Source organism: Phyllobates terribilis, unplaced genomic scaffold (assembly GCF_046119375.1).
Source record: "Phyllobates terribilis strain yellow unplaced genomic scaffold, ASM4611937v1 Scaffold_13__5_contigs__length_258822181, whole genome shotgun sequence".
NCBI classification, from domain to species: Eukaryota; Metazoa; Chordata; class Amphibia; order Anura; family Dendrobatidae; genus Phyllobates; species Phyllobates terribilis.
The window spans coordinates 170431782-171585214 of record NW_027362773.1 but is presented as its reverse complement, the minus strand read 5'-3'; the positions used below and the strand labels follow the sequence as shown (position 1 = coordinate 171585214).

The 1153433-nt window shown below is 48.2% G+C and overlaps 3 protein-coding genes across 5 annotated transcripts; 1 reads left to right on the top strand and 2 right to left on the bottom strand.

Annotated features, from left to right (window-relative positions):
• Positions 1 to 257062: 257062 nt before the first annotated feature.
• On the bottom strand, positions 257063 to 280451 carry CALCB (calcitonin related polypeptide beta). 2 transcript variants are annotated; one of them, XM_073659568.1, is made up of 5 exons: positions 280317 to 280451; positions 279810 to 279905; positions 279599 to 279730; positions 269695 to 269885; positions 257063 to 257245 (listed from the first exon to the last, which is right to left on the bottom strand). In XM_073659568.1, the coding sequence occupies exons 2-4, from the start codon at positions 279893 to 279895 to the stop codon at positions 269720 to 269722; spliced, it is 384 nt and encodes a 127-aa protein (XP_073515669.1). In that variant the 5' UTR covers positions 279896 to 279905; positions 280317 to 280451; the 3' UTR covers positions 257063 to 257245; positions 269695 to 269719. The 2 variants fall into 2 exon arrangements, with proteins under 2 accessions (XP_073515669.1, XP_073515668.1); XM_073659567.1 differs by lacking the exons at positions 257063 to 257245; positions 269695 to 269885 and adding an exon at positions 270742 to 271224.
• A 222330-nt stretch (positions 280452 to 502781) lies between these two features.
• On the top strand, positions 502782 to 530489 carry CYP2R1 (cytochrome P450 family 2 subfamily R member 1). Of its 2 annotated transcripts, XM_073659063.1 has the most exons (5): positions 502782 to 503064; positions 509005 to 509146; positions 509601 to 510233; positions 511439 to 511768; positions 525906 to 530487. In XM_073659063.1, exons 1-5 carry the CDS (start codon positions 502849 to 502851, stop codon positions 526079 to 526081), a joined length of 1497 nt encoding a protein of 498 aa, XP_073515164.1. In that variant the 5' UTR covers positions 502782 to 502848; the 3' UTR covers positions 526082 to 530487. The 2 variants fall into 2 exon arrangements, with proteins under 2 accessions (XP_073515164.1, XP_073515165.1); XM_073659064.1 differs by lacking the exon at positions 509601 to 510233 and having other exon boundaries at positions 525906 to 530489.
• PDE3B (phosphodiesterase 3B) lies at positions 530028 to 1040179 on the bottom strand. Its single transcript, XM_073659062.1, has 16 exons — positions 1039297 to 1040179; positions 745679 to 745729; positions 744284 to 744535; positions 552242 to 552384; positions 552004 to 552110; positions 551375 to 551570; positions 549725 to 549801; positions 548974 to 549098; positions 548582 to 548716; positions 546612 to 546723; positions 545999 to 546097; positions 544488 to 544678; positions 543741 to 543944; positions 541721 to 541882; positions 541206 to 541485; positions 530028 to 530441 (listed from the first exon to the last, which is right to left on the bottom strand). The coding sequence occupies exons 1-16, from the start codon at positions 1040029 to 1040031 to the stop codon at positions 530212 to 530214; spliced, it is 3099 nt and encodes a 1032-aa protein (XP_073515163.1). The 5' UTR covers positions 1040032 to 1040179; the 3' UTR covers positions 530028 to 530211.
• Positions 1040180 to 1153433: the final 113254 nt, after the last annotated feature.

Genomic DNA, 1153433 nt, shown 5'->3' with positions numbered 1-1153433 from the left:
ATACAGGGATCACCAGTGACATTATACACAGGAGCTCTGTATATAGTGTACAGGTAATACAGAGATCACCGGTGACATTATACACAGGAGCTCTGTATATAGTGTACAGGTAATACAGTGATCACCAGTGACATTATACACAGGAGCTCTGTATATAGTATACAGTGTACAGGTAATACAGTGATCACCAGTGACATTATACACAGGAGGTCTGTATATAGTGCCAGTGTACAGGCAATACAGGGATCACCAGTGACATTATACACAGGAGCTCAGTATATAGTGCCAGTGTACAGGTAATACAGTGATCATCAGTGACATTATACACAGGAGCTCTGTATATAGTGTATAGTGTCAGTGTACAGGTAATACAGTGATCACTGGTGATATTATACACAGGAGCTCTGTATATAGTGTACAGGTAATACAGTGATCACCAGTGACATTATACACAGGAGTTCTGTATATAGTGTCAGTGTACAGTTAATACAGGGATCACCTGTGACATTATACACAGGAGCTCTGTATATAGCGTATAGTGTACAGGTAATACAGTGATCACCAGTGACATTATACACAGGAGCTCTGTATATAGTGTATAGTATACAGGTAATACAGTGATCACCAGTGACATTATACACAGGAGCTCTGTATATAGTGTACAGGTAATACCATGATCACCAGTGACATTATACACAGGAGCTCTGTATATAGTGTCAGTGTAGAGGTAATACAGTGATCACCAGTGACATTATACACAGGAGCTCTGTATATAGTGCCAGTGTACAGGTAATACAGTGATAACTGGTGATATTATACACAGGAGCTCTGTATATATTGTACAGGTAATACAGTGATCACCAGTGACATTATACACAGGAGCTCTGTATATAGTGTACAGGTAATACAGTGATCACCAGTGATATTATACACAGGAGCTCTGTATATAGTGTCAGTGTACAGGTAATACAGACATCATACACAGAAGCTCTGTATATAGTGTATAGTGTACAGGTAATACAGTGATCACCGGTGACATTATACACAGGAGCTCTGTATATAGTGCCAGTGTACAGGTAATACCATGATCACCAGTGACATTATACACAGGATCTCTGTATATAGTGTACAGGTAATACAGTGATCACCAGTGACATTATACACATGAGCTCTGTATATAGTGTTAGTGTACAGGTAATACAGACATCACCAGTGACATTATACACAGGAGCTCTGTATATAGTGTCAGTGTACAGGTAATACAGCGATCACCAGTGACATTATACACAGGAGCTCTGTATATAGTGTATAGTGTACAGGTAATAACCAGTGATATTATACACAGGAGCTCTGTATATAGTGTATAGTGTACAGGTAATACAGTGATCACCAGTGACATTATACACAGGAGCTCTGTATATAGTGCCAGTGTACAGGTAATACAGTGATCACCAGTGACATTATACACAGGAGCTCAGTGTATAGTGTACAGGTAATACAGTGATCACCAGTGACATTATACACAGGAGCTCTGTATATAGTGTCAGTTTTCAGGTAATACAGTGATCACCAGTGACATTATACACAGGAGCTCTGTATATAGTATATAGTGTACAGGTAATACAGAGATCACCAGTGACATTATATACAGGAGCACTGTATATAGTGTCAGTGTACAGGTAATACAGTGATCACCAATGACATTATACACAGGAGCTCTGTATATAGTGTACAGGTAATACAGGGATCACCTGTGACATTATACACAGGAGCTCTGTACATAGTATATAGTGTACAGGTAATACAGTGATCACCAGTGACATTATACACAGGAGCTCTGTATATAGTGTCAGTGTACAAGTAATACAGTGATCACCTGTGACATTGTACACAGGAGCTCTGTGTATAGTGTACAGGTAATACAGGGATCACCTGTGACATTATACACAGGAGCTCTGTATATAGTGTATAGTGTACAGGTAATACAGTGATCACCAGTGACATTTTACACAGGAGCTCTGTATATAGTGTATAGTGTACAGGTAATACAGGGATCACCTGTGACATTATACACAGGAGCTCTGTATATAGTGTATAGTGTACAGGTAATACAGTGATCACCAGTGACATTATACACAGGAGCTCTGTATATAGTGTTAGTGTACAGGTAATACAGTGATCACCAGTGACATTATACACAGGAGCTCTGTATATAGTGTATAGTGTTCAGGTAATACAGTGATCACCAGTGACATTTTACACAGGAGCTCTGTATATAGTGTATAGTGTACAGGTAATACAGGGATCACCTGTGACATTATACACAGGAGCTCTGTATATAGTGTATAGTGTACAGGTAATACAGTGATCACAAGTGACATTATACACAGGAGCTCTGTATATAGTGTATAGTGTACAGGTAATACAGTGATCACCAGTGACATTTTACACAGGAGCTCTGTATATAGTGTATAGTGTACAGGTAATACAGTGATCACCAGTGACATTATGTAATGCACACGCCCGGGCTGAGCGGCGTGTGCGTGTGATTCCACTGGACCGTGCCGGAGAGTGAATGCCTGGAGGGGCGTAACTAGGTATTCACCCGATCCGACCAGGGTCGCACGACGGCATACGACGCCAGTGCACCAAGGAGGAACCGAGCAGAGGGACCAGGTGCTACTCCAGGACAGACCCCGGACACGGCTGTTGACCCACACAGGGGAATACAGGAACAGACTGGTTAGCCTGGCACACAGACTGGTGGGTATAGGCAGACACGACTGGTATGCAGGCAGGTGGGTATGCAGGCAGGTGGGTACAGGCAAGCACGGCTAGAGTGCAGACAGGGAGGCACTAGCAGGTAGGAACACAGACGGGATAGGACCCAGTACACACTGGGACCCAGGAACAGAACCACAGATGTGTCGGACAAACACAGCAGAGTAAGGCCGCCCAGAGTGGTGAGCAAGAGCAGGGCAAGACGAGACCGCCTAGAGCGGTGAGCAAGAGTAGAGCAGGACGAGGCCGCCTGGAGCGGTGAGCAAGAGTAGAGCAGGACGAGGCCGCCTGGAGCGGTGAGCAAGAGTAGAGCAGGACGAGGCCGCCTGGAGCGGTGAGCAAGAGTAGAGCAGGACGAGGCCGCCTGGAGCGGTGAGCAAGAGTAGAGCAGGACGAGGCCGCCTGGAGCGGTGAGCAAGAGTAGAGCAGGATGAGGCCGCCTGGAGCGGTGAGCAAGAGTAGTCAGAGGGGAGCGAGACTGCTGGAGCAGAGAGCAAAGGGTCAGAGCGGAGCGAGACTGCCGGAGCAGAGAGCAAAGGGTCAGAGCGGAGCGAGACTGCCGGAGCAGAGAGCAAAGGGTCAGAGCGGAGCGAGACTGCCGGAGCAGTGAGCAAAGGGTCAGAGAGGAGCGAGACTGCCGGAGCAGTGAGCAAAGGGTCAGAGCGGAGCGAGACTAACGGAGCAGTGAGCAAAGGGTCAGAGCGGAGCGAGACTGCCGGAGCAGTGAGCAAAGGGTCAGAGCGGAGCGAGACTGCCGGAGCAGTGAGCAAAGGGTCAGAGGGGAGCGAGACTGCCGGAGCAGTGAGCAAAGGGTCAGAGCGGAGCGAGACTGCCGGAGCAGTGAGCAAAGGGTCAGAGCGGAGCGAGACTGCCGGAGCAGTGAGCAAAGGGTCAGAGCGGAGCGAGACTGCCGGAGCAGTGAGCAAAGGGTCAGAGCGGAGCGAGACTGCCGGAGCAGTGAGCAAAGGGTCAGAGCGGAGCAAGACTGCCGGAGCAGTGAGCAAAGGCAGAGCAGGCTAGAACCGCCGGAGCGGTGAGCAAAGGCAGAGCAGGCTAGAACCGCCGGAGCGGTGAGCAAAGGCAGAGCAGGCTAGAACCGCCGGAGCGGTGAGCAAAGGCAGAGCAGGCTAGAACCGCCGGAGCGGTGAGCAAAGGCAGAGCAGGCTAGAACCGCCGGAGCGGTGAGCAAAGGCAGAGCAGGCTAGAACCGCCGGAGCGGTGAGCAAAGGCAGAGCAGGGGGGACAGGGCTCTGTACACACGGAACAGACAGGAAGGGAAAGGCAGAACCAGATACCCACAGGGTACTTGCAGTGAAGTAGCGAGTGGACCGCAAACTCACAAACAGAAGTACAGTGACAACGAGCAGGAGTTAGGTACAAGTTCAGACTCTGCCAAAAAAGGAAAGGTACGGACATAGAGAAACACAGGAAACAGGCTAGAAGAGTATACAGACAAGAACAGACACAGTAGCAAGATACAGGAGCGGGTCTAGGTATGCAGCCCCTAAAAGGCAGGAGGAACAGGCTAGGAGCGTGTTCAGACAGGACAGACAAGATACAGGAGTTGGTCTAGGTATGCGGCCCCTAGAAGGCGGAACGAACAGGCAAGGAGCGAGTTCAGACAGGCCTGGAAATACAGCCTCCAGGAAGGGCAGGCAAGCAAACACAGAAGGGGACCTGGCACATTCAGAGTGAGAGCGCACACTGAATGAAACACAATGCTCAGGCATGGGTTAATTGGAGCAGCTGGTTTAAATACCAGGTGACAGACAGCAATAGGCTGAGGACGCACAAGGGGTGTGCCTACAGCAGGTACAAGAAGCAGGAAGTGATCGGGCTCCGCCCTTAAGCAGCAGAAACAGAAGCAAACAGACAGCATGGAGGGAAGCCATAGAGACATTCTGGATTGGAGATCAAGTGCGCTCTCTTGCACAGTGGGAGATGGACCACTATGCAAGGACGCCGCCAGGTATATTACACATTATACACAGGAGCTCTATATATAGTGTTAGTGTACAGGTAATACAGTGATCACAAGTGACATTATACACAGGAGCTCTGCATATAGTGTATAGTGTACAGGTAATACAGTGATCACCAGTGACATTTTACACAGGAGCTCTGTATATAGTGTATAGTGTACAGGTAATACAGGGATCACCTGTGACATTATACACAGGAGCTCTGTATATAGTGTATAGTGTACAGGTAATACAGTGATCACCAGTGACATTATACACAGGAGCTCTGTACATAGTATATAGTGTACAGGTAATACAGTGATCACCAGTGACATTATACACAGGAGCTCTGTATATACTGTAGTGTATAGTGTCAGTGTACAGGTAATACACTGACTCACTGGTGACGTCTCTAGGTGAAGTCCTTCATATTGTCTTTTCTTGTTCATCCAGCACAGACCACCATCACTTCTTCCAGTCAGGATTCGTCTCTGCAGAAAATAACACAGTTACCTAGAGCAGTTTCCAGAGAAAATTAACAAATTTTTCCCCAACTTCTACACTACACCAGATGAAGAGAAAAAGCGACATAGTGCCGCCCTGCACAGTAACAGGACCCCCCTCACTGAAAACAGTATCCTCAAAAATAAAATACATCACAGCAGTAATAATATCCATAATTAGCCCCTACAGTAATAATGTCCCACATCCTGCTCCCATATGTACACCATTCTGGATCCCGTATGTCTTCATCCTGCCCCCATGTGTTCTCCCATCCTGCCCCCATTTGACTTCATCGTGTCCTCCATTCTGCCACCATGTGTCTCCATTCTGCCCATGTCATCTCCCATTCTGTCCCCATGTCGTCTCTCCATTCTGCCCCTATGTCATCTCTATTCTGCCCCCGTGTCTCTCCATTCTGCCCCTATTTGTCTCCATTCTACCCCCATGTAATCTCCATTCTGACCCCGTGTCTCTACATTCTGCCCCTATTTGTCTCCATTCTGCCCCATGTCATCTCCCATTCTGCCCCCGTGTCTCTCCATTCTGCCCCCATGCATCTCCCATTCTGCCCCGTGTATCTCCATTCTGCCCCGATGTCACCTCCCATTCTGCCCCCATGTCTCCATTCTGCCCCATGTCATCTCCCATTCTGCCCCGTGTCTCTCCATTCTGCCTCCATGTCACCTCCCATTCTGCCCCCATGTCATCTCCCATTTTGCCCCCATGTCTCCATTCTGCCCCATGTCATCTCCCATTCTGCCCCATGTTGACGCGCCCCCTGGGCCATATTCTTTAGGGGGAATATCCGGAGCCGGATCAGATGGGGGTTGTAGTCTTCCGAGTGGCTGTGACCCGGTCCGTGCCCAGGGTGTCAAACTGAGTTGTATGTGGCAGTCCTACAGATGTTATAAGTTCTTTGTTTGTCGACTACGCCACCCGTTGTATTGCGGTCACTGTGGCCGCCGCTGCAGCAGGGTCCGCTGAGGCTGGTGGTGTAGGTGCAGCTTTGGTGATTTAACCCCCAACGGGTGGGGTATAGCCCCAGGGGGATCAGGTGCAGAGGATGGGAGTTGTGGTGATGCAGTGTAGACGGCAATCAGAGACAGAGTCGGGTTATGCAGTTTAGGATGTTTTACTCACTGCTGATGTTCTGGTCACTCCAGCTTCGAGTGACCTCCCGAGCCGTGCTGCGTCCACCAGGTTCTGGATCCAGCCAACTCCCAAATAAGTCCGGAGCGTGACCCTGAGCTCTCCTTCAGTCCTTTCTCTGGCCGTCCCCACTATTGATCCACCCAGGTCCAGCTCCCTCGGGCCTTCTGTTGGGACACCCTTGGCCTTGGGTTCCCTGACCCTCCACGTGGTATGCCTTCGTGGTGGATGTGGTGGGTGACCGTGGCAAACGCTGCCCACGGTCTCCGGTCTCTGGCTGGGGAATGTTTTTACCCCCACCAGCTTGGGTTCCGGTACCCTGTGCCGACTCTTCACCCAGGGATTTAGTTTGGGATCTTAGAGTCCTCTTCTGCTGTGCCTCTGGGTCTCTCTCTCTCCTCTCTCACTCTGGGTCTCTCTTCTCCTCTGCTCCTGACTTTCTCTCTGCAACTGACCCTGTTCTTAGTTGGTGCCCACCTTATATACACCCTCTATGTGTGAGCTCAGGTGACCAGCACCCAATGAGCTCCTATCTTTACTCAGGCTGCTCCCCCTATCTGCCCCTACACTACTTGGGATGTACCACCCCCCTCCCACTCCAGCCAGGAACAGACTCGGTCGTACCTGCACATTTCTAAGTGGGAGTACCGTCGGTCTGCTCCTCGGAAATGGGATGTGTGTAGTGCATGCAGCCTACCGAGCTCAGATCCACACTCCATCCTTACCCGGGAGTGGAATATCACACCTCTGGGTTGAGGTGCAATACCCCTGTAGCAGCCGAATCCTCAGGGTGCTACAATGTCATCTCCCATTCTGCCCAATGTCATCTCCCATTCTGCCCCCGTGTCTCTCCATTCTGCCTCCATGTCACCTCCCATTCTGCCCCCATGTCTCCATTCTGCCCCCATGTCATCTCCCATTCTGCCCCGTGTATCTCCATTCTGCCCCATGTCACCTCCCACTCTGCCCCCATGTCATCTCCCATTCTGCCCCATGTCATCTCCCATTCTGCCCCGTGTATCTCCATCCTGCCCCCATGCCATCTCCCATTCTGCCCCCATGTCTCCATTCTGCCCCCATGTCATCTCCCATTCTGCCCCCATGTCTCCATTCTGCCCCCATGTCATCTCTCATTCTGCCTCCATGTCTACATTCTGCCCCCATGTCATCTCCCATTCTGCCCCCATGTCATCTCTCCATTCTGCCCCCATGTCTCCATTCTGCCCCCATGTCTCTCCATTCTGCCCCCATGTCATCTCCCATTCTGCCCCGTGTATCTCCATTCTGCCCCCATGTCACCTCCCACTCTGCCCCCATGTCATCTCCCATTCTGCCCCATGTCATCTCCCATTCTGCCCCGTGTATCTCCATCCTGCCCCCATGCCATCTCCCATTCTGCCCCCATGTCTCCATTCTGCCCCCATGTCATCTCCCATTCTGCCCCTATGTCTCCATTCTGCCCCCATGTCATCTCTCATTCTGCCTCCATGTCTACATTCTGCCCCCATGTCATCTCCCATTCTGCCCCCATGTCATCTCTCCATTCTGCCCCCATGTCTCCATTCTGCCCCCATGTCTCTCCATTCTGCCCCCATGTCTCCATTCTGCCCCCATGTCTCTCCATTCTGCCCCCATGTCTCTCCATTCTGCCCCATGTCTCCTCCCATTCTACCTCATATCTTTATTCTTCCCCCATGTCATCTCCCATTCTGCCCCCATGTCTCTCCATTCTGCCCCCATTTTATCTCCCATTCTGCCCCCATGTCTTCATTCTTCCCCCATGTCATCTCCCATTCTTCCCCCATGTCATCTCCCATTCTGCCCCCATGTCATCTCCCATTCTTCCCCCATGTCATCTCCCATTCTGCCCCCATGTCTCTCCATTCTGCCCCCATTTCATCTCCCATTCTGCCTCCATAGTGCGGCTTTACAAAAAAGTTAAAAAAAGTTTCTCCTTACCTGGCCGCCAGTCCAGCGGCGAATCCCCTTCGTCGATCTGAGGGAGAAGACTCCCGAACCGCAATAGATTTCAAGTGAACCTGCATCCGAGGACGCAAGTTCAGTTCGCTGGGGCCCAGTGAGCAGAGGGGGGACCCCATCCAGGCCCCTCTTCTCACCGGGCCCCTGTGCTTACCGGGCCCCATACGCTAGTAAGAGCAGTAATGCCCTGATGGCGGCCCTGGGTGGGGCACTGAGCCTGTGGGGATGGTGGAGCGCTGTGTCTGTGGCGCCAGTGGAGTGCTGTGTCTGTGGGGATGGTGGGGCGCTGTGCCTGTGGGTCCGGTGGGGCGCTGTGTCTGTGGCGCCAGTGGAGTGCTGTGTCTGTGGGGATGGTGGGACCCTGTGCCTGTGGGGCCGGTGGGGTGCTGTGTCTGTGGGGTCGATGGGGCGTTGTGACTGCGGGTCCGGTGGGGCGCTGTGTCTGTGGGGCCAGTGGGGGGTTGTGCCTGTGAGGCCGGTGGGGCGCTGTGGGACCCTGTGCCTGTGGGGCCGGTGGAGTCGGTGGGGCGTTGTGACTGTGGGTCCGGTGAGGCGCAGTGTCTGTGGGGACGGGGGGGGTTGTGCCTGTGAGGCCGGTGAGGCGCTGTGGGACCGGTGAGGCGCTGTGTCTGTGGGGCGCTGTGGGACTGGTGAGGCGCAGTGTCTGTGGGGACGGGGGGGGGCTGTGCCTGTGAGGCCGGTGGGGCGCTGTGCCTGTGGGGCGCTGTACCTGTTTCAGTCCCATGGACACAGAAGTATTGCAGTTTTGCGCAGATTGTGAGGAGCTGCTCATTTACTAAAGACTTTTCCAGCACGGAGCTCCATTTTCGTCTATATTATTATTGTGTCTTATTAGCAATTTGCTTGCTGTGTTTTATTAATGTTCTGCTTGCTCGTCAGTATGTACACTAATTTCATTTGTAATGTGTCCAGCATTCCAGTAATCTCATCAGTATCTCAGGAGCTTCTAACCATTGTTCAACCAGCATCTAGGCCCATTGTGTGAGTGTCCAAAGTAGATCCGGCAGAGCCGTCACCACAGGGAGCGTCACATGCAGACCCAGGTGATGGGTTTGACCAGAGAAAAATACCTCCACTAATGCACACTTAGCTTTGAAGGGGGGAGGGTGAAAGCAGTTCTGCTCATTCAGGGGGCTGATTTCAGTGAAGGAGAAAAGAAGCCACATGTTTAGTGAGGAGTTGGTGGAATGTCATCAAAGGGAGAGGATCTAGTCTGAGGACCTGGACCTTGGATGGATCAATGGCATATGGAAATCAGTTACGACTGGGCTGGATGAACGTGCTACAGTTGGAGATATGTTGTTGGGATTTAAACTTTCTTAAAGGACTGTTGCTACTGGATACCTGTGCTTCCATCGTTTTATCTGTCGTATGGAGGATTGTGGACTGAGACAATTGTATTTTGGACATTTACCTGAAATTGCTGTATTATCTTGGATGTAAGGAATAAAATATTGTTGCATCGCTAACCTGCCTAGGTGATTATTAAAACCCAAAATCTCAGATCTTCAGACAGACATAGCTACATTTCCATTCAGACGGGGCCATTCTAGTGTTGAACGGGGTCCCATCGATCAGTCATTTATCGTTTACACTGTGGATTGGTGATCAATGATATTTATGGGACAATTTTGAAACGTTAGAGGAAAAGATCCCAAGTGAAAATAATCGCAGGGGCAGTTATGTATAATGGCTTCATCTCATATCATCAGTGCATCTTCATGTCCTCCCACTTTTCAATGCAGCGCTCCCCCGTCTTGGACCCTCTGACCTGACGACATTCCCCAGTCTGGGACCCTCTGACCTGACAACCTTCCCCAGTCTGGGACCCTCTGACCTGATGACCTTCCCCAGTCTGGGACCCTCTGACCTGATGACCTTCCCCAGTCTGGGATCCTCTGACCTGACAACCTTCCCCAGTCTGGAACCCTCTGACCTGACGACCTTCCCCAGTCTGGGACCCTCTGACATGACGACCTTCCCCAGTCTGGGACCCTCTGACCTGACGACCTTCCCCAGTCTGGGACCCTCTGACCTGACAACCTTCCCCAGTCTGGAACCCTCTGACCTGACAACCTTCCCCAGTCTGGGACACTCTGACCTAACGACCTTTCCCAGTCTGGGACCCTCTGACCTGACAACCTTTCCCAGTCTGGGACCCTCTGACCTAATGACCTTCCCCAGTCTGGGACCCTCTGACCTGACAACCTTTCCCACTCTGGGACCCTCTGATCGGACAATCTTCTCAGTCTGGGACCCTCTGACCTGACAACCTTCCCCAGTCTGGGACCCTCTGACCTGACAACCTTCCCCAGTCTGGGACCCTCTGACCTGATGACCTTCCCCAGTCTGGGATCCTCTGACCTGACAACCTTCCCCAGTCTGGGACCCTCTGACCTAACGACCTTCCCCAGTCTGGGACCCTCTGACCTGACGACCTTCCCCAGTCTGGGACCCTCTGACCTGACGACCTTCCCCAGTCTAGGACCCTCTGACCTGACAACCTTCCCCAGTCTGGGACCCTCTGACCTGACGACCTTCCCCAGTCTGGGACCCTCTGACCTGACAACCTTCCCCAGTCTGGAACCCTCTGACCTGACAACCTTCCCCAGTCTGGGACACTCTGACCTAACGACCTTTCCCAGTCTGGGACTCTCTGATCTGACAACCTTTCCCAGTCTGGGACCCTCTGACCTAATGACCTTCCCCAGTCTGGGACCCTCTGACCTGACAACCTTTCCCAGTCTGGGACCCTCTGATCGGACAATCTTATCAGTCTGGGACCCTCTGACCTAACGACCTTCCCCAGTCTGGGACACTCTGACTTGATGACATTCCCCAGTCTGAGACCCTCTGACCTGACGACCTACCCCTGTCTGTGACCCTCTGACCTGACAACCTTCCCCAGTCTGTGACCCTCTGACCTGACGACCTTCCCCAGTCTGGGACCCTCTGACCTAAAACTTTCCCCAGTCTGAGACCCTCTGACCTGACAACCTTCCCCAGTCTGGGACCCTCTGACCTGACAACCTTCCCCAGTCTGGGACCCTCTGACCTGACAACCTTCCCCAGTCTGAGACCCTCTGACCTGACAACCTTCCCCAGTCTGAGACCCTCTGACCTGACAACCTTCCCCAGTCTGAGACCCTCTGACCTGACAACCTTCCCCAGTCTGGGACCTTCTGGCCTAACGACCTTCCTCAGTCTGGGACCCTCTGACCTGACAACCTTCCTCAGTCTGGGACCCTCTGACCTGACAACCTTCCCCAGTTTGGGACCCTCTGACCTGACAACCTTCCCCAGTCTGGGACCCTCTGACCTGACAACCTTCCCCAGTCTGGGACCCTCTGACCTAACGACCTTCCCCAGTTTGGGACCCTCTGACCTGACAACCTTCCCCAGTCTGGGACCCTCTGACCTAACGACCTTCCCCAGTTTGGGACCCTCTGACCTGACAACCTTAGATCTGCAGTAAAGACTGACACACAGGTAGAGATAGGAAAGGCTCATCATATGATCATATGTGGTGACGTCTCCCTCCAGTGTGGTCCGATGAAATATCACCTTCTTGATTCTTATGTTTAACCCTTAGACGCGTGGTCAGCACCAGTAATATGCGGTTCAGCACTGGATATTGGGGGGGATGTCTGTTTCGGTTCTGCCCGCACCATCTTCCCCTCAAATACAATCAGCGCGTGGGGAATGAGATTACATGAAATCCAGACGTCTTGTCTGTGATCCCGGAATCCTCCAGACGGGAGGTAATATCGTTATATTTACATCCACCAAAACTACCGGTGACCCTGCGCCATAAACTAATATAGAGCGACTGGCGGTCATGTGACAGGCTCCAGATAATGAGGCTCCCTGCACATATGGAGGCCGGGGCACGTAATATGGAGGCCAGGAGCTTGTGAAATATCTGCATGTCACACAGACCCGGACATTATAGTGATTAATGCTACAGGAGCCCGGGCCAGTCCGTACAGTCAGTGACGTATCTGGTGCTCGGAGGAGATGAGCGGCTGGAGAAGACGCCGCTATAGGAATAAAGCCCAGGTCATAGCAGCTCTGCTAACAATGCGACATGTCATATTATACACACAGTGATGTCACAGTAGAGGGATAATAAACACAGTGATGTCACAGTAGAGGGATAATACACACAGTGATGTCACAGTACAGGGATAATACACAGTGATGTCACAGTACAGGGATAATACACACAGTGATGTCACAGGAGAGGGATAATACACACAGTGATGTCACAGTACAGGGATAATACACACAGTGATGTCACAGGAGAGGGATAATACACACAGTGATGTCACAGTAGAGGGATAATACACACAGTGATGTCACAGTACAGAGATAATACACACAGTGATGTCACAGTACAGGGATAATACACACAGTGATGTCACAGTACAGGGATAATACACACAGTGATGTCACAGTAGAGGGATAATACATACAGTGATGTCACAGTACATGGATAATGCACACAGTGATGTCACAGTACAGGGATAATACACACAGTGAAGTCACAGTAGAGGGATAATGCACACAGTGATGTCACAGTAGAGGGATAATGCACACAGTGATGTCACAGTAGAGGGATAATGCACACAGTGATGTCACAGTAGAGGGATAATGCACACAGTGATGTCACAGTACAAGGATAATACACACAGTGATGTCACAGTACAAGGATAATGCACAAGTGATGTCACCGTACAGAGATAATACACACAGTGATGTCACAGTACAGGGATAATGTACACAGTGATGTCACAGTACAGGGATAATACACAGTGATGTCACAGTACAGGGATAATACACACAGTGATGTCACAGTACAGGGATAATACACACAGTGATGTCACAGTAAAGGGATAATACACACAGTGATGTCACAGTACAGGGATAATAAACACAGTGATGTCACAGTACAGGGATAATGTACACAGTGATGTCACAGTACAGGGATAATACACAGTGATGTCACAGTACAGGGATAATACACACAGTGATGTCACAGTACAGGGATAATACACACAGTGATGCCACAGTACAGGAATAATACACACAGTGATGTCACAATACAGGGATAATAAACACAGTGATGTCACAGTACAGGGATAATACACACAGTGATGTCACAGGAGAGGGATAATACACACAGTGATGTCACAGGAGAGGGATAATACACACAGTGATGTCACAGTACAGGGATAATAAACACAGTGATGTAACAGTACAGGGATAATACACACAGTGATGTCACAGTACAGGGATAATACACACAGTGATGTCACAGTACAGGGATAATAAACACAGTGATGTAACAGTACAGGGATAATACACACAGTGATGTCACAGTACAGGGATAATACACACAGTGATGTCACAGTACAGGGATAATACACACAGTGATGTCACAGTAGAGGGATAGTACACACAGTGATGTCACAGTACAGGGATAATACACACAGTGATGTCACAGTACAAGGATAATACACACAGTGATGTCACAGTACAGAGATAATACACACAGTGATGTCACAGGAGAGGGATAATACACACAGTGATGTCACAGGAGAGGGATAATACACACAGTGATGTCACAGGAGAGGGATAATACACACAGTGATGTCACAGGAGAGGGATAATACACACAGTGATGTCACAGTAGAGGGATAATACACACAGTGATGTCACAGGAGAGGGATAATACACACAGTGATGTCACAGGAGAGGGATAATACACACAGTGATGTCACAGTAGAGGGATAATACACACAGTGATGTCACAGGAGAGGGATAATACACACAGTGATGTCACAGGAGAGGGATAATACACACAGTGATGTCACAGTACTGAGATAATACACACAGTGATGTCACAGGAGAGGGATAATACACACAGTGATGTCACAGTAGAGGGATAATACACACAGTGATGTCACAGTACACGGATTATACACACAGTGATGTCACAGTACAGGGATAATACACACAGTGATGTCACAGGAGAGGGATAATACACACAGTGATGTCACAGTAGAGGGATAATACACACAGTGATGTCAAACAACTTTATTATAATGGAACGCAACCGAACCCTGGGGTCCGCGATGCAGCCTGGAGGACTGCGGCCGAACACCTTCCGGGTTAGAAGGAAATAACCAACTAAATAACAATCCCCTCCGTGTTACTGCACACCGGAGCGGGAATGGGAATCTGCACTATCTCCGTTAACTGCAAGAGAGATGTGAGATAAATTAAGTATCTGTAGTCCTGTTACTGCACAGGGACTACACAGCAGGCGCTAGGATGCGTGTGTGACTCACGCCGGCGTATAAGTGCTCTCAGCCGGCGTGCTACCGGACTGAGGAGAATCACTCCACGTGGCTCACAGGCGGTACCGGGAATAGGACGTCTGCAGACTGCTCGGGGTGTATGGCGACCCCCTAGTCGGAGCCAGTGTGTACGACTAAGCTACCTGCCTATTTCCACTAAAAGCACACGTGGAGCTCAAAGGCCAAGCGTCCACACAACACCATCACTGCTCAAAGATCAGAGCACGCTGCCATGTTTGTGGGCGGGCCTTTTAAAGATTAAGCCCTGCCCACCATCGCACCATTGGTGGCGTCACCCGTGACCAATCAGGCGGTGCCAGGTCACCGGATCAGCTGGCTCACGAACCACCAATCACGGTCCGCCATGTCACGGGCATGCTCAGTGCGATGCATCTTGGACTTAGGCTGACGGAGCCCTGACTCCCTCCGCAACCTAAACTTCATACTGCTAGACACAAACAACTGAGATACAACTTGCACATCTCCAGCACCAGCTAGGTGTTGGGACTGACGGCGATGCTGTGCAGCATCAGGCCCAGCTGAACCAGAATGGGAGACTACAGAATCCACTGAAGATTCTAAACCCATTTCAGATCCAGCAACTGCCCGGCACCTAACATTATCCCCCCTTCTAACATCCCCCTCCACTTGACACTCATATTCCTCAATGAGCAGGGGAGCATGAATGTGGTCCACTGGTTTCCAGGAACGATCCTCAGATCCGTGGCACCTCCAGTGTACGAGGTAATGCTTTTTTCCACGGACCATCTTGGACCCCACAATCGCCTGTACCTCGAAATCATCACCCCTGGTGTCTGGAGCAGGTTGGGGTTCCGAGAATTTTGTCAGGCGAACCGGCTTGAGGAGCGACACATGAAACGTGTCGTGAATCCTCATGTGTCGTGGCAACTGTAACCGGTACACTACGGGGTTTATCTGGGCCAAAATTCTGAACGGACCAATAAAACGGGGGGCAAATTTAGCAGATTCCCCGTGTACTCTGATATTACGAGCCGCGAGCCACACTCTGTCGCCCGGGGAGAATACGGGGGCCGGATGGCGATGAGTGTCATCCGATTCTTGGAGGCCAATATAGCCTCCTGGGTATGATCCCAAACCTCCCGCGCCTCCAGAGCCCAATCTCTGACCCCAGGTTCCACAGAGGAAACCGGCATAGGAACCGGGACTCACGGATGTTGGCCATTATTTAGGAGAAACGGAGTCTGACCTGTGGAATCCGCCACTGTGTTGTTTAGGGCAAACTCAGCCCAGGGGAGCAATATCAACCAGTCATTCTGGTTGGCCGAAACGAAATGACGCAAGTATGTCACAAGCGTCTGGTTAGTGCGTTCCACCAGACCATTGGTCTCCGGGTTATAGGCAGTAGAGAGATTTAGTTCAATGCTGAGCAAATTACACAATTCTCTCCAAAACCGGGAGGAAAACTGTGGACCCCGGTCACAGACAATCCTATCAGGCATTCCGTGGAGACGGAAAACATGACGAATGAACAGTGATGCCAGAACCCGGGAAGAAGGAACCCTAGGCAGAGGAACCAGGTGAACCATCTTAGAGAAATGGTCAGACACCACCCAAATTGTCGTGTTTCCCCGGGACTTAGGTAACTCAACAATAAAATCCATCCCAACCAGCTCCCACGGTCTATCCGCCACGGGTAACAGATGAAGAAGACCAGCTGGCCTCTGACGGGACGATTTATTTCTCGCACAGGAGACACACGCTTGGACATATTCCTTAACGTCCTGGGACAACCGAGGCCACCAATACGACCATTGGAGAAGCTCCGTGGTACGTTTGACCCCAAAATGACCTCCAATCTTAGAGGCATGTGCCCAGGACTGTACTTCATTCTGTAAATTAGGAGGAACGAACGCCCTCCCGGGAGGAACCTGGTTTAGGGACACTGGAGCCAGTGTCCACATACACTCTGGCAGAACAATGAGCCTGGGCTCGTCCTCGTCCTCAGCCGTATCCGTAGACCGGGACAAAGCATCCGCCCGAGGGTTCTTTTCCCCTTTTAAAAAATGAATGGAAAAATTGAATCGGGAAAAGAAAAGAGACCATCTGGCCTGCCTCGGGTTAAGACGCTGCGCCGTCTGTAGGTACGAAAGGTTTTTGTGATCGGAATATACCACGAAAGGATGTTTAGCTCCTTCAAGAGGTACCTCCATTCCGAAAAAGACATCTTAATAGCCAGTAATTCTTTGTCACCAATCGTATAATTTTTCTCTGCTGGAGAGAAGGTCTTGGAAAAGAAAAAACATGGTCTTGTCCGACCCTGTTCATTCTTTTGAGAGAGAACCGCTCCTGCACCGACAGAGGAGGCATCGACCTCCAGGAAGAATGGCTTGTCCACATCCGGGCGATGGAGAATGGGAGCGTTAGAGAAATAGGATTTAATCTCCCGAAACGCCTCGGATGTCTCCTTAGACCAATTCTTGGGATTGGCACCCTTCCGGGTTAAAGCGGCTAAGGGAGCCACCAATGTGGAAAAATGTGGTATGAACTGCCGGTAGTAATTAATAAAGCCCATGAAGCGTTGTACCGCTTTAAGAGAACGGGGCTCCTGCCAGTTCTGTACCGCCACCAACTTTTGTGGATCCATAGCCAATCCCTTACTGGATATGATGTAACCCAGGAACGGTAGAGACTCTCGTTCAAACTGACACTTCTCCAGTTTACAATACAAGGAATTTGCTCGCAATCGTTCAAAAACTCTGCGAACATCCTCTCTGTGTGTGGAGAGGTCCAGGGAAAAAATAAGAATATCATCAAGATAAACTACCACGGAAGATAGCAGCAAATCTCGAAAGATATCGTTGACAAAATCCTGAAAAACTGCAGGGGCATTGCATAACCCGAAAGGCATGACGAGATACTCGTAATGACCATCACGAGTGTTGAAGGCTGTTTTCCACTCGTCACCTTCATGGATTCGCACAAGATTATATGCCCCTCGCAGGTCCAATTTAGTGAAGATGTTAGCCCCTCGCAACCTGTCAAATAGTTCAGAAATAAGGGGTAGAGGGTATTTATTTTTGATGGTGATGGCATTTAGTCCTCTGTAATCAATGCAGGGACGTAAATCACCCTCTCTCTTCTGGATGAAGAAAAACCCCGCTCCAGCAGGAGAGACCGATTTTCTGATAGACCCCCGGGCCAGATTCTCTTTGATATAGTCTGACATGGCCTGGGTCTCGGGGACAGACAGGGAGTAAACCCTCCCGCGAGGGGGCTCCGTGCCGGGGACCAAATCAATAGGACAGTCATACGGTCGGTGGGGAGGTAGAGTCTCTGCAGCCTTTTTGGAAAAAATGTCCGCAAAACTCCGATATTGTACGGGCAGAGCAGACAAGTCGGGAGAGGGCTCAGAGACTACCCTCCGGGCGGCGTTACCATAGATTGAGAGACACAATTCTCACCCCAGGAAGAAATTCTCCCTGTACTCGAATCAATGTGTGGAGTGTGACAACGTAGCCAAGGGAGGCCCAACAGCACCTCATCTAATCCCCCGGGGATAATAAAGAAGGAAATAACCTCCCGGTGACCCTGAGGAAACGACATGGTGAGGGGGACTGATTGGTGAGTGATTTGTGTGTCCAGTAGAGCACCGTTAACTACCCTGATGTTCATCGGCTTTGGCAGTAACTCCATAGGGATGGCGTGCCTCTGGGCAAATATTGACGACAAAAAATTGCCATCGGCTCCCGAATCCACCCACGCCTTAGCCATAACCATGGTTGTCCCGAAGGACAACGTCACCTCATATAATAATTTGGAGGAAGAAACCCCTGAATCAAACACACCTCCTCCAACAGTGGTTAGACACCTTCGTTTCCCGACCGCTTGGAAACCTTATTAACGGGGTACTCCAAGAGATGTGCAGGTCGGGAACGAGAGGAGCTAGACTCCGTCCGGGAAATATCCATAGCCGCAGGCTCTGGTTCGGAAGCCGCGGGTTTGGAGATAGGTCTAGAGAAAGAGAGTGCCAACCGAAACCGAGGTCTAGAAACCTCCAGCTCTAACTTGCGTTCAATTCGGTTAGCGTGAGTGATTAACTCTTCCAGAGAGGTTGGGATCTCTCTGGTAGCTAGAGCATCTTTAATATGCCCAGCCAGACCCTTCCAGAACACGGGATAAGCGACCGCTCAGGCCAATCCAGTTCAGCCACTAAGGTTCTGAACTGGATGGCATAGTGGCTGGCGGTGGCCGAACCCTGGATCAGCGCAAGAAGCTTAAGAGCCGTATCATGCGTGACCTGAGGACCAAGGAATACACTCTTTAGAGCCTTAAGAAAAAGACCCGCATTAGCCACAACCGGAGCCCTGTGGGAGAGTAATGAGATGACATAACCCACTTTGACACTTTCGGAGGGGAACCGTGCCTCCATCATCTCCAAGTGAATGGAGCATAAATTAATAAAACCCCTGCAGGATTTACTGTCCCCAGAAAATTTTTCCGGGAGAGCAAAACGGGGTAATGGGGCGATTGCAGCTGCCGCAGCATTCACCGCCGCCTGGGTAGCTACTGCAGTGCCATACTGAGGAGAGCGACAAAGCAAACCCGAACCCCCTGCCATACCGAGGAGAGCGACGAAGCAAACCGAACCCCCTGCCATACCGAGGAGAGCAACGAAGCAAACCGAACCCCCTGCCATACCGAGGAGAGCAACGAAGCAAACCGAACCCCCTGCCATACCGAGGAGAGCGACGAAGCAAACCGAACCCCCTGCCATACCGAGGAGAGCGATGAAGCAAACCGAACCCCCTGCAATACCGAGGAGAGCGACGAAGCAAACCGAACCCCCTGCCATACCGAGGAGAGCGACGAAGCAAACCGAACCCCCTGCCATACCGAGGAGAGCGACGAAGCAAACCCAAACCCCCAGCCATACCGAGGAGAGCGACGAAGCAAACCGAACCCCATGCCATACCCAGGAGAGCGACAAAGCAAACCGTTCCTCCTCAGGAACTCCTGAAATTCCTCCCCCACTAAAGGTACCAAACTGTGGGTGATAACCGTATCCACCGAAGAACGGTGACCTGATAGTGGATTCTTGACGATGATTATTAATGGCAAATTCTGCCAGAGGTAAGTAGGATGTCCAGTCCTCCTGATTTTCTGAGACAGAACACCTGAGGTAGGTCTCCTAATTCTGATTAATGCGCTCAGTCTGTCCATTCAACTGAGGGTGGAAGGCAGAGGAAAAGGACAGAATGCTTTCCAGAACCTGGAAACAAACTGGGTCCCCCGATTTGATACCACATCGGTGGGAACCAAGTGAAGCTTCACGATCTCATTTATGAACACCTGAGCAAGTGTCTTGGCATTCGGAAGTGCAGGTAATGCGACGAAGTGAACCATTTTACCGATCCTATCTACTACCACCAAAACCACTGTTTTGCCTGCAGATACCGGTAGATCAGTAATAAAATCCATGGACAAGTGTGTCCATGGCCTACTAGGGATAGGTAGTGGAAGAAGAGTACCAGACGGACGGGTATGCGATACTTTAGAATGCGCAAAAATACTACAAGCAGACACAAGTTCAACCACATCCCGATGCAACCCCGGCCACGAAAAACGACGAGAGAGGAGGTCAGCAGCTGCCTTACCACCTGGATGACCAGCAAGCACAGAGTTATGATGTTCCATAATTACTTTCTGCGCAGATTAGATGGTACAAATAACCTTCTTGAAGGGCAGATGGCAGGGGCATCCCCCTGGGCCTCCAACACCTCACCCTCCAGTTCAGGGCACAATGCCAAAATCACTACCCCTTTCTGTAATATCGGGGCAAAGCTCTCATGGCCACCACCACCAGGGAAGCTCCGGGATAAAGCATCAGCCTTGATGTTTTTGACCCCTGGACGGAAAGTGACAACAAAATTGAACCTAGTAAAAAACAGGGGCCATCTGGCTTGCCTAGGGTTGAGACGTTTAGCTGGTTGGAGATATGACAGGTTCTTATGGTCAGTGATAACACTAATAGGATGAACAGCCCCCTCCAACCAATGTCGCCATTCCTCAAAAGCCAATTTAATTGCCAAAAGTTCCCTATTACCCACGTCATAATTTCTCTTTGACGAAGATAATTTCTTAGAAAAGAAGGCGCATGGATGCCATTTACCAGGTGAAGGACCCTGAGACAGCACAGCCCCAACCCCCAACTCCGACCATCAACCTCCACAATAAAGGATTGGGAAACATCGGGTTGACTGAGTATAGGTGCAGTGGCAAAACAGTTCTTTAAGGAAGAAAAAGCCTGGAGGGCGGCATCCGACCATTTGGAAAAATCAGACCTCTTCCTTGTCATGTCAGTGAGGGGTTTCACAATTACTGAATAATTTTGGATAAATTCCCGGTAAAAATTAGTAAAGCCCAGAAAGCTCTGTAAAGCCTTCAGGTTCTCGTGACGGTCCCAATCAAGGACAGCACGGATCTTCTCCAGTTCCATCCGAAAACCCGAAGATGACAACAGGTACCCCAAATACTGCACCTCCTGGACGGTGAAAATACATTTCTCTAGTTCGGTATAAAGTTTGTTATCCCTTAATATCTGAAGCACCTGTTTAACATGCCCCCGATGTGTCTCAAAATCAGGTGAGTAAACCAAAATATCATCCAGATAGACCACCACAAACCTCCCCACCAAATGATGGAAAATATAATTTATGAAATGCTGGAATACCGCAGGTGCATTGGTCAAACCGAAAGGCATAACCCGACTGTCAAAATGTCCTTCCCGGGTATTGAACGCGGTTTTCCATTCGTCCCCTTCTCTGATTCTAACCAGATTGTAGGCCCCCTTAAATCCAACTTGGAGAAGACCTTAGCTCCCACAACCTGGCTGAACAAGTTAGGAATCAGAGGAAGAGGGTATGGATCACGGATGTTAATTTGATTAAATTCCAAGAAATCTAAACAGGGACGTAGACCTCCATCTTTTTTCTTCACTAAGAAGAACCCTGTCGCCACAGGTGAAAATGAAGGCCTAATGTGTTCCTTCTCCAGACTCTCCGGAATGAAATCCTTCATGGCTTGTCTCTCAGGGCCAGAAAGATTATACAGTCTGGACTTCGGTAGTTTAGCTCCGGGGGTCAGGTTAATAGGACAGTCATAAGCACGATGAGGAGGCAAATCCTGACACCCCGTCTCAGAAAAAACGTCCTCAAAACCAGACAGAAAAGCAGGTAATATTTCCGTAGAGACAGTAGCAAGGGAAATATCTAAACAGTTCTCATGGCAGTAATCTCCCCATTCAATAATCTCCTCGGTTTTCCAATCCACCAAAGGATTATGTTTAACAAGCCAAGGAAAACCCAAAACAATCGGTGTGGGAAGATTGTCCAGGACATAGGAAGGGATTATCTCACAATGAACTGACCCCACCCTCAGTTTTACATTATGTACAATCTGAGTAAATGATTCTGTGCAAGTGGCGCCGAGTCGATGACGAAGATGGAAATAGGTTTATCTAAAGTACAGCAAGCAAGACCATGAGTCTTCACAAACTCAGCATCAACCATGCTGACTCCGGCTCCACTGTCAACAAACACAGACATTTTATCGGTTTTGCTCTCTAGCACCACGTCTGCAGTCAGAACAAAGCGGGAACTGCAGGTTGGCAACAAATGCACCCCTTGTTTATCCAACTCCAGACTACCAAGAGTTAATCGAGTCTCCTTTTGTTTAGGAATTAAAGGACAGGTCCCAACAAAATGTCCCTTATTCCCACAAAAAAAAAACGCCTTTTTTCTTGCAAATCTCCGGGGAGATGTATGATGCAGAGACACCCCCTAACTGCATGGGTTACTCCACCTCCCCCAGTACTGGTTCACCTCCAGGCCGCTCCCCCGGCAGAGGTACACAACCCTGACAAGAAGACCCTGGAGAAGGTGGTCTCGCCCGTCTATCCCGAAAGCGTCTATCAAGACATATGGCCAACGACATGGCAGCCTCCAAGGACTGAGGGGTTTCATATACAGCCCAGGCATCTTTCAACCTTTCAGTAAGCCCCTCACAAAATTAGCTTCTAAGGGCTGAGTCCTTCCATTTGGAATCCGTTGCCCATCTATGGAATTCAGAACTGTCCGTCTCCACTGACTGATTCCCCTGCTGAAGGCGACTCAGCCGAGACTCAGCCAAGACGACTCGGTCAGGGTCATCATAGATGAGGGCCAGAGTCCCAAAAAACCCCTCCACAGACTGGAGACAAACCGAGTCCTGTGGTAACGAAAACGCCCATGACTGCGGACCTCCCTGCAGTAGAGAGATCACAATGCCAACCCGAGGGCTCCTTATTACCGGAGTAGTAGGGATGAAGTGTAAAATACAGTTTGCAGGCCTCCTTGAATACAAAAGTCTTGTCCCTACCTCTTGAAAACCTGTCCGGGAGGGCAACTTTGGGTTCAGGCTGGACAGGCCTACCTGCAGAGACCCCACATTGGCGACCTGTATCCGCTGATGCTGCTGCTGAACCTCACAGCGGAGAGCATTCACTTACAGAGACAGCCTGTGCAGCCACTCTGCAAGCTCCACAACTGAACCCATACCAAGGGAGAAAGGAAAAAACAAAGGTCCACTGCCCAAAAACACACAGAGAAAAAACAAAACAAAGTGTCAGTCTTTTTTTTTTTTCCTTTTCAAAATGTGCTCGACTGGCGATAATGTCATGCAAGGTGTGGAAAAGAGTTAGTGCAACACAAAGGGAAGAGGGAAGCCCAGACTCTAGGGAAAGGGGGGAGTGGAGACCTCCTGGCAGATAGAATATCAACCTGTCTCCCCTAATGTCCCTATATTGGCACTTCACCAATTGCCGCACTCGTTCCTCTCCCTGACTTTCCCTGGTGTTTGGCTAAGGCTAGGGAAAGGAGGAGATGAGCACTAGTCGATCCCCACTGACACTAAAGACATCAAGGGGGGGACAAACAAAGGGGAATTGCTTAGCTTTAGATGACTCCAGACAACTGCGCACATGTTTTCAACACCAGAGAGGAAGAAGTACTGCTCTTGCTCAAGCCTTCACAAAGAGTAATGAATATCTACGGCACCTCCCTCAGGAACACAGCAGGTATTTATACACCCAGGCCAGGGTGTTAATTAGAAAGGAAAACCTGACACATTTGGGCAATATTAACATGGCGACCTTATTATGCATCTTACATTACATCTTAGAAAGGCTGCCCATAAGGACTATTACATAGGATCATCATATAAATTATACAAGGGGGAAAAAGAGCAAAGCTCAGAATAGATGATACCGTCACAAGTTGTGGTAAATAGCATACATTTTATTAGAACAATTGTATGAAAAGATACAAAAATGGGGGTGAAAATACATAAGTGAAAGACTCACAATGAATTAAAATGGCACGCACAGTGGAAAAGAAGGCTCCATATAAAACATAATAACCATGGTATATATAACCTCCTGGGGTAAATTGGAATGGCAAATATCTAGTATATATATATCATTTATGGAGACCGCAAGGAGAGTGTAGATCAATTATAATCAATCATAAGGGGAAGCTATTGCTTCCATAGCAATTACCTGAGATAGCTGAAATAGCTGTCCACGTGCGTGCCTGCCCCGACGCGCGTTTCGGCAATGCGCCTTTGTCAAGGGGTGTAAGAGAAAGTGAAAGGGTGCAGTATAAGAAGGTAACGTCAACCAATGAAAGAGATATATCACACGTCGCACCTCCCCGTCCGTCGCTAATGTATATGCGGTGTGGGGGAACACATGTAAGCTCCCAGAGGTGCACCGCGCCGACCGGAAGTGATGTAATAGATACCATGGGAACGGCTGTACACAGTGACTGTGTCGCCCATAGATCCAGGATGTGTAACGCGAAACCGGAAGTGACGCACCTGTTGCCCCGGTAACCAGGACGCACAACAACAGTGGCATCAGATGTGATGCCACAAGCTGGAGGGCACACAGGGACCACGGGACACGCGCGTACAGGTAAGCGAAACAACATCACTGAGATAGTAAAGCAGGGGAGGCGCATGAGGCCTTTATAATGTATAATGTAATATACTGTAGACATCTGCATAATGACAGAGCCTGTATGTGAATCCATAAATGGAAAAAAAACAGTATATTGTGACTCATAAGAAATAGGAACAGTAAATAAAGCAACCAAAAAAATTGTTCTGAGAGTATAGTAAAAATACATTCAGAATTGTTATAACATTGCGTAAATATATTGCTGTATAATCAGCACACATGTAAACATCAAAATATACATAATTCCCAAACAATGCAAAGCACAATATAGTGTTAGAGATATAATGTCACCATTCGTATACAATTCAGTTACATAATAGAGTGCATATTATCATCCATTATGGATATAAGAAGTATTGCTTGTATATATCATGGAGACAGAATTAGTTGATTCGTCATACAGGATCAAAGGCATCATATAGGTGCATAAGAGGCCGAAGGAACAATAGAAGACGTACCTAATGTGTAAAAGCAATACAATTAAAATCAATAAAACAATATAAAACAAGGCGGGTCAACAGTATGCGTGTGGATGAAGGACAAGGAATGGGGGAAGGGAAGGGTAGGAGAGGGGGAAGGGGGAAGAAGGAGAGAAGGAGAGGAAGGAGATGGAAGGGAAAGGGGACAGGAAGGGAAAAGGGAGGAGAAAGGAGGGAGAAAAGGGGGGGGGAGGGGGGTAGAGAGGGGAGGGGGAAAAGAGGAGGAAGGAGGGGGGTGACGATCACAGAAATGGTACGAAACTGAGGTTCTCATTAAGTCCATTTGGATGGATAGTGTTAAGGGTCCAGATCCACCTGGCCTCCAATTGGGCCAAGCGTCTAGAGATTGGTCCCCCACGGATCCCCATGTCAATGCAGTCAATCTCTTTTATTCTCAATAAATTACCATTAAATTGATGATGTTGTTTAAAATGGCGTGGGATCGTTTTTAAACTCGACAAATCTGTCTGCTCAAGTGCCGAAAAAATGCCCAATACATGTTCCCTGATCCTTATTTTAAGTTGTCGTGTGGTCAAGCCGACCTATATCAGACCACAGGGGCATGTGGCATAGTATATTACATTCTTAGTCAGACAGTTAATGCGTTTCTTAATTTTATATATTTTTTGACCACTAGAATCACAGAACTCCTCAGCTTTATCCACATTTGTGCAGGCCTTACAATGACCACATGGTGTACAACCATGCTTCATTGTTATAGCATCCAAAATAGTGCGATTTGATTCACCAACATAATGGCTCCTGGTAAGGTGATCCCGTAAGTTCCTAGACCTACGAAAAGTGATTGATGGTGCAGATGGAATGTATTTAGATAATATGGGGTCACATTTCAACACAGGCCATGCTTTTGTTAATGCTTTTTTCATTGCGGGAATCTGCGTATAGAATTTGGTTATAAACCTGACTACATCATTGTGCGTGGTACGGCGAGCTCTATACAGTAGATCATGACGTGTGGAAAACTTGGCCCTATGATAGGCTCTTTTTATAGACCTCCTACTGTAACCTCGTTCCAAAAATCTGGATGTAAGGTCTTTGGCTTGAATTTCATAATCGTAATCCGTCGAGCAGATCCTGAGAATACGCAGGAACTGTCCGACGGGGACCGACTGCACCATGTGATGGGGATGGGAAGAGGAAGCGCGTAGAAGCATGTTGGTGGACGTAGGCTTCCTATGAATGTCCGTCTGTATTTTACCATCAACATCTTTCTTTAATACGACATCCAAAAATTCGGCCTTTTCCGTACTGTGTTGATATGTGATATGTATATTCAAGTCATTGATGTTTAAAACGTCCATAAAGGAAATCAATTCAAAATCTGTAGACTGCCAGATAATCAGAATGTCATCGATGTATCGCGTCCAGGAAAGGACGCGGCACATCGACGGCAGACGATCCGACAGGATTGGAGGCCAGGTGGATCTGGACCCTTAACACTATCCATCCAAATGGACTTAATGAGAACCTCAATTTCGTACCATTTCTGTGATCGTCACCCCCCTCCTTCCTCCTCTTTTCCCCCTCCCCTCTCTACCCCCCTCCCCCCCTTTTCTCCCTCCTTTCTCCTCCCTTTTCCCTTCCTGTCCCCTTTCCCTTCCATCTCCTTCCTCTCCTTCTCTCCTTCTTCCCCCTTCCCCCTCTCCTACCCTTCCCTTCCCCCATTCCTTGTCCTTCATCCACACGCATACTGTTGACCCGCCTTGTTTTATATTGTTTTATTGATTTTAATTGTATTGCTTTTACACATTAGGTACGTCTTCTATTGTTCCTTCGGCCTCTTATGCACCTATATGATGCCTTTGATCCTGTATGACGAATCAACTAATTCTGTCTCCATGATATATACAAGCAATACTTCTTATATCCATAATGGATGATAATATGCACTCTATTATGTAACTGAATTGTATACGAATGGTGACATTATATCTCTAACACTATATTGTGCTTTGCATTGTTTGGGAATTATGTATATTTTGATGTTTACATGTGTGCTGATTATACAGCAATATATTTACGCAATGTTATAACAATTCTGAATGTATTTTTACTATACTCTCAGAACAATTTTTTTGGTTGCTTTATTTACTGTTCCTATTTCTTATGAGTCACAATATACTGTTTTTTTTCCATTTATGGATTCACATACAGGCTCTGTCATTATGCAGATGTCTACAGTATATTACATTTATATGTAAGTAGATGGTGGCCAGATTCGAACGCATCGGGTATTCTAGAATAGGTATGCGGCCGACGGGGCGCAATTAGCAGAGCAGCGTTTAAATTTGGCACCCAAATCGCTGATTGGTCGCGTTAGGCAACCGCGACCAATCAGCAAAGCGGTGTTTAAATTTGGCGGCAATATCGGTGATTGGTCGCGGGCGGCGGCAGCGACCAATCTGCGAACCGTGTTAGTGAGGATTGGAGAGCGTGTTTAAATTTGGCACCAAAATCGCTGATTAGTCGCGACCAATCAGCAGAGCGGTGTTTAAATTTGGCGCCAATACTGCTGATTGGTCGCGGCCGCCGACCGCGACCAATCAGCAGAGCGATACAGAGCGGGGTTTAAATTTGGCACCAAAATCGCTGATTGGTCGCCGGCCGCGACCAATCAGCGATTTTGGCGCAAAATTTAAACAACGCTCTGCTGATTGGTCGCAGCCGTCAGACGCGACTAATCAGCGACTTTGGGGCCAAATTTAAACCCCGCTCTGCATCGCTCTGCTGATTGGTCGCGGTCGCCAGACTCGACCAATCAGCAGAGCGTTGTTTAAATTTGACGCCAATCTCGCTGATTGGTCGCGGATGGCGGCCGCGACCAATCAGCAGAGCGGTGTTTAAATTTGGCGCCAAAATCGCTGATTTGTCGTGGGCGGCGGCCGCGACCAATCAGCGAACCGTGTTAGTGAGGAATGGAGAGCGTGTTTAAATTTGGCACCAAAATCACTGATTAGTCGCGACCGCGACCAATCAGCAAAGAGGTGTTTAAATTTGGCGACAATACTGCTGATTGGTCGCGGCCGGCGACCGCGACCAATCAGCAGAGCGATGCAGAGCGGTGTTTAAATTTGGCGGCAAAATCGCTGATTAGTCGCGGCTGACGGCCCCAACCAATCAGCAGAGCGTTGTTTAAATTTGGCGCCAATACTGCTGATTGATCTCGGCCAGCGACCGCGATCAATCAGCAGAGCGTTGTTTAAATTTGGCGCCAAGCTCGCTGATTGGTCGCGGCTGGAGTCCGCGACCAATTAGCACAGCAGTGTTTAAATGTGGCGGCAAGATCGGTGATTGGTCGCGGCCGCTATTTAAATGTGGCGCCCAAATCGGTGATTGGTCGCGGGCAGCGGCCGCGACCAATCAGCAGAGCGGTGTTTAACTTTAGCGCCGAGATCACTGATTGGTCGCGTGCGGAGAGCGCGACCAATCAGCGAATCGTATTGGTGAGGAGCGGGGAGTGGAATCGTATTAGTGAGGATCGGGGAGCGCCGCTGCCTGTGCGGATACTTCTGCTGCGAGAAGCCGGGACATGAGCGTCTGCTCGCAGCAGAAGTATCCCGACCCACAGCGCCGCTCCCCGGTCCTCCCTTCCGCATGGATGTCAGCGACGCCGGCGGTCCTTCCGCTGCTACCGGCCGGGACATGAGCGCCTCGCGCCGCTCATCTCCCGGCTGCATCTCCGTCCCGCAGATGGGTCCGGCGGTCGAGGTCCTTCTGCTGGTACCGGCCGGGAGATGAGCGCCTCGCGGCGCTCATCTCCCAGCTGCAACGCCGCTGAGCTCCGTCCCGCAGATGAGCCGCTAACGGCCGCCATCTTTTTTCTGAAATCCCGCGGTGCTGATTGGCCGCTGCCGGACCAATGAGCGACGCGGGATTTCCTGGACAGACAGACAGACAGACAGATAGACAGACAGACAGACGGGATAAGACAATTATATAGTAGATAAAGGCCTCATGCGCCTCCCCTGCTTTACTATCTCAGTGATGTTGTTTCGCTTACCTGTAAATGCGTGTCCCGTGGTCCCTGTGTGCCCTCCAGCTTGTGACATCACATCTGATGCCACTGTTGTTGTACGTCCTGGTTACCGGGGGAACAGGTGCGTCACTTCCGGTTTTGCGTTACACATCCTGGATCCATGGGCGACACATTCACTGTGTACAGCCGTTCCCATGGTATCTATTACATCACTTCCGGTCGAAGCGGTGCACCTATGGGAGCTTACATGTGTTCCCCCACACCGCATATACATTAGCGACGGACGGGGAGGTGCGACGTGTGATATATCTCTCTCATTGGTTGATGTTACCTTCTTATACTGCACCCTTTCACTTTCTCTTACACCCCTTGACAAAGGCGCATTGCCGAAACGCGCGTCGGGGCTGGCACGCACGTGGACAGCTATTTCAGCTATCTCAGGTAATTGCTATGGAAGCAATAGCTTCCCCTTATGATTGATTATAATTGATCTACACTCTCCTTGCGGTCTCCATAAATGATATATATATACTAGATATTTGCCATTCCAATTTACCCCAGGAGGTTATATATACCATGGTTATTATGTTTTATATGGAGCCTTCTTTTCCACTGTGCGTGCCATTTTAATTCATTGTGAGTCTTTCACGTATGTATTTTCACCCCCATTTTTGCATCTTTTCATACAATTGTCCTAATAAAATGTATGCTATTTACCACGACTTGTGACAGTATCATCTATTCTGAGCTTTGCTCTTTTTCCCCCAGGGTGTTAATTAGCCAGAGGAAGGTAGCCGCTGGGTCCTAGAGACAGCCTCTAAGAAGATGTCTGCAATCCCAAACATAGAGATCTCCTGCAACCCACTGCAGGGCGACTGTCTGTCACTTCTGACACACCCGTGACATTATGCTTCTCTTAATACATCACAGAACTGTGTTTGCCTTGTTTGCTGCTGCATCACACTGTTGACTCATTTACGGTCTGCGATTTATTAGTATACCTGTCTTTTTCACATGTGCTGTTGCTTAGCTCTATTCCTCCCATTTTGTATAAGCTTTTTCATTTTTCTTGCCCAGATATAGGACTTTTAATTTCTCCTTGTTATAAACCATTCTGTTAGTTGCTGCCCACCGCTCCAGTTTATTTAGGTCTTTTTGAATCCTCTTTCTTCTCTAGTATTAGCTATCCCTTCCAGTTTTGTGTCATCAGCAAATTTAATCAGTTTACCCTCAATTCCTTCATCTAAATCATTAATAAAGATGTTAAACAATACAGGTCCCAGGTCCGAGCCTTGTGGTCCCCACTTGAGACATTCTTCCAACTGGATGTGCAACCATTTATGACCACTCTTTGGGTCCGATCACTGAGCCAGTTATGAATCCACCTAACAGTTGCCTTGTCCATTCCATAGTTTGTCATTTTTTCAATAAGGATGGTGTGAGATACTTTGTCAAAAGCTTTGCTGAAGTCAAGATATACTATATCTACTACATTTCCCTGATCCACCCAGTCAGTGATTCTGTCATAGAAGGAAATTAAGTTAGTCTGACAATACTTGTTAGTTACAAACCCATGCTGACTCTGGTTAATTACTGTATTCTTATTCAAGTACTTACATACATGTTGTTTAATAATTTGTTCAAAGATCTTTCCTGGTATAGAAGTAAGGCTCACAGGCCTATAGTTCCCTAGGTCCACCTTCTTCCCTTTCACTGGGTCCACCTTCTTCCCTTTCCATGGGTCCACCTTCTTCTTACAAATGAGTAGGAGGGCTTCTTAAAGAAAAACTAATAGGTCTGTGAGAGCCAGAATTCTTGCTGGTTGGTCAGTGATCAAATACTTATTTCATGCAATAAAATGCAAATTAATTATATAAAAATAATACAATGTGATTGTCTGGGTTTTTGTAGATTCTGTTTTACACAATTACAGTGTACCTACAATAAAATATCTCTATTTAAAAAAGTGTGGTATACCCCAGTAAACAATAACTGTGGTTTTGCTGTCCCACGGTAAAAAATCTCTATTATTCAGGTTTTGGTAGTTTTTTCCGTAAAGAAAAACAGTAGTGTCTCCTGACTGTTGTGACACAAAAATATATCTGTTGAAAATAGTCTTGTGTAGGCCCGACATCCCAGTGTGGTTTCGCAGTTCCACGGGTCAAATCGCTGTACTATCCAGTTTTGGGCCTTTGGTATCTAAAAAAAAAGCAGTTTGAGTGTGTCGCTCACTGTTCAGCCGCAAATATCTCTATTTAAAAAAGTGTGGTATACCCCAGTAAACAATAACTGTGGTTTTCCTCTTCCATGGTTCTAATCTACTCTTTATTACCCTTTTTCCATTGATAGTGCGAGTGTAAGCTATTTTACTTCATTTACAATGGGCAAGGCGCGTGGCAAGGGACGTGGAACTGGACGTTCTGGTGATGGTGCGTGCAGAGGACGGGGCCGTGGCCAAGGTGAAAATGTGCCACAACCAACAGCCACATCTTCTCGCTCCCACTTCTTGACCGAATTACTAGGGAAGCACAGAACAACACCAGTATTGCGAAATGATCAGTGTGAACAGGTTATTAATTGGATAGCAGACAATACTTCCAGTTACCTGGGCACCACCACCTCCGGTCTGTCTTCCACACGGTCAACTCTTAGTAGCCGTGAGTCTCGACCACATACTCCTCCTCACCCTGATGCTCCTTCCTCCCACCATGCCGAGTGTCGTCAGACAGCAACTGATCCCACACTTGGACACTCTGAAGAGCTGTTCACTGATCCATTTCCATATTTGGGCCCCTCGCCTGATACGCTTGAAGTGGTGGAAGAGGAGATCCCATGTTGCGATGCCCAAATATTTGAACAGCCACGGCCACAGGAAGTCGACGTTGGCAATCTGTCACAAGAGGTGGACGATGACGAGACACAATTGCCAGGAAGTGAGGAGGAGGATCGTGGTGCGCAAGTGGAAGAGGAGGAGGTGGTGGATGATCTAGTAACTGACCCGACGTGGAAGGAGGACATGCAGAGCGAGGCCAGCAGCACACAGGGGGAGGGAGGCAGAGTACCCCAACAGACAGGACGAAGCAGTGTGGTGGCCGCAGACAGAAGGCAGGCAACCGTTCCCCGTAACACCAACACGAGGGACGTTGCCAGTACAAGCGGTAGGTCTTCCAGAGTCTGGAATTTTTTTAAAGACTCAGCTGATAACCCCAAAAAGGCCATATGTTCCACCTGCCATGCCAGCATCAGCAGGGGTGACAAAACAACCAGCCTGACCACCACCAGCATGATCAGGCACATGGCAGCAAAGCACCCGACTTTGTGGGGCAAAACCCAGGGTCCACGACCAGTGTCAGCGGGTGTCACCACTGCTTCTTCCACTGTTGTGCGTGCAATAGAACCCCCTGTTGTGTGTGCAAGGCAATCCCCTGTCCATACTGCATGTAAAGATGCCCCCTCCTCTCAGTCTTCACTTGTTATGGCAGTTTCTCAAGAAACAGCATCAACGTCCACGTCCACGTCCCACCGCAGCGTTCAATTGTCCATATCCCAGACCTTTGAACGAAAGCGGAAATTCGCAGCTAACGCCCCACAGGCCACAGTCCTAAATTCGCACATTTCACGACTGCTTGCATTGGAAATGCTGCCTTTTAGGCTGGTGGAGATGGAATCCTTCCACAAATCTTATGGCGGTGGCCGTCCCTCGGTACTCGGTCCCCAGCCGACACTATTTTGCCCGGTGTGCCATCCCCGCACTACACAAGCACGTGTCCCAAAGCATCTGCCGTGCCCTCAACAACGCAGTTACTGGGAGAGTCCACCTGACAACGGACACGTGGACAAGTGCTTGTGGCCAGGGACGGTACATCTCTCTGACGGCACAATGGGTAAACATAGTGGAAGCCGGGACCCAGTTGGACCTTGGGACGGAACACATCCTCCCCACACCGAGGATTGCGGGCCCTATGTCAGTCAGAGTTGCCCCCACAGTGTACAGCTCCTGCGCATCATCCTCCTCCTCCTCCTCATGTTCAGCCTCCATCTCAGATATCACCACATCAGTTACAAGCTGGAAGCATTGCAATACTGCCTCTGCCAAGCGGCAACAGGCTGTGCTGAAACTCATAAGCTTAGGTGATAAACCTCACACTGCTTGTGAGTTGTGGACAGCTGTGAAAGAGCAGGGAGATCTGTGGCTGAGACCGCTGAACCTACATCCAGGCATGGTCGTGTGTGACAATGGCCGTAACCTGGTGGCGGCTCTGAGGCGAGGCGAGTTCACACACGTACCATGCCTGACTCATGTGCTTAACCTCGTGGTTCAGCGGTTTCTTAAATCGTACCCCGAGTTGCCAGATCTGCTCGTCAAAGTACGCCGCCTGTCAGCTCATTTTCGGAAGTCGGCTACAGCTTCCGCTGCCCTTGCTGTGTTGCAGCAGCGTTTGCAGCTTCCGGCACACCGACTGGTGTGTGATGTCCCCACACGTTGGAACTCTACCCTCCACATGTTGCAAAGGATTTGTGAGCAGAAGAGAGCAGTTGTGGAGTACCAGCTGCAACAAGGCCGTCGATATTCAGGTCAGACTCCACACATAAGACCTCAGGAGTGGACCTGGATGTCTGACATATGTACCATCTTGACAAACTTTGAGGAGTCCACCAAGATGGTGAGTGGCGATGACGCCATCATTAGCGTCAGCATCCCACTTGTCTGTCTTTTGCAACGCTCTCTGCAGAGAATTAAAGAGGAGGCATTGCAGCCAGAGTATGATTAAATGGATTAAGAAGCCGTAGCGGTCGATTACACACAGCCCAGCCTCATCTCATCCCAACATGCATTGGGGAACAATGAGGGAGAGGAGGAGGAGGAGGAGGAAGAAGAACAGGAGCTTGTGTCATGTGCTGTAGACGGTAGTACCTGTACAACTGTCATACCGTCGGTTCAGCGTGGGTGGCCTGAGGACAGGGGGGACGAGGAGGAGAGCATGGTCAGTCGTCATCTTGGTGAGGACGCGGAAGTCTTGCCCGTTACCAGTCTGGCACGCATGGCTGACTTTATGTTACGCTGCCTTAACCGTGACCCTCGCGTTGTCAAATTGTTGGGTGACAGTCATTACTGGTTGGTGACACTTTTAGACCCCCGCTACAAGGAGAACTTTCACTCTCTTATTCCTGAGGTGGAGAGGTCTACAAAAATGGGGCAGTACCAGAAGGCCCTTGCTGCAGAACTGTTAAAAAAATTCCCATCTGAACACACTAGCGGCAGAGGTCACAGTTCATTGCCCAACCAAGGCGTACATGCGAGAGAGACGCAACTCCAATCCAGCAGAGGCAGGGGAACACTGTCAACGTTCTGGGACACTTTTCTCAGACCCTCATTTCGGACAGACCCTGAGGCGCGGGGTACTCTCACAAGGAGTGGAAAGTTTCAAAAGATGGTGAGGGAGTACCTTGCCGACCGTACCAGCGTCCTCTGTGATTCCTCTGTGCCTTTTAATTATTGGGTATCCAAGCTGGAACTTGGAATGAACTTGCTCTGTACGCCTTGGAGGTCCTGGCCTGCCCTGCCGCTAGCGTGTTATCGGAGCGTGTTTTTAGTGCCGCTGGGGGAATTATAACTGATAAGCGCACTCGCCTGTCAACTGACAATGCTGACAAGCTGATCCTTATCAAAATGAACAAGGGCTGGATTGGGACAGACTTCTCATCACCACCAAATGACAGCTGAGTAACATAAAGTCAAATCCACTGTGTTATTTCGGGAGGTGTATTCACATGCACCGCTTCACACCCACACATGGGTATACGCTTCCTCATTTCGGCTGTTTTATGTTCCTCTCCTTATCCTCAGCCTCCACCACCACTATACCACCAGGGTGACCATGGTCTGAATTGCCATTATTGAAAGTTCTTCCGTCCTTATTTTTGTCAGCTTTTGCTTGGAAGGCATAAGCAAAGACTGTGGGAGACCCACTCCCCAATAATGGGAATAATATTTTTAAGATGCTGTACTGTATAGCTCTTGTAAGGGGAATTAAAACCGTCTTGTTAAGCTACTGCGACCTCCACCACTTTTCCAAGGGGCATTAAAACCGTCTTGTTAAGCTACTGCGACCTCCACGTCTCTTCCGAGGGGCATTAAAAGCATCTTGTTAAGCTACTGGGACCTCCACGTCTCTTCCAAGGGGCATTAAAACCGTCTTGTTAAGCTATTGTGACCTCCACCACTTTTCCAAGGGGCATTAAAACCGTCTTGTTAAGCTACTGCAACCTCCACGTCTCTTCCGAGGGGCATTAAAACCATCTTGTTAAGCTACTGGGACCTCCACGTCTCTTCCGAGGGGCATTAAAAGCATCTTGTTAAACCACTCTGAACTCCACAGCTCTTCCAAGGGGCATTGAAATGTTGTTTTTAATTAACTCTAACCTCCACGACTCTTCCAACGGGCATTGCATGTCCTCCTAATTTTTAGCAGCTTTTGCTTGGAAGGCATAAGCAAAGACTATGGGAGACCCACTCCCCAATAATGGGAATAATGTTTGTAATATGCTGTACTGCATGGCTCTTGTAAGGGGCATTGCAAGTTCCTCCATCCTAATTTTTGGCAGCTTTTGCTTGGAAGGCATAAGCAAAGACTGTGGGAGACCCACTCCCCAATAATGGGAATAATGTTTTTAAGATGCTGTACTGTATGGCTCTTCTAAGGGGCATTAAAACCATCTTGTTAAGCTACTGCGACCTCCACGACTCTTCCAACGGGCATTGCATTTCCTCCTAATTTTAGTCAGCGTTTGCTTTTCAATGCATAGGCGAACACTAAGGGAGACCCACTCCCCAATAATGGGTAGAAGGTTTTTAGTGCGCTGTAATCCACGTCTGTTTCAAGGGGCATTGCAGTTCCTCATAATTTTTGGAAAGCCTTCCATTCACTGCTTAGGCCAACAGTGCACAGGAGACACAGTTGCTATAAATGGAAAAAATGGTTTAGTTAAGGCCCTCTGACCTCCATGTCACTTCCAAGGGGCATTGGAGTGCCTCGAAATTTTTGGTAGGCATTGCACTCACTGTATGCCCTATAACTGTGTAGCCGAACCGCTCCTTTTGGTACAGAAACATATCCTACAAGACATGTGTGGTTGACTGGCCTGATATTGATGTGAATGGTCCCTGTTCCTCCTGCTCTTTCTCCTTTGCCACCACCTCATCCATCATTTATCACCTGAAGCTTTGTTTTAACAGGAGTCATAGAACTGGGATAATAGCAGGAAAACATCCAGCAATCCTCGGAGGAGGTAGGATATGCGCCAAAACGCTGACCACCTCAGGCCTAGCCGCTTCTACATACATGCGCTTGCATTCCAAGAAAACAAAGCAGACGCTAACTTCTATCATCATCATCATGCTCCTCACCTTGGCACTCTCAACTCCCCTGATGGAGAAGCCAGGGCACACCGGAGGAGTCTGGTTCTCTGGTGGGCTCGTCCAATGCTGCCCTAAAGCAGGCCAGGCTAAGAAAAGTGTGTGGGAAGGTGACAGGAGAAATAGGGGTGGCTGGGGACCGTTTATGGACACCCGGCCGCCAGCAGGCGGCTGGGGACCGTGTGTGGACACCGGGCCGCGGGGCGGCTGGGGACCGAGTATGGACACCCGGCCGCCCCCTGGCGGCTGGGGACCGAGTATGGACACCCGGCCGCCGGGCGGCTGGGGACTGAGTATGGATACCAGGCCGCCGAAGCAGCCATGAGGTAGTGGCCAGCTTCGGCCTCCTCCAAACTAAAAGGCCCCATTTCAAGTGAAAGCAAGCTAGCAGTATGGTATTGCAGCCTGGGGGTGGGTGGGTGGTTGGCTGCATATTTGCGCTTACATTGCAAGGAATGTGGGAGGTACATTTGAACACTGCCCTGGGACAAGGACTTGCACGGGGATAGTTGCAAGTCTGCATCTTCTGATGCGGCAAGGATCACTTCTGATGGGCACACTTTTAGGCAGTGACCTGGGTGTCAGAGATGCTTCCAGGGGTCTTCCCCATGCTGTTCCCATGTCTTTTCAGCACTGTATGCATGTGTCACACAGCACATGGCCAGATGAGATTGTAAAGTGTTAAAATGACATTTCCCGGTGAATGCATTTGTCACGGTTGAAAGCAATACAAAAGTGCAAAAATGCATGAAAAATGCTACTTGTGAACATAGCCCAAGGTGTGGAGGAGTATTTTTGTTTTTGGTTATTTATTTTACCTTATACACAAGTCTTTACCCTGGAAATGAAGTTCCTTAACATATTTCCCAGGAAAGCAGTTTCAGTTTCGTTTTTGAACGTTTTATTGTGACCCCGTAAAAGTGGCTTAATACCTCTGACCACGTTGTTGACAGCAGTGACCTGGGGGTCAGAAATGCTTCCTGGGGTGATCCCCATGCTGTCCCCATGTCTTTTGAGCACAGTCACTATCGTTTTGGGCACTTTTTAGGCTTTCTACAGCTCGGGTCTCCCATAGACTAACATTGGGCTCGTTGCTCGGGTCGAGCACCCGAGTATCACGGCGAGCTCGGCCCGGGCTTCGAGCGCCCGAGCATTTTAGTGCTCGCTCAACACTACCTGTTACCCTTGTGAAAATAAAAAAATTGGGGCTAAAAGTTCATTTTTGTGAAAAAAATTAGATTTTTTTATTTTCACGGCTCTACATTATAATCTTCTGTGAAGCACCTGGGCGTTTAAAGTGCTCACCACACATGTAGATAAGTTCATTGATGGGTCTAGTTTCCAAAATGCGGTCACTTGTGGGGGGTTTACACTGTTTAGACACATCAGAGCTCTCCAAATGCGACATGGCGCCTACTAATTATTCCAGCAAATTTTGAATTGAAAAAGTCAAATGGTGCTCCGTCGCTTCCAAGCCACCCTGCCATGTGCCCAAACAGTGGTTTTCAGCCACATATTGGGTATCGGCATGCTCAGGAGAAATTTCACAATACATTTTGGGGTCCACTTTTATCTGTTACCCTTGTGAAAATAAAAAAAAATGGGTCTAAATTAATTTTTTTGTGAAAAAAAGTTAAATGTTAATTTTTTTCTTCCTCATTGCTTCGGTTCCGGTGAAGCACCTGAAGTTTATCTTGAATGTGGTTTTGAGCACCTTGAGGGGTGCAGTTTTTATAATGGTGTCACTTTTGGATATTTTCTGTCATAAAGGCCCCTCAAAGTCACTTCAAATGTGATGTGATCCCTAAAAAAAATGGTTTTGTAAATTTTGTTGGAAAAATGAGAAATCACTGGTCAATTTTTAACCCTTATAACTTCCTAACAAAAAAAAATATTGTTTCCAAAATTGTGCTGATGTAAAGTAGACATGTGGGAAATATTATTTATTAACTATTTTGTGTGACATATCTCTCTGATTTAAGGGCATAAGAATTCAAAGTTTGAAAATTGAAAAATTGTAAAAAATTTTGCCAAATTTCCATTTTTTTCAAAAATAAATGCAAGTCATATCGAATAAATTTTACCACTATCATGAAGTACAATATGTCATGAAAAAACAGACTCAGAATCAGCGGGATCCGTTGGAGCGTTCCAGAGTTATTACTTCATTAAGTGACAGTGGTCAGATTTAAAAAATAAGGCCTAGTCATTAACCTACAAAATGACTCGGTCGTTTTGGGGTGTGAAGAAATAGCAACAGGGAGACCCCGCAGAATCCTGCTGTTGCCACTTCTTGCGGTGGATCCACACCCCGTCACCCGCCTGACGTCACACTACGCCAGATGGAGCACGTGATACGGATCTACCCTTTGCACCAACGTCACGTTCCGCACCCCCCTTAAGGACGCGTAAAGTAAGATTGGTACAGTTCTACACAGTCACCCCCTGTCCACACGGGTACAAAGAGGCACCAGGGAGTGAGCAAAGCGGGCCCACTCAGATACTGACAAGGCACCACACTCGCTCACACCCCCTGACAGGCTGAGAGGCTCCGTTCACTAGCTCCAGTAAAGCAGAACCTTGTCGGCCTGGTAGAGCTGCCACCAGTTTCTATTTGATATAACGGACTTATATTGGGCTAGAAATCAGACCGAACAACAGACGTAAGATTTGTGGATGGAGATAAAAGGAAAAATTATATATTTAATCGCCTTAAGGGCACACTAAACAATATACTATATACATAAGGATTATACATACACAGTGGTCAGAGTTACAAATACAAAAGTATGGTACAACAAGTATAAGCAGAAATTAAGAATCAATTGCCAGCGTAGATGGAAAGGCCTGGCTTTCAGGAGATGGGCTGCCACATGGGAGGCTGTGGGCCTTCACTTTGGTTGATGGACTTGTCCCACATGTCTTGATGTCCCGACCTCCCCAGGAACAAAGACTCTGGGCTTGGGACTGCTGGAACTGATAAACTCTCTGGATCCCGCCCACTCCTGCCTCCAAGCTGGACTCAACTCCCTGGTCTCTCTCAGCTACAAGTCTAAAAACTAAAACGGGCTGCACCTCCTTACTGGACGATCCTAGGGAGCTGGTTCTGGTGTCATCGGATCAAGCCGAGCCCCTGCTACGCGTGGAGACCAAACACAGTGGCCCTAGGGGCTTCTGATAGGCTGTGCTGCATATCTCCCTATCGTTGCTTGCTGGGCGGTGAAGAAAGGAAGGGTGAGATTCTCCATTCCTTTAGGTTTCCAAAAATCTGGTTGGTTTATCACTCAGATGTATCGTTTTCCCATAGCTTGACATTAAATTATAGTTTCTCACATAAAGGACCACATGGCTTGGAAGCCACAGGGGGTCTCAGCAGCCCCACGGCTGCTGCCAGGTATTTGTCACTCACAGCCTGTCGGCCCCCTACTTTGCAAGCTGCAGTGTATTCAAAAGAGTCAGATTACACTGTGCATTGAAGATCTCTCTAGAACCTGCCAAACAGGGCACAGTGATTGACATGGGTTTGTGTTGAATATTCTTCACACCTTCCCTCTTTAGAGGGCGCTAGAGGGTAGCACCAACCAGTGTTCTCCCGCGCGCCCGTCTGCAACTTACCCTTGTCGGGATAAACCGTCGGCATTGCCATGTTCGCGGCCCTTTTTGTGGCGATTGGCGAAGTGGTACTGCTGGAGTGCGAGGCTCCAGCGCAGCAACCTCCCATTCGTTCCAGACACGGTGTGTAACCAGCTGAGGGGATTGTGGTCTGTTTCCACTGTGAATTGACATCCGTACAAGTATGGCTGCTTACGCTGCAGGGCCCACACAATTGCCAGACATTCCTTCTCCATCATGGAATAGGCCACCTCCCTCAGCAGGAGCTTCTGGCTCAGGTACCAAATGGGGTGTTCATGGCCCGTAGTGTCGACCTGGCTGAACACCGCTCCGAGGCCAAAGTCACTTGCGTCGGTCTGTACTACAAAAGGCCTCGTGAAGTCGGCCACCTGTAGTACTGGGGAGGTAGAAAGGGCGGTCTTCAGTGCCCGGAAGGCCGTCTCGCAGTCGTTTGTCCAATCGATTGCGGAGGGCAGCTTCTTCTTGGTGAGGTCCGTCAGGGGCCTCGCCAGGCTTCTATAGTGAGGCACGAACCTCCTATAGTACCCGGCGGTGCCCAGGAAGGACATCACCTGTTTCTTGGGCCTGGGGGTGGGCCAGGATGCCATTGTGACGCTCGCAGCCCTGCCCTGGGAAGATGGAGGGAACTCGGAGCCGGGTCAGATGTTTGGTGGGTTGCAGCCGTGGCCTGGACCCGTTCCGTGCCCAGGGCCGTCACATTAAAAAGGATGGTAGGGCTATCAGGGTTGAGTGGTATTTCAACTACGCCACCTGTGGTACCTGGTGAAGGCCACCAGCGCTGCTGCAGTCCTCTGAGGCGGGATGTTGTGACAGCCAATGTTGATACTACTCCCCACAGGCGGTGCAGGGCCTCAGGGCAGAAGACAAGGATGGAGGGAGTTGTAGTGTAGGATGTCTGGTGCTGCGCGGTGCGGTGCAGTGCAGAAATAAAGAGTCCGGAGGCCATAGGGGTTGACTTCCAGGGTTTTTACTCACGGTAGAGAGTGCAGCTGCAAGGCGTCTCCCTGCTCCTCACGGAGTTCTGCGGTCACCAGGCACGAGGGTCCAACAACCTCCGAGTAATTCACGTGTTTAATCAGGACCCCGCACGAGAGTGTTCCTAGACTTCAGACTGAGTCCTCTCCTGTCTGTGTGTGTGTAGATAGGCCGGGTCTACCTCTGGACTACACTCAGAAAAAGGGTACGGATGGCAGCTCCACTCCGTCCGTTACCCGGTGGGATCCTCAGGGCCTGCCGGGCTTCCCTGACTAGGACGTAAAGTAGCAAAGTCAGGTGTCGGGGACCGGTACCCCTCTTGCAGCCGGAATCCCTCTGACTTGATCAGAATAGCGAGGACAGGTGGCGTATACCGCTCCGTCTGCATCCTCCCGGGATCCTTTTGCGATGGAGCTACACTCCTAAGCTCTGGGCCTTCTTGGGTATGGTCCTTGACCGGGTTGAGACATACGTTAACTCCAACCTGCCCCTCAACTCAAGGCCAGGGTACGAGGGCCGTGTCTCCATCCGCTGCAGGTTCACCCAGAAGCCATGTTCAGGGATGGAGATCACAATCAAAAGACCATGAGCCAAGATGGCTGTTTATTAAATATAAATTATTAAGTGTAACCTACATGTGAGTCCTCCACCCTCACTCACTACATGGTTCCCCCTAACTTTTGGTTCCCCAGTCTTCCAATTCCCAGTAGGGGCAGCACCTAGTGCCTAATAGCCCCCTCTGGTGGGAGAAGTGTGGTGTTGGATGTGGAGGTGGGGTCCTGATCATTGCACCGTTCTTACCTCGAAGGAGGGATACTACACCCCATTAGAGAGGTGCAGCATCACTGTGGCGGTAGAACCCTCAGGGGCGCCACACGATGGCATCCACCTTTCCGGGCTCTTGCTTCAGAGCTCCCCCACCTACCCGGTGTCCCAGGTAGTGGACCTCACTCATACCCAGCTGACACTTTTCCGGCTTAATGGTCAAGCCTGCCCGCTGGATCCGCCCGAGCACCAGCGCCACATGCTCTAGGTGATCCTCCCAGGTGGGACTGAAGATGGCAATGTCATCCAGGTACGCGGCCGCATACCCTTTGAGTCCCGTGATCAGCGTGTTGACCATCCGATGAAAAGTGGCAGGGGCATTCTTCATGCCGAATGGCATCACCGTGGACTCGTACAGTCCGAATAGCGTGACAAAGACAGGGCATTCCCATGCCTTGGGGGTCAGGGAAATCTGCCAATAACCCCTGCTCAGATCCATGATGGTCAGGTACTTGGTCCCGGCCAACAGATTGAGCAGGTCATCGATGCGCGGCATTGGGTACACATCGGTGACCGTGACAGTATTGAGCCCCTTGTAGTCCACGCAGAACCCGGTTGTCCGGTCCTTTTTTGGGACGAGGACCACAGGTGAGGCCCAAGCACTGCTGGAGGGTTGGATGACCCCCAGCTTCAGGATCTCATCAATCTCCTGGCGCATGTGCTGCTGTACTTCCAGGGAGACCTGATATGCTGAATGCCGGATTGGGGGGTGATCCCCAGTGTCCACGTGATGGATGGCCGACTCTGTCCTCCTGGGCTTGTTGCTGAACAAACCCCTGAAGGGGTGCAGGGTTCCCCACAGCTGGGACCGTTGGTCCGACAACAGCTGGTGGCAAACCTCCACTTCCTCGATGGTCCCACCTGCCCTAGCCTGGCCGAGCATGTCTCCACCTCTCTCTCCTCTGGCAGATTGCACACGGGGAGGGCACAGTCCTCCTGCTCATGATGTGCCTTCATCATGTTTGTGTGGAAGGCCTTCCGCCTTCTCCGGGCGTGGTCCAGGGTGACCAGGTATGTCACGGCATTGAGCTGCTGGTGCACGAGGTACGGGCCTTCCCAGGCCGCCTGAAGCTTGTCCTGGGGTACGGGGACCAGTACCCACACCCTTTGACCCACCTGGTAGGTCCTCTCACAATCATTCTGGTCGTACCATCGCTTCTGGACGGCCTGGGCTCGCGTCATATTGTCGTGCACCAGATGCGCCAAGGCATGCATTTTGTCACGGAAGCGCACAACATATTCGATGACTGACACTCCAGGGGTGGCTAAGTACCCTTCCCAGACTTTCTTCACCAGAGCCAGAGGGCCCCGTGCACGCCGGCCATACAGGAGCTCAAAGCAAGAGAACCCCGTTGATTCCTGTGGTAGGCAAATAGGAGGTGTGATAGGTACCGCTCCCAGTCGCTCCCGTGGGAGTCGACCAACATCTTAAGCATCTGCTTTAGGATGCCATTGAACAGTTCACAGAGGCCGTTGGTCTGTGGGTGGTACGGGCTGGTCACCATATGTTGCACCTGTATTTGCTTACAGAGGGACTGTTACGGGCCCGGGTGGGGGAACCTCTGTGCTTCAGTTCAAGGAGGGACCAGAGGGGCGTGACTAAGTGCCTACTCGGCCTGACCAATGTCACACGGCAGCTTAGTCGACTCCGTGAACCAGGGAGGGACCGAGCAGGGGGACCAGGTGCCACTCTGGGACTGACCTTGTGTGAGAGCAGGTGACTCCCACGGGACAGATGGCAGGAACAGACTGGTACAGCTGATGAGTGTAGCACCCTGAGGATTCGGCTGCTACAGGGGTATTACACCTCAAGCCAGAGGTGTGGTATTCCACTCCCGGGTAAGGATGGAGTGTGGAACTGAGCTCAGTAGGCTGCATGCACTACATACATCCCATTTCCGGGGGACAGATCAATGGTACTCCCACTAGAGAAATGTGCAGGTACGACAGTGTCTGTCCCTGGCTGGAGTGGGAGGGGGGTGGAACATCCCAGTAGTGTAGGGGCAGATAGGGGGAGCAGTCTGGGTAGTGCTAGGAGTTCATTGGGTGCTGGTCACCTGAGCTCACACATAGAGGGAGTATATAAGGTGGGAACCATCTTAGAACAGGATCTTTTGTAGAGGTTTAGTCAGTCTGTCAGTCTTTGGTAGAGTGAGTCAGAGGAAGAGAGCAGAGGAGAAGAGCAGCTCCAAGGCCCAGAGAGAGAGAGGAGAAAGAAGGACCCAGAGGGGGAGAAGAGAGAACTCCAAGAACCCAAGATTAGATCAGAGGGTGAAGAGTTGGCACAAGGGTACCGGATCCCAAGCTGGTGGAGGGCATTAATCCTTAGCCAGAGACCGGAGGTCGTGGGCAGGATCTGCCACAACCACCCACTAAATCCACCCGGAAGGCAAACCAAGAATAGGGTCAGGGAACCCAGAGACAAGGGTTTACCAACAAGAGGCCCGAGGGAGCCGGACTTAGGTGGATCCCTGGTGGGGAAGGCCAGAGAGAAGGACAAGTCAGAAAGGGAGCTCAGGATCACGCTCCAGAACTGCCTGGGAGTTGGCCGAGTCCAGGACCTGGTGGACGCAGCACGGCTCGGGCGGTCACTCAAGGCCGGAGTGACCAGCATAACAGCAGTAAGTAAAGACCCTGAACTGCACAGCCCGACTCTGAGTCTCATTACCATCCTCACTGCACCTCCACAACCACCATCCTCTACACCTGACCCCCTGAGGCTATACCCCTCCCGTTGGGGGTTATACTACCTGAGCTGCACACACATCACCAGCCTCAGCGGACCCTGCTGCAGCGGCGGCCGTATTGACCGCAATTCAATGGGTGGCGTAGTCGACATAAAAGAACATCTAGTAACATCTATAAGGACTGCCACACACTGAGCTTGACACCCTGGGCACGGACCGGGTCACCGCCACTCGGAGACTACAACCCCCCCCATCTGATCCGGCTCCGGGTAATTCCCCAAACAACACGGGCCCAGGGGGCGCGTCAACTTTGGCGTAGTCGGCAGGATCTCGTGCCCGCAACAACCGGGTACTGCGTGCCTGAAGAAAAGTTCACTGTTACCTTAAAAAGAAGTCTCCCGCCGGTTCCGGAGGGTCCCCGCCAACGGACCCCATCACAGGTCGTTTCCCGCCGGTTGTCCGCCATTTGCAGCTTTTTCCCGCCATCCATGGAGTTTCCCGCCACTGGGAGACGATTCCCGCCATTTCCAAAGATTTCCCGCCTTGGAAGAGCGGACGCCATTATGGGCGTGCCAGAGGGTGGCAAAAGGCCACCTCCCATCGTGGGCCAGGTCGAAGAATGGCGCCAAAAGCGGAAACCGCGCCCACCAACAGAGACTGTGATGCTGGAAGTGTCCATCAGCGTAAGAGAACTGCCCCTGGAACAGACAATCACAAAGTTGCCCCGGGACCACCCTCAATGTGGGCGGAGACAGAACAAGAGAGCAAAGATGGGTGTCGCCTGGAGCAGTCTGGAGAGAGCGCACCCGGAGACAAGAAGTCTGGAGAGTAGTCCAGAGAGAGCCTACCCGGAGATGGAGGGAGAGTCAGGCAGCACCGACCCAGTGGTCAGGAGCCTGCTGCAAGCAACGACCCCACTAGGCTTAGTGGAGGTCCTGGCACAGCTCCCCTGAGACCGGGAGTGTGCACAGACTGCGCTGGAGAGCCTCGCACGGAGGATGGCCCGGGTGCAGCGAGAGACGTTGGCGGAGTGGAGCCGAGAGATGGCCCAGCAGACCGGAACCCGACAGCGGAGCACGCCACCCGAGACGAGGAGACAGACCGCCTCTGAGGATGGTGCAGGAGGAGTGAAGGCCGGAGACGGCGCCGAGAAGGGAGCTGAACGGACGGAGGCAGGTAAAGGGGACGTCTCTACCCCGAGCCGGGAAACCACGTGCCTGCCCCAGCTCCCCGTCGCAGAGCCCGAAATTCCCCCTGCCGTGCCCGTCGCTGCATCGTCACCGTGCCAGACTAGGCCTCAAGTAGAAGCCACGGCCGCGACCCCTGTGACGTCACACGCCTCGACCCTGAGCGCGACGAAACAGGAAATACCATCGGCCTGGTCGCAAGGCCTAGTACCCCCGGGCGCCGCTATTCCAACAGCGCCCCCTACCTCCGCGGAGCCACCGGCCTGGTCGCAGGGCCGAGTAACCCAGGGCGCCGCCGTTCTTACGGTGCCCTTTGCCTTTAGGGTGCCCCAAGCCTGGTCGCAAGGCCTGGTCAACCCGGGCGCCGCTACCATCAACGCGCCCTCAACATCTAGAGTGCCGCACCTGGGTGAAAATCTATTTGCCCAGCATACGTGCCCGGATGGGCAGCCCTTTGTATGGCCCCAGGAGTACATTCAGCTGGAACTCCAGAGAGCAAGGCCCATGTGCGAGCCCCTGATTCCGGCTCCGAAGCCTGTAAAGAGGACCTCACCCCCGCTGGAGGAGGCACAGTTTGAGTGGGACCCCACCGGAGAAGACCTCATGGGGTTCACTCAGGAGACTCGGGCGGCCGCAGCGGAGCGTGCAGAGTGCTGCCGGCAGCAGCTCTAAGTCTTCGAGAGGGAGCGGAGAGAGAGGCGGGTCCGGGAACAGCAAGCACAGATAAGGAGCGCGGAGCAGAAGAGCCGGACCAGGAGGAATCCCCGTGCAGCTCATGGTCCCCCTTCCACCGGGACTGTGATAAAATTCAACATGCAGCATGGGTGGGGCTTCATTAGAGACCATCATACCCCCGGCGACGTCTTTGTGACCCGCAGAGACGTAGAAAGCCATCTGCCGGAGGGACACAGAGGTCGTGACCTGTATGTAGGGGACGAGGTCACCTTCACCCGGCACAAGTGTGCCAAAGGACCCTACGCCCTCCATGTGCATCGCCTGACGGAGGAGGAGCTGCGGTGTGAGGAGGAGCAAGAGGGCCCGGACGGGTCTGAAACTGAAACCAACCAACAGGAAAGAGCAGGAGGACGCCGTCGTTGAAGTACGGTAGAGAGAGACTGTATAAAGTTGCCCGTCGGGGTACCAAGAACTGTTACTTATTTAAAATATGTTCCCCGTTGGGACAAAGTGTGAACTGATGCCCGTGTGTCCCTAGTTCCTAATACCTGGCCGAGGACTGAGAGCGGCCATATCCCCTTTGTATATAGTTGCGCTTCCTAAAGCGCCCCCTACTGGTTTTATGGGAAAACCATTTTTCTTCAAGAGACTGTCGCACTTTACCCGGTCACAAGTTGCACCGTGACCGGAGGAACCAGAGACAGGAATGTTTACAAGAATGTCATTTATGAAAACGTTTTATTGCTGATATATATATGATGTTTTATATGTTTATATGTTGATGTTTATGAAAAATAATTGTATGTTTTGGATGTTTTTATCTTTAACAGCCCGAGGACGTGCTGTGATTTACCAGGGGGGAATGTAGCACCCTGAGGATTCGGCTGCTACAGGGGTATTACACCTCAAGCCAGAGGTGTGGTATTCCACTCCCGGGTAAGGATGGAGTGTGGAACTGAGCTCAGTAGGCTGCATGCACTACATACATCCCATTTCCGGGGGACAGATCAATGGTACTCCCACTAGAGAAATGTGCAGGTACGACAGTGTCTGTCCCTGGCTGGAGTGGGAGGGGGGTGGAACATCCCAGTAGTGTAGGGGCAGATAGGGGGAGCAGTCTGGGTAGTGCTAGGAGCTCATTGGGTGCTGGTCACCTGAGCTCACACATAGAGGGAGTATATAAGGTGGGAACCATCTTAGAACAGGATCTTTTGTAGAGGTTTAGTCAGTCTGTCAGTCTTTGGTAGAGTGAGTCAGAGGAAGAGAGCAGAGGAGAAGAGCAGCTCCAAGGCCCAGAGAGAGAGAGGAGAAAGAAGGACCCAGAGGGGGAGAAGAGAGAACTCCAAGAACCCAAGATTAGATCAGAGGGTGAAGAGTTGGCACAAGGGTACCGGATCCCAAGCTGGTGGAGGGCATTAATCCTTAGCCAGAGACCGGAGGTCGTGGGCAGGATCTGCCACAACCACCCACTAAATCCACCCGGAAGGCAAACCAAGAATAGGGTCAGGGAACCCAGAGACAAGGGTTTACCAACAAGAGGCCCGAGGGAGCCGGACTTAGGTGGATCCCTGGTGGGGAAGGCCAGAGAGAAGGACAAGTCAGAAAGGGAGCTCAGGATCACGCTCCAGAACTGCCTGGGAGTTGGCCGAGTCCAGGACCTGGTGGACGCAGCACGGCTCGGGCGGTCACTCAAGGCCGGAGTGACCAGCATAACAGCAGTAAGTAAAGACCCTGAACTGCACAGCCCGACTCTGAGTCTCATTACCATCCTCACTGCACCTCCACAACCACCATCCTCTACACCTGACCCCCTGAGGCTATACCCCTCCCGTTGGGGGTTATACTACCTGAGCTGCACACACATCACCAGCCTCAGCGGACCCTGCTGCAGCGGCGGCCGTATTGACCGCAATTCAACGGGTGGCGTAGTCGACATAAAAGAACATCTAGTAACATCTATAAGGACTGCCACACACTGAGCTTGACACCCTGGGCACGGACCGGGTCACCGCCACTCGGAGACTACAACCCCCCCCCATCTGATCCGGCTCCGGGTAATTCCCCAAACAACACGGGCCCAGGGGGCGCGTCATGAGCACGGCAGGAAGGCTGATGAGTGGACCAGGTAGATAAGCAGGCTGGTTTGGCAGATAGCCAGACTGGTGCTCCGGGTATGCAAGAAGGCGGGCACGGCAGGTAACTGGCACGTGCTCCGGGTAGGCAGGCTGGTGGGCACGGCAGGTTACAGGCAGGTTACAGGCAGGTGCTCCAGGTAGGCTGGCTGGTGGGCACGAAAGGTAACAGGCAGGTGCTCCAGGTAAGCAGGCTGGCGGGCACGGCAGGTTACAGGCGGGTGCTCCAGGTAGGCTGACTGGTGGGCACCGCAGGTTAGCGAGCAGGACTGTTAGACAGACTGACGGGCAGAACTGACAGGCAGCGGGACCTGAGGGCTGAAGCAAGTGTTAGCACAAGGAACAACAACCTTGTACAGACACCTCCATTTTGGAGGAGGTGCCTTATATAGGAGAAGTCCTCCGGCCATTGGCTGGGGACTCTATAGGACGGCGCGTGCGGACCCTTTAAGAGGGAGGGAGCACGCGCGCGCCCTAAGTGTAGTGCCCGGGAAGCTGCGTGCGGTGCGTGCCACAGTAGCAGGGGAGCAGGAAGACGCCGGACCTGGACTGCAGCGGTGAGGGGAACGGCGTCTCTGCCAGGCAGGAAGCAGAGATGCCGATGCTACAGGGACTCTATCAGCTGTGACATGAACTGGGTCCCCTGGTCAGTGAGCATTTCCTGGGGAAAACCCACTCGGGAGCAAATCTCCAGTAAGGCGGTGGCCACCTTGTCGGCCCGAATGGACGATAAGGCTACCGCTTCCGGGTACCGGGTGGCATAGTCTACTACCGTCAGTATGAAGCGTTTCCCGGAGCTGCTGGGAGTGGCCATCAGGCCAATCAAATCCACAATCACCCTCCTGAAAGGCTCTTCAATGATGGACAGAGTTACCAGTTAGGCTTTGGGGCGCCGTCCCGCCTTCCCCACCCTCTGACAGGTGTCACACGACAGGCAGTAGGCAGCCACCTCGGCCCCCATCCTTGGCCAGTAGAAATGCTGGGCTAACCTGACCTTGATCTTATGGATCCCTAAATGTCCAGCCATTGGAATCTCGTGCGCCATCCGCAACAACACCACCCTGAACGGATAGGATACCACTTACTGTTGGTCCCTGGGTCACACCTCTTGTGAACGTCACTGGACCGTTATCCGGTACAGCCGCCCTTGGTCCCAGACCACTCGCTTGATGACTGAGCCTGAGGGAGGCTGTGCCACCTGCTCCTTAAGAGCTGTCAGGCTGTCGTCAGTCTCTAACGCTGCCTGAAACCCCTTACTGGACGTGGCCAGAATAGACAAAACTGCAACGTTTTCTGTCAGTTCCCTGGGACCTGTCTTCTGGCCTCCATCTGAACCAACAGCCACTTGGTCGGAAGGGGAGAAGCGATTGGACTCCCGAGGGACCCCTGGGGCCCGGGTGCCAGTACTGCATGTGACATCAGCCACTGCCGCTGTGACCACGGGTAGCGCCCGCTTCTCCTCCGCTTCTGACCAAGCCTCCGGTCTAAACAGACTAGTCTGGCCCTCTGATATCCCGGTTGTGGGGGAACCCTGACATGCGGCCTTACCTGGGAGCCCTATCTCTCCTGGGACTGCCCCGCCCTCCATGGCATGCTCCTCCTCCGCAGCTGTTTGCCCCCTGTCTGCCCCCTCTGTGACAACCTCACAGGACAAACTGTTCCAGCCTGCCGACTGGCCGCAATCTAAGGCCTTATCACAGCCGACATGATTAATCCCCCCCCAGGGGAGAGGGACACAGTACATCACCCACTCCCACATCCCCATCAGTAGGCATGTTCATAACATTAGCAGCAATAGGGGTGGACATGACATTGTCTGGAGAGTCAGGCCTTGGGGGTTCAGTGGCCACATAGTGGGACACTAGCCGCCCCAAGTCTCTCCCAATCCACACTCACACACACTTTTATCTCCATCCCACACCGCTTCCCACCAATGTGAAGAAACGGCAACAGGGAGACCCCGCAGAACCTCTCCGTTGCCACTACTTGTAATGGATACACACCCCGTCATCCTCCTGACGTCACACTACGCCAGACGGAGCACGTGATACAGATCTACCCTTTTCACCAACGCAACGTTCTGCACCCCCCTCAAGGATGCGTAAGGCCAGATTGGTACAGTTCTACGCAGTCACCCCCTGTCTACACGGGTAGAGAGAGGCAGCAGGGAGTGAGTAAAGGGGGCCCACTCAGACACTGACGTGGCACCACACTCGCACACACCCCTTGACAGGCTGAGAGGCTCCGTTCACTAGCTCCAGTGAAGCAGAACCTTGTCAGCCTGGTAGAGCTGCCACCAGTTTCTATTTGATGTAACGGACTTACATCGGGCTAGAAACCAGCCACGTAGAATGTTCGTTGGACCGAACAACAGACGTAAGGTTCGTGGATCGAGATAAAAGAACAGCACAAGGTTAAATTATATATTTAATTGCCGTAAGGGCACACTAAACAATATACTATATACATAAGGGTTATACATAACAGTAGTCAGAGTTACAAATACAGAAGTATAGTACAGTGATTGACATCGGTTTGTCTTGAATATTGTTCACAAGGGGTAAAGGTCTGAAACCTTGGTCAAAGTTATCTGAACACACAAGTCTCTAAGGGTGCCCAAACTTTTGCATCGGCCTATTTTCCTTTTTGTAATTTTAAAATGTAAAAGATGTTGGGTTTTTTTTTGCCTAAAATACAAAGGAAATGTGTCATCTTTAACTTTAGGCCTTTTGGAGATAATTTCATCTTCAGCTTAACTGTTCACAATAACAGTAATTTTGACCAGGGGTGCCCAAGCTTTTACATGTCACTTTATGCCCATTACATCAATATAGGAAATTTCCCTTATGTACCTGAGCAAAATGCTTTGATGCTGCTGAATTTTTATGCAGTAACTTACTAATAACATCTGAGAGATGTCTTCTTATTGGAATTTGTAGGGGACCCCAGTGCAGCCCACATGCTGAGCATTGCAAACATTACAAGTAATAAGGTAAATGACATGAGCTGAATTGCAGGTTCTCTGGTCAATTTCATGTGGATGTAATTTCATGAAAACTGCGCCCACTTTGCATCTAAATACGCAGCTGACCTGTCCATTTATTCTGCTTTTTCTTCTCTAGAGGCTTCTGTGTGGAGCCTAAAAAAATGCTTGTAAAAAAACTTCTTTAGAAAGAAATGGTAAATGAGTGTGGCTAAGGGCATGGTCAAAATTTGCGCACTCAATGGTTTGTACCTTTTTTTCTTCTATACAAGTTGGGAGGTATGTATCCAGCAGCCATGGCTGTCCTCCCCATAACATTATATTGTCCTCCTCAAACAGCGGACTGCAGGAACGAGAACCCAGGGAAAGTTATATTGTCCTCCCCATACATCAGACTGCAGGACTGAGAACCAAGGGAAAGTTATATTGTCCTCCCCCTACAGCAGACTGCAGGCCTGAAAACCCAGGGAAAGTTATATTGTCCTTCTCATACAGCAGACTGCAGGACCGAGAAACCAGGGAAAGTTATATTGTCCTTCTCATACAGCAGACTGCAGAACCGAGAACTCAGGGAAAGTTATATTGTCCACCTCATACAGCAGAATGCAGGACCGAGAACCCAGGGAAAGTTATATTGTCCACCCCATACAGCAGACTGCAGGACCGAGAACCCAGAGAAAGTTATATTGTCCACCCCATACAGCAGGCTGCAGGACCGAGAACCCAGGGAAAGTTATATTGTCCTCCTCATACAGCAGACTGCAGGCCTGAGAACCCAGAGAAAGTTATATTGTCCACATCATACAGCAGACTGCAGGACCGAGAACCCAGGGAAAGTAAGATTGTCCTCCTCATACAGCAGACTGCAGGACCAAGAACCCAGGGAAAGTTATATTGTCCACCCCATACAGCAGACTGCAGGCCTGAGAACCCAAGGAAAGTTATATTGTCCGCCTCATACAGCAGACTGCAGGACCAAGAACCCAGGGAAAGTTATATTGTCCTCCTCATACAGCAGAATGCAGGACCGAGAACCGAGGGAAAGTTATATTGTCCACCTCATACAGCAAACTGCAGGACTGAGAACCCAGGGAAAGTTATATTGTCCTCCTCATACAGCAGACTGCAGGACCGAGAACCCATGGAAAGTTACAGTTGTATGAAAAAGTTTGGGCACCCCTATTAATCTTAAGCTTATTGTTTAATAAAAATTGGTGTTTTTGCAACAGCTATTTCAGTTTGATCTATGTAATAACTGTTGGACACAGTAATGTTTCTGCCTTGAAATGAGGTTTATTGTACTAACAGAAAATGTGCAATCTGCATTCAAACAAAATTTGACAGGTGCATAAGTATGGGCACCCTTATCATTTTCTTGTTTTAAATACTCCTACCTACTTTTTACTGACTTACTAAAGCACTTTTTTTGGTTTTGTAACCTCATTGAGCTTTGAACTTCATAGCCAGGTGTATGCAATCATGAGAAAAGATACTTAAAGTGGTCACTTGCAAGTTGTTCTCCTGTTTGAATCTCCTCTGAAGAGTGGCATCATGGGCTCCTCAAAACAACTGTCAAATGATCTGAAAACAAAGATTATTCAACATAGTTGTTCAGGGGAAGGATTCAAAAAGCTGTCTCAGAGATTTAACCTGTCAGTTTCCACTGTGAGGAACATAGTAAGGAAATGGAAGAACACAGGGACAGTTCTTGTTAAGGCCAGAAGTGGCAGGCCAAGAAAAACATCAGAAAGGCAGAGAAGAAGATTGGTGAGATCAGTCAAGGACAATCCTCAGACCACCTCCAGAGAGCTGCAGCATCAACTTGCTGCAGATGGTGTCACTGTGCATCGGTCAACTATACAACGCACTTTGCACAAGGAGAAGCTGTATGGGAGAGTGATGCGAAAGAAGCCGTTTCTGCAAGCACGCCACAAACAGAGTCGGCTGAGGTATGCAAAAGCACATTTGGAGAAGCCAATTTCTTTTTGGAAGAAGGTCCTGTGGACTGATGAAACCAAGATTGAGTTGTTTGGTCATACAAAAAGGCGTTATGCATGGCGGCAAAAAAACACAGCATTCCAAGAAAAACACTTGCTACCCACAGTAAAATTTGGTGGAGATTCCATCATGCTTTGGGGCTGCGTGGCCAATGCCGGCACCAGGAATCTTGTTAAAGTTGAGGGACACATGGATTCCACTCAGTATCAGTAGATTCTTGACAATAATGTTCAAGAATCAGTGATAAAGTTGAAGTTATGCAGGGGATGAATCTTTCAGCAAGACAAAGATCCAAAACACCGCTCCAAATCTACTCAGGCATTCATGCAGACGAAGAACTACAATGTTCTGAAATGGCCATCCCAGTCCCCAGACCTGAATATCATTGAACATCTGTGGGATCATTTGAAGAGGGCTGTCCATGCTCGGGGGCGACCATCAAACTTACAGGAACTGGAATTGTTTTGTAAAGAGGAATGGTCAAAAATGCCTTCATCCAGGATCCAGGAACTCATTAAAAGCTACAGGAAGCGACTAGAGGCAAAAGGAGGATCTACTAAATATTAATGTCACTTTTCTGGTGAGGTGCCCATACTTATGCACCTGTCAAATTTTGTTTCAATGCAGATTGCACATTTTCTGTTAGTACAATGAACCTCATTTCAAGGCAGAAACATTACTGTGTCCAACAGTTATTACATATATCAAACTGAAATAGCTGCTGCAAAAACACCAATTTCTATAAAACATTAAGCTTAAGATTAATAGGGGTGCCCAAACTTCTTCATATAACTGTATATTGTCCACCTCATACAGCAGACTGCAGGACTGAGAACACAGGGAAAGTTATATTGTCCACATCATACAGCAGACTACAAGGACCGAGAAGCCAGGGAAAGTTATATTGTCCACCTCATACAGCAGACTGCAGGACCGAGAACCCAGGGAAAGTTATATTGTCCTCCTCATACAGCAGGCTGCAGGACCGAGAACCCAGGGAAAGTTATATTGTCCTCCTCATACAGCAGGCTGCAGGACCGAGAACCCAGGGAAAGTTATATTGTCCTCCTCATACAGCAGACTGCAGGACCGAGAACCCAGAGAAAGTAATATTGTCCTCCTCATACAGCAGACTGCAGGACCAAGAAACCAGGGAAGGTTATATTGTTCTCCTCATAAAGCAGACCGCAGTACCGAGAACCCAGGGAAAATTATATTGTCCTCCCCCTACAGCAGACTTCAGGACCGAGAACCCAGGGAAAGTTATATTGTCCTCCTCATACAGCAGACTGCAGGCCTGAGAACCCAGGGAAAGTTATATTGTCCTCCTCATACAGCAGACTGCAAAACCGAGAACCCAGGGAAAGTTATATTGTCCTCCTCATACAGCAGACTGCAGGACCGAGAGCCCAGGGAAAGTTATATTGTCCTCCTCATACAGCAGGCTGCAGGACCGAGAACCCAGGGAAAGTTATATTGTCCACCCTGTACAGCAGACTGCAGGACCGAGAACACAGGAAAAGTTACATTGTCCTCCTCATACAGCAGAGTGCAGTACCGAGAGCCCAGGGAAAGTTATATTGTCCACATCATACAGCAGACTGCAGGACCGAGAGCCCAGGGAAAGTTATATTGTCCTCCTCATACAGCAGGCTGCAGGACCGAGAACCCAGGGAAAGTTATATTGTCCACCCTGTACAGCAGACTGCAGGACCAAGAACCCAGGGAAAGTTATATTCTCCTCCTCATACAGCAGACTGCAGGCCTGAGAACCCAGGGAAAGTTATATTGTCCTCCTCATACAGCAGACTGCAAAACCGAGAACCCAGGAAAAGTTATATTCTCCTCCTCATACAGTAGACTGCAGGCCTGAGAACCCAGGGAAAGTTATATTGTCCTCCTCATACAGCAGACTGCAGGACCGAGAACCCAGGGAAAGTTATATTGTCCTCCTCATACAGCAGGCTGCAGGACCGAGAACCCAGGGAAAGTTATATTGTCCACCCTGTACAGCAGACTGCAAAACCGAGAACCCAGGGAAAGTTATATTCTCCTCCTCATACAGCAGACTGCAGGACCGAGAACCCAGGGAAAGTTACATTGTCCTCCTCATACAGCAGAGTGCAGTACCGAGAGCCCAGGGAAAGTTATATTGTACTCCTCATAAAGCAGACCGCAGGACCGAGAATCATAGAATCATAGAATCATAGAATCATAGAATGGTAGAGTTGGAAGGGACCTCCTGGGTCATCTGGTCCAACCCCCTGCTCAAAGCAGGATTCACTAGATCATCTCAGACAGATGTCTGTCCAGCCTCTGTTTGAAGACGTCCATTGAAGGGGAACTCAGGGAAAATTATATTGTCCTCCTAATACAGCAGACTGCAGGACCGAGAACCCAGGGAAAGTTATATTGTCCTCCTTATACAGCAGACTGCAGGACCGAAAACCCAGGGAAAGTTATATTCTCCTCCTCATACAGCAGACTGCAGGCCAGAGAACCAAGGGAAAGTTATATTGTCCACCTCATACAGCCGACTGCAGGACCAAGAACCCAGGGAAAGTTATATTGTCCTCATCATAGAGCAGACTGCAGGCCTGAGAACCCAGGGAAAGTTATATTGTCCTCCGCAAATAGCAGACTACAAGGACCGAGAAGCCAGGGAAAGTTATATTGTCCACCTCATACAGCAGACTGCAGGCCTGAGAACCTAGAGAAAGTTATATTGTCCACCCAATACAGCAGGCTGCAGGACCGAGAACCCAGGGAAAGTTATATTGTCCTCCTCATACAGCAGGCTGCAGGACCGAGAACCCAGGGAAAGTTATATTGTCCTCCTCATAAAGCAGACCGCAGGACCGAGAGCCCAGGGAAAGTTATATTGTCCTCCTTATACAGCAGACTGCAGGCCTGAGAACCCAGGGGAAGTTATATTGTCCTCCTCATACAGCAGACTGCAGGACCGAGAACCCAGGGAAAGTTATATTGTACTCCTCATACAGCAGAGTGCAGGACCGAGAACCCAGGGAAAATTATATTGTCCTCCTAATACAGCAGACTGCAGGACCGAGAACCCAGGGAAAGTTATATTCTCCTCCTCATACAGCAGAGTGCAGGCCTGAGAACCCAGGGAAAGTTATATTGTCCTCCCCAAACAGCAGACTGCAGGCCTGAGAAACTAGGAAAAGTTATATTGTCCACCTCATACAACAGACTGCAGGACCAAGAACCCAGGGAAAGTTATATTGTCCTCCTCATACAGCAGGCTGCAGGACTGAGAACCCAGGGAAAGTTATATTGTCCACCTCATACAGCAGACTGCAGGACCAAGAACCCAGGGAAAGTTATATTGTCCTCCTCATACAGCAGGCTGCAGGACTGAGAACCCAGGGAAAGTTATATTGTCCACATCATACAGCAGACTGCAGGACCAAGAACCCAGGGAAAGTTATATTGTCCTCCTCATAGAGCAGACTGCAGGACTGAGAACCCAGGGAAAGTTATATTGTCCTCCTCATACAACAGACTGCAGAACCGAGAACCTAGAGAAAGTTATATTGTCCTCCTCATACAGCAGGCTGCAGGACCAAGAACCCAGGGAAAGTTATATTGTCCTCCTCATAGAGCAGACTGCAGGACTGAGAACCCAGGGAAAGTTATATTGTCCTCCTCATACAACAGACTGCAGAACCGAGAAGCCATGGAAAGTTATATTGTCCTCCTCATACAACAGACTGCAGAACCGAGAAGCCATGGAAAGTTATATTGTCCTCCTCATACAGCAGGCTGCAGGACCGAGAACCCAGGGAAAGTTATATTGTCCACCCCATACAGCAGGCTGCAGGACCGAGAACCCAGGGAAAGTTATATTGTCCTCCTCATACAGCAGGCTGCAGGAACGACAACCCAGGGAAGGTTATATTGTCCTCCTCATAGAGCAGACTGCAGGACTGAGAACCCAGGGAAAGTTATATTGTCCTCCTCATACAACAGACTGCAGAACCGAGAAGCCATGGAAAGTTATATTGTCCTCCTCATACAACAGACTGCAGAACCGAGAAGCCATGGAAAGTTATATTGTCCTCCTCATACAACAGACTGCCGGACCGAGAGCCCAGGGAAATTTATATTGTCCTCCTCATACAGCAGGCTGCAGGACCGAGAACCCAGGGAAAGTTATATTGTCCACCCCATACAGCAGGCTGCAGGACCGAGAACCCAGGGAAAGTTATATTGTCCTCCTCATACAGCAGGCTGCAGGAACGACAACCCAGGGAAGGTTATATTGTCCACCCTGTAAAGCAGACTGCAGGACAGAGAACACAGGGAAAGTTATATTGTCCTCCCCCTACAGCAGACTGCAGGCCTGAGAACCCAGGGAAAGTTATATTGTCCTCCTCATACAGCAGACTGCAGTACCGAGAGCCTAGGGAAAGTTATATTGTCCTCCTCATACAGCAGACTGCAGGCCTGAGAACCCAGGGAAAGTTACATTGTTCTCCTCATACAGCAGACTGCAGGACCGAGAACCCAAGGAAAGTTATATTGTCCTCCTCATACAGCAGACTGCAGGATCGAGAACCCAGGCAAAGTTATTTTGTCCTCCTCATACAGCAGACTGCAGGCCTGTGATCCCAGGTAAAGTTATATTGTCCACCTCATACAGCAGACTGCAGTACTGAGAACCCAGGGAAAGTTATATTGTCCACCTCATACAGCAGACTGCAGGACAAAGAACCCAGGGAAAGTTATATTGTCCTCATCATACAGCAGACTGCAGGCCTGAGAACCCAGGGAAAGTTATATTGTCTCCCTCATGCAGCAGACTGCAGGACCGAGAACCCAGGGAAAGTTATATTGTCCTCTTCATACAGCAGACTGCAGGACCGAGAACTCAGGGAAAGTTATATTGTCCACCTCATACAGCAGACTGCAGGCCTGAGAACCCAGGGAAAGTTATATTGTCCACCTCATACAGCAGACTGCAGGACCGAGATCCCAGGAAAAGTTATATTGTCCACCTAATACAGCAGACTGCAGGCCTGAGAACCCAGGGAAAGTTATATTGTCCTCCCCATAGAGCAGACTGCAGGACCAAGACCCCAGGGAAAGTTATATTGTCCACGTCATACAGCAGACTGCAGAACCGAGAACCCAGGGAAAATTATATTGTCCTCCTCATACAACAGACTGCAGGCCTGAGAACCCAGGGAAAGTTCTATTGTCCATCTCATACAGCAGACTGCAGGACCGAGAACCCAGGGAAAGTTATATTGTCCACCTCATACAGCAGACTGCAGGACCGAGAACCCAGGGAAAGTTATATTGTCCTCCTCATACAGCAGACTGCAGGACTGAGAGCCCAGGGAAAGTTATATTGTCCTCCTCATACAGCAGACTGCAGAACCGAGAACCCAGAGAAAGTTATATTGTCCACCCCAGAGAGCAGAATGCAGGACCGAGAACCCAGGGAAAGTTATAATGTCCTCCTCATACAGCAGACGCAGAACTGAGAACCAGGGAAAGTTATATTGTCCACCTCATACAGCAAACTGCAGAACCGAGAACTCAGGGAAATTTATATTGTCCACATCATACAGGAGACTGCAGGACTGAGGACCCAGGGAAAGTTATATTGTCCTCCTCATACAGCAGACTGTAGTACCGAGAACCCAGGGAAAGTTATATTGTCCACCCCATACAGCAGACTGCAGGACTGAGAACCCAGGGAAAGTTATAATGTCCACCTCATACAGCAGCCTGCAGGCCTGAGAACCCAGGGAAAGTTATATTGTCCTCCTCATACAGCAGACTGCAGAACCGAGAGCCCAGGGAAAGTTATATTGTCCTCCTCATACAGCAGACTGCAGGACCGAGAACCCAGGGAAAGTTATATTGTCCTCCTCATACAGCAGACTGCAGGACCGTGAACCCAGGGAAAGTTATATTGTACTCCCCATACAGCAGACTGCAGGACCGAGAACCGAGGGATAGTTATATTGTCCGCCTCATACAGCAGACTGCAGGACAGAGAACCCAGGGAAAGATATATTGTCCACCTCATACAGCAGACTGCAGGACCGAGAACCCAGGGAAAGTTATATTGTCCTTATATAGCAGACTTCAGGACCGAGAGCCCAGGGAAAGTTAGATTGTCCTCCTCATACAGCAGGCTGCAGGACCGAGAGCCCAGGGAAAGTTATATTGTCCACCTCATACAGCAGACTGCAGGACTGAGAACCCAGGGAAAGTTATATTGTCCACCTCATACAGCAGACTGCAGGACTGAGAACCCAGGGAAGGTTATATTGTCCTCCTCATACAGCAGACTGCAGGACCGAGAACCCAGGGAAGGTTATATTGTCCACATAATACAGCAGACTGCAGGACTGAGAACCCAGGGAAAGTTATATTGTCCACCTCATACAGCAGACTGCAGGACTGAGAACCCAGGGAAGGTTATATTGTCCTCCTCATACAGCAGACTGCAAGACCGAGAACCCAGGGAAGGTTATATTCTCCTCCTCATTCAGCAGACTGCAGGACTGAGAGCCCAGGGAAAGTTATATTGTCCTCCTCATACAGCAGACTGCAGGACCGAGAGCCCAGGGAAAGTTATACTGTCCTCCTCACACAGCAGACTGCAGGGCCGAGAACCCAGGGAAAGTTATATTGTCCTCCTCATACAGCAGACTGCATTACCGAGAACCCAGAGAAAGTTATATTGTCCACCTCATACAGCAGACTGCAGGACCGAGAACCCAGGGAAAGTTAAATTGTCCTCGCCAAACAGCAGACTGCAGGACCGAGAACCCAGGGAAAGTTATATTGTCCTCATCATACAGCAGACTGCAGGACAAAGAACCAGGGAAAGTTATATTGTCCTTATATAGCAGACTTCAGGACCGAGAGCCCAGGGAAAGGTAGATTGTCCTCCTCATACAGCAGGCTGCAGGACCGAGAGCCCAGGGAAAGTTATATTGTCCACCTCATACAGCAGACTGCAGGACTGAGAACCCAGGGAAAGTTATATTGTCCACCTCATACAGCAGACTGCAGGACCGAGAACCCAGGGAAAGTTAAATTGTCCTCGCCAAACAGCAGACTGCAGGACCGAGAACCCAGGGAAAGTTATATTGTCCTCATCATACAGCAGACTGCAGGACAAAGAACCAGGGAAAGTTATATTGTCCTCCTCATACAGCAGACGCAGAACTGAGAACCCAGGGAAAGTTATATTGTCCTCCTTATACAGCAGACTGCAGAACCGAGAACCCAGGGAAAATTATATTGTCCTCTCCATACAGCAGACTGCAGGACCAAGAACCCAGGGAAGGTTATATTGTGTTCCTTATACACAAGACTGCAGTACCGAGAACCCAGGGAAAGTTAAATTGTCCTCGCCAAACAACAGACTGCAGGACCGAGAACCTAGGGAAAGTTATATTGTCCTCCTCATACAGCAGACTGCAGGACCGAGAACCCAGAGAAAGTTATGTTGTCCACCTCAATAAGCAGACAGCAGGACCGAGAACCCAGGGAAAGTTATTTTGTCCTGCTCATGCAGAAGACTGGAGGAGCAAGAACCCAGGGAAGGTTATATTGTCCTCCTCATACAGCAGACTGCAGAATTGAGAACCCAAGGAGAGTTATATTGTCCTCCTCATAGAGCAGACTGCAGGACCGAGAACCCAGGGAAAGGTATATTGTCCTCCCCATACAGCAGACTGCAGGAGCAAGAACCCAGGGAAGGTTATAGTGTCCTATTCATACAGCAGACTGCAGGACCGAGAACCCAGGGAAATTTATACTGTCCCCATCATACAGCAGGCTGCAGGACTAAGAACCCAGGGAAAGGTATATTGTCCTCCCCATACAGCAGACTGCAGGACCGAGAACCCAGGGATGGTTATATTGTCCTCCTTATACAGCAGACTGCAGGACCGAGAACCCAGCGAAGGTTATATTGTCCTCCTCATACAGAAGACTGCAGGACCGAGAACCCAGGGAAAGTTATATTGTCCACCTCATACAGCAGACTGCAGGAACAATAACCCAGGGAAAGTTATAATGTCCTCCCCATACAGCAGACTGCAAGACCAAAAACCCAGGGAAGGTTATATTGTCCTCCTCATACAGCAGACTGCAGGAACGAGAACCCAGGGAAAGTTAAATTGTCCTGCTCATACAGCAGACTGCAGGCCTGAGAACAAAAGGAAAGTTATATTGTCCTCCTCATACAGCAGACTGCAGGCCTGAGAACAAAAGGAAAGTTATATTGTCCTCCTCATACAGCAGACTGCAGGCCTGAGAACAAAGGGAAAGTAATATTGTCCACCTCATACAGCAGGCTGCAGTACTGATAACCCAGGAAAAGATATATTGTCCTCCTCATACAGCAGAATGCAGGACCGAGAGCCCAGGGAATGTTATACTGTCCTCCTCATACAGCAGACTGCAGGACCGAGAACCCAGGGAAAGTAATATTGTCCTCCTCATACAGCAGACTGCAGGACCTAGAACCAAGGGAAGGTTATATTCTCCTCCTCATACAGCAGATTGCAGGACTGAAAACCCAGGGAAAGTAATATTGTCCTCCTCATACAGCAGACTGCAGGACCAAGAACCCAGGGAAAGTAATATTGTCTTCCTCATAGAGCAGACTGCAGGACCAAGAACCCAGGGAAGGTTATATTGTCCTCCTCATACAGCAGATTGCAGGACTGAAAACCCAGGGAAAGTAATATTGTCCTCCTCATACAGCAGACTGCAGTACCGAGAACCGAGGGGAAAGTTATATTGTCCACCTCATATAGCAGACTGCAGGACCGAGAACCCAGGGAAAGTTATATTGTCCACCTCATACAGCAGACTGCAGTATCGAGAAACCAGGGAAAGTTAAATTGTCCTCGCCAAACAGCAGACTGCAGGACCGAGAACCCAGAGAAAGTTATATTGTCCACCTCAATAAGCAGACTGCAATACCGAGAACCCAGGGAAAGTTATTTTGTCCACCTCAATAAGTAGACAGCAGGACCGAGAACCCAGGGAAGGTTATATTGTCCTCCTCATACAGCAGACTGCAGAACTGAGAACCCAGGGAAAGTTATATTGTCCTCCTCATAGAGCAGACTGCAGGACCGAGAACCCAGGGAAAGGTATATTGTCCTCTTCATGCAGCAGAGTGCAGGACCGAGAACCCAGGGAAAGTTATACTGTCCTCATCATACAGCAGACTGCAGGACCAAGAACCCAGAGAAAGTAATATTGTCCTCCTCTTACAGCAGACTGCAGGCCTGAGAACAAAGGGAAAGTTATATTGTCCTCCTCATACAGCAGACTGCAGGACCAAGAACCCAGGGAAAGTTTTATTGTCCTCCCCATACAGCAGACTGCAGGACCGAGAACCCAGGGAAGGTTATATTGTCCTCCTTATACAGCAGAGTGCAGGACCGAGAACACAGGGAAAGTTATATTGTCCACCTCATACAGCAGACTGCAGGACCGAGAACCCAGGGAAAGTAATATTGTCCTCCTCATACAGCAGACTGCAGGACCAAGAACCCAGGGAAAGTTATATTGTCCTCCCCATACAGCAGACTGCAGGCCTGAGAACCCAGGGAAAGTTATATTGTCCTCCTCATACAGCAGACTGCAGGACCAAGAACCCAGGGAAAGTTATATTGTCCACCTCATACAGCAGACTGCAGGACCAAGAACCCAGGGAAAGTTATATTGTCCTCCCCATACAGCAGACTGCAGGACCAAGAACCAAGGGAAGGTTATATTGTCCTCCTTATACAGCAGACTGCTGGACCGAGAACCCAGGGTAAGTTATATTGTACTCCTCACACAGCAGACTGCAGGACCGAGAACCCAGGGAAAGTTATATTGTCCCCCCATTCAGCAGACTGCAGGACCGAGAACCCAGGGAAAGTTATATTGTCCTCCTCATACAGCAGACTGCAGGACCGAGAACCCAGAGAAAGTAATATTGTCCTCCTCATACAGCAGACTGCAGGAACGAGAACCCAGGGAAAGTTATATTGTCCACCTCATACAGCAGACTGCAGGACCGAGAACCCAGAGAAAGTAATATTGTCCTCCTCATACAGCAGACTGCAGGACCGAGAACCGAGGGGAAAGTTATATTGTCCTCCCCCTACAGCAGACTTCAGGACCGAGAACCCAGGGAAAGTTATATTGTCCTCCTCATACAGCAGACTGCAGGCCTGAGAACCCAGGGAAAGTTATATTGTCCTCCTCATACAGCAGACTGCAAAACCGAGAACCCAGGGAAAGTTATATAGTCCACATCATACAGCAGACTGCAGGACCGAGAACCCAGGGAAAGTTATATTGTCCTCCTCATACAGCAGACTGCAGGACCGAGAGCCCAGGGAAAGTTATATTGTCCTCCTCATACAGCAGGCTGCAGGACCGAGAACCCAGGGAAAGTTATATTGTCCACCCTGTACAGCAGACTGCAGGACCGAGAACACAGGAAAAGTTACATTGTCCTCCTCATACAGCAGAGTGCAGTACCGAGAGCCCAGGGAAAGTTATATTGTCCACATCATACAGCAGACTGCAGGACCGAGAGCCCAGGGAAAGTTATATTGTCCTCCTCATACAGCAGGCTGCAGGACCGAGAACCCAGGGAAAGTTATATTGTCCACCCTGTACAGCAGACTGCAGGACCAAGAACCCAGGGAAAGTTATATTCTCCTCCTCATACAGCAGACTGCAGGCCTGAGAACCCAGGGAAAGTTATATTGTCCTCCTCATACAGCAGACTGCAAAACCGAGAACCCAGGAAAAGTTATATTCTCCTCCTCATACAGCAGACTGCAGGCCTGAGAACCCAGGGAAAGTTATATTGTCCTCCTCATACAGCAGACTGCAGGACCGAGAACCCAGGGAAAGGTATATTGTCCTCTTCATGCAGCAGAGTGCAGGACCGAGAACCCAGGGAAAGTTATACTGTCCTCATCATACAGCAGACTGCAGGACCAAGAACCCAGAGAAAGTAATATTGTCCTCCTCTTACAGCAGACTGCAGGCCTGAGAACAAAGGGAAAGTTATATTGTCCTCCTCATACAGCAGACTGCAGGACCAAGAACCCAGGGAAAGTTTTATTGTCCTCCCCATACAGCAGACTGCAGGACCGAGAACCCAGGGAAGGTTATATTGTCCTCCTTATACAGCAGAGTGCAGGACCGAGAACACAGGGAAAGTTATATTGTCCACCTCATACAGCAGACTGCAGGACCGAGAACCCAGGGAAAGTAATATTGTCCTCCTCATACAGCAGACTGCAGGACCAAGAACCCAGGGAAAGTTATATTGTCCTCCCCATACAGCAGACTGCAGGCCTGAGAACCCAGGGAAAGTTATATTGTCCTCCTCATACAGCAGACTGCAGGACCAAGAACCCAGGGAAAGTTATATTGTCCACCTCATACAGCAGACTGCAGGACCAAGAACCCAGGGAAAGTTATATTGTCCTCCCCATACAGCAGACTGCAGGACCAAGAACCAAGGGAAGGTTATATTGTCCTCCTTATACAGCAGACTGCTGGACCGAGAACCCAGGGTAAGTTATATTGTACTCCTCACACAGCAGACTGCAGGACCGAGAACCCAGGGAAAGTTATATTGTCCCCCCATTCAGCAGACTGCAGGACCGAGAACCCAGGGAAAGTTATATTGTCCTCCTCATACAGCAGACTGCAGGACCGAGAACCCAGAGAAAGTAATATTGTCCTCCTCATACAGCAGACTGCAGGAACGAGAACCCAGGGAAAGTTATATTGTCCACCTCATACAGCAGACTGCAGGACCGAGAACCCAGAGAAAGTAATATTGTCCTCCTCATACAGCAGACTGCAGGACCGAGAACCGAGGGGAAAGTTATATTGTCCTCCCCCTACAGCAGACTTCAGGACCGAGAACCCAGGGAAAGTTATATTGTCCTCCTCATACAGCAGACTGCAGGCCTGAGAACCCAGGGAAAGTTATATTGTCCTCCTCATACAGCAGACTGCAAAACCGAGAACCCAGGGAAAGTTATATAGTCCACATCATACAGCAGACTGCAGGACCGAGAACCCAGGGAAAGTTATATTGTCCTCCTCATACAGCAGACTGCAGGACCGAGAGCCCAGGGAAAGTTATATTGTCCTCCTCATACAGCAGGCTGCAGGACCGAGAACCCAGGGAAAGTTATATTGTCCACCCTGTACAGCAGACTGCAGGACCGAGAACACAGGAAAAGTTACATTGTCCTCCTCATACAGCAGAGTGCAGTACCGAGAGCCCAGGGAAAGTTATATTGTCCACATCATACAGCAGACTGCAGGACCGAGAGCCCAGGGAAAGTTATATTGTCCTCCTCATACAGCAGGCTGCAGGACCGAGAACCCAGGGAAAGTTATATTGTCCACCCTGTACAGCAGACTGCAGGACCAAGAACCCAGGGAAAGTTATATTCTCCTCCTCATACAGCAGACTGCAGGCCTGAGAACCCAGGGAAAGTTATATTGTCCTCCTCATACAGCAGACTGCAAAACCGAGAACCCAGGAAAAGTTATATTCTCCTCCTCATACAGCAGACTGCAGGCCTGAGAACCCAGGGAAAGTTATATTGTCCTCCTCATACAGCAGACTGCAGGACCGAGAACCCAGGGAAAGTTATATTGTCCTCCTCATACAGCAGGCTGCAGGACCGAGAACCCAGGGAAAGTTATATTGTCCACCCTGTACAGCAGACTGCAAAACCGAGAACCCAGGGAAAGTTATATTGTCCTCCTCATACAGCAGAGTGCAGTACCGAGAGCCCAGGGAAAGTTATATTGTACTCCTCATAAAGCAGACCGCAGGACCGAGAATCATAGAATCATAGAGTCATAGAATGGTAGAGTTGGAAGGGACCTCCTGGGTCATCTGGTCCAACCCCCTGCTCAAAGCAGGATTCACTAGATCATCTCAGACAGATGTCTGTCCAGCCTCTGTTTGAAGACGTCCATTGAAGGGGAACTCAGGGAAAATTATATTGTCCTCCTAATACAGCAGACTGCAGTACTGAGAACCCAAAGAAAGTTATATTGTCCTCCTCATACAGCAGACTGCAGGACCAAGAACCCAGGGGAGGTTATATTGTCCTCCTCATACAGCAGACTGCAGGCCAGAGAACCAAGGGAAAGTTATATTGTCCACCTCATACAGCCGACTGCAGGACCAAGAACCCAGGGAAAGTTATATTGTCCTCATCATAGAGCAGACTGCAGGCCTGAGAACCCAGGGAAAGTTATATTGTCCTCCGCAAATAGCAGACTACAAGGACCGAGAAGCCAGGGAAAGTTATATTGTCCACCTCATACAGCAGACTGCAGGCCTGAGAACCTAGAGAAAGTTATATTGTCCACCCAATACAGCAGGCTGCAGGACCGAGAACCCAGGGAAAGTTATATTGTCCTCCTCATACAGCAGGCTGCAGGACCGAGAACCCAGGGAAAGTTATATTGTCCTCCTCATAAAGCAGACCGCAGGACCGAGAGCCCAGGGAAAGTTATATTGTCCTCCTTATACAGCAGACTGCAGGCCTGAGAACCCAGGGGAAGTTATATTGTCCTCCTCATACAGCAGACTGCAGGACCGAGAACCCAGGGAAAGTTATATTGTACTCCTCATACAGCAGAGTGCAGGACCGAGAACCCAGGGAAAATTATATTGTCCTCCTAATACAGCAGACTGCAGGACCGAGAACCCAGGGAAAGTTATATTCTCCTCCTCATACAGCAGAGTGCAGGCCTGAGAACCCAGGGAAAGTTATATTGTCCTCCCCAAACAGCAGACTGCAGGCCTGAGAAACTAGGAAAAGTTATATTGTCCACCTCATACAACAGACTGCAGGACCAAGAACCCAGGGAAAGTTATATTGTCCTCCTCATACAGCAGGCTGCAGGACTGAGAACCCAGGGAAAGTTATATTGTCCACCTCATACAGCAGACTGCAGGACCAAGAACCCAGGGAAAGTTATATTGTCCTCCTCATACAGCAGGCTGCAGGACTGAGAACCCAGGGAAAGTTATATTGTCCACATCATACAGCAGACTGCAGGACCAAGAACCCAGGGAAAGTTATATTGTCCTCCTCATAGAGCAGACTGCAGGACTGAGAACCCAGGGAAAGTTATATTGTCCTCCTCATACAACAGACTGCAGAACCGAGAAGCCATGGAAAGTTATATTGTCCTCCTCATACAACAGACTGCAGAACCGAGAACCTAGAGAAAGTTATATTGTCCTCCTCATACAGCAGGCTGCAGGACCAAGAACCCAGGGAAAGTTATATTGTCCTCCTCATAGAGCAGACTGCAGGACTGAGAACCCAGGGAAAGTTATATTGTCCTCCTCATACAACAGACTGCAGAACCGAGAAGCCATGGAAAGTTATATTGTCCTCCTCATACAACAGACTGCAGAACCGAGAAGCCATGGAAAGTTATATTGTCCTCCTCATACAGCAGGCTGCAGGACCGAGAACCCAGGGAAAGTTATATTGTCCACTCCATACAGCAGGCTGCAGGACCGAGAACCCAGGGAAAGTTATATTGTCCTCCTCATACAGCAGGCTGCAGGAACGACAACCCAGGGAAGGTTATATTGTCCTCCTCATAGAGCAGACTGCAGGACTGAGAACCCAGGGAAAGTTATATTGTCCTCCTCATACAACAGACTGCAGAACCGAGAAGCCATGGAAAGTTATATTGTCCTCCTCATACAACAGACTGCAGAACCGAGAAGCCATGGAAAGTTATATTGTCCTCCTCATACAACAGACTGCCGGACCGAGAGCCCAGGGAAATTTATATTGTCCTCCTCATACAGCAGGCTGCAGGACCGAGAACCCAGGGAAAGTTATATTGTCCACCCCATACAGCAGGCTGCAGGACCGAGAACCCAGGGAAAGTTATATTGTCCTCCTCATACAGCAGGCTGCAGGAACGACAACCCAGGGAAGGTTATATTGTCCACCCTGTAAAGCAGACTGCAGGACAGAGAACACAGGGAAAGTTATATTGTCCTCCCCCTACAGCAGACTGCAGGCCTGAGAACCCAGGGAAAGTTATATTGTCCTCCTCATACAGCAGACTGCAGTACCGAGAGCCTAGGGAAAGTTATATTGTCCTCCTCATACAGCAGACTGCAGGCCTGAGAACCCAGGGAAAGTTACATTGTTCTCCTCATACAGCAGACTGCAGGACCGAGAACCCAAGGAAAGTTATATTGTCCTCCTCATACAGCAGACTGCAGGATCGAGAACCCAGGCAAAGTTATTTTGTCCTCCTCATACAGCAGACTGCAGGCCTGTGATCCCAGGTAAAGTTATATTGTCCACCTCATACAGCAGACTGCAGTACTGAGAACCCAGGGAAAGTTATATTGTCCACCTCATACAGCAGACTGCAGGACAAAGAACCCAGGGAAAGTTATATTGTCCTCATCATACAGCAGACTGCAGGCCTGAGAACCCAGGGAAAGTTATATTGTCTCCCTCATGCAGCAGACTGCAGGACCGAGAACCCAGGGAAAGTTATATTGTCCTCTTCATACAGCAGACTGCAGGACCGAGAACTCAGGGAAAGTTATATTGTCCACCTCATACAGCAGACTGCAGGCCTGAGAACCCAGGGAAAGTTATATTGTCCACCTCATACAGCAGACTGCAGGACCGAGATCCCAGGAAAAGTTATATTGTCCACCTAATACAGCAGACTGCAGGCCTGAGAACCCAGGGAAAGTTATATTGTCCTCCCCATAGAGCAGACTGCAGGACCAAGACCCCAGGGAAAGTTATATTGTCCACGTCATACAGCAGACTGCAGAACCGAGAACCCAGGGAAAATTATATTGTCCTCCTCATACAACAGACTGCAGGCCTGAGAACCCAGGGAAAGTTCTATTGTCCATCTCATACAGCAGACTGCAGGACCGAGAACCCAGGGAAAGTTATATTGTCCACCTCATACAGCAGACTGCAGGACCGAGAACCCAGGGAAAGTTATATTGTCCTCCTCATACAGCAGACTGCAGGACTGAGAGCCCAGGGAAAGTTATATTGTCCTCCTCATACAGCAGACTGCAGAACCGAGAACCCAGAGAAAGTTATATTGTCCACCCCAGAGAGCAGAATGCAGGACCGAGAACCCAGGGAAAGTTATAATGTCCTCCTCATACAGCAGACGCAGAACTGAGAACCAGTGAAAGTTATATTGTCCACCTCATACAGCAAACTGCAGAACCGAGAACTCAGGGAAATTTATATTGTCCACATCATACAGGAGACTGCAGGACTGAGGACCCAGGGAAAGTTATATTGTCCTCCTCATACAGCAGACTGTAGTACCGAGAACCCAGGGAAAGTTATATTGTCCTCCTCATACAGCAGACTGCAGGACTGAGAACCCAGGGAAAGTTATATTGTCCTCCTCATACAGCAGACTGCAGAACCGAGAGCCCAGGGAAAGTTATATTGTCCTCCTCATACAGCAGACTGCAGGACCGAGAACCCAGGGAAAGTTATATTGTCCTCCTCATACAGCAGACTGCAGGACCGTGAACCCAGGGAAAGTTATATTGTACTCCCCATACAGCAGACTGCAGGACCGAGAACCGAGGGATAGTTATATTGTCCGCCTCATACAGCAGACTGCAGGACAGAGAACCCAGGGAAAGATATATTGTCCACCTCATACAGCAGACTGCAGGACCGAGAACCCAGGGAAAGTTATATTGTCCTTATATAGCAGACTTCAGGACCGAGAGCCCAGGGAAAGTTAGATTGTCCTCCTCATACAGCAGGCTGCAGGACCGAGAGCCCAGGGAAAGTTATATTGTCCACCTCATACAGCAGACTGCAGGACTGAGAACCCAGGGAAAGTTATATTGTCCACCTCATACAGCAGACTGCAGGACTGAGAACCCAGGGAAGGTTATATTGTCCTCCTCATACAGCAGACTGCAGGACCGAGAACCCAGGGAAGGTTATATTGTCCACATAATACAGCAGACTGCAGGCCTGAGAACCCAGGGAAAGTTATATTGTCCACCCCATACAGCAGACTGCAAGACCGAGAACCCAGGGAAGGTTATATTCTCCTCCTCATTCAGCAGACTGCAGGACTGAGAGCCCAGGGAAAGTTATATTGTCCTCCTCATACAGCAGACTGCAGGACCGAGAGCCCAGGGAAAGTTATACTGTCCTCCTCACACAGCAGACTGCAGGGCCGAGAACCCAGGGAAAGTTATATTGTCCTCCTCATACAGCAGACTGCATTACCGAGAACCCAGAGAAAGTTATATTGTCCACCTCATACAGCAGACTGCAGGACCGAGAACCCAGGGAAAGTTAAATTGTCCTCGCCAAACAGCAGACTGCAGGACCGAGAACCCAGGGAAAGTTATATTGTCCTCATCATACAGCAGACTGCAGGACAAAGAACCAGGGAAAGTTATATTGTCCTTATATAGCAGACTTCAGGACCGAGAGCCCAGGGAAAGGTAGATTGTCCTCCTCATACAGCAGGCTGCAGGACCGAGAGCCCAGGGAAAGTTATATTGTCCACCTCATACAGCAGACTGCAGGACTGAGAACCCAGGGAAAGTTATATTGTCCACCTCATACAGCAGACTGCAGGACCGAGAACCCAGGGAAAGTTAAATTGTCCTCGCCAAACAGCAGACTGCAGGACCGAGAACCCAGGGAAAGTTATATTGTCCTCATCATACAGCAGACTGCAGGACAAAGAACCAGGGAAAGTTATATTGTCCTCCTCATACAGCAGACGCAGAACTGAGAACCCAGGGAAAGTTATATTGTCCTCCTTATACAGCAGACTGCAGAACCGAGAACCCAGGGAAAGTTATATTGTCCTCTCCATACAGCAGACTGCAGGACCAAGAACCCAGGGAAGGTTATATTGTGTTCCTTATACACAAGACTGCAGTACCGAGAACCCAGAGAAAGTTATATAGTTCACCTCAATAAGCAAACAGTAGGACTGAGAACCCAAGGAAACTTATATTGTCCTCCTCAAACCGCAGACTGCAGGACCGAGAAACCAGGGAAAGTTAAATTGTCCTCGCCAAACAACAGACTGCAGGACCGAGAACCTAGGGAAAGTTATATTGTCCTCCTCATACAGCAGACTGCAGGACCGAGAACCCAGAGAAAGTTATGTTGTCCACCTCAATAAGCAGACAGCAGGACCGAGAACCCAGGGAAAGTTATTTTGTCCTGCTCATGCAGAAGACTGGAGGAGCAAGAACCCAGGGAAGGTTATATTGTCCTCCTCATACAGCAGACTGCAGAATTGAGAACCCAAGGAGAGTTATATTGTCCTCCTCATAGAGCAGACTGCAGGACCGAGAACCCAGGGAAAGGTATATTGTCCTCCCCATACAGCAGACTGCAGGAGCAAGAACCCAGGGAAGGTTATAGTGTCCTATTCATACAGCAGACTGCAGGACCGAGAACCCAGGGAAATTTATACTGTCCCCATCATACAGCAGGCTGCAGGACTAAGAACCCAGGGAAAGGTATATTGTCCTCCCCATACAGCAGACTGCAGGACCGAGAACCCAGGGAAGGTTATATTGTCCTCCTCATACAGAAGACTGCAGGACCGAGAACCCAGGGAAAGTTATATTGTCCACCTCATACAGCAGACTGCAGGAACAATAACCCAGGGAAAGTTATAATGTCCTCCCCATACAGCAGACTGCAAGACCAAAAACCCAGGGAAGGTTATATTGTCCTCCTCATACAGCAGACTGCAGGAACGAGAACCCAGGGAAAGTTAAATTGTCCTGCTCATACAGCAGACTGCAGGCCTGAGAACAAAAGGAAAGTTATATTGTCCTCCTCATACAGCAGACTGCAGGCCTGAGAACAAAGGGAAAGTAATATTGTCCACCTCATACAGCAGGCTGCAGTACTGATAACCCAGGAAAAGATATATTGTCCTCCTCATACAGCAGAATGCAGGACCGAGAGCCCAGGGAATGTTATACTGTCCTCCTCATACAGCAGACTGCAGGACCGAGAACCCAGGGAAAGTAATATTGTCCTCCTCATACAGCAGACTGCAGGACCTAGAACCAAGGGAAGGTTATATTCTCCTCCTCATACAGCAGATTGCAGGACTGAAAACCCAGGGAAAGTAATATTGTCCTCCTCATACAGCAGACTGCAGGACCAAGAACCCAGGGAAAGTAATATTGTCTTCCTCATAGAGCAGACTGCAGGACCAAGAACCCAGGGAAGGTTATATTGTCCTCCTCATACAGCAGATTGCAGGACTGAAAACCCAGGGAAAGTAATATTGTCCTCCTCATACAGCAGACTGCAGTACCGAGAACCGAGGGGAAAGTTATATTGTCCACCTCATACAGCAGACTGCAGGACCGAGAACCCAGGGAAAGTTATATTGTCCACCTCATACAGCAGACTGCAGTATCGAGAAACCAGGGAAAGTTAAATTGTCCTCGCCAAACAGCAGACTGCAGGACCGAGAACCCAGAGAAAGTTATATTGTCCACCTCAATAAGCAGACTGCAATACCGAGAACCCAGGGAAAGTTATTTTGTCCACCTCAATAAGTAGACAGCAGGACCGAGAACCCAGGGAAAGTTATTTTGTCCTCCTTATACAGCAGACTGCAGGAGCAAGAAACCAGGGAAGGTTATATTGTCCTCCTCATACAGCAGACTGCAGAACTGAGAACCCAGGGAAAGTTATATTGTCCTCCTCATAGAGCAGACTGCAGGACCGAGAACCCAGGGAAAGGTATATTGTCCTCTTCATGCAGCAGAGTGCAGGACCGAGAACCCAGGGAAAGTTATACTGTCCTCATCATACAGCAGACTGCAGGACCAAGAACCCAGAGAAAGTAATATTGTCCTCCTCTTACAGCAGACTGCAGGCCTGAGAACAAAGGGAAAGTTATATTGTCCTCCTCATACAGCAGACTGCAGGACCAAGAACCCAGGGAAAGTTTTATTGTCCTCCCCATACAGCAGACTGCAGGACCGAGAACCCAGGGAAGGTTATATTGTCCTCCTTATACAGCAGAGTGCAGGACCGAGAACACAGGGAAAGTTATATTGTCCACCTCATACAGCAGACTGCAGGACCGAGAACCCAGGGAAAGTTGCACTGTCCTCCTCATACAGCAGACTGCAGGACCAAGAACCCAGGGAAAGTTATATTGTCCTCCCCATACAGCAGACTGCAGGACCAAGAACCAAGGGAAGGTTATATTGTCCTCCTTATACAGCAGACTGCTGGACCGAGAACCCAGGGTAAGTTATATTGTACTCCTCACACAGCAGACTGCAGGACCGAGAACCCAGGGAAAGTTATATTGTCCCCCCATTCAGCAGACTGCAGGAACGAGAACCCATTGAAAATTATATTGTCCTCCCCATTCACCAGACTGCAGGAACGAGAACCCAGGGAAAGTTATATTGTCCACCTCATACAGCAGACTGCAGGAACGAGAACCCAGGGAAGGTTATTTTGTCCTCCTCATACAGCAGACTGCAGGACCGAGAACCGAGGGGAAAGTTATATTGTCCACCTCATACAGCAGACTGCAGGACCGAGAACCCAGGGAAAGTTATATTGTACTCCTCATACAGCAGACTGCAGGACCGAGAACCCAGGGAAAGTTATATTGTCCTCCTCATACAGCAGACTGCAGGACCGAGAACCCAGGGAAAGTTGTATTGTCCTCCTCATACAGAAGACTGCAGAACCGAGAGCCCAGGGAAAGTTATATTGTCCACCTCATACAGCAGACTGCAGGAACGAGAACCCAGGGAAAGTTTTATTGTCCTCCCCATTCAGCAGACTGCAGGAACGAGAACCCAGGGAAAGTTATATTGTCCTCCTCATACAGCAGAATGCAGGACCCAGAACCCAGGGATAGTTACATTGTCCTCCTCATACAGCAGACTGCAGGCCTCAGAACCCAGGGAAATTTAAAGTGTCCTGCTCATACAGCAGACTGCAGTACCGGTAAACAAGGGAAAGTTATATTGTCCTCCTCATACATCAGACTGCAGGACTGAGAACAAAGGGAAAGTTATATTGTCCTCCTCATACAGCAGACTGCAGAACCTAGAACCAAGGGAAAGTTATATTGTCCTCCTCATACAGCAGACTGCAGGACTCAGAACCCAGGGAATGTTCTATTGTCCTCCTCATACAGCAGACTGCAGGCCTGAGAACAAAGGGAAAGTAATATTGTCCACCTCATACAGCAGACTGCAGGACCAAGAACCAAGGGAAAGTTATATTGTCCTCCTCATACAGCAGACTGCAGGACCGAGAACCCAGGGAAAGTAATATTGTGCTCCTCATACAGCAGATTGCAGGACCGAGAACCGAGGGGAAAGTTATATTGTCCACCTCATACAGCAGACTGCAGGACCGAGAACCCAGGGAAAGTTATATTGTCCTCCCCATGCAGCAGACTGCCGGACCGAGAACCCAGGGAAAGTTATATTGTCCACCTCATACAGCAGACTGCAGGACCGAGAACCCAGGGAAAGTTATATTGTCCTCCCCATGCAGCAGACTGCCGGACCGAGAACCCAGGGAAAGTTATATTGTCCTCCCCATACAGCATACTGCCGGCCTGAGAACCCAGGGAAAGTTATATTGTCCTCCTCATACAGCAGACTGCAGAACCGAGAACCCAGGGAAAATTATATTGTCCACCTCATACAGCAGACTGCAGGACCAAGAACCCAGGGAAAGTTATATTGTCCTCCTCATACAGCAGACTGCAGGACTGAGAACCCAGGGAAGGTTATATTGTCCTCCTTATACAGCAGACTGCAGGACCGAGAACCCAGGGAAAGCTATATTGTCCTCCTCACACAGCAGACTGCAGGACCGAGAACCCAGGGAAAGTTGTATTGTCCTCCTCATACAGCCGACTGCAGGACCAAGAACCCAGGGAAAGTTATATTGTCCTCACCATACAGCAGACTGCTGGACCGAGAACCCAGGAAAGGTTATATTGTCCTCCTTATACAGCAGACTGCAGGACCGAGAACCCAGGGAAAGCTATATTGTCCTCCTCACACAGCAGACTGCAGGACCGAGAACCCAGGGAAAGTTGTATTGTCCTCCTCATACAGCCGACTGCAGGACCAAGAACCCAGGGAAAGTTATATTGTCCTCACCATACAGCAGACTGCAGGACCAAGAACCCAGGGAAAGTTATATTGTCCTCCCCATACAGCAGACTGCAGGACTGAGAACCCAGGGAAGGTTATATTGTCCTCCTTATACAGCAGACTGCAGGACCGAGAACCCAGGGAAAGCTATATTGTCCTCCTCACACAGCAGACTGCAGGACCGAGAACCCAGGGAAAGTTGTATTGTCCTCCTCATACAGCCGACTGCAGGACCAAGAACCCAGGGAAAGTTATATTGTCCTCACCATACAGCAGACTGCTGGACCGAGAACCCAGGAAAGGTTATATTGTCCTCCTTATACAGCAGACTGCAGGACCGAGAACCCAGGGTAAGTTATATTGTCCTCCTCATACCTCAGACTGCAGGACTGAAAACCCAGGGAAAGTTATATTGTCCACCTCATGCATCAGACTGCAGGAACGAGAACCCAGGAAAAGTTATATTGTCCTCCCCATTCAGCAGACTGCAGAACCAAATACCCAGGGAAGGTTATATTATCCTCCTCATACAGTAGACTGCAGGACCGAGAACCCAGGGATAGTTACATTGTCATCCTCATACAGCAGACTGCAGGCCTGAGAACCCAGGGAAAGTTATATTGTCCTCCTCATACAGCAGACTGCAGGACTGAAAACCCACGGAAAGTTATATTGTCCACCTCATACAGCAGACTGCAGGACCGAGAACCCAGGGAAAGTTATATTGTCCTCCTCATACAGCAGACTGCAGAACCTAGAACCAAGGGAAAGTTATATTGTCCACCCCATGCAGCAGACTGGAGGCCTGAGAACCCAAGGGAAAGTTATATTGTCCACCCCATACAGCAGATTGCAGGACCAAGAACCAAGGGAAAGTTATTTTGTCCTCCTCATACAGCAGACTGCAGGACCAAGAACCCAGGGAAAGTAATATTGTCCTCCTCATACAGCAGACTGCAGGACCAAGAATCCAGGGAAGTTTATATTGTCCTCCTCATACAGCAGATTGCAGGACTGAAAACCCAGGGAAAGTTATATTGTCCTCCTCATACAGCAGACTGAAGGACCGAGAACCCAGGGAAAGTTATATTGTCCTCCCCATACAGCAGACTGCAGGACCGAGAACACAGGGAAAGTTATTTTGTCCACCTCATACAGCAGACTGCAGGCCTGAGAACCCAGGGAAAGTTATATTGTCCTCCTCATACAGCAGACTGCAGGACCGAGAACCCAGGGAAAGTTATATTGTCCTCCTCATACAGCAGATTGCAGGACTGAGAACCCAGGGAAAGTTATATTGTCCACCTCATACAGCAGACTGCAGGACCGAGAACCCAGGGAAAGTTATATTGTCCTCCTCATACAGCAGACTGAAGGACCGAGAACCCAGGGAAAGTTATATTGTCCTCCCCATACAGCAGACTGCAGGACCGAGAACACAGGGAAAGTTATTTTGTCCACCTCATACAGCAGACTGCAGGCCTGAGAACCCAGGGAAAGTTATATTATCGTCCTCAAACAGCAGACTGCAGGACCGAGAGCCCAGGGAAAGTTTTATCGTCCTCCTCATACAGCAGACTGCAGGACCGAGAACCCAGGGAAAGTTATATTGTCCTCCTCATACAGCTGACTGCAGGACCAAGAACCCAGGGAAAGTTATATTGTCCACCCTATACAGCAGACTGCAGGACCGAGAACCCAGGGTAAGTTATATTGTCCTCCTCATACCTCAGACTGCAGGACTGAGAACCAAGGGAAAGTTATATTCTCCACCTCATGCAGCAGACTGCAGGCCCGAGAACCCAGGGAAAGTTTTATCGTCCTCATCATACAGCAGACTGCAGGCCTGAGAACCCAGGGAAAATTATATTGTCCACCTCATACAGCAGACTGCAGGACCAAGAACCCAGGGAAAGTTATATTGTCCTCCCCATACAGCAGACTGCAGGACCGAGAACCCAGGGAAGGTTATATTGTCCTCCTTATACAGCAGACTGCAGGACCGAGAACCAAGGGAAAGTTATATTGTCCTCCTCACACAGAAGACTGCAGTACCGAGAACCCAGGGAAAGTTGTATTGTCCTCCTCATACAGCAGACGGCAGGACCAAGAACCCAGGGAAAGTTATATTGTCCTCCCCATACAGCAGACTGCAGGACCGAGAACCCAGGGAAGGTTATATTGTCCTCCTCATACAGCAGACTGCAGGACAGAGAACCCAGGGAAAGTTATATTGTCCACCTCATGCAGCAGACTGCAGGACAGAGAACCCAGGGAAGATTATATTGTCCTCCTCATACAGCAGACTGCAGGACTGAGAACCCAGGGAAAGTTATATTGTCCACCTCATGCAGCAGACTGCAGGACAGAGAACCCAGGGAAGATTATATTGTCCTCCTCATGCAGCAGACTGCAGGACAGAGAACCCAGGGAAGGTTATATTGTCCTCCTCATACCTCAGACTGCAGGACTGAGAACCCAGGGAAAGTTATATTGTCCACCTCATGCAGCAGACTGCAGGAACGAGAACCCAGGGAAAGTTATAATGTCCTCTCCATACAGCAGACTACAGAACCAAATACCCAGGGAAGGTTATATTATCCTCCTCATACAGTAGACTGCAGGACCGAGAACCCAGGGATAGTTACATTGTCCTCCTCATACAGCCGACTGCAGGCCTGAGAACCCAGGGAAAGTTAAATTGTCCTGCTCATACAGCAGACTGCAGTACCGATAACCAAGGGAAAGTTATATTGTCCTCCTCATACAGCAGACTGCAGGACTGAAAACCAACGGAAAGTTATATTGTCCACCTCATACAGCAGACTGTAGGACTGAGAACCCAGGGAAGGATATATTGTCCTCCTCATACAGCAGACTGCAGAACCTAGAACCAAGGGAAAATTATATTGTCCACCCCATACAGCAGACTGGAGGACCGAGAACCCAGGGAAAGTTATATTGTCCTCCTCATACAGCAGACTGCAGGCCTGAGAACCCAGGGAAAGTTATATTGTCCACTTCATTCATCAGACTGCAGGACTGAGAACCTAGGGAAGGTTATATTGTCCACCTCATACAGCAGACTGCAGGCCTGAGAACCCAGGGAAGGTTATATTGTCCTCCTCATACAGCAGACTGCAGGACCTAGAATCCAGGGAAGGTTATATTGTCCTCCTCATACAGCACACTGCAGGACCGAGAACCCAGGGAAAGTTATATTGTCCTCCTCATACAGCAGAGTGCAGGACCAAGATCCCAGGGAAAGTTATATTGTCCTCCTCATACAGCAGACTGCAGAACCGAGAACCCAGGGAAAGTTATATTGTCCTCCTCATACAGGAGACTGCAGGACAGAGAACCCAGGGAAAGTTATATTGTCCTCCTTATACAGCAGACTGCAGACCGAGAGCCCAGGGAAAGTTATATTGTCCTCCTTATACAGCAGACTGCAGGCCTGAGAACCCAGGGAAAGTTATATTGTCCTCCTCATACAGCAAAGTGCAGGACAGAGAACCCAGGGTAAGTTATATTGTCTCCCTCATACAGCAGACTGCAGGACCGAGAACCCAGGGAAAGTTATATTGTCTCCCTCATACATCAGACTGCAGGACTGAGAACCCAGGGAAGTTTATATTGTCCTCCTCATACAGCAGACTGCAGGACTGAGAACCCAGGGAAATTTATATTGTCCTCCTCATACAGCCGACTGCAGGACAGAGAACCCAGAGTAAGTTATATTGTCCTCCTCATACCTCAGACTGCAGGACTGAGAACCCGGGGAAAGTTATATTGTCCACCTCATGCAGCAGACTGCAGGAACGAGAACCCAGGGAAGGTTAAATTGTCCTGCTCATACAGCAGACTGCAGTACCGATAACCCAGGGAAAGTTATATTGTCCTCCTCATACAGGAGACTGCAGGACCGAGAGCCCAGGGAAAGTTATATTGTCTCCCTCATACATCAGACTGCAGGACTGAGAACCCAGGGAAATTTATATTGTCCTCCTCATACAGCAGAATGCAGGGCTGAGAACCCAGGGAAATTTATATTGTCCTCCTCATACAGCAGACTGCAGGACCTAGATCCCAGAGAAAGTTATTTTGTCCTCCTCATACAGCAGACTGCAGGACCGAGAAACCAGGGAAAGTTATATTGTCCTCCTCGTACAGTACACTGCAGGACCGAGAACCCAGGGAAAGTTATATTGTCCTCCCATACAGCAGACTGCAGTACTGAGAACACAAGGAAAGTTATATTGTCCTCCTCATACAGCAGACTGCAGGCCTGAGAACCCAGGGAAAGTTATATTGTCCTTCTCATACAGCAGACTGCTGGACCGAGAACCCAGGGAAAGTTATATTGTCCACCTCATTCATCTGACTGCAGGACTGAGAACCCTGGGAAGGTTATATTGTCCACCTCATTCAGCAGACTGCAGGACCGAGGACCCAGGGAAGGTTATATTGTCCTCCTCATACAGGAGACTGCAGGACCGATATCCCAGGGAAAGTCATATTGTCCTCCTCACACAACAGACTGCAGTAATGAGTACCCAGGGAAAGTTATATTGTCCTCCTCATACAGCAGACTGCAGAACGGAGAACCCAGGGAAAGTTATATTGTCCTCCTCATACAGCAGACTGCAGGACCAAGAACCCAGGGGAGGTTATATTGTCCTCCTCATACAGAAGACTGCAGGACTGAAAACCCAGGGAATGTTATATTGTCCTTCTCATACAGCAGACTATAGGAGCGAGAACCCAGGGAAAATTATATTGTCCACCTCATACAGCAGACTGCAGGCCTGAGAACCCAGGGAAAGTTATATTGTCCTCCTCATACAGCAGACTGCAGGACCAAGAACCCAGGGAAAGTTATATTGTCCTCCTCATCCAGCAGACTGCAGGACCGAGAGCCCAGGGAAAGTTATATTGTCCTCCTCATACAGCAGACTGCAGAACCGAGAACCCAGGGAAAGTTATATTGTCCTCCTCATACAGCAGACTGCAGAACCGAGAACCCAGGGAAAGTTATATTTTCCACCTCATACAGCAGACTGCAGGACCGAGAACCCAGGGAAAGTTATATTGTCCTCCTCATACAGCAGACTGCAGGACCAAGAACCCAGGGGAGGTTATATTGTCCTCCTCATACAGAAGAATGCAGGACTGAAAACCCAGGGAATGTTATATTGTCCTCCTCATACAGCAGACTATAGGAGCGAGAACCCAGGGAAAATTATATTGTCCACCTCATACAGCAGACTGCAGGCCTGAGAACCCATGTAAAGTTATATTGTCCTCCTCATACAGCAGACTGCAGGACCGAGAGCCCAGGGAAAGTTATATTGTCCTCCTCATACAGAAGACTGCAGGACCGAGAGCCCAGGGAAAGTTATATTGTCCTCCACATACAGCAGACTGCAGAACCGAGAGCCCAGGGAAAGTTATATTTTCCACCTCATACAGCAGACTGCAGGCCTGAGAACAAAGGGAAAGTTATTTTGTCCACCTCATACAGCAGACTGCAGGACCAAGAACCAAGGGAAAGTTATATTGTCCACCCCATACAGCAGACTGCAGTACTGATAACCCAGGAAAAGTTATATTGTCCTCTTCATACAGCAGACTGCAGGACCGAGAACCCAGGGAAAGTTATATTGTCCACCTCATACAGCAGACTGCAGGACTGAGAACCCAGGGAAAGTTATATTGTACTCCCCAAACAGCAGACTGCAGGACCGAGAAACCAGGGAAAGTTATATTGTCCACCTCATTCATCAGACTGCAGGACTGAGAACCCAGGGAAAGTTGTATTGTCCACCTCATACAGCAGACTGCAGGACTGAGAAACCAGGGAAAGTTATATTGTCCTCTTCATACAGCAGACTGCAGGACCGAGAACCCAGGGAAAGTTATATTGTCCACCTCATACAGCAGACTGCAGGACTGAGAACCCAGGGAAAGTTATATTGTCCTCCTCATACAGCAGACTGCAGGACCGAGAAACCAGGGAAAGTTATATTGTCCACCTCATTCATCAGACTGCAGGACTGAGAACCCAGGGAAAGTTGTATTGTCCACCTCATACAGCAGACTGCAGGACTGAGAAACCAGGGAAAGTTATATTGTACTCCCCAAACAGCAGACTGCAGGCCTGAGAACCCAGGGAAGGTTATATTGTCCTCCTCATACAGCAGACTGCAGGACCGAGAGCCCAGGGAAAGTTATATTGTCCACCTCATACAGCAGACTGCAGAATCGAGAAACCCAGAGAAAGTTATATTGTCCTCCTCATACAGCAGACTGCAGAACCGAGAACCCAGGGAAAGTTATATTGTCCTCCTCATACAGCAGACTGCAGTACCAAGAACCCAGGGGAGGTTATATTGTCCTCCTCATACAGAAGACTGCAGGACTGAAAACCCAGGGAATGTTATATTGTCCTCCTCATACAGCAGACTATAGGAGCGAGAACCCAGGGAAAATTACATTGTCCACCTCATACAGCAGACTGCAGGCCTGAGAACCCAGGGAAAGTTATATTGTCCTCCTCATATAGCAGACTGCAGGACCGAGAGCCCAGGGAAAGTTATATTGTTCTCCTCATACAGCAGACTGCAGAACCGAGAGCCCAGGGAAAGTTATATTGTCCTCCTCATACAGCAGACTGCAGGACCAAGAACCCAGGGAAAGTTATATTGTCCTCCTCATACAGCAGACTGCAGAACCGAGAGCCCAGGGAAAGTTATATTTTCCACCTCATACAGCAGACTGCAGGACCGAGAACCCAGGGAAAGTTATATTGTCCACCCCATACAGCAGACTGCAGTACTGATAACCCAGGAAAAGTTATATTGTCCTCCTCATACAGCAGACTGCAGGCCTGAGAACAAAGGGAAAGTTATTTTGTCCACCTCATACAGCAGACTGCAGGACCAAGAACCAAGGGAAAGTTATATTGTCCACCCCATACAGCAGACTGCAGTACTGATAACCCATGAAAAGTTATATTGTCCTCTTCATACAGCAGACTGCAGGACCGAGAACCAAGGGAAAGTTATATTGTCCACCTCATACAGCAGACTGCAGGACTGAGAACCCAGGGAAAGTTATATTGTACTCCCCAAACAGCAGACTGCAGGCCTGAGAACCCAGGGAAAGTTATATTGTCTTCCTCATACAGCAGACTGCAGGACCGAGAACCCAGGGAAAGTTATATTGTCCTCCTCATACAGCAGACTGCAGGACTGAGAAACCAGGGAAAGTTATATTGTCCACCTCATACAGCAGACTGCAGGACCGAGAGCCCAGGGAAAGTTATATTGTCCACCTCATACAGCAGACTGCAGAATCGAGAAACCCAGAGAAAGTTATATTGTCCACCTCATACAGGAGACTGCAGGACCGATATCCCAGGGAAAATTATATTGTCCACCTCATACAGCAGACTGCAGGCCTGAGAACCCAGGGAAAGTTATATTGTCCTCCTCATACAGCAGACTGCAGAACCGAGAACCCAGGGAAAGTTATATTGTCCTCCTCATACAGCAGACTGCAGTACCAAGAACCCAGGGGAGGTTATATTGTCCTCCTCATACAGAAGACTGCAGGACTGAAAACCCAGGGAATGTTATATTGTCCTCCTCATACAGCTGACTATAGGAGCGAGAACCCAGGGAAAATTATATTGTCCACCTCATACAGCAGACTGCAGGCCTGAGAATCCAGGGAAAGTTATATTGTCCTCCTCATACAGCAGACTGCAGAACCGAGAGCCCAGGGAAAGTTATATTTTCCACCTCATACAGAAGACTGCAGGACCAAGAGCCCAGGGAAGGTTATATTGTCCTCCTCATACAGCAGACTGCAGGACCGAGAACCCAGGGAAAGTTATATTGTCCACCTCATACAGCAGACTGCAGGACCGAGAACCCAGGGAAAGTTATATTGTCCACCTCATACAGCAGACTGCAGGACCGAGAACCCAGGGAAAGTTATATTGTCCACCTCATACAGCAGACTGCAGGACCGAGAACCCAGGGAAAATTATATTGTCCACCTCATACAGCAGACTGCAGGCCTGAGAACCCAGGGAAAGTTATATTGTCCTCCTCATATAGCAGACTGCAGGACCGAGAGCCCCGGGAAAGTTATATTGTCCACCTCATACAGCAGACTGCAGGACCAAGAACCCAGGGAAAGTTATATTGTCCACCCCATACAGCAGACTGCAGTACTGATAACCCAGGAAAAGTTATATTGTCCTCCTCATACAGCAGATTGCAGGCCTGAGAACAAAGGGAAAGTTATTTTGTCCACCTCATACAGCAGATTGCAGGACCGAGAACCCAGGGAAAGTTATATTGTCCACCTCATACAGCAGACTGCAGGACCGAGAACCCAGGGAAAGTTATGTTGTCCACCCCATACAGCAGACTGCAGTACTGATAACCCAGGAAAAGTTATATTGTCCTCCTCATACAGCAGACTGCAGTACTGAAAACCCAGGGAATGTTATATTGTCCTCCTCATACAGCAGACTATAGGAGCGAGAACCCAGGGAAAATTATATTGTCCTCCTCATGCAGCAGACTGCAGGCGTGAGAACCCAGGGAAAGTTATATTGTCCTCCTCATGCAGCAGACTGCAGGACCAAGAACCCAGGGAAAGTTATATTGTCCACCCCATACAGCAGACTGCAGTACTGATAACCCAGGAAAAGTTATATTGTCCTCCTCATACAGCAGAATGCAGGACCGAGAACACAGGGAAAGTTATATTGTCCTCCTCATACAGCAGACTCTAGGACCGAGAACACAGGGAAAATCATATTGTCCACCTCATACAGCAGACTGCAGGCCTGAGAACCCAGGGAAAGTTATATTGTCCTCCTCATACAGCAGACTGCAGGCCTGAGAACCCAGGGAAAGTTATATTGTCCTACTCATACAGCAGAATGCAGGATCGAGAACCCAGGGAAAGTTATATTGTCCTCCTCATACAGCAGACTGCAGGACCGAGAACCCAGGGAAAGTTATATTGTCCTCCTCATACAGCAGACTGCAGGCCTGAGAACCCAGGGAAAGTTATATTGTCCTCCTCATACAGCAGACTGCAGGACCGAGAACCCAGGGAAAGTTATATTGTCCATCTCATACAGCAGACTGCAGGCCTGAGAATCTAGGGAAAGTTATATTGTCCACCCCATACAGCAGACTGCAGGCCTGAGAACCCAGGGAAAGTTATATTGTCCACCTCATACAGCAGACTGCAGGACCGAGAACCCAGGGAAAGTTATATTGTCCACCCCATACAGCAGACTGCAGTACTGATAACCCAGGAAAAGTTATATTGTCCTCCTCATACAGCAGACTGCAGGCCTGAGAACAAAGGGAAAGTTATTTTGTCCACCTCATACAGCAGACTGCAGGACCAAGAACCAAGGGAAAGTTATATTGTCCACCCCATACAGCAGACTGCAGTACTGATAACCCAGGAAAAGTTATATTGTCCTCCTCATACAGCAGACTGCAGGACCGAGAACCCAGAGAAAGTTATATTGTCCACCTCATACAGCAGACTGCAGGAACGAGAGCCCAGGGAAAGTTATATTGTCCTCCTCATACAGCAGACTGCAGCACTGAGAACCCAGGGAAAGTTATATTGTCCTCCTCATACAGCAGACTGCAGGCCTAAGAACCCTGGGAAAGTTATATTGTCCTCCTCATACAGCAGACTGCAGTATTGAGAACCCAGGGAAAGTTATATTGTCCACCTCATACAGCAGACTGCAGGCCTGAGAACCCTGGGAAAGTTATATTGTCCTCCTCATACTGCACATTACAGGACTGAGAACCCAGGGAAAGTTATATTGTCCACCTCATACAGCAGACTGCAGGCCTGAGAATCCAGGGAAAGTTATATTGTCCACCCCATACAACAGACTGCAGGACCGAGAACCCAGGGAAACTTATATTGTCCATCTCATACAGCAGACTTCAGGACCGAGAACCCAGGGAAAGTTATATTGTCCTCCCCATACAGCAGACTGCAGGCCTGAGAACCCAGGGAAGGTTATATTGTCCTCCTCATACAACAGACTGCAGGACCGACAGCCCATGGAAAGTTATATTGTCCTCCCCATACAGCAGACTGCAGGCCTGAGAACCCAGGGAAGGTTATATTGTCCTCCTCATACAACAGACTGCAGGACCGACAGCCCAGGGAAAGTTATATTGTCCTCCTCATACAACAGACTGCAGGACCGAGAGCCCAGGGAAGGTTGTATTGCACTCCTCATGCGGCAGACTGCAGGACCGAGAACCCAGGGAAAGTTGTATTATCCTCCTCATACGGGAGACTGCAGGACCGAGAACCCAGGGAAAGTTATATTGTCCTCCTCATACAGCAGACTGCAGGACCGAGAACCCAGGGAAAGTTATATTGTCCTCCCATACAGCAGACTGCAGGACCGAGATCCCAGGGAAAGTTATATTGTCCTCCTCATACAGCAGACTGCATTCCTGAGAACCCAGGGAAAGTTATATTGTCCTCCTCATACAGCAGACTGCAGGACCAAGAACCCAGGGAAAGTAATATTGTCCACCTCATACAGCACACTGCAGGACCAAGAACCCAGGGGAGGTTATATTGTCCTCCTCATACAGAAGACTGCAGGACTGAAAACCCAGGGAATGTTATATTGTCCTCCTCATACAGCAGACTATAGGAGCGAGAACCCAGGGAAAATTATATTGTCCACCTCATACAGCAGACTGCAGGCGTGAGAACCCAGGGAAAGTTATATTGTCCTCCTCATGCAGTAGACTGCAGGACCAAGAACCCAGGGAAAGTTATATTTTCCACCCCATACAGCAGACTGCAGGACTGAGAACACAGGGAAAGTTATATTGTCCTCCTCATACAGCAGACTCTAGGACCGAGAACGCAGGGAAAATTATATTGTCCACCTCATATAGCAGACTGCAGGCCTGAGAACCCAGGGAAAGTTATATTGTCCTCCTCATACAGCAGACTGCAGGACCGAGAACCCAGGGAAAGTTATATTGTCCTCCTCATACAGCAGACTGCAGGCCTGAGAACCCAGGGAAAGTTATATTGTCCTCCTCATACAGCAGACTGCAGGCCTGAGAACAAAGGGAAAGTTATTTTATCCACCTCATACAGCAGACTGCAGGACCAAGAACCCAGGGAAAGTTATATTGTCCACCGCATACACCAGACTGCAGTACTGATAACCCAGGAAAAGTTATATTGTCCTCCTCATACAGCAGAATGCAGGACCGAGAACCCAGGGAAAGTTATATTGTCCTCCTCATACAGCAGACTGCAGGACCGAGAACCCAGGGAAAGTTATATTGTCCTCCTCATACAGCAGACTGCAGGACCGAGAACCCAGGGAAAGTTATATTGTCCATCTCATACAGCAGACTGCAGGCCTGAGAATCTAGGGAAAGTTATATTGTCCACCCCATACAGCAGACTGCAGGACCGAGAACCCAGGGAAGGTTATATTGTCCTCCTCATACAACAGACTGCAGGACCGAGAGCCCAGCGAAAGTTGTATTGTCCTCCTCATACAACAGACTGCAGGACCGAGAACCCAGGGAAAGTTATATTGTCCTCCTCATACAGCAGACTGCAGGACCGAGAACCCAGGGAAAGTTATATTGTCCACCTCATACAGCAGACTGCAGGACCGAGAACCCAGGGAAAGTTATATTGTCCACCTCATACAGCAGACTGCAGAACTGATAACCCAGGGAAAGTTATATTGTCCACCCCATACAGCAGACTGCAGGCCTGAGAATCTAGGGAAAGTTATATTGTCCACCCCATACAGCAGACTGCAGGACCGAGAACCCAGGGAAGGTTATATTGTCCTCCTCATACAACAGACTGCAGGACCGAGAACCCAGGGAAAGTTATATTGTCCTCCTCATACAGCAGACTGCAGGACCGAGAACCCAGGGAAAGTTATATTGTCCTCCTCATAAAGCAGACTACAGGACCGAGAACCCAGGGAAAGTTATATTGTCCACCTCATACAGCAGACTGCAGGACCGAGAACCCAGGGAAAGTTATATTGTCCACCTCATACAGCAGACTGCAGTACTGATAACCCAGGGAAAGTTATATTGTCCACCTCATACAGCAGACTGCAGGACCGAGAGCCCCGGGAAAGTTATATTGTCCACCTCATACAGCAGACTGCAGGCCTGAGAACCCAGGGAAAGTTATATTGTCCTCCTCATACAGCAGAATGCAGGACCGAGAACCCAGGGAAAGTTATATTGTCCTCCTCATACAGCAGACTGCAGGCCTGAGAACCCAGGGAAAGTTATATTGTCCACCTCATACAGCAGACTGTAGGTCTGAGAACCCAGGGAAAGTTATATTGTCCTACTCATACAGCAGAATGCAGGACCGAGAACCCAGGGAAAGTTATATTGTCCTCCTCATACAGCAGACTGCAGGCCTGAGAACCCAGGGAAAGTTATATTGTCCTCCTCATACAGCAGACTGCAGGCCTGAGAACAAAGGGAAAGTTATTTTGTCCACCTCATACAGCAGACTGCAGGACCAAGAACCCAGGGAAAGTTATATTGTCCACCCCATACACCAGACTGCAGTACTGATAACCCAGGAAAAGTTATATTGTCCTCCTCATACAGCAGAATGCAGGACCGAGAACCCAGGGAAAGTTATATTGTCCTCCTCATACAGCAGACTGCAGGACTAAGAACCCAGGGAAAGTTATATTGTCTTCCTCATACAGCAGACTGCAGGACCGAGAACCCAGGGAAAGTTATATTGTCCATCTCATACAGCAGACTGCAGGCCTGAGAATCTAGGGAAAGTTATATTGTCCACCCCATACAGCAGACTGCAGGACCGAGAACCCAGGGAAGGTTATATTGTCCTCCTCATACAACAGACTGCAGGACCGAGAGCCCAGGGAAAGTTGTATTGTCCTCCTCATACAGCAGACTGCAGGACCGAGAACCCAGGGAAAGTTATATTGTCCTCCTCATACAACAGACTGCAGGACCGAGAACCCAGGGAAAGTTATATTGTCCACCTCATACAGCAGACGGCAGGACCGAGAACCCAGGGAAAGTTATATTGTCCACCTCATACAGCAGACTGCAGGACCGAGAAACCAGGGAAAGTTATATTGTCCACCTCATACAGCAGACTGCAGTACTGATAACCCAGGGAAAGTTATATTGTCCACCCCATACAGCAGACTGCAGTACTGATAACCCAAGAAAAGTTATATTGTCCACCTCATACAGCAGACTGCAGGACCAAGAACCCAGGGAAAGTTATATTGTCCACCTCATACAGCAGACTGCAGGACCAAGAACCCAGGGAAAGTTATATTGTCCACCTTATACAGCAGACTGCAGGACCGAGAACCCAGGGAAAGTTATATTGTCCACCTCATACAGCAGACTGCAGGACCGAGAACCCAGGGAAAGTTATATTGTCCACCTCATACAGCAGACTGCAGGACCGTGAACCCAGGGAAAGTTATATTGTCCACCTCATACAGCAGACTGCAGGACCGAGAACCCATTGAAAGTTATATTGTCCTCCTTATACAGCAGACTGCAGGACCGAGAACCCAGGGAAAGTTGTATTGTCCTCCTCATGCAGCAGACTGCAGGACCGAGAACCCAGGGAAAGTTATATTGTCCTCCTCATACAGCAGACTGGAGGACCGAGATCCAGGGAAAGTTGTATTGTCCTCCTCATACAGCAGACTGCAGGACCGAGAACCCAGGGAAAGTTATATTGTCCACCTCATACAGCAGACTGCAGGACCGAGTACCCAGGGAAAGTTGTATTGTCCTCCTCATGCAGCATACTGCAGGACCGAGAACCCAGGGAAAGTTATATTGTCCTCCTCATACAGCAGACTGCAGGATCGAGATCCAGGGAAAGTTATATTGTCCTCCTCATACAGCAGACTGCAGGACCGAGAACCCAGGGAAGGTTATATTGTCCTCCTTATACAGCAGACTGCAGGACCGAAAACCCAGGGAAAGTTGTATTGTCCTCCTCATGCAGCAGACTGCAGGACCGAGTACCCATGGAAGGTTATATTGTCCTCCTTATACAGCTGACTGCAGGACCGAGAACCCAGGGAAAGTTATATTGTCCTCCTCATACAGCAGACTGCAGGACCAAGATCCCAGGGAAAGTTATATTGTTCTCCTCACACAGCAGACTGCAGGACCGAGAGCCCAGGGAAAGTTGTATTGTCCTCCTCATGCAGCAGACTACAGAACCAAGAACCCAGGGAAAGTTATATTGTCCTCCCCATACAGCAGACTGCAGGACCGAGAACCCAGGGAAGGTTATATTGTCCTCTTCATACAGCAGACTGCAGGACCGAGAGCCCAGGGTAAGTTATATTGTCCTCCTCATACCTCAGACTGCAGGACTGAGAACCCAGGTAAAGTTATATTGTCCTCCTTATACAGCAGACTGCAGGACCGAGAACCCAGGGTAAGTTATATTGTCCTCCTCATACCTCAGACTGCAGGACTGAGAACCCAGGGAAAGTTATATTGTCCACCTCATACAGCAGACTGCAGGCCCGAGAACCCATGGAAAGTTATATTGTCCACCTCATACAGCAAACTGCAAGACCGAGAACCCATGGAAAGTTATATTGTCCACCTCATACAGCAGACTGCAGGACCGAGAACCCAGGGAAAGTTATATTGTCCACCTCATACAGCAGACTGCAGGACCGAGAACCCAGGGAAAGTTATATTGTCCACCTCATACAGCAGACTGCAGTACTGATAACCCAGGGAAAGTTATATTGTCCACCCCATACAGCAGACTGCAGTACTGATAACCCAAGAAAAGTTATATTGTCCACCTCATACAGCAGACTGCAGGACCGAGAACCCATTGAAAGTTATATTGTCCTCCTTATACAGCAGACTGCAGGACCGAAAACCCAGGGAAAGTTGTATTGTCCTCCTCATGCAGCAGACTGCAGGACCGAGAACCCAGGGAAAGTTATATTGTCCTCCTCATACAGCAGACTGCAGGACCGAGATCCAGGGAAAGTTGTATTGTCCTCCTCATACAGCAGACTGCAGGACCGAGAACCCAGGGAAAGTTATATTGTCCACCTCATACAGCAGACTGCAGGACCGAGTACCCAGGGAAAGTTGTATTGTCCTCCTCATGCAGCATACTGCAGGACCGAGAACCCAGGGAAAGTTATATTGTCCTCCTCATACAGCAGACTGCAGGATCGAGATCCAGGGAAAGTTATATTGTCCTCCTCATACAGCAGACTGCAGGACCGAGAACCCAGGGAAGGTTATATTGTCCTCCTTATACAGCAGACTGCAGGACCGAAATCCCAGGGAAAGTTGTATTGTCCTCCTCATGCAGCAGACTGCAGGACCGAGTACCCAGGGAAGGTTATATTGTCCTCCTTATACAGCTGACTGCAGGACCGAGAACCCAGGGAAAGTTATATTGTCCTCCTCATACAGCAGACTGCAAGACCAAGATCCCAGGGAAAGTTATATTGTTCTCCTCACACAGCAGACTGCAGGACCGAGAACCCAGGGAAAGTTGTATTGTCCTCCTCATGCAGCAGACTACAGAACCAAGAACCCAGGGAAAGTTATATTGTCCTCCCCATACAGCAGACTGCAGGACCGAGAACCCAGGGAAGGTTATATTGTCCTCCTCATACAGCAGACTGCAGGACCGAGAGCCCAGGGTAAGTTATATTGTCCTCCTCATACCTCAGACTGCAGGACTGAGAACCCAGGGAAAGTTATATTGTCCTCCTTATACAGCAGACTGCAGGACCGAGAACCCAGGGTAAGTTATATTGTCCTCCTCATACCTCAAACTGCAGGACTGAGAACCCAGGGAAAGTTATATTGTCCACCTCATACAGCAGACTGCAGGCCCGAGAACCCATGGAAAGTTATATTGTCCACCTCATACAGCAAACTGCAAGACCGAGAACCCAGGGAAAGTTATATTGTCCACCTCATACAGCAAACTGGAAGACCGAGAACCCAGGGAAAGATATATTGTCCTCCTCATACAGCAGACTGCAGTACTGATAACCCAGGGAAAGTTATATTGTCCTCCTCATACAGCAGACTGCAGGACCGAGAACCCAGGGAAAGTTTTATTGTCTCCCTCATATATCAGACTGCAGGACTGAGAACCCAGGGAAAGTTATATTGTCCTCCTCATACAGCAGACTGCAGGACTGAGAACCCAGGGAAATTTATATTGTCCTCCTCATACAGCAGACTGCAGGACCGAAAACCCAGGGAAAGTTATATTGTCCTCCTCATACAGCAGACTGCAGGACCAAGAGCCCAGGGAAAGTTGTATTGTCCTCCTCATACGGGAGACTGCATGACCGAGAACCCAGGGAAAGTTATATTGTCCTCCTCGTATAGGAGACTGAAGGACCGAGAACCCAGGGAAAGTTATATTGTCCACCTCATTCATCAGACTGCAGGACCGAGAACCCAGGGAAAGTTATATTGTCCTCCCATACAGCAGACTGCAGTACTGAGAACCCAAGGAAAGTTATATTGTCCTCCTCATACAGCAGACTGCAGGCCTGAGAACCCAGGGAAAGTTATATTGTCCTCCTCATACAGCAGACTGCTGGACCGAGAACCCAGGGAAAGTTATATTGTCCTCCTCATTCATCAGACTGCAGGACTGAGAACCCAGAGAAGGTTATATTGTCCACCTCATACAGCAGACTGCAGGCCTGAGAACCCAGGGAAGGTTTTACTGTCCTCCTCATACAGTAGACTGCAGGACCGAGGACCCAGGGAAGGTTATATTGTCCTCCTCATACAGCAGACTGCAGAATCGAGAACCCAGGGAAAGTTATATTGTCCTCCTCATACAGGAGACTGCAGGACCGATATCCCAGGGAAAGTCATATTGTCCTCCTCATACAGCAGACTGCAGTAATGAGAACCCAGGGAAAGTTATATTGTCCTCCTCATACAGCAGACTGCAGAACCGAGAACCCAGGGAAAGTTGTATTGTCCTCCTCATACAGCAGACTGCAGGACCGAGAACCCAGGGAAGGTTATATTGTCCTCCTTATACAGCAGATTGCAGGACCGAAAACCCAGGGAAAGTTGTATTGTCCTCCTCATGCAGCAGACTGCAGGACCGAGTACCCAGGGAAGGTTATATTGTCCTCCTCATACAGCAGACTGCAGGACTGAGAACCCAGGGAAGGTTATATTGTCCTCCTCATACAGCAGACTGCAGGACCAAGAGCCCAGGGAAAGTTATATTGTCCTCCTCATACAGCAGACTGCAGGACCGAGAACCCAGGGAAAGTTATATTGTTCTCCTCACACAGCAGACTGCAGGACCAAGAACCCAGGGAAAGTTGTATTGTCCTCCTCATGCAGCAGACTACAGAACCAAGAACCCAGGGAAAGTTATATTGTCCTCCCCATACAGCAGACTGCAGGACCGAGAACCCAGGGAAGGTTATATTGTTCTCCTCATACAGCAGACTGCAGGACCAAGAGCCCAGGGAAGGTTATATTGTCCTCCTCATACAGCAGACTGCAGGACCGAGAACCCAGGGAAAGTTATATTGTTCTCCTCACACAGCAGACTGCAGGACCAAGAACCCAGGGAAAGTTGTATTGTCCTCCTCATGCAGCAGACTACAGAACCAAGAACCCAGGGAAAGTTATATTGTCCTCCCCATACAGCAGACTGCAGGACCGAGAACCCAGGGAAGGTTATATTGTCCTCCTTATACAGCAGACTGCAGGACCGAGAACTCAGGGAAAGTTATATTGTCCTCCTCATACAGCAGACTGCAGAACCAAGAACCCAGGGAAAGTTATATTGTCCTCCTCATGCAGCAGACTACAGAACCAAGAACCCAGGGAAAGTTATATTGTCCTCCCCATACAGCAGACTGCAGGACCGAGAACCCAGGGAAGGTTATATTGTCCTCCTTATACAGCAGACTGCAGGACCGAGAACCCAGGGAAAGTTGTATTGTCCTCCTTATGCAGCAGACTACAGAACCAAGAACCCAGGGAAAGTTATATTGTCCTCCCCATACAGCAGACTGCAGGACCGAGAACCCAAGGAAGGTTATATTGTCCTCCTTATACAGCAGACTGCAGGACCGAGAACCCAGGGTAAGTTATATTGTCCTCCTCATACCTCAGACTGCAGGACTGAGAACCCAGGGAAAGTTATATCGTCCACCTCATACAGCAGACTGCAGGCCCGAGAACCCATGGAAAGTTATATTGTCCACCTCATACAGCAAACTGCAAGACCGAGAACCCAGGGAAAGATATATTATCCACCTCATACAGCAGACTGCAGTACTGATAACCCAGGGAAAGTTATATTGTCTCCCTCATACAGCAGACTGCAGGATCGAGATCCAGGGAAAGTTATATTGTCCTCCTCATACAGCAGACTGCAGGACCGAGAACCCAGGGAAGGTTATATTGTCCTCCTTATACAGCAGACTGCAGGACCGAAAACCCAGGGAAAGTTGTATTGTCCTCCTCATGCAGCAGACTGCAGGACCGAAAACCCAGGGAAAGTTGTATTGTCCTCCTCATGCAGCAGACTGCAGGACCGAGTACCCAGGGAAGGTTATATTGTCCTCCTTATACAGCTGACTGCAGGACCGAGAACCCAGGGAAAGTTATATTGTCCTCCTCATACAGCAGACTGCAGGACCAAGAACCCAGGGAAAGTTATATTGTCCTCCTCATACAGCAGACTGCAGGCCTGAGAACCCAGGGAAATTTATATTGTCCTCCTCATACAGCAGACTGCAGGACCAAGAACCCAGGGAAAGTTGTATTGTCCTCCTCATGCAGCAGACTACAGAACCAAGAACCCAGGGAAAGTTATATTGTCTTCCTCATACAGCAGACTGCAGGACCGAGAACCCAGGGAAAGTTGTATTGTCCTCCTCATGCAGCAGACTACAGAACCAAGAACCCAGGGAAAGTTATATTGTCCTCCCCATACAGCAGACTGCAGGACCGAGAACCCAGGGAAGGTTATATTGTCCTCCTCATACAGCAGACTGCAGGACCGAGAGCCCAGGTTAAGTTATATTGTCCTCCTCATACCTCAGACTGCAGGACTGAGAACCCAGGGAAAGTTATATTGTCCTCCTTATACAGCAGACTGCAGGACCGAGAACCCAGGGTAAGTTATATTGTCCTCCTCATACCTCAAATTGCAGGACTGAGAACCCAGGGAAAGTTATATTGTCCACCTCATACAGCAGACTGCAGGCCCGAGAACCCATGGAAAGTTATATTGTCCACCTCATACAGCAAACTGCAAGACCGAGAACCCAGGGAAAGTTATATTGTCCACCTCATACAGCAAACTGGAAGACCGGGAACCCAGGGAAAGATATATTATCCACCTCATACAGCAGACTGCAGTACTGATAACCCAGGGAAAGTTATATTGTCCTCCTCATACAGCAGACTGCAGGACCGAGAACCCAGGGAAAGTTTTATTGTCTCCCTCATATATCAGACTGCAGGACTGAGAACCCAGGGAAAGTTATATTGTCCTCCTCATACAGCAGACTGCAGGATTGAGAACCCAGGGAAATTTATATTGTCCTCCTCATACAGCAGACTGCAGGACCGAAAACCCAGGGAAAGTTATATTGTCCTCCTCATACAGCAGACTGCAGGACCAAGAGCCCAGGGAAAGTTGTATTGTCCTCCTCATACGGGAGACTGCATGACCGAGAACCCAGGGAAAGTTATATTGTCCTCCTCGTATAGGAGACTGAAGGACCGAGAACCCAGGGAAAGTTATATTGTCCACCTCATTCATCAGACTGCAGGACCGAGAACCCAGGGAAAGTTATATTGTCCTCCCATACAGCAGACTGCAGTACTGAGAACCCAAGGAAAGTTATATTGTCCTCCTCATACAGCAGACTGCAGGCCTGAGAACCCAGGGAAAGTTATATTGTCCTCCTCATACAGCAGACTGCTGGACCGAGAACCCAGGGAAAGTTATATTGTCCTCCTCATTCATCAGACTGCAGGACTGAGAACCCAGAGAAGGTTATATTGTCCACCTCATACAGCAGACTGCAGGCCTGAGAACCCAGGGAAGGTTTTACTGTCCTCCTCATACAGTAGACTGCAGGACCGAGGACCCAGGGAAGGTTATATTGTCCTCCTCATACAGCAGACTGCAGAATCGAGAACCCAGGGAAAGTTATATTGTCCTCCTCATACAGGAGACTGCAGGACCGATATCCCAGGGAAAGTCATATTGTCCTCCTCATACAGCAGACTGCAGTAATGAGAACCCAGGGAAAGTTATATTGTCCTCCTCATACAGCAGACTGCAGAACCGAGAACCCAGGGAAAGTTGTATTGTCCTCCTCATACAGCAGACTGCAGGACCGAGAACCCAGGGAAGGTTATATTGTCCTCCTTATACAGCAGATTGCAGGACCGAAAACCCAGGGAAAGTTGTATTGTCCTCCTCATGCAGCAGACTGCAGGACCGAGTACCCAGGGAAGGTTATATTGTCCTCCTCATACAGCAGACTGCAGGACTGAGAACCCAGGGACAGTTATATTGTCCTCCTCATACAGCAGACTGCAGTAATAAGTACCCAGGGAAAGTTATATTGTCCTCCTCATACAGCAGACTGCAGGACCAAGAGCCCAGGGAAAGTTATATTGTCCTCCTCATACAGCAGACTGCAGGACTGAGAACCCAGGGAAAGTTATATGGTCCTCCTCATACAGCAGACTGCAGGACCGAGAACCCAGGGAAAGTTATATTGTTCTCCTCACACAGCAGACTGCAGGACCAAGAACCCAGGGAAAGTTGTATTGTCCTCCTCATGCAGCAGACTACAGAACCAAGAACCCAGGGAAAGTTATATTGTCCTCCCCATACAGCAGACTGCAGGACCGAGAACCCAGGGAAGGTTATATTGTCCTCCTTATACAGCAGACTGCAGGACCGAGAACTCAGGGAAAGTTATATTGTCCTCCTCATACAGCAGACTGCAGAACCAAGAACCCAGGGAAAGTTATATTGTCCTCCTCATGCAGCAGACTACAGAACCAAGAACCCAGGGAAAGTTATATTGTCCTCCCCATACAGCAGACTGCAGGACCGAGAACCCAGGGAAGGTTATATTGTCCTCCTTATACAGCAGACTGCAGGACCGAGAACCCAGGGAAGGTTATATTGTCCTCCTTATACAGCAGACTGCAGAACCAAGAACCCAGGGAAAGTTATATTGTCCTCCTCATGCAGCAGACTACAGAACCAAGAACCCAGGGAAAGTTATATTGTCCTCCCCATACAGCAGACTGCAGGACCGAGAACCCAAGGAAGGTTATATTGTCCTCCTTATACAGCAGACTGCAGGACCGAGAACCCAGGGTAAGTTATATTGTCCTCCTCATACCTCAGACTGCAGGACTGAGAACCCAAGGAAAGTTATATCGTCCACCTCATACAGCAGACTGCAGGACCGAGAACCCAGGGAAAGTTATATTGTCCACCTCATACAGCAAACTGCAAGACCGAGAACCCAGGGAAAGATATATTATCCACCTCATACAGCAGACTGCAGGACTGATAACCCAGGGAAAGTTATATTGTCTCCCTCATACAGCAGACTGCAGGACCGAGAACCCAGGGAAAGTTATATTGTCTCCCTCATATATCAGACTGCAGGACTGAGAACCCAGGGAAAGTTATATTGTCCTCCTCATACAGCAGACTGCAGGACTGAGAACCCAGGGAAAGTTATATTGTCCTCCTCATTCATCAGACTGCAGGACTGAGAACCCAGAGAAGGTTATATTGTCCACCTCATACAGCAGACTGCAGGCCTGAGAACCCAGGGAAGGTTTTACTGTCCTCCTCATACAGTAGACTGCAGGACCGAGGACCCAGGGAAGGTTATATTGTCCTCCTCATACAGCAGACTGCAGAATCGAGAACCCAGGGAAAGTTATATTGTCCTCCTCATACAGGAGACTGCAGGACCGATATCCCAGGGAAAGTCATATTGTCCTCCTCATACAGCAGACTGCAGTAATGAGAACCCAGGGAAAGTTATATTGTCCTCCTCATACAGCAGACTGCAGAACCGAGAACCCAGGGAAAGTTGTATTGTCCTCCTCATACAGCAGACTGCAGGACCGAGAACCCAGGGAAGGTTATATTGTCCTCCTTATACAGCAGATTGCAGGACCGAAAACCCAGGGAAAGTTGTATTGTCCTCCTCATGCAGCAGACTGCAGGACCGAGTACCCAGGGAAGGTTATATTGTCCTCCTCATACAGCAGACTGCAGGACTGAGAACCCAGGGACAGTTATATTGTCCTCCTCATACAGCAGACTGCAGTAATAAGTACCCAGGGAAAGTTATATTGTCCTCCTCATACAGCAGACTGCAGGACCAAGAGCCCAGGGAAAGTTATATTGTCCTCCTCATACAGCAGACTGCAGGACTGAGAACCCAGGGAAAGTTATATGGTCCTCCTCATACAGCAGACTGCAGGACCGAGAACCCAGGGAAAGTTATATTGTTCTCCTCACACAGCAGACTGCAGGACCAAGAACCCAGGGAAAGTTGTATTGTCCTCCTCATGCAGCAGACTACAGAACCAAGAACCCAGGGAAAGTTATATTGTCCTCCCCATACAGCAGACTGCAGGACCGAGAACCCAGGGAAGGTTATATTGTCCTCCTTATACAGCAGACTGCAGGACCGAGAACTCAGGGAAAGTTATATTGTCCTCCTCATACAGCAGACTGCAGAACCAAGAACCCAGGGAAAGTTATATTGTCCTCCTCATGCAGCAGACTACAGAACCAAGAACCCAGGGAAAGTTATATTGTCCTCCCCATACAGCAGACTGCAGGACCGAGAACCCAGGGAAGGTTATATTGTCCTCCTTATACAGCAGACTGCAGGACCGAGAACCCAGGGAAGGTTATATTGTCCTCCTTATACAGCAGACTGCAGAACCAAGAACCCAGGGAAAGTTATATTGTCCTCCTCATGCAGCAGACTACAGAACCAAGAACCCAGGGAAAGTTATATTGTCCTCCCCATACAGCAGACTGCAGGACCGAGAACCCAAGGAAGGTTATATTGTCCTCCTTATACAGCAGACTGCAGGACCGAGAACCCAGGGTAAGTTATATTGTCCTCCTCATACCTCAGACTGCAGGACTGAGAACCCAAGGAAAGTTATATCGTCCACCTCATACAGCAGACTGCAGGCCCGAGAACCCATGGAAAGTTATATTGTCCACCTCATACAGCAAACTGCAAGACCGAGAACCCAGGGAAAGATATATTATCCACCTCATACAGCAGACTGCAGGACTGATAACCCAGGGAAAGTTATATTGTCTCCCTCATACAGCAGACTGCAGGACCGAGAACCCAGGGAAAGTTATATTGTCTCCCTCATATATCAGACTGCAGGACTGAGAACCCAGGGAAAGTTATATTGTCCTCCTCATACAGCAGACTGCAGGACTGAGAACCCAGGGAAATTTATATTGTCCTCCTCATACAGCAGACTGCAGGACCGAGAACCCAGGGAAAGTTATATTGTCCTCCTCATACAGCAGACTGCAGGACCAAGAGCCCAGGGAAAGTTGTATTGTCCTCCTCATACGGGAGACTGCAGGACCGAGAACCCAGGGAAAGTTATATTGTCCTCCTCGTACAGGAGACTGAAGAACCGAGAACCCAGGGAAAGTTATATTGTCCACCTCATTCATCAGACTGCAGGACCGAGAACCCAGGGAAAGTTATATTGTCCTCCTCATACAGCAGACTGCAGAACCGAGAACCCAGTGAAAGTTATATTGTCCTCCTCATACAGCAGACTGCTGGACCGAGAACCCAGAGAAAGTTATATTGTCCTCCTCATTGATCAGACTGCAGGCCTAAGAACCCAGTGAAAGTTATATTGTCCTCCTCATACAGCAGACTGCTGGACCGAGAACCCAGGGAAAGTTATATTGTCCTCCTCATTCATCAGACTGCAGGACTGAGAACCCAGAGAAGGTTATATTGTCCTCCTCATACAGTAGACTGCAGGACCGAGGACCCAGGGAAGGTTATATTGTCCTCCTCATACAGCAGACTGCAGAATCGAGAACCCAGGGAAAGTTATATTGTCCTCCTCATACAGGAGACTGCAGGACCGATATCCCAGGGAAAGTCATATTCTCCTCCTCATACAGCAGACTGCAGTAATGAGAACCCAGGGAAAGTTATATTGTCCTCCTCATACAGCAGACTGCAGAACCGAGAACCCAGGGAAAGTTATATTGTCCTCCTCATACAGCAGACTGCAGGACCAAGAACCCAGGGGTGGTTATATTGTCCTCCTCATACAGAAGACTGCAGGACTGAAAACCCAGGGAATGTTATATTGTCCTCCTCATACAGCAGACTATAGGAGCGAGAAACCAGGGAAAATTATATTGTCCTCCTCATACAGCAGACTGCAAGACCAAGAACCCAGGGAAAGTTATATTGTCCTCCTCATACAGCAGACTGCAGGACCGAGAACCCAGGGAAAGTTATATTGTCCTCCTCATACAGCAGACTGCAGAACCGAGAACCCAGGGAAAGTTATATTGTCCACCTCATACAGCAGACTGCAGGACCGAGAGCCCCGGGAAAGTTATATTGTCCACCTCATACAGCAGACTGCAGGACCAAGAACCCAGGGAAAGTTATATTGTCCACCCCATACAGCAGACTGCAGTACTGATAACCCAGGAAAAGTTATATTGTCCTCATACACCAGACTGCAGGCCTGAGAACAAAGGGAAAGTTATTTTGTCCACCTCATACAGCAGACTGCAGGACCAAGAAACAAGGGAAAGTTATATTGTCCACTCCATACAGCAGACTGCAGTACTGATAACCCAGGAAAAGTTATATTGTCCTCCTCATACAGCAGACTGCAGGCCTGAGAACCCTGGGAAAGTTATATTGTCCTCTTCATACAGCAGACTGCAGTACTGAGAACCCAGGGAAAGTTATATTGTCCACCTCATACAGCAGACTGCAGGCCTGAGAACCCTGGGAAAGTTATATTGTCCTCCTCATACTGCACATTACAGGACTGAGAACCCAGGGAAAGTTATATTGTCCACCTCATACAGCAGACTGCAGGCCTGAGAATCCAAGGAAAGTTATATTGTCCACCCCATACAGCAGACTGCAGGACCGAGAACCCAGGGAAAGTTATATTGTCCACCTCATACAGCAGACTTCAGGACCGAGAACCCAGGGAAAGTTATATTGTCCTCCCCATACAGCAGACTGCAGGCCTGAGAACCCAGGGAAGGTTATATTGTCCTCCTCATACAACAGACTGCAGGACCGAGAACCCAGGGAAAGTTGTATTATCCTCCTCATACGGGAGACTGCAGGACCGAGAACCCAGGGAAAGTTATATTGTCCTCCTCATACAGGAGACTGCAGGACCGAGAACCCAGAGAAAGTTATATTGTCCTCCTCATACTGCAGACTGCAGGACCGAGAACCCAGGGAAAGTTATATTGTCCACCTCATTCATCAGACTGCAGGCCTGAGAACCCAGGGAAAGTTATATTGTCCTCCTCATACATCAGACTGCAGGACCGAGAACCCAGGGAAAGTTATAGTGTCCTCCTCATACAGCAGACTGCAGGACCGAGAACCCAGGGAAAGTTATAATGTCCTCCTCATACAGCAGACTGCAGGACCGAGAACTCAGGGATAGTTACATTGTCCTCATCATACAGCAGACTGCAGGCCTGAGAACCCAGGGAAAGTTAAATTGTCCTGCTCATACAGCAGACTGCAGTACCGATAACCAAGTGAAAGTTATATTGTCCACCTCATACAGCAGACTGCAGGACTGAAAACCCACGAAAAGTTATATTGTCCACCTCATACAGCAGACTGTAGGACTGAGAACCCAGGGAAGGATATACAGTTATATGAAAAAGTTTGGGCACCCCTATTAATCTTAAGCTAAATGTTTTATAAAAATTGGTGTTTTTGCAGCAGCTCTTTCAGTTTGATCTATGTAATAACTGTTGGACACAGTAATGTTTCTGCCTTGAAATGAGGTTTATTGTACTAACAGAAAATGTGCAATCTGCATTCAAACAAAATTTGACAGGTGCATAAGTATGGGCACCCTTATCATTTTCTTGTTTTAAATACTCCTACCTACTTTTTACTGACTTACTAAAGCACTTTTTTTGGTTTTGTAACCTCATTGAGCTTTGAACTTCATAGCCAGGTGTATGCAATCATGAGAAAAGCTACTTAAAGTGGTCACTTGCAAGTTGTTCTCCTGTTTGAATCTCCTCTGAAGAGTGGCATCATGGGCTCCTCAAAACAACTGTCAAATGATCTGAAAACAAAGATTATTCAACATAGTTGTTCAGGGGAAGGATATAAAAAGCTGTCTCAGAGATTTAACCTGTCCGTTTCCACTGTGAGGAACATAGTAAGGAAATGGAAGAACACAGGGACAGTTCTTGTTAAGACCAGAAGTGGCAGGCCAAGAAAAACATCAGAAAGGCAGAGAAGAAGAATGGTGAGATCAGTCAAGGACAATCCTCAGACCACCTCCAGAGAGCTGCAGCATCAACTTGCTGCAGATGGTGTCACTGTGCATCGGTTAACTATACAACGCACTTTGCACAAGGAGAAGCTGTATGGGAGAGTGATGCGAAAGAAGCCATTTCTGCAAGCACGCCACAAACAGAGTCGGCTGAGGTATGCAAAAGCACATTTGGAGAAGCCAATTTCTTTTTGAAAGAAGGTCCTGTGGACTGATGAAACCAAGATTGAGTTGTTTGGTCACACAAAAAGGCGTTATGCATGGCGGCAAAAAAACACAGCATTCCAAGAAAAACACTTGCTACCCACAGTAAAATTTGGTGGAGGTTCCATCATGCTTTGGGGCTGTGAGGCCAATGCCGGCACCGGGAATCTTGTTAAAGTTGAGGGACGCATGGATTCCACTCAGTATCAGCAGATTCTTGACAATAATGTTCAAGAATCAGTGATAAATATGAAGTTACAAAGTGGATGGATCTTTCAGCAAGACAATGATCCAAAACACCGCTCCAAATCTACTCAGGCATTCATGCAGAGGAACAATTACAATGTTCTGGAATGGCCATCCCAGTCCCCAGAGCTGAATATCATTGAACATCTGTGGGATCATGTGAAGAGGGCTGTCCATGCTCGGGGGCGACCATCAAACTTACAGGAACTGGAATTGTTTTGTAAAGAGCAATGGTCAAAAATACCTTCATCCAGGATCCAGGAACTCATTAAAAGCTACAGGAAGCGACTAGAGGCAAAAGGAGGATCTACTAAATATTAATGTCACTTTTCTGGTGAGGTGCCCATACTTATGCACCTGTCAAATTTTGTTTGAATGCAGATTGCACATTTTCTGTTAGTACAATAAACCTCATTTCAAGGCAGAAACATTACTGTGTCCAACAGTTATTACATAGATCAAACTGAAATAGCTGTTGCAAAACCACCAATTTTTATAAAAGATTAAGCTTAAGATTAATAGGGGTGCACAAACTTTTTCATATAACTGTATTGTCCTCCTCATACAGCAGACTGCAGAACCTAGAACCAAGGGAAAGTTATATTGTCCTCCTCATACAGCAGACTGCAGAACCTAGAACCAAGGGAAAGTTATATTGTCCACCCCATACAGCAGAGTGGAGGCCTGAGAGCCCAAGGAAAGTTATATTGTCCTCCTCATATAGCACACTGCAGGCCTGAGAACAAAGGGAAAGTAATATTGTCCACCTCATACAGCAGACTGCAGGACCAAGAACCAAGGGAAAGTTATATTGTCCTCCTCATACAGCAGACTGCAGGACCAAGAACCCAGGGAAAGTAATATTGTCCTCCTCATACAGCAGACTGCAGGACCAAGAAACCAGGGAAGGTTATATTGTCCTCCTCATACAGCAGATTGCAGGACTGAAAACCCAGGGAAAGTTATATTGTCCTTCTCATACAGCAGACTGCAGGACCGAGAACCGAGGGGAAAGTTATATTGTCCACCTCATACAGCAGACTGCAGGACCGAGATCCCAGGGAAAGTTATATTGTCCTCCCCATACAGCAGACTGCAGGACCGAGAACCCAGGGAAAGTTATTTTGTCCACCTCATACAGCAGACTGCAGGCCTGAGAACCCAGGGAAATTTATATTGTCCTCCTCATACAGCAGATTGAAGGACCGAGAACCCAGGGAAAGTTATATTGTCCACCTCATACAGCAGACTGCAAGACCGAGAACCCAGGGAAAGTTATATTGTCCTCCTCATACAGCAGACTGCAGTACTGAGAACCCAGGGAAAGTTATATTGTCCACCTCATACAGCAGACTGTAGTACTGAGAACCCAGGGAAAATTATATTGTCCTCCTCATACAGCAGACTGCAGGACCGAGAACCAAGGGAAAGTTATATTGTCCACCTCATACAGCAGACTGCAGGACCGAGAAACTACGGAAAGTTATATTGTCCACCCTATACAGCAGACTGTAGGACCGAGAACCCAGGGAAAGTTATATTGTCCACCTCATACAGCAGACTGCAGGACCGAGAACCCAGAGAAAGTTATATTGTCCACCTCATACTGCAGACTGCAGGACCGAGAACCCAGGGAAAGTTATATTGTCCACCTCATTCATCAGACTGCAGGACTGAGAACCCAGGGAAAGTTGTATTGTCCACCTCATACAGCAGACTGCAGGACTGAGAACCCAGGGAAAGTTATATTGTACTCCCCAAACAGCAGACTGCAGGCCTGAGAACCCAGGGAAAGTTATATTGTCCTCCTCATACAGCAGACTGCAGGACCGAGAACCCAGGGAAAGTTATATTGTCCACCTCATTCATCAGACTGCAGGACTGAGAACCCAGGGAAAGTTGTATTGTCCACCTCATACAGCAGACTGCAGGACTGAGAACCCAGGGAAAGTTATATTGTACTCCCCAAACAGCAGACTGCAGGCCTGAGAACCCAGGGAAAGTTATATTGTCCTCCTCATACATCAGACTGCAGGACCGAGAACCCAGGGAAAGTTATATTGTCCTCCTCATACAGCAGACTGCAGGACCGAGAACCCAGGGAAAGTTATACTGTCCTCCTCATATAGCAGACTGCAGGACCGAGAACCCAGGGAAAGTTATATTGTACTGCCCACACAGCAGACTGCATGCCTGAGAACCCAGGGAAAGTTATATTGTCCTCCTCATACAGCAGACTGCAGGACAGAGAACCCAGGGAAATTTAAAATTTCCACATCATTCATCAGACTGCAGGACTGAGAACCCAGGGAAAGTTGTATTGTCCACCTCATACAGCAGACTGCAGGACCGAGAACCCAGGGAAAGCTTTATTGTACTCCCCAAACAGCAGACTGCATGCCTGAGAACCCAGGGAAAGTTATATTGTCCACCTCATTCATCAGACTGCAGGACTGAGAACCTAGGGAAGGTTATATTGTCCACCTAATACAGCAGACTGCAGGCCTGAGAACCCAGGGAAGGTTATATTGTTCTCCTCATACAGCAGACTGCAGGACCTAGAATCCAGGGAAGGTTATATTGTCCTCCTCATACAGCAGACTGCAGGACCGAGAACCCAGGGAAAGTTATATTGTCCTCCTCATACAGGAGACTGCAGGACCGAGAACCCAGGGAAAGTTATATTGTCCTCCCATACAGCAGACTGCAGTACTGAGAACCCAAGGAAAGTTATATTGTCCTCCTCATACAGCAGACTGCAGGCCTGAGAACCCAGGGAAAGTTATATTGTCCTCCTCATACAGCAGACTGCAGGACCGAGAACCCAGGGAAAGTTATATTGTCCTCCTCATACAGCAGACTGCAGGACCGAGAACCCAGGGAAAGTTATATTGTCCACCTCATTCATCAGACTGCAGGACTGAGAACCCAGGGAAGGTTATATTGTCCACCTCATACAGCAGACTGCAGACCTGAGAACCCAGGGAAAGTTATATTGTCCTCCTCATACAGCAGACTGCAGGACCGAGAGCCCAGGGAAGGTTATATTGTCCTCCTAATACAGCAGACTGCAGAATCGAGAACCCAGGGAAAGTTATATTGTCCTCCTCTTACAGCAGACTGCAGTAATGAGAACCCAGGGAAAGTTATATTGTCCTCCTCATACAGCAGACTGCAGAACCGAGAACCCAGGGAAAGTTATATTGTCCTCCTCATACAGCAGACTGCAGTAATGAGAACCCAGGGAAGGTTATATTGTCCTCCTCATACAGCAGACTGCAGTAATGAGAACCCAGGGAAGGTTATGTTGTCCTCCTCATACAGCACACTGCAGGACCCAGATCCCAGGGCAAGTTATATTGTCCTTCTCATACAGCAGACTGCAGGACCGAGAACCCAGGGAAAGTTATATTGTCCTTCTCATACAGCAGACTGCAGGACCGAGAACCCAGGGAAAGTTATATTGTCCTCCTCATACAGCAGACTGCAGAACCGAGAACCCAGGGAAAGTTATATTGTCCTCCTCATACAGCAGACTGCAGGACTAAGAACCCAGGGAAAGTAATATTGTCCTCCTCATACAGCACACTGCAGGACCAAGAACCCAGGGGAGGTTATATTGTCCTCCTCATACAGAAGACTGCAGGACTGAAAACCCAGGGAATGTTATATTGTCCTCCTCATACAGCAGACTATAGGAGCGAGAACCCAGGGAAAATTATATTGTCCACCTCATACAGCAGACTGCAGGCGTGAGAACCCAGGGAAAGTTATATTGTCCTCCTCATGCAGCAGACTGCAGGACCAAGTACCCAGGGAAAGTTATATTGTCCATCCCATACAGCAGACTGCAGTACTGATAACCCAGGAAAAGTTATATTGTGCTCCTCATACAGCAGAATGCAGGACCGAGAACACAGGGAAAGTTATATTGTCCACCTCATACAGCACACTGCAGGGCCGAGAACCCAGGGAAAGTTATATTGTCCTCATACAGCAGACTGCAGGGCCGAGAGCCCAGGGAAAATTATATTGTCCACCTCATACAGCAGACTGCAGGACCGAGAACCCAGGGAAAGTTATATATTCCTCCTCATACAGCAGACTGCAGGACCGAGAGCCCAGGGAAAGTTATATTGTCCACCTCATACAGCAGACTGCAGGCCTGAGAACCCAGGGAAAGTTATATTGTCCTACTCATACAGCAGAATGCAGGACCGAGAACCCAGGGAAAGTTATATTGTCCACCTCATACAGCAGACTGCAGGCCTGAGAACCCAGGGAAAGTTATATTGTCCTACTCATACAGCAGAATGCAGGACCGAGAACCCAGGGAAAGTTATATTGTCCTCCTCATACAGCAGACTGCAGGACCGAGAACCCAGGGAAAGTTATATTGTCCTCCTCATACAGCAGACTGCAGGCCTGAGAACCCAGGGAAAGTTATATTGTCCACCTCATACAGCAGACTGCAGGCCTGAGAACCCAGGGAAAGTTATATTGTCCTCCTCATACAGCAGACTGCAGGCCTGAGAACAAAGGGAAAGTTATTTTGTCCACCTCATACAGCAGACTGCAGGACCGAGAACCCAGGGAAAGTTATATTGTCTTCCTCATACAGCAGACTGCAGGACCGAGAACCCAGGGAAAGTTATATTGTCCATCTCATACAGCAGACTGCAGGCCTGAGAATCTAGGGAAAGTTATATTGTCCACCCCATACAGCAGACTGCAGGACCGAGAACCCAGGGAAGGTTATATTGTCCTCCTCATACAACAGACTGCAGGACCGAGAGCCCAGGGAAAGTTGTATTGTCCTCCTCATACAGCAGACTGCAGGACCGAGAACCCAGGGAAAGTTATATTGTCCACCTCATACAGCAGACTGCAGGACCGAGAACCCAGGGAAAGTTATATTGTACTCCTCATACAGCAGACTGCTGGACCGAGAACCCAGGGAAAGTTATATTGTCTCCCTCATACAGCAGACTGCAGGACCGAGAACCCAGGGAAAGTTATATTGTACTCCTCATACAGCAGAATGCAGGACCGAGAACCCAGGGAAAGTTATATTGTCCACCTCATACAGCAGACTGCAGGACCGAGAACCCAGGGAAAGTTATATTGTACTCCTCATACAGCAGAATGCAGGACCGAGAACCCAGGGAAAGTTATATTGTCCACCTCATACAGCAGACTGCAGGACCGAGAACCCAGGGAAAGTTATATTGTCCACCTCATACAGCAGACTGCAGGACCGAGAACCCAGGGAAAGTTATATTGTCCTCCTTATACAGCAGACTGCAGGACCGAGAACCCAGGGAAAGTTGTATTGTCCTCCTCATGCAGCAGACTGCAGGACCGAGAACCCAGGGAAAGTTATATTGTCCTCCTCATACAGCAGACTGCAGGACCGAGATCCAGGGAAAGTTGTATTGTCCTCCTCATACAGCAGACTGCAGGACCGAGAGCCCAGGGAAAGTTATGTTGTCCACCTCATACAGCAGACTGCAGGACCGAGTACCCAGGGAAGGTTATATTGTCCTCCTTATACAGCAGACTGCAGGACCGAGAACCCAGGGAAAGTTGTATTGTCCTCCTCATGCAGCAGACTGCAGGACCGAGTACCCATGGAAGGTTATATTGTCCTCCTCATACAGCAGACTGCAGAACCAAGAACCCAGGGAAAATTTTATTGTCCACCTCTTGCAGCAGACTGCAGGACCGAGAACCCAGGGAAAGTTATATTGTCCTCCCCATTCAGCAGACTGCAGGAACGAGAACCCAGGGAAAGTTATATTATCCTCCTCATACAGCAGACTGCAGGACCGAGAACTCAGGGATAGTTACATTGTCCTCATCATACAGCAGACTGCAGGCCTGAGAACCCAGGGAAAGTTAAATTGTCCTGCTCATACAGCAGACTGCAGTACCGATAACCAAGTGAAAGTTATATTGTCCTCCTCATACAGCAGACTGCAGGACTGAAAACCCACGAAAAGTTATATTGTCCTCCTCATACAGCAGACTGCAGAACCTAGAACCAAGGGAAAGTTATATTGTCCTCCTCATACAGCAGACTGCAGAACCTAGAACCAAGGGAAAGTTATATTGTCCACCCCATACAGCAGACTGCAGGCCTGAGAACAAAGGGAAAGTAATATTGTCCACCTCATACAGCAGACTGCAGGACCAAGAACCCAGGGAAAGTAATATTGTCCTCCTCATACAGCAGACTGCAGGACCAAGAAACCAGGGAAGGTTATATTGTCCTCCTCATACAGCAGACTGCAGGAACAAGAAACCAGGGAAAGTAATATTGTCCTCCTCATACAGCAGACTGCAGGACCGAGAACCCAGGGAAAGTTATATTGTCCACCTCATACAGCAGACTGCAGGACCGAGAGCCCCGGGAAAGTTATATTGTCCACCTCATACAGCAGACTGCAGGACCAAGAACCCAGAGAAAGTTATATTGTCCTCCTCATACAGCAGACTGCAGTACTGAGAACCCAGGGAAAGTTATATTGTCCTCCTCATACAGCAGACTGCAGGCCTGAGAACCCTGGGAAAGTTATATTGTCCACCTCATACAGCAGACTGCAGAACCGAGAACCCAGGGAAAGTTATATTGTCCACCTCATACAGCAGACTGCAGGACCGAGAGCCCCGGGAAAGTTATATTGTCCACCTCATACAGCAGACTGCAGGACCAAGAACCCAGGGAAAGTTATATTGTCCACCCCATACAGCAGACTGCAGTACTGATAACCCAGGAAAAGTTATATTGTCCTCATACACCAGACTACAGGCCTGAGAACAAAGGGAAAGTTATTTTGTCCACCTCATACAGCAGACTGTAGGACCAAGAAACAAGGGAAAGTTATATTGTCCACCTCATACAGCAGACTGCAGAACCGAGAACCCAGGGAAAGTTATATTGTCCACCTCATACAGCAGACTGCAGTACTGATAACCCAGGAAAAGTTATATTGTCCTCCTCATACAGCAGACTGCAGGCCTGAGAACCCTGGGAAAGTTATATTGTCCTCTTCATACAGCAGACTGCAGTACTGAAAACCCAGGGAAAGTTATATTGTGCACCTCATACAGCAGACTGCAGGCCTGAGAACCCTGGGAAAGTTATATTGTCCTCCTCATACTGCACATTACAGGACTGATAACCCAGGGAAAGTTATATTGTCCACCTCATACAGCAGACTGCAGGCCTGAGAATCCAGGGAAAGTTATATTGTCCACCCCATACAGAAGACTGCAGGACCGAGAACCCAGGGAAAGTTATATTGTCCACCTCATACAGCAGACTTCAGGACCGAGAACCCAGGGAAAGTTATATTGTCCTCCCCATACAGCAGACTGCAGGCCTGAGAACCCAGGGAAGGTTATATTGTCCTCCTCATACAACAGACTGCAGGACCGAGAGCCCAGGGAAAGTTGTATTGTCCTCCTCATACAGCAGACTGCAGGACCGAGAACCCAGGGAAGGTTATATTATACTCCTCATACAGCAGACTGCAGGACCGAGAACCCAGGGAAAATTATATTGTACTCCTCATACAGCAGACTGCAGGACCGAGAACCCAGGGAAAGTTATATTGTCCTCCTCATACAGGAGACTGCAGGACCGAGAACCCAGGGAAAGTTATATTGTCCTCCTCATACAGCAGACTGCAGTACTGAGAACCCAAGGAAAGTTATATTGTCCTCCTCATACAGCAGACTGCAGGCCTGAGAACCCAGGGAAAGTTATATTGTCCTCCTCATACAGCAGACTGCAGGACCGAGAACCCAGGGAAAGTTATATTGTCCTCCTCATACAGCAGACTGCAGGACCGAGAACCCAGGGAAAGTTATATTGTCCACCTCATTCATCAGACTGCAGGACTGAGAACCCAGGGAAGGTTATATTGTCCACCTCATACAGCAGACTGCAGACCTGAGAACCCAGGGAAAGTTATATTGTCCTCCTCATACAGCAGACTGCAGGACCGAGAGCCCAGGGAAGGTTATATTGTCCTCCTAATACAGCAGACTGCAGAATCGAGAACCCAGGGAAAGTTATATTGTCCTCCTCATACAGCAGACTGCAGTAATGAGAACCCAGGGAAAGTTATATTGTCCTCCTCATACAGCAGACTGCAGAACCGAGAACCCAGGGAAAGTTATATTGTCCTCATACAGCAGACTGCAGTAATGAGAACCCAGGGAAGGTTATATTGTCCTCCTCATACAGCAGACTGCAGTAATGAGAACCCAGGGAAGGTTATGTTGTCCTCCTCATACAGCACACTGCAGGACCCAGATCCCAGGGAAAGTTATATTGTCCTTCTCATACAGCAGACTGCAGGACCGAGAACCCAGGGAAAGTTATATTGTCCTTCTCATACAGCAGACTGCAGGACCGAGAACCCAGGGAAAGTTATATTGTCCTCCTCATACAGCAGACTGCAGAACCGAGAACCCAGGGAAAGTTATATTGTCCTCCTCATACAGCAGACTGCAGGACTAAGAACCCAGGGAAAGTAATATTGTCCTCCTCATACAGCACACTGCAGGACCAAGAACCCAGGGGAGGTTATATTGTCCTCCTCATACAGAAGACTGCAGGACTGAAAACCCAGGGAATGTTATATTGTCCACCTCATACAGCAGACTGCAGGCGTGAGAACCCAGGGAAAGTTATATTGTCCTCCTCATGCAGCAGACTGCAGGACCAAGAACCCAGGGAAAGTTATATTGTCCATCCCATACAGCAGACTGCAGGACCGAGAACCCAGGAAAAGTTATATTGTGCTCCTCATACAGCAGAATGCAGGACCGAGAACACAGGGAAAGTTATATTGTCCACCTCATACAGCACACTGCAGGGCCGAGAGCCCAGGGAAAGTTATATTGTCCTCATACAGCAGACTGCAGGGCCGAGAGCCCAGGGAAAATTATATTGTCCACCTCATACAGCAGACTGCAGGACCGAGAACCCAGGGAAAGTTATATATTCCTCCTCATACAGCAGACTGCAGGACCGAGAGCCCAGGGAAAGTTATATTGTCCACCTCATACAGCAGACTGCAGGCCTGAGAACCCAGGGAAAGTTATATTGTCCTACTCATACAGCAGAATGCAGGACCGAGAACCCAGGGAAAGTTATATTGTCCACCTCATACAGCAGACTGCAGGCCTGAGATCCCAGGGAAAGTTATATTGTCCTACTCATACAGCAGAATGCAGGACCGAGAACCCAGGGAAAGTTATATTGTCCTCCTCATACAGCAGACTGCAGGACCGAGAACCCAGGGAAAGTTATATTGTCCTCCTCATACAGCAGACTGCAGGCCTGAGAACCCAGGGAAAGTTATATTGTCCACCTCATACAGCAGACTGCAGGCCTGAGAACCCAGGGAAAGTTATATTGTCCTCCTCATACAGCAGACTGCAGGACCGAGAACCCAGGGAAAGTTATATTGTCCATCTCATACAGCAGACTGCAGGACCGAGAACCCAGGGAAAGTTATATTGTCTTCCTCATACAGCAGACTGCAGGACCGAGAACCCAGGGAAAGTTATATTGTCCATCTCATACAGCAGACTGCAGGCCTGAGAATCTAGGGAAAGTTATATTGTCCACCCCATACAGCAGACTGCAGGACCGAGAGCCCAGGGAAAGTTGTATTGTCCTCCTCATACAGCAGACTGCAGGACCGAGAACCCAGGGAAAGTTATATTGTCCACCTCATACAGCAGACTGCAGGACTGAGAACCCAGGGAAGGTTATATTGTCCACCTCATACAGCAGACTGCAGGCCTGAGTACCCAGGGAAAGTTATATTTTCCTCCTCATACAGCAGCCTGCTGGAACGAGAGCCCAGGGAAAGTTATATTGTCCTCCTCATACAGCAGACTGCAGGACCGAGAACCCAGGGAAAGTTATATTGTACTCCTCATACAGCAGACTGCTGGACCGAGAACCCAGGGAAAGTTATATTGTCTCCCTCATACAGCAGAATGCAGGACCGAGAACCCAGGGAAAGTTATATTGTCCACCTCATACAGCAGACTGCAGGACCGAGAACCCAGGGAAAGTTATATTGTCCACCTCATACAGCAGACTGCAGGACCGAGAACCCAGGGAAAGTTATATTGTCCTCCTTATACAGCAGACTGCAGGACCGAGAACCCAGGGAAAGTTGTATTGTCCTCCTCATGCAGCAGACTGCAGGACCGAGAACCCAGGGAAAGTTATATTGTCCTCCTCATACAGCAGACTGCAGGACCGAGATCCAGGGAAAGTTGTATTGTCCTCCTCATACAGCAGACTGCAGGACCGAGAGCCCAGGGAAAGTTATATTGTCCACCTCATACAGCAGACTGCAGGACCGAGTACCCAGGGAAGGTTATATTGTCCTCCTTATACAGCAGACTGCAGGACCGAGAACCCAGGGAAAGTTGTATTGTCCTCCTCATGCAGCAGACTGCAGGACCGAGAACCCAGGGAAAGTTATATTGTCCACCTCATACAGCAGACTGCAGAACCAAGAACCCAGGGAAAATTTTATTGTCCACCTCTTGCAGCAGACTGCAGGACCGAGTACCCAGGGAAGGTTATATTGTCCTCCCCATTCAGCAGACTGCAGGAACGAGAACCCAGGGAAAGTTATATTGTCCTCCCCATTCAGCAGACTGCAGGAACGAGAACCCAGGGAAAGTTATAATGTCCTCCCCATACAGCAGACTGCAGAACCAAATACCCAGGTAAGGTTATATTGTCCTCCTCATACAGCAGACTGCAGGACCAAGAACTCAGGGATAGTTACATTGTCCTCATCATACAGCAGACTGCAGGCCTGAGAACCCAGGGAAAGTTAAATTGTCCTGCTCATACAGCAGACTGCAGTACCGATAACCAAGTGAAAGTTATATTGTCCTCCTCATACAGCAGACTGCAGGACTGAAAACCCACGAAAAGTTATATTGTCCACCTCATACAGCAGACTGCAGAACCTAGAACCAAGGGAAAGTTATATTGTCCTCCTCATACAGCAGACTGCAGAACCTAGAACCAAGGGAAAGTTATATTGTCCACCCCATACAGCAGAGTGGGGGCCTGAGAGCCCAAGGAAAGTTATATTGTCCTCCTCATATAGCACACTGCAGGCCTGAGAACAAAGGGAAAGTAATATTGTCCACTTCATACAGCAGACTGCAGGACCAAGAACCCAGGGAAAGTAATATTGTCCTCCTCATACAGCAGACTGCAGGACCAAGAAACCAGGGAAGGTTATATTGTCCTCCTCATACAGCAGATTGCAGGACTGAAAACCCAGGGAAAGTTATATTGTCCTTCTCATACAGCAGACTGCAGGACCGAGAACCGAGGGGAAAGTTATATTGTCCTCCTCATACAGCAGACTGCATGACCGAGATCCCAGGGAAAGTTATATTGTCCTCCCCATACAGCAGACTGCAGGACCGAGATCCCAGGGAAAGTTATATTGTCCTCCCCATACAGCAGACTGCAGGACCGAGATCCCAGGGAAAGTTATATTGTCCTCCCCATACAGCAGACTGCAGGACCGAGAACCCAGGGAAAGTTATTTTGTCCACCTCATACAGCAGACTGCAGGCCTGAGAACCCAGGGAAAGTTATATTGTCCTCCTCATACAGCAGACTGAAGGACCGAGAACCCAGGGAAAGTTATATTGTCCTCCTCATACAGCAGACTGCAGGACCGAGATCCCAGGGAAAATTATATTGTCCTCCCCATACAGCAGACTGCAGGACCGAGAACCCAGGGAAAGTTATTTTGTCCACCTCATACAGCAGACTGCAGGCCTGAGAACCCAGGGAAAGTTATATTGTCCTCCTCATACAGCAGATTGAAGGACCGAGAACCCAGGGAAAGTTATTTTGTCCACCTCATACAGCAGACTGCAGGACTGAGAACCCAGGGAAAGTTATATTGTACTCCCCAAACAGCAGACTGCAGGCCTGAGAACCCAGGGAAAGTTATATTGTCCTCCTCATACAGCAGACTGCAGGACCGAGAACCCAGGGAAAGTTATGTTGTCCACCTCATTCATCAGACTGCAGGACTGAGAACCCAGGGAAAGTTGTATTGTCCACCTCATACAGCAGACTGCAGGCCTGAGAACCCAGGGAAAGTTATATTATCGTCCTCATACAGCAGACTGCAGGACCGAGAACCCAGGGAAAGTTTTATCGTCCTCATCATACAGCAGACTGCAGTACTGAGAACCCAGGGAAAGTTATATTGTCCTCCTCATACAGCAGACTGCAGGACCGAGAACCATGGGAAAGTTATAGTGTCCTCCTCATACAGCAGACTGCAGGACCGAGAACCTACGGAAAGTTATATTGTCCTCCTCATACAGCAGACTGCAGGACCTAGAATCCAGGGAAAGTTATATTGTCCTCCTCATACAGCAGACTGCAGGACCGAGAACCCAGGGAAAGTTATATTGTCCTCCTCATACAGCAGAGTGCAGGACCGAAATCCCAGGGAAAGTTATATTGTCCTCCTCATACAGCAGACTGCAGGACTGAGAACCCAGGGAAAGTTATATTGTCCTACTCATACAGCAGAGTGCAGTACTGAGAACCCAGGGAAAGTTATATTATCCTCCTTATACAGCAGACTGCAGGCCTGAGAACACAGGTAAAGTTATATTGTCCACCTCATACAGCAGACTGCAGGACCGAGAACTCAGGGAAAGTTATATTGTCCTCCTCATACAGCAGACTGCAGAACCGAGAACCCAGGGAAAGTTATATTGTCCTACTCATACAGCAGAGTGCAGTACTGAGAACCCAGGGAAAGTTATATTATCCTCCTTATACAGCAGACTGCAGGCCTGAGAACCCAGGTAAAGTTATATTGTCCACCTCATACAGCAGACTGCAGGACCGAGAGCCCAGGGAAAGTTATATTGTCTCCCTCATACATCAGACTGCAGGACTGAGAACCCAGGGAAAGTTATATTGTCCTCCTCATACAGCAGACTGCAGGACCGAGAACCCAGGGAAAGTTATATTGTCCACCTCATTCATCAGACTGCAGGACTGAGAACCCAGGGAATGTTGTATTGTCCACCTCATACAGCAGACTGCAGGCCTGAGAACCCAGGGAAAGTTATATTGTCCACCTCATTCATCAGACTGCAGGACCGAGAGCCCCGGGAAAGTTATATTGTCCACCTCATACAGCAGACTGCAGGACCAAGAACCCAGGGAAAGTTATATTGTCCACCCCATACAGCAGACTGCAGTACTGATAACCCAGGAAAAGTTATATTGTCCTCCTCATACAGCAGACTGCAGGACGGAGAACCCAGAGAAAGTTATATTGTCCACCTCATACAGCAAACTGCAGTACTGAGAACCCAGGGAAAGTTATATTGTCCTCCTCATACAGCAGACTGCAGGCCTGAGAACCCTGGGAAAGTTATATTGTCCTCCTCATACAGCAGACTGCAGTACTGAGAACCCAGGGAAAGTTATATTGTCCACCTCATACAGCAGACTGCAGGCCTGAGAACCCTGGGAAAGTTATATTGTCCTCCTCATACTGCACATTACAGGACTGAGAACCCAGGGAAAGTTATATTGTCCACCTCATACAGCAGACTGCAGGCCTGAGAATCCAGGGAAAGTTATATTGTCCACTCCATACAGCAGACTGCAGGACCGAGAACCCAGGGAAAGTTATATTGTCCACCTCATACAGCAGACTTCAGGACCGAGAACCCAGGGAAAGTTATATTGTCCTCCCCATACAGCAGACTGCAGGCCTGAGAACCCAGGGAAGGTTATATTGTCCTCCTCATACAACAGACTGCAGGACCGAGAGCCCAGGGAAAGTTATATTGTACTCCTCATACAGCAGACTGCAGGACCGAGAACCCAGGGAAAATTATATTGTACTCCTCATACAGTAGACTGCAGGACCGAGAACCCAGGGAAAGTTATATTGTCCACCTCATACAGCAGACTGCAGGACCGAGAACCCAGGGAAAGTTATATTGTCCTCCTCATACAGCAGACTACAGGACCGAGAACCCAGGGAAAGTTATATTGTCCTCCCATACAGCAGACTACAGTACTGAGAACCCAAGGAAAGTTATATTGTCCTCCTCATACAGCAGACTGCAGGACCGAGAACCCAGGGAAAGTTATATTGTCCACCTCATACACCAGACTGCAGGCCTGAGAACCCAGGGAAAGTTATATTGTCCTCCTCATACAGCAGACTGCAGGACCGAGAACCCAGGGAAAGTTATATTGTCCACCTCATTCATCAGACTGCAGGACTGAGAACCCAGGGAAGGTTATATTGTCCACCTCATACAGCAGACTGCAGACCTGAGAACCCAGGGAAAATTATATTGTCCTCCTCATACAGCAGACTGCAGAACCGAGAGCCCAGGGAAGGTTATATTGTCCTCCTAATACAGCAGACTGCAGAATCGAGAACCCAGGGAAAGTTATATTGTCCTCCTCATACAGCAGACTGCAGGACCGAGATCCCAGGGAAAGTCATATTGTCCTCCTCATACAGCAGACTGCAGTAATGAGAACCCAGGGAAAGTTATATTGTCCTTCTCATACAGCAGACTGCAGGACCGAGAACCGAGGGGAAAGTTATATTGTCCTCCTCATACAGCAGACTGCAGGCCTGAGAACCCAGGGAAAGTTATATTGTCCTCATCATACATCAGACTGCAGGCCTGAGAACCCAGGGAAAGTTATGGTGTCCTCCTCATACAGCTGACTGCAGGACCGAGAACCCAGGGAAAGTTATACTGTCCTCCTCATATAGCAGACTGCAGGCCTGAGAACCCAGGGAAAGTTATATTGTACTGCCCACACAGCAGACTGCATGCCTGAGAACCCAGGGAAAGTTATATTGTCCTCCTCATACAGCAGACTGCAGGACTGAGAACCCAGGGAAAGTTGTATTGTCCACCTCATACAGCAGACTGCAGGACCGAGAACCCAGGGAAAGTTTTATTGTACTCCCCAAACAGCAGACTGCAGGCCTGAGAACCCAGGGAAAGTTATATTGTCCTCCTCATACAGCAGACTGCAGGACCGAGAGCCCAGGGAAAGTTATATTGTCCACCTCATTCATCAGACTGCAGGATTGAGAACCTAGGGAAGGTTATATTGTCCACCTGATACAGCAGACTGCAGGCCTGAGAATCCAGGGAAGGTTATATTGTCCTCCTCATACAGCAGACTGCAGGACCTAGAATCCAGGGAAGGTTATATTGTCCTCCTCATACAGCAGACTGCAGGACCGAGAACCCAGGGAAAGTTATATTGTCCTCCTCATACAGCAGAGTGCAGGACCGAAATCCCAGGGAAAGTTATATTGTCCTCCTCATACAGCAGACTGCAGTAATGAGAACCCAGGGAAAGTTATATTGTCCTCCTCATACAGCAGACTGCAGAACCGAGAACCCAGGGAAAGTTATATTGTCCTACTCATACAGCAGAGTGCAGTACTGAGAACCCAGGGAAAGTTATATTATCCTCCTTATACAGCAGACTGCAGGCCTGAGAACCCAGGTAAAGTTATATTGTCCACCTCATACAGCAGACTGCAGGACCGAGAACTCAGGGAAAGTTATATTGTCCACCTCATACAGCAGACTGCAGGACCGAGAGCCCAGGGAAAGTTTTATTATCGTCCTCATACAGCAGACTGCAGGACCGAGAGCCCAGGGAAAGTTTTATCTTCCTCATCATACAGCAGACTGCAGGACCGAGAACCCAGGGAAAATTATATTGTCTGCCTCATACATCAGACTGCAGGACTGAGAACCCAGGGAAAGTTATATTGTCCTCCTCATACAGCAGACTGCAGGACCGAGAACCCAGGGAAAGTTATATTGTCTGCCTCATACATCAGACTGCAGGACTGAGAACCCAGGGAAAGTTATATTGTCCTCCTCATACAGCAGACTGCAGGACCGAGAACCCAGGGAAAGTTATATTGTCCACCTCATTCATCAGACTGCAGGACTGAGAACCCAGGGAATGTTGTATTGTCCACCTCATACAGCAGACTGCAGGCCTGAGAACCCTGGGAAAGTTATATTGTCCTCCTCATACAGCAGACTGCAGGCCTGAGAACCCTGGGAAAGTTATATTGTCCTCCTCATACAGCAGACTGCAGTACTGAGAACCCAGTGAAAGTTATATTGTCCACCTCATACAGAAGACTGCAGGACCGAGAGCCCCGGGAAAGTTATATTGTCCACCTCATACAGCAGACTGCAGGACCAAAAACCCAGGGAATGTTATATTGTCCACCCCATACAGCAGACTGCAGTACTGATAACCCAGGAAAAGTTATATTGTCCTCCTCATACAGCAGACTGCAGGCCTGAGAACAAAGGGAAAGTTATTTTGTCCACCTCCTACAGCAGACTGCAGGACCAAGAACCAAGGGAAAGTTATATTGTCCACCCCATACAGCAGACTGCAGTACTGATAACCCAGGAAAAGTTATATTGTCCACCTCATACAGCAAACTGCAGTACTGAGAACCCAGGGAAAGTTATATTGTCCTCCTCATACAGCAAACTGCAGTACTGAGAACCCAGGGAAAGTTATATTGTCCTCCTCATACAGCAGACTGCAGGCCTGAGAACCCTGGGAAAGTTATATTGTCCTCCTCATACAGCAGACTGCAGTACTGAGAACCCAGGGAAAGTTATATTGTCCACCTCATACAGCAGACTGCAGGCCTGAGAACCCTGGGAAAGTTATATTGTCCTCCTCATACTGCAGACTGCAGGCCTGAGAATCCAGGGAAAGTTATATTGTCCACTCCATACAGCAGACTGCAGGACCGAGAACCCAGGGAAAGTTATATTGTCCACCTCATACAGCAGACTTCAGGACCGAGAACCCAGGGAAAGTTATATTGTCCTCCCCATACAGCAGACTGCAGGCCTGAGAACCCAGGGAAGGTTATATTGTCCTCCTCATACAACAGACTGCAGGACCGAGAGCCCAGGGAAAGTTATATTGTCCTCCTCATACAGCAGACTGCAGGACCGAGAACCCAGGGAAAATTATATTGTACTCCTCATACAGCAGACTGCAGGACCGAGAACCCAGGGAAAGTTATATTGTACTCCTCATACAGCAGACTGCAGGACCGAGAACACAGGGAAAGTTATATTGTCCACCTCATACAGCAGACTGCAGGCCTGAGAACCCTGGGAAAGTTATATTGTCCTCCTCATACAGCAGACTGCAGTACTGAGAACCCAGGGAAAGTTATATTGTCCTCCTCATACAGCAGACTGCATGCCTGAGAACCCAGGGAAAGTTATATTGTCCTCCTCATACAGCAGACTGCAGGACTGAGAACCCAGGAAAAGTTATATTGTCCTCCTCATACAGCAGACTGCAGGACCGAGAACCATGGGAAAGTTATATTGTACTCCTCATACAGCAGACTGCAGGACCGAGAACCCAGGGAAAATTATATTGTACTCCTCATACAGCAGACTGCAGAACCGAGAACCCAGGGAAAATTATATTGTACTCCTCATACAGCAGACTGCAGGACCGAGAACCCAGGGAAAGTTATATTGTCCACCTCATACAGCAGACTGCAGGACCGAGAACCCAGGGAAAGTTATATTGTCCTCCTCATACAGCAGACTACAGGACCGAGAACCCAGGGAAAGTTATATTGTCCTCCCATACAGCAGACTACAGTACTGAGAACCCAAGGAAAGTTATATTGTCCTCCTCATACAGCAGACTGCAGGACCGAGAACCCAGGGAAAGTTATATTGTCCACCTCATACAGCAGACTGCAGGCCTGAGAACCCAGGGAAAGTTATATTGTCCTCCTCATACAGCAGACTGCAGGACCGAGAACCCAGGGAAAGTTATATTGTCCACCTCATTCATCAGACTGCAGGACTGAGAACCCAGGGAAGGTTATATTGTCCACCTCATACAGCAGACTGCAGACCTGAGAACCCAGGGAAAGTTATATTGTCCTCCTCATACAGCAGACTGCAGAGCCGAGAGCCCAGGGAAGGTTATATTGTCCTCCTAATACAGCAGACTGCAGAATCGAGAACCCAGGGAAAGTTATATTGTCCTCCTCATACAGCAGACTGCAGGACCGAGATCCCAGGGAAAGTCATATTGTCCTCCTCATACAGCAGACTGCAGTAATGAGAACCCAGGGAAAGTTATATTGTCCTCCTCATACAGCAGACTGCAGAACCGAGAACCCAGGGAAAGTTATATTGTCCTCCTCATACAGCAGACTGCAGGACTAAGAACCCAGGGAAAGTAATATTGTCCTCCTCATACAGCAGACTGCAGGACCAAGAACCCAGGGGAGGTTATATTGTCCTCCTCATACAGCAGACTGCAGGCCTGAGAACAAAGGGAAAGTTATTTTGTCCACCTCATACAGCAGACTGCAGGACCAAGAACCCAGGGAAAGTTATATTGTCCACCCCATATAGCAGACTGCAGTACTGATAACCCAGGAAAAGTTATATTGTCCTCCTCATACAGCAGAATGCAGGACCGAGAACCCAGGGAAAGTTATATTGTCCTCCTCATACAGCAGACTGCAGGACCGAGAACCCAGGGAAAGTTATATTGTCTTCCTCATACAGCAGACTGCAGGACCGAGAACCCAGGGAAAGTTATATTGTCCATCTCATACAGCAGACTGCAGGCCTGAGAATCTAGGGAAAGTTATATTGTCCACCCCATACAGCGGACTGCAGGACCGAGAACCCAGGGAAGGTTATATTGTCCTCCTCATACAACAGACTGCAGGACCGAGAGCCCAGGGAAAGTTGTATTGTCCTCCTCATACAGCAGACTGCAGGACCGACAACCCAGGGAAAGTTATATTGTCCACCTCATACAGCAGACTGCAGGACCGAGAACCCAGGGAAAGTTATATTGTCCACCTCATACAGCAGACTGCTGGACCGAGAACCCAGGGAAAGTTATATTGTCCTCCTTATACAGCAGACTGCAGGACCGAGAACCCAGGGAAAGTTGTATTGTCCACCTCATACAGCAGACTGTAGGACTGAGAACCCAGGGAAGGATATATTGTCCTCCTCATGCAGCAGACTGCAGGACCGAGAACCAGGGAAAGTTATATTGTCCTCCTCATACAGCAGACTGCAGGACCGAGATCCAGGGAAAGTTGTATTGTCCTCCTTATACAACAGACTGCAGGACCGAGAACCCAGGGAAAGTTATATTGTCCACCTCTTGCAGCAGACTGCAGGACCGAGTACCCAGGGAAGGTTATATTGTCCTCCTTATACAGCAGACTGCAGGACCGAGAACCCAGGGAAAGTTATATTGTCCTCCTCTTGCAGCAGACTGCAGGAACGAGAACCCATGGAAAGTTATAATGTCCTCCCCATACAGCAGACTGCAGGACCGAGAACCCAGGGATAGTTACATTGTCCTCATCATACAGCAGACTGCAGGCCTGAGAACCCAGGGAAAGTTATATTGTCCACCTCATACAGCAGACTGCAGGCCTGAGAACCCAGGGAAAGTTAAATAGTCCTGCTCATACAGCAGACTGCAGTACCGATAACCAAGGGAAAGTTATATTGTCCTCCTCATACAGCAGACTGCAGTACTGAAAACCCACGAAAAGTTATATTGTCCACCTCATACAGCAGACTGCAGGACCGAGAACCGAGGGGAAAGTTATATTGTCCTCCTCATACAGCAGATTGCAGGAGTGAAAACCCAGGGAAAGTTATATTGTCCTTCTCATACAGCAGACTGCAGGACCGAGAACCGAGGGGAAAGTTATATTGTCCACCTCATACAGCAGACTGCAGGACCGAGAACCCAGGGAAAGTTATATTGTCCTCCCCATACAGCAGACTGCAGGACCGAGAACCCAGGGAAAGTTATTTTGTCCACCTCATACAGCAGACTGCAGGCCTGAGAACCCAGGGAAAGTTATATTGTCCTCCTCATACAGCAGACTGCAGGACCGAGAACCCAGGGAAAGTTATATTGTCCTCCTCATACAGCAGATTGCAGGACCGAGAACCCAGGGAAAGTTATATTGTCCACCTCATACAGCAGACTGCAGGCCTGAGAACCCAGGGAAAGTTATATTATCGTCCTCATACAGCAGATTGCAGGACCGAAAACCAAGGGAAAGTTATAGTGTCCTCCTCATACAGCAGACTGCAGGACCGAGAACCTACGGAAAGTTATATTGTCCACCTCATACAGCAGACTGCAGGACCGAGAACCCAGAGAAAGTTATATTGTCCACCTCATACTGCAGACTGCAGGACCGAGAACCCAGGGAAAGTTATATTGTCCACCTCATTCATCAGACTGCAGGACTGAGAACCCAAGGAAAGTTGTATTGTCCACCTCATACAGCAGACTGCAGGACTGAGAACCGAGGGAAAGTTATATTGTACTCCCCAAACAGCAGACTGCAGGCCTGAGAACCCAGGGAAAGTTATATTGTCCTCCTCATACAGCAGACTGCAGGCCTGAGAACCCAGGGAAAGTTATATTGTCCTCCTCATACAGCAGACTGCAGGACTGAGAACCCAGGGAAAGTTATATTGTACTCCCCAAACAGCAGACTGCAGGCCTGAGAACCCAGGGAAAGTTATATTGTCCTCCTCATACAGCAGACTGCAGGACCGAGAACCCAGGGAAAGTTATATTGTCCACCTCATTCATCAGACTGCAGGACTGAGAACCCAGGGAAAGTTGTATTGTCCACCTCATACAGCAGACTGCAGGACTGAGAACCCAGGGAAAGTTATATTGTACTCCCCAAACAGCAGACTGCAGGCCTGAGAACCCAGGGAAAGTTATATTGTCCTCCTCATACATCAGACTGCAGGACCGAGAACCCAGGAAAAGTTATAGTGTCCTCCTCATACAGCAGACTGCAGGACCGAGAACCCAGGAAAAGTTATAGTGTCCTCCTCATACAGCAGACTGCAGGACCAAGAACCCAGGGAAAGTTATATTGTACTGCCCACACAGCAGACTGCATGCCTGAGAACCCAGGGAAAGTTATATTGTCCTCCTCATACAGCAGACTGCAGGACCGAGAACCCAGGGAAAGTTAAAATTTCCACATCATTCATCAGACTGCATGCCTGAGAACCCAGGGAAAGTTATATTGTCCACCTCATACAGCAGACTGCAGGACCGAGAACCCAGGGAAAGTTTTATTGTACTCCCCAAACAGCAGACTGCAGGCCTGAGAACCCAGGGAAAGTTATATTGTCCTTCTCATACAGCAGACTGCAGGACCGAGAACCCAGGGAAAGTTATATTGTCCACCTCATTCATCAGACTGCAGGACTGAGAACCTAGGGAAGGTTATATTGTCCACCTCATACAGCAGACTGCAGGCCTGAGAACCCAGGGAAGGTTATATTGTCCTCCTCATACAGCAGACTGCAGGACCTAGAATCCAGGGAAGGTTATATTGTCCTCCTCATACAGCAGACTGCAGGACCGAGAACCCAGGGAAAGTTATATTGTCCTCCTCATACAGCAGAGTGCAGGACCAAGATCCCAGGGAAAGTTATATTGTCCTCCTCATACAGCAGACTGCAGTAATGAGAACCCAGGGAAAGTTATATTGTCCTCCTCATACAGCAGACTGCAGAACCGAGAACCCAGGGAAAGTTATATTGTCCTACTCATACAGCAGACTGCAGGCCTGAGAACCCAGGGAAAGTTATATTGTCCACCTCATACAGCAGACTGCAGGCCCGAGAACCCATGGAAAGTTATATTGTCAACCTCATACAGCAGACTGCAGGACCGAGAACCCAGGGAAAGATATATTGTCCACCTCATACAGCAGACTGCAGTACTGAGAACCCAGGGAAGGTTATATTGTCCTCCTCATACAGCAGACTGCAGGACTGAAAACCCAGGGAAAGTTATATTGTCCTCCTCATACAGCAGACTGCAGGACCGAGAACCGAGGGGAAAGTTATATTGTCCTCCTCATACAGCAGACTGCAGGACCGAGAACACAGGGAAAGTTATATTGTCTCCCTCATACTTCAGACTGCAGGACTGAGAACCCAGGGAAAGTTATATTGTCCTCCTCATACAGCAGACTGCAGAACCGAGAACCCAGGGAAAGTTATATTGTCTCCCTCATACAGCAGACTGCAGGACTGAGAACCCAGGGAAAGTTATATTGTCCTACTCATACAGCAGACTGCAGGACCGAGAACCCAGGGAAAGTTATATTGTCCACCTCATTCATCAGACTGCAGGACTGAGAACCCAGGGAATGTTGTATTGTCCACCTCATACAGCAGACTGCAGGACTGAGAACCCAGGGAAAGTTATATTGTACTCCCCAAACAGCAGACTGCAGGCCTGAGAACCCAGGGAAAGTTATATTGTCCTCCTCATACAGCAGTCTGCAGGACCGAGAACCCAGGGAAAGTTATATTGTCCACTTCATTCATCAGACTGCAGGACTGAGAACCTAGGGAAGGTTATATTATCCACCCCATACAGCAGACTGCAGTACTGAGAACCCAGGGAAAGTTATATTGTCCTCTTCATACAGCAGACTGCAGGACCGAGAACCCAGGGAAAGTTATAGTGTCCTCCTCATACAGCAGACTGCAGGACCGAGAACCCAGGGAAAGTTATATTGTCCTCCTCATATAGCAGACTGCAGGACCGAGAACCCAGGGAAAGTTATATTGTCCTCCTCATACAGCAGACTATAGGAGCGAGAAACACAGGGAAAGTTATATTGTCCTCCTCATACAGCAGACTATAGGACCGAGATCCCAGGGAAAGTTATATTCTCCACCTCATACAGCAGACTGCAGGACCGAAAGCCCCAGTAAAGTTATATTGTCCTGCTCATACAGCAAACTGCAGGACCAAGAACCCAGGGAAAGTTATATTGTCCTCCTCATACACCAGACTGCAGGACTGAGAACCCAGGGAAAGTTATATTGTCCTCCTCATACAGCAGAATCTAGGACCGAGAACCCAGGTAAAGTTATATTGTCCTCCTCATACAGCAGACTGCAGGACCGAGAACCCAGGGAAAGTTATATTGTCCTCCTCATACAGCAGACTGCAGGACCGAGAACCCAGGGAAACTTATATTGTCCTCCTCATACAGCAGACTGCAGGACCAAGAGCCCAGGGAAAGTTATATTGTCTTCCTCATACAGCAGACTGCAGGACCGAGAGCCCAGGGTAAGTTATATTGTCCTACTCATACAGCAGAATGCAGGACGGAGAACCCAGGGAAAGTTATATTGTCCTACTCATACAGCAGAATGCAGGACGGAGAACCCAGGGAAAGTTATATTGTCCTCCTCATACAGCAGACTGCAGGACCAAGAGCCCAGGGAAAGTTATATTGTCTTCCTCATACAGCAGACTGCAGGCCTGAGAACCCAGGGAAAGTTATATTGTCCTACTCATACAGCAGAATGCAGGACGGAGAACCCAGGGAAAGTTATATTGTCCTCCTCATACAGCAGACTGCAGGCCTGAGAACCCAGGGAAAATTATATTATCCTCCTCATACAGCAGACTGCAGGACTGAGAACCCAGGGAAAGTTATATTGTCCTCCTCATACAGCAGACTGCAGTACTGATAACCCAGGAAAAGTTATATTGTCCTCCTCATACAGCAGAATGCAGGACCGAGAACCCAGGGAAAGTTATATTGTCTTCCTCATACAGCAGACTGCAGGACCAAGATCCCAGGGAAAGTTATATTCTTCTACTCATACAGCAGACTGCAGGACCAAGAACCCAGGAAAAGTTATATTGTCCACCTCATACAGCAGAGTGCAGGACCGAAAACCCAGGGAAAGTTATATTGTCCACCTCATACAGCAGAGTGCAGGACCGAAAACCCAGGGAAAGTTATATTGTCCTCCTCATACAGCAGAGTGCAGGACCGAAAACCCAGGGAAAGTTATATTCTCCACCTCATACAGCAGAGTGCAGGACCGAAAACCCAGGGAAAGTTATATTGTCCTCCTCATACAGCAGACTGCAGGACCGAGATCCCAGGGACAGTTATATTGTCCTCCTCATACAGCAGACTGCAGTAATAAGAACCCAGGGAAAGTTATATTGTCCTCCTCATACAGCAGACTGCAGAACCGAGAACCCAGGGAAAGTAATATTGTCCTCCTCATACTGCAGACTGCAGGACCAAGAACCCAGGGAAAGTAATATTGTCCTCCTCATACAGCAGACTGCAGGACCAAGAACCCAGGGAAGGTTATATTGTCCTCCTCATACAGCAGACTGCAGGACTGAAAACCCAGGGAACGTTATATTGTCCTCCTCTTACAGCAGACTGCAGGACCGAGAACTGAGGGGAAAGTTATATTGTCCACCTCATACAGCAGACTGCAGAACCGAGAACCCAGGGAAAGTTATATTGTCCTCCCCATACAGCAGACTGCAGGACCGAGAACCCAGGGAAAGTTATATTGTCCACATCATACAGCAGACTGCAGGCCTGAGAACCCAGGGAAAGTTATATTGTCCACCTCATACAGCAGACTGCAGTAATGAGAACCCAGGGAAAGTTATATTGTCCTCCTCATACAGCAGACTGGAGAACCGAGAACCCAAGGAAAGTTATATTGTCCACCTCATACAGCAGACTGCAGAACCGAGAACCCAGGGAAAGTTATATTGTCCTCCTCATACAGCAGACTGCAGGACCAAGAACCCAGAGAAGGTTATATTGTCCTCCTCATACAGCAGACTGCAGGACTGAAAACCCAGGGAAAGTTATATTGTCCTCCTCATACAGCAGACTGCAGGACCGAGAACGGAGGGGAAAGTTATATTGTCCACCTCATACAGCAGGCTGCAGGACCGAGAAATCAGGGAAAGTTATATTGTCCTCCCCATAAAGCAGACTGCAGGACCGAGAACCCAGGGAAAGTTATATTGTCCACATCATACACCAGACTGCATGCCTGAGAACCCAGGGAAAGTTACATTGTCCTCCTCATACAGCAGATTGTAGGACCGAGAACCCAGGGAAAGTTACATTGTCCTCCTTATACAGCAGACTGCAGGACCGAGAACCCAGGGAAAATTATATTGTCCACCTCATACAGCAGACTGCAGGCCTGAGTACCCAGGGAAAGTTATATTGTCCTCCTCATACAGCAGACTGCAGGACCGAGAGCCCAGGGAAAGTTATATTGTCCTCCTCATACAGCAGACTGCAGGAACGAGAGCCCAGGGAAAGTTATATTGTCCACCTCATACAGCAGACTGCAGTACTGAGAACCCAGGGAAGGTTATATTGTCCTCCTCATACAGCAGACTGCAGGACTGAAAACCCAGGGAAAGTTATATTGTCCTCCTCATACAGCAGACTGCAGGACCGAGAACCGAGGGGAAAGTTATATTGTCCTCCTCATACAGCAGACTGCAGGACCGAGAACACAGGGAAAGTTATATTGTCTCCCTCATACTTCAGACTGCAGGACTGAGAACCCAGGGAAAGTTATATTGTCCTCCTCATACAGCAGACTGCAGAACCGAGAACCCAGGGAAAGTTATATTGTCTCCCTCATACAGCAGACTGCAGGACTGAGAACCCAGGGAAAGTTATATTGTCCTACTCATACAGCAGACTGCAGGACCGAGAACCCAGGGAAAGTTATATTGTCCACCTCATTCATCAGACTGCAGGACTGAGAACCCAGGGAATGTTGTATTGTCCACCTCATACAGCAGACTGCAGGACTGAGAACCCAGGGAAAGTTATATTGTACTCCCCAAACAGCAGACTGCAGGCCTGAGAACCCAGGGAAAGTTATATTGTCCTCCTCATACAGCAGTCTGCAGGACCGAGAACCCAGGGAAAGTTATATTGTCCACTTCATTCATCAGACTGCAGGACTGAGAACCTAGGGAAGGTTATATTATCCACCCCATACAGCAGACTGCAGTACTGAGAACCCAGGGAAAGTTATATTGTCCTCTTCATACAGCAGACTGCAGGACCGAGAACCCAGGGAAAGTTATAGTGTCCTCCTCATACAGCAGACTGCAGGACCGAGAACCCAGGGAAAGTTATATTGTCCTCCTCATATAGCAGACTGCAGGACCGAGAACCCAGGGAAAGTTATATTGTCCTCCTCATACAGCAGACTATAGGAGCGAGAAACACAGGGAAAGTTATATTGTCCTCCTCATACAGCAGACTATAGGACCGAGATCCCAGGGAAAGTTATATTCTCCACCTCATACAGCAGACTGCAGGACCGAAAGCCCCAGTAAAGTTATATTGTCCTGCTCATACAGCAAACTGCAGGACCAAGAACCCAGGGAAAGTTATATTGTCCTCCTCATACAGCAGACTGCAGGACTGAGAACCCAGGGAAAGTTATATTGTCCTCCTCATACAGCAGAATCTAGGACCGAGAACCCAGGTAAAGTTATATTGTCCTCCTCATACAGCAGACTGCAGGACCGAGAACCCAGGGAAAGTTATATTGTCCTCCTCATACAGCAGACTGCAGGACCGAGAACCCAGGGAAACTTATATTGTCCTCCTCATACAGCAGACTGCAGGACCAAGAGCCCAGGGAAAGTTATATTGTCCTCCTCATACAGCAGACTGCAGGACCGAGAGCCCAGGGTAAGTTATATTGTCCTACTCATACAGCAGAATGCAGGACGGAGAACCCAGGGAAAGTTATATTGTCCTACTCATACAGCAGAATGCAGGACGGAGAACCCAGGGAAAGTTATATTGTCCTCCTCATACAGCAGACTGCAGGACCAAGAGCCCAGGGAAAGTTATATTGTCTTCCTCATACAGCAGACTGCAGGCCTGAGAACCCAGGGAAAGTTATATTGTCCTACTCATACAGCAGAATGCAGGACGGAGAACCCAGGGAAAGTTATATTGTCCTCCTCATACAGCAGACTGCAGGCCTGAGAACCCAGGGAAAATTATATTATCCTCCTCATACAGCAGACTGCAGGACTGAGAACCCAGGGAAAGTTATATTGTCCTCCTCATACAGCAGACTGCAGTACTGATAACCCAGGAAAAGTTATATTGTCCTCCTCATACAGCAGAATGCAGGACCGAGAACCCAGGGAAAGTTATATTGTCTTCCTCATACAGCAGACTGCAGGACCAAGATCCCAGGGAAAGTTATATTCTTCTACTCATACAGCAGACTGCAGGACCAAGAACCCAGGAAAAGTTATATTGTCCACCTCATACAGCAGAGTGCAGGACCGAAAACCCAGGGAAAGTTATATTGTCCACCTCATACAGCAGAGTGCAGGACCGAAAACCCAGGGAAAGTTATATTGTCCTCCTCATACAGCAGAGTGCAGGACCGAAAACCCAGGGAAAGTTATATTCTCCACCTCATACAGCAGAGTGCAGGACCGAAAACCCAGGGAAAGTTATATTGTCCTCCTCATACAGCAGACTGCAGGACCGAGATCCCAGGGACAGTTATATTGTCCTCCTCATACAGCAGACTGCAGTAATAAGAACCCAGGGAAAGTTATATTGTCCTCCTCATACAGCAGACTGCAGAACCGAGAACCCAGGGAAAGTAATATTGTCCTCCTCATACTGCAGACTGCAGGACCAAAAACCCAGGGAAAGTAATATTGTCCTCCTCATACAGCAGACTGCAGGACCAAGAACCCAGGGAAGGTTATATTGTCCTCCTCATACAGCAGACTGCAGGACTGAAAACCCAGGGAACGTTATATTGTCCTCCTCTTACAGCAGACTGCAGGACCGAGAACTGAGGGGAAAGTTATATTGTCCACCTCATACAGCAGACTGCAGAACCGAGAACCCAGGGAAAGTTATATTGTCCTCCCCATACAGCAGACTGCAGGACCGAGAACCCAGGGAAAGTTATATTGTCCACATCATACAGCAGACTGCAGGCCTGAGAACCCAGGGAAAGTTATATTGTCCACCTCATACAGCAGACTGCAGTAATGAGAACCCAGGGAAAGTTATATTGTCCTCCTCATACAGCAGACTGGAGAACCGAGAACCCAAGGAAAGTTATATTGTCCACCTCATACAGCAGACTGCAGAACCGAGAACCCAGGGAAAGTTATATTGTCCTCCTCATACAGCAGACTGCAGGACCAAGAACCCAGAGAAGGTTATATTGTCCTCCTCATACAGCAGACTGCAGGACTGAAAACCCAGGGAAAGTTATATTGTCCTCCTCATACAGCAGACTGCAGGACCGAGAACGGAGGGGAAAGTTATATTGTCCACCTCATACAGCAGGCTGCAGGACCGAGAAATCAGGGAAAGTTATATTGTCCTCCCCATAAAGCAGACTGCAGGACCGAGAACCCAGGGAAAGTTATATTGTCCACATCATACACCAGACTGCATGCCTGAGAACCCAGGGAAAGTTACATTGTCCTCCTCATACAGCAGATTGTAGGACCGAGAACCCAGGGAAAGTTACATTGTCCTCCTTATACAGCAGACTGCAGGACCGAGAACCCAGGGAAAATTATATTGTCCACCTCATACAGCAGACTGCAGGCCTGAGTAACCAGGGAAAGTTATATTGTCCTCCTCATACAGCAGACTGCAGGACCGAGAGCCCAGGGAAAGTTATATTGTCCTCCTCATACAGCAGACTGCAGGAACGAGAGCCCAGGGAAAGTTATATTGTCCTCCTCATACAGCAGACTGCTGGACCGAGAGCCCAGGGAAAGTTATATTGCCCTCCTCATACAGCAGACTGCAGGACCGAGAGCCCAGGGAAAGTTTTATCGTCCTCATCAAACAACAGACTGCAGGCCTGAGAATCCAGGGAAAGTTATATTGTCCTCCTCATACAGCAGACTGCCGTAATGAGAACCCAGGGAAAGTTATATTGTCCTCCTCATACAGCAGACTGCAGAACCGAAAACCAAGGGAAAGTAATATTGTCCTCCTCATACTGCAGACTGCAGGACCAAGAACCCAGGGAAAGTAATATTGTCCTCCTCATACAGCAGACTGCAGGACCAAGAACCCAGGGAAGGTTATATTGTCCTCCTCATACAGCAGACTGCAGGAATGAAAACCCAGGGAAAGTTATATTGTCCTCCTCATACAGCAGACTGCAGGACCGTGAACTGAGGGGAAAGTTATATTGTCCACCTCATACAGCAGACTGCAGGACCGAGAACCCAGGGAAAGTTATATTGTCCACATCATATAGCAGACTGCAGGCCTGAGAACCCAGGGAAAGTTATATTGTCCTCCTCATACAGCAGACTGCAGGACCGAGAACCCAGGGAAAGTTATATTGTCCTCCTCATACAGCAGACTGCAGTAATGAGAACCCAGGGAAAGTTATATTGTCCACCTCATACAGCAGACTGCAGAACCGAGAACCCAGGGAAAGCAATGTTGTCCTCCTCATACTGCAGGCTGCAGGACCAAGAACCCAGGGAAAATAATATTGTCCTCCTCATACAGCGGACTGCAGGACCAAGAACCCAGGGAAGGTTATATTGTCCTCCTCATACAGCAGACTGCAGGACTGAAAACCCAGGGAAAGTTATATTGTCCTCCTCATACAGCAGACTGCAGGACCGAGAACGGAGGGGAAAGTTATATTGTCCACCTCATACCGCAGACTGCAGAACCGAGAACCCAGGGAAAGTAATATTGTCCTCCTCATACTGCAGACTGCAGGACCAAGAACCCAGGGAAAGTAATATTGTCCTCCTCATACAGCAGACTGCAGGACCAAGAACCCAGGGAAGGTTATATTGTCCTCCTCATACAGCAGACTGCAGGAATGAAAACCCAGGGAACGTTATATTGTCCTCCTCATACAGCAGACTGCAGGACCGAGAACTGAGGGGAAATTTATATTGTCCACCTCATACAGCAGACTACAGGACCGAGAACCCAGGGAAAGTTATATTGTCCTCCCCATACAGCAGACTTCAGGACCGAGAACCCAGGGAAAGTTATATTGTCCACATCATACAGCAGACTGCAGGCCTGAGAACCCAGGGAAAGTTATATTGTCCTCCTCATACAGCAGACTGGAGGACCGAGAACCCAGGGAAAGTTATATTGTCCTCCTCATACAGCAGACTTCAGTAATGAGAACCCAGGGAAAGTTATATTGTCCACCTCATACAGCAGACTGCAGTACTGATAACCCAGGAAAAGTTATATTGTCCTACTCATACAGCAGACTGCAGGCCTGAGAACAAAGGGAAAGTTATTTTGTCCACCTCATACAGCAGACTGCAGGACCAAGAACAAAGGGAAAGTTATATTGTCCTCCTCATACAGCAGACTGCAGGACCGAGAACCCAGGAAAGTTATATTGTCCACCCCATACAGCAGACTGCAGTACTGATAACCCAGGAAAAGTTATATTGTCCTCCTCATACAGCAGACTGCAGGTCTGAGAACCCAGGGAAAGTTATATTGTCCACCTCATACTGCACATTACAGGACTGAGAACCCAGGGAAAGTTATATTGTCCACCTCATACAGTTGACTGCAGGCCTGAGAACCCAGGGAAACTTATATTGTCCACCTCATACAGCAGACTTCAGGACCGAGAACCCAGGGAAAGTTATATTGTCCTCCCCATACAGCAGACTGCAGGCCTGAGAACCCAGGGAAGGTTATATTGTCCTCCTCATACAACAGACTGCAGGACCGACAGCCCAGGGAAAGTTATATTGTCCTCCCCATACAGCAGACTGCAGGCCTGAGAACCCAGGGAAGGTTATATTGTCCTCCTCATACAGCAGACTGCAGGACCGAGAACCCAGGGAAAGTTATATTGTCCTCCCATACAGCAGACTGCAGTACTGAGAACCCAAAGAAAGTTATATTGTCCTCCTCATACAGCAGACTGCAGGACCAAGAACCCAGGGAAAGTAATATTGTCCACCTCATACAGCACACTGCAGGACCAAGAACCCAGGGGAGGTTATATTGTCCTCCTCATACAGAAGACTGCAGGACCGAGAACCCAGGGAAAGTTATATTGTCCTCCTCATACAGCAGACTGCAGGCCTGAGAACCCAGGGAAAGTTATATTGTCCTCCTCATACAGCAGACTGCAGGCCTGAGAACAAAGGGAAAGTTATTTTGTCCACCTCATACAGCAGACTGCAGGACCAAGAACCCAGGGAAAGTTATATTGTCCACCCCATACACCAGACTGCAGTACTGATAACCCAGGAAAAGTTATATTGTCCTCCTCATACAGCAGAATGCAGGACCGAGAACCCAGGGAAAGTTATATTGTCCTCCTCATACAGCAGACTGCAGGACCGAGAACCCAGGGAAAGTTATATTGTCCTCCTCATACAGCAGACTGCAGGACCGAGAACCCAGGGAAAGTTATATTGTCCATCTCATACAGCAGACTGCAGGCCTGAGAATCTAGGGAAAGTTATATTGTCCACCCCATACAGCAGACTGCAGGACCGAGAACCCAGGGAAGGTTATATTGTCCTCCTCATACAACAGACTGCCCGACCGAGAGCCCAGGGAAAGTTGTATTGTCCTCCTCATACCGCAGACTGCAGGACCGAGAACCCAGGGAAAGTTATATTGTCCTCCTCATACAGCAGACTGCAGGACCGAGAACCCAGGGAAAGTTATATTGTCCACCTCATACAGCAGACTGCAGGACCGAGAACCCAGGGAAAGTTATATTGTCCACCTCATACAGCAGACTGCAGTACTGATAACCCAGGGAAAGTTATATTGTCCACCCCATACAGCAGACTGCAGTACTGATAACCCAAGAAAAGTTATATTGTCCTCCTCATACAGCAGACTGCAGGCCTGAGAACCCAGGGAAAGTTATATTGTCCTACTCATACAGCAGAATGCAGGACCGAGAACCCAGTGAAAGTTATATTGTCCTCCTCATACAGCAGACTGCAGGACCGAGAACCCAGGGAAAGTTATATTGTCCTCCTCATACAGCAGACTGCAGGCCTGAGAACCCAGGGAAAGTTATATTGTCCTCCTCATACAGCAGACTGCAGGCCTGAGAACAAAGGGAAAGTTATTTTGTCCACCTCATACAGCAGACTGCAGGACCAAGAACCCAGGGAAAGTTATATTGTCCACCCGATACACCAGACTGCAGTACTGATAACCCAGGAAAAGTTATATTGTCCTCCTCATACAGCAGACTGCAGGCCTGAGAACCCAGGGAAAGTTATATTGTCTTCCTCATACAGCAGACTGCAGGCCTGAGAACCCAGGGAAAGTTATATTGTACATCTCATACAGCAGACTGCAGGCCTGAGAATCTAGGGAAAGTTATATTGTCCACCCCATACAGCAGACTGCAGGACCGAGAACCCAGGGAAGGTTATATTGTCCTCCTCATACAACAGACTGCAGGACCGAGAGCCCAGGGAAAGTTGTATTGTCCTCCTCATACAGCAGACTGCAGGACCGAGAACCCAGGGGAAGTTATATTGTCCACCTTATACAGCAGACTGCAGTTCCGAGAACCCAGGGAAAGTTATATTGTCCACCTCATACAGCAGACTGCAGGACCGAGAACCCAGGGAAAGTTATATTGTCCACCTCATACAGCAGACTGCAGGACCGAGAACCCAGGGAAAGTTATATTGTCCACCTCATACAGCAGACTGCAGTACTGATAACCCAGGGAAAGTTATATTGTCCACCCCATACAGCAGACTGCAGTACTGATAACCCAAGAAAAGTTATATTGTCCACCTCATACAGCAGACTGCAGGAGCGAGAACCCAGGGAAAGTTATATTGTCCTCCTTATACAGCAGACTGCAGGACCGAGAACCCAGGGAAAGTTGTATTGTCCTCCTCATGCAGCAGACTGCAGGACCGAGAACCCAGGGAAAGTTATATTGTCCTCCTCATACAGCAGACTGCAGGACCGAGATCCAGGGAAAGTTGTATTGTCCTCCTCATACAGCAGACTGCAGGACCGAGAACCCAGGGAAAGTTATATTGTCCACCTCATACAGCAGACTGCAGGACCGAGATCCAGGGAAAGTTGTATTGTCCTCCTCATACAGCAGACTGCAGGACCGAGAACCCAGGGAAGGTTATATTGTCCTCCTTATACAGCAGACTGCAGGACCGAAAACCCAGGGAAAGTTGTATTGTCCTCCTCATGCAGCAGACTGCAGGACCGAGTACCCAGGAAAGGTTATATTGTCCTCCTTATACAGCTGACTGCAGGACCGAGAACCCAGGGAAAGTTATATTGTTCTCCTCACACAGCAGACTGCAGGACCGAGAACCCAGGGAAAGTTATATTGTCCTCCTAATGCAGCAGACTACAGAACCAAGAACCCAGGGAAAGTTATATTGTCCTCCCCATACAGCAGACTGCAGGACCGAGAACCCAGGGAAGGTTATATTGACCTCCTTATACAGCAGACTGCAGGACCGAGAACCCAGGGTATGTTATATTGTCCTCCTCATACCTCAGACTGCAGGACTGAGAACCCAGGGAAAGTTATATTGTCCACCTCATACAGCAGACTGCAGGCCCGAGAACCCATGGAAAGTTATATTGTCCACCTCATACAGCAAACTGCAAGACCGAGAACCCAGGGAAAGATATATTATCCACCTCATACAGCAGACTGCAGTACTGATAACCCAGGGAAAGTTATATTGTCTCCCTCATACAGCAGACTGCAGGACCGAGAACCCAGGGAAAGTTATATTGTCTCCCTCATATATCAGACTGCAGGACTGAGAACCCAGGGAAAGTTATATTGTCCTCCTCATACAGCAGACTGCAGGACTGAGAACCCAGGGAAATTTATATTGTCCTCCTCATACAGCAGACTGCAGGACCAAGAACCCAGGGAAAGTTATATTGTCCTCCTCATACAGCAGACTGCAGGACCGAAAACCCAGGGAAAGTTATATTGTCCTCCTCATACAGCAGACTGCAGGACCGAGAACACAGGGAAAGTTATATTGTCCTCCTCATTCAGCAGACTGCTGGACCGAGAACCCAGGGAAAGTTATATTGTCCACATCATATAGCAGACTGCAGGCCTGAGAACCCAGGGAAAGTTATATTGTCCTCCTCATACAGCAGACTGCAGGACCGAGAACCCAGGGAAAGTTATATTGTCCTCCTCATACAGCAGACTGCAGTAATGAGAACCCAGGGAAAGTTATATTGTCCACCTCATACAGCAGACTGCAGAACCGAGAACCCAGGGAAAGCAATGTTGTCCTCCTCATACTGCAGGCTGCAGGACCAAGAACCCAGGGAAAATAATATTGTCCTCCTCATACAGCGGACTGCAGGACCAAGAACCCAGGGAAGGTTATATTGTCCTCCTCATACAGCAGACTGCAGGACTGAAAACCCAGGGAAAGTTATATTGTCCTCCTCATACAGCAGACTGCAGGACCGAGAACGGAGGGGAAAGTTATATTGTCCACCTCATACCGCAGACTGCAGAACCGAGAACCCAGGGAAAGTAATATTGTCCTCCTCATACTGCAGACTGCAGGACCAAGAACCCAGGGAAAGTAATATTGTCCTCCTCATACAGCAGACTGCAGGACCAAGAACCCAGGGAAGGTTATATTGTCCTCCTCATACAGCAGACTGCAGGAATGAAAACCCAGGGAACGTTATATTGTCCTCCTCATACAGCAGACTGCAGGACCGAGAACTGAGGGGAAATTTATATTGTCCACCTCATACAGCAGACTACAGGACCGAGAACCCAGGGAAAGTTATATTGTCCTCCCCATACAGCAGACTTCAGGACCGAGAACCCAGGGAAAGTTATATTGTCCACATCATACAGCAGACTGCAGGCCTGAGAACCCAGGGAAAGTTATATTGTCCTCCTCATACAGCAGACTGGAGGACCGAGAACCCAGGGAAAGTTATATTGTCCTCCTCATACAGCAGACTTCAGTAATGAGAACCCAGGGAAAGTTATATTGTCCACCTCATACAGCAGACTGCAGTACTGATAACCCAGGAAAAGTTATATTGTCCTACTCATACAGCAGACTGCAGGCCTGAGAACAAAGGGAAAGTTATTTTGTCCACCTCATACAGCAGACTGCAGGACCAAGAACAAAGGGAAAGTTATATTGTCCTCCTCATACAGCAGACTGCAGGACCGAGAACCCAGGAAAGTTATATTGTCCACCCCATACAGCAGACTGCAGTACTGATAACCCAGGAAAAGTTATATTGTCCTCCTCATACAGCAGACTGCAGGTCTGAGAACCCAGGGAAAGTTATATTGTCCACCTCATACTGCACATTACAGGACTGAGAACCCAGGGAAAGTTATATTGTCCACCTCATACAGTTGACTGCAGGCCTGAGAACCCAGGGAAACTTATATTGTCCACCTCATACAGCAGACTTCAGGACCGAGAACCCAGGGAAAGTTATATTGTCCTCCCCATACAGCAGACTGCAGGCCTGAGAACCCAGGGAAGGTTATATTGTCCTCCTCATACAGCAGACTGCAGGACCGAGAACCCAGGGAAAGTTATATTGTCCTCCCATACAGCAGACTGCAGTACTGAGAACCCAAAGAAAGTTATATTGTCCTCCTCATACAGCAGACTGCAGGACCAAGAACCCAGGGAAAGTAATATTGTCCACCTCATACAGCACACTGCAGGACCAAGAACCCAGGGGAGGTTATATTGTCCTCCTCATACAGAAGACTGCAGGACCGAGAACCCAGGGAAAGTTATATTGTCCTCCTCATACAGCAGACTGCAGGCCTGAGAACCCAGGGAAAGTTATATTGTCCTCCTCATACAGCAGACTGCAGGCCTGAGAACAAAGGGAAAGTTATTTTGTCCACCTCATACAGCAGACTGCAGGACCAAGAACCCAGGGAAAGTTATATTGTCCACCCCATACACCAGACTGCAGTACTGATAACCCAGGAAAAGTTATATTGTCCTCCTCATACAGCAGAATGCAGGACCGAGAACCCAGGGAAAGTTATATTGTCCTCCTCATACAGCAGACTGCAGGACCGAGAACCCAGGGAAAGTTATATTGTCCTCCTCATACAGCAGACTGCAGGACCGAGAACCCAGGGAAAGTTATATTGTCCATCTCATACAGCAGACTGCAGGCCTGAGAATCTAGGGAAAGTTATATTGTCCACCCCATACAGCAGACTGCAGGACCGAGAACCCAGGGAAGGTTATATTGTCCTCCTCATACAACAGACTGCCCGACCGAGAGCCCAGGGAAAGTTGTATTGTCCTCCTCATACAGCAGACTGCAGGACCGAGAACCCAGGGAAAGTTATATTGTCCTCCTCATACAGCAGACTGCAGGACCGAGAACCCAGGGAAAGTTATATTGTCCACCTCATACAGCAGACTGCAGGACCGAGAACCCAGGGAAAGTTATATTGTCCACCTCATACAGCAGACTGCAGTACTGATAACCCAGGGAAAGTTATATTGTCCACCCCATACAGCAGACTGCAGTACTGATAACCCAAGAAAAGTTATATTGTCCTCCTCATACAGCAGACTGCAGGCCTGAGAACCCAGGGAAAGTTATATTGTCCTACTCATACAGCAGAATGCAGGACCGAGAACCCAGTGAAAGTTATATTGTCCTCCTCATACAGCAGACTGCAGGACCGAGAACCCAGGGAAAGTTATATTGTCCTCCTCATACAGCAGACTGCAGGCCTGAGAACCCAGGGAAAGTTATATTGTCCTCCTCATACAGCAGACTGCAGGCCTGAGAACAAAGGGAAAGTTATTTTGTCCACCTCATACAGCAGACTGCAGGACCAAGAACCCAGGGAAAGTTATATTGTCCACCCCATACAGCAGACTGCAGTACTGATAACCCAGGAAAAGTTATATTGTCCTCCTCATACAGCAGACTGCAGTACTGATAACCCAAGAAAAGTTATATTGTCCACCTCATACAGCAGACTGCAGGACCGAGAACCCAGGGAAAGTTATATTGTCCTCCTTATACAGCAGACTGCAGGACCGAGAACCCAGGGAAAGTTGTATTGTCCTCCTCATGCAGCAGACTGCAGGACCGAGAACCCAGGGAAAGTTATATTGTCCTCCTCATACAGCAGACTGCAGGACCGAGATCCAGGGAAAGTTGTATTGTCCTCCTCATACAGCAGACTGCAGGACCGAGAACCCAGGGAAAGTTATATTGTCCACCTCATACAGCAGACTGCAGGACCGAGTACCCAGGGAAAGTTGTATTGTCCTCCTCATGCAGCAGACTGCAGGACCGAGAACCCAGGGAAAGTTATATTGTCCTCCTCATACAGCAGACTGCAGGACCGAGATCCAGGGAAAGTTGTATTGTCCTCCTCATACAGCAGACTGCAGGACCGAGAACCCAGGGAAGGTTATATTGTCCTCCTTATACAGCAGACTGCAGGACCGAAAACCCAGGGAAAGTTGTATTGTCCTCCTCATGCAGCAGACTGCAGGACCGAGTACCCAGGAAAGGTTATATTGTCCTCCTTATACAGCTGACTGCAGGACCGAGAACCCAGGGAAAGTTATATTGTTCTCCTCACACAGCAGACTGCAGGACCGAGAACCCAGGGAAAGTTATATTGTCCTCCTAATGCAGCAGACTACAGAACCAAGAACCCAGGGAAAGTTATATTGTCCTCCCCATACAGCAGACTGCAGGACCGAGAACCCAGGGAAGGTTATATTGTCCTCCTCATACAACAGACTGCCCGACCGAGAGCCCAGGGAAAGTTGTATTGTCCTCCTCATACAGCAGACTGCAGGACCGAGAACCCAGGGAAAGTTATATTGTCCTCCTCATACAGCAGACTGCAGGACCGAGAACCCAGGGAAAGTTATATTGTCCACCTCATACAGCAGACTGCAGGCCTGAGAATCTAGGGAAAGTTATATTGTCCACCCCATACAGCAGACTGCAGGACCGAGAACCCAGGGAAGGTTATATTGTCCTCCTCATACAACAGACTGCCCGACCGAGAGCCCAGGGAAAGTTGTATTGTCCTCCTCATACAGCAGACTGCAGGACCGAGAACCCAGGGAAAGTTATATTGTCCTCCTCATACAGCAGACTGCAGGACCGAGAACCCAGGGAAAGTTATATTGTCCACCTCATACAGCAGACTGCAGGACCGAGAACCCAGGGAAAGTTATATTGTCCACCTCATACAGCAGACTGCAGTACTGATAACCCAGGGAAAGTTATATTGTCCACCCCATACAGCAGACTGCAGTACTGATAACCCAAGAAAAGTTATATTGTCCTCCTCATACAGCAGACTGCAGGCCTGAGAACCCAGGGAAAGTTATATTGTCCTACTCATACAGCAGAATGCAGGACCGAGAACCCAGTGAAAGTTATATTGTCCTCCTCATACAGCAGACTGCAGGACCGAGAACCCAGGGAAAGTTATATTGTCCTCCTCATACAGCAGACTGCAGGCCTGAGAACCCAGGGAAAGTTATATTGTCCTCCTCATACAGCAGACTGCAGGCCTGAGAACAAAGGGAAAGTTATTTTGTCCACCTCATACAGCAGACTGCAGGACCAAGAACCCAGGGAAAGTTATATTGTCCACCCCATACAGCAGACTGCAGTACTGATAACCCAGGAAAAGTTATATTGTCCTCCTCATACAGCAGACTGCAGTACTGATAACCCAAGAAAAGTTATATTGTCCACCTCATACAGCAGACTGCAGGACCGAGAACCCAGGGAAAGTTATATTGTCCTCCTTATACAGCAGACTGCAGGACCGAGAACCCAGGGAAAGTTGTATTGTCCTCCTCATGCAGCAGACTGCAGGACCGAGAACCCAGGGAAAGTTATATTGTCCTCCTCATACAGCAGACTGCAGGACCGAGATCCAGGGAAAGTTGTATTGTCCTCCTCATACAGCAGACTGCAGGACCGAGAACCCAGGGAAAGTTATATTGTCCACCTCATACAGCAGACTGCAGGACCGAGTACCCAGGGAAAGTTGTATTGTCCTCCTCATGCAGCAGACTGCAGGACCGAGAACCCAGGGAAAGTTATATTGTCCTCCTCATACAGCAGACTGCAGGACCGAGATCCAGGGAAAGTTGTATTGTCCTCCTCATACAGCAGACTGCAGGACCGAGAACCCAGGGAAGGTTATATTGTCCTCCTTATACAGCAGACTGCAGGACCGAAAACCCAGGGAAAGTTGTATTGTCCTCCTCATGCAGCAGACTGCAGGACCGAGTACCCAGGAAAGGTTATATTGTCCTCCTTATACAGCTGACTGCAGGACCGAGAACCCAGGGAAAGTTATATTGTTCTCCTCACACAGCAGACTGCAGGACCGAGAACCCAGGGAAAGTTATATTGTCCTCCTAATGCAGCAGACTACAGAACCAAGAACCCAGGGAAAGTTATATTGTCCTCCCCATACAGCAGACTGCAGGACCGAGAACCCAGGGAAGGTTATATTGACCTCCTTATACAGCAGACTGCAGGACCGAGAACCCAGGGTATGTTATATTGTCCTCCTCATACCTCAGACTGCAGGACTGAGAACCCAGGGAAAGTTATATTGTCCACCTCATACAGCAGACTGCAGGCCCGAGAACCCATGGAAAGTTATATTGTCCACCTCATACAGCAAACTGCAAGACCGAGAACCCAGGGAAAGATATATTATCCACCTCATACAGCAGACTGCAGTACTGATAACCCAGGGAAAGTTATATTGTCTCCCTCATACAGCAGACTGCAGGACCGAGAACCCAGGGAAAGTTATATTGTCTCCCTCATATATCAGACTGCAGGACTGAGAACCCAGGGAAAGTTATATTGTCCTCCTCATACAGCAGACTGCAGGACTGAGAACCCAGGGAAATTTATATTGTCCTCCTCATACAGCAGACTGCAGGACCAAGAACCCAGGGAAAGTTATATTGTCCTCCTCATACAGCAGACTGCAGGACCGAAAACCCAGGGAAAGTTATATTGTCCTCCTCATACAGCAGACTGCAGGACCGAGAACACAGGGAAAGTTATATTGTCCTCCTCATTCAGCAGACTGCTGGACCGAGAACCCAGGGAAAGTTATATTGTCCACATCATATAGCAGACTGCAGGCCTGAGAACCCAGGGAAAGTTATATTGTCCTCCTCATACAGCAGACTGCAGGACCGAGAACCCAGGGAAAGTTATATTGTCCTCCTCATACAGCAGACTGCAGTAATGAGAACCCAGGGAAAGTTATATTGTCCACCTCATACAGCAGACTGCAGAACCGAGAACCCAGGGAAAGCAATGTTGTCCTCCTCATACTGCAGGCTGCAGGACCAAGAACCCAGGGAAAATAATATTGTCCTCCTCATACAGCGGACTGCAGGACCAAGAACCCAGGGAAGGTTATATTGTCCTCCTCATACAGCAGACTGGAGGACCGAGAACCCAGGGAAAGTTATATTGTCCTCCTCATACAGCAGACTTCAGTAATGAGAACCCAGGGAAAGTTATATTGTCCACCTCATACAGCAGACTGCAGGCCTGAGAACCCAGGGAAAGTTATATTGTCCTCCTCATACAGCAGACTGGAGGACCGAGAACCCAGGGAAAGTTATATTGTCCTCCTCATACAGCAGACTTCAGTAATGAGAACCCAGGGAAAGTTATATTGTCCACCTCATACAGCAGACTGCAGTACTGATAACCCAGGAAAAGTTATATTGTCCTACTCATACAGCAGACTGCAGGCCTGAGAACAAAGGGAAAGTTATTTTGTCCACCTCATACAGCAGACTGCAGGACCAAGAACAAAGGGAAAGTTATATTGTCCTCCTCATACAGCAGACTGCAGGACCGAGAACCCAGGAAAGTTATATTGTCCACCCCATACAGCAGACTGCAGTACTGATAACCCAGGAAAAGTTATATTGTCCTCCTCATACAGCAGACTGCAGGTCTGAGAACCCAGGGAAAGTTATATTGTCCACCTCATACTGCACATTACAGGACTGAGAACCCAGGGAAAGTTATATTGTCCACCTCATACAGTTGACTGCAGGCCTGAGAACCCAGGGAAACTTATATTGTCCACCTCATACAGCAGACTTCAGGACCGAGAACCCAGGGAAAGTTATATTGTCCTCCCCATACAGCAGACTGCAGGCCTGAGAACCCAGGGAAGGTTATATTGTCCTCCTCATACAACAGACTGCAGGACCGACAGCCCAGGGAAAGTTATATTGTCCTCCCCATACAGCAGACTGCAGGCCTGAGAACCCAGGGAAGGTTATATTGTCCTCCTCATACAGCAGACTGCAGGACCGAGAACCCAGGGAAAGTTATATTGTCCTCCCATACAGCAGACTGCAGTACTGAGAACCCAAAGAAAGTTATATTGTCCTCCTCATACAGCAGACTGCAGGACCAAGAACCCAGGGAAAGTAATATTGTCCACCTCATACAGCACACTGCAGGACCAAGAACCCAGGGGAGGTTATATTGTCCTCCTCATACAGAAGACTGCAGGACCGAGAACCCAGGGAAAGTTATATTGTCCTCCTCATACAGCAGACTGCAGGCCTGAGAACCCAGGGAAAGTTATATTGTCCTCCTCATACAGCAGACTGCAGGCCTGAGAACAAAGGGAAAGTTATTTTGTCCACCTCATACAGCAGACTGCAGGACCAAGAACCCAGGGAAAGTTATATTATCCACCCCATACACCAGACTGCAGTACTGATAACCCAGGAAAAGTTATATTGTCCTCCTCATACAGCAGAATGCAGGACCGAGAACCCAGGGAAAGTTATATTGTCCTCCTCATACAGCAGACTGCAGGACCGAGAACCCAGGGAAAGTTATATTGTCCTCCTCATACAGCAGACTGCAGGACCGAGAACCCAGGGAAAGTTATATTGTCCATCTCATACAGCAGACTGCAGGCCTGAGAATCTAGGGAAAGTTATATTGTCCACCCCATACAGCAGACTGCAGGACCGAGAACCCAGGGAAGGTTATATTGTCCTCCTCATACAACAGACTGCCCGACCGAGAGCCCAGGGAAAGTTGTATTGTCCTCCTCATACAGCAGACTGCAGGACCGAGAACCCAGGGAAAGTTATATTGTCCTCCTCATACAGCAGACTGCAGGACCGAGAACCCAGGGAAAGTTATATTGTCCACCTCATACAGCAGACTGCAGGACCGAGAACCCAGGGAAAGTTATATTGTCCACCTCATACAGCAGACTGCAGTACTGATAACCCAGGGAAAGTTATATTGTCCACCCCATACAGCAGACTGCAGTACTGATAACCCAAGAAAAGTTATATTGTCCTCCTCATACAGCAGACTGCAGGCCTGAGAACCCAGGGAAAGTTATATTGTCCTACTCATACAGCAGAATGCAGGACCGAGAACCCAGTGAAAGTTATATTGTCCTCCTCATACAGCAGACTGCAGGACCGAGAACCCAGGGAAAGTTATATTGTCCTCCTCATACAGCAGACTGCAGGCCTGAGAACCCAGGGAAAGTTATATTGTCCTCCTCATACAGCAGACTGCAGGCCTGAGAACAAAGGGAAAGTTATTTTGTCCACCTCATACAGCAGACTGCAGGACCAAGAACCCAGGGAAAGTTATATTGACCACCCGATACACCAGACTGCAGTACTGATAACCCAGGAAAAGTTATATTGTCCTCCTCATACAGCAGACTGCAGGCCTGAGAACCCAGGGAAAGTTATATTGTCTTCCTCATACAGCAGACTGCAGGCCTGAGAACCCAGGGAAAGTTATATTGTACATCTCATACAGCAGACTGCAGGCCTGAGAATCTAGGGAAAGTTATATTGTCCACCCCATACAGCAGACTGCAGGACCGAGAACCCAGGGAAGGTTATATTGTCCTCCTCATACAACAGACTGCAGGACCGAGAGCCCAGGGAAAGTTGTATTGTCCTCCTCATACAGCAGACTGCAGGACCGAGAACCCAGGGAAAGTTATATTGTCCTCCTCATACAGCAGACTGCAGGACCGAGAACCCAGGGAAAGTTATATTGTCCACCTCATACAGCAGACTGCAGGACCGAGAACCCAGGGAAAGTTATATTGTCCACCTCATACAGCAGACTGCAGGACCGAGATCCCAGGGAAAGTTATATTGTCTACCCCTTACAGCAGACTGCAGTACTGATAACCCAAGAAAAGTTATATTGTCCACCTCATACAGCAGACTGCAGGACCAAGAACCCAGGGAAAGTTATATTGTCCACCTCATACAGCAGACTGCAGGACCAAGAACCCAGGGGAAGTTATATTGTCCACCTTATACAGCAGACTGCAGTTCCGAGAACCCAGGGAAAGTTATATTGTCCACCTCATACAGCAGACTGCAGGACCGAGAACCCAGGGAAAGTTATATTGTCCACCTCATACAGCAGACTGCAGGACCGAGAACCCAGGGAAAGTTATATTGTCCACCTCATACAGCAGACTGCAGTACTGATAACCCAGGGAAAGTTATATTGTCCACCCCATACAGCAGACTGCAGTACTGATAACCCAAGAAAAGTTATATTGTCCACCTCATACAGCAGACTGCAGGACCGAGAACCCAGGGAAAGTTATATTGTCCTCCTTATACAGCAGACTGCAGGACCGAGAACCCAGGGAAAGTTGTATTGTCCTCCTCATGCAGCAGACTGCAGGACCGAGAACCCAGGGAAAGTTATATTGTCCTCCTCATACAGCAGACTGCAGGACCGAGATCCAGGGAAAGTTGTATTGTCCTCCTCATACAGCAGACTGCAGGACCGAGAACCCAGGGAAAGTTATATTGTCCACCTCATACAGCAGACTGCAGGACCGAGTACCCAGGGAAAGTTGTATTGTCCTCCTCATGCAGCAGACTGCAGGACCGAGAACCCAGGGAAAGTTATATTGTCCTCCTCATACAGCAGACTGCAGGACCGAGATCCAGGGAAAGTTGTATTGTCCTCCTCATACAGCAGACTGCAGGACCGAGAACCCAGGGAAGGTTATATTGTCCTCCTTATACAGCAGACTGCAGGACCGAAAACCCAGGGAAAGTTGTATTGTCCTCCTCATGCAGCAGACTGCAGGACCGAGTACCCAGGAAAGGTTATATTGTCCTCCTTATACAGCTGACTGCAGGACCGAGAACCCAGGGAAAGTTATATTGTTCTCCTCACACAGCAGACTGCAGGACCGAGAACCCAGGGAAAGTTATATTGTCCTCCTAATGCAGCAGACTACAGAACCAAGAACCCAGGGAAAGTTATATTGTCCTCCCCATACAGCAGACTGCAGGACCGAGAACCCAGGGAAGGTTATATTGACCTCCTTATACAGCAGACTGCAGGACCGAGAACCCAGGGTATGTTATATTGTCCTCCTCATACCTCAGACTGCAGGACTGAGAACCCAGGGAAAGTTATATTGTCCACCTCATACAGCAGACTGCAGGCCCGAGAACCCATGGAAAGTTATATTGTCCACCTCATACAGCAAACTGCAAGACCGAGAACCCAGGGAAAGATATATTATCCACCTCATACAGCAGACTGCAGTACTGATAACCCAGGGAAAGTTATATTGTCTCCCTCATACAGCAGACTGCAGGACCGAGAACCCAGGGAAAGTTATATTGTCTCCCTCATATATCAGACTGCAGGACTGAGAACCCAGGGAAAGTTATATTGTCCTCCTCATACAGCACACTGCAGGACTGAGAACCCAGGGAAATTTATATTGTCCTCCTCATACAGCAGACTGCAGGACCAAGAACCCAGGGAAAGTTATATTGTCCTCCTCATACAGCAGACTGCAGGACCGAAAACCCAGGGAAAGTTATATTGTCCTCCTCATACAGCAGACTGCAGGACCGAGAACACAGGGAAAGTTATATTGTCCTCCTCATTCAGCAGACTGCTGGACCGAGAACCCAGGGAAAGTTATATTGTCCACATCATATAGCAGACTGCAGGCCTGAGAACCCAGGGAAAGTTATATTGTCCTCCTCATACAGCAGACTGCAGGACCGAGAACCCAGGGAAAGTTATATTGTCCTCCTCATACAGCAGACTGCAGTAATGAGAACCCAGGGAAAGTTATATTGTCCACCTCATACAGCAGACTGCAGAACCGAGAACCCAGGGAAAGCAATGTTGTCCTCCTCATACTGCAGGCTGCAGGACCAAGAACCCAGGGAAAATAATATTGTCCTCCTCATACAGCGGACTGCAGGACCAAGAACCCAGGGAAGGTTATATTGTCCTCCTCATACAGCAGACTGCAGGACTGAAAACCCAGGGAAAGTTATATTGTCCTCCTCATACAGCAGACTGCAGGACCGAGAACGGAGGGGAAAGTTATATTGTCCACCTCATACCGCAGACTGCAGAACCGAGAACCCAGGGAAAGTAATATTGTCCTCCTCATACTGCAGACTGCAGGACCAAGAACCCAGGGAAAGTAATATTGTCCTCCTCATACAGCAGACTGCAGGACCAAGAACCCAGGGAAGGTTATATTGTCCTCCTCATACAGCAGACTGCAGGAATGAAAACCCAGGGAACGTTATATTGTCCTCCTCATACAGCAGACTGCAGGACCGAGAACTGAGGGGAAATTTATATTGTCCACCTCATACAGCAGACTACAGGACCGAGAACCCAGGGAAAGTTATATTGTCCTCCCCATACAGCAGACTTCAGGACCGAGAACCCAGGGAAAGTTATATTGTCCACATCATACAGCAGACTGCAGGCCTGAGAACCCAGGGAAAGTTATATTGTCCTCCTCATACAGCAGACTGGAGGACCGAGAACCCAGGGAAAGTTATATTGTCCTCCTCATACAGCAGACTTCAGTAATGAGAACCCAGGGAAAGTTATATTGTCCACCTCATACAGCAGACTGCAGTACTGATAACCCAGGAAAAGTTATATTGTCCTACTCATACAGCAGACTGCAGGCCTGAGAACAAAGGGAAAGTTATTTTGTCCACCTCATACAGCAGACTGCAGGACCAAGAACAAAGGGAAAGTTATATTGTCCTCCTCATACAGCAGACTGCAGGACCGAGAACCCAGGAAAGTTATATTGTCCACCCCATACAGCAGACTGCAGTACTGATAACCCAGGAAAAGTTATATTGTCCTCCTCATACAGCAGACTGCAGGTCTGAGAACCCAGGGAAAGTTATATTGTCCACCTCATACTGCACATTACAGGACTGAGAACCCAGGGAAAGTTATATTGTCCACCTCATACAGTTGACTGCAGGCCTGAGAACCCAGGGAAACTTATATTGTCCACCTCATACAGCAGACTTCAGGACCGAGAACCCAGGGAAAGTTATATTGTCCTCCCCATACAGCAGACTGCAGGCCTGAGAACCCAGGGAAGGTTATATTGTCCTCCTCATACAACAGACTGCAGGACCGACAGCCCAGGGAAAGTTATATTGTCCTCCCCATACAGCAGACTGCAGGCCTGAGAACCCAGGGAAGGTTATATTGTCCTCCTCATACAGCAGACTGCAGGACCGAGAACCCAGGGAAAGTTATATTGTCCTCCCATACAGCAGACTGCAGTACTGAGAACCCAAAGAAAGTTATATTGTCCTCCTCATACAGCAGACTGCAGGACCAAGAACCCAGGGAAAGTAATATTGTCCACCTCATACAGCACACTGCAGGACCAAGAACCCAGGGGAGGTTATATTGTCCTCCTCATACAGAAGACTGCAGGACCGAGAACCCAGGGAAAGTTATATTGTCCTCCTCATACAGCAGACTGCAGGCCTGAGAACCCAGGGAAAGTTATATTGTCCTCCTCATACAGCAGACTGCAGGCCTGAGAACAAAGGGAAAGTTATTTTGTCCACCTCATACAGCAGACTGCAGGACCAAGAACCCAGGGAAAGTTATATTGTCCACCCCATACACCAGACTGCAGTACTGATAACCCAGGAAAAGTTATATTGTCCTCCTCATACAGCAGAATGCAGGACCGAGAACCCAGGGAAAGTTATATTGTCCTCCTCATACAGCAGACTGCAGGACCGAGAACCCAGGGAAAGTTATATTGTCCTCCTCATACAGCAGACTGCAGGACCGAGAACCCAGGGAAAGTTATATTGTCCATCTCATACAGCAGACTGCAGGCCTGAGAATCTAGGGAAAGTTATATTGTCCACCCCATACAGCAGACTGCAGGACCGAGAACCCAGGGAAGGTTATATTGTCCTCCTCATACAACAGACTGCCCGACCGAGAGCCCAGGGAAAGTTGTATTGTCCTCCTCATACAGCAGACTGCAGGACCGAGAACCCAGGGAAAGTTATATTGTCCTCCTCATACAGCAGACTGCAGGACCGAGAACCCAGGGAAAGTTATATTGTCCACCTCATACAGCAGACTGCAGGACCGAGAACCCAGGGAAAGTTATATTGTCCACCTCATACAGCAGACTGCAGTACTGATAACCCAGGGAAAGTTATATTGTCCACCCCATACAGCAGACTGCAGTACTGATAACCCAAGAAAAGTTATATTGTCCTCCTCATACAGCAGACTGCAGGCCTGAGAACCCAGGGAAAGTTATATTGTCCTACTCATACAGCAGAATGCAGGACCGAGAACCCAGTGAAAGTTATATTGTCCTCCTCATACAGCAGACTGCAGGACCGAGAACCCAGGGAAAGTTATATTGTCCTCCTCATACAGCAGACTGCAGGCCTGAGAACCCAGGGAAAGTTATATTGTCCTCCTCATACAGCAGACTGCAGGCCTGAGAACAAAGGAAAAGTTATTTTGTCCACCTCATACAGCAGACTGCAGGACCAAGAACCCAGGGAAAGTTATATTGTCCACCCCATACACCAGACTGCAGTACTGATAACCCAGGAAAAGTTATATTGTCCTCCTCATACAGCAGACTGCAGTACTGATAACCCAAGAAAAGTTATATTGTCCACCTCATACAGCAGACTGCAGGACCGAGAACCCAGGGAAAGTTATATTGTCCTCCTTATACAGCAGACTGCAGGACCGAGAACCCAGGGAAAGTTGTATTGTCCTCCTCATGCAGCAGACTGCAGGACCGAGAACCCAGGGAAAGTTATATTGTCCTCCTCATACAGCAGACTGCAGGACCGAGATCCAGGGAAAGTTGTATTGTCCTCCTCATACAGCAGACTGCAGGACCGAGAACCCAGGGAAAGTTATATTGTCCACCTCATACAGCAGACTGCAGGACCGAGTACCCAGGGAAAGTTGTATTGTCCTCCTCATGCAGCAGACTGCAGGACCGAGAACCCAGGGAAAGTTATATTGTCCTCCTCATACAGCAGACTGCAGGACCGAGATCCAGGGAAAGTTGTATTGTCCTCCTCATACAGCAGACTGCAGGACCGAGAACCCAGGGAAGGTTATATTGTCCTCCTTATACAGCAGACTGCAGGACCGAAAACCCAGGGAAAGTTGTATTGTCCTCCTCATGCAGCAGACTGCAGGACCGAGTACCCAGGAAAGGTTATATTGTCCTCCTTATACAGCTGACTGCAGGACCGAGAACCCAGGGAAAGTTATATTGTTCTCCTCACACAGCAGACTGCAGGACCGAGAACCCAGGGAAAGTTATATTGTCCTCCTAATGCAGCAGACTACAGAACCAAGAACCCAGGGAAAGTTATATTGTCCTCCCCATACAGCAGACTGCAGGACCGAGAACCCAGGGAAGGTTATATTGACCTCCTTATACAGCAGACTGCAGGACCGAGAACCCAGGGTATGTTATATTGTCCTCCTCATACCTCAGACTGCAGGACTGAGAACCCAGGGAAAGTTATATTGTCCACCTCATACAGCAGACTGCAGGCCCGAGAACCCATGGAAAGTTATATTGTCCACCTCATACAGCAAACTGCAAGACCGAGAACCCAGGGAAAGATATATTATCCACCTCATACAGCAGACTGCAGTACTGATAACCCAGGGAAAGTTATATTGTCTCCCTCATACAGCAGACTGCAGGCCTGAGAACCCAGGGAAAGTTATATTGTCCTCCTCATACAGCAGACTGCAGGACCGAGAACCCAGGGAAAGTTATATTGTCTCCCTCATATATCAGACTGCAGGACTGAGAACCCAGGGAAAGTTATATTGTCCTCCTCATACAGCAGACTGCAGGACTGAGAACCCAGGGAAATTTATATTGTCCTCCTCATACAGCAGACTGCAGGACCAAGAACCCAGGGAAAGTTATATTGTCCTCCTCATACAGCAGACTGCAGGACCGAAAACCCAGGGAAAGTTATATTGTCCTCCTCATACAGCAGACTGCAGGACCGAGAACACAGGGAAAGTTATATTGTCCTCCTCATTCAGCAGACTGCTGGACCGAGAACCCAGGGAAAGTTATATTGTCCACATCATATAGCAGACTGCAGGCCTGAGAACCCAGGGAAAGTTATATTGTCCTCCTCATACAGCAGACTGCAGGACCGAGAACCCAGGGAAAGTTATATTGTCCTCCTCATACAGCAGACTGCAGTAATGAGAACCCAGGGAAAGTTATATTGTCCACCTCATACAGCAGACTGCAGAACCGAGAACCCAGGGAAAGCAATGTTGTCCTCCTCATACTGCAGGCTGCAGGACCAAGAACCCAGGGAAAATAATATTGTCCTCCTCATACAGCGGACTGCAGGACCAAGAACCCAGGGAAGGTTATATTGTCCTCCTCATACAGCAGACTGCAGGACTGAAAACCCAGGGAAAGTTATATTGTCCTCCTCATACAGCAGACTGCAGGACCGAGAACGGAGGGGAAAGTTATATTGTCCACCTCATACCGCAGACTGCAGAACCGAGAACCCAGGGAAAGTAATATTGTCCTCCTCATACTGCAGACTGCAGGACCAAGAACCCAGGGAAAGTAATATTGTCCTCCTCATACAGCAGACTGCAGGACCAAGAACCCAGGGAAGGTTATATTGTCCTCCTCATACAGCAGACTGCAGGAATGAAAACCCAGGGAACGTTATATTGTCCTCCTCATACAGCAGACTGCAGGACCGAGAACTGAGGGGAAATTTATATTGTCCACCTCATACAGCAGACTACAGGACCGAGAACCCAGGGAAAGTTATATTGTCCTCCCCATACAGCAGACTTCAGGACCGAGAACCCAGGGAAAGTTATATTGTCCACATCATACAGCAGACTGCAGGCCTGAGAACCCAGGGAAAGTTATATTGTCCTCCTCATACAGCAGACTGGAGGACCGAGAACCCAGGGAAAGTTATATTGTCCTCCTCATACAGCAGACTTCAGTAATGAGAACCCAGGGAAAGTTATATTGTCCACCTCATACAGCAGACTGCAGTACTGATAACCCAGGAAAAGTTATATTGTCCTACTCATACAGCAGACTGCAGGCCTGAGAACAAAGGGAAAGTTATTTTGTCCACCTCATACAGCAGACTGCAGGACCAAGAACAAAGGGAAAGTTATATTGTCCTCCTCATACAGCAGACTGCAGGACCGAGAACCCAGGAAAGTTATATTGTCCACCCCATACAGCAGACTGCAGTACTGATAACCCAGGAAAAGTTATATTGTCCTCCTCATACAGCAGACTGCAGGTCTGAGAACCCAGGGAAAGTTATATTGTCCACCTCATACTGCACATTACAGGACTGAGAACCCAGGGAAAGTTATATTGTCCACCTCATACAGTTGACTGCAGGCCTGAGAACCCAGGGAAACTTATATTGTCCACCTCATACAGCAGACTTCAGGACCGAGAACCCAGGGAAAGTTATATTGTCCTCCCCATACAGCAGACTGCAGGCCTGAGAACCCAGGGAAGGTTATATTGTCCTCCTCATACAACAGACTGCAGGACCGACAGCCCAGGGAAAGTTATATTGTCCTCCCCATACAGCAGACTGCAGGCCTGAGAACCCAGGGAAGGTTATATTGTCCTCCTCATACAGCAGACTGCAGGACCGAGAACCCAGGGAAAGTTATATTGTCCTCCCATACAGCAGACTGCAGTACTGAGAACCCAAAGAAAGTTATATTGTCCTCCTCATACAGCAGACTGCAGGACCAAGAACCCAGGGAAAGTAATATTGTCCACCTCATACAGCACACTGCAGGACCAAGAACCCAGGGGAGGTTATATTGTCCTCCTCATACAGAAGACTGCAGGACCGAGAACCCAGGGAAAGTTATATTGTCCTCCTCATACAGCAGACTGCAGGCCTGAGAACCCAGGGAAAGTTATATTGTCCTCCTCATACAGCAGACTGCAGGCCTGAGAACAAAGGGAAAGTTATTTTGTCCACCTCATACAGCAGACTGCAGGACCAAGAACCCAGGGAAAGTTATATTGTCCACCCCATACACCAGACTGCAGTACTGATAACCCAGGAAAAGTTATATTGTCCTCCTCATACAGCAGAATGCAGGACCGAGAACCCAGGGAAAGTTATATTGTCCTCCTCATACAGCAGACTGCAGGACCGAGAACCCAGGGAAAGTTATATTGTCCTCCTCATACAGCAGACTGCAGGACCGAGAACCCAGGGAAAGTTATATTGTCCATCTCATACAGCAGACTGCAGGCCTGAGAATCTAGGGAAAGTTATATTGTCCACCCCATACAGCAGACTGCAGGACCGAGAACCCAGGGAAGGTTATATTGTCCTCCTCATACAACAGACTGCCCGACCGAGAGCCCAGGGAAAGTTGTATTGTCCTCCTCATACAGCAGACTGCAGGACCGAGAACCCAGGGAAAGTTATATTGTCCTCCTCATACAGCAGACTGCAGGACCGAGAACCCAGGGAAAGTTATATTGTCCACCTCATACAGCAGACTGCAGGACCGAGAACCCAGGGAAAGTTATATTGTCCACCTCATACAGCAGACTGCAGTACTGATAACCCAGGGAAAGTTATATTGTCCACCCCATACAGCAGACTGCAGTACTGATAACCCAAGAAAAGTTATATTGTCCTCCTCATACAGCAGACTGCAGGCCTGAGAACCCAGGGAAAGTTATATTGTCCTACTCATACAGCAGAATGCAGGACCGAGAACCCAGTGAAAGTTATATTGTCCTCCTCATACAGCAGACTGCAGGACCGAGAACCCAGGGAAAGTTATATTGTCCTCCTCATACAGCAGACTGCAGGCCTGAGAACCCAGGGAAAGTTATATTGTCCTCCTCATACAGCAGACTGCAGGCCTGAGAACAAAGGGAAAGTTATTTTGTCCACCTCATACAGCAGACTGCAGGACCAAGAACCCAGGGAAAGTTATATTGTCCACCCCATACACCAGACTGCAGTACTGATAACCCAGGAAAAGTTATATTGTCCTCCTCATACAGCAGACTGCAGGCCTGAGAACCCAGGGAAAGTTATATTGTCTTCCTCATACAGCAGACTGCAGGCCTGAGAACCCAGGGAAAGTTATATTGTACATCTCATACAGCAGACTGCAGGCCTGAGAATCTAGGGAAAGTTATATTGTCCACCCCATACAGCAGACTGCAGGACCGAGAACCCAGGGAAGGTTATATTGTCCTCCTCATACAACAGACTGCAGGACCGAGAGCCCAGGGAAAGTTGTATTGTCCTCCTCATACAGCAGACTGCAGGACCGAGAACCCAGGGAAAGTTATATTGTCCTCCTCATACAGCAGACTGCAGGACCGAGAACCCAGGGAAAGTTATATTGTCCACCTCATACAGCAGACTGCAGGACCGAGAACCCAGGGAAAGTTATATTGTCCACCTCATACAGCAGAGTGCAGGACCAAGATCCCAGGGAAAGTTATAATGTCCTCCTCATACAGCAAACTGCAGTACTGAGAACCCAGGGAAGGTTATATTGTCCTCCTCATACAACAGACTGCCCGACCGAGAGCCCAGGGAAAGTTGTATTGTCCTCCTCATACAGCAGACTGCAGGACCGAGATCCCAGGGAAAGTTATATTGTCTACCCCTTACAGCAGACTGCAGTACTGATAACCCAAGAAAAGTTATATTGTCCACCTCATACAGCAGACTGCAGGACCAAGAACCCAGGGAAAGTTATATTGTCCACCTCATACAGCAGACTGCAGGACCAAGAACCCAGGGGAAGTTATATTGTCCACCTTATACAGCAGACTGCAGTTCCGAGAACCCAGGGAAAGTTATATTGTCCACCTCATACAGCAGACTGCAGGACCGAGAACCCAGGGAAAGTTATATTGTCCACCTCATACAGCAGACTGCAGGACCGAGAACCCAGGGAAAGTTATATTGTCCACCTCATACAGCAGACTGCAGTACTGATAACCCAGGGAAAGTTATATTGTCCACCCCATACAGCAGACTGCAGTACTGATAACCCAAGAAAAGTTATATTGTCCACCTCATACAGCAGACTGCAGGACCGAGAACCCAGGGAAAGTTATATTGTCCTCCTTATACAGCAGACTGCAGGACCGAGAACCCAGGGAAAGTTGTATTGTCCTCCTCATGCAGCAGACTGCAGGACCGAGAACCCAGGGAAAGTTATATTGTCCTCCTCATACAGCAGACTGCAGGACCGAGATCCAGGGAAAGTTGTATTGTCCTCCTCATACAGCAGACTGCAGGACCGAGAACCCAGGGAAAGTTATATTGTCCACCTCATACAGCAGACTGCAGGACCGAGTACCCAGGGAAAGTTGTATTGTCCTCCTCATGCAGCAGACTGCAGGACCGAGAACCCAGGGAAAGTTATATTGTCCTCCTCATACAGCAGACTGCAGGACCGAGATCCAGGGAAAGTTGTATTGTCCTCCTCATACAGCAGACTGCAGGACCGAGAACCCAGGGAAGGTTATATTGTCCTCCTTATACAGCAGACTGCAGGACCGAAAACCCAGGGAAAGTTGTATTGTCCTCCTCATGCAGCAGACTGCAGGACCGAGAACCCAGGGAAAGTTATATTGTCCTCCTCATACAGCAGACTGCAGGACCGAGTACCCAGGAAAGGTTATATTGTCCTCCTTATACAGCAGACTGCAGGACCGAAAACCCAGGGAAAGTTGTATTGTCCTCCTCATGCAGCAGACTGCAGGACCGAGAACCCAGGGAAAGTTATATTGTTCTCCTCACACAGCAGACTGCAGGACCGAGAACCCAGGGAAAGTTATATTGTCCTCCTAATGCAGCAGACTACAGAACCAAGAACCCAGGGAAAGTTATATTGTCCTCCCCATACAGCAGACTGCAGGACCGAGAACCCAGGGAAGGTTATATTGACCTCCTTATACAGCAGACTGCAGGACCGAGAACCCAGGGTATGTTATATTGTCCTCCTCATACCTCAGACTGCAGGACTGAGAACCCAGGGAAAGTTATATTGTCCACCTCATACAGCAGACTGCAGGCCCGAGAACCCATGGAAAGTTATATTGTCCACCTCATACAGCAAACTGCAAGACCGAGAACCCAGGGAAAGATATATTATCCACCTCATACAGCAGACTGCAGTACTGATAACCCAGGGAAGGTTATATTGTCCTCCTCATACAGCAGACTGCAGTACTGATAACCCAGGGAAAGTTATATTGTCTCCCTCATACAGCAGACTGCAGGACCGAGAACCCAGGGAAAGTTATATTGTCTCCCTCATATATCAGACTGCAGGACTGAGAACCCAGGGAAAGTTATATTGTCCTCCTCATACAGCAGACTGCAGGACTGAGAACCCAGGGAAATTTATATTGTCCTCCTCATACAGCAGACTGCAGGACCAAGAACCCAGGGAAAGTTATATTGTCCTCCTCATACAGCAGACTGCAGGACCGAAAACCCAGGGAAAGTTATATTGTCCTCCTCATACAGCAGACTGCAGGACCGAGAACACAGGGAAAGTTATATTGTCCTCCTCATTCAGCAGACTGCTGGACCGAGAACCCAGGGAAAGTTATATTGTCCTCCTCATTCATCAGACTGCAGGACTGAGAACCCAGAGAAGGTTATATTGTCCACCTCATACAGCAGACTGCAGGACCGAGAGCCCAGGGAAAGATATATTGTCCTCCTTATACAGCAAACTGCAGAATCGAGAACCCAGGGAAAGTTATATTGTCCTCCTCATACAGGAGAGTGCAGGACCGATATCCCAGGGAAAGTCATATTGTCCTCCTCATACAGCAGACTGCAGTAATGAGAACCCAGGGAAAGTTATATTGTCCTCCTCATACAGCAGACTGCAGAACCGAGAACCCAGGGAAAGTTGTATTGTCCTCCTCATACAGCAGACTGCAGGACCGAGAACCCAGGGAAGGTTATATTGTCCTCCTTATACAGCAGACTGCAGGACCGAAAACCCAGGGAAAGTTGTATTGTCCTCCTCATGCAGCAGACTGCAGGACCGAGAACCCAGGGAAAGTTATATTGTCCTCCTCATACAGCAGACTGCAGTAATGAGAACCCTGGGAAAGTTATATTGTCCTCCTCATACAGCAGACTGCAGAACCGAGAACCCAGGGAAAGTTATATTGTCCTCCTCATACAGCAGACTGCAGGACTGAGAACCTAGGGAAGGTTATATTGTCCTCCTCATACAGCAGACTGCAGGACCAAGAAACCAGGGAAGGTTATATTGTCCTCCTCATACAGCAGACTGCAGGCCTGAGAATCCAAGGAAAGTTATATTGTCCACCCCATACTGCAGACTGCAGGACCGAGAACCCAGGGAAAGTTATATTGTCCACCTCATACAGCAGACTTCAGGACCGAGAACCCAGGGAAAGTTATATTGTCCTCCCCATACAGCAGACTGCAGGCCTGAGAACCCAGGGAAGGTTATATTGTCCTCCTCATACAACAGACTGCAGGACCGAGAGCCCAGGGAAAGTTGTATTGTCCTCCTCATACAGCTGACTGCAGGACCGAGAATCCAGGGACAGTTATATTGTACTCCTCATACAGCAAACTGCAGGACCGAGAACCCAGGGAAAGTTGTATTATCCTCCTCATACAGCAGACTGCAGGACCGAGAACCCAGGGAAAGTTATATTGTCCTCCTCATACAGTAGACTGCAGGACCAAGAACCCAGGGAAAGTTATATTGTCCTCCTCATACGGGAGACTGCAGGACCGAGAACCCAGGGAAAGTTATATTGTCCTCCTCATACAGGAGCCTGCAGGACCAAGAACCCAGGGAAAGTTATATTGTCCTACCATACAGCAGACTGCAGTACTGAGAACCCAAGGAAAGTTATATTGTCCTCCTCATACAGCAGACTGCAGGCCTGAGAACCCAGGGAAAGTTATATTGTCCTCCTCATACAGCAGACTGCAGGACCGAGAACCCAGGGAAAGTTATATTGTCCTCCTCATACAGCAGACTGCAGGACCGAGAACCCAGGGAAAGTTATATTGTCCACCTCATTCATCAGACTGCAGGACCGAGAGCCCAGGGAAGGTTTTATTGTCCTCCTAATACAGCAGACTGCAGAATCGAGAACCCAGGGAAAGTTATATTGTCCTCCTCATACAGCAGACTGCAGTAATGAGAACCCAGGGAAAGTTATATTGTCCTCCTCATACAGCAGACTGCAGAACCGAGAACCCAGGGAAAGTTGTATTGTCCTCCTCATACAGCAGACTGCAGGACCGAGAACCCAGGGAAGGTTATATTGTCCTCCTTATACAGCAGACTGCAGGACCGAAAACCCAGGGAAAGTTGTATTGTCCTCCTCATACAGCAGACTGCAGGACCGAGAACCCAGGGAAGGTTATATTGTCCTCCTCATGCAGCAGACTGCAGGACCGAGTACCCAGGGAAGGTTATATTGTCCTCCTTATACAGCTGACTGCAGGACCGAGATCCCAGGGAAAGTTATATTGTCCTCCTCATACAGCAGACTGCAGGACTGAGAACCCAGGGAAAGTTATATGGTCCTCCTCATACAGCAGACTGCAGGACCGAGAACCCAGGGAAAGTTATATTGTTCTCCTCACACAGCAGACTGCAGGACCGAGAACCCAGGGAAAGTTGTATTGTCCTCCTCATGCAGCAGACTACAGAACCAAGAACCCAGGGAAAGTTATATTGTCCGCCCCATACAGCAGACTGCAGGACCGAGAACCCAGGGAAGGTTATATTGTCCTCCCCATACAGCAGACTGCAGGACCGAGAACCCAGGGAAAGTTATATTGTCCTCCTTATACAGCAGACTGCAGGACCGAGAACCCAGGGTAAGTTATATTGTCCTCCTCATACCTCAGACTGCAGGAACGAGAACCCAGGGAAAGTTATATTGTCCACCTCATACAGCAGACTGCAGGCCCGAGAAGCCATGGAAAGTTATATTGTCCACCTCATACAGCAAACTGCAAGATCGAGAACCCAGGGAAAGATATATTATCCACCTCATACAGCAGACTGCAGTACTGATAACCCAGGGAAAGTTATATTGTCTCCCTCATACAGCAGACTGCAGGACCGAGAACCCAGGGAAAGTTATATTGTTTCCCTCATATATCAGACTGCAGGACTGAGAACCCAGGGAAAGTTATATTGTCCTCCTCATACAGCAGACTGCAGGACTGAGAACCCAGGGAAATTTATATTGTCCTCCTCATACAGCAGACTGCAGGCCTGAGAACCCAGGGAAAGTTATATTGTCCTCCTCATACAGCAGACTGCAGGACCGAGAACCCAGGGAAAGTTATATTGTCCTCCTCATACAGCAGACTGCAGGACCGAGAACCCAGGGAAAGTTATATTGTCCTCCTCATACAGCAGACTGCAGGACCGAGAACCCAGGGAAAATTATATTGTCCTCCCCATACGGGAGACTGCAGGACCGAGAACCCAGGGAAAGTTATATTGTCCTCCTCGTACAGGAGACTGAAGGACCGAGAACCCAGGGAAAGTTATATTGTCCACCTCATTCATCAGACTGCAGGACCGAGAACCCAGGGAAAGTTATATTGTCCTCCCATACAGCAGACTGCAGTACTGAGAACCCAAGGAAAGTTATATTGTCCTCCTCATACAGCAGACTGCTGGACCGAGAACCCAGGGAAAGTTATATTGTCCACCTCATTCATCAGACTGCAGGACCGAGAACCCAGGGAAAGTTATATTGTCCACCTCATTCATCAGACTGCAGGACCGAGAACCCAGGGAAAGTTATATTGTCCTCCTTATACAGCAGACTGCAGTACTGAGAACCCAAGGAAAGTTATATTGTCCTCCTCATACAGCAGACTGCAGGCCTGAGAACCCAGGGAAAGTTATATTGTCCTCCTCATACAGCAGACTGCTGGACCGAGAACCCAGTGAAAGTTATATTGTCCACCTCATTCATCAGACTGCAGGACTGAGTACCCAGAGAAGGTTATATTGTCCACCTCATACAGCAGACTGCAGGCCTGAGAACCCAGGGAAAGTTATATTGTCCTCCTCATACAGCAGACTGCAGGACCAAGAACCCAGGGAAAGTTATATTGTCCTCCTTATACAGCAGACTGCAGGACCGAGGACCCAGGGAAGGTTATATTGTCCTCCTCATACAGCAGACTGCAGAATCGAGAACCCAGGGAAAGTTATATTGTCCTCCTCATACAGGAGACTGCAGGACCGATATCCCAGGAAAAGTCATATTCTCCTCCTCATACAGCAGACTGCAGTAATGCGAACCCAGGGAAAGTTATATTGTCCTCCTCATACAGCAGACTGCAGAACCGAGAACCCAGGGAAAGTTATATTGTCCTCCTCATACAGCAGACTGCAGGACCAAGAACCCAGGGGAGGTTATATTGTCCTCCTCATACAGAAGACTGCAGGACTGAAAACCCAGGGAATGTTATATTGTCCTCCTCATACAGCAGACTATAGGAGCGAGAACCCAGGGAAAATTATATTGTCCTCCTCATACAGCAGACTGCAGGACCAAGAACCCAGGGAAAGTTATATTGTCCTCCTCATACAGCAGACTGCAGGACCAAGAACCCAGGGAAAGTTATATTGTCCTCCTCATACAGCAGACTGCAGAACCGAGAACCCAGGGAAAGTTATATTGTCCACCTCATACAGCAGACTGCAGGACCGAGAGCCCCGGGAAAGTTATATTGTCCACCTCATACAGCAGACTGCAGGACCAAGAACCCAGGGAAAGTTATATTGTCCACCCCATACAGCAGACTGCAGTACTGATAACCCAGGAAAAGTTATATTGTCCTCATACACCAGACTGCAGGCCTGAGAACAAAGGGAAAGTTATTTTGTCCACCTCATACAGCAGACTGCAGGACCAAGAAACAAGGGAAAGTTATATTGTCCACCCCATACAGCAGACTGCAGGACCGAGAACCCAGGGAAAGTTATATTGTCCTCCTCATATAGCAGACTGCAGGACCGAGAACCCAGAGAAAGTTATATTGTCCACCTCATACAGCAGACTGCAGGCCTGAGAACCCAGGGAAAGTTATATTGTCCTCCTCATATAGCAGACTGCAGGCCTGAGAACCCTGGGAAAGTTATATTGTCCTCTTCATACAGCAGACTGCAGTACTGAGAACCCAGGGAAAGTTATATTGTCCACCTCATACAGCAGACTGCAGGCCTGAGAACCCTGGGAAAGTTATATTGTCCTCCTCATACTGCACATTACAGGACTGAGAACCCAGGGAAAGTTATATTGTCCACCTCATACAGCAGACTGCAGGCCTGAGAATCCAAGGAAAGTTATATTGTCCACCCCATACAGCAGACTGCAGGACCGAGAACCCAGGGAAAGTTATATTGTCCACCTCATACAGCAGACTTCAGGACCGAGAACCCAGGGAAAGTTATATTGTCCTCCCCATACAGCAGACTGCAGGCCTGAGAACCCAGGGAAGGTTATATTGTCCTCCTCATACAACAGACTGCAGGACCGAGAGCCCAGGGAAAGTTGTATTGTACTCCTCATGCAGCAGACTGCAGGACCGAGAACCCAGGGAAAATTATATTGTACTCCTCATACAGCAGACTGCAGGACCGAGAACCCAGGGAAAGTTGTATTACCTCCTCATACGGGAGACTGCAGGACCGAGAACCCAGGGAAAGTTATATTGTCCTCCCCATACAGTAGACTGCAGGCCTGAGAACAAAGGGAAAGTTATATTGTCCTCGTCATACAGCAGACTGCAGGACCGAGAACCCAGGGAAAGTTATATTGTCCTCCCATACAGCAGACTGCAGTACTGAGAACCCAAGGAAAGTTATATTGTCCTCCTCATACAGCAGACTGCAGGCCTGAGAACCCAGGGAAAGTTATATTGTCCTCCTCATACAGCAGACTGCAGGACCGAGAACCCAGGGAAAGTTATATTGTCCTCCTCATACAGCAGACTGCAGGACCGAGAACCCAGGGAAAGTTATATTGTCCACCTCATTCATCAGACTGCCGGACTGAGAACCCAGGGAAGGTTATATTGTCCACCTCATACAGCAGACTGCAGACCTGAGAACCCAGGGAAGGTTATACTGTCCTCCTCATACAGTAGACTGCAGGACCGAGAGCCCAGGGAAGGTTTTATTGTCCTCCTCATACAGCAGACTGCAGAATCGAGAACCCAGGGAAAGTTATATTGTCCTCCTCATTCAGCAGACTGCAGTAATGAGAACCCAGGGAAAGTTATATTGTCCTCCTCATACAGCAGACTGCAGAACCGAGAACCCAGGGAAAGTTATATTGTCCTCCTCATACAGCAGACTGCAGGACTTAGAACCCAGGGAAAGTAATATTGTCCTCCTCATACAGCACACTGCAGGACCAAGAACCCAGGGGAGGTTATATTGTCCTCCTCATACAGCAGACTATAGGAGCGAGAACCCAGGGAAAGTTATATTGTCCTCCTCATGCAGCAGACTGCAGGACCAAGAACCCAGGGAAAGTTATATTGTCCACCCCATACAGCAGACTGCAGTACTGATAACCCAGGAAAAGTTATATTGTCCACCTCATACAGCAGACTGCAGGACCGACTACCCAGGGAAGGTTATATTGTCCTCCTTATACAGCAGACTGCAGGACCGAGAACCCAGGGAAAGTTATATTGTCCACCTCATACAGCAGACTGCAGGACCGACTACCCAGGGAAGGTTATATTGTCCTCCTTATACAGCAGACTGCAGGACCGAGAACCCAGGGAAAGTTATATTGTCCACCTCATACAGCAGACTGCAGGACCGACTACCCAGGGAAGGTTATATTGTCCTCCTTATACAGCAGACTGCAGGACCGAGAACCCAGGGAAAGTTGTATTGTCCTCCTCATACAGCAGACTGCAGGCCTGAGAACCCAGGGAAGGTTATATTGTCCTCCTTATACAGCAGACTGCAGGACCGACTACCCAGGGAAGGTTATATTGTCCTCCTCATGCAGCAGACTGCAGGACCGAGAACCCAGGGAAGGTTATATTGTCCACCTCTTGCAGCAGACTGCAGGACCGAGTACCCAGGGAAGGTTATATTGTCCTCCTTATACAGCAGACTGCAGGACCGAGAACCCAGGGAAAGGTGTATTTCCACCTCTTGCAGCAGACTGCAGGAACGAGAACCCAGGGAAAGTTATATTGTCCTCACCATTCAGCAGACTGCAGGAACGAGAACCCAGGGAAAGTTATATTGTCCACCCCATACAGCAGACTGCAGAACCAAATACCCAGGGAAGGTTATTTTAACCTCCTCATACAGCAGACTGCAGGACTGAGAACTCAGGGATAGTTACATTGTCCTCATCATACAGCAGACTGCAGGCCTGAGAACCCAGGGAAAGTTAAATTGTCCTGCTCATACAGCAGACTGCAGTACCGATAACCAAGTGAAAGTTATATTGTCCTCCTCATACAGCAGACTGCAGGACTGAAAACCCACGAAAAGTTATATTGTCCACCTCATACAGCAGACTGTAGGACTGAGAACCCAGGGAAGGATATACAGTTATATGAAAAAGTTTGGGCACCCCTATTAATCTTAAGCTAAATGTTTTATAAAAATTGGTGTTTTTGCAGCAGCTCTTTCAGTTTGATCTATGTAATAACTGTTGGACACAGTAATGTTTCTGCCTTGAAATGAGGTTTATTGTACTAACAGAAAATGTGCAATCTGCATTCAAACAAAATTTGACAGGTGCATAAGTATGGGCACCCTTATCATTTTCTTGTTTTAAATACTCCTACCTACTTTTTACTGACTTACTAAAGCACTTTTTTTGGTTTTGTAACCTCATTGAGCTTGGAACTTCATAGCCTGGTGTATGCAATCATGAGAAAAGCTACTTAAAGTGGCCACTTGCAAGTTGTTCTCCTGTTTGAATCTCCTCTGAAGAGTGGCATCATGGGCTCCTCAAAACAACTGTCAAATGATCTGAAAACAAAGATTATTCAACATAGTTGTTCAGGGGAAGGATATAAAAAGCTGTCTCAGAGATTTAACCTGTCCGTTTCCACTGTGAGGAACATAGTAAGGAAATGGAAGAACACAGGGACAGTTCTTGTTAAGACCAGAAGTGGCAGGCCAAGAAAAACATCAGAAAGGCAGAGAAGAAGAATGGTGAGATCAGTCAAGGACAATCTTCAGACCACCTCCAGAGAGCTGCAGCATCAACTTGCTGCAGATGGTGTCACTGTGCATCGGTTAACTATACAACGCACTTTGCACAAGGAGAAGCTGTATGGGAGAGTGATGCGAAAGAAGCCGTTTCTGCAAGCACGCCACAAACAGAGTCGGCTGAGGTATGCAAAAGCACATTGGAAGAAGCCAATTTCTTTTTGAAAGAAGGTCCTGTGGACTGATGAAACCAAGATTGAGTTGTTTGGTCATACAAAAAGGCGTTATGCATGGCGGCAAAAAAACACAGCATTCCAAGAAAAACACTTGCTACCCACAGTAAAATTTGGTGGAGGTTCCATCATGCTTTGGGGCTGTGTGGCCAATGCCGGCACCGGGAATCTTGTTAAAGTTGAGGGACGCATGGATTCCACTCAGTATCAGCAGATTCTTGACAATAATGTTCAAGAATCAGTGACAAAGTTGAAGTTACGCAAGGGATGGATCTTTCAGCAAGACAATGATCCAAAACATCGCTCCAAATCTACTCAGGCATTCATGCAGAGGAACAATTACAATGTTCTGGAATGGCCATCCCAGTCCCCAGACCTGAATATCATTGAACATCTGTGGGATCATTTGAAGAGGGCTGTCCATGCTCGGGGGCGACCATCAAACTTACAGGAACTGGAATTGTTTTGTAAAGAGCAATGGTCAAAAATACCTTCATCCAGGATCCAGGAAATCATTAAAAGCTACAGGAAGCGACTAGAGGCAAAAGGAGGATCTACTAAATATTAATGCCACTTTTCTGGTGAGGTGCCCATACTTATGCACCTGTCAAATTTTGTTTGAATGCAGATTGCACATTTTCTGTTAGTACAATAAGCCTCATTTCAAGGCAGAAACATTACTGTGTCCAACAGTTATTACATATATCAAACTGAAATAGCTGTTGCAAAAACACCAATTTTTATAAAACATTAAGCTTAAGATTAATAGGGGTGCCCAAACTTTTTCATATAACTGTATTGTCCTCCTCATACAGCAGACTGCAGAACCTAGAACCAAGGGAAAGTTATATTGTCCTCCTCATACAGCAGACTGCAGAACCTAGAACCAAGGGAAAGTTATATTATCCACCCCATACAGCAGAGTGGAGGCCTGAGAGCCCAAGGAAAGTTATATTGTCCTCCTCATATAGCACACTGCAGGCCTGAGAACAAAGGGAAAGTAATATTGTCCACCTCATACAGCAGACTGCAGGACCAAGAACCAAGGGAAAGTTATAATGTCCTCCTCATACAGCAGACTGCAGGACCAAGAAACCAGGGAAGGTTATATTGTCCTCCTCATACAGCAGATTGCACGACTGAAAACCCAGGGAAAGTTATATTGTCCTTCTCAGACAGCAGACGGCAGGACCGAGAACCGAGGGGAAAGTTATATTGTCCACCTCATACAGCAGACTGCAGGACCGAGATCCCAGGGAAAGTTATATTGTCCTCCCCATACAGCAGGCTGCAGGACCGAGAACCCAGGGAAAGTTATTTTGTCCACCTCATACAGCAGACTGCAGGCCTGAGAACCCAGGGAAATTTATATTGTCCTCCTCATACAGCAGATTGAAGGACCGAGAACCCAGGGAAAGTTATATTGTCCACCTAATACAGCAGACTGCAGGCCTGAGAACCCAGGGAAAGTTATATTATCGTCCTCATACAGCAGACTGCAGGACCGAGAGCCCAGGGAAAGTTTTATCGTCCTCATCATACAGCAGACTGCAGGACCGAGAACCCAGGGAAAATTATATTGTCCTCATCATACAGCAGACTGCAGGCCTGAGAACAAATGGAAAGTTATATTGTCCACCTCATACAGCAGACTGCAGTACTGAGAACCCAGGGAAAGTTATATTGTCCTCCTCATACAGCAGACTGCAGGACCGAGAACCTACGGAAAGTTATATTGTCCTCCTCATATAGCAGACTGCAGGACCGAGAACCCAGGGAAAGTTATATTGTCCACCTCATACAGCAGACTGCAGGACCGAGAACCCAGAGAAAGTTATATTGTCCACCTCATACTGCAGACTGCAGGACCGAGAACCCAGGGAAAGTTATATTGTCCACCTCATTCATCAAACTGCAGGACTGAGAACCCAGGGAAAGTTGTATTGTCCACCTCATACAGCAGACTGCAGGACCGAGAACCCAGGGAAAGTTATATTGTCCACCTCATACAGCAGACTGCAGGACTGAGAACCCAGAGAAAGTTATATTGTCCACCTCATACAGCAGGCTGCAGGACCGAGAACCCAGGGAAAGTTATATTGTCCACCTCATACAGCAGACTGCAGGACCGAGAACCCAGAGAAAGTTATATTGTCCACCTCATACTGCAGACTGCAGGACCGAGAACCCAGGGAAAGTTATATTGTCCACCTCATTCATCAGACTGCAGGACTGAGAACCCAGGGAAAGTTGTATTGTCCACCTCATACAGCAGACTGCAGGACCAAGATCCCAGGGTAAGTTATACTGTCCTCCTCATATAGCAGACTGCAGGACCGAGAACCCAGGGTAAGTTATACTGTCCTCCTCATATAGCAGACTGCAGGACCGAAAACCCAGGGAAAGTTATATTGTACTGCCCACACAGCAGACTGCATGCCTGAGAACCCAGGGAAAGTTATAGTGTCCTCCTCATACAGCAGACTGCAGAACCGAGAACCCAGGGTAAGTTATACTGTCCTCCTCATATAGCAGACTGCAGGACCGAAAACCCAGGGAAAGTTATATTGTACTGCCCACACAGCAGACTGCATGCCTGAGAACCCAGGGAAAGTTATATTGTCCTCCTCATACAGCAGACTGCAGGACAGAGAACCCAGGGAAATTTAAAATTTCCACATCATTCATCAGACTGCAGGACTGAGAACCCAGGGAAAGTTGTATTGTCCACCTCATACAGCAGACTGCAGGACCGAGAACCCAGGGAAAGTTTTATTGTACTCCCCAAACAGCAGACTGCAGGCCTGAGAACCCAGGGAAAGTTATATTGTCCTCCTCATACAGCAGACTGCAGGACCGAGAACCCAGGGAAAGTTATATTGTCCACCTCATTCATCAGACTGCAGGACTGAGAACCCAGGGAAGGTTATATTGTCCTCCTCATACAGCAGACTGCAGGACCTAGAATCCAGGGAAGGTTATATTGTCCTCCTCATACAGCAGACTGCAGGACCGAGAACCCAGGGAAAGTTATATTGTCCTCCTCATACAGCAGAGTGCAGGACCAAGATCCCAGGGAAAGTTATATTGTCCTCCTCATACAGCAGACTGCAGTAATGAGAACCCAGGGAAAGTTATATTGTCCTCCTCATACAGCAGACTGCAGAACCGAGAACCCAGGGAAAGTTATATTGTCCTACTCATACAGCAGAGTGCAGTACTGAGAACCCAGGGAAAGTTATATTGTCCTCCTTATACAGCAGACTGCAGGCCTGAGAACCCAGGGAAAGTTATATTGTTCACCTCATACAGCAGACTGCAGGACCGAGAACTCAGGGAAAGTTATATTGTCCACCTCATACAGCAGACTGCAGGCCCGAGAACCCATGGAAAGTTATATTGTCCACCTCATACAGCAGACTGCAGGACCGAGAACCCAGGGAAAGATATATTGTCCACCTCATACAGCAGACTGCAGTACTGATAACACAGGGAAAGTTATATTGTCTCCCTCATACAGCAGACTGCAGAACCGAGAACCCAGGGAAAGTTATATTGTCTCCCTCATACATCAGACTGCAGGACTGAGAACCCAGGGAAAGTTATATTGTCCTCCTCATACAGCAGACTGCAGGACCGAGAACCCAGGGAAAGTTATATTGTCCACCTCATTCATCAGACTGCAGGACTGAGAACCCAGGGAATGTTGTATTGTCCACCTCATACAGCAGACTGCAGGCCTGAGAACCCTGGGAAAGTTATATTGTCCTCCTCATACAGCAGACTGCAGTACTGAGAACCCAGGGAAAGTTATATTGTCCACCTCATACAGCAGACTGCAGGACCGAGAGCCGCGGGAAAGTTATATTGTCCACCTCATACAGCAGACTGCAGGACCAAGAACCCAGGGAAAGTTATATTGTCCACCCCATACAGCAGACTGCAGTACTGATAACCCAGGAAAAGTTATATTGTCCTCCTCATACAGCAGACTGCAGGCCTGAGAACAAAGGGAAAGTTATTTTGTCCACCTCCTACAGCAGACTGCAGGACCAAGAACCCAGGGAAAGTTATATTGTCCACCCCATACAGCAGACTGCAGTACTGATAACCCAGGAAAAGTTATATTGTCCTCCTCATACAGCAGACTGCAGGACCGAGAACCCAGAGAAAGTTATATTGTCCACCTAATACAGCAAACTGCAGTACTGAGAACCCAGGGAGAGTTATATTGTCCTCCTCATACAGCAGACTGCAGGCCTGAGAACCCTGGGAAAGTTATATTGTCCACCTCATACAGCAGACTGCAGAACCAAGAACCCAGGGAAAGTTATATTGTCCACCTCATACAGCAGACTGCAGGACCAAGAACCCAGGGAAAGTTATATTGTCCACCCCATACAGCAGACTGCAGTACTGATAACCCAGGAAAAGTTATATTGTCCTCATACACCAGACTGCAGGCCTGAGAACAAAGGGAAAGTTATTTTGTCCACCTCATACAGCAGACTGCAGGACCAAGAAACAAGGGAAAGTTATATTGTCCACTCCATACAGCAGACTGCAGTACTGATAACCCAGGAAAAGTTATATTGTCCTCCTCATACAGCAGACTGCAGGCCTGAGAACCCAGGGAAAGTTAAATTGTCCTCCTCATACAGCAGACTGCAGGCCTGAGAACCCTGGGAAAGTTATATTGTCCTCTTCATACAGCAGACTGCAGTACTGAGAACCCAGGGAAAGTTATATTGTCCACCTCATACAGCAGACTGCAGGCCTGAGAATCCAGGGAAAGTTATATTGTCCACCCCATACAGAAGACTGCAGGACCGAGAACCCAGGGAAAGTTATATTGTCCACCTCATACAGCAGACTTCAGTACCTAGAACCCAGGGAAAGTTATATTGTCCTCCCCATACAGCAGACTGCAGGCCTGAGATCCCAGGGAAAGTTATATTGTCCTCCTCATACAGCAGACTGCAGGCCTGAGAACCCAGGGAAAGTTATATTGTCCTCCTCATACAACAAACTGCAGGACCGAGAGCCCAGGGAAAGTTGTATTGTACTCCTCATACAGCAGACTGCAGGACCGAGAACCCAGGGAAAATTATATTGTACTCCTCATACAGCAGACTGCAGGACCGAGAACCCAGGGAAAATTATATTGTACTCCTCATACAGCAGACTGCAGGACCGAGAACCCAGGGAAAGTTGTATTGTCCTCCTCATACAGCAGACTGCAGGACCGAGAACCCAGGGAAAGTTATATTGTCCTCCTCATACAGGAGACTGCAGGACCGAGAACCCAGGGAAAGTTATATTGTCCTCCCATACAGCAGACTGCAGTACTGAGAACCCAAGGAAAGTTATATTGTCCTCCTCATACAGCAGACTGCAGGCCTGAGAACCCAGGGAAAGTTATATTCTCCTCCTCATACAGCATACTGCAGGACCGAGAACCCAGGGAAAGTTATATTGTCCTCCTCATACAGCAGACTGCAGGACCGAGAACCCAGGGAAAGTTATATTGTCCACCTCATTCATCAGACTGCAGGACTGAGAACCCAGGGAAGGTTATATTGTCCACCTCATACAGCAGACTGCAGACCTGAGAACCCAGGGAAGGTTATACTGTCCTCCTCATACAGTAGACTGCAGGACCGAGAGCCCAGGGAAGGTTATATTGTCCTCCTAATACAGCAGACTGCAGAATCGAGAACCCAGGGAAAGTTATATTGTCCTCCTCATACAGAAGACTGCAGAAATGAGAACCCAGGGAAAGTTATATTGTCCTCCTCATACAGCAGACTGCAGAACCGAGAACCCAGGGAAAGTTATATTGTCCTCCTCATACAGCAGACTGCAGTAATGAGAACCCAGGGAAGGTTATATTGTCCTCCTCATACAGCAGACTGCAGTAATGAGAACCCAGGGAAGGTTATATTGTCCTCCTCATACAGCACACTGCAGGACCCAGATCCTAGGGAAAGTCATATTGTCCTCCTCATACAGCAGACTGCAGGACCGAGAACCCAGGGAAAGTTATATTGTCCTCCTCATACAGCAGACTGCAGAACCGAGAACCCAGGGAAAGTTATATTGTCCTCCTCATACAGCAGACTGCAGGACTAAGAACCCAGGGAAAGTAATATTGTCCTCCTCATACAGCACACTGCAGGACCAAGAACCCAGGGGAGGTTATATTGTCCTCCTCATACAGAAGACTGCAGGACTGAAAACCCAGGGAATGTTATATTGTCCTCCTCATACAGCAGACTATAGGAGCGAGAACCCAGGGAAAATTATATTGTCCACCTCATACAGCAGACTGCAGGCGTGAGAACCCAGGGAAAGTTATATTGTCCTCCTCATGCAGCAGACTGCAGGACCAAGAACCCAGGGAAAGTTATATTGTCCATCCCATACAGCAGACTGCAGTACTGATAACCCAGGAAAAGTTATATTGTGCTCCTCATACAGCAGAATGCAGGACCGAGAACCCAGGGAAAGTAATATTGTCCTCCTCATACAGCAGACTGCAGGACCGAGAACCCAGGGAAAGTAATATTGTCCTCCTCATACAGCAGACTGCAGGGCCGAGAACCCAGGGAAAATTATATTGTCCACCTCATACAGCAGACTGCAGGACCGAGAACCCAGGGAAAGTTATATGTTCCTCCTCATACAGCAGACTGCAGGACCGAGAGCCCATGGAAAGTTATGTTGTCCACCTCATACAGCAGACTGTAGGCCTGAGAACCCAGGGAAAGTTATATTGTCCTACTCATACAGCAGAATGCAGGACCGAGAACCCAGGGAAAGTTATATTGTCCACCTCATACAGCAGACTGCAGGCCTGAGAACCCAGGGAAAGTTATATTGTCCTACTCATACAGCAGAATGCAGGACCGAGAACCCAGGGAAAGTTATATTGTCCTCCTCATACAGCAGACTGCAGGACCGAGAACCCAGGGAAAGTTCTATTGTCCTCCTCATACAGCAGACTGCAGGCCTGAGAACCCAGGGAAAGTTATATTGTCCACCTCATACAGCAGACTGCAGGCCTGAGAACCCAGGGAAAGTTATATTGTCCTCCTCACACAGCAGACTGCAGGCCTGAGAACCCAGGGAAAGTTATATTGTCCTCCTCATACAACAGACTGCAGGACCGAGAGCCCAGGGAAAGTTGTATTGTCCTCCTCATACAGCAGACTGCAGGACCGAGAACCCAGGGAAAGTTATATTGTCCACCTCATACAGCAGACTGCAGGACCGAGAACCCAGGGAAAGTTATATTGTCCTCCTCATACAGCAGACTGCTGGACCGAGAACCCAGGGAAAGTTATATTGTCTCCCTCATACAGCAGACTGCAGGACCAAGAACCCAGGGAAAGTTATATTGTCCACCTCATACAGCAGACTGCAGGACCGAGAACCCAGGGAAAGTTATATTGTCCACCTCATACAGCAGACTGCAGGACCGAGAACCCAGGGAAAGTTATATTATCCTCCTTATACAGCAGACTGCAGGACCGAGAATCCAGGGAAAGTTGTATTGTCCTCCTCATGCAGCAGACTGCAGGACCGAGAACCCAGGGAAAGTTATATTGTCCTCCTCATACAGCAGACTGCAGGATCGAGATCCAGGGAAAGTTGTATTGTCCTCCTCATACAGCAGACTGCAGGACCGAAAACCCAGGGAAAGTTATATTGTCCACCTCATACAGCAGACTGCAGGACCGAGTACCCAGGGAAGGTTATATTGTCCTCCTTATACAGCAGACTGCAGGACCGAGAACCCAGGGAAAGTTGTATTGTCCTCCTCATGCAGCAGACTGCAGGACCGAGTACCCAGGGAAGGTTATATTGTCCTCCTCATACAGCAGACTGCAGAACCAAGAACCCAGGGAAAGTTTTATTGTCCACCTCTTGCAGCAGACTGCAGGACCGAGTACCCAGGGAAGGTTATATTGTCCTCCTTATACAGCAGACTGCAGGACCGAGAACCCAGGGAAAGGTATATTTCCACCTCTTGCAGCAGACTGCAGGAACGAGAACCCAGGGAAAGTTATATTGTCCTCCCCATTCAGCAGATTGCAGGAACGAGAACCCAGGGAAAGTTATAATGTCCTCCCCATACAGCAGACTGCAGAACCTAGAACCAAGGGAAAGTTATATTGTCCTCCTCATACAGCAGACTGCAGAACCTAGAAACAAGGGAAAGTTATATTGTCCTCCCCATACAGCAGAGTGGGGGCCTGAGAGCCCAAGGAAAGTTATATTGTCCTCCTCATATAGCACACTGCAGGCCTGAGAACCCAGGGAAAGTAATATTGTCCACCTCATACAGCAGACTGCAGGACCAAGAACCAAGGGAAAGTTATATTGTCCTCCTCATACAGCAGACTGCAGGACCAAGAACCCAGGGAAAGTAATATTGTCCTCCTCATACAGCAGACTGCAGGACCAAGAAACCAGGGAAGGTTATATTGTCCTCCTCATACAGCAGATTGCAGGACTGAAAACCCAGGGAAAGTTATATTGTCCTTCTCATACAGCAGACTGCAGGACCGAGAACCGAGGGGAAAGTTATATTGTCCACCTCATACAGCAGACTGCAGGACCGAGATCCCAGGGAAAGTTATATTGTCCTCCCCATACAGCAGACTGCAGGACCGAGAACCCAGGGAAAGTTATATTGTCCTCCTCATACAGCAGACTGCAGGCCTGAGAACCCAGGGAAATTTATATTGTCCTCCTCATACAGCAGATTGAAGGACCGAGAACCCAGGGAAAGTTATATTGTCCACCTCATACAGCAGACTGCAGAACCGAGAGCCCAGGGAAAGTTTTATTATCGTCCTCATACAGCAGACTGCAGGACCGAGAGCCCAGGGAAAGTTTTATCTTCCTCATCTTACAGCAGACTGCAGGACCGAGAACCCAGGGAAAATTATATTGTCCTCATCATACAGCAGACTGCAGGCCTGAGAACAAATGGAAAGTTATATTGTCCACCTCATACAGCAGACTGCAGGACCGAGAACCCAGGGAAAGTTATATTGTCCTCCTCATACAGCAGACTGCAGGACCGAGAACCATGGGAAAGTTATAGTGTCCTCCTCATACAGCAGACTGCAGGACCGAGAACCTACGGAAAGTTATATTGTCCTCCTCATATAGCAGACTGCAGGACCGAGAACCCAGGGAAAGTTATATTGTCCACCTCATACAGCAGACTGCAGGACCGAGAACCCAGAGAAAGTTATATTGTCCACCTCATACTGCAGACTGCAGGACCGAGAACCCAGGGAAAGTTATATTGTCCACCTCATTCATCAGACTGCAGGACTGAGAACCCAGGGAAAGTTGTATTGTCCAACTCATACAGCAGACTGCAGGACTGAGAACCCAGGGAAAGTTATATTGTACTCCCCAAACAGCAGACTGCAGGCCTGAGAACCCAGGGAAAGTTATATTGTCCTCCTCATACAGCAGACTGCAGGACCGAGAACCCAGGGAAAGTTATGTTGTCCACCTCATTCATCAGACTGCAGGACTGAGAACCCAGGGAAAGTTGTATTGTCCACCTCATACAGCAGACTGCAGGACTGAGAACCCAGGGAAAGTTATATTGTACTCCCCAAACAGCAGACTGCAGGCCTGAGAACCCAGGGAAAGTTATATTGTCCTCATCATACATCAGACTGCAGGACCGAGAACCCAGGGAAAGTTATGGTGTCCTCCTCATACAGCAGACTGCAGGACCGAGAACCCAGGGAAAGTTATACTGTCCTCCTCATATAGCAGACTGCAGGCCTGAGAACCCAGGGAAAGTTATATTGTACTGCCCACACAGCAGACTGCATGCCTGAGAACCCAGAGAAAGTTATATTGTCCTCCTCATACAGCAGACTGCAGGACAGAGAACCCAGAGAAAGTTATATTGTCCACCTCATACAGCAGACTGCAGGACCGAGTACCCAGGGAAAGTTATATTGTACTCCCCAAACAGCAGACTGCAGGCCTGAGAACCCAGGGAAAGTTATATTGTCCTCCTCATACAGCAGACTGCAGGACCGAGAACCCAGGGAAAGTTATATTGTCCACCTCATTCATCAGACTGCAGGATTGAGAACCTAGGGAAGGTTATATTGTCCACCTGATACAGCAGACTGCAGGCCTGAGAACCCAGGGAAGGTTATATTGTCCTCCTCATACAGCAGACTGCAGGACCTAGAATCCAGGGAAGGTTATATTGTCCTCCTCATACAGCAGACTGCAGGACCGAGAACCCAGGGAAAGTTATATTGTCCTCCTCATACAGCAGAGTGCAGGACCGAAATCCCAGGGAAAGTTATATTGTCCTCCTCATACAGCCGACTGCAGGACCGAGAACTCAGGGAAAGTTACATTGTCCACCTCATACAGCAGACTGCAGGCCCGAGAACCCATGGAAAGTTATATTATCCACCTCATACAGCAGACTGCAGGACCGAGAACCCAGGGAAAGATATATTGTCCACCTCATACAGCAGACTGCAGTACTGATAACCCAGGGAAAGTTATATTGTCTCCCTCATACATCAGACTGCAGGACTGAGAACCCAGGGAAAGTTATATTGTCCTCCTCATACAGCAGACTGCAGGACCGAGAACCCAGGGAAAGTTATATTGTCCACCTCATTCATCAGACTGCAGGACTGAGAACCCAGGGAATGTTGTATTGTCCACCTCATACAGCAGACTGCAGGCCTGAGAACCCTGGGAAAGTTATATTGTCCTCCTCATACAGCAGACTGCAGTACTGAGAACCCAGGGAAAGTTATATTGTCCACCTCATACAGCAGACTGCAGGACCGAGAGCCCCGGGAAAGTTATATTGTCCACCTCATACAGCAGACTGCAGGACCGAGAACCCAGGGAAAGTTATATTGTCCACCTCATTCATCAGACTGCAGGACTGAGAACCCAGGGAATGTTGTATTGTCCACCTCATACAGCAGACTGCAGGCCTGAGAACCCTGGGAAAGTTATATTGTCCTCCTCATACAGCAGACTGCAGTACTGAGAACCCAGGGAAAGTTATATTGTCCACCTCATACAGCAGACTGCAGGACCGAGAGCCTCGGGAAAGTTATATTGTCCACCTCATACAGCAGACTGCAGGACCAAGAACCCAGGGAAAGTTATATTGTCCACCCCATACAGCAGACTGCAGTACCGATAACCCAGTAAAAGTTATATTGTCCTCCTCATACAGCAGACTGCAGGCCTGAGAACAAAGGGAAAGTTATTTTGTCCACCTCCTACAGCAGACTGCAGGACCAAGAACCAAGGGAAAGTTATATTGTCCACCCCATACAGCAGACTGCAGTACTGATAACCCAGGAAAAGTTATATTGTCCTTCTCATACAGCAGACTGCAGGACCGAGAACCCAGAGAAAGTTATATTGTCCACCTCATACAGCAAACTGCAGTACTGAGAACCCAGGGAAAGTTATATTGTCCTCCTCATACAGCAGACTGCAGGCCTGAGAACCCTGGGAAAGTTATATTTTCCTCCTCATACAGCAGACTGCAGTACTGAGAACCCAGGGAAAGTTATATTGTCCACCTCATACAGCAGACTGCAGGCCTGAGAACCCTGGGAAAGTTATATTGTCCGCCTCATACTGCACATTACAGGACTGAGAACCCAGGGAAAGTTATATTGTCCACCTCATACAGCAGACTGCAGGCCTGAGAATCCAGGGAAAGTTATATTGTCCACATCATACAGCAGACTTCAGGACCGAGAACCCAGGGAAAGTTATATTGTCCTCCCCATACAGCAGACTGCAGGCCTGAGAACCCAGGGAAGGTTATATTGTCCTCCTCATACAGCAGACTGCAGGACCGAGAGCCCAGGGAAAGTTATATTGTCCTCCTCATACAGCAGACTGCAGGACTGAGAACCCAGGGAAAATTATATTGTACTCCTCATACAGCAGACTGCAGGACTGAGAACCCAGGGAAAATTATGTTGTCCTCCTCATACAGCAGACTGCAGGACCGAGAACCCAGGGAAAGTTATATTGTCCACCTCATACAGCAGACTTCAGGACCGAGAACCCAGGGAAAGTTATATTGTCCTCCTCATACAGGAGACTGCAGGACCGAGAACCCAGGGAAAGTTATATTGTCCTCCCATACAGCAGACTACAGTACTGAGAACCCAAGGAAAGTTATATTGTCCTCCTCATACAGCAAACTGCAGGACCGAGAACTCAGGGAAAGTTATATTGTCCACCTCATACAGCAGACTGCAGGCCTGAGAACCCAGGGAAAGTTATATTGTCCTCCTCATACAGCAGACTGCAGGACCGAGAACCCAGGGAAAGTTATATTGTCCACCTCATTCATCAGACTGCAGGACTGAGAACCCAGGGAAGGTTATATTGTCCTCCTCATAGAGCAGACTGCAGAACCGAGAGCCCAGGGAAGGTTATATTGTCCTCCTAATACAGCAGACTGCAGAATCGAGAACCCAGGGAAAGTTATATTGTCCTCCTCATACAGCAGACTGCAGGACCGAGATCCCAGGGAAAGTCATATTGTCCTCCTCATACAGCAGACTGCAGTAATTAGAACCCAGGGAAAGTTATATTGTCCTCCTCATACAGCAGACTGCAGAACCGAGAACCCAGGGAAAGTTATATTGTCCTCCTCATACAGCAGACTGCAGGACTAAGAACCCAGGGAAAGTAATATTTTTCCTCCTCATACAGCAGACTGCAGGACCAAGAACCCAGGGGAGGTTATATTGTCCTCCTCATACAGCAGACTGCAGGACTGAAAACCCAGGGAATGTTATATTGTCCTCCTCATACAGCAGACTGCAGGACCGAGAGCCCCGGGAAAGTTATATTGTCCTCCTCATACAGCAGACTGCAGGACCGAGAACCCAGGGAAAGTTATATTGTCCACCTCATAGAGCAGACTGCAGGCCTGAGAACCCAGGGAAAGTTATATTGTCCTCCTCATACAGCAGACTGCAGGCCTGAGAACAAAGGGAAAGTTATTTTGTCCACCTCATACAGCAGACTACAGGACCAAGAACCCAGGGAAAGTTATTTTGTCCACCTCATACAGCAGACTGCAGGACCAAGAACCCAGGGAAAGTTATATTGTCCACCCCATATAGCAGACTGCAGTACTGATAACCCAGGAAAAGTTATATTGTCCTCCTCATACAGCAGAATGCAGGACCGAGAACCCAGGGAAACTTATATTGTCCTCCTCATACAGCAGACTGCAGGACCGAGAACCCAGGGAAAGTTATATTGTCTTCCTCATATAGCAGACTGCAGGACCGAGAACCCAGGGAAAGTTATATTGTCCATCTCATACAGCAGACTGCAGGCCTGAGAATCTAGGGAAAGTTATATTGTCCACCCCATACAGCGGACTGCAGGACCGAGAACCCAGGGAAGGTTATATTGTCCTCCTCATACAGCAGACTGCAGGACCGAGAACCCAGGGAAAGTTATATTGTCCACCTCATACAGCAGACTGCAGGACCGAGAACCCAGGGAAAGTTATATTGTCCACCTCATACAGCAGACTGCAGGACCGAGAACCCAGGGAAAGTTATATTGTCCTCCTCATACAGCAGACTGCAGGACCGAGAACCCAGGGAAAGTTATATTGTCCACCTCATACAGCAGACTGCAGGACCGAGAACCCAGGGAAAGTTATATTGTCCTCCTCATACAGCAGACTGCAGGACCGAGAACCCAGGGAAAGTTATATTGTCCACCTCATACAGCAGACTGCAGGACCGAGAACCCAGGGAAAGTTATATTGTCCTCCTCATACAGCAGACTGCAGGACCGAGAACCCAGGGAAAGTTGTATTGTCCACCTCATACAGCAGACTGTAGGACTGAGAACCCAGGGAAGTATATATTGTCCTCCTCATACAGCAGACTGCTGGACCGAGAACCCAGGGAAAGTTATATTGTCCTCCTTATACAGCAGACTGCAGGACCGAGAACCCAGGGAAGGTTATATTGTCCACCTCATACAGCAGACTGCTGGACCGAGAACCCAGGGAAAGTTATATTGTCCTCCTTATACAGCAGACTGCAGGACCGAGAACCCAGGGAAAGTTGTATTGTCCACCTCATACAGCAGACTGTAGGACTGAGAACCCAGGGAAGTATATATTGTCCTCCTCATGCAGCAGACTGCAGGACCGAGAACCCAGGGAAAGTTATATTGTCCTCCTCATACAGCAGACTGCAGGACCGAGATCCAGGGAAAGTTGTATTGTCCTCCTTATACAGCAGACTGCAGGACCGAGAACCCAGGGAAAGTTATATTGTCCACCTCTTGCAGCAGACTGCAGGACCGAGTACCCAGGGAAGGTTATATTGTCCTCCTTATACAGCAGACTGCAGGACCGAGAACCCAGGGAAAGTTATATTGTCCTCCTCTTGCAGCAGACTGCAGGAACGAGAACCGAGGGAAAGTTATAATGTCCTCCCCATACAGCAGACTGCAGAACCAAATACCCAGGGAATGTTATATTATCCTCCTCATACAGCAGACTGCAGGACCGAGAACCCAGGGATAGTTACATTGTCCTCATCATACAGCAGACTGCAGGCCTGAGAACCCAGGGAAAGTTAAATTGTCCTGCTCATACAGCAGACTGCAGTACCGATAACCAAGGGAAAGTTATATTGTCCTCCTCATACAGCAGACTGCAGTACTGAAAACCCACGAAAAGTTATATTGTCCACCTCATACAGCAGACTGCAGGACCGAGAACCGAGGGGAAAGTTATATTGTCCACCTCATACAGCAGACTGCAGGACCGAGAACCCAGGGAAAGTTATATTGTCCTCCCCATACAGCAGACTGCAGGACCGAGAACCCAGGGAAAGTTATTTTGTCCACCTCATACAGCAGACTGCAGGCCTGAGAACCCAGGGAAAGTTATATTGTCCTCCTCATACAGCAGACTGCAGGACCGAGAACCCAGGGAAAGTTATATTGTCCTCCTCATACAGCAGATTGCAGGACCGAGAACCGAGGGAAAGTTATATTGTCCACCTCCTACAGCAGACTGCAGGACCGAGAACCCAGGGAAAATTATATTGTCCTCATCATACAGCAGACTGCAGGCCTGAGAACAAATGGAAAGTTATATTGTCCACCTCATACAGCAGACTGCAGTACTGAGAACCCAGGGAAAGTTATATTGTCCTCCTCATACAGCAGATTGCAGGACCGAAAACCAAGGGAAAGTTATAGTGTCCTCCTCATACAGCAGACTGCAGGACCGAGAACCTACGGAAAGTTATATTGTCCTCCTCATATAGCAGACTGCAGGACCAAGAACCCAGGGAAAGTTATATTGTCCACCTCATACAGCAGACTGCACGATCGAGAACCCAGAGAAAGTTATATTGTCCACCTCATACTGCAGACTGCAGGACCGAGAACCCAGGGAAAGTTATATTGTACTCCCCAAACAGCAGACTGCAGGCCTGAGAACCCAGGGAAAGTTATATTGTCCTCCTCATACAGCAGACTGCAGTACTGAGAACCCAGGGAAAGTTATATTGTCCACCTCATACAGCAGACTGCAGGACCGAGAGCCTCGGGAAAGTTATATTGTCCACCTCATACAGCAGACTGCAGGACCAAGAACCCAGGGAAAGTTATATTGTCCACCCCATACAGCAGACTGCAGTACCGATAACCCAGTAAAAGTTATATTGTCCACCTCATTCATCAGACTGCAGGACTGAGAACCCAAGGAAAGTTGTATTGTCCACCTCATACAGCAGACTGCAGGACTGAGAACCCAGGGAAAGTTATATTGTACTCCCCAAACAGCAGACTGCAGGCCTGAGAACCCAGGGAAAGTTATATTGTCCTCCTCATACAGCAGACTGCAGTACTGAGAACCCAGGGAAAGTTATATTGTCCACCTCATACAGCAGACTGCAGGACCGAGAGCCTCGGGAAAGTTATATTGTCCACCTCATACAGCAGACTGCAGGACCAAGAACCCAGGGAAAGTTATATTGTCCACCCCATACAGCAGACTGCAGTACCGATAACCCAGTAAAAGTTATATTGTCCTCCTCATACAGCAGACTGCAGGCCTGAGAACAAAGGGAAAGTTATTTTGTCCACCTCCTACAGCAGACTGCAGGACCAAGAACCAAGGGAAAGTTATATTGTCCACCCCATACAGCAGACTGCAGTACTGATAACCCAGGAAAAGTTATATTGTCCTTCTCATACAGCAGACTGCAGGACCGAGAACCCAGAGAAAGTTATATTGTCCACCTCATACAGCAAACTGCAGTACTGAGAACCCAGGGAAAGTTATATTGTCCTCCTCATACAGCAGACTGCAGGCCTGAGAACCCTGGGAAAGTTATATTTTCCTCCTCATACAGCAGACTGCAGTACTGAGAACCCAGGGAAAGTTATATTGTCCACCTCATACAGCAGACTGCAGGCCTGAGAACCCTGGGAAAGTTATATTGTCCGCCTCATACTGCACATTACAGGACTGAGAACCCAGGGAAAGTTATATTGTCCACCTCATACAGCAGACTGCAGGCCTGAGAATCCAGGGAAAGTTATATTGTCCACATCATACAGCAGACTTCAGGACCGAGAACCCAGGGAAAGTTATATTGTCCTCCCCATACAGCAGACTGCAGGCCTGAGAACCCAGGGAAGGTTATATTGTCCTCCTCATACAGCAGACTGCAGGACCGAGAGTCCAGGGAAAGTTATATTGTCCTCCTCATACAGCAGACTGCAGGACTGAGAACCCAGGGAAAATTATATTGTACTCCTCATACAGCAGACTGCAGGACTGAGAACCCAGGGAAAATTATGTTGTCCTCCTCATACAGCAGACTGCAGGACCGAGAACCCAGGGAAAGTTATATTGTCCACCTCATACAGCAGACTTCAGGACCGAGAACCCAGGGAAAGTTATATTGTCCTCCTCATACAGGAGACTGCAGGACCGAGAACCCAGGGAAAGTTATATTGTCCTCCCATACAGCAGACTACAGTACTGAGAACCCAAGGAAAGTTATATTGTCCTCCTCATACAGCAAACTGCAGGACCGAGAACTCAGGGAAAGTTATATTGTCCACCTCATACAGCAGACTGCAGGCCTGAGAACCCAGGGAAAGTTATATTGTCCTCCTCATACAGCAGACTGCAGGACCGAGAACCCAGGGAAAGTTATATTGTCCACCTCATTCATCAGACTGCAGGACTGAGAACCCAGGGAAGGTTATATTGTCCTCCTCATAGAGCAGACTGCAGAACCGAGAGCCCAGGGAAGGTTATATTGTCCTCCTAATACAGCAGACTGCAGAATCGAGAACCCAGGGAAAGTTATATTGTCCTCCTCATACAGCAGACTGCAGGACCGAGATCCCAGGGAAAGTCATATTGTCCTCCTCATACAGCAGACTGCAGTAATTAGAACCCAGGGAAAGTTATATTGTCCTCCTCATACAGCAGACTGCAGAACCGAGAACCCAGGGAAAGTTATATTGTCCTCCTCATACAGCAGACTGCAGGACTAAGAACCCAGGGAAAGTAATATTTTTCCTCCTCATACAGCAGACTGCAGGACCAAGAACCCAGGGGAGGTTATATTGTCCTCCTCATACAGCAGACTGCAGGACTGAAAACCCAGGGAATGTTATATTGTCCTCCTCATACAGCAGACTGCAGGACCGAGAGCCCCGGGAAAGTTATATTGTCCTCCTCATACAGCAGACTGCAGGACCGAGAACCCAGGGAAAGTTATATTGTCCACCTCATAGAGCAGACTGCAGGCCTGAGAACCCAGGGAAAGTTATATTGTCCTCCTCATACAGCAGACTGCAGGCCTGAGAACAAAGGGAAAGTTATTTTGTCCACCTCATACAGCAGACTACAGGACCAAGAACCCAGGGAAAGTTATTTTGTCCACCTCATACAGCAGACTGCAGGACCAAGAACCCAGGGAAAGTTATATTGTCCACCCCATATAGCAGACTGCAGTACTGATAACCCAGGAAAAGTTATATTGTCCTCCTCATACAGCAGAATGCAGGACCGAGAACCCAGGGAAACTTATATTGTCCTCCTCATACAGCAGACTGCAGGACCGAGAACCCAGGGAAAGTTATATTGTCTTCCTCATACAGCAGACTGCAGGACCGAGAACCCAGGGAAAGTTATATTGTCCATCTCATACAGCAGACTGCAGGCCTGAGAATCTAGGGAAAGTTATATTGTCCACCCCATACAGCGGACTGCAGGACCGAGAACCCAGGGAAGGTTATATTGTCCTCCTCATACAGCAGACTGCAGGACCGAGAACCCAGGGAAAGTTATATTGTCCACCTCATACAGCAGACTGCAGGACCGAGAACCCAGGGAAAGTTATATTGTCCACCTCATACAGCAGACTGCAGGACCGAGAACCCAGGGAAAGTTATATTGTCCTCCTCATACAGCAGACTGCAGGACCGAGAACCCAGGGAAAGTTATATTGTCCACCTCATACAGCAGACTGCAGGACCGAGAACCCAGGGAAAGTTATATTGTCCTCCTCATACAGCAGACTGCAGGACCGAGAACCCAGGGAAAGTTATATTGTCCACCTCATACAGCAGACTGCAGGACCGAGAACCCAGGGAAAGTTATATTGTCCTCCTCATACAGCAGACTGCAGGACCGAGAACCCAGGGAAAGTTGTATTGTCCACCTCATACAGCAGACTGTAGGACTGAGAACCCAGGGAAGTATATATTGTCCTCCTCATACAGCAGACTGCTGGACCGAGAACCCAGGGAAAGTTATATTGTCCTCCTTATACAGCAGACTGCAGGACCGAGAACCCAGGGAAGGTTATATTGTCCACCTCATACAGCAGACTGCTGGACCGAGAACCCAGGGAAAGTTATATTGTCCTCCTTATACAGCAGACTGCAGGACCGAGAACCCAGGGAAAGTTGTATTGTCCACCTCATACAGCAGACTGTAGGACTGAGAACCCAGGGAAGTATATATTGTCCTCCTCATGCAGCAGACTGCAGGACCGAGAACCCAGGGAAAGTTATATTGTCCTCCTCATACAGCAGACTGCAGGACCGAGATCCAGGGAAAGTTGTATTGTCCTCCTTATACAGCAGACTGCAGGACCGAGAACCCAGGGAAAGTTATATTGTCCACCTCTTGCAGCAGACTGCAGGACCGAGTACCCAGGGAAGGTTATATTGTCCTCCTTATACAGCAGACTGCAGGACCGAGAACCCAGGGAAAGTTATATTGTCCTCCTCTTGCAGCAGACTGCAGGAACGAGAACCGAGGGAAAGTTATATTGTACTCCCCATTCAGCAGACTGCAGGACCGAGAACCCAGGGATAGTTATAATGTCCTCCCCATACAGCAGACTGCAGGACCGAGAACCCAGGGAAAGTTATAATGTCCTCCCCATACAGCAGACTGCAGGACCGAGAACCCAGGGATAGTTACATTGTCCTCATCATACAGCAGACTGCAGGCCTGAGAACCCAGGGAAAGTTAAATTGTCCTGCTCATACAGCAGACTGCAGTACCGATAACCAAGGGAAAGTTATATTGTCCTCCTCATACAGCAGACTGCAGTACTGAAAACCCACGAAAAGTTATATTGTCCACCTCATACAGCAGACTGCAGGACCGAGAACCGAGGGGAAAGTTATATTGTCCACCTCATACAGCAGACTGCAGGACCGAGAACCCAGGGAAAGTTATATTGTCCTCCCCATACAGCAGACTGCAGGACCGAGAACCCAGGGAAAGTTATTTTGTCCACCTCATACAGCAGACTGCAGGCCTGAGAACCCAGGGAAAGTTATATTGTCCTCCTCATACAGCAGACTGCAGGACCGAGAACCCAGGGAAAGTTATATTGTCCTCCTCATACAGCAGATTGCAGGACCGAGAACCGAGGGAAAGTTATATTGTCCACCTCATACAGCAGACTGCAGGACCGAGAACCCAGGGAAAATTATATTGTCCTCATCATACAGCAGACTGCAGGCCTGAGAACAAATGGAAAGTTATATTGTCCACCTCATACAGCAGACTGCAGGACCGAGAACCCAGGGAAAGTTATATTGTCCTCCTCATACAGCAGATTGCAGGACCGAAAACCAAGGGAAAGTTATAGTGTCCTCCTCATACAGCAGACTGCAGGACCGAGAACCTACGGAAAGTTATATTGTCCTCCTCATATAGCAGACTGCAGGACCAAGAACCCAGGGAAAGTTATATTGTCCACCTCATTCATCAGACTGCAGGACTGAGAACCCAAGGAAAGTTGTATTGTCCACCTCATACAGCAGACTGCAGGACTGAGAACCCAGGGAAAGTTATATTGTACTCCCCAAACAGCAGACTGCAGGCCTGAGAACCCAGGGAAAGTTATATTGTCCTCCTCATACAGCAGACTGCAGGACCGAGAACCCAGGGAAAGTTATATTGTCCACCTCATTCATCAGACTGCAGGACTGAAAACCCAGGGAAAGTTGTATTGTCCACCTCATACAGCAGACTGCAGGACTGAGAACCCAGGGAAAGTTATATTGTACTCCCCAAACAGCAGACTGCAGGCCTGAGAACCCAGGGAAAGTTATATTGTCCTCCTCATACATCAGACTGCAGGACCGAGAACCCAGGAAAAGTTATAGTGTCCTCCTCATACAGCAGACTGCAGGACTGAGAACCCAGGGAAAGTTATATTGTACTCCCCAAACAGCAGACTGCAGGCCTGAGAACCCAGGGAAAGTTGTATTGTCCTCCTCATACAGCAGACTGCAGGACCGAGAACCCAGGGAAAGTTATACTGTCCTCCTCATATAGCAGACTGCAGGACCAAGAACCCAGGGAAAGTTATATTGTCCTCCTCATACGGCAGACTACAGGACCGAGAACCCAGGGAAAGTTAAAATTTCCACATCATTCATCAGACTGCAGGACTGAGAACCCAGGGAAAGTTGTATTGTCCACCTCATACAGCAGACTGCAGGACCGAGAACCCAGGGAAAGTTTTATTGTACTCCCCAAACAGCAGACTGCAGGCCTGAGAACCCAGGGAAAGTTATATTGTCCTCCTCATACAGCAGACTGCAGGACCGAGAACCCAGGGAAAGTTATATTGTCCACCTCATTCATCAGACTGCAGGACTGAGAACCTAGGGAAGGTTATATTGTCCACCTCATACAGCAGACTGCAGGCCTGAGAACCCAGGGAAGGTTATATTGTCCTCCTCATACAGCAGACTGCAGGACCTAGAATCCAGGGAAGGTTATATTGTCCTCCTCATACAGCAGACTGCAGGACCGAGAACCCAGGGAAAGTTATATTGTCCTCCTCATACAGCAGACTGCAGTAATGAGAACCCAGGGAAAGTTATATTGTCCTCCTCATACAGCAGACTGCAGAACCGAGAACCCAGGGAAAGTTATATTGTCCTACTCATACAGCAGAGTGCAGTACTGAGAACCCAGGGAAAGTTATATTGTCCTCCTTATACAGCAGACTGCAGGCCTGAGAACCCAGGGAAAGTTATATTGTCCACCTCATACAGCAGACTGCAGGCCCGAGAACCCATGGAAAGTTATATTGTCCACCTCATACAGCAGACTGCAGGACCGAGAACCCAGGGAAAGATATATTGTCCACCTCATACAGCAGACTTCAGTACTGATAACCCAGGGAAAGTTATATTGTCCACCTCATACAGCAGACTGCAGGACCGAGAACCCAGGGAAAGTTATATTGTCCACCTCATACAGCAGACTGCAGGACCGAGAACCCAGGGAAAGTTATATTGTCTCCCTCATACTTCAGACTGCAGGACTGAGAACCCAGGGAAAGTTATATTGTCCTCCTCATACAGCAGACTGCAGAACCGAGCACCCAGGGAAAGTTATATTGTCTCCCTCATACAGCAGACAGCAGGACCGAGAACCCAGGGAAAGTTATATTGTCTCCCTCATACTTCAGACTGCAGGACTGAGAACCCAGGGAAAGTTATATTGTCCTCCTCATACAGCAGACTGCAGGACCGAGAACCCAGGGAAAGTTATATTGTCTCCCTCATACTTCAGACTGCAGGACTGAGAACCCAGGGAAAGTTATATTGTCCTCCTCATACAGCAGACTGCAGGACCGAGAACCCAGGGAAAGTTATATTGTCCACCTCATTCATCAGACTGCAGGACTGAGAACCCAGGGAATGTTGTATTGTCCACCTCATACAGCAGACTGCAGGACTGAGAACCCAGGGAAAGTTATATTGTACTCCCCAAACAGCAGACTGCAGGCCTGAGAACCCAGGGAAAGTTATATTGTCCACATCATACAGCAGACTGCATGCCTGAGAACCCAGGGAAAGTTCCATTGTCCTCCTCATACAGCAGATTGTAGGACCGAGAACCCAGGGAAAGTTATATTGTCCACCTCATACAGCAGAGTGCAGGACCGAAAACCCAGGGAAAGTTATATTGTCCACCTCATACAGCAGAGTGCAGGACCGAAAACCCAGGGAAAGTTATATTGTCCTCCTCATACAGCAGAGTGCAGGACCGAAAACCCAGGGAAAGTTATATTGTCCTCCTCATACAGCAGACTGCAGTAATAAGAACCCAGGGAAAGTTATATTGTCCTCCTCATACAGCAGACTGCAGAACCGAGAACCCAGGGAAAGTAATATTGTCCTCCTCATACTGCAGACTGCAGGACCAAGAACCCAGGGAAAGTAATGTTGTCCTCCTCATACAGCAGACTGCAGGACCAAGAACCCAGGGAAGGTTATATTGTCCTCCTCATAAAGCAGACTGCAGGACTGAAAACCCAGGGAACGTTATATTGTCCTCCTCTTACAGCAGACTGCAGGACCGAGAACTGAGGGGAAAGTTATATTGTCCACCTCATACAGCAGACTACAGGACCGAGAACCCAGGGAAAGTTATATTGTCCTCCCCATACAGCAGACTGCAGGACCGAGAACCCAGGGAAAGTTATATTGTCCACATCATACAGCAGACTGCAGGCCTGAGAACCCAGGGAAAGTTATATTGTCCACCCTATACAGCAGACTGCAGGACCGAGAACCCAGGGAAAGATATATTATCCACGTCATACAGCAGACTGCAGTAATGAGAACCCAGGGAAAGTTATATTGTCCTCCTCATACAGCAGACTGCAGGACCGAGAACCCAGGGAAAGTTATATTGTCCTCCTCATACAGCAGACTGCAGTAATGAGAACCCAGGGAAAGTTATATTGTCCACCTCATACAGCAGACTGGAGAACCGAGAACCCAGGGAAAGTTATATTGTCCTCCTCATACAGCAGACTGCAGTAATGAGAACCCAGGGAAAGTTATATTGTCCACCTCATACAGCAGACTGCAGAACCGAGAACCCAGGGAAAGTAATGTTGTCCTCCTCATACTGCAGACTGCAGGACCAAGAACCCAGGGAAAATAATATTGTCCTCCTCATACAGCAGACTGCAGGACCAAGAACCCAGAGAAGGTTATATTGTCCTCCTCATACAGCAGACTGCAGGACTGAAAACCCAGGGAAAGTTATATTGTCCTCCTCATACAGCAGACTGCAGGACCGAGAACGGAGGGGAAAGTTATATTGTCCACCTCATACAGCAGGCTGCAGGACCGAGAAATCAGGGAAAGTTATATTGTCCTCCTCATACAGCAGACTGCAGGACCGAGAACCCAGGGAAAGTTATATTGTCCACATCATACAGCAGACTGCAGGCCTGAGAACCCAGGGAAAGTTATATTGTCCTCCTCATACAGCAAACTGCAGGACTGAGAACCCAGGGAAAGTTACATTGTCCTCCTCATACAGCAGATTGTAGGACCGAAAACCCAGGGAAAGTTACATTGTCCTCCTTATACAGCAGACTGCAGGACCGAGAACCCAGGGAAAATTATATTGTCCACCTCATACTGCAGACTGCAGGCCTGAGTACCCAGGGAAAGTTATATTGTCCTCCTTATACAGCAGACTGCAGGAAAGATAGCCCAGGGAAAGTTATATTGTCCTCCTCATACAGCAGACTGCAGGACCGAGAGCCCAGGGAAAGTTATATTGTCCTCCTCATACAGCAGACTGCAGGACCGAGAGCCCAGGGAAAGTTATATTGTCCTCCTCATACAGTAGACTGCAGGAACGAGAGCCCAGGGAAAGTTATATTGTCCTCCTCATACAGCAGACTGCCGGACCGAGAGCCCAGGGAAAGTTATATTGTCCTCCTCATACAGCAGACTGCAGGACCGAGAACCCAGCGAAAGTTATAATGTCCACATCATACAGCAGACTGCAGGACCGAGAACCCAGGGAAAGTTATAATGTCGACATCATACAGCAGACTGCAGGCCTGAGAACCCAGGGAAAGTTATATTGTCCTCCTCATACAGCAGACTGCAGGACCGAGAACTCAGGGAAAGTTATAATGTCCACATCATACAGCAGACTGCAGGCCTGAGAACCCAGGGAAAGTTATATTGTCTCCCTCATACAGCAGACAGCAGGACCGAGAACCCAGGGAAAGTTATATTGTCTCCCTCATACTTCAGACTGCAGGACTGAGAACCCAGGGAAAGTTATATTGTCCTCCTCATACAGCAGACTGCAGGACCGAGAACCCAGGGAAAGTTATATTGTCTCCCTCATACTTCAGACTGCAGGACTGAGAACCCAGGGAAAGTTATATTGTCCTCCTCATACAGCAGACTGCAGGACCGAGAACCCAGGGAAAGTTATATTGTCCACCTCATTCATCAGACTGCTGGACTGAGAACCTAGGGAAGGTTATATTGTCCACCCCATACAGCAGACTGCAGTACTGAGAACCCAGGGAAAGTTATATTGTCCTCTTCATACAGCAGACTACAGGACTGAGAACCCAGGGAAAGTTATAGTGTCCTCCTCATACAGCAGACTGCAGGACCGAGAACCCAGGGAAAGTTATACTGTCCTCCTCATATAGCAGACTGCAGGACCAAGAACCCAGGGAAAGTTATATTGTCCTCCTCATACAGCAGACTGCAGGACCGAGAACCCAGGGAAAGTTATATTGTCCACCTCATTCATCAGACTGCTGGACTGAGAACCTAGGGAAGGTTATATTGTCCACCCCATACAGCAGACTGCAGTACTGAGAACCCAGGGAAAGTTATATTGTCCTCTTCATACAGCAGACTACAGGACTGAGAACCCAGGGAAAGTTATAGTGTCCTCCTCATACAGCAGACTGCAGGACCAAGAACCCAGGGAAAGTTATACTGTCCTCCTCATATAGCAGACTGCAGGACCAAGAACCCAGGGAAAGTTATACTGTCCTCCTCATATAGCAGACTGCAGGACCAAGAACCCAGGGAATGTTATATTGTCCTCCTCATACAGCAGACTGCAGGCCTGAGAACCCAGGGAAGGTTATACTGTCCTCATACAGTAGACTGCAGGACCGAGAACCCAGGGAAGGTTATATTGTCCTCCTCATACAGCAGACTGCAGAATCGAGAACCCAGGGAAGGTTATATTGTCCACCCCATACAGCAGACTGCAGTACTGAGAACCCAGGGAAAGTTATATTGTCCTCTTCATACAGCAGACTACAGGACTGAGAACCCAGGGAAAGTTATAGTGTCCTCCTCATACAGCAGACTGCAGGACCGAGAACCCAGGGAAAGTTGTATTGTCCACCTCATACAGGAGACTGCAGGACCGAGAACCCAGGGAAAGTTATATTGTCCTACTTATACAGCAGACTGCAGGCCTGAGAACCCAGGGAAGGTTATACTGTCCTCATACAGTAGACTGCAGGACCGAGAACCCAGGGAAGGTTATATTGTCCTCCTCATACAGCAGACTGCAGAATCGAGAACCCAGGGAAAGTTATATTGTCCTCCTCATACAGCAGACTGCAGGATCGAGATCCCAGGGAAAGTGATATTGTCCTCCTCATACAGCAGACTGCAGGACCAAGAACCCAGGGAAAGTAATATTGTCCTCCTCATACAGCACACTGCAGGACCTAGAACCCAGGGGAGGTTATTTTGTCTTCCTCATACAGAAGACTGCAGAACTGAAAACCCAGGGAATGTTATATTGTCCTCCTCATACAGCAGACTATAGGAGCGAGAAACCCAGGGAAAGTTACATTGTCCACCTCATACAGCAGACTGCAGGACCGAAAGCCCCAGTAAAGTTATATTGTCCAGCTCATACAGCAAACTGCAGGACCAAGAACCCAGGGAAAGTTATATTGTCCTCCTCATACAGCAGACTGCAGGACCGAGATCCCAGGGAAAGTTATATTGTCCACCTCATACAGCAGACTGCAGGACCGAGAGCCCCAGTAAAGTTATATTGTCCACCTCATACAGCAGACTGCAGGACTGAGAACCCAGGGAAAGTTATATTGTCCTCCTCATACAGCAGACTCTAGGACCGAGAACCCAGGGAAAATTATATTGTCCACCTCATACAGCAGACTGCAGGCCTGAGAACCCAGGTAAAGTTATATTGTCCTCCTCATACAGCAGACTGCAGGACCGAGAACCCAGGGAAAGTTATATTGTGCTCCTCATACAGCAGACTGCAGGAGCGAGAGCCCAGGAAAAGTTATATTGTCCTCCTCTTACAGCAGACTGCAGGACCGAGAACCCAGGGAAACTTATATTGTCCTCCTCATACAGCAGACTGCAGGACCGAGAGCCCAGGGAAAGTTATATTGTCTTCCTCATACAGCAGACTGCAGGACCGAGAGCCCAGGGTAAGTTATATTGTCCACCTCATACAGCAGACTGCAGGCCTGAGAACCCAGAGAAAGTTATATTGTCCTACTCATACAGCAGAATGCAGGACCGAGGACCCAGGGAAAGTTATATTGTCCTCCTCGTACAGCAGACTGCAGGCCTGAGAACCCAGGGAAAATTATATTGTCCTCCTCATACAGCAGACTGCAGTACTGATAACCCAGGAAAAGTTATATTGTCCTCCTCCTACAGCAGAATGCAGGACCGAGAACCCAGGGAAAGTTATATTGTCCTCCTCATACAGCAGACTGCAGGCCTGAGAACCCAGGGAAAGTTATATTGTCCTCCTCATACAGCAGACTGCAGGACCAAGATCCCAGGGAAAGTTATATTCTTCTACTCATACAGCAGACTGCAGGACCAAGAACCCAGGGAAAGTTATATTGTCCACCTCATACAGCAGAGTGCAGGACCGAAAACCCAGGGAAAGTTATATTGTCCACCTCATACAGCAGAGTGCAGGACCGAAAACCCAGGGAAAGTTATATTGTCCTCCTCATACAGCAGAGTGCAGGACCGAAAACCCAGGGAAAGTTATATTGTCCTCCTCATACAGCAGACTGCAGGACCGAGATCCCAGGGACAGTTATATTGTCCTCCTCATACAGCAGACTGCAGTAATAAGAACCCAGGGAAAGTTATATTGTCCTCCTCATACAGCAGACTGCAGAACCGAGAACCCAGGGAAAGTAATATTGTCCTCCTCATACTGCAGACTGCAGGACCAAGAACCCAGGGAAAGTAATATTGTCCTCCTCTTACAGCAGACTGCAGGACCAAGAACCCAGGGAAGGTTATATTGTCCTCCTCATAAAGCAGACTGCAGGACTGAAAACCCAGGGAACGTTATATTGTCCTCCTCATACAGCAGACTGCAGTACCGAGAACTGAGGGGAAAGTTATATTGTCCACCTCATACAGCAGACTACAGGACCGAGAACCCAGGGAAAGTTATATTGTCCTCCCCATACAGCAGACTGCAGGACCGAGAACCCAGGGAAAGTTATATTGTCCACATCATACAGCAGACTGCAGGCCTGAGAACCCAGGGAAATTTATATTGTCCACCCTATACAGCAGACTGCAGGACCGAGAACCCAGGGAAAGATATATTATCCACCTCATACAGCAGACTGCAGTAATGAGAACCCAGGGAAAGTTATATTGTCCTCCTCATACAGCAGACTGCAGGACCGAGAACCCAGGGAAAGTTATATTGTCCTCCTCATACAGCAGACTGCAGTAATGAGAACCCAGGGAAAGTTATATTGTCCACCTCATACAGCAGACTGGAGAACCGAGAACCCAGGGAAAGTTATATTGTCCTCCTCATACAGCAGACTGCAGTAATGAGAACCCAGGGAAAGTTATATTGTCCACCTCATACAGCAGACTGCAGAACCGAGAACCCAGGGAAAGTAATGTTGTCCTCCTCATACTGCAGACTGCAGGACCAAGAACCCAGGGAAAATAATATTGTCCTCCTCATACAGCAGACTGCAGGACCGAGAACCCAAGGAAAGTTATATTGTCCTCCTCATGCAGCAGACTGCAGGACCAAGAACCCAGAGAAGGTTATATTGTCCTCCTCATACAGCAGACTGCAGGACTGAAAACCCAGGGAAAGTTATATTGTCCTCCTCATACAACAGACTGCAGGACCGAGAACGGAGGGGAAAGTTATATTGTCCACCTCATACAGCAGGCTGCAGGACCGAGAAATCAGGGAAAGTTATATTGTCCTCCCCATACAGCAGACTGCAGGACCGAGAACCCACGGAAAGTTATATTGTCCACATCATACAGCAGACTGCAGGCCTGAGAACCCAGGGAAAGTTCCATTGTCCTCCTCATACAGCAGATTGTAGGACCGAGAACCCAGGGAAAGTTATATTGTCCACCTCATACAGCAGAGTGCAGGACCGAAAACCCAGGGAAAGTTATATTGTCCACCTCATACAGCAGAGTGCAGGACCGAAAACCCAGGGAAAGTTATATTGTCCTCCTCATACAGCAGAGTGCAGGACCGAAAACCCAGGGAACGTTATATTGTCCTCCTCTTACAGCAGACTGCAGGACCGAGAACTGAGGGGAAAGTTATATTGTCCACCTCATACAGCAGACTACAGGACCGAGAACCCAGGGAAAGTTATATTGTCCTCCCCATACAGCAGACTGCAGGACCGAGAACCCAGGGAAAGTTATATTGTCCACATCATACAGCAGACTGCAGGCCTGAGAACCCAGGGAAAGTTATATTGTCCACCCTATACAGCAGACTGCAGGACCGAGAACCCAGGGAAAGATATATTATCCACCTCATTCAGCAGACTGCAGTAATGAGAACCCAGAGAAAGTTATATTGTCCTCCTCATACAGCAGACTGCAGGACCGAGAACCCAGGGAAAGTTATATTGTCCTCCTCATACAGCAGACTGCAGTAATGAGAACCCAGGGAAAGTTATATTGTCCACCTCATACAGCAGACTGGAGAACCGAGAACCCAGGGAAAGTTATATTGTCCTCCTCATACAGCAGACTGCAGTAATGAGAACCCAGGGAAAGTTATATTGTCCACCTCATACAGCAGACTGCAGAACCGAGAACCCAGGGAAAGTAATGTTGTCCTCCTCATACTGCAGACTGCAGGACCAAGAACCCAGGGAAAATAATATTGTCCTCCTCATACAGCAGACTGCAGGACCAAGAACCCAGAAGAGGTTATATTGTCCTCCTCATACAGCAGACTGCAGGACTGAAAACCTAGGGAAAGTTATATTGTCCTCCTCATACAGCAGACTGCAGGACCGAGAACGGAGGGGAAAGTTATATTGTCCACCTCATACAGCAGGCTGCAGGACCGAGAAATCAGGGAAAGTTATATTGTCCTCCCCATACAGCAGACTGCAGGACCGAGAACCCAGGGAAAGTTATATTGTCCACATCATACAGCAGACTGCAGGCCTGAGAACCCAGGGAAAGTTATATTGTCCTCCTCATACAGCAAACTGCAGGACTGAGAACCCAGGGAAAGTTACATTGTCCTCCTCATACAGCAGATTGTAGGACCGAGAACCCAGGGAACGTTACATTGTCCTCCTTATACAGCAGACTGCAGGACCGAGAACCCAGGGAAAATTATATTGTCCACCTCATACAGCAGACTGCAGGCCTGAGTACCCAGGGAAAGTTATATTGTCCTCCTTATACAGCAGACTGCAGGAAAGATAGCCCAGGGAAAGTTATATTGTCCTCCTCATACAGCAGACTGCAGGACCGAGAGCCCAGGGAAAGTTATATTGTCCTCCTCATACAGCAGACTGCAGGACCGAGAGCCCAGGGAAAGTTATATTGTCCTCCTCATACAGTAGACTGCAGGAACGAGAGCCCAGGGAAAGTTATATTGTCCTCCTCATACAGCAGACTGCCGGACCGAGAGCCCAGGGAAAGTTATATTGTCCTCCTCATACAGCAGACTGCAGGACCGAGAACCCAGGGAAAGTTATAATGTCCACATCATACAGCAGACTGCAGGACCGAGAACCCAGGGAAAGTTATAATGTCCACATCATACAGCAGACTGCAGGCCTGAGAACCCAGGGAAAGTTATATTGTCCTCCTCATACAGCAGACTGCAGGACCGAGAACCCAGGGAAAGTTATAATGTCCACATCATACAGCAGACTGCAGGCCTGAGAACCCAGGGAAAGTTATATTGTCTCCCTCATACAGCAGACAGCAGGACCGAGAACCCAGGGAAAGTTATATTGTCTCCCTCATACTTCAGACTGCAGGACTGAGAACCCAGGGAAAGTTATATTGTCCTCCTCATACAGCAGACTGCAGGACCGAGAACCCAGGGAAAGTTATATTGTCTCCCTCATACTTCAGACTGCAGGACTGAGAACCCAGGGAAAGTTATATTGTCCTCCTCATACAGCAGACTGCAGGACCGAGAACCCAGGGAAAGTTATATTGTCCACCTCATTCATCAGACTGCTGGACTGAGAACCTAGGGAAGGTTATATTGTCCACCCCATACAGCAGACTGCAGTACTGAGAACCCAGGGAAAGTTATATTGTCCTCTTCATACAGCAGACTACAGGACTGAGAACCCAGGGAAAGTTATAGTGTCCTCCTCATACAGCAGACTGCAGGACCGAGAACTGAGGGGAAAGTTATACTGTCCTCCTCATACAGCAGACTGCAGGACCGAGAACCCAGGGAAGGTTATACTGTCCTCCTCATACAGCAGACTGCAGGCCTGAGAACCCAGGGAAGGTTATACTGTCCTCCTCATACAGTAGACTGCAGGACCGAGAACCCAGGGAAGGTTATATTGTCCTCCTCATACAGCAGACTGCAGAATCGAGAACCCAGGGAAAGTTATATTGTCCTCCTCATACAGCAGACTGCAGGATCGAGATCCCAGGGAAAGTGATATTGTCCTCCTCATACAGCAGACTGCAGGACCAAGAACCCAGGGAAAGTAATATTGTCCTCCTCATACAGCACACTGCAGGACCAAGAACCCAGGGGAGGTTATTTTGTCTTCCTCATACAGAAGACTGCAGAACTGAAAACCCAGGGAATGTTATATTGTCCTCCTCATACAGCAGACTATAGGAGCGAGAAACCCAGGGAAAGTTACATTGTCCACCTCATACAGCAGACTGCAGGACCGAAAGCCCCAGTAAAGTTATATTGTCCAGCTCATACAGCAAACTGCAGGACCAAGAACCCAGGGAAAGTTATATTGTCCTCCTCATACAGCAGACTGCAGGACCGAGATCCCAGGGAAAGTTATATTGTCCACCTCATACAGCAGACTGCAGGACCGAGAGCCCCAGTAAAGTTATATTGTCCACCTCATACAGCAGACTGCAGGACTGAGAACCCAGGGAAAGTTATATTGTCCTCCTCATACAGCAGACTCTAGGACCGAGAACCCAGGGAAAATTATATTGTCCACCTCATACAGCAGACTGCAGGCCTGAGAACCCAGGTAAAGTTATATTGTCCTCCTCATACAGCAGACTGCAGGACCGAGAACCCAGGGAAAGTTATATTGTGCTCCTCATACAGCAGACTGCAGGAGCGAGAGCCCAGGAAAAGTTATATTGTCCTCCTCTTACAGCAGACTGCAGGACCGAGAACCCAGGGAAACTTATATTGTCCTCCTCATACAGCAGACTGCAGGACCGAGAGCCCAGGGAAAGTTATATTGTCTTCCTCATACAGCAGACTGCAGGACCGAGAGCCCAGGGTAAGTTATATTGTCCACCTCATACAGCAGACTGCAGGCCTGAGAACCCAGGGAAAGTTATATTGTCCTACTCATACAGCAGAATGCAGGACCGAGGACCCAGGGAAAGTTATATTGTCCTCCTCGTACAGCAGACTGCAGGCCTGAGAACCCAGGGAAAATTATATTGTCCTCCTCATACAGCAGACTGCAGTACTGATAACCCAGGAAAAGTTATATTGTCCTCCTCCTACAGCAGAATGCAGGACCGAGAACCCAGGGAAAGTTATATTGTCCTCCTCATACAGCAGACTGCAGGCCTGAGAACCCAGGGAAAGTTATATTGTCCTCCTCATACAGCAGACTGCAGGACCAAGATCCCAGGGAAAGTTATATTCTTCTACTCATACAGCAGACTGCAGGACCAAGAACCCAGGGAAAGTTATATTGTCCACCTCATACAGCAGAGTGCAGGACCGAAAACCCAGGGAAAGTTATATTGTCCACCTCATACAGCAGAGTGCAGGACCGAAAACCCAGGGAAAGTTATATTGTCCTCCTCATACAGCGGAGTGCAGGACCGAAAACCCAGGGAAAGTTATATTGTCCTCCTCATACAGCAGACTGCAGGACCGAGATCCCAGGGACAGTTATATTGTCCTCCTCATACAGCAGACTGCAGTAATAAGAACCCAGGGAAAGTTATATTGTCCTCCTCATACAGCAGACTGCAGAACCGAGAACCCAGGGAAAGTAATATTGTCCTCCTCATACTGCAGACTGCAGGACCAAGAACCCAGGGAAAGTAATATTGTCCTCCTCTTACAGCTGACTGCAGGACCAAGAACCCAGGGAAGGTTATATTGTCCTCCTCATAAAGCAGACTGCAGGACTGAAAACCCAGGGAACGTTATATTGTCCTCCTCATACAGCAGACTGCAGTACCGAGAACTGAGGGGAAAGTTATATTGTCCACCTCATACAGCAGACTACAGGACCGAGAACCCAGGGAAAGTTATATTGTCCTCCCCATACAGCAGACTGCAGGACCGAGGACCCAGGGAAAGTTATATTGTCCACATCATACAGCAGACTGCAGGCCTGAGAACCCAGGGAAATTTATATTGTCCACCCTATACAGCAGACTGCAGGACCGAGAACCCAGGAAAGATATATTATCCACCTCATACAGCAGACTGCAGTAATGAGAACCCAGGGAAAGTTATATTGTCCTCCTCATACAGCAGACTGCAGGACCGAGAACCCAGGGAAAGTTATATTGTCCTCCTCATACAGCAGACTGCAGTAATGAGAACCCAGGGAAAGTTATATTGTCCACCTCATACAGCAGACTGGAGAACCGAGAACCCAGGGAAAGTTATATTGTCCTCCTCATACAGCAGACTGCAGTAATGAGAACCCAGGGAAAGTTATATTGTCCACCTCATACAGCAGACTGCAGAACCGAGAACCCAGGGAAAGTAATGTTGTCCTGCTCATACTGCAGACTGCAGGACCAAGAACCCAGGGAAAATAATATTGTCCTCCTCATACAGCAGACTGCAGGACCGAGAACCCAGGGAAAGTTATATTGTCCTCCTCATGCAGCAGACTGCAGGACCAAGAACCCAGAGAAGGTTATATTGTCCTCCTCATACAGCAGACTGCAGGACTGAAAACCCAGGGAAAGTTATATTGTCCTCCTCATACAGCAGACTGCAGGACCGAGAACGGAGGGGAAAGTTATATTGTCCACCTCATACAGCAGGCTGCAGGACCGAGAAATCAGGGAAAGTTATATTGTCCTCCCCATACAGCAGACTGCAGGACCGAGAACCCACGGAAAGTTATATTGTCCACATCATACAGCAGACTGCAGGCCTGAGAACCCAGGGAAAGTTCCATTGTCCTCCTCATACAGCAGATTGTAGGACCGAGAACCCAGGGAAAGTTATATTGTCCACCTCATACAGCAGAGTGCAGGACCGAAAACCCAGGGAAAGTTATATTGTCCACCTCATACAGCAGAGTGCAGGACCGAAAACCCAGGGAAAGTTATATTGTCCTCCTCATACAGCAGAGTGCAGGACCGAAAACCCAGGGAAAGTTATATTGTCCTCCTCATACAGCAGACTGCAGGACCGAGATCCCAGGGACAGTTATATTGTCCTCCTCATACAGCAGACTGCAGTAATAAGTACCCAGGGAAAGTTATATTGTCCTCCTCATACAGCAGACTGCAGAACCGAGAACCCAGGGAAAGTAATATTGTCCTCCTCATACTGCAGACTGCAGGACCAAGAACCCAGGGAAAGTAATGTTGTCCTCCTCATACAGCAGACTGCAGGACCAAGAACCCAGGGAAGGTTATATTGTCCTCCTCATAAAGCAGACTGCAGGACTGAAAACCCAGGGAACGTTATATTGTCCTCCTCTTACAGCAGACTGCAGGACCGAGAACTGAGGGGAAAGTTATATTGTCCACCTCATACAGCAGACTACAGGACCGAGAACCCAGGGAAAGTTATATTGTCCTCCCCATACAGCAGACTGCAGGACCGAGAACCCAGGGAAAGTTATATTGTCCACATCATACAGCAGACTGCAGGCCTGAGAACCCAGGGAAAGTTATATTGTCCACCCTATACAGCAGACTGCAGGACCGAGAACCCAGGGAAAGATATATTATCCACCTCATACAGCAGACTGCAGTAATGAGAACCCAGGGAAAGTTATATTGTCCTCCTCATACAGCAGACTGCAGGACCGAGAACCCAGGGAAAGTTATATTGTCCTCCTCATACAGCAGACTGCAGTAATGAAAACCCAGGGAAAGTTATATTGTCCACCTCATACAGCAGACTGGAGAACCGAGAACCCAGGGAAAGTTATATTGTCCTCCTCATACAGCAGACTGCAGTAATGAGAACCCACGGAAAGTTATATTGTCCACCTCATACAGCAGACTGCAGAACCGAGAACCCAGGGAAAGTAATGTTGTCCTCCTCATACTGCAGACTGCAGGACCAAGAACCCAGGGAAAATAATATTGTCCTCCTCATACAGCAGACTGCAGGACCAAGAACCCAGAGAAGGTTATATTGTCCTCCTCATACAGCAGACTGCAGGACTGAAAACCCAGGGAAAGTTATATTGTCCTCCTCATACAGCAGACTGCAGGACCGAGAACGGAGGGGAAAGTTATATTGTCCACATCATACAGCAGACTGCAGGCCTGAGAACCCAGGGAAAGTTATATTGTCCTCCTCATACAGCAAACTGCAGGACTGAGAACCCAGGGAAAGTTACATTGTCCTCCTCATACAGCAGATTGTAGGACCGAGAACCCAGGGAAAGTTACATTGTCCTCCTTATACAGCAGACTGCAGGACCGAGAGCCCAGGGAAAATTATATTGTCCACCTCATACAGCAGACTGCAGGCCTGAGTACCCAGGGAAAGTTATATTGTCCTCCTTATACAGCAGACTGCAGGAAAGATAGCCCAGGGAAAGTTATATTGTCCTCCTCATACAGCAGACTGCAGGACCGAGAGCCCAGGGAAAGTTATATTGTCCTCCTCATACAGCAGACTGCAGGACCGAGAGCCCAGGGAAAGTTATATTGTCCTCCTCATACAGTAGACTGCAGGAACGAGAGCCCAGGGAAAGTTATATTGTCCTCCTCATACAGCAGACTGCCGGACCGAGAGCCCAGGGAAAGTTATATTGTCCTCCTCATACAGCAGACTGCAGGACCGAGAACCCAGGGAAAGTTATAATGTCCACATCATACAGCAGACTGCAGGACCGAGAACCCAGGGAAAGTTATAATGTCCACATCATACAGCAGACTGCAGGCCTGAGAACCCAGGGAAAGTTATATTGTCCTCCTCATACAGCAGACTGCAGGACCGAGAACCCAGGGAAAGTTATATTGTCCTCCTCATACAGCAGACTGCAGTAATGAGAACCCAGGGAAAGTTATATTGTCCTCCTCATACAGCAGACTGCAGGACTGAAAACCCAGGGAAAGTTATATTGTCCTCCTCATACAGCAGACTGCAGGACCAAGAACCCAGGGAAAATAATATTGTCCTCCTCATACAGCGGACTGCAGGACCAAGAACCCAGGGAAGGTTATATTTTCCTCCTCATACAGCAGACTGCAGGACTGAAAACCCAGGGAAAGTTATATTGTCCTCCTCATACAGCAGACTGCAGGACCGAGAACGGAGGGGAAAGTTATATTGTCCACCTCATACAGCAGACTGCAGAACCGAGAACCCAGGGAAAGTAATATTGTCCTCCTCATACTGCAGACTGCAGGACCAAGAACCCAGGGAAAGTAATATTGTCCTCCTCATACAGCAGACTGCAGGACCAAGAACCCAGGGAAGGTTATATTGTCCTCCTCATACAGCAGACTGCAGGACTGAAAACACAGGGAACGTTATATTGTCCTCCTCATACAGCAGACTGCAGGACCGAGAACCCAGGGAAAGTTATATTGTCCTCCCCATACAGCAGACTGCAGGACCGACAACCCAGGGAAAGTTATATTGTCCACATCATACAGCAGACTGCAGAACCGAGAACCCAGGGAAAGTAATGTTGTCCTCCTCATACTGCAGACTGCAGGACCAAGAACCCAGGGAAAATAATATTGTCCTCCTCATACAGCAGACTGCAGGACCAAGAACCCAGGGAAGGTTATATTGTCCTCCTCATACAGCCGACTGCAGGACTGAAAACCCAGGGAAAGTTATATTGTCCTCCTCATACAGCAGACTGCAGGACCGAGAACCGAGGGGAAAGTTATATTGTCCACCTCATACAGCAGACTGCAGGACTGAGAACCCAGAGAAAGTTATATTGTCCACCTCATACAGCAGGCTGCAGGACCGAGAACCCAGGGAAAGTTATATTGTCCACCTCATACAGCAGACTGCAGGACCGAGAACCCAGGGAAAGTTATATTGTCCACCTCATACAGCAGACTGCAGGACTGAGAACCCAGAGAAAGTTATATTGTCCACCTCATACAGCAGACTGCAGGACCAAGAACCCAGGGAAAGTTATATTGTCCTCCCCATACAGCAGACTGCAGGACCGAGAACCCAGGGAAATTTATATTGTCCACATCATACAGCAGACTGCAGGACCAAGAACCCAGGGAAAGTTATATTGTCCTACTCATACAGCAGACTGCAGGACCAAGAACCCAGGGAAAGTTACATTGTAATCCTCATACAGCAGATTGTAGGACCGAGAACCCAGGGAAAGTTATATTGTCCTCCTTATACAGCAGACTGCAGGAAAGAGAGCCCAGGGAAAGTTATATTGTCCTCCTCATACAGCAGACTGCAGGACCGAGAGCCCAGGGAAAGTTATATTGTCCTCCTCATACAGCTGACTGCCGGACCGAGAACCCAGGGAAAGTTATATTGTCCTCCTCATACAGCAGACTGCAGGACCGAGAGCCCAGGGAAAGTTATATTTTCCTCCTCATACAGCAGACTGCAGGACCGAGAACCCAGGGAAAGTTATATTGTCCTCCTCATACAGCAGACTGCAGGACCGAGAGCCCAGGGAAAGTTATATTTTCCTCCTCATACAGCAGACTGCCGGACCGAGAGCCCAGGGAAAGTTATATTGTCCTCCTCATACAGCAGACTGCAGGACCGAGAACCCAGGGAAAGTTATATTGTCCTCCTCATACAGCAGACTGCAGGCCTGAGAACAAAGGGAAAGTTATATTGTCCACCTCATACAGCAGACTGCAGGACCAAGAACCCAGGGAAAGTTATATTGTCCACCTCATACAGCAGTCTGCAGTACTGAGAACCCAGGAAAAGTTATATTGTCCTCCTCAAACAGCAGACTGCAGGACCGAGAACCCAGGGAAAGCTATATTGTCCACCCAATACAGCATAGTGCAGTTTTGAGAACCCAGGGAAAGTTATATTGTCCTCCTCATACAGCAGACTGCAGTACTGAGAACCCAGGGAAAGTTATATTGTCCTCCTCATACAGCAGACTGCAGTCCTGACAACCCTGGGAAAGTTATATTGTCCACCCCATACAGCAGACTGCAGACCTGAGAACCCAGGGAAAGTAACATTGTCCTCCTCATACAGCAGATTGTAGGACCGAGAACCCAGGGAAAGTTATATTGTCCTCCTTATACAGCAGACTGCAGGACCGAGAACCCAGGGAAAATTATATTGTCCACCTCATACAGCAGACTGCAGGCCTGAGTACCCAGGGAAAGTTATATTGTCCTCCTTATACAGCAGACTGCAGGAAAGAGAGCCCAGGGAAAGTTATATTGTCCTCCTCATACAGCAGACTGCAGGACCGAGAGCCCAGGGAAAGTTATATTGTCCTCCTCATACAGCAGACTGCAGGACCGAGAGCCCAGGGAAAGTTATATTGTCCTCCTCATACAGTAGACTGCAGGAACGAGAGCCCAGGGAAAGTTATATTGTCCTCCTCATACAGCAGACTGCCGGACCGAGAGCCCAGGGAAAGTTATATTGTCCTCCTCATACAGCAGACTGCAGGACCGAGATCCCAGGGAAAGTTTTATCGTCCTCATCATACAACAGACTGCAGGCCTGAGAATCCAGGGAAAGTTATATTGTCCTCCTCATACAGCAAACTGCAGGACCGAGATCCCAGGGACAGTTATACTATCCTCCTCATACAGCAGACTGCCGTAATGAGAACCCAGGGAAAGTTATATTGTCCTCCTCATACAGCAGACTGCAGAACCGAAAACCAAGGGAAAGTAATATTGTCCTCCTCATACTGCAGACTGCAGGACCAAGAACCAAGGGAAAGTAATATTGTCCTCCTCATACAGCAGACTGCAGGACCAAGAACCCAGGGAAGGTTATATTGTCCTCCTCATACAGCAGACTGCAGGACTGAAAACCCAGGGAAAGTTATATTGTCCTCCTCATACAGCAGACTGCAGGACCGTGAACTGAGGGGAAAGTTATATTGTCCACCTCATACAGCAGACTGCAGTAATGAGAACCCAGGGAAAGTTATATTGTCCACCTCATACAGCAGACTGCAGGACCGAGAACCCAGGGAAAGTTATATTGTCCTCCTCATACAGCAGACTGCAGTAATGAGAACCCAGGGAAAGTTATATTGTCCACCTCATACAGCAGACTGCAGAACCGAGAACCCAGGGAAAGCAATGTTGTCCTCCTCATACTGCAGGCTGCAGGACCAAGAACCCAGGGAAAATAATATTGTCCTCCTCATACAGCAGACTGCAGGACCAAGAACCCAGGCAAGGTTATATTGTCCTCCTCATACAGCAGACTGCAGGACTGAAAACCCAGGGAAAGTTATATTGTCCTCCTCATACAGCAGACTGCAGGACCGAGAACGGAGGGGAAAGTTATATTGTCCACCTCATACAGCAGACTGCAGGACCAAGAACCCAGTGAAGGTTATATTGTCCTCCTCATACAGCAGACTGCAGGACCAAGAACCCAGTGAAGGTTATATTGTCCTCCTCATACAGCAGACTGCAGGACTGAAAACCCAGGGAACGTTATATTGTCCTCCTCATACAGCAGACTGCAGGACCGAGAACTGAGGGGAAAGTTATATTGTCCACCTCATACAGCAGACTACAGGACCGAGAACCCAGGGAAAGTTATATTGTCCTCCCCATACAGCAGACTGCAGGACCGAGAACCCAGGGAAAGTTATATTGTCCACATCATACAGCAGACTGCAGGCCTGAGAACCCAGGGAAAGTTATATTGTCCTCCTCATACAGCAGACTGGAGGACCGAGAACCCAGGGAAAGTTATATTGTCCTCCTCATATAGCACACTGCAGTAATGAGAACCCAGGGAAAGTTATATTGTCCACCTCATACAGCAGACTGCAGAACCGAGAACCCAGGGAAAGTAATGTTGTCCTCCTCATACTGCAGAATGCAGGACCAAGAACCCAGGGAAAATAATATTGTCCTCCTCATACAGCAGACTGCAGGACCAAGAACCCAGGGAAGGTTATATTGTCCTCCTCATACAGCAGACCGCAGGACTGAAAACCCAGAGAAAGTTATATTGTCCTCCTCATACAGCAGACTGCAGGACCGAGAACGGAGGGGAAAGTTATCTTGTCCACCTCATACAGCAGACTGCAGAACCGAGAACCCAGGGAAAGTAATGTTGTCCTCCTCATACTGCAGACTGCAGGACCAAGAACCCAGGTAAAATAATATTGTCCTCCTCATACAGCAGACTGCAGGACCAAGAACCCAGGGAAGGTTATATTGTCCTCCTCATACAGCAGACTACAGGACTGAAAACCCAGGGAAAGTTATATTGTCCTCCTCATACAGCAGACTGCATGCCTGAGAACCCAGGGAAAGTTATATTGTCCTCCTCATACAGCAGACTGCAGGACCGAGAACCGAGGGGAAAGTTATATTGTCCACCTCATACAGCAGACTGCAGGACTGAAAACCCAGGGAAAGTTATATTGTCCTCCTCATACAGCAGACTGCAGGACCGAGAACCGAGGGGAAAGTTATATTGTCCACCTCATACAGCAGACTGCAGGACTGAGAACCCAGAGAAAGTTATATTGTCCACCTCATACAGCAGGCTGCAGGACCGAGAACCCAGGGAAAGTTATATTGTCCACCTCATACAGCAGACTGCAGGACCGAGAACCCAGGGAAAGTTATATTGTCCACCTCATACAGCAGACTGCAGGACTGAGAACCCAGAGAAAGTTATATTGTCCACCTCATACAGCAGACTGCAGGACTGAGAACCCAGAGAAAGTTATATTGTCCTCCTCATACAGCAGGCTGCAGGACCGAGAAATCAGGGAAAGTTATATTGTCCTCCCCATACAGCAGACTGCAGGACCGTGAATCTAGGGAAAGTTATATTGTCCACATCATACAGCAGACTGCATGCCTGAGAACCCAGGGAAAGTTACATTGTAATCCTCATACAGCAGATTGTAGGACCGAGAACCCAGGGAAAATTACATTGTCCACCTCATACAGCAGACTGCAGGCCTGAGTACCCAGGGAAAGTTATATTGTCCTCCTTATACAGCAGACTGCATGAACGAGAGCCCAGGGAAAGTTATATTGTCCTCCTCATACAGCAGACTGCAGGACCGAGAGCCCAGGGAAAGTTATATTGTCCTCCTCATACAGCTGACTGCCGGACTGAGAGCCCAGGGAAAGTTATATTGTCCTCCTCATACAGTAGACTGCAGGACCGAGAACCCAGGGAAAGTTATATTGTCCTCCCCATACAGCAGACTGCCGGACCGAGAGCCCAGGGAAAGTTATATTGTCCTCCTCATACAGCTGACTGCCGGACTGAGAACCCAGGGAAAGTTATATTGTCCACCTCATACAGCAGACTACAGGACCGAGAACCCAGGGAAAGTTATATTGTCCTCCCCATACAGCAGACTGCAGGACCGAGAACCCAGAGAAAGTTATATTGTCCACATCATACAGCAGACTGCAGGCCTGAGAACCCAGGGAAAGTTATATTGTCCTCCTCATACAGCAGACTGGAGGACCGAGAACCCAGGGAAAGTTATATTGTCCTCCTCATACAGCAGACTGCAGTAATGAGAACCCAGGGAAAGTTATATTGTCCACCTCATACAGCAGACTGCAGAACCGAGAACCCAGGGAAAGTAATGTTGTCCTCCTCATACTGCAGACTGCAGGACCAAGAACCCAGGGAAAATAATATTGTCCTCCTCATACAGCAGACTGCAGGACCAAGAACCCAGGGAAGGTTATATTGTCCTCCTCATACAGCAGACTGCAGGACTGAAAACCCAGGGAAAGTTATATTGTCCTCCTCATACAGCAGACTGCAGGACCGAGAACCGAGGGGAAAGTTATATTGTCCACCTCATACAGCAGACTGCAGGACTGAGAACCCAGAGAAAGTTATATTGTCCACCTCATACAGCAGGCTGCAGGACCGAGAACCCAGGGAAAGTTATATTGTCCACCTCATACAGCAGACTGCAGGACCGAGAACCCAGGGAAAGTTATATTGTCCACCTCATACAGCAGACTGCAGGACTGAGAACCCAGAGAAAGTTATATTGTCCACCTCATACAGCAGACGGCAGGCCTGAGAACCCAGGGAAAGTTATATTGTCCACATCATACAGCAGACTGCATGCCTGAGAACCCAGGGAAAGTTACATTGTAATCCTCATACAGCAGACTGCAGGACCGAGAACCCAGGGAAAGTTATATTGTCCTCCTTATACAGCAGGCTGCAGGACCGAGAACCCAGGGAAAGTTATATTGTCCTCCTTATACAGCAGACTGCAGGACCGAGAGCCCAGGGAAAATTATATTGTCCACCTCATACAGCAGACTGCAGGCCTGAGTACCCAGGGAAAGTTATATTGTCCTCCTTATACAGCAGACTGCAGGAACGAGAGCCCAGGGAAAGTTATATTGTCCTCCTCATACAGCAGACTGCAGGACCGAGAACGGAGGGGAAAGTTATATTGTCCACCTCATACAGCAGACTGCAGGACCAAGAACCCAGTGAAGGTTATATTGTCCTCCTCATACAGCAGACTGCAGTACTGAAAACCCAGGGAACGTTATATTGTCCTCCTCATACAGCAGACTGCAGGACCGAGAACTGAGGGGAAAGTTATATTGTCCACCTCATACAGCAGACTACAGGACCGAGAACCCAGGGAAAGTTATATTGTCCTCCCCATACAGCAGACTGCAGGACCGAGAACCCAGGGAAAGTTATATTGTCCACATCATACAGCAGACTGCAGGCCTGAGAACCCAGGGAAAGTTATATTGTCCTCCTCATACAGCAGACTGGAGGACCGAGAACCCAGGGAAAGTTATATTGTCCTCCTCATATAGCACACTGCAGTAATGAGAACCCAGGGAAAGTTATATTGTCCACCTCATACAGCAGACTGCAGAACCGAGAACGGAGGGGAAAGTTATCTTGTCCACCTCATACAGCAGACTGCAGAACCGAGAACCCAGGGAAAGTAATGTTGTCCTCCTCATACTGCAGACTGCAGGACCAAGAACCCAGGGAAAATAATATTGTCCTCCTCATACAGCAGACTGCAGGACCAAGAACCCAGGGAAGGTTATATTGTCCTCCTCATACAGCAGACTGCAGGACTGAAAACCCAGGGAAAGTTATATTGTCCTCCTCATACAGCAGACTGCATGCCTGAGAACCCAGGGAAAGTTATATTGTCCTCCTCATACAGCAGACTGCAGGACCGAGAACCGAGGGGAAAGTTATATTGTCCACCTCATACAGCAGACTGCAGGACTGAAAACCCAGGGAAAGTTATATTGTCCTCCTCATACAGCAGACTGCAGGACCGAGAACCGAGGGGAAAGTTATATTGTCCACCTCATACAGCAGACTGCAGGACTGAGAACCCAGAGAAAGTTATATTGTCCACCTCATACAGCAGGCTGCAGGACCGAGAACCCAGGGAAAGTTATATTGTCCACCTCATACAGCAGACTGCAGGACCGAGAACCCAGGGAAAGTTATATTGTCCACCTCATACAGCAGACTGCAGGACTGAGAACCCAGAGAAAGTTATATTGTCCACCTCATACAGCAGTCTGCAGGACTGAGAACCCAGAGAAAGTTATATTGTCCACCTCATACAGCAGACTGCAGGACTGAGAACCCAGAGAAAGTTATATTGTCCACCTCATACAGCAGACTGCAGGACTGAGAACCCAGAGAAAGTTATATTGTCCACCTCATACAGCAGGCTGCAGGACCGAGAAATCAGGGAAAGTTATATTGTCCTCCCCATACAGCAGACTGCAGGACCGTGAATCTAGGGAAAGTTATATTGTCCACATCATACAGCAGACTGCATGCCTGAGAACCCAGGGAAAGTTACATTGTAATCCTCATACAGCAGATTGTAGGACCGAGAACCCAGGGAAAATTACATTGTCCACCTCATACAGCAGACTGCAGGCCTGAGTTCCCAGGGAAAGTTATATTGTCCTCCTTATACAGCAGACTGCATGAACGAGAGCCCAGGGAAAGTTATATTGTCCTCCTCATACAGCAGACTGCAGGACCGAGAGCCCAGGGAAAGTTATATTGTCCTCCTCATACAGCTGACTGCCGGACTGAGAGCCCAGGGAAAGTTATATTGTCCTCCTCATACAGTAGACTGCAGGACCGAGAACCCAGGGAAAGTTATATTGTCCTCCCCATACAGCAGACTGCCGGACCGAGAGCCCAGGGAAAGTTATATTGTCCTCCTCATACAGCTGACTGCCGGACTGAGAGCCCAGGGAAAGTTATATTGTCCTCCCCATATAGCAGACTGCAGGAACGAGAGCCCAGGGAAAGTTATATTGTCCTCCTCATACAGCAGACTGCCGGACCGAGAGCCCAGGGAAAGTTATATTGTCCACCTCATACAGCAGACTACAGGACCGAGAACCCAGGGAAAGTTATATTGTCCTCCCCATACAGCAGACTGCAGGACCGAGAACCCAGGGAAAGTTATATTGTCCACATCATACAGCAGACTGCAGGCCTGACAACCCAGGGAAAGTTATATTGTCCTCCTCATACAGCAGACTGGAGGACCGAGAACCCAGGGAAAGTTATATTGTCCTCCTCATACAGCAGACTGCAGTAATGAGAACCCAGGGAAAGTTATATTGTCCACCTCATACAGCAGACTGCAGAACCGAGAACCCAGGGAAAGTAATGTTGTCCTCCTCATACTGCAGACTGCAGGACCAAGAACCCAGGGAAAATAATATTGTCCTCCTCATACAGCAGACTGCAGGACCAAGAACCCAGGGAAGGTTATATTGTCCTCCTCATACAGCAGACTGCAGGACTGAAAACCCAGGGAAAGTTATATTGTCCTCCTCATACAGCAGACTGCAGGACCGAGAACCGAGGGGAAAGTTATATTGTCCACCTCATACAGCAGACTGCAGGACTGAGAACCCAGAGAAAGTTATATTGTCCACCTCATACAGCAGGCTGCAGGACCGAGAACCCAGGGAAAGTTATATTGTCCACCTCATACAGCAGACTGCAGGACCGAGAACCCAGGGAAAGTTATATTGTCCACCTCATACAGCAGACTGCAGGACTGAGAACCCAGAGAAAGTTATATTGTCCACCTCATACAGCAGACGGCAGGCCTGAGAACCCAGGGAAAGTTATATTGTCCACATCATACAGCAGACTGCATGCCTGAGAACCCAGGGAAAGTTACATTGTAATCCTCATACAGCAGATTGTAGGACCGAGAACCCCGGGAAAGTTATATTGTCCTCCTTATACAGCAGACTGCAGGACCGAGAGCCCAGGGAAAATTATATTGTCCACCTCATACAGCAGACTGCAGGCCTGAGTACCCAGGGAAAGTTATATTGTCCTCCTTATACAGCAGACTGCAGGAACGAGAGCCCAGGGAAAGTTATATTGTCCTCCTCATACAGCAGACTGCAGGACCGAGAGCCCAGGGAAAGTTATATTGTCCTCCTCATACAGCTGACTGCCGGACCGAGAGCCCAGGGAAAGTTATATTGTCCTCCTCATACAGCAGACTGCAGGACCGAGAGCCCAGGGAAACTTATATTGTCCTCCTCATACAGCTGACTGCCGGACCGAGAGCCCAGGGAAAGTTATATTGTCCTCCTCATACAGCAGACTGCAGGACCGAGAACCCAGGGAAAGTTATATTGTCCTCCTCATACAGCAGACTGCAGGACCGAGAACCCAGGGAAAGTTATATTGTCCTCCTCATACAGCAGACTGCAGGCCTGAGAACAAAGGGAAAGTTATATTGTCCACCTCATACAGGAGACTGCAGGACCGAGAACCCAGGGAAGGTTATATTGTCCTCCTCATACAGCAGACTGCAGGACCAAGAACCCAGGTAAAGTTATATTGTCCACCTCATACAGCAGACTGCAGGACCGAGTACCCAGGGAAAGTTATATTGTCCACCCCATACAGCAGAGTGCAGTTCTGAGAAGCTAGGCAAAGTTATATTGTCCTCCTCATACAGCAGACTGCAGTCCTGACAACCCTGGGAAAGTTATATTGTCCTCCTCACACAGCAGATTGTAGGACCGAGAACCCAGGGAAAGTTATATTGTCCTCCTTATAAAGCAGACTGCAGGACCGAGAACCCAGGGAAAATTATATTGTCCACCTCATACAGCAGACTGCAGGCCTGAGTACCCAGGGAAAGTTATATTGTCCTCCTCATACAGCAGACTGCAGGACCGAGAGCCCAGGGAAAGTCATATTGTCCTCCTCATACAGCAGACTGCAGGACCGAGAGCCCAGGGAAAGTTATATTGTCCACCTCATACAGCAGACTGCAGGATCGAGAGCCCCAGGAAAGCTATATTGTCCACCTCATACAGCAGACTGCAGGACCGATATCCCAGGGAAAATTATATTGTCCACCTCATACAGCAGTCTGCAGGCCTGAGTACCAAGGGAAAGTTATATTGTCCTCCTTATACAGCAGACTGCAGGAACGAGAGCCCAGGGAAAGTTATATTGTCCTCCTCATACAGCAGACTGCAGGACCGAGAGCCCAGGAAAAGTTATATTGTCCTCCTCATACAGCAGAATGCAGGACCGAGAGCCCAGGGAAAGTTATATTGTCCTCCTCATACAGCTGACTGCCGGACCGAGAGCCCAGGGAAAGTTATATTGTCCTCCTCATACAGCAGACTGCAGGACCGAGAGCCCAGGGAAAGTTATATTGTCCTCCTCATACAGCTGACTGCCGGACCGAGAGCCCAGGGAAAGTTATATTGTCCTCCTCATACAGCAGACTGCAGGACCGAGAACCCAGGGAAAGTTATATTGTCCTCCTCATACAGCAGACTGCAGGCCTGAGAACAAAGGGAAAGTTATATTGTCCACCTCATACAGGAGACTGCAGGACCGAGAACCCAGGGAAGGTTATATTGTCCACCTCATACAGCAGACTGCAGGACCAAGATCCCAGGGAAAGTTATATTGTTCACCCCATACAGCAGACTGCAGGCCTGAGAACCCAGGGAAAGTTATATTGTCCACCTCATACAGCAGACTGCAGTACTGAGAACCCAGGAAAAGTTATATTGTCCTCCTCTTACAGGAGACTGCATGCCTGAGAACCCAGGGAAAGTTATATTGTCCACCTCATACAGCAGACTGCACTACTGAGAACCCAGGAAAAGTTATATTGTCCTCCTCAAACAGCAGACTGCAGGACCGAGAACCCAGGGAAAGCTATATTGTCCACCCAATACAGCAGAGTGCAGTTCTGAGAACCCAGGGAAAGTTATATTGTCCTCCTCATACAGCAGACTGCAGTACTGAGAACCCAGGGAAAGTTATATTGTCCTCCTCATACAGCAGACTGCAGTCCTGACAACCCTGGGAAAGTTATATTGTCCACCCCATACAGCAGACTGCAGACCTGAGAACCCAGGGAAAGTTACATTGTCCTCCTCATACAGCAGATTGTAGGACCGAGAACCCAGGGAAAGTTATATTGTCCTCCTTATACAGCAGACTGCAGGACCGAGAACCCAGGGAAAAGTATATTGTCCACCTCATACAGCAGACTGCAGGCCTGAGTACCCAGGGAAAGTTATATTGTCCTCCTTATACAGCAGACTGCAGGAAAGAGAGCCCAGGGAAAGTTATATTGTCCTCCTCATACAGCAGACTGCAGGACCGAGAGCCCAGGGAAAGTTATATTGTCCTCCTCATACAGCAGACTGCAGGACCGAGAGCCCAGGGAAAGTTATATTGTCCTCCTCATACAGTAGACTGCAGGAACGAGAGCCCAGGGAAAGTTATATTGTCCTCCTCATACAGCAGACTGCCGGACCGAGAGCCCAGTGAAAGTTATATTGTCCTCCTCATACAGCAGACTGCAGGACCGAGATCCCAGGGAAAGTTTTATCGTCCTCATCATACAACAGACTGCAGGACCGAGAATCCAGGGAAAGTTATATTGTCCTCCTCATACAGCAGACTGCAGGACCGAGATCCCAGGGACAGTTATACTGTCCTCCTCATACAGCAGACTGCCGTAATGAGAACCCAGGGAAAGTTATATTGTCCTCCTCATACAGCAGACTGCAGAACCGAAAACCAAGGGAAAGTAATATTGTCCTCATACAGCAGACTGCAGGACCAAGAACCCAGGGAAAGTAATATTGTCCTCCTCATACAGCAGACTGCAGGACCAAGAACCCAGGGAAGGTTATATTGTCCTCCTCATACAGCAGACTGCAGGACTGAAAACCCAGGGAAAGTTATATTGTCCTCCTCATACAGCAGACTGCAGGACCGTGAACTGAGGGGAAAGTTATATTGTCCACCTCATACAGCAGACTGCAGGACCGAGAACGGAGGGGAAAGTTATATTGTCCTCCTCATACAGCAGACTGCAGAACCGAGAACCCAGGGAAAGTTATATTGTCCACCTCATACAGCAGACTGCAGGACCGAGAACCCAGGGAAAGATATATTGTCCACCTCATACAGCAGACTGCAGGACCGAGAACCCAGGGAAAGTTATATTGTCCTACTCATACAGCAGACTGCAGGACCAAGAACCCAGGGAAAATAATATTGTCCTCCTCATACAGCAGACTGCAGGACCAAGAACCCAGGGAAGGTTATATTGTCCTCCTCATACAGCAGACTGCAGGACTGAAAACCCAGGGAAAGTTATATTGTCCACCTCATACAGCAGACTGCAGGACCGAGAACCCAGGGAAAGATATATTGTCCACCTCATACAGCAGACTGCAGGACCGAGAACCCAGGGAAAGTTATATTGTCCTACTCATACAGCAGACTGCAGGACCAAGAACCCAGGGAAAATAATATTGTCCTCCTCATACAGCAGACTGCAGGACCAAGAACCCAGGGAAGGTTATATTGTCCTCCTCATACAGCAGCCTGCAGGCCCGAGAACCCAGGGAAAGTTATATTGTCCTCCTCATACAGCAGACTGCAGGACCGAGAACCGAGGGGAAAGTTATATTGTCCACCTCATACAGCAGACTGCAGGACTGAGAACCCAGAGAAAGTTATATTGTCCACCTCATACAGCAGGCTGCAGGACCGAGAACCCAGGGAAAGTTATATTGTCCACCTCATACAGCAGGCTGCAGGACCGAGAAATCAGGGAAAGTTATATTGTCCTCCCCATACAGCAGACTGCAGGACCGTGAACCCAGGGAAAGTTATATTGTCCACATCATACAGCAGACTGCATGCCTGAGAACCCAGGGAAAGTTACATTGTAATCCTCATACAGCAGATTGTAGAACCGAGAACCCAGGGAAAGTTATATTGTCCTCCTTATACAGCAGACTGCAGGACCGAGAGCCCAGGGAAAATTATATTGTCCACCTCATACAGCAGACTGCAGGACCGAGAACCCAGGGAAAGTTATATTGTCCTCCTTATACAGCAGACTGCATGAACGAGAGCCCAGGGAAAGTTATATTGTCCTCCTCATACAGCAGACTGCAGGCCTGAGTACCCAGGGAAAGTTATATTGTCCTCCTTATACAGCAGACTGCATGAACGAGAGCCCAGGGAAAGTTATATTGTCCTCCTCATACAGCAGACTGCAGGACCGAGAGCCCAGGGAAAGTTATATTGTCCTCCTCATACAGCTGACTGCCGGACCGAGAGCCCAGGGAAAGTTATATTGTCCTCCTCATACAGCAGACTGCAGGACCGAGAACCCAGGGAAAGTTATATTGTCCTCCTCATACAGCAGACTGCAGGCCTGAGAACAAAGGGAAAGTTATATTGTCCACCTCATACAGGAGACTGCAGGACCGAGAACCCAGGGAAGGTTATATTGTCCACCTCATACAGCAGACTGCAGGACCAAGAACCCAGGGAAAGTTATATTGTCCACCTCATACAGCAGTCTGCAATACTGAGAACCCAGGAAAAGTTATATTGTCCTCCTCATACAGCAGACTGCAGTCCTGACAACCCTGGGAAAGTTATATTGTCCATCCCATACAGCAGACTGCAGACCTGAGAACCCAGGGAAAGTTACATTGTCCTCCTCATACAGCAGATTGTAGGACCGAGAACCCAGGGAAAGTTATATTGTCCTCCTTATACAGCAGACTGCAGGACCGAGAACCCAGGGAAAATTATATTGTCCACCTCATACAGCAGACTGCAGGCCTGAGTACCCAGGGAAAGTTATATTGTCCTCCTTATACAGCAGACTGCGGGACCGAGAGCCCAGGGAAAGTTATATTGTCCTCCTCATACAGCAGACTGCAGGACCGAGAGCCCCAGGAAAGCTATATTGTCCACCTCATACAGCAGACTGCAGGCCTTAGAACCCAGGGAAAGTTATATTGTCCTACTCATACAGCAGAATGCAGGACCGAGAACCCAGGGAAAGTTATATTGTCCTCCTCATGCAGCAGACTACAGGACCGAGAACCCAGGGAAAGTTATATTGTCCTCCTCATACAGCAGACTGCAGGCCTGAGAACAAAGGGAAAGTTATTTTGTCCACCTCATACAGCAGACTGCAGGACCAAGAACCCAGGGAAAGTTATATTGTCCACCCCATACAGCAGACTGCAGTACTGATAACCCAGGAAAAGTTATATTGTCCTCCTCATACAGCAGAATGCAGGACCGAGAACCCAGGGAAAGTTATATTGTCTTCCTCATACAGCAGAATGCAGAACCGAAAACCCAGGGAAAGTAATATTGTCCTCCTCATACTGCAGACTGCAGGACCAAGAACCCAGGGAAAGTAATATTGTCCTCCTCATACAGCAGACTGCAGGTCCAAGAACCCAGGGAAGGTTATATTGTCCTCCTCATACAGCAGACTGCAGGACCGAGAACCCAGGGAAAGTTATATTGTCCTCCTCATACAGCAGACTGCAGGACCGTGAACTAAGGGGAAAGTTATATTGTCCACCTCATACAGCAGACTGGAGGACCGAGAACCCAGGGACATTTATATTGTCCACATGATACAGCGGACTGCAGGCCTGAGAACCCAGGGAAAGTTATATTGTCCTCCTCATACAGCAGACTGCAGGACCGAGAGCCCAGGGAAAGTTATATTGTCCTCCTCATACAGCAGACTGCAGTAATGAGAACCCAGGGAAAGTTATATTGTCCTCCTCATACAGCAGACTGCAGGCCTGAGAACCCAGGGAAAGTTATATTGTGCTCCTCATACAGCAGACTGCAGGACTGAGAACCCAGGGAAAGTTATATTGTCCTCCTCATACAGCAGACTGCAGTAATGAGAACCCAGGGAAAGTTATATTGTCCACCTCATACAGCAGACTGCAGAACCGAGAACCCAGGGAAAGTAATGTTGTCCTCCTCATACTGCAGGCTGCAGGACCAAGAACCCAGGGAAAATAATATTGTCCTCCTCATACAGCGGACTGCAGGACCAAGAACCCAGGGAAGGTTATATTGTCCTCCTCATACAGCAGACTGCAGGACCGAGAACCGAGGGGAAAGTTATATTGTCCACCTCATACAGCAGACTGCAGGACCGAGAACCGAGGGGAAAGTTATATTGTCCACCTCATACAGCAGACTGCAGGACTGAGAACCCAGGGATAGTTACATTGTCCTCCTCATACAGCAGGCTGCAGGACCGAGAAATCAGGGAAAGTTATATTGTCCTCCCCATACAGCAGACTGCAGGACCGAGAACCCAGGGAAAGTTATATTGTCCACATCATACAGCAGACTGCATGCCTGACAACCCAGGGAAAGTTACATTGTGCTCCTCATACAGCAGATTGCAGGACCGAGAACCCAGGGAAAATTATATTGTCCACCTCATACAGCAGTCTGCAGGCCTGAGTACCAAGGGAAAGTTATATTGTCCTCCTTATACAGCAGACTGCAGGAACGAGAGCCCAGGGAAAGTTATATTGTCCTCCTCATACAGCGGACTGCAGGACCGAGAGCCCAGGAAAAGTTATATTGTCCTCCTCATACAGCAGAATGCAGGACCGAGAGCCCAGGGAAAGTTATATTGTCCTCCTCATACAGCTGACTGCCGGACCGAGAGCCCAGGGAAAGTTATATTGTCCTCCTCATACAGCAGACTGCAGGACCGAGAGCCCAGGGAAAGTTATATTGTCCTCCTCATACAGCTGACTGCCGGACCGAGAGCCCAGGGAAAGTTATATTGTCCACCTCATACAGCAGACTGCAGGACCAAGATCCCAGGGAAAGTTATATTGTTCACCCCATACAGCAGACTGCAGGCCTGAGAACCCAGGGAAAGTTATATTGTCCACCTCATACAGCAGACTGCAGGACTGAGAACCCAGGAAAAGTTATATTGTCCTCCTCATACAGGAGACTGCAGGCCTGAGAACCCAGGGAAAGTTATATTGTCCACCTCATACAGCAGACTGCAGTACTGAGAACCCAGGAAAAGTTATATTGTCCACCCCATACAGCAGACTGCAGACCTGAGAACCCAGGGAAAGTTACATTGTCCTCCTCAAACAGCAGACTGCAGGACCGAGAACAAAGGGAAAGCTATATTGTCCACCCAATACAGCAGAGTGCAGTTCTGAGAACCCAGGGAAAGTTATATTGTCCTCCTCATACAGCAGACTGCAGTACTGAGAACCCAGGGAAAGTTATATTGTCCACCCCATACAGCAGACTGCAGACCTGAGAACCCAGGGAAAGTTACATTGTCCTCCTCATACAGCAGATTGTAGGACCGAGAACCCAGGGAAAGTTATATTGTCCTCCTTATACAGCAGACTGCAGGACCGAGAACCCAGGGAAAATTATATTGTCCACCTCATACAGCAGACTGCAGGCCTGAGTACCCAGGGAAAGTTATATTGTCCTCCTTATACAGCAGACTGCAGGACCGAGAGCCCAGGGAAAGTTATATTGTCCTCCTCATACAGCAGACTGCAGGACCGAGAGCCCAGGGAAAGTTATTTTGTCCTCCTCATACAGCAGACTGCAGGACCGAGAGCCCAGGGAAAGTTATATTGTCCACCTCATACAGCAGACTGCAGGCCTGAGAATCCAGGGAAAGTTATATTGTCCTACTCATACAGCAGAATGCAGGACCGAGAACCCAGGGAAAGTTATATTGTCCTCCTCATACAGCAGACTACAGGACCGAGAAACCAGGGAAAGTTATATTGTCCACATAATACAGCAGACTGCAGGCCTGAGAACCCAGGGAAAGTTATATTGTCTTCCTCATACAGCAGACTGCAGGACCAAGAACCCAGGGAAAGTTATATTGTCCACCCCATACAGCAGACTGCAGTACTGATAACCCAGGAAAAGTTATATTGTCCACCTCATACAGCAGACTGCAGGACCGAGAACCCAGGGAAAGTTATATTGTCTTCCTCATACAGCAGAATGCAGGACCGAATTCCCAGGGAAAGTTATATTGTCCTCCTCATACAGCAGACTGCAGGACCAAGATCCCAGGGACAGTTATATTGTCCTCCTCATACAGCAGACTGCAGTAATGAGAACCCAGGGAAAGTTATATTGTCCTCCTCATACAGCAGACTGCAGAACCAAGAACCCAGGGAAGTAATATTGTCCTCCTCATACTGCTGACTGCAGGACCAAGAACACAGGGAAAGTAATATTGTCCTCCTCATACAGCAGACTGCAGGACCGAGAACCCAGGGAAAGTTATATTGTCCTCCCCATACAGGAGGCTGCAGGACCGAGAAATCAGGGAAAGTTATATTGTCCTCCCCATACAGCAGACTGCAGGACCGATAACCCAGGGAAAGTTATATTGTCCACATAATACAGCAGACTGCAGGCCTGAGAACCCAGGGAAAGTTATATTGTCTTCCTCATACAGCAGACTGCAGGACCAAGAACCCAGGGAAAGTTATATTGTCCTCCTCATACAGCAGACTGCAGTAATGAGAACCCAGGGAAAGTTATATTGTCCACCTCATACAGCAGACTGCAGAACCGAGAACCCAGGGAAAGTAATGTTGTCCTCCTCATACTGCAGACTGCAGGACCAAGAACTCAGGGAAAATAATATTTTCCTCTTCATACAGCAGACTGCAGGACCGAGAGCCCAAGGAAGTTTATATTGTCCTCCTCATACAGCAGACTGCAGGACCGAGAACCCAGGGAAGTTTATATTGTCCTCCTCATACAGCAGACTGCAGGCCTGAGAACCCAGGGACAGTTATATTGTCCTCCTCATACAGCAGACTGCAGGACCGAGAACCCAGGGACAGTTATATTGTCCTCCTCATACAGCAGACTGCAGGACCAAGAACCCAGGGAAGTTTATATTGTCCTCCTCATACAGCAGACTGCAGGACCGAGAACCCAGGGACAGTTATATTGTCCTCCTCATACAGCAGACTGCAGGACCGAGAACCCAGGGAAAGTTATATTGTCCTCCTCATACAGCAGACCGCAGTAATGAGAACCCAGGGAAAGTTTTATTGTCCACCTCATACAGCAGACTGCAGAACCGAGAACCCAGGGAAAGTAATGTTGTCCTCCTCATACTGCAGACTGCAGGACCAAGAACCCAGGGAAGTTTATATTGTCCTCCTCATACAGCAGACTGCAGGACCGAGAACCGAGGGGAAAGTTATATTATCCACCTCATACAGCAGGCTGCAGGACCGAGAAATCAGGGAAAGTTACATTGTCCTCCCCATACAGCAGACTGCAGGACCGAGAACCCAGGGAAAGTTATATTGTCCTCCTCATACAGCAGACTGCAGGAACGAGAACCCAGCGAAAGTTATATTGTCCTCCTCATACAGCAGACTGCAGGACCGAGAACCCAGGGACAGTTATATTGTCCTCCTCATACAGCAGACTGCAGTAATGAGAACCCAGGGAAAGTTATATTGTCCTCCTCATACAGCAGACTGCAGAACCGAGAACCCAGGGAAGTAATATTGTCCACCCAATACAGCAGAGTGCAGTTCTGAGAACCCAGGGAAAGTTATATTGTCCTCCTCATACAGCAGACTGCAGTACTGAGAACCCAGGGAAGGTTATATTGTCCTCCTCATACAGCACACTGCAGGACCGAGAACCCAGGGAAAGTTATATTGTCCTCCCCATACAGGAGGCTGCAGGACCGAGAAATCAGGGAAAGTTATATTGTCCTCCCCATACAGCAGATTGTAGGACCGAGAACCCAGGGAAAGTTATATTGTCCTCCTTATACAGCAGACTGCAGGACCGAGAACCCAGGGAAAGTTATATTGTCCTCCTCATACAGCAGACTGCAGGACCAAGAACCCAGGGAAAGTTATATTGTCCTCCTCATACAGCAGACTGCAGGACCGAGAGCCCAGGGAAAGTTATATTGTCCACCTCATACAGCAGACTGCAGGCCTGAGAATCCAGGGAAAGTTATATTGTCCTACTCATACAGCAGAATGCAGGACCGAGAACCCAGGGAAAGTTATATTGTCCTCCTCATGCTGCAGACTACAGGACCGAGAACCCAGGGAAAGTTATATTGTCCTCCTCATACAGCAGACTGCAGTACTGATAACCCAGGGAAAGTTATATTGTCCTCCTCATACAGCAGACTGCAGGCCTGAGAACAAAGGGAAAGTTATTTTGTCCACCTCATACAGCAGACTGCAGGAACGAGAACCCAGCGAAAGTTATATTGTCCTCCTCATACAGCAGACTACCGGACCGAGAGCCCAGGGAAAGTTTTATCGTCCTCCTCATACAACAGACTGCAAGCCTGAGAACCCAGGGAAAGTTATATTGTCCTCCTCATACAGCAGACTGCAGGCCTGAGAACAAAGGGAAAGTTATATTGTCCTCCTCATACAGCAGACTGCAGGACCGAGAACCCAGGGAAAGTTATATTGTCCACCTCATGCAGCAGACTGCAGGACCAAGAACCCAGGGAAAGATATATTGTCCACCTCATACAGCAGACTGCAGGACCGAGAACCCAGGGAAGGTTATATTGTCCACCTCATACAGCAGACTGCAGGCCTGAGAACCCAGGGAAAGTTATATTGTCCTCCTCATAAAGCAAACTGCAGAACCAAGAACCCAGGGAAAGTTATATTGTTCACCCTATACAGCAGACTGCAGTACTGAGAACCCAGGAAAAGTTATATTGTCCTCCTCAAACAGCAGACTGCAGGACCGAGAACCCAGGGAAAGATATATTGTCCACCTCATACAGCAGACTGCAGAACCGAGAACCCAGGGAAAGTAATGTTGTCCTCCTCATACAGCAGACTGCAGGACCAAGAACCCAGGGAAGTTTATATTGTCCTCCTCATACAGCAGACTGCAGGACCGCGAACCGAGGGGAAAGTTATATTATCCACCTCATACAGCAGGCTGCAGGACCGAGAAATCAGGGAAAGTTATATTGTCCTCCCCATACAGCAGACTGCAGGACCAAGAACCCAGGGAAAGTTATATTGTCCTCCTCATACAGCAGACTGCAGGAACGAGAACCCAGCGAAAGTTATATTGTCCTCCTCATACAGCAGACTACCGGACCGAGAGCCCAGGGAAAGTTATATTGTCCTCCTCATACAGCAGACTGCAGTACTGATAACCCAGGGAAATTTATATTGTCCTCCTCATACAGCAGACTGCAGGAGCGAGAACCCAGGGAAAGTTATATTGTCCTCCTCATACAGCAGACTGCAGGAACGAGAACCCAGCGAAAGTTATATTGTCCTCCTCATACAGCAGACTACCGGACCGAGAGCCCAGGGAAAGTTTTATCGTCCTCCTCATACAACAGACTGCAAGCCTGAGAACCCAGGGAAAGTTATATTGTCCTCCTCATACAGCAGACTGCAGGCCTGAGAACAAAGGGAAAGTTATATTGTCCACCTCATACAGCAGACTGCAGGACCGAGAACCCAGGGAAAGTTATATTGTCCACCTCATACAGCAGACTGCAGGACCAAGAACCCAGGGAAAGATATATTGTCCACCTCATACAGCAGACTGCAGGACCGAGAACCCAGGGAAGGTTATATTGTCCACCTCATACAGCAAACTGCAGGACCAAGAACCCAGGGAAAGTTATATTGTTCACCCTATACAGCAGACTGCAGGCCTGAGAACCCAGGGAAAGTTATATTGTCCACCTCATACAGCAGACTGCAGTACTGAGAACCCAGGGAAAGTTATATTGTCCACCTCATACAGCAGACTGCAGTACTGAGAACCCAGGGAAAGTTATATTGTCCACCCCATACAGCAGAGTGCAGTACTGAGAAGCTAGGGAAAGTTATATTGTCCACCCTATACAGCAGAGTGCAGAACTGAGAACCTAGGGAAAGTTATATTGTCCTCCTCATATTGCAGACTAAAGGACTGAGAATCCAGGGAAATTTATATTGTCCACCTCATACAGCAGACTGCAGGCCTGAGAGCCCAGGGAAAGTTATATTGTCCACCCCATACAGCAGACTGCAGGACCGAGAACCCAGGGAAAGTTATATTGTCCACCTCATACAGCAGACTGCAGGACCGGGAACCCAGGGAAGGTTATATTGTCCTCCTCATACAGCAGACTGCAGGACCGAGAACCCAGGGAAAGTTATATTGTCCTCCTCATACAGCAGACTGCAGGACCGAGAACCCAGGGAAAGTTATATTGTCCTCCTCATACAGCAGACTGCAGGCCTGAGAACCCAGTGAAAGTTATATTGTCCTCCTCATACAGCAGACTGCAGGACCGAGAACCCAAGGAAGGTTATATTGTCCTCCTCATACAGCAGACTGCAGGACCGAGAGCCCAGGGAAAGTTATATTGTCCTCCTCATACAGCAGACTTCAGGACCGAGAACCCAGGGAAAGTTTTATTGTCCTCCTCATACAGCAGACTGCAGGACCGAGAACCCAGGGAAAGTTATATTGTACTCCCCACACAGCAGACTGCAGGCCTGAGAACCCAGGGAAAGTTATATTGTCCTCCTCATACAGCAGACTGCAGGACCGAGAGCCCAGGGAAAGTCATATTGTCCACCTCATTCATCAGACTGCAGGACTGAGAACCCAGGGAAGGTTATATTGTCCTCCTCATACAGCAGACTGCAGGACCGAGAACCCAGGGAAATTTATATTGTCCTCCTCATACAGCACACTGCAGGACCGAGAACCCAGTGAAAGTTATATTGTCCACCTCATTCATCAGACTGCAGGACTGAGAACCCAGGGAAGGTTATATTTTCCTCCTCATACAGCAGACTGCAAAACCGGGAACACAGGGAAAGTTATATTGTCCACCTCATACAGCAGACTGCAGGTCCGAGAACCCAGGGAAAGTTATATTGTCCACCTCATACAGCAGACTGCAGGACCGAGAATCCAGGGAAAGATATATTGTCCACCTCATACAGCAGACTGCAGGCCCGAGAACCCAGGGAAAGATATATTGTCCACATCATACAGCAGACTGCAGGACCGAGAATCCAGGGAAAGATATATTGTCCACCTCATACAGCAGACTGCAGGCCCGAGAACCCAGGGAAAGTTATATTGTCCACCTCATACAGCAGACTGCAGGACCGAGAATCCAGGGAAAGATATATTGTCCACCTCATACAGCAGAATGCAGGACCGAGAATCCAGGGAAAGATATATTGTCCTCCTTATACAGCCGACTGCAGTACTGATAACCCAGGGAAAGTTATATTGTCTCCCTCATACAGCAGACAGCAGGACCGAGAACCCAGGGAAAGTTATATTGTCCTCCTAATACAGCAGACTGCAGGACCAAGAACCCAGGGAAAGTTATATTGTATTCCTTATACACAAGACTGCAGTACCGAGAACCCAGGGAAAGATATATTGTCCACCTCATACAGCAGACTGCAGTACTGATAACCCAGGGAAAGTTATATTGTCCTCCTCATACAGCAGACTGCAGGACCGAGAACCCAGGGAAAGTTATATTGTTCTCCTCATACAGCAGACTGCAGGACCAAGAACCCAGGGAAAGTTATATTGTCCTCCTCATACAGCAGACTGCAGGACTAAGAGCTCAGGGAAAGTTATATTGTCCTCCTCATACTGCAGACTGCAGGACCAAGAACCCAGGGAAAGTTATATTGTCCTCCTCATATAGCAGACTGCAGGACCGGGAGCCCAGGGAAATTTATATTGTCCACCTCATACAGCAGACTGCAGGACCGAGAACCCAGGGAAAGTTATATTGTACTCCCCACACAGCAGACTGCAGGCCTGAGAACCCAGGGAAAGTTATATTGTCCTCCTCATACAGCAGACTGCAGGACTGAGAGCCCAGGGAAAGTTATATTGTCCACCTCATACAGCAGAGTGCAGGCCTGAGTACCCAGGGAAAGTTATATTTTCCTCCTCATACAGCAGCCTGCTGGAACGAGAGCCCAGGGAAAGTTATATTGTCCTCCTCATACAGCAGACTGCAGGACCGAGAACCCAAGGAAAGTTATATTGTCCTCCTCATACAGCAGACTGCTGGACCGAGAGCCCAGGGAAAGTTATATTGTCCACCTCATACAGCACAGTGCAGGACTGAGAACCCAGGGAGAGTTATATTGTCCTCCTCATACAGCAGACTGCAGGACTGAGAACCCAGGGAAGGTTATGTTGTCCTCCTCATACCGCAGACTGCAGGACCGAGAACCCAGGTTAAGTTATATTGTCCTCCTCATACAGCAGAGTGCAGACCTGAGAACCCTGGGAAAGTTATATTGTCCTCCTCATACTGCAGACTAAAGGACTGAGAACCCAGGGAAGGTTATGTTGTCCTCCTCATACCGCAGACTGCAGGACCGAGAGCCCAGGGAAAGTTATATTGTCCTCCTCATACAGCAGACTGCAGGACCGAGAGCCCAGGGAAAGTTATATTGTCCTCCTCATACAGCAGACTGCAGGACCAAGATCCCAGGGAAAGTTATATTGTCCTCCTCATGCAGCGGACTGCTGGACAGAGAACCCAGGGAAAGTTATATTGTCCACCTCATACAGCAGACTGCAGGACCAAGAACCCAGGGAAAGTTATATTGTCCACCTCATACAGCTGACTGCAGTACCGAGAACCCAGGGAAAGTTATATTGTCCTCCTCATACAGCAGACTGCAGGACCGAGAACCCAGGGAAAGTTATATTGTCCTTCTCATACTGCAGACTGCAGGACCAAGAACCAAGGGAAAGTTATATTGTCCACGTCATACAGCAGACTGCAGGACCGAGAACCCAGGGAAAGTAATATTGTCCTCCTCATACTGCAGACTGCAGGACCGAGAACCCAGGGAAAGTTATATTGTCCTCCTCATACAGCAGACTGCAGGCCTGAGAACCCAGGGAAAGTTATATTGTCCTCCTCATACAGCAGACTGCAGGCCTGAGAACCAAGGGAAAGTTATATTGTCCTCCTCATACAGCAGACTGCAGGACTGAGAACCCAGGGAAAGTTATATTGTCCTCCTCATTCATCAGACTGCAGGACTGAGAACCCAGGGTAAGTTATATTGTCCACCTCATACAGCAGACTGCAGGACTGAGAACCCAGGGAAATTTATATTGTCCACCTCATATAACAGACTGCAGGCCTGAGAACCCAGGGAAAGTTATATTGTCCACCTCATACAGCAGACTGCAGGACTGAGAACCCAGGGAAAGTTATATTGTCCACCTCATATAGCAGACTGCAGGACTGAGAACCCAGGGAAAGTTATATTGTCCTCCTCATACAGCAGACTGCAGGCCTGAGAGCCCAGGGAAAGTTATATTGTCCTCCTCATACAGCAGACTGCAGGACCGAGAACTCAGGGAATGTTATATTGTCCTCCTCATACAGCAGACTGCAGGACCGAGAACCCAGGGAAAGTTATATTGTCCTCCTCATACAGCAGACTGCAGGCCTGAGAGCCCAGGGAAAGTTATATTGTCCTCCTCATACAGCAGACTGCAGGACCGAGAACTCAGGGAAAGTTATATTGTCCACCTCATACAGCAGACTGCAGGACCGAGAACCCAGGGAAAGTTATATTGTCCTCCTCATACAGCAGACTGCAGGACCGAGAACCCAGGGAAAGTTATATTGTCCACCTCATACAGCAGACTGCAGGACCGAGAGCCCAGGGAAAGTTATATTGTCCTCCTTATACAGCAGACTGCAGGCCTGAGAACCCAGGGAAAGTTATATTGTCCTCCTTATACAGCCGACTGCAGGACCGAGAACCCAGGGAAAGTTATATTGTCCTCCTCATACAGCAGACTGCAGGACCGAGAACCCAGGGAAAGTTATATTGTCCTCCTCATACAGCAGACTGCAGGACCGAGAACCCAGGGAAGGTTATATTGTCCTCCTCATACAGCAGACTGCAGGACCGAGAACCCAGGGAAAGTTATATTGTCCTCCTCATACAGCAGACTGCAGGACCGAGAACCCAGGGAAAGTTATATTGTCCTCCTCATACAGCAGACTGCAGGACCGAGAACCCAGGGAAGGTTATATTGTCCTCCTCATACAGCAGACTGCAGGACCGAGAACCCAGGGAAAGTTATATTGTCCACCCCATACAGCAGAGTGCAGTACTGAGAAGCTAGGGAAAGTTATATTGTCCTCCTCATATTGCAGACTAAAGGACTGAGAATCCAGGGAAATTTATATTGTCCACCTCATACAGCAGACTGCAGGCCTGAGAGCCCAGGGAAAGTTATATTGTCCACCCCATACAGCAGACTGCAGGACCGAGAACCCAGGGAAAGTTATATTGTCCACCTCATACAGCAGACTGCAGGACCGGGAACCCAGGGAAGGTTATATTGTCCTCCTCATACAGCAGACTGCAGGACCGAGAACCCAGGGAAAGTTATATTGTCCTCCTCATACAGCAGACTGCAGGACCGAGAACCCAGGGAAAGTTATATTGTCCTCCTCATACAGCAGACTGCAGGCCTGAGAACCCAGTGAAAGTTATATTGTCCTCCTCATACAGCAGACTGCAGGACCGAGAACCCAAGGAAGGTTATATTGTCCTCCTCATACAGCAGACTGCAGGACCGAGAGCCCAGGGAAAGTTATATTGTCCTCCTCATACAGCAGACTTCAGGACCGAGAACCCAGGGAAAGTTTTATTGTCCTCCTCATACAGCAGACTGCAGGACCGAGAACCCAGGGAAAGTTATATTGTACTCCCCACACAGCAGACTGCAGGCCTGAGAACCCAGGGAAAGTTATATTGTCCTCCTCATACAGCAGACTGCAGGACCGAGAGCCCAGGGAAAGTCATATTGTCCACCTCATTCATCAGACTGCAGGACTGAGAACCCAGGGAAGGTTATATTGTCCTCCTCATACAGCAGACTGCAGGACCGAGAACCCAGGGAAATTTATATTGTCCTCCTCATACAGCACACTGCAGGACCGAGAACCCAGTGAAAGTTATATTGTCCACCTCATTCATCAGACTGCAGGACTGAGAACCCAGGGAAGGTTATATTTTCCTCCTCATACAGCAGACTGCAAAACCGGGAACACAGGGAAAGTTATATTGTCCACCTCATACAGCAGACTGCAGGTCCGAGAACCCAGGGAAAGTTATATTGTCCACCTCATACAGCAGACTGCAGGACCGAGAATCCAGGGAAAGATATATTGTCCACCTCATACAGCAGACTGCAGGCCCGAGAACCCAGGGAAAGATATATTGTCCACCTCATACAGCAGACTGCAGGACCGAGAATCCAGGGAAAGATATATTGTCCACCTCATACAGCAGACTGCAGGCCCGAGAACCCAGGGAAAGTTATATTGTCCACCTCATACAGCAGACTGCAGGACCGAGAATCCAGGGAAAGATATATTGTCCACCTCATACAGCAGAATGCAGGACCGAGAATCCAGGGAAAGATATATTGTCCTCCTTATACAGCAGAATGCAGGACCGAGAATCCAGGGAAAGATATATTGTCCACCTCATACAGCAGAATGCAGGACCGAGAATCCAGGGAAAGTTATATTGTCTCCCTCATACAGCAGACAGCAGGACCGAGAACCCAGGGAAAGTTATATTGTCCTCCTAATACAGCAGACTGCAGGACCAAGAACCCAGGGAAAGTTATATTGTATTCCTTATACACAAGACTGCAGTACCGAGAACCCAGGGAAAGATATATTGTCCACCTCATACAGCAGACTGCAGTACTGATAACCCAGGGAAAGTTATATTGTCCTCCTCATACAGCAGACTGCAGGACCGAGAACCCAGGGAAAGTTATATTGTTCTCCTCATACAGCAGACTGCAGGACCAAGAACCCAGGGAAAGTTATATTGTCCTCCTCATACAGCAGACTGCAGGACTAAGAGCTCAGGGAAAGTTATATTGTCCTCCTCATACTGCAGACTGCAGGACCAAGAACCCAGGGAAAGTTATATTGTCCTCCTCATATAGCAGACTGCAGGACCGGGAACCCAGGGAAATTTATATTGTCCACCTCATACAGCAGACTGCAGGACCGAGAACCCAGGGAAAGTTATATTGTACTCCCCACACAGCAGACTGCAGGCCTGAGAACCCAGGGAAAGTTATATTGTCCTCCTCATACAGCAGACTGCAGGACTGAGAGCCCAGGGAAAGTTATATTGTCCACCTCATACAGCAGAGTGCAGGCCTGAGTACCCAGGGAAAGTTATATTTTCCTCCTCATACAGCAGCCTGCTGGAACGAGAGCCCAGGGAAAGTTATATTGTCCTCCTCATACAGCAGACTGCAGGACCGAGAACCCAAGGAAAGTTATATTGTCCTCCTCATACAGCAGACTGCTGGACCGAGAGCCCAGGGAAAGTTATATTGTCCACCTCATACAGCACAGTGCAGGACTGAGAACCCAGGGAGAGTTATATTGTCCTCCTCATACAGCAGACTGCAGGACTGAGAACCCAGGGAAGGTTATGTTGTCCTCCTCATACCGCAGACTGCAGGACCGAGAACCCAGGTTAAGTTATATTGTCCACCCCATACAGCAGAGTGCAGACCTGAGAACCCTGGGAAAGTTATATTGTCCTCCTCATACTGCAGACTAAAGGACTGAGAACCCAGGGAAGGTTATGTTGTCCTCCTCATACCGCAGACTGCAGGACCGAGAGCCCAGGGAAAGTTATATTGTCCTCCTCATACAGCAGACTGCAGGACCGAGAGCCCAGGGAAAGTTATATTGTCCTCCTCATACAGCAGACTGCAGGACCAAGATCCCAGGGAAAGTTATATTGTCCTCCTCATGCAGCGGACTGCTGGACAGAGAACCCAGGGAAAGTTATATTGTCCACCTCATACAGCAGACTGCAGGACCAAGAACCCAGGGAAAGTTATATTGTCCACCTCATACAGCTGACTGCAGTACCGAGAACCCAGGGAAAGTTATATTGTCCTCCTCATACAGCAGACTGCAGGACCGAGAACCCAGGGAAAGTTATATTGTCCTTCTCATACTGCAGACTGCAGGACCAAGAACCAAGGGAAAGTTATATTGTCCACGTCATACAGCAGACTGCAGGACCGAGAACCCAGGGAAAGTAATATTGTCCTCCTCATACAGCAGACTGCAGTACTGATAACCCAGGGAAATTTATATTGTCCTCCTCATACAGCAGACTGCAGGAGCGAGAACCCAGGGAAAGTTATATTGTCCTCCTCATACAGCAGACTGCAGGAACGAGAACCCAGCGAAAGTTATATTGTCCTCCTCATACAGCAGACTACCGGACCGAGAGCCCAGGGAAAGTTTTATCGTCCTCCTCATACAACAGACTGCAAGCCTGAGAACCCAGGGAAAGTTATATTGTCCTCTTCATACAGCAGACTGCAGGCCTGAGAACAAAGGGAAAGTTATATTGTCCACCTCATACAGCAGACTGCAGGACCGAGAACCCAGGGAAAGTTATATTGTCCACCTCATACAGCAGACTGCAGGACCAAGAACCCAGGGAAAGATATATTGTCCACCTCATACAGCAGACTGCAGGACCGAGAACCCAGGGAAGGTTATATTGTCCACCTCATACAGCAAACTGCAGGACCAAGAACCCAGGGAAAGTTATATTGTTCACCCTATACAGCAGACTGCAGTACTGAGAACCCAGGAAAAGTTATATTGTCCTCCTCATACAGCAGACTGCAGGCCTGAGAACAAAGGGAAAGTTATATTGTCCACCTCATACAGCAGACTGCAGTACTGAGAACCCAGGAAAAGTTATATTGTCCTCCTCATACAGCAGACTGCAGGCCTGAGAACAAAGGGAAAGTTATATTGTCCACCTCATACAGCAGACTGCAGGACCGAGAACCCAGGGAAAGTTATATTGTCCACCCCATACAGCAGAGTGCAGTACTGAGAAGCTAGGGAAAGTTATATTGTCCACCCTATACAGCAGAGTGCAGAACTGAGAACCTAGGGAAAGTTATATTGTCCTCCTCATATTGCAGACTAAAGGACTGAGAATCCAGGGAAATTTATATTGTCCACCTCATACAGCAGACTGCAGGACCGAGAACCCAGGGAAAGTTATATTGTCCACCTCATACAGCAGACTGCAGGACCGGGAACCCAGGGAAGGTTATATTGTCCTCCTCATACAGCAGACTGCAGGACCGAGAGCCCAGGGAAAGTTATATTGTCCTCCTCATACAGCAGACTGCAGGACCGAGAACCCAGGGAAAGTTATATTGTCCTCCTCATACAGCAGACTGCAGGACCGAGAGCCCAGGGAAAGTTATATTGTCCTCCTCATACAGCAGACTTCAGGACCGAGAACCCAGGGAAAGTTTTATTGTCCTCCTCATACAGCAGACTGCAGGACCGAGAACCCAGGGAAAGTTATATTGTACTCCCCACACAGCAGACTGCAGGCCTGAGAACCCAGGGAAAGTTATATTGTCCTCCTCATACAGCAGACTGCAGGACCGAGAGCCCAGGGAAAGTCATATTGTCCACCTCATTCATCAGACTGCAGGACCGAGAACCCAGGGAAAGTTATATTGTCCTCCTCATACAGCAGACTGCAGGACCGAGAGCCCAGGGAAAGTCATATTGTCCACCTCATTCATCAGACTGCAGGACTGAGAACCCAGGGAAGGTTATATTGTCCTCCTCATACAGCAGACTGCAGGACCGAGAACCCAGGGAAATTTATATTGTCCTCCTCATACAGCACACTGCAGGACCGAGAACCCAGTGAAAGTTATATTGTCCACCTCATTCATCAGACTGCAGGACTGAGAACCCAGGGAAGGTTATATTGTCCACCTCATTCATCAGACTGCAGGACTGAGAACCCAGGGAAGGTTATATTTTCCTCCTCATACAGCAGACTGCAAAACCGGGAACACAGGGAAAGTTATATTGTCCACCTCATACAGCAGACTGCAGGTCCGAGAACCCAGGGAAAGTTATATTGTCCACCTCATACAGCAGACTGCAGGACCGAGAATCCAGGGAAAGATATATTGTCCACCTCATACAGCAGACTGCAGGCCCGAGAACCCAGGGAAAGATATATTGTCCACCTCATACAGCAGACTGCAGGACCGAGAATCCAGGGAAAGATATATTGTCCACCTCATACAGCAGACTGCAGGCCCGAGAACCCAGGGAAAGTTATATTGTCCACCTCATACAGCAGACTGCAGGACCGAGAATCCAGGGAAAGATATATTGTCCACCTTATACAGCAGAATGCAGGACCGAGAATCCAGGGAAAGATATATTGTCCTCCTTATACAGCCGACTGCAGTACTGATAACCCAGGGAAAGTTATATTGTCTCCCTCATACAGCAGACAGCAGGACCGAGAACCCAGGGAAAGTTATATTGTCCTCCTAATACAGCAGACTGCAGGACCAAGAACCCAGGGAAAGTTATATTGTATTCCTTATACACAAGACTGCAGTACCGAGAACCCAGGGAAAGATATATTGTCCACCTCATACAGCAGACTGCAGTACTGATAACCCAGGGAAAGTTATATTGTCCTCCTCATACAGCAGACTGCAGGACCGAGAACCCAGGGAAAGTTATATTGTTCTCCTCATACAGCAGACTGCAGGACCAAGAACCCAGGGAAAGTTATATTGTCCTCCTCATACAGCAGACTGCAGGACTAAGAGCTCAGGGAAAGTTATATTGTCCTCCTCATACTGCAGACTGCAGGACCAAGAACCCAGGGAAAGTTATATTGTCCTCCTCATATAGCAGACTGCAGGACCGGGAACCCAGGGAAATTTATATTGTCCACCTCATACAGCAGACTGCAGGACCGAGAACCCAGGGAAAGTTATATTGTACTCCCCACACAGCAGACTGCAGGCCTGAGAACCCAGGGAAAGTTATATTGTCCTCCTCATACAGCAGACTGCAGGACTGAGAGCCCAGGGAAAGTTATATTGTCCACCTCATACAGCAGAGTGCAGGCCTGAGAACCCAGGTAAAGTTATATTGTCCTCCTCATACAGCAGACTGCAGGACTGAGAGCCCAGGGAAAGTTATATTGTCCACCTCATGCAGCAGAGTGCAGGCCTGAGTACCCAGGGAAAGTTATATTTTCCTCCTCATACAGCAGCCTGCTGGAACGAGAGCCCAGGGAAAGTTATATTGTCCTCCTCATACAGCAGACTGCAGGACCGAGAACCCAAGGAAAGTTATATTGTCCTCCTCATACAGCAGACTGCTGGACCGAGAGCCCAGGGAAAGTTATATTGTCCACCTCATACAGCACAGTGCAGGACTGAGAACCCAGGGAGAGTTATATTGTCCTCCTCATACAGCAGACTGCAGGACTGAGAACCCAGGGAAGGTTATGTTGTCCTCCTCATACCGCAGACTGCAGGACCGAGAACCCAGGTTAAGTTATATTGTCCACCCCATACAGGAGAGTGCAGACCTGAGAACCCTGGGAAAGTTATATTGTCCTCCTCATACTGCAGACTAAAGGACTGAGAACCCAGGGAAGGTTATGTTGTCCTCCTCATACCGCAGACTGCAGGACCGAGAGCCCAGGGAAAGTTATATTGTCCTCCTCATACAGCAGACTGCAGGACCGAGAGCCCAGGGAAAGTTATATTGTCCTCCTCATACAGCAGACTGCAGGACCAAGATCCCAGGGAAAGTTATATTGTCCTCCTCATGCAGCGGACTGCTGGACAGAGAACCCAGGGAAAGTTATATTGTCCACCTCATACAGCAGACTGCAGGACCAAGAACCCAGGGAAAGTTATATTGTCCACCTCATACAGCTGACTGCAGTACCGAGAACCCAGGGAAAGTTATATTGTCCTCCTCATACAGCAGACTGCAGGACCGAGAACCCAGGGAAAGTTATATTGTCCTTCTCATACTGCAGACTGCAGGACCAAGAACCAAGGGAAAGTTATATTGTCCACGTCATACAGCAGACTGCAGGACCGAAAACCCAGGGAAAGTAATATTGTCCTCCTCATACTGCAGACTGCAGGACCGAGAACCCAGGGAAAGTTATATTGTCCTCCTCATACAGCAGACTGCAGGCCTGAGAACCCAGGGAAAGTTATATTGTCCTCCTCATACAGCAGACTGCAGGCCTGAGAACCAAGGGAAAGTTATATTGTCCTCCTCATACAGCAGACTGCAGGACTGAGAACCCAGGGAAAGTTATATTGTCCTCCTCATTCATCAGACTGCAGGACTGAGAACCCAGGGTAAGTTATATTGTCCACCTCATACAGCAGACTGCAGGACTGAGAACCCAGGGAAAGTTATATTGTCCACCTCATATAACAGACTGCAGGCCTGAGAACCCAGGGAAAGTTATATTGTCCACCTCATACAGCAGACTGCAGGACTGAGAACCCAGGGAAAGTTATATTGTCCACCTCATATAGCAGACTGCAGGACTGAGAACCCAGGGAAAGTTATATTGTCCTCCTCATACAGCAGACTGCAGGCCTGAGAGCCCAGGGAAAGTTATATTGTCCTCCTCATACAGCAGACTGCAGGACCGAGAACTCAGGGAATGTTATATTGTCCTCCTCATACAGCAGACTGCAGGACCGAGAACCCAGGGAAAGTTATATTGTCCTCCTCATACAGCAGACTGCAGGCCTGAGAGCCCAGGGAAAGTTATATTGTCCTCCTCATACAGCAGACTGCAGGACCGAGAACTCAGGGAAAGTTATATTGTCCACCTCATACAGCAGACTGCAGGACCGAGAACCCAGGGAAAGTTATATTGTCCTCCTCATACAGCAGACTGCAGGACCGAGAACCCAGGGAAAGTTATATTGTCCACCTCATACAGCAGACTGCAGGACCGAGAGCCCAGGGAAAGTTATATTGTCCTCCTTATACAGCAGACTGCAGGCCTGAGAACCCAGGGAAAGTTATATTGTCCTCCTTATACAGCAGACTGCAGGACCGAGAACCCAGGGAAAGTTATATTGTCCTCCTCATACAGCAGACTGCAGGACCGAGAACCCAGGGAAAGTTATATTGTCCTCCTCATACAGCAGACTGCAGGACCGAGAACCCAGGGAAGGTTATATTGTCCTCCTCATACAGCAGACTGCAGGACCGAGAACCCAGGGAAAGTTATATTGTCCTCCTCATACAGCAGACTGCAGGACCGAGAACCCAGGGAAAGTTATATTGTCCTCCTCATACAGCAGACTGCAGGACCGAGAACCCAGGGAAGGTTATATTGTCCTCCTCATACAGCAGACTGCAGGACCGAGAACCCAGGGAAAGTTATATTGTCCTCCTCATACAGCAGACTGCAGGACCGAGAACCCAGGGAAAGTTATATTGTCCACCTCATATAACAGACTGCAGGCCTGAGAACCCAGGGAAAGTTATATTGTCCACCTCATACAGCAGACTGCAGGACTGAGAACCCAGGGAAAGTTATATTGTCCACCTCATATAGCAGACTGCAGGACTGAGAACCCAGGGAAAGTTATATTGTCCTCCTCATACAGCAGACTGCAGGCCTGAGAGCCCAGGGAAAGTTATATTGTCCTCCTCATACAGCAGACTGCAGGACCGAGAACTCAGGGAAAGTTATATTGTCCTCCTCATACAGCAGACTGCAGGACCGAGAACCCAGGGAAAGTTATATTGTCCTCCTCATACAGCAGACTGCAGGCCTGAGAGCCCAGGGAAAGTTATATTGTCCTCCTCATACAGCAGACTGCAGGACCGAGAACTCAGGGAAAGTTATATTGTCCACCTCATACAGCAGACTGCAGGATCGAGAACCCATCGAAAGTTATATTGTCCACCTCATACAGCAGACTGCAGTACTGAGAACCCAGGAAAAGTTATATTGTCCTCCTTATACAGCAGACTGCAGGACCGAGAGCCCAGGGAAAGTTATATTGTCCTCCTCATACAGCAGACTGCAGAACCGAGAACCCAGGGAAAGTTATATTGTCCTCCTTATACAGCAGACTGCAGGCCTGAGAACCCAGGGAAAGTTATATTGTCCTCCTTATACAGCAGACTGCAGGCCTGAGAACCCAGGGAAAGTTATATTGTCCTCCTTATACAGCAGACTGCAGGACCGAGAACCCAGGGAAAGTTATATTGTCCTCCTCATACAGCAGACTGCAGGCCTGAGAACCCAGGGAAAGTTATATTGTCCTCCTTATACAGCAGACTGCAGGACCGAGAACCCAGGGAAAGTTATATTGTCCTCCTTATACAGCAGACTGCAGGCCTGAGAACCCAGGGAAAGTTATATTGTCCTCCTTATACAGCAGACTGCAGGACCGAGAACCCAGGGAAAGTTATATTGTCCTCCTTATACAGCAGACTGCAGGCCTGAGAACCCAGGGAAAGTTATATTGTCCTCCTTATACAGCAGACTGCAGGACCGAGAACCCAGGGAAAGTTATATTGTCCTCCTCATACAGCAGACTGCAGGACCGAGAACCCAGGGAAAGTTATATTGTCCTCCTCATACAGCAGACTGCAGGACCGAGAACCCAGGGAAGGTTATATTGTCCTCCTCATACAGCAGACTGCAGGACCGAGAACCCAGGGAAAGTTATATTGTCCTCCTCATACAGCAGACTGCAGGACCGAGAACCCAGGGAAAGTTATATTGTCCTCCTCATACAGCAGACTGCAGGACCGAGAACCCAGGGAAAGTTATATTGTCCTCCTCATACAGCAGACTGCAGGACCGAGAACCCAGGGAAAGTTATATTGTCCTCCTCATACAGCAGACTGCAGGACCGAGAACCCAGGGAAAGTTATATTGTCCTCCTCATACAGCAGACTGCAGGACCGAGAACCCAGGGAAGGTTATATTGTCCTCCTCATACAGCAGACTGCAGGACCGAGAACCCAGGGAAAGTTATATTGTCCTCCTTATACAGCAGACTGCAGGACCGAGAACCCAGGGAAAGTTATATTGTCCTCCTCATACAGCAGACTGCAGGACCGAGAACCCAGGGAAGGTTATATTGTCCTCCTCATACAGCAGACTGCAGGACCGAGAACCCAGGGAAAGTTATATTGTCCTCCTCATACAGCAGACTGCAGGACCGAGAACCCAGGGAAAGTTATATTGTCCACCTCATACAGCAGACTGCAGGCCTGAGAACCCAGGGAAAGTTATATTGTCCACCTCATACAGCAGACTGCAGGCCTGAGAACCCAGGGAAAGTTATATTGTCCACCTCATACAGCAGACTGCAGGCCTGAGAACCCAGGGAAAGTTATATTGTCCACCTCATACAGCAGACTGCAGGACCGAGAGCCCAGGGAAAGTTATATTGTCCTCCTCATACAGCAGACTGCAGGCCTGAGAACCCAGGGAAAGTTATATTGTCCACCTCATACAGCAGACTGCAGGACCGAGAGCCCAGGGAAAGTTATATTGTCCTCCTCATACAGCAGACTGCAGGACCGAGAACCCAGGGAAAGTTATATTGTCCTCCTCATACAGCAGACTGCAGGACCGAGAACCCAGGGAAAGTTATATTGTCCTCCTCATACAGCAGACTGCAGGACCGAGAACCCAGGGAAAGTTATATTGTCCACCTCATACAGCAGACTGCAGGCCTGAGAACCCAGGGAAAGTTATATTGTCCACCTCATACAGCAGACTGCAGGACCGAGAACCCAGGGAAAGTTATATTGTCCTCCTCATACAGCAGACTGCAGGCCTGAGAACCCAGGGAAAGTTATATTGTCCACCTCATACAGCAGACTGCAGGACCGAGAACCCAGGGAAAGTTATATTGTCCACCTCATACAGCAGACTGCAGGCCTGAGAACCCAGGGAAAGTTATATTGTCCACCTCATACAGCAGACTGCAGGACCGAGAACCCAGGGAAAGTTATATTGTCCACCTCATACAGCAGACTGCAGGCCTGAGAACCCAGGGAAAGTTATATTGTCCACCTCATACAGCAGACTGCAGGCCTGAGAACCCAGGGAAAGTTATATTGTCCACCTCATACAGCAGACTGCAGGCCTGAGAACCCAGGGAAAGTTATATTGTCCACCTCATACAGCAGACTGCAGGCCTGAGAACCCAGGGAAAGTTATATTGTCCTCCTCATACAGCAGACTGCAGGACCGAGAGCCCAGGGAAAGTTATATTGTCCACCTCATACAGCAGACTGCAGGACCGAGAGCCCAGGGAAAGTTATATTGTCCTCCTCATACAGCAGACTGCAGGCCTGAGAACCCAGGGAAAGTTATATTGTCCACCTCATACAGCAGACTGCAGGACCGAGAGCCCAGGGAAAGTTATATTGTCCTCCTCATACAGCAGACTGCAGGACCGAGAACCCAGGGAAAGTTACATTGTCCTCCTCATACAGCAGACTGCAGGACCGAGAACCCAGGGAAAGTTATATTGTCCACCTCATACAGCAGACTGCAGGCCTGAGAACCCAGGGAAAGTTATATTGTCCTCCTTATACAGCAGACTGCAGGACCGAGAACCCAGGGAAAGTTATATTGTCCTCCTCATACAGCAGACTGCAGGCCTGAGTACCCAGGGAAAGTTATATTGTCCTCCTTATACAGCAGACTGCAGGACCGAGAACCCAGGGAAAGTTATATTGTCCTCCTCATACAGCAGACTGCAGGACCGAGAGCCCAGATTAGTTTATTTTGTCCCCTTGTGGCGCAGTGAGGAGGGGGTGGAGCCTGCTGGTCTCCTGTTGATGGACGCGTTGTGTGAGAGGAGAACTACAAGTCCCACCAGAGTACTGCTGGTCAGGGAACGCTGCCATCTTGTGTTGGAGCCTTCGTGCAGGTGAGATCTGTGCCGCCGCTTTGTGTGTCTGTAGTGAGGGCGTCTGTGATTGGTGATCTCTGATCTTCTGCCTCCATTACTGCGGACCCGTGCCTGTGTCGTCATGTGACCTTTCGTTCCTCGCAGGCCGGCACTGGAGGTGAAGATGGCGGCGCCCTCTGGGGCCGTACATGATAGGACTCATCCACAGAAGAGGCCGCGTGCGAGAGTCTCACTCAGAAGTCGCCATTTTGTGGGCGTGGCTGAGTTAGATGATGTGAGGTACATGGCGGAGGGTGGCGGGGGTCTGCGGGGGGCTGCTAAATATTCCAGTGCCGCAGTGCGAATAAGACGACACATGAAAGAGCTAAATGAGGCGCAAAGAAGCTTCACCGCAGAGAGAAGCCGCCATAACCGGTGTCACCGCAGAGAGAAGCCGCCATAACCGGTGTCACCGCAGAGAGAAGCCGCCATAACCGGTGTCACCGCAGAGAGAAGCCGCCATAACCGGTGTCACCGCAGAGAGAAGCCGCCATAACCGGTGTCACCGCACAGAGAAGCCGCCATAACCGGTGTCACCGCACAGAGAAGCCGCCATAACCGGTGTCACCGCAGAGAGAAGCCGCCATAACCGGTGTCACCGCAGAGAGAAGCCGCCATAACCGGTGTCACCCTGCAGAGAGAAGCCGCCATAACCGGTGTCACCGCAGAGAGAAGCCGCCATAACCGGTATCACCGCAGAGAGAAGCCGCCATAACCGGTGTCACCGCAGAGAGAAGCCGCCATAACCGGTGTCACCGCACAGAGAAGCCGCCATAACCGGTGTCACCGCACAGAGAAGCCGCCATAACCGGTGTCACCGCAGAGAGAAGCCGCCATAACCGGTATCACCGCAGAGAGAAGCCGCCATAACCGGTGTCACCGCAGAGAGAAGCGGCCATAACCGGTGTCACCGCAGAGAGAAGCGGCCATAACCGGTGTCACCGCAGAGAGAAGCTGCCATAACCGGTGTCACCGCAGAGAGAAGCCGCCATAACCGGTGTCACCGCAGAGAGAAGCCGCCATAACAGGTGTCACCGCAGAGAGAAGCCGCCATAACCGGTATCACCGCAGAGAGAAGCCGCCATAACCGGTGTCACCGCAGAGAGAAGCCGCCATAACCGGTATCACCGCAGAGAGAAGCCGCCATAACCGGTGTCACCGCAGAGAGAAGCCGCCATAACCGGTATCACCGCAGAGAGAAGCCGCCATAACCGGTGTCACCGCAGAGAGAAGCCGCCATAACCGGTGTCACCGCACAGAGAAGCCGCCATAACCGGTGTCACCGCACAGAGAAGCCGCCATAACCGGTGTCACCGCACAGAGAAGCCGCCATAACCGGTGTCACCGCAGAGAGAAGCCGCCATAACCGGTATCACCGCAGAGAGAAGCCGCCATAACCGGTGTCACCGCAGAGAGAAGCCGCCATAACCGGTGTCACCGCAGAGAGAAGCGGCCATAACCGGTGTCACCGCAGAGAGAAGCTGCCATAACCGGTGTCACCGCAGAGAGAAGCCGCCATAACCGGTGTCACCGCAGAGAGAAGCCGCCATAACAGGTGTCACCGCAGAGAGAAGCTGCCATAACCGGTATCACCGCAGAGAGAAGCCGCCATAACCGGTATCACCGCAGAGAGAAGCCGCCATAACCGGTGTCACCGCAGAGAGAAGCCGCCATAACCGGTATCACCGCAGAGAGAAGCCGCCATAACCGGTGTCACCGCAGAGAGAAGCGGCCATAACCGGTGTCACCGCAGAGAGAAGCGGCCATAACCGGTGTCACCGCAGAGAGAAGCTGCCATAACCGGTGTCACCGCAGAGAGAAGCCGCCATAACCGGTGTCACCGCAGAGAGAAGCCGCCATAACCGGTATCACCGCAGAGAGAAGCCGCCATAACCGGTATCACCGCAGAGAGAAGCCGCCATAACCGGTGTCACCGCAGAGAGAAGCCGCCATAACCGGTATCACCGCAGAGAGAAGCTGCCATAACCGGTGTCACCGCAGAGAGAAGCCGTCATAACCGGTATCACCGCAGAGAGAAGTCGTCATAACAGGTATCACTGCAGAGAGAAGCCGCCATAACAGGTATCACCGCAGAGAGAAGCCGTCATAACAGGTATCACCGCAGAGAGAAGCTGTCATAACCGGTGTCACCGCGGAGAGAAGCCGCCATAACCGGTGTCACCGCAGAGAGAAGCTGTCATAACCGGTGTCACCGCAGAGAGAAGCCGCCATAACCGGTATCACCGCAGAGAGAAACTGTCATAACCGGTGTCACCGCAGAGAGAAGCCGCCATAACCGGTGTCACCGCAGAGAGAAGCCGCCATAACCGGTGTCACCGCAGAGAGAAGCCGCCATAACCGGTATCACCGCAGAGAGAAGCCGCCATAACCGGTGTCACCGCAGAGAGAAGCCGCCATAACCGGTATCACCGCAGAGAGAAGCCGCCATAACCGGTATCACTGCAGAGAGAAGCCGCCATAACAGGTATCACCGCAGAGAGAAGCCGCCATAACAGGTATCACCGCAGAGAGAAGCCGTCATAACAGGTATCACCGCAGAGAGAAGCTGTCATAACCGGTGTCACCGCGGAGAGAAGCCGCCATAACCGGTGTCACTGCAGAGAGAAGCTGTCATAACCGGTGTCACCGCAGAGAGAAGCCGCCGTAACCGGTATCACCGCAGAGAGAAACTGTCATAACCGGTGTCACCGCAGAGAGAAGCCGTCATAACCGGTGTCACCGCAGAGAGAAGCCGTCATAATCGGTATCACCGCAGAGAGAAGCCGTCATAACCGATGTCACCGCAGAGAGAAGCCGCCATAACCGGTATCACCGCACAGAGAAGCCGCCATAACCGGTGTCACCGCAGAGAGAAGCAGAGAAGAAGCCATAACCGGTGTCACCGCAGAGAGAAGCTGTCATAACCGGTATCACCGCAGAGAGAAGCAGAGAAGAAGCCATAACCGGTGTCACCGCAGAGAGAAGCTGCCATAACCGGTGTCACCGCAGAGAGAAGCAGAGAAGCCGCCATAACCGGTATCACCGCAGAGAGAAGCCGTCATAACCGGTATCACCGCAGAGAGAAGTCGTCATAACCCGTATCACTGCAGAGAGAAGCTGTCATAACCGGTGTCACCGCAGAGAGAAGCCGCCATAACCGGTGTCACCGCAGAGAGAAGCCATCATAACCGGTATCACCGCAGAGAGAAGCCATCATAACCGGTATCACCGCAGAGAGAAGCCGCCATAACCGGTATCACCGCAGAAAGAAGCCGCCATAACCGGTGTCACCGCAGACAGAAGCGGCCATAACCGGTATCAGCGCAGAGAGAAGCCGCCATAACCGGTATCACCGCAGAGAGAAGCCGTCATAACCGGTATCACCGCAGAGAGAAGCAGAGAAGAAGCCATAACCGGTGTCACCGCAGAGAGAAGCCGCCATAACCGGTGTCACCGCAGAGAGAAGCCGTCATAACCGGTGTCACCGCAGAGAGAAGCCGTCATAATCGGTATCACCGCAGAGAGAAGCCGTCATAACCGGTATCACCGCAGAGAGAAGCCGCCATAACCGGTATCACCACAGAGAGAAGCCGCCATAACCGGTGTCACCGCAGAGAGAAGCCGTCATAACCGGTGTCACCGCAGAGAGAAGCCGTCATAACCGGTGTCACCGCAGAGAGAAGCCGTCATAATCGGTATCACCGCAGAGAGAAGCCGTCATAACCGGTATCACCGCAGAGAGAAGCCGCCATAACCGGTGTCACCGCAGAGAGAAGCCGTCATAATCGGTGTCACCGCAGAGAGAAGCCGTCATAACCGGTGTCACCGCAGAGAGAAGCCGTCATAATCGGTATCACCGCAGAGAGAAGCCGTCATAACCGGTATCACCGCAGAGAGAAGCTGCCATAACCGGTATCACCACAGAGAGAAGCCGCCATAACCGGTGTCACCGCAGAGAGAAGCCGTCATAACCGGTGTCACCGCAGAGAGAAGCCGTCATAATCGGTATCACCGCAGAGAGAAACCGTCATAATCGGTGTCACCGCAGAGAGAAGCCGCCATAACCGGTGTCACCGCAGAGAGAAGCCGTCATAACCGGTGTCACCGCAGAGAGAAGCCGTCATAACCGGTGTCACCGCAGAGAGAAGCCGTCATAACCGGTGTCACCGCAGAGAGAAGCCGTCATAACCGGTGTCACCGCAGAGAGAAGCCGTCATAACCGGTATCACCGCAGAGAGAAGCAGAGAAGAAGCCATAACCGGTGTCACCGCAGAGAGAAGCCGCCATAACCGGTGTCACCGCAGAGAGAAGCAGAGAAGAAGCCATAACCGGTATCACCGCAGAGAGAAGCCGTCATAACCGGTATCACCGCAGAGAGAAGCAGAGAAGAAGCCATAACCGGTGTCACCGCAGAGAGAAGCCGCCATAACCGGTATCACCGCAGAGAGAAGCCGTCATAACCGGTATCACCGCAGAGAGAAGCAGAGAAGAAGCCATAACCGGTGTCACCGCAGAGAGAAGCCGCCATAACCGGTGTCACCGCAGAGAGAAGCCGTCATAACCGGTGTCACCGCAGAGAGAAGCCGTCATAATCGGTGTCACCGCAGAGAGAAGCCGTCATAATCGGTATCACCGCAGAGAGAAGCCGTCATAACCGGTATCACCGCAGAGAGAAGCTGCCATAACCGGTATCACCACAGAGAGAAGCCGCCATAACCGGTGTCACCGCAGAGAGAAGCCGTCATAACCGGTGTCACCGCAGAGAGAAGCCGTCATAATCGGTATCACCGCAGAGAGAAGCCGTCATAACCGGTATCACCGCAGAGAGAAGCCGTCATAACCGGTATCACCGCAGAGAGAAGCCGTCATAACCGGTATCACCGCAGAGAGAAGCTGCCATAACCGGTATCACCACAGAGAGAAGCCGCCATAACCGGTGTCACCGCAGAGAGAAGCCGTCATAACCGGTGTCACCGCAGAGAGAAGCCGTCATAACCGGTATCACCGCAGAGAGAAGCCGCCATAACCGGTGTCACCGCAGAGAGAAGCCGTCATAATCGGTGTCACCGCAGAGAGAAGCCGTCATAACCGGTGTCACCGCAGAGAGAAGCCGTCATAATCGGTATCACCGCAGAGAGAAGCCGTCATAACCGGTATCACCGCAGAGAGAAGCTGCCATAACCGGTATCACCACAGAGAGAAGCCGCCATAACCGGTGTCACCGCAGAGAGAAGCCGTCATAACCGGTGTCACCGCAGAGAGAAGCCGTCATAATCGGTATCACCGCAGAGAGAAACCGTCATAATCGGTGTCACCGCAGAGAGAAGCCGCCATAACCGGTGTCACCGCAGAGAGAAGCCGTCATAACCGGTGTCACCGCAGAGAGAAGCCGTCATAACCGGTGTCACCGCAGAGAGAAGCCGTCATAACCGGTGTCACCGCAGAGAGAAGCCGTCATAACCGGTGTCACCGCAGAGAGAAGCCGTCATAACCGGTGTCGCAGCACCCAGAGCGACCCGAGCGATACGACGGTCACAGCATTTACCCCGTATGGCGAACACCGCAAATATCCACCGCAGCAATGTCACTTTCTCATCGTTCTGACCCAAAATTGAATAAAAAGCGATAACAAGTCGTATGTAACTGTAGAAAATATGTGTGAAGACGTCGTCTCTCGGCAGCCGGACGCCGAAAATGCTGAGTGTGAAGAAATGACCTCGGTGTAGATCTGGTATCACCATAATCACACTCACCCGCCGTCATTACCGGGGTCCTCCTCCTCCGGCCGGCAGTTACTGGGGTCCTCCTCCTCCCACCAAGAATAACACCGTCCGATCACCGACGCTAAGAATAATGCCGCTGGACCACTCAAGTCAATAATAACGCCATGCGACCACCAACACCAAGAATAACGCCATGCGACCACCGACGCCGAGAATAACGCCGTCCGACCACCGACGCCGAGAATAACGCCGTCCGACCACTGACGCCGAGAATAACGCCGTCCGACCACCGACGCCGAGAATAACGCCGTCTGACCACTGACGCCGAGAATAACGCCGTCCGACCACCGACGCCGAGAATAACGCCGTCTGACTAGGGACGGCAAGAATAACTTTGTGTTAATTCCTGTGCAGCACCAGAAGGGATAATAGACTTCCTGGCAGCGGGCCTGAGTACTGTACGGGGGGCAGCGTTACACTTATCACTAGGCCTGAGTACTGTACGGGGGGCAGCGTTACACTTATCACTGGGCCTGAGTACTGTACGGGGGGCAGCGTTACACTTATCACTGGGCCTGAGTACTGTACGGGGGGCAGCTTTACACTTATCACTGGGCCTGAGTACTGTACGGGGGCAGCGTTACACTTATCACTGGGCCTGGGTACTGTTCGGGGGGCAGCGTTACACTTATCACTGGGCCTGAGTACTGTACGGGGGCAGCGTTACACTTATCACTGGGCCTGAGTACTGTACGGGGGGCAGCGTTACACTTATCACTGGGCCTGAGTACTGTACGGGGGGCAGCTTTACACTTATCACTGGGCCTGAGTACTGTACGGGGGCAGCGTTACACTTATCACTGGGCCTGGGTACTGTTCGGGGGGCAGCGTTACACTTATCACTGGGCCTGAGTACTGTACGGGGGGCAGCGTTACACTTATCACTGGGCCTGAGTACTGTACGGGGGGCAGCGTTACACTTATCACTGGGCCTGAGTACTGTACGGGGGGCAGCGTTACACTTATCACTGGGCCTGAGTACTGTACGGGGGCAGCGTTACACTTATCACTGGGCCTGAGTACTGTACGGGGGGCAGCGTTACACTTATCACTGGGCCTGAGTACTGTACGGGGGGCAGCGTTACACTTATCACTGGGCCTGAGTACTGTACGGGGGGCAGCGTTACACTTATCACTGGGCCTGAGTACTGTACGGGGGCAGCGTTACACTTATCACTGGGCCTGAGTACTGTACGGGGGCAGCGTTACACTTATCACTGGGCCTGAGTACTGTACGGGGGGCAGCGTTACACTTATCACTGGGCCTGAGTACTGTACGGGGGCAGCGTTACACTTATCACTGGGCCTGAGTACTGTACGGGGGGCAGCGTTACACTTATCACTGGGCCTGAGTACTGTACGGGGGGCAGCGTTACACTTATCCCTGGGCCTGAGTACTGTACGGGGGCAGCGTTACACTTATCACTGGGCCTGAGTACTGTACGGGGGGCAGCGTTACACTTATCACTGGGCCTGAGTACTGTACGGGGGGCAGCGTTACACTTATCACTGGGCCTGAGTTCTGTACGGGGGGCAGCGTTACACTTATCACTGGTCCTGAGTACTGTACGGGGGCAGCGTTACACTTATCACTGGGCCTGAGTACTGTACGGGGGCAGCGTTACACTTATCACTGGGCCTGAGTACTGTACGGGGGCAGCGTTACACTTATCACTGGGCCTGAGTACTGTACGGGGGCAGCGTTACACTTATCACTGGGCCTGAGTACTGTACGGGGGCAGCGTTACACTTATCACTGGGCCTGAGTACTGTACGGGGGCAGCGTTACACTTATCACTGGGCCTGAGTACTGTACGGGGGGCAGCGTTACACTTATCACTGGGCCTGAGTACTGTACGGGGGGCAGCGTTACACTTATCACTGGGCCTGAGTACTGTACGGGGGGCAGCGTTACACTTATCACTGGGCCTGAGTACTGTACGGGGGCAGCGTTACACTTATCACTGGGCCTGAGTACTGTACGGGGGCAGCGTTACACTTATCACTGGGCCTGAGTACTGTACGGGGGGCAGCGTTACACTTATCACTGGGCCTGAGTACTGTACGGGGGGCAGCGTTACACTTATCCCTGGGCCTGAGTACTGTACGGGGGCAGCGTTACACTTATCACTGGGCCTGAGTACTGTACGGGGGGCAGCGTTACACTTATCACTGGGCCTGAGTACTGTACGGGGGGCAGCGTTACACTTATCACTGGGCCTGAGTTCTGTACGGGGGGCAGCGTTACACTTATCACTGGTCCTGAGTACTGTACGGGGGCAGCGTTACACTTATCACTGGGCCTGAGTACTGTACGGGGGCAGCGTTACACTTATCACTGGGCCTGAGTACTGTACGGGGGGCAGCGTTACACTTATCACTGGGCCTGAGTACTGTACGGGGGCAGCGTTACACTTATCACTGGGCCTGAGTACTGTACGGGGGGCAGCGTTACACTTATCACTGGGCCTGAGTACTGTACGGGGGGCAGCGTTACACTTATCACTGGGCCTGAGTACTGTACGGGGGGCAGCGTTACACTTATCACTGGGCCTGAGTACTGCACGGGGGGCAGCGTTACACTTATCACTGGGCCTGAGTACTGTACGGGGGGCAGCGTTACACTTATCACTGGGCCTGAGTACTGTACGGGGGCAGCGTTACACTTATCACTGGGCCTGAATACTGTACGGGGGCAGCGTTACACTTATCACTGGGCCTGAGTACTGTACGGGGGGCAGCGTTACACTTATCACTAGGCCTGAGTACTGTACGGGGGACAGCGTTACACTTATCACTAGGCCTGAGTACTGTACGGGGGGCAGCGTTACACTTATCACTAGGCCTGAGTTCTGTACGGGGGGCAGCGTTACACTTATCACTGGGCCTGAGTACTGTACGGGGGCAGCGTTACACTTATCACTGGGCCTGAGTACTGTACGGGGGGCAGCGTTACACTTATCACTAGGCCTGAGTACTGTACGGGGGCAGCGTTACACTTATCACTGGGCCTGAGTACTGTACGGGGGGCAGCGTTACACTTATCACTGGGCCTGAGTACTGTACGGGGGGCAGCGTTACACTTATCACTGGGCCTGAGTACTGTACGGGGGCAGCGTTACACTTATCACTGGGCCTGAGTACTGTACGGGGGCAGCGTTACACTTATCACTGGGCCTGAGTACTGTACGGGGGCAGCGTTACACTTATCACTGGGCCTGAGTACTGTACGGGGGCAGCGTTACACTTATCACTGGGCCTGAGTACTGTACGGGGGGCAGCGTTACACTTATCACTGGGCCTGAGTACTGTACGGGGGCAGCGTTACACTTATCACTGGGCCTGAGTACTGTACGGGGGGCAGCGTTACACTTATCACTAGGCCTGAGTACTGTACGGGGGCAGCGTTACACTTATCACTGGGCCTGAGTACTGTACGGGGGCAGCTTTACACTTATCACTGGGCCTGAGTACTGTACGGGGGGCAGCGTTACACTTATCACTGGGCCTGAGTACTGTACGGGGGCAGCGTTACACTTATCACTGGGCCTGAGTACTGTACGGGGGCAGCGTTACACTTATCACTGGGCCTGAGTACTGTACGGGGGGCAGCGTTACACTTATCACTGGGCCTGAGTACTGTACGGGGGCAGCGTTACACTTATCACTGGGCCTGAGTACTGTACGGGGGCAGCTTTACACTTATCACTGGGCCTGAGTACTGTACGGGGGGCAGCGTTACACTTATCACTGGGCCTGAGTACTGTACGGGGGCAGCGTTACACTTATCACTGGGCCTGAGTACTGTACGGGGGGCAGCGTTACACTTATCACTGGGCCTGAGTACTGTACGGGGGCAGCGTTACACTTATCACTGGGCCTGAGTACTGTACGGGGGGCAGCGTTACACTTATCACTGGGCCTGAGTACTGTACGGGGGCAGCGTTACACTTATCACTGGGCCTGAGTACTGTACGGGGGCAGCGTTACACTTATCACTGGGCCTGAGTACTGTACGGGGGGCAGCGTTACACTTATCACTGGGCCTGAGTACTGTACGGGGGCAGCGTTACACTTATCACTGGGCCTGAGTTCTGTACGGGGGGCAGCGTTACACTTATCACTGGGCCTGAGTACTGTACGGGGGGCAGCGTTACACTTATCACTGGGCCTGAGTACTGTACGGGGGCAGCGTTACACTTATCACTGGGCCTGAGTACTGTACGGGGGGCAGCGTTACACTTATCACTGGGCCTGAGTACTGTACGGGGGGCAGCGTTACACTTATCACTGGGCCTGAGTACTGTACGGGGGCAGCGTTACACTTATCACTGGGCCTGAGTACTGTACGGGGGCAGCGTTACACTTATCACTGGGCCTGAGTACTGTACGGGGGGCAGCGTTACACTTATCACTGGGCCTGAGTACTGTACGGGGGCAGCGTTACACTTATCACTGGGCCTGAGTACTGTACGGGGGCAGCGTTACACTTATCACTGGGCCTGAGTACTGTACGGGGGGCAGCGTTACACTTATCACTGGGCCTGAGTACTGTACGGGGGCAGCGTTACACTTATCACTGGGCCTGAGTACTGTACGGGGGCAGCGTTACACTTATCACTGGGCCTGAGTACTGTACGGGGGGCAGCGTTACACTTATCACTGGGCCTGAGTACTGTACGGGGGCAGCGTTACACTTATCACTAGGCCTGAGTACTGTACGGGGGGCAGCGTTACACTTATCACTGGGCCTGAGTACTGTACGGGGGGCAGTGTTACACTTATCACTGGGCCTGAGTACTGTACGGGGGGCAGCGTTACACTTATCACTGGGCCTGAGTACTGTACGGGGGGCAGCGTTACACTTATCACTGGGCCTGAGTACTGTACGGGGGGCAGCGTTACACTTATCACTGGGCCTGAGTTCTGTACGGGGGGCAGCGTTACACTTATCCCTGGGCCTGAGTTCTGTACGGGGGGCAGCGTTACACTTATCACTGGGCCTGAGTTCTGTACGGGGGGCAGCGTTACACTTATCACTAGGCCTGAGTACTGTACGGGGGGCAGCGTTACACTTATCACTGGGCCTGAGTACTGTACGGGGGGCAGCGTTACACTTATCCCTGGGCCTGAGTACTGTACGGGGGGCAGCTTTACACTTATCACTAGGCCTGAGTACTGTACGGGGGGCAGCGTTACACTTATCCCTGGGCCTCAGTACTGTACGGGGGGCAGCTTTACACTTATCACTAGGCCTGAGTACTGTACGGGGGCTGCGTTACACTTATCACTGGGCCTGAGTACTGTACGGGGGGCAGCGTTACACTTATCACTGGGCCTGAGTACTGTCCGGGGGCTGCGTTACACTTATCACTGGGCCTGAGTACTGTACGGGGGGCAGCGTTACACTTATCACTGGGCCTGAGTACTGTCCGGGGGCTGCGTTACACTTATCACTGGGCCTGAGTACTGTACGGGGGGCAGCGTTACACTTATCACTGGGCCTGAGTACTGTACGGGGGGCAGCGTTACACTTATCACTGGACCTGAGTACTGTACGGGGGGCAGCTTTACACTTATCACTGGGCCTGAGTACTGTCCGGGGGCTGCGTTACACTTATCACTGGGCCTGAGTACTGTACGGGGGGCAGCGTTACACTTATCACTGGGCCTGAGTACTGTACGGGGGGCAGCGTTACACTTATCACTGGGCCTGAGTACTGTACGGGGGGCAGCGTTACACTTATCACTGGGCCTGAGTACTGTACGGGGGGCAGCTTTACACTTATCACTGGGCCTGAGTACTGTACGGGGGGCAGCGTTACACTTATCACTGGGCCTGGGTACTGTACGGGGGCAGCGTTACACTTATCACTGGGCCTGAGTACTGTACGGGGGGCAGCGTTACACTTATCACTGGGCCTGAGTACTGTACGGGGGGCAGCTTTACACTTATCACTGGGCCTGAGTACTGTACGGGGGGCAGCGTTACACTTATCACTGGGCCTGGGTACTGTACGGGGGGCAGCGTTACACTTATCACTGGGCCTGAGTACTGTACGGGGGCAGCGTTACACTTATCACTGGGCCTGAGTACTGTACGGGGGGCAGCGTTACACTTATCACTGGGCCTGAGTACTGTACGGGGGGCAGCGTTACACTTATCACTGGGCCTGGGTACTGTTCGGGGGGCAGCGTTACACTTATCACTGGGCCTGAGTACTGTACGGGGGGCAGCGTTACACTTATCACTGGGCCTGAGTACTGTACGGGGGCAGCGTTACACTTATCACTGGGCCTGAGTACTGTACGGGGTGCAGCGTTACACTTATCACTGGGCCTGGGTACTGTTCGGGGGGCAGCGTTACACTTATCACTGGGCCTGAGTACTGTACGGGGGGCAGCGTTACACTTATCACTGGGCCTGAGTACTGTACGGGGGGCAGCGTTACACTTATCACTGGGCCTGAGTACTGTACGGGGGGCAGCGTTACACTTATCACTGGGCCTGAGTTCTGTACGGGGGGCAGCGTTACACTTATCACTGGTCCTGAGTACTGTCCGGGGGCTACGTTACACTTATCACTGGGCCTGAGTACTGTACGGGGGGCAGCTTTACACTTATCACTGGGCCTGAGTACTGTACGGGGGGCAGCTTTACACTTATCACTGGGCCTGAGTACTGTACGGGGGCAGCGTTACACTTATCACTGGGCCTGGGTACTGTTCGGGGGGCAGCGTTACACTTATCACTGGGCCTGAGTACTGTACGGGGGGCAGCGTTACACTTATCACTGGGCCTGGGTACTGTACGGGGGCAGCGTTACACTTATCACTGGGCCTGAGTACTGTACGGGGGGCAGCATTACACTTATCACTGGGCCTGGGTACTGTTCGGGGGGCAGCGTTACACTTATCACTGGGCCTGAGTACTGTACGGGGGGCAGCGTTACACTTATCACTGGGCCTGAGTACTGTACGGGGGGCAGCGTTACACTTATCACTGGGCCTGAGTACTGTACGGGGGGCAGCTTTACACTTATCACTGGGCCTGAGTACTGTACGGGGGCAGCGTTACACTTATCACTGGGCCTGGGTACTGTTCGGGGGGCAGCGTTACACTTATCACTGGGCCTGAGTACTGTACGGGGGGCAGCGTTACACTTATCACTGGGCCTGGGTACTGTACGGGGGCAGCGTTACACTTATCACTGGGCCTGAGTACTGTACGGGGGGCAGCGTTACACTTATCACTGGGCCTGAGTACTGTACGGGGGGCAGCTTTACACTTATCACTGGGCCTGAGTACTGTACGGGGGGCAGCTTTACACTTATCACTGGGCCTGAGTACTGTACGGGGGGCAGCGTTACACTTATCACTGGGCCTGAGTACTGTACGGGGGCAGCGTTACACTTATCACTGGGCCTGGGTACTGTACGGGGGCAGCGTTACACTTATCACTGGGCCTGGGTACTGTTCGGGGGGCAGCGTTACACTTATCACTGGGCCTGGGTACTGTACGGGGGCAGCGTTACACTTATCACTGGGCCTGGGTACTGTACGGGGGCAGCGTTACACTTATCACTGGGCCTGGGTACTGTTCGGGGGGCAGCGTTACACTTATCACTAGGCCTGAGTACTGTACGGGGGCAGCGTTACACTTATCACTGGGCCTGGGTACTGTTCGGGGGGCAGCGTTACACTTATCACTGGGCCTGAGTACTGTTCGGGGGGCAGCTTTACACTTATCACTTTTGACTTTTTTCAATATATACGAGACTCACAGTCATTTCAAAAGGGTAAAGTCCCTAAAACAATCAGTTTCATAATTTTTTTCAAAAAAAGTGCTGCAAATCTTTTCTGACTTCTACCATCCTCACAATAGAAGGGTATTGAGTAAGTAACACCGACGTGAAGTAGACACATGGATATTGGGATTTATTAGCTCTTTTGTGCAGTGTGACTTTCGGGTTTAGCGATATAAGCTTGAGAAGTCTGAAAACGTTCTAGTTTTTCTCCATTTTTTATCAAAATTCAAACATTTTTTTTTTTTAAATAAATGCAAAATATATCAATCTAAATTTCCCTACAAATGAGCTAAAAATCTACAATATAACATGACGCGGAACAGATTGAATAATCTGCACGGAACGTTTCTGCAATATATATGTCATCAGACCTCACCTGCATTGCTGCCGCCACGGATTCTCTGTACAGAAATTCTGCATCAGCCGCGCTCGACGCTGCGAGCACATACACTCCGGCACAGTAAGTGAGCGTTCACACAATGCAAACAACGGCTTAATAAACAGCTCTTGTATCTGTACATTTGAGTCCCGAAATATGAAAAATGCCAGAATCGCTGACAAAATAACTGAAAAGCGCTAAAAAGGCCAAATTTACTGAAAAATTGTACTAAAGGAAGCCACAACTTCCCTCAGAAAGCAAGAGCTGAGGCCGCTCGCTTCAATGGCTTATTTGGTTCCTGTTGGTCTCTACACAGAGGCCAAGACGAAAGAGACCGCAGCAGCCATAGACTGAGGACGGCTAAGAGGTGGCATGTGGTGAACATCGAGACCACTGCCACTCTCACAAGTCAACGAATGCAGTGTGGCAGTGGATTGCCCACCCACAGGTGTTAGTGAGAAATGCCACGTTTCAGTATAGAACCATTGCACAAAAGAAAACACATTGCCTCCATAAAAGACTAATACCAAGCTCATCACTCCTGTGACATACTGTTACATCAAGCTCATCGCCTTTATGAGAGCCTGTAACATCAAGCTCATCGCCTCTGTAAGGGACTGTAAGACCAAGCTCATCGCCCCTATAAGAGACTAATACCAAGCTCATCACTCCTATGACATACTGTTACATCAAGCTCATCGCCTTTATGCGAGCCTGTAACATCAAGCTCATCGCCTCTGTAAGGGACTGTAAGACCAAGCTCATCGCCTCTATAAGAGACTAATACCAAGCTCATCGCCTTTATGCGAGCCTGTAACATCAAGCTCATCGCCTATGTAAGGGACTATAAGACCAAGCTCATCACCTATGTAAGAGACTAACACCAAGCTTATCGCCTTTATGAGAGCCTGTAACATCAAGCTCATCGCCTCTTTAAGGGACTATAAGACCAAGCTCATCGCCCCTATTAGAGCCTGTAACATCAAGCTCATCACCTCTATTAGAGACTGTAACATCAAGCTCATCGCCTCTGTAAGGGACTGTAAGACCAAGCTCATCACCCCTATTAGAGCCTGTAACATCAAGCTCATCGCCTCTGTAAGGGACTGTAAGACCAAGCTCATCGCCTCTATAAGAGACTGTAAGACCAAGCTCATTGCCTCTATAAGAGACTAACACCAAGCTCATTGCCTTTATGCGAGCCTGTAACATCAAGCTCATCGCCTCTATAAGAGACTGTAACACCAAGCTCATTGCCTCTGTAAGGGACTTTAAGACCGAGCTCATCGCCTCTATAAGGGACTTTAAGACCGAGCTCATCGCCTCTGTAAGGGACTTTAAGACCGAGCTCATCGCCTCTGTAAGGGACTTTAAGACCGAGCTCATTGCCTCTGTAAGGGACTTTAAGACCGAGCTCATTGCCTCTATAAGAGACTGTAACACCAAGCTCATTGCCTCTCTAAGCGACTTTAAGACCGAGCTCATCGCCTCTGTAAGGGACTTTAAGACCGAGCTCATCGCCTCTGTAAGGGACTTTAAGACCGAGCTCATCGCCTCTGTAAGGGACTTTAAGACCGAGCTCATTGCCTCTGTAAGAGACTGTAACATCAAGTTCATCGTCTCTATGAGAGACTGTAATACGAAGCTCATCGTCTCTATGAGAGACTGTAACACCAAGCTCATCGCCTCTATGAGAGACTGTAACACCAAGCTCATCGCCTATATGAGAGACTGTAACACCAAGCTCATTGCCTCTATGAGAGACTGTAACACCAAGCTCATCGCCTATATGAGAGACTGTAACACCAAGCTCATCGCCTATATGAGAGACTGTAACACCAAGCTCATCGTCTCTATGAGAGACTGTAACACCAAGCTCATCGTCTCTATGAGAGACTGTAACACCAAGCTCATCGCCTATATGAGAGACTGTAACACCAAGATCATTGCCTATATGAGAGACTGTAACACCAAGCTCATCGTCTCTATGAGAGACTGTAACACCAAGCTCATCGCCTATATGAGAGACTGTAACACCAAGCTCATCGCTTATATGAGAGACTGTAACACCAAGCTCATCGCCTCTATGAGAGACTGTAACACCAAGCTCATCGTCTCTATGAGAGACTGTAACACCAAGCTCATCGTCTCTATGAGAGACTGTAACACCAAGCTCATCGTCTCTATGAGAGACTGTAGCACCAAGCTCATCGCCTATATGAGAGACTGTAACACCAAGCTCATCGCTTATATGAGAGACTGTAACACCAAGCTCATCGTCTCTATGAGAGACTGTAACACCAAGCTCATCGTCTCTATGAGAGACTGTAGCACCAAGCTCATCGCCTATATGAGAGACTGTAACACCAAGCTCATCGCCTATATGAGAGACTGTAACACCAAGCTCATCGCCTCTATGAGAGACTGTAGCACCAAGCTCATCGCCTATATGAGAGACTGTAACACCAAGCTCATCGCTTATATGAGAGACTGTAACACCAAGCTCATCGCCTCTATGAGAGACTGTAACACCAAGCTCATCGCTTATATGAGAGACTGTAACACCAAGCTCATCGCCTCTATGAGAGACTGTAGCACCAAGCTCATCGCTTCTGAGACTGTAACAGTAAGCTAAATGCCTCTATGACAGACTTAAGCACCATAGGAAGGCCTCCTGATGTAAGATGGAGGCCAGCGTGACTGATAGAATAGTCTTGACCTTCTTATGAGGTCACTGGTGACAGTCTTTGTCCCGCGGATGACGGTATATTTCTACTGATGCACTGTCCCCCATATATCATATTTTTCACCAGGATGTTCTGCGCTATGTCATCTGGGCTCAGATCTCTGCCAGAACCCGCTAATCAGAAAACTAAACCCTCTCCAGTCCTGGAGCTCCCGGGAGGGGGGGGTTAGAGCTTTATAAATATGGGGTTCTATCTGGACTCCATATTCTACCGGTGATGTGTGTCAATTGATGTGTGACCCCTGGGGGTTATCACTGACCACCATTATTTACCTGGAGTGGATAAAACTGCCATAAAGAAAGGAGAAGGAACGGCGCTGTATCTAAAATACTTTTTTAATCTTGCTGAAATACACAATTGATACAATGTTTATTCTATTTGTAACATACTGTACAATCATGTCAGTCCAAGGCACGGCGCACTCCTCATCCGCCCCGACATGGACCTGTACAGTGTGTCCCCCGAGGGCTGTGCAGTCCGCCAGGACGCCGCAATGTAAAGAATCAATGGATGCCGTCAGATTTTATTTTGAAATATAAGATATAAAAAGAATAGACTCATTTGGTTGTAATAAATACTTTTTCTCTCTGTCTCTATACAATAAATAACAGAAGGGCGCTAGCAATGGATACAAAACGCAAAACAACAAAAAAAGGGTCTTGGTTCAGATGCAGAACGGTTTGGTTTGGTCTTCGTGATGTGGTGTTTTTGGAAGAAAGTTGAATTTTCATTTTCATGGCAATCTAAAAAGAAAAAAAGAAAATGTAATAAAAAATAAAGAAATGTCCATGGCGACTTAAACCCTGGAGAAAACAAAGTGGTGGTAGAGCGAATACTGTGGAGCTTTTGTCTCCTCATTCAATGCACCTCTGATCCACCTGTGACGTTGTGGATTAGAGTTACAGTACATCGGAGGAGACTAGATCCAGTACAGTGTAATTGGCCGAGAGAGTCCACTGAGGGTGACGCCCAGGAGGTCTCTAATCTGGAGCTCCGCCCCTGCAGAGGCCTCCGAGACTCCAGGATAGAAAGTTAGGACTTACAGTACTTCCATCCTTGATACGTTTGTGACTATTATACTATCACATGAGAGTGATCCCCAAACTGATGTGGACGACTGGATGAGCAAATTATTACTGGCTTAGTTATTGTCAAATTGTATAATTATTACTTCTTAATCTAGATCTAATTTAATATGATCAGCTATTAATAATGCTGGAATAAGGAAAGATTAGTAATGGTGATCGTAGCTATATTTAGTAAGGTAAATCACTGTGAGTTACTATTAGGATTTATTACTAGTTATTGTTAGTATAGTAGATTAGTAGTAAGTTATTATTATTATTATTATTTATTATTATAGCACCATTTATTCCATGACGCTTTACATGTGATAGGGGTATACATAGCAAAAACAATTACAGTAATCATGAACAATACAAGTCAGCGATTGGTACAGGAGGAGAGGACCCTGCCCGCGAGGGCTCACAATCTACAAAGGATGGGTGAGGATACAGGAGGTGAGGGTAGAGCTGGTCGTGCAGCGGTATGGTGGAGCGAGGACCCTCCCCGCGAGGGCTCACAGTCTACAAGGGATGGGTGAGGATACAGTAGGTGAGGGTAGAGCTGGTCGTGCAGCGGTATGGTGGAGCGAGGACCCTGCCCGCGAGGGCTCACAGTCTACAAGGGATGGGTGAGGATACAGTAGGTGAGGGTAGAGCTGGTCATGCAGCGGTATGGTGGAGCGAGGACCCTGCCCGCGAGGGCTCACAGTCTACAAGGGATGGATGAGGATACAGTAGGTGAGGGTAGAGCTGGTCATGCAGCGGTATGGTGGAGCGAGTACCCTGCCCGCGAGGGCTCACAGTCTACAAGGGATGGGTGAGGATACAGTAGGTGAGGGCAGAGCTGGTCGTGCAGCGGTATGGTGGAGCGAGGACCCTGGCCGCGAGGGCTCACAGTCTACAGGGGATGGTTGGGATACAGTAGGTGAGGGTAGAGCTGGTCATGCAGCGGTATGGTGGAGCGAGGACCCTGCCCGCGAGGGCTCACAATCTACAAGGGATGGGTGAGGATACAGTAGGTGAGGATAAAGCTGGTCATGCAGCGGTATGATGGAGTGAGGACCCTGCCCGCGAGGGCTCACAGTCTACAAGGGATGGGTGAGGATACAGTAGGTGAGGGTAGAGCTGATCGTGCAGCAGTATGGTGGAGCGAGGACCCTGCCCGCGAGGGCTCACAATCTACAAGGGATGGGTGAGGATACAGTAGGTGAGGATAGAGCTGGTCATGCAGCGGTATGATGGAGTGAGGACCCTGCCCGCGAGGGCTCACAGTCTACAAGGGATGGGTGAGGATACAGTAGGTGATGGTAGAGCTGGTCGTGCAGCGGTATGATGGAGCGAGGACCCTGCCCGCGAGGGCTCACAGTCTACAGGGGATGGTTGGGATACAGTAGGTGAGGGTAGAGCTGGTCGTGCAGCGGTATGGTGGAGCGAGGACCCTGCCCGCGAGGGCTCACAGTCTACAAGGGATGGTTGGGATACAGTAGGTGAGGGTAGAGCTGGTCGTTCAGCGGTATGGTGGAGCGAGGACCCTGCCCGCGAGGGCTCACAATCTACAGGGGATGGTTGGGATACAGTAGGCGAGGGTAGGGCTGGTTGTGCAGCAGTATGGTGGAGCGAGGACCCTGCCCGCGAGGGCTCACAATCTACAAGGAATGGGTGAGGATACAGTAGGTGAGGGTAGGGCTGGTCGTGCAGTGGTATGGTGGGGCGAGGACCCTGCCCGCGAGGGCTCACAATCTACAAGGGATGGGTGAGGATACAGTAGGTGAGGGTAGAGCTGGTCGTGCAGCGGTATGGTGGAGTGAGGACCCTGCCCGCGAGGGCTCACAATCTACACGGGATGGGTGAGGATACAGTAGGTGAGGGTAGAGCTGGTCGTGCAGCGGTATGGTGGAGCGAGGACCCTGCCCGCGAGGGCTCACAATCTACAAGGGATGGGTGAGGATACAATAGGTGAGGGTAGAGCTGGTCGTGCAGTGGTATGGTGGAGCGAGGACCCTGCCCGCGAGGGCTCACAGTCTACAGGGGATGGGTGAGGATACAGTAGGTGAGGGTAGAGCTGGTCGTGCAGTGGTATGGTGGAGCGAGGACCCTGCCCACGAGGGCTCACAGTCTACAAGGGATGGGTGAGGATACAGTAGGTGAGGGTAGAGCTGGTCGTGCAGCGGTATGGTGGAGCGAGGACCCTGCCCGCGAGGGCTCACAATCTACAGGGGATGGGTGAGGATACAGTAGGTGAGGGTAGAGCTGGTCGTGCAGCGGTATGGTGGAGCGAGGACCCTGCCCGCGAGGGCTCACAGTCTACAAGGGATGGGTGAGGATACAGTAGGTGAGGGTAGGGCTGGTCGTGCAGCAGTATGGTGGAGCGAGGACCCTGCCCGTGAGGGCTCACAATCTACAGGGGATGGGTGAGGATACAGTAGGTGAGGGTAGAGCTGGTCGTGCAGCGGTATGGTGGAGCGAGGACCCTGCCCGCGAGGACTCACAGTCTACAAGGGATGGGTGAGGATACAGTAGGTTTGGGTAGAGCTGGTCGTGCAGCGGTATGGTGGAGCGGTGGTTACTGCAGGTTGTAGGCTTGTCGGAAGAGGTGGGTCTTCAGATTTCTTTTTGAAGGTTTCCATGGTAGGTGAGAGTCTGATGTGTTGGGGTAGAGAGTTCCAGAGTAGGGGGGATGCACGGGAGAAATCTTGTATACGATTGTGGGAAGAGGAGATAAGAGGGGGTAGAGAAGGAGATCTTGTGAGGATCGGAGGCTGCGTGCAGGTATGTACCAGGAGACTAGGTCACAGATATATGGAGGAGACAGGTTGTGGATGGCTTTGTATGCCATGGATAGGGTTTTGAACTGGAGTCTCTGGGCAATGGGGAGCCAGTGAAGGGATTGACAGAGAGGAGAGGCCGGGGAATAGTGGGGGGTCAGGTCGATTAGATTGGCAGCAGAGTTTAGGATAGATTGGAGGGGTGCGAGAGTGTTAGAGGGGAGGCCACAGAGCAGGAGGTTGCAGTAGCCGAGGCGGGAGATGATGAGGGCGTACACTAATGTTTTCGCAGATTCATGGTTGAGGAATGTGCGGATCCGGGAGATATTTTTGAGTTGGAGTCGGCAGGAAGTGGAAAGGGCTTGGATATGTGGTGTGAAGGAGAGATCAGAGTCCAGGGTTACCCCGAGGCAGCGAGCTTGAGGGACTGGGGAGAGTGGACAGCCATTGACTATGATGGATAGGTCAGTTGGGGGGGTTGAATGAGATGGCGGAAAGATGATGAATTCTGTTTTGTCCATGTTAAGTTTTAGAAATCTAGCAGAGAAGAACGATGAAATAGCAGACAGACATTGTGGGATTCTGGTTAGTAGGGAGGAGATATCGGGCCCAGAGAGGTAGATCAGTGTGTCATCAGCACAGAGGTGATACTGAAAGCCGTGAGACTCTATGAACTGTCCCAGGCCAAAGGTGTAGATGGAGAAGAGCGGGGGTCCTAGAACTGAACCTTGGGGGACACCGACAGATAGGGGGCGAGATGAGGAGGTGGTGTGTGAGTGGGAGACACTGAATCTCCGGTCTATTAGGTATCAGGAGATCCAGGATAGGGCCAAGTCTGTGATGTCAAGAGATGAGAGAGTCTGTAGTAAGAGGGAATGGTCCACTGTGTCGAAGGCAGATGACAGGTCCAGGAGGAGGAGGACAGGTCCAGAAGGAGGAGGACAGAGTAGTGTCGCTTGAATTTGGCAGTTAGGTCGATGGTGACTTTAGTCAGGGCAGTTTCAGTCGAGTGATGCAGTCGGAAGCCAGATTATAGGCGGTCAAACAGAGAGCAGGAGGAGAGGTGGGAGGACAGTTCAGAATGGACCTGTTGTTCCAGTAGTTTTGAGGCATAGGGGAGAAGTGATATGGGGCGATAGCTAGTCAGAGAGGATGGGTCAAGGGAGGGCTTTTTGAGGATGGGTGTGATTGCGGCATGTTTGAAGCATGAGGGGAAGACACCAGTTGTTAGTGACATTTTGAAAAGGTGGGTTAGGGTTGGGATGAGGATTGTGGTAACGTTAGGGATGAGGTGAGACTGGATTGGGTCAAGTTTACAGATGGTGAGGTGTGATTTGGAGAGTAAAGAGGAAAGTTGATCTTCCGTAATGGTGGAGAATCTGGTTTTGGAGGAGGAAGGTTGAGTAGAGATGAGGAGGGGCTGTGGGGACTTTAGGCAAAAGCATTGTCTGATGCTGCCAATCTTCTGCTTGAAGAATGAGGCAAAGGCTTCGGCTGAGATGAGAGAAGAGGGAGGAGGTGCTGGGGGACGGAGGAGAGAATTGAAAATTTTGAATAGCTGTTTAGGTTTGTGGGACAGGGAGGATATGAGAGATGAGAAGTTGGTTTGTTTTGCAGCAGTAAGTGTGGACTTGAAAGAAGTGAGGGACTGTTTGAATGCGACGAAGTGCTCGTTGGAATTGGACCTTTTCCATCTCCGCTCAGCAACCCTGGAGGCCCTTCGCAGTTCTTTGGTTAGGTTGGTGTGCCAGGGTTGCCTATTGAGTGTGCGAGCTGTGGTATGTGTGAGGGGGCAACCGAATTGAGAGCTGCAGCTGTTGTGGTGTTATATGAAGCGGCAGCAACATCTGCATTGTGTAATGAACTTATGCCTGTGAGAGGAAGAAGGAATTCAGAGAGTGAGTGTAGGTCAAGGTGTTTGAGGTTTCTGCGAGCGTGTGTAAGTTTGTGGAGTGGGGATTGTGGACCTGGAGAGGAGAGGGTAGAGAATGTGAGTAGGTTGTGGTCAGAGAGAGGGAGAGGTGAGTTAGAGAGGTTAGATAGGGAACAGAGGCGGGTGAAGATGAGGTCCAGTGTGTGGCCATCTTTATGAGTAGCTGCCGAAGACCATTGAGCGAGGCCGAAGGAGGAAGTGAGAGATAGGAACTTAGAGACAGACAAGTGGGAAGTGTCAATGGGGATGTTGAAGTCACCCATTATGATAGTGGGGATGTCGGCAGAAAGGAAGTGAAGTAGCGAGGTGGTGAAGTGGTTGAAGAAAGTGGTGGCTAGCCCTGGGGGGCGGTAAATGACTGCCAGTTGGAGGTTGGAGGGGGAGAGATGCTCACACAGTGCACCTCAAAAGAGGGGAGAGTAATGGAGTGCGGCAGTGGGATTTGGGTGAAGGTGCAGGTATCTGACAGGAGAAAACCTACTCCTCCACCATGCTTGCCGCTGGAGCGGGGGGTGTGGGAAAGGTGGAATCCGCAGTATGAAAGTGCAGCTGGAGAGGCTGTGTCTGAGGGGGTGAGCCAGGTTTCTGTGATGGCGAGGAAGGAAAGTTTGTTAGTAATGAAAAGGTCATGGATGTAGGAAAGTTTGTTGCACACGGAGCGAGCGTTCCATAGAGCTCCTGTTAGTGGGACTGGGGAAGCGGGGGCTGGGCGGATGGATATAAGGTTTGAAAGGTTGCGAGAGTTTGTGACATATCGTGGATAGGAGGTGGGAGTGACTGTGGGGATGTGGTGAGGAGAGATATCACCTGCAGTCAGAAGGAGCAGAGAAAGTGTGAGCAGGTGGGAGGAGGAGAGGGCATGAGTTGGCTGTCTGTGTTTGGAGATGCAGGATTGAATGTTGAGGAATATTTCTGAGGAGGAGGTAAGATGAATGGGGAGGATGGAGGGAGAGATGAAGAGTTCCTTGCTAGGTGTAGGGATTAGGGGGGTTAGTAGAAAGTGGAGGACTATAGGGGAGAGAGAGAAAACAAACAGGATACCCAGGCAAAGTAAACAATGTTTCTGTTTCCTTCTGTTCCATTCAGGTCTAATTCATTATCACACTTGGTGAATTCACACTGGCAGACTACGTCATCAGACTTAGTCTTCACAATATATATGCTAGCAAATGCATTCAGGTGTTAAGGAGAGGGGAGAGTCCTCTGACCCATCTTTATCAGATAATTACAAATTGGGCCAGATGCAGGATATAACACAAGCAAAGTAAAACAGGCCGGATTAGTAATAGTCATTATGAAGTTATATTGGTTGTAGTTACTATTGGGTTAGTTCAGTAACCATTACTAATAGGGTAGATGAATGTCAGCTGTATTATCAGGATGGATTAGTAGATTTTATTACTATACAGTAGTAGTTAGTCATGATGTTAGGTTAGTAGTTACTATTAGGGTAGATTAATATGACTAGTACTAGTCTTTATTTGCAGTTTAGAAGTAGTTATTGGTTTAGATGAGTATTAGTTACAATGGCGTTAGTTTGGTTAGTTACTATTAGGTTAATGGGAGTCTGTCACCCACAAAGTGACATTTAAATTGTTTAAATATTTATATGGTGGGCGTGACCCCCAGAGATATCATACCAGGCATATACATGTTACTGGTATATATTTACTGGTATACAAACAACTCGTTTCAGTGGTGCCCTCCAGTTTGCATTGGAGTCCTTTGTCTTGATTGACAGCACTCGCTGGGTAAGTGTGTCCTCTGTCTATAATCAATCACCATTTCTGCACTTTCACACCGATACTGGAGGACCCCATTGGCACACTCACAACGTTGGACCCCATTGGCACACCGGACTCCTCCTGTCTGCGGCTGCCTCTCGATACACCCAGAAGTGTATAAGCGAGCGGCTTCACAGAGGAGCAGAGGGCACTGAAGGCTTGTGAGCTGCGGCTGCTAACTGTGCCCGCAGCCACATTGCGTGCTTGCCCGCACTGACACTGACTGCACCGCTGGGCTCCTCCAGTGTCAGTGCACAAGCGCATGAACGGGGATTGCTTCTAGACAGCATTCACCATTACCAAGCGAGCACTGTGAATCAAGAAAAGGGACTGGGCTCAATACCCAAATCGAAAAGCGTAACAATTCACCACTCCATACGCCACACCAAGGGGGCACCATGCCTTAGGCCACACCAAGGGGGCACCATGCCTTAGGCTACACCAAGGGGCACCATGCCTTAGGCCACACGAAGGGGTCACCATGCCTTAGGCCACACGAAGGGGTCACCATGCCTTAGGCCACACCAAGGGGCACCATGCCTTAGGCCACACCAAGGGGGCACCACGCCATAGGCCACGCCAAGGGTGACCACACCATAGGCCACACCAAAGTTTAACCACGTCATGGGCCATGCCAAGGGTGCACCACGCCATAGGTGACGTCATGGGTTAACCACGTCATAGGCCATACCAAGTGTGCACCACATCATAGGCCACACCAAGGGGGCACCACACCAAGGATGCACCACACCATAGGCCACACCAAAGGGGCACTACGCCATAGGCCACACCAAGGGGGCACTATGCCATAGGCCACGCCAAGGGTGACCACAACATAGGCCACGCCAAGGGTGCACTGCACCATATGCTACACCAAGAATTTACCACGCCAAGGGTGCACCACGCCATAGGCCATGCCGAGGATTTACCGTGCCATAGGCCACGCCTCATTTGCATGTTATATAAAAGATTTTTTGCAAGTATAGCATTAAAATATAGATGCCTGGTATAATTTGTATGAGGGTGAAATCACCTACATAAATGGTTAAGCTGTATAAATCTATACATGTGATGACAGACTGCTTAATGTTAGTAGTTGTTAGGTTAGTAACTGATACTATTCGGGTAGATCAATTAGAAATATAGGAGCCAGGTTAATTTTCAAATAATGCCTTCCTTGGGCTGAAAATAGCCATAAAAAGTAGACAGGCGAAAATGAGACGGCATGTGTGCAAACACCCCACTCCTGAAGTCATGCGTGCAAACGCCCCACTCCTGAAGTCATGCGTGCAAACGCCCCACTCCTGAAGTCATGCGTGCAAACGCCCCACTCCTGAAGTCATGCGTGCAAACGCCCCACTCCTGAAGTCATGCGTGCAAACGCCCCACTCCTGAAGTCATGCGTGCAAACTGCCCACTCCTGAAGTCATGCGTGCAAACTCCCCGCTCCTGAAGTCATGCGTGCAAGCGCCCCGCTCCTGAAGTCATGCGTGCAAACGCCCCGCTCCTGAAGTCATGCGTGCAAACGCCCCGCTCCTGAAGTCATGCGTGCAAACTCCCCGCTCCTGAAGTCATGCGTGCAAACTCCCCGCTCCTGAAGTCATGCGTGCAAACGCCCCGCTCCTGAAGTCATGCGTGCAAACGCCCCGCTCCTGAAGTCATGCGTGCAAACGCCCCGCTCCTGAAGTCATGCGTGCAAACGCCCCGCTCCTGAAGTCATGCGTGCAAACGCCCCGCTCCTGAAGTCATGCGTGCAAACGCCCCGCTCCTGAAGTCATGCGTGCAAACGCCCCGCTCCTGAAGTCATGCGTGCAAACGCCCCGCTCCTGAAGTCATGCGTGCAAACGCCCCGCTCCTGAAGTCATGCGTGCAAACGCCCCGCTCCTGAAGTCATGCGTGCAAACGCCCCGCTCCTGAAGTCATGCGTGCAAACGCCCCGCTCCTGAAGTCATGCGTGCAAACGCCCCGCTCCTGAAGTCATGCGTGCAAACGCCCCGCTCCTGAAGTCATGCGTGCAAACGCCCCGCTCCTGAAGTCATGCGTGCAAACGCCCCGCTCCTGAAGTCATGCGTGCACACGCCCCACTCCTGAAGTCATGCGTGCAAACGCCCCACTCCTGAAGTCATGCGTGCAAACGCCCCACTCCTGAAGTCATGCGTGCAAACGCCCCACTCCTGAAGTCATGCGTGCAAACGCCCCACTCCTGAAGTCATGCGTGCAAACTCCCCACTCCTGAAGTCATGCGTGCAAACTCCCCACTCCTGAAGTCATGCGTGCAAACGCTCCACTCCTGAAGTCATGCGTGCAAACGCTCCACTCCTGAAGTCATGCGTGCAAACGCTCCACTCCTGAAGTCATGCGTGCAAACGCTCCACTCCTGAAGTCATGCATTAACATGGAGAAAAAAATAAACAAACTTTTATTCATATATTTAAAATGGATCAAATATTAAAAACATTGATGGACCGGAATGGGCGATTCATCAAAAATCCACCAACAATAAAGACAGAAAAATGCAAATAACCCAGAAAAAAACAATAAAAACAAAGAAAAAAAAACAATTGCTAGGTATATAGAGGGTTAACCTCACTAAACAGGTAAGAACAGATACAAGGAGGTTGCACTTTAAAACATCCCCAAAGATCTTGATTACATATAGTAGAATCACGTATCTTGGGGGTTATTGATCACTACCCCTTGAAAAAGAAAACGAAACGTACGTCGGGGGCTGCGTTTGATTACTTAGGAGGGGGTCTCACTACCAAAAGGGTAAGACTACATTAGCCACACGGCTATAACCATTGACAATATCAACAGATATGTGATTGTACTATATGAAATCTATATATTTCCAATTAAACGCCTGTTTTTTTCTCCATGTTAATATTAGGGCAGATCAGTAGTAGTTGTTGCTAATGTAGATTAATATCAGTAGAACTATTAGTGCAGATTAATTTTAGTAGTTACTATTGGAATCATTTAATTCTCGCTAGTTAGGGTGGATTAATAGTAATATTTGTTATTTGCGGTGGATTAGTAGTAATTGTATTAGGAGTGATTATCAGGGCAGATTAGTAGCTCTTACTAGTAGGATACTATAGGGTTAGTTATAAGGTAAGCCCTTCTTGAGCTTGGGGTAGTTATCAGACATTGTTTTTACTAGGAAGGCGCAGGTTTATTACACGTCATCATTGGGTCAGATGAGTATTGTTACTAGTTGGTTCTAAGACAGATTAGTAGTAATTAGGTTGTTATTAGGTTACATTAGTGATACTAGTTGTGGAATAGATGAGTGTTCATAGTTGTTTGAAACGCGGCAGAGTTTCATAGTCGGACATACTGGGCTGCGATCATACAGCCGGTGCCTGATTCATGCTGCTCGAGGATCGGCAGGCAGCAGCTGTCAGGATCACTTTCAGGTCAGGTTTCGTTAGTGTTGGGGTAGTAATTATATTATTATTATCAGTTCTTGAGATAAGTGGACCGTTTCATGCAGCCCCGGCCCATGGTCCAGGTCCGTGCGCTCTGGCTGTAGACACGAGCTATGGAAATTTCCCAGGCTCAACCTGTGATTAACCAGGCTGGGAAGACATCACCTGTGCTGCACACATGGCACATCATGCCAGGCCGGCGAAACAAACGCTGTATGGGCGACCCAGAAGCTCAGGAAACTCACACAGCTCCTATCCACGACCAGAGTGCACTGACCGCACTGTAGACCGGGGTTAGGCTAGTATAGTGATACTAGTGGTTGTTACTAGGATATATCAGTGTTAGTATCTAATATTAAGGTCAAAGTTAGCGCTGGGTTAGGGGGATCGCTGAGCTCAGTCCATGAGCTGATCAGATCCTGATTGTACATTTATCTGTATATCACAGTGATCTACTGTGATATTATATCCACGTTGTGGATCGGACTTGGCACTGACCAAAACTCACAGCACCGGATACAGATACAGCACCGGATACAGATACAGCACCGGATACAGTTACAGCACCGGATACAGATACAGCACCGGATACAGTTACAGCACTGGATACAGTTACAGCACCGGATACAGATACAGCACCGGATACAGATAGAGCACCGGATACAGATACAGCATCGGATACAGATACAGCACCGGATACTGATACTGCAGCGGATACTGATACTGCAGCGGATACAGATACAGCACCGGATACAGATACTGCACCGAATACAGATACTGCACCGGATACAAATACAGAACTGGATACAGATACTGCACCGGATACAGATACAGTACCGGATACAGATACAGCACCGGATACAGATACAGCACCGGATACAGATAGAGCACCGGATACAGATAGAGCACCGGATACTGATACAGCACCGGATACAGATAGAGCACCGGATACAGATAGAGCACCGGATACAGATAGAGCACCGGATACTGATACTGCAACGGATACTGATACTGCAGCGGATACAGATACAGCACCGGATACAGATACAGCACCGGATACAGATACTGCACCGAATACAGATACTGCACCGGATACAAATACAGAACTGGATACAGATACTGCACCGGATACAGATACAGTACCGGATACAGATACAGCACCGGATACAGATACAGCACCGGATACAGATACAGCACCGGATACAGATAGAGCACCGGATACAGATAGAGCACCGGATACAGATAGAGCACCGGATACAGATACAGCACCGGATACAGATACAGCACCGGATACAGATAGAGCACCGGATACTGATACTGCAGCGGATACTGATACTGCAGCGGATACAGATACAGCACCGGATACTGATACAACGCCGGATACAGATACTGCACCGGATACAGATACTGCACCGAATACAGATACTGCACCGAATACAGATACTGCACCGAATACAGATACTGCACCGGATACAGATACTGCACCGGATACAGATACAGCACCGGATACAGATACAGCACCGGATACAAGGCATGCAGATGGAGCAGGCGCATTTTGTGCCCTGGGTTAGGTTTCCCTATAGAAGTGACTTGTGATGGTTATTTGTCTATGTGACATCATTCTCATCATTCTTTATGTGCTGTCGTTATCATTCATTTATTTCTCTTCCCTTTCTGACTATCCGTGTCTGAGTCTCCGCTCTGCTGCCGATCATTGAGAGCAGCTGGGAAATGTAATAAAATCAGGATTGGGTAACATAAGTGTAAAATCCAGCGCAAAGGAAAAAATGTAGAAATTCTGGGGTTGTGGTCAGGAAGAGAATATTGCGGATGGCGTTAAAATCTGATCTAATCCGGCGTATAACATTATCTTCCTTGGCGCTCCTCTGTATTCCGTTACTGCATTTGATATTACACTATCTTAGTGGATTGAGTTACATTACAGGCTGATAGGTTTCATACTGAATTACATTAGATTAGTGAGTTGTATTATACTCGATCACGTTATTTCATGTTACATATTAGGGTGTATTATATCCTGGTTTATTCCATTAGCTGGTATTTTGTATGATCTATTGCATTACATGCCATATCCGTTTCTATTATCACGGATTACACCCGTATAACACCATCCGTCAGTTCACAATGCCGTCCGAGGTCCCATGACGGATGGGCTCAGACCGTGCCAGGACGCAGCCCCCCCCAAGACCATTACCATATTCCTGTTGTCATGGCTGGCTTTAGACGTGGAGGCTTCGTCTTCTCCGGCCAAATGCTTTGGAGCCGACATTTGTGGGCACAAAATTGCTCTTCACCATTCCCCCTGACCGGCTGAGGAAGTCTGCCAGGCGGTGGGTGACGCAGGTCGCCGTGTTGCACGCTCTCTTCTGCGCTGTCACATTGCTTCTGGAAGTCGAGGAAGAAAAAACTAAATTATCATCAGTGATTATCGGGTGAATAGCAGGAAACATGCTGAGACTTGTAGTCCCTCGGCCACTGGCATGACAGAAATGATCAGTAAACCATCTGCCCATCAGTCTATTCTTGGTACATGGGGGATATCTGATGATCGTCAATCCACCCGAAGGCGGATCATCATAACATTTGTGAAGTTCACATAAGTCATAAGAAAATGTATAAAATGTTACATCAGTGGCCAAAATCCTAAGAAACCCTCAGACCTCTCCTGTGCTGAGCGCAAGAGGGGGACGGCTAGTGAATTCCTGATATTGGCCACGAACCAGGATTAGCACAGATCTACAGAATGCAGAAAATGTATCAGCATGACTGTTACATTGTATCACTAGTAGTGATGAGCGAGTTTGCTCAGGCCGAGCTCCGAGTAGTTACAGCTGCTCGGTGATATGGTTGAATCACTCCATGATTTGCAGCTGTTTGACAGCTTTATTACATGGGAGGAATGTGTAAGTAATAGACATCACATGTAATAAAGCTGTCAAACAGTCGCAAATCATGGAGTGATTCAAGCATATCACCGAGCAGCTGTAAAAACTCGGAGCTCGGCCCGAGCATACTCAGAACAGAACATACTCGCTCAACACTAATAACTACACAACAATTCCGATCACAGGCAACAATGTATCAAGAATGAAAGTCTCTTACCTTCATGGATTAGTGTTTTACCTGCTGTTCTTCTCACTGCCGTCCGCTGTTAACCCCCACCCGCCCTGAGCTATGACTGATCCCACCCCCACTACAGAGCTGACCATCTATTATACCGAACACTATTAAACCACAAAACTTCTCCTTGTAGAAAAATAGGTTTATTAATTGAGTGCGGAGCAGGCGGATGAGAGGATTTTATTTGTACATAAGCAGCAATGAAAAAGGGACAAAACGCTGTGAGCTCGAATCTGAAGTAATGATCGGAGGATACAGCGCGTGCTCGTGTTCTGGGGTCGGGGGGCTCCTGCACCTAGCTAACTCGCTCTAGTAATATATGAGAGGTTGGTTGTGCGCTCTGCGCTCCGGCTGAGGGTGACCCTGTCCACGTTATCTCTCCACATGCATCAGCCTTGCGTTCTAGTTATTAATATCAAACTGCTCGCCATAGTTTGCGTAATGTTCATTGTCCATGGCGGCCAGGGCGCTTCTCTTCTTGCCAGGCGTGCCAGCACCGACATCAGTGCGAGGATAAGAGTTTAATTTCTGCAAATCCTGAGAGAGTCTCCCCAGCGTGCAAGTACTCAGAGCCGAGCAACGTTTGGACATGGGTCTATCCAAGCTGCAGGGGGGAAAACAGAAAAAAAGAGACATGCCAAAAAACAGCCAAACCAAAGTGGTCAAAAGACACATGCACCCTCATGCAACTGCATGTTCACATGTCATGCTGTTAACCAGACCGTAGTGAGAAGTGAGCGCTGCCTGCTGCTGTACCATGCGGAGTGTGAGTGGCAGGTGGGGTGCAGTCCCCGCTGCAGTGCTGTATGCAGGCATGCTGAGTGTGAGTAGTAGACCTGGAGTACAGTCCCCGCTGTAGAGCGGGGTGCAGGCATGCTGAGTGAGTAGTAGACCTGGGGTACAGTCCCCGCTGCAGTGCTGTATGCAGGTATGCTGAATGTTAGTAGTAGACCTGGGGTACAGTCCCTGCTGCAGAGCGGGGTGCAGGCATGCTGAGTGAGTAGTAGACCTGGGGTACAGTCCCAGCTGCAGAGCGGGGTGCAGGCATGCTGAGTGAGTAGTAGACCTGGGGTACAGTCCCCGCTGCAGAGCAGGGTGCAGGCATGCTGAGTGAGTACTAGACCTGGGGTACAGTCCCCGCTGCAGTGCTGTATGCAGGCATGCTGAGTGTGACTAGTAGACCTGGAGTACAGTCCCCGCTGTAGAGCGGGGTGCATGCATGCGGAGTGAGTAGTAGACCTGGGGTACAGTCCCCGCTGCAGAGTGGGGTGCATGCATGCTGAGTGAGTAGTAGACCTGGGGTACAGTCCCCGCTGTAGAGCGGGGTGCATGCATGCTGAGTGAGTAGTAGACCTGGGGTACAGTCCCCACTGTAGAGCGGGGTGCATGCATGCTGAGTGAGTAGTAGACCTGGAGTACAGTCCCCGCTGTAGAGCGGGGTGCATGCATGCTGAGTGAGTAGTAGACCTGGAGTACAGTCCCCGCTGTAGAGCAGGGTGCATGCATGCTGAGTGAGTACTAGACCTGGGGTACAGTCCCCGCTGCAGTGCTGTATGCAGGTATGCTGAATGTGAGTAGTAGACCTGGGGTACAGTCCCTGCTGCAGAGCGGGGTGCAGGCATGCTGAGTGAGTAGTAGACCTGGGGTACAGTCCCCGCTGCAGAGTGGGGTGCATGCATGCTGAGTGAGTAGTAGACCTGGGGTACAGTCCCCGCTGTAGAGCGGGGTGCATGCATGCTGAGTGAGTAGTAGACCTGGGGTACAGTCCCCACTGTAGAGCGGGGTGCATGCATGCTGAGTGAGTAGTAGACCTGGAGTACAGTCCCCGCTGTAGAGCGGGGTGCATGCATGCTGAGTGAGTAGTAGACCTGGAGTACAGTCCCCGCTGTAGAGCAGGGTGCATGCATGCTGAGTGAGTACTAGACCTGGGGTACAGTCCCCGCTGCAGTGCTGTATGCAGGTATGCTGAATGTGAGTAGTAGACCTGGGGTACAGTCCCTGCTGCAGAGCGGGGTGCAGGCATGCTGAGTGAGTAGTAGACCTGGGGTACAGTCCCAGCTGCAGAGCGGGGTGCAGGCATGCTGAGTGAGTAGTAGACCTGGGGTACAGTCCCCGCTGCAGAGCAGGGTGCAGGCATGCTGAGTGAGTAGTAGACCTGGGGTACAGTCCCCGCTGCAGTGCTGTATGCAGGCATGGTGAGTGTGAGTAGTAGACCTGGGGTACAGTCCCCGCTACAGAGCGGGGTGCAGGCATGCTGAGTGAGTGGTAGACCTGGGGTACAGTCCCCGCTGCAGAGCGGGGTGCAGGCATGCTGAGTGAGTAGTAGACCTGGGGTATAGTCCCCGCTGCAGTGCTGTATGCAGGCATGCTGAGTGTGAGTAGTAGACCTGGGGTACAGTCCCCGCTGCAGAGCGGGGTGCAGGCATGCTGAGTGAGTAATAGAACTTGGGTATAGTCCCCGCTGCAGAGCGGGGTGCAGGCATGCTGAGTGAGTAGTAGACCTGGGGTACAGTCCCCTCTGCAGAGCGGGGTGCAGGCATGCTGAGTGAGTAGTAGACCTGGGGTACAGTCCCCACTGCAGAGCGGGGTGCATGCATGCTGAGTGAGTAGTAGACCTGGGGTACAGTCCCCGCTGCGGAGCGGGGTGCAGGCATGCTGAGTGAGTAGTAGACCTGGGGTACAGTCCCCGCTGCAGAGCGGGGTGCAGGCATGCTGAGTGAGTAATAGACCTGGGGTACAGTCCCCGCTGCAGAGCGGGGTGCAGGCATGCTGAGTGAGTAGTAGACCTGGGGTACAGTCCCCGCTGCAGAGCGGGGTGCAGGCATGCTGAGTGAGTAATAGACCTGGGGTACAGTCCCCGCTGCAGAGCGGGGTGCAGGCATGCTGAGTGAGTAGTAGACCTGGGGTACAGTCCCCGCTGCAGAGCGGGGTGCAGGCATGCTGAGTGAGTAGTAGACCTGGGGTACAGTCCCCGCTGCAGAGCGGGGTGCAGGCATGCTGAGTGAGTAATAGAACTTGGGTATAGTCCCCGCTGCAGAGCGGGGTGCAGGCATGCTGAGTGAGTAGTAGACCTGGGGTACAGTCCCCTCTGCAGAGCGGGGTGCAGGCATGCTGAGTGAGTAGTAGACCTGGGGTACAGTCCCCACTGCAGAGCGGGGTGCATGCATGCTGAGTGAGTAGTATACCTGGGGTACAGTCCCCGCTGCGGAGCGGGGTGCAGGCATGCTGAGTGAGTAGTAGACCTGGGGTACAGTCCCCGCTGCAGAGCGGGGTGCAGGCATGCTGAGTGAGTAATAGACCTGGGGTACAGTCCTCGCTGCAGAGCGGGGTGCAGGCATGCTGAGTGAGTAGTAGACCTGGGGTACAGTCCCCGCTGCAGAGCGAGGTGCAGGCATGCTGAGTGAGTAATAGACCTGGGGTACAGTCCCCGCTGCAGAGCGGGGTGCAGGCATGCTGAGTGAGTAGTAGACCTGGGGTACAGTCCCCGCTGCAGAGCGGGGTGCAGGCATGCTGAGTGAGTAGTAGACCTGGGGTACAGTCCCCGCTGCAGAGCGGGGTGCAGGCATGCTGAGTGAGTAGTAGACCTGGGGTACAGTCCCCGCTGCAGAGCGGGGTGCAGCCATGCTTAGATCATGCTGTAGTGGCGGTTATTACAATGCAGTCCATGCACTGCTATTGATCTCTCTGCTCGGAGGATGATGTCATCGCTGAGTGCATTATGTGAACGCCCAGTTATATTATCAATCCTCTCACTGCAGACAAAGCAACTGTCATTACACTACATGCCTTAATATGGATGGGGGAGCATGCAGGACTGTGACCGAGGGCACCCCCAGACCCGGGACCTCTCTTCTCCATAATACCGTACCTCGCGCTCACACCCCATGGTCTCTCCAAGGGGATCATTCCTTCTCTTTATGACTAATGGAAATAGACATGGGGCAGACGCTAAGGCTCTGCGGACACCTGCTTCATTAAAAGGGTTAAGGACTCTGAGGATGATGAGGGTGATAAATAACAGTTGTCAGGACACAGGTGAGAGATCAACAGGTCAGTTCTATGTACAAATGCCAGCTGTGACAACCATATACCCAGTCATCCTGAACTCCCATCACTGTGGAGCATGATTGTGCTGCCCCCTATGTGTGAGATCAGAGATGACATGAGGATGCGCTCTGTGATTCATGGCCCCTGAAAGTTAGTATCAGATACAGATATACACCCTACACTTAGAGGCTGCAGTCTACTCTGTGCTGTGCAGTGGTCCCTACACATAGAGGCTGCAGTCTACTCTGTGCTGTGCAGTGGTCCCTACACTTAGAGGCTGCAGTCTACTCTGTGCTGTGCAGTGGTCCCTACACATAGAGGCTGCAGTCTACTCTGTGCTGTGCAGTGGTCCCTACACATAGAGGCTGCAGTCTACTCTGTGCTGTGCAGTGGTCCCTACACAGAGGCTGCAGTCTACTCTGTGCTGTGCAGTGATCCCTACACATAGAGGCTGCAGTCTACTCTGTGCTGTGCAGTGGTCCCTACACATAGAGGCTGCAGTCTACTCTGTGCTGTGCAGCGGTCCTTACACGTAGAGGCTGCAGTCTACTCTGTGCTGTGCAGTGGTCCCTACACATAGAGGCTGCAGTCTACTCTGTGCTGTGCAGTGATCCCTACACATAGAGGCTGCAGTCTACTCTGTGCTGTGCAGTGGTCCCTACACATAGAGGCTGCAGTCTACTCTGTGCTGTGCAGGGGTCCCTACACATAGAGGCTGCAGTCTACTCTGTGCTGTGCAGGGGTCCCTACATGTATACATGTAGAGGCTGCAGTCTACTCTGTGCTGTGCAGCGATCCCTACACATAGAGGCTGCAGTCTAGTCTGTGCTGTGCAGTGGTCCCTACTCATAGAGGCTGCAGTCTACTCTGTGCTGTGCAGTGGTCCCTACACATAGAGGCTGCAGTCTACTCTGTGCTGTGCAGTGATCCCTACACATAGAGGCTGCAGTCTACTCTGTGCTGTGCAGTGGTCCCTACACATAGAGGCTGCAGTCTACTCTGTGCTGTGCAGCGGTCCTTACACGTAGAGGCTGCAGTCTACTCTGTGCTATGCAGCGGTCCCTACACTTAGAGGCTGCAGTCTACTCTGTGCTGTGCAGTGGTCCCTACACATAGAGGCTGCAGTCTACTCTGTGCTGTGCAGCGGTCCCTACACATAGAGGCTGCAGTCTACTCTGTGCTGTGCAGCGGTCCTTACACGTAGAGGCTGCAGTCTACTCTGTGCTGTGCAGCGGTCCCTACACATAGAGGCTGCAGTCTACTCTGTGCTGTGCAGTGGTCCCTACACGTAGAGGCTGCAGTCTACTCTACTGTGCAGCGGTCCCTACACATAGAGGCTGCAGTCTACTCTGTGCTGTGCAGTGGTCCCTACATATAGAGGCTGCCGTCTACTCTGTGCTGTGCAGCGGTCCCTACACATAGAGGCTGCAGTCTACTCTGTGCTGTGCAGTGGTCCCTACACATGGAGGCTGCAGTCTACTCTGTGCTGTGCAGTGGTCCCTACACATAGAGGCTGCAGTCTACTCTGTGCTGTGCAGTGGTCCCTACACATAGAGGCTGCAGTCTACTCTGTGCTGTGCAGTGGTCCCTACACATAAAGGCTGCAGTCTACTCTGTGCTGTGCAGTGGCCCCTACACATAGAGGCTGCAGTCTACTCTGTGCTGTGCAGTGGTCCCTACACATAGAGGCTGCAGTCTACTCTGTGCTGTGCAATGGTCCCTACACGTAGAGGCTGCAGTCTACTCTGTGCTGTGCAGTGGTCCCTACACATAGAGGCTGCAGTCTACTCTGTGCTGTGCAGTGATCCCTACACATAGAGGCTGCAGTCTACTCTGTGCTGTGCAGTGGTCCCTACACATAGAGGCTGCAGTCTACTCTGTGCTGTGCAGGGGTCCCTACACATAGAGGCTGCAGTCTACTCTGTGCTGTGCAGGGGTCCCTACATGTATACATGTAGAGGCTGCAGTCTACTCTGTGCTGTGCAGCGATCCCTACACATAGAGGCTGCAGTCTACTCTGTGCTGTGCAGTGGTCCCTACTCATAGAGGCTGCAGTCTACTCTGTGCTGTGCAGTGGTCCCTACACATAGAGGCTGCAGTCTACTCTGTGCTGTGCAGTGATCCCTACACATAGAGGCTGCAGTCTACTCTGTGCTGTGCAGTGGTCCCTACACATAGAGGCTGCAGTCTACTCTGTGCTGTGCAGCGGTCCCTACACATAGAGGCTGCAGTCTACTCTGTGCTGTGCAGTGATCCCTACACATAGAGGCTGCAGTCTACTCTGTGCTGTGCAGTGGTCCCTACACATAGAGGCTGCAGTCTACTCTGTGCTGTGCAGGGGTCCCTACACATAGAGGCTGCAGTCTACTCTGTGCTGTGCAGTGGTCCCTACTCATAGAGGCTGCAGTCTACTCTGTGCTGTGCAGTGGTCCCTACACATAGAGGCTGCAGTCTACTCTGTGCTGTGCAGTGGTCCCTACACATAGAGGCTGCAGTCTACTCTGTGTTGTGCAGCGGTCCCTACACATAGAGGCTGCAGTCTACTCAGTGCTGTGCAGTGGTCCCTACACATAGAGGCTGCAGTCTACTCTGTGCTGTGCAGCGGCCCCTACACATAGAGGCTGCAGTTTACTCTGTGCTGTGCAGCGGTCCCTACACATAGAGGCTGCAGTCTACTCTGTGCTGTGCAATGGTCCCTACACATAGATGCTGCAGTCTACTCTGTGCTGTGCAGCGGTCCCTACACATAGAGGCTGCAGTCTACTCTGTGCTGTGCAGCGGTCCCTACACATAGAGGCTGCAGTCTACTCTGTGCTGTGCAGTGGTCCCTACACATAGAGGCTGCAGTCTACTCTGTGCTGTGCAGCGGTCCTTACACAGAGGCTGCAGTCTACTCTGTGCTGTGCAGTGGTCCCTACACATAGAGGCTGCAGTCTACTCTGTGCTGTGCTGCGGTCCCTACACATAGAGGCTGCAGTCTACTCTGTGCTGTGCAGCGGTCCCTACACGTAGAGGCTGCAGTCTACTCTGTGCTGTGCAGCGGTCCCTACACATAGAGGCGGCAGTCTACTCTGTGCTGTGCAGTGGTCCCTACACATAGAGGCTGCAGTCTACTCTGTGCTCTGCAGTGGTCCCTACACGTAGAGGCTGCAGTCTACTCTGTGCTGTGCAGCTTTCCTTACACATAGAGGCTGCAGTCTACTCTGTGCTGTGCAGCGGTCCCTACACATAGAGGCTGCAGTCTACTCTGTGCTGTGCAGTGGTCCCTACACATAGAGGCTGCAGTCTACTCTGTGCTGTGCAGCGGTCCCTACACATAGAGGCTGCAGTCTACTCTGTGCTGTGCAGTGGTCCCTACACATAGAGGCTGCAGTCTACTCTGTGCTGTGCAGCGGTCCCTACACATAGAGGCGGCAGTCTACTCTGTGCTGTGCAGTGGTCCCTACACATAGAGGCTGCAGTCTACTCTGTGCTGTGCAGTGGTCCCTACACGTAGAGGCTGCAGTCTACTCTGTGCTGTGCAGCTTTCCTTACACATAGAGGCTGCAGTCTACTCTGTGCTGTGCAGCGGTCCCTACACATAGAGGCTGCAGTCTACTCTGTGCTGTGCAGTGGTCCCTACACATAGAGGCTGCAGTCTACTCTGTGCTGTGCAGCGGTCCCTACACATAGAGGCTGCAGTCTACTCTGTGCTGTGCAGTGGTCCCTACACATAGAGGCTGCAGTCTACTCTGTGCTGTGCAGCGGTCCCTACACATAGAGGCTGCAGTCTACTCTGTGCTGTGCAGCGGTCCCTACACATAGAGGCTGCAGTCTACTCTGTGCTGTGCAGCGGTCCCTACACATAGAGGCTGCAGTCTACTCTGTGCTGTGCAGCGGTCCCTACACATAGAGGCTGCAGTCTACTCTGTGTTGTGCAGCGGTCCCTACACATAGAGGCTGCAGTCTACTCTGTGCTGTGCAGTGGTCCCTACACATAGAGGCTGCAGTCTACTCTGTGCTGTGCAGTGGTCCCTACACACAGAGGCTGCAGTCTACTCTGTGCTGTGCAGCGGTCCCTACACATAAAGTCTGCAGTCTACTCTGTGCTGTGCAGCGGTCCCTACACATAAAGTCTGCAGTCTACTCTGTGCTGTGCAGCGGTCCCTACACATAGAGGCTGCAGTCTACTCTGTGCTGTGCAGCGGTCCCTACACATAAAGTCTGCAGTCTACTCTGTGCTGTGCAGCGGTCCCTACACATAGAGGCTGCAGTCTACTCTGTGCTGTGCAGCGGTCCTTACACATAGAGGCTGCAGTCTACTCTGTGCTGTGCAGCGGTCCCTACACATAGAGGCTGCAGTCTACTCTGTGCTGTGCAGCGGTCCCTACACATAGAGGCTGCAGTCTACTCTGTGCTGTGCAGCGGTCCCTACACATAAAGTCTGCAGTCTACTCTGTGCTGTGCAGTGGTCCCTACACATAGAGGCTGCAGTCTACTCTGTGTTGTGCAGCGGTCCCTACACATAGAGGCTGCAGTCTACTCTGTGCTGTGCAGTGGTCCCTACACATAGAGGCTGCAGTCTACTCTGTGTTGTGCAGCGGTCCCTACACATAGAGGCTGCAGTCTACTCTGTGCTGTGCAGTGGTCCCTACACATAGAGGCTGCAGTCTACTCTGTGCTGTGCAGTGGTCCCTACACATAGAGGCTGCAGTCTACTCTGTGCTGTGCAGCGGTCCCTACACATAGAGGCTGCAGTCTACTCTGTGCTGTGCAGTGGTCCCTACACATAGAGGCTGCAGTCTACTCTGTGCTGTGCAGCGGTCCCTACACATAGAGGCTGCAGTCTACTCTGTGCTGTGCAGCGGTCCCTACACATAGAGGCTGCAGTCTACTCTGTGCTGTGCACTGTAGTTCAATGCCAGCAGTCGTCAGGGGGGCTCCGCTCTTACCTGTTCCCGTCATTCGCCTGCTCCATTTCTTCTGCTGTCATCTGCACAAACTCTTTGACCAGTGCATTAAGTAACCTCCGCGCCTCATAGTCACTGACTGTGACCCGGTCTGGTAATGACTCCAAGCCAGCTCTTCATGGAAAGAAAGGAAGGTGGTCAATGGTCTTGCGGGGGGTCCGCACAGAACCATCCTTACTGGCATACACCTTACCTGACTGGAGCTGCCTGTGAGCTGTACATCTGGCAAACCAGCAACCCCAGGACAGCAAGAAGAGATGAGATCTTCAGCACGACCATAATGTCCTTCCTACAAAGATTTAAGGGAGAAGCGTTGGCCGTCTGCCAGGGATGCCATCAGCATTAAGAGAGTCCTGAGTAATGAGAGCAGCCTGGAGCCCGGCACCCTGCAAACACTCCACATTCATCACACACAACTCTCAGACACCATCCTAGCAAACACGCTTATTACAAGAAGAGCCAACGAAAGCCGCAGCGTACTACTAGCCACAGGCGGCCACAGGCGGCCAAAGGGGACGCTGAGGCTCGTAGTACAACTACTTTCTGCAGAGCAACAGGTCTTCGCGTTGGTTCCCTCCAAGGCTCCAGTCAACTGATGGCAAAGCATCTAGTATCCAAAACTGATGAATGGGTGGAAGGACTGGAGGGTCAGCCTCTGCCCCCCGTCCCCCGCTGTATGGACTGGTCATCATCTACTCACCAGCCAGTGGTCCTTGTGTAGAGTGCAGATCACTGAGACTTCTCACAAACTAGCCAAATCTCAATGTTCTCCAATGGGGGGGAGGCTAGGCTTTTATATGTAGCTCCTGGCTCCCAGTGTGTAGGCGTTGGATGAGTGGTGCCCAGCCAATAAGCTCCACCCGGGACTTCCAGTGGCCAATCCCCATTAGTGCACGGACCCCAAGCCTACCAATGACGTCATCACAGTCACTGAGTATTCCATTCACAAAATGTGCCAGTCATTTTGGCCACTGACAGACTCATTTGCATTGATGTCATTGAAAAAAAAAAAAAAACTTAAAACGTTAATGAAAAGTAAAAGAAAGACTCTCCAGCCATTAATAATTTATCCTTTCCTTACACGGCTCCCCCTCCTTCCAAAAATGACTGTATTTTCTTCTAGAAGACAGCTAAGTGAATGAGCAGCGTTTATTAGAAGCGACATCTACTGCAAACACCACTGCATTGCAGACACTCACCCGGGGGGCTATCGCATCGCTGACTACCACATTCTCCAAAGTTGGGGCAGCCTGGAGTAGTCGGGACGACTTGCTGCCCGCAAAATCCACAGCAGCTAGAAGTGCTGCTCTGTATACAGCTCCGACCATGCTGGAGTGATCCCACCTCCAGAAACATCCCTCGTACCAGCCCGCAGCACCGGCCCCTGACCTGAGCCGAGGGCCGGGGGGCTCTCATTGTCCAAGAGAAAGTCTAAAGTATGATCAAAATGCAGAAAAGGTAATAAAAGAGACAGCGAGAGACTAAGCGTGAGGGACAGAGGAACTGAGAGAGTAGGGTAAAGAGACAGAAAAAGAGAGATGACACAGGAGGGGAGAAGAGAGAGAGAAGGACAGGAGAGAAAAGAAGAAGAGAAGAGAGAGAGAAGGACAGGAGAGAAAAGAAGAAGAGAAGAGAGAGAGAAGGACACGAGAGAAAAGAAGAAGAAGAGAAGAGAGAGAGAAGGACACGAGAGAAAAGAAGAAGAAGAGAAGAGAGAAGGACACGAGAGAAAAGAAGAAGAGAAGAGAGAGAAGGACAGGAGAGAAAAGAAGAAGAAGAGAGAGAGGACACGAGAGAAAAGAAGAAGAAGAGAAGAGAGAGAAGGACAGGAGAGAAAAGAAGAAGAGAAGAGAGAGAAGGACAGGAGAGAAAAGAAGAAGAAGAGAAGAGAGAGAGAAGGACACGAGAGAAAAGAAGAAGAAGAGAAGAGAGAAGGACACGAGAGAAAAGAAGAAGAGAAGAGAGAGAAGGACAGGAGAGAAAAGAAGAAGAGAAGAGAGAGAGAAGGACAGGAGAGAAAAGAAGAAGAGAAGAGAGAGAGAAGGACACGAGAGAAAAGAAGAAGAAGAGAAGAGAGAGAGAAGGACACGAGAGAAAAGAAGAAGAAGAGAAGAGAGAAGGACACGAGAGAAAAGAAGAAGAGAAGAGAGAGAAGGACAGGAGAGAAAAGAAGAAGAGAAGAGAGAGAGAAGGACAGGAGAGAAAAGAAGAAGAGAAGAGAGAGAGAAGGACACGAGAGAAAAGAAGAAGAAGAGAAGAGAGAAGGACACGAGAGAAAAGAAGAAGAGAAGAGAGAGAAGGACAGGAGAGAAAAGAAGAAGAGAGAGAGGACACGAGAGAAAAGAAGAAGAGAAGAGAGAGAGAAGGACACGAGAGAAAAGAAGAAGAAGAGAAGAGAGAGAGAAGGACACGAGAGAAAAGAAGAAGAAGAGAAGAGAGAGAAGGACAGGAGAGAAAAGAAGAAGAGAAGAGAGAGAAGGACAGGAGAGAAAAGAAGAAGAGAAGAGAGAGAGGACACGAGAGAAAAGAAGAAGAGAAGAGAGAGAGAAGGACACGAGAGAAAAGAAGAAGAAGAGAAGAGAGAGAGAAGGACACGAGAGAAAAGAAGAAGAAGAGAAGAGAGAGAAGGACAGGAGAGAAAAGAAGAAGAGAAGAGAGAGAAGGACAGGAGAGAAAAGAAGAAGAGAAGAGAGAGAGGACACGAGAGAAAAGAAGAAGAGAAGAGAGAGAGAAGGACACGAGAGAAAAGAAGAAGAAGAGAAGAGAAAGAGAAGGACACGAGAGAAAAGAAGAAGAGAAGAGAGAGAGAAGGACACGAGAGAAAAGAAGAGAGAGAGAAGAGAGAGAGAAGGACACGAGAGAAAAGAAGAAGAGAAGAGAAAGAGAGAAGGACACGAGAGAAAAGAAGAAGAGAAGAGAGAGAAGGACACGAGAGAAAAGAAGAAGAGAAGAGAGAGAGAAGGACACGAGAGAAAAGAAGAGAGAGAGAAGAGAGAGAGAAGGACACGAGAGAAAAGAAGAAGAAGAGAAGAGAGAGAGAGAAGGACACGAGAGAAAAGAAGAAGAAGAGAAGAGAGAGAGAAGGACACGAGAGAAAAGAAGAAGAGAAGAGAGAGAGAAGGACACGAGAGAAAAGAAGAAGAAGAGAAGAGAGAGAGAAGGACACGAGAGAAAAGAAGAAGAAGAGAAGAGAGAAGGACACGAGAGAAAAGAAGAAGAAGAGAAGAGAGAGAGAAGGACATGAGAGAAAAGAAGAAGAAGAGAAGAGAGAGAGAAGGACACGAGAGAAAAGAAGAAGAGAAGAGAGAGAGAAGGACACGAGAGAAAAGAAGAAGAAGAGAGAGAGAAGGACACAAGAGAAAAGAAGAAGAAGAGAGAGAGAAGGACACGAGAGAAAAGAAGAAGAGAAGAGAGAGAGAAGGACACGAGAGAAAAGAAGAAGAAGAGAAGAGAGAAGGACACGAGAGAAAAGAAGAAGAAGAGAGAGAGAAGGAGACGAGAGAATAGAAGAAGAAGAGAAGAGAGAAGGACACGAGAGAAAAGAAGAAGAAGAGAAGAGAGAGAAGGACACGAGAGAAAAGAAGAAGAGAAGAGAGAGAAGGACAGGAGAGAAAGAAGAAGAGAAGAGAGAGAGAAGGACAGGAGAGAAAAGAAGAAGAGAAGAGAGAGAGAAGGACAGGAGAGAAAAGAAGAAGAAGAGAAGAGAGAAGGACACGAGAGAAAAGAAGAAGAGAAGAGAGAGAGAAGGACACGAGAGAAAAGAAGAAGAGAAGAGAAAGAGAAGGACACGAGAGAAAAGAAGAAGAGAAGAGAGAGAGAAGGACACGAGAGAAAAGAAGAAGAGAAGAGAGAGAGAAGGACACGAGAGAAAAGAAGAAGAAGAGAAGAGAGAAGGACACGAGAGAAAAGAAGAAGAGAAGAGAGAGAGAAGGACACGAGAGAAAAGAAGAAGAAGAGAAGAGAGAAGGACACGAGAGAAAAGAAGAAGAAGAGAAGAGAGAGAAGGACACGAGAGAAAAGAAGAAGAAGAGAAGAGAGAGAAGGACAGGAGAGAAAAGAAGAAGAGAAGAGAGAGAGAAGGACAGGAGAGAAAAGAAGAAGAGAAGAGAGAAGGACAGGAGAGAAAAGAAGAGAAGAGACAGAGAAGTACACAAGAGAAAAGAAGAAGAGAAGAGAGAGAGAAGGACACGAGAGAAAAGAAGAGAGAGAGAGGACACGAGAGAAAAGAAGAGAAGAGACAGAGAAGGACACAAGAGAAAAGAAGAAGAGAAGAGAGAGAGAAGGACACGAGAGAAAAGAAGAAGAGAGAGAAGGACACAAGAGAAAAGAAGAAGAGAAGAGAGAGAGAAGGACACGAGAGAAAAGAAGAAGAAGAGAAGAGAGAGAGAAGGACACGAGAGAAAAGAAGAAGAGAAGAGAGAGAGAAGGACACGAGAGAAAAGAAGAAGAAGAGAAGAGAGAGAGAAGGACACGAGAGAAAAGAAGAAGAGAAGAGAGAGAGAAGGACATGAGAGAAAAGAAGAAGAGAAGAGAGAGAGAAGGACACGAGAGAAAAGAAGAAGAGAAGAGAGAGAAGGACACGAGAGAAAAGAAGAAGAGAAGAGAGAGAGAAGGACACGAGAGAAAAGAAGAAGAAGAGAAGAGAGAAGGACACGAGAGAAAAGAAGAAGAAGAGAAGAGAGAGAGAAGGACATGAGAGAAAAGAAGAAGAGAAGAGAAAGAGAAGGACACGAGAGAAAAGAAGAAGAGAAGAGAGAGAGAAGGACACGAGAGAAAAGAAGAAGAGAAGAGAGAGAGAAGGACACGAGAGAAAAGAAGAAGAGGAGAGAGAGAAGGACACGAGAGAAAAGAAGAAGAGAAGAGAGAGAGAAGGACACGAGAGAAAAGAAGAAGAGAAGAGAGAGAGAAGAACACGAGAGAAAAGAAGAAGAGAAGAGAGAGAAGGACACGAGAGGAAAGAAGAAGAGAGAGAAGGACACGAGAGAAAAGAAGAAGAAGAGAAGAGAGAGAAGGACACGAGAGAAAAGAAGAAGAGAAGAGAGAGAAGGACACGAGAGAAAGAAGAAGAGAAGAGAGAGAGGACACGAGAGAAAAGAAGAAGAGAAGAGAGAGAGAAGGACACGAGAGAAAAGAAGAAGAAGAGAAGAGAGAAGGACACGAGAGAAAAGAAGAAGAAGAGAAGAGAGAGAGAAGGACACGAGAGAAAAGAAGAAGAAGAGAAGAGAGAGAGAAGGACACGAGAGAAAAGAAGAAGAGAAGAGAGAAGGACACGAGAGAAAAGAAGAAGAAGAGAAGAGAGAGAGGACACGAGAGAAAAGAAGAAGAGAAGAGAGAGAGAAGGACACGAGAGAAAAGAAGAAGAGAAGAGAGAGAGAAGGACACGAGAGAAAAGAAGAAGAGAAGAGAGAGAGAAAGAGACTAAAAGCAAGGAGAGACGATAGGAAAGAGAAACAACAGGAGATGGAGAGAGGGGAAGGGAGGGAGGGGGCTACAACAGAGAGCAGAGACACCGATGAACGGACAGCTACAACACAAAGAAATAAAGGAGGAGAGAGAGACAGTCACCTAGAAAAGAGGAATGAGGACAGTGGAGGCGGAAAGAAAGAAAAACTGGGAGGTTTGTGCACAAGTGATACATAAGATTCCACCAAGAGAGAGAGCTGTACTCTGAGCTCTGTCTCTATGCAGAGAGCTCCCCCAATGGGTGGTCGCAGAAAGAAGCTTATCCTGTTTACAGAGCGCTCCCCCTAGTGGTGGCTGCAGACAGGATCTCATCATGTATCTCTGTATACAGGGAGCTCCCCCTAGTGGTGGCTGCAGACAGGATCTTATCATGTATCTCTGTATACAGGGAGCTCCCTCTAGTGGTGGCTGCAGACAGGATCTTATCATGTATCTCTGTATACAGGGAGCTCTCCCTAGTGGTGGCTGCAGACAGAATCTTATCATGTATCTCTGTATACAGGGAGCTCCCCCTAGTGGTGGCTGCAGACAGAATCTTATCATGTATCTCTGTATACAGGGAGCTCCCTCTAGTGGTGGCTGCAGACAGGATCTTATCATGTATCTCTGTATACAGGGAGCTCCCCCTAGTGGTGGCTGCAGACAGAATCTTATCATGTATATCTGTATACAGGGAGCTCCCCCTAGTGGTGGCTGCAGACAGGATCTTATCATGTATCTGTGTATACAGGGAGCATCCCCTAGTGGTGGCTGCAGACAGGATCTTATCATGTATCTCTATATACAGGGAGCTCCCCCTAGTGGTGGCTGCAGACAGGATCTTATCATGTATCTCTGTATACAGGGAGCTCCCTCTAGTGGTGGCTGCAGACAGGATCTTATCATGTATCTCTGTATACAGGGAGCTCCCCCTAGTGGTGGCTGCAGACAGGATCTTATCATGTATCTCTGTATACAGGGAGATCCCTCTAGTGGTGGCTGCAGACAGGATCTTATCAAGTAAATCTGTATACAGGGAGCTCCCCCTAGTGGTGGCTGCAGACAGAATCTTATCATGTATCTCTGTATACAGGGAGCTCCCTCTAGAGGTGACTGCAGACAGGATCTGATCATGTATCTCTGTATACAGGGAGCGCCCCCTAGTGGTGGCTGCAGACAGAATCTTATCATGTATCCCTGTATACAGGGAGCTCCCCCTAGTGGTGACTGCAGACAGGATCTTATCATGTATCTCTGTATACAGGGAGCTCCCCCTAGTGGTGGCTGCAGACAGGATCTTATCTTGTATCTCTGTATACAGGGAGCTCCCCCTAGTGGTGACTGCAGACAGGATCTTATCATGTATCTCTGTATACAGGGAGCTGCCCCTAGTGGTGGCTGCAGACAGGATCTTATCATGTATCTCTGTATACAGGAAGCTACCCCTAGTGGTGACTGCAGACAGGGTCTTATCATGTATCTCTGTATACAGGGAGCTCCCCCTAGTGGTGGCTGCAGACAGGATCTTATCATGTATCTCTGTATACAGGGAGCTCCCCCTAGTGGTGACTGCAGACAGGATCTTATCGTGTATCTCTGTATACAGGGAGCTCCCCCTAGTGGTGGCTGCAGACAGGATATTATCATGTATCGATGTATACAGGGAGCTCCCCCTAGTGGTGGCTGCAGACAGGATCTTATCATGTATCTCTGTATACAGGGAGCTTCCCCTAGAGGTGACTGCAGACAGGATCTTATCATGTATCTCTGTATACAGGGAGCTCCCCCTAGAGGTGACTGCAGACAGAATCTTATCATGTATCTCTGTATACAGGGAGCTCCCCCTAGTGGTGACTGCAGACAGGATCTTATCATGTATCTCTGTATACAGGGAGCTCCCCCTAGTGGTGGCTGCAGACAGGATCTTATCATGAATCTCTGTATACAGGGAGCTCCCCCTAGTGGTGGCTGCAGATAGAATCTTATAATGTATCTCTGTATACAGGGAGGTCCCCCTAGTGGTGGCTGCAGACAGGATCTTATCATTTATCTCTGTATACAGGGAGCTCCCCCTAGTGGTGGCTGCAGATAGATTCTTATCATGTATCTCTGTATACAGGGAGCTCCCTCTAGTGATGACTGCAGACAGAATCTTATCATGTATCTCTCTATAGAGGGAGCTCCCCCTAGAGGTGACTGCAGACAGAACCTTATCATGTATCTCTGTATACAGGGATCTCCCCCTAGTGGTGGCTGCAGACAGAATCTTATCATGTATCTCTGTATACATGGAGCTCCACCTAGTGGTGACTGCAGACAGAATCTTATCATGTATCTCTGTATACAGGGAGCTTCCCCTAGTGGTGGCTGCAGAAAGAATCTTATCATGTATCTCTGTATACATGGAGCTCCCCCTAGAGGTGACTGCAGACAGAATCTTATCATGTATCTCTGTATACAGGGAGCTCCCCCTAGAGGTGACTGCAGACAGAATCTTATCATGTATCTCTGTATACAGGGAGCTCCCCCTAGAGGTGACTGCAGACAGAGTCTTATCATGTATCTCTGTATACAGGGAGCTCCCCCTAGTGATGACTGCAGACAGAACCTTATCATGTATCTCTGTATACAGGGATCTCCCCCTAGTGGTGGCTGCAGACAGAATCTTATCATGTATCTCTGTATACATGGAGCTCCACCTAGTGGTGACTGCAGACAGAATCTTATCATGTATCTCTGTATACAGGGAGCTCCCCCTAGTGGTGGCTGCAGAAAGAATCTTATCATGTATCTCTGTATACAGAGAGCTCCCCGTAGTGGTGGCTGCAGACAGAATCTTATCATGTATCTCTGTATACAGGGAGCTCCCCCTAGTGGTGGCTGCAGACAGAATCTTATCATGTATCTCTGTAACAGGGAGCTCCCCCTAGTGGTGGCTGCAGACAGGATCTTATCATGAATCTCTGTATACAGGGAGCTCCCCCTAGTGGTGGCTGCAGATAGAATCTTATAATGTATCTCTGTATACAGTGAGGTCCCCCTAGTGGTGGCTGCAGACAGGATCTTATCATGTATCTCTGTATACAGGGAGCTCCCCCTAGTGGTGGCTGCAGACAGGATCTTATCATGTATCTCAGTATACAGGGAGCTCCCCCTAGTGGTGGCTGCAGAAAGGATCTTATCATGTATCTCTGTATACAGAGAGCTCCCCCTAGTGGTGACTGCAGACAGGAAATAATCATGTATATCTGTAAACAGGGAGCTCCCCCTAGTGGTGGCTGCAGACAGAATCTTATCATGTATCTCTGTATACAGGGAGCTCCCCCTAGTGGTGGCTGCAGACAGAATCTTATCATGTATCTCTGTATACAGGGAGCTCCCCCTAGTGGTGGCTGCAGACAGGATCTTATCATGTATCTCTGTATACAGGGAGCTCCCCCTAGTGGTAGCTGAAGACTGGATCTTATCATGTATCTCTGTATACAGAGAGCTCCCCCTAGTGGTGGCTGCAGACAGGATCTTATCATGTATCTCAGTATACAGGGAGCTCCCCCTAGTGGAGGCTGCAGACAGCATATTATCATGTATCTCTGTATAAAGGGAGCTCCCCCTAGTGGTGGCTGCAGACAGGATCTTACCATATATCTCTGTATACAGTGATCTCCCCCTAGTGGTGGATGCATACAGGAACTTATCGTATCTCTGCATACAGGGAGCTCCCCCTAGTGGTGGCTGCAGACAGAATCTTATCATGTATGTCTGTACACAGGGAGCTCCCCCTAGTGGTAGCTGCAGACAGAATCTTATCATGTATGTCTGTACACAGGGAGCTCCCCCTAGTGGTGACTGCAGACAATATTATCATGTATCTCTGTATACAGGAAGATCCCCCTAGTGGTGGCTGCAGACAAAATCTTATCACGTATCTGTGAATACATGGAGCTTCCTCTAGTGGTGGCTGCAGACAGACTCATATTACGTATCTCTGTATACAGGGAGCTCCCCCTAGTGGTGACTGGAGACAGAATCTTATCATGTATCTCTGTATACAGGGAGCTCCCCCTAGTGGTGACTGCAGACAGGATCTTATCATGTATCTCTGTATACAGGGAGCTCCCCCTAGTGGTGGCTGCACACAGGATCTTATCATGTATCTCTGTATACAGGGAGCTCCCCCTAGTGGTGACTGCAGACAGGATCTTATCATGTATCTCTGTATACAGGGAACTCCCCATTGTGGTGACTGCAGACAGAATCTTATCATGTATCTCCGTATACAGGGAGCTCCCCCTAGTGGTGGCTGCAGACAGGATCTTATCTTATATCTCTGTGTACAGGGAGCTCCCCCTAGTGGTGGCCACAGACAGGATCTTATCATGTATCTCTGTATACAGGGAGCTCCCCCTAGTGGTGGCTGCAGACAGGATCTTATCATGTATCTCTGTATACAGAGAGGTCCCCCTAGTTGTGGCTGCAGACAGGATCTTATCATGTATCTCCGTATACAGGGAGCTCCCCCTAGTGGTGGCTGCAGACAGGATCTTATCTTGTATCTCTGTATACAGGGAGCTCCCCCTAGTGGTGGCTGCAGACAGGATCTTATCATGTATCTCTGTATACATGGAGCTCCACCTAGTGGTGACTGCAGACAGAATGTTATCATGTATCTCTGGATACATGGAGCTCCACCTAGTGGTGACTGCAGACAGAATCTTATCATGTATCTCTGTATACAGGGAGCTCCCCCTAGTGGTGGCTGCAGAAAGAATCTTATCATGTATCTCTGTATACAGAGATCGCCCCCTAGTGGTGGCTGAAGACAGAATCTTATCATGAATCTCTGTATACTGGGAGCTCCCCCTAGTGGTGGCTGCAGACAGGATCTTATCATGTATCTCTGTATACAGGGAGCTCCCCCTAGAGGTGGCTGCAGATAGAATCTTATAATGTATCTCTGTATACAGGGAGGTTCCCCTAGTGGTGGCTGCGGAAAGGATCTTATCATGTATCTCTGTATACAGAGAGCTCCCCCGAGTGGTGACTGCAGACAGGAAATAATCATGTATCTCTGTATACAGGGAGCTCCCCCTAGTGTTGGCTGCAGACAGAATATTATGTACCTCAGTATACAGGGAGCTCCCCCTAGTGGTGGCTGCAGACAGAATCTTATCATGTTTCCCTTTTTCCAGGGAGCTCCCCCTAGTGGTGGCTGCAGATAGGATCTGATCACGTATGCCCGCATACAGGGAGTTACTCCTACTAGTGTTTGCAGACAGGATCTTATTGAGTTTCTCTGTATACAGGGAGCTCCCACTAGTGGTGGCTGCAGATAGGATCTTATCATGTATCTCTGTATACAGGGAGCTCCCCCTAGTGGTGACTGCAGACAGAATCTTATCATGTATCTCTGTATACAGGGAGCTCCTCCTAGTGGTGACTGGAGACAGAATCTTATCATGTATCTCTGTATACAGGGAGCTCCCCCTAGAGGTGACTGCAGACAGAATCTTATCATGTATCTCTGTATACAGGGAGCTCCCACTAGTGGTGACTGCAGACAGGATCTTATCATGTATCTCTGTATACAGGGAGCTCCCCCTAGTGGTGGCTGCAGACAGGATCTTATCATGAATCTCTGTATACAGGGAGCTCCCCCTAGTGGTGGCTGCAGATAGAATCTTATAATGTATCTCTGTATACAGGGAGGTTCCCCTAGTGGTGGCTGCAGACAGGATCTTATCATGTATCTCTGTATACAGGGAGCTCCCCCTAGTGGTGGCTGCAGACAGGATCTTATCATGTATCTCAGTATACAGGGAGCTCCCCCTAGTGGTGGCTGCAGATAGGATCTTATCATGTATCTCTGTATACAGAGAGCTCCCCCTAGTGGTGACTGCAGACAGGAAATAATCATGTATCTCTGTAAACAGGGAGCTCCCCCTAGTGGTGACTGCAGACAGAATCTTATCATGTATCTCTGTATACAGGGAGCTCCCCCTAGAGGTGACTGCAGACAGAATCTTATCATGTATCTCTGTATACAGGGAGCTCCCCCTAGTGATGACTGCAGACAGAATCTTATCATGTATCTCTGTATACATGGAGCTCCCCCTAGAGGTGACTGCAGACAGGATCTTATCATGTATCTCTGTATACAGGGAGCTCCCCCTAGAGGTGACTGCAGACAGAATCTTATCATGTATCTCTGTATACAGGGAGCTCCCCCTAGTGATGACTGCAGACAGAACCTTATCATGTATCTCTGTATACAGGGATCTCCCCCTAGTGGTGACTGCAGACAGAATCTTATCATGTATCTCTGTATACAGGGAGCTCCCCCTAGAGGTGACTGCAGACAGAATCTTATCATGTATCTCTGTATACAGGGAGCTCCCCCTAGAGGTGACTGCAGACAGAGTCTTATCATGTATCTCTGTATACAGGGAGCTCCCCCTAGTGGTGGCTGCAGATAGATTCTTATCATGTATCTCTGTATACAGGGAGCTCCCCCTAGAGGTGACTGCAGACAGGATCTTATCATGTATCTCTGTATACAGGGAGCTCCCCCTAGAGGTGACTGCAGACAGAATCTTATCATGTATCTCTGTATACAGGGAGCTCCCCCTAGTGATGACTGCAGACAGAACCTTATCATGTATCTCTGTATACAGGGATCTCCCCCTAGTGGTGACTGCAGACAGAATCTTATCATGTATCTCTGTATACATGGAGCTATACCTAGTGGTGACTGCAGACAGAATCTTATCATGTATCTCTGTATACAGGGAGCTCCCTCTAGTGGTGGCTGCAGACAGGATCTTATCATGTATCTCTGTATACAGGGAGCTCCCCCTAGTGGGGGCTGCAGACAGAATCTTATCATGTATCTCTGTATACAGGGAGCTCCCCCTAGTGGTGGCTGCAGACAGGATCTTATCATGAATCTCTGTATACAGGGAGCTCCCTCTAGTGGTGGCTGCAGATAGAATCTTATAATGTATCTCTGTATACAGTGAGGTCCCCCTAGTGGTGGCTGCAGACAGGATCTTATTATGTATCTCTGTATACAGGGAGCTCCCCCTAGTGGTGGCTGCCGACAGGATCTTATCATGTATCTCAGTGTACAGGGAGCTCCCCCTAGTGGTGGCTGCAGACAGGATCTTATCATGTATCTCAGTATACAGGTAGCTCCCCCTAGTGGTGGCTGCAGAAAGGATCTTATCATGTATCTCTGTATACAGAGAGCTCCCCCTAGTGGTGACTGCAGACATGAAATAATCATGTATATCTGTAAACAGGGAGCTCCCCCTAGTGGTGGCTGCAGACAGAATCTTATCATGTATCTCTGTATACAGGGAGCTCCCCCTAGTGGTGGCTGCAGACAGAATCTTATCATGTATCTCTGTATACAGGGAGCTCCCCCTAGTGGTGGCTGCAGACAGGATCTTATCATGTATCTCTGTATACAGGGAGCTCCCCCTAGTGGTGGCTGAAGACTGGATCTTATCATGTATCTCTGTATACAGAGAGCTCCCCCTAGTGGTGACTGCAGACAGGATCTTATGTATCTCAGTATACAGGGAGCTCCCCCTAGTGGAGGCTGCAGACAGAATATTATCATGTATCTCTGTATAAAGGGAGCTCCACCTAGTGGTGGCTGCAGACAGGATCTTACCATGTATCTCTGTATACAGTGATCTCCCCCTAGTGGTGGATGCATACAGGAACTTATCGTATCTCTGCATACAGGGAGCTCCCCCTAGTGGTAGCTGCAGACAGAATCTTATCATGTATGTCTGTATACAGGGAGCTCCCTCTAGTGGTAGCTGCAGACAGAATCTTATCATGTATGTCTGTACACAGGGAGCTCCCCCTAGTGGTGACTGCAGACAGAATATTATCATGTATCTCTGTATACAGGAAGATCCCCCTAGTGGTGGCTGCAGACAAAATCTTATCATGTATCTGTGAATACATGGAGCTTCCTCTAGTGGTGGCTGCAGACAGACTCATATTACGTATCTCTGTATACAGGGAGCTCCCCGTAGTGGTGACTGGAGACAGAATCTTATCATGTATCTCTGTATACAGGGAGCTCCCCCTAGTGGTGACTGCAGACAGGATCTTATCATGTATCTCTGTATACAGGGAGCTCCCCCTAGTGGTGACTGCAGACAGGATCTTATCATGTATCTCTGTATACAGGGAACTCCCCATTGTGGTGACTGCAGACAGAATCTTATCATGTATCTCCGTATACAGGGATCTCCCCCTAGTGGTGGCTGCAGACAGGATCTTATCTTATATCTCTGTGTACAGGGAGCTCCCCCTAGTGGTGGCCACAGACAGGATCTTATCATGTATCTCTGTATACAGGGAGCTCCCCCTAGTGGTGGCTGCAGACAGGATCTTATCATGTATCTCTGTATACAGAGAGGTCCCCCTAGTTGTGGCTGCAGACAGGATCTTATCATGTGTCTCCGTGTACAGTGAGCTCCCCCTAGTGGTGGCTGCAGACAGGATCTTATCTTGTATCTCTGTATACAGGGAGCTCCCCCTAGTGGTGGCTGCAGACAGGATCTTATCATGTATCTCTGTATACAGGGTGGTCCCGCTAGTGGTGTCTGCAGACAGGATCTTATCATGTATCTCTGTATACAGGGAGCTCCCCCTAGAGGTGACTGCAGACAGGATCTTATCATGTATCTCTGTATACATGGAGCTCCACCTAGTGGTGACTGCAGACAGAATGTTATCATGTATCTCTGTATACATGGAGCTCCACCTAGTGGTGACTGCAGACAGAATTTTATCATGTATCTCTGTATACAGGGAGCTCCCCCTAGTGGTGGCTGCAGAAAGAATCTTATCATGTATCTCTGTATACAGAGAGCTCCCCCTAGTGGTGGCTGCAGACAGAATCTTATCATGAATCTCTGTATACTGGGAGCTCCCCATAGTGGTGGCTGCAGACAGGATCTTATCACGTATCTCTGTATACAGGGAGCTCCCCCTAGAGGTGGCTGCAGATAGAATCTTATAATGTATCTCTGTATACAGGGAGGTCCCCCTAGTGGTGGCTGCGGAAAGGATCTTATCATGTATCTCTGTATACAGAGAGCTCCCCCTAGTGGTGACTGCAGACAGGAAATAATCATGTATCTCTGTATACAGGGAGCTCCCCCTAGTGTTGGCTGCAGACAGAATATTATGTACCTCAGTATACAGGGAGCTCCCCCTAGTGGTGGCTGCAGACAGAATCTTATCATGTTTCCCTTTTTCCAGGGAGCTCCCCCTAGTGGTGACTGCAGACAGAATCTTATCATGTATCTCTGTATACAGGAAGCTCCTCCTAGTGGAGACTGGAGACAGAATCTTATCATGTATCTCTGTATACAGGGAGCTCCCACTAGTGGTGACTGCAGACAGGATCTTATCATGTATCTCTGTATACAGGGAGCTCCCCCTAGTGGTGGCTGCAGACAGGATCTTATCATGAATCTCTGTATACAGGGAGCTCCCCCTAGTGGTGGCTGCAGATAGAATCTTATAATGTATCTCTGTATACAGGGAGGTCCCCCTAGTGGTGGCTGCAGACAGGATCTTATCATGTATCTCTGTATACAGGGAGCTACCCCTAGTGGTGGCTGCAGACAGGATCTTATCATGTATTACAGTATACAGGGAGCTCCCCCTAGTGGTGGCTGCAGATAGGATCTTATCATGTATCTCTGTATACAGAGAGCTCCCCCTAGTGGTGACTGCAGACAGGAAATAATCATGTATCTCTGTAAACAGGGAGCTCCCCCTAGTGGTGGCTGCAGACAGGATCTTATCATGTATCTCTGTATTCAGGGAGCTCTCCCTAGTGGTGGCTGCAGACAGAATCTTATCATGTATCTCTGTATACAGGGAGCTCCCCCTAGAGGTGACTGCAGACAGAATCTTATCATGTATCTCTGTATACAGGGAGCTCCCCCTAGTGATGACTGCAAACAGAATCTTATCATGTATCTCTGTATACATGGAGCTCCCCCTAGAGGTGACTGCAGACAGAATCTTATCATGTATCTCTGTATACAGGGAGCTCCCCCTAGAGGTGACTGCAGACAGAATCTTATCATGTATCTCTGTATACAGGGAGCTCCCCCTAGAGGTGACTGCAGACAGAGTCTTATCATGTATCTCTGTATACAGGGAGCTCCCCCTAGTGGTGGCTGCAGATAGATTCTTATCATGTATCTCTGTATACAGGGAGCTCCCCCTAGAGGTGACTGCAGACAGGATGTTATCATGTATCTCTGTATACAGGGAGCTCCCCCTAGAGGTTACTGCAGTCAGAATCTTATCATGTATCTCTGTATACAGGGAGCTCCCCCTAGTGATGACTGCAGACAGAACCTTATCATGTATCTCTGTATACAGGGATCTCCCCCTAGTGGTGACTACAGACAGAATCTTATCATGTATCTCCGTATGCAGGGAGCTCCCCCTAGTGGTGGCTGCAGACAGGATCTCATCTTATATCTCTGTGTACAGGGAGCTCCCCCTAGTGGTGGCCACAGACAGGATCTTTTCATGTATCTCTGTATACAGGGAGCTCCCCCTAGTGGTGGCTGCAGACAGGATCTTATCATGTATCTCTGTATACAGAGCGGTCCCCCTAGTTGTGGCTGCAGACAGGATCTTATCATGTATCTCTGTATACAGGGAATTCCCCATTGTGGTGACTGCAGACAGGATCTTATCATGTATCTCTGTATACAGGGAATTCCCGATTATGGTGACTGCAGACAGAATCTTATCATGTATCTCCATATACAAGGAGCTCCCCCTAGTGGTGGCTGCAGACAGGATCTTATCATGTATCTCTGTATACAGGGAGCTCCCTCTAGAGGTGACTGCAGACAGGATCTTATCATGTATCTCTGTATACATGGAGCTCCACCTAGCGGTGACTGCAGACAGAAAGACAGAATGTTATCATGTATCTCTGTATACATGGAGCTCCTCCTAGTGGTGACTGCAGACAGAATCTTATCATGTATCTCTGTATACAGAGAGCTCCCCCTAGTGGTGGCTGCAGAAAGAATCTTATTATGTATCTCTGTATACAGAGCGCTCCCCCTAGTGGTGGCTGCAGACAGAATATTATCATGAATCTCTGTATACTGGGAGCTCCCCCTAGTAGTGGCTGCAGACAGGATCTTATCATGTATCTCTGTATACAGGAAGCTCCCCCTAGTGGTGGCTGCGGAAAGGATCTTATCATGTATCTCTGTATACAGAGAGCTCCCCCTAGTGGTGACTGCAGACAGGAAATAATCATGTATCTCTGTATACAGGGAGCTCACCCTAGTGTTGGCTGCAGACAGAATATTATGTACCTCAGTATACAGGGAGCTCCCCCTAGTGGTGGCTGCAGACAGAATCTTATCATGTTTCCCTTTTTCCAGGGAGCTCCCCCTAGTGGTGGCTGCAGATAGGATCTGATCATGTATCTCTGCATACAGGGAGCTCCCCCTAGTGGTGACTGCAGACAGAATCTCATTATGTATCTCTGTATACAGGGAGCTCCTCCTAGTGGTGACTGGAGACAGGATCTTATCATGTATCTCTGTATAGAGGGAGCTCGCCCTAGTGGTGACTGCAGACAGAATCTTATTATGTATCTCTGTATACAGGGAGCTCCTCCTAGTGGTGACTGCATACAGGATCTTATCATGTATCTCTGTATACAGGTAGCTCCCCCTAGTGGTGACTGGAGACAGAATCTTATCATGTATCTCTGTATATAGGGAGCTCCCCCTAGTGGTGACTGCAGACAGGATCTTATCATGTATCTCTGTATATAGGGAGCTCCCCCTAGTGGTGACTGCAGACAGGATCTTATCATGTATCTCTGTATACAGGGAGCTCCCCCTAGTGGTGGCTGCAGGCAATCTTATTATGTATCTCTGTATACAGGGAGCTCCTCCTAGTGGTGGCTGCAGAGAGATCTTATCATGTATCCCTGTATCCTGGGAGCTCCCCCTAGTGGTGACTGCAGACAGAATCTTATCATGTATCTCAGTGTACAGGGAGCTTCCCCTAGTGGTGGCTGCAGACAGAATCTTATCATGAATCGCTGTATACTGGGAGCTCCCCCTAGTGGTGGCTGCAGACAGGATCTTATCATGTATCTCTGTATTCAGAGAGGTCCCCCTAGTTGTGGCTGCAGACAGGATCTTATCATGTATCTCTGTGTACAGGGAGCTGCCCCTAGTGGTGGCCACAGACAGGATCTTTTCATGTATCTCTGTATACAGGGAGCTCCCCCTAGTGGTGGCTGCAGACAGGATCTTATCATGTATCTCTGTATTCAGAGAGGTCCCCCTAGTTGTGGCTGCAGACAGGATCTTATCATGTATCTCTGTATACAGGGAGCTCCCCCTAGAGGTGACTGCAGACAGGATCTTATCATGTATCTCTGTATACATGGAGCTCCACCTAGCGGTGACTGCAGACAGAATGTTATCATGTATCTCTGTATACATGGACCTCCTCCTAGTGGTGACTGCAGACAGAATCTTATCATGTATCTCTGTATACAGGGAGCTCCCCCTAGTGGTGGCTGCAGAAAGAATCTTATCATGTATCTCTGTATACAGAGAGCTCCCCCTAGTGGTGGCTGCAGACAGGATCTTATCATGTATCTCTGTATACAGGGAGCTCCCCCTAGTGGTGGCTGCAGACAGAATCTTATCATGAATCGCTGTATACTGGGAGCTCCCCCTAGTGGTGGCTGCAGACAGGATCTTATCATGTATCTCTGCATACAGGGAGCTCCCCCTAAAGGTGGCTGCAGATAGAATCTTATAATGTATCTCTGTATACAGGGAGGTCCCCCTAGTGGTGGCTGCGGAAAGGATCTTATCATGTATCTCTGTATACAGAGAGCTCCCCCTAGTGGTGACTGCAGACAGGAAATAATCATGTATCTCTGTATACAGGGAGCTCCCCCTAGTGTTGGCTGCAGACAGAATATTATGTACCTCAGTATACAGGGAGCTCCCCCTAGTGGTGGCTGCAGACAGAATCTTATCATGTTTCCCTTTTTCCAGGGAGCTCCCCCTAGTGGTGGCTGCAGATAGGATCTGATCATGTATCTCTGCATACAGGGAGCTCCCCCTAGTGGTGGATGCAGACAGGATCTTATCATGTATCTCTGTATAGAGGGAGCTCCCCCTAGTGGTGACTGCAGACAGAATCTTATCATGTATCTCTGTATACAGGGAGCTCCTCCTAGTGGTGACAGGAGACAGAATCTTATCATGTTTCTCTGTATACAGGGAGCTCCCCCTAGTGGTGACTGCATGCAGGATCTTATCATGTATCTCTGTATACAGGTAGCTCCCCCTAGTGGTGACTGGAGACAGAATCTTATCATGTATCTCTGTATATAGGGAGCTCCCCCTAGTGGTGACTGCAGACAGGATCTTATCATGTATCTCTGTATATAGGGAGCTCCCCCTAGTGGTGACTGCAGACAGGATCTTATCATGTATCTCTGTATACAGGGAGCTCCCCCTAGTGGTGACTGCAGACAGGATCTTATCATGTATCTCTGTATACAGGGAGCTCTTCCTAGTGGTGACTGCAGACAGGATCTTATCATGTATCTCTGTATACAGGGAGCTCCCCCTAGTGGTGGCTGCAGGCAATCTTATTATGTATCTCTGTATACAGGGAGCTCCTCCTAGTGGTGGCTGCAGAGAGATCTTATCATGTATCCCTGTATCCTGGGAGCTTCCCCTAGTGGTGACTGCAGACAGAATCTTATCATGTATCTCAGTGTACAGGGAGCTCCCCCTAGTGGTGGCTGCAAATAGAATCTTATCATGTATCTCAGTGTACAGGGAACTCCCCCTAGTAGTAGCTGCAGATAGAATCAAATCATGTATCTCTGTATACAGGGAGCTCTCTCTAGTGGTGGCTGCAAAGAGATCTTATCATGTATCGCTGTATACAGGGAACTCCCCCTAGTAGTGACTGCAGACAGAATCTTATCATGTTTCTCACTGTACAGGGAGCTCCCCTAGTGGTGACTGCAGACAGGATCTCATCATGTATATCTGTATACAGGGAGCTCCCCCTAGTGGTGGCTGCAGACAGAATCTTATCATGTATCTTTGTTTACAGGGAGCTCCCCCTAGTGGTGGCTGCAGACAGAATCTTATCATGTATCTCTGTATACAGGGAGCTCCCCCTAGTGGTGGCTGCAGACAGAATCTTATCTTGTGTCTCTGTATACAGGGAGCCCCCCCTAGTGGTGGCTGCAGACAGGATCTCATCATGTATCTCTGTAAACAAGAAACTCCCCCTAGTGATGGCTGCAAACAGAATCTTATCATGCATTTCTATATACAGGGAGATCCCTCTAGTGGTGGCTGCCGACAGGATCTTATCATGTATCTTTGTATACAGGGAGCTCCCCCTAGTGGTGGCTGCAGACAGAATCTTATCATGTATCTCTGTATACACCGTGCTCCCCCTAGTGGTGGCTGAAGACAGAATCTTATCATGTATCTCAGTATACAGGGAGCTCCCCCTAGTGGTGACTGCAGACAGGATCTTATCATGTATCTCAGTATACAGGGAACTCCCCCTAGTGGTGGCTGAAGACAGAATCTTATGATGTATCTCTGTATACAGGGAACTCTCCCTAGTGGTGACTGCAGAGAGGATCTTATCATGTATCTCTGTATACAGGGAGCTCCCCCTAGTGGTGGCTGTAGGCAGGTTCTCATCATGTATCTCTGTATACATTGAGCTCCCTCTAGTGGTGGCTGCAGACAGAATCTTATCATGTATCTCTGTATACACGGAGCTCCCCCTAGAGGTGGCTGAAGACAGAATGTTATCATGTTTCTCAGTATACATGGAGCTCCCCCTAGTGGTGACTGCAGACTGGATCTTATCATGTATCTCAGTATACAGGGAGCTCCCCCTAGTGGTGACTGCAGACAGGATCTTATCATGTATCTCTGTATACAGGGAGTTCCCCCTAGTGGTGGCTGCAGACAGGTTCTTATCATGTATCTCTGTATACTGGGAGCTCCCCCTAGTGGTGGCTGCAGACTGGATCTTATCATGTATCTCTGTATACAGGGAGCTCTCCCTAGTGGTGGCTGCAGACAGGATCTTATCATGTACCTCTGTATACAGGGAGCTCCCCCTAGTGGTGGCTGCAGACAGGATGTTATCATGTATCTCTGTATACAGGGAGCTCCCCCTAGTGGTGGCTGCAGACAGAATCTTATCATGTATCTCTGTATACAGGGAGTTCCCCCTAGTGGTGGCTGCAGACTGGATCTTATCATGTATCTCCGTATACAGGGAGCTCCCCCTAGTGGTGGCTACTGACAGGATCTTATCATGTATCTGTGAATACAGGGAGCTCCCCCTAGTGGTGGCTGCAGACAGAATCTTATGTATCTCTGTATACAGGGAGCTCCCCCTAGCGGTGGCTGCAGACAGAATATTATGTACCTCAGTATACAGGGAGCTCCCCCTAGTGGTGACTGCAGACAGGATCTTATCATGTATCTCTGTATACAGGGAGCTCCCCCTAGTGGTGACTGCTGACAGGATCTTATCATTTATCTCTGTATACAGGGAGCTCCCCCTAGTGGTGGCTGCAGACAAGATCTTATCATGTATCCCTGTATACAGGGAGCTCCCTCAAGTGGTGGCTGCAGACAGGATCTTATCATTTATCTCTGTATACAGGGAGCTCCCCCTAGTGGTGGCTGCAGACAGATCTTATCATGTATCTCTGTATACAGGGAGCTCCCCTTAGCAGTGGTTGCAGACAGGATCTTATTGTGTTTCTCTGTATACAGGGAGCTCCCACTAGTGGTGGGTGCAGATAGGATCTTATCATGTATCTCTGTATACAGGGAGCTCCCCCTACTGGTGACTGCATATAGAATCTTATGTATCTCTGCATACAGGGAGCTTCCCCTAGTGGTGACTGCAGACAGGATCTTATCATGTATATCTGTATACAGGGAGCTCCCCCTAGTGGTGACTGGAGACAGAATCTTATCATGTATCTCTGTATACAGGGAGTTCCCACTAGTGGTTGCTGCAGATAGGATCTTATCATGTATCTCTGTATACAGGGAGCTCCCCCTAGTGGTGACTGCATATAGAATCTTATGTATCTCTGCATACAGGGAGCTCCCCCTAGTGGTGACTGCAGACAGGATCTTATCATGTATATCTGTATACAGGGCGCTTCCCCTAGTGGTGACTGGAGACAGAATCTTATCATGTATCTCTGTATACACGGAGCTCCCCCTAGTGGTGACTGCAGACAGGATCTTATCATGTATCTCTGTATACAGGGAGCTCTTCCTAATGGTGGCTGCAGACAGGATCTTATCATTTATCTCTGTATACAGGGAGCTCACCCTAGTGGTGGCTGCAGACCGGATTTTATCATTTATCTCTGTATACAGGGAGCTCCCACTAGTGGTGGCTGCAGACAGAATATTTTCATGTATCTCTGTGTACAGGTAGCTCCCCCTAGTGGTGGCTGCAGACAATCTTATTATGTATAAATGTATACTGGGACCTCTCCCCAGTGGTGGCTGCAGAGAGATCTTATCATGTATCCCTGTATACAGGGAACTCCCCCTAGTGGTGACTTCCGACAGAATCTTATCATGTACAGTATCTCAGTATACATGGAACTCCCCCTAGTGGTGGCTGCAGATAGAATCTTATCATGTATCTCTGTATACAGGGAGCTCCCCCTAGTGGTGGCTGCAGACAAGATCTTATCATGTATATTTGTATACAAGGAGCTTCCTCTAGTGGTGGCTGCTGACGGAATCTAATCATGTATCTCTGTATACAGGGAACTCCCCCTAGTGGTGGCTACAGACAGAATCTTATCATGTATCTCTGTATACAGGGAGCTCCCCCTAGTGGTGGCTGCAGACAGAATCTTATCATGTATCTCTGTATACAGGGAGCTCCCTCTAGTGGTGGCTGCTGACGGAATCCTATCATGTATCTGTGTATACATGTAGCTCCTCCTAGTGGTGGCTGCAGACAGGATCTTATCATGTATCTGTGTATACATGGAGCTCCCCATAGTGGTGGCTGCAGACAGGATCTTATCATGTTTCTGTGTATACAGGGAGCACCCCCTAGTGGTGGCTGCAGACGGGATCTTATGTATCTCTGTATACAGGGAGCTCCCCCTAGTGGTGGCTGCAGACAGGATCTTATCATGTATCTCTGTACACAGGGAGCTCCCCGTAGTGGTGGCTGCAGACAGGATCTCATCATGTATCTGTATATACAGGGAGCAACCCTAGTGGTGGCTGCAGACAGGATCTTATCATGTATCTCTGTATACAGGGAGCTCCCCCTAGTGGTGGCTGCAGACAGGATCTTATCATGTATCTGTGTATACAGGGAGCACCCCTAGTGGTGGCTGCAGACAGAATCTTATCATGTATCTCTGTATACAGGGAGCTTCCCCTAGTGGTGACTGCAGACAGAATCTTATCATGCATCTCTGTATACAGGGAACTCCCCCTAGTGGTGACTGCCGACAGAATCTTATCATGTACAGTATCTGAGTATACAGGGAACTCCCCCTAGTGGTGGCTGCAGACAAGATCTTATCATGTATCTCCGTATACAAGGAGCTCCCTCTAGTGGTGGCTGCTGACGGAATCTAATCATGTATCTCTGTATACAGGAAGCTCACCCTAGTGGTGGCTGCAGACAGAATCTTATCATGTATCTCTGTATACAGGGAGCTCCCCCTAGTGGTGGCTGCTGACGGAATCCTATCATGTATCTCTATACAGAGAGCTCCCCCTAGTGGTGGCTGCAGACGGGATCTTATCTATCTCTGTATACAGGGAGCTCCCCCTAGTGGTGGTTGCAGACAGGATCTTATCATGTATCTCTGTATACAGGGAGCTCCCCCTAGTGGTGGCTGCAGACAGGATCTTATCAGGTATCTCTGTACACAGGGAGGTCCCCCTAGTGGTGGCTGCTGACAGGATCTTATCATGTATCTCAGTATACAGGGAGCTCCTCCTAGTGGTGACTGCAGACAGGATCTTATCATGTATCTCTGTATACAGGGAGCTCCCCCTAGTGGTGGCTGCAGACAGGGTCTTATCATGTATCTCTGTATACAGGGAGCTCCCCCTAGTGGTGGCTGCAGACAGGATCTTATCATGTATCTCTGTATACAGGGAGCTCCTCCTAGTGGTGCCTGCAGACATAATCTTATCATATATCTCTATACAGAGAGCTCCCCCTAGTGGTGACTGCAGACAAAATCTTATCATGTATCACTGGATACAGGACGCTCCCCCTAATGGTGGCTGCAGACAGGATCTTATCATGTATCTGTGTATACAGGGAGCACCCCCTTGTGGTGGCTGAAGACAAGATCTTATCATGTATCTGTGTATACAGTGAGCTCCCTCTAGTGGTGGCTGCTGACGGAATCTTATCATGTATCTCTGTATACTGGGAGCTCCCCCTAGTGGTGGCTGCTGACGGAATGCTATCATGTATCTCTGTATACAGGGAGCTCCCCCTAGTGGTGGCTGCAGACAGGATCTTATCATTTATCTCTGTATACAGGGAGCTCCCCTTAGTGATGGCAGCAGACAGGATCTTATCATGTATCTCTGTATACAGGGAGCTCCCCCTAGTGGTGGCTGCTGACGAAATCCTATCATGTATCTGTGTATACATGTAGCTCCTCCTAGTGGTGGCTGCAGACAGGATCTTATCATGTATCTGTGTATACATGGAGCTCCCCATAGTGGTGGCTGCAGACAGGATCTTATCATGTTTCTGTGTATACAGGGAGCACCCCCTAGTGGTGTCTGCAGACGGGATCTTATGTATCTCTGTATACAGGGAGCTCCCCCTAGTGGTGGCTGCAGACAGGATCTCATCATGTATCTGTATATACAGGGAGCAACCCTAGTGGTGGCTGCAGACAGGATCTTATCATGTATCTCTGTATACAGGGAGCTCCCCCTAGTGGTGGCTGCAGACAGGATCTTATCATGTATCTGTGTATACAGGGAGCACCCCTAGTGGTGGCTGCAGACAGAATCTTATCATGTATCTCTGTATACAGGGAGCTCCCCCTAGTGGTGACTGCAGACAGAATCTTATCATGCATCTCTGTATACAGGGAACTCCCCCTAGTGGTGACTGCCGACAGAATCTTATCATGTACAGTATCTCAGTATACAGGGAACTCCCCCTAGTGGTGGCTGCAGACAGAATCTTATCATGTATCTTTGTTTACAGGGAGCTCCCCCTAGTGGTGGCTGCAGACAAGATCTTATCATGTATCTCCGTATACAAGGAGCTCCCTCTAATGGTGGCTGCTGACGGAATCTAATCATGTATCTCTGTATACAGGGAGCTCCCCCTAGTGGTGGCTGCAGACAGAATCTTATCATGTATCTCTGTATACAGGGAGCTCCCCCTAGTGGTGGCTGCTGACGGAATCCTATCATGTATCTCTATACAGAGAGCTCCCCCTAGTGGTGGCTGCAGACAGGATCTTATCATGTATCTGTGTATACAGGGAGCATCCCCTAGTGGTGGCTGCAGACGGGATCTTATCTATCTCTGTATACAGGGAGCTCCCCCTAGTGGTGGCTGCAGACAGGATCTTATCATGTATCTCTGTATACAGGGAGCTCCCCCTAGTGGTGGCTACAGACAGGATCTTATCAGGTATCTCTGTACACAGGGAGGTCCCCCTAGTGGTGGCTGCTGACAGGATCTTATCATGTATCTCAGTATACAGGGAGCTCCTCCTAGTGGTGACTGCAGACAGGATCTTATCATGTATCTCTGTATACATGGAGCACCCCCTTGTGGTGGCTGAAGACAAGATCTTATCATGTATCTGTGTATACAGTGAGCTCCCTCTAGTGGTGGCTGCTGACGGAATCTTATCATGTATCTCTGTATACTGGGAGCTCCCCCTAGTGGTGGCTGTTGACGGAATGCTATCATGTATCTCTGTATACAGGGAGCTCCCCCTAGTGGTGGCTGCAGACAGGATCTTATCATTTATCTCTGTATACAGGGAGCTCCCCCTAGTGATGGCAGCAGACAGGATCTTATCATGTATCTCTGTATACAGGGAGCTCCCCCTAGTGGTGGCTTCAGACAGGATCTTATCATGTATCTCTTTATACAGGGAGCTCCCCCTAGTGGTGGCTGCAGACAGAATCTTATCATGTATCACTATATACAGGGAGCTCCCCCTAGTGGTGGCTGCAGACAGGATCTTATCATGTATCTCTGTATACAGGAAGTTCCCCCTAGTGGTGGCTTCAGACAGGATCTTATCATGTATCTCTTTATACAGGGAACTCCCCCTATTGGTGACTGCAGATAGAATCTTATCATGTATCTCTGTATACGCGGAGCTCCCCCTAGTGGTGGCTGAAGACAGACTCTTATCCTGTATCCCTGTATACAGGGATCTCCCCCTAGTGGTGGCTGAAGACAGAATCTTATCATGTATCTCTGTATACAGGGAGCTCCCCCTAATGGTCGCTACAGACAGGATCTTATCATGTATCTCTGTATACAGGGAGCTCCCCCTAGTGGTGGCTGCAGACAGGTTCTTATCATCTATCTCTGTATACAGAGAGCTCCCCCTAGTGGTGGCTGCAGACTGGATCTTATGTATCTCTGTATACAGGGAGCTCCCCCTAGTGGTGGCTGCAGACAGGATCTTATGTATCCCTGTATAAAGGGCGCTCCCCCTAGTTCTGGCTGCAGACAGGATCTTATCATGTATCTTTGTATACAGGGAGCTCCCCCTAGTGGTGACTGCAGACAGAATCTTATCATGTATCTCTGTATACAGGGAGCTCCCCCTTGTGGTGGCTGTAGACAGGATCTTATCATGTATCTCTGTATACTGGGAGTTCCCTCTAGTGGTGACTGCAGACAGAATCTTATCATGTATCTCTGTATACAGGGAGCTCCCCCTAGTGGTGGCTGCAGATAGGATCTTATCATGTATCTTTGTATACAGGGAGCTCCCCCTAGTGGTGACTGCAGACAGAATCTTATCATGTATCTCTGTATACAGGGAGCTCCCCCTTGTGGTGGCTGCAGACAGGATCTTATCATGTATCTCTGTATACTGGGAGTTCTCTCCAGTGGTGACTGCAGACAGAATCTTATCATGTGTCTGTGTATACAGGGAGCACCCCCTAGTGGTGGCTGCAGATGGGATCTTATCATGTATCTGTGTATACAGGGAGCACCCCCTAGTGGTGGCTGCAGACGGGATCTTATGTATCTCTGTATACAGGGAGCTCCCCGTAGTGGTGGCTGCAGACAGGATCTTATCATGTATCTCTGTACGCAGGGAGCTCCCCGTAGTGGTGGCTGCAGACAGGATCTCATCATGTATCTGTATATACAGGGAGCTCCCCCTAGTGGTGGCTGCAGACAGGATCTTATCATGTATCTCTGTATACAGGGAGCTCCCCCTAGTGGTGGCTGCAGACAGGATCTTATCATGTATCTCTGTACACAGGTAGCTCCCCCTAGTGGTGGCTACAGACAGGATCTTATGTATCCCTGTATAAAGGGCGCTCCCCCTAGTTCTGGCTGCAGACAGGATCTTATCATGTATCTTTGTATACAGGGAGCTCCCCCTAGTGGTGACTGCAGACAGAATCTTATCATGTATCTCTGTATACAGGGAGCTCCCCCTTGTGGTGGCTGCAGACAGGATCTTATCATGTATCTCTGTATACAGTGAGCTCCCCCTAGTGGTGGCTGCAGACAGAATCTTATCATGTGTCTGTGTATACAGGGAGCACCCCCTAGTGGTGGCTGCAGACGGGATCTTATCATGTATCTGTGTATATAGGGAGCACCCCCTAGTGGTGGCTGCAGACGAGATCTTATGTATCTCTGTATACAGGGAGCTCCCCCTAGTGGTGGCTGCAGACAGGATCTTATCATGTATCTCTGTACGCAGGGAGCTCCCCCTAGTGGTGGCTGCAGACAGGATCTCATCATGTATCTGTATATACAGGGAGCTCCCCCTAGTGGTGGCTGCAGACAGGATCTTTTCATGTATCTCTGTATACAGGGAACTCCCCCTAGTGGTGGCTGCAGACAGGATCTTATCATGTATCTCTGTACACAGGTAGCTCCCCCTAGTGGTGGCTGATGACAGGATCTTATCATGTATCTCTGTATACAGGGAGCTCCCCCTAGTGGTGGCTGATGACAGAATCTGATCATGTATCTCTGTATACAGGGAGCTCCCCCTAGTGGTGACTGCAGACAGGATCTTATCATGTATCTCTGTATACAGGGAGCTCCCCCTAGTGGTGGCTGCAGACAGGGTCTTATCATGTATCTCTGTATACAGGGAGCTCCCCCTAGTGGTGGCTGCAGACAGGATCTTATCATGTATCTCTGTATACAGGGAGCTCCTCCTAGTGGTGCCTGCAGACATAATCTTGTCATATATCTCTATACAGAGAGCTCCCCCTAGTGGTGGCTGCAGACAAAATCTTATCATGTATCACTGGATACAGGGCGCTCCCCCTAGTGGTGGCTGCAGACAAGATCTTATCATGTATCTGTGTATACAGGGAGCTCCCTCTAGTGGTGGCTGCTGACGGAATCTTATCATGTATCTCTGTATACTGGGAGCTCCCCCTAGTGGTGGCTGCTGACGGAATGCTATCATGTATCTCTGTATACAGGGAGCTCCCCCTAGTGGTGGCTGCAGACAGGATCTTATCATTTATCTCTGTATACAGGGAGCTCCCCCTAGTGATGGCAGCAGACAGGATCTTATCATGTATCTCTGTATACAGGGAGCTCCCCCTAGTGGTGGCTTCAGACAGGATCTTACCATGTATCTCTTTATACAGGGAGCTCCCCCTAGTGGTGGCTGCAGACAGAATCTTATCATGTATCACTGTATACAGGGAGCTCCCCCTAGTGGTGGCTGAAGACAGAATCTTATCATGTATCTCAGTATACAGGGAGCTCCCACTAATGGTGGCTACAGACAGGATCTTATCATGTATCTCTGTATACAGGGAGCTCCCCCTAGTGGTGGCTGCAGACAGGTTCTTATCATGTATCTCTGTATACAGAGAGCTCCCCCTAGTGGTGGCTGCAGACTGGATCTTATGTATCTCTGTATACAGGGAGCTCCCCCTAGTGGTGGCTGCAGACAGGATCTTATGTATCCCTGTATAAAGGGCGCTCCCCCTAGTGGTGGCTGCAGACAGGATCTTATCATGTATCTTTGTATACAGGGAGCTCCCCCTTGTGGTGGCTGCAGACAGGATCTTATCATGTATCTCTGTATACAGGGAGCTCCCCCTATTGGTGACTGCAGAGAGGATCTTATCATGTATCTCTGTATACTGGGAGTTCCCTCCAGTGGTGACTGCAGACAGAATCTTATCATGTATCTCTGTATACAGGGAGCTCCCCCTAATGGTGGCTGCAGACAGAATCTTATCATGTATCTCTGTATACAGGGAGCTCCCCCTAGTGGTGGCTGCAGACAGAATCTTATCATGTATCTCTGTATACAGGGAGCTTCCCCTAGTGGTGACTGCAGAGAGGATCTTATCATGTATCTGTGTATACAGGGAGCTGCCCCTAGTGGTGGCTGCGGCCAGGATCTTATCATGTATCTGTGTATACAGGGAGCTCCCCCTAGTGGTGGCTGCGGCCAGGATCGTATCATGTATCTCTGTATACAGGGAGATCCCCTTAGTGGCGGCTGCAGACAGGATCTTATCATGTATCTCTGTATACAGGGAGCTGTTAGAACCTTGCTCTTAGGTTTTTTCCTTTGCTGGTCACATGACCTTGTTGGCCTATTTAATCCTGCTCCGCCCTTCTGGCTTTGCTGGACTTCATTGTATAACTACTTTCTAGCTAGCCTGTGCTCTGTATCTATCTCTGTTAGTTTGCTTGGTCTTCGGACCTCTATGTTCTATATATTTTGTTTGTTCGTCTGTCTGCTACTATTTCTGTTAGGAGGTGTCCCATTTTCCTCCCAGTCCTTAGTACTTGTAGGGATTCCTTCCCCACATCTATAGGTCTCCGTACAGACTAGCTGAGGACTTTAGCAGGTCTGATCGCAGGATCAGGTTCCCTGTTACATCGTAGGGATTCAGCTGAGTTCTATCGTAGGGACAGATCTCCTCTCTTTCCTTAGCTCTGGTAGCAGAACATAACAGGAGCTCCCCCTAGTGGCGGCTGCAGACAGGATCTTATCATGTATCTCTGTATACAGGGAGCTCCCCCTAGTGGTGACTGCAGACAGGATCTCATCATGTATCTCTGTATACAGGGAGCTCCCCCTAGTGGTAACTGCAGACAGGATCTCATCATGTATTTCTGTATACAGGGAGCTCCCCCTAGTGGTGGCTGCAGACAGGATCTTATCATATATCTCTGTATACAGGGAGCTCCCCCTAGTGGTGGCTGGAGACAGGATCTTATCATGTATCTCTATATACAGGGAGCTCCCTCTAGTGGTGACTGCAGACAGGATCTTATCATGTATCTCTGTATACAGGGAGCTCCCCCTAGTGGTGGCTGCAGACAGGATCTTATCATGTATCTCTATATACAGGGAGCTCCCCCTAGTGTTGACTGCAGACAGGATCTTATCATATATCTCTGTATACAGGGAGCTCCCCTTAGTGGTGGATGCAGATAGTAACTTATCATGTATCTCTGTATACAGGGAGCTCCCTCTAGTGGTGACTGCAGACAGGATCTTATCATGTATCTCTGTATACAGGGAGCTCCCCCTAGAGGTGACTGCAGACAGAATCTTATCATGTATCTCTGTATACAGGGAGCTCCCCCTAGTGGTGGCTGCAGACAGGATCTTATCATGTATCTCTGTAGACAGGGAGCTCCCCCTAGTGGTGGCTGCAGACGGGATCTTATGTATCTCTGTATACAGGGAGCTCCCCCTAGTGGTGGCTGCAGACAGGATCTTATCATGTATCTCTGTACGCAGGGAGCTCCCCGTAGTGGTGGCTGCAGACAGGATCTCATCATGTATCTGTATATACAGGGAGCTCCCCCTAGTGGTGGCTGCAGACAGGGTCTTATCATGTATCTCTGTATACAGGGAGCTCCCCCTAGTGGTGGCTGCAGACAGGATCTTATCATGTATCTCTGTACACAGGTAGCTCCCCCTAGTGGTGGCTACAGACAGGATCTTATGTATCCCTGTATAAAGGGCGCTCCCCCTAGTTCTGGCTGCAGACAGGATCTTATCATGTATCTTTGTATACAGGGAGCTCCCCCTAGTGGTGACTGCAGACAGAATCTTATCATGTATCTCTGTATACAGGGAGCTCCCCCTTGTGGTGGCTGCAGACAGGATCTTATCATGTATCTCTGTATGCTGGGAGTTTCCTCCAGTGGTGACTGCAGACAGAATCTTATCATGTATCTCTGTATACAGGGAGCTCCCCCTAGTGGTGGCTGCAGACAGGATCTTATCATGTATCTCTGTATACAGGGAGCTCCCCCTAGTGGTGGCTGCAGACAGAATCTTATCATGTGTCTGTGTATACAGGGAGCACCCCCTAGTGGTGGCTGCAGACGGGATCTTATCATGTATCTGTGTATACAGGGAGCACCCCCTAGTGGTGGCTGCAGACGAGATCTTATGTATCTCTGTATACAGGGAGCTCCCCCTAGTGGTGGCTGCAGACAGGATCTTATCATGTATCTCTGTACGCAGGGAGCTCCCCCTAGTGGTGGCTGCAGACAGGATCTCATCATGTATCTGTATATACAGGTAGCTCCCCCTAGTGGTGGCTGCAGACAGGATCTTATCATGTATCTCTGTATACAGGGAGCTCCCCCTAGTGGTGGCTGCAGACAGGATCTTATCATGTATCTCTGTACACAGGTAGCTCCCCCTAGTGGTGGCTGATGACAGGATCTTATCATGTATCTCTGTATACAGGGAGCTCCCCCTAGTGGTGGCTGATGACAGAATCTGATCATGTATCTCTGTATACAGGGAGCTCCCCCTAGTGGTGACTGCAGACAGGATCTTATCATGTATCTCTGTATACAGGGAGCTCCCCCTAGTGGTGGCTGCAGACAGGGTCTTATCATGTATCTCTGTATACAGGGAGCTCCCCCTAGTGGTGGCTGCAGACAGGATCTTATCATGTATCTCTGTATACAGGGAGCTCCTCCTAGTGGTGCCTGCAGACATAATCTTATCATATATCTCTATACAGAGAGCTCCCCCTAGTGGTGGCTGCAGACAAAATCTTATCATGTATCACTGGATACAGGGCGCTCCCCCTAGTGGTGGCTGCAGACAAGATCTTATCATGTATCTGTTTATACAGGGAGCTCCCTCTAGTGGTGGCTGCTGACGGAATCTTATCATGTATCTCTGTATACTGGGAGCTCCCCCTAGTGGTGGCTGCTGACGGAATGCTATCATGTATCTCTGTATACAGGGAGCTCCCCCTAGTGGTGGCTGCAGACAGGATCTTATCATTTATCTCTGTATACAGGGAGCTCCCCCTAGTGATGGCAGCAGACAGGATCTTATCATGTATCTCTGTATACAGGGAGCTCCCCCTAGTGGTGGCTTCAGACAGGATCTTACCATGTATCTCTTTATACAGGGAGCTCCCCCTAGTGGTGGCTGCAGACAGAATCTTATCATGTATCACTGTATACAGGGAGCTCCCCCTAGTGGTGGCTGAAGACAGAATCTTATCATGTATCTCAGTATACAGGGAGCTCCCACTAATGGTGGCTACAGACAGGATCTTATCATGTATCTCTGTATACAGGGAGCTCCCCCTAGTGGTGGCTGCAGACAGGTTCTTATCATGTATCTCTGTATACAGAGAGCTCCCCCTAGTGGTGGCTGCAGACTGGATCTTATGTATCTCTGTATACAGGGAGCTCCCCCTAGTGGTGGCTGCAGACAGGATCTTATGTATCCCTGTATAAAGGGCGCTCCCCCTAGTGGTGGCTGCAGACAGGATCTTATCATGTATCTTTGTATACAGGGAGCTCCCCCTTGTGGTGGCTGCAGACAGGATCTTATCATGTATCTCTGTATACAGGGAGCTCCCCCTATTGGTGACTGCAGAGAGGATCTTATCATGTATCTCTGTATACTGGGAGTTCCCTCCAGTGGTGACTGCAGACAGAATCTTATCATGTATCTCTGTATACAGGGAGCTCCCCCTAATGGTGGCTGCAGACAGAATCTTATCATGTATCTCTGTATACAGGGAGCTCCCCCTAGTGGTGGCTGCAGACAGGATCTTATCATGTATCTCTGTATACAGGGAGCTTCCCCTAGTGGTGACTGCAGAGAGGATCTTATCATGTATCTGTGTATACAGGGAGCTGCCCCTAGTGGTGGCTGCGGCCAGGATCTTATCATGTATCTGTGTATACAGGGAGCTCCCCCTAGTGGTGGCTGCGGCCAGGATCGTATCATGTATCTCTGTATACAGGGAGATCCCCCTAGTGGCGGCTGCAGACAGGATCTTATCATGTATCTCTGTATACAGGGAGCTGTTAGAACCTTACTCTTAGGTTTTTTCCTTTGCTGGTCACATGACCTTGTTGGCCTATTTAATCCTGCTCCGCCCTTCTGGCTTTGCTGGACTTCATTGTATATCTACTTTCTAGCTAGCCTGTGCTCTGTATCTATCTCTGTTAGTTTGCTTGGTCTTCGGACCTCTATGTTCTATATATTTTGTTTGTTCGTCTGTCTGCTACTATTTCTGTTAGGAGGTGTCCCATTTTCCTCCCAGTCCTTAGTACTTGTAGGGATTCCTTCCCCACATCTATAGGTCTCCGTACAGACTAGCTGAGGACTTTAGCAGGTCTGATCGCAGGATCAGGTTCCCTGTTACATCGTAGGGATTCAGCTGAGTTCTATCGTAGGGACAGATCTCCTCTCTTTCCTTAGCTCTGGTAGCAGAACATAACAGGAGCTCCCCCTAGTGGCGGCTGCAGACAGGATCTTATCATGTATCTGTGTATACAGGGAGCTCCCCCTAGTGGTGACTGCAGACAGGATCTCATCATGTATCTCTGTATACAGGGAGCTCCCCCTAGTGGTGGCTGCAGACAGGGTCTTATCATGTATCTCTGTATACAGGGAGCTCCCCCTAGTGGTAACTGCAGACAGGATCTCATCATGTATTTCTGTATACAGGGAGCTCCCCCTAGTGGTGGCTGCAGACAGGATCTTATCATATATCTCTGTATACAGGGAGCTCCCCCTAGTGGTGGCTGGAGACAGGATCTTATCATGTATCTCTATATACAGGGAGCTCCCTCTAGTGGTGACTGCAGACAGGATCTTATCATGTATCTCTGTATACAGGGAGCTCCCCCTAGTGGTGGCTGCAGACAGGATCTTATCATGTATCTCTATATACAGGGAGCTCCCCCTAGTGGTGACTGCAGACAGGATCTTATCATATATCTCTGTATACAGGGAGCTCCCCTTAGTGGTGGATGCAGACAGTAACTTATCATGTATCTCTGTATACAGGGAGCTCCCTCTAGTGGTGACTGCAGACAGGATCTTATCATGTATCTCTGTATACAGGGAGCTCCCCCTAGATGTGACTGCAGACAGAATCTTATCATGTATCTCTGTATACAGGGAGCTCCCCCTAGTGGTGACTGCAGACAGGATCTTATCATGTATCTCTTTACAGGGAGCTACCCCTAGTGGTGGTTGCAGACAGGATCTTACCATGTATCTCTGTATACAGGAAGCTCCCCCTAGTGGTGACTGCAGACACGATCTTATGTATCTGTGTATACAGGGAGTTCCCCCTAGTGGTGGTTGCAGACAGGATCTTATCATGTATCTCTGTATACAGGGAGCTCCTCCTAGTGGTGGCTGCGGCCAGGAACGTATCATGTATCTGTGTATACAGGGAGCTCCCCCTAGTGGTAACTGCAAACAGGATCTCATCATGTATCTCTGTATACAGGGAGCTCCCCCTAGTGGTGACTGCAGACAGGATCTTATCATGTATCTCTGTATACAGGGAGCTCCCCCTAGTGGTGAATGCAAACAGGATCTTATCATATATCTCTGTATACAGGGAGCTCCCCCTAGTGGAGGCTGCAGACAGGATCTTATCATGTACCTCTGTATACAGGGAGCTCCTCCTAGTGGTGGCTGTAGGACAATGTTCTCATTTATTGTTGTGGTTCGGAATAGTATGAAGATATGATATTTGTATTTCTAGTTGGTTTGATGATTATATATTGTGGACATGTCTTCTAGCTTGCAGACGCCTCCTAACTATCAGGAGACGGTCAGCACTGCTTGATGTTTATTCTCGGTGATAGGAGATAATTGTCTGTAGTCGGACCACCTCAATAGATGTTAGGGGGTTTTAGGAGGGAGAATGTGGGATGGGACAGTAGATTCTTATTGCCATTGAATTAAGTTACTTTTATGTTGTTTTTTTTTAATTATAAGTTTAATAAACTTTATTTTCCACAAGATAAAAAAAAAACGATAGAACGTAATTTCCGGAAGCAGGAAAACATTAGAGGGGTCCACATTTGCGGGGGGGGGGGGGGGGCAGAAGTCCCATTTTGCTCTGCTGACTGGAGTATTTGCTGGAGGTGATTGATGCCTCCATCCAGCTCAGTAAAGGATGATGACTAGGAGGGGATGGAGCCGCCCGCAGACAGTGGAGCATCCTGGCAGTGTACACAGCGCTGTGCTGAGTGTTTACTCCCTGCTCTAATGGACAAACACTGGAGCAGATGACTCCCGGGGACCCAGAAGATACCGAGGATGCGGAGCTCTATACTAGTGTTTATTCAGCTGGGTCCACACATCACCCCAGAGGGGTCCGCAACCATTTCAACACAATATATAACCTGATCCAGGGGAGAGTAGGTGCATCTGTATACACGTGACGGCACGGCGAGGGGAGCAAAATATAGTGCCTGGAAATATTCATCTAGGTGGATAAAGTGTCCGCACCATGTACTGCTCACCATGCACAGAATATACCTGGCGTTATTATATCAGATAGCCCAATACAGTGACCACATGAGAGAAATGATGCAGTGCCCAACAACACTGTGCACCTATACTGCAAAGCATTGCTGAGAGAAGTAGTGTGCACATAGTCCTAACAGCCCTACCACATAGCAGGCACCTCTGACCTCCTCCTTCCCTCCGGTAGAGGCTCATACTGTCCTCTGCTGGCAGCTGCTGGAAGACTAGGAAAGTCTCAAACGACTTGTTCTATATTACTGCGAGAAAGACCCCTATAAAATGAAAGCCTTTTCATGCCTTCTGATATACAAGGGGCACCCTGACACGCCCCGACATACGCTGTCCGCAGAGGCTGGTGGTGAGCGCAGGAGAAGATGTCAGTGAGCCCTGATGGTGAGCGCAGGAGAGGATGTCAGGGAGCGCTGGTGGTGAGCGCAGGAGAGGATGTCAGGGAGCGCTGGTGGTGAGCGCAGGAGAGGATGTCAGGGAGCGCTGGTGGTGAGTGCAGGAGAGGATGTCATGGAGCGCTGGTGGTGAGCGCAGGAGAGGATGTCAGGGAGCGCTGGTGGTGAGCACAGGAGAGGATGTCAGGGAGCGCTGGTGGTGAGCGCAGGAGAGGATGTCAGGGAGCGCTGGTGGTGAGCACAGGAGAGGATGTCAGGGAGCGCTGGTGGTGAGCGCAGGAGAGGATGTCAGGGAGCGCTGGTGGTGAGCACAGGAGAGGATGTCAGGGAGCGCTGGTGGTGAGCGCAGGAGAGGATGTCAGGGAGCGCTGGTGGTGAGCGCAGGAGAGGATGTCAGGGAGCGCTGGTGGTGAGCGCAGGAGAGGATGTCAGGGAGCACTGGTGGTGAGCGCAGGAGAGGATGTCAGGGAGGGCTGGTGGAGAGCACAGGCGAGGATGTCAGGGAGCGCTGGTGGTGAGCGCAGGAGAGGATGTCAGGGAGCGCTGGTGGTGAGCGCAGGAGAGGATGTCAGGGAGGGCTGGTGGTGAGCGCAGGAGAGGATGTCAGGGAGCGCTGGTGGTGAGCGCAGGAGAGGATGTCAGGGAGCGCTGGTGGTGAGCGCAGGAGAGGATGTCAGGGAGCGCTGGTGGTGAGCGCAGGAGAGGATGTCAGGGAGCGCTGGTGGTGAGCGCAGGAGAGGATGTCAGGGAGCACTGGTGGAGAGCGCAGGAGAGGATGTCAGGGAGCGCTGGTGGTGAGTGCAGGAGAGGATGTCAGGGAGCGCTGGTGGTGAGCGCAGGAGAGGATGTCAGGGAGCGCTGGTAGTGAGCGCAGGAGAGGATGTCAGGGAGCGCTGGTGGTGAGCGCAGGAGAGGATGTCAGGGAGCGCTGGTGGTGAGCGCAGGAGAGGATGTCAGGGAGCGCTAGAGGTGAGCACAGTAGAGGATGTCAGGGAGGGCTGGTGGAGAGCACAGGCGAGGATGTCAGGGAGCGCTGGTGGTGAGCGCAGGAGAGGATGTCAGGGAGCACTGGTGGTGAGCGCAGGAGAGGATGTCAGGGAGCGCTGGTGGTGAGCGCAGGAGAGGATGTCAGGGAGCGCTGGTGGTGAGCGCAGGAGAGGATGTCAGGGAGCACTGGTGGTGAGCGCAGGAGAGGATGTCAGGGAGCACTGGTGGTGAGCGCAGGAGAGGATGTCAGGGAGCGCTGGTGGTGAGCGCAGGAGAGGATGTCAGGGAGCGCTGGTGGTGAGCGCAGGAGAGGATGTCAGGGAGCGCTGGTGGTGAGCGCAGGAGAGGATGTCAGGGAGCGCTGGTAGTGAGCGCAGGAGAGGATGTCAGGGAGGGCTGGTGGTGAGCGCAGGAGAGGATGTCAGGGAGCGCTGGTGGTGAGCGCAGGAGAGGATGTCAGCGAGCGCTGGTGGTGAGCGCAGGAGAGGATGTCAGGGAGTGCTGGTGGTGAGCGCAGGAGAGGATGTCAGGGAGCGCTGGTAGTGAGCGCAGGAGAGGATGTCAGGGAGGGCTGGTGGTGAGCGCAGGAGAGGATGTCAGGGAGCACTGGTGGTGAGCGCAGGAGAGGATATCAGGGAGCGCTAGAGGTGAGCACAGGAGAGGATGTCAGGGAGCGCTAGAGGTGAGCACAGGAGAGGATGTCAGGGAGGGCTGGTGGTGAGCACAGGCGAGGATGTCAGGGAGCGCTAGAGGTGAGCACAGGAGAGGATGTCAGGGAGGGCTGATGGTGAGCACAGGCGAGGATGTCAGGGAGCGCTGGTGGTGAGCGCAGGCGAGGATGTCAGGGAGCGCTAGAGGTGAGCACAGGAGAGGATGTCAGGGAGGGCTGGTGGTGAGCACAGGCGAGGATGTCAGGGAGCGCTGGTGGTGTGCGCAGGAGAGGATGTCAGGGAGCGCTGGTAGTGAGCGCAGGAGAGGATGTCAGGGAGCGCTGGTAGTGAGCGCAGGAGAGGATGTCAGGGAGCACTGGTGGTGAGCTCAGGAGAGGATGTCAGGGAGCACTGGTGGTGAGCGCAGGAGAGGATGTCAGGGAGCGCTGGTGGTGAGCGCAGGAGAGGATTTCAGGGAGCTCTGGTGATGAGCATAGGAGAGGATGTCAGGGAGCGCTAGAGGTTAGCGCAGGAGAGGATGTCAGGGAGGGCTGGTGGTGAGCACAGGCGAGGATGTCAGGGAGCGCTGGTGGTGAGCGCAGGAGAGGGTGTCAGGGAGCGCTGCTGGTGAGTGTAGGAGAGGATGTCAGGGAGCGCTGGTGGTGAGCGCAGGAGAGGATGTCAGGGAGCGCTGGTGGTGAGCGCTGGAGAGGATGTCAGGGAGCGCTGGTGGTGAGCGCAGGAGAGGATGTCAGGGAGCGCTGGTGGTGAGTGCAGGAGAAGATGTCAGGGAGCCCTGATGGTGAGCGCAGGAGAGGATGTCAAGGAGCGCTGGTGGTGAGCGCAGGAGAGGATGTCAGGGAGCGCTGATAGTGAGCGCAGGAGAAGATGTCAGCGAGCGCTGGTGGTGAGCGCAGGAGAGGATGTCAGGGAGCACTGGTGGTGAGCGCAGGAGAGGATGTCAGGGAGCGCTGGTGGTGAGCGCAGGAGAGGATGTCAGGGAGCGCTGGTAGTGAGCGCAGGAGAGGATGTCAGGGAGGGCTGGTGGTGAGCACAGGCGAGGATGTCAGGGAGCGTTGGTGGTGAGCGCAGGAGAGGATGTCAGGGAGCACTGGTGAGCGCAGGAGAGGATGTCAGGGAACACTGGTGGTGAGCGCAGGAGAGGATGTCAGGGAGCACTGGTGAGCGCAGGAGAGGATGTCAGGGAACACTGGTGGTGAGCGCAGGAGAGGATGTCAGGGAGCACTGGTGAGCGCAGGAGAGGATGTCAGGGAGCGGTGGTGGTGAGCGCAGGAGAGGATGTCAGGGAGCGCTGGCGGTGAGCGCAGGAGAGGAAGTCAGGGAGCGCTGGTGGTGAGCGCAGGAGAGGATTTCAGGGAGCGCTGGTGATGAGCATAGTAGAGGATGTCAGGGAGCGCTGGTGGTGAGCGCAGGAGAGGATGTCAGGGAGCGCTGGTGGTAAGCACAGGAGAGGATGTCAGGGAGCGCTGCTGGTGAGCGCAGGAGAGGATGTCAGGGAGCGCTGGTGGTGAGCGCAGGAGAGGATGTCCGGGAGTGCTGGTGGTGAGCGCAGGAGAGGATGTCAGGGAGCGCTGGTGGTGAGCGCAGGAGAGGATGTCAGGGAGCGCTGGTGGTGAGCGCAGGAGAGGATGTCAGGGAGCGCTGGTGGTGAGCGCAGGAGAGGATTTCAGGGAGCGCTGGTGATGAGCATAGGAGAGGATGTCAGGGAGCGCTGGTGGTGAGCGCAGGAGAGGATGTCAGGGAGCGCTGGTGGTAAGCACAGGAGAGGATGTCAGGGAGCGCTGCTGGTGAGCGCAGGAGAGGATGTCAGGGAGCGCTGGTGGTGAGCGCAGGAGAGAATGTCAGGGAGCACTGGTGGTGAGCGCAGGAGAGGATGTCAGGGAGCGCTGGTGGTGAGCGCAGGAGAGGATGTCAGGGAGCGCTGGTGGTGAGCGCAGGAGAAGATGTCAGGGAGCGCTGGTGGTGAGCGCAGGAGAGGATGTCAGGGAGCGCTGGTGGTGAGCGCAGGAGAGGATGTCAGGGAGCGCTGGTGGTGAGCGCAGGAGAGGATATCAGGGAGCGCTGGTGGTGAGCGCAGGAGAGGATGTCAGGGAGCACTGCGGGTGAGCGCAGGAGAGGATGTCAGGGAGCGCTGGTAGTGAGCGCAGGAGAGGATGTCAGGGAGGGCTGGTGGTGAGCAGAGGCGAGGATGTCAGGGAGCGCTAGAGGTGAGCGCAGGAGAGGATGTCAGGGAGCACTGGTGGTGAGCGCAGGAGAGGATGTCAGGGACCACTGGTGGTGAGCGCAGGAGAGGATGTCAGGGAGCACTGGTGGTGAGCGCAGAAGAGGATGTCAGGGAGCACTGGTGGTGAGCGCAGGAGAGGATGTCAGGGAGCGCTGGTGGTGAGCGCAAGAGAGGATTTCAGGGAGCTCTGGTGATGAGCATAGGAGAGGATGTCAGGGAGCGTTAGAGGTGAGCGCAGGAGAGGATGTCAGGGAGGGCTGGTGGTGAGCACAGGCGAGGATGTCAGGGAGCGCTGGCGGTGAGCGCAGGAGAGGATGTCAGGGAGCGCTGGTGGTGAGCGCAGGAGAGGATTTCAGGGAGCGCTGGTGATGAGCATAGTAGAGGATGTCAGGGAGCGCTGGTGGTGAGCGCAGGAGAGGATGTCAGGGAGCGCTGGTGGTAAGCACAGGAGAGGATGTCAGGGAGCGCTGCTGGTGAGCGCAGGAGAGGATGTCAGGGAGCGCTGGTGGTGAGCGCAGGAGAGGATATCAGGGAGCGCTGGTAGTGAGCGCAGGAGAGGATGTCAGGGAGGGCTGGTGGTGAGCGCAGGCGAGGATGTCAGGTAGCGCTAGAGGTGAGCACAGGAGAGGATGTCAGGGAGGGCTGGTGGTGAGCACAGGCGAGGATGTCAGGGAGCACTGGTGGTGAGCGCAGGAGAGGATGTCAGGGAGCACTGGTGGTGAGCGCAGGAGAGGATGTCAGGGAGCACTGGTGGTGAGCGCAGGAGAGGATGTCAGGGAGCGCTGGTGGTGAGCGCAGGAGAGGATTTCAGGGAGCTCTGGTGATGAGCATAGGAGAGGATGTCAGGGAGCGCTAGAGGTTAGCGCAGGAGAGGATGTCAGGGAGGGCTGGTGGTGAGCACAGGCGAGGATGTCAGGGAGCGCTGGTGGTGAGCGCAGGAGAGGGTGTCAGGGAGCGCTGCTGGTGAGTGTAGGAGAGGATGTCAGGGAGCGCTGGTGGTGAGCGCAGGAGAGGATGTCAGGGAGCGCTGGTGGTGAGCGCTGGAGAGGATGTCAGGGAGCGCTGGTGGTGAGCACAGGAGAGGATGTCAGGGAGCGCTGGTGGTGAGTGCAGGAGAAGATGTCAGGGAGCCCTGATGGTGAGCGCAGGAGAGGATGTCAAGGAGCGCTGGTGGTGAGCGCAGGAGAGGATGTCAGGGAGCGCTGATAGTGAGCGCAGGAGAAGATGTCAGCGAGCGCTGGTGGTGAGCGCAGGAGAGGATGTCAGGGAGCACTGGTGGTGAGCGCAGGAGAGGATGTCAGGGAGCGCTGGTGGTGAGCGCAGGAGAGGATGTCAGGGAGCGCTGGTAGTGAGCGCAGGAGAGGATGTCAGGGAGGGCTGGTGGTGAGCACAGGCGAGGATGTCAGGGAGCGTTGGTGGTGAGCGCAGGAGAGGATGTCAGGGAGCACTGGTGGTGAGCGCAGGATTGGATGTCAGGGAACACTGGTGGTGAGCGCAGGAGAGGATGTCAGGGAGCACTGGTGGTGAGCGCAGGAGAGGATGTCAGGGAGCGCTGGCGGTGAGCGCAGGAGAGGAAGTCAGGGAGCGCTGGTGGTGAGCGCAGGAGAGGATTTCAGGGAGCGCTGGTGATGAGCATAGTAGAGGATGTCAGGGAGCGCTGGTGGTGAGCGCAGGAGAGGATGTCAGGGAGCGCTGGTGGTAAGCACAGGAGAGGATGTCAGGGAGCGCTGCTGGTGAGCGCAGGAGAGGATGTCAGGGAGCGCTGGTGGTGAGCGCAGGAGAGGATGTCAGGGAGTGCTGGTGGTGAGCGCAGGAGAGGATGTCAGGGAGCGCTGGTGGTGAGCGCAGGAGAGGATGTCAGGGAGCGCTGGTGGTGAGCGCAGGAGAGGATGTCAGGGAGCGCTGGTGGTGAGCGCAGGAGAGGATGTCAGGGAGCGCTGGTGGTGAGCGCAGGAGAGGATTTCAGGGAGCGCTGGTGATGAGCATAGGAGAGGATGTCAGGGAGCGCTGGTGGTGAGCGCAGGAGAGGATGTCAGGGAGCGCTGGTGGTAAGCGCAGGTGAGGATGTCAGGAAGCACTGGTGGTGAGCGCAGGAGAGGATGTCAGGGTGCACTGGTGGTGAGCGCAGGAGAGGATGTCAGGGAGCACTGGTGGTGAGCGCAGGAGAGGATGTCAGGGAGCGCTGGTGGTGAGCGCAAGAGAGGATTTCAGGGAGCTCTGGTGATGAGCATAGGAGAGGATGTCAGGGAGCGTTAGAGGTGAGCGCAGGAGAGGATGTCAGGGAGGGCTGGTGGTGAGCGCAGGAGAGGATTTCAGGGAGCGCTGGTGATGAGCATAGGAGAGGATGTCAGGGAGCGCTGGTGGTGAGCGCAGGAGAGGATGTCAGGGAGCGCTGGTGGTAAGCACAGGAGAGGATGTCAGGGAGCGCTGCTGGTGAGCGCAGGAGAGGATGTCAGGGAGCGCTGGTGGTGAGCGCAGGAGAGAATGTCAGGGAGCACTGGTGGTGAGCGCAGGAGAGGATGTCAGGGAGCGCTGGTGGTGAGCGCAGGAGAGGATGTCAGGGAGCGCTGGTGGTGAGCGCAGGAGAGGATGTCAGGGAGCGCTGGTGGTGAGCGCAGGAGAGGATATCAGGGAGCGCTGGTGGTGAGCGCAGGAGAGGATGTCAGGGAGCACTGCGGGTGAGCGCAGGAGAGGATGTCAGGGAGCGCTGGTAGTGAGCGCAGGAGAGGATGTCAGGGAGGGCTGGTGGTGAGCAGAGGCGAGGATGTCAGGGAGCGCTAGAGGTGAGCGCAGGAGAGGATGTCAGGGAGCACTGGTGGTGAGCGCAGGAGAGGATGTCAGGGACCACTGGTGGTGAGCGCAGGAGAGGATGTCAGGGAGCACTGGTGGTGAGCGCAGAAGAGGATGTCAGGGAGCACTGGTGGTGAGCGCAGGAGAGGATGTCAGGGAGCGCTGGTGGTGAGCGCAAGAGAGGATTTCAGGGAGCTCTGGTGATGAGCATAGGAGAGGATGTCAGGGAGCGTTAGAGGTGAGCGCAGGAGAGGATGTCAGGGAGGGCTGGTGGTGAGCACAGGCGAGGATGTCAGGGAGCGCTGGCGGTGAGCGCAGGAGAGGATGTCAGGGAGCGCTGGTGGTGAGCGCAGGAGAGGATTTCAGGGAGCGCTGGTGATGAGCATAGTAGAGGATGTCAGGGAGCGCTGGTGGTGAGCGCAGGAGAGGATGTCAGGGAGCGCTGGTGGTAAGCACAGGAGAGGATGTCAGGGAGCGCTGCTGGTGAGCGCAGGAGAGGATGTCAGGGAGCGCTGGTGGTGAGCGCAGGAGAGGATATCAGGGAGCGCTGGTAGTGAGCGCAGGAGAGGATGTCAGGGAGGGCTGGTGGTGAGCGCAGGCGAGGATGTCAGGGAGCGCTAGAGGTGAGCACAGGAGAGGATGTCAGGGAGGGCTGGTGGTGAGCACAGGCGAGGATGTCAGGGAGCACTGGTGGTGAGCGCAGGAGAGGATGTCAGGGAGCACTGGTGGTGAGCGCAGGAGAGGATGTCAGGGAGCACTGGTGGTGAGCGCAGGAGAGGATGTCAGGGAGCGCTGGTGGTGAGCGCAGGAGAGGATTTAAGGAGCTCTGGTGATGAGCATAGGAGAGGATGTCAGGGAGCGCTAGAGGTTAGCGCAGGAGAGGATGTCAGGGAGGGCTGGTGGTGAGCACAGGCGAGGATGTCAGGGAGCGCTGGTGGTGAGCGCAGGAGAGGGTGTCAGGGAGCGCTGCTGGTGAGTGTAGGAGAGGATGTCAGGGAGCGCTGGTGGTGAGCGCAGGAGAGGATGTCAGGGAGCGCTGGTGGTGAGCGCTGGAGAGGATGTCAGGGAGCGCTGGTGGTGAGCACAGGAGAGGATGTCAGGGAGCGCTGGTGGTGAGTGCAGGAGAAGATGTCAGGGAGCCCTGATGGTGAGCGCAGGAGAGGATGTCAAGGAGTGCTGGTGGTGAGCGCAGGAGAGGATGTCAGGGAGCGCTGATAGTGAGCGCAGGAGAAGATGTCAGCGAGCGCTGGTGGTGAGCGCAGGAGAGGATGTCAGGGAGCACTGGTGGTGAGCACAGGAGAGGATGTCAGGGAGCGCTGGTGGTGAGCGCAGGAGAGGATGTCAGGGAGCGCTGGTAGTGAGCGCAGGAGAGGATGTCAGGGAGGGCTGGTGGTGAGCACAGGCGAGGATGTCAGGGAGCGTTGGTGGTGAGCGCAGGAGAGGATGTCAGGGAGCACTGGTGGTGAGCGCAGGAGAGGATGTCAGGGAACACTGGTGGTGAGCGCAGGAGAGGATGTCAGGGAGCACTGGTGGTGAGCGCAGGAGAGGATGTCAGGGAGCGCTGGCGGTGAGCGCAGGAGAGGAAGTCAGGGAGCGCTGGTGGTGAGCGCAGGAGAGGATTTCAGGGAGCGCTGGTGATGAGCATAGTAGAGGATGTCAGGGAGCGCTGGTGGTGAGCGCAGGAGAGGATGTCAGGGAGCGCTGGTGGTAAGCACAGGAGAGGATGTCAGGGAGCGCTGCTGGTGAGCGCAGGAGAGGATGTCAGGGAGCGCTGGTGGTGAGCGCAGGAGAGGATGTCAGGGAGTGCTGGTGGTGAGCGCAGGAGAGGATGTCAGGGAGCGCTGGTGGTGAGCGCAGGAGAGGATGTCAGGGAGCGCTGGTGGTGAGCGCAGGAGAGGATGTCAGGGAGCGCTGGTGGTGAGCGCAGGAGAGGATGTCAGGGAGCGCTGGTGGTGAGCGCAGGAGAGGATTTCAGGGAGCGCTGGTGATGAGCATAGGAGAGGATGTCAGGGAGCGCTGGTGGTGAGCGCAGGAGAGGATGTCAGGGAGCGCTGGTGGTAAGCACAGGAGAGGATGTCAGGGAGCGCTGCTGGTGAGCGCAGGAGAGGATGTCAGGGAGCACTGGTGGTGAGCGCAGGAGAGGATGTCAGGGAGCGCTGGTGGTGAGCGCAGGAGAGGATGTCAGGCAGCGCTGGTAGTGAGCGCAGGAGAGGATGTCAGGGAGGGCTGGTGGTGAGCACAGGCGAGGATGTCAGGGAGCGTTGGTGGTGAGCGCAGGAGAGGATGTCAGGGAGCACTGGTGGTGAGCGCAGGAGAGGATGTCAGGGAACACTGGTGGTGAGCGCAGGAGAGGATGTCAGGGAGCACTGGTGGTGAGCGCAGGAGAGGATGTCAGGGAGCGCTGGCGGTGAGCGCAGGAGAGGAAGTCAGGGAGCGCTGGTGGTGAGCGCAGGAGAGGATTTCAGGGAGCGCTGGTGATGAGCATAGTAGAGGATGTCAGGGAGCGCTGGTGGTGAGCGCAGGAGAGGATGTCAGGGAGCGCTGGTGGTAAGCACATTAGAGGATGTCAGGTAGCGCTGCTGGTGAGCGCAGGAGAGGATGTCAGGGAGCGCTGGTGGTGAGCGCAGGAGAGGATGTCAGGGAGTGCTGGTGGTGAGCGCAGGAGAGGATGTCAGGGAGCGCTGGTGGTGAGCGCAGGAGAGGATGTCAGGGAGCGCTGGTGGTGAGCGCAGGAGAGGATGTCAGGGAGCGCTGGTGGTGAGCGCAGGAGAGGATGTCAGGGAGCGCTGGTGGTGAGCGCAGGAGAGGATTTCAGGGAGCGCTGGTGATGAGCATAGGAGAGGATGTCAGGGAGCGCTGGTGGTGAGCGCAGGAGAGGATGTCAGGGAGCGCTGGTGGTAAGCACAGGAGAGGATGTCAGGGAGCGCTGCTGGTGAGCGCAGGAGAGGATGTCAGGGAGCGCTGGTGGTGAGCGCAGGAGAGGATGTCAGGGAGCACTGGTGGTGAGCGCAGGAGAGGATGTCAGGGAGCGCTGGTGGTGAGCGCAGGAGAGGATGTCAGGGAGCGCTGGTGGTGAGCGCAGGAGAAGATGTCAGGGAGCGCTGGTGGTGAGCGCAGGAGAGGATGTCAGGGAGCGCTGGTGGTGAGCGCAGGAGAGGATGTCAGGGAGCGCTGGTGGTGAGCGCAGGAGAGGATATCAGGGAGCGCTGGTGGTGAGCGCAGGAGAGGATGTCAGGGAGCACTGCGGGTGAGCGCAGGAGAGGATGTCAGGGAGCGCTGGTAGTGAGCGCAGGAGAGGATGTCAGGGAGGGCTGGTGGTGAGCAGAGGCGAGGATGTCAGGGAGCGCTAGAGGTGAGCGCAGGAGAGGATGTCAGGGAGCACTGGTGGTGAGCGCAGGAGAGGATGTCTGGGACCACTGGTGGTGAGCGCAGGAGAGGATGTCAGGGAGCACTGGTGGTGAGCGCAGAAGAGGATGTCAGGGAGCTCTGGTGATGAGCATAGGAGAGGATGTCAGGGAGCGTTAGAGGTGAGCGCAGGAGAGGATGTCAGGGAGGGCTGGTGGTGAGCACAGGCGAGGATGTCAGGGAGCGCTGGCGGTGAGCGCAGGAGAGGATGTCAGGGAGCGCTGGTGGTGAGCGCAGGAGAGGATTTCAGGGAGCGCTGGTGATGAGCATAGTAGAGGATGTCAGGGAGCGCTGGTGGTGAGCGCAGGAGAGGATGTCAGGGAGCGCTGGTGGTAAGCACAGGAGAGGATGTCAGGGAGCGCTGCTGGTGAGCGCAGGAGAGGATGTCAGGGAGCGCTGGTGGTGAGCGCAGGAGAGGATATCAGGGAGCGCTGGTGGTGAGCGCAGGAGAGGATGTCAGGGAGCACTGGTGGTGAGCGCAGGAGAGGATGTCAGGGAGCGCTGGTGGTGAGCGCAGGAGAGGATGTCAGGGAGGGCTAGTGGTGAGCAGAGGTGAGGATGTCAGGGAGCGCTAGAGGTGAGCGCAGGAGAGGATGTCAGGGAGCACTGGTGGTGAGCGCAGGAGAGGATGTCAGGGAGCACTGGTGGTGAGCGCAGGAGAGGATGTCGGAGCACTGGTGGTGAGCGCAGGAGAGGATGTCAGGGAGCACTGGTTGTGAGCGCAGGAGAGGATGTCAGGGAGCGCTGGTGGTGAGCGCAGGAGAGGATTTCAGGGAGCTCTGGTGATGAGCATAGGAGAGGATGTCAGGGAGCGTTAGAGGTGAGCGCAGGAGAGGATGTCAGGGAGGGCTGGTGGTGAGCACAGGCGAGGATGTCAGGGAGCGCTAGAGGTGAGCGCAGGAGAGGATGTCAGGGAGGGCTGGTGGTGAGCACAGGCGAGGATGTCAGGGAGCGCTAGAGGTGAGCGCAGGAGAGGATGTCAGGGAGCACTGGTGGTGAGCGCAGGAGAGGATGTCAGGGAGCACTGGTGGTGAGCGCAGGAGAGGATGTCAGGGAGCACTGGTGGAGAGCGCAGAAGAGGATGTCAGGGAGCACTGGTCGTGAGCGCAAGAGAGGATGTCAGGGAGCACTGGTGGTGAGCGCAGGAGAGGATGTCAGGGAGCACTGGTGGTGAGCGCAGAAGAAGATGTCAGGGAGCCCTGATGGTGAGCGCAGGAGAGGATGTCAAGGAGCGCTGGTGGTGAGCGCAGGAGAGGATGTCAGGGAGCGCTGATGGTGAGCGCAGGAGAAGATGTCAGCGAGCGCTGGTGGTGAGCGCAGGAAAGGATGTCAGAGAGCACTGGTGGTGAGCGCAGGAGAGGATGTCAGGGAGCGCTGATAGTGAGCGCAGGAGAGGATGTCAGGGAGGGCTGGTGGTGAGCACAGGCGAGGATGTCGGGGAGCGTTGGTGGTGAGCGCAGGAGAGGATGTCAGGGAGCACTGGTGGTGAGCGCAGGAGAGGATGTCAGGGAGCGCTGGTGGTGAGCGCAGGAGAGAATGTCAGGGAGCACTGGTGGTGAGCGCAGGAGAGAATGTCAGGGAGCACTGGTGGTGAGCGCAGGAGAGGATGTCAGGGAGGACTGGTGGTGAGCGCAGGAGAGGATGTCAGGGAGCGCTGGTGGTGAGCGCAGGAGAGGATGTCAGGGAGCGCTGGTGGTGAGCGCAGGAGAGGATTTCAGGGAGCGCTAGTGATGAGCATACGAGAGGATGTCAGGGAGCGCTGGTGGTGAGCGCAGGAGAGGATGTCAGGGAGCGCTGGTGGTAAGCACAGGAGAGGATGCCAGGGAGCGCTGCTGGTGAGCGCAGGAGAGGATGTCAGGGAGCGCTGGTGGTGAGCACAGGAGAGGATGTCAGGGAGCGCTGGTGGTGAGCGCAGGAGAGGATGTCAGGGAGCGCTGGTGGTGAGCGCAGGAGAGGATGTCAGGGAGCGCTGGTGGTGAGCGCAGGAGAGGATGTCAGGGAGCGCTGTTGGTGAGCGCAGGAGAGGATATCAGGACTCATTGGTGATGAGCACAGGAGAGGATGTCAGGGAGCGCTGGTGGTGAGCGCAGGAGAGGATGTCAGGGAGTGCTGATGGTGAGCGCAGGAGAGGATGTCAGGGAGCGATGGTGGTGAGCGCAGGAGAGAATGTCAGGGAGCGCTGGTGGTGAGCGCAGGAGAGGATGTCAGGGAGCGCTGGTGGTGAGCGCAGGAGAGGATGTCAGGGAGCGCTGGTGGTGAGCGCAGGAGAGGATGTCAGGGAGCGCTGGTGGTGAGCGCAGGAGAGGATGTCAGGGAGCGCTGGTGGTGAGCGCAGGAGAGGAAGTCAGGGAGCGCTGGTGGTGAGCGCAGGAGAGGATGTCAGGGAGCGCTGGTGGTGAGCGCAGGCGAGGATGTCAGGGAGCGCTGGTGGTGAGCGCAGGAGAGGATGTCAGGGAGCGCTGGTGGTGAGCGCAGGAGAGGATGTCAGGGAGCGCTGGTGGAGAGCGCAGGAGAGGATGTCAGGGAGCGCTGGTGGTGAGCGCAGGAGAGGATGTCAGAGAGCGTTGTTGGTGAGCGCAGGAGAGGATGTCAGGTATCGCTGGTGGTGAGCGCAGGAGAGGATATCAGGAATCATTGGTGATGAGCACAGGAGAGGATGTCAGGGAACGCTGGTGGTGAGCATAGGAGAGGATGTCAAGGAACGCTGGTGGAGAGCGCAGGAGAGGATGTCAGGGAGCGCTGGTGGTGAGCGCAGGCGAGGATGTCAGGGAGCGCTGGTGGTGAGCGCAGGAGAGGATTTCAGGGAGCGCTAGTGGTGAGCGCAGGAGAGGATGTCAGGGAGCGCTGGTGGAGAGCGCAGGAGAGGATGTCAGGGAGCGCTGGTGGTGAGCGCAGGAGAGGATGTCAGGGAGCGCTGTTGGTGAGCGCAGGAGAGGATGTCAGGTATCGCTGGTGGTGAGCGCAGGAGAGGATATCAGGAATCATTGGTGATGAGCACAGGAGAGGATGTCAGGGAACGCTGGTGGTGAGCATAGGAGAGGATGTCAGGGAGCGCTGGTGGTGAGCGCAGGAGAGGATTTCAGGGAGCGCTGGTGGTGAGCGCTGGAGAGGATGTCAGGGAGCGCTGGTGGTGAGCGCAGGAGAGGATGTCAGGGAGCGCTGATGGTGAGCGCAGGAGAGGATGTCAGGGATCGCTGGTGGAGAGCGCAGGAGAGGATGTCAGGGAGCGCTGGTGGTGAGCGCAGGAGAGGATGTCAGGGAGCGCTGGTGGTGAGCGCAGCAGAGGATGTCAGGGAGCGATGGTGGTGAGCGCAGGAGAGGATTTCAGGGAGCGCTGGTGATGAGCATAGGAGAGGATGTCTGGGAGCGCTGGTGGTGAGCGCAGGAGAGGATGTCAGGGAGCGCTAGTGGTAAGCACAGGAGAGGATGTCAGGGAGCGCTGCTGGTGAGCGCAGGAGAGGATGTCAGGGAGCGCTGGTGGTGAGCGCAGGAGAGGATGTCAGGGAGCGCTGGTGGTGAGCGCAGGAGAGGATGTCAGGGAGCGCTGGTGGTGAGCGCAGGAGAGGATGTCAGGGAGCGCTGGTGGTGAGCGCAGGAGAGGATGTCAGGGAGCGCTGTTGGTGAGCGCAGGAGAGGATATCAGGACTCATTGGTGATGAGCGCAGAAGAGGATGTCAGGGAGCGCTGGTGGTGAGCGCAGGAGAGGATGTCAGGGAGTGCTGATGGTGAGCGCAGGAGAGCATGTCAGGGAGCGCTGGTGGTGAGCGCAGGAGAGGATGTCAGGGAGCGCTGGTGGTGAGCGCAGGAGAGGATGTCAGGCAGCGCTGGTGGTGAGCGCAGGAGAGAATGTCAGGGAGCGCTGGTGGTGAGCGCAGGAGAGGATGTCAGAGAGCGCTGGTGGTGAGCGCAGGAGAGGATGTCAGGGAGCGCTGGTGGTGAGCGCAGGCGAGGATGTCAGGGAGCGCTGGTGGTGAGCGCAGGAGAGGATGTCAGGGAGTGCTGGTGGTGAGCGCAGGAGAGGATGTCAGGGAGCTCTGGTGGTGAGCACAGAAGAAGATGTCAGGGAGCCCTGATGGTGAGCGCAGGAGAGGATGTCAAGGAGCGCTGGTGGTGAGCGCAGGAGAGGATGTCAGGGAGCGCTGATGGTGAGCGCAGGAGAAGATGTCAGCGAGCGCTGGTGGTGAGCGCAGGAGAGGATGTCAGGGAGCACTGGTGGTGAGCGCAGGAGAGGATGTCAGGGAGCGCTGGTAGTGAGCGCAGGAGAGGATGTCAGGGAGGGCTGGTGGTGAGCACAGGCGAGGATGTCAGGGAGCGTTGGTGGTGAGCGTAGGAGAGGATGTCAGGGAGCACTGGTGGTGAGCGCAGGAGAGGATGTCAGGGAGCACTGGTGGTGAGCGCAGGAGAGAATGTCGGAGCACTGGTGGTGAGCGCTGGAGAGGATGTCAGGGAGGGCTGGTGGTGAGCGCAGGAGAGGATGTCAGGGAGCGCTGGTGGTGAGCGCAGGAGAGGATGTCAGGGAGCGCTGGTGGTGAGCGCAGGAGAGGATTTCAGGGAGCGCTGGTGATGAGCATAGGAGAGGATGTCAGGGAGCGCTGGTGGTGAGCGCAGGAGAGGATGTCAGGGAGCGCTGGTGGTAAGCACAGGAGAGGATGTCAGGGAGCGCTGCTGGTGAGCGCAGGAGAGGATGTCAGGGAGCGCTGGTGGTGAGCGCAGGAGGGGATGTCAGGGAGCGCTGGTGGTGAGCGCAGGAGAGGATGTCAGGGAGCGCTGGTGGTGAGCGCAGGAGAGGATGTCAGGGAGCGCTGGTGGTGAGCGCAGGAGAGGATGTCAGGGAGCGCTGGTGGTGAGCGCAGGAGAGGATGTCAGGGAGCGCTGTTGGTGAGCGCAGGAGAGGATATCAGGACTCATTGGTGATGAGCACAGGAGAGGATGTCAGGGAGCGCTGGTGGTGAGCGCAGGAGAGGATGTCAGGGAGCGCTGATAGTGAGCGTAGGAGAGGATGTCAGGGAGCGATGGTGGTGAGCGCAGGAGAGGATGTCAGGGAGCGCTGGTGGTGAGCGCAGGAGAAGATGTCAGGGAGCGGTGGTGGTGAGCGCAGGAGAGGATGTCAGGGAGCGCTGGTGGTGAGCGCAGGAGAGGATGTCAGGGAGCGCTGGTGGTGAGCGCAGGAGAGGATGTCAGGGAGCGCTGGTGGTGAGCGCAGGAGAGGATGTCAGAGAGCGCTGGTGGTAAGCGCAGGAGAGGATGTCAGGGAGCGCTGGTGGTGAGCGCAGGCGAGGATGTCAGGGAGCGCTGGTGGTGAGCGCAGGAGAGGATGTCAGGGAGCGCTGGTGGTGAGCGCAGGAGAGAATGTCAGGGAGCGCTGGTGGAGAACGCAGGAGAGGATGTCAGGGAGCGCTGGTGGTGAGCGCAGGAGAGGATGTCAGGGAGCGCTGTTGGTGAGCACAGGAGAGGATGTCAGGTATCGCTGGTGGTGAGCGCAGGAGAGGATATCAGGAATCATTGGTGATGAGCACAGGAGAGGATGTCAGGGAGCGCTGGTGGTGAGCATAGGAGAGGATGTCAGGGAGCGCTGGTGGTGAGCGCAGGAGAGGATGTCAGGGAGCGCTGGTGGTGAGCGCAGGAGAGGATGTCAGGGAGCGCTGGTGGTGAGCGCAGGAGAGGATGTCAGGGAGCGCTGATGGTGAGCGCAGGAGAGGATGTCAGGGAGCGCTGGTGGAGAGCGCAGGAGAGGATGTCAGGGAGCGATGGTGGTGAGCGCAGGAGAGGATGTCAGGGAGCGCTGTTGGTGAGCGCAGGAGAGGATGTCAGGTATCGCTGGTGGTGAGCGCAGGAGAGGATATCAGGAATCATTGGTGATGAGCATAGGAGAGGATGTCAGGGAGCGCTGGTGGTGAGCATAGGAGAGGATGTCAGGGAGCGCTGGTGTTGAGCGCAGGAGAGGATGTCAGGGAGCGCTGGTGGTGAGCGCAGGAGAGGATGTCAGGGAGCGCTGGTGGTGATCGCAGGAGAGGATGTCAGGGAGCCCTGATGTTGAGCGCAGGAGAGGATGTCAGGGAGCGCTGATGGTGAGCACAGGAGAGAATGTCAGGGAGCGCTGGTGGTGAGCGCAGGCGAGGATGTCAGGGAGCGCTGGTGGTGAGCGCAGGAGAGGATGTCAGGGAGCGCTGGTGGTGAGAACAGGATAGGATGTCAGGGAGCTATGGTGAGAGCAGGAGAGGATGTCAGGGAGCGCTGGTGGTGAGCGCAGGAGAGGATGTCAGGGAGCGCTGGTGGTGAGCGCAGGAGAGGATGTCAGGGAGCGCTTGTGAGCGCAGGACAGGATGTCAGGGAGCGCTGGTGGTGAGCGCAGGAGAGGATGTCAGGGAGCGCTGGTGGTGAGCGCAGGAGAGGATGTCAGGGAGCTCTGGTGGTGAGCGCAGGAGAGGATGTCAGGGAGCGCTGGTGGTGAGCGCAGGAGAGGATGTCAGGGAGCGCTGGTGGTGAGCGCAGGAGAGAATGTCAGGGAGCACTGGTGGTGAGCGCAGGAGAGGATGTCAGGGAGCGCTGGTGGTGAGCGCAGGAGAGGATGTCAGGGAGCGCTGGTTGTGAGCGCAGGAGAGGATGTCAGGGAGCGCTGGTGGTGAGCGCAGGAGAGGATGTCAGGGAGCGCTGGTGGTGAGCGCAGGAGAGTATGTCAGGGAGCGCTGGTGGTGAGCGCAGGAGAGGATGTCAAGGAGCGCTGGTGGTGAGCGCAGGAGAGGATGTCAGGGAGCGCTGGTGGTGAGCGCAGGAGAGGATGTCAGGAGGAGCGCTGGTGGTGAGAGCAGGAGAGGATGTCAGGGAGCGCTGGTGGTGAGCGCAGGAGAAGATGTCAGGGAGCGCTAGTGGTGAGCGCAGGAGAGGAAGTCAGGGAGTGCTGGTGGTGAGCGCAGGAGAGGATGTCAGGGAGCGCTGGTGGTGAGCGCTGGAGAAGATGTCAGGGAGCGCTGGTGGTGAGCGCAGGAGAGGATATCAGGTAGCTTTGGTGGTGAACGCAGGAGAGGATGTCAGGGAGCGCTGGTGGTGTGCGCTGGAGAGGATGTCAGGGAGCGCTGGTGGTGAGCGCAGGAGAGGATGTCAGGGAGCGCTGGTGGTGTGCGCTGGAGAGGATGTCAGGGAGCGCTGGTGGTGAGCGCAGGAGAGGATGTCAGGGAGCGCTGGTGGTGAGCGCAGGAGAGGATGTCAGGGAGTCCTGATGGTGAGCGCAGGAGAGGATGTCAGGGAGCGCTGGTGGTGAGCGCAGGAGAGGATGTCAGGGAGCGCTGTTGGTGAGCGCAGGAGAGGATGTCAGGGAGCGCTGGTGGTGAGCGCAGGAGAGGATGTCAGGGAGCGCTGGTGGTGAGCGCAGGAGAGGATGTCAGGGAGCGCTGGTGGTGAGCACAGGAGAGGATATCAGGACTCATTGGTGATGAGCACAGGAGAGGATGTCAGGGAGCGCTGGTGGTGAGCGCAGGAGAGGATGTCAGGGAGTGCTGATGGTGAGCGCAGGAGAGGATGTCAGGGAGCGATGGTGGTGAGCGCAGGAGAGGATGTCAGGGAGCGCTGTTGGTGAGCGCAGGAGAGGATGTCAGGTATCGCTGGTGGTGAGCGCAGGAGAGGATATCAGGAATCATTGGTGATGAGCATAGGAGAGGATGTCAGGGAGCGCTGGTGGTGAGCATAGGAGAGGATGTCAGGGAGCGCTGGTGGTGAGCGCAGGAGAGGATGTCAGGGAGCGCTGGTGGTGAGCGCAGGAGAGGATGTCAGGGAGCGCTGGTGGTGATCGCAGGAGAGGATGTCAGGGAGCCCTGATGTTGAGCGCAGGAGAGGATGTCAGGGAGCGCTGATGGTGAGCACAGGAGAGAATGTCAGGGAGCGCTGGTGGTGAGCGCAGGCGAGGATGTCAGGGAGCGCTGGTGGTGAGCGCAGGAGAGGATGTCAGGGAGCGCTGGTGGTGAGAACAGGAGAGGATGTCAGGGAGCTATGGTGAGAGCAGGAGAGGATGTCAGGGAGCGCTGGTGGTGAGCGCAGGAGAGGATGTCAGGGAGCGCTGGTGGTGAGCGCAGGAGAGGATGTCAGGGAGCGCTTGTGAGCGCAGGACAGGATGTCAGGGAGCGCTGGTGGTGAGCGCAGGAGAGGATGTCAGGGAGCGCTGGTGGTGAGCGCAGGAGAGGATGTCAGGGAGCTCTGGTGGTGAGCGCAGGAGAGGATGTCAGGGAGCGCTGGTGGTGAGCACAGGAGAGGATGTCAGGGAGCGCTGGTGTTGAGCGCAGGAGAGGATGTCAGGGAGCGCTGGTGGTGAGCGCTGGAGAGGATGTCAGGGAGCGCTGGTGGTGAGCGCAGGAGAGGATGTCAGGGAGCGCTGGTGGTGAGCGCAGGAGAGGATGTCAGGGAGCACTGGTGGTGAGCGCAGGAGAGGATGTCAGGGAGCGCTGGTGGTGAGCGCAGGAGAGGATGTCAGGGAGCGCTGGTTGTGAGCGCAGGAGAGGATGTCAGGGAGCGCTGGTGGTGAGCGCAGGAGAGGATGTCAGGGAGCGCTGGTGGTGAGCGCAGGAGAGTATGTCAGGGAGCGCTGGTGGTGAGCGCAGGAGAGGATGTCAAGGAGCGCTGGTGGTGAGCGCAGGAGAGGATGTCAGGGAGCGCTGGTGGTGAGCGCAGGAGAGGATGTCAGGAGGAGCGCTGGTGGTGAGAGCAGGAGAGGATGTCAGGGAGCGCTGGTGGTGAGCGCAGGAGAAGATGTCAGGGAGCGCTAGTGGTGAGCGCAGGAGAGGAAGTCAGGGAGTGCTGGTGGTGAGCGCAGGAGAGGATGTCAGGGAGCGCTGGTGGTAAGCGCTGGAGAAGATGTCAGGGAGCGCTGGTGGTGAGCGCAGGAGAGGATATCAGGTAGCTTTGGTGGTGAACGCAGGAGAGGATGTCAGGGAGCGCTGGTGGTGTGCGCTGGAGAGGATGTCAGGGAGCGCTGGTGGTGAGCGCAGGAGAGGATGTCAGGGAGCGCTGGTGGTGTGCGCTGGAGAGGATGTCAGGGAGCGCTGGTGGTGAGCGCAGGAGAGGATGTCAGGGAGCGCTGGTGGTGAGCGCAGGAGAGGATGTCAGGGAGTCCTGATGGTGAGCGCAGGAGAGGATGTCAGGGAGCGCTGGTGGTGAGCGCAGGAGAGGATGTCAGGGAGCGCTGTTGGTGAGCGCAGGAGAGGATGTCAGGGAGCGCTGGTGGTGAGCGCAGGAGAGGATGTCAGGGAGCGCTGGTGGTGAGCGCAGGAGAGGATGTCAGGGAGCGCTGGTGGTGAGCACAGGCGAGGATGTCAGGGAGCTTTGGTGGTAAGCGCAGGATAGGATGTCAGGGAGCACTGGTGGTGAGCGCAGGATAGGATGTCAGGGAGCACTGGTGGTGAGCGCTGGAGAGGATGTCAGGGAGCGCTGGTGGTGAGCGCAGGAGAGGATGTCAGGGAGCCCTGATGGTGAGCGCAGGAGAGGATGTCAGGGAGCGCTGGTGGTGAGCACAGGAGAGGATGTCAGGGAGCGAAGTTGCTGAGCGCAGGAGAGGATGTCAGGGAGCGCTGGTGGTGAGCGCAGGAGAGGATGTCAGGGAGCGCTGGTGGTGAGCGCAGGAGAGGATGTCAGGGAGCGCTGGTGGTGAGCGCAGGAGAGAATGTCAGGAAGCGCTGGTGGAGAACGCAGGAGAGGATGTCAGGGAGCGCTGGTGGTGAGCGCAGGAGAGGATGTCAGGGAGCGCTGTTGGTGAGCACAGGAGAGGATGTCAGGTATCGCTGGTGGTGAGCGCAGGAGAGGATATCAGGAATCATTGGTGATGAGCACAGGAGAGGATGTCAGGGAGCGCTGGTGGTGAGCATAGGAGAGGATGTCAGGGAGCGCTGGTGGTGAGCGCAGGAGAGGATGTCAGGGAGCGCTGGTGGTGAGCGCAGGAGAGGATGTCAGGGAGCGCTTGTGAGCGCAGGACAGGATGTCAGGGAGCGCTGGTGGTGAGCGCAGGAGAGGATGTCAGGGAGCGCTGGTGGTGAGCGCAGGAGAGGATGTCAGGGAGCTCTGGTGGTGAGCGCAGGAGAGGATGTCAGGGAGCGCTGGTGGTGAGCACAGGAGAGGATGTCAGGGAGCGCTGGTGGTGAGCGCAGGAGAGGATGTCAGGGAGCGCTGGTGGTGAGCGCTGGAGAGGATGTCAGGGAGCGCTGGTGGTGAGCGCAGGAGAGGATGTCAGGGAGCGCTGGTGGTGAGCGCAGGAGAGGATGTCAGGGAGCACTGGTGGTGAGCGCAGGAGAGGATGTCAGGGAGCGCTGGTGGTGAGCGCAGGAGAGGATGTCAGGGAGCGCTGGTTGTGAGCGCAGGAGAGGATGTCAGGGAGCGCTGGTGGTGAGCGCAGGAGAGGATGTCAGGGAGCGCTGGTGGTGAGCGCAGGAGAGTATGTCAGGGAGCGCTGGTGGTGAGCGCAGGAGAGGATGTCAAGGAGCGCTGGTGGTGAGCGCAGGAGAGGATATCAGGGAGCGCTGGTGGTGAGCGCAGGAGAGGATGTCAGGAGGAGCGCTGGTGGTGAGAGCAGGAGAGGATGTCAGGGAGCGCTGGTGGTGAGCGCAGGAGAAGATGTCAGGGAGCGCTAGTGGTGAGCGCAGGAGAGGAAGTCAGGGAGTGCTGGTGGTGAGCGCAGGAGAGGATGTCAGGGAGCGCTGGTGGTGAGCGCTGGAGAAGATGTCAGGGAGCGCTGGTGGTGAGCGCAGGAGAGGATATCAGGTAGCTTTGGTGGTGAACGCAGGAGAGGATGTCAGGGAGCGCTGGTGGTGTGCGCTGGAGAGGATGTCAGGGAGCGCTGGTGGTGAGCGCAGGAGAGGATGTCAGGGAGCGCTGGTGGTGTGCGCTGGAGAGGATGTCAGGGAGCGCTGGTGGTGAGCGCAGGAGAGGATGTCAGGGAGCGCTGGTGGTGAGCGCAGGAGAGGATGTCAGGGAGTCCTGATGGTGAGCGCAGGAGAGGATGTCAGGGAGCGCTGGTGGTGAGCGCAGGAGAGGATGTCAGGGAGCGCTGTTGGTGAGCGCAGGAGAGGATGTCAGGGAGCGCTGGTGGTGAGCGCAGGAGAGGATGTCAGGGAGCGCTGGTGGTGAGCGCAGGAGAGGATGTCAGGGAGCGCTGGTGGTGAGCACAGGCGAGGATGTCAGGGAGCTTTGGTGGTGAGCGCAGGAGAGGATGTCAGGGAGCGCTGGTGGTGAGCGCAGGAGAGGATGTCAGGGAGCGCTGGTGGTGAGCACAGGCGAGGATGTCAGGGAGCGCTGGTGGTGAGCGCAGGATAGGATGTCAGGGAGCACTGGTGGTGAGCGCAGGATAGGATGTCAGGGAGCACTGGTGGTGAGCGCAGGAGAGGATGTCAGGGAGCGCTGGTGGTGAGCGCAGGAGAGGATGTCAGGGAGCCCTGATGGTGAGCGCAGGAGAGGATGTCAGGGAGCGCTGGTGGTGAGCACAGGAGAGGATGTCAGGGAGCGAAGTTGCTGAGCGCAGGAGAGGATGTCAGGGAGCGCTGGTGGTGAGCGCAGGAGAGGATGTCAGGGAGCGCTGGTGGTGAGCGCAGGAGAGGATGTCAGGGAGCGCTGGTGGTGAGCGCAGGAGAGAATGTCAGGAAGCGCTGGTGGAGAACGCAGGAGAGGATGTCAGGGAGCGCTGGTGGTGAGCGCAGGAGAGGATGTCAGGGAGCGCTGTTGGTGAGCACAGGAGAGGATGTCAGGTATCGCTGGTGGTGAGCGCAGGAGAGGATATCAGGAATCATTGGTGATGAGCACAGGAGAGGATGTCAGGGAGCGCTGGTGGTGAGCATAGGAGAGGATGTCAGGGAGCGCTGGTGGTGAGCGCAGGAGAGGATGTCAGGGAGCGCTGGTGGTGAGCGCAGGAGAGGATGTCAGGGAGCACTGGTGGTGAGCGCAGGAGAGGATGTCAGGGAGCGCTGATGGTGAGCGCAGGAGAGGATGTCAGGGAGCGCTGGTGGAGAGCGCAGGAGAGGATGTCAGGGAGCGATGGTGGTGAGCGCAGGAGAGGATGTCAGGGAGCGCTGTTGGTGAGCGCAGGAGAGGATGTCAGGTATCGCTGGTGGTGAGCGCAGGAGAGGATATCAGGAATCATTGGTGATGAGCATAGGAGAGGATGTCAGGGAGCGCTGGTGGTGAGCATAGGAGAGGATGTCAGGGAGCGCTGGTGGTGAGCGCAGGAGAGGATGTCAGGGAGCGCTGGTGGTGAGCGCAGGAGAGGATGTCAGGGAGCGCTGGTGGTGATCGCAGGAGAGGATGTCAGGGAGCCCTGATTTTGAGCGCAGGAGAGGATGTCAGGGAGCGCTGGTGGTGAGCACAGGAGAGAATGTCAGGGAGCGCTGTTGGTGAGCACAGGAGAGGATGTCAGGGAGCGCTGGAGGTGAGCGCAGGAGAGGATGTCAGAGAGCGCTGGTGGTGAGCGCAGGCGAGGATGTCAGGGAGCGCTGGTGGTGAGCGCAGGAGAGGATGTCAGGGAGCGCTGGTGGTGAGAACAGGAGAGGATGTCAGGGAGCTATGGTGGTGAGAGCAGGAGAGGATGTCAGGGAGCGCTGGTGGTGAGCGCAGGAGAGGATGTCAGGGAGCGCTGGTGGGGAGCGCAGGAGAGGATGTCAGGGAGCGCTTGTGAGCGCAGGACAGGATGTCAGGGAGCGCTGGTGGTGAGCGCAGGAGAGGATGTCAGGGAGCGCTGGTGGTGAGCGCAGGAGAGGATGTCAGGGAGCTCTGGTGGTGAGCGCAGGAGAGGATGTCAGGGAGCGCTGGTGGTGAGCACAGGAGAGGATGTCAGGGAGCGCTGGTGGTGAGCGCAGGAGAGGATGTCAGGGAGCGCTGGTGGTGAGCGCAGGAGAGGATGTCAGGGAGCACTGGTGGTGAGCGCAGGAGAGGATGTCAGGGAGCGCTGGTGGTGAGCGCAGGAGAGGATGTCAGGGAGCGCTGGTTGTGAGCGCAGGAGAGGATGTCAGGGAGCGCTGGTGGTGAGCGCAGGAGAGGATGTCAGGGAGCGCTGGTGGTGAGCGCAGGAGAGTATGTCAGGGAGCGCTGGTGGTGAGCGCAGGAGAGGATGTCAAGGAGCGCTGGTGGTGAGCGCAGGAGAGGATGTCAGGGAGCGCTGGTGGTGAGCACAGGAGAGGATGTCAGGAGGAGCGCTGGTGGTGAGAGCAGGAGAGGATGTCAGGGAGCGCTGGTGGTGAGCGCAGGAGAAGATGTCAGGGAGCGCTAGTGGTGAGCGCAGGAGAGGAAGTCAGGGAGTGCTGGTGGTGAGCGCAGGAGAGGATGTCAGGGAGCGCTGGTGGGGAGCGCTGGAGAAGATGTCAGGGAGCGCTGGTGGTGAGCGCAGGAGAGGATATCAGGTAGCTTTGGTGGTGAACGCAGGAGAGGATGTCAGGGAACGCTGGTGGTGAGCGCAGGAAAGGATGTCAGGGAGCGCTGGTGGTGTGCGCTGGAGAGGATGTCAGGGAGCGCTGGTGGTGAGCGCAGGAGAGGATGTCAGGGAGCGCTGGTGGTGAGCGCAGGAGAGGATGTCAGGGAGTCCTGATGGTGAGCGCAGGAGAGGATGTCAGGGAGCGCTGGTGGTGAGCGCAGGAGAGGATGTCAGGGAGCGCTGTTGGTGAGCGCAGGAGAGGATGTCAGGGAGCGCTGGTGGTGAGCGCAGGAGAGGATGTCAGGGAGCGCTGGTGGTGAGCGCAGGAGAGGATGTCAGGGAGCGCTGGTGGTGAGCACAGGCGAGGATGTCAGGGAGCTTTGGTGGTGAGCGCAGGAGAGGATATCAGGGAGCGCTGGTGGTGAGCGCAGGAGAGGATGTCAGGGAGCGCTGGTGGTGAGCACAGGCGAGGATGTCAGGGAGCGCTGGTGGTGAGCGCAGGATAGGATGTCAGGGAGCACTGGTGGTGAGCGCAGGATAGGATGTCAGGGAGCACTGGTGGTGAGCGCAGGAGAGGATGTCAGGGAGCGCTGGTGGTGAGCGCAGGAGAGGATGTCAGGGAGCCCTGATGGTGAGCGCAGGAGAGGATGTCAGGGAGCGCTGGTGGTGAGCGCAGGAGAGGATGTCAGGGAGCGAAGTTGCTGAGCGCAGGAGAGGATGTCAGGGAGCGCTGGTGGTGAGCGCAGGAGAGGATGTCAGGGAGCGCTGGTGGTGAGCGCAGGAGAGGATGTCAGGGAGCGAAGTTGGTGAGCGCAGGAGAGGATGTCAGGGAGCGCTGGTGGTGAGCGCAGGAGAGGATGTCAGGGAGCGCTGGTGGTGAGCACAGGCGAGGATGTCAGGGAGCGCTGGTGGTGTGCGCAGGAGAAGATGTCAGGGAGCACTGGTGGTAAGCACAGGAGAGGATGTCAGGGAGCGCTGGTGGTGAGCGCAGGAGAGGATGTCAGGGAGCACTGGTGGTGAGCGCAGGAGAGGATGTCAGGGAGCGCTGGTGGTGAGCGCAGGAGAGGAAGTCAGGGAGCGCTGGTGGTGAGCGAAGGAGAGGATGTCAGGGAGCGCTGGTGGTGAGCGCAGGAGAGGATTTCAGGGAGCGCTGGTGATGAGCATAGGAGAGGATGTCAGTGAGCGCTGGTGGTGAGCGCAGGAGAGGATGTCAGGGAGCGCTGGTGGTGAGCATAGGAGAGGATGTCAGGGAGCGCTGGTGGTGAGCGCAGGAGACGACGTCAGGGAGCGCTGGTGGTGAGCGCAGGAGAGGATGTCAGGGAGCGCTGGTGGTGAGCGCAGTAGAGGATGTCAGGGAGCGCTGCTGGAGAGCGCAGGAGAGGATGTCAGGGAGCAATGGTGGTGAGCGCAGGAGAGGACGTCAGGGAGCGCTGGTGGTGAGCGCAGGAGAGGATGTCAGGGAGCGCTGGTGGTGAGCGCAGGAGAGGATGTCAGGGAGCGCTGGTGGTGAGCGCAGGAGAGGATGTCAGGGAGCACTGGTGGTGAGCGCAGGAGAAGATGTCAGGGAGCGCTGGTGGTGAGCGCAGGTTAGGATATCAGGTAGCATTGGTGGTGAGCGCAGGAGAGGATGTCAGGGAGCGCTGGTGGTGAGCGCAGGAGAGGATGTCAGGGAGCGCTGGTGGTGAGCGCTGGAGAGGATGTCAGGGAGCGCTGGTGGTGAGCGCAGGAGAGGATGTCAGGGAGCGCTGGTGGTGAGCGCAGGAGAGGATGTCAGGGAGACCTGATGGTGAGCGCAGGAGAGGATGTCAGGGAGCGCTGGTGGTGAGCGCAGGAGAGTATGTCAGGGAGCACTGGTGGTGAGCGCAGGAGAGGATGTCAGGGAGCGCTGGTGGTGAGCGCAGGAGAGAATGTCAGGAAGCGCTGGTGGAGAACGCAGGAGAGGATGTCAGGGAGCGCTGGTGGTGAGCGCAGGAGAGGATGTCAGGGAGCGCTGTTGGTGAGCACAGGAGAGGATGTCAGGTATCGCTGGTGGTGAGCGCAGGAGAGGATATCAGGAATCATTGGTGATGAGCACAGGAGAGGATGTCAGGGAGCGCTGGTGGTGAGCATAGGAGAGGATGTCAGGGAGCGCTGGTGGTGAGCGCAGGAGAGGATGTCAGGGAGCGCTGGTGGTGAGCGCAGGAGAGGATGTCAGGGAGCGCTGGTGGTGAGCGCAGGAGAGGATGTCAGGGAGCGCTGATGGTGAGCGCAGGAGAGGATGTCAGGGAGTGCTGGTGGAGAGCGCAGGAGAGGATGTCAGGGAGCGATGGTGGTGAGCGCAGGAGAGGATGTCAGGGAGCGCTGTTGGTGAGCGCAGGAGAGGATGTCAGGTATCGCTGGTGGTGAGCGCAGGAGAGGATATCAGGAATCATTGGTGATGAGCATAGGAGAGGATGTCAGGGAGCGCTGGTTGTGAGCATAGGAGAGGATGTCAGGGAGCGCTGGTGGTGAGCGCAGGAGAGGATGTCAGGGAGCGCTGGTGGTGAGCGCAGGAGAGGATGTCAGGGAGCGCTGGTGGTGATCGCAGGAGAGGATGTCAGGGAGCCCTGATTTTGAGCGCAGGAGAGGATGTCAGGGAGCGCTGGTGGTGAGCACAGGAGAGAATGTCAGGGAGCGCTGTTGGTGAGCACAGGAGAGGATGTCAGGGAGCGCTGGAGGTGAGCGAAGGAGAGGATGTCAGAGAGCGCTGGTGGTGAGCGCAGGCGAGGATGTCAGGGAGCGCTGGTGGTGAGCGCAGGAGAGGATGTCAGGGAGCGCTGGTGGTGAGAACAGGAGAGGATGTCAGGGAGCTATGGTGGTGAGAGCAGGAGAGGATGTCAGGGAGCGCTGGTGGTGAGCGCAGGAGAGGATGTCAGGGAGCGCTGGTGGTGAGCGCAGGAGAGGATGTCAGGGAGCGCTTGTGAGCGCAGGACAGGATGTCAGGGAGCGCTGGTGGTGAGCGCAGGAGAGGATGTCAGGGAGCGCTGGTGGTGAGCGCAGGAGAGGATGTCAGGGAGCTCTGGTGGTGAGCGCAGGAGAGGATGTCAGGGAGCGCTGGTGGTGAGCACAGGAGAGGATGTCAGGGAGCGCTGGTGGTGAGCGCAGGAGAGGATGTCAGGGAGCGCTGGTGGTGAGCGCAGGAGAGGATGTCAGGGAGCACTGGTGGTGAGCGCAGGAGAGGATGTCAGGGAGCGCTGGTGGTGAGCGCAGGAGAGGATGTCAGGGAGCGCTGGTTGTGAGCGCAGGAGAGGATGTCAGGGAGCGCTGGTGGTGAGCGCAGGAGAGGATGTCAGGGAGCGCTGGTGGTGAGCGCAGGAGAGTATGTCAGGGAGCGCTGGTGGTGAGCGCAGGAGAGGATGTCAAGGAGCGCTGGTGGTGAGCGCAGGAGAGGATGTCAGGGAGCGCTGGTGGTGAGCACAGGAGAGGATGTCAGGAGGAGCGCTGGTGGTGAGAGCAGGAGAGGATGTCAGGGAGCGCTGGTGGTGAGCGCAGGAGAAGATGTCAGGGAGCGCTAGTGGTGAGCGCAGGAGAGGAAGTCAGGGAGTGCTGGTGGTGAGCGCAGGAGAGGATGTCAGGGAGCGCTGGTGGTGAGCGCTGGAGAAGATGTCAGGAAGCGCTGGTGGTGAGCGCAGGAGAGGATATCAGGTAGCTTTGGTGGTGAACGCAGGAGAGGATGTCAGGGAACGCTGGTGGTGAGCGCAGGAAAGGATGTCAGGGAGCGCTGGTGGTGTGCGCTGGAGAGGATGTCAGGGAGCGCTGGTGGTGAGCGCAGGAGAGGATGTCAGGGAGCGCTGGTGGTGAGCGCAGGAGAGGATGTCAGGGAGTCCTGATGGTGAGCGCAGGAGAGGATGTCAGGGAGCGCTGGTGGTGAGCGCAGGAGAGGATGTCAGGGAGCGCTGTTGGTGAGCGCAGGAGAGGATGTCAGGGAGCGCTGGTGGTGAGCGCAGGAGAGGATGTCAGGGAGCGCTGGTGGTGAGCGCAGGAGAGGATGTCAGGGAGCGCTGGTGGTGAGCACAGGCGAGGATGTCAGGGAGCTTTGGTGGTGAGCGCAGGAGAGGATGTCAGGGAGCGCTGGTGGTGAGCGCAGGAGAGGATGTCAGGGAGCGCTGGTGGTGAGCACAGGCGAGGATGTCAGGGAGCGCTGGTGGTGAGCGCAGGATAGGATGTCAGGGAGCACTGGTGGTGAGCGCAGGATAGGATGTCAGGAAGCACTGGTGGTGAGCGCAGGAGAGGATGTCAGGGAGCGCTGGTGGTGAGCGCAGGAGAGGATGTCAGGGAGCCCTGATGGTGAGCGCAGGAGAGGATGTCAGGGAGCGCTGGTGGTGAGCGCAGGAGAGGATGTCAGGGAGCGAAGTTGCTGAGCGCAGGAGAGGATGTCAGGGAGCGCTGGTGGTGAGCGCAGGAGAGGATGTCAGGGAGCGCTGGTGGTGAGCGCAGGAGAGGATGTCAGGGAGCGAAGTTGGTGAGCTCAGGAGAGGATGTCAGGGAGCGCTGGTGGTGAGCGCAGGAGAGGATGTCAGGGAGCGCTGGTGGTGAGCACAGGCGAGGATGTCAGGGAGCGCTGGTGGTGTGCGCAGGAGAAGATGTCAGGGAGCACTGGTGGTAAGCACAGGAGAGGATGTCAGGGAGCGCTGGTGGTGAGCGCAGGAGAGAATGTCAGGGAGCACTGGTGGTGAGCGCAGGAGAGGATGTCAGGGAGCGCTGGTGGTGAGCGCAGGAGAGGAAGTCAGGGAGCGCTGGTGGTGAGCGAAGGAGAGGATGTCAGGGAGCGCTGGTGGTGAGCGCAGGAGAGGATTTCAGGGAGCGCTGGTGATGAGCATAGGAGAGGATGTCAGTGAGCGCTGGTGGTGAGCGCAGGAGAGGATGTCAGGGAGCGCAGGTGGTGAGCATAGGAGAGGATGTCAGGGAGCGCTGGTGGTGAGCGCAGGAGACGACGTCAGGGAGCGCTGGTGGTGAGCGCAGGAGAGGATGTCAGGGAGCGCTGGTGGTGAGCGAAGTAGAGGATGTCAGGGAGCGCTGCTGGAGAGCGCAGGAGAGGATGTCAGGGAGCAATGGTGGTGAGCGCAGGAGAGGACGTCAGGGAGCGCTGGTGGTGAGCGCAGGAGAGGATGTCAGGGAGCGCTGGTGGTGAGCGCAGGAGAGGATGTCAGGGAGCGCTGGTGGTGAGCGCAGGAGAGGATGTCAGGGAGCGCTGGTGGTGAGCGCAGGAGAAGATGTCAGGGAGCGCTGGTGGTGAGCGCAGGTTAGGATATCAGGTAGCATTGGTGGTGAGCGCAGGAGAGGATGTCAGGGAGCGCTGGTGGTGAGCGCAGGAGAGGATGTCAGGGAGCGCTGGTGGTGAGCGCTGGAGAGGATGTCAGGGAGCGCTGGTGGTGAGCGCAGGAGAGGATGTCAGGGAGCGCTGGTGGTGAGCGCAGGAGAGGATGTCAGGGAGACCTGATGGTGAGCGCAGGAGAGGATGTCAGGGAGCGCTGGTGGTGAGCGCAGGAGAGTATGTCAGGGAGCACTGGTGGTGAGCGCAGGAGAGGATGTCAGGGAGCGCTGGTGGTGAGCACAGGCGATGATGTCTGGGAGCGCTGGTGGTGAGCGCAGGAGAGGATGTCAGGGAGCACTGGTGGTGAGCGCAGGAGAGGATGTCAGGGAGCACTGGTGGTGAGCGCAGGAGAGGATGTCAGGGAGCGCTGGTGGTGAGCGCAGGAGAGGATGTCAGGGAGCCCTGATGGTGAGCGCAGGAGAGGCTGTCAGGAAGCGCTGGTGGTGAGCGCAGGAGAGAATGTCAGGGAGCGAAGTTGGTGAGCGCAGGAGAGGATGTCAGGGAGCGCTGGTGGTGAGCACAGGAGAGGATGTCAGGGAGTGCTGGTGGTGAGCGCAGGCGAGGATGTCAGGGAGCGCTGGTGGTGAGCGCAGGAGAGGATGTCAGGGAGCACTGGTGGTGAGCGCAGGAGAGTATGTCAGGGAGCACTGGTGGTGAGCGCAGGAGAGGATGTCAGGGAGCTCTGGTGGTGAGCGCAGGAGAGGATGTCAGGGAGCACTGGTGGTGAGCGCAGGAGAAGATGTCAGGGAGCGCTGGTGGTGAGCGCAGGAGAGGATTTCAGGGAGCGCTGGTGATGAGCATAGGAGAGGATGTCACGGAGCGCTGGTGGTGAGCGCAGGAGAGGATGTCAGGGAGCGCTGGTGGTGAGCATAGGAGAGGATGTCAGGGAGCGGTGGTGGTGAGCGCAGGAGAGGATGTCAGGGAGCGCTGGTGGTGAGCGCAGGAGAGGATGTCAGGGAGCGCTGGTGGTGAGCGCAGGAGAGGATTTCAGGGAGCGCTGGTGGTGAGCGCAGGAGAGGATGTCAGGGAGCGCTGGTGGAGAGCGCAGGAGAGGATGTCAGTGAGCGCTGGTGGTGAGCGCAGGAGAGGATGTCAGGGAGCGCTGGTGGTGAGCGCAGGAGAGGATGTCAGGAAGCGCTGGTGGTGAGCATAGGAGAGGATGTCAGGGAGCGCTGGTGGTGAGCATAGAAGAGGATGTCAGGGAGCGCTGCTGGAGAGCGCAGGAGAGGATGTCAGGGAGCGCTGGTGGTGAGCGCAGGAGAGGATGTCAGGGAGCGCTGGTGGTGAGCGCAGGAGAGGATGTCAGGGAGCGATGGTGGTGAGCGCAGGAGAAGATGTCAGGGAACGCTGGTGGTGAGCGCAGGAGAGGATATCAGGCAGCATTGGTGGTGAGCGCAGGAGAGGATGTCAGGGAGCGCTGGTGGTGAGCGCAGGAGAGGATGTCAGGGAGCGCTGGTGGTGAGCGCTGGAGAGGATGTCAGGGAGCGCTGGTGGTGAGCGCAGGAGAGGATGTCAGGGAGCGCTGGTGGTGAGCGCAGGAGAGGATGTCAGGGAGCGCTGATGGTGAGCGCAGGAGAGGATGTCAGGGAGCGCTGGTGGTGAGCGCAGGAGAGGATGTCAGGGAGCGCTGTTGGTGAGCACAGGAGAGGATGTCAGGGAGCGCTGGTGGTGAGCATAGGAGAGGATGTCAGGGAGCGCTGGTGGTGAGCGCAGGAGAGGATGTCAGGGAGCGCTGGTGGTGAGCGCAGGAGAGGATGTCAGGGAGCACTGGTGGTGAGCGCAGGAGAGGATTTCAGGGAGCGCTGGTGGTGAGCGCAGGAGAGGATGTCAGGGAGCGCTGGTGGAGAGCGCAGGAGAGGATGTCAGGGAGCGCTGGTGGTGAGCGCAGGAGAGGATGTCAGGGAGCGCTGGTGGTGAGCGCAGGAGAGGATGTCCGGAAGCGTTGGTGGTGAGCATAGGAGAGGATGTCAGGGAGCGCTGGTGGTGAGCGCAGGAGAGGATGTCAGGGAGCGCTGGTGGTGAGCATAGAAGAGGATGTCAGGGAGCGCTGCTGGAGAGCGCAGGAGAGGATGTCAGGGAGCGCTGGTGGTGAGCGCAGGAGAGGATGTCAGGGAGCGCTGGTGGTGAGCGCAGGAGAGGATGTCAGGGAGCGATGGTGGTGAGCGCAGGAGAAGATGTCAGGGAACGCTGGTGGTGAGCGCAGGAGAGGATATCAGGCAGCATTGGTGGTGAGTTAAGGAGAGGATGTCAGGGAGCGCTGGTGGTGAGCGCAGGAGAGGATGTCAGGGAGAGCTGGTGGTGAGCGCTGGAGAGGATGTCAGGGAGCGCTGGTGGTGAGCGCAGGAGAGGATGTCAGGGAGCGCTGGTGGTGAGCGCAGGAGAGGATGTCAGGGAGCGCTGATGGTGAGCGCAGGAGAGGATGTCAGGGAGCGCTGGTGGTGAGCGCAGGAGAGGATGTCAGGGAGCGCTGTTGGTGAGCGCAGGAGAGGATGTCAGGGAGCGCTGGTGGTGAGCGCAGAAGAGGATGTCAGGGAGCTCTGGTGGTGAGCGCAGGAGAGGATGTCAGGGAGCTCTGATGGTGAGCGCAGGAGAGGATGTCAGGGAGCGCTGGTGGTGAGCGCAGGAGAGGATGTCAGGGAGCGCTGTTGGTGAGCGCAGGAGAGGATGTCAGGGAGCGCTGGTGGTGAGCGCAGGAGAGGATGTCAGGGAGCGCTGGTGGTGAGCACAGGCGAGGATGTCAGGGAGCGCTGGTGGTGAGCGCAGGAGAGGATGGCAGGGAGCACTGGTGGTGAGCGCAGGAGAGGATGTCAGGGAGCACTGGTGGTGAGCGCAGGAGAGGATGTCAGGGAGCTATGGTGGTGAGCGCAGGAGAGGATGTCAAGGAGCACTGGTTGTGAGCGCAGGAGAGGATGTCAGGGAGCCCTGATGGTGAGCGCAGGAGAGGATGTCAGGGAGCGCTGGTGGTGAGCGCAGGAGAGGATGTCAGTGAGCGAAGTTGGTGAGCGCAGGAGAGGATGTCAGGGAGCGCTGGTGGTGAGCGCAGGAGAGGATGTCAGGGAGCGCTGGTGGTGAGCGCAGGAGAGGATGTCAGGGAGCGAAGTTGGTGAGCGCAGGAGAGGATGTCAGGTAGCGCTGGTGGTGAGCGCAGGAGAGGATGTCATGGAGCGCTGGTGGTGAGCACAGGTGAGGATGTCAGGGAGCGCTGGTGGTGAGCGCAGGAGAGGATGTCAGGGAGCGCTGGTGGTGAGAGCAGGAGAGGATGTCAGGGAGCACTGGTGGGCAGCGCAGGAGAGGATGTCAGGGAGCGCTGGTGGTGAGCGCAGGAGAGGATGTCAGGGAGCGCTGGTGGTGAGCGCAGGAGAGGATGTCAGGGAGCGCTGGTGGTGAGCGCAGGAGAGGATTTCAGGGAGCGCTGGTGATGAGCATAGGAGAGGATGTCAGGGAGCGCTGGTGGTGAGCGCAGGAGAGGATGTCAGGGAGCGCTGGTGGTGAGCGCAGGAGAGGATCTCAGGGAGCGCTGGTGGTGAGCGCAGGAGAGGATGTCAGGGAGCGCTGGTGGTGAGCGCAGGAGAGGAAGTCAGGGAGCTCTGCTGGAGAGCGCAGGAGACGATGTCAGGGAGCGCTGGTTGTGAGCGCAGGAGAGGATGTCAGGGAGCGCTGGTGGTGAGCGCAGGAGAGGATGTCAGGGAGCGCTGGTGGTGAGCACAGGAGAGGATGTCAGGGAGCCCTGATGGGGAGCGCAGGAGAGGATGTCAGGGAGCGCTGGTGGTGAGCGCAGGAGAGGATGTCAGGGAGCGAAGTTGGTGAGCGCAGGAGAGGATGTCAGGTTGCGCTGGTGGTGAGCGCAGGAGAGGATGTCAAGGAGCGCTGGTGGTGAGCGCAGGAGAGGATGTCAGGGAGCGAAGTTGGTGAGCGCAGGAGAGGATGTCAGGGAGCGCTGGTGGTGAGCGCAGGAGAGGATGTCAGGGAGCGCTGGTGGTGAGGACAGGCGAGGATGTCAGGGAGCGCTGGTGGTGAGCGCAGGAGAGGATTTCAGGGAGCACTGGTGGTGAGCGCAGGAGAGGATGTCAGGGAGCACTGGTGGTGAGCGCAGGAGAGGATGTCAGGGAGCGCTGGTGGTGAGCGCAGGAGAGGATGTCAGGGAGCACTGGTGGTGAGCGCAGGAGAGGATGTCAGGGAGCGCTAGTGGTGAGCGCAGGAGAGGATTTCAGGGAGCGCTGGTGATGAGCATAGGAGAGGATGTCAGGGAGCGCTGGTGGTGAGCGCAGGAGAGGATGTCAGGGAGCGCTGGTGGTGAGCATAGGAGAGGATATCAGGGAGCGCTGGTGGTGAGCGCAGGAGAGGATGTCAGGGAGCTCTGCTGGAGAGCGCAGGAGAGGATGTCAGGGAGCGCTGGTGGTGAGCGCAGGAGAGGACGTCAGGGAACGCTGGTGGTGAGCGCAGGGAGGATGTCAGGGAGCGCTGGTGGTGAGCGCAGGAGAGGATGTCAGGGAGCGCTGGTGGTGAGCGCAGGAGAGGATGTCAGGGAGCGCTGGTGGTGAGCGCAGGAGAAGATGTCAGGAAGCGCTGGTGGTGAGCGCAGGAGAGGATATCAGGTAGCATTGGTGGTGAGCGCAGGAGAGGATGTCAGGGAGCGCTGGTGGTGAGCGCAGGAGAGGATGTCAGGGAGCGCTGGTGGTGAGCGCTGGAGAGGATGTCAGGGAGCGCTGGTGGTGAGCGCAGGAGAGGATGTCAGGGAGCGCTGGTGGTGAGCGCAGGAGAGGATGTCAGGGAGCCCTAATGGTGAGCGCAGGAGAGGATGTCAGGGAGCGCTGGTGGTGAGCGCAGGAGAGGATGTCAGGGAGCGCTGTTGGTGAGCGCAGGAGAGGATGTCAGGGAGCGCTGGTGGTGAGCGCAGGAGAGGATGTCAGGGAGCGCTGGTGGTGAGCGCTGGAGAGGATGTCAGGGAGCGCTGGTGGTGAGCGCAGGAGAGGATGTCAGGGAGCGCTGGTGGTGAGCGCAGGAGAGGATGTCAGGGAGCCCTAATGGTGAGCGCAGGAGAGGATGTCAGGGAGCGCTGGTGGTGAGCGCAGGAGAGGATGTCAGGGAGCGCTGTTGGTGAGCGCAGGAGAGGATGTCAGGGAGCGCTGTTGGTGAGCGCAGGAGAGGATGTCAGGGAGCGCTGGTGGTGAGCACTGGCGAGGATGTCAGGGAGCGCTGGTGGTGAGCGCAGGAGAGGATGTCAGGGAGCGCTGGTGGTGAGCGCAGGAGAGGATGTCAGGGAGCACTGGTGGTGAGCGTAGGAGAGGATGTCAGGGAGCGCTGGTGGTGAGCGCAGGAGAGGACGTCAGGGAGCCCTGATGGTGAGCTCAGGAGAGGCTGTCAGGGAGCGCTGGTGGTGAGCGCAGGAAAGGATGTCAGGGAGCGCTGGTGGTGAGCGCAGGAGAGGATGTCAGGGAGCGCTGGTGGTGAGCGCAGGAGAGGATGTCAGGGAGCGCTGGTGGTGAACACAGGCGAGGATGTCAGGGAGCGCTGGTGGTGAGGTCAGGAGAGCATGTCAGGGAGCGAAGTTGGTGAGCGCAGGAGAGGATGTCAGGGAGCGCTGGTGGTGAGCGCAGGAGAGGATGTCAGGGAGCGCTGTTGGTGAGCGCAGGAGAGGATGTCAGGGAGCGAAGTTGGTGAGCGCAGGAGAGGATGTCAGGGAGCGCTGGTGGTGAGCGCAGGAGAGGATGTCAGGGAGCGCTGGTGGTGAGCACAGGCGAGGATGTCAGGGAGCGCTGGTGGTGAGTGCAGGAGAGGATGTCAGGGAGCGCTGGTGGTGAGCGCAGGAGAGGATGTCAGGGAGCACTGGTGGTGAGCGCAGGAGAGGATGTCAGGGAGCGCTGGTGGTGAGCGCAGGAGAGGATGACGGAGCACTGGTGGTGAGCGCAGGAGAGGATGTCAGGGAGCGCTGGTGGTGAGCGCAGGAGAGGATGTCAGGGAGCGCTGGTGGTGAGCGCAGGAGAGAATGTCAGGGAGCGCTGGTGGTGAGCATAGGAGAGGATGTCAGGGAGCTCTGCTGGAGAGCGCAGGAGAGGATGTCAGGGAGCGCTGGTGGTGAGCGCAAGAGAGGACGTTAGGGAGCGCTGGTGGTGAGCACAGGAGAGGATGTCAGGGAGCGCTGGTGGTGAGCGCAGGAGAAGATGTCAGGGAGCGCTTGTGATGAGCATAGGAGAGGATGTCAGGGAGCGCTGGTGGTGAGCGCAGGAGAGGATGTCAGGGAGCGCTGGTGGTGAGCATAGGAGAGGATGTCAGGGAGCGCTGGTGGTCAGCGCAGGAGAGGATGTCAGGGAGCGCTGGTGGTGAGCGCAGGAGAGGATGTCAGGGAGCGCTGGTGGTGAGCGCAGGAGAGGATGTGAGGGAGCGCTGGTGGTGAGCGCAGGAGAGGATGTCAGGGAGCGCTGGTGGTGAGCGCAGGAGAGGATGTCAGGGAGCGCTGGTGGTGAGCGCAGGAGAAGATGTCAGGGAGCGCTGGTGGTGAGCGCAGGAGTGGATATCAGGTAGCATTGGTGGTGAGCGCAGGAGAGGATGTCAGGGAGCGCTGGTGGTGAGCGCAGGAGAGGATGTCAGGGAGCGCTGGTGGTGAGCGCTGGAGAGGATGTCAGGGAGCGCTGGTGGTGAGCGCAGGAGAGGATGTCAGGGAGCGCTGGTGGTGAGCGCAGGAGAGGATGTCAGGGAGCCCTAATGGTGAGCGCAGGAGAGGATGTCAGGGAGCGCTGGTGGTGAGCGCAGGAGAGGATGTCAGGGAGCGCTGTTGGTGAGCGCAAGAGAGGATGTCAGAGAGCGCTGTTGGTGAGCGCAGGAGAGGATGTCAGGGAGCGCTGGTGGTGAGCACTGGCGAGGATGTCAGGGAGCGCTGGTGGTGAGCGCAGGAGAGGATGTCAGGGAGCACTGGTGGTGAGCACAGGAGAGGATGTCAGGGAGCACTGGTGGTGAGCGCAGGAGAGGATGTCAGGGAGCGCTGGTGGTGAGCGCAGGAGAGGATGTCAGGGAGCCCTGATGGTGAGCGCAGGAGAGGCTGTCAGGGAGCGCTGGTGGTGAGCGCAGGAGAGGATGTCAGGGAGCGAAGTTGGTGAGCGCAGGAGAGGATGTTAGGGAGCGCTGGTGGTGAGCGCAGGAGAGGATGTCAGGGAGCGCTGGTGGAGAGCACAGGCGAGGATGTCAGGGAGCGCTGGTGGTGAGCGCAGGAGAGGATGTCAGGGAGCACTGGTGGTGAGCGCAGGAGAGGATGTCAGGGAGCACTGGTGGTGAGCGCAGGAGAGGATGTCAGGGAGCGCTGTTGGTGAGCGCAGGAGAGGATGTCAGGGAGCACTGGTGGTGAGCGCAGGAGAAAATGTCAGGGAGCGCTGGTGGTGAGCGCAGGAGAGGATGTCAGGGAGTACTGGTGGTGAGCGCAGGAGAGGATGTCAGGGAGCACTGGTGGTGAGCGCAGGAGAGGATGTCAGGGAACGCTGGTGGTGAGCGCAGGAGAGGATTTCAGGGAGCGCTGGTGATGAGCATAGGAGAGGATGTCAGGGAGCGCTGGTGGTGAGCGCAGGAGAGGATGTCAGGGGGCGCTGGTGGTGAGCATAGGACAGGATGTCAGGGAGCGCTGGTGGTGAGCGCAGGAGAGGATTTCAGGGAGCGCTGGTGATGAGCATAGGACAGGATGTCAGGGAGTGCTGGTGGTGAGCGCAGGAGAGGATGTCAGGGAGCGCTGGTGGTGTGCGCAGGAGAGGATGTCAGGGAGCGCTGGTGGTGAGCATAGGAGAGGATGTCAGGGAGCGCTGGTGGTGAGCGCAGGTGAGGATGTCAGGGAGCGCTGTTCGTGAGTGCAGGAGAGGATGTTAGGGAGCGCTGGTGGTGAGCGCAGGAGAGGATGTCAGGGAGCGCTGGAGGTGAGCACAAGCGAGGATGTCAGGGAGCTCTGGTGGTGAGCGCAGGAGAGGATGTCAGGGAGCGCTGGTGGTGAGCGCAGGAGAGGATGTCAGGGAGCGCTGGTGGTGAGCGCAGGAGAGGATGTCAGGGAGCGCTGGTGGTGAGCGCAGGAGAGGATGTCAGGGAGCGCTGGTGGTGAGCGCAGGAGAGGATGTCAGGGAGCGCTGGTGGTGAGCGCAGGAGAGGATGTCAGGGAGCGCTGGTGGTGAGCACAGGAGAGGATGTCAGGGAGCTCTGGTGGTGAGCGCAGGAGAGTCTGTCAGGGTGCGTTGGTGGTGAGCGCAGGCGAGGATGTCAGGGAGCGCTGGTGGTGAGCACAGGCGAGGATGTCAGGGAGCGCTGGTGGTGAGCACAGGAGAGTCTGTCAGGGAGCGCTGGTGGTGAGCGCAGGCGAGGATGTCAGGGAGCGCTGGTGGTGAGCACAGGCGAGGATGTCAGGGAGCGCTGGTGGTGAGCGCAGGAGAGGATGTCAGGGAGCGCTGGTGGTGAGCACAGGCGAGGATGTCAGGGAGCGCTGGTGGTGAGCGCAGGAGAGGATGTCAGGGAGCACTGCTGGTGAGCACAGGAGAGGATGTCAGGGTGCGCTGGTGGTGAGCGCAGGAGAGGATGTCAGGGAGCACTGGTGGTGAGCGCAGGAGAGGATGTCAGGGAGCGCTGGTGGTGAGCGCAGGAGCGGATTTCAGGGAGCGCTGGTGATGAGCATAGGAGAGGATGTCAGGGAGCGCTGGTGGTGAGCGCAGGAGAGGTTGTCAGGGAGCGCTGGTGGTGAGCATAGGAGAGGATGTCAGGGAGCGCTGGTGGTGAGCGCAGGAGAGGATGTCAGGGAGCGCTGGTGGTGAGCGCAGGAGAGGATTTCAGGGAGCGCTGGTGATGAGCATAGGAGAGGATGTCAGGGAGCGCTGGTGGTGAGCGCAGGAGAGGATTTCAGGGGGCGCTGGTGGTGAGCATAGGAGAGGATGTCAGGGAGCGCTGGTGGTGTGTGCAGGAGAGGATGTCAGGGAGCGCTGGTGGTGAGCATAGGAGAGGATGTCAGGGAGCGCTGGTGGTGAGCGCAGGAGAGGATGTCAGGGAGCGCTGGTGGTGAGCGCAGGAGAGGATGTCAGGGAGCGCTGGAGGTGAGCACAAGCGAGGATGTCAGGGAGCTCTGGTGGTGAGCGCAGGAGAGGATGTCAGGGAGCACTGGTGGTGAGCGCAGGAGAGGATGTCAGGGAGCGCTGGTGGTGAGCGCAGGAGAGGATGTCAGGGAGCGCTGGTGGTGAGCGCAGGAGAGGATGTCAGGGAGCGCTGGTGGTGAGCGCAGGAGAGGATGTCAGGGAGCGCTGGTGGTGAGCGCAGGAGAGGATGTCAGGGAGCGCTGGTGGTGAGCGCAGGAGAGGATGTCAGGGAGCTCTGGTGGTGAGCGCAGGAGAGTCTGTCAGGGTGCGCTGGTGGTGAGCGCAGGCGAGGATGTCAGGGAGCGCTGGTGGTGAGCACAGGCGAGGATGTCAGGGAGCGCTGGTGGTGAGCACAGGAGAGTCTGTCAAGGAGCGCTGGTGGTGAGCGCAGGCGAGGATGTCAGGGAGCGCTGGTGGTGAGCACAGGCGAGGATGTCAGGGAGCGCTGGTGGTGAGCGCAGGAGAGGATGTCAGGGAGCGCTGGTGGTGAGCACAGGCGAGGATGTCAGGGACCGCTGGTGGTGAGCGCAGGAGAGGATGTCAGGGAGCACTGGTGTTGAGCGCAGGAGAGGATGTCAGGGAGCACTGGTGGTGAGCGCAGGAGAGGATGTCAGGGAGCGCTGGTGGTGAGCGCAGGAGAGGATGTCAGGGAGCACTGGTGGTGAGCGCAGGAGAGGATGTCAGGGAGCGCTGGTGGTGAGCGCAGGAGAGGATTTCAGGGAGCGCTGGTGATGAGCATAGGAGAGGATGTCAGGGAGCGCTGGTGGTGAGCGCAGGAGAGGATGTCAGGGAGCGCTGGTGGTGAGCATAGGAGAGGATGTCAAGGAGCGCTGGTGGTGAGCGCAGGAGAGGATGTCAGGGAGCGCTGGTGGTGAGCGCAGGAGAGGATGTCAGGGAGCGCTGGTGGTGAGCGCAGGAGAGGATGTCAGGGAGCTCTGCTGGAGAGCGCAGGAGAGGATGTCAGGGAGCGCTGGTGGTGAGCGCAAGAGAGGACGTCAGGGAGCGCTGGTGGTGAGCGCAGGAGAGGATGTCAGGGAGCGCTGGTGGTGAGCGCAGGAGAGGATGTCAGGGAGCGCTGGTGGTGAGCGCAGGAGAGGATGTCAGGGAGCGCTGGTGGTGAGCGCAGGAGAGGATGTCAGGGAGCGCTGGTGGTGAGCGCAGGAGAGGATGTCAGGGAGCGCTGGTGGTGAGCACAGGAGAGGATGTCAGGGAGCTCTGGTGGTGAGCGCAGGAGAGTCTGTCAGGGTGCGTTGGTGGTGAGCGCAGGCGAGGATGTCAGGGAGCGCTGGTGGTGAGCACAGGCGAGGATGTCAGGGAGCGCTGGTGGTGAGCACAGGAGAGTCTGTCAGGGAGCGCTGGTGGTGAGCGCAGGCGAGGATGTCAGGGAGCGCTGGTGGTGAGCACAGGCGAGGATGTCAGGGAGCGCTGGTGGTGAGCGCAGGAGAGGATGTCAGGGAGCGCTGGTGGTGAGCACAGGCGAGGATGTCAGGGAGCGCTGGTGGTGAGCGCAGGAGAGGATGTCAGGGAGCACTGCTGGTGAGCACAGGAGAGGATGTCAGGGAGCGCTGGTGGTGAGCGCAGGAGAGGATGTCAGGGAGCACTGGTGGTGAGCGCAGGAGAGGATGTCAGGGAGCGCTGGTGGTGAGCGCAGGAGCGGATTTCAGGGAGCGCTGGTGATGAGCATAGGAGAGGATGTCAGGGAGCGCTGGTGGTGAGCGCAGGAGAGGTTGTCAGGGAGCGCTGGTGGTGAGCATAGGAGAGGATGTCAGGGAGCGCTGGTGGTGAGCGCAGGAGAGGATGTCAGGGAGCGCTGGTGGTGAGCGCAGGAGAGGATTTCAGGGAGCGCTGGTGATGAGCATAGGAGAGGATGTCAGGGAGCGCTGGTGGTGAGCGCAGGAGAGGATTTCAGGGGGCGCTGGTGGTGAGCATAGGAGAGGATGTCAGGGAGCGCTGGTGGTGTGTGCAGGAGAGGATGTCAGGGAGCGCTGGTGGTGAGCATATTAGAGGATGTCAGGGAGCGCTGGTGGTGAGCGCAGGAGAGGATGTCAGGGAGCGCTGGTGGTGAGCGCAGGAAAGGATGTCAGGGAGCGCTGGAGGTGAGCACAAGCGAGGATGTCAGGGAGCTCTGGTGGTGAGCGCAGGAGAGGATGTCAGGGAGCACTGGTGGTGAGCGCAGGAGAGGATGTCAGGGAGCGCTGGTGGTGAGCGCAGGAGAGGATGTCAGGGAGCGCTGGTGGTGAGCGCAGGAGAGGATGTCAGGGAGCGCTGGTGGTGAGCGCAGGAGAGGATGTCAGGGAGCGCTGGTGGTGAGCGCAGGAGAGGATGTCAGGGAGCGCTGGTGGTGAGCGCAGGAGAGGATGTCAGGGAGCTCTGGTGGTGAGCGCAGGAGAGTCTGTCAGGGTGCGCTGGTGGTGAGCGCAGGCGAGGATGTCAGGGAGCGCTGGTGGTGAGCACAGGCGAGGATGTCAGGGAGCGCTGGTGGTGAGCACAGGAGAGTCTGTCAAGGAGCGCTGGTGGTGAGCGCAGGCGAGGATGTCAGGGAGCGCTGGTGGTGAGCACAGGCGAGGATGTCAGGGAGCGCTGGTGGTGAGCGCAGGAGAGGATGTCAGGGAGCGCTGGTGGTGAGCACAGGCGAGTATGTCAGGGACCGCTGGTGGTGAGCGCAGGAGAGGATGTCAGGGAGCACTGGTGTTGAGCGCAGGAGAGGATGTCAGGGAGCACTGGTGGTGAGCGCAGGAGAGGATGTCAGGGAGCGCTGGTGGTGAGCGCAGGAGAGGATGTCAGGGAGCACTGGTGGTGAGCGCAGGAGAGGATGTCAGGGAGCGCTGGTGGTGAGCGCAGGAGAGGATTTCAGGGAGCGCTGGTGATGAGCATAGGAGAGGATGTCAGGGAGCGCTGGTGGTGAGCGCAGGAGAGGATGTCAGGGAGCGCTGGTGGTGAGCATAGGAGAGGATGTCAAGGAGCGCTGGTGGTGAGCGCAGGAGAGGATGTCAGGGAGCGCTGGTGGTGAGCGCAGGAGAGGATGTCAGGGAGCGCTGGTGGTGAGCGCAGGAGAGGATGTCAGGGAGCTCTGCTGGAGAGCGCAGGAGAGGATGTCAGGGAGCGCTGGTGGTGAGCGCAAGAGAGGACGTCAGGGAGCGCTGGTGGTGAGCGCAGGAGAGGATGTCAGGGAGCGCTGGTGGTGAGCGCAGGAGAGGATGTCAGGGAGCGCTGGTGGTGAGCACAGGAGAGGATGTCATGGAGCGCTGGTGGTGAGCGCAGGAGAAGATGTCAGGGAGCGCTGGTGGTGAGCGCAGGAGAGGATATCAGGTAGCATTGGTGGTGAGCGCAGGAGAGGATGTCAGGGAGCGCTGGTGGTGAGCGCAGGAGAGGATGTCAGGGAGCGCTGGTGGTGAGCGCTGGAGAGGATGTCAGGGAGCGCTGGTGGTGAGCGCAGGAGAGGATGTCAGGGAGCGCTGGTGGTGAGCGCAGGAGAGGATGTCAGGGAGCCCTAATGGTGAGCGCATAAGAGGATGTCAGGGAGCGCTGGTGGTGAGCGCAGGAGAGGATGTCAGGGAGCGCTGTTGGTGAGCGCAGGAGAGGATGTCAGGGAGCGCTGTTGGTGAGCGCAGGAGAGGATGTCAGGGAGCGCTGGTGGTGAGCACTGGCGAGGATGTCAGGGAGCGCTGGTGGTGAGCGCAGGAGAGGATGTCAGGGAGCGCTGCTGGTGAGCGCAGGAGAGGATGTCAGGGAGCACTGGTGGTGAGCGCAGGAGAGGATGTCAGGGAGCGCTGGTGGTGAGCGCAGGAGAGGATGTCAGGGAGCCCTGATGGTGAGCGCAGGAGAGGCTGTCAGGGAGCGCTGGTGGTGAGCGCAGGAGAGGATGTCAGGGAGCGAAGTTGGTGAGCGCAGGAGAGGATGTCAGGGAGCGCTGGTGTTGAGCGCAGGAGAGGATGTCAGGGAGCGCTGGTGGTGAGCACAGTCGAGGATGTCAGGGAGCGCTGGTGGTGAGCGCAGGAGAGGATGTCAGGGAGTGCTGGTGGTGAGCGCAGGAGAGGATGTCAGGTAGCCCTGATGGTGAGCGCAGGAGAGGATGTCAGGGAGCGATGGTGGTGTGCGCAGGAGAGGATGTCAGGGTGCTCTAGTGGTGAGCTCAGGAGAGGATGTCAGGGAGCGCTGGTGATGAGCGCAGGAGATGTTGTCAGAGAGCGCTGGTGGTGAGCACAGGAGAGGATGTCAGAGAGCGCTGGTGGTGAGCGCAGGAGAGGATGTCAGGGAGCGCTGGTGGTGAGCACAGGCGAGGATGTCAGGGAGCGCTGGTGATGAGCGCAGGAGATGTTGTCAGAGAGCGCTGGTGGTGAGCGCAGGAGAGGATTTCAGGGAGCGCTGGTGGTGAGCACAGGTGAGGATGTCAGGGAGCGCTGGTGATGAGCGCAGGAGATGTTGTCAGAGAGCGCTGTTGGTGAGCGCAGGAGAGGATGTCAGAGAGCGCTGGTGGTGAGCGCAGTAGAGGATGTCAGGGAGCGCTGGTGATGAGCGCAGGAGATGTTGTCAGAGAGCGCTGGTGGTGAGCGCAGGAGAGGATGTCAGAGAGCGCTGGTGGTGAGCGCAGGCGAGGATGTCAGGGAGCGCTGGTGGTGAGCGCAGGAGAGGATGTCAGGGAGCGCTGGTGGTGAGCTCAGGAGAGGATGTCAGGGAGCGCTGGTGGTGAGCACAGGAGAGGATGTCAGGGAGCGCTGGTGGTGAGCGCAGGAGAAGATGTCAGGGAGCGCTGGTGGTGAGCGCAGGAGAGGATATCAGGTAGCATTGGTGGTGAGCGCAGGAGAGGATGTCAGGGAGCGCTGGTGGTGAGCGCAGGAGATGTTGTCAGAGAGCGCTGTTGGTGAGCGCAGGAGAGGATGTCAGAGAGCGCTGGTGGTGAGCGCAGTAGAGGATGTCAGGGAGCGCTGGTGATGAGCGCAGGAGATGTTGTCAGAGAGCGCTGGTGGTGAGCGCAGGAGAGGATGTCAGAGAGCACTGGTGGTGAGCGCAGGCGAGGATGTCAGGGAGCGCTGGTGGTGAGCGCAGGAGAGGATGTCAGGGAGCGCTGGTGGTGAGCGCAGGAGAGGATGTCAGGGAGCGCTGGTGGTGAGCACAGGAGAGGATGTCAGGGAGCGCTGGTGGTGAGCGCAGGAGAAGATGTCAGGGAGCGCTGGTGGTGAGCGCAGGAGAGGATATCAGGTAGCATTGGTGGTGAGCGCAGGAGAGGATGTCAGGGAGCGCTGGTGGTGACCGCAGGAGAGGATGTCAGGGAGCGCTGGTGGTGAGCGCTGGAGAGGATGTCAGGGAGCGCTGGTGGTGAGCGCAGGAGAGGATGTCAGGGAGCGCTGGTGGTGAGCGCAGGAGAGGATGTCAGGGAGCCCTAATGGTGAGCGCATAAGAGGATGTCAGGGAGCGCTGGTGGTGAGCGCAGGAGAGGATGTCAGGGAGCGCTGTTGGTGAGCGCAGGAGAGGATGTCAGGGAGCGCTGTTGGTGAGCGCAGGAGAGGATGTCAGGGAGCGCTGGTGGTGAGCACTGGCGAGGATGTCAGGGAGCGCTGGTGGTGAGCGCAGGAGAGGATGTCAGGGAGCGCTGCTGGTGAGCGCAGGAGAGGATGTCAGGGAGCACTGGTGGTGAGCGCAGGAGAGGATGTCAGGGAGCGCTGGTGGTGAGCGCAGGAGAGGATGTCAGGGAGCCCTGATGGTGAGCGCAGGAGAGGCTGTCAGGGAGCGCTGGTGGTGAGCGCAGGAGAGGATGTCAGGGAGCGAAGTTGGTGAGCGCAGGAGAGGATGTCAGGGAGCGCTGGTGTTGAGCGCAGGAGAGGATGTCAGGGAGCGCTGGTGGTGAGCACAGTCGAGGATGTCAGGGAGCGCTGGTGGTGAGCGCAGGAGAGGATGTCAGGGAGTGCTGGTGGTGAGCGCAGGAGAGGATGTCAGGGAGCCCTGATGGTGAGCGCAGGAGAGGATGTCAGGGAGCGATGGTGGTGTGCGCAGGAGAGGATGTCAGGGTGCTCTAGTGGTGAGCTCAGGAGAGGATGTCAGGGAGCGCTGGTGATGAGCGCAGGAGATGTTGTCAGAGAGCGCTGGTGGTGAGCGCAGGAGAGGATGTCAGAGAGCGCTGGTGGTGAGCGCAGGAGAGGATGTCAGGGAGCGCTGGTGGTGAGCACAGGCGAGGATGTCAGGGAGCGCTGGTGATGAGCGCAGGAGATGTTGTCAGAGAGCGCTGGTGGTGAGCGCAGGAGAGGATTTCAGGGAGCGCTGGTGGTGAGCACAGGTGAGGATGTCAGGGAGCGCTGGTGATGAGCGCAGGAGATGTTGTCAGAGAGCGCTGTTGGTGAGCGCAGGAGAGGATGTCAGAGAGCGCTGGTGGTGAGCGCAGTAGAGGATGTCAGGGAGCGCTGGTGATGAGCGCAGGAGATGTTGTCAGAGAGCGCTGGTGGTGAGCGCAGGAGAGGATGTCAGAGAGCGCTGGTGGTGAGCGCAGGCGAGGATGTCAGGGAGCGCTGGTGGTGAGCGCAGGAGAGGATGTCAGGGAGCGCTGGTGGTGAGCTCAGGAGAGGATGTCAGGGAGAGCTGGAGATGAGCGCAGGAGATGTTGTCAGAGCGCTGGTGGTGAGCGCAGGAGAGGATGTCAGGGAGCGCTGGTGGTGAGCGCAGGCGAGGATGTCAGGGAGCGCTAGTGGTGAGCGCAGGAGAGGATGTCAGGGAGCGCTGGTGGTGAGCGCAGGAGAGGATATCAGGGAGCGCTGGTGGTGAGCGCAGGAGAGGATGTCAGAGAGCCCTGATGGTGAGCGCAGGAGAGGATGTCAGGGAGCGATGGTGGTGTGCGCAGGAGAGGATGTCAGGGTGCTCTAGTGGTGAGCTCAGGAGAGGATGTCAGGGAGCGCTGGTGATGAGCGCAGGAGATTTTGTCAGAGAGCGCTGGTGGTGAGCGCAGGAGAGGATGTCAGAGAGCGCTGGTGGTGAGCACAGGCGAGGATGTCAGGGAGCGCTGGTGATGAGCGCAGGAGATGTTGTCAGAGAGCGCTGGTGGTGAGCGCAGGAGAGGATGTCAGGGAGCGCTGGTGGTGAGCACAGGTGAGGATGTCAGGGAGCGCTGGTGATGAGCGCAGGAGATGTTGTCAGAGAGCGCTGTTGGTGAGCGCAGGAGAGGATGTCAGAGAGCGCTGGTGGTGAGCGCAGTAGAGGATGTCAGGGAGCGCTGGTGATGAGCGCAGGAGATGTTGTCAGAGAGCGCTGGTGGTGAGCGCAGGAGAGGATGTCAGAGAGCGCTGGTGGTGAGCGCAGGAGAGGATGTCAGGGAGCGCTGGTGGTGAGCGCAGGAGAGGATGTCAGGGAGCGCTGGTGGTGAGCTCAGGAGAGGATATCAGGGAGCGCTGGAGATGAGCGCAGGAGATGTTGTCAGAGCGCTGGTGGTGAGCGCAGGAGAGGATGTCAGGGAGCGCTGGTGGTGAGCGCAGGCGAGGATGTCAGGGAGCGCTGGTGGTGAGCGCAGGAGAGGATGTCAGGGAGCGCTGGTGGTGAGCGCAGGAGAAGATGTCAGGGAGCGATGGTGGTGTGCGCAGGAGAGGATGACAGGGAGCGCTGGTGGTGAGCTCAGGAGAGGATGTCAGGGAGCGCTGGTGGTGAACACAGGCGAGGATGTCAGGGAGCGCTGGTGATGAGCGCAGGAGATGTTGTCAGAGAGCGCTGATGGTGAGCGCAGGAGAGGATGTCAGAGAGCGCTGGTGGTGAGCGCAGGCGAGGATGTCAGGGAGCGCTGGTGGTGAGCGCAGGAGAGGATGTCAGGGAGTGCTGGTGGTGAGCGCAGGAGAGGATGTCAGGGAGCTATGGTGGTGTGCGCAGGAGAGGATGTCAGGGAGCGATGGTGGTGAGCGCAGGAGAGGATGTCAGGGAGCTCTGGTGGTGAGCGCAGGAGAGGATGTAAGGGAGCGCTGGTGGTGAGCGCAGGAGAGGATGTCAGGGAGCGCTGGTGGTGAGCGCAGGAGAGGATGTCAGGGAGCGCTGGTGGTGAGCGCAGGAGAGGATGTCAGGGAGCGCTGGTGGTGAGCGCAGGAGAGGATGTCAGGAAGCGCTGGTGGTGAGCATAGGAGAGGATGTCAGGGAGCGCTGGTGGTGAGCGCAGGAGAGGATGTCAGGGAGCGCTGGTGGTGAGCATAGAAGAGGATGTCAGGGAGCGCTGCTGGAGAGCGCAGGAGAGGATGTCAGGGAGCGCTGGTAGTGAGCGCAGGAGAGGATGTCAGGGAGCGCTGGTGGTGAGCGCAGGAGAGGATGTCAGGGAGCGCTGGTGGTGAGCTCAGGAGAGGATGTCAGGGAGCGCTGGTGGTGAGCGCAGGAGAGGATGTCAGGGAGCGCTGGTGGTGAGCACAGGAGAGGATGTCAGAGAGCGCTGGTGATGAGCGCAGGAGATGTTGTCAGAGAGCGCTGGTGGTGAGCGCAGGAGAGGATTTCAGGGAGCGCTGGTGGTGAGCACAGGTGAGGATGTCAGGGAGCGCTGGTGATGAGCGCAGGAGATGTTGTCAGAGAGCGCTGTTGGTGAGCGCAGGAGAGGATGTCAGAGAGCGCTGGTGGTGAGCGCAGTAGAGGATGTCAGGGAGCGCTGGTGATGAGCGCAGGAGATGTTGTCAGAGAGCGCTGGTGGTGAGCGCAGGAGAGGATGTCAGAGAGCGCTGGTGGTGAGCGCAGGCGAGGATGTCAGGGAGCGCTGGTGGTGAGCGCAGGAGAGGATGTCAGGGAGCGCTGGTGGTGAGCTCAGGAGAGGATGTCAGGGAGAGCTGGAGATGAGCGCAGGAGATGTTGTCAGAGCGCTGGTGGTGAGCGCAGGAGAGGATGTCAGGGAGCGCTGGTGGTGAGCGCAGGCGAGGATGTCAGGGAGCGCTAGTGGTGAGCGCAGGAGAGGATGTCAGGGAGCGCTGGTGGTGAGCGCAGGAGAGGATATCAGGGAGCGCTGGTGGTGAGCGCAGGAGAGGATGTCAGAGAGCCCTGATGGTGAGCGCAGGAGAGGATGTCAGGGAGCGATGGTGGTGTGCGCAGGAGAGGATGTCAGGGTGCTCTAGTGGTGAGCTCAGGAGAGGATGTCAGGGAGCGCTGGTGATGAGCGCAGGAGATTTTGTCAGAGAGCGCTGGTGGTGAGCGCAGGAGAGGATGTCAGAGAGCGCTGGTGGTGAGCACAGGCGAGGATGTCAGGGAGCGCTGGTGATGAGCGCAGGAGATGTTGTCAGAGAGCGCTGGTGGTGAGCGCAGGAGAGGATGTCAGGGAGCGCTGGTGGTGAGCACAGGTGAGGATGTCAGGGAGCGCTGGTGATGAGCGCAGGAGATGTTGTCAGAGAGCGCTGTTGGTGAGCGCAGGAGAGGATGTCAGAGAGCGCTGGTGGTGAGCGCAGTAGAGGATGTCAGGGAGCGCTGGTGATGAGCGCAGGAGATGTTGTCAGAGAGCGCTGGTGGTGAGCGCAGGAGAGGATGTCAGAGAGCGCTGGTGGTGAGCGCAGGAGAGGATGTCAGGGAGCGCTGGTGGTGAGCGCAGGAGAGGATGTCAGGGAGCGCTGGTGGTGAGCTCAGGAGAGGATATCAGGGAGCGCTGGAGATGAGCGCAGGAGATGTTGTCAGAGCGCTGGTGGTGAGCGCAGGAGAGGATGTCAGGGAGCGCTGGTGGTGAGCGCAGGCGAGGATGTCAGGGAGCGCTGGTGGTGAGCGCAGGAGAGGATGTCAGGGAGCGCTGGTGGTGAGCGCAGGAGAAGATGTCAGGGAGCGATGGTGGTGTGCGCAGGAGAGGATGACAGGGAGCGCTGGTGGTGAGCTCAGGAGAGGATGTCAGGGAGCGCTGGTGGTGAACACAGGCGAGGATGTCAGGGAGCGCTGGTGATGAGCGCAGGAGATGTTGTCAGAGAGCGCTGATGGTGAGCGCAGGAGAGGATGTCAGAGAGCGCTGGTGGTGAGCGCAGGCGAGGATGTCAGGGAGCGCTGGTGGTGAGCGCAGGAGAGGATGTCAGGGAGTGCTGGTGGTGAGCGCAGGAGAGGATGTCAGGGAGCTATGGTGGTGTGCGCAGGAGAGGATGTCAGGGAGCGATGGTGGTGAGCGCAGGAGAGGATGTCAGGGAGCTCTGGTGGTGAGCGCAGGAGAGGATGTAAGGGAGCGCTGGTGGTGAGCGCAGGAGAGGATGTCAGGGAGCGCTGGTGGTGAGCGCAGGAGAGGATGTCAGGGAGCGCTGGTGGTGAGCGCAGGAGAGGATGTCAGGGAGCGCTGGTGGTGAGCGCAGGAGAGGATGTCAGGAAGCGCTGGTGGTGAGCATAGGAGAGGATGTCAGGGAGCGCTGGTGGTGAGCGCAGGAGAGGATGTCAGGGAGCGCTGGTGGTGAGCATAGAAGAGGATGTCAGGGAGCGCTGCTGGAGAGCGCAGGAGAGGATGTCAGGGAGCGCTGGTAGTGAGCGCAGGAGAGGATGTCAGGGAGCGCTGGTGGTGAGCGCAGGAGAGGATGTCAGGGAGCGCTGGTGGTGAGCTCAGGAGAGGATGTCAGGGAGCGCTGGTGGTGAGCGCAGGAGAGGATGTCAGGGAGCGCTGGTGGTGAGCACAGGAGAGGATGTCAGGGAGCTCTGGTGGTGAGCGCAGGAGAGTCTGTCAGGGTGCGTTGGTGGTGAGCGCAGGCGAGGATGTTAGGGAGCGCTGGTGGTGAGCACAGGCGAGGATGTCAGGGAGCGCTGGTGGTGAGCACAGGAGAGTCTGTCAGGGAGCGCTGGTGGTGAGCGCAGGCGAGGATGTCAGGGAGCGCTGGTGGTGAGCACAGGCGAGGATGTCAGGGAGCGCTGGTGGTGAGCGCAGGAGAGGATGTCAGGGAGCGCTGGTGGTGAGCACAGGCGAGGATGTCAGGGAGCGCTGGTGGTGAGCGCAGGAGAGGATGTCAGGGAGCACTGGTGGTGAGAACAGGAGAGGATGTCAGGGAGCGCTGGTGGTGAGCGCAGGAGAGGATGTCAGGGAGCACTGGTGGTGAGCGCAGGAGAGGATGTCAGGGAGCGCTGGTGGTGAGCGCAGGAGAGGATTTCAGGGAGCGCTGGTGATGAGTATAGGAGAGGATGTCAGGGAGCGCTGGTGGTGAGCGCAGGAGAGGATGTCAGGGAGCGCTGGTGGTGAGCATAGGAGAGGATGTCAGGGAGCGCTGGTGGTGAGCGCAGGAGAGGATGTCAGGGAGCGCTGGTGGTGAGCGCAGGAGAGGATTTCAGGGAGCGCTGGTGATGAGCATAGGAGAGGATGTCAGGGAGCGCTGGTGGGGAGCGCAGGAGAGGATTTCAGGGGGCGCTGGTGGTGAGCATAGGAGAGGATGTCAGGGAGCGCTGGTGGTGTGTGCAGGAGAGGATGTCAGGGAGCGCTGGTGGTGAGCATAGGAGAGGATGTCAGGGAGCGCTGGTGGTGAGCGCAGGAGAGGATGTCAGGGAGCGCTGGTGGTGAGCGCAGGAGAGGATGTCAGGGAGCGCTGGAGGTGAGCACAAGCGAGGATGTCAGGGAGCTCTGGTGGTGAGCGCAGGAGAGCATGTCAGGGAGCACTGGTGGTGAGCGCAGGAGAGGATGTCAGGGAGCGCTGGTGGTGAGCGCAGGAGAGGATGTCAGGGAGCGCTGGTGGTGAGCGCAGGAGAGGATGTCAGGTAGCGCTGGTGGTGAGCGCAGGAGAGGATGTCAGGGAGCGCTGGTGGTGAGCGCAGGAGAGGATGTCAGGGAGCGCTGGTGGTGAGCGCAGGAGAGGATGTCAGGGAGCTCTGGTGGTGAGCGCAGGAGAGTCTGTCAGGGTGCGCTGGTGGTGAGCGCAGGCGAGGATGTCAGGGAGCGCTGGTGGTGAGCACAGGCGAGGATGTCAGGGAGCGCTGGTGGTGAGCACAGGAGAGTCTGTCAAGGAGCGCTGGTGGTGAGCGCAGGCGAGGATGTCAGGGAGCGCTGGTGGTGAGCACAGGCGAGGATGTCAGGGAGCGCTGGTGGTGAGCGCAGGAGAGGATGTCAGGGAGCGCTGGTGGTAAGCACAGGCGAGGATGTCAGGGACCGCTGGTGGTGAGCGCAGGAGAGGATGTCAGGGAGCACTGGTGGGGAGCGCAGGAGAGGATGTCAGGGAGCACTGGTGGTGAGCGCAGGAGAGGATGTCAGGGAGCGCTGGTGGTGAGCGCAGGAGAGGATGTCAGGGAGCACTGGTGGTGAGCGCAGGAGAGGATGTCAGGGAGCGCTGGTGGTGAGCGCAGGAGAGGATTTCAGGGAGCGCTGGTGATGAGCATAGGAGAGGATGTCAGGGAGCGCTGGTGGTGAGCGCAGGAGAGGATGTCAGGGAGCGCTGGTGGTGAGCATAGGAGAGGATGTCAGGGAGCGCTGGTGGTGAGCGCAGGAGAGGATGTCAGGGAGCGCTGGTGGTGAGCGCAGGAGAGGATGTCAGGGAGCGCTGGTGGTGAGCGCAGGAGAGGATGTCAGGGAGCGCTGGTGGTGAGCGCAGGAGAAGATGTCAGGGAGCGCTGGTGGTGAGCGCAGGAGAGGATATCAGGTAGCATTGGTGGTGAGCGCAGGAGAGGATGTCAGGGAGCGCTGGTGGTGAGCGCAGGAGAGGATGTCAGGGTGCGCTGGTGGTGAGCGCTGGAGAGGATGTCAGGGAGCGCTGGTGGTGAGCGCAGGAGAGGATGTCAGGGAGCGCTGGTGGTGAGCATAGAAGAGGATGTCAGGGAGCGCTGCTGGAGAGCGCAGGAGAGGATGTCAGGGAGCGCTGGTAGTGAGCGCAGGAGAGGATGTCAGGGAGCGCTGGTGGTGAGCGCAGGAGAGGATGTCAGGGAGCGCTGGTGGTGAGCTCAGGAGAGGATGTCAGGGAGCGCTGGTGGTGAGCGCAGGAGAGGATGTCAGGGAGCGCTGGTGGTGAGCACAGGAGAGGATGTCAGGGAGCTCTGGTGGTGAGCGCAGGAGAGTCTGTCAGGGTGCGTTGGTGGTGAGCGCAGGCGAGGATGTTAGGGAGCGCTGGTGGTGAGCACAGGCGAGGATGTCAGGGAGCGCTGGTGGTGAGCACAGGAGAGTCTGTCAGGGAGCGCTGGTGGTGAGCGCAGGCGAGGATGTCAGGGAGCGCTGGTGGTGAGCACAGGCGAGGATGTCAGGGAGCGCTGGTGGTGAGCGCAGGAGAGGATGTCAGGGAGCGCTGGTGGTGAGCACAGGCGAGGATGTCAGGGAGCGCTGGTGGTGAGCGCAGGAGAGGATGTCAGGGAGCACTGGTGGTGAGAACAGGAGAGGATGTCAGGGAGCGCTGGTGGTGAGCGCAGGAGAGGATGTCAGGGAGCACTGGTGGTGAGCGCAGGAGAGGATGTCAGGGAGCGCTGGTGGTGAGCGCAGGAGAGGATTTCAGGGAGCGCTGGTGATGAGTATAGGAGAGGATGTCAGGGAGCGCTGGTGGTGAGCGCAGGAGAGGATGTCAGGGAGCGCTGGTGGTGAGCATAGGAGAGGATGTCAGGGAGCGCTGGTGGTGAGCGCAGGAGAGGATGTCAGGGAGCGCTGGTGGTGAGCGCAGGAGAGGATTTCAGGGAGCGCTGGTGATGAGCATAGGAGAGGATGTCAGGGAGCGCTGGTGGGGAGCGCAGGAGAGGATTTCAGGGGGCGCTGGTGGTGAGCATAGGAGAGGATGTCAGGGAGCGCTGGTGGTGTGTGCAGGAGAGGATGTCAGGGAGCGCTGGTGGTGAGCATAGGAGAGGATGTCAGGGAGCGCTGGTGGTGAGCGCAGGAGAGGATGTCAGGGAGCGCTGGTGGTGAGCGCAGGAGAGGATGTCAGGGAGCGCTGGAGGTGAGCACAAGCGAGGATGTCAGGGAGCTCTGGTGGTGAGCGCAGGAGAGCATGTCAGGGAGCACTGGTGGTGAGCGCAGGAGAGGATGTCAGGGAGCGCTGGTGGTGAGCGCAGGAGAGGATGTCAGGGAGCGCTGGTGGTGAGCGCAGGAGAGGATGTCAGGTAGCGCTGGTGGTGAGCGCAGGAGAGGATGTCAGGGAGCGCTGGTGGTGAGCGCAGGAGAGGATGTCAGGGAGCGCTGGTGGTGAGCGCAGGAGAGGATGTCAGGGAGCTCTGGTGGTGAGCGCAGGAGAGTCTGTCAGGGTGCGCTGGTGGTGAGCGCAGGCGAGGATGTCAGGGAGCGCTGGTGGTGAGCACAGGCGAGGATGTCAGGGAGCGCTGGTGGTGAGCACAGGAGAGTCTGTCAAGGAGCGCTGGTGGTGAGCGCAGGCGAGGATGTCAGGGAGCGCTGGTGGTGAGCACAGGCGAGGATGTCAGGGAGCGCTGGTGGTGAGCGCAGGAGAGGATGTCAGGGAGCGCTGGTGGTAAGCACAGGCGAGGATGTCAGGGACCGCTGGTGGTGAGCGCAGGAGAGGATGTCAGGGAGCACTGGTGGGGAGCGCAGGAGAGGATGTCAGGGAGCACTGGTGGTGAGCGCAGGAGAGGATGTCAGGGAGCGCTGGTGGTGAGCGCAGGAGAGGATGTCAGGGAGCACTGGTGGTGAGCGCAGGAGAGGATGTCAGGGAGCGCTGGTGGTGAGCGCAGGAGAGGATTTCAGGGAGCGCTGGTGATGAGCATAGGAGAGGATGTCAGGGAGCGCTGGTGGTGAGCGCAGGAGAGGATGTCAGGGAGCGCTGGTGGTGAGCATAGGAGAGGATGTCAGGGAGCGCTGGTGGTGAGCGCAGGAGAGGATGTCAGGGAGCGCTGGTGGTGAGCGCAGGAGAGGATGTCAGGGAGCGCTGGTGGTGAGCGCAGGAGAGGATGTCAGGGAGCGCTGGTGGTGAGCGCAGGAGAAGATGTCAGGGAGCGCTGGTGGTGAGCGCAGGAGAGGATATCAGGTAGCATTGGTGGTGAGCGCAGGAGAGGATGTCAGGGAGCGCTGGTGGTGAGCGCAGGAGAGGATGTCAGGGTGCGCTGGTGGTGAGCGCTGGAGAGGATGTCAGGGAGCGCTGGTGGTGAGCGCAGGAGAGGATGTCAGGGAGCGCTGGTGGTGAGCGCAGGAGAGGATGTCAGGGAGCACTAATGGTGAGCGCAGGAGAGGATGTCAGGGAGCGCTGGTGGTGAGCGCAGGAGAGGATGTCAGGGAGCGCTGTTGGTGAGCGCAGGAGAGGATGTCAGGGAGCGCTGTTGGTGAGCGCAGGAGAGGATGTCAGGGAGCGCTGGTGGTGAGCACTGGCGAGGATGTCAGGGAGCGCTGGTGGTGAGCGCAGGAGAGGATGTCAGGGAGCGCTGCTGTTGAGCGCAGGAGAGGATGTCAGGGAGCACTGGTGGTGAGCGCAGGAGAGGATGTCAGGGAGCGCTGGTGGTGAGCGCAGGAGAGGATGTCAGGGAGCCCTGATGGTGAGCGCAGGAGAGGCTGTCAGGGAGCGCTGGTGGTGAGCGCAGGAGAGGATGTCAGGGAGCTAAGTTGGTGAGCGCAGGAGAGGATGTCAGGGAGCGCTGGTGTTGAGCGCAGGAGAGGATGTCAGGGAGCGCTGGTGGTGAGCACAGGCGAGGATGTCAGGGAGCGCTGGTGGTGAGTGCAGGAGAGGATGTCAGGGAGTGCTGATGGTGAGCGCAGGAGAGGATGTCAGGGAGCCCTGATGGTGAGCGCAGGAGAGGATGTCAGGGAGCGATGGTGGTGTGCGCAGGAGAGGATGTCAGGGTGCTCTAGTGGTGAGCTCAGGAGAGAATGTCAGGGAGCGCTGGTGATGAGCGCAGGAGATGTTGTCAGAGAGCGCTGGTGGTGAGCGCAGGAGAGGATGTCAGAGAGCGCTGGTGGTGAGCGCAGGAGAGGATGTCAGGGAGCGCTGGTGGTGAGCACAGGCGAGGATGTCAGGGAGCGCTGGTGATGAGCGCAGGAGATGTTGTCAGAGAGCGCTGGTGGTGAGCGCAGGAGAGGATGTCAGGGAGCGCTGGTGGTGAGCACAGGTGAGGATGTCAGGGAGCGCTGGTGATGAGCGCAGGAGATGTTGTCAGAGAGCGCTGTTGGTGAGCGCAGGAGAGGATGTTAGAGAGCGCTGGTGGTGAGCGCAGTAGAGGATGTCAGGGAGCGCTGGTGATGAGCGCAGGAGATGTTGTCAGAGAGCGCTGGTGGTGAGCGCAGGAGAGGATGTCAGAGAGCGCTGGTGGTGAGCGCAGGCGAGGATGTCAGGGAGCGCTGGTGGTGAGCGCAGGAGAGGATGTCAGGGAGCGCTGGTGGTGAGCTCAGGAGAGGATGTCAGGGAGCGCTGGAGATGAGCGCAGGAGATGTTGTCAGAGCGCTGGTGGTGAACGCAGGTGAGGATGTCAGGGAGCGCTGGTGGTGAGCGCAGGCGAGGATGTCAGGGAGCGCTAGTGGTGAGCGCAGGAGAGGATGTCAGGGAGCGCTGGTGGTGAGCGCAGGAGAGGATATCAGGGAGCGCTGGTGGTGAGCGCAGGAGAGGATGTCAGGGAGCCCTGATGGTGAGCGCAGGAGAGGATGTCAGGGAGCGATGGTGGTGTGCGCAGGAGAGAATGTCAGGGTGCTCTAGTGGTGAGCTCAGGAGAGGATGTCAGGGAGCGCTGGTGATGAGCGCAGGAGATGTTGTCAGAGAGCGCTGGTGGTGAGCGCAGGAGAGGATGTCAGAGAGCGCTGGTGGTGAGCGCAGGAGAGGATGTCAGGGAGCGCTGGTGGTGAGCGCAGGCGAGGATGTCAGGGAGCGCTGGTGATGAGCGCAGGAGATGTTGTCAGAGAGCGCTGGTGGTGAGCGCAGGAGAGGATGTCAGGGAGCGCTGGTGGTGAGCACAGGTGAGGATGTCAGGGAGCGCTGGTGATGAGCGCAGGAGATGTTGTCAGAGAGCGCTGTTGGTGAGCGCAGGAGAGGATGTCAATGAGCGCTTTTGGTGAGCGCAGTAGAGGATGTCAGGGAGCGCTGGTGATGAGCGCAGGAGATGTTGTCAGAGAGCGCTGGTGGTGAGCGCAGGAGAGGATGTCAGAGAGCGCTGGTGGTGAGCGCAGGCGAGGATGTCAGGGAGCGCTGGTGGTGAGCGCAGGAGAGGATGTCAGGGATCGCTGGTGGTGAGCTCAGGAGAGGATGTCAGGGAGCGCTGGAGATGAGCGCAGTAGATGTTGTCAGAGCGCTGGTGGTGAGCGCAGGAGAGGATGTCAGGGAGCGCTGGTGGTGAGCGCAGGCGAGGATGTCAGGGAGCGCTGGTGGTGAGCGCAGGAGAGGATGTCAGGGAGCGCTGGTGGTGAGCGCAGGAGAGGATATCAGGGAGCGCTGGTGGTGAGCGCAGGAGAAGATGTCAGGGAGCAATGGTGGTGTGCGCAGGAGAGGATGACAGGGAGCGCTGGTGGTGAGCTCAGGAGAGGATGTCAGGGAGCGCTGGTGGTGAACACAGGCGAGGATGTCAGGGAGCGCTGGTGATGAGCGCAGGAGATGTTGTCAGAGAGCGCTGATGGTGAGCGCAGGAGAGGATGTCAGAGAGCGCTGGTGGTGAGCGCAGGCGAGGATGTCAGGGAGCGCTGGTGGTGAGCGCAGGAGAGGATGTCAGGGAGTGCTGGCGGTGAGCGCAGGAGAGGATGTCAGGGAGCTATGGTGGTGTGCGCAGGAGAGGATGTCAGGGAGCGATGGTGGTGAGCACAGGAGGATGTCAGGGAGCTCTGGTGGTGAGCGCAGGAGAGGATGTAAGGGAGCGCTGGTGGTGAGCGCAGGAGAGGATGTCAGGGAGCGCTGGTGGTGAGCGCAGGAAAGGATGTCAGGGAGCGCTGGTGGTGAGCGCAGGAGAGGATGTCAGGGAGCGCTGGTGGTCAGCGCAGGAGAGGATGTCAGGGAGCGCTGGTGGTGAGCGCAGGAGAGGATGTCAGGGAGCGCTGGTGGTGAGCACAGGAGAGGATGTCAGGGAGCGCTGGTGGTGAGCGCAGGAGAGGATGTCAGGGAGCGCTGGTGGTGAGCGCAGGAGAGGATGTCAGGGAGCGCTGGTGGTGAGCGCAGGAGAGGATGTCAGGTAGCCCTGATGGTGAGCGCAGGAGAGGATGTCAGGGAGCGCTGGTGGTGAGCGCAGGAGAGGATGTCAGGGAGCGCTGGTGGTGAGCGAAGGAGAGGATGTCAGGGAGCGCTGGTGGTGGGCGCAGGAGATGATGTCAGAGAGCGCTGGTGGTGAGCGCAGGAGAGGATGTCAGGGAACGCTGGTGGTGAGCGCAGGAGAGGATTTCAGGGAGCGCTGGTGATGAGCATAGGAGAGGATGTCAGGGAGCGCTGGTGGTGAGCGCAGGAGAGGATGTCAGGTAGCGCTGGTGGTGAGCATAGGAGAGGATGTCAGGGAGCGCTGGTGGTGAGCGCAGGAGAGGATGTCAGGGAGCGCTGGTGGTGAGCGCAGGAGAGGATGTCAGTGAGCGCTGTTGGTGAACGCAGGAGAGGATGTCAGGGAGCGCTGGTGGTGAGCGCAGGAGAGAATGACAGGGAGCTCTGGTGGTGAGCGCAGGAGAGTATGTCAGGGAGCGCTTGTGGTGAGCGCAGGAGAGGATGTCAGGGAGCGCTGTTGGTGAGCGCAGGTGAGAATGTCAGGGAGCGCTGTTGGTGAAAGCAGGAGAAGATATCAGGAATCATTGGGGATGAGCACAGGAGAGGATGTCAGGGAGCGCTGGTGGTGAGCACAGGAGAGGATGTCAGGGAGCGCTGGTGGTGAGCACAGGAGAGGATGTCAGGGAGCGCTGGTGGTGAGCGCAGGAGAGGATGTCAGGAAGCGCTGGTGGTGAGCGCAGGAGAGGATGTCAGGGAGCGCTGGTGGTGAGCGCAGGAGATGTTGTCAGAGAGCGCTGGTGGTGAGCGCAGGGGAGGATGTCAGAGAGCGCTGGTGGTGAGCGCAGTCGAGGATGTCAGGGAGCGCTGGTGGTGAGCGCAGGAGAGAATGTCAGTGAGTGCTGTTGGTGAGCGCAGGAGAGGATGTCAGGTAGCTATGGTGGTGTGCGCAGGAGAGGATGTCAGGGAGCGATGGTGGTGAGCGCAGGAGAGGATGTCAGGGAGCTCTGGTGGTGAGCGCAGGAGAGGATGTAAGGGAGCGCTGGTGGTGAGCGCAGGAGAGGATGTAAGGGAGCGCTGGTGGTGAGCGCAGGAGAGGATGTCAGGGAGCGCTGGTGGTGAGCGCAGGAGAGGATGTCAGGGAGCGCTGGTGGTGAGCGCAGGAGAGGATGTCAGGAAGCGCTGGTGGTGAGCGCAGGAGAGGATGTCAGGGAGCGCTGGTGGTGAGCGTAGGAGAGGATGTCAGGGAGCGCTGGTGGTGAGCGCAGTAAAGGATGTCAGGGAGCGCTGGTGGTGAGCGCAGGAGAGGATGTCAGGGAGCGCTGGTGGTGAGCGCAGGAAAGGATGTCAGGGAGCGCTGGTGGTGAGCGCAGGAGAGGATGTCAGGGAGCGCTGGTGGTCAGCGCAGGAGAGGATGTCAGGGAGCGCTGGTGGTGAGCGCAGGAGAGGATGTCAGGGAGCGCTGGTGGTGAGCACAGGAGAGGATGTCAGGGAGCGCTGGTGGTGAGCGCAGGAGAGGATGTCAGGGAGCGCTGGTGGTGAGCGCAGGAGAGGATGTCAGGGAGCGCTGGTGGTGAGCGCAGGAGAGGATGTCAGGTAGCCCTGATGGTGAGCGCAGGAGAGGATGTCAGGGAGCGCTGGTGGTGAGCGCAGGAGAGGATGTCAGGGAGCGCTGGTGGTGAGCGAAGGAGAGGATGTCAGGGAGCGCTGGTGGTGGGCGCAGGAGATGATGTCAGAGAGCGCTGGTGGTGAGCGCAGGAGAGGATGTCAGGGAACGCTGGTGGTGAGCGCAGGAGAGGATTTCAGGGAGCGCTGGTGATGAGCATAGGAGAGGATGTCAGGGAGCGCTGGGGATGAGCGCAGGAGAGGATGTCAGGTAGCGCTGGTGGTGAGCATAGGAGAGGATGTCAGGGAGCGCTGGTGGTGAGCGCAGGAGAGGATGTCAGGGAGCGCTGGTGGTGAGCGCAGGAGAGGATGTCAGTGAGCGCTGTTGGTGAACGCAGGAGAGGATGTCAGGGAGCGCTGGTGGTGAGCGCAGGAGAGAATGACAGGGAGCTCTGGTGGTGAGCGCAGGAGAGTATGTCAGGGAGCGCTTGTGGTGAGCGCAGGAGAGGATGTCAGGGAGCGCTGTTGGTGAGCGCAGGTGAGAATGTCAGGGAGCGCTGTTGGTGAAAGCAGGAGAGGATATCAGGAATCATTGGGGATGAGCACAGGAGAGGATGTCAGGGAGCGCTGGTGGTGAGCACAGGAGAGGATGTCAGGGAGCGCTGGTGGTGAGCATAGGAGAGGATGTCAGGGAGCGCTGGTGGTGAGCGCAGGAGAGGATGTCAGGGAGCCCTGATGGTGAGCGCAGGAGAGGCTGTCAGGGAGCGCTGGTGGTGAGCGCAGGAGAGGATGTCAGGGAGCTAAGTTGGTGAGCGCAGGAGAGGATGTCAGGGAGCGCTGGTGTTGAGCGCAGGAGAGGATGTCAGGGAGCGCTGGTGGTGAGCACAGGCGAGGATGTCAGGGAGCGCTGGTGGTGAGCGCAGGAGAGGATGTCAGGGAGTGCTGATGGTGAGCGCAGGAGAGGATGTCAGGGAGCCCTGATGGTGAGCGCAGGAGAGGATGTCAGGGAGCGATGGTGGTGTGCGCAGGAGAGGATGTCAGGGTGCTCTAGTGGTGAGCTCAGGAGAGAATGTCAGGGAGCGCTGGTGATGAGCGCAGGAGATGTTGTCAGAGAGCGCTGGTGGTGAGCGCAGGAGAGGATGTCAGAGAGCGCTGGTGGTGAGCGCAGGAGAGGATGTCAGGGAGCGCTGGTGGTGAGCACAGGCGAGGATGTCAGGGAGCGCTGGTGATGAGCGCAGGAGATGTTGTCAGAGAGCGCTGGTGGTGAGCGCAGGAGAGGATGTCAGGGAGCGCTGGTGGTGAGCACAGGTGAGGATGTCAGGGAGCGCTGGTGATGAGCGCAGGAGATGTTGTCAGAGAGCGCTGTTGGTGAGCGCAGGAGAGGATGTTAGAGAGCGCTGGTGGTGAGCGCAGTAGAGGATGTCAGGGAGCGCTGGTGATGAGCGCAGGAGATGTTGTCAGAGAGCGCTGGTGGTGAGCGCAGGAGAGGATGTCAGAGAGCGCTGGTGGTGAGCGCAGGCGAGGATGTCAGGGAGCGCTGGTGGTGAGCGCAGGAGAGGATGTCAGGGAGCGCTGGTGGTGAGCTCAGGAGAGGATGTCAGGGAGCGCTGGAGATGAGCGCAGGAGATGTTGTCAGAGCGCTGGTGGTGAACGCAGGTGAGGATGTCAGGGAGCGCTGGTGGTGAGCGCAGGCGAGGATGTCAGGGAGCGCTAGTGGTGAGCGCAGGAGAGGATGTCAGGGAGCGCTTGTGGTGAGCGCAGGAGAGGATATCAGGGAGCGCTGGTGGTGAGCGCAGGAGAGGATGTCAGGGAGCCCTGATGGTGAGCGCAGGAGAGGATGTCAGGGAGCGATGGTGGTGTGCGCAGGAGAGAATGTCAGGGTGCTCTAGTGGTGAGCTCAGGAGAGGATGTCAGGGAGCGCTGGTGATGAGCGCAGGAGATGTTGTCAGAGAGCGCTGGTGGTGAGCGCAGGAGAGGATGTCAGAGAGCGCTGGTGGTGAGCGCAGGAGAGGATGTCAGGGAGCGCTGGTGGTGAGCGCAGGCGAGGATGTCAGGGAGCGCTGGTGATGAGCGCAGGAGATGTTGTCAGAGAGCGCTGGTGGTGAGCGCAGGTGAGGATGTCAGGGAGCGCTGGTGATGAGCGCAGGAGATGTTGTCAGAGAGCGCTGTTGGTGAGCGCAGGAGAGGATGTCAATGAGCGCTTTTGGTGAGCGCAGTAGAGGATGTCAGGGAGCGCTGGTGATGAGCGCAGGAGATGTTGTCAGAGAGCGCTGTTGGTGAGCGCAGGAGAGGATGTCAGGGAGCGCTGGTGGTGAGCACAGGTGAGGATGTCAGGGAGCGCTGGTGATGAGCGCAGGAGATGTTGTCAGAGAGCGCTGTTGGTGAGCGCAGGAGAGGATGTCAATGAGCGCTTTTGGTGAGCGCAGTAGAGGATGTCAGGGAGCGCTGGTGATGAGCGCAGGAGATGTTGTCAGAGAGCGCTGGTGGTGAGCGCAGGAGAGGATGTCAGAGAGCGCTGGTGGTGAGCGCAGGCGAGGATGTCAGGGAGCGCTGGTGGTGAGCGCAGGAGAGGATGTCAGGGATCGCTGGTGGTGAGCTCAGGAGAGGATGTCAGGGAGCGCTGGAGATGAGCGCAGTAGATGTTGTCAGAGCGCTGGTGGTGAGCGCAGGAGAGGATGTCAGGGAGCGCTGGTGGTGAGCGCAGGCGAGGATGTCAGGGAGCGCTGGTGGTGAGCGCAGGAGAGGATGTCAGGGAGCGCTGGTGGTGAGCGCAGGAGAGGATATCAGGGAGCGCTGGTGGTGAGCGCAGGAGAAGATGTCAGGGAGCGATGGTGGTGTGCGCAGGAGAGGATGACAGGGAGCGCTGGTGGTGAGCTCAGGAGAGGATGTCAGGGAGCGCTGGTGGTGAACACAGGCGAGGATGTCAGGGAGCGCTGGTGATGAGCGCAGGAGATGTTGTCAGAGAGCGCTGATGGTGAGCGCAGGAGAGGATGTCAGAGAGCGCTGGTGGTGAGCGCAGGCGAGGATGTCAGGGAGCGCTGGTGGTGAGCGCAGGAGAGGATGTCAGGGAGTGCTTGCGGTGAGCGCAGGAGAGGATGTCAGGGAGCTATGGTGGTGTGCGCAGGAGAGGATGTCAGGGAGCGATGGTGGTGAGCACAGGAGGATGTCAGGGAGCTCTGGTGGTGAGCGCAGGAGAGGATGTAAGGGAGCGCTGGTGGTGAGCGCAGGAGAGGATGTCAGGGAGCGCTGGTGGTGAGCGCAGGAAAGGATGTCAGGGAGCGCTGGTGGTGAGCGCAGGAGAGGATGTCAGGGAGCGCTGGTGGTCAGCGCAGGAGAGGATGTCAGGGAGCGCTGGTGGTGAGCGCAGGAGAGGATGTCAGGGAGCGCTGGTGGTGAGCACAGGAGAGGATGTCAGGGAGCGCTGGTGGTGAGCGCAGGAGAGGATGTCAGGGAGCGCTGGTGGTGAGCGCAGGAGAGGATGTCAGGGAGCGCTGGTGGTGAGCGCAGGAGAGGATGTCAGGTAGCCCTGATGGTGAGCGCAGGAGAGGATGTCAGGGAGCGCTGGTGGTGAGCGCAGGAGAGGATGTCAGGGAGCGCTGGTGGTGAGCGAAGGAGAGGATGTCAGGGAGCGCTGGTGGTGGGCGCAGGAGATGATGTCAGAGAGCGCTGGTGGTGAGCGCAGGAGAGGATGTCAGGGAACGCTGGTGGTGAGCGCAGGAGAGGATTTCAGGGAGCGCTGGTGATGAGCATAGGAGAGGATGTCAGGGAGCGCTGGTGGTGAGCGCAGGAGAGGATGTCAGGTAGCGCTGGTGGTGAGCATAGGAGAGGATGTCAGGGAGCGCTGGTGGTGAGCGCAGGAGAGGATGTCAGGGAGCGCTGGTGGTGAGCGCAGGAGAGGATGTCAGTGAGCGCTGTTGGTGAACGCAGGAGAGGATGTCAGGGAGCGCTGGTGGTGAGCGCAGGAGAGAATGACAGGGAGCTCTGGTGGTGAGCGCAGGAGAGTATGTCAGGGAGCGCTTGTGGTGAGCGCAGGAGAGGATGTCAGGGAGCGCTGTTTGTGAGCGCAGGTGAGAATGTCAGGGAGCGCTGTTGGTGAAAGCAGGAGAAGATATCAGGAATCATTGGGGATGAGCACAGGAGAGGATGTCAGGGAGCGCTGGTGGTGAGCACAGGAGAGGATGTCAGGGAGCGCTGGTGGTGAGCACAGGAGAGGATGTCAGGGAGCGCTGGTGGTGAGCGCAGGAGAGGATGTCAGGAAGCGCTGGTGGTGAGCGCAGGAGAGGATGTCAGGGAGCGCTGGTGGTGAGCGCAGGAGATGTTGTCAGAGAGCGCTGGTGGTGAGCGCAGGGGAGGATGTCAGAGAGCGCTGGTGGTGAGCGCAGTCGAGGATGTCAGGGAGCGCTGGTGGTGAGCGCAGGAGAGAATGTCAGTGAGTGCTGTTGGTGAGCGCAGGAGAGGATGTCAGGTAGCTATGGTGGTGTGCGCAGGAGAGGATGTCAGGGAGCGATGGTGGTGAGCGCAGGAGAGGATGTCAGGGAGCTCTGGTGGTGAGCGCAGGAGAGGATGTAAGGGAGCGCTGGTGGTGAGCGCAGGAGAGGATGTAAGGGAGCGCTGGTGGTGAGCGCAGGAGAGGATGTCAGGGAGCGCTGGTGGTGAGCGCAGGAGAGGATGTCAGGGAGCGCTGGTGGTGAGCGCAGGAGAGGATGTCAGGAAGCGCTGGTGGTGAGCGCAGGAGAGGATGTCAGGGAGCGCTGGTGGTGAGCGTAGGAGAGGATGTCAGGGAGCGCTGGTGGTGAGCGCAGTAAAGGATGTCAGGGAGCGCTGGTGGTGAGCGCAGGAGAGGATGTCAGGGAGCGCTGGTGGTGAGCGCAGGAAAGGATGTCAGGGAGCGCTGGTGGTGAGCGCAGGAGAGGATGTCAGGGAGCGCTGGTGGTCAGCGCAGGAGAGGATGTCAGGGAGCGCTGGTGGTGAGCGCAGGAGAGGATGTCAGGGAGCGCTGGTGGTGAGCACAGGAGAGGATGTCAGGGAGCGCTGGTGGTGAGCGCAGGAGAGGATGTCAGGGAGCGCTGGTGGTGAGCGCAGGAGAGGATGTCAGGGAGCGCTGGTGGTGAGCGCAGGAGAGGATGTCAGGTAGCCCTGATGGTGAGCGCAGGAGAGGATGTCAGGGAGCGCTGGTGGTGAGCGCAGGAGAGGATGTCAGGGAGCGCTGGTGGTGAGCGAAGGAGAGGATGTCAGGGAGCGCTGGTGGTGGGCGCAGGAGATGATGTCAGAGAGCGCTGGTGGTGAGCGCAGGAGAGGATGTCAGGGAACGCTGGTGGTGAGCGCAGGAGAGGATTTCAGGGAGCGCTGGTGATGAGCATAGGAGAGGATGTCAGGGAGCGCTGGGGATGAGCGCAGGAGAGGATGTCAGGTAGCGCTGGTGGTGAGCATAGGAGAGGATGTCAGGGAGCGCTGGTGGTGAGCGCAGGAGAGGATGTCAGGGAGCGCTGGTGGTGAGCGCAGGAGAGGATGTCAGTGAGCGCTGTTGGTGAACGCAGGAGAGGATGTCAGGGAGCGCTGGTGGTGAGCGCAGGAGAGAATGACAGGGAGCTCTGGTGGTGAGCGCAGGAGAGTATGTCAGGGAGCGCTTGTGGTGAGCGCAGGAGAGGATGTCAGGGAGCGCTGTTGGTGAGCGCAGGTGAGAATGTCAGGGAGCGCTGTTGGTGAAAGCAGGAGAGGATATCAGGAATCATTGGGGATGAGCACAGGAGAGGATGTCAGGGAGCGCTGGTGGTGAGCACAGGAGAGGATGTCAGGGAGCGCTGGTGGTGAGCATAGGAGAGGATGTCAGGGAGCGCTGGTGGTGAGCGCAGGAAAGGATGTCAGGGAGCGCTGGTGGTGAGCGCAGGAGAGGATGTCAGGGAGCGCTGGTGGTGAGCGCAGGAGAGGATATCAGGGAGCTATGGTGGTGAACGCAGGAGAGGATGTCAGGGAGCGCTGGTGGTGAGCGCAGGAGAGGATGTCAGGGAGCGCTGGTGGTGAGCACAGGAGAGGATGTCAGGGAGCGCTGGTGGTGAGCACAGGAGAGGATGTCAGGGAGCGCTGGTGGTCAGCGCAGGAGAGGATGTCAGGGAGCGCTGGTGGTGAGCGCAGGAGAGGATGTCAGGGAGCGCTGGTGGTGAGCGCAGGAGAGGATGTCAGGGAGCGCTGGTGGTGAGCGCAGGAGAGGATGTCAGGGAGCGCTGGTGGTGAGCGCAGGAGAGGATGTCAGGGAGCGCTGGTGGTGAGCGCAGGAGAGGATGTCAGGGAGCGCTGGTGGTGAGCGCAGGAGAGGATGTCAGGTAGCCCTGATGGTGAGCGCAGGAGAGGATGTCAGGGAGCGCTGGTGGTGAGCGCAGGAGAGGATGTCAGGAAGCGCTGGTGGTGAGCGCAGGAGAGGATGTCAGGGAGCGCTGGTGGTGAACGTAGGAGAGGATGTCAGGGAGCGCTGGTGATGAGCGCAGGAAAGGATGTCAGGGAGCGCTGGTGGTGAGTGCAGGAGAGGATGTCAGGGAGCGCTGTTGGTGAGCGCAGGTGAGAATGTCAGGGAGCGCTGTTGGTGAAAGCAGGAGAAGATATCAGGAATCATTGGGGATGAGCACAGGAGAGGATGTCAGGGAGCGCTGGTGGTGAGCACAGGAGAGGATGTCAGGGAGCGCTGGTGGTGAGCACAGGAGAGGATGTCAGGGAGCGCTGGTGGTGAGCGCAGGAGAGGATGTCAGGAAGCGCTGGTGGTGAGCGCAGGAGAGGATGTCAGGGAGCGCTGGTGGTGAGCGCAGGAGATGTTGTCAGAGAGCGCTGGTGGTGAGCGCAGGGGAGGATGTCAGAGAGCGCTGGTGGTGAGCGCAGTCGAGGATGTCAGGGAGCGCTGGTGGTGAGCGCAGGAGAGAATGTCAGTGAGTGCTGTTGGTGAGCGCAGGAGAGGATGTCAGGTAGCTATGGTGGTGTGCGCAGGAGAGGATGTCAGGGAGCGATGGTGGTGAGCGCAGGAGAGGATGTCAGGGAGCTCTGGTGGTGAGCGCAGGAGAGGATGTAAGGGAGCGCTGGTGGTGAGCGCAGGAGAGGATGTAAGGGAGCGCTGGTGGTGAGCGCAGGAGAGGATGTCAGGGAGCGCTGGTGGTGAGCGCAGGAGAGGATGTCAGGGAGCGCTGGTGGTGAGCGCAGGAGAGGATGTCAGGAAGCGCTGGTGGTGAGCGCAGGAGAGGATGTCAGGGAGCGCTGGTGGTGAGCGTAGGAGAGGATGTCAGGGAGCGCTGGTGGTGAGCGCAGTAAAGGATGTCAGGGAGCGCTGGTGGTGAGCGCAGGAGAGGATGTCAGGGAGCGCTGGTGGTGAGCGCAGGAAAGGATGTCAGGGAGCGCTGGTGGTGAGCGCAGGAGAGGATGTCAGGGAGCGCTGGTGGTCAGCGCAGGAGAGGATGTCAGGGAGCGCTGGTGGTGAGCGCAGGAGAGGATGTCAGGGAGCGCTGGTGGTGAGCACAGGAGAGGATGTCAGGGAGCGCTGGTGGTGAGCGCAGGAGAGGATGTCAGGGAGCGCTGGTGGTGAGCGCAGGAGAGGATGTCAGGGAGCGCTGGTGGTGAGCGCAGGAGAGGATGTCAGGTAGCCCTGATGGTGAGCGCAGGAGAGGATGTCAGGGAGCGCTGGTGGTGAGCGCAGGAGAGGATGTCAGGAAGCGCTGGTGGTGAGCGAAGGAGAGGATGTCAGGGAGCGCTGGTGGTGGGCGCAGGAGATGATGTCAGAGAGCGCTGGTGGTGAGCGCAGGAGAGGATGTCAGGGAACGCTGGTGGTGAGCGCAGGAGAGGATTTCAGGGAGCGCTGGTGATGAGCATAGGAGAGGATGTCAGGGAGCGCTGGTGGTGAGCGCAGGAGAGGATGTCAGGTAGCGCTGGTGGTGAGCATAGGAGAGGATGTCAGGGAGCGCTGGTGGTGAGCGCAGGAGAGGATGTCAGGGAGCGCTGGTGGTGAGCGCAGGAGAGGATGTCAGTGAGCGCTGTTGGTGAACGCAGGAGAGGATGTCAGGGAGCGCTGGTGGTGAGCGCAGGAGAGAATGACAGGGAGCTCTGGTGGTGAGCGCAGGAGAGTATGTCAGGGAGCGCTTGTGGTGAGCGCAGGAGAGGATGTCAGGGAGCGCTGTTGGTGAGCGCAGGTGAGAATGTCAGGGAGCGCTGTTGGTGAAAGCAGGAGAGGATATCAGGAATCATTGGGGATGAGCACAGGAGAGGATGTCAGGGAGCGCTGGTGGTGAGCACAGGAGAGGATGTCAGGGAGCGCTGGTGGTGAGCATAGGAGAGGATGTCAGGGAGCGCTGGTGGTGAGCGCAGGAAAGGATGTCAGGGAGCGCTGGTGGTGAGCGCAGGAGAGGATGTCAGGGAGCGCTGGTGGTGAGCGCAGGAGAGGATATCAGGGAGCTATGGTGGTGAACGCAGGAGAGGATGTCAGGGAGCGCTGGTGGTGAGCGCAGGAGAGGATGTCAGGGAGCGCTGGTGGTGAGCACAGGAGAGGATGTCAGGGAGCGCTGGTGGTGAGCACAGGAGAGGATGTCAGGGAGCGCTGGTGGTCAGCGCAGGAGAGGATGTCAGGGAGCGCTGGTGGTGAGCGCAGGAGAGGATGTCAGGGAGCGCTGGTGGTGAGCGCAGGAGAGGATGTCAGGGAGCGCTGGTGGTGAGCGCAGGAGAGGATGTCAGGGAGCGCTGGTGGTGAGCGCAGGAGAGGATGTCAGGGAGCGCTGGTGGTGAGCGCAGGAGAGGATGTCAGGGAGCGCTGGTGGTGAGCGCAGGAGAGGATGTCAGGTAGCCCTGATGGTGAGCGCAGGAGAGGATGTCAGGGAGCGCTGGTGGTGAGCGCAGGAGAGGATGTCAGGAAGCGCTGGTGGTGAGCGCAGGAGAGGATGTCAGGGAGCGCTGGTGGTGAACGTAGGAGAGGATGTCAGGGAGCGCTGGTGATGAGCGCAGGAAAGGATGTCAGGGAGCGCTGGTGGTGAGTGCAGGAGAGCATGTCAGGGAGCGCTGGTGGTGAGCGCAGGAGAGGATATCAGGGAGCTATGGTGGTGAACGCAGGAGAGGATGTCAGGGAGCGCTGGTGGTGAGCGCAGGACAGGATGTCAGGGAGCGCTGGTGGTGAGCACAGGAGAGGATGTCAGGGAGCGCTGGTGGTGAGCACAGGAGAGGATGTCAGGGAGCGCTGGTGGTCAGCGCAGGAGAGGATGTCAGGGAGCGCTGGTGGTGAGCGCAGGAGAGGATGTCAGGGAGCGCTGGTGGTGAGCGCAGGAGAGGATGTCAGGGAGCGCTGGTGGTGAGCGCAGGAGAGGATGTCAGGGAGCGCTGGTGGAGAGCGCAGGAGAGGATGTCAGGGAGCGCTGGTGGTGGGCGCAGGAGATGATGTCAGAGAGCGCTGGTGGTGAGCGCAGGAGAGGATTTCAGGGAGCGCTGGTGATGAGCATAGGAGAGGATGTCAGGGAGCGCTGGTGGTGAGCGCAGGAGAGGATGTCAGGGAGCGCTGGTGGTGAGCATAGGAGAGGATGTCAGGGAGCGCTGGTGGTGAGCGCATGAGAGGATGTCAGGGAGCGCTGGTGGTGAGCGCAGGAGAGGATGTCAGTGAGCGCTGTTGGTGAACGCAGGAGAGGATGTCAGGGAGCGCTGGTGGAGAGCGCAGGATAGAATGTCAGGGAGCGCTGGTGGTGAGCGCAGGAGAGGATGTCAGGGAGCGCTTGTGGTGAGCGCAGGAGAGGATGTCAGGGAGCGCTGTTGGTGAGCGCAGGTGAGAATGTCAGGGAGCGCTGTTGGTGAAAGCAGGAGAGGATATCAAGAATCATTGGGGATGAGCACAGGAGAGGATGTCAGGGAGCGCTGCTGGTGAGCACAGGAGAGGATGTCAGGGAGCGCTGGTGGTGAGCATAGGAGAGGATGTCAGGGAGCGCTGGTGGTGAGCGCAGGAGAGGATGTCAGGGAGCGCTGGTGGTGAGCGCAGGAGAGGATGTCAGGGAGCGCTGGTGGTGAGCGCAGGAGAGGATGTCAGGGAGCGCTGGTGGTGAGCGCAGGAGAGGGTGTCAGGGAGCGCTGCTGGTGAGCGCAGGAGAGGATGTCAGGGAGCGCTGGTGGTGAGCGCAGGAGAGGATGACAGGGAGCGCTGGTGGTGAGCGCAGGAGAGGGTGTCAGGGAGCGCTGTTGGTGAGCGCAAGAGAGGATGTCAGGGAGCGCTGGTGGTGAGCGCAGGAGAGGATGTCAGGGAGCGCTGGTGGTGAGCGCAGGAGAGGATGTCAGGGAGCGCTGGTGGTGAGCGCAGGAGAGGATGTCAGGAAGCGCTGGTGGTGAGCGCAGGAGAGGATGTCAGGAAGCGCTGGTGGTGAGCGCAGGAGAGGATGTCAGGGAGGGCTGGTGGTGAGCGCAGGAGAGGATGTCAGGGAGCGCTGGTGGTGAGCGCAGGAGAGGATGTCAGGGAGCGCTGGTGGTGAGCGCAGAAGAGGATGTCAGGGAGCGATGGTGAGCGCAGGAGAGGATGTCAGGGAGCGCTGGTGGTGAGCGCAGGAGAGTATGTCAGAGAGCGCTGGTGGTGAGCGCAGGAGAGTCTGTCAGGGAGCGCTGGTGGTGAGCGCAGGCGAGGATGTCAGGGAGCGCTGGTGGTGAGCACAGGCGAGGATGTCACGGAGCGCTGGTGGTGAGCACAGGAGAGGATGTCACGGAGCGCTGGTGGTGAGCACAGGCGAGGATGTCAGGGAGGGCTGGTGGTGAGCGCAGGAGAGGATGTCAGGGAGCGCTGGTGGTGAGCGCAGGAGAAGATGTCAGGGAGCGCTGGTGGTGAGCGCAGGAGAGCATGTCAGTGAGCGCTGTTGGTGAACGCAGGAGAGGATGTCAGGGAGCGCTGGTGGTGAGCGCAGGAGAGAATGACAGGGAGCGCTGGTGGTGAGCGCAGGAGAGGATGTCAGGGAGCGCTTGTGGTGAGCGCAGGAGAGGATGTCAGGGAGCGCTGTTGGTGAGCGCAGGTGAGAATGTCAGGGAGCGCTGTTGGTGAAAGCAGGAGAGGATATCAGGAATCATTGGGGATGAGCACAGGAGAGGATGTCAGGGAGCGCTGGTGGTGAGCACAGGAGAGGATGTCAGGGAGCGCTGGTGGTGAGCATAGGAGAGGATGTCAGGGAGCGCTGGTGGTGAGCGCAGGAGAGGATGTCAGGGAGCGCTGGTGGTGAGCGCAGGAGAGGATGTCAGGGAGCGCTGGTGGTGAGCGCAGGAGAGGATGTCAGGGAGCGCTGGTGGTGAGCGCAGGAGAGGATGTCAGGGAGCGCTGGTGGTGAGCGCAGGAGAGGATGTCAGGGAGCGCTGATGGTGAGCGCAGGAGAGTATGTCAGGGAGCGCTGGTGGTGAGCGCAGGAGAGGGTGTCAGGGAGCGCTGCTGGTGAGCGCAGGAGAGGATGTCAGGGAGCGCTGGTGGTGAGCGCAGGAGCGGATGTCAGGGAGCGCTGGTGGTGAGCGCAGGAGAGGGTGTCAGGGAGCGCTGTTGGTGAGCGCAAGAGAGGATGTCAGGGAGCGCTGGTGGTGAGCGCAGGAGAGGATGTCAGGGAGCGCTGGTGGTGAGCGCAGGAGAGGATGTCAGGGAGCGCTGGTGGTGAGCGCAGGAGAGGATGTCAGGAAGCGCTGGTGGTGAGCGCAGGAGAGGATGTCAGGAAGCGCTGGTGGTGAGCGCAGGAGAGGATGTCAGGGAGGGCTGGTGGTGAGCGCAGGAGAGGATGTCAGGGAGCGCTGGTGGTGAGCGCAGGAGAGGATGTCAGGGAGCGCTGGTGGTGAGCGCAGAAGAGGATGTCAGGGAGCGATGGTGAGCGCAGGAGAGGATGTCAGGGAGCGCTGGTGGTGAGCGCAGGAGAGTATGTCAGAGAGCGCTGGTGGTGAGCGCAGGAGAGTCTGTCAGGGAGCGCTGGTGGTGAGCGCAGGCGAGGATGTCAGGGAGCGCTGGTGGTGAGCACAGGCGAGGATGTCACGGAGCGCTGGTGGTGAGCACAGGAGAGGATGTCACGGAGCGCTGGTGGTGAGCACAGGCGAGGATGTCAGGGAGGGCTGGTGGTGAGCGCAGGAGAGGATGTCAGGGAGCGCTGGCGGTGAGCGCAGGAGAGGATGTCAGGGAGCGCTGGTGGTGAGCGCAGGAGAGGATGTCAGTGAGCGCTGTTGGTGAACGCAGGAGAGGATGTCAGGGAGCGCTGGTGGTGAGCGCAGGAGAGAATGACAGGGAGCGCTGGTGGTGAGCGCAGGAGAGGATGTCAGGGAGCGCTTGTGGTGAGCGCAGGAGAGGATGTCAGGGAGCGCTGTTGGTGAGCGCAGGTGAGAATGTCAGGGAGCGCTGTTGGTGAAAGCAGGAGAGGATATCAGGAATCATTGGGGATGAGCACAGGAGAGGATGTCAGGGAGCGCTGGTGGTGAGCACAGGAGAGGATGTCAGGGAGCGCTGGTGGTGAGCATAGGAGAGGATGTCAGGGAGCGCTGGTGGTGAGCGCAGGAGAGGATGTCAGGGAGCGCTGGTGGTGAGCGCAGGAGAGGATGTCAGGGAGCGCTGGTGGTGAGCGCAGGAGAGGATGTCAGGGAGCGCTGGTGGTGAGCGCAGGAGAGGATGTCAGGGAGCGCTGGTGGTGAGCGCAGGAGAGGATGTCAGGGAGCGCTGATGGTGAGCGCAGGAGAGTATGTCAGGGAGCGCTGGTGGTGAGCGCAGGAGAGGGTGTCAGGGAGCGCTGCTGGTGAGCGCAGGAGAGGATGTCAGGGAGCGCTGGTGGTGAGCGCAGGAGAGGATGTCAGGGAGCGCTGGTGGTGAGCGCAGGAGAGGGTGTCAGGGAGCGCTGTTGGTGAGCGCAAGAGAGGATGTCAGGGAGCGCTGGTGGTGAGCGCAGGAGAGGATGTCAGGGAGCGCTGGTGGTGAGCGCAGGAGAGGATGTCAAAGAGCGCTGGTGGTGAGCGCAGGAGAGGATGTCAGGGAGCGCTGGAGGTGAGCACAAGCGAGGATGTCAGGGAGCGCTGGTGGTGAGCACAGGAGAGGATGTCAGGGAGCGCTGGTGGTGAGCGAAGGAGAGGATGTCAGGAAGCGCTGGTGGTGAGCGCAGGAGAGGATGTCAGGGAGCGCTGGTGGTGAGCGCAGGAGATGTTGTCAGAGAACGCTGGTGGTGAGCGCAGGAGAGGATGTCAGAGAGCGCTGGTGGTGAGCGCAGGCGAGGATGTCAGGGAGCGCTGGTGGTGAGCGCAGGAGAGGATGTCAGTGAGTGCTGGTGGTGAGCGCAGGAGAGGAAGTCAGGTAGCTATGGTGGTGTGCGCAGGAGAGGATGTCAGGGAGCGATGGTGGTGAGCGCAGGAGAGGATGTCAGGGAGCTCTGGTGGTGAGCGCAGGAGAGGATGTAAGGGAGCGCTGGTGGTGAGCGCAGGAGAGGATGTAAGGGAGCGCTGGTGGTGAGCGCAGGAGAGGATGTCAGGGAGCGCTGGTGGTGAGCGCAGGAGAGGATGTCAGGGAGCGCTGGTGGTGAGCGCAGGAGAGGATGTCAGGAAGCGCTGGTGGTGAGCGCAGGAGAGGATGTCAGGGAGCGCTGGTGGTGAGCGTAGGAGAGGATGTCAGGGAGCGCTGGTGGTGAGCGCAGGAAAGGATGTCAGGGAGCGCTGGTGGTGAGCGCAGGAGAGGATGTCAGGGAGCGCTGGTGGTGAGCGCAGGAAAGGATGTCAGGGAGCGCTGGTAGTGAGCGCAGGAGAGGATGTCAGGGAGCGCTGGTGGTCAGCGCAGGAGAGGATGTCAGGGAGCGCTGGTGGTGAGCGCAGGAGAGGATGTCAGGGAGCGCTGGTGGTGAGCACAGGAGAGGATGTCAGGGAGCGCTTGTGGTGAGCGCAGGAGAGGATGTCAGGGAGCGCTGGTGGTGAGCGCAGGAGAGGATGTCAGGGAGCGCTGGTGGTGAGCGCAGGAGAGGATGTCAGGTAGCCCTGATGGTGAGCGCAGGAGAGGATGTCAGGGAGCACTGGTGGTGAGCGCAGGAGAGGATGTCAGGGAGCGCTGGTGGTGAGCGAAGGAGAGGATGTCAGGGAGCGCTGGTGGTGGGCGCAGGAGATGATGTGAGAGAGCGCTGGTGGTGAGCGCAGGAGAGGATGTCAGGGAACGCTGGTGGTGAGCGCAGGAGAGGATTTCAGGGAGCGCTGGTGATGAGCATAGGAGAGGATGTCAGGGAGCGCTCGTGGTGAGCGCAGGAGAGGATGTCAGGTAGCGCTGGTGGTGAGCATAGGAGAGGATGTCAGGGAGCGCTGGTGGTGAGCGCAGGAGAGGATGTCAGGTAGCCCTGATGGTGAGCGCAGGAGAGGATGTCAGGGAGCGCTGGTGGTGAGCGCAGGAGAGGATGTCAGTGAGCGCTGTTGGTGAACGCAGGAGAGGATGTCAGGGAGCGCTGGTGGTGAGCGCAGGAGAGAATGACAGGGAGCTCTGGTGGTGAGCGCAGGAGAGTATGTCAGGGAGCGCTTGTGGTGGGCGCAGGAGAGGATGTCAGGGAGCGCTGTTGGTGAGCGCAGGTGAGAATGTCAGGGAGCGCTGTTGGTGAAAGCAGGAGAGGATATCAGGAATCATTGGGGATGAGCACAGGAGAGGATGTCAGGGAGCGCTGGTGGTGAGCACAGGAGAGGATGTCAGGGAGCGCTGGTGGTGAGCATAGGAGAGGATGTCAGGGAGCGCTGGTGGTGAGCGCAGGAGAGGATGTCAGGGAGCGCTGGTGGTGAGCGCAGGAGAGGATGTCAGGGAGCGCTGGTGGTGAGCGCAGGAGAGGATGTCAGGAAGCGCTGGTGGTGAGCGCAGGAGAGGATGTCAGGGAGCGCTGGTGGTGAGCGTAGGACAGGATGTCAGGGAGCGCTGGTGGTGAGCGCAGGAAAGGATGTCAGGGAGCGCTGGTGGTGAGCGCAGGAGAGGATGTCAGGGAGCGCTGGTGGTGAGCGCAGGAGAGGATATCAGGGAGCTATGGTGGTGAACGCAGGAGAGGATGTCAGGGAGCGCTGGTGGTGAGCGCAGGAGAGGATGTCAGGGAGCACTGGTGGTGAGCACAGGAGAGGATGTCAGGGAGCGCTGGTGGTGAGCACAGGAGAGGATGTCAGGGAGCGCTGGTGGTCAGCGCAGGAGAGGATGTCAGGGAGCGCTGGTGGTGAGCGCAGGAGAGGATGTCAGGGAGCGCTGGTGGTGAGCGCAGGAGAGGATGTCAGGGAGCGCTGGTGGTGAGCGCAGGAGAGGATGTCAGGGAGCGCTGGTGGTGAGCGCAGGAGAGGATGTCAGGGAGCGCTGGTGGTGATCGCAGGAGAGGATGTCAGGTAGCCCTGATGGTGAGCGCAGGAGAGGATGTCAGGGAGCGCTGGTGGTGAGCGCAGGAGAGGATGTCAGGAAGCGCTGGTGGTGAGCGCAGGAGAGGATGTCAGGGAGCGCTGGTGGTGAGCGTAGGAGAGGATGTCAGGGAGCGCTGGTGGTGAGCGCAGGAAAGGATGTCAGGGAGCGCTGGTGGTGAGCGCAGGAGAGGATGTCAGGGAGCGCTGGTGGTGAGCGCAGGAGAGGATATCAGGGAGCTATGGTGGTGAACGCAGGAGAGGATGTCAGGGAGCGCTGGTGGTGAGCGCAGGAGAGGATGTCAGGGAGCGCTGGTGGTGAGCACAGGAGACGATGTCAGGGAGCGCTGGTGGTGAGCACAGGAGAGGATGTCAGGGAGCTCTGGTGGTCAGCGCAGGAGAGGATGTCAGGGAGCGCTGGTGGTGAGCGCAGGAGAGGATGTCAGGGAGCGCTGGTGGTGAGCGCAGGAGAGGATGTCAGGGAGCGCTGGTGGTGAGCGCAGGAGAGGATGTCAGGGAGCGCTGGTGGTGAGCGCAGGAGAGGATGTCAGGGAGCGCTGGTGGTGAGCGCAGGAGAGGATGTCAGGTAGCCCTGATGGTGAGCGCAGGAGAGGATGTCAGGGAGCGCTGGTGGTGAGCGCAGGAGAGGATGTCAGGGAGCGCTGGTGGTGAGCGCAGGAGAGGATGTCAGGGAGCGCTGGTGGTGGGCGCAGGAGATGGTGTCAGAGAGCGCTGGTGGTGAGCGCAGGAGAGGATGTCAGGGAACGCTGGTGGTGAGCGCAGGAGAGGATTTCAGGGAGCGCTGGTGATGAGCATAGGAGAGGATGTCAGGGAGCGCTGGTGGTGAGCGCAGGAGAGGATGTCAGGGAGCGCTGGTGGTGAGCATAGGAGAGGATGTCAGGGAGCGCTGGAGGTGAGCGCAGGAGAGGATGTCAGGGAGCGCTGGTGGTGAGCGCAGGAGAGGATGTCAGTGAGCGCTGTTGGTGAACGCAGGAGAGGATGTCAGGGAGCGCTGGTGGTGAGCGCAGGATTGAATGTCAGGGAGCGCTGGTGGTGAGCGCAGGAGAGGATGTCAGGGAGCGCTTGTGAGCGCAGGAGAGGATGTCAGGGAGCGCTGTTGGTGAGCGCAGGTGAGAATGTCAGGGAGCGCTGTTGGTGAAAGCAGGAGAGGATATCAAGAATCATTGGGGATGAGCACAGGAGAGGATGTCAGGGAGCGCTGCTGGTGAGCACAGGAGAGGATGTCAGGGAGCGCTGGTGGTGAGCATAGGAGAGGATGTCAGGGAGCGCTGGTGGTGAGCGCAGGAGAGGATGTCAGGGAGCGCTGGTGGTGAGCGCAGGAGAGGATGTCAGGGAGCGCTGGTGGTGAGCGCAGGAGAGGATGTCAGGGAGCGCTGGTGGTGAGCGCAGGAGAGGATGTCAGGGAGCGCTGATGGTGAGCGCAGGAGAGGATGTCAGGGAGCGCTGGTGGTGAGCGCAGGAGAGGGTGTCAGGGAGCGCTGCTGGTGAGCGCAGGAGAGGATGTCAGGGAGCGCTGGTGGTGAGCGCAGAAGAGGATGACAGGGAGCGCTGGTGGTGAGCGCAGGAGAGGGTGTCAGGGAGCGCTGTTGGTGAGCGCAAGAGAGGATGTCAGGGAGCGCTGGTGGTGAGCGCAGGAGAGGATGTCAGGGAGCGCTGGTGGTGAGCGCAGGAGAGGATGTCAGGGAGCGCTGGTGGTGAGCGCAGGAGAGGATGTCAGGGAGCGCTGGTGGTGAGCGCAGGAGAGGATGTCAGGAAGCGCTGGTGGTGAGCGCAGGAGAGGATGTCAGGGAGGGGTGGTGGTGAGCGCAGGAGAGTATGTCAGGGAGCGCTGGTGGTGAGCGCAGGAGTGGATGTCAGGGAGCGCTGGTGGTGAGCGCAGAAGAGGATGTCAGGGAGCGATGGTGAGCGCAGGAGAGGATGTCAGGGAGCGCTGGTGGTGAGCGCAGGAGAGTATGTCAGAGAGCGCTGGTGGTGAGCGCAGGAGAGTCTGTCAGGGAGCGCTGGTGGTGAGCGCAGGAGAGGATGTCAGGGAGCGCTGGTGGTGAGCACAGGCGAGGATGTCACGGAGCGCTGGTGGTGAGCACAGGAGAGGATGTCACGGAGCGCTGGTGGTGAGCACAGGCAAGGATGTCAGGGAGGGCTGGTGGTGAGCGCAGGAGAGGATGTCAGGGAGCGCTGGTGGTGAGCGCAGGAGAGGATGTCAGGGAGCGCTGGTGGAGAGCGCAGGAGAGGATGTCAGGGAGCGCTGGTGGTGAGCACAGGCGAGGATGTCAGGGAGCGCTAGTGGTGAGCGCAGGAGAGGATGTCAAGGAGCGCTGGTGGTGAGCGCAGGAGAGGATGTCAGGGAGCGATGGTGGTGAGCGCAGGAGAGGATGTCAGGGAGCGCTGTTGGTGAGCACAGGAGAGGAAGTCAGGGAGCGCTGGTTGTGAGCGCAGGAGAGGATATCAGGAATCATTGCTGATGAGCACAGGAGAGGATGTCAGGGAGCGCTGGTGGTGAGCATAGGAGAGGATGTCTGGGAGCGCTGGTGGTGAGCGCAGGAGAGGATGTCAGGGAGCGCTGGTGGTGAGCGCAGGAGAGGATGTCAGGGAGCGCTGGTGGTGAGCGCAGGAGAGGATGTCAGGGAGCCCTGATGGTGAGTGCAGGAGAGGATGTCAGGGAGCGCTGGTGGTGAGCGCAGGAGAGGATGTCAGGGAGCGCTGTTGGTGAGCGCATGAGAGGATGTCAGGGAGCGCTGTTCGTGAGCGCAGGAGATGATGTCAGAGAGCGCTGGTGGTGAGCGAAGGAGAAGATGTCAGGGAGCGCTGGTGGTTAGCACAGGCGAAGATGTCAGGGAGCGCTGGTGGTGAGCGCAGGATAGGATGTCAGGGAGCGCTGGTGGTGAGCGCAGGAGAGGATGTCAGGGAGCGCTGGTGGTGAGCGCAGGAGAGGATGTCAGGGAGCGCTGGTGGTGAGCGCAGGAGAGGATGTCAGGGAGCGCTGGTGGTGAGCGCAGGAGAGGATGTCAGGGAGCGCTGGTGTTGAGCGCAGGAGAGGATGTCAGGGAGCGCTGGTGGTGAGCGCAGGAGAGGATGTCAGGAATCATTGGTGATGAGCACAGGAGAGTATGTCAGGGAGCGCTGGTGGTGAGCGCAGGAGAGGATGTCAGGGAGCGCTTGTGGTGAGCGCAGGAGAGGATGTCAGGAATCATTGGTGATGAGCATAGGAGAGGATGTCAGGGAGCGCTGGTGGTGAGCGCAGGAGAGGATGTCAGGGAGCGCTGGTGGTGAGCGCAGGAGAGGGTGTCAGGGAGCGCTGCTGGTGAGCGCAGGAGAGGATGTCAGGGAGCGCTGGTGGTGAGCGCAGGAGAGGATGTCAGGGAGCGCTGGTGGTGAGCGCAGGAGAGGATGTCAGGGAGCGCTGGTGGTGAGCGCAGGAGAGGACGTCAGGAAGCGGTGGTGGTGAGCGCAGGAGAGGACGTCAGGGAGCGCTGGTGGTGAGCGCAGGAGAGGATGTCCGGGAGCGCTGGAGGTGAGCACAAGCGAGGATGTCAGGGGGCGCTGGTGGTGAGCGCAGGGGAGGATGTCAGGGAGCGCTGGTGGTGAGCGCAGGAGAGGATGTCAGGGAGCGCTGGTGGTGAGCGCAGGAGAGGATGTCAGGGAGCGCTGGTGGTGAGCGCAGGAGAGGATGTCAGGGAGCGCTGGTGGTGAGCGCAGGAGAGGATGTCAGGGAGCGCTGGTGGTGAGCGCAGGAGAGGATGTCAGGTAGCCCTGATGGTGAGCGCAGGAGAGGATGTCAGGGAGCGCTGGTGGTGAGCGCAGGAGAGGATGTCAGGGAGCGCTGGTGGTGAGCGCAGGAGAGGATGTCAGGGAGCGCTGGTGGTGGGCGCAGGAGATGATGTCAGAGAGCGCTGGTGGTGAGCGCAGGAGAGGATGTCAGGGAACGCTGGTGGTGAGCACAGGAGAGGATGTCAGGGAGCGCTGGTGGTCAGCGCAGGAGAGGATGTCAGGGAGCGCTGGTGGTGAGCGCAGGAGAGGATGTCAGGGAGCGCTGGTGGTGAGCGCAGGAGAGGATGTCAGGGAGCGCTGGTGGTGAGCGCAGGAGAGGATGTCAGGGAGCGCTGGTGGTGAGCGCAGGAGAGGATGTCAGGGAGCGCTGGTGGTGATCGCAGGAGAGGATGTCAGGTAGCCCTGATGGTGAGCGCAGGAGAGGATGTCAGGGAGCGCTGGTGGTGAGCGCAGGAGAGGATGTCAGGAAGCGCTGGTGGTGAGCGCAGGAGAGGATGTCAGGGAGCGCTGGTGGTGAGCGTAGGAGAGGATGTCAGGGAGCGCTGGTGGTGAGCGCAGGAAAGGATGTCAGGGAGCGCTGGTGGTGAGCGCAGGAGAGGATGTCAGGGAGCGCTGGTGGTGAGCGCAGGAGAGGATATCAGGGAGCTATGGTGGTGAACGCAGGAGAGGATGTCAGGGAGCGCTGGTGGTGAGCGCAGGAGAGGATGTCAGGGAGCGCTGGTGGTGAGCACAGGAGACGATGTCAGGGAGCGCTGGTGGTGAGCACAGGAGAGGATGTCAGGGAGCTCTGGTGGTCAGCGCAGGAGAGGATGTCAGGGAGCGCTGGTGGTGAGCGCAGGAGAGGATGTCAGGGAGCGCTGGTGGTGAGCGCAGGAGAGGATGTCAGGGAGCGCTGGTGGTGAGCGCAGGAGAGGATGTCAGGGAGCGCTGGTGGTGAGCGCAGGAGAGGATGTCAGGGAGCGCTGGTGGTGAGCGCAGGAGAGGATGTCAGGTAGCCCTGATGGTGAGCGCAGGAGAGGATGTCAGGGAGCGCTGGTGGTGAGTGCAGGAGAGGATGTCAGGGAGCGCTGGTGGTGAGCGCAGGAGAGGATGTCAGGGAGCGCTGGTGGTGGGCGCAGGAGATGGTGTCAGAGAGCGCTGGTGGTGAGCGCAGGAGAGGATGTCAGGGAACGCTGGTGGTGAGCGCAGGAGAGGATTTCAGGGAGCGCTGGTGATGAGCATAGGAGAGGATGTCAGGGAGCGCTGGTGGTGAGCGCAGGAGAGGATGTCAGGGAGCGCTGGTGGTGAGCATAGGAGAGGATGTCAGGGAGCGCTGGAGGTGAGCGCAGGAGAGGATGTCAGGGAGCGCTGGTGGTGAGCGCAGGAGAGGATGTCAGTGAGCGCTGTTGGTGAACGCAGGAGAGGATGTCAGGGAGCGCTGGTGGTGAGCGCAGGATAGAATGTCAGGGAGCGCTGGTGGTGAGCGCAGGAGAGGATGTCAGGGAGCGCTTGTGAGCGCAGGAGAGGATGTCAGGGAGCGCTGTTGGTGAGCGCAGGTGAGAATGTCAGGGAGCGCTGTTGGTGAAAGCAGGAGAGGATATCAAGAATCATTGGGGATGAGCACAGGAGAGGATGTCAGGGAGCGCTGCTGGTGAGCACAGGAGAGGATGTCAGGGAGCGCTGGTGGTGAGCATAGGAGAGGATGTCAGGGAGCGCTGGTGGTGAGCGCAGGAGAGGATGTCAGGGAGCGCTGGTGGTGAGCGCAGGAGAGGATGTCAGGGAGCGCTGGTGGTGAGCGCAGGAGAGGATGTCAGGGAGCGCTGGTGGTGAGCGCAGGAGAGGATGTCAGGGAGCGCTGATGGTGAGCGCAGGAGAGGATGTCAGGGAGCGCTGGTGGTGAGCGCAGGAGAGGGTGTCAGGGAGCGCTGCTGGTGAGCGCAGGAGAGGATGTCAGGGAGCGCTGGTGGTGAGCGCAGAAGAGGATGACAGGGAGCGCTGGTGGTGAGCGCAGGAGAGGGTGTCAGGGAGCGCTGTTGGTGAGCGCAAGAGAGGATGTCAGGGAGCGCTGGTGGTGAGCGCAGGAGAGGATGTCAGGGAGCGCTGGTGGTGAGCGCAGGAGAGGATGTCAGGGAGCGCTGGTGGTGAGCGCAGGAGAGGATGTCAGGAAGCGCTGGTGGTGAGCGCAGGAGAGGATGTCAGGAAGCGCTGGTGGTGAGCGCAGGAGAGGATGTCAGGGAGGGGTGGTGGTGAGCGCAGGAGAGTATGTCAGGGAGCGCTGGTGGTGAGCGCAGGAGTGGATGTCAGGGAGCGCTGGTGGTGAGCGCAGAAGAGGATGTCAGGGAGTGATGGTGAGCGCAGGAGAGGATGTCAGGGAGCGCTGGTGGTGAGCGCAGGAGAGTATGTCAGAGAGCGCTGGTGGTGAGCGCAGGAGAGTCTGTCAGGGAGCGCTGGTGGTGAGCGCAGGAGAGGATGTCAGGGAGCGCTGGTGGTGAGCACAGGCGAGGATGTCACGGAGCGCTGGTGGTGAGCACAGGAGAGGATGTCACGGAGCGCTGGTGGTGAGCACAGGCGAGGATGTCAGGGAGGGCTGGTGGTGAGCGCAGGAGAGGATGTCAGGGAGCGCTGGTGGTGAGCGCAGGAGAGGATGTCAGGGAGCGCTGGTGGAGAGCGCAGGAGAGGATGTCAGGGAGCGCTGGTGGTGAGCACAGGCGAGGATGTCAGGGAGCGCTAGTGGTGAGCGCAGGAGAGGATGTCAAGGAGCGCTGGTGGTGAGCGCAGGAGAGGATGTCAGGGAGCGATGGTGGTGAGCGCAGGAGAGGATGTCAGGGAGCGCTGTTGGTGAGCACAGGAGAGGAAGTCAGGGAGCGCTGGTTGTGAGCGCAGGAGAGGATATCAGGAATCATTGCTGATGAGCACAGGAGAGGATGTCAGGGAGCGCTGGTGGTGAGCATAGGAGAGGATGTCTGGGAGCGCTGGTGGTGAGCGCAGGAGAGGATGTCAGGGAGCGCTGGTGGTGAGCGCAGGAGAGGATGTCAGGGAGCGCTGGTGGTGAGCGCAGGAGAGGATGTCAGGGAGCCCTGATGGTGAGTGCAGGAGAGGATGTCAGGGAGCGCTGGTGGTGAGCGCAGGAGAGGATGTCAGGGAGCGCTGTTGGTGAGCGCATGAGAGGATGTCAGGGAGCGCTGTTCGTGAGCGCAGGAGATGATGTCAGAGAGCGCTGGTGGTGAGCGAAGGAGAAGATGTCAGGGAGCGCTGGTGGTTAGCACAGGCGAAGATGTCAGGGAGCGCTGGTGGTGAGCGCAGGATAGGATGTCAGGGAGCGCTGGTGGTGAGCGCAGGAGAGGATGTCAGGGAGCGCTGGTGGTGAGCGCAGGAGAGGATGTCAGGGAGCGCTGGTGGTGAGCGCAGGAGAGGATGTCAGGGAGCGCTGGTGGTGAGCGCAGGAGAGGATGTCAGGGAGCGCTGGTGTTGAGCGCAGGAGAGGATGTCAGGGAGCGCTGGTGGTGAGCGCAGGAGAGGATGTCAGGAATCATTGGTGATGAGCACAGGAGAGTATGTCAGGGAGCGCTGGTGGTGAGCGCAGGAGAGGATGTCAGGGAGCGCTTGTGGTGAGCGCAGGAGAGGATGTCAGGAATCATTGGTGATGAGCATAGGAGAGGATGTCAGGGAGCGCTGGTGGTGAGCGCAGGAGAGGATGTCAGGGAGCGCTGGTGGTGAGCGCAGGAGAGGGTGTCAGGGAGCGCTGCTGGTGAGCGCAGGAGAGGATGTCAGGGAGCACTGGTGGTGAGCGCAGGAGAGGATGTCAGGGAGCGCTGGTGGTGAGCGCAGGAGAGGATGTCAGGGAGCGCTGGTGGTGAGCGCAGGAGAGGACGTCAGGAAGCGGTGGTGGTGAGCGCAGGAGAGGACGTCAGGGAGCGCTGGTGGTGAGCGCAGGAGAGGATGTCCGGGAGCGCTGGAGGTGAGCACAAGCGAGGATGTCAGGGGGCGCTGGTGGTGAGCGCAGGGGAGGATGTCAGGGAGCGCTGGTGGTGAGCGCAGGAGAGGATGTCAGGGAGCGCTGGTGGTGAGCGCAGGAGAGGATGTCAGGGAGCGCTGGTGGTGAGCGCAGGAGAGGATGTCAGGGAGCGCTGGTGGTGAGCGCAGGAGAGGATGTCAGGGAGCGCTGGTGGTGAGCGCAGGAGAGGATGTCAGGTAGCCCTGATGGTGAGCGCAGGAGAGGATGTCAGGGAGCGCTGGTGGTGAGCGCAGGAGAGGATGTCAGGGAGCGCTGGTGGTGAGCGCAGGAGAGGATGTCAGGGAGCGCTGGTGGTGGGCGCAGGAGATGATGTCAGAGAGCGCTGGTGGTGAGCGCAGGAGAGGATGTCAGGGAACGCTGGTGGTGAGCGCAGGAGAGGATTTCAGGGAGCGCTGGTGATGAGCATAGGAGAGGATGTCAGGGAGCGCTGGTGGTGAGCGCAGGAGAGGATGTCAGGGAGCGCTGGTGGTGAGCATAGGAGAGGATGTCAGGGAGCGCTGGTGGTGAGCGCAGGAGAGGATGTCAGTGAGCGCTGTTGGTGAACGCAGGAGAGGATGTCAGGGAGCGCTGGTGGTGAGCGCAGGATAGAATGTCAGGGAGCGCTGGTGGTGAGCGCAGGAGAGGATGTCAGGGAGCGCTTGTGGTGAGCGCAGGTGAGGATGTCAGGGAGCGCTGTTGGTGAGCGCAGGTGAGAATGTCAGGGAGCGCTGTTGGTGAAAGCAGGAGAGGATATCAAGAATCATTGGGTATGAGCACAGGAGAGGATGTCAGGGAGCGCTGCTGGTGAGCACAGGAGAGGATGTCAGGGAGCGCTGGTGGTGAGCGTAGGAGAGGATGTCAGGGAGCGCTGGTGGTGAGCGCAGGAGAGGATGTCAGGGAGCGCTGGTGGTGAGCGCAGGAGAGGATGTCAGGGAGCGCTGGTGGTGAGCGCAGGAGAGGATGTCAGGGAGCGCTGGTGGTGAGCGCAGGAGAGGATGTCAGGGAGCGCTGGTGGTGAGCGCAGGAAAGGATGTCAGGGAGCGCTGATGGTGAGCGCAGGAGAGGATGTCAGGGAGCGCTGGTGGTGAGCGCAGGAGAGGGTGTCAGGGAGCGCTGCTGGTGAGCGCAGGAGAGGATGTCAGTGAGCGATGGTGGTGAGCGCAGGAGAGGATGACAGGGAGCGCTGGTGGTGAGCACAGGAGAGGGTGTCAGGGAGCGCTGTTGGTGAGCGCAAGAGAGGATGTCAGGGAGCGCTGGTGGTAAGCGCAGGAGAGGATGTCAGGGAGCGCTGGTGGTGAGCGCAGGAGAGGATGTCAGGGAGCGCTGGTGGTGAGCGCAGGAGAGGATGTCAGGAAGCGCTGGTGGTGAGCGCAGGAGAGGATGTCAGGAAGCGCTGGTGGTGAGCGCAGGAGAGGATGTCAGGGAGGGCTGGTGGTGAGCGCAGGAGAGGATATCAGGGAGCGCTGGTGGTGAGCGCAGGAGAGGATGTCAGGGAGCGCTGGTGGTGAGCGCAGGAGAGGATGTCAGGGAGCGATGGTGAGCACAGGAGAGGATGTCAGGGAGCGCTGGTGGTGAGCGCAGGAGAGTATGTCAGAGAGCGCTGGTGGTGAGCGCAGGAGAGTCTGTCAGGGAGCGCTGGTGTTGAGCGCAGGCGAGGATGTCAGGGAGCGCTGGTGGTGAGCACAGGCGAGGATTTCAGGGAGCGCTGGTGGTGAGCACAGGAGAGGATGTCACGGAGCGCTGGTGGTGAGCACAGGCGAGGATGTCAGGGAGGGCTGGTGGTGAGCGCAGGAGAGGATGTCAGGGAGCGCTGGTGGTGAGCGCAGGAGAGGATGTCAGGGAGCGCTGGTGGAGAGCGCAGGAGAGGATGTCAGGGAGCGCTGGTGGTGAGCACAGGCGAGGATGTCAGGGAGCGCTAGTGGTGAGCGCAGGAGAGGATGTCAAGGAGCGCTGGTGGTGAGCGCAGGAGAGGATGTCAGGGAGCGATGGTGGTGAGCGCAGGAGAGGATGTCAGGGAGCGCTGTTGATGAGCACAGGAGAGGAAGTCAGGGAGCGCTGGTTGTGAGCGCAGGAGAGGATATCAGGAATCATTGCTGATGAGCACAGGAGAGGATGTCAGGGAGCGCTGGTGGTGAGCATAGGAGAGGATGTCTGGGAGCGCTGGTGGTGAGCGCAGGAGAGGATGTCAGGGAGCGCTGGTGGTGAGCGCAGGAGAGGATGTCAGGGAGCGCTGGTGGTGAGCGCAGGAGAGGATGTCAGGGAGCCCTGATGGTGAGCGCAGGAGAGGATGTCAGGGAGCGCTGGTGGTGAGCGCAGGAGAGGATGTCAGGGAGCGCTGTTGGTGAGCGCATGAGAGGATGTCAGGGAGCGCTGTTCGTGAGCGCAGGAGATGATGTCAGAGAGCGCTGGTGGTGAGCGAAGGAGAGGATGTCAGGGAGCGCTGGTGATTAGCACAGGCGAAGATGTCAGGGAGCGCTGGTGGTGAGCGCAGGATAGGATGTCAGGGAGCGCTGGTGGTGAGCGCAGGAGAGGATGTCAGGGAGCGCTGGTGGTGAGCGCAGGAGAGGATGTCAGGGAGCGCTGGTGGTGAGCGCAGGAGAGGATGTCAGGGAGCGCTGGTGGTGAGCGCAGGAGAGGATGTCAGGGAGCGCTGGTGTTGAGCGCAGGAGAGGATGTCAGGGAGCGCTGGTGGTGAGCGCAGGAAAGGATGTCAGGGAGCGCTGGTGGTGAGCGCAGGAGAGGATGTCAGGGAGCGCTGGTGGTGAGCGCAGGAGAGGATGTCAGGGAGCGCTGGTGGTGAGCGCAGGAGAGGATGTCAGGAATCATTGGTGATGAGCACAGGAGAGTATGTCAGGGAGCGCTGGTGGTGAGCGCAGGAGAGGATGTCAGGGAGCGCTTGTGGTGAGCGCAGGAGAGGATGTCAGGAATCATTGGTGATGAGCATAGGAGAGGATGTCAGGGAGCGCTGGTGGTGAGCGCAGGAGAGGATGTCAGGGAGCGCTGGTGGTGAGCGCAGGAGAGGGTGTCAGGGAGCGCTGCTGGTGAGCGCAGGAGAGGATGTCAGGGAGCGCTGGTGGTGAGCGCAGGAGAGGATGTCAGGGAGCGCTGGTGGTGAGCGCAGGAGAGGATGTCAGGGAGCGCTGGTGGTGAGCGCAGGAGAGGACGTCAGGAAGCGGTGGTGGTGAGCGCAGGAGAGGACGTCAGGGAGCGCTGGTGGTGAGCGCAAGAGAGGATGTCAGGGAGCGCTGGTGGTAAGCGCAGGAGAGGATGTCAGGGAGCGCTGGTGGTGAGCGCAGGAGAGGATGTCAGGGAGCGCTGGTGGTGAGCGCAGGAGAGGATGTCAGGAAGCGCTGGTGGTGGGCGCAGGAGAGGATGTCAGGAAGCGCTGGTGGTGAGCGCAGGAGAGGATGTCAGGGAGGGCTGGTGGTGAGCGCAGGAGAGGATATCAGGGAGCGCTGGTGGTGAGCGCAGGAGAGGATGTCAGGGAGCGCTGGTGGTGAGCGCAGGAGAGGATGTCAGGGAGCGATGGTGAGCACAGGAGAGGATGTCAGGGAGCGCTGGTGGTGAGCGCAGGAGAGTATGTCAGAGAGCGCTGGTGGTGAGCGCAGGAGAGTCTGTCAGGGAGCGCTGGTGTTGAGCGCAGGCGAGGATGTCAGGGAGCGCTGGTGGTGAGCACAGGCGAGGATGTCAGGGAGCGCTGGTGGTGAGCAGAGGAGAGGATGTCACGGAGCGCTGGTGGTGAGCACAGGCGAGGATGTCAGGGAGGGCTGGTGGTGAGCGCAGGAGAGGATGTCAGGGAGCGCTGGTGGTGAGCGCAGGAGAGGATGTCAGGGAGCGCTGGTGGAGAGCGCAGGAGAGGATGTCAGGGAGCGCTGGTGGTGAGCACAGGCGAGGATGTCAGGGAGCGCTAGTGGTGAGCGCAGGAGAGGATGTCAAGGAGCGCTGGTGGTGAGCGCAGGAGAGGATGTCAGGGAGCGATGGTGGTGAGCGCAGGAGAGGATGTCAGGGAGCGCTGTTGGTGAGCACAGGAGAGGAAGTCAGGGAGCGCTGGTTGTGAGCGCAGGAGAGGATATCAGGAATCATTGCTGATGAGCACAGGAGAGGATGTCAGGGAGCGCTGGTGGTGAGCATAGGAGAGGATGTCTGGGAGCGCTGGTGGTGAGCGCAGGAGAGGATGTCAGGGAGCGCTGGTGGTGAGCGCAGGAGAGGATGTCAGGGAGCGCTGGTGGTGAGCGCAGGAGAGGATGTCAGGGAGCCCTGATGGTGAGCGCAGGAGAGGATGTCAGGGAGCGCTGGTGGTGAGCGCAGGAGAGGATGTCAGGGAGCGCTGTTGGTGAGCGCATGAGAGGATGTCAGGGAGCGCTGTTCGTGAGCGTAGGAGATGATGTCAGAGAGCGCTGGTGGTGAGCGAAGGAGAGGATGTCAGGGAGCGCTGGTGGTTAGCACAGGCGAAGATGTCAGGGAGCGCTGGTGGTGAGCGCAGGATAGGATGTCAGGGAGCGCTGGTGGTGAGCGCAGGAGAGGATGTCAGGGAGCGCTGGTGGTGAGCGCAGGAGAGGATGTCAGGGAGCGCTGGTGGTGAGCGCAGGAGAGGATGTCAGGGAGCGCTGGTGGTGAGCGCAGGAGAGGATGTCAGGGAGCGCTGGTGTTGAGCGCAGGAGAGGATGTCAGGGAGCGCTGGTGGTGAGCGCAGGAAAGGATGTCAGGGAGCGCTGGTGGTGAGCGCAGGAGAGGATGTCAGGGAGCGCTGGTGGTGAGCGCACTAGAGGATGTCAGGGAGCGCTGGTGGTGAGCGCAGGAGAGGATGTCAGGAATCATTGGTGATGAGCACAGGAGAGTATGTCAGGGAGCGCTGGTGGTGAGCGCAGGAGAGGATGTCAGGGAGCGCTTGTGGTGAGCGCAGGAGAGGATGTCAGGAATCATTGGTGATGAGCATAGGAGAGGATGTCAGGGAGCGCTGGTGGTGAGCGCAGGATAGGATGTCAGGGAGCGCTGGTGGTGAGCGCAGGAGAGGGTGTCAGGGAGCGCTGCTGGTGAGCGCAGGAGAGGATGTCAGGGAGCGCTGGTGGTGAGCGCAGGAGAGGATGTCAGGGAGCGCTGGTGGTGAGCGCAGGAGAGGATGTCAGGGAGCGCTGGTGGTGAGCGCAGGAGAGGACGTCAGGAAGCGGTGGTGGTGAGCGCAGGAGAGGACGTCAGGGAGCGCTGGTGGTGAGCGCAGGAGAGGATGTCCGGGAGCGCTGGAGGTGAGCACAAGCGAGGATGTCAGGGGGCGCTGGTGGTGAGCGCAGGGGAGGATGTCAGGGAGCGCTGGTGGTGAGCGCAGGAGAGGATGTCAGGGAGCGCTGGTGGTGAGCGCAGGAGAGGATGTCAGGGAGCGCTGGTGGTGAGCGCAGGAGAGGATGTCAGGGAGCGCTGGTGGTGAGCGCAGGAGAGGATGTCAGGGAGCGCTGGTGGTGAGCGCAGGAGAGGATGTCAGGTAGCCCTGATGGTGAGCGCAGGAGAGGATGTCAGGGAGCGCTGGTGGTGAGCGCAGGAGAGGATGTCAGGGAGCGCTGGTGGTGAGCGCAGGAGAGGGTGTCAGGGAGCGCTGGTGGTGGGCGCAGGAGATGATGTCAGAGAGCGCTGGTGGTGAGCGCAGGAGAGGATGTCAGGGAACGCTGGTGGTGAGCGCAGGAGAGGATTTCAGGGAGCTCTGGTGATGAGCATAGGAGAGGATGTCAGGGAGCGCTGGTGGTGAGCGCAGGAGAGGATGTCAGGGAGCGCTGGTGGTGAGCATAGGAGAGGATGTCAGGGAGCGCTGGTGGTGAGCGCAGGAGAGGATGTCAGTGAGCGCTGTTGGTGAACGCAGGAGAGGATGTCAGGGAGCGCTGGTGGTGAGCGCAGGATAGAATGTCAGGGAGCGCTGGTGGTGAGCGCAGGAGAGGATGTCAGGGAGCGTTTGTGGTGAGCGCATGAGAGGATGTCAGGGAGCGCTGTTGGTGAGCGCAGGTGAGAATGTCAGGGAGCGCTGTTGGTGAAAGCAGGAGAGGATATCAAGAATCATTGGGGATGAGCACAGGAGAGGATGTCAGGGAGCGCTGCTGGTGAGCACAGGAGAGGATGTCAGGGAGCGCTGGTGGTGAGCATAGGAGAGGATGTCAGGGAGCGCTGGTGGTGAGCGCAGGAGAGGATGTCAGGGAGCGCTGGTGGTGAGCGCAGGAGAGGATGTCAGGGAGCGCTGGTGGTGAGCGCAGGAGAGGATGTCAGGGAGCGCTGGTGGTGAGCGCAGGAGAGGATGTCAGGGAGCGCTGGTGGTGAGCGCAGGAAAGGATGTCAGGGAGCGCTGATGGTGAGCGCAGGAGAGGATGTCAGGGAGCGCTGGTGGTGAGCGCAGGAGAGGGTGTCAGGGAGCGCTGCTGGTGAGCGCAGGAGAGGATGTCAGTGAGCGCTGGTGGTGAGCGCAGGAGAGGATGACAGGGAGCGCTGGTGGTGAGCACAGGAGAGGGTGTCAGGGAGCGCTGTTGGTGAGCGCAAGAGAGGATGTCAGGGAGCGCTGGTGGTAAGCGCAGGAGAGGATGTCAGGGAGCGCTGGTGGTGAGCGCAGGAGAGGATGTCAGGGAGCGCTGGTGGTGAGCGCAGGAGAGGATGTCAGGAAGCGCTGGTGGTGAGCGCAGGAGAGGATGTCAGGAAGCGCTGGTGGTGAGCGCAGGAGAGGATGTCAGGGAGGGCTGGTGGTGAGCGCAGGAGAGGATATCAGGGAGCGCTGGTGGTGAGCGCAGGAGAGGATGTCAGGGAGCGCTGGTGGTGAGTGCAGGAGAGGATGTCAGGGAGCGATGGTGAGCACAGGACAGGATGTCAGGGAGCGCTGGTGGTGAGCGCAGGAGAGTATGTCAGAGAGCGCTGGTGGTGAGCGCAGGAGAGTCTGTCAGGGAGCGCTGGTGTTGAGCGCAGGCGAGGATGTCAGGGAGCGCTGGTGGTGAGCACAGGAGAGGATGTCACGGAGCGCTGGTGGTGAGCACAGGCGAGGATGTCAGGGAGGGCTGGTGGTGAGCGCAGGAGAGGATGTCAGGGAGCGCTGGTGGTGAGCGCAGGAGAGGATGTCAGGGAGCGCTGGTGGAGAGCGCAGGAGAGGATGTCAGGGAGCGCTGGTGGTGAGCACAGGCGAGGATGTCAGGGAGCGCTAGTGGTGAGCGCAGGAGAGGATGTCAAGGAGCGCTGGTGGTGAGCGCAGGAGAGGATGTCAGGGAGCGATGGTGGTGAGCGCAGGAGAGGATGTCAGGGAGCGCTGTTGGTGAGCACAGGAGAGGAAGTCAGGGAGCGCTGGTTGTGAGCGCAGGAGAGGATATCAGGAATCATTGCTGATGAGCACAGGAGAGGATGTCAGGGAGCGCTGGTGGTGAGCATAGGAGAGGATGTAAGGGAGCGCTGGTGGTGAGCGCAGGAGAGGATGTCAGGGAGCGCTGGTGGTGAGCGCAGGAGAGGATGTCAGGGAGCGCTGGTGGTGAGCGCAGGAGAGGATGTCAGGAAGCGCTGGTGGTGAGCGCAGGAGAGGATGTCAGGGAGCGCTGGTGGTGAGCGTAGGAGAGGATGTCAGGGAGCGCTGGTGGTGAGCGCAGGAGAGGATGTCAGGGAGCGCTGGTGGTGAGCGCAGGAGAGGATGTCAGGGAGCGCTGGTGGTGAGCGCAGGAGAGGGTGTCAGGGAGCGCTGCTGGTGAGCGCAGTAGAGGATGTCAGGGAGCGCTGGTGGTGAGCGCAGGAGAGGATGTCAGGGAGCGCTGGTGGTGAGCGCAGGAGAGGATGTCAGGGAGCGCTGGTGGTGAGCGCAGGAGAGGACGTCAGGAAGCGGTGGTGGTGAGCGCAGGAGAGGATGTCAGGGAGCGCTGGTGGTGAGCGCAGGAGAGGATGTCCGGGAGCGCTGGAGGTGAGCACAAGCGAGGATGTCAGGGGGCGCTGGTGGTGAGCGCAGGGGAGGATGTCAGGGAGCGCTGGTGGTGAGCGCAGGAGAGGATGTCAGGGAGCGCTGGTGGTGAGAGCAGGAGAGGATGTCAGGGAGCGCTGGTGGTGAGCGCAGGAGAGGATGTCAGGGAGCGCTGGTGGTGAGCACAGGAGAGGATGTCAGGGAGCGCTGGTGGTGAGCGCAGGAGAGGATATCAGGGAGCGATGGTGAGCGCAGGAGAGGATATCAGGGAGCGCTGGTGGTGAGCGCAGGAGAGGATGTCAAGGAGCGCTGGTGGTGAGCGCAGGAGAGGATGTCAGGGAGCGCTGTTGGAGAGCGCAGGAGAGGATGTCAGGGAGCACTGGTGGTGAGCGCAGGAGAGGATGTCAGGGAGCACTGGTGGTGAGCGCAGGAGAGGATGTCAGGGAGCGCTGGTGGTGAGCGCAGGAGAGGATGTCAGGGAGCACTGGTGGTGAGCACCGGAGTGGATGTCAGGGAGCGCTGGTGGTGAGCGCAGGAGAGGATGTCAGGGAGCGCTGGTGGTGAGCATAGGAGAGGATGTCAGGGAGCACTGGTGGTGAGCGCTGGAGAGGATGTCAGGGAGCGCTGGTGGTGAGCGCTGGAGAGGATGTCAGGGAGCGCTGGTGGTGAGCACAGGGGAGGACGTCAGGGAGCGCTGGTGGTGAGCGCAGGGGAGGATGTCAGGGAGCGCTGGTGGTGAGCGCAGGAGAGGATGTCAAGGAGCCCTGGTGGTGAGCGCAGGAGAGGATGTCAGGGAGCGCTGGTGGTGAGCGCAAGAGAGGATGTCAGGAAGCGCTGGTGGTGAGCATAGGAGAGGATGTCAGGGAGCGCTGGTGGTGAGCGCAGGAGAGGATGTCAAGGAGCGCTGGTGGTGAGCGCAGGAGAGGATGTCAGGGAGCGCTGGTGGTGAGCACAGGAGATGATGTTAAAGGAGCGCTGGTGGTGAGTGCAGGAGAGGATGTCAGGGAGCGCTGGTGGTGAACGCAGGAGAAGATGTCAGGGAGCGCTGGTGGTGAGCGCAGGAGAGGATGTCAGGGAGCGCTGGTGGTGAACGCAGGAGAAGATGTCAGGGAGCGCTGGTGGTGAGCGCAGGACAAGATGTCAGGGAGCGCTGGTGGTGAGCGCAGGAGAGGATATCAGGGAGCGCTGGTGGTGAGCGCAGGAGAGGATGTCAGGGAGCGCTGGTGGTGAGCTCTGGAGAGGATGTCAGGGAGCACTGGTGGTGAGCGCTGGAGGGGATGTCAGGGAGCGCTGGTGGTGAGCGCAGGAGAAGATGTCAGGGAGCGCTGGTGGTGAGCGCAGGAGAGGATGTCAGGGAGCGCTGGTGGTGAGCGCAGGAGAGGATTTCAGGGAGCGCTGGTGGTGAGAGCAGGAGAGGATGTCAAGGAGCGCTGATGGTGAGCGCAGGAGAGGATGTCAGGGAGCGCTGGTGGTGAGCGCAGGAGAGGATGTTAGGGAGCGCTGGTGGTGAGCGCAGGAGAGGATGTCAGGGAGCGCTGGTGGTGAGCGCAGGAGAGGATGTCAGGGAGCGCTGGTGGTGAGCGCAGGAGAGGATGTCAGGAATCATTGGTGATGAGCACAGGAGAGGATGTCAGGGAGCGCTGGTGGTGAGCGCAGGAGAGGATGTCAGGGAGCGCTGGTGGTGAGCGCAGGAGAGGATGTCAGGAATCATTGGTGATGAGCATAGGAGAGGATGTCAGGGAGCGCTGGTGGTGAGCGCAGGAGAGGATGTCAGGGAGCGCTGGTGGTGAGCGCAGGAGAGGATGTCAGGGAGCGCTGGTGGTGAGCGCAGGAGAGGGTGTCAGGGAGCGCTGCTGGTGAGCGCAGGAGAGGATGTCAGGGAGCGCTGGTGGTGAGCGCAGGAGAGGATGTCAGGGAGCGCTGGTGGTGAGCGCAGGAGAGGATGTCAGGGAGCGCTGGTGGTGAGCGCAGGAGAGGACGTCAGGAAGCGGTGGTGGTGAGCGCAGGAGAGGATGTCAGGGAGCGCTGGTGGTGAGCGCAGGAGAGGATGTCCGGGAGCGCTGGAGGTGAGCACAAGCGAGGATGTCAGGGGGTGCTGGTGGTGAGCGCAGGGGAGGATGTCAGGGAGCGCTGGTGGTGAGCGCAGGAGAGGATGTCAGGGAGCGCTGGTGGTGAGAGCAGGAGAGGATGTCAGGGAGCGCTGGTGGTGAGCGCAGGAGAGGATGTCAGGGAGCGCTGGTGGTGAGCGCAGGAGAGGATGTCAGGGAGCACTGGTGGTGAGCGCAGGAGAGGATGTCAGGGAGCGCTGTTGGAGAGCGCAGGAGAGGATGTCAGGGAGCACTGGTGGTGAGCGCAGGAGAGGATGTCAGGGAGCACTGGTGGTGAGCGCAGGAGAGGATGTCACGGAGCGCTGGTGGTGAGCGCAGGAGAGGATGTCAGGGAGCACTGGTGGTGAGCACCGGAGTGAATGTCAGGGAGCGCTGGTGGTGAGCGCAGGAGAGGATGTCAGGGAGCGCTGGTGGTGAGCATAGGAGAGGATGTCAGGGAGCACTGGTGGTGAGCGCTGGAGAGGATGTCAGGGAGCGCTGGTGGTGAGCGCTGGAGAGGATGTCAGGGAGCGCTGGTGGTGAGCACAGGGGAGGACGTCAGAGAGCGCTGGTGGTGAGCGCAGGGGAGGATGTCAGGGAGCGCTGGTGGTGAGCGCAGGAGAGGATGTCAGGGAGCCCTGGTGGTGAGCGCAGGAGAGGATGTCAGGGAGCGCTGGTGGTGAGCGCAAGAGAGGATGTCAGGAAGCGCTGGTGGTGAGCATAGGAGAGGATGTCAGGGAGCGCTGGTGGTGAGCGCAGGAGAGGATGTCAAGGAGCGCTGGTGGTGAGCGCAGGAGAGGATGTCAGGGAGCGCTGGTGGTGAGCACAGGAGATGATAAGGAGCGCTGGTGGTGAGTGCAGGAGAGGATGTCAGGGAGCGCTGGTGGTGAACGCAGGAGAAGATGTCAGGGAGCGCTGGTGGTGAGCGCAGGAGAGGATGTCAGGGAGCGCTGGTGGTGAACGCAGGAGAAGATGTCAGGGAGCGCTGGTGGTGAGCGCAGGACAAGATGTCAGGGAGCGCTGGTGGTGAGCGCAGGAGAGGATATCAGGGAGCGCTGGTGGTGAGCGCAGGAGAGGATGTCAGGGAGCGCTGGTGGTGAGCGCAGGAGAGGATGTCAGGGAGCTCTGGTGGTGAGCTCTGGAGAGGATGTCAGGGAGCACTGGTGGTGAGCGCTGGAGGGGATGTCAGGGAGCGCTGGTGGTGAGCGCAGGAGAAGATGTCAGGGAGCGCTGGTGGTGAGCGCAGGAGAGGATGTCAGGGAGCGCTGGTGGTGAGCGCAGGAGAGGATTTCAGGGAGCGCTGGTGGTGAGAGCAGGAGAGGATGTCAAGGAGCGCTGGTGGTGAGCGCAGGAGAGGATGTCAGGGAGCGCTGGTGGTGAGCGCAGGAGAGGATGTTAGGGAGCGATGGTGGTGTGCGCAGGAGAGGATGTCAGGGAGCTCTGGTGGTGAGCGCAGGAGAGGATGTCAGGGATCGCTTGTGGTGAGTGCCGGAGAGGATGTCAGGGAGCGCTGGTGGTGAGCACAGGAGAGGATGTCAGGGAGCGCTGGTGGTGAGCGCAGGAGAGCATTTCAGGGAGCGCTGGTGGTGAGCGCAGGAGAGGATGTCAGGGAGCGCTGGTGGTGAGCGCAGGAGAGGATATCAGGGAGCGCTGGTGGTGAGCGCAGGAGAGGATGTCAGGGAGCGCTGGTGATGAGCGCAGGAGAGGATGTCAGGGAGCGCTGGTGGTGAGCGCAGGAGAGGATGTCAGGGAGCGCTGGTGGTGAGCGCTGGAGAGGATGTCAGGGAGCGCTGGTGGTGAGCGCTGGAGAGGATGTCAGGGAGCGCTGGTGCTGAGCACAGGGGAGGACGTCAGGGAGCGCTGGTGGTGAGCGCATGGGAGGATGTCAGGGAGCGCTGGTGGTGAGCGCAGGATAGGATGTCAGGGAGCCCTGGTGGTGACCGCAGGAGAGGATGTCAGGGAGCGCTGGTGGTGAGCGCAAGAGAGGATGTCAGGAAGCGCTGGTGGTGAGCATAGGAGAGGATGTCAGGGAGCGCTGGTGGTGAGCGCAGGAGATGATGTCAAGGAGCGCTGGTGGTGAGCGCAGGAGAGGATGTCAGGGAGCGCTGGTGGTGAGCACAGGAGAAGATGTCAGGGAGCGCTGGTGGTGAGCGCAGGACAAGATGTCAGGTAGCGCTGGTGGTGAGCGCAGGAGAGGATATCAGGGAGCGCTGGTGGTGAGCGCAGGAGAGGATGTCAGGGAGCGCTGGTGGTGAGCGCAGGAGAGGATGTCAGGGAGCGCTGGTTGTGAGCTCTGGAGAGGATGTCAGGGAGCACTGGTGGTGAGCGCTGGAGGGGATGTCAGGGAGCGCTGGTGGTGAGCGCAGGAGAAGATGTCAGGGAGCGCTGGTGGTGAGCGCAGGAGAGGATATCAGGGAGCGCTGGTGGTGAGCGCAGGAGAGGATTTCAGGGAGCGCTGGTGGTGAGAGCAGGAGAGGATGTCAAGGAGCGCTGGTGGTGAGCGCAGGAGAGGATGTCAGGGAGCGATGGTGGTGAGCGCAGGAGAGGATGTTAGGGAGCGCTGGTGGTGAGCGCAGGAGAGGATGTCAGGGAGCCCTGATGGTGAGTGCAGGAGAGGATGTCAGGGAGCGATGGTGGTGTGAGCAGGAGAGGATGTCAGGGAGCGCTGGTGGTGAGCTCAGGAGAGGATGTCAGGGAGCGCTGGTGGTGAGCGCAGGAGAGGATGTCAGGGAGCGCTGGTGGTGAGCGTAGGAGAGGATGTCAGAGAGCGCTGGTGGTGAGCGCAGGAGAGGATGTCAGGGAGCTCTGGTGGTGAGCGCAGGCGAGGATGTCAGGGAGCGCTGGTGGTGAGCGCAGGAGAGGATGTCAGGGAGCGCTGGTGGTGAGCGCAGGAGAGGATGTCAGGGAGCTATGGTGGTGTGCGCAGGAGAGGATGTCAGGGAGCACTGGTGGTGAGCGCAGGAGAGCATGTCAAGGAGCGCTGGTGGTGAGCGCAGGAGAGGATGTCAGGGAGCTATGGTGGTGTGCGCAGGAGAGGATGTCAGGGAGCGCTGGTGGTGAGCTCAGGAGAGGATGTCAGGGAGCGCTGGTGGTGAGCGCAGGAGAGGATGTCAGGGAGCGCTGGTGATGAGCGCGGGAGAGGATGTCAGGGAGCGCTGGTGGTGAGCTCAGGAGAGGATGTCAGGGAGCGCTGGTGGTGAGCGCAGGCGAGGATGTCAGGGAGCGCTGGTGGTGAGCGCAGGAGAGGATGTCAGGGAGCGCTGGTGGTGAGCGCAGGAGAGGATGTCAGGGAGCTATGGTGGTGTGCGCAGGGGAGGATGTCAGGGAGCGCTGGTGGTGAGCGCAGGGGAGGATGTCAGGGAGCGCTGGTGGTGAGCACAGGAGAGGATGTCAGGGAGCCCTGGTGGTGAGCGCAGGAGAGGATGTCAGGGAGCGCTGGTGGTGAGCGCAAGAGAGGATGTCAGGAAGCGCTGGTGGTGAGCATAGGAGAGGATGTCAGGGAGCGCTGGTGGTGAGCGCAGGAGAGGATGTCAAGGAGCGCTGGTGGTGAGCGCAGGAGAGGATGTCAGGGAGCGCTGGTGGTGAGCACAGGAGATGATGTTAAGGAGCGCTGGTGGTGAGCGCAGGAGAGGATGTCAGGGAGCGCTGGTGGTGAACGCAGGAGAAGATGTCAGGGAGCGCTGGTGGTGAGCGCAGGAGAGGATGTCAGGGAGCGCTGGTGGTGAACGCAGGAGAAGATGTCAGGGAGCGCTGGTGGTGAGCACTGGAGATGATGTTAAGGAGCGCTGGTGGTGAGAGCAGGAGAGGATGTCAGGGAGCGCTGGTGGTGAACGCAGGAGAAGATGTCAGGGAGCGCTGGTGGTGAGCGCAGGAGAGGATGTCAGGGAGCGCTGGTGGTGAACGCAGGAGAAGATGTCAGGGAGCGCTGGTGGTGAGCACAGGAGATGATGTTAAGGAGCGCTGGTGGTGAGCGCAGGAGAGGATGTCAGGGAGCGCTGGTGGTGAACGCAGGAGAGGATGTCAGGGAGCGCTGGTGGTGAGCGCAGGAGAGGATGTCAGGGAGCGCTGGTGGTGAACGCAGGAGAAGATGTCAGGGAGCGCTGGTGGTGAGCGCAGGACAAGATGTCAGGGAGCGCTGGTGGTGAGCGCAGGAGAGGATATCAGGGAGCGCTGGTGGTGAGCGCAGGAGAGGATGTCAGGGAGCGCTGGTGGTGGGCGCAGGAGAGGATGTCAGGGAGCGCTGGTGGTGAGCTCTGGAGAGGATGTCAGGGAGCACTGGTGGTGAGCGCTGGAGGGGATGTCAGGGAGCGCTGGTGGTGAGCGCAGGAGAAGATGTCAGGGAGCGCTGGTGGTGAGCGCTGGAGAGGATGTCAGGGAGCGCTGGTGGTGAACGCAGGAGAAGATGTCAGGGAGCGCTGGTGGTGAGCGCAGGAGAGGATGTCAGGGAGCGCTGGTGATGCGCGCACGAGATTTTGTCAGACAGCTCTGGTGAGCGCAGGAGACGATGTCAGGGAGCGCTGGTGGTGAGCGCAGGCGAGGATGTCAGGGAGCGCTGGTGGTGAGCGCAGGAGAGGATGTCAGGGAGCGCTGGTGGTGAGCGCAGGAGAGGATGTCAGGGAGCTATGGTGGTGTGCGCAGGGGAGGATGTCAGGGAGCGCTGGTGGTGAGCGCAGGAGAGGGTGTCAGGGAGCGCTGGTGGTGAGCGCAGGAGAGGATGTCAGGGAGCGCTGGTGGTGAACTCAGGAGAGGATGTCAGGAAGCGCTGGTGGTGAGCGCAGGAGAGGATGTCAGGGAACGCTGGTGGTGAGCGTAGGAGAGGATGTCAGGGATCGCTGGTGGTGAGCGCAGGATAGGATGTCAGGGAGCGCTGGTGGTGAGCGCAGGAGAGGATGTCAGGGAGCGCTGGTGGTGAGAGCAGGAGAGAATGTCAGGGAGCGCTGGTGGTGAGCGCAGGAGAGGATGTTAGGGAGCGCTGGTGGTGAGAGCAGGAGAGGATGTCAGGGAGCGCTGGTGGTGAGCGCAGGAGAGGATGTCAGGGAGCGCTGGTGGTGAGCACAGGAGAGGATGTCAGGGAGCTCTGGTGGTGAGCGCAGGAGAGGATGTCAGGGAGCGCTGGTGGTGAGCGCAGGAGAGGATGTCAGGGAGCTGTGGTGGTGAGCGCAGGAGAGGATGTCAGGGAGCGCTGGTGGTGAGCGCAGGAGAGGATGTCAGGGAGCGCTGGTGGTGAGCGCAGGAGAGGATGTCAGGGAGCTCTGGTGGTGAGCGCAGGAGAGGATGTCAGGGAGCGCTGGTGGTGAGCGTAGGAGAGGATGTCAGGGAGCGCTGGTGGTGAGCGCAGGAAAGGATGTCAGGGAGCGCTGGTGGTGAGCGCAGGAGAGGATGTCAGGGAGCGCTGGTGGTGAGCGCAGGAGAGGATGTCAGGGAGCGCTGGTGGTGAGCGCAGGAGAAGATGTCAGGGAGCGCTGGTGGTGAGAGCAGGAGAGGATGTCAGGGAGCGCTGGTGGTGAGCGCAGGAGAGGATGTCAGGGAGCGCTGGTGGTGAGCGCAGGAGAGGATGTCAGGGAGCGCTGGTGGTGAGCGCAGGAGAGGATGTCAGGGAGCTGTGGTGGTGAGCGCAGGAGAGGATGTCAGGGAGCGCTGGTGGTGAGCGCAGGAGAGGATGTCAGGGAGCGCTGGTGGTGAGCGCAGGAGAGGATGTCAGGGAGCTCTGGTGGTGAGCGCAGGAGAGGATGTCAGGGAGCGCTTGTGGTGAGCGCAGGAGAGGATGTCAGGGAGCCCTGGTGTTGAGCACAGGAGAGGATGTCAGGGAGCGCTGGTGGTGAGCGCAGGAGAGCATTTCAGGGAGCGCTGGTGGTGAGCGCAGGAGAGGATGTCAGGGAGCGCTGGTGGTGAGCGCAGGAGAGGATATCAGGGAGCGCTGGTGGTGAGCACAGGAGAGGATGTCATGGAGCGCTGGTGGTGAGCGCAGGAGAGGATGTGAGGGAGCGCTGGTGGTGAGCGCAGGAGAGGATGTCAGCGAACGCTGCTGGTGAGCACAGGAGAGGATGTCAGGGAGCGCTGGTGGTGAGCTCAGGAGAGCATGTCAGGGAGCTCTGGTGGTGAGCGCAGGAGAGGATGTCAGGGAGCGCTGGTGGTGAGCGGAGGAGAGGATGTCAGGGAGCGCTGGTGGTGAGCGCAGGAGAGGATGTTAGGGAGCGCTGGTGGTGAGCGCAGGAGAGGATGTCAGGGAGCGCTGGTGGTGAGCCCAGGAGAGGATGTCAGGGAGCGCTGGTGTTGAGCGCAGGAGAGGATGTCAGGGAGCTCTGGTGGTGAGCGCAGGAGAGGATGTCAGGGAGCGCTTGTGGTGAGCGCAGGAGAGGATGTCAGGGAGCGCTGGTGTTGAGCACAGGAGAGGATATCAGGGAGCGCTGGTGGTGAGCGCAGGAGAGCATTTCAGGGAGCGCTGGTGGTGAGCGCAGGAGAGGATGTCAGGGAGCGCTGGTGGTGAGCGCAGGAGAGGATGTCAGGGAACTCTGATGGTGAGCACAGGAGAGGATGTCAGGGAGCGCTGGTGGTGAGCTCAGGAGAGCATGTCAGGGAGCTCTGGTGGTGAGCGCAGGAGAGGATGTCAGGGAGCGCTGGTGGTGAGCGGAGGAAAGGATGTCAGGGAGCGCTGGTGGTGAGCGCAGGAGAGGATGTTAGGGAGCGCTGGTGGTGAGCGCAGGAGAGGATGTCAGGGAGCGCTGGTGGTGAGCCCAGGAGAAGATGTCAGGGAGCGCTGGTGTTGAGCGCAGGAGAGGATGTCAAGGGAGGACTGGTGGTGAGCGCAGGAGAGGATGTCAGGGAGCGCTGGTGGTGAGCGCAGGAGAGGATATCAGGGAGCGCTGATGGTAAGCGCAGGAGAGGATGTCAGGGAGCGCTGGTGGTGAGCGCAGGAGAGGATGTCAGGGAGCGCTGGTGGTGAGCGCAGGAGAGGATGTCAGGGAGCTCTGGTGGTGAGCGCAGGAGAGGATGTCAGGGAGCGCTGGTGGTGAGCGCAGTAGAGGATGTGAGGGAGCGCTGGTGGTGAGCGCAGGAGAAGGTGTCAGTGAGCGCTGGTGGTGAGCGCAGGAGAGGATGTCAGGGAGCGCTGGTGGTGAGCGCAGGAGAGGATGTCAGGGAGCGCTTGTGGTGAGCGCAGGAGAGGATGTCAGGGAGCGCTGGTGGTGAGCGCAGGAGAGGATGTCAGGGAGCGCTGGTGGTGAGCGCAGGAGAGGATGTCAGGGAGCGCTGGTGGTGAGCGCAGGAGAGGATGTCAGGGAGCTCTGGTGGTGAGCGCAGGAGAGGATGTCAGGGAGCGCTGGTGGTGAGCGCAGGAGAGAATGTCAGGGAGCGCTGGTGTTGAGCGCAGGAGAGGATGTCAGGGAGCGCTGGTGGTGAGCGCAGGAGAAGATGTCAGGGAGCGCTGGTGGTGAGAGCAGGAGAGGATGTCAGGGAGCGCTGGTGGTGAGCGCAGGAGAGGATGTCAGGGAGCGCTGGTGGTGAGAGCAGGAGAGGATGTCAGGGAGCGCTGGTGGTGAGCGCAGGAGAGGATGTCAGGGAGCGCTGGTGGTGAGCCCAGGAGAGGATGTCAGGGAGCTCTGGTGGTGAGCGCAGGAGAGGATGTCAGGGATCGCTTGTGGTGAGCGCAGGAGAGGATGTCAGGGAGCGCTGGTGGTGAGCGCAGGAGAGGATATCAGGGAGCGCTGGTGGTGAGCACAGGAGAGGATGTCATGGAGCGCTGGTGGTGAGCGCAGGAGAGGATGTGAGGGAGCGCTGGTGGTGAGCGCAGGAGAGGATGTCAGGGAACGCTGGTGGTGAGCACAGGATAGGATGTCAGGGAGCGCTGGTGGTGAGCTCAGGAGAGCATGTCAGGGAGCTCTGGTGGTGAGCGCAGGAGAGGATGTCAGGGAGCGCTGGTGGTGAGCGGAGGAGAGGATGTCAGGGAGCGCTGGTGGTGAGCGCAGGAGAGGATGTTAGGGAGCGCTGGTGGTGAGCGCAGGAGAGGATGTCAGGGAGCGCTGGTGGTGAGCCCAGGAGAGGATGTCAGGGAGCGCTGGTGTTGAGCGCAGGAGAGGATGTCAGGGAGCTCTGGTGGTGAGCACAGGAGAGGATGTCAGGGAGCGCTTGTGGTGAGCGCAGGAGAGGATGTCAGGGAGCGCTGGTGTTGAGCACAGGAGAGCATTTCAGGGAGCGCTGGTGGTGAGCCCAGGAGAAGATGTCAGGGAGCGCTGGTGTTGAGCGCAGGAGAGGATGTCAAGGGAGGACTGGTGGTGAGCGCAGGAGAGGATGTCAGGGAGCGCTGGTGGTGAGCGCAGGAGAGGATATCAGGGAGCGCTGATGGTAAGCGCAGGAGAGGATGTCAGGGAGCGCTGGTGGTGAGCGCAGGAGAGGATGTCAGGGAGCGCTGGTGGTGAGCGCAGGAGAGGATGTCAGGGAGCGCTGGTGGTGAGCGCAGGAGAGGATATCACGGAGCGCTGGTGGTGAGCGCAGGAGAGGATGTCAGATAGCGCTGGTGGTGAGCGCAGGAGAGGATGTCAGGGAGCTCTGGTGGTGAGCGCAGGAGAGGATGTCAGGGAGCGCTGGTGGTGAGCGCAGTAGAGGATGTGAGGGAGCGCTGGTGGTGAGCGCAGGAGAAGGTGTCAGTGAGCGCTGGTGGTGAGCGCAGGAGAGGATGTCAGGGAGCGCTGGTGGTGAGCGCAGGAGAGGATGTCAGGGAGCGCTTGTGGTGAGCGCAGGAGAGGATGTCAGGGAGCGCTGGTGGTGAGCGCAGGAGAGGATGTCAGGGAGCGCTGGTGGTGAGCGCAGGAGAGGATGTCAGGGAGCGCTGGTGGTGAGCGCAGGAGAGGATGTCAGGGAGCTCTGGTGGTGAGCGCAGGAGAGGATGTCAGGGAGCGCTGGTGGTGAGCGCAGGAGAGGATGTCAGGGAGCGCTGGTGGTGAGCGCAGGAGAGGATGTCAGGGAGCGCTGGTGGTGAGCGCAGGAGAAGATGTCAGGGAGCGCTGGTGGTGAGAGCAGGAGAGGATGTCAGGGAGCGCTGGTGGTGAGCGCAGGAGAGGATGTCAGGGAGCGCTGGTGGTGAGAGCAGGAGAGGATGTCAGGGAGCGCTGGTGGTGAGCGCAGGAGAGGATGTCAGGGAGGGCTGGTGGTGAGCGCAGGAGAGGATGTCAGGGAGCTCTGGTGGTGAGCGCAGGAGAGGATGTCAGGGAGCGCTTGTGGTGAGCGCAGGAGAGGATGTCAGGGAGCGCTGGTGTTGAGCACAGGAGAGGATGTCAGGGAGCGCTGGTGGTGAGCGCAGGAGAGCATTTCAGGGAGCGCTGGTGGTGAGCGCAGGAGAGGATGTCAGGGAGCGCTGGTGGTGAGCGCAGGAGAGGATATCAGGGAGCTCTGGTGGTGAGCACAGGAGAGGATGTCATGGAGCGCTGGTGGTGAGCGCAGGAGAGGATGTGAGGGAGCGCTGGTGGTGAGCGCAGGAGAGGATGTCAGGGAACGCTGGTGGTGAGCACAGGAGAGGATGTCAGGGAGCGCTGGTGGTGAGCTCAGGAGAGCATGTCAAGGAGCTCTGGTGGTGAGCGCAGGAGAGGATGTCAGGGAGCGCTGGTGGTGAGCGGAGGAGAGGATGTCAGGGAGCGCTGGTGGTGAGCGCAGGAGAGGATGTTAGGGAGCGCTGGTGGTGAGCGCAGGAGAGGATGTCAGGGAGCGCTGGTGGTGAGCCCAGGAGAGGATGTCAGGGAGCTCTGGTGGTGAGCACAGGAGAGGATGTCAGGGAGCGCTTGTGGTGAGCGCAGGAGAGGATGTCAGGGAGCGCTGGTGTTGAGCACAGGAGAGGATATCAGGGAGCGCTGGTGGTGAGCGCAGGAGAGCATTTCAGGGAGCGCTGGTGGTGAGCGCAGGAGAGGATGTCAGGGAGCGCTGGTGGTGAGCGCAGGAGAGGATGTCAGGGAGCGCTGGTGGTGAGCGCAGGAGAGGATGTCAGGGAGCTCTGGTGGTGAGCGCAGGAGAGGATGTCAGGGAGCGCTGGTGGTGAGCGCAGGAGAGGATGTCAGGGAGCGCTGGTGTTGAGCGCAGGAGAGGATGTCAGGGAGCGCTGGTGGTGAGCGCAGGAGAAGATGTCAGGGAGCGCTGGTGGTGAGAGCAGGAGAGGATGTCAGGGAGCGCTGGTGGTGAGCGCAGGAGAGGATGTCAGGGAGCGCTGGTGGTGAGAGCAGGAGAGGATGTCAGGGAGCGCTGGTGGTGAGCGCAGGAGAGGATGTCAGGGAGCGCTGGTGGTGAGCGCAGGAGAGGATGTCAGGGAGCTCTGGTGGTGAGCGCAGGAGAGGATGTCAGGGATCGCTTGTGGTGAGCGCAGGAGAGGATGTCAGGGAGCGCTGGTGGTGAGCGCAGGAGAGGATATCAGGGAGCGCTGGTGGTGAGCACAGGAGAGGATGTCATGGAGCGCTGGTGGTGAGCGCAGGAGAGGATGTGAGGGAGCGCTGGTGGTGAGCGCAGGAGAGGATGTCAGGGAACGCTGGTGGTGAGCACAGGATAGGATGTCAGGGAGCGCTGGTGGTGAGCTCAGGAGAGCATGTCAGGGAGCTCTGGTGGTGAGCGCAGGAGAGGATGTCAGGGAGCGCTGGTGGTGAGCGGAGGAGAGGATGTCAGGGAGCGCTGGTGGTGAGCGCAGGAGAGGATGTTAGGGAGCGCTGGTGGTGAGCGCAGGAGAGGATGTCAGGGAGCGCTGGTGGTGAGCCCAGGAGAGGATGTCAGGGAGCGCTGGTGTTGAGCGCAGGAGAGGATGTCAGGGAGCTCTGGTGGTGAGCACAGGAGAGGATGTCAGGGAGCGCTTGTGGTGAGCGCAGGAGAGGATGTCAGGGAGCGCTGGTGTTGAGCACAGGAGAGCATTTCAGGGAGCGCTGGTGGTGAGCCCAGGAGAAGATGTCAGGGAGCGCTGGTGTTGAGCGCAGGAGAGGATGTCAAGGGAGGACTGGTGGTGAGCGCAGGAGAGGATGTCAGGGAGCGCTGGTGGTGAGCGCAGGAGAGGATATCAGGGAGCGCTGATGGTAAGCGCAGGAGAGGATGTCAGGGAGCGCTGGTGGTGAGCGCAGGAGAGGATGTCAGGGAGCGCTGGTGGTGAGCGCAGGAGAGGATGTCAGGGAGCGCTGGTGGTGAGCGCAGGAGAGGATATCACGGAGCGCTGGTGGTGAGCGCAGGAGAGGATGTCAGATAGCGCTGGTGGTGAGCGCAGGAGAGGATGTCAGGGAGCTCTGGTGGTGAGCGCAGGAGAGGATGTCAGGGAGCGCTGGTGGTGAGCGCAGTAGAGGATGTGAGGGAGCGCTGGTGGTGAGCGCAGGAGAAGGTGTCAGTGAGCGCTGGTGGTGAGCGCAGGAGAGGATGTCAGGGAGCGCTGGTGGTGAGCGCAGGAGAGGATGTCAGGGAGCGCTTGTGGTGAGCGCAGGAGAGGATGTCAGGGAGCGCTGGTGGTGAGCGCAGGAGAGGATGTCAGGGAGCGCTGGTGGTGAGCGCAGGAGAGGATGTCAGGGAGCGCTGGTGGTGAGCGCAGGAGAGGATGTCAGGGAGCTCTGGTGGTGAGCGCAGGAGAGGATGTCAGGGAGCGCTGGTGGTGAGCGCAGGAGAGGATGTCAGGGAGCGCTGGTGGTGAGCGCAGGAGAGGATGTCAGGGAGCGCTGGTGGTGAGCGCAGGAGAAGATGTCAGGGAGCGCTGGTGGTGAGAGCAGGAGAGGATGTCAGGGAGCGCTGGTGGTGAGCGCAGGAGAGGATGTCAGGGAGCGCTGGTGGTGAGAGCAGGAGAGGATGTCAGGGAGCGCTGGTGGTGAGCGCAGGAGAGGATGTCAGGGAGCGCTGGTGGTGAGCGCAGGAGAGGATGTCAGGGAGCTCTGGTGGTGAGCGCAGGAGAGGATGTCAGGGAGCGCTTGTGGTGAGCGCAGGAGAGGATGTCAGGGAGCGCTGGTGTTGAGCACAGGAGAGGATGTCAGGGAGCGCTGGTGGTGAGCGCAGGAGAGCATTTCAGGGAGCGCTGGTGGTGAGCGCAGGAGAGGATGTCAGGGAGCGCTGGTGGTGAGCGCAGGAGAGGATATCAGGGAGCTCTGGTGGTGAGCACAGGAGAGGATGTCATGGAGCGCTGGTGGTGAGCGCAGGAGAGGATGTGAGGGAGCGCTGGTGGTGAGCGCAGGAGAGGATGTCAGGGAACGCTGGTGGTGAGCACAGGAGAGGATGTCAGGGAGCGCTGGTGGTGAGCTCAGGAGAGCATGTCAGGGAGCTCTGGTGGTGAGCGCAGGAGAGGATGTCAGGGAGCGCTGGTGGTGAGCGGAGGAGAGGATGTCAGGGAGCGCTGGTGGTGAGCGCAGGAGAGGATGTTAGGGAGCGCTGGTGGTGAGCGCAGGAGAGGATGTCAGGGAGCGCTGGTGGTGAGCCCAGGAGAGGATGTCAGGGAGCTCTGGTGGTGAGCACAGGAGAGGATGTCAGGGAGCGCTTGTGGTGAGCGCAGGAGAGGATGTCAGGGAGCGCTGGTGTTGAGCACAGGAGAGGATATCAGGGAGCGCTGGTGGTGAGCGCAGGAGAGCATTTCAGGGAGCGCTGGTGGTGAGCGCAGGAGAGGATGTCAGGGAGCGCTGGTGGTGAGCGCAGGAGAGGATGTCAGGGAACTCTGATGGTGAGCACAGGAGAGGATGTCAGGGAGCGCTGGTGGTGAGCTCAGGAGAGCATGTCAGGGAGCTCTGGTGGTGAGCGCAGGAGAGGATGTCAGGGAGCGCTGGTGGTGAGCGGAGGAAAGGATGTCAGGGAGCGCTGGTGGTGAGCGCAGGAGAGGATGTTAGGGAGCGCTGGTGGTGAGCGCAGGAGAGGATGTCAGGGAGCGCTGGTGGTGAGCCCAGGAGAAGATGTCAGGGAGCGCTGGTGTTGAGCGCAGGAGAGGATGTCAAGGGAGGACTGGTGGTGAGCGCAGGAGAGGATGTCAGGGAGCGCTGGTGGTGAGCGCAGGAGAGGATATCAGGGAGCGCTGATGGTAAGCGCAGGAGAGGATGTCAGGGAGCGCTGGTGGTGAGCGCAGGAGAGGATGTCAGGGAGCGCTGGTGGTGAGCGCAGGAGAGGATGTCAGGGAGCGCTGGTGGTGAGCGCAGGAGAGGATATCACGGAGCGCTGGTGGTGAGCGCAGGAGAGGATGTCAGGTAGCGCTGGTGGTGAGCGCAGGAGAGGATGTCAGGGAGCTCTGGTGGTGAGCGCAGGAGAGGATGTCAGGGAGCGCTGGTGGTGAGCGCAGTAGAGGATGTGAGGGAGCGCTGGTGGTGAGCGCAGGAGAAGGTGTCAGTGAGCGCTGGTGGTGAGCGCAGGAGAGGATGTCAGGGAGCGCTGGTGGTGAGCGCAGGAGAGGATGTCAGGGAGCGCTTGTGGTGAGTGCAGGAGAGGATGTCAGGGAGCGCTGGTGGTGAGCGCAGGAGAGGATGTCAGGGAGCGCTGGTGGTGAGCGCAGGAGAGGATGTCAGGGAGCGCTGGTGGTGAGCGCAGGAGAGGATGTCAGGGAGCTCTGGTGGTGAGCGCAGGAGAGGATGTCAGGGAGTCCTGGTGGTGAGCGCAGGAGAGGATGTCAGGGAGCGCTGGTGGTGAGCGCAGGAGAGGATGTCAGGGAGCACTGGTGGAGAGCGCAGGAGAGGATGTCAGGGAGCACTGGTGGTGAGCGCAGGAGAGGATGTCAGGGAGCGCTGGTGGTGAGCGCAGGAGAGGATGTCAGGGAGCACTGGTGGTGAGCACCGGAGTGGATGTCAGGGAGCGCTGGTGGTGAGCGCAGGAGAGGATGTCAGGGAGCGCTGGTGGTGAGCATAGGAGACGATGTCAGGGAGCGCTGGTGGTGAGCGCAGGGGAGGATGTCAGGGAGCGCTGGTGGTGAGCGCAGGAGAGAATGTCAGGGAGCCCTGGTGGTGAGCGCAGGGGAGGATGTCAGGGAGCGCTGGTGGTGAGCGCTGGAGAGATTGTCAGGGAGCACTGGTGGTGAGCGCTGGAGAGGATGTCAGGGAGCGCTGGTTGTGAGCACAGGAGAGGATGTCAGGGAGCGCTGGTGGTGAGCGCAGGGGAGGATGTCAGGGAGCGCTCGTGGTGAGCGCAGGAGAGAATGTCAGGGAGCCCTGGTGGTGAGCGCAGGAGAGGATGTCAGGGAGCGCTGGTGGTGAGCGCAAGAGAGGATGTCAGGAAGCGCTGGTGGTGAGCATAGGAGAGGATGTCAGGGAGCGCTGGTGGTGAGCGCAGGAGAGGATGTCAAGGAGCGCTGGTGGTGAGCGCAGGAGAGGATGTCAAGGAGCGCTGGTGGTGAGCGCAGGAGAGGATGTCAGGGAGCGCTGGTGGTGAGCGCAAGAGAGGATGTCAGGAAGCGCTGGTGGTGAGCATAGGAGAGGATGTCAGGGAGCACTGGTGGTGAGCGCAGAAGAGGATGTCAGGGAGCGCTGGTGGTGAGCGCAAGAGAGGATGTCAGGAAGCGCTGGTGGTGAGCATAGGAGAGGATGTCAGGGAGCGCTGGTGGTGAGCGCAGGAGAGGATGTCAGGGAGCGCTGGTGGTGAGCGCAGGAGAGGATGTCAGGGAGCGCTGTTGGTGAGCACAGGAGATGATGTTAAGGAGCGCTGGTGGTGTGTGCAGGAGAGGATGTCAGGGAGCGCTGGTGGTGAACGCAGGAGAAGATGTCAGGGAGCACTGGTGGTGAGCGCAGGAGAGGATGTCAGGGAGCGCTGGTGGTGAGCGCAGGAGAGGATGTCAGGGAGCACTGGTGGTGAGCGCAGGAGAGGATGTCAGGGAGCACTGGTGGTGAACGCAGGAGAAGATGTCAGGGAGCGCTGGTGGTGAGCGCAGGAGAGGATGTCAGGGAGCGCTGGTGGTGAGCGCAGGAGAGGATGTCAGGGAGCGCTGGTGGTGAGCGCAGGAGAGGATGTCAGGGAGCGCTGGTGGTGAGCGCAGGAGAGGATGTCAGGGAGCGCTGGTGGTGAGCGCAGGAGAGGATGTCAGGGAGCGCTGGTGGTGAGCGGAGGAGAGGATGTCAGGGAGTTATGGTGGTGAACGCAGGAGAAGATGTCAGGGAGCGCTGGTGGTGAGTGCAGGAGAAGATGTCAGGGAGCGCTGGTGGTGAGCGCAGGAGAGGATATCAGGGAGCGCTGGTGGTGAGCGCAGGAGAGGACGTCACGGAGCGCTGGTGGTGAGCGCAGGAGAGGATGTCAGGGAGCGCTGGTGGTGAGCGCAGGAGAGGATGTCAGGGAGCGCTGGTGGTGAGCGCAGGAGAGGATGTCAGGGAGCGCTGGTGGAGAGCGCAGGAGAGGATGTCAGGGAGCGCTGGTGGTGAGCGCAGGAGAGGATGTCAGGGAGCGCTGGTGGTGAGCGCAGGAGAGGATGTCAGGGAGCGCTGGTGGTGAGCGCAGGAGAGGATGTCAGGGAGCGCTGGTGGTGAGCGCAGGAGAGGATGTCAGGGAGCGCTGGTGGTGAGCGCAGGAGAGGGTGTCAGGGAGCGCTGGTGGTGAGCGCAGGAGAGGATGTCAGGGAGCGCTGGTGGTGAGCGCAGGAGAGGATGTCAGGGAGCGCTGGTGGTGAGCGCAGGAGAGGATGTCAGGGAGCGCTGGTGGTGAGCGCAGGAGAGGATGTCAGGGAGCGCTGGTGGTGAGCGCAGGAGAGGATGTCAGGGAGCGCTGGTGGTGAGCGCAGGAGAGGATGTCAGGGAGCGCTGGTGGTGAGCGCAGGAGAGGATGTCAGGGAGCGCTGGTGGTGAGCGCAGGAGAGGATGTCAGGGAGCGCTGGTGGTGAGCGCAGGAGAGAATGTCAGGGAGCGCTGGTGGTGTGCGCAGGAGAGGATGTTAGGGAGCGCTGGTGGTGAGCGCAGGAGAGGATGTCAGGGAGCGCTGGTGGTGAGCGCAGGAGAGAATGTCAGGGAGCGCTGGTGGTGTGCGCCGGAGAGGATGTCAGACAGCTCTGGTGGTGAGCACAGGAGAGGATGTCAGGGAGCGCTGGTGGTGAGCACAGGAGAGGATGTCAGGGAGCGCTGGTGGTGAGCACAGGCGAGGATGTCAGGGAGCGCTGGTGGTGTGCGCAGGAGAGGATGTCAGGGAGCGCTGGTGGTGTGCGCAGGAGAGGATGTCAGGGAGCGCTGGTGGTGAGCGCAGGAGAGAATGTCAGGGAGCGCTGGTGGTGTGCGCAGGAGAGGATGTCAGACAGCTCTGGTGGTGAGCACAGGAGAGGATGTCAGGGAGCGCTGGTGGTGAGCACAGGAGAGGATGTCAGGGAGCACTGGTGGTGAGCGCAGGAGAGGATGTCAGGGAGCGCTGGTGGTGTGCGCAGGAGAGGATGTCAGGGAGCGCTGGTGGTGAGCGCAGGAGAGGATGTCAGGGAGCGCTGGTGGTGAGCACAGGAGAGGATGTCAGGGAGCGCTGGTGGTGAGCGCAGGAGAGGATGTCAGGGAGCGCTGGTGGTCGCTTTCTTCTGGCTTAGAAGTAGCTGAGGTCTTGGTTTCCCTCTTCTGGCGCCTGGTGGGGTCTCAGTATTTGGATCTAACAATCACCACGATCCTGTGTATAGGTGATAATCGTCTCGATGACCCGTCCTAGAAATCCACAGAATGTCATTCCAAAGACCATCAGCAGCATTCAGGCTACTTGTTGATGGTTTCCAGATGGAAAAGAAATAATAATTTACTGAAATATTGGGAAAACTGCTGAAAATAAATGACACACATGCCGGAGATGTCATATCTTACTAGAGGGTGAATGTGACTCCCTCACTTACAGGATAGTGATCGCAGGACAACCGAATTGAATAGGAAACTTCCATCCTATAGGCCGAGACCTCCCAGGATTAGAGACCACTGCATTCAATCAGTGCATGAGATCATTGGATCTGCCAATCACAGTGACCCGCCTGGACAACTAACCCCAGCCGTAGCCAATCAGAACCGCAGATCACGAGAGCCTAAGACTGCATAGTCGATTACACCGCAGCCAATCAGAGACTCGGAACATACAAGTTGTTACATTTGTATTCTCTGGGCAGCTGCTCCGGTGGCGCTTGTGGCTGTGGTTCCCTCGGATGATAGGAGTTGTGATCTCTATATATTCTGATGTAATTATGGTCTCTGGTGTAACTTAATTGTCCCATGTCGCCTCCGCCTTCTGGATTTCTGGACATCCTCAGTTTGTGTCCAGGACTGTTTCAGAGTTTGGAGTCATCCAGCAGATCCTGTTCAGGCGAGCAAGTGGAGGAAACAGGCGTCCTATACATTAATTTACACCGGACCAGAGACCAGCGACCCTGGCACGCAACCGCTCCAGCTCTGCCGCAAGGGGGAAGGGTCCCGAAATACACAGCGGCGCTGCGACACTCGGATCAATGTCGGACAGGTCTCTACACTACTCGGTCTGACATAGGAACAGCCCTGGACGGTCATAGGTACGAAAAAAACACTTGTACGTGAAAAACTGAGGTGTGAATGAGCCCTAACAGAAAGCAGAGGTATTAGAATTGGTAAGAAATCGAAACACACATTGTATCTGCACCTTATTCTCCTTTTAACTTGCATCTTTTTTCTAAAGTCTGTTTTATATGGGTTCACCTGGTTTTCACGTGAGAAGGGTTTGGGGTTTCCAGATGTTTTCCGGATTCATCAATTGCAACTTTTTTAAAAAGTTACAACTTTTTTGGCATAAAAAGTCCTCCAGTCCCTGCCCGGGAGTGGTTGTAGGTACGCCACAATTGTTTGCACAAGTTTTTGCAACATTTTAGTGAAACATGAGAGTTTTTGCTCAAGAAAGTTGCAAAAAAAAAAAAAGCTTAAAGACAGAAATAAAGAGCATTCAAAATTAATGAACCCACGATCGCCACATTGAAGAATTCGGTGCAAATTCTGCCAATGAAAAGTGCAGGACAAAAAAAAAAGAAAAGAGACTTTAAAAAGTCTATTAGAAATCATATTGGATATTTGGGCTTTATGGGCGGCGCCGTGACCCCTGCATTTAAAGGGATTGTCTGAGTTTGCCGTCTTGAGTTGAGCCTGCTGAGGGCTGATTTATTGTGTGACGAGATGACGATTTTATTGACATTTTGATCTTATTTTATTGTATTTTTCAGGGAAGATTAGTGATTAAAAAAACACATTTCTGGTGTTTTGATTCTTTTTTCTCCTTACAGCATGTACGGATCAGGTTGATTAATTTTATACGTGATAGATCGGACGTTTATGAACAACTCCTAAATCAATCTATATACTTTATTTATATATATATTTTTTATTATAAATCTAGGGAAGGCTCAACTTCTTCCAGGTAACTTGGCCGACACCCTTGGTCCTGTGTTCTGTGGTCGGCGTCTCTTCCCGCTGAGCCACAGCAGATTCACCTTTTCTTTGGGTGTTTTAGTTCTGTTATCTTTGTTTCTGTTGGTTTTGGGTAACAGGTGTCTTTCATTTACTCTGTCTGTCCTATCACATTTCAGGTGCAGCTTTAAATACCTTCCCCTGCTGGTGTTTCCTGCTGATGATACATTTTGTTGGATTTCATTCACTTTGCTGTAGTTTGTGTTGGCTCCAGATGTTTTGTGTGGGATTCCTTCATTCCTCAGGGAACTGCTGCTCTAGTAATCCTAGGAGCTGCTAAAGACATTCAAGGTAAGTCGCTGTCGATTGGGGGTGCCATTGTGTTATCTTAGGGTGCCAACCTCTGCGGTCGGGCAGGGACAGACCAGGGTCAGAGGAGAGCTTTTTCTAGTATGAACAGGGACCTGTCAGGTTCAGGTATTTGTCTCCCTGGTTTGTACATTACCCGTGTGAATGTGCTTTAGCAGTCATAACAGCCACATATCCAGCTTGGATACCCAATAATTATAAGGTACAGAGGAATCATGGAGGACGTTGGTACGGTCGGAAAGGTACTCCTTCACCATCTTCAGAAACTTTTCCCTCCTTGTCAGAGTACTCCATGCATCAGGGCCTGGGCGCTGGGAGGGTCTAATGAAACTGTCCCAGACCTTTGACAGTGTTCCCCTGCCTCTGCCGCATCTGGTTTGGGACTTCTTGGTTGTCCAAGTATCTATGACCTCTGCCGCCAGCGCTATCAGATGGGAATTTTTTTTACTAAATGCTCTACTAGGATCTTCTGGTACTGCACCATTTTACTAGCCCTCTCCACCGCAGGAAGGAGAGATGGAAAGTTCTCCTTGTAGTCAAGAGGGGTGAACAACCAGTAATTACTGTCGGCCAAAATATGTGACAACACGAGCGTCACAAGAAAGCAGTGAAACATAAAGTCAGCCATGTGTGCCAGACTGCCAGCAGGCGAGACTTCCCTGTCCCCACCAAGAGGACAACTGTCCATGTTTTCCTCCTCATCCTCCTCCTGGTCCTCCTCCTTGTCCTCCTCTTCAGGCCATCCACGCTGAACCGACAGTATGGCTGTTGTGTGGGTAGTACCATCTTTTACATAGGCAGCTAGCTCCTGTTCCTCCTCCTCCTTCTCATTATCACCCAGTCCACATTGGGATGAGATGAGGCTGGGCTGTGTGGCATCTCCCTGTATGGTTTCTTGCTCCATCTCATCGTGCTCCGCCTGCAATGCCTCCTCTTTAATTCTGAGCAGCGAGCGTTTCAGTAGACAGAGAAGCGGGATGGCGACACTAATTATGGCGTCATCGCCGATCACCATCTTGGTGGAGTCCTCAAAGTTTTGGAGAACGGCACAGATGTATGACATCCATGCCCACTCATCAACTCTTATATGCGGAGGCTGGCCTGAATACCGAAGGCTGTGTTGGAGCTGGTATTCAATAACTGCCCTAGCTGCTCACAAAGCCTTGCCAATAAACCACTTATACTCGGATTGGCATCCCCCATCCTTCCTACACAGCAGCGCAGAATTAAACCCATTTGTTTCTCCATGACCTGCACATTCATCCCCTCGTGGGTTTGCAGCGGCCTAAGCGTTATCAGTGGTTGCATGTGTAGCACCCTGAGGATTCGGCTGCTACAGGGGTATTACACCTCAAGCCAGAGGTGTGGTATTCCACTCCCGGGTAAGGATGGAGTGTGGAACTGGGCTCAGTAAGCTGCATGCACTACACACATCCCATTTCCGGGGGACAGACCAATGGTACTCCCACTAGAGAAATGTGCAGGTACGACAGTGTCTGTCCCTGGCTGGAGTGGGAGGGGGGTGGAACATCCCAGTAGTGTAGGGGCAGATAGGGGGAGCAGTCTGGGTAGTGCTAGGAGCTCATTGGGTGCTGGTCACCTGAGCTCACACATAGAGGGAGTATATAAGGTGGGAACCATCTTAGATCAGGGTCAGTCAGTCAGTCAGTCTGTCAGTCTTTTGTAGAGTGAGTCAGAGGAAGAGAGCAGAGGAGAAGAGCAGCTCCAAGGCCCAGAGAGAGAGAGGAGAAAGAAGGACCCAGAGGGGGAGAAGAGAGAACTCCAAGAACCCAAGATTAGATCAGCGGGTGAAGAGTTGGCACAAGGGTACCGGATCCCAAGCTGGTGGAGGGCCCTAATCCTTAGCCAGAGACCGGAGGTCGTGGGCAGGATCTGCCACGACCACCCACTAAATCCACCCGGAAGGCAAACCAAGAATAGGGTCAGGGAACCCAGAGACAAGGGTTTACCAACAAGAGGCCCGAGGGAGCCGGACTTAGGTGGATCCCTGGTGGGGAAGGCCAGAGAGAAGGAACGTCAGAAAGGGAGCTCAGGATCACGCTCCAGAATTACTTGGGAGTTGGCCGAGTCCAGGACCTGGTGGACGCAGCACGGCTCGGGCGGTCACTCAAGGCCGGAGTGACCAGCATAACAGCAGTAAGTAAAGACCCTGAACTGCACAGCCCGACTCTGAGTCTCATTACCATCCTCACTGCACCTCCACAACCACCATCCTCTACACCTGACCCCCTGAGGCTATACCCCTCCCGTTGGGGGTTATACTACCTGAGCTGCACACACATCACCAGCCTCAGCGGACCCTGCTGCAGCGGCGGCCGTATTGACCGCAATTCAACGGGTGGCGTAGTCGACATAAAAGAACATCTAGTAACATCTATAAGGACTGCCACACACTGAGCTTGACACCCTGGGCACGGACCGGGTCACCGCCACTCGGAGACTACAACCCCCCCCCCCCCTTATCTGATCCGGCTCCGGGTAATCCCCCAAACAACACTGGCCCAGGGGGCGCGTCACATGCACACATCCAGACCAGATGAGCACTATTAAGTTATTCTCTCAACATTCTTACCCAGATAAGACCCTATTTTTGCTCTTTGTGTCTTTCCAGTCCTCTCTTTATTTGTCAACATATGTAACGTTGAGTTCCAACGCGTGGTGACATCGCACACCAGTCGGTGAGCTGGAAGCTGCAAATGCTGCTGAAACACTGCCAGGGTGGTGGAACCTGTAGCTGACTTGCGGAAATGGACACACATGCGGCCTACCTTCACAAGTATCTCAGGCAAACCTGGGTAGGTTTTCAGAAACCGCTGAACCACTAGGTTGAGCACATGGGCCAGGCATGGTACCTGTGTGAGGTTGCTTAGCTTCAGAGCCGTCACCATGTTCTGGCTATTGTCACACACGACCATGCCTGGTTGGAGGTTCAATGGCGAGAGCCACAGATCTGTCTGGTGTGTTAGACCTTTCAATACCTCGGCGTCGGTAACACGTGTGCCGTCCCAGGGTGCGACTCGGTCCCGGCCTCCACAAGGTTCACCCAGTGTGCCATCAGTGAAATCTAGCATCCCTGGCCACAAGTACTTGTCCATGTGTCGGTTGTTAAGTGGACCTTCCCAGTAACTGCGTTGTTCAGGGCACGGGAACTTGCGCCGTGTGGGTGCTTCTCCCTCTGGCCACCCCACTGACCCTTTCTTACTGTTCTGGTGCTGTGGATCCCTCCCCCTCTGCACTGCTGGCCTCGATCTGCGTGGCGCCTTACAAGGTTGGGTCAGTGACTTCATCGTCCACCATCTCGTCTTCCACTTCCGCACTCTAGTCTTCCTGACTTTTTGACTTAACACTTGTTGGCAACTGTGTCTCATCATCATCATCTACCTCTTGAGACATTATTTGCCGTTCCCCACCTTCGTCATCTTCTGACTGTGGTTGCTCAAATATTTGGGCTTCACTACACAGGATCTCCTCATGTCCCTCTTGAAATGTGCAGGGTGAGAGGCCAGAATCAATAAATGGAAATGTAAAGACTCGCTCCTCGGAGTGTCTGAGTGTGTGATCATTTGTCTCCTGGGACTCGCCATGGTGGGAGGAAGGAGGATCAGTGTGAGGATAATGTGGTCCAGACTCTTGGCTGGTGAGACTGGACCGTGTGGAAGACAGGGTGGTGCTGGGAAACAGCCTGGAAGCATTATCTGCCATTCAACCGACCACCTGTTTGCACTGTTCTGCCTTCAAGAGTGATGTCCCGCGCCCCCCCTGCAAACTGGGGCAGGCAGCTAGGTATCATGGATGAGCATGTTTGTTGTACTCCTGCAGCAGGCACAATTTCACCTGGCCCTTGGCCACGGCCTCTGTGTGCACCATCAGCAGCATGTCCACTTCCCCGTGACTTACTACACGCCTTGCACATTTTAAATTAAGTATATAATAGATGTCTACAAACTTTCCGTTATTAATAGGGAAAGATTAGTTTTCCCTAACAAGGACTGATGTTTTAATGGTGCAACAGCAGCAGTACACAAATACTGCAATAGTAATGCTAAACCCTGCCTATACGCCTGTTCTAATCTAAGCTCTTCCTCCTATAACAAGTCTCCCGGAACGGCTTCCTGAGGACAGTGTGCAGAGCATCGCGTCACCAGGTGTTATATAAGACCCTATGACGAGATGTGGACAGCCAATCACAGTAATGCCAGTATCCAACATGGCTGCGGCATCACCGTGCATGGCAGGCAATGTTCACTGGCTGTCTAACAGGTGCCAAACACGCGGGGCGGGCACTTGTGCATGGCGCTAGAGGACCCGCGATACTCGAGTACCAAGCAATGGCGAGCGCTCGCTCATCACTAGTCATTACTACTTTCTATGGGACGCTATTCTTTGTAGAGGCCCCCTCTATCGGGCACCCAGTCTCTGTAGTATTAATTGGCGGAGGGGTAATCATAGTAATGACATCATATTTGAAGTATTGTTGTCACTGTTCCACGCTGCAAAAGCCGGAAGCATGGGGAGATTGTGCAGGTCGGGAATGGGCGGGGCTGGAGAGGTGAGAAGTTAGACGGAGAAGTTGTCATGTCGGTCTGGGCCAGATGGAGAAGATGGAAAAAGTGACAACTCCATCAGAAAGAATGTCATCTGTAAGTCACTATATATAACTGTGCTGTGCTCTCTATATATTCTGCAGGACTGGTATCAACCACTATATGTCACCATATGGCGGTAATATCAGTGTTTTTTTTAATTTTTTAATTTAGTAACAGCTTAATGCATTTCACTTATCATGTAGTGGCAGGTGTATGGCGGCATTATTGTTCTTTGTACAGTGTGTTGTTGTGCAGTGGACATTGTGTAGCCGTATTATTCTGGCCTTGAATAGTAATAAGTTTGGTAATATTGGTCTTTGTATAGTTTATTTTAGGTTAGCAACAGTGTTATACTGTAATTATACATGTATAGACACTCTTAAGTGGCGGGGAGGTCGGATAAGGAGACATGTACTTTAGAGCTTGGACCCCTGCTTTCAGGCAATTGTTATTTATTTGTAGCTGTTATACTGACTCTAGACCACCAGGGATAGATATTGACCACATAATATGGATGTCAGGCAAAATGTATTTCTGCCCGAGTTTTTAAAATGAGAGATGTCTCAAAGAAAACCCCCCCCTATCCGTTTGTAAGAGAATACATAGAACTGCAGTGCTTGCCCCCACCCTAAGAATTTTTTATTACCGTCGTAAACCCTCAGTGTAGAGCAGCTTCTAGCTCAAACTAGATTTTCCCTCCAATTCTATTGTTTAGCTGGACCAACGTTTAATGTCAATTTTACCGGGACTGTCACAAACACCGGGACCACATTTTTGGAATGCTCACCTTTTCCCCATTACAATAGTATATCTTGCATAACTGAGAAATGACCGGCAACTGGGGTAATGGATTCTGAGCTTCTGAGCGTCATAGAGATATCATATTTGATATCAATCTTCATGAATAGTGGTGACGGCCAACATGATGTCTCCATCTTGGATGTGGGACCCCCCCACACCAAGATATGAAGTCTGAAGGTTTTTATGTTCTATGCAGCTGGGTGGTTTCACAAAACCGAGACCCCGTGTGAGGTAAACAATAGGGGTGGTTCCTAATCGTTTGTCCACTTTAGTAAAAACCAGAACGGCCATTTTCCAAGTCATTCCAACCAGGGACGTCAGATGCACGCACATCACGCTGCGTGAAGGAATCACATCTACTTTCTGGGGAGCCGTCCCCCCCCCACAGAATCTGAGACCATCACCACGTGGCCCAGGTTTTGCTATCACTTATCCCTTTTATTTTAATAACTGTTTATGCATATATGTAAATTGTCTCCTTTTGTAATATCTTGTATATCTTTTGTAAACACTGCCCCCTTTTGGGAGTAAATCATTATTATTTACCAGTTTCGTTCTTCTTGTCCTATGTTGAGCAAACACGTTCCTCACCCGCTAATTCACGTTACCTAACGGGTACCCGATCCACCTGTTAAGCGATCGGTGGTGGCAGTATACCAGTATTTATGTGATATTGTGGTTTGAGGGTGGCTGGTCGGAGGTATATATACATTCCTGGAAGGAATTGGTGGTATATATACGTCCTGTCACATCACGTGCCACAATAGTCGACATAAAATAGAGCTGCTGCACCCGTGCTTATCCTCGGTCAATACCGGGTTTGACCAGCAGGATAAAGGGGCGCCAGAGAGCTGCAAGGTCTGACCCAAAAGTGGGTGCTGTTTCATGACAATGGACACCAAGAGCTTCACACAAGTGATAAGACAGATCCTCTATAATCAGTGCCACATTATCAGCGTGGAGAGAAAAGCCCAGAAGCCACCTGGAAAATCACTTTACTATTTTTACAAAATTTTCTACAACAGCAGAAGCCAAAGCAAATACAGTTACTATAATGTCAGGGTTACCGAAAAACAAAAGGACAATTATCAGAAAGTCCTGCAGAATCGAAGCTGCGGAGTCCGGAGGAATATACAGGTGTATCTCATTAAATTAGAATATCATCAAAAAGTGAATTTATTTCAGTTCTTCATTACAAAGAGGGAAACTCCTATATTATATAGAGTCATTACACACAGAGGGATCTATTATATAGAGTCATTACACACAGAGGGATCTATTATATAGAGTCATTACACACAGAGGGATCTATTATACAGAGTCATTACACGCAGAGGGATCTATTATATAGAGTCATTACACACAGAGGGATCTATTATATAGAGTCATTACACGCAGAGGGATCTATTATATAGAGTCATTACACACAGAGGGATCTATTATATAGAGTCATTACACACAGAGGGATCTATTATATAGAGTCATTACACACAGAGGGATCTATTATATAGAGTCATTACACACAGAGGGATCTATTATATAGAGTCATTACACACAGAGGGATCTATTATATAGAGTCATTACACGCAGAGGGATCTATTATATAGAGTCATTACACACAGAGGGATCTATTATATAGAGTCATTACACACAGAGTGATCTATTATATAGTCATTACACACAGAGGGATCTATTATATAGAGTCATTACACACAGGGATCTATTATATAGAGTCATTACACACAGAGTGATCTATTATATAGAGCCATTACACACAGAGGGATCTATTATACAGAGTCATTACACACAGAGGGGTCTATTATATAGAGTCATTACACGCAGAGGGATCTATTATATAGAGTCATTACACACAGAGGGATCTATTATATAGAGTCATTACACACAGAGGGATCTATTATATAGAGTCATTACAGGCAGAGGGATCTATTATATAGAGTCATTACAGGCAGAGGGATCTATTATATAGAGTCATTGCACATAGAGGGATCTATTATATAGAGTCATTACATGCAGAGGGATCTATTATATAGAGTCATTACACACAGAGGGATCTATTATATAGAGTCATTACACGCAGAGGGATCTATTATATAGAGTCATTACAGGCAGAGGGATCTATTATATAGAGTCATTACAGGCAGAGGGATCTATTATATAGAGTCATTACACACAGAGGGGTCTATTATATAGAGTCATTACACACAGAGGGATCTAATATATAGAGGCATTACACACAGAGGGATCTATTATATAGAGTCATTACAGGCAGAGGGATCTATTATATAGAGTCATTACACGCAGAGGGATCTATTATATAGAGTCATTACACACAGAGGGATCTATTATATAGAGTCATTACACAGAGGGATCTATTATATAGAGTCATTACACACAGAGGGATCTATTATATAGAGTCATTACACACAGAGGGATCTATTATATAGAGTCATTACACACAGGGATCTATTATATAGAGTCATTACACGCAGAGGGATCTATTATATAGAGTCATTACAGGCAGAGGGATCTATTATATAGAGTCATTACACACAGAGGGATCTATTATATAGAGTCATTACACAGGGATCTATTATATAGAGTCATTACACACAGAGGGATCTATTATATAGAGTCATTACACACAGAGGGATCTATTATATAGAGTCATTACACACAGGGATCTATTATATAGAGTCATTACACACAGGGATCTATTATATAGAGTCATTACACACAGAGGGATCTATTATATAGAGTCATTACACACAGAGGGATCTATTATATAGAGTCATTACACACAGAGGGATCTATTATATAGAGTCATTACACGCAGAGGGATCTATTATATAGAGTCATTACACACAGGGATCTATTATATAGAGTCATTACACACAGAGTGATCTATTATATAGAGTCATTACACACAGAGGGATCTATTATATAGAGTCATTACACACAGAGGGATCTATTATATAGAGTCATTACACACAGAGGGATCTATTATATAGAGTCATTACACACAGAGGGATCTATTATATAGAGTCATTACACACAGAGGGATCTATTATATAGAGTCATTACACGCAGAGGGATCTATTATATAGAGTCATTACACAGGGATCTATTATATAGAGTCATTACACACAGAGGGATCTATTATATAGAGTCATTACACACAGAGGGATCTATTATATAGAGTCATTACACACAGAGGGATCTATTATATAGAGTCATAACACACAGAGGGATCTATTATATAGAGTCATTACACAGGGATCTATTATATAGAGTCATTACACACAGAGGGATCTATTATATAGAGTCATTACACACAGAGGGATCTATTATATAGAGTCATTACACACAGAGGGATCTATTATATAGAGTCATTACACACAGAGGGGTCTATTATATAGAGTCATTACACACAGAGGGATCTATTATATAGAGTCATTACACACAGAGCGATCTATTATATAGAGTCATTACACACAGAGGGATCTATTATATAGAGTCATTACACACAGAGGGATCTATTATATAGAGTCATTACACACAGAGGGATCTATTATATAGAGTCATTACACACAGAGGGATCTATTATATAGAGTCATTACAGACAGAGTGATCTATTATATAGAGTCATTACACACAGTGATCTATTATATAGAGTCATTACACGCAGAGGGATCTATTATATAGAGTCATTACACACAGAGGGATCTATTATATAGAGTCATTACACACAGAGGGATCTATTATATAGAGTCATTACAGACAGAGCGATCTATTATATAGAGTCATTGCACACAGAGGGATCTATTATATAGAGTCATTACACACAGAGGGATCTATTATATAGAGTCATTACACACAGAGTGATCTATTATATAGAGTCATTACACGCAGAGGGATCTATTATATAGAGTCATTACACACAGAGGGATCTATTATATAGAGTCATTATAAACAGAGGGATCTATTATATAGAGTCATTACACGCAGAGGGATCTATTATATAGAGTCATTATAAACAGAGGGATCTATTATATAGAGTCATTACACACAGAGGGATCTATTTCACGGGTTTATTTCTGTTAATGTTGATGATTATGGCTTAGAAATTAGAATACTTTATAACAACAGTTTATCGTCCTCCTGAAATATCTGTTCAGTAAAGGCCTCAATACTTGGTCGGCTTCTTGTGCATCAATGCGGCAATGTGGCATGGAGGGATCAGCCTGTGGCATGGAGGGATCAGCCTGTGGCATGGAGGGATCAGCCTGTGGCATGGAGGGATCAGCCTGTGGCATGGAGGCGATCAGCCTGTGGCATGGAGGGATCAGCCTGTGGCATGGAGGGATCAGCCTGTGGCAAGGAGGCGATCAGCCTGTGGCATGGAGGGATCAGCCTTTGGCATGGAGGGATCAGCCTGTGGCATGGAGGGATCAGCCTGTGGCAAGGAGGCGATCAGCCTGTGGCAAGGAGGCGATCAACCTGTGGCATGGAGGGATCAGCCTGTGGCATGGAGGGATCAGCCTGTGGCATGGAGGGATCAGCCTGTGGCATGGAGGGATCAGCCTGTGGCATGGAGGGATCAGCCTGTGGCAAGGAGGCGATCAGCCTGTGGCATGGAGGGATCAGCCTGTGGCATGGAGGGATCAGCCTGTGGCATGGAGGGATCAGCCTGTGGAATGGAGGGATCAGCCTGTGGCATGGAGGGATCAGCCTGTGGCATGGAGGCGATCAGCCTGTGGCATGGAGGGATCAGCCTGTGGCATGGAGGGATCAGCCTGTAGCATGGAGGGATCAGCCTGTGGCATGGAGGGATCAGCCTGTGGCAAGGAGGCGATCAGCCTGTGGCATGGAGGGATCAGCCTTTGGCATGGAGGCGATCAGCCTGTGGCATGGAGGGATCAGCCTGTGGCATGGAGGGATCAGCCTGTGGCAAGGAGGCGATCAGCCTGTGGCATGGAGGGATCAGCCTGTGGCATGGAGGGATCAGCCTGTGGAATGGAGGGATCAGCCTGTGGCATGGAGGGATCAGCCTGTGGCATGGAGGGATCAGCCTGTGGCATGGAGGGATCAGCCTATGGCATGGAGGGATCAGCCTGTGGCATGGAGGGATCAGCCTGTGGAATGGAGGGATCAGCCTGTGGCATGGAGGGATCAGCCTGTGGCATGTAGGGATCAGCCTGTGGCATGGAGGCGATCAGCCTGTGGCATGGAGGGATCAGCCTGTGGCATGGAGGGATCAGCCTGTGGCATGGAGGGATCAGCCTGTGGCATGGAGTGATCAGCCTGTGGCATGGAGGGATCAGCCTGTGGCATGGAGGGATCAGCCTGTGGCATGGAGGGATCAGCCTGTGGCATGGAGGCGATCAGCCTGTGGCATGGAGGGATCAGCCTGTGGCATGGAGGCGATCAGCCTGTGGCATGGAGGGATCAGCCTGTGGCATGGAGGGATCAGCCTGTGGCATGGAGGGATCAGCCTGTGACATGGAGGGATCAGCCTGTGGCATGGAGGGATCAGCCTGTGGCTGCTGAGGGGTTATGGAAGCCCAGGTGGCTTTGATAGCCGCCTTCAGCTCGTCTGCATTGTTGGCTCTGGGGTCTCATTTTCCTCTTGACAATACCCCATAGATTCTCTATAATAGATTCTCTATGGGGTTAAGGTCAGGCGAGTTTGCTGACAATCAAGCACAGTGATACTGTTGTGTGTAAACCAGGTATTGGTACTTTCGGCCGTGTGGACCGGGGCCAAGTCCTGCTGGAGAATGACATTTCCATCTCCATAAAGCTTGTCGGCAGAGGGAAGCATGAAGTGCTGTAAAATGTCCTGGTAGACGGCTGCGCTGACATTGGTCTTCATAAAACACAGTGGACCTCCACCAGCAGATGACATGGCTCCCCAAACCATCACTGATTGTGGAGACTTCACACTAGACCCCCAGCAGCTTGGATTGTGGCCTCTCCACTCTTCTTCCAGACTCTGGGACCTTGTGGAGTGTGTCAGTGACTGCCTTCTGGACATCTGTCAAGTCAGCAGTCTTCCCCATGATTGTGGAGCCTACTGAAACAGACTAAGGGACCTTTATAAATACTTAAGAAGCCTTTGCAGGTGTTTTTTGTTAATTATTCTAATTTACTGAGATAATGACTTTTGTGTTTTCATTGCCTGTAAGCCATAATCATCAACATTAACAGAAATAAACACGTGAAATAGATCACTCTGTGTGTAATGACTCTATATAATAGATCCCTCTGCGTGTAATGACTCTATATAATAGATCCCTCTGCGTGTAATGACTCTATATAATAGATCCCTCTGTGTGTAATGACTCTATATAATAGATCGCTGTGTGTAATGACTCTATATAATAGATCCCTCTGTGTGTAATGACTCTGTATAATAGATCCCTCTGTGTGTAATGACTCTATATAATAGATCCCTCTGTGTGTAATGACTCTGTATAATAGATCCCTCTGTGTGTAATGACTATATAATAGATCCCTCTGTGTGTAATGACTCTATATAATAGATCCCTCTATGTGTAATGACTCTATATAATAGATCCCTCTGTGTGTAATGACTCTATATAATAAATCCCTCTGTGTGTAATGACTCTATATAATAGATCGCTCTGCGTGTAATAACTCTATATAATAGATCCCTCGGCGTGTAATGACTCTATATAATAGATCCCTCTGTGTGTAATGACTCTATATAATAGATCCCTCTGTGTGTAATGACTATATAATAGATCCCTCTGTGTGTAATGACTCTATATAATAGATCCCTCGGTGTGTAATGACTCTATATAATAGATCCCTCGGCGTGTAATGACTCTATATAATAGATCCCTCGGCGTGTAATGACTCTATATAATAGATCCCTCTGTGTGTAATGACTCTATATAATAGATCCCTCTGCGTGTAATGACTCTATATAATAGATCCCTCTGAGTGTAATGACTCTATATAATAGATCCCTCTGTGTGTAATGACTCTATATAATAGATCCCTCTGTGTGTAATGACTCTATATAATAGATCCCTCTGCGTGTAATGACTCTATATAATAGATCACTCTGTGTGTAATGACTCTATATAATAGATCCCTCTGCGTGTAATGACTCTATATAATAGATCCCTCTGTGTGTAATGACTCTATATAATAGATCCCTCTGTGTGTAATGACTCTATATAATAGATCCCTCTGTGTGTAATGACTATATAATAGATCCTTCTGTGTGTAATGACTCTATATAATAGATCCCTCTGTGTGTAATGACTCTATATAATAGATCCCTTTGTGTGTAATGACTCTATATAATAGATACCTCTGCGTGTAATGACTCTATATAATAGATCGCTCTGTGTGTAATGACTCTATATAATAGATCCCTCTGTGTGTAATGACTCTATATAATAGATCCCTCTGCGTGTAATGACTCTATATAATAGATCCCTCTGCATGTAATGACTCTACATAATAGATCCCTCTGAGTGTAATCACTCTATATAATAGATCACTCTGCGTGTAATGACTTTATAGAATAGATCCCTCTGCGTGTAATGACTCTATATAATAGATCCCTCTGCGTGTAATGACTCTATATAATAGATCGCTCTGCGTGTAATGACTCTATATAATAGATCCCTCTGTGTGTAATGACTCTATATAATAGATCCCTCTGCCTGTAATGACTCTATATAATAGATCCCTCTGCGTGTAATGACTCTATATAATAGATCCCTCTGTGTAATGACTCTATATAATAGATCCCTCTGCATGTAATGACTCTATATAATAGATCCCTCTGAGTGTAATCACTCTATATAATAGATCACTCTGCGTGTAATGACTTTATAGAATAGATCCCTCTGCTTGTAATGACTCTATAGAATAGATCTCTCTGCGTGTAATGACTCTATATATTAGATCCCTCTGCGTGTAATGACTCTATATAATAGATCCCTCTGTGTGTAATGACTCTATATAATAGATCGCTCTGTGTGTAATGACTCTATATAATAGATCCCTCTGTGTGTAATGACTCTATATAATAGATCCCTCTGTGTGTAATGACTCTATATAATAGATCCCTCTGCGTGTAATGACTCTATATAATAGATCCCTCTGCGTGTAATGACTATATAATAGATCGCTCTGTGTGTAATGACTCTATATAATAGATCCCTCTGTGTGTAATGACTCTATATAATAGATCCCTCTGCCTGTAATGACTCTATATAATAGATCCCTCTGCGTGTAATGACTCTATATAATAGATCCCTCTGTGTAATGACTCTATATAATAGATCCCTCTGTGTGTAATGACTCTATATAATAGATCCCTCTGCGTGTAATGACTCTATATAATAGATCCCTCTGCGTGTAATGACTCTATATAATAGATCCCTCTGCGTGTAATGACTCTATATAATAGATCCCTCTGCGTGTAATGACTCTGTAATAGATCCCTCGGCGTGTAATGGCTCTATATAATAGATCCCTCTGTGTCATGACTCTATATAATAGATCCCTCTGTGTGTAATGACTCTATATAATAGATCCCTCTGTGTGTAATGACTCTATATAATAGATCCCTCTGTGTGTAATGACTCTATTTAATAGATCCCTCTGTGTGTAATGACTATATAATAGATCGCTCTGTGTGTAATGACTATATATAATAGATCCCTCTGTGTGTAATGACTCTATATAATAGATCCCTCTGTGTGTAATGACTTTATATAATAGATCCCTCTGTGTGTAATGACTCTATATAATAGATCCCTCTGTGTGTAATGACTCTATATAATAGATCGCTCCGTGTGTAATGACTCTATATAATAGATCCCTCTGTCTGTAATGACTCTATATAATAGATCCCTGTGTGTAATGACTCTATATAATAGATCCCTCTGTGTGTATATCCCTATGTACAAGAATATAACTACTATAATACTGCCCCCTATGTACAAGAATATAACTACTATAATACTGCTCCTATGTACAAGAATATAACTACTATAATACTGCCCCTATGTACAAGAATATAACTACTATAATACTGCTACTATGTACTAGAATATAACTACTATAATACTGCCCCTATGTACAAGAATATAACTACTATAATGCTGCTCCTATGTACAGGAATATAACTACTATAATACTGCTCCTATGTACAAGAATATAACTACTATAATACTGCTCCTATGTACAAGAATATAGCTACTATAATACTGTCCCCTATGTACAAGAATATAACTACTATACTACTGCTCCTATGTACAAGAATATAACTACTATAATACTGTCCCCTATGTACAAGAATATAACTACTATAATACTGCTCCTATGTACAAGAATATAACTACTATAATACTGTCCCCTATGTACAAGAATATAACTACTATAATACTGCTCCTATGTACAAGAATATAACTACTATAATACTGCCCCTATGTATAAGAATATAACTACTATAATACTGCTCCTATGTACAAGAATATAACTACTATAATACTGCTATGTACAAGAATATAACTACTATAATACTGCTCCCTATGTACAAGAATATAACTACTATAATACTGCCTCTATGTACAAGAATATAACTACTATAATACTGCCCCTTATATACAAGAATATAACTACTATAATACTGCCTCTATGTACAAGAATATAACTACTATAATACTGCTCCTATGTACAGGAATATAACTACTATAATACTGCCCCCTATATACAAGAATATAACTACTATAATACTGCCCCTATGTACAAGAATATAACTACTATAATACTGCTCCTATGTACAAGAATATAACTACTATAATACTGCTCCCTATGTACAAGAATATAACTACTATAATACTCCTCCTATGTACAAGAGTATAACTACTATAATACTGCTCCTATGTACAAGAATATAACTACTATAATACTGCCGCTATGTACAAGAATATAACTACTATAATACTGCTCCTATGTACAAGAATATAACTACTATAATACTGCTCCCTATGTACAAGAATATAACTACTATAATACTGCCCCCTATGTACAAGAATATAACTACTATAATACTGCTCCTATGTACAAGAATATAACTACTATAATACTGCTCCCTATGTACAAGAATATAACTACTATAATACTGCTCCCTATGTACAAGAATATAACTACTATAATACTGCCCCCTATGTACAAGAATATAACTACTATAATACTGCCCCCTATGTACAAGAATATAACTGCTATAATACTGCTCCTATGTACAAGAATATAACTACTATAATACTGCCCCTATGTACAAGAATATAACTACTATAATACTGCCCCTATGTACAAGAATATAACTACTATAATACTGCTCCCTATGTACAGGAATATTACTACTATAATACTGCCCCTATGTACAAGAATATAACTACTATAATACTGCTCCTATGTACAAGAATATAACTACTATAATACTGCCCCTATGTACAAGAATATAACTACTATAATACTGCCCCCTATGTACAAGAATATAACTACTATAATACTGCTCCCTATGTACAGGAATATAACTACTATAATACTGCCCCTATGTACAAGAATATAACTACTATAATACTGCTCCTATGTACAAGAATATAACTACTATAATACTGCTCCTATGTACAAGAATATAACTACTATAATACTGCCCCTATGTACAAGAATATAACTACTATAATACTGCTCCTATGTACAAGAATATAACTACTATAATACTGCTCCTATGTACAAGAATATAACTACTATAATACTGCCCCTATGTACAAGAATATAACTACTATAATACTGCCCCTATGTACAAGAATATAACTACTATAATACTGCTCCCTATGTACAGGAATATAACTACTATAATACTGCCCCTATGTACAAGAATATAACTACTATAATACTGCTCCTATGTACAAGAATATAACTACTATAATACTGCCCCTATGTACAAGAATATAACTACTATAATACTGCTCCTATGTACAAGAATATAACTACTATAATACTGCTCCTATGTACAAGAATATAACTACTATAATACTGCCCCTATGTACAAGAATATAACTACTATAATACTGCCCCCTATGTACAAGAATATAACTACTATAATACTGCTCCTATGTACAAGAATATAACTACTATAATACTGCCCCTATGTACAAGAATATAACTACTATAATACTGCCCCTATGTACAAGAATATAACTACTATAATACTGCTCCCTATGTACAAGAATATAACTACTATAATACTGCCCCTATGTACAAGAATATAACTACTATAATACTGCCCCCTATGTACAAGAATATAACTACTATAATACTGCTCCCTATGTACAAGAATATAACTACTATAATACTGCCCCTATGTACAAGAATATAACTACTATAATACTGCTCCCTATGTACAAGAATATAACTACTATAATACTGCCCCTATGTACAAGAATATAACTACTATAATACTGCTCCCTATGTACAAGAATATAACTACTATAATACTGCCCCTATGTACAAGAATATAACTACTATAATACTGCCCCTATGTACAAGAATATAACTACTATAATACTGCCCCTATGTACAAGAATATAACTACTATAATACTGCCCCCTATGTACAAGAATATAACTACTATAATACTGCTCCCTATGTACAGGAATATAACTACTATAATACTGCCCCTATGTACAAGAATATAACTACTATAATACTGCTCCTATGTACAAGAATATAACTACTATAATACTGCTCCTATGTACAAGAATATAACTACTATAATACTGCTCCTATGTACAAGAATATAACTACTATAATACTGCTCCTATGTACAAGAATATAACTACTATAATACTGCTCCCTATGTACAAGAATATAACTACTATACTACTGCCCCTATGTACAAGAATATAACTACTATAATACTGCTCCCTATGTACAAGAATATAACTACTATAATACTGCTCCTATATACAAGAATATAACTACTATAATACTGCCCCCTATGTACAAGAATATAACTACTATAATACTGCTCCTATGTACAAGAATATAACTACTATAATACTGCTCCCTATGTACAAGAATATAACTACTATAATACTGCTCCTATGTACAAGAATATAACTACTATAATACTGCTCCTATGTACAAGAATATAACTACTATAATACTGCTCCTATGTACAAGAATATAACTACTATAATACTGCTCCTATGTACAAGAATATAACTACTATAATACTGCTCCTATGTACAAGAATATAACTACTATAATACTGCCCCCTATGTACAAGAATATAACTACTATAATACTGCTCCTATGTACAAGAATATAACTACTATAATACTGCCCCTATGTACAAGAATATATCTACTATAATACTGCTCCTATGTACAAGAATATAACTACTATAATACTGCTCCTATGTACAAGAATATAACTACTATAATACTGCCCCCTATGTACAAGAATATAACTACTATAATACTGCTCCTATGTACAAGAATATAACTACTATAATACTGCCCCCTATGTACAAGAATATAACTACTATAATACTGCCCCTATGTACAAGAATATAACTACTATAATACTGCCCCTATGTACAAGAATATAACTACTATAATACTGCTCCTATGTACAAGAATATAACTGCTATAATACTGCTCCTATGTACAAGAATATAACTACTATAATACTGCCCCTATGTACAAAAATATAACTACTATAATACTGCTCCTATGTACAAGAATATAACTGCTATAATACTGCTCCTATGTACAAGAATATAACTACTATAATACTGCCCCCTATGTACAAGAATATAACTACTATAATACTGCTCCTATGTACAAGAATATAACTACTATAATACTGCCCCCTATGTACAAGAATATAACTACTATAATACTGCCCCTATGTACAAGAATATAACTACTATAATACTGCTCCTATGTACAAGAATATAACTACTATAATACTGCTCCTATGTACAAGAATATAACTGCTATAATACTGCTCCTATGTACAAGAATATAACTACTATAATACTGCCCCTATGTACAAAAATATAACTACTATAATACTGCCCCTATGTACAAGAATATAACTACTATAATACTGCTCCTATGTACAAGAATATAACTGCTATAATACTGCTCCTATGTACAAGAATATAACTACTATAATACTGCCCCTATGTACAAAAATATAACTACTATAATACTGCCCCCTATGTACAAGAATATAACTGCTATAATACTGCCCCTATGTACAAGAATATAACTACTATAATACTGCCCCTATGTACAAAAATATAACTACTATAATACTGCCCCCTATGTACAAGAATATAACTGCTATAATACTGCTCCCTATGTACAAGAATATAACTACTATAATACTGCTCCTATGTACAAGAATATAACTACTATAATACTGCCCCCTATGTACAAGAATATAACTACTATAATACTGCTCCTATGTACAAGAATATAACTACTATAATACTGCTCCCTATGTACAAGAATATAACTACTATAATACTGCTCCTATATACAAGAATATAACTACTATAATACTGCCCCCTATGTACAAGAATATAACTACTATAATACTGCTCCTATGTACAAGAATATAACTACTATAATACTGCTCCCTATGTACAAGAATATAACTACTATAATACTGCTCCTATATACAAGAATATAACTACTATAATACTGCCCCCTATGTACAAGAATATAACTACTATAATACTGCTCCTATGTACAAGAATATAACTACTATAATACTGCCCCCTATGTACAAGAATATAACTACTATAATACTGCTCCTATGTACAAGAATATAACTACTATAATACTGCTCCTATGTACAAGAATATAACTACTATAATACTGCTCCCTATGTACAAGAATATAACTACTATAATACTGCTCCTATGTACAAGAATATAACTACTATAATACTGCTCCTATGTACAAGAATATAACTACTATAATACTGCCCCTATGTACAAGAATACAACTACTATAATACTGCTCCTATGTACAAGAATATAACTACTATAATACTGTTCCTATGTACAAGAATATAACTACTATAATACTGCTCCTATGTACAAGAATATAACTACTATAATACTGCCCCCTATGTACAAGAATATAACTACTATAATACTGCCCCTATGTACAAAAATATAACTACTATAATACTGCCCCCTATGTACAAGAATATAACTACTATAATACTGCTCCTATGTACAAAAATATAACTACTATAATACTGCTCCTATGTACAAGAATATAACTACTATCATACTGCTCCTATGTACAAGAATATAACTACTATAATACTGCTCCTATGTACAAGAATATAACTACTATAATACTGCCCCCTATGTACAAGAATATAACTACTATAATACTGCCCATATGTACAAGAATATAACTACTATAATACTGCTCCTATGTACAAGAATATAACTACTATAATACTGCCCCCTATGTACAAGAATATAACTACTATAATACTGCCCCTATGTACAAGAATATAACTACTATAATACTGCTCCTGTGTACAAGAATATAACTACTATAATACTGCCCCCTATGTACAAGAATATAACTACTATAATACTGCCAGTTTAGATAAGATGATAGCTGCTGTATGTGAGATCAGATGCCGTTCCCCGGCTGCAGTTGGAGTGAGCTTTATTGCTGCCTGATGTCATCGTCTGTTTCTTGGAAGTCTTGTATTGATGAGCGCGGTTAATGAGAATAGATCTGTCGTCTGGTAATTGAGCGCAGTGCGAGGCTCCTTCCTCTGCTGTGAGGATTTGTCATGTGATGATGGGGGATGACGTCACTATGTGATGCGGTAACTTCTCTTTCGGGGGAATCAGCCTCTCGTTATACCGGAGGACTTTTCCTCTCCTCGTTCCTCTGCTGCGTTACAATGTGTCAGTGCAGTCCGCCCTCGTTGCCGTGCCTGGATCTCTATATACCTGTAATCATTCTCAGGGTCGTGAAGCCAAACAATAGAAATCATTGAAAAGTCGGAAAAAACTGTGACATGTAACGAACACTGCAGCTTGGACAAACGGTGGTGTAGCTAGAGTCCTAGGGGTCCCGCTAGCATGCGCTTCAGATGTTCGGACCCCCGTAGTGTTCTATAAATCTCATAGAAAACAACAATAAATAGTACAGCTACCAAATAACCAGTATCACTATAATGTTACTGTAAAGTCCAAACTGACACCAAGAATTAACCACAAAAGGAAAGAAATACCGCCACATAGTGACCACGTATGACCGATACATAGAGTCTGAGTATAATAACCATCCTGTTAATGAACAAATCCATTATACCAAGACCAATAATATCACATACAACTGTTACATCTCGACACACCCCGAGCAGACCGCATATTACCGCCACAAACTAAACAAATAATACCGTCATACCGATCAGTATCAGAAGCCGCAGTACTAACATTAACCCCTTTACCCCCGAGGGTGGTTTGCACGTTAATGACCAGGCCAATTTTTACAATTCTGACCACTGTCACTTTATGAGGTAATTACTCTGGAACGCTTCAACGGATCCCCCTGATTCTGAGATTGTTTTTTCGTGACATATTGTACTTCATGATAGTGGTAACATTTCTTCGATATCACTTGCGTTTATTTGTGAAAAAAAACAAAAATTTGGCGAAAATTTTGAAAATTTTGCAATTTTCAAAATATTAATTTTTATGCCCTTAAATCAGAGAGATCTGTCACACAGAAGAGTTAATAAATAACATTTCCCACATGTCTACTTTACATCAGCACAATTTTGGAACCCCAATTTTTTTTTATTGGGGAGCTAGAAGGGTTAAAAGTTGACCATTGATTTCTCATTTTTCCAACAAATTTTTGTTTTTTAGAGACCACATCACATTTGAAGCGACTTTGAGGGGTCTTTATGACAGAAAATACCCAAAAGTGACACCATTCTAAAAACTGCACCCCTCAAGGTGCTCAAAACCACATTCAAGAAGTTTATTAACACTTCAGGTGCTTGACACCAATTAATTGAACGTGAAAGGAAAAAATGAACATTTAACTTTTTTTCCACTAACATTTTATTTTAGACCCCAATTTTTTTATTTTCACAAGGGTACCAGGAGAAATTGGACCCCAAAAGTTGTTGTGCAATTTCTACTGAGTACGCCGATACCTCATATGTGGGGGAGAGCCACTGTTTGGGCGCACGGCAGGGCTCGGAAGGGAAGGAGTGACGCTTTTGAATGCAGACTTTGATGGAATGATCTGCAGGCATCATGTCACGTTCTCAGAGACCCTTATGGGCCTAAACAGTGGAAATGCCCAGTAAGTGCCCCCTTTTTCGAAGTGGTAGCTGATTTTTGAATTCTATAATGTAGTGTCATACGTCAGTTGTGTAGGACAACCTGACAAACGCTACACAACTGACGAAGGACAACCTGACGAACACTACACAACTGACGTAGGACAACCTGACGAACACTACACAACTGACGTAGGACAACCTGACGAACACTACACAACTGACGTAGGACAACCTGACGAACACTACACAACTGACGTAGGACAACCTGACGAACACTACACAACTGACGTAGGACAACCTGACGAACACTACACAACTGACGTAGGACAACCTGACGAACACTACACAACTGACGTAGGACAACCTGACGAACACTACACAACTGACGTAGGACAACCTGACCAACACTACACAACTGACGTAGGACAACCTGACCAACACTACACAACTGACGTAGGACAACCTGACCAACACTACACAACTGACGTAGGACAACCTGACCAACACTACACAACTGACGTAGGACAACCTGACGAACACTACATCAGTTGTGTAGTGTTCGTCAGGTTGTCATACGAGTCCATGGAAGTATGGTACTTTTTGAATTATTCTTTCATGCACAGGTCAGGTTTATCGGGTCAGGTGTCACATTGATAAATGGTGTCCTTGCGTATTCCCCTTTTATAACACACTCGGCACCTCTTTTGTGACTTTCCTTTTTTTCCGCTGTGAGGGACCTCTCCCTGGAAATGCTGGCCTGGTACAATTCGAGGTCCTTCAGTTCCAGAAGTAGTGGGACCCGCTCCGGCACCACTGCCAAATATCAGGGCCTTGATAACTGTCTCCTGAAAGTGAAGATACGACGCAGAAGTCTGGCCTGCACATTGTGACAGAAGGAAAGCGTTGTGCATTGCCATCTGTACAAGGTGCACGGCCAGCTTCTTATACGATACCTTGGCCTTTCTCAAAGCACTGTACGGCTGGAGGACGTGATCAAAGAGATCAACTCCCCCCATGTACTTGTTGTACCCCACTACCCAGTCTGGTTTGGCGACCCGTGTAGTGGAACCTCTTACAGTGGTGAGGGTGCTGCCATCACCATGAATGGTGGTCAAGAGAAGGACATCCCTTTTGTCCTTGACCACCAGCAGGTGGTCGCTACATTGGGGTCTGCTCTGACCCCTTCTGAGCAGCTGTCTAATTAGCGTCTTCAGGAGACCTCTCTGATTTTTGCGGACAGTATCGCAGGCTGCAGTACGTCGCGCAGAGAGGGATTTGAAGAGAGGGACACTGGTATAAAAGTTATCCACGTACAGGTGATAACCTTTATCCAGCAGTGGGTGCAGCAAGTCCCACACAATTTTCCCACTCACTCCCAGAACAGGGGGGCATTCAGGGGGTTCAATCCGGGAGTACTTCCCTTCATAAACTCTAAACTTGTGAGTGTACCCTGAGGTACTCTCACAAAGTTTATAAAGCTTGATCCCGTACCTGGCCCTCCTACTGGGCAGGTACTGTGGGAATCCAAGCCGCCCCTTAAAAGAGATTAAGGACTCATCCACGCAGATGTCCCTTTGGGGCACGTACACTTCACCAAACTTGTTGTTGAAGTGTTCGATGACCGGCCGAACTTTGAAAAGACGATCAAAGTTTGGGTCATCGCGTGCAGGACACCGTGCATTATCTTGGTAATGCAAGAACTTGTGGATGGCCTCAAAACGTGTCCGGGTCATGACCATTCGGAACACTGGAGTGTTATACAAAACGTCAACAAAACGTCAACACTCCAGTATTGCCGAAGCTCGGGCTTCTTCAAGATCCCCATATGAAGGACCAGGCCCCAAAACTTCATCATTTCTTCTGCGTCTACAGGAGACCAGTTAGAAAATGATGAAGAGGGGTTTTGTTCGAAAAATTGATGAGCGTATAAATTAGTTTGGCCCACCATGAGGTTTACAAAATCCTCAGAGAAAAAGACTTTGTAAAAGTCTATGTCTGTGAGGCCGGTGGTGTCAAACTTGATTCCTGATTCCGCCACGAAATCAGGAATCAGTGGCTCATAATTTTCAGGGGGCGAGGTTCATATGGGATCAGTAGCGGGGAGCGCTGGATCATCTTCTCTCCTGCGACGACTGAGGGCGGTCCAGCAGCACCTGAGGAGGAAGAGGAGGAAGAGGAGGAAGAGGAGGAAGAGGAGGAAGAGGAGGAAGAAGAGGAGAAGGAGGAAGACGACGAGGAATCAGAAAAACAAAGAAATGTGGGATCCTCACCCTCGCTGTCAGTGTCAGAGGCAAGAAAAGCGCATGCCTCCTCCGCTGAATAGCGAGTTTGGGATGAGCGGGCCTTTTTTTGTTATGTATGTGGTGTGTGTGTGTGTGTCAGTACTTTATTTAGAGTGTGTGGAAAAAGGAAATACTGTATGTGGTGCAAACAGCGAGCACGAGTGTGGATTGGTATGTCACCGATCAACACTCGGCGGCTGCTGGATGTGCGCACGGATGTGTGGGGAGTGGGAAGAGGGGAATTGGGGTGGATGAGGGGAGATCAGAGATGACTTACCAAAGTCTTCTCTGTTCCTCTTTTAGCAGCAGGAGCCCGGCGCTGGTGACCGGGAGCCCGGAGCAGGAGCCCGGCGCTGGTGACCGGGAGCCCGGAGCAGGAGCCCGGCGCTGGTGACTGGGAGCACGGAGCAGGAGCCCGGCGCTGGTGACTGGGAGCCCGGAGCAGGAGCCCGGCGCTGGTGACTGGGAGCCCGGAACAGGAGCCCGGCTCTGGTGACTGGGAGCCCGGAGCAGGAGCCCGGCGCTGCTGACTGGGAGCCCGGAGCAGGAGCCCGGCGCTGGTGACTGGGAGCCCAGAGCAGGAGCCCGGCGCTGGTGACTGGGAGCCCGGAGCAGGAGCCCGGCGCTGGTGACTGGGGGCACGGAGCAGGAGCCCAGCGCTGGTGACTGGGAGCCCGGAGCAGGAGCCCGGCGCTGGTGACTGGGAGCCTGGAACAGGAGCCCGGTGCTGGTGACTTGGAGCCCGGAGCAGGAGCCCGGCGCTGGTGACTGGGAGCCCGGAGCAGGAGCCCGGCGCTGGTGACTGGGAGCCCGGAGCAGAAGCCCGGCGCTGGTGACTGGGAGCCCGGCGCTGGTGACTGGGAGCCCGGAGCAGGAGCCCGGCGCTGGTGACTGGGAGCCCGGAGCAGGAGCCCGGCGCTGGTGACTTGGAGCCCGGAGCAGGAGCCCGGCGCTGGTGACTGGGAGCCCGGAGCAGAAGCCCGGCGCTGGTGACTGGGAGCCCGGAGCAGGAGCCCGGTGCTGGTGACCGGAAGCCCGGAGCAGGAGACCGGGAACCCGGAGCAGGAGACCAGGAGCCCGGAGCAGGAGACCAGGAGCCCGGAACAGGAGACCGGTACTGGAGCTGGAGATCAGAACCAAGAGAATTAACAGGGACACTGGTGTGAGGAGAATTGAGGTGGGAAGGGGGGTAAAAAGACAGGGGAGTGGGGAGAGGGGGTTTGGGGTGGATGAGGGGAGATCAGAGATGGACTTACCAAAGGGTCAGCAGGACTGGAACAGAAGACCCAGAGCGGGAGCCCGGAGCAGGGGAGCAGGAGACCGGGAGCCCGGAGCAGGAGACCGGGAGCCCGGAGCAGGAGACCAGGAGCCCGTAACAGGAGACCAGGAACCCGGAGCAGGAGCCCGGAGCAGGAGACCAGGAGCCCGGAACAGGAGACCAGGAGCCCGGAGCAGGAGCCCGGAGCAGGAGCCCGGTACTAGAGCTGAAGATCAGAACCAAGAGAATTAACAGGGACACTGGGGTGAGGGGGATTGGGGTGGGAAGGGGGGTAAAAAGACAAGGGAGTGGGGAGAGGGGGATTGGGGTGGATAAGGGAAGATCAGAGATGTACTTACCAAGGGGTCAGCAGGATCAGCAGCAGGACCGGAACAGGAGACGGAGCCCGGAGTAGGAGCCCAGCGCTGGTGACCGGGAGCCTGGCGCTGGTGACGGGGAGTCCGGCGCTGGCGACCGGGAGACCAGGAGCCCGGAGCAGGAGACCGGGAGCCAGGAGCGAGAGCCCGGTGCTGGTGACCGGGAGCCCAGAGCAGGAGACCGGGAGCCGGGAGCGAGAGCCCGGTGCTGGTGACCGGGAGCCCAGAGCAGGAGACCGGAAGCCCGGCGCTGGTGACCGGGAGCCCGGAGCGAGAGCCCGGTGCTGGTGACCGGGAGCCCAGAGCAGGAGACCGGGAGCCCGGCGCTGGTGACCGGGAGCCCGGAGCGAGAGCCCGGTGCTGGTGACCGGGAGCCCGGAGCGAGAGCCCGGTGCTAGTGACCGGGAGCCCAGAGCAGGAGACTGGGAGCGAGAGCCCGGTGCTGGTGACAGGGAGCCCAGAGCAGGAGACCGGGAGCCGGGAGCGAGAGCCCGGTGCTGGTGACCGGGAGTGGAGCTGGAGACCGGGACCGAAACTGGAGACCGCTGCAGGACGCAGAAAAAAAATGGTGGTAAGGGGGGGTAAAAAGAGGGGGGAGGGGGGATTGGGGTGGATGAGGGGAGAACAGACTTACCAGAGTCTTCTCTGCAGGATCAGCAGCAGGATCAGCAGCAGGATCAGCAGCAGGCTCTGGAGCAGGATCTGGAGCAGGAACCACAGCAGATTAGGAGCAGGAGACGCTGGAGCAGAAGATCCCCAGGAGCAGCAGCAGCAGCAGCGACTGGAGCAGGTGAGTAGGTGGTCTTGTGGTGTCACAGAATATTCTGTGGCACTACAAGGCCCAGCGACAGACAGATCAGATGTGACCGCTCTGTAGAAATCCTTACCAAGTGTGAGGGTCTGCAGGGCAGTCACAGGGGGGTGATAGTGTGGTGACAGGTGGAGGTCACCACCCAGTCACCTCCCGGTCAGGTAATCTGATTGGAGCAATCATTGATGACACGCACCACAGGGGGTCACAGAGAGGTGACACCTCCCGGTGACCAGTCACCTGTATTCAGGTACTCTGATTGGAGAGATCGATGCCATCATCTGTCTGGGGGCATGGATCACATTAGAGGGGGTCATGGGGCGGTAACAGGCAGGTCACAAGCCGGTCACCGCCCCATGACCGCCCAGTCACCGCGCGGTCGCACTATGATCGGTGCGATCGATGTGATCGGCGATCGCACCGAGCTCTTTGGGTCCAGGGCTGGGGTGTCCTAAGCTCTTAGGAGCACTGATCCTAAGCTGCAGATCACTGTTTCCGGCAACAACATTGCCGGAAACTGTGAGAAATGCTGTGATTGGCTGTTCAGATTTGAACAGCCAATCACAGCCGTTGCTGGTGCGGGGGGGCGGCGACGCCCCCCGGGATGACGGCGCCATCTACCCAGAGGTAAGATGGCGCCGGAAATTTAATGCGATCACTGCGTTAAAGATATGACGTACTAATACGGGTCAGGCTCTTAAAGCCCAGGGCACAGACGCGTATTAATACGTCATGGGCTTTAAAGGGTTAATATTACCACCGGTGACATCATACAAAGGAGCTCTGTATATAGTGTACAGGAAATAGTGATCACCAGTGACATTATAGACAGGAGCTCTGTATATAGTGTACAGGTAATACAGTGATCACCAGTGACATTATACACAGGAGCTCTGTATATAGTTTACAGTGCCTACAAGTAGTATTCAACCCCCTGCAGATTTAGCTGGTTGACACATGCGGAATTAACTTGGCATTGTGACATTTGTACTGTAGATCAGCCTGGAAGTGGGAAATGCACTGCAGCAAATTTTTTTTTTTTTTTTTAAAAAACGTTAAAAGTTAATTCAGAGTGTCATTTATTATTCAACCCCTCAAACCACAAGAATTCTGTTTGGTCCCCCTAAAGTATTAAGAAGTAGTTCAGGCACCAAGAATAATGAGCTTCACATGTGTGGATTAAAGATCTCTTTTGCCAGCCTTTTCTGACTATTTAAGACCCTCCCCAAACTTGTGAACAGCACTCAGACATGGTCAACATCGGAAAGACAAAGGAGCATTCCAAGGCCATCAGAGACAAGATCGTGGAGGGTCACAAGGCTGGCAAGGGGTACAAAACCCTTTCCAAGGAGTTGGGCCTACCTGTCTCCACTGTTGGGAGCATCATCCGTAAGTGGAAGGCTTATGGAACTACTGTTAGCCTTCCACGGCCTGGACAGCCTTTGAAAGTGTCCTCCCGTGCAGAGGCCATGCTTGTCCTAAGAGTCAAGGCTAACCCAAGGACAACAAGGAAGGCGCTCCGGGAAGATCTCATGGCAGTGGGGACATTGGTTTCAGTCAATACCATAAGTAACGTACTCCACCGCAATGGTCTCCGTTCCAGACGAGCCCGTAAGGTAGCTTTACTTTCAAAGCGTCATGTCAAGGCTCGTCTACAGTTTGCTCATGATCACTTGGAGGACTCTGAGACAGACTGGTTCAAGGTTCTATGGTCTGATGAGACCAAGATCGAGATCTTTGGTGCCAACCACACACGTGACGTTTGGAGACTGGATGGCACTGCATACGACCCCAAGAATACCATCCCTACAGTCAAGCATGGTGGTGGCAGCATCATGCTGTGGGGCTGTTTCTCAGCCAAGGGGCCTGGCCATCTGGTCCGCATCCATGGGAAGATGGATAGCACGGCCTACCTGGAGATTTTGGCCAAGAACCTCCACTCCTCCATCAAGGATCTTAAGATGGGTCGTAATTTCATCTTCCAACAAGACAACGACCCAAAGCACACAGCCAAGAAAACCAAGGCCTGGTTCAAGAGGGAAAAAGTCAAGGTGTTGGAGTGGCCTAGTCAGTCTCCTGACCTTAACCCAATTGAAAACTTGTGGAAGGAGCTCAAGAATAAAGTCCACATGAGACACCCAAAGAACCTAGATAACTTGGAGAAGATCTGCATGGAGGAGTGGGCCAAGATAACTCCACAGACCTGTGCCGGCCTGATCAGGTCTTATAAAAGACGATTATTAGCTGTAATTGCAAACAAGGGTTATTCCACAAAATATTAAACATAGGGGTTGTATAATAATTGACCCACACTTTTATGTTTAAAATTTAATAAAATTCAACTGAGCAACATAACTTTTTGGTTTGTAAGATTTATGCTTCTGTTCATAAAACCTACTCTCGTTTGCAGTTTGAAGGCTCTAACTTATTTGCATCTTATCAAACCAGCTAAATCTGCAGGGGGTTGAATACTACTTGTAGGCACTGTATAGTGTACAGGTAATACAGTGATCACCAGTGACATTATACACAGGAGCTCTGTATATAGTGTACAGGTAATACAGTGATCACAAGTGACATTATACACAGGAGCACTGTATATAGTGTATAGTGTACAGGAAATACAGTGATCACCAATGACATTATACACAGGAGCTCAGTATATAGTGTGAGTGTACAGGTAATACAGTGATCACCAGTGACATTATACACAGGAGCTCTGTATATAGTGTATAGTGTACAGGTAATACAGTGATCACCAGTGACATTATGCACAGGAGCTCTGTATATAGTGTACAGGAAATACAGTGATCACCAGTGACATTATACACAGGAGCTCTGTATATAGTGTCAGTGTACAGGTAATACAGAGATCACCAGTGACATTATACACAGGAGCTCTGTATATAGTATATAGTGTACAGGAAATACAGTGATCACCAGTGACATTATACACAGGAGCTCTGTATATAGTGTACAGGTAATACAGTGATCACCAGTGACATTACACACAGGAGCTCTGTATATAGTGTACAGGTAATACAGAGATCACCAGTGACATTATACACTGGAGCTCTGTATATAGTGTCAGTGTACAGGTAATACAGTGATCACCAGTGACATTATACACAGGAGCTCTGTATATAGTGTCAGTGTACAGGTAATACCGTGATCACCAGTGACATTATACACAGGAGATCTGTATATAGTATATAGTGTACAGGAAATACAGTGACATTATACACAGGAGCTCTGTATATAGTGTACAGGTAATACAGTGGTCACCAGTGACATTATACACAGGAGCTCTGTATATAGAGTATAGTGTACAGGTAATACAGAGATCACCAGTGACATTATACACAGGAGCTCTGTATATAGTGTACAGGTAATACAGGGATCACCAGTGACATTATACACAGGAGCTCTGTATATAGTGTCAGTGTACAGGTAATACAGTGATCACCAGTGACATTATACACAGGAGCTCTGTATATAGTGTACAGGTAATACAGTGATCACCAGTGACATTACACACAGGAGCTCTGTATATAGTGTACAGGTAATACAGTGATCACCAGTGACATTATACACAGGAGCTCTGTATATAGTGTACAGGTAATACAGTGATCACCAGTGACATTATACACAGGAGCTCTGTATATAGTGTCAGTGTACAGGTAATACCGTGATCACCAGTGACATTATACACAGGAGATCTGTATATAGTATATAGTGTACAGGAAATATAGTGATCACCAGTGACATTATACACAGGAGCTCTGTATATAGTGTACAGGTAATACAGTGGTCACCAGTGACATTATACACAGGAGCTCTGTATATAGAGTATAGTGTACAGGTAATACAGAGATCACCAGTGACATTATACACAGGAGCTCTGTATATAGTGTACAGGTAATACAGGGATCACCAGTGACATTATACACAGGAGCTCTGTATATAGTGTCAGTGTACAGGTAATACAGTGATCACCAGTGACATTATACACAGGTGCTCTGTATATAGTGTACAGGTAATACAGTGATCACCAGTGACATTATACACAGGAGCTCTGTATATAGTGTCAGTGTACAGGTAATACAGTGATCACCAGTGACATTATACACAGGAGCTCTGTATATAGTGTCAGTGTACAGGTAATACCGTGATCACCAGTGACATTATACACAGGAGATCTGTATATAGTATATAGTGTACAGGAAATACAGTGATCACCAGTGACATTATACACAGGAGCTCTGTATATAGTGTACAGGTAATACAGTGGTCACCAGTGACATTATACACAGGAGCTCTGTATATAGAGTATAGTGTACAGGTAATACAGAGATCACCAGTGACATTATACACAGGAGCTCTGTATATAGTGTACAGGTAATACAGGGATCACCAGTGACATTATACACAGGAGCTCTGTATATAGTGTCAGTGTACAGGTAATACAGTGATCACCAGTGACATTATACACAGGAGCTCTGTATATAGTGTACAGGTAATACAGTGATCACCAGTGACATTACACACAGGAGCTCTGTATATAGTGTACAGGTAATACAGTGATCACCAGTGACATTATACACAGGAGCTCTGTATATAGTGTACAGGTAATACAGTGATCACCAGTGACATTATACACAGGAGCTCTGTATATAGTGTCAGTGTACAGGTAATACCATGATCACCAGTGACATTATACACAGGAGATCTGTATATAGTATATAGTGTACAGGAAATACAGTGATCACCAGTGAAATTATACACAGGAGCTCTGTATATAGTGTACAGGTAATACAGTGGTCACCAGTGACATTATACACAGGAGCTCTGTATATAGAGTATAGTGTACAGGTAATACAGAGATCACCAGTGACATTATACACAGGAGCTCTGTATATAGTGTACAGGTAATACAGGGATCACCAGTGACATTATACACAGGAGCTCTGTATATAGTGTCAGTGTACAGGTAATACAGTGATCACCAGTGACATTATACACAGGTGCTCTGTATATAGTGTACAGGTAATACAGTGATCACCAGTGACATTATACACAGGAGCTCTTTATATAGTGTACAGGTAATATAGAGATCACCAGTGACATTATACACAGGAGCTCTGTATATAGAGTATAGTGTACAGGTAATACAGAGATCACCAGTGACATTATACACAGGAGCTCTGTATATAGAGTATAGTGTACAGGTAACACAGAGATCACCAGTGACATTATACGCAGGAGCTCTGTATATAGTGTACAGGTAATACAGTGATCACCAGTGACATTATACACAGGAGCTCTGTATATAGTGTACAGGTAATACAGTGATCACCAGTGACATTATACACAGGAGCTCTGTATATAGTGTACAGGTAACACAGTGATCACCAGTGACATTATACACAGGACCTCTGCATATAGTGTATAGATAATACACCAGTGACATTATACACAGGAGCTCTGTATATAATGTCAGTGTACAGGAAATACAGTGATCACCAGTGACATTATACACAGGAGCTCTGTATATAGTGTCAGTGTACAGGTAATACAGCGATCACCAGTGACATTATACACAGGAGCTCTGTATATAGTGTCAGTGTACAGGTAATACAGTGATCACCAGTGACATTATACACAGGAGCTCTGTATATAGTGTATAGTGTACAGGTAATACAGTGATCACCAGTGACATTATACACAGGAGCTCTGTATATAGTGTATAGTGTACAGGTAATACAGTGATCACCAGTGACATTATACACAGGAGCTCTGTATATAGTGTACAGGTAATACAGTGATCACAAGTGACATTATACACAGGAGCACTGTATATAGTGTATAGTGTACAGGAAATACAGTGATCACCAATGACATTATACACAGGAGCTCAGTATATAGTGTACAGGTAACACAGTGATCACCAGTGACATTATACACAGGACCTCCGTATATAGTGTATAGATAATACAGGGATCACCAGTGACATTATACACAGGAGCTCTGTATATAATGTCAGTGTACAGGTAATACAGTGATCATCAGTGACATTATACACAGGAGCTCTGTATATAGTGTACAGGAAATACAGTGATCACCAGTGACATTATACACCGAAGCTCTGTATATAGTGTATAGTGTACAGGTAATACAGTGATCACCAGTGACATTATACACAGGAGCCCTGTATATAGTGTATAGTGTACAGGTAATACAGCGATCACCAGTGACATTATACACAGGAGCTCTGTATATAGTGTTAGTGTACAGGTAATATAGTGATCACCAGTGACATTATACACAGGAGCTCTGTATATAGTATATAGTGTACAGGTAATACAGTGATCACCAGTGACATTATACACAGGAGCTCTGTATATAGTGCATAGTGTACAGGTAATACATTGATCACCAGTGACATTATACACAGGAGCTCTGTATATAGTGTATAGTGTACAGGTAATACAGTGATCACCAGTGACATTATACACAGGAGCTCTGTATATAGTGTCAGTGTTCAGATAATACAGTGATCACCAGTGATATACACAGGAGCTCTGTATATAGTGTATAGTGTACAGGTAATACAGGGATCACCAGTGACATTATACATAGGAGCTCTGTATATAGTGTACAGGTAATACAGTGATCACCAGTGACATTATACACATGAGCTCTGTATATAGTGTATAGTGTACAGGTAATACAGTGATCACCAGTGACATTATACACAGGAGCCCTGTATATAGTGTATAGTGTACAGGTAATACAGCGATCACCAGTGACATTATACACAGGAGCTCTGTATATAGTGTCAGTGTACAGGTAATATAGTGATCACCAGTGACATTATACACAGGAGCTCTGTATATAGTATATAGTGTACAGGTAATACAGTGATCAACAGTGACATTATACACCGGAGCCCTGTATATAGTGTACAGGTAATACAGTGATCACCAGTGACATTATACACAGGAGCTCTGTATATAGTGTATAGTGTACAGGTAATACAAGGATCACCAGTGACATTATACACAGGAGCTCTGTATATAGTGTATAGTGTACAGGTAATACAGTGATCACCAGTGACATTATACACAGGAGCTCTGTATATAGTGTCTGTGTACAGATAATACAGTGATCACCAGTGATATTATACACAGGAGCTCTGTATATAGTGTACAGGTAATACAGGGATCACCAGTGACATTATACATAGGAGCTCTGTATATAGTGTACAGGTAATACAGTGATCACCAGTGACATTATACACAGGAGCTCTGTATACAGTGTACAGGTAATACAGTGATCACCAGTGACATTATACACAGGAGCGCTGTATATAGTGTATAGTGTACAGGTAATACAGTGATCACCAGTGACATTATACACAGGAGCTCTGTATATAGTGTACAGGTAATACAGTGATCACCAGTGACATTATGCACAGGAGCTCTTTATATAGTGTCAGTGTACAGATAATACAGTGATCACCAGTGATATTATACACAGGAGCTCTGTATATAGTGTATAGTGTACAGGTAATACAGTGATCACCAGTGACATTATGCACAGGAGCTCTGTATATAGTGTCAGTGTACAGATAATACAGTGATCACCAGTGATATTATACACAGGAGCTCTGTATATAGTGTATAGTGTACAGGTAATACAGGGATCACCAGTAACATTATACATAGGAGCTCTGTATATAGTGTACAGGTAATACAGTGATCACCAGTGACATTATACACAGGAGCTCTGTATACAGTGTACAGGTAATACAGTGATCACCAGTGACATTATACACAGGAGCTCTGTATATAGTGTATAGTGTACAGGTAATACAGTGATCACCAGTGACATTATGCACAGGAGCTCTGTATATAGTGTCAGTGTACAGATAATACAGTGATCACCGGTGATATTATACACAGGAGCTCTGTATATAGTGTATAGTGTACAGGTAATACAGTGATCACCAGTGACATTATACATAGGAGCTCTGTATATAGTGGACAGGTAATACAGTGATCACCAGTGACATTATACACAGGAGCTCTGTATATAGTGTAGAGGTAATACAGTGATCACCAGTGACATTATACACAGAAGCTCTGTATATAGTGAATAGTGTACAGGTAATACAGTGATCACCAGTGACATTATACACAGGAGCTCTGTATATAGTGTACAGGTAATACAGTGATCACCAGTGACATTATACACAGGAGCTCTGTATATAGTGTATAGTATGGAGGTAATACAGTGATCACCAGTGACATTATACACCGGAGCTCTGTATATAGTGTCAGTATACTGGTAATACAGTGATCACCAGTGACATTATACACTGGAGCTCTGTATATAGTGTATAGTGTACAGGTAATACAGTGATCACCAGTGACATTATACACAGGAGCTCTGTATATAGTGTCAGTGTACAGGTAATACAGTGATCACCAGTGACATTATACACAGGAGCACTGTATATAGTGTATAGTGTACAGGTAATACAGTGATCACCAGTGACATTACACTATATACAGAGCTCCTGTGTATATAGTGTATAGTGTACAGGTAATACAGGGATCACCAGTGACATTATACACAGGAGCTCTGTATATCGTGTCAGTGTACAGGTAATACAGTGATCACCAGTGACATTATACACAGGAGCTCTGTATATATTGTTAGTGTACAGGTAATACAGTGATCACCAGTGACATTATATACAGGAGCTCTGTATATAGTGTACAGGTAATACAGTGATCACCAGTGACATTATACACAGGAGCTCTGTATATAGTGTACAGGTAATACAGTGATCATTTGTGAAATTATACACAGGAGCTCTGTATACAATATACAGTGTATAGTGTAAGTGTACAGGTAATACAGTGATCACAAGGGACATTATACACAGGAGCTCTGTGTAACATCCCTGGTGGCGTGCTGGCATGGCTTACCACCTCCCACCATGCAAGACTGCCATCTTACCTATCAGTCCAGGCTGCACACTTTGCTCCAGTACTTGTTGTGTGCATGTCTCTTGTCTGATTGCTTAGGGCGGTGGCGCAGTTACATGCCTGATTTTTATAGTTACTGTGTGCGCACTCCTAATGTGTCCCCAGCCTATTGCTGTGAGTCACTGGATACTTAAACTCCCTCCACCCAGTAGGAGGGGCCTGAGCAACATTTTCTTTCAGTGTGTTCTGTGCAACTGATTTGCCAGGTCCTGTCCTGTATCTTGTCTGTTTCCGCCACCCTGGGGGCTGTATACCCAGGCCTGTTCCTGTATCTTGTTTCGGGTTCAGTTCCTGTCTGAACAGTGTCCTAGCCCGTTACCTGTTTGTCTCTATGTCCGTAGCTGCCCTTTTCCTGCAGTGTCTGAACCTGCACCTAACTCCAACTCGTTGTCTCTGTACTTCTGTTTGTGAGTTTTGTGTCCACTCGCTACTTCATTGTAAGTACCTTGTGTGTATCTGGTTCTGCTTGTCCCGTTTCCCTGCCTCTGTATCTACCTCCTGTGTTCTAACTATCTTCCTGTATTTTCCAGTCTGTTCCATGTGAACAGAGCCCTGTCCTGTCTGCCTGCACCCTCTGCTCGGTTCTGCTCTGCTTGTCCACCGCACCTGCGGTTTCGCTCTGCTCTCCTTGTCCACCGCACCTGCGGTTTTGCTCTGCTCTTCTTGTCCACCACACCTGCGGTTTCGCTCTGCTCCTCTTGTCCACCGCACCTGCGGTTTCGCTCTGCTCTGCTTGTTCACCGCACCTGCGTTTTCGCTCTGCTCTGCTTGTTCACCGCACCTGCGGTTTCGCTCTGCTCTGCTTGTCCACCGCACCTGCGGTTTCGCTCTGCTCTGCTTGTCCTCCGCGCTTGCGGTTCTGCTCTGCTAGTCCACCGCACCCGCGGCTCTGTTCCTGTATCCCAGTCTGTACTGGTCCCTATCCAGCCTGCTTTCCTACCTGCCAGCACCCGCCTGTCTGCATACCAGCCGTGCCTGCCAGTACCTGCCTGTCTGCATGCTAGCCGTGCCTGCCAGTACCCGCCTGTCTGCATACCAGCCGTGCCTGCCCGTTCCTGCATTCCCCGGTGTGGGTCAACAGCTGTGACCGGGGTCTGACCTGGAGTATCACCTGGTACCTCTGCTCGGTTCCTCCCTGGTTCACTGAGCCGCCATGCGACCTTGGTCGGACCGAGTTGATACTTAGTTACGCCCCTCTAGGCACTCCTTGGTTCATGGTCTAGTGGGACCACTAATCATGCTCACGCCAGTCAGTCCGGGCGTGTGTGTAACAATTTGCTCAGGCCATGGTCTCCGTTGAGCCCCACGGCCCTTCGCTCTCAGAGACATTTGAATCCTTGTCTGGCGAATACGTGTGTGTCACCCTGGCCTGGATGCCACAAGTGTAATAAAGCTGTGTCTGAGAGCAAGGGGGAGGTTCTCTAGTCAGGGGAACATTAGCATGCAGTACCTCCTGTCTCAGGCCAGTAGGGGGAGCAGGCTGCCCCTATAAAAGCTGGTACTGGGGGCAGGGTTAGGGAGAACCGGATGACCTGTCTCAGGACTGAGACTTGTCCCAGAGCAGAGCAGGGACAGAAAGTTGTATTGCACCTAAGAGGAAGTGTGGCAGGAGGAGAGCCACAAGACAGAGACAAGAGGCGAAGTGAGCCTGTCTTGGCAGATAAAGGACTTAATTTACCAGACTTTGGTGTCTGAGGCTGGAAGGATTCCACATTCTCCAGCAGAAAACCAGTCCGCAGGGGACTGTATATTCCTTAGCCTAAGAAGCCTGGAGGCTCTGCCACAACAGAAGGGACCAGAAAAGCCGTACCAGGCCGGGAGCGGAAAGGAACCCACGTTGCAGGCCATACAGGCGAGAATACACGGAGTGCTCGGAAGCGTGGGCTGTTATCCTATAAGGAGGAGATAGCCAGAAGGAGCGCAGAAAGCACGGTAGGCCTACACCCTCACCCTGAACAGGGCCAATCTCCCAATTGCTCTCAGACATCCAGGTCCCCTCCTAGCCGGGACTGTTTATGGGTCAGTTTACCTGTTCTAGTAAAGACCCTGGACTGCAACCTGTTGTCTGTGTGCTCCTTCGCGCCTCCAGCACTACCGGTACTGGGACTCTCACCACCATCACTCCCACCATCCATTATACTGCCCTGGGGCCGCACTCTTCCCGTGGGGAGTCACACTACCCTAGCTGCACACCTCATCAGCCCCAGCGGTCTGCATGCAGCGGCGGTTCCTAATAACCGCAATCCACGGGTGGGGTAGTCGGACATTATCAATAGCGCATAGCAGACTACCACTGGTCTGACCACCCTGAGCCGTGGGACCGGGTCGCCACTACTACCCCCATCGTTCCCCTATTGCCCGGATCCGCGTGCCCCACGGCCCAGGGGGCGAGACAGCTTTGGCGTAGTCGGCAGGATTGAAACCAACCCGCCACAAACGGGTATTGCGTGCCTAGAAAAGACTTTGCACTTACTTGAAAAGAGGTTTCCCGCCATCCGGAGCCGTTTCCCGCCATTTCCAGCCGTCTCCCGCCATCTTCCATCGGTTCCCGCCATCTTCAGCCGTTTTCCCGCCATCGGACGCCATCTTCAGGATGCCGTGCGGGAAGAAGAGGGGCGTGGACGTCCAAACCGCGCGAGACCCGAAGCTCCGCCCCACGCACCGACGTTGCGCAAGGTCCTGGAAGGGAGAGAGAGCGACGCTGACGTCATAAGGACGAGACGCAGGTCCTCTTCCAGAGCAGCATCAGCGGAGCCGCGGCCTACAGAAGAGGATCGTCGGAAGGTAGGCCACGCTTAACTAGGGGGGGTGAAGATGTCGGATACAGTGGCGCCCACTACCACCAACGCAGCTGCAGCAGCGGTGATGCCCTTTTCCCTGCCCTACATCCCTGGAGCGGCCTGGCTGCCCAAGTACTCAGCGGAGCCCCATGCCCTAACTGACTTTAAGGAAAGGCTGTACAGTTTGTTCCAGGTTTACCCCCTGACAGAGGAACAGAAGGTTAGCATACTAACAGGGCAGTTAACTGGCGCAGCCCAAAGGGAGGTAAAATCATGGCCCACTGAGGAGAAAAGGACTGTGAGGGTATTCTGGCCCGGCTGCGGGGTACCTTTGACACACGTACCTCCGCTGAGATTAAAATGAGGTTCTATGGATGTAAGCAGCAGGCACAGGACAGCATCAGAGACTATGCCCTAAATCTGCAGGAAGCCTTGAGGGCTATTCAACAAACTGACCCTGGCAGCGTGCAGGATACGGATAAGCTGCTAACAGAACAATTCATAGAAGGTCTGCTGTCTAGCGCCCACAGGGCCCAGCTGCGCCTCATGTTCTTTCAGAACCCTGATCTGACCTTTGCCCAATTTAAGGACAGGGCCATAAGGGTGCTCCGTGAACCCGCAACAAGTGGCGCTATAAACCCCCGACGCCCTGCTCTCACCTACCACCAGGAGGCGGCGCCCTCCTCTATGGACCCCGTGGGGGCTGATGCACAGGCCCTGAACCAAGCCCCGTCGAAAGACCTGCACCACCAATTCCAGGAGCTGACCAGGAGCGTCGCGGCATTGACCAGGACCGTCCAGGCGTTGCAAGTGGACCCGTCAAGATCCATCGAGTTGGCTTCAAGTCCGGAGGATGTCCCGTGGCGTCGACAGAGGAGGATCCCGTCGTTCCGAGGGAGGCCCACAGACCGCTACGCAGAGGATGGACAGCCCATTTGCCGTCGATGCAACCAGCCCGGACACATTTCTAGGTACTGTAATTTAAACGGGTCCAACCTGGGGCAGAGCGCCAACCCCCAGGCATAAGATCACCAGGCCCTTATAATTGGCGTAATAAGTACGTTGGGGGGCGCCCGGTTTTACCCGTGGTGCTGGATGGTATCCGCATGAGCGCCTTGCTGGATACTGGGTCACAAGTAACCACTATCCCTTGTGTACTTTTTAAGCAGTATTGGACTGATGCTGATATCACACGGTATCCAGACAGTAACTTGAGCATCATCGCCAGTAATGGCTTACCTGTGCCGCAGATGGGGTTCAAGGAGATGACCATTAAAATTGGTAAAGTTGAACTACCGGCACAGGGAGTGATTATTGTGGACATTGACCGTCGTGAAAGTCACCCTAAAATAACTGTGGGTACTAAAGTGTTTGAAAATTGTCTTTCAGAGGTAATTGTAATTCTACAACAGGTGGCGGTGAATGCTAGTTCCAGCCAACAGAGAGTCCTCAACAAGGAGATAAAAGCCCTGATGAGACGGCAGCAGGTAGAACTGTCTGGTGGTGAGATCGGTAGCGTAAGACTGAGTGACCCATTCCCCATTTCCATGCCTCCCAAAAGTGAAATGATGATCTGGTGTCGGACTGCAATCGGGTTGAGAGGTAGAGACTACCAAGCCATGGTAGAACCCGTGTACTCAGACAGCAGGCCCACCATTTTGACAGCCCGGGGGGTGGTTGATGTCCGTCATGGGAGGGTGCCCGTCCGCATCCTCAACATTGGGGAGAGGGAAGTACACTTACCCAGGTACGCTACACTCGCCAAACTGTTTGTTGTCGAACACAAAGCTATCAGGGCCGTGGAACCCTTGCCTCCATCTCCACAGGCGGAGGGTAATGGCTCCCAGAAACAAAAGGAGGATTGGTGCCAGAAACTCCATGTGGGTGCTGACTCCACTCCCCTGCACCAAAAACAAGGAGTCTACCGGGTGGTACAGGAGTACGAGAGAGTCTTTAGTAAGCACCCGCTAGACTTCAGCAGAGTAAAAGGGATAGAACACCACATCCCCACAGGGAGCCACCCACCAATAAAAGAGAGACACAGACCTGTACCCCCTGCACATTATCAGAACGCCAAGGGTATGCTGCGGGAAATGAAAGAAGCTGGGGTCATTAGAGACAGCTGTAGCCCCTGGGCAGCCCCCTTGGTTCTGGTGAAAAAGAAAGACGGCACCATGAGAATGTGCGTGGACTATAGACAAATCAACCGTATCACTCACAAAGACGCATATCCGCTGCCTAGAATAGAGGAGTCTTTAGCCGCACTAAAATCAGCTAACTTCTTTTCTAATTTGGACCTTACTAGCGGGTACTGGCAGGTTCCTGTGGCAGAGGCTGACAAGGAGAAGACCGCCTTCACCACCCCGATGGGACTGAGCGAATTCAACTGTATGCCTTTCGGGCTCTGCAACGCACCAGGGACCTTCCAGCGGCTGATGGAATGCTGTCTAGGGCACCGAAACTTCGAGACGGTCCTCCTTTACCTGGACGACGTGATCGTCTATTCGAAGACCTACGAGGACCATCTCAAGCACCTGGCCGAGGTGTTCGAAGCCCTGGCAGGCTATGGCCTGAAGGTGAAACCATCGAAGTGTCACCTGCTGAAACCAAAGGTCCAGTACCTAGGGCACGTGGTAAGCGCGGAAGGAGTAGCCCCCGACCCTGACAAGGTCACGGTAATCAAGAGCTGGCCAAGCCCCTCGAACATCAAAGAGGTGAGACAGTTTCTCGGGTTGGTAGGCTACTACCGAAGGTTCATCCCCGGGTTCACTAAGATGGCAGCTCCTATGCAGGACCTCCTGATCGGACAGTCTAAGTCCAGAAGTCAAAAGCCACCCTACAAGTGGGATAAACCGGAAGAGGAGTCCTTCCGCCAGCTAAAGATGGCCCTCACGGGGGATGAGATCCTGGCCTACCCTGATTATGGCCAGCCTTTCATTCTCCACACAGACGCCAGTAATGTGGGACTGGGAGCCGTACTGTCCCAAAACCAACAGGGCAGAGAACGGGTGATCGCGTATGCCAGCTGGAAGCTGAGGCCCACTGAGAGGAACCCGGAGAATTACAGCTCCTTCAAGCTAGAATTCTTGGCGGTGGTGTGGGCCGTGACGGAACGCTTCAAGCATTACCTGGCCTCCGCAAAGTTCACCGTGTACACGGACAACAACCCGTTGACACACCTGGACAATGCAAGACTGGGTGCCCTGGAACAGCGGTGGATGGCCCGTCTCTCCAACTATGACTTCGTGATCAAGTACCGGGCAGGCAAAACCAATGCCAACGCGGACGCCCTATCAAGAATGCCTCACTTACCTGAAGGTGACGAAGACCCAGAAGAGCTGGAGGAGGTAGAACTCCCCGCGTTTCACCGGTATGGAGCCGCTCAACACTCCCACCGCGTGAAGGAGGAGGATCTAAGAACCGTGATGATCAATCCCCTACCTCACCACAGCTGGGCCGAGACCCAAGATAGTGACCCTGCCATCCGCCTGGTGAAAGATCTGCTGACCCGGGAAGCCGCCCACTTAGATCCAGATGCCCCAGAAGAAGCCAAGCAGCTATGGAAAGAGAAGAGCAAGCTGTTCCTCTACGAAGGCAAGTTGTGCAGAAGGATTGTCAACCACCGGACGCACGAGCTGACCTGTCAAGTCGTGGTCCCAAGGCGGGATGCAGCTATGGTCCTGGGGGCTTACCATGACAGAGCGGGGCACTTCGGTTGGAAGAAACTGGAGTTCCTGCTAAGAGGAAGATTCTTTTGGGTCGGCATGAGAGGAGATGTAGAAAAATGGTGCAGAGACTGTGGCCCTTGTCACCTAAGCAGGAAGGACCGTGCCAGCCAGAAGACACCCTTGAGGCCCATCGTCACCACGCAGCCTCTTGAGCTGGTAGCTCTGGACCATGTCAAATTGGCTCCCAGCCTGTCAGGATACATCTGTCGGGGAAAAAGAGAATATATATATTTGTAACTTTTATATTCTTGTAACTTTTATACGCTTTTTTGCTAATGTACTAACCACCATTTTGTGTCATATAACAATAAGCTTTCCTTGCTACGTAATACTCAAATCGAAATTTAAACTAAGACATTTCCAGTGTTGCCAGGACTTATTTCAGAGAAACGAAACAAGATTATAAGCTGACGGCTGCAATATCTGCCCAGAGACTGAGATAAGGAGATGTGGACCAATCAGGAGTGGCCAGACACTGGACTTTCATGGTTTACCCCGCCCCGGACAACCCCTTTTCCCTCCCATTATGTAGTGTATTTAGATTTGTGCATGTAAAAAATAAAGGCAGAACAATGCTGAGGACGTTGACTGTAGTAGTCTTCTGAGCATGCTCTGAGCTTGAACCAGCTTGTTGTCTGACTCATTCTTTGAATGGTTGACCCATGCTCATAGTTTGAATTTGGAGTGACTGGAGGACGAGTGGAATGTCATCACGACCCCCACAAATGGCGCTCAACGTGCGGCGTGGCTAGCGGTACGCCGCCCTCCCGGACCCATATTGCTGATTTCCCTGGTGGTGACCGCGGTGGCTGAATTTGAGGCCTGATCAACCTCCATCGAACACGGTAAGTTGAGATGTATTTTATATGTCTCACTTGCCTGTGTGTCAGCCGCAGCGGTTTCTGTGGGATTGTCAGGTTGGATCTGGGTGGGTGACCGGTCGAGTGGTGAGACCTTGGGCGTCCCGCACCACGTCCTGAACCAGCAAGTGTTAAACCGAGTGACGTCGCATGCCTGCGCGTGCTCGTGTGCACACCACCTCCTCCTCCCCCGGTCACTGTACTTTTCTTAGATAGCTGCCTCCCGTAACTGATAGTCGAAGTTTCAAAGCATTCCTGAATTGTAGTGTAAGGTGTTGTGCTGTCAGAATCTGTGACGAATTGAGGAGTATTCTTCGTCTAATACAGAGACTGCTGTAAAGTCAAGGTTAGGAAACAGTGTATTGAGAGGTGACTCTACACTGACGGGTGATGCCGTGTTAGGAAAGGAGACAGATTGAGAGGTTACTCTCTGTCTTGTCAGTGTATTGAGAGGTGTACTCTACACTGACGGGTGGTGCCGTAGTAGGAAAGAAGACGAATTGAGAGGTGCTCTTCGTCTTATACAGAGAAACCTCATAAGGAGGGGTTCTGCTGTCAGTCAGGGTGCCGTGGTGAGTCGTACTGTAAAGTCGCCATTCAAGGTTAGGGAAGGGACAGATTGAGAGGTTACTCTCTGTCTTATCGGTGTATTGAGAGGTGCCTCTACACTGAGGAGTGGCGACCTGTCGGCTGCACCAGTGATCTGAGTCGCGACAGATCATTGCATTCTATAAGAAAATGTTGTGTATATTCAAATTTGAAAGATCTCGTAAGTTGCGGAATGCTGCTGTGGGAGTTAAGCCAATTAGTGGAGTTACGGGAAGGCAAGAAGAATGTTAGGAATTTGTATAATATGATAAGCTTATGAATGTGTTACACAGAAGTTGGGAAAGTTGGGTGACGACTTTTGCATCAGGCTCAGGCACATCTTAGAGTAGATGGTGCAGGGGGGAACAGAGAATGCCGAGCCTTTGTTCGGATACATGAAAGCTACAGAATGTGATTTGTTATGTGCCCTCAAATTGGCCGTAACCCCGTTGATGCCTGTTACTACACCTTTCCCTACCCCCAAGAACAATCCCACCCCCACTCCCACCACCTCCCTCCAACGGCCATCTTACTACACCTTTTCCTGCCTCCAAGAATAATCCCACTCCCACCTCCTCCCTCCCACGGCCATCTTACTACACCTCTTACTTGTTGTGGGAGGCCCGGAAAGCCCCAATCCAGCCTATATCCACTACTAGATCCGTCCGGTGCATATTACCAGCCACCAGCACAGGTGGAAAAGCCCGTAGTCCCAGAGTACCCATCTGAAACTAATGTGACACCCTCTGCTCCAGTCCACGATGCTGAGACGCTTCCCCTGTTTCCTATGGGAGTCACCCACAACCCTGGGGATATCCTCCTCAACTCCCCAGAATTTCAGGCCAGACTGCTCTCCCTCCGCCAACATACTGTTACTCAAGACGATACGGAGCCAGATGAGGGATGGGCTCAAGATACTCCAGCCCCCCCCCTCCTTTACCCCATACGTCTCCTATGGCATCCTCCACCCCACATTCATTACCCATATTCCGGCCCTTGCTCCAAGCAACTGCTGACAGAACACCACCCCCCAGCCCCTCAGAAGTCTGGGACCCCTGCCGCTCCCGGAACCTAGTAGACCCATCAGGACACCCTGTCACTCTGTCAATAGGCTATGGTGACATCCTTACACATCGGGTGGGGGCCATAGTCAACCCTGCAAACACCTGTATGAGCCATGCTGGAGGATTGGTTCGTAAAATTGCCCTTGCTGCTGGTTCTACTCTGGCTGCAGAATGCCAGGCTCACTTAGCCGAAAACGGAGAGCTTTCAAAAGGCCATGGATTCCACAAAAGCAGGATCCCTTAGTACGTATGAATCCGGCCTAGAATACATGAAACAGTTAAAAGCCTGGGCTCAGGATCGCTTGTCAGATCAAGCTGGGTCTGTACAAGATGTTCAAAAAGACCCTGATGAATCTGTGGAAAGATATGCTGCAAGACTCAGCATGCATTTTGAGGATCTCGGATACAGTCCTCACGTCAAGATGCAGGCCGCCCTGTTGGTTCAGGCCCTAGTAGATGGCCTACAAGACGCTCTCAGAGATGACGTTCTGAGGGTACGCCCCGAGATTCGTTCTTCTTCTTTTAACGACGTAGTGAACATTGTCAAAGCTTTCCAAAAAGCCATGCTAAAAATGGAAAAGGATACTAAGCCAAAGAAGAAAACCGCTCCTGCCATGCTATATCAAGCTCAAGAAAGCTACCCACCCCCTGGCAACCAACATGGAATCAAGTGGGTAATGGTTAAAGGCACAGGTGATGATACTCCTCCCACATATAGAAGACAAGACAGAAGAGATGACAAGGGATCATCTAGAAACAGAAGACAACCTCGTGATTCTGAAGGATGAATGTTATGTTGGGAGTGTGGTAGCCTTGACCACATCCTCAGAGACTGTCATTTTACAGGTGAACCATCAACCACTGGAGTTCCTGGTGGACACTGGGGCGGCCACATCTGTCATTTCCTCTGCACAGCTCCCTCCTTCTGTATCCCTATCACCGGATACCCTCACCTGTGTTGGGGTGGAAGGCCAACATATTTCCTTTCCACTCACAGTCCCTGTGTCTGCAGGACCGTTCACCGGAGTACTCACAAGATTCTTGGTCTCTGAAACTTGCCCTGTCAATCTGTTGGGAGCCGATCTCTTAGAGCGGATGAAGGCAACAATTACCTTCGGAAACCATGGTATGGAGCTTTTTTTGCGGGACCCTCATTCCGAACAAGGGACTGAAGACCACTGTGTTTTTAAAGCCTTCCCTCTCATGATGATGACCATACAACCTCACAGTTCCCTCACTCTCTGTGGTCCAGTGGGCCAGAGGACGTCGGCCTCCTGCAGGTTCCCCCGGTCCGAGTACACCTCTAGCCTGGACACTGGTACCCACGGTTGCCACAATACCCCCCCCCCTCAAGGCTGCACAAGAACAAAGCTTGGGTACCCAAATCGTTTTCCTCCTGGAATCAGGAGTCCTTGTCAGATGTGTATCTCCATGCAATACACCCCTCTTTTCTGTAAAAAGAAAACCGTTCCGGGAGAGTCTCCAAGATACCAGTTGGTTCAGGATCTCAGAGCCGTCAATGCAGCTACCATTTTAGAAACTCCAGTGGTACCCAACCCAAACACCCTCTTGTCTCAGCTGCCTCCAACGGCCACTTTGTTTACGGTGTTAGATCTGGCCAACGCCTTCTTCAGTATACCCTTACATGAAGATTCGTGGTTTCTTTTTGTTTTCACCTTTCAAAGAGCCCAGAACTCTCCTAACCAATTCACTCATTCTATAAAGTCTATTCTGAAGCCATGGGTTCAAGAGAACCCTCAGGTCACCTTTCTACAGTATGTGGATGATCTTTTACTCTGTGGCACTGAAGAAAATTTGCCAGAGATGTCAGAATCCCTTCTCTGGTTTTTTCACTCAGCTAACTGTAAAGTCTCGAAAGGCAAAGTCCAATGGTGTCTGCCCAAGGTCATTTTCCTCGGACATTGTATATCACAAGGTGCTAGACATCTGACTGAAGAAAGAAAACAAGCCATCATGGATATCACCTTCCCAACCACCTACTCCGCTATGCAGACTTTCCTTGGCCTCATCACTTACTGCAGGCAATGGATCCCTGATGCCTCAAAGCTCATGCAATCTCTGTACGACTGTTTCAAGGATGAAGGCTCAGTTTGGCTTCATGCTGAAGATCCACGTGTTTCTCATCAACACAGACTATGTTTTGACCGCCTTAAACAGGCTGTTGTCTCTGCCCCGGCCTTGGGCTTACCGGACTATACTCAGCCATTTCACCTTTTTGTCTCGGAATCGGAAGGTCATGCCTCTAGAGTTCTAGCACAACGCTATGATCATAAGTATCAGCCTTTGGGCTACTACTCAGCCCGCCTGGACCCTGTCGCCCGAACTGCCCCCACGTGCCTTAAGGCGGTCCACGCTGCTCACATCCTTTTTGACAAGTCAGCTGATATCGTCCTTGGACATGATCTAGTTATACAGGCTGGCCATGATCTCTCAGCTGTTCTGCAACAAACATCTCCGAAACATCTAACCAAACAAAGACACCTGCGGCTGCAGTGTTCCCTATTGTTGCTCTCCAATATAACATTTACCAGATGTCTGACTATCAATCCTGCCACTTTGCTTCCACCTTCTAGGGGGGAAGGTGAAGAGGGTGAAGGTCCATTGGTGGAACCTCATGATTGTATAAAAATTTTGCAGGAAGAGACTTCTGCTCCAGAGAATATGGTGGCACATCCGCTCGCAGACCCTGCCTTGCACCTATGGACTGATGGATCCCGTTTCGCAGACCCTCAAGGGAAGTTCCACACGGGATATGCTGTCACAACAGACCTAACAGTTCTGAAGGCTGAAGCTCTACCACCATACATGTCTGCACAAGAAGCTGAACTTGTGGCTCTCACAGAGGCCTGCCACCTGGCAGCAGGAACAAAGGCGAATATATATATATCGATTCCAGGTATGGACATGGAATTTGCAATGATTTTGGACTCTTGTGGAAGTCTAGAGGATTCATCACAGCTGCAGGTACACCAGTGAAACATGCCTCATGGATTAAGGCCCTAATGAAGGCCCTGGAACTATCCATTCAGGTTGCTGTTATGAAGGTCAAGGCTCATGGAAGACTAGAATCCAGAGAAGCCAGGGGCAACCACCTAGCTGACCAAGCAGCCAAGACTGCAGCAGTGGAGAATGTGTCATCAAAGTGGCAGGAAAAGGAAGAAGAGATAGGAGAAACCCTGCAAACCGTAGCTGTGGCGCTCACTAGAGCAAGAGCCAAAGAACAGCCGGCGGAAGACCATACAAGTCCAGCGGAGACACGAATGGAATCCAGGGGGGTCAGGATGCCTGAAGAAAAATTGTGTGAGGAACAAAGGAAGACCCCCACCGAAGAAGTTAAGCAGTGGAAAGCGGCAGGAGCCATGCTGGCAGGTCGCAAAGATTCAAAGGTCAACTCGACTCTTTACCAAGTGGATGGGAAGCCTTGCTTGCCTAGACGCATGTACTCAGCTGCGGCAGCATGGGCTCACGGGCCTACACACAGAGGAAAGAATCAAGCCTTGGCATGTATCAAGAAACTGTACTTTGCACCTGGAATCTCTTCCACTGTGACTGCATACTCAAAATCCTGCTCTGTCTGCGCTACCTGCAACCCAACGTGTACGGCACGGGTCCCTCTCCAACACCTGGCTAAACCAGACTACCCTTGGCAGAGAATACAAGTCGACCATATCCAAATGTCTAAAGCAAGAAAATAGGAGTACGTTTTGGTAGCCGTGGATATGTTCTCAGCCTGGCCCGAGGCCTACCCGGTTGTCAACATGACTGCTAAAGTCACAGCCAAGAAACTGATCACCGAAATTGCCTGCAGATTTGGAGTTCCCCAAATCATAGAATCGGACCAAGGACCAGCTTTCACAGCAAATATCTACGAAGAACTCTGGAACATGTTGGGAACAGATTTGGGCCTCCACACTCCATACAATCCTGCCAGTTCAGGCAAAGTGGAAAGAATGAATTCCACACTCAAGACCCAGCTCTTGAAAATGACCTAAGATCATCCCCTCCCCTGGCCCGACCTACTCCCCATAGTATTGTATCATATCACACACACTCCTCAGGCCAAACATGGGCTGACTCCCTATAAAATTTTGTTTAGGACCCCACCCAAGATAGGAGAGATTAGGCCCCAAGAGTTGTCTGAAACACATGATAGAGTGGTAAAATTTGTGATTGTTTTGTCTAAAGAATTGACTAACACCCGCTCTCCAGTATCTGCTTCTCTCCCAGAATCTACAGGTGATGCAGTACATGATTTCACCCCAGGCGATCTAGTGTATGTGAAGAAGTTTGTCCGGAAAGACTGCCTCCAGCCGCGGTTCGAGGGACCGTACACTGTGCTTCTCACCACCCCGACGGCTCTGAAGCTTGAGGGCAAGAGCACCTGGATTCACGCCTCCCACTGCAAGAGAGACAGAACGAGTCTATAAAAGATGACTACCTTCTTCTATATCCTTTCCATATGCTTACTGTCTGTCCCAGGGTGGACAGCTACCACACAGGGGTAGATACCTCCTTCTTCTCAGGTTGGTTGGGAGCGCTCAAGGGATTCCTCCAACAAGTTTGTCTAGTAATGGGAGGTCTACTAGTATTGGGCCTGGTGGTCCTGTGCTGCATAGTCCCCTTATATAGAGAAATACACTTCTTTGAACAAGTCTAACCAGACCCCCCCCATAACAAAGTCCAATTGAGAGATTTAGTTTAGGGACAGTTGGGAGAACTCCATGTGTCACCCAGGATAGGGCTCGATTGTCTGGGGGCGTCCCATAAGGGGGCAGCTTCTAAGATGATTGGGTGAAGAAATCCACCTCCCCTCTCCCCACACATGGACAGTCTCAAAGGCCCCGAAGCAAAGGAAAGCTTAGTGTTTAGGGGGGAATGTCGGGGAAAAAGAGAATATATATATTTGTAACTTTTATATTCTTGTAACTTTTATACGCTTTTTTGCTAATGTACTAACCACCATTTTGTGTCATATAACAATAAGCTTTCCTTGCTACGTAATACTCAAATCGAAATTTAAACTAAGACATTTCCAGTGTTGCCAGGACTTATTTCAGAGAAACGAAACAAGATTATAAGCTGACGGCTGCAATATCTGCCCAGAGACTGAGATAAGGAGATGTGGACCAATCAGGAGTGGCCAGACACTGGACTTTCATGGTTTACCCCGCCCCGGACAACCCCTTTTCCCTCCCATTATGTAGTGTATTTAGATTTGTGCATGTAAAAAATAAAGGCAGAACAATGCTGAGGACGTTGACTGTAGTAGTCTTCTGAGCATGCTCTGAGCTTGAACCAGCTTGTTGTCTGACTCATTCTTTGAATGGTTGACCCATGCTCATAGTTTGAATTTGGAGTGACTGGAGGACGAGTGGAATGTCATCACGACCCCCACACATCTATGCCCTGTCAATCGTGGACCACTATTCCCGTTTTCTAGTGGTGGTCCCGGTAAAGGACTTGACAGCCCAAACAGCGGCCAGAGCCTTCCAGCAATACTTCTGCCGTCCACACGGGTATCCGGAACAGGTCCTGACAGACCAGGGTCCAGCGTCCGAGGCTGAAATCTTCCAGGAGTTCTGCAACATCTATGGCTGTAAGAAGATTCGGACGCCTAACCACCCACAAACCAACGGGATGTGTGAGAAGATGAACAATATAGTTATTGATCTCCTGAAGACATTGCCCCTGGAGGAACGCAGCCTGTGGCCAGAAAAACTGCCGGACCTGATAGACTTATACAATCATATCCCGGTGAATGCTGCCAACTGCACCCCGGCTTACCTGATGCGAGCCAGACCAGGTAAGCTGCCCGTAGACCTGGAGATGGGAGTCCTAACACCTGAGGACACCTCCCCGGATGCGGACTGGGATACGGAAAGGCAACTGCAGTACAAGAAGGTACAGGAGAGTATGAAGAAGAGCCTGGCCCAGGTGAGAGAAAGGCAAGAAAGACTCTTCAACCAACACGCCCCTGCTGGTCCCCTAGAACCTGGTGAGCAAGTCCTGAAGCGGAAGAGAAGGTTACATAAGTTGGACGACCAGTGGGAAAGGGAACCCTACACCATACAGCAGTCTGATCACGACAACCCGAAGGTGTGCGTGATCACCAAGGACGGAGGAGAAACCACTAGCACCGTCTCCAGAGACCACCTCAAAAGGTGCCCCGAGCAACTCCGTAGTGCAGAAGAGGATCAGAGTGACCTTGAACCCGCAGAGGACAAGGAAGAAATGATCAGCACCGTTCTCGGAGAGTTCCCTCAGTCCTGGACTCGCATAAATGATGCCATAGTGGTACCTGTCCTGCATTTCCTGCAACCGGCACAGCAACAACCAACACCAGAGTCGGAAGGTGAAGAGGAGCAAGCGGTTCCAGAGGCAGAAGAGCCTGTACCAGCAGCCCAAGAGAGTCAACCCTCTGCTGACAGTGAGCCTGCCATACCTGCGGTAAGCCAAAGGACCCGCAGACAGCTGCCTGCCCTACCTGTACACCCAGCTGGTAGCTGTACCCCTAACGCTAGTGGGGAAAGCCAAGTCAGTCCACCACCAGACAGTGGGCTACGTAGATCAACCAGGAGCACAAAGGGGCAGATACCCGCTCGCTGGAGTATATAGGATGCACTAAATTGTAAATAACCCTGTTGCCAAATGTTGAAATGTTTGCCAAGTTACATGCATGTTTGGTAATTCTGTGTTTCAGTTTCTTGCAGCTACCGTACGGACTCACAGGTTATGGACTTTTTATAACCAGGACCTTGTATGGACTGCGTTCGGAGCCTAACCCAGAAATGAACTAAGACTGTAAAAGACTTGGGGTAGGACAGACCCCCACCTGGTTAAGGCTCCCCGTTGTTCTGGTGATATGGACACCCGGTCACAGACCACACTGTGACCTTAAGAACTCAATCTGTGCGTCGTTTGTCTATTAATGTTTTATAGTCATGTATATTGTCTTTGTTTATTGTTTAGTCCCGGGGTACTAAAATTCTACTAGGGGGGAATGTGTCACCCTGGCCTGGATGCCACAAGTGTAATAAAGCTGTGTCTGAGAGCAAGGGGGAGGTTCTCTAGTCAGGGGAACATTAGCATGCAGTACCTCCTGTCTCAGGCCAGTAGGGGGAGCAGGCTGCCCCTATGAAAGCTGGTACTGGGGGCAGGGTTAGGGAGAACCAGATGACCTGTCTCAGGACTGAGACTTGTCCCAGAGCAGAGCAGGGACAGACAGTTGCACTGCACCTAAGAGGAAGTGTGGCAGGAGGAGAGCCACAAGCCAGAGACAAGAGGCGAAGAGAGCCTGTCTTGGCAGATAAAGGACTTAACTTACCAGACTTTGGTGTCTGAGGCTGAGAGGATTCTACATCCTCCAGCAGAGAACCAGTCCGCAGGGGACTGTATATTCCTTGGCCTAAGAAGCCTGGAGGCTCTGCCACAACAGAAGGGACCAGAAAAGCCGTACCAGGCCAGGAGCAGAAAGGAACCCACGTTGCAGGCCATACAGGCGAGAATACACGGAGTGCTTGGAAGCATGGGCTGTTACCCTATAACGAGGAGATAGCCAGAAGGAGCACAGAAAGCACGGTAGGCCTACACCCTCACCCTGAACAGGGCCAATCTCCCAATTGCTCTCAGACATCCAGGTCCCCTCCTAGCCGGGACTGTTTATGGGTCAGTTTACCTGTTCTAGTAAAGACCCTGGACTGCAACCTGTTGTCTGTGTGCTCCTTCGCGCCTCCAGCACTACCGGTACTGGGACTCTCACCACCATCACTCCCACCATCCATTATACTGCCCTGGGGCCGCACTCTTCCCGTGGGGAGTCACACTACCCTAGCTGCACACCTCATCAGCCCCAGCGGTCTGCATGCAGCGGCGGTTCCTAATAACCGCAATCCACGGGTGGTGTAGTCGGACATTATCAATAGCGCATAGCAGACTACCACTGGTCTGACCACCCTGAGCCACGGAACCGGGTTGCCACTACTACTCCCATCGTTTCCCGATTGCCTGGCTCTGAGTGCCCCACGGCCCAGGGGGCGAGTCACGTGCACCAAGAAAAATTTTTTTCTCAAGCTATGGCCCAGGCGATTTACGCACCAGCCCAAATGAAGCTATCAGCACTCGTTCCTGCAGATCCACCACGGTACTATGGGGATCCAAAACAAAGCCGTGCGTTTGTGGAGCAATGTATGCTGCATTTCAAATTCTATGCTCACTATTTTCCCACTGATCGGGTTAAAGTAGCATTCATGATGTCCTACCTAGTGGGTGATGCCTTGAAATGGATCAACCCCCTGTGGGAAGCATGGGATCCTATCGTCTTTGTCCTGCAGGCCTTCCTGGTGGCCTTTCTAATGGTCTTCGATGACCCTAATCCTGAAGCTTTTGCTAAAGCTTCCCTTCCCAATATCCCGGAGCAGACCCGATGGGTAATGTGTGTAGGTAGCCTACCAGTCCTCCAGCCCGAAGAGACTGCTGCCCACCCAGAATCCACACAGGATGACTATGCTCCACAGAATACTTCTCTTCCCAACCTCAAGAGGCAGTCCAGACGTGCAAGGCGTAGAGGTAAACCGTCACGCCAGGTTCTGTCCTCCCAAAGACCTCCTGTTTCCCGGCCTGTAGAGGCAGCTATCCGCACAGTATCCATGAAGGATGACCATGTTCGTCAGGCAAAGCAGAGGCCGGAACTCAGTCACAAAATCTGATTGCAGTCCCGCTGCGGTTGTTTGGGACACCCTGACGGTCTTTGTCCAGTGAAGGTTGGAGTATCCCAAGACATTAGGCCTGTAGGAGAGGCTGCCCTTGGCGTTAGTGTTTCCTCTCCACAGATGACCATGACTGTCTCCGTGGCAAGTGAAGGCCTCGGATTAACCGGAAGTTTCGGGCTTAAAGCCTTGAAGAGTCGGTGTCTGATTTCCGTCCGACAACTCCAGAATCCGGTTTGGGCATTGTCAGCAGAAGGACGAGCCCTACTCAGAAGCAGTCAAAATATGTCTGTACAAATTAAGCTCCAGATTGGAGCATTACACATGAAGAAGTTCACATTCCAGGTGCTGTCTGGTTTACCCACAGGTCGTCCAGAGCCGAGAGATCTAGTGCCCGCTCAGGTCTGGAGGTCCTGCATGGTGTTTCCTGGGGGACTGCTGAGGTACAAGGGGTGTCCAGTCCCCATATCTTCAGGACAGTCAGCAGGGTCTTCTTCTATTTCTTCAACAGATCTGCTAGTCGCTGACTCGCTGTGCGCTGAAGTCTCCGAAGGAAGGGAAGCGGAGGCATTGTCCCCACACAGTCTCGACGATTGTACCAATGATCTGGCTTCAGGTACCGTCCCGCCTCACAGACATGTCATCTCAGAAACCAGACTGAAGTTGGTCGCAAAGCAAGGATCCTCCATCTCTAATAAATCTGGCAATAAGTCCATCAAGGCGGTGGCTACCTCCAAGTCTCTGCACCCCTCCAACTAGGCGGAGGACTGGTACTTCACTCACTTCATCTGTTGCTGAGGATGGCTCGATGGGAGGAAGCATCCTAGTCACCAAGATGGTGAGACCAGTTTCGTTCCCTCTAGTGGACAGAAGAGGTAAACTTCTTGAAGAGAAGGATCGGCCTCCAAATTCTCTGCACAAAATCCTTGCAGGCTTGAAGAAGAGGGGGTGTAAAGGGGGGGGTACTGTAACATCCCTGGCGGCGTGCTTGCATGGCTTACCACCTCCCACCATGCAAGACCGCTATCTTACCTATCAGTCCAGGCAGCACACTTTTCTCCAGTACCTGCTGTGTGCATGTCTCTTGTCTGATTGCTTAGGGTGGTGGCGCGGTTACTGCCTGATTCTTATAGTTACTGTGTGTGCACTCCTAATGCGTCCCCAGCCTATTGCTGTGAGTCACTGGATACTTAAACCCCCTCCACCCAGTAGGAGGTGCCTGAGCAACACTTTCTTTCAGTGTGTTCTGTGCAACTGAGTTGCCAGGTCCTGTCCTGTATCTTGTCTGTTTCCGCCACCCTGGGGGCTGTATACCCAGGCCCGTTATCTGTGACTTCTAGTCTGTTTCCGCCACCCTGGGGGCTGAGTTCCCAGGCTCGTTCCTGTATCTTGTTCCTGGTTCAGTTCCTGTCTGAACAGTGTCCTAGCCTGTTACCTATTTGAATCTATGTCTGTAGCTGCCCTTTTCCTGCAGTGTCTGAACCTGCACCTAACTCCAACTCGTTGTCTCTGTACTTCTGTTTGTGAGTTTTGTGTCCACTCGCTATTTCATAGTAAGTACCTTGTGTTTTTGTTTCTGCTAGTCCCGTTTCCCTGCCTCCGTATCTACCTCCAGTATTCTAACTATCTTCCTGTATTTTCCAGTCTGTTCCATGTGAACAGAGCCCTGTCCTGTCTGCCTGCACCTTTTGCTCGGTTCTGCTCTGCTTGTCCACCGCACCTGCAGTTTCACTCTGCTCTGCTTGTCCACCACACCTACGGTTTCGCTCTACTCTGCTTGTCCACCGCACCTTCGGTTTCGCTTGTCCTCCGCGCCTGCGGTTCAGCTCTTCTAGTCCACCGCACCCACGGCTCTGTTCCTGTATCCCAGTCTGTACTAGTCCCTATCCAGCCTGCTTTCCTACCTGCCAGCACCCGCCTGTCTGCATACCAGCCGTGCCTGCCAGCACCCGCCTGTCTGCATACCAGCTGTGCCTGCCCGTTCCTGCATTCCCCGGTGTGGGTCAACAGCTGTGACCGGGGTCTGACCTGGAGTAGCACCTGGTCCCTCTGCTTGGTTCCTCCCTGGTTCACGGAGTCGACTGAGCTGCTGTGCGACCTTGGTCGGACCGAGTTGATACTAAAGCCCCCGTCTCACATAGCGAGATTGCTAGCGAGATCGCTGCTGTGTCACGGTTTTGGTGACGCAACAGCGACCTCACCAGCGATGTCGCTATGTGTGACACTTTGCAACGATCAGGCCCCTGCTGTGAGGTCGCTGATCGCTGCAAAGTGTCCTGGACCATTTTTTGGTCGTTGCTCTCCTGCTGGTCAGCACACATCGCTGTGTGTGACCAGCGGGAGCAGCGATCAGGCTGGTAACTATGGTAAACATCGGGTTACTAGGGGCACACGCGCACCTAGTAACCCGCTGTTTATCATGGTTACGAGCCTGCTAAAGTGAGCGGTAACCTCCAGCAGGTTGGTAACCAGGAGCAGGACATCGTGGAAAGATAATTTCCACGATGTTGCTGCTCCCCTGATCGTTGGTGAGCCCGCCTGTTTGACAGCTCACCAGCGACCACATAGCGACGCAGCAACGATCCCTGAAAGGTCGTATCGTTGTCGGGATTGTTGCAGCATCGCTAAGTGTGACGGGGCCTTTAGTCACGCCCCTCCAGGCACTCCTTGGTTCATGGTCCAGTGGGATCACTAACCACGCTCACACCAGTTAGTCCGGGCGTGTGCGTAACACTCTGTATATAGTGTACAGGTAATACAGTGAACACCAGTGATATTATACACAGGAGCTCTGTATATAGTATATAGTGTACAGGTAATACAGTGATCACCAGTGACATTATACACAGGAGCTCTGTATATAGTGTACAGGTAATACAGTGATCACCAGTGACATTATACACAGGAGCTCTGTATATAGTGTCAGTGTACAGGTAATACAGTGATCACCAGTGACATTATACACAGGAGCTCTGTATATAGTGTACAGGTAATACAGTGATCACTAGTGATATTATACACAGGAGCTCTGTATATAGTGTATAGTGTACAGGTAGTACAGTGATCACCAGTGACATTATACACAGGAGCTCTGTATATAGTGTACAGGTAATACAGTGACATTATACACAGGAGCTCTGTATATAGTGTAGTGTACAGGTAATACAGGGATCACCAGTGACATTATACACAGGAGCTCTGTATATAGTGTACAGGTAATACAGTGATCACCAGTGACATTATACACAGGAGCTCTGTATATAGTGTATAGTGTACAGGTAATACAGGGATCACCAGTGACATTATACACAGGAGCTCTGTATATAGTGTACATGTAATACAGTGATCACCAGTGACATTATACACAGGAGCTCTGTATATAGTGTCAGTGTACAGGTAATACAGGGATCACCAGTGACATTATACACAGGAGCTCTGCATATAGTGTACAGGTAATACAGTGATCACCAGTGACATTATACACAGGCGCTCTGTATATAGTGTACAGGTGATACAGGGATCACCAGTGACATTATACACAGGAGCTCTGTATATAGTGTACAGGAAATACAGTGATCACCAGTGATATTATACACAGGAGCTCTGTATATAGTGTCAGTGTACAGGTAATACAGTCATCATCAGTGACATTATACACAGGAGCTCTTTATATAGTGTATAGTGTACAGGTAATTCAGTGAACACCAGTGATATTATACACAGGAGCTCTGTATATAGTGTATAGTGTACAGGTAATACAGTGAACACCAGTGATATTATACACAGGAACTCTATATATAGTGTATAGTGTACAGGTAATACAGGGATCACCAGTGACATTATACACAGGAGCTCTGTATATAGTGTACAGGTAATACAGTGATCACCAGTGACATTATACACAGGAGCTCTGTATATAGTGTATAGTGTACAGGTAATACAGGGATCACAAGTGATATTATACACAGGAGCTCTGTATATAGTGTACAGGTAATACAGTGATCACCAGTGATATTATACACAGGAGCTCTGTATATAGTGTCAGTGTACAGGTAATACAGTGATGACCAGTGACATTATACACAGGAGCACTGTATATAGTGTCAGTGTACAGGTAATACAGGGATCACCAGTGACATTATACACAGGAGCTCTGCATATAGTGTACAGGTAATACAGTGATCACCAGTGACATTATACACAGGCACTCTGTATATAGTGTACAGGTGATACAGGGATCACCAGTGACATTATACACAGGAGCTCTGTATATAGTGTACAGGAAATACAGTGATCACCAGTGATATTATACACAGGAGCTCTGTATATAGTGTCAGTGTACAGGTAATACAGTCATCATCAGTGACATTATACACAGGAGCTCTTTATATAGTGTATAGTGTACAGGTAATTCAGTGAACACCAGTGATATTATACACAGGAGCTCTGTATATAGTGTATAGTGTACAGGTAATACAGGGATCACCAGTGACATTATACACAGGAGCTCTGTATATAGTGTATAGTGTACAGGTAATACAGTGAACACCAGTGATATTATACACAGGAGCTCTGTATATAGTGTACAGGTAATACAGTGATCACCAGTGACATTATAAATACAGTTGTGCTCAAAATTTACATACCCGGCAGAATTCTTCCTTTCTTGGCCTTGTTTCAGAGAATATGAATGATAACAAAAAAACTTTTTCTCCCCTTATGGTTCTTGGTTGGGTGAAGCCATTTATTGTCAAACTACTGTGTTTTCTCTTTTTAAATATTAATGACAACCAAAACAGTTCTTAATACCGTGTATTGCCCCCTCTAACATCAATGACAGCTTGAAGTCTTTTGTGGTAGTTGTGGATGAGGTTCTTTATTTTCTCAGATGGTAAAGCTGCCCATTCTTCTTGGCAAAAAGCCTCCAGCTCCTGTAAATTCCTGGGCTGTCTAGCATGAACTGTGCGCTTGAGATCTCCCCAGAGTGGCTCAACGATATTGAGGTCAGGAGACTGAGATGGCCACTCCAGAACCTTCACGTTGTTCTGCTGTAGCCGACAGGTCAACTTGGCCTTGTGTTTTGGACCGTTGTCATGTTGGAACGTCCAAGTACGTCCCATGCGCAGATTCAGGGCTGATGAGTGCAAATTTGTCTCCAGTATTTGCTGATAATGTGAGGCATTCATTTTTCCTTAAACTTTTACCAAGTTTCCTGTGCCTTTGTAGCTCACACATCCCTAAAACATCAGAGATCCACCTCCATGCTTTACTGTAGGAATGGTGTTCCTTTCATCAAAGGCCTTGTTGACCTCTATCCAAATGTAACGTTTATGGTTGTGGCCAAAAAGTAAAATTTTGGTCTCATCACTCCAAATGACCTTGTTCCAGAAGTTTTGAGGCTTGTCTCTGTGCTGTTTGGCGTATTGTAGGTGAGATACTTTGTGGCATTTGCGCAGTAATGGCTTTCTTCTGGCAACTCGATCATGCAGCCCATTTTTCTTCAAGTGCCTCCTTATTGTGCATCTTGAAACAGCCACACCGCTAGTTTTCAGAGAGTCTTGAATTTCAGCTGATGTTATTTGTGGGTTTTTCTTTACATCCTGAACAATTTTCCTGGCAGTTGTGGCCGAACTTTTTGTTGGTCTACCTGACCGTGGTTTGGTTTCTACAAACTGATCACCAGTGACATTATACACAGGAGCTCTGTATATAGTGTACAGGTAATACAGTGATCACCAGTGAGATTATACACAGGAGCTATGTATATAGTGTATAGTGTACAGGTAGTACAGTGATCACCAGTGACATTATACACAGGAGCTCTGTATATAGTGTACAGGTAATACAGTGATCACCAGTGACATTATACACAGGAGCTCTGTATATAGTGTAGTGTACAGGTAATACAGGGATCACCACTGACATTATACACAGGAGCTCTGTATATAGTGTACAGGTAATACAGTGATCACCAGTGACATTATACACAGGAGCTCTGTATATAGTGTATAGTGTACAGGTAATACAGGGATCACCGGTGACATTATACACAGGAGCTCTGTATATAGTGTACAGGTAATACAGTGATCACCGGTGACATTATACACAGGCGCTCTGTATATAGTGTACAGGTGATACAGGGATCACCAGTGACATTATACACAGGAGCTCTGTATATAGTGTACAGGAAATACAGTGATCACCTTGATATTATACACAGGAGCTCTGTATATAGTGTCAGTGTACAGGTAACACAGTCATCATCAGTGACATTATACACAGGAGCTCTTTATATAGTGTATAGTGTACAGGTAATTCAGTGAACACCAGTGATGATATACACAGGAGCTCTGTATATAGTGTATAGTGTACAGGTAATACAGTGAACACCAGTGATATTATACACAGGAGCTCTGTATATAGTGTATAGTGTACAGGTAATACAGTGAACACCAGTGATATTATACACAGGAGCTCTGTATATAGTGTATAGTGTACAGGTAATACAGTGATCACCAGTGACATTATAAATACAGTTGTGCTCAAAATTTACATACCCCAGCAGAATTCTTCCTTTCTTGGCCTTGTTTCAGAGAATATGAATGATAACAAAAAAACTTTTTCTCCCCTTATGGTTCTTGGTTGGGTGAAGCCATTTATTGTCAAACTACTGTGTTTTCTCTTTTTAAATCTTAATGACAACCAAAACAGTTCTTAATAGCGTGCATTGCCCCCTCTAACATCAATGACAGCTTGAAGTCTTTTGTGGTAGTTGTGGATGAGGTTCTTTATTTTCTCAGATGGTAAAGCTGCCCATTCTTCTTGGCAAAAAGCCTCCAGTTCCTGTAAATTCCTGGGCTGTCTAGCATGAACTGCGCGCTTGAGATCTCCCCAGAGTGGCTCAATGATATTGAGGTCAGGAGACTGAGATGGCCACTCCAGAACCTTCACGTTGTTCTGCTGTAGCCGACAGGTCGACTTGGCCTTGTGTTTTGGACCGTTGTCATGTTGGAACGTCCAAGTACGTCCCATGCGCAGATTCAGGGCTGATGAGTGCAAATTTGCCTCCAGTATTTGCTGATAATGTGAGGCATTCATTTTTCCTTCAACTTTTACCAAGTTTCCTGTGCCTTTGTAGCTCACACATCCCTAAAACATCAGAGATCCACCTCCATGCTTTACTGTAGGAATGGTGTTCCTTTCATCAAAGGCCTTGTTGACCTCTATCCAAATGTAACGTTTATGGTTGTGGCCAAAAAGTTAAATTTTGGTCTCATCACTCCAAATGACTTTGTTCCAGAAATTTTGAGGCTTGTCTCTGTGCTGTTTGGCGTATTGTAGGTGAGATACTTTGTGGCATTTGCGCAGTAATGGCTTTCTTCTGGCAACTCGATCATGCAGCCCATTTTTCTTCAAGTGCCTCCTTATTGTGCATCTTGAAACACCCACACCGCTAGTTTTCAGAGAGTCCTGAATTTCAGCTGATGTTATTTGTGGGTTTTTCTTTACATCCTGAACAATTTTCCTGGCAGTTGTGGCCGAACCCTTTGTTGGTCTACCTGACCGTGGTTTGGTTTCTACAAAGCCCCTGATTTTCCATTTGTTAATCACAGTTTGAACACTGCTGACTGGCATTATCAATTCCTTGGATATTTTTTTGTATCCCTTTCCTGTGTTATACAGTTCAACTACCTTTTCCGGTAGATCCGTTGACAATTCTTTTGCTTTCCCCATGATTCACAATTCAGAAACATCAGTGGCTGGATGAAAGATGCAAAAGTTTGTCTGGATCCCAGAAACTCACTCAGCTTTTATGCACACACACACACACACACTGATTACAAGTAAACAGGTCACAGGTGAGGATGTTTCCTTTAGTAGCCATTCAAACCCATTTGTGTCAAATTCTGTGCATGTTATCAGGCCAAAATCACCAGGGTATGTGAAATATTGAACAGAGTCATTTGGATGTTTTTGGCTGTCATTCAGATTCAAAAAAGAGAAAACACAGTATTTTGACAATTAATGGCTTCACCCAATCAATAACCATGAGATGAGTGGAGAAAAGTTTTTTTTGTTATCATTCATATTCTCTGAAACAAGACCAAGAAAGGAAAAATTCTGCTGGGGTATGTAAACTTTTGAACACAACTGTAGGAGCTCTGTATATAGTGCATAGTGTACAGATAATACAGGAATCACAAGTGACATTATACACAGGAGCTCTGTATATAGTATATAGTGTACAGATAATACAGGAATTACAAGTGACATTATACACAGGAGCTCTGTATATAGTGTACAGATAATACAGGAATCACCAGTGACATTATACACAGGAGCTCTGTATATAGTGTCAGTGTACAGGTAATAGAGTGATCACCAGTGACATTATACACAGGAGCTCTGTATATAGTGTCAGTGTACAGGTAATACAGTGATCACCAGTGACATTATACACAGGAGCTCTGTATATAGTGTCAGTGTACAGATAATACAGGGATCACCAGTGACATTATACACAGGAGCTCTATATATAGTGTACAGGTAACACATGGATCACCAGTGACATTATACACGGGAGCTCCGTATATAGTGTACAAGTAATACAGAGATCACCAGTGACATTATACACAGGAGCTCTGTATATAGTGCACAGGTAATATAGTGATCACCAGTGACATTACACACAGGAGCTCTACATATAGTGTCAGTGTACAGGTAATACAGTGATCACCAGTGATATTATACACAGGAGCTCTGTATATAGTGTACAGGTAATACAGTGATCACCAGTGACATTATACACAGGAGCTCTGTATATAGTGTATATAGTGTACAGGTAATACAGGGATCACCAGTGACATTATACACAGGAGCTCTGTATATAGTGTACAGGTAATATAGTGATCACCAGTGACATTACACACAGGAGCTCTGTATATAGTGTACAAGTAATACAGAGATCACCAGTGACATTATACACAGGAGCTCTGTATATAGTGTACAAGTAATACAGGAATCACCAGTGACATAATACACAGGAGCTCTGTATATAGTGTACAAGTAATACAGGAATCACCAGTGACATTATATACAGGAGCTCTGTATATAGTGTACAAGTAATACAGGAATCACCAGTGACATTACACACAGGAGCTCTGTATATAGTGTCAGTGTACAGGCAATACAGTGATCACCAGTGACATTGTACACAGGAGCTCAGTATATAGTGTACAGGAAATACAGTGATCACCAGTGACATACACAGGAGCTCTGTACATAGTGTATAGTGTACAGGTAATACAGTGATCACAAGTGACATATACACAGGAGCTCTGTACATAGTGTATAATGTACAGGTAATACAGTGATCACAAGTGACATTATACACAGGAGCTCTGTATATAGTGTCAGTGTACAGGTAATAATTACCAGTGACATTATACACAGGAGCTCTGTATATAGTGTCAGTGTACAAGTAATACAGTGATCACCAGTGACATTATACACAGGAGCTCTGTATATAGTGTACAGGTAATACAGGGATCACCAGTGACATTATACACAGGAGCTCTGTATATAGTGTCAGTGTACAGGTAATACAGTGATGACCAGTGACATTATACACAGGACCTCTGTATATAGTGTACAGGTAATACAGTGATCACAAGCGACATTATACACAGGAGCTCTGTATATAGTGTATAGTGTACAGGTAATACAGTGATCACAAGTGACATTATACACAGGAGCTCTGTACATAGTGTATAGTGTACAGGTAATACAGTGATCACAAGTGATATTATACACAGGAGCTCTGTATATAGTGTCAGTGTACAGGTAATACAGTGATCACCAGTGACATTATACACAGGAGCTCTGTATATAGTGTACAGATAATACAGGGATCACCAGTGACATTATACACAGGAGCTCTGTATATAGTGTCAGTGTACAGGTAATACAAGGATCACAAGTGACATTATACACAGGAGCTCTGTATATAGTGTATAGTGTACAGGTAATACAGTGATCACCAGTGACATTATACACAGGAGCTCTGTATATAGTGTACAGATAATACAGGGATCACCAGTGACATTATACACAGGAGCTCTGTATATAGTGTCAGTGTACAGGTAATACAAGGATCACAAGTGACATTATACACAGGAGCTCTGTATATAGTGTATAGTGTACAGGTAATACAGTGATCACAACTGACATTATACACAGGAGCTCTGTATATAGTGTACAGGTAATACAGTGATCACAAGTGACATTATACACAGGAGCTTTGTGTATAGTGTATAGGTAATACAGTGATCACAAGTGACATTATACACAGGAGCTCTTTATATTGTGTATAGTGTATAGGTAATACAGTGATCACAAGTGACATTATACACAGGAGCTCTGTATATAGTGTATATAGTGTACAGGTAATACAGGGATCACCAGTGACATTATACACACGAGCTCTGTATATAGTGTACAGGTAATATAGTGATCACCAGTGACATTACACACAGGAGCTCTGTATATAGTGTACAGGTAATACAGTGATCACCAGTGACATTATACACAGATGCTCTGTATATAGTGTATATAGTGTACAGGTAATACAGTGATCACCAGTAACATTATACACAGGAGCTCTGTATATAGTGTACAAGTAATACAGGAATCACCAGTGACATTATACACAGGAGCTCTGTATATAGTGTACAAGTAATACAGGAATCACCAGTGACATTACACACAGGAGCTCTGTATATAGTGTCAGTGTACAGGCAATACAGTGATCACCAGTGACATTATACACAGGAGCTCTGTATATAGTGTACAGGTAATACAGTGATCACAAGTGACATTATACACAGGAGCTCTGTACATAGTGTATAATGTACAGGTAATACAGTGATCACAAGTGACATTATACACAGGAGCTCTGTATATAGTGTCAGTGTACAGGTAATAATCACCAGTGGCATTATACACAGGAGCTCTGTATATAGTGTCAGTGTACAGGTAATACAGTGATCACCAGTGACATTATACACAGGAGCTCTGTGTATAGTGTACAGGTAATACAGTTATCACAAGTGACATTATACACAGGAGCTCTGTATATAGTGTATAGTGTACAGGTAATACAGTGATCACAAGTGACATTATACACAGGAGCTCTGTATATAGTGTATAGTGTACAGGTAATACAGTGATCACAAGTGACATTATACACAGGAGCTCTGTACATAGTGTATAGTGTACAGGTAATACAGTGATCACAAGTGACATTATACACAGGAGCTCTGTATATAGTGTCAGTGTACAGGTAATACAGTGATCACCAGTGACATTATACACAGGAGCTCTGTATATAGTGTACAGATAATACAGGGATCACCAGTGACATTATACACAGGAGCTCTGTATATAGTGTCAGTGTACAGGTAATACAGGGATCACAAGTGACATTATACACAGGAGCTCTGTATATAGTGTATAGTGTACAGGTAATACAGTGATCACAAGTGACATTATACACAGGAGCTCTGTATATAGTGTACAGGTAATACAGTGATCACAAGTGACATTATACACAGGAGCTCTGTACATAGTGTATAGTGTACAGGTAATACAGTGATCACAAGTGACATTATACACAGGAGCTCTGTATATAGTGTCAGTGTACAGGTAATACAGTGATCACCAGTGACATTATACACAGGAGCTCTGTATATAGTGTACAGATAATACAGGGATCACCAGTGACATTATACACAGGAGCTCTGTATATAGTGTCAGTGTACAGGTAATACAAGGATCACAAGTGACATTATACACAGGAGCTCTGTATATAGTGTATAGTGTACAGGTAATACAGTGATCACAAGTGACATTATACACAGGAGCTCTGTATATAGTGTACAGGTAATACAGTGATCACAAGTGACATTATACACAGGAGCTTTGTGTATAGTGTATAGGTAATACAGTGATCACAAGTGACATTATACACAGGAGCTCTTTATATAGTGTATAGTGTATAGGTAATACAGTGATCACAAGTGACATTATACACAGGAGCTCTGTATATAGTGTATATAGTGTACAGGTAATACAGGGATCACCAGTGACATTATACACAGGAGCTCTGTATATAGTGTACAGGTAATATAGTGATCACCAGTGACATTACACACAGGAGCTCTGTATATAGTGTACAAGTAATACAGAGATCACCAGTGACATTATACACAGGAGCTCTGTATATAGTGTACAGGTAATACAGTGATCACCAGTGACATTATACACAGATGCTCTGTATATAGTGTATATAGTGTACAGGTAATACAGTGATCACCAGTGACATTATATACAGGAGCTCTGTATATAGTGTACAAGTAATACAGGAATCACCAGTGACATTATACACAGGAGCTCTGTATATAGTGTACAAGTAATACAGGAATCACCAGTGACATTATACACAGGAGCTCTGTATATAGTGTACAAGTAATACAGGAATCACCAGTGACATTACACACAGGAGCTCTGTATATAGTGTCAGTGTACAGGCAATACAGTGATCACCAGTGACATTATACACAGGAGCTCTCTATATAGTGTACAGGTAATACAGTGATCACAAGTGACATTATACACAGGAGCTCTGTACATAGTGTATAATGTACAGGTAATACAGTGATCACAAGTGACATTATACACAGGAGCTCTGTATATAGTGTCAGTGTACAGGTAATAATCACCAGTGACATTATACACAGGAGCTCTGTATATAGTGTACAGGTAATACAGGGATCACCAGTGACATTATACACAGGAGCTCTGTATATAGTGTCAGTGTACAGGTAATACAGTGATCACCAGTGACATTATACACAGGAGGTCTGTGTATAGTGTACAGGTAATACAGTTATCACAAGTGACATTATACACAGGAGCTCTGTATATAGTGTATAGTGTACAGGTAATACAGTGATCACAAGTGACATTATACACAGGAGCTCTGTATATAGTGTATAGTGTACAGGTAATACAGTGATCACAAGTGACATTATACACAGGAGCTCTGTACATAGTGTATAGTGTACAGGTAATACAGTGATCACAAGTGACATTATACACAGGAGCTCTGTATATAGTGTCAGTGTACAGGTAATACAGTGATCACCAGTGACATTATACACAGGAGCTCTGTATATAGTGTACAGATAATACAGGGATCACCAGTGACATTATACACAGGAGCTCTTTATATAGTGTATAGTGTACAGGTAATACAGTGATCACAAGGGATATTATACACAGGAGCTCTGTATATAGTGTCAGTGTACAGGTAATACAGTGATCACAAGTGACATTATACACAGGAGCTCTGTATATAGTGTATATTGTACAGGTAATACAGTGATCACCAGTGACATTATACACAGAAGCTCTGTATATATTGTATAGTGTACAGGTAATACAGTGATCACCAGTGACATTATACCTAGGAGCTCTGTATATAGTGTATAGTGTACAGGTAATACAGTGATCACCTGTGACATTATACACAGGAGCTCTATATATAGTGCATAGTGTACAGGTAATACAGTGATCACCTGTGACATTATACACAGGAGCTCTGTATATAGTGTCAGTGTACAGGTAATACAGTGATCACCAGTGACATTATACACAGGAGCTCTGTATATAGTGTACAGGTAATACTGGGATCACCAGTGACATTATACACAGGAGCTCTTTATATAGTGTCAGTGTTCAGGTAATATAGTGATCACCAGTGACATTATACACAGGAGCTCTGTATATAGTGTCAGTGTACAGGTATTACAGTGATCACCATTGACATTATACACAGGAGCTCTGTATATAGTGTACAGGTAATACAGTGATCACCAGTGATATTATACACAGGAGCTCTGTATATAGTGTACAGGTAATACTGGGATCACCAGTGACATTATACACAGGAGCTCTGTATATAGTGTCAGTGATCAGGTAATATAGTGATCACCAGTGACATTATACACAGGAGCTCTGTATATAGTGTATGGTGTACAGGTAATACAGTGATCACCAGTGACATTATACACAGGAGCTCTGTATATAGTGTTAGTGTACAGGTAATACAGTGATCACCAGTGACATTATACAGAGGAGCTCTGTATATAGTGTCAGTGTACAGGTAATACAGTGATCACCAGTGACATTATACACAGGAGCTCTGTATATAGTGTCAGTGTACAGGTAATACAGTGATCACCAGTGACATTATACACAGGAGCTCTGTATATAGTGTATAGTGTACAGGTAATACAGTGATCACCAGTGACATTATACACAGGAGCTCTGTGTACAGTGTATAGTGTACAGGTAATACAGTGATCACCAGTGACATTATACCTAGGAGCTTTGTATGTAGTGTATAGAGTACAGGTAATACAGTGATCACCTGTGACATTATACACAGGAGCTCTGTATATAGTGCATAGTGTACAGGTAATACAGTGATCACCAGTGACATTATACACAGGAGCTCTGTATATAGTGTCAGTGTACAGGTAATACAGTGATCACCAGTGACATTATACACAGGAGCTCTGTATATAGTGTACAGGTAATACTGGGATCACCAGTGACATTATACACAGGAGCTCTGTATATAGTGTCAGTGTTCAGGTAATATAGTGATCACCAGTGACATTATACACAGGAGCTCTGTATATAGTGTATAGTGTACAGGTAATACAGTGATCACCAGTGACATTATACACAGGAGCTCTGTATATAGTGTCAGTGTACAGGTAATACAGTGATCACCAGTGACATTATACACAGGAGCTCTGTATATAGTGTCAGTGTATAGGTAATACAGTGATCACCAGTGACATTATACACAGGAGCTCTGTATATAGTGTATAGTGTACAGGTAATACAGTGATCACCAGTGACATTATACACAGGAGTTCTGTATATAGTGTATAGTGTACAGGTTATACAGTGATCACCAGTGACATTATACACAGGAGCTCTGTATATAGTGTACAGGTAATACAGTGATCACCAGTGACATTATACACAGGAGCTCTGTATATAGTGTACAGGTAATACAGTGATCACCAGTTACATTATACACAGGAGCTCAGTATATAGTGCCAGTGTACAGGTAATACAGTGATCACCAGTGACATTATACACAGGAGCTCTGTATATAGTGTATAGTGTACAGGTAATACAGTGATCACCAGTGACATTATACACAGGAGCACTGTATATAGTGTATAGTGTACAGGTAATACAGGGATCACCAGTTACATTATACACAGGAGCTCTGTATATAGTGCCAGTGTACAGATAATACAGTGATCACCAGTGACATTATACACAGGAGCTCTGTATATAGTGTATAGTGTACAGGTAATACAGTGATCACCAGTGACATTATACACAGGAGCTCTGTATATAGTGTATAGTGTACAGGTAATACAGTGATCACAAGTGATATTATACACAGGAGCTCTGTATATAGTGTATAGTGTACAGGTAATACAGTAATCACCAGTGTCATTATACACAGGAGCTCTGTATATAGTGTACAGGTAATACAGTGAACACAAGTGACATTATACACAGGAGCTCTGTAGATAGTGTATAGTGTACAGGTAATATAAGGATTACCAGTGACATTATACACAAGAGCTCTGTATATAGTGTATAGTGTACAGGTAATACAGTGATCAGTGTAATAATGTCCTTCATTCTGTAATTATGGCCTCATCCTGTAATAACGTCCCCTGTACTGTAACAATGTCCTGTCCTGTAATAATGTCTACATCATGTAATAACGTCCTCTGTCCTGTAATAATGTCCTCATCCTGTAATAATGTCCTCTGTCCAGTAATAATGTCCTCATCCTGTAATAATGTCCTTCATCCTGTAATAATGTCCCCATTGTGTAATAACATCCTCTGTCCTGTAGTAATGTCCCCCGTCCTGTAATAATGTCCTCCATCCTGCAATAATGTCCCCCGTCCTGTAATAATGTTCCCCGTCCTGTAATAGTATCCCCCGTCCTGTAATAATGTCCCCTGTCCTGTAATAATGTCCCCCGTCCTGTATTAATGTCCCCCGTCCTGTAATAATGTCCCCTTCCTGTAATAATGTCCGCTATCCTGTAATAGTGTCCTCCATCCTGCAATAATGTCCCCCGTCCTGTAATAATGTTCCCCGTCCTGTAATAGTATCCCCCGTCCTGTAATAATGTTCTCTGTCCTGTAATAATGTTCTCTGTCCTGTAATAATGTCCCCATCCTGTAATAATGACTTTGTCCTGTAATAATGTCCCCTTCCTGTAATAATGTCCCCCGTCCTGTAATAGTATCCCCCGTCCTGTAATAATGTCCCCTGTCCTGTAATAATGTCCCCCGTCCTGTATTAATGTCCCCCGTGCCGTAATAATGTCCTCCGTCCTGTAATAATGTCCTCCATCCTGTAATCATGTCCCCCGTCTTGTAATAATGTCCTCTGTCCTGTAATAATATCCCCATCCTGTAATAATATCCCCGTCCTGTAATAATGTTCCCACCCTGTAATAATGTCCCGGTCGTGTATTAATGTCTCCCGTCTTGTATTAATGTCCTCCGTCCTGTATTAATGTCCCCCGTCCTGTAATAATGTCCCCTTCCTGTAATAGTGTCCTCCATCCTGCAATAATGTCCCCCGTCCTGTAATAATGTCCCCCGTCCTGTAATAATGACTTTGTCCTGTAATAATGTCTCCGTCCTGTAATAATGACTTTGTCCTGTAATAATGTCCCCATCGTGTAATAAAATCCTCTGTCCTGTAATAATGTCCTTCATCCAGTAATAATGTCCCCATCCTGTAATAACATACTCCGTCCTGTAATAATGTCTCCGTCCTGTAATAATGTCCTCTATCCGGTAATAATGTCCTCCCACCTTGTAATAATGTTCTCTATCCAGTAATAATGTCCTCCATCCTGTAATAATGTCCTCCATCCTGTAATAATGTCCCCATCCTGTATTAATGTCCTCCGTCTTGTATTAATGTCCTTCGTCCTGTATTAATGTCCCCCGTCCTGTAATAATGTCCGCTATCCTGTAATAGTGTCCTCCATCCTGTACCAATGAATAATGTCCCCCTTCTTGTAATAATGTCCCCGTCCTGTAATAATGTCCCCTTCCTGTAATAATGTCCGCTATCCTGTAATAGTGTCCTCCACCCTGCAATAATATCCTCTACCCTGTAATAATGTCCCCCGTCCTGTAATAATGTCACCTGTCCTGTAATAATGTCACCTGTCCTGTAATAATGTCCTCCGTCCTGTAATAACGTTCTCTGTCCTGTAATAATATCCTCGTTCTGTAATAATGTCCCCATCCTGTAATAATGACTTTGTGCTGTAATAATGTCCTTCATCCAGTAATAATGTCCCCATCCTGTAATAACATACTCCGTCCTGCAATAATGTCCCCGTCCTGTAATAATGTCCTCTATCCAGTAATAATGTCCTTCATCCTGTAATATTGTCCCGGTCCTGTAATAATGGCCCCATTCTGTAATAAGGTCTCCGTCCTGTAATAATGTCCCCCGTCCTGTAATAATGTTCTCTATCCTGTAATAGTGTCCTCCATCCTGTAATAATTAATAATGTCCCCCTTCTTGTAATAATGTCCCCGTCCTGTAATAATGTCCCCTTACTGTAATAATGTCCCCCGTCCTGTAATAATGTCCCCGTCCTGTAATAATGTCCCCGTCCTGTAATAATGTCCTTCGTCCTGTAATAATGTCCCCCGTCCTGTAATAATGTCCCCTTCCTGTAATAGTGTCCGCTATCCTGTAAGTGTCCTCTATCCTGTAATAATATCCTCTATCCTGTAATAATGTCCCCTGTCCTGTAATAATGTCCTCCGTCCTGTATTAATGTCCCCCGTCCTGTATTAATGTCCCCCGTCCTGTATTAATGTCCTCCGTCCTGTAATAATGTCCTCCGTCCTGTATTAATGTCCCCCGTCCTGTATTAATGTCCTCCGTCCTGTAATAATGTCCCCCATCCTGTATTAATGTCCTCCATCCTGTAATAGTATCCCCCGTCCTGTAATAATATCCTTGTTCTGTAATAATGTCCCCATCCTGTAATAATGTCCTCTATCCGGTAATAATGTCCCCGTCCTGTAATAATGTCCTCTATCCAGTAATAATGTCACCGTCCTGTAATAATGTCCTCTATCCAGTAATAATGTCCTTCGTCCTGTAATATTGTCCCCAACCTGTAATAATGGCCCGGTTCTGTAATGAGATCTCCGTCCTGTAATAATGTCCTCCATCCTGTAATAATGTCCTCCATCCTGTAATAATGTCCTCCATCTTGTATTAATGTCCTCCGTCCTGAATTAATGTCTCCTGTCCTGTAATAATGTCCGCTATCCTGTAATAGTGTTCTCCATCCTGTAATAATGAATAATGTCCCGCTTCTTGTAATAATGTCCCCCGTCCTGTAATAATGTCCCTCGTCCTGTAATGATGTCCCCTTCCTGTAATAGTGTCCGTTATCCTGTAATAATATCCCCTATCCTGTAATAATGTCCCGCGTCCTGTAATAATGTCCCCTTCCTGTAAGAATGTCCCCTGTCCTGTAATAATGTCCTCCGTTCTGTAATAATGTCCATCCTGTAATAATGTCCCCGTCCTGTAATAATGTCCCCTTCCTGTAATAATGTCCCCGTCCTGTAATAATGTCCCCGTTCTGTATTAATGTCCCCCGTCCTGTAATAATGTCCCCGTCCTGTATTAATGTCCCCCGTGCCGTAATAATGACCTCCGTCCTGTAATAATATCCCCCGTCTTATATTAATGTCCCCCGTCCTGTATTAATGTCCCCCGTCCTGTAATAATGTCCCCGTCCTGTATTAATGTCCCCCGTGCCATAATAATGTCCTCTGTCCTGTAATAATATCCACCATCCTGTATTAATGTCCCCCGTCCTGTATTAATGTCCCCTGTCCTGTAATAATGTCCCCCGTCCTGTAATAGTATCCCCCGTCCTGTAATAATGTCCCCTGTCCTGTAATAATGTCCCCCGTCCTGTATTAATGTCCCCCGTGCCGTAATAATGTCCTCCGTCCTGTAATAATGTCCCCCGTCTTGTAATAATGTCCTCCGTCCTGTAATAATATCCCCATCCTGTAATAATATCCCCGTCCTGTAATAATGTCCCCGCCCTGTAATAATGTCCCCCGTCTTGTATTAATGTCCTCCGTCCTGTATTAATGTCCCCCGTCCTGTAATAATGTCCCCTTCCTGTAATAATGTCCGCTATCCTGTAATAGTGTCCTCCATCCTGAAATAATGTCCCCCGTCCTGTAATAATGTCCCCCGTCCTGTAATAATGTCACCTGTCCTGTAATAATGTTCTCTGTCCTGTAATAATGACTTTGTCCTGTAATAATGTCCCCATCGTGTAATAACATCCTCTGTCCTGTAATAATGTCCTTCATCCAGTAATAATGTCCCCATCCTGAAATAGCATACTCCGTCCAGTAACAATGTCCCCGTCCTGTAATAATAATGTCCTCCATCTTGTAATAATGTACATCCTGTAATAATGTCCTCCGTCTTGTAATAATGTCCATCCTGTAATAATGTCCCTCTTCCTGTAATAATGTCCCGTCCTGTAACAATGTCCCCTGTCTGTAATAATGTCCGCTATCCTGTAATAGTGTCCTCTATCCTGTAATAATATCCCCCGTCCTGTAATAATGTCCCCTGTCCTATAATAATGTCCTCTGTCTTGTAATAATGTCCATCCTGTAATAATGTCCCCTGTCCTGTAATAATGTCCTCCGACTTGTAATAATGTCCATCCTGTAATAATGTCCCCCGTCCTGTAATAATGTCCTCTTCCTGTAATAATGTCCCCTGTCCTGTAACAATGTCCCGTCTGTAATAATGTCCGCTATCCTGTAATAGTGTCCTGTATCCTGTAATAATGTCCCCCGTCCTGTAATAATGTCCCCCATCCTGTATTAATGTCCCCCGTCCAGTAATAATGTCCTCCGTCCTGTAATAATGTCCCCCGTCCTGTATTAATGCCCCCCGTTCTGTAATAATGTCCCCCGTACTGTAATAATGTCCCCCGTCCTGTAATAATGTCCCATTCCTGTAATAATGTCTCCGTCCTGTAATAATGTCCCGTCCTGTAATAATGTCCCCGTCCTGTATTAATGTCCTCTGTCCTGTAATAATGTCCCTTGTCCTGTAATAATGTCCCCTTTCCTGTAATAATGTCCATCCTGTAATAATGTCCCCTTCCTGTAATAATGTCCCGTCCTGTAATAATGTCCCCCTTACTGTAATAATGTCGCATCGTGTAATAATGTCCCCCGTCCTGTAATAACGTCCTCCATCCTGTAATAACATACTCCGTCCTGTAATAATGTCCCCCGTCTTGTAATGTCCCCTGTCCTGTAATAATATCCTCCGTCCTGTAATAATGTCCCCTTCCTGTAATAATGTCGGCTATCCTGTAATAGTGTCCTCTATCCTGTAATAATATCCCCTATCCTGTAATAATGTCCCCCGTCCTGTAATAATGTCCCCCGTACTGTAATAATGTCCCCTTCCTGTAATAATGTCCCGTCCTGTAATAATGTCCCTGTCCTGTATTAATGTCCCCCTTACTGTAATAATGTCCCCCGTCCTGTATTATGTCCCCCGTCCTGTAATTATGTCCCCCGTCCTGTAAATATGTCCCCGTCCTGTATTAATGTCCCCCTTCCTGTAATAATGTCCCCTTCCTGTAATAATGTCCATTCTGTAATAATGTCCCCCGTCCTGTATTAATGTCCCCCTTCCTGTAATAATGTCCATCCTGTAATAATGTTCCGTCCTGTATTAATGTCCTCCTTCCTGTAATAATGTCCCGTCCTGTATTAATGTCCCCCGTCCTGTAATAATGTCCCCCGTCCTGTAATAATGTCCCCGTCCTGTAATAATGTCCATCCTGTAATAATGTCCCCTGTCCTGTAATAATTTCCCCCGTCCTGTAATAATGTCCTGTCCTGTATTAATGTCCCCCTTCCTGCAATAATGTCCCCCGTCCTGTATTAATGTCCCCCTTTCTGTAATAATATCCATCCTGTAATAATATCCCCCGTTCTGTAATAATGTTCCGTCCTGTAATAATGTCCCCCATCCCGTAATAATGTCCCCCGTCCTGTAATAATGTCCTCCGTCCCGTAATAATGTCCTCCGTCTGACGCGCCCCCTGGGCCGCGCGTGTGTGGGGATACCCGGAACCGGACCCGTTGCGGATGCTGGGGGTTGTAGTCCTTGCGTGGTGGGGACCCGGTCCTGTGGCTCAGGGTGGTCAACTCAAATAGCAGTCTACTTATAGGGTTTTGTGATATTAAATGTCTGACTACGCCACCCGTGGATTGCGGTCAGAGTGAACCGCCGCTGCAGGGCAGACCGCTGAGGCTGGTGTTGTGGGTGCAGCAGAGCGTAGCATAACTCCCCACGGGAGGAGTATAGCCTCAGGGCAGTGTATGCGGAGGATGGGGGTGATGGTGCGCGGGAGCAGCAGTAACCACACACGAGTCCTGTAATGCAGTCCAGGGCCTTTACTCACAGTTCTTTATCCACGTTACTCCAGCTGGTCATAACGTCCCACGTCGTACTGTGCTCACCAGGTGAGGGGCTCAGACAACTCCCAGATAACTTTGGAGCACTTCACAGGACCCCCTTTGTGTGTCCTTTGTCTGGCCTTTCTTACCAACACTTCTGTCCGGCTGCCTCGGGCCTCCTCTTGGTAAACTTGGCGCCAGTTTCCCTGACCCTATGTGGTGCTTTCCTAGCGGGTGTAGCGAGGGGCTGCGCCACATAAAATGTCAGAGCCTCCGGTTTCTAGCTGAGGGTAGTTCCCCGCCTCCACTAGTTCGGGGACCGGTCTCCCCCTTTGGCCTGACCCCTCCACGCAGGTGGATTCGGGCGTGCGGTGGCGACTCGCCGGTCCGCACCCCTGGGGTCCCTTCGTTCCTTGAGCCTCCTCCGCTCCTCTTTCTCCCTTCTCCCTTCTCCAGGCCCCGGCCGCCCTCTCCGGCCTGCCTGCGGAGCAGAGCCCATGCAGAGCCCCTGCTCCCAGCCTCCTTCTCTCCCGACTACTGAACTGACTGACTTCTCAGAACTAAGATGGTGCCCACCTTTTATACCTCCCTCTAGGTGCACCCAGGAACTGCCCTCTCCCTCCTATGCACTACAGGGTTCCCCCTTCCTCGGTGTTCCCTCCCCCCACTCCAGCCAGGGACAGGGACTGTCGTGCTCCACTTGCAGCATATCGGTCGCCCTGCTCCCCCGAAAAAGTGGTGTAATGCATGCAGGTGTCGGGGTCCTGATCCACACTCCATCCTTACCTGACAGTGAGATATCACACCTCTGGGTGAGGTGCAATACCTCTGTAGCGGCCGAACCCTCGGGGTGCTACACGTCCCGTAATAATGTCCCCCGTCCCGTAATAATGTCCTCCGTCCCGTAATAATGTCCTCCGTCCCGTAATAATGTCCTCCGTCCTGTAATAATGTCCCCCGTCCTGCATTAGTGTCCCCCGTCCTGTAATAATGTCCCCCGTCCTGTAATAATGTCCCCCGTCCCGTAATAATGTCCCCCGTCCCGTAATAATGTCCCCGTCCTGTAATAATGTCCCCGTCCCGTAATAATGTCCCCCGTCCTGCATTAGTGTCCCTCGTTCTGTAATAATGTCCTCCGTCCCGTAATAATGTCCTCCATCCCGTAATAATGTACTCCATCCTGTAATAATGTCCCCCGTCCTGCATTAGTGTCCTCCGTCCCGTAATAATGTCCCCCGTCCTGTAATAATGTCCCCCGTCCTGCATTAGTGTCCTCCGTCCTGTAATAATGTCCTCCGTCCCGTAATAATGTCCCCCGTCCCGTAATAATGTCCTCCGTCCCGTAATAATGTCCCCCGTCCCGTAATAATGTCCCCCGTCCTGCATTAGTGTCCCCCGTCCTGTAATAATGTCCCCCGTCCTGTAATAATGTCCCCCGTCCTGTAATAATGTCCCCGCCCTGTAATAATGTCCCCTATCCCGTAATAATGTCCCCCGTCCCGTAATAATGTCCCCCGTCCCGTAATAATGTCCCCGTCCTGTAATAATGTCCCCCGCCCCGTAATAATGTCCCCCGTCCCGTAATAATGTCCCCCGTCCCGTAATAATGTCCCGGTCCCGTAATAATGTCCCCGCCCTGTAATAATGTCCCCCGTCCCGGAATAATGTCCTCCGTCCCGTAATAATGTCCCCCGTCCCGGAATAATGTCCTCCGTCCCGTAATAATGTCCCCCGTCCCGTAATAATGTCCTCCGTCCCGTAATAATGTCCTCCGTCCTGTAATAATGTCCCCCGTCCTGTAATAATGTCCCCCGTTCCGTAATAATGTCCCCCGTCCCGTAATAATGTCCCCATGTCCCCGTCCTGTAATAATGTCCCCCGTCCCGTAATAATGTCCCCCGTCCTGCATTAGTGTCCCCCGTTCTGTAATAATGTCCTCCGTCCTGTGTTAATGTCCCCGTCCTGTAATAATGTCCCCGTCCTGTGTTAATGTCCCCGTCCTGTAATAATGTCCCCGTCCTGTGTTAATGTCCCCGTCCTGTAATAATGTCCCCGTCCTGTGTTAATGTCCCCGTCCTGTAATAATGTCCCCGTCCTGTGTTAATGTCCCTGTCCTGTAATAATGTCCCCGTCCTGTGTTAATGTCCCCGTCCTGTAATAATGTCCCCGTCCTGTGTTAATGTCCCCGTCCTGTGTTAATGTCCCCGTCCTGTAATAATGTCCCCGTCCTGTAATAATGTCCCCGTCCTGTGTTAATGTCCCCGTCCTGTAATAATGTCCCCGTCCTGTGTTAATGTCCCCGTCCTGTAATAATGTCCCCCGTCCTGTGTTAATGTCCCCGTCCTGTGTTAATGTCCCCGTCCTGTAATAATGTCCCCCGTCCTGTAATAATGTCCCCGTCCTGTAATAATGTCCCCCGTCCTGCATTAGTGTCCCCCGTTCTGTAATAATGTCCTCCGTCCTGTGTTAATGTCCCCGTCCTGTAATAATGTCCCCGTCCTGTGTTAATGTCCCCGTCCTGTAATAATGTCCCCGTCCTGTGTTAATGTCCCCGTCCTGTAATAATGTCCCCGTCCTGTGTTAATGTCCCCGTCCTGTAATAATGTCCCCGTCCTGTGTTAATGTCCCTGTCCTGTAATAATGTCCCCGTCCTGTGTTAATGTCCCCGTCCTGTAATAATGTCCCGGTCCTGTGTTAATGTCCCCGTCCTGTAATAATGTCCCCGTCCTGTAATAATGTCCCCGTCCTGTAATAATGTCCCCGTCCTGTGTTAATGTCCCCGTCCTGTAATAATGTCCCCGTCCTGTGTTAATGTCCCCGTCCTGTAATAATGTCCCCCGTCCTGTAATAATGTCCCCGTCCTGTAATAATGTCCCCTGTCCTGTAATAGGTTAATAAGGCCGGGTGAACACCGTCATTGTAACAACTTGACGTCACTTTTACAGTCTCGGCGCGGCCGGGTGGGCGGGATGGTGACGTCACTTTTTCGTTCCTCTCTCTCCGCCCGTCCTCCAATCAGCAGACAGGGCTCCTCCAGTGCAGCCAATCATGTGCGTGGCGAGAGTGCACGTGTCCGGGTGGTCGGCTCCGCTGTGCGATGTCGCTCGGGGGGTCCTGGGCTCCTCTCTGGGGGGTCCCGGCCGCCTGTGCCGCGCTGCTTCTCCTCATCTTCCTCGTCAGACAAGTCCGGAGGCAGCGGAGACCCCCGGGCTTTCCCCCCGGGCCCCCCGGACTGCCGCTGATCGGGAACATCCTGGCGCTGGCCCGAGACCCGCATGTGTATATGAGAGAGCGGAGCGCGGAGCACGGAGAGGTTAGACCGGGGGAGTGGAGGAGGACCGGGAGGGGAGGGGAGGAGGACCGGGAGGAGGGACCGGGGGAGGAGGGGAGAGCCGGGAGGAGGGACCGGGGGAGGAGTGACCGGGGGAGGAGGGGAGAGCCGGGAGGAGGAGAGACCGGGGGAAGAGGGGAGAGACCGAGGGAGGAGGGGAGAACTGGGGAGGAGAAGGAGTGATCAGGGGAGGAAGGGAGTGACCGGGGGAGAAGGGGAGAGCCGGGAGGAGTGACCAGAGGAGGAGGAGAGAACGGGGGAGGAGGAGGGGAGAACCGGGAGGAGAGACCGGGGGAGGAGGAGGGGAGAACCAGGAGGAGGAGTGACCGGGGAGGAAGGAAGAGACCGGGGGAGGAGGGGAGAACCGGGAGGAGGAGTGACTGGGGGTGGAGGAGAGACCGAGGGAGGAGAGGAGAGCCGGGGGGAGAAGGGACCGGGGAGGAAGGAAGAGACCGGGGGAGGAGGGGAGAACCCGGGAGGAGTGGAGAGCCGGGAGGAGTGACTGGGGAGGAAGGGGGAGCAGGGGAGAACCGGGAGGAGACCGGGGGAGGAGGGGAGAACCGGGAGGAGGAGAGACCGAGGGAGGAGGGGAGAGCCGGGAGGAGAGACCGGGGGAGGAGGGGAGAGCCAGGATGAGGAGAGACCGGGGGAGGAGGGGAGAGCCGGGAGGAGGAGTGACCGGGGGAGGAGGGGAGAGCCGGGAGGAGGAGTGACAGGGGAGGAGGGAAGAACTGGGAGGAGAGACCAGGGGAGGAGGAGGGGAGAATCGGGAGGAGGAGTGACCGGAGAGGTAGGAAGAGACCGGGGGAGGAGGGGAGAACCGGGAGGAGAGACCGGGGAGGAGGAGAAAACCGGGAGGAGGAGGGACCAGGGAGGAGGAGTGACCGGGGGAGGAGGAGTGACCGGGGGAGGAGGGGAGAGCCGGGAGGAGGGAAGAACTGGGAGGAGAGACCAGGGGAGGAGGAGGGGAGACCGGGAGGAGGAGTGACCGGGGAGGAGGGGAGAACCGGGAGGAGAGAGCGGGGAGGAGGGGGAAACCGGGAGGAGAGACCGGGGAGGAGGGGAAAACCGGGAGAAGGAAGGACCGGGGAGGAGGGGAGAAGCGGGAGGAGGAGTGACCGGGAGAGGAGGGGTGAGCCGGGAGGAGGAGGGGAGAGCCGGGAGGAGGAGTGACCGGGGGAGGAGGGGTGAGCCGGGAGGAGGAGTGACAGGGGAGGAGGGAAGAACCGGGAGGAGAGAACCGGGAGGAGGAGTGACCGGAGAGGTAGGAAGAGACCGGGGGAGGAGGGGAGAACCGGAAGGAGAGACCGGGGGAGAAGGGGAGAGCCGGGAGGAGGAGTGACCGGGGGAGGAGGGGAGAGCTGGGAGGAGGAAAGAACTGGGAGGAGAGGCCAGGGGAGGAGGAGGGGAGAATCGGGAGGAGGAGAGACCGGAGAGGTAGGAAGAGACTGGGGGAGGAGGGGAGAACCGGGAGGAGAGACCGGGGAGGAGGGGAAAACCGGGAGGAGGAGGGACCGGGGAGGAGGGGAGAAGCGGGAGGAGGAGTGACCGGGAGAGGAGGGGTGAGCCGGGAGGAGGAGTGACCAGGGAGGAAGGAGGAGACCGGGGGAGGAGGGGAGAATCGGGAGGAGGAGTGACCGGGAGAGCCGGGAGGAGTGACTGGGGAGGAAGGGAGAGACCGGGGGAGCAGGGGAGAACCGGGAGGAGACCGGGGAGAACCGGGAAGAGGAGTGACAGGGGAGGAGGGAAGAACTGGGAGGAGAGACCAGGGGAAGAGGAGGGAAGAACTGGGAGGAGAGACCAGGGGAAGAGGAGGGGAGAACCGGGAGGAGGAGTGACCGGAGAGGTAGGAAGAGACCGGGGGAGGAGGGGGAAACCGGAAGGAGAGACCGGGGAGGAGGGGAAAACCGGGAGGAGTGACCAGGGAGGAAGGAAGAGACCGGGAAAGGAGGGGAGAGCCGGGAGGAGGAGTGACCAGGGAGGAAGGAAGAGACCGGGGGAGGAGGGGAGAATCGGGAGGAGGAGTGACCGGGGGAGGAGGGGAGAACCGGGAGGAGGAGTGACAGGGGAGGAGGGAAGAATCGGGAGGAGGAGTGACAGGGGAGGAGGGAAGAACCGGGAGGAGAGACCAGGGGAGGAGGAGAGGAGAGACCAGGGGAGGAGGAGGAGTGACAGGGGAGGAGGGAAGAACTGGGAGGAGAGACCAGGGGAGGAGGAGTGACCGGAGAGGTAGGAAGAGACCGGGGGAGGAGGAGAGACCGGGGAGGAGGGGAAAACCGGGAGGAGGAGGGACCGGGGAGGAGGGGAGAAGCGGGAGGAGGAGTGACCGGGAGAGGAGGGAAGAGCCGGGAAGAGGAGTGACCAGGGAGGAAGGAAGAGACCGGGGGAGGAGGGGAGAATCGGGAGGAGGAGTGACCGGGAGAGGAGGGGAGAGCCGGGAGGAGCGACTGGGGAGGAAGGGAGAGACCGGGGGAGCAGGGGAGAACCGGGAGGAGACCGGGGAGAACCGGGAGGAGGGAAGAACTGGGAGGAGAGACCAGGGGAGGAGGAGGGGAGAACCAGGAGGAGGAGTGACCGGAGAGGTAGAAAGAGACCGGGGGAGGAGGGGGAAACCGGGAGGAGTGACCGGGAGAGCCGGGAGGAGGAGTGACCAGGGAGGAAGGAAGAGACCGGGAGAGGAGGGGAGAATCGGGAGGAGGAGTGACCGGGGGAGGAGGGGAGAACCGGGAGGAGGAGTGACAGGGGAGGAGGGAAGAACCGGGAGGAGGCGTGACAGGGGAGGAGGGAAGAACCGGGAGGAGGAGTGACAGGGGAGGAGGGAAGAACCGGGAGGAGAGACCAAGGGAGGAGGAGGGGAGAACCGGGAGGAGAGACCAGGGGAGGAGGAGGGGAGAGCCGGGAGGAGGAGTGACCGGGGGAGGAGGGGAGAGCCGGGAGGAGGGGAGAGCCGGGAGGAGGAGTGACCGGGGGAGGAGGGGAGAGCCGGGAGGAGGAGTGACCGGGGGAGAAGGAGTGAGTGGGGGAGGAGGGGAGAGCCGGGAGGAGGAGTGACCGGGGGAGGAGGGAAGAACCGGAGTGACAGGGGAGGAGGGAAGAACTGGGAGGAGAGACCAGGGGAGGAGGAGGGGAGAGCCGGGAGGAGAAGAGACCGGGGGAGGAGGGTAGAGCCGGGAGGAGAAGAGACCGGGGGAGGAGGGTAGAGCCCGGAGGAGGAGTGACCGGGGGAGGAGGGGAGAGCCGGGAGGAGGAGTGACCGGGGGAGGAGGGGAGAGCCGGGAGGAGGAGTGACCGGGGGGGGAGGAGGAGTGACCGGGGAGGAGGGGAGAACCGGGAGGAGAGACCAGGGGAGGAGGAGGGGAGAACCGGGAGGAGGAGTGACCGGAGAGGTAGGAAGAGACCGGGGGAGGAGGGGAGAAGCGGGAGGAGAGACCGGGGAGGAGGGGAAAACCGGGAGGAGAGACCGGGGAGGAGGGGAAAATCGGGAGGAGGGAAGAGCCGGGAGGAGGAGTGAACGGGAGGAGGAGGGGAGAGCCGGGAGGAGTGACCGGGGGAGGAGGGGAGAGCCGGGAGGAGGAGTGACCGGGGGAGGAGGGGAGAGCCCGGAGGAGTGACCGGGGGAGGAGGGAAGAACCGGGAGGAGGAGTGACCAGGGGAGGAGGGAAGAACCAGGAGGAGTGACCGGGGGAGGAGGGGAGAGCCGGGAGGAGGAGTGACCGGTGGAGGAAGGGAGAGCCGGGAGGAGGAGTGACCGGGGGAGGAGGGGAGGAGGAGTGACAGGGGAGGAGGGAAGAATTAGGAGGAGAGACCAGTGGAGGAGGAGGGAAGAACCGGGAGCAGGAGTGACCGGAGAGGTAGGAAGAGACCGGGGGAGGAGGGGAGAACCGGGAGGAGAGACCGGGGAGGAGGGGAAAACTGGGAGGAGAGACTGGGGAGGAGGGGAAAGCCGGTAGGAGGAGTGACCGGGGGAGGAGGAGAGAGCCGGGAGGAGGAGTGACCGGGAAGGAGGGGAGAACCGGGAGGAGAGACCGGGGGAGGAGGAGGAGGGGAGAACCGGGGAGGAAGGAAGAGACCGGGGAGGAGGGGAGAACCAGGAGGAGGAGTGACTGGGGGTGGAGGGGAGAACCGGGAAGAGAGACCGAGGGAAAAGGGGAGAATCGGGAGGAGGAAGGAAGAGATCGGGGGAGGAGGGGAGAATTGGGAGAAGGAGTGACCGGGGGAGGAGGGGAGAACCGGGAGGAGTTACCGGAGGAGGAGAGGAGAGCCGGGAGGAGGAGTTACCGGAGGAGGAGGGGAGAACCGGGAGGAGAGACCGGGGTAGGAGGGGAGAGCTGGGAAGAGGGGAGAACCGGGAGGAGAGACCGGGGGAGGAGGGGAGAGCCGGGAGGAGGAGTGACCGGTGGAGGAAGGGAGAGCCGGGAGGAGGAGTGACCGGGGGAGGAGGGGAGGAGGAGTGACAGGGGAGGAGGGAAGAATTAGGAGGAGAGACCAGTGGAGGAGGAGGGAAGAACCGGGAGCAGGAGTGACCGGAGAGGTAGGAAGAGACCGGGGGAGGAGGGGAGAACCGGGAGGAGAGACCGGGGAGGAGGGGAAAACTGGGAGGAGAGACTGGGGAGGAGGGGAAAGCCGGTAGGAGGAGTGACCGGGGGAGGAGGAGAGAGCCGGGAGGAGGAGTGACCGGGAAGGAGGGGAGAACCGGGAGGAGAGACCGGGGGAGGAGGAGGAGGGGAGAACCGGGGAGGAAGGAAGAGACCGGGGAGGAGGGGAGAACCAGGAGGAGGAGTGACTGGGGGTGGAGGGGAGAACCGGGAGGAGGAAGGAAGAGATCGGGGGAGGAGGGGAGAATTGGGAGAAGGAGTGACCGGGGGAGGAGGGGAGAACCGGGAGGAGTTACCGGAGGAGGAGAGGAGAGCCGGGAGGAGGAGTTACCGGAGGAGGAGGGGAGAACCGGGAGGAGAGACCGGGGTAGGAGGGGAGAGCTGGGAAGAGGGGAGAACCGGGAGGAGAGACCGGGGGAGGAGGGGAGAACCGGGAGGAGGAGGGGAGAGCTGGGAGGAGGAGTTACCGGAGGAGGAGGAGTTACCGGAGGAGGAGGGGAGAGCCGAGAGGAGGAGTTACCGGAGGAGGAGGGGAGAGCCGGGAGGAGAGACCGGGGGAGGAGGGGAGAGCCGGGAAGAGGAGAGACCGGGGGAGGAGGGGAGAGCCGGGAAGAGGAGAGACCGGGGGAGGAGGGGAGAACCGGGAGGAGAGACCGGGGGAGGAGGGGAGAACCGGGAGAGACCGGGGGAGGAGGGGAAGAGCCGGGAGGAGGAGTGACCGGGGGAGGAGGGGAGAGCCGGGAGGAGGAGTGACCGGGAAGGAGAGGAGAACCGGGAGGAGAGACCGGGGGAGGAGGAGGAGGGGAGAACCGGGGAGGAAGAAAGAGACCGGGGAAGAGGGGAGAACCGGGAGGAGGAGTGACTGGGGGTGGAGGGGAGAACCTGGAGGAGAGACCGAGGGAGAAGGGGAGAATCGGGAGGAGGAAGGAAGAGATCGGGGGAGGAGTTACCGGAGGAGGAGGGGAGAGCCGGGAGGAGGAGTGACCGGAGGAGGAGGGGAGAGCCGAGAGGAGGAGTTACCGGAGGAGGAGGGGAGAGCCGGGAGGAGAGACCGGGGGAGGAGGGGAGAGCCGAGAGGAGGAGTTACCGGAGGAGGAGGGGAGAGCCGGGAGAAGAGACCGGGGGAGGAGGGGAGAGCTGGGAAGAGGAGAGACCGGGGGAGGAGGGGAGAATCGGGAGGAGAGATCGGGGGAGGAAGGGAGAACTGGGAGGAGGGTGGACAACTGTGGCCGCCGTTATATATGGTATCGGGGGGGGGGGTCTGCCCCTTATGTGCGGTATCGGGGGGTTGCATTATGATGACCGCTCCCCGTATCTTGTTCCCCAGATCTTCAGTTTGGACCTCGGGGGGATCTCCGCTGTGGTGCTGAACGGCTACGACGCTCTGAAGGAATGTCTTTTGCGCCAGAGCGATGTGTTCGCCGACCGCCCGACTCTGCCGCTGTTCCTGAAACTGACAAAGATGGGAGGTGAGAGACCTGCGGTCCCATGTAATCTTGCAGTCCCATGTAATTCTGCAGTCTCATGTAATTCTGCAGTCCCATCTAATTCTGCAGGCAGGCCTCTACTTGGTGTCAGTGAATGCAAATATTTGTGTTTGCATTTTGAAGCTGAAAACTTGCACAGAGCTGAGTTCTCCTCGCTTAGGGTTTGTTACACTGTATCTAGTCCAGACAGTCCGTTGTGCTCCAGGCTGCTACTCTGTGACAAAGTCTCAGCAGAGAGCGGTGTGTGCGCTGGATACATTGTAACAAGCCTCCAGCTGTGAGCAGGACAAGTTCCGGGGTTCCAGCCTCTGGCTTTCCATTGTCAGCGAGCGGAGCTCTTGAGAGCGGTGGTACGTTGCCCCGGTGTCGGGTGGACGGCCGGACCGTCCAGCGCCATGTTTAGTGTTTTGGGTCCTGACGGTGTTCGGTTCTCCAGGTCTTCTGAACGCCCGGTTCGGCCGCGGCTGGACGGAGCACCGGAAGCTGGCGGGCAGCTGCTTCCGCACCTTCGGCTACGGTCAGAAGTGGTTTGAGAGTCGGATCTGCGAGGAGTCGAGCTTCTTCCTGGACGCGGTGGACACCTACAAGGGCCGAGCCTTCGACCCCAAGCACCTGACCACCATCGCCGTCTCCAACGTCTCCAACCTCATCCTGTTCGGCGAGCGCTTCCGCTACGATGACGGCGACTTCCTGCACATGATGGAGATCTTCAGCGAGAACATCGAGCTGGCGGCCAGCGCCTGGGTCTTCCTGTACAACGCCTTCCCGCTGATCGGCCTCCTGCCCTTCGGGAAGCACCGCCAGCTCTTCAGGAACGCCGACGAGGTCTACGACTTCCTCCTGCGCATCATCGAGCGCTTCTCCGAAAACCGCACACCACACTCCCCGCGGCACTACATAGACGCCTATCTGGACGAGATGGAGAGGAGCGCGGCGGACCCCGACAGCTCCTACTCCACAGAAAACCTCATCTTCTCTGTGGGGGAGCTGATCATCGCCGGCACCGAGACCACCACCAATGTGCTGAGGTGGGCTGTGCTCTTCATGGCGCTGTACCCCAACATACAAGGTGAGAGCAGTATCACTGATGTCCTGCTGTTACCTCCAGAGCTGCACTCATTATTCTGCTGTTACATCATTTTGTATCCTCCAGTCACCCCCAGAGCTGCACTCACTATTCTGCTGTTACCTCATGTCTTATCGTCCAGTTACCTCCAGAGCTGCACTCACTATTCTGGAGAAGGATTTCAGACAGCAGCGGCGCTGTAGTGTAGAGCAGGAGGGATGGCGGGAGCGGTGGCGCTGTAGCGTAGAGCAGGGGGGATGGCGGGAGCGGTGGCGCTGTAGCGTACAGCAAGGGGGATGGCGGGAGCGGCGGCGCTGTAGCGTAGAGCAGGGGGATGGCGGGAGCGGCAGCGCTGTAGCGTAGAGCAGGGGGGATGGCGGGAGCGGCAGCGCTGTAGCGTAGAGCAGGGGGATGGCGGGAGCGGCGGCGCTGTAGTGTAGAGCGGGGGGGTGGCGGGAGCGGCGGTGCTGTAGCGTAGAGTGGGGGGGTGGCGGGAGCGGCGGCGCTGTAGCGTAGAGCTGGGGGGATGGCGGGAGCGGCGGCGCTGTAGCGTAGAGCGGGGGGGATGGCGGAGCAGCTGCGCTGCAGTGTAGAGCCGGGGGGGATGGCGGAGCAGCTGCGCTGTAGTGTAGAGCCGGGGGGGATGGCGGAGCAGCTGCGCTGTAGCGTAGAGCCGGGGGGATGGCGGGAGCGGCGGCGCTGTAGCGTAGAGCCGGGTGTATGGCGGAGCAGCTGCGCTGTAGTGTAGAGCGGGGGGGATGGCGGAGCAGCTGCGCTGTAGCGTAGAGCCGGGGGGATGGCGGGAGCGGCGGCGCTGTAGCGTAGAGCCGGGGGGATGGCGGGAGCGGCGGCGCTGTAGCGTAGAGCGGGGGGGATGGCGGAGCAGCTGCGCTGCAGTGTAGAGCCGGGGGGGATGGCGGAGCAGCTGCGCTGTAGCGTAGAGCCGGGGGGATGGCGGGAGCGGCGGCGCTGTAGCGTAGAGCCGGGTGTATGGCGGAGCAGCTGCGCTGTAGTGTAGAGTGGGGGGGATGGCGGAGCAGCTGCGCTGTAGCGTAGAGCCGGGGGGATGGCGGGAGCGGCGGCGCTGTAGCGTAGAGCCGGGGGGATGGCGGGAGCGGCGGCGCTGTAGTGTAGAGCAGGGGGGATGGCGGAGCAGCGGCGCTTCGGTGACGTGTAAAAAGGCATCATGTCTTTGGTTTCTGTCTTAGTTCAGGTGCAGCAGGAGATTGACCTTGTGGTGGGCCCCCATCGGACCCCAACCTTTGAGGAGCGCTCCAGCATGCCATACACGGAGGCCGTCCTGCACGAGATCCTGCGCTTCTGTAATATCGCCCCCTTGGGGATTTTTCACGCCACTTCCAGGGACACAGTGGTGCGAGGATATTCCATCCCCGCGGGCACCACGGTCATCACCAACCTGTACTCCGTCCACTACGACGAGAAATACTGGAGCGACCCCGAAATCTTCCGTCCGGAGCGCTTCCTGGACAGCAGCGGACAGTTTGCCAAGAGGGAGGCGTTTGTGCCGTTCTCATTAGGTGAGGAGCCGCCGCGGATGATGGTGGTTGTGAGGAGGTTGAGGGTGACTTCTGGATACAATGTATCATCGTAAAGCTCCTACCTTCTGATTGGTCTTCGGCAGGGGTGGATGGAGGTCAGTGTTTCCCAAACCCCCCCATACTCACGGCCCCCCACAGGTGATGTTTTCAGGACCTCCTTAGTATTGCACAGGTGATGGAAGTATCATCAAGACATCAGGAATTCTCTCACCTGTGCAACACGAAGGAGGTCCTGAAAACATCACCTGTGGGGGCCGTGAGTATGGGGGGGTTTGGGAAACACTGATGGGGGGGGGGGGGTGTAGTGGATGCTGTGCTGTCGCTGATCTCTGGGTGATGGGGGGTGTAGTGGACGCTGTGCTGTCGCTGATCTCTGGGTGATGGGGGGTGTAGTGGGCGCTGTGCTGTCGCTGATCTCTGGGTGATGGTGGGGTGTAGTGGACGCTGTGCTGTCGCTGATCTCTGGGTGATGGGGGGTGTAGTGGACGCTGTGCTGTCGCTGATCTCTGGGTGATGGGGGGTGTAGTGGGCGCTGTGCTGTCGCTGATCTCTGGGTGATGGGGGGTGTAGTGGACGCTGTGCTGTCGCTGATCTCTGGGTGATGGGGGGTGTAGTGGGCGCTGTGCTGTCGCTGATCTCTGGGTGATGGGGGGTGTAGTGGACGCTGTGCTGTCGCTGATCTCTGGGTGATGGGGGGTGTAGTGCACGCTGTGCTGTCGCTGATCTCTGGGTGATGGGGGGTGTAGTGGACGCTGTGCTGTCGCTGATCTCTGGGTGATGGGGGGTGTAGTGGACGCTGTGCTGTCGCTGATCTCTGGGTGATGGGGGGTGTAGTGGACGCTGTGCTGTCGCTGATCTCTGGGTGATGGGGGGTGTAGTGGACGCTGTGCTGTCGCTGATCTCTGGGTGATGGGGGGTGTAGTGGACTCTGTGCTGCTGCTGATCTCTGGGTGATGGGGGGTGTAGTGGACGCTGTGCTGTCGCTGATCTCTGGGTGATGGGGGGTGTAGTGGACTCTGTGCTGTCGCTGATCTCTGGGTGATGGGGGGTGTAGTGGACTCTGTGCTGTCGCTGATCTCTGGGTGATGGGGGGTGTAGTGGACGCTGTGCTGTCGCTGATCTCTGGGTGATGGGGGGTGTAGTGGACGCTGTGCTGTCGCTGATTTCTGGGTGATGGGGGGTGTAGTGGGCGCTGTGCTGTTGCTGATCTCTGGGTGATGGGGGGGGTGTAGTGGACTCTGTGCTGCCGCTGATCTCTGGGTGATGGGGGGTGTAGTGGGCGCTGTGCTGTTGCTGATCTCTGGGTGATGGGGGGGGTGTAGTGGACTCTGTGCTGCCGCTGATCTCTGGGTGATGGGGGGTGTAGTGGGCGCTGTGCTGTTGCTGATCTCTGGGTGATGGGGGGGGTGTAGTGGACGCTGTGCTGCCGCTGATCTCTGGGTGATGGGGGGTGTAGTGGACGCTGTGCTGCCGCTGATTTTTGGGTGATGGGGGGTGTAGTGGACGCTGTGCTGTCGCTGATCTCTGGGTGATGGGGGGTGTAGTGGACGCTGTGCTGCCGCTGATCTCTGGGTGATGGGGGGTGTAGTGGACGCTGTGCTGCCGCTGATTTCTGGGTGATGGGGGGTGTAGTGGACGCTGTGCTGTCGCTGATCTCTGGGTGATGGGGGGTGTAGTGGACGCTGTGCTGCCGCTGATCTCTGGGTGATGGGGGGGGTGTAGTGCACGCTGTGCTGCCGCTGATTTCTGGGTGATGGGGGGGGTGTAGTGGACTCTGTGCTGTCGCTGATCTCTGGGTGATGGGGGGGGTGTAGTGCACGCTGTGCTGCCTCTGATCTCTGGGTGATGGGGGGTGTAGTGGACTCTGTGCTGCCGCTGATTTCTGGGTGATGGGGGGTGTAGTGGACGCTGTGCTGTCGCTGATCTCTGGGTGATGGGGGTTGTAGTGGACGCTGTGCTGTCGCTGATCTCTGGCTGATGGGGGGTGTAGTGGACGCTGTGCTGTCGCTGATCTCTGGGTGATGGGGGGTGTAGTGGACGCTGTGCTGTCGCTGATCTCTGGCTGATGGGGGGGTGTAGTGGACGCTGTGCTGCCGCTGATTTCTGGGTGATGGGGGGTGTAATGGACGCTGTGCTGCCGCTGATCTCTGGGTGATGGGGGGTGTAGTGGACGCTGTGCTGTCGCTGATCTCTGGGTGATGGGGGGTGTAGTGGACGCTGTGCTGTCGCTGATCTCTGGCTGATGGGGGGGGTGTAGTGGACGCTGTGCTGCCGCTGATTTCTGGGTGATGGGGGGTGTAATGGACGCTGTGCTGCCGCTGATCTCTGGGTGATGGGGGGTGTAGTGGACGCTGTGCTGTCGCTGATCTCTGGGTGATGGGGGGTGTAGTGGACGCTGTGCTGCCGCTGATCTCTGGGTGATGGGGGGTGTAGTGGACGCTGTGCTGCCGCTGATTTTTGGGTGATGGGGGGTGTAGTGGACGCTGTGCTGTCGCTGATCTCTGGGTGATGGGGGGTGTAGTGGACGCTGTGCTGCCGCTGATCTCTGGGTGATGGGGGGTGTAGTGGACGCTGTGCTGCCGCTGATTTCTGGGTGATGGGGGGTGTAGTGGACGCTGTGCTGTCGCTGATCTCTGGGTGATGGGGGGTGTAGTGGACGCTGTGCTGCCGCTGATCTCTGGGTGATGGGGGGGGTGTAGTGCACGCTGTGCTGCCGCTGATTTCTGGGTGATGGGGGGGGTGTAGTGCACGCTGTGCTGTCGCTGATCTCTGGGTGATGGGGGTTGTAGTGGACGCTGTGCTGTCGCTGATCTCTGGCTGATGGGGGGTGTAGTGGACGCTGTGCTGTCGCTGATCTCTGGGTGATGGGGGGTGTAGTGGACGCTGTGCTGTCGCTGATCTCTGGCTGATGGGGGGGTGTAGTGGACGCTGTGCTGTCGCTGATCTCTGGCTGATGGGGGGGGTGTAGTGGACGCTGTGCTGTCGCTGATCTCTGGCTGATGGGGGGGTGTAGTGGACTCTGTGCTGTCGCTGATCTCTGGCTGATGGGGGGGGTGTAGTGGACGCTGTGCTGCCTCTGATCTCTGGCTGATGGGGGGTGTAGTGGACGCTGTGCTGCCGCTGATCTCTGGGTGATGGGGGGTGTAGTGGACGCTGTGCTGTCGCTGATCTCTGGGTGATGGGGGGTGTAGTGGACGCTGTGCTGCCTCTGATCTCTGGCTGATGGGGGGTGTAGTGGACGCTGTGCTGCCGCTGATCTCTGGGTGATGGGGGGTGTAGTGGACTCTGTGCTGTCGCTGATCTCTGGGTGATGGGGGGTGTAGTGGACTCTGTGCTGTCGCTGATCTCTGGGTGATGGGGGGTGTAGTGGACGCTGTGCTGCCTCTGATCTCTGGCTGATGGGGGGTGTAGTGGACGCTGTGCTGCCGCTGATCTCTGGGTGATGGGGGGTGTAGTGGACTCTGTGCTGTCGCTGATCTCTGGGTGATGGGGGGTGTAGTGGACTCTGTGCTGTCGCTGATCTCTGGGTGATGGGGGGTGTAGTGGACTCTGTGCTGTCGCTGATCTCTGGGTGATGGGGGGTGTAGTGGGCGCTGTGCTGTCGCTGATCTCTGGGTGATGGGGGGTGTAGTGGGCGCTGTGCTGTCGCTGATCTCTGGGTGATGGGGGGTGTAGTGGACGCTGTGCTGTCGCTGATCTCTGGGTGATGGGGGGTGTAGTGGACGCTGTGCTGTCGCTGATCTCTGGGTGATGGGGGGTGTAGTGGGCGCTGTGCTGTCGCTGATCTCTGGGTGATGGGGGGTGTAGTGGATGCTGTGCTGTCGCTGATCTCTGGGTGATGGGGGGTGTAGTGGACGCTGTGCTGTCGCTGATCTCTGGCTGATGGGGGGGTGTAGTGGACGCTGTGCTGTCGCTGATCTCTGGGTGATGGGGGGGTGTAGTGGACGCTGTGCTGTCGCTGATCTCTGGGTGATGGGGGGTGTAGTGGACGCTGTGCTGCCGCTGATCTCTGGGTGATGGGGGGGGTGTAGTGGACGCTGTGCTGTCGCTGATCTCTGGGTGATGGGGGGTGTAGTGGACGCTGTGCTGCCTCTGATCTCTGGCTGATGGGGGGTGTAGTGGACGCTGTGCTGTCGCTGATCTCTGGGTGATGGGGGGTGTAGTGGGCGCTGTGCTGTCGCTGATCTCTGGGTGATGGGGGGTGTAGTGGACGCTGTGCTGTCGCTGATCTCTGGGTGATGGGGGGTGTAGTGGACGCTGTGCTGCCTCTGATCTCTGGGTGATGGGGGGTGTAGTGGACGCTGTGCTGTCGCTGATCTCTGGGTGATGGGGGGTGTAGTGGACGCTGTGCTGTCGCTGATCTCTGGGTGATGGGGGGTGTAGTGGACGCTGTGCTGCCTCTGATCTCTGGGTGATGGGGGGTGTAGTGGACTCTGTGCTGTCGCTGATCTCTGGGTGATGGGGGGTGTAGTGGACGCTGTGCTGTCGCTGATCTCTGGGTGATGGGGGGTGTAGTGGACGCTGTGCTGTCGCTGATCTCTGGGTGATGGGGGGTGTAGTGGACGCTGTGCTGCCTCTGATCTCTGGGTGATGGGGGGTGTAGTGGACGCTGTGCTGTCGCTGATCTCTGGGTGATGGGGGGTGTAGTGGACGCTGTGCTGTCGCTGATCTCTGGGTGATGGGGGGTGTAGTGGACGCTGTGCTGCCTCTGATCTCTGGGTGATGGGGGGTGTAGTGGACTCTGTGCTGTCGCTGATCTCTGGGTGATGGGGGGTGTAGTGGACGCTGTGCTGTCGCTGATCTCTGGGTGATGGGGGGTGTAGTGGACGCTGTGCTGTCGCTGATCTCTGGGTGATGGGGGGTGTAGTGGACGCTGTGCTGCCTCTGATCTCTGGGTGATGGGGGGTGTAGTGGACGCTGTGCTGTCGCTGATCTCTGGGTGATGGGGGGTGTAGTGGACTCTGTGCTGTCGCTGATCTCTGGGTGATGGGGGGTGTAGTGGACGCTGTGCTGTCGCTGATCTCTGGGTGATGGGGGGTGTAGTGGGCGCTGTGCTGTCGCTGATCTCTGGGTGATGGGGCGGTGTAGTGGACGCTGTGCTGTCGCTGATCTCTGGGTGATGGGGGGTGTAGTGGACGCTGTGCTGTCGCTGATCTCTGGGTGATGGGGGGTGTAGTGGACGCTGTGCTGCCGCTGATTTCTGGGTGATGGGGGGTGTAGTGGGCGCTGTGCTGTCGCTGATCTCTGGGTGATGGGGGGTGTAGTGGACTCTGTGCTGTCGCTGATCTCTGGGTGATGGGGGGTGTAGTGGGCGCTGTGCTGCCTCTGATCTCTGGGTGATGGGGGGTGTAGTGGACGCTGTGCTGTCGCTGATCTCTGGGTGATGGGGGGTGTAGTGGACTCTGTGCTGTCGCTGATCTCTGGGTGATGGGGGGTGTAGTGGACGCTGTGCTGTCGCTGATCTCTGGGTGATGGGGGGTGTAGTGGACTCTGTGCTGTCGCTGATCTCTGGGTGATGGGGGGTGTAGTGGACTCTGTGCTGTCGCTGATCTCTGGGTGATGGGGGGTGTAGTGGACGCTGTGCTGTCGCTGATCTCTGGGTGATGGGGGGTGTAGTGGACGCTGTGCTGTCGCTGATCTCTGGGTGATGGGGGGTGTAGTGGGCGCTGTGCTGCCTCTGATCTCTGGGTGATGGGGGGTGTAGTGGACGCTGTGCTGTCGCTGATCTCTGGGTGATGGGGGGTGTAGTGGGCGCTGTGCTGCCTCTGATCTCTGGGTGATGGGGGGTGTAGTGGACTCTGTGCTGTCCCTGATCTCTGGGTGATGGGGGGTGTAGTGGACGCTGTGCTGTCGCTGATCTCTGGGTGATGGGGGGTGTAGTGGACTCTGTGCTGCCTCTGATCTCTGGGTGATGGGGGGTGTAGTGGACGCTGTGCTGTCGCTGATCTCTGGGTGATGGGGGGTGTAGTGGACGCTGTGCTGTCGCTGATCTCTGGCTGATGGGGGGTGTAGTGGACTCTGTGCTGTCGCTGATCTCTGGGTGATGGGGGGTGTAGTGGACGCTGTGCTGCCGCTGATCTCTGGGTGATGGGGGGTGTAGTGCACGCTGTGCTGTCGCTGATCTCTGGGTGATGGGGGGTGTAGTGGACTCTGTGCTGCCTCTGATCTCTGGGTGATGGGGGGTGTAGTGGACGCTGTGCTGTCGCTGATCTCTGGGTGATGGGGGGTGTAGTGGACGCTGTGCTGCCTCTGATCTCTGGGTGATGGGGGGTGTAGTGGACTCTGTGCTGTCGCTGATCTCTGGGTGATGGGGGGTGTAGTGGGCGCTGTGCTGCCTCTGATCTCTGGGTGATGGGGGGTGTAGTGGACGCTGTGCTGTCGCTGATCTCTGGGTGATGGGGGGTGTAGTGGACTCTGTGCTGTCGCTGATCTCTGGGTGATGGGGGGTGTAGTGGACGCTGTGCTGTCGCTGATCTCTGGGTGATGGGGGGTGTAGTGGACGCTGTGCTGCCGCTGATCTCTGGGTGATGGGGGGTGTAGTGGACGCTGTGCTGTCGCTGATCTCTGGGTGATGGGGGGTGTAGTGGACGCTGTGCTGTCGCTGATCTCTGGGTGATGGGGGGTGTAGTGGACGCTGTGCTGCCGCTGATCTCTGGGTGATGGGGGGTGTAGTGGACGCTGTGCTGTCGCTGATCTCTGGGTGATGGGGGGTGTAGTGGACGCTGTGCTGTCGCTGATCTCTGGGTGATGGGGGGTGTAGTGGACGCTGTGCTGTCGCTGATCTCTGGGTGATGGGGGGTGTAGTGGACTCTGTGCTGTCGCTGATCTCTGGGTGATGGGGGGTGTAGTGGACGCTGTGCTGTCGCTGATCTCTGGGTGATGGGGGGTGTAGTGGACGCTGTGCTGCCGCTGATCTCTGGGTGATGGGGGGTGTAGTGGACGCTGTGCTGTCGCTGATCTCTGGGTGATGGGGGGTGTAGTGGACGCTGTGCTGTCGCTGATCTCTGGGTGATGGGGGGTGTAGTGGACGCTGTGCTGCCTCTGATCTCTGGGTGATGGGGGGTGTAGTGGACGCTGTGCTGTCGCTGATCTCTGGGTGATGGGGGGTGTAGTGGGCGCTGTGCTGTCGCTGATCTCTGGGTGATGGGGCGGTGTAGTGGACGCTGTGCTGTCGCTGATCTCTGGGTGATGGGGGGTGTAGTGGACTCTGTGCTGTCGCTGATCTCTGGGTGATGGGGGGTGTAGTGGACGCTGTGCTGTCGCTGATCTCTGGGTGATGGGGGGTGTAGTGGACGCTGTGCTGTCGCTGATCTCTGGGTGATGGGGGGTGTAGTGGGCGCTGTGCTGCCTCTGATCTCTGGGTGATGGGGGGTGTAGTGGACTCTGTGCTGTCGCTGATCTCTGGGTGATGGGGGGTGTAGTGGACGCTGTGCTGTCGCTGATCTCTGGGTGATGGGGGGTGTAGTGGGCGCTGTGCTGTCGCTGATCTCTGGGTGATGGGGGGTGTAGTGGACTCTGTGCTGTCGCTGATCTCTGGGTGATGGGGGGTGTAGTGGACTCTGTGCTGTCGCTGATCTCTGGGTGATGGGGGGTGTAGTGGACGCTGTGCTGTCGCTGATCTCTGGGTGATGGGGGGTGTAGTGGGCGCTGTGCTGTCGCTGATCTCTGGGTGATGGGGGGTGTAGTGGACGCTGTGCTGTCGCTGATCTCTGGGTGATGGGGGGTGTAGTGGGCGCTGTGCTGCCTCTGATCTCTGGGTGATGGGGGGTGTAGTGGACGCTGTGCTGTCGCTGATCTCTGGGTGATGGGGGGTGTAGTGGACTCTGTGCTGTCGCTGATCTCTGGGTGATGGGGGGTGTAGTGGACGCTGTGCTGTCGCTGATCTCTGGGTGATGGGGGGTGTAGTGGACGCTGTGCTGTCGCTGATCTCTGGGTGATGGGGGGTGTAGTGGACTCTGTGCTGTCGCTGATCTCTGGGTGATGGGGGGTGTAGTGGACGCTGTGCTGTCGCTGATCTCTGGGTGATGGGGGGTGTAGTGGACTCTGTGCTGTCGCTGATCTCTGGGTGATGGGGGGTGTAGTGGACGCTGTGCTGTCGCTGATCTCTGGGTGATGGGGGGTGTAGTGGACTCTGTGCTGCCTCTGATCTCTGGGTGATGGGGGGTGTAGTGGACGCTGTGCTGTCGCTGATCTCTGGGTGATGGGGGGTGTAGTGGACGCTGTGCTGTCGCTGATCTCTGGGTGATGGGGGGGTGTAGTGGACGCTGTGCTGTCGCTGATCTCTGGGTGATGGGGGGTGTAGTGGACGCTGTGCTGTCGCTGATCTCTGGGTGATGGGGGGTGTAGTGGGCGCTGTGCTGCCGCTGATCTCTGGGTGATGGGGGGTGTAGTGGACTCTGTGCTGCCTCTGATCTCTGGGTGATGGGGGGGTGTAGTGGACGCTGTGCTGTCGCTGATCTCTGGGTGATGGGGGGTGTAGTGGACTCTGTGCTGTCACTGATCTCTGGGTGATGGGGGGTGTAGTGGACGCTGTGCTGTCGCTGATCTCTGGGTGATGGGGGGGTGTAGTGGACTCTGTGCTGCCTCTGATCTCTGGGTGATGGGGGGTGTAGTGGACGCTGTGCTGTCGCTGATCTCTGGGTGATGGGGGGTGTAGTGGACGCTGTGCTGCCTCTGATCTCTGGGTGATGGGGGGTGTAGTGGACTCTGTGCTGTCGCTGATCTCTGGGTGATGGGGGGTGTAGTGGGCGCTGTGCTGTCCCTGATCTCTGGGTGATGGGGGGTGTAGTGGACGCTGTGCTGTCGCTGATCTCTGGGTGATGGGGGGTGTAGTGGGCGCTGTGCTGCCTCTGATCTCTGGGTGATGGGGGGTGTAGTGGGCGCTGTGCTGCCTCTGATCTCTGGGTGATGGGGGGTGTAGTGGACGCTGTGCTGTCGCTGATCTCTGGGTGATGGGGGGTGTAGTGGGCGCTGTGCTGTCGCTGATCTCTGGGTGATGGGGGGTGTAGTGGATGCTGTGCTGCCTCTGATCTCTGGGTGATGGGGGGTGTAGTGGATGCTGTGCTGTCGCTGATCTCTGGGTGATGGGGGGTGTAGTGGATGCTGTGCTGCCTCTGATCTCTGGGTGATGGGGGGTGTAGTGGACGCTGTGCTGCCGCTGATCTCTGGGTGATGGGGGGTGTAGTGGATGCTGTGCTGCCTCTGATCTCTGGGTGATGGGGGGTGTAGTGGACGCTGTGCTGCCGCTGATCTCTGGGTGATGGGGGGTGTAGTGCACGCTGTGCTGTCGCTGATTTCTGGGTGATGGGGGGTGTAATGGACGCTGTGCTGTCGCTGATCTCTGGGTGATGGGGGGTGTAGTGGACGCTGTGCTGTCGCTGATCTCTGGGTGATGGGGGGTGTAGTGGGCGCTGTGCTGTCGCTGATCTCTGGGTGATGGGGCGGTGTAGTGGACGCTGTGCTGTCGCTGATCTCTGGGTGATGGGGGGTGTAGTGGACTCTGTGCTGTCGCTGATCTCTGGGTGATGGGGGGTGTAGTGGACGCTGTGCTGTCGCTGATCTCTGGGTGATGGGGGGTGTAGTGGACGCTGTGCTGTCGCTGATCTCTGGGTGATGGGGGGTGTAGTGGGCGCTGTGCTGCCTCTGATCTCTGGGTGATGGGGGGTGTAGTGGACTCTGTGCTGTCGCTGATCTCTGGGTGATGGGGGGTGTAGTGGACGCTGTGCTGTCGCTGATCTCTGGGTGATGGGGGGTGTAGTGGGCGCTGTGCTGTCGCTGATCTCTGGGTGATGGGGGGTGTAGTGGACTCTGTGCTGTCGCTGATCTCTGGGTGATGGGGGGTGTAGTGGACTCTGTGCTGTCGCTGATCTCTGGGTGATGGGGGGTGTAGTGGACGCTGTGCTGTCGCTGATCTCTGGGTGATGGGGGGTGTAGTGGGCGCTGTGCTGCCTCTGATCTCTGGGTGATGGGGGGTGTAGTGGACGCTGTGCTGTCGCTGATCTCTGGGTGATGGGGGGTGTAGTGGACTCTGTGCTGTCGCTGATCTCTGGGTGATGGGGGGTGTAGTGGGCGCTGTGCTGTCGCTGATCTCTGGGTGATGGGGGGTGTAGTGGACTCTGTGCTGTCGCTGATCTCTGGGTGATGGGGGGTGTAGTGGACGCTGTGCTGTCGCTGATCTCTGGGTGATGGGGGGTGTAGTGGACTCTGTGCTGCCTCTGATCTCTGGGTGATGGGGGGTGTAGTGGACGCTGTGCTGTCGCTGATCTCTGGGTGATGGGGGGTGTAGTGGACGCTGTGCTGTCGCTGATCTCTGGGTGATGGGGGGGTGTAGTGGACGCTGTGCTGTCGCTGATCTCTGGGTGATGGGGGGTGTAGTGGACGCTGTGCTGTCGCTGATCTCTGGGTGATGGGGGGTGTAGTGGGCGCTGTGCTGCCGCTGATCTCTGGGTGATGGGGGGTGTAGTGGACTCTGTGCTGCCTCTGATCTCTGGGTGATGGGGGGGTGTAGTGGACGCTGTGCTGTCGCTGATCTCTGGGTGATGGGGGGTGTAGTGGACTCTGTGCTGTCACTGATCTCTGGGTGATGGGGGGTGTAGTGGACGCTGTGCTGTCGCTGATCTCTGGGTGATGGGGGGGTGTAGTGGACTCTGTGCTGCCTCTGATCTCTGGGTGATGGGGGGTGTAGTGGACGCTGTGCTGTCGCTGATCTCTGGGTGATGGGGGGTGTAGTGGACGCTGTGCTGCCTCTGATCTCTGGGTGATGGGGGGTGTAGTGGACTCTGTGCTGTCGCTGATCTCTGGGTGATGGGGGGTGTAGTGGGCGCTGTGCTGTCCCTGATCTCTGGGTGATGGGGGGTGTAGTGGACGCTGTGCTGTCGCTGATCTCTGGGTGATGGGGGGTGTAGTGGGCGCTGTGCTGCCTCTGATCTCTGGGTGATGGGGGGTGTAGTGGGCGCTGTGCTGCCTCTGATCTCTGGGTGATGGGGGGTGTAGTGGACGCTGTGCTGTCGCTGATCTCTGGGTGATGGGGGGTGTAGTGGGCGCTGTGCTGTCGCTGATCTCTGGGTGATGGGGGGTGTAGTGGATGCTGTGCTGCCTCTGATCTCTGGGTGATGGGGGGTGTAGTGGATGCTGTGCTGTCGCTGATCTCTGGGTGATGGGGGGTGTAGTGGATGCTGTGCTGCCTCTGATCTCTGGGTGATGGGGGGTGTAGTGGACGCTGTGCTGCCGCTGATCTCTGGGTGATGGGGGGTGTAGTGGATGCTGTGCTGCCTCTGATCTCTGGGTGATGGGGGGTGTAGTGGACGCTGTGCTGCCGCTGATTTCTGGGTGATGGGGGGTGTAGTGCACGCTGTGCTGTCGCTGATCTCTGGGTGATGGGGGGTGTAGTGGACGCTGTGCTGCCGCTGATTTCTGGGTGATGGGGGGTGTAGTGCACGCTGTGCTGTCGCTGATCTCTGGGTGATGGGGGGTGTAGTGGACGCTGTGCTGTCGCTGATTTCTGGGTGATGGGGGGTGTAGTGGACGCTGTGCTGTCGCTGATCTCTGGGTGATGGGGGGTGTAGTGGACGCTGTGCTGTCGCTGATCTCTGGGTGATGGGGGGTGTAGTGGATGCTGTGCTGCCTCTGATCTCTGGGTGATGGGGGGTGTAGTGGACTCTGTGCTGTCGCTGATCTCTGGGTGATGGGGGGTGTAGTGGGCGCTGTGCTGCCGCTGATCTCTGGGTGATGGGGGGTGTAGTGGACTCTGTGCTGTCGCTGATCTCTGGGTGATGGGGGGTGTAGTGGACTCTGTGCTGCCTCTGATCTCTGGGTGATGGGGGGTGTAGTGGACTCTGTGCTGTCGCTGATCTCTGGGTGATGGGGGGTGTAGTGGGCGCTGTGCTGCCGCTGATCTCTGGGTGATGGGGGGTGTAGTGGACTCTGTGCTGTCGCTGATCTCTGGGTGATGGGGGGTGTAGTGGACTCTGTGCTGTCGCTGATCTCTGGGTGATGGGGGGTGTAGTGGACGCTGTGCTGCCTCTGATCTCTGGGTGATGGGGGGTGTAGTGGACTCTGTGCTGTCGCTGATCTCTGGGTGATGGGGGGTGTAGTGGGCGCTGTGCTGTCCCTGATCTCTGGGTGATGGGGGGTGTAGTGGACGCTGTGCTGTCGCTGATCTCTGGGTGATGGGGGGTGTAGTGGGCGCTGTGCTGCCTCTGATCTCTGGGTGATGGGGGGTGTAGTGGGCGCTGTGCTGCCTCTGATCTCTGGGTGATGGGGGGTGTAGTGGACGCTGTGCTGTCGCTGATCTCTGGGTGATGGGGGGTGTAGTGGGCGCTGTGCTGTCGCTGATCTCTGGGTGATGGGGGGTGTAGTGGATGCTGTGCTGCCTCTGATCTCTGGGTGATGGGGGGTGTAGTGGATGCTGTGCTGTCGCTGATCTCTGGGTGATGGGGGGTGTAGTGGATGCTGTGCTGCCTCTGATCTCTGGGTGATGGGGGGTGTAGTGGACGCTGTGCTGCCGCTGATCTCTGGGTGATGGGGGGTGTAGTGGATGCTGTGCTGCCTCTGATCTCTGGGTGATGGGGGGTGTAGTGGACGCTGTGCTGCCGCTGATTTCTGGGTGATGGGGGGTGTAGTGCACGCTGTGCTGTCGCTGATCTCTGGGTGATGGGGGGTGTAGTGGACGCTGTGCTGCCGCTGATTTCTGGGTGATGGGGGGTGTAGTGCACGCTGTGCTGTCGCTGATCTCTGGGTGATGGGGGGTGTAGTGGACGCTGTGCTGTCGCTGATTTCTGGGTGATGGGGGGTGTAGTGGACGCTGTGCTGTCGCTGATCTCTGGGTGATGGGGGGTGTAGTGCACGCTGTGCTGTCGCTGATCTCTGGGTGATGGGGGGTGTAGTGGATGCTGTGCTGTCGCTGATCTCTGGGTGATGGGGGGTGTAGTGGACTCTGTGCTGCCTCTGATCTCTGGGTGATGGGGGGTGTAGTGGACTCTGTGCTGTCGCTGATCTCTGGGTGATGGGGGGTGTAGTGGGCGCTGTGCTGCCGCTGATCTCTGGGTGATGGGGGGTGTAGTGGACTCTGTGCTGTCGCTGATCTCTGGGTGATGGGGGGTGTAGTGGACTCTGTGCTGCCTCTGATCTCTGGGTGATGGGGGGTGTAGTGGACTCTGTGCTGTCGCTGATCTCTGGGTGATGGGGGGTGTAGTGGACTCTGTGCTGCCTCTGATCTCTGGGTGATGGGGGGTGTAGTGGACTCTGTGCTGTCGCTGATCTCTGGGTGATGGGGGGTGTAGTGGGCGCTGTGCTGCCGCTGATCTCTGGGTGATGGGGGGTGTAGTGGACTCTGTGCTGTCGCTGATCTCTGGGTGATGGGGGGTGTAGTGGACTCTGTGCTGCCTCTGATCTCTGGGTGATGGGGGGTGTAGTGGACTCTGTGCTGTCGCTGATCTCTGGGTGATGGGGGGTGTAGTGGGCGCTGTGCTGCCGCTGATCTCTGGGTGATGGGGGGTGTAGTGGACTCTGTGCTGTCGCTGATCTCTGGGTGATGGGGGGTGTAGTGGACTCTGTGCTGTCGCTGATCTCTGGGTGATGGGGGGTGTAGTGGACTCTGTGCTGTCGCTGATCTCTGGGTGATGGGGGGTGTAGTGGGCGCTGTGCTGCCGCTGATCTCTGGGTGATGGGGGGTGTAGTGGACTCTGTGCTGTCGCTGATCTCTGGGTGATGGGGGGTGTAGTGGGCGCTGTGCTGCCGCTGATCTCTGGGTGATGGGGGGTGTAGTGGACTCTGTGCTGTCGCTGATCTCTGGGTGATGGGGGGTGTAGTGGGCGCTGTGCTGTCCCTGATCTCTGGGTGATGGGGGGTGTAGTGGATGCTGTGCTGCCTCTGATCTCTGGGTGATGGGGGGTGTAGTGGACGCTGTGCTGCCTCTGATCTCTGGGTGATGGGGGGTGTAGTGGACGCTGTGCTGCCGCTGATCTCTGGGTGATGGGGGGTGTAGTGGACGCTGTGCTGTCGCTGATTTCTGGGTGATGGGGGGTGTAGTGGACGCTGTGCTGCCGCTGATTTCTGGGTGATGGGGGGTGTAGTGCACGCTGTGCCGCCGCTGACCCTTGGCGCTTTGTTTCGGCAGGCCGCCGGCAGTGTCTCGGGGAGCCGCTCGCCCGCCTGGAGCTCTTCCTCTTCTTCTCCGCTTTTCTCCAACGATTTCATCTCAGTTTTCCACCCGGATTTATTCCAAACCTGAAGCCGAAGCTCGGGATGACTCTGCAGCCGCAGCCGTACCTGGTGTGTGCCGAGAGGCGGTGACCCCCGGGCCGGCGAGGACCCCCCACCGGAGTCCACAACTACCCTCATCATCTGATTACAGTCCAAGACCGGGCCTGGACGCTCCCTGTACAGTGGAACCCGGGGGCCACAGCGGCTCATAGAGGCCCTGTAGTTCTATAATAATTTATATAATGGAGATATCTGACCCCCGGGCTGTGCTCATGTATGGGGTCCTCAGCCCCGCTCATGTATGGGGTCCTCAGCCCTGCGCCCCTGCTGATCCCGGCAGGTGTAGGGCTGAAAACCAAAAGTCGCTGTTTCTATGGTTACTGACAACAATTCTAAACATTCCGTACATTGTTACATGTTAATGAGAAATCCATGAAGTTTATGTAACGCCTCAATATTACCAGAGCTCCTCCTCCTCCTCCCCTCCCCCCGCGCTCAGCCCCCCCCTCCCCCCGCAATCCTGCTCCTCACCGTCCCTCTACCCCCATCCCCATAAACTCCAGAGCGAGCGGGCGATATATGGGGGAGGGGCACAGACTCCAGAGCGAGCGGGCGATATATGGGGGAGGGGCACAGACTCCAGAGCGAGCAGGCGATATATGGGGGAGGGGCACAGACTCCAGAGCGTGCGGGCGATACAGGAGGGGCACAGACTCCAGAGCAAGTGGGCGATATATGGGGGAGGGGCACAGACTCCAGAGCAGGCGATACATGGGGGAGGGGCACAGATTCCAGAGCAAGCGGGCGATATATGGGGGAGGGGCACAGACTCCAGAGCGAGCGGGCGATATATGGGGGAGGGGCACAGACTCCAGAGCGAGCGGGCGATATATGGGGGAGGGGCACAGACTCCAGAGCAAGCGGGCGATATATGGGGGAGGGGCACAGACTCCAGAGCGAGCGGGCGATATATGGGGGAGGGGCACAGACTCCAGAGCGAGCGGGCGATATATGGGGGAGGGGCACAGACTCCAGAGCGAGCGGGCGATATATGGGGGAGGGGCACAGACTCCAGAGCGAGCGGGCGATATATGGGGAAAGGGCACAGACTCCAGAGCAAGCGGGCGATATATGGGGGAGGGGCACAGACTCCAGAGCGAGCGGGCGATATATGGGGGAGGGGCACAGACTCCAGAGCGAGCGGGCAATATATGGGGGAGGGGCACAGACTCCAGAGCAAGCGGGCGATATATGGGGGAGGGGCACAGACTCCAGAGCGAGCGGGCAATATATGGGGGAGGGGCACAGACTCCAGAGCAGGCGATACATGGGGGAGGGGCACAGATTCCAGAGCAAGCGGGCGATATATGAGGGAGGGGCACAGACTCCAGAGCGAGCGGGCGATATATGGGGGAAGGGCACAGACTCCAGAGCAAGCGGGCGATATATGGGGGAGGAGCACAGACTCCAGAGCGAGCGGGCGATATATGGGGGAGGGGCACAGACTCCAGAGCAAGTGGGCGATATAGGAGGGGGAGGGGCTCAGACTCCAGAGCAGGCGATACATGGGGGAGGGGCACAGATTCCAGAGCAAGCGGGCGATATATGGGGGAGGGGCACAGATTCCAGAGCAAGCGGGCGATATATGGGGGAGGGGCACAGACTCCAGAGCGAGCGGGCGATATATGGGGGAAGGGCACAGACTCCAGAGCGAGCGGGCGATATATGGGGGAGGGGCACAGACTCCAGAGCGAGCGGGCGATATATGGGGGAAGGGCACAGACTCCAGAGCAAGCGGGCGATATATGGGGGAGGGGCACAGACTCCAGAGCGAGCGGGCGATATATGGGGGAGGGGCACAGACTCCAGAGCAAGTGGGCGATATAGGAGGGGGAGGGGCTCAGACTCCAGAGCAGGCGATACATGGGGGAGGGGCACAGATTCCAGAGCAAGCGGGCGATATATGGGGGAGGGGCACAGACTCCAGAGCGAGCGGGCGATATATGGGGGAAGGGCACAGACTCCAGAGCGAGCGGGCGATACAGGAGAGGCACAGACTCCAGAGCAAGTGGGCGATATATGGGGGAGGGGCACAGACTCCAGAGCGAGCGGGCGATATATGGGGGAGGGGCACAGACTCCAGAGCGTGCGGGCGATACAGGAGAGGCACAGACTCCAGAGCAAGTGGGCGATATATGGGGGAGGGGCACAGACTCCAGAGCAGGCGATACATGGGGGAGGGGCACAGATTCCAGAGCAAGCGGGCGATATATGGGGGAGGGGCACAGACTCCAGAGCGAGCGGGCGATATATGGGGGAAGGGCACAGACTCCAGAGCGAGCGGGCGATACAGGAGGGGCACAGACTCCAGAGCGAGCGGGCGATATATGGGGGAAGGGCACAGACTCCAGAGCGAGCGGGCGATATATGGGGGAAGGGCACAGACTCCAGAGCAAGCGGGCGATATATGGGGGAGGGGCACAGACTCCAGAGCGAGCGGGCGATATATGGGGGAGGGGCACAGACTCCAGAGCAAGTGGGCGATATATGGGGGAGGGGCACAGACTCCAGAGCGAGCGGGCGATATATGGGGGAAGGGCACAGACTCCAGAGCGAGCGGGCGATATATGGGGGAGGGGCACAGACTCCAGAGCGTGCGGGCGATACAGGAGAGGCACAGACTCCAGAGCAAGTGGGCGATATATGGGGGAGGGGCACAGACTCCAGAGCAGGCGATACATGGGGGAGGGGCACAGATTCCAGAGCAAGCGGGCGATATATGGGGGAGGGGCACAGACTCCAGAGCGAGCGGGCGATATATGGGGGAAGGGCACAGACTCCAGAGCGAGCGGGCGATATATGGGGGAGGGGCACAGACTCCAGAGCAAGTGGGCGATATATGGGGGAGGGGCACAGACTCCAGAGCAAGCGGGCAATATATGGGGGAGGGGCACAGACTCCAGAGCGAGCGGGCGATATATGGGGGAGGGGCACAGACTCCAGAGCGAGCGGGCGATATCTGGGGGAGGGGCACAGACTCCAGAGCGAGCGGGCGATACAGGAGGGGCACAGACTCCAGAGCGAGCGGGCGCTATATATGGGGGAGGGTACTATAGGAGAGGAGCGGGACAGTGTAGACTCCATTGTTAGCGGGCGATAGCTGAGGGTCCATAGTGAGCGGCTGCTGCAGGCGATCATGGCGGTATACTGACGGACGCGCGGCCCCTGCGACCTCCTCCGTGAAGAGGACATTTCTATGAGAGCAGAACTGGCGCAATGTTGCGGTGTAATAACAGAGACGAGAGGCGGCGGCGGTGCAGAGGGGCGATTATATATACAGGTATATTTATAAAGTGATGCGTAATGTGCTTATGTACAGACAGCGCCACCATTTTGTACATTGGCGGGTTTTTTTTGCCTTTCAATGTTTCTTTTTCAGGTGTTACAAACGACACTAAATACCTAAAAATCCTGAGAAAGAGAGTGGAAAAATATATATAATATATCATCGCCTAAATAAAAAAAAAAATAAAATCCCTTCATTACAGAAATTAGTTAAACTTTTTTGTTTTTTTTTCCTGAATTTTTTTTTTTTTTTTAGCTTTTTTTTGTCCAGGATCTACCACAGAACCTCAAAAAGGAACAGAAAAAAGGAGGAAAAACAATAAAATGTGAAAAACACAAGCAGAATATGATACAGATAAAAGGCATCAGAAAAAGGCCCGGCCGGGGTCCGCCAGAAAACGGCCCGGCCGGGGTCCGCCAGAAAACGGCCCGGCCGGGGTCCGCCAGAAAACGGCCCGGCCGGGGTCCGCCAGAAAACAACCGGAGGAGAAAGTTCTGGTTCAGTCTTTAGGACAGAAGGAGCCGCGCAGGTGATCAGAACCGATCCACAAGGTCCGGCCGGGTCCTGGCCGCGGCTCCGCGTCTGTCGCAGGCACAGGTCAGACTACACAGAGAAGAGGAACGAGAAAACGTCCGCAGAGCGTCGCTCTCACTCCGGCCTCGGGAAAACAAAACAGCGAGTGGCGGCAGCTTTGGTAAGAAGTCGTGGTTTATGATTGTACCGTCGGGGGCGTCAGGCAGCATCGGGAATGGTACCAGGACCAATCAGGGCACAAGAATTATCGTCCGTGGTGAAAGTGCATAGAGCGGGGGGCGCCGGCGAACCGGGGGGCCTCACAGTTATCGGGCCTGTCTACAACAGTATGTGAAGAGGGTCAGCACTTGTCATCAGCAAACATCCGCTCCTCGTCCTCCTCCTCAATCACCTGGATCTCGTCTGAAGGAGACATGGAGGAGCCGTCGCTCTGCTGCGATTTACCGCCCTCCGGTTTGGCTTTCTCCTCTTCCTCGATGGTCTTCTTCCACGCCTTGTGGTTCTCTCGCAGGTGATGAATGATGGCGCTGAACATCCGCCGCCGCCGCCGGCCTTTCCTCCGCTTGGGTTCTGAAGTGAGAAAATATTATACCGTGACCAACCACAGACAGGAAAGGGTTAATATCGAGAGAAAGCGACAAACGCAACATCATGGGGTCAACGGAAAGATGTCATCTACAGCTCGGAAAACCCAAGACCCCACAGTACATTACACTCCCCCAGAAAAATACTGAGTGCAGCTCTGAAGTATGTGTGCATACATTACTTACTCAGTTATACTCCAGAGCTGCACTCACTATTCTGCTGGTGCAGTCACTGTGTACATACATTACATTACTGATCCTGAGTTACCTCCTGTATTATACTCCAGAGCTGCACTCATTATTCTGCTGGTGCAGTCACTGTGTACATACATTACATTACTGATCCTGAGTTACCTCCTGTATTATACCCCAGAGCTGCACTCACTATTCTGCTGGTGCAGTCACTGTACATACATTACATTACTGATCCTGAGTTACCTCCTGTATTATACGCCAGAGCTGCACTCACTATTCTGCTGGTGCAGTCACTGTGTACATACATTACATTACTGATCCTGAGTTACATCCTGTATTATACTCCAGAGCTGCACTCACTATTCTGCTGGTGCAGTCACTGTGTACATACATTACTGATCCTGAGTTACCTCCTGTATTATACTCCAGAGCTGCACTCACTATTCTGCTGGTGCAGTCACTGTGTACATACATTACATTACTGATCCTGAGTTACCTCCTGTATTATACTCCAGAGCTGCACTCGCTATTCTGCTGGTGCAGTCACTGTGTACATACATTACATTACTGATCCTGAGTTACATCCTGTATTATACTCCAGAGCTGCACTCACTGTTCTGCTGGTGCAGTCACTGTGTACATACATTACATTACTGATCCTGAGTTACATCCTGTATTATCCTCCAGAGCTGCACTCACTATTCTGCTGGTGCAGTCACTGTGTACATACATTACATTACTGATCCTGAGTTACCTCCTGTATTATACCCCAGAGCTGCACTCACTGTGTACATACATTACATTACTGATCCTGAGTTACATCCTGTATTATCCTCCAGAGCTGCACTCACTATTCTGCTGGTGCAGACACTGTGTACATACATTACAATACTGATCCTGAGTTACCTCCTGTATTATACTCCAGAGCTGCACTCACTAGTCTGCTGGTGCAGTCACTGTGTACATACATTACATTACTGATCCTGAGTTACATCCTGTATTATACTCCAGAGCTGCACTCACTGTTCTGCTGGTGCAGTCACTGTGTACATACATTACATTACTGATCCTGAGTTACATCCTGTATTATCCTCCAGAGCTGCACTCACTATTCTGCTGGTGCAGTCACTATGTACATACATTACATTACTGATCCTGAGTTACATCCTGTATTATACTCCAGAGCTGCACTCGCTATTCTGCTGGTGCAGTCACTGTGTACATACATTACATTACTGATCCTGAGTTACATCCTGTATTATACTCCAGAGCTGCACTCACTATTCTGCTGGTGCAGTCACTGTGTACATACATTACATTACTGATCCTGAGTTACCTCCTGTATTATACTCCAGAGCTGCACTCACTATTCTGCTGGTGCAGACACTGTGTACATACATTACAATACTGATCCTGAGTTACCTCCTGTATTATACTCCAGAGCTGCACTCACTAGTCTGCTGGTGCAGTCACTGTGTACATACATTACATTACTGATCCTGAGTTACATAGTGTATTATACTCCAGAGCTGCACTCACTATTCTGCTGGTGCAGACACTGTGTACATACATTACAATACTGATCCTGAGTTACCTCCTGTATTATACTCCAGAGCTGCACTCACTATTCTGCTGGTGCAGTCACTGTGTACATACATTACATTACTGATCCTGAGTTACCTCCTGTATTATACTCCAGAGCTGAACTCACTATTCTGCTGGTGCAGTCACTGTGTACATACATTACATTACTGATCCTGAGTTACCTCCTGTATTATACTCCAGAGCTGCACTCACTATTCTGCTGGTGCAGTCACTATGTACATACATTACATTACTGATCCTGAGTTACATCCTGTATTATACTCCAGAGCTGCACTCGATATTATGCTGGTGCAGTCACTGTGTACATACATTACATTACTGATCCTGAGTTACATCCTGTATTATACTCCAGAGCTGCACTCACTATTCTGCTGGTGCAGTCACTGTGTACATACATTACATTACTGATCCTGAGTTACCTCCTGTATTATACTCCAGAGCTGCACTCACTATTCTGCTGGTGCAGTCACTGTGTACATACATTACATTACTGATCCTGAGTTACCTCCTGTATTATACCCCAGAGCTGCACTCACTATTCTGCTGGTGCAGTCACTGTGTACATACATTACATTACTGATCCTGAGTTACATCCTGTATTATACTCCAGAGCTGCACTCACTATTCTGCTGGTGCAGTCACTGTGTACATACATTACATTACTGATCCTGAGTTACATAGTGTATTATACTCCAGAGCTGCACTCACTATTCTGCTGGTGCAGTCACTGTGTACATACATTACATTACTGATCCTGAGTTACATAGTGTATTATACCCCAGAGCTGCACTCACTATTCTGCTGGTGCAGTCACTGTGTACATACATTACATTACTGATCCTGAGTTACCTCCTGTATTATACCCCAGAGCTGCACTCACTATTCTGCTGGTGCAGTCACTGTGTACATACATTACATTACTGATCCTGAGTTACATCCTGTATTATACTCCACAGCTGCACTCACTATTCTGCTGGTGAAGTCACTGTGCACATACATTACATTACTGATCCTGAGTTACCTCCTGTATTATACCCCAGAGCTGCACTCACTATTCTGCTGGTGCAGTCACTGTGTACATACATTACATTACTGATCCTGAGTTACATAGTGTATTATACTCCAGAGCTGCACTCACTATTCTGCTGGTGCAGTCACTGTGTACATACATTACAATACTGATCCTGAGTTACCTCCTGTATTATACTCCAGAGCTGCACTCACTATTCTGCTGGTGCAGTCACTGTGTACATACATTACATTACTGATCCTGAGTTACATCCTGTATTATACTCCAGAGCTGCACTCACTATTCTGCTGGTGCAGTCACTGTGTACATACATTACATTACTGATCCTGAGTTACATCCTGTATTATACTCCAGAGCTGCACTCGCTATTCTGCTGGTGCAGTCACTGTGTACATACATTACATTACTGATCCTGAGTTACATCCTGTATTATACTCCAGAGCTGCACTCACTGTTCTGCTGGTGCAGTCACTGTGTACATACATTACATTACTGATCCTGAGTTACATCCTGTATTATCCTCCAGAGCTGCACTCACTATTCTGCTGGTGCAGTCACTATGTACATACATTACATTACTGATCCTGAGTTACATCCTGTATTATACTCCAGAGCTGCACTCGCTATTCTGCTGGTGCAGTCACTGTGTACATACATTACATTACTGATCCTGAGTTACATCCTGTATTATACTCCAGAGCTGCACTCACTATTCTGCTGGTGCAGTCACTGTGTACATACATTACATTACTGATGCTGAGTTACCTCCTGTATTATACCCCAGAGCTGCACTCACTGTGTACATACATTACATTACTGATCCTGAGTTACATCCTGTATTATCCTCCAGAGCTGCACTCACTATTCTGCTGGTGCAGACACTGTGTACATACATTACAATACTGATCCTGAGTTACCTCCTGTATTATACTCCAGAGCTGCACTCACTAGTCTGCTGGTGCAGTCACTGTGTACATACATTACATTACTGATCCTGAGTTACATAGTGTATTATACTCCAGAGCTGCACTCACTATTCTGCTGGTGCAGACACTGTGTACATACATTACAATACTGATCCTGAGTTACCTCCTGTATTATACTCCAGAGCTGCACTCACTATTCTGCTGGTGCAGTCACTGTGTACATACATTACATTACTGATCCTGAGTTACCTCCTGTATTATACTCCAGAGCTGAACTCACTATTCTGCTGGTGCAGTCACTGTGTACATACATTACATTACTGATCCTGAGTTACCTCCTGTATTATACTCCAGAGCTGCACTCACTATTCTGCTGGTGCAGTCACTATGTACATACATTACATTACTGATCCTGAGTTACATCCTGTATTATACTCCAGAGCTGCACTCGATATTATGCTGGTGCAGTCACTGTGTACATACATTACATTACTGATCCTGAGTTACATCCTGTATTATACTCCAGAGCTGCACTCACTATTCTGCTGGTGCAGTCACTGTGTACATACATTACATTACTGATCCTGAGTTACCTCCTGTATTATACTCCAGAGCTGCACTCACTATTCTGCTGGTGCAGTCACTGTGTACATACATTACATTACTGATCCTGAGTTACCTCCTGTATTATACCCCAGAGCTGCACTCACTATTCTGCTGGTGCAGTCACTGTGTACATACATTACATTACTGATCCTGAGTTACATCCTGTATTATACTCCAGAGCTGCACTCACTATTCTGCTGGTGCAGTCACTGTGTACATACATTACATTACTGATCCTGAGTTACATAGTGTATTATACTCCAGAGCTGCACTCACTATTCTGCTGGTGCAGTCACTGTGTACATACATTACATTACTGATCCTGAGTTACATAGTGTATTATACCCCAGAGCTGCACTCACTATTCTGCTGGTGCAGTCACTGTGTACATACATTACATTACTGATCCTGAGTTACCTCCTGTATTATACCCCAGAGCTGCACTCACTATTCTGCTGGTGCAGTCACTGTGTACATACATTACATTACTGATCCTGAGTTACATCCTGTATTATACTCCACAGCTGCACTCACTATTCTGCTGGTGAAGTCACTGTGCACATACATTACATTACTGATCCTGAGTTACCTCCTGTATTATACCCCAGAGCTGCACTCACTATTCTGCTGGTGCAGTCACTGTGTACATACATTACATTACTGATCCTGAGTTACATAGTGTATTATACTCCAGAGCTGCACTCACTATTCTGCTGGTGCAGTCACTGTGTACATACATTACAATACTGATCCTGAGTTACCTCCTGTATTATACTCCAGAGCTGCACTCACTATTCTGCTGGTGCAGTCACTGTGTACATACATTACATTACTGATCCTGAGTTACATCCTGTATTATACTCCAGAGCTGCACTCACTATTCTGCTGGTGCAGTCACTGTGTACATACATTACATTACTGATCCTGAGTTACATCCTGTATTATACTCCAGAGCTGCACTCGCTATTCTGCTGGTGCAGTCACTGTGTACATACATTACATTACTGATCCTGAGTTACATCCTGTATTATACTCCAGAGCTGCACTCACTGTTCTGCTGGTGCAGTCACTGTGTACATACATTACATTACTGATCCTGAGTTACATCCTGTATTATCCTCCAGAGCTGCACTCACTATTCTGCTGGTGCAGTCACTATGTACATACATTACATTACTGATCCTGAGTTACATCCTGTATTATACTCCAGAGCTGCACTCGCTATTCTGCTGGTGCAGTCACTGTGTACATACATTACATTACTGATCCTGAGTTACATCCTGTATTATACTCCAGAGCTGCACTCACTATTCTGCTGGTGCAGTCACTGTGTACATACATTACATTACTGATGCTGAGTTACCTCCTGTATTATACCCCAGAGCTGCACTCACTGTGTACATACATTACATTACTGATCCTGAGTTACATCCTGTATTATCCTCCAGAGCTGCACTCACTATTCTGCTGGTGCAGACACTGTGTACATACATTACAATACTGATCCTGAGTTACCTCCTGTATTATACTCCAGAGCTGCACTCACTAGTCTGCTGGTGCAGTCACTGTGTACATACATTACATTACTGATCCTGAGTTACATAGTGTATTATACTCCAGAGCTGCACTCACTATTCTGCTGGTGCAGACACTGTGTACATACATTACAATACTGATCCTGAGTTACCTCCTGTATTATACTCCAGAGCTGCACTCACTATTCTGCTGGTGCAGTCACTGTGTACATACATTACATTACTGATCCTGAGTTACCTCCTGTATTATACTCCAGAGCTGAACTCACTATTCTGCTGGTGCAGTCACTGTGTACATACATTACATTACTGATCCTGAGTTACCTCCTGTATTATACTCCAGAGCTGCACTCACTATTCTGCTGGTGCAGTCACTATGTACATACATTACATTACTGATCCTGAGTTACATAGTGTATTATACTCCAGAGCTGCACTCACTATTCTGCTGGTGCAGACACTGTGTACATACATTACAATACTGATCCTGAGTTACCTCCTGTATTATACTCCAGAGCTGCACTCACTATTCTGCTGGTGCAGTCACTGTGTACATACATTACATTACTGATCCTGAGTTACCTCCTGTATTATACTCCAGAGCTGAACTCACTATTCTGCTGGTGCAGTCACTGTGTACATACATTACATTACTGATCCTGAGTTACCTCCTGTATTATACTCCAGAGCTGCACTCACTATTCTGCTGGTGCAGTCACTGTGTACATACATTACATTACTGATCCTGAGTTACCTCCTGTATTATACTCCAGAGCTGCACTCACTATTCTGCTGGTGCAGTCACTGTGTACATACATTACATTACTGATCCTGAGTTACCTCCTGTATTATACTCCACAGCTGCACTCACTATTCTGCTGGTGAAGTCACTGTGCACATACATTACATTACTGATCCTGAGTTACCTCCTGTATTATACCCCAGCGCTGCACTCACTATTCTGCTGGTGCAGTCACTGTGTACATACATTACATTACTGATCCTGAGTTACATCCTGTATTATACTCCAGAGCTGCACTCACTATTCTGCTGGTGCAGTCACCGTGTACATACATTACATTACTGATCCTGAGTTACATCCTGTATTATCCTCCAGAGCTGCGCTCACTATTCTGCTGGTGCAGTCACTGTGTACATACATTACATTACTGATCCTGAGTTACCTCCTGTATTATACCCCAGAGCTGCACTCACTGTGTACATACATTACATTACTGATCCTGAGTTACATCCTGTATTATCCTCCAGAGCTGCACTCACTATTCTGCTGGTGCAGACACTGTGTACATACATTACAATACTGATCCTGAGTTACCTCCTGTATTATACTCCAGAGCTGCACTCACTAGTCTGCTGGTGCAGTCACTGTGTACATACATTACATTACTGATCCTGAGTTACATAGTGTATTATACTCCAGAGCTGCACTCACTATTCTGCTGGTGCAGACACTGTGTACATACATTACAATACTGATCCTGAGTTACCTCCTGTATTATACTCCAGAGCTGCACTCACTATTCTGCTGGTGCAGTCACTGTGTACATACATTACATTACTGATCCTGAGTTACCTCCTGTATTATACTCCACAGCTGCACTCACTATTCTGCTGGTGAAGTCACTGTGCACATACATTACATTACTGATCCTGAGTTACCTCCTGTATTATACCCCAGAGCTGCACTCACTATTCTGCTGGTGCAGTCACTGTGTACATACATTACATTACTGATCCTGAGTTACCTCCTGTATTATACTCCAGAGCTGCACTCACTATTCTGCTGGTGCAGTCACTGTGTACATACATTACATTACTGATCCTGAGTTACCTCCTGTATTATACTCCACAGCTGCACTCACTATTCTGCTGGTGAAGTCACTGTGCACATACATTACATTACTGATCCTGAGTTACCTCCTGTATTATACCCCAGAGCTGCACTCACTATTCTGCTGGTGCAGTCACTGTGTACATACATTACATTACTGATCCTGAGTTACATCCTGTATTATACTCCAGAGCTGCACTCACTATTCTGCTGGTGCAGTCACCGTGTACATACATTACATTACTGATCCTGAGTTACATCCTGTATTATCCTCCAGAGCTGCGCTCACTATTCTGCTGGTGCAGTCACTGTGTACATACATTACATTACTGATCCTGAGTTACCTCCTGTATTATACTCCAGAGCTGCACTCACTATTCTGCTGGTGAAGTCACTGTGTACCTACATTACATTACTGATCCTGAGTTACCTCCTGTATTATACCCCAGAGCTGCACTCACTATTCTGCTGGTGAAGTCACTGTGTACCTACATTACATTACTGATCCTGAGTTACCTCCTGTATTATCCTCCAGAGCTGCACTCACTATTCTGCTGGTGCAGACACTGTGTACATACATTACAATACTGATCCTGAGTTACATAGTGTATTATACTCCAGAGCTGCACTCACTATTCTGCTGGTGCAGACACTGTGTACATACATTACAATACTGATCCTGAGTTACCTCCTGTTTTATACTCCAGAGCTGCACTCACTATTCTGCTGGTGCAGTCACTGTGTACATACATTACATTACTGATCCTGAGTTACCTCCTGTATTATACTCCAGAGCTGCACTCACTATTCTGCTGGTGCAGTCACTGTGTACATACATTACATTACTGATCCTGAGTTACATCCTGTATTATACTCCAGAGCTGCACTCACTATTCTGCTGGTGCAGTCACTGTGTACATACATTACATTACTGATCCTGAGTTACCTCCTGTATTATACTCCAGAGCTGCACTCACTATTCTGCTGGTGCAGTCACTATGTACATACATTACATTACTGATCCTGAGTTACATCCTGTATTATACTCCAGAGCTGCACTCGCTATTCTGCTGGTGCAGTCACTGTGTACATACATTACATTACTGATCCTGAGTTACATCCTGTATTATACTCCACAGCTGCACTCACTATTCTGCTGGTGAAGTCACTGTGTACCTACATTACATTACTGATCCTGAGTTACCTCCTGTATTATACTCCAGAGCTGAACTCACTATTCTGCTGGTGCAGTCACTGTGTACATACATTACATTACTGATCCTGAGTTACCTCCTGTATTATACTCCAGAGCTGCACTCACTATTCTGCTGGTGCAGTCACTGTGTACATACATTACATTACTGATCCTGAGTTACCTCCTGTATTATACTCCAGAGCTGCACTCACTATTCTGCTGGTGCAGTCACTGTGTACATACATTACATTACTGATCCTGAGTTACCTCCTGTATTATACTCCACAGCTGCACTCACTATTCTGCTGGTGAAGTCACTGTGCACATACATTACATTACTGATCCTGAGTTACCTCCTGTATTATACCCCAGAGCTGCACTCACTATTCTGCTGGTGCAGTCACTGTGTACATACATTACATTACTGATCCTGAGTTACATCCTGTATTATACTCCAGAGCTGCACTCACTATTCTGCTGGTGCAGTCACCGTGTACATACATTACATTACTGATCCTGAGTTACATCCTGTATTATCCTCCAGAGCTGCGCTCACTATTCTGCTGGTGCAGTCACTGTGTACATACATTACATTACTGATCCTGAGTTACCTCCTGTATTATACTCCAGAGCTGCACTCACTATTCTGCTGGTGAAGTCACTGTGTACCTACATTACATTACTGATCCTGAGTTACCTCCTGTATTATACCCCAGAGCTGCACTCACTATTCTGCTGGTGAAGTCACTGTGTACCTACATTACATTACTGATCCTGAGTTACCTCCTGTATTATACTCCAGAGCTGCACTCACTATTCTGCTGGTGCAGTCACTGTGTACATACATTACATTACTGATCCTGAGTTACATCCTGTATTATACTCCAGAGCTGCACTCACTATTCTGCTGGTGCAGTCACTGTGTACCTACATTACATTACTGATCCTGAGTTACCTCCTGTATTATACCCCAGAGCTGCACTCACTATTCTGCTGGTGCAGTCACTGTGTACATACATTACATTACTGATCCTGAGTTACATCCTGTATTATCCTCCAGAGCTGCACTCACTATTCTGCTGGTGCAGACACTGTGTACATACATTACAATACTGATCCTGAGTTACATAGTGTATTATACTCCAGAGCTGCACTCACTATTCTGCTGGTGCAGACACTGTGTACATACATTACAATACTGATCCTGAGTTACCTCCTGTTTTATACTCCAGAGCTGCACTCACTATTCTGCTGGTGCAGTCACTGTGTACATACATTACATTACTGATCCTGAGTTACCTCCTGTATTATACTCCAGAGCTGCACTCACTATTCTGCTGGTGCAGTCACTGTGTACATACATTACATTACTGATCCTGAGTTACATCCTGTATTATACTCCAGAGCTGCACTCACTATTCTGCTGGTGCAGTCACTGTGTACATACATTACATTACTGATCCTGAGTTACCTCCTGTATTATACTCCAGAGCTGCACTCACTATTCTGCTGGTGCAGTCACTATGTACATACATTACATTACTGATCCTGAGTTACCTCCTGTATTATACTCCAGAGCTGCACTCACTATTCTGCTGGTGCAGTCACTGTGTACATACATTACATTACTGATCCTGAGTTACCTCCTGTATTATACTCCAGAGCTGCACTCACTATTCTGCTGGTGCAGTCACTGTGTACATACATTACATTACTGATCCTGAGTTACCTTCTGTATTATACTCCAGAGCTGCACTCACTATTCTGTATTATCCTGTGGGGTCAGGAGATTCCCCTTGCACTTACTGTGATCAATCTCATTCACTTCTTCATCTTCGGAGTCCAGGTCGTCGCCCTCTTCCTCCTCTTCATCATCATCATCATCATCATCATTGTCGTCGTCCTCATCACTCTCTATCGCTTCCTCGTCCACCCACTTCCCGGGGAGCAGGCCGGCAGCGTCGTAGGAGTCACACAGGGGCCCCACAATGTGTGTGATGAAGGATTCCTGGAGCTTGGCCAGCTGGGGGGCCGCGCGGTCCATGAAGGGGCTGACGGGTAACCCCAGACTCTCCTCCTCGTCACCCTGGAACAGAGGCCATAATCAGCCAATAAACAGCAGCACAGAGGCCCCGCGCTTCATTATTTGTTCCGGAATACTAAGAGGCACGGGATGACCCTGCAGGGCCACGGCGCATTTAGGGGCCTCAGTGCGCTCAGGGGCCACCCTTTAGGGGCCCATCCCGGGCAGCAGTGCGCTCAGGGGCCACCCTTTAGGGGCCCATCCCGGGCAGCAGTGCGCTCAGGGGCCGCGCCTCTACCTGCTCGTAGAACTCGTTGACGATGCCTTCCGTCCACTTCAGGTGCAGCTCGCGGGTCTTGGCCGGGCCGTTGATGTCCGCCAGTTTGATGCACACTTGGCACACGAGGAGCCGGTCGTTCTCGTTGCTCCAGTCGATGCCGTTACTGGTGACGTCGTTTACCTGCCGGAAGAGGAAGCCGTTCCCTACGTTACAAGGCGTCCAGGAAACGTTGTGCTTGCTCTGGGGTTGTCATGGTAACATTTGTTATTTAAAGAGCACTTGCCATCATGTGACCCCTGTACTTACAGAGGTCACATGATAGTAACTGTACACACCGGAAAAAATAAATGTAGCGTTTTATAGATAGAATTGTGACATCTATAAAGGTCTCTTATTCACCGTGAAGCATGGAGCAAAATGTAGCTCAATGACCTCCAGGTGACCCTCTAACTCCCCTCTGCAAACAGATCATTAAAGTTGGTCATCTGATAGATCACAGACACCTTTCCATCCAACAACATTCAGAAGAATGGAGAAGTGACAGGTTTATATCCCTTGCCTGCCTGTGTCACAGAACCGGCAGGCAAACTACTTTAAGCTGCCTTGCAAGTTATGAATATTGAGGTTTTCATGAACAGCATAGACATGACAGATATGAGAGACATATTTTCAGAGTCCTGACGAACATAACACATTGTCTTACGCCAGTGAATGGTTGCCGCAGCACCTCCAAATTAATATCTCTCAGACGGATGATGCTATCCATGCCATGTTTCCCATCTATGAATAGATAAAATCGTAATAGGAAACATGACAGTAATATCTGCCACCTGGGACCTCCATGGGAGAAGATGTTGGGGATTCTATCATTTCCTAAAAAGAACTAGCCACATCCCTGTTATGAGTCACAGGATGGAGGTGTGTGTGCGTGACTGGTCTTATTAAAAGCAAACTATGATCAGTGTCACACAGTGATCAGAAATCCTAAGGTGATTAGCGCCACATTTGTTTGGAGTTTCTTTTTCACTCAGAATTGACTACCTATGTAGATCCGAATCAGGATCAGCACACAGTTCTCCACAGTGAGCTGCACACCTTATTGGATTATACAAGACATGGAGGAGATGTGAACAAAGAACTGATCCCTTGAGAATCTCAACGTGGATATGTTACTGATTAAAGGTGAGCATAACCACAAAGAAAATCATTTTTTTTTTTTTGGTAAAAAGGTATTACGCTCAGAGGAAGCGCCGCACTTGTCTTTCTTCCCTCTCTCCCTAAAGTAGGGTTCTTCTGAAGGCAGTCTGCTTCATAAGAGACAGAGCCGATCCCGTGACATCAGGTTTAGTACTTTTCTTTCGTTTCCCCTTTTATTTTACGTATTGTATATACCGTGTTTTGTTCCCATTTTCTATCATCTTTGTATATTTTTTATAAACACTGCCTACCTTCCCGGATTATATCTATAAAATTTAATAGTTTTGTTCCTCTTTCTCCGTAAATTGCACCCCTGAAGCCATACGCCTCCTGTAACGGGCGTCCAATCAGTCTGTATAAACGATTGGTGGTGGCAGCTAGTGGGTTCTTTTTGTTATTGTGGAGTTGGCAATGACCGTACCAAGGTATATACATATTATATAAATTCTGAGCATTGGAGGTGTATATACCATACGCTGACAGTGAGTTTCCCAATAACCGGCCCAGTAGTGGAAGCAGCTGCGGCCTCGTCCATCACTCGTCAGTCAATTGTGTAATTGTCCTGATGATTGGAGGCAGCTGAGAGCTATTCCCTGACAAACTGCAGGCAGTGGTGGGATCTGCGTGACCTCCCAGGTGTTATCCTAGACATAGTGGATGTTACCATGGCAACCCCAGAGCAAGCACACTGTTTCCATTATGGCATTACACTGATACATTGTAGCACCACCGTGATAGTGAGGAAATAAGTCCTGGAGATTCACTGCCTGCAAGCAGAGGTCTGGAAAATGCGGAGGATTGCAGACCCCCCCCAGACACCGGCGGCGCTCGCGGTACTGACCTTGGCATTGAACTCGGCCAGAAAGTCAAAGTGTTTCTTGAGGTCGGTGGCAAGGATTGCCTCGATCACCAGGAAGCGGAACCGCTTGAACTGCACGTGGTCCAGGAACGTCAGGAAGTTGTAATCCGGCCGCGAGAGGAAGAGGTTCCAGGCGGCCGCCGCGTGATGGTTCTCCAGCACCGATCTGTCATTATACAGCACGGCCTGAAAGCAGAGCATGGAGTCAGCGCAGGCGTCTGGGCTGCCGTCCCCACCGCGCACCAAGGCCCCCGGCACTCCCCCAATGTGGCCGCAGCCCTCGCCCCGCCACCATGTGGCCGCAGCCCTCGCCCTGCCACCATGTGGCTGCAGCCCTCGCCCCGCCACCAGGTGGCTGCAGCCCTCGCCCCGCCATGTGGCCGCAGCCCTCGCCCCGCCCGGCGGCTGCACCACATCCATCATTATAACACGATGACGGCGGCACTCCGCTGCTTCCCCATAATCACGTTACGGGGTCCTGCATGCCGCCGCCAGCAGAGCGCCCGCGGGTGCAGTCCTGCATGCTGCCCCCAGCAGAGCGCCCGCGGGTGCAGTCCTGCATGCTGCCCCCAGCAGAGCGCCCGCGGGTGCAGTCCTGCGTGCCGCCCCCAGCAGAGCTTCTGGGGGTGCAGTCCTTCATGCCACCCCCAGAAGAGCGCCCGCGGGTGCAGTCCTGCATGCCGCCCTCAGCAGAGCACCCGCGGGTGCAGTCCTTCATGCCGCACTCACCTGCGGTGCATTTGTGGCCACAAGAAAGGCGTTTGTGCGACCGGGGTGGTCATAGTCGTGCATCGCAGCCGCCACGTACAGCGCCATCAGCTCCAGTGCCGGGATGTTCGCCGCCAAGCAGCCATAACTGTCATCTGTCATCTGACAACTCCTCGAGGACAAGTATGTGCGACAACCACTGCCGTCCGCTTCTGGAGAGAGGACAACAGAGAATAAGGCGTGATAGAGAATAATGCCCATAGTATAGCCCCTCAGTATCGGAACAGTGGAGGTGCGACATCCGGCAGTTCTCAGTGCTGGTGCACAGCGCCATCATCTGTATAGTGGCCACAGCCCGGTACTGCATACTCGGATGGATAGGTGTGGATCTGCAGTACCCACTGTGGCCACTTTACAGATGAGGGCGCTGTGCAGTTCTGCTCCACAACTGAGCACCAATAACAACTGAATGTGGGGGATGTCGCACCCCCACTGAACTTATATTGATGGTGTAGCGCTGGCAATGACCCCACAATCATTGCCAGCCCTGCGGCTCCTCACATGTGACGGTAACAGCTGGAAACCGCGGCACCGGGGGGACGTCGCCTATAAAACCTGCAAAATTTTGCTAATGACCCTCATCATTGCTGCTCGGCCGCCCGGTGGGAAATCCGCTAAAAAGCTGCAGAGACATTTACAATCCGGCTCCGCCTGCAGCACAGGCATAGCAGAGCCGAGCGAGCGCCACCACACAGCCAATGGGCAGCCGGACCCTGCAGCATCCAAGGGGTTAATACTGCAGCTGCTGGAATAGTGGCCCCTCCTCCTCCTGCATTATAGGGCCCCGTCCATAATAAGTCTGTGGCCTCAGAAGCCGCCCCCCCAGCTCCTGGCAGCGAGGGATCCCCCCGGTGCCGCCCCGGCCGCCCTCCTCCTGGCGCTGCGCTCCGCTGGGATATTTTTAGTTCTGATGTTTAATTTCCTAATTATGTAAAGAATTATTATCCTAATGCGCCGCGGAGCCGGCAAAGTGCTGACTGCAGCAGAGGCGGTGCGAGCGCGCGGCGGGGGGGAGCGGCACCGGCGGGGGAGCGGGGACTTGGCAGCCGGCGAGGAATGATCAGCATTTACCCATCAATCAATTACCCAGAAATACAAGCGGCTCATAAAACACGTGGGCGACATTAACCCCGGCAGGACTGGAGACAGGGCGGCTACCAGTGAAGAACTACAACCCTCAGCAGGCACTCAGCCACCTCCTGAGGGGTGTACGTGGAGAACTCTAAGAAAGGGCAGAACATTTCCGATCCATAGACCCTCAAATCCATGCACCTCTGCTACTGGGGGTCTGTATGGAGGGGGGCACCGATCATCGTCATGGTGGTCCCGGTCCAGACGGCGGCCGCGCCATCACAGTAACTGTTTCCTTCTTTATGGGCCTGTGTCCTGCTCTGCTCAAATTTCGTTACAGCGTGTTGGAGACCCCCATAGGTCCAAAGACAAAGTAAATGACCAGGAGGGTCCGGACTCACCGGCCTCATCGCTGCTCAGCTCCTGGAAACCCGGGATCGGCCGTGTGGTCAGAAACCAAACCGCGTGCATGACGTCCGTGGCGTGAGTGCGATTGTGGTCTGCAAGGAAACCCCAAATATTAGAGGGGAGACCCCCGGATCAGGCTGCAGCACGTGGGCCCGTGTCCGGGGAGCGCCGCGTCCGGGGTGGGCCGCGTCCGGGGAGGGCCGTGTCCGGGGTGGGCCGCGTCCGGGGTGGGCCGCGTCCGGGGAGGGCCGCGTCCGGGGTGGGCCGCGTCCGGGGTGGGCCGCGTCCGGGGAGGGCCGCGTCCGGGGAGGGCCGCGTCCGGGGAGGGCCGCGTCCGGGGTGGGCCGCGTCCGGGGAGGGCCGCGTCCGGGGAGGGCCACATCCGGGGTGGGCCGCGTCCGGAGAGCGTCCGGGGTGGGCCGCGTCCGGAGAGCGTCCGGGGTGGGCCGCGTCCGGAGAGCGTCCGGGGTGGGCCGCGTCCGGAGAGCGTCCGGGGTGGGCCGCGTCCGGAGAGCGTCCGGGGTGGGCCGCGTCCGGAGAGCGTCCGGGGTGGGCCCTTCCGGAGAGCGTCAGGGGTGGGCCGTGTCCGTGCCGCCTCGTACTCACATGGAATATCCCGGTAGCCGCTTTCTAACGCCCGGAAGAAGTTTTGGAATTTGATTTCAGGAATTTTGAAGATTTCAAACAAGCTTGTATCGTAGAACAGGGAGCATGAGACCTGCGAACACAAAACGGGAGACGTCACACTGACACCCGACATAGTGAGACATAGGAAACCGCAGCAAACGTCCGCAGGCCTGGTGCAGAACAGTGACAGCAGCTCTGGATGTGACTGGAGTAGAAGCCATGAAGGAAAAGTACTGAGAATACTTAGCGCATAAATTGGCCAATTCACGTGAACCCGGCGGCTGCGGTAAGACGACTCATTGCTGGGAACCTGCGTAGTGTGAATCCTCTCCTAGGCTGAAGTCTGCCGGTATACGAGGATCCTGCTGGAGGCCGAGGGGCGGACGCACATGAATTGGCCAATTTATGCACCAGGTATTCTCAGTTATTCTATTTTCTACAGCAGTAATGAGATTCAATTTCATATATTTCATGTTTGCTCCAGCGCGCAACTATGTCTGTTAGTTAAAGAAAAGGACATTATATCTTATTTACTGTCTGCCAAGCTGCCGACCACCTCCTGCCTGCCCAGCTCCGACCACCTCCCCCGACCAACTATCGACCGCCCGAACACCTCCAGCCTGCCCAGCTCCGACCACCTCCAGCCTACCCAGCTCCGACCACCTCCCCCGACCAACTATCGACCGCCCGAACACCTCCAGCCTGCCCAGCTCCGACCACCTCCAGCCTACCCAGCTCCGACCGCTTCCTGCCTGCCCAGCTCCGACCGCCTCCTGCCTGCCCAGCTCCGACCGCCTCCTGCCTGCCCAGCTCCGACCGCCTCCTGCCTGCCCAGCTCCGACCGCCTCCTGCCTGCCCAGCTCCGACCGCCTCCTGCCTGCCCAGCTCCGACCGCCTCCTGCCTGCCCAGCTCCAACCGCCTCCTGCCTGCCCAGCTCCAACCGCCTCCTGCCTGCCCAGCTCCGACCGCCTCTCGCCTGCCCAGCTCCGACCGCCTCCTGCCTGCCCAGCTCCGACCGCCTCCTGCCTGCCCAGCTCCGACCGCCTCCTGCCTGCCCAGCTCCGACCGCCTCCTGCCTGCCCAGCTCCGACCGCCTCCTGCCTGCCCAGCTCCGACCGCCTCCTGCCTGCCCAGCTCCGACCGCCTCCTGCCTGCCCAGCTCCGACCACTTCCCGCACAGCTACCCACCATCTTTTGGCCGCCCATCTCCCAACCTTCTCCTGCCCAACTTCCGGCTCAGCACTTCCCACCAAGCCGCCGACCCCTGCCCCTCACAGACAGGGGCCATTCACAAGCGTCTCCTGGGGTCTTTGCGGCTGATCTCCCCCGTATCACATCTACATTTCATCTAAATTAAGGCTCCATCAATGGCGCCGCCTGGCTTCCTTGCGCGGCGGGGACAGGGGGGCTCATCATTTCAGCCGCTATCCTCGGAGGACCCGGGATTACTCATTCTAGCATTTCGGAGTCCAATGATCTCAGCGATACATTTTGGCAGCGGCGGCCGCTTCAGCTGCATTAGACAATTCTGGAGAATTGGGAGTTTTATTGGGAGACGCAGGAGCCAAAAAGTGAAGTCATCATGAAAAGTTGTCAGGCCGAGAATGAGCCGGAGATCAATAATCGCCAGCCGCCCGGAAAGACACATTTATAATGTCTGAACGGAGGCTGCGATAATGGCGGGGGATGGAAAGCTAAATCTGCACCCACAGGACGCAGTCTGGATATACGGGAATTCTGATCATCCAGCATCTGCCAGATTATCAGGCAACCAGAAAACACAGGAAGGGCGAGGAGCCAGAGAATGAGCAAAGAAAATCCGGATGATCGGGTGACAGCTGGGGGCGCTGTTGCACTGAAGTCTATGGAAATTATGCAGTGGTGAAAAGAGGTACTGCAAGTGACAGAAGTAACGAGGGTCAGATACAATGTATCGCGACTGTCGCACCTGACTCAGGATCCGCCCACATTTCCCGCCAGTTTTCTCCATGAGATCGAAGATTGGAAAATTCCAATTATCCATTTTCTGCAATAATTCATCCTGATCCTCAATGAGCAAATCCAGTGCTGCCGACTCCTCAATCTGCCCCAAACAGAAGGACAAGGTCAGAGCAAGTAACCGGGGGTCACAAAGACCCCCCCCAAAAAAAAGAGATTCATCATCAGTGAATGGAAACATCAACAGGATGAAAACTGACTGCTCTCACAGCTGAGGATCTGTTACAATGTATCAGCCCGGAGTCCGGGACAGGAATGAGCTCTGATGCACTGTAACAAACCCTCAGCTATAAGAAGACTCCGGTCAATACAGCTTCATCCTCTGCGAGAGGCTGCGCTCACCTCCGGCTGCGGGCTCCCGTGCGTCTGCTCCTCCTGCAGTAGTGTCGTACCATCGCTGGACGCTCGGCCCTCCGGCGTCCGCTCCGATAAGTGCAAAGGTTCGGACCGAACGTCAGAGTATTCCCCTGAGGACAGAAGAAAGTGAGCGGAGAGTAACGAAATCGCCGGACCCCCCGGGCACAGGCAGCAGCGCGGACCCCCCCCCGGGCACAGGCAGCAGCGCGGACCCCCCCCCGGGCACAGGCAGCAGCGCGGACCCCCACCCCGGGCACAGGCAGCAGCGCGGACCCCCCCGGGCACAGGCAGCAGCGCGGACCCCCCCGGGCACAGGCAGCAGCGCGGACCCCCCCGGGCACAGGCAGCAGCGCGGACCCCCCCGGGCACAGGCAGCAGCGCGGACCCCCCCGGGCACAGGCAGCAGCGCGGACCCCCCCGGGCACAGGCAGCAGCGCGGACCCCCCCGGGCACAGGCAGCAGCGCGGACCCCCCGGGCACAGGCAGCAGCAAGGACTCCCCGGGCACAGGCAGCAGCGCGGACCCCCCGGGCACAGGCAGCAGCGCGGACCCCCCGGGCACAGGCAGCAGCGCGGACCCCCCGGGCACAGGCAGCAGCGCGGACCCCCCGGGCACAGGCAGCAGCGCGGACTCCCCGGGCACAGGCAGCAGCGCGGACCCCCCGGGCACAGGCAGCAGCGCGGACCCCCCGAGCACAGGAGACACTGAACCCCCCGGGAGGCGGCTCTGCTCTCACCTGATTTCTGCGCTTGGTTCTCGCCGCCGTCCAGAGATTCTGAATGTGAAGAAGATTTAAAAATCCTGTGATCACAACTGGAGGAAGAAGGAGACGATGAATCTATGGACAGAGGTCTGACAGCCAGGCCCCCGCCCCGACCACCCGACCCCCACCCACCGACCACCCGGCCCCCGCCCCGACCACCCGACCCCCACCCACCGACCACCCGGCCCCCGCCCTGATCACCCGACCCCCGCCCATGACAACCCGACGCCCGCCTCAACCACCTGGTCCTGACAAGCCGGCCCCCGCCCCGACCACGACAACCCGACCCCTGCCCCAACCACCCGGCCCCGACAACCCGGCCCCCGCCTCAACCATCCGGCCCCCACCCCGACCACCCGGCCCCCACAACCCGACCACATGGCACCGACAACCCGACCCCCGCCTCAACCACCCGGCCAAGACAACACGACCCCCACATCAACCACCCGGCCCCCGCCTCAACCACCCGGCCCCGACAACCCAACCCCCGCCTCAACCACCCAGTCCCCGCCCCGACCACCCGGCACCGACAACCCGGCCCCCGCCTCAACCACACAGCCCCCGCCCCGACCACCCGGCCCCCACAACCCGACCCCCGCCTCAACCACCCAGTACCCGCCCCGACCACCCGGCACCGACAACCTGACCCCCGCCTCAACCACACAGCCCCCGCCCCGACCACCCGGCCCCCACAACCCGACGCCCGCCTCAACCACCTGGTCCTGACAAGCCGGCCCCCGCCCCGACCACCCGGCCCCCACAACCCGACGCCCGCCTCAACCACCTGGTCCTGACAACCCGACCCCTGCCCCAACCACCCGGCCCCGACAACCCGGCCCCCGCCTCAACCATCCGGCCCCCACCCCGACCACCCGGCCCCCACAACCCGACCACATGGCACCGACAACCCGACCCCCGCCTCAACCACCCGGCCAAGACAACACGACCCCCACATCAACCACCCGGCCCCCGCCTCAACCACCCGGCCCCGACAACCCAACCCCCGCCTCAACCACCCAGTCCCCGCCCCGACCACCCGGCACCGACAACCCAACCCCTGCCTCAACCACCCAGTCCCCGCCCCGACCACCCGGCACCGACAACCCGGCCCCCGCCTCAACCACCCGGCCCCGACAACCCGACCCCCGCCTCAACCACCTAGCCCCCGCCCCGACCACCTGGCCCCGACAACCCGACCCCCGCCTCAACCACCCGGCCCCGACACCCCGACCACCCGGCACCGACAACACGACCCCCGCCTCAACCACCCGGCCCCCGCCCCGTCCACCCGGCACCGACAACCCGACCCCCGCCTCAATCACCCGGCCCCGACAACCCGACCACCCGGTCCTGACAACCTGGCCCCCACCCCGACCACACAGCTCCGACAACCCGACCCCTGCCCTGACCACCCAACCCCCGCCCACGACAACCTGACCCCTGCCTCAACCACCCGGTCCTGACAACCAGATCCCTGCCCCCACCACCCAGACCCACGCCCAAGCAACCCGGCCCCCCCGCCCCCATGTTTCCCCCCGCCCCGAGGAGCAGCGGTCATCAGTACACAATATGGAAATGAGGCCGCTCATTCTGCCCCTCCCCCGATGGCTCCGGCGCGGTTACCTGTGACATATATGGCTTGTAGGCGATCTGATTGGCTGCGGGAAGTCCTGAGAGCCGAGCGCGAGGCCGACAGCCTTATGTAACGTCACACTGGGCTTAGTGAGGAAATCAGCCGTGTCCGGGAACTCGACGGGAGATCGGCCGAACACAGAACCGTGTGCCGGAGAACTGACCGGGCTCAGGATGGGAGAGGTACCTGCAACCAGCGGGACCCCCGAACATCAGACAGGCGCACACAGGCTGATAACAGAGAGGAATAGAATAGTCTCCTAGAGTCACCTCCCCCAGTGATGGCTGATAACAGGGAGTAATAGATTGTAGGCACCTCCCCCAGTGATGGCTGATAACAGGGAGTAATAGATTGTAGGCACCTCCCCCAGTGATGGCTGATAACAGGGAGTAATAGGCTGGTCATTGCCTGTGTACCTGGCGCTCCGCTCTCCCTATATTCTCGCGTACATCCTGCTGTTGTGTTGCTGACTGCACTGATACACTGCTACAACCCCTCAGCTGTGTGAAGGCTAGAGCATGCAGGTCCTCAGTCTCTGGTGTAAGTGACTCTGATTACAGGCAGAGATCTATTAAAACAGAGGTAAAATGATTTGTGACTGACACACTGTGCCGCTTACCAGCTCTGCGGGTGCCCACGTGGGGGGTCAGAGTCACAGACGAGGACCTCTGCTTTGGGATTGTCAGCAGGTTGGAGCTGAAAGGTCCATTGGGATAAGATGATTGGCTGCAAAAAATATCATTAACTAACAATGGAAGGAGATACATTGTATAATGTCCTGCATGGGAACAGCTGACGAGCTCTGCCGCCATCTGCTGGTAAAAAACTGACACTACAGCGCTGTACACGCATCTCACCTGGCTGTGCTGAAATCAGGGTGGGCTCGCTTTCCATTACTTCTCTCCCACCTGGAAGTCGCCAGCTCCATTGGCTGCAGAGATGAGGCTCCGGAGCACCTGCGTAACTGAGGGGTGGGCAAACTGCTGCGACTGTTCAACCCCTGGAGAAGAAAAAAGGAGAGTAACATCAAGAGAACTACAAATCCAAGAATACAAGAGCAGACCCCACAGACCCCAACTGCTCTATGTAACACACTGCATTCTGTTACCTGCCATGTCATCTTATATAACCTCCAGACATTACATCATATGTGACTGATATCAGCCTCTTATAACGCTCCAGTACGGATATAACCTCCAGACATTACATCATATGTGACTGATATCAGCCCCTCTTATAACGCTCCAGTACTGATATAACCTTCAGACATTACATCATATGTGACTGATATCAGCTCCTCTTATAACGCTCCAGTACTGATATAACCTCCAGACATTACACCATATGTGACTGATATCAGCCCCTCTTATAACGCTCCAGTACTGATATAACCTCCAGACATTACACCATATGTGACTGATATCAGCCCCTCTTATAACGCTCCAGTACTGATATAACCTTCAGACATTACATCATATGTGACTGATATCAGCTCCTCTTATAACGCTCCAGTACTGATATAACCTCCAGACATTACACCATATGTGACTGATAACAGCCCCTCTTATAACGCTCCAGTACTGATATAACCTCCAGACATTACATCATATGTGACTGATATCAGCCCCTCTTATAACGCTCCAGTACTGATATAACCTCCAGACATTACACCATATGTGACAGATATCAGCTCCTCTTATAACGCTCCAGTACTGATATAACCTCCAGACATTACACCATATCTGACTGATATCAGCCCCTCTTATAACGCTCCAGTACTGATATAACCTCCAGACACTACATCATATGTGACTGATATCAGCTCCTCTTATAACACTCCAGTACTGATATAACCTCCAGACATTACACCATATCTGACTGATATCATCCCCTCTTATAACACTCCAGTACTGATATAACCCCCAGACATTACACCATATGTGACTGATATCAGCCCCTCTTATAACGCTAAAGTACTGATATAACCTCCAGACATTACATCATATGTGGCTGATATCAGCCTCTTATAACGCTAAAGTACTGATATAACCTCCAGACATTACATCATATGTGACTGAAATCAGCCCCTCTTATAACGCTCCAGTACTGATATAACCTCCAGACATTACACCATATGTGACTGATATCAGCCCCTCTTATAACACTCCAGTACTGATATAACCTCCAGACATTACATCATATGTGACTGATATCAGCCCCTCTTATAACGCTCCAGTACTGATATAACCTCCAGACATTACACCATATGTGACTGATATCAGCCTCTTATAACGCTCCAGTACTGATATAACCTCCAGACATTACATCATGTGACTGATATCAGCCCCTCTTATAACGCTCCAGTACTGATATAACCTCCAGACATTACACCATATGTGACTGATATCAGCCCCTCTTATAACGCTCCAGTACTGATATAACCTCCAGACATTACACCATATGTGACTGATATCAGCTCCTCTTATAACGCTCCAGTACTGATATAACCTCAAGACATTACACCATATGTGACTGATATCAGCCCCTCTTATAACGCTCCAGTACTGATATAACCTCCAGACATTACACCATATGTGACCGATATCAGCCCCTCTTATAACGCTCCAGTACTGATATAACCTCCAGACATTACACCATATGTGACTGATATCAGCTCCTCTTATAACGCTCCAGTACTGATATAACCTCCAGACATTACACCATATGTGACTGATATCAGCCCCTCTTATAACGCTCCAGCACTGATATAACCCCCAGACATTACACCATATGTGACTGATATCAGCCCCTCTTATAACGCTAAAGTACTGATATAACCTCCAGACATTACACCATATGTGACTGATATCAGCCCCTCTTATAACACTCCAGTACTGATATAACCTCCAGACATTACATCATATGTGACTGATATCAGCCCCTCTTATAACGCTCCAGTACTGATACAACCTCCAGACATTACACCATATGTGACTGATATCAGCCCCTCTTATAACGCTCCAGCACTGATATAACCCCCAGACATTACACCATATGTGACTGATATCAGCCCCTCTTATAACGCTCCAGTACTGATATAACCTCCAGACATTACACCATATGTGACTGATATCAGCCCCTCTTATAACGCTCCAGTACTGATATAACCTCCAGACATTACACCATATGTGACTGATATCAGCCCCTCTTATAACGCTAAAGTACTGATATAACCTCCAGACATTACACCATATGTGACTGATATCAGCCCCTCTTATAACGCTCCAGTACTGATATAACCCCCAGACATTACACCATATGTGACTGATATCAGCCCCTCTTATAACGCTAAAGTACTGATATAACCTCCAGACATTACATCATATGTGGCTGATATCAGCCTCTTATAACGCTCCAGTACTGATATAACCTCCAGACACTACATCATATGTGACTGATATCAGCTCCTCTTATAACACTCCAGTACTGATATAACCTCCAGACATTACACCATATCTGACTGATATCATCCCCTCTTATAACACTCCAGTACTGATATAACCCCCAGACATTACACCATATGTGACTGATATCAGCCCCTCTTATAACGCTAAAGTACTGATATAACCTCCAGACATTACATCATATGTGGCTGATATCAGCCTCTTATAACGCTAAAGTACTGATATAACCTCCAGACATTACATCATATGTGACTGAAATCAGCCCCTCTTATAACGCTCCAGTACTGATATAACCTCCAGACATTACACCATATGTGACTGATATCAGCCCCTCTTATAACACTCCAGTACTGATATAACCTCCAGACATTACATCATATGTGACTGATATCAGCCCCTCTTATAACGCTCCAGTACTGATATAACCTCCAGACATTACACCATATGTGACTGATATCAGCCTCTTATAACGCTCCAGTACTGATATAACCTCCAGACATTACATCATGTGACTGATATCAGCCCCTCTTATAACGCTCCAGTACTGATATAACCTCCAGACATTACACCATATGTGACTGATATCAGCCCCTCTTATAACGCTCCAGTACTGATATAACCTCCAGACATTACACCATATGTGACTGATATCAGCTCCTCTTATAACGCTCCAGTACTGATATAACCTCAAGACATTACACCATATGTGACTGATATCAGCCCCTCTTATAACGCTCCAGTACTGATATAACCTCCAGACATTACACCATATGTGACCGATATCAGCCCCTCTTATAACGCTCCAGTACTGATATAACCTCCAGACATTACACCATATGTGACTGATATCAGCTCCTCTTATAACGCTCCAGTACTGATATAACCTCCAGACATTACACCATATGTGACTGATATCAGCCCCTCTTATAACGCTCCAGCACTGATATAACCCCCAGACATTACACCATATGTGACTGATATCAGCCCCTCTTATAACGCTAAAGTACTGATATAACCTCCAGACATTACACCATATGTGACTGATATCAGCCCCTCTTATAACACTCCAGTACTGATATAACCTCCAGACATTACATCATATGTGACTGATATCAGCCCCTCTTATAACGCTCCAGTACTGATACAACCTCCAGACATTACACCATATGTGACTGATATCAGCCCCTCTTATAACGCTCCAGCACTGATATAACCCCCAGACATTACACCATATGTGACTGATATCAGCCCCTCTTATAACGCTCCAGTACTGATATAACCTCCAGACATTACACCATATGTGACTGATATCAGCCCCTCTTATAACGCTCCAGTACTGATATAACCTCCAGACATTACACCATATGTGACTGATATCAGCCCCTCTTATAACGCTAAAGTACTGATATAACCTCCAGACATTACACCATATGTGACTGATATCAGCCCCTCTTATAACGCTCCAGTACTGATATAACCTCCAGAGATTACACCATATGTGACTGATATCAGCCCCTCTTATAACGCTAAAGTACTGATATAACCTCCAGACATTACACCATATGTGACTGATATCAGCCCCTCTTATAACACTCCAGTACTGATATAACCTCCAGACATTACATCATATGTGACTGATATCAGCCCCTCTTATAACGCTCCAGTACTGATACAACCTCCAGACATTACACCATATGTGACTGATATCAGCCCCTCTTATAACGCTCCAGCACTGATATAACCTCCAGACATTACACCATATGTGACTGATATCAGCCCCTCTTATAACGCTCCAGTACTGATATAACCTCCAGACATTACATCATATGTGACTGATATCAGCCCCTCTTATAACGCTCCAGTACTGATATAACCTCCAGACATTACACCATATGTGACTGATATCAGCCCCTCTTATAACAGTCCAGTACTGATATAACCTCCAGACATTACATCATATGTGACTGATATCAGCCTCTTATAACGCTCCAGTACTGATATAACCTCCAGACATTACATCATATGTGACTGATATCAGCCCCTCTTATAACACTCCAGTACTGATATAACCTCCAGACATTACATCATATGTGACTGATATCAGCCCCTCTTATAACGCTCCAGTACTGATACAACCTCCAGACATTACACCATATGTGACTGATATCAGCCCCTCTTATAACGCTCCAGTACTGATATAACCTCCAGACATTACACCATATGTGACTGATATCAGCCCCTCTTATAACACTCCAGTACTGATATAACCTCCAGACATTACATCATATGTGACTGATATCAGCCTCTTATAACGCTCCAGTACTGATATAACCTCCAGACATTACATCATATGTGACTGATATCAGCCCCTCTTATAAGGCTCCAGTACTGATATAACCTCCAGACATTACACCATATGTGACTGATATCAGCCTCTCTTATAACCCTCCAGTACTGATATAACCTCCAGACATTACACCATATGTGACTGATATCAGCTCCTCTTATAACGCTCCAGTACTGATATAACTTCCAGACATTACACCATATGTGACTGATATCAGCCTCTTATAACGCTCCAGCACTGATATAACCTCCAGACATTACAACATATGTGACTGATATCAGCCTCTTATAACGCTCCAGTACTTATATAACCTCCAGACATTACACCATATGTGACTGATATCAGCCTCTTATAACCCTCCAGTACTGATATAACCTCCAGACATTACATCATATGTGACTGATATCAGCCTCTTATAACGCTCCAGTACTGATATAACTTCCAGACATTACATCATATGTGACTGATATCAGCCTCTTATAACGCTCCAGTACTGATATAACCCCCAGACATTACAGCATATGTGACTGATATCAGCCCCTCTTATAACGCTCCAGTACTGATATAACCTCCAGACATTACACCATATGTGACTGATATCAGCCCCTCTTATAACGCTCCAGTACTGATATAACCTCCAGACATTACACCATATGTGACTGATATCAGCCCCTCTTATAACGCTCCAGTACTGATATAACCTCCAGACATTACACCATATGTGACTGATAACAGCCCCTCTTATAACGCTCCAGTACTGATATAACCTCCAGACATTACATCATATGTGACTGACATCAGCCCCTCTTATAACGCTCCAGTACTAATATAACCTCCAGACATTACACCATATGTGACAGATATCAGCTCCTCTTATAACGCTCCAGTACTGATATAACCTCCAGACATTACACCATATGTGACTGATATCAGCCCCTCTTATAATGCTCCAGTACTGATATAACCCCCAGACATTACATCATATGTGACTGATATCAGCCTCTTATAACGCTCTAGTACTGATATAACCCCCAGACATTACACCATATGTGACTGATATCAGCCTCTTATAACGCTCCAGTACTGATATAACCTCCAGACATTACACCATATGTGACTGATATCAGCCCCTCTTATAAAGCTCCAGTACTGATATAACCTCCAGACATTACACCATATGTGACTGATATCAGCCCCTCTTATAACGCTCCAGTACTGATATAACCTCCAGACATTACACCATATGTGACTGATATCAGCCTCTTATAACGCTCCAGTACTGATATAACCTCCAGACATCACACCATATGTGACTGATATCAGCCTCTTATAACGCTCCAGTACTGATATAACCTCCAGACATTACACCATATGTGACTGATATCAGCCCCTCTTATAACGCTCCAGTACTGATATAACCTCCAGACATTACACCATATGTGACTGATATCAGCCCCTCTTATAACGCTCCAGTACTGATATAACCTCCAGACATTACATCATATGTGACTGATATCAGCCCCTCTTATAACACTCCAGTACTGATATAACCTCCAGACATTACACCATATGTGACTGATATCAGCCTCTTATAACGCTCCAGTACTGATATAACCTCCAGACATTACACCATATGTGACTGATATCAGCCTCTTATAACGCTCCAGTACTGATATAACCTCCAGACATTACACCATATGTGACTGATATCAGCCCCTCTTATAACGCTCCAGTACTGATATAACCTCCATACATTACATCATATGTGACTGATATCAGCCTCTTATAACGCTCCAGTACTGATATAACCCCCAGACATTACACCATATGTGACTGATATCAGCCCCTCTTATAACCTCCAGACATTACACCATATGTGACTGATATCAGCTCCTCTTATAACGCTCCAGTACTGATATAACCTCCAGACATTACACCATATGTGACTGATATCAGCCTCTTATAACGCTCCAGTACTGATATAACCTCCAGACATTACACCATATCTGACTGATATCATCCCCTCTTATAACACTCCAGTACTGATATAACCCCCAGACATTACACCATATGTGACTGATATCAGCCCCTCTTATAACACTCCAGTACTGATATAACCTCCAGACATTACACCATATCTGACTGATATCATCCCCTCTTATAACACTCCAGTACTGATATAACCCCCAGACATTACACCATATGTGACTGATATCAGCCCCTCTTATAACGCTAAAGTACTGATATAACCTCCAGACATTACACCATATGTGACTGATATCAGCCTCTCTTATAGCGCTCCAGCACTGATATAACCTCCAGACATTACACCATATGTGACTGATATCAGCCCCTCTTATAACGCTCCAGTACTGATATAACCTCCAGACACTACATCATATGTGACTGATATCAGCTCCTCTTATAACACTCCAGTACTGATATAACCTCCAGACATTACACCATATCTGACTGATATCAGCCCCTCTTATAACGCTAAAGTACTGATATAACCTCCAGACATTACACCATATGTGACTGATATCAGCCCCTCTTATAACGCTAAAGTACTGATATAACCTCAAGACATTACACCATATGTGACTGATATCAGCCCCTCTTATAACTCTCCAGTACTGATATAACCTCCAGACATTACATCATATGTGACTGATATCAGCCTCTTATAACGCTCCAGCACTGATATAACCTCCAGACATTACATCATATGTGACTGATATCAGCCTCTTATAACGCTCCAGTACTGATATAACCTCCAGACATTACATTATATGTGACTGATATCAGCCCCTCTTATAAGGCTCCAGTACTAATATAACCTCCAGACATTACATCATATGTGACTGATATCAGCCTCTCTTATAACCCTCCAGTACTGATATAACCTCCAGACATTACACCATATGTGACTGATATCAGCCTCTTATAACGCTCCAGCACTGATATAACCTCCAGACATTACATCATTTGTGACTGATATCAGCCTCTCTTATAACCCTCCAGTACTGATATAACCTCCAGACATTACACCATATGTGACTGATATCAGCCCCTCTTATAACGCTCCAGTACTGATATAACCTCCAGACATTACACCATATGTGACTGATATCAGCCCCTCTTATAACTCTCCAGTACCGATATAACCTCCAGAGATTACACCATATGCGACTGATATCAGCCCCTCTTATAACGCTCCAGTACTGATATAAGCTCCAGACATTACATCATATGTGACTGATATCAGCCTCTTATAACGCTCCAGTACTGATATAACCTCCAGACATTACACCATATGTGACTGATATCAGCTCCTCTTATAACACTCCAGTACTGATATAACCTCCAGACATTACACCATATGTGACTGATATCAGCCTCTTATAACGCTCCAGTACTGATATAACCTCCAGACATTACACCATATGTGACTGATATCAGACTCTTATAATGCTACAGTACTGATATAACCTCCAGACATTACACTATATGTGACTGATATCAGCCTCTCTTATAACGCTCCAGCACTGATATAACCTCCAGACATTACACCATATGTGACTGATATCAGCCCCTCTTATAACGCTCCAGTACTGATATAACCTCCAGACACTACATCATATGTGACTGATATCAGCTCCTCTTATAACACTCCAGTACTGATATAACCTCCAGACATTACACCATATCTGACTGATATCATCCCCTCTTATAACACTCCAGTACTGATATAACCCCCAGACATTACACCATATGTGACTGATATCAGCCCCTCTTATAACGCTAAAGTACTGATATAACCTCCAGACATTACACCATATGTGACTGATATCAGCCTCTTATAACGCTCCAGCACTGATATAACCTCCAGACATTACATCATTTGTGACTGATATCAGCCTCTCTTATAACCCTCCAGTACTGATATAACCTCCAGACATTACACCATATGTGACTGATATCAGCCCCTCTTATAACGCTCCAGTACTGATATAACCTCCAGACATTACACCATATGTGACTGATATCAGCCCCTCTTATAACTCTCCAGTACCGATATAACCTCCAGAGATTACACCATATGCGACTGATATCAGCCCCTCTTATAACACTCCAGTACTGATATAACCTCCAGACATTACATCATATGTGACTGATATCAGCCCCTCTTATAACGCTCCAGTACTGATATAACCTCCAGACATTACACCATATGTGACTGATATCAGCCCCTCTTATAACGCTCCAGTACTGATATAACCTCCAGACATTACACCATATGTGACTGATATCAGCTCCTCTTATAACGCTCCAGTACTGATATAACCTCAAGACATTACACCATATGTGACTGATATCAGCCCCTCTTATAACGCTCCAGTACTGATATAACCTCCAGACATTACACCATATGTGACTGATATCAGCCCCTCTTATAACGCTCCAGTACTGATATAACCTCCAGACATTACACCATATGTGACTGATATCAGCCCCTCTTATAACGCTAAAGTACTGATATAACCTCCAGACATTACACCATATGTGACTGATATCAGCCCCTCTTATAACACTCCAGTACTGATATAACCTCCAGACATTACATCATATGTGACTGATATCAGCCCCTCTTATAACGCTCCAGTACTGATACAACCTCCAGACATTACACCATATGTGACTGATATCAGCCCCTCTTATAACGCTCCAGCACTGATATAACCCCCAGACATTACACCATATGTGACTGATATCAGCTTCTTATAACGCTCCAGTACTGATATAACCTCCAGACATTACACCATATGTGACTGATATCAGCCCCTCTTATAACGCTCCAGTACTGATATAACCTCCAGACATTACACCATATGTGACTGATATCAGCCCCTCTTATAACGCTAAAGTACTGATATAACCTCCAGACATTACACCATATGTGACTGATATCAGCCCCTCTTATAACACTCCAGTACTGATATAACCTCCAGACATTACATCATATGTGACTGATATCAGCCCCTCTTATAACGCTCCAGTACTGATACAACCTCCAGACATTACACCATATGTGACTGATATCAGCCCCTCTTATAACGCTCCAGCACTGATATAACCCCCAGACATTACACCATATGTGACTGATATCAGCCCCTCTTATAACGCTAAAGTACTGATATAACCTCCAGACATTACACCATACGTGACTGATATCAGCCCCTCTTATAACACTCCAGTACTGATATAACCTCCAGACATTACATCATATGTGACTGATATCAGCCCCTCTTATAACGCTCCAGTACTGATACAACCTCCAGACATTACACCATATGTGACTGATATCAGCCCCTCTTATAACGCTCCAGCACTGATATAACCCCCAGACATTACACCATATGTGACTGATATCAGCCCCTCTTATAACGCTCCAGTACTGATATAACCTCCAGACATTACACCATATGTGACTGATATCAGCCCCTCTTATAACACTCCAGTACTGATATAACCTCCAGACATTACATCATATGTGACTGATATCAGCCTCTTATAACGCTCCAGTACTGATATAACCTCCAGACATTACATCATATGTGACTGATATCAGCCCCTCTTATAACACTCCAGTACTGATATAACCTCCACACATTACATCATATGTGACTGATATCACCCCTCTTATAACGCTCCAGCACTGATATAACCCCCAGACATTACACCATATGTGACTGATATCAGCCCCTCTTATAACGCTCCAGTACTGATATAACCTCCAGACATTACACCATATGTGACTGATATCAGCCCCTCTTATAACACTCCAGTACTGATATAACCTCCAGACATTACATCATATGTGACTGATATCAGCCTCTTATAACGCTCCAGTACTGATATAACCTCCAGACATTACATCATATGTGACTGATATCAGCCCCTCTTATAACACTCCAGTACTGATATAACCTCCAGACATTACATCATATGTGACTGATATCAGCCCCTCTTATAACGCTCCAGTACTGATACAACCTCCAGACATTACACCATATGTGACTGATATCAGCCCGTCTTATAACGCTCCAGTACTGATATAACCTCCAGACATTACACCATATGGGACTGATATCAGCCCCTCTTATAACACTCCAGTACTGATATAACCTCCAGACATTACATCATATGTGACTGATATCAGCCTCTTATAACGCTCCAGTACTGATATAACCTCCAGACATTACACCATATGTGACTGATATCAGCCCCTCTTATAACGCTCCAGTACTGATATAACCTCCAGACATTACACCATATGTGACTGATATCAGCCCCTCTTATAACTCTCCAGTACCGATATAACCTCCAGAGATTACACCATATGCGACTGATATCAGCCCCTCTTATAACGCTCCAGTACTGATATAAGCTCCAGACATTACATCATATGTGACTGATATCAGCCTCTTATAACGCTCCAGTACTGATATAACCTCCAGACATTACACCATATGTGACTGATATCAGCTCCTCTTATAACACTCCAGTACTGATATAACCTCCAGACATTACACCATATGTGACTGATATCAGCCTCTTATAACGCTCCAGTACTGATATAACCTCCAGACATTACACCATATGTGACTGATATCAGACTCTTATAATGCTCCAGTACTGATATAACCTCCAGACATTACACCATATGTGACTGATATCAGCCTCTCTTATAACGCTCCAGCACTGATATAACCTCCAGACATTACACCATATGTGACTGATATCAGCCCCTCTTATAACGCTCCAGTACTGATATAACCTCCAGACACTACATCATATGTGACTGATATCAGCTCCTCTTATAACACTCCAGTACTGATATAACCTCCAGACATTACACCATATCTGACTGATATCATCCCCTCTTATAACACTCCAGTACTGATATAACCCCCAGACATTACACCATATGTGACTGATATCAGCCCCTCTTATAACGCTAAAGTACTGATATAACCTCCAGACATTACACCATATGTGACTGATATCAGCCCCTCTTATAACGCTAAAGTACTGATATAACCTCCAGACATTACATCATATGTGGCTGATATCAGCCTCTTATAACGCTAAAGTACTGATATAACCTCCAGACATTACATCATATGTGACTGATATCAGCCCCTCTTATAACGCTCCAGTACTGATATAACCTCCAGACATTACACCATATGTGACTGATATCAGCCCCTCTTATAACACTCCAGTACTGATATAACCTCCAGACATTACATCATATGTGACTGATATCAGCCCCTCTTATAACGCTCCAGTACTGATATAACCTCCAGACATTACACCATATGTGACTGATATCAGCCTCTTATAACGCTCCAGTACTGATATAACCTCCAGACATTACATCATATGTGACTGATATCAGCCCCTCTTATAACGCTCCAGTACTGATATAACCTCCAGACATTACACCATATGTGACTGATATCAGCCCCTCTTATAACGCTCCAGTACTGATATAACCTCCAAACATTACACCATATGTGACTGATATCAGCTCCTCTTATAACGCTCCAGTACTGATATAACCTCAAGACATTACACCATATGTGACTGATATCAGCCCCTCTTATAACGCTCCAGTACTGATATAACCTCCAGACATTACACCATATGTGACCGATATCAGCCCCTCTTATAACGCTCCAGTACTGATATAACCTCCAGACATTACACCATATGTGACTGATATCAGCCCCTCTTATAACGCTCCAGCACTGATATAACCCCCAGACATTACACCATATGTGACTGATATCAGCCCCTCTTATAACGCTAAAGTACTGATATAACCTCCAGACATTACACCATATGTGACTGATATCAGCCCCTCTTATAACACTCCAGTACTGATATAACCTCCAGACATTACATCATATGTGACTGATATCAGCCCCTCTTATAACGCTCCAGTACTGATATAACCTCCAGACATTACACCATATGTGACTGATATCAGCCCCTCTTATAACGCTCCAGTACTGATATAACTTCCAGACATTACACCATATGTGACTGATATCAGCCCCTCTTATAACGCTCCAGTACTGATATAACCTCCAGAGATTACACCATATGTGACTGATATCAGCCCCTCTTATAACGCTAAAGTACTGATATAACCTCCAGACATTACACCATATGTGACTGATATCAGCCCCTCTTATAACACTCCAGTACTGATATAACCTCCAGACATTACATCATATGTGACTGATATCAGCCCCTCTTATAACGCTCCAGTACTGATACAACCTCCAGACATTACACCATATGTGACTGATATCAGCCCCTCTTATAACGCTCCAGCACTGATATAACCTCCAGACATTACACCATATGTGACTGATATCAGCCCCTCTTATAACGCTCCAGTACTGATATAACCTCCAGACATTACATCATATGTGACTGATATCAGCCCCTCTTATAACGCTCCAGTACTGATATAACCTCCAGACATTACACCATATGTGACTGATATCAGCCCCTCTTATAACACTCCAGTACTGATATAACCTCCAGACATTACATCATATGTGACTGATATCAGCCTCTTATAACGCTCCAGTACTGATATAACCTCCACACATTACATCATATGTGACTGATATCAGCCCCTCTTATAACACTCCAGTACTGATATAACCTCCAGACATTACATCATATGTGACTGATATCAGCCCCTCTTATAACGCTCCAGTACTGATACAACCTCCAGACATTACACCATATGTGACTGATATCAGCCCCTCTTATAACGCTCCAGTACTGATATAACCTCCAGACATTACACCATATGTGACTGATATCAGCCCCTCTTATAACACTCCAGTACTGATATAACCTCCAGACATTACACCATATGTGACTGATATCAGCCCCTCTTATAACGCTCCAGTACTGATATAACCTCCAGACATTACATCATATGTGACTGATATCAGCCTCTTATAACGCTCCAGTACTGATATAACCTCCAGACATTACATCATATGTGACTGATATCAGCCCCTCTTATAAGGCTCCAGTACTGATATAACCTCCAGACATTACACCATATGTGACTGATATCAGCCTCTCTTATAACACTCCAGTACTGATATAACCTCCAGACATTACACCATATGTGACTGATATCAGCCTCTTATAACGCTCCAGCACTGATATAACCTCCAGACATTACATCATATGTGACTGATATCAGCCTCTTATAACGCTCCAGTACTGATATAACCTCCAGACATTACAACATATGTGACTGATATCAGCCTCTTATAACGCTACAGTACTTATATAACCTCCAGACATTACACCATATGTGACTGATATCAGCCTCTTATAACCCTCCAGTACTGATATAACCTCCAGACATTACATCATATGTGACTGATATCAGCCTCTTATAACGCTCCAGTACTGATATAACCTCCAGACATTACATCATATGTGACTGATATCAGCCTCTTATAACGCTCCAGTACTGATATAACCCCCAGACATTACAGCATATGTGACTGATATCAGCCCCTCTTATAACGCTCCAGTACTGATATAACCTCCAGACATTACACCATATGTGACTGATATCAGCCCCTCTTATAACGCTCCAGTACTGATATAACCTCCAGAGATTACACCATATGTGACTGATATCAGCCCCTCTTATAACGCTAAAGTACTGATATAACCTCCAGACATTACATCATATGTGACTGATATCAGCCTCTTATAACGCTCCAGTACTGATATAACCTCCAGACATTACATCATATGTGACTGATATCAGCCCCTCTTATAACGCTCCAGTACTAATATAACCTCCAGACATTACACCATATGTGACAGATATCAGCTCCTCTTATAACGCTCCAGTACTGATATAACCTCCAGACATTACACCATATGTGACTGATATCAGCCCCTCTTATAATGCTCCAGTACTGATATAACCCCCAGACATTACATCATATGTGACTGATATCAGCCCCTCTTATAACGCTCCAGAAATGATATAACCTCCAGACATTACATCATATGTGACTGATATCAGCCTCTTATAACGCTCCAGTACTGATATAACCTCCAGACATTACACCATATGTGACTGATATCAGCTCCTCTTATAACGCTCCAGTACTGATATAACCTCCAGACATTACACCATATGTGACTGATATCAGCCCCTCTTATAAAGCTCCAGTACTGATATAACCTCCAGACATTACACCATATGTGACTGATATCAGCCCCTCTTATAACGCTCCAGTACTGATATAACCTCCAGACATTACACCATATGTGACTGATATCAGCCTCTTATAACGCTCCAGTACTGATATAACCTCCAGACATCACACCATATGTGACTGATATCAGCCTCTTATAACGCTCCAGTACTGATATAACCTCCAGACATTACACCATATGTGACTGATATCAGCCCCTCTTATAACGCTCCAGTACTGATATAACCTCCAGACATTACACCATATGTGACTGATATCAGCCCCTCTTATAACGCTCCAGTACTGATATAACCTCCAGACATTACATCATATGTGACTGATATCAGCCCCTCTTATAACACTCCAGTACTGATATAACCTCCAGACATTACACCATATGTGACTGATATCAGCCTCTTATAACGCTCCAGTACTGATATAACCTCCAGACATTACACCATATGTGACTGATATCAGCCCCTCTTATAACGCTCCAGTACTGATATAACCTCCAGACATTACACCATATGTGACTGATATCAGCCCCTCTTATAACGCTCCAGTACTGATATAACCTCCAGACATTACACCATATGTGACTGATATCAGCCTCTTATAACGCTCCAGTACTGATATAACCTCCAGACATTACATCATATGTGACTGATATCAGCCCCTCTTATAACACTCCAGTACTGATATAACCTCCAGACATTACATCATATGTGACTGATATCAGCCTCTTATAACGCTCCAGTACTGATATAACCTCCAGACATTACATCATATGTGACTGATATCAGCCCCTCTTATAAGGCTCCAGTACTGATATAACCTCCAGACATTACACCATATGTGACTGATATCAGCCTCTCTTATAACACTCCAGTACTGATATAACCTCCATACATTACATCATATGTGACTGATATCAGCCTCTTATAACGCTCCAGTACTGATATAACCCCCAGACATTACACCATATGTGACTGATATCAGCCCCTCTTATAACCTCTAGACATTACACCATATGTGACTGATATCAGCTCCTCTTATAACGCTCCAGTACTGATATAACCTCCAGACATTACACCATATGTGACTGATATCAGCCTCTTATAACGCTCCAGTACTGATATAACCTCCAGACATTACACCATATCTGACTGATATCATCCCCTCTTATAACACTCCAGTACTGATATAACCCCCAGACATTACACCATATGTGACTGATATCAGCCCCTCTTATAACACTCCAGTACTGATATAACCTCCAGACATTACACCATATCTGACTGATATCATCCCCTCTTATAACACTCCAGTACTGATATAACCCCCAGACATTACACCATATGTGACTGATATCAGCCCCTCTTATAACGCTAAAGTACTGATATAACCTCAAGACATTACACCATATGTGACTGATATCAGCCCCTCTTATAACTCTCCAGTACTGATATAACCTCCAGACATTACATCATATGTGACTGATATCAGCCTCTTATAACGCTCCAGCACTGATATAACCTCCAGACATTACATCATATGTGACTGATATCAGCCTCTTATAACGCTCCAGTACTGATATAACCTCCAGACATTACATTATATGTGACTGATATCAGCCCCTCTTATAAGGCTCCAGTACTAATAAAACCTCCAGACATTACATCATATGTGACTGATATCAGCCTCTCTTATAACCCTCCAGTACTGATATAACCTCCAGACATTACACCATATGTGACTGATATCAGCCTCTTATAACGCTCCAGTACTGATATAACCTCCAGACATTACATCATATGTGACTGATATCAGCCTCTCTTATAACCCTCCAGTACTGATATAACCTCCAGACATTACACCATATGTGACTGATATCAGCACCTCTTATAACGCTCCAGTACTGATATAACCTCCAGACATTACACCATATGTGACTGATATCAGCCCCTCTTATAACTCTCCAGTACCGATATAACCTCCAGAGATTACACCATATGCGACTGATATCAGCCCCTCTTATAACGCTCCAGTACTGATATAAGCTCCAGACATTACATCATATGTGACTGATATCAGCCTCTTATAACGCTCCAGTACTGATATAACCTCCAGACATTACACCATATGTGACTGATATCAGCTCCTCTTATAACACTCCAGTACTGATATAACCTCCAGACATTACACCATATGTGACTGATATCAGCCTCTTATAACGCTCCAGTACTGATATAACCTCCAGACATTACACCATATGTGACTGATATCAGACTCTTATAATGCTCCAGCACTGATATAACCTCCAGACATTACACCATATGTGACTGATATCAGCCTCTCTTATAACGCTCCAGCACTGATATAACCTCCAGACATTACACCATATGTGACTGATATCAGCCCCTCTTATAACGCTCCAGCACTGATATAACCTCCAGACACTACATCATATGTGACTGATATCAGCTCCTCTTATAACACTCCAGTACTGATATAACCTCCAGACATTACACCATATCTGACTGATATCATCCCCTCTTATAACACTCCAGTACTGATATAACCCCCAGACATTACACCATATGTGACTGATATCAGCCCCTCTTATAACGCTAAAGTACTGATATAACCTCCAGACATTACACCATATGTGACTGATATCAGCCCCTCTTATAACACTCCAGTACTGATATAACCTCCAGACATTACATCATATGTGACTGATATCAGCCCCTCTTATAACGCTCCAGTACTGATATAACCTCCAGACATTACACCATATGTGACTGATATCAGCTCCTCTTATAACGCTCCAGTACTGATATAACCTCAAGACATTACACCATATGTGACTGATATCAGCCCCTCTTATAACGCTCCAGTACTGATATAACCTCCAGACATTACACCATATGTGACTGATATCAGCCCCTCTTATAACGCTCCAGTACTGATATAACCTCCAGACATTACACCATATGTGACTGATATCAGCTCCTCTTATAACGCTCCAGTACTGATATAACCTCCAGACATTACACCATATGTGACTGATATCAGCCCCTCTTATAACGCTCCAGCACTGATATAACCCCCAGACATTACACCATATGTGACTGATATCAGCCCCTCTTATAACGCTAAAGTACTGATATAACCTCCAGACATTACACCATATGTGACTGATATCAGCCCCTCTTATAACACTCCAGTACTGATATAACCTCCAGACATTACATCATATGTGACTGATATCAGCCCCTCTTATAACGCTCCAGTACTGATACAACCTCCAGACATTACACCATATGTGACTGATATCAGCCCCTCTTATAACGCTCCAGCACTGATATAACCCCCAGACATTACACCATATGTGACTGATATCAGTCACATATGGTGTAATGTCTGGAGGTTATATCAGTACTTTAGCGTTATAAGAGGGGCTGATATCAGTAACATATGGTGTAATGTCTGGGGGTTATATCAGTGCTGGAGCGTTATAAGAGGGGCTGATATCAGCCCCTCTTATAACACTCCAGTACTGATATAACCTCCAGACATTACATCATATGTGACTGATATCAGCCCCTCTTATAACGCTCCAGTACTGATACAACCTCCAGACATTACACCATATGTGACTGATATCAGCCCCTCTTATAACACTCCAGTACTGATATAACCTCCAGACATTACATCATATGTGACTGATATCAGCCTCTTATAACGCTCCAGTACTGATATAACCTCCACACATTACATCATATGTGACTGATATCAGCCCCTCTTATAACACTCCAGTACTGATATAACCTCCAGACATTACATCATATGTGACTGATATCAGCCCCTCTTATAACGCTCCAGTACTGATACAACCTCCAGACATTACACCATATGTGACTGATATCAGCCCCTCTTATAACGCTCCAGTACTGATATAACCTCCAGACATTACACCATATGTGACTGATATCAGCCCCTCTTATAACACTCCAGTACTGATATAACCTCCAGACATTACATCATATGTGACTGATATCAGCCCCTCTTATAACGCTCCAGTACTGATATAACCTCCAGACATTACACCATATGTGACTGATATCAGCCCCTCTTATAACGCTCCAGTACTGATATAACCTCCAGACATTACATCATATGTGACTGATATCAGCCTCTTATAACGCTCCAGTACTGATATAACCTCCAGACATTACATCATATGTGACTGATATCAGCCCCTCTTATAAGGCTCCAGTACTGATATAACCTCCAGACATTACACCATATGTGACTGATATCAGCCTCTCTTATAACACTCCAGTACTGATATAACCTCCAGACATTACACCATATGTGACTGATATCAGCCTCTTATAACGCTCCAGCACTGATATAACCTCCAGACATTACATCATATGTGACTGATATCAGCCTCTTATAACGCTCCAGTACTGATATAACCTCCAGACATTACAACATATGTGACTGATATCAGCCTCTTATAACGCTCCAGTACTTATATAACCTCCAGACATTACACCATATGTGACTGATATCAGCCTCTTATAACCCTCCAGTACTGATATAACCTCCAGACATTACATCATATGTGACTGATATCAGCCTCTTATAACGCTCCAGTACTGATATAACCTCCAGACATTACATCATATGTGACTGATATCAGCCTCTTATAACGCTCCAGTACTGATATAACCCCCAGACATTACAGCATATGTGACTGATATCAGCCCCTCTTATAACGCTCCAGTACTGATATAACCTCCAGACATTACACCATATGTGACTGATATCAGCCCCTCTTATAACGCTCCAGTACTGATATAACCTCCAGACATTACACCATATGTGACTGATAACAGCCCCTCTTATAACGCTCCAGTACTGATATAACCTCCAGACATTACATCATATGTGACTGATATCAGCCCCTCTTATAACGCTCCAGTACTAATATAACCTCCAGACATTACACCATATGTGACAGATATCAGCTCCTCTTATAACGCTCCAGTACTGATATAACCTCCAGACATTACACCATATGTGACTGATATCAGCCCCTCTTATAATGCTCCAGTACTGATATAACCCCCAGACATTACATCATATGTGACTGATATCAGCCCCTCTTATAACGCTCCAGAAATGATATAACCTCCAGACATTACATCATATGTGACTGATATCAGCCTCTTATAACGCTCCAGTACTGATATAACCTCCAGACATTACACCATATGTGACTGATATCAGCCCCTCTTATAAAGCTCCAGTACTGATATAACCTCCAGACATTACACCATATGTGACTGATATCAGCCCCTCTTATAACGCTCCAGTACTGATATAACCTCCAGACATTACACCATATGTGACTGATATCAGCCTCTTATAACGCTCCAGTACTGATATAACCTCCAGACATCACACCATATGTGACTGATATCAGCCTCTTATAACGCTCCAGTACTGATATAACCTCCAGACATTACACCATATGTGACTGATATCAGCCCCTCTTATAACGCTCCAGTACTGATATAACCTCCAGACATTACACCATATGTGACTGATATCAGCCCCTCTTATAACGCTCCAGTACTGATATAACCTCCAGACATTACATCATATGTGACTGATATCAGCCCCTCTTATAACACTCCAGTACTGATATAACCTCCAGACATTACACCATATGTGACTGATATCAGCCTCTTATAACGCTCCAGTACTGATATAACCTCCAGACATTACACCATATGTGACTGATATCAGCCCCTCTTATAACGCTCCAGTACTGATATAACCTCCAGACATTACACCATATGTGACTGATATCAGCCCCTCTTATAACGCTCCAGTACTGATATAACCTCCAGACATTACACCATATGTGACTGATATCAGCCCCTCTTATAACGCTCCAGTACTGATATAACCTCCATACATTACATCATATGTGACTGATATCAGCCTCTTATAACGCTCCAGTACTGATATAACCCCCAGACATTACACCATATGTGACTGATATCAGCCCCTCTTATAACCTCCAGACATTACACCATATGTGACTGATATCAGCTCCTCTTATAACGCTCCAGTACTGATATAACCTCCAGACATTACACCATATGTGACTGATATCAGCCTCTTATAACGCTCCAGTACTGATATAACCTCCAGACATTACACCATATCTGACTGATATCATCCCCTCTTATAACACTCCAGTACTGATATAACCCCCAGACATTACACCATATGTGACTGATATCAGCCCCTCTTATAACACTCCAGTACTGATATAACCTCCAGACATTACACCATATCTGACTGATATCATCCCCTCTTATAACACTCCAGTACTGATATAACCCCCAGACATTACACCATATGTGACTGATATCAGCCCCTCTTATAACGCTAAAGTACTGAAATAACCTCAAGACATTACACCATATGTGACTGATATCAGCCCCTCTTATAACTCTCCAGTACTGATATAACCTCCAGACATTACATCATATGTGACTGATATCAGCCTCTTATAACGCTCCAGCACTGATATAACCTCCAGACATTACATCATATGTGACTGATATCAGCCTCTTATAACGCTCCAGTACTGATATAACCTCCAGACATTACATTATATGTGACTGATATCAGCCCCTCTTATAAGGCTCCAGTACTAATATAACCTCCAGACATTACATCATATGTGACTGATATCAGCCTCTCTTATAACCCTCCAGTACTGATATAACCTCCAGACATTACACCATATGTGACTGATATCAGCCTCTTATAACGCTCCAGTACTGATATAACCTCCAGACATTACATCATATGTGACTGATATCAGCCTCTCTTATAACCCTCCAGTACTGATATAACCTCCAGACATTACACCATATGTGACTGATATCAGCCCCTCTTATAACGCTCCAGTACTGATATAACCTCCAGACATTACACCATATGTGACTGATATCAGCCCCTCTTATAACTCTCCAGTACCGATATAACCTCCAGAGATTACACCATATGCGACTGATATCAGCCCCTCTTATAACGCTCCAGTACTGATATAAGCTCCAGACATTACATCATATGTGACTGATATCAGCCTCTTATAACGCTCCAGTACTGATATAACCTCCAGACATTACACCATATGTGACTGATATCAGCTCCTCTTATAACACTCCAGTACTGATATAACCTCCAGACATTACACCATATGTGACTGATATCAGCCTCTTATAACGCTCCAGTACTGATATAACCTCCAGACATTACACCATATGTGACTGATATCAGACTCTTATAATGCTCCAGTACTGATATAACCTCCAGACATTACACCATATGTGACTGATATCAGCCTCTCTTATAACGCTCCAGCACTGATATAACCTACAGACACTACATCATATGTGACTGATATCAGCTCCTCTTATAACACTCCAGTACTGATATAACCTCCAGACATTACACCATATCTGACTGATATCATCCCCTCTTATAACACTCCAGTACTGATATAACCCCCAGACATTACACCATATGTGACTGATATCAGCCCCTCTTATAACGCTAAAGTACTGATATAACCTCCAGACATTACACCATATGTGACTGATATCAGCCCCTCTTATAACACTCCAGTACTGATATAACCTCCAGACATTACATCATATGTGACTGATATCAGCCCCTCTTATAACGCTCCAGTACTGATATAACCTCCAGACATTACACCATATGTGACTGATATCAGCTCCTCTTATAACGCTCCAGTACTGATATAACCTCAAGACATTACACCATATGTGACTGATATCAGCCCCTCTTATAACGCTCCAGTACTGATATAACCTCCAGACATTACACCATATGTGACTGATATCAGCCCCTCTTATAACGCTCCAGTACTGATATAACCTCCAGACATTACACCATATGTGACTGATATCAGCTCCTCTTATAACGCTCCAGTACTGATACAACCTCCAGACATTACACCATATGTGACTGATATCAGCCCCTCTTATAACGCTCCAGCACTGATATAACCCCCAGACATTACACCATATGTGACTGATATCAGCCCCTCTTATAACGCTAAAGTACTGATATAACCTCCAGACATTACACCATATGTGACTGATATCAGCCCCTCTTATAACACTCCAGTACTGATATAACCTCCAGACATTACATCATATGTGACTGATATCAGCCCCTCTTATAACGCTCCAGTACTGATACAACCTCCAGACATTACACCATATGTGACTGATATCAGCCCCTCTTATAACGCTCCAGCACTGATATAACCCCCAGACATTACACCATATGTGACTGATATCAGCCTCTTATAACGCTCCAGTACTGATATAACCTCCAGACATTACACCATATGTGACTGATATCAGCCCCTCTTATAACGCTCCAGTACTGATATAACCTCCAGACATTACACCATATGTGACTGATATCAGCCCCTCTTATAACGCTAAAGTACTGATATAACCTCCAGACATTACACCATATGTGACTGATATCAGCCCCTCTTATAACACTCCAGTACTGATATAACCTCCAGACATTACATCATATGTGACTGATATCAGCCCCTCTTATAACGCTCCAGTACTGATATAACCTCCAGACATTACACCATATGTGACTGATATCAGCCCCTCTTATAACGCTCCAGTACTGATATAACCTCCAGACATTACACCATATGTGACTGATATCAGCCCCTCTTATAACACTCCAGTACTGATATAACCTCCAGACATTACATCATATGTGACTGATATCAGCCTCTTATAACGCTCCAGTACTGATATAACCTCCAGACATTACATCATATGTGACTGATATCAGCCCCTCTTATAACACTCCAGTACTGATATAACCTCCAGACATTACATCATATGTGACTGATATCAGCCCCTCTTATAACGCTCCAGTACTGATACAACCTCCAGACATTACACCATATGTGACTGATATCAGCCCGTCTTATAACGCTCCAGTACTGATATAACCTCCAGACATTACACCATATGGGACTGATATCAGCCCCTCTTATAACACTCCAGTACTGATATAACCTCCAGACATTACATCATATGTGACTGATATCAGCCCCTCTTATAAGGCTCCAGTACTGATATAACCTCCAAACATTACACCATATGTGACTGATATCAGCCTCTCTTATAACCCTCCAGTACTGATATAACCTCCAGACATTACACCATATGTGACTGATATCAGCCTCTTATAACGCTCCAGCACTGATATAACCTCCAGACATTACATCATATGTGACTGATATCAGCCTCTCTTATAACGCTCCAGTACTGATATAACCTCCAGACATTACATCATATGTGACTGATATCAGCCTCTTATAACGCTCCAGTACTGATATAACCTCCAGACATTACACCATATGTGACTGATATCAGCCTCTTATAACGCTCCAGTACTTATATAACCTCCAGACATTACACCATATGTGACTGATATCAGCCCCTCTTATAACGCTCCAGTACTGATATAACCTCCAGACATTACATCATATGTGACTGATATCAGCCTCTTATAACGCTCCAGTACTGATATAACCTCCAGACATTACATCATATGTGACTGATATCAGCCTCTTATAACGCTCCAGTACTGATATAACCCCCAGACATTACAGCATATGTGACTGATATCAGCCCCTCTTATAACGCTCCAGTACTGATATAATCTCCAGACATTACACCATATGTGACTGATATCAGCCTCTTATAACGCTCCAGTACTGATATAACCTCCAGACTTTACACCATATGTGACTGAGATCAGCCCCTCTTATAACGCTCCAGTACTGATATAACCTCCAGACATTACACCATATGTGACTGATAACAGCCCCTCTTATAACGCTCCAGTACTGATATAACCTCCAGACATTACATCATATGTGACTGATATCAGCCCCTCTTATAACGCTCCAGTACTAATATAACCTCCAGACATTACACCATATGTGACAGATATCAGCTCCTCTTATAACGCTCCAGTACTGATATAACCTCCAGACATTACACCATATGTGACTGATATCAGCCCCTCTTATAATGCTCCAGTACTGATATAACCCCCAGACATTACATCATATGTGACTGATATCAGCCTCTTATAACGCTCCAGTACTGATATAACCTCTAGACATTACACCATATGTGACTGATATCAGCCCCTCTTATAAAGCTCCAGTACTGATATAACCTCCAGACATTACACCATATGTGACTGATATCAGCCCCTCTTATAACGCTCCAGTACTGATATAACCTCCAGACATTACACCATATGTGACTGATATCAGCCTCTTATAACGCTCCAGTACTGATATAACCTCCAGACATCGCACCATATGTGACTGATATCAGCCTCTTATAACGCTCCAGTACTGATATAACCTCCAGACATTACACCATATGTGACTGATATCAGCCCCTCTTATAACGCTCCAGTACTGATATAACCTCCAGACATTACACCATATGTGACTGATATCAGCCCCTCTTATAACGCTCCAGTACTGATATAACCTCCAGACATTACATCATATGTGACTGATATCAGCCCCTTTTATAACACTCCAGTACTGATATAACCTCCAGACATTACACCATATGTGACTGATATCAGCCTCTTATAACGCTCCAGTACTGATATAACCTCCAGACATTACACCATATGTGACTGATATCAGCCTCTTATAACGCTCCAGTACTGATATAACCTCCAGACATTACACCATATGTGACTGATATCAGCCCCTCTTATAACGCTCCAGCACTGATATAACCTCCATACATTACATCATATGTGACTGATATCAGCCTCTTATAACGCTCCAGTACTGATATAACCCCCAGACATTACATCATATGTGACTGATATCAGCCCCTCTTATAACCTCCAGACATTACACCATATGTGACTGATATCAGCTCCTCTTATAACGCTCCAGTACTGATATAACCTCCAGACATTACACCATATGTGACTGATATCAGCCTCTTATAACGCTCCAGTACTGATATAACCTCCAGACATTACACCATATGTGACTGATATCAGCCCCTCTTATAACGCTCCAGTACTGATATAACCTCCAGACACTACACCATATGTGACTGATATCAGCCCCTCTTATAACGCTCCAGTACTGATATAACCTCCAGACATTACACCATATGTGACTGATATCAGCCTCTTATAACGCTCCAGTACTGATATAACCTCCAGACATTACACCATATGTGACAGATATCAGCTCCTCTTATAACGCTCCAGTACTAATATAACCTCCAGACATTACACCATATGTGACAGATATCAGCTCCTCTTATAACGCTCCAGTACTGATATAACCTCCAGACATTACACCATATGTGACAGATATCAGCTCCTCTTATAACGCTCCAGTACTAATATAACCTCCAGACATTACACCATATGTGACAGATATCAGCTCCTCTTATAACGCTCCAGTACTGATATAACCTCCAGACATTACACCATATGTGACTGATATCAGCCTCTTATAACGCTCCAGTACTGATATAACCTCCAGACATTACACCATATGTGACAGATGTCAGCTCCTCTTATAACGCTCCAGTACTAATATAACCTCCAGACATTACACCATATGTGACAGATATCAGCTCCTCTTATAACGCTCCAGTACTGATATAACCTCCAGACATTACATCATATGTGACTGATATCAGCCCCTCTTATAACGCTCCAGTACTAATATAACCTCCAGACATTACACCATATGTGACAGATATCAGCTCCTCTTATAACGCTCCAGTACTGATATAACCTCCAGACATTACACCATATGTGACTGATATCAGCCCCTCTTATAACGCTCCAGTACTGATATAACCTCCAGACATTACACCATATGCGACTGATATCAGCCCCTCTTATAACGCTCCAGTACTGATATAAGCTCCAGACATTACATCATATGTGACTGATATCAGCCTCTTATAACGCTCCAGTACTGATATAACCTCCAGACATTACACCATATGTGACTGATATCAGCTCCTCTTATAACGCTCCAGTACTGATATAACCTCCAGACATTACACCATATGTGACTGATATCAGCCTCTTATAACGCTCCAGTACTGATATAACCTCCAGACATTACACCATATGTGACTGTTATCAGCTCCTCTTATAACGCTCCAGTACTGATATAACCTCCAGACATTACACCATATGTGACTGATATCAGCCCCTCTTATAATGCTCCAGTACTGATATAACCCCCAGACATTACATCATATGTGACTGATATCAGCCCCTCTTATAACGCTCCAGAAATGATATAACCTTCAGACATTACATCATATGTGACTGATATCAGCCTCTTATAACGCTCCAGTACTGATATAACCTCCAGACATTACACCATATGTGACTGATATCAGCCCCTCTTATAAAGCTCCAGTACTGATCTAACCTCCAGACATTACACCATATGTGACTGATATCAGCCCCTCTTATAACGCTCCAGTACTGATATAACCTCCAGACATTACATCATATGTGACTGATATCAGCCCCTCTTATAACACTCCAGTACTGATATAACCTCCAGACATTACACCATATGTGACTGATATCAGCCTCTTATAACGCTCCAGTACTGATATAACCTCCAGACATTACACCATATGTGACTGATATCAGCCCCTCTTATAACGCTCCAGTACTGATATAACCTCCAGACATTACACCATATGTGACTGATATCAGCCCCTCTTATAACGCTCCAGTACTGATATAACCTCCAGACATTACATCATATGTGACTGATATCAGCCCCTCTTATAACACTCCAGTACTGATATAACCTCCAGACATTACACCATATGTGACTGATATCAGCCTCTTATAACGCTCCAGTACTGATATAACCTCCAGACATTACACCATATGTGACTGATATCAGCCTCTTATAACGCTCCAGTACTGATATAACCTCCAGACATTACACCATATGTGACTGATATCAGCCCCTCTTATAACGCTCCAGTACTGATATAACCTCCATACATTACATCATATGTGACTGATATCAGCCTCTTATAACGCTCCAGTACTGATATAACCCCCAGACATTACACCATATGTGACTGATATCAGCCCCTCTTATAACCTCCACACATTACACCATATGTGACTGATATCAGCTCCTCTTATAACGCTCCAGTACTGATATAACCTCCAGACATTACACCATATGTGACTGATATCAGCCTCTTATAACGCTCCAGTACTGATATAACCTCCAGACATTACACCATATGTGACTGATATCAGCCCCTCTTATAACGCTCCAGTACTGATATAACCTCCAGACACTACACCATATGTGACTGATATCAGCCCCTCTTATAACGCTCCAGTACTGATATAACCTCCAGACATTACATCATATGTGACTGATATCAGCCCCTCTTATAACGCTCCAGTACTAATATAACCTCCAGACATTACACCATATGTGACAGATATCAGCTCCTCTTATAATGCTCCAGTACTGATATAACCTCCAGACATTACACCATATGTGACTGATATCAGCCCCTCTTATAATGCTCCAGTACTGATATAACCCCCAGACATTACATCATATGTGACTGATATCAGCCTCTTATAACGGTCCAGTAGTGATATAACCTCCAGACATTACACCATATGTGACTGATATCAGCCCCTCTTATAACGCTCCAGTACTGATATAACCTCCAGACATTACACCATATGTGACTGATATCAGCCCCTCTTATAACACTCCAGTACTGATATAACCTCCAGACATTACACCATATGTGACTGATATCAGCCTCTTATAACGCTCCAGTACTGATATAACCTCCAGACATTACACCATATGTGACTGATATCAGCCTCTTATAACGCTCCAGTACTGATAAAACCTCCAGACATTACATCATATGTGACTGATATCAGCCCCTCTTAAAACGCTCCAGTACTGATATAACCTCCAGACATTACATCATATGTGACTGATATCAGCCCCTCTTATAACGCTCCAATACTGATATAACCCCCAGACATTACAACATATGTGACTGATATCAGCCTCTTATAACGCTCCAGTACTGATATAACCCCCAGACATTACACCATATGTGACTGATATCAGCCCCTCTTATAACCTCCAGACATTACACCATATGTGACTGATATCAGCTCCTCTTATAACGCTCCAGTACTGATATAACCTCCAGACATTACACCATATGTGACTGATATCAGCCCCTCTTATAACACTCCAGTACTGATATAACCTCCAGACATTACACCATATGTGACTGATATCAGCCTCTTATAACGCTCCAGTACTGATATAACCTCCAGACATTACACCATATGTGACTGATATCAGCCTCTTATAACGCTCCAGTATTGATATAACCTCCAGACATTACATCATATGTGACTGATATCAGCCTCTTATAACGCTCCAGTACTGATATAACCTCCAGACATTACATCATATGTGACTGTTATCAGCCTCTTTTAACGCTCCAGTACTGATATAACCTCCAGACATTACATCATATGTGACTGATATCAGCCTCTTATAACGCTCCAGTACTGATATAACCTCCAGACATTACACCATATGTGGCTGATATCAGCCTCTTATAACACTCCAGTACTGATATAACCTCCAGACATTACACCATATGTGACTGATATCAGCTCCTCTTATAACGCTCCAGTACTGATATAACCTCCAGACATTACATCATATGTGACTGATATCAGCCTCTTATAACACTCCAGTACTGATATAACCTCCAGACATTACACCATATGTGACTGATATCAGCCCCTCTTAAAACGCTCCAGTACTGATATAACCTCCAGACATTACATCATATGTGACTGATATCAGCCTCTTATAACACTCCAGTACTGATATAACCTCCAGACATTACACTATATGTGACTGATATCAGCTCCTCTTATAATGCTCCAGTACTGATATAACCTCCAGACATTACACCATATGTGACTGATATCAGCTCCTCTTATAATGCTCCAGTACTGATATAACCTCCAGACATTACACCATATGTGACTGATATCAGCTCCTTTTATAACGCTCCAGTACTGATATAACCTCCAGACATTACACCATATGTGACTGATATCAGCCTCTTATAACGCTCCAGTACTGATATAACCTCCAGACATTACATCATATGTGACTGATATCAGCCTCTTATAACGCACCAGTACTGATATAACCTCCAGACATTACATCATATGTGACTGATATCAGCCCCTCTTAAAACGCTCCAGTACTGATATAACCTCCAGACATTACATCATATGTGACTGATATCAGCCTCTTATAACACTCCATACTGATATAACCTCCAGACATTACACTATATGTGACTGATATCAGCTCCTCTTATAATGCTCCAGTACTGATATAACCTCCAGACATTACACCATATGTGACTGATATCAGCTCCTCTTTTAATGCTCCAGTACTGATAAAACCTCCAGACATTACACCATATGTGACTGATATCAGCCTCTTATAACGCTCCAGTACTGATATAACCTCCAGACATTACATCATATGTGACTGATATCAGCCTCTTATAACGCACCAGTACTGATATAACCTCCAGACATTACATCATATGTGACTGATATCAGCCCCTCTTAAAACGCTCCAGTACTGATATAACCTCCAGACATTACACCATATGTGACTGATATCAGCTTCTTATAACACTCCAGTACTGATATAACCTCCAGACATTACATCATATGTGACTGATATCAGCTCCTCTTATAACGCTCCAGTACTGATATAACCTCCAGACATTACATCATATGTGACTGATATCAGCCTCTTTTAACGCTCCAGTACTGATAAAACCTCCAGACATTACACCATATGTGACTGATATCAGCCCCTCTTAAAACGCTCCAGTACTGATATAACCTCCAGACATTACATCATATGTGACTGATATCAGCCTCTTATAATACTCCAGTACTGATATAACCTCCAGACATTACACCATATGTGACTGATATCAGCCCCTCTTAAAACGCTCCAGTACTGATATAACCTCCAGACATTACATCATATGTGACTGATATCAGCCTCTTATAACACTCCAGTACTGATATAACCTCCAGACATTACACTATATGTGACTGATATCAGCTCCTCTTATAATGCTCCAGTACTGATATAACCTCCAGACATTACACCATATGTGACTGATATCAGCTCCTCTTATAATGCTCCAGTACTGATATAACCTCCAGACATTACACCATATGTGACTGATATCAGCTCCTTTTATAACGCTCCAGTACTGATATAACCTCCAGACATTACACCATATGTGACTGATATCAGCCTCTTATAACGCTCCAGTACTGATATAACCTCCAGACATTACATCATATGTGACTGATATCAGCCTCTTATAACGCACCAGTACTGATATAACCTCCAGACATTACATCATATGTGACTGATATCAGCCCCTCTTAAAACGCTCCAGTACTGATATAACCTCCAGACATTACATCATATGTGACTGATATCAGCCTCTTATAACACTCCATACTGATATAACCTCCAGACATTACACTATATGTGACTGATATCAGCTCCTCTTATAATGCTCCAGTACTGATATAACCTCCAGACATTACACCATATGTGACTGATATCAGCTCCTCTTTTAACGCTCCAGTACTGATAAAACCTCCAGACATTACACCATATGTGACTGATATCAGCCTCTTATAACGCTCCAGTACTGATATAACCTCCAGACATTACATCATATGTGACTGATATCAGCCTCTTATAACGCACCAGTACTGATATAACCTCCAGACATTACATCATATGTGACTGATATCAGCCCCTCTTAAAACGCTCCAGTACTGATATAACCTCCAGACATTACATCATATGTGACTGGAATCAGCCTCTTTTAACGCTCCAGTACTGATAAAACCTCCAGACATTACACCATATGTGACTGATATCAGCCCCTCATATAACGCTCCAGTACTGATATAACCCCCAGACATTACACCATATGTGACTGATATCAGCCCCTCTTAAAACGCTCCAGTACTGATATAACCTCCAGACATTACATCATATGTGACTGATATCAGCCTCTTATAACACTCCAGTACTGATATAACCTCCAGACATTACACCATGTGACTGATATCAGCCCCTCTTAAAACGCTCCAGTACTGATATAACCTCCAGACATTACATCATATGTGACTGATATCAGCCTCTTATAACACTCCAGTACTGATATAACCTCCAGACATTACACTATATGTGACTGATATCAGCTCCTCTTATAACGCTCCAGTACTGATATAACCTCCAGACATTACACCATATGTGACAGATATCAGCTCCTCTTATAACGCTCCAGTACTGATATAACCTCCAGACATTACACCATATGTGACTGATATCAGCCCCTCTTATAACGCTCCAGTACTGATATAACCTCCAGACATTACACCATATGCGACTGATATCAGCCCCTCTTATAACGCTCCAGTACTGATATAAGCTCCAGACATTACATCATATGTGACTGATATCAGCCTCTTATAACGCTCCAGTACTGATATAACCTCCAGACATTACACCATATGTGACTGATATCAGCTCCTCTTATAACGCTCCAGTACTGATATAACCTCCAGACATTACACCATATGTGACTGATATCAGCCTCTTATAACGCTCCAGTACTGATATAACCTCCAGACATTACACCATATGTGACTGTTATCAGCTCCTCTTATAACGCTCCAGTACTGATATAACCTCCAGACATTACACCATATGTGACTGATATCAGCCCCTCTTATAATGCTCCAGTACTGATATAACCCCCAGACATTACATCATATGTGACTGATATCAGCCCCTCTTATAACGCTCCAGAAATGATATAACCTTCAGACATTACATCATATGTGACTGATATCAGCCTCTTATAACGCTCCAGTACTGATATAACCTCCAGACATTACACCATATGTGACTGATATCAGCCCCTCTTATAAAGCTCCAGTACTGATCTAACCTCCAGACATTACACCATATGTGACTGATATCAGCCCCTCTTATAACGCTCCAGTACTGATATAACCTCCAGACATTACATCATATGTGACTGATATCAGCCCCTCTTATAACACTCCAGTACTGATATAACCTCCAGACATTACACCATATGTGACTGATATCAGCCTCTTATAACGCTCCAGTACTGATATAACCTCCAGACATTACACCATATGTGACTGATATCAGCCCCTCTTATAACGCTCCAGTACTGATATAACCTCCAGACATTACACCATATGTGACTGATATCAGCCCCTCTTATAACGCTCCAGTACTGATATAACCTCCAGACATTACATCATATGTGACTGATATCAGCCCCTCTTATAACACTCCAGTACTGATATAACCTCCAGACATTACACCATATGTGACTGATATCAGCCTCTTATAACGCTCCAGTACTGATATAACCTCCAGACATTACACCATATGTGACTGATATCAGCCTCTTATAACGCTCCAGTACTGATATAACCTCCAGACATTACACCATATGTGACTGATATCAGCCCCTCTTATAACGCTCCAGTACTGATATAACCTCCATACATTACATCATATGTGACTGATATCAGCCTCTTATAACGCTCCAGTACTGATATAACCCCCAGACATTACACCATATGTGACTGATATCAGCCCCTCTTATAACCTCCAGACATTACACCATATGTGACTGATATCAGCTCCTCTTATAACGCTCCAGTACTGATATAACCTCCAGACATTACACCATATGTGACTGATATCAGCCTCTTATAACGCTCCACTACTGATATAACCTCCAGACATTACACCATATGTGACTGATATCAGCCCCTCTTATAACGCTCCAGTACTGATATAACCTCCAGACACTACACCATATGTGACTGATATCAGCCCCTCTTATAACGCTCCAGTACTGATATAACCTCCAGACATTACATCATATGTGACTGATATCAGCTCCTCTTATAACGCTCCAGTACTAATATAACCTCCAGACATTACACCATATGTGACAGATATCAGCTCCTCTTATAATGCTCCAGTACTGATATAACCTCCAGACATTACACCATATGTGACTGATATCAGCCCCTCTTATAATGCTCCAGTACTGATATAACCCCCAGACATTACATCATATGTGACTGATATCAGCCTCTTATAACGGTCCAGTAGTGATATAACCTCCAGACATTACACCATATGTGACTGATATCAGCCCCTCTTATAACGCTCCAGTACTGATATAACCTCCAGACATTACACCATATGTGACTGATATCAGCCCCTCTTATAACACTCCAGTACTGATATAACCTCCAGACATTACACCATATGTGACTGATATCAGCCTCTTATAACGCTCCAGTACTGATATAACCTCCAGACATTACACCATATGTGACTGATATCAGCCTCTTATAACGCTCCAGTACTGATAAAACCTCCAGACATTACATCATATGTGACTGATATCAGCCCCTCTTAAAACGCTCCAGTACGGATATAACCTCCAGACATTACATCATATGTGACTGATATCAGCCCCTCTTATAACGCTCCAATACTGATATAACCCCCAGACATTACAACATATGTGACTGATATCAGCCTCTTATAACGCTCCAGTACTGATATAACCCCAGACATTACACCATATGTGACTGATATCAGCCCCTCTTATAACCTCCAGACATTACACCATATGTGACTGATATCAGCTCCTCTTATAACGCTCCAGTACTGATATAACCTCCAGACATTACACCATATGTGACTGATATCAGCCCCTCTTATAACACTCCAGTACTGATATAACCTCCAGACATTACACCATATGTGACTGATATCAGCCTCTTATAACGCTCCAGTACTGATATAACCTCCAGACATAACACCATATGTGACTGATATCAGCCTCTTATAACGCTCCAGTATTGATATAACCTCCAGACATTACATCATATGTGACTGATATCAGCCTCTTATAACGCTCCAGTACTGATATAACCTCCAGACATTACATCATATGTGACTGTTATCAGCCTCTTTTAACGCTCCAGTACTGATATAACCTCCAGACATTACATCATATGTGACTGATATCAGCCTCTTATAACGCTCCAGTACTGATATAACCTCCAGACATTACACCATATGTGACTGATATCAGCCCCTCTTATAACGCTCCAGTACTGATATAACCTCCAGACATTACACCATATGTGACTGATATCAGCCTCTTATAACACTCCAGTACTGATATAACCTCCAGACATTACATCATATGTGACTGATATCAGCTCCTCTTATAACGCTCCAGTACTGATATAACCTCCAGACATTACATCATATGTGACTGATATCAGCCTCTTTTAACGCTGAAGTACTGATAAAACCTCCAGACATTACACCATATGTGACTGATATCAGCCCCTCTTAAAACGCTCCAGTACTGATATAACCTCCAGACATTACATCATATGTGACTGATATCAGCCTCTTATAACACTCCAGTACTGATATAACCTCCAGACATTACACCATATGTGACTGATATCAGCCCCTCTTAAAACGCTCCAGTACTGATATAACCTCCAGACATTACATCATATGTGACTGATATCAGCCTCTTATAACACTCCAGTACTGATAAAACCTCCAGACATTACACTATATGTGACTGATATCAGCTCCTCTTATAATGCTCCAGTACTGATATAACCTCCAGACATTACACCATATGTGACTGATATCAGCTCCTCTTATAATGCTCCAGTACTGATATAACCTCCAGACATTACACCATATGTGACTGATATCAGCTCCTTTTATAACGCTCCAGTACTGATATAACCTCCAGACATTACACCATATGTGACTGATATCAGCCTCTTATAACGCTCCAGTACTGATATAACCTCCAGACATTACATCATATGTGACTGATATCAGCCTCTTATAACGCACCAGTACTGATATAACCTCCAGACATTACATCATATGTGACTGATATCAGCCCCTCTTAAAACGCTCCAGTACTGATATAACCTCCAGACATTACATCATATGTGACTGATATCAGCCTCTTATAACACTCCATACTGATATAACCTCCAGACATTACACTATATGTGACTGATATCAGCTCCTCTTATAATGCTCCAGTACTGATATAACCTCCAGACATTACACCATATGTGACTGATATCAGCTCCTCTTTTAACGCTCCAGTACTGATAAAACCTCCAGACATTACACCATATGTGACTGATATCAGCCTCTTATAACGCTCCAGTACTGATATAACCTCCAGACATTACATCATATGTGACTGATATCAGCCCCTCTTAAAACGCTCCAGTACTGATATAACCTCCAGACATTACATCATATGTGACTGGAATCAGCCTCTTTTAACGCTCCAGTACTGATAAAACCTCCAGACATTACACCATATGTGACTGATATCAGCCCCTCATATAACGCTCCAGTACTGATATAACCCCCAGACATTACACCATATGTGACTGATATCAGCCCCTCTTAAAACGCTCCAGTACTGATATAACCTCCAGACATTACATCATATGTGACTGATATCAGCCTCTTATAACACTCCAGTACTGATATAACCTCCAGACATTACACCATGTGACTGATATCAGCCCCTCTTAAAACGCTCCAGTACTGATATAACCTCCAGACATTACATCATATGTGACTGATATCAGCCTCTTATAACACTCCAGTACTGATATAACCTCCAGACATTACACTATATGTGACTGATATCAGCTCCTCTTATAACGCTCCAGTACTGATATAACCTCCAGACATTACATCATATGTGACTGATATCAGCCCCTCTTATAACGCTCCAATACTGATATAACCCCCAGACATTACAACATATGTGACTGATATCAGCCTCTTATAATGGTCCAGTAGTGATATAACCTCCAGACATTACACCATATGTGACTGATATCAGCCCCTCTTATAACGCTCCAGTACTGATATAACCTCCAGACATTACACCATATGTGACTGATATCAGCCCCTCTTATAACACTCCAGTACTGATATAACCTCCAGACATTACACCATATGTGACTGATATCAGCCTCTTATAACGCTCCAGTACTGATATAACCTCGACATTACACCATATGTGACTGATATCAGCCTCTTATAACGCTCCAGTACTGATATAACCTCCAGACATTACATCATATGTGACTGATATCAGCCTCTTATAACGCTCCAGTACTGATATAACCTCCAGACATTACATCATATGTGACTGATATCAGCCTCTTATAACACTCCAGTACTGATATAACCTCCAGACATTACACCATATGTGACTGATATCAGCCTCTTTTAACGCTCCAGTACTGATATAACCTCCAGACATTACATCATATGTGACTGATATCAGCCTCTTATAACGCTCCAGTACTGATATAACCTCCAGACATTACACCATATGTGACTGATATCAGCCTCTTATAACGCTCCAGTACTGATATAACCTCCAGACATTACATCATATGTGACTGATATCAGCCTCTTTTAACGCTCCAGTACTGATAAAAGCTCCAGACATTACACCATATGTGACTGATATCAGCCCCTCTTAAAACGCTCCAGTACTGATATAACCTCCAGACATTACATCATATGTGACTGATGTCAGCCTCTTATAACACTCCAGTACTGATATAACCTCCAGACATTACACCATATGTGACTGATATCAGCCCCTCTTAAAACGCTCCAGTACTGATATAACCTCCAGACATTACATCATATGTGACTGATATCAGCCTCTTATAACACTCCAGTACTGATATAACCTCCAGACATTACACCATATGTGACTGATATCAGCCCCTCTTAAAACGCTCCAGTACTGATATAACCTCCAGACATTACATCATATGTGACTGATATCAGCCTCTTATAACACTCCAGTACTGATATAACCTCCAGACATTACATTATATGTGACTGATATCAGCTCCTCTTATAATGCTCCAGTACTGATATAACCTCCAGACATTACACCATATGTGACTGATATCAGCTCCTCTTATAACGCTCCAGTACTGATATAACCTCCAGACATTACACCATATGTGACTGATATCAGCCTCTTTTAACGCTCCAGTACTGATAAAACCTCCAGACATTACATCATATGTGACTGATATCAGCTCCTCTTATAACGCTCCAGTACTGATATAACCTCCAGACATTACATCATATGTGACTGATATCAGCCCCTCTTATAACGCTCCAATACTGATATAACCCCCAGACATTACAACATATGTGACTGATATCAGCCTCTTATAACGCTCCAGCACTGATATATCCTCCAGACATTACATCATATGTGACTGATATCAGCCCCTCTTATAACGCTCCAGTACTGATAAAACCTCCAGACATTACATCATATGTGACTGATATCAGCCCCTCTTATAACGCTCCAGTACTAATATAACCTCCAGACATTACACCATATGTGACAGATATCAGCTCCTCTTATAATGCTCCAGTACTGATATAACCTCCAGACATTACACCATATGTGACTGATATCAGCCCCTCTTATAATGCTCCAGTACTGATATAACCCCCAGACATTACATCATATGTGACTGATATCAGCCTCTTATAACGGTCCAGTAGTGATATAACCTCCAGACATTACACCATATGTGACTGATATCAGCCCCTCTTATAACACTCCAGTACTGATATAACCTCCAGACATTACACCATATGTGACTGATATCAGCCTCTTATAACGCTCCAGTACTGATATAACCTCCAGACATTACACCATATGTGACTGATATCAGCCTCTTATAACGCTCCAGTACTGATATAACCTCCAGACATTACATCATATGTGACTGATATCAGCCTCTTATAACGCTCCAGTACTGATATAACCTCCAGACATTACATCATATGTGACTGATATCAGCCTCTTATAACACTCCAGTACTGATATAACCTCCAGACATTACACCATATGTGACTGATATCAGTCTCTTTTAACGCTCCAGTACTGATATAACCTCCAGACATTACATCATATGTGACTGACATCAGCCTCTTATAACGCTCCAGTACTGATATAACCTCCAGACATTACACCATATGTGACTGATATTAGCCTCTTGTAACGCTCCAATACTGATATAACCTCCAGACATTACATCATATGTGACTGATATCAGCCTCTTTTAACGCTCCAGTACTGATAAAACCTCCAGACATTACACCATATGTGACTGATATCAGCCCCTCTTAAAACGCTCCAGTACTGATATAACCTCCAGACATTACACCATATGTTACTGATATCAGCCCCTCTTAAAACGCTCCAGTACTGATATAACCTCCAGACATTACATCATATGTGACTGATATCAGCCTCTTATAACACTCCAGTACTGATATAACCTCCAGACATTACACTATATGTGACTGATATCAGCTCCTCTTATAACGCTCCAGTACTGATATAACCTCCAGACATTACACCATATGTGACTGATATCAGCCTCTTTTAACGCTCCAGTACTGATAAAACCTCCAGACATTACATCATATGTGACTGATATCAGCCCCTCTTAAAACGCTCCAGTACTGATATAACCTCCAGACATTACATCATATGTGACTGATATCAGCCCCTCTTATAACGCTCCAATACTGATATAACCCCCAGACATTACAACATATGTGACTGATATCAGCCTCTTATAACGCTCCAGCACTGATATATCCTCCAGACATTACATCATATGTGACTGATATCAGCCTCTCTTAAAACGCTCCAATACTGATATAACCCCCAGACATTACATCATATGTGACTGATATCAGCCTCTTATAACGGTCCAGTAGTGATATAACCTCCAGACATTACACCATATGTGACTGATATCAGCCCCTCTTATAACACTCCAGTACTGATATAACCTCCAGACATTACACCATATGTGACTGATATCAGCCTCTTATAACGCTCCAGTACTGATATAACCTCCAGACATTACACCATATGTGACTGATATCAGCCTCTTATAACGCTCCAGTACTGATATAACCTCCAGACATTACATCATATGTGACTGATATCAGCCTCTTATAACGCTCCAGTACTGATATAACCTCCAGACATTACATCATATGTGACTGATATCAGCCTCTTATAACACTCCAGTACTGATATAACCTCCAGACATTACACCATATGTGACTGATATCAGTCTCTTTTAACGCTCCAGTACTGATATAACCTCCAGACATTACATCATATGTGACTGACATCAGCCTCTTATAACGCTCCAGTACTGATATAACCTCCAGACATTACACCATATGTGACTGATATTAGCCTCTTGTAACGCTCCAATACTGATATAACCTCCAGACATTACATCATATGTGACTGATATCAGCCTCTTTTAACGCTCCAGTACTGATAAAACCTCCAGACATTACACCATATGTGACTGATATCAGCCCCTCTTAAAACGCTCCAGTACTGATATAACCTCCAGACATTACATCATATGTGACTGATGTCAGCCTCTTATAACACTCCAGTACTGATATAACCTCCAGACATTACACCATATGTTACTGATATCAGCCCCTCTTAAAACGCTCCAGTACTGATATAACCTCCAGACATTACATCATATGTGACTGATATCAGCCTCTTATAACACTCCAGTACTGATATAACCTCCAGACATTACACTATATGTGACTGATATCAGCTCCTCTTATAACGCTCCAGTACTGATATAACCTCCAGACATTACACCATATGTGACTGATATCAGCCTCTTTTAACGCTCCAGTACTGATAAAACCTCCAGACATTACATCATATGTGACTGATATCAGCCCCTCTTAAAACGCTCCAGTACTGATATAACCTCCAGACATTACATCATATGTGACTGATATCAGCCCCTCTTATAACGCTCCAATACTGATATAACCCCCAGACATTACAACATATGTGACTGATATCAGCCTCTTATAACGCTCCAGCACTGATATATCCTCCAGACATTACATCATATGTGACTGATATCAGCCCCTCTTAAAACGCTCCAATACTGATATAACCCCCAGACATTACAACATATGTGACTGATATCAGCTCCTCTTATAATGCTCCAGTACTGATATAACCTCCAGACATTACACCATATGTGACTGATATCAGCTCCTCTTATAACGCTCCAGTACTGATATAACCTCCAGACATTACACCATATGTGACTGATATCAGCCTCTTTTAACGCTCCAGTACTGATAAAACCTCCAGACATTACATCATATGTGACTGATATCAGCCCCTCTTAAAACGCTCCAGTACTGATATAACCTCCAGACATTACATCATATGTGACTGATATCAGCCCCTCTTATAACGATCCAATACTGATATAACCCCCAGACATTACAACATATGTGACTGATATCAGCCTCTTATAACGCTCCAGCACTGATATATCCTCCAGACATTACATCATATGTGACTGATATCAGCCTCTTATAACACTCCATACTGATATAACCTCCAGACATTACACTATATGTGACTGATATCAGCTCCTCTTATAATGCTCCAGTACTGATATAACCTCCAGACATTACACCATATGTGACTGATATCAGCTCCTCTTATAACGCTCCAGTACTGATATAACCTCCAGACATTACACCATATGTGACTGATATCAGCCTCTTTTAACGCTCCAGTACTGATAAAACCTCCAGACATTACACCATATGTGACTGATATCAGCCTCTTATAACGCTCCAGTACTGATATAACCTCCAGACATTACATCATATGTGACTGATATCAGCCTCTTATAACGCACCAGTACTGATATAACCTCCAGACATTACATCATATGTGACTGATATCAGCCCCTCTTATAACGCTCCAGTACTGATATAACCTCCAGACATTACATCATATGTGACTGATATCAGCTCCTCTTATAACGCTCCAGTACTGATATAACCTCCAGACATTACACCATATGTGACTGATATCAGCCCCTCTTATAACGCTCCAGTACTGATATAACCTCCAGACATAACATCATATGTGACTGATATCAGCCTCTTATAACGCACCAGTACTGATATAACCTCCAGACATTACATCATATGTGACTGATATCAGCCCCTCTTAAAACGCTCCAGTACTGATAGAACCTCCAGACATTACATCATATGTGACTGATATCAGCCTCTTATAACGCTCCAGTACTGATATAACCTCCAGACATTACACCATATGTGACTGATATCAGCTCCTCTTATAACCCTCCAGTACTGATATAACCTCCAGACATTACACCATATGTGACTGATATCAGCCCCTCATATAACGCTCCAGTACTGATATAACCCCCAGACATTACACCATATGTGACTGATATCAGCCCCTCTTAAAACGCTCCAGTACTGATATAACCTCCAGACATTACATCATATGTGACTGATATCAGCCTCTTATAACGCTCCAGTACTGATATAACCTCCAGACATTACACCATATGTGACTGATATCAGCCCCTCTTATAACGCTCCAGTACTGATATAACCCCCAGACATTACATCATGTGACTGATATCAGCCCCTCTTATAACGCTCCAGTACTGATATAACCTCCAGACATTACACCATATGTGACTGATATCAGCCCCTCTTATAACGCTCCAGTACTGATATAACCCCCAGACATTACATCATGTGACTGATATCAGCCCCTCTTATAACGCTCCAGTACTGATATAACCCCCAGACATTACACCATATGTGACTGATATCAGCCCCTCTTATAACGCTCCAGTACTGATATAACCCCCAGACATTACACCATATGTGACTGATATCAGCCTCATATAACGCTCCAGTACTGATATAACCTCCAGACATTACATCATATGTGACTGATATCAGCTCCTCTTATAACGCTCCAATACTGATATAACCCCCAGACATTACACCATATGTGACTGATATCAGCCTCTTATAACTTTCCAGTACTGATATAACCTCCAGACATTACACCATATGTGACTGATATCAGCCCTTCTTATAACGCTCCAGTACTGATATAACCTCCAGACATTACACCATATGTGACTGATATCAGCCTCTTATAACTTTCCAGTACTGATATAACCTCCAGACATTACATCATATGTGACTGATATCAGCTCCTCTTATAACGCTCCAGTACTGATATAACCTCCAGACATTACATCATATGTGACTGATATCAGCCCCTCTTATAACGCTCCAGTACTGATATAACCTCCAGACATTACACCATATGTGACTGATATCAGCCCCTCTTATAACGCTCCAGTACTGATATAACCTCCAGACATTACACCATATGTGACTGATATCAGCCTCTTATAACGCTCCAGTACTGATATAACCTCCAGACATTACACCATATGTGACTGATATCAGCCCTTCTTATAACGCTCCAGTACTGATATAACCTCCAGACATTACACCATATGTGACTGATATCAGCCTCTTATAACTTTCCAGTACTGATATAACCTCCAGACATTACACCATATGTGACTGATATCAGCCCTTCTTATAACGCTCCAGTACTGATATAACCTCCAGACATTACACCATATGTGACTGATATCAGCCCCTCTTATAACGCTCCAGCACTGATATAACCTCCAGACATTACATCATATGTGACTGATATCAGCTCCTCTTATAACGCTCCAGTACTGATATAACCTCCAGACATTACATCATATGTGACTGATATCAGCCCCTCTTATAACGCTCCAGTACTGATATAACTTCCAGACATTACATCATATGTGACTGATATCAGCCCCTCTTATAACGCTCCAGCACTGATATAACCTCCAGACATTACATCATATGTGACTGATATCAGCTCCTCTTATAACGCTCCAGTACTGATATAACCTCCAGACATTACATCATATGTGACTGATATCAGCCCCTCTTATAACGCTCCAGTACTGATATAACCTCCAGACATTACATCATATGTGACTGATATCAGCCCCTCTTATAACGCTCCAGTACTGATATAACCTCCAGACATTACATCATATGTGACTGATATCAGCCCCTCTTATAACGCTCCAGTACTGATATAACCTCCAGACATTACATCATATGTGACTGATATCAGCCCCTCTTATAACGCTCCAGTACTGATATAACCTCCAGACATTACATCATATGTGACTGATATCAGCTCCTCTTATAACGCTCCAGTACTGATATAACCTCCAGACATTACACCATATGTGACTGATATCAGCCCCTCTTATAACGCTCCAGTACTGATATAACCTCCAGACATAACATCATATGTGACTGATATCAGCTCCTCTTATAACGCTCCAGTACTGATATAACCTCCAGACATTACACCATATGTGACTGATATCAGCCCCTCTTATAACGCTCCAGTACTGATATAACCTCCAGACATTACACCATATATGACTGATATCAGCCCCTCTTATAACGCTCCAGTACTGATATAACCCCCAGACATTACACCATATGTGACTGATATCAGCCCCTCTGATAACGCTCCAGTACTGATATAACCCCCAGACATTACATCATGTGACTGATATCAGCCCCTCTTATAACGCTCCAGTACTGATATAACCTCCAGACATTACACCATATGTGACTGATATCAGCCCCTCTTATAACGCTCCAGTACTGATATAACCTCCAGACATTACACCATATGTGACTGATATCAGCCCCTCTTATAACGCTCCAGTACTGATATAACCCCCAGACATTAAATCATGTGACTGATATCAGCCCCTCTTATAACGCTCCAGTACTGATATAACCTCCAGACATTACATCATATGTGACTGATATCAGCCTCTCTTATAACGCTCCAGTACTGATATAACCTCCAGACATTACACCATATGTGACTGATATCAGCCTCTTATAACGCTCCAGCACTGATATAACCTCCAGACATTACACCATATGTGACTGATATCAGCCTCTTATAACGCTCCAGCACTGATATAACCTCCAGACATTACACCATATGTGACTGATATCAGCCCCTCTTATAACGCTCCAGTACTGATATAACCTCCATACATTACATCATATGTGACTGATATCAGCCCCTCTTATAACCTCCAGACATTACACCATATATGACTGATATCAGCTCCTCTTATAACGCTCCAGTACTGATATAACCTCCAGACATTACATCATATGTGACTGATATCAGCTCCTCTTATAACGCTCCAGTACTGATATAACCTCCAGACATTACATCATATGTGACTGATATCAGCCCCTCTTATAACGCTCCAGTACTGATATAACCTCCAGACATTACACCATATGTGACTGATATCAGCCCCTCTTATAACGCTCCAGTACTGATATAACCTCCAGACATTACACCATATGTGACTGATATCAGCCTTTTATAACGCTCCAGTACTGATATAACCTCCAGACATTACACCATATGTGACTGATATCAGCCCTTCTTATAACGCTCCAGTACTGATATAACCTCCAGACATTACACCATATGTGACTGATATCAGCCTCTTATAACTTTCCAGTACTGATATAACCTCCAGACATTACACCATATGTGACTGATATCAGCCCTTCTTATAACGCTCCAGTACTGATATAACCTCCAGACATTACACCATATGTGACTGATATCAGCCCCTCTTATAACGCTCCAGCACTGATATAACCTCCAGACATTACATCATATGTGACTGATATCAGCTCCTCTTATAACGCTCCAGTACTGATATAACCTCCAGACATTACATCATATGTGACTGATATCAGCCCCTCTTATAACGCTTCAGTACTGATATAACTTCCAGACATTACATCATATGTGACTGATATCAGCCCCTCTTATAACGCTCCAGCACTGATATAACCTCCAGACATTACATCATATGTGACTGATATCAGCTCCTCTTATAACGCTCCAGTACTGATATAACCTCCAGACATTACATCATATGTGACTGATATCAGCCCCTCTTATAACGCTCCAGTACTGATATAACCTCCAGACATTACATCATATGTGACTGATATCAGCCCCTCTTATAACGCTCCAGTACTGATATAACCTCCAGACATTACATCATATGTGACTGATATCAGCCCCTCTTATAACGCTCCAGTACTGATATAACCTCCAGACATTACATCATATGTGACTGATATCAGCCCCTCTTATAACGCTCCAGTACTGATATAACCTCCAGACATTACATCATATGTGACTGATATCAGCTCCTCTTATAACGCTCCAGTACTGATATAACCTCCAGACATTACACCATATGTGACTGATATCAGCCCCTCTTATAACGCTCCAGTACTGATATAACCTCCAGACATAACATCATATGTGACTGATATCAGCTCCTCTTATAACGCTCCAGTACTGATATAACCTCCAGACATTACACCATATGTGACTGATATCAGCCCCTCTTATAACGCTCCAGTACTGATATAACCTCCAGACATTACACCATATGTGACTGATATCAGCCCCTCTTATAACGCTCCAGTACTGATATAACCCCCAGACATTACACCATATGTGACTGATATCAGCCCCTCTGATAACGCTCCAGTACTGATATAACCCCCAGACATTACATCATGTGACTGATATCAGCCCCTCTTATAACGCTCCAGTACTGATATAACCTCCAGACATTACACCATATGTGACTGATATCAGCCCCTCTTATAACGCTCCAGTACTGATATAACCTCCAGACATTACACCATATGTGACTGATATCAGCCCCTCTTATAACGCTCCAGTACTGATACAACCCCCAGACATTAAATCATGTGACTGATATCAGCCCCTCTTATAACGCTCCAGTACTGATATAACCTCCAGACATTACATCATATGTGACTGATATCAGCCTCTCTTATAACGCTCCAGTACTGATATAACCTCCAGACATTACACCATATGTGACTGATATCAGCCTCTTATAACGCTCCAGCACTGATATAACCTCCAGACATTACACCATATGTGACTGATATCAGCCTCTTATAACGCTCCAGCACTGATATAACCTCCAGACATTACACCATATGTGACTGATATCAGCCCCTCTTATAACGCTCCAGTACTGATATAACCTCCATACATTACATCATATGTGACTGATATCAGCCCCTCTTATAACCTCCAGACATTACACCATATATGACTGATATCAGCTCCTCTTAAAACGCTCCAATACTGATATAACCCCCAGACATTACATCATGTGACTGATATCAGCCCCTCTTATAACGCTCCAGTACTGATATAACCTCCAGACATTACACCATATGTGACTGATATCAGCCCCTCTTATAACGCTCCAGTACTGATATAACCCCCAGACATTACATCATGTGACTGATATCAGCCCCTCTTATAACGCTCCAGTACTGATATAACCTCCAGACATTACACCATATGTGACTGATATCAGCCCCTCTTATAACGCTCCAGTACTGATATAACCCCCAGACATTACATCATGTGACTGATATCAGCCCCTCTTATAACGCTCCAGTACTGATATAACCCCCAGACATTACACCATATGTGACTGATATCAGCCCCTCTTATAACGCTCCAGTACTGATATAACCCCCAGACATTACACCATATGTGACTGATATCAGCCTCATATAACGCTCCAGTACTGATATAACCTCCAGACATTACATCATATGTGACTGATATCAGCTCCTCTTTTAACGCTCCAATACTGATATAACCTCCAGACATTACATCATATGTGACTGATATCAGCCCCTCTTATAACGCTCCAGTACTGATATAACCTCCAGACATTACATCATATGTGACTGATATCAGCTCCTCTTATAACGCTCCAGTACTGATATAACCTCCAGACATTACATCATATGTGACTGATATCAGCCCCTCTTATAACGCTCCAGTACTGATATAACCCCCAGACATTACACCATATGTGACTGATATCAGCCTCATATAACGCTTCAGTACTGATATAACTCCCAGACATTACATCATGTGACTGATATCAGCCCCTCTTATAACGCTCCAGTACTGATATAACCTCCAGACATTACACCATATGTGACTGATATCAGCCCCTCTTATAACGCTCCAGTACTGATATAACCTCCAGACATTACATCATATGTGACTGATATCAGCCCCTCTTATAATGCTCCAGTACTGATATAACCCCCAGACATTACATCATGTGACTGATATCAGCCCCTCTTATAACGCTCCAGTACTGAAATAACCTCCAGACATTACACCATATGTAACTGATATCAGCCTCTCTTATAACGCTCCAGTACTGATATAACTCCCAGACATTACATCATGTGACTGATATCAGCCCCTCTTATAACGCTCCAGTACTGATATAACCTCCAGACATTACACCATATGTGACTGATATCAGCCCCTCTTATAACGCTCCAGTACTGATATAACCTCCAGACATTACACCATATGTGACTGATATCAGCCCCTCTTATAACGCTCCAGTACTGATATAACCTCCAGACATTACACCATATGTGACTGATATCAGCCCTTCTTATAACGCTCCAGTACTGATATAACCTCCAGACATTACATCATATGTGACTGATATCAGCCTCTTATAACGCTCCAGTACTGATATAACCTCCAGACATTACATCATATGTGACTGATATCAGCCCCTCTTATAACGCTCCAGTACTGATATAACCTCCAGACATTACACCATATGTGACTGATATCAGCCCCTCTTATAACGCTCCAGTACTGATATAACCCCCAGACATTACATCATGTGACTGATATCAGCCTCTCTTATAACGCTCCAGTACTGATATAACCTCCAGACATTACATCATATGTGACTGATATCAGCCTCTTATAACGCTCCAGTACTGATATAACCTCCAGATATTACACCATATGTGACTGATATCAGCCTCTTATAACGCTCCAGTACTGAGATAACCTCCAGACATTACACCATATGTGACTGATATCAGCCTCTAATAACGCTCCAGTACTGATATAGCCTCCAGACATTACATCATATGTGACTGATATCAGCTCCTCTTATAACGCTTCAGTACTGATATAACCTCCAGACATTACATCATATGTGACGGATATCAGCCTCTTATAACGCTCCAGCACTGATATAACCTCCAGACATTACACCATATGTGACTGATATCAGCCTCTTATAACGCTCCAGTACTGATATAACCTCCAGACATTACATCATATGTGACTGATATCAGCCTCTTATAACGCTCCAGTACTGATATAACCTCCAGACATTACACCATATGTGACTGATATCAGCCTCTTATAACGCTCCAGCACTGATATAACCTCCAGACATTACACCATATGTGACTGATATCAGCCTCTTATAACGCTCCAGTACTGATATAACCTCCAGATATTACACCATATGTGACTGATATCAGCCCCTCTTATAACGCTCCAGTACTGATATAACCTCCAGACATTACACCATATGTGACTGATATCAGCCTTTTATAACGCTCCAGTACTGATATAACCTCCATACATTACATCATATGTGACTGATATCAGCCTCTTATAACGCTCCAGTACTGATATAACCTCCAGACATTACATCATATGTGACTGATATCAGCCCCTCTTATAACGCTCCAGTACTGATATAACCTCCAGACATTACACCATATGTGACTGATATCAGCCCCTCTTATAACGCTCCAGTACTGATATAACCTCCAGACATTACACCATATGTGACTGATATCAGCCCCTCTTATAACGCTAAAGTACTGATATAACCTCCAGACATTACACCATATGTGACTGATATCAGCCCCTCTTATAACGCTCCAGTACTGATATAACCTCCAGAGATTACACCATATGTGACTGATATCAGCCCCTCTTATAACGCTAAAGTACTGATATAACCTCCAGACATTACACCATATGTGACTGATATCAGCCCCTCTTATAACACTCCAGTACTGATATAACCTCCAGACATTACATCATATGTGACTGATATCAGCCCCTCTTATAACGCTCCAGTACTGATACAACCTCCAGACATTACACCATATGTGACTGATATCAGCCCCTCTTATAACGCTCCAGCACTGATATAACCTCCAGACATTACACCATATGTGACTGATATCAGCCCCTCTTATAACGCTCCAGTACTGATATAACCTCCAGACATTACATCATATGTGACTGATATCAGCCCCTCTTATAACGCTCCAGTACTGATATAACCTCCAGACATTACACCATATGTGACTGATATCAGCCCCTCTTATAACACTCCAGTACTGATATAACCTCCAGACATTACATCATATGTGACTGATATCAGCCTCTTATAACGCTCCAGTACTGATATAACCTCCAGACATTACATCATATGTGACTGATATCAGCCCCTCTTATAACACTCCAGTACTGATATAACCTCCAGACATTACATCATATGTGACTGATATCAGCCCCTCTTATAACGCTCCAGTACTGATACAACCTCCAGACATTACACCATATGTGACTGATATCAGCCCCTCTTATAACGCTCCAGTACTGATATAACCTCCAGACATTACACCATATGTGACTGATATCAGCCCCTCTTATAACACTCCAGTACTGATATAACCTCCAGACATTACATCATATGTGACTGATATCAGCCTCTTATAACGCTCCAGTACTGATATAACCTCCAGACATTACATCATATGTGACTGATATCAGCCCCTCTTATAAGGCTCCAGTACTGATATAACCTCCAGACATTACACCATATGTGACTGATATCAGCCTCTCTTATAACCCTCCAGTACTGATATAACCTCCAGACATTACACCATATGTGACTGATATCAGCTCCTCTTATAACGCTCCAGTACTGATATAACTTCCAGACATTACACCATATGTGACTGATATCAGCCTCTTATAACGCTCCAGCACTGATATAACCTCCAGACATTACATCATATGTGACTGATATCAGCCTCTTATAACGCTCCAGTACTGATATAACCTCCAGACATTACAACATATGTGACTGATATCAGCCTCTTATAACGCTCCAGTACTTATATAACCTCCAGACATTACACCATATGTGACTGATATCAGCCTCTTATAACCCTCCAGTACTGATATAACCTCCAGACATTACATCATATGTGACTGATATCAGCCTCTTATAACGCTCCAGTACTGATATAACTTCCAGACATTACATCATATGTGACTGATATCAGCCTCTTATAACGCTCCAGTACTGATATAACCCCCAGACATTACAGCATATGTGACTGATATCAGCCCCTCTTATAACGCTCCAGTACTGATATAACCTCCAGACATTACACCATATGTGACTGATATCAGCCCCTTTTATAACGCTCCAGTACTGATATAACCTCCAGACATTACACCATATGTGACTGATATCAGCCCCTCTTATAACGCTCCAGTACTGATATAACCTCCAGACATTACACCATATGTGACTGATAACAGCCCCTCTTATAACGCTCCAGTACTGATATAACCTCCAGACATTACATCATATGTGACTGATATCAGCCCCTCTTATAACGCTCCAGTACTAATATAACCTCCAGACATTACACCATATGTGACAGATATCAGCTCCTCTTATAACGCTCCAGTACTGATATAACCTCCAGACATTACACCATATGTGACTGATATCAGCCCCTATTATAATGCTCCAGTACTGATATAACCCCCAGACATTACATCATATGTGACTGATATCAGCCTCTTATAACGCTCTAGTACTGATATAACCCCCAGACATTACACCATATGTGACTGATATCAGCCTCTTATAACGCTCCAGTACTGATATAACCTCCAGACATTACACCATATGTGACTGATATCAGCCCCTCTTATAAAGCTCCAGTACTGATATAACCTCCAGACATTACACCATATGTGACTGATATCAGCCCCTCTTATAACGCTCCAGTACTGATATAACCTCCAGACATTACACCATATGTGACTGATATCAGCCTCTTATAACGCTCCAGTACTGATATAACCTCCAGACATCACACCATATGTGACTGATATCAGCCTCTTATAACGCTCCAGTACTGATATAACCTCCAGACATTACACCATATGTGACTGATATCAGCCCCTCTTATAACGCTCCAGTACTGATATAACCTCCAGACATTACACCATATGTGACTGATATCAGCCCCTCTTATAACGCTCCAGTACTGATATAACCTCCAGACATTACATCATATGTGACTGATATCAGCCCCTCTTATAACACTCCAGTACTGATATAACCTCCAGACATTACACCATATGTGACTGATATCAGCCTCTTATAACGCTCCAGTACTGATATAACCTCCAGACATTACACCATATGTGACTGATATCAGCCTCTTATAACGCTCCAGTACTGATATAACCTCCAGACATTACACCATATGTGACTGATATCAGCCCCTCTTATAACGCTCCAGTACTGATATAACCTCCATACATTACATCATATGTGACTGATATCAGCCTCTTATAACGCTCCAGTACTGATATAACCCCCAGACATTACACCATATGTGACTGATATCAGCCCCTCTTATAACCTCCAGACATTACACCATATGTGACTGATATCAGCTCCTCTTATAACGCTCCAGTACTGATATAACCTCCAGACATTACACCATATGTGACTGATATCAGCCCCTCTTATAACGCTCCAGTACTGATATAACCTCCAGACATTACATCATATGTGACTGATATCAGCCTCTTATAACACTCCAGTACTGATATAACCTCCAGACATTACACCATATGTGACTGATATCAGCCCCTCTTAAAACGCTCCAGTACTGATATAACCTCCAGACATTACATCATATGTGACTGATATCAGCCTCTTATAACACTCCAGTACTGATAAAACCTCCAGACATTACACTATATGTGACTGATATCAGCTCCTCTTATAATGCTCCAGTACTGATATAACCTCCAGACATTACACCATATGTGACTGATATCAGCTCCTCTTATAATGCTCCAGTACTGATATAACCTCCAGACATTACACCATATGTGACTGATATCAGCTCCTTTTATAACGCTCCAGTACTGATATAACCTCCAGACATTACACCATATGTGACTGATATCAGCCTCTTATAACGCTCCAGTACTGATATAACCTCCAGACATTACATCATATGTGACTGATATCAGCCTCTTATAACGCACCAGTACTGATATAACCTCCAGACATTACATCATATGTGACTGATATCAGCCCCTCTTAAAACGCTCCAGTACTGATATAACCTCCAGACATTACATCATATGTGACTGATATCAGCCTCTTATAACACTCCATACTGATATAACCTCCAGACATTACACTATATGTGACTGATATCAGCTCCTCTTATAATGCTCCAGTACTGATATAACCTCCAGACATTACACCATATGTGACTGATATCAGCTCCTCTTTTAACGCTCCAGTACTGATAAAACCTCCAGACATTACACCATATGTGACTGATATCAGCCTCTTATAACGCTCCAGTACTGATATAACCTCCAGACATTACATCATATGTGACTGATATCAGCCCCTCTTAAAACGCTCCAGTACTGATATAACCTCCAGACATTACATCATATGTGACTGGAATCAGCCTCTTTTAACGCTCCAGTACTGATAAAACCTCCAGACATTACACCATATGTGACTGATATCAGCCCCTCATATAACGCTCCAGTACTGATATAACCCCCAGACATTACACCATATGTGACTGATATCAGCCCCTCTTAAAACGCTCCAGTACTGATATAACCTCCAGACATTACATCATATGTGACTGATATCAGCCTCTTATAACACTCCAGTACTGATATAACCTCCAGACATTACACCATGTGACTGATATCAGCCCCTCTTAAAACGCTCCAGTACTGATATAACCTCCAGACATTACATCATATGTGACTGATATCAGCCTCTTATAACACTCCAGTACTGATATAACCTCCAGACATTACACTATATGTGACTGATATCAGCTCCTCTTATAACGCTCCAGTACTGATATAACCTCCAGACATTACATCATATGTGACTGATATCAGCCCCTCTTATAACGCTCCAATACTGATATAACCCCCAGACATTACAACATATGTGACTGATATCAGCCTCTTATAATGGTCCAGTAGTGATATAACCTCCAGACATTACACCATATGTGACTGATATCAGCCCCTCTTATAACGCTCCAGTACTGATATAACCTCCAGACATTACACCATATGTGACTGATATCAGCCCCTCTTATAACACTCCAGTACTGATATAACCTCCAGACATTACACCATATGTGACTGATATCAGCCTCTTATAACGCTCCAGTACTGATATAACCTCGACATTACACCATATGTGACTGATATCAGCCTCTTATAACGCTCCAGTACTGATATAACCTCCAGACATTACATCATATGTGACTGATATCAGCCTCTTATAACGCTCCAGTACTGATATAACCTCCAGACATTACATCATATGTGACTGATATCAGCCTCTTATAACACTCCAGTACTGATATAACCTCCAGACATTACACCATATGTGACTGATATCAGCCTCTTTTAACGCTCCAGTACTGATATAACCTCCAGACATTACATCATATGTGACTGATATCAGCCTCTTATAACGCTCCAGTACTGATATAACCTCCAGACATTACACCATATGTGACTGATATCAGCCTCTTATAACGCTCCAGTACTGATATAACCTCCAGACATTACATCATATGTGACTGATATCAGCCTCTTTTAACGCTCCAGTACTGATAAAAGCTCCAGACATTACACCATATGTGACTGATATCAGCCCCTCTTAAAACGCTCCAGTACTGATATAACCTCCAGACATTACATCATATGTGACTGATGTCAGCGTCTTATAACACTCCAGTACTGATATAACCTCCAGACATTACACCATATGTGACTGATATCAGCCCCTCTTAAAACGCTCCAGTACTGATATAACCTCCAGACATTACATCATATGTGACTGATATCAGCCTCTTATAACACTCCAGTACTGATATAACCTCCAGACATTACACCATATGTGACTGATATCAGCCCCTCTTAAAACGCTCCAGTACTGATATAACCTCCAGACATTACATCATATGTGACTGATATCAGCCTCTTATAACACTCCAGTACTGATATAACCTCCAGACATTACATTATATGTGACTGATATCAGCTCCTCTTATAATGCTCCAGTACTGATATAACCTCCAGACATTACACCATATGTGACTGATATCAGCTCCTCTTATAACGCTCCAGTACTGATATAACCTCCAGACATTACACCATATGTGACTGATATCAGCCTCTTTTAACGCTCCAGTACTGATAAAACCTCCAGACATTACATCATATGTGACTGATATCAGCTCCTCTTATAACGCTCCAGTACTGATATAACCTCCAGACATTACATCATATGTGACTGATATCAGCCCCTCTTATAACGCTCCAATACTGATATAACCCCCAGACATTACAACATATGTGACTGATATCAGCCTCTTATAACGCTCCAGCACTGATATATCCTCCAGACATTACATCATATGTGACTGATATCAGCCCCTCTTATAACGCTCCAGTACTGATAAAACCTCCAGACATTACATCATATGTGACTGATATCAGCCCCTCTTATAACGCTCCAGTACTAATATAACCTCCAGACATTACACCATATGTGACAGATATCAGCTCCTCTTATAATGCTCCAGTACTGATATAACCTCCAGACATTACACCATATGTGACTGATATCAGCCCCTCTTATAATGCTCCAGTACTGATATAACCCCCAGACATTACATCATATGTGACTGATATCAGCCTCTTATAACGGTCCAGTAGTGATATAACCTCCAGACATTACACCATATGTGACTGATATCAGCCCCTCTTATAACACTCCAGTACTGATATAACCTCCAGACATTACACCATATGTGACTGATATCAGCCTCTTATAACGCTCCAGTACTGATATAACCTCCAGACATTACACCATATGTGACTGATATCAGCCTCTTATAACGCTCCAGTACTGATATAACCTCCAGACATTACATCATATGTGACTGATATCAGCCTCTTATAACGCTCCAGTACTGATATAACCTCCAGACATTACATCATATGTGACTGATATCAGCCTCTTATAACACTCCAGTACTGATATAACCTCCAGACATTACACCATATGTGACTGATATCAGTCTCTTTTAACGCTCCAGTACTGATATAACCTCCAGACATTACATCATATGTGACTGACATCAGCCTCTTATAACGCTCCAGTACTGATATAACCTCCAGACATTACACCATATGTGACTGATATTAGCCTCTTGTAACGCTCCAATACTGATATAACCTCCAGACATTACATCATATGTGACTGATATCAGCCTCTTTTAACGCTCCAGTACTGATAAAACCTCCAGACATTACACCATATGTGACTGATATCAGCCCCTCTTAAAACGCTCCAGTACTGATATAACCTCCAGACATTACACCATATGTTACTGATATCAGCCCCTCTTAAAACGCTCCAGTACTGATATAACCTCCAGACATTACATCATATGTGACTGATATCAGCCTCTTATAACACTCCAGTACTGATATAACCTCCAGACATTACACTATATGTGACTGATATCAGCTCCTCTTATAACGCTCCAGTACTGATATAACCTCCAGACATTACACCATATGTGACTGATATCAGCCTCTTTTAACGCTCCAGTACTGATAAAACCTCCAGACATTACATCATATGTGACTGATATCAGCCCCTCTTAAAACGCTCCAGTACTGATATAACCTCCAGACATTACATCATATGTGACTGATATCAGCCCCTCTTATAACGCTCCAATACTGATATAACCCCCAGACATTACAACATATGTGACTGATATCAGCCTCTTATAACGCTCCAGCACTGATATATCCTCCAGACATTACATCATATGTGACTGATATCAGCCTCTCTTAAAACGCTCCAATACTGATATAACCCCCAGACATTACATCATATGTGACTGATATCAGCCTCTTATAACGGTCCAGTAGTGATATAACCTCCAGACATTACACCATATGTGACTGATATCAGCCCCTCTTATAACACTCCAGTACTGATATAACCTCCAGACATTACACCATATGTGACTGATATCAGCCTCTTATAACGCTCCAGTACTGATATAACCTCCAGACATTACACCATATGTGACTGATATCAGCCTCTTATAACGCTCCAGTACTGATATAACCTCCAGACATTACATCATATGTGACTGATATCAGCCTCTTATAACGCTCCAGTACTGATATAACCTCCAGACATTACATCATATGTGACTGATATCAGCCTCTTATAACACTCCAGTACTGATATAACCTCCAGACATTACACCATATGTGACTGATATCAGTCTCTTTTAACGCTCCAGTACTGATATAACCTCCAGACATTACATCATATGTGACTGACATCAGCCTCTTATAACGCTCCAGTACTGATATAACCTCCAGACATTACACCATATGTGACTGATATTAGCCTCTTGTAACGCTCCAATACTGATATAACCTCCAGACATTACATCATATGTGACTGATATCAGCCTCTTTTAACGCTCCAGTACTGATAAAACCTCCAGACATTACACCATATGTGACTGATATCAGCCCCTCTTAAAACGCTCCAGTACTGATATAACCTCCAGACATTACATCATATGTGACTGATGTCAGCCTCTTATAACACTCCAGTACTGATATAACCTCCAGACATTACACCATATGTTACTGATATCAGCCCCTCTTAAAACGCTCCAGTACTGATATAACCTCCAGACATTACATCATATGTGACTGATATCAGCCTCTTATAACACTCCAGTACTGATATAACCTCCAGACATTACACTATATGTGACTGATATCAGCTCCTCTTATAACGCTCCAGTACTGATATAACCTCCAGACATTACACCATATGTGACTGATATCAGCCTCTTTTAACGCTCCAGTACTGATAAAACCTCCAGACATTACATCATATGTGACTGATATCAGCCCCTCTTAAAACGCTCCAGTACTGATATAACCTCCAGACATTACATCATATGTGACTGATATCAGCCCCTCTTATAACGCTCCAATACTGATATAACCCCCAGACATTACAACATATGTGACTGATATCAGCCTCTTATAACGCTCCAGCACTGATATATCCTCCAGACATTACATCATATGTGACTGATATCAGCCCCTCTTAAAACGCTCCAATACTGATATAACCCCCAGACATTACAACATATGTGACTGATATCAGCTCCTCTTATAATGCTCCAGTACTGATATAACCTCCAGACATTACACCATATGTGACTGATATCAGCTCCTCTTATAACGCTCCAGTACTGATATAACCTCCAGACATTACACCATATGTGACTGATATCAGCCTCTTTTAACGCTCCAGTACTGATAAAACCTCCAGACATTACATCATATGTGACTGATATCAGCCCCTCTTAAAACGCTCCAGTACTGATATAACCTCCAGACATTACATCATATGTGACTGATATCAGCCCCTCTTATAACGATCCAATACTGATATAACCCCCAGACATTACAACATATGTGACTGATATCAGCCTCTTATAACGCTCCAGCACTGATATATCCTCCAGACATTACATCATATGTGACTGATATCAGCCTCTTATAACACTCCATACTGATATAACCTCCAGACATTACACTATATGTGACTGATATCAGCTCCTCTTATAATGCTCCAGTACTGATATAACCTCCAGACATTACACCATATGTGACTGATATCAGCTCCTCTTATAACGCTCCAGTACTGATATAACCTCCAGACATTACACCATATGTGACTGATATCAGCCTCTTTTAACGCTCCAGTACTGATAAAACCTCCAGACATTACACCATATGTGACTGATATCAGCCTCTTATAACGCTCCAGTACTGATATAACCTCCAGACATTACATCATATGTGACTGATATCAGCCTCTTATAACGCACCAGTACTGATATAACCTCCAGACATTACATCATATGTGACTGATATCAGCCCCTCTTATAACGCTCCAGTACTGATATAACCTCCAGACATTACATCATATGTGACTGATATCAGCTCCTCTTATAACGCTCCAGTACTGATATAACCTCCAGACATTACACCATATGTGACTGATATCAGCCCCTCTTATAACGCTCCAGTACTGATATAACCTCCAGACATAACATCATATGTGACTGATATCAGCCTCTTATAACGCACCAGTACTGATATAACCTCCAGACATTACATCATATGTGACTGATATCAGCCCCTCTTAAAACGCTCCAGTACTGATAGAACCTCCAGACATTACATCATATGTGACTGATATCAGCCTCTTATAACGCTCCAGTACTGATATAACCTCCAGACATTACACCATATGTGACTGATATCAGCTCCTCTTATAACCCTCCAGTACTGATATAACCTCCAGACATTACACCATATGTGACTGATATCAGCCCCTCATATAACGCTCCAGTACTGATATAACCCCCAGACATTACACCATATGTGACTGATATCAGCCCCTCTTAAAACGCTCCAGTACTGATATAACCTCCAGACATTACATCATATGTGACTGATATCAGCCTCTTATAACGCTCCAGTACTGATATAACCTCCAGACATTACACCATATGTGACTGATATCAGCCCCTCTTATAACGCTCCAGTACTGATATAACCCCCAGACATTACATCATGTGACTGATATCAGCCCCTCTTATAACGCTCCAGTACTGATATAACCTCCAGACATTACACCATATGTGACTGATATCAGCCCCTCTTATAACGCTCCAGTACTGATATAACCCCCAGACATTACATCATGTGACTGATATCAGCCCCTCTTATAACGCTCCAGTACTGATATAACCCCCAGACATTACACCATATGTGACTGATATCAGCCCCTCTTATAACGCTCCAGTACTGATATAACCCCCAGACATTACACCATATGTGACTGATATCAGCCTCATATAACGCTCCAGTACTGATATAACCTCCAGACATTACATCATATGTGACTGATATCAGCTCCTCTTATAACGCTCCAATACTGATATAACCCCCAGACATTACACCATATGTGACTGATATCAGCCTCTTATAACTTTCCAGTACTGATATAACCTCCAGACATTACACCATATGTGACTGATATCAGCCCTTCTTATAACGCTCCAGTACTGATATAACCTCCAGACATTACACCATATGTGACTGATATCAGCCTCTTATAACTTTCCAGTACTGATATAACCTCCAGACATTACATCATATGTGACTGATATCAGCTCCTCTTATAACGCTCCAGTACTGATATAACCTCCAGACATTACATCATATGTGACTGATATCAGCCCCTCTTATAACGCTCCAGTACTGATATAACCTCCAGACATTACACCATATGTGACTGATATCAGCCCCTCTTATAACGCTCCAGTACTGATATAACCTCCAGACATTACACCATATGTGACTGATATCAGCCTCTTATAACGCTCCAGTACTGATATAACCTCCAGACATTACACCATATGTGACTGATATCAGCCCTTCTTATAACGCTCCAGTACTGATATAACCTCCAGACATTACACCATATGTGACTGATATCAGCCTCTTATAACTTTCCAGTACTGATATAACCTCCAGACATTACACCATATGTGACTGATATCAGCCCTTCTTATAACGCTCCAGTACTGATATAACCTCCAGACATTACACCATATGTGACTGATATCAGCCCCTCTTATAACGCTCCAGCACTGATATAACCTCCAGACATTACATCATATGTGACTGATATCAGCTCCTCTTATAACGCTCCAGTACTGATATAACCTCCAGACATTACATCATATGTGACTGATATCAGCCCCTCTTATAACGCTCCAGTACTGATATAACTTCCAGACATTACATCATATGTGACTGATATCAGCCCCTCTTATAACGCTCCAGCACTGATATAACCTCCAGACATTACATCATATGTGACTGATATCAGCTCCTCTTATAACGCTCCAGTACTGATATAACCTCCAGACATTACATCATATGTGACTGATATCAGCCCCTCTTATAACGCTCCAGTACTGATATAACCTCCAGACATTACATCATATGTGACTGATATCAGCCCCTCTTATAACGCTCCAGTACTGATATAACCTCCAGACATTACATCATATGTGACTGATATCAGCCCCTCTTATAACGCTCCAGTACTGATATAACCTCCAGACATTACATCATATGTGACTGATATCAGCCCCTCTTATAACGCTCCAGTACTGATATAACCTCCAGACATTACATCATATGTGACTGATATCAGCTCCTCTTATAACGCTCCAGTACTGATATAACCTCCAGACATTACACCATATGTGACTGATATCAGCCCCTCTTATAACGCTCCAGTACTGATATAACCTCCAGACATAACATCATATGTGACTGATATCAGCTCCTCTTATAACGCTCCAGTACTGATATAACCTCCAGACATTACACCATATGTGACTGATATCAGCCCCTCTTATAACGCTCCAGTACTGATATAACCTCCAGACATTACACCATATATGACTGATATCAGCCCCTCTTATAACGCTCCAGTACTGATATAACCCCCAGACATTACACCATATGTGACTGATATCAGCCCCTCTGATAACGCTCCAGTACTGATATAACCCCCAGACATTACATCATGTGACTGATATCAGCCCCTCTTATAACGCTCCAGTACTGATATAACCTCCAGACATTACACCATATGTGACTGATATCAGCCCCTCTTATAACGCTCCAGTACTGATATAACCTCCAGACATTACACCATATGTGACTGATATCAGCCCCTCTTATAACGCTCCAGTACTGATATAACCCCCAGACATTAAATCATGTGACTGATATCAGCCCCTCTTATAACGCTCCAGTACTGATATAACCTCCAGACATTACATCATATGTGACTGATATCAGCCTCTCTTATAACGCTCCAGTACTGATATAACCTCCAGACATTACACCATATGTGACTGATATCAGCCTCTTATAACGCTCCAGCACTGATATAACCTCCAGACATTACACCATATGTGACTGATATCAGCCTCTTATAACGCTCCAGCACTGATATAACCTCCAGACATTACACCATATGTGACTGATATCAGCCCCTCTTATAACGCTCCAGTACTGATATAACCTCCATACATTACATCATATGTGACTGATATCAGCCCCTCTTATAACCTCCAGACATTACACCATATATGACTGATATCAGCTCCTCTTATAACGCTCCAGTACTGATATAACCTCCAGACATTACATCATATGTGACTGATATCAGCTCCTCTTATAACGCTCCAGTACTGATATAACCTCCAGACATTACATCATATGTGACTGATATCAGCCCCTCTTATAACGCTCCAGTACTGATATAACCTCCAGACATTACACCATATGTGACTGATATCAGCCCCTCTTATAACGCTCCAGTACTGATATAACCTCCAGACATTACACCATATGTGACTGATATCAGCCTTTTATAACGCTCCAGTACTGATATAACCTCCAGACATTACACCATATGTGACTGATATCAGCCCTTCTTATAACGCTCCAGTACTGATATAACCTCCAGACATTACACCATATGTGACTGATATCAGCCTCTTATAACTTTCCAGTACTGATATAACCTCCAGACATTACACCATATGTGACTGATATCAGCCCTTCTTATAACGCTCCAGTACTGATATAACCTCCAGACATTACACCATATGTGACTGATATCAGCCCCTCTTATAACGCTCCAGCACTGATATAACCTCCAGACATTACATCATATGTGACTGATATCAGCTCCTCTTATAACGCTCCAGTACTGATATAACCTCCAGACATTACATCATATGTGACTGATATCAGCCCCTCTTATAACGCTTCAGTACTGATATAACTTCCAGACATTACATCATATGTGACTGATATCAGCCCCTCTTATAACGCTCCAGCACTGATATAACCTCCAGACATTACATCATATGTGACTGATATCAGCTCCTCTTATAACGCTCCAGTACTGATATAACCTCCAGACATTACATCATATGTGACTGATATCAGCCCCTCTTATAACGCTCCAGTACTGATATAACCTCCAGACATTACATCATATGTGACTGATATCAGCCCCTCTTATAACGCTCCAGTACTGATATAACCTCCAGACATTACATCATATGTGACTGATATCAGCCCCTCTTATAACGCTCCAGTACTGATATAACCTCCAGACATTACATCATATGTGACTGATATCAGCCCCTCTTATAACGCTCCAGTACTGATATAACCTCCAGACATTACATCATATGTGACTGATATCAGCTCCTCTTATAACGCTCCAGTACTGATATAACCTCCAGACATTACACCATATGTGACTGATATCAGCCCCTCTTATAACGCTCCAGTACTGATATAACCTCCAGACATAACATCATATGTGACTGATATCAGCTCCTCTTATAACGCTCCAGTACTGATATAACCTCCAGACATTACACCATATGTGACTGATATCAGCCCCTCTTATAACGCTCCAGTACTGATATAACCCCCAGACATTACATCATGTGACTGATATCAGCCCCTCTTATAACGCTCCAGTACTGATATAACCTCCAGACATTACACCATATGTGACTGATATCAGCCCCTCTTATAACGCTCCAGTACTGATATAACCCCCAGACATTACACCATATGTGACTGATATCAGCCCCTCTGATAACGCTCCAGTACTGATATAACCCCCAGACATTACATCATGTGACTGATATCAGCCCCTCTTATAACGCTCCAGTACTGATATAACCTCCAGACATTACACCATATGTGACTGATATCAGCCCCTCTTATAACGCTCCAGTACTGATATAACCTCCAGACATTACACCATATGTGACTGATATCAGCCCCTCTTATAACGCTCCAGTACTGATATAACCCCCAGACATTAAATCATGTGACTGATATCAGCCCCTCTTATAACGCTCCAGTACTGATATAACCTCCAGACATTACATCATATGTGACTGATATCAGCCTCTCTTATAACGCTCCAGTACTGATATAACCTCCAGACATTACACCATATGTGACTGATATCAGCCTCTTATAACGCTCCAGCACTGATATAACCTCCAGACATTACACCATATGTGACTGATATCAGCCTCTTATAACGCTCCAGCACTGATATAACCTCCAGACATTACACCATATGTGACTGATATCAGCCCCTCTTATAACGCTCCAGTACTGATATAACCTCCATACATTACATCATATGTGACTGATATCAGCCCCTCTTATAACCTCCAGACATTACACCATATATGACTGATATCAGCTCCTCTTAAAACGCTCCAATACTGATATAACCCCCAGACATTACATCATGTGACTGATATCAGCCCCTCTTATAACGCTCCAGTACTGATATAACCTCCAGACATTACACCATATGTGACTGATATCAGCCCCTCTTATAACGCTCCAGTACTGATATAACCCCCAGACATTACATCATGTGACTGATATCAGCCCCTCTTATAACGCTCCAGTACTGATATAACCTCCAGACATTACACCATATGTGACTGATATCAGCCCCTCTTATAACGCTCCAGTACTGATATAACCCCCAGACATTACATCATGTGACTGATATCAGCCCCTCTTATAACGCTCCAGTACTGATATAACCCCCAGACATTACACCATATGTGACTGATATCAGCCCCTCTTATAACGCTCCAGTACTGATATAACCCCCAGACATTACACCATATGTGACTGATATCAGCCTCATATAACGCTCCAGTACTGATATAACCTCCAGACATTACATCATATGTGACTGATATCAGCTCCTCTTTTAACGCTCCAATACTGATATAACCTCCAGACATTACATCATATGTGACTGATATCAGCCCCTCTTATAACGCTCCAGTACTGATATAACCTCCAGACATTACATCATATGTGACTGATATCAGCTCCTCTTATAACGCTCCAGTACTGATATAACCTCCAGACATTACATCATATGTGACTGATATCAGCCCCTCTTATAACGCTCCAGTACTGATATAACCCCCAGACATTACACCATATGTGACTGATATCAGCCTCATATAACGCTTCAGTACTGATATAACTCCCAGACATTACATCATGTGACTGATATCAGCCCCTCTTATAACGCTCCAGTACTGATATAACCTCCAGACATTACACCATATGTGACTGATATCAGCCCCTCTTATAACGCTCCAGTACTGATATAACCTCCAGACATTACATCATATGTGACTGATATCAGCCCCTCTTATAATGCTCCAGTACTGATATAACCCCCAGACATTACATCATGTGACTGATATCAGCCCCTCTTATAACGCTCCAGTACTGAAATAACCTCCAGACATTACACCATATGTAACTGATATCAGCCTCTCTTATAACGCTCCAGTACTGATATAACTCCCAGACATTACATCATGTGACTGATATCAGCCCCTCTTATAACGCTCCAGTACTGATATAACCTCCAGACATTACACCATATGTGACTGATATCAGCCCCTCTTATAACGCTCCAGTACTGATATAACCTCCAGACATTACACCATATGTGACTGATATCAGCCCCTCTTATAACGCTCCAGTACTGATATAACCTCCAGACATTACACCATATGTGACTGATATCAGCCCTTCTTATAACGCTCCAGTACTGATATAACCTCCAGACATTACATCATATGTGACTGATATCAGCCTCTTATAACGCTCCAGTACTGATATAACCTCCAGACATTACATCATATGTGACTGATATCAGCCCCTCTTATAACGCTCCAGTACTGATATAACCTCCAGACATTACACCATATGTGACTGATATCAGCCCCTCTTATAACGCTCCAGTACTGATATAACCCCCAGACATTACATCATGTGACTGATATCAGCCTCTCTTATAACGCTCCAGTACTGATATAACCTCCAGACATTACATCATATGTGACTGATATCAGCCTCTTATAACGCTCCAGTACTGATATAACCTCCAGATATTACACCATATGTGACTGATATCAGCCTCTTATAACGCTCCAGTACTGAGATAACCTCCAGACATTACACCATATGTGACTGATATCAGCCTCTAATAACGCTCCAGTACTGATATAGCCTCCAGACATTACATCATATGTGACTGATATCAGCTCCTCTTATAACGCTTCAGTACTGATATAACCTCCAGACATTACATCATATGTGACGGATATCAGCCTCTTATAACGCTCCAGCACTGATATAACCTCCAGACATTACACCATATGTGACTGATATCAGCCTCTTATAACGCTCCAGTACTGATATAACCTCCAGACATTACATCATATGTGACTGATATCAGCCTCTTATAACGCTCCAGTACTGATATAACCTCCAGACATTACACCATATGTGACTGATATCAGCCTCTTATAACGCTCCAGCACTGATATAACCTCCAGACATTACACCATATGTGACTGATATCAGCCTCTTATAACGCTCCAGTACTGATATAACCTCCAGATATTACACCATATGTGACTGATATCAGCCCCTCTTATAACGCTCCAGTACTGATATAACCTCCAGACATTACACCATATGTGACTGATATCAGCCTTTTATAACGCTCCAGTACTGATATAACCTCCATACATTACATCATATGTGACTGATATCAGCCTCTTATAACGCTCCAGTACTGATATAACCTCCAGACATTACATCATATGTGACTGATATCAGCCCCTCTTATAACGCTCCAGTACTGATATAACCTCCAGACATTACACCATATGTGACTGATATCAGCCCCTCTTATAACGCTCCAGTACTGATATAACCTCCAGACATTACACCATATGTGACTGATATCAGCCCCTCTTATAACGCTAAAGTACTGATATAACCTCCAGACATTACACCATATGTGACTGATATCAGCCCCTCTTATAACGCTCCAGTACTGATATAACCTCCAGAGATTACACCATATGTGACTGATATCAGCCCCTCTTATAACGCTAAAGTACTGATATAACCTCCAGACATTACACCATATGTGACTGATATCAGCCCCTCTTATAACACTCCAGTACTGATATAACCTCCAGACATTACATCATATGTGACTGATATCAGCCCCTCTTATAACGCTCCAGTACTGATACAACCTCCAGACATTACACCATATGTGACTGATATCAGCCCCTCTTATAACGCTCCAGCACTGATATAACCTCCAGACATTACACCATATGTGACTGATATCAGCCCCTCTTATAACGCTCCAGTACTGATATAACCTCCAGACATTACATCATATGTGACTGATATCAGCCCCTCTTATAACGCTCCAGTACTGATATAACCTCCAGACATTACACCATATGTGACTGATATCAGCCCCTCTTATAACACTCCAGTACTGATATAACCTCCAGACATTACATCATATGTGACTGATATCAGCCTCTTATAACGCTCCAGTACTGATATAACCTCCAGACATTACATCATATGTGACTGATATCAGCCCCTCTTATAACACTCCAGTACTGATATAACCTCCAGACATTACATCATATGTGACTGATATCAGCCCCTCTTATAACGCTCCAGTACTGATACAACCTCCAGACATTACACCATATGTGACTGATATCAGCCCCTCTTATAACGCTCCAGTACTGATATAACCTCCAGACATTACACCATATGTGACTGATATCAGCCCCTCTTATAACACTCCAGTACTGATATAACCTCCAGACATTACATCATATGTGACTGATATCAGCCTCTTATAACGCTCCAGTACTGATATAACCTCCAGACATTACATCATATGTGACTGATATCAGCCCCTCTTATAAGGCTCCAGTACTGATATAACCTCCAGACATTACACCATATGTGACTGATATCAGCCTCTCTTATAACCCTCCAGTACTGATATAACCTCCAGACATTACACCATATGTGACTGATATCAGCTCCTCTTATAACGCTCCAGTACTGATATAACTTCCAGACATTACACCATATGTGACTGATATCAGCCTCTTATAACGCTCCAGCACTGATATAACCTCCAGACATTACATCATATGTGACTGATATCAGCCTCTTATAACGCTCCAGTACTGATATAACCTCCAGACATTACAACATATGTGACTGATATCAGCCTCTTATAACGCTCCAGTACTTATATAACCTCCAGACATTACACCATATGTGACTGATATCAGCCTCTTATAACCCTCCAGTACTGATATAACCTCCAGACATTACATCATATGTGACTGATATCAGCCTCTTATAACGCTCCAGTACTGATATAACTTCCAGACATTACATCATATGTGACTGATATCAGCCTCTTATAACGCTCCAGTACTGATATAACCCCCAGACATTACAGCATATGTGACTGATATCAGCCCCTCTTATAACGCTCCAGTACTGATATAACCTCCAGACATTACACCATATGTGACTGATATCAGCCCCTTTTATAACGCTCCAGTACTGATATAACCTCCAGACATTACACCATATGTGACTGATATCAGCCCCTCTTATAACGCTCCAGTACTGATATAACCTCCAGACATTACACCATATGTGACTGATAACAGCCCCTCTTATAACGCTCCAGTACTGATATAACCTCCAGACATTACATCATATGTGACTGATATCAGCCCCTCTTATAACGCTCCAGTACTAATATAACCTCCAGACATTACACCATATGTGACAGATATCAGCTCCTCTTATAACGCTCCAGTACTGATATAACCTCCAGACATTACACCATATGTGACTGATATCAGCCCCTCTTATAATGCTCCAGTACTGATATAACCCCCAGACATTACATCATATGTGACTGATATCAGCCTCTTATAACGCTCTAGTACTGATATAACCCCCAGACATTACACCATATGTGACTGATATCAGCCTCTTATAACGCTCCAGTACTGATATAACCTCCAGACATTACACCATATGTGACTGATATCAGCCCCTCTTATAAAGCTCCAGTACTGATATAACCTCCAGACATTACACCATATGTGACTGATATCAGCCCCTCTTATAACGCTCCAGTACTGATATAACCTCCAGACATTACACCATATGTGACTGATATCAGCCTCTTATAACGCTCCAGTACTGATATAACCTCCAGACATCACACCATATGTGACTGATATCAGCCTCTTATAACGCTCCAGTACTGATATAACCTCCAGACATTACACCATATGTGACTGATATCAGCCCCTCTTATAACGCTCCAGTACTGATATAACCTCCAGACATTACACCATATGTGACTGATATCAGCCCCTCTTATAACGCTCCAGTACTGATATAACCTCCAGACATTACATCATATGTGACTGATATCAGCCCCTCTTATAACACTCCAGTACTGATATAACCTCCAGACATTACACCATATGTGACTGATATCAGCCTCTTATAACGCTCCAGTACTGATATAACCTCCAGACATTACACCATATGTGACTGATATCAGCCTCTTATAACGCTCCAGTACTGATATAACCTCCAGACATTACACCATATGTGACTGATATCAGCCCCTCTTATAACGCTCCAGTACTGATATAACCTCCATACATTACATCATATGTGACTGATATCAGCCTCTTATAACGCTCCAGTACTGATATAACCCCCAGACATTACACCATATGTGACTGATATCAGCCCCTCTTATAACCTCCAGACATTACACCATATGTGACTGATATCAGCTCCTCTTATAACGCTCCAGTACTGATATAACCTCCAGACATTACACCATATGTGACTGATATCAGCCTCTTATAACGCTCCAGTACTGATATAACCTCCAGACATTACACCATATCTGACTGATATCATCCCCTCTTATAACACTCCAGTACTGATATAACCCCCAGACATTACACCATATGTGACTGATATCAGCCCCTCTTATAACACTCCAGTACTGATATAACCTCCAGACATTACACCATATCTGACTGATATCATCCCCTCTTATAACACTCCAGTACTGATATAACCCCCAGACATTACACCATATGTGACTGATATCAGCCCCTCTTATAACGCTCCAGTACTGATATAACCTCCAGACATTACATCATATGTGACTGATATCAGCTCCTCTTATAGCGCTCCAGCACTGATATAACCTCCAGACATTACACCATATGTGACTGATATCAGCCTCTCTTATAGCGCTCCAGCACTGATATAACCTCCAGACATTACACCATATGTGACTGATATCAGCCCCTCTTATAACGCTCCAGTACTGATATAACCTCCAGACACTACATCATATGTGACTGATATCAGCTCCTCTTATAACACTCCAGTACTGATATAACCTCCAGACATTACACCATATCTGACTGATATCAGCCCCTCTTATAACGCTAAAGTACTGATATAACCTCCAGACATTACACCATATGTGACTGATATCAGCCCCTCTTATAACGCTAAAGTACTGATATAACCTCAAGACATTACACCATATGTGACTGATATCAGCCCCTCTTATAACTCTCCAGTACTGATATAACCTCCAGACATTACATCATATGTGACTGATATCAGCCTCTTATAACGCTCCAGCACTGATATAACCTCCAGACATTACATCATATGTGACTGATATCAGCCTCTTATAACGCTCCAGTACTGATATAACCTCCAGACATTACATTATATGTGACTGATATCAGCCCCTCTTATAAGGCTCCAGTACTAATATAACCTCCAGACATTACATCATATGTGACTGATATCAGCCTCTCTTATAACCCTCCAGTACTGATATAACCTCCAGACATTACACCATATGTGACTGATATCAGCCTCTTATAACGCTCCAGCACTGATATAACCTCCAGACATTACATCATTTGTGACTGATATCAGCCTCTCTTATAACCCTCCAGTACTGATATAACCTCCAGACATTACACCATATGTGACTGATATCAGCCCCTCTTATAACGCTCCAGTACTGATATAACCTCCAGACATTACACCATATGTGACTGATATCAGCCCCTCTTATAACTCTCCAGTACCGATATAACCTCCAGAGATTACACCATATGCGACTGATATCAGCCCCTCTTATAACGCTCCAGTACTGATATAAGCTCCAGACATTACATCATATGTGACTGATATCAGCCTCTTATAACGCTCCAGTACTGATATAACCTCCAGACATTACACCATATGTGACTGATATCAGCTCCTCTTATAACACTCCAGTACTGATATAACCTCCAGACATTACACCATATGTGACTGATATCAGCCTCTTATAACGCTCCAGTACTGATATAACCTCCAGACATTACACCATATGTGACTGATATCAGACTCTTATAATGCTCCAGTACTGATATAACCTCCAGACATTACACTATATGTGACTGATATCAGCCTCTCTTATAACGCTCCAGCACTGATATAACCTCCAGACATTACACCATATGTGACTGATATCAGCCCCTCTTATAACGCTCCAGTACTGATATAACCTCCAGACACTACATCATATGTGACTGATATCAGCTCCTCTTATAACACTCCAGTACTGATATAACCTCCAGACATTACACCATATCTGACTGATATCATCCCCTCTTATAACACTCCAGTACTGATATAACCCCCAGACATTACACCATATGTGACTGATATCAGCCCCTCTTATAACGCTAAAGTACTGATATAACCTCCAGACATTACACCATATGTGACTGATATCAGCCTCTTATAACGCTCCAGCACTGATATAACCTCCAGACATTACATCATTTGTGACTGATATCAGCCTCTCTTATAACCCTCCAGTACTGATATAACCTCCAGACATTACACCATATGTGACTGATATCAGCCCCTCTTATAACGCTCCAGTACTGATATAACCTCCAGACATTACACCATATGTGACTGATATCAGCCCCTCTTATAACTCTCCAGTACCGATATAACCTCCAGAGATTACACCATATGCGACTGATATCAGCCCCTCTTATAACACTCCAGTACTGATATAACCTCCAGACATTACATCATATGTGACTGATATCAGCCCCTCTTATAACGCTCCAGTACTGATATAACCTCCAGACATTACACCATATGTGACTGATATCAGCCCCTCTTATAACGCTCCAGTACTGATATAACCTCCAGACATTACACCATATGTGACTGATATCAGCTCCTCTTATAACGCTCCAGTACTGATATAACCTCAAGACATTACACCATATGTGACTGATATCAGCCCCTCTTATAACGCTCCAGTACTGATATAACCTCCAGACATTACACCATATGTGACTGATATCAGCCCCTCTTATAACGCTCCAGTACTGATATAACCTCCAGACATTACACCATATGTGACTGATATCAGCCCCTCTTATAACGCTAAAGTACTGATATAACCTCCAGACATTACACCATATGTGACTGATATCAGCCCCTCTTATAACACTCCAGTACTGATATAACCTCCAGACATTACATCATATGTGATTGATATCAGCCCCTCTTATAACGCTCCAGTACTGATACAACCTCCAGACATTACACCATATGTGACTGATATCAGCCCCTCTTATAACGCTCCAGCACTGATATAACCCCCAGACATTACACCATATGTGACTGATATCAGCCTCTTATAACGCTCCAGTACTGATATAACCTCCAGACATTACACCATATGTGACTGATATCAGCCCCTCTTATAACGCTCCAGTACTGATATAACCTCCAGACATTACACCATATGTGACTGATATCAGCCCCTCTTATAACGCTAAAGTACTGATATAACCTCCAGACATTACACCATATGTGACTGATATCAGCCCCTCTTATAACACTCCAGTACTGATATAACCTCCAGACATTACATCATATGTGACTGATATCAGCCTCTTATAACGCTCCAGTACTGATATAACCTCCAGACATTACATCATATGTGACTGATATCAGCCCCTCTTATAACACTCCAGTACTGATATAACCTCCACACATTACATCATATGTGACTGATATCACCCCTCTTATAACGCTCCAGCACTGATATAACCCCCAGACATTACACCATATGTGACTGATATCAGCCCCTCTTATAACGCTCCAGTACTGATATAACCTCCAGACATTACACCATATGTGACTGATATCAGCCCCTCTTATAACACTCCAGTACTGATATAACCTCCAGACATTACATCATATGTGACTGATATCAGCCTCTTATAACGCTCCAGTACTGATATAACCTCCAGACATTACATCATATGTGACTGATATCAGCCCCTCTTATAACACTCCAGTACTGATATAACCTCCAGACATTACATCATATGTGACTGATATCAGCCCCTCTTATAACGCTCCAGTACTGATACAACCTCCAGACATTACACCATATGTGACTGATATCAGCCCGTCTTATAACGCTCCAGTACTGATATAACCTCCAGACATTACACCATATGGGACTGATATCAGCCCCTCTTATAACACTCCAGTACTGATATAACCTCCAGACATTACATCATATGTGACTGATATCAGCCTCTTATAACGCTCCAGTACTGATATAACCTCCAGACATTACACCATATGTGACTGATATCAGCCCCTCTTATAACGCTCCAGTACTGATATAACCTCCAGACATTACACCATATGTGACTGATATCAGCCCCTCTTATAACTCTCCAGTACCGATATAACCTCCAGAGATTACACCATATGCGACTGATATCAGCCCCTCTTATAACGCTCCAGTACTGATATAAGCTCCAGACATTACATCATATGTGACTGATATCAGCCTCTTATAACGCTCCAGTACTGATATAACCTCCAGACATTACACCATATGTGACTGATATCAGCTCCTCTTATAACACTCCAGTACTGATATAACCTCCAGACATTACACCATATGTGACTGATATCAGCCTCTTTTAACGCTCCAGTACTGATATAACCTCCAGACATTACACCATATGTGACTGATATCAGACTCTTATAATGCTCCAGTACTGATATAACCTCCAGACATTACACCATATGTGACTGATATCAGCCTCTCTTATAACGCTCCAGCACTGATATAACCTCCAGACATTACACCATATGTGACTGATATCAGCCCCTCTTATAACGCTCCAGTACTGATATAACCTCCAGACACTACATCATATGTGACTGATATCAGCTCCTCTTATAACACTCCAGTACTGATATAACCTCCAGACATTACACCATATCTGACTGATATCATCCCCTCTTATAACACTCCAGTACTGATATAACCCCCAGACATTACACCATATGTGACTGATATCAGCCCCTCTTATAACGCTAAAGTACTGATATAACCTCCAGACATTACACCATATGTGACTGATATCAGCCCCTCTTATAACGCTAAAGTACTGATATAACCTCCAGACATTACATCATATGTGGCTGATATCAGCCTCTTATAACGCTAAAGTACTGATATAACCTCCAGACATTACATCATATGTGACTGATATCAGCCCCTCTTATAACGCTCCAGTACTGATATAACCTCCAGACATTACACCATATGTGACTGATATCAGCCCCTCTTATAACACTCCAGTACTGATATAACCTCCAGACATTACATCATATGTGACTGATATCAGCCCCTCTTATAACGCTCCAGTACTGATATAACCTCCAGACATTACACCATATGTGACTGATATCAGCCTCTTATAACGCTCCAGTACTGATATAACCTCCAGACATTACATCATATGTGACTGATATCAGCCCCTCTTATAACGCTCCAGTACTGATATAACCTCCAGACATTACACCATATGTGACTGATATCAGCCCCTCTTATAACGCTCCAGTACTGATATAACCTCCAAACATTACACCATATGTGACTGATATCAGCTCCTCTTATAACGCTCCAGTACTGATATAACCTCAAGACATTACACCATATGTGACTGATATCAGCCCCTCTTATAACGCTCCAGTACTGATATAACCTCCAGACATTACACCATATGTGACCGATATCAGCCCCTCTTATAACGCTCCAGTACTGATATAACCTCCAGACATTACACCATATGTGACTGATATCAGCTCCTCTTATAATGCTCCAGTACTGATATAACCTCCAGACATTACACCATATGTGACTGATATCAGCCCCTCTTATAACGCTCCAGCACTGATATAACCCCCAGACATTACACCATATGTGACTGATATCAGCCCCTCTTATAACGCTAAAGTACTGATATAACCTCCAGACATTACACCATATGTGACTGATATCAGCCCCTCTTATAACACTCCAGTACTGATATAACCTCCAGACATTACATCATATGTGACTGATATCAGCCCCTCTTATAACGCTCCAGTACTGATATAACCTCCAGACATTACACCATATGTGACTGATATCAGCCCCTCTTATAACGCTCCAGTACTGATATAACCTCCAGACATTACACCATATGTGACTGATATCAGCCCCTCTTATAACGCTAAAGTACTGATATAACCTCCAGACATTACACCATATGTGACTGATATCAGCCCCTCTTATAACGCTCCAGTACTGATATAACCTCCAGAGATTACACCATATGTGACTGATATCAGCCCCTCTTATAACGCTAAAGTACTGATATAACCTCCAGACATTACACCATATGTGACTGATATCAGCCCCTCTTATAACACTCCAGTACTGATATAACCTCCAGACATTACATCATATGTGACTGATATCAGCCCCTCTTATAACGCTCCAGTACTGATACAACCTCCAGACATTACACCATATGTGACTGATATCAGCCCCTCTTATAACGCTCCAGCACTGATATAACCTCCAGACATTACACCATATGTGACTGATATCAGCCCCTCTTATAACGCTCCAGTACTGATATAACCTCCAGACATTACATCATATGTGACTGATATCAGCCCCTCTTATAACGCTCCAGTACTGATATAACCTCCAGACATTACACCATATGTGACTGATATCAGCCCCTCTTATAACACTCCAGTACTGATATAACCTCCAGACATTACATCATATGTGACTGATATCAGCCTCTTATAACGCTCCAGTACTGATATAAGCTCCACACATTACATCATATGTGACTGATATCAGCCCCTCTTATAACACTCCAGTACTGATATAACCTCCAGACATTACATCATATGTGACTGATATCAGCCCCTCTTATAACGCTCCAGTACTGATACAACCTCCAGACATTACACCATATGTGACTGATATCAGCCCCTCTTATAACGCTCCAGTACTGATATAACCTCCAGACATTACACCATATGTGACTGATATCAGCCCCTCTTATAACACTCCAGTACTGATATAACCTCCAGACATTACACCATATGTGACTGATATCAGCCCCTCTTATAACACTCCAGTACTGATATAACCTCCAGACATTACATCATATGTGACTGATATCAGCCTCTTATAACGCTCCAGTACTGATATAACCTCCAGACATTACAACATATGTGACTGATATCAGCCTCTTATAACGCTACAGTACTTATATAACCTCCAGACATTACACCATATGTGACTGATATCAGCCTCTTATAACCCTCCAGTACTGATATAACCTCCAGACATTACATCATATGTGACTGATATCAGCCTCTTATAACGCTCCAGTACTGATATAACCTCCAGACATTACATCATATGTGACTGATATCAGCCTCTTATAACGCTCCAGTACTGATATAACCCCCAGACATTACAGCATATGTGACTGATATCAGCCCCTCTTATAACGCTCCAGTACTGATATAACCTCCAGACATTACACCATATGTGACTGATATCAGCCCCTCTTATAACGCTCCAGTACTGATATAACCTCCAGAGATTACACCATATGTGACTGATATCAGCCCCTCTTATAACGCTAAAGTACTGATATAACCTCCAGACATTACATCATATGTGACTGATATCAGCCTCTTATAACGCTCCAGTACTGATATAACCTCCAGACATTACATCATATGTGACTGATATCAGCCCCTCTTATAACGCTCCAGTACTAATATAACCTCCAGACATTACACCATATGTGACAGATATCAGCTCCTCTTATAACGCTCCAGTACTGATATAACCTCCAGACATTACACCATATGTGACTGATATCAGCCCCTCTTATAATGCTCCAGTACTGATATAACCCCCAGACATTACATCATATGTGACTGATATCAGCCCCTCTTATAACGCTCCAGAAATGATATAACCTCCAGACATTACATCATATGTGACTGATATCAGCCTCTTATAACGCTCCAGTACTGATATAACCTCCAGACATTACACCATATGTGACTGATATCAGCCCCTCTTATAAAGCTCCAGTACTGATATAACCTCCAGACATTACACCATATGTGACTGATATCAGCCCCTCTTATAACGCTCCAGTACTGATATAACCTCCAGACATTACACCATATGTGACTGATATCAGCCTCTTATAACGCTCCAGTACTGATATAACCTCCAGACATCACACCATATGTGACTGATATCAGCCTCTTATAACGCTCCAGTACTGATATAACCTCCAGACATTACACCATATGTGACTGATATCAGCCCCTCTTATAACGCTCCAGTACTGATATAACCTCCAGACATTACACCATATGTGACTGATATCAGCCCCTCTTATAACGCTCCAGTACTGATATAACCTCCAGACATTACACCATATGTGACTGATATCAGCCCCTCTTATAACGCTCCAGTACTGATATAACCTCCAGACATTACACCATATGTGACTGATATCAGCCTCTTATAACGCTCCAGTACTGATATAACCTCCAGACATTACACCATATGTGACTGATATCAGCCCCTCTTATAACGCTCCAGTACTGATATAACCTCCAGACATTACACCATATGTGACTGATATCAGCCCCTCTTATAACGCTCCAGTACTGATATAACCTCCAGACATTACACCATATGTGACTGATATCAGCCTCTTATAACGCTCCAGTACTGATATAACCTCCAGACATTACATCATATGTGACTGATATCAGCCCCTCTTATACGCTCCAGTACTGATATAACCTCCAGACATTACACATATGTGACTGATATCAGCCCCTCTTATAACACTCCAGTACTGATATAACCTCCACTCAGACATTACACCATATGTGACTGATATCAGCCTCTTATAACGCTCCAGGTACTGATATAACCTCAGACATTACATCATATGTGACTGATATCAGCCCTCTTATAACACTCCAGACTGATATAACCTCCATACATTACATCATATGTGACTGATATCAGCCTCTTATAACGCTCCAGTACTGATATAACCCCCAGACATTACACCATATGTGACTGATATCAGCCCCTCTTATAACCTCCAGACATTACACCATATGTGACTGATATCAGCTCCTCTTATAACGCTCCAGTACTGATATAACCTCCAGACATTACACCATATGTGACTGATATCAGCCTCTTATAACGCTCCAGTACTGATATAACCTCCAGACATTACACCATATCTGACTGATATCATCCCCTCTTATAACACTCCAGTACTGATATAACCCCCAGACATTACACCATATGTGACTGATATCAGCCCCTCTTATAACACTCCAGTACTGATATAACCTCCAGACATTACACCATATCTGACTGATATCATCCCCTCTTATAACACTCCAGTACTGATATAACCCCCAGACATTACACCATATGTGACTGATATCAGCCCCTCTTATAACGCTAAAGTACTGATATAACCTCAAGACATTACACCATATGTGACTGATATCAGCCCCTCTTATAACTCTCCAGTACTGATATAACCTCCAGACATTACATCATATGTGACTGATATCAGCCTCTTATAACGCTCCAGCACTGATATAACCTCCAGACATTACATCATATGTGACTGATATCAGCCTCTTATAACGCTCCAGTACTGATATAACCTCCAGACATTACATTATATGTGACTGATATCAGCCCCTCTTATAAGGCTCCAGTACTAATAAAACCTCCAGACATTACATCATATGTGACTGATATCAGCCTCTCTTATAACCCTCCAGTACTGATATAACCTCCAGACATTACATCATATGTGACTGATATCAGCCTCTTATAACGCTCCAGTACTGATATAACCTCCAGACATTACATCATATGTGACTGATATCAGCCTCTCTTATAACCCTCCAGTACTGATATAACCTCCAGACATTACACCATATGTGACTGATATCAGCACCTCTTATAACGCTCCAGTACTGATATAACCTCCAGACATTACACCATATGTGACTGATATCAGCCCCTCTTATAACTCTCCAGTACCGATATAACCTCCAGAGATTACACCATATGCGACTGATATCAGCCCCTCTTATAACGCTCCAGTACTGATATAAGCTCCAGACATTACATCATATGTGACTGATATCAGCCTCTTATAACGCTCCAGTACTGATATAACCTCCAGACATTACACCATATGTGACTGATATCAGCTCCTCTTATAACACTCCAGTACTGATATAACCTCCAGACATTACACCATATGTGACTGATATCAGCCTCTTATAACGCTCCAGTACTGATATAACCTCCAGACATTACACCATATGTGACTGATATCAGACTCTTATAATGCTCCAGCACTGATATAACCTCCAGACATTACACCATATGTGACTGATATCAGCCTCTCTTATAACGCTCCAGCACTGATATAACCTCCAGACATTACACCATATGTGACTGATATCAGCCCCTCTTATAACGCTCCAGCACTGATATAACCTCCAGACACTACATCATATGTGACTGATATCAGCTCCTCTTATAACACTCCAGTACTAATATAACCTCCAGACATTACACCATATCTGACTGATATCATCCCCTCTTATAACACTCCAGTACTGATATAACCCCCAGACATTACACCATATGTGACTGATATCAGCCCCTCTTATAACGCTAAAGTACTGATATAACCTCCAGACATTACACCATATGTGACTGATATCAGCCCCTCTTATAACACTCCAGTACTGATATAACCTCCAGACATTACATCATATGTGACTGATATCAGCCCCTCTTATAACGCTCCAGTACTGATATAACCTCCAGACATTACACCATATGTGACTGATATCAGCTCCTCTTATAACGCTCCAGTACTGATATAACCTCAAGACATTACACCATATGTGACTGATATCAGCCCCTCTTATAACGCTCCAGTACTGATATAACCTCCAGACATTACACCATATGTGACTGATATCAGCCCCTCTTATAACGCTCCAGTACTGATATAACCTCCAGACATTACACCATATGTGACTGATATCAGCTCCTCTTATAACGCTCCAGTACTGATATAACCTCCAGACATTACACCATATGTGACTGATATCAGCCCCTCTTATAACGCTCCAGCACTGATATAACCCCCAGACATTACACCATATGTGACTGATATCAGCCCCTCTTATAACGCTAAAGTACTGATATAACCTCCAGACATTACACCATATGTGACTGATATCAGCCCCTCTTATAACACTCCAGTACTGATATAACCTCCAGATATTACATCATATGTGACTGATATCAGCCCCTCTTATAACGCTCCAGTACTGATACAACCTCCAGACACTACACCATATGTGACTGATATCAGCCCCTCTTATAACGCTCCAGCACTGATATAACCCCCAGACATTACACCATATGTGACTGATATCAGCCTCTTATAACGCTCCAGTACTGATATAACCTCCAGACATTACACCATATGTGACTGATATCAGCCCCTCTTATAACGCTCCAGTACTGATATAACCTCCAGACATTACACCATATGTGACTGATATCAGCCCCTCTTATAACGCTAAAGTACTGATATAACCTCCAGACATTACACCATATGTGACTGATATCAGCCCCTCTTATAACACTCCAGTACTGATATAACCTCCAGACATTACATCATATGTGACTGATATCAGCCCCTCTTATAACGCTCCAGTACTGATACAACCTCCAGACATTACACCATATGTGACTGATATCAGCCCCTCTTATAACGCTCCAGCACTGATATAACCCCCAGACATTACACCATATGTGACTGATATCAGTCACATATGGTGTAATGTCTGGAGGTTATATCAGTACTTTAGCGTTATAAGAGGGGCTGATATCAGTAACATATGGTGTAATGTCTGGGGGTTATATCAGTGCTGGAGCGTTATAAGAGGGGCTGATATCAGCCCCTCTTATAACACTCCAGTACTGATATAACCTCCAGACATTACATCATATGTGACTGATATCAGCCCCTCTTATAACGCTCCAGTACTGATACAACCTCCAGACATTACACCATATGTGACTGATATCAGCCCCTCTTATAACACTCCAGTACTGATATAACCTCCAGACATTACATCATATGTGACTGATATCAGCCTCTTATAACGCTCCAGTACTGATATAACCTCCACACATTACATCATATGTGACTGATATCAGCCCCTCTTATAACACTCCAGTACTGATATAACCTCCAGACATTACATCATATGTGACTGATATCAGCCCCTCTTATAACGCTCCAGTACTGATACAACCTCCAGACATTACACCATATGTGACTGATATCAGCCCCTCTTATAACGCTCCAGTACTGATATAACCTCCAGACATTACACCATATGTGACTGATATCAGCCCCTCTTATAACACTCCAGTACTGATATAACCTCCAGACATTACATCATATGTGACTGATATCAGCCCCTCTTATAACGCTCCAGTACTGATATAACCTCCAGACATTACACCATATGTGACTGATATCAGCCCCTCTTATAACGCTCCAGTACTGATATAACCTCCAGACATTACATCATATGTGACTGATATCAGCCTCTTATAACGCTCCAGTACTGATATAACCTCCAGACATTACATCATATGTGACTGATATCAGCCCCTCTTATAAGGCTCCAGTACTGATATAACCTCCAGACATTACACCATATGTGACTGATATCAGCCTCTCTTATAACACTCCAGTACTGATATAACCTCCAGACATTACACCATATGTGACTGATATCAGCCTCTTATAACGCTCCAGCACTGATATAACCTCCAGACATTACATCATATGTGACTGATATCAGCCTCTTATAACGCTCCAGTACTGATATAACCTCCAGACATTACAACATATGTGACTGATATCAGCCTCTTATAACGCTCCAGTACTTATATAACCTCCAGACATTACACCATATGTGACTGATATCAGCCTCTTATAACCCTCCAGTACTGATATAACCTCCAGACATTACATCATATGTGACTGATATCAGCCTCTTATAACGCTCCAGTACTGATATAACCTCCAGACATTACATCATATGTGACTGATATCAGCCTCTTATAACGCTCCAGTACTGATATAACCCCCAGACATTACAGCATATGTGACTGATATCAGCCCCTCTTATAACGCTCCAGTACTGATATAACCTCCAGACATTACACCATATGTGACTGATATCAGCCCCTCTTATAACGCTCCAGTACTGATATAACCTCCAGACATTACACCATATGTGACTGATAACAGCCCCTCTTATAACGCTCCAGTACTGATATAACCTCCAGACATTACATCATATGTGACTGATATCAGCCCCTCTTATAACGCTCCAGTACTAATATAACCTCCAGACATTACACCATATGTGACAGATATCAGCTCCTCTTATAACGCTCCAGTACTGATATAACCTCCAGACATTACACCATATGTGACTGATATCAGCCCCTCTTATAATGCTCCAGTACTGATATAACCCCCAGACATTACATCATATGTGACTGATATCAGCCCCTCTTATAACGCTCCAGAAATGATATAACCTCCAGACATTACATCATATGTGACTGATATCAGCCTCTTATAACGCTCCAGTACTGATATAACCTCCAGACATTACACCATATGTGACTGATATCAGCCCCTCTTATAAAGCTCCAGTACTGATATAACCTCCAGACATTACACCATATGTGACTGATATCAGCCCCTCTTATAATGCTCCAGTACTGATATAACCTCCAGACATTACATCATATGTGACTGATATCAGCCCCTCTTATAACACTCCAGTACTGATATAACCTCCAGACATTACACCATATGTGACTGATATCAGCCTCTTATAACGCTCCAGTACTGATATAACCTCCAGACATTACACCATATGTGACTGATATCAGCCCCTCTTATAACGCTCCAGTACTGATATAACCTCCAGACATTACACCATATGTGACTGATATCAGCCCCTCTTATAACGCTCCAGTACTGATATAACCTCCAGACATTACACCATATGTGACTGATATCAGCCCCTCTTATAACGCTCCAGTACTGATATAACCTCCATACATTACATCATATGTGACTGATATCAGCCTCTTATAACGCTCCAGTACTGATATAACCCCCAGACATTACACCATATGTGACTGATATCAGCCCCTCTTATAACCTCCAGACATTACACCATATGTGACTGATATCAGCTCCTCTTATAACGCTCCAGTACTGATATAACCTCCAGACATTACACCATATGTGACTGATATCAGCCTCTTATAACGCTCCAGTACTGATATAACCTCCAGACATTACACCATATCTGACTGATATCATCCCCTCTTATAACACTCCAGTACTGATATAACCCCCAGACATTACACCATATGTGACTGATATCAGCCCCTCTTATAACACTCCAGTACTGATATAACCTCCAGACATTACACCATATCTGACTGATATCATCCCCTCTTATAACACTCCAGTACTGATATAACCCCCAGACATTACACCATATGTGACTGATATCAGCCCCTCTTATAACGCTAAAGTACTGAAATAACCTCAAGACATTACACCATATGTGACTGATATCAGCCCCTCTTATAACTCTCCAGTACTGATATAACCTCCAGACATTACATCATATGTGACTGATATCAGCCTCTTATAACGCTCCAGCACTGATATAACCTCCAGACATTACATCATATGTGACTGATATCAGCCTCTTATAACGCTCCAGTACTGATATAACCTCCAGACATTACATTATATGTGACTGATATCAGCCCCTCTTATAAGGCTCCAGTACTAATATAACCTCCAGACATTACATCATATGTGACTGATATCAGCCTCTCTTATAACCCTCCAGTACTGATATAACCTCCAGACATTACACCATATGTGACTGATATCAGCCTCTTATAACGCTCCAGTACTGATATAACCTCCAGACATTACATCATATGTGACTGATATCAGCCTCTCTTATAACCCTCCAGTACTGATATAACCTCCAGACATTACACCATATGTGACTGATATCAGCCCCTCTTATAACGCTCCAGTACTGATATAACCTCCAGACATTACACCATATGTGACTGATATCAGCCCCTCTTATAACTCTCCAGTACCGATATAACCTCCAGAGATTACACCATATGCGACTGATATCAGCCCCTCTTATAACGCTCCAGTACTGATATAAGCTCCAGACATTACATCATATGTGACTGATATCAGCCTCTTATAACGCTCCAGTACTGATATAACCTCCAGACATTACACCATATGTGACTGATATCAGCTCCTCTTATAACACTCCAGTACTGATATAACCTCCAGACATTACACCATATGTGACTGATATCAGCCTCTTATAACGCTCCAGTACTGATATAACCTCCAGACATTACACCATATGTGACTGATATCAGACTCTTATAATGCTCCAGTACTGATATAACCTCCAGACATTACACCATATGTGACTGATATCAGCCTCTCTTATAACGCTCCAGCACTGATATAACCTACAGACACTACATCATATGTGACTGATATCAGCTCCTCTTATAACACTCCAGTACTGATATAACCTCCAGACATTACACCATATCTGACTGATATCATCCCCTCTTATAACACTCCAGTACTGATATAACCCCCAGACATTACACCATATGTGACTGATATCAGCCCCTCTTATAACGCTAAAGTACTGATATAACCTCCAGACATTACACCATATGTGACTGATATCAGCCCCTCTTATAACACTCCAGTACTGATATAACCTCCAGACATTACATCATATGTGACTGATATCAGCCCCTCTTATAACGCTCCAGTACTGATATAACCTCCAGACATTACACCATATGTGACTGATATCAGCTCCTCTTATAACGCTCCAGTACTGATATAACCTCAAGACATTACACCATATGTGACTGATATCAGCCCCTCTTATAACGCTCCAGTACTGATATAACCTCCAGACATTACACCATATGTGACTGATATCAGCCCCTCTTATAACGCTCCAGTACTGATATAACCTCCAGACATTACACCATATGTGACTGATATCAGCTCCTCTTATAACGCTCCAGTACTGATACAACCTCCAGACATTACACCATATGTGACTGATATCAGCCCCTCTTATAACGCTCCAGCACTGATATAACCCCCAGACATTACACCATATGTGACTGATATCAGCCCCTCTTATAACGCTAAAGTACTGATATAACCTCCAGACATTACACCATATGTGACTGATATCAGCCCCTCTTATAACACTCCAGTACTGATATAACCTCCAGACATTACATCATATGTGACTGATATCAGCCCCTCTTATAACGCTCCAGTACTGATATAACCTCCAGACATTACACCATATGTGACTGATATCAGCCCCTCTTATAACGCTCCAGCACTGATATAACCCCCAGACATTACACCATATGTGACTGATATCAGCCTCTTATAACGCTCCAGTACTGATATAACCTCCAGACATTACACCATATGTGACTGATATCAGCCCCTCTTATAACGCTCCAGTACTGATATAACCTCCAGACATTACACCATATGTGACTGATATCAGCCCCTCTTATAACGCTAAAGTACTGATATAACCTCCAGACATTACACCATATGTGACTGATATCAGCCCCTCTTATAACACTCCAGTACTGATATAACCTCCAGACATTACATCATATGTGACTGATATCAGCCCCTCTTATAACGCTCCAGTACTGATATAACCTCCAGACATTACACCATATGTGACTGATATCAGCCCCTCTTATAACGCTCCAGTACTGATATAACCTCCAGACATTACACCATATGTGACTGATATCAGCCCCTCTTATAACACTCCAGTACTGATATAACCTCCAGACATTACATCATATGTGACTGATATCAGCCTCTTATAACGCTCCAGTACTGATATAACCTCCAGACATTACATCATATGTGACTGATATCAGCCCCTCTTATAACACTCCAGTACTGATATAACCTCCAGACATTACATCATATGTGACTGATATCAGCCCCTCTTATAACGCTCCAGTACTGATACAACCTCCAGACATTACACCATATGTGACTGATATCAGCCCGTCTTATAACGCTCCAGTACTGATATAACCTCCAGACATTACACCATATGGGACTGATATCAGCCCCTCTTATAACACTCCAGTACTGATATAACCTCCAGACATTACATCATATGTGACTGATATCAGCCCCTCTTATAAGGCTCCAGTACTGATATAACCTCCAAACATTACACCATATGTGACTGATATCAGCCTCTCTTATAACCCTCCAGTACTGATATAACCTCCAGACATTACACCATATGTGACTGATATCAGCCTCTTATAACGCTCCAGCACTGATATAACCTCCAGACATTACATCATATGTGACTGATATCAGCCTCTCTTATAACGCTCCAGTACTGATATAACCTCCAGACATTACATCATATGTGACTGATATCAGCCTCTTATAACGCTCCAGTACTGATATAACCTCCAGACATTACACCATATGTGACTGATATCAGCCTCTTATAACGCTCCAGTACTTATATAACCTCCAGACATTACACCATATGTGACTGATATCAGCCCCTCTTATAACGCTCCAGTACTGATATAACCTCCAGACATTACATCATATGTGACTGATATCAGCCTCTTATAACGCTCCAGTACTGATATAACCTCCAGACATTACATCATATGTGACTGATATCAGCCTCTTATAACGCTCCAGTACTGATATAACCCCCAGACATTACAGCATATGTGACTGATATCAGCCCCTCTTATAACGCTCCAGTACTGATATAATCTCCAGACATTACACCATATGTGACTGATATCAGCCTCTTATAACGCTCCAGTACTGATATAACCTCCAGACTTTACACCATATGTGACTGAGATCAGCCCCTCTTATAACGCTCCAGTACTGATATAACCTCCAGACATTACACCATATGTGACTGATAACAGCCCCTCTTATAACGCTCCAGTACTGATATAACCTCCAGACATTACATCATATGTGACTGATATCAGCCCCTCTTATAACGCTCCAGTACTAATATAACCTCCAGACATTACACCATATGTGACAGATATCAGCTCCTCTTATAACGCTCCAGTACTGATATAACCTCCAGACATTACACCATATGTGACTGATATCAGCCCCTCTTATAATGCTCCAGTACTGATATAACCCCCAGACATTACATCATATGTGACTGATATCAGCCTCTTATAACGCTCCAGTACTGATATAACCTCCAGACATTACACCATATGTGACTGATATCAGCCCCTCTTATAAAGCTCCAGTACTGATATAACCTCCAGACATTACACCATATGTGACTGATATCAGCCCCTCTTATAACGCTCCAGTACTGATATAACCTCCAGACATTACACCATATGTGACTGATATCAGCCTCTTATAACGCTCCAGTACTGATATAACCTCCAGACATCGCACCATATGTGACTGATATCAGCCTCTTATAACGCTCCAGTACTGATATAACCTCCAGACATTACACCATATGTGACTGATATCAGCCCCTCTTATAACGCTCCAGTACTGATATAACCTCCAGACATTACACCATATGTGACTGATATCAGCCCCTCTTATAACGCTCCAGTACTGATATAACCTCCAGACATTACACCATATGTGACTGATATCAGCCCCTCTTATAACGCTCCAGTACTGATATAACCTCCAGACATTACATCATATGTGACTGATATCAGCCCCTCTTATAACACTCCAGTACTGATATAACCTCCAGACATTACACCATATGTGACTGATATCAGCCTCTTATAACGCTCCAGTACTGATATAACCTCCAGACATTACACCATATGTGACTGATATCAGCCTCTTATAACGCTCCAGTACTGATATAACCTCCAGACATTACACCATATGTGACTGATATCAGCCCCTCTTATAACGCTCCAGTACTGATATAACCTCCATACATTACATCATATGTGACTGATATCAGCCTCTTATAACGCTCCAGTACTGATATAACCCCCAGACATTACACCATATGTGACTGATATCAGCCCCTCTTATAACCTCCACACATTACACCATATGTGACTGATATCAGCTCCTCTTATAACGCTCCAGTACTGATATAACCTCCAGACATTACACCATATGTGACTGATATCAGCCTCTTATAACGCTCCAGTACTGATATAACCTCCAGACATTACACCATATGTGACTGATATCAGCCCCTCTTATAACGCTCCAGTACTGATATAACCTCCAGACACTACACCATATGTGACTGATATCAGCCCCTCTTATAACGCTCCAGTACTGATATAACCTCCAGACATTACATCATATGTGACTGATATCAGCCCCTCTTATAACGCTCCAGTACTAATATAACCTCCAGACATTACACCATATGTGACAGATATCAGCTCCTCTTATAATGCTCCAGTACTGATATAACCTCCAGACATTACACCATATGTGACTGATATCAGCCCCTCTTATAATGCTCCAGTACTGATATAACCCCCAGACATTACATCATATGTGACTGATATCAGCCTCTTATAACGGTCCAGTAGTGATATAACCTCCAGACATTACACCATATGTGACTGATATCAGCCCCTCTTATAACGCTCCAGTACTGATATAACCTCCAGACATTACACCATATGTGACTGATATCAGCCCCTCTTATAACACTCCAGTACTGATATAACCTCCAGACATTACACCATATGTGACTGATATCAGCCTCTTATAACGCTCCAGTACTGATATAACCTCCAGACATTACACCATATGTGACTGATATCAGCCTCTTATAACGCTCCAGTACTGATAAAACCTCCAGACATTACATCATATGTGACTGATATCAGCCCCTCTTAAAACGCTCCAGTACTGATATAACCTCCAGACATTACATCATATGTGACTGATATCAGCCCCTCTTATAACGCTCCAATACTGATATAACCCCCAGACATTACAACATATGTGACTGATATCAGCCTCTTATAACGCTCCAGTACTGATATAACCCCCAGACATTACACCATATGTGACTGATATCAGCCCCTCTTATAACCTCCAGACATTACACCATATGTGACTGATATCAGCTCCTCTTATAACGCTCCAGTACTGATATAACCTCCAGACATTACACCATATGTGACTGATATCAGCCCCTCTTATAACACTCCAGTACTGATATAACCTCCAGACATTACACCATATGTGACTGATATCAGCCTCTTATAACGCTCCAGTACTGATATAACCTCCAGACATTACACCATATGTGACTGATATCAGCCTCTTATAACGCTCCAGTATTGATATAACCTCCAGACATTACATCATATGTGACTGATATCAGCCTCTTATAACGCTCCAGTACTGATATAACCTCCAGACATTACATCATATGTGACTGTTATCAGCCTCTTTTAACGCTCCAGTACTGATATAACCTCCAGACATTACATCATATGTGACTGATATCAGCCTCTTATAACGCTCCAGTACTGATATAACCTCCAGACATTACACCATATGTGACTGATATCAGCCTCTTATAACACTCCAGTACTGATATAACCTCCAGACATTACACCATATGTGACTGATATCAGCCCCTCTTATAACGCTCCAGTACTGATATAACCTCCAGACATTACACCATATGTGACTGATATCAGCCTCTTATAACACTCCAGTACTGATATAACCTCCAGACATTACATCATATGTGACTGATATCAGCTCCTCTTATAACGCTCCAGTACTGATATAACCTCCAGACATTACATCATATGTGACTGATATCAGCCTCTTTTAACGCTCCAGTACTGATAAAACCTCCAGACATTACACCATATGTGACTGATATCAGCCCCTCTTAAAACGCTCCAGTACTGATATAACCTCCAGACATTACACCATATGTGACTGATATCAGCCCCTCTTAAAACGCTCCAGTACTGATATAACCTCCAGACATTACATCATATGTGACTGATATCAGCCTCTTATAACACTCCAGTACTGATATAACCTCCAGACATTACACTATATGTGACTGATATCAGCTCCTCTTATAATGCTCCAGTACTGATATAACCTCCAGACATTACACCATATGTGACTGATATCAGCTCCTCTTATAATGCTCCAGTACTGATATAACCTCCAGACATTACACCATATGTGACTGATATCAGCTCCTTTTATAACGCTCCAGTACTGATATAACCTCCAGACATTACACCATATGTGACTGATATCAGCCTCTTATAACGCTCCAGTACTGATATAACCTCCAGACATTACATCATATGTGACTGATATCAGCCTCTTATAACGCACCAGTACTGATATAACCTCCAGACATTACATCATATGTGACTGATATCAGCCCCTCTTAAAACGCTCCAGTACTGATATAACCTCCAGACATTACATCATATGTGACTGATATCAGCCTCTTATAACACTCCATACTGATATAACCTCCAGACATTACACTATATGTGACTGATATCAGCTCCTCTTATAATGCTCCAGTACTGATATAACCTCCAGACATTACACCATATGTGACTGATATCAGCTCCTCTTTTAACGCTCCAGTACTGATAAAACCTCCAGACATTACACCATATGTGACTGATATCAGCCTCTTATAACGCTCCAGTACTGATATAACCTCCAGACATTACATCATATGTGACTGATATCAGCCTCTTATAACGCACCAGTACTGATATAACCTCCAGACATTACATCATATGTGACTGATATCAGCCCCTCTTAAAACGCTCCAGTACTGATATAACCTCCAGACATTACATCATATGTGACTGGAATCAGCCTCTTTTAACGCTCCAGTACTGATAAAACCTCCAGACATTACACCATATGTGACTGATATCAGCCCCTCATATAACGCTCCAGTACTGATATAACCCCCAGACATTACACCATATGTGACTGATATCAGCCCCTCTTAAAACGCTCCAGTACTGATATAACCTCCAGACATTACATCATATGTGACTGATATCAGCCTCTTATAACACTCCAGTACTGATATAACCTCCAGACATTACACCATGTGACTGATATCAGCCCCTCTTAAAACGCTCCAGTACTGATATAACCTCCAGACATTACATCATATGTGACTGATATCAGCCTCTTATAACACTCCAGTACTGATATAACCTCCAGACATTACACTATATGTGACTGATATCAGCTCCTCTTATAACGCTCCAGTACTGATATAACCTCCAGACATTACACCATATGTGACAGATATCAGCTCCTCTTATAACGCTCCAGTACTGATATAACCTCCAGACATTACACCATATGTGACTGATATCAGCCCCTCTTATAACGCTCCAGTACTGATATAACCTCCAGACATTACACCATATGCGACTGATATCAGCCCCTCTTATAACGCTCCAGTACTGATATAAGCTCCAGACATTACATCATATGTGACTGATATCAGCCTCTTATAACGCTCCAGTACTGATATAACCTCCAGACATTACACCATATGTGACTGATATCAGCTCCTCTTATAACGCTCCAGTACTGATATAACCTCCAGACATTACACCATATGTGACTGATATCAGCCTCTTATAACGCTCCAGTACTGATATAACCTCCAGACATTACACCATATGTGACTGTTATCAGCTCCTCTTATAACGCTCCAGTACTGATATAACCTCCAGACATTACACCATATGTGACTGATATCAGCCCCTCTTATAATGCTCCAGTACTGATATAACCCCCAGACATTACATCATATGTGACTGATATCAGCCCCTCTTATAACGCTCCAGAAATGATATAACCTTCAGACATTACATCATATGTGACTGATATCAGCCTCTTATAACGCTCCAGTACTGATATAACCTCCAGACATTACACCATATGTGACTGATATCAGCCCCTCTTATAAAGCTCCAGTACTGATCTAACCTCCAGACATTACACCATATGTGACTGATATCAGCCCCTCTTATAACGCTCCAGTACTGATATAACCTCCAGACATTACATCATATGTGACTGATATCAGCCCCTCTTATAACACTCCAGTACTGATATAACCTCCAGACATTACACCATATGTGACTGATATCAGCCTCTTAAAACGCTCCAGTACTGATATAACCTCCAGACATTACACCATATGTGACTGATATCAGCCCCTCTTATAACGCTCCAGTACTGATATAACCTCCAGACATTACACCATATGTGACTGATATCAGCCCCTCTTATAACGCTCCAGTACTGATATAACCTCCAGACATTACATCATATGTGACTGATATCAGCCCCTCTTATAACACTCCAGTACTGATATAACCTCCAGACATTACACCATATGTGACTGATATCAGCCTCTTATAACGCTCCAGTACTGATATAACCTCCAGACATTACACCATATGTGACTGATATCAGCCTCTTATAACGCTCCAGTACTGATATAACCTCCAGACATTACACCATATGTGACTGATATCAGCCCCTCTTATAACGCTCCAGTACTGATATAACCTCCATACATTACATCATATGTGACTGATATCAGCCTCTTATAACGCTCCAGTACTGATATAACCCCCAGACATTACACCATATGTGACTGATATCAGCCCCTCTTATAACCTCCAGACATTACACCATATGTGACTGATATCAGCTCCTCTTATAACGCTCCAGTACTGATATAACCTCCAGACATTACACCATATGTGACTGATATCAGCCTCTTATAACGCTCCAGTACTGATATAACCTCCAGACATTACACCATATGTGACTGATATCAGCCCCTCTTATAACGCTCCAGTACTGATATAACCTCCAGACACTACACCATATGTGACTGATATCAGCCCCTCTTATAACGCTCCAGTACTGATATAACCTCCAGACATTACATCATATGTGACTGATATCAGCCCCTCTTATAACGCTCCAGTACTAATATAACCTCCAGACATTACACCATATGTGACAGATATCAGCTCCTCTTATAATGCTCCAGTACTGATATAACCTCCAGACATTACACCATATGTGACTGATATCAGCCCCTCTTATAATGCTCCAGTACTGATATAACCCCCAGACATTACATCATATGTGACTGATATCAGCCTCTTATAACGGTCCAGTAGTGATATAACCTCCAGACATTACACCATATGTGACTGATATCAGCCCCTCTTATAACGCTCCAGTACTGATATAACCTCCAGACATTACACCATATGTGACTGATATCAGCCCCTCTTATAACACTCCAGTACTGATATAACCTCCAGACATTACACCATATGTGACTGATATCAGCCTCTTATAACGCTCCAGTACTGATATAACCTCCAGACATTACACCATATGTGACTGATATCAGCCTCTTATAACGCTCCAGTACTGATAAAACCTCCAGACATTACATCATATGTGACTGATATCAGCCCCTCTTAAAACGCTCCAGTACTGATATAACCTCCAGACATTACATCATATGTGACTGATATCAGCCCCTCTTATAACGCTCCAATACTGATATAACCCCCAGACATTACAACATATGTGACTGATATCAGCCTCTTATAACGCTCCAGTACTGATATAACCCCCAGACATTACACCATATGTGACTGATATCAGCCCCTCTTATAACCTCCAGACATTACACCATATGTGACTGATATCAGCTCCTCTTATAACGCTCCAGTACTGATATAACCTCCAGACATTACACCATATGTGACTGATATCAGCCCCTCTTATAACACTCCAGTACTGATATAACCTCCAGACATTACACCATATGTGACTGATATCAGCCTCTTATAACGCTCCAGTACTGATATAACCTCCAGACATTACACCATATGTGACTGATATCAGCCTCTTATAACGCTCCAGTATTGATATAACCTCCAGACATTACATCATATGTGACTGATATCAGCCTCTTATAACGCTCCAGTACTGATATAACCTCCAAACATTACATCATATGTGACTGTTATCAGCCTCTTTTAACGCTCCAGTACTGATATAACCTCCAGACATTACATCATATGTGACTGATATCAGCCTCTTATAACGCTCCAGTACTGATATAACCTCCAGACATTACACCATATGTGACTGATATCAGCCCCTCTTATAACGCTCCAGTACTGATATAACCTCCAGACATTACACCATATGTGACTGATATCAGCCTCTTATAACACTCCAGTACTGATATAACCTCCAGACATTACATCATATGTGACTGATATCAGCTCCTCTTATAACGCTCCAGTACTGATATAACCTCCAGACATTACATCATATGTGACTGATATCAGCCTCTTTTAACGCTGAAGTACTGATAAAACCTCCAGACATTACACCATATGTGACTGATATCAGCCCCTCTTAAAACGCTCCAGTACTGATATAACCTCCAGACATTACATCATATGTGACTGATATCAGCCTCTTATAACACTCCAGTACTGATATAACCTCCAGACATTACACCATATGTGACTGATATCAGCCCCTCTTAAAACGCTCCAGTACTGATATAACCTCCAGACATTACATCATATGTGACTGATATCAGCCTCTTATAACACTCCAGTACTGATATAACCTCCAGACATTACACTATATGTGACTGATATCAGCTCCTCTTATAATGCTCCAGTACTGATATAACCTCCAGACATTACACCATATGTGACTGATATCAGCTCCTCTTATAATGCTCCAGTACTGATATAACCTCCAGACATTACACCATATGTGACTGATATCAGCTCCTTTTATAACGCTCCAGTACTGATATAACCTCCAGACATTACACCATATGTGACTGATATCAGCCTCTTATAACGCTCCAGTACTGATATAACCTCCAGACATTACATCATATGTGACTGATATCAGCCTCTTATAACGCACCAGTACTGATATAACCTCCAGACATTACATCATATGTGACTGATATCAGCCCCTCTTAAAACGCTCCAGTACTGATATAACCTCCAGACATTACATCATATGTGACTGATATCAGCCTCTTATAACACTCCATACTGATATAACCTCCAGACATTACACTATATGTGACTGATATCAGCTCCTCTTATAATGCTCCAGTACTGATATAACCTCCAGACATTACACCATATGTGACTGATATCAGCTCCTCTTTTAACGCTCCAGTACTGATAAAACCTCCAGACATTACACCATATGTGACTGATATCAGCCTCTTATAACGCTCCAGTACTGATATAACCTCCAGACATTACATCATATGTGATTGATATCAGCCCCTCTTAAAACGCTCCAGTACTGATATAACCTCCAGACATTACATCATATGTGACTGGAATCAGCCTCTTTTAACGCTCCAGTACTGATAAAACCTCCAGACATTACACTATATGTGACTGATATCAGCTCCTCTTATAACGCTCCAGTACTGATATAACCTCCAGACATTACATCATATGTGACTGATATCAGCCCCTCTTATAACGCTCCAATACTGATATAACCCCCAGACATTACAACATATGTGACTGATATCAGCCTCTTATAATGGTCCAGTAGTGATATAACCTCCAGACATTACACCATATGTGACTGATATCAGCACCTCTTATAACGCTCCAGTACTGATATAACCTCCAGACATTACACCATATGTGACTGATATCAGCCCCTCTTATAACACTCTAGTACTGATATAACCTCCAGACATTACACCATATGTGACTGATATCAGCCTCTTATAACGCTCCAGTACTGATATAACCTCGACATTACACCATATGTGACTGATATCAGCCTCTTATAACGCTCCAGTACTGATATAACCTCCAGACATTACATCATATGTGACTGATATCAGCCTCTTATAACGCTCCAGTACTGATATAACCTCCAGACATTACATCATATGTGACTGATATCAGCCTCTTATAACACTCCAGTACTGATATAACCTCCAGACATTACACCATATGTGACTGATATCAGCCTCTTTTAACGCTCCAGTACTGATATAACCTCCAGACATTACATCATATGTGACTGATATCAGCCTCTTATAACGCTCCAGTACTGATATAACCTCCAGACATTACACCATATGTGACTGATATCAGCCTCTTATAACGCTCCAGTACTGATATAACCTCCAGACATTACATCATATGTGACTGATATCAGCCTCTTTTAACGCTCCAGTACTGATAAAACCTCCAGACATTACACCATATGTGACTGATATCAGCCCCTCTTAAAACGCTCCAGTACTGATATAACCTCCAGACATTACATCATATGTGACTGATGTCAGCCTCTTATAACACTCCAGTACTGATATAACCTCCAGACATTACAACATATGTGACTGATATCAGCCCCTCTTAAAACGCTCCAGTACTGATATAACCTCCAGACATTACATCATATGTGACTGATATCAGCCTCTTATAACACTCCAGTACTGATATAACCTCCAGACATTACACCATATGTGACTGATATCAGCCCCTCTTAAAACGCTCCAGTACTGATATAACCTCCAGACATTACATCATATGTGACTGATATCAGCCTCTTATAACACTCCAGTACTGATATAACCTCCAGACATTACACTATATGTGACTGATATCAGCTCCTCTTATAATGCTCCAGTACTGATATAACCTCCAGACATTACACCATATGTGACTGATATCAGCTCCTCTTATAACGCTCCAGTACTGATATAACCTCCAGACATTACACCATATGTGACTGATATCAGCCTCTTTTAACGCTCCAGTACTGATAAAACCTCCAGACATTACATCATATGTGACTGATATCAGCTCCTCTTATAACGCTCCAGTACTGATATAACCTCCAGACATTACATCATATGTGACTGATATCAGCCCCTCTTATAACGCTCCAATACTGATATAACCCCCAGACATTACAACATATGTGACTGATATCAGCCTCTTATAACGCTCCAGCACTGATATATCCTCCAGACATTACATCATATGTGACTGATATCAGCCCCTCTTATAACGCTCCAGTACTGATAAAACCTCCAGACATTACATCATATGTGACTGATATCAGCCCCTCTTATAACGCTCCAGTACTAATATAACCTCCAGACATTACACCATATGTGACAGATATCAGCTCCTCTTATAATGCTCCAGTACTGATATAACCTCCAGACATTACACCATATGTGACTGATATCAGCCCCTCTTATAATGCTCCAGTACTGATATAACCCCCAGACATTACATCATATGTGACTGATATCAGCCTCTTATAACGGTCCAGTAGTGATATAACCTCCAGACATTACACCATATGTGACTGATATCAGCCCCTCTTATAACACTCCAGTACTGATATAACCTCCAGACATTACACCATATGTGACTGATATCAGCCTCTTATAACGCTCCAGTACTGATATAACCTCCAGACATTACACCATATGTGACTGATATCAGCCTCTTATAACGCTCCAGTACTGATATAACCTCCAGACATTACATCATATGTGACTGATATCAGCCTCTTATAACGCTCCAGTACTGATATAACCTCCAGACATTACATCATATGTGACTGATATCAGCCTCTTATAACACTCCAGTACTGATATAACCTCCAGACATTACACCATATGTGACTGATATCAGTCTCTTTTAACGCTCCAGTACTGATATAACCTCCAGACATTACATCATATGTGACTGACATCAGCCTCTTATAACGCTCCAGTACTGATATAACCTCCAGACATTACACCATATGTGACTGATATTAGCCTCTTGTAACGCTCCAATACTGATATAACCTCCAGACATTACATCATATGTGACTGATATCAGCCTCTTTTAACGCTCCAGTACTGATAAAACCTCCAGACATTACACCATATGTGACTGATATCAGCCCCTCTTAAAACGCTCCAGTACTGATATAACCTCCAGACATTACATCATATGTGACTGATGTCAGCCTCTTATAACACTCCAGTACTGATATAACCTCCAGACATTACACCATATGTTACTGATATCAGCCCCTCTTAAAACGCTCCAGTACTGATATAACCTCCAGACATTACATCATATGTGACTGATATCAGCCTCTTATAACACTCCAGTACTGATATAACCTCCAGACATTACACTATATGTGACTGATATCAGCTCCTCTTATAACGCTCCAGTACTGATATAACCTCCAGACATTACACCATATGTGACTGATATCAGCCTCTTTTAACGCTCCAGTACTGATAAAACCTCCAGACATTACATCATATGTGACTGATATCAGCCCCTCTTAAAACGCTCCAGTACTGATATAACCTCCAGACATTACATCATATGTGACTGATATCAGCCCCTCTTATAACGCTCCAATACTGATATAACACCCAGACATTACAACATATGTGACTGATATCAGCCTCTTATAACGCTCCAGCACTGATATATCCTCCAGACATTACATCATATGTGACTGATATCAGCCCCTCTTAAAACGCTCCAATACTGATATAACCCCCAGACATTACAACATATGTGACTGATATCAGCTCCTCTTATAATGCTCCAGTACTGATATAACCTCCAGACATTACACCATATGTGACTGATATCAGCTCCTCTTATAACGCTCCAGTACAGATATAACCTCCAGACATTACACCATATGTGACTGATATCAGCCTCTTTTAACGCTCCAGTACTGATAAAACCTCCAGACATTACATCATATGTGACTGATATCAGCCCCTCTTAAAACGCTCCAGTACTGATATAACCTCCAGACATTACATCATATGTGACTGATATCAGCCCCTCTTATAACGCTCCAATACTGATATAACCCCCAGACATTACAACATATGTGACTGATATCAGCCTCTTATAACGCTCCAGCACTGATATATCCTCCAGACATTACATCATATGTGACTGATATCAGCCTCTTATAACACTCCATACTGATATAACCTCCAGACATTACACTATATGTGACTGATATCAGCTCCTCTTATAATGCTCCAGTACTGATATAACCTCCAGACATTACACCATATGTGACTGATATCAGCTCCTCTTATAACGCTCCAGTACTGATATAACCTCCAGACATTACACCATATGTGACTGATATCAGCCTCTTTTAACGCTCCAGTACTGATAAAACCTCCAGACATTACACCATATGTGACTGATATCAGCCTCTTATAACGCTCCAGTACTGATATAACCTCCAGACATTACATCATATGTGACTGATATCAGCCTCTTATAACGCACCAGTACTGATATAACCTCCAGACATTACATCATATGTGACTGATATCAGCCCCTCTTATAACGCTCCAGTACTGATATAACCTCCAGACATTACATCATATGTGACTGATATCAGCTCCTCTTATAACGCTCCAGTACTGATATAACCTCCAGACATTACACCATATGTGACTGATATCAGCCCCTCTTATAACGCTCCAGTACTGATATAACCTCCAGACATAACATCATATGTGACTGATATCAGCCTCTTATAACGCACAAGTACTGATATAACCTCCAGACATTACATCATATGTGACTGATATCAGCCCCTCTTAAAACGCTCCAGTACTGATAGAACCTCCAGACATTACATCATATGTGACTGATATCAGCCTCTTATAACGCTCCAGTACTGATATAACCTCCAGACATTACACCATATGTGACTGATATCAGCTCCTCTTATAACCCTCCAGTACTGATATAACCTCCAGACATTACACCATATGTGACTGATATCAGCCCCTCATATAACGCTCCAGTACTGATATAACCCCCAGACATTACACCATATGTGACTGATATCAGCCCCTCTTAAAACGCTCCAGTACTGATATAACCTCCAGACATTACATCATATGTGACTGATATCAGCCTCTTATAACACTCCAGTACTGATATAACCTCCAGACATTACACCATATGTGACTGATATCAGCCCCTCTTAAAACGCTCCAGTACTGATATAACCTCCAGACATTACATCATATGTGACTGATATCAGCCTCTTATAACACTCCAGTACTGATATAACCTCCAGACATTACACTATATGTGACTGATATCAGCTCCTCTTATAATGCTCCAGTACTGATATAACCTCCAGACATTACACCATATGTGACTGATATCAGCTCCTCTTATAACGCTCCAGTACTGATATAACCTCCAGACATTACACCATATGTGACTGATATCAGCCTCTTTTAACGCTCCAGTACTGATAAAACCTCCAGACATTACATCATATGTGACTGATATCAGCTCCTCTTATAACGCTCCAGTACTGATATAACCTCCAGACATTACATCATATGTGACTGATATCAGCCCCTCTTATAACGCTCCAATTCTGATATAACCCCCAGACATTACAACATATGTGACTGATATCAGCCTCTTATAACGCTCCAGCACTGATATATCCTCCAGACATTACATCATATGTGACTGATATCAGCCCCTCTTATAACGCTCCAGTACTGATATAACCTCCAGACATTACATCATATGTGACTGATATCAGCCCCTCTTATAACGCTCCAGCACTGATATAACCTCCAGACATTACATCATATGTGACTGATATCAGCCCCTCTTATAACGCTCCAGTACTGATATAACCTCCAGACATTACATCATATGTGACTGATATCAGCTCCTCTTATAACGCTCCAGTACTGATAAAACCTCCAGACATTACATCATATGTGACTGATATCAGCCCCTCTTAAAACGCTCCAGTACTGATATAACCTCCAGACATTACACCATATGTGACTGATATCAGCCTCTTATAAAGCTCCAGTACTGATATAACCTCCAGACATTACACCATATGTGACTGATATCAGCCTCTTATAAAGCTCCAGTACTGATATAACCTCCAGACATTACACCATATGTGACTGATATCAGCCCCTCTTATAACGCTCCAGTACTGATATAACCTCCAGACATTACATCATATGTAACTGATATCAGCCCTTCTTATAACGCTCCAGTACTGATATAACCTCCAGACATTACACCATATGTGACTGATATCAGCCTCTTATAATGCTCCAGTACTGATATAACCTCCAGACATTACATCATATGTGACTGATATCAGCGTCTTATAACGCTCCAGTACTGATATAACCTCCAGACATTACACCATATGTGACTGATATCAGCTCCTCTTATAACGCTCCAGTACTGATATAACCTCCAGACATTACATCATATGTGACTGATATCAGCCTCTTATAACGCTCCAGTACTGATATAACCTCCAGACATTACACTATATGTGACTGATATCAGCTCCTCTTATAATGCTCCAGTACTGATATAACCTCCAGACATTACACCATATGTGACTGATATCAGCTCCTCTTATAACGCTCCAGTACTGATATAACCCCCAGACATTACATCATATGTGACTGATATCAGCCCCTCTTATAACGCTCCAGTACTGATATAACCTCCAGACATTACATCATATGTGACTGATATCAGCCCTTCTTATAACGCTCCAGTACTGATATAACCTCCAGACATTACACCATATGTGACTGATATCAGCTCCTCTTATAACTTTCCAGTACTGATATAACCTCCAGACATTACATCATATGTGACTGATATCAGCTCCTCTTATAACGCTCCAGTACTGATATAACCTCCAGACATTACATCATATGTGACTGATATCAGCCCCTCTTATAACGCTCCAGTACTGATATAACTTCCAGACATTACATCATATGTGACTGATATCAGCCCCTCTTATAACGCTCCAGCACTGATATAACCTCCAGACATTACATCATATGTGACTGATATCAGCCCTTCTTATAACGCTCCAGTACTGATATAACCTCCAGACATTACACCATATGTGACTGATATCAGCCTCTTATAACTTTCCAGTACTGATATAACCTCCAGACATTACACCATATGTGACTGATATCAGCCCTTCTTATAACGCTCCAGTACTGATATAACCTCCAGACATTACACCATATGTGACTGATATCAGCCTCTTATAACTTTCCAGTACTGATATAACCTCCAGACATTACATCATATGTGACTGATATCAGCTCCTCTTATAACGCTCCAGTACTGATATAACCTCCAGACATTACATCATATGTGACTGATATCAGCCCCTCTTATAACGCTCCAGTACTGATATAACCTCCAGACATTACACCATATGTGACTGATATCAGCCCCTCTTATAACGCTCCAGTACTGATATAACCTCCAGACATTACACCATATGTGACTGATATCAGCCTCTTATAACGCTCCAGTACTGATATAACCTCCAGACATTACACCATATGTGACTGATATCAGCCCTTCTTATAACGCTCCAGTACTGATATAACCTCCAGACATTACACCATATGTGACTGATATCAGCCTCTTATAACTTTCCAGTACTGATATAACCTCCAGACATTACACCATATGTGACTGATATCAGCCCTTCTTATAACGCTCCAGTACTGATATAACCTCCAGACATTACACCATATGTGACTGATATCAGCCCCTCTTATAACGCTCCAGCACTGATATAACCTCCAGACATTACATCATATGTGACTGATATCAGCTCCTCTTATAACGCTCCAGTACTGATATAACCTCCAGACATTACATCATATGTGACTGATATCAGCCCCTCTTATAACGCTCCAGTACTGATATAACTTCCAGACATTACATCATATGTGACTGATATCAGCCCCTCTTATAACGCTCCAGCACTGATATAACCTCCAGACATTACATCATATGTGACTGATATCAGCTCCTCTTATAACGCTCCAGTACTGATATAACCTCCAGACATTACATCATATGTGACTGATATCAGCCCCTCTTATAACGCTCCAGTACTGATATAACCTCCAGACATTACATCATATGTGACTGATATCAGCCCCTCTTATAACGCTCCAGTACTGATATAACCTCCAGACATTACATCATATGTGACTGATATCAGCCCCTCTTATAACGCTCCAGTACTGATATAACCTCCAGACATTACATCATATGTGACTGATATCAGCCCCTCTTATAACGCTCCAGTACTGATATAACCCCCAGACATTAAATCATGTGACTGATATCAGCCCCTCTTATAACGCTCCAGTACTGATATAACCTCCAGACATTACATCATATGTGACTGATATCAGCCTCTCTTATAACGCTCCAGTACTGATATAACCTCCAGACATTACACCATATGTGACTGATATCAGCCTCTTATAACGCTCCAGCACTGATATAACCTCCAGACATTACACCATATGTGACTGATATCAGCCTCTTATAACGCTCCAGCACTGATATAACCTCCAGACATTACACCATATGTGACTGATATCAGCCCCTCTTATAACGCTGCAGTACTGATATAACCTCCATACATTACATCATATGTGACTGATATCAGCCCCTCTTATAACCTCCAGACATTACACCATATATGACTGATATCAGCTCCTCTTATAACGCTCCAGTACTGATATAACCTCCAGACATTACACCATATGTGACTGATATCAGCCCCTCTTATAACGCTCCAGTACTGATATAACCTCCAGACATTACACCATATGTGACTGATATCAGCCTCTTAGAACGCTCCAGTACTGATATAACCTCCAGACATTACACCATATGTGACTGATATCAGCCCCTCTTATAACGCTCCAGTACTGATATAACCTCCAGACATTACACCATATGTGACTGATATCAGCCCCTCTTATAACGCTCCAATACTGATATAACCCCCAGACATTACAACATATGTGACTGATATCAGCCTCTTATAACGCTCCAGCACTGATATATCCTCCAGACATTACATCATATGTGACTGATATCAGCCCCTCTTAAAACGCTCCAATACTGATATAACCCCCAGACATTACATCATGTGACTGATATCAGCCCCTCTTATAACGCTCCAGTACTGATATAACCTCCAGACATTACACCATATGTGACTGATATCAGCCCCTCTTATAACGCTCCAGTACTGATATAACCCCCAGACATTACATCATGTGACTGATATCAGCCCCTCTTATAACGCTCCAGTACTGATATAACCTCCAGACATTACACCATATGTGACTGATATCAGCCCCTCTTATAACGCTCCAGTACTGATATAACCCCCAGACATTACATCATGTGACTGATATCAGCCCCTCTTATAACGCTCCAGTACTGATATAACCCCCAGACATTACACCATATGTGACTGATATCAGCCCCTCTTATAACGCTCCAGTACTGATATAACCCCCAGACATTACACCATATGTGACTGATATCAGCCTCATATAACGCTCCAGTACTGATATAACCTCCAGACATTACATCATATGTGACTGATATCAGCTCCTCTTATAACGCTCCAATACTGATATAACCCCCAGACATTACACCATATGTGACTGATATCAGCCTCTTATAACTTTCCAGTACTGATATAACCTCCAGACATTACACCATATGTGACTGATATCAGCCCTTCTTATAACGCTCCAGTACTGATATAACCTCCAGACATTACACCATATGTGACTGATATCAGCCTCTTATAACTTTCCAGTACTGATATAACCTCCAGACATTACATCATATGTGACTGATATCAGCTCCTCTTATAACGCTCCAGTACTGATATAACCTCCAGACATTACATCATATGTGACTGATATCAGCCCCTCTTATAACGCTCCAGTACTGATATAACCTCCAGACATTACACCATATGTGACTGATATCAGCCCCTCTTATAACGCTCCAGTACTGATATAACCTCCAGACATTACACCATATGTGACTGATATCAGCCTCTTATAACGCTCCAGTACTGATATAACCTCCAGACATTACACCATATGTGACTGATATCAGCCCTTCTTATAACGCTCCAGTACTGATATAACCTCCAGACATTACACCATATGTGACTGATATCAGCCTCTTATAACTTTCCAGTACTGATATAACCTCCAGACATTACACCATATGTGACTGATATCAGCCCTTCTTATAACGCTCCAGTACTGATATAACCTCCAGACATTACACCATATGTGACTGATATCAGCCCCTCTTATAACGCTCCAGCACTGATATAACCTCCAGACATTACATCATATGTGACTGATATCAGCTCCTCTTATAACGCTCCAGTACTGATATAACCTCCAGACATTACATCATATGTGACTGATATCAGCCCCTCTTATAACGCTCCAGTACTGATATAACTTCCAGACATTACATCATATGTGACTGATATCAGCCCCTCTTATAACGCTCCAGCACTGATATAACCTCCAGACATTACATCATATGTGACTGATATCAGCTCCTCTTATAACGCTCCAGTACTGATATAACCTCCAGACATTACATCATATGTGACTGATATCAGCCCCTCTTATAACGCTCCAGTACTGATATAACCTCCAGACATTACATCATATGTGACTGATATCAGCCCCTCTTATAACGCTCCAGTACAGATATAACCTCCAGACATTACATCATATGTGACTGATATCAGCCCCTCTTATAACGCTCCAGTACTGATATAACCTCCAGACATTACATCATATGTGACTGATATCAGCCCCTCTTATAACGCTCCAGTACTGATATAACCTCCAGACATTACATCATATGTGACTGATATCAGCTCCTCTTATAACGCTCCAGTACTGATATAACCTCCAGACATTACACCATATGTGACTGATATCAGCCCCTCTTATAACGCTCCAGTACTGATATAACCTCCAGACATAACATCATATGTGACTGATATCAGCTCCTCTTATAACGCTCCAGTACTGATATAACCTCCAGACATTACACCATATGTGACTGATATCAGCCCCTCTTATAACGCTCCAGTACTGATATAACCTCCAGACATTACACCATATGTGACTGATATCAGCCCCTCTTATAACGCTCCAGTACTGATATAACCCCCAGACATTACACCATATGTGACTGATATCAGCCCCTCTGATAACGCTCCAGTACTGATATAACCCCCAGACATTACATCATGTGACTGATATCAGCCCCTCTTATAACGCTCCAGTACTGATATAACCTCCAGACATTACACCATATGTGACTGATATCAGCCCCTCTTATAACGCTCCAGTACTGATATAACCTCCAGACATTACACCATATGTGACTGATATCAGCCCCTCTTATAACGCTCCAGTACTGATATAACCTCCAGACATTACATCATATGTGACTGATATCAGCTCCTCTTATAACGCTCCAGTACTGATATAACCTCCAGACATTACATCATATGTGACTGATATCAGCCTCTCTTATAACGCTCCAGTACTGATATAACCTCCAGACATTACACCATATGTGACTGATATCAGCCTCTTATAACGCTCCAGCACTGATATAACCTCCAGACATTACACCATATGTGACTGATATCAGCCTCTTATAACGCTCCAGCACTGATATAACCTCCAGACATTACACCATATGTGACTGATATCAGCCCCTCTTATAACGCTCCAGTACTGATATAACCTCCATACATTACATCATATGTGACTGATATCAGCCCCTCTTATAACCTCCAGACATTACACCATATATGACTGATATCAGCTCCTCTTATAACGCTCCAGTACTGATATAACCTCCAGACATTACACCATATGTGACTGATATCAGCCTCTCTTATAACGCTCCAGCACTGATATAACCTCCAGACATTACATCATATGTGACTGATATCAGCTCCTCTTATAACGCTCCAGTACTGATATAACCTCCAGACATTACATCATATGTGACTGATATCAGCCCCTCTTATAACGCTCCAGTACTGATATAACTTCCAGACATTACATCATATGTGACTGATATCAGCCCCTCTTATAACGCTCCAGACATTACACCATATATGACTGATATCAGCTCCTCTTATAACGCTCCAGTACTGATATAACCTCCAGACATTACACCATATATGACTGATATCAGCCTCTTAGAACGCTCCAGTACTGATATAACCTCCAGACATTACACCATATGTGACTGATATCAGCCCCTCTTATAACGCTCCAGTACTGATATAACCTCCAGACATTACACCATATGTGACTGATATCAGCCCCTCTTATAACGCTCCAATACTGATATAACCCCCAGACATTACAACATATGTGACTGATATCAGCCCCTCTTATAACGCTCCAGTACTGATATATCCTCCAGACATTACATCATATGTGACTGATATCAGCCCCTCTTAAAACGCTCCAATACTGATATAACCCCCAGACATTACATCATGTGACTGATATCAGCCCCTCTTATAACGCTCCAGTACTGATATAACCTCCAGACATTACACCATATGTGACTGATATCAGCCCCTCTTATAACGCTCCAGTACTGATATAACCCCCAGACATTACATCATGTGACTGATATCAGCCCCTCTTATAACGCTCCAGTACTGATATAACCCCCAGACATTACACCATATGTGACTGATATCAGCCCCTCTTATAACGCTTCAGTACTGATATAACCCCCAGACATTACACCATATGTGACTGATATCAGCCTCATATAACGCTCCAGTACTGATATAACCTCCAGACATTACATCATATGTGACTGATATCAGCTCCTCTTATAACGCTCCAATACTGATATAACCCCCAGACATTACACCATATGTGACTGATATCAGCCTCTTATAACTTTCCAGTACTGATATAACCTCCAGACATTACACCATATGTGACTGATATCAGCCCTTCTTATAACGCTCCAGTACTGATATAACCTCCAGACATTACACCATATGTGACTGATATCAGCCTCTTATAACTTTCCAGTACTGATATAACCTCCAGACATTACATCATATGTGACTGATATCAGCTCCTCTTATAACGCTCCAGTACTGATATAACCTCCAGACATTACATCATATGTGACTGATATCAGCCCCTCTTATAACGCTCCAGTACTGATATAACCTCCAGACATTACACCATATGTGACTGATATCAGCCCCTCTTATAACGCTCCAGTACTGATATAACCTCCAGACATTACACCATATGTGACTGATATCAGCCTTTTATAACGCTCCAGTACTGATATAACCTCCAGACATTACACCATATGTGACTGATATCAGCCCTTCTTATAACGCTCCAGTACTGATATAACCTCCAGACATTACACCATATGTGACTGATATCAGCCTCTTATAACTTTCCAGTACTGATATAACCTCCAGACATTACACCATATATGACTGATATCAGCCCTTCTTATAACGCTCCAGTACTGATATAACCTCCAGACATTACACCATATGTGACTGATATCAGCCCCTCTTATAACGCTCCAGCACTGATATAACCTCCAGACATTACATCATATGTGACTGATATCAGCTCCTCTTATAACGCTCCAGTACTGATATAACCTCCAGACATTACATCATATGTGACTGATATCAGCCCCTCTTATAACGCTCCAGTACTGATATAACTTCCAGACATTACATCATATGTGACTGATATCAGCCCCTCTTATAACGCTCCAGCACTGATATAACCTCCAGACATTACATCATATGTGACTGATATCAGCTCCTCTTATAACGCTCCAGTACTGATATAACCTCCAGACATTACATCATATGTGACTGATATCAGCCCCTCTTATAACGCTCCAGTACTGATATAACCTCCAGACATTACATCATATGTGACTGATATCAGCCCCTCTTATAACGCTCCAGTACTGATATAACCTCCAGACATTACATCATATGTGACTGATATCAGCCCCTCTTATAACGCTCCAGTACTGATATAACCTCCAGACATTACATCATATGTGACTGATATCAGCCCCTCTTATAACGCTCCAGTACTGATATAACCTCCAGACATTACATCATATGTGACTGATATCAGCTCCTCTTATAACGCTCCAGTACTGATATAACCTCCAGACATTACACCATATGTGACTGATATCAGCCCCTCTTATAACGCTCCAGTACTGATATAACCTCCAGACATAACATCATATGTGACTGATATCAGCTCCTCTTATAACGCTCCAGTACTGATATAACCTCCAGACATTACACCATATGTGACTGATATCAGCCCCTCTTATAACGCTCCAGTACTGATATAACCTCCAGACATTACACCATATGTGACTGATATCAGCCCCTCTTATAACGCTCCAGTACTGATATAACCTCCAGACATTACACCATATGTGACTGATATCAGCCCCTCTTATAACGCTCCAGTACTGATATAACCCCCAGACATTAAATCATGTGACTGATATCAGCCCCTCTTATAACGCTCCAGTACTGATATAACCTCCAGACATTACATCATATGTGACTGATATCAGCCTCTCTTATAACGCTCCAGTACTGATATAACCTCCAGACATTACACCATATGTGACTGATATCAGCCTCTTATAACGCTCCAGCACTGATATAACCTCCAGACATTACACCATATGTGACTGATATCAGCCTCTTATAACGCTCCAGCACTGATATAACCTCCAGACATTACACCATATGTGACTGATATCAGCCCCTCTTATAACGCTCCAGTACTGATATAACCTCCATACATTACATCATATGTGACTGATATCAGCCCCTCTTATAACCTCCAGACATTACACCATATATGACTGATATCAGCTCCTCTTAAAACGCTCCAATACTGATATAACCCCCAGACATTACATCATGTGACTGATATCAGCCCCTCTTATAACGCTCCAGTACTGATATAACCTCCAGACATTACACCATATGTGACTGATATCAGCCCCTCTTATAACGCTCCAGTACTGATATAACCCCCAGACATTACATCATGTGACTGATATCAGCCCCTCTTATAACGCTCCAGTACTGATATAACCTCCAGACATTACACCATATGTGACTGATATCAGCCCCTCTTATAACGCTCCAGTACTGATATAACCCCCAGACATTACATCATGTGACTGATATCAGCCCCTCTTATAACGCTCCAGTACTGATATAACCCCCAGACATTACACCATATGTGACTGATATCAGCCCCTCTTATAACGCTCCAGTACTGATATAACCCCCAGACATTACACCATATGTGACTGATATCAGCCTCATATAACGCTCCAGTACTGATATAACCTCCAGACATTACATCATATGTGACTGATATCAGCTCCTCTTTTAACGCTCCAATACTGATATAACCTCCAGACATTACATCATATGTGACTGATATCAGCCCCTCTTATAACGCTCCAGTACTGATATAACCTCCAGACATTACATCATATGTGACTGATATCAGCTCCTCTTATAACGCTCCAGTACTGATATAACCTCCAGACATTACATCATATGTGACTGATATCAGCCCCTCTTATAACGCTCCAGTACTGATATAACCCCCAGACATTACACCATATGTGACTGATATCAGCCTCATATAACGCTTCAGTACTGATATAACTCCCAGACATTACATCATGTGACTGATATCAGCCCCTCTTATAACGCTCCAGTACTGATATAACCTCCAGACATTACACCATATGTGACTGATATCAGCCCCTCTTATAACGCTCCAGTACTGATATAACCTCCAGACATTACATCATATGTGACTGATATCAGCCCCTCTTATAATGCTCCAGTACTGATATAACCCCCAGACATTACATCATGTGACTGATATCAGCCCCTCTTATAACGCTCCAGTACTGAAATAACCTCCAGACATTACACCATATGTAACTGATATCAGCCTCTCTTATAACGCTCCAGTACTGATATAACTCCCAGACATTACATCATGTGACTGATATCAGCCCCTCTTATAACGCTCCAGTACTGATATAACCTCCAGACATTACACCATATGTGACTGATATCAGCCCCTCTTATAACGCTCCAGTACTGATATAACCTCCAGACATTACACCATATGTGACTGATATCAGCCCCTCTTATAACGCTCCAGTACTGATATAACCTCCAGACATTACACCATATGTGACTGATATCAGCCCTTCTTATAACGCTCCAGTACTGATATAACCCCCAGACATTACATCATATGTGACTGATATCAGCCTCTTATAACGCTCCAGTACTGATATAACCTCCAGACATTACATCATATGTGACTGATATCAGCCCCTCTTATAACGCTCCAGTACTGATATAACCTCCAGACATTACACCATATGTGACTGATATCAGCCCCTCTTATAACGCTCCAGTACTGATATAACCCCCAGACATTACATCATGTGACTGATATCAGCCTCTCTTATAACGCTCCAGTACTGATATAACCTCCAGACATTACATCATATGTGACTGATATCAGCCTCTTATAACGCTCCAGTACTGATATAACCTCCAGATATTACACCATATGTGACTGATATCAGTCTCTTATAACGCTCCAGTACTGAGATAACCTCCAGACATTACACCATATGTGACTGATATCAGCCTCTAATAACGCTCCAGTACTGATATAGCCTCCAGACATTACATCATATGTGACTGATATCAGCTCCTCTTATAACGCTTCAGTACTGATATAACCTCCAGACATTACATCATATGTGACGGATATCAGCCTCTTATAACGCTCCAGCACTGATATAACCTCCAGACATTACACCATATGTGACTGATATCAGCCTCTTATAACGCTCCAGTACTGATATAACCTCCAGACATTACATCATATGTGACTGATATCAGCCTCTTATAACGCTCCAGTACTGATATAACCTCCAGACTTTACACCATATGTGACTGATATCAGCCTCTTATAACGCTCCAGCACTGATATAACCTCCAGACATTACACCATATGTGACTGATATCAGCCTCTTATAACGCTCCAGCACTGATATAACCTCCAGACATTACATCATTTGTGACTGATATCAGCCTCTCTTATAACCCTCCAGTACTGATATAACCTCCAGACATTACACCATATGTGACTGATATCAGCCTCTTATAACGCTCCAGCACTGATATAACCTCCAGATATTACACCATATGTGACTGATATCAGCCCCTCTTATAACGCTCCAGTACTGATATAACCTCCAGACATTACACCATATGTGACTGATATCAGCCTCTTATAACGCTCCAGTACTGATATAACCTCCAGATATTACACCATATGTGACTGATATCAGCCCCTCTTATAACGCTCCAGTACTGATATAACCTCCAGACATTACACCATATGTGACTGATATCAGCCTTTTATAACGCTCCAGTACTGATATAACCTCCAGACATTACATCATATGTGACGGATATCAGCCTCTTATAACGCTCCAGCACTGATATAACCTCCAGACATTACACCATATGTGACTGATATCAGCTCCTCTTATAACGCTCCATAACTGATATAACCTCCAGACATTACACGATATGTGACTGATATCAGCCTCTTATAACGCTCCAGTACTGATATAACCTCCAGACATTACACCATATGTGACTGATATCAGCCCCTCTTATAACGCTCCAGTACTGATATAACCTCCAGACATTACACCATATGTGACTGATATCAGCCCCTCTTATAACGCTCCAGTACTGATATAACCTCCAGACATTACACCATATGTGACTGATATCAGCCCCTCTTATAACGCTCCAGTACTGATATAACCTCCAGACATTACACCATATGTGACTGATATCAGCCATTCTTATAACGCTCCAGTACTGATATAACCCCCAGACATTACATCATGTGACTGATATCAGCCCCTCTTATAATGCTCCAGTACTGATATAACCCCCAGACATTACATTATGTGACTGATATCAGCCCCTCTTATAACGCTCCAGTACTGATATAACCTCCAGACATTACACCATATGTGACTGATATCAGCCCCTCTTATAACGCTCCAGTACTGATATAACCCCCAGACATTACATCATGTGACTGATATCAGCTCCTCTTATAACGCTCCAGTACTGATATAACTTCCAGACATTACACCATATGTGACTGATATCAGCCCCTCTTATAACGCTCCAGTACTGATATAACCTCCAGACATTACACCATATCTGACTGATATCAGCTCCTCTTATAACGCTCCAGTACTGATATGACCTCCAGACATTACACCATATGTGACTGATATCAGCCTCTTATAACGCTCCAGTACTGATATAACCTCCAGATATTACACCATATGTGACTGATATCAGCCTCTTATAACGCTCCAGTACTGATATAACCTCCAGACATTACATCATATGTGACAGATATCAGCCTTTTATAACGCTCCAGTACTGATATAACCTCCAGATATTACACCATATGTGACTGATATTAGCCTCTTATAAAGCTCCAGTACTGATATAACCTCCAGACATTACACCATATGTGACTGATATCAGCCTCTTATAACGCTCCAGTACTGATATAACCTCCAGACATTACATCATATGTGACTGATATCAGCTCCTCTTATAACGCTTCAGTACTGATATAACCTCCAGACATTACATCATATGTGACGGATATCAGCCTCTTATAACGCTCCAGCACTGATATAACCTCCAGACATTACACCATATGTGACTTATATCAGCCTCTTATAACGCTCCAGTACTGACATAACCTCCAGACATTACACAATATGTGACTGATATCAGCCCCTCTTATAACGCTCCAGTACTGATATAACCTCCAGACATTACACAATATGTGACTGATATCAGCCCCTCTTATAACGCTCCAGTACTGATATAACCTCCAGACATTACACCATATGTGACTGATATCAGCCTCTTATAACGCTCCAGCACTGATATAACCTCCAGACATTACACCATATGTGACTGATATCAGCCTCTTATAACGCTCCAGTACTGACATAACCTCCAGACATTACACAATATGTGACTGATATCAGCCCCTCTTATAACGCTCCAGTACTGATATAACCCCCAGACATTACATCATGTGACTGATATCAGCCCCTCTTATAACGCTCCAGTACTGATATAACCTCCAGACATTACACCATATGTGACTGATATCAGCCCCTCTTATAACGCTCCAGTACTGATATAACCCCCAGACATTACATCATGTGACTGATATCAGCCCCTCTTATAACGCTCCAGTACTGATATAACCTCCAGACATTACACCATATGTGACTGATATCAGCCCCTCTTATAACGCTCCAGTACTGATATAACCCCCAGACATTACATCATGTGACTGATATCAGCCCCTCTTATAACGCTCCAGTACTGATATAACCTCCAGACATTACACCATATGTGACGGATATCAGCCCCTCTTATAACGCTCCAGTACTGATATAACCTCCAGACATTACACCATATGTGACTGATATCAGCCTCTTATAACGCTTCAGTACTGATATAACCTCCAGACATTACACCATATGTGACTGATATCAGCCTCTTATAACGCTCCAGTACTGATATAACCTCCAGACATTACACCATATGTGACTGATATCAGCCTCTTATAACGCTCCAGTACCGATGTAACCCCCAGGCATTACATCATATGTGACTGATATCAGCCTCTTATAACGCTCCAGTACCGATGTAACCCCCAGGCATTACATCATATGTGACTGATATCAGCCTCTTATAAAGCTCCAGTACTGATATAACCTCCAGACATTACACCATATGTGACTGATATCAGCCCCTCTTATAACGCTCCAGTACTGATATAACCTCCAGACATTACATCATATGCGACTGATATCAGCCCCTCTTATAACGCTCCAGTACTGATATAACCTCCAGACATTACATCATATGTGACTGATATCAGCCCCTCTTATAACGTTCCAGTACTGATATAACCTCCAGAGATTACACCATATGTGACTGATATCAGCCTCTTATAACGCTCCAGTACTGATATAACCTCCAGACATTACACCATATGTGACGGATATCAGCCTCTTATAACGCTCCAGTACTGATATAACCTCCAGACATTACACCATATGTGACGGATATCAGCCTCATATAACGCTCCAGTACTGATATAATCTCCAGAGATTACACCATATGTGACTGATATCAGCCCCTCTTATAACGCTCCAGTACTGATATAACCTCCAGACATTACATCATATGTGACTGATATCAGCCCCTCTTATAACGTTCCAGTACTGATATAACCTCCAGAGATTACACCATATGTGACTGATATCAGCCTCATATAACGCTCCAGTACTGATATAACCTCCAGACATTACATCATATGTGACTGATATCAGCCCCTCTTATAACGTTCCAGTACTGATATAATCTCCAGACATTACACATATGTGACTGATATCAGCCCCTCTTATAACGCTCCAGTACTGATATGACCTCCAGACATTACACCATATGTGACTGATATCAGCCTCTTATAACGCTCCAGTACTGATATAACCTCCAGACATTACATCATATGTGACTGATATCAGCCCCTCTTATAACGCTCCAGTACTGATATAACCTCCAGACATTACATCATATGTGACTGATATCAGCCTCTCTTATAACGCTCCAGTACTGATATAACCTCCAGACATTACATCATATGTAACTGATATCAGCCCCTCTTATAACGCTCCAGTACTGATATAACCTCCAGACATTACATCATATGTAACTGATATCAGCCTCTTATAACGCTCCAGTACTGATATAACCTCCAGACATTACATATGTGACTGATATCAGCCCCTCTTATAACGCTCCAGTACTGATATAACCCCCAGACATTACATCATATGTGACTGATATCAGCATCTCTTATAACGCTCCAGTACTGATATAACCTCCAGACATTACACCATATGTGACTGATATCAGCCTCTTATAAAGCTCCAGTACTGATATAACGTCCAGACATTACACCATATGTGACTGATATCAGCCCCTCTTATAACTCTCCAGTACTGATATAACCTCCAGACATTACATCATATGTGACTGATATCAGCCCCTCTTATAATGCTCCAGTACTGATATAACCTCCAGACATTACATATGTGACTGATATCAGCCCCTCTTATAACGCTCCAGTACTGATATAACCCCCAGACATTACATCATATGTGACTGATATCAGCCTCTCTTATAACGCTCCAGTACTGATATAACCTCCAGACATTACACCATATGTGACTGATATCAGCCTCTCTTATAACGCTCCAGTACTGATATAACCTCCAGACATTACACCATATGTGACTGATATCAGCCTCTTATAACGCTCCAGTACTGATGTAACCCCCAGACATTACATCATATGTGACTGATATCAGCCTCTTATAAAGCTCCAGTACTGATATAACCTCCAGACATTACACCATATGTGACTGATATCAGCCCCTCTTATAACGCTCCAGTACTGATATACCCTCCAGACATTACACCATATGTGACTGTTATGAGCATCTTATAACGCTCCAGTACTGATATAACCCCCAGACATTACATCATATGTGACTGATATCAGCCTCTTATAACGCTCCAGTACTGATATAACCCCCAGACATTGCATCATATGTGACTGATATCAGCCTCTTATAACGCTCCAGTACTGATATAACCTCCAGACATTACACCATATGTGACTGATATCAGCCCCTCTTATAACGCTCCAGTACTGATATAACCTCCAGACATTACACCCTATGTGACTGATATCAGCCCCTCTTATAACGCTCCAGTACTGATATAACCTCCAGACATTACACCATATGTGACTGATATCAGCCCCTCTTAAAACGCTCCAGTACTGATATAACCTCCAGACATTACATCATATGTGACTGATATCAGCCCCTCTTATAAAGCTCCAGTACTGATATAACCTCCAGACATTACACCATATGTGACTGATATCAGCCTCTTATAACGCTCCAGTACTGATATAACCTCCAGACATTACACCATATGTGACTGATATCAGCCTCTTATAACGCTCCAGTACTGATATAACCTCCAGACATTACATCATATGTGACTGATATCAGCCTCTTATAACGCTCCAGTACTGATATAACCTCCAGACATTACATCATATGTGACTGATATCAGCCTTTTATAACGCTCCAGTACTGATATAACCTCCAGACATTACATCATATGTGACTGATATCAGCCTCTCTTATAACGCTCCAGTACTGATATAACCTCCAGACATTACACCATATGTGACTGATATCAGCCTCTTATAACACTCCAGTACTGATATAACCTCCAGACATTACACCATATGTGACTGATATCAGCCTCTTATAACGCTCCAGTACTGATATAACCTCCAGACATTACATATGTGACTGATATCAGCCCCTCTGATAACGCTCCAGTACTGATATAACCCCCAGACATTACATCATATGTGACTGATATCAGCCTCTCTTATAACGCTCCAGTACTGATATAACCTCCAGACATTACACCATATGTGACTGATATCAGCCTCTTATAACGCTCCAGTACCGATGTAACCCCCAGGCATTACATCATATGTGACTGATATCAGCCTCTTATAAAGCTCCAGTACTGATATAACGTCCAGACATTACACCATATGTGACTGATATCAGCCCCTCTTATAACTCTCCAGTACTGATATAACCTCCAGACATTACATCATATGTGACTGATATCAGCCCCTCTTATAACGCTCCAGTACTGATATAACCTCCAGACATTACATATGTGACTGATATCAGCCCCTCTTATAACGCTCCAGTACTGATATAACCCCCAGACATTACATCATATGTGACTGATATCAGCCTCTCTTATAACGCTCCAGTACTGATATAACCTCCAGACATTACACCATATGTGACTGATATCAGCCTCTCTTATAACGCTCCAGTACTGATATAACCTCCAGACATTACACCATATGTGACTGATATCAGCCTCTTATAACGCTCCAGTACTGATGTAACCCCCAGACATTACATCATATGTGACTGATATCAGCCTCTTATAAAGCTCCAGTACTGATATAACCTCCAGACATTACACCATATGTGACTGATATCAGCCCCTCTTATAACGCTCCAGTACTGATATACCCTCCAGACATTACACCATATGTGACTGTTATGAGCATCTTATAACGCTCCAGTACTGATATAACCCCCAGACATTACATCATATGTGACTGATATCAGCCTCTTATAACGCTCCAGTACTGATATAACCCCCAGACATTGCATCATATGTGACTGATATCAGCCTCTTATAACGCTCCAGTACTGATATAACCTCCAGATATTACACCATATGTGACTGTTATGAGCCTCTTATAACGTTCCAGTACTGATATAACCTCCAGAAATTACACCATATGTGACTGATATCAGCCTCTTATAACGCTCCAGTACTGATATAACCTCCAGACATTACACCATGTGACTGATATTAGCGTCTTATAACGCTCCAGTACTGATATAACCTCCAGACATTACACCATATGTGACTGATATCAGCGTCTTATAACTCTCCAGTACTGACATAACCTCCAGACATTACATCATATGTGACTGATATCAGCCCCTCTTATAATGCTCCAGTACTGATATAACCTCCAGACATTACACCATATGGGACTGATATCAGCTCCTCTTATAACGCTCCAGCACTGATATAACCTCCAGACATTACATCATATGTGACTGATATCAGCCCTTCTTATAACGCTCCAGTACTGATATAACCTCCAGACATTACATCAGATGTGACTGATATCAGCTCCTCTTATAACGCTCCCGTAATGATATAACCTCCAGAAATTACATCATATGTGACTGATATCACCCTCTTATAAAGCTCCAGTACTGATATAACCTCCAGACATTACATCTTATGTGACTGATATCAGCCCCTCTTATAACGCTCCAGTACAGATATAACTTCCAGACATTACACCATATGTGACTGATATCAGCCCCTCTTATAACGCTCCAGTACTGATATAACCTCCAGACATTACATCATATGTGACTGATATCAGCCCCTCTTAAAACGCTCCAGTACTGATATAACCTCCAGACATTACATCATATGTGACTGATATCAGCCCCTCTTATAAAGCTCCAGTACTGATATAACCTCCAGACATTACACCATATGTGACTGATATCAGCCTCTTATAACGCTCCAGTACTGATATAACCTCCAGACATTACACCATATGTGACTGATATCAGCCTCTTATAACGCTCCAGTACTGATATAACCTCCAGACATTACATCATATGTGACTGATATCAGCCTCTTATAACGCTCCAGTACTGATATAACCTCCAGACATTACATCATATGTGACTGATATCAGCCTTTTATAACGCTCCAGTACTGATATAACCTCCAGACATTACACCATATGTGACTGATATCAGCCTCTTATAACGCTCAAGTACTGATATAACCTCCAGACATTACATATGTGACTGATATCAGCCCCTCTTATAACGCTCCAGTACTGATATAACCTCCAGACATTACATCATATGTGACTGATATCAGCCTCTTATAACACTCCAGTACTGATATAACCTCCAGACATTACACCATATGTAAGTGATATCAGCCCCTCTTATAACGCTCCATTACTGATATATCCTCCAGACATTACATCATATGTGACTGATATCAGCCTCTTTTAACGCTCCAGTACTGATATAACCTCCAGACATTACATCATATGTGACTGATATCAGCCCCTCTTATAACGCTTCAGTACTAATATAACCTCCAGACATGACATCATATGTGACTGATATCAGCCTATTATAACGCTCCAGTACTGATATATCCTCCAGACATTACATCATATGTGACTGATATCAGCCCCTCTTATAACGCTCCAGTACTGATATAACCTCCAGACATTACATCATATGTGACTGATATCAGCCCCTCTTATAACGCTCCAGTACTGATATAACCTCCAGACATTACATCATATGTAACTGATATCAGCCCTTCTTATAACGTTCCAGTACTGATATAACCTCCAGACATTACATCATATGTAACTGATATCAGCCTCTCTTATAACGCTCCAGTACTGATATAATCTCCAGACATGACATCATATGTGACTGATATCAGCCTCTTATAACGCTCCAGTACTGATGTAACCTCCAGACATTACACCATATGTGACTGATATCAGCCCCTCTTATAACGTTCCAGTACTGATATAACCTCCAGACATTACATCATATGTAACTGATATCAGCCCTTCTTATAACGTTCCAGTACTGATATAACCTCCAGACATTACATCATATGTAACTGATATCAGCCTCTCTTATAACGCTCCAGTACTGATATAATCTCTAGACATGACATCATATGTGACTGATATCAGCCTCTTATAACGCTCCAGTACTGATATAACCTCCAGACATTACACCATATGTGACTGATATCAGCCTCTTATAACGCTCCAGTACTGATATAACCTCCAGACATTACACCATATGTGACTGATATCAGCCCTTCTTATAATGCTCCAGTACTGATATAACCTCCAGACATTACACCATATGTGACTGATATCAGCCCCTCTTATAATGCTCCAGTACTGATATAACCTCCAGACATTACACCATATGTGACTGATATCAGCCCCTCTTATAATGCTCCAGTACTGATATAACCTCCAGACATTACACCATATGTGACTGATATCAGCCTCTTATAACGCTCCAGTACTGATATAACCTCCAGACATTACACCATATGTGACTGATATCAGCCCCTCTTATAACGCTTCAGTACTGATATAACCTCCAGACATTACACCATATGTGACTGATATCAGCCTCTTATAACGCTCCAGTACTGATATAACCTCCAGACATTACACCATATGTGACTGATATCAGCCTCTTATAACGCTCCAGTACTGATATAACCTCCAGACATTACACCATATGTGACTGATATCAGCCCCTCTTATAACGCTCCAGTACGGATATAACCCCCAGACATTACATCATATGTGACTGATATCAGCCTCTCTTATAATGCTCCAGTACTGATATAACCTCCAGACATTACACCATATGTGACTGATATCAGCCCCTCTTATAACGCTCCAGTACTGATATAACCTCCAGACATTACACCATATGTGACTGATATCAGCCCCTCTTATAACGCTCCAGTACTGATATAACCTCCAGACATTACACCATATGTGACTGATATCAGCCTCTTATAACGCTCCAGTACTGATATAACCTCCAGACATTACACCATATGTGACTGATATCAGCCCCTCTTATAACGCTTCAGTACTGATATAACCTCCAGAAATTACACCATATGTGACTGATATCAGCCTCTTATAACGCTCCAGTACTGATATAACCTCCAGACATTACACCATATGTGACTGATATCAGCTCCTCATATAACGCTCCAGTACTGATATAACCTCCAGACATTACACCATATGTGACTGATATCAGCCTCTTATAACGCTCCAGTACTGATATAACCTCCAGACATTACACCATATGTGACTGATATCAGCCCCTCTTATAACGCTCCAGTACTGATATAACCCCCAGACATTACATCATATGTGACTGATATCAGCCTCTCTTATAATGCTCCAGTACTGATATAACCTCCAGACATTACACCATATGTGACTGATATCAGCCCCTCTTATAACGCTCCAGTACTGATATAACCTCCAGACATTACACCATATGTGACTGATATCAGCCCCTCTTATAACGCTCCAATACTGATATAACCTCCAGACATTACACCATATGTGACTGATATCAGCCTCTTATAACGCTCCAGTACTGATATAACCTCCAGACATTACACCATATGTGACTGATATCAGCCCCTCTTATAACGCTCCAGCACTGATATAACCTCCAGACATTACATCATATGTGACTGATATCAGCCTCTTATAACGCTCCAGTACTGATATAACCTCCAGACATTACACCATATGTAACTGATATCAGCTCCTCATATAACGCTCCAGTACTGATATAACCTCCAGACATTACACCATATGTGACTGATATCAGCCCCTCTTATAACGCTTCAGTACTGATATAACCTCCAGACATTACACCATATGTGACTGATATCAGCCTCTTATAACGCTCCAGTACTGATATAACCTCCAGACATTACAACATATGTGACTGATATCAGCTCCTCTTATAATGCTCCAGTACTGATATAACCTCCAGACATTACATCATATGTGACTGATATCAGCCCCTCTTATAACGCTCCAGTACGGATATAACCTCCAGACATTACACCATATGTGACTGATATCAGCTCCTCTTATAACGCTCCAGTACTGATATAACCTCCAGACATTACACCATATGTGACTGATATCAGCTCCTCTTATAAAGCTCCAGTACTGATATAACCTCCTGACATTACATCATATGTGACTGATATCAGCCTCTTATAACACTCAAGTACTGATATAACCTCCAGACATTACACCATATGTGACTGATATCAGCCTCTTATAACGCTCCAGCACTGATATAACCTCCAGACATTATATCATGTGACTGATATCAGCCTCTTATAACACTCAAGTACTGATATAACCTCCAGACATTACATCATATGTGACTGATATCGGCCTCTTATAACGCTCCAGCACTGATATAACCTCCAGACATTATATCATATGTGACTGATATCAGCCTCTTATAACACTCAAGTACTGATATAACCTCCAGACATTACACCATATGTGACTGATATCAGCCTCTTTTAACGCTCCAGCACTGATATAACCTCCAGACATTACATCATATGTGACTGATATCAGCCTCTTATAACGCTCCAGTACTGATATAACCTCCAGACATTACAACATATGTGACTGATATCAGCTCCTCTTATAATGCTCCAGTACTGATATAACCTCCAGACATTACATCATATGTGACTGATATCAGCCCCTCTTATAACGCTCCAGTACGGATATAACCTCCAGACATTACACCATATGTGACTGATATCAGCTCCTCTTATAACGCTCCAGTACTGATATAACCTCCAGACATTACACCATATGTGACTGATATCAGCTCCTCTTATAAAGCTCCAGTACTGATATAACCTCCTGACATTACATCATATGTGACTGATATCAGCCTCTTATAACACTCAAGTACTGATATAACCTCCAGACATTACACCATATGTGACTGATATCAGCCTCTTATAACGCTCCAGCACTGATATAACCTCCAGACATTATATCATGTGACTGATATCAGCCTCTTATAACACTCAAGTACTGATATAACCTCCAGACATTACATCATATGTGACTGATATCGGCCTCTTATAACGCTCCAGCACTGATATAACCTCCAGACATTATATCATATGTGACTGATATCAGCCTCTTATAACACTCAAGTACTGATATAACCTCCAGACATTACACCATATGTGACTGATATCAGCCTCTTTTAACGCTCCAGCACTGATATAACCTCCAGACATTACATCATATGTGACTGATATCAGCCTCTTATAACGCTCCAGCACTGATATAACCTCCAGACATTATATCATATGTGACTGATATCAGCCTCTTATAATGCTCCAGTACTGATATAACCTCCAGACATTACACCATATGTAACGGATATCAGCCCCTCTTATAAAGCTCCAGTACTTATATAACTTCCAGACATTACATCATATGTGACTGATATCAGCCTTTTATAACGCTCCAGTACTGATATAACCCCCAGACATTACACCATAGGTGACTGATATCAGCCTCTTATAACGCTCCAGTACTGATATAACCTCCAGACATTACATCATATGTGACTGATATCAACCCCTCTTATAACGCTCCAGTACTGATATAACCTCCAGACATTACACCATATGTGACTGATATCAGCCCCTCTTATAACGCTCCAGTACTGATATACCCTCCAGACATTACATCATATGTAACTGATTTCAGCTCCTCTTATAACGCTCCAGTACTGATATAACCTCCAGACATTACACCATATGTGACTGATATCAGCTCCTCTTATAACGCTCCAGTACTGATATAACCTCCAGACATTACACCATATGTGACTGATATCAGCCCCTCTTATAACGCTCCAGTACTGATATAACCTCCAGACATTACACCATATGTGACTGATATTAGCCTCTTATAACGCTCCAGTACTGATATAACCTCCAGACATTACACCATATGTGACTGATATCAGCTCCTCTTATAACGCTCCAGTACTGATATAACCTCCAGACATTACACCATATGTGACTGATATCAGCCTCTTATAACGCTCCAGTACTGATATAACCTCCAGACATTACATCATATGTGACTGATATCAACCCCTCTTATAACGCTCCAGTACTGATATAACCCCCAGACATTACATCGTATGTGACTGATATCAGCCCCTCTTATAACGCTCCAGTACTGATATACCCTCCAGACATTACATCATATGTAACTGATATCAGCTCCTCTTATAACGCTCCAGTACTGATATAACCTCCAGACATTACACCATATGTGACTGATATCAGCCCCTCTTAGAACGCTCCAGTACTGATATAACCTCCAGACATTACACCATATGTGACTGATATCACCTCCTCTTATAACGCTCCAGTACTGATATAACCTCCAGACATTACATCATATGTGACTGATATCAGCCTCTTATAACGCTCCAGTACTGATATACCCTCCAGACATTACACCATATGTGACTGATATCAGCCCCTCTTAGAACGCTCCAGTACTGATATAACCTCCAGACATTACACCATATGTGACTGATATCAGCCCCTCTTATAACGCTCCAGTACTGATATAACCTACAGACATTACATCATATGTGACTGATATCAGCCCCTCTTATAACGCTCCAGTACTGATATAACCTCCAGACATTACACCATATGTGACTGATATCAGCCCCTCTTATAACGCTCCAGTACTGATATAACCTCCAGACATTACACCATATGTGACTGATATCAGCCCCTCTTATAACGCTCCAGTACTGATATAACCTCCAGACATTACATCATATGTGACTGATATCAGCCCCTCTTATAACTCTCCAGTACTGATATAACCTCCAGACATTACACGATATGTGACTGATATCAGCCCCTCTTATAACGCTCCAGCACTGATATAACGTCCAGACATTACATCATATGTGACTGATATCAGCCTCTTATAACGCTCCAGTACTGATATAACCTCCAGACATTACACCATATGTGACGGATATCAGCCTCTTATAACGCTCCAGTACTGATATAACCTACAGACATTACATCATATGTGACTGATATCAGCCTCTTATAACGCTCCAGTACTGATATAACCTCCAGACATTACACCATATGTAACTGATATCAGCTCCTCATATAACGCTCCAGTACTGATATAACCTCCAGACATTACACCATATGTGACTGATATCAGCCCCTCTTATAACGCTTCAGTACTGATATAACCTCCAGACATTACACCATATGTGACTGATATCAGCCTCTTATAACGCTCCAGTACTGATATAACCTCCAGACATTACAACATATGTGACTGATATCAGCTCCTCTTATAATGCTCCAGTACTGATATAACCTCCAGACATTACACCATATGTGACGGATATCAGCCTCTTATAACGCTCCAGTACTGATATAACCTACAGACATTACATCATATGTGACTGATATCAGCCTCTTATAACGCTCCAGTACTGATATAACCTCCAGACATTACACCATATGTGACGGATATCAGCCTCTTATAACGCTCCAGTACTGATATAACCTACAGACATTACATCATATGTGACTGATATCAGCCTCTTATAACGCTCCAGTACTGATATAACCTCCAGACATTACACCATATGTAACTGATATCAGCTCCTCATATAACGCTCCAGTACTGATATAACCTCCAGACATTACACCATATGTGACTGATATCAGCTCCTCTTATAACGCTCCAGTACTGATATAACCTCCAGACATTACACCATATGTGACTGATATCAGCTCCTCTTATAAAGCTCCAGTACTGATATAACCTCCTGACATTACATCATATGTGACTGATATCAGCCTCTTATAACACTCAAGTACTGATATAACCTCCAGACATTACACCATATGTGACTGATATCAGCCTCTTATAACGCTCCAGCACTGATATAACCTCCAGACATTATATCATGTGACTGATATCAGCCTCTTATAACACTCAAGTACTGATATAACCTCCAGACATTACATCATATGTGACTGATATCGGCCTCTTATAACGCTCCAGCACTGATATAACCTCCAGACATTACATCATATGTGACTGATATCAGCCTCTTATAACGCTCCAGTACTGATATAACCTCCAGACATTACACCATATGTGACGGATATCAGCCTCTTATAACGCTCCAGTACTGATATAACCTACAGACATTACATCATATGTGACTGATATCAGCCTCTTATAACGCTCCAGTACTGATATAACCTCCAGACATTACACCATATGTAACTGATATCAGCTCCTCATATAACGCTCCAGTACTGATATAACCTCCAGACATTACACCATATGTGACTGATATCAGCTCCTCTTATAACGCTCCAGTACTGATATAACCTCCAGACATTACACCATATGTGACTGATATCAGCTCCTCTTATAAAGCTCCAGTACTGATATAACCTCCTGACATTACATCATATGTGACTGATATCAGCCTCTTATAACACTCAAGTACTGATATAACCTCCAGACATTACACCATATGTGACTGATATCAGCGTCTTATAACTCTCCAGTACTGATATAACCTCCAGACATTACATCATATGTAACTGATATCAGCTCCTCATATAACGCTCCAGTACTGATATAACCTCCAGACATTACACCATATGTGACTGATATCAGCCCCTCTTATAACGCTTCAGTACTGATATAACCTCCAGACATTACACCATATGTGACGGATATCAGCCTCTTATAACGCTCCAGTACTGATATAACCTACAGACATTACATCATATGTGACTGATATCAGCCTCTTATAACGCTCCAGTACTGATATAACCTCCAGACATTACACCATATGTGACGGATATCAGCCTCTTATAACGCTCCAGTACTGATATAACCTACAGACATTACATCATATGTGACTGATATCAGCCTCTTATAACGCTCCAGTACTGATATAACCTCCAGACATTACACCATATGTAACTGATATCAGCTCCTCATATAACGCTCCAGTACTGATATAACCTCCAGACATTACACCATATGTGACTGATATCAGCTCCTCTTATAACGCTCCAGTACTGATATAACCTCCAGACATTACACCATATGTGACTGATATCAGCTCCTCTTATAAAGCTCCAGTACTGATATAACCTCCTGACATTACATCATATGTGACTGATATCAGCCTCTTATAACACTCAAGTACTGATATAACCTCCAGACATTACACCATATGTGACTGATATCAGCCTCTTATAACGCTCCAGCACTGATATAACCTCCAGACATTATATCATGTGACTGATATCAGCCTCTTATAACACTCAAGTACTGATATAACCTCCAGACATTACATCATATGTGACTGATATCGGCCTCTTATAACGCTCCAGCACTGATATAACCTCCAGACATTATATCATATGTGACTGATATCAGCCTCTTATAACACTCAAGTACTGATATAACCTCCAGACATTACACCATATGTGACTGATATCAGCCTCTTTTAACGCTCCAGCACTGATATAACCTCCAGACATTACATCATATGTGACTGATATCAGCCTCTTATAACGCTCCAGCACTGATATAACCTCCAGACATTATATCATATGTGACTGATATCAGCCTCTTATAATGCTCCAGTACTGATATAACCTCCAGACATTACACCATATGTAACGGATATCAGCCCCTCTTATAAAGCTCCAGTACTTATATAACTTCCAGACATTACATCATATGTGACTGATATCAGCCTTTTATAACGCTCCAGTACTGATATAACCCCCAGACATTACACCATAGGTGACTGATATCAGCCTCTTATAACGCTCCAGTACTGATATAACCTCCAGACATTACATCATATGTGACTGATATCAACCCCTCTTATAACGCTCCAGTACTGATATAACCTCCAGACATTACACCATATGTGACTGATATCAGCCCCTCTTATAACGCTCCAGTACTGATATACCCTCCAGACATTACATCATATGTAACTGATTTCAGCTCCTCTTATAACGCTCCAGTACTGATATAACCTCCAGACATTACACCATATGTGACTGATATCAGCTCCTCTTATAACGCTCCAGTACTGATATAACCTCCAGACATTACACCATATGTGACTGATATCAGCCCCTCTTATAACGCTCCAGTACTGATATAACCTCCAGACATTACACCATATGTGACTGATATTAGCCTCTTATAACGCTCCAGTACTGATATAACCTCCAGACATTACACCATATGTGACTGATATCAGCTCCTCTTATAACGCTCCAGTACTGATATAACCTCCAGACATTACACCATATGTGACTGATATCAGCCTCTTATAACGCTCCAGTACTGATATAACCTCCAGACATTACATCATATGTGACTGATATCAACCCCTCTTATAACGCTCCAGTACTGATATAACCCCCAGACATTACATCGTATGTGACTGATATCAGCCCCTCTTATAACGCTCCAGTACTGATATACCCTCCAGACATTACATCATATGTAACTGATATCAGCTCCTCTTATAACGCTCCAGTACTGATATAACCTCCAGACATTACACCATATGTGACTGATATCAGCCCCTCTTAGAACGCTCCAGTACTGATATAACCTCCAGACATTACACCATATGTGACTGATATCACCTCCTCTTATAACGCTCCAGTACTGATATAACCTCCAGACATTACATCATATGTGACTGATATCAGCCTCTTATAACGCTCCAGTACTGATATACCCTCCAGACATTACACCATATGTGACTGATATCAGCCCCTCTTAGAACGCTCCAGTACTGATATAACCTCCAGACATTACACCATATGTGACTGATATCAGCCCCTCTTATAACGCTCCAGTACTGATATAACCTACAGACATTACATCATATGTGACTGATATCAGCCCCTCTTATAACGCTCCAGTACTGATATAACCTCCAGACATTACACCATATGTGACTGATATCAGCCCCTCTTATAACGCTCCAGTACTGATATAACCTCCAGACATTACACCATATGTGACTGATATCAGCCCCTCTTATAACGCTCCAGTACTGATATAACCTCCAGACATTACACCATATGTGACGGATATCAGCCTCTTATAACGCTCCAGTACTGATATAACCTACAGACATTACATCATATGTGACTGATATCAGCCCCTCTTATAACGCTCCAGTACTGATATAACCTCCAGACATTACATCATATGTGACTGATATCAGCCCCTCTTATAATGCTCCAGTACTGATATAACCTCCAGACATTACACCATATGTGACGGATATCAGCCTCTTATAACTCTCCAGTACTGATATAACTTCAAGACATTACACCATATGTGACTGATATCAGCTCCTCTTATAACGCTCCAGTACTGATATAACCTCCAGACATTACATCATATGTGACTGATATCAGCCTCTTATAACTCTCCAGTACTGATATAACTTCAAGACATTACACCATATGTGACTGATATCAGCCCCTCTTATAATGCTCCAGTACTGATATAACCTCCAGACATTACACCATATGTGACTGATATCAGCCCCTCTTATAAAGCTCCAGTACTGATATAACCCCCAGACATTACACCATATGTGACTGATATCAGCGTCTTATAACGCTCCAGTACTGATATAACCTCCAGACATTACACCATATGTGACTGATATCAGCGTCTTATAACTCTCCAGTACTGATATAACCTCCAGACATTACATCATATGTAACTGATATCAGCTCCTCATATAACGCTCCAGTACTGATATAACCTCCAGACATTACACCATATGTGACTGATATCAGCCCCTCTTATAACGCTTCAGTACTGATATAACCTCCAGACATTACACCATATGTGACTGATATCAGCCTCTTATAACGCTCCAGTACTGATATAACCTCCAGACATTACAACATATGTGACTGATATCAGCTCCTCTTATAATGCTCCAGTACTGATATAACCTCCAGACATTACACCATATGTGACGGATATCAGCCTCTTATAACGCTCCAGTACTGATATAACCTACAGACATTACATCATATGTGACTGATATCAGCCTCTTATAACGCTCCAGTACTGATATAACCTCCAGACATTACACCATATGTGACGGATATCAGCCTCTTATAACGCTCCAGTACTGATATAACCTACAGACATTACATCATATGTGACTGATATCAGCCTCTTATAACGCTCCAGTACTGATATAACCTCCAGACATTACACCATATGTAACTGATATCAGCTCCTCATATAACGCTCCAGTACTGATATAACCTCCAGACATTACACCATATGTGACTGATATCAGCTCCTCTTATAACGCTCCAGTACTGATATAACCTCCAGACATTACACCATATGTGACTGATATCAGCTCCTCTTATAAAGCTCCAGTACTGATATAACCTCCTGACATTACATCATATGTGACTGATATCAGCCTCTTATAACACTCAAGTACTGATATAACCTCCAGACATTACACCATATGTGACTGATATCAGCCTCTTATAACGCTCCAGCACTGATATAACCTCCAGACATTATATCATGTGACTGATATCAGCCTCTTATAACACTCAAGTACTGATATAACCTCCAGACATTACATCATATGTGACTGATATCGGCCTCTTATAACGCTCCAGCACTGATATAACCTCCAGACATTATATCATATGTGACTGATATCAGCCTCTTATAACACTCAAGTACTGATATAACCTCCAGACATTACACCATATGTGACTGATATCAGCCTCTTTTAACGCTCCAGCACTGATATAACCTCCAGACATTACATCATATGTGACTGATATCAGCCTCTTATAACGCTCCAGCACTGATATAACCTCCAGACATTATATCATATGTGACTGATATCAGCCTCTTATAATGCTCCAGTACTGATATAACCTCCAGACATTACACCATATGTAACGGATATCAGCCCCTCTTATAAAGCTCCAGTACTTATATAACTTCCAGACATTACATCATATGTGACTGATATCAGCCTTTTATAACGCTCCAGTACTGATATAACCCCCAGACATTACACCATAGGTGACTGATATCAGCCTCTTATAACGCTCCAGTACTGATATAACCTCCAGACATTACATCATATGTGACTGATATCAACCCCTCTTATAACGCTCCAGTACTGATATAACCTCCAGACATTACACCATATGTGACTGATATCAGCCCCTCTTATAACGCTCCAGTACTGATATACCCTCCAGACATTACATCATATGTAACTGATTTCAGCTCCTCTTATAACGCTCCAGTACTGATATAACCTCCAGACATTACACCATATGTGACTGATATCAGCTCCTCTTATAACGCTCCAGTACTGATATAACCTCCAGACATTACACCATATGTGACTGATATCAGCCCCTCTTATAACGCTCCAGTACTGATATAACCTCCAGACATTACACCATATGTGACTGATATTAGCCTCTTATAACGCTCCAGTACTGATATAACCTCCAGACATTACACCATATGTGACTGATATCAGCTCCTCTTATAACGCTCCAGTACTGATATAACCTCCAGACATTACACCATATGTGACTGATATCAGCCTCTTATAACGCTCCAGTACTGATATAACCTCCAGACATTACATCATATGTGACTGATATCAACCCCTCTTATAACGCTCCAGTACTGATATAACCCCCAGACATTACATCGTATGTGACTGATATCAGCCCCTCTTATAACGCTCCAGTACTGATATACCCTCCAGACATTACATCATATGTAACTGATATCAGCTCCTCTTATAACGCTCCAGTACTGATATAACCTCCAGACATTACACCATATGTGACTGATATCAGCCCCTCTTAGAACGCTCCAGTACTGATATAACCTCCAGACATTACACCATATGTGACTGATATCACCTCCTCTTATAACGCTCCAGTACTGATATAACCTCCAGACATTACATCATATGTGACTGATATCAGCCTCTTATAACGCTCCAGTACTGATATACCCTCCAGACATTACACCATATGTGACTGATATCAGCCCCTCTTAGAACGCTCCAGTACTGATATAACCTCCAGACATTACACCATATGTGACTGATATCAGCCCCTCTTATAACGCTCCAGTACTGATATAACCTACAGACATTACATCATATGTGACTGATATCAGCCCCTCTTATAACGCTCCAGTACTGATATAACCTCCAGACATTACACCATATGTGACTGATATCAGCCCCTCTTATAACGCTCCAGTACTGATATAACCTCCAGACATTACACCATATGTGACTGATATCAGCCCCTCTTATAACGCTCCAGTACTGATATAACCTCCAGACATTACACCATATGTGACGGATATCAGCCTCTTATAACGCTCCAGTACTGATATAACCTACAGACATTACATCATATGTGACTGATATCAGCCCCTCTTATAACGCTCCAGTACTGATATAACCTCCAGACATTACATCATATGTGACTGATATCAGCCCCTCTTATAATGCTCCAGTACTGATATAACCTCCAGACATTACACCATATGTGACGGATATCAGCCTCTTATAACTCTCCAGTACTGATATAACTTCAAGACATTACACCATATGTGACTGATATCAGCTCCTCTTATAACGCTCCAGTACTGATATAACCTCCAGACATTACATCATATGTGACTGATATCAGCCTCTTATAACTCTCCAGTACTGATATAACTTCAAGACATTACACCATATGTGACTGATATCAGCCCCTCTTATAATGCTCCAGTACTGATATAACCTCCAGACATTACACCATATGTGACTGATATCAGCCCCTCTTATAAAGCTCCAGTACTGATATAACCCCCAGACATTACACCATATGTGACTGATATCAGCGTCTTATAACGCTCCAGTACTGATATAACCTCCAGACATTACACCATATGTGACTGATATCAGCGTCTTATAACTCTCCAGTACTGATATAACCTCCAGACATTACATCATATGTGACTGATATCAGCCCCTCTTATAATGCTCCAGTACTGATATAACCTCCAGACATTACATCATATGTGACTGATATCAGCTCCTCTTATAACGCTCCAGTACTGATATAACCTCCAGACATTACATCATATGTGACTGATATCAGCCCCTCTTATAACGCTCCAGTACAGATATAACTTCCAGACATTACACCATATGTGACTGATATCAGCCCCTCTTATAACGCTCCAGTACTGATATAACCTCCAGACATTACATCATATGTGACTGATATCAGCCTCTTATAACGCTCCAGCACTGATATAACCTCCAGACATTACACCATATGTGACTGATATCAGCCTCTTATAACGCTCCAGCACTGATATAACCTCCAGACATTACACCATATGTGACTGATATCAGTCTCTTATAACGCTCCAGCACTGATATAACCTTCAGACATTACACCATATGTGACTGATATCAGCCTCTTATAACGCTCCAGCACTGATATAACCTCCAGACATTACACCATATGTGACTGATATCAGCCTCTTATAACGCTCCAGTACTGATATAACCTCCAGACATTACACCATATGTAAGTGATATCAGCCCCTCTTATAACGCTCCATTACTGATATATCCTCCAGACATTACATCATATGTGACTGATATCAGCCCCTCTTATAACGCTTCAGTACTAATATAACCTCCAGACATGACATCATATGTGACTGATATCAGCCTATTATAACGCTCCAGTACTGATATATCCTCCAGACATTACATCATATGTGACTGATATCAGTCCCTCTTATAACGCTCCAGTACTGATATAACCTCCAGACATTACATCATATGTGACTGATATCAGCCCCTCTTATAACGCTCCAGTACTGATATAACCTCCAGACATTACATCATATGTAACTATCAGCCCTTCTTATAACGTTCCAGTACTGATATAACCTCCAGACAATACATCATATGTAACTGATATCAGCCTCTCTTATAACGCTCCAGTACTGATATAATCTCCAGACATGACATCATATGTGACTGATATCAGCCTCTTATAACGCTCCAGTACTGATATAACCTCCAGACATTACACCATATGTGACTGATATCAGCCCCTCTTATAACGCTCCAGTACTGATATAACCTCCAGACATTACACCATATGTGACTGATATCAGCCCTTCTTATAATGCTCCAGTACTGATATAACCTCCAGACATTACACCATATGTGACTGATATCAGCCCCTCTTATAATGCTCCAGTACTGATATAACCTCCAGACATTACACCATATGTGACTGATATCAGCCCCTCTTATAATGCTCCAGTACTGATATAACCTCCAGACATTACACCATATGTGACTGATATCAGCCTCTTATAACGCTCCAGTACTGATATAACCTCCAGACATTATATCATATGTGACTGATATCAGCCTCTTATAACGCTCCAGTACTGATATACCCTCCAGACATTACATCATATGTAACTGATATCAGCTCCTCTTATAACGCTCCAGTACTGATATAACCTCCAGACATTACACCATATGTGACTGATATCAGCCCCTCTTAGAACGCTCCAGTACTGATATAACCTCCAGACATTACACCATATGTGACTGATATCAGCTCCTCTTATAACGCTCCAGTACTGATATAACCTCCAGACATTACATCATATGTGACTGATATCAGCCTCTTATAACGCTCCAGTACTGATATACCCTCCAGACATTACACCATATGTGACTGATATCAGCCCCTCTTAGAACGCTCCAGTACTGATATAACCTCCAGACATTACACCATATGTGAGTGATATCAGCCTCTTATAACGCTCCAGTACTGATATAACCTCCAGACATTACACCATATGTGACTGATATCAGCCCCTCTTATAACGCTCCAGTACAGATATAACCTCCAGACATTACATCATATGTGACTGATATCAGCCCCTCTTATAACTCTCCAGTACTGATATAACCTCCAGACATTACACGATATGTGACTGATATCAGCCCCTCTTATAACGCTCCAGCACTGATATAACGTCCAGACATTACATCATATGTGACTGATATCAGCCTCTTATAACGCTCCAGTACTGATATAACCTCCAGACATTACACCATATGTGACGGATATCAGCCTCTTATAACGCTCCAGTACTGATATAACCTACAGACATTACATCATATGTGACTGATATCAGCCCCTCTTAAAATGCTCCAGTACTGATATAACCTCCAGACATTACACCATATGTGACGGATATCAGCCTCTTCTAACTCTCCAGTACTGATATAACTTCAAGACATTACACCATATGTGACTGATATCAGCTCCTCTTATAACGCTCCAGTACTGATATAACCTCCAGACATTACATCATATGTGACTGATATCAGCCTCTTATAACTCTCCAGTACTGATATAACTTCAAGACATTACACCATATGTGACTGATATCAGCCCCTCTTATAATGCTCCAGTACTGATATAACCTCCAGACATTACACCATATGTGACTGATATCAGCCCCTCTTATAAAGCTCCAGTACTGATATAACCCCCAGACATTACACCATATGTGACTGATATCAGCGTCTTATAACGCTCCAGTACTGATATAACCTCCAGACATTACACCATATGTGACTGATATCAGCGTCTTATAACTCTCCAGTACTGATATAACCTCCAGACATTACATCATATGTGACTGATATCAGCCCCTCTTATAACGCTCCAGTACTGATATAACCTCCAGACATTACATCATATGTGACTGATATCAGCTCCTCTTATAACTCTCCAGTACTGATATAACCTCCAGACATTACACCATATGTGACTGATATCACCCTCTTATAAAGCTCCAGTACTGATATAACCTCCAGACATTACATCATATGTGACTGATATCAGCCCCTCTTATAACGCTCCAGTACAGATATAACTTCCAGACATTACACCATATGTGACTGATATCAGCCCCTCTTATAACGCTCCAGTACTGATATAACCTCCAGACATTACATCATATGTGACTGATATCAGCCTCTTATAACGCTCCAGCACTGATATAACCTCCAGACATTACACCATATATGACTGATATCAGCCTCTTATAACGCTCCAGCACTGATATAACCTCCAGACATTACACCATATGTGACTGATATCAGTCTCTTATAACGCTCCAGCACTGATATAACCTCCAGACATTACACCATATGTGACTGATATCAGCCTCTTATAACGCTCCAGCACTGATATAACCTCCAGACATTACACCATATGTGACTGATATCAGCTCCTCTTATAACGCTCCAGTACTGATATAACCTCCAGACATTACACCATATGTAAGTGATATCAGCCCCTCTTATAACGCTCCATTACTGATATATCCTCCAGACATTACATCATATGTGACTGATATCAGCCCCTCTTATAACGCTTCAGTACTAATATAACCTCCAGACATGACATCATATGTGACTGATATCAGCCTATTATAACGCTCCAGTACTGATATATCCTCCAGACATTACATCATATGTGACTGATATCAGCCCCTCTTATAACGCTCCAGTACTGATATAACCTCCAGACATTACATCATATGTGACTGATATCAGCCCCTCTTATAACGCTCCAGTACTGATATAACCTCCAGACATTACATCATATGTAACTATCAGCCCTTCTTATAACGTTCCAGTACTGATATAACCTCCAGACATTACATCATATGTAACTGATATCAGCCTCTCTTATAACGCTCCAGTACTGATATAATCTCCAGACATGACATCATATGTGACTGATATCAGCCTACTATAACGCTCCAGTACTGATATAACCTCCAGACATTACACCATATGTGACTGAGATCAGCCCCTCTTATAACGCTCCAGTACTGATATAACCTCCAGACATTACACCATATGTGACTGATATCAGCCCTTCTTATAATGCTCCAGTACTGATATAACCTCCAGACATTACACCATATGTGACTGATATCAGCCCCTCTTATAATGCTCCAGTACTGATATAACCTCCAGACATTACACCATATGTGACTGATATCAGCCTCTTATAACGCTCCAGTACTGATATAACCTCCAGACATTATATCATATGTGACTGATATCAGCCTCTTATAACGCTCCAGTACTGATATAACCTCCAGACATTACACCATATGTGACTGATATCAGCCTCTTATAACGCTCCAGTACTGATATAACCTCCAGACATTACACCATATGTGACTGATATCAGCCCCTCTTATAACGCTTCAGTACTGATATAACCTCCAGACATTACACCATATGTGACTGATATCAGCCTCTTATAACGCTCCAGTACTGATATAACCTCCAGACATTACACCATATGTGACTGATATCAGCTCCTCATATAACGCTCCAGTACTGATATAACCTCCAGACATTACACCATATGTGACTGATATCAGCCCCTCTTATAACGCTCCAGTACTGATATAACCCCCAGACATTACATCATATGTGACTGATATCAGCCTCTCTTATAATGCTCCAGTACTGATATAACCTCCAGACATTACACCATATGTGACTGATATCAGACCCTCTTATAACGCTCCAGTACTGATATAACCTCCAGACATTACACCATATGTGACTGATATCAGCCCCTCTTATAACGCTCCAGTACTGATATAACCTCCAGACATTACACCATATGTGACTGATATCAGCCTCTTATAACGCTCAAGTACTGATATAACCTCCAGACATTACACCATATGTGACTGATATCAGCCCCTCTTATAACGCTTCAGTACTGATATAACCTCCAGACATTACACCATATGTGACTGATATCAGCCTCTTATAACGCTCCAGTACTGATATAACCTCCAGACATTACATCATATGTGACTGATATCAGCTCCTCTTATAACGCTCCAGTACTGATATAACCTCCAGAAATTACATCATATGTGACTGATATCAGCCCCTCTTATAACGCTCCAGTACTGATATAACCTCCAGACATTACACCATATGTGACTGATATCAGCCCCTCTTATAACGCTTCAGTACTGATATAACCTCCAGACATTACACCATATGTGACTGATATCAGCCTCTTATAACGCTCCAGTACTGATATAACCTCCAGACATTACACCATATGTGACTGATATCAGCCCCTCTTATAACGCTTCAGTACTGATATAACCTCCAGACATTACACCATATGTGACTGATATCAGCCTCTTATAACGCTCTAGTACTGATATAACCTCCAGACATTACAACATATGTGACTGATATCAGCTCCTCTTATAATGCTCCAGTACTGATATAACCTCCAGACATTACATCATATGTGACTGATATCAGCCCCTCTTATAACGCTCCAGTACGGATATAACCTCCAGACATTACACCATATGTGACTGATATCAGCTCCTCTTATAACGCTCCAGTACTGATATAACCTCCAGACATTACACCATATGTGACTGATATCAGCCTCGTATAACACTCAAGTAGTGATATAACCTCCAGACATTACACCATATGTGACTGATATCAGCCCCTCTTATAACGCTCCAGCACTGATATAACCTCCAGACATTACAACATATGTGACTGATATCAGCTCCTCTTATAACGCTCCAGTACGGATATAACCTCCAGACATTACACCATATGTGACTGATATCAGCTCCTCTTATAACGCTCCAGTACTGATATAACCTCCAGACATTACATCATATGTGACTGATATCAGCCTCTTATAACACTCAAGTACTGATATAACCTCCAGACATTACACCATATGTGACTGATATCAGCCCCTCTTATAACGCTCCAGTACTGATATAACCTCCAGACATTATATCATATGTGACTGATATCAGCCTCTTATAATGCTCCAGTACTGATATAACCTCCAGACATTACACCATATGTAACGGATATCAGCCCCTCTTATAAAGCTCCAGTACTTATATAACTTCCAGACATTACATCATATGTGACTGATATCAGCCTCTTATAACGCTCCAGTACTGATATAACCTCCAGACATTACATCATATGTGACTGATATCAACCCCTCTTAGAACGCTCCAGTACTGATATAACCCCCAGACATTACATCGTATGTGACTGATATCAGCCCCTCTTATAACGCTCCAGTACTGATATACCCTCCAGACATTACATCATATGTAACTGATTTCAGCTCCTCTTATAAAGTTCCAGTACTGATATAACCTCCAGACATTACACCATATGTGACTGATATCAACCCCTCTTATAACGCTCCAGTACTGATATAACCCCCAGACATTACATCGTATGTGACTGATATCAGCCCCTCTTATAACGCTCCAGTACTGATATACCCTCCAGACATTACATCATATGTAACTGATATCAGCTCCTCTTATAACGCTCCAGTACTGATATAACCTCCAGACATTACACCATATGTGACTGATATCAGCCCCTCTTAGAACGCTCCAGTACTGATATAACCTCCAGACATTACACCATATGTGACTGATATCAGCTCCTCTTATAATGCTCCAGTACTGATATAACCTCCAGACATTACATCATATGTGACTGATATCAGCCCCTCTTATAACGCTCCAGTACGGATATAACCTCCAGACATTACACCATATGTGACTGATATCAGCTCCTCTTATAACGCTCCAGTACTGATATAACCTCCAGACATTACACCATATGTGACTGATATCAGCCTCTTATAACACTCAAGTAGTGATATAACCTCCAGACATTACACCATATGTGACTGATATCAGCCCCTCTTATAACGCTCCAGCACTGATATAACCTCCAGACATTACAACATATGTGACTGATATCAGCTCCTCTTATAATGCTCCAGTACTGATATAACCTCCAGACATTACATCATATGTGACTGATATCAGCCCCTCTTATAACGCTCCAGTACGGATATAACCTCCAGACATTACACCATATGTGACTGATATCAGCTCCTCTTATAACGCTCCAGTACTGATATAACCTCCAGACATTACACCATATGTGACTGATATCAGCCTCTTATAACACTCAAGTAGTGATATAACCTCCAGACATTACACCATATGTGACTGATATCAGCCCCTCTTCTAACGCTCCAGTACTGATATAACCTCCAGACATTACATCATATGTAACTATCAGCCCTTCTTATAACGTTCCAGTACTGATATAACCTCCAGACATTACATCATATGTAACTGATATCAGCCTCTCTTATAACGCTCCAGTACTGATATAATCTCCAGACATGACACCATAGGTGACTGATATCAGCCTCTTATAACGCTCCAGTAATGATATAACCTCCAGACATTACATCATATGTGACTGATATCAACCCCTCTTAGAACGCTCCAGTACTGATATAACCCCCAGACATTACATCGTATGTGACTGATATCAGCCCCTCTTATAACGCTCCAGTACTGATATACCCTCCAGACATTACATCATATGTAACTGATTTCAGCTCCTCTTATAACGCTCCAGTACTGATATAACCTCCAGACATTACACCATATGTGACTGATATCAACCCCTCTTATAACGCTCCAGTACTGATATAACCTCCAGACATTACACCATATGTGACTGATATCAGCTCCTCTTATAACGCTCCAGTACTGATATAACCTCCAGACATTACATCATATGTAACTGATATCAGCCTCTTATAACGCTCCAGCACTGATATAACCTCCAGACATTACACCATATGTAACTGATATCAGCGCCTCTTATAACGCTCCAGTACTGATATACCCTCCAGACATTACACCATATGTGACTGATATCAGCCCCTCTTAGAACGCTCCAGTACTGATATAACCTCCAGACATTACACCATATGTGACTGATATCAGCCCCTCTTATAACGCTCCAGTACTGATATAACCTCCAGACATTACACCATATGTGACTGATATCAGCCCCTCTTATAACGCTCCAGTACTGATATAACCTCCAGACATTACAACATATGTGACTGATATCAGCTCCTCTTATAATGCTCCAGTACTGATATAACCTCCAGACATTACATCATATGTGACTGATATCAGCCCCTCTTATAACTCTCCAGTACTGATATAACCTCCAGACATTACACGATATGTGACTGATATCAGCCCCTCTTATAACGCTCCAGTACTGATATAACCTCCAGACATTACACCATATGTGACTGATATCAGCTCCTCATATATCGCTCCAGTACTGATATAACCTCCAGACATTACACCATATGTGACTGATATCAGCTCCTCTTATAAAGCTCCAGTACTAATATAACCTCCAGACATTACACCATATGTGACTGATATCAGCTCCTCTTATAACGCTCCAGTACTGATATAACCTCCAGACATTACATCATATGTGACTGATATCAGCCCCTCTTATAACTCTCCAGTACTGATATAACCTCCAGACATTACACGATATGTGACTGATATCAGCCCCTCTTATAACGCTCCAGTACTGATATAACCTCCAGACATTACACCATATGTGACTGATATCAGCTCCTCATATATCGCTCCAGTACTGATATAACCTCCAGACATTACACCATATGTGACTGATATCAGCTCCTCTTATAAAGCTCCAGTACTAATATAACCTCCAGACATTACACCATATGTGACTGATATCAGCTCCTCATATATCGTTCCAGCACTGATATAACATCCAGACATTACATCATATGTGATTGATATCAGCCCCTCTTATAACACTCAAGTACTGATATAACCTCCAGACATTACACCATATGTGACTGATATCAGCCCCTCTTATAACGCTCCAGTACTGATATAACCTCCAGGCATTATATCATATGTGACTGATATCAGCCTCTTATAATGCTCCAGTACTGATATAACCTCCAGACATTACACCATATGTTACGGATATCAGCCCCTCTTATAAAGCTCCAGTACTTATATAACCTCCAGACATTACATCATATGTGACTGATATCAGCCTCTTATAACGCTCCAGTACTGATATAACCCCCAGACATTACACCATATGTGACTGATATCAGCCTCTTATAACGCTCCAGTACTGATATAACCTCCAGACATTACATCATATGTGACTGATATCAGCCCCTCTTAGAACGCTCCAGTACTGATATAACCTCCAGACATTACATCATATGTGACTGATATCAGCTCCTCTAATAACGCTCCAGTACTGATATAACCTCCAGACATTACACCATATGTGACTGATATCAACCCCTCTTATAACCCTCCAGTACTGATATAACCTCCAGACATTACACCATATGTGACTGATATCAGCCCATCTTATAACGCTCCAGTACTGATATAACCTCCAGACATTACATCATATGTGACTGATATCAGCCTCTTATAACGCTCCAGCACTGATATAACCTCCAGACATTACACCATATGTGACTGATATCAGCCTCTTATAACCCTCCAGTACTGATATAACCTCCAGACATTACACCATATGTGACTGATATCAGCCCCTCTTAGAACGCTCCAGTACTGATATAACCTCCAGACATTACACCATATGTGACTGATATCAGCCTCTTATAACGCTCAAGTACTGATATAACCTCCAGACATTACACCATATGTGACTGATATCAGCCCCTCTTATAACGCTTCAGTACTGATATAACCTCCAGACATTACACCATATGTGACTGATATCAGCCTCTTATAACGCTCCAGTACTGATATAACCTCCAGACATTACATCATATGTGACTGATATCAGCTCCTCTTATAACGCTCCAGTACTGATATAACCTCCAGAAATTACATCATATGTGACTGATATCAGCCCCTCTTATAACGCTCCAGTACTGATATAACCTCCAGACATTACACCATATGTGACTGATATCAGCCCCTCTTATAACGCTTCAGTACTGATATAACCTCCAGACATTACACCATATGTGACTGATATCAGCCCCTCTTATAACGCTCCAGTACTGATATAACCTCCAGACATTACACCATATGTGACTGATATCAGCCCCTCTTATAACGCTTCAGTACTGATATAACCTCCAGACATTACACCATATGTGACTGATATCAGCCTCTTATAACGCTCTAGTACCGATATAACCTCCAGACATTACAACATATGTGACTGATATCAGCCCCTCTTATAACGCTCCAGTACTGATATAACCTCCAGACATTACACCATATGTGACTGATATCAGCTCCTCTTATAATGCTTCAGTACTGATATAACCTCCAGACATTACATCATATGTGACTGATATCAGCCCCTCTTATAACGCTCCAGTACGGATATAACCTCCAGACATTACACCATATGTGACTGATATCAGCTCCTCTTATAACGCTCCAGTACTGATATAACCTCCAGACATTACACCATATGTGACTGATATCAGCCTCTTATAACCCTCCAGTACTGATATAACCTCCAGACATTACACCATATGTGACTGATATCAGCCCCTCTTAGAACGCTCCAGTACTGATATAACCTCCAGACATTACACCATATGTGACTGATATCAGCCTCTTATAACGCTCAAGTACTGATATAACCTCCAGACATTACACCATATGTGACTGATATCAGCCCCTCTTATAACGCTTCAGTACTGATATAACCTCCAGACATTACACCATATGTGACTGATATCAGCCTCTTATAACGCTCCAGTACTGATATAACCTCCAGACATTACATCATATGTGACTGATATCAGCTCCTCTTATAACGCTCCAGTACTGATATAACCTCCAGAAATTACATCATATGTGACTGATATCAGCCCCTCTTATAACGCTCCAGTACTGATATAACCTCCAGACATTACACCATATGTGACTGATATCAGCCCCTCTTATAACGCTTCAGTACTGATATAACCTCCAGACATTACACCATATGTGACTGATATCAGCCCCTCTTATAACGCTCCAGTACTGATATAACCTCCAGACATTACACCATATGTGACTGATATCAGCCCCTCTTATAACGCTTCAGTACTGATATAACCTCCAGACATTACACCATATGTGACTGATATCAGCCTCTTATAACGCTCTAGTACCGATATAACCTCCAGACATTACAACATATGTGACTGATATCAGCCCCTCTTATAACGCTCCAGTACTGATATAACCTCCAGACATTACACCATATGTGACTGATATCAGCTCCTCTTATAATGCTCCAGTACTGATATAACCTCCAGACATTACATCATATGTGACTGATATCAGCCCCTCTTATAACGCTCCAGTACGGATATAACCTCCAGACATTACACCATATGTGACTGATATCAGCTCCTCTTATAACGCTCCAGTACTGATATAACCTCCAGACATTACACCATATGTGACTGATATCAGCCTCTTATAACACTCAAGTAGTGATATAACCTCCAGACATTACACCATATGTGTCTGATATCAGCCCCTCTTATAACGCTCCAGCACTGATATAACCTCCAGACATTACAACATATGTGACTGATATCAGCTCCTCTTATAATGCTCCAGTACTGATATAACCTCCAGACATTACATCATATGTGACTGATATCAGTCCCTCTTATAACGCTCCAGTACGGATATAACCTCCAGGCATTATATCATATGTGACTGATATCAGCTCCTCTTATAACGCTCCAGTACTGATATAACCTCCAGACATTACATCATATGTGACTGATATCAGCCTCTTATAACACTCAAGTACTGATATAACCTCCAGACATTACACCATATGTGACTGATATCAGCCCCTCTTATAACGCTCCAGTACTGATATAACCTCCAGACATTATATCATATGTGACTGATATCAGCCTCTTATAATGCTCCAGTACTGATATAACCTCCAGACATTACACCATATGTAACGGATATCAGCCCCTCTTATAAAGCTCCAGTACTTATATAACCTCCAGACATTATATCATATGTGACTGATATCAGCCTCTTATAATGCTCCAGTACTGATATAACCTCCAGACATTACACCATATGTGACTGATATCAGCCCCTCTTATAACGCTCCAGTACTGATATAACCTCCAGACATTATATCATATGTGACTGATATCAGCCTCTTATAACGCTCCAGTACTGATATAACCCCCAGACATTACACCATAGGTGACTGATATCAGCCTCTTATAACGCTCCAGTACTGATATAACCTCCAGACATTACATCATATGTGACTGATATCAACCCCTCTTAGAACGCTCCAGTACTGATATAACCCCCAGACATTACATCGTATGTTACTGATATCAGCCCCTCTTATAACGCTCCAGTACTGATATACCCTCCAGACATTACATCATATGTAACTGATTTCAGCTCCTCTTATAACGCTCCAGTACTGATATAACCTCCAGACATTACACCATATGTGACTGATATCAGCCCCTCTTAGAACGCTCCAGTACTGATATAACCTCCAGACATTACACCATATGTGACTGATATCAGCTCCTCTTATAATGCTCCAGTACTGATATAACCTCCAGACATTACATCATATGTGACTGATATCAGCCCCTCTTATAACGCTCCAGTACGGATATAACCTCCAGACATTACACCATATGTGACTGATATCAGCTCCTCTTATAACGCTCCAGTACTGATATAACCTCCAGACATTACACCATATGTGACTGATATCAGCCTCTTATAACACTCAAGTAGTGATATAACCTCCAGACATTACACCATATGTGACTGATATCAGCCCCTCTTATAACGCTCCAGCACTGATATAACCTCCAGACATTACAACATATGTGACTGATATCAGCTCCTCTTATAATGCTCCAGTACTGATATAACCTCCAGACATTACATCATATGTGACTGATATCAGCCCCTCTTATAACGCTCCAGTACGGATATAACCTCCAGACATTACACCATATGTGACTGATATCAGCTCCTCTTATAACGCTCCAGTACTGATATAACCTCCAGACATTACACCATATGTGACTGATATCAGCCTCTTATAACACTCAAGTAGTGATATAACCTCCAGACATTACACCATATGTGACTGATATCAGCCCCTCTTATAACGCTCCAGCACTTATATAACCTCCAGACATTACAACATATGTGACTGATATCAGCTCCTCTTATAATGCTCCAGTACTGATATAACCTCCAGACATTACATCATATGTGACTGATATCAGCCCCTCTTATAACGCTCCAGTACGGATATAACCTCCAGACATTACACCATATGTGACTGATATCAGCTCCTCTTATAACGCTCCAGTACTGATATAACCTCCAGACATTACATCATATGTGACTGATATCAGCCTCTTATAACATTCAAGTACTGATATAACCTCCAGACATTACACCATATGTGACTGATATCAGCCCCTCTTATAACGCTCCAGTACGGATATAACCTCCAGACATTACACCATATGTGACTGATATCAGCTCCTCTTATAACGCTCCAGTACTGATATAACCTCCAGACATTACATCATATGTGACTGATATCAGCCTCTTATAATGCTCCAGTACTGATATAACCTCCAGACATTACACCATATGTAACGGTTATCAGCCCCTCTTATAAAGCTCCAGTACTTATATAACTTCCAGACATTACATCATATGTGACTGATATCAGCCTCTTATAACGCTCCAGTACTGATATAACCCCCAGACATTACACCATAGGTGACTGATATCAGCCTCTTATAACGCTCCAGTACTGATATAACCTCCAGACATTACATCATATGTGACTGATATCAACCCCTCTTAGAACGCTCCAGTACTGATATAACCCCCAGACATTACATCGTATGTGACTGATATCAGCCCCTCTTATAACGCTCCAGTACTGATATACCCTCCAGACATTACATCATATGTAACTGATTTCAGCTCCTCTTATAACGCTCCAGTACTGATATAACCTCCAGACATTACACCATATGTGACTGATATCAACCCCTCTTATAACGCTCCAGTACTGATATAACCCCCAGACATTACATCGTATGTGACTGATATCAGCCCCTCTTATAACGCTCCAGTACTGATATACCCTCCAGACATTACATCATATGTAACTGATATCAGCTCCTCTTATAACGCTCCAGTACTGATATAACCTCCAGACATTACACCATATGTGACTGATATCAGCTCCTCATATATCGTTCCAGCACTGATATAACATCCAGACATTACATCATATGTGATTGATATCAGCCCCTCTTATAACACTCAAGTACTGATATAACCTCCAGACATTACACCATATGTGACTGATATCAGCCCCTCTTATAACGCTCCAGTACTGATATAACCTCCAGACATTATATCATATGTGACTGATATCAGCCTCTTATAATGCTCCAGTACTGATATAACCTCCAGACATTACACCATATGTTACGGATATCAGCCCCTCTTATAAAGCTCCAGTACTTATATAACCTCCAGACATTACATCATATGTGACTGATATCAGCCTCTTATAACGCTCCAGTACTGATATAGCCCCCAGACATTACACCATATGTGACTGATATCAGCCTCTTATAACGCTCCAGTACTGATATAACCTCCAGACATTACATCATATGTGACTGATATCAGCCCCTCTTAGAACGCTCCAGTACTGATATAACCTCCAGACATTACATCATATGTAACTGATATCAGCTCCTCTAATAACGCTCCAGTACTGATATAACCTCCAGACATTACACCATATGTGACTGATATCAACCCCTCTTATAACCCTCCAGTACTGATATAACCTCCAGACATTACACCATATGTGACTGATATCAGCCCATCTTATAACGCTCCAGTACTGATATAACCTCCAGACATTACATCATATGTGACTGATATCAGCCTCTTATAACGCTCCAGCACTGATATAACCTCCAGACATTACACCATATGTGACTGATATCAGCCTCTTATAACCCTCCAGTACTGATATAACCTCCAGACATTACACCATATGTGACTGATATCAGCCCCTCTTAGAACGCTCCAGTACTGATATAACCTCCAGACATTACATCATATGTGACTGATATCAGCTCCTCTAATAACGCTCCAGTACTGATATAACCTCCAGACATTACACCATATGTGACTGATATCAACCCCTCTTATAACGCTCCAGTACTGATATAACCTCCAGACATTACATCATATGTGACTGATATCAGCCCATCTTATAACGCTCCAGTACTGATATAACCTCCAGACATTACATCATATGTGACTGATATCAGCCTCTTATAACGCTCCAGCACTGATATAACCTCCAGACATTACACCATATGTGACTGATATCAGCCCCTCTTATAACGCTCCAGTACTGATATAACCTCCAGACATTACATCATATGTGACTGATATCAGCCCCTCTTAGAACGCTCCAGTACTGATATAACCTCCAGACATTACATCATATGTGACTGATATCAGCTCCTCTAATAACGCTCCAGTACTGATATAACCTCCAGACATTACACCATATGTGACTGATATCAACCCCTCTTATAACGCTCCAGTACTGATATAACCTCCAGACATTACATCATATGTGACTGATATCAGCTCCTCTTATAACTCTCCAGTACTGATATAACCTCCAGACATTACATCATATGTGACTGATATCAGCCCCTCTTAGAACGCTCCAGTACTGATATAACCTCCAGACATTACACCATATGTGACTGATATCAGCCCCTCTTATAATTAGTGTTGAGCATTCCGATACTGTAATATCGGGTATCGGCCGATATTCGCGGTATCGGAATTCCGATACTTAATTCCGATACTTTGACAATATCGGATACCGGAATCGGAAGTTCCCATAATGCCTGCGCTCTGCAGTGTCTCTGAAGGATGACAAGTTGGATGGCAGCGCTCAGCTGAGATCCAGCCTGTCATCAGAATGCCATCCCAGCGGGGGAGAATTCTCCTGATTGTTTAAAAGCCGGTGGGCGGTATAAAGCCGCCGGCTTTTAAACAATCACACAGCCCCATACTGCTTCCCCGCAGCCTCCCACCCCGATCCTCCGCTCCCCTCGCCACCTCCCATCCCGATCGTAAGCTAGGACCGGGCGGGGAGCGCAGCACCAAGGAGTGAAGGACCCGGGCGGGGAAGCCGGCAATGAAAAGACTTCACCGCCGGCTTTCCCGTTCTGTGCTGCGCTTTCCCGCCGGTTATTTCAAATGAACAGCTGAGGTATCAGGTGATGCTGATCAGCTGTTCATTTGAAGTCGCCGTGGTCCCCTCAGAGGGTTCATTTGAGTTCATGCTTGACTGCATGAACTCACATCAACTTTCCCACGGCCGCACAGGTCAGCCTCACCTCCCAGACCCGTCATGATTAGTGTGTGTGCGGGTGTGTGTGCGGGTGTGTGCGGTGTGTGTGCGGGTGTGTGTGTGTGTGCGGGGTGTGTGTGTGTGTGCGGGGTGTGTGTGCGGGGTGTGTGTGCGGGGTGTGTGTGCGGTGTGTGTGTGTGCGGTGTGTGTGCGGGGTGTGTGTGCGATGTGTGCGGGTGTGCGCTGTGTCTGTGCGATGTCTGCGATGTGTGCGTGCAGGCAGACATAGGCCGATGTGACACTACTACTCCCATCGGCCTATGTCTGTCCCCCGTCCACTCGTGCCAGCAGGATCAGCTCGATGGGAGCAGTAGTTCCCATCAGCCTGATCCTGCTATATAAATTGCCCTACTGTGTCCCCAATAAATTTTAAATACATGTCATTGGTGGCCAGTGGTTACCTACAATAAATTAGTTCATACATTACCTGTCCCCGCCGATCGCCACCTAAAATAAAGTAAAAAATAAAAAACGACACCTATACTCACCTAGACACCTAATTCCCCGAAGCCATCGATCTCCTGTAATAAAATATAAAATAATAAACCACAACCTTATCCTTACCCCTCCGTAGTAGTCCACGAGTGTCCCACGAAGATCTCCAGTTCAGAGCAGCCACATAGAATGTGACCGCTCTGAACCGCTGCCGCCGCTAGAATGACGGGGCCGTAAGGGTTCACCGGAGTTCAGGCAGCGCTGCTCCGGTTAGCTCCTTTACGGCCCTGCTGTATCGTGAGAAATTCCCACGGTACAGCAGTGCCGTAAAGGAGGTCTCCGGAGCTGCGCTGACTGAATGCACTCCGGTGACCTCAGTCAGTGGCTCCCGCTGCCGGGAGCGGACGTGTTCCCGGCAGCGTGAGCTTACAGCAGCCATGACAGCTGTCACCATCTCCAGATGTGACAGCTGTGCATGGGAGATCAGCGCAGGAACGTGGACAGGTAAATATTATTTTTAGTAAACTAAGAATTAAATAAAATGGTGTGTTTTATTTCAAATAAATTATTTTTTTCTGGGTGTAGTGTGTTTTTTCTTTTTAACACTTTGTAGGTTAGTAATGGGGGTGTCTTATAGACGCCCATCATTACTAACCTGGGCTTCATGGCAGCTGGCTCTGACATCAACCCCAGCCCTATTACCCCACTGCCACCGCACCAGGGCAGCGTGGAAGAGCGAGGCTAAGTGCCAGAATTGGCGCATCCTATGAATGCGCCATTTCTGGGGCGGCTGACGGCTGGTGTTTCTAGCCTGGGAGGGGGCCAATATTCATGGCACCCTTCCTGGGCTATTAATATCAGCCCCCAGCTGTCTGCCTAGCCTTTGCTAGCTATTAAATTAGGGGGGACCCCACGTTATTTTTTTTGGGGGGTACCCCATTTTAATAGCTAGTAAAGGCTATGTATTCAGCTGGGGGCTGATATTAGTAGCCTGGGAAGCTCTGTGGGTATTACCCCCTTCCCAGGCTTCAAACATCTGCCCCAGCCGTCTGCTTAACCTCCGCTAGAGACTAAAATTACGGGGAACCCCACGCCAATTTTTTTAATAATAAATCCTTTATTTTAATACTAAATGACAAGTACAGTAATCAACACTGTCACTGTACTTCTTATATATGTGACTGACATGTTTCTATCTATCTAATCTATGTGTGATGCTCTATTCTTTCTGTTGTAAATTGTCGGGTACCGGTGTATGCCGCTGATGAATTGCCGGCTTTTCATGTCATTCTACATTATTCTTAGTTGTTTTCCTTCATGTAGAATTAACCTACAAGGAAAGAAAGGGTTTATTTTCATTCCGATATTTGTGTCCCATTGACTTGCATTGGGTATCGGAATCGGCGATATCCGATACTTTTTGGGTATCGGTCTGATCCAATCCGATCCGATATTTCCTGATATCGGAAGGTATCGCTCAACACTACTTATAATGCTCCAGTACTGATATAACCTCCAGACATTACACCATATGTGACTGATATCAGCCCCTCTTATAACGCTCCAGTACTGATATAACCTCCAGACATTACATCATATGTGACTGATATCAGCCCCTCTTATAACGCTCCAGTACTGATATAACCTCCAGACATTACATCATATGTGACTGATATCAGCCTCTTATAATGCTCCAGTACTGATATAACCTTCAGACATTACATCATATGTGACTGATATCAGCTTCTTATAACGCTCCAGTACTGATATAACCTCCAGACATTACATCATATGTGACTGATATCAGCCCCTCTTATAACGCTCCAGTACTGATATAACCTCCAGACATTACATCATATGTGACTGATATCAGCCCCTCTTATAACGCTCCAGTACTGATATAACCTCCAGACATTACAACATATGTGACTGATATCAGCTCCTCTTATAACGCTCCAGTACTGATATAACCTCCAGACATTACATCATATGTGACTGATATCAGCCCCTCTTATAATGCTCCAGTACTGATATAACCTCCAGACATTACATCATATGTGACTGATATCAGCCCCTCTTATAACGCTCCAATACTGATATAACCTCCAGACATTACATCATATGTGACTGATATCAGCTCCTCTTATAACGCTCCAGTACTGATTTAACCTCCAGACATTACATCATATGTGACTGATATCAGCCCCTCTTATAACGCTCCAGTACTGATATACCCTCCAGACATTACACCATATGTGACTGATATCAGCCCCTCTTATAACGCTCCAGTACTGATATAACCCCCAGACATTACATCATGTGACTGATATCAGCCTCTTATAACGCTCCAGTACTGATATAACCTCCAGACATTACACCATGTGTGACTGATATCAGCCCCTCTTATAACGCTCCAGTACTGATATAACCTCCAGACATTACATCATATGTGACTGATATCAGCCCCTCTTATAACGCTCCAGTACTGATATAACCTCCAGACATTACATCATATGTGACTGATATCAGCCTCTTATAACGCTCCAGTACTGATATAACCTTCAGACATTACATCATATGTGACTGATATCAGCTTCTTATAACGCTCCAGTACTGATATAACCTCCAGACATTACACCATGTGTGACTGATATCAGCCCCTCTTATAACGCTCCAGTACTGATATAACCTCCAGACATTACATCATATGTGACTGATATCAGCCCCTCTTATAACGCTCCAGTACTGATATAACCTCCAGACATTACATCATATGTGACTGATATCAGCCTCTTATAATGCTCCAGTACTGATATAACCTTCAGACATTACATCATATGTGACTGATATCAGCTTCTTATAATGCTCCAGTACTGATATAACCTCCAGACATTACATCATATGTGACTGATATCAGCCCCTCTTATAACGCTCCAGTACTGATATAACCTCCAGACATTACACCATATGTGACTGATATCAGCCCCTCTTATAACGCTCCAGTACTGATATAACCTCCAGACATTACATCATATGTGACTGATATCAGCCCCTCTTATAATGCTCCAGTACTGATATAACCTCCAGACATTACATCATATGTGACTGATATCAGCCCCTCTTATAACGCTCCAATATTGATATAACCTCCAGACATTACATCATATGTGACTGATATCAGCTCCTCTTATAACGCTCCAGTACTGATATAACCTCCAGACATTACATCATATGTGACTGATATCAGCCCCTCTTATAACGCTCCAGTACTGATATACCCTCCAGACATTACACCATATGTGACTGATATCAGCCCCTCTTATAACGCTCCAGTACTGATATAACCTCCAGACATTACACCATATGTGACTGATATCAGCCCCTCTTATAACGCTCCAGTACTGATATAACCTCCAGACACTACACCATATGTGACTGATATCAGCCTCTTTTAACGCTCCAGTACTGATATAACCTCCAGACATTACATCATATGTGACTGATATCAGCTCCTCTTATAACGCTCCAGTACTGATATAACCTCCAGACATTATACCATATGTGACTGATATCAGCCCCTCTTATAACGCTCCAGTACTGATATAACCTCCAGACATTACACCATATGTGACTGATATCAGCCTCTTATAACGCTCCAGTACTGATATAACCTCCAGACATTACACCATATGTGACTGATATCAGCCCCTCTTATAACGCTCCAGTACTGATATAACCCCAGACATTACATCATATGTGACTGATATCAGCCCCTCTTATAATGCTCCAGTACTGATATAACCTCCAGACATTACACCATATGTGACTGATATCAGCTCCTCTTATAACGCTCCAGTACTGATATAACCTCCAGACATTACACCATATGTGACTGATATCAGCCCCTCTTATAAAGCTCCAGTACTGATATAACCTCCAGAAATTACATCATATGTGACTGATATCAGCCTCTTATAACGCTCCAGTACTGATATAACCTCCAGAAATTACATCATATGTGACTGATATCAGCCTCTTATAACGCTCCAGTACTGATATAACCTCCAGACATTACACCACATGTGACTGATATCAGCCTCTTATAACACTCCAGTACTAATATAACCTCCAGACATTACATCATATGTGACTGATATCAGCTCCTCTTATAACGCTCCAGTACTGATATAACCTCCAGACATTACACCATATATGACTGATATCAGCCTCTTATAACGCTCCAGTACTGATATAACCTCCAGACATTACACCATATATGACTGATATCAGCCTCTTATAACGCTCCAGTACTGATATAACCTCCAGACATTACATCATATGTGACTGATATCAGTCCCTCTTATAAAGCTCCAGTACTGATATAACCTCCAGACATTACATCATATGTGACTGATATCAGCCTCTTATAATGCTCCAGTACTGATATAACCTCCAGACATTACATAATGTGTGACTGATATCAGCCTCATATAACGCTCCAGTACTGATATAACCTCCAGACATTACACCATATGTGACTGATATCAGCCCCTCTTATAACGCTCCAGCACTGATATAACCTCCAGACATTACATCATATGTGACTGATATCAGCCTCTTATAAAGCTCCAGTACTGATATAACCTCCAGATATTACACCATATGCGACTGATATCACCTCCAGACATTACACCATATGTGACTGATATCAGCCCCTCTTATAACGCTCCAGTACTGATATAACCTCCCGACATTACACCATATGTGACTGATATCAGCCTCTTATAACGCTCCAGTACTGATATAACCTCCAGACATTACATCATATGTGACTGATATCAGCCTCTTATAACGCTCCAGTACTGATATAACCTCCAAACATTACACCATGTGACTGATATCAGCCCCTCTTATAACGCTCCAGTACTGATATAACCTCCAGACATTACATATGTGACTGATATCAGCCTCTTATAACGCTCCAGTACTGATATAACCTCCAGACATTACACAATATGTGACTGATATCAGCCTCTTATAACGCTCCAGTACTGATATAACCTCCAGACATTACACCATGTGACTGATATCAGCCCCTCTTATAACGCTCCAGTACTGATATAACCTCCAGACATTACACCATGTGACTGATATCAGCCCCTCTTATAACGCTCCAGTACTGATATAACCTCCAGACATTACACCATATGTGACTGATATCAGCCCCTCTTATAACGCTCCAGTACTCATATAACCCCCAGACACTACACCATATGTGACTGATATCAGCCTCTTTTAACGCTCCAGTACTGATATAACCTCCAGACATTACATCATATGTGACTGATATCAGCTCCTCTTATAATGCTCCAGTACTGATATAACCTCCAGACATTGCACCATTTGTGATTGATATCAGCCTCTTATAATGCTCCAGTACTGATATAACCCCCAGACATTACATCATATGTGACTGATATCAGCCTCTTATAACGCTCAAGTACTGATATAACCTCCAGACATTACACCATATGTGACTGATATCAGCCTCTTATAACGCTCCAGTACTGATATAACCTCCAGACATTACACCATATGTGACTGATATCAGCCTCATATAACGCTCCAGTACTGATATAACCTCCAGACATTACATCATATGTGACTGATATCAGACCCTCTTATAACGTTCCAGTACTGATATAACCTCCAGACATTACACCATATGTGACTGATATCAGCCTCTTCTAACGCTCCAGTACTGATATAACCTCCAGACATTACACCATATGTGACTGATATCAGCCCCTCTTATAACGCTCCAGTACTGATATAACCTCCACACATTACACCATATGTGACTGATATCAGCCCCTCTTATAATGCTCCAGTACTGATATAACCTCCAGACATTACACCATATGTGACTGATATCAGCCCCTCTTATAAAGCTCCAGTACTGATATAACCTCCAGAAATTACATCATATGTGACTGATATCAGCCTCTTATAATGCTCCAGTACTGATATAACCTCCAGACATTACACCACATGTGACTGATATCAGCCTCTTATAACGCTCCAGTACTAATATAACCTCCAGACATTACATCATATGTGACTGATATCAGCTCCTCTTATAACGCTCCAGTACTGATATAACCTCCAGACATTACACCATATGTGACTGATATCAGCCCCTCTTATAACGCTCCAGTACTGATATAACCTCCAGACATTACATCATATGTGACTGATATCAGCCCCTCTTATAACGCTCCAGTACTGATATAACCTCCAGACATTACATCATATGTGACTGATATCAGCCCCTCTTATAAAGCTCCAGTACTGATATAACCTCCAGACATTACACCAGATGTGACTGATATCAGACCCTCTTATAAAGCTCCAGTACTGATATAACCTCCAGACATTACATCATATGTGACTGATATCAGCCCCTCTTATAACGCTCCAGTACTGATATAACCTCCAGACATTACATCATATGTGACTGATATCAGCCTCATATAACGCTCCAGTACTGATATAACCTCCAGACATTACATCATATGTGACTGATATCAGACCCTCTTATAACGCTCCAGTACTGATATAACCTCCAGACATTACACAATATATGACTGATATCAGCCTCTTATAACGCTCCAGTACTGATATAACCTCCAGACATTACACCATATATGACTGATATCAGCCTCTTATAACGCTCCAGTACTGATATAACCTCCAGACATTACATCATATGTGACTGATATCAGACCCTCTTATAACGCTCCAGTACTGATATAACCTCCAGACATTACACCATATATGACTGATATCAGCCTCTTATAACGCTCCAGTACTGATATAACCTCCAGACATTACAGCATATGTGACTGATATCAGCCCCTCTTATAACGCTCCAGTACTGATATAACCTCAAGACATTACATAATGTGTGACTGATATCAGCCTCATATAACGCTCCAGTACTGATATAACCTCCAGACATTACACCATATATGACTGATATCAGCCTCTTATAACGCTCCAGTACTGATATAACCTCCAGACATTACATCATATGTGACTGATATCAGCCTCTTATAAAGCTCCAGTACTGATATAACCTCCAGATATTACACCATATGTGACTGATATCAGCCCCTCTTATAACGCTCCAGTGCTGATATAACCTCCAGACATTACACCATATGTGACTGATATCAGCCCCTCTTATAACGCTCCAGTACTGATATAACCTCCAGACATTACATCATATGTGACTGATATCAGCCCCTCTTATAACGCTCCAGTACTGATATAACCTCCCGACATTACACCATATGTGACTGATATCAGCCTCTTATAACGCTCCAGTACTGATATAACCTCCAGACATTACATCATATGTGACTGATATCAGCCTCTTATAACGCTCCAGTACTGATATAACCTCCAAACATTACACCATGTGACTGATATCAGCCCCTCTTATAACGCTCCAGTACTGATATAACCTCCAGACATTACATATGTGACTGATAACAGCCTCTTATAACGCTCCAGTACTGATATAACCTCCAGACATTACACAATATGTGACTGATATCAGCCTCTTATAACGATCCAGTACTGATATAACCTCCAGACATTACATCATATGTGACTGATATCAGCCCCTCTTATAACGCTCCAGTACTGATATAACCTCCACACATTACACCATATGTGACTGATATCAGCCCCTCTTATAATGCTCCAGTACTGATATAACCTCCAGACATTACACCATATGTGACTGATATCAGCTCCTCTTATAACGCTCCAGTACTGATATAACCTCCAGACATTACACCATATGGGACTGATATCAGCCTCTTATAACGATCCAGTACTGATATAACCTCCAGACATTACACCATATGTGACTGATATCAGCCCCTCTTATAACGCTCCAGTACTGATATAACCTCCACACATTACACCATATGTGACTGATATCAGCCCCTCTTAAAATGCTCCAGTACTGATATAACCTCCAGACATTACACCATATGTGACTGATATCAGACCCTCTTATAATGCTCCAGTACTGATATAACCTCCAGACATTACACCATATGTGACTGATATCAGCTCCTCTTATAACGCTCCAGTACTGATATAACCTCCAGACATTACATCATATGTGACTGATATCAGCCCCTCTTATAACGCTCCAGTACTGATATAACCTACAGACATTACACCATATGTGACCGATATCAGCCTATTATAACGCTCCAGTACTGATATAACCTCCAGACATTACACTATATGTGACTGATATCAGCCTCTTATAACGCTCCAGTACTGATATAACCTCCAGACATTACACCATGTGACTGATATCAGCCCCTCTTATAACGCTCCAGTACTGATATAACCTCCAAACATTACACCATGTGACTGATATCAGCCCCTCTTATAACGCTCCAGTACTGATATAACCTCCAGACATTACATCATATGTGACTGATATCAGCCTCTTATAACGCTCCAGTACTGATATAACCTCCAGACATTACACCATATGTGACTGATATCAGCCCCTCTTATAACGCTCCAGTACTGATATAACCTCCAGACATTACACCATATGTGACTGATATCAGCCCCTCTTATAACGCTCCAGTACTGATATAACCTCCAGACATTACACCATATGTGACTGATATCAGCCCCTCTTATAACGCTCCAGTACTGATATAACCTCCAGACATTACACCATATGTGACTGATATCAGCCTCTTATAACGCTCCAGTACTGATATAACCTCCAGACATTACATCATATGTGACTGATATCAGCCCCTCTTATAACGCTCCAGTACTGATATAACCCCAGACATTACATCATATGTGACTGAAATCAGCCCCTCTTATAACGCTTCAGTACTGATATAACCTCCAGACATTACACCATATGTGACTGATATCAGCTCCTCTTATAACGCTCCAGTACTGATATAACCTCCAGACATTACACCATATGTGACTGATATCAGTCCCTCTTATAACGCTCCAGTACTGATATAACCTCCAGACATTACATCATATGTGACTGATATCAGCCCCTCTTATAACGCTCCAGTACTGATATATCCTCCAGACATTACATAATGTGTGACTGATATCAGCCTCTTGTAACGCTCCAGTACGGATATAACCTCCAGACATTACATCATATGTGACTGATATCAGCCACTCTTATAAAGCTCCAGTACTGATATAACCTCCAGACATTACACCAGATGTGACTGATATCAGACCCTCTTATAAAGCTCCAGTACTGATATAACCTCCAGACATTATATCATATGTGACTGATATCAGCCCCTCTTATAACGCTCCAGTACTGATATAACCTCCAGACATTACATCATATGTGACTGATATCAGCCTCTTATAACCCTCCAGTACTGATATAACCTCCAGACATTACACCATATGTGACTGATATCGGCCTCTCTTATAACGCTCCAATACTGATATAACCTCCAAACATTACACCATATGTGACTGATATCAGCCTCATATAACGCTCCAGTACTGATATAACCTCCAGACATTACATCATATGTGACTGATATCAGACCCTCTTATAACGCTCCAGTACTGATATAACCTCCAGACATTACACCATATATGACTGATATCAGCCTCTTATAACGCTCCAGTACTGATATAACCTCCAGACATTACAGCATATGTGACTGATATCAGCCCCTCTTATAACGCTCCAGTACTGATATATCCTCCAGACATTACATCATATGTGACTGATATCAGCCTCATATAACGCTCCAGTACTGATATAACCTCCAGACATTACACCATATGTGACTGATATCAGCCCCTCTTATAACGCTCCAGCACTGATATAACCTCCAGACATTACATCATATGTGACTGATATCAGCCTCTTATAAAGCTCCAGTACTGATATAACCTCCAGATATTACACCATGTGACTGATATCAGCCCCTCTTATAACGCTCCAGTACTAATATAACCTCCAGACATTACATCATATGTGACTGATATCAGCCCCTCTTATAACGCTCCAGTACTGATATAACCTCCCGACATTACACCATATGTGACTGATATCAGCCTCTTATAACGCTCCAGTACTGATATAACCTCCAGACATTACATCATATGTGACTGATATCAGCTCCTCTTATAACGCTCCAGTACTGATATAACCTCCAGACATTACATCATATGTGACTGATATCAGCCTCTTATAACGCTCCAGTACTGATATAACCTCCAGACATTGCACCATATGTGATTGATATCAGCCTCTTATAACGCTCCAGTACTGATATAACCTCCAAACATTACACCATGTGACTGATATCAGCCCCTCTTATAACGCTCCAGTACTGATATAACCTCCAGACATTACACCATGTGACTGATATCAGCCCCTCTTATAACGCTCCAGTACTGATATAACCTCCAGACATTACACCATATGTGACTGATATCAGCCTCATATAACGCTCCAGTACTGATATAACCTCCAGACATTACATCATATGTGACTGATATCAGCCCCTCTTATAACGCTCCAGTACTGATATAACCTCCAGACATTACACCATATGTGACTGATATCAGCCCCTCTTATAAAGCTCCAGTACTGATATAACCTCCAGACATTACACCATATGTGACTGATATCAGCCTCGTATAACGCTCCAGTACTGATATAACCTCCAGAAATTACATCATATGTGACTGATATCAGCCTCTTATAACGCTCCAGTACTGATATAACCTCCAGAAATTACATCATATGTGACTGATATCAGCCTCTTATAACGCTCCAGTACTGATATAACCTCCAGATATTACACCACATGTGACTGATATCAGCCTCTTATAACGCTCCAGTACTAATATAACCTCCAGACATTACATCATATGTGACTGATATCAGCTCCTCTTATAACGCTCCAATACTGATATAACCTCCAAACATTACACCATATGTGACTGATATCAGCCTCATATAACGCTCCAGTACTGATATAACCTCCAGACATTACACCATATATGACTGATATCAGCCTCTTATAACCCTCCAGTACTGATATAACCTCCAGACATTACACCATATGTGACTGATATCGGCCTCTTTTATAACGCTCCAATACTGATATAACCTCCAAACATTACACCATATGTGACTGATATCAGCCTCATATAACGCTCCAGTACTGATATAACCTCCAGACATTACATCATATGTGACTGATATCAGACCCTCTTATAACGCTCCAGTACTGATATAACCTCCAGACATTACACCATATATGACTGATATCAGCCTCTTATAACGCTCCAGTACTGATATAACCTCCAGACATTACAGCATATGTGACTGATATCAGCCCCTCTTATAACGCTCCAGTACTGATATATCCTCCAGACATTACATAATGTGTGACTGATATCAGCCTCATATAACGCTCCAGTACTGATATAACCTCCAGACATTACACCATATGTGACTGATATCAGCCCCTCTTATAACGCTCCAGCACTGATATAACCTCCAGACATTACATCATATGTGACTGATATCATCCTCTTATAAAGCTCCAGTACTGATATAACCTCCAGATATTACACCATATGTGACTGATATCAGCCCCTCTTATAACGCTCCAGTGCTGATATAACCTCCAGACATTACACCATATGTGACTGATATCAGCCCCTCTTATAACGCTCCAGTACTGATATAACCTCCAGACATTACATCATATGTGACTGATATCAGCCCCTCTTATAACGCTCCAGTACTGATATAACCTCCAGACATTACATCATATGTGACTGATATCAGCCCCTCTTATAACGCTCCAGTACTGATATAACCTCCCGACATTACACCATATGTGACTGATATCAGCCTCTTATAACGCTCCAGTACTGATATAACCTCCAGACATTACATATGTGACTGATATCAGCCTCTTATAACGCTCCAGTACTGATATAACCTCCAGACATTACACAATATGTGACTGATATCAGCCTCTTATAACGCTCCAGTACTGATATAACCTCCAGACATTGCACCATATGTGATTGATATCAGCCTCTTATAACGCTCCAGTACTGATATAACCTCCAAACATTACACCATGTGACTGATATCAGCCCCTCTTATAACGCTCCAGTACTGATATAACCTCCAGACATTACATATGTGACTGATATCAGCCTCTTATAACGCTCCAGTACTGATATAACCTCCAGACATTACACCATGTGACTGATATCAGCCCCTCTTATAACGCTCCAGTACTGATATAACCTCCAGACATTACACCATGTGACTGATATCAGCCCCTCTTATAACGCTCCAGTACTGATATAACCTCCTGACATTACACCATGTGACTGATATCAGCCCCTCTTATAACGCTCCAGTACTGATATAACCTCCAGACATTACACCATGTGACTGATATCAGCCCCTCTTATAACGCTCCAGTACTAATATAACCTCCAGACATTACATCATATGTGACTGATATCAGCCCCTCTTATAACGCTCCAGTACTGATATAACCTCCAGACATTACACCATGTGACTGATATCAGCCCCTCTTATAACGCTCCAGTACTAATATAACCTCCAGACATTACATCATATGTGACTGATATCAGCCCCTCTTATAACGCTCCAGTACTGATATAACCTCCCGACATTACACCATATGTGACTGATATCAGCCTCTTATAACGCTCCAGTACTGATATAACCTCCAGACATTACATCATATGTGACTGATATCAGCTCCTCTTATAACGCTCCAGTACTGATATAACCTCCAGACATTACATCATATGTGACTGATATCAGCCTCTTATAACGCTCCAGTACTGATATAACCTCCAGACATTGCACCATATGTGATTGATATCAGCCTCTTATAACGCTCCAGTACTGATATAACCTCCAAACATTACACCATGTGACTGATATCAGCCCCTCTTATAACGCTCAAGTACTGATATAACCTCCAGACATTACATATGTGACTGATATCAGCCTCTTATAACGCTCCAGTACTGATATAACCTCCAGACATTGCACCATATGTGATTGATATCAGCCTCTTATAACGCTCCAGTACTGATATAACCTCCAGACATTACACCATGTGACTGATATCAGCCCCTCTTATAACGCTCCAGTACTGATATAACCTCCAGACATTACATATGTGACTGATATCAGCCTCTTATAACGCTCCAGTACTGATATAACCTCCAGACATTACACCATGTGACTGATATCAGCCCCTCTTATAACGCTCCAGTACTGATATAACCTCCAGACATTACACCATGTGACTGATATCAGCCCCTCTTATAACGCTCCAGTACTGATATAACCTCCAGACATTACACCATATGTGACTGATATCAGCCTCATATAACGCTCCAGTACTGATATAACCTCCAGACATTACATCATATGTGACTGATATCAGCCCCTCTTATAACGCTCCAGTACTGATATAACCTCCAGACATTACACCATATGTGACTGATATCAGCCCCTCTTATAAAGCTCCAGTACTGATATAACCTCCAGACATTACACCATATGTGACTGATATCAGCCTCTTATAACGCTCCAGTATTGATATAACCTCCAGAAATTACATCATATGTGACTGATATCAGCCTCTTATAACGCTCCAGTACTGATATAACCTCCAGAAATTACATCATATGTGACTGATATCAGCCTCTTATAACGCTCCAGTACTGATATAACCTCCAGATATTACACCACATGTGACTGATATCAGCCTCTTATAACGCTCCAGTACTAATATAACCTCCAGACATTACATCATATGTGACTGATATCAGCTCCTCTTATAACGCTCCAATACTGATATAACCTCCAAACATTACACCATATGTGACTGATATCAGCCTCATATAACGCTCCAGTACTGATATAACCTCCAGGCATTACATCATATGTGACTGATATCAGACCCTCTTATAACGCTCCAGTACGGATATAACCTCCAGACATTACACCATATATGACTGATATCAGCCTCTTATAACGCTCCAGTACTGATATAACCTCCAGACATTACAGCATATGTGACTGATATCAGCCCCTCTTATAACGCTCCAGTACTGATATATCCTCCAGACATTACATCATATGTGACTGATATCAGACCCTCTTATAACGCTCCAGTACTGATATAACCTCCAGACATTACACCATATATGACTGATATCAGCCTCTTATAACGCTCCAGTACTGATATAACCTCCAGACATTACAGCATATGTGACTGATATCAGCCCCTCTTATAACGCTCCAGTACTGATATAAACTCCAGACATTACATAATGTGTGACTGATATCAGCCTCATATAACGCTCCAGTACTGATATAACCTCCAGACATTACACCACATGTGACTGATATCAGCCTCTTATAACGCTCCAGTACTAATATAACCTCCAGACATTACATCATATGTGACTGATATCAGCTCCTCTTATAACGCTCCAATACTGATATAACCTCCAAACATTACACCATATGTGACTGATATCAGCCTCATATAACGCTCCATTACTGATATAACCTCCAGACATTACATCATATGTGACTGATATCAGACCCTCTTATAACGCTCCAGTACTGATATAACCTCCAGACATTACACCATATATGACTGATATCAGCCTCTTATAACCCTCCAGTACTGATATAACCTCCAGACATTACACCATATGTGACTGATATCGGCCTCTTTTATAACGCTCCAATACTGATATAACCTCCAAACATTACACCATATGTGACTGATATCAGCCTCATATAACGCTCCAGTACTGATATAACCTCCAGACATTACATCATATGTGACTGATATCAGACCCTCTTATAACGCTCCAGTACTGATATAACCTCCAGATATTACACCATATGTGACTGATATCAGCCCCTCTTATAACGCTCCAGTGCTGATATAACCTCCAGACATTACACCATATGTGACTGATATCAGCCCCTCTTATAACGCTCCAGTACTGATATAACCTCCAGACATTACATCATATGTGACTGATATCAGCCCCTCTTATAACGCTCCAGTACTGATATAACCTCCAGACATTACATCATATGTGACTGATATCAGCCCCTCTTATAACGCTCCAGTACTGATATAACCTCCCGACATTACACCATATGTGACTGATATCAGCCTCTTATAACGCTCCAGTACTGATATAACCTCCAGACATTGCACCATATGTGATTGATATCAGCCTCTTATAACGCTCCAGTACTGATATAACCTCCAAACATTACACCATGTGACTGATATCAGCCCCTCTTATAACGCTCCAGTACTGATATAACCTCCAGACATTACATATGTGACTGATATCAGCCTCTTATAACGCTCCAGTACTGATATAACCTCCAGACATTACACCATGTGACTGATATCAGCCCCTCTTATAACGCTCCAGTACTGATATAACCTCCAGACATTACACCATGTGACTGATATCAGCCTCATATAACGCTCCATTACTGATATAACCTCCAGAAATTACATCATATGTGACTGATATCAGCCTCTTATAACGCTCCAGTACTGATATAACCTCCAGATATTACACCACATGTGACTGATATCAGCCTCTTATAACGCTCCAGTACTAATATAACCTCCAGACATTACATCATATGTGACTGATATCAGCTCCTCTTATAACGCTCCAATACTGATATAACCTCCAAACATTACATATGTGACTGATATCAGCCTCTTATAACGCTCCAGTACTGATATAACCTCCAGACATTACATATGTGACTGATATCAGCCTCTTATAACGCTCCAGTACTGATATAACCTCCAGACATTGCACCATTTGTGATTGATATCAGCCTCTTATAATGCTCCAGTACTGATATAACCCCCAGACATTACATCATATGTGACTGATATCAGCCTCTTATAACGCTCCAGTACTGATATAACCTCCAGACATTACACCATATGTGACTGATATCAGCCTCATATAACGCTCCAGTACTGATATAACCTCCAGACATTACATCATATGTGACTGATATCAGACCCTCTTATAACGCTCCAGTACTGATATAACCTCCAGACATTACACCATAAGTGACTGATATCAGCCTCTTATAACGCTCCAGTACTGATATAACCTCCAGACATTACATCATATGTGACTGATATCAGCCTCTTATAACGCTCCAGTACTGATATAACCTCCAGACATTACATCATATGTGACTGATATCAGACCCTCTTATAACGCTCCAGTACTGATATAACCTCCAGACATTACACCACATGTGACTGATATCAGCCTCTTATAACGCTCCAGTACTAATATAACCTCCAGACATTACATCATATGTGACTGATATCAGCTCCTCTTATAACGCTCCAATACTGATATAACCTCCAAACATTACACCATATGTGACTGATATCAGCCTCATATAACGCTCCATTACTGATATAACCTCCAGACATTACATCATATGTGACTGATATCAGACCCTCTTATAACGCTCCAGTACTGATATAACCTCCAGACATTACACCATATGTGACTGATATCAGCCTCTTATAACCCTCCAGTACTGATATAACCTCCAGACATTACACCATATATGACTGATATCAGCCTCTTATAACCCTCCAGTACTGATATAACCTCCAGACATTACACCATATGTGACTGATATCGGCCTCTTTTATAACGCTCCAGTACTGATATAACCTCCAGACATTACATCATATGTGACTGATATCAGACCCTCTTATAACGCTCCAGTACTGATATAACCTCCAGACATTACACCATATATGACTGATATCAGCCTCTTATAACGCTCCAGTACTGATATAACCTCCAGACATTACAGCATATGTGACTGATATCAGCCCCTCTTATAACGCTCCAGTACTGATATATCCTCCAGACATTACATAATGTGTGACTGATATCAGCCTCATATAACGCTCCAGTACTGATATAACCTCCAGACATTACACCATATGTGACTGATATCAGCCCCTCTTATAACGCTCCAGCACTGATATAACCTCCAGACATTACATCATATGTGACTGATATCAGCCTCTTATAAAGCTCCAGTACTGATATAACCTCCAGATATTACACCATATGTGACTGATATCAGCCCCTCTTATAACGCTCCAGTGCTGATATAACCTCCAGACATTACACCATATGTGACTGATATCAGCCCCTCTTATAACGCTCCAGTACTGATATAACCTCCAGACATTACATCATATGTGACTGATATCAGCCCCTCTTATAACGCTCCAGTACTGATATAACCTCCAGACATTACACCATATGTGACTGATATCAGCCTCATATAACGCTCCAGTACTGATATAACCTCCAGGCATTACATCATATGTGACTGATATCAGACCCTCTTATAACGCTCCAGTACTGATATAACCTCCCGACATTACACCATATGTGACTGATATCAGCCTCTTATAACGCTCCAGTACTGATATAACCTCCAGACATTACATATGTGACTGATATCAGCCTCTTATAACGCTCCAGTACTGATATAACCTCCAGACATTACACAATATGTGACTGATATCAGCCTCTTATAACGCTCCAGTACTGATATAACCTCCAGACATTGCACCATATGTGATTGATATCAGCCTCTTATAACGCTCCAGTACTGATATAACCTCCAAACATTACACCATGTGACTGATATCAGCCCATCTTATAACGCTCCAGTACTGATATAACCTCCAGACATTACATATGTGACTGATATCAGCCTCTTATAACGCTCCAGTACTGATATAACCTCCAGACATTACACCATGTGACTGATATCAGCCCCTCTTATAACGCTCCAGTACTGATATAACCTCCAGACATTACACCATGTGACTGATATCAGCCCCTCTTATAACGCTCCAGTACTGATATAACCTCCTGACATTACACCATGTGACTGATATCAGCCCCTCTTATAACGCTCCAGTACTGATATAACCTCCAGACATTACATCATATGTGACTGATATCAGCCCCTCTTATAACGCTCCAGTACTGATATAACCTCCCGACATTACACCATATGTGACTGATATCAGCCTCTTATAACGCTCCAGTACTGATATAACCTCCAGACATTACATCATATGTGACTGATATCAGCTCCTCTTATAACGCTCCAGTACTGATATAACCTCCAGACATTACATCATATGTGACTGATATCAGCCTCTTATAACGCTCCAGTACTGATATAACCTCCAGACATTGCACCATATGTGATTGATATCAGCCTCTTATAACGCTCCAGTACTGATATAACCTCCAAACATTACACCATGTGACTGATATCAGCCCCTCTTATAACGCTCCAGTACTGATATAACCTCCAGACATTACATATGTGACTGATATCAGCCTCTTATAACGCTCCAGTACTGATATAACCTCCAGACATTGCACCATATGTGATTGATATCAGCCTCTTATAACGCTCCAGTACTGATATAACCTCCAGACATTACACCATGTGACTGATATCAGCCCCTCTTATAACGCTCCAGTACTGATATAACCTCCAGACATTACATATGTGACTGATATCAGCCTCTTATAACGCTCCAGTACTGATATAACCTCCAGACATTACACCATGTGACTGATATCAGCCCCTCTTATAACGCTCCAGTACTGATATAACCTCCAGACATTACACCATGTGACTGATATCAGCCCCTCTTATAACGCTCCAGTACTGATATAACCTCCAGACATTACACCATATGTGACTGATATCAGCCTCATATAACGCTCCAGTACTGATATAACCTCCAGACATTACATCATATGTGACTGATATCAGCCCCTCTTATAACGCTCCAGTACTGATATAACCTCCAGACATTACACCATATGTGACTGATATCAGCCCCTCTTATAAAGCTCCAGTACTGATATAACCTCCAGACATTACACCATATGTGACTGATATCAGCCTCTTATAACGCTCCAGTATTGATATAACCTCCAGAAATTACATCATATGTGACTGATATCAGCCTCTTATAACGCTCCAGTACTGATATAACCTCCAGAAATTACATCATATGTGACTGATATCAGCCTCTTATAACGCTCCAGTACTGATATAACCTCCAGATATTACACCACATGTGACTGATATCAGCCTCTTATAACGCTCCAGTACTAATATAACCTCCAGACATTACATCATATGTGACTGATATCAGCTCCTCTTATAACGCTCCAATACTGATATAACCTCCAAACATTACACCATATGTGACTGATATCAGCCTCATATAACGCTCCAGTACTGATATAACCTCCAGGCATTACATCATATGTGACTGATATCAGACCCTCTTATAACGCTCCAGTACTGATATAACCTCCAGACATTACACCATATATGACTGAAATCAGCCTCTTATAACGCTCCAGTACTGATATAACCTCCAGACATTACAGCATATGTGACTGATATCAGCCCCTCTTATAACGCTCCAGTACTGATATATCCTCCAGACATTACATCATATGTGACTGATATCAGACCCTCTTATAACGCTCCAGTACTGATATAACCTCCAGACATTACACCATATATGACTGATATCAGCCTCTTATAACGCTCCAGTACTGATATAACCTCCAGACATTACAGCATATGTGACTGATATCAGCCCCTCTTATAACGCTCCAGTACTGATATAAACTCCAGACATTACATAATGTGTGACTGATATCAGCCTCATATAACGCTCCAGTACTGATATAACCTCCAGACATTACACCACATGTGACTGATAACAGCCTCTTATAACGCTCCAGTACTAATATAACCTCCAGACATTACATCATATGTGACTGATATCAGCTCCTCTTATAACGCTCCAATACTGATATAACCTCCAAACATTACACCATATGTGACTGATATCAGCCTCATATAACGCTCCATTACTGATATAACCTCCAGACATTACATCATATGTGACTGATATCAGACCCTCTTATAACGCTCCAGTACTGATATAACCTCCAGACATTACACCATATATGACTGATATCAGCCTCTTATAACCCTCCAGTACTGATATAACCTCCAGACATTACACCATATGTAACTGATATCGGGCTCTTTTATAACGCTCCAATACTGATATAACCTCCAAACATTACACCATATGTGACTGATATCAGCCTCATATAACGCTCCAGTACTGATATAACCTCCAGACATTACATCATATGTGACTGATATCAGACCTTCTTATAACGCTCCAGTACTGATATAACCTCCAGACATTACACCATATATGACTGATATCAGCCTCTTATAACGCTCCAGTACTGATATAACCTCCAGACATTACACCATATATGACTGATATCAGCCTCTTATAACGCTCCAGTACTGATATAACCTCCAGATATTACACCATATGTGACTGATATCAGCCCCTCTTATAACGCTCCAGTGCTGATATAACCTCCAGACATTACACCATATGTGACTGATATCAGCCCCTCTTATAACGCTCCAGTACTGATATAACCTCCAGACATTACATCATATGTGACTGATATCAGCCCCTCTTATAACGCTCCAGTACTGATATAACCTCCAGACATTACATCATATGTGACTGATATCAGCCCCTCTTATAACGCTCCAGTACTGATATAACCTCCCGACATTACACCATATGTGACTGATATCAGCCTCTTATAACGCTCCAGTACTGATATAACCTCCAGACATTACATATGTGACTGATATCAGCCTCTTATAACGCTCCAGTACTGATATAACCTCCAGACATTACACAATATGTGACTGATATCAGCCTCTTATAACGCTCCAGTACTGATATAACCTCCAGACATTGCACCATATGTGATTGATATCAGCCTCTTATAACGCTCCAGTACTGATATAACCTCCAAATATTACACCATGTGACTGATATCAGCCCCTCTTATAACGCTCCAGTACTGATATAACCTCCAGACATTACATATGTGACTGATATCAGCCTCTTATAACGCTCCAGTACTGATATAACCTCCAGACATTACACCATGTGACTGATATCAGCCCCTCTTATAACGCTCCAGTACTGATATAACCTCCAGATATTACACCATGTGACTGATATCAGCCCCTCTTATAACGCTCCAGTACTGATATAACCTCCAGACATTACACCATATGTGACTGATATCAGCCTCTTTTAACGCTCCAGTACTGATATAACCTCCAGACATTACATCATATGTGACTGATATCAGCTCCTCTTATAACGCTCCAGTACTGATATAACCTCCAGACATTGCACCATTTGTGATTGATATCAGCCTCTTATAATGCTCCAGTACTGATATAACCCCCAGACATTACATCATATGTGACTGATATCAGCCTCTTATAACGCTCCAGTACTGATATAACCTCCAGACATTACACCATATGTGACTGATATCAGCCTCTTATAACGCTCCAGTACTGATATAACCTCCAGACATTACACCATATGGGACTGATATCAGCCTCTTATAACGATCCAGTACTGATATAACCTCCAGACATTACACCATATGTGACTGATATCAGCCCCTCTTATAACGCTCCAGTACTGATATAACCTCCACACATTACACCATATGTGACTGATATCAGCCCCTCTTATAATGCTCCAGTACTGATATAACCTCCAGACATTACACCATATGTGACTGATATCAGACCCTCTTATAATGCTCCAGTACAGATATAACCTCCAGACATTACACCATATGTGACTGATATCAGCCCCTCTTATAACGCTCCAGTACTGATATAACCTCCAGACATTACACCATATGTGACCGATATCAGCCTCTTATAACGCTCCAGTACTGATATAACCTCCAGACATTACATCATATGTGACTGATATCAGCCCCTCTTATAACGCTCCAGTACTGATATAACCTCCAGACATTACACCATATGTGACCGATATCAGCCTCTTATAACGCTCCAGTACTGATATAACCTCCAGACATTACACTATATGTGACTGATATCAGCCTCTTCTAACGCTCCAGTACTGATATCACCTCCAGACATTACACCATGTGACTGATATCAGCCCCTCTTATAACGCTCCAGTACTGATATAACCTCCAGACATTACACCATGTGACTGATATCAGCCCCTCTTATAACGCTCCAGTACTGATATAACCTCCAGACATTACACCATATGTGACTGATATCAGCCCCTCTTATAACGCTCCAGTACTGATATAACCTCCAGACGTTACACCATATGTGACTGATATCAGCCCCTCTTATAGCGCTCCAGTACTGATATAACCTCCAGACATTACATCATATGTGACTGATATCAGCCCCTCTTATAAAGCTCCAGTACTGATATAACGTCCAGACATTACATCATATGTGACTGATATCAGCCTCTTATAACGCTCCAGTACTGATATAACCTCCAGACATTACATCATATGTGACTGATATCAGCCCCTCTTATAACGCTCCAGTACTGATATAACCTCCAGACATTACACCATATGTGACTGATATCAGCTCCTCTTATAACGCTCCAGTACTGATATAACCTCCAGACATTACACCATATGTGACTGATATCAGCCCCTCTTATAAAGCTCCAGTACTGATATAACCTCCAGAAATTACATCATATGTGACTGATATCAGCCTCTTATAACGCTCCAGTACTGATATAACCTCCAGAAATTACATCATATGTGACTGATATCAGCCTCTTATAACGCTCCAGTACTGATATAACCTCCAGATATTACACCACATGTGACTGATATCAGCCTCTTATAACGCTCCAGTACTAATATAACCTCCAGACATTACATCATATGTGACTGATATCAGCTCCTCTTATAACGCTCCAATACTGATATAACCTCCAAACATTACACCATATGTGACTGATATCAGCCTCATATAACGCTCCAGTACTGATATAACCTCCAGACATTACATCATATGTGACTGATATCAGACCCTCTTATAACGCTCCAGTACTGATATAACCTCCAGACATTACACCATATATGACTGATATCAGCCCCTCTTATAACGCTCCAGTACTGATATATCCTCCAGACATTACATAATGTGTGACTGATATCAGCCTCATATAACGCTCCAGTACTGATATAACCTCCAGACATTACACCATATGTGACTGATATCAGCCCCTCTTATAACGCTCCAGTACTGATAAAACCTCCAGACATTACATCATATGTGACTGATATCAGCCCCTCTTATAACGCTCCAGTACTGATATAACCTCCAGACATTACACCACATGTGACTGATATCAGCCTCTTATAACGCTCCAGTACTAATATAACCTCCAGACATTACATCATATGTGACTGATATCAGCTCCTCTTATAACGCTCCAATACTGATATAACCTCCAAACATTACACCATATGTGACTGATATCAGCCTCATATAACGCTCCAGTACTGATATAACCTCCAGACATTACATCATATGTGACTGATATCAGACCCTCTTATAACGCTCCAGTACTGATATAACCTCCAGACATTACAGCATATGTGACTGATATCAGCCCCTCTTATAACGCTCCAGTACTGATATATCCTCCAGACATTACATAATGTGTGACTGATATCAGCCTCATATAACGCTCCAGTACTGATATAACCTCCAGACATTACACCATATGTGACTGATATCAGCCCCTCTTATAACGCTCCAGTACTGATATATCCTCCAGACATTACATAATGTGTGACTGATATCAGCCTCTTATAACGCTCCAGTACTGATATAACCTCCAGACATTACATCATATGTGACTGATATCAGCCCCTCTTATAACGCTCCAGTACGGATATAACCTCCAGACATTACATCATATGTGACTGATATCAGCCCCACTTATAAAGCTCCAGTACTGATATAACCTCCAGACATTACACCAGATGTGACTGATATCAGACCCTCTTATAAAGCTCCAGTACTGATATAACCTCCAGACATTACATCATATGTGACTGATATCAGCCCCTCTTATAACGCTCCAGTACTGATATAACCTCCAGACATTACATCATATGTGACTGATATCAGCCTCTTATAACGCTCCAGTACTGATATAACCTCCAGACATTACATCATATGTGACTGATATCAGCCCCTCTTATAACGCTCCAGTACGGATATAACCTCCAGACATTACATCATATGTGACTGATATCAGCCCCTCTTATAAAGCTCCAGTACTGATATAACCTCCAGACATTACACCATATATGACTGATATCAGCCTCTTATAACGCTCCAGTACTGATATAACCTCCAGACATTACAGAATATGTGACTGATATCAGCCCCTCTTATAACGCTCCAGTACTGATATATCCTCCAGACATTACATAATGTGTGACTGATATCAGCCTCATATAACGCTCCAGTACTGATATAACCTCCAGACATTACACCATATGTGACTGATATCAGCCCCTCTTATAACGCTCCAGCACTGATATAACCTCCAGACATTACATCATATGTGACTGATATCAGCCTCTTATAAAGCTCCAGTACTGATATAACCTCCAGATATTACACCATATGTGACTGATATCAGCCCCTCTTATAACGCTCCAGTGCTGATATAACCCCCAGACATTACAACATATGTGACTGATATCAGCCCCTCTTATAAAGCTCCAGTACTGATATAACCTCCAGACATTACACCATATGTGACTGATATCAGCCCCTCTTATAACGCTCCAGCACTGATATAACCTCCAGACATTACATCATATGTGACTGATATCAGCCTCTTATAAAGCTCCAGTACTGATATAACCTCCAGATATTACACCATATGTGACTGATATCAGCCCCTCTTATAACGCTCCAGTACTGATATAACCTCCAGACATTACATCATATGTGACTGATATCAGCCTCTTATAAAGCTCCAGTACTGATATAACCTCCAGATATTACACCATATGTGACTGATATCAGCCCCTCTTATAACGCTCCAGTGCTGATATAACCCCCAGACATTACATCATATGTGACTGATATCAGCCTCTTATAACGCTCCAGTACTGATATAACCTCCAGAAATTACACCATATGTGACTGATATCAGCCCCTCTTATAACGCTCCAGTACTGATATAACCTCCAGACATTACATCATATGTGACTGATATCAGCCCCTCTTATAACGCTCCAGTACTGATATAACCTCCAGACATTACATCATATGTGACTGATATCAGCCCCTCTTATAACGCTCCAGTACTGATATAACCTCCCGACATTACACCATATGTGACTGATATCAGCCTCTTATAACGCTCCAGTACTGATATAACCTCCAGACATTACATATGTGACTGATATCAGCCTCTTATAACGCTCCAGTACGGATATAACCTCCAGACATTACACAATATGTGACTGATATCAGCCTCTTATAACGCTCCAGTACTGATATAACCTCCAGACATTGCACCATATGTGATTGATATCAGCCTCTTATAACGCTCCAGTACTGATATAACCTCCAGACATTACACCATGTGACTGATATCAGCCCCTCTTATAACGCTCCAGTACTGATATAACCTCCAGACATTACACCATGTGACTGATATCAGCCCCTCTTATAACGCTCCAGTACTGATATAACCTCCTGACATTACACCATGTGACTGATATCAGCCCCTCTTATAACGCTCCAGTACTGATATAACCTCCAGACATTACACCATGTGACTGATATCAGCCCCTCTTATAACGCTCCAGTACTGATATAACCTCCAGACATTGCACCATTTGTGATTGATATCAGCCTCTTATAATGCTCCAGTACTGATATAACCTCCAGACATTACATCATATGTGACTGATATCAGCCTCTTATAACGATCCAGTACTGATATAACCTCCAGACATTACATCATATGTGACTGATATCAGCCTCTTATAACGCTCCAGTACTGATATAACCTCCAGACATTACACCATATGTGACTGATATCAGCCCCTCTTATTACGCTCCAGTACTGATAGAACCCCCAGACATTACACCATATGTGACTGATATCAGCCTCTTATAACGCTCCAGTACTGATATAACCTCCAGACATTACACCATATGTGACTGATATCAGCTCCTCTTATAACGCTCCAGTACTGATATAACCTCCAGACATTACATCATATGTGACTGATATCAACCCCTCTTATAACGCTCCAGTACTGATATAACCTCCAGACATTACACCATATGTGACTGATATCAGCCCCTCTTATAACGCTCCAGTACTGATATAACCTCCAGACATTACATCATATGTGACTGATATCAGCCTCTTTTAACGCTCCAGTGCTGATATAACCTCCAGACATTACATCATATGTGACTGATATCAGCCTCTTATAACGCTCCAGTACTGATATAACCTCCAGACATTACACCATATGTGACTGATATCAGCCCCTCTTATAAAGCTTCAGTACTGATATAACCTCCAAACATTACATCATATGTGACTGATATCAGCCCCTCTTATAACGCTCCAGTACTGATATAACCTCCAGACATTACACCATATGTGACTGATATCAGCCTCTTATAACGCTCCAGTACTGATATAACCTCCAGACATTACACCATATGTGACTGATATCAGCCTCTTATAACGTTCCAGTACTGATATAACCTCCAGACATTACACCATATGTGACTGATATCAGCCTCTTATAACGCTCCAGTACTGATATAACCTCCAGACATTACACCATATGGGACTGATATCAGCCTCTTATAACGATCCAGTACTGATATAACCTCCAGACAATACATCATATGTGACTGATATCAGCCTCTTATAACGCTCCAGTACTGATATAACCTCCAGACATTACACCATATGGGACTGATATCAGCCTCTTATAACGTTCCAGTACTGATATAACCTCCAGACATTACACCATATGTGACTGATATCAGCCCCTCTTATAACGCTCCAGTACTAATATAACCTCCAGACATTACACCATGTGACTGATATCAGCCCCTCTTATAACGCTCCAGTACTAATATAACCTCCAGACATTACATCATATGTGACTGATATCAGCTCCTCTTATAACGCTCCAGTACTGATATAACCTCCAGACATTACACCATATGTGACTGATATCAGCCCCTCTTATAACGCTCCAGTACTGATATAACCTCCAGACATTACATCATATGTGACTGATATCAGCCCCTCTTATAACGCTCCAGTACTGATATATCCTCCAGACATTACATAATGTGTGACTGATATCAGCCTCATATAACGCTCCAGTACTGATATAACCTCCAGACATTACATCATATGTGACTGATATCAGCCTCTTGTAACGCTCCAGTACGGATATAACCTCCAGACATTACATCATATGTGACTGATATCAGCCCCTCTTATAAAGCTCCAGTACTGATATAACCTCCAGACATTACACCAGATGTGACTGATATCAGACCCTCTTATAAAGCTCCAGTACTGATATAACCTCCAGACATTACATCATATGTGACTGATATCAGCCTCTTATAACCCTCCAGTACTGATATAACCTCCAGACATTACACCATATGTGACTGATATCAGCCTCATATAACGCTCCAGTACTGATATAACCTTCAGACATTACATCATATGTGACTGATATCAGACCCTCTTATAACGCTCCAGTACTGATATAACCTCCAAACATTACACCATATGTGACTGATATCAGCCTCATATAACGCTCCAGTACTGATATAACCTTCAGACATTACATCATATGTGACTGATATCAGACCCTCTTATAACGCTCCAGTACTGATATAACCTCCAGACATTACACCATATATGACTGATATCAGCCTCTTATAACGCTCCAGTACTGATATAACCTCCAGACATTACAGCATATGTGACTGATATCAGCCCCTCTTATAACGCTCCAGCACTGATATAACCTCCAGACATTACATCATATGTGACTGATATCAGCCTCTTATAAAGCTCCAGTATTGATATAACCTCCAGATATTACACCATATGTGACTGATATAAGCCCCTCTTATAACGCTCCAGTACTAATATAACCTCCAGACATTACATCATATGTGACTGATATCAGCCTCTTATAACGCTCCAGTACTGATATAACCTCCAGACATTACATCATATGTGACTGATATCAGCTCCTCTTATAACGCTCCAGTACTGATATAACCTCCAGACATTACATCATATGTGACTGATATCAGCCTCTTATAACGCTCCAGTACTGATATAACCTCCAGAAATTGCACCATATGTGATTGATATCAGCCTCTTATAACGCTCCAGTACTGATATAACCTCCAAACATTACACCATGTGACTGATATCAGCCCCTCTTATAACGCTCCAGTACTGATATAACCTCCAGACATTACATATGTGACTGATATCAGCCTCTTATAACGCTCCAGTACTGATATAACCTCCAGACATTGCACCATATGTGATTGATATCAGCCTCTTATAACGCTCCAGTACTGATATAACCTCCAGACATTACACCATGTGACTGATATCAGCCCCTCTTAGAACGCTCCAGTACTGATATAACCTCCAGACATTACACCATGTGACTGATATCAGCCCCTCTTATAACGCTCCAGTACTGATATAACCTCCAGACATTACATCATATGTGACTGATATCAGCCTCTTATAACGCTCCAGTACTGATATAACCTCCAGACATTACACCATATGTGACTGATATCAGCCCCTCTTATAACGCTCCAGTACTGATATAACCTCCAGACATTACACCATATGTGACTGATATCAGCCCCTCTTATAACGCTCCAGTACTGATATAACCTCCAGACATTACACCATATGTGACTGATATCAGCACCTCTTATAACGCTCCAGTACTGATATAACCTCCAGACATTACACCATATGTGACTGATATCAGCCTCATATAACGCTCCAGTACTGATATAACCTCCAGACATTACATCATATGTGACTGATATCAGCCCCTCTTATAACGCTCCAGTACTGATATAACCTCCAGACATTACATCATATGTGACTGATATCAGCCCCTCTTATAACGCTCCAGTACTGATATAACCTCCCGACATTACACCATATGTGTCTGATATCAGCCTCTTATAACGCTCCAGTACTGATATAACCTCCAGACATTACACAATATGTGACTGATATCAGCCTCTTATAACGCTCCAGTACTGATATAACCTCCAGACATTGCACCATATGTGATTGATATCAGCCTCTTATAACGCTCCAGTACTGACATAACCTCCAAACATTACACCATGTGAATGATATCAGCCCCTCTTATAACGCTCCAGTACTGATATAACCTCCAGACATTACATATGTGACTGATATCAGCCTCTTATAACGCTCCAGTACTGATATAACCTCCAGACATTACACCATGTGACTGATATCAGCCCCTCTTATAACGCTCCAGTACTGATATAACCTCCAGACATTACATATGTGACTGATATCAGCCTCTTATAACGCTCCAGTACTGATATAACCTCCAGACATTACACCATGTGACTGATATCAGCCCCTCTTATAACGCTCCAGTACTGATATAACCTCCAGACATTACACCATGTGACTGATATCAGCCCCTCTTATAACGCTCCAGTACTGATATAACCTCCTGACATTACACCATGTGACTGATATCAGCCCCTCTTATAACGCTCCAGTACTGATATAACCTCCAGACATTACACCATGTGACTGATATCAGCCCCTCTTATAACGCTCCAGTACTGATATAACCTCCAGACATTACACCATGTGACTGATATCAGCCCCTCATATAACGCTCCAGTACTGATATAACCTCCAGACACTACACCATATGTGACTGATATCAGCCTCTTTTAACGCTCCAGTACTGATATAACCTCCAGACATTACATCATATGTGACTGATATCAGCTCCTCTTATAACGCTCCAGTACTGATATAACCTCCAGACATTACACCATATGTGACTGATATCAGCCTCTTATAACGCTCCAGTACTGATATAACCTCCAGACATTACACCATATGTGACTGATATCAGCCTCTTATAAAGCTCCAGTACTGATATAACCTCCAGACATTACATCATATGTGACTGATATCAGCCTCTTATAATGCTCCAGTACTGATATAACCTCCAGACATTACATCATATGTGACTGATATCAGCTCCTCTTATAACGCTCCAGTACTGATATAACCTCCAGACATTACATCATATGTGACTGATATCAACCCCTCTTATAACGCTCCAGTACTGATATAACCTCCAGACATTACACCATATGTGACTGATATCAGACCCTCTTATAACGCTCCAGTACTGATATAACCTCCAGACATTACATCATATGTGACTGATATCAGCCTCTTTTAACGCTCCAGTACTGATATAACCTCCAGACATTACACCATATGTGACTGATATCAGCCCCTCTTATAACGCTCCAGTACTGATATAACCTCCAGACATTACATCATATGTGACTGATATCAGCCTCTTTTAACGCTCCAGTACTGATATAACCTCCAAACATTACATCATATGTGACTGATATCAGCCCCTCTTATAACGCTCCAGTACTGATATAACCTCCAGACATTACACCATATGTGACTGATATCAGCCTCTTATAACGCTCCAGTACTGATATAACCTCCAGACATTACACCATATGGGACTGATATCAGCCTCTTATAACGATCCAGTACTGATATAACCTCCAGACATTACACCATATGTGACTGATATCAGCCCCTCTTATAACGCTCCAGTACTGATATAACCTCCACACATTACACCATATGTGACTGATATCAGCCCCTCTTATAATGCTCCAGTACTGATATAACCTCCAGACATTACACCATATGTGACTGATATCAGACCCTCTTATAATGCTCCAGTACAGATATAACCTCCAGACATTACACCATATGTGACTGATATCAGCCCCTCTTATAACGCTCCAGTACTGATATAACCTCCAGACATTACATCATATGTGACTGATATCAGCCCCTCTTATAACGCTCCAGTACTGATATAACCTCCAGAAATTACACTATATGTGACTGATATCAGCCTCTTATAACGCTCCAGTACTGATATAACCTCCAGACATTACACCATGTGACTGATATCAGCCCCTCTTATAACGCTCCAGTACTGATATAACCTCCAGACATTACACCATGTGACTGATATCAGCCCCTCTTATAACGCTCCAGTACTGATATAACCTCCAGACATTACACCATATGTGACTGATATCAGCCCCTCTTATAACGCTCCAGTACTGATATAACCTCCAGACGTTACACCATATGTGACTGATATCAGCCCCTCTTATAGCGCTCCAGTACGGATATAACCTCCAGACATTACATCATATGTGACTGATATCAGCCCCTCTTATAAAGCTCCAGTACTGATATAACGTCCAGACATTACATCATATGTGACTGATATCAGCCTCTTATAACGCTCCAGTACTGATATAACCTCCAGACATTAAATCATATGTGACTGATATCAGCCCCTCTTATAACGCTCCAGTACTGATATAACCTCCAGACATTACACCATATGTGACTGATATCAGCTCCTCTTATAACGCTCCAGTACTGATATAACCTCCAGACATTACACCATATGTGACTGATATCAGCCCCTCTTATAAAGCTCCAGTACTGATATAACCTCCAGAAATTACATCATATGTGACTGATATCAGCCTCTTATAACGCTCCAGTACTGATATAACCTCCAGAAATTACATCATATGTGACTGATATCAGCCTCTTATAACGCTCCAGTACTGATATAACCTCCAGATATTACACCACATGTGACTGATATCAGCCTCTTATAACGCTCCAGTACTAATATAACCTCCAGACATTACATCATATGTGACTGATATCAGCTCCTCTTATAACGCTCCAATACTGATATAACCTCCAAACATTACACCATATGTGACTGATATCAGCCTCATATAACGCTCCAGTACTGATATAACCTCCAGACATTACATCATATGTGACTGATATCAGACCCTCTTATAACGCTCCAGTACTGATATAACCTCCAGACATTACACCATATATGACTGATATCAGCCTCTTATAACGCTCCAGTACTGATATAACCTCCAGACATTACAGCATATGTGACTGATATCAGCCCCTCTTATAACGCTCCAGTACTGATATATCCTCCAGACATTACATAATGTGTGACTGATATCAGCCTCATATAACGCTCCAGTACTGATATAACCTCCAGACATTACACCATATGTGACTGATATCAGCCCCTCTTATAACGCTCCAGTACTGATATAACCTCCAGACATTACATCATATGTGACTGATATCAGCCCCTCTTATAACGCTCCAGTACTGATATAACCTCCAGACATTACACCACATGTGACTGATATCAGCCTCTTATAACGCTCCAGTACTAATATAACCTCCAGACATTACATCATATGTGACTGATATCAGCCTCTTATAACGCTCCAATACTGATATAACCTCCAAACATTACACCATATGTGACTGATATCAGCCTCATATAACGCTCCAGTACTGATATAACCTCCAGACATTACACCATATGTGACTGATATCAGCCTCATATAACGCTCCAGTACTGATATAACCTCCAGACATTACACCATATATGACTGATATCAGCCTCTTATAACGCTCCAGTACTGATATAACCTCCAGACATTACATCATATGTGACTGATATCAGACCCTCTTATAACGCTCCAGTACTGATATAACCTCCAGACATTACACCATATATGACTGATATCAGCCTCTTATAACGCTCCAGTACTGATATAACCTCCAGACATTACAGCATATGTGACTGATATCAGCCCCTCTTATAACGCTCCAGTACTGATATATCCTCCAGACATTACATAATGTGTGACTAATATCAGCCTCATATAACGCTCCAGTACTGATATAACCTCCAGACATTACACCATATGTGACTGATATCAGCCCCTCTTATAACGCTCCAGTACTGATATATCCTCCAGACATTACATAATGTGTGACTGATATCAGCCTCTTATAACGCTCCAGTACTGATATAACCTCCAGACATTACATCATATGTGACTGATATCAGCCCCTCTTATAACGCTCCAGTACTGATATAACCTCCAGACATTACATCATATGTGACTGATATCAGCCTCTTGTAACGCTCCAGTACGGATATAACCTCCAGACATTACATCATATGTGACTGATATCAGCCCCTCTTATAAAGCTCCAGTACTGATATAACCTCCAGACATTACACCAGATGTGACTGATATCAGCCCCTCTTATAACGCTCCAGTACTGATATCAGCCTCTTATAACGCTCCAGTACTGATATAACCTCCAGACATTACACCATATGTGACTGATATCAGCATCTTATAACGCTCCAGTACTGATATAACCTCCAGACATTACACCATATGTGACTGATATCAGCCCCTCCTATAACGCTCCAGTACTGATATAACCTGCAGACATTACACCATATGTGACTGATATCAGCCCCTCTTATAACGCTCCAGTACTGATATAACCTCCAGACATTACATCATATGTGACTGATATCAGCCCCTCCTATAACGCTCCAGTACTGATATAACCTGCAGACATTACACCATATGTGACTGATAACAGCTCCTCTTATAACTTTCCAGTACTGATATAACCTCCAGACATTACACCATATGTGACTGATATCAGCCTCTTATAACGCTCCAGTACTGATATAACCTCCAGACATTACACCATATGTGACTGATATCAGCCCCTCTTATAACGCTCCAGTACTGATATAACCTCCAGACATTACACCATATGTGACTGATATCAGCCCCTCTTATAACGCTCCAGTACTGATATAACCTCCAGACATTACACCATATGTGACTGATATCAGCCCCTCTTATAACGCTCCAGTACTGATATAACCTCCAGACATTACATCATATGTGACTGATATCAGCTCCTCTTATAACGCTCCAGTACTGATATAACCTCCAGACATTACACCATATGTGACTGATATCAGCCCCTCTTATAACGCTCCAGTACTGATATAACCTCCAGACATTACACCATATGTGACTTATATCAGCCCCTCTTATAACGCTCCAGTACTGATATAACCTCCAGACAATACACCATATGTGACTGATATCAGCTCCTCTTATAACGCTCCAGTACTGATATAACCTCCAGACATTACATCATGTGTGACTGATATCAGCCCCTCTTATAACGCTCCAGTACTGATATAACCTCCAGACATTACATCATATGTGGCTGATATCAGCCCCTCTTATAACACTCCAGTACTGATATAACCTCCAGACATTACACCATATGTGACTGATATCAGCTCCTCTTATAACGCTCCAGTACTGATATAACCTCCAGACATTACATCATGTGTGACTGATATCAGCCCCTCTTATAACGCTCCAGTACTGATATAACCTCCAGACATTACACCATATGTGACTGATATCAGCCCCTCTTATAACGCTCCAGTACTGATATAACCTCCAGACATTACACCATATGTGACTGATATCAGCCCCTCTTATAACGCTCCAGTACTGATATAACCTCCAGACATTACACCATATGTGACTGATATCAGCCCCTCTTATAACGCTCCAGTACTGATATAACCTCCAGACATTACACCATATGTGACTGATATCAGCCCCTCTTATAACGCTCCAGCACTGATATAACCTCCAGACATTACATCATATGTGACTGATATCAGCCCCTCTTATAAAGCTCTAGTACTGATATAACCTCCAGACATTACACCATATGTGACTGATATCAGCCTCTCTTATAACGCTCCAGTACTGATATAACCTCCAGACATTACACCATATGTGACTGATATCAGCTCCTCTTATAACGCTCCAGTACTGATATAACCTCCAGACATTACATCATGTGTGACTGATATCAGCCCCTCTTATAACGCTCCAGTACTGATATAACCTCCAGACATTACATCATATGTGACTGATATCAGCCCCTCTTATAACGCTCCAGTACTGATATAACCTCCAGACATTACATCATATGTGACTGATATCAGCCCCTTATAACGCTCCAGTAATGATATAACCTCCACACATTACACCATATGTGACTGATATCAGCCCCTCTTATAACGCTCCAGTACTGATATAACCTCCAGACATTACACCATATGTGACTGATATCAGCCTCTTATAACGCTCCAGTACTGATATAACCTCCAGACATTACACCATATGTGACTGATATCAGCCCCTCTTATAACGCTCCAGCACTGATATAACCTCCAGACATTACACCATATGTGACTGATATCAGCCTCTTATAACGCTCCAGTACTGATATAACCTCCAGACATTACACCATATGTGACTGATATCAGCCTCTTATAACGCTCCAGTACTGATATAACCTCCAGACATTACACCATATGTGACTGATATCAGCCCCTCTTATAACGCTCCAGTACTGATTTAACCTCCAGACATTACACCATATGTGACTGATATCAGCCTCTTATAACGCTCCAGTAATGATATAACCTCCAGACATTACACCATATGTGACGGACATCAGCCTCTTATAACGCTCCAGTACTGATATAACCTCCAGACATTACACCATATGTGACTGATATCAGCTCCTCTTATAACGCTCAAGTACTGATATAACCTCCAGACATTACATCATATGTGACTGATATCAGCCCCTCTTATAACGCTCCAGTACTGATATAACCTCCAGACATTACACCATATGTGACTGATATCAGCCCCTCTTATAACGCTCCAGTACTGATATAACCTCCAGACATTACATCATATGTGACTGATATCAGCCCCTCTTATAACGCTCCAGTACTGATATAACCTCCAGACATTACATCATATGTGACTGATATCAGCCTCTTATAACGCTCCAGTACTGATATAACCCCCAGACATTACATCATATGTGACTGATATCAGCCTCTTATAACGCTCCAGTACTGATATAACCCCCAGACATTACATCATATGTGACTGATATCAGCCTCTTATAACGCTCCAGTACTGATATAACCTCCAGACATTACATCATATGAGACTGATATCAGCCCCTCTTATAACGCTCCAGTACTGATATAACCCCCATACATTACACCATATGTGACTGATATCAGCCTCTTATAACGCTCCAGTACTGATATAACCTCCAGACATTACACCATATGTGACTGATATCAGCCTCTTATAACGCTCCAGTACTGATATAACCTCCAGACATTACATCATATGTGACTGATATCAGCCTCTTATAACGCTCCAGTACTGATATAACCTCCAGACATTACATCATATGTGACTGATATCAGCCTCTTATAACGCTCCAGTACTGATATAACCTCCAGACATTACACCATATGTGACTGATATCAGCTCCTCTTATAACGCTCCAGTACTGATATAACCTCCAGACATTACACCATATGTGACTGATATCAGCTCCTCTTATAACGCTCCAGTACTGATATAACCTCCAGACATTACATCATATGTGACTGATATCAGCCCCTCTTATAACGCTCCAGTACTGATATAACCTGCAGACATTACACCATATGTGACTGATATCAGCCCCTCTTATAACGCTCCAGTACTGATATAACCTCCAGACATTACATCATATGTGACTGATATCAGCCCCTCTTATAACGCTCCAGTACTGATATAACCTCCAGACATTACACCATATGTGACTGATATCAGCCCCTCTTATAACGCTCCAGTACTGATATAACCTCCAGACATTACACCATATGTGACTGATATCAGCTCCTCTTATAACGCTCCAGTACTGATATAACCTCCAGACATTACATCATATGTGACTGATATCAGCCCCTCTTATAACGCTCCAGTACTGATATAACTTCCAGACATTACACCATATGTGACTGATATCAGCTCCTCTTATAACGCTCCAGTACTGATATAACCTCCAGACATTACATCATATGTGACTGATATCAGCCTCTTATAACGCTCCAGTACTGATATAACCCCCAGACATTACATCATATGTGACTGATATCAGCCTCTTATAACGCTCCAGTACTGATATAACCTCCAGACATTACATCATATGTGACTGATATCAGCCCCTGTTATAACGCTCCAGTACTGATATAACCTCCAGACATTACACCATATGTGACTGATATCAGCCCCTCTTATAATGTTCCAGTGCTGATATAACCTCCTTATAATGCTCCTCTTGCAGTGTCCATGTTCGGCCCTTGTTCACACTGATGTCTCTGTGACGCAGGATAGTGGTCAGGACCATCCTGATTGTTTTCCTCCTTCTCATTGTTCTTTCTATACATTGTTGCTGTTACAGAAGGCATTTAATACATTTTGCTTCTGTCTTAGGCTTCGCCTGTTTTTAGTCAGTGTGAACATGCTCCTATTTGCGGGCGCGGCCTCCTTTCTTTTGAGCTGGATCGCACATTAAGGCCGTGTGCCCACTATGCAGATTTATTGTGTTTCTGCTGCGAAAATGCATTAAAAACGAGTGTTAAGTTGTCTGCTATGTTCCCCAATGATAATCCGCTGTGCACATGCTGCGGTAATTTCCACTGCAGATTATCATTGCGGAAAAATCCACAGCACGTCCATTAATTTCATGGACACGCGGCGTTTTCGCCGCCATTGACTTGCATTGGACCGCACGGAATCCGCATCCCTGCATCTGTACATGCAGAATCCATGCGTTCAATGTGCGGATGGTGCCGGGGTGTGGAGGACAGGAGACTCTCCTCAGGACCCGGGTGCCATAGAACCTGTAAAAAAAGAATAAAATAATAAATAAATATTATACTCGCCTTCTGATGACCTCCGGTCTCCTGAACGGTGCGTCCTGGCTGCCGGCAGCTCGCGGTGGTGTAAAAGGACTTTCCATGACGTCTCAGCAGGTCCTTTTACACCATCGCGAGCCACCGAGGAGCCAGGACGCATCGGAGAAGGAAATCGGGGGCCATCAGAAGGTGAGCAGGACAGTGATCCCAAACACACGGCCGAGGAAAGTATCAACTGGTGTCAGAAAATAAATCTGCTAGAACGGCCGAGCCGATCACCGGACCTGAATCCAAGAGAAAATATATGGAAGGAACGAAAGCTCGGAGTTCATAGAAGGAGCCACAGAAGCTTCAGGATGTGACGAGTGTTTGTGTAGAAGAAAGGGCCAAAATCCCACCTGAGCAATGCCTGCGACTAGTTTCTCCATACAGGAGGAATCGTGGAGCTTCATCACCAGCAAAGGCTTTTATACAAAGTATCAATTACATGTCAGTAACGTGATCAGTGCGTCTCCCGGTGTCATCTCTCATTATTACACATCATTTCTGGATCTATGGGGATTTCTTTCCTGTGTGGATCGGACGGGTTGTTACCGACACCTGGGGAGAATCTCATGTCAATAGCACCTTTACCAGTAGATTTACTGAGAACATTAGTGACGTGTCCAATACTTATTTCACCTGCTCTATATAAGTCATGACTTCTTTCCCTTTAAGGGAGGGCACCTTTACCTTGTGGAACTTCCTCTCCCCTCGGTCCTCAGCTTCATCGTCCTCCTCAGTGCAGGGGTAGAAACCGGGGAAGGGGGTGAACGGGTTGACTTTGGGTCTGCATGAGCCCGAGAACGCCCCCATAAGGCTGTTAATGCTGCGCAGCGAGGACACGACCTGCGGGGACAGAGACGGATCCACCAGGAGCTCCGACACCAGATTCCGCGCCTCGTTCAGGACAGACAGGTCCACGCCATTCCCACCGCCGGAGCTCTACAAGAAGAGACACAGAGTGAGCCCAGCCGCCACAATGTACCCCGTCCCCCTCACCCCCACATCTGCCACAGCGGGGCGAAAAGAAGAAACCAATAATATCCTAGCTGCAGCTCTGGAGGTGACTGGAGGATAAGACCTGATGTAACAGCAGAATAGTGACTGCAGCTCTGGAGGAGACTGGAGTATAAGACATGATGTAGCAGCAGAATAGTGACTGCAGCTCTGGAGGTGACTGGAGGATAAGACACAATGTAACAGTAGAATAGTGCCTGCAGCTCTGGAGGTGACTGGAGGATAAGACACAATGTAACAGCAGAATAGCGACTGCAGCTCTGGAGGTGACTGGAGGATAAGACACAATGTAACAGTAGAATAGTGCCTGCAGCTCTGGAGGTGACTGGAGGATAAGACACAATGTAACAGCAGAATAGTGACTGCAGCTCTGGAGGTGACTGGAGGATAAGACACAATGTAACAGCAAAATAGTGACTGCAGCTCTGGAGGTGACTGGAGGATAAGACACAATGTAACAGCAGAATGGTGAGTGCAGCTCTGGAGGCGACTGGAGGATAAGACCTGATGTAACAACAGAATAGTGAGTGTAGCTCTGGAGGAGACTGGAGGACAAGACACAATGTAAGAGCAGAATAGTGAGTGCAGCTCTGGAGGCGACTGGAGGATAAGACACAATGTGATCGCAGAATAGTGAATGCAGCTCTGGAGGTGACTGGAGGATAAGACATAATGTGATCGCAGAATAGTGAATGCAGCTCTGGAGGTGACTGGAGGATAAGACACAATGTAACAGCAGAATAGTGACTGCAGCTCTGGAGGTGACTGGAGGATAAGACATAATGTGATCGCAGAATAGTGACTGCAGCTCTGGAGGTGACTGAAGGATAAGACACAATGTAACAGGAGAATAGTGACTGCAGCTCTGGAGGTGACTGGAGGATAAGACATGATGTAACAGCAGAATAGTGACTGCAGCTCTGGAGGTGACTGGAGGATAAGACCTGATGTAACAACAGAATAGTGACTGCAGCTCTGGAGGTGACTGAAGGATAAGACACAATGTAACAGGAGAATAGTGAGTGCAGCTCTGGAGGTGACTGGAGGACAGCACATCGGAGCGCTCACCTGATACTGGGGCTTGTACCACTGCTTGAAATCCCAGTCCCACAGAATCATCTGAAATGAGAGAAACAAAACAAATTAGGAAACTTCTCAGCGATTTAGTATCAGTGCGAGGACAGAAAACAATGCAACACTGTAGCGAGTCTGCAGCTGCGAACAAGCGTCCATTAACTACAGGAAGCGAGGCTCAACACGGAGGAACCTCCAGGAAGCGAGGCTCAACACGGAGGAACGTCCAGGAAGCGAGGCTCAACACGGAGGAACTTCCAGGAAGCGAGGCTCAACACGGAGGAACGTCCAGGAAGCGAGGCTCAACACGGAGGAACTTCCAGGAAGCGAGGCTCAACACGGAGGAACGTCCAGGAAGCGAGGCTCAACACGGAGGAACCTCCAGGAAGCGAGGCTCAACACGGAGGAACTTCCAGGAAGCGAGGCTCAACACGGAGGAACCTCCAGGAAGCGAGGCTCAACACGGAGGAACCTCCAGGAAGCGAGGCTCAACACGGAGGAACGTCCAGGAAGTGAGGCTCAACACGGAGGAACTTCCAGGAAGCGAGGCTCAACACGGAGGAACGTCCAGGAAGCGAGGCTCAACACGGAGGAACGTCCAGGAAGCGAGGCTCAACACGGAGGAACCTCCAGGAAGCGAGGCTCAACACGGAGGAACCTCCAGGAAGCGAGGCTCAACACGGAGGAACCTCCAGGAAGCGAGGCTCAACACGGAGGAACCTCCAGGAAGCGAGGCTCAACACGGAGGAACCTCCAGGAAGCGAGGCTCAACACGGAGGAACGTCCAGGAAGCGAGGCTCAACACGGAGGAACCTCCAGGAAGCGAGGCTCAACACGGAGAAACCTCCAGGAAGCGAGGCTCAACACGGAGAAACCTCCAGGAAGCGAGGCTCAACACGGAGGAACCTCCAGGAAGCGAGGCCAGCGAGGCCCCTCACTGCGAACCCTTCCTGAAGCAATGCTCCTTACAGCTGAGGGTTTGTGACAGTCTGGTCTCCTGTCCTAAGTTTGTCCCAATGTATCAGCCTAACAGACGATTGTCCAGACCCTGTACAACTGATCAAAGCTGATATGCTTGTTACAGTGTATCAGTGGAGGTTATCTATCAGCGGCACACATCCCCCTGCTGAGCTGTTACAGTGTATCAGCGGAGGTTATCTATCAGCGGCACACATCTCCCTGTGGAGCTGTTACAGTGTATCAGCGGAGGTTATCTATCAGCGGCACACATCTCCCTGTGGAGCTGTTACAGTGTATCAGCGGAGGTTATCTATCAGCGGCACACATCTCCCTGTGGAGCTGTTACAGTGTATCAGCGGAGGTCATCTATCAGAGGCACACATCCCCCTGTGGAGCTGTTACAGTGTATCAGCGGAGGTTATCTATCAGAGGCACACATCCCCCTGCTGAGCTGCGGAGCTGTTACAGTGTATCAGCGTAGGTCATCTATCAGCGGCACATATCCCCCTGCTGAGCTGCGGAGCTGTTACAGTGTATCAGCGGAGGTTATCTATCAGCGGCACACATCCCCCGGCTGAGCTGTTACAGTGTATCAGCGGAGGTCATCTATCAGCGGCACACATCCCCCTGCTGAGCTGCGGAGCTGTTACAGTGTATCAGCGGAGGTAATCTATCAGCGGCACATATCCCTCTGCTGAGCTGGGGAGCTGTTACAGTGTATCAGTGGAGGTTATCTATCAGCGGCACACATCCCCCTGCTGAGCTGTTACAGTGTATCAGCGGAGGTTATCTATCAGCGGCACACATCCCCCTGCTGAGCTGCGGAGCTGTTACAGTGTATCAGTGGAGGTTATCTATCAGCGGCACACATCCCCCTGCTGAGCTGTTACAGTGTATCAGCGGCACACATCCCCTGCTGAGCTGCGGAGCTGTTACAGTGTATCAGCGGAGGTTATCTATCAGCGGCACACATCCCCCTGCTGAGCTGCGGAGCTGTTACAGTGTATCAGCGGAGGTTATCTATCAGAGGCACACATCCCCCTGCTGAGCTGCGGAGCGGTTACAGTGTATCAGTGGAGGTTATCTATCAGCGGCACACATCCCTCTGCTGAGCTGTGGAGCTGTTACAGTGTATCAGCGGAGGTCATCTATCAGCGGCACACATCCCCCTGCTGAGCTGCGGAGCTGTTACAGTGTATCAGCGGAGGTTATCTATCAGCGGCACACATCCCCCTGATGAGCTGCGGAGCGGTTACAGTGTATCAGTGGAGGTTATCTATCAGCGGCACACATCCCTCTGCTGTGCTGCGGAGCTGTTACAGTGTATCAGCGGAGGTTATCTATCAGCGGCACAAATCCCCCTGCTGAGCTGTTACAGTGTATCAGTGGAGGTTATCAGCGGCACACATCCCCCTGCTGAGCTGCGGAGCGGTTACAGTGTATCAGCGGAGGTTATCTATCAGCGGCACACATCCCCCTGCTGAGCTGCGGAGCTGTTACAGTGTATCAGCGGAGGTCATCTATCAGCGGCACAAATCCCCCTGCTGAGCGGTTACAGTGTATCAGTGGAGGTTATCTATCAGCGGCACACATCCCTCTGCTGTGCTGCGGAGCTGTTACAGTGTATCAGCGGAGGTTATCTATCAGCGGCACAAATCCCCCTGCTGAGCTGTTACAGTGTATCAGTGGAGGTTATCTATCAGCGGCACACATCCCCCTGCTGAGCTGCGGAGCGGTTACAGTGTATCAGTGGAGGTCATCTATCAGCGGCACACATCCCTCTGCTGAGCTGCGGAGCTGTTACAGTGTATCAGCGGAGGTTATCTATCAGCGGCACAAATCCCCCTGCTGAGCTGTTACAGTGTATCAGTGGAGGTCATCTATCAGCGGCACACATCCCCCTGCTAAGCTGCGGAGCTGTTACAGTGTATCAGCGGAGGTTATCTATCAGCGGCACACATCCCTCTGCTGAGCTGTGGAGCTGTTACAGTGTATCAGCGGAGGTTATCTATCAGCGGTACACATCCCCCTGCTGAGCTGTTACAGTGTATCAGTGGAGGTTATCTATCAGCGGCACAAATCCCCCTGCTGAGCTGTTACAGTGTATCAGTGGAGGTCATCTATCAGCGGCACACATCCCCCTGCTGAGCTGCGGAGCTGTTACAGTGTATCAGCGGAGGTTATCTATCAGCGGCACACATCCCCCTGATGAGCTGCGGAGCGGTTACAGTGTATCAGTGGAGGTTATCTATCAGCGGCACACATCCCTCTGCTGTGCTGCGGAGCTGTTACAGTGTATCAGGGGAGGTTATCTATCAGCGGCACAAATCCCCCTGCTGAGCTGTTACAGTGTATCAGTGGAGGTTATCTATCAGCGGCACACATCCCCCTGCTGAGCTGCGGAGCGGTTACAGTGTATCAGCGGAGGTTATCTATCAGCGGCACACATCCCCCTGCTGAGCTGCGGAGCTGTTACAGTGTATCAGCGGAGGTCATCTATCAGCGGCACAAATCCCCCTGCTGAGCTGTTACAGTGTATCAGTGGAGGTTATCTATCAGCGGCACACATCCCTCTGCTGAGCTGCGGAGCTGTTACAGTGTATCAGCGGAGGTTATCTATCAGCGGCACAAATCCCCCTGCTGAGCTGTTACAGTGTATCAGTGGAGGTTATCTATCAGCGGCACACATCCCCCTGCTGAGCTGCGGAGCGGTTACAGTGTATCAGTGGAGGTCATCTATCAGCGGCACACATCCCTCTGCTGAGCTGCGGAGCTGTTACAGTGTATCAGCGGAGGTTATCTATCAGCGGCACAAATCCCCCTGCTGAGCTGTTACAGTGTATCAGTGGAGGTCATCTATCAGCGGCACACATCCCCCTGCTAAGCTGCGGAGCTGTTACAGTGTATCAGCGGAGGTTATCTATCAGCGGCACACATCCCTCTGCTGAGCTGCGGAGCTGTTACAGTGTATCAGCGGAGGTTATCTATCAGCGGCACAAATCCCCCTGCTGAGCTGTTACAGTGTACAAGTGGAGGTTATCTATCAGCGGCACACATCCCCCTGCTGAGCTGCGGAGCGGTTACAGTGTATCAGTGGAGGTTATCTATCAGCGGCACACATCCCCCTGCTGAGCTGCGGAGCTGTTACAGTGTATCAGCGGAGGTTATCTATCAGAGGCACATATCCCCCTGCTGAACTGCGGAGCTGTTACAGTGTATCAGTGGAGGTTATCTATCAGCGGCATACATCCCCCTGCTGAGCTGCGGAGCTGTTACAGTGTATCAGCGGAGGTTATCTATCAGAGGCACATATCCCCCTGCTGAACTGCGGAGCTGTTACAGTGTATCAGTGGAGGTTATCTATCAGCGGCACACATCCCTCTGCTGAGCTGTGGAGCTGTTACAGTGTATCAGCGGAGGTTATCTATCAGCGGCACACATCCCCCTGATGAGCTGCGGAGCGGTTACAGTGTATCAGCGGAGGTTATCTATCAGCGGCACACATCCCCCTGCGGAGCTGCGGAGCTGTTACAGTGTATCAGCGGAGGTCATCTATCAGCGGCACAAATCCCCCTGCTGAGCTGTTACAGTGTATCAGTGGAGGTTATCTATCAGCGGCACACATCCCCCTGCTGAGCTGCGGAGCTGTTACAGTGTATCAGCGGAGGTCATCTATCAGCGGCACAAATCCCCCTGCTGAGCTGTTACAGTGTATCAGTGGAGGTTATCTATCAGCGGCACACATCCCCCTGCTGAGCTGCGGAGCGGTTACAGTGTATCAGCGGAGGTTATCTATCAGCGGCACACATCCCCTTGCGGAGCTGTTACAGTGTATCAGTGGAGGTTATCTATCAGCGGCACACATCCCCCTGATGAGCTATGGAGCTGTTACAGTGTATCAGCGGAGGTCATCTATCAGCGGCACACATCCCTCTGCTGAGCTGTGGAGCTGTTACAGTGTATCAGCGGAGGTTATCTATCAGCGGCACACATCCCCCTGATGAGCTGCGGAGCGGTTACAGTGTATCAGTGGAGGTTATCTATCAGCGGCACACATCCCTCTGCTGAGCTGCGGAGCTGTTACAGTGTATCAGCGGAGGTCATCTATCAGCGGCACAAATCCCCCTACTGAGCTGTTACAGTGTATCAGTGGAGGTTATCTATCAGCGGCACACATCCCTCTGCTGAGCTGTGGAGCTGTTACAGTGTATCAGCGGAGGTTATCTATCAGCGGTACACATCCCCCTGCTGAGCTGTTACAGTGTATCAGTGGAGGTTATCTATCAGCGGCACACATCCCCCTGCTGAGCTGCGGAGCGGTTACAGTGTATCAGTGGAGGTTATCTATCAGCGGCACACATCCCTCTGCTGAGCTGTGGAGCTGTTACAGTGTATCAGCGGAGGTTATCTATCAGCGGTACACATCCCCCTGCTGAGCTGCGGAGCTGTTACAGTGTATCAGCGGAGGTTATCTATCAGAGGCACATATCCCCCTGCTGAGCTGCGGAGCTGTTACAGTGTATCAGCGGAGGTTATCTATCAGCGGCACACATCCCCCTGCTGAGCTGCGGAGCTGTTACAGTGTATCAGTGGAGGTTATCTATCAGCGGCACACATCCCCCTGCTGAGCTGCGGAGCGGTTACAGTGTATCAGTGGAGGTTATCTATCAGCGGCACACATCCCCCTGCTGAGCTGCGGAGCTGTTACAGTGTATCAGCGGAGGTTATCTATCAGAGGCACATATCCCCCTGCTGAGCTGCGGAGCTGTTACAGTGTATCAGTGGAGGTTATCTATCAGCGGCACACATCCCCCTGATGAGCTATGGAGCTGTTACAGTGTATCAGTGGAGGTTATCTATCAGCGGCACACATCCCCCTGCTGAGCTGTTACAGTGTATCAGCGGAGGTTATCTATCAGCGGCACACATCCCCCTGCTGAGCTGCGGAGCTGTTACAGTGTATCAGCGGAGGTTATCTATCAGCGGCACACATCCCCCTGCTGAGCTGGGGAGATGTTACAGTGTATCAGCGGAGGTTATCTATCAGCGGCACACATCCCCCTGCGGAGCTGTTACAGTGTATCAGTGGAGGTTATCTATCAGCGGCACACATCCCCCTGATGAGCTATGGAGCTGTTACAGTGTATCAGTGGAGGTTATCTATCAGCGGCACACATCCCCCTGCTGAGCTGTTACAGTGTATCAGCGGAGGTTATCTATCAGCGGCACACATCCCCCTGCTGAGCTGCGGAGCTGTTACAGTGTATCAGCGGAGGTTATCTATCAGCGGCACACATCCCCCTGCTGAGCTGCGGAGCGGTTACAGTGCATCAGTGGAGGTTATCTATCAGCGGCACACATCCCTCTGCTGAGCTGTGGAGCTGTTACAGTGTATCAGCGGAGGTTATCTATCAGCGGTACACATCCCCCTGCTGAGCTGCGGAGCTGTTACAGTGTATCAGCGGAGGTTATCTATCAGAGGCACATATCCCCCTGCTGAGCTGCGGAGCTGTTATAGTGTTATCAGTGGAGGTTATCTATCAGCGGCACACATCCCCCTGCTGAGCTGCGGAGCGGTTACAGTGTATCAGTGGAGGTTATCTATCAGCGGCACACATCCCCCTGCTGAGCTGCGGAGCTGTTACAGTGTATCAGCGGAGGTTATCTATCAGAGGCACATATCCCCCTGCTGAGCTGTGGAGCTGTTACAGTGTATCAGTGGAGGTTATCTATCAGAGGCACATATCCCACTGCTGAGCTGCGGAGCTGTTACAGTGTATCAGTGGAGGTTATCTATCAGCGGCACACATCCCCCTGATGAGCTATGGAGCTGTTACAGTGTATCAGCGGAGGTTATCTATCAGCGGCACACATCCCCCTGCTGAGCTGTGGAGCTGTTACAGTGTATCAGTGGAGGTTATCTATCAGCGGCACACATCCCCCTGCTGAGCTGTTACAGTGTATCAGCGGAGGTTATCTATCAGCGGCACACATCCCCCTGCTGAGCTGCGGAGCTGTTACAGTGTATCAGCGGAGGTTATCTATCAGCGGCACACATCCCCCTGCTGAGCTGTTACAGTGTATCAGTGGAGGTTATCTATCAGCGGCACACATCCCCCTGCTGAGCTGTGGAGCTGTTACAGTGTATCAGTGGAGGTTATCTATCAGCGGCACACATCCCCCTGCTGAGCTGTTACAGTGTATCAGCGGAGGTTATCTATCAGCGGCACACATCCCCCTGCTGAGCTGCGGAGCTGTTACAGTGTATCAGCGGAGGTTATCTATCAGCGGCACACATCCCCCTGCTGAGCTGGGGAGATGTTACAGTGTATCAGCGGAGGTTATCTATCAGCGGCACACATCCCCCTGCGGAGCTGTTACAGTGTATCAGTGGAGGTTATCTATCAGCGGCACACATCCCCCTGCTGAGCTGGGGAGCTGTTACAGTGTATCAGTGGAGGTTATCTATCAGCGGCACACATCCCCCTGCTGAGCTGTTACAGTGTATCAGTGGAGGTTATCTATCAGCGGCACACATCCCCCTGCGGAGCTGTTACAGTGTATCAGTGGAGGTTATCTATCAGCGGCACACATCCCCCTGCTGAGCTGCGGAGCTGTTACAGTGTATCAGTGGAGGTTATCTATCAGCGGCACACATCCCCCTGCTGAGCTGCGGAGCTGTTACAGTGTATCAGCGGAGGTTATCTATCAGAGGCACATATCCCCCTGCTGAGCTGCGGAGCTGTTACAGTGTATCAGTGGAGGTTATCTATCAGCGGCACACATCCCCCTGATGAGCTATGGAGCTGTTACAGTGTATCAGTGGAGGTTATCTATCAGCGGCACACATCCCCCTGATGAGCTATGGAGCTGTTACAGTGTATCAGCGGAGGTTATCTATCAGCGGCACACATCCCCCTGCTGAGCTGTGGAGCTGTTACAGTGTATCAGTGGAGGTTATCTATCAGCGGCACACATCCCCCTGCTGAGCTGTTACAGTGTATCAGCGGAGGTTATCTATCAGCGGCACACATCCCCCTGCTGAGCTGCGGAGCTGTTACAGTGTATCAGCGGAGGTTATCTATCAGCGGCACACATCCCCCTGCTGAGCTGTTACAGTGTATCAGTGGAGGTTATCTATCAGCGGCACACATCCCCCTGCTGAGCTGTGGAGCTGTTACAGTGTATCAGTGGAGGTTATCTATCAGCGGCACACATCCCCCTGCTGAGCTGTTACAGTGTATCAGCGGAGGTTATCTATCAGCGGCACACATCCCCCTGCTGAGCTGCGGAGCTGTTACAGTGTATCAGCGGAGGTTATCTATCAGCGGCACACATCCCCCTGCTGAGCTGGGGAGATGTTACAGTGTATCAGCGGAGGTTATCTATCAGCGGCACACATCCCCCTGCGGAGCTGTTACAGTGTATCAGTGGAGGTTATCTATCAGCGGCACACATCCCCCTGCTGAGCTGGGGAGCTGTTACAGTGTATCAGTGGAGGTTATCTATCAGCGGCACACATCCCCCTGCTGAGCTGTTACAGTGTATCAGTGGAGGTTATCTATCAGCGGCACACATCCCCCTGCGGAGCTGTTACAGTGTATCAGTGGAGGTTATCTATCAGCGGCACACATCCCCCTGCTGAGCTGCGGAGCTGTTACAGTGTATCAGTGGAGGTTATCTATCAGCGGCACACATCCCCCTGCTGAGCTGCGGAGCTGTTACAGTGTATCAGCGGAGGTTATCTATCAGAGGCACATATCCCCCTGCTGAGCTGCGGAGCTGTTACAGTGTATCAGTGGAGGTTATCTATCAGCGGCACACATCCCCCTGATGAGCTATGGAGCTGTTACAGTGTATCAGTGGAGGTTATCTATCAGCGGCACACATCCCCCTGCTGAGCTGTTACAGTGTATCAGCGGAGGTTATCTATCAGCGGCACACATCCCCCTGCTGAGCTGCGGAGCTGTTACAGTGTATCAGTGGAGGTTATCTATCAGCGGCACACATCCCCCTGCTGAGCTGCGGAGCGGTTACAGTGTATCAGTGGAGGTTATCTATCAGCGGCACACATCCCCCTGCTGAGCTGCGGAGCTGTTACAGTGTATCAGCGGAGGTTATCTATCAGAGGCACATATCCCCCTGCTGAGCTGCGGAGCTGTTACAGTGTATCAGTGGAGGTTATCTATCAGCGGCACACATCCCCCTGATGAGCTATGGAGCTGTTACAGTGTATCAGTGGAGGTTATCTATCAGCGGCACACATCCCCCTGCTGAGCTGTTACAGTGTATCAGTGGAGGTTATCTATCAGCGGCACACATCCCCCTGCTGAGCTGTTACAGTGTATCAGCGGAGGTTATCTATCAGCGGCACACATCCCCCTGCTGAGCTGCGGAGCTGTTACAGTGTATCAGCGGAGGTTATCTATCAGCGGCACACATCCCCCTGCTGAGCTGGGGAGATGTTACAGTGTATCAGCGGAGGTTATCTATCAGCGGCACACATCCCCCTGCGGAGCTGTTACAGTGTATCAGTGGAGGTTATCTATCAGCGGCACACATCCCCCTGATGAGCTATGGAGCTGTTACAGTGTATCAGTGGAGGTTATCTATCAGCGGCACACATCCCCCTGCTGAGCTGTTACAGTGTATCAGCGGAGGTTATCTATCAGCGGCACACATCCCCCTGCTGAGCTGCGGAGCTGTTACAGTGTATCAGCGGAGGTTATCTATCAGCGGCACACATCCCCCTGCTGAGCTGCGGAGCGGTTACAGTGCATCAGTGGAGGTTATCTATCAGCGGCACACATCCCTCTGCTGAGCTGTGGAGCTGTTACAGTGTATCAGCGGAGGTTATCTATCAGCGGTACACATCCCCCTGCTGAGCTGCGGAGCTGTTACAGTGTATCAGCGGAGGTTATCTATCAGAGGCACATATCCCCCTGCTGAGCTGCGGAGCTGTTACAGTGTATCAGTGGAGGTTATCTATCAGCGGCACACATCCCCCTGATGAGCTATGGAGCTGTTACAGTGTATCAGCGGAGGTTATCTATCAGCGGCACACATCCCCCTGCTGAGCTGTGGAGCTGTTACAGTGTATCAGTGGAGGTTATCTATCAGCGGCACACATCCCCCTGCTGAGCTGTTACAGTGTATCAGCGGAGGTTATCTATCAGCGGCACACATCCCCCTGCTGAGCTGCGGAGCTGTTACAGTGTATCAGCGGAGGTTATCTATCAGCGGCACACATCCCCCTGCTGAGCTGTTACAGTGTATCAGTGGAGGTTATCTATCAGCGGCACACATCCCCCTGCTGAGCTGTGGAGCTGTTACAGTGTATCAGTGGAGGTTATCTATCAGCGGCACACATCCCCCTGCGGAGCTGTTACAGTGTATCAGCGGAGGTTATCTATCAGCGGCACACATCCCCCTGCTGAGCTGGGGAGATGTTACAGTGTATCAGCGGAGGTTATCTATCAGCGGCACACATCCCCCTGCTGAGCTGCGGAGCTGTTACAGTGTATCAGCGGAGGTTATCTATCAGCGGCACACATCCCCCTGCTGAGCTGGGGAGATGTTACAGTGTATCAGCGGAGGTTATCTATCAGCGGCACACATCCCCCTGCGGAGCTGTTACAGTGTATCAGTGGAGGTTATCTATCAGCGGCACACATCCCCCTGCTGAGCTGGGGAGCTGTTACAGTGTATCAGTGGAGGTTATCTATCAGCGGCACACATCCCCCTGCTGAGCTGTTACAGTGTATCAGTGGAGGTTATCTATCAGCGGCACACATCCCCCTGCGGAGCTGTTACAGTGTATCAGTGGAGGTTATCTATCAGCGGCACACATCCCCCTGCTGAGCTGCGGAGCTGTTACAGTGTATCAGTGGAGGTTATCTATCAGCGGCACACATCCCCCTGCTGAGCTGCGGAGCTGTTACAGTGTATCAGCGGAGGTTATCTATCAGAGGCACATATCCCCCTGCTGAGCTGCGGAGCTGTTACAGTGTATCAGTGGAGGTTATCTATCAGCGGCACACATCCCCCTGATGAGCTATGGAGCTGTTACAGTGTATCAGTGGAGGTTATCTATCAGCGGCACACATCCCCCTGCTGAGCTGTTACAGTGTATCAGCGGAGGTTATCTATCAGCGGCACACATCCCCCTGCTGAGCTGCGGAGCTGTTACAGTGTATCAGCGGAGGTTATCTATCAGCGGCACACATCCCCCTGCTGAGCTGGGGAGATGTTACAGTGTATCAGGGGAGGTTATCTATCAGCGGCACACATCCCCCTGCGGAGCTGTTACAGTGTATCAGTGGAGGTTATCTATCAGCGGCACACATCCCCCTGATGAGCTATGGAGCTGTTACAGTGTATCAGTGGAGGTTATCTATCAGCGGCACACATCCCCCTGCTGAGCTGTTACAGTGTATCAGCGGAGGTTATCTATCAGCGGCACACATCCCCCTGCTGAGCTGCGGAGCTGTTACAGTGTATCAGCGGAGGTTATCTATCAGCGGCACACATCCCCCTGCTGAGCTGCGGAGCGGTTACAGTGCATCAGTGGAGGTCATCTATCAGCGGCACACATCCCCCTGCTGAGCTGCGGAGCGGTTACAGTGTATCAGTGGAGGTTATCTATCAGCGGCACACATCCCTCTGCTGAGCTGTGGAGCTGTTACAGTGTATCAGCGGAGGTTATCTATCAGCGGTACACATCCCCCTGCTGAGCTGCGGAGCTGTTACAGTGTATCAGCGGAGGTTATCTATCAGCGGCACACATCCCCCTGCTGAGCTGCGGAGCGGTTACAGTGTATCAGTGGAGGTTATCTATCAGCGGCACACATCCCCCTGCTGAGCTGCGGAGCTGTTACAGTGTATCAGCGGAGGTTATCTATCAGAGGCACATATCCCCCTGCTGAGCTGTGGAGCTGTTACAGTGTATCAGTGGAGGTTATCTATCAGAGGCACATATCCCACTGCTGAGCTGCGGAGCTGTTACAGTGTATCAGTGGAGGTTATCTATCAGCGGCACACATCCCCCTGATGAGCTATGGAGCTGTTACAGTGTATCAGCGGAGGTTATCTATCAGCGGCACACATCCCCCTGCTGAGCTGTGGAGCTGTTACAGTGTATCAGTGGAGGTTATCTATCAGCGGCACACATCCCCCTGCTGAGCTGTGGAGCTGTTACAGTGTATCAGCGGAGGTTATCTATCAGCGGTACACATCCCCCTGCTGAGCTGTTACAGTGTATCAGCGGAGGTTATCTATCAGCGGCACACATCCCCCTGCTGAGCTGTTACAGTGTATCAGCGGAGGTTATCTATCAGCGGCACACATCCCCCTGCTGAGCTGCGGAGCTGTTACAGTGTATCAGCGGAGGTTATCTATCAGCGGCACACATCCCCCTGCTGAGCTGTTACAGTGTATCAGTGGAGGTTATCTATCAGCGGCACACATCCCCCTGCTGAGCTGTGGAGCTGTTACAGTGTATCAGTGGAGGTTATCTATCAGCGGCACACATCCCCCTGCTGAGCTGTTACAGTGTATCAGCGGAGGTTATCTATCAGCGGCACACATCCCCCTGCTGAGCTGCGGAGCTGTTACAGTGTATCAGCGGAGGTTATCTATCAGCGGCACACATCCCCCTGCTGAGCTGGGGAGATGTTACAGTGTATCAGCGGAGGTTATCTATCAGCGGCACACATCCCCCTGCGGAGCTGTTACAGTGTATCAGTGGAGGTTATCTATCAGCGGCACACATCCCCCTGCTGAGCTGGGGAGCTGTTACAGTGTATCAGTGGAGGTTATCTATCAGCGGCACACATCCCCCTGCTGAGCTGTTACAGTGTATCAGTGGAGGTTATCTATCAGCGGCACACATCCCCCTGCGGAGCTGTTACAGTGTATCAGTGGAGGTTATCTATCAGCGGCACACATCCCCCTGCTGAGCTGCGGAGCTGTTACAGTGTATCAGTGGAGGTTATCTATCAGCGGCACACATCCCCCTGCTGAGCTGCGGAGCTGTTACAGTGTATCAGCGGAGGTTATCTATCAGCGGCACACATCCCCCTGCTGAGCTGCTGAGCTGTTACAGTGTATCAGCGGAGGTTATCTATCAGCGGCACACATCCCCCTGCGGAGCTGTTACAGTGTATCAGCGGAGGTTATCTATCAGAGGCACACATCCCCCTGCTGAGCTGTTACAGTGTATCAGTGGAGGTTATCTATCAGCGGCACACATCCCCCTGCTGAGCTGCGGAGCTGTTACAGTGCATCAGCGGAGGTTATCTATCAGCGGCACACATCCCCCTGCTGAGCTGGGGAGATGTTACAGTGTATCAGCGGAGGTTATCTATCAGCGGCACACATCCCCCTGCTGAGCTGCGGAGCTGTTACAGTGTATCAGCGGAGGTTATCTATCAGCGGCACACATCCCCCTGCTGAGCTGGGGAGATGTTACAGTGTATCAGCGGAGGTTATCTATCAGCGGCACACATCCCCCTGCGGAGCTGTTACAGTGTATCAGTGGAGGTTATCTATCAGCGGCACACATCCCCCTGCTGAGCTGGGGAGCTGTTACAGTGTATCAGTGGAGGTTATCTATCAGCGGCACACATCCCCCTGCTGAGCTGTTACAGTGTATCAGTGGAGGTTATCTATCAGCGGCACACATCCCCCTGCGGAGCTGTTACAGTGTATCAGTGGAGGTTATCTATCAGCGGCACACATCCCCCTGCTGAGCTGCGGAGCTGTTACAGTGTATCAGTGGAGGTTATCTATCAGCGGCACACATCCCCCTGCTGAGCTGCGGAGCTGTTACAGTGTATCAGCGGAGGTTATCTATCAGCGGCACACATCCCCCTGCTGAGCTGCTGAGCTGTTACAGTGTATCAGCGGAGGTTATCTATCAGCGGCACACATCCCCCTGCGGAGCTGTTACAGTGTATCAGCGGAGGTTATCTATCAGAGGCACACATCCCCCTGCTGAGCTGTTACAGTGTATCAGTGGAGGTTATCTATCAGCGGCACACATCCCCCTGCTGAGCTGCGGAGCTGTTACAGTGCATCAGCGGAGGTTATCTATCAGCGGCACACATCCCCCTGCTGAGCTGGGGAGATGTTACAGTGTATCAGCGGAGGTTATCTATCAGCGGCACACATCCCTCTGCGGAGCTGTTACAGTGTATCAGTGGAGGTTATCTATCAGCGGCACACATCCCCCTGCTGAGCTGGGGAGCTGTTACAGTGTATCAGCGGAGGTTATCTATCAGCGGCACACATCCCCCTGCTGAGCTGCGGAGCTGTTACAGTGTATCAGCGGAGGTTATCTATCAGCGGCACACATCCCCCTGCTGAGCTGCGGAGCGGTTACAGTTTATCAGGGGAGGTTATCTATCAGCGGCACACATCCCCCTGCTGAGCTGTGGAGCTGTTACAGTGTATCAGCGGAGGTTATCTATCAGCGGCACACATCCCCCTGCTGAGCTGTGGAGCTGTTACAGTGTATCAGTGGAGGTTATCTATCAGCGGCACACATCCCTCTGCTGAGCTGCGGAGCTGTTACAGTGTATCAGTGGAGGTTATCTATCAGCGGCACACATCCTTCTGCTGAGCTGCGGAGCTGTTACAGTGTATCAGTGGAGGTTATCTATCAGCGGCACACATCCCTCTGCTGAGCTGCGGAGCTGTTACAGTGTATCAGTGGAGGTTATCTATCAGAGGCACACATCCCCCTGCTGAGCTGTTACAGTGTATCAGTGGAGGTTATCTATCAGCGGCACACATCCCCCTGCTGAGCTGTTACAGTGTATCAGTGGAGGTTATCTATCAGCGGCACACATCCCCCTGCGGAGCTGTTACAGTGTATCAGTGGAGGTTATCTATCAGCGGCACACATCCCCCTGCGGAGCTGTTACAGTGTATCAGTGGAGGTTATCTATCAGCGGCACACATCCCCCTGCTGAGCTGTTACAGTGTATCAGCGGAGGTTATCTATCAGCGGCACACATCCCCCTGCGGAGCTGTTACAGTGTATCAGTGGAGGTTATCTATCAGCGGCACACATCCCCCTGCTGAGCTGTGGAGCTGTTACAGTGTATCAGCGGAGGTTATCTATCAGAGGCACACATCCCCCTGCTGAGCTGCGGAGCTGTTACACTGTATCAGCGGAGGTTATCTATCAGCGGCACACATCCCCCTGCTGAGCTGCGGAGCTGTTACAGTGTATCAGCGGAGGTCATCTATCAGCGGCACACATCCCCCTGCTGAGCTGTGGAGCTGTTACAGTGTATCAGCGGAGGTTATCTATCAGCGGCACACATCCCCCTGCGGAGCTGTTACAGTGTATCAGCGGAGGTTATCTATCAGCGGCACACATCCCCCTGCTGAGCTGTGGAGCTGTTACAGTGTATCAGCGGAGGTTATCTATCAGCGGCACACATCCCCCTGCTGAGCTGTGGAGCTGTTACAGTGTATCAGTGGAGGTTATCTATCAGAGGCACACATCCCCCTGCTGAGCTGCTGAGCTGTTACAGTGTATCAGCGGAGGTTATCTATCAGCGGCACACATCCCCCTGCTGAGCTGTGGAGCTGTTACAGTGTATCAGTGGAGGTTATCTATCAGCGGCACACATCCCCCTGCTGAACTGCGGAGCTGTTACAGTGTATCAGCGGAGGTTATCTATCAGAGGCACACATCCCCCTGCTGAGCTGCTGAGCTGTTACAGTGTATCAGCGGAGGTTATCTATCAGCGGCACACATCCCCCTGCTGAGCTGTGGAGCTGTTACAGTGTATCAGTGGAGGTTATCTATCAGCGGCACACATCTCCCTGCTGAACTGCGGAGCTGTTACAGTGTATCAGCGGAGGTTATCTATCAGCGGCACACATCCCCCTGCTGAGCTGTGGAGCTGTTACAGTGTATCAGTGGAGGTTATCTATCAGCGGCACACATCCCCCTGCTGAACTGCGGAGCTGTTACAGTGTATCAGCGGAGGTTATCTATCAGAGGCACACATCCCCCTGCTGAGCTGCTGAGCTGTTACAGTGTATCAGTGGAGGTTATCTATCAGCGGCACACATCCCCCTGCTGAGCTGTGGAGCTGTTACAGTGTATCAGTGGAGGTTATCTATCAGCGGTACACATCCCCCTGCTGAGCTGCGGAGCTGTTACAGTGTATCAGCGGAGGTTATCTATCAGCGGCACACATCCCCCTGCGGAGCTGTTACAGTGTATCAGTGGAGGTTATCTATCAGCGGCACACATCCCCCTGCTGAGCTGTTACAGTGTATCAGTGGAGGTTATCTATCAGCGGCACACATCCCCCTGCGGAGCTGTTACAGTGTATCAGTGGAGGTTATCTATCAGCTGCACACATCCCCCTGCTGAGCTGTTACAGTGTATCAGCGGAGGTTATCTATCAGCGGCACACATCCCCCTGCGGAGCTGTTACAGTGTATCAGTGGAGGTTATCTATCAGCGGCACACATCCCCCTGCTGAGCTGCGGAGCTGTTACAGTGTATCAGCGGAGGTTATCTATCAGCGGCACACATCCCCCTGCTGAGCTGCTGAGCTGTTACAGTGTATCAGCGGAGGTTATCTATCAGCGGCACACATCCCCCTGCGGAGCTGTTACAGTGTATCAGTGGAGGTTATCTATCAGCGGCACACATCCCCCTGCTGAACTGCGGAGCTGTTACAGTGTATCAGCGGAGGTTATCTATCAGCGGCACACATCCCCCTGCTGAGCTGCTGAGCTGTTACAGTGCATCAGTGGAGGTTATCTATCAGCGGCACACATCCCCCTGCTGAGCTGTTACAGTGTATCAGCGGAGGTTATCTATCAGCGGCACACATCCCCCTGCTGAGCTGTGGAGCTGTTACAGTGTATCAGCGGAGGTTATCTATCAGCGGCACACATCCCCCTGCTGAGCTGGGGAGATGTTACAGTGTATCAGCGGAGGTTATCTATCAGCGGCACACATCCCCCTGCGGAGCTGTTACAGTGTATCAGTGGAGGTTATCTATCAGCGGCACACATCCCCCTGCTGAGCTGGGGAGCTGTTACAGTGTATCAGTGGAGGTTATCTATCAGCGGCACACATCCCCCTGCGGAGCTGTTACAGTGTATCAGTGGAGGTTATCTATCAGCGGCACACATCCCCCTGCTGAGCTGCGGAGCTGTTACAGTGTATCAGTGGAGGTTATCTATCAGCGGCACACATCCCCCTGCTGAGCTGCGGAGCTGTTACAGTGTATCAGCGGAGGTTATCTATCAGCGGCACACATCCCCCTGCTGAGCTGCGGAGCTGTTACAGTGTATCAGCGGAGGTTATCTATCAGCGGCACACATCCCCCTGCTGAGCTGCTGAGCTGTTACAGTGTATCAGCGGAGGTTATCTATCAGCGGCACACATCCCCCTGCGGAGCTGTTACAGTGTATCAGCGGAGGTTATCTATCAGCGGCACACATCCCCCTGCTGAGCTGTGGAGCTGTTACAGTGTATCAGTGGAGGTTATCTATCAGCGGCACACATCCCCCTGCTGAGCTGCGGAGCTGTTACAGTGTATCAGCGGAGGTTATCTATCAGCGGCACACATCCCCCTGCTGAGCTGCGGAGCGGTTACAGTTTATCAGCGGAGGTTATCTATCAGCGGCACACATCCCCCTGCTGAGCTGTGGAGCTGTTACAGTGTATCAGCGGAGGTTATCTATCAGCGGCACACATCCCCCTGCTGAGCTGTGGAGCTGTTACAGTGTATCAGTGGAGGTTATCTATCAGCGGCACACATCCCTCTGCTGAGCTGCGGAGCTGTTACAGTGTATCAGTGGAGGTTATCTATCAGCGGCACACATCCCTCTGCTGAGCTGCGGAGCTGTTACAGTGTATCAGTGGAGGTTATCTATCAGCGGCACACATCCCCCTGCTGAGCTGTGGAGCTGTTACAGTGTATCAGTGGAGGTTATCTATCAGCGGCACACATGCCTCTGCTGAGCTGCGGAGCTTTTACAGTGTATCAGTGGAGGTTATCTATCAGCGGCACATATCCCCCTGCTGAGCTGCGGAGCTGTTACAGTGTATCAGCGGAGGTTATCTATCAGCGGCACATATCCCCCTGCTGAGCTGCGGAGCTGTTACAGTGTATCAGCGGAGGTTATCTATCAGAGGCACATATCCCCCTGCTGAGCTGCGGAGCTGTTACAGTGTATCAGTGGAGGTTATCTATCAGCGGCACACATCCCCCTGCTGAGCTGTGGAGCTGTTACAGTGTATCAGCGGAGGTTATCTATCAGCGGCACACATCCCCCTGCTGAGCTGCGGAGCTGTTACAGTGTATCAGCGGAGGTCATCTATCAGCGGCACACATCCCCCTGCTGAGCTGTGGAGCTGTTACAGTGTATCAGCGGAGGTTATCTATCAGCGGCACACATCCCCCTGCGGAGCTGTTACAGTGTATCAGCGGAGGTTATCTATCAGCGGCACACATCCCCCTGCGGAGCTGTTACAGTGTATCAGCGGAGGTTATCTATCAGCGGCACACATCCCCCTGCGGAGCTGTTACAGTGTATCAGCGGAGGTTATCTATCAGCGGCACACATCCCCCTGCGGAGCTGTTACAGTGTATCAGTGGAGGTTATCTATCAGCGGCACACATCCCCCTGCTGAGCTGTTACAGTGTATCAGTGGAGGTTATCTATCAGCGGCACACATCCCCCTGCGGAGCTGTTACAGTGTATCAGTGGAGGTTATCTATCAGCGGCACACATCCCCCTGCTGAGCTGTTACAGTGTATCAGCGGAGGTTATCTATCAGCGGCACACATCCCCCTGCGGAGCTGTTACAGTGTATCAGTGGAGGTTATCTATCAGCGGCACACATCCCCCTGCTGAGCTGTGGAGCTGTTACAGTGTATCAGCGGAGGTTATCTATCAGCGGCACACATCCCCCTGCTGAGCTGCGGAGCTGTTACAGTGTATCAGCGGAGGTCATCTATCAGCGGCACACATCCCCCTGCTGAGCTGTGGAGCTGTTACAGTGTATCAGCGGAGGTTATCTATCAGCGGCACACATCCCCCTGCGGAGCTGTTACAGTGTATCAGCGGAGGTTATCTATCAGCGGCACACATCCCCCTGCGGAGCTGTTACAGTGTATCAGTGGAGGTTATCTATCAGCGGCACACATCCCTCTGCTGAGCTGTTACAGTGTATCAGCGGAGGTTATCTATCAGCGGCACACATCCCCCTGCGGAGCTGTTACAGTGTATCAGCGGAGGTTATCTATCAGCGGCACACATCCCCCTGCGGAGCTGTTACAGTGTATCAGTGGAGGTTATCTATCAGCGGCACACATCCCTCTGCTGAGCTGCGGAGCTGTTACAGTGTATCAGCGGAGGTTATCTATCAGCGGCACAAATCCCCCTGCTGAGCTGTTACAGTGTATCAGTGGAGGTTATCTATCAGCGGCACACATCCCCCTGCTGAGCTGCGGAGCGGTTACAGTGTATCAGTGGAGGTCATCTATCAGCGGCACACATCCCTCTGCTGAGCTGCGGAGCTGTTACAGTGTATCAGCGGAGGTTATCTATCAGCGGCACAAATCCCCCTGCTGAGCTGTTACAGTGTATCAGTGGAGGTCATCTATCAGCGGCACACATCCCCCTGCTAAGCTGCGGAGCTGTTACAGTGTATCAGCGGAGGTTATCTATCAGCGGCACACATCCCTCTGCTGAGCTGCGGAGCTGTTACAGTGTATCAGCGGAGGTTATCTATCAGCGGCACAAATCCCCCTGCTGAGCTGTTACAGTGTACAAGTGGAGGTTATCTATCAGCGGCACACATCCCCCTGCTGAGCTGCGGAGCGGTTACAGTGTATCAGTGGAGGTTATCTATCAGCGGCACACATCCCCCTGCTGAGCTGCGGAGCTGTTACAGTGTATCAGCGGAGGTTATCTATCAGAGGCACATATCCCCCTGCTGAACTGCGGAGCTGTTACAGTGTATCAGTGGAGGTTATCTATCAGCGGCATACATCCCCCTGCTGAGCTGCGGAGCTGTTACAGTGTATCAGCGGAGGTTATCTATCAGAGGCACATATCCCCCTGCTGAACTGCGGAGCTGTTACAGTGTATCAGTGGAGGTTATCTATCAGCGGCACACATCCCTCTGCTGAGCTGTGGAGCTGTTACAGTGTATCAGCGGAGGTTATCTATCAGCGGCACACATCCCCCTGATGAGCTGCGGAGCGGTTACAGTGTATCAGCGGAGGTTATCTATCAGCGGCACACATCCCCCTGCGGAGCTGCGGAGCTGTTACAGTGTATCAGCGGAGGTCATCTATCAGCGGCACAAATCCCCCTGCTGAGCTGTTACAGTGTATCAGTGGAGGTTATCTATCAGCGGCACACATCCCCCTGCTGAGCTGCGGAGCTGTTACAGTGTATCAGCGGAGGTCATCTATCAGCGGCACAAATCCCCCTGCTGAGCTGTTACAGTGTATCAGTGGAGGTTATCTATCAGCGGCACACATCCCCCTGCTGAGCTGCGGAGCGGTTACAGTTTATCAGCGGAGGTTATCTATCAGCGGCACACATCCCCCTGCTGAGCTGTGGAGCTGTTACAGTGTATCAGCGGAGGTTATCTATCAGCGGCACACATCCCCCTGCTGAGCTGTGGAGCTGTTACAGTGTATCAGTGGAGGTTATCTATCAGCGGCACACATCCCCCTGCGGAGCTGTTACAGTGTATCAGTGGAGGTTATCTATCAGCGGCACACATCCCCCTGCGGAGCTGTTACAGTGTATCAGTGGAGGTTATCTATCAGCGGCACACATCCCTCTGCTGAGCTGTTACAGTGTATCAGCGGAGGTTATCTATCAGCGGCACACATCCCCCTGCGGAGCTGTTACAGTGTATCAGCGGAGGTTATCTATCAGCGGCACACATCCCCCTGCGGAGCTGTTACAGTGTATCAGTGGAGGTTATCTATCAGCGGCACACATCCCCCTGCTGAGCTGTTACAGTGTATCAGTGGAGGTTATCTATCAGCGGCACACATCCCCCTGCGGAGCTGTTACAGTGTATCAGTGGAGGTTATCTATCAGCGGCACACATCCCCCTGCTGAGCTGTTACAGTGTATCAGCGGAGGTTATCTATCAGCGGCACACATCCCCCTGCGGAGCTGTTACAGTGTATCAGTGGAGGTTATCTATCAGCGGCACACATCCCCCTGCTGAGCTGTGGAGCTGTTACAGTGTATCAGCGGAGGTTATCTATCAGCGGCACACATCCCCCTGCTGAGCTGCGGAGCTGTTACAGTGTATCAGCGGAGGTCATCTATCAGCGGCACACATCCCCCTGCTGAGCTGTGGAGCTGTTACAGTGTATCAGCGGAGGTTATCTATCAGCGGCACACATCCCCCTGCGGAGCTGTTACAGTGTATCAGCGGAGGTTATCTATCAGCGGCACACATCCCCCTGCGGAGCTGTTACAGTGTATCAGTGGAGGTTATCTATCAGCGGCACACATCCCTCTGCTGAGCTGTTACAGTGTATCAGCGGAGGTTATCTATCAGCGGCACACATCCCCCTGCGGAGCTGTTACAGTGTATCAGCGGAGGTTATCTATCAGCGGCACACATCCCCCTGCGGAGCTGTTACAGTGTATCAGTGGAGGTTATCTATCAGCGGCACACATCCCTCTGCTGAGCTGCGGAGCTGTTACAGTGTATCAGCGGAGGTTATCTATCAGCGGCACAAATCCCCCTGCTGAGCTGTTACAGTGTATCAGTGGAGGTTATCTATCAGCGGCACACATCCCCCTGCTGAGCTGCGGAGCGGTTACAGTGTATCAGTGGAGGTCATCTATCAGCGGCACACATCCCTCTGCTGAGCTGCGGAGCTGTTACAGTGTATCAGCGGAGGTTATCTATCAGCGGCACAAATCCCCCTGCTGAGCTGTTACAGTGTATCAGTGGAGGTCATCTATCAGCGGCACACATCCCCCTGCTAAGCTGCGGAGCTGTTACAGTGTATCAGCGGAGGTTATCTATCAGCGGCACACATCCCTCTGCTGAGTTGCGGAGCTGTTACAGTGTATCAGCGGAGGTTATCTATCAGCGGCACAAATCCCCCTGCTGAGCTGTTACAGTGTACAAGTGGAGGTTATCTATCAGCGGCACACATCCCCCTGCTGAGCTGCGGAGCGGTTACAGTGTATCAGTGGAGGTTATCTATCAGCGGCACACATCCCCCTGCTGAGCTGCGGAGCTGTTACAGTGTATCAGCGGAGGTTATCTATCAGAGGCACATATCCCCCTGCTGAACTGCGGAGCTGTTACAGTGTATCAGTGGAGGTTATCTATCAGCGGCATACATCCCCCTGCTGAGCTGCGGAGCTGTTACAGTGTATCAGCGGAGGTTATCTATCAGAGGCACATATCCCCCTGCTGAACTGCGGAGCTGTTACAGTGTATCAGTGGAGGTTATCTATCAGCGGCACACATCCCTCTGCTGAGCTGTGGAGCTGTTACAGTGTATCAGCGGAGGTTATCTATCAGCGGCACACATCCCCCTGATGAGCTGCGGAGCGGTTACAGTGTATCAGCGGAGGTTATCTATCAGCGGCACACATTCCCCTGCGGAGCTGCGGAGCTGTTACAGTGTATCAGCGGAGGTCATCTATCAGCGGCACAAATCCCCCTGCTGAGCTGTTACAGTGTATCAGTGGAGGTTATCTATCAGCGGCACACATCCCCCTGCTGAGCTGCGGAGCTGTTACAGTGTATCAGCGGAGGTCATCTATCAGCGGCACAAATCCCCCTGCTGAGCTGTTACAGTGTATCAGTGGAGGTTATCTATCAGCGGCACACATCCCCCTGCTGAGCTGCGGAGCGGTTACAGTGTATCAGCGGAGGTTATCTATCAGCGGCACACATCCCCTTGCGGAGCTGCGGAGCTGTTACAGTGTATCAGTGGAGGTTATCTATCAGCGGCACACATCCCCCTGATGAGCTATGGAGCTGTTACAGTGTATCAGCGGAGGTCATCTATCAGCGGCACACATCCCTCTGCTGAGCTGTGGAGCTGTTACAGTGTATCAGCGGAGGTTATCTATCAGCGGCACACATCCCCCTGATGAGCTGCGGAGCGGTTACAGTGTATCAGTGGAGGTTATCTATCAGCGGCACACATCCCTCTGCTGAGCTGCGGAGCTGTTACAGTGTATCAGCGGAGGTCATCTATCAGCGGCACAAATCCCCCTACTGAGCTGTTACAGTGTATCAGTGGAGGTTATCTATCAGCGGCACACATCCCTCTGCTGAGCTGTGGAGCTGTTACAGTGTATCAGCGGAGGTTATCTATCAGCGGTACACATCCCCCTGCTGAGCTGTTACAGTGTATCAGTGGAGGTTATCTATCAGCGGCACACATCCCCCTGCTGAGCTGCGGAGCGGTTACAGTGTATCAGTGGAGGTTATCTATCAGCGGCACACATCCCTCTGCTGAGCTGTGGAGCTGTTACAGTGTATCAGCGGAGGTTATCTATCAGCGGTACACATCCCCCTGCTGAGCTGCGGAGCTGTTACAGTGTATCAGCGGAGGTTATCTATCAGAGGCACATATCCCCCTGCTGAGCTGCGGAGCTGTTACAGTGTATCAGCGGAGGTTATCTATCAGCGGCACACATCCCCCTGCTGAGCTGCGGAGCTGTTACAGTGTATCAGTGGAGGTTATCTATCAGCGGCACACATCCCCCTGCTGAGCTGCGGAGCGGTTACAGTGTATCAGTGGAGGTTATCTATCAGCGGCACACATCCCCCTGCTGAGCTGCGGAGCTGTTACAGTGTATCAGCGGAGGTTATCTATCAGAGGCACATATCCCCCTGCTGAGCTGCGGAGCTGTTACAGTGTATCAGTGGAGGTTATCTATCAGCGGCACACATCCCCCTGATGAGCTATGGAGCTGTTACAGTGTATCAGTGGAGGTTATCTATCAGCGGCACACATCCCCCTGCTGAGCTGTTACAGTGTATCAGTGGAGGTTATCTATCAGCGGCACACATCCCCCTGCTGAGCTGTTACAGTGTATCAGCGGAGGTTATCTATCAGCGGCACACATCCCCCTGCTGAGCTGCGGAGCTGTTACAGTGTATCAGCGGAGGTTATCTATCAGCGGCACACATCCCCCTGCTGAGCTGGGGAGATGTTACAGTGTATCAGCGGAGGTTATCTATCAGCGGCACACATCCCCCTGCGGAGCTGTTACAGTGTATCAGTGGAGGTTATCTATCAGCGGCACACATCCCCCTGATGAGCTATGGAGCTGTTACAGTGTATCAGTGGAGGTTATCTATCAGCGGCACACATCCCCCTGCTGAGCTGTTACTGTGTATCAGCGGAGGTTATCTATCAGCGGCACACATCCCCCTGCTGAGCTGCGGAGCTGTTACAGTGTATCAGCGGAGGTTATCTATCAGCGGCACACATCCCCCTGCTGAGCTGCGGAGCGGTTACAGTGCATCAGTGGAGGTTATCTATCAGCGGCACACATCCCTCTGCTGAGCTGTGGAGCTGTTACAGTGTATCAGCGGAGGTTATCTATCAGCGGTACACATCCCCCTGCTGAGCTGCGGAGCTGTTACAGTGTATCAGCGGAGGTTATCTATCAGAGGCACATATCCCCCTGCTGAGCTGCGGAGCTGTTACAGTGTATCAGTGGAGGTTATCTATCAGCGGCACACATCCCCCTGCTGAGCTGCGGAGCGGTTACAGTGTATCAGTGGAGGTTATCTATCAGCGGCACACATCCCCCTGCTGAGCTGCGGAGCTGTTACAGTGTATCAGCGGAGGTTATCTATCAGAGGCACATATCCCCCTGCTGAGCTGTGGAGCTGTTACAGTGTATCAGTGGAGGTTATCTATCAGAGGCACATATCCCCCTGCTGAGCTGCGGAGCTGTTACAGTGTATCAGTGGAGGTTATCTATCAGCGGCACACATCCCCCTGATGAGCTATGGAGCTGTTACAGTGTATCAGCGGAGGTTATCTATCAGCGGCACACATCCCCCTGCTGAGCTGTGGAGCTGTTACAGTGTATCAGTGGAGGTTATCTATCAGCGGCACACATCCCCCTGCTGAGCTGTGGAGCTGTTACAGTGTATCAGTGGAGGTTATCTATCAGCGGCACACATCCCCCTGCTGAGCTGTTACAGTGTATCAGCGGAGGTTATCTATCAGCGGCACACATCCCCCTGCTGAGCTGCGGAGCTGTTACAGTGTATCAGCGGAGGTTATCTATCAGCGGCACACATCCCCCTGCTGAGCTGTTACAGTGTATCAGTGGAGGTTATCTATCAGCGGCACACATCCCCCTGCTGAGCTGTGGAGCTGTTACAGTGTATCAGTGGAGGTTATCTATCAGCGGCACACATCCCCCTGCTGAGCTGTTACAGTGTATCAGCGGAGGTTATCTATCAGCGGCACACATCCCCCTGCTGAGCTGCGGAGCTGTTACAGTGTATCAGCGGAGGTTATCTATCAGCGGCACACATCCCCCTGCTGAGCTGGGGAGATGTTACAGTGTATCAGCGGAGGTTATCTATCAGCGGCACACATCCCCCTGCGGAGCTGTTACAGTGTATCAGTGGAGGTTATCTATCAGCGGCACACATCCCCCTGCTGAGCTGGGGAGCTGTTACAGTGTATCAGTGGAGGTTATCTATCAGCGGCACACATCCCCCTGCTGAGCTGTTACAGTGTATCAGTGGAGGTTATCTATCAGCGGCACACATCCCCCTGCGGAGCTGTTACAGTGTATCAGTGGAGGTTATCTATCAGCGGCACACATCCCCCTGCTGAGCTGCGGAGCTGTTACAGTGTATCAGTGGAGGTTATCTATCAGCGGCACACATCCCCCTGCTGAGCTGCGGAGCTGTTACAGTGTATCAGCGGAGGTTATCTATCAGCGGCACACATCCCCCTGCTGAGCTGCTGAGCTGTTACAGTGTATCAGCGGAGGTTATCTATCAGCGGCACACATCCCCCTGCGGAGCTGTTACAGTGTATCAGCGGAGGTTATCTATCAGAGGCACACATCCCCCTGCTGAGCTGTTACAGTGTATCAGTGGAGGTTATCTATCAGCGGCACACATCCCCCTGCTGAGCTGCGGAGCTGTTACAGTGCATCAGCGGAGGTTATCTATCAGCGGCACACATCCCCCTGCTGAGCTGGGGAGATGTTACAGTGTATCAGCGGAGGTTATCTATCAGCGGCACACATCCCCCTGCTGAGCTGCGGAGCTGTTACAGTGTATCAGCGGAGGTTATCTATCAGCGGCACACATCCCCCTGCTGAGCTGGGGAGATGTTACAGTGTATCAGCGGAGGTTATCTATCAGCGGCACACATCCCCCTGCGGAGCTGTTACAGTGTATCAGTGGAGGTTATCTATCAGCGGCACACATCCCCCTGCTGAGCTGGGGAGCTGTTACAGTGTATCAGTGGAGGTTATCTATCAGCGGCACACATCCCCCTGCTGAGCTGTTACAGTGTATCAGTGGAGGTTATCTATCAGCGGCACACATCCCCCTGCGGAGCTGTTACAGTGTATCAGTGGAGGTTATCTATCAGCGGCACACATCCCCCTGCTGAGCTGCGGAGCTGTTACAGTGTATCAGTGGAGGTTATCTATCAGCGGCACACATCCCCCTGCTGAGCTGCGGAGCTGTTACAGTGTATCAGCGGAGGTTATCTATCAGCGGCACACATCCCCCTGCTGAGCTGCTGAGCTGTTACAGTGTATCAGCGGAGGTTATCTATCAGCGGCACACATCCCCCTGCGGAGCTGTTACAGTGTATCAGCGGAGGTTATCTATCAGAGGCACACATCCCCCTGCTGAGCTGTTACAGTGTATCAGTGGAGGTTATCTATCAGCGGCACACATCCCCCTGCTGAGCTGCGGAGCTGTTACAGTGCATCAGCGGAGGTTATCTATCAGCGGCACACATCCCCCTGCTGAGCTGGGGAGATGTTACAGTGTATCAGCGGAGGTTATCTATCAGCGGCACACATCCCTCTGCGGAGCTGTTACAGTGTATCAGTGGAGGTTATCTATCAGCGGCACACATCCCCCTGCTGAGCTGGGGAGCTGTTACAGTGTATCAGCGGAGGTTATCTATCAGCGGCACACATCCCCCTGCTGAGCTGCGGAGCTGTTACAGTGTATCAGCGGAGGTTATCTATCAGCGGCACACATCCCCCTGCTGAGCTGCGGAGCGGTTACAGTTTATCAGTGGAGGTTATCTATCAGCGGCACACATCCCCCTGCTGAGCTGTGGAGCTGTTACAGTGTATCAGCGGAGGTTATCTATCAGCGGCACACATCCCCCTGCTGAGCTGTGGAGCTGTTACAGTGTATCAGTGGAGGTTATCTATCAGCGGCACACATCCCTCTGCTGAGCTGCGGAGCTGTTACAGTGTATCAGTGGAGGTTATCTATCAGCGGCACACATCCTTCTGCTGAGCTGCGGAGCTGTTACAGTGTATCAGTGGAGGTTATCTATCAGCGGCACACATCCCTCTGCTGAGCTGCGGAGCTGTTACAGTGTATCAGTGGAGGTTATCTATCAGAGGCACACATCCCCCTGCTGAGCTGTTACAGTGTATCAGTGGAGGTTATCTATCAGCGGCACACATCCCCCTGCTGAGCTGTTACAGTGTATCAGTGGAGGTTATCTATCAGCGGCACACATCCCCCTGCGGAGCTGTTACAGTGTATCAGTGGAGGTTATCTATCAGCGGCACACATCCCCCTGCGGAGCTGTTACAGTGTATCAGTGGAGGTTATCTATCAGCGGCACACATCCCCCTGCTGAGCTGTTACAGTGTATCAGCGGAGGTTATCTATCAGCGGCACACATCCCCCTGCTGAGCTGTTACAGTGTATCAGTGGAGGTTATCTATCAGCGGCACACATCCCCCTGCTGAGCTGTGGAGCTGTTACAGTGTATCAGCGGAGGTTATCTATCAGAGGCACACATCCCCCTGCTGAGCTGCGGAGCTGTTACACTGTATCAGCGGAGGTTATCTATCAGCGGCACACATCCCCCTGCTGAGCTGCGGAGCTGTTACAGTGTATCAGCGGAGGTCATCTATCAGCGGCACACATCCCCCTGCTGAGCTGTGGAGCTGTTACAGTGTATCAGCGGAGGTTATCTATCAGCGGCACACATCCCCCTGCGGAGCTGTTACAGTGTATCAGCGGAGGTTATCTATCAGCGGCACACATCCCCCTGCTGAGCTGTGGAGCTGTTACAGTGTATCAGCGGAGGTTATCTATCAGCGGCACACATCCCCCTGCTGAGCTGTGGAGCTGTTACAGTGTATCAGCGGAGGTTATCTATCAGAGGCACACATCCCCCTGCTGAGCTGTTACAGTGTATCAGCGGAGGTTATCTATCAGCGGCACACATCCCCCTGCTGAGCTGTGGAGCTGTTACAGTGTATCAGTGGAGGTTATCTATCAGCGGCACACATCCCCCTGCTGAGCTGTGGAGCTGTTACAGTGTATCAGTGGAGGTTATCTATCAGCGGCACACATCCCCCTGCTGAACTGCGGAGCTGTTACAGTGTATCAGCGGAGGTTATCTATCAGAGGCACACATCCCCCTGCTGAGCTGCTGAGCTGTTACAGTGTATCAGCGGAGGTTATCTATCAGCGGCACACATCCCCCTGCTGAGCTGTGGAGCTGTTACAGTGTATCAGTGGAGGTTATCTATCAGCGGCACACATCCCCCTGCTGAGCTGTGGAGCTGTTACAGTGTATCAGTGGAGGTTATCTATCAGCGGCACACATCCCCCTGCTGAGCTGTGGAGCTGTTACAGTGTATCAGCGGAGGTTATCTATCAGCGGCACACATCCCCCTGCTGAGCTGTGGAGCTGTTACAGTGTATCAGTGGAGGTTATCTATCAGCGGCACACATCCCCCTGCTGAACTGCGGAGCTGTTACAGTGTATCAGCGGAGGTTATCTATCAGAGGCACACATCCCCCTGCTGAGCTGCTGAGCTGTTACAGTGTATCAGCGGAGGTTATCTATCAGCGGCACACATCCCCCTGCTGAGCTGTGGAGCTGTTACAGTGTATCAGTGGAGGTTATCTATCAGCGGTACACATCCCCCTGCTGAGCTGCGGAGCTGTTACAGTGTATCAGCGGAGGTTATCTATCAGCAGCACACATCCCCCTGCGGAGCTGTTACAGTGTATCAGTGGAGGTTATCTATCAGCGGCACACATCCCCCTGCTGAGCTGTTACAGTGTATCAGTGGAGGTTATCTATCAGCGGCACACATCCCCCTGCGGAGCTGTTACAGTGTATCAGTGGAGGTTATCTATCAGCTGCACACATCCCCCTGCTGAGCTGTTACAGTGTATCAGCGGAGGTTATCTATCAGCGGCACACATCCCCCTGCGGAGCTGTTACAGTGTATCAGTGGAGGTTATCTATCAGCGGCACACATCCCCCTGCTGAGCTGCGGAGCTGTTACAGTGTATCAGCGGAGGTTATCTATCAGCGGCACACATCCCCCTGCTGAGCTGCTGAGCTGTTACAGTGTATCAGCGGAGGTTATCTATCAGCGGCACACATCCCCCTGCGGAGCTGTTACAGTGTATCAGTGGAGGTTATCTATCAGCGGCACACATCCCCCTGCTGAACTGCGGAGCTGTTACAGTGTATCAGCGGAGGTTATCTATCAGCGGCACACATCCCCCTGCTGAGCTGCTGAGCTGTTACAGTGCATCAGTGGAGGTTATCTATCAGCGGCACACATCCCCCTGCTGAGCTGTTACAGTGTATCAGCGGAGGTTATCTATCAGCGGCACACATCCCCCTGCTGAGCTGTGGAGCTGTTACAGTGTATCAGCGGAGGTTATCTATCAGCGGCACACATCCCCCTGCTGAGCTGGGGAGATGTTACAGTGTATCAGCGGAGGTTATCTATCAGCGGCACACATCCCCCTGCGGAGCTGTTACAGTGTATCAGTGGAGGTTATCTATCAGCGGCACACATCCCCCTGCTGAGCTGGGGAGCTGTTACAGTGTATCAGTGGAGGTTATCTATCAGCGGCACACATCCCCCTGCGGAGCTGTTACAGTGTATCAGTGGAGGTTATCTATCAGCGGCACACATCCCCCTGCTGAGCTGCGGAGCTGTTACAGTGTATCAGTGGAGGTTATCTATCAGCGGCACACATCCCCCTGCTGAGCTGCGGAGCTGTTACAGTGTATCAGCGGAGGTTATCTATCAGCGGCACACATCCCCCTGCTGAGCTGCTGAGCTGTTACAGTGTATCAGCGGAGGTTATCTATCAGCGGCACACATCCCCCTGCGGAGCTGTTACAGTGTATCAGCGGAGGTTATCTATCAGCGGCACACATCCCCCTGCGGAGCTGTTACAGTGTATCAGTGGAGGTTATCTATCAGCGGCACACATCCCCCTGCTGAGCTGTTACAGTGTATCAGCGGAGGTTATCTATCAGCGGCACACATCCCCCTGCTGAGCTGCGGAGCTGTTACAGTGTATCAGCGGAGGTTATCTATCAGCGGCACACATCCCCCTGCTGAGCTGCGGAGCGGTTACAGTTTATCAGCGGAGGTTATCTATCAGCGGCACACATCCCCCTGCTGAGCTGTGGAGCTGTTACAGTGTATCAGTGGAGGTTATCTATCAGCGGCACACATCCCTCTGCTGAGCTGCGGAGCTGTTACAGTGTATCAGTGGAGGTTATCTATCAGCGGCACACATCCCTCTGCTGAGCTGCGGAGCTGTTACAGTGTATCAGTGGAGGTTATCTATCAGCGGCACACATCCCTCTGCTGAGCTGCGGAGCTTTTACAGTGTATCAGTGGAGGTTATCTATCAGCGGCACATATCCCCCTGCTGAGCTGGGGAGCTGTTACAGTGTATCAGCGGAGGTTATCTATCAGCGGCACACATCCCCCTGCTGAGCTGCGGAGCTGTTACAGTGTATCAGCGGAGGTTATCTATCAGCGGCACACATCCCTCTGCTGAGCTGCGGAGCTGTTACAGTGTATCAGTGGAGGTTATCTATCAGCGGCACACATCCCTCTGCTGAGCTGCGGAGCTTTTACAGTGTATCAGTGGAGGTTATCTATCAGCGGCACATATCCCCCTGCTGAGCTGCGGAGCTGTTACAGTGTATCAGCGGAGGTTATCTATCAGCGGCACATATCCCCCTGCTGAGCTGCGGAGCTGTTACAGTGTATCAGCGGAGGTTATCTATCAGCGGCACACATCCCCCTGCGGAGCTGTTACAGTGTATCAGTGGAGGTTATCTATCAGCGGCACACATCCCCCTGCTGAGCTGTGGAGCTGTTACAGTGTATCAGCGGAGGTTATCTATCAGCGGCACACATCCCCCTGCTGAGCTGCGGAGCTGTTACAGTGTATCAGCGGAGGTCATCTATCAGCGGCACACATCCCCCTGCTGAGCTGTGGAGCTGTTACAGTGTATCAGCGGAGGTTATCTATCAGCGGCACACATCCCCCTGCGGAGCTGTTACAGTGTATCAGCGGAGGTTATCTATCAGCGGCACACATCCCCCTGCGGAGCTGTTACAGTGTATCAGTGGAGGTTATCTATCAGCGGCACACATCCCCCTGCGGAGCTGTTACAGTGTATCAGCGGAGGTTATCTATCAGCGGCACACATCCCCCTGCGGAGCTGTTACAGTGTATCAGTGGAGGTTATCTATCAGCGGCACACATCCCCCTGCGGAGCTGTTACAGTGTATCAGTGGAGGTTATCTATCAGCGGCACACATCCCCCTGCTGAGCTATTACAGTGTATCAGTGGAGGTTATCTATCAGCGGCACACATCCCCCTGCGGAGCTGTTACAGTGTATCAGCGGAGGTTATCTATCAGCGGCACACATCCCCCTGCTGAGCTGTTACAGTGTATCAGCGGAGGTTATCTATCAGCGGCACACATCCCCCTGCGGAGCTGTTACAGTGTATCAGTGGAGGTTATCTATCAGCGGCACACATCCCCCTGCTGAGCTGTGGAGCTGTTACAGTGTATCAGCGGAGGTTATCTATCAGCGGCACACATCCCCCTGCTGAGCTGCGGAGCTGTTACAGTGTATCAGCGGAGGTCATCTATCAGCGGCACACATCCCCCTGCTGAGCTGTGGAGCTGTTACAGTGTATCAGCGGAGGTTATCTATCAGCGGCACACATCCCCCTGCGGAGCTGTTACAGTGTATCAGCGGAGGTTATCTATCAGCGGCACACATCCCCCTGCGGAGCTGTTACAGTGTATCAGTGGAGGTTATCTATCAGCGGCACACATCCCTCTGCTGAGCTGTTACAGTGTATCAGCGGAGGTTATCTATCAGCGGCACACATCCCCCTGCGGAGCTGTTACAGTGTATCAGCGGAGGTTATCTATCAGCGGCACACATCCCCCTGCGGAGCTGTTACAGTGTATCAGTGGAGGTTATCTATCAGCGGCACACATCCCCCTGCTGAGCTGTTACAGTGTATCAGTGGAGGTTATCTATCAGCGGCACACATCCCCCTGCGGAGCTGTGGAGCTGTTACAGTGTATCAGCGGAGGTTATCTATCAGCGGCACACATCCCCCTGCTGAGCTGTTACAGTGTATCAGCGGAGGTTATCTATCAGCGGCACACATCCCCCTGCGGAGCTGTTACAGTGTATCAGTGGAGGTTATCTATCAGCGGCACACATCCCCCTGCTGAGCTGTGGAGCTGTTACAGTGTATCAGCGGAGGTTATCTATCAGCGGCACACATCCCCCTGCTGAGCTGCGGAGCTGTTACAGTGTATCAGCGGAGGTCATCTATCAGCGGCACACATCCCCCTGCTGAGCTGTGGAGCTGTTACAGTGTATCAGCGGAGGTTATCTATCAGCGGCACACATCCCCCTGCTGAGCTGTGGAGCTGTTACAGTGTATCAGCGGAGGTTATCTATCAGCGGCACACATCCCCCTGCTGAGCTGTGGAGCTGTTACAGTGTATCAGCGGAGGTTATCTATCAGAGGCACACATCCCCCTGCTGAGCTGCTGAGCTGTTACAGTGTATCAGCGGAGGTTATCTATCAGCGGCACACATCCCCCTGCTGAGCTGTGGAGCTGTTACAGTGTATCAGTGGAGGTTATCTATCAGCGGCACACATCCCCCTGCTGAACTGCGGAGCTGTTACAGTGTATCAGCGGAGGTTATCTATCAGCGGCATACATCCCCCTGCTGAGCTGTTACAGTGTATCAGCGGAGGTTATCTATCAGCGGCACACATCCCCCTGCTGAGCTGTGGAGCTGTTACAGTGTATCAGCGGAGGTTATCTATCAGCGGCACACATCCCCCTGCTGAGCTGTGGAGCTGTTACAGTGTATCAGCGGAGGTTATCTATCAGCGGCACACATCCCCCTGCTGAGCTGTGGAGCTGTTACAGTGTATCAGCGGAGGTTATCTATCAGCGGCACACATCCCCCTGCTGAGCTGCTGAGCTGTTACAGTGTATCAGCGGAGGTTATCTATCAGCGGCACACATCCCCCTGCTGAGCTGTGGAGCTGTTACAGTGTATCAGCGGAGGTTATCTATCAGCGGCACACATCCCCCTGCTGAGCTGTGGAGCTGTTACAGTGTATCAGTGGAGGTTATCTATCAGCGGTACACATCCCCCTGCTGAGCTGCGGAGCTGTTACAGTGTATCAGCGGAGGTTATCTATCAGCGGCACACATCCCCCTGCTGAGCTGCGGAGCTGTTACAGTGTATCAGCGGAGGTTATCTATCAGCGGCACACATCCCCCTGCTGAGCTGCTGAGCTGTTACAGTGTATCAGCGGAGGTTATCTATCAGCGGCACACATCCCCCTGCGGAGCTGTTACAGTGTATCAGTGGAGGTTATCTATCAGCGGCACACATCCCCCTGCTGAGCTGTTACAGTGTATCAGTGGAGGTTATCTATCAGCGGCACACATCCCCCTGCTGAGCTGCGGAGCTGTTACAGTGTATCAGCGGAGGTTATCTATCAGCGGCACACATCCCCCTGCTGAGCTGCGGAGCTGTTACAGTGTATCAGCGGAGGTTATCTATCAGCGGCACACATCCCCCTGCTGAGCTGCTGAGCTGTTACAGTGTATCAGCGGAGGTTATCTATCAGCGGCACACATCCCCCTGCGGAGCTGTTACAGTGTATCAGTGGAGGTTATCTATCAGCGGCACACATCCCCCTGCTGAGCTGTTACAGTGTATCAGTGGAGGTTATCTATCAGCGGCACACATCCCCCTGCGGAGCTGTTACAGTGTATCAGTGGAGGTTATCTATCAGCGGCACACATCCCCCTGCTGAGCTGTTACAGTGTATCAGTGGAGGTTATCTATCAGCGGCACACATCCCCCTGCTGAGCTGTTACAGTGTATCAGTGGAGGTTATCTATCAGCGGCACACATCCCCCTGCGGAGCTGTTACAGTGTATCAGTGGAGGTTATCTATCAGCGGCACACATCCCCCTGCTGAGCTGTTACAGTGTATCAGCGGAGGTTATCTATCAGCGGCACACATCCCCCTGCGGAGCTGTTACAGTGTATCAGTGGAGGTTATCTATCAGAGGCACACATCCCCCTGCTGAGCTGTTACAGTGTATCAGTGGAGGTTATCTATCAGCGGCACACATCCCCCTGCTGAGCTGCGGAGCTGTTACAGTGTATCAGCGGAGGTTATCTATCAGCGGCACACATCCCCCTGCGGAGCTGTTACAGTGTATCAGTGGAGGTTATCTATCAGCGGCACACATCCCCCTGCTGAGCTGTGGAGCTGTTACAGTGTATCAGCGGAGGTTATCTATCAGCGGCACATATCACCCTGCTGAGCTGCGGAGCTGTTACAGTGTATCAGCGGAGGTCATCTATCAGCGGCACACATCCCCCTGCTGAGCTGCGGAGCTGTTACAGTGTATCAGCGGAGGTTATCTATCAGCGGCACACATCCCCCTGCTGAGCTGCGGAGCTGTTACAGTGTATCAGCGGAGGTTATCTATCAGAGGCACACATCCCCCTGCTGAGCTGCGGAGCTGTTACAGTGTATCAGCGGAGGTTATCTATCAGCGGCACACATCCCCCTGCTGAGCTGCTGAGCTGTTACAGTGTATCAGCGGAGGTCATCTATCAGCGGCACACATCCCCCTGCTGAGCTGTGGAGCTGTTACAGTGTATCAGCGGAGGTTATCTATCAGCGGCACACATCCCCCTGCGGAGCTGTTACAGTGTATCAGTGGAGGTTATCTATCAGCGGCACACATCCCCCTGCTGAACTGCGGAGCTGTTACAGTGTATCAGCGGAGGTTATCTATCAGCGGCACACATCCCCCTGCTGAGCTGCGGAGCTGTTACAGTGTATCAGCGGAGGTCATCTATCAGCGGCACACATCCCCCTGCTGAGCTGTGGAGCTGTTACAGTGTATCAGCGGAGGTTATCTATCAGCGGCACACATCCCCCTGCGGAGCTGTTACAGTGTATCAGTGGAGGTTATCTATCAGCGGCACACATCCCCCTGCTGAACTGCGGAGCTGTTACAGTGTATCAGCGGAGGTTATCTATCAGCGGCACACATCCCCCTGCTGAGCTGCGGAGCTGTTACAGTGTATCAGCGGAGGTTATCTATCAGCGGCACACATCCCCCTGCTGAGCTGCTGAGCTGTTACAGTGTATCAGCGGAGGTCATCTATCAGCGGCACACATCCCCCTGCTGAGCTGTGGAGCTGTTACAGTGTATCAGCGGAGGTTATCTATCAGCGGCACACATCCCCCTGCGGAGCTGTTACAGTGTATCAGTGGAGGTTATCTATCAGCGGCACACATCCCCCTGCTGAGCTGTGGAGCTGTTACAGTGTATCAGCGGAGGTTATCTATCAGCGGCACACATCCCCCTGCTGAGCTGTGGAGCTGTTACAGTGTATCAGCGGAGGTTATCTATCAGCGGCACACATCCCTCTGCTGAGCTGCTGAGCTGTTACAGTGTATCAGCGGAGGTTATCTATCAGCGGCACACATCCCCCTGCGGAGCTGCTGAGCTGTTACAGTGTATCAGCGGAGGTTATCTATCAGCGGCACACATCCCCCTGCGGAGCTGCTGAGCTGTTACAGTGTATCAGTGGAGGTTATCTATCAGCGGCACACATCCCCCTGCTGAGCTGCGGAGCTGTTACAGTGTATCAGCGGAGGTTATCTATCAGCGGCACACATCCCCCTGCTGAGCTGCGGAGCTGTTACAGTGTATCAGCGGAGGTTATCTATCAGCGGCACACATCCCCCTGCTGAGCTGTGGAGCTGTTACAGTGTATCAGTGGAGGTTATCTATCAGCGGTACACATCCCCCTGCTGAGCTGTGGAGCTGTTACAGTGTATCAGTGGAGGTCATCTATCAGCGGCACACATCCCCCTGCTGAGCTGTGGAGCTGTTACAATGTATCTGAAAACCCAACCAGACCGATCCTGGGAAAGCTGGGTGATCGGCCGCCCCATGCACAGAGGGAGCGCCATGTTCCTGCAGTCCTATGTAACACCCAGGCTCTGCGGGGGAGGAGCGGATCCCACTCACCGGGGACAGGGCAGGACACGTCAATCAAACAGCATCTAGAGCTGAGCGGTCAGGACATGATGGGAGTTGTAGTTCCTCCGTGACTGGTGGGTCGCAGGGTAATCATCTGTAGGGAAGGGCGTCCTGGGGTCTGATTAACCCCTTCATTCCCTCTGCGCAGCCAGAACATTTCACATGAATTTTCCAGCTCTATTCATCAGGACACATAAAACCATAAGATCCTTCATCCGCTGCCACCGCCTGCTTGTTGACTGTTTCCACCAGACATTGTATGAATATACGCTGCATGAGCTCTGCTGACTCTTAAAGGGGCAGCTTCCCAAATAACAGATGCAGCTCGAGGACTAATGAATGGTTCTAGGAAATATCCACTGCCGTGAAGCAGCAGCGCGGACCAGGGGCTGACACTTACGCCATGCCCCCCCAGTAAGTCCACACAATCTGCTGGAGGCTGCTGACCCTGTACTCCAGTCACACCCAAACCTGCTGCCTGCTCAGCTCAGCTCTCCAGCCTCCGTCTGGCCTGACTGCTCAGAACAAACTGCTGCCATCAATCCAACATCTCAGCAGGAGGGATGACACCGAGGAGCTGCACTCAGACACCATGGGAAGAAACTGAGTGCAGACCGGCTCATCAGACACAATGTAACGGCAGAATAGTGACCGCAGCTCTGGAGGTGACTGGAGGACAAGACACAATGTAACAGCAGAATAGTGACCGCAGCTCTGGAGGTGACTGGAGGACAAGACACAATGTAACGGCAGAATAGTGACCGCAGCTCTGGAGGTGACTGGAGGATAAGACACAATGTAACAGCAGAATAGTGAGTGCAGCTCTGGAGGTGACTGGAGGACAAGACCTGATCTAACAGCAGAATAGTGACCGCAGCTCTGGAGGTGACTGGAGGACAAGACCTGATCTAACAGCAGAATAGTGACCGCAGCTCTGGAGGTGACTGGAGGATAAGACATGATGTAACAGCAGAATACTGACAGCAGCTCTGGAGGTGACTGGAGGATAAGACATGATGTAACAGCAGAATAGTGACTGCAGCTCTGGAGGTGACTGGAGGATAAGACATGATGTCACAGCAGAATAGTGACTGCAGCTCTGGAGGTGACTGGAGGATAAGACACGATGTAACAGCAGAATAGTGACTGCAGCTCTGGAGGTGACTGGAGGATAAGACATGATGTAATAGTAGAATAGTGAGTGCAGCTTTGGAGGTGACTGAAGGATAAGACCTGATGTAACAGTAGAATAGTGAGTGCAGCTCTGGAGGTGAATGGAGGATAAGACATTATGTAAGAGTAGAATAGTGAGTGCAGCTCTGGAGGTGACTGGAGGATAAGACAGATGTAACAGCAGAATAGTGACTGCAGCTCTGGAGGTGACTGGAGGATAAGACATGATGTAACAGCAGAATAGTGAGTGCAGCTCTGGAGGTGACTGGAGGATAAGACATGATGTAACAGTAGAAACGTGAGTGCAGCTCTGGAGGTGACTGTAGGATAAGACATGATGTAACAGTAGAATAGTCACAGCAGCTCTGGAGGTGACTGGAGGATAAGACATGATGTAACAGTAGAATAGTGACTGCAGCTCTGGAGGTGACTGGAGGATAAGATACGATGTAACAGCAGAATAGTGACTGCAGCTCTGGAGGTGACTGGAGGATAAGACAGGATGTAACAGCAGAATAGTGAGTGCAGCTCTGGAGGTGACTGGAGGATAAGACAGGATGTAACAGCAGAATAGTGAGTGCAGCTCTGGAGGTGACTGGAGGATAAGACAGGATGTAACAGCAGAATAGTGAGTGCAGCTCTGGAGGTGACTGGAGGATAAGACCTGATGTAACAGTAGAATAGTGAGTGCAGCTCTGGAGGTGACTGGAGGATAAGACCCAATGTAACAGCAGAATAGTGACCGCAGCTCTGGAGGTGACTGGAGGATAAGACAGGATGTAACAGCAGAATAGTGACTGCAGCTCTGGAGGTGACTGGAGGATAAGACCTGATGTAACAGTAGAATAGTGAGTGCAGCTCTGGAGGTGACTGGAGGATAAGACCCAATGTAACAGCAGAATAGTGCCTGCAGCTCTGGAGGTGACTGAAGGATAAGACAGGATGTAACAGCAGAATAGTGAGTGCAGCTCTGGAGGTGACTGGAGGATAAGACAGGATGTAACAGCAGAATAGTGACTGCAGCTCTGGAGGTGACTGGAGGATAAGACAGGATGTAACAGCAGAATAGTGACTGCAGCTCTGGAGGTGACTGGAGGATAAGACCTGATGTAACAGTAGAATAGTGAGTACAGCTCTGGAGGTGACTGGAGGATAAGACCCAATGTAACAGCAGAATAGTGACTACAGCTCTGGAGGTGACTGGAGGATAAGACACAATGTAACAGCAGAATAGTGACTGCAGCTCTGGAGGTGACTGGAGGATAAGACACAATGTAACAGCAGAATAGTGACTGCAGCTCTGGAGGTGACTGGAGGATAAGACCCAATGTAACAGCAGAATAGTGCCTGCAGCTCTGGAGGTGACTGAAGGATAAGACAGGATGTAACAGCAGAATAGTGAGTGCAGCTCTGGAGGTGACTGGAGGATAAGACAGGATGTAACAGCAGAATAGTGACTGCAGCTCTGGAGGTGAATGGAGGATAAGACAGGATGTAACAGCAGAATAGTGACTGCAGCTCTGGAGGGGACTGGAGGATAAGACCTGATGTAACAGTAGAATAGTGAGTACAGCTCTGGAGGTGACTGGAGGATAAGACCCAATGTAACAGCAGAATAGTGACTACAGCTCTGGAGGTGACTGGAGGATAAGACACAATGTAACAGCAGAATAGTGCCTGCAGCTCTGGAGGTGACTGAAGGATAAGACAGGATGTAACAGCAGAATAGTGAGTGCAGCTCTGGAGGTGACTGGAGGATAAGACAGGATGTAACAGCAGAATAGTGACTGCAGCTCTGGAGGTGACTGGAGGATAAGACCTGATGTAACAGTAGAATAGTGAGTGCGGCTCTGGAGGTGACTGGAGGATAAGACCTGATGTAACTGCAGAATAGTGAGTGCAGCTCTGGAGGTGACTGGAGGATAAGACCTGATGTAACAGTAGAATAGTGAGTGCAGCTCTGGAGGTGACTGGAGGATAAGACACAATGTAACAGCAGAATAGTGAGTGCAGCTCTGGAGGTGACTGGAGGATAAGACCTGATGTAACAGCAGAATAGTGAGTGCGGTGATCTCACATCTTATTACAGTACAGCGGTGCTATTGGTTTTGCAGTGAGCGGTGGGAGCCGCAGTACCTGGTGATGACACTAGGTGGCATGATATCTATCACTATATCCGCTCGTCCACATCTCTAACCTTCAGCCTATTCTCACCTCCGGACATGACGCCCCGACACATGGGACTCAGAGAGGAGGATCACAGGTGTAACCTGCCCTGGCCCTGGGAGCTGACACTCACCTGCCACCGCTCCGGACACTGCACTAATGGTTAATATTATCAGCGCATAGTAACAAATGTTCCGTTCTCACAGTCCGAGCGCAACATGGAAAACACATCATCACATTTTACAGCCTCCAGTTTCCATATTAATCTGGGAATAACGCCCGCAGCATAGAAGGGGTTAAACAAAAGGAGGGAGCAACCGTATTACACAGGCAGCAGGGACTTATTTATTATGCATTGCTTATATAGCGCCATCATATACCGCAGCGCTGTACAGACATCATCACTGTCCCCATCAGTCTTTGGAATGTGGGGGGAAAGCGGAGAACCCGGAGGAAACCCACAAAACACGGGGAGAACCTACAGAGTCCTTGCAGATGTCATCCTTGGTGGGATTGAATCCAGGACCCCAGTGCTGCAAAGCAACAGTGCTAACCACTGAGCCACTGTGCTTCCAAATATATAGTACAGTGCTAACCACTGAGCCACCGTGCTTCCATATATATAGTACAGTGGTAACCACTGAGCCACCGTGCTTCCATATATATAGTACAGTGCTGACCACTGAGCCACTGTGCTTCCATATATATAGTACAGTGCTGACCACTGAGCCACCGTGCTTCCATATATATAGAACAGTGCTGACCACTGAGCCACCGTGCTTCCATATATAGTACAGTGCTGACCACTGAGCCACCGTGCTTCCATATATATAGTACAGTGCTAACCACTGAGCCACTGTGCTTCCATATATATAGTACAGTGCTAACCACTGAGCCACCGTGCTTCCAAATATATAGTACAGTGCTAACCACTGAGCCACCGTGCTTCCAAATATATAGTACAGTGCTAACCACTGAGCCACCGTGCTTCCATATATATAGTACAGTGCTGACCACTGAGCCACTGTGCTTCCATATATATAGTACAGTGCTGACCACTGAGCCACTGTGCTTCCATATATATAGTACAGTGCTAACCACTGAGCCACTGTGCTTACATATATATAGTACAGTGATAACCACTGAGCCACTGTCCTTCCAAATATATAGTACAGTGCTAACCACTGAGCCACCGTGCTTCCATATATATAGTACAGTGCTGACCACTGAGCCACTGTGCTTCCATATATATAGTACAGTGCTAACCACTGAGCCACTGTGCTTCCATATATATAGTACAGTGCTAACCACTGAGCCACCGTGTTTCCATATATATAGTACAGTGCTAACCACTGAGCTTCCATATATATAGTACAGTGCTAACCACTGAGCCACCGTGTTTCCATATATATAGTACAGTGCTAACCACTGAGCTTCCATATATATAGTACAGTGCTGACCACTGAGCCACTGTGCTTCCATACATATATATAGTACAGTGCTGACCACTGAGCCGCAATACCCCTAGAATAGATGCTCTTCCAGGTGGGCAGCGCAGCTCCTGCACTGATCAGTGACTACAAATACCAACCAATTATGGGATAGAAAGTTCAGGAAAATCTCCCCGGATGGAACTGCTCTTCTGTCAGAATCTCTGCTGCAGTCAGTGAATAAAAACAGAGGCAGAAACTCATCCTGCCCACACAGCTGAGGGATTGTGACAATGTATTAGTGCTAGTCCTGCCCACACAGCTGAGGGATTGTGACAATGTATTCGTGCTAGTCCTGCCCACACAGCTGAGGGATTGTGACAATGTATTAGTGCTAGACCTGCCCACACAGCTGAGGGATTGTGACAATGTATTCGTGCTAGTCCTGCCCACACAGCTGAGGGATTGTGACAATGTATTCGTGCTAGTCCTGCCCACACAGCTGAGGGATTGTGACAATGTATTCGTGCTAGTCCTGCCCACACAGCTGAGGGATTGTGACAATGTATTAGTGCTAGTCCTGCCCACACAGCTGAGGGATTGTGACAATGTATTAGTGCTAGTCCTGCCCACACAGCTGAGGGATTGTGACAATGTATTCGTGCTAGTCCTGCCCACACAGCTGAGGGATTGTGACAATGTATTAGTGCTAGTCCTGCCCACACAGCTGAGGGATTGTGACAATGTATTAGTGCTAGTCCTGCCCACACAGCTGAGGGATTGTGACAATGTATTAGTGCTAGTCCTGCCCACACAGCTGAGGGATTGTGACAATGTATTAGTGCTAGTCCTGCCCACACAGCTGAGGGATTGTGACAATGTATTAGTGCTAGTCCTGCCCACACAGCTGAGGGATTGTGACAATGTATTAGTGCTAGTCCTGCCCACACAGCTGAGGGATTGTGACAATGTATTCGTGCTAGTCCTGCCCACACAGCTGAGGGATTGTGACAATGTATTAGTGCTAGTCCTGCCCACACAGCTGAGGGATTGTGACAATGTATTAGTGCTAGTCCTGCCCACACAGCTGAGGGATTGTGACAATGTATTAGTGCTAGTCCTGCCCACACAGCTGAGGGATTGTGACAATGTATTAGTGCTAGACCTGCCCACACAGCTGAGGGATTGTGACAATGTATTAGTGCTAGTCCTGCCCACACAGCTGAGGGATTGTGACAATGTATTAGTGCTAGTCCTGCCCACACAGCTGAGGGATTGTGACAATGTATTAGTGCTAGTCCTGCCCACACAGCTGAGGGATTGTGACAATGTATTAGTGCTAGTCCTGCCCACACAGCTGAGGGATTGTGACAATGTATTAGTGCTAGACCTGCCCACACAGCTGAGGGATTGTGACAATGTATTAGCGCTAGTCCTGCCCACACAGCTGAGGGATTGTGACAATGTATTAGTCTAGAGGACGCTCTGAGCTTTACACTGCAGCACTGATCTTTCCTATCCTGGACCACAAGTTGACAACTTATCTACACTGACAAATTGTATCCAACTCACAGCTGTGAGTCTGTCCTGATATAACGTTGTAATGATGACATCACTGCTCTCCAGATATAACATTGTAGCGATGACATCACTGCTCTCCAGATATAACATTGTAGCAATGACATCACTACGTTCCCACCGGTGAGGGGGGCACATAATATTACAGTGCCGTCCTCATACCGAACCCCTGAACACTGCACAGAAGCTTGTAGGAGAGGCCCATAGGTGACGGCACCTGATGTATGAGCATGCCCCGTGCTGACAGCCCCCTGGGGTCGGGGTGCCCCTCTAGTCTGTGTGGAGCTGATGAGACAGAGGTGAGCGCCACGGTCAGACATTAGCGGAGGACACAGGATTCACCATGGAAACATGACACAATAAGAGCCCACCATAGCAACAAGGAGGATAACAAGGGGGAAGCGGCCGCCAGTCCCCCATCATCACCCGCCAGTCCCTGCACCCCGACATATACAACAAGGTGTAGAATGAACACGGCTCTCACAAGAGCTCTGCTTGCTGTCAGTGAATGAGAACACTTCTCTATCACAGTCCTGCTCACACAGCTGAGAGACTGGTACAAACAAAGGATCTGATAACCCTGGTTACAATGTCCACAGAAATGTATCAACCAGGAGTCCTGCTCATCTCAGGACTGTCTGCAGCTGGACAACTGCATCATTGCCTCTGCCAGATGGAGAACGTTCCCACAGACTGACAGCAAGCAGAGATCAGATGAAGGGCTGACTGCAAGCAGAGGTCAGATGAAGGGCTGACAGCAAGCAGAGGTCAGATGAAGGGCTGACAGCAAGCAGAGATCCGATGAAGGGCTGACAGCAAGCAGAGATCCGATGAAGGGCTGACAGCAAGCAGAGATCCGATGAAGGGCTGACAGCAAGCAGTGATCAGATGAAGGGCTGACAGCAAGCAGTGATCAGATGAAGGGCTGACAGCAAGCAGTGATCAGATGAAGGGCTGACAGCAAGCAGTGGTCAGATGAAGGACTGACAGCAAGCAGAGGTCAGATGAAGGACTGACAGCAAGCAGAGATCCGATGAAGGGCTGACAGCAAGCAGTGATCCGATGAAGGGCTGACAGCAAGCAGTGATCAGATGAAGGGCTGACAGCAAGCAGAGGTCAGATGAAGGGCTGACAGCAAGCAGAGGTCAGATGAAGGGCTGACAGCAAGCAGTGATCAGATGAAGGGCTGACAGCAAGCAGAGATCAGATGAAGGGCTGACAGCAAGCAGAGATCAGATGAAGGGCTGACAGCAAGCAGAGATCAGATGAAGGGCTGACAGCAAGCAGAGATCAGATGAAGGGCTGACAGCAAGCAGAGATCAGATGAAGGGCTGACAGCAAGCAGAGATCAGATGAAGGGCTGACAGCAAGCAGAGATCAGATGAAGGGCTGACAGCAAGCAGAGATCAGATGAAGGGCTGACAGCAAGCAGAGATCAGATGAAGGGCTGACAGCAAGCGGAGATCAGATGAAGGGCTGACAGCAAGCGGAGATCCGATGAAGGACTGACAGCAAGCGGAGATCCGATGAAGGACTGACAGCAAGCAGAGATCCGATGAAGGACTGACAGCAAGCAGAGATCCGATGAAGGACTGACAGCAAGCAGAGATCCGATGAAGGACTGACAGCAAGCAGAGATCCGATGAAGGAATGACAGCAAGTCGAGATCCGATGAACGACAGACAGCAAGCAGAGATCAGCAGAGGGGATGAAGAATTGACAGCAAGCAGAGATCTGCAGAGGGGATGAAGGACTGACAGCAAGCAGAGATCTGCAGAGGGGATGAAGGACTGACAGCAAGCAGAGATCTGCAGAGGGGATGAAGGACTGACAGCAAGCAGAGATCTGCAGAGGGGATGAAGGACTGACAGCAAGCAGAGATCGGCAGAGGAGATGAAGGACTTTTCATAATCCCAATGAAGCTTCATTCACCACAGTTATTCTGATGAAACATGCAAGAAAATGATAATCACATGTATAAGTGACACTTTACACAAGGTGTCCTCTCCCGGCTGCCTCTGTATACACAATAAGGTAAGAAAGGGAGGAGGGGGGTGAAGCTGCAGCAAAATGAGGAGCAGCAGGAGGAGGACGAGTTGGAGGAGCAGGAGGACGAGGTGGAGGAGCAGGAGGACGAGGTGAAGAAGCAGGAGGACGAGGACGAGGAGCAGGAGGACGAGGAAGATGAGCAGGAGGACGAGGAGGACGAGGAAGATGAGCAGGAGGACGAGGAAGATGAGCAGGAGGACGAGGAAGAGAAGCAGGAGGACGAGGAAGAGAAGCAGGAGGACGAGGAAGAGAAGCAGGAGGACGAGGACGAGAAGCAGGAGGACGAGGACGAGAAGCAGGAGGACGAGGACGAGAAGCAGGAGGACGAGGACGAGGAGCAGGAGGACGAGGAAGATGAGCAGGAGGACGAGGAGGACGAGGAAGATGAGCAGGAGGACGAGGAAGATGAGCAGGAGGACGAGGAAGATGAGCAGGAGGACGAGGAAGAGAAGCAGGAGGACGAGGAAGAGAAGCAGGAGGACGAGGAAGAGAAGCAGGAGGACGAGGGGGAAGGCGCTAGAGGACGAGGGGGAAGGCGCAGGAGGACGAGGGGGAAGGCGCAGGAGGACGAGGGGGAAGGCGCAGGAGGACGAGGGGGAAGGAGCAGGAGGACGAGGGGGAAGGCGCAGGAGGACGAGGGGGAAGGCGAAGGAGGACGAGGGGGAAGGCGAAGGAGGACGAGGGGGAAGGCGAAGGAGGACGAGGGGGAAGGCGAAGGAGGACGAGGGGGAAGGCGAAGGAGGACGAGGGGGAAGGCGAAGGAGGACGAGGGGGAAGGCGAAGGAGGACGAGGGGGAAGGCGAAGGAGGACGAGGGGGAAGGCGAAGGAGGACGAGGGGGAAGGCGAAGGAGGACGAGGGGGAAGGCGAAGGAGGACGAGGGGGAAGGCGAAGGAGGACGAGGGGGAAGGCGAAGGAGGACGAGGGGGAAGGCGAAGGAGGACGAGGAGCAGGAGGACGAGGGGGAAGGCGAAGGAGGACGAGGAGCAGGAGGACGAGGGGGAAGGCGAAGGAGGACGAGGAGCAGGAGGACGAGGGGGAAGGCGAAGGAGGACGAGGGGGAAGGCGAAGGAGGACGAGGGGGAAGGCGAAGGAGGACGAGGGGGAAGGCGAAGGAGGACGAGGGGGAAGGCGAAGGAGGACGAGGGGGAAGGCGAAGGAGGGGGAAGGCGAAGGAGGGGGAAGGCGAAGGAGGACGAGGGGGAGGAGGACGAGGGGGAGGAGGACGAGGAGGACGAGGAGGAGGAGGACGAGGGGGAGGAGGACGAGGAGGACGAGGAGGAGGAGGACGAGGAGGACGAGGAGGAGGAGGAGGACGAGGAGGACGAGGAGGAGGAGGACGAGGAGGAGGAGGACGAGGAGGAGGAGGACGAGGAGGAGGACGAGGAGGAGGACGAGGAGAAGGAGGACGAGGACAAAAAGGACAAGGAGGACGAGAAGGACAAGGAGGACGAGAAGGACAAGGAGGACGAGAAGGACAAGGAGGACGAGAAGGACAAGGAGGACGAGAAGGACAAGGAGGACGAGAAGGACAAGGAGGACGAGAAGGACAAGGAGGACGAGAAGGACAAGGAGGACGAGAAGGACAAGGAGGACGAGAAGGACAAGGAGGACGAGAAGGACAAGGAGGACGAGAAGGACAAGGAGGACGAGAAGGACAAGGAGGACGAGAAGGACAAGGAGGACGAGAAGCACAAGGAGGACGAGAAGGACAAGGAGGACGAGAAGGACAAGGAGGACGAGAAGGACAAGGAGGACGAGAAGGACAAGGAGGACGAGAAGGACAAGGAGGACGAGAAGGACAAGGAGGACGAGAAGGACAAGGAGGACGAGAAGGACAAGGAGGACGAGAAGGACAAGGAGGACGAGAAGGACAAGGAGAAGGAGGAGGAAGAGGAGCAGGTGGACGAGGAGGAAGAAGAGCAGGTGGACGAAGAGGAAGAGGAGCAGGTGGATGAGGAGCAGGTGGAGGAGGACAAACAGAAGGAGGAGAGCGAGCAGAAGGAGGGCAAGGAGGAGAAGCAGGAGGACGAGAAGGAGTACAAAGAGAAGGAGGACGAGAAGCAGAAGAACGAAGAAGAGGATAAGAAGGAGGGCCGGCGAGTAGGGAGAGGCTGGAGTAGGGAGGGCCGGTGAGTAGGGAGAGGCCGGTGAGTAGGGAGAGGCCGGAAGAGGGAGGGCCGGCGAGTAGTAGGGAGAGGCAGGAGGAGGGAGGGCCGGCGAGTAGTAGGGAGAGGCAGGAGGAGGGAGGGCCGGCGAGTAGTAGGGAGACGTCGGAGGAGGGAGGGCCGGCGAGTAGTAGGGAGAGGCCGGAGGAGGGAGGGCCGGTGAGTAGTAGGGAGAGGCTGGAGGAGGGAGGGCCGGCGAGTAGTAGGGAGAGGCCGGAGGAGGGCGAGCCCGGCGAGTAGGGAGAGGCTGGAGGAGGGAGGGCCGGCGAGTAGGTAGAGGCCGGAGGAGGGAGGGCCGGCGAGTAGGGAGAGGCCGGAGGAGGGAGGGCCGGCGAGTAGGAAGAGGCTGGAGGAGGGAGGGCCGGCGAGTAGGAAGAGGCCGGAGGAGGGAGGGCCGGCGAGTAGGAAGAGGCCGGAGGAGGGAGGGCCGGCGAGAAGGAAGAGGCAGGAGGAGGGAGGGCCGGCAGGCGAATAGAGAGAGCCGGAGGAGGGAGAGCCCGGCGAGTAGGGAGGGCAGGCGAGTAGGGAGGGCAGGCGAATAGGGAGGGCAGGCGAGTAGGCGTCTGAGGAGGAAGGCCAAGGTGAATGAAGGCTAAAGTCGGAAGGGCTCGGGGAGTTAGGGCCGTGGGAGAAAGAGTCTAAGAAGCTAAGGGAGAGAAGTAAAAGACAATAACAAAATTTTGAAGAATTAAAAAAAAACAAAAAAACACAGAACCCAGGGGGGAGGAGGAGGAAGAGTCCCAGACATAAGGAAGGAGGAGGAAGAGTTTTGGACCACAGGGAGCTACAATCAATTAAAACCTCCCCAAATAGCAAAACACAAAAAAAAAAAAAAAAAAAAACAGAGGCGTGCCAAAGTTCCCATTAAGGGTTAAGAGTCTGTTTACAGATAAACAGTCTACAATGTATCCATCACATTGTACAGACAGGATGTGGAGGGCACCAGGTTACACACTGATGGTCTTTGGTATTTTTGTCTGTTTTTCATTTACACCATTTATAATCTCCGCCTTTATTTTAGGCTTGTTATTACGATGGGGTTAGGGGGTTTCCTAATGTTTTCGGTCTATTTATCATTTGCAACTTTTTGAAGAGTAATGTAATAAAGAGCATTTTTATTCTTGCACAAAATCCAATCAACCAGCTGCTCATTTTAAAGAATTTGACACCAGTCGAAAAAAAATCAGACTTAAAACAACCCACAAATGATTAAATAGGGAACAAATTATTAAATCTCTGGAAAATGGATCGGCCAGGCCGCCCCCTGAGGGGTCACAGGCTTCTGGGGGGAGAGGGACATTTCCAAGCAACAGACGACGGTGACCGCCCTACTGATGAGCAGGATGCAGATACCACCACAGACATCCATGGGACCTGCGAATTCACCTGCACCCTATTCTCATCGCAGGAGGGGATGATGACAGCACGGAGCAGACTGGCAGAGCGCCTGCACCAGGCAGAGGGGGATATCTCGGTCTACGCCCGGCATCCAGGACGGCGGGTGCGGGCCATGTAAGGTAATATGCTGCACACCGCGCAGGAATCCGCTCACCCCCTGCAAGTCCAGCACCGGTCACAGAAAACAAGCAAAGATCCGACCCAGGAAAATCCGCAGAAAAGTCCCGGAGTCTCTGCTGCGATACTACAATAAGACACAAGCAGAACGCGGTCACAGATCTTTACAGCCGGTCTGTACCTCTACCCGGTTATGGTGGGGATGGGACGCAGGACCACTTTTTAAATGGCCACGTGAGGTCACTTGCCCATTTTTCCCCTCTCATCCTCTCTCAATAGACAAAGGGTTCATAAAGGACCGAGGACTTTACATCAGGTGGAAAAGTTCCGAACAGAAAAGGGCAGCGGAGAACTTCCCTTACGTAGTTACTGAAAAGACTGTTATTAAGGGATTCACCTAATTATATGGGGAATGGAGCGATGCTTTATTTACGAGCCCGGGTGCAGGAGGCCACGGGGTATCCAGCTGGCACAGGGATGGCATCTGGGACAATCGCCAAGTCTGCGCTGATGCAAGAAATGTCCGGCAGCCGGATCAGCAGGTCCCCGGCACACAGACACTTACACAAGTATTTTTAGATCTGGACCCTTGAGACAAGTGAGGATTAAATAACCCGATAGAGAGGTCGCAGGGGCTCCAGGAGATCAGAAAGAAAAGCATCACATAGTATCATAAAAAAGAGGAAAAAACACAAAGCAATATAAGGAAAAGACAATGTGATGTAATAAAGAGTCTATCACACAGGAATAGCAAACTGCAAGGATAGTCTGAGCCCATCTCATAATCAACCAGGAGCAGACATCACACAAGTACTGCAAAACCACAAAACCAATAACTACTATACTACTGCTCCTATATACAAGAATATAACTACTATACTACTGCTCCTATATACAAGAATATAACTACTATACTACTGCTCCTATATACAAGAATATAACTACTATAATACTGCTCCTATATACAAGAATATAACTACTATACTACTGCTCCTATGTACAAGAATATAACTACTATAATACTGCTCCTATGTACAAGAATATAACTACTATAATACTGCTCCTATGTACAAGAATATAACTACTATAATACTGCTCCTATATACAAGAATATAACTACTATAATACTGCCCCTTATGTACAAGAATATAACTACTATAATACTGCCCCTTATGTACAAGAATATAACTACTATAATACTGCCCCTATGTACAAGAATATAACTACTATAATACTGCTCCTATATACAAGAATATAACTACTATAATACTGCTGCTATATACAAGAATATAACTACTATACTACTGCTCCTATATACAAGAATATAACTACTATAATACTGCACCTATGTACAAGAATATAACTACTATAATACTGCCCCCTATGTCCAAGAATATAACTACTATAATACTGCCCCTATGTACAAGAATATAACTACTATAATACTGCCTCCTATGTACAAGAATATAACTACTATAATACTGCTCCTATATACAAGAATATAACTACTATAATACTGCCCCTATGTACAAGAATATAACTACTATAATACTGACCCTATGTACAAGAATATAACTACTATAATACTACTCCCTATGTACAAGAATATAACTACTATAATACTGTCCCCTATGTACAAGAATATAACTACTATAATACTGCCCCTATGTACAAGAGTATAACTACTATAATACTGCCTCCTATGTACAAAAATATAACTAATATACTGCCCCTATGTACAAGATTATAACTACTATAATACTGCCCCTATGTACAAGAATATAACTACTATAATACTGCTCCTATGTACAAGAATATAACTACTATAATACTGCTCCTATGTACAAGAATATAACTACTATAATACTGCTCCTATGTACAAGAATATAACTACTATAATACTGCTCCTACGTACAAGAATATAACTACTATAATACTGCCCCTACGTACAAGAATATAACTACTATAATACTGCTCCTATGTACAAGAATATAACTACTATAATACTGCCCCTATGTACAAGAATATAACTACTATAATACTGCCCCTATGTACAAGAGTATAACTACTATAATACTGCCTCCTATGTACAAAAATATAACTAATATACTGCCCCTATGTACAAGATTATAACTAATATAATACTGCCCCTATGTACAAGAATATAACTACTATAATACTACTCCTATGTACAAGAATATAACTACTATAATACTGCCCCTATGTACAAGTATATAACTACTATAAAACTGCCCCTATGTACAAGAATATAACTACTATAATACTGCTCCTATGTACAAGAATATAACTACTATAATACTGCCCCTATGTACAAGAATATAACTACTATAATACTGCCCCTATGTACAAGAATATAACTACTATAATACTGCCCCTATGTACAAGAATATAACTACTATAATACTGCTCCCTATGTACAAGAATATAACTACTATAATACTGCCCCCTATGTACAAGAATATAACTACTAAAATACTGCTCCTATGTACAAGAATATAATTACTATAATACTGCCCCTATGTACAAGAATATAACTACTATAATACTGACCCTATGTACAAGAATATAACTACTATAATACTACTCCCTATGTACAAGAATATAACTACTATAATACTGTCCCCTATGTACAAGAATATAACTACTATAATACTGCCCCTATGTACAAGAGTATAACTACTATAATACTGCCTCCTATGTACAAAAATATAACTAATATACTGCCCCTATGTACAAGATTATAACTACTATAATACTGCCCCTATGTACAAGAATATAACTACGATAATACAGCTCCTACGTACAAGAATATAACTACTATAATACTGCTCCTATGTACAAGAATATAACTACTATAATACTGCTCCTACGTACAAGAATATAACTACTATAATACTGTCCCTACGTACAAGAATATAACTACTATAATACTGCTCCTATGTACAAGAATATAACTACTATAATACTGCTCCTATGTACAAGAATATAACTACTATAATACTGCCCCTATGTACAAGAGTATAACTACTATAATACTGCATCCTATGTACAAAAATATAACTAATATACTGCCCCTATGTACAAGAATATAACTACTATAATACTGCTCCTATGTACAAGAATATAACTACTATAATACTGCTCCTACGTACAAGAATATAACTACTATAATACTGTCCCTACGTACAAGAATATAACTACTATAATACTGCTCCTATGTACAAGAATATAACTACTATAATACTGCCCCTATGTACAAGAATATAACTACTATAATACTGCCCCTATGTACAAGAGTATAACTACTATAATACTGCCTCCTATGTACAAAAATATAACTAATATACTGCCCCTATGTACAAGATTATAACTAATATAATACTGCCCCTATGTACAATATAACTACTATAATACTGCTCCTATGTACAAGAATATAACTACTATAATACTGCTCCTATGTACAAGAATATAACTACTATAATACTGCTCCTATGTACAAGAATATAACTACTATAATACTGCCCCTATGTACAAGAATATAACTACTATAATACTGCCCCTATGTACAAGAATATAACTACTATAATACTGCCCCTATGTACAAGAATATAACTACTATAATACTGTCCCTATGTACAAGAATATAACTACTATAATACTGCTCCTATGTACAAGAATATAACTACTATAATACTGCCCCTATGTACAAGAATATAACTACTATAATACTGCTCCTATGTACAGGAATATAACTACTATAATACTGCTCCCTATGTACAAGAATATAACTACTATAATACTACTCCCTATGTACAAGAATATAACTACTATAATACTGCCTATGTACAAAAATATAACTAATATACTGCCCCTATGTACAAGATTATAACTACTATAATACTGCCCCTATGTACAAGAATATAATTACTATAATACTGCCCCTATGTACAAGAATATAACTACTATAATACTGACACTATGTACAAGAATATAACTACTATAATACTACTCCCTATGTACAAGAATATAACTACTATAATACTGTCCCCTATGTACAAGAATATAACTACTATAATACTGCCCCTATGTACAAGAGTATAACTACTATAATACTGCCTCCTATGTACAAAAATATAACTAATATACTGCCCCTATGTACAAGATTATAACTACTATAATACTGCCCCTATGTACAAGAATATAATTACTATAATACTGCCCCTATGTACAAGAATATAACTACTATAATACTGACCCTATGTACAAGAATATAACTACTATAATACTACTCCCTATGTAGAAGAATATAACTACTATAATACTGCTCCTATGTACAAGAATATAATTACTATAATACTGCCCCTATGTACAAGAATATAACTACTATAATACTGACACTATGTACAAGAATATAACTACTATAATACTACTCCCTATGTACAAGAATATAACTACTATAATACTGTCCCCTATGTACAAGAATATAACTACTATAATACTGCCCCTATGTACAAGAGTATAACTACTATAATACTGCCTCCTATGTACAAAAATATAACTAATATACTGCCCCTATGTACAAGATTATAACTACTATAATACTGCCCCTATGTACAAGAATATAATTACTATAATACTGCTCCTATGTACAAGAATATAACTACTATAATACTGCTCCTATGTACAAGAATATAACTACTATAATACTGCTCCTATGTACAAGAATATAACTACTATAATACTGCTCCTATGTACAAGAATATAACTACTATAATACTGCTCCTATGTACAAGAATATAACTACTATAATACTGCCCCTATGTACAGAATATAACTACTATAATACTGCCCCTATGTACAAGAGTATAACTACTATAATACTGCCTCCTATGTACAAAAAAATAACTAATATACTGCCCCTATGTACAAGATTATAACTAATATAATACTGCCCCTATGTACAATATAACTACTATAATACTGCTCCTATATACAAGAATATAACTACTATAATACTGCTCCTATGTACAAGAATATAACTACTATAATACTGCTCCTATGTACAAGAATATAACTACTATAATACTGCTCCTATGTACAAGAATATAACTACTATAATACTGCTCCTATGTACAAGAATATAACTACTATAATACTGCTCCTATGTACAAGAATATAACTACTATAATACTGCCCCTATGTACAAGAATATAACTACTATAATACTGCCCCTATGTACAAGAATATAACTACTATAATACTGCCCCTATGTACAAGAATATAACTACTATAATACTGCCCCTATGTACAAGAATATAACTACTATAATACTGCTCCTATGTACAAGAATATAACTACTATAATACTGCCCCTATGTACAGGAATATAACTACTATAATACTGCTCCCTATGTACAAGAATATAACTACTATAATACTGCTCCTATGCACAAGAATATAACTACAATAATACTGCCCCTATGTACAAGAATATAACTACTATAATACTGCTCCTATGCACAAGAATATAACTACAATAATACTGCCCCTATGTACAAGAATATAACTACTATAATACTGCCCCTATGTACAAGAATATAACTACTATAATACTGCCCCTATGTACAAGAATATAACTACTATAATACTGCTCCTATGCACAAGAATATAACTACAATAATACTGCCCCTATGTACAAGAATATAACTACTATAATACTGCCCCTATGTACAAGAATATAACTACTATAATACTGCCCCTATGTACAAGAATATAACTACTATAATACTGCCCCTATGTACAAGAATATAACGACTATAATACTGCTCCTATGTACAAGAATATAACTACTATAATACTGCTCCTATGTACAAGAATATAACTACTATAATACTGCTCCTATGTACAAGAATATAACTACTATAATACTGCCCCTATGTACAAGAATATAACTACTATAATACTGCCCCTATGTACAAGAGTATAACTACTATAATACTGCCCCTATGTACAAGAATATAACTACTATAATACTGCCCCTATGTACAAAAATATAACTAATATACTGCCCCTATGTACAAGATTATAACTACTATAATACTGCCCCTATGTACAAGAATATAATTACTATAATACTGCCCCTATGTACAAGAATATAACTACTATAATACTACTCCCTATGTACAAGAATATAACTACTATAATACTGTCCCCTATGTACAAGAATATAACTACTATAATACTGCCCCTATGTACAAGAGTATAACTACTATAATACTGCCTCCTATGTACAAAAATATAACTAATATACTGCCCCTATGTACAAGATTATAACTACTATAATACTGCCCCTATGTACAAGAATATAACTACTATAATACTGCTCCTATGTACAAGAATATAACTACTATAATACTGCTCCTATGTACAAGAATATAAATACTATAATACTGCTCCTATGTACAAGAATATAACTACTATAATACTGCCCCTACGTACAAGAATATAACTACTATAATACTGCTCCTATGTACAAGAATATAACTACTATAATACTGCCTCCTATGTACAAAAATATAACTAATATACTGCCCCTATGTACAAGAATATAACTACTATAATACTGCTCCTATGTACAAGAATATAACTACTATAATACTGCTCCTACGTACAAGAATATAACTACTATAATACTGCCCCTACGTACAAGAATATAACTACTATAATACTGCTCCTATGTACAAGAATATAACTACTATAATACTGCCCCTATGTACAAGAATATAACTACTATAATACTGCCCCTATGTACAAGAGTATAACTACTATAATACTGCCTCCTATGTACAAAAATATAACTAATATACTGCCCCTATGTACAAGATTATAACTAATATAATACTGCCCCTATGTACAAGAATATAACTACTATAATACTGCTCCTATGTACAAGAATATAACTACTATAATACTGCCCCTATGTACAAGTATATAACTACTATAATACTGCCCCTATGTACAAGAATATAACTACTATAATACTGCTCCTATGTACAAGAATATAACTACTATAATACTGCCCCTATGTACAAGAATATAACTACTATAATACTGCCCCTATGTACAAGAATATAACTACTAAAATACTGCTCCTATGTACAAGAATATAATTACTATAATACTGCCCCTATGTACAAGAATATAACTACTATAATACTGACCCTATGTACAAGAATATAACTACTATAATACTACTCCCTATGTACAAGAATATAACTACTATAATACTGTCCCCTATGTACAAGAATATAACTACTATAATACTGCCCCTATGTACAAGAGTATAACTACTATAATACTGCCTCCTATGTACAAAAATATAACTAATATACAGCCCCTATGTACAAGATTATAACTACTATAATACTGCCCCTATGTACAAGAATATAACTACGATAATACTGCTCCTATGTACAAGAATATAACTACTATAATACTGCTCCTACGTACAAGAATATAACTACTATAATACTGCTCCTACGTACAAGAATATAACTACTATAATACTGCTCCTACGTACAAGAATATAACTACTATAATACTGTCCCTACGTACAAGAATATAACTACTATAATACTGCTCCTATGTACAAGAATATAACTACTATAATACTGCTCCTATGTACAAGAATATAACTACTATAATACTGCCCCTATGTACAAGAGTATAACTACTATAATACTGCCTCCTATGTACAAAAATATAACTAATATACTGCCCCTATGTACAAGAATATAACTACTATAATACTGCTCCTATGTACAAGAATATAACTACTATAATACTGCTCCTACGTACAAGAATATAACTACTATAATACTGCTCCTATGTACAAGAATATAACTACTATAATACTGCTCCTACGTACAAGAATATAACTACTATAATACTGTCCCTACGTACAAGAATATAACTACTATAATACTGCTCCTATGTACAAGAATATAACTACTATAATACTGCCCCTATGTACAAGAATATAACTACTATAATACTGCCCCTATGTACAAGAGTATAACTACTATAATACTGCCTCCTATGTACAAAAATATAACTAATATACTGCCCCTATGTACAAGATTATAACTAATATAATACTGTCCCTATGTACAATATAACTACTATAATACTGCTCCTATGTACAAGAATATAACTACTATAATACTGCTCCTATGTACAAGAATATAACTACTATAATACTGCTCCTATGTACAAGAATATAACTACTATAATACTGCCCCTATGTACAAGAATATAACTACTATAATACTGCCCCTATGTACAAGAATATAACTACTATAATACTGCCCCTATGTACAAGAATATAACTACTATAATACTGTCCCTATGTACAAGAATATAACTACTATAATACTGACACTATGTACAAGAATATAACTACTATAATACTACTCCCTATGTACAAGAATATAACTACTATAATACTGTCCCCTATGTACAAGAATATAACTACTATAATACTGCCCCTATGTACAAGAGTATAACTACTATAATACTGCCTCCTATGTACAAAAATATAACTAATATACTGCCCCTATGTACAAGATTATAACTACTATAATACTGCCCCTATGTACAAGAATATAATTACTATAATACTGCCCCTATGTACAAGAATATAACTACTATAATACTGACCCTATGTACAAGAATATAACTACTATAATACTACTCCCTATGTAGAAGAATATAACTACTATAATACTGCTCCTATGTACAAGAATATAATTACTATAATACTGCCCCTATGTACAAGAATATAACTACTATAATACTGACACTATGTACAAGAATATAACTACTATAATACTACTCCCTATGTACAAGAATATAACTACTATAATACTGTCCCCTATGTACAAGAATATAACTACTATAATACTGCCCCTATGTACAAGAGTATAACTACTATAATACTGCCTCCTATGTACAAAAATATAACTAATATACTGCCCCTATGTACAAGATTATAACTACTATAATACTGCCCCTATGTACAAGAATATAATTACTATAATACTGCTCCTATGTACAAGAATATAACTACTATAATACTGCTCCTATGTACAAGAATATAACTACTATAATACTGCTCCTATGTACAAGAATATAACTACTATAATACTGCTCCTATGTACAAGAATATAACTACTATAATACTGCTCCTATGTACAAGAATATAACTACTATAATACTGCTCCTATGTACAAGAATATAACTACTATAATACTGCCCCTATGTACAGAATATAACTACTATAATACTGCCCCTATGTACAAGAGTATAACTACTATAATACTGCCTCCTATGTACAAAAAAATAACTAATATACTGCCCCTATGTACAAGATTATAACTAATATAATACTGCCCCTATGTACAATATAACTACTATAATACTGCTCCTATATACAAGAATATAACTACTATAATACTGCTCCTATGTACAAGAATATAACTACTATAATACTGCTCCTATGTACAAGAATATAACTACTATAATACTGCTCCTATGTACAAGAATATAACTACTATAATACTGCTCCTATGTACAAGAATATAACTACTATAATACTGCTCCTATGTACAAGAATATAACTACTATAATACTGCCCCTATGTACAAGAATATAACTACTATAATACTGCCCCTATGTACAAGAATATAACTACTATAATACTGCCCCTATGTACAAGAATATAACTACTATAATACTGCCCCTATGTACAAGAATATAACTACTATAATACTGCTCCTATGTACAAGAATATAACTACTATAATACTGCCCCTATGTACAGGAATATAACTACTATAATACTGCTCCCTATGTACAAGAATATAACTACTATAATACTGCTCCTATGCACAAGAATATAACTACAATAATACTGCCCCTATGTACAAGAATATAACTACTATAATACTGCTCCTATGCACAAGAATATAACTACAATAATACTGCCCCTATGTACAAGAATATAACTACTATAATACTGCCCCTATGTACAAGAATATAACTACTATAATACTGCCCCTATGTACAAGAATATAACTACTATAATACTGCTCCTATGCACAAGAATATAACTACAATAATACTGCCCCTATGTACAAGAATATAACTACTATAATACTGCCCCTATGTACAAGAATATAACTACTATAATACTGCCCCTATGTACAAGAATATAACTACTATAATACTGCCCCTATGTACAAGAATATAACGACTATAATACTGCTCCTATGTACAAGAATATAACGACTATAATACTGCTCCTATGTACAAGAATATAACTACTATAATACTGCTCCTATGTACAAGAATATAACTACTATAATACTGCCCCTATGTACAAGAATATAACTACTATAATACTGCCCCTATGTACAAGAGTATAACTACTATAATACTGCCCCTATGTACAAGAATATAACTACTATAATACTGCCCCTATGTACAAAAATATACCTAATATACTGCCCCTATGTACAAGATTATAACTACTATAATACTGCCCCTATGTACAAGAATATAATTACTATAATACTGCCCCTATGTACAAGAATATAACTACTATAATACTACTCCCTATGTACAAGAATATAACTACTATAATACTGTCCCCTATGTACAAGAATATAACTACTATAATACTGCCCCTATGTACAAGAGTATAACTACTATAATACTGCCTCCTATGTACAAAAATATAACTAATATACTGCCCCTATGTACAAGATTATAACTACTATAATACTGCCCCTATGTACAAGAATATAACTACTATAATACTGCTCCTATGTACAAGAATATAACTACTATAATACTGCTCCTATGTACAAGAATATAACTACTATAATACTGCTCCTATGTACAAGAATATAACTACTATAATACTGCCCCTACGTACAAGAATATAACTACTATAATACTGCTCCTATGTACAAGAATATAACTACTATAATACTGCCTCCTATGTACAAAAATATAACTAATATACTGCCCCTATGTACAAGATTATAACTAATATAATACTGCCCCTATGTACAATATAACTACTATAATACTGCTCCTATGTACAAGAATATAACTACTATAATACTGCTCCTATGTACAAGAATATAACTACTATAATACTGCCCCTATGTACAAGAATATAACTACTATAATACTGCCCCTATGTACAAGAATATAACTACTATAATACTGCCCCTATGTACAAGAATATAACTACTATAATACTGCCCCTATGTACAAGAATATAACTACTATAATACTGCCCCTATGTACAAGAATATAACTACTATAATACTGCCCCTATGTACAGGAATATAACTACTATAATACTGCTCTTATGTACAAGAATATAACTACTATAATACTGCCCCTATGTACAAGAATATAACTACTATAATACTGCTCCTATGTACAAGAATATAACTACTATAATACTGCCCCTATGTACAGGAATATAACTACTATAATACTGCTCCCTATGTACAAGAATATAACTACTATAATACTGCTCCCTATGTACAAGAATATAACTACTATAATACTGCCCCTATGTACAAGAATATAACTACTATAATACTGCCCCTATGTACAAGAATATAACTACTATAATACTGCCCCTATGTACAAGAATATAACTACTATAATACTGCCCCTATGTACAGGAATATAACTACTATAATACTGCTCCCTATGTACAAGAATATAACTACTATAATACTGCCCCTATGTACAAGAATATTACTACTATAATACTGCCCCTATGTACAAGAATATAACTACTATAATACTGCCCCCTATGTACAAGAATATAACTACTATAATACTGCCCCCTATGTACAAGAATATAACTACTATAATACTGCCCCCTATGTACAAGAATATAACTACTATAATACTGCTCCTATATACAATATAACTAGTATAATACTGCTCCTATGCACAAGAATATAACTACTATAATACTGCCCCTATGAACAAGAATATTACTACTATAATACTGCCCCTATGTACAAGAATATAACTACTATAATACTGCCCCTATGTACAAGAATATAACTACTATAATACTGCCCCTATGTACAAGAATATAACTGCTATAATACTGCCCCTTTGTACAGGAATATAACTGCTATAATACTGCTCCCTATGTACAAGAATATAACTACTATAATACTGCCCCTATGTACAAGAATATAACTACTATAATACTGCCCCTATGTACAAGAATATAACTACTATAATACTGCCCCTATGTACAAGAATATAACTACTATAATACTGCCCCTATGTACAAGAATATAACTACTATAATACTGCCCCTATGTACAGTAATATAACTACTATAATACTGCTCCCTATGTACAAGAATATAACTACTATAATACTGCCCCTATGTACAAGAATATAACTACTATAATACTGCTCCTATGTACAAGAATATAACTACTATAATACTGCCCCTATGTACAAGAATATAACTACTATAATACTGCTCCTATGTACAAGAATATAACTACTATAATACTGCCCCTATGTACAGGAATATAACTACTATAATACTGCTCCCTATGTACAAGAATATAACTACTATAATACTGCTCCTATGTACAAGAATATAACTACTATAATACTGCTCCCTATGTACAAGAATATAACTACTATAATACTGCTCCTATGCACAAGAATATAACTACAATAATACTGCCCCTATGTACAAGAATATAACTACTATAATACTGCTCCTATGTACAAGAATATAACTACTATAATACTGCCCCTATGTACAAGACTATAACTACTATAATACTGCCCCTATGTACAAGAATATAACTACTATAATACTGCTCCTATGTACAAGAATATAACTACTATAATACTGCTCCCTATGTACAAGAATATAACTACTATAATACTGCTCCCTATGTACAAGAATATAACTACTATAATACTGCTCCCTATGTACAAGAATATAACTACTATAATACTGCTCCTATGTACAAGAATATAACTACTATAATACTGCCCCTATGTACAAGAATATAACTACTATAATACTGCCCCCTATGTACAAGAATGTAACTACTATAATACTGCCCCTATGTACAAGAATATAACTACTATAATACTGCTCCTATGTACAAGAATATAACTACTATAATACTGCTCCCTATATACAAGAATATAACTACTATAATACTGCTCCTATGTACAAGAATATAACTACTATAATACTGCTCCTATGTACAAGAATATAACTACTATAATACTGCCTCCTATGTACAAGAATATAACTACTATAATACTGCTCCCTATGTACAAGAATATAACTACTATAATACTGCTCCTATGTACAAGAATATAACTACTATAATACTGCCCCTATGTACAAGAATATAACTACTATAATACTGCTCCTATGTACAAGAATATAACTACTATAATACTGCTCCTATGTACAAGAATATAACTACTATAATACTGCCTCCTATGTACAAGAATATAACTACTATAATACTGCTCCCTATGTACAAGAATATAACTACTATAATACTGCTCCTATGTACAAGAATATAACTACTATAATACTGCCCCTATGTACAAGAATATAACTACTATAATACTGCCCCTATGTACAAGAATATAACTACTATAATACTGCTCCTATGTACAAGAATATAACTACTATAATACTGCTCCCTATGTACAAGAATATAACTACTATAATACTGCTCCTATGTACAAGAATATAACTACTATAATACTGCTCCTATGTACAAGAATATAACTACTATAATACTGCTCCCTATGTACAAGAATATAACTACTATAATACTGCCCCTATGTACAAGAATATAACTACTATAATACTGCTCCTATGTACAAGAATATAACTACTATAATACTGCTCCCTATGTACAAGAATATAACTACTATAATACTGCCCCTATGTACAAGAATATAACTACTATAATACTGCCCCTATGTACAAGAATATAACTACTATAATACTGCCTCCTATGTACAAGAATATAACTACTATAATACTGCTCCTATGTACAAGAATATAATTACTATAATACTGCCCCTATGTACAAGAATATAACTACTATAATACTGCTCCTATGTAGAAGAATATAACTACTATAATACTGCCCCTATGTACAAGAATATAACTACTATAATACTGCCCCTATGTACAAGAATATAACTACTATAATACTGCCTCCTATGTACAAGAATATAACTACTATAATACTGCTCCTATGTACAAGAATATAATTACTATAATACTGCTCCTATATACAAGAAAATAACTACTATAATACTGCTCCTATGCACAAGAATATAACTACTATAATACTGCCCCTATGAACAAGAATATTACTACTATAATACTGCCCCTATGTACAAGAATATAACTACTATAATACTGCCCCCTATGTACAAGAATATAACTACTATAATACTGCCCCCTATGTACAAGAATATAACTACTATAATACTGCCCCCTATGTACAAGAATATAACTACTATAATACTGCCTCCTATGTACAAGAATATAACTACTATAATACTGCTCCTATATACAATATAACTACTATAATACTGCTCCTATGCACAAGAATATAACTACTATAATACTGCCCCTATGTACAAGAATATAACTACTATAATACTGCTCCTATGTACAAGAATATAAATACTATAATACTGCCCCTATGTACAAGAATATAACTACTATAATACTGCCCCTATGTACAAGAATATAACTACTATAATACTGCCCCTATGTACAGGAATATAACTACTATAATACTGCTCCCTATGTACAAGAATATAACTACTATAATACTGCTCCTATGTACAAGAATATAACTACTATAATACTGCCCCTATGTACAAGAATATAACTACTATAATACTGCTCCTATGTACAAGAATAGAACTACTATAATACTGCCCCTATGTACAGGAATATAACTGCTATAATACTGCTCCCTATGTACAAGAATATAACTACTATAATACTGCTCCTATGTACAAGAATATAACTACTATAATACTGCCCTCTATATACAAGAATATAACTACTATAATACTGCCCCTATATACAAGAATATAACTACTATAATACTGCCCTCTATGTACAAGAATATAACTACTATAATACTGCCCCTATGTACAGGAATATAACTACTATAATACTGCTCCCTATGTACAAGAATATAACTACTATAATACTGCTCCTATGCACAAGAATATAACTACAATAATACTGCCCCTATGTACAAGAATATAACTACTATAATACTGCTCCTATGTACAAGAATATAACTACTATAATACTGCCCCTATGTACAAGAATATAACTACTATAATACTGCCCCTATGTACAAGAATATAACTACTATAATACTGCTCCCTATGTACAAGAATATAACTACTATAATACTGCTCCCTATGTACAAGAATATAACTACTATAATATTGCTCCTATGTACAAGAATATAACTACTATAATACTGCCCCTATGTACAAGAATAAAACTACTATAATACTGCCCCTATGTACAAGAATATAACTACTATAATACTGCTCCTATGTACAAGAATATAACTACTATAATACTGCTCCCTATGTACAAGAATATAACTACTATAATACTGCTCCTATGTACAAGAATATAACTACTATAATACTGCTCCTATGTACAAGAATATAACTACTATAATACTGCTCCCTATGTACAAGAATATAACTACTATAATACTGCTCCTATGTACAAGAATATAACTACTATAATACTGCCCCTATGAACAAGAATATTACTACTATAATACTGCCCCTATGTACAAGAATATAACTACTATAATACTGCCCCTATGTACAAGAATATAACTACTATAATACTGCTCCTATGTACAAGAATATAAATACTATAATACTGCCCCTATGTACAAGAATATAACTACTATAATACTGCCCCTATGTACAAGAATATAACTACTATAATACTGCCCCTATGTACAGGAATATAACTACTATAATACTGCTCCCTATGTACAAGAATATAACTACTATAATACTGCTCCTATGTACAAGAATATAACTACTATAATACTGCCCCTATGTACAAGAATATAACTACTATAATACTGCTCCTATGTACAAGAATATAACTACTATAATACTGCCCCTATGTACAGGAATATAACTGCTATAATACTGCTCCCTATGTACAAGAATATAACTACTATAATACTGCTCCTATGTACAAGAATATAACTACTATAATACTGCCCTCTATATACAAGAATATAACTACTATAATACTGCCCCTATATACAAGAATATAACTACTATAATACTGCCCTCTATGTACAAGAATATAACTACTATAATACTGCCCCTATGTACAGGAATATAACTACTATAATACTGCTCCCTATGTACAAGAATATAACTACTATAATACTGCTCCTATGCACAAGAATATAACTACAATAATACTGCCCCTATGTACAAGAATATAACTACTATAATACTGCTCCTATGTACAAGAATATAACTACTATAATACTGCCCCTATGTACAAGAATATAACTACTATAATACTGCCCCTATGTACAAGAATATAACTACTATAATACTGCTCCCTATGTACAAGAATATAACTACTATAATACTGCTCCCTATGTACAAGAATATAACTACTATAATATTGCTCCTATGTACAAGAATATAACTACTATAATACTGCCCCTATGTACAAGAATAAAACTACTATAATACTGCCCCTATGTACAAGAATATAACTACTATAATACTGCTCCTATGTACAAGAATATAACTACTATAATACTGCTCCCTATGTACAAGAATATAACTACTATAATACTGCTCCTATGTACAAGAATATAACTACTATAATACTGCTCCTATGTACAAGAATATAACTACTATAATACTGCTCCCTATGTACAAGAATATAACTACTATAATACTGCTCCTATGTACAAGAATATAACTACTATAATACTGCCCCTATGTACAAGAATATAACTACTATAATACTGCTCCTATGTACAAGAATATAACTACTATAATACTGCTCCCTATGTACAAGAATATAACTACTATAATACTGCTCCTATGTACAAGAATATAACTACTATAATACTGCTCCTATGCACAAGAATATAACTACTATAATACTGCTCCTATGTACAAGAATATAACTACTATAATACTGCTCCCTATGTACAAGAATATAACTACTATAATACTGCCCCTATGTACAAGAATATAACTACTATAATACTGCCCCTATGTACAAGAATATAACTACTATAATACTGCCTCCTATGTACAAGAATATAACTACTATAATACTGCTCCTATATACAAGAATATAACTACTATAATACTGCTCCTATGCACAAGAATATAACTACTATAATACTGCCCCTATGAACAAGAATATTACTACTATATTACTGCCCCTATGTACAAGAATATAACTACTATAATACTGCCCCCTATGTACAAGAATATAACTACTATAATACTGCCCCCTATGTACAAGAATATAACTACTATAATACTGCCCCCTATGTACAAGAATATAACTACTATAATACTGCCTCCTATGTACAAGAATATAACTACTATAATACTGCTCCTATATACAATATAACTACTATAATACTGCTCCTATGCACAAGAATATAACTACTATACTACTATAATACTGCTCCTATATACAATATAACTACTATAATACTGCTCCTATGCACAAGAATATAACTACTATAATACTGCCCCTATGAACAAGAATATTACTACTATAATACTGCCCCTATGTACAAGAATATAACTACTATAATACTGCCCCCTATGTACAAGAATATAACTACTATAATACTGCCCCTATGTACAAGAATATAACTACTATAATACTGCCCCCTATGTACAAGAATATAACTACTATAATACTGCCCCCTATGTACAAGAATATAACTACTATAATACTGCCCCCTATGTACAAGAATATAACTACTATAATACTGCTCCTATGTACAAGAATATAACTACTATAATACTGCCCCTATGTACAAGAATATAACTACTATAATACTGCCCCTATGTACAAGAATATAACTACTATAATACTGCCCCTATGTACAAGAATATAACTACTATAATACTGCTCCTATGTACAAGAATATAACTACTATAATACTGCCCCCTATGTACAAGAATATAACTACTATAATACTGCTCCTATGTACAAGAATATAACTACTATAATACTGCCTCCTATGTACAAGAATATAACTACTATAATACTTCCTCCTATGTACAAGAATATAACTACTATAATACTGCCCCTTATGTACGAGAATATAACTACTATAATACTGCTCCTATGTACAAGAATATAACTACTATAATACTGCTCCTATGTACAAGAATATAACTACTATAATACTTCCTCCTATGTACAAGAATATAACTACTATAATACTGCCCCTTATGTACGAGAATATAACTACTATAATACTACTCCCTATGTACAAGAATATAACTACTATAATACTGCCCCTATGTATAAGAATATAACTACTATAATACTGCTCCTATGTACAAGAATATAACTACTATAATACTGCCCCTATGTACAAGAATATAACTACTATAATACTGCCCCCTATGTACAAGAATATGACTACTATAATACTGCCCCCTATGTACAAGAATATAACTACTATAATACTGCCCCCTATGTACAAGAATATAACTACTATAATACTGCCCCCTATGTACAAGAATATAACTACTATAATACTGCCCCCTATGTACAAGAATATAACTACTATAATACTGCCCCCTATGTACAAGAATATAACTACTATAATACTGCTCCCTATGTACAAGAATATAACTACTATAATACTGCCCCCTATGTACAAGAATATAACTACTATAATACTGCCCCCTATGTAGAAGAATATAACTACTATAATACTGCCCCCTATGTAGAAGAATATAACTACTATAATACTGCTCCCTATGTACAAGAATATAACTACTATAATACTGCCCCTATGTACAAGAATATAACTACTATAATACTGCTCCTATGTACAAGAATATAACTACTATAATACTGCCCCTATGTACAAGAATATAACTACTATAATACTGCTCCTATGTACAAGAATATAACTACTATAATACTGCTCCTATGTACAAGAATATAACTACTATAATACTGCCCCCTATGTACAAGAATATAACTACTATAATACTGCTCCTATGTACAAGAATATAACTACTATAATACTGCCTCCTATGTACAAGAATATAACTACTATAATACTTCCTCCTATGTACAAGAATATAACTACTATAATACTGCCCCTTATGTACGAGAATATAACTACTATAATACTGCTCCTATGTACAAGAATATAACTACTATAATACTGCTCCTATGTACAAGAATATAACTACTATAATACTTCCTCCTATGTACAAGAATATAACTACTATAATACTGCCCCTTATGTACGAGAATATAACTACTATAATACTACTCCCTATGTACAAGAATATAACTACTATAATACTGCCCCTATGTATAAGAATATAACTACTATAATACTGCTCCTATGTACAAGAATATAACTACTATAATACTGCCCCTATGTACAAGAATATAACTACTATAATACTGCCCCCTATGTACAAGAATATGACTACTATAATACTGCCCCCTATGTACAAGAATATAACTACTATAATACTGCCCCCTATGTACAAGAATATAACTACTATAATACTGCCCCCTATGTACAAGAATATAACTACTATAATACTGCCCCCTATGTACAAGAATATAACTACTATAATACTGCCCCCTATGTACAAGAATATAACTACTATAATACTGCTCCCTATGTACAAGAATATAACTACTATAATACTGCCCCCTATGTACAAGAATATAACTACTATAATACTGCCCCCTATGTAGAAGAATATAACTACTATAATACTGCCCCCTATGTAGAAGAATATAACTACTATAATACTGCTCCCTATGTACAAGAATATAACTACTATAATACGGCTTCTATGTACAAGAATATAACTACTATAATACTGCCCCCCTCTGTGTGTAATGACTCTATATAATAGATCCCTCTGTGTGTAATGACTCCATATAATAGATCCCTCTGTGTGTAATGACTATATAATAGATCCCTCTGTATGTAATGACACTATATAATAGATCCCTCTGTGTGTAATGACTCTATAATAGATCCCTCTGTGTGTAATGACTCTATATAATAGATCCCTCTGTGTGTAATGACTCTATATAATAGATCCCTCTGTGTGTAATGACTATATAATAGATCCCTCTGTGTGTAATGACACTATATAATAGATCCCTCTGTGTGTAATGACTCTATATAATAGATCCCTCTGTGTGTAATGACTCTATATAATAGATCCCTCTGTGTGTAATGACTCTATATAATAGATCCCTCTGTGTGTAATGACTCTATATAATAGATCCCTCTGTGTGTAATGACTCTATATAATAGATCCCTCTGTGTGTAATGACTATATAATAGATCCCTCTGTGTGTAATGACTCTATATAATAGATCACTCTGTGTGTAATGACTCTATATAATAGATCACTCTGTGTGTAATGACTCTATATAATAGATCACTCTGTGTGTAATGACTCTATATAATAGATCCCTCTGTATGTAATGACTCTATATAATAGACCCCTCTGTGTGTAATGACTATATAATAGATCCCTCTGTATGTAATGACTCTATATAATAGATCCCTCTGTGTGTAATGACTCTATATAATAGATCCCTCTGTATGTAATGACTCTATATAATAGATCCCTGTGTGTAATGACTCTATATAATAGATCCCTCTGTATGTAATGACTCTATATAATAGATCCTTCTGTGTGTAATGACTCTATATAATAGATCCCTCTGTGTGTAATGACTCTATATAATAGATCCCTCTGTGTGTAATGACTCTATATAATAGATCACTGTGTGTAATGACTCTATATAATAGATCCCTCTGTGTGTAATGACTCCATATAATAGATCCCTCTGCGTGTAATGACTATATAATAGATCCCTCTGCGTGTAATGACTATATACTAGATCACTCTGTGTGTAATGACTCTATATAATAGATCCTTCTGTATGTAATGACTCTATATAATAGATCCCTCTCCGTGTAATGACTCTATATAATAGATCGCTCTGTGTGTAATGACTCTATATAATAGATCTCTCTGTGTGTAATGACTCTATATAATAGATCCCTCTGCGTGTAATGACTCTATATAATAGATCCCTCTGTGTGTAATGACTCTATATAATAGATCACTCTGCGTGTAATGATTCTATATAATAGATCCCTCTGCGAGTAATGACTCTATATAATAGATCCCTCTGCGTGTAATGACTCCATATAATAGATCCCTCTGTGTGTAATGACTATATAATAGATCCCTCTGCGTGTAATGACTCTATATAATAGATCGCTCTGTGTGTAATGACTCCATATAATAGATCCCTCTGTGTGTAATGACTATATAATAGATCCCTCTGCGTGTAATGACTCTATATAATAGATCACTCTGTGTGTAATGACTCTATATAATAGATCCCTGTGTGTAATGACTCTATATAATAGATCCCTCTGTGTGTAATGACTCTATATAATAGATCCCTCTGTGTGTAATGACTCTATAATAGATCACTCTGTATGTAATGACTCTATATAATAGATCCCTCTGTATGTAATGACTCTATATAATAGACCCCTCTGTGTGTAATGACTCTATATAATAGATCACTCTGTGTGTAATGACTCTATATAATAGATCCCTCTGTATGTAATGACTCTATATAATAGACCCCTCTGTGTGTAATGACTATATAATAGATCCCTCTGTGTTTAATGACTCTATATAATAGATCCCTCTGTGTGTAATGACTATATAATAGATCCCTCTGTGTAATGACTCTATATAATAGATCCCTCTGTGTGTAATGACTCTATATAATAGATCGCTCTGTGTGTAATGACTCTATATAATAGATCCCTGTGTGTAATGACTCTATATAATAGATCCCTCTGTGTGTAATGACTCTATATAATAGATCCCTCTGTGTGTAATGACTCTATATAATAGATCCCTCTGTGTGTAATGACTCTATATAATAGATCGCTCTGTGTGTAATGACTCTATATAATAGATCCCTCTGTGTGTAATGACTCTATATAATAGATCCCTCTGTGTGTAATGACTATATAATAGATCGCTCTGTGTGTAATGACTCTATATAATAGATCACTCTGTGTGTAATGACTCTATATAATAGATCCCTCTGTGTGTAATGACTCTATATAATAGATCCCTCTGTGTGTAATGCCTCTATATAATAGATCGCTCTGTGTGTAATGACTCTATATAATAGATCCCTCTGTGTGTAATGGCTCTACATAATAGATCCCTCTGTGTGTAATGACTATATAATAGATCCCTCTGTGTGTAATGACTCTATATAATAGATCGCTCTGTGTGTAATGACTCTATATAATAGATCCCTCTGTGTGTAATGACTCTATATAATAGATCCCTCTGTGTGTAATGACTCTATATAATAGATCCCTCTGCGTATAATGACTCTATATAATAGATCGCTCTGCGTGTAATGACTCTATATAATAGATCCCTCGGTGTGTAATGGCTCTATATAATAGATCCCTCTGTGTGTAATGACTCTATGTAATAGATCCCTCTGTGTGTAATGACTCTATATAATAGATCCCTCTGTGTGTAATGACTCTATATAATAGATCCCTCTGCGTGTAATGACTCTATATAATAGATCCCTATGTGTGTAATGACTCTATATAATAGATCCCTCTGTGTGTAATGACTCTATATAATAGATACCTCTGTGTGTAATGACTCTATATAATAGATCCCTCTGTGTGTAATTACTCTATATAATAGATCGCTCTGTGTGTAATGACTCTATATAATAGATCCCTCTGTGTGTAATGACTCTATATAATAGATCCCTCTGTGTGTAATGACTCTATATAATAGATCGCTCTGTGTGTAATGACTCTATATAATAGATCCCTCTGCGTGTAATGGCTCTATATAATAGATCCCTCTGTGTGTAATGACTCTATATAATAGATCCCTCTGTGTGTAATGACTCTATATAATAGATCGCTCTGTGTGTAATGACTCTATATAATAGATCGCTCTGCGTGTAATGACTCTATATAATAGATCGCTCTGCGTGTAATGACTCTATATAATAGATCCCTCGGTGTGTAATGGCTCTATATAATAGATCCCTCTGTGTGTAATGACTCTATGTAATAGATCCCTCTGTGTGTAATGACTCTATATAATAGATCCCTCTGTGTGTAATGACTCTATATAATAGATCCCTCTGCGTGTAATGACTCTATATAATAGATCCCTATGTGTGTAATGACTCTATATAATAGATCCCTCTGTGTGTAATGACTCTATATAATAGATACCTCTGTGTGTAATGACTCTATATAATAGATCCCTCTGTGTGTAATGACTCTATATAATAGATCCCTCTGTGTGTAATGACTCTATATAATAGATCCCTGTGTGTAATGACTCTATATAATAGATCCCTCTGTGTGTAATGACTCTATAGAATAGATCCCTCTGTGTGTAATGACTCTATATAATAGATCCCTCTGTGTGTAATGACTCTATATAATAGATCCCTCTGTGTGTAATGACTCTATATAATAGATCCCTCTGTGTGTAATGACTCTATATAATAGATCCCTCTGTGTGTAATGACTCTATATAATAGATCGCTCTGAGTGTAATGACTCTATATAATAGATCCCTCTGTGTGTAATGACTCTATATAATAGATCCCTCTGTGTGTAATGACTCTATATAATATAGGAGTTTCACTCTTCGTATTGAAGAACTGAAATAAATGAACTTTTTGATGATATTCTAATTTAGAGAGATGCACCTTTATGTATGCAACAATATATAGGAACATAATGGGGTCCCCTAAGACCCCAATACATGCATAGAAGAACATATGTACAACAATGGGATCGCTGAAAACCTTAAAGCCCAGCTGTCGGCAGGATTGTGCTCAGTAACCGCATACACTGTCAGGAGGGCGACATTACACTGATTAATATGACACCTGGGCTGGTGAAATCCATCCTGTGGTTCTTGTGCAATCATTATTTTCTGTTTGGAGAAAATGATATGCTCGTGCTCCGGGTCGGCCTGTGGGGGGCGCTCTATCTGTTGCTTCGGGTCGGCCTGTGGGGGGAGCTCTATCTGGTGCTCCGGGTCGGCCTGTGGGGGGCGCTCTATCTGTTGCTCCGGGTCGGCCTGTGGGGGGCGCTCTATCTGTTGCTCCGGGTCGGCCTGTGGGGGGCGCTCTATCTGTTGCTCCGGGTCGGCCTGTGGGGGGCGCTCTATCTGTTGCTCCGGGTCGGCCTGTGGGGGGAGCTCTATCTGTTGCTCCGGGTCGGCATGTGGGGGGCGCTCTATCTGTTGCTCCGGGTCGGCCTGTGGGGGGCGCTCTATCTGTTGCTCCGGGTCGGCCTGTGGGGGGCGCTCTATCTGTTGCTCCGGGTCGGCCTGTGGGGGGCGCTCTATCTGGTGCTCTGGGTCAGCCTGTGGGGGGAGCTCTATCTGGTGCTCCGGGTTGGCCTGTGGGGGGCGCTTTATCTGGTGCTCCGGGTCGGCCTGTGGGGGGCGCTCTATCTGGTGCTCCGGGTCGGCCTGTGGGGGGCGCTCTATCTGTTGCTCCGGGTCGGCCTGTGGGGGCGCTCTATCTGTTGCTCCGGGTCGGCCTGTGGGGGCGCTCTAGCTGTTGCTCCGGGTCGGCCTGTGGGGGCGCTCTATCTGTTGCTTCAGGTCGGCCTGTGGGGGGAGCTCTATCTGGTGCTCCGGGTCGGCCTGTGGGGGGCGCTCTATCTGGTGCTTCAGGTCGGCCTGTGGGGGGCGCTCTATCTGTTGCTTCAGGTCGGCCTGTGGGGGGAGCTCTATCTGTTGCTCTGGGTCGGCCTGTGGGGGGCGCTCTATCTGGTGCTCCGGGTCGGTCTGTGGGGGCGCTCTATCTGGTGCTCCGGGTCGGCCTGTGGGGGGAGCTCTATCTGGTGCTCCGGGTCGGCCTGTGGGGGGCGCTCTATCTGGTGCTCCAGGTCGGCCTGTGGGGGGCGCTCTATCTGGTGCTCCGGGTCGGCCTGTGGGGGGCGCTCTATCTGGTGCTGTGCTTACATATTCGTCTGTATGCTCTTATGAAAGCTCACTGATCGGTCACTGACCGGCCTCCTATGTTACATAATACATCTAATAGTGCGAGGCGAGGTAATAGGAGAGCTGGGACCAACGTTACACAGGCTACCATCAGTAACACACTACACCGCCAGGGACTCAGATCCTGCAGTGCCAGACGTGTCCCCCTGCTTAAGCCATTACATGTCCGGGCCCGTCTGAAGTTTGCTAGAGAGCATTTGGATGATCCAGAAGAGTATTGGGAGAATGTCATATGGTCAGATGAAACCAAAGTAGAACTGTTTGGTAGAAACACAACTCGTCGTGTTTGGAAGAGAAAGAATGCTGAGTTGCATCCAAAGATCACCATACCTACTGTGAAGCATGGGGGTGGCAACATCATGCTTTGGGGCTGTTTCTCTGCCAAGGGATGAGGACGACTGATCCGTGTACATGAAACAATGAATGGCGCCATGTATCGTGAGATTTTGAGTGCAAACCTCCTTCCATCAGCAAGGGCATTGAAGATGAAACGTGGCTGGGTCTTTCAGCATGACAATGATCCCAAGCACACCGCCAGGGCAACGAAGGAGTGGCTTCATAAGAAGCATTTCAAGGTCCTGGAGTGGCCTAGCCAGTCTCCAGATCTAAACCCTATAGAAAACCTTTGGAGGGAGTTGAAAGTCCGTGTTGTCCAGCGACAGCCCCAAAACATCACTGCTCTAGAGGAGATCTGCATGGAGGAATGGGCCGACATACCAGCAACAGTGTGTGCCAACCTGGTGAAGACTCACAGAAAACGTTTCACCCCTGTCATTGCAACAAAGGAAATATAACTAAGTATCGAGATGAACTTTTGTAATTGACCAAATACTTATTTTCTAACAAAATTTGAAAAACAATTTCTTTCCAAATCAGACAATGTGATTTTAAGGATTTGTTTTCTCATTTTGTCTCTCATAGTCGAGGTCGACCTATGATGTCAATTACAGGCCGACCTCATCTTTGTAAGAGGGAGAACTTGCACAATTGGGGGCTGACTAAATACTTTTTTTCCACACTGTATATAGGTGCACAGATCAAGTCCATTCGGCCTATAATAAACACAAGAAATAGGTACATTAATGGGGTCCCTGAAGACCCCAATATACACATAAGAAATGGTGCAGTGATTGGGTGCATGAAAACCCTTTTATTGAAAATGGAAATGGGAGCGGGGATAGAGTTTCTAAGAACCCTAATATATAAGAACTAGGAATACAGCAAAAAGGTCCCTAATGACCATAACACACAAATAAAAAATAGGCAACACAATGGAGTCTCTTAAGAGCATTCTACAAGCAGGACAAGTAAGGAAGGGCGCCCACCACAGTCTGCTGTCCACGCAGCTCCGACAAGACCACAGTATTGTGGGACATATCTATTCACTTAAGACCTCATTCACACATGCAAAAAAAAAAATGCTCCAAGTGTCATCAGTGTTTTGGACGTGACAGTCATCAGTGCTGGGTCAATGGTCAGTTTTACCAACAGTCTCATCAGTGTTTTTCCGGTAAATAAATAAGATAGCGAAGAACATGGACAGCAAATGGACTGATGCCTCCCGTCCGCCGTTAGACATTTTCGTGGACTCGTACCCTTGTATCGATACTTGTCAGCCATGATGCCAGTAAAAAAAAAAAAGACAGACTAGTCTCTGATTTCACAGACAGCACAAAAAAAACATTTACATGTGAAAAGACGTACAGACTATAATTGGTACGTGATTTAGCCGCGAAAACCAAAGAGAAAATGTAGATGAAAAACGGACTTCTGAATGAGGCCTGAACCAGCAAACAGAGTTGGAAAGATTAAGGTTTGGATGTTGCTTTTTCATTTCTCTCACGGTTCCCATTATTTTTGTTGAAAAGCAACATGTGAGGTGAGCCCTCTTTAATAGGTACAGTAACTAGGGTACTTAATGTCTATAATATACGCAAAAAGGTACCGCAATGGGGTCCCTGAAGATCCCAAAATACACACGCCATGAAATAGGTAAAGGGAGGGTTTCCTGAAGATATTTATATAGCTAGATACAGTAAAGAGGTCCCTGAATGTACACAACAAATTGTTACAACATGACATAGGTCTAGGAACAGTATGTGGGGTACTACAGACACAAATATCCACATAGGAAGAAATAGGTACAGCAAAGGGGTCCTCAGAAACCCTTACTTAAACAAAATAGTAGATGGGAATGGCAATACAGGCCAGGAAGAATAAGAAATATGGCAGATCAATGGTTAACATAATAGTGGATGGTAACAGCAAGGGGAAAATGCCGAAAGCCCTGAAATATCTATTGTGTTGTTTTCTAGTATGTTTAGTAAGATTCACACATGAAAACATAGAAAAACCCCAACAGCGGCTTCATTCAGGAGCAGGCGAGGATGGCGAGTGGTGCGTTCACCTCTGACAGGCCAGAAAATTAGATTCTGTTCTTATGGGATGTACAAGGCATCTCTGTAATACCAGGCCGGGCCGCGCAAAAAGAATTTAGCCTCAAGTCATTCATAAATTCAGCCTTTGTGCGCGGAGCCAAAATCCGCTGCCAGTGAATAAACTGACAAGTGACCACTACAAACCCAGCAAAAAACGGACACAAGTGAGCGGCGGAAGAGAATCTGCTGCACACGGGGCGGAAAAATCACAGCCTTCAAAACAAAAATCCTAAATACATATCAAGATGTGAGCAGTGATGTCACCGCTGTATGATATATCTGATATCTGGAGAGCGGTGATGTCACTGCTGTATGATATATCTGATATCTGGAGAGCGGTGATGTCACTGCTGTATAATATAACTGATATCTGGAGAGCGGTGATGTCACTGCTGTATAATATAACTGATATCTGGAGAGCGGTGATGTCACTGCTGTATAATATAACTGATATCTGGAGAGCGGTGATGTCACTGCTGTATAATATAACTGATATCTGGAGAGCGGTGATGTCACTGCTGTATAATATAACTGATATCTGGGGAGCGGTGATGTCACTGCTGTATAATATAACTGATATCTGGAGAGCGGTGATGTCACTGCTGTGTAATATAACTGATATCTGGAGAGCGGTGATGTCACTGCTGTATAATATAACTGATATCTGGAGAGCGGTGATGTCACCGCTGTATAATATAACTGATATCTGGGGAGCGGTGATGTCACTGCTGTATAATATAACTGATATCTGGAGAGCGGTGATGTCACTGCTGTATAATATAACTGATATCTGGAGAGCGGTGATGTCTCTGCTGTATAATATAACTGATATCTGGAGAGCGGTGATGTCACTGCTGTGTAATATAACTGATATCTGGAGAGCGGTGATGTCACTGCTGTATAATATAACTGATATCTGGAGAGCGGTGATGTCACCGCTGTATAATATAACTGATATCTGGAGAGTGGTGATGTCACTGCTGTATAATATAACTGATATCTGGAGAGCGGTGATGTCACCGCTGTATAATATAACCGATATCTGGAGAGCGGTGATGTCACCGCTGTATAATATAACTGATATCTGGAGAGCGGTGATGTCACCGCTGTATAATATAACTGATATCTGGAGAGTGGTGATGTCACTGCTGTATAATATAACTGATATCTGGAGAGCGGTGATGTCACTGCTGTATAATATAACTGATATCTGGAGAGTGGTGATGTCACTGCTGTATAATATAACTGATATCTGGAGAGTGGTGATGTCACCGCTGTATAATATAACTGATATCTGGAGAGTGGTGATGTCATTGCTGTATAATATAACTGATATCTGGGGAGCGGTGATGTCACCGCTGTATAATATAACTGATATCTGGAGAGCGGTGATGTCACCGCTGTATAATATAACTGATATCTGGAGAGCGGTGATGTCACTGCTGTGTAATATAACTGATATCTGGAGAGAGGTGATGTCACCGCTGTATAATATAACTGATATCTGGAGAGCGGTGATGTCACTGCTGTGTAATATAACTGATATCTGGAGAGAGGTGATGTCACCGCTGTATAATATAACTGATATCTGGAGAGCGGTGATGTCACTGCTGTATAATATAACTGATATCTGGAGAGCGGTGATGTCACTGCTGTATAATATAACTGATATCTGGAGAGCGGTGATGTCACCGCTGTATAATATAACTGATATCTGGAGAGCGGTGATGTCACTGCTGTATAATATAACTAATATCTGGAGAGCGGTGATGTCACCGCTGTATGATATAACTGATATCTGGAGAGCGGTGATGTCACTGCTGTATAATATAACTGATATCTGGAGAGCGGTGATGTCACCGCTGTATAATATAACCGGTATCTGGAGAGCGGTGATGTCACCTCCTGTATAATATAACTGATATCTGGAGAGCGGTGATGTCACTGCTGTATAATATAACTGATATCTGGAGAGCGGTGATGTCACTGCTGTATAATATAACTGATATCTGGAGAGCGGTGATGTCACTGCTGTATAATATAACTGATATCTGGAGAGCGGTGATGTCACTGCTGTATAATATAACTGATATCTGGAGAGCGGTGATGTCACTGCTGTATAATATAACTGATATCTGGAGAGCGGTGATGTCACCGCTGTATAATATAACTGATATCTGGAGAGCGGTGATGTCACTGCTGTATAATATAACTAATATCTGGAGAGCGGTGATGTCACCGCTGTATGATATAACTGATATCTGGAGAGCGGTGATGTCACTGCTGTATAATATAACTGATATCTGGAGAGCGGTGATGTCACCGCTGTATAATATAACCGGTATCTGGAGAGCGGTGATGTCACCTCCTGTATAATATAACTGATATCTGGAGAGCGGTGATGTCACTGCTGTATAATATAACTGATATCTGGAGAGCGGTGATGTCACTGCTGTATAATATAACTGATATCTGGAGAGCGGTGATGTCACTGCTGTATAATATAACTGATATCTGGAGAGCGGTGATGTCACTGCTGTATAATATAACTGATATCTGGAGAGCGGTGATGTCACTGCTGTGTAATATAACTGATATCTGGAGAGTGGTGATGTCACTGCTGTATAATATAACTGATATCTGGAGAGCGGTGATGTCACTGCTGTATAATATAACTGATATCTGGAGAGCGGTGATGTCATATCGAATGGACACCGTTCAACCACATAGTGTGCATGATCTAGAAGAGGATAACACACCTTCAATAGCCGGCAGCCATTGTTTCGGCCTCCCTCGTCCACAGGAGCATGCGTCTCTGCCGAGTACATGAGTGGAGAGGATAAGCAGCTGCCAAACTCCTCTGGCAGAAGCTTATGAAGACTGTGGAAATACAACATGTGGACTCCTTATACCTACGCCATTAGTGGTATATAGAATTATACAGTGCATTGTGAAAGTATTTCTCCCCTTGAACTTTTCTGCCTTTTGCCACATTTCTGGCTTCAAACAAAGATATAAAATTCTAATTTTTGGGGGAAGAATCAACAACAAGTGGGACACAATCGTGAAGTGGAACCAAATTTATTGGATATTTTAAACTTTTTTTAAAAAATAAAAAAACTTGAGTTGATACTTTGTAGCGCCACCTTTTGCTGCGATTACAGCTGCACGTCGCTTGGGGTATGTCTCTATCAGTTTTGCACATCGAGAGGCTGAAATTCTTGCCCATTCTTCCTTGCAGAACAGCTGGAGCTCATTGAGGTTGGATGGAGGGCGTTTGTGAACAGCAGTTTTCAGCTCTTTCCACAGATTCTCGATTGGATTCAGGTCTGGACTTTGACTTGGCCATTCTAACACCTGGATACGTTCATTTTTGAACCATTCCATTGCAGATTTTGCTTTATGTTTGGGATCATTGTCTTGTTGGAAGATAAATCTCCGTCCCAGTCTCAGGTCTTTTGCAGACTCCAACAGGTTTTCTTCCAGAATGGTCCTGTATTTGGCTCCGTCCATCTTCCCATCAATTTTTTCCCTGTCCCTGCTGAAGGAAAGCAGGCCCAAACCATGATGCTGCCACCACCATGTTTGACAGTGGGGATGGTGTTTTGAGGGTGATGAGCTGTGTTGCTTTTATGCCAAACAGTTTGGTGTAAAAAAGTTTGATTTTGGTTTAATCTGACCAGAGCACCTTATTCCACATGTTTGTTGTGTCTCCCAGGTGGCTTGTGGCAAACCTCAAATGAGTCTTGTTATGGATATCTTTGAGAAATGGCTTTCTTCTTGCCACTCTTCCATAAAGGCCAGATTTGTGCAGTGTATGACTGATTGTTGTCCTATGGACAGACTCTCCCACCTCCGCTGTAGATCTCTGCAGTTCATCCAGAGTGATCATGGGCCTTTTGGCTGCATCTCTGATCAGTCTTCTCCTTGTTCGAGATGAAAGTTTAGAGGGACGGCCGGGTCTTGGTAGATTTGCAGGGGTCTGATACTCCTTTCATTTCCATATGATCGCTTGCACACTGCTCCTTCAGATGTTTAAAACTTGGGAAATCTTTTTGTATCCAAATCCGGCTTTAAACTTCTCCACAACAGTATCTGGGAGCTGCTGGTGTGTTCCTTGGTCTTCATGATGCTTCATGAGACTATCACAGAGCAGGTGCATTTATACGGAGACTTGATCACACACAGGTGGATCCTATGTATCATCACCAGTCATTTAGGAGAACATTGGATCATTCAGAGATCCTCACTGAACTTCTGCACTGAAAGTAAAGGGGCCGAACAATATTGCACCCCCCACTATTCAGTTTTTTAATTTGTTAAAAAAAGTTTAAAGTATCCAATAAATTTGGTTCCACTTCACGATTGTGTCCCACTTGTTGTTGATTCTTCCCCAAAAAATTAGAATTTTATATCTTTATATTTGAAGCCAGAAATGTGGCAAAAGGTAGAAAAGTTCAAGGGGGCCAAATACTTTCACAATGCACTGTGTATCTCAGTTCACAACTCTATTCTCCATCAGGAGGCTCAGGATGAGCAGAGCTCTAGATCCCTAAAGATAGAGGAGCGGCAGGAGACAGGGGCTGTAAGTGACGAGATGAAGCCATGATACATTTATATTGGGTCTCTAGTTGGGATTACTGGGGGTCGCAGGGTGAAGCCATGATGGGAGAGGGGCGCAGGACCATTGGGGGATTGAGGAAACTATTTCCTTAGTTTGATTGTCACCACGAGCCGCAGACGTCAGAGCGATTCCTGTACAAGCCACAAGTACGCGCCCCGACGCCATATTCACACCAAAGAGGAAGCAGCGACACAAAACAAAATCACTCAAAAATAAGTGAGGGTTAATGAAGTCTGAACAATGCATTGACGTCAGCGGCCGCAGAAACTTTACATAAGCAAAGCAAACTTCACCGGGTCCCCAAAACCCAGAGCCATGTATCTAATCCTATACGGGGCGATACCGGCTGCTGTATCTATTATCTACAGTAATACCTGCGGTCACATATATTAGGATTAGATACACAGCCCAGCAGACTATCACATAAGGCTGGATTACATACACAGCCCAGCAGACTGTATCACACAAGGCTGGATTAGATACACAGCCCGGTAGACTGTATCACACAAGGCTGGATTAGATACACAGCCCAGCAGACTGTATCACACAAGGCTGGATTAGATACACAGCCCAGCAGACTGTATCACACAAGGCTGGATTAGATACACAGCCTGGCAGACTATCACATAAGGCTGGATTAGATACACAGCCCAGCAGACTGTATCACACAAGGCTGGATTAGATACACAGCCCAGCAGACTGCATCACACAAGGCTGGATTAGATACACAGCCTGACAGACTATATCACACAAGGCTGGATTAGATACACAGCCCGGTAGACTGTATCACATAAGGCTGGATTAGATACACAGCCCGGTAGACTGTATCACACAAGGCTGGATTAGATACACAGCCCGGCAGACTGTATCACACAAGGCTGGATTAGATACACAGCCCGGCAGACTGTATCACACAAGGCTGGATTAGATACACAGCCTGGCAGACTATCACATAAGGCTGGATTAGATACACAGCCCAGTAGACTGTATCACATAAAGCTGGATTAGATACACAGCCCAGCAGACTGTATCACACAAGGCTGGATTAGATACACAGCCTGGCAGACTATCACATAAGGCTGGATTAGATACACAGCCCAGTAGACTGTATCACATAAGGCTGGATTAGATACACAGCCCGGCAGACTGTATCACACAAGGCTGGATTAGATACACAGCCCAGCAGACTGTATCACACAAGGCTGGATTAGATACACAGCCCGGCAGACTGTATCACATAAGGCTGGATTAGATACACAGCCCAGCAGACTGTATCACATAAGGCTGGATTAGATACACAGCCCAGCAGACTGTATCACATAAGGCTGGATTAGATACAGCTCTCCTCTACAGTATCTAATTCTTTCATGTGGGATATTGAGGAGTCCTGTGCGGGGTCAGTATCGGGTCAGTTCGGGCTCAGGAGCTGGCTCAGGTGCTGGCTCAGGTGCTGGCTCAGGTGCTGGCTCAGGTGCTGGCTCAGGAGCTGGCTCAGGAGCTGGCTCCTATCTTCCAGCCTGGAGCAGTAGAACTCTAGTCTCCAGTTCTCAGCATTTGCTATTAACTCTAATCATTTATATTAAACTACAAAAGTAAAACAAGTTTAGATCATGTTCACACGATGATCGCATCATCCAACCAACAATTCAAAAATACAATCATCCTCTGCGGCAGATCATTCATATGGTGATGTTATTATTCAAACATTGCTATTGTTACATTGATATTATAGTTCACTGTTACATTATTGTTGTTACATTGTTGTGAGGTCACATTGCAGTTATTGTTGCATCTCTCCTCATTATCTCTGTGCAGGGACCGGACAACACAATAAACTCATCAGGAATTACAGCCTGCAGGTCACAGCTCACACCACAAGCTGCAGTAGTATTTTCCAGGCGACTTCTAAAGTTTGTCGCAGTCAGAATGCAGCTTGTGCTGGAGGATCTGGAGGAGCCCCCCCCCCCCCTGTGTGTGGATGGCTGTGCCCCCCCCCTGTGTGTGGATGGCTGTGCCCCCCCCCTGTGTGTGGATGGCTGTGCCCCCCCCCTGTGTGTGGATGGCTGTGCCCCCCCCTGTGTGTGGATGGCTGTGCCCCCCCCTGTGTGTGGATGGCTGTGCCCCCCCCCCTGTGTGTGGATGGCTGTGCCCCCCCCCCTGTGTGTGGATGGCTGTGCCCCCCCCCCTGTGTGTGGATGGCTGTGCCCCCCCCTGTGTGTGGATGGCTGTGCCCCCCCCTGTGTGTGGATGGCTGTGCCCCCCCTGTGTGTGGATGGCTGTGCCCCCCCCTGTGTGTGGATGGCTGTGCCCCCCCCCTGTGTGTGGATGGCTGTGCCCCCCCCCTGTGTGTGGATGGCTGTGCCCCCCCCCTGTGTGTGGATGGCTGTGCCCCCCCCCTGTGTGTGGATGGCTGTGCCCCCCCCTGTGTGTGGATGGCTGTGCCCCCCCCTGTGTGTGGATGGCTGTGCCCCCCCTGTGTGTGGATGGCTGTGCCCCCCCCTGTGTGTGGATGGCTGTGCCCCCCCTGTGTGTGGATGGCTGTGCCCCCCCCTGTGTGTGGATGGCTGTGCCCCCCCCTGTGTGTGGATGGCTGTGCCCCCCCCTGTGTGTGGATGGCTGTGCCCCCCCCTGTGTGTGGATGGCTGTGCCCCCCCCTGTGTGTGGATGGCTGTGCCCCCCCCTGTGTGTGGATGGCTGTGCCCCCCCCTGTGTGTGGATGGCTGTGCCCCCCCCTGTGTGTGGATGGCTGTGCCCCCCCCTGTGTGTGGATGGCTGTGCCCTGAACAGATAAACACACAAAGCCTCTTGTGCAGCCGCACTGACGTCAGCAGTCACCAGGCAACAGCAAAGGGCGCAAAAAGTTCTACTGAGTGAAAGAAGCTGGTGACACTTTACCAAGAGCTGGACACTGGCCGGGGGGTGGGGAGGGCAACGGAGGGGCTGCCAGCCCACTGACTGTCTCCTCAGCCCCAGCTCCACCACCGCTGACTGTCTCCTCAGCCCCAGATCTACCACCTCCACTACTGACTGTCTCCTCAGCCCCACCACCTCCACTACTGACTGTCTCCTCAGCCCCAGCTCCACCACCGCTGACTGTCTCCTCAGCCACAGATCTACCACCTCCACTACTGACTGTCTCCTCAGCCCCACCACCTCCACTACTGACTGTCTCCTCAGCCCCAGCTCCACCACCGCTGACTGTCTCCTCAGCCCCACCACCACCACCACCGCTGACTGTCTCCTCAGCCCCACCACCTCCACTACTGACTGTCTCCTCAGCCCCACCACCTCCACTACTGACTGTCTCCTCAGCCCCACCACCTCCACTACTGACTGTCTCCTCAGCCCCACCACCTCCACTACTGACTGTCTCCTCAGCCCCACCACCTCCACTACTGACTATCTCCTCAGCCCAATCTCCACCTCCACTACTGACTGTCTCCTCAGCCCCAGCTCCACCACCGCTGACTGTCTCCTCAGCCCCAGCTCCACCACCGCTGACTGTCTCCTCAGCCCCACCACCTCCACTACTGACTGTCTCCTCAGCCCCACCACCTCCACTACTGACTGTCTCCTCAGCCCCAGATCTACCACCTCCACTACTGACTGTCTCCTCAGCCCCAGATCTACCACCTCCACTACTGACTGTCTCCTCAGCCCCAGATCTACCACCTCCACTACTGACTGTCTCCTCAGCCCAATCTCCACCTCCACTACTGACTGTCTCCTCAGCCCCACCACCTCCACTACTGACTGTCTCCTCAGCCCCAGCTCCACCACCTCTGACTGTCTCCTCAGCCCCACCACCTCCACTACTGACTGTCTCCTCAGCCCCACCACCTCCACTACTGACTGTCTCCTCAGCCCCACCACCTCCACTACTGACTATCTCCTCAGCCCAATCTCCACCTCCACTACTGACTGTCTCCTCAGCCCCACCACCTCCACTACTGACTGTCTCCTCAGCCCCAGCTCCACCACCGCTGACTGTCTCCTCAGCCCCACCACCTCCACTACTGACTGTCTCCTCAGCCCCACCACCTCCACTACTGACTGTCTCCTCAGCCCCACCACCTCCACTACTGACTGTCTCCTCAGCCCCAGATCTACCACCTCCACTGCTGACTGTCTCCTCAGCCCCACCACCTCCACTACTGACTGTCTCCTCAGCCCCAGCTCCATCACCTCCACTACAGACTGTCTCCTCAGCTCCAGCACCTCCACTACTGACTGTCTCCTCTGCCCCAGATCTACCACCTCCACTACTGTCTCCTCAGCCCCAGCTCCATCACCTCCACTACAGACTGTCTCCTCAGCCCCAGATCTACCACCTCCACTACAGACTGTCTCCTCAGCCCCAGATCTACCACCTCCACTACTGACTGTCTCCTAAGCCACAGATCTACCACTTCCACTACTGTCTCCTCAGCCCCAACTCCACCACCGCTGACTGTCTCCTAAGCCACAGATCTACCACCTCCACTACTGACTGTCTCCTCAGCCCCAGATCTACCACCTCCACTACTGACTGTCTCCTCAGCTCCAGCTTCACCACCTCCACTACTGACTGTCTCCTCAGCCCCACCACCTCCACTACTGACTGTCTCCTCAGCCCCAGCTCCACCACCGCTGACTGTCTCCTCAGCCCCACCACCTCCACTACTGACTGTCTCCTCAGCCCCACCACCTCCACTACTGACTGTCTCCTCAGCCCCACCACCTCCACTACTGACTGTCTCCTCAGCCCCACCACCTCCACTACTGACTGTCTCCTCAGCCCCACCACCTCCACTACTGACTATCTCCTCAGCCCAATCTCCACCTCCACTACTGACTGTCTCCTCAGCCCAATCTCCACCTCCACTACTGACTGTCTCCTCAGCCCCACCACCTCCACTACTGACTATCTCCTCAGCCCAATCTCCACCTCCACTACTGACTGTCTCCTCAGCCCCAGCTCCACCACCGCTGACTGTCTCCTCAGCCCCAGCTCCACCACCGCTGACTGTCTCCTCAGCCCCACCACCTCCACTACTGACTGTCTCCTCAGCCCCACCACCTCCACTACTGACTGTCTCCTCAGCCCCAGATCTACCACCTCCACTACTGACTGTCTCCTCAGCCCCAGATCTACCACCTCCACTACTGACTGTCTCCTCAGCCCCAGATCTACCACCTCCACTACTGACTGTCTCCTCAGCCCAATCTCCACCTCCACTACTGACTGTCTCCTCAGCCCCACCACCTCCACTACTGACTGTCTCCTCAGCCCCAGCTCCACCACCTCTGACTGTCTCCTCAGCCCCACCACCTCCACTACTGACTGTCTCCTCAGCCCCACCACCTCCACTACTGACTGTCTCCTCTGCCCCAGATCTACCACCTCCACTACTGTCTCCTCAGCCCCAGCTCCATCACCTCCACTACAGACTGTCTCCTCAGCCCCAGATCTACCACCTCCACTACAGACTGTCTCCTCAGCTCCAGCACCTCCACTACTGACTGTCTCCTCTGCCCCAGATCTACCACCTCCACTACTGTCTCCTCAGCCCCAGCTCCATCACCTCCACTACAGACTGTCTCCTCAGCCCCAGATCTACCACCTCCACTACAGACTGTCTCCTCAGCCCCAGATCTACCACCTCCACTACTGACTGTCTCCTAAGCCACAGATCTACCACTTCCACTACTGTCTCCTCAGCCCCAACTCCACCACCGCTGACTGTCTCCTAAGCCACAGATCTACCACCTCCACTACTGACTGTCTCCTCAGCCCCAGATCTACCACCTCCACTACTGACTGTCTCCTCAGCTCCAGCTTCACCACCTCCACTACTGACTGTCTCCTCAGCCCCAGATCTACCACCTCCACTACTGACTGTCTCCTGAGCCCCAGATCTACCACCTCCACTACTAACTGTCTCCTCAGCTCCACCACCTCCACTACAGTCTCCTCAGCCCCAGCTCCACCACCTCCACTAACTGTCTCCTCAGCTCCAGCTCCACCACCTCCACTACTGACTGTCTCCTCAGCTCCAGCTTCACCACCTCCACTACTGACTGTCTCCTCAGCCCCAGATCTACCACCTCCACTACTGACTGTCTCCTGAGCCCCAGATCTACCACCTCCACTACTGTCTCCTCAGCCCCAGATCTACCACCTCCACTACTAACTGTCTCCTCAGCTCCACCACCTCCACTACAGTCTCCTCAGCCCCAGCTCCACCACCTCCACTACTAACTGTCTCCTCAGCTCCAGCTCCACCACCTCCACTACTGACTGTCTCCTCAGCCCCAGCTCCACCACCTCCACTACTGACTGTCTCCTCAGCCTCAGCTCCACCACCTCCACTACTGACTGTCTCCTCAGCCCCAGGTATATCACATCCACTACTGACTGTCTCCTCAGCCCCAACTCCACCACCGTTGACTGTCTCCTCAGCCCCAGCTTCACCACTACTGACTGTCTCCTCAGCCCCAGCTCCACCACCGCTGACTGTCTCCTCAGCCCCAGCTCCACCACCGCTGACTGTCTCCTAAGCCACAGATCTACCACTTCCACTACTGTCTCCTCAGCCCCAGATCTACCACATCCACTACTGACTGTCTCCTCAGCCCCAGATCTACCACCTCCACTACTGCCTGTCTAGTAAGCCACAGATCTACCACCTCCACTACTGTCTCCTCAGCCCCAGATCTACCACCTCCACTACTGACTGTTTCCTCAGCCCCAGCTATATCACCTCCACTACTGACTGTTTCCTCAGCCCCAACTCAGCCACCGCTGACTGTCTCCTCAGCCTCAGCTTCACCACTACTGACTGTCTCCTCAGCCCCAGCTCCACCACCGCTGACTGTCTCCTAAGCCACAGATCTACCACTTCCACTACTGTCTCCTCAGCCCCAGATCTACCACATCCACTACTGACTGTCTCCTCAGCCCCAGATCTACCACCTCCACTACTGCCTGTCTAGTAAGCCACAGATCTACCACCTCCACTACTGTCTCCTCAGCCCCAGATCTACCACCTCCACTACTGACTGTTTCCTCAGCCCCAGCTATATCACCTCCACTACTGACTGTTTCCTCAGCCCCAACTCCACCACCGCTGACTGTCTCCTCAGCCCCAGCTTCACCACTACTGACTGTCTCCTCAGCCCCAGCTCCACTACTGACTGTCTCCTCAGCCCCAGCTCCACCACCGCTGACTGTCTCCTAAGCCACAGATCTACCACTTCCACTACTGTTTCCTCAGCCCCAGATCTACCACCTCCACTACTGCCTGTCTCCTCAGCTGTCTTCCCCTCTCAGGTAGGTCACCAGGTATTCCAGCAGGATGTCTTCTCAAAATCCGTCTTGCTTGGTCTCAGTTCGTTCCCTAATGCTGCACCTTGTGTCATTATCGCCTCCAGTGCTCCCAGGGGTTCTCCCCTCCACGTGTCCGGTCCCTCATCAGCGCCCCCTCTGTTCAGTCTCTCCTTAATACAAAAACCATCAGCAGGTGAAAGATTTCCACTGCCTTGTAGCACAACACACCACACCTCAGCACAGCACATAACCGCATGACAGCACAGCAAAGAAAGGCAGCACAGCACCGCAGCACAGCACCGCAGCACAGAACCGCAGCACAGCACAAAACCACAGAACAACATTAAAATGAACAGAAGCACAGAACCACAGCACTACATTGCACCGCAGCACAGAACCACAGCACAGCACTACACTGCACCGCAGCACAGAACCGCAGCACAGCACTACACTGCACCGCAGCACAGAACCGCAGCACAGCACTACATTGCACCGCAGCACAGAACCACAGCACAGCACTACACTGCACCGCAGCACAGAACCGCAGCACAGCACTACACTGCACCGCAGCACAGAACCGCAGCACAGCACTACATTGCACCGCAGCACAGAACCGCAGTACAGCACTACACTGCACCGCAGCACAGAACCGCAACACAGCACTGCACTGCACCGCAGCTCAGCTCAGAACAGAACCGCAGCACAGCACAAAACCACAGAACAACATTAAAATGAACAGAAGCACAGAACCACAGCACTACATTGCACCGCAGCACAGAACCACAGCACAGCACTACACTGCACCGCAGCACAGAACCACAGCACAGCACTACATTGCACCGCAGCACAGAACCGCAACACAGCACTGCACTGCAGCACAGCACTACACTGCACCGCAGCACAGAACCGCAGCACAGCACTACATTGCACCGCAGCACAGAACCGCAGTACAGCACTACACTGCACCGCAGCACAGAACCGCAACACAGCACTGCACTGCACTGCACCGCAGCTCAGCTCAGGTCAGAACAAAACCGCAGCACAGCACAAAACCACAGAACAACATTAAAATGAACAGAAGCACAGAACCACAGCACTACATTGCACCGCAGCACAGAACCGCAGCACAGCACTACACTGCACCGCAGCACAGAACCGCAGCACAGCACTACATTGCACCGCAGCACAGAACCGCAGTACAGCACTACACTGCACCGCAGCACAGAACCGCAACACAGCACTGCACTGCACTGCACCGCAGCTCAGCTCAGAACAGAACCGCAGCACAGCACAAAACCACAGAACAACATTAAAATGAACAGAAGCACAGAACCACAGCACTACATTGCACCGCAGCACAGAACCGCAGCACAGCACTACACTGCACCGCAGCACAGAACCGCAGCACAGCACTACACTGCACCGCAGCACAGAACCGCAGCACAGCACTACATTGCACCGCAGCACAGAACCGCAGGACAGCACTACACTGCACCGCAGCACAGAACCGCAACACAGCACTGCACTGCAGCACAGAACCGCAGCGCAGCACTACACTGCACCGCAGCTCAGCTCAGAACAGAACCGCAGCACAGAACCTCAGCACAGCACAAAACCACAGAACAACATTAAAATGAACAGAAGCACAGAACCACAGCACTACATTGCACCGCAGCACAGCACTACACTGCACGGCACGGCAGCACAGCACCGAGACGTGACACTGCAGCACAGCACTACACTGAAGCACAGCATAGCACCGCAACACATGACAACACAACACTATTAGCACAAAACCGCACAGAACTGCAGCACAGGACTACATTACACAGCACACACTACACCATGTGCAGAATTCCCAGAACTGCAGAAGTGAGGAGGCTGGGCACGACCACTACTGAGAAGAAGGGCGGCCATATTACTATATATATTACTATATCACACTGAGGAGGAGGGCGGCCATATTACTATACATATTACTATATCACACTGAGGAGAAGGGCGGCCATATTACTATATATATTACTATATCACACTGAGAAGAGCAGCCATATTACTATATATATTACTATATCACACTGAGGAGAAGGGCGGCCATATTACTATATCACACTGAGGAGAAGTGCGGCCATATTACTATATCACACTGAGGAGAAGGGCGGCCATATTACTATATATATTACTATATCACACTGAGGAGGAGGGCGGCCATATCACTATATATATTACTATATCATCACTGAGGAGAAGGGCAGCCATATTACTATATATATTACTATATCATCACTGAGGAGAAGGGCAGCCATATTACTATATATATTACTATATCACACTGAGAAGGGCGGCCATATTACTATATATATTACTATATCACACTGAGGAGGAGGGCGGCCATATTACTATATATATTACTATATCACACTGAGGAGAAGGGCGGCCATATTACTATATATATTACTATATCACACTGAGGAGAAGGGCGGTCATATTACTATATATATTACTATATTATCACTAAGGAGAAGGGCGGCCATATTACTATATATATTACTATATCACACTGAGGAGAAGGGCGGCCATATTACTATATATATTACTATATCACACTGAGGAGAAGGGCGGCCATATTACTATATATATTACTATATTATCACTAAGGAGAAGGGCGGCCATATTACTATATATATTACTATATCACACTGAGGAGAAGGGCGGCCATATTACTATACATATTACTATATCACACTGAGGAGAAGGGCGGCCATATTACTATATATATTACTATATCACACTGAGAAGAGCAGCCATATTACTATATATATTACTATATCACACTGAGGAGAAGGGCGGCCATATTACTATATCACACTGAGGAGAAGTGCGGCCATATTACTATATATATTACTATATCACACTGAGGAGAAGGGCGGCCATATTACTATATATATTACTATATCACACTGAGGAGGAGGGCGGCCATATCACTATATATATTACTATATCATCACTGAGGAGAAGGGCAGCCATATTACTATATATATTACTATATCATCACTGAGGAGAAGGGCAGCCATATTACTATATATATTACTATATCACACTGAGAAGGGCGGCCATATTACTATATATATTACTATATCACACTGAGGAGGAGGGCGGCCATATTACTATATATATTACTATATCACACTGAGGAGAAGGGCGGCCATATTACTATATATATTACTATATCACACTGAGGAGAAGGGCGGCCATATTACTATATATATTACTATATCACACTGAGGAGAAGGGCGGCCATATTACTATATATATTACTATATCACACTGAGGAGAAGGGCGGCCATATTACTATATATATTACTATATCACACTGAGGAGGAGGGCGGCCATATCACTATATATATTACTATATCATCACTGAGGAGAAGGGCAGCCATATTACTATATATATTACTATATCACACTGAGAAGGGCGGCCATATTACTATATATATTACTATATCACACTGAGGAGGAGGGCGGCCATATTACTATATATATTACTATATCACACTGAGGAGAAGGGCGGCCATATTACTATATATATTACTATATCACACTGAGGAGAAGGGCGGCCATATTACTATATATATTACTATATCACACTGAGGAGAAGGGCGGCCATATTACTATATATATTACTATATCACACTGAGGAGAAGGGCGGCCATATTACTATATATATTACTATATCACACTGAGGAGAAGGGCGGCCATATTACTATATCACACTGAGGAGGAGGGCGGCCATATTACTATATATATTACTATATCACACTGAGGAGAAGGGCGGCCATATTACTATATATATTACTATATCACACTGAGGAGAAGGGCAGCCATATTACTATATATATTACTATATCACACTGAGGAGAAGAGCGGCCATATTACTATATATATTACTATATCACACTGAGGAGAAGGGCGGCCATATTACTATATATATTACTATATCACACTGAGGAGAAGGGCTGCCATATTACTATATATATTACTATATCACACTGAGGAGAAGGGCTGCCATATTACTATATATATTACTATATCACACTGAGGAGAAGGGCAGCCATATTACTATATATATTACTATATCACACTGAGGAGAAGGGCAGCCATATTACTATATATATTACTATATCACACTGAGGAGGAGGGCAGCCATATTACTATATATATTACTATATCACACTGAGGAGAAGAGCAGCCATATTACTATATATATTACTATATCACACTGAGGAGAAGGGCGGCCATATTACTATATATATTACTGTATCACACTGAGGAGAAGGGCGGCCATATTACTATATATATTACTATATCACACTGAGGAGAAGGGCGGTCATATTACTATATATATTACTATATCACACTGAGGAGAAGGGCGGCCATATTACTATATATATTACTATATCACACTGAGGAGAAGGGCGGCCATATTACTATATATATTACTATATCACACTGAGGAGAAGGGCGGTCATATTACTATATATATTACTATATCACACTGAGGAGGAGGGCGGTCATATTACTATATATATTACTGTATCACACTGAGGAGAAGGGCGGCCATATTACTATATATATTACTGTATCACACTGAGGAGAAGGGCGGCCATATTACTATATATATTACTATATCACACTGAGGAGAAGGGCGGTCATATTACTATATATATTACTATATCACACTGAGGAGAAGGGCGGCCATATTACTATATATATTACTATATCACACTGAGGAGAAGGGCGGCCATATTACTATATATATTACTATATCACACTGAGGAGAAGGGCGGTCATATTACTATATATATTACTATATCACACTGAGGAGGAGGGCGGTCATATTACTATATATATTACTGTATCACACTGAGGAGAAGGGCGGCCATATTACTATATATATTACTATATCACACTGAGGAGAAGAGCGGCCATATTACTATATATATTACTATATCACACTGAGGAGAAGGGCGGTCATATTACTATATATATTACTGTATCACACTGAGGAGAAGGGCGGCCATATTACTATATATTACTATATCACACTGAGGAGAAGAGCGGCCATATTACTATATATATTACTATATCACACTGAGGAGAAGGGCTGCCATATTACTATATATATTACTATATCACACTGAGGAGAAGGGCTGCCATATTACTATATATATTACTATATCACACTGAGGAGAAGGGCAGCCATATTACTATATATATTACTATATCACACTGAGGAGGAGGGCAGCCATATTACTATATATATTACTATATCACACTGAGGAGAAGAGCAGCCATATTACTATATATATTACTATATCACACTGAGGAGAAGGGCGGCCATATTACTATATATATTACTATATCACACTGAGGAGGAGGGCGGCCATATTACTATATATATTACTATATCACACTGAGGAGAAGAGCAGCCATATTACTATATATATTACTATATCACACTGAGGAGAAGAGCAGCCATATTACTATATCACACTGAGGAGAAGGGCTGCCATATTACTATATATATTACTATATCACACTGAGGAGAAGGGCAGCCATATTACTATATATATTACTATATCACACTGAGGAGGAGGGCAGCCATATTACTATATATATTACTATATCACACTGAGGAGAAGAGCAGCCATATTACTATATATATTACTATATCACACTGAGGAGAAGGGCGGCCATATTACTATATATATTACTATATCACACTGAGGAGGAGGGCGGTCATATTACTATATATATTACTGTATCACACTGAGGAGAAGGGCGGCCATATTACTATATATATTACTATATCACACTGAGGAGAAGGGCGGTCATATTACTATATATATTACTGTATCACACTGAGGAGAAGGGCGGCCATATTACTATATATATTACTATATCAACCTGAGGAGGAGGGCAGCCATATTACTATATATATTACTATATCACACTGAGGAGGAGGGCAGCCATATTACTATATATATATTACTATATCACACTGAGGAGAAGAGCAGCCATATTACTATATATATTACTATATCACACTGAGGAGAAGGGCGGCCATATTACTATATATATTACTATATCACACTGAGGAGGAGGGCGGCCATATTACTATATATATTACTATATCACACTGAGGAGAAGAGCAGCCATATTACTATATATATTACTATATCACACTGAGGAGAAGAGCAGCCATATTACTATATATATTACTATATCACACTGAGGAGAAGGGCTGCCATATTACTATATATATTACTATATCACACTGAGAAGGGCAGCCATATTACTATATATATTACTATATCACACTGAGGAGGAGGGCAGCCATATTACTATATATATTACTATATCACACTGAGGAGAAGAGCAGCCATATTACTATATATATTACTATATCACACTGAGGAGAAGGGCGGCCATATTACTATATATATTACTATATCACACTGAGGAGGAGGGCGGTCATATTACTATATATATTACTGTATCACACTGAGGAGAAGGGCGGCCATATTACTATATATATTACTATATCACACTGAGGAGAAGGGCGGTCATATTACTATATATATTACTGTATCACACTGAGGAGAAGGGCGGCCATATTACTATATATATTACTATATCACACTGAGGAGAAGAGCAGCCATATTACTATATATATTACTATATCACACTGAGGAGAAGAGCAGCCATATTACTATATATATTACTATATCACACTGAGGAGAAGGGCGGCCATATTACTATATATATTACTATATCACACTGAGGAGAAGGGCTGCCATATTACTATATATATTACTATATCACACTGAGGAGAAGGGCAGCCATATTACTATATATATTACTATATCACACTGAGGAGGAGGGCAACCATATTACTATATATATTACTATATCACACTGAGGAGAAGAGCAGCCATATTACTATATATATTACTATATCACACTGAGGAGAAGGGCGGTCATATTACTATATATATTACTGTATCACACTGAGGAGAAGGGCGGCCATATTACTATATATATTACTATATCACACTGAGGAGAAGAGCAGCCATATTACTATATATATTACTATATCACACTGAGGAGAAGGGCGGCCATATTACTATATATATTACTATATCACACTGAGGAGGAGGGCGGTCATATTACTATATATATTACTGTATCACACTGAGGAGAAGGGCGGCCATATTACTATATATATTACTATATCACACTGAGGAGAAGGGCGGTCATATTACTATATATATTACTGTATCACACTGAGGAGAAGGGCGGCCATATTACTATATATATTACTATATCAACCTGAGGAGGAGGGCAGCCATATTACTATATATATTACTATATCACACTGAGGAGGAGGGCAGCCATATTACTATATATATATTACTATATCACACTGAGGAGAAGAGCAGCCATATTACTATATATATTACTATATCACACTGAGGAGAAGGGCGGCCATATTACTATATATATTACTATATCACACTGAGGAGGAGGGCGGCCATATTACTATATATATTACTATATCACACTGAGGAGAAGAGCAGCCATATTACTATATATATTACTATATCACACTGAGGAGAAGAGCAGCCATATTACTATATATATTACTATATCACACTGAGGAGAAGGGCTGCCATATTACTATATATATTACTATATCACACTGAGAAGGGCAGCCATATTACTATATATATTACTATATCACACTGAGGAGGAGGGCAGCCATATTACTATATATATTACTATATCACACTGAGGAGAAGAGCAGCCATATTACTATATATATTACTATATCACACTGAGGAGAAGGGCGGCCATATTACTATATATATTACTATATCACACTGAGGAGGAGGGCGGTCATATTACTATATATATTACTGTATCACACTGAGGAGAAGGGCGGCCATATTACTATATATATTACTATATCACACTGAGGAGAAGGGCGGTCATATTACTATATATATTACTGTATCACACTGAGGAGAAGGGCGGCCATATTACTATATATATTACTATATCACACTGAGGAGAAGAGCAGCCATATTACTATATATATTACTATATCACACTGAGGAGAAGAGCAGCCATATTACTATATATATTACTATATCACACTGAGGAGAAGGGCGGCCATATTACTATATATATTACTATATCACACTGAGGAGAAGGGCTGCCATATTACTATATATATTACTATATCACACTGAGGAGAAGGGCAGCCATATTACTATATATATTACTATATCACACTGAGGAGGAGGGCAACCATATTACTATATATATTACTATATCACACTGAGGAGAAGAGCAGCCATATTACTATATATATTACTATATCACACTGAGGAGAAGGGCGGCCATATTACTATATATATTACTATATCACACTGAGGAGGAGGGCGGTCATATTACTATATATATTACTATATCACACTGAGGAGAAGGGCGGCCATATTACTATATATATTACTATATCACACTGAGGAGGAGGGCGGTCATATTACTATATATATTACTGTATCACACTGAGGAGAAGGGCGGCCATATTACTATATATATTACTATATCACACTGAGGAGGAGGGCGGTCATATTACTATATATATTACTGTATCACACTGAGGAGAAGGGCGGCCATATTACTATATATATTACTATATCACACTGAGGAGGAGGGCGGTCATATTACTATATATATTACTATATCACACTGAGGAGAAGGGCGGCCATATTACTATATATATTACTATATCACACTGAGGAGGAGGGCGGTCATATTACTATATATATTACTGTATCACACTGAGGAGAAGGGCGGCCATATTACTATATATATTACTATATCACACTGAGGAGAAGGGCGGTCATATTACTATATATATTACTGTATCACACTGAGGAGAAGGGCGGCCATATTACTATATATATTACTATATCACACTGAGGAGGAGGGCGGTCATATTACTATATATATTACTATATCACACTGAGGAGAAGGGCGGCCATATTACTATATATATTACTATATCACACTGAGGAGGAGGGCGGTCATATTACTATATATATTACTGTATCACACTGAGGAGAAGGGCGGCCATATTACTATATATATTACTATATCACACTGAGGAGAAGGGCGGCCATATTACTATATATATATTACTATATCACACTGAGGAGAAGGGCGGCCATATTACTATATATATATTACTACATCACACTGAGGAGAAGAGCGGCCATATTACTATATATATTACTATATCACACTGAAGAGAAGGGCAGCCATATTACTATATATATCACTATATCACACTGAGGAGGAGGGCAGCCATATTACTATATATATTACTATATCACACTGAGGAGAAGAGCAGCCATATTACTATATATATTACTAGATCACACTGAGGAGAAGGGCGGCCATATTACTATATATATTACTATATCACACTGAGGAGAAGGGCGGCCATATTACTATATATATTACTATATCACACTGAGGAGGAGGGCGGCCATATTACTATATATATTACTATATCACACTGAGGAGGAGGGCGGTCATATTACTATATATATTACTATATCACACTGAGGAGAAGGGCGGCCATATTACTATATCACACTGAAGAGGAGGGCGGTCATATTACTATATATATTACTATATCACACTGAGGAGGAGGGCGGTCATATTACTATATATATTACTGTATCACACTGAGGAGAAGGGCGGCCATATTACTATATATATTACTATATCACACTGAGGAGAAGGGCGGTCATATTACTATATATATTACTATATCACACTGAGGAGAAGGGCGGCCATATTACTATATATATATTACTATATCACACTGAGGAGAAGGGCGGCCATATTACTATATATATTACTACATCACACTAAGGAGAAGTGCGGCCATATTACTATATATATATTACTATATCACACTGAGGAGGAGGGCGGCCATATTTCTATATATATTACTATATCACACTGAGGAGAAGGGCGGCCATATTACTATATATATTACTATATCACACTGAGGAGGAGGGCGACCATATTACTATATATATATTACTATATCACACTGAGGAGGAGGGCGACCATATTACTATATATATATTACTATATCACACTGAGGAGAAGAGCAGCCATATTACTATATATATTACTATATCACACTGAGGAGAAGGGCAACCATATTACTATATATATTACTATATCACACTGAGGAGAAGGGCGGCCATATTACTATATATATTACTATATCACACTGAGGAGGAGGGCGGCCATATTACTATATATATTACTATATCACACTGAGGAGAAGGGCGGCCATATTACTATATATATATTACTATATCACACTGAGGAGAAGAGCAGCCATATTACTATATATATTACTATATCACACTGAGGAGAAGGGCAGCCATATTACTATATATATTACTATATCACACTGAGGAGAAAGGCGGCCATATTACTATATATCTACTATATCACACTGAGGAGAAGGGCGGCCATATTACTATATATATTACTATATCACACTGAGGAGAAGGGCAGCCATATTACTATATATATTACTATATCACACTGAGGAGAAGGGCGGCCATATTACTATATGTCTACTATATCACACAGAGGAGAAGGGCGGCCATATTACTATATATATTACTATATCACACTGAGGAGAAGGGCGGCCATATTACTATATATATTACTATATCACACAGAGGAGAAGGGCGGCCATATTACTATATATATTACTATATCACACTGAGGAGAAGGGCGTCCATATTACTATATATATTACTATATCACACTGAGAAGAAGGGCGGCCATATTACTATATATATTACTATATCACACTGAGGAGAAGGGTGCCATATTACTATATATATTACTATAGCACACTGAGGAGAAGGGCGGCCATATTACTATATATATTACTATATCACACTGAGGAGAAGGGCGGCCATATTACTATATATATTACTATATCACACTGAGGAGAAGGGCGGCCATATTACTATATATATTACTATATTATCACTAAGGAGAAGGGCGGCCATATTACTATATATATTACTATATCACAATGAGGAGAAGGGTGGCCATATTACTAAATATATTACTATATCACACTGAGGAGAAGGGCGGCCATATTACTATATCACACTGAGGAGGAGGAGGGCGGCCATATTACTATATATATTACTATATCGCACTGAGGAGAAGGGCGGCCATATTACTATATATATTACTATATCATACTGAGGAGAAGGGCGGCCATATTACTATATATATTACTATATCACACTGAGGAGAAGGGCGGCCATATTACTATATATATTACTATATCACACTGAGGAGAAGGGCGGCCATATTACTATATATATTACTATATCACACTGAGGAGAAGGGCGGCCATATTACTATATATATTACTATATCACACTGAGGAGAAGGGCGGCCATATTACTATATATATTACTATATTATCACTAAGGAGAAGGGCGGCCATATTACTATACATATTACTATATCACACTGAGGAGAAGGGCGGCCATATTACTATATATATTACTATATCACACTGAGGAGAAGGGCGGTCATATTACTATATATATTACTATATCACACTGAGGAGAAGGGCGGCCATATTACTATATATATTACTATATCACACTGAGGAGAAGGGCGGCCATATTACTATATATATTACTATATTATCACTAAGGAGAAGGGCGGCCATATTACTATACATATTACTATATCACACTGAGGAGAAGGGCGGCCATATTACTATATATATTACTATATCACACTGAGGAGAAGGGCGGCCATATTACTATATATATTACTATATCACACTGAGGAGAAGGGTGGCCATATTACTATATATATTACTATATCACACTGAGGAGAAGGGCGGCCATATTACTATATATATTACTGTATCACACTGAGGAGAAGGGCGGCCATATTACTATATATATTACTATATCACACTGAGGAGGAGGGCGGCCATATTACTATATATATATTACTATATCACACAGAGGAGGAGGGCGGCCATATTACTATATATATTACTATATCACACTGAGGAGGAGGGCGGCCATATTACTATATATATTACTATATCACACTGAGGAGGAGGGCGGCCATATTACTATATATATTACTATATCACACTGAGAAGAAGAGCGGCCATATTACTATATATATTACTATATCAAACTGAGGAGATGGGCGGCCATATTACTATATATATATTACTATATCACACTGAGAAGGGCGGCCATATTGTTATATATATTACTATATCACACCGAGGAGAAGGGCGGCCATAATACTATATATTACTATATCACACTGAGAAGGGCGGCCATATTACTATATATATTACTATATCACACTGAGGAGAAGGGCGGCCATATTACTATATATATTACTATATCACACTGAGGAGAAGGGCGGCCATAATACTATATATATTACTATATCACACTGAGGAGAAGGGCGGCCATATTACTATATATATTACTATATCACACTGAGGAGAAGGGCGGCCATATTACTATATATATTACTATATCACACTGAGGAGAAGGGCGGCCATATTACTATATATATTACTATATCACACTGAGAAGGGCGGCCATATTACTATATCACACTGAGGAGGAGGGCGGCCATATTACTATATATATATTACTATATCACACTGAGGAGAAGGGCAGCCATATTACTATATCACAATGAGGAGGAGGGCGGCCATATTACTATATCACACTGAGGAGAAGGACGGCCATATTACTATATATATTACTATATCACACTGAGGAGAAGGGCGGCCATATTACTATATATATTACTATATCACACTGAGGAGAAGGGCGGCCATATTACTATATCACACTGAGGAGGAGGGCGGCCATATTACTATATATATATTACTATATCACACTGAGGAGAAGTGCAGCCATATTACTATATATATATTACTATATCACACTGAGGAGGAGGGCGGCCATATTACTATATATATTACTAAATCACACTGAGGAGGAGGGCGGCCATATTACTATATATATTACTATATCACACTGAGGAGAAGGGCGGCCATATTACTATATATATTATTATATCACACTGAGGAGAAGGGCGGTCATATTACTATATATATTACTATATTATCACTAAGGAGAAGGGCGGCCATATTACTATATATATTACTATATCACAATGAGGAGAAGGGTGGCCATATTACTAAATATATTACTATATCACACTGAGGAGAAGGGCGGCCATATTACTATATCACACTGAGGAGGAGGGCGGCCATATTACTATATATATTACTATATCGCACTGAGGAGAAGGGCGGCCATATTACTATATATATTACTATATCATACTGAGGAGAAGGGCGGCCATATTACTATATATATTACTATATCACAATGAGGAGAAGGTCGGCCATATTACTATATATATTACTATATCACACTGAGGAGAAGGGCGGCCATATTACTATATATATTACTATATCACACTGAGGAGAAGGGCGGCCATATTACTATATATATTACTATATCACACTGAGGAGAAGGGCGGCCATATTACTATATATATTACTATATTATCACTAAGGAGAAGGGCGGCCATATTACTATACATATTACTATATCACACTGAGGAGAAGGGCGGCCATATTACTATATATATTACTATATCACACTGAGGAGAAGGGCGGTCATATTACTATATATATTACTATATCACACTGAGGAGAAGGGCGGCCATATTACTATATATATTACTATATCACACTGAGGAGAAGGGCGGCCATATTACTATATATATTACTATATTATCACTAAGGAGAAGGGCGGCCATATTACTATACATATTACTATATCACACTGAGGAGAAGGGCGGCCATATTACTATATATATTACTATATCACACTGAGGAGAAGGGCGGCCATATTACTACATATATTACTATATCACACTGAGGAGAAGGGCGGCCATATTACTATATATATTACTATATCACACTGAGGAGAAGGGCGGCCATATTACTATATATATTACTGTATCACACTGAGGAGAAGGGCGGCCATATTACTATATATATTACTATATCACACTGAGGAGGAGGGCGGCCATATTACTATATATATTACTATATCACACTGAGGAGGAGGGCGGCCATATTACTATATATATATATTACTATATCACACAGAGGAGGAGGGCGGCCATATTACTATATATATTACTATATCACACTGAGGAGGAGGGCGGCCATATTACTATATATATTACTATATCACACTGAGGAGAAGGGCGGCCATATTACTATATATATTACTATATCACACAGAGGAGGAGGGCGGCCATATTACTATATATATTACTATATCACACTGAGGAGGAGGGCGGCCATATTACTATATATATTACTATATCACACTGAGAAGAAGAGCGGCCATATTACTATATATATTACTATATCAAACTGAGGAGATGGGCGGCCATATTACTATATATATATTACTATATCACACTGAGAAGGGCGGCCATATTGTTATATATATTACTATATCACACCGAGGAGAAGGGCGGCCATAATACTATATATTACTATATCACACTGAGAAGGGCGGCCATATTACTATATATATTACTATATCACACTGAGGAGAAGGGCGGCCATATTACTATATATATTACTATATCACACTGAGGAGAAGGGCGGCCATAATACTATATATATTACTATATCACACTGAGGAGAAGGGCGGCCATATTACTATATATATTACTATATCACACTGAGGAGAAGGGCGGCCATATTACTATATATATTACTATATCACACTGAGAAGGGCGGCCATATTACTATATATATTACTATATCACACTGAGAAGGGCGGCCATATTACTATATCACACTGAGGAGGAGGGCGGCCATATTACTATATATATATTACTATATCACACTGAGGAGAAGGGCAGCCATATTACTATATATATATATTACTATATCACACTGAGGAGGAGGGCGGCCATATTACTATATATATTACTATATCACACTGAGGAGAAGGACGGCCATATTACTATATATATTACTATATCACACTGAGGAGAAGGGCGGCCATATTACTATATATATTACTATATCACACTGAGGAGAAGGGCGGCCATATTACTATATATATATTACTATATCACACTGAGGAGAAGTGCAGCCATATTACTATATATATATTACTATATCACACTGAGGAGGAGGGCGGCCATATTACTATATATATTACTAAATCACACTGAGGAGGAGGGCGGCCATATTACTATATATATTACTATATCACACTGAGGAGAAGGGCGGCCATATTACTATATATATTATTATATCACACTGAGAAGGGCAGCCATATGACTATATACATTACTATATCAGACTGAGGAGGAGAGCGGCCATATTACTATATATATTACTATATCACACTGAGGAGAAGGGCGGCCATATTACTATATATATTACTATATCACACTGAGGAGAAGGGCGGCCATATTACTATATATATTACTATATCACACTGAGGAGAAGGGCGGCCATATTACTATATATATTACTATATCACACTGAGGAGAAGGGCGGTCATATTACTATATATATTACTATATCACACTGAGAAGGGCGGCCATATTACTATATCACACTGAGGAGGAGGGCGGCCATATTACTATATATATATTACTATATCACACTGAGGAGAAGGGCAGCCATATTACTATATCACAATGAGGAGGAGGGCGGCCATATTACTATATATATTACTATATCACACTGAGGAGAAGGACGGCCATATTACTATATATATTACTATATCACACTGAGGAGAAGGGCGGCCATATTACTATATATATTACTATATCACACTGAGGAGAAGGGCGGCCATATTACTATATCACAGTGAGGAGGAGGGCGGCCATATTACTATATATATATTACTATATCACACTGAGGAGAAGTGCAGCCATATTACTATATATATATTACTATATCACACTGAGGAGGAGGGCGGCCATATTACTATATATATTACTAAATCACACTGAGGAGGAGGGCGGCCATATTACTATATATATTACTATATCACACTGAGGAGAAGGGCGGCCATATTACTATATATATTATTATATCACACTGAGGAGAAGGGCGGCCATATTACTATATATATTACTATATTATCACTAAGGAGAAGGGCGGCCATATTACTATATATATTACTATATCACAATGAGGAGAAGGGTAGAAGGGTGGCCATATTACTAAATATATTACTATATCACACTGAGGAGAAGGGCGGCCATATTACTATATCACACTGAGGAGGAGGGCGGCCATATTACTATATATATTACTATATCGCACTGAGGAGAAGGGCGGCCATATTACTATATATATTACTATATCATACTGAGGAGAAGGGCGGCCATATTACTATATATATTACTATATCACAATGAGGAGAAGGTCGGCCATATTACTATATATATTACTATATCACACTGAGGAGAAGGGCGGCCATATTACTATATATATTACTATATCACACTGAGGAGAAGGGCGGCCATATTACTATATATATTACTATATCACACTGAGGAGAAGGGCGGCCATATTACTATATATATTACTATATTATCACTAAGGAGAAGGGCGGCCATATTACTATACATATTACTATATCACACTGAGGAGAAGGGCGGCCATATTACTATATATATTACTATATCACACTGAGGAGAAGGGCGGTCATATTACTATATATATTACTATATCACACTGAGGAGAAGGGCGGCCATATTACTATATATATTACTATATCACACTGAGGAGAAGGGCGGCCATATTACTATATATATTACTATATTATCACTAAGGAGAAGGGCGGCCATATTACTATACATATTACTATATCACACTGAGGAGAAGGGCGGCCATATTACTATATATATTACTATATCACACTGAGGAGAAGGGCGGCCATATTACTATATATATTACTATATCACACTGAGGAGAAGGGTGGCCATATTACTATATATATTACTATATCACACTGAGGAGAAGGGCGGCCATATTACTATATATATTACTGTATCACACTGAGGAGAAGGGCGGCCATATTACTATATATATTACTATATCACACTGAGGAGGAGGGCGGCCATATTACTATATATATATATTACTATATCACACAGAGGAGGAGGGCGGCCATATTACTATATATATTACTATATCACACTGAGGAGGAGGGCGGCCATATTACTATATATATTACTATATCACACTGAGGAGAAGGGCGGCCATATTACTATATATATTACTATATCACACAGAGGAGGAGGGCGGCCATATTACTATATATATTACTATATCACACTGAGGAGGAGGGCGGCCATATTACTATATATATTACTATATCACACTGAGAAGAAGAGCGGCCATATTACTATATATATTACTATATCAAACTAAGGAGATGGGCGGCCATATTACTATATATATATTACTATATCACACTGAGAAGGGCGGCCATATTGTTATATATATTACTATATCACACCGAGGAGAAGGGCGGCCATAATACTATATATTACTATATCACACTGAGAAGGGCGGCCATATTACTATATATATTACTATATCACACTGAGGAGAAGGGCGGCCATATTACTATATATATTACTATATCACACTGAGGAGAAGGGCGGCCATAATACTATATATATTACTATATCACACTGAGGAGAAGGGCGGCCATATTACTATATATATTACTATATCACACTGAGGAGAAGGGCGGCCATATTACTATATATATTACTATATCACACTGAGGAGAAGGGCGGCCATATTACTATATATATTACTATATCACACTGAGAAGGGCGGCCATATTACTATATCACACTGAGGAGGAGGGCGGCCATATTACTATATATATATTACTATATCACACTGAGGAGACGGGCAGCCATATTACTATATATATATATTACTATATCACACTGAGGAGGAGGGCGGCCATATTACTATATATATTACTATATCACACTGAGGAGAAGGACGGCCATATTACTATATACATTACTATATCACACTGAGGAGAAGGGCGGCCATATTACTATATATATTACTATATCACACTGAGGAGAAGGGCGGCCATATTACTATATCACACTGAGGAGGAGGGCGGCCATATTACTATATATATATTACTATATCACACTGAGGAGAAGTGCAGCCATATTACTATATATATATTACTATATCACACTGAGGAGGAGGGCGGCCATATTACTATATATATTACTAAATCACACTGAGGAGGAGGGCGGCCATATTACTATATATATTACTATATCACACTGAGGAGAAGGGCGGCCATATTACTATATATATTATTATATCACACTGAGAAGGGCAGCCATATGACTATATACATTACTATATCAGACTGAGGAGGAGAGCGGCCATATTACTATATATATTACTATATCACACTGAGGAGAAGGGCGGCCATATTACTATATATATTACTATATCACACTGAGGAGAAGGGCGGCCATATTACTATATATATTACTATATCACACTGAGGAGGAGGGCGGCCATATTACTATATATATTACTATATCACACTGAGGAGAAGAGCAGCCATATTACTATATATATTACTATATGACACTGAGGAGAAGAGCAGCCATATTACTATATATATTACTATATCACACTGAGAAGGGCTGCCATATTACTATATATATTACTATATCACACTGAAGAGAAGGGCAGCCATATTACTATATATATTACTATATCACACTGAGGAGGAGGGCAGCCATATTACTATATATATTACTATATCACACTGAGGAGAAGAGCAGCCATATTACTATACATATTACTATATCACACTGAGGAGAAGGGCGGCCATATTACTATATATATTACTATATCACACTGAGGAGGAGGGCGGTCATATTACTATATATATTACTGTATCACACTGAGGAGAAGGGCGGCCATATTACTATATATATTACTATATCACACTGAGGAGAAGGGCGGTCATATTACTATATATATTACTGTATTACACTGAGGAGAAGGGCGGCCATATTACTATATCACACTGAGGAGGAGGGCAGCCATATTACTATATATATTACTATATGACACTGAGGAGGAGGGCAGCCATATTACTATATATATATTACTATATCACACTGAGGAGAAGAGCAGCCATATTACTATATATATTACTATATCACACTGAGGAGAAGGGCGGCCATATTACTATATATATTACTATATCACACTGAGGAGGAGGGCGGCCATATTACTATATATATTACTATATCACACTGAGGAGAAGAGCAGCCATATTACTATATCACACTGAGGAGAAGAGCAGCCATATTACTATATATATTACTATATCACACTGAGGAGAAGGGCTGCCATATTACTATATATATTACTATATCACACTGAGGAGAAGGGCAGCCATATTACTATATATATTACTATATCACACTGAGGAGGAGGGCAGCCATATTACTATATATATTACTATATCACACTGAGGAGAAGAGCAGCCATATTACTATATATATTACTATATCACACTGAGGAGAAGGGCGGCCATATTACTATATATATTACTATATCACACTGAGGAGGAGGGCGGTCATATTACTATATATATTACTGTATCACACTGAGGAGAAGGGCGGCCATATTACTATATATATTACTATATCACACTGAGGAGAAGGGCGGCCATATTACTATATATATTACTATATCACACTGAGGAGGAGGGCGGTCATATTACTATATATATTACTATATCACACTGAGGAGAAGGGCGGCCATATTACTATATATATTACTATATCACACTGAGGAGGAGGGCGGTCATATTACTATATATATTACTGTATCACACTGAGGAGAAGGGCGGCCATATTACTATATATATTACTATATCACACTGAGGAGAAGGGCGGCCATATTACTATATATATATTACTATATCACACTGAGGAGAAGGGCGGCCATATTACTATATATATATTACTACATCACACTGAGGAGAAGAGCGGCCATATTACTATATATATTACTATATCACACTGAAGAGAAGGGCGGCCATATTACTATATATATCACTATATCACACTGAGGAGGAGGGCAGCCATATTACTATATATATTACTATATCACACTGAGGAGAAGAGCAGCCATATTACTATATATATTACTAGATCACACTGAGGAGAAGGGCGGCCATATTACTATATATATTACTATATCACACTGAGGAGAAGGGAGGCCATATTACTACATATATTACTATATCACACTGAGGAGGAGGGCGGCCATATTACTATATATATTACTATATCACACTGAGGAGGAGGGCGGTCATATTACTATATATATTACTATATCACACTGAGGAGAAGGGCGGCCATATTACTATATCACACTGAAGAGGAGGGCGGTCATATTACTATATATATTACTATATCACACTGAGGAGGAGGGCGGTCATATTACTATATATATTACTGTATCACACTGAGGAGAAGGGCGGCCATATTACTATATATATTACTATATCACACTGAGGAGAAGGGCGGTCATATTACTATATATATTACTATATCACACTGAGGAGAAAGGCGGCCATATTACTATATATATATTACTATATCACACTGAGGAGAAGGGCGGCCATATTACTATATATATTACTACATCACACTAAGGAGAAGTGCGGCCATATTACTATATATATATTACTATATCACACTGAGGAGGAGGGCGGCCATATTTCTATATATATTACTATATCACACTGAGGAGAAGGGCGGCCATATTACTATATATATTACTATATCACACTGAGGAGGAGGGCGACCATATTACTATATATATATTACTATATCACACTGAGGAGGAGGGCGACCATATTACTATATATATATTACTATATCACACTGAGGAGAAGAGCAGCCATATTACTATATATATTACTATATCACACTGAGGAGAAGGGCAACCATATTACTATATATATTACTATATCACACTGAGGAGAAGGGCGGCCATATTACTATATATATTACTATATCACACTGAGGAGGAGGGCGGCCATATTACTATATATATTACTATATCACACTGAGGAGAAGGGCGGCCATATTACTATATATATATTACTATATCACACTGAGGAGAAGAGCAGCCATATTACTATATATATTACTATATCACAATGAGGAGAAGGGCAGCCATATTACTATATATATTACTATATCACACTGAGGAGAAAGGCGGCCATATTACTATATATCTACTATATCACACTGAGGAGAAGGGCGGCCATATTACTATATATATTACTATATCACACTGAGGAGAAGGGCGGCCATATTACTATATATATTACTATATCACACTGAGGAGGAGGGCGACCATATTACTATATATATATTACTATATCACACTGAGGAGGAGGGCGACCATATTACTATATATATATTACTATATCACACTGAGGAGAAGAGCAGCCATATTACTATATATATTACTATATCACACTGAGGAGAAGGGCAACCATATTACTATATATATTACTATATCACACTGAGGAGAAGGGCGGCCATATTACTATATATATTACTATATCACACTGAGGAGGAGGGCGGCCATATTACTATATATATTACTATATCACACTGAGGAGAAGGGCGGCCATATTACTATATATATATTACTATATCACACTGAGGAGAAGAGCAGCCATATTACTATATATATTACTATATCACAATGAGGAGAAGGGCAGCCATATTACTATATATATTACTATATCACACTGAGGAGAAAGGCGGCCATATTACTATATATCTACTATATCACACTGAGGAGAAGGGCGGCCATATTACTATATATATTACTATATCACACTGAGGAGAAGGGCAGCCATATTACTATATATCTACTATATCACACTGAGGAGGAGGGCGGCCATATTACTATATATATTACTATATCACACTGAGGAGAAGGGAGGCCATATTACTATATATATTACTATATCACACAGAGGAGAAGGGCGGCCATATTACTATATATATTACTATATCACACTGAGGAGAAGGGCGTCCATATTACTATATATATTACTATATCACACTGAGAAGAAGGGCGGCCATATTACTATATATATTACTATATCACACTGAGGAGAAGGGTGCCATATTACTATATATATTACTATATCACACTGAGGAGAAGGGCGGCCATATTACTATATATATTACTATATCACACTGAGGAGAAGGGCGGCCATATTACTATATATATTACTATATTATCACTAAGGAGAAGGGCGGCCATATTACTATATATACTACTATATCACACTGAGGAGAAGGGCAGCCATATTACTATATATATTACTATATCACAATGAGGAGAAGGGTGGCCATATTACTAAATATATTACTATATCACAATGAGGAGAAGGGCGGCCATATTACTATATCACACTGAGGAGGAGGGCGGCCATATTACTATATATATTACTATATCGCACTGAGGAGAAGGGCGGCCATATTACTATATATATTACTATATCACACTGAGGAGAAGGGCCGCCATATTACTATATATATTACTATATCACACTAAGGAGAAGGGCAGACATATTACTATATATATTACTATATCACACTGAGGACAAGGGCAGGCATATTACTATATCACACTGAGGAGGAGGGCGGCCATATTACTATATATATTCCTATATCACACTGAGGAGAAGGGCGGCCATATTACTATATATATATTACTATATCACACTGAGGAGGAGGGCGGCCAAATTACTATATATATTACTATATCACACTGAGGAGAAGGGCGGCCATATTACTATATATATTACTGTATCACACTGAGGAGAAGGGCGGCCATATTACTATATATATTACTATATCACACTGAGGAGGAGGGCGGCCATATTACTATATCACACTGAGGAGAAGGGCGGCCATATTACTATATCACACTGAGGAGAAGGGCAGCCATATTACTATATATATTACTATATCACACTGAGGAGAAGGGCGGCCATATTACTATATATATTACTGTATCACACTGAGGAGAAGGGCGGCCATATTACTATATATATTACTATATCACACTGAGGAGAAGGGCGGCCATATTACTATATATATTACTATATCACACTGAGGAGGAGGGCGGCCATATTACTATATATATTACTGTATCACACTGAGGAGAAGGGCGGCCATATTACTATATATATTACTATATCACACTGAGGAGGAGGGCGGCCATATTACTATATATATTACTATATCACACTGAGGAGAAGGGCGGCCATATTACTATATATATTACTATATCACACTGAGGAGAAGGGCGGCCATATTACTATATATATTACTATATCGCACTGAGGAGAAGGGCGGCCATATTACTATATATATTACTATATTACACTGAGGAGAAGGGCGGCCATATTACTATATATATTACTATATCACACTGAGGAGAAGGGCGGCCATATTACTATATATATTACTATATCACACTGAGGAGAAGGGCGGCCATATTACTATATATATATTACTATATCACACAGAGGAGGAGGGCGGCCATATTACTATATATATTACTATATCACACTGAGGAGGAGGGCGGTCATATTACTATATATATTACTATATTATCACTAAGGAGAAGGGCGGCCATATTACTATACATATTACTATATCACACTGAGGAGAAGGGCGGCCATATTACTATATATATTACTATATCACACTGAGGAGAAGGGCGGCCATATTACTACATATATTACTATATCACACTGAGGAGAAGGGCGGCCATATTACTATATATATTACTATATCACACTGAGGAGAAGGGCGGCCATATTACTATATATATTACTGTATCACACTGAGGAGAAGGGCGGCCATATTACTATATATATTACTATATCACACTGAGGAGGAGGGCGGCCATATTACTATATATATTACTATATCACACTGAGGAGGAGGGCGGCCATATTACTATATATATATATTACTATATCACACAGAGGAGGAGGGCGGCCATATTACTATATATATTACTATATCACACTGAGGAGGAGGGCGGCCATATTACTATATATATTACTATATCACACTGAGGAGAAGGGCGGCCATATTACTATATATATTACTATATCACACAGAGGAGGAGGGCGGCCATATTACTATATATATTACTATATCACACTGAGGAGGAGGGCGGCCATATTACTATATATATTACTATATCACACTGAGAAGAAGAGCGGCCATATTACTATATATATTACTATATCAAACTGAGGAGATGGGCGGCCATATTACTATATATATATTACTATATCACACTGAGAAGGGCGGCCATATTGTTATATATATTACTATATCACACCGAGGAGAAGGGCGGCCATAATACTATATATTACTATATCACACTGAGAAGGGCGGCCATATTACTATATATATTACTATATCACACTGAGGAGAAGGGCGGCCATATTACTATATATATTACTATATCACACTGAGGAGAAGGGCGGCCATAATACTATATATATTACTATATCACACTGAGGAGAAGGGCGGCCATATTACTATATATATTACTATATCACACTGAGGAGAAGGGCAGCCATATTACTATATATCTACTATATCACACTGAGGAGGAGGGCGGCCATATTACTATATATATTACTATATCACACTGAGGAGAAGGGAGGCCATATTACTATATATATTACTATATCACACAGAGGAGAAGGGCGGCCATATTACTATATATATTACTATATCACACTGAGGAGAAGGGCGTCCATATTACTATATATATTACTATATCACACTGAGAAGAAGGGCGGCCATATTACTATATATATTACTATATCACACTGAGGAGAAGGGTGCCATATTACTATATATATTACTATATCACACTGAGGAGAAGGGCGGCCATATTACTATATATATTACTATATCACACTGAGGAGAAGGGCGGCCATATTACTATATATATTACTATATTATCACTAAGGAGAAGGGCGGCCATATTACTATATATACTACTATATCACACTGAGGAGAAGGGCAGCCATATTACTATATATATTACTATATCACAATGAGGAGAAGGGTGGCCATATTACTAAATATATTACTATATCACAATGAGGAGAAGGGCGGCCATATTACTATATCACACTGAGGAGGAGGGCGGCCATATTACTATATATATTACTATATCGCACTGAGGAGAAGGGCGGCCATATTACTATATATATTACTATATCACACTGAGGAGAAGGGCCGCCATATTACTATATATATTACTATATCACACTAAGGAGAAGGGCAGACATATTACTATATATATTACTATATCACACTGAGGACAAGGGCAGGCATATTACTATATCACACTGAGGAGGAGGGCGGCCATATTACTATATATATTCCTATATCACACTGAGGAGAAGGGCGGCCATATTACTATATATATATTACTATATCACACTGAGGAGGAGGGCGGCCAAATTACTATATATATTACTATATCACACTGAGGAGAAGGGCGGCCATATTACTATATATATTACTGTATCACACTGAGGAGAAGGGCGGCCATATTACTATATATATTACTATATCACACTGAGGAGGAGGGCGGCCATATTACTATATCACACTGAGGAGAAGGGCGGCCATATTACTATATCACACTGAGGAGAAGGGCAGCCATATTACTATATATATTACTATATCACACTGAGGAGAAGGGCGGCCATATTACTATATATATTACTGTATCACACTGAGGAGAAGGGCGGCCATATTACTATATATATTACTATATCACACTGAGGAGAAGGGCGGCCATATTACTATATATATTACTATATCACACTGAGGAGGAGGGCGGCCATATTACTATATATATTACTGTATCACACTGAGGAGAAGGGCGGCCATATTACTATATATATTACTATATCACACTGAGGAGGAGGGCGGCCATATTACTATATATATTACTATATCACACTGAGGAGAAGGGCGGCCATATTACTATATATATTACTATATCACACTGAGGAGAAGGGCGGCCATATTACTATATATATTACTATATCGCACTGAGGAGAAGGGCGGCCATATTACTATATATATTACTATATTACACTGAGGAGAAGGGCGGCCATATTACTATATATATTACTATATCACACTGAGGAGAAGGGCGGCCATATTACTATATATATTACTATATCACACTGAGGAGAAGGGCGGCCATATTACTATATATATATTACTATATCACACAGAGGAGGAGGGCGGCCATATTACTATATATATTACTATATCACACTGAGGAGGAGGGCGGTCATATTACTATATATATTACTATATTATCACTAAGGAGAAGGGCGGCCATATTACTATACATATTACTATATCACACTGAGGAGAAGGGCGGCCATATTACTATATATATTACTATATCACACTGAGGAGAAGGGCGGCCATATTACTACATATATTACTATATCACACTGAGGAGAAGGGCGGCCATATTACTATATATATTACTATATCACACTGAGGAGAAGGGCGGCCATATTACTATATATATTACTGTATCACACTGAGGAGAAGGGCGGCCATATTACTATATATATTACTATATCACACTGAGGAGGAGGGCGGCCATATTACTATATATATTACTATATCACACTGAGGAGGAGGGCGGCCATATTACTATATATATATATTACTATATCACACAGAGGAGGAGGGCGGCCATATTACTATATATATTACTATATCACACTGAGGAGGAGGGCGGCCATATTACTATATATATTACTATATCACACTGAGGAGAAGGGCGGCCATATTACTATATATATTACTATATCACACAGAGGAGGAGGGCGGCCATATTACTATATATATTACTATATCACACTGAGGAGGAGGGCGGCCATATTACTATATATATTACTATATCACACTGAGAAGAAGAGCGGCCATATTACTATATATATTACTATATCAAACTGAGGAGATGGGCGGCCATATTACTATATATATATTACTATATCACACTGAGAAGGGCGGCCATATTGTTATATATATTACTATATCACACCGAGGAGAAGGGCGGCCATAATACTATATATTACTATATCACACTGAGAAGGGCGGCCATATTACTATATATATTACTATATCACACTGAGGAGAAGGGCGGCCATATTACTATATATATTACTATATCACACTGAGGAGAAGGGCGGCCATAATACTATATATATTACTATATCACACTGAGGAGAAGGGCGGCCATATTACTATATATATTACTATATCACACTGAGGAGAAGGGCGGCCATATTACTATATATATTACTATATCACACTGAGAAGGGCGGCCATATTACTATATATATTACTATATCACACTGAGAAGGGCGGCCATATTACTATATCACACTGAGGAGGAGGGCGGCCATATTACTATATATATATTACTATATCACACTGAGGAGAAGGGCAGCCATATTACTATATATATATATTACTATATCACACTGAGGAGGAGGGCGGCCATATTACTATATATATTACTATATCACACTGAGGAGAAGGACGGCCATATTACTATATATATTACTATATCACACTGAGGAGAAGGGCGGCCATATTACTATATATATTACTATATCACACTGAGGAGAAGGGCGGCCATATTACTATATCACACTGAGGAGGAGGGCGGCCATATTACTATATATATATTACTATATCACACTGAGGAGAAGTGCAGCCATATTACTATATATATATTACTATATCACACTGAGGAGGAGGGCGGCCATATTACTATATATATTACTAAATCACACTGAGGAGGAGGGCGGCCATATTACTATATATATTACTATATCACACTGAGGAGAAGGGCGGCCATATTACTATATATATTATTATATCACACTGAGAAGGGCAGCCATATGACTATATACATTACTATATCAGACTGAGGAGGAGAGCGGCCATATTACTATATATATTACTATATCACACTGAGGAGAAGGGCGGCCATATTACTATATATATTACTATATCACACTGAGGAGAAGGGCGGCCATATTACTATATATATTACTATATCACACTGAGGAGAAGGGCGGCCATATTACTATATATATTACTATATCACACTGAGGAGAAGGGCGGTCATATTACTATATATATTACTATATCACACTGAGAAGGGCGGCCATATTACTATATCACACTGAGGAGGAGGGCGGCCATATTACTATATATATATTACTATATCACACTGAGGAGAAGGGCAGCCATATTACTATATCACAATGAGGAGGAGGGCGGCCATATTACTATATATATTACTATATCACACTGAGGAGAAGGACGGCCATATTACTATATATATTACTATATCACACTGAGGAGAAGGGCGGCCATATTACTATATATATTACTATATCACACTGAGGAGAAGGGCGGCCATATTACTATATCACAGTGAGGAGGAGGGCGGCCATATTACTATATATATATTACTATATCACACTGAGGAGAAGTGCAGCCATATTACTATATATATATTACTATATCACACTGAGGAGGAGGGCGGCCATATTACTATATATATTACTAAATCACACTGAGGAGGAGGGCGGCCATATTACTATATATATTACTATATCACACTGAGGAGAAGGGCGGCCATATTACTATATATATTATTATATCACACTGAGGAGAAGGGCGGCCATATTACTATATATATTACTATATTATCACTAAGGAGAAGGGCGGCCATATTACTATATATATTACTATATCACAATGAGGAGAAGGGTAGAAGGGTGGCCATATTACTAAATATATTACTATATCACACTGAGGAGAAGGGCGGCCATATTACTATATCACACTGAGGAGGAGGGCGGCCATATTACTATATATATTACTATATCGCACTGAGGAGAAGGGCGGCCATATTACTATATATATTACTATATCATACTGAGGAGAAGGGCGGCCATATTACTATATATATTACTATATCACAATGAGGAGAAGGTCGGCCATATTACTATATATATTACTATATCACACTGAGGAGAAGGGCGGCCATATTACTATATATATTACTATATCACACTGAGGAGAAGGGCGGCCATATTACTATATATATTACTATATCACACTGAGGAGAAGGGCGGCCATATTACTATATATATTACTATATTATCACTAAGGAGAAGGGCGGCCATATTACTATACATATTACTATATCACACTGAGGAGAAGGGCGGCCATATTACTATATATATTACTATATCACACTGAGGAGAAGGGCGGTCATATTACTATATATATTACTATATCACACTGAGGAGAAGGGCGGCCATATTACTATATATATTACTATATCACACTGAGGAGAAGGGCAGCCATATTACTATATATATTACTATATTATCACTAAGGAGAAGGGCGGCCATATTACTATACATATTACTATATCACACTGAGGAGAAGGGCGGCCATATTACTATATATATTACTATATCACACTGAGGAGAAGGGCGGCCATATTACTATATATATTACTATATCACACTGAGGAGAAGGGTGGCCATATTACTATATATATTACTATATCACACTGAGGAGAAGGGCGGCCATATTACTATATATATTACTGTATCACACTGAGGAGAAGGGCGGCCATATTACTATATATATTACTATATCACACTGAGGAGGAGGGCGGCCATATTACTATATATATATATTACTATATCACACAGAGGAGGAGGGCGGCCATATTACTATATATATTACTATATCACACTGAGGAGGAGGGCGGCCATATTACTATATATATTACTATATCACACTGAGGAGAAGGGCGGCCATATTACTATATATATTACTATATCACACAGAGGAGGAGGGCGGCCATATTACTATATATATTACTATATCACACTGAGGAGGAGGGCGGCCATATTACTATATATATTACTATATCACACTGAGAAGAAGAGCGGCCATATTACTATATATATTACTATATCAAACTAAGGAGATGGGCGGCCATATTACTATATATATATTACTATATCACACTGAGAAGGGCGGCCATATTGTTATATATATTACTATATCACACCGAGGAGAAGGGCGGCCATAATACTATATATTACTATATCACACTGAGAAGGGCGGCCATATTACTATATATATTACTATATCACACTGAGGAGAAGGGCGGCCATATTACTATATATATTACTATATCACACTGAGGAGAAGGGCGGCCATAATACTATATATATTACTATATCACACTGAGGAGAAGGGCGGCCATATTACTATATATATTACTATATCACACTGAGGAGAAGGGCGGCCATATTACTATATATATTACTATATCACACTGAGGAGAAGGGCGGCCATATTACTATATATATTACTATATCACACTGAGAAGGGCGGCCATATTACTATATCACACTGAGGAGGAGGGCGGCCATATTACTATATATATATTACTATATCACACTGAGGAGACGGGCAGCCATATTACTATATATATATATTACTATATCACACTGAGGAGGAGGGCGGCCATATTACTATATATATTACTATATCACACTGAGGAGAAGGACGGCCATATTACTATATACATTACTATATCACACTGAGGAGAAGGGCGGCCATATTACTATATATATTACTATATCACACTGAGGAGAAGGGCGGCCATATTACTATATCACACTGAGGAGGAGGGCGGCCATATTACTATATATATATTACTATATCACACTGAGGAGAAGTGCAGCCATATTACTATATATATATTACTATATCACACTGAGGAGGAGGGCGGCCATATTACTATATATATTACTAAATCACACTGAGGAGGAGGGCGGCCATATTACTATATATATTACTATATCACACTGAGGAGAAGGGCGGCCATATTACTATATATATTATTATATCACACTGAGAAGGGCAGCCATATGACTATATACATTACTATATCAGACTGAGGAGGAGAGCGGCCATATTACTATATATATTACTATATCACACTGAGGAGAAGGGCGGCCATATTACTATATATATTACTATATCACACTGAGGAGAAGGGCGGCCATATTACTATATATATTACTATATCACACTGAGGAGGAGGGCGGCCATATTACTATATATATTACTATATCACACTGAGGAGAAGAGCAGCCATATTACTATATATATTACTATATGACACTGAGGAGAAGAGCAGCCATATTACTATATATATTACTATATCACACTGAGAAGGGCTGCCATATTACTATATATATTACTATATCACACTGAAGAGAAGGGCAGCCATATTACTATATATATTACTATATCACACTGAGGAGGAGGGCAGCCATATTACTATATATATTACTATATCACACTGAGGAGAAGAGCAGCCATATTACTATACATATTACTATATCACACTGAGGAGAAGGGCGGCCATATTACTATATATATTACTATATCACACTGAGGAGGAGGGCGGTCATATTACTATATATATTACTGTATCACACTGAGGAGAAGGGCGGCCATATTACTATATATATTACTATATCACACTGAGGAGAAGGGCGGTCATATTACTATATATATTACTGTATTACACTGAGGAGAAGGGCGGCCATATTACTATATCACACTGAGGAGGAGGGCAGCCATATTACTATATATATTACTATATGACACTGAGGAGGAGGGCAGCCATATTACTATATATATATTACTATATCACACTGAGGAGAAGAGCAGCCATATTACTATATATATTACTATATCACACTGAGGAGAAGGGCGGCCATATTACTATATATATTACTATATCACACTGAGGAGGAGGGCGGCCATATTACTATATATATTACTATATCACACTGAGGAGAAGAGCAGCCATATTACTATATCACACTGAGGAGAAGAGCAGCCATATTACTATATATATTACTATATCACACTGAGGAGAAGGGCTGCCATATTACTATATATATTACTATATCACACTGAGGAGAAGGGCAGCCATATTACTATATATATTACTATATCACACTGAGGAGGAGGGCAGCCATATTACTATATATATTACTATATCACACTGAGGAGAAGAGCAGCCATATTACTATATATATTACTATATCACACTGAGGAGAAGGGCGGCCATATTACTATATATATTACTATATCACACTGAGGAGGAGGGCGGTCATATTACTATATATATTACTGTATCACACTGAGGAGAAGGGCGGCCATATTACTATATATATTACTATATCACACTGAGGAGAAGGGCGGCCATATTACTATATATATTACTATATCACACTGAGGAGGAGGGCGGTCATATTACTATATATATTACTATATCACACTGAGGAGAAGGGCGGCCATATTACTATATATATTACTATATCACACTGAGGAGGAGGGCGGTCATATTACTATATATATTACTGTATCACACTGAGGAGAAGGGCGGCCATATTACTATATATATTACTATATCACACTGAGGAGAAGGGCGGCCATATTACTATATATATATTACTATATCACACTGAGGAGAAGGGCGGCCATATTACTATATATATATTACTACATCACACTGAGGAGAAGAGCGGCCATATTACTATATATATTACTATATCACACTGAAGAGAAGGGCGGCCATATTACTATATATATCACTATATCACACTGAGGAGGAGGGCAGCCATATTACTATATATATTACTATATCACACTGAGGAGAAGAGCAGCCATATTACTATATATATTACTAGATCACACTGAGGAGAAGGGCGGCCATATTACTATATATATTACTATATCACACTGAGGAGAAGGGAGGCCATATTACTACATATATTACTATATCACACTGAGGAGGAGGGCGGCCATATTACTATATATATTACTATATCACACTGAGGAGGAGGGCGGTCATATTACTATATATATTACTATATCACACTGAGGAGAAGGGCGGCCATATTACTATATCACACTGAAGAGGAGGGCGGTCATATTACTATATATATTACTATATCACACTGAGGAGGAGGGCGGTCATATTACTATATATATTACTGTATCACACTGAGGAGAAGGGCGGCCATATTACTATATATATTACTATATCACACTGAGGAGAAGGGCGGTCATATTACTATATATATTACTATATCACACTGAGGAGAAAGGCGGCCATATTACTATATATATATTACTATATCACACTGAGGAGAAGGGCGGCCATATTACTATATATATTACTACATCACACTAAGGAGAAGTGCGGCCATATTACTATATATATATTACTATATCACACTGAGGAGGAGGGCGGCCATATTTCTATATATATTACTATATCACACTGAGGAGAAGGGCGGCCATATTACTATATATATTACTATATCACACTGAGGAGGAGGGCGACCATATTACTATATATATATTACTATATCACACTGAGGAGGAGGGCGACCATATTACTATATATATATTACTATATCACACTGAGGAGAAGAGCAGCCATATTACTATATATATTACTATATCACACTGAGGAGAAGGGCAACCATATTACTATATATATTACTATATCACACTGAGGAGAAGGGCGGCCATATTACTATATATATTACTATATCACACTGAGGAGGAGGGCGGCCATATTACTATATATATTACTATATCACACTGAGGAGAAGGGCGGCCATATTACTATATATATATTACTATATCACACTGAGGAGAAGAGCAGCCATATTACTATATATATTACTATATCACAATGAGGAGAAGGGCAGCCATATTACTATATATATTACTATATCACACTGAGGAGAAAGGCGGCCATATTACTATATATCTACTATATCACACTGAGGAGAAGGGCGGCCATATTACTATATATATTACTATATCACACTGAGGAGAAGGGCGGCCATATTACTATATATATTACTATATCACACTGAGGAGGAGGGCGACCATATTACTATATATATATTACTATATCACACTGAGGAGGAGGGCGACCATATTACTATATATATATTACTATATCACACTGAGGAGAAGAGCAGCCATATTACTATATATATTACTATATCACACTGAGGAGAAGGGCAACCATATTACTATATATATTACTATATCACACTGAGGAGAAGGGCGGCCATATTACTATATATATTACTATATCACACTGAGGAGGAGGGCGGCCATATTACTATATATATTACTATATCACACTGAGGAGAAGGGCGGCCATATTACTATATATATATTACTATATCACACTGAGGAGAAGAGCAGCCATATTACTATATATATTACTATATCACAATGAGGAGAAGGGCAGCCATATTACTATATATATTACTATATCACACTGAGGAGAAAGGCGGCCATATTACTATATATCTACTATATCACACTGAGGAGAAGGGCGGCCATATTACTATATATATTACTATATCACACTGAGGAGAAGGGCAGCCATATTACTATATATCTACTATATCACACTGAGGAGGAGGGCGGCCATATTACTATATATATTACTATATCACACTGAGGAGAAGGGAGGCCATATTACTATATATATTACTATATCACACAGAGGAGAAGGGCGGCCATATTACTATATATATTACTATATCACACTGAGGAGAAGGGCGTCCATATTACTATATATATTACTATATCACACTGAGAAGAAGGGCGGCCATATTACTATATATATTACTATATCACACTGAGGAGAAGGGTGCCATATTACTATATATATTACTATATCACACTGAGGAGAAGGGCGGCCATATTACTATATATATTACTATATCACACTGAGGAGAAGGGCGGCCATATTACTATATATATTACTATATTATCACTAAGGAGAAGGGCGGCCATATTACTATATATACTACTATATCACACTGAGGAGAAGGGCAGCCATATTACTATATATATTACTATATCACAATGAGGAGAAGGGTGGCCATATTACTAAATATATTACTATATCACAATGAGGAGAAGGGCGGCCATATTACTATATCACACTGAGGAGGAGGGCGGCCATATTACTATATATATTACTATATCGCACTGAGGAGAAGGGCGGCCATATTACTATATATATTACTATATCACACTGAGGAGAAGGGCCGCCATATTACTATATATATTACTATATCACACTAAGGAGAAGGGCAGACATATTACTATATATATTACTATATCACACTGAGGACAAGGGCAGGCATATTACTATATCACACTGAGGAGGAGGGCGGCCATATTACTATATATATTCCTATATCACACTGAGGAGAAGGGCGGCCATATTACTATATATATATTACTATATCACACTGAGGAGGAGGGCGGCCAAATTACTATATATATTACTATATCACACTGAGGAGAAGGGCGGCCATATTACTATATATATTACTGTATCACACTGAGGAGAAGGGCGGCCATATTACTATATATATTACTATATCACACTGAGGAGGAGGGCGGCCATATTACTATATCACACTGAGGAGAAGGGCGGCCATATTACTATATCACACTGAGGAGAAGGGCAGCCATATTACTATATATATTACTATATCACACTGAGGAGAAGGGCGGCCATATTACTATATATATTACTGTATCACACTGAGGAGAAGGGCGGCCATATTACTATATATATTACTATATCACACTGAGGAGAAGGGCGGCCATATTACTATATATATTACTATATCACACTGAGGAGGAGGGCGGCCATATTACTATATATATTACTGTATCACACTGAGGAGAAGGGCGGCCATATTACTATATATATTACTATATCACACTGAGGAGGAGGGCGGCCATATTACTATATATATTACTATATCACACTGAGGAGAAGGGCGGCCATATTACTATATATATTACTATATCACACTGAGGAGAAGGGCGGCCATATTACTATATATATTACTATATCGCACTGAGGAGAAGGGCGGCCATATTACTATATATATTACTATATTACACTGAGGAGAAGGGCGGCCATATTACTATATATATTACTATATCACACTGAGGAGAAGGGCGGCCATATTACTATATATATTACTATATCACACTGAGGAGAAGGGCGGCCATATTACTATATATATATTACTATATCACACAGAGGAGGAGGGCGGCCATATTACTATATATATTACTATATCACACTGAGGAGGAGGGCGGTCATATTACTATATATATTACTGTATCACACTGAGGAGAAGGGCGGCCATATTACTATATATATTACTATATCACACTGAGGAGAAGGGCGGTCATATTACTATATATATTACTGTATCACACTGAGGAGAAGGGCGGCCATATTACTATATATATTACTATATCACACTGAGGAGGAGGGCAGCCATATTACTATATATATTACTATATGACACTGAGGAGGAGGGCAGCCATATTACTATATATATATTACTATATCACACTGAGGAGAAGAGCAGCCATATTACTATATATATTACTATATCACACTGAGGAGAAGGGCGGCCATATTACTATATATATTACTATATCACACTGAGGAGGAGGGCGGCCATATTACTATATATATTACTATATCACACTGAGGAGAAGAGCAGCCATATTACTATATATATTACTATATCACACTGAGGAGAAGAGCAGCCATATTACTATATATATTACTATATCACACTGAGGAGAAGGGCAGCCATATTACTATATATATTACTATATCACACTGAGGAGAAGGGCGGCCATATTACTATATATATTACTATATCACACTGAGAAGGGCGGCCATATTACTATATATATATATTACTATATCACACTGAGGAGGAGGGCGGCCATATTACTATATATATTCCTATATCACACTGAGGAGAAGGGCGGCCATATTACTATATATATATTACTATATCACACTGAGGAGGAGGGCGGCCAAATTACTATATATATTACTATATCACACTGAGGAGAAGGGCGGCCATATTACTATATATATTACTGTATCACACTGAGGAGAAGGGCGGCCATATTACTATATATATTACTATATCACACTGAGGAGGAGGGCGGCCATATTACTATATCACACTGAGGAGAAGGGCGGCCATATTACTATATCACACTGAGGAGAAGGGCAGCCATATTACTATATATATTACTGTATCACACTGAGGAGAAGGGCGGCCATATTACTATATATATTACTGTATCACACTGAGGAGAAGGGCGGCCATATTACTATATATATTACTATATCACACTGAGGAGAAGGGCGGCCATATTACTATATATATTACTATATCACACTGAGGAGGAGGGCGGCCATATTACTATATATATTACTGTATCACACTGAGAAGGGCGGCCATATTACTATATATATTACTATATCACACTGAGGAGGAGGGCGGCCATATTACTATATATATTACTATATCACACTGAGGAGAAGGGCGGCCATATTACTATATATATTACTATATCACACTGAGGAGAAGGGCGGCCATATTACTATATATATTACTATATCGCACTGAGGAGAAGGGCGGCCATATTACTATATATATTACTATATTACACTGAGGAGAAGGGCGGCCATATTACTATATATATTACTATATCACACTGAGGAGGAGGGCGGCCATATTACTATATATATATTACTATATCACACTGAGGAGAAGGGCGGCCATATTACTATATATATATTACTATATCACACAGAGGAGAAGGGCGGCCATATTACTATATATATATTACTATATCACAATGAGGAGAAGGGTGGCCATATTACTAAATATATTACTATATCACACTGAGGAGAAGAGCGGCCATATTACTATATCACACTGAGGAGAAGGGCGGCCATATTACTATATATATTACTATATCGCACTGAGGAGAAGGGCGGCCATATTACTATATATATTACTATATTACACTGAGGAGAAGGGCGGCCATATTACTATATATATTACTATATCGCACTGAGGAGAAGGGCGGCCATATTACTATATATATTACTATATTACACTGAGGAGAAGGGCGGCCATATTACTATATATATTACTATATCACACTGAGGAGGAGGGCGGCCATATTACTATATATATTACTATATCACACTGAGGAGGAGGGCGGTCATATTACTATATATATATTACTATATCACACTGAGGAGAAGGGCGGCCATATTACTATATATATTACTGTATCACACTGAGGAGAAGGGCGGCCATATTACTATATATATTACTATATCACACTGAGGAGGAGGGCGGCCATATTACTATATCACACTGAGGAGAAGGGCGGCCATATTACTATATCACACTGAGGAGAAGGGCAGCCATATTACTATATATATTACTATATCACACTGAGGAGAAGGGCGGCCATATTACTATATCACACTGAGGAGAAGGGCAGCCATATTACTATATATATTACTGTATCACACTGAGGAGAAGGGCGGCCATATTACTATATATATTACTATATCACACTGAGGAGAAGGGCGGCCATATTACTATATATATTACTATATCACACTGAGGAGGAGGGCGGCCATATTACTATATATATTACTGTATCACACTGAGGAGAAGGGCGGCCATATTACTATATATATTACTATATCACACTGAGGAGAAGGGCGGTCATATTACTATATATATTACTATATCACACTGAGGAGAAGGGCGGCCATATTACTATATATATTACTATATCACACTGAGGAGAAGGGCGGTCATATTACTATATATATTACTATATCACACTGAGGAGGAGAGCGGCCATATTACTATATATATTACTATATCACACTGAGGAGGAGGGCGGCCATATTACTATATATATTACTATATCACACTGAGGAGAAGGGCGGCCATATTACTATATATATTACTATATCACACTGAGGAGAAGGGCGGCCATATTACTATATATATTACTATATCGCACTGAGGAGAAGGGCGGCCATATTACTATATATATTACTATATTACACTGAGGAGAAGGGCGGCCATATTACTATATATATTACTATATCACACTGAGGAGGAGGGCGGCCATATTACTATATATATTACTATATCACACTGAGGAGAAGGGCGGCCATATTACTATATATATTACTATATCACACTGAGGAGAAGGGCGGCCATATTACTATATATATTACTATATTATCACTAAGGAGAAGGGCGGCCATATTACTATACATATTACTATATCACACTGAGGAGAAGGGCGGCCATATTACTATATATATTACTATATCACACTGAGGAGAAGGGCGGTCATATTACTATATATATTACTATATCACACTGAGGAGAAGGGCGGCCATATTACTATATATATTACTATATCACACTGAGGAGAAGGGCGGCCATATTACTATATATATTACTATATTATCACTAAGGAGAAGGGCGGCCATATTACTATACATATTACTATATCACACTGAGGAGAAGGGCGGCCATATTACTATATATATTACTATATCACACTGAGGAGAAGGGCGGCCATATTACTATATATATTACTATATCACACTGAGGAGAAGGGTGGCCATATTACTATATATATTACTATATCACACTGAGGAGAAGGGCGGCCATATTACTATATATATTACTGTATCACACTGAGGAGAAGGGCGGCCATATTACTATATATATTACTATATCACACTGAGGAGGAGGGCGGCCATATTACTATATATATATATTACTATATCACACAGAGGAGGAGGGCGGCCATATTACTATATATATTACTATATCACACTGAGGAGGAGGGCGGCCATATTACTATATATATTACTATATCACACTGAGGAGAAGGGCGGCCATATTACTATATATATTACTATATCACACAGAGGAGGAGGGCGGCCATATTACTATATATATTACTATATCACACTGAGGAGGAGGGCGGCCATATTACTATATATATTACTATATCACACTGAGAAGAAGAGCGGCCATATTACTATATATATTACTATATCAAACTAAGGAGATGGGCGGCCATATTACTATATATATATTACTATATCACACTGAGAAGGGCGGCCATATTGTTATATATATTACTATATCACACCGAGGAGAAGGGCGGCCATAATACTATATATTACTATATCACACTGAGAAGGGCGGCCATATTACTATATATATTACTATATCACACTGAGGAGAAGGGCGGCCATATTACTATATATATTACTATATCACACTGAGGAGAAGGGCGGCCATAATACTATATATATTACTATATCACACTGAGGAGAAGGGCGGCCATATTACTATATATATTACTATATCACACTGAGGAGAAGGGCGGCCATATTACTATATATATTACTATATCACACTGAGGAGAAGGGCGGCCATATTACTATATATATTACTATATCACACTGAGAAGGGCGGCCATATTACTATATCACACTGAGGAGGAGGGCGGCCATATTACTATATATATATTACTATATCACACTGAGGAGACGGGCAGCCATATTACTATATATATATATTACTATATCACACTGAGGAGGAGGGCGGCCATATTACTATATATATTACTATATCACACTGAGGAGAAGGACGGCCATATTACTATATACATTACTATATCACACTGAGGAGAAGGGCGGCCATATTACTATATATATTACTATATCACACTGAGGAGAAGGACGGCCATATTACTATATACATTACTATATCACACTGAGGAGAAGGGCGGCCATATTACTATATATATTACTATATCACACTGAGGAGAAGGGCGGCCATATTACTATATCACACTGAGGAGGAGGGCGGCCATATTACTATATATATATTACTATATCACACTGAGGAGAAGTGCAGCCATATTACTATATATATATTACTATATCACACTGAGGAGGAGGGCGGCCATATTACTATATATATTACTAAATCACACTGAGGAGGAGGGCGGCCATATTACTATATATATTACTATATCACACTGAGGAGAAGGGCGGCCATATTACTATATATATTATTATATCACACTGAGAAGGGCAGCCATATGACTATATACATTACTATATCAGACTGAGGAGGAGAGCGGCCATATTACTATATATATTACTATATCACACTGAGGAGAAGGGCGGCCATATTACTATATATATTACTATATCACACTGAGGAGAAGGGCGGCCATATTACTATATATATTACTATATCACACTGAGGAGGAGGGCGGCCATATTACTATATATATTACTATATCACACTGAGGAGAAGAGCAGCCATATTACTATATATATTACTATATGACACTGAGGAGAAGAGCAGCCATATTACTATATATATTACTATATCACACTGAGAAGGGCTGCCATATTACTATATATATTACTATATCACACTGAAGAGAAGGGCAGCCATATTACTATATATATTACTATATCACACTGAGGAGGAGGGCAGCCATATTACTATATATATTACTATATCACACTGAGGAGAAGAGCAGCCATATTACTATACATATTACTATATCACACTGAGGAGAAGGGCGGCCATATTACTATATATATTACTATATCACACTGAGGAGGAGGGCGGTCATATTACTATATATATTACTGTATCACACTGAGGAGAAGGGCGGCCATATTACTATATATATTACTATATCACACTGAGGAGAAGGGCGGTCATATTACTATATATATTACTGTATTACACTGAGGAGAAGGGCGGCCATATTACTATATCACACTGAGGAGGAGGGCAGCCATATTACTATATATATTACTATATGACACTGAGGAGGAGGGCAGCCATATTACTATATATATATTACTATATCACACTGAGGAGAAGAGCAGCCATATTACTATATATATTACTATATCACACTGAGGAGAAGGGCGGCCATATTACTATATATATTACTATATCACACTGAGGAGGAGGGCGGCCATATTACTATATATATTACTATATCACACTGAGGAGAAGAGCAGCCATATTACTATATCACACTGAGGAGAAGAGCAGCCATATTACTATATATATTACTATATCACACTGAGGAGAAGGGCTGCCATATTACTATATATATTACTATATCACACTGAGGAGAAGGGCAGCCATATTACTATATATATTACTATATCACACTGAGGAGGAGGGCAGCCATATTACTATATATATTACTATATCACACTGAGGAGAAGAGCAGCCATATTACTATATATATTACTATATCACACTGAGGAGAAGGGCGGCCATATTACTATATATATTACTATATCACACTGAGGAGGAGGGCGGTCATATTACTATATATATTACTGTATCACACTGAGGAGAAGGGCGGCCATATTACTATATATATTACTATATCACACTGAGGAGAAGGGCGGCCATATTACTATATATATTACTATATCACACTGAGGAGGAGGGCGGTCATATTACTATATATATTACTATATCACACTGAGGAGAAGGGCGGCCATATTACTATATATATTACTATATCACACTGAGGAGGAGGGCGGTCATATTACTATATATATTACTGTATCACACTGAGGAGAAGGGCGGCCATATTACTATATATATTACTATATCACACTGAGGAGAAGGGCGGCCATATTACTATATATATATTACTATATCACACTGAGGAGAAGGGCGGCCATATTACTATATATATATTACTACATCACACTGAGGAGAAGAGCGGCCATATTACTATATATATTACTATATCACACTGAAGAGAAGGGCGGCCATATTACTATATATATCACTATATCACACTGAGGAGGAGGGCAGCCATATTACTATATATATTACTATATCACACTGAGGAGAAGAGCAGCCATATTACTATATATATTACTAGATCACACTGAGGAGAAGGGCGGCCATATTACTATATATATTACTATATCACACTGAGGAGAAGGGAGGCCATATTACTACATATATTACTATATCACACTGAGGAGGAGGGCGGCCATATTACTATATATATTACTATATCACACTGAGGAGGAGGGCGGTCATATTACTATATATATTACTATATCACACTGAGGAGAAGGGCGGCCATATTACTATATCACACTGAAGAGGAGGGCGGTCATATTACTATATATATTACTATATCACACTGAGGAGGAGGGCGGTCATATTACTATATATATTACTGTATCACACTGAGGAGAAGGGCGGCCATATTACTATATATATTACTATATCACACTGAGGAGAAGGGCGGTCATATTACTATATATATTACTATATCACACTGAGGAGAAAGGCGGCCATATTACTATATATATATTACTATATCACACTGAGGAGAAGGGCGGCCATATTACTATATATATTACTACATCACACTAAGGAGAAGTGCGGCCATATTACTATATATATATTACTATATCACACTGAGGAGGAGGGCGGCCATATTTCTATATATATTACTATATCACACTGAGGAGAAGGGCGGCCATATTACTATATATATTACTATATCACACTGAGGAGGAGGGCGACCATATTACTATATATATATTACTATATCACACTGAGGAGGAGGGCGACCATATTACTATATATATATTACTATATCACACTGAGGAGAAGAGCAGCCATATTACTATATATATTACTATATCACACTGAGGAGAAGGGCAACCATATTACTATATATATTACTATATCACACTGAGGAGAAGGGCGGCCATATTACTATATATATTACTATATCACACTGAGGAGGAGGGCGGCCATATTACTATATATATTACTATATCACACTGAGGAGAAGGGCGGCCATATTACTATATATATATTACTATATCACACTGAGGAGAAGAGCAGCCATATTACTATATATATTACTATATCACAATGAGGAGAAGGGCAGCCATATTACTATATATATTACTATATCACACTGAGGAGAAAGGCGGCCATATTACTATATATCTACTATATCACACTGAGGAGAAGGGCGGCCATATTACTATATATATTACTATATCACACTGAGGAGAAGGGCGGCCATATTACTATATATATTACTATATCACACTGAGGAGGAGGGCGACCATATTACTATATATATATTACTATATCACACTGAGGAGGAGGGCGACCATATTACTATATATATATTACTATATCACACTGAGGAGAAGAGCAGCCATATTACTATATATATTACTATATCACACTGAGGAGAAGGGCAACCATATTACTATATATATTACTATATCACACTGAGGAGAAGGGCGGCCATATTACTATATATATTACTATATCACACTGAGGAGGAGGGCGGCCATATTACTATATATATTACTATATCACACTGAGGAGAAGGGCGGCCATATTACTATATATATATTACTATATCACACTGAGGAGAAGAGCAGCCATATTACTATATATATTACTATATCACAATGAGGAGAAGGGCAGCCATATTACTATATATATTACTATATCACACTGAGGAGAAAGGCGGCCATATTACTATATATCTACTATATCACACTGAGGAGAAGGGCGGCCATATTACTATATATATTACTATATCACACTGAGGAGAAGGGCAGCCATATTACTATATATCTACTATATCACACTGAGGAGGAGGGCGGCCATATTACTATATATATTACTATATCACACTGAGGAGAAGGGAGGCCATATTACTATATATATTACTATATCACACAGAGGAGAAGGGCGGCCATATTACTATATATATTACTATATCACACTGAGGAGAAGGGCGTCCATATTACTATATATATTACTATATCACACTGAGAAGAAGGGCGGCCATATTACTATATATATTACTATATCACACTGAGGAGAAGGGTGCCATATTACTATATATATTACTATATCACACTGAGGAGAAGGGCGGCCATATTACTATATATATTACTATATCACACTGAGGAGAAGGGCGGCCATATTACTATATATATTACTATATTATCACTAAGGAGAAGGGCGGCCATATTACTATATATACTACTATATCACACTGAGGAGAAGGGCAGCCATATTACTATATATATTACTATATCACAATGAGGAGAAGGGTGGCCATATTACTAAATATATTACTATATCACAATGAGGAGAAGGGCGGCCATATTACTATATCACACTGAGGAGGAGGGCGGCCATATTACTATATATATTACTATATCGCACTGAGGAGAAGGGCGGCCATATTACTATATATATTACTATATCACACTGAGGAGAAGGGCCGCCATATTACTATATATATTACTATATCACACTAAGGAGAAGGGCAGACATATTACTATATATATTACTATATCACACTGAGGACAAGGGCAGGCATATTACTATATCACACTGAGGAGGAGGGCGGCCATATTACTATATATATTCCTATATCACACTGAGGAGAAGGGCGGCCATATTACTATATATATATTACTATATCACACTGAGGAGGAGGGCGGCCAAATTACTATATATATTACTATATCACACTGAGGAGAAGGGCGGCCATATTACTATATATATTACTGTATCACACTGAGGAGAAGGGCGGCCATATTACTATATATATTACTATATCACACTGAGGAGGAGGGCGGCCATATTACTATATCACACTGAGGAGAAGGGCGGCCATATTACTATATCACACTGAGGAGAAGGGCAGCCATATTACTATATATATTACTATATCACACTGAGGAGAAGGGCGGCCATATTACTATATATATTACTGTATCACACTGAGGAGAAGGGCGGCCATATTACTATATATATTACTATATCACACTGAGGAGAAGGGCGGCCATATTACTATATATATTACTATATCACACTGAGGAGGAGGGCGGCCATATTACTATATATATTACTGTATCACACTGAGGAGAAGGGCGGCCATATTACTATATATATTACTATATCACACTGAGGAGGAGGGCGGCCATATTACTATATATATTACTATATCACACTGAGGAGAAGGGCGGCCATATTACTATATATATTACTATATCACACTGAGGAGAAGGGCGGCCATATTACTATATATATTACTATATCGCACTGAGGAGAAGGGCGGCCATATTACTATATATATTACTATATTACACTGAGGAGAAGGGCGGCCATATTACTATATATATTACTATATCACACTGAGGAGAAGGGCGGCCATATTACTATATATATTACTATATCACACTGAGGAGAAGGGCGGCCATATTACTATATATATATTACTATATCACACAGAGGAGGAGGGCGGCCATATTACTATATATATTACTATATCACACTGAGGAGGAGGGCGGTCATATTACTATATATATTACTGTATCACACTGAGGAGAAGGGCGGCCATATTACTATATATATTACTATATCACACTGAGGAGAAGGGCGGTCATATTACTATATATATTACTGTATCACACTGAGGAGAAGGGCGGCCATATTACTATATATATTACTATATCACACTGAGGAGGAGGGCAGCCATATTACTATATATATTACTATATGACACTGAGGAGGAGGGCAGCCATATTACTATATATATATTACTATATCACACTGAGGAGAAGAGCAGCCATATTACTATATATATTACTATATCACACTGAGGAGAAGGGCGGCCATATTACTATATATATTACTATATCACACTGAGGAGGAGGGCGGCCATATTACTATATATATTACTATATCACACTGAGGAGAAGAGCAGCCATATTACTATATATATTACTATATCACACTGAGGAGAAGAGCAGCCATATTACTATATATATTACTATATCACACTGAGGAGAAGGGCAGCCATATTACTATATATATTACTATATCACACTGAGGAGAAGGGCGGCCATATTACTATATATATTACTATATCACACTGAGAAGGGCGGCCATATTACTATATATATATATTACTATATCACACTGAGGAGGAGGGCGGCCATATTACTATATATATTCCTATATCACACTGAGGAGAAGGGCGGCCATATTACTATATATATATTACTATATCACACTGAGGAGGAGGGCGGCCAAATTACTATATATATTACTATATCACACTGAGGAGAAGGGCGGCCATATTACTATATATATTACTGTATCACACTGAGGAGAAGGGCGGCCATATTACTATATATATTACTATATCACACTGAGGAGGAGGGCGGCCATATTACTATATCACACTGAGGAGAAGGGCGGCCATATTACTATATCACACTGAGGAGAAGGGCAGCCATATTACTATATATATTACTGTATCACACTGAGGAGAAGGGCGGCCATATTACTATATATATTACTGTATCACACTGAGGAGAAGGGCGGCCATATTACTATATATATTACTATATCACACTGAGGAGAAGGGCGGCCATATTACTATATATATTACTATATCACACTGAGGAGGAGGGCGGCCATATTACTATATATATTACTGTATCACACTGAGAAGGGCGGCCATATTACTATATATATTACTATATCACACTGAGGAGGAGGGCGGCCATATTACTATATATATTACTATATCACACTGAGGAGAAGGGCGGCCATATTACTATATATATTACTATATCACACTGAGGAGAAGGGCGGCCATATTACTATATATATTACTATATCGCACTGAGGAGAAGGGCGGCCATATTACTATATATATTACTATATTACACTGAGGAGAAGGGCGGCCATATTACTATATATATTACTATATCACACTGAGGAGGAGGGCGGCCATATTACTATATATATATTACTATATCACACTGAGGAGAAGGGCGGCCATATTACTATATATATATTACTATATCACACAGAGGAGAAGGGCGGCCATATTACTATATATATATTACTATATCACAATGAGGAGAAGGGTGGCCATATTACTAAATATATTACTATATCACACTGAGGAGAAGAGCGGCCATATTACTATATCACACTGAGGAGAAGGGCGGCCATATTACTATATATATTACTATATCGCACTGAGGAGAAGGGCGGCCATATTACTATATATATTACTATATTACACTGAGGAGAAGGGCGGCCATATTACTATATATATTACTATATCGCACTGAGGAGAAGGGCGGCCATATTACTATATATATTACTATATTACACTGAGGAGAAGGGCGGCCATATTACTATATATATTACTATATCACACTGAGGAGGAGGGCGGCCATATTACTATATATATTACTATATCACACTGAGGAGGAGGGCGGTCATATTACTATATATATATTACTATATCACACTGAGGAGAAGGGCGGCCATATTACTATATATATTACTGTATCACACTGAGGAGAAGGGCGGCCATATTACTATATATATTACTATATCACACTGAGGAGGAGGGCGGCCATATTACTATATCACACTGAGGAGAAGGGCGGCCATATTACTATATCACACTGAGGAGAAGGGCAGCCATATTACTATATATATTACTATATCACACTGAGGAGAAGGGCGGCCATATTACTATATCACACTGAGGAGAAGGGCAGCCATATTACTATATATATTACTGTATCACACTGAGGAGAAGGGCGGCCATATTACTATATATATTACTATATCACACTGAGGAGAAGGGCGGCCATATTACTATATATATTACTATATCACACTGAGGAGGAGGGCGGCCATATTACTATATATATTACTGTATCACACTGAGGAGAAGGGCGGCCATATTACTATATATATTACTATATCACACTGAGGAGAAGGGCGGTCATATTACTATATATATTACTATATCACACTGAGGAGAAGGGCGGCCATATTACTATATATATTACTATATCACACTGAGGAGAAGGGCGGTCATATTACTATATATATTACTATATCACACTGAGGAGGAGAGCGGCCATATTACTATATATATTACTATATCACACTGAGGAGGAGGGCGGCCATATTACTATATATATTACTATATCACACTGAGGAGAAGGGCGGCCATATTACTATATATATTACTATATCACACTGAGGAGAAGGGCGGCCATATTACTATATATATTACTATATCGCACTGAGGAGAAGGGCGGCCATATTACTATATATATTACTATATTACACTGAGGAGAAGGGCGGCCATATTACTATATATATTACTATATCACACTGAGGAGGAGGGCGGCCATATTACTATATATATTACTATATCACACTGAGGAGAAGGGCGGCCATATTACTATATATATTACTATATCACACTGAGGAGAAGGGCGGCCATATTACTATATATATTACTACACTGCTCAAAACAATAAAGGGACCCCTGAAATCCCCCCTCCGAGATCTGAATGAATGAAATCTTCTCATTGAATACTTTGTTCTGTAGAAGCTGAATGTGCTGACAACAAAATCACACAAAAATCATCAATGGAAATCACATTTATTAACGAATGGAGGCCTGGATGTGGAGTCACCCCCAAAATTAAAGAGGAAAAACCCACTACAGGCCGATCCAACTGTGATGTAATGTCCTTAAAACAAGTCACAATGAGGCTGAGTATTGTGTGTGGCCTCCACGAGCCTGTATGACCTCCCTACAACGCCTGAGCATGCTCCTGATGAGGCTGAGTATTGTGTGTGGCCTCCACGAGCCTGTATGACCTCCCTACAACGCCTGGGCATGCTCCTGATGAGGCTGAGTATTGTGTGTGGCCTCCACGTGCCTGTATGACCTCCCTACAACGCCTGGGCATGCTCCTGATGAGGCTCAGTATTGTGTGTGGCCTCCACGTGCCTGTATGACCTCCCTACAACGCCTGAGCATGCTCCTGATGAGGCTGAGTATTGTGTGTGGCCTCCACGTGCCTGTATGACCTCCCTACAACGCCTGAGCATGCTCCTGATGAGGCTGAGTATTGTGTGTGGCCTCCACGTGCCTGTATGACCTCCCTACAACGCCTGGGCATGCTCCTGATGAGGCTCAGTATTGTGTGTGGCCTCCACGTGCCTGTATGACCTCCCTACAACGCCTGGGCATGCTCCTGATGAGGCTGAGTATTGTGTGTGGCCTCCACGTGCCTGTATGACCTCCCTACAACGCCTGAGCATGCTCCTGATGAGGCTGAGTATTGTGTGTGGCCTCCACGTGCCTGTATGACCTCCCTACAACGCCTGAGCATGCTCCTGATGAGGCTGAGTATTGTGTGTGGCCTCCACGTGTCTGTATGACCTCCCTACAACGCCTGAGCATGCTCCTGATGAGGCTGAGTATTGTGTGTGGCCTCCACGTGCCTGTATGACCTCCCTACAACGCCTGGGCGTGCTCCTGATGAGGCTGAGTATTGTGTGTGGCCTCCACGTGCCTGTATGACCTCCCTACAACGCCTGGGCATGCTCCTGATGAGGCTGAGTATTGTGTGTGGCCTCCACGTGCCTGTATGACCTCCCTACAACGCCTGGGCATGCTCATGATGAGGCTGAGTATTGTGTGTGGCCTCCACGTGCCTATATGATCTCCCTACAACGCCTGGACATGCTCCTGATGAGGCTGAGTATTGTGTGTGGCCTCCACGTGCCTGTATGACCTCCCTACAACGCCTGGGCATGCTCCTGATGAGGCTGAGTATTGTGTGTGTCCTCCACGTGCCTGTATGACCTCCCTACAACGCCTGGGCATGCTCATGATGAGGCTGAGTATTGTGTGTGCCTCCACGTGCCTATATGATCTCCCTACAACGCCTGGGCATGCTCCTGATGAGGCTGAGTATTGTGTGTGGCCTCCACGTGCCTGTATGACCTCCCTAAAACGCCTGGGCGTGCTCCTGATGAGGCTGAGTATTGTGTGTGGCCTCCACGTGCCTGTATGACCTCCCTACAACGCCTGGGCATGCTCCTGATGAGGCTGAGTATTGTGTGTGGCCTCCACGTGCCTGTATGACCTCCCTACAACGTCTGGGCACGCTCCTGATGAGGCTGAGTATTGTGTGTGGCCTCCACGTGCCTGTATGACCTCCCTACAACGCCTGAGCATGCTCCTGATGAGGCTGAGTATTGGGTGTGGCCTCCACGTGCCTGTATGACCTCCCTACAACGCCTGGGCATGCTCCTGATGAGGCTGAGTATTGTGTGTGGCCTCCACGTGCCTGTATGACCTCCCTACAACGCCTGGACATGCTCCTGATGAGGCTGAGTATTGTGTGTGGCCTCCACGTGCCTGTATGACCTCCCTACAACGCCTGGGCATGCTCCTGATGAGGCTGAGTATTGTGTGTGGCCTCCACGTGCCTGTATGACCTCCCTACGCCTGGGCATGCTCCTGATGAGGTTGCGGATGGTCTCCTGTGGGATCTCTTCCCAGACCTGGACTAAAGCATCCGCCAACTCCTGGACAGTCTGTGGAGCAACGTGACGTTGGTGGATGGAGCGAGACATGATGTCCCAGATGTGCTCTATCGGATTCAGGTCTGGGGAACGGGCGGCCAGTCCATAGCTTCAATGCCTTCATCTTGCAGGAACTGCTGACACACTCCAGCCACATGAGGTCTGGCATTGTCCTGCATTAGGAGGAACCCAGGGCCAACCGCAACAGCATATGGTCTCACAAGGGGTCTGAGGATCTCTCCTCGGTACCTAATGGCAGTCAGGCTACCTCTGGAGAGCACATGGAGGGCTGTGCGGCCCTCCAAAGAAATGCCACCCCACACCATTACTGACCCACAGCCAAACCGGTCATGCTGAAGGATGTTGCAGACAGCAGATCGCTCTCCACGGCGTCTCCAGACTCTGTCACGTCTGTCACATGTGCTCCGTGTGAACCTGCTTTCATCTGTGAAGAGCACAGGGCGCCAGTGGCCACTTTGCCAATCCTGGTGTTCTGTGGTAAATGCCAAGCGTCCTGCATGGTGTTGGGCTGTGAGCACAACCCACATCTGTGGATGTCGGGCCCTCATACCACCCTCATGGAGTCGGTTTCTAACCGTTTGTGCAGACACATGCACATTTGTGGCCTGCTGGAGGTCATTTTGCAGGGCTCTGGCAGTGCTCCTCCTGTTCCTCCTTGCACAAAGGCGGAGGTAGCGGTCCTGCTGCTGGGTTGTTGCCCTTCTACGGCCCCCTCCACGTCTCCTGGTGTACTGGCCTGTCTCCTGGTAGCGCCTCCAGCCTCTGGACACTACGCTGACAGACACAGCAAACCTTCTTGCCACAGCTCGCATTGATGTGCCATCCTGGATGAGCTGCACTACCTGAGCAACTTCTGTGGGTTGTAGAGTCCGTCTCATGATACCATGAGTGTGAAAGCACAACCAGCATTCAAAAGTGACCAAAACATCGTCCAGAAAGCATTGGTACTGAGATGTGGTCTGTGGTCCCCACCTGCAGAACCCCTCCTTTATTGAGGGGGTCTTGATAATTGCCAATAATTTCCATCTATTGTCTATCCCATTTGCACAACAGCAGGTGAAATTGATTGTCAATCAGTGTTGCTTCCTAAGTGGACAGTTTGATTTCACAGAAGTTTCATTTACTTGGAGTTATACTCTGTTGTTTCAGTGTTCCCTGTATTGTTTTGAGCAGTGTACATCACCTGTTTCCGTCTCTCAGTGATTTGAGATTGGGGCGGACGTTCACCTTCCAATAAGACAATGACCCAAAGCTAAAGTAACACTCAAGTGGAGTAACGGGAAAGGTGTAAATGTTCTGGAGTCACAGCCCAGACCTTAATCCAATGGAGACGTTTAGATCGCTGTTCACCAGAGGAAACACCTAACATGATAATGTATGTAAAGCGCTGCGGAATATGTTGGCGATATATAAAAATAAAGATTATTATTATTAACCTGCAGGAGCTGGAGCAGTTTTGCCTTGAGGAATGGAAAGATGTGGAAAGCTCATAGAGACTTATCTAAAGCAACTGCAGCTGTAGTTGCAGCTAAAGGAGGCTCCACAAAGTACTGACTTTAGTGGAATGAATAGTTTTGCACACTTTAGTTTACAGTTATTTTCTCCTATTTGTTCTTTGCTTCACAATAAAAAGAAAACAAAATGTTCACAATTGTCGGCATGTTCTTTACATGAACTGATGGAAACCCTGAAAAAACAGTGAAATTCCAGGTTGTGAAGTAGCAAAACACGAAAAATGCCAAGAAGGTGAATACATTCGCAAGCCCCTGTACATATACGTACACACCAGTGACATCAGAACACATTAGCTAATAACCCCGCACACTTCTTATATAACACTTTATATTACACTGGAGGACGGAGCATTTTATGAGACAACGTAGAAAGTTTCTAGAACATTGATCACAGAATCCTCAGCAGCCGCGACGGATAGAAAAGTATCAGTGAGAAGGCGAGGAGTCGCCAGATCCCAGAAGAGCAAAGGCTCCGATCACTGGTGAGCCGCGACGGCGAAGGAAAACCAGGGCGACCGGACCCCACAGACCCCTCATCAGGGGCAGTATGAAACATACACGTCCAGACAGAAGACCATTTACAAGCCCCTCTGCCCACGTCACACTGACTCTATCACACATTATATTATATATACAACAGTCTCCATTTAATCCATTTCTGGTGACTTTAGAGGATGTGAAGTGTAACATTCAGTAATGTACTGGGGAAGGTTGTAGTGGTGCACAACCCAAGCCGGGACGTCCACATCACAGCCCACGGCGACCTCACAGCCCACAGCGACCTCACAGCCCACGGCGACCTCACAGCCCACACCTCACAGCCCACGGCGACCTCACAGCCCACGGCGACCTCACGGCGACCTCACAGCCCACAGCGACCTCACAGCCCGCACCTCACAGCCCACAGCGACCTCACAGCCCGCACCTCACAGCCCGCACCTCACAGCCCACGGCGACCTCACAGCCCGCACCTCACAGCCCACACCTCACAGCCCGCACCTCACAGCCCGCGGCGACCTCACAGCCCGCGGCGACCTCACAGCCCGCGGCGACCTCACAGCCCACGGCGACCTCACAGCCCACGGCGACCTCACGGCGACCTCACAGCCCACACCTCACAGCGACCTCACAGCCCACAGCGACCTCACAGCAAACGGCGACCTCACAGCCCGCGGCGACCTCACAGCCCGCGGCGACCTCACAGACCGCGGCGACCTCACGGCCCGCGGCGACCTCACAGCCCGCGGCGACCTCACAGCCCGCGGCGACCTCACAGCCCGCGGCGACCTCACAGCCCGCGGCGACCTCACAGCCCGCGGCGACCTCACAGCAAACGGCGACCTCACAGCCCACGGCGACCTCACAGCCCGCGGCGACCTCACAGCCCGCGGCGACCTCACAGCCCGCGGCGACCTCACAGCCCGCGGCGACCTCACAGCCCGCGGCGACCACCTCTTCTGTTTCACTCATCTCAATGAACGGCGCAGCAGATACAGACCGAGTGGGAGAGAGATGATGGGAGTCATACTGCACAGCTACATATTGGGCTGGGACCCCACAGCAGAGGACATTCTGCCTCATTAATGCGGTATAATATCAGCGCCGTATTCACATTATACAGAGGACGCTGCGGCCAGGAGAGCAGGAGTGCACTAAGGTAACTAACAAGCAATCACTGAGCCCTGTACACACCCGAGGGCGGCCGCCCGGACAGGGACACTGCAGAGGCAAAGCAGCGTCGTATACCGCCGGAGCAGAGAGAGGCCGGGTCTCCTCCAGACATCGTCCCTGCGCTCGCTGGAAGAGAAACAGTACAGAGGACAAGAGCAAAAGAGCGAGACACAGAGGCAACGAAGAAGACTCAGTGAGCCAAGACCCAGGATCCTAAACAGCAGGAAATGAACCCAACCTGCTGGAATCGCCTGTGGAGCGCACGGGATAGTGCGCGCAACGCCCGGGACAGAGCGCGCAACGCACAGAGAGAGCAACGCACACACACAAAGCAGCGCTCACATGGTGGCGTCTAATCGGAGGACATCACTACATACAGAAGCACATACCTGAGACAACAACATTGGGAAATCTGTCCCGGAAACACAGATCAATCCCAGGTCACATTTACACAAATATAACCTAAAGGTCAAGAGCGTCCAGAACATGAGGGGAACCGGAAACTACGAGACCCAGGGGAGAAAGAAGAATTCTGCAGACTATTCTCCTATGCACCAAGACAGGCATGAAACAAGCTACTGGGGGCGCTGTGCTACATACAAGAGCAATTATACACAATGTGTCTATTACACGCCACCGCTGACCCCCAAATCACATGTAATCCCCAATATCAGTGCAGTCACCGTGTACATACATTACATTACTGATCCCGAGTTACCTCCTGTATTATACCCCAGAGCTGCACTCACTATTCTGCTGGTGCAGTCACTGTGTACATACATTACATTACTGATCCTGAGTTACATCCTGTATTATACTCCAGAGCTGCACTCACTATTCTGCTGGTGCAGTCACTGTGTACATACATTACATTACTGATCCTGAGTTACCTCCTGTATTATACTCCAGAGCTTCACTCACTATTCTGCTGGTGCAGTCACTGTGTACATACATTACATTACTGATCCTGAGTTACATCCTGTATTATACTCCAGAGCTGCACTCACTATTCTGCTGGTGCAGTCACTGTGTACATACATTACATTACTGATCCTGAGTTACCTCCTGTATTATACTCCAGAGCTGCACTCACTATTCTGCTGGTGCAGTCACTGTGTACATACATTACATTACTGATCCTGAGTTACCTCCTGTATTATACTCCAGAGCTTCACTCACTATTCTGCTGGTGCAGTCACTGTGTACATACATTACATTACTGATCCTGAGTTACATCCTGTATTATACTCCAGAGCTGCACTCACTATTCTGCTGGTGCAGTCACTGTGTACATACATTACATTACTGATCCTGAGTTACCTCCTGTATTATACTCCAGAGCTGCACTCACTATTCTGCTGGTGCAGTCACTGTGTACATACATTACATTACTGATCCTGAGTTACATCCTGTATTATACTCCAGAGCTGCACTCACTATTCTGCTGGTGCAGTCACTGTGTACATACATTACATTACTGATCCCGAGTTACCTCCTGTATTATACTCCAGAGCTTCACTCACTATTCTGCTGGTGCAGTCACTGTGTAGATACATTACATTACTGATCCTGAGTTACACCCTGTATTATACTCCAGAGCTGCACTCACTATTCTGCTGGTGCAGTCACTGTGTACATACATTACATTACTGCTCCTGAGTTACATCCTGTATTATACCCCAGAGCTGCACTTACTATTCTGCTGGTGGAGTCACTGTGTACATACATTACATTACTGATCCTGAGTTACATCCTGTATTATACTCCAGAGCTGCACTCACTATTCTGCTGGTGCAGTCACTGTGTACATACATTACATTACTGATCCTGAGTTACATCCTGTATTATACTCCAGAGCTGCACTCACTATTCTGCTGGTGCAGTCACTGTGTACATACATTACATTACTGATCCTGAGTTACATCCTGTATTATACTCCAGAGCTGCACTCGCTATTCTGCTGGAACAATCACTGTGTACATACATTACATTACTGATCCGGACTTACATCCTGTATTATACTCCAGAGCAGCCCTCACTATTCTGCTGGTGCAGTCACTGTGTACATACATTACATTACTGATCCTGAGTTACCTCCTGTATTATACTCCAGAGCTGCACTCACTATTCTGCTGGTGCAGTCACTGTGTACATACATTACATTACTGATCCTGAGTTACATCCTGTATTATACTCCAGAGCTGCACTCACTATTCTGCTGGCACAGTCACTGTGTACATACATTACATTACTGATCCTGAGTTACATCCTGTATTATACTCCAGAGCTGCACTCACTATTCTGCTGGTGCAGTCACTGTGTACATACATTACATTACTGATCCTGAGTTACCTCCTGTATTATACCCCAGAGCTGCACTCACTATTCTGCTGGTGCAGTCACTGTGTACATACATTACATTACTGATCCTGAGTTACATCCTGTATTATACTCCAGAGCTGCACTCACTATTCTGCTGGTGCAGTCACTGTGTACATACATTACATTACTGATCCCGAGTTACCTCCTGTATTATACTGCAGAGCTGCACTCACTATTCTGCTGGTGCAGTCACTGTGTACATACATTACATTACTGATCCGGAGTTACATCCTGTATTATACTCCAGAGCTGCACTCACTATTCTGCTGGTGCAGTCACTGTGTACATACATTACATTACTGATCCTGAGTTACATCCTGTATTATACCCCAGAGCTGAACTCACTATTCTGCTGGTGCAGTCACTGTGTACATACATTACATTACTGATCCTGAGTTACATCCTGTATTATCCTCCAGAGCTGCACTCACTATTCTGCTGGTGCAGTCACTGTGTACATACATTACATTACTGATCCTGAGTTACATCCTGTATTATACTCCAGAGCTGCACTCACTATTCTGCTTGTGCAGTCACTGTGTACATACATTACATCACTGATACTGAGTTACCTCCTGTATTATACTCCAGAGCTGCACTCACTATTCTGCTGGTGCAGTCACTGTGAACATACATTACTGATCCGGAGTTACCTCCTGTATTATACTCCAGAGCTGCACTCACTATTCTGCTGGTGCAGTCACTGTGTACATACATTACATTACTGATCCTGAGTTACATCCTGTATTATACTCCAGAGCTGCACTCACTATTCTGCTGGTGCAGACACTGTGTACATACATTACATTACTGATCCTGAGTTACCTCCTGTATTATACTCCAGAGCTGCACTCACTGTTCAGCTGGTGCAGTCACTGTGTACATAGATTACATTACTGATCCGGAGTTACATCCTGTATTATACTCCAGAGCTGCACTCACTATTCTGCTGGTGCAGTCACTGTGTACATACATTACATTACTGATCCGGAGTTACCTCCTGTATTATACTCCAGAGCTGCACTCACTATTCTGCTGGTGCAGTCACTGTGTACATAGATTACATTACTGATCCTGAGTTACATCCTGTATTATACTCCAGAGCTGCACTCACTATTCTGCTGGTGCAGTCACTGTGTACATACATTACATTACTGATCCTGAGTTACCTCCTGTATTATACTCCAGAGCTGCACTCACTATTCTGCTGGTGCAGTCACTGTGTATATACATTACATTACTGATCCTGAGTTACCTCCTGTATTATACTCCAGAGCTGCACTCACTATTCTGGCTGTGCAGTCACTGTGTACATACATTACATTACTGATCCTGAGTTACATCCTGTATTATCCTACAGAGCTGCACTCACTATTATGCTGGTGCAGAAACTGTGTACATACATTACATTACTGATCTTGAGTTACATCCTGTATTATACCCCAGAGCTGAACTCACTATTCTGCTGGTGCAGTCACTGTGTACATACATTACATTACTGATCCTGAGTTACATCCTGTATTATCCTCCAGAGCTGCACTCACTATTCTGCTGGTGCAGTCACTGTGTACATACATTACATTACTGATCCTGAGTTACATCCTGTATTATACTCCAGAGCTGCACTCACTATTCTGCTTGTGCAGTCACTGTGTACATACATTACATCACTGATACTGAGTTACCTCCTGTATTATACTCCAGAGCTGCACTCACTATTCTGCTGGTACAGTCACTGTGAACATACATTACTGATCCGGAGTTACCTCCTGTATTATACCCCAGAGCTGAACTCACTATTCTGCTGGTGCAGTCACTGTGTACATACATTACATTACTGATCCTGAGTTACATCCTGTATTATACTCCAGAGCTGCACTCACTATTCTGCTGCTGCAGTCACTGTGCACATACATTACATTACTGATCCTGAGTTACATCCTGTATTATACTCCAGAGCTGCACTCACTATTCTGCTGGTGCAGACACTGTGTACATACATTACATTACTGATCCTGAGTTACCTCCTGTATTATACTCCAGAGCTGCACTCAATATTCTGCTGGTGCAGTCACTGTGTACATACATTACATTACTGATCCTGAGTTACCTCCTGTATTATACTCCAGAGCTGCACTCACTATTCTGCTGCTGCAGTCACTGTGTACATACATTACATTACTGATCCTGAGTTACCTCCTGTATTATACTCCAGAGCTGCACTCACTATTCTGCTGCTGCAGTCACTGTGTACATACATTACATTACTGATCCTGAGTTACCTCCTGTATTATACTCCAGAGCTGCACGCACTATTCTGCTGGTGCAGTCACTGTGTACATACATTACATTACTGATCCTGAGTTACCTCCTGTATTATACTCCAGAGCTGCACTCACTATTCTGCTGCTGCAGTCACTGTGTACATACATTACATTACTGATCCTGAGTTACCTCCTGTATTATACTCCAGAGCTGCACTCACTATTCTGCTGCTGCAGTCACTGTGTACATACATTACATTACTGATCCTGAGTTACATCCTGTATTATACTCCAGAGCTGCACTCACTATTCTGCTGGTGCAGTCACTGTGTACATACATTACATTACTGATCCTGAGTTACCTCCTGTATTATACTCCAGAGCTGCACTCACTATTCTGCTGCTGCAGTCACTGTGTACATACATTACATTACTGATCCTGAGTTACCTCCTGTATTATACTCCAGAGCTGCACTCACTATTCTGCTGGTGCAGTCACTGTGTACATACATTACATTACTGATCCTGAGTTACCTCCTGTATTATACTCCAGAGCTGCAGTCACTATTCTGCTGGTGCAGTCACTGTGTACATACATTACATTACTGATCCTGAGTTACCTCCTGTATTATACTCCAGAGCTGCACTCACTACTCTGCTGCTGCAGTCACTGTGTACATACATTACATTACTGATCCTGAGTTACCTCCTGTATTATACTCCAGAGCTGCAGTCACTATTCTGCTGGTGCAGTCACTGTGTACATACATTACATTACTGATCCTGAGTTACCTCCTGTATTATACCCCAGAGCTGCACTCACTATTCTTCTGGTGCAGTCACTGTGTACATACATTACATTACTGATCCTGAGTTACCTCCTGTATTATACTCCAGAGCTGCACTCACTATTCTGCTGGTGCAGTCACTGTGTACATACATTATATTACTGATCCTGAGTTACATCCTGTATTATACTCCAGAGCTGCACTCACTATTCTGCTGGTGCAGTCACTGTGTACATACATTACATTACTGATCCTGAGTTACCTCCTGTATTATACTCCAGAGCTGCACTCACTATTCTGCTGGTGCAGTCACTGTGTACATACATTACATTACTGATCCTGAGTTACCTCCTGTATTATACTCCAGAGCTGCACTCACTATTCTGCTGGTGCAGTCACTGTGTACATTACATTACTGATCCTGTGTTACATCCTGTATTATACTCCAGAGCTGCACTCACTATTCTGCTGGTGCAGTCACTGTGTACATACATTACATTACTGATCCTGAGTTACATCCTGTATTATACTCCAGAGCTGCACTCACTATTCTGCTGGTGCAGTCACTGTGTACATACATTACATTACTGATCCTGAGTTACCTCCTGTATTATACTCCAGAGCTGCACTCACTATTCTGCTGGTGCAGTCACTGTGTACATTACATTACTGATCCTGAGTTACCTCCTGTATTATACTCCAGAGCTGCACTCACTATTCTGCTGGTGCAGTCACTGTGTACATACATTACTTTCCTGATCCTGAGTTACATCCTATATTATACTCCAGAGCTGCACTCACTATTCTGCTGGTGCAGTCACTGTGTACATACATTACATTACTGATCCTGAGTTACATCCTGTATTATACTCCAGAGCTGCACTCACTATTCTGCTGCTGCAGTCACTGTGTACATACATTACATTACTGATCCTGAGTTACCTCCTGTATTATACCCCAGAGCTGCACTCACTATTCTGCTGGTGCAGTCACTGTGTACATACATTACATTACTGATCCTGAGTTACATCCTGTATTATACTCCAGAGCTGTACTCACTATTCTGCTGGTGCAGTCACTGTGTACATACATTACTGATCCTGAGTTACCTCCTGTATTATCCTACAGAGCTGCACTCACTATTCTGCTGGTGCAGAAACTGTGTACATACATTACATTACTGATCCTGAGTTACATCCTGTATTATACCCCAGAGCTGAACTCACTATTCTGCTGGTGCAGTCACTGTGTACATACATTACATTACTGATCCTGAGTTACATCCTGTACTATACTCCAGAGCTGCACTCACTATTCTGCTGGTGCAGTCACTGTGTACATACATTACATTACTGATCCTGAGTTACATCCTGTATTATACTCCAGAGCTGCACTCACTATTCTGCTGGTGCAGTCACTGTGCACATACATTACTGATCCTGAGTTACCTCCTGTATTATACTCCAGAGCTGCACTCACTATTCTGCTGGTGCAGTCACTGTGTACATACATTACATTACTGATCCTGAGTTACATCCTGTATTATACCCCAGAGCTGCACTCACTATTCTGCTGGTGCAGTCACTGTGTACATACATTACATTACTGATCCTGTGTTACATCCAGTATTATACCCCAGAGCTGCACTCACTATTCTGCTGGTGCAGTCACTGTGTACATACATTACATTACTGATCCTGAGTTACATCCTGTATTATACTCCAGAGCTGCACTCAGTATTCTGCTGGTGCAGTCACTGTGTACATACATTACATTACTGATCCCGAGTTACCTCCTGTATTATACTCCAGAGCTGCACTCACTATTCTGCTGGTGCAGTCACTGTGTACATACATTACATTACTGATCCTGAGTTACCTCCTGTATTATACTCCAGAGCTGCACTCACTATTCTGCTAGTGGAGTCACTGTGTACATACATTACATTACTGATCCTGAGTTACATTATGTGTTATACTCCAGAGCTGCACTCACTATTCTGCTGGTGCAGTCACTGTGTATATACATTACATTACTGATCCTGAGTTACATCCTGTATTATACCCCAGAGCTGCACTCACTATTCTGCTGGTGCAGTCACTGTGTGCATACATTACATTACTGATCCGGAGTTACATCTTGTATTATACTCCAGAGCTGCGCTCACTATTCTGCTGGTGCAGTCACTGTGTACATACATTACATTATTGATCCCGAGTTACCTCCTGTATTATACTCCAGAGTTGCACTCACTATTCTGCTCGTGCAGTCACTGTGTATATACATTACATTACTGATCCTGAGTTACATCCTGTATTATACCCCAGAGCTGCACTCACTATTCTGCTGGTGCAGTCACTGTGTGCATACATTACATTACTGATCCGGAGTTACATCTTGTATTATACTCCAGAGCTGCGCTCACTATTCTGCTGGTGCAGTCACTGTGTACATACATTACATTACTGATCCTGAGTTACCTCCTGTATTATCCTACAGAGCTGCACTCACTATTCTGCTGGTGCAGTCACTGTGTACATACATTACATTACTGATCCTGAGTTACATCCTGTATTATTCTCCAGAGCTGCACTCACTATTCTGCTGGTGCAGTCACTGTGTACATACATTACATTACTGATCCTGAGTTACATCCTGTATTATACCCCAGAGCTGAACTCACTATTCTGCTGGTGCAGTCACTGTGTACATACATTACATTACTGATCCTGAGTTACATCCTGTATTATCCTCCAGAGCTGCACTCACTATTCTGCTGGTGCAGTCACTGTGTACATACATTACATTACTGATTCTGAGTTACATCCTGTATTATACTCCAGAGCTGCACTCACTATTCTGCTGGTGCAGTCACTGTGTACATACATTACATTACTGATCCTGAGTTACATCCTGTATTATACTCCAGAGCTGCACTCACTATTCTGCTGGTGCATTCACTGTGTACATACATTACATCACTGATCCTGAGTTACATCCTGTATTATACTCCAGAGCTGAACTCACTATTCTGCTGGTGCAGTCACTGTGTACATACATTACATTACTGATCCTGAGTTACATCCTGTATTATCCTCCAGAGCTGCACTCACTATTCTGCTGGTGCAGTCACTGTGTACATACATTACATTACTGATTCTGAGTTACATCCTGTATTATACTCCAGAGCTGCACTCACTATTCTGCTGGTGCAGTCACTGTGTACATACATTACATTACTGATCCTGAGTTACATCCTGTATTATACTCCAGAGCTGCACTCACTATTCTGCTGGTGCAGTCACTGTGCACATACATTACTGATCCGGAGTTACCTCCTGTATTATACTCCAGAGCTGCACTCACTATTCTGCTGGTGCAGTCACTGTGTACATACATTACATTACTGATCCTGAGTTACATCCTGTATTATACTCCAGAGCTGCACTCACTATTCTGCTGGTGCAGTCACTGTGTACACACATTACATTACTGATCCTGAGTTACCTCCTGTATTATACCCCAGAGCTGCACTCACTATTCTTCTGGTGCAGTCACTGTGTACATACATTACATTACTGATCCTGAGTTACCTCCTGTATTATACTCCAGAGCTGCACTCACTATTCTGCTGGTGCAGTCACTGTGTACATACATTACATTACTGATCCTGAGTTACCTCCTGTATTATATTCCAGAGCTGCACTCACTATTCTGCTGCTGCAGTCACTGTGTATATACATTACATTACTGATCCTGAGTTACATCCTGTATTATACCCCAGTGCTGCACTCACTATTCTGCTGGTGGAGTCACTGTGTACATACATTACATTACTGATCCTGAGTTACCTCCTGTATTATACTCCAGAGCTGCACTCACTATTCTGCTGCTGCAGTCACTGTGTACATACATTACATTACTGATCCCGAGTTACCTCCTGTATTATACTCCAGAGCTGCACTCACTATTCTGCTGGTGCAGTCACTGTGTACATACATTACATTACTGATCCGGAGTTACATCCTGTATTATACTCCAGAGCTGCACTCACTATTCTGCCTGTGCAGTCACTGTGTACATACATTACATTACTGATCCTGAGTTACCTCCTGTATTATCCTACAGAGCTGCACTCACTATTCTGCTGGTGCAGAAACTGTGTACATACATTACATTACTGATCCTGAGTTACATCCTGTATTATACCCCAGAGCTGAACTCACTATTCTGCTGGTGCAGTCACTGTGTACATACATTACATTACTGATCCTGAGTTACATCCTGTATTATACTCCAGAGCTGCACTCACTATTCTGCTTGTGCAGTCACTGTGTACATACATTACATCACTGATCCTGAGTTACCTCCTGCATTATACTCCAGAGCTGCACTCACTATTCTGCTAGTGCAGTCACTGTGTACATACATTACATTACTGATCCTGAGTTACATCCTGTATTATACTCCAGAGCTGCACTCACTATTCTGCTGGTGCAGTCACTGTGCACATACATTACTGATCCTGAGTTACCTCCTGTATTATACTCCAGAGCTGCACTCACTATTCTGCTGGTGCAGTCACTGTGTACATACATTACATTACTGATCCTGTGTTACATCCAGTATTATACCCCAGAGCTGCACTCACTATTCTGCTGGTGCAATCACTGTGTACATACATTACATTACTGATCCTGAGTTACCTCCTGTATTATACTCCAGAGCTGCACTCACTATTCTGCTGGTGCAGTCATTGTGTACATACATTACTTTACTGATCCTGAGTTACATACTGTATTATACTCCAGAGCTGCACTCACTATTCTGCTGGTGCAGTCACTGTGTACATACATTACATTACTGATCCTGAGTTACCTCCTGTATTATCCTACAGAGCTGCACTCACTATTCTGCTGGTGCAGTCACTGTGTACATACATTACATTACTGATCCTGAGTTACATCCTGTATTATACCCCAGAGCTGAACTCACTATTCTGCTGGTGCAGTCACTGTGTACATACATTACATTACTGATCCTGAGTTACATCCTGTATTATCCTCCAGAGCTGCACTCACTATTCTGCTGGTGCAGTCACTGTGTACATACATTACATTACTGATCCTGAGTTACATCCTGTATTATACTCCAGAGCTGCACTCACTATTCTGCTGGTGCAGTCACTGTGCACATACATTACTGATCCGGAGTTACCTCCTGTATTATACTCCAGAGCTGCACTCACTATTCTGCTGGTGCAGTCACTGTGTACATACATTACATTACTGATCCTGAGTTACATCCTGTATTATACTCCAGAGCTGCACTCACTATTCTGCTGGTGCAGTCACTCTGTACATACATTACATTACTGATCCTGAGTTACATCCTGTATTATACTCCAGAGCTGCACTCACTATTCTGCTGGTGCAGTCACTCTGTACATACATTACATTACTGATCCTGAGTTACATCCTGTATTATACTCCAGAGCTGCACTCACTATTCTGCTGGTGCAGTCACTGTGTACATATATTACATTACTGATCCCGAGTTACCTCCTGTATTATACTCCAGAGCTGCACTCACTATTCTGCTGGTGCAGTCACTGTGTACATACATTACATTACTGATCCTGAGTTACCTCCTGTATTATACTCCAGAGCTGCACTCACTATTCTGCTGATGCAGTCACTGTGTACATACATTACATTACTGATCCTGAGTTACATCGTGTATTATACTCCAGAGCTGCACTCACTATTCTGCTGGTGCAGTCACTGTCTACATACATTACATTACTGATCCTGAGTTACATCCTGTATTATACTCCAGAGCTGCACTCACTATTCTGCTGGTGCAGTCACTGTGTACATACATTACATTACTGATCCTGAGTTACATCCTGTATTATACTCCAGAGCTGCACTCACTATTCTGCTGGTGCAGTCACTGTCTACATACATTACATTACTGATCCTGAGTTACATCCTGTATTATACTCCAGAGCTGCACTCACTATTCTGCTGGTGCAGTCACTGTGTACATACATTACATTACTGATCCGGAGTTACATCCTGTATTATACTCCAGAGCTGCGCTCACTATTCTGCTGGTGCAGTCACTGTGTACATACATTACATTACTGATCCTGAGTTACATCCTGTATTATACCCCAGAGCTGCACTCACTATTCTGCTGGTGGAGTCACTGTGTACATACATTACATTACTGATCCAGAGTTACATCCTGTATTATACTCCAGAGCTGCACTCACTATTCTGCTGGTGCAGTCACTCTGTACATACATTACATTACTGATCCTGAGTTACCTCCTGTATTATACTCCAGAGCTGCACTCACTATTCTGCTGGTGCAGTCACTGTGTACATACATTACATTACTGATCCTGAGTTACATCCTGTATTATACTCCAGAGCTGCACTCACTATTCTGCTGGTGCAGTCACTGTGTACATACATTACATTACTGATCCTGAGTTACCTCCTGTATTATACTCCAGAGCTGCACTCACTATTCTGCTGGTGCAGTCACTGTGTACTTACATTACATTACTGATCCTGAGTTACATCCTGTATTATACTCCAGAGCTGCAGTCACTATTCTGCTGGTGCAGTCACTGTATACATACATTACATTACTGATCCTGAGTTACCTCCTGTATTATACTCCAGAGCTGCACTCACTATTCTGCTGGTGCAGTCACTGTGTACTTACATTACATTACTGATCCTGAGTTACATCCTGTATTATACTCCAGAGCTGCACTCACTATTCTGCTGGTGCAGTCACTGAGTACATACATTGCATTACTGATCCTGAGTTACCTCCTGTATTATACTCCAGAGCTGCACTCACTATTCTGCTGGTGCAGTCACTGTGCACATACATTACATTACTGATCCTGAGCTATATCCTGTATTATACCCCAGAGCTGCACTCACTATTCTGCTGGTGCAGTCACTGTGTACATACATTACATTACTGATCCTGAGTTACACCCTGTATTATACTCCAGAGCTGCACTCACTATTCTGCTGGTGCAGTCACTGTGTACATACATTACATTACTGATCCTGAGTTACCTCCTGTATTATACTCCAGAGCTGCACTCACTATTCTGCTGGTGCAGTCACTGTGTACATACATTACATTACTGATCCTGAGTTACATCCTGTATTATACCCCAGAGCTGCGCTCACTATTCTGCTGGTGCAGTCACTGTGTACAGACATTACTGATCCTCCAGTATCGGAGCACTCCTGGCGGCCCCTGTGGCTGGTGATTTTCGGGGGGTGTCAGCTGATTGATGCATATCCTGAGGAGAGGCCATGCAGCATTAAGCAGTGGTCGGGCCTTTGGTGCGACGCTCCCGTTGTACAATGTGCAGGTGACGCAGGCGCCTGATAACCTGGACTATGAGGTATGATTGCCGTCACCGCACACATGATGTAGGGGGGGATCACGTGGCGTCGGCTGGAGCAGCTCGGACCCCGAGTGCGGGAAAATAAAAGCTGCAAAATAAATGAATATCAGTAAGAAATACAAAGAATCCAATGAAGCGATACAACGCCGTGTTACAGGGGAGAATAAAGGGGAAATAAAGCTTCCTGAGCCGCGCGGCTCCGCCACTCAATGAGCACTGCAGCCCGTCCTCAGCCAATGATCGCCTGCAGCTGTCAGAGCAGATGGCGGGGGACACAGGGCTATGGGAGATAAGGGGGCAATCTTATATTAGGGGAGTTATCCAGTAGTGGAGAATACCTCTAATTATCACATGGGGTCACGTGGACGTATACCGGGGACCTCAGGGGTCCTTGATTTTTACCCACAACATTGGTGATGCAGCGGACATCATCCTGACGGCCAAAAACAATGAAGCAGAACGGCACGGGGAGGGACGAGCCCGGGGGCTGGCAGAACGGCACGGGGAGGGACGAGCCCGGGGGCTGGCAGAACGGCACGGGGAGGGACGAGCCCGGGGGCTAGCAGAACGGCACGGGGAGGGACGAGCCCGGGGGCTAGCAGAACGGCACGGGGAGGGACGAGCCCGGGGGCTAGCAGAACGGCACGGGGAGGGACGAGCCCGGGGGCTAGCAGAACGGCACGGGGAGGGACGAGCCCGGGGGCTAGCAGAACGGCACGGGGAGGGACGAGCCCGGGGGCTAGCAGAACGGCACGGGGAGGGACGAGCCCGGGGGCTAGCAGAACGGCACGGGGAGGGACGAGCCCGGGGGCTAGCAGAACGGCACGGGGAGGGACGAGCCCGGGGGCTAGCAGAACGGCACGGGGAGGGACGAGCCCGGGGGCTAGCAGAACGGCACGGGGAGGGACGAGCCCGGGGGCTAGCAGAACGGCACGGGGAGGGACGAGCCCGGGGTCTAGCAGAACGGCACGGGGAAGGACGAGCCCGGGGGCTAGCAGAACGGCACGGGGAGGGACGAGCCCGGGGGCTAGCAGAACGGCACGGGGAGGGACGAGCCCGGGGGCTAGCAGAACGGCACGGGGAGGGACGAGCCCGGGGGCTAGCAGAACGGCACGGGGAGGGACGAGCCCGGGGGCTAGCAGAACGGCACGGGGAGGGACGAGCCCGGGGGCTAGCAGAACGGCACGGGGAGGGACGAGCCCGGGGTCTAGCAGAACGGCACGGGGAAGGACGAGCCCGGGGGCTAGCAGAACGGCACGGGGAGGGACGAGCCCGGGGGCTAGCAGAACGGCACGGGGAGGGACGAGCCCGGGGGCTAGCAGAACGGCACGGGGAGGGACGAGCCCGGGGGCTAGCAGAACGGCACGGGGAGGGACGAGCCCGGGGGCTAGCAGAACGGCACGGGGAGGGACGAGCCCGGGGGCTAGCAGAACGGCACGGGGAGGGACGAGCCCGGGGGCTAGCAGAACGGCACGGGGAGGGACGAGCCCGGGGGCTAGCAGAACGGCACGGGGAGGGACGAGCCCGGGGGCTAGCAGAACGGCACGGGGAGGGACGAGCCCGGGGGCTAGCAGAACGGCACGTGGAGGGACGAGCCCGGGGGCTGTAAGAACGGCACGGGGAGGGACGAGCCCGGGGGCTAGCAGAACGGCACGGGGAGGGACGAGCCCGGGGGCTAGCAGAACGGCACGGGGAGGGACGAGCCCGGGGGCTAGCAGAACGGCACGGGGAGGGACGAGCCCGGGGGCTAGCAGAACGGCACGGGGAGGGACGAGCCCGGGGGCTAGCAGAACGGCACGGGGAGGGACGAGCCCGGGGGCTAGCAGAACGGCACGGGGAGGGACGAGCCCGGGGGCTAGCAGAACGGCACGGGGAGGGACGAGCCCGGGGGCTAGCAGAACGGCACGGGGAGGGACGAGCCCGGGGGCTAGCAGAACGGCACGGGGAGGGACGAGCCCGGGGGCTAGCAGAACGGCACGGGGAGGGACGAGCCCGGGGGCTAGCAGAACGGCACGGGGAGGGACGAGCCCGGGGGCTAGCAGAACGGCACGGGGAGGGACGAGCCCGGGGGCTAGCAGAACGGCACGGGGAGGGACGAGCCCGGGGGCTAGCAGAACGGCACGGGGAGGGACGAGCCCGGGGGCTAGCAGAACGGCACGGGGAAGGACGAGCCCGGGGGCTAGCAGAACGGCACGGGGAGGGACGAGCCCGGGGGCTAGCAGAACGGCACGGGGAGGGAAGAGCCCGGGGGCTAGCAGAACGGCACGGGGAGGGACGAGCCCGGGGGCTAGCAGAACGGCACGGGGAGGGACGAGCCCGGGGGCTAGCAGAACGGCACGGGGAGGGACGAGCCCGGGGGCTAGCAGAACGGCACGGGGAGGGACGAGCCCGGGGGCTAGCAGAACGGCACGGGGAGGGACGAGCCTGGGGGCTAGCAGAACGGCACGGGGAGGGACGAGCCCGGGGGCTAGCAGAACGGCACGGGGAGGGACGAGCCCGGGGGCTAGCAGAACGGCACGGGGAGGGACGAGCCCGGGGGCTAGCAGAACGGCACGGGGAGGGACGAGCCCGGGGGCTAGCAGAACGGCACGGGGAGGGACGAGCCCGGGGGCTAGCAGAACGGCACGGGGAGGGACGAGCCCGGGGGCTAGCAGAACGGCACGGGGAGGGACGAGCCCGGGGGCTAGCAGAACGGCACGGGGAGGGACGAGCCCGGGGTCTAGCAGAACGGCACGGGGAAGGACGAGCCCGGGGGCTAGCAGAACGGCACGGGGAGGGAAGAGCCCGGGGGCTAGCAGAACGGCACGGGGAGGGACGAGCCCGGGGGCTAGCAGAACGGCACGGGGAGGGACGAGCCCGGGGGCTAGCAGAACGGCACGGGGAGGGACGAGCCCGGGGGCTTCCAAAACCTCCAAAACAGCTCAAACATTTAAAAAAAAAAACCATCAACTCTTATAATAAAAGTTTTCTTAAAAAAAAACAACAAAAACTTTTTCTTATGGCCGGGGTGTTACTGCAGGGCGCTGGGGGGCACCGGGGGCGCCGGGGGGCGCAGGGTCAGCACTTTCTCCCCTTTGTGTAATGCTGTAAGTTCAGCAGATGAGAAATGGAGCGCAGGAGCTAATTGCTGCGAGTCTGACGTCAGCGGTTGCTGCGGTAACAGGCAAAGTTCTGGAGCCGTTCTTGCATTTCCTCATCTGATGGCGCTGAGTGCATCCTGCTCCATCCCGCAGCCAATGCCACCGGCCGCACCGCACACATTAACCCCTCGCTGCCTGCACCCAAACAACCGTACAAGAAACTTAGAAAGAAGATACTTAAAAAAAACAAAACACAAACCCAAAATTCTAAAAAGTTCAAAAAGATTTAACTGAAAAATCCAATAATCAAATAAGCAACAGAAGTAGATGCCACAAGGGGGTGAGCCACAGTCTCCGCACCCCCCTGCTCTTGACACTGTGCGGAGGACGGCGTGCGGGGCCGGGACGGCGTGCGGGGCCGGGACGGAGTGCGGGGCCGGGACGGAGTGCGGGGCCGGGACGGAGTGCGGGGCCGGGACGGCGTGCGGGGCCGGGACGGCGTGCGGGGCCGGGACGGAGTGCGGGGCCGGGACGGCGTGCGGGGCCGGGACGGCGTGCGGGGCCGGGACGGCGTGCGGGGCCGGGACGGCGTGCGGGGCCGGGACGGAGTGCGGGGCCGGGACGGAGTGCGGGGCCGGGACGGAGTGCGGGGCTGGGACGCCTTCTACAACCTTACGTCTTACCTTTAATTTATTATCAATGTGGACAGGCACCAAGGGTAAAGATGAGAGAGCAGGGGGGCTGTGTACACTCATATGATGCTGAGTGAGATACTGGAGGACCACGACACTACTACCCCCAGCATGGTCTGCCATACACCTAGAGGAACGCTCTGATGATGCGGTGCAGGAAGTGAAGGGTTAATGGAGGATGGACAAGGTCCGGCGCCCTGGTGACACAATAGTCACAACTGAACTTTCAGGTCGGTTCACTCAGGAGCGAGGAGAGCAAAACGTCAGAAAAACCTAAAAAATAAAGAACAGAAACCAGAAGCCACAAACGGATTTATAGCAGGAGGGCAAATATGGGACCGCAAGCAGCGCTGCCACTGCTCCTCCAGGACGACTCTGCTGCCACTGCTCCTCCAGGACGACTCTGCTGCCAGGAAACTGACCCAAAGAAGCCAGGAGAACGTCTGCCGCAGCTCTGGAAGGGACTAGAGAGCGACACATGACAACACCTCCGGATTCATCCAAAGTAAAACTACAAATCGTACTGGAAAAGTGCACGATCCGAGAGGGTTATTGGCCTACTTGATTATATAGCGCCATCATATACCACAGCGCTGCACAGACATCACTGCCCCCATCGGAGCTCACAATCTACATCCCCTACCGCTAGGTCCGGGAAGAAAGAGGAGAACCCAGAGGAAACCATGAAACACGGGGAGAACAGAGTCCTGGCAGAGGCTGTCCTTGGTGGGATTTGAATCCAGGACCTCAGCGCTGCAAAGCAACAGTGCTAACCACTGAGCCGCCATTTATAATGCTAACCATTGAGCCACCATACAGTACTAACCACTGAGCCGCCATTTATAATGCTAACCATTGAGCCACCATACAGTACTAACCACTGAGCCGCCATTTATAATGCTAACCATTGAGCCACCATACAGTACTAACCACTGAGCCACCATTTATAGTGCTAACCACTGCGCCGCCATTTATAGTGCTAACCATTGAGCCACCATTTATAGTGCTAACCATTGAGCCGCCATTTATAGTGCTAACCATTGAGCCACCATACAGTACTAACCATTGAGCCGCCATTTATAGTGCTAACCATTGAGCCGCCATTTATAGTGCTAACCACTGAGCCACCATGCTGCTCTGTATACAGTACTAACCACTGAGCCCCTGTGCTGCCGCTCACGGCTAGGGCTCGTGCACACCACCATATTTTCTGTGCAATCCAACAATACGTCGGATCGCACTCGGACCAATGTTATTCCACGGGCCGCGCTGATAATGTCGGATTTTTTTTCCTTGAACAGAGCCGGTCCTGAGGGAAAAAAACTGCTTCACGCCCGAGCGTGACCCTATAATCAGCCCGCACTCTGAGCGTGACCCTATAATCAGCCCGCACTCGGAGCGTGACCCTATAATCAGCCGGCACTCGGAGCGTGACCCAATAATCAGCCCGCACTCGGAGCGTGACCCAATAATCAGCCCGCACTCGGAGCGTGACCCTATAATCAGCCCGCACTCGGAGCGTGACCCTATAATCAGCCCGCACTCGGAGCGTGACCCTATAATCAGCCCGCACTCGGAGCGTGACCCTATAATCAGCCCGCACTCTGAGCGTGACCCTATAATCAGCCCGCACTCGGAGCGTGACCCTATAATCAGCCGGCACTCGGAGCGTGACCCAATAATCAGCCCGCACTCGGAGCGTGACCCAATAATCAGCCCGCACTCGGAGCGTGACCCTATAATCAGCCCGCACTCGGAGCGTGACCCAATAATCAGCCCGCACTCGGAGCGTGACCCAATAATCAGCCCGCACTCGGAGCGTGACCCTATAATCAGCCCGCACTCGGAGCGTGACCCTATAATCAGCCCGCACTCGGAGCGTGACCCTATAATCAGCCCGCACTCGGAGCGTGACCCTATAATCAGCGCGCACTGGGAGCGTGACCCAATAATCAGCCCGCACTCGGAGCGTGACCCTATAATCAGCCCGCACTCGGAGCGTGACCCTATAATCAGCCCGCACTCGGAGCGTGACCCTATAATCAGCCCGCACTCGGAGCGTGACCCTATAATCAGCCAGCACTCGGAGCGTGACCCAATAATCAGCCGGCACTCGGAGCGTGACCCAATAATCAGTGCGCACTCGGAGCGTGACCCAATAATCAGCCCGCACTCGGAGCGTGACCCTATAATCAGCCCGCACTCGGAGCGTGACCCTATAATCAGCCCGCACTCGGAGCGTGACCCTATAATCAGCCCGCACTCGGAGCGTGACCCAATAATCAGCGCGCACTCGGAGCGTGACCCAATAATCAGCCCGCACTCGGAGCGTGACCCTATAATCAGCCCGCACTCGGAGCGTAACCCTATAATCAGCCCGCACTCGGAGCGTGACCCAATAATCAGCCCGCACTCGGAGCGTGACCCAATAATCAGCCGGCACTCGGAGCGTGACCCAATAATCAGCGCGCACTCGGAGCGTGACCCTATAATCAGCCCGCACTCGGAGCGTGACCCTATAATCAGCCCGCACTCGGAGCGTGACCCTATAATCAGCCCGCACTCGGAGCGTGACCCTATAATCAGCCCGCACTCGGAGCGTGACCCAATAATCAGCGCGCACTCGGAGCGTGACCCTATAATCAGCCCGCACTCGGAGCGTGACCCTATAATCAGCCCGCACTCGGAGCGTGACCCTATAATCAGCGCGCACTCGGAGCGTGACCCAATAATCAGCGCGCACTCGGAGCGTGACCCTATAATCAACCCGCACTCGGAGCGTGACCCTATAATCAACCCGCACTCGGAGCGTGACCCTATAATCAGCCCGCACTCGGAGCGTGACCCAATAATCAGCGCGCACTCGGAGCGTGACCCTATAATCAGCCCGCACTCGGAGCGTGACCCTATAATCAGCCCGCACTCGGAGCGTGACCCAATAATCAGCGCGCACTCGGAGCGTGACCCAATAATCAGCGCGCACTCGGAGCGTGACCCTATAATCAGCGCGCACTCGGAGCGTGACCCAATAATCAGCGCGCACTCGGAGCGTGACCCTATAATCAGCCCGCACTCGGAGCGTGACCCAATAATCAGCCCGCACTCGGAGCGTGACCCTATAATCAGCCCGCACTCGGAGCGTGACCCAATAATCAGCCCGCACTCGGAGCGTGACCCTATAATCAGCGCGCACTCGGAGCGTGACCCTATAATCAGCCCGCACTCGGAGCGTGACCCTATAATCAGCCCGCACTCGGAGCGTGACCCTATAATCAGCCCGCACTCGGAGCGTGACCCTATAATCAGCCCGCACTCGGAGCGTGACCCAATAATCAGCGCGCACTCGGAGCGTGACCCAATAATCAGCCCGCACTCGGAGCGTGACCCAATAATCAGCCAGCACTCGGAGCGTGACCCTATAATCAGCCCGCACTCGGAGCGTGACCCTATAATCAGCCCGCACTCGGAGCGTGACCCAATAATCAGCCCGCACTCGGAGCGTGACCCTATAATCAGCCCGCACTCGGAGCGTGACCCTATAATCAGCCCGCACTCGGAGCGTGACCCAATAATCAGCGCGCACTCGGAGCGTGACCCTATAATCAGCCCGCACTCGGAGCGTGACCCTATAATCAGCCCGCACTCGGAGCGTGACTCTATAATCAGCCCGCACTCGGAGCGTGACCCAATAATCAGCGCGCACTCGGAGCGTGACCCAATAATCAGCGCGCACTCGGAGCGTGACCCTATAATCAGCCCGCACTCGGAGCGTGACCCAATAATCAGCGCGCACTCGGAGCGTGACCCAATAATCAGCCAGCACTCGGAGCGTGACCCAATAATCAGCCAGCACTCGGAGCGTGACCCTATAATCAGCCCGCACTCGGAGCGTGACCCTATAATCAGCCCGCACTCGGAGCGTGACCCAATAATCAGCCCGCACTCGGAGCGTGACCCAATAATCAGCCCGCACTCGGAGCGTGACCCTATAATCAGCCCGCACTCGGAGCGTGACCCTATAATCAGCCCGCACTCGGAGTGTGACCCAATAATCAGCCCGCACTCGGAGCGTGACCCTATAATCAGCCCGCACTCGGAGCGTGACCCTATAATCAGCGCGCACTCGGAGCGTGACCCAATAATCAGCGCGCACTCGGAGCGTGACCCTATAATCAGCGCGCACTCGGAGCGTGACCCTATAATCAACCCGCACTCGGAGCGTGACCCTATAATCAGCCCGCACTCGGAGCGTGACCCAATAATCAGCGCGCACTCGGAGCGTGACCCTATAATCAGCCCGCACTCGGAGCGTGACCCTATAATCAGCCCGCACTCGGAGCGTGACCCAATAATCAGCGCGCACTCGGAGCGTGACCCAATAATCAGCGCGCACTCGGAGCGTGACCCTATAATCAGCGCGCACTCGGAGCGTGACCCAATAATCAGCCCGCACTCGGAGCGTGACCCAATAATCAGCGCGCACTCGGAGCGTGACCCAATAATCAGCCAGCACTCGGAGCGTGACCCAATAATCAGCCAGCACTCGGAGCGTGACCCTATAATCAGCCCGCACTCGGAGCGTGACCCAATAATCAGCGCGCACTCGGAGCGTGACCCAATAATCAGCCCGCACTCGGAGCGTGACCCTATAATCAGCCCGCACTCGGAGCGTGACCCAATAATCAGCCCGCACTCGGAGCGTGACCCAATAATCAGCCCGCACTCGGAGCGTGACCCAATAATCAGCCAGCACTCGGAGCGTGACCCTATAATCAGCCCGCACTCGGAGCGTGACCCAATAATCAGCCCGCACTCGGAGCGTGACCCTATAATCAGCCCGCACTCGGAGCGTGACCCTATAATCAGCCCGCACTCGGAGCGTGACCCAATAATCAGCCCGCACTCGGAGCGTGACCCTATAATCAGCCCGCACTCGGAGCGTGACCCAATAATCAGCCCGCACTCGGAGCGTGACCCAATAATCAGCCCGCACTCGGAGCGTGACCCTATAATCAGCCCGCACTCGGAGCGTGACCCTATAATCAGCCCGCACTCGGAGCGTGACCCTATAATCAGCCGGCACTCGGAGCGTGACCCAATAATCAGCCGGCACTCGGAGCGTGACCCAATAATCAGCGCGCACTCGGAGCGTTACCCTATAATCAGCGCGCACTCGGAGCGTGACCCTATAATCAGCCCGCACTCGGAGCGTGACCCTATAATCAGCCCGCACTCGGAGCGTGACCCTATAATCAGCCCGCACTCGGAGCGTGACCCTATAATCAGCCCGCACTCGGAGCGTGACCCAATAATCAGCCGGCACTCGGAGCGTGACCCAATAATCAGCGCGCACTCGGAGCGTGACCCAATAATCAGCCCGCACTCGGAGCGTGACCCTATAATCAGCGCGCACTCGGAGCGTGACCCTATAATCAGCCCGCACTCGGAGCGTGACCCTATAATCAGCCCGCACTCGGAGCGTGACCCTATAATCAGCCCGCACTCGGAGCGTGACCCTATAATCAGCCCGCACTCGGAGCGTGACCCAATAATCAGCGCGCACTCGGAGCGTGACCCAATAATCAGCCCGCACTCGGAGCGTGACCCAATAATCAGCCAGCACTCGGAGCGTGACCCTATAATCAGCCCGCACTCGGAGCGTGACCCTATAATCAGCCCGCACTCGGAGCGTGACCCAATAATCAGCCCGCACTCGGAGCGTGACCCTATAATCAGCCCGCACTCGGAGCGTGACCCTATAATCAGCCCGCACTCGGAGCGTGACCCAATAATCAGCGCGCACTCGGAGCGTGACCCTATAATCAGCCCGCACTCGGAGCGTGACCCTATAATCAGCCCGCACTCGGAGCGTGACTCTATAATCAGCCCGCAATCGGAGCGTGACCCAATAATCAGCGCGCACTCGGAGCGTGACCCAATAATCAGCGCGCACTCGGAGCGTGACCCTATAATCAGCCCGCACTCGGAGCGTGACCCAATAATCAGCGCGCACTTGGAGCGTGACCCAATAATCAGCCAGCACTCGGAGCGTGACCCAATAATCAGCCAGCACTCGGAGCGTGACCCTATAATCAGCCCGCACTCGGAGCGTGACCCTATAATCAGCCCGCACTCGGAGCGTGACCCAATAATCAGCCCGCACTCGGAGCGTGACCCAATAATCAGCCCGCACTCGGAGCGTGACCCAATAATCAGCCCGCACTCGGAGCGTGACCCTATAATCAGCCCGCACTCGGAGCGTGACCCAATAATCAGCCCGCACTCGGAGCGTGACCCAATAATCAGCCCGCACTCGGAGCGTGACCCTATAATCAGCGCGCACTCGGAGCGTGACCCTATAATCAGCGCGCACTCGGAGCGTGACCCAATAATCAGCCAGCACTCGGAGCGTGACCCAATAATCAGCCAGCACTCGGAGCGTGACCCTATAATCAGCGCGCACTCGGAGCGTGACCCTATAATCAACCCGCACTCGGAGCGTGACCCTATAATCAGCCCGCACTCGGAGCGTGACCCAATAATCAGCGCGCACTCGGAGCGTGACCCTATAATCAGCGCGCACTCGGAGCGTGACCCTATAATCAGCCCGCACTCGGAGCGTGACCCAATAATCAGCGCGCACTCGGAGCGTGACCCAATAATCAGCGCGCACTCGGAGCGTGACCCTATAATCAGCGCGCACTCGGAGCGTGACCCAATAATCAGCCTGCACTCGGAGCGTGACCCAATAATCAGCGCGCACTCGGAGCGTGACCCAATAATCAGCCAGCACTCGGAGCGTGACCCAATAATCAGCCAGCACTCGGAGCGTGACCCTATAATCAGCCCGCACTCGGAGCGTGACCCAATAATCAGCGCGCACTCGGAGCGTGACCCAATAATCAGCCCGCACTCGGAGCGTGACCCAATAATCAGCCCGCACTCGGAGCGTGACCCAATAATCAGCCCGCACTCGGAGCGTGACCCAATAATCAGCCCGCACTCGGAGCGTGACCCAATAATCAGCCCGCACTCGGAGCGTGACCCTATAATCAGCCAGCACTCGGAGCGTGACCCTATAATCAGCCCGCACTCGGAGCGTGACCCAATAATCAGCCCGCACTCGGAGCGTGACCCTATAATCAGCCCGCACTCGGAGCGTGACCCTATAATCAGCCCGCACTCGGAGCGTGACCCAATAATCAGCCCGCACTCGGAGCGTGACCCTATAATCAGCCCGCACTCGGAGCGTGACCCAATAATCAGCCCGCACTCGGAGCGTGACCCAATAATCAGCCCGCACTCGGAGCGTGACCCTATAATCAGCCCGCACTCGGAGCGTGACCCTATAATCAGCCCGCACTCGGAGCGTGACCCTATAATCAGCCGGCACTCGGAGCGTGACCCAATAATCAGCCGGCACTCGGAGCGTGGCCCAATAATCAGCGCGCACTCGGAGCGTGACCCTATAATCAGCGCGCACTCGGAGCGTGACCCTATAATCAGCCCGCACTCGGAGCGTGACCCTATAATCAGCCCGCACTCGGAGCGTGACCCTATAATCAGCCCGCACTCGGAGCGTGACCCTATAATCAGCCCGCACTCGGAGCGTGACCCAATAATCAGCCGGCACTCGGAGCGTGACCCAATAATCAGCGCGCACTCGGAGCGTGACCCAATAATCAGCCAGCACTCGGAGCGTGACCCAATAATCAGCCCGCACTTGGAGAGTGACCCAATAATCAGCCGGCACTCGGAGCGTGACCCAATAATCAGCCGGCACTCGGAGCGTGACCCAATAATCAGCCAGCACTCGGAGCGTGACCCAATAATCAGCCCGCACTCGGAGCGTGACCCAATAATCAGCCCGCACTCGGAGCGTGACCCAATAATCAGCCAGCACTCGGAGCGTGACCCAATAATCAGCCAGCACTCGGCGTGACCCAATAATCAGCCCGCACTCGGAGCGTGACCCAATAATCAGCCCGCACTCGGAGCGTGACCCAATAATCAGCCGGCACTCGGAGCGTGACCCTATAATCAGCCGGCACTCGGAGCGTGACCCAATAATCAGCCGGCACTCAGAGCGTGACCCAATAATCAGCCCGCACTTGGAGCGTGACCCAATAATCAGCCCGCACTCGGAGCGTGACCCAATAATCAGCCAGCACTCGGAGCGTGACCCAATAATCAGCCCGCACTCGGAGCGTGACCCAATAATCAGCCCGCACTCGGAGCGTGACCCAATAATCAGCCCGCACTCGGAGCGTGACCCAATAATCAGCCCGCACTTGGAGCGTGACCCAATAATCAGCCCGCACTCGGCGTGACCCAATAATCAGCCCGCACTCGGAGCGTGACCCAATAATCAGCCCGCACTCGGAGCGTGACCCAATAATCAGCCCGCACTCGGAGCGTGACCCAATAATCAGCCCGCACTCGGAGCGTGACCCAATAATCAGCCCGCACTCGGAGCGTGACCCAATAATCAGCCCGCACTCGGAGCGTGACCCAATAATCAGCCGGCACTCGGAGCGTGACCCAATAATCAGCCAGCACTCGGAGCGTGACCCAATAATCAGCCGGCACTCGGAGCGTGACCCAATAATCAGCCCGCACTCGGAGCGTGACCCAATAATCAGCCAGCACTCGGCGTGACCCAATAATCAGCCGGCACTCGGCGTGACCCAATAATCAGCCCGCACTCGGAGCGTGACCCAATAATCAGCCCGCACTCGGAGCGTGACCCAATAATCAGCCGGCACTCGGAGCGTGACCCAATAATCAGCCCGCACTCGGAGCGTGACCCAATAATCAGCCAGCACTCGGCGTGACCCAATAATCAGCCGGCACTCGGCGTGACCCAATAATCAGCCGGCACTCGGAGCGTGACCCAATAATCAGTCCGCACTCGGAGCGTGACCCAATAATCAGCCCGCACTCGGAGCGTGACCCAATAATCAGCCAGCACTCGGCGTGACCCAATAATCAGCCAGCACTCGGCGTGACCCAATAATCAGCCGGCACTCGGAGCGTGACCCAATAATCAGCCGGCACTCGGAGCGTGACCCAATAATCAGCCCGCACTCGGAGCGTGACCCAATAATCAGCCCGCACTCGGAGCGTGACCCAATAATCAGCCCGCACTCGGAGCGTGACCCAATAATCAGCCCGCACTCGGAGCGTGACCCAATAATCAGCCGGCACTCGGCTGTGCGGATCCCACTGTGCCGACACTCATCAGACTTATTAGGGTCATCGGCAGATTCTCTCGGATGAGACTCTGCGGCCGCCTGACATCAGCTTTAGGATGTGTTCACACTGCGTCAGAAGACACTTGGGCGTCGTTCAGACGTCATATTCGGGCTGCTGAACAGTTTTTGCCATCAGTGATTCGCACCTTTAATAAAGTAAATAAATGAGGCGTCTCCGAGCACCGTGAGGATCGAGGCAGCGCACGGCCTGACCGCAGACTACACACTGATGGCGGCCATGTGCTGCCAGTGGTTTTCACCGACCCATAGACTCGCAGGGTCCGTAACTAATCAAAACTGAACATGCGGCAAAAACATTTACAAAATACCCTACAAATGCCCTGGAGCCTCGTGGGCGTCACATCTATCCTCCCATGGAGGTCTATGGTGAAGTCCTGAGCGGCGGCATCGCGGCAGACGCCTGAGGATGGACGGGTCACTTCTGGCATCTATCGCAATATTTAAGAGTTTACAAGACGTTCAAAAACTTGAAGGAATAAAACAGAAGTTATTTTTGCACAGAAATGAATCGATTCCAATCTTCACAATTTTGTCAATGCTTTTTGCAGGACTTTACGCTCCACAAATGGCATAAAAAGAAACAGTGTGAACATAGCCTTAACAAGGGAAAGGTGAAAACTGTTTACAAGGATAACAACGAATGCGAAGAATGAGAACCCAAATCTAGTGAACGAATACAAGATATCTCCACCCTGTCCACACAATGATGTGGTGGAGAACGCGGGCACCGTGGATAGATCCGAGCTGGAGAAAGCGGGCACCGTGGATAGATCCGAGCTGGAGAACGCGGGCACCGTGGATAGATCCGAGCTGGAGAACGAGGGCACCGTGGATAGATCCGAGCTGGAGAAAGCGGGCACCGTGGATAGATCCAAGCTGGAGAACGCGGGCACCGTGGATAGATCCGAGCTGGAGAAAGCGGGCACCGTGGATAGATCCGAGCTGGAGAACGAGGGCACCGTGGATAGATCCAAGCTGGAGAACGCGGGCACCGTGGATAGATCCGAGCTGGAGAACGCGGGCACCGTGGATAGATCCGTGCTGGAGAACGCGGGCACCGTGGATAGATCCGTGCTGGAGAACGCGGGCACCGTGGATAGATCCGAGCTGGAGAAAGCGGGCACCGTGGATAGATCCAAGCTGGAGAACGCGGGCACTGTGGATAGATCCGTGCTGGAGAACGCGGGCACCGTGGATAGATCCGTGCTGGAGAACGCGGGCACCGTGGATAGATCCGAGCCGGAGAACGCGGGCACCGTGGATAGATCCGAGCCGGAGAACGCGGGCACCGTGGATAGATCCGAGCCGGAGAACGCGGGCACCGTGGATAGATCCGAGCCGGAGAACGCGGGCACCGTGGATAGATCCGAGCCGGAGAACGCGGGCACCGTGGATAGATCCGAGCTGGAGAAAACGGGCACCGTGGATAGATCCGAGCTGGAGAACGCGGGCACCGTGCATAGATCCGCGCCGGACAGACGGAATCTCCTGGAAATCTGCTGTAAAAGCTCTGACCAAACGTATTGAAGGAAGGAAGGATGGCAGACTGATACATTGTAGCCAATCACCACAGGCGTTCCATGCCTGCACATTGATCAGATCCTCAGACTAGGGGGGTGAGAAGATGACATTGTTACAGTGTCCTTGTGATCTGGATACATTGTATCACGCGATTCTCAGAGTTCTATCCAAGACATTCTCCATCACCTGAGTAATATGGCGTCTGCAGAGGATTGGTGTCAAACAATCGAGCCAATAACAATCCTAGTCTACAGCTTTCATCTGTTCCTGGAAAAGCTGGATCTCCACCTCATGTGCTCTCCAAAGCAGCGGCCACCCAGCTTTCCCAGAGCCCTGAAAGGCATTCTCCACATCGCGGAGGCTTGATGGATGGTATAACAGGCATTACACAGGCCGGACTCCCTGACCCGGAGATCGGCCTCATTACTATTGATCCCGGCCCCCCGGCTGGAGAGGATTCACGTTACACAGAGCTGCGCTCACTGAAGACGGCAACTGACCCTCACAGAAAAGGGGCCGCAAGAATTCAGGAGCGCTAACCGCAGCACACCCCATCCACCCAAACCTGACAATTACCACCAGAGTATATATAATAATATATATAATATATCATCATCACACTGTATATACAGGGACAGAAGCTCCAGAAGGGAAAAAAAAAGTCACTTTCTTTGCTGAGCTGAATAAATCCAGTTACGACCATCTCAGGCTACGGAAACATATACAGTATACAGGTAAACGCTCCCGGCCCCTTATTACCGCTACATTACACTGTATGTCCAGGGTTACCCCAAGGCAGCGAGCCTGAGGGACTGGGGAGAGTGGGCAGCCATTGACGTTGATGGATAGGTCAGATGGGGGGCTGAGTCATGTGGGGGAAAGATGATGAATTCTGTTTTATCCATGTTGAGTTTTAGAAATCTGTCAGAGAAGAAGGATGAGATGGCGGACAGACATTGTGGGATTTTGGTTAGTAAGGAGGTGATATGAAGGAGGAGGAAGAGGAGGAGAACAGGTCCAGGAGGAGGAGGACGTCAAGTTTGCAGGTGGCGAGATGTGATTTGGAGAGTAAAGAGGAAACTTGATCTTCTGTAATAGTGGAGAAGCTGGTTTTGGAGGAGGAGGATTGAGTAGATATGAGGAGGGGCTGTGGGGACTTTAGGTAAAAGCTTTGTCTGATGGTGTCAATCTTCTGCTTGAAGAATGAGGCAAAGTCTTCAGCTGAGATGAGAGAAGAGGGAGGAGGTGCTGGGGGACAGAGGATGGAATTGAAAGTGTTGCATAGCTGTTTAGGGTTGTGAGACTGGGAGGATATGAGAGATGAGACGGAGGTTTGTTTTGCTGCAATAAGTGTGGACTTGAAAGTAGTGACTCCGCGCCCCACCCCTCTCCGCGGGGAAACCCCACCCCACACCCCACCCATCTCCGCGGGGAAGCCCCCTCCGCAACACCCCTCTCCGCGGGGACACCCCCCCCCCGCACCCCACCCATCTCCGCGGGGAAGCCCCCTCCACAACACCCCTCTCCGCGGGGACCCCCACCACCCGCACATAAAGGGGCGACTAAATAATGAGAGGTCTCTGGTGAGGGAGATGCGCACGGACGAAACAACGCAGCGACCGGCTCGTCACAGGGGGACCACTGACTCCGAGCACCATCAGACCACCCAGCTTTCCCAGGACCCTGAGTGACCCCAAACTACAGAGCGGAGCGCAGACTGGAAAACCCTGCAACTTTAGGAAAAAAAAAAGAAATGTGCAGAGCAAAAGACAGAAGGATCCGCAGACGCTGCGCTGACCGTCAGTACAAGCTCCGCGCTGCAGACTGTAATTACCGGGGTAATAAGGAGAAAATAGGATCATTAATTATAAAGATTACAGAATATTACTACAAAAGTACAGCCTGGAGAGCAGCAATCCGCGCCGAGCACCGGGAACACCCAACCAGCAGGGCGGAGGACAGCACAGACTGCAGTACCGGCCACAGCCTGACCAGACCTGGGGGAGCTACAGCTCAACTGCAGCAGCTCCCGGACTGCAGGTCTCCCTATAGGAAAATACTGGTAGTTACTCTCTGTTATCAGCCATTTCCAGCAGGGACAGGCGAACTATACCGATCTTTACTGGGAAAAGTAACAAGAAATGTGGAAATTGCACTTCCCCCATGACCCCTATTATATATCACCTACCTCCATATGTGACTGTTATCAGACCCTCTTATAAGGCTCCAGTACTGATATAACCTCCAGACATTACATCATATGTGACTGATATCAGCTCCTCTTATAACGCTCCAGTACTGATATAACCTCCAGACATTACACCATATGTGACTGATATCAGCCCCTCTTATAACGCTCCAGTACTGATATAACCTCCAGACATTACATCATATGTGACTGATATCAGCTCCTCTTATAACGCTCCAGTACTGATATAACCTCCAGACATTACACCATATGTGACTGATATCAGCCTCTTATAACGCTCCAGTACTGATATAACCTCCAGACATTACACCATATGTGACTGATATCAGCCTCTTATAACGCTCCAGTACTGATATAACCTCCAGACATTACATCATATGTGACTGATATCAGCCCCTCTTATAACGCTCCAGTACTGATATAACCTCCAGACATTATACCATATGTGACTGATAACAGCCTCTTATAACGCTCCAGTACTGATATAACCTCCAGACATTACACCATATGTGACTGATATCAGCCTCTTATAACGCTCCAGTACTGATATAACCTCCAGACATTACACCATATGTGACTGACATCAGCCCCTCTTATAACGCTCCAGTACTGATATAACCTCCAGACATTACACCATATGTGACTGATATCAGCCTCTTATAACGCTCCAGTACTGATATAACCCCCAGATATTACACCATATGTGACTGATATCAGCCTCTTATAACGCTCCAGTACTGATATAACCCCCAGACATTACACCATATGTGACTGATATCAGCCTCTTATAAAGCTCCAGTACTGATATAACCCCCAGACATTACACCATATGTGACTGATATTGGCCTCATATAACGCTCCAGTACTGATATAACCCCCAGACATTACACCATATGTGACTGATATTGGCCTCATATAACGCTCCAGTACTGATATAACCTCCAGACATTACACCATATGTGACTGATATCAGCCTCTTATAACGCTCCAGTACTGATAGAACCTCCAGACATTACATCATATGTGACTGATATCAGCCTCTCTTATAACGCTCCAGTACTGATATAACCTCCAGACATTACACCATATGTGACTGATATCAGCCCCTCTTATAACGCTCCAGTACTGATATAACCCCCAGACATTACACCATATGTGACTGATATCAGCCCCTCTTATAACGCTCCAGCACTGATATAACCTCCAGACATTACACCATATGTGACTGATATCAGCCCCTCTTATAACGCTCCAGTACTGATAGAACCTCCAGACATTACATCATATGTGACTGATATCAGCTCCTCTTATAACGCTCCAGTACTGATATAACGTTCAGACATTACATCATATGTGACTGATATCAGCCTCTCTTATAACGCTCCAGTACTGATATAACCTCCAGACATTACATCATATGTGACTGATATCATCCTCTTATAACGCTCCAGTGCTGATATAACCTCCAGACATTACATCATATGTGACTGATATCAGCCCCTCTTATAACGCTCCAGTACTGATATAACCTCCAGACATTACATCATATGTGACTGATATCAGCCCTTCTTATAACGCTCCAGTACTGATATAATCTCCAGACATTACATCATATGTGACTGATATCAGCCCCTCTTATAACGCTCCAGTACTAATATAACCTCCAGACATTACATCATATGTGACTGATATCAGCTCCTCTTATAAACCTCCAGTACTGATATAACCTCCAGACATTACACCATATGTGACTGATATCAGACCCTCTTATAACGCTCCAGTAGTGATATAATCTCCAGACATTACACCATATGTGACTGATATCAGCTCCTCTTATAACGCTCCAGTACTGATATAACCTTCAGACATTACATCATATGTGACTGATATCATTCTCTTATTATGCTCCAGTACTGATATAACCTCCAGACATTACACCATATGTGACTGATATCAGCCCCTCTTATAACGCTCCAGTACTGATATAACCTCCAGACATTACACCATATGTGACTGATATCAGCCCCTCTTATAACGCTCCAGTACTGATATAACCTCCAGACATTACATCATATGTGACGGATATCAGCCCCTCTTATAACACTCCAGTACTGATATAACCTCCAGACATTACACCATATGTGACTGATATCAGCTCCTCTTATAACGCTCCAGTAGTGATATAACCTCCAGACATTACATCATATGTGACTGATATCAGCCACTTATAACGCTCCAGTACTGATATAACCTCCAGACATTACATCATATGTGACTGATATCAGCCCCTCTTATAACACTCCAGTACTGATATAACCTCCAGACATTACACCATATGTGACTGATATCAGCTCCTCTTATAACGCTCCAGTACTGATATAACCTCCAGACATTACATCATATGTGACTGATATCAGCTCCTCTTATAACGCTCCAGTACTGATATAACCTCCAGACATTACACCATATGTGACTGATATCAGACCCTCTTATAACGCTCCAGTAGTGATATAATCTCCAGACATTACACCATATGTGACTGATATCAGCTCCTCTTATAACGCTCCAGTACTGATATAACCTTCAGACATTACATCATATGTGACTGATATCATTCTCTTATTATGCTCCAGTACTGATATAACCTCCAGACATTACACCATATGTGACTGATATCAGCCCCTCTTATAACGCTCCAGTACTGATATAACCTCCAGACATTACACCATATGTGACTGATATCAGCCCCTCTTATAACGCTCCAGTACTGATATAACCTCCAGACATTACATCATATGTGACGGATATCAGCCCCTCTTATAACACTCCAGTACTGATATAACCTCCAGACATTACACCATATGTGACTGATATCAGCTCCTCTTATAACGCTCCAGTAGTGATATAACCTCCAGACATTACATCATATGTGACTGATATCAGCCACTTATAACGCTCCAGTACTGATATAACCTCCAGACATTACATCATATGTGACTGATATCAGCCCCTCTTATAACACTCCAGTACTGATATAACCTCCAGACATTACACCATATGTGACTGATATCAGCTCCTCTTATAACGCTCCAGTACTGATATAACCTCCAGACATTACATCATATGTGACTGATATCAGCTCCTCTTATAACGCTCCAGTACTGATATAACCTCCAGACATTACATCATATGTGACTGATATCAGCCCCTCTTATAACACTGCAGTACTGATATAACCTCCAGACATTACACCATATGTGACGGATATCAGCTCCTCTTATAACGCTCCAGTACTGATATAACCTTCAGACATTACATCATATGTGACTGATATCAGCCTCTTATAACTCTCCAGTACTGATATAACCTCCAGACATTACATCATATGTGACTGATATCAGCCTCTTATAACTCTCCAGTACTGATATAACCCCCAGACATTACACCATATGTGACTGATATCAGCCTCTTATAACGCTCCAGTACTGATATAACCTCCAGACATTACATCATATGTGACTGATATCAGCCCCTCTTATAACACTCCAGTACTGATATAACCTCCAGACATTACACCATATGTGACTGATATCAGCTCCTCTTATAACGCTCCAGTACTGATATAACCTCCAGACATTACACCGTATGTGACTGATATCAGCTCCTCTTAGAACACTCCAGTACTGATATAACCTCCAGACATTACACCATATGTGACTGATATCAGCTCCTCTTATAACGCTCCAGTACTGATATAACCTCCAGACATTACACCATATGTGACTGATATCAGCTCCTCTTATAACTCTCCAGTACTGATATAACCCCCAGACATTACACCATATGTGACTGATATCAGCTCCTCTTATAACGCTCCAGTACTGATATAACCTCCAGACATTACATCATATGTGACTGATATCAGCTCCTCTTATAACGCTCCAGTACTGATATAACCTCCAGACATTACACCATATGTGACTGATATCAGCCCCTCATATAACGCTCCAGTACTGATATAACATCCAGACATTACACCATATGTGACTGATATCAGCATCTTATAACGCTCCAGTACTGATATAACCTCCAGACATTACATCATATGTGACTGATATCAGCTCCTCTTATAACGCTCCAGAACTGATATAACCTCCAGATATTACATCATATGTGACTGATATCAGCTCCTCTTATAACGCTCCAGTACTGATATAACCTCCAGACATTACACCATATGTGACTGATATCAGCCTCTTATAACGCTCCAGTACTTATATAACCTCCAGACATTACACCATATGTGACTGATATCAGCATCTTATAACGCTCCAGTACTGATATAACCTCCAGACATTACACCATATGTGACTGATATCAGCCTCTTATAACGCTCCAGTACTGATATAACCTCCAAACATTACACCATATGTGACTGATATCAGCCCCTCTTATAACGGTTCAGTACTGATATAACCTCCAGACATTACACCATATGTGACTGATATCAGCCCCTCTTATAACGCTTCAGTACTAATATAACCCCCAGACATTACACCATATGTGACTGATATCATCCTCTTATAACGCTCCAGTACTGATATAACCTCCAAACATTACACCATATGTGACTGATATCAGCCCCTCTTATAACGCTTCAGTACTGATATAACCTCCAAACATTACACCATATGTGACTGATATCAGCCCCTCTTATAACGCTCCAGTACTGATATAACCTCCAGACATTACACCATATGTGACTGATATCATCCTCTTATAACGCTCCAGTGCTGATATAACCTCCAGACATTACACCATATGTGACTGATATCAGCTCCTCTTATAACGCTCCAGTACTGATATAACCTCCAGACATTACACCATATGTGACTGATATCAGCCCCTCTTATAACGCTCCAGTACTGATATAACCTCCAGACATTACATCATATGTGACTGATATCAGCCCTTCTTATAACGCTCCAGTACTGATATAATCTCCAGACATTACATCATATGTGACTGATATCAGCCCCTCTTATAACGCTCCAGTACTAATATAACCTCCAGACATTACATCATATGTGACTGATATCAGCTCCTCTTATAAACCTCCAGTACTGATATAACCTCCAGACATTACACCATATGTGACTGATATCAGCCCCTCTTATAACGCTCCAGTAGTGATATAATCTCCAGACATTACATCATATGTGACTGATATCATTCTCTTATAACGCTCCAGTACTGATATAACCTCCAGACATTACACCATATGTGACTGATATCAGCCCCTCTTATAACGCTCCAGTAGTGATATAACCTTCAGACATTACATCATATGTGGCTGATATCAGCCCCTCTTATAACGCTCCAGTCACCATATGTGACTGATATTGGCCTCATATAACGCTCCAGTACTGATATAACCTCCAGACATTACACCATATGTGACTGATATCAGCCTCTTATAACGCTCCAGTACTGATATAACCTCCAGACATTACACTCCAGTACTGATATAACCTCCAGACATTACACCATATGTGACTGATATCAGCCCCTCTTATAACGCTCCAGTAGTGATATAATCTCCAGACATTACACCATATGTGACTGATATCAGCTCCTCTTATAACGCTCCAGTACTGATATAACCTCCAGACATTACATCATATGTGACTGATATCAGCTCCTCTTATAACGCTCCAGTACTGATAGAACCTCCAGACATTACATCATATGTGACTGATATCAGCCCCTCTTATAACGCTCCAGTACTGATAACCTCCAGACATTACACCATATGTGACTGATATCAGCTCCTCTTATAACGCTCCAGTACTGATATAACCTCCAGACATTACACCATATGTGACTGATATCAGCTCCTCTTATAACGCTCCAGTACTGATATAATCTCCAGACATTACACCATATGTGACTGATATCAGCCTCTTATAATGCTCCAGTACTGATATAACCTCCAGACATTACACCATATGTGACTGATATCAGCCCCTCTTCTAACGCTCCAGTACTGATATAACCTCCAGACATTACACCATATGTGACTGATATCAGCATCTTATAACGCTCCAGTACTGAGATAACCTCCAGACATTACACCATATGTGACTGATATCAGCCCCTCTTATAACGCTCCGGTACTGATATAACCTCCAGACATTACACCATATGTGACTGATATCAGCCCCTCTTATAACGCTCCAGTACTGATATAACCTTCAGACATTACACCATATGTGACTGATATCAGCATCTTATAACGCTCCAGTACTGATATAACGTCCAGACATTACACCATATGTGACTGATATCAGCCCCTCTTATAACACTCCAGTACTTATATAACCTCCAGACATTACACCATATGTGACTGATATCAGCATCTTATAACGCTCCAGTACTGATATAACCTCTAGACATTACACCATATGTGACTGATATCAGCCCCTCTTATAACGCTCCAGTACTGATATAACCTCCAGACATTACACCATATGTGACTGATATCAACCTCTTATAACGCACCAGTACTGATATAACCTCCAGACATTACACCATATGTGACTGATATCAGCTCCTCTTATAACGCTCCAGTACTGATATAACCTCCAGACATTACATCATATGTGACTGATATCAGCTCCTCTTATAACGCTCCAGTACTGATATAACCTCCAGACATTACACCATATGTGACTGATATCAGCCTCTTATAACGCTCCAGTACTGATATAACCTCCAGACATTATACCATATGTGACTGATATAAGCCTCTTATAACGCTACAGTACTGATATAACCTCCAGACATTACATCATATGTGACTGATATCAGCCTCTTATAACGCTCCAGTACTGATAGAACCTCCAGACATTACATCATATGTGACTGATATCAGCCTCTTATAACGCTCCAGTACTGATATAACCTCCAGACATTACATCATATGTGACTGATATCAGCCCCTCTTATAACGCTCCAGTACTGATATAACCTCCAGACATTATACCATATGTGACTGATAACAGCCTCATATAACGCTCCAGTACTGATATAACCTCCAGACATTACACCATATGTGACTGATATCAGCCCCTCTTATAACGCTCCAGTACTGATATAACCCCCAGACATTACACCATATGTGACTGACATCAGCCTCTCTTATAACGCTCCAGTACTGATATAACCTCCAGACATTACACCATATGTGACTGATATCAGCGCCTCTTATAACGCTCCAGTACTGATATAACCTCCAGACATTACATCATATGTGACTGATATCAGCCTCTTATAACGCTCCAGTACTGATATAACCCCCAGACATTACACCATATGTGACTGATATCAGCCTCATATAACGCTCCAGTACTGATATAACCTCCAGACATTACACCATATGTGACTGATATTGGCCTCATATAACGCTCCAGTACTGATATAACCCCCAGACATTACACCATATGTGACTGATATTGGCCTCATATAACGCTCCAGTACTGATATAACCTCCAGACATTACATCATATGTGACTGATATCAGCCTCTCTTATAACGCTCCAGTACTGATATAACTTCCAGACATTACATCATATGTGACTGATATCAGCCTCTCTTATAACGCTCCAGTACTGATATAACTTCCAGACATTACATCATATGTGACTGATATCAGCCCTTCTTATAACGCTCCAGTAGTGATATAATCTCCAGACATTACACCATATGTGACTGATATCAGCTCCTCTTATAACGCTCCAGTACTGATATAACCTTCAGACATTACATCATATGTGACTGATATCATCCCCTCTTATAACGCTCCAGTACTGATATAACCTTCAGACATTACATCATATGTGGCTGATATCAGCCCCTCTTATAACGCTCCAGTACGGATATAACTTCCAGACATTACACCATATGTGACTGATATCAGCCTCTTATAACTCTCCAGTACTGATATAACCTCCAGACATTACACCATATGTGACTGATATCAGCCTCTTATTATGCTCCAGTACTGATATAACCTCCAGACATTACATCATATGTGACTGATATCAGCCTCTTATAACGCTCCAGTACTGATAGAACCTCCAGACATTACATCATATGTGACTGATATCAGCCTCTTATAACGCTCCAGTACTGATATAACCTCCAGACATTACATCATATGTGACTGATATCAGCCCCTCTTATAACGCTCCAGTACTGATATAACCTCCAGACATTATACCATATGTGACTGATATCAGCTCCTCTTATAACGCTCCAGTACTGATATAACCTCCAGACATTACACCATATGTGACTGACATCAGCCCCTCTTATAACGCTCCAGTACTGATATAACCTCCAGACATTACACCATATGTGACTGATATCAGCCTCTTATAACGCTCCAGTACTGATATAACCCCCAGACATTACACCATATGTGACTGATATTGGCCTCATATAACGCTCCAGTACTGATATAACCTCCAGACATTACACCATATGTGACTGATATCAGCCCCTCTTATAACGCTCCAGTACTGATAGAACCTCCAGACATTACATCATATGTGACTGATATCAGCCCCTCTTATAACGCTCCAGTACTGATAACCTCCAGACATTACACCATATGTGACTGATATCAGCCCCTCTTATAACGCTCCAGTACTGATAACCTCCAGACATTACACCATATGTGACTGATATCAGCTCCTCTTATAACGCTCCAGTACTGATAGAACCTCCAGACATTACATCATATGTGACTGATATCAGCCCCTCTTATAACGCTCCAGTACTGATAACCTCCAGACATTACACCATATGTGACTGATATCAGCTCCTCTTATAACGCTCCAGTACTGATATAACCTCCAGACATTACACCATATGTGACTGACATCAGCCCCTCTTATAACGCTCCAGTACTGATATAACCTCCAGACATTACACCATATGTGACTGATATCAGCCTCTTATAACGCTCCAGTACTGATATAACCCCCAGATATTACACCATATGTGACTGATATCAGCCCCTCTTATAATGCTCCAGTACTGATATAACCCCCAGACATTACACCATATGTGACTGATATTGGCCTCATATAACGCTCCAGTACTGATATAACCTCCAGACATTACACCATATGTGACTGATATCAGCCTCTTATAACGCTCCAGTACTGATAGAACCTCCAGACATTACACCATATGTGACTGATATCAGCCCCTCTTATAACGCTCCAGTACTGATATAACGTCCAGACATTACATCATATGTGACTGATATCAGCCTCTCTTATAACGCTCCAGTACTGATATAACCTCCAGACATTACATCATATGTGACTGATATCAGCCTCTTATAACGCTCCAGTACTGATATAACCTCCAGACATTACATCATATGTGACTGATATCAGCCCCTCTTATAACGCTCCAGTACTGATATAACCTCCAGACATTACATCATATGTGACTGATATCAGCCTCTCTTATAACGCTCCAGTACTGATATAACCTCCAGACATTACATCATATGTGACTGATATCAGCCTCTTATAACGCTCCAGTACTGATATAACCTCCAGACATTACACCATATGTGACTGATATCAGCCTCTTATAACGCTCCAGTACTGATATAACCTCCAGACATTACACCATATGTGACTGATATCAGCCTCTTATAACGCTCCAGTACTGATATAACCTCCAGACATTACATCATATGTGACTGATATCAGCCCCTCTTATAACGCTCCAGTACTGATATAATCTCCAGACATTACACCATATGTGACTGATATCAGCCCTTCTTATAACGCTCCAGTACTGATATAATCTCCAGACATTACACCATATGTGACTGATATCAGCCCCTCTTATAACGCTCCAGTACTGATATAACCTCCAGACATTACATCATATGTGACTGATATCAGCTCCTCTTATAACGCTCCAGTACTGATATAACCTCCAGACATTACACCATATGTGACTGATATCAGCCTCTTATAACGCTCCAGTACTGATATAACCTCCAGACATTACACCATATGTGACTGATATCAGCTCCTCTTATAACGCTCCAGTACTGATATAACCTCCAGACATTACATCATATGTGACTGATATCAGCCCCTCTTATAACGCTCCAGTACTAATATAACCTCCAGACATTACATCATATGTGACTGATATCAGCTCCTCTTATAAAGCTCCAGTACTGATATAACCTCCACACATTACACCATATGTGACTGATATCAGCTCCTCTTATAACGCTCTAGCACTGATATAACCTTCAGACATTACACCATATGTGACTGATATCATCCCCTCTTATAACGCTCCAGTACGGATATAACCTTCAGACATTACATCATATGTGGCTGATATCAGCCCCTCTTATAACGCTCCAGTACTGATATAACCTTCAGACATTACATCATATGTGACGGATATCAGCCCCTCTTATAACACTCCAGTACTGATATAACCTCCAGACATTACACCATATGTGACTGATATCAGCCTCTTATAACGCTCCAGTAGTCATATAACCTCCAGACATTACATCATATGTGACTGATATCAGCCACTTATAACGCTCCAGTACTGATATAACCTCCAGACATTACATCATATGTGACTGATATCAGCCCCTCTTATAACACTCCAGTACTGATATAACCTCCAGACATTACACCATATGTGACTGATATCAGCCCCTCTTATAACGCTCCAGTACTGATAACCTCCAGACATTACACCATATGTGACTGATATCAGCCACTTATAACGCTCCAGTACTGATATAACCTCCAGACATTACATCATATGTGACTGATATCAGCTCCTCTTATAACGCTCCAGTACTGATATAACCTCCAGACATTACATCATATGTGACTGATATCAGCCTCTTATAACTCTCCAGTACTGATATAACCTCCAGACATTACATCATATGTGACTGATATCAGCCTCTTATAACTCTCCAGTACTGATATAACCCTCAGACATTACACCATATGTGACTGATATCAGCTCCTCTTATAACGCTCCAGTACTGATATAACCTCCAGACATTACATCATATGTGACTGATATCAGCCCCTCTTACAACACTCCAGTACTGATATAACCTCCAGACATTACACCATATGTGACTGATATCAGCTCCTCTTATAACGCTCCAGTACTGATATAACCTTCAGACATTACATCATATGTGACTGACATCAGCCACTTATAACGCTCCAGTTCTGATATAACCTCCAGACATTACATCATATGTGACTGATATCAGCCTCTTATAACGCTCCAGTACTGATATAATCTCCAGACATTACACCATATGTGACTGATATCAGCTCCTCTTATAACGCTCCAGTACTTATATAACCTCCAGACATTACACCATATGTGACTGATATCAGCTCCTCTTATAACGCTCCAGTACTGATATAACCTCCAGACATTACATCATATGTGACTGATATCAGCCCCTCTTATAACACTGCAGTACTGATATAACCTTCAGACATTACATCATATGTGACTGATATCAGCCTCTTATAATGCTCCAGTACTGATATAAACTCCAGACATTACACCATATGTGACTGATATCAGCTCCTCTTATAACGCTCCAGTACTGATATAACCTTCAGACATTACATCATATGTGACTGATATCAGCCACTTATAACGCTCCAGTACTGATATAACCTCCAGACATTACATCATATGTGACTGATATCAGCCTCTTATAACTCTCCAGTACTGATATAACCCTCAGACATTACACCATATGTGACTGATATCAGCTCCTCTTATAACGCTCCAGTACTGATATAACCTCCAGACATTACATCATATGTGACTGATATCAGCCCCTCTTATAACGCACCTGTACTGATATAACCTCCAGACATTACATCATATGTGACTGATATCAGCTCCTCTTATAACGCTCCAGAACGGATATAACCTCCAGACATTGCACCATATGTGACTGATATCAGCTCCTCTTATAACGCTCCAGTACTGATATAACCTCCAGACATTACATCATATGTGACTGATATCAGCCTCTTATAACGCACCTGTACTGATATAACCTCCAGACATTACATCATATGTGACTGATATCAGCTCCTCTTATAACGCTTCTGAACTGATATAACCTCCAGACATTACATCATATGTGACTGATATCAGCTCCTCTTATAACACTCCAGAACTGATATAACCTCCAGACATTACATCATATGTGACTGATATCAGCCTCTTATAACGCACCTGTACTGATATAACCTCCAGACATTACATCATATGTGACTGATATCAGCCTCTTATAACGCTCCAGTACTGATATAATCTCCAGACATTACACCATGTAACAGATATCAGCCCCTCTTATAATGCTCCAGTACTGATATAACCTCCAGACATTACACCATATGTGACTGATATCAGCCTCTTATAACGCTCCAGTACTGATATAACCTCCAGACATTACACCGTATGTGACTGATATCAGCCCCTCTTATAACGCTCCAGTACTGATATAACATCCAGACATTACACCATATGTGACTGATATCAGCCTCTTATAACGCTCCAGTACTGCTATAACCTCCAGACATTGCACCATATGTGACTGATATCAGCTCCTCTTATAACGCTCCAGTACTGCTATAACCTCCAGACATTGCACCATATGTGACTGATATCAGCTCCTCTTATAACGCTCCAGTACTGATATAACCTCCAGACATTACATCATATGTGACTGATATCAGCCTCTTATAACGCACCTGTACTGATATAACCTCCAGACATTACATCATATGTGACTGATATCAGCTCCTCTTATAACGCTCCAGAACTGATATAACCTCCAGACATTACACCATATGTGACTGATATCAGCTCCTCTTATAACGCTCCAGTACTGATATAACCTCCAGACATTACACCATATGTGACTGACATCAGCCCCTCTTATAACGCTCCAGTACTGATATAACCTCCAGACATTACACCATATGTGACTGATATCAGCCTCTTATAACGCTCCAGTACTGATATAACCCCCAGACATTACACCATATGTGACTGATATCAGCCCCTCTTATAACGCTCCAGTACTGATATAACCCCCAGACATTACACCATATGTGACTGATATTGGCCTCATATAACGCTCCAGTACTGATATAAGCTCCAGACATTACACCATATGTGACTGATATCAGCCTCTTATAACGCTCCAGTACTGATAGAACCTCCAGACATTACACCATATGTGACTGATATCAGCCCCTCTTATAACGCTCCAGTACTGATATAACGTCCAGACATTACATCATATGTGACTGATATCAGCCTCTCTTATAACGCTCCAGTACTGATATAACCTCCAGACATTACATCATATGTGACTGATATCAGCCTCTTATAACGCTCCAGTACTGATATAACCTCCAGACATTACATCATATGTGACTGATATCAGCCCCTCTTATAACGCTCCAGTACTGATATAACCTCCAGACATTACATCATATGTGACTGATATCAGCCTCTCTTATAACGCTCCAGTACTGATATAACCTCCAGACATTACATCATATGTGACGGATATCAGCCTCTTATAACGCTCCAGTACTGATATAACCTCCAGACATTACATCATATGTGACTGATATCAGCTCCTCTTATAACGCTCCAGTACTGATATAACCTCCAGACATTACATCATATGTGACTGATATCAGCCTCTTATAACGCTCCAGTACTGATATAACCTCCAGACATTACATCATATGTGACTGATATCAGCCCCTCTTATAACGCTCCAGTACTGATATAACCTCCAGACATTACACCATATGTGACTGATATCAGCCCTTCTTATAACGCTCCAGTACTGATATAATCTCCAGACATTACACCATATGTGACTGATATCAGCCCCTCTTATAACGCTCCAGTACTGATATAACCTCCAGACATTACATCATATGTGACCGATATCAGCTCCTCTTATAACGCTCCAGTACTGATATAACCTCCAGACATTACACCATATGTGACTGATATCAGCCTCTTATAACGCTCCAGTACTGATATAACCTCCAGACACTACACCATATGTGACTGATATCAGCTCCTCTTATAACGCTCCAGTACTGATATAACCTCCAGACATTACATCATATGAGACTGATAACAGCCCCTCTTATAACGCTCCAGTACTGATATAACCGCCAGACATTACATCATATGTGACTGATATCAGCTCCTCTTATAAAGCTCCAGTACTGATATAACCTCCACACATTACACCATATGTGACTGATATCAGCTCCTCTTATAATGCTCTAGCACTGATATAACCTTCAGACATTACATCATATGTGACTGATATCAGCTCCTCTTATAACACTCCAGTACTGATATAACCTCCAGACATTACACCATATGTGAATGATATCAGCCTCTTATAACGCTCCAGTAGTCATATAACCTCCAGACATTACATCATATGTGACTGATATCAGCCACTTATAACGCTCCAGTACTGATATAACCTCCAGACATTACATCATATGTGACTGATATCAGCCCCTCTTATAACACTCCAGTACTGATATAACCTCCAGACATTACATCATATGTGTCTGATATCAGCCCCTCTTATAACACTCCAGTACTGATATAACCTCCAGACATTACACCATATGTGACTGATATCAGCTCCTCTTATAACGCTCCAGTACTGATATAACCTTCAGACATTACATCATATGTGACTGATATCAGCCTCTTATAACTCTCCAGTACTGATATAACCCTCAGACATTACACAATATGTGACTGATATCAGCTCCTCTTATAACGCTCCAGTACTGATATAACCTTCAGACATTACATCATATGTGACTGATATCAGCCACTTATAACGCTCCAGTACTGATATAACCTCCAGACATTACATCATATGTGACTGATATCAGCCTCTTATAACTCTCCAGTACTGATATAACCCTCAGACATTGCACCATATGTGACTGATATCAGCTCCTCTTATAACGCTCCAGTACTGATATAACCTCCAGACATTACATCATATGTGACTGATATCAGCCCCTCTTATAACACTCCAGTACTGATATAACCTCCAGACATTACACCATATGTGACTGATATCAGCTCCTCTTATAACGCTCCAGTACTGATGTAAACTTCAGACATTACATCATATGTGACTGATATCAGCCACTTATAACGCTCCAGTACTGATATAACCTCCAGACATTACATCATATGTGACTGATATCAGCCCCTCTTATAACGCTCCAGTACTGATATAACCTCCAGACATTACACCATGTAACTGATATCAGCCCCTCTTATAACGCTCCAGTACTGATATAACCTCCAGACATTACACCATATGTGACTGATATCAGCCTCTTATAACGCTCCAGTACTGATATAACCTCCAGACATTACACCATATGTGACTGATATCAGCCTCTTATAACACTCCAGTACTGATATAACCTCCAGACATTACACCGTATGTGACTGATATCAGCCCCTCTTATAACGCTCCAGTACTGATATAACATCCAGACATTACACCATATGTGACTGATATCAGCCTCTTATAACGCTCCAGTACTGCTATAACCTCCAGACATTGCACCATATGTGACTGATATCAGCTCCTCTTATAACGCTCCAGTACTGATATAACCTCCAGACATTACATCATATGTGACTGATATCAGCCTCTTATAACGCACCTGTACTGATATAACCTCCAGACATTACATCATATGTGACTGATATCAGCTCCTCTTATAACGCTCCAGAACTGATATAACCTCCAGACATTACACCATATGTGACTGATATCAGCTCCTCTTATAACGCTTCAGAACTGATATAACCTCCAGACATTACATCATATGTGACTGATATCAGCTCCTCTTATAACACTCCAGAACTGATATAACCTCCAGACATTACATCATATGTGACTGATATCAGCCTCTTATAACGCACCTGTACTGATATAACCTCCAGACATTACATCATATGTGACTGATATCAGCCTCTTATAACGCTCCAGTACTGATATAATCTCCAGACATTACACCATGTAACTGATATCAGCCCCTCTTATAATGCTCCAATACTGATATAACCTCCAGACATTACACCATATGTGACTGATATCAGCCTCTTATAACGCTCAAGTACTGATATAACCTCCAGACATTACACCGTATGTGACTGATATCAGCCCCTCTTATAACGCTCCAGTACTGATATAACATCCAGACATTACACCATATGTGACTGATATCAGCCTCTTATAACGCTCCAGTACTGCTATAACCTCCAGACATTGCACCATATGTGACTGATAACAGCTCCTCTTATAACGCTCCAGTACTGATATAACCTCCAGACATTACATCATATGTGACTGATATCACCCTCTTATAACGCACCTGTACTGATATAACCTCCAGACATTACATCATATGTGACTGATATCAGCTCCTCTTATAACGCTCCAGAACTGATATAACCTCCAGACATTACACCATATGTGACTGATATCAGCTCCTCTTATAACGCTCCAGTACTGATATAACCTCCAGACATTACACCATATGTGACTGATATCAGCTCCTCTTATAACACTCCAGAACTGATATAACCTCCAGACATTACATCATATGTGACTGATATCAGCTCCTCTTATAACACTCCAGAACTGATATAACCTCCAGACATTACATCATATGTGACTGATATCAGCTCCTCTTATAACACTCCAGAACTGATATAACCTCCAGACATTACATCATATGTGACTGATATCAGCTCCTCTTATAACAATCCAGAACTGATATAACCTCCAGACATTACACCATATGTGACTGATATCAGCTCCTCTTATAACTCTCCAGTACTGATATAACCTCCAGACATTACATCATATGTGACTGATATCAGCTCCTCTTATAACGCTCCAGTACTGATATAACCTCCAGACATTACACCATATGTGACTGATATCAGCATCTTATAACGCTCCAGTACTGATATAACCTCCAGACATTACACCATATGTGACTGATATCAGCCTCTTATAACGCTCCAGTACTGATATAACCTCCAAACATTACACCATATGTGACTGATATCAGCCCCTCTTATAACGCTTCAGTACTGATATAACCTCCAGACATTACACCATATGTGACTGATATCAGCCCCTCTTATAACGCTCCAGTACTAATATAACCTCCAGACATTACACCATATGTGACTGATATCAGTCCCTCTTATAACGCTCCAGTACTGATATAACCCCCAGACATTACACCATATGTGACTGATATCAGCTCCTCTTATAACGCTCCAGTACTGATATAACCTCCAGACATTACACCATATGTGACTGATATCAGCTCCTCTTATAAAGCTCCAGTACTGATATAACCTCCAGACATTACACCATATGTGACTGATATCAGCCCCTCTTATAACGCTCCAGTACTGATATAACCCCAAGACATTACACCATATGTGACTGATATCAGCCTCTTATAAAACTCCAGTACTGATATAACCTCCAGACATTACATCATGTGACTGATATCAGCCCCTCTTATAACGCTCCAGTACTGACATAACCTCCAGACATTACATCATATGTGATTGATATCAGCCCCTCTTATAACGATCCAGTACTGATATAACCTCCAGATATTACACCATATGTGACTGATATCAGCCCCTCTTATAACGCACCTGTACTGATATAACCTCCAGACATTACATCATATGTGACTGATATCAGCTCCTCTTATAACGCTCCAGAACTGATATAACCTCCAGACATTACATCATATGTGACAGATATCAGCCTCTTATAATGCTCCAGTACTGATATAACCTCCAGACATTACACCATATGTGACTGATATCAGCCTCTTATAACGCTCCAGTACTGATATAACCTCCAGACATTACACCATATGTGACTGATATCAGCCCCTCTTATAACGCTCCAGTACTGATATAACCTCCAGACATTACACCATATGTGACTGATATCAGCCCCTCTTATAACGCTCCAGTACTGATATAACCTCCAGACATTACATCATATGTGACTGATATCAGCTCCTCTTATAACGCTCCAGTACTGATATAACCTCCAGACATTACATCATATGTGACTGATATCAGCCTCTTATAACGATCCAGTACTGATATAACCTCCAGACATTACACCATATGTGACTGATATCAGCCCCTCTTATAACGCTCCAGTACTGATATAACCTCCAGACATTACACCATGTGACTGATATCAGCCCCTCTTATAACGCTCCAGTAGTGATATAACCTCCAGACATTACACCATATGTGACTGATATCAGCCCCTCTTATAACAATCCAGTACTGATATAACCTCCACACATTACACCATATGTGACTGATATCAGCCCCTGTTATAACTCTCCAGTACTGATAAAAGCTCCAGACATTACATCATATGTGACTGATATCAGCCCCTCTTATAACAATCCAGTACTGATATAACCTCCAGACATTACACCATATGTGACTGTTATCAGCCCCTCTTATAACGCTCCAGTACTGATATAACCTCCAGACATTACATCATATGTGACTGATATCAGCTCCTCTTATAACGCTCCAGAACTGATATAACCTCCAGACATTACATCATGTGTGACTGATATCAGCTCCTCTTATAACGCTCCAGTACTGATATAACCTCCAGACATTACACCATATGTGACTGATATCAGCCTCTCTTATAACGCTCCAGTACTGATATAACCTCCAGACATTACATCATATGTGACTGATATCAGCTCCTCTTATAACGCTCCAGTACTGATATAACCTCCAGACATTACATCATATGTGACTGATATCAGCATCTTATAACGCTCCAGTACTGATATAACCTCCAGACATTACACCATATGTGACTGATATCAGCCCCTCTTATAACGCTCCAGTACTGATATAACCTTCAGACATTACACCATATGTGACTGATATCAGCATCTTATAACGCTCCAGTACTGATATAACGTCCAGACATTACACCATATGTGACTGTTATCAGCCCCTCTTATAACGCTCCAGTACTGATATAACCTCCAGACATTACACCATATGTGAATGATATCAGCCTCTTATAACGCTCCAGTACTTATATAACCTCCAGACATTACACCATATGTGACTGATATCAGCATCTTATAACACTCCAGTACTGATATAACCTCTAGACATTACACCATGTGACTGATATCAGCCCCTCTTATAACGCTCCAGTACTGATATAACCTCCAGACATTACACCATATGTGACTGATATCAGCTCCTCTTATAACGCTCCAGTACTGATATAACCTCCAGACATTACACCATATGTGACTGATATCAGCCTCTTATAACGCTCCAGTACTGCTATAACCTCCAGACATTGCACCATATGTGACTGATATCAGCTCCTCTTATAACGCTCCAGTACTGATATAACCTCCAGACATTACATCATATGTGACTGATATCAGCTCCTCTTATAACGCTCCAGAACTGATATAACCTCCAGACATTACATCATATGTGACTGATATCAGCTCCTCTTCTAACGCTCCAGTACTGATATAACCTCCAGACATTACACCATATGTGACTGATATCAGCCTCTTATAACGCTCCAGTACTTATATAACCTCCAGACATTACACCATATGTGACTGATATCAGCATCTTATAACGCTCCAGTACTGATATAACCTCCAGACATTACACCATATGTGACTGATATCAGCCTCTTATAACGCTCCAGTACTGATATAACCTCCAAACATTACACCATATGTGACTGATATCAGCCCCTCTTATAACGCTTCAGTACTGATATAACCTCCAGACATTACACCATATGTGACTGATATCAGCCCCTCTTATAACGCTCCAGTACTGATATAACCTTCAGACATTACACCATATGTGACTGATATCAGCCCCTCTTATAACGCTCCAGTGCTGATATAACCCCCAGACATTACACCATATGTGACTGATATCAGCTCCTCTTATAACGCTCCAGTACTGATATAACCTCCAGACATTACACCATATGTGACTGATATCAGCCCCTCTTATAAAGCTCCAGTACTGATATAACCTCCAGACATTACACCATATGTGACTGATATCAGCCCCTCTTATAACGCTCCAGTACTGATATAACCCCCAGACATTACACCATGTGACTGATATCAGCCCCTCTTATAAAGCTTCAGTACTAATATAACCTCCAGACATTACACCATATGTGACTGATATCAGCCTCTCTTATAACGCTCCAGTACTAATATAACCTCCAGACATTACACCATATGTGACTGATATCAGCCTCTTATAACGCTCCAGCACTGATATAACCTCCAGACATTACACCATATGTGACTGATATCAGCTCCTCTTATAACGCTCCAGTACTGATATAACCTCCAGACATTACACCATATGTGACTGATATCAGCCTCTCTTATAACGCTCCAGCACTGATATAACCTCCAGACATTACATCATATGTGACTGATATCAGCCCCTCTTATAACGCTCCAGTACTAATATAACCTCCAGACATTACACCATATGTGACTGATATCAGTCCCTCTTATAACGCTCCAGTACTGATATAACCCCCAGACATTACACCATATGTGACTGATATCAGCTCCTCTTATAACGCTCCAGTACTGACATAACCTCCAGACATTACACCATATGTGACTGATATCAGCTCCTCTTATAAAGCTCCAGTACTGATATAACCTCCAGACATTACACCATATGTGACTGATATCAGCCTCTCTTATAACGCTCCAGTACTGATATAACCCCAAGACATTACACCATATGTGACGGATATCAGCCTCTTATAAAACTCCAGTACTGATATAACCTCCAGACATTACATCATGTGACTGATATCAGCCCCTCTTATAACGCTCCAGTACTGATATAACCTCCAGACATTACACCATATGTGACTGATATCAGCCTCTCTTATAACGCTCCAGCACTGATATAACCTCCAGACATTACATCATATGTGACTGATATCAGCCCCTCTTATAACGCTCCAGTACTAATATAACCTCCAGACATTACACCATATGTGACTGATATCAGTCCCTCTTATAACGCTCCAGTACTGATATAACCCCCAGACATTACACCATATGTGACTGATATCAGCTCCTCTTATAACGCTCCAGTACTGACATAACCTCCAGACATTACACCATATGTGACTGATATCAGCTCCTCTTATAAAGCTCCAGTACTGATATAACCTCCAGACATTACACCATATGTGACGGATATCAGCCTCTTATAAAACTCCAGTACTGATATAACCTCCAGACATTACATCATGTGACTGATATCAGCCCCTCTTATAACGCTCCAGTACTGATATAACCTCCAGACATTACATCATATGTGATTGATATCAGCCCCTCTTATAACGATCCAGTACTGATATAACCTCCAGACATTACACCATATGTGACTGATATCAGCCCCTCTTATAACGCTCCAGTAGTGATATAACCTTCAGACATTACATCATATGAGGCTGATATCAGCCCTTCTTATAACGCTCCAGTACTGATATAACCTTCAGACATTACATCATATGTGACTGATATCAGCCCCTCTTATAACGATCCAGTACTGATAAAACCTCCAGACATTACACCATATGTGACTGATATCAGCCTCTTATAACGCTCCAGTACTGATAAAACCCCCAGACATTACATCATATGTGAATGATATCAGCTCCTCTTATAACGCTCCATTACTGATATAACCTCCAGACATTACATCATATGTGACTGATATCAGCCTCTTATAACGCTCCAGTACTGATATAACCTCCAGACATTACACCATATGTGACTGATATCAGCCTCTTATAACGCTCCAGTACCGATATAACCTCCAGACATTACGTCATATGTGACTGATAGCAGCTCCTCTTATAACGCTCCAGTACTGATATAACCTCCAGACATTACATCATATGTGACTGATATCAGCCTCTTATAACGCTCCAGTACTGATATAATCTCCAGACATTACACCATATGTGACTGATATCAGCCTCTTATAACGCTCCAGCACTGATATAACCTCCAGACATTACATCATATGTGACTGATATCAGCTCCTCTTATAACGTTCCAGAACTGATATAACCTCCAGACATTACACCATATGTGACTGATATCAGCCTCTTATAACGCTCCAGTACTGATATAACCTCCAGACATTACATCATATGTGACTGATATCAGCTCCTTTTATAACGCTCCAGTACTGATATAACCTCCAGACATTACACCATAAGTGACTGATATCAGCCCCTCTTATAACGCTCCAGTACTGATATAACCTCCAGACATTACACCATATGTGACTGATATCAGCTCCTCTTATAACGCTCCAGTACTGATATAACCTCCAGATATTACACCATATGTGACTGATATCAGCCCCTCTTATAACGCACCTGTACTGATATAACCTCCAGACATTACATCATATGTGACTGATATCAGCTCCTCTTATAACGCTCCAGAACTGATATAACCTCCAGACATTACATCATATGTGACTGATATCAGCCTCTTATAATGCTCCAGTACTGATATAACCTCCAGACATTACACCATATGTGACTGATATCAGCCTCTTATAACGCTCCAGTACTGATATAACCTCCAGACATTACATCATATGTGACTGATATCAGCCTCTTATAACGATCCAGTACTGATATAACCTCCAGACATTACACCATATGTGACTGATATCAGCCTCTTATAACACTCCAGTACTGATATAACCTCCAGACATTACATCATATGTGACTGATATCAGCCTCTTATAACGATCCAGTACTGATATAACCTCCAGACATTACACCATATGTGACTGATATCAGCCTCTTATAACACTCCAGTACTGATATAACCTCCACACATTACACCATATGTGACTGATATCAGCCCCTGTTATAACGCTCCAGTACTGATAAAAGCTCCAGACATTACATCATATGTGACTGATATCAGCCTGTTATAACGCTCCAGTACTGATATAACCTCCAGACATTACATCATATGTGACTGATATCAGCCCCTCTTATAACAATCCAGTACTGATATAACCTCCAGACATTACACCATATGTGACTGATATCAGCCCCTCTTATAACGCTCCAGTACTGATATAACCTCCAGACATTACATCATATGTGACTGATATCAGCTCCTCTTATAACGCTCCAGTACTGATATAACCTCCAGACATTACACCATATGTGACTGATATCAGCCTCTCTTATAACGCTCCAGTACTGATATAACCTCCAGACATTACATCATATGTGACTGATATCAGCTCCTGTTATAACGCTCCAGTACTGATATAACCTCCAGACATTACACCATATGTGACTGATATCAGCCCCTCTTATAACGCTCCAGTACTGATATAACCTCCAGACATTACACCATATGTGACTGATATCAGCCCCTCTTATAACGCTCCAGTACTGATATAACCTTCAGACATTACACCATATGTGACTGATATCAGCATCTTATAACGCTCCAGTACTGATATAACGTCCAGACATTACACCATATGTGACTGATATCAGCCCCTCTTATAACGCTCCAGTACTGATATAACCTCCAGACATTACACCATATGTGAATGATATCAGCCTCTTATAACGCTTCAGTACTTATATAACCTCCAGACATTACACCATATGTGACTGATATCAGCATCTTATAACGCTCCAGTACTGATATAACCTCTAGACATTACACCATGTGACTGATATCAGCCCCTCTTATAACGCTCCAGTACTGATATAACCTCCAGACATTACACCATATGTGACTGATATCAGCCCCTCTTATAACGCTCCAGTACTGATATAACCTTCAGACATTACACCATATGTGACTGATATCAGCCCCTCTTATAACGCTCCAGTACTGATATAACCCCCAGACATTACACCATATGTGACTGATATCAGCCCCTCTTATAACGCTCCAGTACTGATATAACCCCCAGACATTACATCATATGTGACTGATATCAGCCTCTTATAACGCTCCAGCACTGATATAACCTCCAGACATTACATCATATGTGACTGATATCAGCTCCTCTTATAACGCTCCAGTACTGATATAACCTCCAGACATTACACCATATGTGACTGATATCAGCTCCTCTTATAACGCTCCAGTACTGATATAACCTCCAGACATTACACCATATGTGACTGATATCAGCCTCTCTTATAACGCTCCAGCACTGATATAACCTCCAGACATTACATCATATGTGACTGATATCAGCCCCTCTTATAACGCTCCAGTACTGATATAACCTCCAGAAATTACATCATATGTGACTGATATCAGCCCCTCTTATAACGCTCCAGTACTGATATAACCCCAAGACATTACATCATATGTGACTGATATCAGCCCCTCTTATAACGCTCCAGTACTGATATAACCTACAGACATTACACCATATGTGACTGATATCAGCTCCTCTTATAACGCTCCAGCACTGATATAACATCCAGACATTACATCATATGTGACTGATATCAGCCCCTCTTATAACGCTCCAGTACTGATATAACCTCCAGAAATTACATCATATGTGACTGATATCAGCCCCTCTTATAACGCTCCAGTACTGATATAACCCCAAGACATTACACCATATGTGACTGATATCAGCCCCTCTTATAACGCTCCAGTACTGATATAACCTCCAGACATTACACCATATGTGACTGATATCAGCCCCTCTTATAACGCTCCAGTACTTACATAACCTTCAGACATTACACCATATGTGACTGATATCAGCCCCTCTTATAACGCTCCAGTACTGATATAACCCCCAGACATTACACCATATGTGACTGATATCAGCCTCTTATAAAGCTCCAGTACTGATAAAAGCTCCAGACATTACACCATATGTGACTGATATCAGCTCCTCTTATAACGCTCCAGTACTGACATAACCTTCAGACATTACACCATATGTGACTGATATCAGCTCCTCTTATAACGCTCCAGTACTGATATAACCTCCAGACATTACACCATATGTGACTGATATCAGCCTCTTATAACGCTCCAGTACTGATATAACCTCCAGACATTACACCATATGTGACTGATATCAGCCTCTTATAAAGCTCCAGTACTGATAAAAGCTCCAGACATTACATCATATGTGACTGATATCAGCCCCTCTTATAACAATCCAGTACTGATATAACCTCCAGACATTACATCATATGTGACTGATATCAGCCCCTCTTATAACGCTCCAGAACTGATATAACCTCCAGACATTACATCATATGTGACTGATATCAGCTCCTCTTATAACGCTCCAGTACTGATATAACCTCCAGACATTACACCATATGTGACGGATATCAGCTCCTCTTATAACGCTCCAGTACTGATATAATCTCCAGACATTACACCATATGTGACTGATATCAGCCTCTTATAATGCTCCAGTACTGATATAACCTCCAGACATTACACCATATGTGACTGATATCAGCCTCTTATAACGCTCCAGTACTGATATAACCCCCAGACATTACATCATATGTGACTGATATCAGCCCCTCTTATAACGCTCCAGTACTGATATAACCTCCAGACATTACACCATATGTGACGGATATCAGCTCCTCTTATAACGCTCCATTACTGATATAACCTCCAGACATTACATCATATGTGACTGATATCAGCCTCTTATAACGCTCCAGTACGGATATAACCTCCAGACATTACACCATATGTGACTGATATCAGCCTCTTATAACGCTCCAGTACTGATATAACCTCCAGACATTACGTCATATGTGACTGATATCAGCTCCTCTCATAACGCTCCAGTACTGATATAACCTCCAGACATTACATCATATGTGACTGATATCAGCCTCTTATAACGCTCCAGTACTGATATAATCTCCAGACATTACACCATATGTGACTGATATCAGCCTCTTATAACGCTCCAGCACTGATATAACCTCCAGACATTACATCATATGTGACTGATATCAGCTCCTCTTATAACGTTCCAGAACTGATATAACCTCCAGACATTACACCATATGTGACTGATATCAGCCTCTTATAACGCTCCAGTACTGATATAACCTCCAGACATTACATCATATGTGACTGATATCAGCTCCTTTTATAACGCTCCAGTACTGATATAACCTCCAGACATTACACCATATGTGACTGATATCAGCCCCTCTTATAACGCTCCAGTACTGATATAACCTCCAGACATTACACCATATGTGACTGATATCAGCTCCTCTTATAACGCTCCAGTACTGATATAACCTCCAGATATTACACCATATGTGACTGATATCAGCCCCTCTTATAACGCACCTGTACTGATATAACCTCCAGACATTACATCATATGTGACTGATATCAGCTCCTCTTATAACGCTCCAGAACTGATATAACCTCCAGACATTACATCATATGTGACTGATATCAGCCTCTTATAATGCTCCAGTACTGATATAACCTCCAGACATTACACCATATGTGACTGATATCAGCCTCTTATAACGCTCCAGTACTGATATAACCTCCAGACATTACGTCATATGTGACTGATATCAGCTCCTCTTATAACGCTCCAGTACTGATATAACCTCCAGACATTACATCATATGTGACTGATATCAGCCTCTTATAACGCTCCAGTACTGATATAATCTCCAGACATTACACCATATGTGACTGATATCAGCCTCTTATAACGCTCCAGTACTGATATAACCTCCAGACATTACATCATATGTGACTGATATCAGCTCCTTTTATAACGCTCCAGTACTGATATAACCTCCAGACATTACACCATATGTGACTGATATCAGCCCCTCTTATAACGCTCCAGTACTGATATAACCTCCAGACATTACACCATATGTGACTGATATCAGCTCCTCTTATAACGCTCCAGTACTGATATAACCTCCAGATATTACACCATATGTGACTGATATCAGCCCCTCTTATAACGCACCTGTACTGATATAACCTCCAGACATTACATCATATGTGACTGATATCAGCTCCTCTTATAACGCTCCAGAACTGATATAACCTCCAGACATTACATCATATGTGACTGATATCAGCCTCTTATAATGCTCCAGTACTGATATAACCTCCAGACATTACACCATATGTGACTGATATCAGCCTCTTATAACGCTCCAGTACTGATATAACCTCCAGACATTACACCATATGTGACTGATATCAGCCCCTCTTATAACGCTCCAGTACTGATATAACCTCCAGACATTACACCATATGTGACTGATATCAGCCCCTCTTATAACGCTCCAGTACTGATATAACCTCCAGACATTACATCATATGTGACTGATATCAGCTCCTCTTATAACGCTCCAGTACTGATATAACCTCCAGACATTATATCATATGTGACTGATATCAGCCTCTTATAACGATCCAGTACTGATATAACCTCCAGACATTACACCATATGTGACTGATATCAGCCTCTTATAACACTCCAGTACTGATATAACCTCCACACATTACACCATATGTGACTGATATCAGCCCCTGTTATAACGCTCCAGTACTGATAAAAGCTCCAGACATTACATCATATGTGACTGATATCAGCCTGTTATAACGCTCCAGTACTGATATAACCTCCAGACATTACATCATATGTGACTGATATCAGCCCCTCTTATAACAATCCAGTACTGATATAACCTCCAGACATTACACCATATGTGACTGATATCAGCCCCTCTTATAACGCTCCAGTACTGATATAACCTCCAGACATTACATCATATGTGACTGATATCAGCTCCTCTTATAACGCTCCAGAACTGATATAACCTCCAGACATTACATCATATGTGACTGATATCAGCTCCTCTTATAACGCTCCAGTACTGATATAACCTCCAGACATTACACCATATGTGACTGATATCAGCCTCTCTTATAACGCTCCAGTACTGATATAACCTCCAGACATTACATCATATGTGACTGATATCAGCTCCTCTTATAACGCTCCAGTACTGATATAACCTCCAGACATTACATCATATATGACTGATATCAGCTCCTCTTATAACGCTCTAGTACTGATATAACCTCCAGACATTACACCATATGTGACTGATATCAGCTCCTCTTATAACGCTCCAGTACTGATATAACCTCCAGACATTACACCATATGTGACTGATATCAGCATCTTATAACGCTCCAGTACTGATATAACCTCCAGACATTACACCATATGTGACTGATATCAGCCCCTCTTATAACGCTCCAGTACTGATATAACCTCCAGACATTACACCATATGTGACTGATATCAGCCCCTCTTATAATGCTCCAGTACTGATATAACCTTCAGACATTACACCATATGTGACTGATATCAGCATCTTATAACGCTCCAGTACTGATATAACGTCCAGACATTACACCATATGTGACTGATATCAGCCCCTCTTATAACGCTCCAGTACTGATATAACCTCCAGACATTACACCATATGTGAATGATATCAGCCTCTTATAACGCTTCAGTACTTATATAACCTCCAGACATTACACCATATGTGACTGATATCAGCATCTTATAACGCTCCAGTACTGATATAACCTCTAGACATTACACCATGTGACTGATATCAGCCCCTCTTATAACGCTCCAGTACTGATATAACCTCCAGACATTACACCATATGTGACTGATATCAGCCCCTCTTATAACGCTCCAGTACTGATATAACCTTCAGACATTACACCATATGTGACTGATATCAGCCCCTCTTATAACGCTCCAGTACTGATATAACCTTCAGACATTACACCATATGTGACTGATATCAGCCCCTCTTATAACGCTCCAGTACTGATATAACCTCCAGACATTACACCATATGTGACTGATATCAGCCCCTCTTATAACGCTCCAGTACTGATATAACCTTCAGACATTACACCATATGTGACTGATATCAGCCCCTCTTATAATGCTCCAGTACTGATATAACCCCCAGACATTACACCATATGTGACTGATATCAGCTCCTCTTATAACGCTCCAGTACTGATATAACCTCCAGACATTACACCATATGTGACTGATATCAGCCCCTCTTATAATGCTCCAGTACTGATATAACCTCCAGACATTACACCATATGTGACTGATATCAGCCCCTCTTATAACGCTCCAGTACTGATATAACCTCCAGACATTACATCATATGTGACTGATATCAGCCTCTCTTATAACGCTCCAGTACTGATATAACCTCCAGACATTACACCATATGTGACTGATATCAGCCCCTCTTATAACGCTCCAGTACTGATATAACCCCCAGACATTACACCATATGTGACTGATATCAGCCCCTCTTATAACGCTTCAGTACTAATATAACCTCCAGACATTACACCATATGTGACTGATATCAGCTCCTCTTATAACGCTCCAGTACTGATATAACCCCCAGACATTACATCATATGTGACTGATATCAGCCGCTTATAACGCTCCAGCACTGATATAACCTCCAGACATTACATCATATGTGACTGATATCAGCTCCTCTTATAACGCTCCAGTACTGATATAACCTCCAGACATTACACCATATGTGACTGTTATCAGCTCCTCTTATAACACTCCAGTACTGATATAACCTCCAGACATTACACCATATGTGACTGATATCAGCTCCTCTTATAACGCTCCAGTACTGATATAACCTCCAGACATTACATCATATGTGACTGATATCAGCCCCTCTTATAACGCTCCAGTACTGATATAACCTCCAGAAATTACATCATATGTGACTGATATCAGCCCCTCTTATAACGCTCCAGTACTGATATAACCCCAAGACATTACATCATATGTGACTGATATCAGCCCCTCTTATAACGCTCCAGTACTGATATAACCTACAGACATTACACCATATGTGACTGATATCAGCTCCTCTTATAACGCTCCAGCACTGATATAACATCCAGACATTACACCATATGTGACTGATATCAGCCCCTCTTATAACGCTCCAGTACTGATATAACCTCCAGAAATTACATCATATGTGACTGATATCAGCCCCTCTTATAACGCTCCAGTACTGATATAACCCCCAGACATTACACCATATGTGACTGATATCAGCCCCTCTTATAACGCTCCAGTACTGATATAACCTCCAGACATTACACCATATGTGACTGATATCAGCCCCTCTTATAACGCTCCAGTACTGATATAACCTCCAGACATTACACCATATGTGACTGATATCAGCCCCTCTTATAACGCTCCAGTACTGATATAACCTCCAGACATTACACCATATGTGACTGATATCAGCCCCTCTTATAACGCTCCAGTACTGATATAACCCCCAGACATTACACCATATGTGACTGATATCAGCCCCTCTTATAACGCTCCAGTACTGATATAACCCCCAGACATTACACCATATGTGACTGATATCAGCCCCTCTTATAACGCTTCAGTACTAATATAACCTCCAGACATTACACCATATGTGACTGATATCAGCTCCTCTTATAACGCTCCAGTACTGATATAACCCCCAGACATTACATCATATGTGACTGATATCAGCCGCTTATAACGCTCCAGCACTGATATAACCTCCAGACATTACATCATATGTGACTGATATCAGCTCCTCTTATAACGCTCCAGTACTGATATAACCTCCAGACATTACACCATATGTGACTGTTATCAGCTCCTCTTATAACACTCCAGTACTGATATAACCTCCAGACATTACACCATATGTGACTGATATCAGCTCCTCTTATAACGCTCCAGTACTGATATAACCTCCAGACATTACATCATATGTGACTGATATCAGCCCCTCTTATAACGCTCCAGTACTGATATAACCTCCAGAAATTACATCATATGTGACTGATATCAGCCCCTCTTATAACGCTCCAGTACTGATATAACCCCAAGACATTACATCATATGTGACTGATATCAGCCCCTCTTATAACGCTCCAGTACTGATATAACCTACAGACATTACACCATATGTGACTGATATCAGCTCCTCTTATAACGCTCCAGCACTGATATAACATCCAGACATTACACCATATGTGACTGATATCAGCCCCTCTTATAACGCTCCAGTACTGATATAACCTCCAGAAATTACATCATATGTGACTGATATCAGCCCCTCTTATAACGCTCCAGTACTGATATAACCCCCAGACATTACACCATATGTGACTGATATCAGCCCCTCTTATAACGCTCCAGTACTGATATAACCTCCAGACATTACACCATATGTGACTGATATCAGCCCCTCTTATAACGCTCCAGTACTGATATAACCTCCAGACATTACACCATATGTGACTGATATCAGCCCCTCTTATAACGCTCCAGTACTGATATAACCCCCAGACATTACACCATATGTGACTGATATCAGCCTCTTATAAAGCTCCAGTACTGATAAAAGCTCCAGACATTACATCATATGTGACTGATATCAGCTCCTCTTATAACAATCCAGTACTGATATAACCTCCAGACATTACATCATATGTGACTGATATCAGCCCCTCTTATAACGCTCCAGTACTGACATAACCTTCAGACATTACACCATATGTGACTGATATCAGCTCCTCTTATAATGCTCCAGTACTGATATAACCTCCAGACATTACATCATATGTGACTGATATCAGCTCCTCTTATAACGCTCCAGTACTGATATAACCTCCAGACATTACATCATATGTGACTGATATCAGCCTCTTATAAAGCTCCAGTACTGATATAACCTCCAGACATTACATCATATGTGACTGATATCAGCTCCTCTTATAACAATCCAGTACTGATATAACCTCCAGACATTACATCATATGTGACTGATATCAGCTCCTCTTATAACAATCCAGTACTGATATAACCTCCAGACATTACATCATATGTGACTGATATCAGCCCCTCTTATAACAATCCAGTACTGATATAACCTCCAGACATTACATCATATGTGACTGATATCAGCCCCTCTTATAACGCTCCAGTACTGACATAACCTTCAGACATTACACCATATGTGACTGATATCAGCTCCTCTTATAATGCTCCAGTACTGATATAACCTCCAGACATTACATCATATGTGACTGATATCAGCTCCTCTTATAACGCTCCAGTACTGATATAACCTCCAGACATTACATCATATGTGACTGATATCAGCCTCTTATAAAGCTCCAGTACTGATATAACCTCCAGACATTACATCATATGTGACTGATATCAGCCCCTCTTATAGCGCTCCAGTACTGATATAACCTCCAGACATTATTATTATTATTATTATTATTTATTATTATAGCGCCATTTATTCCATGGCGCTTTACATGTGATAGGGATATACATAACAAAAGCATTTACATAATCTTAACAAAACGAGTCAGCGACTGGTACAGGAGGAGCGAGGACCCTGCCCGCGAGGTCTCACAGTCTACAGGGGATGGGTGAGGATACAGTAGGTGAGGGTAGAGCTGGTCGTGCAGCGGTATGGTGGGGCGGTGGTTACTGCAGGTTGTAGGCTTGTCGGAAGAGGTGGGTCTTCAGGTTCCTTTTGAAGGTTTCGACAGTAGGCGAGAGTCTGATGTGTTGGGGTAGAGAGTTCCAGAGTAGGGGGGATGCACGGGAGAAATCTTGTATGCGATTGTGGGAAGAGGAGATAAGAGGGGAGTAGAGCAGGAGATCTTGTGAGGATCGGAGGTTGCGTGCGGGTATGTACCGGGAGACTAGGTCACAGATATATGGAGGAGACAGATTGTGGATGGCTTTGTATGCCATGGTTAGAGTTTTGAACTGAATTCTCTGGGCAATAGGGAGCCAGTGAAGGGATTGACAGAGAGGAGAGGCCGGGGAATAGCGGGGGGACAGGTGGATTAGTCGAGCAGCAGAGTTTAGGATAGATTGGAGGGGTGCGAGAGTGTTAGAGGGGAGGCCACAGAGCAGGAGGTTGCAGTAGTCAAGGCGGGATATGATGAGGGCATGCACTAGTGTTTTTGCAGATTCATGGTTGAGGAATGAGCGGATCCGGGAGATATTTTTGAGTTGGAGTCGGCAGGAAGTGGAAAGGGCTTGGATATGTGGTGTGAAGGAGAGATCAGAGTCCAGGGTTACCCCAAGGCAGCGAGCTTGTGGGACTGGGGAGAGTGAACAGCCATTGACGTTGATGGATAGGTCGGATGGGGGATGTGAATGAGAGGGTGGAAAGATGATGAACTCTGTTTTATCCATGTTGAGTTTTAGAAACCTGTCGGAGAAGAAGGATGAGATGGCGGACAGACATTGTGGGATTCTGGTTAGTAGGGAGGAGATATCGGGTCCAGAGAGGTAGATCTGTGTGTCATCAGCATAGAGGTGATAATGAAAGCCATGAGACTCTATGAGCTGTCCCAGGCCGAAGGTGTAGATGGAGAAGAGCAGGGGTCCTAGAACTGAACCTTGGGGGACACCGACAGATAGGGGGCGAGATGAGGAGGTGGTCTGTGAGTGGGAGACGCTGAATGTCCGGTCTGTTAAGTATGAGGAGATCCAAGATAGAGCCAAGTCCGTGATGCCAAGAGATGAGAGAATCTGGAGTAAGAGGGAATGGTCCACTGTGTCAAAGGCAGATGACAGGTCCAGGAGGAGGAGGATGGAGTAGTGTCGCTTGGATTTGGCATTTAGTAGGTCGTTGGTGACTTTGGTCAGGGCAGTTTCAGTCGAGTGATGCGGTCGGAAGCCAGATCGTAGACGGTCGAAGAGGGAACAGGAGGAGAGGTGGGAGGACAGTTCAAGGTGGACATGTTGTTCTAGAAGTTTTGAGGCAAAGGGGAGAAGTGATATGGGGCGGTAGCTGGTCAGAGAGGAAGGGTCAAGGGAGGGCTTTTTGAGGATGGGTGTGATTGCGGCATGTTTGAAACATGAGGGGAAGACTCCGGTTGTTAGTGATAGATTGAAGAGGTGGGTTAGGGTTGGGATGAAGACTGAGGTGAGGTTAGTGATGAGGTGGGATGGGATTGGGTCAAGTTCGCAGGTGGTGAGGTGTGATTTGGAGAGTAAAGAGGAGACTTGACCTTCTGTAATGGTGGAGAAGTGGGGTTTGGACGAGGAAGATTGAGTAGATATGAGAACGGGTTGTGCGGACTTTAGGCAAAAGCTTTGTCTGATGGTGCCAATCTTCTGCTTGAAGAATGAGGCAAAGTCGTCGGCTGAGATGAGAGAAGAGGGAGGAGGTGCTGGGGGACGAAGGAGAGAATTGAAAGTGTTAAATAGCTGTTTAGGGTTGTGAGATAGGGAGGATATGAGAGATGAGAAGTAGGTTTGTTTTACACCATATGTCACTGATATCAGCCCCTCTTATAAAGCTCCAGTACTGATATAACCTCCAGACATTACATCATATGTGACTGATATCAGCCTCTTATAAAGCTCCAGTACTGATATAACCTCCAGACATTACATCATATGTGACTGATATCAGCCCCTCTTATAAAGCTCCAGTACTGATATAACCTCCAGACATTACATCATATGTGACTGATATCAGCCTCATATAACGCTCCAGTGCTGATATAACCTCCAGACAATACACCATATGTGACTGATATCAGCCTTTTATAACGCTCCAGTACTGACATAACCTCCAGACATTACACCATATCTGACTGATATCAGCCTCTTATAACGCTCCAATACTGATATAACATCCAGACATTACATCATATGTGATTGATATCAGCCTCTCTTATAACGCTCCAGTACTGATATAACCTCCAGACATTACACCATATGTGACTGATATCAGCCCCTCTTATAAAGCTCCAGTACTGATATAACCCCCAGACATTACACCATATGTGACTGATATCAGCCCCTCTTATAACGCTCCAGTACTGATATAATCTCCAGACATTACATCATATGTGACTGATATCAGCCCCTCTTATAACGCTCCAGTACTGATATAACCTCTAGAAATTACACCATATGTGACTGATATCAGCTCCTCTTATAACGCTCCAGTACTGATATAACCTCCAGACATTACAACATATGTGACTGATATCAGCCCCTCTTATAACGCTCCAGTACTGATATAACCTCCAGACATTACACCATATGTGACTGATATCAGCCCCTCTTATAAAGCTCCAGTACTGATATAACCCCCAGACATTACACCATATGTGACTGATATCAGCCCCTCTTATAAAGCTCCAGTACTGATATAACCCCCAGACATTACACCATATGTGACTGATATCAGCCCCTCTTATAACGCTCCAGTACTGATATAATCTCCAGACATTACACCATATGTGACTGATATCAGCCCCTCTTATAAAGCTCCAGTACTGATATAACCCCCAGACATTACACCATAGGTGACTGATATCAGCCTCTTATAACGCTCTAGTACTGATATAACCTCCAGACATTACATCATATGTGACTGATATCAGCCCCTCTTATAACGCTCCAGTACTGATATAACCCCCAGACATTACACCATAGGTGACTGAAATCAGCCCCTCTTATAACGCTCCAGTACTGATATAACCTCCAGACATTACACCATATGTGACTGATATCAGCTCCTCTTATAAAGCTCCAGTACTGATATAACCCCCAGACATTACACCATATGTGACTGATAACAGCCCCTCTTATAACGCTTCAGTACTAATATAACCTCCAGACATTACACCATATGTGACTGATATCAGCTCCTCTTATAACGCTCCAGTACTGATATAACCCCCAGACATTACATCATATGTGACTGATATCAGCCTCATATAACGCTCTAGTACTGATATAACCTCCAGACATTACATCATATGTGACTAATATCAGCCCCTCTTATAGCGCTCCAGTACTGATATAACCCCCAGACATTACAACATATGTGACTGATATCAGCCCTCTTATAACGCTCCAGTACTGATATAACCTCCAGACATTACATCATATGTGATTGATATCAGCCCCTCTTATAACGCTCCAGTACTGATATAACCTCCAGACATTACACCATATGTGACCGATATCATCCTCTTATAACGCTCCAGTACTGATATAACCTCCAGACATTACATCATATGTGACTGATATCAGCTCCTCTTATAACGCTCCAGTACTGATATAACCCCCAGACATTACACCATATGTGACTGATATCAGCCCCTCTTATAACGCTCCAGTACTGATATAACCCCCAGACATTACCCCATATGTGACTGATATCAGCCTCTTATAACGCTCCAGCACTGATAAAACCTCCAGACATTTCACCATATGTGACTGATATCAGCCCCTCTTATAACGCTCCAGTACTGAATAACCTCCAGACATTACATCATATGTGACTGATATCAGCCTCTTATAACGCTCCAGTACTGATATAACCTCCAGACATTACACCATATGTGACCGATATCAGACCCTCTTATAATGCTCCAGTACTGATATAACCTCCAGACATTACACCATATGTGACTGATATCAGCCCCTCTTATAAAGCTCCAGTACTGATATAACCTCCAGACATTACATCATATGTGACTGATATCATCCTCTAATAACGCTCCAGTACTGATATAACCTCCAGACATTACATCATATGTGACTGATATCAGCCCCTCTTATAACGCTCCAGTACTGATATAACCTCCAGACATTACACCATATGTGACTGATATCAGCCCTCTTATAAAGCTCCAGTACTGATATAACCCCCAGACATTACAACATATGTGGCTGATATCAGCCCTCTTATAACGCTCCAGTACTGATATTACCTCCAGACATTACATCATATGTGACTGATATCAGCCTCTTATAACGCTCCAGTACTGATATAACCCCCAGACATTACAACATATGTGACTGATATCAGCCCTCTTATAACGCTCCAGTACTGATATTACCTCCAGACATTACACCATATGTGACTGATATCAGCCCCTCTTATAACGCTCCAGTACTGATATATCCTCCAGACATTACACCATATGTGACTGATATCAGCCCCTCTTATAACGCTCCAGTACTGATATAACCTCCAAACATTACATCATATGTGACTGATATCAGCCCCTCTTATAACGCTCCAGTACTGATATAACCTCCAGACATTACACCATATGTGACTGATATCGGCCTCATATAACGCTCCAGTACTGATATAACCCCCAGACATTACATCATATGTGACTGATATCAGCCCCTCTTATAACGCTCCAGTACTGATATAACCTCCAAACATTACATCATATGTGACTGATATCAGCCCCTCTTATAACGCTCCAGTACTGATATTACCTCCAGACATTACATCATATGTGACTGATATCGGCCTCATATAACGCTCCAGTACTGATATAACCCCCAGACATTACACCATATGTGACTGATATCAGCCTCTCTTATAACGCTCCAGTACTGATATAACCTCCAGACATTACATCATATGTGACTGATATCAGCCTCTTATAACGCTCCAGTACTGATATAACCTCCAGACATTACATCATATGTGACTGATATCAGCCTCTTATAACGCTCCAGTACTGATATAACCTCCAGACATTACATCATATGTGACTGATATCAGCCTCATATAACGCTCCAGTACTGATAAAACCTCCAGACATTACACCATATGTGACTGATATCAGCCTCTTATAACGCTCCAGTGATGATATAACCTCCAGACATTACACCATATGTGACTGATATCAGCCCCTCTTATAAAGCTCCAGTACTGATATAACCTCCAGACATTACACCATATGTGACTGATATCAGCCCCTCATATAACGGTCCAGCACTGATAAAACCTCCAGACATTACACCATATGTGACTGATATCAGCCTCTCTTATAACGCTCCAGTACTGATATAACCTCCAGACATTACATCATATGTGACTGATATCAGCCCCTCTTATAACGCTCCAGTACTGATATAACCTCCAGACATTACACCATATGTGACTGATATCAGCCTCTCTTATAACGCTCCAGTACTGATATAACCTCCAGACATTACACCATATGTGACTGATATCAGCCCCTCTTATAAAGCTCCAGTACTGATATAACCTCCAGACATTACATCATATGTGACTGATATCAGCCTCTTATAATGCTCCAGTACTGATATAACCTCCAGACATTACATCATATGTGACTGATATCAGCCTCATATAACGCTCCAGTGCTGATATAACCTCCAGACAATACACCATATGTGACTGATATCAGCCTCTTATAACGCTCCAGTACTGATATAACCTCCAGACATTACACCATATGTGACTGATATCAGCCTCATATAACGCTCCAGTACTGATATAACCCCCAGACACTACATCATATGTGACTGATATCAGCTCCTCTTATAACGCTTCAGTACTGATATAACCTCCAGACATTACATCATATGTGACTGATATCAGATCCTCTTATAACGTTCCAGTACTGATATAACCTCCAGACATTTCACCATATGTGACTGATATCAGCCACTCTTATAACGCTCCAGTACTGATATAACCTCCAGACATTACATCATATATGACTGATATCAGCTCCTCTTATAACGCTCCAGTACTGATATAACCTCCAGACATTACACCATATGTGACTGATATCAGCTCCTCTTATAACGCTCCAGTACTGATATAACCTCCAGACATTTCACCATATGTGACTGATATCAGCCACTCTTATAACGCTCCAGTACTGATATAACCTCGACATTACACCATATGTGACTGATATCAGCCCCTCTTATAACGCTCCAGTACTGATATAACCTCCAGACATTACACCATATGTGACTGATATCAGCCCCTCTTATAACGCTCCAGTACTGATATAACCTCCAGACATTACACCATATGTGACTGATATCAGCCCCTCTTATAACGCTCCAGTACTGATATAACCTCCAGACATTACATCATATGTGACTGATATCAGCCCCTCTTATAACGCTCCAGTACTGATATAACCTCCAGACATTTCACCATATGTGACTGATATCAGCCACTCTTATAACGCTCCAGTACTGATATAACCTCGACATTACACCATATGTGACTGATATCAGCCCCTCTTATAACGCTCCAGTACTGATATAACCTCCAGACATTACACCATATGTGACTGATATCAGCCTCTTATAACGCTCCAGTACTGATATAACCTCCAGTCATTACACCATATGTCACTGATATCAGCCCCTCATATAAAGCTCCAGTACTGATATAACCTCCAGACATTACATCATATGTGACTGATATCAGCCTCTTATAACGCTCCAGTACTGATATAACCCCCAGACATTACAACATATGTGACTGATATCAACCCTCTTATAAAGCTCCAGTACTGATATAACCCCCAGACATTACATCATGTGACTGATATCAGCCTCTTATAACGCTCCAGTGATGATATAACCTCCAGACATTACATCATATGTGACTGATATCAGCCTCTTATAACGCTCCAGTGATGATATAACCTCCAGACATTACATCATATGTGACTGATATCAGCCTCTTATAACGCTCCAGTACTGATATAACCTCCAGACATTACACCATATGTGACTGATATCAGCCTCATATAACACTCCAGTGCTGATATAACCTCCAGACATTATACCATATGTGACTGATATCAGCCTCTTATAACGCTCCAGCACTGATATAACCTCCAGACATTACACCATATGTGACTGATATCAGCCTCATATAACGCTCTACTACTGATATAACCCCCAGACATTACAACATATGTGACTGATATCAGCCCTCTTATAACGCTCCAGTACTGATATAACCTACAGACATTACATCATATGTGATTGATATCAGCCCCTCTTATAACGCTCCAGTACTGATATAACCTCCAGACATTACATCATATGTGATTGATATCAGCCCCTCTTATAACGCTCCAGTACTGATATAACCTCCAGACATTACATCATATGTGACTGATATCAGCCTCTTATAACGCTCCAGTACTGATATAACCTCCAGACATTACATCATATGTGACTGATATCAGCCTCTTATAACGCTCCAGTACTGATATAACCTCCAGACATTACATCATATGTGGCTGATATCAGCCTCTTATAACGCTCCAGTACTGATATAACCTCCAGACATTACATCATATGTGACTGATATCAGCCTCATATAACGCTCCAGTGCTGATATAACCTCCAGACATTACACCATATGTGACTGATATCAGCTCCTCTTATAACGCTCCAGTACTGATATAACCTCCAGACATTACATCATATGTGACTGATATCAGCCTCTAATAACGCTCCAGTACTGATATAACCTCCAGACATTACATCATATGTGACTGATATCAGCCCCTCTTATAACGCTCCAGTACTGATATTAACTCCAGACATTACATCATATGTCACTGATATCGGCCTCATATAACGCTCCAGTACTGATATAACCTCCAGACATTACACCATATGTGACTGATATCAGCCTCTTATAACGCTCCAGTACTGATATAACCTCCAGACATTACACCATATGTGACCGATATCAGCCTCTCTTATAACGCTCCAGTACTGATATAACCTCCAGACATTACACCATATGTGACTGATATCAGCCCCTCTTATAAAGCTCCAGTACTGATATAACCTCCAGACATTACATCATATGTGACTGATATCAGCCTCTTATAATGCTCCAGTACTGATATAACCTCCAGACATTACATCATATGTGACTGATATCAGCCTCATATAACGCTCCAGTGCTGATATAACCTCCAGACAATACACCATATGTGACTGATATCAGCCTCTTATAACGCTCCAGTACTGATATAACCTCCAGACATTACACCATATGTGACTGATATCAGCCTCATATAACGCTCCAGTACTGATATAACCCCCAGACACTACATCATATGTGACTGATATCAGCTCCTCTTATAACGCTTCAGTACTGATATAACCTCCAGACATTACATCATATGTGACTGATATCAGATCCTCTTATAACGTTCCAGTACTGATATAACCTCCAGACATTTCACCATATGTGACTGATATCAGCCACTCTTATAACGCTCCAGTACTGATATAACCTCCAGACATTACATCATATATGACTGATATCAGCTCCTCTTATAACGCTCCAGTACTGATATAACCTCCAGACATTACACCATATGTGACTGATATCAGCTCCTCTTATAACGCTCCAGTACTGATATAACCTCCAGACATTTCACCATATGTGACTGATATCAGCCACTCTTATAACGCTCCAGTACTGATATAACCTCGACATTACACCATATGTGACTGATATCAGCCCCTCTTATAACGCTCCAGTACTGATATAACCTCCAGACATTACACCATATGTGACTGATATCAGCCCCTCTTATAACGCTCCAGTACTGATATAACCTCCAGACATTACACCATATGTGACTGATATCAGCCCCTCTTATAACGCTCCAGTACTGATATAACCTCCAGACATTACATCATATGTGACTGATATCAGCCCCTCTTATAACGCTCCAGTACTGATATAACCTCCAGACATTTCACCATATGTGACTGATATCAGCCACTCTTATAACGCTCCAGTACTGATATAACCTCGACATTACACCATATGTGACTGATATCAGCCCCTCTTATAACGCTCCAGTACTGATATAACCTCCAGACATTACACCATATGTGACTGATATCAGCCTCTTATAACGCTCCAGTACTGATATAACCTCCAGTCATTACACCATATGTCACTGATATCAGCCCCTCATATAAAGCTCCAGTACTGATATAACCTCCAGACATTACATCATATGTGACTGATATCAGCCTCTTATAACGCTCCAGTACTGATATAACCCCCAGACATTACAACATATGTGACTGATATCAACCCTCTTATAAAGCTCCAGTACTGATATAACCCCCAGACATTACATCATGTGACTGATATCAGCCTCTTATAACGCTCCAGTGATGATATAACCTCCAGACATTACATCATATGTGACTGATATCAGCCTCTTATAACGCTCCAGTGATGATATAACCTCCAGACATTACATCATATGTGACTGATATCAGCCTCTTATAACGCTCCAGTACTGATATAACCTCCAGACATTACACCATATGTGACTGATATCAGCCTCATATAACACTCCAGTGCTGATATAACCTCCAGACATTACACCATATGTGACTGATATCAGCCTCTTATAACGCTCCAGCACTGATATAACCTCCAGACATTACACCATATGTGACTGATATCAGCCTCATATAACGCTCTAGTACTGATATAACCCCCAGACATTACAACATATGTGACTGATATCAGCCCTCTTATAACGCTCCAGTACTGATATAACCTACAGACATTACATCATATGTGATTGATATCAGCCCCTCTTATAACGCTCCAGTACTGATATAACCTCCAGACATTACATCATATGTGATTGATATCAGCCCCTCTTATAACGCTCCAGTACTGATATAACCTCCAGACATTACATCATATGTGACTGATATCAGCCTCTTATAACGCTCCAGTACTGATATAACCTCCAGACATTACATCATATGTGACTGATATCAGCCTCTTATAACGCTCCAGTACTGATATAACCTCCAGACATTACATCATATGTGGCTGATATCAGCCTCTTATAACGCTCCAGTACTGATATAACCTCCAGACATTACATCATATGTGACTGATATCAGCCTCATATAACGCTCCAGTGCTGATATAACCTCCAGACATTACACCATATGTGACTGATATCAGCTCCTCTTATAACGCTCCAGTACTGATATAACCTCCAGACATTACATCATATGTGACTGATATCAGCCTCTAATAACGCTCCAGTACTGATATAACCTCCAGACATTACATCATATGTGACTGATATCAGCCCCTCTTATAACGCTCCAGTACTGATATTAACTCCAGACATTACATCATATGTCACTGATATCGGCCTCATATAACGCTCCAGTACTGATATAACCTCCAGACATTACACCATATGTGACTGATATCAGCCTCTTATAACGCTCCAGTACTGATATAACCTCCAGACATTACACCATATGTGACCGATATCAGCCCCTCTTATAATGCTCCAGTACTGATATAACCTCCAGACATTACACCATATGTGACTGATATCAGCCCCTCTTATAAAGCTCCAGTACTGATATAACCTCCAGACATTACATCATATGTGACTGATATCAGCCCCTCTTATAACGCTCCAGTACTGATATTAACTCCAGACATTACATCATATGTGACTGATATCGGCCTCATATAACGCTCCAGTACTGATATAACCTCCAGACATTACACCATATGTGACTGATATCAGCCTCTTATAACGCTCCAGTACTGATATAACCTCCAGACATTACACCATATGTGACCGATATCAGCCCCTCTTATAATGCTCCAGTACTGATATAACCTCCAGACATTACACCATATGTGACTGATATCAGCCCCTCTTATAAAGCTCCAGTACTGATATAACCTCCAGACATTACATCATATGTGACTGATATCAGCCTCTAATAACGCTCCAGTACTGATATAACCTCCAGACATTACATCATATGTGACTGATATCAGCCCCTCTTATAACGCTCCAGTACTGATATAACCTCCAGACATTACACCATATGTGACTGATATCAGCCCTCTTATAAAGCTCCAGTACTGATATAACCCCCAGACATTACAACATATGTGGCTGATATCAGCCCTCTTATAACGCTCCAGTACTGATATTACCTCCAGACATTACATCATATGTGACTGATATCAGCCTCTAATAACGCTCCAGTACTGATATAACCTCCAGACATTACATCATATGTGACTGATATCAGCCCCTCTTATAACGCTCCAGTACTGATATAACCTCCAGACATTACACCATATGTGACTGATATCAGCCCTCTTATAAAGCTCCAGTACTGATATAACCCCCAGACATTACAACATATGTGGCTGATATCAGCCCTCTTATAACGCTCCAGTACTGATATTACCTCCAGACATTACACCATATGTGACTGATATCAGCCCCTCTTATAACGCTCCAGTACTGATATATCCTCCAGACATTACACCACATGTGACTGATATCGGCCTCATATAACGCTCCAGTACTGATATAACCCCCAGACATTACATCATATGTGACTGATATCAGCCCCTCTTATAACGCTCCAGTACTGATATAACCTCCAAACATTACATCATATGTGACTGATATCAGCCCCTCTTATAACGCTCCAGTACTGATATTACCTCCAGACATTACATCATATGTGACTGATATCGGCCTCATATAACGCTCCAGTACTGATATAACCCCCAGACATTACACCATATGTGACTGATATCAGCCTCTCTTATAACGCTCCAGTACTGATATAACCTCCAGACATTACATCATATGTGACTGATATCAGCCTCTTATAACGCTCCAGTACTGATATAACCTCCAGACATTACATCATATGTGACTGATATCAGCCTCTTATAACGCTCCAGTACTGAAATAACCTCCAGACATTACATCATATGTGACTGATATCAGCCTCATATAACGCTCCAGTACTGATAAAACCTCCAGACATTACATCATATGTGACTGATATCAGCCTCTTATAACGCTCCAGTGATGATATAACCTCCAGACATTACACCATATGTGACTGATATCAGCCCCTCTTATAAAGCTCCAGTACTGATATAACCTCCAGACATTACACCATATGTGACTGATATCAGCCCCTCATATAACGGTCCAGCACTGATAAAACCTCCAGACATTACACCATATGTGACTGATATCAGCCTCTCTTATAACGCTCCAGTACTGATATAACCTCCAGACATTACATCATATGTGACTGATATCAGCCCCTCTTATAACGCTCCAGTACTGATATAACCTCCAGACATTACACCATATGTGACTGATATCAGCCTCTCTTATAACGCTCCAGTACTGATATAACCTCCAGACATTACACCATATGTGACTGATATCAGCCCCTCTTATAAAGCTCCAGTACTGATATAACCTCCAGACATTACATCATATATGACTGATATCAGCCTCTTATAATGCTCCAGTACTGATATAACCTCCAGACATTACATCATATGTGACTGATATCAGCCTCATATAACGCTCCAGTGCTGATATAACCTCCAGACAATACACCATATGTGACTGATATCAGCCTCTTATAACGCTCCAGTACTGATATAACCTCCAGACATTACACCATATGTGACTGATATCAGCCTCATATAACGCTCCAGTACTGATATAACCCCCAGACACTACATCATATGTGACTGATATCAGCTCCTCTTATAACGCTCCAGTACTGATATAACCTCCAGACATTACATAATATGTGACTGATATCAGCCTCTTATAACGTTCCAGTACTGATATAACCTCCAGACATTTCACCATATGTGACTGATATCAGCCACTCTTATAACGCTCCAGTACTGATATAACCTCCAGACATTACACCATATGTGACTGATATCAGCTCCTCTTATAACGCTCCAGTACTGATATAACCTCCAGACATTTCACCATATGTGACTGATATCAGCCACTCTTATAACGCTCCAGTACTGATATAACCTCGACATTACACCATATGTGACTGATATCAGCCCCTCTTATAACGCTCCAGTACTGATATAACCTCCAGACATTACACCATATGTGACTGATATCAGCCCCTCTTATAACGCTCCAGTACTGATATAACCTCCAGACATTACACCATATGTGACTGATATCAGCCCCTCTTATAACGCTCCAGTACTGATATAACCTCCAGACATTACATCATATGTGACTGATATCAGCCCCTCTTATAACGCTCCAGTACTGATATAACCTCCAGACATTTCACCATATGTGACTGATATCAGCCACTCTTATAACGCTCCAATACTGATATAACCTCCAGTCATTACACCATATGTCACTGATATCAGCCCCTCATATAAAGCTCCAGTACTGATATAACCCCCAGACATTACAACATATGTGACTGATATCAACCCTCTTATAAAGCTCCAGTACTGATATAACCCCCAGACATTACATCATGTGACTGATATCAGCCTCTTATAACGCTCCAGTGATGATATAACCTCCAGACATTACATCATATGTGACTGATATCAGCCTCTTATAACGCTCCAGTGATGATATAACCTCCAGACATTACATCATATGTGACTGATATCAGCCTCTTATAACGCTCCAGTACTGATATAACCTCCAGACATTACACCATATGTGACTGATATCAGCCTCATATAACACTCCAGTGCTGATATAACCTCCAGACATTACACCATATGTGACTGATATCAGCCTCTTATAACGCTCCAGCACTGATATAACCTCCAGACATTACACCATATGTGACTGATATCAGCCTCATATAACGCTCTAGTACTGATATAACCCCCAGACATTACAACATATGTGACTGATATCAGCCCTCTTATAACGCTCCAGTACTGATATAACCTCCAGACATTACATCATATGTGACTGATATCAGCCCCTCTTATAACGCTCCAGTACTGATATAACCTCCAGACATTTCACCATATGTGACTGATATCAGCCACTCTTATAACGCTCCAATACTGATATAACCTCCAGTCATTACACCATATGTCACTGATATCAGCCCCTCATATAAAGCTCCAGTACTGATATAACCCCCAGACATTACAACATATGTGACTGATATCAACCCTCTTATAAAGCTCCAGTACTGATATAACCCCCAGACATTACATCATGTGACTGATATCAGCCTCTTATAACGCTCCAGTGATGATATAACCTCCAGACATTACATCATATGTGACTGATATCAGCCTCTTATAACGCTCCAGTGATGATATAACCTCCAGACATTACATCATATGTGACTGATATCAGCCTCTTATAACGCTCCAGTACTGATATAACCTCCAGACATTACACCATATGTGACTGATATCAGCCTCATATAACACTCCAGTGCTGATATAACCTCCAGACATTACACCATATGTGACTGATATCAGCCTCTTATAACGCTCCAGCACTGATATAACCTCCAGACATTACACCATATGTGACTGATATCAGCCTCATATAACGCTCTAGTACTGATATAACCCCCAGACATTACAACATATGTGACTGATATCAGCCCTCTTATAACGCTCCAGTACTGATATAACCTACAGACATTACATCATATGTGATTGATATCAGCCCCTCTTATAACGCTCCAGTACTGATATAACCTCCAGACATTACATCATATGTGATTGATATCAGCCCCTCTTATAACGCTCCAGTACTGATATAACCTCCAGACATTACATCATATGTGACTGATATCAGCCTCTTATAACGCTCCAGTACTGATATAACCTCCAGACATTACATCATATGTGACTGATATCAGCCTCTTATAACGCTCCAGTACTGATATAACCTCCAGACATTACATCATATGTGGCTGATATCAGCCTCTTATAACGCTCCAGTACTGATATAACCTCCAGACATTACACCATATGTGACTGATATCAGCCTCTTATAACGCTCCAGTACTGATATAACCTCCAGACATTACATCATATGTGACTGATATCAGCCTCATATAACGCTCCAGTGCTGATATAACCTCCAGACATTACATCATATGTGACTGATATCAGCCCCTCTTATAACGCTCCAGTACTGATATAACCTCCAGACATTACACCATATGTGACTGATAACAGCCTCTTATAACGCTCCAGTACTGATATAACCTCCAGACATTACATCATATGTGACTGACATCAGCCCCTCTTATAACGCTCCAGTACTGATATAACCTCCAGACATTACACCATATGTGACTGATATCAGCCTCTTATAACGCTCCAGTACTGATATAACCTCCAGACATTACATCATATGTGACTGATATCAGCCTCATATAACGCTCCAGTGCTGATATAACCTCCAGACATTACATCATATGTGACTGATATCAGCCCCTCTTATAACGCTCCAGTACTGATATAACCTCCAGACATTACACCATATGTGACTGATATCAGCCTCATATAACGCTCCAGTGCTGATATAACCTCGACATTACACCATGTGACTGATATCAGCCCCTCTTATTACGCTCCAGTACTGATATATCCTCCAGACATTACACCATATGTGACTGATATCAGCCTCATATAACGCTCCAGTATTGATATAACCCCCAGACATTACATCATATGTGACTGATATCAGCCCCTCTTATTACGCTCCAGTACTGATATAACCTCCAGACATTACACCATATGTGACTGATATCAGCCTCTTATAATGCTCCAGTGCTGATATAACCTCGACATTACACCATGTGACTGCTATCAGCCCCTCTTATTACGCTCCAGTACTGATATATCCTCCAGACATTACACCATATGTGACTGATATCAGCTCCTCTTATAAAGCTCCAGTACTCATATAACCTCCAGATATTACACCATATGTGACTGATATCAGCCTCTTATAACGCTCTAGTACTGATATAACCTCCAGACATTACACCATATGTGACTGGTATCAGCCTCTTATAACGCTCTAGTACTGATATAACCTCCAGACATTACACCATATGTGACTGATATCAGCCCCTCTTATAACGCTCCAGCACTGATATAACCTCCAGACATTACACCATATGTGACTGATATCAGCCTCTTATAACGCTCCATTACTGATATAACCTCAAGACATTACATCATATGTGACTGATATCAGCCCCTCTTATAACGCTCCAGACATTACATCATATGTGACTGATATCAGTTCCTCTTATAACGCTCCAGTACTGATATAACCTCCAGATATTACACCATATGTGACTGATATCAGCCCCTCTTATAACGCTCCAGCACTGATATAACCTCCAGACATTACATCATATGTGACTGATATCAGCCTCTTATAACGCTCTAGTACTGATATAACCTCCAGACATTACACCATATGTGACTGATATCAGCCCCTCTTATAAAGCTCCAGTACTGATATAACCTCCAGACGTTACACCATATGTGACTGATATCAGCCCCTCTTATAACGCTCCAGTACTGATATAACCTCCAGACATTACACCATATGTGACTGATATCAGCCCCTCTTATAACGCTCCAGTACTGATATAACCTTCAGACATTACACCATATGTGACTGATATCAGCCCCTCTTATAACGCTCCAGTACTGATATAACCTCCAGACATTACATCATATGTGACTGATATCAGCCTCTTATAACGCTCCAGTACTGATATAATCTCCAGACATTACACCATATGTGACTGATATCAGCCCCTCTTATAACGCTCCAGTACTGATATAATCTCCAGACATTACATCATATGTGACTGATATCAGCCCCTCTTATAACGCTCCAGTACTGATACAACCTCCAGACATTACACCATATGTGACTGATATCAGCCTCATATAACACTCCAGTATTGATATAACCTCCAGACATTACATATGTGATTGATATCAGCCCCTCTTATAACGCTCCAGTATTGATATAACCTCGACATTACACCATATGTGACTGATATCAGCCTCATATAACGCTCCAGTGCTGATATAACCTCGACATTACACCATGTGACTGATATCAGCCCCTCTTATTACGCTCCAGTACTGATATATCCTCCAGACATTACACCATATGTGACTGATATCAGCCTCATATAACGCTCCAGTATTGATATAACCCCCAGACATTACATCATATGTGACTGATATCAGCCCCTCTTATAACGCTCCAGTACTGATATAACCTCCAGACATTACACCATATGTGACTGATATCAGCCTCTTATAATGCTCCAGTGCTGATATAACCTCGACATTACACCATGTGACTGATATCAGCCCCTCTTATTACGCTCCAGTACTGATATATCCTCCAGACATTACACCATATGTGACTGATATCAGCCTCTTATAACGCTCCATTACTGATATAACCTCAAGACATTACATCATATGTGACTGATATCAGCCCCTCTTATAACGCTCCAGACATTACATCAAATGTGACTGATATCAGTTCCTCTTATAACGCTCCAGTACTGATATAACCTCCAGACATTACACCATATGTGACTGATATCAGCCCCTCTTATAACGCTCCAGCACTGATATAACCTCCAGACATTACATCATATGTGACTGATATCAGCCTCTTATAACGCTCTAGTACTGATATAACCTCCAGACATTACATCATATGTGACTGATATCAGCCCCTCTTATAACGCTCCAGTACTGATATTAACTCCAGACATTACATCATATGTCACTGATATCGGCCTCATATAACGCTCCAGTACTGATATAACCTCCAGACATTACACCATATGTGACTGATATCAGCCTCTTATAACGCTCCAGTACTGATATAACCTCCAGACATTACACCATATGTGACCGATATCAGCCTCTCTTATAACGCTCCAGTACTGATATAACCTCCAGACATTACACCATATGTGACTGATATCAGCCCCTCTTATAAAGCTCCAGTACTGATATAACCTCCAGACATTACATCATATGTGACTGATATCAGCCTCTTATAATGCTCCAGTACTGATATAACCTCCAGACATTACATCATATGTGACTGATATCAGCCTCATATAACGCTCCAGTGCTGATATAACCTCCAGACAATACACCATATGTGACTGATATCAGCCTCTTATAACGCTCCAGTACTGATATAACCTCCAGACATTACACCATATGTGACTGATATCAGCCTCATATAACGCTCCAGTACTGATATAACCCCCAGACACTACATCATATGTGACTGATATCAGCTCCTCTTATAACGCTTCAGTACTGATATAACCTCCAGACATTACATCATATGTGACTGATATCAGATCCTCTTATAACGTTCCAGTACTGATATAACCTCCAGACATTTCACCATATGTGACTGATATCAGCCACTCTTATAACGCTCCAGTACTGATATAACCTCCAGACATTACATCATATATGACTGATATCAGCTCCTCTTATAACGCTCCAGTACTGATATAACCTCCAGACATTACACCATATGTGACTGATATCAGCTCCTCTTATAACGCTCCAGTACTGATATAACCTCCAGACATTTCACCATATGTGACTGATATCAGCCACTCTTATAACGCTCCAGTACTGATATAACCTCGACATTACACCATATGTGACTGATATCAGCCCCTCTTATAACGCTCCAGTACTGATATAACCTCCAGACATTACACCATATGTGACTGATATCAGCCCCTCTTATAACGCTCCAGTACTGATATAACCTCCAGACATTACACCATATGTGACTGATATCAGCCCCTCTTATAACGCTCCAGTACTGATATAACCTCCAGACATTACATCATATGTGACTGATATCAGCCCCTCTTATAACGCTCCAGTACTGATATAACCTCCAGACATTTCACCATATGTGACTGATATCAGCCACTCTTATAACGCTCCAGTACTGATATAACCTCGACATTACACCATATGTGACTGATATCAGCCCCTCTTATAACGCTCCAGTACTGATATAACCTCCAGACATTACACCATATGTGACTGATATCAGCCTCTTATAACGCTCCAGTACTGATATAACCTCCAGTCATTACACCATATGTCACTGATATCAGCCCCTCATATAAAGCTCCAGTACTGATATAACCTCCAGACATTACATCATATGTGACTGATATCAGCCTCTTATAACGCTCCAGTACTGATATAACCCCCAGACATTACAACATATGTGACTGATATCAACCCTCTTATAAAGCTCCAGTACTGATATAACCCCCAGACATTACATCATGTGACTGATATCAGCCTCTTATAACGCTCCAGTGATGATATAACCTCCAGACATTACATCATATGTGACTGATATCAGCCTCTTATAACGCTCCAGTGATGATATAACCTCCAGACATTACATCATATGTGACTGATATCAGCCTCTTATAACGCTCCAGTACTGATATAACCTCCAGACATTACACCATATGTGACTGATATCAGCCTCATATAACACTCCAGTGCTGATATAACCTCCAGACATTACACCATATGTGACTGATATCAGCCTCTTATAACGCTCCAGCACTGATATAACCTCCAGACATTACACCATATGTGACTGATATCAGCCTCATATAACGCTCTAGTACTGATATAACCCCCAGACATTACAACATATGTGACTGATATCAGCCCTCTTATAACGCTCCAGTACTGATATAACCTACAGACATTACATCATATGTGATTGATATCAGCCCCTCTTATAACGCTCCAGTACTGATATAACCTCCAGACATTACATCATATGTGATTGATATCAGCCCCTCTTATAACGCTCCAGTACTGATATAACCTCCAGACATTACATCATATGTGACTGATATCAGCCTCTTATAACGCTCCAGTACTGATATAACCTCCAGACATTACATCATATGTGACTGATATCAGCCTCTTATAACGCTCCAGTACTGATATAACCTCCAGACATTACATCATATGTGGCTGATATCAGCCTCTTATAACGCTCCAGTACTGATATAACCTCCAGACATTACATCATATGTGACTGATATCAGCCTCATATAACGCTCCAGTGCTGATATAACCTCCAGACATTACACCATATGTGACTGATATCAGCTCCTCTTATAACGCTCCAGTACTGATATAACCTCCAGACATTACATCATATGTGACTGATATCAGCCTCTAATAACGCTCCAGTACTGATATAACCTCCAGACATTACATCATATGTGACTGATATCAGCCCCTCTTATAACGCTCCAGTACTGATATTAACTCCAGACATTACATCATATGTCACTGATATCGGCCTCATATAACGCTCCAGTACTGATATAACCTCCAGACATTACACCATATGTGACTGATATCAGCCTCTTATAACGCTCCAGTACTGATATAACCTCCAGACATTACACCATATGTGACCGATATCAGCCCCTCTTATAATGCTCCAGTACTGATATAACCTCCAGACATTACACCATATGTGACTGATATCAGCCCCTCTTATAAAGCTCCAGTACTGATATAACCTCCAGACATTACATCATATGTGACTGATATCAGCCCCTCTTATAACGCTCCAGTACTGATATTAACTCCAGACATTACATCATATGTGACTGATATCGGCCTCATATAACGCTCCAGTACTGATATAACCTCCAGACATTACACCATATGTGACTGATATCAGCCTCTTATAACGCTCCAGTACTGATATAACCTCCAGACATTACACCATATGTGACCGATATCAGCCCCTCTTATAATGCTCCAGTACTGATATAACCTCCAGACATTACACCATATGTGACTGATATCAGCCCCTCTTATAAAGCTCCAGTACTGATATAACCTCCAGACATTACATCATATGTGACTGATATCAGCCTCTAATAACGCTCCAGTACTGATATAACCTCCAGACATTACATCATATGTGACTGATATCAGCCCCTCTTATAACGCTCCAGTACTGATATAACCTCCAGACATTACACCATATGTGACTGATATCAGCCCTCTTATAAAGCTCCAGTACTGATATAACCCCCAGACATTACAACATATGTGGCTGATATCAGCCCTCTTATAACGCTCCAGTACTGATATTACCTCCAGACATTACATCATATGTGACTGATATCAGCCTCTAATAACGCTCCAGTACTGATATAACCTCCAGACATTACATCATATGTGACTGATATCAGCCCCTCTTATAACGCTCCAGTACTGATATAACCTCCAGACATTACACCATATGTGACTGATATCAGCCCTCTTATAAAGCTCCAGTACTGATATAACCCCCAGACATTACAACATATGTGGCTGATATCAGCCCTCTTATAACGCTCCAGTACTGATATTACCTCCAGACATTACACCATATGTGACTGATATCAGCCCCTCTTATAACGCTCCAGTACTGATATATCCTCCAGACATTACACCACATGTGACTGATATCGGCCTCATATAACGCTCCAGTACTGATATAACCCCCAGACATTACATCATATGTGACTGATATCAGCCCCTCTTATAACGCTCCAGTACTGATATAACCTCCAAACATTACATCATATGTGACTGATATCAGCCCCTCTTATAACGCTCCAGTACTGATATTACCTCCAGACATTACATCATATGTGACTGATATCGGCCTCATATAACGCTCCAGTACTGATATAACCCCCAGACATTACACCATATGTGACTGATATCAGCCTCTCTTATAACGCTCCAGTACTGATATAACCTCCAGACATTACATCATATGTGACTGATATCAGCCTCTTATAACGCTCCAGTACTGATATAACCTCCAGACATTACATCATATGTGACTGATATCAGCCTCTTATAACGCTCCAGTACTGAAATAACCTCCAGACATTACATCATATGTGACTGATATCAGCCTCATATAACGCTCCAGTACTGATAAAACCTCCAGACATTACATCATATGTGACTGATATCAGCCTCTTATAACGCTCCAGTGATGATATAACCTCCAGACATTACACCATATGTGACTGATATCAGCCCCTCTTATAAAGCTCCAGTACTGATATAACCTCCAGACATTACACCATATGTGACTGATATCAGCCCCTCATATAACGGTCCAGCACTGATAAAACCTCCAGACATTACACCATATGTGACTGATATCAGCCTCTCTTATAACGCTCCAGTACTGATATAACCTCCAGACATTACATCATATGTGACTGATATCAGCCCCTCTTATAACGCTCCAGTACTGATATAACCTCCAGACATTACACCATATGTGACTGATATCAGCCTCTCTTATAACGCTCCAGTACTGATATAACCTCCAGACATTACACCATATGTGACTGATATCAGCCCCTCTTATAAAGCTCCAGTACTGATATAACCTCCAGACATTACATCATATATGACTGATATCAGCCTCTTATAATGCTCCAGTACTGATATAACCTCCAGACATTACATCATATGTGACTGATATCAGCCTCATATAACGCTCCAGTGCTGATATAACCTCCAGACAATACACCATATGTGACTGATATCAGCCTCTTATAACGCTCCAGTACTGATATAACCTCCAGACATTACACCATATGTGACTGATATCAGCCTCATATAACGCTCCAGTACTGATATAACCCCCAGACACTACATCATATGTGACTGATATCAGCTCCTCTTATAACGCTCCAGTACTGATATAACCTCCAGACATTACATAATATGTGACTGATATCAGCCTCTTATAACGTTCCAGTACTGATATAACCTCCAGACATTTCACCATATGTGACTGATATCAGCCACTCTAATAACGCTCCAGTACTGATATAACCTCCAGACATTACACCATATGTGACTGATATCAGCTCCTCTTATAACGCTCCAGTACTGATATAACCTCCAGACATTTCACCATATGTGACTGATATCAGCCACTCTTATAACGCTCCAGTACTGATATAACCTCGACATTACACCATATGTGACTGATATCAGCCCCTCTTATAACGCTCCAGTACTGATATAACCTCCAGACATTACACCATATGTGACTGATATCAGCCCCTCTTATAACGCTCCAGTACTGATATAACCTCCAGACATTACACCATATGTGACTGATATCAGCCCCTCTTATAACGCTCCAGTACTGATATAACCTCCAGACATTACATCATATGTGACTGATATCAGCCCCTCTTATAACGCTCCAGTACTGATATAACCTCCAGACATTTCACCATATGTGACTGATATCAGCCACTCTTATAACGCTCCAATACTGATATAACCTCCAGTCATTACACCATATGTCACTGATATCAGCCCCTCATATAAAGCTCCAGTACTGATATAACCCCCAGACATTACAACATATGTGACTGATATCAACCCTCTTATAAAGCTCCAGTACTGATATAACCCCCAGACATTACATCATGTGACTGATATCAGCCTCTTATAACGCTCCAGTGATGATATAACCTCCAGACATTACATCATATGTGACTGATATCAGCCTCTTATAACGCTCCAGTGATGATATAACCTCCAGACATTACATCATATGTGACTGATATCAGCCTCTTATAACGCTCCAGTACTGATATAACCTCCAGACATTACACCATATGTGACTGATATCAGCCTCATATAACACTCCAGTGCTGATATAACCTCCAGACATTACACCATATGTGACTGATATCAGCCTCTTATAACGCTCCAGCACTGATATAACCTCCAGACATTACACCATATGTGACTGATATCAGCCTCATATAACGCTCTAGTACTGATATAACCCCCAGACATTACAACATATGTGACTGATATCAGCCCTCTTATAACGCTCCAGTACTGATATAACCTCCAGACATTACATCATATGTGACTGATATCAGCCCCTCTTATAACGCTCCAGTACTGATATAACCTCCAGACATTTCACCATATGTGACTGATATCAGCCACTCTTATAACGCTCCAATACTGATATAACCTCCAGTCATTACACCATATGTCACTGATATCAGCCCCTCATATAAAGCTCCAGTACTGATATAACCCCCAGACATTACAACATATGTGACTGATATCAACCCTCTTATAAAGCTCCAGTACTGATATAACCCCCAGACATTACATCATGTGACTGATATCAGCCTCTTATAACGCTCCAGTGATGATATAACCTCCAGACATTACATCATATGTGACTGATATCAGCCTCTTATAACGCTCCAGTGATGATATAACCTCCAGACATTACATCATATGTGACTGATATCAGCCTCTTATAACGCTCCAGTACTGATATAACCTCCAGACATTACACCATATGTGACTGATATCAGCCTCATATAACACTCCAGTGCTGATATAACCTCCAGACATTACACCATATGTGACTGATATCAGCCTCTTATAACGCTCCAGCACTGATATAACCTCCAGACATTACACCATATGTGACTGATATCAGCCTCATATAACGCTCTAGTACTGATATAACCCCCAGACATTACAACATATGTGACTGATATCAGCCCTCTTATAACGCTCCAGTACTGATATAACCTACAGACATTACATCATATGTGATTGATATCAGCCCCTCTTATAACGCTCCAGTACTGATATAACCTCCAGACATTACATCATATGTGATTGATATCAGCCCCTCTTATAACGCTCCAGTACTGATATAACCTCCAGACATTACATCATATGTGACTGATATCAGCCTCTTATAACGCTCCAGTACTGATATAACCTCCAGACATTACATCATATGTGACTGATATCAGCCTCTTATAACGCTCCAGTACTGATATAACCTCCAGACATTACATCATATGTGGCTGATATCAGCCTCTTATAACGCTCCAGTACTGATATAACCTCCAGACATTACACCATATGTGACTGATATCAGCCTCTTATAACGCTCCAGTACTGATATAACCTCCAGACATTACATCATATGTGACTGATATCAGCCTCATATAACGCTCCAGTGCTGATATAACCTCCAGACATTACATCATATGTGACTGATATCAGCCCCTCTTATAACGCTCCAGTACTGATATAACCTCCAGACATTACACCATATGTGACTGATAACAGCCTCTTATAACGCTCCAGTACTGATATAACCTCCAGACATTACATCATATGTGACTGACATCAGCCCCTCTTATAACGCTCCAGTACTGATATAACCTCCAGACATTACACCATATGTGACTGATATCAGCCTCTTATAACGCTCCAGTACTGATATAACCTCCAGACATTACATCATATGTGACTGATATCAGCCTCATATAACGCTCCAGTGCTGATATAACCTCCAGACATTACATCATATGTGACTGATATCAGCCCCTCTTATAACGCTCCAGTACTGATATAACCTCCAGACATTACACCATATGTGACTGATATCAGCCTCATATAACGCTCCAGTGCTGATATAACCTCGACATTACACCATGTGACTGATATCAGCCCCTCTTATTACGCTCCAGTACTGATATATCCTCCAGACATTACACCATATGTGACTGATATCAGCCTCATATAACGCTCCAGTATTGATATAACCCCCAGACATTACATCATATGTGACTGATATCAGCCCCTCTTATTACGCTCCAGTACTGATATAACCTCCAGACATTACACCATATGTGACTGATATCAGCCTCTTATAATGCTCCAGTGCTGATATAACCTCCAGACATTACACCATATGTGACTGATATCAGCCCCTCTTATAACGCTCCAGCACTGATATAACCTCCAGACATTACACCATATGTGACTGATATCAGCCTCTTATAACGCTCCATTACTGATATAACCTCAAGACATTACATCATATGTGACTGATATCAGCCCCTCTTATAACGCTCCAGACATTACATCATATGTGACTGATATCAGTTCCTCTTATAACGCTCCAGTACTGATATAACCTCCAGATATTACACCATATGTGACTGATATCAGCCCCTCTTATAACGCTCCAGCACTGATATAACCTCCAGACATTACATCATATGTGACTGATATCAGCCTCTTATAACGCTCTAGTACTGATATAACCTCCAGACATTACACCATATGTGACTGATATCAGCCCCTCTTATAAAGCTCCAGTACTGATATAACCTCCAGACGTTACACCATATGTGACTGATATCAGCCCCTCTTATAACGCTCCAGTACTGATATAACCTCCAGACATTACACCATATGTGACTGATATCAGCCCCTCTTATAACGCTCCAGTACTGATATAACCTTCAGACATTACACCATATGTGACTGATATCAGCCCCTCTTATAACGCTCCAGTACTGATATAACCTCCAGACATTACATCATATGTGACTGATATCAGCCTCTTATAACGCTCCAGTACTGATATAATCTCCAGACATTACACCATATGTGACTGATATCAGCCCCTCTTATAACGCTCCAGTACTGATATAATCTCCAGACATTACATCATATGTGACTGATATCAGCCCCTCTTATAACGCTCCAGTACTGATACAACCTCCAGACATTACACCATATGTGACTGATATCAGCCTCATATAACACTCCAGTATTGATATAACCTCCAGACATTACATATGTGATTGATATCAGCCCCTCTTATAACGCTCCAGTACTGATATAACCTCCAGACATTACACCATATGTGACTGATATCAGCCTCATATAACGCTCCAGTATTGATATAACCCCCAGACATTACATCATATGTGACTGATATCAGCCCCTCTTATAACGCTCCAGTACTGATATAACCTCCAGACATTACACCATATGTGACTGATATCAGCCTCTTATAATGCTCCAGTGCTGATATAACCTCGACATTACACCATGTGACTGATATCAGCCCCTCTTATTACGCTCCAGTACTGATATATCCTCCAGACATTACATCATATGTGACTGATATCAGCCTCTTATAACGCTCCAGTACTGATATAACCTCCAGACATTACATCATATGTGACTGATATCAGCCCCTCTTATAACGCTCCAGTACTGATATAACCTCCAGACATTACACCATATGTGACTGATATCAGCCTCTCTTATAACGCTCCAGTACTGATATAACCTCCAGACATTACATCATATGTGACTGATATCAGCCCCTCTTATAACGCTCCAGTACTGATATAATCTCCAGACATTACACCATATGTGACTGATATCAGCCCCTCTTATAACGCTCCAGTACTGATATAATCTCCAGACATTACATCATATGTGACTGATATCAGCCCCTCTTATAACGCTCCAGTACTGATACAACGTCCAGACATTACACCATATGTGACTGATATCAGCCTCATATAACACTCCAGTATTGATATAACCTCCAGACATTACATCATATGTGATTGATATCAGCCCCTCTTATAACGCTCCAGTATTGATATAACCTCGACATTACAACATATGTGACTGATATCAGCCTCATATAACGCTCCAGTGCTGATATAACCTCGACATTACACCATGTGACTGATATCAGCCCCTCTTATTACGCTCCAGTACTGATATATCCTCCAGACATTACACCATATGTGACTGATATCAGCCTCATATAACGCTCCAGTATTGATATAACCCCCAGACATTACATCATATGTGACTGATATCAGCCCCTCTTATAACGCTCCAGTACTGATATAACCTCCAGACATTACACCATATGTGACTGATATCAGCCTCTTATAATGCTCCAGTGCTGATATAACCTCGACATTACACCATGTGACTGATATCAGCCCCTCTTATTACGCTCCAGTACTGATATATCCTCCAGACATTACACCATATGTGACTGATATCAGCCTCTTATAACGCTCCATTACTGATATAACCTCAAGACATTACACCATATGTGACTGATATCAGCCTCTTATAACGCTCCATTACGGATATAACCTCAAGACATTACATCATATGTGACTGATATCAGCCCCTCTTATAACGCTCCAGACATTACATCATATGTGACTGATATCAGTTCCTCTTATAACGCTCCAGTACTGATATAACCTCCAGACATTACACCATATGTGACTGATATCAGCCCCTCTTATAACGCTCTAGTACTGATATAACCTCCAGACATTACACCATATGTGACTGATATCAGCCCCTCTTATAAAGCTCCAGTACTGATATAACCTCCAGACGTTACACCATATGTGACTGATATCAGCCCCTCTTATAACGCTCCAGTACTGATATAACCTCCAGACATTACATCATATGTGACTGATATCAGCCCCTCTTATAACGCTCCAGTACTGATATATCCAGACATTACACCATATGTGACTGATATCAGCCTCTCTTATAACGCTCCAGTACTGATATAACCTCCAGACATTACATCATATGTGACTGATATCAGCCCCTCTTATAACGCTCCAGTACTGATATAACCCCCAGACATTACATCATATGTGACTGATATCAGCTCCTCTTATAACGCTCCAGCACTGATATAACCTCCAGACATTACACCATATTTGACTGATATCAGCCCCTCTTATAACGCTCCAGTACTGATATAACCTCCAGACATTACACCATATGTGACTGATATCAGCCTCTTATAACGCTCCAGTACTGATATAACCTCTAGACATTACACCATATGTGACTGATATCAGCTCCTCTTATAACGCTCCAGTACTGATATAACCTCCAGACATTACACCATATGTGACTGATATCAGCCTCTTATAACGCTCCAGTACTGATATAACCTCTAGACATTACATCATATGTGACTGATATCAGCTCCTCTTATAACTCTCCAGTACTGATATAACCTCCAGACATTACATCATATGTGACTGATATCAGCTCCTCTTATAACTCTCCAGTACTGATATAACCTCCAGACATTACACCATATGTGACTGATATCAGCCCCTCTTATAACGCTCCAGCACTGATATAACCTCCAGACATTACATCATATGTGACTGATATCAGCCCCTCTTATAACGCTCCAGTACTGATATAACCTCCAGACATTACACCATATGTGACTGATATCAGCCCCTCTTATAACGCTCCAGTACTGATATATCCTCCAGACATTACACCATATGTGACTGATATCAGCCTCTTATAACGCTCCAGTACTGATATAACCTCTAGACATTACATCATATGTGACTGATATCAGCTCCTCTTATAACTCTCCAGTACTGATATAACCTCCAGATATTACACCATATGTGACTGATATCAGCTCCTCTTATAACGCTCCAGTACTGATATAACCTCCAGACATTACACCATATGTGACTGATATCAGCCTCTTATAACGCTCCAGTACTGATATAACCTGGTGTGGTGTTACTTGTTGTCTCTGGCTTGTTACAATGTATCAGTGGTTATAGGTGAGGTGAGGAGCTGGGGGTGTTCTCCGCGTCTTTCCTCCGTTCAGTTGCTCTGGGAGGTCGGTCTTGCAGTCTCGCTGACACCACTGTGGTGTGAACACAACCCGACAGCTTGTGACGATCCTGTCCGCCAGCTTTTCCCGGATGATATAATAGCAGATATTCGACACTTCTCTGGGGGGATTGAGCTTTCCTGACCATAGCACCATGAATATGGATGGTTCTTGGTGTGGGGCACAATGTTGGGCAGCTTAGGGGTCTCCTCGCCAGGAGGGGGGTGTCGCTGACTGTTGCACTGAGGATTTATTAAGACGATTGTGAATAATTGAAAAAAAATCTTCCGTCAGCAAACCCGATCCCCGGTCACTGTACAGAGGCCGCAGACCCGACTGTGCCTCCAGCTGCGCTCAACCCCTGCTGACCCAGGAAGGGGTTAACAGGCGATGACATCAGCGCCGCGTTTCATGTGCAACAATGTAAACAGAAAGAACACGGCGCAGCTCGCTGATCGGGTTTTACTGGACTCCTCACCGCAGGCACTGAAGACATTCCACACTCACCGCCGCAGGACAGAAAACACCCGACAGCATCATCAGCGGCCCCCCCGGAGTGGACCCCAAAACTGCCCATAGAGACCCTCACACCGCTGAACACCGCAGGCCTTATCAGGGAAAACGTGGACACCTCCGACACTGTCACCCCCACAAAGGGAGAGCAGGTTCTCCGCGGACCCCCCTGGAAAGTATTCACTAAAGCAGAACTCCCATCAAGTTACAAAGTACAAAAAAGTTGATGGGTTGAAGGGACTGGGGGAAAGTTCACGGCAGCCGTCGGCAGCGCCCCCTCCAGGATGATTGGGGTCTACGTGACCGGGACCCCTCTGAAGATCAATCAGTAATGCAAAATGTTAAGAGTTGATAGAAGCCCAAGAGGTAGAAGTATCATTCCCACACATGGGTGAAACCGCGGCCCCCCGCATCCGAAATAATAGTGAGGACCGTTATACCCGCGTCCCCCCAGTGACAGGATCCACAGAAGGGGCAGATCGCAGATTCAGCAGCAGATCCTCTCACCGAGAAGCAATGTCACATCACCCTGAACTCGGAAGAGGTCACCTGGGATCAGCACATGTATACATACACCGGGAGCGCAGCTCTGGAGTATAATACAGGATCAGTGATGAATATGCATCCAAGTCTTCTCTCGTGCTGCACCAGTTCTCTGGAATGCTCTACCCCAGACGTTCCGACTGATGCCTAGCTCCCACGTCTTCAAGCGCGCTTTAAAAACCCATCTCTTTAAACAAGCCGACCACCTCAACTACTCAGTGACCTAACCTTCCCCTGACCCCTCCTAAATATCCTTCAGAATCTGCTCCCTCCTCTTCCTCGGTCTCCGCACCCTCCATGCACTCGATACTGATGACCGGATCATACAGCTTTATATGAAAATCCCTATTTATTATAATTGCCAGACCTGAAATAACGAGCACCGATCACCTGTTGTGTCCCCCCATAGACTGTAAGCAGCGAGCAGCCGGACCCTCACTGCTAATGTAACTGTTCACTGCCTTACCTTGTATTGAATTTATTGTCTGTACATGTCCCCGCTTATTGTACAGTGCTGCGGAATATGTTGGCGCTATAAAAATTATTATATTATTATAATACAGGAGGCAACTCAGGATCAGTAATGTAATGTATGTACACAGTGACTGCACCAGCAGAATAGTGAGTGCAGCTCTGGAGTATAATACAGGATGTAACTCAGGATCAGTAATGTAATGTATGTACACAGTGACTGCACCAGCAGAATAGTGAGTGCAGCTCTGGGGTATAATACAGGAGGTAACTCAGGATCAGTAATGTAATGTATGTACACAGTGACTGCACCAGCAGAATAGTGAGTGCAGCTCTGGAGTATAATACAGGATGTAACTCAGGATCAGTAATGTAATGTATGTACACAGTGACTGCACCAGCAGAATAGTGAGTGCAGCTCTGGAGTATAATACAGGATGTAACTCAGGATCAGTAATGTAATGTATATACACAGTGACTGCACCAGCAGAATAGTGAGTGCAGCTCTGGGGTATAATACAGGATGTAACTCAGGATCAGTAATGTAATGTATGTACACAGTGACTGCACCAGCAGAAGAGTGAGTGCAGCTCTGGAGTATAATACAGGATGTAACTCAGTATCAGTAATGTAATGTATGTACACAGTGACTGCACAGGCAGAATAGTGAGTGCAGCTCTGGAGTATAATACAGGAGGTAACGCAGGATCAGTAATGTAATGTATGTACACAGTGACTGCACAGGCAGAATAGTGAGTGCAGCTCTGGAGTATAATACAGGAGGTAACTCAGGATCAGTAATGTAATGTATGTACACGGTGACTGCACCAGCAGAATAGTGAGTGCAGCTCTGGGGTATAATACAGGATGTAACTCAGGATCAGTAATGTAATGTATGTACACAGTGACTGCACCAGCAGAAGAGTGAGTGCAGCTCTGGAGTATAATACAGGATGTAACTCAGGATCAGTAATGTAATGTATGTACACAGTGACTGCACAGGCAGAATAGTGAGTGCAGCTCTGGAGTATAATACAGGAGGTAACTCAGGATCAGTAATGTAATGTATGTACACGGTGACTGCACCAGCAGAATAGTGAGTGCAGCTCTGGGGTATAATACAGGATGTAACTCAGGATCAGTAATGTAATGTATGTACACAGTGACTGCACCAGCAGAAGAGTGAGTGCAGCTCTGGAGTATAATACAGGATGTAACTCAGGATCAGTAATGTAATGTATGTACACAGTGACTGCACAGGCAGAATAGTGAGTGCAGCTCTGGAGTATAATACAGGAGGGTAACTCAGGATCAGTAATGTAATGTATGTACACAGTGACTGCACAGGCAGAATAGTGAGTGCAGCTCTGGAGTCTAATACAGGAGGTAACTCGGGATCAGTAATGTAATGTATGTACACAGTGACTGCACCAGCAGAATAGTGAGTGCAGCTCTGGAGTATAATACAGGATGTAACTCAGGATCAGTAATGTATGTACACAGTGACTGCACCAGCAGAATAGTGAGTGCAGCTCTGGAGTGTAATACAGGAGGTAACTCGGGATCAGTAATGTAATGTATGTACACAGTGACTGCACCAGCAGAATAGTGAGTGCAGCTCTGGAGTATAATACAGGATGTAACTCAGGATCAGTAATGTATGTACACAGTGACTGCACCAGCAGAATAGTGAGTGCAGCTCTGGAGTATAATACAGGATGTAACTCAGGATCAGTAATGTAATGTATGTACACAGTGACTGCACAGGCAGAATAGTGAGTGCAGCTCTGGAGTATAATACAGGAGGTAACTCGGGATCAGTAATGTAATGTATGTGCACAGTGACTGCACCAGCAGAATAGTGAGTGCAGCTCTGGAGTATGATACAGGATGTAACTCAGGATCAGTAATGTAATGTATGTACACAGTGACTGCACCAGCAGAATAGTGAGTGCAGCTCTGGGGTATAATACAGGAGGTAACTCAGGATCAGTAATGTAATGTATGTACACAGTGAATGCACCAGCAGAATAGTGAGTGCAGCTCTGGGGTATAATACAGGATGTAACTCAGGATCAGTAATGTAATGTATGTACACAGTGACTGCACCAGCAGAATAGTGAGTGCAGCTCTGGAGTATAATACAGGATGTAACTAAGGATCAGTAATGTAATGTATGTACACAGTGACTGCACCAGCAGAATAGTGAGTGAAGCTCTGGAGTATAATACAGGAGGTAACTCAGGATCAGTAATGGAATGTATGTACACAGTGACTGCACCAGCAGAATAGTGAGTGCAGCTCTGGAGTATAATACAGGATGTAACTCAGGATCAGTAATGTAATGTATGTACACAGTGACTGCACCAGCAGAATAGAGAGTGCAGCTCTGGAGTATAATACAGGATGTAACTCAGGATCAGTAATGTAATGTATGTACACAGTGACTGCACCAGCAGAATAGTGAGTGCAGCTCTGGAGGATAATACAGGATGTAACTCAGGATCAGTAATGTAATGTATGTACACAATGACTGCACCAGCAGAATAGTGAGTGAAGCTCTGGAGTATAATACAGGATGTAACTCAGGATCAGTAATGTAATGTATGTACACAGTGACTGCACCAGCAGAATAGTGAGTGCAGCTCTGGAGTATAATACACGATGTAACTCAGGATCAGTAATGTAATGTATGTACACAGTGACTGCACCAGCAGAATAGTGAGTGCAGCTCTGGAGGATAATACAGGATGTAACTCAGGATCAGTAATGTAATGTATGTACACAGTGACTGCACCAGCAGAATAGTGAGTGCAGCTCTGGAATATAATACAGGAGGTAACTCCGGATCAGAAATGTAATGTATGTACACAGTGACTGCACCAGCAGAATAGTGAGTGCAGCTCTGTAGTATAATACAGGAGGTAACTCAGGACCAGTAATGTAATGTATGTGCACAGTGACTGCACCAGCAGAATAGTGAGTGCAGCTCTGGAGTATAATACAGGAGGTAACTCCGGATCAGTAATGTAATGTATGTACACAGTGACTGCACCAGCAGAATAGTGAGTGCAGCTCTGGAGTATAATACAGGATGTAACTCAGGATCAGTAATGTAATGTATGTACACAGTGACTGCACCAGCAGAATAGTGAGTGCAGCTCTGGAGTATAATACAGGATGTAACTCAGGATCAGTAATGTAATGTATGTACACAGTGACTGCACCAGCAGAATAGTGAGTGCAGCTCTGGAATATAATACAGGAGGTAACTCAGGATCAGTAATGTAATGTATGTACACAGTGACTGCACCAGCAGAATAGTGAGTGCAGCTCTGGAGTATAATACAGGAGGTAACTCAGGATCAGTAATGTAATGTATGTACACAGTGACTGCACCAGCAGAATAGTGAGTGCAGCTCTGGGGTATAATACAGGATGTAACTCAGGATCAGTAATGTAATGTATGTATACAGTGACTGCACCAGCAGAATAGTGAGTGCAGCTCTGGAATATAATACAGGAGGTAACTCAGGATCAGTAATGTAATGTATGTACACAGTGACTGCACCAGCAGAATAGGGAGTGCAGCTCTGGAGTATAATACAGGAAGTAACTCAGGATCAGTAATGTAATGTATGTACACAGTGACTGCACCAGCAGAATAGTGAGTGAAGCTCTGGAGTATAATACAGGAGGTAACTCAGGATCAGTAATGGAATGTATGTGCACAGTGACTGCACCAGCAGAATAGTGAGTGCTGCTCTGGAGTATAATACAGGATGTAACTCAGGATCAGTAATGTAATGTATGTACACAGTGACTGCACCAGCAGAATAGTGAGTGCAGCTCTGGAGTATAATACAGGATGTAACTCAGGATCAGTAATGTAATGTATGTACACAGTGACTGCACCAGCAGAATAGTGAGTGCAGCTCTGGAGTATAATACAGGATGTAACTCAGGATCAGTAATGTAATGTATGTACACAGTGACTGCACCAGCAGAATAGTGAGTGCAGCTCTGGGGTATAATACAGGATGTAACTCAGGATCAGTAATGTAATGTATGTACACAGTGACTGCACCAGCAGAATAGTGAGTGCAGCTCTGGAGTATAATACAGGATGTAACTCAGGATCAGTAATGTAATGTATGTGCACAGTGACTGCACCAGCAGAATAGTGAGTGCAGCTCTGGGGTATAATACAGGAGGTAACTCAGGATCAGTAATGTAATGTATGTACACAGTGACTGCACCAGCAGAATAGTGAGTGCAGCTCTGGAGTATAATACAGGATGTAACTCAGGATCAGTAATGTAATGTATGTGCACAGTGACTGCACCAGCAGAATAGTGAGTGCAGCTCTGGGGTATAATACAGGAGGTAACTCAGGATCAGTAATGTAACGTATGTACACAGTGACTGCACCAGCAGAATAGTGAGTGCAGCTCTGGAGTATAATACAGGAGGTAACTCAGTATCAGTGATGTAATATATGTACACAGTGACTGCACCAGCAGAATAGTGAGTGCAGCTCTGGAGTATAATACAGGATGTAACTCAGTATCAGTAATGTAATGTATGTACACAGTGACTGCACCAGCAGAATAGTGAGTGCAACTCTGGAGTATAATACAGGATATAACTCAGGATCAGTAATGTAATGTATGTACACAGTGACTGCACCAGCAGAATAGTGAGTGCAGATCTGGAGTATAATACAGGATGTAACTCAGGATCAGTAATGTAATGTATGTACACAGTGACTGCACCAGCAGAATAGTGAGTGCAGCTCTGGAGTATAATACAGGATATAACTCAGGATCAGTAATGTAATGTATGTACACAGTGACTGCACCAGCAGAATAGTGAGTGCAGATCTGGAGTATAATACAGGATGTAACTCAGGATCAGTAATGTAATGTATGTACACAGTGACTGCACCAGCTGAATAGTGAGTGCAGCTCTGGAGTATAATACAGGATGTAACTCAGGATCAGTAATGTAATGTATGTGCACAGTGACTGCACCAGCAGAATAGTGAGTGCAGCTCTGGAGTATAATACAGGATGTAACTCAGGATCAGTAATGTAATGTATGCACACAGTGACTGCACCAGCAGAATAGTGAGTGCAGCTCTGGAGTATAATACAGGATGTAACTCAGGATCAGTAATGTAATGTATGCACACAGTGACTGCACCAGCAGAATAGTGAGTGCAGCTCTGGAGTATAATACAGGATGTAACTCAGGATCAGTAATGTAATGTATGTGCACAGTGACTGCACCAGCTGAATAGTGAGTGCAGCTCTGGAGTATAATACAAGATGTAACTCAGGATCAGTAATGTAATGTATGTACACAGTGACTGCACCAGCAGAATAGTGAGTGCAGCTCTGGAGTATAATACAGGATGTAACTCTGGATCAGTAATGTAATGTATGTACACAGTGACTGCACCAGCAGGATAGTGAGTGCAGCTCTGGAGTATAATACAGAAGGTAACTCAGGATCAGAAATGTAATATATGTACACAGTGCCTGCACCAGCAGAATAGTGAGTGCAGCTCTGGAGTATAATACAGGAGGTAACTCAGGACCAGTAATGTAATGTATGTGCACAGTGACTGCACCAGCAGAATAGTGAGTGCAGCTCTGGAGTATAATACAGGAGGTAACTCCGGATCAGTAATGTAATGTATGTACACAGTGACTGCACCAGCAGAATAGTGAGTGCAGCTCTGGAGTATAATACAGGATGTAACTCAGGATCAGTAATGTAATGTATGTACACAGTGACTGCACCAGCAGAATAGTGAGTGCAGCTCTGGAGTATAATACAGGAGGTAACTCAGGATCAGTAATGTAATATATGTACACAGTGACTGCACCAGCAGAATAGTGAGTGCAGCTCTGGAGTATAATACAGGATGTAACTCTGGATCAGTAATGTAATGTATGTACACAGTGACTGCACCAGCAGGATAGTGAGTGCAGCTCTGGAGTATAATACAGAAGGTAACTCAGGATCAGAAATGTAATATATGTACACAGTGACTGCACCAGCAGAATAGTGAGTGCAGCTCTGGAGTATAATACAGGAGGTAACTCAGGATCAGTAATGTAATATATGTACACAGTGACTGCACCAGCAGAATAGTGAGTGCAGCTCTGGGGTATAATACAGGATGTAACTCAGGATCAGTAATGTAATATATGTACACAGTGACTGCACCAGCAGAATAGTGAGTGCAGCTCTGGAGTATAATACAGGAGGTAACTCAGGACCAGTAATGTAATGTATGTGCACAGTGACTGCACCAGCAGAATAGTGAGTGCAGCTCTGGAGTATAATACAGGAGGTAACTCCGGATCAGTAATGTAATGTATGTACACAGTGACTGCACCAGCAGAATAGTGAGTGCAGCTCTGGAGTATAATACAGGATGTAACTCAGGATCAGTAATGTAATGTATGTACACAGTGACTGCACCAGCAGAATAGTGAGTGCAGCTCTGGAGTATAATACAGGATGTAACTCAGGATCAGTAATGTAATGTATGTACACAGTGACTGCACCAGCAGAATAGTGAGTGCAGCTCTGGAGTATAATACAGGAGGTAACTCAGGATCAGTAATGTAATGTATGTACACAGTGACTGCACCAGCAGAATAGTGAGTGCAGCTCTGGAGTATAATACAGGAGGTAACTCAGGATCAGTAATGTAATGTATGTACACAGTGACTGCACCAGCAGAATAGTGAGTGCAGCTCTGGGGTATAATACAGGATGTAACTCAGGATCAGTAATGTAATATATGTACACAGTGACTGCACCAGCAGAATAGTGAGTGCAGCTCTGGAGTATAATACAGGATGTAACTCAGGATCAGTAATGTAATGTATGTACACAGTGACTGCACCAGCAGAACAGTGAGTGCAGCTCTGGAGTATATAACACAGGAGGTAACTCAGGATCAGTAATGTAATGTATGTACACAGTGACTGCACCAGCAGAATAGTGAGTGCAGCTCTGGAGTATAATACAGGATGTAACTCAGGATCAGTAATGTAATGTATGTACACAGTGACTGCACCAGCAGAATAGGGAGTGCAGCTCTGGAGTATAATACAGGAAGTAACTCAGGATCAGTAATGTAATGTATGTACACAGTGACTGCACCAGCAGAATAGTGAGTGAAGCTCTGGAGTATAATACAGGAGGTAACTCAGGATCAGTAATGGAATGTATGTGCACAGTGACTGCACCAGCAGAATAGTGAGTGCAGCTCTGGAGTATAATACAGGATGTAACTCAGGATCAGTAATGTAATGTATGTACACAGTGACTGCACCAGCAGAATAGTGAGTGCAGCTCTGGAGTATAATACAGGATGTAACTCAGGATCAGTAATGTAATGTATGTACACAGTGACTGCACCAGCAGAATAGTGAGTGCAGCTCTGGAGTATAATACAGGAGGTAACTCAGTATCAGTGATGTAATGTATGTACACAGTGACTGCACCAGCAGAATAGTGAGTGCAGCTCTGGAGTATAATACAGGATGTAACTCAGGATCAGTAATGTAATGTATGTACACAGTGACTGCACCAGCAGCATAGTGAGTGCAGCTCTGGAGTATAATACAGGAGGTAACTCAGGATCAGTAATGTAATGTATGTACACAGTGACTGCACCAGCAGAATAGTGAGTGCAGCTCTGGAGTATAATACAGGATGTAACTCAGGATCAGTAATGTAATGTATGTACACAGTGACTGCACCAGCTGAATAGTGAGTGCAGCTCTGGAGTATAATACAGGATGTAACTCAGGATCAGTAATGTAATGTATGTGCACAGTGACTGCACCAGCAGAATAGTGAGTGCAGCTCTGGAGTATAATACAGGATGTAACTCAGGATCAGTAATGTAATGTATGCACACAGTGACTGCACCAGCAGAATAGTGAGTGCAGCTCTGGAGTATAATACAGGATGTAACTCAGGATCAGTAATGTAATGTATGCACACAGTGACTGCACCAGCAGAATAGTGAGTGCAGCTCTGGAGTATAATACAGGATGTAACTCAGGATCAGTAATGTAATGTATGTGCACAGTGACTGCACCAGCTGAATAGTGAGTGCAGCTCTGGAGTATAATACAAGATGTAACTCAGGATCAGTAATGTAATGTATGTGCACAGTGACTGCACCAGCTGAATAGTGAGTGCAGCTCTGGAGTATAATACAAGATGTAACTCAGGATCAGTAATGTAATGTATGTACACAGTGACTGCACCAGCAGAATAGTGAGTGCAGCTCTGGAGTATAATACAGGATGTAACTCTGGATCAGTAATGTAATGTATGTACACAGTGACTGCACCAGCAGAATAGTGAGTGCAGCTCTGGAGTATAATACAGGAGGTAACTCAGGACCAGTAATGTAATGTATGTGCACAGTGACTGCACCAGCAGAATAGTGAGTGCAGCTCTGGAGTATAATACAGGAGGTAACTCCGGATCAGTAATGTAATGTATGTACACAGTGACTGCACCAGCAGAATAGTGAGTGCAGCTCTGGAGTATAATACAGGATGTAACTCTGGATCAGTAATGTAATGTATGTACACAGTGACTGCACCAGCAGGATAGTGAGTGCAGCTCTGGAGTATAATACAGAAGGTAACTCAGGATCAGAAATGTAATATATGTACACAGTGACTGCACCAGCAGAATAGTGAGTGCAGCTCTGGAGTATAATACAGGAGGTAACTCAGGATCAGTAATGTAATATATGTACACAGTGACTGCACCAGCAGAATAGTGAGTGCAGCTCTGGGGTATAATACAGGATGTAACTCAGGATCAGTAATGTAATATATGTACACAGTGACTGCACCAGCAGAATAGTGAGTGCAGCTCTGGAGTATAATACAGGAGGTAACTCAGGACCAGTAATGTAATGTATGTGCACAGTGACTGCACCAGCAGAATAGTGAGTGCAGCTCTGGAGTATAATACAGGAGGTAACTCAGGATCAGTAATGTAATGTATGTACACAGTGACTACAACAGCAGAATAGTGAGTGCAGCTCTGGAGTATAATACAGGAGGTAACTCAGGATCAGTAATGTAATGTATGTGCACAGTGACTGCACCAGCAGAATAGTGAGTGCAGCTCTGGAGTATAATACAGGAGGTAACTCAGGATCAGTAATGTAATATATGTACACAGTGACTGCACCAGCAGAATAGTGAGTGCAGCTCTGGGGTATAATACAGGATGTAACTCAGGATCAGTAATGTAATATATGTACACAGTGACTGCACCAGCAGAATAGTGAGTGCAGCTCTGGAGTATAATACAGGAGGTAACTCAGGACCAGTAATGTAATGTATGTGCACAGTGACTGCACCAGCAGAATAGTGAGTGCAGCTCTGGAGTATAATACAGGAGGTAACTCCGGATCAGTAATGTAATGTATGTACACAGTGACTGCACCAGCAGAATAGTGAGTGCAGCTCTGGAATATAATACAGGAGGTAACTCAGGATCAGTAATGTAATGTATGTACGCAGTGACTGCACCAGCAGAATAGTGAGTGCAGCTCTGGAGTATAATACAGGAGGTAACTCAGGATCAGTAATGTAATGTATGTACACAGTGACTGCACCAGCAGAATAGTGAGTGCAGCTCTGGGGTATAATACAGGATGTAACTCAGGATCAGTAATGTAATATATGTACACAGTGACTGCACCAGCAGAATAGTGAGTGCAGCTCTGGAGTATAATACAGGATGTAACTCAGGATCAGTAATGTAATGTATGTACACAGTGACTGCACCAGCAGAACAGTGAGTGCAGCTCTGGAGTATATAACACAGGAGGTAACTCAGGATCAGTAATGTAATGTATGTACACAGTGACTGCACCAGCAGAATAGTGAGTGCAGCTCTGGAGTATAATACAGGATGTAACTCAGGATCAGTAATGTAATGTATGTACACAGTGACTGCACCAGCAGAATAGGGAGTGCAGCTCTGGAGTATAATACAGGAAGTAACTCAGGATCAGTAATGTAATGTATGTACACAGTGACTGCACCAGCAGAATAGTGAGTGAAGCTCTGGAGTATAATACAGGAGGTAACTCAGGATCAGTAATGGAATGTATGTGCACAGTGACTGCACCAGCAGAATAGTGAGTGCAGCTCTGGAGTATAATACAGGATGTAACTCAGGATCAGTAATGTAATGTATGTACACAGTGACTGCACCAGCAGAATAGTGAGTGCAGCTCTGGAGTATAATACAGGATGTAACTCAGGATCAGTAATGTAATGTATGTACACAGTGACTGCACCAGCAGAATAGTGAGTGCAGCTCTGGAGTATAATACAGGATGTAACTCAGGATCAGTAATGTAATGTATGTACACAGTGACTGCACCAGCAGAATAGTGAGTGCAGCTCTGGGGTATAATACAGGATGTAACTCAGGATCAGTAATGTAATGTATGTGCACAGTGACTGCACCAGCAGAATAGTGAGTGCAGCTCTGGAGTATAATACAGGATGTAACTCAGGATCAGTAATGTAATGTATGTGCACAGTGACTGCACCAGCAGAATAGTGAGTGCAGCTCTGGGGTATAATACAGGAGGTAACTCAGGATCAGTAATGTAATGTATGTACACAGTGACTGCACCAGCAGAATAGTGAGTGCAGCTCTGGAGTATAATACAGGAGGTAACTCAGTATCAGTGATGTAATGTATGTACACAGTGACTGCACCAGCAGAATAGTGAGTGCAGCTCTGGAGTATAATACAGGATGCAACTCAGTATCAGTAATGTAATGTATGTACACAGTGACTGCACCAGCAGAATAGTGAGTGCAGATCTGGAGTATAATACAGGATGTAACTCAGGATCAGTAATGTAATGTATGTACACAGTGACTGCACCAGCAGCATAGTGAGTGCAGCTCTGGGGTATAATACAGGAGGTAACTCAGGATCAGTAATGTAATGTATGTACACAGTGACTGCACCAGCTGAATAGTGAGTGCAGCTCTGGAGTATAATACAGGATGTAACTCAGGATCAGTAATGTAATGTATGTACACAGTGACTGCACCAGCAGAATAGTGAGCGCAGCTCTGGAGTATAATACAGGATGTAACTCAGGATCAGTAATGTTATGTATGTACACAGTGACTGCACCAGCTGAATAGTGAGTGCAGCTCTGGAGTATAATACAGGATGTAACTCAGGATCAGTAATGTAATGTATGCACACAGTGACTGCACCAGCAGAATAGTGAGTGCAGCTCTGGAGTATAATACAGGATGTAACTCAGGATCAGTAATGTAATGTATGCACACAGTGACTGCACCAGCAGAATAGTGAGTGCAGCTCTGGAGTATAATACAGGATGTAACTCAGGATCAGTAATGTAATGTATGCACACAGTGACTGCACCAGCAGAATAGTGAGTGCAGCTCTGGAGTATAATACAGGAGGTAACTCCGGATCAGTAATGTAATGTATGTACACAGTGACTGCACCAGCAGAATAGTGAGTGCAGCTCTGGAGTATAATACAGGATGTAACTCAGGATCAGTAATGTAATGTATGTACACAGTGACTGCACCAGCAGAATAGTGAGTGCAGCTCTGGAGTATAATACAGTATGTAACTCAGGATCAGTAATGTAATGTATGTACACAGTGACTGCACCAGCAGAATAGTGAGTGCAGCTCTGGAATATAATACAGGAGGTAACTCAGGATCAGTAATGTAATGTATGTACACAGTGACTGCACCAGCAGAATAGTGAGTGCAGCTCTGGAGTATAATACAGGAGGTAACTCAGGATCAGTAATGTAATGTATGTACACAGTGACTGCACCAGCAGAATAGTGAGTGCAGCTCTGGGGTATAATACAGGATGTAACTCAGGATCAGTAATGTAATATATGTACACAGTGACTGCACCAGCAGAATAGTGAGTGCAGCTCTGGAGTATAATACAGGATGTAACTCAGGATCAGTAATGTAATGTATGTACACAGTGACTGCACCAGCAGAACAGTGAGTGCAGCTCTGGAGTATATAACACAGGAGGTAACTCAGGATCAGTAATGTAATGTATGTACACAGTGACTGCACCAGCAGAATAGTGAGTGCAGCTCTGGAGTATAATACAGGATGTAACTCAGGATCAGTAATGTAATGTATGTACACAGTGACTGCACCAGCAGAATAGGGAGTGCAGCTCTGGAGTATAATACAAGATGTAACTCAGGATCAGTAATGTAATGTATGTGCACAGTGACTGCACCAGCAGAATAGTGAGTGAAGCTCTGGAGTATAATACAGGAGGTAACTCAGGATCAGTAATGGAATGTATGTGCACAGTGACTGCACCAGCAGAATAGTGAGTGCAGCTCTGGAGTATAATACAGGATGTAACTCAGGATCAGTAATGTAATGTATGTACACAGTGACTGCACCAGCAGAATAGTGAGTGCAGCTCTGGGGTATAATACAGGATGTAACTCAGGATCAGTAATGTAATGTATGTGCACAGTGACTGCACCAGCAGAATAGTGAGTGCAGCTCTGGAGTATAATACAGGATGTAACTCAGGATCAGTAATGTAATGTATGTGCACAGTGACTGCACCAGCAGAATAGTGAGTGCAGCTCTGGGGTATAATACAGGAGGTAACTCAGGATCAGTAATGTAATGTATGTACACAGTGACTGCACCAGCAGAATAGTGAGTGCAGCTCTGGAGTATAATACAGGAGGTAACTCAGTATCAGTGATGTAATGTATGTACACAGCGACTGCACCAGCAGAATAGTGAGTGCAGCTCTGGAGTATAATACAGGATGTAACTCAGTATCAGTAATGTAATGTATGTACACAGTGACTGCACCAGGAGAATAGTGAGTGCAGCTCTGGAGTATAATACAGGATGTAACTCAGGATCAGTAATGTAATGTATGTACACAGTGACTGCACCAGCAGCATAGTGAGTGCAGCTCTGGAGTATAATACAGGAGGTAACTCAGGATCAGTAATGTAATGTATGTACACAGTGACTGCACCAGCAGAATAGTGAGTGCAGCTCTGGAGTATAATACAGGATGTAACTCAGGATCAGTAATGTAATGTATGTACACAGTGACTGCACCAGCAGAATAGTGAGTGCAACTCTGGAGTATAATACAGGATGTAACTCAGGATCAGTAATGTAATGTATGTACACAGTGACTGCACCAGCAGCATAGTGAGTGCAGCTCTGGAGTATAATACAGGAGGTAACTCAGGATCAGTAATGTAATGTATGTACACAGTGACTGCACCAGCAGAATAGTGAGTGCAGCTCTGGAGTATAATACAGGATGTAACTCAGGATCAGTAATGTAATGTATGTACACAGTGACTGCACCAGCTGAATAGTGAGTGCAGCTCTGGAGTATAATACAGGAGGTAACTCAGGATCAGTAATGTAATGTATGTACACAGTGACTGCACCAGCAGAATAGTGAGTGCAGCTCTGGAGTATAATACAGGATGTAACTCAGGATCAGTAATGTAATGTATGTGCACAGTGACTGCACCAGCAGAATAGTGAGTGCAGCTCTGGAGTATAATACAGGATGTAACTCAGGATCAGTAATGTAATGTATGCACACAGTGACTGCACCAGCAGAATAGTGAGTGCAGCTCTGGAGTATAATACAGGATGTAACTCAGGATCAGTAATGTAATGTATGCACACAGTGACTGCACCAGCAGAATAGTGAGTGCAGCTCTGGAGTATAATACAGGATGTAACTCAGGATCAGTAATGTAATGTATGTGCACAGTGACTGCACCAGCTGAATAGTGAGTGCAGCTCTGGAGTATAATACAAGATGTAACTCAGGATCAGTAATGTAATGTATGTGCACAGTGACTGCACCAGCTGAATAGTGAGTGCAGCTCTGGAGTATAATAAAAGATGTAACTCCGGATCAGTAATGTAATGTATGTACACAGTGACTGCACCAGCAGAATAGTGAGTGCAGCTCTGGAGTATAATACAGGAGGTAACTCCGGATCAGTAATGTAATGCATGTACACAGTGACTGCACCAGCAGAATAGTGAGTGCAGCTCTGGAGTATAATACAGGATGTAACTCTGGATCAGTAATGTAATGTATGTACACAGTGACTGCACCAGCAGGATAGTGAGTGCAGCTCTGGAGTATAATACAGAAGGTAACTCAGGATCAGAAATGTAATATATGTACACAGTGACTGCACCAGCAGAATAGTGAGTGCAGCTCTGGAGTATAATACAGGAGGTAACTCAGGACCAGTAATGTAATGTATGTGCACAGTGACTGCACCAGCAGAATAGTGAGTGCAGCTCTGGAGTATAATACAGGAGGTAACTCCGGATCAGTAATGTAATGTATGTACACAGTGACTGCACCAGCAGAATAGTGAGTGCAGCTCTGGAGTATAATACAGGATGTAACTCTGGATCAGTAATGTAATGTATGTACACAGTGACTGCACCAGCAGAACAGTGAGTGCAGCTCTGGAGTATAATACAGGATGTAACTCTGGATCAGTAATGTAATGTATGTACACAGTGACTGCACCAGCAGAATAGTGAGTGCAGCTCTGGAGTATAATACAGGATGTAACTCTGGATCAGTAATGTAATGTATGTGCACAGTGACTGCACCAGCAGAATAGTGAGTGCAGCTCTGGAGTATAATACAGGAGGTAACTCAGGATCAGTAATGTAATGTATGTACACAGTGACTGCACCAGCAGAATAGTGAGTGCAGCTCTGGAGTATAATACAGAAGGTAACTCAGGATCAGAAATGTAATATATGTACACAGTGACTGCACCAGCAGAATAGTGAGTGCAGCTCTGGAGTATAATACAGGAGGTAACTCAGGATCAGAAATGTAATATATGTACACACTGACTGCACCAGCAGAATAGTGAGTGCAGCTCTGGAGTATAATACAGGAGGTAACTCAGGATCAGTAATGTAATATATGTACACAGTGACTGCACCAGCAGAATAGTGAGTGCAGCTCTGGGGTATAATACAGGATGTAACTCAGGATCAGTAATGTAATATATGTACACAGTGACTGCACCAGCAGAATAGTGAGTGCAGCTCTGGAGTATAATACAGGAGGTAACTCAGGACCAGTAATGTAATGTATGTGCACAGTGACTGCACCAGCAGAATAGTGAGTGCAGCTCTGGAGTATAATACAGGAGGTAACTCAGGATCAGTAATGTAATGTATGTACACAGTGACTGCACCAGCAGAATAGTGAGTGCAGCTCTGGAGTATAATACAGGAGGTAACTCAGGATCAGTAATGTAATGTATGTGCACAGTGACTGCACCAGCAGAATAGTGAGTGCAGCTCTGGAGTATAATACAGGAGGTAACTCAGGATCAGTAATGTAATATATGTACACAGTGACTGCACCAGCAGAATAGTGAGTGCAGCTCTGGGGTATAATACAGGATGTAACTCAGGATCAGTAATGTAATATATGTACACAGTGACTGCACCAGCAGAATAGTGAGTGCAGCTCTGGAGTATAATACAGGAGGTAACTCAGGACCAGTAATGTAATGTATGTGCACAGTGACTGCACCAGCAGAATAGTGAGTGCAGCTCTGGAGTATAATACAGGAGGTAACTCCGGATCAGTAATGTAATGTATGTACACAGTGACTGAACCAGCAGAATAGTGAGTGCAGCTCTGGAGTATAATACAGGATGTAACTCAGGATCAGTAATGTAATGTATGTACACAGTGACTGCACCAGCAGAATAGTGAGTGCAGCTCTGGAGTATAATACAGGATGTAACTCAGGATCAGTAATGTAATGTATGTACACAGTGACTGCACCAGCAGAATAGTGAGTGCAGCTCTGGAATATAATACAGGAGGTAACTCAGGATCAGTAATGTAATGTATGTACACAGTGACTGCACCAGCAGAATAGTGAGTGCAGCTCTGGAGTATAATACAGGAGGTAACTCAGAATCAGTAATGTAATGTATGTACACAGTGACTGCACCAGCAGAATAGTGAGTGCAGCTCTGGGGTATAATACAGGATGTAACTCAGGATCAGAAATGTAATATATGTACACAGTGACTGCACCAGCAGAATAGTGAGTGCAGCTCTGGAGTATAATACAGGATGTAACTCAGGATCAGTAATGTAATGTATGTACACAGTGACTGCACCAGCAGAATAGTGAGTGCAGCTCTGGAGTATAATACAGGATGTAACTCAGGATCAGTAATGTAATGTATGTACACAGTGACTGCACCAGCAGAATAGGGAGTGCAGCTCTGGAGTATAATACAGAAAGTAACTCAGGATCAGTAATGTAATGTATGTACACAGTGACTGCACCAGCAGAATAGTGAGTGAAGCTCTGGAGTATAATACAGGAGGTAACTCAGGATCAGTAATGGAATGTATGTGCACAGTGACTGCACCAGCAGAATAGTGAGTGCAGCTCTGGAGTATAATACAGGATGTAACTCAGGATCAGTAATGTAATGTATGTACACAGTGACTGCACCAGCAGAATAGTGAGTGCAGCTCTGTAGTATAATACAGGATGTAACTCAGGATCAGTAATGTAATGTATGTACACAGTGACTGCACCAGCAGAATAGTGAGTGAAGCTCTGGAGTATAATACAGGAGGTAACTCAGGATCAGTAATGGAATGTATGTGCACAGTGACTGCACCAGCAGAATAGTGAGTGCAGCTCTGGAGTATAATACAGGATGTAACTCAGGATCAGTAATGTAATGTATGTACACAGTGACTGCACCAGCAGAATAGTGAGTGCAGCGCTGTAGTATAATACAGGATGTAACTCAGGATCAGTAATGTAATGTATGTACACAGTGACTGCACCAGCAGAATAGTGAGTGCAGCTCTGGAGTATAATACATGATGTAACTCAGGATCAGTAATGTAATGTATGTACACAGTGACTGCACCAGCAGAATAGTGAGTGCAGCTCTGGGGTATAATACAGGATGTAACTCAGGATCAGTAATGTAATGTATGTGCACAGTGACTGCACCAGCAGAATAGTGAGTGCAGCTCTGGGGTATAATACAGGAGGTAACTCAGGATCAGTAATGTAATGTATGTACACAGTGACTGCACCAGCAGAATAGTGAGTGCAGCTCTGGAGTATAATACAGGAGGTAACTCAGTATCAGTGATGTAATGTATGTACACAGTGACTGCACCAGCAGAATAGTGAGTGCAGCTCTGGAGTATAATACAGGATGCAACTCAGTATCAGTAATGTAATGTATGTACACAGTGACTGCACCAGCAGAATAGTGAGTGCAGCTCTGGGGTATAATACAGGAGGTAACTCAGTATCAGTGATGTAATGTATGTACACAGTGACTGCACCAGCAGAATAGTGAGTGCAGATCTGGAGTATAATACAGGATGTAACTCAGGATCAGTAATGTAATGTATGTACACAGTGACTGCACCAGCAGCATAGTGAGTGCAGCTCTGAAGTATAATACAGGAGGTAACTCAGGATCAGTAATGTAATGTATGTACACAGTGACTGCACCAGCAGAATAGTGAGTGCAGCTCTGGAGTATAATACAGGATGTAACTCAGGATCAGTAATGTAATGTATGTACACAGTGACTGCACCAGCTGAATAGTGAGTGCAGCTCTGGAGTATAATACAGGATGTAACTCAGGATCAGTAATGTAATGTATGTACACAGTGACTGCACCAGCTGAATAGTGAGTGCAGCTCTGGAGTATAATACAGGATGTAACTCAGGATCAGTAATGTAATGTATGTACACAGTGACTGCACCAGCAGAATAGTGAGTGCAGCTCTGGAGTATAATACAGGATGTAACTCAGGATCAGTAATGTAATGTATGTACACAGTGACTGCACCAGCAGAATAGTGAGCGCAGCTCTGGAGTATAATACAGGATGTAACTCAGGATCAGTAATGTAATGTATGTGCACAGTGACTGCACCAGCAGAATAGTGAGTGCAGCTCTGGAGTATAATACAGGATGTAACTCAGGATCAGTAATGTAATGTATGCACACAGTGACTGCACCAGCAGAATAGTGAGTGCAGCTCTGGAGTATAATACAGGATGTAACTCAGGATCAGTAATGTAATGTATGCACACAGTGACTGCACCAGCAGAATAGTGAGTGCAGCTCTGGAGTATAATACAGGATGTAACTCAGGATCAGTAATGTAATGTATGTGCACAGTGACTGCACCAGCTGAATAGTGAGTGCAGCTCTGGAGTATAATACAAGATGTAACTCAGGATCAGTAATGTAATGTATGTACACAGTGACTGCACCAGCAGAATAGTGAGTGCAGCTCTGGAGTATAATACAGGATGTAACTCTGGATCAGTAATGTAATGTATGTACACAGTGACTGCACCAGCAGGATAGTGAGTGCAGCTCTGGAGTATAATACAGAAGGTAACTCAGGATCAGAAATGTAATATATGTACACAGTGACTGCACCAGCAGAATAGTGAGTGCAGCTCTGGAGTATAATACAGGAGGTAACTCAGGACCAGTAATGTAATGTATGTGCACAGTGACTGCACCAGCAGAATAGTGAGTGCAGCTCTGGAGTATAATACAGGAGGTAACTCCGGATCAGTAATGTAATGTATGTACACAGTGACTGCACCAGCAGAATAGTGAGTGCAGCTCTGGAGTATAATACAGGATGTAACTCTGGATCAGTAATGTAATGTATGTACACAGTGACTGCACCAGCAGGATAGTGAGTGCAGCTCTGGAGTATAATACAGAAGGTAACTCAGGATCAGAAATGTAATATATGTACACAGTGACTGCACCAGCAGAATAGTGAGTGCAGCTCTGGAGTATAATACAGGAGGTAACTCAGGATCAGTAATGTAATATATGTACACAGTGACTGCACCAGCAGAATAGTGAGTGCAGCTCTGGGGTATAATACAGGATGTAACTCAGGATCAGTAATGTAATATATGTACACAGTGACTGCACCAGCAGAATAGTGAGTGCAGCTCTGGAGTATAATACAGGAGGTAACTCAGGACCAGTAATGTAATGTATGTGCACAGTGACTGCACCAGCAGAATAGTGAGTGCAGCTCTGGAGTATAATACAGGAGGTAACTCCGGATCAGTAATGTAATGTATGTACACAGTGACTGCACCAGCAGAATAGTGAGTGCAGCTCTGGAGTATAATACAGGATGTAACTCAGGATCAGTAATGTAATGTATGTACACAGTGACTGCACCAGCAGAATAGTGAGTGCAGCTCTGGAGTATAATACAGGATGTAACTCAGGATCAGTAATGTAATGTATGTACACAGTGACTGCACCAGCAGAAAAGTGAGTGCAGCTCTGGAATATAATACAGGAGGTAACTCAGGATCAGTAATGTAATGTATGTACACAGTGACTGCACCAGCAGAATAGTGAGTGCAGCTCTGGAGTATAATACAGGAGGTAACTCAGGATCAGTAATGTAATGTATGTGCACAGTGACTGCACCAGCAGAATAGTGAGTGCAGCTCTGGAGTATAATGCAGGATGTAACACAGGATCAGTAATGTAATGTATGTACACAGTGACTGCACCAGCAGAATAGTGAGTGCAGCTCTGGGGTATAATACAGGAGGTAACTCAGGATCAGTAATGTAATGTATGTACACAGTGACTGCACCAGCAGAATAGTGAGTGCAGCTCTGGAGAATAATACAGGAGGTAACTCAGGATCAGTAATGTAATGTATGTACACAGTGACTGCACCAGCAGAATAGTGAGTGCAGCTCTGGAGTATAATACAAGATGTAACTCAGGATCAGTAATGTAATGCATGTACACAGTGACTGCACCAGCAGAATAGTGAGTGCAGCTCTGGAGTATAATACAGGATGTAACTCAGGATTAGTAATGTAATGTATGTACACAGTGACTGCACCAGCAGAATAGTGAGTGCAGCTCTGGAGTATAATACAGGATGTAACTCAGGATCAGCAATGTAATGTATGTGCACAGTGACTGCACCAGCAGAATAGTGAGTGCAGCTCTGGAGTATAATACAGGATGTAACTCAGGATTAGTAATGTAATGTATGTACACAGTGACTGCACCAGCAGAATAGTGAGTGCAGCTCTGGAGTATAATACAGGAGGTAACTCAGGATTAGTAATGTAATGTATGTACACAGTGACTCCACCAGCAGAATAGTGAGTGCAGCTCTGGAGTATAATACAGGATGTAACTCAGGATCAGTAATGTAATGTATGTGCACAGTGACTGCACCAGCAGAATAGTGAGTGCAGCTCTGGAGTATAATACAGGATGTAACTCAGGATCAGTAATGTAATGTATGCACACAGTGACTGCACCAGCAGAATAGTGAGTGCAGCTCTGGAGTATAATACAGGATGTAACTCAGGATCAGTAATGTAATGTATGTGCACAGTGACTGCACCAGCTGAATAGTGAGTGCAGCTCTGGAGTATAATACAGGATGTAACTCAGGATCAGTAATGTAATGTATGTACACAGTGACTGCACCAGCAGAATAGTGAGTGCTGCTCTGGAGTATAACAGAGGATGTAACTCAGGATCAGTAATGTAATGTATGTACACAGTGACTGCACCAGCAGAATAGTGAGTGCAGCTCTGGAGTATAATACAGGATGTAACTCAGGATCAGTAATGTAATGTATGTACACAGTGACTGCACCAGCAGAATAGTGAGTGCAGCTCTGGAGTATAATACAGGATGTAACTCAGGATCAGTAATGTAATGTATGTACACAGTGACTGCACCAGCAGAATAGTGAGTGCAGCTCTGGAGTATAATACAGGAGGTAACTCAGGATCAGTAATGTAATGTATGTACACAGTGACTGCACCAGCAGAATAGTGAGTGCAGCTCTGGAGTATAATACAGGATGTAACTGAGGATCAGTAATGTAATGTATGTACACAGTGACTGCACCAGCAGAATAGTGAGTGCAGCTCTGGAGTATAATACAGGATGTAACTCAGGATCAGTAATGTAATGTATGTACACAGTGACTGCACCAGCAGAATAGTGAGTGCAGCTCTGGAGTATAATACAGGATGTAACTCAGGATCAGTAATGTATGTACACAGTGACTGCACCAGCAGAATAGTGAGTGCAGCTCTGGAGTATAATACAGGATGTAACTCTGGATCAGTAATGTAATGTATGTACACAGTGACTGCACCAGCAGGATAGTGAGTGCAGCTCTGGAGTATAATACAGAAGGTAACTCAGGATCAGAAATGTAATATATGCACACAGTGACTGCACCAGCAGAATAGTGAGTGCAGCTCTGGAGTATAATACAGGAGGTAACTCAGGATCAGTAATGTAATGTATGTACACAGTGACTGCACCAGCAGAATAGTGAGTGCAGCTCTGGGGTATAATACAGGATGTAACTCAGGATCAGTAATGTAATATATGTGCACAGTGACTGCACCAGCAGAATAGTGAGTGCAGCTCTGGAGTATAATACAGGAGGTAACTCCGGATCAGTAATGTAATGTATGTACACAGTGACTGCACCAGCAGAATAGTGAGTGCAGCTCTGGAGTATAATACAGGATGTAACTCTGGATCAGTAATGTAATGTATGTACACAGTGACTGCACCAGCAGGATAGTGAGTGCAGCTCTGGAGTATAATACAGAAGGTAACTCAGGATCAGAAATGTAATATATGTACACAGTGACTGCACCAGCAGAATAGTGAGTGCAGCTCTGGAGTATAATACAGGAGGTAACTCAGGATCAGTAATGTAATATATGTACACAGTGACTGCACCAGCAGAATAGTGAGTGCAGCTCTGGGGTATAATACAGGATGTAACTCAGGATCAGTAATGTAATATATGTACACAGTGACTGCACCAGCAGAATAGTGAGTGCAGCTCTGGAGTATAATACAGGAGGTAACTCAGGACCAGTAATGTAATGTATGTGCACAGTGACTGCACCAGCAGAATAGTGAGTGCAGCTCTGGAGTATAATACAGGAGGTAACTCCGGATCAGTAATGTAATGTATGTACACAGTGACTGCACCAGCAGAATAGTGAGTGCAGCTCTGGGGTATAATACAGGATGTAACTCAGGATCAGTAATGTAATATATGTACACATTGACTGCACCAGCAGAATAGTGAGTGCAGCTCTGGAGTATAATACAGGATGTAACTCAGGATCAGTAATGTAATGTATGTACACAGTGACTGCACCAGCAGAATAGTGAGTGCAGCTCTGGGGTATAATACAGGATATAGCTCAGGATCAGTAATGTAATGTATGTACACAGTGACTGCACCAGCAGAATAGTGAGTGCAGCTCTGGAGTATAATACAGGATGTAACTCAGGATCAGTAATGTAATGTATGTACACAGTGACTGCACCAGCAGAATAGTGAGTGCAGCTCTGGGGTATAATACAGGATGTAACTCAGGATCAGTAATGTAATGTATGTACACAGTGACTGCACCAGCAGAATAGTGAGTGCAGCTCTGGGGTATAATACAGGATGTAACTCAGGATCAGTAATGTAATGCATGTACACAGTGACTGCACCAGCAGAATAGTGAGTGCAGCTCTGGAGTATAATATAGGATGTGCCTCAGGATCAGTAATGTAATGTATGTACACAGTGACTGCACCAGCAGAATAGTGAGTGCAGCTCTGGAGTATAATACAGGATGTATCTCAGGATCAGTAATGTAATATATGTACACAGTGACTGCACCAGCAGAATAGTGAGTGCAGCTCTGGAGTATAATACAGGATGTAACGCAGGATCTGTAATGTAATGTATGTACACAGTGACTGCACCAGCAGAATAGTGAGTGCAGCTCTGGAGTATAATACAGGATGTGCCTCAGGATCAGTAATGTAATGTATGTACACAGTGACTGCCCCAGCAGAATAGTGAGTGCAGCTCTGGAGTATAATACAGGATGTAACGCAGGATCTGTAATGTAATGTATGTACACAGTGACTGCACCAGCAGAATAGTGAGTGCAGCTCTGGGGTATAATACAGGATGTAACTCAGGATCAGTAATGTAATGTATGTGCACATTGACTGCACCAGCAGAATAGTGAGTGCAGCTCTGGAGTATAATACAGGATGTAACTCAGGATCAGTAATGTAATGTATGTACACAGTGACTGCACCAGCAGAATAGTGAGTGCAGCTCTGGAGTATAATACAGGATGTAACTCAGGATCAGTAATGTAATGTATGTACACAGTGACTGCACCAGCAGAATAGTGAGTGCAGCTCTGGGGTATAATACAGGAGGTAACTCAGGATCAGTAATGTGATGTATGTGCACAGTGACTGCACCAGCAGAATAGTGAGTGCAGCTCTGGAGTATAATACAGGAGGTAACTCAGGATCAGTAATGTGATGTATGTGCACAGTGACTGCACCAGCAGAATAGTGAGTGCAGCTCTGGAGTATAATACATGATGTAACTAAGGATCAGTAATGTAATGTATGTACACAGTGACTGCACCAGCAGAATAGTGAGTGCAGCTCTGGAGTATAATACATGATGTAACTCAGGATCAGTAATGTAATGTATGTACACAGTGACTGCACCAGCAGAATAGTGAGTGCAGCTCTGGGGTATAATACAGGATGTAACTCAGGATCAGTAATGTAATGTATGTACACAGTGACTGCACCAGCAGAATAGTGAGTGCAGCTCTGGAGTATAATACAGGATGTAACTCAGGATCAGTAATGTAATGTATGTACACAGTGACTGCACCAGCAGAATAGTGAGTGCAGCTCTGGAGTATAATACATGATGTAACTCAGGATCAGTAATGTAATGTATGTACACAGTGACTGCACCAGCAGAATAGTGAGTGCAGCTCTGGGGTATAATACAGGATGTAACTCAGGATCAGTAATGTAATGTATGTACACAGTGACTGCACCAGCAGAATAGTGAGTGCAGCTCTGGAGTATAATACAGGATGTAACTCAGGATCAGTAATGTAATGTATACACACAGTGACTGCACCAGCAGAATAGTGAGTGCAGCTCTGGAGTATAATACAGGATGTAACTCAAGATCAGTAATGTATGTACACAGTGACTGCACCAGCAGAATAGTGAGCGCAGCTCTGGAGTATAATACAGGATGTAACTCAGGATCAGTAATGTAATGTATGTACAGTGACTGCACCAGCAGAACAGTGAGTGCAGCTCTGGAGTATAATACAGGATGTAACTCAGGATCAGTAATGTAATGTATGTACACAATGACTGCACCAGCAGAATAGTGAGTGCAGCTCTGGAGTATAATACAGGATGTAACTCAGGATCAGTAATGTAATGTATGTACACAGTGACTGCACCAGCAGAATAGTTAGTGCAGCTCTGGAGTATAATACAGGATGTAACTCAGGATCAGTAATGTAATGTATGTACACAGTGACTGCACCAGCAGAATAGTGAGTGCAGCTCTGGAGTATAATACAGGATGTAACTCAAGATCAGTAATGTATGTACACAGTGACTGCACCAGCAGAATAGTGAGCGCAGCTCTGGAGTATAATACAGGATGTAACTCAGGATCAGTAATGTAATGTATGTACAGTGACTGCACCAGCAGAACAGTGAGTGCAGCTCTGGAGTATAATACAGGATGTAACTCAGGATCAGTAATGTAATGTATGTACACAATGACTGCACCAGCAGAATAGTGAGTGCAGCTCTGGAGTATAATACAGGATGTAACTCAGGATCAGTAATGTAATGTATGTACACAGTGACTGCACCAGCAGAATAGTGAGTGCAGCTCTGGAGTATAATACAGGATGTAACTCAGGATCAGTAATGTAATGTATGTGCACAGTGACTGCACCAGCAGAATAGTGAGTGCAGCTCTGGAGTATAATACAGGATGTAACTCAGGATCAGTAATGTAATGTATGTGCACAGTGACTGCACCAGCAGAATAGTGAGTGCAGCTCTGGGGTATAATACAGGAGGTAACTCAGGATCAGTAATGTAATGTATGTACACAGTGACTGCACCAGCAGAATAGTGAGTGCAGCTCTGGAGTATAATACAGGAGGTAACTCAGTATCAGTGATGTAATGTATGTACACAGTGACTGCACCAGCAGAATAGTGAGTGCAGCTCTGGAGTATAATACAGGATGTAACTCAGGATCAGTAATGTAATGTATGTACACAGTGACTGCACCAGCAGAATAGTGAGTGCAGATCTGGAGTATAATACAGGAGGTAACTTAGGATCAGTAATGTAATGTATGTGCACAGTGACTGCACCAGCAGAATAGTGAGTGCAGCTCTGGAGTATAATACAGGATGTAACTCAGGATCAGTAATGTAATGTATGCACACAGTGACTGCACCAGCAGAATAGTGAGTGCAGCTCTGGAGTATAATACAGGAGGTAACTCAGGATCAGTAATGTAATGTATGTACACAGTGACTGCACCAGCAGCATAGTGAGTGCAGCTCTGGAGTATAATACAGGAGGTAACTCAGTATCAGTGATGTAATGTATGTACACAGTGACTGCACCAGCAGAATAGTGAGTGCAGCTCTGGAGTATAATACAGGATGCAACTCAGGATCAGTAATGTAATGTATGTACACAGTGACTGCACCAGCAGAATAGTGAGTGCAGCTCTGGAGTATAATACAGGATGTAACTCAGGATCAGTAATGTAATGTATGCACACAGTGACTGCACCAGCAGAATAGTGAGTGCAGCTCTGGAGTATAATACAGGAGGTAACTCAGGATCAGTAATGTAATGTATGTACACAGTGACTGCACCAGCAGCATAGTGAGTGCAGCTCTGGAGTATAATACAGGAGGTAACTCAGTATCAGTGATGTAATGTATGTACACAGTGACTGCACCAGCAGAATAGTGAGTGCAGATCTGGAGTATAATACAGGAGGTAACTTAGGATCAGTAATGTAATGTATGTGCACAGTGACTGCACCAGCAGAATAGTGAGTGCAGCTCTGGAGTATAATACAGGATGTAACTCAGGATCAGTAATGTAATGTATGCACACAGTGACTGCACCAGCAGAATAGTGAGTGCAGCTCTGGAGTATAATACAGGAGGTAACTCAGGATCAGTAATGTAATGTATGTACACAGTGACTGCACCAGCAGCATAGTGAGTGCAGCTCTGGAGTATAATACAGGAGGTAACTCAGGATCAGTAATGTAATGTATGTGCACAGTGACTGCACCAGCAGAATAGTGAGTGCAGCTCTGGAGTATAATACAGGATGTAACTCAGGATCAGTAATGTAATGTATGCACACAGTGACTGCACCAGCAGAATAGTGAGTGCAGCTCTGGAGTATAATACAGGATGTAACTCAGGATCAGTAATGTAATGTATGCACACAGTGACTGCACCAGCAGAATAGTGAGTGCAGCTCTGGAGTATAATACAGGATGTAACTCAGGATCAGTAATGTAATGTATGTGCACAGTGACTGCACCAGCTGAATAGTGAGTGCAGCTCTGGAGTATAATACAAGATGTAACTCAGGATCAGTAATGTAATGTATGTACACAGTGACTGCACCAGCAGAATAGTGAGTGCAGCTCTGGAGTATAATACAGGATGTAACTCTGGATCAGTAATGTAATGTATGTACACAGTGACTGCACCAGCAGGATAGTGAGTGCAGCTCTGGAGTATAATACAGAAGGTAACTCAGGATCAGAAATGTAATATATGTACACAGTGACTGCACCAGCAGAATAGTGAGTGCAGCTCTGGAGTATAATACAGGAGGTAACTCAGGACCAGTAATGTAATGTATGTGCACAGTGACTGCACCAGCAGAATAGTGAGTGCAGCTCTGGAGTATAATACAGGAGGTAACTCCGTATCAGTAATGTAATGTATGTACACAGTGACTGCACCAGCAGAATAGTGAGTGCAGCTCTGGAGTATAATACACGATGTAACTCAGGATCAGTAATGTAATGTATGTACACAGTGAGTGCAGCTCTGGAGTATAATACAGGAGGTAACTCAGGATCAGTAATGTAATGTATGTACACAGTGACTGCACCAGCAGAATAGTGAGTGCAGCTCTGGGGTATAATACAGGATGTAACTCAGGATCAGTAATGTAATATATGTACACAGTGACTGCACCAGCAGAATAGTGAGTGCAGCTCTGGAGTATAATACAGGATGTAACTCAGGATCAGTAATGTAATGAATGTACACAGTGACTGCACCAGCAGAACAGTGAGTGCAGCTCTGGAGTATATAACACAGGAGGTAACTCAGGATCAGTAATGTAATGTATGTACACAGTGACTGCACCAGCAGAATAGTGAGTGCAGCTCTGGAGTATAATACAGGATGTAACTCAGGATCAGTAATGTAATGTATGTACACAGTGACTGCACCAGCAGAATAGGGAGTGCAGCTCTGGAGTATAATACAGGATGTAACTCTGGATCAGTAATGTAATGTATGTACACAGTGACTGCACCAGCAGGATAGTGAGTGCAGCTCTGGAGTATAATACAGAAGGTAACTCAGGATCAGAAATGTAATATATGTACACAGTGACTGCACCAGCAGAATAGTGAGTGCAGCTCTGGAGTATAATACAGGAGGTAACTCAGGATCAGTAATGTAATATATGTACATAGTGACTGCACCAGTAGAATAGTGAGTGCAGCTCTGGGGTATAATACAGGATGTAACTCAGGATCAGTAATGTAATATATGTACACAGTGACTGCACCAGCAGAATAGTGAGTGCAGCTCTGGAGTATAATACAGGAGGTAACTCAGGACCAGTAATGTAATGTATGTGCACAGTGACTGCACCAGCAGAATAGTGAGTGCAGCTCTGGAGTATAATACAGGAGGTAACTCCGGATCAGTAATGTAATGTATGTACACAGTGACTGCACCAGCAGAATAGTGAGTGCAGCTCTGGAGTATAATACAGGATGTAACTCAGGATCAGTAATGTAATGTATGTACACAGTGACTGCACCAGCAGAATAGTGAGTGCAGCTCTGGAGTATAATACAGGATGTAACTCAGGATCAGTAATGTAATGTATGTACACAGTGACTGCACCAGCAGAATAGTGAGTGCAGCTCTGGAATATAATACAGGAGGTAACTCAGGATCAGTAATGTAATGTATGTACACAGTGACTGCACCAGCAGAATAGTGAGTGCAGCTCTGGAGTATAATACAGGAGGTAACTCAGGATCAGTAATGTAATGTATGTGCACAGTGACTGCACCAGCAGAATAGTGAGTGCAGCTCTGGAGTATAATGCAGGATGTAACACAGGATCAGTAATGTAATGTATGTACACAGTGACTGCACCAGCAGAATAGTGAGTGCAGCTCTGGGGTATAATACAGGAGGTAACTCAGGATCAGTAATGTAATGTATGTACACAGTGACTGCACCAGCAGAATAGTGAGTGCAGCTCTGGAGAATAATACAGGAGGTAACTCAGGATCAGTAATGTAATGTATGTACACAGTGACTGCACCAGCAGAATAGTGAGTGCAGCTCTGGAGTATAATGCAGGATGTAACACAGGATCAGTAATGTAATGTATGTACACAGTGACTGCACCAGCAGAATAGTGAGTGCAGCTCTGGGGTATAATACAGGAGGTAACTCAGGATCAGTAATGTAATGTATGTACACAGTGACTGCACCAGCAGAATAGTGAGTGCAGCTCTGGAGTATAATACAGGATGTAACTCAAGATCAGTAATGTATGTACACAGTGACTGCACCAGCAGAATAGTGAGCGCAGCTCTGGAGTATAATACAGGATGTAACTCAGGATCAGTAATGTAATGTATGTACAGTGACTGCACCAGCAGAACAGTGAGTGCAGCTCTGGAGTATAATACAGGATGTAACTCAGGATCAGTAATGTAATGTATGTACACAATGACTGCACCAGCAGAATAGTGAGTGCAGCTCTGGAGTATAATACAGGATGTAACTCAGGATCAGTAATGTAATGTATGTACACAGTGACTGCACCAGCAGAATAGTGAGTGCAGCTCTGGAGTATAATACAGGATGTAACTCAGGATCAGTAATGTAATGTATGTGCACAGTGACTGCACCAGCAGAATAGTGAGTGCAGCTCTGGAGTATAATACAGGATGTAACTCAGGATCAGTAATGTAATGTATGTGCACAGTGACTGCACCAGCAGAATAGTGAGTGCAGCTCTGGGGTATAATACAGGAGGTAACTCAGGATCAGTAATGTAATGTATGTACACAGTGACTGCACCAGCAGAATAGTGAGTGCAGCTCTGGAGTATAATACAGGAGGTAACTCAGTATCAGTGATGTAATGTATGTACACAGTGACTGCACCAGCAGAATAGTGAGTGCAGCTCTGGAGTATAATACAGGATGCAACTCAGTATCAGTAATGTAATGTATGTACACAGTGACTGCACCAGCAGAATAGTGAGTGCAGATCTGGAGTATAATACAGGAGGTAACTTAGGATCAGTAATGTAATGTATGTGCACAGTGACTGCACCAGCAGAATAGTGAGTGCAGCTCTGGAGTATAATACAGGATGTAACTCAGGATCAGTAATGTAATGTATGCACACAGTGACTGCACCAGCAGAATAGTGAGTGCAGCTCTGGAGTATAATACAGGAGGTAACTCAGGATCAGTAATGTAATGTATGTACACAGTGACTGCACCAGCAGCATAGTGAGTGCAGCTCTGGAGTATAATACAGGAGGTAACTCAGGATCAGTAATGTAATGTATGTCCACAGTGACTGCACCAGCAGAATAGTGAGCGCAGCTCTGGAGTATAATACAGGATGTAACTCAGGATCAGTAATGTAATGTATGTGCACAGTGACTGCACCAGCAGAATAGTGAGTGCAGCTCTGGAGTATAATACAGGATGTAACTCAGGATCAGTAATGTAATGTATGCACACAGTGACTGCACCAGCAGAATAGTGAGTGCAGCTCTGGAGTATAATACAGGATGTAACTCAGGATCAGTAATGTAATGTATGCACACAGTGACTGCACCAGCAGAATAGTGAGTGCAGCTCTGGAGTATAATACAGGATGTAACTCAGGATCAGTAATGTAATGTATGTGCACAGTGACTGCACCAGCTGAATAGTGAGTGCAGCTCTGGAGTATAATACAAGATGTAACTCAGGATCAGTAATGTAATGTATGTACACAGTGACTGCACCAGCAGAATAGTGAGTGCAGCTCTGGAGTATAATACAGGATGTAACTCTGGATCAGTAATGTAATGTATGTACACAGTGACTGCACCAGCAGGATAGTGAGTGCAGCTCTGGAGTATAATACAGAAGGTAACTCAGGATCAGAAATGTAATATATGTACACAGTGACTGCACCAGCAGAATAGTGAGTGCAGCTCTGGAGTATAATACAGGAGGTAACTCAGGACCAGTAATGTAATGTATGTGCACAGTGACTGCACCAGCAGAATAGTGAGTGCAGCTCTGGAGTATAATACAGGAGGTAACTCCGTATCAGTAATGTAATGTATGTACACAGTGACTGCACCAGCAGAATAGTGAGTGCAGCTCTGGAGTATAATACACGATGTAACTCAGGATCAGTAATGTAATGTATGTACACAGTGAGTGCAGCTCTGGAGTATAATACAGGAGGTAACTCAGGATCAGTAATGTAATGTATGTACACAGTGACTGCACCAGCAGAATAGTGAGTGCAGCTCTGGGGTATAATACAGGATGTAACTCAGGATCAGTAATGTAATATATGTACACAGTGACTGCACCAGCAGAATAGTGAGTGCAGCTCTGGAGTATAATACAGGATGTAACTCAGGATCAGTAATGTAATGAATGTACACAGTGACTGCACCAGCAGAACAGTGAGTGCAGCTCTGGAGTATATAACACAGGAGGTAACTCAGGATCAGTAATGTAATGTATGTACACAGTGACTGCACCAGCAGAATAGTGAGTGCAGCTCTGGAGTATAATACAGGATGTAACTCAGGATCAGTAATGTAATGTATGTACACAGTGACTGCACCAGCAGAATAGGGAGTGCAGCTCTGGAGTATAATACAGGATGTAACTCTGGATCAGTAATGTAATGTATGTACACAGTGACTGCACCAGCAGGATAGTGAGTGCAGCTCTGGAGTATAATACAGAAGGTAACTCAGGATCAGAAATGTAATATATGTACACAGTGACTGCACCAGCAGAATAGTGAGTGCAGCTCTGGAGTATAATACAGGAGGTAACTCAGGATCAGTAATGTAATATATGTACATAGTGACTGCACCAGTAGAATAGTGAGTGCAGCTCTGGGGTATAATACAGGATGTAACTCAGGACCAGTAATGTAATATATGTACACAGTGACTGCACCAGCAGAATAGTGAGTGCAGCTCTGGAGTATAATACAGGAGGTAACTCAGGACCAGTAATGTAATGTATGTGCACAGTGACTGCACCAGCAGAATAGTGAGTGCAGCTCTGGAGTATAATACAGGAGGTAACTCCGGATCAGTAATGTAATGTATGTACACAGTGACTGCACCAGCAGAATAGTGAGTGCAGCTCTGGAGTATAATACAGGATGTAACTCAGGATCAGTAATGTAATGTATGTACACAGTGACTGCACCAGCAGAATAGTGAGTGCAGCTCTGGAGTATAATACAGGATGTAACTCAGGATCAGTAATGTAATGTATGTACACAGTGACTGCACCAGCAGAATAGTGAGTGCAGCTCTGGAATATAATACAGGAGGTAACTCAGGATCAGTAATGTAATGTATGTACACAGTGACTGCACCAGCAGAATAGTGAGTGCAGCTCTGGAGTATAATACAGGAGGTAACTCAGGATCAGTAATGTAATGTATGTGCACAGTGACTGCACCAGCAGAATAGTGAGTGCAGCTCTGGAGTATAATGCAGGATGTAACACAGGATCAGTAATGTAATGTATGTACACAGTGACTGCACCAGCAGAATAGTGAGTGCAGCTCTGGGGTATAATACAGGAGGTAACTCAGGATCAGTAATGTAATGTATGTACACAGTGACTGCACCAGCAGAATAGTGAGTGCAGCTCTGGAGAATAATACAGGAGGTAACTCAGGATCAGTAATGTAATGTATGTACACAGTGACTGCACCAGCAGAATAGTGAGTGCAGCTCTGGAGTATAATACAAGATGTAACTCAGGATCAGTAATGTAATGCATGTACACAGTGACTGCACCAGCAGAATAGTGAGTGCAGCTCTGGAGTATAATACAGGATGTAACTCAGGATCAGTAATGTAATGTATGTACACAGTGACTGCACCAGCAGAATAGTGAGTGCAGCTCTGGAGTATAATACAAGATGTAACTCAGGATCAGTAATGTAATGTATGTACACAGTGACTGCACCAGCTGAACAGTGAGTGCAGCTCTGGGGTATAATACAGGATGTAACTCAGGATCAGCAATGTAATGTATGTGCACAGTGACTGCGCCAGCAGAATAGTGAGTGCAGCTCTGGAGTATAATACAGGATGTAACTCAGGATTAGTAATGTAATGTATGTACACAGTGACTGCACCAGCAGAATAGTGAGTGCAGCTCTGGAGTATAATACAGGAGGTAACTCAGGATTAGTAATGTAATGTATGTACACAGTGACTCCACCAGCAGAATAGTGAGTGCAGCTCTGGAGTATAATACAGGATGTAACTCAGGATCAGTAATGTAATGTATGTGCACAGTGACTGCACCAGCAGAATAGTGAGTGCAGCTCTGGAGTATAATACAGGATGTAACTCAGGATCAGTAATGTAATGTATGCACACAGTGACTGCACCAGCAGAATAGTGAGTGCAGCTCTGGAGTATAATACAGGATGTAACTCAGGATCAGTAATGTAATGTATGTACACAGTGACTGCACCAGCTGAATAGTGAGTGCAGCTCTGGAGTATAATACAGGATGTAACTCAGGATCAGTAATGTAATGTATGCGCACAGTGACTGCACCAGCAGAATAGTGAGTGCAGCTCTGGAGTATAATACAGGATGTAACTCAGGATCAGTAATGTAATGTATGCACACAGTGACTGCACCAGCAGAATAGTGAGTGCAGCTCTGGAGTATAATACAGGATGTAACTCAGGATCAGTAATGTAATGTATGTGCACAGTGACTGCACCAGCTGAATAGTGAGTGCAGCTCTGGAGTATAATACAGGATGTAACTCAGGATCAGTAATGTAATGTATGTACACAGTGACTGCACCAGCAGAATAGTGAGTGCAGCTCTGGAGTATAATACAGGATGTAACTCAGGATCAGTAATGTAATGTATGTATACAGTGACTGCACCAGCAGAATAGTGAGTGCAGCTCTGGAGTATAATACAGGATGTAACTCAGGATCAGTAATGTAATGTATGTACACAGTGACTGCACCAGCAGAATAGTGAGTGCAGCTCTGGAGTATAATACAGGAGGTAACTCAGGATCAGTAATGTAATGTATGTACACAGTGACTGCACCAGCAGAATAGTGAGTGCAGCTCTGGAGTATAATACAGGATGTAACTGAGGATCAGTAATGTAATGTATGTACACAGTGACTGCACCAGCAGAATAGTGAGTGCAGCTCTGGAGTATAATACAGGATGTAACTCAGGATCAGTAATGTAATGTATGTACACAGTGACTGCACCAGCAGAATAGTGAGTGCAGCTCTGGAGTATAATACAGGATGTAACTCAGGATCAGTAATGTAATGTATGTACACAGTGACTGCACCAGCAGGATAGTGAGTGCAGCTCTGGAGTATAATACAGGAGGTAACTCAGGATCAGTAATGTAATATATGTACACAGTGACTGCACCAGCAGAATAGTGAGTGCAGCTCTGGGGTATAATACAGGATGTAACTCAGGATCAGTAATGTAATATATGTACACAGTGACTGCACCAGCAGAATAGTGAGTGCAGCTCTGGAGTATAATACAGGAGGTAACTCAGGATCAGTAATGTAATATATGTACACAGTGACTGCACCAGCAGAATAGTGAGTGCAGCTCTGGGGTATAATACAGGATGTAACTCAGGATCAGTAATGTAATATATGTACACAGTGACTGCACCAGCAGAATAGTGTGTGCAGCTCTGGAGTATAATACAGGATGTAACTCAGGATCAGTAATGTAATATATGTACACAGTGACTGCACCAGCAGAATAGTGAGTGCAGCTCTGGAGTATAATACAGGAGGTAACTCCGGATCAGTAATGTAATGTATGTACACAGTGACTGCACCAGCAGAATAGTGAGTGCAGCTCTGGAGTATAATACAGGATGTAACTCAGGATCAGAAATGTAATATATGTACACAGTGACTGCACCAGCAGAATAGTGTGTGCAGCTCTGGAGTATAATACAGGAGGTAACTCAGGATCAGTAATGTAATGTATGTACACAGTGACTGCACCAGCAGAATAGTGAGTGCAGCTCTGGGGTATAATACAGGATGTAACTCAGGATCAGTAATGTAATATATGTACACAGTGACTGCACCAGCAGAATAGTGTGTGCAGCTCTGGAGTATAATACAGGATGTAACTCAGGATCAGTAATGTAATATATGTACACAGTGACTGCACCAGCAGAATAGTGAGTGCAGCTCTGGAGTATAATACAGGAGGAAACTCCGGATCAGTAATGTAATGTATGTACACAGTGACTGCACCAGCAGAATAGTGAGTGCAGCTCTGGAGTATAATACAGGATGTAACTCTGGATCAGTAATGTAATGTATGTACACAGTGACTGCACCAGCAGGATAGTGAGTGCAGCTCTGGAGTATAATACAGGAGGTAACTCAGGATCAGTAATGTAATATATGTACACAGTGACTGCACCAGAAGAATAGTGAGTGCAGCTCTGGGGTATAATACAGGATGTAACTCAGGATCAGTAATGTAATATATGTACACAGTGACTGCACCAGCAGAATAGTGAGTGCAGCTCTGGAGTATAATACAGGAGGTAACTCAGGACCAGTAATGTAATGTATGTGCACAGTGACTGCACCAGCAGAATAGTGAGTGCAGCTCTGGAGTATAATACAGGAGGTAACTCCGGATCAGTAATGTAATGTATGTACACAGTGACTGCACCAGCAGAATAGTGAGTGCAGCTCTGGGGTATAATACAGGATATAACTCAGGATCAGTAATGTAATATATGTACACATTGACTGCACCAGCAGAATAGTGAGTGCAGCTCTGGAGTATAATACAGGATGTAACTCAGGATCAGTAATGTAATGTATGTACACAGTGACTGCACCAGCAGAATAGTGAGTGCAGCTCTGGAGTATAATACAGGATGTAACTCAGGATCAGTAATGTAATGTATGTACACAGTGACTGCACCAGCAGAATAGTGAGTGCAGCTCTGGGGTATAATACAGGATGTAACTCAGGATCAGTAATGTAATGTATGTACACAGTGACTGCACCAGCAGAATAGTGAGTGCAGCTCTGGGGTATAATACAGGATGTAACTCAGGATCAGTAATGTAATGTATGTACACAGTGACTGCACCAGCAGAATAGTGAGTGCAGCTCTGGAGTATAATATAGGATGTGCCTCAGGATCAGTAATGTAATGTATGTACACAGTGACTGCACCAGCAGAATAGTGAGTGCAGCTCTGGAGTATAATACAGGATGTATCTCAGGATCAGTAATGTAATATATGTACACAGTGACTGCACCAGCAGAATAGTGAGTGCAGCTCTGGAGTATAATACAGGATGTAACGCAGGATCTGTAATGTAATGTATGTACACAGTGACTGCACCAGCAGAATAGTGAGTGCAGCTCTGGAGTATAATACAGGATGTGCCTCAGGATCAGTAATGTAATGTATGTACACAGTGACTGCACCAGCAGAATAGTGAGTGCAGCTCTGGAGTATAATACAGGATGTATCGCAGGATCTGTAATGTAATGTATGTACACAGTGACTGCACCAGGAGAATAGTGAGTGCAGCTCTGGGGTATAATACAGGATGTAACTCAGGATCAGTAATGTAATGTATGTGCACATTGACTGCACCAGCAGAATAGTGAGTGCAGCTCTGGAGTATAATACAGGATGTAACTCAGGATCAGTAATGTAATGTATGTACACAGTGACTGCACCAGCAGAATAGTGAGTGCAGCTCTGGAGTATAATACAGGATGTAACTCAGGATCAGTAATGTAATGTATGTACACAGTGACTGCACCAGCAGAATAGTGAGTGCAGCTCTGGGGTATAATACAGGAGGTAACTCAGGATCAGTAATGTGATGTATGTGCACAGTGACTGCACCAGCAGAATAGTGAGTGCAGCTCTGGAGTATAATACATGATGTAACTAAGGATCAGTAATGTAATGTATGTACACAGTGACTGCACCAGCAGAATAGTGAGTGCAGCTCTGGAGTATAATACATGATGTAACTCAGGATCAGTAATGTAATGTATGTACACAGTGACTGCACCAGCAGAATAGTGAGTGCAGCTCTGGGGTATAATACAGGATGTAACTCAGGATCAGCAATGTAATGTATGTACACAGTGACTGCACCAGCAGAATAGTGAGTGCAGCTCTGGAGTATAATACAGGATGTAACTCAGGATCAGTAATGTAATGTATGTACACAGTGACTGCACCAGCAGAATAGTGAGTGCAGCTCTGGAGTATAATACATGATGTAACTCAGGATCAGTAATGTAATGTATGTACACAGTGACTGCACCAGCAGAATAGTGAGTGCAGCTCTGGGGTATAATACAGGATGTAACTCAGGATCAGTAATGTAATGTATGTACACAGTGACTGCACCAGCAGAATAGTGAGTGCAGCTCTGGAGTATAATACAGGATGTAACTCAGGATCAGTAATGTAATGTATGTACACAGTGACTGCACCAGCAGAATAGTGAGTGCAGCTCTGGAGTATAATACAGGATGTAACTCAAGATCAGTAATGTATGTACACAGTGACTGCACCAGCAGAATAGTGAGCGCAGCTCTGGAGTATAATACAGGATGTAACTCAGGATCAGTAATGTAATGTATGTACAGTGACTGCACCAGCAGAACAGTGAGTGCAGCTCTGGAGTATAATACAGGATGTAACTCAGGATCAGTAATGTAATGTATGTACACAATGACTGCACCAGCAGAATAGTGAGTGCAGCTCTGGAGTATAATACAGGATGTAACTCAGGATCAGTAATGTAATGTATGTACACAGTGACTGCACCAGCAGAATAGTGAGTGCAGCTCTGGGGTATAATACAGGAGGTAACTCAGGATCAGTAATGTAATGTATGCACACAGTGACTGCACCAGCAGAATAGTGAGTGCAGCTCTGGAGTATAATACAGGATGTAACTCAGGATCAGTAATGTAATGTATGTACACAGTGACTGCACCAGCAGAATAGTGAGTGCAGCTCTGGAGTATAATACAGGATGTAACTCAGGATCAGTATTGTAATGTATGTACACAGTGACTGCACCAGCAGAATAGTGAGTGCAGCTCTGGAGTATAATACAGGATGTAACTCAGGATCAGTAATGTAATGTATGTACACAGTGACTGCACCAGCAGAATAGTGAGTGCAGCTCTGGAGTATAATACATGATGTAACTCAGGATCAGTAATGTAATGTATGTACACAGTGACTGCACCAGCAGAATAGTGAGTGCAGCTCTGGGGTATAATACAGGATGTAACTCAGGATCAGTAATGTAATGTATGTACACAGTGACTGCACCAGCAGAATAGTGAGTGCAGCTCTGGAGTATAATACAGGATGTAACTCAGGATCAGTAATGTATGTACACAGTGACTGCACCAGCAGAATAGTGAGTGCAGCTCTGGAGTATAATACAGGATGTAACTCAAGATCAGTAATGTATGTACACAGTGACTGCACCAGCAGAATAGTGAGTGCAGCTCTGGAGTATAATACAGGATGTAACTCAGGATCAGTAATGTAATGTATGTACACAATGACTGCACCAGCAGAATAGTGAGTGCAGCTCTGGAGTATAATACAGGATGTAACTCAGAATCAGTAATGTAATGTATGTACACAGTGACTGCACCAGCAGAATAGTGAGTGCAGCTCTGGAGTATAATACAGGATGTAACTCAGGACCAGTAATGTAATGTATGTGCACAGTGACTGCACCAGCAGAATAGTTAGTGCAGCTCTGGAGTATAATACAGGATGTAACTCAGGATCAGTAATGTAATGTATGCACACAGTGACTGCACCAGCAGAATAGTGAGTGCAGCTCTGGAGTATAATACAGGATGTAACTCAGGATCAGTAATGTAATATATGTACACAGTGACTGCACCAGCAGAATAGTGAGTGCAGCTCTGGAGTATAATACAGGAGGTAACTCCGGATCAGTAATGTAATGTATGTACACAGTGACTGCACCAGCAGAATAGTGAGTGCAGCTCTGGAGTATAATACAGGATGTAACTCAGGATCAGAAATGTAATATATGTACACAGTGACTGCACCAGCAGAATAGTGTGTGCAGCTCTGGAGTATAATACAGGAGGTAACTCAGGATCAGTAATGTAATGTATGTACACAGTGACTGCACCAGCAGAATAGTGAGTGCAGCTCTGGGGTATAATACAGGATGTAACTCAGGATCAGTAATGTAATATATGTACACAGTGACTGCACCAGCAGAATAGTGTGTGCAGCTCTGGAGTATAATACAGGATGTAACTCAGGATCAGTAATGTAATATATGTACACAGTGACTGCACCAGCAGAATAGTGAGTGCAGCTCTGGAGTATAATACAGGAGGAAACTCCGGATCAGTAATGTAATGTATGTACACAGTGACTGCACCAGCAGAATAGTGAGTGCAGCTCTGGAGTATAATACAGGATGTAACTCTGGATCAGTAATGTAATGTATGTACACAGTGACTGCACCAGCAGGATAGTGAGTGCAGCTCTGGAGTATAATACAGGAGGTAACTCAGGATCAGTAATGTAATATATGTACACAGTGACTGCACCAGAAGAATAGTGAGTGCAGCTCTGGGGTATAATACAGGATGTAACTCAGGATCAGTAATGTAATATATGTACACAGTGACTGCACCAGCAGAATAGTGAGTGCAGCTCTGGAGTATAATACAGGAGGTAACTCAGGACCAGTAATGTAATGTATGTGCACAGTGACTGCACCAGCAGAATAGTGAGTGCAGCTCTGGAGTATAATACAGGAGGTAACTCCGGATCAGTAATGTAATGTATGTACACAGTGACTGCACCAGCAGAATAGTGAGTGCAGCTCTGGGGTATAATACAGGATATAACTCAGGATCAGTAATGTAATATATGTACACATTGACTGCACCAGCAGAATAGTGAGTGCAGCTCTGGAGTATAATACAGGATGTAACTCAGGATCAGTAATGTAATGTATGTACACAGTGACTGCACCAGCAGAATAGTGAGTGCAGCTCTGGAGTATAATACAGGATGTAACTCAGGATCAGTAATGTAATGTATGTACACAGTGACTGCACCAGCAGAATAGTGAGTGCAGCTCTGGGGTATAATACAGGATGTAACTCAGGATCAGTAATGTAATGTATGTACACAGTGACTGCACCAGCAGAATAGTGAGTGCAGCTCTGGGGTATAATACAGGATGTAACTCAGGATCAGTAATGTAATGTATGTACACAGTGACTGCACCAGCAGAATAGTGAGTGCAGCTCTGGAGTATAATATAGGATGTGCCTCAGGATCAGTAATGTAATGTATGTACACAGTGACTGCACCAGCAGAATAGTGAGTGCAGCTCTGGAGTATAATACAGGATGTATCTCAGGATCAGTAATGTAATATATGTACACAGTGACTGCACCAGCAGAATAGTGAGTGCAGCTCTGGAGTATAATACAGGATGTAACGCAGGATCTGTAATGTAATGTATGTACACAGTGACTGCACCAGCAGAATAGTGAGTGCAGCTCTGGAGTATAATACAGGATGTGCCTCAGGATCAGTAATGTAATGTATGTACACAGTGACTGCACCAGCAGAATAGTGAGTGCAGCTCTGGAGTATAATACAGGATGTATCGCAGGATCTGTAATGTAATGTATGTACACAGTGACTGCACCAGGAGAATAGTGAGTGCAGCTCTGGGGTATAATACAGGATGTAACTCAGGATCAGTAATGTAATGTATGTGCACATTGACTGCACCAGCAGAATAGTGAGTGCAGCTCTGGAGTATAATACAGGATGTAACTCAGGATCAGTAATGTAATGTATGTACACAGTGACTGCACCAGCAGAATAGTGAGTGCAGCTCTGGAGTATAATACAGGATGTAACTCAGGATCAGTAATGTAATGTATGTACACAGTGACTGCACCAGCAGAATAGTGAGTGCAGCTCTGGGGTATAATACAGGAGGTAACTCAGGATCAGTAATGTGATGTATGTGCACAGTGACTGCACCAGCAGAATAGTGAGTGCAGCTCTGGAGTATAATACATGATGTAACTAAGGATCAGTAATGTAATGTATGTACACAGTGACTGCACCAGCAGAATAGTGAGTGCAGCTCTGGAGTATAATACATGATGTAACTCAGGATCAGTAATGTAATGTATGTACACAGTGACTGCACCAGCAGAATAGTGAGTGCAGCTCTGGGGTATAATACAGGATGTAACTCAGGATCAGCAATGTAATGTATGTACACAGTGACTGCACCAGCAGAATAGTGAGTGCAGCTCTGGAGTATAATACAGGATGTAACTCAGGATCAGTAATGTAATGTATGTACACAGTGACTGCACCAGCAGAATAGTGAGTGCAGCTCTGGAGTATAATACATGATGTAACTCAGGATCAGTAATGTAATGTATGTACACAGTGACTGCACCAGCAGAATAGTGAGTGCAGCTCTGGGGTATAATACAGGATGTAACTCAGGATCAGTAATGTAATGTATGTACACAGTGACTGCACCAGCAGAATAGTGAGTGCAGCTCTGGAGTATAATACAGGATGTAACTCAGGATCAGTAATGTAATGTATGTACACAGTGACTGCACCAGCAGAATAGTGAGTGCAGCTCTGGAGTATAATACAGGATGTAACTCAAGATCAGTAATGTATGTACACAGTGACTGCACCAGCAGAATAGTGAGCGCAGCTCTGGAGTATAATACAGGATGTAACTCAGGATCAGTAATGTAATGTATGTACAGTGACTGCACCAGCAGAACAGTGAGTGCAGCTCTGGAGTATAATACAGGATGTAACTCAGGATCAGTAATGTAATGTATGTACACAATGACTGCACCAGCAGAATAGTGAGTGCAGCTCTGGAGTATAATACAGGATGTAACTCAGGATCAGTAATGTAATGTATGTACACAGTGACTGCACCAGCAGAATAGTGAGTGCAGCTCTGGGGTATAATACAGGAGGTAACTCAGGATCAGTAATGTAATGTATGCACACAGTGACTGCACCAGCAGAATAGTGAGTGCAGCTCTGGAGTATAATACAGGATGTAACTCAGGATCAGTAATGTAATGTATGTACACAGTGACTGCACCAGCAGAATAGTGAGTGCAGCTCTGGAGTATAATACAGGATGTAACTCAGGATCAGTATTGTAATGTATGTACACAGTGACTGCACCAGCAGAATAGTGAGTGCAGCTCTGGAGTATAATACAGGATGTAACTCAGGATCAGTAATGTAATGTATGTACACAGTGACTGCACCAGCAGAATAGTGAGTGCAGCTCTGGAGTATAATACATGATGTAACTCAGGATCAGTAATGTAATGTATGTACACAGTGACTGCACCAGCAGAATAGTGAGTGCAGCTCTGGGGTATAATACAGGATGTAACTCAGGATCAGTAATGTAATGTATGTACACAGTGACTGCACCAGCAGAATAGTGAGTGCAGCTCTGGAGTATAATACAGGATGTAACTCAGGATCAGTAATGTATGTACACAGTGACTGCACCAGCAGAATAGTGAGTGCAGCTCTGGAGTATAATACAGGATGTAACTCAAGATCAGTAATGTATGTACACAGTGACTGCACCAGCAGAATAGTGAGTGCAGCTCTGGAGTATAATACAGGATGTAACTCAGGATCAGTAATGTAATGTATGTACACAATGACTGCACCAGCAGAATAGTGAGTGCAGCTCTGGAGTATAATACAGGATGTAACTCAGAATCAGTAATGTAATGTATGTACACAGTGACTGCACCAGCAGAATAGTGAGTGCAGCTCTGGAGTATAATACAGGATGTAACTCAGGACCAGTAATGTAATGTATGTGCACAGTGACTGCACCAGCAGAATAGTTAGTGCAGCTCTGGAGTATAATACAGGATGTAACTCAGGATCAGTAATGTAATGTATGCACACAGTGACTGCACCAGCAGAATAGTGAGTGCAGCTCTGGAGTATAATACAGGAGGTAACTCAGTATCAGTGATGTAATGTATGTACACAGTGACTGCACCAGCAGAATAGTGAGTGCAGCTCTGGAGTATAATACAGGATGCAACTCAGTATCAGTAATGTAATGTATGTACACAGTGACTGCACCAGCAGAATAGTTAGTGCAGCTCTGGAGTATAATACAGGATGTAACTCAGGATCAGTAATGTAATGTATGCACACAGTGACTGCACCAGCAGAATAGTGAGTGCAGCTCTGGAGTATAATACAGGAGGTAACTCAGGATCAGTAATGTAATGTATGTACACAGTGACTGCACCAGCAGAATAGTGAGCGCAGCTCTGGAGTATAATACAGGATGTAACTCAGGATCAGTAATGTAATGTATGTGCACAGTGACTGCACCAGCAGAATAGTGAGTGCAGCTCTGGAGTATAATACAGGATGTAACTCAGGATCAGTAATGTAATGTATGCACACAGTGACTGCACCAGCAGAATAGTGAGTGCAGCTCTGGAGTATAATACAGGATGTAACTCAGGATCAGTAATGTAATGTATGCACACAGTGACTGCACCAGCAGAATAGTGAGTGCAGCTCTGGAGTATAATACAGGATGTAACTCAGGATCAGTAATGTAATGTATGTGCACAGTGACTGCACCAGCTGAATAGTGAGTGCAGCTCTGGAGTATAATACAAGATGTAACTCAGGATCAGTAATGTAATGTATGTACACAGTGACTGCACCAGCAGAATAGTGAGTGCAGCTCTGGAGTATAATACAGGATGTAACTCTGGATCAGTAATGTAATGTATGTACACAGTGACTGCACCAGCAGGATAGTGAGTGCAGCTCTGGAGTATAATACAGAAGGTAACTCAGGATCAGAAATGTAATATATGTACACAGTGACTGCACCAGCAGAATAGTGAGTGCAGCTCTGGAGTATAATACAGGAGGTAACTCAGGACCAGTAATGTAATGTATGTGCACAGTGACTGCACCAGCAGAATAGTGAGTGCAGCTCTGGAGTATAATACAGGAGGTAACTCCGTATCAGTAATGTAATGTATGTACACAGTGACTGCACCAGCAGAATAGTGAGTGCAGCTCTGGAGTATAATACAGGATGTAACTCTGGATCAGTAATGTAATGTATGTACACAGTGACTGCACCAGCAGGATAGTGAGTGCAGCTCTGGAGTATAATACAGAAGGTAACTCAGGATCAGAAATGTAATATATGTACACAGTGACTGCACCAGCAGAATAGTGAGTGCAGCTCTGGAGTATAATACAGGAGGTAACTCAGGATCAGTAATGTAATATATGTACATAGTGACTGCACCAGTAGAATAGTGAGTGCAGCTCTGGGGTATAATACAGGATGTAACTCAGGATCAGTAATGTAATATATGTACACAGTGACTGCACCAGCAGAATAGTGAGTGCAGCTCTGGAGTATAATACAGGAGGTAACTCAGGACCAGTAATGTAATGTATGTGCACAGTGACTGCACCAGCAGAATAGTGAGTGCAGCTCTGGAGTATAATACAGGAGGTAACTCCGGATCAGTAATGTAATGTATGTACACAGTGACTGCACCAGCAGAATAGTGAGTGCAGCTCTGGAGTATAATACAGGATGTAACTCAGGATCAGTAATGTAATGTATGTACACAGTGACTGCACCAGCAGAATAGTGAGTGCAGCTCTGGAGTATAATACAGGATGTAACTCAGGATCAGTAATGTAATGTATGTACACAGTGACTGCACCAGCAGAATAGTGAGTGCAGCTCTGGAATATAATACAGGAGGTAACTCAGGATCAGAAATGTAATGTATGTACACAGTGACTGCACCAGCAGAATAGTGAGTGCAGCTCTGGAGTATAATACAGGAGGTAACTCAGGATCAGTAATGTAATGTATGTGCACAGTGACTGCACCAGCAGAATAGTGAGTGCAGCTCTGGAGTATAATGCAGGATGTAACACAGGATCAGTAATGTAATGTATGTACACAGTGACTGCACCAGCAGAATAGTGAGTGCAGCTCTGGGGTATAATACAGGAGGTAACTCAGGATCAGTAATGTAATGTATGTACACAGTGACTGCACCAGCAGAATAGTGAGTGCAGCTCTGGAGAATAATACAGGAGGTAACTCAGGATCAGTAATGTAATGTATGTACACAGTGACTGCACCAGCAGAATAGTGAGTGCAGCTCTGGAGTATAATACAAGATGTAACTCAGGATCAGTAATGTAATGCATGTACACAGTGACTGCACCAGCAGAATAGTGAGTGCAGCTCTGGAGTATAATACAGGATGTAACTCAGGATTAGTAATGTAATGTATGTACACAGTGACTGCACCAGCAGAATAGTGAGTGCAGCTCTGGAGTATAATACAGGATGTAACTCAGGATCAGTAATGTAATGTATGTACACAGTGACTGCACCAGCAGAATAGTGAGTGCAGCTCTGGAGTATAATACAAGATGTAACTCAGGATCAGTAATGTAATGTATGTACACAGTGACTGCACCAGCTGAACAGTGAGTGCAGCTCTGGGGTATAATACAGGATGTAACTCAGGATCAGCAATGTAATGTATGTGCACAGTGACTGCGCCAGCAGAATAGTGAGTGCAGCTCTGGAGTATAATACAGGATGTAACTCAGGATTAGTAATGTAATGTATGTACACAGTGACTCCACCAGCAGAATAGTGAGTGCAGCTCTGGAGTATAATACAGGAGGTAACTCAGGATCAGTAATGTAATGTATGTACACAGTGACTCCACCAGCAGAATAGTGAGTGCAGCTCTGGAGTATAATACAGGATGTAACTCCGGATCAGTAATGTAATGTATGTACACAGTGACTGCACCAGCTGAATAGTGAGTGCAGCTCTGGAGTATAATACAGGATGTAACTCAGGATCAGTAATGTAATGTATGTGCACAGTGACTGCACCAGCTGAATAGTGAGTGCAGCTCTGGAGTATAATACAGGATGTAACTCAGGATCAGTAATGTAATGTATGTACACAGTGACTGCACCAGCAGAATAGTGAGTGCAGCTCTGGAGTATAATACAGGATGTAACTCAGGATCAGTAATGTAATGTATGTACACAGTGACTGCACCAGCAGAATAGTGAGTGCAGCTCTGGAGTATAATACAGGATGTAACTCAGGATCAGTAATGTAATGTATGTACACAGTGACTGCACCAGCAGAATAGTGAGTGCAGCTCTGGAGTATAATACAGGAGGTAACTCAGGATCAGTAATGTAATGTATGTGCACAGTGACTGCACCAGCAGAATAGTGAGTGCAGCTCTGGAGGATAATACAGGATGTAACTCAGGATCAGTAATGTAATGTATGTACACAGTGACTGCACCAGCAGGATAGTGAGTGCAGCTCTGGAGTATAATACAGAAGGTAACTCAGGATCAGAAATGTAATATATGTACACAGTGACTGCACCAGCAGAATAGTGAGTGCAGCTCTGGAGTATAATACAGGAGGTAACTCAGGATCAGTAATGTAATATATGTACACAGTGACTGCACCAGCAGAATAGTGAGTGCAGCTCTGGGGTATAATACAGGATGTAACTCAGGATCAGTAATGTAATATATGTACACAGTGACTGCACCGGCAGAATAGTGAGTGCAGCTCTGGAGTATAATACAGGAGGTAACTCAGGACCAGTAATGTAATGTATGTGCACAGTGACTGCACCAGCAGAATAGTGAGTGCAGCTCTGGAGTATAATACAGGAGGTAACTCCGGATCAGTAATGTAATGTATGTACACAGTGACTGCACCAGCAGAATAGTGAGTGCAGCTCTGGAGTATAATACAGGATGTAACTCTGGATCAGTAATGTAATGTATGTACACAGTGACTGCACCAGCAGGATAGTGAGTGCAGCTCTGGAGTATAATACAGAAGGTAACTCAGGATCAGAAATGTAATATATGTACACAGTGACTGCACCAGCAGAATAGTGAGTGCAGCTCTGGAGTATAATACAGGAGGTAACTCAGGATCAGTAATGTAATATATGTACACAGTGACTGCACCAGCAGAATAGTGAGTGCAGCTCTGGGGTATAATACAGGATGTAACTCAGGATCAGTAATGTAATATAAGTACACAGTGACTGCACCAGCAGAATAGTGAGTGCAGCTCTGGAGTATAATACAGGAGGTAACTCAGGACCAGTAATGTAATGTATGTGCACAGTGACTGCACCAGCAGAATAGTGAGTGCAGCTCTGGAGTATAATACAGGAGGTAACTCCGGATCAGTAATGTAATGTATGTACACAGTGACTGCACCAGCAGAATAGTGAGTGCAGCTCTGGGGTATAATACAGGATGTAACTCAGGATCAGTAATGTAATATATGTACACATTGACTGCACCAGCAGAATAGTGAGTGCAGCTCTGGAGTATAATACAGGATGTAACTCAGGATCAGTAATGTAATGTATGTACACAGTGACTGCACCAGCAGAATAGTGAGTGCAGCTCTGGAGTATAATACAGGATGTAACTCAGGATCAGTAATGTAATGTATGTACACAGTGACTGCACCAGCAGAATAGTGAGTGCAGCTCTGGGGTATAATACAGGATGTAACTCAGGATCAGTAATGTAATGTATGTACACAGTGACTGCACCAGCAGAATAGTGAGTGCAGCTCTGGAGTATAATACAGGATGTATCTCAGGATCAGTAATGTAATATATGTACACAGTGACTGCACCAGCAGAATAGTGAGTGCAGCTCTGGAGTATAATACAGGATGTAACGCAGGATCTGTAATGTAATGTATGTACACAGTGACTGCACCAGCAGAATAGTGAGTGCAGCTCTGGAGTATAATACAGGATGTGCCTCAGGATCAGTAATGTAATGTATGTACACAGTGACTGCACCAGCAGAATAGTGAGTGCAGCTCTGGAGTATAATACAGGATGTAACGCAGGATCTGTAATGTAATGTATGTACACAGTGACTGCACCAGCAGAATAGTGAGTGCAGCTCTGGGGTATAATACAGGATGTAACTCAGGATCAGTAATGTAATGTATGTGCACATTGACTGCACCAGCAGAATAGTGAGTGCAGCTCTGGAGTATATTACAGGATGTAACTCAGGATCAGTAATGTAATGTATGTACACAGTGACTGCACCAGCAGAATAGTGAGTGCAGCTCTGGAGTATAATACAGGATGTAACTCAGGATCAGTAATGTAATGTATGTACACAGTGACTGCACCAGCAGAATAGTGAGTGCAGCTCTGGGGTATAATACAGGAGGTAACTCAGGATCAGTAATGTGATGTATGTGCACAGTGACTGCACCAGCAGAATAGTGAGTGCAGCTCTGGAGTATAATACATGATGTAACTAAGGATCAGTAATGTAATGTATGTACACAGTGACTGCACCAGCAGAATAGTGAGTGCAGCTCTGGGGTATAATACAGGATGTAACTCAGGATCAGTAATGTAATGTATGTACACAGTGACTGCACCAGCAGAATAGTGAGTGCAGCTCTGGAGTATAATACAGGATGTAACTCAGGATCAGTAATGTAATGTATGTACACAGTGACTGCACCAGCAGAATAGTGAGTGCAGCTCTGGGGTATAATACAGGATGTAACTCAGGATCAGTAATGTAATGTATGTACACAGTGACTGCACCAGCAGAATAGTGAGTGCAGCTCTGGAGTATAATACAGGATGTAACTCAGGATCAGTAATGTAATGTATGTACACAGTGACTGCACCAGCAGAATAGTGAGTGCAGCTCTGGAGTATAATACAGGATGTAACTCAGGATCAGTAATGTAATGTATGTACACAGTGACTGCAGCAGCAGAATAGTGAGTGCAGCTCTGGAGTATAATACAGGATGTAACTCAGGATCAGTAATGTAATGTATGTGCACAGTGACTGCACCAGCAGAATAGTGAGTGCAGCTCTGGAGTATAATACAGGATGTAACTCAAGATCAGTAATGTATGTACACAGTGACTGCACCAGCAGAATAGTGAGTGCAGCTCTGGGGTATAATACAGGATGTAACTCAGGATCAGTAATGTAATGTATGTACAGTGACTGCACCAGCAGAACAGTGAGTGCAGCTCTGGAGTATAATACAGGATGTAACTCAGGATCAGTAATGTAATGTATGTACACAATGACTGCACCAGCAGAATAGTGAGTGCAGCTCTGGAGTATAATACAGGATGTAACTCAGGATCAGTAATGTAATGTATGTACACAGTGACTGCACCAGCAGAATAGTGAGTGCAGCTCTGGAGTATATAACACAGGAGGTAACTCAGGATCAGTAATGTAATGTATGTACACAGTGACTGCACCAGCAGAATAGTGAGTGCAGCTCTGGAGTATAATACAGGGTGTACCTCAGGATCAGTAATGTAATGTATGTACACAGTGACTGCACCAGCAGAATAGTGAGTGCAGCTCTGGAGTATAATACAGGATGTAACTCAGGATCAGTAATGTAATGTATGTACACAGTGACTGCACCAGCAGAATAGTGAGTGCAGCTCTGGAGTATAATACAGGATGTAACTCAGGATCAGTAATGTAATGTATGTACACAGTGACTGCACCAGCAGAATAGTGAGTGCAGCTCTGGAGTATAATACAGGATGTAACTCAGGATCAGTAATGTAATGTATGTACACAGTGACTGCACCAGCAGAATAGTGAGTGCAGCTCTGGAGTATAATACAGGAGGTAACTCAGGATCAGTAATGTAATGTATGTACACAGTGACTGCACCAGCAGAATAGTGAGTGCAGCTCTGGAGTATAATACAGGATGTAACTCAGGATCAGTAATGTAATGTATGTACACAGTGACTGCACCAGCAGAATAGTGAGTGCAGCTCTGGAGTATATAATACAGGAGGTAACTCAGGATCAGTAATGTAATGTATGTACACAGTGACTGCACCAGCAGAATAGTGAGTGCAGCTCTGGAGTATAATACAGGATGTAACTCAGGATCAGTAATGTAATGTATGTACACAGTGACTGCACCAGCAGAATAGTGAGTGCAGCTCTGGAGTATAATACAGGATGTAACTCAGGATCAGTAATGTAATGTATGTAGATAGTGACTGCACCAGCAGAATAGTGAGTGCAGCTCTGGAGTATAATACAGGATGTAAGTCAGGATCAGTAATGTAATGTATGTAGATAGTGACTGCACCAGCAGAATAGTGAGTGCAGCTCTGGAGTATAATACAGGATGTAACTCAGGATCAGTAATGTAATGTATGTACACAGTGACTGCACCAGCAGAATAGTGAGTGCAGCTCTGGAGTATAATACAGGAGGTAACTCAGGATCAGTAATGTAATGTATGTACACAGTGACTGCACCAGCAGAATAATGAGTGCAGCTCTGGAGTATAATACAGGATGTAACTCAGGATCAGTAATGTAATGTATGTACACAGTGACTGCACCAGCAGAATAGTGAGTGCAGCTCTGGAGTATAATACAGGATGTAACTCAGGATCAGTAATGTAATGTATGTACACAGTGACTGCACCAGCAGAATAGTGAGTGCAGCTCTGGAGGATAATACAGGATGTAACTCTGGATCAGTAATGTAATGTATGTACACAGTGACTGCACCAGCAGAATAGTGAGTGCAGCTCTGGTGTATATAACACAGGAGGTAACGCTGCTGTATGTGAAGATTAGTCTGCAGGTGATCTGTATAAGATGTTGATTGGAGGAGACGTCTCCATATTACACCGCTGCATAGAGGTGCAGGACCCTGCAAATTGTAAATCAGTAAATATCCTTTGTATTCACAAGAAAACCTCATCAGTTCTTTACTCTGTTTTCAGCTCTTGCGCTGAGAACACACAGATGAGCGGCAGACAGGAGATGGATGTAATGTGACTGGAGAGCTGGAAATATAAACCAATATGACAACAAACCCTGCACAGCAGCATAATGAACAGATCTAATGAACAGATCTAAAACTTACTAAAAAAAAAAAAAAAAACTTTGCATCTCATGCAGTCCCAATTTTCAACACCTCTGCCTGCTGTCATTGAAAACAAACATCCAGCTGATGGACGTATGACAGACCAAATATTGCACAGGGATGAGGTGTATTAGTCTGAAGTTCAGGCTGTTTAAGAACAAGGAGCAGTTCACCGGCTGCAAGGAGCAGTTCACCGGCTGCAAGGAGCAGTTCACCGGCTGCAAGGAGCAGTTCACCGGCTGCAAGCACAGACTTTGCAATCCTTTACAGTAACGCTCATTACCAGACAATAATAGTTCTCTGCCGCCCTGAGGCCAAATTGGGGATTAGAAGGATTCAATAAAAGCAGCTACCAGTCAGGGGCAACAAATGCACAAAAAATAAGCATGGACCACCAATTTTGGTCAACTTAAACACCTTGCATGCCAAATCCTCCATCCTTACCATATGACCCAACACTGCAGGGACAACCAGGGGGCAACCAGAGACCCTGCATTTAACAGGTGACCAATAACTCAGGCCCACAGAACCAGCACTACAGTGGAGGGAAAGTAATAGTGCACAGGCATGGCACTGCCATGGGGGGGCGCTATCATGGCTCATTATGGTTATATAGCTGTGGCCATAAGTTGAGACTGACAAGTTTTGGCTTTCACATTTTGCAGCTTCAGTGTTTTTTGCTCCTCGGAAGTTTCTATGATTACTGACGGACAATTCTAAACATTTCAGAAGTTTTTACAGCTTTGTTGACAAATCCATAAAGTTTTTGAAAACTCAATGGTCCCGAATCATCAAGAGCGGCGATGTTCACACCAGTCTTGATGAGAGGGCGCACTGGAGTCAGACGCTTCGGAATCATTAAGAAGTGTGAGATACTCCACATCTGGTCATGAATTAGAAGAGCTGTGGTGTCTCGCCCCCATCCCTCACCCGTCCCAGCTCCCCAAATCTTGGCAGAGCGAAACTAGCAGGAAAATGCCAAAATTTGCAACGTTTTTCGCAACTCAGTGCTTCACAAAAAGTTTGTGAATTTTCAAAGCGATGAGGGGGATGAGCGCGGAGAACAAGGGGCAGGAGTGGTGGAGAATAAGGGGCAGGAGTGGTGGAGAACAAGGGGCAGGAGTGGTGGAGAATAAGGGGCAGGAGTGGTGGAGAATAAGGGGCAGGAGTGGTGGAGAATAAGGGGCAGGAGTGGTGGAGAATAAGGGGCAGGAGTGGTGGAGAATAAGGGGCAGGAGTGGTGGAGAATAAGGGGCAGGAGTGGTGGAGAATAAGGGGCAGGAGTGGTGGAGAATAAGGGGCAGGAGTGGTGGAGAATAAGGGGCAGGAGCGTGGAAAATAAGGGGCAGGGGCGCGGAGAACAAGGGGCAGGAGTGCGGAGAATAAGGGGCAGCAGTGCGGAGAACAAGGGGCAGGGGCGCGGAGAACAAGGGGCAGGGGCGCGGAGAACAAGGGGCAGGAGTGCGGAGAATAAGGGGCAGGAGTGCGGAGAATAAGGGGCAGGAGTGCGGAGAATAAGGGGCAGGAGTGTGGAGAATAAGGGGCAGGAGCGCGGAGAATAAGGGGCAGGAGCGTGGAGAATAAGGGGCAGGAGTGCGGAGAATAAGGGGCAGGAGTGCGGAGAATAAGGTGCAGGAGCGTGGAGAATAAGGGGCAGGAGTGCGGAGAATAAGGGGCAGGAGTGCGGAGAATAAGGGGCAGGAGCGTGGAGAATAAGGGGCAGGAGTGCGGAGAATAAGGGGCAGAAGTGTGGAGAATAAGGGGCAGGAGTGCGGAGAATAAGGAGCAGGAGTGGGGAGAATAAGGTGCAGGAGCGTGGAGAATAAGGGGCAGGAGTGCGGAGAATAAGGGGCAGGAGTGCGGAGAATAAGGGGCAGGAGTGCGGAGAATAAGGGGCAGGAGTGCGGAGAATAAGGGGCAGGAGTGCGGAGAATACTAAAGCAATATAAACTTCATGTGTTTGTCAATAAAATGTAACAACATATGGAATGTTTATAATTGTCCGTCAGTAACCATAGAAACAGCAACTAAACGCGCGAAAATACTTAAGAGACAAAATGTGAGAACCAAATGTTGAGCTGGTCTGAAAACTTTTGGTCATATAACACACAGCTGTGCTATCCACGCGCACCACCATAGGGGGGCGCTATCATATCAGGTCGGGCTGTACAGGACACACAACTCTGCTCTCCTATGGATGTGCTCACATGGGTTAGCATTCAACCTGAGGATGCAGCAACAATGTAACACTTTGGAATTGGGAAAGTAACAAGTTCTAACATTAATCCTTTGGTGACTTGTGATGGCTCCAGAGGGGCGAAGGTAAAATCTGCAATATTTTACGTTTTTGGACAATAAAAGTGCTGCTGCCAAGATGGTAAAAAAAAAAAACAGAGAACGGCTCAGGCCTGTGCGGCGTTAAGGCTGCGCGAGGAACGTAAATCATCCACATAGGCGACGCAATCTGTGAAACTCCAGGGGAATCGCCATCTGGATACAGGACGCATCGTCGCGCGGAGAATTCATCAGCAGCGGTCAGAAACGTTGTGCGTTACGCCGGCAGCGGAGAATGAGCGCAGCTTAAAAGCGTCCGAATAAATATTGAAGTCTCCAGTTTAATCTGAAGAATCCGTTATATGGAGAGAAACGCCGGGTGCAGAGCGAAGCGAGCTGGGGGGGGCGCGACGCTCTGCACCGGCTATCAGCAGCTGCTGGTTAAATATTCATCAGACGCTCTGCACCGAAGCGTCCATTCTACTGCGGAGGTACATGGAGGCCGAGAGGCTAGAAATCCGGAGAAGCCCAAAACGGATCCTAAAACGCGTGGCGTATTCAGCACCGGAGAGAGCGGCCGATATCACCTCTTATTACACAGCAGCAGTGGTCGACACTGGATAACGGGGGCATGTCTTGTCGTTCATCTCAAACTCCAGTCAGAAATGGCTGATAACAGGGAACACAAGACTGTATTCTCTGATACAATGGAGTCGATCACTTGGCGGAGTCATTCTATCATAAAGAAGTAAGAAAGGCGGCCATTACACCGCCATACTGACATCTGACCTCAGCAGCACCGTCATGAGACATCACCACCAGCAGCGCAAAAAGAAAATATCTAGAGAACACAAACAACATTAAAGAAACAAAAGTGACAAAGTCGGCCTATGTTCCCACAATACTTTGGTTAAGGAATGCTCTGCCCTCACGCGGCCGCCGCTCCTCCCAATGTTACCGATGGGACGTTCAGATCGCAGGTTTTTTGCACCGGCTGCATGTCCGTGTGAATTGTTCCCAGCGTGCGCCAGTGTCCGTATGTGGATGAGACTCGGCAGTACAAGTACGATCCGGCGGGGCTCGTCCTCACAGCGTCCGATATCATCCATGACGTCTGCTCGTGATGGAAAACACCTCGGCTTCAGGATCGGATACGGACGACAATCAATATCCTTGTGTGAACTTCGCCTAACAAAGTAATGAGCAGAAGGCAAACCACAAAACCGCATCACATGACTACAGCGCCACGGAAACGACGACAGTGATAATGCGACGGCAATGACATCACACATTATATCCAGATAAAGAGAAGGAAAGAGCATTGTAACAGAGCAGAGCGCAACTCCTCAAATCCGGGGGCCGAAGTCACCGTCCCGGGGGTAATGGAGGGGGGGGGGGAGCGCTCAGGTCACCACGTCCCGGGGTGATGGAGGGGGGGGGCGCTCAGGTCTCAACGTCCCGGGGTAATGGGGGGGGGGCGCTCAGGTCACCACGTCCCGGGGTAATGGGAGGGGGGGGTGGCGCTCAGGTCTCAACGTCCCGGGGTAATGGGAGGGGGGGTGGCGCTCAGGTCTCAACGTCCCGGGGTAATGGGGGGGGGGTGGCGCTCAGGTCTCAACGTCCCGGGGTAATGGGGGGGGGGGGGGGGCGCTCAGGTCTCCACGTCCCGGGGTAATGGGGGGGGGGGCGCTCAGGTCACCACGTCCCGGCGTAATAGGGGGGGCGCTCAGGTCACCACGTCCCGGGGTAATGGGGGGGGCTCAGGTCACCACGTCCCGGGGTAATGGGGGGGGCTCAGGTCACCACGTCCCGGGGTGATGGGGAGAGGGGGCGCTCAGGTCACCACGTCCCGGGGTAATGGGGGGGGGGGCGCTCAGGTCTCCATGTCCCGGGGTGACAGGGGGGGGGGGGGGGGGAGGCTCAGGTCTCCACGTCCCGGGGTGATGGAGGGGGGCGCTCAGGTCTCAACGTCCCGGGGTAATGGGAGGGGGGGGTGGCGCTCAGGTCTCAACGTCCCGGGGTAATGGGAGGGGGGGTGGCGCTCAGGTCTCAACGTCCCGGGGTAATGGGGGGGGGGGTGGCGCTCAGGTCTCAACGTCCCGGGGTAATGGGGGGGGGGGGGCTCAGGTCTCCACGTCCCGGGGTAATGGGGGGGGGGGGCGCTCAGGTCACCACGTCCCGGCGTAATAGGGGGGGCGCTCAGGTCACCACGTCCCGGGGTAATGGGGGGGGCTCAGGTCACCACGTCCCGGGGTGATGGGGAGAGGGGGCGCTCAGGTCACCATGTCCCGGGGTAATGGGGGGGGGCGCTCAGGTCACCACGTCCCGGGGTAATGGAGGGGGGGCACTGGTCACCACGTCCCGGGGTAATGGGGGGGGGCGCTCAGGTCACCACGTCCCGGGGTAATGGAGGGGGGGGCACTGGTCACCACTTCCTGGGGTCTTTCCTCACATACCAGACCCCCGGGGCAGTGCCGCTGCTGCGCTGTTACAATGTATCAGTGAATGCAGAAAGTTGCAGGAAGTTCGCCGCTCACCTGCTCCCGGGAGATGCACGGCAGGGACGGCCTCCGGGACATCTTGCCGTAGTAACCGGCGGCGGAAGTCTCTCCCAGGGACACACAGCTGGACCTCCGCCGGGGCCTGATCACCGGCACCTTGTCCTCCAGCATGGCCGCCCTCGGTTGCGCCTCTCGGAGGTGGAAGCCGCCGCTGCAGCCCAGAGCGAGCACGGAGCCGGCCAGCCCGACCAGGCAGCCGCCCAGGGCTCTCACCGCGTGGGGCAGCGCGCCCAGGCTGCTCCGGGACACCAGCCACACCAGGCCGGAGAAGAGCAGCAGCAGCACGGCATGCCGCAGCCGCAGCCCCCGCCACAGGCTGAGCAGCCCCACGGACAGCAGCACCAGCAGCAGCCGCAGCTCATCCCCGGCGCCCGGCAGCAGCAGCACCGCGTCCCCGCAGCAGCAGCAGAGAGGCAGCGCCAGCAGCCAGAGCCCCCCGGAGCCCCCGCACCCAGCCCGGGCCAGGTAGCCGCTGAGGAAGAAGAAGGCGCAGCCGAGACTGAAGAGCGGGCTGAGGGCGTGCAGCAGGCAGGGCGCCCAGCCGAGCCCCAGCACCGAGCAGCCGGCCGCCAGCAGCGCCCCCGCCCCGCACAGCAGCGCCCGCGGCCGGCACAGGGCGCACAGGAGTCCGCGCCGCGGGGGGTCCGGCTTCAGCGGGGTCACACAGCTCCGCACGTAGCCGTTCCTGTCCGGGCTCTCCGGCGGCTTCATGCTGGGACGTCTCCCTGCAGCCCGGGAAGAAACTCATGTCCCGCTGCTGCCCATCTGCGCCCGATCCCGAGTGTCGCCCAGAGCGGAGCCACAACTCTCTGCCGCCTCCCAGCTCCAGCCGCTGTCATACCGTCCCCTCCTCCGGAGCCATGTGATGTCCCCTCCCTACACCGGAGCGGAGTAGGGGGAAAGTGCAGCCGCCTGCACCGGAGAGAGGGGGGAAAGTGCAGCCGCCTGCACCGGAGAGAAGGGGGAAAGTGCAGCCACCTGCACCGGAGAGAAGGGGGAAAGTGCAGCCGCCTGCACCGGAGAGAAGGGGGAAAGTTAAGCCGCCTGCACCGGAGAGAAGGGGGAAAGTGCAGCCGCCTGCACCGGAGAGAAGGGGGAAAGTGCAGCCGCCTGCACCGGAGAGAAGGGGGAAAGTGCAGCCGCCTACACCGGAGAGAAGGGGGAAAGTGCAGCCGCCTGCACCGGAGAGAAGGGGGAAAGTGCAGCCGCCTGCACCGGAGAGAAGGGGGAAAGTGCAGCCGCCTGCATCGGAGAGAGGGGGAAAGTGCAGCCGCCTGCACCGGAGAGAAGGGGGAAAGTGCAGCCGCCTGCACCGGAGAGAAGGGGGAAAGTGCAGCCGCCTGCACCGGAGAGAAGGGGGAAAGTGCAGCCGCCTGCATCGGAGAGAAGGGGAAAGTGCAGCCGCCTGCACCGGAGAGAAGGGGGAAAGTGCAGCCGCCTGCACCGGAGAGAAGGGGGAAAGTGCAGCCGCCTGCACCGGAGAGAAGGGGGAAAGTGCAGCCGCCTGCACCGGAGAGAGGGGGAAATTGCAGCTGCCTGCACCGGAGCGGAGTAACGGGGAAAGTGCAGCTGCCTACACCGGAGAGAGGGAAAGTACAGCTGCCTGCACCAGAGCGGTGATAGGGGGAAAGTGCTGCTGCCTACACCGGACAGAGGGGAAAAGTGCAGCCGCCTACACCGGACAGAGGGGAAAAGTGCAGCCTCCTACACCGGACAGAGGGGAAAAGTGCAGCCGCCTACACCGGACAGAGGGGAAAAGTGCAGCCGCCTACACCGGACAGAGGGGAAAAGTGCAGCCGCCTACACCGGACAGAGGGGAAAAGTGCAGCCGCCTACACCGGACAGAGGGGAAAAGTGCAGCCACCTGCAGCGGAGAGAAGGGGGAAAGTGCAGCCGCCTGCACCGGAGAGAAGGGGGAAAGTGCAGCCGCCTGCACCGGAGAGAAGGGGGAAAGTGCAGCCGCCTACACCTGATAGAAGGGGGAAAGTGCAGCCGCCTGCACCGGAGAGAAGGGGGAAAGTGCAGCCGCCTGCACCGGAGAGAGGGGGGAAAGTGCAGCCGCCAGCACCGGAGAGAGGGGGGAAAGTGCAGCCGCCTGCATCGGAGAGAGGGGGGAAAGTGCAGCCGCCTGCATCGGAGAGAGGGGGGAAAGTGCAGCCGCCTGCATCGGAGAGAGGGGGGTAAGTGCAGCCGCATGCATCGGAGAGAAGGGGGAAACTGCAGCCGCATGCATCGGAGAGAAGGGGGAAACTGCAGCCGCCTGCACCGGAGAGAAGGAGGAAAGTGCAGCCGCCTGCACCGGAGAGAGGGGGGAAAGTGCAGCCGCCTGCACCGGAGAGAGGGGGAAAATGCAGCCGCGTGCACCGGAGACAGAAGGGGAAAATCAGCCGCCTGCAGCGGAGAGAAGGGGAAAGTGCAGCCGCCTGCACCGGAGAGAGGGGGAAATTGCAGCCGCCTGCACCTGAGAGGGGGAAATTGCAGCTGCCTGCACCGGAGCGGAGTAACGGGGAAAGTGCAGCTGCCTACACCAGAGAGAGGGAAAGTACAGCTGCCTGCACCAGAGTGGTGATAGGGGGAAAGTGCTGCTGCCTGCACCGGAGAGAGGGGGAAAGTGCAGCCACCTGCACTGTAACTAAGAGGGGGAATGTGCTGCTGCCTGCACTGGAGAAGGGGAAAGTGCAGTCGCCTGCACCATAGAGAGGGAGAAAGTGCAGCCGCCTACACCGGACAGAGGGGAAAAGTGCAGCCGCCTACACCGGACAGAGGGGAAAAGTGCAGCCGCCTACACCGGACAGAGGGGAAAAGTGCAGCCGCCTACACCGGACAGAGGGGAAAAGTGCAGCCGCCTACACCGGACAGAGGGGAAAAGTGCAGCCGCCTACACCGGACAGAGGGGAAAAGTGCAGCCGCCTACACCGGACAGAGGGGAAAAGTGCAGCCGCCTACACCGGAACGAAGTAAGAGGGGAAAGTGCAGCCGCCTGCACCGGAACGAAGTAAGAGGGGAAAGTGCAGCCGCCTGCACCGGAACGGAGTAAGAAGGGAAAGTGCAGCCGCCTGCACCGGAACGGAGTAAGAGGGGAAAGTGCAGCCGCCTGCAACAGAGAGAAGGAGAAAGTGCAGCCGCCTGCACCGGAGAGAGAGGGAAAATGCAGCTGCCTGCACCAAAGAGAGGGAAAATATAGCCCCCTGCACCAGAGCAGTGATAGGGGGGAAAGTGCTGCTGCCCGCATCGGAGAGAGGGGGGAAAGTGCAGCCGCCTGCACCGTAGAGAGGAGGAAAGTGCAGCCGCCTGCACCGGAGAGAGAAGGGAAACTGCAGCAGCCTACACCAGAGAGAGGGGGAAAGTGCAGCTGCCTGCACCTGAGCAGAGAAGAGGTAAAGTGCAGCTGCCTGTACCAGAGCGGAGAAGGGGGAAAGTGCAGCTGCCGACACCAGAGAGAGGAGGAAAGTGCAGCCGCCTGCACCGGAGAGAGGGGGGAAAGTGCAGCCGCCTACACCGGAACGGAGTAAGAGAGGAAAGTGCAGCCGCCTGCACCGGAACGGAGTAAGAGGGGGAAAGTGCAGCTACATGAACCTGAGCAAAGAAGAGGAAAAGTGCAGCTGCCGACACCAGAGAGAGGAGGAAAGTGCAGCCGCCTGCACCGGAGAGAGGGAGGAAAGTGCAACCACCTACACCGTAGAGAGGGAGGAAAGTGCAGCCGCCTGCACCGTAGAGAGGGAGGAAAGTGCAGCCACCTACACCGGAGAGAGGGGGGAAGTGCAGCCACCTGCAGCAGAACAGAGTAAGGGGGAAAGTGCAGCTGCCTTCACCGGAGAGAAAGGGAAAGTGCAGCTGCCTGCATTGTAGAGGGGGGGAGTGCAGCTGCCTACACAGGAGCAGGGGAAGAGGGAAAGTGCAGCCCCCTGCAACGGAGAGAGGGAGGAAAGTGCAGCCACCTACACCGTAGAGAGGGAGGAAAGTGCAGCCGCCTGCACCGTAGAGAGGGAGGAAAGTGCAGCCACCTACACCGGAGAGAGGGGGGAAGTGCAGCCACCTGCAGCAGAACAGAGTAAGGGGGAAAGTGCAGCTGCCTTCACCGGAGAGAAAGGGAAAGTGCAGCTGCCTGCATTGTAGAGGGGGGGAGTGCAGCTGCCTACACAGGAGCAGGGGAAGAGGGAAAGTGCAGCCCCCTGCAACGGAGAGAGGGGGAAAGTGCAGCCGCCTGCAACGGAGAGAGGGGGAAAGTGCAGCTGCCTGCACCGGAACGGAGTAAGAGGGAGAAAGTGTAGCTGCCTGCACCTGAGCAGAGAAGGGGGAAACTGCAGCCGCCTGCACCGGAATAAAGTAAGAGGGGAAAGTGCAGCCATCTGCACCGGAACGAGGAAAGAGGGGAAAGTGCAGCCGCCTGCACTGGAGAGAGGGGGGAAAGTACAGCCGCCTGCACCCGAACGGATTAAGAGGGCGAAAGTGCAGCTACATGAACATGAGCAGAGAAGGGGGAAAATGCAGCCGCCTCCACCGGAGAAGGGGAAAGTGCAACTGCCTGCACCGGAGCGAAGTAAGAGGGAAAGTGCAACTGCCTGCACCGTAATGGAGTAAGAGGGGAAGTTGCAGCCGCCTGCACCGAAGAGAGGGGGAAAGTGCAGACGCCTAAACTGGAGAGAGGGGGAAAGTGCAGTCACCTGCAACGGAGAGAGTGGGAAAGTGCAGCTGCCTGCACCAGAGAGAAGGGGAAAGTGCAGCCGCCTGCACCAGAGAGAGGAGGAAAGTGCAGCCGCCTGCATCGGAGAGAGGGGGAAAGTGCAGCTACATGAACCTGAGCAGAGAAGGGGGGACGTGCAGCTGCCTGCACCGGAGAGGGCGAAAATGCAGCCGCCAGCACCGGAGAGGGGGAAAATTATGCCGCCTGCACCGGAGAGGGGGAAGAAAGTGCTGCCTGCACCGGAGTGGAGTAAGAGGGAAAGTGCAGCTACCTACACCGGAGACAGGGAAAGTGCAGCTGCTTGCACCAGAGCGGTGATAGGGGGGAAGGTGTTGCTGCATGCAACGGAGAGAGGGGGAAAGTGCAGCCACCTGCAGCGTAATGGAGTAAGAATGGGAAAGTGTAGCTGCCTGCACTGGAGAAGGGGAAAGTGCTGCCACCTGCACAGGAGAGAGGGGGAAAGTGCAGCCGCCTACACCGGAGGGAGATGGAAAGTGCAGTCGCCTACACTGGTGAGAGGGGAGGAAGTGCTTCCACCGGAACGGAATAAGAGGGGAAAGTGCAGCAGCCTGCACCAGAGAGAGGAGGAAAGTGCAGCCGCCTGCACCGGAGAGAGGGGGGAAAGTGCAGCCGCCTACACCGGAACGGAGTAAGAGAGGAAAGTGCAGCCGCCTGCACCGGAACGGAGTAAGAGGGGGAAAGTGCAGCTACATGAACCTGAGCAAAGAAGAGGAAAAGTGCGGCTGCCTGCACCGGAGAGAGGGAGGAAAGTGCAGCCACCTACACCGGAGAGAGGGGGGAAGTGCAGCCACCTACACCGGAGAGAGGGGGGAAGTGCAGCCACCTGCACCGGAGAGAGGGGGAAAGTGCAGCAGAACAGAGTAAGGGGGAAAGTGCAGCTGCCTTCACCGGAGAGAAAGGGAAAGTGCAGCTGCCTGCATTGTAGAGGGGGGGAGTGCAGCTGCCTATACAGGAGCGGGAGAAGAGGGAAAGAGCAGCTGCCTGCACCGGAGAGAGGGGGAAAGTGCAGCCGCCTGCACCGGAGAGAGGGGGAAAGTGCAGCCGCCTGCACCGGAGAGAGGGGGGAAAGTGCAGCCGCCTGCACCGGAGAGAGGGGGAAAGTGCAGCACCCTGCAACGGAGAGAGGGGGAAAGTGCAGCCGCCTGCAACGGAGAGAGGGGGAAAGTGCAGCTGCCTGCACCGGAACGGAGTAAGAGGGAGAAAGTGTAGCTGCCTGCACCTGAGCAGAGAAGGGGGAAACTGCAGCCGCCTGCACCGGAGAGAGAGGGGAAAGTGCAGCCATCTGCACCGGAACGAGGTAAGAGGGGAAAGTGCAGCCGCCTGCACTGGAGAGAGGGGGATAGTACAGCCGCCTGCACCCGAACGTAGTAAGAGGGCGAAAGTGCAGCTACATGCACATGAGCAGAGAAGGGGGAAAATGCAGCCGCCTCCACCGGAGAAGGGGAAAGTGCAACTGCCTGCACCGGAGCGAAGTAAGAGGGAAAGTGCAACTGCCTGCACCGTAATGGAGTAAGAGGGGAAAGTGCAGCCGCCTGCACCGAAGAGAGGGGGAAAGTGCAGTCGCCTACACCGGGGAGAGGGGGAAAGTGCAGCCGCCTGCACCAGAGAGAGGAGGAAAGTGCAGCTGCCTGCATCGGAGAGAAGGGGAAAAGTGCAGCTACATGAACCTGAGCAGAGAAGGGGGAACGTGCAGCTGCCTGCACCGGAGAGGGCGAAAATGCAGCCGCCAGCACCGGAGAGGGGGAAAATGATGCCGCCTGCACCGGAGAGGGGGAAGAAAGTGCTGCTGCCTGCACCGGAGTGGAGTAAGAGGGAAAGTGCAGCTGCCTACACCGGAGACAGGGAAAGTGCAGCTGCTTGCACCAGAGCGGTGATAGGGGGGAAAGTGTTGCCTGCAACGGAGAGAGGGGGAAAGTGCAGCCACCTGCAGCGTAACGGAGTAAGAAGGGGAAAGTGTAGCTGCCTGCACTGGAGAAGGGGAAAGTGCTGCCACCTGCACAGGAGAGAGGGGGAAAGTGCAGCCGCCTACATCGGAGGGAGATGGAAAGTGCAGTCGCCTACACTGGTGAGAGGGGAGGAAGTGCTGCCACCTGCACCGGAACGGAATAAGAGGGGAAAGTGCAGCTGCCTGCACCAGAGAGAGGAGGAAAGTGCAGCCGCCAGCACCGGAGAGAGGGGGGAAAGTGCAGCCGCCTACACCGGAACGGAGTAAGAGAGGAAAGTGCAGCCGCCTGCATCGGAACGGAGTAAGAGGGGGAAAGTGCAGCTACATGAACCTGAGCAAAGAAGAGGAAAAGTGCGGCTGCCTGCACCGGAGAGAGGGAGGAAAGTGCAGCCACCTACACCGGAGAGAGGGGGGAAGTGCAGCCGCCTGCACCGGAGAGAGGGAGGAAAGTGCAGCCACCTACACCGGAGAGAGGGGGGAAGTGCAGCCACCTGCAGCAGAATGGAGTAAGAGGGGGAAAGTGCAGCTGCCTGAACCTGAGCAGAGAAGGAGGAAAGTGCAGCTGCCTGCACCGGAGAGGGGAAAAATGCAGCCACCTGCATCAGAGAGAGGGTTGAAAGTGTAGCCGCCTACACCGGAAAGAGGGGGGAAAGTGCAGCCACCTGCACCGGAGAGAGCGGGAAAGTGCAGCCGCCTGGACCGGAACAGAGTAACAGGGGAAAGTGCAGCCTCCTGCACCGGAGAGAGGGGGGAAAGTGCAGCCGCCTTCACCGGAGAGAGGGGGAAAGTGCAGCCGCCTAGACCGGAACAGAGTAACAGGAGAAAGTGCAGCCTCCTGCACCGGAGAGAGGGGGGAAAGTGCAGCCGCCTGCATCGGAGAGGGGGGAAAAATGCAGCCGCTTGCACCGGAGACAGGGGAAAAATGCAGCCGCCTGCACCGGAGAAAGGGTAAAACTGCAGCTGCCTGCACTGGAGCGGAGTAAGGGGTAAAGTGCAGCTGCCTACACGGGAGAGAGGGAAAATGCAGCTGCCTGCACCTGAGAAGGGGAAAGTGCAGCCACCAGAACCGTAACGGAGTAAGAGGGGAAAAGTGCAGCCGCCTGCACCAGAGAGAGGGGGAAAGTGCAGCCACCTACACTGGAGAGAGGGGGAAACTGCAGCCGCCTGCACTGGAGAGAGGGGGAAAGTGCAGCCGCCTACACTGGAGAGGGGGAAACTGCAGTCACCTGCAAAGGAGAGAGGGGGAAAGTGCAGCCGCCTACACTGGAACAGAGTAAGAGGGGAAAGTGCAGCCGCCTGCAACGGAGAGAGAGGGAAAATGCAGCTGCCTGCACCAAAGAGAGGGAAAATATAGCCCCTTGCACCGGAGCAGTGATAGGGGGGAAAGTGCTGCTGCCCTCATCGGAGACAGGGGGGAAAGTGCAGCCACCTGCACCGGAGAGAGGGGGAAAGTGCAGCCGTCTGCACCGGAGAGAGAGGGGAAAGTGCAGCCGCCTGCACCGGAGAGAAGGGGGAAAGTGCAGCCGCCTGCACCGGAGAGAAGGGGGAAAGTGCAGCCGCCTGCACCGGAGAGGAGGGGGAAAGTGCAGACGCCTAAACTGGAGAGAGGGGGGAAAGTGCAGTCACCTGCAACGGAGAGAGTGGGAAAGTGCAGCTGCCTGCACCAGAGAGAAGGGGAAAGTGCAGCCGCCTGCATCGGAGAGAGGGGGAAAGTGCAGCTACATGAACCTGAGCAGAGAAGGGGGGACGTGCAGCTGCCTGCACCGGAGAGGGCGAAAATGCAGCCGCCAGCACCGGAGAGGGGGAAAATTATGCCGCCTGCACCGGAGAGGGGGAAGAAAGTGCTGCCTGCACCGGAGTGGAGTAAGAGGGAAAGTGCAGCTACCTACACCGGAGACAGGGAAAGTGCAGCTGCTTGCACCAGAGCGGTGATAGGGGGGAAGGTGTTGCTGCATGCAACGGAGAGAGGGGGAAAGTGCAGCCACCTGCAGCGTAATGGAGTAAGAATGGGAAAGTGTAGCTGCCTGCACTGGAGAAGGGGAAAGTGCTGCCACCTGCACAGGAGAGAGGGGGAAAGTGCAGCCGCCTACACCGGAGGGAGATGGAAAGTGCAGTCGCCTACACTGGTGAGAGGGGAGGAAGTGCTTCCACCGGAACGGAATAAGAGGGGAAAGTGCAGCAGCCTGCACCAGAGAGAGGAGGAAAGTGCAGCCGCCTGCACCGGAGAGAGGGGGGAAAGTGCAGCCGCCTACACCGGAACGGAGTAAGAGAGGAAAGTGCAGCCGCCTGCACCGGAACGGAGTAAGAGGGGGAAAGTGCAGCTACATGAACCTGAGCAAAGAAGAGGAAAAGTGCGGCTGCCTGCACCGGAGAGAGGGAGGAAAGTGCAGCCACCTACACCGGAGAGAGGGGGGAAGTGCAGCCACCTACACCGGAGAGAGGGGGGAAGTGCAGCCACCTGCACCGGAGAGAGGGGGAAAGTGCAGCAGAACAGAGTAAGGGGGAAAGTGCAGCTGCCTTCACCGGAGAGAAAGGGAAAGTGCAGCTGCCTGCATTGTAGAGGGGGGGAGTGCAGCTGCCTATACAGGAGCGGGAGAAGAGGGAAAGAGCAGCTGCCTGCACCGGAGAGAGGGGGAAAGTGCAGCCGCCTGCACCGGAGAGAGGGGGAAAGTGCAGCCGCCTGCACCGGAGAGTGGGGGGAAAGTGCAGCCGCCTGCACCGGAGAGAGGGGGAAAGTGCAGCACCCTGCAACGGAGAGAGGGGGAAAGTGCAGCCGCCTGCAACGGAGAGAGGGGGAAAGTGCAGCTGCCTGCACCGGAACGGAGTAAGAGGGAGAAAGTGTAGCTGCCTGCACCTGAGCAGAGAAGGGGGAAACTGCAGCCGCCTGCACCGGAGAGAGAGGGGAAAGTGCAGCCATCTGCACCGGAACGAGGTAAGAGGGGAAAGTGCAGCCGCCTGCACTGGAGAGAGGGGGATAGTACAGCCGCCTGCACCCGAACGTAGTAAGAGGGCGAAAGTGCAGCTACATGCACATGAGCAGAGAAGGGGGAAAATGCAGCCGCCTCCACCGGAGAAGGGGAAAGTGCAACTGCCTGCACCGGAGCGAAGTAAGAGGGAAAGTGCAACTGCCTGCACCGTAATGGAGTAAGAGGGGAAAGTGCAGCCGCCTGCACCGAAGAGAGGGGGAAAGTGCAGTCGCCTACACCGGGGAGAGGGGGAAAGTGCAGCCGCCTGCACCAGAGAGAGGAGGAAAGTGCAGCTGCCTGCATCGGAGAGAAGGGGAAAAGTGCAGCTACATGAACCTGAGCAGAGAAGGGGGAACGTGCAGCTGCCTGCACCGGAGAGGGCGAAAATGCAGCCGCCAGCACCGGAGAGGGGGAAAATGATGCCGCCTGCACCGGAGAGGGGGAAGAAAGTGCTGCTGCCTGCACCGGAGTGGAGTAAGAGGGAAAGTGCAGCTGCCTACACCGGAGACAGGGAAAGTGCAGCTGCTTGCACCAGAGCGGTGATAGGGGGGAAAGTGTTGCCTGCAACGGAGAGAGGGGGAAAGTGCAGCCACCTGCAGCGTAACGGAGTAAGAAGGGGAAAGTGTAGCTGCCTGCACTGGAGAAGGGGAAAGTGCTGCCACCTGCACAGGAGAGAGGGGGAAAGTGCAGCCGCCTACATCGGAGGGAGATGGAAAGTGCAGTCGCCTACACTGGTGAGAGGGGAGGAAGTGCTGCCACCTGCACCGGAACGGAATAAGAGGGGAAAGTGCAGCTGCCTGCACCAGAGAGAGGAGGAAAGTGCAGCCGCCAGCACCGGAGAGAGGGGGGAAAGTGCAGCCGCCTACACCGGAACGGAGTAAGAGAGGAAAGTGCAGCCGCCTGCATCGGAACGGAGTAAGAGGGGGAAAGTGCAGCTACATGAACCTGAGCAAAGAAGAGGAAAAGTGCGGCTGCCTGCACCGGAGAGAGGGAGGAAAGTGCAGCCACCTACACCGGAGAGAGGGGGGAAGTGCAGCCGCCTGCACCGGAGAGAGGGAGGAAAGTGCAGCCACCTACACCGGAGAGAGGGGGGAAGTGCAGCCACCTGCAGCAGAATGGAGTAAGAGGGGGAAAGTGCAGCTGCCTGAACCTGAGCAGAGAAGGAGGAAAGTGCAGCTGCCTGCACCGGAGAGGGGAAAAATGCAGCCACCTGCATCAGAGAGAGGGTTGAAAGTGTAGCCGCCTACACCGGAAAGAGGGGGGAAAGTGCAGCCACCTGCACCGGAGAGAGCGGGAAAGTGCAGCCGCCTGGACCGGAACAGAGTAACAGGGGAAAGTGCAGCCTCCTGCACCGGAGAGAGGGGGGAAAGTGCAGCCGCCTTCACCGGAGAGAGGGGGAAAGTGCAGCCGCCTAGACCGGAACAGAGTAACAGGAGAAAGTGCAGCCTCCTGCACCGGAGAGAGGGGGGAAAGTGCAGCCGCCTGCATCGGAGAGGGGGGAAAAATGCAGCCGCTTGCACCGGAGACAGGGGAAAAATGCAGCCGCCTGCACCGGAGAAAGGGTAAAACTGCAGCTGCCTGCACTGGAGCGGAGTAAGGGGTAAAGTGCAGCTGCCTACACGGGAGAGAGGGAAAATGCAGCTGCCTGCACCTGAGAAGGGGAAAGTGCAGCCACCAGAACCGTAACGGAGTAAGAGGGGAAAAGTGCAGCCGCCTGCACCAGAGAGAGGGGGAAAGTGCAGCCACCTACACTGGAGAGAGGGGGAAACTGCAGCCGCCTGCACTGGAGAGAGGGGGAAAGTGCAGCCGCCTACACTGGAGAGGGGGAAACTGCAGTCACCTGCAAAGGAGAGAGGGGGAAAGTGCAGCCGCCTACACTGGAACAGAGTAAGAGGGGAAAGTGCAGCCGCCTGCAACGGAGAGAGAGGGAAAATGCAGCTGCCTGCACCAAAGAGAGGGAAAATATAGCCCCTTGCACCGGAGCAGTGATAGGGGGGAAAGTGCTGCTGCCCTCATCGGAGACAGGGGGGAAAGTGCAGCCACCTGCACCGGAGAGAGGGGGAAAGTGCAGCCGTCTGCACCGGAGAGAGAGGGGAAAGTGCAGCCGCCTGCACCGGAGAGAAGGGGGAAAGTGCAGCCGCCTGCACCGGAGAGAAGGGGGAAAGTGCAGCCGCCTGCATCGGAGAGAAGGGGGAAAGTGCAGACGCCTGCACCGGAGAGAAGGGGGAAAGTGCAGCCGCCTGCATCGGAGAGAGGGGGGAAATTGCAGCCGCCTACATCGGAGAGAGGGGGAAAGTGCAGCCGCCTGCACCGGAGAGAAGGGGGAAAGTGCAGCCGCCTGCACCGGAGAGAAGGGGGAAAGTACAGCCGCCTGCACCGGAGAGAAGGGGGAAAGTGCAGCCGCCTGCATCGGAGAGAAGGGGAAAGTGCAGCCGCCTGCATCGGAGAGAGGGGGAAAGTGCAGCCGGCTGCATCGGAGAGAAGGGGGAAAGTGCAGCCGGCTGCATCGGAGAGAAGGGGGAAAGTGCAGCCGGCTGCATCGGAGAGAAGGGGGAAAGTGCAGCCGGCTGCATCGGAGAGAAGGGGGAAAGTGCAGCCGCCTGCACCGGAGAGAAGGGGGAAAGTGCAGCCGCCTGCACCAGAGAGAAGGGGGAAAGTGCAGCCGCCTGCATCGGAGAGAGGGGGAAATTGCAGCTGCCTGCACCGGAGCGGAGTAACGGGGAAAGTGCAGCTGCCTACACCGGAAAGAGGGAAAGTACAGCTGCCTGCACCAGAGCGGTGATAGGGGGAAAGTGCTGCTGCCTGCACCGGAGAGAGGGGGAAAGTGCAGCCACCTGCACTGTAACTGAGTAAGAGGGGGAAAGTGCTGCTGCCTGCACTGGAGAAGGGGACAGTGCAGTCACCTGCACTATAGAGAGGGAGAAAGTGCAGCCGCCTACACCGGACAGAGGGGAAAAGTGCAGCCGCCTACACCGGACAGAGGGGAAAAGTGCAGCCGCCTACACCGGACAGAGGGGAAAAGTGCAGTCGCCTACACCGGACAGAGGGGAAAAGTGCAGCCGCCTACACCGGACAGAGGGGAAAAGTGCAGCCGCCTGCACCGGAGAGAAGGGGGAAAGTGCAGCCGCCTGCACCGGAGAGAAGGGGGAAAGTGCAGCCGCCTGCACCGGAGAGAGGGGGGAAAGTTCAGCCGCCTGCACCAGAGAGAGGGAGGAAAGTGCAGCCGCCTGCACCAGAGAGAGGGGGGAAAGTGCAGCCGCCTGCACCGGAGAGAGGGGGGAAAGTGCAGCCGCCTGCACCGGAGAGAAGGAGGAAACTGCAGCCGCATGCATCGGAGAGAAGGGGGAAACTGCAGCCGCCTGCACCGGAGAGAAGGGGGAAACTGCAGCCGCCTGCACCGGAGAGAGGGGGGAAAGTGCAGCCGCCTGCACAGGAGAGAGGGGGGAAAGTGCAGCCGCCTGCAACGGAGAGAGGGGGAAAATGCAGCCGCGTGCACCGGAGACAGAGGGGAGAAATCAGCCGCCTGCATCGGAGAGAGGGGGAAAGTGCAGCCGCCTGCACCGGAGAGAAGGGGAAAGTGCAGCCGCCTGCACCGGAGAGAGGGGGAAATTGCAGCCGCCTGCACCGGAGAGAGGGGGAAATTGCAGCTGCCTGCACCGGAGCGGAGTAACGGGGAAAGTGCAGCTGCCTACACCAGAGAGAGGGAAAATACAGCTGCCTGCACCAGAGCGGTGATAGGGGGAAAGTGCTGCTGCCTGCACCGGAGAGAGGGGGAAAGTGCAGCCACCTGCACTGTAACTAAGAGGGGGAAAGTGCTGCTGCCTGCACTGGAGAAGGGGAAAGTGCAGTCGCCTACACCGGACAGAGGGGAAAAGTGCAGCCGCCTACACCGGACAAAGGGGAAAAGTGCAGCCGCCTACACCGGAGAGAGGGGGGAAATGAAGCCGTCTGCACCGGAGAGAGGGGGGAAAGTGCAGCCGCCTGCACCGGAACAGAGTAAAAGGGGAAAGTGCAGCCGCCTGCACCGGAACGGAGTAAGAGGGGAAAGTGCAGCCGCCTGCAACAGACAGAAGGAGAAAGTGCAGCTGCCTGCACCAAAGAGAGGGAAAATATAGCCCCCTGCACCAGAGCAGTGATAGGGGGGAAAGTGCTGCTGCCCGCATCGGAGAGAGGGGGGAAAATGTAGCCGCCTGCACCGTAGAGAGGAGGAAAGTGCAGCCGCCTGCACCGGAGAGAGAAGGGAAACTGCAGCAGCCTACACCAGAGAGAGGGGGAAAGTGCAGCTGCCTGCACCTGAGCAGAGAAGAGGTAAAGTGCAGCTGCCTGTACCAGAGCGGAGAAGGGGGAAAGTGCAGCTGCCGACACCGGAGAGGGGGGAAGTGCAGCCGCCTGCACCAGAACAGAGTAAGGGGGAAAGTGCAGCTGCCTTCACCGGAGAGAAAGGGAAAGTGCAGCTGCCTGCATTGTAGAGGGGGGGAGTGCAGCTGCCTACACAGGAGCGGGGGAAGAGGGAAAGAGCAGCTGCCTGCACCGGAGAGAGGGGGAAAGTGCAGCCCTCTGCAACGGAGAGAGGGGGAAAGTGCAGCCGCCTGCAACGGAGAGAGGGGGAAAGTGCAGCCGTCTGCACCGGAATAAAGTAAGAGGAGAAAGTGCAGCCATCTGCACCGGAACGAGGTAAGAGGGGAAAGTGCAGCCGCCTGCACCGGAGAGAGGGGCGAAAGTACAGCCGCCTGCACCCGAACGTAGTAAGAGGGCGAAAGTGCAGCTACATGCACATGAGCAGAGAAGGGGGAAAATGCAGCCGCCTCCACCGGAGAAGGGGAAAGTGCAACTGCCTGCACCGGAGCGAAGTAAGAGGGAAAGTGCAACTGCCTGCACCGGAACGGAGTAAGAGGGAGAAAGTGTAGCTGCCTGCACCTGAGCAGAGAAGGGGGAAACTGCAGCCGCCTGCACCGGAGAGAGGGGGGAAACTGCAGCCGTCTGCACCGGAATAAAGTAAGAGGGGAAAGTGCAGCCATCTGCACCGGAGAGAGGGGGGAAAGTGCAGCCGCCTGCACCAGAGAGAGGGGGGAAAGTGCAGCTGCCTGCACCGGAGTGATGGGGGAAAGTGCAGCCGCCTGCACCGGAGAGAAGGAGGAAACTGCAGCCGCATGCATCGGAGAGAAGGGGGAAACTGCAGCCGCCTGCACCGGAGAGAAGGGGGAAACTGCAGCCGCCTGCACCGGAGAGAGGGGGGAAAGTGCAGCCGCCTGCACAGGAGAGAGGGGGGAAAGTGCAGCCGCCTGCAACGGAGAGAGGGGGAAAATGCAGCCGCGTGCACCGGAGACAGAGGGGGAAAATCAGCCGCCTGCATCGGAGAGAGGGGGAAAGTGCAGCCGCCTGCATCGGAGAGAAGGGGAAAGTGCAGCCGCCTGCACCGGAGAGAGGGGGAAATTGCAGCCGCCTGCACCGGAGAGAGGGGGAAATTGCAGCTGCCTGCACCGGAGCGGAGTAACGGGGAAAGTGCAGCTGCCTACACCAGAGAGAGGGAAAGTACAGCTGCCTGCACCAGAGCGGTGATAGGGGGAAAGTGCTGCTGCCTGCACCAGAGAGAGGGGGAAAGTGCAGCCACCTGCACTGTAACTAAGAGGGGGAAAGTGCTGCTGCCTGCACTGGAGAAGGGGAAAGTGCAGTCGCCTGCACCATAGAGAGGGAGAAAGTGCAGCTGCCTACACCGGACAGAGGGGAAAAGTGCAGCCACCTACACCGGACAGAGGGGAAGAGTGCAGCCGCCTACACCGGACAGAGGGGAAAAGTGCAGCCGCCTACACCGGACAGAGGGGAAAAGTGCAGCCGCCTACACCGGACAGAGGGGAAACGTGCAGCCACCTACACTGGACAAAGGGGAAAAGTGCAGCCGCCTACACCGGAGAGAGGGGGGAAATGAAGCCCTCTGCACCGGAGAGAGGGGGGAAAGTGCAGACGCCTGCACCAGAACGGAGTAAGAGGGGAAAGTGCAGCCGCCTGCAACAGAGAGAAGGATAAAGTGCAACCGCCTGCACCGGAGAGAGAGGGAAAATGCAGCTGCCTGCACCAAAGAGAGGGAAAATATAGCCCCCTGCACCAGAGCAGTGATAGGGGGGAAAGTGCTGCTGCCCGCATCGGAGAGAGGGGGGAAAGTGCAGCCGCCTGCACCGGAGAGAGGAGGAAAGTGCAGCCGCCTGCACCGGAGAGAGGAGGAAAGTGCAGCCGCCTGCACCTGAGCAGAGAAGAGGTAAAGTGCAGCTGCCTGTACCAGAGCGGAGAAGGGGGAAAGTGCAGCTGCCGACACCGGAGAGGGGGGAAGTGCAGCCGCCTGCACCAGAACAGAGTAAGGGGGAAAGTGCAGCTGCCTTCACCGGAGAGAAAGGGAAAGTGCAGTTGCCTGCATTGTCGAGGGGGGGGAGTGCAGCTGCCTACACAGGAGCGGGGGAAGAGGGAAAGAGCAGCTGCCTGCACCGGAGAGAGGGGGAAAGTGCAGCCCCCTGCAACGGAGAGAGGGGGAAAGTGCAGCCGCCTGCAACGGAGAGAGGGGGAAAGTGCAGCCGTCTGCACCGGAATAAAGTAAGAGGAGAAAGTGCAGCCATCTGCACCGGAACGAGGTAAGAGGGGAAAGTGCAGCCGCCTGCACCGGAGAGAGGGGCGAAAGTACAGCCGCCTGCACCCGAACGTAGTAAGAGGGCGAAAGTGCAGCTACATGCACATGAGCAGAGAAGGGGGAAAATGCAGCCGCCTCCACCGGAGAAGGGGAAAGTGCAACTGCCTGCACCGGAACGGAGTAAGAGGGAGAAAGTGTAGCTGCCTGCACCTGAGCAGAGAAGGGGGAAACTGCAGCCGCCTGCACCGGAGAGAGGGGGGAAACTGCAGCCGTCTGCACCGGAATAAAGTAAGAGGGGAAAGTGCAGCCATCTGCACCGGAACGAAGTAAGAGGGGAAAGTGCAGCCGCCTGCACCGGAGAGAGGGGGATAGTACAGCCGCCTGCACCCGAACGTAGTAAGAGGGCGAAACTGCAGCTACATGAACCTGAGCAGAGAAGGGGGAACGTGCAGCTGCCTGCACCGGAGAGGTGGAAAATGCTGCCGCCTGCACCGGAGAGGGGGAAGAAAGTGCTGCTGCCTGCACCGGAGTGGAGTAAGAGGGAAAGTGCAGCTGCCTACACCGGAGACAGGGAAAGTGCAGCTGCTTGCACCAGAGCGGTGATATGGGGGAAAGTGTTGCTGCCTGCAACGGAGAGAGGGGGAAAGTGCAGCCACCTGCAGCGTAACGGAGTAAGAAGGGGAAAGTGTAGCTGCCTGCACTGGAGAAGGGGAAAGTGCAGCCACCTGCACAGGAGAGAGGGGGAAAGTGCAGCCGCCTACACCGGAGGGAGATGGAAAGTGCAGTCACCTACACTGGTGAGAGGGGAGGAACGGAATAATAGGGGAAAGTGCAGCTGCCTGCGCCAGAGAGAGGGGGGAAAGTGCAGCCGCCTGCACCGGAGAGAGGGGGGAAAGTGCAGCCGCCTACACCGGAACGGAGTAAGAGAGGAAAGTGCAGCCGCCTGCACCGGAACGGAGTAAGAGGGGGAAAGTGCAGCTACATGAACCTGAGCAAAGAAGAGGAAAAGTGCGGCTGCCTGCACCGGAGAGAGGGAGGAAAGTGCAGCCACCTACACCGGAGAGAGGGGGGAAGTGCAGCCGCCTGCATCGGAGAGAGGGAGGAAAGTGCAGCCACCTACACCGGAGAGAGGGGGGAAGTGCAGCCACCTGCAGCAGAATGGAGTAAGAGGGGGAAAGTGCAGCTGCCTGAACCTGAGCAGAGAAGGAGGAAACTGCAGCTGTCTGCACCGGAGAGGGGAAAAATGCAGCCGCCTGCATCAGAGAGAGGGTTGAAAGTGTAGCCGCCTACACCGGAAAGAGGGGGGAAAGTGCAGCCACCTGCACCGGAGAGAGGGGGAAAGTGCAGCCGCCTGGACCGGAACAGAGTAACAGGGGAAAGTGCAGCCTCCTGCACCGGAGAGAGGGGGGAAAGTGCAGCCGCCTGCACCGGAGAGAGGGGGAAAGTGCAGCCGCCTGGACCGGAACAGAATAACGGGAAAGTGCAGCCGCCTGCATCGGAGAGAGGGGAAAAATGCAGCCGCTTGCACCGGAGACAGGGGAAAAATGCAGCTGCCTGCACCGGAGAAAGGGTAAAAGTGCAGCCGCCTGCACTGGAGCGGAGTAAGGGGGAAAGTGCAGCTGCCTACACCGGAGAGAGGGAAAATGCAGCTGCCTGCACCTGAGAAGGGGAAAGTGCAGCCACCAGCACCGTAAATGAGTAAGAGGGGAAAAGTGCAGCCGCCTGCACCAGAGAGAGGGGGAAAGTGCAGCCGCCTACACTGGAGAGAGGGGGAAACTGCAGCCGCCTGCACCGGAGAAAGGGGGAAAGTGCAGCCGCCTACACTGGAGAGGGGGAAACTGCAGTCACCTGCAAAGGAGAGAGGGGGAAAGTGCAGCCGCCTACACTGGAACAGAGTAAGAGGGAGAAAGTGCAGCCGCCTGCAACGGAGAGAAGGGGAAAGTGCAGCCGCCTGCACCGGAGAGAGAGGGAAAATGCAGCTGCCTGCCCCAAAGAGAGGGAAAATATAGCCCCCTGCACCGGAGCAGTGATAGGGGGGAAAGTGCTGCTGCCCTCATCGGAGACAGGGGGGAAAGTGCAGCCACCTGCACCGGAGAGAGGGGGAAAGTACAGCCACCTGCACCGTAGAGAGGAGGAAAGTGCAGCCGCCTGCACCGTAGAGAGGAGGAAAGTGCAGCCGTCTGCACCGGAGAGAGAGGGGAAAGTGCAGCCGCCTGCACCGGAGAGAGAGGGGAAAGTGCAGCCGCCTGCACTGGAGAGAAGGGGGAAAGTGCAGCCACCTGCACTGGAGAGAAGGGGGAAAGTGCAGCCGCCTGCACCGGAGAGAAGGGGGAAAGTGCAGCCGCCTGCACCGGAGAGAAGGAGAAAAGTGCAGCCGCCTGCACCGGAGAGAGGGGGAAAGTGCAGCCGCCTGCACCGGAGAGAGGGGGAAAGTGCAGCCGCCTGCACCGGAGAGAAGGGGGTAAGTGCAGCCGCCTGCACTGGAGTGAGGGGAAAAAGTGCAGCCGCCTGCACCGGAATGGAGAGAGGGGGAAAGTGCAGCTGCCTGCAACGGAGTGGAGAGAGGGGGAAAGTGCAGCCGCCTGCAGCAAAGAGAAGGGGAAAGTGCATCCGCCTGCACCTGAGTAAAGAAGAGGTAAAGTGCAGCCGCCTGCACCGGAGAGAAGGGGGAAAGTGCAGCCACCTGCACCGGAGAGAAGGGGGAACGTGCAGCCGCCCGCACCGAAGAGAAGGGGAAAGTGCAGCTGCCTGCACCGGAGCGGAGAAAGGGGTAAAGTACAGCCGCCTGCAGCAAAGAGAGGGGGAGAGTGCATCCGCCTGCACCTGAGCAAAGAAGAGGTAAAGTGCAGCTGCTTGCATCGGAGAGAAAGGGAAAGTGCAGCTGCCTGCATTGGAGAGGGGGGAGGAGTGCAACTGCATACACAGGAGCGGAGTAAGGGGGGAAAGAGCAGCCGCCTGCACCGGAATGGAGTAAGAGGGGAAAGTGCAGCCACCTGCACCAGAATGGAGTAAGAGAGGAAAGTGCAGCCACCTGCAACGGAGAGAAGGGGAAAGTGCAGCCGCCTGCACCAAAGAGAAGGGGGAAAGTGCAGCCGCCTGCACCGGAGAGCAGGGGGAAAGTGCAGCCGCCCGCACCGGAGAGAAGGGGAAAGTGCAACTGCCAGCACAGGAGTGGAGAGAGGGAAAAGTGCAGCTGCCTGCAGCAAAGAGAGGGGGAAAGTGCATCCGCCTGCACCTGAGCAAAGAAGAGGTAAAGTGCAGCTGCTTGCATCGGAGAGAAAGGGCAAGTGCAGCTGCCTGCATTGGAGAGGGGGGGGGAGTGCAACTGCCTACACAGGAGCGGAGTAAGGGGGGAAAGAGCAGCCGCCTGCACCGGAACGGAGTAAGAGGGGAAAGTGCAGCCGCCTGCACCGGAACAGAGTAAGAGGGGAAAGTGCAGCCACCTGCAACGGAGAGAAGGGTAAAGTGCAGCCGCCTGCACCAAAAAGAAGGGGGAAAGTGCAGCCGCCTGCATCGGAGAGAAGAGGGAAACTGCAGCCGCCTGCACCGGAGAGAAGGGGGAAAGTGCAGCCGCCTGCACCGGAGAGAGGGGAAAAATGCAGCCGCTTGCACCGGAGACAGGGGAAAAATGCAGCCGCCTGCACCGGAGAAAGGGTAAAAGTGCAGGCACTGGAGCGGAGTAAGGGGGAAAGTGCAGCTGCCTACACCGGAGAGAGGGAAAATGCTGCTGCCTGCACCTGGGAAGGGGAAAGTGCAGCCACCAGCACCGTAACGGAGTAAGAGGGGGAAAGTGCAGCCGCCTTCACCAGAGAGAGGGGGGAAAGTGCAGCCGCCTACACTGGAGAGAGGGGGAAACTGCAGCCGCCTGCACCGGAGAAAGGGGGAAAGTGCAGCCGCCTACACTGGAGAGAGGGGGAAACTGCAGTCACCTGCAAAGGAGAGAGGGGGAAAGTGCAGCCGCCTACACTGGAACAGAGTAAGAGGGGAAATTGCAGCCGCCTGCAATGGAGAGAAGGGGAAAGTGCAGCTGCCTGCACCAAAGAGAGAGAAAATATAGCCCGCTGCACCGGAGCAGTGATAGGGGGGAAAGTGCTGCTGCCCTCATCGGAGAGAGGGGGGAAAGTGCAGCTACCTCCACCGGAGAGAGGGGGAAAGTGCAGCCACCTGCACCGTAGAGAGGAGGAAAGTGCAGCCGCCTGCACCGTAGAGAGGAGGAAAGTGCAGCCGTCTGCACCGGAGCGAGAGGAGAAAGTGCAGCCGCCTGCACCGGAGAGAAGGGGGAAAGTGCAGCCACCTGCACCGGAGAGAAGGGGGAAAGTGCAGCCGCCTGCACCGGAGAGAAGGGGGAAAGTGCAGACGCCTGCACTGGAGTGAGGGGAAAAAGTGCAGCCGCCTGCACCGGAGTGGAGAGAGGGGGAAAGTGCAGCCGCCTGCAGCAAAGAGAAGGAGAAAGTGCATCCGCCTGCACCTGAGCAAAGAAGAGGTAAAGCGCAGCCGCCTGCACCGGAGAGAAGGGGGAAAGTGCAGCCGTCTGCACCGGAGAGAAGGGGGAACGTGCAGCCGCCCGCACCGGAGAGAAGGGGGAACGTGCAGCTGCCTGCACCGGAACGGAGAAAGGGGGAAAGTCCAGCCGCCTGCAGCAAAGAGAGGGGGAAAGTGCATCCGCCTGCACCTGAGCAAAGAAGAGGTAAAGTGCAGCTTCTTGCATCGGAGAGAAAGGGAAAGTGCAGCTGCCTGCGTTGGAGAGGGGGGGGGGAAGTGCAACTGCATACACAGGAGCGGAGTAAGGGGGGAAAGAGCAGCCGCCTGCACCGGAATGGAGTAAGAGGGGAAAGTGCAGCCACCTGCACCGGAATCGAGTAAGAGGGGAAAGTGCAGCCACCTGCAACGGAGAGAAGGGGAAAGTGCAGCCGCCTGCACCAAAGAGAAGGGGGAAAGTGCAGCCGCCTACACCGGAGAGCAGGGGGAAAGTGTAGCCGCCCGCACCGGAGAGAAGGGGAAAGTGCAGCTGCCAGCACAGGAGCGGAGAGAGGGGGAAAGTGCAGCCGCCTGCAGCAAAGAGAGGGGGAAAGTGCATCCGCCTGCACCTGAGCAAAGAAGAGGTAAAGTGCAGCTGCTTGCATCGGAGAGAAAAGGCAAGTGCAGCTGCCTGCATTGGAGAGGGGGGGAGTGCAACTGCATACACAGGAGCGGAGTAAGGGGGGAAAGAGCAGCCGCCTGCACCGGAACGGAGTAAGAGGGGAAAGTGCAGCCGCCGCCACCGGAACAGAGTAAGAGGGGAAAGTGCAGCTACCTGCAACAGAGAGAAGGGTAAAGTGCAGCCGCCTGCACCAAAGAGAAGGGGGAAAGTGCAGCTGCCTGCACCGGAGAGAGGGGGGAAAGTGCAGCCGCCTGCACCGGAGAGAGGGGGGAAAGTGCAGCCGCCTGCACCGGAGAGAGGGGGGAAAGTGCAGCCGCCTGCACCGGAGAGAGGGGGAAAATGCAGCCGCGTACACCGGATACAGAGGGGGAAAATCAGCCGCCTGCACCGGAGAGAGGGGGAAAGTGCAGCCGCCTGCACCGGAGAGAAGGGGAAAGTGCAGCCGCCTGCACCGGAGAGAAGGGGAAAGTGCAGCCGCCTGCACCGGAGAGAGGGGGAAATTGCAGCTGCCTGCACCGGAGCGGAGTAACGGGGAAATTGCAGCTGCCTGCACCGGAGAGAGGGAAAGTACAGCTGCCTGCACCAGAGCTGTGATAGGGGGAAAGTGCTGCTGCCTGCACTGGAGAAGGGGAAAGTGCAGTCGCCTGCACCATAGAGAGGGAGAAAGTGCAGCCGCCTACACCGGACAGAGGGGAAAAGTGTAGCCGCCTACACCGGACAGAGGGGAAAAGTGCAGCCGCCTACACCGGACAGAGGGGAAAAGTGCAGCGGTCTGCACCGGAGAGAGGGGGGGGAAAGTGCAGCCGCCTGCACCGGAACGGAGTAAGATTGTAAAGTGCAGCCGCCTGCACCGGAACGGAGTAAGAGGGGAAAGTGCAGCCGCCTGCACCGGAACGGAGTAAGAGGGGAAAGGGCAGCCGCCTGCACCGGAACGGAGTAAGAGGGGAAAGTGCAGCCGCCTGCAACAGAGAGAAGGAGAAAGTGCAGCCGCCTGCACCGGAGAGAGAGGGAAAATGCAGCTGCTTGCACCAAAGAGAGGGAAAATATAGCCCCCTGCACCAGAGCAGTGATAGGGGGGAAAGTGCTGCTGCCCGAATCGGAGAGAGGGGGGAAAGTCCAGCCGCCAGCATCGGAGAGAGGGGGAAAGTGCAGCCGCCTGCACCGTAGAGAGGAGGAAAGTGCAGCCGCCTGCACCGTAGAGAGGAAGAAAGTGCAGCCGCCTGCACCGGAGAGAGAGGGGAAACTGCAGCAGCCTACACCAGAGAGAGGGGGAAAGTGCAGCTGCCTGCACCTGAGCAGAGAAGAGGTAAAGTGCAGCTGCCTGTACCAGAGCGGAGAAGGGGGAAAGTGCAGCTGCCGACACCGGAGAGGGGGGAAGTGCCGCCGCCTGCACCAGAACAGAGTAAGGGGGAAAGTGCAGCTGCCTTCACCGGAGAGAAAGGGAAAGTGCAGCTGCCTGCATTGTAGAGGGGGGGAGTGCAGCTGCCTACACAGGAGCGGGGGAAGAGGGAAAGAGCAGCTGCCTGCACCGGAGAGAGGGGGAAAGTGCAGCTACATGAACCTGAGCAGAGAAGGGGGAACGTGCAGCTGCCTGCACCGGAGAGGGCGAAAATGCAGCCGCCAGCACCGGAGAGGGGGAAAATGATGCCGCCTGCACCGGAGAGGGGGAAGAAAATGCTGCTGCCTGCATCGGAGTGGAGTAAGAGGGAAAGTGCAGCTGCCTACACCGGAGACAGGGAAAGTGCAGCTGCCTGTACTAGAGCGGAGAAGGGGGAAAGTGCAGCTGCCTGTACCAGAGCGGAGAAGGGGGAAAGTGCAGCTGCCGACACCGGAGAGGGGGGAAGTGCAGCCGCCTGCACCAGAACAGAGTAAGGGGGAAAGTGCAGCTGCCTTCACCGGAGAGAAAGGGAAAGTGCAGCTGCCTGCATTGTAGAGGGGGGGAGTGCAGCTGCCTACACAGGAGCGGAGGAAGAGGGAAAGAGCAGCTGCCTGCACCGGAGAGAGGGGGAAAGTGCAGCCGCCTGCACCGGAGAGAGGAGGAAAGTGCAGCCGCCTGCAACGGAGAGAGGGGGAAAGTGCAGCCGCCTGCAACGGAGAGAGGGGGAAAGTGCAGCTGCCTGCACCGGAACGGAGTAAGAGGGAGAAAGTGTAGCTGCCTGCACCTGAGCAGAGAAGGGGGAAACTGCAGCCGCCTGCACCGGAGAAAGGGGGAAAACTGCAGCCGTCTGCACCGGAATAAAGTAAGAGGGGAAAGTGCAGCCATCTGCACCGGAACGAGGTAAGAGGGGAAAGTGCAGCCGCCTGCACTGGAGAGAGGGGGGAAAGTACAGCCGCCTGCACCCGAACGGAGTAAGAGGGCGAAAGTGCAGCTACATGAACATGAGCAGAGAAGGGGGAAAATGCAGCCGCCTCCACCGGAGAAGGGGAAAGTGCAACTGCCTGCACCGGAGCGAAGTAAGAGGGAAAGTGCAGCTGCCTACACCGAAGAGAAGGGGAAAGTGCAGACGCCTAAACCGGAGAGAGGGAGAAAGTGCAGTCACCTGCAACGGAGAGAGTGGGAAAGTGCAGCTGTCTGCACCAGAGAGAAGGGGAAAGTGCAGCCGCCTGCACCAGAGAGAGGAGGAAAGTGCAGCCGCCTGCATCGGAGAGAGGGGGGAAAGTGCAGCTACATGAACCTGAGCAGAGAAGGGGGAACGTGCAGCTGCATGCACTGGAGAGGGCGAAAATGCAGCCGCCAGCACCGGAGAGTGGGAAAACGATGCCGCCTGCACCGGAGAGGGGGAAGAAAGTGCTGCTGCCTGCACCGGAGTGGAGTAAGAGGGAAAGTGCAGCTGCCTACACCGGAACGGAATAAGAGGGGAAAGTGCAGCTGCCTGCACCAGAGAGAGGAGGAAAGTGCAGCCGTCTGCACCGGAGAGAGGGGGGAAAGTGCAGCCACCTACACCGGAACGGAGTAAGAGAGGAAAGTGCAGCCGCCTGCACCGGAACGGAGTAAGAGGGGGAAAGTACAGCTACATGAACCTGAGCAAAGAAGAGGAAAAGTGCAGCTGCCGACACCAGAGAGAGGAGGAAAGTGCAGCCGCCTGCACCGGAGAGAGGGAGGAAAGTGCAGCCACCTACACCGTAGAGAGGGAGGAAAGTGCAGCCACCTACACCGGAGAGAGGGAGGAAAGTGCAGCCACCTACACCGGAGCGAGGGGGGAAGTGCAGCCGCCTGCACCTGAACAGAGTAAGAGGGGAAATTGCAGCTGCCTGCATCGGAGAGGGGGAAAGTGCAGCCACCTGCAGCAGAATGGAGTAAGAGGGGGAAAGTGCAGCTGCCTGAACCTGAGCAGAGAAGGGGGAAAGTGCAGCTGCCTGCACCGGAGAGGGGAAAAATGCAGCCGCCTGCATCAGAGAGAGGGTTGAAAGTGTAGCCGCCTACACCGGAAAGAGGGGGGAAAGTGCAGCCACCTGCACCGGAGAGAGGGGGAAAGTGCAGCCGCCTGGACCGGAACAGAGTAACAGGGGAAAGTGCAGCCTCCTGCACCGGAGAGAGGGGGGAAAGTGCAGCCGCCTGCACCTGAAGGGAGTAAGAGGGTAAAAGTGCAGCCGTCTGCACCGGAGAGAGGGGGAAAGTTCAGCCGCCTGCACCGGAGAGAGGGGAAAAATGCAGCCGCCTGCTTCGGAGAAAGGGTAAAAGTGCAGCTGCCTACACCGGAGAGAGGGAAAATGCAGCTGCTTGCACCTGAGAAGGGGAAAGTGCAGCCACCAGCACCGGAGAGAGGGGGAAAGTGCATCTGCCTGCACCAGAGGGGGAAAGTGCAGCCGCCTACACTGGAGAGAGGGGGAAACTGCAGTCACCTGCAACGGAGAGAGGGGGAAAGTGCAGCCGCTTGCACCGGAACGGAGTAAGAGGGGAAAGTGCAGCCGCCTGCATTGGAGAGAAGGGGAAAGTGCAGCCGCCTGCACCGGAGAGAGAGGGAAAATGCAGCTGCCTGCACCAAAGAGAGGGAAAACATAGCCCCCTGCACCGGAGCAGTGATAGGGGGGAAAGTGCTGCTGCCCTCATCGGAGAGAGGGGGGAAAGTTCAGCCACCTGCACCGGAGAGAGGGGGATAGTGCAGCCGCCTGGACCGTAGAGAGGAGGAAAGTGCAGCAGCCTGCACCGTAGAGAGGAGGAAAGTGCAGCCGCCTGCACCGGAGAGAAGGGGGAAAGTGCAGCCGCCTGCTCCGGAGAGAAAGGGGAAAGTGCAACCGCCTGCACCGGAGAGAGGGGGAAAGTGCAGCCGCCTGCACCGGAGAGAAGGGGGAAAGTGCAGCCGCCTGCACTGGAGTGAGGGGAAAAAGTGCAGCCGCCTGCACCGGAACGGAGAGAGGGGGAAAGTGCAGCTGCCTGCACCGGAGTGGAGAGAGGGGGAAAGTGCAGCCGCCTGCAGCAAAGAGAAGGGGGAAAGTGCAGCCGCCTGCACCGGAGAGAAGGGGGAACGTGCAGCCGCCTGCACCGGAGAGAAGGGGGAACGTGCAGCCGCCCGCACCGGAGAGAAGGGGAAAGTGCAGCTGCCTGCATTGGAGAGGGGGGGGAGTGCAACTGCATACACAGGAGCGGAGTAAGGGGGGAAAGAGCAGCCGCCTGCAGCAAAGAGAGGGGGAAAGTGCATCCGCCTGCACCAGAGCAAAGAAGAGGTAAAGTGCAGCTTCTTGCATCGGAGAGAAAGGGAAAGTGCAGCTGCCTGCATTGGAGAGGGTTTGCAACTGCATACACAGGAGCGGAGTAAGGGGGGAAAGAGCAGCCGCCTGCACCGGAACGGAGTAAGACGGGAAAGTGCAGCCGCCTGCACTGGAACGGAGTAAGAGGGAAAGTGCAGCCACCTGCAACGGAGAGAAGGGGAAAGTGCAGCCGCCTACACCAAAGAGAAGGGGGAAAGTGCAGCCGCCTGCACCGGAGAGCAGGGGGAAAGTGCAGCCACCCGCACCGGAGAGAAGGGGAAAGTGCAGCTGCCAGCACCGGAGCGGAGAGAGGGGGAAAGTGCAGCCGCCTGCACCGGAGAGAGGGAAAATATAGCCCCCTGCACCAGAGCAGTGATAGGGGAGAAAGTGCAGCCGCCTGCATCGGAGAGCAGGGAGAAAGTGCAGCCGCCTGCATCGGAGAGCAGGGGGAAAGTGCAGCCGCCCACACCGGAGAGAAGTGGAAAGTGCAGCTGCCTGCACCGAAGCGGAGAGAGTGGGAAAGTGCAGCCGCCTGCAGCAAAGAGAGGGGGAGAGTGCATCCGCCTGCACCTGAGCAAAGAAGAGGTAAAGTGCAGCTGCTTGCATCGGAGAGAAAGGGAAAGTGCAGCTGCCTGCATTGGAGGGGGGGGGAGTGCAACTGCCTACACAGGAGTGGAGTAAGGGGGGAAAGAGCAGCCGTCTGCACCAGAACGGAGTAAGAGGGGAAAGTGCAGCCGCCTGCAACGGAGAGAACTGGAAAGTGCAGCCGCCTGCACCAAAGAGAGGGAAAATATAGCCCCCTGCACCAGAGCAGTGATAGGGGGGAAAGTGCTGTTGCCTGCATCCGAGAGAGGGTGGAAAGTGCAGCCACCTACACTGGAAAGAAGGGGAAAGTGCAGCCGCCTGCATCGGAGAGAAGGGGGAAAGTGCAGCCGCCTGCACCGGAGAGAAGGGGGAAAGTGCAGCCGCCTGCACCAAAGAGGAGGGGGAAAGTGCAGCCGCCTGCACCGGAGAGCAGGGGGAAAGTGCAGCCGCCCGCACCGGAGAGAAGGGGAAAGTGCAGCTGCCTGCATCGGAGCTTAGAGAGGGGGAAAGTGCAGCCGCCTGCAGCAAAGAGAGGGGGAAAGTGCATCCGCCTGCACCTGAGCAAAGAAGAGGTAAAGTGCAGCTGCTTGCATCGGAGAGAAAGGGAAAGTGCAGCTGCCTGCATTGTAGAGGAGGGGGAAAGAACAGCCGCCTGCACCGGAGTGAAGGGGAAAGTGCAGCCGACTGCACTGGAGAGAGGGAAAATGCAGCTGCCTGCACCAGAGCGGTGATAGGGGGGAAAGTGCTGCTGTCTGCACCAGAGAAGGGGAAAGTGCAGCTGCCTGCACCGGAGACAGGGGGAAAGTGCAGCCGCCTGCATCGGAGTGAAGGGGAAAGTGTAGCCGCGTACACTGGACAGAGGGGGAAAGTGCAGTCACCTGCATGGAAGCGGAAAGAAGGAGAAAGTGTAGCCGCCTGCACCGGAGAGAGGGGGAAAGTGCTGCCACCTGCATCGCAGAGAGGGGGGAGAGTGCAGCCGCCTGCACTGTAATGAGGTAAGAGGGCAAAATGCAGCCTGCTGCAGCGAACAGAGGTGGAAAGTGCAGCCTGCTGCACCGGAGAGAGGTGGAAAGTGCAGCCGCCTGAATCGGAGAGAGGGGGGAAAGTGCAGCCGCCTGCAACATAGAGAAAGGGAAAGTGAAGTCGCCTGCACCGGAACGGAGTAACAGGGTGACAGTGCAGCCGCCTGCAGCGGAGAGAGAGGGAGAGTGCAGCCGCCTGCACCGGAGAGAGGGGGAAAGTGCATCTGCTTTACCGGAGGGAGGTTGGAAAGTGCAGCCGCCTGCACCGGAGAGAGGGGGAAAGTGTTGCCACCTGCACCGGAGAGAGGGGGGAAAGTGCAGCCGCCTGCATCGGAGAGAGGGGCGAAAGTGCAGCCGCCTACACCGGAGAGAGGGGGGAAAGTGCAGCCGCCTACACCGGAGAGAGGGGGGAAAGTGCAGCCACCTTCATCGGAGCGGAGAGAAGGAGAAAGTGTAGCCGCCTGCTCCTGAGAGAGGGGGAAAGGGCAGTCACCTGCATTGGAGCGGAAAGAAGGAGAAAGTGTAGCAGCCTGCTCCGGAGACAGGGGGAAAGTGCTGCCACCTGCATCGGAGAGATGGGGGAAAGTGCAGCCGTCTGCACCGGAGAAAGGGGGAAAGTGCATCTGCTTCACCCGAGGGAGGGCGGAAAGTGCAGCTGCCTGCATCGAAGCGGAGAAGGGGAAAGTGCAGCTGCCTGTACCGGAGAGAGAGGAGGAAAGTGCAGCTGCCTATTACGCTCCCCCTGGGTCGTGGGGTACTCGGTGCCAGGCCGGTCGTTGCTTGGGGAGATGTCACAGTGGCGGTGACCCGGTCCGTGACCCAGCGCGGTCATTCCATAGGGGAATTTTTACAGGGGATTTTATAGTTTTAAATATATAGTTCATGACGCCACCTGTGGTATGCGGCTATGTGGAGCCGCCGCTGCTGTGTAGAACCTCTGGAGCTGATGTTAGTGCAGCAGAGTTGGTTCAGCTCTCCACAGGTAGAGCTTAACTCCAGGGCAGTGTAGAGCTGTTGTAGATATTATAGGTGATGCTGGACGTTGTAGTGCAGGGGTGATGGCGCAGATAATAATCACAGAGACAATGGAGTGCAGTCCTCAGGGTCTTTACTCACGGTTGTTGCAGTCCAAGTTACAGGTACCAGGGTAACTTTCTTCGTCGTGCTGCGCTTACTTAGGGAGGGGTTCAGTCAACCCTCAGATATCTCCGAAATACTTAGTCGGACCCCCTTCTGTATGTTCTCTCTCTGGCCGTCTCCCTGCACCTCATACCAAATGTCCCAATCCAGTACCTGTGGGCCTTGTCGGGAGACGTCTGTTCCGTCCCCTGGGTCCTCAATGGCTACCTTCTTGGTGACACTGATATGGACTGTTGGCTGCAGGACTTGAAATACTGCAGCCTCTGGTTTCTAGTTGAGACATAAAGTGTTCTGCTAGTTGAGGGACCAGTCCCCTTTGTGTGGCCTGACCCCTCCACCTCCTGGTAGATTCGGGCGTACGGGTCACCTCCAGCACTGCCCGTACCCCTGGGGTCCCTTCTTCTTTCCTGGAGCCCTTCCTGCTCCTCTCTCCTTCCTCAGTCTTGGGCCTCTCCTCAGGTCCTCCTCCTGAGCAGAGCCCCCCACAGAGCCCTGCCCCCACACTTCTCCTCCTCAGACTGATCTCTCTGACTGACTGACCTGAACTCACAAGATGGTTCCCTCTTTTATATCACTTCCTTTCATGTGCTCCCCTAAACTTCTTCCTCCACCCACACCCTCTACATAGTTCCACCCTTCAGCTAGGGACCAGGGACTGTGCTCTCCCTTAGGAGCAATCTCGTCCTGCCCCCACTGCGGGTATGTGTTGGATGCAGGTGTTAGGGTCCCGAACTGTACTCCTTCCTTACCTGAGAGTGGGATACCACACCTCTGGGTGAGGTGCAGTACTTCTGTGGCGACCGAACCCTCAGGGGCGCCACATACCCCCCTGGTAAAACACAGAACGTCCGAGGGCTGGAACAGAGTAAAACACAGGGTATTTTACAGACATACAATTTTTAGATGCATCACATATAAGATCATAAACATAACATTTCTTCCCTTTATGGGAGGCACTTTTTCTTGAACTTTACTGGTCACGTTTTTATCAAAACATTATAAGACTTTTTAAAGAACATCTTTCTTTACACTTATAAAACGTTTTTCTCATAAAACAATTTTCTCAAAACATTTTTCTACAGGTTACTGCACAATCTGCAACCGGGTGTCCATTATCTTTAACAAGGTGCTATTTAGTGAACATGAGGGACCCGCCCGAAAACCCTCAACATAGGCCCTGGGCGTGACTGCAGGGCATGGATGATTCAGGTGCTGGACCACGTCTTCAGCCACGCCAAACGGGTTTTTGTTCTGCGGTCAGTTTTGTATGTATAAAACCAATAAGGGGCACTTTAAGAAGTGCAACTATGTACAAATGAAAGTTCTTTGGTTATTCACCGTCCATAACCTGATAGTCCTTTTTAAACGGGTAACTATAAAACCTTAAATACACACAATTTAACTTTTTAAACTGGCAGGGTTGTACCCTTCCAGGTAACTATAGACAGTTTCTTTAGCTTAAACAGTTTAACAGGGGTGCTCCCTCCGGGGGAACTTCTGGTTCCTGCAGGCTGACCCAGCTGGGTCTCCAGCCTCGCACTGCAGGGGCATGTCTCTCCTCTTCGCCACTCGGTACACCTGGAGGGCATACCAGCCGCGCTCGCCCTTGTGGCGGGTAAATGTGACATAGTCACTGGGGTAAAGGTCTCAGCTGCGATGCCCCTGTTGGAGGTGGGGTTCTACATCCCGACAGTTGACGAAAACGTCCCTTATCGGTGTGCGGCTCTCACAATGCCCCACCCAGCGTCTAGATCAAATTTGACGACTATCCCCTCCAGACGGGGACTAGGGGTGGCAGCTCTTGCCTTGCGGGCCCGGGATTTGGCCCCCATGTTCCGGGCCTCCATCTGTTCCCACCGCACCTACCAGTCGTGACGCTCCTTCTCCAACTGCAGGAGCTTCCTCCTGCAGTGCTCTTCCCTCCGGAGGGCCTGGGCCTGTGTCTCCCACGGGAACCCCATGAGGTCCCCTTCCCGGTTGTCCCACCGGAACTCCTCTCCTCCTGGGCAGGTTACCGGGGGTGCAGGTGTCAGAGGGGGTCCTTGCTGGTCCTCATATCTGGCGGACCAGTCGTAGGTGGTGTTTCCATAGACCCACTCGGGTGCGAGGGCAGGTGGCTCCAGTAGGGGGCCCAGGAGCATGTCGGCGGAGCAAGCGCCCGGGATCGGGGTTTCCGCTAGGGGGTCTAGGAGCCAGTCAGTGAAGCAGATGCTTGGGACGGGAGATTCCGCCTGGGAACCGGGGAGCAGATTGGCAGAGCAGGCGCCCGGGATTCGAGATTCCGCCAGGGAGTCCAGGGGCAGGTTGGCGGGGCAGGCACCCGTAATCGGAGGTTCCGCCAGGGAGTCCAGGAGCAGGCTAGCACTCTCAGCGCCCGGGACAGGGAGTCTCTCCTTACCAGCTTCCGTGGCCGCGCTTGTGCTGTCCTCTGCCTCCTGGCTCCGTTCAGGTTCCTCCGGGGCTGGGGCGCTGTTGGTGAACTGCAGCGCAGGCTGCTGCCTGATCATCAGCTTCTCCAGCAGCTCCTTTTTCCAGCCGGCGATGGCATCCTGCTGGGCCCTCTCCATCCTCGGGCCCAGCTCCTGGATTTCCGCCTGGAGGAATTCAGTATCCTCCAGGGATAGCTCTGCCATGGCCTCCTCCAAGGTAAGAGGTCTTGCCGCTTGCTGCAGACCACGGATGGGAGCTGTCTCCTGACTCTCCATCTTGCCCTCCAGGTGCGGTCTGTCTGGACTCCGCCCTGTCTCCCAGGTTTCTTCTCTCCTCTCCCCTTTCAGGGGTAGTTCCATGGCAACTTGCTGTCGGCCACACCTTGAGGCGGCCCCCCAGCTTAATGAACACATCTACATACATGGTCACTGTTGCTCAGGGCGGGCCTCGCTTTTGCCGCCATTCTGGAACACGGCCCACGATGGGAGGTGGTTTCTTGTTGTCTTTTGGCTCGCACATAATGGCGCCCGTTCTTCTGCGGCAGGCGCCACATTCAGTATAGAACACAGTATCTAGGCGCACAATACCCGATGATAACGGGTGGGTTCATATCCTGTTCTTAAAGCCAAAGATGACGCGCCCCCTGGACCGTGGGGTACTCGGTGCCGGGCCGGTCGTTGCTTGGGGAGATGTCACACTGGCGGTGACCCAGTCCGTGACCCAGCGCGGTCATTCCATAGGGGAATATTTACAGGGGATTTTATAGTTTTAAATATATAGTTCGTGACGCCACCTGTGGTATGCGGCTATAGGAGCCACCGCTGCTGTGCAGAACCTCTGGAGCTGATGTTAGTGCAGCAGAGTTTATTCAGCTCTCCACAGGCAGAGCTTAGCTCCAGGGCAGTGTAGAGATGTTGTAGATATTATAGGTGATGCTGGGCGTTGTAGTGCAGGGGTGATGGCGCAGATAATAATCACAGAGACGGTGGGGTGCAGTCTTCAGGGTCTTTACTCACGGTTGTTGCAGTCCAAGTTACAGGTACCAGTGTAACTTCCCTCATCGTGCTGCGCTTACTCAGGGAGGGGTTCAGTCAACCCTCAGATATCTCCGGAGTACTTAGTGGGACCCCCTTCTGTGTGTTCTCTATCTCTCTGGCCGTTTCCCTGCACCTCATACCTAGTGTCCCAATCCAGTACCTGCGGGCCTTGTCGGGCGACGTCTGTTCTGTCCCCTGGGTCCTCTATAGCTACCTTCTTGGTGACACTGATATGGACTGTTGGCTGCAGGACTTGAAATACTGCAGCCTCTGGTTTCTATTTGAGACATAGAGTGCTCAGCTAGTTGAGGGACCGGTCCCCTTTGTGTGGCCTGACCTCCAGCCCTGCCCGTACCCCTGGGGTCCCTTGTTCTTTCCTGGAGCCCTTCCTGCTCCTCTCTCCTTCCTCAGTCGTGGGCCTCTCCTCAGGTCCTCCTCCTGAGCAGAGCTCCCACAGAGCCCCTACTCCCACATTTTATATCACTTCCTTTCATGTGCTCCCCTAATCTGCTTCCTCCACCCACACCGTCTACATAGTTCTACCCTTCAGCTAGCAACCAGGGACTGTGATCTCCCTTAGGAGCAATCTCACCCTGCCCCTACTGAAGTGGAATGTGTTGGATGCAGGTGTTAGGATCCCGAGCTGTACTCCTTCCTTACCTGAGAGTGAGATACCACACCTCTGGGTGAGGTGCAGTACCTCTGTGGCGACCGAACCCTCAGGAGTGCCATACCTACAACAGAGAGAGGGGGAAAGTGCAGCTGCCTGCACCGGAATGGAGTAAGAGGGAGAAAGTGCAGCTGCCTTCACCGGAGAAAGGGGGAAAGTACAGCCGCCTGCACCGGAAAAAGGGGGAAAGTGCATCTGCTTCACCGGAGCAGAGGGAGGAGGGAAAGTGCAGCTGCCTGCACCGAAGCGGAGCGAGGGAAAGTGCAGCCGCCTGCACCAGAGAGAGGGGGAAAGTGCAGCCGACTGCACCGGAGAGAGGGGAAAAGTGCAGCCGACTGCACCGGAGCAGAGAAGGGGGAAACTGCAAGCCGCCTGCATCGGAGAGAGGGGGGAGTAAGGGGGAAAGTGCAGCTGCCGACACCGGAGAGAGGGAAAGTGCAGCCGCTTGCACCGGAGAGAGGGGGAAAGTGCAGCCGCCTGCCCTGGAGCAGAGAAGGGGGAGACTGCAGCCGCCTGCATCGGAGAGAGGGGGGAAACTGCAGCCGTCTGCACCGGAACGAGCTAGGAGGGGAAAGTGCAGCCGCCTTCACCGGAGAGAGGGGGAAAGTGAAGCTGCCTGCATCGGAGCGGAGTAAGAGGGGGATAGTGCAGCCACCTCCACCAGAGAGAGGGGGAAAGTGAAGCCGCCTGCACCAGAACGGAGTAAGAGGGGAAAGTGCAGCCGCCTGCACCGTATAGAGGAGGAAAGTAAAGCCACCTGCACCGGAGAGAGGGGAAAGTGCAGCCGCCTGTATCGGAACGAAGCAAGAGAGGAAAGTGCAGCTGCATGCACCGGAGAGGGGGAAAGTGCAGGCACCTGCACCGGAATGGAGTAAGAGGGAGAAAGTGCAGCTGCCTGAACCTGAGCAGAGAAGGGGAAAGTGCAGCCGCCTGCACCGGAACGGAGTAAGAGGGGAAAGTGCAGCCTCCTACACCGGAGACGGGGAAAGTGCATCCGCCTCCACCAGAGAGAGGGGGGAAAGTGCAGCTGCCTGCACCGGAGAGAGGGGGAAAGTGCAGCTGCCTGCACCTGAAGGGAGTAAGAGGGTAAAAGTGCAGCTGCCTGCACCGGAGAGAGGGGGAAAGTGCAGCCGCCTGCAGCAGAGAGAACAGGAAAGTGTAGCCGCCTGCATCGGAACTGAGTAAGAGGGGGAAAGTGTAGCTGCCTGCACCTGAGCAGAGAAGGGGGAAAGTGCAGCTCCTGCACCAGAGAGGGGGACAGTGCAGCGGCCTGCATCGGAGAGAGGGGGAAAGTGAAGCCGCCTGCATCAGAGAGAGGGGGGAAAGTGCAGCCGCCTACACCGGAGAGAGGGGGGAAAGTGCACCCATCTACACCGGAGAGAGGGTGAAAGTGCACCCACCTGCACCGGAACTAGGTAAGAGGGGAAAGTGCAGCCGCCTGCATCGGAACGGAGCAAGAGAGGAAAGTGCAGCTGCATGCACCGGAGAGGGGGAAAGTGCAGGCACCTGCATCGGAATGGAGTAAGAGGGAGAAAGTGCAGCTGCCTGAACCTGAGCAGAGAAGGGGAAAAATGGAACCGCCTGCATCGGAGAGGGGGAAAGTGCAGCCGCCTGCACCGGAACGGAGTAAGAGGAGAAAGTGCAGCCTCCTACCCCGGAGACTGGGGGAAAGTGCATCCGCCTCCACCGGAGAGAGGGGGGAAACTGCAGCTGCCTGCACCGGAGAGAGGGGGAAAGTGCAGCCTCCTGCAGCGGAGAGAAGAGGAAAGTGTAGCCGCCTGCATCGGAACTGAGTAAGAGGGGGAAAGTGTAGCTGCCTGCACCTGAGCAGAGAAGGGGGAAAGTGCAGCTGCTGCACCAGAGAGGGGGACAGTGCAGCCGCCTGCATCGGAGAGAGGGGGAAAGTGAAGCCGCCTGCATCAGAGAGAGGGGGGAAAGTGCAGCCGCCTACACCGGAGAGAGGGGGGAAAGTGCACCCATCTGCACCGGAGAGAGGGTAAAAGTGCACCCACCTGCACCGGAACTAGGTAAGAGGGGAAAGTGCAGCCGCCTGCACCGGAGAGAGAGGGGGAAGTGCAGCCGCCTGCACCAGAGAGAGGGGGGAAAGTGCAGCCGTCTGCACCGGAGAGAGGGGGGAAAGTGCATCCGCCTGCACCGGAGAGAGGGGGGAAAGTGCAGCCGCCTGCACCGGAGAGAGGGAGGAAAGTGCAGCCACCTGCATCGGAGAGAGGAGGGAAAGTGCAGCCGCCTGCATCAGAGAGAGGGGGGAAAGTGCAGCCGTCTGGACCGAAGACAGGGGGAAAGTGCAGCCGCCTGCACCGGAGCGGAGTAAGAGGGAAAGTACAGCTGCCTGCACTGGAGAAGGGGAAAGTCTTCAGGGTCTTTACTCACGGTTGTTGCAGTCCAAGTTACAGGTACCAGTGTAACTTCCCTCATCGTGCTGCGCTTACTCAGGGAGGGGTTCAGTCCACCCTCAGATATCTCCGAAGTACTTAGCGGGACCCCCTTCTGTGTGTTCTCTCTCTGGCCGTTTCCCTGCACCTCATACCTAGTGTCCCAATCCGGTACCCGCGGGCCTTGTCGGGAGACGTCTGTTCCGTCCCCTGGGTCCTCTATAGCTACCTTCTTGGTGACACTGATATGGACTGTTGGATGCAGGACTTGAAATACTGCAGCCTCCGGTTTCTAGTTGAGACATAAAGTCCTCTGCTAGTTGAGGGACCGGTCCCCTTTGTGTGGCCTGACCCCTCCACCTCCTGGTAGATTCGGGCGTACGGGTGGCCTCCAGCACTGCCCATACCTCTGGGGTCCCTTCTTCGTTCCTGGAGTCCTTCCTGCTCCTCTCTCCTTCCTCAGTCTTGGGCCTCTCCTCAGGTCCTCCTCCTGAACAGAGCTCCCACAGAGCCCTGCTCCCACACTTCTCCTCCTCAGACTGATCTCTCTGACTGACTGACCTGAGCTCACAAGATGGTTCCCTCTTTTATATCACTTCCTTTCATGTGCTCCTCTAAGCTTCTTCCTCCACCCACACCCACTACATAGTTCCACCCTTCAGCTAGGGACCAGGGACTGTGCTCTCCCTTAGGAGCAATCTCACCCTGCCCCCACTGAAGTGGAATGTGTTGGATGCAGGTGTTAGGGTCCCGGGCTGTACTCCTTCCTTACCTGAGAGTGAGATACCACACTTCTGGGTGAGATGCAGTACCTCTGTGGCGACCGAACCCTCAGGAGCGCCATACCTACACCAGAGAGAGGGGGAAAGTGCAGCTGCCTGCACCGGAGAGAGGGGGAAAGTGCATTTGCTTCACCGGAGCAGAGGGAGGAGGGAAAGTGCAGCTGCCTGCACCGAAGCGGAGAGGGGGAAAGTGCAGCTGCCTGCACTGGAGCGAGGGAAAGTGCAGCCGCCTGCACCGGAATGCAGTAAGAGGGGGAAAGTGCAGCCACCTGCACAGGAACGGAGTAAGAGGGGGAAAGTGCAGCTACATGAACCTGAGCAGAGAAGGGGGAAAGTGCAGCTGCCTGCACCGGAGAGGGGGAAAATGCAGCCGACTGCACTGGAGAGAGGGGGGAAAGTGCAGCCGCCTGCAACAGTGAGAAGGGGAAAGTGCAGCCGCCTGCAGCAGAGAGAGGGGGAAAGTGAAGCCGCCTGCACCGGAACGGAGTAAGAGGGGAAAGTGCAGCCGCCTGCACCGTAGAGAGGAGGAAAGTGCAGTCGCCTGCACCGGAGAGAGGGGGGAAAGTGCAGCCATCTGCACCGGAACGGAGCAAGAGAGGAAAGTGAATCTGCATGGACCGGAGAGGGGGAAAGTGCAGCCACCTGCACCGGAATGCAGTAAGAGGGGGAAAGTGCAGCCACCTGCACAGAAACGGAGTAAGAGGGGGAAAGTGCAGCTACATGAACCTGAGCAGAGAAGGGGGAAAGTGCAGCTGCCTGCACCGGAGAGGGGGAAAATGCAGCCGCCTGCACCGGAGAGAGGGGGGAAAGTGCAGCCGTCTGCACCGGAACGGAGCAAGAGAGGAAAGTGAATCTGCATGCACTGGAGAGGGGGAAAGTGCAGCTGCATGCACCGGAGAGGGGAAAAGTGCAGCCACCTGCACCGGAATGCAGTAAGAGGGGGAAAGTGCAGCCGCCTGCACCAGAGATAGGGGGGAAAGTGTAGCCGCCTGCACAGGAACCGAGTAAGAGGGGGAAAGTGCAGCTACATGAACCTGAGCAGAGAAGGGGGAAAGTGCAGCTGCCTGCACCGGAGAGGGCGAAAGTGCAGCCACCTGCACCGGAGAGAGGGGGGAAAGTGCAGCCGCCTACACCAGAGAGAGGGAAAATGCAGCTGCCTGAACCAGAGCGGTGATAAGGGGGGAAAGTGCTGCTGCCTGCATGAGAGAAGGGGAAAGTGCAGCCACCTGCACCAGAGCGGTGATAGGGCGGGAAAGTGCTGCTGCCTGCATCGGAGAAGGGGAAAGTGCAGCTGCATGCACCGGAATGGAGCAAGAGAGGAAAGTGCAGCTGCATGCACCGGAGAGGGGGAAATTGCAGCTGCTTGCACCGTAGAGAGGAGGAAAGTGCTGCCGCCTGCACTGGAGAGAGGGGGGAAAGTGCAGCCGTCTGCACCGGAACGGAGCAAGAGAGGAAAGTGAATCTGCATGCACCGGAGAGGGGGAAAGTGCAGCTGCATGCACCGGAGAGGGGGAAAGTGCAGCCACCTGCACCGGAATGCAGTAAGAGGGGGAAAGTGCAGCCAACTGCACAGGAACGGAGTAAGAGGGGGAAAGTGCAGCTACATGAACCTGAGCAGAGAAGGGGGAAAGTGCAGCTGCCTGCACCGGAGAGGGGGAAAATGCAGCCGACTGCACCGGAGAGAGGGGGGAAAGTGCAGCCGCCTGCAACAGTGTGAAGGGGAAAGTGCAGCCGCCTGCAGCAGAGAGAGTTGGAAAGTGAAGCCGCCTGCACCGGAACGGAGTAAGAGGGGAAAGTGCAGCCGCCTGCACCGTAGAGAGGAGGAAAGTGCAGTCGCCTGCACCGGAGAGAGGGGGGAAAGTGCAGCCGTCTGCACCGGAACGGAGCAAGAGAGGAAAGTGAATCTGCATGCACCGGAGAGGGGAAAAGTGCAGCCACCTGCACCGGAATGCAGTAAGAGGGGGAAAGTGCAGCCACCTGCACAGAAACGGAGTAAGAGGGGGAAGTGCAGCTATATGAACCTGAGCAGAGAAGGGGGAAAGTGCAGCTGCCTGCACCGGAGAGGGGGAAAATGCAGCCGCCTGCACCGGAGAGAGGGGGGAAAGTGCAGCCGTCTGCACCGGAACGGAGCAAGAGAGGAAAGTGAATCTGCATGCACTGGAGAAGGGGAAAGTGCAGCTGCATGCACCGGAGAGGGGGGAAGTGCAGCCACCTGCACCGGAATGCAGTAAGAGGGGGAAAGTGCAGCCACCTGCACCAGAGATAGGGGGGAAAGTGTAGCCGCCTGCACAGGAACCGAGTAAGAGGGGGAAAGTGCAGCTACATGAACCTGAGCAGAGAAGGGGGAAAGTGCAGCTGCCTGCACCGGAGAGGGCGAAAGTGCAGCCACCTGCACCGGAGAGAGGGGGGAAAGTGCAGCCGCCTGCAACAGTGAGAAGGAGAAAGTGCAGCCGCCTACACCAGAGAGAGGGAAAATGCAGCTGCCTGCACCAGAGCGGTGATAAGGGGGGAAAGTGCTGCTGCCTGCATGAGAGAAGGGGAAAGTGCAGCCACCTGCACCAGAGCGGTGATAGGGCGGGAAAGTGCTGCTGCCTGCACCGGAGAAGGGGAAAGTGCAGCTGCATGCACCGGAATGGAGCAAGAGAGGAAAGTGCAGCTGCATGCACCGGAGAGGGGGAAATTGCAGCTGCTTGCACCGGAGAGGGGGAAAGTGCAGCCACATGCACCGGAATGGAGTATGAGGGGGAAAGTGAAGCTGCTTGAACCTGAGCAGAGAAGGGCGGAAATGCAGCCGCCTGCACCGGAGAGGGGGAAAGTGCAGCCACCTGCACCGGAGAGAGGAGGAAAGTGCAGCCGCCTGCACTGGAATGGAGTAAGAGGGGAAAGTGCAGCCACCTGCACTGGAGAGAGGGGGGAAAGTGCAGCCTGCTGCACCGGAGAGAGGGGGAAAGTGCAGCCGTCTGCACCTGAAGGGAGTAAGAGGGTAAAAGTGCAGCTGCCTTCACCGGAGAGGGGGAGAGTGCAGACGCCTGCACCAGAGATATGGGGGAAAGTGCAGCCGCCTGCAGCGGAGAGAAGGGGAAAGTGTAGCCGCCTGCACCGGAACTGAGTTAGAGGGGGAAAGTGTAGCTGCCTGCACCTGAGTAGAGAAGGGGGAAAGTGCAGCCACCTGCACCGGAGAGAAGGGGAAAGTGCAGCCGCCTGCATCGGAGAGAGGGGGGAAAGTACACCCACCTGCACCAGAGAGAGGGGGAAAGTGCACCCACCTGCACCGGAACTAGGTAAGAGGGGAAAGTGCAGCCGCCTTTCCCCCGGAGAGAGGGGGGAAAGTGCAGCCGCCTGCAGCGGAGAGAAGGGGAAAGTGTAGCCGCCTGCACCGGAACGGAGTAAGAGGGGGAAAGTGTAGCTGCCTGCACCTGAGCACAGAAGGGGGAAAGTGCAGCTGCCTGCACCAGAGAAGGGGAAAGTGCAGCCACCTGGGGAAAGTGCAGCCGCCTGCATCGGAGAGAGGGGGGAAAGTACACCCACCTGCACCAGAGAGAGGGGGAAAGTGCACCCACCTGCACCGGAACTAGGTAAGAGGGGAAAGTGCAGCCGCCTGCACCGGAGAGAGGGGGGAAAGTGCAGCCACCTGCACCGGAACGGAGTAAGAGGGGGAAAGTGCAGCTACATGAACCTGAGCAGAGGGGGGGGGGATGCAGCCGCCTGCACCGGAGAGGGGGAAAATGCAGCCCCCTGCACCGGAGATAGGGGGGAAAGTGCAGCTGCCAACACCGGAGACAGGAAAAGTGCAGCTGCCTGCATCGGAGAGAGGGGGAAAGTGCAGCTGCTTGCAACGGAGAGAAGGGGAAAGTGCAGCTGCCTGCAACGGAGAGAAGGGGAAAGTGCAGCCGCCTGCACCGGAGAGAGAGGGGAAGTGCATTTGCTTCACTGGAGCAGAGGGAGGAGGGAAAGTGCAGCTGCCTGCACCGGAACTAGGTAAGAGGGGAAAGTGCAGCCGCCTGCACTGGAACTAGGTAAGAGGGGAAAGTGCAGCCGCCTGCACCGGAGAGAGGGGGGAGAGTGCAGCCACCAGCACCGGAACGGAGTAAGAGGGGGAAAGTGCAGCTACATGAACCTGAGCAGAGGGGGGGGGGGAATGCAGCCGCCTGCACCAGAGAGGGGGAAAATGCAGCCCCCTGCACCAGAAAGAGGGGGAAAGTGCAGCTGCCTGCACCGGAGAGAGGGGGAAAGTGCAGCTGCCTGCACCGGAGAGAGGGGGGAAAGTGCAGCTGCCTGCAACGGAGAGAAGGGGAAAGTGCAGCTGCCTGCAACGGAGAGAAGGGGAAAGTGCAGCAGCCTGCATCGGAGAGAGAGGGAAAGTGCATCTGCTTCACTGGAGCAGAGGGAGGAGGGAAAGTGCAGCTGCCTGCACCGAAGCGGAGAGGGGGAAAGTGCAGCTGCCTGCACCAGAGAGAGGGGGAAAGTACAGCTACCTACACCAGAGAGAGGGGGAAAGTGCAGCTGCCTGCACCGGAGAGGAGTAAGGCGGAAAGTTCTACTGCCGACACCGGAGAGAAGGGGAAAGTGCGGCTGCCTGCACCGGAGCAGAGAAGGGGGAAACTGCAGCCGCCTGCACCGGAACGAGCTAAGAGGGGAAAATGCAGCTGTCTGCACCGGAACGAGGTAAGAGGGGAAAGTGCAGCCGCCTGCATCGGAGAGAAGGGGGAAAGTGCAGCCGCTTGCATCGGAGAGAGGGGGAAAGTGCAGCCACCTGCACCGGAATGGAGTAAGAGGGAGAAAGTGAAGCTGCCTGAACCTGAGCAGAGAAGGGCGGAAATGCAGCCGACTGCACCGGAGAGGGCGAAAGTGCAGCCACCTGCACCGGAGAGAGGAGGAAAGTGCAGCCACCTGCACCGGAGAGAGGGGGTAAAGTGCAGCCGCCTGCACCGGAACGGAGCTAGAGAGGAAAGTGCAGCTGCATGCACAGGAGAGGGGGAAAGTGCAGCCACCTGCACCGGAAGAGAGGGAAAGTGAAGCCGCCTGCACCGGAGAAGGGCAAAGTGCAGCTGCCTGCACCGCAGCGGAGTAAGAGGGAAAGTGCAGCTGCCTACACCAGAGAGAGGGAAAGTGCAGCTGCCTGCACCAGAGCGGTGATAGGGGGAAAGTGCTGCTGCCTGCACCGGAGAGAGGGGGAAAGTGCAGCCACCTGCACAGTAACGGAGTAAGAGGGGGAAAGTGCAGCTGCCTGCACTGGAGAAGGGGAAAGTGCAGCCGCATGCATCAGAGAGAGGGGGAAAGTGCAGCTGCCTGCACCGGAACGGAGTAAGAGGGGAAAGAGCAGCCGCCTGCACCGTAGAGAGGAGGAAAGTGCAGCCACCTGCACAGGAGAGAGGGGGTAAAGTGCAGCCGCATGCACCGGAATGGAGCAAGAGAGGAAAGTGCAGCTGCATGCACAGGAGAGGGGGAAAGTGCAGCCACCTGCACCGGAATGGAGTAAGAGGGGGAAAGTGCAGCTGCCTCAACCTGAGCAGAGAAGGGGGAAAATGCAGCCGCCAGCACCGGAGAGAGGGGGAAAGTGCAGCCGCCTGCACCGGAACGGAGTAAGAGGGGAAAGTGCAGCCTCCTGCACTGGAGAGATAGAGAAAGTGCAGCCGCTTCCACCGGAGAGAGGGGGGAATGTGCAGCCGCCTGCATCGGAGGCGCCTGCATCGGAGAGAGGGGGAAAGTGCAGCCGCCTGCACCAGAACGGAGTAAGAGGGGATAGTGCAGCCTCCTGCACTGGAGAGATGGAGAAAGTGCAGCCGCCTGCATCGGAGAGAGGGGGAAAGTGAAGCTGCCTGCACCGGAGCAGAGTAAGATGGAAAGTGCAGCTGCCTGCACCGGAACGGAGTAAGAGGGGAAAGTGCAGAGGGGGAAAATGCAGCCGCCTGCATCAGAGAGAGGGTTGAAAGTGCAGCCGCCTACAACGGAAAGAGGGGGGAAAGAGAAGAGCAGCCTCCTGCATCGGAGAGAGGGGGAAAGTGCAGCCGCCTGCACCAGAGATAGGGGGAAAAGTGCAGATGCCTGCAGCGGAGAGAAGGGGAAAGTGTAGCTGCCTACACCGGAACTGAGTAAGAGGGGATAAATGTGGCTGCCTGCACCTGAGCAGAGAAGGGGGAAAGTGCAGCTGCCTGCACCAGAGAGGGGGAAAGTGCATCCGACTACACCGGAGAGAGGGGGGAAAGTGCAGCCACCTGCATCGGAGAGAGAGGGAAAGTGCAGCCGCCTGTACCGGAGAAGGGGAAAGTGCAGCTGCCTGCACCGGAGCAGAGTAAGAGGGAAAGTGCAGCTGCCTACACTGGAGAGAGGGAAAGTGCAGCTGCCTACAACAGAGCGGTGATGGGGGGAAAGTGCTGCTGCCTGCACCAGATAGAGGGGGAAAGTGCAGCTGCCTGCACTGAAGAAGGGGAAAGTGCAGCCGCATGCACCGGAGAGAGGGGTAAAGTGAAGCCGCCTGCAACAGTGAGAAGGGGAAAGTGCAGTCACCTGCAACGGATAGAGGGTGAAAGTGCTGCCGCCTGCACCGTAACGGAGTAAGAGAGGGAAAGTGCAGCTGCCTGCACTGAAGAAGGGGAAAGTGCAGCCGCATGCACCGGAGAGAGGGGGAAAGTGAAGCCGCCTACACCAGAGAGAGGGGGAAAGTACAGTCACCTGCAACGGAGAGAGGGGGAAAGTGCTGCCGCCTGCACCGGAGAGAGGGGGAAAGTGCAGCCGCCTGCACCGGAATGAAGTAAGAGAGGAAAGTTCAGCTGCCTGCATCAGAGAGAGGAGGAAAGTGCAGCTGCCTGCACCGGAATGAAGTAAGAGAGGAAAGTTCAGCTGCCTGCATCGGAGAGGGGGAAAGTGCACCCACCTGCACCGGAACGGAGTAAGAAGGGGAAAGTTCAGCTGCCTGCATCGGAGAGGGGAAAAGTGCAGCCACCAGCACCAGAACGGAGTAAGAGGGGAAAGTGCAGCTACCTGAACCTGAGCAGAGAAGGGGGAAAGTGCAGCCGCCTGCACCGGAGAGAAGGGGAAAGTGCAGTCGCCTGCACCTGAAGGGAGTAAGAGGGTAAAAGTGCAGCTGACTGCACCGGAGAGAGGGGGAAAGTGTAGCCGCCTGCACCGGAACTGAGCAAGAGGGGGAAAGTGTAGCTGCCTGCAACAAAGAGGGGGAAAGTGCAGCCTCCTGCATCGGAGAGAGGGGGGAAAGTGCAGCCGCCAGCACCGGAGAGAGGGGGAAAGTGCAGCCGCCTACACCGGAGAGAGGGGGGAAATGCAGCTGCCTACACCGTAGAGAGGGGGGAAAGTGCACCCACCTGCACCGGAGAGAGGGGGAAAGTGCACCCACCTGCACCAGAAATAAGTAAGAAGAGAAAGTGCAGCCGCCTGCACCGGAGAGAGGGAGGAAAGTGCAGCTGCCTGCACCAGAGAGAGGGGGGAGACTGCAGCCGACTGCATCAAAGAGAGGGGGAAAGTGCAGCCACCTGCACCGGAGAGAGAGGGAACGTGAAGCCGCCTGCACTGGAGAAGGGGAAAGTGCAGCTGCCTACACCGGAGAGAGGGAAAGTGCAGCTGCCTGCACCAGAGCGGTGATAGGGGGAAAGTGCTGCTGCCTGCACCGGAGAGAGGGGGAAAGTGTAGCCACCTGCACCGTAATGGAGTAAGAGGGGAAAAGTGCAGCTGTCTGCACAGGAGAGAGGGGGGAAAGTGCAGCCGCCTGCACCGGAGAGAGGGAGACAGTGCAGCCGCCTACTCCAGAGAGAGGGGGAAAGTGCAGCTGCCTGCATCGGAACGTTGTAAGAGGGGGAAAGTGCAGCTGTCTGCACAGGAGAGAGGGGGGAAAGTGCAGCCGCCTCCACCGGAGAGAGGGAGAGAGTGCAGCCGCCTACTCCGGAGAGAGGGGGTAAAGTGCAGCCGCTTGCACCGAAACGGAGCAAGGGAGGAAAGTGCAGCTGCATGCACAGGAGAGGGGGAAAGTGCAGCTGCCTGCATCGGAATGGAGTAAGAGGGGGAAAGTGCAGCTGTCTGCACAGGAGAGAGGGGGGAAAGTGCAGCCGCCTGCACCGGAGAGAGGGAGAGAGTGCAGCCGCCTACTCCGGAGAGAGGGGGTAAAGTGCAGCCGCTTGCACCGAAACGGAGCAAGGGAGGAAAGTGCAGCTGCATGCACAGGAGAGGGGGAAATTGCAGCCACCTGCACCGGAAAGGAGTAAGAGGGGGAAAGTGCAGCTGCCTACATCAGAGAGAGGGGGGGAAGTGCACCCACCTGCATCGGAGATTGGGGGAAAGTGCACACACCTGCACCGGAACTAGGTAAGAGTGGAAAGTGCAGCCGCCTGCACCGGAGAGGGGGGAAAGTACAGCCACCTGCACTGAAGAGAGGGAGAAAGTGCAGCCGCCTGGACCGGAGAGAGGGGGAAAGTGCAGCCACCTGCACCGGAGAGAGGGGGAAAGCGCAGTCGCCTGCACCGGAACAGAGTAAGAGGATGACAGTGCAACCGCCTGCATCGGAGAGAGGGGGAAAGTGCAGCCGCCTCCATCGGAGAGAGGGGTAAAGTGCATCTGCTTCACCAGAGGGAGGGGCGAAAGTGCAGCTGCCTGCAACGGAGAGAAGGGGAAAATGCAGCCGCCTGCACAAGAACGGAGAAAGAGGGTGACAGTGCAACCGCCTGCATCGGAGAGAGGGGGAAAGTGCAGCCGCCTGCACCAGAGAGAGAGGGAAAGAGCATCTACTTCACCGGAGCAGAGGGAGGAGGGAAAGTGCAGCTGCCTGCACCGAAGCGGAGAGGGGGAAAATGCAGCTGCCTGCACCGGAGCGGATTAAGGGGGAAAGTGCAGCTGCCTACACCAGAATGAGGGAAAATGCAGCCGCCTGCACCGGAGAGAGGGAGAACGTGCAGCCGCCTGCACCGGAGAGAGGGGGAAAGTGCAGCCGCCTGCACCGGAGAGAGGGGGAAAGTGCAGCCACCTGCACCGGAGAGAAAGGGAAAGTGCAGTCGTCTGCACCGGAGAGAAAGGGAAAGTGCAGTCGTCTGCACCGGAGAGAGGGGGAAAGTGCAGCTGCCTGCAACAGAGCAGATTAAGGGGGAAATGTAGCTGACTACATCGGAGAGGGGGGGTAAAATTCAGCTGCTTGCACCGGAACGGAGATGGGTGGAAAGTGCAGCTACCTGAATCGGAGCGTAGAGAAGGAGGAAGTGCAGCCGTCTGCACAGGAGAGAGGGGGAAAGTGCAGCCACCTGCAACGGAACTGAGTAAGAGGGGGAAAGTGTAGCTGCCTGCACCGGAGAGAAGGGGAAACTGCAGCCGCCTACACCGGAGAGTGGGGGGTAAAGTGCAGCCGCCTGCACCATAGATAGGGGGGAAAATGCAGCCGCCTGCATCGGAAAGATGGGGAAAGTGCAGCCGCCTAAATCTGAGAGGGGGAAAGTGCAGCCGCCTGAATTGGAGCGGAGAGAAGGGGAAAGTGCAGCCGCCTTCATTGGAGATATGGGAGAAAGTGCAGCCGCCTGCATCGAAGATATGGGAGAAAGTGCAGCCCCCTGCACCAGAGATAGGGGGGAAAGTGCAGCCGCCTGCATCGGAGAGAGGTGGAAAGTGCAGCCGCCTGCATCGGAGAGAGGTGTAAAATGCAGCCGCCTGCATCGGAGAGAGGGGGAAAGTGCAGCCGCTTGCATCGGAGAGAGGGGGAAAATGCAGCTGCCTGAATCGGAGAGAGGGCAGAAAGTGCAGCCACCTACATCGGAGAGAGGGGGAAAGTGCAGCCGCCTGCACCGGAACGAGGTGAGAGGGGAAAGTGCAGCCGTCTGCACCGGAGAGGGGGGAAAGTGCAGCCGCTTGCACCGGAACAGAGTAAGAGGGGAAAGTGCAGCCTCCTGCATCGGAGAGGGGGGGAGTGCAGCTGCCTGCACCGGAGAGAGGGGGAAAGTGCAGCCTCCTGCACCGGAGAGAGGGGGAAAGTGAAGCTGCCTCCACCGGAGCAGAGTAAAATGGAAAGTGCAGCTGCCTGCACCGGAACGAAGTAAGAAGGAAAAGTGCATCCGCCTGCACCGGAGAGAGGGGGAAAGTGCAGCCACCTGCACCGGAGAGAGGGGGAAAGTGCAGCCACCTGCACCGGAGAGAGGGGGAAAGTGCAGCCACCTGCACCGGAGAGAGGGGAAAGTGCAGCCACCTGCACCGGAGAGAGGAGAAAAAGGGGGAAAGTGCAGCCACCTGCACTGGAGAGAGGGGGGGGGGATTCAGTCGCCTGCACCAGAAAGAGGGAAAGTGCAGCTGCCTGCACCGGAGTGAGGGGGCAAATGCAGCCGCCTGCATCAGAGAGAGGATTGAAAGTGCAGCCGCCTACACCGGAAAGAGGAGGGAAAGTGCAGCCACCTGCACCGGAGAGAGGGGGAAAGTGCAGCCGCCTGCTCCGGAACAGAGTAAGAGGGGAAAATGCAGCCTCCTGCACCGGAGAGAGGGGTAAAGTGCAGCCGCCTTTATTGGAGAGAGGGGGGAAAGTGCAGCTGCCTGCACCGGAGAGAGGGGGAAAGTGCAGCAGCCTGCACATGAATGGACTAAGAGGGTAAAGTGCAGCTGCCTGCACTGGAGAGAGGGGGAAAGTGCAGCCTCCTGCACCAGAGATAGGGGGAAAAGTGAAGACGCCTGCAGCAGAGAGAAGGGGAAAGTGCAGCCTCCTGCACCAGAGATAGGGGGATAAGTGTAGCTGCCTGCACCAGAGAGGGGGAAAGTGCAGCCGCCTACATCGGAGAGAGGGGGAAAGTGCAGCCGCCTGCTCCGGAACGGAGTAAGAGGGGAAAATGCAGCCTCCGGCACCGGAGAGAGGGGTAAAGTGCAGCCGCCTGCATTGGAGAGAGGGGGAAAGTGCAGCCGTCTGCACCGGAAAGAGGGGGAAAGTGCAGCCGCCTGCACCAGAGATAGGGGGGAAAGTGAAGACGCCTGCAGCAGAGAGAAGGGGAAAGTGTAGCTGCCTGCACCAGAACTGAGTAAGAGGGGATAAGTGTAGCTGCCTGCACCAGAGAGGGGGAAAGTGCAGCCGCCTACATCGGAGAGAGGGGGAAAGAGCAGCCGCCTGCATCGGAGAGAGGGGGAAAATGCAGCCGCCTGCACCGGAGAGAGGGGGAAGTGCAGCCGCCTGCACCGGAGAGAGGGGAAAATGCAGCTGCCTGTACAGGAGCAGAGTAAGGGGGAAAGTGCAGCTGCCTACATCAGAGAGAGGGAAAATGCAGCTGCCTGCACCGGAGAGAGGGCAGAAAGTGCAGCCACCTACATCGGATAGAGGGGGAAAGTGCAGCCGCCTGCACCGGAACGTGGTGAGAGGGGAAAGTGCAGCCGTCTGCACCGGAGAGGGGGGAAAGTGCAGCCGCTTGCACCGGAACAGAGTAAGAGGGGAAAGTGCAGCCTCCTGCATCGGAGAGGGGGGGAGTGCAGCTGCCTGCACCGGAGAGAGGGGGAAAGTGCATCCGCCTGCACCGGAGAGAGGGGGAAAGTGCAGCCACCTGCACCGGAGAGAGGGGGAAAGTGCAGCCACCTGCACCGGAGAGAGGGGGAAAGTGCAGCCACCTGCACCGGAGAGAGGGGGAAAGTGCAGCCACCTGCATCGGAGAGAGGAGAAAAAGGGGGAAAGTGCAGCCGCCTGCACCGGAGAGAGGGGAAAATGTAGCTGCCTGTACAGGAGCAGAGTAAGGGGGAAAGTGCAGCTGCCTACATCAGAGAGAGGGAAAGTGCAGCTGCCTTCACCGGAGCGGAGTAAGAGGGAAAGTGCAGCTGCCTGCACCAGAGCGGTGATAGGGGGGAAAGTCCTGCTGCCTGCACCGGGGAGAGGGGGAAAGTGCAGCCTCCTGCACCGGAGAGAGGGGGAAAGTGCAGTCGTCTACACAGGAGAGAGGGGGAAAGTGCAGTCGTCTACACAGGAGAGAGGGGGAAAGTGCAGTCGTCTACACAGGAGAGAGGGGGAAAGTGCAGTCACCTGCAGCGGAGAGAGGAGGAAAGTGCAGCCGCCTGCACCGGAACGGAGTAAGAGGGGAAAGTGTAGCCGCCTGCACCGGAGAGAGGAGGAAAGTGCAGCCGCCTGCACCGGAAAGAGGGGGGATAGTGCAGAAGCCTGCACCGGAACGGAGTAAGAGGGGGAAAGTACAGGTACCTGAACCTGAGCATAGAAGGGGGAAAGTGCAGCTGCCTGCACGGGAGAAGGGGAAAGTGCAGCCGCCTACACCGGAGAGAGGGGGAAAGTGCAGCCGCCGGAACCGGAGAGAGGGGGGAAAGTGCAGCTGCCTGCACCAGAGAGAGAGAAAATGCAGCTGCCTGCACCAGAGCGGTGATATGGGGGAAAGTGCTGCTGCCTGCACCGGAGAGAGGGGGAAAGTGCAGCTGCCTGCACCGGATTGAGGGGAAAGTGCAGCCACCTGCTCCGTAACGGAGTAAGAGGGGGAAAGTGCAGCTCCCTGCACCAGAGCGGTGATAGGGGGGGAAAGTGCTGCTGCCTGCACCGGAGAAGTGGAAAGTGCAGCTGCCTGCATCGGATAAGGGGAAAGTACAGCCGCCTGCACCGGAGAGGGGTAAAGTGCAGCCGCCTGCACTGGAACGGAGTAAGAGGAGAAAGTGCAGCCGCCTGCATCGGAGAGAGGGGAAAGTGCAGCCGCCTGCAACGGAATGGAGTAAGAGGGGAAAGTGCAGCCGTCTGCACCGTAGAGAGGAAGAAAGTGCTGCCACCTGCACCGGAACGGAGCAGTAGAGGAAAGTGCAGCTGCCTGCACCGGAGAGGGGGAAAGTGCAGCCGTCCGCATCAGAGAGAGGGTTGAAAGTGCAGCCACCTACACTGGAAAGAGGGGGGAAAGTGCAGCCTCCTGCACCGGAGAGAGGGGGAAAGTGCTGCCGCCTGCACCGGAGAGAGGGGGGAAGGTGCAGCCACCTACACCGGGAGATAGGGGGAAAGTGCAGCTGCCTGCATCGGAGATAGGGGGAAAGTGCAGCTGCCTGCACCAGAGATAGGGGGGAAAGTGCAGCCACCTGCAGCGGAGAGAAGGGAAAGGTGTAGCCGCCTGCACAGGAAGTAAGAGGGGGAAAGTGTAGCTGCCTGTAACTGAGCAGAGAAGGGGGAAAGTGCAGCTGCCTGCACCAGAGAGGGGAAAAGTGCAGCCGCCTGCATCGGAGAGAGGGGGAAAGTGCAGCCGCCTGCACCGGAGAGAAGGGAGATAGTGCAGCCGCCTGCACCGGAGCGGAGTAAGAGGGGGAAAGTGCAGCTGCCTGCACCGGAGAAAGGAGGAAAGTGGAGCCGCCTACACCAGAGAGAGGGAGAAAGTGCAGTCGCCTACACCAGAGAGAGGGTGAAAGTGCAGTCACCTGCATCGGAGAGGGGTAAAGTGCAGCCACCTGCACTGGAACGGAGTAAGAGGGGGAAAGTGCAGCTAACTGAACCTGAGCAGAGAAGAAGGAAAGTGCAGCTGCCTACACTAGAGAGGGTGAAAGTGCAGCTGCCTGCACCGGAGCTGAGTAAGGGGGAAAGTGTAGCTGCCTGCACCGGAGCTGAGTAAGGGGGAAAATGCAGCTGTCTGCACCAGAGAAGGGGAAAGTGCAGCCACCAGCACCGTAACGGAGTAAGAGGGGAAAAGTGCAGCCGCCTGCACCAGAGAGAGAGGGAAAATGCAGCTGCCTGCACCAGAGCGGTGATAGGGGGGAAAATGCTGCTGCCTGCACCGGAGAGAGGGGGAAAGTGCAGCCACCTGCTCCGTAACGGAGTAAGAGGGGGAAAGTGCAGCTGCCTGTGACTCGCCCCCTGGGCCTTGGGGCACCCGGAACCAGGCTTCAGTGCGATGATGGGAGTAGTAGTGGCAACCCGATCCCGTGGCTCAGGGTGGTCAGACCAAATGCTGTGGCAGTCTATTTGTAGAGCTATGAATGTCCGACTACGCCACCCGTGGATTGCGGTCAAGGGTGACCGCCGCTGCTAGGCAGACCGCTGAGGCTGGTGTTAGTGTGCAGCACAGGGATAGGATAACTCCCCACGGGAAGAGTATAGCCTCAGGGCAGTGTAAGAGGATGCTGGGGGTGATGGTGCAGGCGCAGCATAGATCACACAGAGTCCAATGGTGCAGTCCAGGCCTTTTACTCACAGTTGTTATCCAAGTCACTACTGACAGCAATGACTGCCCAAGCCGTGCTGCGTCCACCAGGTGAGGGGCTCGGTCAACCCCCAGGCAGTTCAGGAGTGTGGCACAGGACCCCCTTTTATTCTTTCTCTGGCCTCTCGTGCTCCACCAGTGACCACGCTTCTGTCCAGCTGCCTCGGGCCTTCTCTTGGTGAAACTTGGCGCCAGTTTCCCTGACCCTATGTGGTGCCTTCCTAGCGGGTGTAGCAGGGGGTCGCACCAATAGATGATCACGACCTCCGGTTCTTGGCTGAGGGATGATTGACCTCCACCAACTTGGGAATCCGGTACCCTTCCACGGCCTGACCCTTCACCCAATATAACGCGGGCTTGCAACGGTTGCTGTCCGTTCTGCTCTCTTAGGGTCCCTTCTGCCTTCTTGTTTCTGGAGCCTTTCTACTCCTCTGTCTCTCCTCTTTCCTTCCTTCTCCTCTTCCCCTTTCTGGCCCCGGCCTTTTCTCTAGGCCTGCCTTCTGAGCAGAGCTCCTACAGAGCCCCTGCTCCCTGTCACCTCTCCACTGTACTGAACTACTTCCTGTGAACTGACTGAACTCCCTCCTAAGATGGCTCCCACCTTTTATCTGCTTCTCTGTGTCTGAGCTCAGGTGACCTGCACCCAATGAGCTCCTTCCTATGCTCCAGAAACCGTCCCCTACTGCTCCTACATCACTGGGTTCTCTCCCCCCTCCCCACTCCAGCCAGGGACATGGTCAGTTGTGCCTGCAATTATATGGGAGCACCGTCGAGCTGTCCCCCGGAAATGGGGAGTGTGTAGTGTATGTATGCAGCTAACTGAGCCCTGGTCCACACTCCATCCTTACCCGGGAGTGGAATATCACACCTCTGGTTAAGGTGCAATACCCCTGTAGCAACCAAACCCTCGGGGCGCTACACCTGCACAGTAGAGAGGGGGGAAAGTGCAGAGGCCTGCATCGGAGAGAAGGGGAAAGTGCAGCCGCCTACACCAGAGAGAAGTGGAAAGTGCAGCCGCCTGCATCGGAACGGATTAAGAGGGTTACAGTGCAGCTGCCTGCACCGAAGAGAGGGGGAAAGTGCAGCCACCTGCACCGGAGAAAGGGGAAAAGTGCATCTGCTTCACTGGAGGGAGGAGGAAAGTGCAGCTGCCTGCAACGGAGAGAAGGGGAAAGCGCAGCCGCCTGCACCTGAACAGAGTAAGAGGGTGAAAGTGCAGCTGCCTGCACCAGAGAGAGGGGGATAGTGCAACCGCCTGCACCGGAGAGAGGGGGAAAGTGCATCTGCTTCACCCGAGCAGAGGGTGGAGGGAAAGTGCAGCTGCCTGCAACGAAGCGGAGAGAGGGAAAGTGCAGCTGCCTGCACCGAAGCGGAGAGGGGGAAAGTGCAGCTGCCTACACCAGAGAGAGGGGGAAAGTGCAGCTGCCTGCACTGGAGCGGAGTAAGGGTGAAAGTGCAGCCGCCTGTACCGGATAGAGGGGGAAAGTGCAGCTGCCTGCACCGGAGAGAGGGGGGAAAGTGCAGCCGCCTGCATCGGAGAGAGGGGGGAAAGTGCAGCCACCTACACCGGAGATAGGGGGAAAGTGCAGTTGCCTGCACCGGAGATAGGGGGAAAGTGCAGCCGCCTGCACCAGAGATAGGGGGGAAAGTGCAGCCGCCTGCATCGGAGAGAGGGGGAAAGTGCAGCCGCCTCCACCGGAGAGAGGGGGAAAGTGCAGCCGCCTCCACCGGAGAGAGGGGGAAAGTGCAGCCGCCTGCATCGGAGAGAGGGGGGAAGGTGCAGCCACCTACACCGGAGATAGGGGGAAAGTGCAGTTGCCTGCACCGGAGATAGGGGGAAAGTGCAGCCACCTGCACCAGAGATAGGGGGGAAAGTGTAGCCGCCTGCACAGGAACCGAGTAAGAGGGGGAAAGTGTAGCTGCCTGTAACTGAGCAGAGATGGGGGAAACTGCAGCTGCCTGCACCGGAGAGGGGAAAAGTGCTGCCGCCTGCATCGGAGAGATTGGGAAAGTGCAGCCGCCTGCACCGGAGAGAATGGGGAAAGTGCAGCCGCCTGCACCGGAGAGAATGGGGAAAGTACAGCCGCCTGCACCGGAGCGGAGTAAGGGGGAAAGTGGTGCTGTCTGTACCAAAGAGAGGGGAAAAGTGCAGCCACCTGCACCGTAACAGAGTAAGAGGAGGAAAGTGCAGCTGCCTGCACCGGAGAAAGGAGGAAAGTGCAGCCGCCTACACCAGAGAGAGGGAGAAAGTGCTGTCGCCTACACCGGAGAGAGGGGGAAAGTGCAGTCACCTGCAACGGAGAGAGAGGGAAAGTGCAGCCACCTGCACCGGAGAGAGGGGGGAAAGTGCAGCCGCCTGCACCGGAGAGAGGGGGAAAGTGCAGCCACCTGCACCGGAGAGAGGGGGGAGAGTGCAGCCACCTGCACCGGAGAGAGGGGGGAAAGTGCAGCCACCTGCACCGGAGAAAGGGGGGAAAGTGGAGCCGCCTGCACCGGAACGGAGTAAGAGAGGAAAGGGCAGCTGCCTGCATCGGAGAGGGGTAAAGTGCAGCCACCTGCACCGGAACGGAGTAAGAGGGGGAAAGTGCAGCTAGCTGAACCTGAGCAGAGAAGGAGGAAAGTGCAGCTGCCTACACCTGAGAGGGTGAAAGTGCAGCTGCCTGCACCGGAGCTGAGTAAGGGGGAAAGTGTAGCTGCCTACACCGGAGAGAGGGAAAATGCAGCTGCCTGCACCAGAGCGGTGATAGGGGGGAAAATGCTGCTGCCTGCACCGGAGAGAAGGGGAAAGTGCAGCCACCTGCTCCGTAACGGAGTAAGAGGGGGAAAGTGCAGCTGCCTGCACAGGAGAGAGGGGGGAAAGTGCAGCTGACTCCACCAGAAGGGAGTAAGAGGGTAAAACTGCAGCTGCCTGCATCGGAGAGAGGGGGAAAGTGCAGAGGCCTGCATCGGAGAGAAGAGGAAAGTGCAGCCGCCTACACTGGAGAGAAGGGGAAAGTGCAGTCACCTGCATCGGAGCGGAGAGAAGGATAAAGTGTAGCCGTCTGCACCGGAGAGAGGGGGAAAGTGCAGCCACCTGCACCAGAACTGAGTTAGAGGGGAAAGTGCAGCCACCTACACCAGAGAGAGGGGGGAAAGTGCACCCACCTGCACTGGAGAGAGGGGGGAAGTGCAGCTGCCTGCACCGGAACTAGGTAAGAGGGGAAAGTGCAGCCTCCTGCACCGGAAAGAGGGGGAAAGTGCAGCCGCCTGCAACGGAGAGTGGGGAGAAAGTGCAGCTGCCTGCATCGGAGAGAGGGGGAAAGTGCAGCCGCCTGTATCGGAAGGGAGTAAGAGGGTGAAAGTGGAGCTGCCTGCACCGAAGAGAGGGAGAGAGTGCAGCCGACGGCATCGGAGAGAGGGGGGAAAGTGCAGCACCTGCATCAGAGAGAGGGGGGAAAGTGCAGCCGCCTGCATCGGAGAGAGGTGGAAAGGGCAGCCTGCTGCACAGGAGAGAGGTGGAAAGTGCAGCCTGCTGCACCGGAGAGAGGTGGAAAGTGCAGCCGCCTGCACCGGAGAGAAGGGGAAAGTGCAGCCGCCTGCCCTGGCGAAAGCGGAAAAGTGCATCTGCTTCACTGGAGGGAGGGGGAAAGTGCAGCTGCCTGCACCGAAGCGGAGAAGGGGAAAGTGCAGCTGCCTGTACCAGAGAGAGAGGGAAAGTGCAGCTGCCTGCACCAGAGAGAGGGGGAAAGTGCAGCTGCCTGCACCGGAGAGAGGGGGAAAGTGCATCTGCTTCACTGGAGCAGAGGGAGGAGGGAAAGTGCAGCTGCCTGCACCGAAGCGGAGAGAGGGAAAGTGCAACTGCCTGCACCGAAGCGGAGAGGGGGAAAGTGCAGCTGCCTTCACCAGAGAGAGGGGGAAAGTGCAGCTGCCTACACCAGAGAGAGGGGGAAAGTGCAGCTGTCTGCACTGGAGAGGAGTAAGGGGGAAAGTGCAGCCGCCTGCATCGGATAGAGGGGGAAAGTGAATCTGCTTCACTGGAGGGAGGGGAAAAGTGCAGCTGCCTGCACCGAAGCAGAGAAGGGGAAAGTGCAGCTGCCTGTACCAGAGAGAGAGAGGGAAAGTGCAGCTGCCTGCACCAGAGAGAGGGGGAAAGTGCAGCTGCCTACACCAGAGAGAGGGGGGAAAGTGCAGCTGCCTGCATAGGAGAGAGAGGGAAAGTGCATCTGCTTCACTGGAGCAGAGGGAGGAGGGAAAGTGCAGCTGCCTGCACCGAAGCGGAGAAGGGGAAATTGCAGCTGCCTTCACCAGAGAGAAGGGGGAAAGTGCAGCTGCCTACACCAGAGAGAGGGGGAAAGTGCAGCTGTCTGCACTGGAGCGGAGTAAGGGGGAAAGTGCAGCCGCCTGCATCGGATAGAGGGGGAAAGTGCAGCCGCCTGCACCGGAGAGAGGGGGAAAGTGCAGCCGCCTGCATCGGAGAGAGGGGGGAAAGTGCAGCCGCCTGCACTGGAGAGAGGGGGAAAGTGCAGCTGCCTGCAACGTAGAGAAGGGGAAAGCGCAGTCGCCTGCACTGGAACGGAGTAAGAGGGTGAAAGTGCAGCTGCCTGCACCGGAGAGAGGGGGAAAGTGCAGCCACCTGCATCGGAGAGAGGGGGAAAGTTCATCTGCTCACCGGAGCGGAGGGAAGAGGGAAAGTGCAGCGGCCTGCACCAGAATAGGGAGAGGGGGGAAAGTGCAGATGTTTGCTCCAGAGCGGATTAAGGGGGAAATGAAGCTGACCACATAGGAGAGAGGTGGGGGAATTCAGCTGCTTGCACCGGAGCGGAGATGGGTGGAAAGTGCAGCTGCCTGCACCGGAGAGAGGGAAAGTGCAGCCGCCTGAATTGGAGCGGAGAGAAGGGGGAACTGCAGCCGCCTGCACCGGAGAGAGGGGGAAAGTGCAGCTGCCTGCACCAGAGAGGGGGAAAGTGTAGATGCCTGCACCTGAGAAGATAAGGAGGAAAGTGCCGCTGCCTGCACCGGAGAGAGGGGGGGAAAGTGCAGCCGCCTACACTGGAGAGAGGAAGGAAAGTGCAACCGCCTCCACTGGAGAGGGGGGAAAGTGCAGCCGCCTCCACCGGAGAGAGGGGGAAAGTGCGGCCGCCTCCAACGGAACGAGGTAAGAGGGGAAAGTGCAGCAGCCTGCACCGGAGAGAGGGGGAAAGTGCAGCAGCCTGCACCGGAGAGAGGGGGAGAGTGCAGCCGCCTGCACCGGAGAGAGGGGCAAAGTGCAGCCACCTGCACCGGAGAGAGAGGGAAAGTGCAGTCGTCTGCACCGGAGAGAGGGGGAAAGTACAGCTGGCTGCACTGGAGAGGGGTGGAAAGTGCAGCTGCTTGCACCAGAGCGGAGATGGGTGGAAAGTGCAGCTGCCTGCACCGGAGAGGGGGAAAGTACAGCCGCCTGAATGGGAGAGTAGAGAAGGGAGAAGTGCAGCTGCCTGCACCGGAGAGAAGGGGGAAAGTGCAGCCGCCTACACCGGAAAGAGGCGGGAAATGCAACCACTTGCATCGGAGGGAGAGGGGGTAAAGTGCAGCCGCCTGCACCAGAGATAGGGGGTAAAGTGCAGCCGCCTGCATCGGAAAGAGGGGGAAAGTGCAGCCGCCTAAAACTGAGAGGGGGAAAGTGCAGCCGTCTGAATCGGAGCGGAGAGAAGGAGAAAGTGCAGCTGCCTGCATCGAAGATAGCGGGGGAAAGTGCAGCTGCCTGCACCAGAAATAGGGAAGAAAGTGCAGCCTCCTGCATCGGAGAGAGGGAGAAAGTGCAGCCGTCTGCATCGGAGAGAGGGGGAAAGTGCAGCCGCCTGCATCTGAGAGAGGGGGAAAGTGCAGCCGCCTGCATCGGAAAGAGGGAGAAAGTGCAGCCGCCTGCATCTGAGAGAGGGGGAAAGTGCAGCCGCCTGCATCTGAGAGAGCTGGGAAAGTGCAGCTGCCTGTACCAGAGAGAGGGGGTAAGTGCAGCGCTCTCTGCATCAGAGCATAATAAGCTGTGAAAGTGCAGCGTTCCCTGCATCAGAGCGTAATAAGGTGTAAAAGTGCAGTGTTCCCTGCATCACTGCGTAATAAGGTGTAAAAGTGCAGCGCTCCCTGCATTACATCCTCCACCTCCTCTGTAGCATTAGAAGTTCTGGGCGTGTGTTTGCACCAGAGAGTTATAAGTTAGTACACCCCCGTCCCTGTCCTGCAGCATTATAACTTCTACTTCTAAACTCAGTCCCTGCACCGCAGACTCATCATTTATAAGCCTTTACCTAGGAGCGTTCTAACCTGAAAGCCTATTACTCAGGTCAGGAGCCGGTGGTCGTGGACCTGGGAGATCAGCCTCTGTACTGAGCTGCGGACTATGGTGGTGCCATATGAGCAGAAGAGATGAAATGATTGTCTGCTGCCTTTCTGGACATTATAACCAATCCTAGTGCAGCTCCGCCATCCACGTGTCATGTAAGGGACCACATTCACGTTATCTGCGCTGATACATTGTAACAAATCTCAAGCTGTTCGAACTATCAAGCCTGGATGAGTGTTCAATCTCTGTATGTCAACAAGGAAGAAGAAGAGATCCTGAAAATGGTGACATATAGTGTAGAGACCAGCACTGCAGAACATATAGAGATCACAGTACAGTTATAGATGGTGACATATAGTGTAGAGACCAGCGCTGCAGAACATATAGAGGTCACAGTACAGTTATAGATGGTGACATATAGTGTAGAGACCAGCGCTGCGGAACATATAGAGATCACAGCACAGTTATAGATGGTGACATATAGTGTAGAGACCAGCACTGCAGAACATATAGAGATCACAGCACAGTTATAGATGGTGACATATAGTGCAGAGACCAGCACTGCAGAACATATAGAGATCACAGTACAGTTATATATAGTGACATATAGTGTAGAGACCAGCACTGCAGAACATATAGAGATCACAGCACAGTTATAGATGGTGACATATAGTGCAGAGACCAGCACTGCAGAACATATAGAGATCACAGTACAGTTATATATAGTGACATATAGTGTAGAGACCAGCACTGCAGAACATATAGAGATCACAGTACAGTTATAGATGGTGACATATAGTGTAGATACCAGCACTGCAGAACATATAGAGATCACAGTACAGTTATAGATGGTGACATATAGTGTAGAGACCAGCACTGCAGAACATATAGAGATCACAGTACAGTTATAGATGGTGACATATAGTGTAGAGATCAGCACTGCAGAACATATAGAGGTCACAGTACAGTTATAGATGGTGACATATAGTGTAGAGACCAGCACTGCAGAACATATAGAGATCTCAGCACAGTTATAGATGGTGACATATAGTGTAGAGATCAGCACTGCAGAACATATAGAGATCACAGCACAGTTATAGATGGTGACATATAGTGTAGAGACCAGCACTGCAGAACATATAGAGATCACAGTACAGTTATAGATGGTGACATATAGTGTAGAGATCAGCACTGCAGAACATATAGCGATCACAGCACAGTTATAGATGGTGACATATAGTGTAGAGACCAGCACTGCAGAACATATAGAGATCACAGTACAGTTATAGATGGTGACATATAGTGTAGAGACCAGCACTGCAGAATATATAGAGGTCACAATACAGTTATAGATGGTGACATATAGTGTAGAGACCAGCGCTGCAGAACATATAGAGATCACAGCACAGTTATAGATGGTGACATATAGTGTAGAGACCAGCACTGCAGAACATATAGAGATCACAGCACAGTTATAGATGGTGACATATAGTGTAGAGACCAGCACTGCAGAACATATAGAGATCACAGCACAGTTATAGATGGTGACATATAGTGTAGAGATCAGCACTGCAGAACATATAGAGATCACAGCACAGTTATAGATGGTGACATATAGTGTAGAGACCAGCACTGCAGAACATATAGAGATCACAGCACAGTTATAGATGGTGACATATAGTGCAGAGACCAGCACTGCAGAACATGTAGAGATCACAGTACAGCTATAGATGGTGACATAGTGTAGAGACCAGCGCTGCAGAACATATAGAGATCACAGTACAGTTATATATAGTAACATATAGTGCAGAGACCAGCACTGCAGAACATATAGAGATCACAGCACAGTTATAGATGGTGACATATAGTGTAGAGACCAGCACTGCAGAACATATAGAAATCACAGCACAGTTATAGATGGTGACATATAGTGTAGAGACCAGCACTGCAGAACATATAGAGGTCACAGTACAGTTATAGATGGTGACATATAGTGTAGAGACCAGCACTGCAGAACATATAGAGATCACAGCACAGTTATAGATGGTGACATATAGTGTAGAGACCAGCACTGCAGAACATATAGAGATCACAGTACAGTTATAGATGGTGACATATAGTGTAGAGACCAGCACTGCAGAACATATAGAGATCACAGCACAGTTATAGATGGTGATATATAGTGTAGAGACCAGCACTGCAGAACATATAGAGATCACAGCACAGTTATAGATGGTGATATATAGTGTAGAGATCAGCACTGCAGAACATATAGAGATCACAGTACAGTTATATATAGTGACATATAGTGCAGAGACCAGTACTGCAGAACATATAGAGATCACAGTACAGTTATAGATGGTGATATATAGTGTAGAGATCAGCACTGCAGAACATATAGAGATCACAGTACAGTTATAGATGGTGACATATAGTGTAGAGACCAGCACTGCAGAACATATAGAGATCACAGCACAGTTATAGATGGTGACATATAATGTAGAGACCAGCACTGCAGAACATATAGAGATCACAGTACAGTTATAGATGGTGACATATAGTGTAGAGACCAGCACTGCAGAACATATAGAGGTCACAGCACAGTTATAGATGGTGACATATAGTGTAGAGACCAGCACTGCAGAACATATAGAGGTCACAGCACAGTTATAGATGGTGATATATAGTGTAGAGATCAGCACTGCAGAACATATAGAGATCACAGCACAGTTATAGATGGTGACATATAGTGTAGAGACCAGCACTGCAGAACATATAGAGGTCACAGTACAGTTATAGATGGTGACATATAGTGTAGAGACCAGCACTGCAGAACATATTGAGATCACAGCACAGTTATAGATGGTGACATATAGTGTAGAGACCAGCGCTGCAGAACATATAGAGGTCACAGCACAGCTATAGATGGTGACATATAGTATAGAGACCAGCACTACAGAACATATAGAGGTCACAGTACAGTTATAGATGGTGACATATAGTGAGGAAACCAGCACTGCAGAACATATAGAGATTACAGCACAGCTATAGATGGTGACATAGTGTAGAGACCAGCGCTGCAGAACATATAGAGGTCACAGCACAGCTATAGATGGTGACATATAGTATAGAGACCAGCACTACAGAACATATAGAGGTCACAGTACAGTTATAGATGGTGACATATAGTGTAGAGACCAGCACTGCAGAACATATAAAGATCACAATACAGTTATAGATGGTGACATATAGTGTAGAGACGAGCACTGCAGAACATATAGAGATCACAGCACAGTTATAGATGGTGACATATAGTGTAGAGACGAGCACTGCAGAACATATAGAGATCACAGTACAGTTATAGATGGTGACATATAGTGTAGAGACCAGCACTGCAGAACATATAGAGGTCACAGCACAGTTATAGATGGTGACATATAGTGTAGAGACCAGCACTGCAGAACATATAGAGGTCACAGCACAGTTATAGATGGTGACATATAGTGTAGAGACCAGCACTGCAGAACATATAGAGATCACAGTACAGTTATAGATGGTGACATATAGTGTAGAGACCAGCACTGCAGAACATATAGAGGTCACAGCACAGTTATAGATGGTGACATATAGTGTAGAGACCAGCACTGCAGAACATATAGAGGTCACAGCACAGTTATAGATGGTGACATATAGTGTAGAGACGAGCACTGCAGAACATATAGAGGTCACAGCACAGTTATAGATGGTGACATATAGTGTAGAGACCAGCACTGCAGAACATATAGAGGTCACAGTACAGTTATAGATGGTGACATATAGTGTAGAGACGAGCACTGCAGAACATATAGAGGTCACAGCACAGTTATAGATGGTGACATATAGTGTAGAGACCAGCACTGCAGAACATATAGAGATCACAGTACAGTTATAGATGGTGACATATAGTGTAGAGACCAGCACTGCAGAACATATAGAGGTCACAGTACAGTTATAGATGGTGACATATAGTGTAGAGACCAGCACTGCAGAACATATAGAGATCATAGTACAGTTATAGATGGTGACATATAGTGTAGAGACCAGCACTGCAGAACATATAGACGTCACAGTATAGTTATAGATGGTGACATATAGTGTAGAGACCAGCACTGCAGAACATATAGAGATCACAGCACAGTTATAGATGGTGACATATAGTGTAGAGACCAGCACTGCAGAACATATAGAGATCACAGCACAGTTATAGATGGTGACATATAGTGTAGAGACCAGCACTGCAGAACATATAGAGGTCACAGTACAGTTATAGATGGTGACATATAGTGTATAGACCAGCACTGCAGAGCATATAGAGGTCACAGTACAGTTATAGATGGTGACATATAGTGTAGAGACCAGCACTGCAGAACATATAGAGGTCACAGTACAGTTATAGATGGTGACATATAGTGTAGAGACCAGCACTGCAGAACATATAGAGGTCACAGTACAGTTATAGATGGTGACATATAGTGTAGAGACCAGCACTGCAGAACATATAGAGGTCACAGTACAGTTATAGATGGTGACATATAGTGTAGATGTTATGTTCTGCTACCAAAGCTAAGGAAAGAGAGGAGATCTGTCCCTACTATAGGACTCAGCTGAATCCCTACGATGTAACAGGGAACCTGATCCTGCGATCAGACCTGCTAAAGTCCTAATCTAGTCTGTACGGAGACCTATAGATGTGGGGAGGGAATCCCTACAAGTACTAAGGACTGGGAGGAATATGGGACACCTCCTAACAGAAATAGTAGCAGACAGACGAACAAACAAAATAGATAGAACCTAGAGGTCCGTAGACCAAGCAAACTAACAGAGTTAGATACAGAGCACAGGCTAGCTAGAAAGTAGTTATACAATGAAGTCCAGCAAAGCCAGAAGGGCGGAGCAGGATTAAATAGGCCAACAAGGTCATGTGACCAGCAAAGGAAAAAACCTAACAGCAAGGTTCTAACAGTACCCCCCCTTCTAAGAGGATCCTCCGGATCCCCTAGGACCAGGCTTATCAGGAAATCTCCTGTGAAACGCTCTGATAAGTCTGGACGCGGAAACATCATCTGACCTCACCCAAGAGTTATCCTCGGGTCCGAAACCTTTCCAGGCCACAAGATACTGCAAACTACCTCTATACCGTCTAGAGTCAAGGATGCGAGAAATTTCATATTCCCCGTCCTCCACCACCGGAGGAACAGAGGCAGAGGCGTCACCATCCGACACAACAGCTTTTTTTAATAGAGAGACATGAAAGACCGGATTAATTCTCCAGGAGGTAGGAACCTCCAACCTAACAGCAGATTGGTTGACAACCTGAAGCACCTTAAAGGGCCCTACAAACTTGGGACCCAATTTCTTAGAAGGAATCCTCAACCGCAGATTCCTAGAGGACAACCAAACCATGTCACCAACAGCGAACAAAACCTCCTGTCGTTTCCTATCAAAGTAGTCTTTAGATTTTCTGTTGGCCTCCTGAAGATTACCACGCACATCCGTCCAAACTCTTTCCAAATCACCGGAAAAATTCTCCTCCTCAGGCACGGCAGATCCCAACTTGGAGAACGACCCAAACGACGGATGTCTCCCAGAACAACAAAAAAAAGGCGAACAACCAGCAGAAGAAGATGTATGATTGTTCAGAGCAAATTCGGCAAGTGGCAGAAACTCAGACCACCCCTCCTGATTGTCTGCCACAAAACAACGCAAGAACTGCTCAACATCCTGGTTTTTCCTTTCTGTCTGGCCATTAGATTCAGGATGATATCCGGACGAAAACGACAAATGAATTCCCAACCTGTCACAAAAGGCACGCCAAAAACGAGCCACGAACTGAGGACCCCTATCAGAAACAATGTCAGTAGGAACGCCATGAAGTCTGACAATTTCCTTGACAAAGGCCTTAGCGAGAGTTTTAGCGCAGGGCAGTTTGACGAAGGGAACCAAGTGACACATCTTGCTAAAACGGTCCACGACCACCCAGATGACAGTAAAACCCTCAGAGGGGGGAAGGTCAGTTATAAAGTCCATAGCCAAATGTGTCCAAGGAGCACTGGGGACCTCCAAAGGACAAAGCAACCCCGCAGCAGGAGTATGTGAGGACTTAGATCTAGCACATATAGTACATTGGTGCACCCACTTAATGACTTCCTTCTGCCATCCAGGCCACCAAAAACTGCGACCCACCAGTCTCTTGGTCTCAGAGATTCCGGGATGACCTGCCAACCGAGATTCGTGACACTCAATAAACAAATCTCTCCTAAAGGTCCCAGGCACAAACAACCTCCCATGAGGAGTGTTAGATGGGGCATTCTCCTGAGCTTTAAGAATCTCATCCTCCAAAACGGAGTCTAAAGCAGCTATCACAACACCTTCTTGTAAAATGTTTTCCTCTTTCTCAGCACCGACTATGGGAGAAAAACTGCGAGACAAGGCATCCGCCTTAACATTCTTAGTACCAGGGATGTAAGTAACGGAGAAATTAAACCGCGAGAAAAACAGTGCCCACCTAGCCTGACGGGCATTCAGGCGCTTGGCAGCATCAAGATATATCAGATTTTTATGATCCGTAAGAACCTGAACGGGAAATTCCGCACCTTCCAAGAAGTGACGCCAGTGTTCAAATGCGAGTTTAATAGCCAATAATTCCCGATTACCAATATCGTAATTCAATTCAGTCTCCGAAATTTTTTTTGAAAAAAAGGCACAGGGATGTAATCCATCCCCGTTATCCTGAGACAATACTGCGCCAACCCCCACAGAGGAAGCATCAACCTCAACCAAAAACGGCCTAGTAACATCAGGCTGCATAAGGATGGGAGCAGAGGTGAACCTCTCCTTGAGATACACAAAAGCTTCAATGGCCTCAGAAGACCACTGAACCGCATCAGCACCTTTCCTGGTGAGATCAGTCAGAGGTTTGACAATACTAGAAAAATTTTTTATGAATTTTCTATAGTAATTGGCGAAACCCAAAAACCTCTGTATCGATTTCAAACCAATAGGCCTAGGCCATTCCTGCACAGCCTGAACCTTAACCGGATCCATCTCAAAACCTTCACTGGAGATAATGTAGCCCAAAAAACTAATTCTCTGTACAGCGAACTCACATTTCTCCAGCTTAGCAAAAAGCGAATTGTCCATTAATAACTGTAATACCTCACGCACGCTCCGCCAATGAGACTCCAGATCCGGCGAATAAATCAAAATGTCATCCAAATACACAACCACATTTTTACCGATCAGAGGTCTCAGGATGTCATTAATAAGATTCTGAAAAAATGCAGGAGCATTAGTAAGACCAAAAGGCATCACCAGATTCTCAAAATGACCCACAGGAGTGTTAAAAGCAGTCTTCCATTCATCACCCTCCTTCATGCGCAACAGATTGTATGCCCCCTTAAGGTCAATTTTAGAGAACCACTTGGCCCCCAATAACTGGTTAAACAGATCAGGAATCAATGGCAGTGGGTAAGGATTGCGTACCGTAATTTTGTTAATCTCACGAAAATCCAGACAAGGACGTAAACCGCCGTCCTTTTTTTTTACAAAAAAAAATCCAACCGCCACAGGAGACTTAGAGGGCCTAATGTGACCGGCGGCCAAACTTGTCTGTATGTATTCCTCCAAAGCCTTCCTCTCAGGAATAGTAAGGTTAAATAAACGACTTTTAGGAAGAGTCGCTCCAGGGACAAATTCAATAGAACAATCATAGTCTCTATGGGGAGGCAAAACCTGCGATTCCTTCTCAGAAAAAACTCTCCAAAAATCCTGAATAGGAACAGGCAATTCTCCCCTATCCAAAGCTGCAATACGCCCGTTACAACACTTGTCATAACATTTATGGCTCCAGGATTTAATTTCACTGGTAGACCAATCCAGTACAGGATTGTGAAATTTTAACCAGGGCAATCCCAATATTACTGGAGAAGGCAAGTTATTCAACACTACCAAATCCAATTTCTCATGGTGAACACCATTAATAGTGAGAGGAAATTCACTGACCTTGAGAGTAATATTCTTCAAAGGGGAGCCATCCACAGAAACCACAGCAATGGGGGATGATAAAGGTTCAGGTTTTAAATTGAGTTTTTCCACGAATCCCCCATCAATTACATTCAGTGTAGACCCGCAATCAACAAACACCCGAAATTCCATCAATTTTTCCTGAGCAATCGTGGAAGCAGCTAAAAATATACCCTTGGAATTTAAACAGGCAATACGGGCGTGACTGACCATTTTTTTTTCTTTCTTCATACGAAGCTCACAGCCTTTAATCAAATGACCAGATTTTCCGCAATAGAAACACAAGCCTTCCGAAAAACGACTGTCTTTTTCTTGAGAGCGAGGTGCCACCGATCCAATCTCCATCAGTTCACCACTGTTAGTACACACATTATCATAACCAGAAACTGACATAGCAGAGGATTTGCTCTCATTAACCCTAGCACGCAGTCTTCTATCCACCCGTATAGCTAATTGCATAGCGTGTTGCAAATCCTCAGGTGTAGGATAAGCAATTAGCAGGTCTTTAACCCTTTCACTGAGCCCAGCAAGAAATAGACTTTTCAGAGCAGAATCGTTCCACCCTGTTTGAGTGGACCAACGACAAAAATGAGTACAATATTTTTCCACATTACCCGATCCTTGTTTTAAACGTCTCAACTCAGTCTCAGCTGATGCCACACGGTCAGGATCATCATATAATAATCCTAAAGCAGAAAAAAAACTATCCACTGATCTGAAGCATGTATCACTAGGTTGCAAAGAAAAGGCCCACTCCTGAGGCTCTTTGCGCAAAAGTGACATTATGAACCCTACGCGCTGGGATTCATCCCCAGAGGACTTGGGTCTCAAACGAAAATACAATAAGCAAGCATTTTTAAATGAAAAAAATTCTCGATGTTCACCAAAAAATAAATCCGGCAAACATACCTTAGGCTCCAAGAAATATGCTCCAGGACAGTTACTCACGTGCTGACGGAGCTCGGCCACTTCCAGAGAGAGTCCCTGCAGGTGTTTAGCCAAATCCTGAACCGACACCATGATGGAACAAAAAAAAAAAAAAAAATCTTTCCTTAGAGAATTTGCAGGCTGGACTTACTGTTATGTTCTGCTACCAAAGCTAAGGAAAGAGAGGAGATCTGTCCCTACTATAGGACTCAGCTGAATCCCTACGATGTAACAGGGAACCTGATCCTGCGATCAGACCTGCTAAAGTCCTAATCTAGTCTGTACGGAGACCTATAGATGTGGGGAGGGAATCCCTACAAGTACTAAGGACTGGGAGGAATATGGGACACCTCCTAACAGAAATAGTAGCAGACAGACGAACAAACAAAATAGATAGAACATAGAGGTCAGTAGACCAAGCAAACTAACAGAGCTAGACACAGAGCACAGGCTAGCTAGAAAGTAGATATACAATGAAGTCCAGCAAAGCCAGAAGGGCGGAGCAGGATTAAATAGGCCAACAAGGTCATGTGACCAGCAAAGGAAAAAAAACCTAACAGCAAGGTTCTAACAGTAGAGACCAGCAGTGCAGAACATATAGAGATCACAGCACAGTTATAGATGGTGACATATAGTGTAGAGACCAGCACTGCAGAACATGTAGAGATCACAGTACAGTTATAGATGATGACACATAGTGTAGAGACCAGCACTGCAGAACATATAGAGATCACAGCACAGTTATAGATAGTGACATATAGTGTAGAGACCAGCACTGCAGAACATGTAGAGATCACAGTATAGTTATAGATGGTGACATATAGTGTAGAGACCAGCACTGCAGAACATATAGAGATCACAGCACAGTTATAGATGGTGACATATAGTGCAGAGACCAGCACTGCAGAACATATAGAGATCACAGCACAGTTATAGATGGTGACAAATAGTGTAGAGATCAGCACTGCAGAACATATAGAGATCACAGCACAGTTATAGATGGTGACATATAGTGTAGAGACCAGCACTGCAGAACATATAGAGATCATAGTACAGTTATAGATGGTGACATATAGTGTAGAGACCAGCACTGCAGAACATAAAGAGGTCACAGTACAGTTATAGATGGTGACATATAGTGCAGAGACCAGCACTGCAGAACATATAGAGATCGCAGCACAGTTATAGATGGTGACATATAGTGTAGAGATCAGCACTGCAGAACATATAGAGATCACAGCACAGTTATAGATGGTGACATATAGTGCAGAGACCAGCACTGCAGAACATATAGAGATCACAGCACAGTTATAGATGGTGACATATAGTGTAGAGACCAGCGCTGCAGAACATATAGAGATCACAGTACAGTTATAGATGGTGACATATAGTGTAGAGACCAGCACTGCAGAACATATAGAGGTCACAGCACAATTATAGATGGTGACATATAGTGTAGAGACCAGCACTGCAGAACATATAGAGGTCACAGCACAGTTATAGATGGTGACATATAGTGTAGAGACCAGCACTGCAGAACATATAGAGATCACAGCACAGTTAAAGATGGTGACATACAGTGTAGAGACCAGCACTGCAGAACATATAGAGATCACAGTACAGTTATAGATGGTGACATATAGTGTAGAGACCAGCACTGCAGAACATATAGAGATCACAGCACAGTTATAGATGGTGATATATAGTGTAGAGATCAGCAAGGCAGAACATATAGAGGTCACAGTACAGTTATATATAGTGACATATAGTGTAGAGACCAGCACTGCAGAACATATAGAGATCACAGCACAGTTATAGATGGTGACATATAGTGTAGAGACCAGCACTGCAAAACATATAGAGATCACAGTACAGTTATAGATGGTGACATATAGTGTAGAGACCAGCACTGCAGAACATATAGAGATCACACCACAGTTATAGATGGTGACATATAGTGTAGAGACCAGCACTGCAGAACATATAGAGATCACAGCACAGTTATAGATGGTGATATATAGTGTAGAGATCAGCACGGCAGAACATATAGAGGTCACAGTACAGTTATAGATGGTGACATATAGTGTAGAGACCAGCACTGCAGAACATATAGAGGTCACAGTACAGTTATAGATGGTGACATATAGTGTAGAGACCAGCACTGCAGAACATATAGAGGTCACAGTACAGTTATAGATGGTGACATATAGTGTAGAGACCAGCACTGCAGAACATATAGAGGTCACAGCACAGTTATAGATGGTGACATATAGTGTAGAGACCAGCACTGCAGAACATGTAGAGATCACAGTACAGTTATAGATGATGACACATAGTGTAGAGACCAGCACTGCAGAACATATAGAGATCACAGCACAGTTATAGATAGTGACATATAGTGTAGAGACCAGCACTGCAGAACATGTAGAGATCACAGTATAGTTATAGATGGTGACATATAGTGTAGAGACCAGCACTGCAGAACATATAGAGATCACAGCACAGTTATAGATGGTGACATATAGTGCAGAGACCAGCACTGCAGAACATATAGAGATCACAGCACAGTTATAGATGGTGACAAATAGTGTAGAGATCAGCACTGCAGAACATATAGAGATCACAGCACAGTTATAGATGGTGACATATAGTGTAGAGACCAGCACTGCAGAACATATAGAGATCATAGTACAGTTATAGATGGTGACATATAGTGTAGAGACCAGCACTGCAGAACATAAAGAGGTCACAGTACAGTTATAGATGGTGACATATAGTGCAGAGACCAGCACTGCAGAACATATAGAGATCGCAGCACAGTTATAGATGGTGACATATAGTGTAGAGATCAGCACTGCAGAACATATAGAGATCACAGCACAGTTATAGATGGTGACATATAGTGCAGAGACCAGCACTGCAGAACATATAGAGATCACAGCACAGTTATAGATGGTGACATATAGTGTAGAGACCAGCGCTGCAGAACATATAGAGATCACAGTACAGTTATAGATGGTGACATATAGTGTAGAGACCAGCACTGCAGAACATATAGAGGTCACAGCACAATTATAGATGGTGACATATAGTGTAGAGACCAGCACTGCAGAACATATAGAGGTCACAGCACAGTTATAGATGGTGACATATAGTGTAGAGACCAGCACTGCAGAACATATAGAGATCACAGCACAGTTAAAGATGGTGACATACAGTGTAGAGACCAGCACTGCAGAACATATAGAGATCACAGTACAGTTATAGATGGTGACATATAGTGTAGAGACCAGCACTGCAGAACATATAGAGATCACAGCACAGTTATAGATGGTGATATATAGTGTAGAGATCAGCAAGGCAGAACATATAGAGGTCACAGTACAGTTATATATAGTGACATATAGTGTAGAGACCAGCACTGCAGAACATATAGAGATCACAGCACAGTTATAGATGGTGACATATAGTGTAGAGACCAGCACTGCAAAACATATAGAGATCACAGTACAGTTATAGATGGTGACATATAGTGTAGAGACCAGCACTGCAGAACATATAGAGATCACACCACAGTTATAGATGGTGACATATAGTGTAGAGACCAGCACTGCAGAACATATAGAGATCACAGCACAGTTATAGATGGTGATATATAGTGTAGAGATCAGCACGGCAGAACATATAGAGGTCACAGTACAGTTATAGATGGTGACATATAGTGTAGAGACCAGCACTGCAGAACATATAGAGGTCACAGTACAGTTATAGATGGTGACATATAGTGTAGAGACCAGCACTGCAGAACATATAGAGGTCACAGTACAGTTATAGATGGTGACATATAGTGTAGAGACCAGCACTGCAGAACATATAGAGGTCACAGCACAGTTATAGATGGTGACATATAGTGTAGAGACCAGCACTGCAGAACATATAGAGATCACAGTACAGTTATATATAGTGACATATAGTGCAGAGACCAGTACTGCAGAACATATAGAGATCACAGCACAGTTATAGATGGTAACATATAGTGTAGAGACCAGCACTGCAGAACATATAGAGATCACAGCACAGTTATAGATGGTGACATATAGTGTAGAGACCAGCACTGCAAAATATATAGAGGTCACAACACAGTTATATATAGTGACATATAGTGTAGAGACCAGCACTGCAGAACATATAGAGGTCACAGTACAGTTACAGATGGTGACATATAGTGTAGAGACCAGCACTGCAGAACATATAGAGATCACAGTACAGTTATAGATGGTGACATATAGTGTAGAGACCAGCGCTGCAGAACATATAGAGATCACAGCACAGTTATAGATGGTAACATATAGTGTAGAGACCAGCACTGCAGAACATATAGAGATCACAGCACAGTTATAGATGGTGACATATAGTGTAGAGATCAGCACTGCAGAACATATAGAGATCACAGCACAGTTATAGATGGTGACATATAGTGTAGAGATCAGCACTGCAAAATATATAGAGGTCACAACACAGTTATATATAGTGACATATAGTGTAGAGACCAGCGCTGCAGAACATATAGAGATCACAGCACAGTTATAGATGGTGACATATAGTGTAGAGACCAGCACTGCAGAACATAAAGAGGTCACAGTACAGTTATAGATGGTGACATATAGTGCAGAGACCAGCACTGCAGAACATATAGAGATCGCAGTACAGTTATAGATGGTGACATATAGTGTAGAGATCAGCACTGCAGAACATATAGAGATCACAGCACAGTTATAGATGGTGACATATAGTGCAGAGACCAGCACTGCAGAACATATAGAGATCACAGCACAGTTATAGATGGTGACATATAGTGTAGAGACCAGCGCTGCAGAACATATAGAGATCACAGTACAGTTATAGATGGTGACATATAGTGTAGAGACCAGCACTGCAGAACATATAGAGGTCACAGCACAATTATAGATGGTGACATATAGTGTAGAAACCAGCACTGCAGAACATATAGAGGTCACAGCACAGTTATAGATGGTGACATATAGTGTAGAGACCAGCACTGCAGAACATATAGAGATCACAGCACAGTTAAAGATGGTGACATACAGTGTAGAGACCAGCACTGCAGAACATATAGAGATCACAGTACAGTTATAGATGGTGACATATAGTGTAGAGACCAGCACTGCAGAACATATAGAGATCACAGCACAGTTATAGATGGTGATATATAGTGTAGAGATCAGCAAGGCAGAACATATAGAGGTCACAGTACAGTTATATATAGTGACATATAGTGTAGAGACCAGCACTGCAGAACATATAGAGATCACAGCACAGTTATAGATGGTGACATATAGTGTAGAGACCAGCACTGCAGAACATATAGAGATCACAGTACAGTTATAGATGGTGACATATAGTGTAGAGACCAGCACTGCAGAACATATAGAGATCACACCACAGTTATAGATGGTGACATATAGTGTAGAAACCAGCACTGCAGAACATATAGAGATCACAGCACAGTTATAGATGGTGATATATAGTGTAGAGATCAGCACGGCAGAACATATAGAGGTCACAGTACAGTTATAGATGGTGACATATAGTGTAGAGACCAGCACTGCAGAACATATAGAGGTCACAGTACAGTTATAGATGGTGACATATAGTGTAGAGACCAGCACTGCAGAACATATAGAGGTCACAGTACAGTTATAGATGGTGACATATAGTGTAGAGACCAGCACTGCAGAACATATAGAGGTCACAGCACAGTTATAGATGGTGACATATAGTGTAGAGACCAGCACTGCAGAACATATAGAGATCACAGTACAGTTATATATAGTGACATATAGTGCAGAGACCAGTACTGCAGAACATATAGAGATCACAGCACAGTTATAGATGGTAACATATAGTGTAGAGACCAGCACTGCAGAACATATAGAGATCACAGCACAGTTATAGATGGTGACATATAGTGTAGAGATCAGCACTGCAGAACATATAGAGATCACAGCACAGTTATAGATGGTGACATATAGTGTAGAGATCAGCACTGCAAAATATATAGAGGTCACAACACAGTTATATATAGTGACATATAGTGTAGAGACCAGCACTGCAGAACATATAGAGGTCACAGTACAGTTACAGATGGTGATATATAGTGTAGAGACCAGCGCTGCAGAACATATAGAGGTCACAGCACAGCTATAGATGGTGACATATAGTGTAGAGACCAGCACTACAGAACATATAGAGGTCACAGTACAGTTATAGATGGTGACATATAGTGAGGAGACCAGCACTGCAGAACATATAGAGGTCACAGCACAGCTATAGATGGTGACATATAGTATAGAGACCAGCACTACAGAACATATAGAGGTCACAGTACAGTTATAGATGGTGACATATAGTGTAGAGATCAGCACTGCAGAACATATAGAGGTCACAGCACAGTTATAGATGGTGACATATAGTGTAGAGACCAGCACTGCAGAACATATAGAGGTCACAGTACAGTTATAGATGGTGACATATAGTGTAGAGACCAGCACTGCAGAACATATAGAGATCACAGCACAGTTATAGATGGTGACATATAGTGTAGAGACCAGCACTGCAGAACATATAGAGATCACAGCACAGTTATAGATGGTGACATATAGTGTAGAGACCAGCACTGCAGAACATATAGAGATCACAGCACATTTATAGATGGTGACATATAGTGTAGAGATCAGCACTGCAGAACATATAGAGATCACAGCACAGTTATAGATGGTGACATATAGTGTAGAGACCAGCACTGCAGAACATATAGAGATCACAGCAAAGTTATAGATGGTGACATATAGTGTAGAGACCAGCACTGCAGAACATATAGAGATCACAGCACAGTTATAGATGGTGACATATAGTGAGGAGACCAGCACTGCAGAACATATAGAGGTCACAGCACAGTTATAGATGGTTACATATAGTGTAGAGACCAGCACTGCAGAACATATAGAGATCACAGCACAGTTATAGAAGGTGACATATAGTGTAGAGACCAGCACTGCAGAACATATAGAGGTCACAGTACAGTTATAGATGGTGACATATAGTGTAGAGACCAGCACTACAGAACATATAGAGGTCACAGCACAGTTATAGATGGTGACATATAGTGAGGAGACCAGAACTGCAGAACATATAGAGATCACAGTACAGTTACAGATGGTGACATATAGTGTAGAGACCAGCACTGCAGAACATATAGAGATCACAGCACAGTTATAGATGGTGACATATAGTGAAGAGACCAGCACTGCAGAACATATAGAGGTCACAGCACAGTTATATATAGTGACATGTAGTGTAGAGACCAGCACTGCAGAACATATAGAGGTCACAGTACAGTTATAGATGGTGACATATAGTGTAGAGACCAGCACTGCAGAACATATAGAGATCACAGCACAGTCATAGATGGTGACATATAGTGCAGAGACCAGCACTGCAGAACATATAGAGGTCACAGTACAGTTATAGATGGTGACATATAGTGTAGAGATCAGCACTGCAGAACATATAGAGGTCACAGCACAGTTATAGATGGTGACATATAGTGCAGAGATCAGCACTGCAGAACATATAGAGGTCACAGTACAGTTATAGATGGTGACATATAGTGTAGAGACCAGCACTGCAGAACTTATAGAGGTCACAGTACAGTTATAGATGGTGACATATAGTGTAGAGACCAGCACTGCAGAACATAAAGAGGTCACAGTACAGTTATAGATGGTGACATATAGTGCAGAGACCAGCACTGCAGAACATATAGAGATCACAGCACAGTTATAGATGGTGACATATAGTGTAGAGACCAGCGCTGCAGAACATATAGAGGTCACAGCACAGCTATAGATGGTGACATATAATGTAGAGACCAGCACTGCAGAACATATAGAGATCACAGTACAGTTATATATAGTGACATATAGTGTAGAGACCAGCGCTGCAGAACATATAGAGATCACAGCACAGTTATAGATGGTGACATATAGTGTAGAGACCAGCACTGCAGAACATATAGAGATCACAGCACAGTTATAGATGGTGACATATAGTGAGGAGACCAGCACTGCAGAACATATAGAGGTCACAGTACAGTTATAGATGGTGACATATAGTGTAGAGACCAGCACTGCAGAACATATAGAGATCACAGCACAGTTATAGATGGTGACATATAGTGTAGAGATCAGCACTGCAGAACATATAGAGATCACAGCACAGTTATAGATGGTGACGTATAGTGTAGAGACCAGCACTGCAGAACATAAAGAGATCACAGTACAGTTATATATAGTGACATGTAGTGTAGAGACCAGCACTGCAGAACATATAGAGATCACAGCACAGTTATAGATGGTGACATATAGTGTAGAGACCAGCACTGCAGAACATATAGAGGTCACAGCACAGTTATAGATGGTGACATATAGTGTAGAGACCAGCGCTGCAGAACATATAGAGGTCACAGTACAGTTATAGATGGTGACATATAGTGTAGAGACCAGCACTGCAGAACATATAGAGATCACAGCACAGTTATAGATGGTGACATATAGTGCAGAGACCAGCACTGCAGAACATATAGAGGTCACAGTACAGTTATAGATGGTGACATATAGTGTAGAGATCAGCACTGCAGAACATATAGAGGTCACAGTACAGTTATAGATGGTGACATATAGTGTAGAGACCAGCACTGCAGAACATAAAGAGGTCACAGTACAGTTATAGATGGTGACATATAGTGTAGAGACCAGCACTGCAGAACATATAGATGTCACAGCACAGTTATAGATGGTGACATATAGTGTAGAGACCAGCACTGCAGAACATATAGAGATCACAGCACAGTTATAGATGGTGACATATAGTGAGGAGACCAGCACTGCAGAACATATAGAGGTCACAGTACAGTTATAGATGGTGACATATAGTGTAGAGACCAGCACTGCAGAACATATAGAGATCACAGCACAGTTATAGATGGTGACATATAGTGTAGAGATCAGCACTGCAGAACATATAGAGATCACAGCACAGTTATAGATGGTGACGTATAGTGTAGAGACCAGCACTGCAGAACATATAGAGATCACAGTACAGTTATATATAGTGACATGTAGTGTAGAGACCAGCACTGCAGAACATATAGAGGTCACAGCACAGTTATAGATGGTGACATATAGTGCAGAGACCAGCGCTGCAGAACATATAGAGGTCACAGCACAGTTATAGATGGTGACATATAGTGTAGAGACCAGCACTGCAGAACATATAGAGGTCACAGTACAGTTATAGATGGTGACATATAGTGTAGAGACCAGCACTGCAGAACATATAGAGATCACAGCACAGTTATAGATGGTGACATATAGTGCAGAGACCAGCACTGCAGAACATATAGAGGTCATTGCACAGTTATAGATGGAGACATATAGTGTAGAGACCAGCGCTGCAGAACATATAGAGGTCACAGTACAGTTATAGATGGTGACATATAGTGTAGAGACCAGCACTGCAGAACATATAGAGATCACAGCACAGTTATAGATGGTGACATATAGTGTAGAGACCAGCACTGCAGAACATATAGAGATCACAGCACAGTTATAGATGGTGACATATAGTGTAGAGATCAGCACTGCAGAACATATAGAGATCACAGCACAGTTATAGATGGTGACATATAGTGTAGAGACCAGCACTGCAGAACATATAGAGGTCACAGTACAGTTATAGATGGTGACATATAGTGTAGAGATCAGCACTGCAGAACATATAGAGATCACAGTACAATTATAGATGGTGACATATAGTGTAGAGATCAGCACTGCAGAACATATAGAGATCACAGCACAGTTATAGATGGTGACATATAGTGTAGAGATCAGCACTGCAGAACATATAGAGATCACAGTACAATTATAGATGGTGACATATAGTGTAGAGATCAGCACTGCAGAACATATAGAGATCACAGCACAGTTATAGATGGTGACATATAGTGCAGAGACCAGCACTGCAGAACATATAGAGATCACAGCACAGTTATAGATGGTGACATATAGTGTAGAGACCAGCACTGCAGAACATATAGAGATCACAGCACAGTTATAGATGGTGACATATAGTGTAGAGACCAGCACTACAGAACATATAGAGGTCACAGTACAGTTATAGATGGTGACATATAGTGTAGAGACCAGCACTGCAGAACATAAAGAGGTCACAGTACAGTTATAGATGGTGACATATAGTGCAGAGACCAGCACTGCAGAACATATAGAGATCGCAGCACAGTTATAGATGGTGACATATAGTGTAGAGATCAGCACTGCAGAACATATAGAGATCACAGCACAGTTATAGATGGTGACATATAGTGCAGAGACCAGCACTGCAGAACATATAGAGGTCACAGTACAGTTACAGATGGTGACATATAGTGTAGAGACCAGCACGGCAGAACATATAGAGATCACAGCACAGCTATAGATGGTGACATATAGTGTAGAGACCAGCACTGCAGAACATAGAGAGGTCACAGTACAATTATAGATGGTGACATATAGTGTAGAGACCAGCACTGCAGAACATATAGAGGTCACAGCACAGTTATAGATGGTGACATATAGTGTAGAGACCAGCACTGCAGAACATATAGAGATCACAGCACAGTTATAGATGGTGACATATAGTGTAGAGACCAGTACTGCTGAACATATAGAGGTCACAGTATAGTTATAGATGGTGACATATATTGTAGAGACCAGCACTGCAGAACATAAAGAGGTCACAGTACAGTTATAGATGGTGACATATAGTGTAGAGACCAGCACTGCAGAACATAAAGAGGTCACAGTACAGTTATAGATGGTGACATATAGTGCAGAGACCAGCACTGCAGAACATATAGAGATCACAGTACAGTTATAGATGGTGACATATAGTGTAGAGACCAGCACTGCAAATCAAATAGAGATCACAGCACAGTTATAGATGATGACACATAGTGTAGAGACCAGCACTGCAGAACATATAGAGATCACAGCACAGTTATAGATGGTGACATATAGTGTAGAGACGAGCACTGCAGAACATATAGAGATCACAGCACAGTTATAGATGGTGACATATAGTGTAGAGACCAGCGCTGCAGAACATATAGAGATCACAGCACAGTTATAGATGGTGACATATAGTGTAGAAACCAGCACTGCAGAACATATAGAGATCACAGCACAGATATAGATGGTGACATATAGTGTAGAGACCAGCACTACAGAACATATAGAGATCACAGCACAGTTATAGATGGTGACATATAGTGTAGAGACGAGCACTGCAGAACATTTAGAGGTCACAGTACAGTTATAGATGGTGACATATAGTGTAGAGACTAGCACTGCAGAACATATAGAGGTCACAGTACAGTTATAGATGGTGATATATAGTGTAGAGATCAGCACTGCAGAACATATAGAGATCACAGTACAGTTATAGATGTTGACATATAGTGTAGAGACCAGCACTGCAGAACATATAGAGGTCACAGTACAGTTATAGATGGTGACATATAGTGTAGAGACCAGCACTGCAGAACAAATAGAGATCACAGCACAGTTATAGATGATGACACATAGTGTAGAGACCAGCACTGCAGAACATATAGAGATCACAGCACAGTTATAGATAGTGACATATAGTGTAGAGACCAGCACTGCAGAACATATAGAGATCACAGTACAGTTATAGATGGTGACATATAGTGTAGAGACCAGCACTGCAGAACATATAGAGATCACAGCACAGTTATAGATGGTGACATATAGTGTAGAGTTCAGCACAGCAGAAAATATAGAGATCACAGTACAGTTATAGATGGTGACATATAGTGTAGAGACCAGCACTGCAGAACATATAGAGATCACAGTACAGTTATAGATAGTGACATATAGTGTAGAGACCAGCACTGCAGAACATATAGAGATCACAGTACAGTTACAGATGGTGACATATAGTGTAGAGACCAGCACTGCAGAACATATAGAGGTCACAGTACAGTTATATATAGTGACATATAGTGTAGAGACCAGCGCTGCAGAACATATAGAGGTCACAGCACAGCTATAGATGGTGACATATAGTGTAGAGATCAGCACTGCAGAACATATAGAGATCACAGCACAGTTATAGATGGTGACATATAGTGTAGAGATCAGCACTGCAGAACATATAGAGATCACAGTACAGTTATAGATGGTGACATATAGTGTAGAGACCAGCACTGCAGAACATATAGAGATCACAGCACAGTTATAGATGGTGACATATAGTGCAGAGACCAGCACTGCAGAACATATAGAGGTCACAGTACAGTTATAGATGGTGACATATAGTGTAGAGATCAGCAATGCAGAACATATAGAGGTCACAGTACAGTTATAGATGCTGACATATAGTGTAGAGACCAGCACTGCAGAACATAAAGAGGTCACAGTACAGTTATAGATGGTGACATATAGTGCAGAGACCAGCACTGCAGAACATATAGAGATCACAGCACAGTTATAGATGGTGACATATAGTGTAGAGACCAGCATTACAGAACATATAGAGGTCACAGTACAGTTACAGATGGTGACATATAGTGTAGAGACCAGCGCTGCAGAACATATAGAGGTCACAGCACGCTATAGATGGTGACATATAGTGTAGAGACCAGCACTGCAGAACATATAGAGATCACAGCACAGTTATAGATGGTGACATATAGTGTAGAGACCAGCACTGCAGAACATATAGAGATCACAGTACAGTAATAGATGGTGACATATAGTGTAGAGACCAGCACTGCAGAACATATAGAGATCACAGCACAGTTATAGATGGTGACATATAGTGCAGAGACCAGCACTGCAGAACATATAGAGGTCACAGTACAGTTATAGATGGTGACATATAGTGTAGAGATCAGCACTGCAGAACATATAGAGGTCACAGTACAGTTATAGATGGTGACATATAGCGTAGAGACCAGCACTGCAGAACATAAAGAGGTCACAGTACAGTTATAGATGGTGACATATAGTGTAGAGACCAGCACTGCAGAACATATAGAGATCACAGCACAGTTATAGATGGTGACATATAGTGTAGAGACCAGCACTGCAGAACATATAGAGGTCACAGTACAGTTATAGATGGTGACATATAGTGTAGAGAACAGCACTGCAGAACATATAGAGATCACAGCACAGTTATACAGTGACATATAGTGTAGAGACCAGCACTACAGAGCATATAGTGATCACAGCACAGTTATAGATGGTGACTTATAGTGTAGAGACCAGCGCTGCAGAACATATAGAGATCACAGTACAGTTATAGATGGTGACATATAGTGTAGAGACCAGCACTGCAGAACATATAGAGATCACAGTACAGTTATAGATGGTGACATATAGTGTAGAGACCAGCACTGCAGAACATATAGAGATCACAGCACAGTTATATATAGTGACAAATAGTGTAGAGACCAGCACTACAGAACATATAGAGATCACAGTACAGTTATAGATGGTGACTTATAGTGTAGAGACCAGCACTGCAGAACATATAGAGATCACAGTACAGTTATAGATGGTGACATATAGTGTAGTGACCAGCACTGCAGAACATATAGAGATCACAGCACAGTTATAGATGGTGACATATAGTGTAGAGACCAGCACTGCAGAACATATAGAGATCACAGCACAGTTATAGATGGTGACATATAGTGTAGAGACCAGCACTGCAGAACATATAGAGGTCACAGTACAGTTATAGATGGTGACATATAGTGTAGAGACCAGCACTGCAGAACATATAGAGGTCACAGCACAGTTATAGATGGTGACATATAGTGTAGAGACCAGCACTGCAGAACATATAGAGGTCACAGTACAGTTATAGATGGTGACATATAGTGTAGAGACCAGCGCTGCAGAAGATATAGAGATCACAGTACAGTTATAGATAGTGACATATAGTGTAGAGACCAGCACTGCAGAACATATAGAGGTCACAGTACAGTTATAGATGGTGACATATAGTGTAGAGACCAGCACTGCAGAACATATAGAGGTCACAGTACAGTTATATATAGTGACATATAGTGTAGAGACCAGCACTGCAGAACATATAGAGATCACAGTACAGTTATAGATGGTGACATATAGTGTAGAGACCAGCACTACAGAACATATAGAGATCACAGCACATTTATAGATGGTGACATATAGTGTAGAGACCAGTCCTGCAGAAGATATAGAGATCGCAGTACAGTTATAGATTGTAACGGGTCCGGGAGGCGGAACCTCTGAGCTACTATACAAGGGGGCGGCCCTTGTAAGGGAGCGGGTGGCAGTCTCTGGGTGAACGGACAGGGAGTTACGGCAAGTGATCAGGGCAGTCTCTGGGTAAGGGGTAGGTACGACCTGTGATGGCAGAGCCTCCGGGTAGGCTAGCAGGCAGATGGTAGATGTGTGCTCCCAGGTGAGCAAGCGAGAGTCTCTGGAATAGCAGGTGGTCACGGCACGTGACGGCGGAACCTCCGGGCTGGCAGGCAGGTAGGTAACGGAGAAGCGCTCCCAGGTGAGCGGGCAAGAGTCTCTGGAATAGCTGGTGGTCACCGCACGTGACAACAGGACCTCCGGGCTGGCAAGCAGGCAGGTAACGGAGATGCGCTCCCAGGTGAGCGGGCAAGAGTCTCTGAGATAGCTGGTGGTCACAGCACGTGACAACGGAGCCTCCGGGCTGGCAAGCAGGCAGATAACGGAGAAGCGCTCCCAGGTGAGCGGGCAAGCTGGTCCATAGACAGACTGACCGGAGTAGTAAGGCAGACCGTCGGACCTCAGGCAAGCAGGCAGGTAGCTGATATGCGCTCCCAGGTGAGCGGGCAGGCTGGTCCTTTAGACAGACTGACAGGAGTAGTAAGGCAGACCGTCGGACCTCAGACTGGCAGACAGGTAACAAGTATTCAGGCAGGAATCAGGCAGGTAACTGGCAGGTAACTAGCAGGAAACTGGCAGGAAACTGGCAGGTAACTGGCAACGGGACCTGAGGGCTGAAGCACAGGTGAGACACAGGTGCAAACAACATTGCTCGGGCACCTCCATTTTGGAGGAGGTGCCTTATATATGATGAAGTCCTCCGGCCATTGGCCGGGGACTCTTTAGGGCGGCGCGCGCGGCCCCTTTAAGAGGAGGGGAGCGCGCGCGCCCTAAGCACAGGGGCCGGGAAGGAGCGCGCGCTGAGAGCAGAGCAGGAGGAGGACGCCGGGACGGAGCGCGCGCAGACAGCAGAGCAGGAGGAGGACGCCGGGACGGAGCGCGCGCTGACAGCAGAGCGGGGAGAGGACGCCGGGACGGAGCGCGCGCTGACAGCGGAGCGGTGAGGGGAGCAGCGTCCCTGCCTAGCAGAGGGCAGGGACGCCAGCGCTACAGTACCCCCCCCTTTAGGCCCCCCCTTTTTTAGGCCAGACAGAAATTTAGCTAGGATGAGAGGGGCATGGATATTCTCCCGGGGCTCCCACGTTCTCTCCTCAGGACCAAACCCCCTCCAATCTACCAAGAAAAAGGTCTTTCCTCTTACCCTTTTGGTGGCAAGAATGTTCTCTACCTCAAACACGTCCTCAGCAGAAACCGGAGCAAGAGGCGTACCTGTAGACTTAGAAAAAGAGTTAAGTACCACAGGTTTGAGGAGAGATACATGGAAGGAGTTAGGGATCCGTAAGTTGGCCGGGAGTTTCAATTTATAGGCCACCGGGTTGATCTGACTGATAACCTCCAGTGGGCCGATGAACCGAGGCCCCAACTTATAGGAAGGGATCTTGAGCCGGACATATTTGGACGAGAGCCAGACTTTATCCCCAGGACGGAATTGAGGAGGATCCAGACGTCCTTTGTCAGCGTGCCTTTTCATACGCTCGGATGACAGAAGGAGTGCGGACCGGGTACTCTCCCATATGGAGGAAGACTCGCTCTCGTGATTGTTGTACGAGAATTCGGCCCATGGCAGGAGATCCACCCAGTCAGAATGGTGAGCATTAACGAAGTGCCGGAGGTAACTGGTCAGGTTCTGATTGATCCGCTCCACTTGACCATTAGACTGTGGGTGGTAAGCGGAGGAGAAGTCCAGAGTGACGTCTAGCAATTTACAAGTGGCTCTCCAGAAACGAGAAGTGAACTGTACTCCTCGATCCGACACGATGTGACGGGGCAGGCCATGAAGACGGAAGATGTGGCGGATAAAGACTCTAGCCAGCTCGGGTGCAGACGGAAGACCTGGCAGGGGAATGAAGTGAGCCATCTTGGAAAAGCGGTCAGCGACCACCCAAATGACCGTACAACCGGCAGAGACGGGCAGATCAGTTACGAAGTCCATCGCTATATGCTGCCAGGGGGCAGCAGGTGCTGGCAGAGGAAGAAGGCGGCCGGCCGACAGATGTCTCGGAACCTTGTTGCGGGCGCAGGACACACAGGCAGAAACAAAGTCCATAACATCCTTGTGCAGGTTAGGCCACCAGTAGTGCCGGGTAATAAGCTGGAGGGTCTTTTTCTGACCGGCGTGGCCAGCTAGTTTAGACGAATGACCCCAGTGTAGGATCCTCTCCCGATCAGGTACCGATACGAACGTCTTACCAGGAGGGAGACAATTTAGACTCACGGGAGCCACCTGCATTACTCTGGCGGGATCGATGGGGCAGTCACATGGTCTATGAGGTGGTAATGTCTCTGCCTCCTCCATATCAAAGACATCAGCACAAGACCCATAAGGAATCGGAAGTCCAGGTAGATTAGCTGGGATAGGAGAGGGACGGACGGAATGGACGGGAACCAGACAGGTTTTATGACAGTCTTGTCCCCAGCGAAGGACTTCTCCGGTTTGCCAGTCAAGCATGGGTGCATGTCTCTGGAGCCAAGGCAGACCTAGCAAGAGGGCGTGAGAGAGTCCAGGCAGAACGTGAAGGGAGATACTCTCTGAATGCAGCATACCCACTTGCAGAGTAATGGATTCGGTGATGAATTGGATGGGGCGAGATAAGAGGCCCCCATCCACGGCAACAACAGACAAGGGTACAGCCAGAGGTTTGGTGGGGATGCGGTATTTCTCCACCAGGGACAGTGAAATAAGATTTCCGGCTGCTCCAGAGTCAAGTTGGGCTAGTTCGGAATAACGATTCTCCCCGCAGATGATTGAGACTGACAGCAGCAGGGATGGAGAGGATTTATTTTTGTCTAGATCAAGTCCTCTGAGCGAACCTAGACACAGGCGTTCTACCGACCTCTCCGGGCAGGCACGGATCCGATGCTCCTTACTGCCACAGTAGAAGCAGCTCCCCTCGGCACGGCGAAAGTCCTGACGGGATTTGACCATCTTGGTCTGGTCGACCTGCATAGGCTCAGGAGAGTGTACCAGGGGAGAAACGGAAGGAGTGACGGGTTTCAGAAAAGTAGGAACCAGACGTGGAAGCCCCTTTTCACGGGTGACCTCTTTGGCACGTTCCTGGAACCGTAGGTCAATCCGGGTGGCAAGAGTTATTAGGTCATCGAGAGTGGTAGGAATGTCCCGACCAGCAAGTTCATCTTTAATACGGCCGGACAGACCCTCCCAGAAGACGGATACCAGAGCTTCGTTATCCCAGGCCAGCTCCGAGGCAAGGGTACGGAACCGTATGGCATATTGACCCACGGTGAGGCTTCCCTGACGGAGGCGTAGCAGAGATGATGCGGATGAGGTCCTCCGTCCGGGTTCATCGAAGGCTTTCCGGAAAGCCGTGAGAAAGGCAGGCAAGTCGGACACCAGGGGGTCTCCTCTCTCCCATAGAGGATTTAGCCAGGCCAGAGCCTCCCCGGTGAGATGGGACATGATGAATGCAATTTTGGCTCGGTCGGAATTAAACTGGTGGGACAATAGTTCAAAATGCAGGGTGCACTGATTTATGAAGCCCCGAGCCAGGACGGAGTCGCCTCCGAAGCGAGGAGGTGCAGAGAGCCGGGGTCCGGAAAAGGATACCATGGTACTGGCCGTAGTTGTTGGTGGATCAGACAGAGTGTTCAGGCGAGTATTAACATTCCGCAGGTGACCCAGGATGGCCTCCTGTTGGGACCTCTGACGGGACAGTTCAAGACAGAGGTCCGAGAGCGAGGGAGCTTGGGTGCCACCGGGTTCCATGGCCCGAGCAAACTGTAACGGGTCCGGGAGGCGGAACCTCTGAGCTACTATACAAGGGGGCGGCCCTTGTAAGGGAGCGGGTGGCAGTCTCTGGGTGAACGGACAGGGAGTTACGGCAAGTGATCAGGGCAGTCTCTGGGTAAGGGGTAGGTACGACCTGTGATGGCAGAGCCTCCGGGTAGGCTAGCAGGCAGATGGTAGATGTGTGCTCCCAGGTGAGCAAGCGAGAGTCTCTGGAATAGCAGGTGGTCACGGCACGTGACGGCGGAACCTCCGGGCTGGCAGGCAGGTAGGTAACGGAGAAGCGCTCCCAGGTGAGCGGGCAAGAGTCTCTGGAATAGCTGGTGGTCACCGCACGTGACAACAGGACCTCCGGGCTGGCAAGCAGGCAGGTAACGGAGATGCGCTCCCAGGTGAGCGGGCAAGAGTCTCTGAGATAGCTGGTGGTCACAGCACGTGACAACGGAGCCTCCGGGCTGGCAAGCAGGCAGATAACGGAGAAGCGCTCCCAGGTGAGCGGGCAAGCTGGTCCATAGACAGACTGACCGGAGTAGTAAGGCAGACCGTCGGACCTCAGGCAAGCAGGCAGGTAGCTGATATGCGCTCCCAGGTGAGCGGGCAGGCTGGTCCTTTAGACAGACTGACAGGAGTAGTAAGGCAGACCGTCGGACCTCAGACTGGCAGACAGGTAACAAGTATTCAGGCAGGAATCAGGCAGGTAACTGGCAGGTAACTAGCAGGAAACTGGCAGGAAACTGGCAGGTAACTGGCAACGGGACCTGAGGGCTGAAGCACAGGTGAGACACAGGTGCAAACAACATTGCTCGGGCACCTCCATTTTGGAGGAGGTGCCTTATATATGATGAAGTCCTCCGGCCATTGGCCGGGGACTCTTTAGGGCGGCGCGCGCGGCCCCTTTAAGAGGAGGGGAGCGCGCGCCCTAAGCACAGGGGCCGGGAAGGAGCGCGCGCTGAGAGCAGAGCAGGAGGAGGACACCGGGACGGAGCGCGCGCAGACAGCAGAGCAGGAGGAGGACGCCGGGACGGAGAGCGCGCTGACAGCAGAGCGGGGAGAGGACGCCGGGACGGAGCGCGCGCTGACAGCGGAGCGGTGAGGGGAGCAGCGTCCCTGCCTAGCAGAGGGCAAGGACGCCAGCGCTACATAGATGGTGACATATAGTGTAGAGACGAGCACTGCAGCACATATAGAGGTCACTGCACAGTTATAGATGGTGACATATAGTGTAGAGACCAGCGCTGCAGAACATATAGAGATCACAGCACAGTTATATATAGTGACATATAGTGTAGAGACCAGCACTGCAGAACATATAGAGATCACAGCACAGTTATAGATGGTGACATATAGTGTAGAGACCAGCACTGCAGAACATATAGAGATCACAGTACAGTTATAGATGGTGACATATAGCGTAGAGACCAGCACTGCAGAACATAAAGAGGTCACAGTACAGTTATAGATGGTGACATATAGTGCAGAGACCAGCACTGCAGAACATATAGAGATCACAGCACAGTTATAGATGGTGACATATAGTGTAGAGACCAGCACTGCAGAACATATAGAGGTCACAGTACAGTTACAGATGGTGACATATAGTGTAGAGACCAGCGCTGCAGAACATATAGAGGTCACAGCACAGCTATAGATGGTGACATATAGTGTAGAGACCAGCACTGCAGAACATATAGAGATCTCAGTACAGTTATAGATGGTGACATATAGTGTAGAGACCAGCGCTGCATAACATATAGAGATCACAGCACAGTTATAGATGGTGACATATAGTGTAGAGACCAGCACTGCAGAACATATAGAGATCACAGCACAGTTATAGCTGGTGACATATAGTGAGGAGACCAGCACTGCAGAACATATAGAGGTCACAGTACAGTTATAGATGGTGACATATAGTGTAGAGACCAGCACTGCAGAACATATAGAGGTCACAGTACAGTTACAGATGGTGACATATAGTGTAGAGATCAGCACTGCAGAACATATAGAGATCACAATACAGTTATAGATGGTGACATATAGTGCAGAGACCAGCACTGCAGAACATATAGAGATCACAATACAGTTATATATAGTGACATATAGTGTAGAGACCAGCACTGCAGAACATATAGAGATCGCAGTACAGTTGTAGATGGTGACTTATAGTGTAGAGAACAGCACTGCAGAACATATAGAGATCACAGCACAGTTATACAGTGACATATAATGTAGAGACCAGCACTACAGAGCATATAGAGATCACAGCACAGTTATAGATGGTGACTTATAGTGTAGAGACCAGCACTGCAGAACATATAGAGATCACAGTACAGTTATAGATGGTGACATATAGTGTAGAGACCAGCACTGCAGAACATATAGAGATCACAGCACAGTTATATATAGTGACAAATAGTGTAGAGACCAGCACTACAGAACATATAGAGATCACAGTACAGTTATAGATGGTGACTTATAGTGTAGAGACCAGCACTGCAGAACATATAGAGATCACAGTACAGTTATAGATGGTGACATATAGTGTAGTGACCAGCACTGCAGAACATATAGAGATCACAGCACAGTTATAGATGGTGACATATAGTGTAGAGACCAGCACTGCAGAACATATAGAGATCACAGCACAGTTATAGATGGTGACATATAGTGTAGAGACCAGCACTGCAGAACATATAGAGGTCACAGTACAGTTATAGATGGTGACATATAGTGTAGAGACCAGCACTGCAGAACATATAGAGGTCACAGCACAGTTATAGATGGTGACATATAGTGTAGAGACCAGCACTGCAGAACATATAGAGGTCACAGTACAGTTATAGATGGTGACATATAGTGTAGAGACCAGCGCTGCAGAAGATATAGAGATCACAGTACAGTTATAGATAGTGACATATAGTGTAGAGACCAGCACTGCAGAACATATAGAGGTCACAGTACAGTTATAGATGGTGACATATAGTGTAGAGACCAGCACTGCAGAACATATAGAGGTCACAGTACAGTTATATATAGTGACATATAGTGTAGAGACCAGCACTGCAGAACATATAGAGATCACAGCACAGTTATATATAGTGACATATAGTGTAGAGACCAGCACTGCAGAACATATAGAGATCACAGTACAGTTATAGATGGTGACATATAGTGTAGAGACCAGCACTACAGAACATATAGAGATCACAGCACATTTATAGATGGTGACATATAGTGTAGAGACCAGTCCTGCAGAAGATATAGAGATCGCAGTACAGTTATAGATGGTGACATATAGTGTAGAGACCAGCACTACAGAACATATAGAGATCACAGTACAGTTATAGATGGTGACTTATAGTGTAGAGACCAGCACTGCAGAACATATAGAGATCACAGTACAGTTATAGATGGTGACATATAGTGTAGAGACCAGCACTGCAGAACATATAGAGATCACAGTACAGTTATAGATGGTGACATATAGTGTAGAGACCAGCACTACAGAACATATAGAGATCACAGCACATTTATAGATGGTGACATATAGTGTAGAGACCAGTCCTGCAGAAGATATAGAGATCGCAGTACAGTTATAGATGGTGACATATAGTGTAGAGACCAGCACTGCAGAACATATAGAGGTCACAGCACAGTTATAGATGGTGACATATAGTGTAGAGACCAGCACTGCAGAACATATAGAGGTCACAGTACAGTTATAGATGGTGACATATAGTGTAGAGACCAGCGCTGCAGAAGATATAGAGATCACAGTACAGTTATAGATAGTGACATATAGTGTAGAGACCAGCACTGCAGAACATATAGAGGTCACAGTACAGTTATAGATGGTGACATATAGTGTAGAGACCAGCACTGCAGAACATATAGAGGTCACAGTACAGTTATATATAGTGACATATAGTGTAGAGACCAGCACTGCAGAACATATAGAGATCACAGCACAGTTATATATAGTGACATATAGTGTAGAGACCAGCACTGCAGAACATATAGAGATCACAGTACAGTTATAGATGGTGACATATAGTGTAGAGACCAGCACTACAGAACATATAGAGATCACAGCACATTTATAGATGGTGACATATAGTGTAGAGACCAGTCCTGCAGAAGATATAGAGATCGCAGTACAGTTATAGATGGTGACATATAGTGTAGAGACCAGCACTACAGAACATATAGAGATCACAGCACATTTATAGATGGTGACATATAGTGTAGAGACCAGTGCTGCAGAAGATATAGAGATCGCAGTACAGTTATAGATGGTGACATATAGTGTAGAGACGAGCACTGCAGCACATATAGAGGTCACTGCACAGTTATAGATGGTGACATATAGTGTAGAGACCAGCGCTGCAGAACATATAGAGATCACAGCACAGTTATATATAGTGACATATAGTGTAGAGACCAGCACTGCAGAACATATAGAGATCACAGCACAGTTATAGATGGTGACATATAGTGTAGAGACCAGCACTGCAGAACATATAGAGGTCACAGTACAGTTATAGATGGTGACATATAGTGTAGAGATCAGCAGTGCAGAACATATAGAGATCACAGTACAGTTATAGATGGTGACATATAGTGTAGAGACCAGCACTGCAGAACATATAGAGGTCACAGTACAGTTATATATAGTGACATATAGTCTAGAGACAAGCACTGCAGAACATATAGAGATCACAGCACAGTTATATATAGTGACATATAGTGTAGAGACCAGCCCTGCAGAACATATAGAGATCACAGCACAGTTATAGATGGTGACATATAGTGCAGAGACCAGCACTGCAGAACATATAGAGGTCACAGTACAGTTATAGATGGTAACATATAGTGTAGAGACCAGCACTGCAGAACATATAGAGGTCACAGTACAATTATAGATGGTGACATATAGTGTAGAGACCAGCACTGCAGAACATATAGAGGTCACAGTACAGTTATAGATGGTGACATATAGTGTAGAGACCAGCACTGCAGAACATATAGAGATCGCAGTACAGTTATAGATGGTGACATATAGTGTAGAGACCAGCGCTGCAGAACATATAGAGGTCACAGTACAGTTATAGATGGTGACATATAGTGTAGAGACCAGCACTGCAGAACATATAGAGGTCACAGTACAGTTATAGATGGTGACATATAGTGTAGAGACCAGCACTGCAGAACATATAGAGGTCACAGTACAGTTATATATAGTGACATATAGTGTAGAGACCAGCACTGCAGAACATATAGAGGTCACAGTACAGTTATATATAGTGACATATAGTGTAGAGACCAGCACTGCAGAACATATAGAGGTCACAGTACAGTTATATATAGTGACATATAATGTAGAGACCAGCACTACAGAACATATAGAGATCACAGCACAGTTATAGATGGTGACATATAGTGTAGAGACCAGCACTGCAGAACATATAGAGATCACAGCACAGTTATAGATGGTGACATATAGTGTAGAGACCAGCACTGCAGAACATATAGAGGTCACAGCACAGTTATATATAGTGACATATAGTGTAGAGACCAGCACTGCAGAGCATATAGAGATCACAGCACAGTTATATATAGTGACATATAGTGTAGAGACCAGCACTGCAGAACATATAGAGATCACAGCACAGTTATATATAGTGACATATAGTGTAGAGACCAGCACTGCAGAACATATAGAGGTCACAGCACAGTTATATATAGTGACTGTAACGGGTCTGGGAGGCGGAACCTCTGAGCTACTATACAAGGGGGCGGTCCTTGTAAGGGAGCGGGTGGCAACCAGGGAAGACGGGCAGGCAGTCCCAGCAGGTGACCGGGACAGTCTCTGGGTGAACGGGCTGGAGGTCACGGCAAGTGACCGGGGTAGTCTCTGGATGAACGGGCAGGAGGTCACGGCAAGTGACCGGGGCAGTCTCTGGATGAACGGGCAGGAGGTCACGGCAAGTGACCGGGGCAGTCTCTGGGTAAAGGGTAGGTACGACCTGTGATGGCTGAGCCTCCAGGTAGGCTAGCAGGCAGATGGTAGATGTGTGCTCCCAGGTGAGCAAGCGAGAGTCTCTGGATAAACGGGTGGTCACAGCATGTGACGGCGGAGCCTCCAGGTAGGCCAACAGACAGGCAGCAGATGAGCGCTCCCAGGTGAGCGGGCAGGAGTCTCTGGAATGGCAGGTGGTCACAGCATGTGACGGCGGAGCCTCCAGGTAGGCTAGCAGGCAGGTAGCAGATGTGCGCTCCCAGGTGAGTGGGCAGGAGTCTCTGGAATGGCAGGTGGTCACAGCACGTGACGGCGGAGCCTCCAGGTAGGCTAGCAGGCAGGTAGCAGATGTGAGCTCCCAGGTGAGCGGGCAGGAGTCTCTGGAATGGCATTTGGTCACAGCACGTGACGGCGGAGCCTCCAGGTAGGCTAGCAGGCAGGTAGCAGATGTGCGCTCCCAGGTGAGCGGGCAAGCTGGTCCATAGACAGACTGACAGGAGTAGGAAGGCAGACCGTCGGACCTCAGGCTAGCAAGCAGGTAGGAGGAATGTCAGGCAGGAAACAGACAGCAAACTGGCAGGTTTCTGGCAGGTAACTGGCAGGTAACTGGCAACGGGACCTGAGGGCTGAAGCAGAGTAGTGAACAGTGCAACAACAATGCTCGGGCACCTCCATTTTGGAGGAGGTGCCTTATATATGGTGAAGTCCTCCGGCCATTGGCCGGGGACTCCTTAGGACGGCGCGCGCGGCCCCTTTAAGAGGGAGGGAGCGCGCGCGCGCCCTAAGCACAGTGGCCGGGAAGGAGCGCGCGCTGCCAGCAGAGCGGGAGGAGGACGCCGGGCTCGGAGCAGAGGGGTGAGGGGAACAGCGTCCCTGCCTAGCAGAGGGCAGGGACGCCGGCGCTACAGTACCCCCCCCTTTAGGCCCCCCCTTTTTTAGGCCAGAGAGAAATTTAGCTAGGATGAGAGGGGCATGGATGTTCTCCCGGGGCTCCCATGTTCTCTCCTCAGGACCAAACCCCTTCCAATCTACTAGAAAAAAGGTCTTCCCTCTTACCCTTTTGGTGGCCAGAATGTTCTCTACCTCAAATTCGTTTTCAGCGGAAACCGGAGCAGGAGGCGTACCTGTAGACTTGGAAAAAGAGTTAAGTACCACAGGTTTGAGGAGAGATACATGGAAGGAGTTAGGGATCCGCAAGTTGGCCGGGAGTTTCAATTTATAGGCCACCGGGTTGATCTGACTGATGACCTCCAGAGGACCGATGAACCGAGGTCCTAACTTATAGGAAGGAATCTTGAGCCGGACATACTTGGACGAGAGCCAGACTTTATCTCCAGGACGAAATTGTGGAGGATCTAGGCGTTTCTTGTCAGCGTGTTTTTTCATCCGCTCGGATGACAGAAGGAGTGCGGACCGGGTACTCTCCCATATGGAGGAAAATTTGCTAACGAGAGATTCCGCAGCCGGATTGTCCACCGAGGTGGAGACGGGAAATGGGATCCGAGGATGCTGACCGAAGACAACAAAAAACGGGGATTTGGAGGAAGATTCGCTCTCGTGATTGTTGTAAGAAAATTCGGCCCATGGCAGGAGATCCACCCAGTCTGAATGGTGGGCATTAACGAAGTGCCGGAGGTAACTGGTCAAATTCTGATTGATCCGCTCCACTTGACCATTAGACTGTGGGTGGTAAGCGGAGGAGAAGTCCAGGGTGACGTCTAGCAGTTTACAAGTGGCTCTCCAGAAGCGTGAGGTGAACTGAACCCCACGATCCGACACGATGTGGAGGGGCAGGCCATGAAGACGGAAGATGTGGCGGATAAAGTCTTTAGCCAGCTCGGGTGCAGACGGGAGGCCTGGCAGGGGAACGAAATGAGCCATCTTGGAAAAGCGGTCAGCGACCACCCAAATGACCGTACAACCGGCAGAGACGGGGAGATCAGTTATAAAGTCCATTGCTATATGCTGCCAGGGGGCAGCAGGTACTGGGAGCGGAAGGAGGCGACCGGCTGGCAGATGTCTCGGAACCTTGTTGCGGGCGCAGGACACACAGGCAGAAACAAAGTCTATTACGTCCTTGTGCAGGGTAGGCCACCAGTAGTGCCGGGTAATAAGCTGGAGGGTCTTTTTCTGACCGGCGTGGCCAGCTAGTTTAGACGAGTGACCCCAGTGTAGGATCTTCTCCCGATCAGGTACTGATACGAACGTCTTACCGGGAGAGAGACGATTTAGACTCACGGGAGCCACCTGCATTACTCTGGCGGGATCGATGATGTGTTTAGGTTCTTCCTCGAGATCAGACACCAGAAAGGATCGGGACAGGGCGTCCGCCTTGATGTTTTTGTCAGCCGGGCGAAAATGAAGAATAAAATCAAAGCGAGCAAAAAACAAGGACCACCGAGCTTGGCGCGGGTTAAGTCTCTGGGCATGCTGGAGGTAAGCCAAGTTCTTGTGGTCAGTGTAAATTATTACCGGGTGAAGAGCCCCTTCGAGCAGGTAACGCCACTCCTCCAATGCCAGCTTGATGGCCAATAACTCTCGATCTCCTATGGAATAGTTGCGCTCAGAAGAGGAGAAGAGTTTGGAGAAGAAGCCACAAGTTACCATTCTCCCGGAAGATGATTTTTGGGTAAGTACCGCTCCGGCTCCAGAGGAGGAGGCGTCAACCTCCAGGAAGAACTGCTTGTTGCCATCTGGGCGATGCAGCACCGGGGCGGAAGAGAAGGCCTGTTTTAAGGAAAGAAAGGCCTCCTCTGCTTCGGGCGGCCACTCTCTGGGATTAGTACCCTTACGGGTGAGCGCGGAAATTGGGGCAGTCCGGGAAGAGAAGTGCGGTATGAAGAGGCGGTAGTAGTTGGCGAAGCCCAGGAACCGCTGAATGGCCTTCAACCCCTCCGGTCGGGGCCATTTCTCGATGGCAGACAGTTTCTCTGGATCCATTCGTAGGTCGGTCTGAGAAATAATGTAGCCCAAAAACGGAAGCGAGGTCTGCTCAAAGAGGCATTTCTCATATTTAGCGAAGAGGTGATTCTGCCTGAGCCTGAACAGGACCTGACGAACGTCTCTCCGGTGAGTCTGGAGATCCGGAGAGAAGACCAAGATGTCGTCCAGGTACACCACTACGCAGGAGTAGAGAAGGTCCCGGAAGATGTCATTGACCAACTCTTGAAAGACGGCAGGAGCGTTACAAAGACCAAAGGGCATTACCAGATATTCATAGTGGCCGTCCCGGGTGTTGAATGCCGTCTTCCATTCATCCCCTTGACGGATACGGACCAGGTTGTACGCCCCACGGAGGTCCAGTTTGGTGAAGATTCTAGCCCCCCTCAGACGATCAAATAATTCTGGAATGAGCGGAAGGGGGTATTTATTTTTTCACCGTGATCTGGTTAAGGCCTCTATAGTCTATACAGGGACGGAGAGAGCCGTCCTTCTTTTTTACGAAAAAGAAGCCTGCTCCCACCGGGGAGGTAGATTTCCGGATGAATCCCCTGGCCAAATTCTCCTCAATATATTCGGACATCGACCGGGTCTCAGCAGCGGACAATGGGTAAATATGCCCACGGGGAGGCGTAGTACCGGGTAACAGGTCGATAGGACAGTCGTATGGTCTATGAGGGGGTAATGTCTCTGCCTCCTTTTTATTAAAGACATCAGCAAATGACCAATAGGGAATCGGAAGTCCAGGTAGATTAGTTGGGGTAGGAGAAGGACGGGCGGGTTGAACAGGAACCAAACAAGTCTTATGACAGTCCTGTCCCCAGCAAAGGACTTCTCCGGTCTGCCAGTCAAGCACGGGTGCATGTCTCTGGAGCCAAGGTAGACCTAGTAAGAGGGCGTGAGAGAGTCCAGGCAGAACATGAAAAGAGATGCTCTCAGAATGCAGCATTCCCACCTGCAGAGTTATGGATTCGGTGATGAGTTGGATGGGACGTGGTAAGAGGCCCCCATCCACAGCAGCGACAGATAATGGTATAGCCAGAGGTTTGGTGGGAATGCGGTATTTTTCTACCAGGGCCTGTGAAATAAGATTCCCGGCCGCTCCAGAGTCAAGTTGGGCTAGTTCGAAATAACGATTCTCCCCGCAGATAATTGAGACTGACAGCAGCAGAGATGGAGAGGATTTATTCTTGTCTAGGTCGACCTCTCTGAGCGAACCTAGACACAGGCGTTTCCCGACCTCTCCGGGCAGGTACGGATCCGGTGCTCCTTACTGCCACAGTAGAAGCAGCTCCCCTCGGCACGGCGTAAGTCCTGACGGGTTCTGACCATCTTGGTCTGGTCGACCTGCATAGGCTCAGGAGAGTGTACCTGGGGAGAGACGGAGGGAGTGACGGGTTTCTGAAAAGTAGGAGCTAGACGTGGAAACCTCCTCTCACGGGTGACTTCTTTGGCACGCTCCTGGAACCGTAGGTCAATCCGGGTGGCAAGAGTTATTAGGTCATCGAGAGTGGTAGGAATGTCTCGACCGGCGAGTTCATCTTTAAAACGGCCGGACAGACCCTCCCAGAAGACAGATACCAGAGCGTCGTTATCCCAGGCCAGCTCCGAGGCAAGGGTACGGAACCGTATGGCATATTGGCCCACGGTGAGACTTCCCTGACGGAGGCGTAGCAGAGATGATGCGGATGAGGTCTTCCGTCCAGGTTCGTCGAAGACTTTCCGGAAAACCGTGAGAAAGGCAGGCAAGTCGGACACCAGGGGGTCTCCTCTCACCCATAGAGGATTTAGCCAGGCCAGGGCCTCCCCGGTGAGATGGGACATGATGAAGGCAATTTTGGCCCGGTCGGAGTTAAACTGGTGGGACAGGAGTTCAAAGTGCAGGGTGCACTGATTTATAAAGCCCCGAGCCTGAGCGGAGTCGCCTCCGAAGCGAGGAGGTGCAGAAAGCCGGGGTCCGGGGTAGGATACCATAGTATTGGTGGGCAGCGGAGCTGCCGGATTGCGAGTCATGGCACTGGCGGTGGTTGCTGGTGGAGCAGTCAGAGTGTCCAGGCGAGAATTGACATTCCGCAGGTGACCCAGGATGGACTCCTGTTGGGACCTCCGACGGGACAGTTCATGACACAGGTCCGAGAGTGAGGGAGCTTGGGTGCCACCGGGTTCCATGGCCCGAGCAAACTGTAACGGGTCTGGGAGGCGGAACCTCTGAGCTACTATACAAGGGGGCGGTCCTTGTAAGGAAGCGGGTGGCGACCAGGGAAGAAGGGCAGGCAGTCACAGCAGGTGACCGGGACAGTCTCTGGGTGAACGGGCTGGAGGTCACGGCAAGTGACCGGGGTAGTCTCTGGATGAACGGGCAGGAGGTCACGGCAAGTGACCGGGGCAGTCTCTGGATGAACGGGCAGGAGGTCACGGCAAGTGACCGGGGCAGTCTCTGGGTAAAGGGTAGGTACGACCTGTGATGGCTGAGCCTCCAGGTAGGCTAGCAGGCAGATGGTAGATGTGTGCTCCCAGGTGAGCAAGCGAGAGTCTCTGGATAAACGGGTGGTCACAGCATGTGACGGCGGAGCCTCCAGGTAGGCCAACAGACAGGCAGCAGATGAGCGCTCCCAGGTGAGCGGGCAGGAGTCTCTGGAATGGCAGGTGGTCACAGCACGTGACGGCGGAGCCTCCAGGTAGGCTAGCAGGCAGGTAGCAGATGTGCGCTCCCAGGTGAGCGGGCAAGCTGGTCCATAGACAGACTGACAGGAGTAGGAAGGCAGACCGTCGGACCTCAGGCTAGCAAGCAGGTAGGAGGAATGTCAGGCAGGAAACAGACAGCAAACTGGCAGGTTTCTGGCAGGTAACTGGCAGGTAACTGGCAACGGGACCTGAGGGCTGAAGCAGAGTAGTGAACAGTGCAACAACATTGCTCGGGCACCTCCATTTTGGAGGAGGTGCCTTATATATGGTGAAGTCCTCCGGCCATTGGCCGGGGACTCCTTAGGACGGCGCGCGCGGCCCCTTTAAGAGGGAGGGAGCGCGCGCGTGCGCGCCCTAAGCACAGTGGCCGGGAAGGAGCGCGCGCTGCCAGCAGAGCGGGAGGAGGACGCCGGGCTCGGAGCAGAGGGGTGAGGGGAACAGCGTCCCTGCCTAGCAGAGGGCAGGGACGCCGGCGCTACAGTAACATATAGTGTAGAGACCAGCACTGCAGAACATATAGAGGTCACAGCACAGTTATAGATGGTGACATATAGTGTAGAGATCAGCACTGCAGAACATATAGAGGTCACAGGACAGTTATAGATGGTGACATATAGTGTAGAGACCAGCACTGCAGAACATATAGAGATCACAGTACAGTTATATATAGTGACATATAGTGTAGAGATCAGCACTGCAGAACATATAGAGATCACAGTACAGTTATAGATGGTGACATATAGTGTAGAGACCAGCACTGCAGAACATATAGAGATCACAGCACAGTTATAGATGGTGACATATAGTGTAGAGATCAGCACTGCAGAACATATAGAGATCACAGCACAGTTATAGATGGTGACATATAGTGTAGAGACCAGCACTGCAGAACATATAGAGGTCACAGTACAGTTATAGATGGTGACATACAGTGTAGAGACCAGCACTGCAGAACATATAGAGATCACAGCACAGTTAGAGATGGTGACATATAGTGTAGAGATCAGCACTGCAGAACATATAGAGATCACAGCACAGTTATAGATGGTGACATATAGTGTAGAGACCAGCACTGCAGAACATATAGAGGTCACAGTACAGTTATAGATGGTGACATATAGTGTAGAGATCAGCACTGCAGAACATATAGAGATCACAGCACAGTTATAGATGGTGACACATAGTGTAGAGATCAGCACTGCAGAACATATAGAGGTCACAGTACAGTTATAGATGGTGACATATAGTGTAGAGACCAGCACTGCAGAACATATAGAGATCACAGTACAGTTATAGATGGTGACATATAGTGTAGAGACCAGCACTGCAGAACATATAGAGATCACAGCACAGTTATAGATGGTGACATATAGTGTAAAGACCAGCACTGCAGAACATATAGAGGTCACAGTACAGTTATAGATGGTGACATATAGTGTAGAGACCAGCGCTGCAGAAGATGTAGAGATCACAGTACAGTTATAGATGGTGACATATAGTGTAGAGACCAGCACTGCAGAACATATAGAGGTCACAGTACAGTTATAGATGGTGACATATAGTGTAGAGACCAGCACTGCAGAACATATAGAGGTCACAGTACAGTTATATATAGTGACATATAGTGTAGAGACCAGCACTGCAGAACATATAGAGATCACAGTACAGTTATAGATGGTGACATATAGTGTAGAGACCAGCACTACAGAACATATAGAGGTCACAGTACAGTTATATATAGTGACATATAGTGTAGAGACCAGCACTGCAGAGCATATAGAGATCACAGTACAGTTGTAGATGGTGACATATAGTGTAGAGACGAGCAGTGCAGAACATATAGAGATCACAGTACAGTTATAGTTGGTGACATATAGTGTAGAGACCAGCACTGCAGAACATATAGAGGTCACAGTACAGTTATAGATGGTGACATATAGTGTAGAGACCAGCACTGCAGAGCATATAGAGGTCACAGTACAGTTATAGATGGTGACATATAGTGTAGAGACCAGCACTGCAGAACATATAGAGATCACAGCACAGTTATATATAGTGACATATAGCGTAGAGACCAGCACTGCAGAACATATAGAGGTCACAGTACAGTTATAGATGGTGACATATAGTGTAGAGACCAGCACTGCAGAACATATAGAGGTCAGAGTACAGTTATATATAGTGACATATAGTGTAGAGACCAGCACTGCAGAACATATAGAGATCACAATACAGTTATAGATGGTGACATATAGTGTAGAGACCAGCACTGCAGAACATATAGAGATCACAGCACAGTTATAGATGGTGACATATAGTGTAGAGACCAGCACTGCAGAACATATAGAGATCACAGCACAGTTATAGATGGTGACATATAGTGTAGAGACCAGCACTGCAGAACATATAGAGATCACAGTACAGTTATAGATGGTGACATACAGTGCCTACAAGTAGTATTCAACCCCCTGCAGATTTAGCTGGTTGACACATGCGGAATTAACTTGGCATTGTGACATTTGTACTGTAGATCAGCCTGGAAGTGGGAAATGCACTGCAGCAAATTTTGTTGTTTTTTTTGTTTTGTTTTGTTTTTTAAAACGTTAAAAGTTAATTCAGAGTGTCATTTATTATTCAACCCCTCAAACCACAAGAATTCTGTTTGGTCCCCCTAAAGTATTAAGAAGTAGTTCAGGCACCAAGAATAATGAGCTTCACATGTGTGGATTAAAGATCTCTTTTGCCAGCCTTTTCTGACTATTTAAGACCCTCCCCAAACTTGTGAACAGCACTCAGACATGGTCAACATGGGAAAGACAAAGGAGCATTCCAAGGCCATCAGAGACAAGATCGTGGAGGGTCACAAGGCTGGCAAGGGGTACAAAACCCTTTCCAAGGAGTTGGGCCTACCTGTCTCCACTGTTGGGAGCATCATCCGTAAGTGGAAGGCTTATGGAACTACTGTTAGCCTTTCACGGCCAGGACAGCCTTTGAAAGTGTCCTCCCGTGCCGAGGCCAGGCTTGTCCGAAGAGTCAAGGCTAACCCAAGGACAACAAGGAAGGAGCTCCAGGAAGATCTCATGGCAGTGGGGACATTGGTTTCAGTCAATACCATAAGTAACGTACTCCACCGCAATGGTCTCCGTTCCAGACGAGCCCGTAAGGTACCTTTACTTTCAAAGCGTCATGTCAAGGCTCGTCTACAGTTTGCTCATGATCACTTGGAGGACTCTGAGACAGACTGGTTCAAGGTTCTATGGTCTGATGAGACCAAGATCGAGATCTTTGGTGCCAACCACACACGTGACGTTTGGAGACTGGATGGCACTGCATACGACCCCAAGAATACCATCCCTACAGTCAAGCATGGTGGTGGCAGCATCATGCTGTGGGGCTGTTTCTCTGCCAAGGGGCCTGGCCATCTGGTCCGCATCCATGGGAAGATGGATAGCACGGCCTACCTGGAGATTTTGACCAAGAACCTCCGCTCCTCCATCAAGGATCTTAAGATGGGTCGTAATTTCATCTTCCAACAAGACAACGACCCAAAGCACACAGCCAAGAAAACCAAGGCCTGGTTCAATAGGGAAAAAATCAAGGTGTTGGAGTGGCCTAGTCAGTCTCCTGACCTTAACCCAATTGAAAACTTGTGGAAGGAGCTCAAGAATAAAGTCCACATGAGACACCCAAAGAACCTAAATAACTTGGAGAAGATCTGCATGGAGGAGTGGGCCAGGATAACTCCACAGACCTGTGCCGGCCTGATCAGGTCTTATAAAAGACGATTATTAGCTGTAATTGCAAACAAGGGTTATTCCACAAAATATTAAACATAGGGGTTGAATAATAATTGACCCACACTTTTATGTTTAAAATTTAATAAAATTCAACTGAGCAACATAACTTTTTGGTTTGTAAGATTTATGCTTCTGTTCATAAAACCTACTCTCGTTTGCAGTTTGAAGGCTCTAACTTATTTGCATCTTATCAAACCAGCTAAATCTGCAGGGGGTTGAATACTACTTGTAGGCACTGTATAGTGTAGAGGCCAGCACTGCAGAACATATAGAGATCACAGTACAGTTACAGATGATGACATATAGTGTAGAGATCAGCACGGCAGAACATATAGAGGTCACAGTACAATTATAGATGGTGACATATAGTGTAGAGACCAGCACTGCAGAACATATAGAGATCACAGCACAGTTATAGATGGTGACATATAGTGTAGAGACCAGCACTGCAGAACATATAGAGATCACAGTACAGTTATATATAGTGACATATAGTGTAGAGACCAGCAGTGCAGAACATATAGAGGTCACAGTACAGTTATAGATGGTGACATATAGTGTAGAGACCAGCACTGCAGAACATATAGAGGTCACAGTACAGTTATAGATGGTGACATATAGTGTAGAGACCAGCACTGCAAAACATATAGAGATCACAGTACAGTTATAGATGGTGACATATAGTGTAGAGACCAGCATTGCAGAACATATAGAGATCACAGCACAGTTATAGATGGTGACATATAGTGTAGAGACCAGCACTGCAGAACATATAGAGATCACAGTACAGTTATAGATGGTGACATATAGTGTAGAGACCAGCGCTGCAGAACATATAGAGATCACAGCACAGTTATAGATGGTGACATATAGTGTAGAGACCAGCACTGCAGAACATATAGAGGTCACAGTACAGTTATATATGGTGACATATAGTATAGAGACCAGCACTGCAAAACATATAGAGGTCACAGTACAGTTATATATGGTGACATATAGTATAGAGACCAGCACTGCAGAACATATAGAGATCACAGCACAGTTATAGATGGTGACATATAGTGTAGAGACCAGCACTGCAGAACATATAGAGGTCACAGTACAGTTATATATGGTGACATATAGTATAGAGACCAGCACTGCAAAACATATAGAGATCGCAGTACAGTTATAGATGGTGACATATGGTGTAGAGACCAGCACTGCAGAACATATAGAGGTCACAGTACAGTTATATATAGTGACATATAGTGTAGAGACCAGCACTGCAGAACATATAGAGATCACAGTACAGTTATAGATGGTGACATATAGTGTAGAGACCAGTACTGCAGAACATATAGAGATCACAGCACAGTTATAGATGGTGACATATAGTGTAGAGACCAGCACTGCAGAACATATAGAGATCACAGCACAGTTATAGATGGTGACATATAGTGTAGAGAGCAGCACTGCAGAACATATAAAGATCACAGCAAAGTTATAGATGGTGACATATAGTGTAGAGACCAGCGCTGCAGAACATATAGAGATCACAGCACAGTTATAGATGGTGACATATCGTGTAGAGATCAGCACTGCAGAACATATAGAGATCACAGCACAGTTATAGATGGTGACATATAGTGTAGAGACCAGCACTGCAGAACATATAGAGATCACAGCACAGTTATATATAGGGACATATAGTGTAGAGACCAGCACTACAGAACATATAGAGATCACAGTACAGTTATATATAGTGACATATAGTGTATAGACCAGCACTGCAGAGCATATAGAGATCACAGCACAGTTATAGATGGTGACATATAGTTTAGAGACGAGCACTGCAGAACATATAGAGATCACAGCTCAGTTATAGATGGTGACATATAGTGCAGAGACCAGCACTGCAGAACATATAGAGATCACAGTACAGTTATAGATGGTGACATATAGTGTAGAGACCAGCACTGCAGAACATATAGAGGTCACAGTACAGTTATAGATGTTGACATATAGTGTAGAGACCAGCGCTGCAGAACATATAGAGATCACAGCACAGTTATAGATGTTGACATATAGTGTAGAGACCAGCGCTGCAGAACATATAGAGATCACAGCACAGTTATAGATGGTGACATATAGTGTAGAGACCAGCACTGCAGAACATATAGAGATCACAGCACAGTTATACATAGTGACATATAGTGTAGAGACCAGCACTGCAGAACATATAGAGATCACAGTACAGTTATAGATGGTGACATATAGTGTAGAGACCAGCACTGCAGAACATATAGAGGTCACAGTACAGTTATAGATGGTGACATATAGTGTAGAGACCAGCACTGCAGAACATATAGAGATCACAGTACAGTTATAGATGGTGACATATAGTGTAGAGACCAGCACTGCAGAACATATAGAGATCACAGTACAGTTATAGATGGTGACATATAGTGTAGAGACCAGCACTGCAAAACATATAGAGATCACAGTTCAGTTATAGATGGTGACATATAGTGTAGAGACCAGCACTGCAGAACATATAGAGGTCACAGTATAGTTATATATATTGACATATAGTGTAGAGACCAGCACTGCAGAACATATAGAGATCACAGCACAGTTATAGATGGTGACATATAGTGTAGAGACCAGCACTGCAGAACATATAGAGGTCACAGTATAGTTATATATATTGACATATAGTGTAGAGACCAGCACTGCAGAACATATAGAGGTCACAGCACAGTTATATATAGGGACATATAGTGTAGAGACCAGCACTACAGAACATATAGAGATCACAGTACAGTTATATATAGTGACATATAGTGTATAGACCAGCACTGCAGAACATATAGAGATCACAGCTCAGTTATAGATGGTGACATATAGTGTAGAGACCAGCACTGCAGAACATATAGAGATCACAGCACAGTTATATATAGTGACATATAGTGCAGAGACCAGCACTGCAGAACATATAGAGATCACAGCACAGTTATAGATGGTGACATATAGTGTAGAGACCAGCACTTCAGAACATATAGAGGTCACAGTACAGTTATAGATGGTGACATATAGTGTAGAGACCAGCACTGCAGAACATATAGAGGTCACAGTACAGTTATATATAGTGACATATAGTGTAGAGACCAGCACTTCAGAACATGTAGAGGTCACAGTACAGTTATAGATGGTGACATATAGCGTAGAGACCAGCACTGCAGAACATATAGAGATCACAGCACAGTTATAAATGGTGACATATAGCGTAGAGACCAGCACTGCAGAACATATAGAGATCACAACACAGTTATAGATGGTGACATATAGTGTAGAGACCAGCACTGCAGAACATATAGAGATCACAGCACAGTTATAGATGTTGACATATAGTGTAGAGACCAGCGCTGCAGAACATATAGAGATCACAGCACAGTTATAGATGGTGATATATACTGTAGAGATCAGCGCTGCAGAACATATAGAGATCACAGCACAGTTATAGATGGTGACATATAGTGTAGAGACCAGCGCTGCAGAACATATAGAGATCACAGCACAGTTATAGATGGTGACATATAGTGTAGAAACCAGCGCTGCAGAACATATAGAGATCACAGCACAGTTATAGATGGTGACATATAGTGTAGAGACCAGCACTGCAGAACATATAGAGATCACAGTACAGTTATAGATGGTGACATATAGTGTAGAGACCAGAGCTGCAGAACATATAGAGATCACAGTACAGTTATAGATGGTGACATATAGTGTAGAGACCAGCACTACAGAACATATAGAGATCACAGCACAGTTATATATGGTGACATACAGTGTAGAGACCAGCACTACAGAACATATAGAGATCACAGCACAGTTATAGATGGTGACATATAGTGTAGAGACCAGCGCTGCAGAACATATAGAGATCACAGTACAGTTATATATAGTGACATATAGTGTAGAGACCAGCACTGCAGAACATATAGAGATCACAGCACAGTTATAGATGGTGACATATAGTGTAGAGATCAGCACTGCAGAACATATAGAGATCACAGTACAGTTATAGATGTTGACATATAGTGTAGAGACCAGCACTACAGAACATATAGAGATCACAGTACAGTTATAGATGGTGACATATAGTGTAGAGACCAGCACTGCAGAACATATAGAGATCACAGCACAGTTATAGATGGTGACATATAGTGTAGAGTCCAGCACTGCAGAACATATAGAGGTCACAGCACAGTTATAGATGGTGACATATAGTGTAGAGACCAGCACTGCAGAACATATAGAGATCACAGTACCGTTATATATAGTGACATATAGTGTAGAGATCAGCACTGCAGAACATATAGAGATCACAGTACAGTTATAGATGGTGACATATAGCGTAGAGACCAGCACTGCAGAGCATATAGAGGTCACAGTACAGTTATATATAGTGACATATAGTGTAGAGACCAGCACTGCAGAACATATAGAGGTCACAGTACAGTTATAGATGGTGACATATAGTGTAGAGACCAGCACTGCAAAACATATAGAGATCACAGTACAGTTATAGATGGTGACATATAGTGTAGAGATCAGCACTACAGAACATATAGAGATCACAGTACAGTTATAGATGGTGACATATAGTGTAGAGACCAGCACTGCAGAACATATAGAGATCACAGCACAGTTATAGATGGTGACATATAGTGTAGAGACCAGCACTGCAGAACATATAGAGATCACAGTACAGTTATAGATGGTGACATAGTGTAGAGACCAGCACAGCAGAGCATATAGAGGTCATAGTACAGTTATAGATGGTGATATATAGTGTAGAGACCAGCACTGCAGAACATATAGAGGTCACAGTACAGTTACAGATGATGACATATAGTGTAGAGATCAGCACGGCAGAACATATAGAGGTCACAGTACAATTATAGATGGTGACATATAGTGTAGAGACCAGCACTGCAGAACATATAGAGATCACAGCACAGTTATAGATGGTGACATATAGTGTAGAGACCAGCACTGCAGAACATATAGAGATCACAGTACAGTTATATATAGTGACATATAGTGTAGAGACCAGCAGTGCAGAACATATAGAGGTCACAGTACAGTTATAGATGGTGACATATAGTGTAGAGACCAGCACTGCAGAACATATAGAGATCACAGCACAGTTATAGATGGTGACATATAGTGTAGAGACCAGCACTACAGAACATATAGAGATCACAGCACAGTTATAGACGGTGACTTATAGTGTAGAGACCAGCACTGCAGAACATAAAGAGATCACAGTACAGTTATAGATGGTGACATATAGTGTAGAGACCAGCACTGCAGAACATATAGAGATCACAGCACAGTTATAGATGGTGACATATAGCGTAGAGTCAAGCACTGCAGAACATAAAGAGATCACAGCACAGTTATATATAGTGACATATAGTGTAGAGATCAGCACTACAGAACATATAGAGATCACAGTACAGTTATAGATGGTGACATATAGTGTAGAGACCAGCACTGCAGAACATATAGAGTTCACAGCACAGTTATATATAGTGACATATAGTGTAGAGATCAGCACTACAGAACATATAGAGATCACAGTACAGTTATAGATGGTGACTTATAGCGTAGAGACCAGCACTGCAGAACATATAGAGGTCACAGCACAGTTATATATAGTGACATATAGTGTAGAGATCAGCACTACAGAACATATAGAGATCACAGTACAGTTATATATAGTGACATATAGTGTAGAGACCAGCACTGCAGAACATATAGAGTTCACAGCACAGTTATATATAGTGACATATAGTGTAGAGATCAGCACTACAGAACATATAGAGATCACAGTACAGTTATAGATGGTGACTTATAGCGTAGAGACCAGCACTGCAGAACATATAGAGGTCACAGTACAGTTATATATAGTGACATATAGTGTAGAGACCAGCACTTCAGAACATATAGAGGTCACAGTACAGTTATAGATGGTGACATATAGCGTAGAGACCAGCACTGCAGAACATATAGAGATCACAACACAGTTATAGATGGTGACATATAGTGTAGAGACCAGCACTGCAGAACATATAGAGATCACAACACAGTTATAGATGGTGACATATAGTGTAGAGACCAGCACTGCAGAACATATAGAGGTCACAGCACAGTTATAGATGGTGACATATAGTGTAGAGACCAGCGCTGCAGAACATATAGAGATCACAGCACAGTTATATATAGTGACATATAGTGTAGAGACCAGCACTGCAGAACATATAGAGATCACAGTACAGTTATAGATGGTGACATATAGTGCAGAGACCAGCACTGCAGAACATATAGAGATCACAGTACAGTTATAGATGTTGACATATAGTGTAGAGACCAGCGCTGCAGAACATATAGAGATCACAGCACAGTTATAGATGGTGATATATACTGTAGAGATCAGCGCTGCAGAACATATAGAGATCACAGCACAGTTATAGATGGTGACATATAGTGTAGAGACCAGCGCTGCAGAACATATAGAGATCACAGTACAGTTATATATAGTGACATATAGTATAGAGACCAGCACTGCAGAACATATAGAGATCACAGCACAGTTATAGATGGTGACATATAGTATAGAGACCAGCACTGCAGAACATATAGAGATCACAGCACAGTTATAGATGGTGACATATAGTGTAGAGACCAGCACTACAGAACATATAGAGATCACAGCACAGTTATAGATGGTGACATACAGTGTAGAGACCAGCACTACAGAACATATAGAGATCACAGCACAGTTATAGATGGTGACATATAGTGTAGAGACCAGCGCTGCAGAACATATAGAGATCACAGTACAGTTATATATAGTGACATATAGTATAGAGACCAGCACTACAGAACATATAGAGATCACAGCACAGTTATAGATGGTGACATACAGTGTAGAGACCAGCACTACAGAACATATAGAGATCACAGCACAGTTATAGATGGTGACATATAGTGTAGAGACCAGCACTGCAGAACATATAGAGGTCACAGTACAGTTATAGATGGTGACATATAGTGTAGAGACCAGCACTGCAGAACATATGAAGATCACAGTACAGTTATAGATGTTGACATATAGTGTAGAGACCAGCACTACAGAACATATAGGGATCACAGTACAGTTATAGATGGTGACATATAGTGTAGAGACCAGCGCTGCAGAACATATAGAGATCACAGTACAGTTATAGATGGTGAAATATAGTGTAGAGATCAGCACTGCAGAACATATAGAGATCACAGCACAGTTATAGATGGTGACATATAGTGTAGAGTCCAGCACTGCAGAACATATAGAGGTCACAGCACAGTTATAGATGGTGACATATAGTGTAGAGACCAGCACTGCAGAACATATAGAGATCACAGTACCGTTATATATAGTGACATATAGTGTAGAGACCAGCACTGCAGAACATATAGAGATCACAGTACAGTTATAGATGGTGACATATAGCGTAGAGACCAGCACTGCAGAACATATAGAGATCACAGTACAGTTATATATAGTGACATATAGTGTAGAGACCAGCACTGCAGAACATATAGAGATCACAGTACAGTTATAGATGGTGACATATAGTGTAGAGACCAGCACTGCAGAACATATAGAGATCACAGTTCAGTTATAGATGGTGACATATAGTGTAGAGACCAGCACTGCAGAACATATAGAGATCACAGTACAGTTATAGATGGTGACATATAGTGTAGAGACCAGCACTGCAGAACATATAGAGATCACAGTACAGTTATAGATGGTGACATATAGTGTAGAGACCAGCACTGCAGAACATATAGAGATCACAGTACAGTTATAGATGGTGACATATAGTGTAGAGACCAGCACTGCAGAACATATAGAGATCACAGTTCAGTTATAGATGGTGACATATAGTGTAGAGACCAGCAGTGCAGAACATATAGAGATCAGAGCACAGTTATAGATGGTGACATATAGTGTAGAGAACAGCACTGTAGAACATATAGAGATCACAGCACAGTTATAGATGGTGACATATAGTGTAGAGACCAGCACTGCAGAACATATAGAGGTCACAGTATAGTTATATATATTGACATATAGTGTAGAGACCAGCACTGCAGAACATATAGAGGTCACAGCACAGTTATATATAGGGACATATAGTGTAGAGACCAGCACTACAGAACATATAGAGATCACAGTACAGTTATATATAGTGACATATAGTGTATAGACCAACACTGCAGAGCATATAGAGATCACAGCACAGTTATAGATGGTGACATATAGTTTAGAGACGAGCACTGCAGAACATATAGAGATCACAGCTCAGTTATAGATGGTGACATATAGTGCAGAGACCAGCACTGCAGAACATATAGAGATCACAGCACAGTTATAGATGGTGATATATACTGTAGAGATCAGCGCTGCAGAACATATAGAGATCACAGCACAGTTATAGATGGTGACATATAGTGTAGAGACCAGCGCTGCAGAACATATAGAGATCACAGCACAGTTATAGATGGTGACATATAGTGTAGAGACCAGCGCTGCAGAACATATAGAGATCACAGCACAGTTATAGATGGTGACATATAGTGTAGAGACCAGCGCTGCAGAACATATAGAGATCACAGTACAGTTATAGATGGTGACATATAGTGTAGAGACCAGCACTGCAGAACATATAGAGATCACAGTACAGTTATAGATGGTGACATATAGTGTAGAGACCAGTGCTGCAGAACATATAGAGATCACAGTACAGTTATAGATGGTGACATATGGTGTAGAGACCAGCACTGCAGAACATATAGAGATCACAGCACAGTTATAGATGGTGACATACAGTGTAGAGACCAGCACTACAGAACATATAGAGATCACAGCAGAGTTATAGATGGTGACATATAGTGTAGAGACCAGCGCTGCAGAACATATAGAGATCACAGTACAGTTATATATAGTGACATATAGTGTAGAGACCAGCACTGCAGAACATATAGAGATCACAGCACAGTTATAGATAGTGACATATAGTGTAGAGACCAGCACTGCAGAACATATAGAGATCACAGTACAGTTATAGATGGTGACATATAGTGTAGAGACCAGAACTACAGAACATATAGAGAACACAGCACAGTTATAGATGGTGACATATAGTGTAGAGACCAGTCCTGCAGAACATATAGAGATCACAGTACAGTTATAGATGGTGACATATAGTTTAGAGACGAGCACTGCAGAACATATAGAGATCACAGCTCAGTTATAGATGATTACATATAGTGCAGAGACCAGCACTGCAGAACATATAGAGATCACAGTACAGTTATAGATGGTGACATATAGTGTAGAGACCAGCACTTCAGAACATATAGAGGTCACAGTACAGTTATAGATGGTGACATATAGTGTAGAGACCAGTGCTGCAGAACATATAGAGATCACAGTACAGTTATAGATGGTGACATATAGTGTAGAGACCAGCACTACAGAACATATAGAGATCACAGCACAGTTATAGATGGTGACATACAGTGTAGAGACCAGCACTACAGAACATATAGAGATCACAGCACAGTTATAGATGGTGACATATAGTGTAGAGACCAGCGCTGCAGAACATATAGAGATCACAGTACAGTTATATATAGTGACATATAGTATAGAGACCAGCACTGCAGAACATATAGAGATCACAGCACAGTTATAGATGGTGACATATAGTGTAGAGACCCGCACTGCAGAACATATAGAGATCACAGTACAGTTATAGATGTTGACATATAGTGTAGAGACCAGCACTACAGAACATATAGGGATCACAGTACAGTTATAGATGGTGACATATAGTATAGAGACCAGCGCTGCAGAACATATAGAGATCACAGTACAGTTATAGATGGTGAAATATAGTGTAGAGATCAGCACTGTAGAACATATAGAGATCACAGCACAGTTATAGATGGTGACATATAGTGTAGAGTCCAGCACTGCAGAACATATAGAGGTCACAGCACAGTTATAGATGGTGACATATAGTGTAGAGACCAGCACTGCAGAACATATAGAGATCACAGTACCGTTATATATAGTGACATATAGTGTAGAGACCAGCACTGCAGAACATATAGAGATCACAGTACAGTTATAGATGGTGACATATAGTGTAGAGACCAGCACTGCAGAACATATAGAGATCACAGTACAGTTATAGATGGTGACATATAGTGTAGAGACCAGCACTGCAGAACATATAGAGATCACAGTACAGTTATAGATGGTGACATATAGTGTAGAGACCAGCACTGCAGAACATATAGAGATCACAGTACCGTTATATATAGTGACATATAGTGTAGAGACCAGCACTGCAGAACATATAGAGATCACAGTACAGTTATAGATGGTGACATATAGCGTAGAGACCAGCACTGCAGAACATATAGAGATCACAGTACAGTTATATATAGTGACATATAGTGTAGAGACCAGCACTGCAGAACATATAGAGATCACAGTACAGTTATAGATGGTGACATATAGTGTAGAGACCAGCACTGCAGAACATATAGAGATCACAGTACAGTTATAGATGGTGACATATAGTGTAGAGACCAGCACTGCAGAACATATAGAGATCACAGTTCAGTTATAGATGGTGACATATAGTGTAGAGACCAGCACTGCAGAACATATAGAGATCACAGTACAGTTATAGATGGTGACATATAGTGTAGAGATCAGCACTGCAGAACATATAGAGATCAGAGCACAGTTATAGATGGTGACATATAGTGTAGAGAACAGCACTGCAGAACATATAGAGATCACAGCACAGTTATAGATGGTGACATATAGTGTAGAGACCAGCACTGCAGAACATATAGAGGTCACAGTATAGTTATATATATTGACATATAGTGTAGAGACCAGCACTGCAGAACATATAGAGGTCACAGCACAGTTATATATAGGGACATATAGTGTAGAGACCAGCACTACAGAACATATAGAGATCACAGTACAGTTATATATAGTGACATATAGTGTATAGACCAGCACTGCAGAGCATATAGAGATCACAGCACAGTTATAGATGGTGACATATAGTTTAGAGACGAGCACTGCAGAACATATAGAGATCACAGCTCAGTTATAGATGGTGACATATAGTGCAGAGACCAGCACTGCAGAGCATATAGAGATCACAGGACAGTTATAGATGGTGACATATAGTTTAGAGACGAGCACTGCAGAACATATAGAGATCACAGCACAGTTATAGATGGTGACATACAGTGTAGAGACCAGCACTGCAGAACATATAGAGATCACAGCACAGTTATAGATGGTGACATATAGTGTAGAGACCAGCGCTGCAGAACATATAGAGATCACAGCACAGTTATAGATGGTGACATATAGTGTAGAGACCAGCGCTGCAGAACATATAGAGATCACAGCACAGTTATAGATGGTGACATATAGTGTAGAGACCAGCACTGCAGAACATATAGAGATCACAGTACAGTTATAGATGGTGACATATAGTGTAGAGACCAGTGCTGCAGAACATATAGAGATCACAGTACAGTTATAGATGATGACATATAGTGTAGAGACCAGCACTACAGAACATATAGAGATCACAGCACAGTTATAGATGGTGACATACAGTGTAGAGACCAGCACTACAGAACATATAGAGATCACAGCACAGTTATAGATGGTGACATATAGTGTAGAGACCAGCGCTGCAGAACATATAGAGATCACAGTACAGTTATATATAGTGACATATAGTGTAGAGACCAGCACTGCAGAACATATAGAGATCACAGTATAGTTATAGATGGTGACATATAGTGTAGAGACCAGAACTACAGAACATATAGAGAACACAGCACAGTTATAGATGGTGACATATAGTGTAGAGACCAGTCCTGCAGAACATATAGAGATCACAGTACAGTTATAGATGGTGACATATAGTTTAGAGACGAGCACTGCAGAACATATAGAGATCACAGCTCAGTTATAGATGGTGACATATAGTGCAGAGACCAGCACTGCAGAACATATAGAGATCACAGTACAGTTATAGATGGTGACATATAGTGTAGAGACCAGCACTTCAGAACATATAGAGGTCACAGTACAGTTATAGATGGTGACATATAGTGTAGAGACCAGCACTGCAGAACATATAGAGGTCACAGTACAGTTATATATAGTGACATATAGTGTAGAGACCAGCACTTCAGAACATGTAGAGGTCACAGTACAGTTATAGATGGTGACATATAGCGTAGAGACCAGCACTGCAGAACATATAGAGATCACAGCACAGTTATAAATGGTGACATATAGCGTAGAGACCAGCACTGCAGAACATATAGAGATCACAACACAGTTATAGATGGTGACATATAGTGTAGAGACCAGCACTGCAGAACATATAGAGATCACAACACAGTTATAGATGGTGACATATAGTGTAGAGACCAGCACTGCAGAACATATAGAGGTCACAGCACAGTTATAGATGGTGACATATAGTGTAGAGACCAGCACTGCAGAACATATAGAGATCACAGTACAGTTATAGATGTTGACATATAGTGTAGAGACCAGCGCTGCAGAACATATAGAGATCACAGCACAGTTATAGATGGTGATATATACTGTAGAGATCAGCGCTGCAGAACATATAGAGATCACAGCACAGTTATAGATGGTGACATATAGTGTAGAGACCATCGCTGCAGAACATATAGAGATCACAGCACAGTTATAGATGGTGACATATAGTGTAGAGACCAGCGCTGCAGAACATATAGAGATCACAGCACAGTTATAGATGGTGACATATAGTGTAGAGACCAGCACTGCAGAACATATAGAGATCACAGTACAGTTATAGATGGTGACATATAGTGTAGAGACCAGTGCTGCAGAACATATAGAGATCACAGTACAGTTATAGATGGTGACATATAGTGTAGAGACCAGCACTACAGAACATATAGAGATCACAGCACAGTTATATATGGTGACATACAGTGTAGAGACCAGCACTACAGAACATATAGAGATCACAGCACAGTTATAGATGGTGACATATAGTGTAGAGACCAGCGCTGCAGAACATATAGAGATCACAGTACAGTTATATATAGTGACATATAGTGTAGAGACCAGCACTGCAGAACATATAGAGATCACAGCACAGTTATAGATGGTGACATATAGTGTAGAGACCAGCACTGCAGAACATATAGAGATCACAGTACAGTTATAGATGTTGACATATAGTGTAGAGACCAGCACTACAGAACATATAGAGATCACAGTACAGTTATAGATGGTGACATATAGTGTAGAGACCAGCGCTGCAGAACATATAGAGATCACAGTACAGTTATAGATGGTGACATATAGTGTAGAGACCAGCACTGCAGAACATATAGAGATCACAGCACAGTTATAGATGGTGACATATAGTGTAGAGTCCAGCACTGCAGAACATATAGAGGTCACAGCACAGTTATAGATGGTGACATATAGTGTAGAGACCAGCACTGCAGAACATATAGAGATCACAGTACCGTTATATATAGTGACATATAGTGTAGAGACCAGCACTGCAGAACATATAGAGATCACAGTACAGTTATAGATGGTGACATATAGCGTAGAGACCAGCACTGCAGAACATATAGAGATCACAGTACAGTTATATATAGTGACATATAGTGTAGAGACCAGCACTGCAGAACATATAGAGGTCACAGTACAGTTATAGATGGTGACATATAGTGTAGAGACCAGCACTGCCAAACATATAGAGATCACAGTACAGTTATAGATGGTGACATATAGTGTAGAGATCAGCACTACAGAACATATAGAGATCACAGTACAGTTATAGATGGTGACATATAGTGTAGAGACCAGCACTGCAGAACATATAGAGATCACAGCACAGTTATAGATGGTGACATATAGTGTAGAGACCAGCACTGCAGAACATATAGAGATCACAGTACAGTTATAGATGGTGACATATAGTGTAGAGACCAGCGCTGCAGAGCATATAGAGGTCATAGTACAGTTATAGATGGTGATATATAGTGTAGAGACCAGCACTGCAGAACATATAGAGGTCACAGTACAGTTACAGATGGTGACATATAGTGTAGAGATCAGCACTGCAGAACATATAGAGGTCACAGCACAATTATAGATGGTGACATAAAGTGTAGAGACCAGCACTGCAGAACATATAGAGATCACAGCACAGTTATAGATGGTGACATATAGTGTAGAGACCAGCACTGCAGAACATATAGAGGTCACAGCACAGTTATATATAGTGACATATAGTGTAGAGATCAGCACTACAGAACATATAGAGATCACAGTACAGTTATATATAGTGACATATACTGTAGAGACCAGCACTGCAGAACATATAGAGTTCACAGCACAGTTATATATAGTGACATATAGTGTTGAGATCAGCACTACAGAACATATAGAGATCACAGTACAGTTATAGATGGTGACTTATAGTGTAGAGACCAGCACTGCAGAACATATAGAGGTCACAGTACAGTTATATATAGTGACATATAGTGTAGAGACCAGCACTTCAGAACATATAGAGGTCACAGTACAGTTATAGATGGTGACATATAGCGTAGAGACCAGCACTGCAGAACATATAGAG

What these genes read in the sequence shown, in the direction of transcription:
- CALCB (XM_073659567.1), bottom strand. Translation starts at nt 279,895, where the DNA reads ATGGTCGTGCTGAAGATCTCATCTCTTCTTGCTGTCCTGGGGTTGCTG. An exon ending in TCACAGGCAGCTCCAGTCAG is followed by an intron (nt 279,731 to 279,809) that starts GTAAGGTGTATG and finishes CTTTCCATGAAG; the next exon opens with AGCTGGCTTGGAGTCATTAC. An exon ending in CAGGCGAATGACGGGAACAG is followed by an intron (nt 271,225 to 279,598) that starts GTAAGAGCGGAG and finishes TCCCCCCTGCAG; the next exon opens with CTTGGATAGACCCATGTCCA.
- PDE3B (XM_073659062.1), bottom strand. Translation starts at nt 1,040,031, where the DNA reads ATGAAGCCGCCGGAGAGCCCGGACAGGAACGGCTACGTGCGGAGCTGT. An exon ending in CGTGCATCTCCCGGGAGCAG is followed by an intron (nt 745,730 to 1,039,296) that starts GTGAGCGGCGAA and finishes CTCTCATTTCAG; the next exon opens with ATGATTCTGTGGGACTGGGA. An exon ending in GAACCAAGCGCAGAAATCAG is followed by an intron (nt 549,099 to 549,724) that starts GTGAGAGCAGAG and finishes TTCTGTCCTCAG; the next exon opens with GGGAATACTCTGACGTTCGG.
- CYP2R1 (XM_073659063.1), top strand. Translation starts at nt 502,849, where the DNA reads ATGTCGCTCGGGGGGTCCTGGGCTCCTCTCTGGGGGGTCCCGGCCGCC. An exon ending in GAAACTGACAAAGATGGGAG is followed by an intron (nt 509,147 to 509,600) that starts GTGAGAGACCTG and finishes TCGGTTCTCCAG; the next exon opens with GTCTTCTGAACGCCCGGTTC. An exon ending in GCTGTACCCCAACATACAAG is followed by an intron (nt 510,234 to 511,438) that starts GTGAGAGCAGTA and finishes TTTCTGTCTTAG; the next exon opens with TTCAGGTGCAGCAGGAGATT.